Source organism: Schistocerca serialis, chromosome 7, assembly GCF_023864345.2.
Source record: "Schistocerca serialis cubense isolate TAMUIC-IGC-003099 chromosome 7, iqSchSeri2.2, whole genome shotgun sequence".
Lineage (NCBI taxonomy): Eukaryota > Metazoa > Arthropoda > Insecta > Orthoptera > Acrididae > Schistocerca > Schistocerca serialis.
Window position 1 is genome coordinate 458,724,514 of NC_064644.1, and position 1,153,433 is coordinate 459,877,946.

General features: G+C 42.1%; 2 protein-coding genes across 6 annotated transcripts in view; one reads left to right on the forward strand and one right to left on the reverse strand.

Annotated features, from left to right (window-relative positions):
* The window catches only part of LOC126412339 (ankyrin repeat and death domain-containing protein 1A-like), a 692,368-nt gene extending 672,892 nt beyond the window's left edge, over positions 1–19,476 (forward strand). For all 4 annotated transcript variants that reach the window (XM_050081884.1, XM_050081882.1, XM_050081885.1 and 1 more), the window contains 2 exons: positions 18,749–18,877; positions 19,067–19,476. In XM_050081884.1, the coding sequence (XP_049937841.1) occupies positions 18,749–18,877; positions 19,067–19,149 (212 nt within the window). In that variant the 3' untranslated portion in view covers positions 19,150–19,476. The remainder of the gene's footprint in view (positions 1–18,748; positions 18,878–19,066) is intronic.
* A 52,740-nt stretch (positions 19,477–72,216) lies between these two features.
* On the reverse strand, positions 72,217–564,928 carry LOC126412741 (neuroendocrine convertase 1-like). Of its 2 annotated transcripts, none has more exons than XM_050082477.1 (15): positions 564,831–564,928; positions 432,393–432,563; positions 282,757–282,861; positions 271,457–271,573; positions 241,557–241,703; positions 231,740–231,905; positions 220,601–220,773; positions 209,616–209,828; positions 192,840–192,940; positions 169,380–169,598; positions 145,689–145,855; positions 102,132–102,265; positions 92,915–93,049; positions 79,944–80,068; positions 72,217–72,396 (listed from the first exon to the last, which is right to left on the reverse strand). In XM_050082477.1, the coding sequence occupies exons 2-15, from the start codon at positions 432,561–432,563 to the stop codon at positions 72,342–72,344; spliced, it is 2,028 nt and encodes a 675-aa protein (XP_049938434.1). In that variant the 5' UTR covers positions 564,831–564,928; the 3' UTR covers positions 72,217–72,341. The 2 variants fall into 2 exon arrangements, with proteins under 2 accessions (XP_049938434.1, XP_049938435.1); XM_050082478.1 differs by lacking the exon at positions 564,831–564,928 and adding an exon at positions 478,328–478,643.
* Between the last annotated feature and the right edge of the window lie 588,505 nt (positions 564,929–1,153,433).

Consider the following 1,153,433-nt stretch of genomic DNA (forward strand, 5'->3'; position numbering starts at 1 on the left):
CAGGGTGAATGTCGAATCCTTAAGATTCAGGCAGCTTTTTCGCAACTACAGCGTTGTCTGTAACCACTACCACTGTTTTATCACGGATATTATACTCTACTAAGATTTGATTGATGACCTGAAGACATGTAATGTTAAAGTGATCTGCCAGTGTCCAAAATTTTGCATAATATTGTCAAATAATTTGTTTCTTTTTTCTTTTCAACGTGTTTAATCTGAAAAATTACTTTCCTATATAAAAAATTCTCATAAAAATTGGGTCAATATATTACTTGTCGATGCTACGTTGAACTTCAGCTTCTTAGAAGCACAGAGAAAGCAGGAAGAGGAAGAAGAAGAAGAGAAAGGTCACCATAAGGGGTAGGGATGCGAGAAAGGCAGTGTTTACTAGTCTGCCGCGCAATGCTGCTACCTAAGGTGGTGTGCCTGCTTGCTGATGAACTGCAGTAGATACGGTATAAACTGCACATGGGGACAACAAGATTGGAACTGCATTGAAGAGATCAAGGGTGGCTTCTTCACTCATTACGTTTTTTCTTAGTTGAGTTGGCACTCAGAACAAAACAAAAGGACCATCACGCTACTGCAGTTTTTGTGGTAAGGTCTTATGGGACCAAACAGCTGAGGTCAGCGGTCCCTTCTATTCCAGTGCTACAGCTGCTACACAGCTGAGATCGACAGCACTTGTGATCTTAGCGCAGTCGACATGAAGTGTGTAGACTGTAGAAGATACGTTTGGTGTTTCGCCTTTCGTCGGGGGAAGCGCCCGGAGCGGTATAAAGAGCACATTAAGGTATTAACGAAGGATAAGAAAGATACGGCAAGAGACAATAGTGCTGGCATCTTCACCCATCATACCGAATCCCATAATATACTCGCGCCGCTCAAAGTTTGCACTTGGCAGAATCTGTTAGATAGCGTTTCATCGGATTCAATGTAGCGGCGATACAACAGCTTCCATTACACAATAGCTGAGAGTTTTCCATTACCACTGGAAAGTTCCGATTCTGTTAGTAAGGCCTATATTTACAGCTTGCTATGATTAGTCTTTATTGGCAAATATATGCATTAATATTGACGTTGTTTTATAAGCGCCGCAAGTTTTAATTCTGCTCCGATTCGCTAGCACAATGGAAGAACTACCGCATAAATCGCCGCAAAAGCAAGTTGTTTACATACTCGGACGACAGCAAGACAGTAACTGTAACGCCACTGCCAGCTGATTTTGATATGTTTTATTAGTTTTAGTGCAGATGGTTTTGAGGTTCGCGTTCTTTCCTCACTTGTTCGTCTGCAATCGCACGAACTCTCAAGTGAAAAAACTATGGGCGCTGAAGTAAAAATGTTTTGAGAAAGCGCATTACAGAGAAATTTATGTTCAAATGTGTTGCTTATTTGTAATAATGAATAATAAAATATATTGGCTTGTTGCTACGCAATTATTCAGTGATTTGTTACGGTTGGCAGTGTCTGTAAACAGAACACAAATGACACGGCAGCTTCAAATTTCTCTCGATAAGAGGGGTGAGGGGGAGTGGCGTCGGGAAAGGGAGGGGTGGAACTGCCTAGATATAACTTACAAGTTACGCCGACTTGACTCACACCAACATGTACCGACCACAAGGATGAAACGAAACTCAGCACTGCAGTGACGAGTTAAGAAAGAAACATTTAAAACAATGTTACACCTGCATAGATTCTGCGTAGTGATGACCTGCAGTTTTTGTTACTTTTAATATAGGTCAAACTAATTTTTCGTCTGTAATAAAGTGGCAAGTTAATGTCAGTACGCCTTCATTCACGTTGGTTTCCCTCATATCCGTTGTAACACTAAAAAAATTACATTTTGTACGGGCTTCCTCTAATTTATTTTTTTATCGCTTCCTATAGTTTTGAGATCAGCAAACATTTAAGTATGGTCTTATTTGGAATCTCATACTGCTGTCTAAGGCATAAACATTTTTTTTCAAACCTTGATAGTCCGAAGTTCTGAACGGTAGCATATCGATAGCAATCATGTTTGCATAAAGAGAATCAAGTTCTTTTTTAACTTTTGAACTGGCATTGTACAATCGATTTCTGTTAAAAGAATTTTTTATAGAGCTTCTCGATTCTTTTGGTTGCACCCCATGCACTTGATCTAGCTCACAAATTGATCCCTCGCATTTCAATTCTATTACTAATTCGTGGTTCCTAGTTTTTCGTCATACTTTTTTTTAGTGGCGTCTTAAATTATTCCTATTCCCCTATCATGTTCATAATCATGAATGCAGATGGTACAATTCGCAAACTATTATCCCGCACTTTCTTGAAAAAATCGCACACAGATGATTGATTTTACAGTTCATTTTCGAAACAATAAGAAAAAAACTCTATTTTCGAACCTCTTACACAAACAAAATAGTCTCGGAAGCGCGGAATTTCCTCAGCCAGAGAGACTATCTGCGGCGTGCGAAAAGTACTGATCGTTTCAGGTCAGCATCATTCGGAACACTTCTTTGCTGCTGTGCTGTTTGTCTCACTGCTGCTAACGACAGCGGTTCAATAGTTGTGGCACTATAGTTGCGTGATGAAGAATAATCCTATTGTTGTGAGGCGTTTAAATAACAAAATGAGGGAGGAAGAAGCCATTGTTGGCACACTGAGGTCAGCTCCTACGATACCCGTAGAGCTAGAAGCTACAGAGGCCGAATTCCTCCGCCGTGACGCTCGCAAAACTATTAATCAGGTTGCTGAATGATGGAAACTCGAACATATGAAAAAAATAATATCGGTGAGCTTATTCACCCGCCGCACAAGTTTCAAACAAGGGGTTTCATCATTGACGGGCAAGAGCTTAAGAAATATCTACAGGATCTGAAGTTTTGCAAAAACGTTTCTGGACATACACAATCAACTCTAGCCAAGAAGAGATTAGTTTTGCCTCGCATGCACTGAAACATTCACAATTCGGCAATATTACTTATGAATATGCACTGCAATGCTGTGAAAACAGATAACATGTAAATACAGCTGTATTCGTTAATGATCATGTCCAGCCATCATACAAATAGAAAAACTTTACAGTCGACGGGTTGTGCTTTTACTATACTCAGTTTTACGGGACCTTGTGTATCCTTGAAGGAACAAGGACCGCTAATGGACAACAATATGGGCAACCAACGCATGAATGATAGTTGTGCTGCTGCAAAAGCGGAAGTGACGCAGGGGCATTAGGACCTTGTCATTGTTTTGTGTTTTCGAATCACTTTACACATTAACATGTACAACTGAAAACACTTGTAAGTACAGTGAAGAAGAAATAGAAGAGGAGTGTAGGAGGTATGTTTAATTACTAACGACACTAATTGTATTTCTTTTAAAATTCGTTATACAGTTGTAATGTTGTTGCATTAATTTGTTCTGAAAGCGGTGCTGATATTCAAGACCATAAAAGTGGGTTAAAAGCTGTGAGCTATCTGAGGAAGTTAACCTTGGATTACTGCGCAACTGTTTCACCATGTATCCAGTCTAGCTTACCAAATTCCCAACCAGACTAACATTAATTATAATCTTTTAGTACTCATCTTACGATAACTGGTGATATATATATATATATATATATATATATATATATATATATATATATATATATATAATTTAAATAAAAAGAAATAAATAAGTTTATATTTGGACATTTATTTTAACATTGATCATTGTTCCGTTAAAATTTCAGCATATCAAACTTGATTCATAACTAAACTGGTGCCTTATTTAGGATTGCGTAAATGTGAGTTTGTAATCGTATGGAACACATCAAATAGGGAGCCGAGATTGGGAGACTACATACAACACTGCATTCATAGAATAACACACAAAGAACGTTGAAACATATGTAAGAGGAAATTAACCACAACGAACCGATTCAATTTTCACTCAAAGAAGTTATGTTCATAGCGCAATCTTGTCTGTCGTGAAATTACCACACACTGGTATACTAAATTCATACTAACTCTCTGTGAAATCTTCCTAAAAAGAATAGCTGAGAGCTACTTTGATGCTTGCACCACATGCTTCACGTGGTCAACTTGGTTTACGCAAAGAGTGTAACTCCACAATAATTTTGATAATTAAAATAAATTACATCGAAACACAATTTACAAAAGATAAACCTCGAACTGGTTACTATCGTCTTACTATTAACCTGATGGCTCAAACAATTGTATAAGCACGTGGCACTGGTCTCACAAGGTACACCCCACGTGGGTTGAACATAAAGAAAAGCTGCTATATTGAAAAATATTGTCAAGACGAGACGTTATAATCTCACGCACATTCGCACTTAAGCTTGATGATCTTAGTTAGAGTTACTGATCAGCACGTGGTTCCACTTTACTCACAAAGTAGTGACAAAGCAACTACCAGAAGATATTCTGAACTTCACACTCGAATTACACTGCGTTTAAATTTAAGATAACATTTTAGAGCTAAACCTAAAAAAAAGGTGATTAAATTTTCAGTTAGGCTGAACTTAAGAAATCCATTGTCCTACGGACTTAGCAGACACGTGCTTAGCTGGAGATCTTACCACTTCAGAAGCTCGCCGCAGACAGACTGACCTGGGCCCCTACTGAGCGTGCTTAACAGACACAAACGGAAGTGACCAGAGAGGCAGCTTCCTATACCAACACGACAAGGGACGGACAGGACCATACTAAGAATAGAAACCTCTCTGCTTTTACAAAGCGTAGCTACCCGTTCTGACGTTGGTCCTACTGTTCTCTAGCAGACAGGCTTGTCTGCTGCCATCAAGCATGCATCTAGAAATACATTTGCTCATTCATTCTCTCACACAGAAGGGAAGGGGGATGACAGTATCTTATCATATACAGTATATAAAAGAAAGCGGATGTAGGTTCCGTATGAGACTGTGTGACATGAATTACATATAAATTGTGTTTTAAAGTGTAGTAGTGTGACAGATCGTTCTTGTTTATGTGTAAAAGTAACATGTTTCACTGCTCAGTCTCCTCCCAGATAGTCAGAAACACCACAGTAAAGTTAAAAGAGGAATTTATGCCGTAAATGACAACATATTTAAGAAATTAATATGAAAGGAATCCAACAGAGACCTTTCACAGTACAATCAGAAACACTTAACGAATCTTTAAAATGTCATTTTTTCCTGTCCTAACTACGTTGTATTACAAGAGCCTTATTTACATTTGCAATTACTTGCTACAATTAAACGAGCTCATACATTTGAAGATGAAAATCAGTATAGTGCACGTTTACGAATCCATGTTATTTACGTGTGTATTTTTACCATAAGCATCTGATCGGTACAAGATGCACACAACCGTGACTTTTCATCACTGAAAGATAAACGAGAAAATTTCCTCTTTCACCCCCCCCCCCTCCCACACCGACCGATCTAATAACACCTTAGCTTATAAATAACAGACCGACTACGGTGCCATCGTATTTGTTGTTGATTAAACACCTCCACACAATCTACTTTCAGTCTGCACTCCAAACGCCATGGAGTTAATAGGAACCGACGATTTTTCAGGCGCAAATTCGAAAGGAGTTACATTGTAAAGGATAGGACTGTCGACAGTTAAACTAGAGTACCGATAGTAACGGTAATTCAGGTACTATTGATAAATCGACAGTATATCGATATTTAAGTAAAAATACCTCTCAGTGCGCGCTTTTGAGTGGTCCTTCCTTCCCGCCAATAAGCACTGACTAACTGAAATTTGTAATCAGCATTTCCTGGTGAACTGAGTAATATTGAAATAATGACTAACAAGTTCCCAGTGCAGGTAACGTCGACACCACAGTTGGAGCTTTATATTAATATCCAAACAGTAAATATAAATAACAAAAGGTTCGCTTCTTGATGCCCTCCGTTGTAGCTGAATCACTACCGTCTCTCACTGTTCCAGTTAGATACGCTTCTTGCTCTCCTGGCCGTTCTCACGCTGTTTGACCATCTGGCGCATCGTTCGATGACTCTGCCTTGTGATCCTTCCTATTTGCAAGCCTCCCGTAAAAAAATTTTCCTGTGCAGTGCCTTAAACCGTAGCAACAAAAGTGTAATAAACAAGGGCAGGGATGTAGCGTAAGCTCCATAGTAAACGGAAGACTGTCGACACGAAGGTTGCAGTGGTTTGTATCGATCACAACTTCGGCACGAAGCTCTGTTTGCGGTGGGTGTCGCACAATCGTTCGCGCGTGCACACACGGTACCTTGCTCCACGCCACTGCCCATCACAACACGTTGGTCACTCATTGTCATCTTCATTGGTGCTGGCGCAGCGGGAAGTTACACTTACGTTCGGATTTAACGCACGTGTACTATTTTAAATCTTCGGTGCTGACTTGTTGTATGAGTTAGAAAAACCCTGGGAGGTACCGGAACGCCATAAGCCCTACTTTTCATGTCCTTACCTGTCGTCTGAACTTCTTGCGTAATGATCGTAAATCCTATGCTCTTATCGTACAGTTATTTTTTACTCTCCATATCCAAAGCATCTGGAAGGCCTCTTGCCTCATACAATTATCCTAAGTGTCTCTGCCATTCGCTCATTTCTTGTTTTTCTACATTTTCATTAGCGCTCTTATCCTTTCTCACCCACATAGTGTTCTCCCTCCTCTTTATGAAGTTCAGGTTATTTACTTCCTGGTGAAACGGCCTCCTACTTGGCTCACTGAACGTAAATTTTTTTTCATCAATCTGACTTCACTGGGATCTCAGGGACGCAAGTTAGATTGGTTATTATAGCAGAAAGTGGCTCAGTTTGCTACAGCACTAATGCTTCCTTCTGTAAGGGGTGACAGTTTATGATCTTCCTGTTCACTGCACACATTTACGTATATAAATAATGTTGGTATTGGTAGAGCATGCGTTGTTTCGCTAACTAGTTAGTTAAAGTCACAGGTCTGCAATAAGTCACTTTCTATTTAAAGTATCGTCTCGGAAAGCACTTACATTTCACACTAAATAATTTGTATTGGCTTGTTTCGTAATTACTTAGAAACGTTTACGACAGCGGTGAGAGATATTATTCCCTTGCTGCGAGTCTAACTCTGAAGAATGCTTGTTACATCTCAGACGTTTAGTTGCGAGCTATTGTTCGGAAAAAAATCCGGATTTTAAACTGTCTTTATCGTCTGCTTTAGTCCTTTGGATTGAGATTTTATTCAATTAATTCCTTTCAGTAGTTAAGCACTCGCTTGAGCGGGGACCGCTGTCTTCGAACATAATGTTTTCCAATTACTCAGAACACGAAAACATCATGAAACACTTTTCTGCAATATATTTTCACAAAGTTCGCTTCACAAGACGAGTAGCTCACACGAACACGTACATTTGATGACAAGCAGCGTACTAGTAATCATACGAGTAATTGTAATAGCAAAAGTAGTCGAAACAGTAACGGTAGCAATGATAATAACTGTAGACAATAGATTAACGTAGGCTTATAAAATTCGCCAAAGAATTTTATATTCCATATTCGGTTGCTTTGAACCTTATCATTTTTGGAAACTGCTCTATTCTTTTTACTAAAATACTACTTCAGTCGTTCAATATAAAGAAAATGTTCGTAAAAACTGTACACTAATCTCCAACCACATAAAGTGTGGTTACATTGGTACATTACATCGTATCTCCGCAATCTTTCTAGTTCCTACATTTCTACGCATTACTGTTGTAACCATTCTGATCTAGCTCATTCAGCTTCCTTTCGGAGTTGATTGGAGTCCGACATATTTTGCTACTTTCAATGTGACAGAAATTCTGTATTTCCTTCTTTCTTCCATCTTCTTCGAAACTTTTTGTCTTACCTATGGTTTCTTGACGCTGTTCTTGGCTTTAAGGCAAACGTTTCTTCTGTCGATTTCTATGTACTAATCGAGTGAATCTTCTTGCTATCTCACGAGTTGTGTACATGCAAAATTGACTACGGCATGATGCAGAATACAGTGTGTTGTGAAAGCATAACCCTTCCTATGATCGAGGAATAAAACTTCTGAAACTGAGATTTATTCAAAGTATTCTGGTATAAAAGACGAGTGGTCTTTAACGGTCCAAGCATCGAGTCAATTCGTGTCAGATTGCACTGTGTGAACTATGTAGCAAAAAACTGGCAAAAAATGGTAGCAAAAGGGAATCCAAATGTAGAAAAAGCTCTTGAGGCTACGTATCTGATAAAGAAGATGCACGAAGATTCACAGTTGTTGAGTGCGGATCTCGATCCTAAAACTCTGGTGCTGAGTATGCAGCTAATGGAACATGGAGCTAATCCGAGAGCTATTTCAAAATTAATAAAAGATATCAAAATATATGTAAGTACGCTGGTACAGAGAGGCAAGCAAGACAAAAGAAGGAAAACGAATGAAGCATCAGCTTGGAAAGTCTTACAGATTATCCTTAGTTTGCAAGTATGTGCAAGTTGTGAAATCATGTGGACTGTAATTGTTGAAAAGTACATTATAATTTACTGTATCTCTAATTCGTTTATGAAAAATACTTGAAAATGTGTGCTACTGTACCGTTTTGTTGAATTCATAACCAACCGAGTATGAAAGAAATGCCTTTGTGTGTGACTGCTTTTTAACTGGGTTTAAATACAGTGGCGTTCAGCTGTCGATTCAGTTTCTTTTTACTCTGTTGTATAACAATAAGAGTTTTACTTCCTGCCTCATTTACATGCGGGCATTATTTCAATTTTAAACAAAAGACCTCACCTTCATTTTTCTCTGCCTCGTGACGACTGGGTGTTGTGTGCTGTCCTTAGGTTAGTTAGGTTTAAGTAGTTCTAAGTTCTAGGGGACTGATGACCATAGATGTTAAGTCCCATAGTGCTCAGAGCCCTTTGAACCATTTTTGAACCTCACCTTCATTAACCAAGTAAATGGAGCATAGGCGGAATAAATATAAGAAAACAATAACAATTTTGATTAAATGTTATAAAAAAGCGAGGTGGTGAAGTGGTTTAAACACTGGACTCGCATTCTGGAGGACTAAGTTCTAATAACCACCTAAGTATTCCAACATTTGGTTTTCTTTGATTTCCCTAAATCTCTACTGGCAAATACTGGGATCCTTCCTTTGCATAGCGAACGCCTTATTTCCTTCCCCATTCCTCCCTAATCCGAGCTTGTGCTTCATCTGAAATGATTCCGTTGTCGACGAGACGTCACACTAAAAATCTTCCTTTTTTTCTTCTAGTGGTTCGTTACAGAGCCATAAAATTTAGTTTAACACCCGTGGCCTAGGAGAAGGGTCTTTGATGAGTAATCAAAACGTCCTCGGTCCCAGTTTCGAACCCCGCCTCTGCCTAAATTCTGAATAAAAATCAACAGCATTGGCGGCCGAAGACCTCTGGCGTGAGAAGTCACGCTCGTTCTGCCAACGGTCTCGTCAAGGATGACGGAGGAGCAGACAGATGTTTAGTGGACTCTCTTGCTCTTCGGGTGGGAAACTGCCCCCAAAAGGCCGAAGAATCAGCAATGATCAGCGGCTTGAGGGTGCAGATGGCAATGAAAAACACTACATTAAAGACTCATGTACTGTATTCACAGGAGATATGGCCGGTAACTAAAAAGTCTCATGATTTGTCCAGTGGCAAAAGATTCCTGAGTAATCCCCCATTAGGATATCCGGGAGGGACTGCCAAGAGGAGATGAGCATAAGAAAAAGATTCAATGATGGACGGAAAGGTACCATTCTACAAGTTGAGGCACGGAATGTCAGGAGTTTGAACGGGGTAACGAAGCTAGAAAATCTGAAAAGAGAAATGCTCAGTCTCAGTGTACATGCAGTGAGCATCAGTGAAGTGAAATGGAAAGTGTTCTGGTCAGATGAGGATAGGGTAATATACACGGTAGCAGAAAATGCTGTAACGGGAGTAGGATTCGTTATGAATGCGAAGGTACGGCACAGAGTGAGCTGCTGCAACAGTTCAGTGATGGGGTTGTTCTTTTCAGAATAGAGGCAAACCGACACCGACATGCCGACGTCGCCAGCTGAGGATGAAGGGATGGAGAAAGTATATGAGGATATTGAACGCGTAATGCAGTACGTAAAGGGAGATGAAAATCTAATGATCATGGGGGACTGAAATGCGGCGATAGGGAAAGGATTAGAAGAAAGGGTTACTTGAGAATACGGGCTTGGAACTGGGATTGAGAGAGAAGAAAGATCAGTTGAGTTTTGTAATAAATTAAAACTAGTAAAAGCGAATACTATGTTCAAGAATCACAAGAGGAAGAGATATGCTTGGAAAAGGCCGGGAATTGCGGAAGGATTTTGGTTAGATTAGATCGTGGTCAGACAGAGATTGCGAAATCAGTTACTGGATTGTAAGGCGTATCCAGGAGCAGATATAGACTCAGATCACAGTGTAGTAGTGATGAAGAGTAGGCTGAAGTTAGTCAGGAAGAATCAATACGTAAAGAATTGGGATACAGAAGTACTAAGGAATGAGGAGATATGGTTGAAATTCTCTAAGACGGTAGATATTACAACAAGGAATAGCTCAGGAGGCAGTACAGTTGAAGAGGAATGGACATCTCTTAAAAGGACAATCACCGAATTTGGAAAGAAAAACATATATGCAAAGAAGGTAACTTCAGTTGATCGATGAAAGAAGTAAGTACAAAAATGTTCATTGAAATTGTGGACTTCAGAAATACAAGCCGGTGACGAATGACATAAACAAGAGTGCAGGGAAGCTAACAGGGAAGCTAAAACGAAATAGCTGCCTGAGAAATGTGAAGAAATCGAAAATGGTTCAAATGGCTCTGAGCACTATGGGACTCAACTGCTGTGGTCATCAGTCCCCTAGATCTTAGAACTACTTAAACCTAACTAACCTAAGGACATCACACACATCCATGCCCGAGGCAGGATTCGAACCTGCGACCGTAGCAGTCGCACGGTTCCGGACTGCGCGCCTAGAACCGCGAGACCACCGCTGCCGGCAATCGAAAATGATATGCTTCCTTGATGTAGTGACACATGACAAGAAAAATCAAAACAAGGTTCGGTGAAATTAAAAGCAATGGTGCTAAAATGCAAGAGAGAGAGCGGATAGGTGAAAAGAGCATGATTGGAGGACCCTATGAGAGGAAAGATTTGTCTGATATAAAAGAAGAAGAAACAGGAGCCAATTTAGAAGCGACACAGGATCCAGTATTAGACTCAGAATTTAAAAGAGCTTTGGAATACTTGAGATAAAATAATGCAGAAGGGATAGATAAAATTCCATTGGGGAAAGTCGTATGGTAGAATGTATGAGTATGTATGAGTTTGGCGATATACGATCTGACTTCCGAAAAAATATCACCCGCACAATTCCGAAGGGTGCAAGAGCTGACGAAGTGCGAGAGTTATTGCACAGTCAGCTGAACAGCCCACGCATCCAAGGTGCCGACAAGAACAATATGCAGAAGAATGGAGAAGAAAATTGAGTATGTGTTAGATGACGACCAGTTTGGCTTTAGGGAAGGTAAAGGCACCAGAGAGACAATTCTGACCTTGCGGTTGATAATGGAAGCAAGAATAAACAAAAATCAAGTATCTGTCGACATGGAAACAGCGTTCGACAATGTCAAATGATGCAAGTCGTTCGAGATTCTGAAGAAAATATTGGTAAGGTATGTGAAGAGACGGGTAATGTACAGCATGTACCAGAGCCAAGAAGGAATAGTAAGAGAAGAAGACCAAGAACGAAGTGTTCGGATTAAAAAGGGTGTACAGCAGACTGTTCTATCTACATATCGAAGAAGCAGTGATGGAAATAAAAGGAAAGTTCAGGAGCGGAAATAAAGTCCAAGGTGAAAAGATGTCAATGATATGATTCTTTCATTGCTGGTCGTCATCTTCTTGAGTGAAAGTAGAGAAGAATTACAGGATCTTCTGAAAGGAAAGAACAGTCTAATGAGTACAGAATATGGACTGAGAGAAAATCTAAGAAAGACGAAAGTAATGAGTAGTAGTATAAATGAGAGTAGCAACAAACTTAAGAGCATAATTCGTTACCACAGAGTAGATGAAGCTGAGGAGTTCTGTTACCTAAGCAGCAAAATAACCCATGACTGACGGAGCAAGGAGGACATAAAAAGCAGACTAGCAATGGCAAAAAGGACATTCCTGTCCACGAGAAGTCTACTAGGATTAAACAAAGGCCTTAATTTCAGGAAGAAATTTCAGAGAATGTACGTTTTTAGCACAGCATTGTATGGTAGCGAAACATTGACTGTGGAAAAACCGGAATAGAAGAGAATCGAAGCATTTGGGATGAGGTGCTTCAGAAGAATGTTGAAAGTTAGGTGGACCGATAAGGTATGCAATGAGAAGTTTCTCCGAGATCCGGTGAGGAAATGAATATTTGGGAAATGGTTGCAAGAAGAAGGGACACGATGGTAGGAGATTTGTTAAGAAATGAGGGAATAACTTCCATGGTAGTAGAGGAATCTGTAGAAGGTAAAAGTCTGTAGAGGAAGACAGAGATTGGAATGCATCTAGCAAATAACTGAAGAACTAAGTTGCAAGTGATACTCTCACAAGGAGAAGGCCTCAGACACGGCCATCCGGTTTCGGCTCAAATTTGGCAGGTCGCTTGTGTACAACCTAAAACGAAGGAATCTAAGATAATTGGGGTCAACACCCGCAATTTTGAATAAATCATCCCTAAAAGTTATGAAGAGCAATCGACTCAAAATTGGCGGGATCGATAGATAATTGTAAATAGGGCATTTTTCACCATCAGGTATGGGATCCGAAAACGCATACTATTCCAGAAATCGAGGAAAGAAACTTTTACAACTGTCGCCTCTGTACGCACATGGTAAACGCTGTTTCACGACAGCACTGATAGCGCAACGGCTAAGGTAACTGGCTGGGACCTTTTTTTATTCTTTTCGTTTGTATTTTTCCATATCTCAATTGATAGGGATACGAGGGTTAATAAGGTAAGTAAATCAATAAGGAGTGATAATAATAAGGTAGGCAAATAAATTTCTCAAACCTCTTGTGGTAGTAAACAACTAAAAGTTACTCCAGGTCACTTTACAATGGCTCTTCCAATCAATGTTACGTGTCCTCACTTTTCGTCGAACAACTAGATGGATGGTACTTGTCATATAAAAATTTGAAACAAATATACTCACGGCTCCAAGGACATCTAATAAATGCAATCTTTCGAAAGCTACACTGTTCCTTCCGAAGAGTCTGCGGAAAACGAACTTGATTTACATTTAAAAATATGTCTTTTTCGGGAATTAAATTTGATGTGTACCACGCATACGATATCATTGCCTGAAAAATCGATGCTGAAAGTTGGTTATGAATTATGCTGTAAATAGTTATTGCATCCGTGCGGTTGTGCAATTCCCGCTGGGTTTCCAGAGGCAAACTGCAATTGTGAAGCCTGGAAATAAAGTTTTTAACCTGGCGATAGAAATAAACATCACACTGCTGGCACACAGGTGTGCAGTTTGGCGGTATTATTTTTACTGTGCACGTCGGCTGACCCTCGCCAACTATAAGCATTCTGTCATTTATTGTAGTATTACTGTGTCCACTCCAGGAATCCAATACTAGACAAAACTTGTTATCTGAAACGTATGGTTTTAAAACATTCTCAAGAAATGTTCTGTAAATCGCATTCGTCAGTTTGGAGCAGGTAATGTAAACATTTTTCAACGAGTCGGTTAAACGATTGACCTCTTTTATAAATGCCGGCCGGTGTGGCCGTGCGGTTTTAGGCGCTTCAATCTGGAACCGCGTGACCGCTACGGTCGCAGGTTCGAATCCTGCCTCGGGCACAGATGTGTGTGATGTCCTTAGGTTAGTTAGGTTGAAGTAGTTCTAAGTTCTATGGGGGCTGATAACCTCAGCAGTTAAGTCCCATAGTGCTCAGAGCCACTTGAACCATTTTCTTCTATAACGCGAGGACCAAATGTAACAATCGTTTCTTGTAAACACAGGAAAACCTTAGGCAACACTTTTCCAGAGCCTGTAATGGCATTTTGCGCCGTGTACGAATGTGTTATTATATTTTTACTACCAACTGTGACAATGGTTCGTTTTTCTCCCTTTATGCGATAACGTGCTTCGAATGTTCACCCGATACTCGCATCCTGTTTGATCAGTGTTGATCACGTAATCACGATTAAAACCGGTCATAAGTGACGCCGTTTGTGTGCTGAAAAGAGCCGCCACTCTCTGTTTATCTTCTATATTTTGTACCTCCTTATGAGAGACGTATTGCAACACTTTTGTAAACCAAAAGACAGCGACGGTGACTTCCCGCTTGCCATCGTCTGTGACAGGCTCCCAACTATATATTACAGCGCTAGTCGAAGGGTGTACATCCTCCATTACTCAGATTATGCACCTGAAAGATATGACAACAAAAAATAACTAGTTACTGCGGCATAAACAGACGAGCTAATTACTACAAACTACATACAGTACTCGTTATATCTTACTTACAGAATAACACTGTTTTCATTCACAAAACTTATTTCATTCGGCACATTCATGATGGAAAAATCACTACATGTATCCGCGCGGTTCGCCGCAGCCTAGTGATGGAAAACAACTCTTGCCGATTGACTTCTATAAGGCTCGTGCTGGACACCTTCTCTCTTCCGGATTCACAACTACGATATGACGAAGAGGCAACCGGGACAACATAGCTCACCCCGCGTGCATTCTGTCCCGTGCCTCGCTGTAAACAAGCGTCGCGCGGTTGGCTATCTGTGATCCCACGTGAGGAATTCGAAGCACTCTGACTCGTAGTTGTTTTCATGTGACAAGGCTTAATAGTTCAACACTTTTTTTAGTAACTCACAGCGTTTGGGAAATTAGTTTGCCTACCTTACTATTATCATTCTTTATTGAGTTACTTACCTCATTAACCCTCCTATCCCTATCAATTGAGATATGGAAAAATACAAACAAAAAGAGTAACAACCACTAGGTTTTTTCGATATTCGAACCCGGGTTCTCCGATTCCCAGCCAGTTACCTTAGCCGTTGCGATATCTGCGCTGTCGGCGATGTTTACCATGTGGGTACAAAAAAAATGGTTCAAATGCCTCTGAGCACTATGGGACTTAACATCTGTGGTCATCAATCCCCTAGGACTTAGAACTACTTAAACCTTACTAACCTAAGGACATCACACACATCCATGCCCGAGGCAGGATTCGAACCTGCGACCGTAGCAGTCGCGCGGTTCCGGACTGCGCGCCTAGAACCGCTAGACCACCGCGGCCGGCCATGTGGGTAGAGATGCGACAGTTGTAAAAGCTTCTTTCCTCGACTTCTGGAAAAGTTTGCGTTTGCGGACCCCATACCTGATGATGAAAAATGCTCTATTTACAGTTATCTATCGATCCCTCCAATTTTGAGTCCATTGCTGGTCATAACGTTTAGGGGTGATTTTCTCAAAATTGCGGGGGTGTTGACCCAAAATATCTTAGATTCCTTCGTTTTAGGTTGTACACAAGCGACCTACCAAATTTGAGCCGAATCGGTTGGCCGTGTCTGAGGCCTTCCCCTTATCAGACTGTATAGGAGAGGAATTTATGGCTGACCGCATCAAACCAGTCAGAAGACTAATGACTTAAAAAAATAGATATTTTTATTTCTTTCCGCTATTTATCATTGTATCTGTACTGCACTGAAAATTTCACACGTTGCAAATGTCAACTGTATGCACTATGTCGTGTTTGGAAACAAACTTGTTCCGTCCACTCGTAGTACTTGACAACAGTAACACGCATTTCACTCTTAAGCTCAACTAGTGGGTAAAAGAGAAAGTAAGTGCAAAGAGTCTTGTTAGTCACTGATAAACACGAACGATAACAGACATACCAAAGCTTACAGAAAATGTCACTTAAGCTATGTGAACAAAACATTGTGTTCCTAAATATACTACAACCCTGATGTGAAAGTCCCGAAGAAGTAGGGTACTTTTCATAAAGCATGCAACCAGTGTTATTATGAAAAATAACATGATATTATGAGCAGAGGTAGACGGGTATATAGGTACTTGATATACGAGGGGCGCTCGATAAGTAATGTCACACATTTTGCTTGTCGGACAGCTTCGATTGAAAAAGTGCGGAATTTATTGTAAGACATCGTGGATTACTCCCGCTTCAGTCTCTATAGTTTCATGAAGTTCCGATTGGTGGCGGCGCTATATATAGCCTTCCAAATGGTGTCTGTAACGGAGGTACTTTCCAATCAGAGAGCTGTCATTGAGTTCCTTTTGGCGGAAAAACAGGAATGCACATAGTCGTAGGCGCTTGCAGAACGTCTATGGAGAGCTGTTGTGAACAAAAGCACTGTGTGTCGTGGAACTTGCGGACACTCTCATTCGAGGTGATCGACGGATGCAGACGAACTTCTCCAAGACAACGCAGGGCCCCACAAAAGTCTGTGCACCCGAGAGCAGTTCACAACATTCCATCGGACTCTTCTTCCTAATCCACCGTAAAGCCCGGATCTCGCACCTTCCAACTTCTATCTGTTTGACCCAATGAAGGACGCACTCCGTGGGAAGCAGTAAGTGGATGATGGGGAAGTAATTGATGCGGCACGACTTTGGCTCCGGCGTCGACCAATGCAGTGGTACCATGCAGGCATACAGGCGATCCCAGTAAGGTGGTATAAGGCCTTCGCTTTGAACGGCGGGTTGTGTTTGAAAATAGGGTTCCGTAGCTAACAGAGTAGGGAGTCACATGATGCATTGGAATCCTGAATAAAATTAACTTTTTTTAAAAAACGTATTGCGTTACTAATTGAACGCTCCTTGTAATACCGGTAAAACTCGATAAAAAATATTTAAAAAAATCATAAGCTAAAGTAAACTGTACATCAGATCTAAAATGCTATATGCGCAATGTGCAGAGCCTATACTTTGCTGTATATTTTGCTCAAAATGGGAGAGACAAACGATAATCACATGAGGAGTCATTCACGGCAGAGTTACTGGGTCAATTCAACTTCCTAACCGACTGAATAAAAGAAAAATATATCGCTATACTGCTAAGAATATAGTTAAGGAATATGACATTACCTGATTCAGTGATTTAGTTAGAAGTCGGAGAATGTGTGTCATTCCTTTGTCACATTAAACCCTTTTACACAATGTTCTTAATGGTTGACGAAAAGCTACGTAACAGAGTAAATGCTCTGTAAAACATTTTTAAAATTATAAACTGCAGTTGTTTGAAAGAAAATGCCTTTTTTGCGTGCTGTACATCAAAATTTTTATTCTTATTTAAGCACCCAGACGCGTTTCCCCTTTTTTACAAGGCATCTACAATTGGTGTCCTGAAATATTACATGATTTGTCCATTTTTACACGTAGATTATGGTTTCACATCTAGGTTATAGATTTAAAAACAGTTTCTTAACGTTTTTTATGAAATGGAAAGATACTTACAGGTAACTTCTAATTCACTGCATCCAAGCAAGCTGCCTTTTCTCATCTGGAAACCAGGTGGACATCTAACGATTCATTTCAGTTTACTGTTTACGTTACACATCACTGTAACTGCCATCTTTTTAATACAGAGTTTCATTTGTTTCTCTAAGTATTACCAACATTCTCAGTTTTCTGCAATCAACTGTTTTGTGAATGTGTGTGTGTGTGTGTGTGTGTGTGTGTGTGTGTGTGTGTGTGTGTGTGTGTGTGCGTGTGTGTGTTAGAGAGGGAAAGAAATTTCTTATTTTCTTTAATCAAATAAATGATTTATTTTATTTTTATTACTATTTTTATTCATTTATTCTTAATAATAATAATAATAATTTAGTCGTATTTACTTGTTCATTTAGTAGTTTCTTTTCAGCATTTGTTTCGTATATTTGATAATTTTCCTGTAATATTAGGAGATGTCTTTCATTATTTACTCAAATTATTTTCATATCATTTTCTCTTGTGGTAGGTTTGTGGTTATTTTCTCTCAGATGTTCTGCAAAAGTTGAGTGGCTTGTTCCATATTTCCATGCTCTGATATGTTCTTTGTACCGGGTGTCAAATGTTCTACTGGTTTGTCCTATATACCTTCCATCACATGTGTTGCACTGTAGTTGGTATATTTCTGCTATTTGGTAGATATCTGTGTTTTTTGTTATTTTTGGAATGTGCAGCATGAAAACGCATTTTCTTTGAAACAACTACAATTTATATACAGCTGCTGTGAAAATGGCCACTACAAGAAACGTGTTTTTAAAATTCCCTGCTGACAACATTTGCATAAAAAAAAATGGTTCAAATGGCTCTGAGCACTATGGGACTTAACATCTATGGTCATCAGTCCCCTAGAACTTAAAACTACTTAAACCTAACTAACCGAAGGACATCACACAACACCCAGCCATCACGAGGCAGAGAAAATCCCTGACCCCGCCGGGAATCGAACCCGGGAACCCGGGCGAGGGAAGCGAGAACGCTACCGCACGACCACGAGATGCGGGCAGCATTTGCATAATTCTCTATGCTATGCATAAGTCGAAATAGATTGTCATTTAAGGGTACATAAATTTAGTAATATATAAGACCATAGTGTTAACGTTGGTACATTGTTACATCATTTTTGTAATTGTTTTAAAATTTCTTATCTTGAACTCTTATCTTTCTTATCTTATTTCTTAAATTTTCTTATCTTATCTTAACGCCACAAACATAGATAATTGAAACAAATTGTCAGTTTAATATATTTTATGTATTCAGGTCCGTCCAGCTACAAAGAACACGGCTTCCGGATGATGTTAATATGGGCGCATGGCCTTGGCCCTGAAGTGAATCCCATCAAAGAACTCTACGAGAGCTTGACAGCGATTGATAAGAAAGGTGTTGCTGGTAAGTCACCGAAACTTACTTCACGTGCGCAAATATTTTGTCATGCAATGAGTGACACATTATGTGTAATGTACACGGAAGAGGTGTTGAAGTTCTTTTTGTTGCATTACCATCAGAAAATAGCAGTGTATCATGGCAAATTATTGTTGTTCCGGGAAATTTTACTGACGGCTTTGTTTTCTTTTTCAGATGCCTTACGGAAAAAACTAGACCAAGAAAACGAAGGAAGATACAGAAAATGTAGAAACTGTAACTCATGCAGCATATCTTAGGCGTAAACGGGAGTGCCGTGGATTTTATATTTCTGTCTTTTTAAATTCGAGCTTCTTCATCGTCATCTTTATTTACTGCTACTTCGGGTTTTCCACCATAGACGGCTTGAAATGCTGCAGCTAACTGAAATATTTTCAGTATCTTTGCTAAGAGCGCAAATAATGTGTCGGCTGTAATAAGTACGTTTCTCTTCGTGTCGCAGCGCAAATCATCCTTTCCGTATCTGGTATATCTGCTGTAAAGATGTTTTTAATGAGAAATAATTTATTACAGTTTTTCAGCACGCAGAGTCTAATTTGTGTAAAGTCCATATTTCATACTGTGAATACACCAAGATTAATATATAGATGTAAATTTCTTATCTCTGATGTGAATTTTATAAATATATTGTAAATAAACTTGTGTGATATAAATCAGCAAGTTCTCCCTCTTTATATTTCATACGAATGACGTTTAAAAAGCATTTTTCAATTCTCATTCTGATACAATGACAAACTGATCATTTACTATTCAACAACAGTCCTTTTGTTGCTGCAATATGTTTACCATCAGTCACTGCACTACACAATGACAGTAAGAACTCTTAGGTTTCTTGATCCTAATTTCAAAACTGTTCTTTCATGAATTATTATACTTTTTCTGGGTTAACTAGCATTCGGAAATTGAAATCCCAGATTTACAAGAAAAAGATCTATTTGATATATTTTGTACATCTATGACATATTACTAAAGTTTAATTGTTAATGATATTTTATGAACAATTTTCAGTTACAAAGTAATGGAATAAGAGAAATCAACAGCATCAAATATTCACAGAGAAGAAGGAGCTCTGGGATCCAAATTAAAACTACATAGGCTGCTGTGAAAGATACACAGTGTCAGGAAGTATGAGGAAGTTGAAGTGCTAATCATACAATGTAAGCTTTCTCGGTATTTTACCTCTGAAGACGTCTCCGCAGTCGGAGGGGAACCGTTAGGAGGAAGTTTTATACATCGACCATGGCCTAATAACCCGAGAGTTTTGAGTGATGAACTACTAATGATCCAGTAGAGTTGCACAAAGATTTAATAAAGTCTTTCTGTCAGTAATTAGCAAACTACAACAGAATTTTACTGAGACAGGTACGTATGTAGAACTCTGACGAATTGGAATTGGAGTTACAAGATCATTGTGTGTCTGCAGTGGTAGAGTAAGTTGTTACACAGTCTTGTTCGTCTGCATTTCTGTTCGTTAAAATTGAAACAATGAGCCCTCGGTCACAATCTTTTAGTCTTATTAACCAGGTTTCAACACTTCTATGAGTGCCTTCATCAGAATTTAGACATTTAAAGTGGTCTATAACATAATTACAAATTTAAGGGAAGAAAAAAAATTTTATGTAAAAAAAGGTGTAAGTACTGACTAACAATACAAGACAGAGACAGTACTTACATGTCACGTATAAAATAAATAACAGGCGAAGGACTTTAGTCACAAAATGTGTGAAAGCGAGCCTGTAAGGGCTGCTCATTCCTGTACAGCCACAGTCTCGCCTTCACACATTCCTTTTAAATATTTTGTGACTAAAGCCCTTCTGGCCTGTTATTTGTTTTGTACGTGACATGTAAGTACTGTCTCTGTCTTGTATTGTTAGTCAGTACTTAGACCTTTTTTTATACAAAAAATTTTTCTTCCCATAAATTTGTAATATGTTATAACCATTTTAAATGTTTGAATTCTGATGAAGGCACTCTTAGAAGTGTTGAAACCTGGTTAATAAAACTAAAAAAATTGTGACCGATAGCTCATTTGTTTCAATTTTAACTTATAAACGGTCACTGAAACAAGCAGCCAAGTTCAAAACTTTGCGTTTCTGTTTGTTATTTGAAATTAACCTCCCACCACTAACAGTAAAGAAATGACGTAACCAATAGCACATTTACGTACATAACGAACAAATAAATATCAAACTACATCAGACACAACGTTAACATAAGACGAACAAAAAACATGAAGCGACAGTTGGTATCACTAGATGCAGTAACCGTGTACGATAAACACAGAGTAAACCTTGAAAGTCTATTGTTCAGTTTCAACGTGTTCGCAAAACGCCAAAAGTCGGACATCCTGGTGTACGAGGGCTTCTAAGTGCATCTCCAGAACGACACATATGGATTAATAAGATCACAATATCGTAAATAGCAACTAAATAGTAACTTAACCTTAAGAAAATTGCGCTCCAAAAAGTTATTTTTCGCCTGACAACAACTGGATGACAAAAAATACAATATAGTATTCATTATACACTGTCGAATCACATCAGTGTCACCACTTGACAGAAGCCTGAATTATCACATTATGCAGAGAAAACCGTTGCGAGATGTGCAGGAAGAGTGTCAATGAACTTCTGGAACGTTCCGACAGGTATCTGCAGCCAAGCCAGCTCTAGTGCCGTGTCCAATGGCGCTACGTCTCACGATTGAGGATCCATGGCGCGAACACAGCAGGTCCTACAGAGTCTAGATCGCCTACAAATCCGGGGAGTTTGGTAGCCATGGGATTACGGTACTCTTCGAACCATACGCGTGCATTGAAAGCTGTGTAACACGCTGTACTGTCGTGCTGGTAGATGCCATCGTGCCCAAAGAAAAAAAAAGAAAGTTACATGGAGGGGTGAGTATGGTCTCCAAAGATATATGAACAGTTGTGTTGATTGTGCCAAGCTGTTTGCCTACAGGCGTTTCACGCCGTTCACTCCAACGGGCATCTGTCCTATAAAGCATAAAATGTGATTAATCTTAAAAGGTCACCTGACGCGACTCATTGGACCTCCAGTTGCAGTATTAGTGAGCAAATTCCAACCTTCGTCGCCGAAGAACAGCAATCAACATGGTTGCATGAATCAAGCGCGTGTTGCGAAAGCCTATGTGCAGCAACAGTCGCTGAACAGTCGTTGAGGAGACACTGTTGGTAGCCTCTTCGTTCATCAGGGTGGTCAGCTGCTCAGTAGTTGCCCATCTGTTCGCTCGTACACACCTCCGCACCCATCAATCACCCCTGCAGTCTATGGCCCCGAGTGCCCCGCAGGTTTCTGGGCGCCATTTATGGATAGCTCCATTCTGCCGTGTTCAGCATATTTTAACCACGGGGGCACGAGAACAGTGTAAAAATTTAGCGGTATCGGAAATGAATCCACACTTGGTCCGAAAGCTAATGATCTTCCCCTTTCGGACGTGAGATAAATCGCTGCGTTTCCGCATTGAGACAACTACACTGTTTGCTGCGTCCATCTGACACACTCACATTCGGGAGGACGACGGTTCAATCCCGCGTCCGACCATCCTGATTTAGGTTTTCCATAATTTCCCTAAATCGCTCCAGGCAAATGCCGGGATGGTTCCTTTCAAAGGGCACGGCCGACTTTCTTCCCCGTCCTTCCCTAATCCGATGAGACCGATGACCTCGCTGTCTGGTCTCCTTCCCCAAACAACCCAACCCATCTGACACGCCTCATTACCCTCCCCTGCTAGTGCTGCCACCTGTCGTCTGTGAGTGGTTACTGCACCTAGACGTCGAACGTAGGTGGTAGTCACATTAATGTGACTGGATCGTGTATATTGCAGTTATTATACACTTAAACCGAACGTGTATTACTAAGCACTGAAGATGCTTCACAAGAGGAAGCGAAACGAGTGTGGCTCAAAAACGCAGCCCAGACTTTATTTAATTCCGTGGACGGACGACATCTCCAGGAAGTGGAAGTAACTAAGAAACGAAGGAAAACATAAAAAGTGACGCAGTAATAACTTTTTGTGAAGATAGCTACTTGTTCCATCTCCTTCATCAGGGCAATTTCCAGCCCCTCCCACTCCCGGATGTTGAATTTCGCAGTGACATCTGCCCTTCCTTCCAACTGTAACCTGGCCTTGTTCCCTCCCCTCCCCAGCGCCCCCCTTTTCCTCTCCCCTCCTTCTCCCAGAGCGGATTTTCCTCCTCCCCTCCCCCCCACCCTGCGTCCCAGTACCCCCCCCCCCCCAACAACTGTGTCCCTCCCGCGTCTTTCTCTCCAAAGCCCTCTTCGACGCGCCCGCACCCGCGCCCGTCTCCCCCACTCTGCCCCCCTTTTTCCATTCTCGCTCATCTCCATGCCCCTGGCGGATCCCCCGTTTTGCTCATCGTCATCAGTGTGCTACGTCAGAGCTGTGTTTGGTGCTGTTCTACTGTGCATCAAGAGCTGTGGTTTTAATTGTGTGCTCTACCTGTTTATCGAGCAGAACTGTTCTGTGCTACGCATCCGTCACGTCGCTGTTTTATTTAGCTTTATGACTTTTCTGCTCCGGCCGTACTTTGCCTGGTGCCTTTTACTCAAGTGTGTGTTTTTTTCTGTGAATTACTTTTTTTTTAGATTTTATCTCCGATTTACAGTCACCACATTCAATACTTTCTTTTCTTCTGTACCGCCTTTTTTATTTTCTATATTCCACAATGTTTTCTTCTGTATATTGTTTTAAATGTCTTCCTGTCTATTTTTGGCTCTTGGCTGAAGAGCAGCGCTTATGCTGCTGCCAGCCCACCCCTGATGGGGAATGGAAATAACAACAAAGGAAAAAAATAGCTACTTCCTGAATATTTGTAACTCTTAAAGCCGTTATTTATTTATAGCAATGACTGTCAATTTCAGCGAGAACAGGAATCCCCTGCAGGGGGGACAGCGACCGTGAGATATAAAATTGTAGAGCAGCGCGATGGTTGAATTTCGGCGCTGGACGCAACCAGTGTGGCCGGCGGCTGTTACAAGTCTCTGAAGATGCTTTTGAGAGCGAAACCAATATTAAAAATTAGTGTTCCGTGGAGCCTGCAGCGTAGTATAAATCAGCAAGTGGCACAATTACGAGTGTCCAGAGTCTGGACACTCTATATAAATACACTACTGGCCATTACAATTGCTACACCAAGAATAAATGCAGATGATAAATGGGTATTCATTGGACAACTGTATTATACTAGAACTGACATGTAATTACATTTTCACGTAATTTGGGTGCATAAATCCTCAGAAATCAGAACCCAGAACAACTACCCCTGGCCGTAATAACGGCCTTCATACGCGTGGGCATTGAGTCAAACAGAGCTTGGATGGCGTGTACAGGTACAGCTGCCCATGCAGTTTCAACATGATACCACAGTTCATCAAGTATTGTGTCGAGCCAGTTGCTCGGCCATCATTGACCAGACGTTTTCAATTCATGAGAGATCTGGAGAATGTGTTGGCCAGGGCAGCAGGCGGACATTTTCTGTATCCATAAAGGCCCGTACAGGACCTGCAACATGCGGTCGTGCATTATCCTGCTGAAATGTAGGCTTTCGCAGGGATCGAATGAAGGGTAGAGCCACGGGTCGTAACACATCTAAAATGTAGCGTCCACTGTTCAAAGTGACGTCAATACGAACAAGAGATGACCGAGACGTGTAACCAATGGCACCCCATACCATCACGCCAGGTGATATGCCAGTATGGCGATGGCGAATACACGCTTCCAATGTACGTTCACCAGGATGTCGCCAAACACGGATGCGACCATCATGATGCTGTAAAGAGAACCTGAATTCATCCGAAAAAAATGACTTTGGCCATTCGTGCACCCAGGTTCGTCATTGAGTACACCATTGCAGGCGCTCCTGTCTGTGAGACAGCATCAAGGGTAACGGCAGCCACGGTCTCCGCGCTGACAGTCCATGCTGCTGCAAACGTCGTCGAACTGTTCATGCAGATTGTTGTTGTCTTGCAAACGTCGCCATCTGTTGACTCAGGGATCGAGACGTGGCTGCACGATCCGTTACAGCCATGCGGATAAGATGCCTGTCATCTCGCCTGCTAGTGATACGAGGCCGTTGGGATACAGCATGGCGTTCCGTATTACCCTCCTGAAACCAACGATTCCATATTATGCTCAGTCATTGGATCTCGACCAAAGCGAGCAGTAATGTCGCGATACGATAAACCGCAATCGCTGTACGCTACAATCTGACCTTTAACAAAGTCGGAAGCGTGATGGTACGCATTTCTCCTCCTTACACGAGGCATCACAACAACACCTCTCCAGGCAACGCCGGTCAACAACTGTTTGTGTATGAGAAATCAGTTGGAAGCTTTCCTCATGTCAACACGTTGTAGGCATCGTCACGGCGCCAACCTTGTGTGAACGCTCAGAAAAGCTAATCATTTGCATATCACAGCATCTTTTTCCTGTCGGTTAAATTTCGCGTCTGTAGCACGTCATCTTCGTGATGTAGCAAATTTAATGGCCAGTAGTGTATTACAGGAAATTATACGCGACTGGAGGTTTCCACAGTTTTGAAATCGATTTCCTTGAAGAAGTGTTTGTTAATAGATATCGATGTTTATCTCATATAGATACAACAGATTTTAAGAGAATTGTGTTATCGTCAGGTAGCTGTTGGGTGCACTTAATGAGCTGAATTCTGTAAGAGCGGTAACTGTCGTTCCATCAAGGGCTGACACATTATAGATGCCTCCCTTCATGGAAAGTCAGTTACGGTACTTATGGCATGCGATTCATGAACCACGCGTAACAGGTGCCTGAAGATCAGACTATATTGAACTGATTGTAAGTACATGGGACTGGCATTAAAATACCATAAAAATACAGATATAAGGAAATCAAATTTCATTGACTGAGTAATAGGTCCTTACTGGCTCCCAAGAGATTGAATTCCATGAGATCCTTTTTTCCTGAGAGGTCTCTTCCCGTTCTGTTTGATGATGTCCTTCCCTGCAAGAAAGCAATGGAAAGAAGTTAGAGAGGACGCACCAGCGCATCATGCGACCTGCTGTGCTCCGTCATTAAAATGAAGAGATGCGAGATCTTTGCTTCGCATGTGTCATTCTCGGAAATGGGTTCTTCGTTTTTTCTTCGTGGATTGAACTGAGTACACAACTGTCTCATCTCACTGTCCTGACGAACTTCTTCTCCTACTGCAGACGCAATTCACCTTGGCGTCACGCTTGATCATGGTGATGGGGGCTGAGGATGATTAAAATTAAGGACAGGCGGAGACAGGACAACCCTGCTCAATTACAGACTCAGTTATGCCACTCATGCTCATAAATTAAGGATAATTGCAGAATGTGGTGCCACACAACGTGGCACTACACAAAACTGGCACTAGCATACGCACATAGGGAACACACTCGACACAGATCTGTGAGGCTACGGTATTCGTGATAATTTGAGAATACCGACCGAAACACATGTGCTACAAAACGCGCATGTACCTCGACATAAATATGAGATATGATCACCATACGTACACAGGCCTCACAACGGGTTGGCATACTCTGGATCAGGTGGTCGAGCGGCTGTTGGGGTATAGCCTCCCATTCTTGCACCAGTGCTTGTCGGAGCTCCTGAAGTGTCCTAGGGATTTGAAGACGTGCAGCGATACGTCGACCGAGAGCATCCCAGAAGTGCTCGATGGGGTTTAGGTCAGGAGAACGGGCAGGCCACTCCATTCGCCTGATATCTTCCTTTTCAAGGTACTCCTCCACAATGGCAGCTCTGTGGGGCCGTTCGTTATCGTCTATCCGGAGGAAGGTGGGACTCACTGCACCCCTGAAAAGGCGGACATATTGGTGCAAAATGTCCCGAAACATGACTTGTTACAGTTCCTCTGTCAAAGACATGCAGGGGTGTACGTGCACCAATCATAATCCCACCCCATATCATCAAACGACGACCTCCATACAAGTCCCTTTGAAGGACATTAAGGGATTGGTATCTGTTTCCTGGTTCACGCCAGATGCAAACCCGGTGAGAATCACTGTTCAGACTATACCTGGACTCGTCCGTGAACATAACGTGGGACCACTGTTCCAATGATCATGTACTCTGTTCTTGACACCAGGCTTTACGGGCTCTCCTGTGACCAGGGGTCAGTGGCATGCACCTTGCAGGTCTCTGGGCGAATAAACCATGTCTGTTCAGTCGTCTACAGACTGTGTGCCTGGAGATAACTGTTCCAGTGGCTGCAGTAAGGTCCCGAGCAAGGCTACCTGCAGTACTCCGTGGCCGTTTGTGAGCAGTGATTGTCAGATATCGGTCTTCTTGTGGTGTTGCACACTGTGGACGTCCCGTACCGTAGTGCCTGGGCACGTTTCCTGTCTGCTGGAATCGTTGCCATAATCTTGAGATTACACTTTTTGGCACACGGAGGGCCCGTTCTACAACCTGCTGTGTATCAATAATGGTTCAAATGGCCCTAATCACTATGGAACTTAACATCTGAGGTCATCAGTCCCCTAGAACTTAGAACTACTTAAACCTAAGTAACCTAAGGACATCACACACATCCATGCCAGAGGCAGGATTCGAACCTGCGACCGTAGCGGTCGCGCGGTTCCAAACTGAAGCGGCTAGAACCGCTCTGCCACAGCGACCGGCTGCTGTGTTTGGCCAGCCTCCAGTCGCCCTAGCATTCTACACCACATAATGTCATCAATATGTGTTCTTTGAGCCATTTTCAACACACAGTCACATTAGCACGACTGAAATCTTCTGCACAGTTACTTGCTACATCGTTCCGGACATGCACCAACACACCTCTGCGTATGTGGACTGCTGCCAGCGCCACTGTGCGACCACTGCAGGTCAAATGCACCTCATGGTCATACCCAGAGGTGATTTAAACCCGCAAACCGTCCACCAGAGCGTTGTTTCACCATGTATCAGCATTATCCTTAATTTATGAGCATGAGTGTAGTTTCAGAAAGTTTCAACAATACAAGTCCATGAAAGCTCGCATGCAATAAGTAAGAAGGTACTAAAGTGAGATGGAGAAACGCTGTTACTGATGGAGAGCTACTGTTCACGGAACCGCAGGCAGCGCTCGGTCAATAAGGGAAAATCACACCCAATAAATCATGGAATCTACCCGAATACAAAAAAGTAAATAAGAAAAACTGAATGTTAGTGAGGCAGGTTCTGTCTAGTGACGAACACGGTAGTAATACGTAGGAAATTACCTTAATGGAAGCATAGAGGTGTCTGCACTCCGGACGCAGTCGCACTTACTTATTACCATCGTAAGTCCTAAACACCTAATTGTGGCGACTAACGAAAAACAAGGCAATAAATTTTTAGCTAGATAAAAACGGTGGCCTTTTCAGAACTACTGAGGGTTTAGGCACGTAAACTACTGCAACGTGACGCCCATGTCCATATAGTTTGCAGGCTGACCACAGTAAACGCTGACTACCCTTGTTGCCTGCAGAGAATCGCACACCAGCCTGGAGCGAAAACTTGCCTTTGATCCAACTTAAAACCTAGGGATTCATAGAAAATAGGCAACTGTCCAACAAGGTGCCACTTTTTGGGGCCAACGTAACTGATTTCATTTCCACAGCTTGGGGAAGGCTGCTCAGACCCGTTAGGCTGCCAGACATTGACATCTCCTAATGGCCGAAATCGCTATTCCGGCTTATCCCTGCACGAGGCATTGTTCAACTTCACAGAAAGGACTTATTTTGAATAAAATACTGCATCTTTATGAAAATTACCAACGTCTTGAAATGGAACAACGATCCGCAGAATTTATGTAAAATACGTACTTTCAGCATCTGTGATGTATTCAAGCCTAATACCTATTGGGAACCCTTCGATGCTACTGGACACTGATCACTCCATTTCCAAAAAATACTACAGTAACTTTGTGTAAGTTGATTTCTATCCAAGAAATATATTTTGTAAAATTTTGCTTTCATTTAATACAAATCGAAAAATTAGGCATTGAATTGACAGAAATCATAAATATTCTAATTTTATACATTAATGTTTAAATATTTACGTAAAATATTTAAACAATATATTTATATATATTGTAATATTTACGTTGAAGCTTGTGTAAAGTAAATTTAAATACTTTCGTTGGTAGCTATATAAAAGCTTAGACTGTTTACTTACAATCGTAGTGCTGCACCCCGGAAACGTTCGGCGCGTGAACTGTGATTTTTAAAGTTTTATTGCTACCATGGCCAGGCAGTATAGGCCATCCCAGCTGATGTGATAATCACTGGACGGTACTGTTGATATTACGATGAAACACTCCGGCCAGACGTAGGTTTGCGACATTAGTTAACAGTCGAGTGCGTGGAACAGCTAACACACTGTGACCGATAGTGAAGTAAATACTTTGTAACTCTTGCACGTATGCTACCGAAAAACTCAGACTTTGCAAGTATAACCATTCCTATCAACCTGTTATCGGAGCAGAGCGATCTAGGAAAAGTCTGACAGGACAAATAACAGGAAGCAAACTTATTCGTTCCCTCCTACATCAGAAGCGTAGCTATACACTAAGGTGACAAAAGTCATGAGATATCTCCTAACATCGTGTCGGACTTCTTTTTGTCTGTTGTATTGCAGCAGTTCGACGAGGCATGGGCTCAACAAGTCGTTGGAAGTCCCCTGCAGAAAAACTGAGCCATGCTGCCTCTATAGTCATCCATTGCAAGAGTGTTGTCGGTGCAAGATATTGTGCACGAGCTGACCTCTCGATTATATCCCATAAATGACTGATGGAATTCATGTTGAGTGATGCCGGTGGCCAACTCATTGGCTCGAATTGTCCAGAACATTCCTCAAACCAATCGTGACCAACTGGGGCCTGGTGACATGGCGCATTGTCATAAAAAATTTAAAAAAAGTTCCATCGATGAATGGCTGAAAATCGTCACCACGTAGTCGAACATAGCGTTTTCCATTCAATAAAATGCTCAGCTGGATCAGAGGACACAGTCCATTCCACGGAAAAACACCATGCATCATTATGGAGCCACCACCAGCTTGAACAGTGGCTGTTGACAACCCGGGTCCATTTCTTCGTGGGGTCTGCGCCGCAGGGTTGCTTGTCTGCTAGCACTGACAACTTCACGCAAGCGCCACTGATCTCGATTGTTAAGGCAGTCGGCCACTGCGTTGTCCGTGGTGAGAGATAATTCTGAAGTTTGGTTTTCTCAGCACACTCTTAACGCTGTGGGTCTCGGAATATTGAATTCCGGAACAGTTTCCGGAATTGAATGTCCCACGCTTGTAGCTCGAACTACTATTCCTCATTCAAAGTCTGTTAATTCTCGTCATGCCGCCATAATCACGTCGGAAATCTGATCACATGAATCACCTGAGAACAAATGACAGCTCCGCCAATGCACTGCCGTTTTACACCATTTGTACGCGTTACTACAGCCATCGGTATATGTGTTCGTCGGTATACCATGACTCTTGCCACTTCAGTGTAAGAGCATGGATAATAGACCTTAGGGCTCAAGGCATTCGGTCATGCTGCCATTCTGTGCGGAACTCGAACCGTAGAGAATGACGGGCTTCTAGGTTTCAGAGAAACCACGATCCACCCTTGATGATGATGATCGGCTGACTACCTGCCACTGATAGGCTCATCGAGTTCCGTCAAAGCGCGCTTACCCTGTGGAGTAGTGGCAATGGGGAAACTTCACCAACGCAGGGAGCTGGTGTGCTGAAGCATCCACCCTCTGAGGTACATATTTAGGAATAAAGAACCAGTCCTTTTAGTACAAGTTGGGATGCAAACACCACGAAAAGATTCCACCAGTGTGCTAAACTTCGAAATTACAAAGCAAAAAAGGTACAACATCAGCGAACTACTTCAGTACTTTGCCCGCAACAAACCACTCCTCAATGACAATGAAAAGGAAGCTTGCAACGTTATCATGGACCGGGTCGACAATAAAACTGGCGGAATTATTTACTTGGACGCACCAGGCGGCATCGGGAGAACGTTTCTAATAAATCTGTTGCTGGCGGAAATACCTGCTAAACAACAAATCGCACGTTCACTGGCAAAATCCGCCATCGCAGCCACACTTATGGAAGGAAGACGAACTGCTCATTCCGCCCTACAACTACCGTTGAATATAGCCGAAGAACAATTTCTGGTATGTAAAATCTGAAGAGCATTTGTACGGAGTGAACTTCCAAAGCAAACTAAAATTATCTTCTGGACGAATGGACAATGTCACATAAAAATCACTTAAAGCCATGGACAGAACATTACAAGACTTGCGAGGAAACTCCGAAGTGATGGGAGGAGCTCTACTCATACCCTCATGAGATTTTCTACAAATATTTCCAGTTATCTCCATTTCAACACCAGCAGACAAGATCAATGCATCTATCTATATCCGGATCCCATTCTAGCTACTGCCGGGATTGGGTGCTGACGAGTGGCTCGGTCCTCCCACCACTTTTCTTCCTGCACTTGCTGCCCGGTCACACCTCTCCTTTCCACAGATATTCTCACTCCCGTTTTCCACAGTGTTCTTGGGCGCCCTCTAGGTCTTTTCCATCTTTAGTTCTTCCATCATTTTGGGGAGTCTCTGCCCATACGTCCTCTTAACATGCCCGTACCATCATAGTCTCTTTTTTTCAATTTCTTCTCTCATACTTTCTTGTTTAAGGTCCTTAAAATCACACTTTAAAAATCACACCTCTGGCCACTCATACAAACACTGCGACTAACAGAAATTATAAGAGTTGAAGTATCGAAAGATGAATCAACAGCACATTTAGCTCAACAGCTTTTACAAACAGGCGATGGCACATATCCTGCTGGCCAGACGACCTGCCTCATTAAACTCGTCATTTCTGCAACTTCGCCATTGCTGAAAACGAGCTCATCGATCAAATTTAATCAAACATTTTTCACAACTACACCAATACGGACTGGCTATTTCAAAGGGCCATTTTGGCAACTAAAAATAATATTGTCGACGATATCAACATTGATGTTCAAAAGTAAATTCCCGGTGAAGAGAGAATATACAAATCGATCGACAGGATGGCAAACGTTCAAGAAAGTGTGAACGTCACTACGGAATTTCGAAACTCTTTGCATGTACCAGGAATGCTATTATTGTCTTCGACTTAAAACTGGATCTCCGACCACATTACTCAGAAACTTCGCCTCACCAAAATTATGTAATGGAACAAGGATGGTCGTCAAACATTGAATAACATCATCGAAGCCGAAATTATGATGGGAAAGTACAAAGGGGGAATATACAAAGTTACAAGAGTGCAATTCCCAACCACGCCAGCCTGAAAACTTCAAAAGATTGCGGCATCAACCTAAGAGACTCCTGCTTCTCTCACGGTCAACTAAAAGTAGCTTGCTCTCAAGTAGGAAATTCTAAAAATTTGTACATACATACCCAAGATAGCAAAATGAAAAATGCTGTTTATAGGCAAATATTGTAGATAGCTAGAATATGTTTTCAATAATTTTTTTACTTCTTATACTTAAAAGTTTATCCTTTCATTCCAACTACTGCACAGTCTCGTATCAACTCCCGGAGAAGCCAGGTACCCCAGAAAGTATTAAATAGAGGTACATCATTAGCAAAAATATTGATAAGTGCTTAAGCAGTTTACTTCAGATTTTACACGAGGCTCTACAATCCAAACTGACATACGCTATATGTATATTTAAACAACAATTTGCAGGTTTTTTATTAAAACCAAATTTGAGAAAGAAAACGCTGTGTTGTGAAAAATGCACTTCCATTAACTTTTTCACAGTTTTAACTATGACCGAGGGCGTTAAACCATCAGACAAACGTTTCTTCCAAATACATTCTTCTTCTTTATATGTAATTTTAAACGAAAATTGTATAGACAACAATCTGCTGTTTTGTTTTCATCCTCACAGGTGGTTTTAATACAAAATAGGACCGTAGCTTTTGTGGGTTATTGGTTTATGATTAGAATACTCTGCATGGGGGCTTAATTAAATATATGATTGAAAATACTTTTTTTGTTTTTAGTAGCTGTCTGTCCGATTACGCTATTCTCGTAAACGGTTGGCCCTGACTAGTATTATTACGCTATCTGACTGCATAGAACAACGACAAATAATGAAATGAAAATTTTCATTAACACAATTAATTAATTAAGTCCCCAGCAACTATAAAACCTACAAAACCAAAGCCCAAATGTAATTGTTCTGTGTGTGGGAGTGTGACTCAACGTACACATCTGGCACGGTTCTTCTTCAACAAGACAAGAAATTTTTAATACCATTTATACAGAAGTAACTAAAGGAAATAAAAATACCATAATTACTCAAGAAAACCAGAATTACACTCTAATACAAGAACACAAGCCAGATGCTTTGTTGACTGAACCTGTCATGACGCATTATTTAAAACATGGAAATAATGAAAAAACACGTAATATTTTACCTTCATATATATTGACGAAAAGCACTCTGATCGTTACAGTATTTCCATTATAATAACATCTGCTATCTCTCCCATCAATAACTGCGTAAAACATGGAACAACACTCTCCACTATTACATCTCACTCCGACTTCACGACAAGCAGTGCCCACTAGCACATCTCGGCACGAACTGTCTTCTACGAGCTCTCCCCACGCACTGACTTCTACGAGTTCTTAACAGGCACTGACTGCTACGAGCTCTCTCTAAGCACTGACTGCTACGAGCTCTCTCGAAGCACTGTGGAGGCGGCTTAATAGTACTCTTTGGCGCAATCTCTGGCGCAGTGGCTCAGTGTAGCCACCTTTCATATGCCCCTCCTCCACAGGCCAGAATTTGATGGTATTTGTGCCAGCATTGGTGGTGAAAATACCAACAAATTCGTCCAGAAAAATACAGACAAAAATATAAGATAATATTAATACCTAAATATCACATAATTAGTTAAAATTTTGGCTTTGCACTGACCTTTCAATAACCTAATATATGAAATACAGTAGCAATACAAATTTTTTCATACATGTGGCTTTACATAATAGTTTACACAGTACACAAAAAATCAGTTTATACAAATGTTCACATAAAATGCTTTCAATGATTAGTTTATACAAAAAAAAGACACCAACAGGTGACATCTTTTCAGTAGAAGCAGTCCATCAGTTGCACCCAGCAATGTTGAGCAGGTGCAGACACCAACAAGTGACATCATTTCAGTAGAAGCAGTCCATCAGTTGCACCCAGCAATGTTGAGCAGGTGCAGACAACAACAAGTGACATTATTTCAGTAGAAGCAGTTCCATCTGTGGCACCCAGTAAAGTTCAAGAGGTACACACAGCAACAAGTCACATTAGTTCAGTAGAAGCAGTCCATCAGAGGCACCCAGCAATGTTGAGTAGGTGCAGACAGCAACAAGTGACTTCATTTCAGTAGAAGTAGCTCCATCTGTGCACCCAGTAATGTTGAGCAGGTGCAGACAGCAAGAAGTAACAGTTCATAATATTCACTATCACTGATCACTCAGTTCATCAGCAGAAATTAATCATTCCTAAGTGTCACACATTACGTTGAAAAGTGCAGGTAACAGTCCATAATATTCACCTTCACTAATCAGATAGTTCAGGCATGAACAATAGTTTGAATACACATACAAATGCTTTTACACTAAACATACAAATTCTAATAAACACACAAAAGATGTCAGATAATTGTCATATTAACTATTACAAATACTCAAATATCAGTAAACCTACAATATTTATGGGTGTCAGTGCAAGCCACTACAAACAAATAAAATAATATTTAGGAGATAGGTGGGTAGGATTAGGAAAGGAAAACACACAAAACACACTCACTCATCTTTCATCCACATTAAGTACTACTGTGTAACTGAATAGTGTTAACTGTGTAAATGCAATTCTGTCAAAATCTGATGTGCATCATGTGTATCTAGTAGTAATGGCAGCAATGTATCACAGTCAATAATAGTTAAGTCAACGTCATAGTCATCATGTCAAGACCAGTGTTTGCCAAGCCAAATCAAATGTACTGTTGTTGAACAACTGTCAGTGAGCCAAGATATGCAAATACTTCCTCTCTTCAAAAAAAAAAAAAATATACTGCTTAGTGATTTAACAAAGTGTGTGTATAGACTATCTTCCTTCTACTTTAGTGTTCTAGTCTGCTATCTTCATCCTCCTTGTTCCATTAAGACAAAAAAAAAAAAAAATATGCTCCTCACTTACTTTACCTCTTATACACCAAAACTCCAATAATCATCAGCATCACATAATCTCAATACTTCAATAATACCTCTTACGTCGATACATATAAACCTTATCATCAATATCATTTACCTTACCTCTTGTCCACAAAAACTCCAATAATCATCAACTTCACATAATCTCAATAATACCTCTTCAATACGTCGATACATATAAACCTTATTACCAATATCATTTCACTTCCATAACAACTCTTTCCTCTAGTCAGTCTCCTCGAACAAGTACAGATAAAATTCTAATGCAAACCTCATCATCCCATACAATCTGAAGACACATTGCCAACACACAACCTCTGTGTAATCCATCTGACCCAAATCTTCTGCTCATTATGAATTATAAACAAAAGAAATGCATACATGACCTCTAGCAGACTTAGTTCGAATAACTCTCAGTAATTAAGTACAATTACGGAGTGTGAATGATCGTAATATTTCACAGTGTGTACACCACTTCAAGAATTATGGCAGAAGCAAACATGTGGAGTATTTTTGTGGTAAGTGTCACATCCTATTTCAATTGCTCACGAAGAATGGAGTGTAATAATTGTTCCTGGTCTAAACCTAGTAATGGTATGTCATGTCGTTAGCTTCCTTCCTATTAGCATAAAGTTATACAGCTTCCATAAAACCTCAGCTCATGTGACTTCTATGAAGTTTCTTGTACTAATGTTGTTCGTCGAATTATAGCAGTTCATTTTCTTATCTTAAAAATATAAGGCACTGAGCGTAAGCAAAACAAGCAATAGCGAGTAAATATACCAGTAGCGAACAGAATGTCAACAAGTGGATGCAGCACAATTCCTACAACGAGGCTCTGCCAAGCGAACAATCTATAATTAATACCATACTGTAACCCAAACTCCATGTTCGTACACTGTACATCAGCATTGCTATATACGAAATTAAAGAATAGTTATGACAACAAAACAGAAATGTGTAAATATGCAATCCATAAACATAGCAGCAAACAGGTCATTAGCACCATATCAGCATAAGCAAATAAATGTTCATATGTAATCTTAATAAGTAAACATGAAGGCGCAAGCAGATAAATCACAAAGTATAGCTTATATACCTAACCACATCAGCACAATTAATCAGGTGACAATTATAATTTAAATAAATAAGCACAGCAGGCACATAATAAAAAAATATGACATCAGTGAAAAAGCAGTGTAGCCAAGCGATGCATAATATACACAAGTTACAACCCAGTTCATTAATAATCATTGTCAAAATTAGTTAACGTACGCAAGCACGTCGCTTCACAAGTAAATTCATAGAACATGAAAGTAGCACAAAGTATGAATCACGTAATCGCGAGCAGCAAATTACGTCTAAAGTACGTACCTAAGTGGAAATATGTTACCTGAAAAATGAACTCAATTAATAGTTACCTTCGTAGTTTATTAGTTTCTTCTTGTAAATTACATTCTTCCTGAAAATTTCTCGATAGCAAGTCCTCTTAACGTCGGAGACACACAGAATTTACCTGAAGTTCTTAAATATTTTATACAACCGTATCCTGAAAAATACTGAATGTGAATAACAGAATTCATCAAGTCACTATAGCTTTATACTGAATTTAATCGGAGAAATTAAACTGTGTATTTGTTTACGGCTGTCAGTGCATTCGCACTGAGCGCTCGATCAGCTGTAGGCGCGTGACGTAGGAAGCAATTGTTCGCGGTCAACGACTGCCTTGTGCGGCGCGCAGACTTGACTGTTGCTTTGAGTATGTGCCGCCGCCAAAACACAGCGCGGTATCCTTGTACTCTCCGCATGTTTACATGTAGCTGTTAGTTTCTCACAAGTATGTCATTCCACAAAAATTTTTTTTAAAAGTATATCATTCCACAAAAATTTTTACGTTAGATATATGATGTATTCCTTTAGAGCGTCGAGATTTAAGAGTTTCTACTTCGACAGTGTTATCATGAATAATTTTGCGAATTCTATATGGACCGTTATAAAGCAGAAAAAATTTGCGACACAAGCCTTTTCCTTCGTGCGATAAACGATGAGACTTAATTAACACCTTTTGACCAACTGACAAGATTTTTGAACGACCAGGACGCTTAGCTGATTTCTCTCTTCTAGCAGCCGCAGATGCAATATTTTGCAGAGCCAGGTTGACAACTTCAGAATGACGCAGTTTCCGAGTAGGTGGAAAAGGAACTATTTCAGAAATGCGATTTGTCGGTGCTTTGTTTTTTAATATCAATATAGGCGGTAAAGAAGTTGAATCATTAGAGAGTTCATTCAGAATGTTTTGAAAAATATGAAGATACTGATCCCAAGTTCTGTGATTCTGATGACAATAAAGACGACACAATTTATTGATTTCCTTCATCCATCTTTCTGAAGCGTTAGATTGAGGGTGAAAAAGTGAAATGAAGATTGGTTTAATTTTACGACGCTGTAGAGTACGAAGCCAAATTTTAGAACGAAACTGTGATCCATTATCTGATATAACCTTATCAATATGACCAACTTCTTTAAGAAAATGTTTGATGAAAGCGTTAGATACTGAACGAGCTGTTGCTTTGCGTACAGGTGTAAAACACACATATTTTGACGTCAACTCCACTGCTACGAAAATTTACGCAAAACCACTAGTAGAACGAACCACTGGACCGAACAAATCAACTGCAGCCATCTCCTTTAATTTCGCTGGAATGATAGGAAACAACGGTGCTCTGTGAGAAACTGTTGGCGGCTTAGCCTTTTGGCATAATTTGCATTTGGCCAGAACAGATCGAATACGTTTTTCCATATTACTGAAATAACAATTTTCTCGTAATTTGTGAAAGCATTTTCTGGGACCAAAGTGTGCATAACTGAAATGCGTATACCAAATCAGCTTATTAACCCACTCATCAGGAATACAAACTAACCAAACAGAGTTGTCGACCGATTTTCGTTTAAAAGGAATGTCATTGCGAACTGAATAGCATCTAGTTTCTCTGGATCAGGAAGAATACCTTCTGTAGCAATAATGTGACCGAGAAATTTCACCTGAGAACGACCAAATTCAGATTTATCTAAGTTCACTGTAATGCCAACTCTTGCAAAGATACGTAATAATGAATCCAAAATTTTGTTGTGCTCACTCCAAGAACGTTTAGCAATAAGAATATCGTCAACATATGAAGTAATGTTGTCACGAAGATAAACAGGTAAAATTTCATTTATGCTAAGAATGAATGCTGCTGAAGGTACAGTAACTCCACATGGTAATTTCCGAAATCACTTTTGGGTAAATTAGTCAAATCCGGTTATTGTTTACTTACTCACTAGATAGATTGATAGTCGAAGAGTTGTTTTGACAGATGCAAAGAATAGTAAAAGAGTAGGCAGCGGTACAGAAAACTAAAAGAGAAATAGCACCACTACAGCTCGGGGCCCTATGCTCGCTACGGCACATATTCACTTAGAGTAGTGAATCCCCTGAGGACATTAATAACTGCACATAATTTCCAGTTTGTGACTCAATGGCAACTTTGGCGGAAGTGCGTACGTAAATTGATCTAACCATGAACATGGATGTATGTCATCCTTAGAATTACGAAATATCTTAATCTTCCAAACAGTTAAAAAGTGTTTATAGTCAAAGTTTTCGCCTCGTGGCGACAAAGACCTACCGCGTCTGTCCCAGTCCGAATGTCGATTATTGTAAAGTTCGCGCGCCTGGCGCTCTCTTGTTGCTTCTCGTAAATGAAACAAATTATTTTCTTCAAAGCCCTCTACTATCCGTGATTCTAAATTTCTTCTGCTGTCTTTTCCTACGATTTCGCCTTCAATTTGTTTGACTTGCTTTTTTAATGCCTCCACTTCCCTTTTAACGCGTTCATTAAATTTTCCCTGATTTTCAACATGTTTATTTATGTTCTGGTACTCTTCGGTTTCTGCGAATGGTAATGGAGCTGTATCATCCGAATCTCTGTCCCCATGTAAACTAAGACTTGTCAGTTTAATTGAAATCTCCTCAACTCTTTCCGATAAATCACCTATTTGTTCTTTCTGTTTATTTACGTCTTCCGTAAGTGTCGCGACTCGGGTTTCAGTATTGACACATTTGGTAGTTAACTGTTCATATTGTTGTGTTAAGTTATTTATTCTGTCATTTGGTACGGATTCCTCGATTCTCTCAAATATTTCTTCCTTATCGTTTGCACGTTGTAAATTTAACTCTGAAAATTTTTGTACTATCACGCGATCTCTTTCTTCCTGTTCTCTATCCTGTTCCCTTTGTCTGATTTCTACTGCAATTAATCTATTATTGTGAGCATTCAAAATTGGTTGTACTTCTTCTCTGATTTCTTTCTTTAATTCATCTTTCATATTTTTGAAACATGTCCCTATTCGTGAATCTATCCGTGTTTCCAAAGTTCCTATCTCTGTTTTAAATTCAGATCGAAACTGCTCCATTGTTCCCCTATCTGTTTTTAATTCAGATCTCAAAGTTCCCATCTCTGTTTTAATTGTTCCCATTTGTGAGTCGAACCGTGTTTTTAATTCTGATCCCAAATTTAATATTACACCCATCAACTGCTCCATATCAGCCGGTTCGAAATTCTTTTCGCCCCTAACATTTCCCACAAAACTAACTTCCTTCTGCATAGCCATAAAGCTATCAGTGTTCAATACTATTTCAGAATCTTCTATCGTTGATCTCGTATTCTGTGAATTTTCTGACTGAGAAAAATTTTGAAATGGTTCCGGACTATTTTCCCGACTTATTACATTGTTTTCCACTTCATTATTCATCACACTGTTATCCTCTGTTGACGAGTTCGCCATGTTAACAACTTCGTCATTCTCACTATTCATCATTTTTGCCTTTTTCATTGATCGCGTAATCATTTACAAAACATAAAAAAATTCGTCACTGTTAGAAAATCACACACAATGACTCCTTATCTCCAACAATACTATTCACACGAGATGTTTCCCTCAAACACGATTAACGAACAATTGAAATAATTGCACAAAATTGTCAAACCCATAGACAAGACAACAATTTAAATTTTGAAAAATACCATTAGAAGAATGACAATTACCAATCTACACATGCAATACAGACTACAATTACTAAATTCAAATTACTACAACAATACTACGGTCTACTATTTTTACAATCAGAAGAATCCAAGGGACGATCCGAAGCAGCGGTCGCCACGTGCATGGGGGCTTAATTAAATATTCGATTGAAAATATTTTTAGTTTTTTTTTGTTTTTAGTAGCTGTCTGTCCGATTACGCTATTCTCGTAAACGGTTGGCCCTGACTAGTATTATTACGCTATCTGACTGCATAGAACAACGACAAATAATGAAATGAAAATTTTCATTAACACAATTAATTAATTAAGTCCCCAGCAACTATAAAACCTACAAAACCAAAGCCCAAATGTAATTGTTCTGTGTGTGGGAGTGTGACTCAACGTACACATCTGGCACGGTTCTTCTTCAACAAGACAAGAAATTTTTAATACCATTTATACAGAAGTAACTAAAGGAAATAAAAATACCATAATTACTCAAGAAAACCAGAATTACACTCTAATACAAGAACACAAGCCAGATGCTTTGTTGACTGAACCTGTCATGACGCATTATTTAAAACATGGAAATAATGAAAAAACACGTAATATTTTACCTTCATATATATTGACGAAAAGCACTCTGATCGTTACAGTATTTCCATTATAATAACATCTGCTATCTCTCCCATCAATAACTGCATAAAACATGGAACAACACTCTCCACTATTACATCTCACTCCGACTTCACGACAAGCAGTGCCCACTAGCACATCTCGGCACGAACTGTCTTCTACGAGCTCTCCCCACGCACTGATTTCTACGAGTTCTTAACAGGCACTGACTGCTACGAGCTCTCTCTAAGCACTGTGGAGGCGGCTTAATAGTACTCTTTGGCGCAATCTCTGGCGCAGTGGCTCAGTGTAGCCACCTTTCAACTCCTAAGGAATATTAATGAACCGAAACATTTTGATCCTACGCGTTCGCAGATTAAAACTAAATCAAATACTGTATTTAAGTTATGGACCTTACATATCGAGCAGTTGGCGAGGTCTCTCTCATATCCCATATACCATTGATATCAGCCATTTTCCAATTCATTTCAAGTAAGTTCCACTCCATATCATTTGCTGTAACAATAAAGAAGGCTCAAGATCAGAGATAGGGTGGAAGAGATTATGGTGATCGAAGGGGGGAGGGGGGGACGGAGATCAAAGGGACAGAGAAAGGGGAAATGAGTAGATGGACAGAGAGGAAGGAGGATGAAATGGAGTGTGTCTGGGGAGGTGGTTATGAACAGAGAGAGTGGGTAGAAGGAGGAGATGAACAAAGAGAGGGGGAAGAAAGAGGAGGACAGAAAGATGGAACAGAGCGATATTAAAACATACATCATATTCCCACTCATGTTTAACAATTGTGAAGCATTGACAGCTAGTTTTACACTGGTTCAGCATCCTGCTTTGATACGAGAAGACGCAACTATGAGAAGACGCAGCTAGGCCCCTCACATGTGTTGCTTCTCCAACACAAGTGGAAAAAGTTAGGTTACACTGGGAAGGGAATCACAGTCGCACTGGTTCTTATCACTGTCTTACGTGATATTTAGCCGCACTAACAACAATGTGTACTTGCAAGGATCGCTGAAACACAGCAATCAGAAGTTATGTTTTGGTGACCCCAATAATACCTGTTGCAGTAACTATGTACAGCCCCTACATAGTCACAGCATGCACAACGGAGGCTGATACAGATAAACCTCAAGGAGGGGGCGCTAAAGATATCTTGACGTAAAGTTTAAGAAAGTTTTACTTAAACTGATTATACACATATACAAGACGATGCCATCTTATGATATAGAAAAGTTACAGTTGTGGTTCTTTCCTTAAATGATGAATTATATGCGTCTATTCTTCCCGGCAAATTGGTTAATTACATCGTCAATAGGACAATCAGCGTCAGGGTGAGAGTTCAACAGAGCTAAGCCATTAAGTCGATCCTCCTTCATCGTCAACCTCTGCCATGTCTTTGTACGCCTCACTGTTGATAAACTTCTTTCTACTGTAGCAATAGATGCAGGTAGACAAGCAAATATTTTGTAACGATGACGCGGACGCGCGTGCCACATAGGAAAGTACAACTACTCGGTAACTCGATTCAGTCGAAAGAAACGAACGAATAGCGTGCGGGGGCAATGTGGGCGGCCCCGCAACGTGGGGGGGAATGGGTTCTGCTCCCCACGCGGGCCTCATATGATCATGTGATGTACCCGCCAATGATGCAGGGAGTCTTTATGTAAATGACGAAGACTTTCAGAACTCCATCGTCGAAGGTTCTTTGAATTCATGTATCCTGATAAATACAGCTATGCTACATCGGAAATAGAAAGACCAATTCAGGATCCACCTCTCCAATCGTGCACGGACTGCGACTGCCAGTTGCAGGATCGACATCAAGCAACAAAATCTAAATTGGTCAGCCGATGCACTACCGTCAACGTTTCTGCTGGCACTACCGCTTCCTAGTACGGTTTCTGTTGACTCCACTGTTTCTTTGTAAGACGTCTGTGAGAATATGCCCGTAGACGCTGCTGATAACACAAGTACTAAGTGGCGCAGCGATTTCCTCAGACGTCTGTCCTGTAGCGACAAAAGTACGTCACACAGCATAGGAATTGTTCCATTTCATTTCGTAAAAGTTATTTCGTTATTCTCTACCATAACTTAAAAAATAAAGCAAGCAGTGTTGTGATATCGGACTGAGAGCGCATATGGCATCTGACGACAGCAAGGTAAAGTACGGCAGCTCGCCGCTAAGGTGCTGCCACCAGCCTGCGAAGTACCCAACCAATAATATGTAACTGTGTTTTAAATGTATTGCTGTCGAAATGTCTCTAAGCACTATGGGACTTAACATCTGCGATCATCAATCCCACAGACTTAGAACTACTTAAACCTAACTAACCTAAAGACATCACACACATTCATGCCCGAGGCAGGATTCTAACCTGTCACCGTAGCAGCCTGTACAGCTGTAACTCATGTTTTTTGTATTAATCTCTATATTGTTAAGTAGATCTTAGTTTTAAAAGTATTATGAACCTCTGTAATTAAAGTTGTAACGAGTCATGGGTTTAGGCTTAAGTTACAATATAAAGGGACTTCCCCACGGAAGGATCAGGCGGGAGAAACGTTGCGACAAAAAGTTCCAGGACAATGAAGATTTGTGAAGTAACCTGTGGTGCAATGCCCATGTACTGTATTGTGTGATGATTAAATTGAGCGCAATGTAGGGCCCGCGAGCACGCAGAAGTGCTGCAACATGACGTGGCATGCATTCGAATAATGTCTGAAGTAGTGCTGAAGGGATTTGACACCATGAATCCTGCAGGGCTGTCCATAAACGCGTATGAATGCGAGGGAGTGGAGATCTCTTCTGAACAGCACATTGCAAGTTGCAAATATGCCCAGTAATGTTCGTGTCTGGGGAGATTGGTGGCCAGCGGAAGTGTTTAAACTCAGAAGAGTGTTCACCGGCCGGGGTGGCAGAGCGGTTCTAGGCGCTACAGTCTGGAACTGTGCGACCGCTGCGGTCATAGGTTCGAATCCTGCCTCGGGCATGGATGTGTGTGATGTCCTTAGGTTAGTTAGTTTTAAGTAGTTCTAAGTTCTAGGGGACTGATGACCTCAGGAGTTAAGTCCCATAGTGCTCAGAGCCATTTGAACCATTTGAAGAGTGTTCCTGGAGCCTCTCTGTAGCAGTTCTGGACGTGTGGGGTGTCGCATTGTCCTGCTTGAATTGCCGAAGTCCGTCGGAATGCACAATGGACATGAATGGATTCAGGGGGTCATTCTATGCTTATGTACGTGTCACCAGTCAGAGTCGTATCTTCACGTATAAGGGGTCCCATATTACTCCAAGGGCACACGCCCCACACCATTACAGAGCCTTCGCCAGCTTAAACAGTCCTCTGCTAGCATGCAGGATCCATGGATTCATGTGGTTGTCTCCATACTCATAAAAGCTCTATGCAATTCGAAATGAGACTTGTCCGACCAGGCAATATGTTTCCAGTCATCAACAGTTTAATGTCGGCGTTGACGGGCCCAGACGAGGTGTAAAGCTTTGCGTCGTGCAGTCATCAAGGGTACACGAGTGAGCCCATATCGGTATGATTCGTTGAACCGTTTGCACGCTGACACTTGTTGATAGCCCAACACTGAAATCTGCAGCGATTTGCGGAAGGGCTGCACTTTTCTCGCGTTGAAAGATTCTCTTCAGTCGTCGTTGGTCCCGTTCTTGCAGTGTTTTTTCCTGCCGTAGTGATTTCGGAGATTTGATGTTTTACCAGATTCTTGATATTCGCCGGCCGGGGTGGCCGAGTGGTTCTAGGCGCTATAGTTTGGAACCGCGCGACCGCTACGGTCGCAGGTTCGAATTCTGCTTCGGGCATCGATGTGTGTGGTGTTCTTAGGTTAGTTAGGTTTAAGTAGTTCTAAGTTCTAGGGGACTGATGACCTCAGAAGTTAAGTCCCACAGTGCTCAGAGCCATTTGAACCATTCTTGATATTCACGGTACACTTGTGAAATGGTCGTACATGGAAATCCCCACTTCATCGCTACCTCGGAGATGCTGTGTCCCATTGCTGGTGTGCTGACTCATACACCACGTTCAGGCTCAATTAAATCTTGATAACGTGCCATTGTAGCAGCAGTAACCGATGTGACAACTGCGCCAGACACTTGTCTTATATAGATGTTGCCGACCGCAGGGCCGTATTCTGCCTGTTTACATATATCTATATTTGAATACGCACGCACGTACCAGTTTCAAAGGCGCTCTAGTGTATAACGCATTGATTAATGGCTTGTTCTTAACAATTTCTTTTGCAACACATTTTCTTTTAGTAAGTTATTGTTGTTTGTTACCCATTTTTTCCCAGAAAGCTTACGAAGTTACTGTTGACATACAGGACGTTGTTTTTATTACAAAACAATTCTTTTCGCATGTACAATAATTTACACAACTAATATTTTCACACTTTTTTGCAGGTGTATTTATACAGCAATTTTATCCTTGAGTGTATACAATTGTTTTATTTAAAAAGTTATTACTTTATTCTGAGGACTTACTTACATTACTAATTTTATCGTTGTTGTTGTTGTTGTGGTCTTCAGTCCTGAGGCTGGTTTGATGCAGCTCTCACTAATTTTATCAGATACACTAAAAAAATTAGGTAGTACATTCCTCATTTTAACTCGTTAGTTGTTTTTCATTCCATATACCACATTTGCGTTTTCATCTGGTCAGTCTACGTAGAACATTTACATTTTAATCATATCTTTCTATATGCTGTACATATGGGAAACGAAGATTAATAGTAACAGGTGGAGAAAAAGCAGTGCACAAAAACATGCGAATACACACCACTATATATACTATTTACATGCATACCACTGTGCACACAATAAATCTGCATGCTTAGTGTACAACCACTAGTGCATATCCATAAGCACAACTATGAAAAGTTGTTCATTCATCTAATGTGCACATACATCCATTATTGACAAATAAATTAATTGGCCAAACACTCAATGACTCAAGGGATAGTGTGAGTACGGGAGGGACCTGATCCCATCCCCACAGACGAACAGTTTGTCGACATTGCGTTACAGTCCTAATTTTAGCTGCAGTGCAGTATGTATCTCATGACCTCTCGACCGAAAGACTACGTGGCGAACCAAACGTGGAACAGGTATGCCCTCGAGCAGGCAGCCGCTGTAATACTGTATTGAATTAGCCCTTGAGGCAGCGCGATGCACACCCTTAGCCCACCTCAAAATGGTACTTGCTTCTATGTGATATGCATTCGACGTGAGCCCTACAAAATCCCCAGTCTGCAAACCTTTTGCCTCGTCCTTCTTTGGGCTGATAAACTCGTTTTATGATTTTATTCCAAAAGGTTTATCAGCTGCATATCCAGATGTGTAGAATTCTTCGTTATAGTACGTAATTACTTCATACGGATCACAGCCTTCCACCCAGTAGATGAAACGGTTTGTATCCCTTGGGATCGACGAAATATCGCTTCGCAGACTCATAGTGGAACCAGTGCATAAGGAGTTTGTAGAGGTTCAGATCAGACATATCGGTATAGAGAGCCTTCATGAACTGCACTGAAACATTGGTCACCTCCACAGCGACTAGTCCTTCACTGAAGATGGTGATTTATTTGAAATTTGGTCTGGCGATGTAATGTGTTAAACCATAACATCCCCGCCCCCTCCCACCGGTAAACTAAATAAATTAAGCGATATTCTCTTAGATTTTCCATTTCCTTTTTTTGAAAGCTAAATTGCTAATGAATTTGTGAAGGTCTTTTTCAGAATCATATGTTGTGAGAGCCTTCTGTTAGGTGTTAACACATCTGTACCCCTTCAAACAGGAATGTTGCCTGAAGGAGATGTCATGGGAGATTCCGACAAGTTCCATCCCCAAAGTGAGACACTTTCGTAGGTTTCTGTTACGTAGACTATACTGCTGCTTGTTCCCTAGTGTTGTCTACAGCTTCAGGAAGGAACCATTTCGCAGGGCTATGTGTTCTGGACACAATTACAAGTCACTGTGTGCGTCACGCAAATGGATGGCATACTTTCTCCAGCATCCGCAGCTACATCATTGATCATTTCCTTCAGTACGTCGATTTCTCGATTGGACATTCAGAGGAACCCTCCAAACGGTAGACCTTGCTGCATGGCTTGCCCATAGCGATTGTTTGCCCCACTACTAAACGTTATAACTTAAATCATCAGGTGATTTGCACTTCTCCTCACTCATTCACTGGTTCACCTTAGCATACCCGTGCACTCTCTGACGAAGTCCCCCATGTATCTAGTGTTCGAATTACAGATGCACGTCAACACTGGCCAACAGTTTCATACTGACACTTGTTCTTCTTAACATTGCTTCACACGAAAGCACGATGTAGCAGGAGGTAGCATCCAGAGAATATATACAAAGGCATACTACCCAGAATATTTCGAAAATATTAGCGAGCAAGTGTACAGTGTAGCACATGTGTGGGCAAATAGAGGCCCGCAGGTGACATGCGGCCCTGTAATGGTTTTTGTGCGGCCCGCCAAGACAGTCAGAAAAGTCGACATTGAACCAAAATTTCCTTCCTGCGCACGAACTAAGATTTCCACTAGGACGGCCACGTCAATACGCGTGCGTAGTGTAGATACTATTCGCGCAAACGTGTTTCACACTCGGCATTGTGGCGGATGGGAGCACTCCCATCAGCCACCGCGGGCGCAGAAAAGCACTGTGCGCCGTACTATTCATGCAAAGTTGACGGCACGATGGCTGTTATGAGCGCTCCCAAGTCGAATGTCAACTTGGTTTGCACGAATAAGACGACTCACGGTGCTTTTCCCGTTGATCTGGTTTATTTCCACTTTGTCTGAGCAACTTTAAATATATAATTTTTCAGCGTTAATAGAACCATGAACCGTCCGGAAAAAACATAAAATTCCTCATGAACGACTGGTCTTTAATGAAGAGTGTACAAACACATATTTACTTGTTGATACTGGGAATAAAGTGGTGTCTTTATGGTGTCCCAGATGCTTCATTGGTCAACTTCTTCGCTCCCCACGGTACTGGGAGTTTGTACCGTTGTTGAACGGAGATGCCTAGGTAAATTGATCGAGTGGAGATGGCTCCCTTGTCTGTGACGACCCAGCCTTTCTTACTGCGTCCAAAAAAGGAAGCATGCTTCTTCCTCGGGATATCGACAACTGACAATTTGTAGGTAGCTGTCATCAGCTGATGCGCTCGGTAGAGGTCGACTACTACTAAGTAGATCTGTTTTGAGTCTCATCAGAGCGTCTGAATTTTCGAATGACGTCGCCCTAGTGTATCATTATGAGGGGGGTGATTCCTCATACTGATAACCCCCTCTTGTCGTAAAGTGTAAAATGTTGTTATATTTAATGGAAGTGGCAGTTTGTGATATTTGCCACAGTAAACACTTTTCCTGAGAACACGTACAAACGGCTCTCTGTATTATGTTGTCAAGTTGTCACTCGGCGCGGGCAAGAATTTCGGTGTCCAATGTTGGTTGGATAAGGTTTGTGTGCAGGTTTGGAGGCCTGATTTCGGAATGCTGTTGCTGCAGCTTGGTGTTTATTGATGGTGGTGGTGGTGGTAACTTTCTGTGGGATCAAACTGCTGAGGTCATCGGTCCGGTCCCAAGGCGTACACACTACTTAATCTAAGTTAAACTAACTTATACTAAGGACAACACACACACCCAATCCCGAGGGAGGACTCCAACCTTCGACCGTGGAAACCGCGCGAACCGTGGCAAGGTGCCTGATACCGAGCGGGTACTGCGCGTAGTGGTGTATGTTGATTGAGGTAAAATGTAGCTACAGATTTTCGTGCACTGGCGTTGCAGGAAGTGGGATGACGCGTCTAAGGAACATTGTAAGTTTAGGCTTGTAAATTACCGTCACTTGCACTGTTTGACTGTTACTATACTGTTGTTTCAAATACCACAGAAATGCAGGATCTCAGGAAAGAATCACATCACTCTTATCTCCCATTTCTTTTAAAGTACTCATTGTAACAAAAGTTTTATTGAAAATATTAACGTCATAAATTTTATGTCCTATATTCAAAGTTATTACTGTTGCTTACAACAACGCTTATTCAAATTAGCTAATTTGGTTAATGAATGCAAGAATGGACTCCAATTAGTTTTCGGACTATTCAGTATTGAGTCTCCCCATGTCAGTTGCCATTTAAAAGTTTTTAAATATACCAAATCGAACTCGCAAGTTAACTCCGATTATTATCTGGTGATCTATTGGTGCTTAGCAAACTTTCCTTGCCCGAATTAAGCATTGTTTTGTGCACTCAATGGGCAGTGATCGTCTATACAGATTCGATTCAGTGAAACAATAGCTAGTTTCACACATTTTCTGATATCACTTACTTTTCTGATTGTGTAAATGTTTTCCATAGGGAGATCTAACTATTTAGATTACATAGAAGGTTTCTACTGTAATATAGTTATCACACGCGGTAGATCAGATGGGTAGTGTTTGTAAGAATTGCAAATAATGTACATAATCATGCAGGTTGGTGCTTAAAACTAGAATCTTAATAAGCAGTACAATTTATGATTACATACAACTTCACCACACTACTTAGATAGTCACACAGACAGAAAAGTTAAAGTACAAAAGTTGCACTAGTACGTTAAGAAAGTTTAAAAGAGAGTGAAAAGTTAAAGAGCCATACAGACAGCAAAGTTCAAATCTGAAAAGTTACAAATGAAAGTGGGTTCATTGTTTAAGATTTTTAGAGCCTTTAGGACATGTTGACTAAGTGATCAATATACATAAACCGTATTACCACACTGACAGTTGGAGAGACAATGTGTTCTACAGAACGACACTGAGGATGAACATTTGCTCGTACCTCAACTACACAGGTGTGCAGAGCTTTCCTGTGGTCGAAACAGTACTGAGAAAGACTACTCAATGGGAAGCCAAAAGTATAGTGCAAATATTTTCTTTTGAGCACTGTACCTCTTATTAAAATTGTCTTCTAAACACATTTTAAAGTTCGTCATCACATTTTTCTGTTACCCTTTATGGGTAATCTGAGGAACTACTGTAGGGATTTTGATACAGTTTTCACCTACAGATAGACTGATTCACGAGTATGGTTTGTCCATATAATTTACTGTTTATAGTGATCATAAGTATATAATATATGTACTGTTATCTGTTGTATATTTAATTCACGTCTACAGTGACATATCGTGGCAATGATGGGAGTTACGAGCTGGTCTGCTACAGAGGGGGCGGTACCTGGCGATGAAAGCAGTAAACAGCAGCCGCTACTGACAGCAGCGAGGCTTAACCAGAATCTATATATATTATAAATTAAATTTTTCCGCAGTGTTTTTCTGTCCGTGTGTGAATTCTAATCTCAGGAACTACTCTAGGGCTTTTGATACGGTTTCCCTTATAGATGGACTGATTCATAAGGAAGGTTTGTATTTATCATTAAATAACTATCCTACACAAGTCATCTGGCTGCAGACGCTTAGTGCTACCCTTACGAAGCCAAAGTGGATCGTCAACAGCTCTTTTTCTTCACATGTGTTCTTTTGTGTCCATGTCATATTTTGAGAGTAGCTCTTATTGTAAACTGATAAAATTTGACACATGACCTCTTATTATATCAAATATAAATTGAGAAAACTAAATTTATGTTAGATTTTTTCAAACTCCAACCATTAAAACAAGTTGAAAGCCACAACAAGTAACCAACATTAAATATTAAGCATTACCTGTATTAGATTATATTTGTGAAGCGGCAGCCCGAACTATTCAGGATGCTTTGTTCTTCATCTACAGTTTCTAACTTTATGTTGGTTCATCCATAATCCATCGGTGTTCTGGTCTTAAGCTTCCCTTTTTGTTCTTACCTTCCTTCTCCTTTTGCTAGATATTCAGTTTTACTTGCCTGTGGCTACAACCTGCTTTGGAGATGAAGTGCGCACATCTCAGGACCACATGAATATTATCGCTTACTCTTAGAGTTATATGATAGCTACAGATGTATGAACCATTATATCAAGCTAATATTATGATGGTTGCCCAAGTGCTAGTTTACAGAAATGGGATGTCACTTCTGAGAAACCGAAGTTTCAAATGTAATAAATTTTAGTTAACAAATGGAATAACTGAATCACATTCCTGGCTTCTTTATCCCGAAATCCATATCCATACATATTGTAAAAAATTATGTATGTGTATGTATGTACGTATGTTCCACATCTCCGCTAAACCACTAGACCGACTTGAACCAAACTTGGTACACATGTGTCTTACTGTCAAGCATTAACCGTGGGGGTAAGAACTACACTCCTGGAAATTGAAATAAGAACACCGTGAATTCATTGTCCCAGGAAGGGGAAACTTTATTGACACATTTCTGGGGTCAGATACATCACATGATCACACTGACAGAACCACAGGCACATAGACACAGGCAACAGAGCATGCACAATGTCGGCACTAGTACAGTGTATATCCACCTTTCGCAGCAATGCAGGCTGCTATTCTCCCATGGAGACGATCGTAGAGATGCTGGATGTAGTCCTGTGGAACGGCTTGCCATGCCATTTCCACCTGGCGCCTCAGTTGGACCAGCGTTCGTGCTGGACGTGCAGACCGCGTGAGACGACGCTTCATCCAGTCGCAAACATGCTCAATGGGGGACAGAACCGGAGATCTTGCTGGCCAGGGTAGTTGACTTACACCTTCTAGAGCACGTTGGGTGGCACGGGATACATGCGGACGTGCATTGTCCTGTTGGAACAGCAAGTTCCCTTTCCGGTCTAGGAATGGTAGAACGATGGGTTCGATGACGGTTTGGATGCACCGTGCACTATTCAGTGTCCCCTCGACGATCACCAGTGGTGTACGGCCAGTGTAGGAATCGCTCCCCACACCATGATGCCGGGTGTTGGCCCTGTGTGCCTCGGTCGTATGCAGTCCTGATTGTGGCGCTCACCTGCACGGCGCCAAACACGCATACGACCATCATTGGCACCAAGGCAGAAGCGACTCTCATCGCTGAAGACGACACGTCTCCATTCGTCCCTCCATTCACGTCTGTCGCGACACCACTGGAGGCGGGCTGCACGATGTTGGGGCGTGATCGGAAGACGGCCTAACGGTGTGCGGGACCGTAGCCCAGCTTCATGGAGACGGTTGCGAATGGTCCTCGCCGATACCACAGGAGCAACAGTGTCCCTAATTTGCTGGGAAGTGGCGGTGCGGTCCCCTACGGCACTGCGTAGGATCCTACGGTCTTGGCGTGCATCCGTGCGTCGCTGCTGTCCGGTCCCAGGTCGACGGGCACGTGCACCTTCCGCCGACCACTGGCGACAACATCGATGTACTGTGGAGACCTCACGCCCCACGTGTTGAGCAATTCGGCGGTACGTCCACCCGGCCTCCCGCATGCCCACTATACGCCCTCGCTCAAAGTCCGTCAACTGCACATACGGTTCACGTCCACGCTGTCGTGGCATGCTACCAGTGTTAAAGACTGCGATGGAGCTCCGTATGCCACGGCAAACTGGTTGACACTGACGGCGGCGGTGCACAAATGCTGCGCAGCTAGCGCCATTCGACGGCCAACACCGCGGTTCCTGGTGTGTCTGCTGTGCCGTGCGTGTGATCATTGCTTGTACAGTGTCCGGAGCAAGTATGGTGGGTCTGACGCACCGGTGTCAATGTGTTCTTTTTTCCATTTCCAGGAGTGTAGTTACTTATCATAGTTTAGGAGATATAACGCCATAAACAATGAACCGCGTAAAAATCTGCCGCATTGTTCATGACATTTACATTTATTAATTCTTTTCTACTGATTCAATTCGCAACGTATTTCACAGACAATATCTATATATGCCGCTGATGTACCTACACAAACAAATCATTGTATTTCACATATTTTTAGATGTATGAAGTCATAAACACTGAGGTACGTGAAAAATGAACCATTATGCATGAAGTTTTAAAACATTTATTGTTTACTACTAAGACACTCCTACATTCGAGACAACTTAAAGAGCTTTTGACAACTTTCAGCTCCGAAGTGCAAACGGCTGTAGTCTCATCAATGGCCTTCTATAGAGCTATGAAACGAATGGTTTACCAAATCGCGTTGTAGATGCTGGAAGCACCAGCACCTAGGGCACAGAAAGTACTTAATTTCAAAAGTATTTTCACGAATACATTACTAAACACAGTTTATTTTTTGTTTCCATTTCCAGCAGACAACTGGCAAAATAAGTCCCCGAGCAAGGCTGGGTTTTTCAGCTAATTTTTCAAAATAATTAAAGCTAACTGAACGAGAAGTGGACTCTTTTGTACAGAATAAGACCTCTCTCGAAGTCGCCAGCTGGGAATTTATTTAGCCCAGAAGCTATACAACAGCTACGAAGAAATTACACTAAAAACTCGTATCACTCATCTGAGTATTCCACACCGTTGTTTGGTTTCTATTTACTCATTAATCATTTTTCACGGATCCCAACACAAAGAAGAAACATGAATGCGAAACGACCCAGAGTATAAGCTGGCAGAAACAGAGGCACAAAAAGAAAAAGTTGTCAAACGTCCAGTTAACGTTCATGTAAATGCAACACAATATTTATCCTTTTAAGGGCTACAAGTGACAAGTGAATATATTAAAATTAGAAGCCGTCCTCTTACATAAAAAAGTATGTTGCTACAGAACTTTTACTGTACAACCACGATTTCTCTGTAAGTGCTTTCTTCATTCTATTTCACGACATTACCATCAAGATATAAGTAATATTTATTTAATTTTCACAAAAATTAAGGATTACATGAGATGATGATTGACACATTTCATGCCGCAAATAGAAATTTTCAATTTGTCATTGTAGCTAATAAGCTAAATTGTAGAGGGATGGATAAATAACGTGTTTGTCAAGTAAGAAATTGTGGCGATTGCAGTTGCTCTCTGCACGTCTGCATATGGATCAGAGGCACAACTTTATGGAAACAGACAGAACCTGTGTGGACGTAGATGTAATTAACAGATTTCATCAAAAATAGGTTTTTATTACTAGCTGCTGGTACTATAATACTGAAAATACACAGTGAATATAAGAATTCCATTATAGTGGGGGAAGGATCTGGCAAAAGTTTTCTGATTTCCATAAAATTATTATTGCGAGCGCCCTTATCCTGGCGAAACGTTTAATTTAAATTATTTGCATTCTCTCAGAGGGCAGTCGTGTAGAACAGCAGGACTGCATATCAAACTAGCACCTTTATGTACAAGCAAACACAGTGAAATATGTGACTTTCCCGGCTGATTTGTCGCATATACATTTCTCGATGTTACCGCCGGATAATATTGTTTAAGTCTCAGAATACAAGCAAATGTCCGACTTCTTCAGGTAGTTACAAAAGTTACTGCAGTATATGTAAGTTACAGTGCCAGTGTTGGAAGCCTTGTATTGAGCAGAATGCTCTATTGAACGTCATCGCCATACACACCTGGGAGAATCTCACAAATCAGCAGTAGAGGAATATTGCCTGAACATGGGGCATTGCACGTCTTGTGAGGGGACTGAAGGTTCATCCGCAGTATCGTCGTTCTGGATTGTGTTATATCCATTCGGCGGACTATCTCATCAACAGGTGCCAGAGATTGTAAAACCGTTGCGTGAATATAAGATTTTATTACTGATAAAGATAACACAGTGGGCGTCAGGTGAAATAAGTTGACTGCTCCTGATCTAGACTGTTTGGTACGCCTGAGTTTGATGCTATGATGGAAGATTAGAATTGAGATTATTACATGTGGTGCACGTGTTCTGATTGGGATAGACTGAGGAAGAAATTTGAGCGTGGTCTTCTGAAAGTATGCATTTCATTTAGGGAATTCAGCTCCTACTGAAATTGTGTCCAATGGCCTCAAACCTTGCATCACTTTGCTTGACGGAAGGGGAAGTCCTATTAACATACCTTCTATATCGGAAAATGCTATATTTTTTGAGTAGCTCTATAAAAAGATTCGAAAGGTATTTAAATGTGCTACGAAAAAGAGTGTATTCAGCACAGAACGTTAAAGGAATCCTTAATAACCCCTACTGAGATTTGTTATTCGTGTGAAGTGCGGCATGTCTCAGTCATCTTTTCCGCTGAATTACGAAAGTAAATTTCTGATCACGGAAGAGGATTGTTCTTGTTCCATAAGATGTTAATTACCTATTTATAAATTTGTGTTCCATACACTCAAAAGTTATTGTTAAGATAACAGAAAATGCCGACATTATGTAAGAGGCAATCAAAATATTTGCATTCGAATGCCGTACAACCCAGGACTGGTATGCCAATCAGGCAAAATCTTCTTGAGCGTTGAGGCAATCATCCTAGCGACGCACCAGATTGAAGATACCCGTGTGGAAGCACACGGTCTCCTGCTGGGTGAAGAAGTCCGTATTTGCCTGCTGCCCATCCTCGTCCGACGGTAATTGTCAACCCTTCAAGGGATTTTTTTTTAAAGGATCGAAAGCATGCCTCACACGGGGAGAGATCCGGACTAAAGGGCGGGTGCTCAGTTGTCTCCCACTCGAGATGGCGCAACTCGACATTTAAAGCGTTTGCAATATGGGGACGTGCGTTATCATGAAGAAGCCGCACCCCTTTTCCCAGAAGTTTCGCTCTTGATTGCACGCAGTAATTTCTTTAGCGTTGCGTGGTAATGTTCCTCAGTGATGAAGGCATTAGGTTCGTTGAAATCAATGAGCAATGAGCTCCGGTAATCAAAGAACAGGGTGAGCATCACCTTTTCAGCAGATGGCTGGCTCTTCAACTTATTGGGACGAGGATGGATGCCACCACTGCACCGTCGGCAATTTCGACTGCAGTTTCCAGTGGTGCCACCAGCTTTCGTCGTCTGCGGCAGTGTGCTCGAGGAACGTATTGCCTTCAACATTGAAACGCATCAGATTTGACAGGCAAACAAACATCCGATTTGCCTTTTGTTCTGCATTCGACGCCCAGCGTACCCCCTGGCTGCACATCTTACGGCAGCCTGAGTCCAGCCAGATAATATACGGCACGCTACCGAAGCTGATGTCGAGATCCTTCGCTAGCACAGATTAGATTAGTACTTGTTCCATAGATCATGAATACGACACTTCGTAATGGTGTGGAACGTGTCAGGTTAATAAAAGGTATCTCTACAAGATATTACATTACACAAAATATTACATGACACTCAATTTTTTTTTGTGTGGGGGTTGGGAAATTACCCACTTACTATATCCAAAAATTCATCTAATGAGTAGAAGGAGTTGCCATTAAGAAATTCTTTTAATTTCCTTTTAAATGCTATAAGGCTATCTGTCAGACTTTTGATGCTATTAGGTAAGTGACCAAAGACTTTTGTGGCAGCATAATTTACCCCCTTCTGAGCCAAAGTTAGATTTAACCTTGAGTAGTGAAGATCATCCTTTCCGCTAGTGTTGTAGCCATGTACACTGCTATTACTTTTGAATTCGTTCCGATTGTTAATAACAAATTTCATAAGTGAATACATATATTGTGAGGCTACAGTGAAGATTTCTAGCTCTTTAAATAAGTGTCTACAGGATGATCTTGGAAGAGCTCCAGCAATTATTCTGATTACACGCTTTTGTGCAATGAAAACTCTTTTACTCAATGATGCCATACGAAAGCAGAGAATGAAAATAGACGTGGTAAGCTAATTTACTCAGATGTATATCACCAAAATTTGCAATGACCCTGATAGCATAAGTAGCTGAACTCAAACGTTTCAGCAGAACCTCAGTGTGTTTTTTCCAGTTCAACCCCTCATAAATGCATACACCTAGAAATTTTGAATATTCTACCTTAGCTACCGATTTCTGATCGAAGTCTATATTTATTAATGGTGTCATTCCATTTACTGTGTGGAAATGTATATCTGTGTTTTGTCAAAGTTTAATGGCTAGGCGCCGGTCCACCCTAACGGCATTATCAATCGCCCGCTTGTTGTTGTCGTCCATAGTGGATGAGGCTTTTCTCCCAGATCAATCAGCATCTTGCGTCGAATCGCGACTGGCATGGAACTTGTTGCACCATTCCACAATGACAGTTTTCGACAGAGAAGCTGTCCCTATACACATTTTTCGTTCTCCTGTTGATTTCAACCGATGTTTGCCAAGAAAACAAAGCCTCAAGTCATATTATGACGATCTTTTTTCAAAGGAGAATTTATGAGTAGCATATCTCACATACATCTTTTCTTTAAGCAGACCACGAGATTATCAATGTGAAGGTTGAACCCTGTTGTGCATATTACTACATTGGTCAAATAGAATTGAGGGGGGTTTCATGAAAGTGGGAAGATTCGAAGCTACACACTTTATGTAACTCATAGCCCTCATAAGAAACGATTATATAACCTAAAAGATTAAAATTCAAAGTTTGTGTTAAGATACTTTTTCGTGGAGTATGAGAATGGCACAACAGAAAGATGTTTAATTCAGCTGCAAGCTCCAGCACATTTCCCAAAGACATTCAGTAGGCACTTGCAGGTTGTTGAAATGATCAATATATGTGTACTCACGTATGTAACTCCTTTCTCTGCGAATGTCAGTTCGTTCAGGAGGTAACTTTGCTTCTGTTACTTCATGCTTTGCAATATTTAAGATAAGGGAATTGTTGACAACAACTCAGGACATTAATGATTATATGTGATGTGGAACAGTTGACAAAATACTAAGTTCACAGTCCTTTTTTAGGTAGTGCTGTTGGCCACTGAGGACGATTTTCTCTATTCCTCATAAATAATTGCAATACAGCAGTGAGTCAGTTCTTATCAATTATTTCTCTATGTCATTTTTCTGAAGGGGCTAACAACAACATGTTTATGCAGTCTGGGACAAAGCAATTATGAAAAGATTCTTTGCAGAAATAACTTATTACAAAGACCATTTGAATAACTTTCACTGTTTTACTAACTTCACGTCAGTCACTTGCATATTTACTTTTAGATTAGTTAATGGCCTGAAATCTTATTTCCGCGGTCGAGGATGTAGTTGAATTTTATCAGAACCTTTTTTGCAACACTTTTAAATGGATCTGTAGGGTACCTGGCAAAGAAAGATTGACCTAAGTAATTTGCAACTAACAGAAAAATATTATTAAAAGTCTGTGTTATATTGGACCTATCTTTGATTAGTTAGATATTTATCTTTTGATGGAATTGCTTCATTTACCTGACTTGTTCCTGCATTGCCAAGTTTTACAGTGTTTTAACAGTTATTATATAGTTTGTTGAAATTTTCTTCTTAACTTTGTGTTAAGCTTATAGTACAGTTTATGTGATTTAATCCTTTCATCTTCTGTATCCCTTAACGCTAAATAAAGCCTTTCCTTACTTTTCCTTAATATTCTCTTTTGATGATAAAACAGGGTTTAAGGGCACTTTATCAGTTTACACAGGACAATATTTTAGGACAAAAATTTTAAGAGTATCGTCTGGCACTTCGGCATAAAATATGTTTTGATTAAAATCAGGGCTGTGATGTATATCTTCCAAAACTGTACTTCGCAAATACTTCTTGAATTTCCGCAGTCCTTTTTCATTTACTACCCATGCAGTTTTCCAGTACCTATTATTTATGTATGCACCCTGATATTAAAGTTGAGCAGTTGAACATAATGATCCACTGGTACATACACTACTGAAAAAACACTATGGTAATACATTGTCGATATTTCTACAAACGTTTGCCAGGTTCTTGTACGTCTTGTCGTAAATTGTGTGAGAGAAATTAAATTATAAGAAATGGTAAGTAAAACATGTAATTTTCCGTAATGGGCTTTTTTGTCTATAATTTTAAAAAAAATTAATATAACATCAAACATACAAGGAACCCACATTTCGTGCCTTTCATTTGTACAAAGGAAGTTTATTAATTGAAGCCTGTCACCGTTTCTAATTTCTAAGACAGTATCTTGTTTATAAGACGCTCAATTTTAGGTAATCCTCTACTACATGGTGCTGCCATTTGGCAACAAGCAGTTAATTTACGTACAATTTTAAGGAACCTACTCTTGTACGCATGATACTGTCAAGTAACACACAATGTGGCTGCATCGAGCTAGACTGTGTTTAGCATCATTGTGTTGCCCAAAACAGTTAAAAGTTGATAATCTTTGCTTAAGGTCGAGAGTACGTAAAAACACGCGAAACACCATCTGCTCGCGCAATTTAAGATTTCCTGCTAACAAGCCTGTCGATGTGGGCGAGCGGTTCTAGGCGCTTCAGTCCGGAACCGCGCTGCTGCTACTGTCACACGTTCGAATCCTGCCTTGGGCGTGGAAGTGTGTGATGTCCTTAGGTTAGTTTGGTTTAAGTAGTTCTTAGTCTAGGGGACTGATGTCCTCCGATGTTAAGTCCCATAGTGCTTAGAGTCATCTGAACATTTTGTACTGCTAACAAACAACCGAGCCCTTTATCGACTCAGCAAAAACCAAACAACAACCACAATTCAAGGAACGAAAAGGTGGTCGAATAGATCAGCTAAGAAATCTCAATGACCGCAACATATCCATAGGTATCAATAAGGAAGTAACATTTACTTAATCGTATGGCTAGGGCGCCCCGTCGGGCAGACCGTTCGCCGGGTGCCTGTCATTCAATTTGACGCCACTTCGGCGACCTGCAGTCGATGAGGATGATAGGATGATGATGAGGACAGCACAACACCCAGTCTCTGGGAAGAGAGAATTCCCCGACCCATCCGGGAATCGAACTCGATCCCAGAGGATTCGTCACGTTGGCCATTCACAAACCGGAGGGGGACAAGAAAGTAACAGTTAAGACCTCAAAATCCAAAACTTATCTGAAGTTCACGAATCGAAGCTTAAGTTTGCCGGTTGCAAATCGAAGCGGGAACTCAGCACAGCGAAACCGGCTAAAACTCTCTCATCCGTCTGTCACATCCCAGAGCTGGCTGGCCAGGCTACGCACGAAGACGGCACTCGAAGTCTGAATATTCCGAGAAAGGTTTCACGGAATGGTAAAAACCCACCGTGTTACGAAGTTGTTACGTGAGAGAGATTTGTCATAGAGTTAAGAAAAATAAAAACCTATCTGACGAACGAAAGCTGAACGAAGCGAAAGTGTCATATCAAGAACAATAACGTGATTATTTAATGAGTTTGCAAGGAAAGTTTTGCCTAGTGCCCTGACTAAAGACCATAAGAAGTTTTGGTTTTGCATAAAATCAGTAAGCGGATCGAAGATAATCTATTCAGTCGTTTTGTGACGTTACGGCACCGAAACGGTAGATGAGAGACAAAAAGCCGAAATACTGAGTTCGGTCTTCCGAAGTTATTCCACTGCTGAAGATCGTAACACGGTCCAGCGTTTCAATCACGAACGCCGAAATGGCAGCCATTTGGATAAATGACCGCGAAATTGAAAAGTGACTACAATCGCTCAATAGGGGAAAGGAAACTGTAACAGATCAAGTACCTGTAAGATTGTACAGAGACTATGCCAAACAGCCTTAGAGGAAGGAACGGTGCCTAGCGACTGGAAAAAAGCGCAGGCCATTCCCATTTTCAAGAATGGTAGTAAAACAGGTGCACATAATTATAAACTTATTGCACTGACGCCAGTTGTTGCAGAACTATGATACATGTTTAGACTCACGTAGTATGACGTTTTGGAGAACGAAAATCTAATCTATAAAAATGAACAGGGATTCCGCAAACAGCAGTCCTTCGAAACTCAGTGCTCTCCGTTCCTCCATAATATCAATAGCCACTGCACACAACGGCGCTCAGGTTGATGCTGTACTCCTTGGCCTCAGGAAGGCACGACATTGGTCGCGCACTGTTGTTTAGTGGACAAAAACGAACTTACCGTGCAGCGGACGAGATTTGCGATTGGATTCAAGGCTTCCTTGCAGACTGAACTCAACAACTCGTTTCTACGGAATTGAACAGGCATATGTAAAGGTAATTTCAGGACTACCGCAAGGACTTTTGATAGGACCGGTACTGTTTACAGTGTGTATGATTGATCTTGTAGATAACATCGTAAGCTCCATGAGGCTGTTAGCAGATGATGCGTTACTCTGTAAGAAGGTAGTCACGCCGCAAGTTTCTAGCGAACTGCAGGAAAACCTGAAGAGGATCCGTGCATAGTGCAGTGACCGGCAGCTGAGCCTGAATGTAAACAAATTTAACGTATTGCAGACACATAGAAGAAGAAATCCACTACTATGCAACTACACTGCTAGTGACAAATGGCTGGAAACAGGAACTACTGTAATACAACTGGGAGCAACCGTCTGGAGTGACATAAAGTATAAGGACCGTATAAAAGTAAATGTAGAAAAAACAGATTACAGGATCAGATTCATTGTAAAGGTCTTAAGGAAATTTAATTCAGTCATGGAAGAAGTGGTTTACAGGACTGTTGTTCGGCTCATTCCGAAGTACTGCCCATCAGTCTGGGTCCCTTGCCAGACTGGATTGCTAGAATAGATAGACAATATCCAACGCAGAGTGGCGCGTTTCGTCCTGGGATCAGGATACAGAGATGATCAACAAACTCCAGTGGCAGACGTTGCAAGAGAGATCAGTTGTGCATCGCGGAGAGGTTTGCTATTGAAATTCCGACGGAGTACTTTCCCAAAACGGTGGAACAACACATTATTCCCTCCAACATACATCTCACGAAACGACCATGACGAGAAAATTCGACAAAATTAGGGCTAATATGGAGACTCACCGACAGTCATTCTTCCCATGTGTCGTTTGCGAATGGAACAGTTTTACCAGAAGTACGTCCGACACACATCGTCTGCTGGATTACAGAGTATAGAGCTAGATGTAGATGTAAACAGTAATTGCTAGATATTCAGATATGTAATCACAAATGAGCATGGAATATAAGATTGTGCTGTCAAAATACCTGTAAATATGACACATTCCTAAATTAAAAATGTGCTGCTATCCTTGCATAAGGGATATAAGCAAATATTAAAAAAAAAGCTTATGTAGCAACTGTTCTTAACGTTCAATCGCACGAAATTTTCTTAGGAAAACAGTTTCAGTGAAAACATGATCTGGAGGCAAGGTCTCATACAGAAAATACTGTATAAGAAGTTGAACATAGATTTTTGATCTAATTTTGATTTATTCAATATTTCATTGATTAATTATTAATCGTTCAGTTAGAGAGACGTAGAAACAAAATCTGTGCTATCATTAAGCATCATTTTACATACATCCAAAATCTAACCAAATGTGATATAAGTGGCAGAAATAATTCATCTTTCTGGTTCTTTCGCATGTAAAGTGTCTCTTCTATGTGGCCGGACGCCCCGTCGTCAAGCAGTTCCTACATGGTTGGGTTTTAGCCGACCTACCTACCAAACGTCTTCGAACACCAGAGAAGTACCTCCCTCTTGTAATAGGGCCGGGTGCCAGCTTAGGGATACCTTCGGGCACTGCAGACGTCATCGCTCTGTTAATTATATTGGCTTAGGAGATCCCTGCGTCTCAAACTTTGCTTTCTCTGTGGCTTTTTAATTGAATTTGGCAGCCGAATTTTCTTTCGGGCGTTCCGCCGTCGTTGCAGCGGCGGTATCTTGGAGTGACAGGAGTGCACCGTTTGGCTAATTACTGTTTCTTTCACAATTAACCTTGCTGTATTAATATTTCTTTTGGCGGTGTATACCCAATGAAAAGAGCCTTTGAAGGTCGATCCCCTCATTGTAACCTTTCTTGGCTTTCCCATTTGGTGTAGTCTTTTGCTCATGGCATATAAGCCATCGTTTTATCGAAGAACACTGCATACATACAAGGTTATGTGTCGCTGGCTTCTGGATCGTATACAGGGTGTTACAAAAGGGTACGGCCAAACTTTCAGGAAACATTCCTCACACACAAATAAAGAAAAGATGTTGTGTGGACATGTGTCCGGAAACGCTTAATTTCCATGTTAGAGGTCATTTTAGTTCCGTCAGTATATACTGTACTTCGTCGATTCACCGCCAGTTGGCCCAATTGAAGGAAGGTAATGTTGACTTCGGTGCTTGTGTTGACATGCGACTCATTGCTCTACAGTACTAGCATCAAGCACATCAGTACGTAGCATCAACAGGTTAGTGTTCATCAGGAACGTGGTTTTGCAGTCAGTGCAATGTTTACAAATGCGGAGTTGGCAGATGCCAATTTGATGTATGGATTAGCACGAGGCAATAGCCGTGGCGCGGTACGTTTGTATCGAGACAGATTTTCAGAACGAAGGTGTCCCGACAGGAAGACGTTCGAAGCAATTGATCGGCGTCTTAAGGAGCATGGAATATTCCAGCCTATGACTCGCGACTGGGGAAGACCTAGAACGACGAGGACACATGCAATGGACGAGGCAATTCTTCGTGCACTTGACGATAACCCTAATGTCAGCGTCAGAAGTTGCTGCTGTACAAGGTAACGTTGACCACGTCATTGTATGGAGAGTGCTACGGAAGAACCAGTTGTTTCCGTACCATGCACAGCGTGTGCAGGCACTATCAGCAGCTGATTGGCCTCCACGGGTACACTTCTGCGAATGGTTCATCCAACAATGTGTCAATCCTCATTTCAGTGCAAATGTTCTCTTTACGGATGAGGCTTCATTCCAACGTGATCAAATTGTAAATTTTCACAATCAACATGTGTGGGCTGACGAGAATCCGCACGAAATTGTGCAATCATGTCATCAACACAGATTTTCTGTGAACGTTTGGGCAGGCATTGTTGGCGACGTCTTGATTGGGCCCCATGTTCTTCCACCTACGCTCAATGGAGCACGTTATCATGATTTCATACGGGATACTCTACCTGTGCTGCTAGAACATGTGCCTTTACATGTACGACACAACATGTGGTTCATGCACGATGGAGCTCCTGCACATTTCAGTCGAAGTGTTCGTACGCTTCTCAACAACAGATTCGGTGACCGATGGATTGGTAGAGGCGGACCAATTCCATTGCTTCCACGTTCTCCTGACCTCAACCCCCTTGACTTTCATTTGTGGGGGCATTTGAAAGCTCTTGTCTACGCAACCCCGGCACCAAATGTAGAGACTCCTCGTGCTCGTATTGTGGACGGCTGTGATACAATATGACATTCTCCAGGGCTGCATCAGCGCATCAGGGATTCCATGCGACGGAGGGTGGATGCATGTATCCTCGCTAACGGAGGACATTTTGAACATTTCCTGTAACAAAGTGTTTGAAGTTACGCTGGTACGTTCTGTTGCTGTGTGTTTCCATGATTACTGTTATTTGAAGAGAAGTAATAAAATGAGCTCTAACATGGAAAGTAAGCGTTTCCGGACACATGTCCACATAACACATTTTCTTTCTTTGGTTGTGAGGAATGTTTCCTGAAAGTTTGGCAGTATTTTTTTGTAACACCCTGTATAAGACACTAAACATCTCGGTGTCAGTTAGAACATCAGTGATAGTATGTCGCGAGTTCCTGCTGCTAATAAGACGAGTACACCATTCGCGACTTCAGTAATGGGTAGGAACTGTGATTCCTGTGCACAGATGCGCGCTGAGTTGTTGACCCTCCACTCACAGCTCCAGGCTATGTTGACTTTCATCACACAGCTTGAGACTGCTGCCAAGGGGCATCAATGTGGGGTGTTGGATGTGGGTAAGGGAGGGACGTCAAGCACGTCGCACATGTCCTCCGATCAGTCCACTGCTGTGACCACTCTGGGTACTATCTGCACTGAGATTGATCCATCTTCGAATGGGAGATCATTTCAAAGTCTGGCAGGCAGTGAAATACTTTTTGAGGAGCCAGTCATAGGACCTCGCCGGTTCGTTTGACGAACGGGTTTCGAGTGTTATCTGTGGCTGACGAAGCCTCTGAGCAGGATGTAGTCGTACACTCTTTTCCAGAAGAAGCTTCTCGCGCCGCAAGGTATGGGCATTCACAGAGGGTGGGTTTGCTGGTAGTTGGGAGCTCCAACGTTAGGCGCCTAATGAGGCTCCTTAGGAACATGGCTGCCAAGGGGGGGAAGGAAGCCAGTGTGCACTCAGTGTGCGTACTTGGGGGGAGGGGGGAGTCACTCAGGATGTGGAAAGGGTGCTTCCGGATGCGATGAAGAGTACAACGTGCAGCCACCTGCAGGTGGTTGCTCATGTTGGTACCAAGGAGAATTATCGCTTTGGATCAGAGGAGATTCTCTCTGGTTTCGGGCGGTTAGCGGAAACTGCAAAGACCTTTAGTGTTGCTTGAAAGATTAAGGTGGAGCTCACCATCTGCAGCATCGTCGACAGAACCGACTGTAGTCCTTTTGTGCAGAACCGAGTGGAGGGTCTGAATCAGACGCTCAGGCGGTTCTGTGACCGTGTAGGCTGCAGATTCCTTGACTTTCGCCATCAGGTAGTGTGTTTCCGGATTCCGCTTAACAGGTCAGGAGTCCACTACACACAGGAAACGGCTAGACGGGTAGCGGAGGGTGTGTGGAAGGGACTGGGCAGATTTTTAGGTTAGAGGGTCTCAGGAAACCACAGAGAGGGCATCCATCTAAAAGTGGGCAGGTAAAGCACAGTAAGGTAATTGTAGAAACGATCGGTATTGTAGTTGTAAATTGTCGTAGCTCTGCTGGGAAAGAACCAGAGCTCCAAGCCCTAATAGAAAGCACTGGAGCTCAAATAGTTGTAGATACGGAAAGCTGGCTAAATCTGGAAATAAGTTCAGCCGAAAATGAAATTGAAGTAGATAGTTCCCGCAAAATAGTATGGGAAGAGGTTATATATGACCATCGGACTGAACTATTAATTGCATCTTTCTACCAACCCCCCGACTCAGATTATATAGTAGCTCAACAGTTCAGAGAAAACCTGACTCGCATTTCAACTAGGAACCCCATTCATACAATTATAGTCGGTGATGACTTCAATCTACTCTCGAAATTCTGGAAAAGTTTAAGTTTAAACCCGGCGGCATGCATCGAACGTCATCGGAAGTTGTACTAAACGCTTCCTTAGAAAATTATTTTGAACAGTTACTGCATGAGCCCACTCGAAACGTAAATGATTGCTACAGCAAACTTGACCTCTTAGCAACAAAAAGTCCTGGACAAATAGGGAGTAGCTTGACGAATTCAGGGATTAGCGACCACAAGACAGTTGCTGATAGGCAACCATCAGAAAGGAACGCAAAGTACATCTGTTTAAAAAAGCTGATAAAAATGCTCTTAACACCTTTTCAAGAGACACTCTCCACTCCTTCCAGTCTGATCATGTAAGCGTAGAAAAGACGTGGAATGACTTCAAAGAGATAATATCGACGGCAGTTGAGAGATATATACGACATAATTTAATACGTGATGGTACTGATTCCCCACGGTACACAAAACAGGTCAGATCGCTATCGCAGAAGCAACAAAAAAGGCATGCCAAATTTTAAAGGACGCCAAATCCCGAAAATTGGCAAAGTTTTGCAGAAGTTCGAAATATAGCGCATACTCCAACGCCAAATACTTTTAAAAATTTCCACAGCGAAACTCAGTATCGGGATCTGGCAGAAAAACCCAAGAGATTTTGGTCATACAAAAGTACACCAGTGGTAAGACGCAGTCAATACCTTCACTGCGCAATAACAATGGTGAAGTGACACATGATAGTGCCACTAAAGCAAGGTTATTAAACACGGTTTTCCAAAACCCCTTCACCAAGGAAGACGAAGTAAATATTCCTGAATTCCAATGAAGAACAACTGCCAGGATGAGGAACATAGAAGTAGATATCCTCATTGTAGCAAAGCAGCTTAAATCACTTAATAAAGCCTCGGTCCAGATTGTATACCAATCACGTTTCTTTCAGAGTATGCTGATACAATAGCTCCATGTTTAGCAATTATATACAACCGCTCGCTTACTGAAAGTTCCGTACCTAAAGAACGGAATATTGCTCACGTCACACCAATAGCCAAAAAGGGAAGTAGGAGTAATCCGCTGAATTACAGGCCCATATCACTAACGTCGATTTCTAGTAGGGTTTTGCAACATATGCTGTGTTCTAACATTATGAATTACCTCGAAGAAAACGATTTATTGGCACATAGTCAGCAAGGAATCAGAAAATATCGTTCTTGTGAAACACAACTAGGTCTTTATACTCATGAAGTAATGAGTGATATCGACAGGATATGTCAAATTGATTCCATATTTTTATATTTCCAGAAAGCTTTCGACATCGTTCCTCACGAACGTCTTCTAACCAAATTGCGTGCCTATGGAATATCGCCTCAGTTCTGCGACTGGTTTCGTGATTTCCTGTCAGAAAGGTCACAGTTCGTAGTAATAGACGGAAAGTCATCGAGTTCCCCAAGGAAGTGTTATAGGCCCTCTGTTGTTCCCGATTAATATTATCGACGTAGGAGACAATCTGAGTAGCCGTCTTAGATTGTTTGCAACTTATACTGGCATTTACCGTCTTGTAAAAGTCATCAGGTGACCAAAACGAATTGCAAAATGATTTAGATATCTGTATGATGCGAACAGTGGCAACTGACCCTGACTAAAGCAAAGTGTGAATTTATTCACATGAGTACTAAAAGAAACCCGCTAAATTTCGATTATGCGGTAAGTCTAACAAATCTTAAATCTGTAAATTCAACTAAATACATCTACATTTATACTCTGCAAGCCACCCAACGGTGTGTGGCGGAGGGCACTTTACGTGCCACTGTCATTACCTCCCTTTCCTGTTCCAGTCGGGTATGGTTCGCGGGAAGAACGACTGCCAGAAAGCCTCCGTGTGCGCTCGAATCTCTCTAATTTTACATTCGTGATCTCCTCGGGAAGTATAAGTAGGGGGAAGCAATATACTCGATACCTCATCCAGAAACGCACCCTCTCGAAACCTGGACAGCAAGCTACACCGCGATGCAGAGCGCCTCTCTTGCAGAGTCTGTCACTTGAGTTTGCTAAACATCTCCGTAACGCTATCACGCCTACCAAATAACGCTGTGACGAAACACGCCGCTCTTCTTTGGATCTTCTCTATCTCCTCTGTCAATCTGACCTGGTACGGATCCCATACTGATCAGCAATACTCAAGTATAGGTCGAACGAGTGTTTTGTAAGCCACCTCCTTTGTTGATGGACTACATTTTCTAGGGACTCTCCCAATGAATCTCAACCTGTCACCTGCCTTACCAACAATTAATTTTATGTGGTCACTCCACTTCAAATCGTTCCCTAAGCATACGTCCAGATATTTTACAGAAGTAACTGCTACCATTGTTTGTTCTGCTATCATATAATCATTCAATAAGGCAGGCTGTTCCAGCTCGTCGGCTCCGTTGTGAGCCGCGGAGCGCTCTCTGCTCCAGGGAGCCGTGTCGCTCCCTGTGGCCATTCAAGTGGGCCGGCACGCCGGCACGTGGTGCGGCTGGCTGAGGCAGGCGGCAAGGCGAGCGTTTTGATGTGCCAGCTGCGTCTTACAAGGTCTACAGCCTCGTACTCTTAGCTGCTAAGACGTGGTGACATGCTTTAAATAAGAAACAACTGTTTTACACGAAACTACATACTGAACTTATTGGGCCTCTGTAGCTTGACATTTTCTTTCCATTACAAGACCGGAAATATCTGGTGTCAAAGTGTTCGCAGTTTTAATGCGGAGGATGACCTTCATTGTTGCATCCTGAAGAAACGGTCGTTCCTTACTTTTTACTCTTTTCATTGCTTAGAAAAGCTGCTCACAACAATATGTAGATTCAAACATGCACATGATCTGAGCAAGATTGTTGTGAAGCTTGGGAAAAGTTTTTTGCTGTAATGAACGATACCATCGTGACAAATCCAACATGTTGTAGTACCTCTCTTTCAACACAGTTGAATTTAGCAAATCAATAATCTCCAATTGAAGTGTCGATGACAAGTCATCGGGGGAAACTGAAAAAGGAGTGCTGAACACCTTGATTTCCATTTCGAAATTAGTGAGGTCTCGTTATCGTGTTTCAAACGACGTGATGACCTGAAATTTGCTTGGTAATCGCCGAAAGTAGTACCTACAGGTAGTTTTAAAGAAGCAAGACGATTGAAGAACGTTAAATGTCCATTGCTCATCTGCCTCTCAAATAAACGTAACTTTTCCATGAACGCTTTGATCTGGTCGTGCATGTCAACAATTAGCTGCCCTTTGCCCTGCAATGACAGATTTAAATTATTCAGATGCATAGTTATGTCAGCTAGGAACGCCAGCTCTGATATCCATTTTATATCTTTCAGACAACCATTTCTTCCGCTTTCATTTCGAGAAAAAGGGTTATTTCCTCACGAATGGCAAAGAAAACATCAATAACTTTTCCCAGACTCAGCCAACGAACTGTACTGTGGTAAGGTATATCCCCATACTCCGCTTCCATATCTTTCAGGACTCCCTTGAATTGGCGATGATTCATACCGTGGCGCCGCACAAAATTCACACACTTCACGACATCTTTCATTACGCCACCTAGCTCTACTGCTTCAGCGCACAGTGCCTCTTGGTGAATAAAACAATGAAGAGTCAAAATGTCTTCCCCGAATTCGTCCCTGAGTTTATTTTTCAAACGAGAAGCATAACTTTGGTGACACCCGATCATTTGTGGTGCACCGTCTGTCGCTACAGAATGGAGCTTATCCCACGGCAAATTCATATTGTCCACTGGTTCACAAACAGCTTCAAAAATGTCACGTCCTGTTGCGGTGTAATCGAATGGTACCACATCCAAGAGTTCTTCAGTTACTTGCACCTCCATGTCGACACCACGCACAAAAACTGCAAGCTGAGCACAGTCCGATATGTCGGTGCTTTCGTCAAGCACTAGCGAAAATGCAACAAAGCTCTCCGCCTTTTTCCTGAGCGGTCTCTCTAAATCCGCTGCCGTGTCCAGGATTCGACGAGACATTGTTTGCTTCGACAGGCAAACCCCTTCAATTGCCAGAACCTCCCTCGGAAACAAACATTCTGCAACGGCTACCATGCACGATTTTACGAGTGGTCCCACCGAAAACAGCCTGCCACTCGTCGCAAAGATGTGAGCCACCCTGTAGCTTGCTCGAATTGCAGACTCAGTAGTGTTTTCTCCGCTTTAATTCGCCTGAAAATTATAAACGCATTACAGATCACAAACTATGTTGCATGTTTTGATACCATCCGTATTACAAAACCGTTTTTAAACTTAACGTCTCCTGGTATGTCGTTCTTAAGCTTGGTTACCAGTTCTCTGCGTGCAACGCCTTCTACCTGATCGTAGTGCGCTGCGTGAAGACGTGTATAATGTCGTTGTATATTGTACCTCTTCGCAGAATTAAATACTTTATGACGTACAAGACACTGCGGATGACCATCCCTCTCAATGAATAGAAAGGTATCCTCCAATAGAGGTACAGGGCTCCTGCGGCTAATCATAGCTGTCATTGAACACGGATTATTGCGTCAGTTGCGGCTGCATGCGGCCAGAGGACAGTGAGTTCGCTTTCCCCCTCCAAGCGGGCTCCGAGCTGCCGCAGTGAGCGCTCCGGAGTGCTCTGGCTCCCTGGAGCTCGGTTGGAACAGTCTGCAATAAGGGATTACAATTACAAATAACCTAAATTGGAACTATCACATAGATAATGTTGTGGGTAGAGCAAACCAAAGACTGGGATTCATTAGCAGAACACTTAGGAGGTGGAACAGGTCTACTAAAGAGACTGCTTACACCACGCTTGTCTGCCCTATTCTGGAGTATTGCTGTGAGGTGTGGGATCTGCATCAGGCGGGACTGACGGATGACATCGAAAAAGTTCAAAGAAGGGCGGCTCGTTTTGTACTATCGCGAAATAGGGGAGATAGTACCACAGATATGACACTTGAATTAGAGTGGTAATCATTAAAACAAAGGCGTTTTTCATTACAACGGAATCTTCTCATGATATTTCAATTACCACTTTTCTCCTCTGATTGCGAAAACATTCTGTTGGCACCCACGTACGTAGGGAGCAATTACCATCACGATAAAATAAGAGAAACCAGGGCTCGCACAGAAAAAGTTAAGGGCCCATTTCTCCTGAGCGCGTTTCAAGAGTGGAGCGGTAAACAGACAGCTTGAAGGAGGTTCATGGAACCCTCTGCCAGGCACTTTACTGTGAATAGCAGAGTAATCATGTAGATGTAGATGGTGCACCCCTTGTGAGGATGCAGTTCAAATTCTTCGTAATTTCACTAAACTGAAGCTATTATCGTTGGTGGCCTGCCAGTTCTCTATTTGGTAATTTTGCTTAATTGAAGTAGTTATTACTGAAGACTTGTCTGTTTTCTATTTGACAATTTGACTTATGAAGCTGTTGTTGTTGAAGGCCGGTCTGTTCCCCTTTAATTAAATTAAGACCTATCCTATAATTTGGGTAATCTGGAACTCTTATTAGTCAAGGCCTACCTGTTATTATTGACCTATTATTAAGATCGATATCTTACTCAGTCTGTGTTGTAATTAACTGAAGTTGTGATTGCCAGTGGCCTAGCTATTTCAGAGGTATTTATGCCAACAAAGTACTAACAGGAAACCATGCATGGTGGCGCTTGGACCATAACCTTTCACCTTACATCCCTTTATCCATAACTACAGGTTTGACATCCACTTGCGTTCCACATCCTCGTTCTGAATATTTGGTGTTGACTACTCAGTCACTCTGCAATTTGCTTCCTATCACTCTGGATGAGCAACCTGATTTTTCTAACTTCTTTACCTTCGTCATTTATCTTGTAGACTTACTGGCATATAATGGAGGGGACATGTCTCACCTAAAATATTCCACATGGGTTTATACTCATCAATTAATTACATAAACTTCGCAGCACATATGAAAGCTAATTACATACGAAACCACAAAAATACCATTACATGCAGATTCAATCTTGGTCATAGATATGTAACAAATCACTGTCCAGTGACTTCCATAATTTAATTGTACATATCTTCTACTCAGTTCAGCTGAACTGTTTGTGGACAGTACACGTTTCCAAGAGAATGAGGTTTCAAACGAGGATAAGCTTTAACGATTTTATACAGATCTCTGCGATCTATGATCTTCACCATAATTATGTTGTTATCATGTTTTTCATGTAACATGTTTATAACTAACGTAAGAGCCAATGTTACCTGCCAATAAAATGTCGAAAGACATTTCCTAAATTGCTCTTCTCAGCTGTTGGATGTTTCTGTTATATAACACCTAAGTTAGCTGAAAATATTTACTCATATTATCAGTTATTACCAAGTAACAAGTCAGAGTATTAAAATAGCACTTTATTACCTAGTGTTTATTTCATGTTTTCAATAATACAACCAACTGGTAAAGAATTTGTCTTATTGTACTGTACAGTCTACTCTTCCAGTGTGGGGCAGTCTTCAATACGTTACGCTGTCTCCTGGTCCTTGATGCGACTGAGCCACAGCCTCAACAGCATTTCCCTGCACAGAGAGGACACAAGAAACTAGTTTTACCTGACGTTCGTTAAATTGAATTAAAAGCAGATTATACAATAACATCTTGTGTTCTTAATTTTTTTATAACACCATGTCGCCAAGTTTAAATACTAGAATCACATGTTCTTATTCTTATCGTAAAATAAGAGGGCATAATAAAATGATATAAATTTCACTAATATGTTAATGTCCTTTTTCCTCACTGGAACTACTTGTTTTACAGGTGGTCTCATTTATTACTGAAGTGCAAGGAAACTATACTTCGCTATGTGTCAATGTCAAAATATTCATACATCGCTCAATGACAGTTTGGCACAATGATATGAGCAGAAAACTGTTAGTAATTTAATTGTTAAAACTCCACAAATTTTATGTTGAAAGTAAATCACCACATGTCAGAAATATGTGAAATGAATGAGAAGGTAGAGTATACATTATTAAACAACAGTTCATAATACTCATAGACTACAGAATATTGGAAATTAATTTAGCTTAGTAACAGAAAGCAATTCTCATTTTCTCATACTACATACTACAAACTTTGAAATATACATCCATCAATGGAATCGAAAATGTTATCTACAAGATATATTCTTAGTTTTTTAGTCAGCTTTATTAATTTCCAGATTCTCTGCTACCTGCAGAATTGGTAGAACCATAATCGACTTTTTAAGTGACGTAATGAAGGTTATTTTCATTTATAGTGTTGTAGTTCTAACAATATTAGTCAACAGATAGTTATTTACAATAATGCCATTAAAATATAGTACCTCACCACAAAAGACTCACGTTATGAAAGAAATATTCAACATAGTATATTAGTGTGTTACATGAATTCTATTTCTTTCTCAAACAATGTATTTTGTACATAAATTTACATTTGTGACAATTTGTCTCAATTATAAGAAAGAAAAATTAATTTTTAATTGCATCATTGCATATAACGGCAGTTGTGATGTTATCTATAGTTGTAGTCCGTGTACTAGAAGCAGAAATGATATTAATATAGAGGTACATATCAGACCTATATATTAAAAAAGCATGCTGTTTAACCTAATGTAATCTGTGATACAAAGCACAAATTAAAAAGAAAACAAAAAACTCCAAGTTTATTTAAGAAAGATATGAAAAGTTATTAATACCTAAGATTGCCAAAAGTATTTATGAATATATAAACTCTTCACAATGGTCTGTGACTGGCTCTTTATACAAGAATATTGTTGACACTTCTGAGTTTTCATTCAAATAAACATTATTTCTGCTGCAGCTTCTTTGTTTTTGATTGTTTCAGTGTTTTGGGTACCCCAAAATATTTTGAGGTGAGACTGTGTGATGAGCAATAATGACTGTAAAAGATGAGTACATGAAGTGATGTGAGTGGAGTGGTAACAAAAGTGAGAATGTATGTGCAAGAGTTAAAACAACAGATTTCACTGCTATGTACATAAGTAAGAAACAAACTTGTTTACATAAAATATGATCTATTTTCTGCGAACTTTTGTCTGTTTGGAATTTACCTATTTAAGTCGCAATTCACGATGATGAAAAGATGAATAAAACTTATAATAATAATATTATCATTATTTTTAATTTTCACACATGTATTATAGTCAACATCTTCCCTTTATTGAATACATATTCCTTCCACAAAAACAAGAGGTCGCCATCTGAAGAAAGAAAAATTAATTTTTAATTGTATCATTGTACCCATATCTCATTTTATCAGTATGAGCATCTTAGTATACCAACAAGTATACTAAAAACTGCATTGATTACAGACTGAATTTCATCACTTTGTGGCCGACACTCTTCCTTTGGCAGTGATTGATTCATAATATGTGATAAGGAAATGTGCTTCTGCTATCAGTAACAAAGAAACTAACAGTTCAGGCAAGACACTAAAAGAATTCAAAGATTCCTTTCAATATAGGTGAAGTTCCTGAAACACATCTGAAACATTGATAATTCGTACCAGAAGTAATAACATTCTGGAAGCACTGCCATCTAAGGAGCGACTATAGATATCTGAATATGTCGATTTCCCAACAGAAATAATTAATACCTACAGAGAAATAACTCAAAATTAAACTGAAAATTGTAAACAGATAGTCTCTGGAAGCAAAACTTGAAGAATACTAAAACTGTGCTACTTCAAGAGTTGGAAGGAAAATCAAATAACTATATACCTATCAGTATGCTGTCATAGTCAATAATATTAACATCAACTTCACAGACAAAAGGTTTCCATTGAAGCCGAATAACATGAAATGGATGTAGCAGAATGGGCATTTACAATCTGTAAAAAAATTACACGATAAAGCAATAAGTATCAATTTTCCCTTTGTCTGGAATTTTTCAATTCTGATTCAGCTTTTGACATAATTTCAACAAAATCTATACTTGAAAGCATTGATAGACATGGCAGTGATTCAACTTATTTTAATATTCTGAAGACTGCGTACATTGATGCTAGGATGTTCATTAGGTATCATCAGGACAGCAGATAATGCATAGTTCTTAGATAAGCCTCATGAGGAGTATTCTCACCACCAAATGGAATGTCAATAGTTCTAGAGGAAATTTTAGGAACCTTAAAATGTAAAAACAACGTTAATTATTGATATCTAAGCAGCTTTCACTTTGCGAACGTAATTCTACTTTTTTCCTCTTGTGAACATGAATATTACATTGAAAAAAAAAATTATATTCCACAGTGCACATTGGTCATAATGAGGAAGTACAGAAATTTGCACAAAACGACTATGAATTCATAGATAAGTTGATGAGTTACTGTATCAAAGGAAGACAACGACTGAATGGGCAGAAAAAGAAATAGCAAAAACGTAAACATTGACTGTAGGCTTTAGCTAATATAAACCAATTTTTCGAACCTGATTGTCCAGTTTGTCGAAGAGGGAAAGTTAAATTTCTATTAGTGGTCATCACTTACAGCTATGAAACATGAACATTTAATACGAAAACTACTCATATTTGGATGGATCCTCAGCGAGAGATAGATAAGTAATAGGAAAACAGTAACAGGAAGGCCAACGGGGAAAGATTAGAATGTGAGACTAAATAACGACTAGGAATTATAACTGAGGTGGGCAGATGGTAGGGGCAGATAAATGGATGGTAGGTAGACCATCGAAATTCTGTAATAAAACTGCGTAAGATAAGGAGAAGACATCACCCTTATGGATCGTGGGTGTAAAACGCTAGAAAAGGAGCAGAATCAGTATGCTTATAACTCCAGACCGTAATGACTGATGAAGGCTGAAGCAGTATTTAGTTCAACATTGAATGCTGAATGGCTGATAATTGCAATCACGTTGTTATACATTAAACACCCGTGTTTTATTAATGTAATGGTTACTTTATCATGCCTACATCCTGAAGCTAACACAAACAAAAAATTGTCTAAGCCTACTAATCATAGTCATCCTGTCTTGTGCGATTACGCGCTTTCAACCAGTTCATAATACAATCTTGAAGTTGTCATTATTTCGCTTATTCGGGCATATACTGTCTTCCATGGGTAGCAAAAAACACAAACAGTTACGACTATGTTGTTCACTTTATTCTTACAAGGAAGCTTCAGTAAGAATAAGGACGGTTTGTTTTTTCAAAAATAATTGTCACATCGTTCCAGCGAAGCCCTCTTTCAATGATTTATACTTTTCTCAAAGTCTAAATTTTTCAGTCGTTCCAAAAAATAAGAAGCATCAGAATTTATAAAATACATTTTTGTCTAATTTATGACCTAATACAAGCTGAGAGTCATTTCGTCATTTTTCCGAGAAAGAAGAAATCGCATGGAGCTAGGTAGAGCCAATCTGATGCACGACATAGTCAAACAGCACTTTCCTTTCTTGCTGAAGTGAATTAGTTTTGAGGCGATCGTTTTTCCATTCTCTAGCGGTCTACGCATATAGCATTTTTCGCATTCCAAACAAATCGTCGCTTACTTCCAGTCCATATTCTGTACTAATTAGACTGTTCATCCCATTCAACATATTCTGTAAGTCTTCTTCACCTTCACCGAAGATAGCAACGTCATCAGTAAATCGTTTGATTGACATCTTTTCATACTGCATTTTAATCCCACTCTTTTACCTTTGTTTTATTTCGGACATTGACTCCCTTTTGTAGAGAATGAGGAGTGCGGCTGAAGGACTGAATCCCTGTCTTACAGTTTTTTAATCGGAGCACGTAGTTCTTGGTTTTCCAATCTTATTCTTCACTCTTGTACATATTGTAGTATATTACCTGAGTTTCCGTAGAGTTTATCCCTATCTTCCTCAGAATTTCTCTCGTCTTGCACCATTTCACATCACCGAACGCATTTTCAAGGCCGACAGATCCTATGAAAGTATCTTGGTTTTTCTTTAGTCTTGCTTCCATTATTACGCGCAACGTCAGAACTGCCTCTCTGGTGCCTTTACCTTTCCTAAAGTCAAATTGGTCGTCATCTAACACATCCCCAATTACAATTCCCAGTCTTGTGTACACGGACATTTACAAAATGCCATTTTATCGTGAAAAACATAAATTAAAGTACCTGTCTACATCTCCATCGACAGTACAACTTCCTGCAGATTCGTTTGACGATAAGAGCGAAGTCGGAGACTTCTGTATTGATTTTCTAGGTTACTACATCATCCGTGCGTCCTGGACGATTGCCATCATAAGCAGGTGTTTGGGCACCTTCAAATTGATTGACGCAATAAATATCTGCTGTCACTGATAGCGGTGGACCACCATACACCAACTTCATTTTTAAATCTTTCTCGCCACATGTGTTCCTATCCAAATGCAAAACCTGTATCACTAAATGATTACCTCAGCCAAAACGACGTAACACCATTTGCTTTAGTGTTTGCCAAATGCAGTCAAAAGTAACCAATGAATCTGTGCCATTACCTTTTTAGTATCACATAATCGATGGTTGCATGCGATGATAACACAAACATGCGTTAATAATGATTCCAATCTAGAAATACTGGCACTCATTTATCATCCTCGCATAGTATCGTTAAATCACAGCTCTAAAAATAAAAAGGCATTTTAAAAAGAGCTTAAATGTTTAGTGAAGTGATCTGTCTAAAAGTGAGAAATAATATAGAGTAGAGAAACATTTGACTCGCCTTTGATAGTCGCTCGAAATCACGTACAGCGAATGAGGCGCGTCAAACGTTTCTCTTAATCTATTTTAATTCTCATTTTCAGACAATTCTCTTCACAATACATTTGGTCACTTTTCAGAAATTGGTCACTTTGTCGAAATTCCTCTTTATTTTCAAATACTATTAAGAAAGAATGAAATATAGTATAATTAAATCTTGACTGAGGATATATGTCACTTCTCTCAGCCCTGAAGAGACGGACGTTTTGACATTTCTTATCAATAGCTAGCAGCAGATTTCAGTTTTCCCTCAAATCTTTAACTAAGTTCTTCTTAATTATGCTGACAGTTTTCAAGCAATTAAATCTTCATCTGTAAAGTTACACCTCTTGCTGGTGGATAGGATACCCCCTTTGTCCCTTTTCCCACTCTTCGTTTGGTTACGAAAATTTGGAAAACAATTTTCCCTCAAATGGCTACTAAAATAGCTCTTAAGTTCCCTGATTGCTTTCAACCAATTAAATCTGTTTTTGTAAAATAGGACCTAATGCTGGTTAATTTGATACCGTATTTGACTTTTCCCACTCCTTGTTAGGGTATGAAAATTCGGAAAACTTGTGTAATTTCTAGGGAGTCTTGTTTTCGCTCCACTAAAACATTTGTTGAACATTCATTACGCAGTTCTACAAACTCTTCATTTGTATTTATAGTTGCTGCTCCTGTTTCAACGATTTTTTTAGTCACTAATCTTATGATTGGGTGATGTGGCGCACCACGAATGACTCTTCTGTGCCAACCTTTTCATCTCAGAGTAGCAATTGCAACCTACGTAGCCAAACAGCTCTTGAGTGTGTTCCAGTCTCTGTCTTCTTCTACAATTTTTACCCTCTACAGTTCTCTTTAGTACCATAGAAGCTAGAGCCAGATGTCCTGATATCCTGTCTTCCAGTACCATCTTCTTGCAGTGTCTTCCACATATTTCTTTGCTCGACGATTCTGCGGAGATCCTCATCATTCCTTACCTTATCAGTCCACCTAATTTGCAACATTCTTCTGTAGCACAGCATGTCAAATGCTTCTATTCTCTTCCGTTCAAGTTTCCTCACAGGTCATTACTCACTACCATAAAATGCTGTGCTCCAAACTCACATTCTAAGAAATTTCTTCCTCAAATGAAGTCCTGTGTTTCATTTTGGGTCCTCTTTGCCAGTGCTGATCTGCTTTTTATGTCCACGTTGCTCACCTCATCATGGGTATTTTGCTTCCCAGTTCGGATGCTAAGATTCTCGCTATTTTCATTTCTGCTAATTCTCATTATTTTCGTCTTTCTTCCGTCTACCTTCAATCCATATTGTGTACTCATTGGATTGTTCATTCCATTCAACGATACTGTAATCCTTCTTCACTTTCACTGAAAATAGCAATACCATCAGTGAATCTCATCATTGACATCTTTTCGCCTTGAATTTTAATCCCACTCTCGAATCTTTCTTTTGTACCTGTCATTGCTTCCTCGACTTAAAGATTGAACAGTATGGTCGAAAGACTACTTCCCTGTCACCCTCTTAAATCCGAGCACTTTATTCTTCGACTTCCAGTCCTCTTTTTCCCTCTTGCTTCTTGTACATATTTTACGTTACCCAGCTTTCTCTATAGGTTAATTCTATTTTCCTAAGAATTTCGAATAACTTGTACTACCTGATACTGTCGAACGCTTTTTCCAGGTCGCCTATCCTATTTTCTTCAGTCTTGCTTTCATTATAAACCACGACGTCAGAACTTCCTTTCTAGTGCCTTCACCTTTCCTAAAACTAAACTGATCATCGTCTAACATATCCTCTGTTTTCTTTTCCATTCTCATGTATGTTATTGTTGTCAGCAGTTTGGATGCGTAACCTGTTAAGCTGATTGTGTGGTAATTCTCGCACTTGTCGGCTGTTGCTATCTTTGGAATTCTGAGGACTGTTTTTATCCGAAAGTCTGACGGTACATCGGCCGTGTCATACACTCTACAAACCAAAGTGAATTGTCGTTCTGTTGACACGTCCCCCAGTGAATTTAGAAATGCCGTTGGAATGTTATCCATTTCTTCTGCCCAATTTGATCTTCAAGTCCTTCAAAGCTCTTTTAAATTCTGATTCTAGTACTGGATCACCTATGTCTTCCATGTCGACCTCTGTTTCTTCTTCCATCGCGTCATCGGAAAACTTCTCCCCTTGTAGAGGGTACTTCTTCCACCTATCCGCTCTCTCCTCTGCAGTTAACAGCGGAATTCCCATTTCACTCTTAATGCTACCACCAGTACTATTTACAAGATATTATTAACACCATACTGCCGTATTAACTGATATGTTCTATAGGTTATTACTAACATCATCTGGACAAAATGGGGCACTGCGACCTGTACCTGAAATCAGGCTGGCTCCTTAGAGCCAGTGGTACGCCGACGATATCGGCCCAGTCCAACGCAGCGTCTGTCTCTTGCAAAACGTCTAGCGGCAGTCGCTTTTCCACAGGCTCGATGAACGCCATCTGCAAGAAAAGTGCAGGGTTAGCGAAAAGAAAATTTTGAGTAGCGTTGGCTGCTGATTTAAAAAAAAAATAAAAAGTAAAAATTTAAAAAACCTCCAGACTAAAAGTTAGTCACGTTTCAAGTTTAAGCAAATAGTGGGCAGACGTTTTGGAACAAGGTGGCGCGAAGTTACATGAGGTACCTCTGTGGCTCTGCTGTACCGAGCAAAATACATCCAGTGCGCAATGTGTTTGTGTATGAAACTTATCGTTGCATCACGACGCTCACAATTGATAAAATAGGTAAAAGTCACACTTTCCTCTGCACTTCCAGACTCATACTCGCAAACTGGTATGGAATTATATTTGTACAGTAACAGAAAACTTACTGAAGTTAAAAGACTTATAAAAACTCCATAAAATGGATGCGCACATGGTGTTGAATGAATGTCAAATATAATTTTGAAGCGTTGTTCTAACTTAATAACTGATGTCCTTCCTGACGCACGTACTGAAATGTTGGCATATGGAAATTTCACATAGCGATTAAAATTGGCAGTCGTTAAATCTAATTACAAGAAAGGTGATAAGAAAGCTTAAATAATTAACGTCCAATTCCGTTACTAACGCCGTTTTAAAATGTTCGATAAAGTTATGTACGCAAGAGTAGTCTCACATTAAAGTAGAAACAACTTGCTTAGAACATTACAGTTTTTGTGCCACAACTGAGAATGATATTTATATACCCACTCACCAAACATTATAAATATAATGTCACCAACTGGTATTTTTTGTAATGTTTCCAAGCCGTCTGGCTGCATATATCACGTTACTCTGTTAGAGAAATTTGCGTTTTATGTAACTGATGGCTTTACTCACTACTGGTTTGAATCACTCTTAACAAACAGAAGGCAAGATGTTGTGCTGGTAATTCAGTGTTCAACAATGACAGTTGAGAAAATTTCAGTGTCTGCTCTCATAAAGCATAACAGGTAACTTCTGAAGGCCATACAGACGTTATAATAAATCCCATTTGAGAGGAAAGTACAGAGAAAATTATTATGATGTTTTTCAAAGAATTATTAACATGCTCTCCTAAAATAGACACTCCTTAAATTTTGAAAGACAACCAGTGTTCAGTTCTATACAACAGTCACACCAACACCTGATGTAGCACATGAGCAGGAGTTGCTATACAGGCTAGAACGCTCGAAATTTTTGGGTGCACATATCGTGAAAACTTCAACTGGGAGTAACATCTCACTCAGCTGCTCAAAGAATTAAGTTGAGCTACTTTTGATCTTCGTATAATTGCTATTCTTGCAAACAAACTAATCACCCTCCTGAAATATTCTGCCGATTTTCTTGCCGATTGGCCATTTTAAATACACCATCACAGTACATACCATTATATTCGCTAACGAAATTCGTTATAAGAAATACGTTACACCTTGAGAAGAATAGTAATGTCCATGTATATACTAGAGGCGTAAAATTACTTTTATTATTCGTTATTAAAATTGTCGGTGACTCAGAAGGGAATTCAATATGCAGAAACAAATATTTTTTATTGTTTATCTCAGTAACATCAAATGACTGACTGTTCACATAGCATGCTTTAAATCTAACGTAAAATCATTTCCCCTGGTGTTAAAACTACTCATATAAGCCAGTACTGTAAACTCTATTCACATCATTTCGATAAAAGTACCGTTCAAATTATGTGTTCAACATATAACCAATCAACTAAAATATAGTTACACTGTTCTGGTGCAGCTCAGTACACAAAAATAGGAAGTTTGTAAGACGGTGCGGAGTTTGTGGCTGTATACTTTATCATTATAGTCAGTATCAATATTCTTAACACATTCTGTAAACAAACTAGTGATGCGCTGTTACATATAGTTACGCGAGTGTTGCAGTACTCATTTCTCAAAACTTTTCCTTATCTGCTACTGTTCTTACTCTCCTTTGTGTTTGCTCGGTTGGCCTTTTTCCTTAAAATCGAGGAACGCTTCGTGTTAGGTTATCATGGAGTAGTAAGTCTAGTCAATCTTGGTTGATACTCTAATCGAGAAGTTTAGGTATGTCACCCCTATGTTTACGTTTGGGTCTGCAGAGACTGTATATGGTAACTGGGTCATTAAAACTGCCAAGCTAATAATTTCATCCCAAGAGTTATCATATGCCACCCCAATTTCAGCAGTCCGCTTAGTTTGCGTATTAAAGCAGCACACCCTTCCACAAATTTTAGAATCGTATCTGCTGCTATTGATGAGGTATTGAACTGAGTAAGATACATCTCTGAAGCCGACCCATTTTCACTTGTCATCGATGAAAGATAAATAAACGATCCAAACAACGATTTCTGAAGCTGCAAAGTCTACTGCCAAGGTTGGCTACAGCTGACAGCATTTCTTTGCTATGAGGTGATGAGGAAATAATGTCTACTACACATCTTTTATTTATTTAGTTATTTGCATTTATTTCAGCTGCCAAGGTTAGTGCGTTTAGCTACACTCTTATAAAAACCAGACATTATAATTTGTATGTTACGTGAGAAATATACAGTCTCTTAAAAGAAGTATTCTGTGTTTTGAGATGTGGTAGTATGGACCAAATCAAGACAAAAATTTCGAGTTCATATGTGCTCTAAACTGCACAACTCAAGAGCTATGAGCACTTGTTCATCTTTGTTATTGTGGAACACATTTCTTCTAATGCAAGGATGGAATTCAGCAAACAAATCGGAAAACATTCCTCTATTATTGTCCGTGGATATAGCATGCAGTCAATATTTGATAACGTTAGCAGCGTAATGGAAGTCCATTATTCTACACGGGAAATGGCTCGACTTCGCTTCTACTTGCCATAAAATCATGTCTGCCATTTCCCCTGTAGAATAATAAGATCCTATTATGCTGGCGTCTACAATGATAAAATTACAATGTAAAAGAATTTCACAAAGTTATCAATGCACATACGTTTCATTAGAATTCATGTATGCAGTACATCTACCCGTAGTTTCCAGGAGCAACAATACCACGCATTTACTGCATGCTGTATTCATGTATAGCAACAGAAGAATGTGTCCTCATTTTTTTAATGCGTTCTATAGAGCCTTCGAAATAGCAAAGAGGTTGCAGTAGAAAGATGTTTTGAGACCATGTTTAATCGATATTTTTGTCTTGTTTTGGTCTGTACTACCATCTTTCATATATATATATATATATATATATATATATATATATATATATATATATATATATATATATATGTGTGTGTGTGTGTGTGTGTGTGTGTGTGTGTGTGTGTGGTGTGTGTGTGTGTATGGTGTGTATGTTCCCCCTCTCCTCCTAAACTGCTGGATCGATTTCAGCCAAACTTGGTACACATATCTCTTAGTGTTAGGCAACAATCGCTGTTGTGATAACAATCACCTATCGTAGTTCAGGAGAAATGACGTCATAAACCATGAGATGTGTGAAAACTGCCACCTTCTGCATGCAAGACCTATAAATTTATTGATTCTGTGCTACTAACTAAATAAATTTCGTAGAGAGTATCCAAGTGGGTGGATTTGGCACCTCCATGTTTCTCTCATGGTTAGCTTTATGCTGTTTGCTCAACGGTAGGCTCACCCAAGAATTCATTCATCGTAGCTCATGGACATGTAACTATAAATATTGCTTATAATCAAATACTGAGTGAAATAAACATTAAAGAGACATTATATTACGCACACCATGTTTCGTAATTTGAATACTGTACTTTTACATTTACTAATTTTGCAAGATTAGCAGATGAGATGGAAGGAAGATAATGGAAATAAAGTGGGACGACTAAAGCATAGAGAGCGGAGCTATGCCGATGAGAAGAGATAAAGCCTCTACCTCCTCTAGAATGCCAAGTGGGTTTGGATAAGATGCAAGTTGCAGAATAATTTGTTATATACGCGTTTGGGTGAAATGGAGAAATAGATGGAGAAAAATTTAGTGTCCTGGAAAGATACAGTCAAGATTCTGAACATATCCAGTTGGGTATTACAGTTGCGGAATGGTGACATATGTGAGGGGAGGTATTGTGAACACCACATATCAACCGATGAAGTAAGGAGTGCATGTGAAAATCTTGCCATGTATCCGATCACACTGTGCATCTCTGAGTAAGGAAAGTATTGATGTGATCAAACAACCAAATGTTTCAGACGTATTTTAAGCATGGGTTCATCGCTAGTTCGAGTTGTCTACAGTTTTCACCATTTGTCCGCCGTTTTCAAGTACATCACAGTAGTAATACTTCGGTGGGACTAAAGACAAGACTTATTGTTATTGAATTTGAAGTTTCTAAATTTTTGGACTGTATGTAGGCAGGTTAGAAATACCCTGAAAGCTACAACTGTTTGTATGTCTGCTCACCCCAATTACGATGCTCTTCCAAAATTATGTCCATGATCTTTTTGATGAAGTAGTATCTGGGTACAGCTAAGAAAATGTCCGCAGATTTTCCTTCGGTGAGATGAGAGAATGACCTGCGACTTCTTATGGTTTAGTTTAAAATCCTGGATTCAACACGCTGCTGAAGAAAGATAGTTATTCATAGATGATTTGGAACCAACAATGTTCTTAGGGCTTTCACATATATAGAACTAGATACCGTCAGGATGTACATGATAGTCTCAAGCGTGAGGTGTAGGAGAAATACCGTTGATAATAGAACAAGGAAAACAAAGGACCAAGGACGAAACCCTGAGGAATCCAGAGAGCACTTGTTTTTTTTTTTTTTTTTTTTTTTTTTTCACGATGGTTCCTGACCCACAGAGGACTCGGTGTCTGGTTTGGAGGTAGCTGTCGAATCGCAGTATTGTACTGTTTGAGAAGTTCAGCTGCTTCATTTAAATAAGTAGTATATCGAAATAAACGGGATCAAAAGCCTTGCTGACATCACTGTTAATATGGTCACTTAACGACTGTTCAGAGCGTGTTTGATGTAGTTAGTCTCTTTAAGATAGGTGCTATGCTATGGTTCTTTCCTGAAATATGATTGATGTTAATTGTGGGTGTTTTAAGTTTTTAGTTGATCTACCAGATGTTCGTGAATAATGTACTGTACGGCTTTAGATACTGCAGGTAATGTGCTGATCGATCTAGAGATGCATGGTGATTTTGGATGCTGGTTGAATTAAGTTTTTCCTCTTCTCAGTAGGATGTCTAATACTAACGAAAGAGAGAGCTCGGATGGTAATATCTTAATCTTTTGAATCGTACCTGTGCCCATTCTATTATTACCTACTTCCTCAGAGCTTCTAATGATTGCATCCCGTATTATGTCTGTACAAATATGCTTTAAGAAAAACGCGTCTGTCGAGGAGGATCTATCTTGTAGCTGATAATTTATTGAAATCTGAGAACTTACTGCTGTTGAGGAAGATTCACTTAATTCGTCTGCAGCGGCTTGGATAACAATAGCAGATCAGCATATCAGATGTTGCGCAGTTTTTTGCATAGTGCTAAAAGGTTTGACAGTGAAGCGAGCATGCCTCATTTTGGCGTAACGTAAGTTTTGGTTCGATTTGTTTCGCATCTTCCTATGTACCTCATATAGTTCCGGGGTTGGATTTCACTTGAATGTTGTATGTGCAGAATCACATATATCCGTTATCTATCGCAATTATGCAATCAGACATGGAGCAAGAGCTCCCTCTACTCTGATGCAACGTTTAAGGGCATGTCTGGGATACAATGCAGTAAGTCTGGGGATTCCACGGTCTAATTTTGGCTCACTACTTATGTCCTGCCATTGAGTATCTGAACACTCCTTTTGAAAAGACTCACCATCAACTTGTTTTAACTATCTCTAGACTGTAAGAAGAAATTTTCCGCTGATGGTCTGCTTTGAGCACATTAAAAATATTACACCATAAACAGAAAATCCTGAAGCAGAAAACTGAGTGGTGCGGATTACTTTATCGGTCCTCTTTCTTGATATCGTATGTTAAATGGTGTAGCCGTATGGCTTTTAATGGGTTGACAGGAGAGATGTAATACTCATTTTCTAAATGTGGAACTGTCTCATTAAACTCTCTACGGAGCGAATTTAAGTGCACTTCTGTATTTCTGTCTTCAGTAACAATTACATGCCGATACTATGACACTAACGATACAAGGTTGATTGGAAGGACGATTAAGCACCAACTGCGAGTGGTTTATAGGTTATTCCAGTTAAAAATTTATGATCAGACACATATTACTCAGGGAAATAAGTACTCTACTTCACTTTCACCATTTGAATCCGACGTACGTAGTGTCCTCGGTTTTAAATCAGAGCGGACATTCGCACATACATCCTGGAAAAGACGTGGTCGCAGGAGATTTTAATCAGGGTAATACATTTCAGATCCTGACAGGAAAAAATTTGCCAAATCGTTAGCGTAACGGTCGGCGTTCACTCCGGCTGTGTGACCACTCTCATTCCTTAAAAAATAAAGGGCGATTATTCAACGTGATGACACCGCGGTCCGCGTTAAGCGTTTCAGAACAGAAGTGTCTGTCATACAGATTGGACCAATAACGCAAATATTGATTACTAGCTGCCCTTGCTTCGCAATTCAAGGACCTTAGCGTATCGCCGTTTTTTATGGGAATGGGCACTGGGGTGAAGTCGGCTTGTGCATAATTCATGGACGGGAAATACACAAGAAGCACAGGTGGTAAAAAAAGAAAACTGGCCATCTACTGAACACCCCATCAGTTAAGTATTTCAAGTTTCAATCCACCTGTCTCTTAATCAGTATCAGATTTTCCTGTCCTGTTTCTACGTGTGGTTTACGTTCGCTAAGAAGTAAATAACGTTTATCTAACGAGTACAATGTAAACCAAAGTGACGATTAGCTCTCTGAGTCGAGACGTTTGAAAGGCAGTTTTAAAAAAGTTTCATACAACATTGACCCACTGAATTATTGAGATTTGACCGAATACTTTCTTGGTGTGTGCCTACTCTACATAACGAATATTTTCTTTAAATTTTGTGTTTCTAGGACCAATGATTTTTGGGCTGAGTTGCGAAATCGGAGGCATTCCGTGTGCAAAAAACTGCATACTGACTTCACTCCCAAAGTGGTTGAGCTTAACAAAAATATTTATTAGAGGGCGCCGACGCTAGATAATGTCCAATCTACAGTTTTAACCTCCACCCCTCCCCCCCCCCCCCCCGCCACACAGACACACAGATACACACACACACACACACACACACACACACACACACACACACTTGCCACCACAACAACGTTGACAATTCCTTTATATGCAGGTGCTGTCCTGTCATCTGATACATTCTTTTCGTCAAGTTCTCCCACCTATTCGAATTCAGTACCTCCTCATTCGGTATTCGATTTAGCCATTAAATCTTCAGCATTTTCTCTGCAGAACTCCATATCAAGAGCTTCTCCTTGTCTGGGATGCTTATCGTCTACGTTTCATTTCCCTACAAGGCTAGAGTCCAGACAAATACCTCGACATAAGATTTCCTAAGAGTGAAATTGATATTATATGTTAACAAATTCTTCTTTTTCCACAATTCTTTTCTTACTAGGCCACCACCAGTATTTTTTTTTTTTTTTTTTTTTTTTTTTTTTTTGCACAGATAACACAATTCCTGTATTGTTTTCCTTTTACATCTCCTAATCTAATTTCCTCCCCTTCCCCCGATTTAATCCAATTACACTCCATTACCCTTGTTTTACTTTGGTTGATATTCAATCTTATAATCTCTTTTCTAGACAGTACAGATATCTTTCAACTGCTCTTCCAAATCCTTTGCGGCGTCTGGCAGAATTGCACGTACATTGGCAAGCCACAAAGCTTTTATTTCTTCTTCCTGGACGTTAATTTTCTTTCTGAATTTGTCCTTGGCTTCCTTTACTGCTTGCTCAGTGTGCAGACCGAATAACATCGGAGATGGACTAAGTCCCTGCTTCACTTCCTTCTCCATAACGGTTTCCCTTTAATGTCCTTCGACTGCCATGGCAACAGCCTATTTTCTGTACAATTCGTACATAAACTTTCACTCCCTTTGTTTGATGCCTGCTATCTTCAAATTTTCTAAGAGTGTAGATCAGTCAACCCTGTCAAAATCATTCTGTAAACCAACAGTGCTGTAAGGGTTGCCTTTCTTCAATCTACACTCGTGTTCAAATTTAAAACAACAAAGCGCTGTTTGCCCATCCTGTGTCTAATTGATGATGTAATCATACAACTGTCAACCAGATGTCCGTACGATAGTATTCTGCACGGAAGATGGTATTCCGGTCAACGGACAACCGCTCCAACGATGACGTCAGGGCACCTATGAAATGAGGTAGTGTCAGCCGGGTAGCTGCACATCCACAGTCGCTGTCTACGTAGTCACAGAGGGTGCAGTATGGCACAGAGAAGATTCCTACCATACTGTCTGCAGTGGAAGGCCAGGAAAAGAAACAAAGCAAGTGGGTGTGACCCGATGGCTTAGGTAGATCATTCTACTGTTTCTCAGATGTGGCGAAAATGTTTAGAGACCGAAACTGTATCCCAAAGACCAGGGCAGTGCCGACAAAGTGTGACTTCAAAACACAGGACCGTTATTTGGTTGTAAGAGCACGAAAGTAACACCTTGGTGCTGCACGCAACTGCTTTGTGAGCTCGCAAGATCCATGGAATTGTTGTATCGAGGAAACGGTGTTTAGAAGGCTTCAGCTGAGTGGCTTTCAGAGACATCCTGTATGTCTACCTCTGATGCGTCTTCACAAAAAGGAACGTCTTTAGTGGAGCCATCAACATGCCACCTGCGCGGTCAAACGGTCGGCCAATGTTGTTTTCATAGACGAGCCCCAATTTAGTCCGAACAGTGATTCTCGACGGCTTCGTCTATGGAGGGAACGTGGAACACGATTTCGGGACCCAAACATTGTGGAAAGAGAGCGATATCGGGGAGGATCCTGAATGGTGTGGGCAGGGATTATGTTGACCACTCGAACACCTCTTCATGAAGCAGTACGGCTAAATCGGCAAGATTTAACTGCCGTCAGTTATCGTGACGAGATCTTGGGACCTTATTCGCTGTTGTTACGAGGTTCTGTGGGACCAGACTTCGTACTGATGGACGATAATCCTCGACCTCGTAGAGCAGGGGTGGTTGATGTTTGCTTGAATACAGAAGATATTGGATTAATGGCGGGGCCTGCTCGCTCTCTCGACTTCAGTCTCATAGAGCATGACTGGGATGCACTAGGGAGACGGCTTGCATCACGTCAGCATCCACCGACCACTCTCCGGAGCAGCTCTGCATGAAGAATGGGCATTATTGCCTCAACGTGAGGCTGATGACATCATTCACAGCATGCGCCATCGTTTTCAGGCCTGTATTGCTGGAAGAGGTAGTAACACCCCATACTGAGAGTGTGGTAGCGTTCTCGCTTCCCGCGCCCGGGTTCCCGGGTTCGATTCCCGGCGGGGTCAGGGATTTTCTCTGCCTCGTGATGACTGGGTGTTGTGTGACGTCCTTAGGTTAGTTAGGTTTAAGTAGTTCTAAGTTCTAGGGGACTGATGACCATAGATGTTAAGTCCCATAGTGCTCAGAGCCATTTGAACCATTTGAACCATACTGAGCACATTAACCATTTGCCGAAATGTGTGTACAAAACCGTAAAGTTTGAAAAAACGAAGATCATTTGTTTCTGCCGTTATGCATGTTGCAGTTGCTTACATTCTTTATTCTTTACATTGTTTCTACTTATCTATCACTTATTTATACTGTTTTATAGCAAAATAAAAGCAGTCTTGAAAAATTTCCGTTTATTGCTTTAATTTTGGACTACAGTGTATATTCTATTGTAAATCGTAAGGTCAATATATCCTCACGTGTTCCTATGTTTCTTCGGAACCCAAAAAGATCTTCTGTGAGGTCGGCTTCTACCTGCTTTTCAGTTCTTCCGTAAATAATTCGTGTCAATATTTTGCGAATATGATTTATTAAAGCGAAGGTCCAACAGTATTCTCACATGTCATCACGTCCCTTGTTTGAAATTTCAGTTACAACGTTCTACTTGAATTCTGAGGGTGTTTCGCCTTTCTCATATATGTTGCACATCAGGTGGAATAATTTTGTTATGGCTAGCTATCACAAGGCTTTATATAATTCTGAGGGAATATATTCTATTGAGGGGACTTCTTACCACTTAGGCCTCTCAGGGCTTCTTCCCGGTTATCATATCTCCCATCTCATCTTTGCGTACTTTCTCTTTCTACACTGTTGTCCTCAAGTTTGTTTCACTTGTAGAGCCTCTCTACGCATTCCTCAGACCTTTCGGCGCTTTGTTTAGTACTGGCTTGCCACCGGAGCTATCGATATTTGTAGAGTTGCTCCTCATTTCCCCTTTCATATAGGCGGCATGTATCTTTCCTGTAGAGACCCATACACGAGTTACGTTTCAGCCACCTCTCCATCGGTAACCTTTCTGTATCACTGCTAACCTACTAGTAACGATGCCTGCGAAACAAACCCGAGACGTAACCTATCAGTAGCGAATGTAGGGTTGAGAGAAAGAAAGAGTAAAGTGGGCGTTACTGTTGTCAACAGCAAGTACTCCGAGTGAAGAGAGTAAGTTTGTTTGCAAACAAAGCATGCAGTGCATATAGTCAAACAGCGGAAAATCCATGATGGAATCTAACAATATTGTGAAAAGGGAAGTTGCTACTCACCATATAGCGGAGACGCTGAGTCGCAGATAGGCACAACAAAAAGACTCTTACAATGGAAGCTTCGTCAACAATAAACGACACACACACACACACACACACACACACACACACACACATACACACAACCGCAACTCGCACTGACAACTGCAGTCTGAGGCAATTGAAAACACACTGCGAGCAGCAGCACCAGTGCATGATGGGAGTGCATAATAGGAGTGCATATAGTCAGAATTTTCACTTTCGTGCAGATATTTCCAGTGTAATACAGATAAAAAGGTAAACAGGGACAATAAATTAAACGATACGGACTAGTCTGTAACGAATAATCGAAGATCATGTGTCCCCTAGACAAAAATAATAAGAAAATAACCCTGAGGTAACTCTGAAATTTTATGGACGGAGCTCGAGTTCATCAGCTATACATGGTTTAAAGGATTCACTCAGCTGAATGTGTATTTCATCACTGTCGCGGAAGCTACGAATTGTCTATTCATTTCGTTGAACGGGAACAATCAGAGTTGGAAACAGTCTATTTTGGTGCTGTAATTTAGTGTGTGAGCGCTTACACTGTATTTGTCTGATAGCGCTCGTCTGTCTTCAGAATCAGTATGACAGATCAATAACTGAGAACGAACGCTATGTTGGGCCGTCTAGCTAACTACCATGTACTTACCCTACTGGGTTTGCCTAGCATTGCCACTCATTGCTTTGTTGCATAAGTTGTGGCTTTGAGGAATTGCATCTACAAGCTCACAAATCTGCTTGAAAGTATGCAGTTGCTTGGAGACATTTCTTTTTTGAAGGCTCGTTGTGGAGAATCTAAACTATTTTTTATTTTATATTTATTTCTTTAGTGTTATATCCATTTATTGCGAAAGATTGTTGCTTGTGTGTCTAACAAAAGATGGGCATTTACAGATGTAACAATTCGATGTATCTAGGCCCACTTTCGTCCGCCTGTCTAGATTGTCTTCCTGATTTGTACAGAAAAGCAAACGACATAAAGATGATTATAAAAGGAACAGAAAAATTGTGTACCATGCTATCGCTACTTCTCTTTATCTTACAAACGACAAGTCAGGCGACTTCAAACGTAAAGTAATTACATTATAAACACGCCAAAAATCTTCTTCGTGTAAGCCAACACCCCGATGGCAGGTATACCAAACAATCAGTTGTCAACAAAGCGTCATCAGTATCTTTGGGGACGCTCTTATTCCCCTGTCGCGGCCACGACAGAGAGAGAGCTATTTGACGAATGTCGTGACGAGAATGTAGCGTATCTAATGAGATACGGAATCCTTCTTAGTTACGCCATATACCCATGTAATTTTTAGCATTATTCTGTAGCACAACATTTAAAAATATTTTATTCTCTCCTTGTCTTAACTTTTTTGTCATTCACGTTTCATTTCCGCAGAAGGCTACACTGAAGAAAAATTCCTTCAGAAAAGACTTCCTAAAATTTATATTCGATGTTAACACTTCTCTCCTTTTCAGAAACGCTTTTGTAGCTACTGCCAGCCAGCATCTTATATTCTGCGTACCTCGCCCATCAGTTATCTTGGTGACCAAATAGTAAAACTCATCGGCTACGTTTAGTGTCTCATACGTTAATCTAACTTTATGCGCATCATCTAATTCCACTACATTCCATTACTCTTGTTTTATTTTTGTTTATATTCATCTCTTCAACACGCTATCCATTCCGTTCAGCTGGTCCTCTTGCCGTCTCTAAAAGAATTACGTCATCGGAAAACCGAAAAGTTTTTGCACAACCTGATTAAAAGAAGGGATTGACTGAGAGGACATATCTTGAGACATCTAGGAATAGTCAGTTGCTAATGGAGGAAAGTGTGAAGTTAAAAATTGTGGAGGGAGACCGAGGCTTGCACATAGTAAGCACACTGAAATGGATAGATGCTATGGCGGAGAGCTGCATCAGACCAGACTTCCCACTGAAGACCACAACAACAAAAACCTGACAGAGACGCTGATATCAGAATGAGTCTTGTCGGTTTGTGAATGATGTGTATCCGTCGAGAAAGGGATAAGGGACGAACTGCGTCAGGAAATGACCTCGTTTACTTTTCGGCTCTCTCTAGAGCATAGCCGGAGAACGTGTGCCTACCTTTCTGTGCACGTGGTTGTAGTCATCATCGTAAGCTCTGGGTCCGCTCTTCAGATGTTGAGGCGCATCCTTGGTGCCGTGCAGAATCAGCGACGCCGAGATGAGCTCTCCGCTGTTGTTCGCTGAGCCACCTTGCTGCAGACAAAGACACAGGGGTCAGTATCTGCATTTGAAACCAGTAGAGTAAATTAGGAGCGTAGCGTAGTCATATGGAATCATCAGTTAATGGCTTCAATACTCGAATTGTCTTGTAGAGAACAGATTGTGTTCGCCAGACTACTGTTAATTTTTTGTTTTGTATCTCTTTGTATATATTATCGTTACAAATATTGAATAACTTTAACAATATGACCTTTTTAAGAGATTACTTTCTACATGAACAAAGACTTTTTCAAAATTGAACTCCTAAAGGTACTCAGCAGGTTAATTTTATCGATGTCTCGACGCCCAGTCGAGAGTATTTGTCCTAAAAACGGGAGATGTTGAGGAATCATTCATTATGTAACGTAGCTGCTCTGTCAAAAATGTTTTACTAAGATATGCTAAGTGCATGAATCAAATATTCGTTGTTTTGCACTTGGGTGCGGCATTTTTTCCTATTTCGCAACTCGACACCCAACCTAAACAATCGGTCTTAGAAAGAAGATATTTCGAGAAAATATTTCTTATTTGGCGCAGGCGTACATTGTTCCATATCTCCTTCCTAATGTCAATAATTCACTGTATGGATTTGGTACGAAAGCGTATTAAATATTCCGTTCCACAACTCGCGCCGCGGAGAACTAATCGTCAATGTAGACTGCAGTACAGGTTCTTAGACGAAAATGATCCATTTAGCAATGAATACAAAAAACGCATAGAAACACAAAAATAAGAGCTGATACTAATAAGAGACAGATGAGTGCAAACGTGAAGAACTTAACTGAAGAGGTGTTCAGTTCATAGTGACTTTTCCATTTTCCACATTTTCGCTTCCTGTATGAGTACACACAAATGTACATTCCTTTTCTAGTTGTTAAAATAAGCACGCTGATGTGTAAAGGCGCAAGCCTTGTAGTTAAACGGGCAGGCAAAGTACTGTTAACTACACCAGTAGGAATATTAAACTACTGAGGCTCTCTGTACTTCCATCAAGCACTAGCCCTGAATTCTCACGATGTTTGGACGGATTAGTTGCTTTCTGTGTCCAGGTGATGATCTCGACTGTTAGCTACATCAGACGTAACTCCCAAGGTTCCGCACATAACAATGCAATAAAGAACACGTGACAATTACGTTGGACTTCCAAAGTCTTTCGCCGAACACAGAGACGGTGTGGTATGCAACGTACTCTTAGGACGGCGACCTCAGATTTTGATTATATATACATGTAATCATATATATATATATATATATATATATATATATATATATATATATATATATATGTGTGTGTGTGTGTGTGTGTGTGTGAGAGAGAGAGAGAGAGAGAGAGAGAGAGAGAGAGAGAGAGAGAGAGTTACTTGCTTACAGAGGGGGATGAAAGTAAAGGAACACCAGAGAAACAACACATTAGCATGCCTTATAAAATGTAGGATAACAGTTGTGATTCAAAACAGCTACCAGCTGTATCTGAATGGATTCAGGTTTTTAGGCTTTTCAACGGAATCTTACAATATCCTTCCTACCTAATAGTGGCAAATTCAGATAACAATGATGGAGGTGGATAGCGACTACTTCTCTCGAAAGTACACCACAAAAGCTGATTAATGTTGAAATCTGGTGCTAGTGATGGGAGATGCGATATTTCATACTAGTTCTCACAAAACTAGTTCTGGAACGATGCGAGTGGTATAAACAGGGGCCCTATAGTCTTGGAACACGGCATCATCACTTAAAAACAATCATTGTCTCACTCGATGCACCTGATCAGCCAAAATTATCACATTACCCTTGGCAGTAAAGCGGCCTTGTAGAGTAGCTTTGGGGTCCATAAAATATCACTATATGGCAGCCCTGCCATGTTTAAGTTGGGACGTAAATTCGGCCAGTGTGAAACAAACCAAATTAGATGAAATAGCTTTCTTCCATTGTTCCTTAGTCCAGCTTTTAAGGTTTCGGCGTAACATTTTGCTGTTACGGGCATTTGTATCATTGATGGGTGGTTATGAAATTCCAGCTCGTCTTGTAACTGCCTGCTTATGGAGCTCTCCCTTCAGTTGTGCAGTGACTTAAGCCTCTGTCGTCCTCTTACTTTTCGTTGCAATCCTCTTCGATGGCCATCGCCGAGATCGCTCAACATACACTTCTGCTCGCGTTGTGACTTGCGGATCATGTTTTCCACTTTCCCTGCTTGCGGTATAAATCTTCAGCGTCGTGCCTCTTGAAACACCAGTCACATCGGCTACCATTGTTACGGAAGTATATATCAACGAGCACCAATAATACGCCCACGTTCAAATTTACTTGCTTCCGACATTATGCACTCACTGCACAGAAAACTGTTGTCTTCTCAGTTAACACTTGCTACGTATTGATGACACAGAACAGGTCCCGTTCGTGATCAACAGAACATTGCAGCCCGCAGGTTTATCTAGCCTCTGCATTTATCTCCAAGCAATGGTTTCTCGCGGTATTCCCAAGTTTTTGTTCAATCCCTGTACATTAACGGCAGGGCGCGAGAGTGGACTGCATGGAAATCCTAGGCAACCTGATGAATGTAATGCGATCTTCGGCAATATGTCAACCTGGTAGCGACTTGTTTGTCTAGATATTAAGTGTTTTTCCAAGTTTTGTTTTATTTCGCTGTGTCCATCCCAAGAAAGAACTTTACAGTTGAAATTTTTAGTTATTCAGGGACCACGAACCGCTGTAAGAATGATGCTGAGGCTGGAGTTGCCATTTACATTAAGAAATGATACAAATATAAAATACTGACACGCTCCGTTTTTGCACTGATTATCGTTTCGAAGCTTGCGTTGCAGAAGTAGGATTTATGGGCACCTCCTAGTCCTGGTCACCATACGCTGGTCTCCATCTGATGATTTTGAGTTATTTATTAAACAATTACACGAACTAGTAAGGTTTTTATGTTTTAAACAGAATGAGGTACCGTAACATTAAGTGTACATTTTAATTCAAACGTTTAGAGCAAATCTATTATGCAGCTATACTCAAATCGCTTGTCGTTTCATATAATCTAACCCTCCCTCAAACAGGTTATAACAGGAGTTAAAGTGATCAGCAGTGGTGCGATTGGCAGCATTTCTATAGAACCATCGAGATTGCATAAAAATTGTGTATATACTTGCAGTTAAACCATAAAACTGACGAATGAAAAATAACTGATGAATAACAAATAAAAACAGGAATTGGATCAGCACACTGGAAAGATATACGCAACACACTTGCCGTCAGTGGAAGATCTAATGTATTCTGTAAAGTAACCTACGACTTCCAAGAAAAGCGAATCGATATTAGTTTAATAAACTACAACTCCCTTTTCTTCATTTTTTCTTTTGCAAGTATTCTTGTAGATATGGAGATCAACTGGCGCCACTGCCAAATGTAGCAGTTGGTTTTCCGTAGCAGAGATTCTCGGCACAGTGAATTTCGTAGTACCGGATGAAATTGCTTGGCGAATAGCTCAGTGTGACAGGGTCGAAGGGAGCGACCGGTTGCAGCGCTATCGCTGCGATCCGTCGCTAGTGTGTTTGCTCTTATAGAGTGTAGTTTGTACGGCATATTCTTTTTCGGACCCCATAAAAATACACAGTATAACGGCGTAGGATTAGTTGCTTGTTTGTAGAAATAATGTAATGGAGTGTAAAATTTTCGTGAGAAACGGAAAAACTAATCGAATTAAGAGTTTTGGTTACGTAGTTATTGTTAGAAATGTATCTTCGTTTTTTTTAAAGGGGACTTACATGCCACATTAACAGATATTTCTCCATAGTTTCCGACCGCCGAGACAGGAGGTCCTGCGTCCAGTGCAGTTCATAAGCCTTTTCTTTTTCCTTCGAGTGAGCAATGTCTCCTAACTGGTTTGATGCGGCGACATACTCGTCCGTGTCAATCTCTTCATCTCAGATCAAAACTTGTACTGTACATCCTCAACTATTTATAGTATACCAGTTTCCGTCTTCCTCTACAATTTGTACCGTCTGCAGATCCCTATGGTACCATGGAGGTTATTCCCGGATGTCTTAATAGATGTCCTACCCTGCAGTCTCATCGTCTTGTCAGTGTTTTCCATATGTTCCTTTTTTCGCTGATTCTGCGGAAAACCACCTCATTCCTTTCTGTACCAGTTCACCTAATTTTCAACATTATTCCGTAGCACCACATCTCAAGTGCTTCTGCTCTCTTCTGTTTAGGTTTTCCCACTGTCCATGCTGTGCTCCAAACGTATATTCTCAAAAAATTTCTTCCTCAGATTAAGGCCTATGTTTGATGCTAGTAGACTTCTCTCGGCCAGGAATAGCCTTCATTTCTGTGTTAGTCTGCTTTCTGTACCCTCCTTGCTTCGTTCGTCATGGTTTACTTTGCTACCAAGGTAACAGAGTTCAGTAACTTCGTCTGCTAGCGACCAACAGTGCTGACGTTCAGTTTCTTGCTATTCTCGTTTCTGCTACTTGCCATTACTTTCGTCTTTCTTCGGTTTATTCTCAATCCATATTCAGTTCTAATTAAACTGTCCATTCCATTCAACAGGTCCTGAAATTCTCGTACACCTTCATTGAAAATAACAATGTTATCAACTAATCCTATTATTGATATTCTTTTAACCGTACTCTTGAAACTTTATTTTCGTCATCGCTTCTTAGATGCACAGATTGAACAGTAGAGGCGAAAGACTGCATCGCTGTCTTAGACGCTTTTTAATCCGAGCACTTCTTTCCTGGTCTTCCAGTCTTATTGTTTCCTCTTTGTTCTACCCGTCTTCCCCTATAGCTTATTGCTATTCTTCTCAGAATTTCGCGCATCTTGCACCGTTTTATACTGTCGAACGCTTCTTCCGACAAATTCTATGACCGTACCCTTATTTTTCTGAAGCCTTGGTGCCATTATCAAGCGCAATGTCAGGACTGCCTCTCTGGTGCTTTACCTATCCTACAACCAAACTAATCTTCATCTAAAGGGTCCTGAATTTTCTTTTCCATTCTTGTGTACGTTACTGTAGTCAGCACTTTGGATGCGTGAGCTGTTAAGCTGATTGTGCGATGATTCTCGCGTTTGTCGGCTCTTGCTGTCTTCGGGATCGTGGGGATAGTGTTTCTCCGAAAGTCTGATGGTATGTCGCAAATCTCATACAGTCCACACACCAAGGTGAAAAGGGGGTTTTGTAGCCACTTCCCCTTATGATTTTAGAAATTCCGGTGGAAGTTGTCTGTCCGTTCTGCCCTATTTCATCTTAAGACTTCCAAAGACTTTTTTTTTTCCTTCAGCTTGGAACGTCAGCACGCTTAGCTGAGCCGGTTTTTTCGTCGTTGGCTTGCTGTCGATTCTGATGAGAACAACCCTACCAGTAACTGTTCACAGTAACTGTCGTATATTAGTATCCTACTCCCATTATACTAATGGTTGTCAAACTTTTCCACTCAAGAGCCAATATTGGTACTGTAGCGCCGGATCTCGGGCCGCAGGGGAAAGGAAGCTGGCTAAAGTGGCCACTCAGTTTTTACCAAACCATGATTACCGATAGAAGCTTACCGATACTAAGCATTTTTTAGAGAAAACAAAAATAGTATAGGTTAGTGGAACTACATGAATTCTCCTGAAGGCTTACGTAGTGCCCTGTTTTCCGTAACTAAGCGAGTACTGTGACCAGTGCCATCGCAAGAAGATCCTATGTTGGTTTTTCTGATCTCTGGACACATTTTCTGGGCGTCTTCGCGCCCAAGTATCTGACAGAATCCCAAGCGGCTGCCGCAGACAGCTTACAATCGGTCTTATGTATTAGGTTAAATAGTGCATGTAAGATTTTAAATAATATAACTCAATTGATACAACACTGTCTCAAAGAGACAGAAATACGGCTGATAGCTTTGCATATAAAAGGGTTTAGAAATCAGTTTTATCTTTTGAACCACGCGTGTTTTTGGGAAGTAGCCAACTCATATTGGAGTGAACATCTTGGCCACTTTTCCCGACGAGCAGTAGGACCACTTCTCCCCACTGGACACCATTTCGAGATTAGTGGTCTACAGAAGAAACTATAAAACAGAAGTAAATAACAGGGAACTACATTTGTAGGCCAAAAGACATTATTTAAACATTCATATAGTAAAAAAAAATTATTACTCCGCATGCAAGTCAGATAACAAGAATAATATAAACGACTTATCTTACATGATACAACTCAAAAACAAAACTGTTTTTACTAGAAATTAGCTAAACAAGCACCCTCTGTCAGTCTAACTCACAACAATGGTGATGTATGTCAGAACAAATCTGAGCACGTCTTTGCAGGCACCAACGCTATTCGGGACAAAAAGGATGCAATAGCCACTTTCCCGTGCTGGCCACTTTACCACGCTTTCCCCTACCGATCTTGCTATTAATTGGTAACCTGCATAAATTAGTACGTTATATTAACAACAGCAACTGCTATATGAAACACGATCACGTATGTATACCCATCACATTGCCTTAATTTGACTGCCTATTGCTACAAGCAGGTACCACATTTGATGATGATCTTCTCTATTAAGCCCATTCTCGAATCCATATTACTTCCGTTTGACATTTGTATCATAGCAGCTGGTAGGTGCTAGAAGCGCCCCCTTATCAGTTGTCGGCACTGAAAGACAAACAATAAGACATTCCCCTTTCCCCTTTAACTAGATCTAAGTTCTAGGGGACTAATGACCTTAGAAGTTGAGTCCCATAGTGCTCAGAGCCATTTGAACCATTTGAATAGCTCTTAACGTTAGTTGATTTTTGGGATTCAGGTGTTAGTTGCTTGATGCATGTTGCTATAAAATACAGCTGAGAACCGCGAGCCGCACGAACATTTGATTCGGGCCACATACGGCAGGAGGGCCGGAGTTTCACGACCACTGCGTTATACCACTTTCTGCTGAGCTGTCGTTGATATTACCTTTTATTCGTCGAGCCAAGTATCTTCGTCCTTTTATTACCCACAGATTCCCATTATATGTAGATTTAGCCTTAGCATTTTGCTATCCAGATTTTCTAGCGTCCCAACCACGTTCTAATTATTGACATTCCACACCGTGACTCTTGGAATCTTACCCTTTCGTTTGTTATAGCATCTTTTTCTCATGCTCACTTCCCCCTCGGCAGTCCGTTCCCGGAGATCCTAATGGGACACTAATCCGGGATCTTTTGCCAATGGAGAGATTTTCTTGACACTTTTTCAGTTACAGTCCACATGGTCCTGTGGATACATCTTATGTTTCTATAATGCAGTAGTTTCCTTAGCCTTCTGCATCCTCATGCCGTTGATCATTGCTGATTCTTTCGTCTTTGAGCGGCAGTTTCTTATCTCGAGGGCAGGAGAGTGCCCCAAAGCTCCGTCCGTTCTTCCGCTTTCTCTGACAAGGCCGTTCGTAGAACGATGGCGACTTCTTATGCCCAAAGTTCTCGGTCGCCATTTCTGATGATCTTGATTGAGAATGAAAGTAGTGGCTAGGTTCAGACGCGGGGTTCAGGACGTTTTGATTTCTTGTTGGAGAAACTACACCTAGACAACCGGTTGGCTTAGGGCCACCCACAGTTGGCGAGGATGTGAATTCAAAAAGCTGCACTTAGCGGTCGTTAAATGAAGATATTCTAGCTCGCTGACATTGCGGAGCCCCCTTTACGTCGTCCACACCATGTTTTACACGACGCATCGGCTTGAGGAAGACAAACCTCTCCATTCGATGGTTGTCGCTTCAGTTTAATATGTCAAAACAGTCTTCGATTAATTACAGTTGAGACTATTTACGCTTCTTAAGGGAAATTTTGGCAAATGCCTCTGCCGTCTTATAGTAGATGAAACATACCACATTGATATTACTATTCCAGAGTACGGCAGCAATCTTATTAGCGGGTGATGGAATGTAACGCAGTGCACTACAGAAAGCAAAACTGGTTACACTATCTTTGTGAAATACGAATAAGAGCAGAGTTAGAAGAAAGAAATTTTTCATTGCCTTCAGCGTCTGCAATGCACAGGATGTGCATATATTACAATATGCCATCACGTCGAGTAATCAGTTTTGAAAATGACTACTCAGTGGGGACCAAGAGACTAACAATAATATTTAAAAACAATATTTAGAAAAGTGGCCGAAAAAAGTAACTGGAGGCAACAGTGACTCTGTGCTCTCTGAAGGCTTCCATTAAATCACACTGATGTTCCATTAAGTATAGCAAGTCGGCGAGTGCATCAAGGACCACAGCTATCGCCACCACACTGCAACAGATGTCTAAACTACATCGAAATATATACCAGGTGTTTACAAATTAGTTATACAAAAGTAACCTTTACTTGTGACAAAGGTAAATAACGTGGAGAAATCTTTGATGCAGCACTGAACGTAGCATGTCTTCATGATTTATTTAGAAATGTTCAATATGACTGCCTTGTGTATCACAAAAATGTCCCAACTGCAATCAATTTCCCGCCAAATCCGATGAAGCAACTCTTAAAGCTTGTTACAGTTCCAACTTGTAGTGTCTGAATGACAGGCGTTTCTATAATACCATTCACACTGTAACATTAGGCATATTCAATTATGAGCTGTCAAGTCTCATTAATTTATCTGGTCTACGAACATAAGACTGTCGAACATCTTCAACCGCTACATCAGAGACTGCTGGGCGATCGTGACCCGGCGTCCTAAGTGACATACAGCCAATTTCGGTGAAACAGTTGTCTTTGAAGTGGTGAGCTTCCTATATTTAGTGCTGATCTTTCTCTGAACTGTATTAGCGGATTTGGATTCATGCAGGCATGGATAACACTGCACAAACCCTGCGCCATAATAACACTCCATGACGACTGTTGGAATAACACATTTGCGCATGCCATCGAGCGGGAATATCGGGAACTAACACTGTTACGCGCGAATAAAACTTGAAGATACACTGCATTCTGTGCTGTATCAAACATTTTGTATAACTAATTTATAAACACCCTGTATAATGAGTCACATTATAAAGCATGTCTCTACCATCTCTTAGGTTTTCTAATGATTTTTTGGTACAACTGAATAGAGTTACGCACCCTGTCGATGATTTCTACTGTCCAAATGCCAGATGGTCTCTCGCCCCACGTTAACACCGACATAAATTTCCAGTCTTTGAAACCTTCGTTGGACGTATCCAGTTTCCTTGGGCTCAGCAACTCCACTCTCGTTCCTGTAAAATACACAAAGACAAACCTGTATATTCCATCCTTCCAACACTTCAAGATCTATCTGATGACGTCGAAACGCAATGATTAAATTCACAGATTCTTTGAGTAAATGTGTTGAAGAGACAACTGGACGTCGGAGGGAAACACAGAAAGAGCGATGGCTGCAAGGTCGTACTTGGCATCTGACAACGTGATACAGCTAAAAATCAAGAAGAGCTTCAGAAAGCTGGACGAAAACATGCTCATTTCGACCACAGAGTCAAAAGAACCGACAAAAACGAGTGGTTTGAACGGAAAGGGAGAGAGGCACAAAATGTTGCCTCTCGAAATGACATCAGGACATTACACAGTATCGTTAGAAATCTTACTGGAGCTCACAGCTTTTGAAGCAATGTCATAAAGCACAGAAACGGCAATCTTCTGATTACAAAAGATAAACAAGCTGCCCATTGGTTTAAAACTTCAAAAAACCTTAAATCAGCCCACCTCACGTATTGCTAACAAATTAGAAAATGAGCCAGAAAAGTAAGAGCTAATGTCAAAAACAGATGATATCACAGAAGCAGAGATGTGAGCAACAATAACGACATTTGAAACTACTAAAGCAGCTAATCTGAATTAAATCTGTCCCGAAAATCTGAAATATGGAGCTCCCGCGCATAATTCACCATCTTACCAATCAGTGCAATATCTGTTAGAAAATATCTGTTAGCATTGTGATTGCTTTCTCTGTAAAGAATACAAGAAGCAGCAGATTGTCGACTACAGAAGAATAGGGTGGCCTTCGAGCTAGGAGATCCTGCTCCGAACAAATATTTGTTCTGTGAAATGTAACAGAAGATTACTTGGAATTCAAATGTCCATTGTATCTAAACATTCTGAATTTTAAAAGGCATTTGGCAGTATTCACCGAAAATCATTCAGGAATATTGTAAACCCATATTGAATACATAACTATCACAATGGTGTTTTCAGAAACCTGTATGTACACACATCAAAAAAAGTTTTTCATCACCTCGGTTCCGAGAATTCCGGAACCTGTAGAGAAAATTGGAATAGAGATAATCATGTCCACCCTTTTTATTGCTCAGGAAAAGCATAAATTACATGTGGAACCACCGTACAGCGAGACCTCCAGAGATGGTGGTCCAGATTGTTGGACGCACCAGTACCTCTAATACCCAGTAGCACGTCCTCTTACACTGATGCATGCCGGTATTCGTCTTTGTATACTGTCCACAAGTTCATCAAGGCACTGTTGGTGCAGATTGTCCCACTCCTCAACGGTGAAACGACGCAGATCCCTCAGAATCGTTGGTGGATCACGTCGTCCATAAACAGACCTTTCCAATCCTATCCCAGGCTTGTTAGATAGGGTTCATGTGTGGAGAACATGCTGGCCACTCTAGTGATGTCGTTATCCAGAAGGACGTCATTCACAAGATGTGCACGATGGGGACGCGAGTTGTCGTCCATGAAGACGAATGCCTCGCCTATACGCTGCCGATATGGTTGCACTATTGGTCGTAGGATGGGATTCACGCATTGTACAGCCGTTACGGCACCTTCCATAACCACCAGCGGCCTACGTCGGCCCCACATAATGCCACCACAAAACAGCAGGGAACCTCCACCTCGCTGCACTCGCTGAACAGTGTGCCTAAGGCGGTCAGCCTGATCGGGTTGCCTCCAAACACGTCTCCGACGATTGTCTGGTTGAAAGCATATGCGACACTCATCGGTGAAGAGAAAATGATGCCAATCCTGAGCGGTCCATTCGGCATGTTGTTGCGCCCATCTGTAGCGCGCTGCATGGTGTCGTGGTGTCGGGGTTGCATAGATGGACCTCGCCATGGACGTCGGGAGTGAAGATGCACATCATGCAGCCTATTTCGCACAGTTTGAGTCGTAAAATTACGTCCTGTGGCTACACGAAAAGCAGGACTCTACATGGAGGCGTTGCTGTCAGGGTTCCTCCGAGCCACAATCCGTAGGTAGCGGTCATCTACTGCAGTAGTAGCTCTTGGGCGGCCTGAGCGAGGCATGTCATCGACAGTTCCTGTCTCTCTGTATCTCCACCATGTCCGAACAATATCGCTTTGGTTCAGTACGAGACGCCTCGACACTTCCCTTGATGAGAGCTCTAGTAACAATGCGGACGCGATGGAACCACGGTGTTGACAGTAGGCATGGTTGAACTACAGACAACACGAGCCGTGTACCCCCTTCATGGTGGAATGACTCGAACTCATCAGTTGTTGGACCATCTCTGTCTAATAGGCACTGCTCATGCATGGCTGTTTACATCTTTGGGCGGATTTAGTGACATCTCTAAACAGTCAAAGGGACTTCGTCTGTAATACAATATCCACAGTCAACGTCTTCTTCAGGAGTTCTGGGAACTGCGGTGATGCAAAACTTTTCTTGATGTGTGTAGATTCGAGTTGCTATATAACAACAGAAGATGAGAACACTCCCCTCTTTACTATTCTGAAATGCATCAGACGACTGTAGAATTTGTACCATTCGTTTTCATTATATCTGTCGTGGAATTCATAAAGAGTTTCGATGGACAACGGTAGCGCGGGCATTCGTTTAAATGAGCAATCTAGACATACGGATCGGGATTTTGCTGGTGATATCGTCCTCTGGCAGATAAACCATTAAATTTACAACCGACAGCTACTAATTTGGATGAATTGACTAGTTCTGTAGTGCTAAAAATAAACAGTGACAAAACAAAAACAATGTCCATAAAAACTACAAATACATCTCTCTAACTTATAGTGCAACAGCAACCACTACGAGAAGTTGAGCGACTTCCATCTCACGGACACCTCATCTGTAACAATAGAGACGTAGATGCCCCATGACTGATGAAGCTTCTACAGCCTTGCCACGTATGCGATCTATATGACAATATGACTTTCTATGTATGTCCACAAAACTTCGGCTGTACTGCTCTGTGACATTTACTCAGTCTTCTAATTAGTTGACTGTGATCCGCCCCGAATTCCTCTCCTGTGCCAACCTTTACATCTCAGAGTAGCACTTGCTGGATGTATTAGAGGCTCTGTCTTCCTCTACAGAGCCTCTTCAGCCCCCTGTAGTACCGTGGAAGTCAGTCGCTGATGTCCTAACACGTCCTACATCCTGTCCCTTCTTGTTAGCGTTTTCCATGTATTCCTTTCCTCGTTGATTGTGCGGATAACCTTCTCATTCCTTGTCTTATCACTCTACCTAACTTTCAACATTCTTCTGTAGCACCACATGTCAAATACCTTGATCTCTTGTTTCTGGTTTCCGTACAGTCCATGTTTCACTACCACACAGTGCTCTGCTCCAAACGTACATTCTCAGAAATTTCTTTTTCAAATTAAGTCCTATGTTTCATTCCAGTGGACTTCTCATGGCTAGGATGTCCTCTTTGCCTGTGCTAGTATGCTTCTCATACCCTCCTTACTCCGCCAGTCTTGTGTTATTTTTCTGCTAGATAGCAGAATTCATTGACTTCATCTGCGTCGTGATCTCCTACTTTGATGTTAAATTTCTCGCTGTTCTCATTTCTACTACTTCTCATTACGTTCGTCTTTCTTCGATTTACTCTCATCCATGTTCTGTACTCATTGAACTATTCATTCCACTTAACAAATCCTGTAATACTTCTTCACTTTCACTGAGGATACCAATGTCATCAGCGAATCTTATCACTGTCATCCTTTCGCCTTGAATTTTAATTCCATTCTTGAACCCTGTTTTTATTTCCGTCATTGCTTCTTCGATGTATAAATAGGTCTTATCCCCTTTCAAATCCGAGCACTTCATTCTTGCTCTTTCATTGTTATTTTTCCCTCCTGGCTCTTGTAAACATTGTATATAACCCGTCCTTCCCTATAGGGTATCCCTATTTTTCTCAGAAAGTTGAATATCTTGCAGCATTTTACAACCGCATTTCTAGGTCTACATATCCCTCATTTTTATTCAGTCTTGGTTCCATTATCAATGGCAAAGTCAGAACTGCCTCTGTGCTGCCTTTACCTTTCATATAGCCAAACTGATCGTCATTTAACAGATCGTTTTATGTTCCATTCTTCTGCATGTATTCTTCTCAGCAACTTGGATACATGTGTTGCCAAGCTGATTGTGCGATAGTTCTTGCACCCGTCGGCTCTTGTAATCTTAGGAACTGTGTAGATCTTTTTTCCGAAAGTCTGACGGTATATCGTCATCTCATATATTTTATACACCATATGCCACTTTTTCCAATGATTGTAGAAATTCCGATGGAATGTTATTTATTCCTTCTTTCTAATTTGATCATAAGTCTTGTACAGCTCTTTCAAATTCGGATTCTATTACTGGATCCCTTACCTTTTCCATTGACTACTGCTTCTTCTTCTACCTCGTCAGCAGCGGTCCCCCCCCCCCCCCCCCCCCCCACCTTCACCCCATAGCGGCCTTCGCTGTTCACCTTCCACCTATTCGCTTTCTCCTCTGCATTTAACTGTGGAATTCCCATTCCACTCTTAATGTTACCACCTCTGCTTTTAATTTAACCGAAGGTTGTTTTCACTTTTCTATGCTGAGTCATACTATCCGACAATAATTTTTTTTCGATTGCTTCACATTTTTCACGTAGTCGTTTCGCCTTAGGGGTTCTGCACTTCCAATTTATTTCAATTCTGTCTTGTATTTCTACATTCACGAATATTGTTATACTTCTCTGTTTAGTCGATCAGCTGAAGTATTTCTTCTGAATCCATAGTTTCTTCGCATTTCCCATCCTGGTACGTATGTTTTTGTTTCCAACTTCTGTGATTGCTCTTTTTAGCGGCGTCCTTTTCTCTTCGCCTGATGTGCCTACTGAGCTATTCATTATCGCAGTATCTATAGCCTCAGATCTTCTAGCGATTCACTTCACTCCTTGGTGCTTCCATTCCCCATTTCTTGGCGCAGTGTTTCTTCCCGTTTTATCTCATAAATCTCAACCTCCTCTTCATCATTATTGAATTGTAATCTGAGTCTGTACCTGCTCCAAAGTACGCCTTACAATTTAGTATCCGATTTCGGTATCTCTGCCCGATCATAATGTAGTGTAACTGAAATCTTTCCCTATCTCCCTTTCTTTTCTAAGTGTACCTCCTCCACTTGTGATTCTTGAACAGTGTATTAGCTGTTACTAGTTGAACTTTATTGGAGAACTCAATTAGACTTACTCTTCTGTCATTCTTACTACCAAGTCCACATTCTCCAGTATCCCTTTCTTCTAATCCACCCATTTACAACAGCATTTCAGTCCCTCGTGACTATTAGATTTTGTCTGCCTTTACGTATCTTTCAGTGTCCTCATATGCTTTCTCTATGTCTTTATCTTCTGCTTGCGACGTCGGCATGTATACGTGAACAATTATTGACCGCTGTCGATTCTAATGAGGACAACCCTATCGCTGTACAATTTGCAGTATCTCACTCTGAGCCCTACGTTCTTATTCATAACGAATCCTTCTCCCATTATAACATTTTCTGCTGCTGCAGGTATTATCCTATACTCATCTCACCAGAACACTGTCATCATTCCAATTCGCTTGACTGACCGCCCACTATATGTAGATTGAGGTTTAGCACTTCTCTTTTCAGATTTTCTTGCTTTCCTACCACATTCTAACTCTTAACATTCCACGCCCCGACTCGTAGAACGTGACCCTTTCGTTCGTTATAGCGTCTTTTTCTTATGGTTACCTCGCCCTTGGCAGTGCCTTCGCAGAGATCGGAGTGGAGAACTAGTCCGGAATCTCTTGTCACTGGAGAGATCACCCTAAAATTTTTTTCAGTTACAGGCCACATTCCTGTGAATACACATTACGTGTCTATAATGCAGTGTTTTCCATTGCCATCTGCATCCCCACGCCGTTCTTCGGCCTCTTCGGGCAGTTTCCCATCCCAAGGGCAGGAGAGTACTGTAATGGTACTTGAATTACGTAACCATAACGGCACCTCACCTCAACCTCTCGATACCAGCAATATTCTACTGTGTTTCTGTAAAATAGTTAACATATTTCTGTGACAACATTCAGATTTGATTTCATTAATGTACTTAATTAAGGTACTTCGATACATCGATATGTTTATATTGCAATGATATTATTCTTATGTGTATTCTTTCTTTTGTCACTATGATCTTTGACGTACTTGTAACTCTGATTTTTGGGCGCGTAAGCGGTTATTAGAGAGTCAAGCTTTGGTCGTCATGTTAAAAAGACGCAAACTGTAGTCAGTTTATGAAATGTGAACTTTAACAGTGAGGAAGATATTTTCAAGTATATTTTATATTGTGAAGTAATGTTTTGGAACGAGTTACGTGATATTGCAACTAAAGTAATAAAAAAGAAGAGTAACTTAAATTCGGAGTGCTGATTACTTTCTTTCATCACCATTGTCCTAACTTGCTAAAGTTTAATCTTCAAGAATGGTTTATGAAACACATCTATAAAACTTTTGAATATCGCAGAATAACTCCTAGGCCTCTTTGCATCCGAGCTTGGAATCATCACTACCTAGATTTTCGACGATTGAGCGATGAGTTCACAACGAGACCAGCGTGGGAAACACGAAAAGATGAGTGCCTAGTTTATCCATCATTTCAAGAAATGACTTCATTAACTGTGCTCTAATGACACTTGCCACATAATATGACTTTGTTGTTGCCCGAAAATCAATATTTAGCAGCGTGAGCAACACTACAATCATAATTAATTTTTGACCTTTGTTGTGGTAGGGTTGTTAGAGTACCCTGAACATTTGTCGCTCGTCCGCCCTCTTTGACGATACTGCTGGCATAAGACAGGTGACTTCTTATGCTGGATTTACATTTAATCCGAATTTAAGCAATGATGGGGTTAGAACCCAGGCCAACGATGTTTTACACTCCTGGAAATGGAAAAAAGAACACATTGACACCGGTGTGTCAGACCCACCATACTTGCTCCGGACGCTGCGAGAGGGCTGTACAAGCAATGATCACACGCACGGCACAGCGGACACACCAGGAACCGCGGTGTTGGCCGTCGAATGGCGCTAGCTGCGCAGCATTTGTGCACCGCCGCCGTCAGTGTCAGCCAGTTTGCCGTGGCATACGGAGCTCCATCGCAGTCTTTAACACTGGTAGCATGCCGCGACAGCGTGGACGTGAACCGTATGTGCAGCTGACGGACTTTGAGCGAGGGCGTATAGTGGGCATGCGGGAGGCCGGGTGGACATACCGCCGAATTGCTCAACACGTGGGGCGTGAGGTCTCCACAGTACATCGATGTTGTCGCCAGTGGTCGGCGGAAGGTGCACGTGCCCGTCGACCTGGGACCGGACCGCAGCGACGCACGGATGCACGCCAAGACCGTAGGATCCTACGCAGTGCCGTAGGGGACCGCACCGCCACTTCCCAGCAAATTAGGGACACTGTTGCTCCTGGGGTATCGGCGAGGACCATTCGCAACCGTCTCCATGAATCTGGGCTACGGTCCCGCACACCGTTAGGCCGTCTTCCGCTCACGCCCCAACATCGTGCGGCCCGCCTCCAGTGGTGTCGCGACAGGCGTGAATGGAGGGACGAATGGAGACGTGTCGTCTTCAGCGATGAGAGTCGCTTCTGCCTTGGTGCCAATGATGGTCGTATGCGTGTTTGGCGCCGTGCAGGTGAGCGCCACAATCAGGACTGCATACGACCGAGGCACACAGGGCCAACACCCGGCATCATGGTGTGGGGAGCGATCTACTACACTGGCCGTACACCACTGGTGATCGTCGAGGGGACACTGAATAGTGCACGGTACATCCAAACCGTCATCGAACCCATCGTTCTACCATTCCTAGACCGGCAAGGGAACTTGCTGTTCCAACAGGACAATGCACGTCCGCATGTATCCCGTGCCACCCAACGTGCTCTAGAAGGTGTAAGTCAACTACCCTGGCCAGCAAGATCTCCGGATCTGTCCCCCATTGAGCATGTTTGGGACTGGATGAAGCGTTGTCTCACGCGGTCTGCACGTCCAGCACGAACGCTGGTCCAACTGAGGCGCCAGGTGGAAATGGCATGGCAAGCCGTTCCACAGGACTACATCCAGCATCTCTACGATCGTTTCCATGGGAGAATAGCAGCCTGCATTGCTGCGAAAGGTGGATATACACTGTACTAGTGCCGACATTGTGCATGCTCTGTTGCCTGTGTCTATGTGCCTGTGGTTCTGTCAGTGTGATCATGTGATGTATCTGACTCCAGGAATGTGTCAATCAAGTTTCCCCTTCCTGGGACAATGAATTCACGGTGTTCTTATTTCAATTTCCAGGAGTGTATTTACTAATCAAATTCGCTACTCCTAGACCATAGATGCATCATACCGATGGTCATATACGCGTGTGCGAACTGGAAAATTAGATCAAAATCTATATACAAACTCAATGTTTTTTTATCTGCATTGCTTATGATGAATTATGAAGGTCAGTTATCACAGCTACATGTCAAATTACGAAGTGCTGAAAAGTAGTGGTCTACACTGCCTGCACAGGTCGTTGCCGAAAAAAGACTTAAACTTCTGGGATTTCTTCTATGCATGAAATATGAAAAAATATCCAAATCAGCACTGTCGTGGAAACCAACGCATGTATCAGAACCATACGATCCAAGCATACTAATATGAACACCGCCTACCTGCGTTAACCACACATATATGGCAGGTTCTGGCACTAGTGTAAATTACATAATACTCTACCAGGGGCATGCGCAAAACAGCGCAGCCTTTGTCGTAATGTGAAAATGGAGCGATTTATCTGATGTACAAAAGGGCATCATCATTGGTTCAAAATGGCTCTGAGCACTATGGGACTCAACTGCTGTGGTTATCAGTCCCCTAGAACTTAGAACTACTTAAACCTAACTAACCTAAGGACATCACACACATCCATGCCCGAGGCAGGATTCGAGCCTGCGACCGTAGCAGTCGCACGGTTCCGGACTGCGCGCCTAGAACCGCGAACCGCGGCCGGCGGGCATGATCATTCTTGAAACGGCCGAGTTTCTAAACTGTTAGCGTGCCGCCGTGATTAAATTATATCGTTCATGCTGACTGCTGTACATCGGCGACGAAGCCTGGACTTGGGACGCCTGTATGGCAACTGGCCGCCCACTGAGTAGCTGCAGGTGGCGTTTTCAGAGGAACCACGTTTCATGCTTCATCAGACAGGTGGCTGTGGGCTTGTACGACGTAGGAAGGAGCATCCTCCTAATTACTAATTACTATGTAAGGTGTCAGGCAAATCCAACACCTTTCATCAAAACCCTGACATGATAAACAAATCCGGCAGCCAGCGCACAGGTGGCGGATACATCATTGACAAGTTGGTTCCGATCCAACAAGTAAGTGAATGGATTGTCAGTCTTGGGTATAATAAGTGTCAAGTCGTGTGATCATAAAGTTTATGAAACGCGTGAGATCGTATGAGCGCATGTTGACGTGAAGTAGGGCGCGTGAATTGCTTTTAAAACAGAAAATAAGGGATTCGGAAAGATTAGCAATGGCAGATCGAGACCTTGAGCGAATTACGGTAGAGAACCAGCATGAAGATGGACAGAGAATAGAGGACAGTACAACAGACGATGCAGTATCGCAAGAAATAGGACAGATAACGCACCATAACGAGGATAATGTACGCCAAGCCCAGAAAACGTAGGTCAGCATACGACAGAGGAGCAGGAAAGTAGAGAGACAGTTGATGAGGATTCTAACTTGCGTCTTGAATACGTAGAACCCATAGTACAAGTAATCAGAGCTCCCTCACCACAGAGTACAAGGAATTTGAGCAGAAACGTGTCACCGCACAGTTCAATGCAATCGGTTGCAAACCAACACTTGGGCGAAAACAAGAGCGTAGGACGTCGGAAGAAAACGCAATAGGACCCACAAATCTGGCAGAATTATTACAACAAATTACGGAAACCATGACAAGGAAAAATAAAGAAATAGCGAACCAAATTCAAATTCAGAATGCAGAAACCACGAGACAAATGCGTGAGATTAAAGAACAAAACAAAAAAATTCAGTTACACCTAATTCATATTGAAGACGAGGCAAAAGAATCTCGAGAAGTGATAGGAAACTTAATAACAGGTCACAATCAACTGAGAAGTGACATTGACAAGGTACAAGCGGACGTACAAACATTGCGTAATGACACTCAGGACGAGATCAAAACATTACGTAACAACACCCAGGGAGAAGTCAAGAAACTAGAGAAACAGATAAACGTAATTACTAGACAAGCAGCAGGTACAGCGCGTGAAATTGTTGAAAACAGTGTGTTACACAAACGTATCACAAAAGCAGCGCTGAAAGGATATGATATCCGCATAGTCAAAATAGAAGCGCAAACGAAGCAACAATTTCAGAAATTGCGAACAGAGTTCTTGCAAACTATTGAAGAGCGTAATAAACAGGATGGAACAAGCACTGAGTCTGCAACCACATCCGTATCTGTAACACCACCGGAAAAACAAGCAATTAACGAAGATATTACGCATTTACGATTCCAGTCACAGGCGGAAAGTAACATACGTGAAATCAGACAGCCTGCACAGCAACAAACACGTTTCGAAATTCTTGATGAACAAACTGCATCAGAAACACATGCAGAACCACAAATGTATGTTTGAAGACAGTTTCGATAGTGCAATGAAGCGGCAAGGTTAGCCAGACAAGATACCGAACCAATACGTGACAAAGGAAAGCCAGGTTGCGAAGGGTACAGTGCAATGCATTCAGCTACACGTTCACAACCGATGGAAGAAAATTATTGCGTACCACTCCAACGATATGAAGCAAGGATAGGCGAAAGTTACAGTGGACAATATACAATGGATCTACCACAACCGGAAAGAACGACGGGAGAAATGATCAGAAACAAAAGTGGCGAAGAATCGCGAGTTTCATATGGAACTACGACCAAGTACGACAACGATCATTTCCTCACAGTCAGAAAATTTCAGCACTTTCGAGAAAGAAACTCATTACATCCATGAACTTTTATTGATCAATTCCGAGTAGGATTACCAGAACACTGGACGCAAGCACACAAATTAGACTTTATATGTGCACACATGTCAGGAACAGTCGCAGAAACCATGCAGAATGGTGCAGCGACATGCCGATCGTGCGAGGATTTCAGAGAGAAGTTTCTCTCTCGATATTGGTCCAGCGAAGCCCAGAACAGAGTGAAGTACGAATTATTACAGAACACATATTTTGAAAATTCAGGAGAGAAGAGTCCCGTGAAATTTTTCGAAGTAATGGCAAAGAAAAATCAATGCTTAGATGTACCATACAGTGATGGAGAGTTGATTAAATTATGCGCGATAAAGTTACCATTGAAATACCAGCAATCATTAGTAGGTCGCGGAGACAATGACGTCGAAGCATTTAAAGGAATTCTAAGGGAACTAGAGTTTATATTTTCGGAAGATGACGCAAGAAAAAGACAAAGCGCACGTGAAAACGAAAGCAAAAAGCAGTGGAATCCACAAGACACAGTACGAAGAAACAATAATTACGAACCACGTGATAACTTCGCACCAAGAAACGACAACAGATTTCAACAAAGAAACGGTTATGGATTTAGAAGAGAATATGGCAATAACTATAATTCACCCATGAACGGCAACAACTATTACAAAGGGAACAATGACAACCAGAACGGGTATTGGAGAACCAATAGTCCGACAAATTATCAACAAAGAAACGAATATCAACAAGCGGAGCAAGAAAAGAGAATACAGGTAGAAGAGGTGGAGGTAAGACCACCAAACCACGAAAAACGTTCGAATTGACAACTAAGCGCCCATGCCAAAGAGAATGACGCACCGACCCAGGATAATTGCAGCACCTTTAACAGAGAAGTAAATACCTTATCACGAGAAGAGAAGAAGGAAGAAACAAAACCGCACGGACCAGATGAAAACGAAGACAGGAAAATAACAATTAATTGGGAGAATACTGACGAGGAAGATGAATTACCAGAGGCATGCACAACGAATGTAGGAGGAAAGGACGAAGTAATGAGTATTGAAGAGCTATTTGAGATGGAAACCATGGAATGCGAATTCAATGAGGATAATGCGCAGTCGACAGAAGTTTAAAATAAGTTTCTAGTGGGCTCACAACCCAACGTATATAATGAAGGAAGTTATGAAGCGATAATTAGAGCATTTAAATGCGATTATGTGGTAGTAGCGACGAAGAAGGAGAAGATGAAGATGAGGAAAAAGTAGAGGATGTTGAAGAAAGCGTAAATGAAGGAAGAAATAGAGAAGAGGAAATAAAAGAGAGAGAAGTAGCAGTCGAAGTTTATCCTACAGAAAGTTCGAATTCACAAGGTAAATTCCTGAAAAAACTCATGTATGATTCAGTGGAGGATTCGTTGATGGAAGAAGAAGAATAACAGAACCAACCCTTTCAAATTCAACCAATTGTGAAGGTCATGGTAAAGCATATCTCAGTCAATATTGTAACTGATAGCGGAAGTGAACTGACCGCGATCTCAGAAAATTTATTCATGTGGTGTAATGCCAATGAGGAGTTGCCAGTTCTGAAAACACGTAAGATTAAAGTAAGAGGTCCTATTAGTAACAATGCTGCGGATGTTACGAGACAAACAAGGTTAACTCTTTCGTGCCAAGGGCAAAATATCGAGGCCAACTTCGTGATTATACCTAAACTAACTGTAGATTTGATTACAGGTGCAGAGTTTGTAATTGAGAGACGAGCGATAATAGATACGGGGAAAGGTAACGTAACATTCAGGTTCAAATGGTTCAAATGGCTCTGAGCACTATGGGGCTCAACATCTTAGGTCATAAGTCCCCTAGAACTTAGAACTACTTAAACCTAACTAACCTAAGGACATCACACACACCCATGCCCGAGGCAGGATTCGAACCTGCGACCGTAGCAGTTCCGCGGTTCCGGACTGCAGCGCCAGAACCGCACGGCCACCGCGGCCGGCAACATTCAGGAATGTCACACTTCTCTTCGAGCAAAAGCTAAAATTAGAGGAAATACCAGTTATAAACAAACAATTTAGAATGATGCGAGATAAAGAGGATGAAGAATTAGAATGGTATGGACAAAAGGGGGAATCGCCTCAACTCATGTTAGAAGGCCATACAGAAATCGACGAAAAATTGCAAGAAGTTCAAGGTATTTCGGAACACAGTAAAAGAGAATTAGAGGGTATCTTACGACATAAAGCAGAGGAATTTTTACTTATGAGTGGCAGTATTAAACACTTTCAGTACAAGTTTGAAGTAAAACAGCACAAACCATTTAGAGTGCCACCCTATACAATCCCATTAAGCTACAGGAATAAAGTATTGCAGGAGATATCTACAATGTTAGATGATGATATTATTGAACCAGCTACCTCCACATATAACAGCCCGCTCCATATTGTACAAAAACGAGATGGGAGCATCAGGTTAGTGCTTGATTCCAGACAGATCAACACAATCATAACCACTGAGACAGATCGCCCAGAAAAATTAGAGCAATTCATACAAAACTTGCACAGTGCTAAGATATTTTCATCAATTGATTTACAGAGTAGTTTCTGGCAAGTAGAATTGGCCCCAGAACGTAGAAAATTTACAGCATTTATCGTATTCGGTAGATGTTACTAATTTAAACGATTGCCATTTGGTTTAAACATATCATCAGAAGCGTTTATAAGGGATTTAATACTATGCTCAGTCCTGAAATTTTACAAAAGAATTTCTTGTTATGTTGATGATGTGATTATAGCAGAACCCTCTTGGGAACATCACAACGACACATTCAGTCAGTTTTTAAAGAGCATGGGGTCACAGTAAATATAACAAAATCCAAATTTAGAAGGTGAGAGGTCAAATTTCTAGGACACATAATTTCAGAGAAAGGGGTAATGTCTGACCCAGAAAAACAAACGGCAATCAAAGAATTCTGTACTCCATATAATAATAAAACTCTCAGAGGATTTACAAGTCTCACCGGATTCTATAAAAAATTTATTTGGATCGACTTTTTCGCAACACCACGCCTATGTGCATTGACTGGAAAAAACACGCCATTGGTATGGGATCAACAAGCCAACGAGAATTTTTTAAAGTGAAAAACGCACGAACAACAGCATCGATTTTAGCACATCCTGATCTAACACAAAATTTTTGTATGGCCACTGATAGGCGAAAACAGGTTTAGGAGTTGTTTTATTCCAAGAACACGAACAGGCAGGGCTATGATCATATAGAACAATTACATTTGCCAGTCGTGTACCCACAAAAAGTGAGAAAAACTATTCAGTCGCGGAGCTGGAAGCATTGGTCATTGTATGGGGCTTCCAACGTTTTCGATACTTCCGATTCGGAAGAACAACAAAAGTATACACTGACCACAAAGCATTAGAATTTCTGTTATCCTCCAAACTAACTCATGGGTGGTTAGCCAGATGGATGTTAATACTACAAGAATTTGACTTCACTATTACACACATACCAGGACCAGCGAATGTATTAGCAGATGCTTTATCACGATGTCCACAGGGTGCATCCAATAACATAGGTTTGGAAGCAGCAGAAGACCAGTTTACAATGTACTATATGAAACAAGTACCTTTCGAAATCTACATTACGACAGCATTGAAAAACATAGGCAAAGAACAGAACAAGGATCCCAAAATACTAGGAATCAAACACAAGTGGAGAAATAAGGATTTTCCAGACATTTGACAGCACTATCTCGTAAAAAACAATGTTTTATTTTTTAGACGACATGTTGCAACGAACGAATGGTTAATTTATATCCCAGATGAACGAATTAATAAGTACATATGGCATACACATTTAAGTAATGGCCACTTTGGACCAAAGAAATGATTTTTGAAAATGAAACAAACAAGCCATTTTCCTAATACGGAAAGACGAATTAGAACAGTATTACTCAAATGCAAAAAAATGTATGAGGGCTAAACACGTCACATTCCAAACCAAACCACCTATGTTTCCAATAATCCCTAAAAAATTAAAACAAATAGCTGCAACAGATTTGATGGGGCCCCTCCCACACACAAAAAATCGATATATTTTCATAGTTGTCGTTTTGAAACTCACTTCTAAATATGTTACCTTGACATCATTAAAACGGGCAACAGGTCTTACTATAAGTAAAGCATTTAGACAAGATTTTCTCAGACAAGTAGGTCGAGTGGAACGAATAATTTCGGATAATGGCCCACAATATAAATCAGTGCAATGGCAGAACACGTTAAAACAACACAAAATAAAACCCATCTACACATCTATGTACAAACCTAGCGTAAATCCAACAGAACGATCTATGAAGGACATAGGCACTTTATGCCGATTATATGCAGGCAAAAGACACAACACTTGGGATATATACCTTAAAGATTTTCAAGAAGTAATAAATGAAATTCCACATAGCACTACACTACTACCTCCAGTTACTGTACTTAAAAATATTGAACCCCCAAACATAACCATGGAAAATGTTAGATTTCCTATTGTACCACGTAGACAGCACAAACAAGTCATAGCAACAGCACTCTCCAACATCAGAAAGGCAGCCATTAAAAGAAAAGAAAGAGGAGATAGAATAGCAATTAAAAGAACATTCTCAGTAGGCCAGAAAGTACTTGTAAAAACACACCATCTCTCCAGCAAACAGAAACACAAAATACATAAGTTTTACGCTGCATACAAAGGACCTGTCATAATTAGCCGAATTGTTCATGATAATGCTGTGGAACTAATGAACCCAAAAACAGGCAAAACCTTAGGACTTCACCATGTGAGCCATATCAAAAAGTTTGAAGATTAATTTTATTACTGGTAAATAATTAGCAGATTATTTCAAGTTTATGTTGCAAATAAGATCGTCAGGAGAAAGAAGAATGAAGAGAGAGGAAGGTGGGGAAAAGAAAGTTGTTGTTGTTGTTGTTGTGGTCTTCAGTCCTGAGACTGGTTTGATGCAGCTCTCCATGCTACTCTATCCTGTGCAAGCTTCTTCATCTCCCAGTACCTACTGCAACCTACATCCTTCTGAATCTGCTTAGTGTATTCATCTCTTGGTCTCCCTCTACGATTTTTACTCTCCACGCTGCCCTCAAATACTAAATTGGTGATCCCTTGATGCCTCAGAACATGTCCTACCAACCGATACCTTCTTCTGGTCAAGTTGTGCCACAAACTTCTCTTCTCCCCAATCCTATTCAATACTTCCTCATTAGTTATGTGATCTACCCATCTAATCTTCAGCATTCTTCTGTAGCACCACATTTCGAAAGCTTCTATTCTCTTCTTGTCCAAACTATTTATCGCCCATGTTTCACTTCCATACATGGCTATACTGGATGTTAACAAATTTCTCTTCTTCAGAAACGCTTTCCTTGCCATTGCCAGCCTACATTTTATATCCTCTCTACTTCGACCATCATCAGTTATTTTGCTCCCCAAATAGCAAAACTCCTTTACTACTTTAAGTGCCTCATTTCCTAATCTAATTCCCTCAGCATCACCCGGCTTAATTAGACTACATTCCATTATCCTTGTTTTGCTTTTGTTGATGTTCATCTTATATCCTCCTTTCAAGACACTGTCCATTCCATTCAACTGCTCTTCCAAGTCCTTTGCTGTCTCTGACAGAATTACAATGTCATCGGCGAACCTCAAAGTTTTTATTTCTTCTCCATGAATTTTAATACCTACTCCGAATTTTTCTTTTGTTTCCTTTACTGCTTGCTCAATATACAGATTGAACAACATCGGGGAGAGGCTACAACCCTGTCTTACTCCCTTCCCAACCACTGCTTCCCTTTCATGTCCCTCGACTCTTATAACTGCCATCTGGTTTCTGTACAAATTGTAAATAGCCTTTCGCTCCCTGTATTTTACCCCTGCCACCTTTAGAATTTGAAAGAGAGTATTCCAGTCAACATTGTCAAAAGCTTTCTCTAAGTCTACAAATGCTAGAAACGTAGGTTTGCCTTTCCTTAATCTTTCTTCTAAGATAAGTCGTAAGGTCAGTCTTGCCTCACGTGTTCCAGTGTTTCTACGGAATCCAAACTGATCTTCCCCGAGGTTGGCTTCTACTAGTTTTTCCATTCGTCTGTAAAGAATTCGTGTTAGTATTTTGCAGCTGTGACTTATTAAGCTGATAGTTCGGTAATTTTCACATCTGTCAACACCTGCTTTCTTCGGGATTGGAATTATTATATTCTTCTTGAAGTCTGAGGGTATTTCGCCTGTTTCATACATCTTGCTCAGCAGATGGTAGAGTTTTGTCAGGACTGGCTCTCCCACGGCCGTCAGTAGTTCCAATGGAATATTGTCTACTCCGGGGGCCTTGTTTCGACTCAGGTCTTTCAGTGCTCTGTCAAACTCTTCACGCAGTATCATATCTCCCATTTCATCTTCATCTACATCCTCTTCCATTTCCATAATATTGTCCTCAAGTACATCGACCTTGTATAGACCCTCTATATACTCCTTCCACCTTTCTGCTTTCCCTTCTTTGCTTAGAACTGGGTTTCAATCTGAGCTCTTGATATTCATACAAGTGGTTCTCTTATCTCCAAAGATCTCTTTAATTTTCCTGTAGGCGGTATCTATCTTACCCCTAGTGAGATAGGCCTCTACATCCTTACATTTGTCCTCTAGCCATCCCTGCTTAGCCATTTTGCACTTCCTGTCGATCTCATTTTTGAGACGTTTGTATTCCTTTTTGCCTGTTTCACTTACTGCATTTTTATATTTTCTCCTTTCATCAATTAAATTCAATATTTCTTCTGTTACCCAAGGATTTCTACTAGGCCTCGTCTTTTTACCTACTTGATCCTCTGCTGCCTTCACTACTTCATCCCTCAAAGCTACCCATTCTTCTTCTACTGTATTTACTTCCCCCATTCCTGTCAATTGCTCCCTTATGCTCTCCCTGAATCTCTGTACAACCTCTGGTTCTTTTAGTTTATCCAGGTCCCATCTCCTCAAATTCCCACCTTTTTGCAGTTTTTTCAGTTTTAATCTACAGGTCATAACCAATAGATTGTGGTCAGAGTTCACATCTGCCCCTGGAAATGTCTTACAATTTAAAACCTGGTTCCTAAATCTCTGTCTTACCATTATATAATCTATCTGATACCTTTTAGTATCTCCAGGGTTCTTCCATGTATACAACCTTCTTTCATGATTCTTAAACCAAGTGTTAGCTATGATTATGTTGTGCTCTGTGCAAAATTCTACCAGGCGGCTTCCTCTTTCATTTCTGTCCCCCAATCCATATTCACCTACTATGTTTCCTTCTCTCCCTTTTCCTACACTCGAATTCCAGTCACCCATGACTACTAAATTTTCGTCTCCCTTCACAATCTGAATAATTTCTTTTATTTCATCATACATTTCTTCAATTTCATCGTCATCTGCAGAGCTAGTTGGCATATAAACTTGTACTACTGTAGTAGGTGTGGGCTTCGTGTCTATCTCGGCCACAATAATGCGTTCACTATGCTGTTTGTAGTAGCTTACCCGCATTCCTATTTTCCTATTCATTATTAAACCTACTCCTGCATTACCCCTATTTGATTTTGTGTTTATAACCCTGTAGTCACCTGACCAGAAGTCTTGTTCCTCCTGCCACCGAACTTCACTAATTCCCACTATATCTAACTTCAACCTATCCATTTCCCTTTTTAAATTTTCTAACCTACATGCCCGATTAAGGGATCTGACATTCCACGCTCCGATCCGTAGAACGCCAGTTTTCTTTCTCCTGATAACGACATCCTCTTGAGTAGTCCCCGCCCAGAGATCCGAATGGGGGACTATTTTACCTCTGGAATATTTTACCCAAGAGGACGCCATCATCATGTAATCATACAGTAAAGCTGCATGCCCTCGGGAAAAATTACGGCTGTAGTTTCCCCTTGCTTTCAGCCGTTCGCAGTACCAGCACAGCAAGGCCGTTTTGGTTATTGTTACAAGGCCAGATCAGCCAATCATCCAGACTGTTGTCCATGCAACTACTGAAAAGGCTGCTGCCCCTCTTCAGGAACCACACGTTTGTCTGGCCTCTCAACAGATTCCCCTCCGTTGTGGTTGCACCTTCGGTACAGCTATCTGTATCGCTGAGGCACGCAAGCCTCCCCACCAACGGCAAGGTCCATGGTTCATGGGGGGGGGGGGGGGGGGGGGGAAAGAAAGTAGTTCCAATAAAAACAAAAACAAAAAATAACACCAATAGTACTATAGATTAAGGTGAAGTGATGAAACGTAGATAGTATAACAGCATGAAATACTAAAATGCTATACACCATGACACTACACAAAAATAAAAAACGAATATGAGGATTCTTGTAGAAGTTGAGAATCACTATATCTTAGAATTGTAACATGGAAAGGGCTCCAAAATTTTTAAAGCTTTTTAAGAAGGTGTAAAACAATTTAGGTACTAGACATATGTTAGATGATTATAAGTGAAACTTTTTGTAATAATCATTGTAAAAAACTCCAGCAAGAACCAGAATCAATGGCCCACAAGTTGCAACGAGAGAAGTATCAAGAAAGGAAAGGACGTAATTAGCAAGACCTGATTCCTACAAGGCAGAAGCTTCGAGAGAAGGGAAAGGACAGTGGAACCACAGAGAGGCGGAACCCTGCAGAGACACGACAGGACACAGAATGCCAGAAGGGTCCCGGGGCGCCCTGAATGAGCGGAGCGAGCAGAAAACGGCCCGACGAGAAGACCGCTTGGGCAAGCCACCACTGGCAAAAAATATATATAAAAAAACATCACACTACTGCTATTAAACAGCACGCTGCAGTACGAAACTGAAGAACACTTCCACAAAGTAAAAATGACACATCCAAACAATTTATCAAAATGTTACTAAGAGGAGAACTTCAAAGCGTCTAGTTATCAATCAATATTCCCATATCCTGACCAGAGAAGAACCAAGAATCCAGTAAGAAGCAGAGAGAAAGCAGGAAGAACAGAAGTTGAAGATTCGCAAGATTGAGACCAAGAAAGAAGATGGGTGAAGAGTAGATGACATACCTTCCCAAATCCCTGTCCTATTGTAATCTAGTCATCTGCGAAGTATCACAACGAAAAACGACCCCTTTCAGCGACACATAATGGTGACTTTCACGCATACAAAGCCAGTAAACCACGAGATTCTGCACTCACAACGCCATTCCCTTATGGGACCTCCACAACAGCAACACACAGTTGCAAAGCCAACAAGGAACGACGAACGAAGCTGTACATCAAATACTTGCCCACATCCATCTCGCTCATGTCCATCACCTTCGTGCAAAAACATTCATCAACCTCATGCTTAAACATTCATAGGATTGTGTGAAAGCGTGAAATTAAACTATGTGATGTAGGAATTGTGCAAAAAGAAACTAAATAAGTAGGCAACAAAATTTAGATAAAGGAATAATTCTTGACTGACTGAGACAACAAAATAACAGTCATTGACTATGGACTTAAGTAAAAAATAGACTATCGATAAAAATAAGTCATTCTTTTCTTGTCAATATAAACATATTTTTGAGAATAATATGGAAGAATATAAAAATATAAATTAGTAATACAAACTAGCATAGAACCAGAATAACGTGGCTGAACAGTAGGCAACAAAATTTAGATAAAGGAATAATTCTTGACTGACTGTGACTACAAAATAACAGTCATTGACTATGGACTTAAGTAAAAAATAGACTATCGATAAAAATAAGTCATTAGTTCTGAAATGGACAATACATAAAGAACAAAAGTCAGGTGTAATAAACACTAAAACTATATGCCACTTATTTTCTCCTCATAAAAATAAAAGAATAACTATATTTTACTTATTTTCTCCTTATAAAAACAAAGAATAAAAAATTATCTTGTTGGATGTTTTCCCTTTTTTTTAACATTTGTACCATTTGTTAGGATAATATCTCAATAATTGTGTATGTATATTTCTTTGTCAAAGCAACTGTTGGAAATAATTCTTATTTGTTAGTGTAACAATGTCGAAGTGAGTGTCTAGAAACAATAACATTTTACTTGTACATGATATTTAGAAAATGTGTTAGGAATAGATTTTACTTAATTACTACATTTATTAAAAAAATATTTCTAAGAAAATCGATGTGAAAGACTCCTCACTTTCGAGAACAAACTTCTTAAAAAACAAACTTCAGACTTAAATAAAGAAAGAAAATAATTAAAAATTAATAATGGTAATAGCATTAAAATATTCTTTTCTTGTCAATATAAACATATTTTTGAGAATAATATGGAAGAATATAAAAATATAAATTAGTAATACAAACTAGCATAGAACCAGAATAACGTGGCTGAACAGTAGGCAACAAAATTTAGATAAAGGAATAATTCTTGACTGACTGAGACAACAATTCAATCATTGCCTAACTTCAGTGCAAAAATTAAGTTCGAAGGGTGGTGATATGTAAGGTGTCAGGCAAATCCAACACCTTCCATGAAAACCCTGACATGATAAGCAAATCCAGTAGTATGTCACATAGCTCCGAAGAAATCGTGACATTAAATTAACCGAAGTAATACGATCAACGAGTGAGCAAATGGAATACCACAGACTAACACAAGAACGCCTAAATGCATGTCATACCTTCCCACCATGAAACAGACGCAGTTCCGAGGGGAGAAACGAGAACAGAAGCCGAGAGGAGAACCGTGTTAAGCTAGAAGGCCCTACGATAAAGGACAGACACCCACATCGCCTGCTGACCGCCAGGACCACCCCCAGCCCATGTTAAAAGATAGATCCCTCCAGAAGGACAGTATAGATCTTACAATAACACTAAAAGGGCCACACCAGCTGCAAGTTTTAGCATGAGACTTTTTCGCGTCCCTGTTATGTTGCAAACGTTAAAAACATTGCCCCACCACGAAAACTATAACGTTTCTCATTGGATAGACAGAATTCTTGTAGGCGGAGCTTAAGGTTAACATTGAGACCCTAATTGGTCAGTTGAAAACACAGCCAGATAGCTTTTCTAAAACCACTTCGGTAAACTGTAGTAATGAGAAGTTAGAAGAGAGTTGCTTCCGAGATGGCGAGGTGCGTGGAGCTGTGCCGCCCGCTGCCCCCTGACGCTGCCTAAACACTGACAAGTTAATGAACACACGCGATGACGCATTTTTGAGCGCATAAGGCTTCACTCAGAAGTGCAGAAGTCTCATCTGTTACATCCCCTTTTTACGTAATACTAGTGTCGATCGTCAATTAAACCTCCTGGTGTTCACATTTGCTACTTGAAGTAAAAATCTGAAACGTAACGATTTTTCTGTTACATAATTATTGAGAAGCCACATCAGCCACTGTATTTTATGACAATTTAGATAAGTAATTAAAGATAATTGAGGGTCACTGTAGACCATTTTGATAGTTTTCCCTTTTATGAAACTTAACTTAAATCTAGATTATAGATGTGATATGGCATAGGTCATCCTTCGATCCATTGTAGAACTTGGAAACCCATTCAGGGAATATTCGTTCAGATTTTTGTTGAATGCAGTTGGTTTTTATCATCCTGTATGAAAACATTTCCTTTTATCAATGGCCGGCCGCGGTGGTGTAGCGGTTCTAGGGGCGTAATCAGGAACCGCGCGACTGCTACGGTCGCAGGTTCGAATCCTGCCTCGGGCATGGATGTGTGTGATGTCCTTAGGTCAGTTAGGTTTAAGTAGTTCAAAGTTCTAGGGGACTGATGACCACAGATGTTAAGTCCCATAGTGCTCAGAGCCATTTGAACCTTTTATCAATAGTGCAATTTATAAACAATGTTTTGTGAGTAGAATAAAATTTCCAATGGTAAACTTAACTACTTTTCTCGACGTTATTTTACCAGCTAACTAAAAATAGGAAAGCCTTGAACCCCTTCCACTAAATTTAGTTAGTATTAAGATTCTTTTACAGGGAGTGCAGTGGAGCTGACGCTGAAATCATTAAGTATTTGATTACATCATCGCTAGTCTCACTGAACTCTTCTGAACTCTACATATCATGTGTGGTCTGGTGTCACCTTACCAGCAACAGGTCCCAGGTTCAAACTAGTCAATTCTCTAAAAAACACGCTCAGAGCGTCGTTGCACGAAAGTGGTAGGGAGACACCACTTAGAACAAACAGATACCACGCAGAATGTTAAAACTAATTAACGTCTTATTCACAACGAGGTCACTAGAGGCGGAACACAAGCCCTGATTAGGGTAGGATGGTGAAGGAAATTGGCCCTGCCCTGTCAAAGGAACCAACATTTCCTGAAGCGCTTTAGGGAATTCACGGAAAACCTTAATCTGGATGGCCGGACACGGGTTTGAACAGTCGTCCTCCTGAATGCGAGTCCAGTTTGCTAACCACTTTGTACGGCGTGAATCGTCTGAAAGCAAAGTGTCCAAGCCGGGGGAGGGAGCGTTAAGGTCTGGGGAATGTTTTACTGGCATTTCCTGTGAGACCTCATGATTCTGGCCCAGGCACAATAGATCATCGTAACTGTGCAACTCTCCTTGGTGACCATATCCACCCGTACATGCAGTTTGTTTTCCCTCAGCAGTAGCAGCAACATAATGCAACATACCACACGGCTCATAGTGTACGCGCGTAGTTGGACCAGGATGAATTTTGTGTACTCCCTTGGCCATCAAACTCCTTTTATTTAAACATCATCGAAAATCTATGGGAAACCTCGACTGGTCTTTTCGCTCCATGGACCTATAGCCGCCGCGCAGGATTAGCCGAGCGGTCTTAGGTGCTGCAATCATGGACTGTGCGGCTGGTCCCGGCGGAGGTTTGAGTCTTCCCTCGGGCGTGGGTGTGTGTATTTGTCCTTAGGATAATTTAGGTTAAGTAGTGTGTTAACTTAGTGACTGATGACCTTAGCAGTTAAGTCGCATAAGATTTCACACACATTCTCACATTTTGCACATTTGGACCCACAGCTGATAAACCAACCTTAGCTGGCCACGGCGCTGGAGTGGGCATGGCTCCGCTTTCCTTTCTGTACCTTCCAGAGCCTCAGTAAAACTTTGCCTACACGCCTCGTAGTGGACCACGCTGCAGTCTTTTGATAGCTTATCGCATTAATGTGACTGTACGGTGTAGAAGAAAACCTCGTAATACATGGAATTTTGGGAAATACCTTCAATGCAAGAACATGAACTGGGAGAAAGCTGGAAATTTGACAACTGATAGAGTTGGCTCGTGTAAACTCGTTGCCCGTTATGCTGCCTAAAATTGGAGGAACTAAGCCTAGATGTAATTAACGAAAACTTCTCGCAGTTGGTTTCTAGACATAATTGAATATAAACGTCTGCACCTTCTACTAGTTTAGCTTCCCGTTTGAGGAGACGTTCCTCGCCCTGAGTGACGCCAGACTCTGTGATCGGACTACTGCCATCTGTCTCACTCTCCGGTTCCTCAGTCATCGGTGCTCCAGCAACCAAACCTTCTTTATAATCTGGTGATTCTCCTTGTTTGATGCGAGCAACACGAGACGTGAATAGAGAAGTTTATTTTGACTGAAGAAGAACGAAATAAATATCGTGGATACTATGGAAAAGGAAATCTGAATTTGGCAATAAGAATGAAAATGGTCTTTGAAAAGATAGCAGGTGGAGTTTCTTTACTTGACAATTATCTTAACTGCATTATAAAAGAACGAAATAAATATCATGGATACTAAGGAAAAGGAAATCTGAATTTGGCAATAAGAATGAACATGGTCTTTGAAAAGAAAGCAGGTGGAGTTTCTTTATTTGAGAATTATCTTAACTGCATTATAAAAATATGATGTGATTTGGTGACCTAAATAAATACCGTCTCTGCATCAAAATCATTTCGTTCTAGCCATATGTAATTGAATATAGGAGTCATATACAGTTAAGTTAGCTTTCGGCAAACATGGCCTTTGTAAAATACAACATACATACGCAAACGTGAGTGTGTATGTTGTCGATTTTAGACAAAGGCCTTGTTGGTCGAAAGCTAACTTTCCGACAGTCTTTCTGTTGTGCTTTTCTGCTTCGAGATCATAATACGGCATGGCTTCAGAAACATAGATCTTCATCCAACTACGATATGACAGGCGACGATTCATGGTGGTCTTTGTTGTGTGTATCACAAGAGCGCTAAATTTTAGGTACTGACGTCTAAATTCAATTCCTATTGACGCAGAATTCTTTGGCTCAGTGAGGTTTGTATACTCAATGTAAAGAATGTTTTCTGTGTTTCAAATCAGTGATAGATTTCCGGGATTCAACAAAGAAATTTACAATGAATAGAGAAGTTTATTTTGACTGAAGAAGAACGAAATAAATATCGTGGATACTATGGAAAAGGAAATCTGAATTTGGCAATAAGAATGAAAATGGTCTTTGAAAAGATAGCAGGTGGAGTTTCTTTACTTGACAATTATCTTAACTGCATTATAAAAGAACGAAATAAATATCATGGATACTAAGGAAAAGGAAATCTGAATTTGGCAATAAGAATGAACATGGTCTTTGAAAAGAAAGCAGGTGGAGTTTCTTTATTTGAGAATTATCTTAACTGCATTATAAAAATATGATGTGATTTGGTGACCTAAATAAATACCGTCTCTGCATCAAAATCATTTCGTTCTAGCCATATGTAATTGAATATAGGAGTCATATACAGTTAAGTTAGCTTTCGGCAAACATGGCCTTTGTAAAATACAACATACATACGCAAACGTGAGTGTGTATGTTGTCGATTTTAGACAAAGGCCTTGTTGGTCGAAAGCTAACTTTCCGACAGTCTTTCTGTTGTGCTTTTCTGCGACTCAGCATCTCCGCATTATGGTGAGTGACCACTGTCCTTTTCATAATATTGTAAAAATAAGCTAGATTTAAATATCAACTATTTGTAAAAACAGTTCGAAGATCCTTTGAAAATGAATTCAACATAAATTTTTTGAAGTTCTATAAAAAAATTGCGTATCAGGCGTGTTTTGTAGCAATGAAGTGTAGGATTAGGAAAGAGAGAAAAGCAAAAAACATCACCAATGACATTTTAAGAAATACTGAAGGCTGTGGAAAACAATGTAAAGGAAAGCTTGAGAGAAAAATGGTCATGCTGAAAATGACAAACGCACCTGATACAATGACAAATGGAAACGTGCTGCAGAATAACACAGGTAACAGAGTCGTATAAACCCAGTCAGTAGCCCGGCACTGGAAAAGGAAAGAAGACGAGGAGTTTCTTCGTACGAAAATTATTGTCACTGCCATAAAAAATTGCTCTATTTCTCAAGTAAAATGGCGAGTTTCGTAAATACGAACTCTGCATCAAATTCAATGCTTTCTTTTCACTTGTAATTATTTTAGCGGATTCGAAAAACGAGAAACCTTCAAGCCGAATGCTCTCAGCTGAAGCCTCCTGTCTTCAGGTGTGTAATCAACAAGAGTCATCCGACTAGAAGCTATCGTCAAACTCTAACTCCTGATTCCTAACAACAACAGAACAAAACAAATAAACTGTCCAGTCGCATTAACGTGACCACCGCCTATTTTCAACGTGCAAAAACCACTCGCAGGTGGCATCGCTAGCAGTGACGAGTAAAGCGTGTCAAAAAATGTTAATATGTGTGTGAATTCTTATGGGACTTAACTGCTAAGATCATCAGTCCCTAGGCTTACACACTACTTAACCTAAATTATCCTAAGGACAAATACTCACACACCCATGCCCGAGGGAGGACTCGAACCTCCGCCGGGATCAGCCGCACAGTCTATTACTGCAGCGCCTTAGACCGCGCGGGTAAAACGTGTCGGGGGATGCCGAAAACAGTGCAGTCATTATCGTAATGAGGAAACTGTGCGATTTATTTGACGTCCAAAGGGGCACAATAATGCCTTTTGGGCCAAGAATGGAAGCGTTTCCGATACGGTTAAGTTTTTAACTGTTCACGTGCTGCTGTGTTTGAAGTAAAAAGTGAATGGTACAACGGCGCTGCCCAAAACCGGTGCTAAGGCGACTGTGGTGCACCACGGGGTCATGAAGAACAGGGGTGAACAACGGCTGCGGAGGTGTATACAGGCGAAAAGACGAGCAACTATTGAGCACTTGACCACTCAGATGAATCAAGGCGTACCAACAGTGCCTCCTTAACGTCCGTGAGCCGTGCGTGGCTCGTGTTCCCGCCATCATGTATTTTACACCGTGTTTTTAACGTACTTCCCCCTCACTACTTTAATTTAAATTACTACTGTCACTGAGTTACTGCTTTGCCTGACCGTGACCGGCGCTAGCAGCGCGTATCCATGTATCCCCTCTCGTAGTATCTTTGCTCGACTGCTATTACTTCAAGGTCGTTGTCTGTCGTAGGTGCGTTCGGGTCTCGACTTCGGGCTGCCAGTCAGTGGGGACGCGCCTGGAGCGCAGTCCGGTCCTGCCTGTCGGGGAGTTGCAATGCGGCACTAGTGCAGTCGGGTTGGAGCAGCAGTGAGGTCTGCGTCGGCATGGCTCGCCCGACCATTGCCGCCACCCAACACTTGCGCCGGGCCACGGTCTTGGTGGATCGTCGGTAGGTCGTCCTACCGGACGAAGCGTATTGGCTCGCCGATCGTTCATGAGTCGGCTGTGTGTGTGTGTGCGCGCGCATCGACTCCCGAATTGTCTTTGTGCATGCTTAGTTACTATTGGGTATCGTTCAGGTCTTCGTGCACGTGTTTGTCAGGGTGTGTGTGTAGTTGGCGTTATTTCCACTGACGACTATTTTAGATGTTGTCGGCATACTGAGAGGAGTCGGTCGGTTGCTGCGGACCAGGGAAGTTATCTCCGCGTGGTGCAGTCGGCTGGCTCCGCTGGCGGTCCTTCGCAGTGTCGGAGCGTGTGTGGAGCTGTCCGATCGCTACGGGCTTCGTGGTTCACCGACCCAGGACGTCAAAGATGAATAGCGGTTTCAACTACCCAAACCACGTCCATTCATGCTGTGGTGGTTCGTTTCGGTAGTTCGCTGTTGGGGAGGTTTTCCTGTGAGCAACACCGAGTGTTTCTATTGCTGACATTTAACCGCTATGTGATGCAGTTAGCTACATTGGTTGACTACAATTCGAGTGCACCAGCGGAATTTTCTGCCTTGTGGCCGTTAGTGTTCTTGTTACCTGGTCACCTGCCCTGGCCACTGACGTAAATTCAGGCAGTGTTCCTTTTGGGTGAAGTTAACTGTGTTACCGTATTTCAAATTCAAGTGTACCAGCGGAACTTTCTGCTTTGTGACCGTTAGTGATCCAGTTACCTGCCGTGGCCACTAACGTAATTTCAGGCAGCGTCCTTTCCTCATCTGTTGTCGCTGTCCAACATGGTGTGTAGTGTTGACTGCTAATACATACTTCAATGTGGATTATCACGTTCGTAACCTTTTGTGTTTGAGTTCTCATGTACAGATTGGTGGCAAGCCAATCGTTGTGTCGGTCGGTCTGTGGCTGTCCCCTGGTTGGGTTCCGTCGGATCAAGTGTACTTGGGTTCACCACCTGTCTCGCCTAAGTGAACGAGAGCAGACCGACTTCCCTGGAGGGTTCTGAGTGCCGTTTTCTATATTGTCTTTCTCACCGGTGTTTAATTGTCTGTTTGTAATCAATCATAGCCAATAATTTAAAGATTCTTGTTTTTACTGGACTTTATGTATTTTGGAATTTTGTAAAATCAGTTGTGAGCCTTAAGCCGCTTTAAACCTTATTTTTTAATTTACCATTTAGGCAAACACATTGCGGCCTTCTGCCTTAAAATATTATGGTAATACATTTTAAAATTTTCAGATTTAATTGTGATCCTCCTTGCATATGTTTGTTCTATTTACTTTTGCCTTGAGGCTTTCCAGCCTAGCTGTTATACCATTGTTGTTGTTGTTGTGGTCTTCAGTCCTGAGACTGGTTTGATGCAGCTCTCCATGCTACTCTATCCTGTGCAAGCTTTTTCATCTCCCAGTACCTACTGCAACCTACATCCTTCTGAATCTGCTTGGTGTATTCATCTCTTGGTCCCCCTCTACGATTCTTACCCTCCACGCTGCCCTCCAATACTAAATTGGTGATCCCTTGATGCCTCAGAACATGTCCTACCAACCGATCCCTTCTTCTAGTCAAGTTGTGCTACAAACTTCTCTTCTCCCCAATCCTATTCAATACTTCCTCATTAGTTATGTGATCTACCCATCTAATCTTCAGCATTCTTCTGTAGCACCAAATTTCGAAAGCTTCTATTCTCTTCTTGTCCAAACTATTTATCGTCCATGTTTCACTTCCATACATGGCTACACTCCATACGAATTCTTTCAGAAATGACTTCCTGACACTTAAATCAATACTGGATGTTAACAAATTTCTCTTATTCAGAAACGCTTTCCTTCCCATTGCCAGTCTACATTTTATATCCTCTCTACTTCGACCATCATCAGTTATTTTGCTCCCCAAATAGCAAAACTCCTTTACTACTTTAAGTGTCTCATTTCCTAATCTAATTCCCTCAGCATCACCCGACTTAATTCGACTACATTCCATTTTCCTCGTTTTGCTTTTGTTGATGTTCATCTTATATCCTCCCTTCAAGACACTATCCATTCCGTTCAACTGCTCTTCCAAGTCCTTTGCTGTCTCTGACAGAATTACAATGTCATCGGCGAACCTCAAAGTTTTTATTTCTTCTCCATGGATTTTAATACCTGCTCCGAATTTTTCTTTTGTTTCCTTTACTGCTTGTGTAATATACAGATTGAATAACATCGGGTAGAGGCTACAACCCTGTCTCACTCCCTTCCCAACCACTGCTTCCCTTTCATGCCCCTCAACTCTTATAACTGCAATTTGGTATCTATACAAATTGTAAATAGCCTTTTGCTCCCTATATTTTACCCCTGCCACCTTCAGAATTTGAAAGAGAGTATTCCAGTCAACATTGTCAAAAACTTTCTCTAAGTCTACAAATGCTAGAAACGTAGGTTCGCCTTTCCTTAATCTAGCTTCTAAGATATGCCGTAGGGTCAGTATTGCCTCACGTGTTCCAATATTTCTACGGAATCCAAACTGATCTTCCCCAAATTCGGCTTCTACTAGTTTTTCCATTCGTCTGTAAAGAATTAGCGTTAGTATTTTGCAGCCGTGACTTATTAAACTGATAGTTCCGTAATTTTCACATCTGTCAACACCTGCTTTCTTTGGGATTGGAATTATTATATTCTTCTTGAAGTCTGAGGGTAATTCGCCTGTCTCATACATCTTGCTCACCAGATGGTAGAGTTTTGTCAGGACTGGCTCTCCCGAGGCCCTCAGTAGTTATAATGGAATGTTGTCTACTCCTGGGGCCTTGTTTCGACTCAGGTCTTTCAGTGCTCTGTCAAACTCTTCACGCAGTATCATATCTCCCATTTCATCTTTATCTACATCCTCTTCCATTTCCATAATATTGTCCTCAAGTACATCGACCTTGTATAGACCCTCTATATACTCCTTCCACCTTTCTGCTTTCCCTTCTTTGCTTAGAACTGGGTTTCCATCTGAGCTCTTGATATTCATACAAGTGGTTCTCTTTTCTCCAAAGGTCTCTTTAATTTTCCTGTAGGCAGTATCTATCTTACCAATAGTGAGATAAGCCTCTGCATCCTTACATTTGTCCTCTAGCCATCCCTGCTTAGCCATTTTGCACTTCCTGTCGATCTCATTTTTGAGACCATTGTACTCATTTTTGCCTGCTTCATTTACTGCATTTTTATATTTTCTCCTTTCATCAACTAAATTAAATATTTCTTCTGTTACCCACGGATTTCTACTAGCCCTCGTCGTTTTATCTACTTGATCCTCTGCTGCCTTCACTACTTCATCCCTCAGAGCTACCCATTCTTCTTCTACTGTATTTCTTTCCCCCATTCCTGTCATTTGTTCCCCTATGCTCTCCCTGAAAGTCTGTACAACCTCTGGTTTAGTCAGTTTATCCATATCCCATCTCCTTCAATTCCCACCTTTTTGCAGTTTCTTCAGTTTTAACTTACAGTTCATAACCAATAGATTGTGGTCAGAGTCCACATCTGCCCCAGGAAATGTCTTACAATTTAAAACTGGTTCCTAAATCTCTGTCTTACCTTTATATAATCTATGTGAAATCTGTCAGTATCTCCTGGCTTCTTCCATGTATACAACCTTCTTTTAAGATTCTTGAACCAAGTGTTAGCTATGATTAAGTTGTGCTCTGTGCAAAATTCTACAAGGCGGCTTCCTCTTTCATTTCTTCCCCCCAATCCATATTCACCTACTACGTTTCCTTCTCTCCCTTTTCCTACTGACGAATTCCAGTCACCCATGACTATTAAATTTTCGTCTCCCTTCACTATCTGAATAATTTCTTTTATTTCATCATACATTTCTTCATTTTCTTCGTCATCTGCAGAGCTAGTTGGCATATAAATTTGTACCACTGTAGTAGGCGTGGGCTTCGTGTCTATCTTGGCCACAATAATGCGTTCACTATGCTGTTTGTAGTAGCTTACCCGCATTCCTATTTTTTTATTCATTATTAAACCTACTCCTGCATTACCCCTATTTGACTTTGTATTTATAACCCTGTATTCGCCTGACCAAAAGTCTTGTTCCTCCTGCCACCGAACTTCACTAATTCCCACTATATCTAACTTTAACCTATCCATTTCATTTTTTAAATTTTCTAACCTACCTGCTCGATTAAGGGATCTGACATTCCACGCTCCGATCCGTAGACGGCCGGTTTTCTTTCTCCTGATAATGAGTAGTCCCCGCCCGGAGATCAGAATGGGGGACTATTTTACCCAAGAGGACGCCATCATCATTAACCATACAGTAAAGCTGCGTGCCCTCGGGAATAATTACGGCTGTAGTTTCCCCGTGCTTTCAACCGTTCGCAGTACCAGCACAGCAAGGCCGTTTTGGTTAGTGTTACAAGGCCAGTCAGTCAATCATCCAGACTTGCCTTTGCAACCACTGAAAAGGCTGCTGCCCCTCTTCAGGAACCACGCGTTTGTCTGGCCTCTCAACAGATACCCCTCCGTTGTGGTTGCACCTACGGTACGGCTATCTGTATCGCTGAGGCACGCAAGCCTCCCCACCAACGGCAAGGTCCATGGTTCATGGGGGGAGGTGTTTAACCATATATATTTTAATTATTTTATTTGCTATTAACTGCATTTTTATTTTGTTGACTTTTAAGGTTTCTTGTTTGGAGGCCCTCAGCCGTGAAATAATTGCCTTTTTTGAAACTCGTAGCTCTAAAGGGTCGGCTATGTGTCGTTTTGGTTTAAAGGCTTTATTAAATTACAATAAATTACAATTTTGAGTGAACCTGACCGACACCTTATTTGGCCCTTTCTACAATCCTAAGCACCTGTTCCGACCTGCGGGTTTAGCGGACGTCTCGCACCGTTTTTGCTTATAGGTCTCCGGAAGAGGCACCTGCCGCATGCGCCAATGCTTTGCACGTCAGAACCGGAAATAAACGTCCATGAGTAGCTACAAGCGGCCTCGTTAAATGACACATGGCTGTTGGCGTGTAAGGTGAAGCAAACACCCTGCAACAATCATCGGAGCGGTCCAGGCCGGTGGAGGGAGCATTATGTTCTGGGGAAAGTTTTCCTGGGACTTCCTGTATGGTGTCATCATTCTGGAAAGCACAGTGGATAAGCACAAGTATGCATTCATCCTCGGGGACCATATCTACTGTGACATGCAGTTTGCTTTACCTCGACACTATGGCATCTACCAATAGGACAGTTCAACCTGTCATACATCTAGCAGCGTACGTGCATGGTTCGAAGAAAAACAGGATGAATATACCGTACTCCCCTACCCACCAAGCTCCTCGAATCAAAGCCCAGTCGAGAATCTGTGGGATCACCTCGATCGGGCTAGTGACATCGTGTATCCTCAACCGAGAAACCTACCGCAGGTGGCCACGGCAGTGGAGTCGGATTGTTTGCACATCCTTATCGATTCCTTCTTGAACCTCAGCGACTCTCTTCCTGCACATGTCTCAGCGTTCCACGCTGCCGAAGGTGGCTATTCAGGGTCTCGATCGTAGGTCGCTTTAATGTGACTGGATAGGGTATTTCGCAATGCTCAGTGGCTTTCGTAGCATCGAATGATTTCCTTTTGCCAACATTTATTTCTGAGCAACGTGTCACTCTCTCTGTATCCACCGCAACAAGAAGAATACATAACAGGGCGACAAGGCGACTGTCACTTTTTACGAGTTTTGGAAGACAGTGTAAGGTGCATTGTGGTTGAATCGATTAATCGTCAACGTAAACCTGTATGTAAGACAGTGTTCCGGCATATCTGAAGCGTACACATAGCTCTCCCTACGCCATGCTTTGGAAATTCACTGTAATGGGTGTCCTTGGAACCAACTCTGGAAAAGTATACACCCGTTATGAGCCTCGCCATACATCGTCAGGTACAGTCCAACATCCGTCCTCTCCAAGCGTCTCGCCATTAACCTCTGCAGAAGATAATATACAGATAAGGTATTCTCAATAAAAGTGACTTCCTGAGCAGAGAGTTGAATTACTGTCAGATACAGTCTCTCGTAAAAATTCCAGAAGGCATCAACACTATATAGTGAATAACAAAACAACTCAGATTCACAGCGATACATTTATGAGACCAGAACTGACGTTATACGAATACTTTAAAACAATAGTACACATACGGAAGGGAGCCTGGCAAGATCAGTTGCTCGTAACGGCTTCTCTACGATTGTCTAGTCAGTACTTGAATTTGTGTAACTTTTCAACCGCGCGGGATTAGCCTTTCGATGATGCGATTCAAAACATGAAGAAACGAGAGACAATTTGATCTTTGAAAAATACGATCAAGTGACGAACATCACTATCTGGTTTAGACTTGGATTTTTTTCTAAAATGCCAAGGAACCTGTAATTAATTTTAGTTTGTTTTATTACTTTTAAATGTCAGTTGAAAATTACGTACTACTGTGGAATGTTATGACTAATTAAAAAAAAGCGGTCTGGGCGCTGCAATCATAGACTGTGCGGCTGGTCCCGGCGGAGGTTCGAATCCTCCCTCGAGCATTGGTGTATCTGTTTGTCCTTAAGATAATTTAGGTTATGTAGTGTGTAAGCTTAGGGACTGATGATCTTAGCAGTTAAGTTTCACACACATTTGAACTTTTTTTTTGTTAGTAAGTTTTCAGTCTAGCTGAAGCCCTAATGCTCTTCTCTTGTAGCTTATCAGCCTAGAGTTTGTGTACCGAATTTTTTTTATATCACGAGTGTTGATTACCTTGAAATTTATATGATTTCGTAGGCTATTGTTTGACGCAGCTACTCATTTGAACACATGGAGGTGTGTTGAATGGGTAACAATTCAGTACAATCAGCTTCTCATTCTTCTCACCCTAGATGCGTGTACATACAGTACCACAGTGATTTTACCACAGATTTTTCAATCCGTTATATTTAAAGATTCCACTGTCCGTACCTACCGTTTTTGATAACCGTCGGCCGGCCGGTGTGGCCATGCGGTTCTAGGCGCTTCAGTCCGGAACCGCGCGACCGCTACTGTCGCAGGTTCGAATCCTGCCTCGGGCATGGGTGTGTGTGATGTCCTTAGGTTAGTTAGGTTAAAGTAGTTCTAAGTTCTAGGGGACTGATGACCTCAGATGTTAAGTCACATAGTGCTCAGAGCCATTTGAACCATTTGATAACCGTCACGTGTTAATGCTCACGTTTAAGAGCTTTTAGCTATAACATCTAGTTACATTTGGGATAAATTCCGCTCAGTTTATTCTGATATTCCCTTTTGTTCGATACGAACCTGTGTACGTTACTATGACGTTCTCCTTTTACTGTTTAAGTGCTTATCGTGCTATAGCTTCCGTAATCTTCCTCTTATTCACTGTATTTAAATTACATGTGCCTTTTAGTTTCTGTTTTGATCTTTGTATGATTATTTCGACGGTAATGTTATATATTCACTCCGCATGTTAAGATGGAGTAAGCAGCATCTCTTTGTTAGCTACGTGAGGTCATGATTGAGGACCTTTGTTCTTTTCTTTTCTTCTTTGCATGAACCACATCAGCTGCATATGGATGTTAAGTGCGCTTGTGGATACCCCACCTTTTGATTATTCCCATTCCATAAACAACGAAATTAGTAACGGTCTCGGAAGGAAGGTTTAACATTTATCGTATTGACAGGAATTAGTGAACACAGGATTGTCGTAGCGAGAATGAATACCCTCCAAAAATAAACGAAAAATATAACCATTCATAAACGCTGATAAAACTCTCTTGACGCCTTGCAGGACAATCTCCACTCCTTCCAAATTAACAATGCAAGTGCAGACCAGATGTGGTTTGGATTCAAAGAAATAGTACCGACATCAATTGAGAGATTTATACCAAATAAATTAACAAATGACGGAGCTGATCCCCCTTGCTACGCAAAACGGGTCAGAACACTCTTGCAGACACAAAGAAAAAAGCATACCAGAATCAAACGAATGGAAAATCCCCATGATTGACGATCTTTTACAGAAGCTCGAAATTTTTCGCGGACTTCAATGCGAGATGCTTATAATAGATTCGACAACGGAACTTTGTCTCGAAGCCTAGTAGAAAATCCAAAGCGATCCTGGCCATATGTAAAGTATGTTAGCGGCAGGACCCAACAATGCCTTCACTGCACGATTGCAACACAGGTACTATCGATGACAGTGCTGCTAAAGCGGAGTTCCTAACGACAGCGTTCCTAAATTCCTTCACCAAAGAAGACGAAGTAAATATTCCAGAATTCGAATCAAGAATAGTTGACAACATGAGTAACTGTGTAGATATCCTCGGAGTAGTGAAGCAACTTAAATCAATTAATAAAATCAAGTCTTCCGATGCACACTGTATACCAATTAGGTTCTTTTCTGAGTATTGTGATGCACTAGCTCCATACTCAATAATCATATATAACCGCCCGCTCGACGAAAGATCCGCACCCAAAGACTGGAAAGTGGCACAGATCATACCAATATTTAAGGAAAGCAATAAGAGTAATCCACTAAATTACAGCCCGTATCATTAACGTCGATGTGCATCAGGAATTAAGAACATACATTGTATTCGAACATTATGAATTACCTGGAAGAGAACGGTCTATTGACACACAATCACCACGGATTTAGAAAACACCATTCTTGTGAAACACATCTAGCTCTTTACTCACACGAAATGTTGAATGCTGTCAACAAAGAATTTCAAATTTATTCAGTATTCTAGATTTCCAGAAGGCTTTTGATTCTGTACCTCACAAGCGGTAGGTAATCAAATTGCTTTCTTATGGAATATCGTCTAAGTTATGCGACTGGATTCGGGATTTCCTATCAGAGACGTCACGGTAAGTAGAAATTGAGGAATAGTCATCGAGTAAAACAAAAATGATTTCCGGCGTTCTCCAAGGTAGTATTATAGGCCCTATGACATTTCTTGTCTGTATAAACGATTTAGGAGACGATGTGAGTATCCGTCTTAGAATGTTTGTAGATGAGCTGTCGTAAATCGTCTAGTAAAGTCATCAGAAGAGCAAAATCAATCACAACACAATTTACATAGAATATCTGTATGGTGTGAAAATTAGCAATTGATCCCAAATCATGAAAAGAGTGAGGTCATCAACATGTGTGCTAAGGAATCCGTTGAATGTCGGTTACACGATAAATCAATCAGATCTAAATGTCGTAAACTCATCCAAATACCTAGAAATTACAATTATAAACAACATAAACTGGGGAGAACACATAGAAAACGTTGTGGGGAAGGTGAACCAAACACTGCGATTTATTGGCACAACACACAGAAGATACAACAGATCTACTAAAAAGACTGCCTACACTACGCTTGTCCGTCCTCTTCTGGAGTTCTACTGCGTGGTCTGGGATTCTTAACAGATAGGATTAACGCAGCTCATCGAGAAATTAAACAAAGCGCAGCACGTTTTGCATTATCGAGAAATAGGGGAGAGAGTGTTACGGATATGACACGTTATTTGGGGTGGACATCATCAAAACAACGGCATTTCTCTTTGCGGCGAGATCTTTTCCCGAGATTTCAATCGCCAACTTTCTCCTCCGAATGCGAAAATATTTTGTTGATGCCGACCTACGGAGGAAGAAATGAACATTATAATAACAGAAGGTAAATAATACATCGAACGGAAATAGGTATATACGTGTTCGTTTTTTCCGCGCCGTGTTCGAGAGTGTAATGATAGAGACTTAGTAAGAAGCTGTTTGGATGAACCCTCTGCCAGACACTTAAGTGTGATTTGCAGAGTAACCACGTAGTTGCAGATGTAGATATATCAGGCACCAGCAGTCGTCACATTTGATTATGGTCACAAGTGTTTTAATTAATATATCGAAGTCAATAAATGTTGATTTTAGCCGTAATTATAGTTAGGCTTTCAGTAGCTCAAATTCACCCATCCCCCTTCCACCTCTGATCGAGGGCGCATCCTACAGCATTTCCTTGCGCAATAATTGCATACAGGCAATTGTGCTTCACGAATGATGAATTATTTAAATTAGTGCACCGTTAGATGGGTTGGATTTTGCATTCTCGAATGCACAGCCTTCAACTACTAAACCATAGCCAAGAGAATACAGACTACAGCCACCATCTCTAAGTAATCACATCCTCGCGAAAGACGCGAAATAGCGGTAACAACAGTGAACACTCTATTTCTCTATTTAATATGGCAGGATTTTGCATCTAACATGGCAATATTTCTAAGGAAGTATGACGGTGACGGTAAAATGTGGGTATATTCCCAATCTGCGGCTAGGCAAATGAGTTTTACGTGGAATCTGCTATGCCCACCCTCAGGCAAAAACCATCGGGATGGTGCAGTGATTAAGTCACCGGACTCGCATACAGCAGGTACGTGGTTCATAGCCTTGCTCGCCCAGCCAGATACACTCATTCCAGCGTTTCGCTAAACCACCTAAGACGATTGTTTACACGATTTCTATGAAGAATTCATTGTCGATTTCCTGTTATATCGTTTTCAATAAGAGCTTGTGCCACATTCCTAATAACGCCACCACTGACGCGTAGTTCCACCCAAATGTTCTCTTCTTGCGTTACTCAATGAAAACTTATGCAAGCGAGGTTACGGAGCTGGCAACATGGCGGAATTAAAATATAGGGAAAGGAACGCCAGGGCTCTCAAATAAATTTCCTATAGCACAAATCAAAAGCTCCTAAAATAAAATTCTTCGTACAACAAAGGCAGGACAGTAGCTTCTGCTTTGCCGAAACTGAGAGCAATAAATATCCATGAATACCTATTTTATAAACATACGGAGCCGTAGCTGTTACCGGCACGTGAGCGTTCTTTGGAATGGAGTAGACGATCCCAGCTTAATTGTGTTGTCATCAGCGTAGCGTTTGAATACATCCGGGAACGAGACTGCATTCTGGTAACCGAATACAGATACATGTAGAGATGCTACGACGCGCACTTACGTGAATTATTACTTAGCCAGGAACTCAACAAATCTGGTCTGTCTTGTAGCAGTCGGGCGCAATAAACTTGTGTTCGCTATGGTAAACAAATAACAATAGACTTGCCCCAAGTCGAGGAGTACTGAAAATGATTCTGGAACGGAACATTGAATGTTTGAAGAAAGTTGACGCAACTGCACAGAAAGCAATATGACTTACAGAAGCTTACCTCAATAACTGATACTTAAGAGTATTTAATAACACTGACGCTATTTGGGACATTTATATAATGTACGATAGGTATCGATATTCTAATTTATTGAACGCGAATTGTAAATACATTCCTTTACGTTAATGTAAGTCCCTATTTTTAAATCACTTGTTTAGCAATACTGCAACACAACAAAAGTTATGATTTTACATTTGTGTGGAGCCACAGCAACATAAAATTTTTTGAAAAGTATAACCGCAATACTAGGGTTGCAGCCTATCCCCGATGTTATTCAATCTGTGTATTGAGCAAGCAGGAAAGGAAACCATTGAAGAATTTGGAGTAGAAATTAAAGTCCAGGGAGAAGAAATAAAAACTTTGACGTTTCCCGATGATACTGTTATTCTGTCAGAGACGGCAAAGGACTCGGAAGAGCAGTTGAACGGAAAGGACACTGTCCTGAAAGGAAGATATAAGATGAAAATTAACAAAAGCAAAACGAGGATAATGGAATGTAGTCGAATTAAACCAGTTGATGCTGAAGGATTTAGGTTAGGAAATGACACACGTGAAGAAGTAGATGAGTTTTGCTATTTTGGAAGCAAAATAACTGATGATGGTAGAAGTACAGAGGAGATAAAATGTAGACTGGCAATGTCAAGAAAGGCGTGTCTGAAGAAGAGAAATTTGTTAACATCGAGAATAGATTTAAGCGTCAGGAACTCCTTTCTGAATGTATATTTATGGAGTGTACGCATGAATGGAAGTGAAACATGGGTGATAAGCAGTTTAGACAAGAAGAAAGTAGAAGCATTTGAGATGTGGTGCTACAGAAGAATGATGATGATTAGATGTGTAGATCAAATAAATAATTAGGAAGTACTGAATAGAGCTGGAGAAAAGAGAAATTTGTGGTACAACCTGACTAGAAGAAGGGATCGGTTGGTAGGACACATTCTGGGCCTTCTAGGGATCACCAATTTAGTACTGGAGGGAGTCGTGGAGGGTAAAAACCGTAGAGGGAGACCAAGGGATGAATTCACTAAACAGTTTCAGAAGGATGTTGGTTGCAGTAATTACTCGGAGATGAAGAAGCTTGCACAGGATACAGTAGCATGGAGAGCTGCATCAAACCAGTCTCTGGATTGAAGACCACAACAAAAACAGCTCCCATTTGACTGTACAACAGCTTGTATTCCGCAATCTAGATTTCGGCCTCAGGCCATTATTAAGTATTATAACTGCAACACATTAAAGTACAATAAAAGCACAAGAATCAACAAAATAGCAAAGCAAACAGTTGAACTAATGTATGAGCTGCATGAGTTGCTTTCTTAATTACATATTAAAAATCACTAGACATGAGTAGGAAAAAAGTCATGGTAATAATATGTACTTTCGTTTATGTAACCAATTTTGTCAAAAAAATGTTCAAATGTGTGTGAAATCTTATGGGACTTAACTGCTAAGTTCATCAGTCCCTAAGCTTACACACTACTTAACCTAAATTAACCCACGCCCGCCCGAGTTAGGACTCGAATCTCCGCCGGGACCAGCCGCACAGTCCATGACTGCTGCGCCTTAGACCGCTAGGCTAATCCCACGCGGCCAATTTTGTCAATAATACATGCGAAAATGTTTGTGTAATAAGCTAATTTACTGGCGTTTAGCATGACTTCTTCAATTGATATGGTTGTGGATTAAAATAACGACCAAATCACATGTTTCAAACGTTGCTACAGAGTGTAGCGCGCCTCACTCTGGTCATAAGCGTCTCCAGCCAGCTCCTCCCGCGTCCACGCACAGGACACACACACTCTATGCATCATGCTACTACTAACTTGAGAATTAAACTTTGAAAACGAATAAAAAACTAAATATGAGACTCGTTAGTCTCTCTGTGCTTCACCAACGGAGGCTGGCAGGTGACTGAATTGTGGTCAACGACTTACTGGCTGTGTTCAGCGGTGGCTGCCCCTCCAAAACAAACAAATAAATGACTGCTATGCTACAGAATGCACGAATGTTCACATTACTGTTACTAAAAAAAACCATGCTATACCTCTCAAATACAAAAACACACAATGAATTTAAGATTTAAGGTTTGCAAGCACACACAAACACACAAAGATTTTAAGAACTAGACAGAGAACACAAATAGAAAAACTAAATATGCTACTAGCTGCTCTCCTGGTGCTTCATCAATGAAGGCTGGTGGCTGACTCTCGCAGTCCCCTACAATGTAGCCGCCATGTACCCGTTGCGGACAAGAGATCCCGCTTTTAACGCACCGCACAGCTAGTAGAGCAGGGAAACTTGCCGCTCCTTGTTTTCCATGAGTGTGATTTCGCGCTGCATAGCTATAAAACCTCCATTCAAATGTTGCAGATGTGATATAATACATCGAAGACACTGCACAGCTAGTAGGACAGGTTTATTTACAGTTGAGCGAGCTCCATGAATAGGACATTGCACTAAATAGCCATGCACCCGCCATGTACCTGTTCTAGGTGTCAGATAATATCTCGAAAACACCACAGAGCTGGTAACTCCGAATTACTTGGAGCTCCATGTGCTCGATAAAGATGATGGCAGGCTCCATGGCCACACAGCCATCACCAACCTGTTGCGGACGTGAGATAATATCAAAGACACCATACAGCTAGTAGTGCAGGTTTACTTTCAGTTCCATATGCTCCATGAATACGAGCTCGTGCTCCATGGATATGTAACCACCACGTACCTGTTGCAGACATGAAATAATACCTCTAAGGCACTGCGCAGGTAGTAGCACAGCTGTTTTTGCGGCTGCACACGCTCCATCAATATTATTTCGCACTATATGTCCATGCATCTACCATGCACCTGTCATGGATGTGAAATATCTCGCAAGCACCACAAGCAGGATTACTTACAGTTGCACATACTTAATATACACTGAAGAACCAAAGAAATTGGTACACGTGCCTAATATTGTGTAGGGCCCCCGCGAGTACGCAGAAGTGCCGAAACATGACGTGGCATTGACTAATGTCTGAAGTAGTGCTGGAAGGAATTGACGCCGTGAATCCTGCAGGGTGAGCCATAAATCCGTAAGAGTACGAGGTGGTGGAGACCTCTTCTGACCAGCACATTCAAAGGCATCCCAGATATACTCAATATTGTTCATGTCTGGGGAGATTGGTGGCCAGCGGAAATGTTTATACTTAGAAGAGTGTTCCTGGAGCCTCTGTAACAATTCTGAACGTGTGGGGTGCCGCATTGTCCTGTTGGAATTGTCCAAGTTCGTCGGAATGCACAATGACATGGATCGACGCAGGTGATCAGACAGTGTGCTTACGTACGTGTCAACCGGCCGAGTCTTATCTACACGTATCATGGGTTCCATATCAGTCCAAATGCACACGGCCCAGACCATTACAGAGTCTCCACCAACTAGAACAGTCCCCTACTGACATGCAGGGTCCAAGGATTCATGAGGTAGTCTCCATACTCACACACGTCCGTCTGCCCGATACAATTCGAAATGAGACTCGTCCGACCAGACACCATGTTTACAGCCATCAGCAGTTCAATGTCGGTGTTGACGGTCCCAGGCGAGGCGTTAAACTTTGCGTCGTACAGTCACAAAGTGTACACGAGTGGGATTTTGGCTCCGAAAGCCCATATCGATGGTGTTTCGTTGAATGGTTCGCAAGCTGAAACTTGTTGATGGCTGGCCATTTAAATCTCCAGCAATTTGCGGAAGGGTTGCACCCCTGTCACGTTGAACGATTCTCGTCAGTCGTCGTTGATCCCGTACTTGCAGGATCTTTTCCCGGCCGCAGCGATATTCGGTACACCCATGAAATGATCGTCTGGAAAAATCCCCACTTCATCGGTACCTCGGCGATACTGTGTCGTATCGCTCGTGCGCCGACTGTAACATCACGTTCAAACACATTTAAATCTTGATAACCTGCCACTGTAACCGATCTAACACCTGCGCCAGACACTTGTTGTCTTATATAGGCGTTTCCGACAGCAGCGCCATATTCTGCCTATTTGCATATGTCTGTATTTGAATACGCATGCCTATGCCAGCTTCTTTGGCACTTCAGGCACCACGTATCTGTTGTGGTCATGAGATATCTGGAAGGCACCACATAGCTAGTAACACAGGCTCATGTGGAACTCTATGTACTCCACGAAAATGATGTCAGTCTCCATGGCCACACAGTCACCACGTACCTGTTTCGGACGTAAGGTAATATCTAAAAGACTCCGGATAGTTGGCAGCACAAGCTTACTTGCAGCTCCACATGCTCCAAGAATATGATCTCGCACTCCACGGCCATGTACCCACTATGTACCTGTTACGGATGGGAGATAAGATCTCCAAGGCACTATGCAGCTAGTAATGCAGGTTTAGTTGTGGCTCAACATGCTTCATAAATGTGAGCTCGCACCCTGGGGCCAGTCAGCTACCACCTACATGTTGTGGACACGAGATAATATCTGGAAGGCACCACTCATCTAGAAACACAGATTTATTTTCAGCACCACGTGCTCGATGAATATGATTTCGCGCTCCACGGCCATGCAGCCATCACATACCTGCAGCGGACGTGAGGTATATCTCGAGGGCGCCCCGCAGGGAGTAGCGCAGGTTCACTTGCAACTCCACATGTTCCAGGAAATTGACTTCGCGCTCCGTGCCCACACACCCGTCCGTGCGGAAGTGCGCCACTGTCAGAACGCCTTGCCTTATCGACGTGTTGTCCCTTCAAACACACGTACAGTAGTTAGTAGGTGAACCGCCCCTGTTAAAGGGAATGTGACAACAAACCGATCAAGGATGAAATGCAAAGAGCACAAGGTTAAATACAGTTCCTTCACAAATCAGACTGCAGTTCTGAGAGTCGAAGGAAGTGAAAGGGAGACAGTAAGCTAGAAAAGAGTGAGACACTCACCATTGTACTCCTGCTGTACATTGAGTGAGCAGTAAACTAAGAAGAAACTAAAGTTTACAGGGAAGAAATAAAATCTTTTAATATTATGTTAGAGTCAGCTTTTGCGGAACAACAATGGTCACGGAGCATCTCTGAGGTGCATTTGTTGTTTCTGTTGCAATAAAAACTAAACCTCAAACGAAGGTGGTGTTGGGATAAAACTGTATGATTAAGCGTATCAACGTTCATTAATCTTTATATCTTAAATTAAAGACGTAGTGCAGTATGCAACAAACATCAGTCGGCAAAGGCAAGTAATTACGACGCGGCTGAATCCACAGCAAGTTTTGACAAATCACCTTCATAAAAACAAGTGATTTTCGTCGTATTAAGGGTCGTACATTCACTCCGAATGTCATTTTGTTCTCACACACGTGTTTCTGTATTGAAGTGCGGTGACGGAGACAGAGATAAGGACCACAAGAATTACACTTGTATCTATTCATTCGAGATTTCTTATCCTTCTGACATAGTGTACATACCTCCTACGCCTTGGTCCCACTTATTTTTGGTTTAACTTGTGTCTATTTCCCTCCCTAGCACGTAAATTCTTAGAGTTTCATGATGTCAAGATGATATAGATAAAGGAAACCATTGATCTGACATTCTCTTTTGCAAGTGCTTCTGAACAATTCTACTTTTGGAGCTCAAGAGGAACCTCGACGTCTCATTGTATTATGGCGACCACATTCATCTTGGTTTTCACGGTGATGAACAACATCTGACCATGATTTTAAGTGTGATTTAAGGAAGATTTAGTCGCAACAGTTTTCGACTTCACAATTACATAGCATTTTTTTGGGAATGACTGACAAGGGAGATATAAATATAAAATTCTGGATCTTCCTCACTAAAAAAGTTTGATAATATCTTAGGACAGTTATTTACGCTTTTAAAATAGCTTCTAACGGTATGTGTTGTGGGAACCATTGAGAAATCAAAAATGTATCAAGTGTTTTGCAAGACGGTGCTGAGATACGGCTAAATTTAAACAGTGCCTCTGATCTGAATCGAACGAACCCATTTGATATGCACATCGCCCCCCTCTGATTCACATGTCGTTGTCGTCGGCTGCTGTTCGATTCTGAGTATGCATGCCTTCTTCCTGCATGGAATGAGCATGTCATGAACTCGTGGATGTGTTTCAGATGACTGAACAGACCAATTCTGGCATTAAACATGCGTTCACACATACCCTAGTGAATGGCTGGAGGACGGCGAGGTCGTAATTGATGGAGCTTTCTCGCTTGTCGCTTGGCCTCTTCGTGTCTGTGACGCTTTCCTTCAAACAAATTGACAGCGGTGGATGTCGTTTTCTTCACAGTGAGCGGTTCACAGCACATTCTTCTCATGCATGTATATATATATACAGGGTTATTACAAATGATTGAAGCGATTTCACAGCTCTACAATAACTTTATTATTTGAGATATTTTCACAATGCTTTGCACACACATACAAAAACTCAAAAAGTTTTTTTAGGCATTCACAAATGTTCGATATGTGCCCCTTTAGTGATTCGGCAGACATCAAGCCGATAATCAAGTTCCTCCCACACTCGGCGCAGCATGTCCCCATCAATGAGTTCGAAAACATCGTTGATGCGAACTCGCAGTTCTGGCACGTTTCTTGGTAGAGGAGGTTTAAACACTGAATCTTTCACATAACCCCACAGAAAGAAATCGCATGGGGCTAAGTCTGGAGAGCGTGGAGGCCATGACATGAATTGCTGATCATGATCTCCACCACGACCGATCCATCGGTTTTCCAATCTCCTGTTTAAGAAATGCCAAACATCATGATGGAAGTGCGGTGGAGCACCATCCTGTTGAAAGATGAAGTCGGCGCTGTCGGTCTCCAGTTGTGGCATGAGCCAGTTTCCCAGCATGTCCAGATACACGTGTCATGTAACGTTTTTTTTCGCAGAAGAAAAAGGGGCCGTAAACTTTAAACCGCGAGATTGCACAAAACACGTTAACTTTTGGTGAATTGCGAATTTGCTGCACGAATGCGTGAGGATTCTCTACCGCCCAGATTCGCACATTGTGTCTGTTCACTTTACCATTAAGAAAAAATGTTGCTTCATCACTGAAAACAAGTTTCGCACTGAACGCATCCTCTTCCATGAGCTGTTGCAACCACGCCGAAAATTCAAAGCGTTTGACTTTGTCATCGGGTGTCAGGGCTTGTAGCAATTGTAAACGGTAAGGCTTCTGCTTTAGCCTTTTCCGTAAGATTTTCCAAACCGTCGGCTGTCGTACGCTTAGCTCCCTGCTTGCTTTATTCGTCGGCTTCCGCGGACTACGCGTGAAACTGCCCGCACGCGTTCAACCGTTTCTTCGCTCACTGCAGGCCGACCCGTTGATTTCCCCTTACAGAGGCATCCAGAAGCTTTAAACTGCGCATACCATCGACGAATGGAGTTAGCAGTTGGTGGATCTTGTTGAACTTCGTCCTGAAGTGTCGTTGCACTGTTATGACTGACTGATGTGAGTGCATTTCAAGCACGACATCGCTTTCTCAGCTCCTGTCGCCATTTTGTCTCACTGCGCTCTCGAGCGCTCTGGCGGCAGAAATCTGAAGTGCTGCTTCAGCCGAACAAAAGTTTATGAGTTTTTCTACGTATCTGTAGTGTGTCGTGACCATATGTCAATGAATGGAGCTACAGTGAATTTATGAAATCGCTTCAATCATTTGTAATAGCCCTGTATTTATACCAGTCTTCTTTATAACGCGTTTTAGTTGCTCCTTAAGAGGGTCTCTATGAGGACTACTGCTAGAAAAGAGTTCACCAAAAGGAAAGCACTGTAACACTCGTGCAATGAACACGTCCTAAGCATCCCACTGGCCTCAGTGCTGTTCAGATAGACTTTCTCAAATACTGGAGTGTTGTTCACATGGTCCTGTCATTTAGTGTTAAAGATGTATCTCACTTTTTGTTGGCGGAAGCGCTCTAGAATTCTGATACTGTCGCGACAGAGTATCAAAGCTTCGCAGTCATGCAAGGGCGCGGAAATGAGAACAGCTCTGTACACCATTAGTTTGATATGCAGCTTTAGATCTTTATTCATAAAGACTCTGTGCATTATCCGTCATAAAGCTGCAGAGACACCTCCAATCCTTTTAGCAACATCCTGTTTGCAGGAATACCATTTAGACGAGATTCTTTCAAAATATGAAAAGTGATCAACCTGCTCCAGTGCCGTGTCTAAGACGGAGAGGACAATTAATCCTGGAACAGGTTGTGCGAATACCTTTGTTTTTTTCCTCATTGATGGTAAGAACAAGACGCTGATCTCATCCAGTTTTAAGGCAGCTGCATGTTGTAGCTCTTCCCATGTAGGAGTGGGAGATGCAATGTCGTTGGAACACAGTAGTGGTTTCACCTGTGTAACCTGAGTAAGTCTTTGTCACCAAAGTCTTACGAGTCTGAAGAGATCTCCATCAAAAAGAAACTTAATCTCTGTGCTTGGTCATTTGCAGATGATTTCCACTGCATGACAATGAAGTAAAGTGCAAAGAGCGTTGGATCAAGCCCACAGCCATGTTTGAGTCCCTGAGTGCTTAGGAACGAATCCGATGCACACAGTTGCCGTGAACAACCAGCCCACTCATGCCATCATGAAGAGCTTGATCCAATTCCATTTAGCGTTCAGGACATCCAGCGTGTCTTAGTACCTTCACATGGCAGATCTAAGTACTGAATCAAAGGCTTTTTCCAGGCCATAGAAAACTACATGTAGAGGCTCCCGTTATTCTTTAAGTTTTGCCTGGAGTTGTCTAGCACACAAACATTGGGATTCAAGTAGTGACCTCTCTGAAACCAATTTGGAGCCGATTTAATAGAATTCAAGCGAGAATTTTACCTTGAATTTGACAATAGCGAAGTACCGCGGTAGTTCCAAATTGCACTACAGTCGCATTCATTGAAGATAGTGAGGATGTTAGCAGTCTTGAAGATAGTGATGATGGTAGCAGCCTTGATTCTGTGTTTATCTTTTGACGATGCCGCTTTGGGCCCATTACATTAGTACATTTTTTTAAAAACAGATCTGAAGAAGGTCATTGCTGACCGAAACCGGTATTCTATGGACCCAATATTTTGTGATCATAGACGGATATAAAGAAATTTATTCTACTCTTCAATCATCTGGTACTTCTCTAATTTCCCAGATTAAGAGGATGACGGTATAAATTCTTGTCTCCAACGGTATACCTTCAATTGCATCAATTCCAGAGGAATGTTGTCGGGACCAGGAGCTTTTCTTGGTCTTAGTTGATAGAGTGCTTCGATATATTCTCTGTATGCGGGTAGAATTGCCATCAATGTTTGTTGGGGTTGTAGAGGAACCTCACAAAGGAAATCCTCATGAAAATTCCAGGGACGATTTAAAAGCGCAGAGAAATGTTCCTTTCAAGGCTCTAAGATTTTGTTATCGTCACTTAAAGTGATGGGATTGTCGTCAGTCTTCAGCGTCCGTACCGTGGATGGAATTGGGCCATATATCTCCTTTATATCTGTGTAGAGGCTTCGAAGGTCACGGGGATCAGATAGTCTCCACTGTTCTTCAGCTTTTTTTCTATCGCTTATTCTATATTTCCCTGGTTCTGCCTGACATTTTTATTTAAGTGAGATTTGGAGGGACATAATTATTTCACTGACAGCAGATGGAGTTACATGAAATGTGACTTATTCACACTGGAAGATGGACCACTGGAAAAGGAGAGGTGGATTTCTCAATTGCCATAAGTTTGTCATTATTTTAATCAAGCCAACCATGCCTTTTTTCTTCACAAAACCGTTTCTTCAGCTGAGTCAGTAATAACCGCCTGAAGTATGGTCCACTCCAGATTTTCATTCTTAGTGTAGAATGGGTGAGTAATCAGCTTATTTGAGATTGCGTTTCTGTAATCTGTAGCAGTGGGCTTAATTTGAAGTTTAGAAGTGTGAAACTTTCGTCTGAGCAGGATGTGGATGGATCTTTTTGGTTTGCGACTGACTGAGATCCTCAACCGGCAGAAAAGGAGTTCTGATCTGTCCAGCAGTCATCGGCATTTCTTGCTGTCCTGATGACAAGAATATCCTTTTTATTATAATGCCTCGTGATACAGTATGGGGTGCGCCAGCGCTACTACCGAGGATGTATCTTTGGTGATGGTTGTGCTTAACTGGTTGTAGAAATGATGTTTAGTGTCTGCATCAGCATCCAAGGTGGAAGCATATGCATAGATGAGGGTCCTAAATTTACCTCAGGCAATTGGATTGGAAGTTACGTAGTTCTTTCGCTGACAGCAGATGGAGTTAGCTGATGACCATTCACGAATGTGGTCTTCACAGCGGATCCAACACCGTGAATCTGGCGTTCTCTCTCATCTTTTCCCTTCCAGAAAATCGTGTGATCTGAACGGAATTCTGCAATTTTATCTTCGCTGGAAAATCTCGTTTCACTTAAGGTGGCAGTACCAATGTTTATTCGAACAGGCTTATGGGTGACACGTGCTGTTCTTCTCTCACGCCTGTTATTGTCTTCCAGATTAACTAATGTTTGAACATGTAACGTACCCTTAGAAAATTATGAACGACTGTGCTGGTAAACGTCTACGTTATTTGATTTTCAAACAGCTGAGCAAAACTGAACGTAATCAGACATTTCTCTCTTTCCTTATTCTGATCATCATTAAACTGGCACACAATATTTTTTTTACCGCAACGCAATCTTACTTTCAATAATCCCTACAAAATAATGGCCCTGACTAACAATAACCTATACCTTTCATGAATCGCGCACCACACAAAAATCTTAGTTACTCGAACTACTGCAATACAGCGAGCGCCAATACTGCCAGCTAACTAAAAGATTCTAACTACTGAAGGCACTAACTACTGATAGGCATAGTTAGCAAATGAAAGATTTTGATAGAGAACAATGTATTTACCTTAATAGTGTTCAAAAGTCATCAGTTCATAACATCCATCTTTACTAATTTCCTTTTTCTGGCGGACACACGTCCAGATCGTCCGCTTGTAGTAACCTCTCAAAACTCTGGAATCTCTCTCTCCACATCCATCACTGCTGGCGGCTCACCTCCAACTGTCCAGCGCTACCCGCTGTTCACATCCAACTGCCCAACACTACACAAGCGAATATTCCAACAATGAGTCCAACCAGCCACAGACTGCACACAGCACAGTCAGTGATTTTCATACAGAGTGCTACGTGGCGTTACCAACATAAAAATCTAAACAGCCTGCTTACAAACATTCCAGGATCCTATCACTACATTTTTTGTAAGTTTCGTTTCTCGACCGCATGGGGGCTGACCCGCTGTGTGCGCCCTCTCAGCAGGCTGAGAGTGTGACTACTGATGTTTAGCCCACATTTTCTAAGGCCTTCCTCGTTCAGGGTGGGCAGTGGCATTTCCAAATCCAAATACAAGACCAAATTCCTAAGCAGTCACGAGGTCTAATGAGGACGAGAATCACACATCTGCTGCGAACATGCATGTACGAGCTAGATGCTTCCAGTTTCACCCAAAAGCATGCCTCCACTACCATTATCCCACACAGTTGGACTTCAGTTGAAGGTGAGACAGTAGGAAAAAGTGCGACAAGCGAGGTTTTGTCTAAGGTAGATCTCAGCTCGCAGAGAAGTGACCCACACATTATCGTCTCGGGACGTTCGTCTGCGCCTCAAATGAAATGAGAAGTGCCAGTCCTACGACTACAATGAACTGACAGACTCGAAATGCCATAAAGCTGCTCCTCCACAGCATTCTTTCTGGCTTGACCTTATCCACCTGCACGACCGGTGAGTGGGTTCCTCCTCCGTCCATTTTGTCGTTGCTCCAAAAACACAGGGTTGCTTCATCCGCCAGATCAGCCATTCCGTCTCCGCCTTCACTGTCGTTGAAGTCTTCATTGTACCCTGGCGAGGGGCCCTCACAAGATACTACCACCCAGGTCAGGTGAACCAAGGTTTTCTTTAACGATGTATTACTGCTCACCATCCTCCTTTCTCAACCAGGCTTTGGGCCGGATATGTTGGAGTATTAAATAAACTGTATGTCCTAAACTGTGTGCAAAGTAAACAGAAGAATAAGTGTTGATCCTAACAAGTAAGTCGAGAGTGTGGCCCTTGTTGAAGTGAACAGTGCCATCAGAGGATCATACGTATATAAATACTGAAGTGAAAGAGCAGTGGCTCAGACCATCATTTATTACAAAATATTCCTCAGGTGCCACGCACGTGACAAACAACTGTAATAGTTCACTCATCCATACACTCAAGAGGAGTGCAAATCGTAACAAGAAATCTGTATAATCAAACAGTTGCCAGAAAGTGAGCAGCAAAGTCAACCGGGAAAAGAATATGATAGTCTGGTAACTTACTTACGAGATCACTCTAGTAAATTAACGTATGCTGTTTGGCTGATCTAAGGCCAAGATCACTTGACGTGAAATAGTTTATTTCACGACCAGTTTCGACAGTAACTAGCTGTGATCCTCAGATTCTCTGACCTCCCATAAATATAATTACACATCAGTCTCGTCAACATACTAAGAACATGCTCTAGACCTCAGCAACTGCGGACGGCATACGTCCTGAAAAAGCTGCCACAACCCGCACACTGTACGAATTTTTTACCTCAGTAATGCTATGGGTCGGTACCTATCGAGACTTTCGTTCTGCCTCGCGTCCTACGTCAAGAGTCGTTTCACCTTCGAGTCCAGGCCAAGAACAATTTACTTCTTTGCGTCCCAACCAAGAGGACTGTTCCGCTCTGCGGCCCCACCAAGAGTAAAGTTAAAACGACATTCCTCTGAGTCCTCTGCAGAAAGGTGGTTAAACAACTTGTGACAACTTCTAACATTTTGATGTAATTACCACTCTCTTCTAGGTGATATCCTTATCTCACTAGTCAGCCACCGGGCCACCTTGTACTGCTAGTACTCTGTTTACACCGTTCTCATGGAAAGCAACTTTCAAAACGCATGATAAATGTATTAAGGAAAGCATTATATTTGTCATCTATGTTATCGGTATTATAGGCATCCTGCCACTCTGGCTCCTTAACGAAGTTTATACAGCTCTCTATTGCCGCTGGATTAACTTTTATATATAGTTTGTAAATATATATAACATTTGACAAACTGCCTACTGGCTTCTGTCTCGGGTTCTTCGGCCGACGTTCATCTAATGATTTTTCTGACGTTTCGCCAGCACGAGCATGATTAGTACGCTCGTAACGATAGCAGGACGAATATGTGAGCCACAACACCTCAAACGAGAAATGCAACACCTGGAAACTGTCCTGAGGAGCAATGGGTACTCCACAAATTATATTAGAAGTGTAACAGAGCCAAACACTCGGCGAAGTAAGGAACCAGAAAAAAAATGTCGGGTACGGCCTTTCTGCCATACATTCCCAGAGTGACGGACAGAATCGGCCGTATATTGCGCAAACATGGCGTAAAAACGATTTTCAAACCGACAAGGAAGATCAAAGAGTGTCTTAGATCGGCGAAGGAGAAAAGAGACCCACTTGCAATGTCGGGAATATACCGTATACCACGCTCATGCGGAAAAGTTTATGTCGGAATGACTGGGCGATCCATTAACACCAAGATCAAAGAGCATAAGCGACATTGCAGGTTGGGGCAGGTGGAGAAATTGGCCGTGGCAGAGCACGCACTGAATGAGACCGACCACGTGATAAAATTCGCCGTCACGGAAGTTCTGGCTGTAGAGAAGCACTATCACACGCGCTTGTTCAGAGAAGCTGTGGAAATACAAAAACACGCGAACAGTTTGAACAAGAAAGAGGAAAGCCTTAAGGTAAACGGATCCTGGCTTCCCGTACTGCAGCGAACGACCGTCGCAGGTAGCAAGAGGAGAACCGCACCGGAAATGACCGCGGAGAAGCCCTCGGACGTTGGCGCGCCAGGTACATATAGTCTGCGCCCGCAAGCTCGGCTCCAGTTCACCACCGGCAATGGAGGGTGAAGCTTTGACAATGCCAGCCACTCGTGCTAGCGAAACGTCAGAAAAATCATTAGATGACAGAAGCCAGTAGGCAGTTTGTCAACAAGTGGCCACGAAAGCCTCAACAGTTTTGTATATAACTTTTGTCTGAGTACAAAAACCTTTTGCCGCACGGAGTAGCCAAACGGTTTAAGGCCCCATGTAACGGATTGCGCGGCCCCTCCCGCCGGAGGTTCGAGTCCTCCCTCGGGCATAGATGTTGTTCTTAGCATAAGTTAGTTTAAGTAGTGTGTAAGTCTAGGGACCGATAGCCTCTGCTGTTTGGTCCCTTAGGCATTCACACACACACATACACACACACACACATACACACACACACACACACACACACACACGATCACACACACGCACACACACGCACACCAAAATGGTTCAAATGGTTCTGAGCACTATGGGACTTAACTTCTGAGGTCATCAGTCCCCTAGAACTTAGAACTACTTAAACCCAACTAACCTGACATCACACACATCCATCCCCGAGGCAGGATTCGAACCTGCAACCGTAGCGGTCGCACGGTTCCAGACTGTAGCGCCTAGAACCACTCGGCCACCCCAGCCGGCCACACACACACACACACACACACACACACACAAGCAACCTTTTAGTGTTAAAATTTGTGCATCATGATCTGAAAGGCCACATACTCCAAATTTTCCGGTTGATTCTTAAAGTTAAATCAATAACGTACGTAACTGCGGACCATCCAGACCGATCATGGCTATTATTATGTATGAATGTGTGTGTACAGATGTTGACTCCTCTGTCGTCTTTGTATGTTTTTCGCCTTTGAATGAAGCGTTATTTTACTCTGAATTTCATTTTCATAATGAGACTCGTTGTATTTACACGCAAGCTTCACTAAACCTGCTGTCTTAGAGACTGCGTTTTTAACAACCCTCTTAGTTCATCCAAGGCACAACCCACCGCAACGTTGTCTAACACGGCAATATCAGTTTCTAACTTTTCGTCTAGAGATAATCGTTAGTAAAATGTGGCAGCATAGCTCACAAATTCCCCATGGGTAATGCTATCTTTACTTTCTTTACAGCCTGTAAATTTGCTGTCGACAGCACTGAGCTCTTCAGCCGTCCCTATGCATACCCCTACGCAATTTAAACGTTCCTCTAAAAGTCTAATCAGCATCTCGCAATGACATAACCTTCACGCGTTCTCTGTTGATGGCTTCAGTTGGTTTCTGTTGTACGTCTCGACCGTAAACAGAAAAACATTCGCAGGATTCTCATTCCTTGCACAGCGAGGGCGGTCGTACATAGTATTTGTTAGAGTTTGTAGTACTGTTAAGACTGCGTGATCCAATCATTTACAAAAAATTAAAAGAAAGTACTACAGAAAATAGCTTCCGTTTCTAACAAAGCCTTTTATCGTGACTCCTCTTCAAAGAGCACTGCGCCGATAATTATCAAACGCCTACAACTTCCCCGGTATGCACAGTTTGCACCACGAGCATAGTTACCGATATGCGGGCGTATCAATCTATTAGTTGTAGGCGTCAAAACAGAAATACCTATATTCGAGATTTTTGTTTCTTTCTATAATTCACTTTTTCATGTAAAAATATTGTAAAAACAGGTGGGAGTGAAGAGTGAATGGGTGTGGAAAACAGTGAACATTATTACAACTGAAAATGGGAACAGACTAAAGATGCCGAAATGGATGATAATGTTAAGTACAGGACATAAACAATCGCTATACACGGAAAAGTATTTTAAAAGTTGACAACTGAGAAACAAATCCTTCCTACAACTTCTTCCTACTACTTTGCAGATGACATGCTGTCAAACGATAAAAAGGCATAAAATCAAGCCGACCTACACAAATTCACTTTCTCAATTAATGTAGCTTCGCATGAGCAGTCGAAAAGAAGTTAAATAAAATACCCATGTTATAGTTTATAGACCAAAATGAAAAAAAACGTGATGTTTTACAGAAATAAACCGCGATCCACAGAAGATGGCACATACGTGTCGAAATAGGCTTGGGTAAATGGAAAAAAATCCACTGTTTTGCAGAAGGCTGAGTTTAAAAACTCCCCAAAATACGATACAATATTTGTTAGTTAGCATTTCATTTCAAGGTAAATGTGAAATAGAAGTAAAACAGTACTACCAGCGAATGTCCTACCACTGACTTTGTCATTACAGGACTTAAACGCAGCACAGTCCGATACCCGCGTCGAAAAGGTCCACTTCCTAAGACTCCATCGTGAGACTGTTTCGTCTGATCTTCTGCGTTAACTCTAGTAGTGTACAGCTCTGAAATTTTCACATAAATTATATACCAGGGTCGCAGTGACCCTCAATTTCTTGCTGGAGAAATTTCTAGATCTTATAATGAAATTGGTCTCTCATATAACACATTTTATTTCATATTTGTCATGTTCTTTTTCAAACAATATTAGTATTTACACATCCCAAATTCGAGACTAAGTAAAAACTGCCTAGGAAGTTGTTCAATGCTGAAACTAGAAATTTATATGAATGGAAAGACTTTATTTGCATTTTATTAGATGAAGATGCTATTTACTTTATAAAATGCAGGTATTACACAAATATTTTGAGGTGTTCTCTATTATTCAAAAATCGATCTATTGATTATTTCCATACTCTTGAAAAATGGACTGCAATGTTATAAGCAACTGGGAAGCTCTTCTATTAGGGACAGATGTGTTCTACCAGCGAACATTCTTACCATGGACCACTGTATTTTCTTGATCCCTGTCTGAAATTTGGCATACTGATCAGTTTCAAAACTGTCCATAAGGGCGCCAGGAGCATCGGGTTCAGGATCAGTTTCATCACGAAAGTCACCTACGTCACGTTCACGGTTGAGTTCTAACAGCGCTTCCCGTATAACATCTTGTGTCTGTAAAATGTCATTGTATGTGCCATTTATTCGGCGACAGAATGCTTACATGATATCTACACCAGGGTCACAGTGTCCCTTCGAAGAACATTTCCGTCAAATTAGTGAAACCACTTTGTCTCGCAGCTTCGAACGTCAATCCTCTATTAGGTCTCATTCAGTGCTGAAGTTACATTGATGGCGGCGGGCTGTATATTTGCAGAGGAGCATGCACAGTAGCAAACAGTAACAGTAAGTGATTGACCCAGGTATAAGCTTTTAGGGTTAACAATGAAAGTTTGTTAAGTCATTATAGAAATTGTGAAATGCACTGTGTTTGTGTGTTTGTGTGTGTGTGCGCATGTGTTAGAGGGAGAGATCGTGACAGGTATTACACCGCGTTACCGAAGCGCAAGAGGTTTCCATGACCTTAACACAGCCATTTCCGAGTTGAGAGGAATTCATTAGTGGAACAGCTCACATTAACAGTAGCAGCGGCGGTTAAGTCGGACTCCCTGTGACACGTAATATCTAGAGGTTGAAACACGGACCTCTGGCAGCTCTCTGGTTTAATTACACATTAGCCCTCACAGGTAGCGGCGTTCTCGACGCAGGAGATCCAAAGCAGTTAACAGGGGTGCAGACAAACTTGCGTTCGGTCCGGTCGTATCATTCCGCTAACTCTGAATTGTGTTGATTAAACTCAGCTTTTCAGGAACCTTACTCTCCTGGTTTCTGCTGCTTGATTGCACCACAGAAAGAGCAGTGAATAATTGAAACATGATTCTTGCCGTAGACTGTTGATGCTCGAATAATAGTTTCATTTAACACTATAACATTACTCACATACTAAAATGACCAAAACTAAAGCAATGAAGAAATGAACTGCTATTTGGCGGTCCGGTGTCTTATTCACGATATAATCATACAAATTGTCATTAGATCGCCAGATGTCGCTACGATCTCGTTCTGCAGGGAAGATGGCATTTCGAGCAGGGGACAATCACATCAGCAATGATGTCATGGCGCCTATCAAGCGGTGTAGTGTTTCCAGGGTAGTCCCACATCCACAATCGCCGTACGCACAGCCGGCCGTCGTGGACGAGCGGTTCTAGAAGCTTCAGTCTGGAACCGCGCGACCGATACGGCCGCAGGTTCAAATCCTGCCTCGGGCATGGATGTGTGTGATGCCTTTACGTTAGTTAGGTTTAAGTAGTTCTAAGTTCTAGGGGACTGATGACTCCAGATGTGAAGTCCCATAGTGCTCAGAGCCATTTGAACCATTTGAGCCGTACGCACAGTCACAGGCGGTGCAGTACGGAACGGAGAAGACGCCTACGGACTCTCTGCTGTGGAATGCCATAGGAAGAACGGAAGCAGGAGAGTCACAAACTGATGTGGCCCGATGACTTAATGCGAATCGTTCTGCTGTTTCTCGGATGAGGCGACAGTCTATAGAGATCGAAACTGTATCCTGGATATCGATCACATGTGGCATCAGTGTGAATGGACCCTTTTGTGGTTGTAAGGGCACGATGGTACCGCGTTACTACTGCACTGTAACTGACATCAGATGTCGCAGCATCCCCTGGACGTGTTGTATCGAGGCAAACGGTATACAGAAGGCTTCAGAAGACTGGCCTTTATTATTGGAAACCTGCTCTCTGTCTACCTCTGACTTATCTTCACAGAAGGGAACGTCTAGAGTGGAATCGTCAACATGCCACTTGAAAAGTCGAACGGTTGGCCAATATTATTTTCACAGATGAGTCCAAATTTAGTCTGGAGAGTGATTCTCGACGGGTTCACATCTAGAGGGCACGTGGAACATGATTTCGGGACCTAAACATTGTGGAAAGAGTCTGATATCGAGAAGGATCCCGAATTATATGGCAAGGGATTATGTTGGCCACTCGAACACCTCCTCGGGAAATTGTACGGGAGAATCAGCAAAACTTAAATGCTGTCAGGACTGTGAGAACATCTTGGGATTTCGAGTACGGTTGTTGCGAGGTGCTGTGCGTCCATAATTCGTACTGATGGACGATAATGCTCGGCCTCACAGAGCACATGTGACTGATGCTTTTTTTGAAACGGTAGATAGTGCACACATGGCGTGGCCTGCTCGCTGTCCCGATTTGAATCCCATAGAGCATGTCTGGGGTGCACTGGGGAGGCGGGTTGCATCACTTCAGCATCCACCGACCACTCTCCAAGACTGTGAGCAGCTCTGTATGAAGAATGGGCGTTACTGTCTGTAGCGTGCATTCCATTTACCCCAAAATCACTACCATCTGCGACTTCAGTGATGTCAAGCGAGAGCTCGTTGGAGGGCAGGGTGAAGATCTGTTGTGTTTTCTGATGAAAGCTGGTTCTGCCTCAGTACCAGTGATGGCCGTGTGTTGGTTGGAAAGAGGCGAACTGAGGGTCTTCCACCAACATGTGTGCGTGCTAGACACATTGGTCCTTCACGTAGTTACTGTCTGAGCGGCGATTTCGTATGACACCAGCAGAAGCATTCTCGTGGTTATCCCTCGTACCCTCATTGCAAATTTCTATGTCAGTCTAAGGATTTAGACCTGTGGTGCCGCCACTGACGAACAGCATTCCAGGAGATGTTTTCCTACAGGACAACTTTCTCCAGCATACCGCTGCTGTAACCCAACAAGCTCTGCAGGGTGCCGAAATGTTGCCTTGGCCTGCTCGATCACCAGATCTGTCTCCAATAGAGCAGGTATGGGACATAATCTGACGACAACTCCAGCGTCATTCACAGACTGTATTAACCGCCCGTGTATTGATCGACAAAGTGCAACAAGCATTGAACTCCAGCCAACAAATTGACACATGGCACCTGTACAACAAGAAGTATGGACGCCTGCATGCTGCATTTAACGTTCTGGCTGTTACATCGCTCATTAATGTACCAGCATTTCACATTTGTAATGGCTGATGTCGCGCTTGCATTAACCTGTGATGTTGCAATGTTCATCACTTAAATATGTTACCTAGACAAATGTGTTCCTGAAATTACATTACTGTACATTAGTTATGTTTTGGCGTCTTTATTCATTTTTCTCCGTCATGTCGTACTCTTTGACAGGGCATTGGTCATCAGTGCCCCAGGGATAAACTGAAATAGTCCAATCCCCTGGTTCCCACCAAGATTTTCATAAGATTTCCTTTGGTTACTTGGCGAATGCCGGGACTGTAAGTTATGTCCAAGGTCTTCCCATTTGAGATCCCCTCTGCCACAGTCCAAGCTTCCTGGGATATTTGCCTGAAAACAACCATAATGCTATCATGAAGAAACAAAAAATTAAAAATAAAGGTAGCAGCTTTGCAGCTGAGTACGGCATGGAACCAATCCACCGTGAGATTAATTTATATTGAAAATGGATAATGTTGGAAATTCCATGATGCTGTATGTAGAGGAATCACAACGATAAAAATTATAGTGAAATGCAAGAAGACCTGCAATGGATCGACCCTTGGTGCAAACATTGGCGGTTAACAAATAACACCAACAAATGTAAAATACTGTGCATAACTTGGAGAAAAGGCACGTTACTGTATGATAACAAAATGTCCGATCATTCACTGGAAGCAGTCACATTCGTTTAATATCTGTGAGTACACTTACGCAGCTATTTGTGATAAAACCACCAATATAACTGATTGGAGAAAAGGCAAATGCCGAAGACTCATTGGAAGAATCCTTAGGAAGTAAACAGTGCTCCACGAATGAAGTAGCCTACAGGACTCTCGTTCGAACTACACTGCTGTACTGTTCGTAAGTGTCGTAGCCTTATCAGATATGATTGACAGAGAAGATTCAAAGGATAGCAGCGCGTTTAGTCACAGGTTCTTTAGTAACCATGAAAGCGCCACAGAGATGCACAACCAGTTCCAATGGCAGATGCTGAAAGTGCCGCGTCGTGCATCATGGTGTAGGACAGCATTCAGACTAGATTTAGAGAGATTCCGGCTCACATGGAGGTCAAATAATAACCATAATTCCGTACACCATTCGTGATTGGAACACGAAAGGGGGAAGTGACAATGATAAGCAATGGACCTACCACATTCCTTATCAATTCTTGTGGATTATGGTTGTAGACCTAGATGTAGAACTGATACTTCGGATTGAAATCAGAGTTCGTACTTGGAAAAACGTTACCAAATACGCGACGTGGGATGCTCTTGCGTAGGCCTTTTATTCTCCATCAGAACGCTCGTAATCCATATTCTGTACTCATTAGAATGTTCATCCCATTTGACAGATTCTGTAACTCTACTTCACGTTCCCTAAGGGCAGTAATGACATCACCGAATCTTGTCATTCATATCCGGCCACCCTGAATTTTAAACCCACTCTTTAACATTTCTCTCATTTCTGTTATTGCTTCTTCGATGTAAAGATTGAACAGTAGGGTGAAAAATTACACCACTCTCTTACACCATTTTTAAACTGAGCTCTTCATTCTTAGTCTTCCATTCTTCTTGTTGCCGCCGGCCGCTGTGATCGAGCGGTTCTAGGCACTTCAGTCCGGAACCACGCTGCTGCTACGGTCGCAGATTCGAATCCTACCTCGGGCATGGATGTGTGTGATGTTCTTAGATTTGTTAGGTTTAAGTATTTCTAAGTTCAGGGGACTGATGACCTGAGATGTTAAGTCCCATAGTGCTTACAGCCATTTGAACCATTTGATCTTCTTGTTGCGTCTTGATACTTGTTCTTATTATATATTACTCATCATTTCCTGCAGCTCACTCCAATTTTTCTCAGAATTTCCAACATTCTGCACTATTTTACATCGTCGAACGCTTTTTCTGGGTTGACAGATCAAATGAATGTGTTTTGATTTCTCTTAAGTCCTGCTTCCAACTTCAAAACTCCCTATCTGGTGCCTTTATCTTTCCAAAAGCTAAACACATAGTTATCTAACAGATCCTACATTTTCTTTTCGTTTTCTCTGTATATTATTATTTTTAGTGACTTGGATGCATGAGCTGTTAATCTGATTGCATGGTAGTTCTGCAGTATATCTTCCCTTGTTATCTTCACAGGTATATTTTCCTCCTTGTCAAATCTGTCAAAGTTCATGCATATATGATGCCAAATTTTATTAGTGTAAGAAGTGTTTAGGACGTTCTGAAAATAAACAAAACATGAGTAGATAGTAATGTTAAACACTCACTCAGGAACTGTGCTAGGACACAATGAGGGTGGCCAAGAAGTGGGGCAAACTCACGTGTTACCACAGACAGGAGCGAAAGTAGTCTGGGCTAGCCATAGTCACTGACCTAGAATAACAGAACTATATGTAAAAGCGGCTGGAACAAGTCAAGTGCTAGCCCGGTAGGGCGTTTCCAGACTATTCAAATAGGTTCAAGTAAATTCTGAAAAAATTTCAGCTATTAAAAGGACTTTCTGTAATAGCAGAGGAAATCAGTACTGCCAGAGAAACTCCCCCAAGACACAGAAAAATCCGTATACAAATGGCAGTCAGAGGCAATCTCAGCAGCGTAGTCAGTGGTTTAGTCGCAGTTAAGGTCACAGCTATCAGTAGGGAACAGACTACTTGTCGGAAGCTGACACTATAGGGTGACAGTTCGATAATGCTGCAGTAAACTGCGAGAAGACTACAAATTCGAAGGAGCAACTGATTTTCTGGAAAATATCCAGCCACAGTTATTACCTTGAGTTTTCTGCCTGTCAGTAAAGCACAAGCTCTGTAGAGTTTGACTCTAGAATTAGGAACGAATATTAATATCTCTGTGTTTCAGAATATATGGAGGAACAAGTGTTGTTGATAGGTAGCATGTCACTCTGTCATTTTAACAAAACTGTCCGATTAGTATTCATAATTTAGGTCATTATCTCGGTGTTACTTAGTACTACATTTGGTAAGTGTCATTTATGGCAAATTTAAATGAAGAAATTGTGGGCAGGATGAATATGTAGCCTGTAGAGAACCTGTACTGAGGGGCCGTAGTGGAGGCGATGGACAACAGGTACAGAGTTGAACTGAGGGCTATAAATACTGAATCCACTGACCTGGCTGTGCGAATGATTCTGGGAAGCAACGCTCTGTGGACTGTACCTGCAGAGGGACTCAGGCCTTGGCAGTCCCATCCTCCACTTATGGTCAGAGCAGGAAGGCGCCAGCTCACAAAACATTTTACCTGGGCCAGGCGACAGTCCATCGTGAAGGTAGCCATTTGGAGGAAGGTGGGTGGAGAAAGCCATTTAAGAGAGACAGCTGTAATCTTAACTTTTGTGCAAATGGTGGAAGATCATAAAAGTGTGAGCATTCTCATTTTAGAAGCTGGGAGGATACAGACAGAGCAGCTGGTGCTCATATTAAGTGGAGGCAAGACTGTAACTGCCCTGACGCCAGGAAGTCCCCCGGTTCTTTTAGCGAACAGCAACACATATATTTCAAGGGCACAACTGTCTGGGAAGCTTAATAGCCTTCTTTCAGAAACTGGAAATGGCCAGCCTAGAAAGATTCGATCTATTCGTAAATGAGGGACAGTGGATCCGTCCAGGCAGACGTTTTTTGCCGAAACATGTGCATGCTTACAGTGAGAACGACGCCTCCCTAGTCTAAAATCTTCTTTTTTCAGACAAGAGAGATTTTAAGTCGCTGATTGGCTCCTCCCAGAACATGAAAGGCAGATGTTTGCTCTCCGAGCGTGGTAAACCTGGTGCTGTGTCTGGACTGGCTACCACACCAACAGAACAGTCGAGAGCGGATTCAGTAAGTAGAGGGTAGTTTGTATAATCTGGAGGCAGTGTCGTTTCTGCTAATTCGGTTCCCGAACCGAAGCTTTCTGGAGAGTGGTTGTGATTCGTTGCTTTCTTCGTCTTCTGGCCGTCATCTGGCGGAGAACTTAAAGTCTTACTCTAGCGGGTGAGATTTGTGGTCTGTAACTTGTGGTGGACTAAGATACAGTAGCAGTTTCCAACTGTACCGACAGTAGAACAGCATTTCGGACATATCGCGTGTGTCGTAGAGGCCCCTTACTGTTAAAGGGCCCGCTCAACTAACAAGCAAGATGAGTTGCCGACCACCTTTCAGGAGCGCGGAGAGAAACATCGCCAGCGCACATTAACACTAACAGACTTTCCTAATAAACATGGAATTACTTCGCCAGACAACATGTGACAGTGTTCCACCAATCGGAACTCATATGACTCATGTAGCACTCCGCCGACCTGGCTTTATAAGCACTCCTAGACCGCCAGACAGGCCAGGAGATCATTGTAGGCAAAACCACCCCTTCCTTCCGTCTCCTCGAATTTTACCTCACCATTTAAGGCCGTCCTATCGCCCTCACCCCCAGCCTCAAGTATCTTGGCGTCACCCTTGACCGTCGCCTCTCCTGGACCCCCCATTTCCGGACTATCCAAGCAAAGGCACACTCCCGACTCCGTCTCCTCAAGCTCCTTTCTGGCCGCACATGGGGTCTGAACCCCTCCACCATCCTCCACACCTATAAATCTCTTATCTGCCCTCTCCTCTGCTACGCTCATCCCGCCTGGATTTCTACCCCTCCTACCTTTTACAAATCCCTTCAAATATGCTCCACCTCGCCTATCGCATCTGCCTCCCATCCCCCACGCAGATCTTATATGACCTCATCCCGTTCCCGCACCTCGTCCATTTCCTCGAACGTATATGGATCCTCTACACCTCCCGCAAACTTGATCCCCCTCACCCACTTGTCTCTCCCATTCTTTCCCACCCCCGTCCGCTGCTGCGCCTGTATCGCCACATCCCACCTGCTCTCCATCTCTCCACTCTCCATACCCTCGCCCAAGGTGGCTTCCACCAACTCCCCCTCCATGATGATGCCCTCCTCCCCTCTATCTACCCCTCCTACCAACTTTGAAAATCCCCATCTACCCCCTGTGCTTTTGTCGCAAGGGCACCCTCTCTCCCTTCTCTCTGTCCTCCCCTACCCCCCCCCCCCCTACCTTCTTACCAAACACCCATCTCCTCTGCCATTGGCATCTACATCCTCCTCTCTCCCTCCTTCCCCCTTTTCCCATTTTGGCAGGTTCCCGGACTCGTACATGTCAAGTGAACTTTCGCGTGCCGGAGATCATCGCCAGTGTTTTTGAGTGTGCTATCGTGTTAGTGATTAAGTGTTTCGTCATTTGTGCTTCTTCGTTCACGTGTGCCGTTTCTGTCATCTCTGTTAGGGCCCGAGTGCTGAACGTTTTTCATTGGACGCTGCACTTGTGAACGACTTCATGTATTTTTCAGTTTGTGTGTCTACTGTTGTCTGTCCACCGTGTTGTTTCGTTTTTCCTTGTCTCCACTTGTAATCAATGTATTATCTGTGGCCGAAGAGTGGCTTAGTATTGCCGTTGCAGGCCTACCTTTGTGTAAGGTGTCAAAATAACAATAAAGGAAAAAAAGTCAGACAGGCAGTGTTTACCAACCGCTAGGAATAACTCCAGCCAGTACTTATGCCCGCCATAGCATTGTATTCACTCGCCGTAGCACTGTAGTAACACGTATTTTGTAGTGTAGATTTTGGTCAGTATTTTCTTCCATTCTCTTGTTTCCTTATCTGATTTGCCACCACAAGAGATATGAGGTTTTTTTCTGTCTGTTGTTGTGTTTCACTCTTAGTGTATGCCAAGAAGCCGTTTTCTTTAATTATAATAAAGTGTGTTCAAACTGAGTCGGCCGTTTGACATTTAATTCAAGCATGCACCGTCGTGCCTGTGAGTCAAATTGGTTTGGCCAGACCAGCGAACGGGTGCACCTCACACTGAAATCTGCATGGATTTCAGATATCTGATAGGGAAGTCTCCCGCGTTCTAGTATTCAGAAAAAAAGTCCGCGTAATCTGATAATTTTCGTGCACGCAATAGAACATTACGGCTGATGCAGAGCGCCACTCCTCGCCCACAGTGTGCCGTTTTCTGCTGCTGCTTAAATCAAGGTGGAAGGGTGAAGTATTGCTGCACCGGCGTAGGGTTTGTGAATGATATTCACAGCTCCCTGTTCTCCGGTGAACCACAGTCAGTGGTGTACTTGATCGTAGTTGATTCGATTTTAATAGAATTGGACCTCACAGTGGATTCATGTAACAAAGTCAGACAGCTTTGTGAAAGGCATTAATTCATGGGAGAATTTGTATAGCTTCCACCCCAATGAACGCTTTGTCAGTCAAGCACCATCCCTTTTATGATTTGTGTTCGTCATTTTTTTGTGAGATGTACTAGCTTGTTGTAGCTACAGAAGGATTAATAAAAACTTGTCATTATTTTGTAAACTTAAATACACCACTGTTCTCATTCATGCTCGCTCAACTATTCACTGTTTTTATTTTATTGTAGTGATGCACGGGTACACCAGCAATTCAAGGTTTAGTCTTATTAAATTAGTTAATTTGATTATTAATTTGAGTTCTGAAAGTGACTGCAAACATAGGCAACAAAAGCGAAATGAGAAAATTCGCTAATTTCATATATAGAAATTATCGGTGCAGCTCACGATCTGAAGGATATTGATACATAAAGATAATAACATTTACTGTCCCTCCGACATATATTTATGATTAAAGCAAGTGACGGCTTGCACCGTCTTACACTTGTCTGCTGGTATGAATAACGTGTCCAGTGGCATGAGGCACAACATGGGATAGTTATTATTTTTGTGTGCATGGAGTTGGAGTGTTGTCCCGCACTCAACTCTTCAGGTATTTAATTGTATATCACTACAGCAAGTCTCGAGCAGTGAAATGTAGAACTCAGGATCTGGGAGTTGCTGAAAAGCCTTAACATAGTGAGCGGTAGAATGTAATCACTGATATGTCAAAGGCTACTGTAAGACACTTCTCTGAGTAGAGCTGAAGTATTGGGAAGTAAAACGTTTGTAAATTGTATCTGGAAGCGTTTGTATCCTTATTCACTTCCTATAAATCTAAAAAACGTCCATCTCCGTTGCAGTCATCAATGTCCTAATTGCGCCAAGCAGACAACAGCTTCATCCAAAGCTGTTGGTTGAACGTCTGCCTGGACTAGCACTGTTCATGTTTTTAAGAATAACGGGAATCCGATGAATGGATGTTTAAAAAAAAGTCATGTCAGCTCTCGAAATATCGAAAACGTTCGATATATCAATATACCGACATAAAAAAATATGACGTGCCGGCCTATAAATATACCGTTTGCACATTGTAAATACACTGTCGGCTTTAGAGCTGTATATTTAAGTACTGGTTTATTATTAGATATTCTGTACATCAATAAGCTAGCAGCCTGGCTATCCCCCTTACAGCAAGAATTGAAAGGTAAACGATACACCGTCAAGCTTAGCGATAACCACTTTGCGAAAAATGGTATCTGCATGTAAGTGTCACAATGACAGGTGTCCGATGGGTCCGTAGTTCAGTTTCGTCACATATCGTATTTGTCTGGTACATTTTACATCGACTCCTCTGTTTTTCCATTTCTATAAATGCCAGCGTACTAGCAGCTGTAGTGCCAAAACTGCGTGGTGAAGCTAAACTTTCCAGTTGCTTTTCGTAGCGCCGAGCACCGATTACGTCACCATTTTCCCTCACACGTCTCCGCCCACCACAGAAACCAGTCTTGTCATTTAGATTTTTGTTCGTAATTTGCAGCAAATGTTTTTGAAGAATGTCGATGTGAAGAAATAGCGCACTATCTGCATTAATAAGTGTTTGTCAACGCAACTGGTGTGCTGTGTCTTCACATCGGAAATCTTGTTATTCAATTCACACTGCCACCCCCCGCTCCTTCCCCTCGCACTGGGCCTCCCCCCCCCCCCCCCCCCCACCGAGCAATCGGACTTCTTCTTTATGTCAGAGAGAAAGACTGAACGTGATAAAAGCTCAAGAAGCAGACTGCTTCAGACAGTGAAAGTAAAATTATGTTCTACTACAATTTCAAAAGAACAATTTCAAATATTTTCCGTATTTGCGAATAAAATATAATATAAAATGAAAATATCGGCACTCGATATTGCTACTTAGAATGCGATATATCGATATATCGCAGGAAAACTACCGCCGAGGTATTTTCAACAACAGCCCTAGCCATGACACGACCCCCTATACACACCAAAATGACCCATATTTTAATCACGTGTCCTTCCCTCTATAGTGCACACGAATAACAAGTACAATTATCTTTGTATGCCGTCCTTGCTGGTGCTGCCTATTTAATGGTCGGCAAGGTTGGTTGCAGTAGTTTTGCAGTGATGGAGATACTTACGCAGGAAGGAACAGCTTAGAGAACTGTAAGAAAGCGTTATGTACCGACTGGAAACCAAAGCAAGAGTTCCTAATATTGTGACCTCATTTTGTTAATGCGCGTTGCGACGTGACAGCTACTCACGTGGGCGTCATGGGGGTGGAGCAGATGGCCTTGGGCGGCACGTTAGTCCAGTTGGCAGCGGCCGAGACGAGGGCGAAGGCGTTCATCAGGCCAAAGCCGAAGCGGGTGTTGACCCGGAAGCCGGCCGCGTTGCGCGACCAGCCGCGGTTGTCGCTCAGCGGAGCCCACTCGGCTGTCCAGGCCACCAGGTGCTGCACGTCGCGCCACGTCAGCTCCGGGCTGCAGCAGCAGACACACACACAGACCCCGTCACCACAGCGCACGTGTCGCGTACTGTAATACTACGGCTTCACACATAAGTACAGCAGCTTTATCAAAAGTGTTAGATAATCATACAGGAAACAGCATCGATCAAAACCAGAAGGAAAGATGCCTGAGCCGTGGTAAGAGAAAATTGCTGTTTTGCAGAGCGCGCCGCAGCGCGTAGTGTGAAGCAGTCGCCCTCCGTTTCTGGCGGTGGCGCAGCTTTGGTCTCCCTCTGGTGGGAAAGGGGAAAGGTTGCCTGTTCACGCGCATTTAAGGGGCGCTATGAGCTCGCCAGTCGGTCACTTTGGGTGAGTCTGGAGTCAGTGTGGGATCAGTCTCTCGTCCCCAACTTGCTAGTCTGTCTCTCGTCCGAATTTGTGAGACAGTTAGTGTCTGTCTGTCGTCCGGAGTGTTAATATGTCTTTCAAATGGTTCAAATGGCTCTGAGCACTATGGGACTCAACATCTTAGGTCATAAGTCCCCTAGAACTTAGAACTACTTAAACCTAACTAACCTAAGGACATCACACACACCCATGCCCGAGGCAGGATTCGAACCTGCGACCGTAGCAGCCTCGCGGTTCCGGACTGCAGCACCAGAAGAGCACGGCCACCGCGGCCGGCTAATATGTCTTTCGTTCGGACCAATCTTTAAATCCGGACAAATGAGAGTCTTGCCACTCCACCAGGAAGAGAACTCAGCGAGTGGTCGCCCGGCCGAGGCTCAGTTCCTGCATCTGAATTTGCGCGTTAGGCCGCCAGTCTGCTCGAGTTGCTCAGGCAACGGTCATTGGCGGTTGGAACGATCGGGTGGTCGGTCGCGCACTGAGACAAACGATGACTTGTCCGCCTTGAGCGTCGGCGCATGTGAGGTCGCCACGTCAGTCCAGTGGGCCGCGCCGTATAGCGAGGGGTAGTGGCTTTGGGGTCGACGAGAGCAACAGGACTCAACCCCCGACATCGGTCTGGCCGGTGCGAGCTGCGACGACGCTGTGAGACGGGAGATCGGCGCGCCTTCCTGCGTCCGTTGAAGCGGCTGGGAGCGGTGGCTCGGGAGAGCGATTTGGGGGTGCTGCGCCAGGTCTTCTCCAGAAATCGCAGTTTATTAGAAGTTAAGTGATTCGTGATATGTTGTTTCATTTACTCGTTAAATTCTACTTGCTTCCTTGGTGAGGTCACCAGCCGCTTTGTTTTGGGGTCGTCCCACCATGCTTCTCCGTTTGCCCACCCGCGGGAAGGTCGTTATTTATGAAGTGGGTGGTCCGGTTTTCCCTTGTGGAGTAGGGTCGGGTTAGAGCAACCTTCGGTTCGGGTTGTTCGGTAATCTCCCTGTCAATCTGCCTCTGTCATGTTTGTCGGATTCGGTGTGTTAACGAATTCATTGCTTGGAGTGTAACGGCCTAATTCCTGGAATATGTTTTGATGTTGCTTATCATCTTGAGAGGCGGTATATGTGTACTGTAGAGCATGTTAACTCGTTTGGCCAACCTTGTATAATTTTATATAAGATTGCATTTCATGGGATTTTATTTAAATGGTCATTTTAGTATATATAGTTGCCACCCATCCACCGTAAGACTTTTCTTAAAAGTTAAAACCAAGTTGCACCTTCGGTGGCAAGTTAATATTTTAATTTTAGTGTTTTGTACCATTTCCATTCCTCCTACTGGGTGCATAGTTCATGTGCTTGTGTGAGTTGTTAAAATTTTTAGTTTAAAGTAACCTAGTGTGTTGCAGATTTGCACCAGTGCAGTCTTTCAGAGGTTGTTGTGAGCGGTCCCGACTACGGCAGTGTCAAAAGGGAGCGGCATGGTTCTCAGCCCGAAAGCTCATACAGTCAAAAATTTGTTTTTTCTACCTCTGAATAAATTGTAACTTGATATTTAGAGGGTGTTTTCTGACTATAATTTTAAATCTATTTCTTTTAAAAAATGCTTTAGTCACCATTAAAGTGAATAAATTGCCATTTGTGTATGATTTCATCAGTTACTCCCTGGCAACTGCTTCCACGCTCACATAGTGTGATTAAATGTGTTAATGTCCTTGATGAATCGCTAGTAAGTAAAAGAAATTTTTAAGAATATTCTTTGAAAGTAAATTCACGGTTCAATGCCCCGAAACCAAACCTGTTGGGGTATGGGCTGGTTTGCTTGTGACAAATAGCGTGTAATATTCGGCAGTGACTAATTGTCGCAGTTTGTTGCGCATGTTTGGTAGTAACTCTTCGAGGCTAATGCTGGCGCTGGACCAGTCACACATTGCAACGACTTACTACATAAGTCAGTTGAGGCTGTTTTACTGCCAGTGCATTAAGTTACCAAAACAAGAGTGATTCCTTGCATCGTGGACGAACTACCATAAAAGGTGCTACGGAGACTTACTACTTCACGGTGAAAGTGGCAGACACGGTATTCTGTTACGGGTTAGCACAATGGTTTTCAGACTGTTTGGGTCCACGGCTCCCTTGATGTTAACACAAACACCTGTGATATCTTTAATAGATGACATCGGACTCGAAGACTAGGGTAAGTAAAACTAAGTTTCAAAATAATTAAAGAACAAATAAAGAAAAAATTAAATAAAAAATAACACTAATTTTCTCTCTGTTAACTGTTGAAATAACACGTTTAAATCAACTTTTAATGTCTTTACACCTTATTCTTGCAACGAAATCTATGGGAAGCATGAACTTGTTTCTTCATCATCAGTTCTTCAAATCCCAACACACGGCTGGAAATGGTGACTGGCTTCTTTTTCTCTACATTCATTCGCAGTCTGCATTTCATGTTGATGGCTGGCAATGCTGCGGAACCTTCACCACATAAGTAGGACCTTTAAAAAGCATCAAAAATCTTTGTTCCTTGTTACTTATTTCGGGATACTCCTGTTCAACTATGCTCCAAAGCACCAGCACTAACGGGGAAACGAAATTCGTTTTCAGTTTGGAACCTAAATATCAATAAATTGCTCTCGTTCTGTGGCGGTAAGTGTTGATAGAACGACTCTTTGATCCATTTGTGACAAACAGTTTCTTCAGGAAAGTACTCCAGAAAGCAATTAGTGAGTTTAATCAGATCCTCGACAGGCATGGCTTCAGTTCTTTACTTAACTGGAAGTCACTGTCTCATAAAACTGTGTGATCGGTAGGGAAAATTTAATGCATATCTTCATAATCCAACTTTTTTGTCCAGAATACTAGTTTCGGTCTGAAATTTGTGAGACAGATGCAAAGTGTCACAATGGTACAACCTCTTCAGAATGAAGTCACTGTCTAAGAACTTATCCGAACTGAAATATTTCTCTTCATCAAGGTGAGTTTGAAGTTCATTTCAGAGGCAGTACACCTTTTTTTCAGATATTCCCACGTGAAAGCCAGCAAGAATTACTGAAATAAATTGGCGAAATGTGTCCAGTCCCCACATCAACGCACTTTTATTGATAACATGTCGGCTTAAGTGGCCAACTTTTAATGAATCACCTATCATAAGAAGTACCATGTCCAGAGAAGCTGCTAAAATGATATCTGCTATTACGTGAAGTCTCTTCCTCATTGCTGCTCTGTAGGCAAATTTTTAATATGAAATAAGAATGCGAAATAAAGCTTGTTTGGTTCAATCTTTTTTTTTTTTTTTTTTGTCGTTTCTTTTAATGTGTGGACTGTGTGGCTGGTCCCGGCGGAGGTTCGAGTCCTCCCTCGGGCATGGGTGTGTGTGTTTGTCCTTAGGACAATTTAGGTTAAGTAGTGTGTAATCTTAGGGACTGATGACCTTAGCAGTTAAGTCTCATAAGATTTCACACACACATTTATTTTTAACGTGTGTAAAATCCACTCTCGTGGTTTATTTACCAAACTAGCGTCATTTGATTCCTAATGTCGTTTCACTTTGTTAGGAAGCTTTGGTTCAGTAGCTAGAACTTTGAAACAAATGACATACTGTCGTAATTCTTTACTTCTAACAGTAGGACACGTAAAATTGAAATTCAAATAACCGTCGTCAAACCACATTATTATTTTTGTGATAGCACTATGAGGCCCCTAGTGTAACGCCACAACTGCACTGGGAACTGTGGAGGCACACTTTGGCAACCCCAGGGTCAGCCGGCGGCGGTAATCTCCAAGTCTATGAAGTGTACGCCGAACGACAATGTGCCCTTCGATCTGCAAGAGTGTTCAGTAGCCTATTCCAGCCACATGCTGACACTGGACCATTGGCAGCAAGGATAACGGACCGCGATTGGTCTCGCACAGTTCCCACGCCGGAAACTGACGAGGAAGTATTGCAACATGTAGAACATGATCCTAAAACAAGTGTGCGAAGAACTTGAGTCGCTGTAGGTATTAGTCACACTCTGTCGTGGACATTTCTGCACGAGTAATTGCTTTACCTCTGTCATATCCAACGTGTGCAAAACCTATGACTGGTACACCACCATGCCGGGTTACAGTTCTGCCACAGACTACTAAATATCGTAGCTCACAGCCTGCCTATTATTTGAAAATGAGGGAGGACTCACAAGAGTAAATGACCGTAATACACATATGTTGGCAGAAGCAAATTCTCGAGCAGTCGTGGAGATGAAGCATTAGGAACAACGTACGGACAGGAATTGTTGGTGACAAGACTCAGAAGCCCACACGCTTTACCAGACGGTTTAGCAGATGCTGTGTATCACCGATATGCGCCATGAATTACCATCTCCATTAGAGAACATTCTCTTGCAGAAATACACCGTCGCTGGTTTATGCATAACTGGACACCACCCGATAATCTACAGGTCGTGCGGCAGTTCTTCACCCCGACGTTTCAAGGGCGATGAGTTGGTCGAGGAGGTCCGGCAGCGCGGCCGCCCCGTGCGTCGGACCTGCATACGTTCGACTTCTCACTATTCGGAGACTGAAAGACATTGGTGCATACCAGACCAATCGACAATGTGTAGACGTTGTACAAGCGTGCGACCAATGCATGTACAGGGTGTTTCAAAAATGACCGGTATATTTGAAACGGCAATAAAAACTAAACGAGCAGCGATAGAATTACACCGTTTGTTGCAATATGCTTGGGACAACAGTACATTTTCAGGCGGACAAACTTTCGAAATTACAGTAGTTACAATTTTCAACAACAGATGTCGCTGCAAGTGATGTGAAAGATATAAAAGACAACGCAGTCTGTGGGTGCGCCATTCTGTACGTCGTCTTTCTGCTGTAAGCGTGTGCTGTTCACAACGTGCAAGTGTGCTGTAGACAACATGGTTTATTCCTTAGAACAGAGGATTTTTCTGGTGTTGGAATTCCACCGCCTAGAACACAGTGTTGTTGCAACAAGACGAAGTTTTCAACGGAGGTTTAATGTAACCAAAGGACCGAAAAGCGATACAATAAAGGATCTGTTTGAAAAATTTCAACGGACTGGGAACGTGACGGATGAACGTGCTGGAAAGGTAGGGCGACCGCGTACGGCAACCACAGAGGGCAACGCGCAGCTAGTGCAGCAGGTGATCCAACAGTGGCCTCGGGTTTCCGTTCGCCGTGGTGCAGCTGCGGTCCAAATGACGCCAACGTCCACGTATCGTCTCATGCGCCAGGGTTTACACCTCTATCCATACAAAATTCAAACACGGCAACCCCTCAGCGCCGCTACCATTGCTGCACGAGAGACATTCGCTAACGATATAGTGCACAGGATTGATGACGGCGATATGCATGTGGGCAGCATTTGGTTTACTGACGAAGCTTATTTTTACTTGGACGGCTTCGTCAATAAACAGAATTGGCGCATATGGGGAACCGAAAAGCCCCATGTTGCAGTGCCATCGTCCCTGCATCCTCAAAAAGTACTGGTCTGGGCCGCCATTTCTTCCAAAGGAATCATTGGCCCACTTTTCAGATCCGAAACGATTACTGCATCACGCTATCTGGACATTCTTCGTGAATTTGTGGCAGTACAAACTGCCTTAGACGACACTGCGAACACCTCGTGGTTTATGCAAGATGGTGCCCGGCCACATGGCACGGCCGGCGTCTTTAATTTCCTGAATGAATATTTCGATGATCGTGTGATTGCTTTGGGCTATCCGAAACATACAGGAGGCGGCGTGGATTGGCCTCCCTATTCGCCAGACATGAACCCCTGTGACTTCTTTCTGTGGCGACACTTGAAAGACCAGGTGTACCGCCAGAATCCAGAAACAATTGAACAGCTGAAGCAGTACATCTCATCTGCATGTGAAGCCATTCCGCCAGACACGTTGTCAAAGGTTTCGGGTAATTTCATTCAGAGACTACGCCATATTATTGCTACGCATGGTGGATATGTGGAAAATATCGTACTATAGAGTTTCCCAGACCGCAGCGCCATCTGTTGTTGAAAATTGTAGCTACTGTAATTTCGAAAGTTTGTCTGCCTGAAAATGTACTGTTGTCCCAAGCATATTGCAACAAACGGTGTATTTCTATCGCTGCTCGTTTAGTTTTTATTGCCGTTTCAAATATACCGGTCATTTTTGAAACACCCTGTACGAACAAGAATGAAAATGAAAATACCCACTGACGGAAGAACAAAACAAAACGAAGACGGTATTGTGCGTCAGGACCGAAAGTTGGTAGGCGTGTTTCTTGTCTGAAAGATGATGTATATTCAGATTTGAATCCAGGTGAGTAAGAGAGGCGCTAGTAGTGCCGCTATAAAGGTCACAAATTACGAGGGTTGGACCTTTAATAGTGGCAACTATTAATTTACAGGTCGTACAAAATAGATACGTCTTTCAAAGTTTTACTGATCTTCAAAGTAGTCACCAGCATTGTGTATAACCCGTTGCCAACGATGTGAAAGTCGTATGATACTCTTAGCAGTGCAAGTTGTGTTGACAGTTCGAGCGGCGCGGGGTATTGCCTGACGAATTTGTAGCAGTTCTGAAGCGAATGCCGTGAAGTGCTTCCTTCGCTTTAGAAATCGAACTCATGAGGGGTTAAGTCAGGGGAGTGCAGTAGGTGGAATAGCACTTAGCAGCCCCATCAGTCAAACAAATCAGTAACAGCTTGCACTGTACGTTCTTGAGCACTGTCCTGCAAAATGATGGTCAGGTCCTGCAGAAAGTGTCATCAGTTCTGTCTCTAAGCTGGTCGTAGGTCGTGTTCCAAACAGGAACGGCATAGAGACAGAAGTGATGACACTGTCTGCAGGAACTGACCATCATTTTGCAGGACAATGCTCAAGCACGTAGAGTACAAGCTGTTACTGATTTGTTTGACTATGGGGCTGCTAAGTGGAATAGTACCTACTGCTCTCCCCTGACTTAAGCCCTCGTGAGACCAACTCGATATCTAAATTGAGGGAAACACTTCACGGTATTCGCTTCAGAACTGCTACCAATTCGTCGGGCAATAGTCGGCGCCGCTCGAACTGTCAACACAACTGAAACTGCTAAGAGTATCCTACTACTTCCACATCGCTGGCAACGGGTTATACACAATGTGGTGACTATTCTGAAGGTCAGTAAAACTTTGAAACACGTATAGTTGCCACTACTAAAGTTCCAACCCTCGGGGATTTCCTTTAAATAGAAGCTGTAATGGTCGAGACCGTCAGTTACGTTTGGGACTGGACGTGGCGACTTGATGTGGTGAGTTGATGTTGGTCAAGAATGCTTTGAAGGAATCAAAGACGCCATTATCAACACCTCACTGAATTTGAATGCAGTCGCGTAGTAGCTGTACGAGAACCTGGATATTCGTACTGCGGTGTAGCAGAAAGACTTGGCAGAAATGTAAGCATCGTACGTGATTGCTGGTAGCGGTGGTAACGAGAATGTACCGTAGCAAGAAGACCGGACTCCGAACGGCTACGTGGCACTACCGAGAGGGAAGAACAATCGTGTTCGGCGTATGGCTCTGATGTATCGTACTGCTTCTGTAGCAGCAATTTGAGCAGTAGTTGGCGCCATAGTGACGCAACGACTTATTGCAAATCGGTTACTTCCAGGACAGCTGAGAGCCAGACGACCTGCACTGCACCGATCCCAAACCACTGCAGTTGCGACTTCAGTGGTGTCAAGCGAGAGTTCATTGGAGGGCAGGGTGGAGATCTGTTCTATTTTTTGATAAAAGCTTTTTCTGCCAATGTGGCACTGATGGCCGTGTGTTGGTTAGATGGTGGCCAGTTGAGAGCCTGCAAACAACCTGTTGTGCGGTAGACACACTGGGCCTACACCTGGAGTCATGTTCTGGGGTGCGATTTCGTATGATAGCAGGAGTACTCTCGTGGTTATCCCACGTAACCTCAGTGCTAATTTCTACGTCAGTCTGGTGATTCGAGGTCGGCCGGTGTGGCCGAGCGGTTCTAGGCGCTTCAGTCTAGAACCGCGCGACCGCTACGGTCACAAGTTCGAATCCTGCCTCGGGCATGGATGTGAGTGATGTCCTTAGGTTAGTTAGGTTTAAGTTGTTCTAAGTTCTAGAGGACTGATGGCCTCAGATGTTAAGTCCCATAGTGCTCAGAGCCATTTGGTGATTCGACCAGTTATGCTGCCACTCATGAACAGCATTCCAAGACGTGTTTTACAACAAGATAACGCTGACCCTTATATCGCTGTTGTAACCAAACATGTTTTACAGTATCGAAGCGTTGCCTTGGCCAGCTCGATCACCGGTTCTGTCTCCAATCGAGTACTTACGGGACATCGTTGGACGATAACTCCAGTGTCATCTATACCCAGCGGTAACCGTCCATGAATTGACCGACCGAATCCAACTGACATGGAATTCCATCCCACAAACTAATATCCGGCACCTATACAACACCATGCATACACGGTTACATGCTTGCATTCGACATTCAGGCAGTTACACTGGTTATTAAAGTACCGTAATTTCATATTTACAATGACTTCTCTCGCTTTTACAATAACCTGTGATCTTGCAATGTTAATCACTTAAATATGTTGTCTAGACAGACGTATTCCGGAAATTTCGTTATTCTACATTAATTATTTCTTTGTGTTGCAATTTTTTTTCGTCAGTGTATTTATGCAAGCCGATTATGTTACTGCCTTCAACAGTAACTTCAATATGGCTAATAGAAATAAGGGGTTATTAATACAATTAAAATTGATGTCAGTGCATGAGAGATAATGTAAACATACAGAACTGATTAATAACTAATGAAGTTAGTACTGGTAGTGGTTCCAAAAATGCTACTGCTGCAACTAATAATAAAAATAATAATAATAATGAGAAGTGATAGTGTCATTGCAAAGAAGTGCTTGTAGGTGTATAAAAAGATATGTTCTGATATAGAGTTTTCCAAGAGAGCGAAATTTAAGCACAATGCACGAGATAGGAGCACTGGGAAATGAGCAATTTGTAGGTGGAAAGAAAGTAACTAGTGAGTACAGGGGAGAAAAGTAGACATTATTGTTGTTTCAGTTGAAATGTCATTAATATCGTTTTCAAACTGGAGATGTTATTCATTTTCCTGCTCGAATGAGGAAGATTATTCCAGAGTGGGATTCTTGCTACTTATCAGAACTTCGAGAAAGAGACTGAGTTATGGGGTGGGACAGGAATGATTTTTCTCTGATGGGACGGGGTGTTTCTGTCACGCTGTTCAGACAGGATCGTTAAGACTGAGGACAGATAAGAGGGACAGTGTACGCCGATAAGACAGTAGAGAAGACAGATTGTACAAGAAATTGTGCGCTTGCCTGCATACAGCCAGCATAACTGTGTACATGATGGAGGAAGTATGATCAACGGGTCGAACATCACTGACATATCGAACGTAGGCGTTCATAATCTGTTCCACTCGCGGTGAAGTTTTCCGCATAAGACATTACTGGATAACTTTACGGTAATCAACAATTGGAAGTATAAGCGATTACACGAGTTCCTAGTTCAGGTCAAAAAGGAAGGACTACTTATATTTTTCTATGGCATGGATACATACTGATACCGTCTTCCACACTGCAATTATGTGCACAATACCTTTTAGATTTTTATCTATTATTCCTGCTAGACTCTTTGCTGAAGGAGGGAAGTTGATATTTGTCCCATTTAGGGTTAATTATGAAACGGGTTCCCGATATTTCGGGCTGACGACCTTATAATTACCAACTGGGACCGCTTTGGTTTTGGGATGGTTGAGCCTTAAACTATATACTGCATCCATATTGATAGTGCACACAGTTAAGTACTGAAATTCTGGATAGATGTCTTCAAGTTTATGGTTTTGCAGTTGGATACAACTGGAGGTCAACAGCACACACGTGGTTTTTACGGTAAGCCAAAACTGATGACGAATCATTGACATACAGTGCAAAGACTATACGATCGAATATCGAATCCTGGGGACGCCTGATCCTACCTGCCTTAATTTGGACTTCATGGACTTTGCTGGAAGACGTGAGGTAGAAATGAAGCCAGTGCACTGCACTTGGCGAGGAATTTAGGCTGCTAAGTTTGGGAAGCAAAATGTCGAAGTCAACAATGTCAAGGGCTGGTTGCCTCTTTCGCATCCATTGCAGGCTTCAGATCATGTATAACCATTGTCAAGGCAGATGCCGTGTTGCATTGGTAACGGAAACCTAACTGGTGTTTGTCTAATAAGGTGTTTATATTAGCTCGTGGTGGATTATACATTGGTGGCCAAAATTAAAGCAACAACCGTAAATTTTGCAAGGTTGCATTTATTTTGGCATAAAACTGTATACACAGGTGGCAGTAAAGTAAAAACAATGTAAAAAATAAAGAACGTAAGCAACTGCAATATGCATAAAGGTAGACAAAAATGTTCTTCATATTTTCCAACTTAATGGATTTACACACAGATCACGAAGACTGATTATTGTGCTCAGTATGCGGTGTAACCACCTCTGGCAGCAACAGGGGCCGGACAACGACGCACCATGCAGTGAACGATGTCATCAATCTCATATTGAGGCAACAACACCTGTGTCTTCCCCATCTGCTCTCAAGTCTTGGAGGTGATGGATGGATGCTCTGATGCAGCCTGTCTCCGCAGTGCATCCCAGACATGCTCTATGGGATTCAGGCCAGAAGAGAGAGCAGGCAACGCTATGCGTGCAGCTTCTTCCGTTCCCAAGAAAACATCGAACACCTGCGCTCTGTGAGGTCGAGCTTTATTGTCCATCATTACAATGTCTGGGCCCACAGCACCTCGCAACAACCGCACGTGATGTACCAATATCTCGTCGTGATACTTTACATCGCTTAAACTTTACCGATTCACCCATATAATTTCATGAAGAGCTGTTTGAGTGGGCAGCATAATCCCTGCCCACACCATTAGGTTGAAATGGTTCAAATGGCTCTAAGCACTATGGGACGTAACATCTGAGGTCATCAGTCCCCTAGACTAGCTACTTAAACCCAACTAACCTAAGGACATCACACACATCCATGCCCGAGGCAGGATTCGAACCTGCGATCGTAGCAGCAGCACGGTTCCGGACTGAAGCACCTAGAACCGCTCGGACACAGCGGCCGGCCGCACCATTAGGTATTCTCCTCGATAACGGTCTCTTTCTACAATATCTGAGTCCAGAAATCGTGTTCCACGTTCCCCCCCAGATGCGAATCCGTCGAGAATCACTCTTTAGAGCAAATCGGAACTCATGTGTGAGAAGAACATTGGTCCACTGTTTATCTGACCAGGTGGAATGTTGACGACTCGCACTCTAGACGTTCCCTTCCGTGAAGACGCGTCAGAGGCACAAAAAATGGTTCAAATGGCTCTGAGCACTATGGGACTTAACATCTGTGGTCATCAGTCCCCTAGAACTTAGAACTAATTAAACCTAACTAACCTAAGGACATCACACACATCCATGCCCGAGGCAGGATTCGAACCTGCGACCGTAGCAGCCGCGCGGTTCTTGACTGAGCGCCTAGAACCGCGAGACCACCGCGGCCGGCCAGAGGCACACATACAGCAAGTCTCCAGCAGTAAATGACACTCTGCCGAAGACTTATGTACACAGTTTGCCTCGATACAACACGCCTAGTGGATGCTGCGAGGTCATGTTCCAGTACTGTACAGTACTAATGCGGTACCGTTGTACTCTTACAGCCAAATAACGGTCCTCTCACTCTCTGATGTCACACATGGTCGGCCGTGCCCTGCTCTTTGGGATACAGTTTCGGTCTCTTTGCCATACTGCATCTAAACAGCGATAGTGGATGTGGGAGTTCCCGACAAATAATACCCCGTTTGATGGGTGCCCTGATGTCATTGCTGGCGTGGTTGTCCGTTGACCGGAATGCTATCTTCCGTGCAGAACACGATCGTATGGACAACTGTTGACAGTTGGTATGATTATATCGTGCTTAGACACAGGACAGGGAAATAGAGGTTTGTTGCTTCAATTTTGGACACCAGTGTATAATCTAAGGCCTTGCACAGTGGTGAAAGAATGCAAGTAGGTCGGTAATCAGAGGATGCTGCGGCAACGTCCTTTTTAGGTAGTGGCTTAACTAGTCCCTGCTTCCAGGCCTTAGGAAAAACACCGTCGTTAATAAGTGGTTTAAGATGTCTGTTGTAGTGGGCAGTAGTGCGTCAGTAATAAGCTTCATCATTTGGACTGTGATGCCACAGTATCAAGCATATGATGATCCGATAAGCATGACTGGTTTTTTACGTTACTTTTAGATCGGGTTTTTCGTCACTGCCTTCGTTCGTCCCCATATAGTAGCCCAAAAGTCTCTGTTATATTTGCGGTTCAATTGCGGATGTAGGTAATATGTAGTGCCAGCTTAGTTCTTCAGTTGGGTCAAGGGGATCAGCTGCATCTATGATTCTGCCTACACCAAGACGATGCAACTCTTTCGCAGGATAACTGGCCTAAGTCTCTTGTCCGTTAACGTATGGACATGCCTGAGTTTAAAATGTACAATTTAGGTTACTTCTTACTGTGGAGCTGTTTTCTGCATTGGTTCAAATTCAAATGGCTCTAAGCACTATGGGACTTAACAGCTGAGGTCATCAGTCCCCTAAATCTTAGAACTACGCAAACCTAACTAGCCTAAGGACATCACACACATCCATGCCTGAGGCAGGATTCGAACCTGCGACCGTAGCAGCAGCGCGATTCCGGACTGAAGTGTCCAGACCCGCCTGGTCACAACGGCCGGCCCTTTATTGGTATTTTAGCTTTGACTTTATAACACATTTTACATAACGCAATATCTTAGGTTAATGTGTTTTTGAATTATGAATCCTACTATTTATTTTTATTTTAATGATGGAAGAGTGTTACATATGGTGAACTAATGTGTTGGTCAATGACGTACGCACATGTTACATATCTGACTGCATAGTTTTTTCCCAGGTACGTTCTTTTTTCTTTCACATTACTTTTATGTCGTTCATACCAATGTTGAAAAAGTGCTCCTTGCGGTATGTGTCGGTTTTATGATGTTGTGTTGTTATTTTCGCTATCTTTGATGGTGCTGTTTGTAATGTAACACTCTCATAATTTTTCTTTTGTCTCCGCGTTTTCCTTTTCCAACTTAGACCTGAAGATGATGTGCAGGGCAAATCGAAACAGGCAGTCTAAATAAAAGTAATTGTGACCCATAAGGTGTTTCTTCATGTATTATAATAACAGAGATTATGGTTTCTAAGAAGTGGCGTAGACTACGAAATTTCTTTATGTTCACGAATATTGTTCCTTCTTTGATGGCGATAGTCAGTTAATGTCTGATGAAGGCCTTGTAAGCCGTAAACCGCCACTAAAATAAAGTAATACTGTGTAACATACATGACGTGTTTTTTCATTTGTAATCCTAAACATTTTATTTATTTTTTCTAATTTCTAGTCTGCATGGTCAGCAAACATTCACTACTTTGTCTGATATCCTGTCATCATGAAGTTGCTACGAAGGTAACAATAAAGCTAAAGAATATCACTAAAAATTTCATTTAAACTAAGAAAATATTTTATGCGTACCTACCGATCAAAAGTATCAAATTTAGAGCGTAACACACTAGTAAATGACGGTAGTATTTTTTAAACACAAATTATTCCCACTTACTGGAGGCAGAATACAGTCTGCGTTATTCTTACTTCTTTTTGTCAGCTATGGAAAAGCGATGCCTGACGTCAGTCTAGCACAAATGGCTAAAGACGTGCCCGAAATAACTGTAAGTGACCTCTTACATCATGCAAGTTAAGCATAAAAGAAAATTTCATTAGCAAGACTCATTGCTCTTGGGGGACAAGTAATCAGATAAGGGAACAAGCTAAAAGGGGAGCAACCAAATTAATTCTGGAGTGCCCTCCTGTAGAACGCACAAACTTCATACATTAAGTTTTCACGTTCCTTTAATTATCATAAATTCTTGAATTTCTGTGCATCTTTTTGCATGTAACGGACTCCTTTAGGAGCAGTCTTCTTATGTTCCTTTTCCATGAAGGGTGACTTCTTTTACTTGTTCTTAACATGCTACTACTGAGAGCAAATTAGTAGTTACAATGTAGTTAATCTAAGTGCATGTAGATTATATGCAAACTTAGCAGCTAAGAAATAGTTTGCTACAAGTTGTGAAAATATCATTTAGTTAAAGACTTACTAAGAGTTATGAAGACGGGTAAATTTATTTGCGGTGACCGTAAGAGACATCCTTGCAGCAATAGGAAACGACTTGTGTGTGTGTGTGTGTGTGTGTGTAGAAAATGAGGCTGTTGCTTTCAATGTCGGTTTTGAGGATATCAAAAGCGGAAAACAGTTCTTCATGAACATAAAACATGGAAAAACAGTCTGGACATGGAAGGGTAGATGGGGGTGTCTGTGCTAGAGATAACTATGCGAGGGGAACTTATACCGTAGAAACGTCTGATCGCCACGCACACAATCCAACCACAGTGGACATTGAGTCCAGGTACAAGTAATGTAGAATCAAATAGTAAAAGCTAGCAAACATTTACCTGTACACTAATACCTCGGAAACAACTTTATGGTGTGTAGCGAAGGGTTCTTTCCGTGCCACTGTCACGTTCTATTTTTACGTTTCCCTTTTCCATATTCCCTCTTGTCAATTTTTTAGCCCATAGCCTCATATTTCGTCATCTGGCATTTTAGGTTTCGAGTGACGGTTGAGTGAAGACACCACAGTGTGATCTTCGTCAGCGAAACAACTTCCGAAGAATCTATCTTTTCTGTTTAACCCCTTTTGTAGAGGAATACCACTGAGGAAATATAGAGAGACGGCATTTGAAGCTGATTGCAGAGTAATTCTACTGCAGCCAACACGCATTTAGCGTAAGGATCACGAAGATAAGAGAAATTAGGGCTCATTCTGAGACATGTAGACCGTCGTTTTTCTCTCGCTCTATTTGCAAGTGGAACAGGAAAGGAAATGACTGGTAGTGGTACAGGGTACCTCCGCCACACACACTGCAGTGGTTTGCGGAATATGTTATGTAGATGTAGATTTAGGTTTCAATGCTTTTACGATGTCTGGGAGTACGGTCAGCTGGGTTTCATGAGTTTACTGGTCTAATTTAAGAGCAAAACTGCTTCAAATCTGTATCAGATCCGTAGACAGAATTTTACTTTCCAATCCGCAGAATGCTTCACGACTCTCAGTACACTAATTTTGGATTATGTAGGTCTATATTTGTCTGTGAGGTTTTGGCTACGTTTAAACCAGTGGCGAAGCCCTGTTTTTTGTGGGTTTTTTTTTCGCAGTACCTTTCTAGTGCGCCTGTCGAATCACGGTGGTTCTTTCCCACCCGTCAAAAGTTTGCTCGGCACACATTCGTCTAAGTTGTACTGCACAATACTGTTTAACTTTCTCCATTTTTTCCGGTATTTTCCGTCTCAGAGCTGAATGTTTGGTGTTAAATGCAAAGCTAATCTGAAATCTGTTTCTTGTTTTTATATTCCTACTTACACCTGTAGTTACTGTTGCTACAACGGTACTGCGATCACTGAACCCAACTCTACGTTCAATGACTGGCTAACACACCTTTAACTCTTATCTTCATCCTAACAATTTCGCATTTGGATTCTGTACTAATCTAAATAGGTATTATCGTGTTATGTGCAGCAAAAAAAAAAAAAAAAAAAAAAAAAAACACACCTCCCCCACTGGTGCCTAGTCTATCTTTGTGATATACGCTGAGGTCGCATAAGTTCAAAATGTTCAAATGTGTGTGAAATCTTATGGGACTTAACTGCTTAGGTCATCAGTCCCTAAGCTTACACACTACTTAACCTAAATTATCCTAAGGACAAACACACACACCCATGCCCGAGGGAGGACTCGAACTTCCGCCGGGACCAGCCGCACAGTCCATGACTGTAGCGCCATAGACCGCTCGGCTAATCCCGCGCGGCATCGCATAAGTCATAGGATTCCTCCTAATCTAGTTTCGGATTGCCCAGCTTCGCGCAGCAACACGGCCTACCATGGACTCAACAAGTTGTTGGAAGTCCACTGGAGAAATGCTTAGCCACGCTACATGTACAGCCGTCCGTAACGGCGAAATCGTTGCCAGTGCAGGATTTTGGGCACGAAATGATCGTTTATGCCCCATAAATGTTCGATGGGATTCATGTAAGGCGATCTGGGCGGCCAAATCATTCGCTCGAATTATCCATAAAGTTCTTCAAACCAACCGTCAATAATTTTGCCCGGTGATACGACTCAATGTCATCCACAGAAATTCCATCAATATTTGGCAACGTGAGTCGATGAATGGTTGCAAACGGACTCCAAGTAACCGAGCATAACAATTTCCAGTCAGTGACCAATCCATTTGGTCCAGAGGACCCGGTCAATGCCGTGTACATACAGCCCACATCATTATGTAGCTCCCATCAATTTGCACTGTGCCTTGTTGACAACTTGGGGCCATGCCTTCGCGGGATATGCGCCACACCCCAGCTCTATCGTCAACTAGCTCTTAGTAATGGAAATCGGGACTCATCTGACGAGGCCACGGTTTATGGTTCAACCGATATGGTCAGAGTCCAGGAGACGCGCTGCAGGCGTAGTCGTGCTGTTGGCAAAGGCATCCGCGTCGGTCTTCTGCTGCCGCAGCCTAGTAACACCAAATATCGCCGCACTGGCCCAAGGGATACATTCGTCGTACTTCCCAGATTGATTTATGCGATTTTTCACACAGTGTTGCTTTTCTGTTAGCAATGACATCTATACGCAAACGCCGCTGCTCTCTGTCGGTAAGTGAAGGCCGTCGGCCAGTGCGTAGTGCAGCAACTCGGCGTGATGAGAAGTAATGCCTGATATTGCACAATCTTGACACTATGGATCTCGGAATATTGAATTCTCTAACGCTTTCCAAAACTGATTTCTTAATTCCTGTCGTGTGGCCATAATAACACCGGGAATCTTTTCACAGGAATCACCTGAGTAGAAAAGCGCAGCTCCTCCAATATGTTGCCCTTTTATACCTTGTGTATGTGATAATACCGCTCTTTGTATATTGTATATTGCTATGACTTTTGTTACCTCAGTGTACAGGTGCTGCGCAAAAATACTCGAATCGCCTCAAACACAACACATTACCGTTTCTGATGCAGTGTAGCAAAGCCATTGGCACTCAAAACAGCTTACGGATGTCTTGGAATGGATAAGTAAAGCCCTGTTTGGTTCTCAGGGGAATCTTATACCATTCTTCCTACAAAAGAGTCAGTAACAAGTTCAGATAACAACAATGGGTGTGAATAGCGATCACGCTCCATTCTCTCTAATGTACACCACAAAGACTCAATAAAATATACATCTGGTGACTGTTGTAGCCGGAGGAGATGCAACAGTTTAGCTTCGTGCTATTAAAACCAGTATTTTGCGATGTGAGCAGTGTGACAGAGGCCATGTCGTTCTCGTCTTGGAACACAGCATCACCATTGGGGAATAAACACTGTACCATGGAATGCACAGTATCAACCATAATGGTCACATAATGCTTGGGAGAAGTGCGATCTTGAAGAATACCGATGGGTCCCGTAGAATGCGACAATATGGTTATCTAACTCATCACCGAACCCCGCCACGTTTCAGACTTGAGACATAAACTGGGCCAAAAGTTGGGAACTGTGTGCAACAAGACTAATCTCACGAAATTCTTATTTTCTGGGCGCTGAACATAGAGGGAAACCAAACTGTTTTATTTGCTTCAAACTCACGTATTCCCCAGCTATAATCTACCCTGTCTGTTTAGTCCTGTTTCATACTTACAGTAATCGGAAGAAGTCAGCAGTAATCAGGAGCCATCATGTTTACCGTGATCTTCAAAAGCTGAATGTGTGCAAGTAGGAGGTGCGCTACAAGTTAGATGATGTGTCAACTGAACGCTATCGGAGACACTGTTAAGGGAAAGGAAATGTAGCGGTTAACAAGCGTAAATGCAATGCGAGGAAGAGTGGACGTTTTATACATTACTTTATGATTGCTACTTCGAGAATTTCAAGTACTTTTGATAAGACGAACTCAGGTGACGGGGGCATGACTTTCGATTCGAGCAGCTATGTATTAACTTTGATTTATCGTATTTTGCATGCCAAATAAGTACAAAAACTATTTTAGAGACCTCAATCTCATTTAAGGCCACAAAATGTAAAATACTATAAAGATACGTTGTAAGGTTATCATTAGCAAACTCAAAATTTTCTTGTCTTATCTGTGCATTTATCTGTCTGTATCTGAAGGCGAAAACTACTAAAGCGATTCTGATACGGGCTCCACTAAACAAGTGGACTGATTCTCGAGGAAGGTTTGTTTGAGTAATTAATGCCGCTACACCAGGCAAATGATGAGGCCGTGGATACGTAGTATTACCAGCGAGAAGTCTGAACATGTCGCTAGTATGAATGTAAAGAAGTACAATTTTCTGAATCTCTATTTGATAAGCTTACAGAACACATGCCGAACAACATCAAAGTGATAAGGAATTTGACGATTTCTTTGTTAATGATTCTCATCGACATCTGCACACATACTCTGTAAGGTGCCATGTACATTGCGGCGGTTACATTGTACGACGAAGTCCTTCTCTTTCCTACTCCATTCACAAATGATTGTCTCTATACTTCCATACGAGCTCCAGTCTCTCATATCTTCTCGTCTTCGTGAGCGTCAAACAAGATGTGCGTTATTGGCAGCAGAAGCGTTCTGCAATCTGTCAAAGATGTCGGCTGTCTAATCTTTCTCAACAGCGTTTCAACAAAATGAACTTCTTTCTTCCAGGGATTCCCGTTTCAGTTTACGAAGAATTTCTGTAACACTCACGTGCTGATAAAACATATCGATAACGATTCGCCGGCCGTGGTGGCCAAGCGGTTAAAGGCGCTACAGTCTGGAACCGCGCGGCCGCTACGGTCGCAGGTTCGAATCCTGCCTCGGGCATGGATGTGTGTGATGTCCTTAGGTTAGTTAGGTTTAAGTAGTTCTAAGTTCTAGGGGACTGATGACCTTAGAAGTTAAGTCGCATAGTGCTCAGAGCCATTTGAACCATTTTTGATAACGATTCAATCAACGCGCCGTTGAATTGTTTCGAGGTTTTCGTTTAATCCAAAAGGTAGGGATACAAACTACTCGAGCAGTACTCAAGAATGGGTCACTCATATTTTCTGTAAATAATTTACGAGGTTTGCCCAGAAAGTAATGCAGCACATTTTTTTTTTTCTCAGTCGAAGACAATGCTACGAATGTGGAACGTTACGTATATATTATTTGAAGTAGCATGACTGAGCGCGCCAAGTTTCCGCCACTTCCGACAGATGGCGTATAATCCATTCAGCATAAGAATACACATGATGTAAACAAACACAACGCAATGATTGCTCAGAAGCCGTGGCACACGTACACTGGTGCCGTAACGCTCTTGGAAGTAGGTCCTACTTATGTTTCAGATATCTTATTACTAAGTTACGTTAAATAAAACTTTAAGATATTCATATGTATTAACAGCCATCAACGTTTTTCTTAATAATGCTTTAGCTACGTAGTTTTTATTTCAAAAATCGTGTACAGTCACAGCCTCTGCACTGTTGTTGTCTGATGTCGCGCTGATAATGCGCAGTATGAAAATGGCTGAGGCTGCTTTCTGTTCCGTAGTGAAACACGCGTGTGGAACACGGTTAAAAAGTGCCGAGAAATAGGCTGTTCTTAATGTTTTTCATCTATTTACGGAGATAATCGGATTTGAAGTGTTCTCAGTGTTGTAAATAATAGATTTCAGCTATCAGTCGTCCTTTAGAAATTTTAGTGGCAGATCTAGATTTCAATTCATTGTGGATGAAGCCCGACCAACAGGCATTACATACATTCATCAAAAATGATAGTGCATTGAGAGTGGCTAGTTTATAGCTGAAATCTAGATGTGCCAATAACATTTCTAAAGGACGACTGATAGCTGAAATCTATTATTTACAAGTCAATATAACAGTCGCTGCGTGCAACAGCCTCTGAATGAAGGGTAACCTGATTCTCAGTGTTGTGTATAATGCAGTTCACTGATTTGCATTGAAAGTGTAGCGCAGTCAGTAGCATAATGGATTGTGAAACAATTGCGGTTGTTCGTGGTGTGGTTCAAATCCCCACAGTATCATTTTCTTTTTCTCGTTCAATTGAAATACCCACATCTCGCAATTATATAACTCATCACCATTTTTTATGAATAATGTACAGCTTCTTGTTTCTATTTACATACTGGACGCGAAATTCCTGTTACATTTCCAGTACAAGTTGTTTATTATCGATGTTTTATGAAAGACTGTTCATAAAAGTTGTTGAAATTAAGAAAACATAACAATTTAATTTGTAAAGCAAAAATGAAAAACCAAATTCTCTTTGTATGGACAATGTCCTTCGTTTTACACCACAGAGATAGAAACGTGTCGTAGAAACATGAAAAGCAATCATTTTCACAGCACCGAATACATCGTAGAAACGCTGCATTTTTGCATTTGCTACTGTACCATTACAATATGAGCCCAACAGAACTGATCCGGAGTCAAGCTGCGGGATCTGCCCCTAGAAGTAACAAGCTGCCAGACGTACTGGAACTGTTTTATCACACGTCATTGCCGAACGCTGGCGGGATATAGAACGGTCGTCATAAAAGAAAAGGAGAAAATGTTGCGCCAGGTTGGCGGGCTTGTCATATATTCCCAAAGTTCAAACTACGCGGCATTGCCGCTATTCGAGACAGTTGTGTATCTTTCAACAGATCATGGTTCATATCCCAAACATTTGCATCGAGTAGAATGAAAAAGAAAATTGAGGATGTTTTAGATAATGATCAGTTTGGCTTTAGGAAAGGTAAAGGAACCAGAGAGGCAATTCGGACGTTGCGGTTGATAATGGAGGGAAGAATAAAGAAAAATCAAGACACGTTCATAAGATTTGTCGACCAAGAAAAAGCGTCCGACAATACAAAATGGCGCAAGATGTTCAAAATTCTAAGTAATATAGGGGTAAGCTTCAGGTAGAGTAGGGTAATACACAATATGTTCAAGAGTCAAGAAGGAATAATAAGAACAGACGACCGAAAACGAAGTGCTTGGAGTAAAAATGGTGTAAGACAGGAATGTAGTCTTTCGCCCCTACTTTTCTATCTGTACATCGAAGAAGCAATGATGGAAATAAAAGATAGGTTCAGGAGTTGGATTAAAATTGAGGGTGAAAAGATATCAATGATATGATTCTCTGTTGGCATTGCTATCCTGAGCGAAAATGAAAAAGAATTACATGATCTGCTGAATGGAATGAACAGCGTAATGAGTACAGAATGTGGACAGAGAGTGAATCGAAGAAAGATGAAAGTAATGAGAAGTAGCAGAAATGAGAGCAGAGAGAAACTTAACATCAGGATTGGTGGCCACGAAGTACATGAAGTGAACGAATTTTACTACTTAGGCCGCAAAATAACAAATGACAGACGGAACAAGGAGGACATCGTAAGCAGACTAGCAAAAATAGCATTCCTGTCCAGGAGGCGTCTAATAGTGTCAAACATAGGCCTTAATCTGAGGAAGAAATTTTTGAGAATGTACATGTGGTTGTGTGGTAGTGAAACATTGACTGTGGGAAAACCGGAACAGATGAGAATCGAAGCATTTAAGATGTGGTGTTACAGACGAATGTTGAAAATGAGGTGGATCAATAAGGTAAGGAATGAGGAGGTTCTGCTGAGAATGGGAGGGGAAAGGAATATGTGGAAAACATTGACAATGACAAGGGACAGGATGGTAGTACATCTGTTAAGACATCGTCGAATGACTTCCATTGTGTTGATGGAGTTGTAGAGGGCAAAACTGTAAAAGAGATCGGAATACTTCGAGGACGTAATTGCCAGTGCTACTCGGAGATGAAGAGACTGACACAGGAGAAGAATTTGTGGCGGGTCGCATCAAACCAGTCAGAAGACTCATGACTAAAAAAAAAGCAAAGTATGTAATAACACACTAATTTGTGGATATGGAAAGTTCCGTTGACCATGTTCAGTTGCCTTCTTTTTTCAGGTAAAGAGACACTGTAGACAGTTTGACTGCAAACAGTTATAAGGGACCAAAACGTATGGACGACGGTTGATATGATTGCACATACAATATCTGAAAGGTAACGGCTTTGCTTTCATTTAATGAGATCAAGTGGAAGCTCTTCATATCAAATAACGCCAACAAATCGCAAGAAACATTTCTTCCAATACTGACGCTGACAGTCATTTATAATTTTAATTAAGCAGAAAACTTAAAGAAACATTAAAAAAGGAAAGAAAGAAAGTATGCTACGGCCACCCAAGCAGGTATGCGCAAAGTCGAGGATTGCCAGGGCGCGCACGGACCAGTTTGGGCAATGTAGAATATTGTAGCAACAATCGGTTTATAAGTAGGTATAATTGTTGTTAGTCGGCAAACCTCGAGTAATTCCGAGGCTGCCAGTAATATATATAGTAATATAAGCTGGAAGTTATTCATTTGGAACATGAGTTGATCCCTTTCAATTTTTTCACTTGATTCTTATTTTTAGTTTTATCTCTACGTCAGTAGTACCAATAGGTGCTGTTAACGTAATTTGTAGCTGTATACAAGATATAAATCATTGTGTATCACCATGATTATTGTGTATGTACAATCTGTTTACAGTTTCCAGATAACAGTTCAGAAATTCGTGGCAATAAACGGAAAATGGACTGAACTGCTGCTTTAGGGTAGGTTAGGGTACTCACTTGACCTCCAGGGCGAGCGCAATGATGCCTGCAGCGAGGGGCGCCGCGGCAGACGTGCCCGTGTGCCGGATGGTGCACGAGTTGCGCAGGTCCGTCGTGGCCTGCACACAGAAACGTATGTGGGTTATAGCGAAGCATTCAAGGAGGCCAGTGAATGCATAGCGTGAATTAACCAATGGAACGGCGCTGATGTTGGCCGTTCTGCGTAGCAAGGTCGTCGCCTGATTTTACACATTGAATTAGACTTAAGGGGTCCAGCCAGCCTGATTATCACCCAGGTGTACCTACAAAGTACGTAAACAAACAATGTGCGACGATAATCTCATGATATGCTTAGCGACATTGTAATATAAATTCACACGTGTGTCGTTCCACGTTGAAGCCATTGTCGAACAACGGTAGTGCACTGTCAGAAGACAGCGCATACCTCAGGTTTCCTGCAAACGTAATCCTGCAGCGACGAGGATAACGTGTGCATTACAGTGTGCGGGTGAAATGGGTTCGCTACTGGAAACGTATTCTAAAGCGGGAAAGCGTAAGATACCTGCGCGAAATACGCCTCAATTGTACACAGATTTACGGTGAAATTCTCACGGTATGTAGACCAGTGGGTAGGCCAGACCTACTAAGAAGACTGCCTACACTACGCTTGTCCTCTTTTAGAATACTGCTGCGCGGTGTGGGATCCTTACCAGATAGGACTGACTGAGTACATCTAAAAAGTTCAAGGAATGGCAGCACGTGTTGTATTATCGTGAAATATGGGAGAGAGTATCACAGAAATGATACAGGATTTGGGCTGTACATCATTAAAAGAGAGGCGTTTTTCGTTGCGACGGAATCTTCTCACGAAATTCCAATCACCAACTTTTTCCTCCGAATGCGAAAATATTTTGTTGACACCGAACTACATAGGGAGGAACGATCACCAAGATCAAATAAGGGAAATCAGAGGTCGTACGGAAAGATGCAGGTGTTCATTCTTTCCGCCCGCTATACGAGATTGGAATAATAGAGAATTGAGAAGGTGGTTCGATGAACCCTCTGCCAGGCACTTACATGTGATTTGCAGAGTACCCATGTAGATGTAGATATAGATGTATGTCACGCTTTGAGAGAGGATGCACAGACTAGGTGATGCTGATCGGGAGCCATGGCCATCGACTCCGACAACAGACGACAGTGTCAGGCAATCGAGACAGTGATTCGTGGCAGTCCCACAGTGACTACGGCAGACATTGCCCTGTAGATGCGCGTCTCAATAGGCAGTACTCACTCCATCCTTCGACATCGTCTGTAGTATCGGAAGTTGCGCTCTCGCCGGGTTTCGCCATCACTGTCACCTGAACGCTAATGAGTCTCTGGAGTTCCCTATGCGTTAATCCGTGGACAACAATGATTTCCCAAGCCCCATCATCATGGCCGACGTGACATGGCTCCATCGTACCACACGTGCAACGAGGAGAGCGTCTATAGAGTGGAGATTCACCTCTCCACCTATTCGACAGAAATGCGAAGTTACGCCATCAGGAGGGAAGGGCATGACTAACGTTTTCTTCGACTGTGAAGGAATTGTGGACAAAGAGTTTATGGTAAAGAGCACAACGACCATTGCTAATTCGTACTATGCAAAACTCACATTGCTGCGCATCGCCATAAAGAAGAATAGGCTTGGAAAATTAAGCAAAGGCATTATCTATTACACTTGGTGTGTTGCTGATACCACAATTTTTCTTTGAGACATGTTTCACCACATACAATGAATGACAAGCGAGTTTCACTGAAAAGCCCTGGGAATCATTTGAGCAGTAATTAGGGAAGAGTGTCACTATGTAAAGCACTGAATTCAAATGTGGAGGGATTGTGAAGCAAGCAATGTTAGAATATGTTAGAATAGATAACACACCACGTACTTAAATTCACGTACTTAAACCAGGAAGCGGGATATTTTGCGTCTAACAAGGGGAGGCCGCCAATTGTGAAATTCAGATTAGATTCATACTGCGCATAATAAAAGCTCATGACCAGAGGTGTAATGTGGCAAAGCACCAAGATGCACTTCTCAGCCGTTGTAGAGAAAATCGACAGTTAAAATAAACCGTTGCGGTGAAATACTCTCTACGATTAATAATTTTCTACAGCGTCGTGGCGCAACGGTAAGCGCTCGGGTTCGTAATCGGAAGGTCGGGGGATCGAATCTCGCGCCATGCAACCTTCTTTTTTTTTTAGTATTTGTTTTTTGTAATTCAAATGTGTGTATAAACACACACACACACATATATATATATATATATATATATATATATATATATATATATATATATATAATTCCCGGCAATCAGTTGCAACAATTATGCATATAATAAGTTGTTGAAAGTTGTTTGTCGTGGAAAAACTGGCGACTTCGAACATCATTATGTTTTCCGCAAGCAAAGTTGTATTTCACAAATGTTATTAATTGTCTTCATAATGTTAACCACGTATAGTTAACGGAAGACGTAGAAACGATATTCCGAAACGAATACGTATAGCGCAAGTCAAACGTTCGAATTAGAATAGAAACCCCACGAACACAAATTTGCTGTGGCAGGTATGAAACATAAACTCCGTTACTCGCTCGTTACACTTGAAGGACAGATGTTGAATGGGCCGAAACGAGCCGTCGCATAACAGCGTAGTTGCCTGCTAACTTCGAAAGAAGGTAGATGCGGTCCATAGCGCAACTTATAACATCGTCGAAAATCATTGCGGACGTGAGAGCTTTGGTACACCCTGTTAAACAAACGGAAAAATGGAGGCGGTACAATTGGAGAGCGATCCGCCTTCACCAACATGCATAAACAATTCATTAATAGTTTATATATATATATATATATTTGAATTAATTCATTAATAGTTTATATATATATATATATATTTGAATTACAAAAAACTAATAATAAAAAATGTTGCATAGCGCGAGATTTGATCCAGCGACCTACGGATTACGAACCCGAGCGCTTACCGCTGCGCCACGACGCTGTACAACATTATTAATCGTAGAGAGTATTTCACCGCAACGGTTTCTTCTAACTGTCGATTTTCTCGACAACGGCTGAGAAGTGCATCTTGGTGCTTTGCCACATTACACCTCTGGGCATGAGCTTTTATTATGCGCAGCATGAATCGAATCTGAATTTCACAATTGGCGGCCTCCCCTTGTAAGATACGCAGAGATCCTTAAATATTCATCGGCGTTTCAAAGTAGCGCAATGAAATGTAACACAAGAGCTCCAATATTCCGATGTACAGAAACCTTAAAATCAAATGTAAACACAAATATATAAGGGATAGTCAAATGAAACAGAGACACACTGAAATAAGTATTCATTATTTCAGAAGTAATCCCCTCAGCTCTTAATAAATTTATCCCACTCTTAGAAAAGACGAACAATGCTTTCATTGGGAAATGGCTCACATGTTGCCAAGTTTGGTTCGACTACGCTGCAGAAGTTTCGCTCATAAGCCGTCACACATCCTCCACGCGGTATCGATTTCCACACTTGTCTGATGATGTTACGAGCCGACGTTGCGTGCATACGTACAACCAGTTCTGATATCTGAGCTCGTTTGTGATTGTATCTGCTTTCTTAGTTATTGTAGCCCCTGATGATGTCTCTTGCATTGGAAGACGAAACATTAGGCACATAAAAATGCCTTGTTTTTCGGTTTCAACATTTTGTTGACACAGCAACAGCAATCTTTTTTATATTTTATTAAGTGTTTATTAAAAAATCTGTCAGAGTTGCAGTAATGTATATCTGGCGACTAGTTTTGAACCAACCGGTTGATTCTCAACCCTGGCGTACTGAGGCTGCGGAAACAACAGTACATAGTTGTCAGTGGACAGTTAATACAAACGCACAAATGTGGGAATACAGTAAAAACAGTTCAAATGTAACAGAAATTAATTATCTGAGTTCAGACATGACTGCACTGAATGTACGTGATCTTAATAACAAGCATCAATTTGGCAGTACAGACTTCACTACATAAACTGAAGGTGGAGGGGGCAGAAAGGAAAGGAAATGGAAGGATCTATGATATCAGCTGCGTCGGGACTTTATACGAAATACGTGAAAATGCGTGGCGGACAGGGATTCGAACCTGGTACCTGCTGCAAGGCAGTTGCGATAGCCACGCACCACCCAGACAGCGTTTGCCATAAATGCGCGGACAATCTCAGCACGCTCCCCTGCCGACTCACATTCCCTCATAGCGCCATCATTCTACAGTCCCTGTCCCCGTCCTCTAAGCTCGCTAATTTTATTCCCACTGGAGGTCGAAAGAAATGTGCATCCGCACTGAAGGTTCTGGATTCGTCGCCCATCGAAGCGAATTAGCTAGCTGTATGCGTCTTGCCTGTTCTTTCGAACACGCCTGAAAGAACAGACACTACGCATTCACGTAACTAATAAAATGCTCGCAGATGACTATCTCAATCAACACGTGTCTATTTAGCAAGACAGAATCAAAATGGAGGCCAACACAGTCAACAGTACGAGAAAACATTCGATGGCGTTAGTTACATGCCTAATGCACAAGCGAAGGTCCGCAACCAATGGGCGCACCGCTTTGTAAATGTGGATGCGACGAAGTACGTTTATTAACCTGTTCGTCAACTTAGTGAATAACTATGGCAAACTTAAAAGTTTTACACAAACAAATATAATAATCATGTATACGCGTTACATATATGAACGTAAAACTAGTGTTTCATGTTCAAGTGCGCACCCATGGCCAGTGGGTGCATCGAATTTTATAAGAGGCATGGCAACACTTTTATTAATCTGTCACAACCAATACAAAATACAATAAAGATAAATAAATAAAACTACATTTGTTGCTCCATAAACAATTTTTGCTCATACATACACAACATTGCCATCTAAGATTAACATAGCTCACTTATATAAAATTTATTTAGCCAATAAGTTTTGTAAAAAAAGCAGTTACATAGTCCTAATAAAAGAGCATGTGTTGGCACAGAATCATTATTTCATCTCGTCATGCGCGACCATATTCAGATCGCCTTGTCCTGTAATGATGTGCGTATCTGTTCGTGTGAATGTTATTGTTGTAAATTACACAGGACGAATACTCAAGCATTTTACATAATTTTAAACAATTTTGTGTCACTCGTCACACAACCTTATTCATATCTTACCTCCTTGAATTGCGGCACCTGTAAGATTCAAGCGTCGTAATCTGACAAATTTACTAGCTAGACATGCTAATCGAATACACTTAAGTGCTATGAGATCCACTACAAAGCGCTCTCTTACGAAACATTGTGCTATACGTCACATAGTCCGCAGTAATACTGTGAGGTCATCATACATTATTCAGTATGCTAAAAGTAATAATTAAAACTTGAGAAACGCCAAGCAACAAATGTAATTTTACGTTTCCTTTAGTTTACGTCTATGGTCACAAACTTTTTGTTAACAGATTACCGGTTTCGGTACTACTGACAACATGACTCGTGCATGTGATGTTATTTATATGTACTTGACGATGCTGGTGCTGATTCTGCATTTAACATTTGACGATGCCACTATGGCTGCAGTATATTAGAACTTTGTTTTTATGAAACAGATCTGATGATGGTCATTAAATACCGAAATTGGTAATCTGTTAACAAAAAGTTTGTGATCATATACGTAAATTAAAGGAAACTTATTACATATACGGGTCACTGTTTTTTCGCGACGATGTCGCAGCTTGTGAAATATAATTTTATTTATTTATTTGTATTCCATTTTATATTGGTTGTGACTGGTTAATAATGGCACTGCGGTATCTATTATTTAATTCGATGCGTCCATTGGCCGTCGACGTATACTTGAATATGAAACGACTGTCTTATGTGTAAATAAGTAACGTATACGCGCGACACTATTATTTGTGTCTGTCTAATACTTGTACGTTTGCCATTGTCATTCACTATATTCATAAAAATATGAGTAAAGGTGCTTCGACGCATCACATTCAAAACGCGACACACCCACCCTCTGAGGACTTGCGTTTGTACGTCAGGCGTGACACTATCGCCATCGAACGTTTCCTGGTTGTGCTGGCAGTGTTCTCCAGTTTGATACTGACTTGCTTAGAGGCACGTATTGATTGTGACGGTCACTCAGCGAACATTTCATAAAATATGTTTTGCAGTTTTCATGTTTCTTTTTAAGATGAGGCACTTGCTATTCAGGTATGTGGGGGATTAGCCGAGCTGTCTAAGGCGCTGCAGTCATGGACTGTGAGGCTGGCCCCGGCGGAGGTTGAAACACGTATGTAACATAGCAGCGATGGCGAGGCATTGTAGCATCTGTGACCAGAGAGTTTGCGCTTGACCGCGCGAGTGTTGCGAGCGGTTCTCAGTCTGTCAGTCTGTCGTTGCGAGTCGGTCAGTCGTTGCGAGTCTGTAGCTCTGTCTAGTTGAGAGCAGTACTCTGTCAGTAGTCGTCGCGTGTAGTACGCTAATAGTCGTCATGCAGAGCGGTCGGTCAGTGGTGGCAGCCCAGTGGGGTTGTGTGATGTAGGCGGTCGGCAACACTGGTCAAGATGGTGAATGAGGTATACTATTAATTAATATAATCATTAGATAATGCAAAAATTTATTTATTGTAATTATTCTCCAACAAGTCCACCAATAATAATTTTTATTTCAAAAGCATTTTTTCAAAAAAATTTAATTTTTTATTGAACTAAAGATTTCGTTGCACTTCCCATTTCATTCCACTTCTTTTGAAGAAAAATTTCACTAAAATCACAAAAAAAGAGTATTATTATTTGCAATGCAGTTCCTCCAAGCGGTGCGCAATAACAAGAGCAGAAATGTGACATCCATTTATTCTGAGGTAAGACTTTAATTCTGATTGTTTTGCACAGGGCCAAAGACCGATATTTCGGTTTAATTGAATTTTCTTGTCACTGAACGGACTTTAATTATTTTTATGAAGAACTTATACTTAAGTCAGATTGCGATTCTCACTTTTATTGTCATTAAATTTAATTGCAGGGAGGTTACGTTTGGACGTTTGGCTCCTATTCATTTAATATTTCTGTCTTTAAAATTTTTGTGGGGAGGTTACACTTGGCGACACCCAGTCCAGGATCGTATTTCGTTGAGAGTCTTTTGAGCGACAGTCAGATATCTGCTCTTATTTGCTTAGATATAATTAGGATTTGGCGCAACGCTTTTATTAACTTGTGACTTTCTTTCTACAGGTCAACGGCAATTCGTTGCTCTATTGTATTTGTGTGCTGCTTTTGCATTTGTGCTTATTTGTTTTTGAATAATTGTGACTATTGTAAAAATGCCGCGAAAGACTGTGAATAGTGTATCGCGAGGTATTATGAACGAAATTACCGACTTAAACAACGTGACCAATAGTAATTGTGACACGCAGTGTAATGATGACAATCCTGCGTTCACTGACAATCAATGCATTCCAACCACTAGTGATGACTTTTACCCTGATAATGAACAAACAAACTCAATTGTCTCGTCTGTTAATTTGACGACAATTGATGACGCAGAACGCTCTATTGTAATGAGCGCTGCCCAGCTTAACACACCCGATTCGGAAAACTCAAGTAATGTACAGACAAATTTGTCTAATGAAAATGAACAGATCACACAAAGTAGGACAGATTTATTTAATTCCGAAACAATGACTGATAGTATACATTTGACTGACAAACGTTTTTGTAAATTTCAAAATGACCAAATGGTTACAGAAAGTGAAACAATTCCAGATCCACTATTGAACAGCACAGAGAATAGAAATGCTGACCTTGAGTCGAATCCAATTATGGCTTTGTTGCGACAAATGAGCAAACAACTTAGTGAACAGGACGAAAAATTTAATAAAATTAATGAAAAACTTGATAAGCAGAACAAACGACTGGAAGAAGAGAACAAACAATTTAGAGAATGGAACAAACAATTTTCTGAATGTATTAAACAGCCGAGGGAAAAACACGATAACCTTAATGAACAGAACAAACAAGCTAGCGAACAGATTACAGCTGTTACCATACAATGTCAGGACACTAAAGTACAATTACGTGTGAATACTAAGACTTGTGCTAATAACAGTAATGAAAAGGTTGGCACTGTTGCACAAGAATTAAATAGTACACATGTAAGCACAACAGAATTACATAAACACGAAATTAATGCAGTCACCGAACAATGCCCTAAAAACGCAGTACAGATACGCGACGAGTTTAATTTGAAGTCACTGGAAGTTTCACACATTGTGAATACGGAATTTGTTAATAAAAGTGAACGACACAACAACCAAATTGACGAAAGTATTACAGTAACAGAGTTAAAAACTATTTCAGTCACCAATACGTCACAGAATCCGCCACTTTGCGAACATTTGTCAGACTCGCGCAGCGTGTATAATGTGAGCAATTTACAGCAACTACGCGACTTAAAATCCGAAAAGCCACGCGACTTAAAATATGAAAAGCTATGTAACTTGAAGTACGAAATGACACAGACAAACAGATTCACACGCAAACCTGAACGTGGTCTCAAACTGAGTGACGAGAATGTAGATTTCGAGCAATTTGCATTTGTAAGAAAATGTAAGGAATTTAATAATGACAGCGTACAGGTACACGATTTGCACTGTATACGACAATTTATCTTTGTACATTCACCGCTATTACCTGTAATGCAGAAATTAGCTTTGAACCAGATGCGACAATTTAATTTTGTATTTACAACAGCATTGCCTATAATGCAGAAACTGGAATTAGCACGGATACAACAATTTGCCTTTGGAATTTTACCGCTATTGCTTGCAACGCAAAAGCTAAAATTTATTTGCAGTGCGTAATAGACCTCAGGGGATTCATTACGCTTTAATGAATATGTGCCGTAGCGAGCATAGGGCCCCGAGCTGTAGTAGTGCTGTTTCATCTTTAGTTTTCTGCACTGCTGCCTTTTCTTCTACTATCCTTTATATCTATCAAAATTGCTCTTTAACTATTGCTCTACCTAGAATTAAGAAAAATGACAAAGAAAACCGGATATGACAAATATTTTACCGAATGTGACAATTTTCAGTAGGCACTCCCGTAATGACAACTACCGCCGTAATTTTAATTACAGATAAAATCGTAATCATCAGTATGTGTAAAATTAACAGCAAACGCATTTTTTGGTAACAATAGACCTTTTCACCACAACAGCATGAAAGTGAGCCGCTTAGCATACCTAACCAACAATGCAGTCTACAAGGTCAACCAAACTTTAATGTTTCGTCGCGTGCACGTATAGTCCCAGCTCCAACAAATAGTAACGCATGGCAGCAAAGAAATGACCACGTACAGACAACACACTATTTCAATTCCTATCGCAATGCACCGTATAGAAATTACTATCATGACAGACGTAAAAATAACGAGCACAATTTTCAGCGTACATTTAATAACAGTCGATCTTATAAGCAGCAACAACAAATAATCATGAATGAAACAGACAATAGGTGTCATCGATAGCGTAATACGTCAGTAAGAAATAACAGAATAGTTCATATAGTGGATATGCCACAGCATCCTCCCGTAAAATAAATAACGGAACGTACGATAGATTTTAACCAGATACAGCACAGATTGCATATTACAGTAACGCAAACATTACTTTTGACACGCAGAATTTTGCTCACGAGAATGTTATTTGTAACATGCTTTGTTGAATGCTCCACTTTTATCGCACCCAGATCTTACCAGAAATTTTTCCATTGCTACCGACAGTTCCAACACCGCTTTAGGCGTACATATTTTCCAGGAAATTGAAGAAGATGGTTCTACAGTAATTAAAAACATTGCATTTGCAAGTCGCATTTTGTCACCTGCTGAACGAAATTACTCGGTTACAGAACTTGAAACATTATGTGTTGTATGGGCTTTTACGAGATTTAGGCATTTTCTTTACGGCAGACATACCACAGTTTACACAGATCACAGAGCGATACAATTTTTACTTTCAGCTAAATTTACTCACGACAGATTAAGCAGATGGAAACTGTATTTACAGGAATTTAATTTTACAATACTTCACATTCCCGGCACGCAAAATGTTATAGCAGACGCACTATCGCGTTCTCTCGGCAACAATCAGCAAGACGTAGCAACCAACTTCTGCAAAACAAATTTCAGTGTCATGTATATTCAGCAAGTTGCATTTGGAAACTTTATTTCATCGTCATTACAGGACATAGCACGAGAACAAAATAAAGACAATGTATGGAAAGAAATTAAACACCTTTGGCAAGATAGGAATAATGTTACGATTAGAAACCATTACACTGTACGCAATGACAGTCTGTTTCGCCGCTCTCATCCTGACAGCAACAATTGGTTATTATGCATTCCTGACGAATTGGTTAACAAATTAATTTGGTACACTCATTTAAGCTACGCACATTACGGAGCACGAAAATGTTTTCTTATACTGAGACAGAACTGTTATTTTACCAACATGGAAAAACGTATTCGACGAGTTTTAGCGTCTTGTAAAATTTGCCAGAAAGCTAAATCAGACACCACTTCACATATTCCTCCTTTATATCCCATTATACCTGTTAAATTAAGACATATGGCCGCTGTAGATATTTTTGGTCCGATTCCCAGAACTAACAGAGGTTTTTGCTACATATTTGTCGCTGTTGAGCTTACTTCAAAATTTGTTACTTTCACTCCATTACGCAAAGCTACTGCTAAAACTGTTTCGAAAGCATTTGTAAAACATTTTCTATCTCATGTAGGGCATGTAATGAAAGTAATTTCTGACAATGGATCTCAATTTCGTAGTAGCGTATGGACACGCATGTTACGAGCCAGAAACATTTCTCCGATCTATATATCCAAGTACCACGCTTCTTCGAACCCTTGTGAAAGATTAATGAAAGAAATTGGTAAACTGTGCCGAATATACTGCCACAAAAGACATATTGATTGGGACACACACATATTCTCATTCCAAGATGTAATTAATTCCATTCCAAATGAATCAACTATGCTATCTCCGTCTGTTATACTGAAAAATGCTGAACCACCTAACAAAATTAAAGAATTAATAACATTTCCTACATCTCGTCGATTACGACACCACGAAATAATTGACATTGCGCTGAACAACATCAAACGTGCCGCAGAGCGCCGGAGAAGACAGCAAAAACAGGTTTGTACACGCCGCGACTTTCACGTTGGACAGAAGATATTGATACGTACACACTATTTATCCAGTAAATTAAAAGGTAAGTGCAGTAAATTTGAACTTCTATACGCAGGTCCATATCGGATTCGCAGCATCCCTCACCCCAATGTTGTACACGTCGAAACTTTGAGAACCAGAAAATCGAAAGGCAATCACCATATCTCAAACATTAAACCGTTTATTGAATGAAGACACTTTATGATTCAACACACTATGATGCCATTTACTAATGCAATTATATTCACCTGACTAATTACTGATGACATTTACTAATGCAATTATATTCACCTGACTAATTACTGATGATTATCGTACTTTTTCTTGGCAAGTGCCCGGCAAGGTAAGGTTAGCAGGTCGCTTTTCTTGTCGTTACACATCAGACCGTGCATATTTTTTCAGACACACTTACGTATTTTATGACTAATTATGCAATGTTAGCTAATGACATGTTAATTTCATTACGTTTTTTTTCATTAAAGGCTTTAATTCTCGCCTCGATTAATTACACTATATACAAGCTGAACACAACGAACGTCACATTTTGTCTTTTTATGTACGATTGTATTCCAGTTTTGTTTGTATGCACTGTGAAATAGTTAAGATATAACACGCACCAGTTGACTTTGACATTTTTTTGCCTTATGACATCTCAACATCGTGACTGTTTTACATTTTTTTGCTGCTGCATCGTATTATTCTGTGTACATTTTTGCGTCTGAACACTGTCAATGTCTTTGACATATTACGTTTTCTGTCATGTTATGCTGTATGCTTAATTGTGTCACCATAAACCAGTCATTATTTAGTGGGTATAGGATTTAAATGCAAGACATTAATCTTTGTTCATGAATTTCAGAAAGAAATGATGCATGTAAGAAATAAATTCAACAGAAATGGGAATTTCACCTGCGGAATAAACGAAAGAAGATGCAATAACTTTATGAGGAAGAGTAAATGGATCAGGATTGGCAGGCATTAACAAGAATATACTATACTCATCACAGAATAGCAGTCTTAACTAATTTTTTCTTTCAGAATACAAGGTGATTGATGCAGGCTGTCAGACTGAACTACACATCTTAGTTTTAGTGATGAAATATGCTAGAGATAAGGAATAGTTGTATAATGAGTAATGAAGTGATTTTTTGCAGATGATAATGAATACTGATGAATAATGACGAAGGAAATGGTATTATAAATAATGAAGTTTTTCTTTACAGGTGATGATAATAATGAAGTTATGATAATATGGATAATGAAGTGATGGATAATGAAGTTTTCTTTACAGATGAGGATAAGGTTGAAGTTATGTATTTACGCTATGTAGTTATTTAAGTATTTGTTGCAGTTTGCTTTGACAGCAGGTGTTACATTGCATAGTAGGATGACAGAAAGTTTTGGAAAGGACAGCTATGGAACACAATTTATACACATTTCACTACCTGCTAATTCGAAGTTCACTACTTTTCAGCATAGTGTGCGTTTCTTCTTTCAGGTTAATAATCCATTTTGTATTTTTTCCAGGAGAAGCTTTTCATGATACTTACTAAACCTGTTACTTATTATACCTGTTCTAGTACTTGCATTTTTATTTTTTACCCATTTGTGTTTATCATTTATGAATGTGATCACATATACTGCCTTGTTGCATAACCTTGCTACAGCTGACTCATGACGAATGACGTTACCTATCCTCATTTGCAGCAATAGGTCAAAGCAAATATTGTTATGCCTCAGCAATTAATTAACGATCCCAACGCAATGCATTGCTAACAAAAAAAATGTATTACCAGTCCCAAATAGTGATACCAGTTTATGAAAATTCTGAATAGTACTGATTAGCTCTGAATAGTATGTCACTTGAGTAATGACCTCTTAATGAGACAAAAAAAACGTATATATTTAAAATAATGCTTTGTCACTAGCTAATAACTGCCACTGTTTATTGTAATGAGACTACTTATAATGCCTGTGATTATTAATGATTTGACTGTAATTAACTGATTTTAATAATGACTTTGTAATGGTCTGAATACTACTGAAGGAGAAACACTGTTTATTGTAATGAGACTACTTATAATGCCCATGATTATTAATGCTATGACTGTAATTAACTGATTTTTTAATAATGACTTTGTAATGATCTGAATACTACTGAAGGAGAAACACTGTTTATTGTAATGAGACTACTTATAATGCCTGTGATTATTAATGCTATGACTGTAATTAACTGATTTTTAATAATGACTTTGTAATAATCTGAATAATACTGAATGATGATTCTATTCAATACTTGCTGGCCACTGAGTGCCAATAATTAATGTCACTTGAAGAATTGTTATTAATTATGCCATTAATTAGCCCTTTTTTTCCATGTTGAGTTTTCATGTTTTGGTTAATGGCCAATAAGTGCCAATAATTTGTATCACTCAATGTATTATGTTAATGCTAGGCCAATAATTGACTCTCCTTTTCAACTAAGACTTCTGATGAACATTATTCTGTCATACTAAATATACTTTGTAACTGGCCAAGGACTGCCACTGTTTATTGTAATACGATTACCCATGATGCCAGCTAGTGATTCTTAATAGATTGGAATGACACATAATTAATTAACTATGGTACTGTTTAATAATGCTTTGTAATTAGGAGAAGACTAATAATTCTTACTATTGGAATGACAAATGATTAATTGACGACAAATGATTAATTAACTGTAATTAGGAGAAGGTTAATGATTCTTAATTACACTCTGTAACTGAAAAGAATGCGATTATTTAATAATGCTTTGTAACCAGGAAAAGAAGGCTACTGATTCCATGTAAAACAATTAATGAACATTTTTCTGTAATACTACATACTTGGTACAGAAATGTTCAATAACTGGGCTATGAATGCCACAAACTAATTAAGTCTCTAATTGTCAATATTATGTGACTTGATGTCCTTCATCTCATAAGCTGACTACCCTGAATTATTGCAATGTCCATTTGTCCTGTTTATCCTAGTGATCATGGAGCACTATCTTTGGTTTTGCACTAATTCTACGTTGGTGCGCCTTGTAAGAGAGTGGTGTTGACACGACATGCTGTCCACCACCGTGAGCGATGAAGACATTATTATGGTCCCACTGTTTGGTGTACGTAATGTACTGCCAAAATGAAAACATGGAACATTACTACGACAGTTCAGTGTCTTGGCTACACTGATAAATTCTGATGGGAAAAGAACTTCAAGTTGTGTCACTTGGTGTTGTACTACTGTGGAAAGATATGGACTTTCAGAACAGCTGTGTGCAATCTAAAGTGCTACAACCATGATGCAATCCTTCCCTTTCCTATCCTAATTCTTGTCACATAATGAAAATCATTTCTGTTCGTAGGTTATACATTTTTTTTCGATTCGCTGAACTTCAGTGCGAGTACACTTATGTCACTGGTCGACATGATGTTTTGCCATTATGTTTATTTGTTGTGAAAATGCTAAAGACATTTTTTCAGTGCGTGTGCACTTTCGACATGATTTTTTGCCATTATATTTATTTATGGCGAAAATGCTAAAGACATTTTTCGATTTGTTCTGAAGTACAGTATACAGTATACGTATGTACACTCTTGTCTTTTATATTGTATATACATTTTTATTTTTTATGATATGTTCTGAACTACAGTGCATGTGCACTTCTGTTAGGTGTTAATATGTTTTCTACTGAACTTCAGTGCCTGTACACTTATCTCATTTTTCAATATGTTTTCTACTATTCTGTATATTCAATACTTTAATGCGAATGCACTTATGCCATTTGTTACTAATTGTACATACATTTCATCAATTACTGATATGTTCTCAACTGCAGTGCATGTGCACTCATGTCACTTGTCAACATAATATTTTTTGCCAGTCTGTTCATTTGTTCTGAATATGCTAAAGAATTTTTTCAGTGCGTGTGCACTTTGTTGTCTGTCAAATAATTTGTATATACATTTTTCTGATTTGTTACTATGTTTTGTACTCACATTTTGTCTTTGTCTGATATATCTTGTACTTAGTGCGTGTGCACAACCTTTACTTTATGTACTACATCTAAATATTCTGTAAATTGTAGAAGTTTATTAATTAATTAAAAAATTTTGCCGTGATTGGCAAGTCCAAATGACTCACCATCGCTGCCAAATTTTTGCCCCCCCAGTGGAGGGTTATGAAACACGTATGTAACATAGCAGCGATGGCGAGGCATTGTAGCATCTGTGACCAGAGAGTTTGCGCTTGACCGCGCGAGTGTTGCGAGCGGTTCTCAGTCTGTCAGTCTGTCGTTGCGAGTCGGTCAGTCGTTGCGAGTCTGTAGCTCTGTCTAGTTGAGAGCAGTACTCTGTCAGTAGTCGTCGCGTGTAGTACGCTAATAGTCGTCATGCAGAGCGGTCGGTCAGTGGTGGCAGCCCAGTGGGGTTGTGTGATGTAGGCGGTCGGCAACACTGGTCAAGATGGTGAATGAGGTATACTATTAATTAATATAATCATTAGATAATGCAAAAATTTATTTATTGTAATTATTCTCCAACAAGTCCCCCAATAATAATTTTTATTTCAAAAGCATTTTTTCAAAAAAATTTAATTTTTTATTGAACTAAAGATTTCGTTGCACTTCCCATTTCATTCCACTTCTTTTGAAGAAAAATTTCACTAAAATCACAAAAAAAGAGTATTATTATTTGCAATGCAGTTCCTCCAAGCGGTGCGCAATAACAAGAGCAGAAATGTGACATCCATTTATTCTGAGGTAAGACTTTAATTCTGATTGTTTTGCACAGGGCCAAAGACCGATATTTCGGTTTAATTGAATTTTCTTGTCACTGAACGGACTTTAATTATTTTTATGAAGAACTTATACTTAAGTCAGATTGCGATTCTCACTTTTATTGTCATTAAATTTAATTGCTAGGGAGGTTACGTTTGGCTCCCATTTCTATTAAGTATTGTCATTACATTCCTTCTAAAATTTTTGTGGGGAGGTTACAAGGTTCGAGTCCTCCTTCGGACATGGGTGTGTGTGTTTGTCCTTAGGATAATTTAGGTTAAGTAGTGTGTAAGCTTAGGGACTGATGACCTTAGCAGTTAAGTCCCATAAGATTTCACACACATTTGAAGATTTGAATTAATTTGTGTTGTATTTGAACTGTTCATATCGTGATTCCAACTTCGTTCTCACTGTTCACGGACAACTATTTCTTTTTTTATTGTTTATTTTTATTTTTTTTTAGCATCAGTGGGCCAGGCTTGAGAATGAACCAGTTGGTTCGAAATTAGTCGCCAATCGTAGGCTACTTCAACCGTGACAAATCTGTTAATAAAAGCTTCATGAAATGTGTCTTGGACCACGTCCTGGGGATCATTAACCAAGGGCTAAATACGTCCAGTCAAAGTGTGCATGGTACGTTCAGGACTGTGGGACACGTAAGCAGTCACATTAAGCGGATGCCATTGGCGGTACTCACGATCATCTGGTCCGAGTAGGCGCCGCTGGAGTAGGCAGTGGCGAACGTGGCGGCGCAGCGCTCGCCGTACCAGGGGAACTGGCCGTGCTGTGACGCCGACCCGATGGACAGCGTGTACACGCTGTTGATGTAGCCGTCGCAGTTGCAGTTGTCGCCGCGGCTGCCGCCGTTGCCGGACGCCCACACGTAGATGGCGCCCTTGCCGCCACGGCCCTGCTCCCAACAACAGCAAGGTCACAATGAGTGCGAAGGTATCACGGAGGACAGGTTGGCTGGAAAAGGATGGGAGGACAAATTCAGCTACAGGGATATTATACGTCGAGGTATTCCCGGTGAAGTTGTTACACGTCATGTATGACAGAGACAGCAGTAAACAAACATACAACCATAGAAATAATTAAATCACACCCAAGGGTGCCTCCATCTCCAGCAGTTCACCTCCTAGTAAAGTAATTTGCTCCTCAAGATAAACCCATTTTAAGCCCAGTCAATAATTTCAGAAAGAACCATCCGCACCTTTTCTCTCCGTAACTATTTATCACCGACCAATGCAATTAACTAAGACATTTGACTACCTGGGACCAAACTTCGACTATCAAATAATGTAGAAACTCACCTGTTAACGATCGACCAGAAAGTGTACAGTGGACTGCAACTGCTCCAACACTTCCACACCTGCAGCGTCTTGAGCCATGCCACACGTAGCCTGCAGTATGAATATCTGTTCCACCAAGTATCAGACTCTTCACCAGACCATTTACTCTTTCCTACACAAAACCCTTTACAGTTCATCACTCCATGTTTATTCTTAACATATAACACTTCCATCTATCTAATACATACCGTAAAATCCAGTGCAACATTTGTTTTCCTCTGTAATTGCTATCCATGGTACGCTGTTGTACCTGTACCAATAACAACAGCAACACTACATACACACAGTCTCCACATCTTCCCTCTTCGCAATTTTAGAGGGGTTCCATCTCCCAGACAATGAAGTCCACCCTGACATCTCCCCCTCCCTCCCTCCTTACCACATCTAACCCACTTCCTGTCGTCTCTCACATCAGAGCTCCTTCGTCCCACTCTTTCTTCCTCATAACCATGGCCTTTTTTTCAAACCCCATGGAAGCTACCACCTACTGTTGCATATTACACAGATTCCGCAACACCAAACCTTCTGCTCCACTGATACCCCACCCATTACAATAACAGAGCTAATGAACTTGTCCCAGTGCAAGACCTTCGCGTTTAGTACAATGAAGTGCTTTCTCATATTTAACAATATATTTTGTAAATGACCTCAATGTGTAACCACCATTTAGACAATTTAAAAAACCATGCGTATGTTTAATCTGTTTATTGAGTTAGAACTGGTTATATTTCCACAACCGCTTCGTCTACAGAGTAGCACGTTTTATCGCTGCCATCCTTGAGGAGCAAAGCAACCAAAAAATAAGGATACTGCAAGTCACATGACTCTTAGGCATGTTTGCACGGTTCGAATATATGAAGAGAATTAGCAAGATATAAATTAAATAAAGCTGAAGACGACTTTTGATGAGCTGCCAACGCTATTAAATATCCAGGAACACAATTCAAGTCGCATACCTACGGGAAATTGCGCGATGACACTACCTATTCTGCAGTCCTAATATTGAAGTAGTCACCGCATTTTTTAAAGAAACTGTCATAAATATAAGGGGCAGTCAAACGAAAACGATACTGGTGGAAAAAAGGGTAAGTGAACTGTTCATTATTTCAAAAGTAATCGTCATACTTGTTAACACGTTTATCACAGTGTGAAACAAGATAGTCAGTGTCTTCATGGGGAAACGTTTTCGGTTCCCTACGGAACCATCATTGCGCAGGCGTGTGCACCTCTTTGTCCAAGGCAAATCGACACCACGAATGTGTTTCTGCAAGTCTCCAAAAATACATACATCAGAAATAATTTTGCGTCAACTCGGTTCCGAGAGTTCCGGAACTTGCAAAGAAAATTGGAACAGAGATCAACATAAACATCATTTCCGCCCTTTTTATTGCTCATGAAAATCACACATTGCATGTTGTACCACCACACAGCGAGACCTTCAGAGGTGGTGGTCCAGATTGCTGTACACACCGGTACCTCTAATACCCAACAGCACGTCCTCTTGCATTGATGCATGCCCGTATTCGTCGTGGCATATTATCCACAAGTTCATCAAGGCACTGCTGGGACAGATTGTCCCGCTCCTCAACGGCGATTCGACATAGATCCCTCAGAGTGGTTGGTGGGTCACGTCGTCTATAAACAGCCCTTTTCAATTTATCCTAGGCATGTTCGATAGGGTTCTTGTCTGCAGAACATGTTGGCCAATCTAGTCGAGCGATGTCGTTATCCTGAAGGAAGTCATTCACGAGATGTGCCCGATGGGGCCGCGACTTGTCGTCCATGAAGACGAATGCCTCGCCAATATGCTGCCTATATGGTTGCACTATCGGTCGGAGGATGGCAGTCACGCATGGTACAACCGTTACGGCGCTTTCCGTGACCACCGGCGGCGTATGTCGGCCCCTCATAATGCCACCCCAAAACATCAGGGAACCTCCACCTCCACTCGCTGGACAATGTGTCTAAGGCGTTCAGCCTGACCAGGTCTTTCCAAACAGGTCTCCGACGATTGTCTAGGTGAAGGCATGTGCGACACTCATCGCTGAAGAGACCGTGATGCCAAACCTGAGCGGTCCATTCGGCATGTTGTTGGGCTTATGTCTACCGTGCCGCATGGTGTCGTGGTTGCGAAAATGGAACTCGCCATGGACGTCGGGAGTGAAGTTGCGCATTATACAGCCTATTGCGCACAGTTTGAGTCGTAACACGACGCCCTGTGGCTGCACGAAAAGCATTATACAACATAGTGGCGTTGCTGTCAGGGTTCCTTCGAGCCGTAATCCGTAGGTAGAGGTCATCCACTGCAGTAGTAGCCCTTGGGCGGCCTGAGCGAGGTATGTCATCGACGGTTCCTATCTCCTGCATGTCCGAACAACATCGCTTCGATTAACTCCGAGACGCCTGGACACTTCCCTTGTTGAGAGCCCTTCCTGGCACAAAGTAACAATGCGGACGCGATCGAACTGCGGTATTGACCGTCTAGGGATGGTTGAACTACAGGCAACACGAGCCGTGTGTCTCCTTCCTGGTGGAATGAGTGGTACTGATCGGCTGTCGGACCCCCTCAGTCTAATAGGTGCTGCTCATGCATGGTTATTTACATCTTTGGGCGGGTTTAGTGACATCTCTGAACAGTCAGAGGGACTGTGTCTGTGTTACAATTTTCACAGTCAACGTCTATCTTCAGGAGTTGTTGGAACCGGGGTGATGCATAACTTTTTTTACGTGTGTATGAAGAGGTCGGGAGTGTATGGAGGTGTATAAGGGCTTCGCAGTGATGCTTCTGCAAGGTGATCAAAACAACCATGGTAACATGGCATCCTGCACCAGAATGATGCCGTCCTTTAACATTCTTGTGAATTTGAACTTGGTGGCGTGCTTAAATGTTTGAAAATTGTCCACGTACTGCTGTACGTTAATTGTGGTGCTATTTTCCTGAAATTCGGTAAGTAGTTGGCCCTTGCAGCCAAAGAAAAATGTCACTGTGACTTTCCCGGAGCTGGCGTGCCTGTTCGTATGACTACGCTGCACAAGTTTCGGTGGGAAGTCCGTACACGTCTTCCATACAGTCCCGATCTCTCCCCATGTGATTTCCATACTTTTAGAGCCTGAAGAAAGACAATCATGCCATTGCATGCACACTTTGGTGCTATAATGTTTCCACAGGCAACCGCAAACAATTACCCATGAAGGTACTGACCGTCGTGTCTCACAGTAGGATAAATTTATTAACAGTTATGATAATTACTGTTCAAATAATAAACAGTTTACTTACCTTTTTCCCATGTGTTTCATTTTCATTTGACTGTACGTTATAGGTGCATGGCCACTTTGTAGCTTGGATCAGTTTTTCACATTTGCAAAAATCTTACTTTTCGGAGTAATTATTGCAGTTTTAGTAAGAGAGTGCAGCACTTATAAAAAGCCTAAAATCTTAAAGTGTTGCAATGTACAACGCTATCATCTATTGTAGAGTTTCAATAATGAAATGCAGTGTCGCATATTCACAACTCATGAATTAAATATATGCTGGAAGAAAGAAAATTTGACACAGTTCCTCAATAACTAGAATATAAAATTAAGGCATCTGTCATATAGGATAACTACAGAAGAAAACAATGAAAAATACTGAAAGATTGCTTTCTTGCTTCATTCAATGTTTGCCCTAATTTTAGAAAGCCTGTATAGTGATAAAGGCTACGGCCTTGCCGCAGTGGATACACCGGTTCCCGTGACCGCAGTTAAGCGCTGTCGGGAGTGGTCGGTACTTGGATGGGTGACCATCCAGGCAGCCATGCGCTGTTGCCATTTTTCAGGGTGCACTCAGCCTCGTGATGCCAACTGAGGAGCTACTCGACCGAACAGTAGCGACCTCGGTCAAGAATACCATCATAACGACTGGGAGAGTGGTGTGCTGGCCCCAAGCCCCTCCTATCCGCATTCTCCTCTGGGGATGACACGGCGGTCGGATGGTCCCGATGGGCCACTTGTGGCCTGTAGACGGAATGTGTACACTGATAAATGGTTTCAAGTCATTGGTAAACATTTCCACACACTTTTCAGCCACAAGGTCTTTGCCCTCTCAAAATATCTATGAAGTGACGTAACCGCTGGACATATACACGAGGTTCCCGAATGAGTTTACTAACTTTTTACACAATTTGCATTGCGAGATACCTACTGAGTAATCTGAAGCTGCCTCATAAACACATGAAGAATTTTCTCCTGCTGGACTTTGTTTCGTAATTGCTATATATTCCCCATTTCTTAGTTTCTCCTTGGCCTCGTGTAAGTTTGGATTGTTCATTTAGCTCTTCCCACCGTTAAGACAGCTGAGCTGCAGTGAAACTACCAATGCAAACATATATCTAGCTAGTCACTTTGTACTCATAGCGCAAGCTGTTGTCAGGTGCAGCAGGCTGAACGGGTCCCGTAAAGCTTGCCAGACTTGCAAAAACCCAAACTGGTCTGCTATGACCACTGTGCTGAAGTACACATGCTGAGCTGCTTAAAAGGTTGCGGCGCTGATAGGGGCAGGCAGGCTGGAAAGTGGAAGTGAATTTGGACGTCTCTGATTAGTGTCGAGCATTTAAATCTCACAATCGCAGCTCCACATCAGTTGAACATTGGCCTGGGCGATTGTTTACGTAGCTGGCAACAGGCGTCGGCCGATCACTGCAGCCCTACGCGATGCACGTCGCTGCTGCCTCTCCCGTCGTATTTCTCCAAAGGCTGGCTGCCAAGTTCGGCTGAGGGCGAAACAGTTACCTCAATTAAAAAAATACATCGACACTCGTAACTACATTGCCTCCTTAATAACGCTGTCCCAGAAACCATTAGCTGAGCAGATGGCAGACATCTTTTCGATTGCCAATATGTAGTTTCCCATTAAGATGCTCACGGCCAGAGCAGATATATTTTCCTGCTCGAGTCTTAGGTTGCGTATGTGTTCCGTCCGTCGTAGGGAGATACATCCCCGTGTTTGTCCGATGTAAAGATTCCCACATCCGCACGGCAACTGGTACACCCAGGCATATGAAGTCCAAGGTCATATTTCATGCCACCCCGAAAATTTCTTATATTTGCAGGCGGACGAAATATTGGATTGGTACCTTTCTTAGGTCCGCTTCTGGTAGCTGAGTGGTCAGCACGACAGAATGTCTTTCCTAATAGCCTGGGCTCGATTCCCGGGTGGGTCGCAGATTTTCTCCGCTCAGAGACTGCGCAAGTCGCCAAAGTGGCGTCAACTCGAAAGACTTGCACCAGGCGAACAGTTTTCCCGACGGGAGGCCCTAGCCAAACGGCATTTCCATTTACCTTTCTTAGACAGCGCTTGCCTAAATTGCCGCTCAGTGTACATTAAAAATCACGTATTTTTGGTATGTAATGTAGTGCGGAGAAAGCTTAATTTGAAAGAAAATCTTCCTCTTTCAGACATGTACTGATTAGACTGACGTAATACGAAAAACGAGCTTCGTGTTTTCTAAGATGCATTTGAGGAATTTAGAATGAACTATTGTGGCCAATTACAATGAATTCGGCGAACCTGCGAAACACATCATACAAAAAGTATTTAAAACTGGTATTATTGGGGTCTTATTAGGCTGAACAACACTAGGGCTCCAGAAACTAGACTTCCAAAACTTTACTTTAGTTGGCGTTCAGTAAGACAGACAACTTCAGGTTAGTGGATGTATGAGAACTCGACTTCCAGAGATGAATCTGCGTGCAACCGAAAGCATGCATTGGAGACGACCTGATGATGATTCGAGTTGAGAACAGCCAATACTTGTCAAAAGAACGTGAAGCTGCAGAAAACTGTTAACATCTAAATAAATATATAAGCCCAAAATCCACCGGAAAGCAAAGAAAAAAAAAGAAAGTGCAAATAACATCCACAATTTTCTGGTCGGCAATGAGAAAAAAAATGAATATATATTTCATTGAGCCTCGTATTGTGATACTCAGGTAAAAGAAGACTTTTCATCAACTTGCGAGCCCTGATCATAACACTGCAATAAAAACATACAGCATGAACTGCTACCTAGTGTAGCAGAGCGGGCAAATAATACTCCTTTAGCCTTCTTGGGTTGGGCATAGCGGCAGCTTGCGTGTCTGGATAAAGGGCAGGCATGGGCAGGTTAAAGGCCGAATGTGTTCACCTCTGACACTAATACGTACATAAGGAGCTTGGACTGTGATACGTCAGCAGTTCGCCAGAAGATAGGAAGAGACAGTAGCCTTTCCGAACCGCGTGGTCGCACGGCGACTAAAGCGACCCAATGTAGCCAGAAACTCGTCAATTTATCTTTTTTTGCATTGATAGCAGGTGAAAACCTTCACAGACAGATCGAATAATGTTGTTATTGCTAGTATTTACAAACTGTATGTAAAAGTTTATTATTCTTTGTAATATTTGAAGAAATACTTCAGAGTCATGGTCACATTTAAATAGGTATTTATTTTGAAGTGAAGACTTGATTCGGCAATACTTCGCTCTCATTTTCGGATCTAAAGCAAGGTACCACAAGGAAAGAAACAGGAAACTCACACGATGTGCTTCTGTTCGCTGTGTTTTTCCTGCCTGCGTTGCTTTGGATCTGAAGGTAACAGCAAGGTATTATTGAATCCGGTTATCAATTCAAAATAAATACTTAAACGCGATGTTGGCTCTCAAGTACTTCTTCAAATATTACAACATGCAAATCGGCCGCTGACCAGAAAGTCTGCAGAATATAAAATTATTATTCTTTGTTGCGTATGAGTTTGTTGTATAATAGAGGGGGAATTTCAGAGCAACTACAGGGTGTTTAAAAAATGACTGGTATATTTGAAACGGCAATAAAAACTAAACGAGCAGCGATAGAAATACACCGTTTGTTGCAATATGCTTGGAACAACAGTACATTTTCAGGCAGACAAACTTTCGAAATTACAGTAGTTACAATTTTCAACAACAGATGGCGCTGCGGTCTGGGAAACTCTATAGTACGATATTTTCCACATATCCACCATGCGTAGCAATAATATGGCGTAGTCTCTGAATGAAATTACCCGAAACCTTTGACAACGTGTCTGGCGGAATAGCTTCACATGCAGATGAGATGTAGTGCTTCAGCTGTTCAATTGTTTCTGGATTCTGGCGGTACACCTGGTCTTTCAAGTGTCCCCACAGAAAGAAGTCACAGGGGTTCATGTCTGGGGAATAGGGAGGCCAATCCACGCCGCCTCCTGTATGTTTCGGATAGCCCAAAGCAATCACACGATCATCGAAATATTCATTCAGGAAATTAAAGACGTCGGCCGTGCGATGTGGCCGGGCACCATATTGCATAAACCACGAGGTGTTCGCAGTGTCGTCTAAGGCAGTTTGTACCGCCACAAATTCACGAAGAATGTCCAGATAGCGTGATGCAGTAATCGTTTCGGATCTGAAAAATGGGCCAATGATTCCTTTGGAAGAAATGGGGGCCCAGACCAGTACTTTTTGAGGATGCAGGGACGATGGGACTGCAATATGGGGCTTTTCGGTTCCCCATATGCGCCAGTTCTGTTTAGTGACGAAGCCGTCCAGGTAAAAATAAGCTTCGTCAGTAAACCAAATGCTGCCCACACGCATATCGCCGTCATCAATCCTGTGCACTATATCGTTAGCGAATGTCTCTCGTGCAGCAATGGTAGCGGCGCTGAGGGGTTGCCGCGTTTGAATTTTGTATGGTTAGAGGTGTAAACTCTGGCGCATGAGACAATACGTGGACGTTGGCGTCATTTGGACTGCAGCTGCAACACGGCGAACGGAAACCCGAGGCCGCTGTTGGATCACCTGCTGCACTAGCTGCGCGTTGCCCTCTGTGGTTGCCGTACGCGGTCGCCCTACCTTTCCAGCACGTTCATCAGTCACGTTCCCAGTCCGTTGAAATTTTTCAAACAGATCCTTTATTGCATCGCTTTTCGGTCCTTTGGTTACATTGAAAACTTCGTATTGTTGCAACAACACTGTGTTCTAGGCGGTGGAATTCCAACACCAGAAAAATCCTCTGTTCTAAGGAATAAACCATGTTGTCTACAGCACACTTGCACGTTGTGAACAGCACACGCTTACAGCAGAAAGACGACGTATAGAATGGCGCAGCCACAGACTGCGTCGTCTTCCATATCTTTCACATCACTTGCAGCGCCATCTGTTGTTGAAAATTGTAACTACTGTAATTTCGAAAGTTTGTCCGCCTGAAAATGTACTGTTGTCCCAAGCATGTTGGAACAAACGGTGTAATTCTATCGCTGCTCGTTTAGTTTTTATTGCCGTTTCAAATATACCGGTCATTTTTTAAACACCCTGTATGTGTTCTTGCGTTTCTGTCTGTTACTAATATGGTGAAGTATCAGTGAAAATGAAAGGAAGAACTATCAACACGACTGAATTAGGAGAAGGAGTAAAATAAGAACGCAGTCTACCTCATACATTTTTCGTCTCTTCTTAAAGGATATGACAGCAGTGTCCCCTAGAAGACAATAGAATAATATGGAGTTTGAGCACTGAGACACCACAGCCGTTGTAGCAACGGATGAAAAAGAATTGCGGGAATTAATCGGAAAGGTCAATGGACTGATAATCAGTACAAAGAAAACAAAAGTAATGGCACTGCGAATGGAGTGACATTAGATGCGCAAGACGTTAATTATCTAGGAAGCAGGAAAGAAAGCGACTGGAACAGGACAGAAATTAATACCAGGACAGCAGTTCCGAAAGAGACATTTTGAAATTTGTAAGAAAAGGGAAGTTTTCTGCAGCAGTATGGACAAATATTTGAGGGTTGTCCTCTAGAATGTTGGAACGTGTACATTGGGGGAAAATAATTATAGAATAAGACTGAAGGCTTTTGAGATGTGTACATGGCGGAGTGTGGATAGAATAAGTTCAATAGATAGGATAAAGAATGAGGAGCCTCCGAGAGGAGTTGGAGAGCAGATAAAAGTACTGAATGTAACAAAAACTAGAAGAAACTGGATGGGGCATAAATTACGAGCGAAAGAGTACTTTTAAGAACAATCTTAGAAGAGTATAGGCAGAGTTAAGAATGAAGCGATGGACAACCAGAAACAGAGACGCAAAGGAGCTACAAACGTATCAGGAAACTGATAATGATGGTGATGAATGATGTAGGACCTACACCTCTCGCACGTAGAGTGATAGTTTCGTGGTGTTCAGTCCATATTTGGATATAGTATATTCCTCTAAGTGATTTGAGATAATTAGGACTTGAAAGTTTTCGCAGGCAGTCGATGTCAGAACTCATAATTTTTCGTTGAGTGAGCAATGTGTTGGAATAGGGACAGCGCAAATTGTACTTTATCACATGACAATGTTGGCCAGATGTCGCAAAACGGATTGCACGAGTCAAAATATGTTGGTGGTGTGGGGGGAGGGGGTTGGGGAGGGGGAGAGAGGGGGAAGGGAAGGTGGGTAGTGGATGGCGCTGTGCTGCATGACTGCTCAACCACTGTCCACATTTCAGAGACTCGTCTGTGGTCTGTACTTATGCAGGATAAACTTTAATTAAACCGACAAATTATGAGGACAGAATCCTGACTAGAAGTAGAGGAAAAAAGACTCCGTGAACAAATGGGCGGAAATACATCGTTGGCGCCGTAGATGGCGCTGACGAATGGAAGTTCCTTCGACCATGTGCCGTGCGTGTTGCAGACTGTGTGATTGATGCGTTTAGTGTAAGCAGCAGAATGGTCCGGTATTCACGTCGGGAACAAGCAGCGATAGTGTCTGTGCACGGTCACGCAGATGAAACTGTCGAGAGGCAGCACGGCTGTACCACAACCAGTACTCTCACAGACACCAACCACATCACACATCATTCCAAGCCCTGGGCCTTTGTGTCATCGTGGGACCTTTCAGACAGACGAAGAGCAGGAAGGCAGCGGACTGTATGTACATCAGATGTGGAGAACCAGGTCCTGCCTCTCGGCAGTTTCCATCTGCTTGACCGTGCACGGACACCATCTCGGCTTGTTCACAACACGAATATCTGACCACTCTACTGCTTACGGTGCGCTGCGTCGACCACACAGTCTGCAACGCAAAAGGGACAAACGGCACGTAGTCAGAGAAACTTCCATTCGTCAGTGCCATCTACCGTGGCAACGACGCGTTTCCAGACATACATTCACAGGCCTTTTTTTTTCCTCCGTTTCCGATCAGGAATCTGTCCAAACAGTCTATCGGTTTCATCATTGTTTAGCCTGTATATGTCTCGGTGGCATCCCGGATGTGCTCAGTGGGTCTGCGATAATACAGGTCAGTGGCGGAGCTTACCTCTCGGATGCCCCTCTCGATGGCTTCAGTTGCGAGCCGCCCCGGGCCCTCTACGGTCCGGCCGTCGTCGTTGGGCCCCCAGGAGGCGCTGTAGATGTCGACCAGCTGGTGCGCCCAGCCCAGCGACACGCCCTCCACCCTGTCGTTGACGTCACCATCCAGCAAGCGCACCCCTGTGGGTTAACCGTATGCAGTGGTGATATAATTCTACTGAACTCGCCGCTCTTTTCATAAAGTCGACACTGAATGCGACCACTCTGTCTTTTACAGATCGCCGGCCGCGGTGGCCGTGCGGTTATGGCGCTGCAGTCTGGAACCGCGGGACTGCTACGGTCGCAGGTTCGAATCCTGCCTCGGGCATGGGTGTGTCTGATGTCCTTAGGTTAGTTAGGTTTAAGTAGTTCTAAGTTCTAGGGGACTTATAACCTAAGATGTTGAGTCCCATAGTGCTCAGAGCCATTTGAACCATCTTCAACAGATCAATTACTTCCGAAAAAAACATCTTTGTAAATTATAACCTATCTAAAACTCTGTGTAATAATAAGAATTGGTTCTCGTGTGACGTATCATCCAGTTATGACAACTACATCAATAGACTGAAATTATGCGTCCCTTTCTGTATCGACCCTTTCATTTTTATTTACTGTATCAGTTCCGAGTAAGTAAACAAGAGGCACGAGGAAATGAACTTTAGAGACATTAACATTCCATTCTACGAAAACCTTCAGTATCTTTTAGAAAGATTCGTCTCCGTAAGTATGTCTGTCGTAGTCAAACAATTTTTATGACGCTGTATAGAATGAACCCAAGCTGCATATTCTTTTTCATCTCAAAATCTTGCTGTTTCATTGTACTTCGTATACCTCAAGCCTGAAATGCGACCTTGATTTCTTCCTGCCTCTGCTGCCCGTACACCAACTCCCTTCCCACCCCCACCCCCGTCCCGCCCCAAACGCAAAAAAAACCTGTCTGTGCTGTTGGGCTGGCCCATAAGTTCTGGTGGTCTTATTTTTTTAGTGTCGGTTTCCACAAAAATAAACAGGAAATGAACAACAAATCAATCAATAACGATAAGTGTGAGGTGATCCACACGAGTTCCAAAAGAAATCCGTTGGAATTCGATTACTCGATAAATAGTACAATTCTCAAGGCTGTCAATTCAACTAAGTACCTGGGTGTAAAAATTACAAACAACTTCAGTTGGAAAGACCACATAGATAATATTGTGGGGAAGGCGAGCCAAAGATTGCGTTTCATTGGCAGGACACTTAGAAGATGCAACAAGTCCATTAAAGAGACAGCTTACACTACACTCGTTCGTCCTCTGTTAGAATATTGCTGCGCGGTGTGGGATCCTTACCAGGTGGGATTGACCGAGGACATCGAAAGGGTGCAAAAAAGGGCAGCTCGTTTTGTATTATCGCGTAATAGGGGAGAGAGTGTGGTAGATATGATACGCGAGTTGGGATGGAAGTCATTAAAGCAAAGGCGTTTTTCGTCGCGGCGAGATCTATTTACGAAATTTCAGTCACCAACTTTCTTTTCTGAATGCGAAAATATTTTGTTGAGCCCAACCTACATAGGTAGGAATGATCATCAAAATAAAATAAGAGAAATCAGAGCTCGAACAGAAAGGTTTAGGTGTTCGTTTTTCCCGCGCGCTGTTCGGGAGTGCAATGGTAGGGAGATAGTATGATTGTGGTTCGATGAACCCTCTGCCAAGCATTTAAATGTGAATTGCAGAGTAATCATGTAGATGTAGATGTAGATGTAGATATGACTGTCTGTCTCTCCGTCCATCGGTTAAGACCCCTTTTTATCAGCAAAGTGTAGACGTATCAAGTCTTATAATCATTGTCAAAAGATACGGCTGTTCATGTCATATTTTGATACAAATTCACTCATCCAAACTCTTAGGGTGGTTCCCGTAGACTTGGAATTATGAAATTTGGCAAGTAGGAAGGATTCACAGTGCAAGTAAATGGAAAAAAAATGCGAAACGTGTTAAATTGTAATTGTATCACACGAAAAAACATTTCTTTTGTCATTTGTTATTCATCGTCAGACTTGAAATTAAGTCAACAGATCTGTATTCAGGCTAATTAGGTCGCAACGGTAAAAGTGAAATACCAGGCAAGTAATTACTGACGCGTTTAGGGATTTATCCATCATCAGATATCCAGGAGCGATATCTGCAATTAGATATGACGTTTCAAGTTTTATGTGAAACGCCACGTAGATGTCGTGCAGCAGTCGCTCTTGGATATCTGATGGTGGATAAATTCCGAAACGCCTCATATGGGTAATAGTCATTCCCTGCTTCATGTTTGACTTTAACCATTGCGAACCGGTTTGTGAATGGAGAGCCGGCCGGAGTGGCCGAGCGGTTCTAGGCGCTACAGTCTGGAACCGCGTGACCGCTACGGTCGCAGGTTCCAACCCTGCCTCGGGCATGGATGTGTGTGATGTCCTTAGGTTAGTTAGGTTTAAGTAGTTTTAAGTTCTAGGGGACTGATGCCCTCAGCAGTTAAGTCCCATAGTGCTCAGAGCCACTTGAACCATTTTTTTCCCTTTTTTTGTGGATGGAGAACTACTGATTATTTTTATAATGGTCGCCTGCCTCCTGGACGACTTTATGCTAAATTTATGTTATTGAAATTAAAACATTTTTGAAAGTCTTGGAATCTCTGGAACCGATATCTTGCCTGTATCAATGTCGATAACGGGCAAAAATGATCGGGATTCTCGATTCCCAGAATGGATAAACTTTCTGTATACATTATTAAGTTTGTACGGAAGCCTCAGATCACGACTCCTACTCACAGCTGACAATTTTTTTTGCTGGATAGTTTATTCCATTTCTTGAACTTAAAGTTCCACCTGATACACAGTTCGGTTGCAATCAAGCAGTTTGTAGTGAATCATGCACGCCTTTGAGGTCGAAACTGAGATATTTCAATCACTTAAACCAGTCTTGAGCCGTCCTAAGAGGCACCGATTCTTCGTTATACAGTTCGCAAATCGCTCGAGCAGCTTATGCGCCTTTGGCACATCGATTATAAATAAGACGCCAAAGATGTCGGAGACGCTTTCACTTGTCGACTTGATCATTCATTTTAATGATATGAAAGGACCAGATGTCTATCGGCAAAAAAAACTAAAAAGACTGTTTTGTAGAGCACATAATCGTCTATCGAATAATATGAAACGCAGCGCCAGAACATTTTACATATCACGCAAAATTTTTTACTTAAAAAGAAGTCGCCAAGACTTATGGGTCAACACGATATACACAGTCGGAGAAAATACTAGTACATCCTTTTATAGGTTACCAAGGTCTATTGTTGCAGCAGTGCATATAGATTACGTAAAACAATTACATTTACAGAGCAATAGCACAAGCGGTTCTGGGGTACTAAATATCGACCCATGCTGAGACACTCGTATTAGTACAAGAGCGGCAACCCGGGTGCTCTTGTGGAATCTGGTCGGTCGTACAGATGGCGAATAGAGGAATACGTTATGCCACTCCAGCTCGTCCTGTTCACGTATTTCTGTAAGAGTTGTTGGTTGAGTCACACGGGTCACTCCCCGTGGAGACTGGAGACAAATCCGGAGATGGCCGTGGTCAGTGGAGTTGCTGGACTTCTTGTAGAGCACATTGAGTTTCACGAGCAGTGTATGCCCGAGCATTATCCTGGTGGTTCATAGCGTATGTGTAAAATTAGTATAAAGAACCGAAACTACACATGCAGACATAATGCCACAAAAGGAGCCAATCAGCATTAGTTCCCGTTCTGGCATGATGTCTGCACTTGTTGTTTCGCTTCTTTATACCGATTTTGTACGGACATTATGAACCACATACCATGTCATTTTATTGTGTGCATCATATGGCTGACACTCGCAATTAATGCGATAGGTAACCTTCCGAAAAAGGGCACTAAGTCCCCGAAATCGGTAAATAAATTAAATTCCTTTTAATATATATATATATATATATATATATATATATATATATATATATATATATATATATATATATAAAATCTGGAGGCACCAGCACTACAAACAGTAAGTTGATGCCCCTTCATTCTTCTGTTACTGCACACTGAGGTGACAAGTCTTAAGATCCCTCCTATCATCATGTTTGACATTCTTTTGCCAGGCGTAATGCAGGAGCTCGACGTGCCACGCACTCTATTGCGAAAGTGTTGCGGGTGCAGCATTTTGTGCACGAACTGACCTCTCGATTACGTGCCATAAATGTTCGATGGGATCCATTCGGGGTGATGTGGCTGACCAAAGCAATCGCTCCAAGTATCCAGAATGTTCTTCAAACCAATCGCGAACTAATTAGGCAGTTTCCTGGCGGCTTAATTAGCGCGGAACAGACTATTAAAACAAAAACACCTATACTGGATTGTACATTCTTCATAAAACTGAACTTCTCATCATGAATTTGCATTTATTAACGCTATTGTTCTGTACTACTCATGATTTAGGAGTCGCTATCCATCATTGCTACTCTTAACGGTTTTCGAGGCAGACTCGTGCTATCTCCCTATATTACTTGTGATTTAAGAGTCGCCTTTAGTCATTGCTACTCGTAGTACATTTCGAGGCAGGCTCATAGCAACGACACCGCGCGCCTGGTCATACCCACTCATCAAAAATTACATACACACAAAGTAACAAACGAACATATCTCGCACTGTATTGCATGAGCGTATGCACACAACACTATCATATCTTTAAGTACAATGATAAACTACAACAAATACATTTTTTTGTGATATATTACAGTACAGCATCACTGGTCTATTGCGGTCTAACTGTGTTGGTGAGGCAGTAAATTTATCCACAGAGCAGTGACTGCGTCACTGCAATTCACTTTGGAGGTGTGGCGGAGGGGCTTGTAGTCCCGTACCACCCTCTGACGGTGACAGTACTACATGAGTCAGGCAGAAAAATTTAGCGTAACGTGGGCAAGTATGGTTGGAAAGTATTGGACGTAGAATGGGGGCTAGTCCCGCCAAAGGATGCGTCTGTTGTGGGCGTGCCAGCCCTATCGTTAGCCATGGTCGGAATCCGATTCCTCTAGGATGGTTAGGGAAACCGGATGTCGATGCAAGCGGCGTGGAAGTGTGGTCCCAACGTGGCGTAACCCATGGACAGTGTCCCGCAAGGCATCCACTTTCTCATAGAGCCGCCGCGCGATGTTGCGTATGGTCGTCTTTAGGGGGACGATATCCGCTTCCTCGTGGAGAGCGACAATTCTCGTGAGTGGCGGGGCGTGCAGGCTCCACCTGAGCACCTTGTCCTGCAGGCGCTGCAATGTACGCATCCTGGTGACACTAATCGTGGCCCATGCAGCAGATCCATACGTGAGGGCAGCCAGGATAACTGTTCGGTACATGCGGAGCTTGGTGTGCAGGTTAAGTTCCCTACTGCGAAAGAGCGGGTACAAAGCCCTGGTTAGCTTTTGCCCCTCGTTGGTGACATACTCCGCATGACAGTGGAAGAGCAACTTGTGGTCCATCTGGACCCCGAGATAGGTGGTTGTCGGGGACCAGGGCACCTGCACACCTGCAATCGAAATGTTGCGCCGGAGGGCTGGGCGCCGTTTCGTGAAGTAAACTGCTGTAGTTTTGGCGGCATTGAGTGCTATTTTGATTGTCCGGCACCAGGTGATGGTGACGTCCACCTGTCGCTGGAGGCGGGCGACGACGGCGTCAGTAATGCGGCCAGTGGTGAATAGTGCTGTGTCGTCAGCATATTGTGCAAGGTGGCACTCGGGGATGACAGGCATATCATTTACATAGATATTAAAAAGGATGAGGTATAGCACCGATCCTTGCGGAGTGCCTGCCGACAATGCCAGAACGCATTCCCGTTGAGAAACTAGGAAAGTCCTTCCACGGAGGAAGTCATCCACGATCTTGACATAAATATGAGGGTATAGGGGTCTGTGTCAGTACGAGGTTGTCTTGCCAGATCTTGTCGTAGGCGTTTTGCAAGTCCAGAAAAACGGCAGCTGTCGACTTGGCAGTGTTGAGGCCTTTGTTGATGTGTTCAGTGATCCGTAGGACCTGAAGTTCAGCAGAGAGGTGCGAAGTGGATCCAAACTGTTCAGGACGATTCGTTCCAGCTGCCGCAAGAGGTTTGGAAGATCGGTGAAGGATCACAGATTCAAGGACCTTCGCCATAGTATTTAGGAGGCTGATGGGCCTGTTGTTGGTCGGCACTGTAGGGTCCTTGAACCTCTTGGGGATCGCAATCAGCTTGGCTTGTTTCCACTGAGGGGGGGAAAAGGCCAGACGTGAGACAACAGTTTAAAATCTTGGTGAACAAGATGAGTGGTGTGCGGGGAAAGTGGCAAAGATGTTCATTTAAAATTCCATCCAATCCAGGGGCCGACCGGCCACGTTTCCGTCGAAGGATGCGCTGAATTTCTGCCATGGACATAAGAAGGGGAGCAGACTGGGGTGGGCGGTTGTGGAAAGCAGCAGCAGCTGTCAGGACTTCATGTTCTTCCTGTAGTTCGTTCGGAGAAAGGTCCTGGACCAGAGGGCGGTTTTGGGCCTCGAACGCATCTGCCAGCGTTTCCACAACTTGGAGGGTATCATACGACAAGCCCGATGCTGTGCGAATAGGATGGGCAGTCGCTGGCATGGAACGCCGCAGGGTGCGAATGACAGCCCAGTCAGATTTTTGGTGGAGTAGGAAAGTGGACATCCTATCCTCCCACTGTTCAGACCTCCATTCGGCGAGCCGGTGGCTGAATTCGCGTTGGAGGCGTCTCATTTGGCGTTTGTCCTGAGGGTCACGAAGCTGCTTCCACCTCCGACGGTAGCGGTTCTTCTGCACCTTCAGCTCTCGTAACAGGTGGCAAGTCGTCCATGGATGTTAAATTTTGAGGTGCAGTGGAGGTAGAGAGTTTCACTGCTTTCTGTATTTTGGCGGGAAGTTAATCCACAGCACGAGCTATATTGGCCGGTGATGCCAAATCGAGGTCGTGTCGAGTGGCGTTATTAAGTACCCTGGCAAACTTGTCTCAATTGGTGAGAGACGCACTGGAACGAACATGAAATAAAAGTGCAGTTTTCGTGAGGTGTAAAAGTACTGGCTCATGGTCAGAGGCCAGTTCGGGCAGCCTCCTATCTGGTATAAATTTCAAGATTTTACGTATTTACCTGCGAGAGACTGTTGATAGCGGAAATGGACCCATGCACACAAAAATTTATTTCAAATGCAACAGAAAATATCACACAGAAAAAATCTTCTGCTTCTACATCTACATTGACTGGAATACTCTTTTTCAAATTCTGAAAACGGCAGGGGTAAAATACAGGGAGCGAAAGGCTCTTTACAATTTGTACAGAAACCAGACGGCAGTTGTAAGAGTCGACAGTCACGAAAAGGAAGGAGTGGTTGCGAAGGTAGTGAGACAGGGTTATAGTCTATCCCCGATGTTATTCAGTCTGTATACACAGCAGGCAGTAAAGACAACAAAAGAAAAATTTGGAGTAGGAATTAAAGTCCAGGGAGAAGAAATAAAGACTTTGAGGTTTGCCGATGACATTGCAATTTTGCCAGAGACAGCAAATGACGGAAAAGCAGCTGAACGGAATGGACAGTAACTTGAAAGGAGGATATAAGATGAACATCTAAAAAAGCGAAACGAGGATAATGAAATGTAGTCGAACTAAATCAGGGAATTAGATTAGGAAATGAGACACTTAAAGTAGTAGAGGAGTTTTGCTACTTGGGAAGCAGGGAGGATATAAAATGCAGACTGGCGATGGCAAGATAAGCGTTTCTGAAGAAGAGAAATTTGTTCACGTCGAGTATAGATTCAAGTGTCAGGAAGTCCTTTCTGAAAGTATTTGTATGGCGTGTAGCCATGTATGCAAGTGAAACATGGATGATAAATAGTTTAGACAAGAAGAGAATAAAAGCTTTTCAGAATTTGGCGTTATTGAAGAGTGCTGAGGATTAGATGGGTAGATCACCTAACTAATGAGGAGGTACTGAATAGAATTGGGCAGAAGAGAAGTTTGTGGTACAACCTAACCAAAAGAAGGTATCGGTCGGTAGGACACATTCTGAGACATCAAGGGATCACCAATTTAGTACTGGACGGGAAGCATGTGGGGTGTTTTCGGAAATTCCCGTTACAAATTTCTCGGAATTGTAGAATAGTGTGAGTTCATAACATTTTGAATAGCAACCCATATCCGGAAACGTCAGCGAACGATGCTACAGAGCGTTGGACCTATGGGCCCTGTGGCTTGTAAATTTGTGTATACACAGGATGGTTCCGTGATGATGTTAACAACTTTCTGGCACAGTTTAGATGGATAACTGTATCGGTTTGAGTACAGGGTCACTGGTCCGGAAACGAACTAGTCGCAAATTATAACCGGAAATCGTTCTGATACCTCTGACGCTGGATCACACGTACGGCAACTGTTGCTCCTAAAGGACGTAGGGTGTGCTACTTCCAGAAGTGGTAGCGTGGGCCAAAACAAGAAACAAAGTCTAGCAAATATGGGCACTAAAATGCATATCTTAAGAGCTATGTGTTTCGCGCCCAGCTCATCGGGTACGTATTTTAGAGCTCATGTTTACTAGACCTTTTTTCCGTGTTTTGGTCCATACTACCATCTCTACACACTTAGCAACAACAGTAGCCCCAGTGCCAGAGGTTTGAGAACGTTTTTTGCTTGTAACTTTCGACTCGTTCGTTTCCGAACCAGGGACCCACACTTCAAATTGCTTCATTTACTCGTCTCCATAATCCTAGAAAGTTTGTAACATCATCGAGGAATCACTCTGCGTACACTCACATTTACAGACTCCAGCGCGTTCCGTTGCATCGTTGGATGACGTTTCTGGACCTAGGTTCCTATTCAAAATATTCTGCGCTTATTCCCTCTACAAGTACAAGAAATCTGTAACGGAATTTCCGCACGCCAATGTGAAATGTATGGCTGAGGGTACGTCCTGTTATTATATCTGCACACACAAGTGACCTAATTCCCGTAAATTCCGGGGAAACTGGCGATGAGCTCTGACGCCTCGTCCAGTCACATCCCAGATGTGTTGGATCGGGTTCAGGTCTGGCGAGTTGCTGTGCCAGCACATCAATTGCAACTCGCCACTCTGTTCCTCGAACCACTCCATTACATTCCTAGCCTTGTGACGTGGCGCATTATCTTCATGAAAAATGCCACTGCTCTCGGGAAACATTATAGTCATGAAAGGATGTACGTGGTCTGCAACCAGTGTACGATACTCCTTTGCCGTCAGAGCTCCGCTAGACTAATTTCGGACAGCTCTATCGAATGGGCAGGTAAATTTCTGATTAAAAATCTGTTATTTGTATGGGAAACAAATCGACGCTTACTGTGCACACTGAGCGTCGAATGAATTACGTGGTGAGCAATAGTTGTTTGGACTGGCTCTAGTTACACATTACAGAAACGAAATGGCAAGTATGTGACGAAATACCAGAAACAAATGTTCCATTTGTACATTAGATCTGATAATATTCCTATGGTCAGATAATGTGCATCAACAGAGACGAATGAATCATTTTGTTTGAGTAACAGAGAGCCTCGGTGGAACCACGAAGTATTTCATTCGGTGTTTCATAGTCACAATAAAGAAAACTACAGGACAATGCTGGAAAGCTTAATTTAGACACGTCGTACCATTATGTATTACGGTTTTATTTTGAACTCCATTTAATTTCATTTTAGTGAGGCAGCTTTCTCGGTGGAATGTTACTGTTGTGTCTATGAAGAAGACAGCAAAGTTTCTAACAAGGGAACCTCCCCATCGCAGCCCCCTCACATTCAGTTATAAGTTGGCACAGTCGATAGGCCTCGAAAAACTGAACACAGATCAATCGAGAAAACAGGAAGAAATTGTGTGGAACTATGAAAAAGTAAACAAAATATACAAACTAAGCAGTCTATACTAAACATAGGCAACATCAAGGAGGATGTCAGCACTAGAGCGCCGTGGTCCAGTGGTTAGCGTCAGCAGCTGCGGAACGAGAGGTCCTCGGTTCAAATTTTCCCTCGGGTGAAAATTTTTTATTTTCAGACAATTATCAGGGTTCAGGCACTCACACATAATCAACTTCGCTGTGCAAAATTCCAGGACATGTTCAGATTTGCTTGGACATATGCAGAATTTGACGGTCTACACACGGAAAAATTTTGAAACCTTAAAAACATATGTTTTGACAGAGCACAGAGAAAACTGTGCGACTGTGAAACTGTTGCATTCATTTGTTGAAGTTTATGTGACACACTGTTATGTTTTCATCAATTTTTTGGAAGTGATTATCACATCCACAAGAAAACCTGAATCGGGCAAGGTAGAAGAATCTTTTTACCCATTCGCCAAGTTAGGTGGGTCGACAACATATTCCTGTCATGTGACGCACATGCTATCACCAGTGTCGTATAGAATATATCAGTCGTGTTTTCCTGTGGAGGAATCGATTGACCTATGACCCTGCGATCAAATGTTTTCGGTTCCCATTGGAGAGGCACGTCCTTTCGTCTACTAATCGCACGGTTTTGCGGTGCGGTCTCATAACACAGACACTAAACTTATTACAGTGAACAGAGACGTCAATGAACGAACGGACAGATCATAGCTTAGCGAAAGTAAAGAAAGTAAAATTTTCAGTCGAGGGAAGACTTGAACCAAGGACCTCTCGCTCCGCAGCTGTTCACACTAACCACGGGACCACGGCGCGCCTGTGCTCCTATTATCCTTGATGTTGCATATGTTGCCCATGGACTACTCAGTTAGTATATTTTGCTTATTTTTTCATAGTTCTACACAACTTCTTCCTGTTTTCTCGATTGATCTGTGTTCAGTTTTTCAAGGCCTATCCACTGTGCTAACTTATAACTAAATCTGAGGGGGGTGCGATGGGGAGGTTCCCCTGTAAGTGCCAGTGATCAGCTGTTTACACCGGTACCTTGTACCTGGCTAGTGCGGTATGGTATGGTTAGGCTGAAAGGAATTGCATGTGGATGAAGGGGACTTGTTGACCTGAGACGCGGTCCTGTATTTGAATTTTGAATTTTTAGAGAAGTGGAAGCCACTCACCTCCGATGCGGGCGTTGAAGGCGACGCCGACACCGCACTTGCCGTTGTTGGCAGCCATGGCGATCTCGCCGGCGCAGCGCGTACCGTGCGCGTTGGAGCCCGACGGGTCGTAACGTGGCGTCGGGTCGGGGTCGTCATCGTTGGCATCGAAGCTTATGTTCGGATCCTGCAACGTTACACCGACAATGTTAGTGACCAGTGGCGATCTCCCTACTCGATCAGAGCGAAGACGTGAATCACCAGGACATTACGATATAATTACCAGCAGAAAAATGTTCCTATCTATATAAAAGACTCTGACTGAAAATTGGGATACCAGCTGTCCCATTCCACCTTCCTCACTAGCTTTAAAAATTCTCCCAAAAATTTTGGCGTGCGAACATATTCGCGCTTTTGTTAACATGCAGCTCACTACAAGCTCCCCTAAATGTAACTCACACCCACTAGTCAATCGCTGTAGGTCGCTGACACCCACCCACTCCAGGTTGTCCTTTCTAACTCAGTCATTCAGCGCAACTGATTGTCATTACCTCTTTGTGTCTCTCGGTCATTATTTCCTGTGTCGCAACCACAGCCGCTTACTGCTAATGAATAATTCCTTTCTTCCCACTGCTGCTGTCTCTTCTCTCTGTATCTGCCTCTCTCTTCCGCGTTGTCATTGTCTTGTAATCTGTCTCTCATTATCACTGGCTCTCACCCACTTCCGCTTTTTCTTTCTTATTCCTCCCTCCCTGACACTGTCTCCTTCACTCTTATCGAACCAATGATCTGTTGCTGTCAATTATGTCCTATTGTCACTGTGTCCCTCTTTTTTTCTCACACTGCCATTGTCTCTTTCGCTCGTTCTGTAAGACCACCACTGTCTACTACCTTCCAGTATTTATTACTTTTCCGCCCCTTTTGCACTGCTATTGCCTTCTTTTCTTTCAGCGGGAATATGTTGGAGTGCAAAAATTTGTGGGAAAATTTTTGAAGGTGCTGAGGAAAGTAGAATGAGGCAGCTGGAACCCCACTTTTCGATTAGAGTCTTTTAAATAAACAGGAACATATTCCTATTTTTCGTGTTCCGATAGAAGCATAATTCCTCTGGTTCCTTCTTTTCCATGTTGCAGCAGAGCTCAATTCACATTAAAAGACTGGTATTGCTCAGTAAAATGTAGGTAGTTTACTTATGTGATCTTGAAATAACGCTGACATATCGGCTTTTACGCTAAAAAAGAATTTGCATGTGCTTCAGTACTACAACATGGTAGATAACGGAGACACTTTACAGCACATTTGTCAGTACTATGTCGCTTTATAAACTACGTTTTCGCCTTACACCGGATACTACGTACTTATTTTATTTGTACAAGTAGAATAACAGTGAAGCTCCGTATCACGGAAACGGATACAAATACGAAGAAAATGTTCAAGGTTATTCGATATCGGGACCTTTGGAATACATCGTAAAAATTGCTGTCGTCTGATGTGCATAGCCGTCTTGGAGACCCCGGCTGGGTATCGGTACCCAAAGAACAAAATTTTGGGGTGTTCCTCGATTAGATTTTTGAAAACAGAGAGATAGCTCTCGTAGAGAAATGCCTAAGGTTTGAGCAATTTGGTGAGGTTATTTATTATTTAGATTTCGCCTCATGTCAGATTGTAAGTGTAGCTGTCACTTTGAAACTGTGTACCTTGGAAAGGGATAAAATTATGAAGAAAATTTTCGAGTTTGCTCGACATTGGGATCTTGGGAACATATTCGATAACATTCAGCCATCTTGAAACCCTCAGATGGGTTTTGGTCCTCTGACGACGCCGAAAATATAGTGAGGAAACCCTTTCTGCAGTTTTCCGAGGCACCGCCCATGAACCAATGCTGCCTCCATAAGTCCCGTCAGGACCATTGCAGGCCACATCAAATGTAAAAAGAATCAACAGATTTGCCCCATTTGCATAAGCAGGATAGTGTAATGTGCATACTATAGTAATAGTAATAGTATAGTATAGTAATAGTATAGTAATAGTGTAATGTGCACACTATAAGATAGTGGCACTAAGACGATCCTTTTGTTGGGTATACAAATGGTGTCTAGCCCAAGAACTATCCAAAACACATTACGCTACTTCTCTATAACGAATCGACCTCGTGGTATGAACACCGGAAAATACCGTTTTTACGCACGGCGTTTTTGAACACATTAGGTACGCTTGGTGTCGTAGCATACCGATTTATGATTTTCTCCGCAGTACACAATACTGAAAAATGTGGTATATCCTTCAGCAATTAACGTTTCCATTAAGCGCATAAAAGGACCACACCCTTAACACAACCTCCTCTGAAATCAGTGTTGACACTACAAATGACGGTCGACAATGTTCTCCAAACATTCGCCAAACCCTTTAGTCTGGTTCCCACTGGCTGTAGTGTGATTCATCACTCAAAATCACTCATTTTCAGTCATCCACTTTCCGTTGATGTCACTCTTTACACCACCTCTAGCAATGCTTAGCATTGACTACGGGAACGTGTGACGTTTGAGGAGTTACCTTGACCACTGTACCACATTCTTTTTAACTACCTATGCACAGTCATTGTGGTAGCTGGACTGTCACATTGAAACTCATGAGTGATTCTTTCATCTGATTTCATGCGATTTTTCACAACCACCCTTCACTACGCTCGACGGTACCTGTCCGTCAGTGTATGAGTTCTACCTGGTCTTGGTGCAGCTGTAGTTATCCCTTTGCGTTTACACTTCACAATGAGATCACAAACAGTTGCCTTGGGCAGCTTTAGAAGTGTTGAAATGTCCCTGATGGATTAGTTACTCAAGTGACATCCAGTAACCAGTCACGCTCGAAGTCACTGAGCTCACCTGATCGAACCATTCTGCTATTACTGCTTCTCTTCTGGCAGCACTCCCCGCCTTCTTTTATACTGTCGAGTTCGACTCCCGTGACATCTAGTGGTCTGTTCCGCATTTCTGGACTCGTCCGGATCCGACACAGTGCGAAAGAATCAAACTCAGACGGCTAGGAAACTGCCGTTGTGGAAACACTGGGGCCCCAGAACGTGCAGATGTATAACGTAAAATATACACTGGTGTCCAAAATTAAACAGATGTCAGTACGATCGTGTTCCAGACGGATGAAGGCATTCCGGTCAAAGGACAACCAAGCCAGCGATGACGTCAGGGCACCCATAAACCGGGGTAATATTTGTCGGGAAATCCCACATCCACAATCGCTGTGTACACAGCCAAAGACGGTGCAGTATGGTACACAAAAGACGCCTACCAGACCCTATGTGGTGGTGGGCCATAGGAAGAATGGAAGCAGGACAGTCGCAAACTGATATGGGCCAATGGCTTAATGTGGATCATTCTGTTGATTCTCGGATGAGGTTACAATTTAGAGAGACCGAAACTGTATCCCGGAGACCAGGACAGGCCGACCACGTGTGACAGAAAGAGTGGAGCATTATTTGACTGTAAGGGCACGACGGTACCGCTTTGGTACTGCACTGCAACTGGCATCCTCTGGGCGGGTTGTATCGAGACAAACGGTGTGCGGAAGGCAAGCAGAGTGGCCTTTGTTGTTGGAGACCTGCTGTCTGTTTCTGGCGCGTTTTTAAAGAAGGGAACCTTTAGAGTGGAGCCGCCAACATGCCACCTGGGTGGTCGAACAGGGGGCTAATGTTCTTTTCACAGATGAGTCCCAATTTAGTGTTGAGAGTTATTCTCAACGGATTCGCATGTGGAAGTAACGTGCAACACGATTTCGGGACCCAAACATTGTGGAAAAAGACCGATATCGAGAAGGATCCCTAATAGTTTGGGCAAGGAATACATTGACAACTCGAACAGCTCTTCATGAAATTGTACATGTGAATCGGAAAGGTTTCACTGGTGTCAGGTATCGTGACAAGATCTGGGGATCTCATGTGAGATTGTTGGGAGACGCTGTGGGCCCCGACTTCGTACTGATGGACGATAATGTTCGACTCATGGACAGCGGGTTGTTGATGTTTTTTTTGGAAACGGAAGATATACCATGGTGCATGCCTGGCATGCACTAGGGAGACAGGTTTCATCATGTCAGCATCCACCAACCACTCTCCAAGACTTGCGAGCAGCCCTGCAGCAAGAATGGGCGTTATTGTCTCAACGTGATACTGACGACATTATTCACAGCATGAGCCAAAGCTGTCAGCCTGGTCAGCGTGTATTGCTGCCACGTGTGGTCACACCCCATACCGAGCACATTAACCAGTTGTCGGAATGTGAGTGCAAATCCTTTAAGTTGGAAGAATCGAAGAACGATTTTGTCTACCGCTTTGCATGTTGAGTTGTTTACGTTCTCTTTTCTTTATTTCTACTACTATCGTTTATACTGTTTTGTGGCAAAATAAACGCAACCTTGCCAAATTTCCGTTTGTTACTTTAATTTTGGCTACCAGTGTGTAAGCTAGATCGCCATTTATTACACCATCTATTGCATACACACTGCATTGGTTTCATTGGTATCACACTACAAGAAGTGTATCGTGATCATCGTGCACCTGTTTGGTGAATGTAATGACCGGTAGATAACGCAATTAGTGACAGTGACTTCTGTTTCTAATTCGTCATTACATCTTGTTTGCTTCGCTTTCTTTGATGGGATGGAGGAACGGCAGAAGTCGTCTGTTTTGAGGCGACCAGTCACAATTTCATTGTGATACCAATCGCTTCACCTCATCAGAACCTACACACAACATATTTATACGTTGTATATATTGTAATCATTGTGTTCCCCTACAGCGTTGGCCCTCTGTGGCACCCTCCAATATCATGAAACTCATTCCCTGATTTCGTAACACAACTCACAACCCTAGTTCATCATTTATTAAATATTGCTTCAAGTCCATTTGGTTTTTTTAATAATTAAATTCAACAGTATACTGTACATTGAAAACATTATTACACAGAACCGAGGCATGCATTCAGCTGTGTAAGGAGACCTTTTGTGAGACTGTTGTATAAAAAGTAGTTAATATCCTGGATTCATAAATGACATTTACGATGCCGGTGGAGAGGTCAAATGCAGAATAAATGGTGGCACAAAGAGTCAATCGGTGTCAGTTAAACGCAAAAGAAGACATCGTCTGTCTGTGCTGAGTCTTAAACTTTTTTTTATTCTATGAAGGTCGGTTTGAATACGTTGTGGAGCCCGACTGACAAATTCCTCTCATTGTCAGTGCTTAGAAATTTTTCCAAGTTAGCATCTGCAGAAGATTCTGTAGTTCAATGGTAACGATGCATGGTGATTACGTTCGTTCGTCATCATTTTTAAAAGTTGAGGCAAGGGGATAGCGTTCTGTGAGAAACTTTGTGGAATTAATAATGAAGTAAATGAGCCATAACTTGTTGTTGTTGTTGTTGGTGGTGGTGTTGCTGTGGTGTTCAGTCCTGAGACTGATTTGATGCAGCTCTCCATGCTAATCTATCCTGTGCAAGCTCCTTCATCTCCCAGTACCTACTGCAACCTACATCCTTCTGAATCTGCTTAGTGTATTCATCTCTTGGTCTCCTTCTACGATTTTTACCCTCCACGCTGCCCTCCAATGCTGAATTTGTGATCCCTTGATGCCTCAGGACATGTCCTACCAACCGATCCCTTCTTCTAGTCAAGTTGTGCCACAAACTCCTCTTCTCCCCAATCCTATTCAATACCTCCTCATTAGTTACGTGATCTACCCACCTAATCTTCAACATTCTTCTGTAACACCACATTTCGAAAGCTTCTATTCTCTTCTTGTCCAAACTACTTATTGTCCATGTTTCACTTCCATACATGGCTACACTCCATACAAATACTTTCAGAAACGACTTCCTGACACTTAAATCTATACTCGATGTTAACAAATTTCTCTTCTTCAGAAACGCATTCCTTGCCATTGCCAGTCTACATTTTATATCCTCTCTACTTCGACCATCATCAGTTATTTTGCTCCCCAAATAGCAAAACTCCTTTACTACTTTAAGTGTCTCATTTCCTAATCTAATTCCCTGAGCATCACCCGACTTAATTCGACCACATTCCATTATCCGCGTTTTGCTTTTGTTGATGTTCATCTTATATCCTCATTTCAAGACACTGTCCATTCCGTTCAACTGCTCTTCCAAGTCCTTTGATGTCTCTGACAGAATTGCAATGTCATCGGCGAACCTCAAAGTTTTTATTTCTTCTCCATGGATTTTAATTCCTACTCCGAATTTTTCTTTTGTTTCCTTTACTGCTTGCTCAATATACAGATTGAATAACATCGGGGAGAGGCTACAACCCTGTCTCACTACCTTTCCAACCGCTGCTTCCCTTTCATGTCCCGCGACTCTTATAACTGCCATCTGGTTTCTGTGCAAATTGTAAATAGCCTTTCGTTCCCTGTATTTTACCCCTGCCACCTTTAGAATTTGAAAGAGAGTATTCCAGTCAACATTGTCAAAAGCTTTATCTAAGTCTACAAATGCTAGAAACGTACGTTTGCCTTTCCTTAATCTTTCTTCTAAGACAAGTCGTAAGGTCAGTATTGCCTCACGTGTTCCAACATTTCTACGGAATCCAAACTGATCTTCTCCGAGGTCGGCTTCTACCAGTTTTTCCATTCGTCTTTAAATAATTCGCGTTAGTATTTTGCAGCTGTGGCTTATTAAACTGATAGTTCGGTAATTTTCACATCTGTCAACACCTGCTTTCTTTGGGATTGGAATTATTATATTCTTCTTGAAGTCTGAGGGTATTTCGCCTGTCTCATACATCTTGCTCACCAGATCGTAGAGTTTTGTCAGGACTGGCTGTCCCAAGGCCGTCAGTAGTTCTAATGGAATGTTGTCTACTCCCGGGGCCTTGTTTCGACTCAGGTCTTTTAGTGCTCTGTCAAACTCTACACGCAGTATCGTATCTCCCATTTCATCTTCATCTACATCCTCTTCCATTTCCATAATATTGTCCTCAAGTATATCGCCCTTGTATAGACCCTCTATATACTCCTTCCACAATTCTGCTTTCCCCTCTTTGCTTAGAACTGGGTTTCCATCTGAGCTCTTGATATTCGTACAAGTGGTTCTCTTTTCTCCAAAGGTCTCTTTAATCTTCCTGTAGGCTGTATCTATCTTACCCCTAGTGAGATAAGCCTCTACATCCTTACATTTGTCCTCTGGCCATGCCTGCTTAGCCATTTTGCACTTCCTGTCGATCTCATTTTTGAGACGTTTGTATTCCTTTTTGCCTTTTTCATTTACTGCATTTTTATATTTTCTCCTTTCATCAATTAATTTCAATATTTCTTCTGTTACCCAAGGATCTCTACTAGTCCTCGTCGTTTTACCTACTTGATCCTCTGCTGCCTTCACTACTTCATCCCTCAGAGCTGCCCATTCGTCTTCTACTGTATTTCTTTCCCTCATTCCTGTCAATTGTTCCCTTATGCTGTCCGTGAAACTCTGTACAACCTCTGGTTTAGTCAGTTTATCCAGGTCCCATCTCCTTAAATTCCCACCTTTTTGCAATTTCTTCAATTTTAATCTACAGTTCATAACCAATAGATTGTGGTCAGAGCTGTAACTTAATAAGTTAAATAAGGTAACTGGCGACCATCACCATCCATTAGCAGCACTGAATATCTCCTGTGCTACGACTGGACCTACACATACATTTCAATCTATCGATGACAAGGTTTTATAATTTCTCGTTCCTTGAGATTGATTAATTAAGAAGTTCACTTGGCAACCTATCCCCATCCTAGTAACATGTTCATGCTATTTAGGTTGGTGCGTTTGTACACCACGTACCATTCTTCTGGATGCCACTATTGTCTTATGCTTTCTTTCCTCTCTGGCGTTCTCAGTATTATGCCACTTAGGGAACGTAAAAACCTGAGCTGTGCACGGTTTGTTCTAGTTGTATCACATTCATAAAGGGTCCATCATAAAGTCACTGTAGAAGAGTCAGTTTTGATATTACATTATGTTACCTGGTCTAAGGCGCTGCAGTTATAGACTGTACGGCTGGTCCCGGCGGAGGTTCGAGTCCTCCCTCGGGCATTGGTGTGTGTGTGTTTGTCCTTAGGATACTTTAGGTTAAGTATTGTGTAAGTTTAGGGATTGATGACCTTAGCAGCTAAGTCCCATAAGGTTTTACACACATTTGAAGATTTTTTTGAAACCTGTTTGTATTTATTTTGTCATTTGTTTAACGGGCTAATTTTTAATATTCCATTTAATTAATAGTGCTTCGCCAAATTATTTTCTGTCTGTTTGGTTTGTAAATAAGGAACTACAGCTCCCGAAACACAAAGTATGTTACTTATTCTGTAATCGATCGTTAGTTTGTCTTGAAAGACTTTATCCAAAAAAAATTTTCTATGTTGAATATAGACCTTTATAAATTATCTTCACTTTCAGCCGTCTGCAAATAATAATAATCGCAACAACGAGCTTCTTCAATTTTTGTATCTCATGGATTAGTTTCTTTCATTTCCTGGATTTTTTAGCCGTTATAGGTAACAAATAACACTGGCGGTAGAAGACGTCCTTCACAGAATTCGTAGTTAATATAGTTACTGGACCAATTCTGTTTTGATGAGTGAGGGTTGGAATTAGCACTTTACTTCATTAACTAAATCGCCTGGAACGTGGTAATTTTCTAATACTGGCCACCGTAAATGTCTTTTGATTCAGTCATAAACTTTTTCAAAAAAAATGGTTCAAATGGCTCTGAGCACTATGGGACTTAACAGTTGTGCTCATCAGTCCCCTAGAACTTAGAACTACTTAAACCTAACTAACCTAAGGACATCACACACATCCATGCCCGAGGCAGGATTCGAACCTGCGACCGTAGCAGTCTCGCGGTTCCGGACTGCGCGGCTAGAACCGCGAGACCACCGCGGCCGGCAAACTTTTTCAAGATGGGACTATCAAATACAAGGGAAAGTTAACATGTATTCTTTTCTCTATTGACTATCCGTCTATAAATATGGCATCTATATGTTATTAGTTCGTAAAGCTACCTTGCTCTTCTCCAAGCATCCGCTCTACAATGTTCCGAAATTTCCTTCACAGAACTATTATATATATTTTGCTTACCGTTATTAACAATAAAGTTCCCCTATAATTTTAGAAAATACTTCAAAATGAGTGACTTGTACCAAGTGATGTATCATTGCGAAGTGCAGTTCTCGAAATTTCTTATCAGCACAAAACCAGCGTCTCTGGTAACTTCCTGAATGCAGTTTGATTTTATTTCGTTTTCTTGCTTTCCAGGTTTCTAGTGATTAACACATGTGAGACACCCAAGCACGACGCACGCCTCCTCCTCACAGCTTTACTTCTGCCAGTACCTCGTCTCCTGCGACCCTTGGAGAGCCTAGAGCACTTGCCCGCGAAAGGCAAAGGTCCGGAGTTCAAGTCTCGGTCCGGCATACAGTTTTAATCTGCCAGGAAGTTTCATATCAGCGCACACTCCGCTGCAGAGTGAAAATCACATTCTGAATACGCAACATTCTTGTAAAAGGAAGACAATAATTTTGCTATGTCATCTCGCTCAACATAGAGGTAACTAATGTAATAAAAGTATTAGACGTAATGCGGGAGCCGAAGGGATCAAAATGAAAGATTAAACAGAATTAAGTTTGAATATTTGTGATCGATGGCTTGTTTGTTATACTCGTACATCCACCGTAAGACAGTTAGAATACTGAGCTACTTTACTCACATAACGCGGTGTGTACGTTGCAGCGTAACACCAGCAGCAGGCGTGCAGGCAGCAGGTGGGGGGTTGGGGTACTCACGTAGTTGTCGCGCAGGTCGTCGTGCGTCCTCTCCACGCCGTCGTCCAGCACGACAACGCGGACACCCCTGCCGGTGACGCCCGCCGCGTACACAGGCAACACGTGCAGGTCCAGCTTGGGCAGGTCTGGCCGCGTGCGGGTGTCCCTCTGCGGAAAAATCGCCATCGTCACTGCTGATGTGAAGCGATGAAATACACTGCCTCTTCAGAAGTGCCTAGACACCTGTTACTGGACAACTGTTTGGGGTGTATCCATCCTTCTCGTTTGTGTCGGATCTAACTCAGCTGGGAAAGCTTTCAACGGATTGTCCAAACGTCTGTGGAGATACGGCAGCTCAGTCTTTCTCAAGATACGAAATCAGGGAAGGTACTGATGCAGGACGCTATGTCCACGTTGTAACTGATCGTAAAGGTTTAGATCAGGACTGTGGGCAGGCTAGTCCCATTTATAAATACTGATCTCCACAAATCATTTCCTCAAAGATACTGCTTTATGACGGGGCATTGTCATGCTGAAACAAACAGTTACCGACTATGCACTGTTATGTTGCTGTATGCAGTACACAATGCTGTAAACAGTCAGCGTGTCCTTTCGCATTTAGCGTTTTCTGCAGCGCAATAAGGAAACCACACCATAACGATGGAAGACACCCCCTTACCGTAATACTTTCACCTCCGCACGTAACTCTTGGCGCCTCAAGTGATGACAGATAACGTTCTCAAGGAATTTTCCAAACTAAAACTTCTCCATCGAGATGTCACTGGGTACTCATATCACTTGTTTACAGTCATCCATTGTCTTTTGGATTACTACACAGCCGGCGCGCGGTGGCCGTGCGGTTCTAGGCGCTTCAGTCCGGAACCTCGCGACTACTACCGTCGCAGGTTCGAATCCTGCCTCGGGCATGGATGTGTTTTATGTCCTTAGGTTAGTTAGGTACAAATAGTTCTGAGTTCTGGGGGACTGATGACCTCATATGTTAAGTCCCATAGTGCTCAGAGCCATTTGAACCATTTTGAATTACTACACAAATTTGTAACTTACGTGGAGCGGCTTTGTCATTATACCACATTCTTTTTTTACCTCCCTATGCACAAACATTTTGCTAGCTGCAAGTCTGGTAGCACTTCGGTACTCGCAAGTGATTGCTTACGCTGATTCCATGCGCTTTTTACCATCACTCTCTCGGTCATGGGTGTATGTGTCGTTCTTAGTGTAAGTTAGTTAAAGTTAGATTAAGTAGTGTGTAATCTTAGGGACCGATGACCTCAGCAGTTTGGTCCCATAAGACCTTAGCACAAATTTCCAAAAAATTACCATCACTCTCCGCAATGCTGGGCAGTTCCTATCTATCAGCGCTTATGGTGTCTGCGTTCCAAAGGGCACTACGATAACAGGTGCATCCTACGAAAATGTTTTGAAGAACAAATTTCTTCCTGCACTGCAACAAAACCGTCCGGGAAGGGCTGCACGTGTGCTGTTTCACCAAGACAACGCACCCACACATCGAGCTAACGTTACGCAACAGTTTCTTCGTGATAACTTTGAAGTGATTCCTCATGCTCCCTACTCACCTGACCTGGCTCCTAGTGACTTTTGGCTTTTTCCAACAATGAAAGACACTCTCCGAATGTAACTGATCTCTCATCTATATGGTGGAGTAGACATGTAAGCAACATGCTGTTATTGTGACAGGTTATCGCTACTTACAGCTTAGTAGCATTAAACACACTTTATAGCTGCATCCACGCAACGAAGCAAATCATTGGGTTGTCAATGTTCAAAAGATCTCACAAAACTATTAAAACACACGTAACAGCCTTCGTAAATTACTGTGTGTTTCAAAATAAATACATGGGTTTAAATGCTTTGTAGCATTTATTACTTTCAACTTATAATTACACTACAGGCCATTAAAACCGCTACACCAGGAAAAAATGCAGATGATAAAAGGGTATTCATTGGACAAATATATTATACTACAACTGACATGTGATGACATTTTCACGCAATGTAGGTGCATAGATCCTGAGAAATCAGTTCCCAGAACAACCACCTCTGGCCGTAATAACGGCCTCCATACGCCTGGGGATTGAGTCAAACAGAGCTTGGATGGCGTGTACATGTACAGCTGCCCATGCAGCTTCAACACGGTACCACAGTTCATCAAGAGTAGTGACTGGCGTATTGTGACGAGCCAGTTGCTAGGACACCATTGACCAGACGTTTTCAGTAGGTGAGAGATCTGGAGAATGTGCTGGCCAGGGCAGCAGTCGAACATTTGCTGTATCCAGAAAGGCCCGTACAGGACCTGCAACATGCGGTCGTGCATTATCCTCCTGAAATGTAGGGTTTCGCAGGGTTCGAATGAAGGATAGAGCCACGGGTCGTAACACATCTGAAATGTAACGTCCACTGTTCAAAGTGCCGTCAATGCCATCAAGTGGTGACCGAGACGTGTAACCAATGGCACCCCATACAATCACGCCGGGTGATATGCCAGTATGGCGATGACGAATACACGCTCCCAGTGTGCGTTCACCGCGATGTCGCCAAACACGGATGCGACCATCATGATGCTGTAAACAGAACCTGGATTCGTCCGTAAAAATGACGTTTTGCCATTCGTGCACCCAGGTTTGTCGTTGAGTATACCATCGCAGACGCTCCTGTCTGTGATGCAGCGCCAAGGGTAACCGTAGCCATGGTCTCCGAGCTGATAGTCCATGCTGCTGCAAACTTCGTGGAATTGTTCGTGCGGATGGTTGCTGTCTTGCAAACGTCCCCAGGTGTTGACTCAGGGATCGAGACGTGGCTGCACGATCCGTTACAGCCATGCGGATAAGATGCCTGTCATCTCGACTGCTAGTGATACGAGGCCGTTGAGATCCAGCACGGCGTTCCGTATTACTCTCCTGAACCCACCGATTTCATATTCTGCTAACAGTCATTGGATCTCGACCAACGCGAGCAACAGTGTCGCGATACGATAAACCGCAATCGCGGTAGGCTACAATCCAAGTCGGATACGTGATGGTACGCATTTCTCCTCCTTACACGAGGCATCACAACAACGTTTCACCAGGCAACGCCGGTCAACTGCTGTTTGTGTATGAGAAATCGGTTGGATACTTACCTGATGTCAGCACGTTGTAGGTGTCGCCACCGGCGACAACCTTGTGTTAATGTTCTGAAAAGCTAATCATTTGCATATCACAGCATCTTCTTCCTGTCGGTTAAATTTCACGTCTGTAGCATGTCATCTTCGTGGTGTAGCAATTTTAATGGCCAGTAGTGTATTTAAATCACTTGCAGTCTCCACATGAGTACAGCCAGTACCTTGCGGACACCCTACTCCGCTCTACGTACGGTTAACGGTGTTATCAATACACGACGATATAATAATTTCCCAGTTTAAGTATAGAAACCTTTTGGTAGTGAGAAAATCCGAAATATTTTCATTTTAGTGCAAGCAGTATGTTAAGAAGCTCTTTCTCCTATGATGAATTCCTCTTTGCAGCACACCCAAGTTTCTCATCGGTATGGCAACGTATTCCAAGAAATTAGTTGGTTCCGGTTCGATCTACTGGTCTGGAAAGAAAGACGAAGTTCCTTAGGAATTTTCTTGCATAGAATTTTAAAGCGAGAGTTAACGATACCGTAATAATAGTCACATTTTTTAAATCTTATGAACATTGTTGTGAAATGGTATACTCACGACAGAAGTTGGCGAATTGCTCAGTCATATCTTCCGAAGGACGTGGTGCAATTGTCCATCCGGCGGCTAGCGAGAATAACGATATTCTTTTGTTACAACAAGCAGTGTGCAGTTGCTAGGTAACGATCCCTTAGTTCGTTACAGCGCAGAGTCCCTCCGAGATGCTGGTCGTCGTTAGCTGGATTATTGCATCGGCTCAGGTACGTCTACTGCCCAGAAAGCTTTATCATTACGTTTCAGATATGTTTACTAAATCAAATTTAGTTAATGAACCCTTTATGTCCACCGTAGTCAACCGAATGTTCGAAACGGTTGTGAGGCATTGTTATTACCCATTACTCACGTTGCGTGCAGATGGCAGCGCACATTTATGAGACACTATACGCCCCGCGAAGAAACTTGTCGATATTTCTTCCCTTTTTTTCTCTCTCTCTATCTGTCGCTCTTTATCTTCTTAAGAGATCAAGGTTCGAAAAGAAACAAATTCAGGATGACAGCTGAACTACACTATATGGATTGTGCCAGATTCTGAACAACTGGTTTACGTATGTTATGCGTCAAAATAGTTCTTGATGTGTGAAACTTTGTTTAATACTCGGTAGTTTTATCCTCATGAGCAGCTAACTATTACCGCCCACGGAATCCACAGATATGAACGCCACTGCGTGTAAGTATTGTTTTGGAAGGCTTTATGGGTCAGGTCCATTAGCCGTAATCCTGTGTTAATAACTGGTGTGATGCCGACAACATTAGCTTCAAATGAATTTGTGTGTGTGTGTGTGTGTGTGTGTGTGTGTGTGTGCGCGCGCGCGCGCGCGCGTGTCAGTGTGTGTATGTGCGTCCAATATGTGAAACAGAATGTAGTATAAACCATTAGAATACTATATGCGGTAATGTGATATCAGTGTTCAATAGACGTATTAAATAATGCGTGTTCAATTTAGACAAGGTAATAAAGTAAATATAAGGTTTGTGGCATGCATATTAGAAGATACGCCGCTCGTATGATTGATTAAAGCGAATCCAATTAAAGAAAAAGTAATGTTCTGGGGAAACTTACTTCCATGCTATAACTAGTGGCCAGTAGTTTTCCCGATGAGCGATATCGACTGTGTATTTATGACTTGCAAGTAGATTAGGTATTGTATCAACAAACTAAGATTCCATTTATTTTTTCAGATTTGGAAATATAGTCTTCGACTACTTTTTTTTGGATGACAACTTTGCTCCTCAAAGACTGTACAATTACTGAGAATAATGCTTATTTATATGAATTTGTTGGCGGACTCCACGTGTAGACCGATTTTCAAGTGGTTTCTACGTGTGCAAAAACATAAACGGGCGTCACACAACTGTCGGATTGTAGAGCGCTCTTGACATCACACAAATGCCTCTCATAGGACATTCAAAAATACAATAGCCATGGCTGCAAAGAATCAACCATACCTTTTTAGTACGCTTTCAGACGAATGGAATTACGCCCTGTACTTTTTCGTGGAATTTTGTGTTTTCTGACACCACCACTACGGAGCAATAACGCAGTTGATTATGCGTGGTCATGACTCCCCTACTTTCGGATGTGAAATGACATCCCTTTGCTTATGACGATAACCGCCCGATGTTTTGAATGTCATGAGACGCACGTTTATTGTTATACAACTACAACACCATTTGAAAGTGTTATTTAATATGAAGTTTATCAATAATGTTACATAAAATGTATCCTATTACCTGTAATTGCGCAGTCTTTGAGAGCAATGCTATAGCCTAATAGCAGTTGTTGTACTGATAGAATGATTGTAGGTGTTCTGAAAACCAGCGGTTAAAAATGCGCAACGTTAGTAATCTGTAAATAATGAACTGATATGCTGGAGGTGCGGATCATAGCATTTCTGCTCCCATTCTTTTCTACCCTTGCGATGCTCTTCTCTCTTGTCTTGAGATAAATTATTTGTTTCTGCTACGCTGCAGAAAATTATACTTTTTTCTATTATGATGTACTGTGTCATAGCGTTCAAGATCAGATGGTGACTGTCGTTGACTATGAAGGAACAAGACCGTTACCTGTGGAATAATGAAGCTGAAGTAATCGGTATTACAAGTGCTTCTTTGTGTGCTCTGGTGAACTGATCTTAAATTATAATTTTTTATGGGACTAACATTCTTGTCTTTAAAAAGCTGTAATGTCAAATATGTCCACCGAAAAAATAGTTTCGTGCATGAATGCTAACAATATGTTGCTCGTCAACCGGTGTCAGTCTTGTGTGTTTGAGAACTTTTGTCGTGAAAGCAGGGCATTTTCTCTCACTGTTTTCCTGAGAGTGAAACCACTAGGCGAATTTTTGTTTGTTGTCCCTCTAAATATGCAAATTTTTATGTATTAATTAATCTGATATTAACGTACAAATGCTTTTTACCTGCGAAATTGGAGAGGAAACGGTAGACAATCATGATACTGCTTAAAGGGGTTCATGGTCTCGTTTTCCAGTTCACAGTAACAAATTACCATGTACTTAAAAATGTCAGCGCAAATTATGTCGAACTATAAATGTCTCCTACAACTACCAAACTGGGTAATTTATGATTAATTCTGTTGTCCTAATTTGTCTTTTTATGACATCAATGTTTCGTTTTTAAAGGAAAATAAATACAACCTGGACTTTCAATTCTCTAACAGAGTATTTTCCTAATTACCTACCTTATTATCGACGCTTGTGGATAATCATGTTTAATAGGTAGAGGAGATCTCGTATTAAAATTCTACTTCTTGTAAGTCTTTCATTGAAAATAAATAATACAGGGTTGTCTTAATCAACCCTTGTAATGAGGAATGCCCATTTTCTGCTGTGAGGCATGGAAAAAACGGTGTAATTAATACTTGGAACAAATGTGTGTATCATCGGGATTTAGTCTTCCGCGATTCGTACATACAGTTGCAGGAAAAGTAGCTGCGAGCCTATACAGTGAAACAAAAATTCGTAGAACGCTAATGCTATTTGCACGTACGTCGGTTAACGGGATTTCATCACAGTTTCTCAATCTGACCTCTCCGCTGATCCGATGGAAACTCACTGTGGCCGCTTCCTGTTCATTTACAACCCTCGGATGTTTGAGAGTGTGCCTTGGCAGTTCAAAAGTTTTAATTTATATTGATACTGATTCCTGTTAGCTAATTAAATAGTTTTTTCGTTTACAGGAAACTGATGAAGAAATAATATTACAATTCCATTTCTGAAAATTAATTAGCTACGAATTTTGTTATTTAATTTGCTGCTTTACAGTTCTTTTTGTCCCTCTTATCTGTAATTTTGTACGAATACTATTTAGAGAAGTAGTAGATCATTTTTACCAACATTATATTAAGACTTCAGAGGGAACCAGAATGATAGATCACTGAATAATTTAAAACACCTTTCTTCTCAAACGGTATTGACGCTTTGATATGATTGATGCGCTTAATTTTCAAACCACTGCGTGCAAAAATCTGGCGTCATACTCGGAATGACTGCATGTAGTTGAGAGCCTGATTTCTTGCAACACAGTGCATTTTAGAAATAAGAATACTCATCACAGTCTTGACAGTAACCAATATTTCTTCTGCACCGGAATTCCTGGCGAACAGTATTTACCAGAGTGTTCCGCGATGAAAATGACATTCGATGGAGTTTTGTGACGGATTTGAATTGCTTCATTTGTGTTTGTTCAAATAGTTAATTTTAGACAGAAATATGCACATGTTTATAAGAGGATATAAACATACCATGCTTCCATTCCATGAAGGAGTAATTTCGAACTGGAGCTCTACGATATCAGCATGAAAGTGCTTCTGTCCACAAAACAACGACTGTCACATCGTGGCACGAAATTAAGATGATTTTTCTGGGATTGGCTGTCAGTGACACGATCTAAATCTCTTATAATACCAATGACAAACTTGTGTGCAACGTCAGTTTGCACAAAAGTAAGACAACGGTTATGCACCATGCTCCACGAAAAATGGAAACGTATTAGCCTTTCATTTCTACATCTACATCTACATTTATACTCCGCAAGCCACCCAACGGTGTGTGGCGGAGCGCACTTTACGTGCCACTGTCATTACCTCCCTTTCCTGTTCCAGTCGCGTATGGTTCGCGGGAAGAACGACTGTCTGAAAGCCTTCGTGCGCGCTCTAATCTCTCTAATTTTACATTCGTGATCTCCTCGGAAGGTATAAGTAGGGGGAAGCAATATATTCGATACCTCATCCAGAAACGCACCCTCTCGAAACCTAGCGAGCAAGCTACACCGCGATGCAGAGCGCCTCTCTTGCAGAGTCTGACACTTGAGTTTATTAAACATCTCCGTAACGCTATCACGGTTACCAAATAACCCTGTGACGAAACGCGCCGCTCTTCTTTGGATCTTCTCTATCTCCTCCGTCAAACCGATCTGGTACGGATCCCACACTGATGAGCAATACTCAAGTATAGGTCGAACGAGTGTTTTGTAAGCCACCTCCTTTGTTGATGGACTACATTTTCTAAGCACTCTCCCAATGAATCTCAACCTGGTACCCACCTTACCAACAATTAATTTTGTATGATCATTCCACTTCAAATCGTTCCGCACGCATACTCCCAGATATTTTACAGAAGTAACTGCTACCAGTGTTTGTTCCGCTATCATATAATCATTCAATAAAGGATCCTTCTTTCTATGTATTCGCAATACATTACACTTGTCTATGTTAAGGGACAGTTGCCACTCCATGCACCAAGTGCCTATCCGCTGCAGATCTTCCTGCATTTCGCTACAATTTTCTAATGCTGCAACTTCTCTGTATACTACAGCATCATCCGCGAAAAGCCGCATGGAACTTCCGACACTATCTACTAGGTCATTTATATATATTGTGAAAAGCAATGGTCCCATAACACTCCCGTGTGGCACGCCAGAGGTTACTTTAACGTCTGTAGACGTCTCTCCATTGATAACAACATGCTGTGTTCTGTTTGCTAAAAACTCTTCAATCCAGCCACACAGCTGGTCTGATATTCCGTAGGCTCTTACTTTGTTTATCAGGCGACAGTGCGGAACTGTATCGAACGCCTTCCGGAAGTCAAGAAAAATAGCATCTACCTGGGAGCCTGTATCTAATATTTTCTGGGTCTCATGAACAAATAAAGCGAGTTGGGTCTCACACGATCGCTGTTTCCGGAATCCATGTTGATTCCTACATAGTAGATTCTGGGTTTCCAAAAACGACATGATACTCGAGCAAAAAACATGTTCTAAAATTCTACAACAGATCGACGTCAGAGATATAGGTCTATAGTTTTGCGCATCTGCTCGACGACCCTTCTTGAAGACTGGGACTACCTGTGCTCTTTTCCAATCATTTGGAACCCTCCGTTCCTCTAGAGACTTGCGGTACACGGCTGTTAGAAGGGGGGCAAGTTCTTTCGCGTACTCTGTGTAGAATCGAACTGGTATCCCGTCAGGTCCAGTGGACTTTCCTCTATTGAGTGATTCCAGTTGTTTTTCTATTCCTTGGACACTTATTTCGATGTCAGCCATTTTTTCGTTTGTGCGAGGATTTAGAGAAGGAACTGCAGTGCGGTCTTCCTCTGTGAAACAGCTTTGGAAAAAGGTGTTTAGTATTTCAGCTTTACGCGCGTCATCCTCTGTTTCAATGCCATCATCATCCCGGAGTGTCTGGATATGCTGTTTCAAGCCACTTACTGATTTAACGTAAGACCAGAACTTCCTAGGATTTTCTGTCAAGTATGTCAGTGTTTGTAAGAGCAGCCAACAATTGAACAAGTGGTGACATTTGACTACATAGTGCACACATATCTGGCTATGTTGGCTTGTATTTGCAAGTATACAGTGAGGTGACAAAAGTCTTGCGATATCTCCTAGGATCGTGTCGGAACTTCTTTTGCCTGGTGTAGTGCACCAACTCAACGTGGCGTGGAAGATAACTATTTAATGATAGGTTCAGTTCATCCTGAGAACCTAGTCCAATCCAAGAAAACACAGCCCACACTATTATGGAGCAACAACCAGGTTGCACAGTGTTAACCTTGTTGACAACTTGGGTCCATAGCTTCGTGGAGCCTGCGCCACATTCGAACCCTACCTTTAGCTCTTGCCAGCTGTAGTCTGGACCCACATGATCAGGCCAGGGTTTTCCAGTCCTCCAGCGTCCAATCGATACGGTTACGAGCCCAGGAGAGGCGCTGCAGGCGATTTCGTGCTGTAGGCAAAGGCAGTCACGCCATTCATCTGCGGACATTGCCCATTAACGCCAAATTTCGTCACACTGTCCTAACGGATACGTCAGTCGTACGCCCCACGTTGATTTCTGTGGTCACTTCAAACAATGTTGCTTGTTTGTCAGTACTGACAACTCTACGCGTACGCCACTGATCTCTGTCGTTAAGTGAAGGCCGTCAGCTACTGAGCTTCCGTGATTGGAAGTAATGCCTGAAATTTGGTATTCCGGCATACTCTTGATATCGTGGATCTCGGAATATTGAATTTACAAATGACTTCCGAAATGGAATGTCACATGCATCTAGCTCCAACTACCACTACGCGTTCAAAGTCAGTCAGTTCCCGTTGTGGGGCCATCATCACGTAGGAAATCACCTGAGTACAATAACAGCTCCAACAGTGCGCTGACCTTTTATATTCTTGTGTACACGATACTGCAGTCATCTGTATACATGCATATAGCAGTCCCATGACTTTCCTCATCTCAGCATAGATACAATAAAAAATCATGAAACGTCTGCGCTCCGTGTCAGTGTGTTTCGTTATTCTGTCAAAATATAAAGCGAACTAAATGTCAGAACATCAAAGATAAGGCACAGTCTCAATATATCAGAAATAAAATGCATGTTGCTACATTATAGTGTTGTGCAAACCAGATGCGTTCATATCGTGTACCGACTGGCACTTCATACCATTAACAAAGACGTTGGCCCCATACGACAGTGATGAATGTAATATGGTAACGATCATTTTCATCAGAGTCCTCACACATGGGGACATACATCATGATAATTTTGTTATTATTTTATTGGCCTTTGAGTACTCTCCGTACAGTCCAAATGGTTCAAATGGCGCTAAGCACTATGGGACTTAACTTCTGAGGTCATCAGTCCCATAGAACTTAGAACTACTTAAACCTAACTAACCAAAGGACACCACACACAACCATGCCCGAGGCAGGATTCGAACCTGCGACCGTAGCGGTCGCGCGGATCCAGGCCCATACAGTCATCCACGTAAATAAATCATAGTGACATACTACGCGTATCGATTTAAAGGAAAATTGATATTAACAAACTTAGACGCTGATGATATAAAACAAAAGCAAAAGCATGTTGAAACAATATACTTAGATTACAAAAAGTTATTTAATTTACTCGAGTTATTCCATAACTCCCTTTTAGCTTCCGTTGGGAAGGTGTAAGTTTCTTTATACTCGTACTTTACAAAGTCTGTGGTTGCCAATAAATTTGGTGTTTCTTGCTCACAAATTTCCATAGTAACTTTGATGTGAGATTACGCCGATCTGACTCATCCAAAAAAATGTGCGATTTGTGACTCCCTCTTGTCCGCAGTTTTATTTCACTTACAAATCTGTCATACCGTTCGTGCTACGAACTAATCATTTAAATTCACAGCTTCTTTCATTGCATACAGTAAAAGAATTTATTTCTGAATTTTCGCAGGAAAACTTGCTAAGTTCATAATTGCACAGAAGATTTTCGCTACCGTTAACCGCTTTCCAATAGTGCAACTGTCATACATGAACCTAAAACTTTTTCATAATATTCACTGTTTTTATCTTCCATACCTTTTCTTGACACTTCTGTAATTCGACCGCGGCATTTCTTTGACCAGAAAAAAAACATATTTTGCTGTAATACTACAGGAAACTTCTGAGTGTAAGACAAGAGTCTGTGTACGTAATAGCTGAAAGCTCAAATCAACAGAAAAAATGTCCCTAGACATACGAATTTTCAAGGTACCTGCTGCCCTTAATCTGGTACATGGAGGCCCTGCATCCTTTTTCCTATCTAGTTGATTTACCTGTGCTATTATCTCGTGGGCTTACGGGTGGTTTTCATACCCTCTATGAAAATATTTAAAGAGAGTGTGCGCAAATGTAGAGTCCAAGAAAGTGGGCAATTTTTTCTCTGGTACCGTATAATTGTATTTAAGGGCTTCCACGATGTCCGTAATACCGGCCCTCATCATTGTGATTTCGCTTGGCAACTTGTGCTTAAATCCTGCTTGTGCGTAAATACCCGAAAGCGCATTCTGTTCGTTTCTGGTTCTTTAGGTCATCTAGCAGAGTATCCGCGCCTGTGAATATATGGCTCGGAGCTCGAACTGGGCATGATTTGAAAGTGGGGCCTCAAATCTCACATCAGTCCAACGGTAGTACAGATGTAACTTTTTTGAAACATGTAGACGAGTAACATATTGTGGACAGTTTCTGAATGCGAGATAACACGACGTTCTCTGAAAATTGAGCCTTCTTCATTAGGAAAATTATGCCTTAATATGAACGTAGCAAGTGTAGCGGTCTACAACTAATATATTTGTTCGGTTGACGTCATGACACGAAGACTTACACTGTGCCCAGAAATGTGGCGACAAACTTCGAGGAATTGAAGAGGGTGGAACAAACTGAGGACAGGATCCCGTGTCAGGAAACGTCTTCCAACGACGTTACAGAGCGTCACAGTTGCAGGCGCATGGCCACTTCTTCGGCAGCAAAGGCGACTTTGTACACTGGCAGACCATAGTCGGAACGTGTTGCAGTGTTGTTTGTTAGTCAAACGCCTTGCCTGCTATGAATGCAATCGTCTGTTGCCTCAATAGATAATGGTTTCAGTCACGGGTTTAAGTGTACAGTGTGTATTTCTCCCGGACCCTCCTGATACCTCCATTGTTTTTTTGGCACACAGCAGAAAACTAAACTACAGATGGAAACCCGAGTCTGAAATTGTCATCCACCAAGGCAATAGAACATCGCTTTCATAGGAGGCAAAGCCTGTCTAAGCAGCTGTTAGTTCCGTCTTCTCCACTGATGATTGTGGCAATCAGACGCGATCACTGAATAACGAACAATGTCGCGATATTTTCCCGCCTACAGGCCATCGGCGTACAAAATCAGGTTTTCTGCCCACAGGCTGGCACAGCGGCGACCGCTGGCGCCTATTAACTTCGACGCGCTGTAGATTCGTTGGATGGCGTTTTCGGACACAGGTTCCTATCCTCGGATTGTTTCTCAAGGCACCCTCTGCAACCTGTCGATGTTTGACGCAACATTTCTGAGACACCCTGTACTCTAAGTGATTTTCATGATATCGTACTAAGTTTTTGTAGTAAGCCGTCCATCGCCAATCTGTAGAATACACTTCGGTAGACTAGACACGACCACAGTAGCACACACCCGTTCTTTAAATGTCCTCCGTGTTCTCAGTGGTATGTCGTGGGGAGCGGATCGAACCGTCCTGCTTCGTCTATATCGGTCGATCGTCCGCTCCAAGCTGGATTATGGGAGCTTCGTATACTCCACTGCACGGCCGTCCATCTTACGCCGCCTCAACTCCATACAACACAACATTTCTGAGGCACCTTGTACTATAAGTGCTTTTCATGATATCGTACTAAGTTTTTGTAGTAAGCCGTCCATCGCCAATCTGTAGAATACACATCGGTAGACTAGACAAGACCACAGTAGCACACGATACACTTCATGCATGTGTAGTAGTCCGCACCCCATGTTATAACTACCACTCCTCTTAACGCATTGCCGGCCGCTGTGACAGAGCGGTTCTAAACGCTTCAGTCCGGAACCGCGCTGCTGCTACGGTCCCTAGTTCGAATCCTGCCTCGGGCATGGATATGTGTGATGTCCTTAGGTTAGTTAGGTTTAAGTAGTTCTAAGTGTAGGGGACAGATGACTTCAGATGTTAAGTTCCACAGTGCTTAGAGCCATTTCAACCATTTCTGTTAACGCATTAAAGTTCTTATGTAAGTGCTGTCCATCGTAGGTTACAGTCGATGTACAGGCCAAGGTTCTTCACCACTGGCTTCACCGGAAGATTATATGCTCCTGGCGTCATAGACTGGGTGTATTGTATCTGATGTCTGGTGTAAATGTTCACAGCAGACTTGGTCTGCGAAATGGTCAGTCCGATTTCCTCCAGCCTTTAGCCGATGGCTGTCGTTTCTGCGTCCGTTTTACGCTATCATTCCCCTAAACTGTCGCTTGTATACAGGGTGGTCCATTGATCGTGACCTGGCCAAATATCTCACGAAATAAGCGTCAAACGAAAAAAATACAAAGAACGAAACTTGTCCAGCTTGAAGGGGAAAACCAGATGACGCTATGGTTGGCGCGCTAAATGGGGCTGCCATAGGTCAAACGGATATCAACTGCGTTTGTTTTAAATAGGAACCCCCATTTTTTTATTACATTTCGCGTAGCTCAAGAAATGATAAGTACAGGAGTCTGAAAACACAGGATATAAAAATAAAATTGCAAGGCGGTGATGGTTAACAGAAGGGCATCAAACGACAACAAATGGTAATAACGTACAGTGATTAATACATTAAGCACCTATGACCTGAAAAGTGGAACACCTCAAAAGGTGGTCGTTTCCTTCAAGCGTTCCAAGTATGTAGCTACAGAGCCTGCGAAAGACTGTTCGTAAGTCTAAAGCACCTGCCTCTTCGAACATTCTACTTGCACACCGTTGTTGCAAAAGTGAAATATCTTTTATAGAACTAGGGCCTACACCAAAATAAAAATAAAACACAAAAGTTACACAATTAGCTTTGATAGCAAACGTTACAAAATTAACTCTGAAACAGATAACATGTTAACAACCTTGTCCCAGTTGACGGCAATCTTTAATGCTAACGGAAGTCGTGATAAATACGATGAACCGTATGAAGTCGTCGAAGAGTGAAGAAACAGTGGGATAATAAATCTGTAGCTAAAAAAAGAGGAAGAAATAAACACAAGCATAAAGGCAATAAACTTCAAAACTAATTCCGCGAAAGGAAATCTTGCATATTTGCAGTTACACACGAAATAGGAAACATTTGTAAAATGTGACGTCACTTTAAATACAACCGTAAGTACAAAACGCGCACACACGAAATTCAGGATTAATATCTATGGCAGGCAGGAAAGTGGGTGGCTGGTTTTCCTTGCTACTGCAAGAAATGACTTCGTGTTAATGCTTAGCTTGGACCCCATGATAATCGTATCATCATGTAGAAAATAATTTACAGTCGTCATCTCTTCCTTTTTCATAAGGTTCTAATGGCTCTGAGCACTATGGGACTTAACTTCTGAGGTCATCAGTCCCCTAGAACTTAGAACTGGTTAAACCTAACTAACCTAAGGACATCACACACATCCATGCCCGAGGCAGGATTCGAACCTGCGGCCCTAGCGGCCACGCAGCTCCAGGCTGTAGCGTCTAAAACCGCTCGGTCACTCCGGCCGGCCTTTGTCATAAGGTTTCACGATTTCCCTTGTCGCCGTTACGTGACAGTTTCTGAGTAACCAGAATGCCACCACTGATAGCACTTTTACAGGAAACTCTGGCAGCTTTACATTTATAATTACGTGGACTGAATGTGTTCGAATGTCTCAGTTTTGATTCGTTCGACCGAAATGTGTCTCAAATCTCCCAAAATGCATTCAGACATTCCAGAACAACTGTGACATGTCACACGTGTATGTTCCTTACTAGTATACTTGAAACTCGGATAGCCGTACACAGTACGACCCGCGTTCTGAACCGTTCGGCTGCGGATGGCCAGCCGAGAGTGTCGGGTCGCCTCATTACCGAGACCGCGCTCTCGGAACACGATAATCTAGCAGGCAGCATTCTCGCTGCTCAGTCCCGCTTACGAGAACGAGCGGGAATACGGCGACAGCTGACGGCCTCTAATATCAATTATCATCGTATTGTAGTATGTTGATGAAAATTGAGTGCATATTTACGGTGTAGATATTAAACATTATCGGTGAGAGAGCTCATCCTTGCGGGATGCCCTTACTTCGTCCCACGCTGCTGTTACCAATTTTCATACAAAGTTCTCTGTTCTTAATTAGACAAAGGAGATTGCCAATGTAGTGAAGAAGTATACTGCGTAGCTCTGTGTTCTTGAATAGTAACCAAAGGTCATCTGCATCATAAGCATTTTCAATATCCCTGTAAACCGCTATTAGGGACTTGTTGTTTCCGAGGCAAAGCTGGATATCTGTAATACGTTGTGCTAGGGTTTCATAGGTTCCGCTATCTTTGCAGAAGCCCACCTGTCCATTCTGTAACAAGCCGTTATATTCGTACTGGCATTCTATCCTGCGTTTTATTACTGTCCCTAACATCTCCAACGAACATGAATGTCGTGCAATAGCTTTGTGTTACGACAATTCATACAGGAATTTTCCAGGCTTCAAAATTACAATGAACTTACGCTGTCTGTAGTCCATCCGGATCTTCTACGCAGACCCAGGACTCGTATGTGAAAACGACATGGTGCCACAGTTATGTCCAATATTGCCATTGGGCGCACCGCCGTTTCCAGGTCTCTCGACGCTGCCGTCACAAGGAAAGACGCGACCTAGGTTGCCGTGCCGAAAGTGGTGGCGTAGACGCCGTCGCATTGTCCATGTGTATAATTGGCTAAGAACAAGCCCTTTATCTGTCCCATTGTAAGGACGTTGCTGTACAAGCCTGCACGGCCATATTAACAATACGTCAGTGCTCTCGGGCGCTAGTTGCTTGGAGCTGTGCAGATACTGCATAACGTCGAGTATGGCCTCCTGAGTCCACTGACCCGTGTTCGCATGGAATTCTTGGGATCCCGACCAACGAGAGAAGCAATTTCGTAGAACGATACACAGGCAAACAATTTCGATGCAATTCGTGAAAGACTAGCCAGCTATGTAAACTTGACTTACAAACGAAGTGTAGTTGGTGTTATCCTTACCTAACCTGTGTGACTGACCTGAAACGCTAATCATTTGCATATCCAAGCATGTAATGCAATCCATGCCGATTTGACGTTTTTTGCATGCTGTCTTGAAGGTGTCGCAGTTTTAAGGACCAGAAGTATGTATCTAATAGCGCCATCGATAAATATGATGGCTGGCAGCTGAGTATAGCATGGAAGCCAGCCATAGCTAATTTAAAGTACGCCCAGTATTCGCTAGCACGAGTCACAGCAAGTGACCCAGTACCACACTAATATAAGGACGAAGCCAGTGACCACATGTCAGTGAATCAGCAACTGAAAATGGCTGAAAGTTCGTGGAAGTACAAGCACTTGACGTTAGAGGGATTTCATTGGTGAACTGTCTTTTCTATGGGTGCTGTCAGTAAGCGCGAGCAACAACGAATCAGCTGCGTACACATACAGAATTACAGAGAGTGAACTGAGATATTTCTGTCTTCTGAAAGGATGCAATTTATGACAATGTAAAGAAAGCTGCAAAACATGTTAGAACGCTGACCATATGATATTAACAGGAATATCCTGTAGGTATGATATGGGACAATAGCCTACAGTATCTGTCAGTCGAGCGACCGTCACGACAGTGGAACAGACGTACCATTTAAAACTGCAAACTGCACACTTATAAAACCAGTTGTGTGTATATAATAATTATATTTAAAGAACGACATCATGGTACCATAAATAATTGTACGATTATATAGAGACAAGCAGTTTCAGACGAACGAACGTCTTCAAGTCTCCTAAATACGTCTAAAAATATGTAAGAAACATTACACGTAAAAAGAGCACATACATATATATATATATATACATATCGGACATACACGTGGGCTAAAATGTCATTGTTAATTGCATATTCCCACGTATGATGGCAAATTAGGTCATATGGCATGGCAATCGATACGAAGTGGATGTCGTTTATCTAGAGCTAAAACAACCCATTACGTTATAATAGGCGTAATTATTTTACGGAAATTGTTTCGATGTTCTATCTTTAACTGCACTAATATGCCGAAACATTGACAGTAATGTGGTTACAGGCTAATACAGTGGGACGTATTCTTTAATGAACTCTCATTTGTCTTCCACACAGTTACAATTGCACCGTTATTCCAGTGCATCATTCCGTTCGACCGCATTGTTTGGACCCATTAATCGCGCACGTAATTATCGAGAATATAGTCGATTCTGTAGATTACATGCAAAGTTGTGATGCTCGTAAAGTGTCATTTACATTACAGGACACAGCTGCATTTCATGAGAAAATTAGTTAAATTTTTACTCTGACACAGATTACCTAGTATATTTGTTAACGCCGTATTTGTGCCAAGCGAACTGATGCAGTGCTGGAACACGATTTTGGTGTTGTGTAATAGTAGTTGAAAACTGGGCTCGGTCATTTTTTTTTTGAATACTTCCCTCCTGATGAATGACGGATTAGTTTCTTCGACTAGGTGACAATAATTCAGTAAAAGTTGCTAACACTTTTCATGTGATCATCCGTTATCTTTGGACCGTTTATCTCAAGAGTAAAACCACAAATAATTTTGTGATAAATACGTTCTTGAACTATTGGAATTTCTTTCAGACTAGGAGAACGGACGGAAAGACGTCAATTTCGTTTCCCTTGCTGTAATAGGAAGTAGCGTAGAATGGAAAGGCCCACAGACAGCTACACTGTATGATCAAAAGTATCCGCCACTCTAATGTAATGGGGAATTGACGACTAGCTGTCACGAAAGGTCTACCAGCCAGTATAAAATGAGGCTGTAGTATTATGTTATCAGTATTGAGGCAGTAACAGTAGAATGGTTCTGCGAGGAGAGCTAACAGACTACGAATGTGGATTAATCATTGGATCTCACGTGAATACCAAGTCTATCAATGCTATTTCAACCCTCCAAAAGCTACCCAAGTCGACTATTAATGATATGATTGTGATGTGGAAAGGCGAAGGAACAACCATAGCTAAACAAGGATCAGCAGACCTACGTACAGACGCATGGACACCACAAACCATTGCGGAGTAAGAAACGAAGCCGCAAAAAATCAGCAGAAGAAATCAGTCCAGAGTTCCAGTGTGGTACCAACAGTCCAATCTGGAAGAAGTTGAAAAGTATGGGGTACAAAGCTCGAGCAGCTCCTCATAAGCCAAGCTAAGTAACACTCAAGCTGGTGTAAACAGAGGCGCGGCCTGGACTGTGGATTGACTTAGAGTGATGAATGACACTATACAATGCGACAATCCGATGGAAGGGTTTGTGTTTGTGTTTGGCGAATGCCTGGAGAACGTTATGTGCCCTCATGTGTAGTGCCAACAGAGAAGTACAGAGGAGGTTGTGGTACGATGTGGAAATTTTTTTCGTCGTAGGGGCGTGGTCCCCTTATTTAGCTTAAGAAAACGCAAAATGCTGAAAGATATTAACATATTTTACAGCACTGAGTACAGTGGAGCAGTAGTACGCAGACGACAGTTATTTACATCAGCACGAAGAAAGCGCAATCGGCCTTGCCGAGATGATAAGACTGGTTTCCGTCAGAACACAGAAGTTAACCGCTGTCGTACTTGGCAGGTGATTGATGACGGTCCGGTCCGCCAAACGCTGTTGGCAAGCGGGGTGCACTCTAATTTTGTGAGGCCAATTGAGGAACGACTTGATGTGGAATTAGCAGCTCCGGTTACGGAAACCGATAAAGGCCGGGAGAGCGGTGTGCTGTCCATATGCCCCTTCACATCCGCATCCAGTAACGCCTGCGAGCTGAGAATGACGTGGTAGTCGGTCGGTACCGTTGGGCCTTCGATGCCTGTTTGGATGGAATTTAGTTTAGTTTTAGCACGAAAAAAGCACCCTGTCATAAGGAAGGATCTATGACGCAGTTGTTTATGCACAGTGGCAAACCTAAAATGGTTCGTCATGCCTCGAGTCTTGTCCTCAGCGTTTGGAATGAAGTAGAATGTGGAGTTTGGTCCAAACTCCAGAGTCCAACGTTACTGCCTTCTCTGGTTTCGTCCCTCGAGGAAGAATGAGCTGCCATTCTACCACACACATTCAGACACGTCATTGAAAGTGCCCCCAGTAACGTTCAAGCCGTCGTAAAGGCGAAACAGGGACACAACCCGTATTAATGTCCACTAATAAGTGTCTGGATACTTCTGAACATATACTATGTGATCGAAAATATCCTGTGTGGTGTCACCGCCAGACACCACACTTGCTAGGTGGTAGCTTTAAATCGGCCGCGGTCCATTAGTACATGTCGGACCCCCGTGTCGCCACTTTCAGTGATAGCAGACCGAGCGCCACCACACGGCAGGTCTAGAGAGACGTACTAGCACTCGCCCCAGTTGTACGGACGACGTAGCTAGCGATGCACACTGACGAAGCCTCACTCATTTGCAGAGCAGATAGTTAGAACAGCCTTCAGCTAAGTCAATGGCTACGACCTAGCAAGGCGCCATTAGTAACATTGCATGTATCTACAGAGTCTCACTTGTATCATCTAGAACGATGTATACAAATGATGGATTAAAGTTAAGTATTCCAGCAGCTACGTACTTTTCTTTATAGCATTCATTACGTATTCTGTTACAGACCTTTCTCTTGCCTGCGTGAGCTAAACGCGTGCCTTTCGGCTTCCTCTCATTGTGTCTAGGCTGTCTTGTCTAGACACAACATCCTGAACCCCCCAAAACATGCGTTTATCATATTAGGTGCAATGAGCTGCAACCCGTTGCCAGGTATTCCATATCAGCGGCCTCAGTACAGTCATCGTGAGAGAGCGGAAGGGATCGCTCCGCTTAACTCACGGACTTCGAATGTGATCAGGTGATTGGATGTCACTTGTGTCATACGTCTGTACACGAGATTTCCACACTCCTAAACATCCCTAGGTCCACTGTTTCCCATCTGAGAGTGAAATAGAAACGTGAAGGGACACGAACAGTACAAAAGCGTACAGCCCGACGTCGTTTTGTTGACTGAAAGAGACCTCCGACAGTTGAAGAGGATCGTAATATGTAATCGGCACACATCTATCCAGACCATCCCACAGGAATTCCAAACTGCACCAGCATCCACTGCAAGTACTATGACAGGTAGGCGGGAGGTGAGGAAACTTGGATTTAATGGTCGAGCGGCTGCTCATAAGCCACACCTCACGCCGTTAAATGCCAAACGACGCCGCGCTTGGTGTAAGAAGCGTAAACATTGGTCGTTTGAACAGTGGAAAAACTTTGTGTGGAGTGACGAATCATGGAACACAAAGTGGCGATCCGATGGCAGGGTGTGGATATGGCGAATGCCGGGTGAACGTCATCTGCCAGCGTGTGTAATGCCAAAGGTAAAATTCGGAGGCGGTGGTGTTATGGTGTGGTCGCGTTTTTCATAGAAGGAAATAAAAATGGTTCAAATGGCTCTGAGCACTATGCGACTTAACTTCTGAGGTCATCAGTCCCCTAGAACTTAGAACTACTTAAACCTAACTAACCTAAGTACATCACACACATCCATGCCCGAGGCAGGATTCGAACCTGCGACCGTAGCGGTCGCTCGGTTCCAGACTGTAGCGCCTAGAACCGCTAGGCCACTCCGGCCGGCCATAGAGGGGACTTGCATCTCCTGTTGTTTTGCGTGGCATTATCACAGCACAGGCCTACACTGAAATTTTCCACTGTTAAAGAGCAGTTCGGGGATGGCGATTGCATTTTTCAACGCGATCGAGCACCTGTTCATAATGCACGGCCTGTGACGGAGTGTTTACACGACAATAACGTCCCATTAATGGACAGGCCTGTACGGAGTCCTGAACTGAATTCTTTAGAGCACCTTTGGGATGTTTTGGAACGCCGACTTCGTGCCAGACCTCACCGACTTACATCGATACCTCTCCTCAGTAAAGCACATGGGCTGCTATTCTTCAAGATACCTTCCAGCATCTGACTGAATGTATGCCTGCGAAAGTGGTAGCGGTCACCAAGGCTAAGGGTAGGCTAGCACCATACTAAATTCCAGCATTATCGATGGAGGGTGCCACGACCCTGTAAGTCATTTTCAGTCAGGTGTCCGGATACTTTTCATCACGTAGTGCATAAACTGGATCTGCAAAGCAGGAAAATTAGCATATTTGGAGGCCTGTAAGAAGTCAGTATTCCATAGTCTGTTTAAGCACACAGCCTGAGAAAACAGTGAAGTACCCAGAAAACATGGTGAGATATCAATGTAACTACGTAAAAGTTCACAACATCAGTGGGTATGTAAATGACTGGTGCCGCAGATCCCTGTGATGGGGAAACGGCCTCAATAGTCCATTGTTGGTGTTTAGTTGTGTTACCATGCTCCATACGTTATATAAAGTGGATGAACAATATCAGGGGTTGAGCAATCAATGTGACGGACATAGAGATGGTGGGTACTTGTATGAGGCAGGGTGATCGGCTCCTGGCAGAATTTGAGAGGGCATCATTGTGAGTCTACATTTGGCCAGCTGATCGAATCGTGGAATATCAAGATTTGTGGGACATTCACATGTGAAAGTGACACTTTGTTGATGTGCATGGGAACGTGAGGCAGGTACACTCCTCGTAAATGTTGTATCGAGCACTTGTGACTACCACAAGAAAATATCGTAAAGCACACTGCACACGCTTCACAACAACTGCTGCCCTCTGGGAAAAGGTAATGGACTCGCTGCAACATTATGTGTATCCTGCACCGTCGGTGGGAGACTAACATCAGCTGGACAAGAGAATTACTGTCCCATGTATAGGCTGCCAGTAACAGTACAACACAAACGTTGGATCAGCAGAGCTGCTGATGATGGCAGCGATGAATCGCGGTTTCACAGTACCATTGATTACTAGGACTCCATTGTCGACGATGTGGTGGCGACCTGGCGAGAGGTTCCGTTCTTCCAGTGTTTTGGAGAGGCGCAGTGGTGCTACTCCATTTTGGTGTGGAGAGCCATCGGGTATGACTTCAGGTCACAGTTGGTAGGGACTGAGGTAACTGTGACAGCACAGCGGTATATCAAGGAAATCCTGAGTTAAGTCTCATGCAACAGTGTTGTGGTTCCATTTTTCAGCAAGACAAAGCTTTTCCACACATGAGACTTGTCATATGAACTGTCTGCGTGATGCAAATGCAATCGCTGGGGTAGTAGGATCCCTATATCTGTCTCAACCGTATCAGTTCATGTGTGCAGGCCAGAGAGGGTGCAGCAACATACTAAGAGGTAGCTCACGCTCCCAAGATCCTTGTACCACTATTCTGTTTGTGTTTATAGATTATTGTTTTTGTAATTAAGTAAGGTTGCTTCAGTTTATACAAACAACATAAATGTGAGCACTGCATACACGATCCCCTATAAGACAATTTCCATTATACTCTCTCTCTTTCCAAGCTTGAATCCCAACGGGCGGGGTCTGCTGGTCAATTGGACGTAGCATGTTAATTTTAAGGGGTGGCTGGAAGCCCTTCCTGTCGCCACCCCATACCCTCCTGGGAAGGTATTATAGTACCCCAAATGTCTGCGTCTAGTGTAAGCCATGGAATAGTGCGAACGTGGTCAGATGTCTGCGAGCCGTGCAACTGAGGCAGAACGCGGGGACAAGCCCAGTATTCACCTAGCGGGATGTGGAAAACCGCCTAAAAACCACATCCAGTCTGACTGGCACACCAGCCCACGTCGTTAATGCGCCAGAAGGATTCGATCCGGGGCCAACGCGCCTTCCGTGTCCAGGGAGCAGCGCGTTAGCGCTCTCAGCTACCCTGGCGGGTACGATTTCCATTATACTAACAGGGGCACCTCCCCATCGCACCCCCCTCAGATTTAGTTATAAGTTGGCACAGTGGATAGGCCTTGATAAACTGAACACAGATCAATTGAGAAAACAGGAAGAAGTTCTGTGGAACTGTGAAAAAATAAGCAAAATATACAAACTGAGTAGTTCATGGGCCACATAGGCAACATCATGGAGAACGTAAGCGCAGGAGCGCCGTGGTCCCGTCGTAGCGTGAGCAGCTGCAGAACGAGAGGTCCTTGGTTCAAGTCTTCCCTCGAGTGAAAATTTTACTTTCTTTATTTTTGCATAGTTATTATCTGTCCGTTCGTTCATGGACGTCTCTGTTCACTGTAATAAGTTTAGTGTCTGTGTTTTGCGACCGCATCGCAAAACCGTGCGATTAGTAGACGAAAGGACGTGCCTCTCCAATGGGAACCGAAAACATTTGATCGCAAGGTCATAGGTCAACCGATTCCTCCACAGGAAAACACATCTGATATATTCTATACGACACTGGTGACGGCATGTGCGTCACATGACAGGTATATGTTGTCGACCCACCTAACTTGTACACTTGGCGAATGGGTAAAAAGATTCTTCTACCTTGCCCGATTTGGGTTTCCTTGTGGATGTGATAATCACTCCCAAAAAAGTGAAGAAAACATAAGAGTGTGTCACATAAACTGAAAATAAAAAATTAAACTTTTCACTTGATGGAAGATTTGAACCAAGGATCTTTCGTTCTGGAGCTGCTCACGTTACCACGAGACCACGGCGATCATGCGTTTCCAGTGCCCTTGATGTTGCATATCATCCCATGAACTACTCAGTTTGTATGTTTTGCTTATTTTTTCACAGTTCCACACAACTTCTTCCTGTTTTCTCAATTGATCTGTGTTCAGTTTTTCAAGGCATATCCACTGTGCCAACTTATAAATAAATCTGAGGGGGGTGCGATGAGGAGGTTCCCTTGTAAGAGTTAACAATTCTTGGACGCCTTTAGTTTCATTTATACTCTTGTATTGCTAACTAATCATATCCTCTTGAGCCTCATATGTCTGTCTTCCGCTACAATTACGGAGGTTAGCTGTCGTGTCCACATAAATTATAGTTAGCTGCGGTTTTATGGGACTTGCCGGAAACAGTAATTAGTTGCGAGTAAATCAATTCGTTTGGTTTCAGTCGCTAATGTAAATGAAGACAAGAGTAAGACTTCAAGTTGCTAGTGCCTTTCCTCATAATACAAAGAAGAGGAAAGGTGAAGTTTGGAACGTGTATTACATTCCTAACTACACTATACTACTATATGAGAACAAAACCGTTCTCCCACCACACTGCCACAGTATTAAATTCATAGACCAGGAAATAAGTCAATGTATCTTGAGTTCACAAAATCAATGCATTAATTTAAAATTTAAAAGAAATATTTAAAGTACCTAAATCTATGTCGCCGGAGAAACAGACTGTTTGTCTGTGAAACAGTGCACTTCAAGACACGAAATAAACTCGATAAGATCTTCCGCACTAAAAAAGGGGAATTAATGGATAGCATAGAATCATAAAGCCCTCTGTCTCGGCCAGGGTCAAAAAGTGACACAACTAGTAACAGTTTCGGTATTTGAGGCTGAAACTACTGTAGATAACGGAATTATACATCTCGACTGCGAGTGACATCTCTTAGAAGGTGGTTGCCAGCGGACCTTATACACAGAGGAGGATAATCTTTTCACCCAGCAGTGAAATGTCCGTTGAACTGAACTTTTAAAACAATAACGTTCTTTAAATATTTTGATTTTATGTAGCCCCAGCTTGTACTCATACCAGCCATAAAGTGAGATTTGTTGTCCATGTTCGCAGCTAGGAATACATTTAATGTATTTCATAACCGCTGTAGCTGCCACGTTAATTACATTGACTCGTAATTCGGAATAACACAGGCACTGCAATACCGTATTTATCCACCAACATAGGGTAAGCAGCTTTCAAAGAAATTGCCTCGCCTGTTCGGGTAATACAAGTAATGAATGTTAGAATACAGTTTGTAGACACATACTTGACGACATATGGAAATTTGGGTCTGGCCTTGAGTCGTACATGCATAGCCAAAAGGTAAGGCAACCGCTCGCCATAAGCGGGAAATCAGGGTTCGAGTACCGGTTTAGCACAAATTCCTGTTTTCGTCTTCATCTGATGGTTGTCCATATTCGCAAATGCGAATACATTTAATGTATGCCATAATGGCTATAAACGCTGCAATGCCTTTTCCTTTGGACATGCATGCATTTCCAACGGAACATTACTTCGTAATTCGGAATATCAAAGGTACTGCAGTATCGAAATAATTGTACTACTGATGTTACAGTCTTACACGGGGACCACGCCTACTGGTCATCACGTATTTCGTACAAATTTGTGATGCATGCAGGGCTCGGCCAGAAATACAGTGATATGACTGAGAGCTACAATTGGCTGAACGTTTAGAAAAAGAAAAGCATTTTTGGGGTGGGCCGGGAGAGAAATAAACTATGTATCGTAGCGGACATTCAAGGGAGTGGCTGGCGCAACGGTAAGAGTTCGGTGTGGTAATGCTAGGGGCGCAGGCTCGAGTTTCTCTGGAGAACCAAATTTTTCTTTTTGTATTTTCATTTTTACATAACTTACACTGCAAATAAACCGAAAAAATGCTCAATACGATATTGCTTTTACTAATATTTTCATAATAGGTATAAAAAGGGAAGGCACAGCAAAATGTGGCATTACAAATCAAATTCCGGGAAGAGATTGCAAGGCGTTCACGAGAACTTCGTACATAAAATTACATTTATTATTTTACTTGATGAGTTACACGTGCTGCGGCAGTATTTATAGTAGATACAGGGAAGCAGCAATTTTATCGCCGTATTGCATAATTTATAAACGACACATTTTTACTACTACCGGATTGTTTTAAGGTTCCTGTAAACAAACATGGTTTCGATTCATAAAATGTTCTCCCTCATCGCAGTGTTTGGTAGCAAATCACACGAGATATTGGCGGGGATAGCTGGTGAGGTACAAGGGAAAGTATTTTGATGTTTCCTTCTCTTAATATAATTTCTTTTCTTCACTAGATGAAATAAAAGCAATTCTGTTTCTTTTTGAACAAATTATTTACATGAGAATGAAAACAGACCTCGGAGGGTTACACTAGTGTAATGCATTCGGAAGGAATCACTTGAGCATTGCACGATGGCAATGCTTCTGCGAATACATCTCGAAATATCTTGTTATACAGTTTTGCATTTCTTTGTACTCCCAACGAATCAATTAACAATCGGAATATGTTCTCCTGCACATAGTGCTTCATTATATCAGTCAAAATCTTTTTGTATAAGGCTGTTGTAAGTTTCCCAGATTTTCATGGAATAATGTGCATCGTTTTTTGAATCCTCGGTCCAAAAGAGTCAGTTCTTTCTTCTAAGCATACGAGACTGTTTCCAACATTTTTGCAGGAAGGGTTACTGCATATTTGGCTGCATATGAGGAGGTATTTTGTTCATATTTCCGTTTATTTGCAGCATCAAGAAAGAAAATAAAAATGTGATGTTTCATGGGAGCATTACAGCTTATGACAAAAGTCTAGGTAATGATCAATATGCTTTTGATACTGGGCTACTGTGGTGCTTATGCCCCTAAAATTATATAACTTGTCTACATGCTGGTCATGTCAAGTGCGCATACTGTTTCATTCCGCCGTGTTTGAATACTGCACGTATCAACAAATATTGTTTTAAGCAAATGTTTAGCTCTTTGCCAAACAATATTTCATTAATGGCGCTCGTGAATCTGCTGGTCGCAATTGTCTGTTAGACGGTATTGCTCCGTCAGCGACAGCGTTGTTAACATTGATTGTACACAAATGGAGAGTTTCACAAAGTAATGACTTCGTTGTATGGTAGTATAGATTAATGTCCGTTATTTAATGCCATGGCCATATAAAAGTGAGGCACACAGTAGGGGTGGATGAAATAGGGGGTAAGTGACGTTATTAAGGTGATTACAGAATTTTTCAAAAATTCTTAACAGTATGTACTTGCACCTCCGCTCGCCTCGATCCATGCACTTACTCGGTTCCGACGGTTGCCGTAAAGATGTACCCTCTCCTGTGGCTAAGTGGCCTATATCTGTAGCAACAGGTCTTTAATATCTTGGATAGTGGCACTCGGACGCAACTGACATCCGAGCTCGTCCTATTTACGAGGGTTGGAACTTAAATAGTGGTAACAATTCATTTACTGCTCGTACAAAATACATACAGGTTTCAAAGTTTTACTGATGTTCAAAGTAGTCACCAGCGTTGTGAATAACCCGCTGCCAGCGATGTGGAAGTCTTAGGATACTCTTAGCAGTGCCAGTTGTGTTGGCAGTGCGAGCGGCGCGGTCTATTCCCTGACGAATTTGTAGCAGTTTTGAAACGAATGCCGTGAAGGGTTTCCTTCAGTTTAGAAATCGAGTTGAACCTACGAGGGCTTAAGTCAGGGGAGTGCAGTAGGTAGTATAGCACTTAGCAGCCCCATCAGTCAAACAAATCAGTAACAGCTTGCACTGTACCTGCTTCAGCATTGTCCTGCAAAATGATGGTCAGGTCCTGCAGAAAGTGTCATCACTTCTGTCTCTATGCTGTTCATTTTTGGAACACAGTCTACAACCAGATAAGAGACAGAAGTGCAGACACTTTCTGCAGGACCTGACCATCATTTTGCAAGACAATGCTCAAGCACGTACAGTGCAAGCTGTTACAGATTTGTTTAACTGATGGGGTTGCTAAGTGCTATACCACCTACTGCACTCCCCTGACTTAAGCCCTCGTGAGTTGAGCTCCATTTCTAAACTGAAGGAAACACTTCACGGCATTCGGTTCAGAACTGCTGCAAATACGTCGGGCAATAGACCGCGCCGCTCGAACTGTCAACACAACTGGCACTGCTAAGAGTATCCTACGACTTCCACGTCACTGGCAACGGTTTATACAGAATGCTGGTGACTACTTTGAAGGTCAGTAAAACTTTGAAACACGTATCTATTTTGTCCGAGCTGTAAATAAATAATTGCCACTATTAAAGTTCCAACCCTCGCATGTTTCATTGGGGATAGACGTGGGGATCTTGCTGCCCTGGGAGTACCTCAGCATCATGAAACAGTTCATAGAGACACGTGCCATGTGTGGAAGTACACTGTCCCGTTGAAAAACTGCACCACGATAGTGTCGCATGGGACGCAGTTCATGAGAATGCAGGATCCTGTGCCATCATGTTTCCCCAGTCACTACCAGCTGTGACCCGTTCATACCCGATGGCTCCCCACACTATGAGGCAAGCCTCTCCAAAATATTTCAACAATGGGACGCCCATCGATGTTGCCGCCATACTCACTAATTGTAGTAGTCCGGGATGGCGCAGGACAGTCATTCGTGGCTGAACACAATGCGGCGTCATTCATCTGCCGTCCGTGCTTCCCAGTATGGCACAACCTCAAATGCCACCGTTTGCGTTGTGGTGTTAATTGCAAACTATGCATGCGACAGCAATTCCCTAGTCTGTCTGCTGCCTGTCTCCGACAAACTGTGAGAGATGACACAGGACGTTGCAGGGAGTCTGTTACTTGTTCTCGGGCGGCAGGCGCAGATGTGAAGCGCTTACGGTGTGGTTGGTGCACAGTACGGCAATCTCACCTTTCTACCTGTCAGTGGATAGACGTGATAGAACACAACTGCGATGACGTGTATGCCTATCTTGGAGTTCCCATTGAGCCAAACTCTGGCCCACTGTCACATCGGAATGTCCCACAAATCTCGTTATTCCACCATTCGACCAGCAAGATAAATGGACACTCACAAAAGAGACCGCTTCACACTCTGTCAGTTGCTGATAATGCTCTCTCACATGAGTGCCTGTCATCTCCGTGTCTTTCACAGTGATCACGCAACAGTTGTGGCTGCTCAGGCCCCTTCAGTGCCATACCGGGCCTGATAACAACGTGAAACACGAACATCACTGGTGCACTGTGGTGGCCGTTATAACTGTTACAGAAAATTGAAACTCTAATTGCACACCAGCCGATGGTGCGAACATGTATGAAGTTACACTGACATCCGGCCATGTCTTCTGAGTGTTTCAAATTTTTCTGTCAGGTTTAGATGTTCGAGTGGGGAGAGGGGGAGGTGGTCGTTGCCTCGTTAGATAGAAAGGATGCATTGTCACGTTTAGAAAGCGTACACTCCTAAGTCTTTCACCCAAGCAGGACTCTTTATTGCTTAAAATCATGATGTAATGATAACAGAATAAGCATATGGAGTTATTGGTTTCGTACCAGGTACCACTCTTGGTCCCAGAGCTCGTCGTTGAAGAGCATCTCCGACTGTTTGGGCACTGGTAGGTCCTCCCTCTTCACTCGGCTCTTGGAGAACTGTTGCTCAGCCCACAGCACCTGCAACATAGCACACGTTCGTTGGTGAGGAGTGCAGTTAGCCATTTGCCTAAGAGCTGCAAGCACGCGTGCAGCATTCGCTTCTGACCTGGGGACAAAAATGGTGTCTACTTAGACGCTCTTTACAATCCATCTCTCCTGGATATTTTGTTGTTCCAATATAGGAACGTCGCAGGGGAAGTCTATGAAGAAGGAGGTACATAAACCGTCGACGATGTGCCATAATTTTCATTCAGAAATTACTTCCAGCATGCGAACAGCGTAATACAAGATATCATGACTATCATAGGAAAACGTTAGAAGATTTAGGGGAAGAAGAAAGAGAGAATTTTACTTACCAAGAGACGCTACCCAGCCCCATATGCCTAGTTAGTGATATGAGAGATCATTCATCATTGTACTGGCTCTGAGCACTATGGGACTAAACATCTGAGGTCATCAGTCCACTAGAACGTAGAACTACTTAAACCTAACTAATCTAAGGACATCACACACATCCGTTCCCGAGGCGGGTTTCGAACCTGTGACCGTAGCTGTCGCGCGGTTCCAGACCAAAGCGGATAGAACCTCTCGGCCACAACGGCCGGCCATCATTATACTACATTGTATCATTATGCATTACTATAGTATATCTGTATGCATTGTACTATAATGAATCTGTATGCATTGTACTATGTAGTTTGAAGTACAGTGTATCTGTACTATAGTGTCCGCCTGCTTAGCTGGTTGGCGACGTGCTCGCCTCCCATGCTCGATTCCCGGCCGGGTTGGAGATTTTCTCAGCTCGGGGACTGGGTGTTGTGTTGTCCTCATCATCATTTCATCCTCATCACCGGCGCGAAAGTTGCCTAATGTGGCCTCGAATGAAATAAGACTTGCACTTGGCGATCGAACTTCCCCGAATAGGAGCCTCCTGGCCAACGATGCCATACGCTCATTTCCATTTTATTGTACTATAGTGCAATGTATTACAGTGTACCCGAAGTACTATAGTGTTTCCGTATGCATTATAGTGTATTACAGTCCATCTGTTCTCCTAGGTGTGAGATCAGAGTGAACTGAAAGATTATCCATTCATAATATACTATTTCGTCTGATCATACAATTGCTACGAGTTGTCTTGATGAAAATACGTTCTCAATTACATTATGTTTTACCTATCAAGAAAAAAATTTCAAAAATGTTAATTGCACGTAAATAAATAACGGTAAGTCGGTGTCTTCAAGAGCTACAATTCCAAGTACATCCGCTACAAATACGTAACGTAACGCATAAGAGAAGCCTATCACCTGGGACTATAGGTTCTTCTTAAGATGAAAGAAAAGGAAGTTACTCGCCGACGGAGGATATTTTACTTTGTTTAATTTATGTATCTTTATTATGGACCCCATCACATGGGTAACTAATACGGACTTTCTTTACGCTACATTTTTGAATAAAGCTGGATAAAATACATGTACATTTTCATTGTTATTTCTTAAAGCACCCAGCATGTGACTGTGACCTCGTTCCATGCCAGTGAATAATAGTTCTCACAGCTTGCTTTACTCACTGCGTCTTTCTTTTAAGAAAAATTTGGTGCATAGTGATTACCAATTTACCCATTAGTACGATCCTCCACCTACATTGCAAAAGAATAATCTAATAGCGGTAATAATAGAGAGCTAATAATAACAAAAAATTTAGAGAGGAAAAAAAAGGAAACAAGAAGTAATAACAAAGATCTGTCATAGTTACAAAACAGGTGGAGGAGGCTACTAACACTAAGACAGTTTTGTGGCACACGAGGTGAATGGAAGAACGGGTGCGAAGACAGAATACTTTCGCTGCCATGTTCTTTTCAATCCGGAGATTATCCAAACAGATCTCGTTACGTACTGATGTGCTCCTGAAACGCATCAAATGAGTACTGTGTAATGGCATGCACCAGTACTCCATATCGTGGCAAATACCATAAGACCGTTCTAATTTTAACACCACATTTAAGTTTCCTCGGGGAAGATCAGTTTGGATTCCGTAGAAACACTGGAACACGTGAGGCAATACTGACCTTACGACTTATCTTAGAAGAAAGATTAAGGAAAGGCAAACCTACGTTTCTAGCATTTGTAGACTTAGAGAAAGCTTTTGACAATGTTGACTGGAATACTCTCTTTCAAATTCTAAAGGTGGCAGGGGTAAAATACAGGGAGCGAAAGGCTATTTACAATTTGTACAGAAACCAGATGGCAGTTATAAGAGTCGAGGGACATGAAAGGGAAGCAGTGGTTGGGAAGGGAGTAAGACAGGGTTGTAGCCTCTCCCCGATGTTGTTCAATTTGTATATTGAGCAAGCAGTAAAGGAAACAAAAGAAAAATTCGGAGTAGGTATTAAAATTCATGGAGAAGAAATAAAAACTTTGAGGTTCGCCGATGACATTGTAATTCTGTCAGAGACAGCAAAGGCTTTGGAAGAGCAGTTGAATGGAATGGACAGTGTCTTGAAAGGAGGATATAAGATGAACATCAACAAAAGCAAAACAAGGATAATGGAATGTAGTCTAATTAAGTCGGGTGATGCTGAGGGAATTAGATTAGGAAATGAGGCACTTAAAGTAGTAAAGGAGTTTTGCTATTTGGGGGAGCAAAATAACTGATGATGGTCGAAGTAGAGAGGATATAAAATGTAGACTGGCCATGGCAAGGAAAGCGTTTCTGAAGAAGAGAAATTTGTTAACATCCAGTATTGATTTAAGTGTCAGGAAGTCATTTCTGAAAGTATTCGTATGGAGTGTAGCCATGTATGGAAGTGAAACATGGACGATAAATAGTTTGGACAAGAAGAGAATAGAAGCTTTCGAAATGTGGTGCTACAGAAGAATGCTGAAGATTAGATGGGTAGATCACATAACTAATGAGGAAGTATTGAATAGGATTGGGGAGAAGAGAAGTTTGTGGCACAACTTGACCAGAAGAAGGGATCGGTTGGTAGGACATGTTCTGAGGCATCAAGGGATCACCAATTTAGTATTGGAGGGCAGCGTGGAGGGTAAAAATCGTAGAGGGAGACCAAGAGATGAATACACTAAGCAGATTCAGAAGGATGTAGGTTGCAGTAGGTACTGGGAGATTGAAAAGCTTGCACAGGATAGAGTAGCATGGAGAGCTGCATCAAACCAGTCTCAGGACTGAAGACCACAACAACAACAACAACATTTAAGTTTCAGATTTTTCTTCTAGATTCATTACCATTACATACCCTATAGCTCCTGCACTCTTCTTGAAATTTGTGTTAGTTCCAAAACATCCTACTACTCTCATGAGATACCTAACAAAAATCATCTGATCGCGGTTAAGATGATTTCCACCCATATCACAGCATATGGTATTCCCGTATCTTCAGTACAAGTTCCTAAAATACGGATCACTTGTCCTCGCAGAGTGTTTTTGTGTTGGATATGAGTACTTTCTGCATTACACCCTTAAAAAGCTTGGGAAAATTTTATGACTGCAACTGTAATTACAAGCAACAGAGATTTAGCCTAAGTGAATTTCCGAACAACTAGACACAGGGTATGAAACTTATTCGAAAGTAAAAAGAAATATAAAGGACCGTTAAGCACTAACCAATATTTTTCACAAGCGAATGGTGCAAGGTTTTTGATAAGTGGCTGACAGAGTAAGTACAATTTTGTGTTGTCTGGAGACAGTCGTAGAGACAGAATGGTTTGTTGCTTGAGAAACGTATGGCTGTTGTAATACGCTTCGTACAAGAGTACTCAGTACCTATGTACTGAAGGAATTTAAGCAGACTATTAGCAACAAAATAAAATTTGCGCGTTTCCTTCTGTCCTGCGCCAATTTTCTCATTTCTCACATCTGTTATAGCCAATATCCTCTTACGCACTGTCATCTTTCTTTTCAACCATAATTTCGCTCTTCTACTACTCGCTGGAGTGAATAGCCTGGTCTGATTCTTAATAAACTGGTTTACATTTTCAGCTTTTCTTACTAGTAACACTTCGTTTGGAAACTTGTCTGTATCCCTAACGTCTCGTTTCTTCTTACATACTTCTCAAAGATCCACGTTTTGCTTCCACGCAACGTAGTGTTTCACACTCATGGTCCATAAATTAAATCCCCAAATATAGTGTTTGATATTTCATTCATTTATTTAATTTATATTAGGCTGACATCTGTGTCACTGACAACAGAATAAGCCATGATATACCCAGAGCTCGCAACTTCCCTTGCATTGAAACTGTATATATTGGACTGTGAGTCTAACCTGGATCCTTGCCTTGAACGGACATTTCTCCTATCAGGTGAGCTGTCCAAGCGCATTTCCCTACTCAATTTCACAGAATCCATTCAGTCATCACCTTCCTATGTTCCCAAGTATTGGGAAGTTCTTCCCTTCAGAAAACTGTGAAAGCAGATCTTCAGCAGACATGGACAGATAAGATGATGGGAGGATTGGCCATGAAACACAACGTTCCAGTTTCTATTCCAGATCCATCACACAGTTTTAATCTGTTATACTTCATAGCAGCATACACGCTATCACACAATGGGAGATGGACCAAGTCATCCCTACGTCTGCAGGCAAATGGGGTGACGGGGGGGGGGGGGGGGGGCACTAAAAGCAAGTGCCACTGTGTCTCCTCAGAACAGAAGCCTGGATCTGATGCTGTAGTAAGTTAAGTCGTGACTTGAAGACGGCCTATCGACTGACACTTGTTGTCTAGAAAAAATGCTTTTTTCACCAGCTTTTGGTGGGTGCCACGGAGGCATTCTTGAACATTATGTGCTCGCTACACATTTTGCGAAGTTAGTTGGGGATTTAGAACCATAACGACCTATCTACTACATTGACCATTCTGGCCTACTTACTTCACGACCGTCTTCGGAACCAATTTATTGTATGCAAACAACAGTGGAACTAATATCTTTAATAATTCCGGAAATAGGGTGTAGTGTACTGCCTTTTACATCATTTTGGCTCCCTTTGCAGTACTGTTGTGTTAAAAGACGTAACAGCGTAAGTGCAGATACGTACTTCTGGCACCAAACAAAGGCCGCGTATTTTTAGACAGATGTCCCAATGGCGGGCAACCTATACGCTTATACACACATTGTCGAAATAACACTTGGAATGTTGTTAACAGCAGTGCTTACCCATTACTGTGCTACATGGAAGACATCAGTCCGTTGTTAGTTTCATCATTCAAACCTTTGCTTTTACGCAGTCAACATGTTTTCCAGAGGAAGAATAATTCATCTTTTGAAGAATCAAGAGGGTACTACGGAAGAAGATTGAAGTTCATTTACCTTCCACAACGTGCTTTCGTCATCAGCCAGCAACGCTTTTGTAAGCTGTGGTAAAATATTTTTCATTATCTTCAGTAAGTAACCCATTGTCATATGATTAAAACTAGATATTTAAGTTGGGTGTACACAACTGCAACTTAAAGCAACTTGTTTATGCGTAATTTCTTAACTGAATTGCAGAAAATGACGGCCTTATTAACGAAAGCAGCTCGTGACAGCTGAAGATGCCGAAAAACTGTTCAACGCTGTCAGTGATTCAGATTTGGATTTGTCATCTGATGACTCCTTTGAGGATCCTAATCATCAGACAGCAACAAAGGACGAAAGTGATGACAGAGTGGTATATAGCTACAATTAGTAATGTTGACGAAACGGAATCGATAGGAGCTAAAAAGATAAAAATAAAAGTATTTATGGAGAAATGAACAATGCCTGTTGTGTTATTAATGCTGAATTTTGCAATGTTGTACCACAGTATACAAGGGACTAACGCAAAGCATTTATAATTAGGAGTTTTCCTTCTTCAAAGAAACTAGCAATACACAAATACTTTTTAGCACCTTACAAATCAAAAGATATTTATTTTGTAAATTTTGCAGCCTTATATTACGTTCCTTCGGTAAATTACGGTTTTAATTTTTTTATCACCGTACGACTTCTCTTCCATAAATCGTTAAACATTACGGCTGTGCCAAATATCAAGGGACAAATCATTGCTATTAGCAGTCCTAATGTAATCTTGGTAAGAAGGAATCAATCTGAACGAAATTTTAGATCACGATGTTTCAAAAACTGACGAACTAAACATTCAAGAAGAATTTTGCAACTTTGATGCTACAGACAAGCAGCTGTTATATGTCAGTTCGCTTTCAGAAAAGACATATAAGTGCAGTAACAGGACTTCTACAGGCTAGTCCAGGAGAAACTTCACAAATAAACACTTTTTAAACAAAAATGGTCAAAAGGGACAGGTTTCTCAGTTCTTTCTTGCGGCATTGGAGTTGACTGAGTAATTCAAATGCAAGGTTTTGTTAAAAAGGAATGAGCGCATCTTGCTAAATCAGGTACTGTGAAAGAAAGAATTAGAGTCCACATCAGCTTTCCAAAATCTCCCTCACATTATGCTATGAAGGATTCAGAGAAAGAGTACTTGTCTCATGAGTTCAGTCTTCCAAAATATGCGCCAAAAGTAGCTGAAACTTGCGAAACTGATCACAGCACACTTGAAAATGAATCTCCTTATCGAAACATATTTAATACTGAATTTAACCTACCCTTCCACGTACCTAAAAATGACGTGTGTCATACAGGTTCTCTCATATGTGTGCCACAGAGAAATAAATTCACCGTTGAGAGCAGGATGCTCACATTGATCGGAAGTGTTTAGCTAGGGCTAGGAAGAAGAGCGCAAATTTGGAAGCTGCATTAAAAAAAACAACCTATTTTGACGAATTTGAACTGGAGGCTGTCTGCTACTGTACAAAGACATCTGCTAAAGCACTAGTTCTATCGACGAAGGCTCACTGTGTACAACCCAGTTGTATACGATACAGCTTCAAGAGAAACTGCATGCTACATGTGCAGTGAAAGGACACCCAGACATGGATGTGACGAAATTAGTTCGTGCTTTTTTAACTTTTTAGAAACAAATGCAGATGGCAAAGCGTGGAAATTCTTTTCCAATTCATGTGCTGGGCAAAATACAAATGCAATTAACTCTGCTATGTTGCTGTATGCTGTGGAACATCTTGATATACCTATAATAAAACATATGTTCTATGAGCCAGGTCACTCACAAATGGAGTCTGGCTGAGTTCAAGCCTCAGTAGAGAGAAAGACAAAAGTGCTTGATATATCTGATCTACAGAATGTTTCACTGCCATTAGAATGTCAAATAGAAAAGACCATGTTATTGAAGTTCAGTAAAAGGATGTAATGAATTGCCCAGAACTGCGACGGTACAAAATAAAGAACAGAAAAGTTGATACTCATAGAAATAACGTCAACTGGTCTAAGGTATTTTGGTTTCTGTATCGAAAAGAAACCTTGGATCAGATTTATTTTAAATAAAGTAACAATACTCTAGAAAAATTCAAAGGATCTGAAATTTTCTGCAAAGCTAAAACGTGGTTGTAAGAATCTTTCACACTTCAGCCTTGGTATTCTTCTCCAGTTCCCATACAGAAAGAAAAGCTTAACGATCTTCCTGATCTTTGCAAAATGGAGGTAATACCAGAGCAGTATCGTCATTTTATAAGTCATTAATGGTAGATAGAACAGCTGGTGAAGAAACAGTAATGAATGTTTCCAGAATGAGCACTTGCCCGCGAAAGGCTAAGGTCCCGATTTCGAGTCTCGCTCCGGCACACAGTTTTAATCTGCCAGGAAGTTTCAGTAATGAATGTTGATGACAATGACGACTAAACTATATTCAGCTCTCAATAAGTCTTTGTTACTGTTTCTTTGATACCATCACAAATAAATAGTACAATTACGTTGTGTTTCTCATATGTTTTGTCATTTCCTCATAGTGATAATTCTTTGAGTATTTAAAGTCAAATGATGATAGATTTATGAAGTATGTAATTTCTGAATCACTGTAAAACGCTTCTAAATCTTTGAGACCCATTGTTAGGAATTTTTAACGGAATCAATCAAAACATATTTTGTTTATGGGTGCATTCCATATTATTAAATAATAATATTAATAATAAATAAATAATAAATAAATAATATTAAATAATAATCACATTAGATGTGATTTTTCCACAGACCCAATATGTTTAGAGTCAAAATGAAGTACGAGGTGAATTCAAGTTCTAAGGCCTCTGATTTATTTCCTCTGGACTGGAAAGAGATAGAAACATGTGCATTGTTTTAAAATAAGGCCGCGTTCATTGTCAATACGTCCCAGACATGGCAGCACCGTACGGCAGATGGAATTTTACCGCCAGCGGCGAGAATGAGAACTGTTTTAAATACTTAAAATGGCGACGTTTTTCTTACTTGAACAGCGTGCAATCATTCGTTTTCTGAATTTGCGTGGTGTGAAACCAATTGAAATTCATCGACAGTTGAAGGAGACATGTGGTGATGGAGTTATGGATGTGTCGAAAGTGCGTTCGTGGGTGCGACAGTTTAATGAAGGCAGAACATTGTGTGACAACAAACCGAAACAACCTTGGGCTTGCACAAGCCGGTCTGACGACATGATCGAGAAAGTGGAGAGAATTGTTTTGGGGGATCGCCGAATGACTGTTGCACAGATCGCCTCCAGAGTTGGCATTTCTGTGGGTTCTGTGCACACAATCCTGCATGACGACCTGAAAATGCGAAAAGTGTCATCCAGGTGGGTGCCACGAATGCTGATGGACGACCACATGGCTGCCCGTGTGGCATGTTGCCAAGCAATGTTGAGGCGCAACGACAGCATGAATGAGACTTTCTTTTCGTCGGTTGTGACAATGGATGAGACGTGGATGCCATTTTTCAATCCAGAAACAAAGCGCCAGTCAGCTCAATGGAAGCACACAGATTCACCGCTACCAAAAAAATTTCGGGTAACCGCCAGTGCTGAAAAAATGATGGTGTCCATGTTCTGGGACAGCGAGGGCGTAATCCTTACCCACTGCGTTCCAAAGGGCACTACGGTAACAGGTTCATCCTACGAAAATGTTTTGAAGAACAAATTTCTTCCTACACTGCTACAAAAACGTCTGGGAAGGGCTGCGCGTGTGCTATTTCACGAAGACAACGCACCCGCACATCGAGCTAACGTTACGCAACAGTTTCTTCGTGGTAACTACTTTGAAGTGATTCCTCCTGCTCCCTACTCACCTGACCTGGCTCCTAGTGACTTTTGGCATTTTCCAACAATGAAAGACACTCTCCACGGCCGCACATTCACCAGCCGTGCTGTTATTGCCTCAGCGATTTTCCAGTGGTCAAAACAGACTCCTAAAGAAGCCTTCGCCGCTGCCATGGAATCATAGCGTCAGCGTTGTGAAAAATGTGTACGCCTGCAGGGCGATTACGTCGAGAAGTAACGCCAGTTTCATCGATTTCGGGTGAGTAGTTAATTAGAAAATAAAATCGGAGGCCTTAGAACTTGAATGCACCTCGTATGTACAACAATGTCTGTCTTCTTGTTATGTAGTACCTAACGCTAAAGTTGAAAAATTATTGAGTGAGTGTAAACATACTGTAACAGTCATGAGGTAACATCATTGTCAGCGTCGTGAACTTAGCTGATAACGATGATAATGTTTCCACTGTTGTAAAATTAATTTTTCCCTTATCTCAAATACAAATTTTATAGAAACGTCGTTATGACTCTAAGTTTCTGAGTCAATCCTCTGCAGACGCTGATGAATTGACGTAATGTGAACATACGGGGTGTTTAAAAAGTCTCTCCGCAGTGCCGTATAATTATTAGCCGCGTGTGCCGTATGCTGCAGAGAATATACGGAAATGAAACTCAATGAAACACAAATTATTAATTTTCACATTAAATGTTGAAAGTGTCCCCCCTGTAGTTGAATATACAATTCAATTAGTCTAATCATGTTTCCAAACACAAGCTGTAACATTTCTTCTGTAACAGAAGCAGTGAAAGTGGATATCGCAGTTTTCAATTCATCGATGGATTTTGGACGGTTTTTATGCACAGTTGCTTTCGCTACACCCCAGAAGAAAAAGACAGGTGGTGTTAGGTCAGGCGATCGTGGAGGCCAAAGTCTCTGTGAAATTATGCGATCACCAAAAATATCAGCAAGCAGTGACATTGAAACGCGAGCTGTATGCGCGGTTGCACCATCTTGTTGAAAATAACCGTTCAGTATTTCACTTAACACAAGTTCTCCTATGAGTGGTTACGCAATATCGCTGCAGTATCGTTGTGCGTTTATTGTTTCGTTGAAAAATAAAGGACCCACAATCCGACGTCTAGAAATTGCAATCCAAACTTCTATTTTCAGAGAATGAAGTGGTTCCTAATGAATACACAATTTATTTGCAGTACACCACATACGAGAATTTTGCGAGTTCATGTACCTGGATAAATGAAACCACGCCACATCAGTGAAAAACGTTTCATCAAGAATATCCCTTCCATTTTGTTGAACGACATTTTTGAACCATTGACATTAATGCAGTGTCTTGCCATGATCAGTATTCTTCAGTTCTTGCACGACTGTCACTTTGTATGGGAAAAGTTCCACTTTTTTCCTTACAGCTGTGTTGGCTGTCTCGACACTAACGTCGATTTCCTGGGCAAGTTTTCTTACTGACTTGTTCGGTCTCATGGACATTTTATCGGAAATATCGAGTAGTTTATCCTCAGACAAAACGCTAGACGACCACTTCTCGGTGCATCTGTCACTGAACCCGTACTTCAATATTTGTTAATCAAATCTCGCACAGTATCGCGATGGTGGAGTGTTGTCTCCGGGAAAACTGAATTAAATGTTTGACTAACTGAAACTGTGTATTTACCGCCAGCTTTGAACACTTGTTCGACTGAAAACACACGTTCTTCAATGGTTAGCATTTTAACAGTGACAAAAACGAAACAAACGAACAAAGGAACTTAACTTAAACGTTCATGTCAACACGTAACGACACACACCAACGAAACTACTGACGCTGGCTGAAATAAACGAAACAGTGGAATGTTGGGAGAGTCCATTTGAAGGGAAATAACCAAGGCACATGAACAATCATACGGCACGCGCGGCTAACAATCATACGGCACTGCAGAGAGACTTCTGAACACACCGTATATGAAGAATTCTCCATCTTAGAAAAAGACCCTGGACACTCTTAGGTTCAAACACTGGACTTGTGATGAATATGTAGATGCATGTAACACTCACCCTTGCGTCAGCTGCCAGCCTCTGAGTCATGGTATGCGATGCCCTCTTCTGCGTCGGCGGGTGGTCGTGGCGCAGCATGCGGTACGTGTCGGGGAATCCCGGCACCTGCAATACACAGGACCACAGACTGAGTGCGATACCACACGTCTCGTGGAGGAACATTACTAGGAATGGAAGGGCGGCTGGATTAACACGGTTTCATTCGTCTCAGGAGAAAAGGCACAGAAAGAAGGACAATTCGGTTTTACATGATCTGAATGTCATATCCACGCAAGGTAGAGTTTTATTTTTTATGGCAGACCACTTCCTATTCCTCAGTAGAAGAGGAAGTCGAGAAAGACGTGAGGTTGCGAGAAGGATGTGGCAAAGCACTGGCAGGCTTCAAGTTGAAACAGGTCAATTGGAGTATGCAACATTCCCTCCTATTGTTTGAAATCATTGGGAGAACCAAACACGACAAAGCTGTTACACCCAGTACGCAGAGTGAGCCAAATTATTATGACCACTGTGCAGCGTGGGAGTGGATGCTGCGTAGGAGAGGTGCGGTCAGTGACGCACTAGGCAAGGTGTACGAGGAGCGTCTATAAAAAAAACAGGACTGGTGCTGCCACAGACTATGTACGCTGGTGTCAAAGAGCTGTGAAGCGTAACGCCTTTCATTCGATGCCGAATTTCTGGTGTCTGTAAACAATTTAGAGTGACTGTGGTCTTCGTTTGTGTAAGAACTGTCATTTTGCTTTGTCGGAGGAACGAATTGTCGTGAAGTGACCACATGCAAAATCAGAGGGGTGGCGAAAGGATTGCCAATCTAGCCTGTAGGTAGAGGTCGGTAGATGGATGTCTCTATAAACAAATATTCTCAAGTGACTAACATAGCGCCCAGGTGGCATCGATTGTGTTGCCAAATTTTGGCCCTTGGCGTTTTATTAGTATGTGTTGCCATGTGGCGTCCCCCAGAACATATGCCATACGAGGATGCGATAACGGAGGGAAGAAAAAGCATAAACACCGTAACAAGTTCGGAGCCTTACAGATTTCGTCAAATAGTTTTGAACGGTCCCTAGTAGTTCCATTCTTTACACCGGAGCAAGAACTGCGGCAGCGCTACCCTTCAAAGTGGTGCAATCACGTTTGATGGGATTGCAGGTCCATGTTGTCCTTGGCTGTCAGCAGAGTCAAATCTTGTCAAGAATGTCGTCCTGCTGCTCAATGGACTGCGAGAACTGTCGTTTTCGACAACGAAACTTGTGGGAATTAACGCCCCAAGTCAAGCTGTGGTTTCATTGACGCCATTTATGCCACCCCCTCTGGCCTCTCTTGTCTATTCTGAGTAGTGGTGTGTCTCTGACACCCATAAGGAACTGTGTGATTTGTATGTTGGGCGTCGCTGTTCTGACCTCCATCGCAGAGGCGTCGACAGATGGCGTGAAATGTGGATAAGAGGGGATCTGACGACCGTTTCGTCGTGTGACACGCCCACGGTGGGAATGAGCTGAATTGTGGTGACATTTGGTGCAAAATGGCGTCATTAACCCACGGTACAGCTCTGGCCTTTTCTTCGCATGTGTCGACACCTTGGTGTTCCAAGCGTCATCAAGCCTGAGTATGGTCTCGCAGGGGTCACCCTTTTGCACCAGCGCAGTGGAAGGCTGTAGACACCCTGGAGCCCAATTTCAAACTTCCGCATGGCAATGGGAGACACTTAAGGGGTTTCAAAAACATGACCCTTTTATTGTGTTGCACAGCGTAGATTAAAAAATGAGACGCGAAAAGTAGAAGACGTGATTTACCACTGGCAGAGCAAAATAATTGCCGGTGGCAGAAGTAAAATGCAAGCTGGCAACAGCAAATAATGTTTTTTATGACAGAAAAGTATTTCTAACATTTGGTATAAATTTAGGTGTCAGTAAGTCTTTTCTGAAAGCATTTGTCCGCAGTGTAACCCATTGTGGTAGGTAATGTAACGAAGAAGAATAGAACAAAAGCTTTTGAAACGAGCTGCTACGGAAAAATGCGGCCTAATCGGATAACTGTTACAGAGGTACTGAATAGAACATATAACAAAAGAAATGAATGGCACAATTAGACCAAAAGTAGATAGCGCTTGAAACTTCCTGGTAGATTAAAACTGTATGACGGACCGAGAGTCGAACTCAGAACCTTTGGGTTTCGAGGGTAATCGCTCTACCGACTTTTTATACTAATTTTTTTTACCTATTCCACTTCGGGGGCGTTCGCCCCAAACACTCATGCTGTCCGCAAAATTTGTCTAACCTACAAACAAAAACAATATCTAATGCCACCGCCAAATTTACCCTAAAAACTAACTAAGACGCATTTTTGCTACCACTTCAGGCTCTGTCGGCGTACAAATACGAAACACTCCTCCGATCGTTCTGTAAAAAATAGTGGGGAGAAAGGTAAGCCGACTGAGCTACCCAAGCACTACTCACGACCTTCCTCGCTGTTCTACTTCCGACAATAGCTCTCTCCTAACATCCAAACTTCACAGAAGCTTTCCTGGTAAACTTGCAAGACTAGCACTCCTGGAAGAAAGGATATTGAGGAGACGTGGCTTAGCCTAGCCTAGGAGACGTTTCGAGGCTGAAATTTTGACTCTTTAGCGGAGTGTACGCTGATACGAAACTTCCTGGCAGATTAAAACTGTGTGCTGGATCGAGACTCGAACTGAGGACATTTACCTTTCTCGAGCCGGTGCTGACACGTCCTCGCAGCATTACATGTGCCTGTACCTCGTCTCCTACTTTCCAAACTTATGGAGCGTGTAAGGCAGAACGAAGCTTGGATACAGTAAACAGGTTCAAGGGAACTGTTAGAGCTCAGTGTTTCATGTGAGTCCATGTGCCACAATGCAATGCGTGTAAATCCTACACACCGCTGAGAAAGGTACATGTCAAACATTTCTACTACAGATTTAAATTTTCACACACATGCTTTCATCCAAAAACAAGAAAATCGTCGGAAGTTTCATCAGTATTGTAAATATTTAGTCTTAAAATACATTGATTTGTTAATATCAACAATATTCAATCTGTGTTACGGATACCTTCGTGAGTATGGAAGACTTCTTTGGGGTTACCATGAAATGTGCTAACTTCAGGCACCTGGGGTAATTTCTGCCAGTTGCCTGTCAAATCTATTTTTTGGTGCTACCATCTGTTGGATTCATAGTTTAAGTAGAAGTATTTCGAAAGCTGTTTATGTCGTGGATAAATATCTCTGATATCCTCTTTTTGTCACTTGCCTTTGTACATGAAAACTGACATGGAGTAATGCATTGTCGAAGTATGGAAACAAACGTCTGCACAGGTGAAACCTGATTTCGTAAACTTATGTCTCTTTAGTAGGACTGTTGTGTATGTATCTCTTAATATATACACACACAAAGAATATTTAAGCAACAGATAATGTTTGGATGAGTCCTCTGTTATGCCAGCATTACCTGGATCTCCGCCCCCACCCGCTTTTACAAGGCCCTCCAAATCCTTGAACACCACGCGCTCCGTGTTGCCTTCTGTATCCGCCTTCCTTCCCCCACACGGCTCCTGTATGAACTGATCCCATTCCTCCACCTCCTCCTGTTCCTCCAACATCTCCGCATCCTGTACATTGTCCGCAGGATTGATCCCCCCCACCCTCTGGTTTCCTCCTTCCTCTCCACCCCTCACCCATTGCTGCGCCTCTGTCGCTGTCTCCCTCCCTCTCTCCACCTCCACACCCTGCATCTCCTTCATCAGGGCAATATCCAGCGCCTACCACTCCCAGATGACATCTACCCTTCCTTCCAACTATAACCTGGCCTTGTTGCCCCCCTCCCCAGGGCCCCCTTTTTCCTCTCCCCTCCTTCTCCCATTCTCCCAGAGCGGATTTTCCTCCTTCCCCCCCCCCCCCCCCCCCGAGACCATGCACCCCATACCTGCCTCTTTCCTTCCCACCTCCCTCCCTACCTGGCCTTCTTCAGCGCGCCCCCTGCCCATCTCCCCCCTCTCTTCCCCTCCCTCCCTTCTTCCGGTCACCCTCATCTCCTTGCGCCTGGCAGATCCTCCGTTTTGATCATCATCACTGTGCCACGTCAGTGTTGTGTTTAGTGCTGTTTCTCCTGTGTCTCAAGAGGTGTGATTTTAATTGTGTACTGCCTTGAGGTTAGCTGTCAGTGTTTGTTATGTGCTACACCATCCGTCGATACTTTTTATGCTCCTGCCATACTGTGCCTTGTGTTGTTTTAACTGTCGCAGTGTGTGGCTTTTTGTGTCCGCTACTTTTTTACAATCTCCATTTTACAGTCGCCCCTTTTTTTGTCTATTGCCTTCCATGATGTTCCCCCTTTTTTATATCCATGTCGACCATATTCTCTCCTTTGTATATTTTTCACTGTCTTCTATTGTTTGTTCTATGTCTTTCGGTTGAAGAGCAGCGCATATGCTGCTGCCAGCCCACCCCGATGGGGAATTGAAATACAATAAAGAAAAAAAAAATTGTATGAGTTAGTTCTCAGCTTGCCAGTGTGAGTTTTTAGGGCTACTTCGACCATGCTGCAAATACATAAGAAAAGTAGGAGGGAGAGCCTATTATAATTAAAACAAAGTTGTTTTACAAAGGGCGTTAGAAGAGACTTGGAAAGGGAAATTATCCTTATGCCAAGCCTCCGAAGGATACACTGTACCCTGAACAACCCTGCTGTAGAAAATGAAAGAACTTTATACAGGAAAAATCGGTCATCCTTGCGTCCTTACTGCGGAAGTTTGTTAATTTTCGCATTACTACTCTTATTTGGAAATTTATGTAGTGAAATTTCGTGACATATTTTTTCGAGAACGAAAAAGATAGTTTTGAGATTTTTTGAAATATCGTACTGAAGTGTAATTATATTCATATTCATATGTTGTATTGTGTGCTAGTGAAGTCTTACGATAAAAAGAACTACATTTAACTTGTAGGTTATGAAGTTGTTCCAAAAAATTTTTAATATACTGAATTATAAAATAATTTGTGTATTTAATTTCCTCGTACAACACCTAGGCCAAGGCAATTAGAGAAAGTTACTGCTTTAGTGCTCAGATGGAAACCCAATTCTAACCAAAGAAGGCAAAGCCGAAAGGTGGAAGGAGTATATAGAGGGTCTATACAAGGGCGACGTACTTGAGGACAATATTCTGGAAATGGAAGAGAATGTAGATGAAGACGAAATGGGAGATACAATACTGCGTGAAGAGTTTGACAGAGCACTGAAAGACCTGAGTCGAAACAAGGCCCCTGGAGTAGACAACATTCCTTTAGAACTACTGACAGCCTTGGGAGAACCAGTCCTGACAAAAGAGACAGGTATATGAGACAGGCGAAATACCCTCAGACTTCAAGAAGAATATAATAATTCCAATCCCAAAGAAAGTAGGTGTTGACAGATGTGAAAATTACCGAACTATCAGTTCAATAAGCCACAGCTGCAAAATACTAACGCGAATTCTTTACCGACGAATGGAAAATCTAGTAGAAGCCAACCTTGTGGAAGATCAGTTTGGATTTCGTAGAAATATTGGACCACGTGAGGCAATACTGACCCTACGACTTATCTTAGAAGAAAGATTAAGGAAAGGCAAACCTAAGTTTCTAGTATTTGTAGACTTAGATAAAGCTTTTGACGATGTTGACTGGAATACTCTCTTTCAAATTCTAAAGGTGGCAGGGGTAAAATACAGGGAGCGAAAGGCTATTTACAATTTGTACAGAAACCAGATAGCAGTTATAAGAGTCAAGGGGCACGAAAGGGAAGCAGTGGTTGGGAAGGGAGTGAGACAGGGTTGTAGCCGCTCCCCGATGTTATTCAATCTGTATATTGAGCAAGCAGTGAAGGAAACAAAAGAAAAATTCGGAGTAGGTATTAAAATCCATGGAGAAGAAATAAAAACTTTGAGGTTCGCCAATGACATTGTAATTCTGTCAGAGACAGCAAAGGACTTGGATGAGCAATTGAACGGAATGGACAGTGTCTTGAAAGGAGGACATAAGATGAACATCAACAAAAGCAAAACGAGGATAATGGAATGTAGTCGAATTAAGTCAGGTGATGCTGAGGGAATTAGAATAGGAAATGAGACACTTAAAGTAGTAAAGGAGTTTTGCTATTTGGGGAGCAAAATATCTGATGATGGTCGAAGTAGAGAGGATATAAAATGTAGACTGGCAATGGCAAGGAAAGCGTTTCTGAAGAAGAGAAATTTGTTAACATCGAGTATTGATTTAAGTGTCAGGAAGTCATTTCTGAAAGTATTTGTATGGAGTGTAGCCATGTATGGAAGTGAAACATGGACGATAAATAGTTTGGACAAGAAGAGAATAGAAGCTTTAGATATGTGGTGCTACAGAAGAATGCTGAAGATTAGATGGGTAGATCACATAACTAATGAGGAGGTACTGAATAGAATTGGGGAGAAGAGGAGTTTGTGGCGTATCTTGACATGAAGAAGGGACCGGTTGGTAGGACATGTTCTGAGGCATCAAGGGATCACAAATTTAGCATTGGAGGGCAGCGTGGAGGGTAAAAATCGTAGAGGTAGACCAAGAGATGAATACATGAAGAGCAGATTTAGAAGGATGTAGGTCGCAGTAAGTACTGGGAGATGAAGAAGCTTGCACAGGATAGAGTAGCATGGAGCTGCATCAAACCAGTCTCAGGACTGAAGACCACAACAACAACAACAACTGCTTTTTGATAGTGTTTGTTGAAGTGGCCGATGCTAACGCAAAAGGATGTAACTTTTTTTTTTTAATATTTTGTTTTTGGTCGAAGTTACCTCATTTCCAGGGAAACTTCGACCTCTACTAACAATTTTATATAGCAAACAAAATGCATCCTGACACTTATCTTTCCAAATGATTGTGCCTAATATACCAAGGAGAATGGTCTATAATTTAATGACAAAGTTTCGTTTTCATCTTCACATTAAAATTGAGAAAAAACCTTAAAAAGTGGCTGAATTTATCCCATTTTACGGCACGTAAAATTTAAAATACTCATACATTCAATATAATGTACTGTACTTCCCGAATGATCACAAATAACGAAAAATTTTAAATTTAAAATACGCATGTAGACACTATATATCCTGAATGATCTCAAATAACGAAAAATATTTCAGCCCGAGAGATCAGAATTGTTCTCTATCCAGTTTTGGTTACTCTACCTGTCTACCCATCAATGACATATTACAGATGGGGTCGTTATTTATTTGTCCTGTTGGTTTCAAACGCCGACAACAATAGCAGCATCTGTGAACGTATGTTACTGATGGATGATTCTCATGAATATTATGCGCAAGTTCTTTTTGTGTACTCAAAAGTCTCACATCTCATTCTTTATACTTGTGAACTTATTTTCAGATGATCAATGTTGAATTTCTTTTTGTTGCTGCGGTAGTGGAAAACATACTTTAACTTTTGTTGTAAGTAGATAAATTAGTAATAAGTGGAAAATATAAAATCTCTGAAGCATGTGACAGTGGTGATAGTGTGGAACCAGTGACAGCGAAAAGTACGAGAAGATAAATTCCGCCAAAGGACATCTGTGAAATATTTTTTAAGTTAAAACGTTTACAAGCAAGCCGAAATACCCGAGAAACGTGAAATACAGGTATTAAAAAGAATCTTACATTAAAAATGGAGTTGTATAAAAAATGTGTGATCCACCTCTGTACCTCTCAGTTGTTTGCAAGCAAAGTCCGCAAATGATTCTACGAAACCATCCATACTTCGCAGACACTTGGTAACTAATCACGGAGATTATGAAGACAAGTCAGTCCAATTTTTCAGGAGCACAACAGAAAATTTAGATAAAAGTTCACACAAGATACACAGTTCTTCAAATGCACCAAAAGTGGCACTAGAGAAATCGCAAGAGTTAGCGTTACTGGTTGCAAAAAATTAATCATCTTATACTGAAGACGAATCTCTTAACATTCTTGGTAGTTTTATTATAGCAGATAAAAGTTGCGCAAATATTCCGCTAAATTAATCAGAACAATTTTAATATCTGATAGAATTTCAGGCCGCAGAATTCATCATATTGCACAAGATAAGGAACAAAAGTTTGCGATTCAGGTCGGTGAATCAGCGGGTGTATGTGGGAATACTGAGCATCTTACATATGTATTTTGATGTTAAAATAGATGTCATTGCTGACGAAATTATCACAACATATAATGGGAGAGGATATTTTTAAAATTCTTGATAATTTAGTAGGATTAAAATTAAATTTGTCGTGAGACTGGTGTGTAAGTTTGTCCACGGATGGTGCTGCTTCATTGACAGATAAAGAAAGCCGTCTTACTGCTCGTATTCTCGAAATTAACCACAAAGTTATTTCCCAACATTTCAGTACACAAACAGAAAATTTAGCAGCGAAAAAAATAACTCCTGTATACACGTAACATTGAACATTGGTATAAAAGTGTCAATTTAACAAAATCACGATCACGGAAATCACGTTTTTTCAAAAAAAAGATGCGTGAGGAGGTCGGAGCTCTACACACTCAAATTCTTTTTGTTCACCGAGGTTCTCTTGTTATTACAAGAATGCCTACTGACTCGTTTGTTTGAACTGAAAAATAAGGTAAAATGTTTCCTTACAAAATTTACGTCCGATCTGGCTGTGCACTTTGAAGATGAAGATAGATTTGCCAAATAGTTTGTTTGTCAGACCTAATCAACCCGTTTAACGAACTCAATTCGCAACTATAAGATTTTGACAGAAATAAGTTGCTTTTAAATGTTTGTGAGAAAGAAAAAGGGTTGTACAAGAGAGTTATATTTTGAATTGATTCCATTATTAAAGGGAATATTGCAGTTTTTACAACTTTGTTGGGACACAGTGCACAAAATGAAGTTATTATTTTGATGGATTTGTGGAAATAACCCAATTCTTCCAACAAAAACTCAGGTTACACTTTTTAAAATACTGTACTTTCCAGGAATTGAAAATACCGATAATACGCAGACATGTATTGCACATTTGTTTTACATCTATTCCTCTGCCCTTCCAGAAAAATTAAAAGAATGTGTTTTGAAAATGTCCAACACATCACTGAAAAAAATTTAAAACATGCCAATTTGTGATTTCTAGTGTTACACACACAGAGAATACACTTGCACAATGCCATTTCACACACTGTTCATTCCCCTCTACTTACATGTGTAAGCAAGGATTCTCTGCATTGACAACAATAGAAACGAAACAAAGAAACCGCTTGGATCCAGAATCACCATTCATACTCGCACTAACGAAGATTCAGCCACGAAGAGAGGAGCTGATATCCAAAAACAAGCTCAGGCAGTTTATTAATTGGTTAGAGACATAATATTTCACATATTTTTTTGTATGTGTATGTACTATCCATCTCTTAGTTTCTGTATTTATTTTATGCAATTATAATACTAAACTCCATTTTGTAGTATTTAATAAACAATAAATTTTATAACATATTTTAGATATGCTTGTGTAAAATTTGAATTAAAAATAACTCTAGGGCTAGGCCTAGGGATACAGACTGGAATGGAAAATTGTTTTTCATGGTATGCTGAGAAAAAAGGTTAAATACCACTGGTGTAGATATTTCATTAACATAGCTAATACAAACTGGAAATGAAATTATGTAATCTATCAGATAAACAACTTAATCATAATATTTGCCTGTAAACCACATTGCAGTTGTCAGTTTCACAACATCTACATTTTATGCAGGTTTTCGTTGTCATAGTACACTCAGAATTAGACCGCAATGGAGGTGCATGAAATGTCGATTTTATCCAGTGATGATTGCGTTATAAGCTGACGCACCGCCGTACGTTTGTGTTCACTGACTGGGTGCAGAACACTACACACTTACATCACTTTCGTATAATTAGATAATTATATTAATGTTATAAACATACGTCTTTGGCTAGGAAACCAGTGCATGTAAGGCGAGTTAAACTACGGTAGATGAAAAGTATCAGTCACATTACATGAAACACTAGACACTAGAGATAAAAAGCCTTTTGAAAGCTATATTATATTTTGCAATGCAGGCCGCTGAAGATGGGCGCGTGGGTCCAATGTTAGTTCGACAGTAAATAAACAAAAAAGGGCGCACTACTGGGTGTACAAAGTCAACATATACATTCAATTAATACACTCTCTCTTTTAACGCCTCAAGTAAAAATTGTGGGAACAACTAAAATAACATGTTTTGCGTTATATACTTGGCATCATTTTAGATTTCAGTCTCAGATTCTGTTTACTCATAAACTAATAATTACCGCCAAATGTAATTCCATAACTTGAAAGGCACGGGCTACGGCGAGTGAAATTTGAAGAGAAAGTAAAAATATCCCCATCCCTTTAACCTCAGAAGTAGGAATAAAATTCCAACTATGGTAGGAAAATCTGCAGGTAATATACTATACTGGTTGAAAGGAAAACTTTGATAAAATAATAATTATCATTCGTGGAGACTGTAGTGTATACTTTGGAGTGACTACCACTAGAACATAGCGGTGATATAATGTCTGCTGCTGAAATAAACTTAAGTATCAACATAATAGGATATAGAACAGATGCTTATTACCTAAAATTCAGGATAACTAATATCGGTGGTGTAAGGAAGCAACAAGATACAGAAATAGGGAGCGCTCTTGAACAATATAAGCGACTTGCATGTGTCATTAGCCTGGAGCTCACGGTTTCTCAGGATACGCTTTTGGAGAACAGCATATGGCGGAAATGAAAAATGCAGAGAGATTACATCGGAAAACAATAAACAAGAATGAACTCAAACGTGAGGACTGTCGAAACGGAACAGATAAATAAACAAATAAAAAAAAAAGAAACAAACATTTAACATGGAGCAGTTGAGAGAATAAATCTTTGTACGTCCTCCGCCGACGGAGAAAGTGACTGACGACGTATGGAAAGATAGTCCAGTGGGCAATAGGTGGAAAGGGACTGAGAAAACAATGAAGAGAGATAAAGTACGTACAGACCATGAGAAATGGCAAGATTGACATCCCACACTACAGGAAAGTGAAAGACAATATCAAGTAAATCAAAATGCTAATAGAGGAAAAATAAAGAAATGTTCATTCGCGCTTATATAAAGCGTTTTTAATTCTCCCTGAGAATATTTATGTTTTGTAGAAACCTGTATCTGAAGATGAACCAAAAATGTAAATGGTATATCTGCCACGCCTTCGGTTGCGGATTTCTATTCATATCACACTCTGTACATCGTCACATACATATCCAAGGAGTTTTTAGTATGGAGTCAAATACACGAGATTATTTAGAATTTTTTAGCAGCCGATTACTAACATTCACTATTATTAAACGTTTTAGTGGATTTCTAAGAGTCATCGAGACTGTGTATTCATATTAGGTGCTGATGTATGCAATTGCGATTACTCCAGCCTCACACTTTTTTGATAATTAATTATGTGTTGTGAGTAACACGTGCCTGCCTCATAATGTCACTATTACTAATCGCTCGCAAAATTCACGTCCGACTGTGTAAGAAATAGTAACTAAGAGTACAATTGTTCTACAGCACCGCCACATACGTCACTCACGAACGCACAATATTTTCGAAAGTGAATGCTCTTTTTCGAATGTTTATGGCTACGGGACTGGTAATTATTATAAACCCCTTTTAAATAACTGAAGTGGCTAGTTATTTCGAAAAAAGAAAAATTCAGACTGCTATTGTTCTCCGTCTACTGGAACTGAACTGCCACATGCGCAGGCCTCCTTTTAGTTGACGTTTCTCACGGAAGATGTCAGGTCTGTACACGGAACTGACATGTTACGCTCTAGCTGCGGGAGATGGCAGCACAGTGCCACATTACTTTTGTTGCTTAGATTGACGTAAGAATGTTTGATACATGTAAATTAGATGTGTTATAACAATTCGTTGCAAGAGACATCAAATATTATTGATTACGTTCGAAAAAAGTTAGAACGGACGGAGAGACAATAAACTCTCCATGGCATTATCTGCATCATTAATAATCATTATCATAAAACTGTTAGACCTGTACTCGTTAATAAACAGTATATTGGCCTCCGGATCTCAGCTGCGTCCTTATTGTTTAATTATGTCTTTTCTGAAGAGAGCATCGAACAGACACTCGTGTGGACGACGTGCAATAAACATTCATGACGAAGAGAACCAACTAAAATATTTGGAAGAAAATGAACCGACAGGTCCGTATGGAATTCCAAATCGGTTTTACGAAGAGTACTCTTGGACATTGGCCCCTTATCTAGCTTTATTTTATTGTCAATCTCTCGCCCAGCGTAAGGTCCCAACCATCTGGAAAAAACAGCGGAGGTGACTTCTGTACATAAGAAGGGTAAAATAACGACCTGTAAAATTACAGACCATTATCCCTAACATCGATTTGTTGCAGAATCCTTGAAAATATTCTCAGTTCGAATATAGCAGATTTTCATGAGACCGAAAAGCTTATGTCCACGAATTAACATGGTTTTAGAAAGTAGCACTTGTGCGAAACTCAGCTTGCTGTTTTGTCTCATGATATACTGCAAACTATGGATGAAGGTTAAGAGACACATTCCATATGCCTAGATTTCCGCAAAACATTTCTCACGGTGCCCCATTGCTGATTGTTAATGAAGGTACGGGCATATAGAATAGGTTCACTGGTATCTGAGTGGCTCGAAGACTTCTTAAGTAGTAGAACCCAGTATGTTATACTTGACAGCGAGTGTTCATCAGAGATAGGGGTATCGTCAGGAGTGCCCCAGGGACGTGTATTAGGACTGGTGTTATTTGCTACATACGTAAATGATGTGGCGCTTAGCGCAGGAGGAAATCTGGGATGATGACGCTCTGATGTACGGGAATGCGTCGAAGTTGAGTGACTGTAGGAGGATACAAGACGACTTTGACAAAACTTCTATTTGGTGTGATGAATGGCAGCTAAATACAAATGCAGGAAAATGTGAGTTAATACGGATGAGTAGGATAAACAAACCCGTAATGTTCCCATACAGCATTCCCCGACACAGTCACGTCCTTTAAATATGTGGACGTAACGTTACAAAGCGATATGAAATGGAATGAGCTTGTGAGCGTTGTGGTAGGGAAGGCGAATGGTCAACTTGGAAGAATTTTGGGAAAGTGTGATTCATCTGTAAATGAGCCCTCACATAGGACGTTAGTGTGACCTAGCCTTGAGTGCTGCTCAAGCGTTTTGAATCCGTACCAGGTAGGATTAAAGGAAATCATCGAATTAGTTCAAAGGAGGGCTTATAGATTCGTTACCGGTAGGTTCGAACAACACACAAGTGTTACAGTGAAAATCCCTGGAGGGAAGGTGAAGTTCTTTTTGAGGAACACGTTGAAAAAATCTTAGAGAATCGGTATTTGAAGTTGACTGCAGAAAGCTTCCACTACCACCAACATGCATTTCGCGTAAGGACTACGACGATAAGATGGAAGACGTTTGGGGCTCATACAGAGGCATAATCGACAGTCGCATTTTCCTCGCTGTATTTGTGATTTGAACAGGACAGGAATTTTCTATTAGCGGTACAGGTTACCTTCGGCTCTCACTTTACGGTGGCTTCCGGATTATGTATATAGACGTAGATTTAGATGTACAGCTGCTGGTAACAGAGATTTAAATTAAACTGCGGGGTTGATTCAAGTATCTTGTTATTTCAAAGTAATCCTGCAACGGTTAATTAACACTATTCCTTTTTACTTCTTATGAACACGTGATTCCCTTTTTGCATGGTCTAAAGTTACTCTCGTCATCGGCTGCAACTCGATCCGGGTGAACATAACTTATTCCAATTTAGAAAGAGCATTCCAACTCAGCTTATTCATGTGTTTACGATGACTTTACAGATCAGTCGCGGCTTAAAGCAGGCGCCCACGCAAATCACACTGAATGGTTGGAGGGGGTTGGGGCTATAACTGAAGGATGACTCAAGTTTCTTGCTTGGAGCTTGGCCTCTTCATGTCCACAACGTTCTCCATGTATGCTTTAATTGGCTTTCGAAACATGTCCACACAGCCATCTCAGCACGGGAAACGGTGTGTTATAGTTTGTTTTTGACAATTCAACGTACTCATCAGTTTAATTCATACCCAGATAAGAAGTTAAGGCGTTCTCCTTCAAATAATTTGACAGCGTGCAGGAACTCCCCACTTGTACTAACCCCCAGAAATGTCTCAGTTTAGCCAATGAGTCCTCAGAGGATGGTATAAGAGGCTTGTAGTATGACTGGCCGTCCTTTTCCATATGAGTTTCGCGGAGATTAAGACAATCCGTCCTTGAATTTTCTTAGTGAGTCGTCGTGTATGACTATTTCTGCCTGTTTTGCCGAGAAGCTCTCTAAGTTGATGCCCTCACAGTAGCAATATCAGCGCCGTCGGGTCCTCCGTAAAGTGAGATTACACTTCCTGTGATTCTAAGCTATGACGCTAGAAGCTATATTATTCGGAGTAACGTACAAATGATGCTATTATGATGCATTTATTTATTAAACACCGTACAACGATAATATTAACACAACTGATAATGATTTAACTGAAAACTGTTTCCTGAGAGCACGGTCTTACAACAGAACTAGATCGGAAGGCATCCTGACCGCGACTCATGACTACAGCGGACATCCTCTACATCGTACTTACAGACGTGATATTTCGTAGCCGCTCATACATTTTCGTTACCGTAAACATTATTAATATGTTTATTACAATGATCGATTTATGGATTTATAATGTTGTTCTAAGAAATTACTTATGATAAGCAGGCTTCTCTTAACGTTTGTATTGAAAAAACCGGCTTTTAGTAGGATGTTAAGCAAGATCACCTGCTTCTCTTTAGAATGACTGTGCTTTCCCTACGTACCTCGCTGCTGACGCAACGGGCATTCTTGTGTCTAGCTACAGCGTCTCGCACCAGCGTCGTCCACTGCTAAACGCCGTATGGTGCACCGGCTCCTTCAGCCAGCGTGGGAACTGAACTCTTACTCTGGGCTACACTACCGCTTTACCCACTGATTTGCTGCATGATACCTGCAGGAGCGATTAAAAATTGTAAAACTGAAAAATAAATAAAGTGTGCCTTGAACCTAAGGGGTACCTTACGAGCGGTGGATGCAAACAGTCCCCGGCGTGTTCGTATATTTACAGCGGTGCTCTTTATGACGTTTTTTATCTGGTCCTTAAAGCGCGTAAGTTTTACTGCCAGAGCAGAGTTAGCAGGAAAGCCTGGTGCTCGTATCACTCATTCCGTGAATAGAGCGTAACAGCATCAGCTGTTGAGATATGATGGTTGTCGTCACGCTATTTAGATGCACTTCCTCGAGAATTGCAAATTCCTCCCACTTAATGTTCAAGACATACCCCAACATTTTGGTGGAAGCGGTCAAGGTTTTTGATTTCGCAGCATTAGTGCGTCCAAGTTTCACGCCACGCAGAAGCGTGGAAATGACAACAGCCCGGTACACCATGAGTTCCATATGCAGCTGTAGGTCTTTATTCGTGAAGATTCCGTCCATTAACCACCCGAATGTTGCGTGAGGAGCCCCAATTCTTTTAGCAAAATCCTGTTTCTGGTGCACCGTTCACACGAAATGTTTCCAAGATATGAAAAGTGAACAGCTTGCTCCAGTGTTGTGTCCAAATTGAGACAGTTCATCCTTGGCAGTGGGTACTAGTGTATTCTTTTTTTTTTTTTTTTTTTGCCTTGAGGTTAAGACGAAAGTGCTCATACGCAGTTTCATAACAGTAGACCGACTGTTGTAAATCTGCAGATATTAAGCAGAAAATATGGTGTCGTCACCATACTGCAGCTATGTCACTTCAGTAACCTGGGTACGTCTGTGTGAACGAATTCTTGCCACACTGAAGAAACCTGTACCGAAACGAAACTTAATCTCCATGCCTTGGTTCTTTGCAGATGATTCGTACAGCATGGCAGCCATGTGCAGTGAACAGACTGTTGGAACGATCACACCGTCTTGCTTCTACTCTGAGTGACTGGGAACAAATCCGATGCAGGGACGCCTTGTAGATCCTGCCTGGCATGCCATCATGAAGAGTTGAACCAATTCTACATACCGTTCACGACATCCGATGTGTCTCAGTACTTTCCGCGCGGCAGATCTAGCTACTCAATCAAATGCTTTCTCCAGGTAGTAGAAAACTAAATATAGGGGCTTCTGTTGCTCTGTGCAGTTTTCCTTGAGCTATCCAATACAGAAAATCATACCAGTTGCGCCTCTGGAGGTTGCGTAAGCGCACTGAGATTTAGGCAGAATCGTCTCTAAAATTATTTGGAGTCAGTTTAACATAATTTGTGGGAGAATTTTACCTGAGGTTCACAATAGCGATATACGTCGGCAGTTCCAACATGCACTGCGATCGCCTTTATTGAAGATAAAAGATTTAATGAGTTTTCCAAATAAGAGTATGAGTGTAAAAAGTCTAAACTGAAAGGGTATTCCTCCGTTCTGCATCAGTTCCTACGGAGTGATATCAGAACCGGGAGCGGTTCCTTGTCTTATTTCATTTTGTGCTTTGGTAAAGTCTCTGTATGTGGGTGGAACTTCCATCCATGGTTGTTGGGGTCGCTGAGGGACTTTACAAAGAAAGTCGCCAGCAACATGGGAGTCACGATTTAGAAGCGAAGATAAATGTTCGTTCCAACCCTCTAAGGTTTTCTCATTATCGGTTGAAGAATTAGATATGGAAAAAATACTGTGGCTTTTTTAAAGACTGGTCTAAAGTTAAGCTGAAGGACAGAATAACATAATACCAGTATTAAAATTGAAATAGGGAATAATTAGTACTCATTTTCCTTTTTCCGACCACTCAGCAAGTACAGATGAAAAATGCTACAATGTCGTCCGTGATCTGTAATTTACTTCGTATTCAATATCTACAAAAAATGGAAAAAGTGGTACAAAGTTACCCCAGTTGACTATACAAGCAGCTATAACTTAGCATGGTTCGAGGGATGGAATCGTTGTTTACAGGGCTTAAAATATGCAATTATTTCTCCGTGTAAGAAGCCATATAGTCTGCTATGAGGAGTAGCAACAGTAAAACCTTATCCATACATTGATAGCGCTGTTGAGACTGTAATTAACGAGGATTACAGTATGTAATTAACACTTCGTTTTAGGTAATTTCATGTATTAGATTAAGGTTCTGCTTGTATTTCGTAATTTCTCTTTGACGTATTCGTCGGGTTTCGGCGGTGTTGTGAATGCAGCAACAGAAGATCTGACGTTCACAAAGATGCAGGAGAGGAACTCCAATGCCGTACGTTGTCCCATAGAACAATTCAAGCAGAGGCCTTCCTTGGAAAAATGTGAGCTATGTTATACAAGTGAAAATTTCATTATGGCTACCAGAGAAAGTGGGTCGTTTGAGATTTCTTCAGGTGAAAAGGTAAATCCTGCAATAAATGAGTGTGTTCTACTCGAGTGAAAAAAATGTTCAGATGTGTGTCAAATCTTATGGGACTCAACAGCTAAGATCATCAGTCCCTAAGCTTACACACTACTTAACCTAAATTATCCTAAGGACAAACACAGACACCCATGCCCGAAGGAGGACTCGAACATCCGCCGAGACCAGCCGCACAGTCCATGACTGCAGCGCCTGAGACCGCTCGGCTAATCCCGCGCGACCTACTCGAGTCCTCTGTTACTCCTAGAAGTAGGCTTACGTAACGTTAAGTGCATCTGCTACAGAAAAATAAGTGGACGAGTGTTTCGCATGACCAGAGGACGTACGGGATGGTCAGAAACAGTCCGAAAAGCTTCAAAGTGCGTCGTTGATAGATTGTACTGAGAAAAAACCGTTCAGAAGAAAATTCGACAGATTGCGCGGTTTCCGAGTTCATTAACATTGACGTTAGTCAATAATACAGTGCAAATTCATGGAGCCCCCCAGATACGTTTAGTCTCTCAGTTGTCACCATAGCGTAGATGGTAACACGGGAGAATGCTCAACTTTTGGCTCGGCTTTCACCCTTATTACCGTCACATTCCAATGTTTGTATCGCAGTCTTGCTACGTTTTAGGAAACTGAATGAAGAAGACGTTTGGACACACTGTCTGTGCCAGGTCGCTTGAATTTGCGAGAACAACAATCTGATTGGCTAACTCCAGTGTACATTAATCCGGAAGCAGCGCAAAGTATCGAAATTTTTCTTAACAAAAAATGGCTCTGAGCACTATGGGACTCAACTGCTGAGGTCATTAGTCCCCTAGAACTTAGAACTAGTTAAACCTAACTAACCTAAGGACATCGCAAACATCCATGCCCGAGCCAGGATTCGAACCTGCGACCGTAGCGGTCTTGCGGTTCCAGACTGCAGCGCCTTTAACCGCACGGCCACTTCGGCCGGCTTTTCGTAACAATTATTTCTCATCACAACCTATCCTGCAACACCGTTACAAGATTTTCGGACTGTTTCTGACCACCGTGTATAATTTTATCATACTGTAACCTCGGAGATGCAAACTCATGTTGGTCTCTCGATGGCAGAAAAAATTTCTCCGCAGATGATTCTGGATGCAAGTTATGAATCCTTTCACATTGATTCTGAAGTGTGTGTGTCGTGGGGTTGGACGCGAGTTCGCCTACAGTTTTGTTTTTATTTTTGCGAAGCGATTTTTAAACATTTAGATATTCCAAATACCGCACGTGATATCAGGACATTATCCACAATGTGCCGAGATAGGCCTCCGGTAAGGGCACAGTCACAGAGGGTGTAAACTTACCACAAAGGAAAAACAAGAAAGAAAGATGATTTAACAATTAACCGTGAGAGATATGTGAGGTCTAGTATCCCTCGATTCTCATTTTGCGAAGAACCTTTCACCCCCCTGTGACTGTAAAGGAAGATGTCGTAACAGAGCCATTTCTAAACCACCACTTCGACCAAGTGGCATTATGAAGAAACCACTACGACAATGTGGTAACAATAGCCTTGGTTCAGATAGCTGCCGCCCAAAAGGCTCGCTCATGTTTAACATTAGTGTTTTTGCAGCTACTTCGTTACATTCGCGAAGGGGCACAAGTATTTTGCCGATTCCTGCCGAATGAGGGCTACTATTAATTTGTGAGGAGCAAATAAGATCTGTTCTTTAATAAACATCACATTACAGCCACTGTATATCTCCTAATATATACAATACGATACAGATTCTGTTTACTTTCAAGAAAATGTTTCAAATGGCTCTAAACACTATGGGAGTTAACATCTCAGACCATCTGTCCCCTAAAGGTTAGGTTTTTTACTGTAGAGTTTCGCTACTGTTTGTCATATACTGTGGATTGTGGTAAGACTCTAAGCAGAGATTGAACCTTCGCTGTAACAAGGGGAAAGGGGGGGGGGGATACATTATGGCCATCTTTCGAAAATATTGTAATCTAATAATGTACGTTATGTTTTAAACAATTAAAAAAATGTCTGTTTTTTCTAATGATTTCTTGTTTTAAACTTTTCAGCAAAACCTAACCCGACAATTTAAGTCTTAGTACTGGATGTGACTTCTCACAGGAAATGTTATATTCATATTATCAGGTTCAGTAATCTTTTTACGCATCAGTATTCCTCTAGAAGGTATATTGAGAATTACAGTCAGTGAAATTAACGAAAGTTTCAATTTTTGAAATATTTTTTGGTGGTGGTAAAGTATTTTCCTATGGCAGTGCACATTATGAAAAATTCGTAAGTATTCCTAAAATTACGTAAAATATATTACAAGGTTTTGGATACTATCCAGATATCAGTACCTATTTAAAAATTAAGTTGTTAACAAAACTTAGCAACAGTTAACGAAATTTGTTATTTTGAATTTTTTTATGGTGCGGGGTAAAATACGCCCCTTTCCCTCCTGGTATTGCTAGGGTTAAGCACCGTATGTGTTCAGGCCACTACTTGTTTGACAAATAAAAAGATAGACCCTCGCCTGACGGGTAAAATTGTTTTAGTGGTACTCTGTGAATAAGGTGACAACATTCTGATTACGTAGTATAAACTAACGTCATCCCATTATGTTTAACTGAAAGAAGAACGTATCTTCGGCGTGTATTGGTTTAGAAAACGTGAAGAGAGAACTTGACTATTGTACGTCAATATTAACGCTTAAGAGATCCATATAAGTTGCCCAGTACAGGCTTTCACAGTACGCCTAGGAGTTGGGCGGCTGTTTTGAGATCCAGAGAATTAAAGGGTCGCTGTACTATTCGGCCAAATCTGCCCTCAGGCTGGGTGTAATGTGTGTGTGTGTGTGTGTGTGTGTGTGTGTGTGTGTGTGTGTGTATGTGTAAGAAAGAAAGAGAGAGAGAGAGAGAGAGAGAGAGGGTGGTTGGGGGGGGGGGGGGCGGGGAGGGGGAGGCTGTTATGCCTGCGAGTAAAAGATGATCAGAATCATTATCACAGGCAACTAACTCTGAAGATAATGACTGATTTGTTGCACAACTGGTTCTCATTATACCGAGAACAGTTTATACAGCTAATGCGGTAGTCTGTATTCAAGCTTCACATGAAATAACCCACTTGTGTAAACAATGTTCCGTACATTAAAGCAAAGAAAGTTAAAGAAATATCTGCAACTGACTCGTCGCACGAACCCAAAATTACTAATGGCTGCAAAGGGAGAAGAAGTCAGAACCAAATGTTACTCACTCGTTTGCAGTGTTAAAGAGTTTTCATAGCGCCGCTTTTGATGATTCTGTCAGTCTTCTCCCGCGAAACGGAAGCACTACGGCAGACGTGTTGTAGTACTCATACACCAATTTCATCAGGAAATGCCATATTTCTGTACTTGAGAAAATTGGAAAAATTTGAATTCCTAATTTTATTTTCGAGCGCAAAGGCTAGATTTATTTTTCATCCCTTTATTTTAATTATTAATGTTCAGCACGTGAATTATGGATACATTGGTTTGAGGTTGTTACCAGAAAGTACCTTTAAATGGTGCATACTCAAGGAACACACCAAGGGTTTTGACTAAAACACTGGACTCCGGAACGAGTGAGTTCCAATCTCCATCTTAGTGTTCCAATTTAAGATATCAGTGAATGTCCTAAGCAGCTTCAGGTAAATGGCAGGACATGCCCCAGAAGACAAATTTTTAATTACATTTCGAAATGATTTTCGCTTATTGTTGTGCACGTTTGAAACAACCCACAGACTGTATCTATGCCACTACCTGCGATATCTTTCTTCCAAAGATTACCGCTTCAACAAGGTATAATGAAGAGTTTCTGTGGCCTTTGGAAAGTAGAAGAAAGAAAGAGCGGTGTGGCACTGTTGTCAAGAAGACACAGAAGGAGTTGTCCAGCCATGTAATTAGAAAAGGTTTTCTTCCTCGAGGCAGAACGGCCCCTTCTCTTCGCGGTGTATGTAATTTGTATCCTAAGTGTATATGGCTGCAGGGGGTGTGTGTGGTATAATGATGATGGTGAAATCTACTCCTCCAGGACAGCACCAAGGCGGCCATCGTTCCCGTACGACGGACGGATCACTATCAACAGTGTCACGTGTCCTTACTTCATGAGAAACTGAGAGGTTTGGTAGTTTAACCCAGGACACTGGAACAAAGTCTGACGTTGAGGAAGCTGACTGTACCTCCTCTCGTCTTCTCTGCTGGTCAAACGCTGGTGGTGAAAATTTGTTCCACAAACAGGATTAGAAGTAGCTACTCCCTGAAAGTAGATTCAAAGCGTGACGGTAATTGTGATATAGCTTAGTTAGAAACAGCGTTGAACGCGAGAGGACCCGTGCTCGATTCCTCACCTGTTTACAGCTTTAATCTGTCATTATGATCCTAAATCATTATTGTTTCTTGCTCTGCTTGGGAAAATAATATTACCTTTTTAATTTCGAAACAGTCTGACTTGGATGACCTGTACCACCGAGAACTGGAGCCCAAAGAAGTACTATACACTGATCAGCCAGAACATAATGTCCTCCATTGGTATGGATAACAGAGGCGACGCCTCGTTGCCTGGAAGCAATGAAGCTTTGGTAGGTCGCTGGAGGGAAACGGCACCACATCTCTACACTCAAGTCACCTAATTCAAATGGTTGAAATGGCTCTGAGCACTATGGGGCTTAACATCTGAGGTCATCAGTCCCCTAGAGCTTAGAACTACTTAAACCTAACCTTAGGACATCACACACATCCATGCCCGAGGCAGGATTCGAACCAGCTACCGTAGCGGTCGCACGGTTAGAGACTGAAGCGCCTAGAACCGCTCGGCCACTTCGGCCGGCTCACCTAATTCCCGGGAGGGAGGCAATGAGCTCTGACGCCACGTGTAATTAAATCCCACATGTACTCGGTCGTGTTCAGATCTGGCGAGATGGGACGCAGCACATGAACTGAAACTCCGCGCTGTGTTCCTCGAACCACTCCATCACCCCCATCACCCCTAGCCTTCTCAAATGGCACATTATCTTCTTGAAAAATGCCACTGCCGTCCCCAGAGCATAATGAAGTCGTCGCCAGCTTGTCTCCGTCCCACAGTACAGGTGTCAAGGAGCGTATCGGGATTATCAGACCACACAACGCTCTGTCACTGCGCCAGCGTCCAGTGCCGGAAGTCATGTGCCCATTTTAATCGTGGTTGCCGATGTGGTTGTGTTAACATTGACACATGCATGGATCGTCGGCTGCGGAGGCCCATCGTTAAGAGTGTTCGGTGGACTGTCTGTTCAGACACACTTGTCCTCTGCGCAGCATTTAAGTCTAATGTTAGTTCCACTACAGTTCTCCGTCTGTGCTGTTTTACAAATCTGCCCAGCCTACGATATCCAACATCTTTAATGAGGGGTGGCCGCCCAACCCATTAACGTTTGGACGTGATTTCACTTTGGTTTTGCGACCTGTTGAAGACTCTCACCATAGAACTCCTCGAACAGCCGACAAGTCGTGCAGTTTCCGAAACGCTCGCACCAAACCTCTGGTCCATCGCAATCTGTCCCCACTCAAACTCTCACAGGTCCCACGCCTTTCACATTCTACACACGGACGGCACGTTCACTGATACTACAAGCACCGTGCGTGTGTCTGACTAGCAGCTGTTATTCATCGCCAGGTGAGGCTGCTATCAAATGGTTCAAACGACTCTGAGCAATATGGGACTTAACATCTGAGGTCATCAGTCCCCTAGAACTTAGAACTACTTAAACCTAACTAACCTAAGGACAACACACACATCCATGCCCGAGGCAGGATTCGAACCCGCGACCGTAGCGGTCGCGCGCAACGCTGCTATCGCCTTGCCGGGTTTATATCGATAGTAGGTCGGTGGTCACAATATTCTGGCTGTTGCGTTTATAAAAAAAAAAATGCGAAAGAACCAGAATAATTTATCGTTAATAGAATGAAATAGCAGTGTCATTTGAAAGACGTGCTCTATGGCCCTGGTAGACCTTCTTTTCCCGTTGTGGGCTGTTTCGTTCGTATACATACATCTCGCATTGTTTTAAACTTGATGTTCCACGAAACGGCTCGTTGCGCAATGGTAGAACTGAATTGCTTCCTTTGCACATAGCCCATTTCGAATTCAACACTGTGTTCGGAAGGTTGAACTGTTATTCATCCGCCTCCAGCCACATTTCAGCTCGTATAAATAGTTCATGAATAATTCATGTATCTTTACAAGTACTGGAAATGCTAGCATTCTTTATATCGATATCGCACTACCGAATACAGATCCTCAATTCTCATTTGAGTTGCTCATCTCAGAAATGTAAATTTAACTACGTCATATTTCAGATTATGTGTGGTAAAATTATTGAATTTGTCACACAAAGCACAGGTGCTTTCTTAATATCTTATGGCATTTCACTTCACCTAATGTTAATGAACTGTTTTATCACTGCTTATGTTCAGTAATTTCTTCTATAGAACCATTTCATGTTGACCTTTCCCTTATAAGAGTAAATCTTAATACTTATTCCGTACTTTCATCTCATTGTTGCCCGCCCCTGGTAGCTGAGTGGTCAGAGCGACGAGATGTCATGCCTAACGGCCTGGGTTCGATTCCCGGCTGCGTCGAAGATCTTTCTCCCCTCAGGGACTGGGTGTTGTGTTGTCCTTACCATCGTCATTTCATCCTCATCGACACGAAAGTCGCCGAAGTGGCGTCAGCTCGAAAGACTTGCACCAGGCGACCGTTCTACCCGACGGTAGGCCCTCGCCACACGACATTTAACATACTTACATCTCATTGTAAACTCCATTAGGGAATAAATTTAGAGAATCTCTCTTTCTGTCGTAAATCTCCCGCTGGTACATTGTTTTTAGCAGCACTACTAATAGTCTTGAAACTCACCGCTGCCACTGTGGTAACAGCCCCACCTTTGCGGGGAAACCTTGATGTAAACAATTTCACATTCTGAAACTTTCTGACAGATTAAAACTGTGTGCCCGACCGAGACTCGAACTCGGGACCTTTGCCTTTCGCGGGCAAGTGCTCTACCAACTGAGCTACCGAAGCACGACTCACGTCCGGTACTCACACCTTTACTTCTGCCAGTACCTCGTCTCCTCTCGCAGGAGAGCTTCTGTAAAGTTTGGAAGGTAGGAGACGAGGTACTGGCAGAAGTAAAGGTGTGAGTACCGGACGTGAGTCGTGCTTCGGTAGCTCAGTTGGTAGAGCACTTGCCCGCGAAAGGCAAAGGTCCCGAGTTCGAGTCTCGGTCGGGCACACAGTTTTAATCTGTCAGAAAGTTTCATATCAGCGCACACTCCGCTGCAGAGTGAAAATCTCATTCTGGAAATTTCACATTCTGTTAATTAGCTATTAAGTTGGTGTGAAATATTTTTTATGTTATTTTAGGTAATATGTCTTTAATATGTAATATTTTTAAATATTCTCCCAGTGTAAGTCGAAATCTTAGATTGACAGTTATTTTATTGAGAATCGTTTGTTTGTAGACGATGCGCCACCTATTATGTTGACTCAAAATTTTCCGATAACCTTTGAAGCCACAGAAAGGGAGAAGTTAACGTATATCGTCCCCTTAAAATGTAGGAAGTTGCTGACAGATCATACGATAGTAGTGGAAGGAACACAGGGAAGGAAATTCGCGATAGCCTAGTGTAATACGCCTGAAATGATTTAGGGAAACGTTCAAAATCTAACTCAGCATAGTCCATCGGTTAAGTGAAGTTGATAACCACCGAGGGCGAGTCCTGTCTATCCACTATTGCTTCGTCTCACTCGCTCTGGAGACACCAAATCAGGCTTTCGACAAGTAACGGTACGTAAAAGGCTGAAAATTTTGCTGTAACGCCAGTGGTCATAGCTGTCTTATCTGTTAAAATGTTAAAGCAACTGTGGTTTCTTTTTTGTGGGACTGAGTACTTTTTGTGAATGTATTCGAGAGTTCCTAAAATTAAGACGAAGTAGTATGACTACACGAAATTTTCGGATTCTGTCTCATATGAAAGAAGTTCCTAGTTCTAACACACTGGAAATCACAAGGGCGGTGTAGCACATCCCGCCACTTAGTAGAAGGGCTTCTTCTCTCTTCAGTGTTCAGCCCTTAATGTCGGTTTGCGGTAGTATACAATTCCACTCATACGTCTCTCTTCATTTTCATTTCTGCATATGTTGAACAGAGCACCCCTCTCAGTCGACTGCGTGTATACTGTTTGATCAAAAGTACAAGGGCACCCCCCTGCGTAAAGCGGAATTGACCAGGACTTGTCACGACAGTATAGAGGAAGTAGGGAGTATTATGTCGTTAACAGAGGAGCAGTAACAGCAAATTGGGCCACTCAGCGGAGGTTAGCGACTTTGAAGGTCAACTGTCCATTTGATGTCATCTAAGTAACTAATCCATCAGGAACATTTTAACCCTTCGAAAGCTGCCGACTTCGACTGTTGGTGGTGTGATTGTGAAGTGGAAAAGCAAAGGCGCAAGCACAACTAAACCAACATCAGGCCACGTCTGGTAATGGGCCATTGAGAATTGCGGAAGATGGTCGTAAAAAATCGCACGAAAGCAGCAGAAGGAATCAGATGTGACATCCAAAGTGCTACCAGAAGTCGAGTTAGCACAATGACTGTGTGTACAGAGTTCAAAACAATGAGTTACAATGGTCTAGTAGCTCCTCATAAGCGACACATTCCTGTACAGAGTGTTAAGCGATGCATGAGGTGTTGTACAGAGCTATACCACTAGACAGTGGACGACTGAAACGGCTGATTTAGAGTGATGAATCACACTGTATCCCGTGACAATCCGATGGAAGTGACTGGGTTTGGCAAAATCCTGGAGAACATTACTTGCTATCATAAGAAGCGCTAGACGTGAAATATGGAGGAGCTTGTGTTACGGTATGGTGGTGTTTCTCGAGGTTAAAGTGTGGTCACATTATTGTGCTTAAGAGGACGCTAAATGCGGAATGATGCGAACAAATTTTACAGCGTTGCACACTGTATACAGAAGAGGAAGAGTTCGGTGACGATGAATGTTAATGTCAGCACCGCAGTCCACCATGGGTGAGGCAATAATTTACGGACGACAACTTCCTGAAATGGACCTGCCTGCTCAGAGTTCAGACGTGAAAGTCTTTGTTATTAGAACGTCGACATTGATCCAGATACCAGCGTCCTACGTCACTGTGGGCATCCATTCCTCCACAGGCATTCAGACGCCTATTTGGAAATGTTCCTAGGAGAGTTCAAGCAGTCATAGAGACGACGGGTAGTGACGTCCTGTACAAATATCCACCAGTATGTGTCTGTATACTTTTAACCAGATAGTGTATGACACCATTGGTCGCCGTTGCCAATAAAACTCTGAAGTTCTTTCTGTTATTGTTTCAGGAGCTTGCGCCATATTGTTTTGATGCAGTTTCAGAAATATTTTGGCTTCCTAGCCATCTGTTCGTCCTTTTACCATCCGTATGACTCCAGACAAGAGTGCTTTGTAGCATACTCAGGACAAAGCAGGAAATCCGCTACTCTGCTGAGGCTCCAGGAAAGATACCAGGTGTTTATAAATGAATATTATGGTTTTAACACTTTATAATATTTATTATATTACAATTGCAAGTTATAAATGATATGTCAAATGAAAGAGCAACTCAAACAGTTTTACCAAGGACCTTATAAATGTTCAATGTGAGCACCATTTGTCACAAGGCACACATCAAGTCTATAGGCGAGTTCTTCCCAAACATTGATAAGTGTGTCTTCAGTGATTGTAGCAACAGCTGCTTCAGTCCGGTTTCTTAGTTCAGGGAGGTCTGCTGGTAGCGGAGGCATGTACACACGATCCTTGATGAAGCCCCAAAGGAAGAAATCGCATGGCGTTAGATCGGGTGAACTGGAGGCCATGCAAAGCAAGCCCTGTCATTGGACCCCTTGCGGCCTATCCAGCACTTGGGTACAGCAAAGTTCAACCAATCGCGCACTTAGCCATGACAGTGAGGTGGCGCGCCATTTTGCTGGAAAATGAAGTTCTCTGGCTCATCTTCTTCCAACTTAGGGAAGAGCCATTGCTCTGGTGTATCAAGGTTAGAAATGGGTTCATAAAAAAAGAAAGGCCCATAAACTTTACTCTGGGATACGGCACAAAAAACAGTCACTTCAGGAGAATCTCGTTACATTTGTAGCACCTCGTGAGGATTTTCTGATCCCCAGATGCACACACTGTAAGTGCTAACGTGTCCACTAAGATGAAAGGTCGATTCATCACTGAAGACAACGTGATCCAGAAGATCTTCATCGTCATGAAACAACATTTCGTTTGCGAATTTGGCAAGTAATCCATGGTCTGCCGGCTTTAGAGCCTCTTATAACTGTAAACGGTAAGAACGTAGTTGTATGTGTTTTCTTAAAACTTTCCAAACAGTCGACTCGGGAACTTGAAATTCACGACTAGCCTTCTGGACTGATTTCTTTGGGCTACGAGTGAACGACTCTCTCACTCGCTTAACAGTCTCTTCACTAACTCTTGTTCGTCCTGTGCTCTTCCCTTTACAAAGGCAGCCAGTATCTTCTAATTGATGATACCATCTACAAATGCTATTATCACTTTGTGGATCACAACCGAACTTCAGCCGGAATACACATTGCACAGTAACTACAGATTGGGTCTTTGGAAACTGCAAAACACAAAACGCTTTCTGTTCACTAGTCCCCATCGTCACTACCACCGCTGCCTAGCGGATTGCGGCGGAAGCATTGCGCACTGCGCATGCGCGCTGGTCCAAACACAACTGAGTTGCTCTTTCATTTGACATATCATTTATAGCCGTAAGTTTAGTGTACTAAATATTATAAAGCGTTAAAATCTCGCTGTTCATTTATAAACACCCTATATAATCTGTCTTCAAAATGTCTGTCAGTCTGCAAAAGGAATGGGAGTAGTGTCAAATCATACACACCAGACGTCGTTGTTGCTAACGTGGGTGAAGACTTGGAAATGACTGCTCTCTTGCATTTCGGTTGCTAACAGGAAGCCGTTTTTCTCCTGGCAGACGATTCCTTCATCGATACATACCGAGCGCACATTGCATTATTTCTCCTCTCATGACGCTAATTCTCCAAGAAGAGTCACAAAGAGCCTGACATTCTAGCTGCCTACAATCATCAATCGTCCTCGTTGCTGGCCGCTACGTGGCGATAGTGATGCCTCTGTTCGGGTAGTAGAGACACTTTCTACATGTAATGTCCACGCATGGTGAAGGATACATTACACCAGTACTATCAGTTTTCTTACATTCGCCGGGCGCTGTGGTCGAGCGATTCTAGGCGCTTCAGTCCAAACCCGCGCGGCTGCTACGGTCGCAGCTTCGAATCCTGCCTCGGGCATGGATGTGTGTGATGTCCTTAGGTTAGTTAGGTTGAAGTAGTTTTAAGTCTAGGGGACTGATGACTTCATGTGTTAAGTCCCATACTGCTTAGAGCCATTTGAACCATTTGATTCATTACATTTGTGTATTGGACGAGGTACAAGTGACTGTCTAAACGACTCTGTACGAACCCTGTTATCTTCTGCTGATACTTCCTCATTCTCAGTGGAGGGAAATGAACTACAAATAACAGTTAGATGTGAGCCGTTTTTCAACGATATTGAGTTCTATGAAATTTAATTTGGAAAATGAGTTTTTATGTCATCAATTCTGCTTCTTATATTTTCCTACGCTAATTTTACTGGACTCAAAGAAAAATAATATAATTATGAATCTTTTATATTTTCAATACAAATTTTTTTTTTCTGTGCTTGTTACCAGACCCAGAAATTTGCTCTCTTCCTATTGTACACACACAAGGTTGTAGACCGTCAAGCGTTTGACCCACTCAGACGCCTGAGAACCACTTCTGATAAAAAATCAGTGTCTTTGGAAAGTAGTCCATAATGTTTTCATATGTTTCATGCTATAGGAAATAATTCCCCTTTACTGTACAGAGACAAAGATGCAAGAGCGCGCTGCAGGTGTAGTGGATAAGATCCTTGATTCCGAGTTTAGTGTAATATGCAGCGCGCTTGGTCGCCAGTCTATTGTGCAACTCTGGGGCATTCTTATTAGAGGCGCAGTAGCGAGCAGTTGAGTCCTCAGAGAAGGAGATCAAATATTTGAGAATTTGGGAGAAATTATCTGGTATGCTTTACTGTGGAGATGAAAACTTTTTGTTAAGATATTGCCTTAACTGTATGGATGGACTAGATTTTTGGAGGAATATTTCAAGGTAACCCACTCACGCGCAAGAATGGTATGTATATTTGTCAGAACTATCAACTGAAGAAAATCTTTGTCCTTTAGATAACTAATAATATCCAATATTTGTGTCAGCTTGACCTATTTGTTTTCATTATGTCCCAAATTAGAACGTCTGTAATTTTTTTAGTAAGGGAATTTCGTATTTGCTTGAGGCTTCTTATGTTGTACAGTCCGCTGGCCGGAGTGGCCGAGCGGTTCTAGGCGCTACAGTCTGCAGCGGCGCGACCGCTACGATCGCAGGTTCGAGTCCTGCCTGGGGCATGGATGTGTGTGATATCCTTTGGTTAGTTAGGTTTAAGTAGTTCTAAGTTCTAGGGGACTGATGACCTCAGGAGTTAAGCCTCATAGTGCTCAGAGCCATTTGAACCATTTTGTTGTGCAGTCCTTTTTGACAATAAACAAAGCTGAATTTTCAAGAATGATTTCCTTTATAGTAAAACCCTCCTCCATCATTTAAAAAGAAGTTTTGAGTGTTTTGTAGTGTGTACATTGCACCTTACGCCACACGCAGACATAGACTGTTTGTGACAAGCAAATAAAAATGTAGAGCAGATTATTTTTCATTGGCTTCTGCATTTGCTGATTTCAATTTGCTTTCGAGGATGTCATTTGACCAGACACAAAAAAGTATGCTGAGCGTGAGGTAAGGCACTTTATTTGAAGGCATATCTCACAGTCACTCTGCATTCTTGTGAGCAAACACTATGAAGTCAGTATTTCAAGTTGTTGAGCTAAGTAATCAGTTTAATTTACAGACAGTGTAGGTTATCTTAAACAGTTGTTTTCTGCTGTGTTGAGAAATATTCTACTTCGTGGATATTTCAAGTTAGATACCGCACCTCATGTTGTGTAACATTCAGAACCTACTTCAGTATTGAGTTTCAATTAAGTAGTTTTCACTGAACAACCAATCAGTTTCTCTTGGGATTTAATTAAATTCTATTTTGTCTAAAACTGACATGGTGAGACCGTGACTGTGTACAATTAATGTAGGTTGGTTCTTACAAAGAAGTGTATATTGTGTATCTATTGTATATATTGTAATACAAGAACTTCTTTGGCACTGCTTTACACCAAAATATAGCTACCTGCTTAGTCACACTTTATTGCAACTGTACTTGATTCAAAATTTCAGTGCGCCATATGATGTTAATATAATTGTTACTGTCATATTATTCGTCTTATCTCACCTCGATGCTGCTCCCTGTATATAGGACAGTATTTATGTAATACCATATAAATAGCATTCACACAAGCTGGTTACTACTACTACATCTGCCAACTTCATCTGTAATATTATATGCTCATAATGTAAGGTTTATCTTTGTGTTTTAATTTTCATTATGTTATGTCTATTCTTTAAAAACAGTCACACTGTGAAATCAGAGCAATCTGTATATTGTAATATCTCTGAGCGAGAACATCTCTGGCACTGTTGTATTTGTAAAACTGGAATATTTGTGTCAACCTCACATGTGGCAAATACTTCTTGGTGTGTGTGTGTGTGTGTGTGTGTGTGTGTGTGTGTGTGTGTGCGTGTGTGTGTGTGTGTGTGGTGCTTTGCACAATATGGTGATGTGCAAATCATATAAGTGCTGCATATATTTTGGAATATTTGAAAAATACAATCCTGCAACTTCGCAACAAAATTGCGTCGAATTTTCGATGAAAGTACCATATTCAATTAACGTCACATATTTGTTTACTCTGTATTTCACCGTTTGGAGGTTAGTTATGTTCACATAGGGCGCTTCTGACATTGTTTTCTACCGTAGGGCACCAACACACCAAGAATATTTCGCCACGGTGGAAGAATAAAAATCGAAAACTGACGATTTTGTAAAGCACATCTGTAAAATCTTGTGAACAGCCGTCTGATGATGAACTTGTCAGTTCGAAACCGGTTACGGCGCTATTTACTTAAATAAATAGCAGTATTAATAGCGGCCGGTTGCTGTCCTCTTTGTAAGGATCAACCTACATTAATTATTTCAAATTCAACTTTTCACTAAAATTAAAGCTTTGCTTCACGACACTGTTCACATACGCAACACAGGGCCAACCAACAGTCAGTATTGCTTAGCAGTCGCCGCCCCTACTTAGACATATGGGATACTCAATCTTATTTTTTCAGAAACTTATAAAAGCTTACGAGAGACCTCACTGCCCATTTTTTCCTAGTGGCATTCAGCGTAGCTTGTATTTAAATGTTAACCCTTAACTGCTCTAGTGGGGTCCCGGAGAACCCCAGACGATAGAATACAATACATAGTACGTGAACGGAACAACAGATGGCACCTGTGTTCTTGGTAATCCTCAGTGAAGTGCTGCCTTTTAACGCGGAGTGTTGATTGCGGTGTTTCCAATATTATTGTGTGAGATAAAGAAAAAGAGGTCTCAGAATACCCCACCAGAGTATTAACGTAAGTTGTTTTTGACTATCTCAATTAGTGTTTTACGCGACTGAAATCTTAGAGTACTTCGAAAACAGCACACTTTCCATGATAAACGTTATTTGTTAAGGCTATGTGAGTATGAATGCATTATTTTTCAGAATGACATCATCGAAGTCATTAACAGACAACGAGTTGGAAAGAATAGTGAATGATCCTGCATTTTAGCAATCTGATCATTGCAGAAGGCAATGGAAACCACTGCATTAAAGACACGTAACGCGTATCCACAGGACATCCTGGAAAAAGCATTCGACAATATAAAATGCTACAAGCTGTTCGAGATTCTGAAAAAAATTGGAGTAAGCTATAGGGAGAGACGGGTCATATACAATATGTACAACAACCAAGACGGAATGACAAGAGTGGACGATCAAGAACGAAGTGCTCGTATTAAGAAGGATGTAAGACAAGGCTGTAGCCTTTCGCCCCTACTCTTCAATCTGTACATCGAGGAAGCAATGATGGAAATAAAAGAAAGGTTCAGTAGTGGAATAAAAATACAAGCTGAAAGCATATCAATGATACGATTCGCTGATGACATTGCTATCCTGAGTGAAAGTGAAGAAGAATTAAACGATCTGCTGAACGGAATGAACAGTCTAATGAGTACACAGTATGGTTTGAGAGTAAATCGGAGAAATACGAAGGTAATGAGAAGTAGTAGAAATGAGAACAGCGAGAAACTTAACATCAGGATTGATGGTCACGAAGTCAATGAAGGAATTCTGCTACCTAGGCAGTAAAATAACCAATGACGGATGGAGCAAGGAGGACATCAAAAGCAGACTCACTATGGCAAAAAAGGCATTTCTGGCCAAGCGAAGTTTACTGATATCAAATACCGGCCTTAATTTGAGGAAGAAATTTCTGAGGATGTACGTCTGGAGTACAGCATTGTATGGTAGTGAGTCATGGACTGTGGGAAAACTGGAACAGAAGAGAATCGAAGCATTTGAGATGTGGTGCTATAGACGAATGTTGAAAATTAAGTGGACTGATAAGGTAAGGAATGAGGAGGTTCTACGCAGAATCGGAGAGGAAAGGAATGTGTGGAAAACACTGATAAGGAGAAGGGACAGGATGATAGGAAATCTGCTAAGACATGAGGGAATGACTTCCATGGTACTAGAGGGAGCTGTAGAGGGCAAAAATGTAGAGGAAGACAGAGATTGGAATACGTCAAGCAAATAATTGAGGACGTAGGTTGCATGTGCTACTCGGAGATGAAGAGGTTAGCACAGGAAAGGAATTTGTGGCGGGCCGTATCAAACCAGTCGGTAGACTGATGACCAAAAAAAAAAAGAGGAAACCACAGCAGATGAGGATGAATTTATACTAAGTGATCATGATTCCACCACTGAAGTTACATCAGAAAGTAGTTGTGAAGAATCAGATGAAGAGGCGTGTATTAGGCCTTCCGCTGACAAATATTTTTTTGGAAAAAAGCAGTGCTACAAGTGGTCAAAAGAAGCTCCTCCTACAACTCGAACCCGTGCTCACAATATAGTTAGTCACCTTCCAGGTGGTAAACGCGAGGCAAAAACGATTGATTTAACTACTGCTTGGGAACTGTTCATAAGTGAAGATTTATTGCAACTAATACTCATCAATACAAATGTCAAGATACATGACATGTCAAACAAATACAGAGCTCCTAAGCCAGCGTTCATAAAGCCGCTAGATATAATAGAACTGAGAGCATTTCTGGGTCTGCTTTATTTATCTGGAGTAATGAAATGCAATCACGAAAATGTTTTTGTACTTTTTGCTAATGATGGAACTGGTCGTGATGTGTTTCGAGCCACTATGAACGTTCAGAGATTTTTATTCATTTTGTATTATTTGCGATTAGATTGTGCTAGGAAGGCTGATGACAGACTTGCAGCTATTAGAAATGTGTGAGAACTCTTTATAGACAAATGTCAAAAGTATTATACTCCAGGAGCGTACGTGACAATCGATGAAATGTTAGTACCCTTTCGTGGTGGGTGCAAATTTCGCATGTATATGCCGAAGAAGCCAGCCAAGTACGGCCTCGAAGTTATGTTCCTTTGTGACTCACGAACATTCTATTTATGCAATGCATTTGTTTACTCAGGAAAAGGGACAAATAAAAGTACATTATCAATTCCAACACAGGATGTTTTGAAATTAATAACACCAATTAAGGGAAGCAATAGACATGAGACAGTAGATAACTGGTTCATGTCACTTGAACTCTGTGATCAACTAGAAGCCAAAAAGTTGACTGTCTTTGGCACTCTAAAGCAAAATAAGCCGCAGATACCAGAAGAATTCAAACCGAACAGAAAGCGCCCAGTAGAATCTACATTATTTGGGCATAACGAAGGAAAGACAATTTGCTCTTATGTTCCTCGGAAAGATCGAGCTGTTGTGTTGCTTTCATCTAAGCATCACGATCAGAAAATTAGTACTCAACAGAAAAAACCTGAAATGATCATTGATTACAATGCCACAAAAGGAGGAGTGGACGCACTGGACCAAATGTGCGCCAACTATTCGTTATCACGGCGAACACGCAGATGACCAATGTCTGTATTTTATGCCATTCGAAACATAGTAAGAGGCTGCTGTCTTGCTTCAGAGCACCAAACAACTTGATGAAACAAATGATTTAAAAAGAAGAGAATTGCTACAAAAGCTTGGAACGGATTTAGTAATGCCCCATATACAACGTCGAGATGTCCGACCCCTTTCTCGTGAACTGAGAGACGTTGTTGTTAAACTTGGTGGTACTCCTCTTACCTCTACATGTTCAGAGCCAGAACCCACGAGGAAAGCAAGATGCCACATGTGCGCAAGAAATGTGGACAAGAAAACCAAAATAGTGTGTGAAAATGCTCAAAACATGTTTGCCACAACCACAGATTTTCAGTGTGCCAAAATTGTTTGTATTAATGCTCAAATATGTAAAAATGTTTATAATATTCAGTGATAAAAGTGCAATTCAAAATAAAATTTCCTTAAATTACAGTTTCGTTTTTCTTATTGGGGTACTCCGAGACCCCACTAGAATATTGCTGTATGAGCATTTCACTAGAGTAGTTAAGGGTTAAAAAGGACCGGTGATCGTACGGAACCCTGCGGTAACTGTAAGCGGAGTTGGATGCCGCGCTATGGACGCTGCGTCCAGTTTGGCACCTACTCAAGAGATGGCAGCACTGCAGCCATCGTACCTCACCCGTCAGCCACAGTGGACGCCGACGCGGGTGCGCGCGCACGGCGCGGCGGGCGAGTCCATCCGCCGGCAGGGAAGGCGGAAGAGCGCTGCCACACCAGGGTCCCATGCCGCGGCGGGAGGTGGCGCGACGCTATCGATTAGCGCGGATCGATAGGCGGCGTCCTCGAGCGACGCCCACGTTGGCGCCACCGAGGACGCCAGGAGCAGGGCAACAGCAGAGGGCAGGAGGTATCGAGCAGCTGTTTCGCGAGGCGTTGGGTGCGGAGGGTTCGACTAGCGAACGCGTCACACAGCGGGGAGGGGTGCGGGTGAGCGGAGCTGCCAAAATCGATAGCGTGGCCCACCGGTGAGGAGTACAGGGCGCGTGCGCAGGAGGAGCTGGAGACTGCCGCGCGGCAGATGCGAACGCGCTGACGTCGTCCCCACGTGCAGCACATTGCCAGCGGCGGGTCCGACTCTACCATAGAGAGCTGGAATGTGGGTAGCCATCATGGGTGCCGAAATACAGAGTGCGCCGAGTGTTGGGCAGAAGTACAGCGTGTTTGAACAGACTGGGCTGTGCACTCGTTTGTGCTGTTGGTGGTTTTGCAGTTCGATAAGCGTAATACACAACTGGCCATTAAAAGGAGGAGGAGGAGGAGATTAGTGTTTAACGTCCCGTCGACAACGAGGTCATTAGAGACGGAGCGCAAGCTCGGGTTAGGGAAGGATGGGGAAGGAAATCGGCCGTGCCCTTTCAAAGGAACCATCCCGACATTTGCCTGAAGCGATTTAGTGAAATCACGGAAAACCTAAATCAGGATGGCCGGAGACGGGATTGAACCGTCGTCCTCCCGAATGCGAGTCCAGTGTGCTAACCACTGCGCCACCTCGCTCGGTGGGCCATTAAAATTGCTACACCAAGAAGAAACGCAGATGATAAACGGGTATTCATTGGACAAATATAATATACAAGAACACACATGTGGTTAAATTTTCACGCAAATTGGGTGCATAGATCCTGAGAAATCGGTACCCAGAACAACCACCTCTGGCCGTAATATCGGCCTTGATACGCCTGGGCATTGAGTCAAACAGTGCTTGGATGGCGTGTACAGGTACAGCTGCCCATGCAGCTTCAACACGATACCACAGTTCATCAAGAGTAGTTACTGGCGTATTGTGACGAGCCAGTTGCTCGGCCACCATTCACCAGACGTTTTCAAATGGTGAGAGATCTGGAGAATGTGCTGGCCAGGGCAGCAGTCGAACATTTTCTGTATCCAGATAGGTCCGTACAGGACCTGCAACATGCGGTCGTGCATTATCCTGTTGAAATGTAGGATTTCGCAGGGATGGAATGAAGGGTAGAGCCACGGGTCGTAACACATCTGAAATGTAACGTCCACTATTCAGAGTGCCGTCAATGCAAACAAGAGGTGACCGAGACGTGTAACCAATGGCACCCCATACCATCACGCCGGGTGATACGCCAGTATGCCGATGACGAATACACGCTTCCAATCTGCGTTCACCGGGATGTCCCCAAACACGGATACGACCGTCTTGATGCAGTAAACAGAACCTGGGTTCATCAGAAAAAATGACGTTTTACCATTCGTGCTCCCAGGTTCGTCGTTGAGTACACCATCGCAGGCGCTCCTGTGTGTGATGCAGCGTCAAGGGAAACCCCAGTAATGGTGTCCGAGCTGACAGTCCATGCTGCTGCAAACGTCGTCGAACTGATCGTGCAGATGGTTGTTGTTATCCAAACGTCCCCATCTGTTGACTCAGGGATCGAGACGTGGCTGCACGATCCGTTACAGCCATGCGGATAAGATGCCTGTCATCTCGACTGCTAGTGATACGAGGCCGTTGGGATCCAGCACGGCGTTCCGCATTACCCTCCTGAACCCACCGAATCCATATTGTGTTAACAGTCACTGGATCTCTACCAACGCGAGCAGCAATGTCGTGATACCATAAACCATAATCGACCATTATCAAAGTCGGAAAAGTGATGGTACGCATTTCTCCTCCTTACACGAGGCATCACAACAACGTTTCACCAGGCAACGCCGGTCAACTGATGTTTGTGTATGAGAAATCGGTTGGAAACTTTCCTCATGTCAGCACGTTGTAGGTGTCGCCACCGGCGCCCACCTTGTGTGAATGCTCTGAAAAGCTAATCATTTGCGTATCACAGCATCTTCTTCCTGTCGGTTAAATTTCGCGTCTGGTGCACGTCATCTTCGTGGTGTAGCAATTTTAATGGCCAGCAGTGTATAAAAGCACCAGTAACCCCGCTCCCTCTCCATTCCACAAGGAATCAAACTTCTCTGTATAAATTATCCGCTTCGCGCAACGCAATATGTTTGGCGACGTATCCCCTGAATGATGTGTCGAACAATGACGCAATTTCGTAAGTACATCTACTGATGTACGTAGACAGTGTCTGCAAAATGTGTTGCTAATAGAACTAGTATCAAGCAAGTAATAAACTGAGAGCTCATGCGTGATGTTGAAATTATAGCGTATATAAGGCGAAAAAGTAGTAAGCGTCAATCTGTTGTCTAACCATTATTTTGTGTGTGATAGGCAGGGGGATAGGTCGTCCGAGAGAAACTTCTGATACTTTTGTGTAAACTTTGCTGGAACGCGCTAGGCACACTCATTCTCAAGAACAGATGAATATACGAGGGCTGTCCGGAAAGTAAGGTTCAAATGGCTCCGAGCACTATGGGACTCAACATTTGAGGCCATCAGTCCCCTAGAACTTAGAACTACTTAAACCTAACTAACCTAAAGACATCACACACATCCATGCTCGAGGCAGGATTCGAACCTGCGACCGTAGCGGTCGCGCTGTTCCAGACTGAAGCGCCTAGACATCACACACATCCATGCCCGAGGCAGGATTCGAACCTGCGACCGTAGCGATCGCGCTGTTCCAGACTGAAGCGCCTAGAACCGCTCGGTCACAACGGCCGGCGGAAAGTAAGGTCCGATCGGTCGCGAAATGGAATCCACACCGAAAATTTGATGAATATTTGCACAGATGTGTTGGGTAGTGTCTCCAGTTTGCCTGTCCATTGCACATGTCACTCTTTTCTGAGAGCACAGTGAGAGCCTAAAGAAGCATAGAAGATAATGTTTTCCACCAAATATGAGGCCGGGAGAGAGATTTCGCCTGATATCATGCAGCCGACTTAACATACATGTTATGTGTTTCCTTCTTCATAACGTTTCTCTGCCGCACTCTGCAGGGGCAATGAATATGCTCCTCCAGCGTTTCCGATGGGAAGTGTTTGATCATCCACACTACTGGCTGTAACTAGCTTCCTTGACTTTCATATCTTCTCACACGAGCCGCTGGCCATGAAGACAACGTTTTGGCACAGACAACGAGCTCATAGACCAACGCAGAGAATTGGCGGAAAGCACAGGCTGCTGCCTTCTACGATGACGGCATTAAAAAATTGGTACAACGCTACGACAAATGTGTGAGTCGGGAAGGCGACTTTGTAGAGATGTGGCTGGAAGGTGTAGCTAACTGTTGCAAATAAAACACATCTGATTTTCACTGTGGTTTCCAATTCGCTACCGATCATTCCTTTCTTTCCGAATAGCCCTCGTATTCTGGATAATTTAGCCGCCCCGTTACCCTGTATCAAGACTGACACACAGTTTCTAATTTTAATATTTGACTTACCATGTTAAAACTTTAACGTATACTTTAATGAGTAGATTGTGAAAGGAAGTGAAATTTTCAAATTCGGTCAGTAACTGTATGGGCCGGCAGAATAAGGTGCTAACCCACAAGAGCGAATTTTTTGTTCTGGACGTTGTAAGTTTGGTTAAATTCAAAGAGAACATCAGAAATTTAATGAGAAGAACAGTTTATATTTTAGACAGTATTTTGTAGCTGTACATATGGAACTGTTCGTTACAAGCATGTGCTTACGAAAAATACAACAAATAAATTGAGCAGAATGATCTCTAATAAATTGAGGCGTGTTATTTTCTTCCATCGACCTCCTTTAGTATATGAACCATTGAAAATCAAATATATTTTGTTGCACCTAGGAAGCAGATAGAGAGGCATTCTGAAACTGGCACCGGGTGATTAGGTGACCATATTAGCCCCGTAGTGATATACAAGTTGCGTCTGAGAAGTTCGGTGAATGGTCTCAGAAAATAAGGAAAAGAAGGGTTACAAACAAAAGGCAATACTACTTGTTAAAAAAAGTTACATATTGCTTTGTTTGTCAATATTCGACATAATGGAAAACAAAACTATTTTGTTCTGCCAAGTACAGTCATCAGAAAACAAAAATAAAGACAATAATCAGATTTTCACCTGATTAACACAAACAAATCTACGAAACCCAAAACCTTTCAAAAGTTCCACTGCCAACACTACAGTTTCTCCTCACTGTCATATTATATAACACATTGTTTATGAACCAACTAGCTGTACCTGGCAACATATGGTAATTGGATGACATCCTAATCTGCTTTTCTCTCCTGTGTCTGTCCATCTCCTCCTCCCCTTTTGTTTGTCCATCACCTCCTTCCCGTTTTGTGTATCCATTTCCCTCCATCACTCTGTCCATTTCTTCTGCCCCCTCTCTCTGACCTTGAACCTTTTTTTTGTTATTGGTAATCCAGATTCTGTGGTGGTATTCTAAACTTAAACCAATAAGCCATAAATACAAATTCCCTGTGTGCCAAAAATGTTCTATGTATATATGGTGCGTGCGTGTGTAAACGTCTATCACAGTAACGTAAAAAAATGTCATGTAAATTGGAAACGTATATTTTTAGATATTTGGTAACAATAGCTTCCCTTTATACATCACACACACACACACACACACACACACACACAACTGCCCATATTAGAATTCGTCGCTGTGTCGAAATTTCAAAGCAATCGGTTAAGAACTTTCGGAGATCAACGATTTTGAACAAATCAACATTTATTTCATTTATATAGATTGGGCCTCCTCGTAACTGGAACCGTTTCTGAATGCTGTTAGGTACACTCTTTACTTTTACATAAGCCTGAGCCTCTGCTCCTCAGCGGCCTCTAAGAGGCCATGTGAGGTCTCTGGTGAGACAGGAAATTGTTAACTGTTCGTTTTAGCATGGACCATGCATTCTCAATACCATCTGACTGATTCAGAGCTCCACTAGGACAATGTTGACAAGACAGTTACGATGGTGGCGTGCATTTTTATCCATGAGAGTAAATCTCACAGCAACATGTTCACCAAATTGAGCCACAATGCTTGCAAGAATGTCGTCCCGATACTTACACCAGTCTTCCTCCCACGCATTGACGCAAGTGGTGCCCTTCAGGCGTACATGGTTCCACCTCAAAACATGACGGCTTGATAAAAGTGGCGATCAACGATACAGTTAGGGAGTAACGTTGTCCTCGTTGCGTCCATAGAGCTTTGTATTCCACTGCTGCCTAGTGCACAAAGAGCGGTTTCATGCGCATGCAACACGAGCTGCTCTGTGAACCTGATTTAGAGGAAGAGCTCTGCAAGGCCTTCTGGCACGTAAACCCTGCTCATGGAACCTGTTTCGTACGGTTTTTGTTGACACCTGCACTCCTGCAACTGTTTGGAACTGCGACCGTAGACGCGTAGTATTATGATGAGGTTCCTGCTTCCTGATATATGCAGATATAATTCCTGAACACCTATTGTTTTTCTTCTGCTGCCTCTTCTATGATCCTCAATTGATACTGTCGCTAGAAACTTGCTATAGGGTCTAGAGACATCACTTCGATTCTACAGTGACATTCACTACGATGTCCACCTGTCTCATTCCCTGCTCCATTATAGTGACTACACGGAGCCTCTGACTATACGTTATTGTTGGTCGAACTATACCGAAGGCACACAAGTCTCGTGACACACAGGAGAAGTACTCCAATGTTTACAGGTCACATGGCAGCCACAGACTGCACGTACTGCCCCCTCGCACTAGAATCATTGACTGTTTCTGCTATAATTACGTTATAATCAAAACAATGTATTGATATCACGACGTATCTCTGGATCACAACCTCAAATTAAAGTTTCGGCAACATGTAACATTTATTTTGAGCACTGTATCTTTAGTGGCTTTCAAAGTTGTCACCATTAGTTACAACACACTTCTGAGGTCGGTTATATTGTTGGCATCTGTCATCAAAGGCCTCTCATGGAATTGCTCGAAGTACTGTGGTCACCCGTTGTTGTATATCCACAACATCTGTGAATGGTCGTCTTAGCTTGTATTCAACTCGTCTGCTCTCATTCTCAAATACAGTCTCCGATCACCTGCAAGCATTCGTCGCATCCATTCGACATTGTCTGGCATTGTGTTGACTCCTGCTCTCCTGTAACTGTTTGGAACCTGAATGCAGCTCTTCCTCGACACTTCCCTTTCCATCTCTAAAGCATTTAAACCACTCAAACACACTCTTTGGTTCAACACTGAACACTTACACTAATAATCCATGAGTCACCGTAGCCGTTTTCCCTAATGTGAAGCAAACCTTCATGTTAACACGTTGCTCAATCTTACGCGCCAGTTTGCAAAGAGACGAGAGCGACATGTGTTTGATGACGATTGCCGGCTGTCTCTCAGAATGACAGCAGAAGAGCTGAAAATAAGCAAAGACAATGTAACTACACTACTGGCCATTAAAATTGGCTCACCGAGAAGAAATACAAATGATAAACGGGTATTCATTGGACAAAGATATTATACTACAACTGACATGTGATTACGCTTTCACGAAATTTGGGTGCATAGATCCTGAGAAATCAGTACCCAGAAAAACCACCTCTGGCCGTAATAACGGCCTTGATACGCCTGGGCATTGAATCAAACAGAGCTTTGATAGAGTGTACAGGTACAGCTGCCAATGCAGCTTCAACACGATACCACAGTTCATCAACAGTAGTGATTGGCGTATTGTGACGAGCCAGTTGCTCGGCCACCGTTGACCAGACGTTTTCAATTGGTGAGAGATCTGGAGAATGTGCTGGCCAGGGCAGCAGTCGAACATTTTCTGTATCCAGAAAGGCCCGTACAGGACCTGCAACATGCGGTCGTTCACTATCCTGCTGAAATGTAGGGTTTCGCAGGGATCGAATAAAGGGTAGAGCCACGGGTCGTAACACATCTGAAATGTAACGTCCACTATTCAGAGTGCCGTCAATGCGAACAAGAGGTGACCGAGACGTGTAACCAATGGCCCTCCATACTATCACGCCGGGTGATACAAGAGTATGGCGATGACGAATACACGCATCCAATACGCGTTCACCGCGATGTCGCCAAACAAGGATACGACCATAATGATGCTGTAAACAGAACCTGAACTCATCAGAAAAAATGACGTTTTGCCATTCGTGCACCCAGGATCGTCGTTGAGTACACCATCGCAGGCGCTCCTCTCTGTGATACAGCCTCAAGGGTAACCGTACCCATGGTCTCCGAGTTGATAGTCTATGCTGCTGCAAACGTCGTCGAACTGTTCGTGCAGATGGTTGTTGTTTTGCAAACGTCCCCATCTGTTGACTCAGGGATCGTGACGTGGCGGCACCATCCGTTACAGCCATGCGGATAAGATGCCTGTCATCTAGACTGCTAGTGATACGAGGCCGTTGGGATCCAGCACGGCGTTTCGTATCATCCTCCTGAACCCACCGATTCCATATTCTGCTAACAGTCATTGGATCTCGACCAACGCGAGCAGCATTGTCGCGATACGATAAACCATAATCGTGATAGGCTACAATCCAACCTTTATCAAAGTCGGAAACGTGATGGTACGGATTTCTGCTCCTTACACGAGGCATCACAACAACGTTTCACCAGGTAACGCCAGTCAACTGCTGTTTGTGTATGAGAAATTGCGTGGAAACTTTCCTCATGTCAGCACGTTGTAGGTGTCACCAGCGGCGCCAACCTTGTGTGAATGCTCTGGAAAGCTAATCATTTGCATATCACAGCATCGTCTTCCTGTCGGTTAAATTTCGCGTCTGTAGCAAGTCCTCTTCGTGGTGTAGTAATTTTAAAGGCCAGTAGTGTACTATTATTCACGGAGATTCGAGACGTTGAGGATATCCAACAACGCGTGGCCACGGTACTTCGTGTGATTCCACGAGAAGCTTTTATTGATAGTTTCCAACAACTTTACAATCAATGACAGAAGTGTGCTGTACCTAATGATGATGGCGCTGACCGCCAATAAATGTATTTTGTTTGCAACTATTTTTTCCTTTGTTTTCTGAGGCCGGTCACATAACTTTCAAACGCACCTTTTAGATTGCTCATGAGGCTACGTGAGCACCAAGATACCACACATGCAAGGTGTTTCCAGAGGAATAGTATATTGCAATTTTGTAATAGGATGACATGCTTGGAGACCGTGGCTGTTATTTGAATACAAATGTTGATGGTATTCGGACAGCAACCAGCCACAAATTTACTTTCAGTTCCTTTATTCAAAGCGTGCCATTACCGGTTTCGAATTCGTTGTTATTAACCTGCAGATGGTTTACATGCTTTCCTTATAATATGTGGTGTGTTTTATACAGATTAATTGTCCTAAAATATAAGTAATACGTAATTATAAGCACACCACACATAGATGGTTGCGTTACAGATTTTCGTTGCATGTGACTTATGTGAGATGTTGGCTTGGAGTGTTCGTTTTCATAACATTCGTCCAACAGATGTGAATACATTCCCACTGAATTCTTAATGCAAACAAATCTGCATTTGTAGCCCATATTGCTGAAGAAAACCATTCAGTGACAAACATTGAGAACAACTTAAAAATTTTACATCTAGCAGAAAAAGGAGCCACCATGAATATATTAGAAGAAATAGAAATACACACACACACACACACACAAACAGCACCCCAGACTATATCCTTAATGAACAAACAGAGTTAGCTAACACCCCTTTCCTGAAAAATTTCCAAAAATTACTTTCCAACCTCCAAAGCAAATAATATCAGTACGCCTATCTGCAGATCAAGTAGCAAATTTATATGTCACTATACTTCTCATGATGCTAAATGTATTTAATTCCGGCCCGTGTGGCCGTGCGCTTCTAGGCGCTTCAGTTTGGAACCGCGTGACCGCTACGGTCTCAGGTTCGAATCCTGCCTCGGGCATGGATATGCGTGATGTCCTTAGGTTAGTTAGGTTTAAGTAGTTCTAAGTTCTAGGGGACTGATGACCTCAGCAGTTAAGTCCCATAGTGCTCAGAACCATTTGAACCATTTGTATTCACATCTGTTGGACGAATATTATGAAAACAAACACTCCAAACCGACATCTCACGTAAGTCACATGCAATGAAAATCTGCAACGCAACCATCTGTGTGTGGCGTGCTTATAATTATGTATTATTTATGTTTTAGGACAATTAATCTGTAGAAACACACCACATGTTATAAGGAAAGCGTGTAAACAGTCTGAAGATTAATCACAACGGTTCGAAACCGGTAACGCTACCCTTTGAATAAAGGAACTGAAAGTAAATTTGTGGCTGGTTGCTGTCCCAACACCATCCACATTTGTCTGGAATAGTGTATTTTTTTACAGGTAATATTTCAGGAGATGATAGTATAAACTCTTTATTTCTTCTTTCGCTTCCCTAGTTTTTAACTTGTTTAGTACGGGAAGCGAGTTATCAGCATTTGGAAAATGTTATTTCATTATTTAACTTTGCGACCGGGTGTCCTTCCTGACATTGCAGTCGTCGAGTCAAACAAAGCCATTGAAGTCTTTCCCTCTGTCTTTCTGTGAATCTTGTAAACATTGTTCCGTATGACACCATATTCTAACCGTTTATGTATCGCCTTCACTAGGGTTCACATTGAAGACCAGCCCAGCGATTACCTAAACGAGCAGGACAACCGCATATATACCCTAATCAGACCGGCCAGTGTACCATTAATAGACTGCGTGCGTTCGCTTCCGGTCAGACCAGTGGTAACATTGCTAAAACCGGTGTGTGTATCAAATAGTTACTCTCACCCTGGAAATTAAATAAGAGTCAGACACAGCTGAATTACTTGGCAGAAACGGATTAACTAACGTGAAGATTTTATGACTCTAGCTATGGATCGTATGGTGAAGAACTGCATAATACTAAAAATAGAGGCGCCTTGCCACGGTTCGCGCGGCTCCCCCCGTCGGAGGTTCGAGTCCTCCCTCGGGCATGGGTGTCTGTGATGTCCTTAGCGTAAGTTAGTTTAAGTTAGAATAAGTAGTGTGTAAGCCTAGGGACCGATGACCTCAGTAGTTTTGTCCCATAGGAACTTACCACCAGAACTAAAGACAAAATAACTCAAGTTGTGGACAGGAAAAAGTTTTAAATGAACACGTTAATTTATTCAATTGGAAACACAAACATAAATCCCTCTGACTGTCTAACAACGTCACTTAATATTACAAAGCACACTGCATGGATTACACCAAGCGAACCTGCAGTTAGTCAGAGTTACTTGATAGTCTTGAGAAAATCCGCATCAGACGCAACTAACGTTTAAAAACGACCCGTGAAATTCTAGCGAGACACACGCAGTGACTACTGGCTTGGCCATTGGACTGAGAAACTCGTGCATGTACCAAACCACTGCTGTGCTTGAGACAGATAACAGCAATGACATAACTAAATTCTGACCAAGGGTCGTCCTAAGGTAGCAGTGCTGCTAATAATGCTCAGCATAAATTAGGAGCATGAAGTGTGCAGAGCGTTGCCATTGCAACTCTCTCTGAGGTACAATGTGAGTTTTCTGCTTCCTCCGATACAAACTCTTGGCCTCGGATAAATTCCTAGATCTGCCCCCTTCTCTGTCCCTGAATGAACATTCATGTCCACATTTCACCTACATTCCCCAACGAACCCTAATTCTCTAGCTACGAGGGTAATCCCAAAATTAAGGTCTCCTATTTTTTATAAGTACAGATCTATTTTTGTGTGGTAGTTGGTCACACTATTATGAAGAGTGCTTCACGCGCTGTGAGCAAACATGCGCACGCCGCGCTCAGGCGCCCAGTCTTGCCTTGGAGCCGTTGGGAATGGAGTTCCCGTTGGATGTTACCGCCAAGTGCGAACTACGCACATTTATTCGGTTTTTGAACGCAAAGGGCACTGAGACGATTGAAATCCGTCGCCAATTGACGGAAGTGTATGCTGAGTCGTGCATGGACGTCAAAAATGTTCGTAAGTGGTGTAGAGATTTTGCAGCTGGTCGGACCGAAATTCACGACGAACAAAGGAACAGGAGGCCGTGAATTTCTGAGAAGACAGTGTTGAAGGTTGAGCAAAGCATGCGTGAAGATCTGCGGATCACCCTGGATGATCTCTGCACGTTGGTTCCTGAGGTTTCCCGAAGCACCGCTCACAGAATTTTAACGGAAACATTGAACTAACGAAAGGTGTGCGCAAGATGGGTGCCACGCATGCAGATCGAGGAACACATGCGTCAACGAGGTGATGCTTCCCGCGCATGATTTCACCGCCTTGCAGCCGAACAGGACAACTTTCTATACTCAATTGTCACGGGTGACGAAACCTGGGCATACCACTTTACACCTGAGACCAAGCAACAATCACGCCAAAGCTGTGGAAATTCAAACGAACACAGTCTGCCGGTAAAGCCGTAACAACCGTTTTTTATGATCGGAAAGGGGTATTGTTCGTCGACTTAATGCCCACTGGGACCACAATTAACGCTGACAGGTACTGTGAGACTCTGAAAAAAGTCAAACAGGCAATTCAGAACCGGAGTAGAGGAATGTTGAGCAAGGGAGTACACATTCTCCATGACAACGCTCGCCCACACATCGCTCGGCAAACCGTTGCTCTCCTGCAACATTTTCAGTGGAACATAATCACCCACCCACCCTAAGTCCTGATTTGGCGCCCAGTGACTATCACCTGTTCCCTAGGTTAAAAGAACATTTGGCCGGAAAGCGTTTCAGCTCCGGCGACGAGGTGAAAGAAAAGGCTCATAGCTTTCTGACCAGCATGGAGGCGAGCTGGTATGACATGGGCATACAAAAACTGCCACAGCGTCTGCAGAAATGCATCGACAGAAATGGTGGTTATCTCGAAAAATAGCTAAATGTCCAACCTGTAAACTGATATAAACCATTGTAGAAATAAACAGATGTATTTACTTATAAAAAATAGAACTTACTTTTGGGATTACCCTTGTAAATCATACAGCCTGCTCTTTCCTTGCAGCCAAATAAGACATGACCGTCAATCGCTATATCAGAACACCTGCCCATTGTGAGACTGCTTCTTTTACACAAATCGTGTAAAGAAAAATGCATTATGTCAAACCTCCAATGATTTTTCGATCCACTCTTCTGTTCTAAAAACCTTTTCCCTATCTCTCTTCCTCATAACACAAGCATTTTTACTAATCGCGCATTTTCACGTCCAGCAGATAGCCTCCCATCAGAAGTACTCAGAAAATGAAAACTGCACTCGAAGCTGGGCTCTTATTTTGCAGCATGTCGTGTTTGCTTAGGAGGGCGTAAGACTGTCGTCCGCTGAGGACACTCTTCAGCATATGGCAAGATTGCCGGGCTCCCACTGATAAAAGTTCCGCCCCTCGACACCGCTCAGCCGCTGGGCTGGAAACAAGTCGTAAACAAACAATAGCACACTGTCCTTTGTCACTCGTCCGGCGATTCAGCTTTTGGAGGCAATACCTTACATTACCTGCCCTCTGCGAATGCCAGAGTTCCTGCTGGCTGCTCAAGCCAGCTTTTTCGTTATGTGGGACAGTGCCTTGGCCGTCCGAAATCGGGCATGCTCCCGGTTCCAATGCACACTCAAAAAGCAGAGAAAATGGAGATGAGTACCATGTTAAGTGGCATTAAGATATGCAGTTAGAGGTCAGTACATACAAACACTGCAGTCCAATTCAAGCTTACAAGCCATTATTGTAATACTCTGCCACATCATTATCCCCTTAGTAGAGTGTAATTCTCATACACTTCTGGAAATGGAAAAAAGAACACATTGACACCGGTGTGTCAGACCCACCATACTTGCTCCGGACACTGCGAGAGGGCTGTACAAGCAATGATCAAACGCACGGCACAGCGGACACACCAGGAACCGCGGTCTTGGCCGTCGAATGGCGCTAGCTGCGCAGCATTTGTGCACCGCCGCCGTCAGTGTCAGCCAGTTTGCCGTGGCATACGGAGCTCCATCGCAGTCTTTAACACTGGTAGCATTCCGCGACAGCGTGGACGTGAACCGTATGTGCAGTTGACGGACTTTGAGCGAGGGCGTATAGTGGGCATGCGGGAGGCCGGGTGGACGTACCGCCGAATTGCTCAACACGTGGGGCGTGAGGTCTCCACAGTACATCGATGTTGTCGCCAGTGGTCGGCGGAAGGTGCACGTGCCCGTCGACCTGGGACCGGACCGCAGCGACGCACGGATGCACGCCAAGACCGTAGGATCCTACGCAGTGCCGTAGGGGACCGCACCGCCACTTCCCAGCAAATTAGGGACACTGTTGCTCCTGGGGTATCGGCGACGACCATTCGCAACCGTCTCCATGAAGCTGGGCTACGGTCCCGCACACCATTAGGCCGTCTTCCGCTCACGCCCCAACATCGTGCAGCCCGCCTCCAGTGGTGTCGCGACAGGCGTGAATGGAGGGACGAATGGAGACGTGTCGTCTTTAGCGATGAGAGTCGCTTCTGCCTTGGTGCCAATGATGGTCGTATGCGTGTTTGGCGCCGTGCAGGTGAGCGCCACAATCAGGACTGCATACGACCGAGGCACACAGGGCCAACACCCGGCATCATGGTGTAGGGAGCGATCTTCTACACTGGCCGTACACCACTGGTGATCGTCGAGGGGACACTGAATAGTGCTCGGTACATCCAAACCGTCATCGAACCCATCGTTCTACCATTCCTAGACCGGCAAGGAAACTTGCTGTTCCAACAGGACAATGCACGTCCGCATGTATCCCGTGCCACCCAACGTGCTCTAGAAGGTGTAAGTCAACTACCCTGGCCAGCAAGATCTCCGGATCTGTCCCCCATTGAGCATGTTTGGGAGTGGATGAAGCGTCGTCTCACGCGGTCTGCACGTCCAGCACGAACGCTGGTCCAACTGAGGCGCCAGGTGGAAATGGCATGGCAAGCCGTTCCACAGGACTACATCCAGCATCTCTACGATCGTCTCCATGGGAGAATAGCAGACTGCATTGCTGCGAAAGGTGGATATACACTGTACTAGTGCCGACATTGTGCATGCTCTGTTGCCTGTGTCTATGTGCCTGTGGTTCTGTCAGTGTGATCATGTGATGTATCTGACCCCAGGAATGTGTCAATAAAGTTTCTCCTTCTTGGGACAATGAATTCACGGTGTTCTTATTTCAATTTCCAGGAGTGTATTAAATGAAAAGCGACACACTAAATGGCCTGTTGCTTTTAAATATAGACTAATTTGAATAAAACACTTCACATAGTGTGTGTACAGTTTCCTTCTGCCATAGAGGTACAGATGATTACAGAGATTTTATGTCGTGTGTTGAGCCGGCCAGAGTGGCCGAGCGGTTACAGGCGCTACAGTCTGGAACCGCACGACCGCTACGGTCGCAGGTTCGAATCCTGCCTTGGCCATGGATGTGTGTGATGTCCTTAGGTTAGTTAGGTTTAAGTAGTTCTAAGTTCTAGGGGACTTATGACCACAGCAGTTGAGTCCCATAGTGCTCAGAGCCATTTGAACCATTTTTTTGCGTGAGGCTGGAGCAGTCATAATGTTTCATCTACAGATATACCTAAATGAACAGAGTGTGCATGAAACGTAAGACATTATTCAGCTGGTACAAGGTAGTCCTTTATCAAGTTCACGCAGAAGTTGCACACAGAGTAAAACAAATGTGGCGGACGTAACGTACGCATTATCCTTTACATTGCCTGTGGACTTACCACTTGCAAAACGATGATGTTTGTAGACCATTGGTATTTTTTGTTGGCTAACTGGAAATTACTGAATCATCGCATAATAGACTACTCTTCACTGATGAAGACACTTTCATTCATAACGATAGCAGTAGCTCGTAACTCACATCATTGGGCCAACGAAAACCCACATGCCATTATGGCGACTCATTAACAAGAACGCGACTCTGTAAATGTTTGGTGTGATATGACAGACATTTAGTTGATTGAGCCTGTTACCGCATAGTCTTACAGTGTCCTGCTGTCTATATTTTCTCGAAAACGGAGCTTCAAACAAACTTCAAAGACGTTCGTTTGGTTACAAGAATTGGTATGTTCTACCAGCTACACATTCTAGTCGCCAGTTGACGCGTCATCTAAACCTACCATTCTCCAGTGGATCGATTGACAGAAATGGTCGCATTTCTTGGTCACCAAGGAATTAGACGTTACCACTGTATATTATTGCCAGTATGGACGGCTGAAGAAGATGTTTACAAAGAAAAAGTAAACACAAGAGACTAATTTAACGTTCCGATTGAGTGTAATGCTGCCCGTGTAAAAGAAAGCCACCACGACCTCAGAAGGGCTACACTTGGAGTTGTCAAGGGAATTCGGAAGTGCATTGAAGTCGTAGATGAAATTTGTGCAAAACAATTTGGAACTTAACAATCTGCCATTGATTATGTGTTATAGCGTCACAGTTGTGTCTCTGTAAGAAACAGAAACTGGACACACGTTACACGGAATGTTTCATTCGAACTAGTCTGTAGTATCACCTTACTACACTACTGGCCGTTAAAATTGCTACACCACGAAGATGACGTGCCACAGACGCGAAATTTAACCGACAGGAAAAAGATGCTGTGATACGAAAATGATTAGCTTTTCAGAGCATTCACACAAGGTTGGCGCCCGTGGCGACACCTACAACGTGCTGACATGAGGAAAGTTTCCAACCGATTTCTCATACACAAACATCAGTTGACCGGCGTTGCCTGGTGAAATGTTGTTGTCGTGCCTCGTGTAAGGAGGAGAAATGCGTACCATCACGTTTCCGACTTTGACAAAGGTCGGATTGTAGCCTATCGCGATTGCGGTTTATCGTATTGCGACATTGCTGCTCGCGTTGGTCGAGATCCAATGACTGTTAGCAGAATATGGAATCGGTGGGTTCAGAAGGGTGATATGGAACGCCGTGCTGGATCCCAACGGCCTAGTATCACTAGCAGACGAGATGACAGGCATCTTATCTGCATGGCTGTAACGGATGGTGCAGCCACGTCTCGATCCCTGAGTCAACAGATGGGGACGTTTGCAAAACAACAACCATCTGCACGAACAGTTCGACGACGTATGCAGCAGCATGAACTATCAGCTCGGAGACTATGGCTGCGATTACCCTTGACGCTGCATCACAGACAGGGTCGCCTGCGATGGTGTACTCAACGACGAAACTGGGTGCACGAATGGCGAAACGTCATTTTTTCGGATGAGACAGGTGATCAGACAGGACGCTTACGTACGGGTCACCTGTCAGAGTCGTATCTAGCCCATATCGATGATGTTTCTTTGAATGATTCGCACGCTGACACTTGTTGATGGCGCAGCATTGAAATCTGCAGGGAGTAAGATCATGCGACCCTCTCCTCCGTGGTAAAACATGGGACACGATGCTGTTCATACTTCATGCTGGACTGTCTGAGACACTATCACGCTGAGACACAAGACCATCACATTTTAGTCAATGTGCGTATTCAGTCACATTATCTATCAAAGCTATAAAATAAAATTTAATCTATCCATTGTCGTAACTTCACTAACATATAACACAAAAAAGTTCTCCATACTCTTTTCACTGTCACCCAGGCGTATCTAAACACATTAACCAGTAACTTGTATATAATTCGAAATATTCTCCACTCAAGAGGTGACAGAAAAAAACCTTTAACTTTTTCGTTACTTTATTCTCTACTATTATGTCCATCATTCCTAATACTTCCTTTCTACAAGAATTCGACGTTCATAATCCTCTCTTTTCCTGGCTTTCAACTTTCCTTGCTCTCTGTTTCACCAAACATGTAACTATCTCACTTCAGTCTAAATGTTAACTGGCTAATGGTTTTATTGTCGTTATTTTATTCCTTAACAATAATCATAGGATGTCGCAAATACGACTTTGGCAATAGTAAAGGATCTGCCTTTATGACAACCGTTGTAACTGATATTTCAGTCAGTATTTTAAATAGTACTTTGTCTTTTCTTGTAGTCTAAATTTTGAGAAGCGAATTTTGAGAATAATGTTTAGTTAGATGCACGAGAAGACGGAAAGTTCCAGACTTCGAAAGGTAAAATAATAGCGTAATAGAAAAATTTAAGCCAGGTTTTGTGTGATAGTTATTCAGCCCACTTGTAATACAATGTCACACACACTACATGTGTCGATGTTTGATTACTTTCGCATGCATACACGTAATTCATGTTGCGCGCTACCTGGCGTTCTTCTGGGTTTTCCTAGAGAATACTAGCATCAGTGCCATAGCTGACACCAAAGAAAATTGTTTTTTTTTTTTTTTCATATTAAAGATTGACAGCGAGATCTATCGTGAAACAGCCTGAAATGATGCCATCAAATCTCAGTTTGCCAGCGAACGAAAAGAGCGTGATTAGCCGAAGGATTAAGCTGTGTGCAGCTCACCAGTGTTAAATATCAAATTAAATTAATGGAATGCATCGGTGGTGTTTATCTGATAGCATTCGTGTCATTGATGGAAACACGACCTACAAAATGGTCTGCAATATTTGTTTGCTTACTGGGCAGTTTTCGTGAATTAGCGCTTCAATGTATAATTCTAATAAGCAAATCAGTATTGTGGGACGTGTTATTACAGTTTGTGTTTTCGTTTATGATTAAAGTATTAAACCTGTATAAATGATATTCGATTTTTTCCAATGTGTTGCTCATACTCGTATTTCTGCAGTTAATTTGCTAAAGCTTGACAGACACACAACATCCAGTAGCATATATAATACAGAGTGATAAAAGAAGTTCGTAAACTGTACAAACTGGCCAACTAGAAAGTTATTTCATGCATGTGAATATAATTGTTTTGTAAATAAATAATAGGTGATCGTACTAGCGTAGCATAGTCTCCATGCTTTAACATATGAAAGATTACTCGATTTCACCTTGTAGCTGTGGCATGTTGGTTACATGCAGGACTACACATAGAAAGCCTCGGAGACCAAACATCAGTGTGACCTAGCATATTTTCTATCACTCACCGCTTCTTTTACCTCTTACAATGCGTTCTACATACGAAAAATGACAAATTTCTTAGTGGCTCGCCGTCTATGCTAAACTGAATGTCCCTGGTATTGGGTGGAAGGAGTAATTCAGAGGTCGAAGGAAAGCAAGGGCAAACCACTTCTTGGCCTAGAAAGGTGTTTTGGCGTTCAATTTAGCCTTCTAGTTCATGACACCGTAACCTTATCTGCATCTCCAACTACAGTTCCACTCTGCACCCATTGCGACCTTCATAGCAGAGGGTACTACCCACTGTACCACTTGTTACAACGTCTACCAGTTCCTTTCGCGTGTGCAGCGTGTGAATAATGATTGCTTAAATTCGTCTGTGAACACTGTAATTAGTCTTATTTTGGTTTTACATTTAATGCTAGAGCGAGACGTAAGATGTGGTAGTATATTCCTACATTCAACACTTAAAGGAATAAATAAACGGATCCACCACGAAGGAATCCGAATGGGACGGAAATCAGTACGTGCTCCAACCGTTCTCAATTGGGGAGAGTCCTACGATCTTGCTGATCAAGGCTGGATTTTCCAAGCGCGCTGACAAGCATTAGATATTCTCGCCGTGTGAAGGCGGACATTACCTTCCTGAAACTAAGCCCAGGAGGACTTGTAATGAAGAGCAATACGAGGTGCTATCGAAAATTTTCCGGACTATTGCTGCCATCAGTTGAGAACCTTACCTTTGGACTAACGGTCACCATCACCTTCGAAGTAGTTCCCATCCGCACGTACACACCGGACCCAGCACTTCTGTCACTGATCAAACGTTTTCTGGAAGTCCTGTTCTTTGAGGGTGTTCATCACCGACTGCGATTCTTCTTGAATCCTCTCTAGAATGTCGAACCGACGGCCTTTCAACTTGAGTTTCAGTTTTGAGAATAGCGCGGAGCCGCAAGGTGCCAAATCTGGCGAGTACGGTGTGTGGGGTACAATCGCCATGTTGTTTTTGGCCAAAATGGTCCTGGTGATCAAGGACGTGTGACAGGGCGCCAAAGTTCGGGCCGTCGTCTACGTACGTTTTCACGGGGCCGTCACAAAAAGTCACAGTAGTACGCGGAATTCACTGTTCGGTTGTTGTTGTTGTTGTTGTTGTAGTTGTTGCTGTTGTGGTCTTCAGTCCAGAGACTGGTTTGGTGCAGCTCTACATGCTACTCTATTCTGTGTAAGCTTCTTCATCTCCCAGTACCTACTGCAACCTACATCCTTCTGAATCTGTTTAGTGTATTCATCTCTTGGTCTCCCTCAACGATTCTTACCCTCCACGCTGCCATCCAATACTAAATTGGTGATCCCTTGATGCCTCAGAATATGCCCTACCAACCGATCCCATCCTCTAGTCAAGTGGGCTACAAATTTCTCTTCTCTCCAATTCTATTCAATACCTGCTCATTAGTTAAGTGATCTACCCATCTAATCGTCAGCATTCTTCTGTAGCACCACATTTCGAAAGCTTCTATTCTCTTCTTGTCCAAACTATTTATCGTCCATGTCTCACTTCCATACATGGCTACACTCCATACAAATACTTTCAGAAACGACTTCCTGACACTTAAATCTATACTCGATGTTAATAAATTTCTCTTCTTCAGAAATGCTTTCCTTGCCATTGCCAGTCTACATTTTATATCCTCTCTACCTCGACCATCATCAGTTATTTTGCTTCCCAAATAGCGAAACTCCTTTACTACTTTAAGTGTCTCATTTCCTAATCTAATTCCCTCAGCATCACTCGACTTAATTCGACTACATTCTATTATCCTCGTTTTGCTTTTGTTGATATTCATCTTATATCCTCCTTTCAAGACACTGTCCATTCCGTTCTGCTGCTCTTCCAGGTCCTTTGCTGTCTCTGACAGAATTACAATGTCATCGGCGAACCTCAACGTTTTTATTTCTTCTCCATGGATTTTAATTCCTACGCCAAATTTTTCTTTTGTTTCCTTTACTGCTTTCTCAATATTCAGCTTGAATAACATCGGGGAGAGGCTACAACCCTGTCTCACTCCCTTACCAACCACTGCTTCCCTTTCATGTCCCTCGACTCTTATAACTGCCATCTGGTTTCTGTAAATAGCCTTTCGCTCCCTGCATTTTACCCCTGCCACCTTCAGAATTTGAAAGAGAGTATTCCAGTCAACATTGTCAAAAGCTTTCTCTAAGTCTACAAATGCTAGAAACGTAGGTTTGTCTTTCCTTAATCTGTTTTCTAAGATAAGGCGTAGGGTCAGTATTGCCTCGCGTGTTCCAATATTTCTACGGAATCCAAACCGATCTTCCCCGAGGTCGGCTTCTACCAGTTTTTCCATTCGTCTGTAAAGAATTCGTGTTAGTATTTTGCAGCAGTGGCTGTTTGGTTAGGTGGGATGAATTCTTTGTGCACAATTCCCGTAGTATCAAAGAAAACGATGATCATGCTCTTCACTTTGCTCTTCACCTGTCTCGCTTTTTTGGGTCTAGGAGAGCCCGGGCTCTTCCACTGGGACGTTTGTTGCTTTGCCTCTGGGTCATAACCGTAAATCCATCTCTCGTCGCCGGTGATAACCTGTGACAAGAAGGTTCGATCATCAGATGCGGTCTGACGAAGGTCCGTACGCACTTAAACATGCGCTGTTCTGTTCGCGGATCCATCGTAAAATCGCCGCACACCAAACACAGAGTATTACAGAAATCACTGTGGACACGCAATACGTCCTCCCAGCTGAATGCCACTCCGCACACTGACTCATCACATATGCAGCTCTCGACACTTAGCGGTGCAAAGATCTACTACTCCTACTTTCCCGATGGCAGCACCAGTCCCGAAAATTTTGGATTCCACCTCGTAAAACTGGGTTGTACAATATCGTCAACTTACCGCCGTGCTGCAAAGGTTATGACGACCAAACGTGTCCTGCTATGAAAAGAAATGGCACGCCGGACCATCTGTCCTAGTTGTCGGACCGTAAGGTGGGTGACAGTAATGTTGCTATTCCTCCGGTATCCGGGGCGTCTCCTGTGATGTCACCGCCAGACACCACACTTGCTAGGTGGTAGCTTAAATCGGCCGCGGTCCATTTAGTACATGTCGGACCCGCGTGTCGCCACTGTGTGATCGCAGACCTAGCGCCACCACAAGGCAGGTCTGGAGATACGGACGAGCACTCGCCCCAGTTGTACGGACGACATTGCTAGCGACAATACGGACGAAGCCTTCCTCTCATTTGCCGAGAGACAGAATAGCCTTCTGCTAAGTCCATGGCTACGACCTAGCAAGGCGCCATTAGCCTTACCTACTTTGAGAGTTATCGTATAAATGTCTCAAGAAGAACGTTGTAAACCAACAAAGATTAAAAGTTAAGTATAAAGCAGCTACGTACTTTTCTTGCTACCATTCAATAGTTATCCTGTTCCAGACTTGACGCCAGTCGGCGTGTGTGTACGCGTGCCTTTCGGCTCTCTTCTCAGTGTGGCGTAACTAGCTTGTTACGCCACAACATCTCCAGACACGTCTTCGCCTGGAATCTCATTGACTGAAGTAGAAATGTCTTCATTGATGAGTCCCGCTTCAAAATGAGCCTGGATGACGTGTCTGGAGACATCCCAGACAGCGATGGGATACCATCTCTACTTTCAAAGACCAAGCGGCACGACAACCAGGAGTGATGGTGTAGGGTGGCGTTTCATTTCATAGTAACACCCAGTAAGCATAGCACTGTATCGTTGACTATCGGTAGTCGCCTTTCTGTCGAGCGCAGAGCAACGGTGGGCAGTCGTGGCATAGCTTTTGCGGAGCGTGGGCGATGTGTTGTGCTGATGCGGTGACTGCAGCACGTATCTTACAAGTTATGGTGAAGTAATTGAAAATGTTTGCCACACAAGTTTTGCGTTTAATTTCAGTGTTCAAGACGCAGTATCATTGCCTATCCAAAAGGTGATGTTTCTCGGTTTCGTTCGCGTGTCGGGAGAACAACAATCAACAGCGTCGCGACGGTTATGGAAAAATAATGTGGATTGCTACGATCCTAATTGCAAGTTCGAAGTGATAGGAAAACATACCGTTTTGACTGGCTGAATATCACGAGCGCTGGTACTTTTTCGTTCGTACTTCGTACTCGAAATTTTATCGAGCATCCGCGTCGCGCACGCTCGTGTTATAAGCTATTGAATTGCTTAGTACTGTTGGGAGAACTATGCCAGTCGTAGACTTATAAAACATCCGTTGAACAGTGATTATCTTGTGTTCTGTGCACTGTGGTTTTGCACTGTACGCTATCATTTAGACTGAAACCTTATACGTCACAACGGACACGTACTTGGAGTACAAATACTGATCAGATCCATTGTGTAATAATGTTAATTGTGAATAGTGCAGCTCCACCCAGTGGGAGTGTTTAACAGAATATAGTGGATTCTACCAGTTCTAGTTGGTACTGTTGGTGTGAGTGGCTCCTCTCCCTGATAGACAATAGTTATTGCAGGACACGCCATAACAGGCAGTGCAAAGTGCAGGAGATCAACCGCCGCAGGAAGGACCAGGTACGTCGGTTTAGGCACACGTTCGTTAACTATCCGGTCCCGTTCCTGTGTCTAGGGAGTGTTGTACAGTCTCGAGTGCTAAACGCTAACATTTATTAGTACTGCATATCGACCCCCTTTCTTCCCGGGTGTGTTACATCCTTGTGGTATCGATAGGCACGGTGCCACAACGTAGGTGCGCTCTCGTGGATTGGCACTACGAAAGCGGACGACTAACTGCTATCTTTGATGATGATGATGATGATTATTATTAGTGTTTTAGGGCGCACAACAACGAGGTTATCAGCGCCCGTTCCCAAAAGTTCAATTCAGAGCCGAATTGTGAGAGAATTGGTATTGTTCAAATTGCAAGATTGGACACAGCACATCAAACCAGGGAGATAAAACTAAAAATAAAATAGCAGTACAAACAGGTAAAAATAATTAACGGTGGCTGACTAACTTTGATACATGGACAGCGGCTTCGCAGCTACGTGCTCGTCTTTACCCAAAGTTACGAATATATCACTGAATAATATTCTCTATTAAATGTACTTTTACTTTACTGCCAGTACCGAGATTTTTATCTCACTTACTCACCTCCTATATTCGGCCTACCATTCAATTTACAGGAGCAGACCCAGGCGGGATACAAAACTCCCCTTTGCTTAAATTTTGTACATGGCTGCACGTTCAGAGATCGTGAATAGTTACAACTGAAAAAGAAACAGCCCTCGGTCACTATATTTTTTTAACAAAGTAACCTGGTTTCAACACTGCTAGGAGTGTCATCTTCAGAATTTAAAACAAAGAATGCTCTATATTCTATAACATGGTCACAGGATAACGACTAAAAACGTATGAACCTAAGTACGGAATCATTGTAAAAGATTGACAGTACTTATATGTCATTTATAAAATAATAAATATGCCAAAAGAGCATTAGTCACAAAGCTATTTAAGATAAAGAAAACTGTGATGGCGAGCCACTGAGGGCTGCTCGTTACTTGCGTGGTGCAGGTTGCAAAACGGACGTTTTTAAAAGAATATAGTGACCGAGGGCTGTTTCTTTTTCAATTGTCCCCTTTGGTTCTCATCCGCAGTACCCCTACAGCAAAGCGGTTCGTCGGGCATGTTCTACATACCGTTTTGTTGAGCTTCACGACAAGTTATACTGTGCTTGATTTTCCCACACTGCTTGTCTCCTTGCCTGCCAGTCCCCTTGGATAGCAAAGTCGCCGGATGTCTTTCCAACTGAGAACATCTGGAGCATTATGGTTAGAGCCAGCCAACCAGATCGGGATTGTGACGATCTAACGCGCCGGTTGGACAGAATTTAGTACCATATCCCTCAGAAGGACATCAACAAATTCGTCAAGGAATGCTAAGCCGACTGACTGCTTGCGTACAGGCCAGATTTGGAGCTGCGCTCTATTGATTTTCTCAATTCGGGAAGCTCTTCCTTGAACAAAGCATCCAATTTCTCTGAAACATTAGTTTGCCTTCTTCAGCGTCTCCAGGACGGACTCCCACGAGTCAAATAAACTTACGAACATATGTTCGCTCATTCTCCGTGCATATTCAGTACCCCCGTTAGTCCTCTGCGGTATGGATTCCGCACACTTGAGCAACATTCTAGGATGAGTAACACAAATATTTTATTAGAAGTCTATTTTGTAGACTGACTTTATATTCCCACTATCCTACTAAGAAAGTCTGCCACCTGCTTCTGCTGCTACGAGCAGATGTCATTGTTCCATTTTATATCCCTAAAAAATACGATGCACCAGTATTTGTGTGGGTTGACTGATTCCAGTTACGACACCCTGCGTTATAGTCATAGATACCAACATTTTTCATTTTGTGGCGTTTACAATTTCTCATTTATTAAAAATTAAAGTGAATTACCAATCTTTGCACCCCTTTGAAAGCTTATCACAATATAAATGCACATCAGTTTTTTCTAGATTATAGTTTATTATGGATAATTGATTCACCTGTGAACGGTATGGGGAGTCTGTTACTATCGTCCGCCATGTCATGAACATGTCATGAACATGTAACATGAGCAGGAAGTGTCTCAAAATACATTCCTGGGGGAAGCCTAAAGTTACATCTGTCGACGACTCTCTACACTTGATAACGCACTGCGTCCTCCCTGCCAAAAAATCATCAGTACAGAAAAAATTTCGTTTTAGACTCCACGCGATCGTGCTTTTGTTAATACAATGTCCAGTCACATTAATGTGACTGAATAACCTCATTTCACTGGGGAGCCATGCTGACTCCCGTGCCTACATCTACATCTACATTTATACTCCGCAAGCCACCCAACGGTGTGTGGCGGAGGGCACTTTATGTGCCACTGTCATTACCTCCCTTTTCCTCTTCCAGTCGCTTATGGTTCGCGGGAAGAACGACTGCCGGAAAGCCTCGGTGTGCGCTCGAATCTCTCTAATTTTACATTCGTGATCTCCTCGGGAGGTATAAGTAGGGGGAAGCAATATATTCGATACCTCATCCAGAAACACACCCTCTCGAAACCTGGACAGCAAGCTACACCGCGATGCAGAGCGCCTCTCTTGCAGAGTCTGCCACTTGAGTTTGCTAAACATCTCCGTAACGCTATCGCGCTTACCAAATAACCCTGTGACGAAACACGCCGCTCTTCTTTGGATCTTCTCTATCTCCTCTGTCAACCCGACCTAGTACGGATCCCACACCGATGAGCAATACTCAAGTATAGGTCGAACGAGTCTTTTGTAAGCCACCTCCTTTGTTGATGGACTACATTTTCTAAGGACTCTCCCAATGAATCTCAGCCTGGCACCCGCCTACCAACAATTAATTTTACATGATCATTCCACTTCAAATCGCTCCGCACGCATAGTTCCAGATATTTTACAGAAGTAACTGCTACCAGTGTTTGTTCCGCTATCATATAATCATACAATCAAGGATCCTTCTTTCTATATATTCGCCTTACATTACATTTGTCTATGTTAAGGGTCAGTTGCCACTCCCTGCACCAAGTGCCTATACGCTGCAGATCTTCCTGCATTTAACTGCAATTTTCTAATGCTGCAACTTCTCTGTATAGTACAGCATCATCCGTGAAAAGCCGCATGGAACTTCCGACACTATCTACTAGGTCATTTATATATATCGTGAGAAGCAATGGTCACATAACACTCCCCTGTGGCACGCCAGAAGTTACGTTAACGTCTGTAGACGTCTCTCCATTGTGAACAACATGCTGTGTTCTGTTTGCTAAAAGCTCTTCAATCCAGCCTCACAGCTGGTCTGATATTCCGTAGGCTCTTACTTTGTTTATCAGGCGACAGTGCGGAACTCTATCGAATGTCTTCCGGAAGTCAAGGAAAATGGCATCTACCTGGGAGCCTGTATCTAATATTTTCTGGGTCTCATGAACAAACAAAGCGAGTTGGGTCTCACACGATCGCTGTTTCCGGAATCCATGTTGATTCCTACAGAGTAAATTCTGGGTTTCCAGAAACGACATGATACGTGAGCAAAAAACATGTTCTATAATTCTACAACAGATCGATGTCAGAGACATAGGCCTATAGTTTAGTGCACCTGCTCGACGACCCTTCTTGAAAACTGGAACTACCTGTGCTCTTTCCCAATCATTTGGAACCCTCCGTTCCTCTAGATAGTTGCGGTACACGGCTGTTTGAACGGGGACAAATTCTTTCGCGTACTCTGTGTAGAATCGAATTGGCATCCCGTCAGGTCCAGTGGACTTTCCTCTGTTGAGTGATTTCAGTTGCTTTTCTATTCCTTGGACACTTATTTCGATGTCAGCCATTTTTTAGTTCGTGCGAGGATTTAGAGAAGGAACTGCAGTGCGTTCTTCCTCTGTGAAACAGCTTTGGAGAAAGGTGTTTAGTATTTCAGCTTTACGCGTGTCATCCTCTATTTCACTGCCATTATCATCCCAGAGTGTTTGTATATGCTGTTTCGATCCACTTACTGATTTAACATAAGACCAGAACTTCCTAGGATTATCTGTCAAGTCGGTACATAGAATTTTACTTTCAAATTCACTGAACGCTTCACGCGTAGCGCTCCTTACGCTAACTTTGATATCGTTTAGCTTCTGTTTGTCTGAGAGGTTTTGGCTGCGTTTAAATTTGCAGTGAAGCTCTCTTTGCTTTCGCAGTAGTTTCCTAACTTTGTTGTTGAACCACGGTGGGTTTTTCCCGTCCCTCACAGTTTTACTCGGCACGTTCCTGTCTAAAAGGCATTTTACGATTGACTTGAACTTTTTCCATAAACACTCAACATTGTCAGTGCCGGAACAGAAATTTTCGTTTTGATCTGTTAGGTAGTCAGAAATCTGCCTCCTATTACTCTTGCTAAACAGATAAACCTTCCTCCCTTTTTTTTATATTCCTATTTACTTCCATATTCAGGGATGCTGCAACGGCCTTATGATCACTGATTCCCTGTTCTGCGCTTATAGAGTCGAAAATTTCGGGACTACTGGCCACGGTGGCCGAGCGGTTCTAGGCGCTACAGTCTGGATCCGCGAGACCGCTACGGTCGCAGGTTCGAATCCTGCCTCGGGCATGGGTGTATGTGATGTCCTTAGCTTAGTTAGGTTTAAGTAGTTCTAAGTTCTAGGGGACTGATGACCTCAGAAGTTGAGTCCCATAGTGCTCAGAGCCAGTTTTGAAGTTCGGGTTTGTTTGTTATCAGTAGGTCCAAGATGTTATCTCCACGAGTCGTTTCTCTGTTTAATTGCTCGAGGTAAATTTCGGGTAGTGCACTCAGTATAAAGTCAGTCGATGCTCTGTCACTACCACCCGTCCTAAACATCTGAGTGTCCCTGTCTATATCTGGTAAATTGAAGTCTTCACCTAAGACTATAACTTGCTGAGGAAATTTATGAGAAATGTGATGCAGAATTTCTCTCAGTTGTTCTACCACTAATGCTGCTTATTCGGGAGATCGGTAAAATGAGCCAATTATTAGCCTAGCTCGGTTGTTGAGTATAACCTCCACCCATAATATTTCACAGGAACTATCCACTTCCATTTCACTACAGGACAAACTACTACTAACACCGAAAAACACGCCATCACCGGTTGCATGCAATCTAGCCTTTCTAAGCACCGTCTGTGCCTTTGTAAAAATTTCGGCAGAATTTATCTCTGGCTTTAGCCAGCTTTCCGTATGTGTAACGATTTCATCTTCGGTGCTTTCTATCAGCGCTTGAAGTTCCGGTACTTTACCAACGCAGCTTCGACAGTTTACAATTACAATACCGATTGCTGCTTGGTCTCTGCATGTCCTGACTTTGCCCCGCATCCTTTGAGGCTGTTGCCCTTTCTGTACTTGCCCGAGGTCATCAAACCTAAAAAACCGCCTAGTCCACGCCACTCAACTCCTGCTACCTGTGTAGCCGCCTGCTGTGTGTAGTGGACTCCTGACCTATCCAGCGGAACCCGAAACCCCACCACCCTATGGCGCAAGTCGAGGAATCTGCAGCCCATACGGTCGCAGAACCGTCTCAGCCTCTGATTCAGACCCTCCATTCGGCTCTGTACCAAAGGTCCGCGGTCAGTCCTGTCGACGATGCTGCAGATGATGGGCTTTGCTTTCATCCCGCTAGCGAGACTGGCAGTCTTCACCAAATCAGATAGCCGCCGGAAGCCAGAGAGGATTTCCTCCGATCCATAGCGACACACATGATTGGTGCCGACATAAGCGACCGCCTGCAGATGGGTGCACTCTCTACCCTTCATGGCATCCGTAAGGACCCTTTCCACATATGGAATGTCTCCCCCTGATATGCACACGGAGTGCACATTGGTTTTCTTCTCCTACCTTGCAGCCATATCCCTAAGGGGCCCCATTACGCGCCTGACGTTGGAGCTCCCAAGTACCAGTAAGCCCACCCTCTGCGACCGCCCAGATCTTGCAGACTGAGGGGCAACCTCTGGAACAAGACAAGCAGCCATGTCCTGCCGAAGATCAGTATCAGCCGGAGACAGAGCCTGAAACTGGTTCGTCAGACAAACTGGAGAGGCCTTCCGTTCAGCCATCCGGAATGTCTTTCGCCCCCTACCACACCTCGAGACGACCTCCCACTCTACCACGGATGAGGTATCAGCCGCAGTGTGGGCAGTATCCCGGGCAGCCACAGCCGATCGGGGGATGCACGGGACGAGCTGGCCGTCCCCGACAAACCCCCGTCCGGACCCCCACAGTGATGCCCATTGGCAATAGCCTCAAGATGTGTGATTGAAGCCAACACTGACTGAAGATAGGAGCGAAGGGATGCCATCTCAGCCCGCATCCGAACACAGCAGTGGCGGAGCCGTGCCGTGCTGTAGCCAGCTGCGCTAGGTATCGGTTGAGAATCCGTGGCGCGTACAGTCAGATCGAAGTGGCCTCACAGATTCTCGACTGGGTTTAAATCCGGGAACTTTAGTGATCAGAGGAGCATAGTAACCTCATCCTCTTCGAACCACGCTCGCACTCCGCGAGCTGTGAGACACGTCCAGTTGTCCTGCTGGTAGACACAATCGTGTCAAGGCAAAACAAACTGCTTGTAGTGAATATGGCCCCAAGGATAGACGCAGACTTGCGTTCATCAATTGTCTCTACCATGATGACAGGATCACACAGGAAATGCCGCGAAAACATTCCCCTGACCACAACGCTCTCTGCTGGTTGCAGAGCGTTTGCTTTCAGATGTTTCACGCTGTACATGCCAGCAGCCATCCAGCCATCTGTTCGTTGGATCAGAAAATGTGTTTCGCCTGAAAAGGTCACCTATCGGCACTCTGTTGACGTCCAGTTGTGACGCTGGCTTGCAAATTCCAGCCTTCGTCGCCAATGAACCGCATTCAGCAAGGGTACAAGAACCAGTCGCCTGGTGCGAATGCCCATATGCAGCAACATTAGCTGAAGTGTCGTTGAGGGGATGCTGTTGGTAGCCTCAGTTGCTGAACAATTGCACATCAATTCGCCTGTACATATTTCGTCATGCACGGTATACTTTAACCACGGAGGCATGAAAACAACATTCAAACTTCCGGTGAGATTAAAAGTATGTGCCGGACCAAGACTCGAACTCGAGACCTTTGCCTTTCGCGAGCAAGTACTCTACCGACTGTGCTACCCAGCTACCCAAGCACGACTAACACCCCTTCCTCACAGCCTTAATTCCGCCAGTACCTCGTCTCCTATCTTTCAGGAGTGCTTGTACTGCAAGTTTCGCAGGAGTGCTTCTTTGAAGTTTGGAAGTTAGGAGACGAGGTACTGGTGGAATTAAAAGTGTGAGGAAGGGTCGTGAATCGTGCTTCAGTTGCTCAGTCGATTCGACTTTTGGCCCCTACTGATGACGACACATGCAGCTTTCAGCCGCCACCCGAAGTACAGAACCCGTTTCGCAAATTATTTAGGTTCATTATTTGCGGATCTTCCTGCTCACTGGGGCGTTCCGTGTATGAGACGCTGAAAATCCTCGAACATATTGATCCTCTACGGACGGAATAGGAGGGAACCCTTCGCAACGGACGAGAAGAAGTCTCGGACGCTCGGCTACGGCAGTTGTAGGATCTTTTTGTAATGAAACAAAAATGAATCCTTAAATAGAATACAAAATAAAAATTGAAAAAAATTAAAAATGTTATAAAAATTAAGTAAATAAATAAAAGTCGATAGAGCACTTGCCCGCGGAAGGGAAGGCAAAGGTCCCGAGTTCGAGTCTCGGTCCGGCACACAGTTTTAATCTGCTAGGAAATTTCATATCAGCGCACACTCCGCTGCAGAGTGAAAATTTCATTCTGTGAACAGTTTTCAAATTTAGCTGTTTCGGAAATGCTTCCACCGTTGACTCATAAGCCAATGGTCACGCCCCTTTTGGAGGTTAAATAAACCGCTGTGTTTGCGCATTGCGACAACGACTGTAATGTTTCCGGTGTTCCACCGACATGCTTTATATACTCTCCACTGCCAGTGCTGCCACCTGACGTCTGTGAGTGATTATTGCAGGTAGATGCCGAACATAGACAGTGGCCAAATTAATGTGAATGTATCATGTAAGCGTAAGTGTGATACCGAATCAAATGCATTGCTATTCCACTCACATAAGAAATAACACCGAAGGAAATATAACTCTTTACACTGTGAAAACCTCCGCCAGATTTTACCAAACTGAAACTCTTGTATTTCCATATAGTGGGATATGTCGATTGAAATGTCGTCCGGTTGGGAACTTATTTTCCGTACAGAAAAACTCGATCCGTCCAGATAAAGAATGCTGTGAGTATGTGATAACTAGTGGGTATGTCGAACGTTACTGAAACATGAAAGATCGAAAAAGAAGGAAGGACGACTGGGTTCACCATTCCGTCGATATCGAGGTCATTAGAGATGGAGCACAAGCTCAGACTGTGTCAAGGGAGGGATCACTCCGACGTTTGACTGGAGCGATTCAGGGAAATTACAGAAAGCCTAAATCTAGATGGCCGGACACGGGTTTGAACCGTCGTCCTCCCGAATGCGTGTCCAGTGTGTTAACCACCGCCCCACCTCGCTCGGCTTTTAAGGTGGAGATAGTAACACAGCTTTATCAGAGGGTTTAAACATGCGGGTTATCGCCATTCTTCTGACTTTGACGGAGGTCTAATCATGGACATGCCACATATGCGACTATCGTACCGACAGACTGCACAGACAGTTTGCTGTAGTGCGGTGACTGCAGAACATTTGGTGATGATATAGGTACAGGACAACGGAATGGGCAAAACATTAGACACCATTCCTTCCTCACACTGTCCACCAGATCACCGTAGAGTACTTATACGGTCTCTGACGAACAGACGGATAACAACAGCTGTAATCAGAGCGGGGTTTATAGGCAGAGTGTCACTACTAACAGATTACTTATGATCTCGAATTCCCAAGTGTGATTTACCGCTTATAATATACGACAGACAACGGAGAACTGCCTGGCGTAGAACCAGCGTCAGCTGGGACACTTGGTGGCATCGAGTTGTGTTCAGTGATGTGTCTCACTACTGTTTTTGGCGGTTCGATCGACGCAAACTTGTTTGTAGGTTATCTGGTGTAAGGTCACAGGAAGCAGCGACTCTTGAGATCCGTATTTCTCCAACTTCTGGAATCCTTGTGTCGAAAGTTAATGGATTTGACAACAGGACTGATTTGATAATTAATCGAATGAAACGGACTGCTTGCCAGCTTGTGGCAATAATGATAACACCTGTTGGCATTTCATTCATTATCAGCATGCCAAATGCCATATTCCAGCAGGATAATGCAAGAACTCACATTTAAGTCGACACTACAAATTCCTTGAGGAATATACGAATCGCTGACTGGTGTGGTTGGCGCACTGATTTGTCTTCCACATAGTATGTCTGGGATACGATGAGAAGACTTACACTTTAGTACCGACCTTCAGCCAAGTACCTTCAATAACTGATACGCCATCAGTTCCAGACATGCCAAGATGTTATCTTATGCTAATTTTGATAACAGGCATCCGTTCAGAATCCAATGAAAGCTTAATCATCTGTTAGCCCGTATGTGATGAACATCCCAACAACGTTTGATAATATCGCACTCGTTCAAATGGTGCAAATGGCTCTAAACCCTATGGGGCTGAACATACCTAAGGACATCACACACATCCATGCCCGAAGCAGGATTAGAACCTCCGACCTTAGCGGCAGCGCGGTTCCGGACTGAAGCGTCTAGAACCGCTCGGTCACAGAGGCCGGCATCGCACTAGTTCTCTACCGCGTATTGCTTTCCTTTTCGTCAGCGTATTAGTTGATTTCACTGCTGGCAACTAAAACTGCGATACCAAGAAGGACTGCAATGATTAAATATTACTCATAGTGCTTTGTCAGAACATCAGGAAGAGTATATGTTTAAATACACTCCTGGAAATGGAAAAAAGAACACATTGACACCGGTGTGTCAGACCCACCATACTTGCTCCGGACACTGCGAGAGGGCTGTACAAGCAATGATCACACGCACGGCACAGCGGACACACCAGGAACCGCGGTGTTGGCCGTCGAATGGCGCTAGCTGCGCAGCATTTGTGCACCGCCGCCGTCAGTGTCAGCCAGTTTGCCGTGGCATACGGAGCTCCATCGCAGTCTTTAACACTGGTAGCATGCCGCGACAGCGTGGACGTGAACCGTATGTGCAGTTGACGGACTTTGAGCGAGGGCGTATAGTGGGCATGCGGGAGGCCGGGTGGACGTACCGCCGAATTGCTCAACACGTGGGGCGTGAGGTCTCCACAGTACATCGATGTTTTCGCCAGTGGTCGGCGGATGGTGCACGTGCCCGTCGACCTGGGACCGGACCGCAGCGACGCACGGATGCAAGCCAAGACCGTAGGATCCTACGCAGTGCCGTAGGGGACCGCACCGCCACTTCCCAGCAAATTAGGGACACTGTTGCTCCTGGGGTATCGGCGACGACCATTCGCAACCGTCTCCATGAAGCAGGGCTACGGTCCCGCACACCGTTAGACCGTCTTCCGCTCACGCCCCAACATCGTGCAGCCCGCCTCCAGTGGTGTCGCGACAGGCGTGAATGGAGGGACGAATGGAGACGTGTCGTCTTCAGCGATGAGAGTCGCTTCTGCCTTGGTGCCAATGATGGTCGTATGCGTGTTTGGCGCCGTGCAGGTGAGCGCCACAATCAGGACTGCATACGACCGAGGCACACAGGGCCAATACCCGGCATCATGGTGTGGGGAGCGATCTCCTACACTGGCCTTACACCACTGAAGATCGTCGAGGGGACACTGAATAGTGCACGGTACATCCAAACCGTCATCGAACCCATCGTTCTACCATTCCTAGACCGGCAAGGGAACTTGCTGTTCCAACAGGACAATGCACGTCCGCATGTATCCCGTGCCACCCAACGTGCTCTAGAAGGTGTAAGTCAACTACCCTGGCCAGCAAGATCTCCGGATCTGTCCCCCATTGAGCATGTTTGGGACTGGATGAAGCGTCGTCTCACGCGGTCTGCACGTCCAGCACGAACGCTGGTCCAACTGAGGCGCCAGGTGGAAATGGCATGGCAAGCCGTTCCACAGGACTACATCCAGCATCTCTACGATCGTCTCCATGGGAGAATAGCAGCCTGCATTGCTGCGAAAGGTGGATATACACTGTACTAGTGCCGACATTGTGCATGCTCTGTTGCCTGTGTCTATGTGCCTGTGGTTCTGTCAGTGTGATCATGTGATGTATCTGACCCCAGGAATGTGTCAATAAAGTTCCCCCTTCCTGGGACAATGAATTCACGGTGTTCTTATTTCAATTTCCAGGAGTGTATTTTGGTAGCACACATCAGGAAGAGTATATGATTAAACGCACCCGAATCTAGCTCCAATACCAGCTCCTGCTCGGTTGAACATCGAGTGAACTAAGCATCTGTGACAGAGGCATACGTCGTTCCATGCAGCTATAATCTTTTTGTTAGATAACGTGATGGAGGACTCGAAGTAGCACACAGCTACTGGCCATAAGACGTAAGAAATACAAGGTGTCCGGGCTAGAGGTGTACAGAACCATTTGTTTATATTTCAGTACCTGTAACGTTGAACACAGGATCTCAAACATGTTTGTGCATGCTGGTTCAGTTCGATGTGGGCACAGCAGATCGACAGATATCCAATAGGTACTCAGTTTCTCGCCACATGTTCATAAGCAATTGTGGCCTCGACTAGATCCGTTGTCCCAAATCTTCCAGATCTAGAAAGCTTGTTATTGAAACCATCGCCTTGATGAACACCCCCCTGCGCTGAAACGCAGCAGAGTCAGAGCATTGTGATCGCCCCTTCCGATCCAATTCCTGCTGGAAAATGATATCGGGACGCATTTGTGGAACTGCACAGCACGCCAACATGTCGGGAAACGGGTGCCTGTCACTGGCGCGCTATTCATAAAATTGTGAGGATCACTTCTCGGAGAGTGTCTCTATCGACTGTGTATTTAAACGGAAACGCAAAATGTCGAGCTGTTTCGTTGTTAGGATTTGTTTGGGTCTACCTCTATCCCGGACACCCTATGTAACAGCTGCTGCCATCCGTTATGCGTACCGTAGGTGGCAACCACACGTAGCAACCAACACCAACACGGAGGTGCTGCCCTCGTAAGGAGATGACACATGCAATCTGGGCACGTTCGTGCACCACACGGGGCCTCCACACATGGTTACACCAATCGTGATGCTGTTATCAGTACTTAGACTCGTCTGAAAAAGCGACGTGATGCCGAGTCTTCTCACTGGGCGCATCACTGTCGTCGCGCCTATCTAATGTTGTCCCAAAAATGATCGCCATGGTACCAATCCGAGATGCATGAGACGTGTTCGCACTGTCCCTATCTTTGGCAAGTTGGCTGCTATGTTAGTATTCTTGTTGAAGTGCTCTGTGTTAATTTGATTTTTTTGTGATAACCCTGAAGCTATTTCGCGAGTGTGCTGTGTGAAAGTGACCTTCAACTAAAGGTACTGTACTCAGACCGAAAACTTAGAATTTACTGTCCAGAATTAGCTGCAAACTTACATCATGCATGATATCTCAGTGCATTGTACCTAGAGTGCAAAGTTAATTAATACTGCAAGTATTTTCTCTAACTTCATACTTCAGAATATCTGGACAAAATAGTTATACTCCACAGTGTTTCGTTTTGCTCTCTAAAATTGTGCTTGCTTAGATGGAAGTTTTTAGGTTATGTGTGGTACGTAGATCGAACTTTCGGCGTGGTACATAGATCGAACTTACGGCGTGGTACATAGATCGAACTTTCGGCGTGGTACATAGATCGAACTTTCGGCGTGGTACATAGATCGAACTTTCTCCGTGGCACATAGATCGAACTATTGTTGTGGTGTGCAGATCGAACTAATTGTAGTTGGGTGGTTAGGTGTAACTGATTATTGGACAAGAACTTGTGTAATGTCAATTCCGGTACACTTTCCTTGTAACTTCCTAGCATCTACGTAGATAGCGTAGACGCTGGAGAAGACAACTTGGTCTGAACTAGCGGCGGTTGTGGCCAGCCCGATTGTGGGGAGTGCTACACCTAAGCTTAAAATGACGACGGTTTCCGAGGGAAAGAGCTCCGTATCTAGGCGTCGTATTTCTGTAGATATGTCGGAAGCAACTAGAACCATGGACGCGACTCAGGAAAAAATTGCTGTGGTTGAAGACTTCATGGGTGAATTGACAAGTGAACTACGGCAGAAGAAAACGTCGCCAGCGATATCAGAAAAAATTAAAAATAAGATTTGGACCTCTGTCTTGACTCAGTCCAGGTTAGAAGGCCAAATCGAGGAGCTCAGGTTAGAAAACCAAAGGCTGAGGAATGAGCTTGCCACTGCCAATGCCCCTGATGCACAGGAGAGAATACAACGCCTGGAGACGGAACTGAAAAGTCTTAAGGAGGAGCATACACGATTGAGAGAGAGTAAGCCAGCCATATTGTCATTTGCCGCTGTTACGGCAGCTGTACCAAAAAAGGTAAACACAACCGAAATGAAGATTGAAGAAGTTAGAGCCAAACAGACAAGTGTTCTCTTCCTCAAAGGCACAGCCAATTAGGATTCTAAGACTGTCAGAGAGACAATAACGAAGACCATAAATCCGAAACTAGACAAAGTCAAAATTAGAGCTACCAGATCGACGGCAAATACTGTCATCATGGAAACTGAGACGGCAGAAGACAAGCGCAAGGTTATTGAAAAGACAGCTGCACTGCAGAATATCAAATGTGAAGAGCCAAGGAAGCTGCGACCTCTCATAGCAGTTTACCAGGTTCCAACGACATTGACAGACGAGGAATTTCTTGACGAACTTTATGAAATAAACCTCAGCGAACATGTTTCCCCTGAGGAGTTTCATGCTGAGGTAGCTGTGAAGTTTAAGACGGGACCTAAAGGTAAACGTACAGTTAACAACATTATTGAAGTCACGCCGAGAATTCGTTGTCTTCTGCTGCAAAAGGATAGAGTTTACATCCAATTTGAAGCCCTAAGAGTTAGAGAATTTGTTGCTGTCCAGAAGTGTTTTAGGTGTTGGGGTCTGGGACATTCCACCAGGCACTGTGACAGAGAACAAGCATGTGCAAAATACGGGAAGACAGGCCATAATAGGTCAGAATGTAAAGAGCAGACGGTAGTTGGGTGCATTCCATGCCATCACAGGAAGAAGGTATGTAAAAAAGCTGGGGGTCCAGACTGTCCAACCTTCAGACAACTTTACGAAAGGCAGATCCAACGTACAGACAACGACTTGAGTAATGTTAACTAAGCCTAACTCTCAAGTGTTTACGAACTACACTAACATTCAGCATACTCAGCGGAGATATAGGTCACCGTCCACGAGAGCCAGAGCATGGAGACGTGCAGTGGCATGGAGAAGACAAATGAGTATTTTAGCACAGGGAGAAGGAGATACAGCACCGGAATCACTCTTAGTGGCCATTCAAAACAAATACTTTCGCATGACCAACATGTTGGATGATGCTTGCATTCATGGAGCAATGGAGTATCATCTTGCGCGAGAAATTAAGCATGAGTTATTTCAATGGGCAATGCTCCATTCAGCCTCGTTATTTCGCATAGAGGACTTGGAGGCTCAACTTCTCGTCGAGAACAGTGATAATAACCCAGTATCAGCTTCTGACAACTTCTCAACTGCGGAACCCTCCCTGCATTCTTCGCAGCAGGCAACGAGTGAGAATGGGTACTTTGTTACTAACTGTCACGAGGGATCATCCACAGTGTCACCTGAATACGATGTGTCTAAATGTGAGTCTTACATCAAACCTGATCGCTTTATTTATGGAGGTAGCACACATGATGGATCAAACCATGGGTTGGTGTCCAGAAGTAATGATTCAAATTCTCAGGGTCATACAAACAAGGAAATAGAAAGAGACAAAGTACGCAATGAAGGACGTCACATCGAAGATAAAGAGAAGAATACTGAAACTCCTCACTCTGTGGACTTAAAGAATGGTACAGATGAGGAACCAAGATCTGAGGAGCAGGAAGTACCTACCGTGCCATCCAAACATACTGTTGACTCAGTTGATTACTGTGACTTAGATAATAACATTAGACTCAGTAGGTTAGAAAATAAGGACATATTTCAAACTGCACTACGTCTGGTGACGCGATTAACTCACCCTGAGGGAAATACAATTTGTTACCCCACGACTGAACAGACAGATCGTATGATATTAAGGGTAGAAAACTTGCCAACTGACAAAAGGGAAATTTGTAAATTGCTGGCTATGGTATGTACGCGTCGTGGCGAGGGGCTAAACTTGCATAACGTATACAAAGACCTGGTTCGGGCCCATGGCAGAGTGTATTTCGACCCTAAGGAAACTACTCCTAGGTGTTTTGTATTCACCAAGTATTCATCGTGAAATTTATACAACTTCATTGTATGAGAAGTAGACTGGTTATGGCTGAACTGGATAGATTGATTGATGACGTTGGAGCACAAATTGCCTGTCTTCAGGAGCCTTATATCCACGGCGGTAAGATTCCCGGATTACCAACGCATTGCACGACAATCACAGGAACAAATGATGCTAAGGCGGCAATTGTGATAACAAATAGGAAGATCAAAGTCACACGTATTGCACAACTGTGTTCTGAGCATGTTGTGACGATTGAGGCATTAATAAGGGGAGACGTTTGGATAATCTCCTCAATTTATGCCCAGTACTCCTTGGAAATTGAGCCCTTTCTTGACAATATTAGGAACATAGTAAATTTTTCCAGACGGAGAAAATTACTAATTTTGGCAGATATAAACGCAAAATCCACACTGTGGCATGCAGACAGGACAGATACAAGGGGGCTTCTAGTGAATGATCTTCTCAATGAGTGTCAGCTGGTAGTATTGAATAAGGAAGGACATGGGCCCACATATAGGGGCCATGCTGGTGGCACTAGTAATATAGATATATCGCTTGCGAATGAACTAGCTTATCCCCATGTCGCGACCTGGCGGATTTGCGATGGTGCATCACAAAGTGATCACAATATGATTATAATAGAGGTGGATAACTCTTATCGCTCAAATGTACAGGCAGATTCATCATGTCACCCACGATTGCTGTTTGAGAAGGTCAACCTGGAGACCTTGTTTAATGTAATAGACAGTTTCAACATTAATGAAGTACAAGGGAGTGTGGATTTCAGAGCTCACTTCCTGGTACATGTGCTGCAAGAGGCGCAGGTCAGGGCCATTCCGTCTGTGAGTGGTGGAAGACAATCTCGTTTCCCCTGGTCCCGACAGCTAACAACACCAAGGAAGAATGCTCGAGATGCTAGACGATATTACCAACTAGCAAAGACGTATAATGAGAGGCATATAAGGCTGCAACTGTATTTGGCTGCCAAAAATAGGTACAAGGATGAACTGCAGAAGACAAGACAGGTCCATTGGGACAAGTTTGTCAAGACGAACAGAGTGCAAACAGAACGGGTCAAATCACCTCTAATTATGTCAACACTGCGGCAGGCAGATGGACGCATGACGGACGGATTGCGGCGTACGGCAGAATTTCTCTTACATAGGCTGCTTCCTGACGATGATGTAATCGAAGATGACGTTTACCATCGTGATCTTCGCAGGCAAATTGGTGAAGAATACGTCAACGACTTAGCTATAATTCCGTTTGCGCAGGAAGAGGTTGCATTAGCAATTCAAAACTTGAAAAATAAGAAGGCCTCTGGCCCGGATGGTGTGCATGCTGAGACCGTGAAGGCTGCTGCCCCTCTCATTATTCCGTACCTGACAAAACTGTTTAACGACTGCCTACTGGAGGGTAGGGTTCCGGCCACCTGGAAGACGGCTAGTGTCATAATTATCAAAAAATCGGAGGATAAAGATCCGACAGATGCCAAAACATACAGGCCAGTCTGCCTACTAAACATTTTAGGCAAATTGCAGGAGAGACTATTGTGTGATAGACTTCAGACTCACCGGCAGCTGAGGGGCCTATCACCCCATCAGTTTGGCTTTCGCCCTAAGAAATCTATCGAAGACGCAATAAACAGGGCAATCGAAATTACCAAGAATACGGACTACAGTTATGTTCTGGCAGTGTTCATAGACATCTCAGGCGCCTTTGACAATCTCTGGTGGCCTGCTCTGTTCGCAAGATTGCGGGACTTGGAAATTCCAACTGCATTGTACACAAACTTTCTTGATTACTGTAGACATAGGACGGAAGAATGGAGGGCAGGAAATCACACAGTTGTCAAAAGAATATCTAAGGGTTGCCCTCAAGGCTCCATCTGTGGTCCCATTTTCTGGGACATTGTAATTGAACCACTGCTGGACATGATAGATAAGGATAGCAGGGCTTCAGGAGTTGTTGCTTATGCTGACGACCTAATGGTCTTAGTATCAGCGAACTCTCGGAAACAACTAGAGACTATGACTTCTGATTTGCTTCGTGACATTACTGATTGGTGTAAGAAAAACAAACTGACTGTGGCGGCGAGTAGGACTGTGTATATGCTCTTAAAGGGTCAGCTGCTACGTAACCCAATTATTAAACTGAATGACGTGTCATTGAAACGACATGAGGTAACGCGGTATTTAGGGCTTTATTTGGATGAGAAGCAGTCTTTCATACCACATGCAAGAACAATGACGGAAAAAGGATTGAGTATTATGCATAAAGTGGTGAGACTGAACAGTGCCTCCTTTAGGCTGCCGCTGAACGTTATGAGAGCGTATCACACTGCTCTATTTGAATCTATTACATGCTTTGCAGCTAGTGTCTCGGCACATCGGCTGCACCTAGATACTCACGTAAACATAGTTAGGCGTGGCCAACGGAGTGTTCTGCTCCGATTGTCAGGGGCGTTCAATACCACTTCCATCGAAGCCTTGTGTGTTGTACTAGGTGTATGCCCAATTGATCTTACCATCAGGCAACGTGCGGCAGCCTACTGGTTGAGGAGAGGGGAAGAAGGGAAGGTGAGAGATATTACACGGCAAAATCTAAGGAACATGAAGGATTTAAGAGACTGGAAGCTACAGACATGGCAGTCTGAATGGGAAGCGACAGACAAAGGACGACGAGTGTACAACTTTTTTCCTGATGTACGTGAGAGATTAAGATTGCGACACTGTGATCCTACGCGCGGTATGGTCCATTTCCTGACGGGTCATGGACCATATCCAGCGCACTTACAACGAGTGGGACTAAGAGAGACAGATGTATGTGTGTGTGGTCAAGTCGGTACACCGGAACACGTCGTTCGACACTGTCACAGGCTTTCAAGGACACGACAACCAACTGTGAGTGAGGACTTATATAATCTAATAAGACAGCAGGATGAGTGGGTGATCCTGAATAATTTAAGCAATGAAATTTCAAATGTACTCCATGAACAGTTTAGGGAGGATCGTCCTTATGCACGGGTCAGACAGGGTGCACAGGTTAGGCAGCATCAATGGAGCGACACTGACACAGACTCAAATACACAATCAGACTCAGATGCAGTTGTGAATGAGGACATGGAATGAAGGTTCTGGCATCCCAAGAGTGACTGGCTCGAAGTCAATTCCGAGCCCTCGCACTTGGGTGTTAATGTATACAGGTAGATGTGTATTGAGAATTCATGTAATTGTATAACTACTATGTATTGTTTAAAATTGTTCCTGTTTTCGTAACTAATGTTAATGTGATGATTGGTAACAAATGTAATGTACTGCTAAGATTATATATTAGTGCACATTTATCATGAACATGGTAGTATGCTTCTTGTTTGCATAGAGTAATGAATGTATAGAGGCTCGAATGTACAAAAGCCACATCCACTATGACAGGCTCGAGGATTTGCCGAGCCCTCATATGGGTGTGGCTTTCCGTGGAATCAGAGCTTGCAGTTTTTAGTCACTTTGTTTTGGCCATCTGCCAAAGAAGTAGATCCTAAGTTCATAAATATCTGATGTTAATTTTATTCTTCTTTGATTTTATATATTTCTAAATCTCAAATTTTCTAAATTGCTTTAGAGTTTCTCTGTATTAACAACATAAACAAAAAAAGGCAAATAATAAACAGAGGAAGGTTAGTGGCACACCGAGGAAGAAATCTGGTCCGCCTCCACGTGGCTAGGGACGGGCAACGGTGTGAGAACTTTTACGACCATCTAGAAGTTCTCACACCGACTAAGAGACCATGAGTGCCACTAACGCTACATATTGTAGTAGCAGTACAATCCACCATAGCTACTAGACGGTGGGTTCCTCTGTAAGTTAAATGGATGTCCCTGTCAGGTTGTGAACTCAAGGGCCAGGCTGGAAAGAAAAGTACGTGGTGTGTTTGCTCACATGAAAAAGTGGTGCTCAGATAATACAGGGTGTTTCAAAAATGACCGGTATATTTGAAACGGCAATAAAAACTAAACGAGCAGCGATAGAAATACACCGTTTGTTGCAATATGCTTGGGACAACAGTACATTTTCAGGCAGACAAACTTTCGAAATTACAGTAGTTACAATTTTCAACAACAGATGGCGCTGCGGTCTGGGAAACTCTATAGTACGATATTTTCCACATATCCACCATGCGTAGCAATAATATGGCGTAGTCTCTGAATGAAATTACCCGAAACCTTTGACAACGTGTCTGGCGGAATGGCTTCACATGCAGATGAGATGTACTGCTTCAGCTGTTCAATTGTTTCTGGATTCTGCCGGTACACCTGGTCTTTCAAGTGTCCCCACAGAAAGAAGTCACAGGGGTTCATGTCTGGCGAATATGGAGGCCAATCCACGCCGCCTCCTGTATGTTTCGGATAGCCCAAAGCAATCACACGATCATCGAAATATTCATTCAGGAAATTAAAGACGTCGGCCGTGCGATGTGGCCGGGCACCATCTTGCATAAACCACGAGGTGTTCGCAGTGTAGTCTAAGGCAATTTGTACCGCCACAAATTCACGAAGAATGTCCACATAGCGTGATGCAGTAATCGTTTCGGATCTGAAAAATGGGCCAATGATTCCTTTGGAAGAAATGGCGGCCCAGACCAGTACTTTTTGAGGATGCAGGGACGATGGGACTGCAACATGGGGCTTTTCGGTTCCCCATATGCGCCAGTTCTGTTTATTGACGAAGCCGTCCAGGTACAAATAAGCTTCGTCAGTAAACCAAATGCTGCCCACATGCATATCGCCGTCATCAATCCTGTGCACTATATCGTTAGCGAATGTCTCTCGTGCAGCAATGGTAGCGGCGCTGAGGGGTTGCCGCGTTTGAATTTTGTATGGATAGAGGTGTAAACTCTGGCGCATGAGACGATACGTGGACGTTGGCGTCATTTGGACCGCAGCTGCAACACGGCGAACGGAAACCCGAGGCCGCTGTTGGATCACCTGCTGCACTAGCTGCGCGTTGCCCTCTGTGGTTGCCGTACGTGGTCGCCCTACCTTTCCAGCACGTTCATCCGTCACGTTACCAGTCCGTTGAAATTTTTCAAACAGATCCTTTATTGTATCGCTTTTCAGTCCTTTGGTTACATTAAACCTCCGTTGAAAACTTCGTCTTGTTGCAACAACACTGTGTTCTAGGCGGTGGAATTCCAACACCAGAAAAACCCTCTGTTCTAAGGAATAAACCATGTTGTCTACAGCACACTTGCACGTTGTGAACAGCACACGCTTACAGCAGAAAGACGACGTACAGAATGGCGCACCCACAGACTGCGTTGTCTTCTATATCTTTCACATCACTTGCAGCGCCATCTGTTGTTGAAAATTGTAACTACTGTAATTTAGAAAGTTTGTCCGCCTGAAAATGTACTGTTGTCCCAAGCATATTGCAACAAACGGTGTATTTCTATCGCTGCTCGTTTAGTTTTTATTGCCGTTTCAAATGTACCGGTCATTTTTGAAACACCCTGTCAATTGTAAATCGCACCAAATAAGACTACATACCGCTTCACACAGGCAGCCACTCCGGTTTGCGGAATCCTGAGAATTGGGGGGCGCAACAGTGCATGGCAGTGAGTTACCTCAGCACTTCGGCGTACACGTGAACGAGAAACGTAACAAATTGACAAGACAAAGCACTGTTGACTTTATGATCCCTTTGCAGATGCTTACATTCCGTCACAGTGCAGTCATCACGGCTATCGTAGAACGGGTACACAAACACAGTCGATACAAGGCAACCTCAGGGCGTGCACAGAGGGGTGTGGTGCTGAGCCTCGCAAGAGCCTATGGGACAACACCGGTGGAGGCAGTATCACACATACTAGTCGTATACCCAGTAGATATTCCTATCAGATACGGAGGATCTCTGCTGTCTTTGCAAAGGCTATCTCCCCAAGGTTACAGAAATTACAGGTCAGGAAATAGCAACAAACAAGAATTACATTTGTAGAGAGTGCGCGAGTGGCAAAGAGACTCGGATGCTATCAGAACATGTCGCTGGGTATATGTTTCCAAAAACCAAGGAGAGGATGCTTGTGAGCCATGTAAGCCCATCTAAAGGCGTGGTTCGCTGTCTACCATGCCATTCGTCATGCTATGAATATGTACAGAGTAAAAATAAATATCCGTCAAATATGTGTACATGTTTATTAGAAACAAAGAGAAATGATACCTGCCCGAACGAGGTAGCCAATAAGATATCTGGGAGGTACAGAAAGTATTTAGGGTACAAGAGAAACCCAGTTGGATTGATAATGTTGACGTGAATATTGTAATGGAGTGAATGAATACCATTGGCGATTCACCAGCGCAACAATTTATTTCTAGACAAAGGACGAATAGAAGCAGTAGTTATGTGGCGAACAACGTGGCAGCTGTGGCACCACAGGTAGAATAAATCTGAACGAGCAGGGAGCTTATGTGGGTCTCCCAGCAAGTGCGGGATGCTGACCACTAGGTTCGGTTACTTGACTCCACTGGGACTGTGGATGACGGGGCTAGCTCATCTGGAGTATTTCAGGGCTGACGCACATCAGGTTCGGGATTGTCTGGGGGTGGTTTGAGTTCCCTGGGATCCCAATTCTGAAGATTTAGTATGTTGCCCCCAGCAATCAGTGACTCTCTCGCACAGAAGTATCTAGTGGTGGCATGGGGGCCATGGATGTAGCATATATCATCCTTAACTCTGAGGTTTCTCAGTGGTTAAGAGGAGGTTTTCCAGTAGGCCACTTGCTGCAATGGTAGTGGAGATGATTAACAAATGTAGTACCATGGCTCGAGTTTTGGATGGTTCATCTTTTCATCTAACGTTCTACAAATTTAATTTGATTCTTGAGTAGATGTACGTGATGTGGCCGAACGACAGGGCATGGTTTAGTGAACAATATGGCAGTGAGTTACATCAGCACTTGGGCATACACTTGAACGAGAAACGTAACTTCCATTCACAGGTACCTGTCTTCTCGGGCGCTAGCCGGTCGGGCTGTTGGAATTCTCCATAGCGCTGAGTGCGACCCTACTGCACTCATCGATCCCATATTCGGATGACTGTCGTAGGACCCCGATCAACGCGAGAAGCAATACCGTGAAATGATAAACCACTCTCTCTGTAGGCAAGATCCTTTCGGTGCCGAAATCAGGCATGTGGTGCTAAACTTTTCTCCTTCGTACACAAGACATAATTCCATCTTCCCACAAATAATGTACACTGAAATGCGATTTCTGATCGAGAAATTCGCTGCGTAATCTTCCTTTATACAGGGAAAGTAGATCGTGTTAACTAATTTGCGCCATCGCTCTGAAATGCGACAATCATTTGCATATCCAAACATGTGGTATACTTTACGTAAATTTGAACTTTGATACATGCTGGTTTCATGGTGTTGTAGTTTTAAAGTCAATTAGTGCACTATGGGTAATATTCATAATGAAAAGCTCTAAAATTATTTTTTATTACTTACGTCGGTGATTTTCGTCCGCAGTGCTCTGTGTTCATTGAGTGATTTCCCATACCACTGGTTGGTGCAATCAAGCTACGTGCATTGCTCTTTTTTTTTAATTTCTGGAGCGAAAGTGAGTGGTCGAACACAACGTATTAAAGAGGACAATGAAATTTTGTTTTCACATAATTACATGTTGCATCATCTGAAATATTTCAAAACACGATGTAGTTCAGACAGGGAGTTCATATTCAGCGCACAAACAAGCTGTTTCTTCTCGAAGGCTTCTTTTCGTGCATACTCCACACCTGCTTGGTGACAGATATTTTGGAAAAAAGCCTGCCTATAAAACAGTCGCTTTTGTAGTTGGAGGTGTACCTCCAGTTGATGATCATTGTTGTGGAGATGACACAGCCAACTATTCTCCGAGGCTATTCTTCAGCTCCAATACTTTTCTTTTCTTTTTCTTTTTTCCTGCCATATTTTTTCTGCATTCCAGTAAATGGCGATAAATCAAATCCTCTGACAATAATTTTTCATTCCACTGCTGGTCATTTGATAGATCTGCAACTGGGAATCGTTTCTATCCGCGCCTTCCAAATTCTTGTTTTAATGCATGACAACAGTCGGTTTTTGCACAGTGCCACCACTCTTGGACTTTACTACTTGAAATCTATCGTCATGGAACGTGCTGCTGACCATCGTGACATCTCTCTTGCTCTGGCACTTCATCAACATGTGTTCGTGTCTGTACACTGTTACGTACTAGCCCCTCTTCATCAGTTTTTCATTTTACCGCCTTGTCTGACAACACAGGTGTTCTTACTCTTTACTTTGTCAAGCAATTTAGGACTAATGTAGTAGTCATCGAGGTAAACGCAAAAACTTTTTTAGAGTTAATCATGAGCAAGCTCCAAAACAGTTCTAGAAATTACTTTTGTCCTCAAGATAATCACGTAAGTCACTTAATGAAGGCAAGTCTTCTGGTGCAGATGGTACACCAGTAAGGTTCCTTTCAGAATATGCTAATATAATAGCTCCATACATAGCAATTTTATACGGCCGCTCTCTCGACGAAAGATCCATACTCAACGACTTAAAACCTGCTGAGTCACACGAGTACACCAGAAAAGTAATAGAAGTAATCCGCTGAATTACAGATCCATATCGCTGACGACTAGTTGCAATAGAATTTTGGAAAATATATTGTGTTCAACATTATAAATTACGTGCAATAAAATGATTTATTGGCACATAGTAAGCATGGATACAGAGAATATCGCTCTTGTGAAACACAGTTAACTCTTTATTCAGACGAAGTAAAGAGGGCTGTCAACATAAGATATATAAATGCTCCCATATTGTCAGATTTGCAGAAGGTCTTTGACCTCTTTCCTTATAGGCCGCTTCTGATCGGATTGCCTGCTCAGTTGTTTGACTGATATAACGTCAGAAAGGTCACAGCTCGTAGAAATTGTCGGGAAGTCGTCGAGTAAGGCAGAAATGCTATCTGGCGTTTGCCAAGGAAGTGTTATCCTCTGCTGTTCCTAATCTATTTGAACGATTTAGGAGACAATCTGAACAGCCCTTACAGATTGTTCGCAGACGATACTGTTGTTAACCGTCAAGTAAAGTCGTCATAAGATCATAATCAACTGCAAAATGATTTCAACAATATATCTGTAGGGTGCGAAAAGTGTGAGGTCATCCATATCAGCAGCGGAGCGTATTGTATCTAGAGAACAATGTGTCTAGGAACACACAACGTTCTTTAGTCCGCATTTCAGTATAGTGACTGGTTTTAGAATCACATGAAGGAATGCTCACTACAGACCGCCACAAGCAACTTCCGCCATTTTCTGCAGTGCCTCTTGCTGCTAGATGTAAGGTTGTGTTCTGTGTATCATTTATAATTTATTGCATCCTATACATTTAAGTGCTTATAATATATTCAAGCTATTTGTAATACATCGTTTACTCTTCATGTACAGTATTTTATGGTGAGTAAACAGTAAATATTTTTAGAACTGTTTACATAACTCACGGACAGTAAAGCAGCACTTTATCTAGTGTGCACCGTCTTATACCTTGAGACACAAGGAAGCCTTTTACCATGAGACATGTGATAATTATAAATGAACTAAGTTTCTTCAATGTTTAAACAGTTTTACCTGTCTTGAAAATCGAAATCTGTGTTACTTCACAATAGTTTTTGTTTCAAAATGCCTTTAATTTGTAACTGGTTTTTGATAATACTTCTGCTTTATTTGATTTCACTTACTGAGTATAGGTGTGTAGCAGATTGATAATGTAACACATGACTATTAAATGCAGTACCGACAATATTTTCTAGATTCCAGTGCTTCTAAATTTCATTTGAGTATTTGTTCGTACCTACAAGCGTATACTGTATCTTCACATTTGGAAAAACTTTAATTTTCCGCAGTAACTTTTGTAATTTCAGATAAAGAAAGCTGCACGTAAAAAGCGAATGCCGTCATTTAAAAAGGAGCTTCAGTATACTAGACTTATATGAAACGGCTGGCTAGAAGAGGAAGTCTGAAAAGTGTACCGAGGTATGTCACCGTCCCCTAGTAATAGGACTCAATTAATTTCGGTTACATGATAGATCACACAAATCTAAGGTCTGTCCATCAAACTACAAATAGGTCCCTGACAGCTGCAGTGGGCTGGGCGCAGCAAATTGGCCAGCCTGCTGTAACCAATCACTTTACGTCTCTGTGGCAACGTCTAAGTGTTGCCGGAGCTCTATAGATGGCTACTATTTTCACCTGCAGCCGCTTGCACTTAGTAATTGAAAGCTGGCAACAGCGCTGCCAGCTGTCAGATATCAACATACCCTAACTCGACTGTAGGGATTATAGTTACGAACAATTTAAAATGATACCGTCACATATAAAACATTGTGGAGAAGGCGTTTTATTGGCAGGACACATAGAAGACGCAAGAAATCTCGTAAAGAAACCCTCTACACTATACCTGCCCGTTCTCCTCTAGAGCATTTCTGCACGGTATGGGTTGTTTACCGGAAAGTATTAAGAGAGGACATCAAAAAAGTTCAAAGAGGAGGAGCTCGTTTTGTGTTATCACGAAAAAGAGGAAAGATTGCCACGAATATGACATGTGTTTTTCATTGTGGCAAGACCTTTTCAAGAAATTTCTATCACATCTTTCTCCTCCAGTTGCGAAAATATTTTATTAATGCTCATCTAATTTGGGGGAAATCCACATCGTAATAATATAAGAGAAATCAGAGCTCTCCTGAAAAGATCTCCCACGCGCTTTAGAGAGTGGAACGGTAGGCGCGTAGTGTGAAGGTGGTTCCATGAACCCTCTGCCAGGCACTTAAATGTGAAAGAAGATAACGACTATCACAATATATATATATCTTACCAATCCTTATTTTGAAATAGCTTTCACGGTCTTGGGCGTCTTGTCACGGTCCTCGCGGCTCTCCCCCCCCCCCCACCCCCCCGCCCCACCCAGCCCCCACCCTCCCTCGGACATGGGTGCATGTGATGGCCATAGCGTAAGTTAGTTTATGTTAGATTAACTAGTATTTAAGCTTAAGGGCCGATGACCTAAGCAGTTTGGTCCCATAAGATCTTACCACAAATTTTACTATATGTCATCTTGAATGAAGAGAGGTTCCAAGTGGACAAAATTGTAACACCTGACGGCATGAACCTCGTAATTCCTGTCTTCCTCTCCTATTGTCTTCTCCAAATATATAAAGCGCCCTGCTCGCTTTTTTGGGCATAATCGGGCTAGTCTCAGGAATTACTTTAGGTATTTTGATACTGTTTCTGCTTATAGGTACACTGACTTACATGAAAGGAATGTGTGTATAATTTTTCTAAGATTTCGTGAAAATTTGCTGAACTATGATGAATCAGTCTACCTATATCATTATTTATTTACGGTCCATTTAAATTTTTATAATTTTTTTTTGCTTTAAAATTTCCTACTATTGGTACTACCTTTTCTGTAGATGTACAGTAAAGTGTGCTACATAGGAGTTTGAATTCTTTGCATTGTATGTGAGTAATGTATGTAAAATACTGTGTAAATTGTTTATTACGTTAAACAATTTTCTGATGACATTTTGTATTTGAAAATATTTGTGTGTATAAATTGTTCATGTTGATGTAAATTTGACAATTTAAGAAATGGTCACTCTTAGGAACAATGTAAGAAATAGGTGTTACGTAAAAGCCAGTGTGCTTTTGTTTGAAACGAAAGTGGCTCTGTGGAGTGGAAAAGGTGGCAAGGGCGAATTGGCGCGCTATCTAGAGCAAGCGCGGGTATTAAGTCACACAGTTTGTAGGCAGCAGTGATTGAGGCAACACCTTTGTGGAGCAGGAGAAACTTTTCCTGCAAATTTGCACAAAAATGCTGCAAACGGCTTACGGCACAGCTGCGAGTTGTTGGGCTACTGTATGTAAAACTGAACGACGCCAAGAAGAGAAATTGAGCCCATACAGCAAGGTAGTGTGGCCGTCATAACTGTTCGCCACACCCAAGCCTACAGCCACAATATAAGATTGTTTTGTATTTTTAGTTTTGTAGAACGTGAAGCATTAATTTAAACTATATTTTAGTAATCGTTCTTGAACTTTAAATAAACTGGTTCACCCTATTATTTCATTCTAATCATACACCTATATATGGTTCCTTCCTTGTGTTAGATTAATCTGAGTATTCTGTTTTACAGACTTACGAATTGCCAAATTAATATAAAGAGGAAGCATTTAAATTGTTTTTGTGCAAACTACTGCAAAGTATTACAGCAAAAATTTGCTTCAGTAAAATTCAGTCTGAGTGAAGCCAAGTTACTAGAATCTGTTAAATGAGTATACAGAATTATTTCAAAGAATAACAGCTTTTGAAAGTAAATTCCAGTAAGAAAGAGGTTTCCTTGAAGTTAAATGTTTAGTATAAAAAGTGTGTGCTTTAGTATATATGTATTTTAATACCTAATTTTGTTGATTATGGAAAGTGCTTTTCTAAAGGTCCCCCATGGCCAAATTTTTTTATCTTCCTTGAAGTTATCTACTGTACTTTTTCTCTTTTAAAAACGTAATGTATGCGGGTGTAGTCCAACAGTGTTTAAGTGGAGTAATATGTATTGGAAGAAACCATTTAAACAGTAGCGAGAAAGTAGGCAAAATTCATACTTCTGCTTTTCCAATACTTCACTGTTTCATTTCCTGGATACGCTGGCGACCATTAGTATATGTTTTAAACCACTAAATGAACTTGAAACTGAGTTGTCCTAGCTTCAGTATAATATTATTCATACCGCGTGTCTATCTAACCGCTGGGTAAGATCTTAGGAAAAGAAGTGAGTAGTCTGATTTACTTGTCCATGAGACACTACACACGATCAAATCCTGCACAAAGGGTAACTCTATTGATTATATTTTCCGATAAACAGGACTATCCTCCCACAGTGTACTTTATTTGGAAACTAAACTAAATTTTACTAAGGGGGCTATACGTAGAACCATAGAGACAGGGTTTCTGTTATTTAGGTAAAAGCATGTTAAATTACAATAGTAGTGGTAGGGATATAAACCGTCCTGTGAAAACGATACCATTGCTGTCTAGCGGTGAATGGCAGAACTCTCTGAAACCACTCTTGTGCCCTGCGCGATGCAGCAACGTCCAAGAAGCGGTCGCAGACGCTCCGCTTCGTTTGATGAACCGACAACAGGCGGAACGGCTGTCGGCGGTGCGCGGTCAGTGTGGACGTGGTCTAATGTACTCACATATTACTTGTTGGCACTCTTTCAAAAATGGTTCAAATGGCTCTGAGCACTATGGAACTTAACATCTGAGGTCATCAGTCCCCTAGAACGTAGAACTACTTAAACCTAACTAATCCAAGAACATCACACACATCCATGCCCGAGGCAGGATTCGAACCTGCGACCGTAGCGGTCGCGCGGTTCCAGACTGAAGCGCCTAGAACCCTTGGCCACACCGTCCGGCTTGCACTCTTTGAAATTAAGCTACATTTCGTGCGCGGAACTTACTAACTTGAAGTGCACCAACCGAAAAGTTGCAGCATTGCTGATAAACGTTGATGGGTTCGTCAGCATCATAAAGAAGGAGACACACAAGTGTACGATCTTCTTCACACCGTGAAAATAGAGGATGGATGGGATTTCTGATTTCTGAATTCCTTGCGGCGGATGCCTGCAGAAGATTTCAAAATACTTCTAGAGATGATTGGGGGACTCATTTCTTAAAAAAAAAAAAAAAAAAAAAAAAAAAAAAAAAAAAAAAAAAAAAAAAAAAAAAAATCTGACTGTCGATTTCTGCTTTCCTCACATTTGCAATTGTAATTTACACTCGTAATTCGCTGATTCTTCGCACAGCTAGGAAGTACCATAAGAAATCGTTTGAGAACAACTGCGCAGCAAAAACAAGCGAAATCAAAATAAGTGGTTTTTCATTTCTTACTGAAGAAGTAATAAATTTTCTGAAAAACTCCTTTAGCATGCAAGGCTGTTTTTCTCGGTTTACACGAGGAAAGATTTTTTCAGCGTCGCATCACATGCCAACTTTCAGATTTCTTCTTCCTTTGAGTGAAACTCAGATGCGGACACGATTCTTTGCGTGGCAGGGCGAATAAGTCCGTCGTAAAGAGTCCGCGAGAAAGAATTGTGGCAAGAAGTCTGAACAATGAATCTGAGCGTACTAAATTTTACAAGAAGAGTGCTGTCACAGGTGACACATCTACATGATGCAAGGTTTCTCTGGTTCATTTTATTTGTTGCCTTCGGACATGATCGACTTACATATGGTGCATAGAATATTTACATTGGTTGTAAACATACTAGTTACTTAAATGGTTTCACTTAGGCCTATATGAGACTGATCATATTACATTACCTAAGACTGTTTTCTGAATTTTATGCATAACTCCACGCAGCGGCCTGTAAACGAATTTATCGCTACGCCAGGTATAGATATTATTACTCTTGCGAAGCCAAGGTTGGTCGTTAGTTAACTTTGGAACTCCTCACAGAATAGAAGGAGTGACTCATGAAAAAACACTATAGTTTAGATTTGAAAGCACGTGGATTACTGCTAGGATGTTAAGATTCTTGTGGTACATTGCTGTAAACGGATGCAGCAGAATACTGCACAAGACTGAAGGTGGTGCGATCCAAATGCAGAATGGATTTCTGCCTGTTACTAACTGAGAGAAAGTTGATAATTGTTGGGAATAAGCTGCTATTGGTAACAAGAAACGACATTAAAGTATATATGTACATACTGAGAGGCCAACGTGAGAATACCAAGACTAATGGACAAGGGTCTACAAGAGGTTCGCGAACTTACACCACTTACTGCTCGAATCGTCCGTTTCTGAATAATGGGAAGAGTTACCCCAAAATATAACACCATACATCATAAGCGAATAAAAATAAGCAAAGTAGAATACTATTCGTGTCGAACAATCATTTACTTCAGATATTGTTCTAATACTAAAAATGGCAGCATTAAGCCTTCGAACAAGATCCTGAACATTGGTTTTCCACGACAGTTTACTATCTATCTGAACACCTAGAAATTTGAACTGTTCAGTCGCACTAAACATATGTGCATTCCGTGTAGTTAAAACGTCAGGTTTTGTTGAATTGTGTGTTAGAAACCGTGAAAACGGAGTCTTACTGTGATTTAGAGTTAGTTTATTTTCTACAAGCCATCAACTTAGGTCTTGAACAACACTATTTGAAACAGTGCCAACTTTGCACACAACATACTTTACCACCAAGCAAGTGTCATCAGCAAACAGAAATGTTTTAGAAGCACCTGTGATACCAGAAGGTATATATGGGACAGGAATGGCCCCAGCACTGATTCCTGGGGCGCCTCCCATTTAGCTGTGCCAACTCGCACCCTAAATCATAGCCAACTTTCTCAGTGCTGTGAAGAACTACCTTTTTCTGCCTGTTCTTAAAGTAAGAGATGAGCCTATTGTGAGCTACACCCCAGATTTCATAATGATCCAACTTCACGAGCAATATTTTGCTGTCAAAACAAACAAACGCCCTAGTTAAATCAAAAAAGATGTCTAGTGTTCGAAACATTTTGTTTAATCCATCCAGTACTTCACAGAGAAAAAAGAATACAGCTTTTTCAGTTGTTAAACGACGTCTTAAACCCAAAATCTCCATTTGACAGCAAATTATATGAAATGATACGATCAATTATCCTTTTGTAAACATCCTTTTCGATAACTTTAGCAAACACTGATGGCATATAAATAGGTCTCAAATTGTCTACAGTATCCGTTTCTCCATTTTTATAAAACGGCTTTACTACTGAGTACTTTAATCGTTAAGGAAACTGACCATTCCTAAAGGAAAAATTACAAATATGGTTAAGTACAGGACATACAAGTGCAGCACAGTACTTCAGTATTCTGTTAGATACTCCATCATATCTATGACAGTTCTTAGTCTTCAGTGATTTAATTACTGGCTCAGTCACACCCTTGTCAGTATCACAGAGGATTATTTTAGATATCAGTCTCAGAAATCTATTTTCCAAGAGAGTTATATGATTGCTTGTAGAAACTATGTGTTTATTTAATTCACCAGCTATGTTCAGAAAGTGATAGTTAAATATTGTATATATATCTGACTTGTCAGTAACAGAAACATTTCTGCTACACACTGACTCTATATCCTCGACCTTGTGCTACTGAACGGACACATCCTTCTCGACTGACCATATTGTTTTAATTTTATCCTGTGAATTAGCTGTTCCAGTTGCATAACACATGCTCCTTGCCTTCCTAATAACATTTAAGCACCTTACAGTACTGTTTGTACTACGCTACTGTAATTCTATTGTGACTACTTTCAGTACAATTTCCACTTTGTTCAACCATCCAGGCTGTCTTTTACTGCTAAAACTCTTTTATGAACGTTCTATTTGAAGGTAATCTATGTTATTAGCACTATAAACATCCTGCCACTCTTGATCCTTAACGATGTTTAAAAAACTCTCTAAAGCCATTGGAATAGCTTTTCTACATAGTGTTCCATTATATGTGAAAGTTGTTTGAGTACAAAAACCATTTAGTGTTAAAATTTGTGCATCGTGCTCTGAAGGCCATTCACCCTTTTACTAAAGGAATGCCCATCTAGTAATGAAGAATGAAAAAAAAAATTTTCTATGGTTGTAGTACTGTTCCCTTGCACCCTAATTGGAAAAAATACGGGCTGTATCAGATCATATGAATTTAGGAGATCTTCCAACATCTTTTTTCTTGCACAATCACATACAAAATTAACATTGAATTCACCACATACATCACATTTTTGATACTTAATATAGAGTGAACCAACAACCCTCTCTTGCCTGAGAAAAAACGGTCTGAAGTCAGAATTAGGGGATTTATGAATATCAACAATTGGGAGTTAAGTTTCACTAAATTCAACTGCCCTAGTACTACACTCAAATACCTGTTCAGTGCCAGTGACACACCTGCGGATTCAAATGGATACTGTTTTTCGCTTACATGGCCACTCTCCCACTCCGCAAAGAACTTCTTGAAACAGGAGTAAAGGAAGCCTCTTAAGTGCCACATTAAGTATGTGGTGCAGTGATATACCAATAATGTCAGAGTCAACATCTACCGAGTCATCAAAAAGTCAGTATAAATTTGAAAACTGAATAAATCGCGGAATAATGTAGATAGAGGGGTACAAATTGACACACATGCTTGGGATGACATGGGGTTTTATTAGAACCAAAAAATACAAACGTTGAAAAAATGTCCGACAGATGGCGCTACATCTGATCAGAATAGCAATAATTAGCATAAAAAATAAGATGAAGCAAAGATGATGTTCTTTACAGGAAATGCTCAATGTATCCACAATCATTCCTCAACAATAGCTGTAGTCGAGGAATAATGTTGTGAACAGCACTGTAAAGCATGCCCGGAGTTATGGTGAGGCACTGGCGTCAGATGTTGTCTTTCAGCATCCCTAGATCACGATACACTTGCTACTTCAGGTAACCCCAAAAGCCAATAATCGCACGGACTGTGGTCTGGGGACCTTGGAGGCCCAGATATGACGTAAGTGGCGACTGAGCACACGATCATCACCAAACGACTCGCTCAAGAGATCTTTCACGCGTCTAGCAATATGGGGTGTTTTTTTTTTTTTTGGTTCTAATAAAACCCATGTCATTCCAAGCATGTCTGTCAATTTTTACCTCTCTGTCTACATTGTTCCATGGTTTATTAAGTTTTCAAATTTATACTGACTTTTTGATCACCTGAGAACTCGCCTGAGAACGTGTGGTCACGGCAGGTACTTCACACACCTACTTGAGGGGTTAAATACTGAGTGTTAGTATTTCAAAAATGTCATCTGCGATATGACTTCTTTGTCATCATATTAGGATTCGCCACACTAAAAGTGCAAGTATAAGCGACTTTCATTCAAACTTGTATCATCACTGGCCTGCGTTCTTACACACTTTTGGTCACTACTTTAGTAGAGTAGTGTCCCACGGAAAGCGGAAGTTGGAGCGACGCACAGTAGTCACCTCCTGACCGCGGCGCCGCTGCGGCAGTAGAACCACGCGCCTGTCCTACGCTGACTCCGTGTGCAGAGGGCAGCCCGCCTGGTGGCTTCCGGCGCCACTCAGCCGCCAGATGCACAATTAGCGCCGTGTTTGCTCTGCTCTCAGGACACAATTAACCGGGGAGTCGTTGGCGGTCGGGCCGCCCCCACAGAGCTACGAGCCACGGGCGGCCGCCGTCTAAGTGCCGGCGCCGGAAGCAATTTAACGAGTTAGCTACTTACCGGCCGCGACACTCAGACGCGCCGCCGCCTCCGTTTCCTGGCCAGCGATTCGTTTCTGCAAGTGATACTAATTTCTTTACGAGCCGTCACGTACACTGAGGTTCCAAAAGTCATGGGGCAGCGACATGCACATACACGGATGGCTGTAGTATAGCGTAGAAATATCGGAACACGTGAGGCAATACTGACCCTACGACTTATCTTAGAAGCTAGATTAAGGAAGGCAAACCCACGTTTCTAGCATTTGTAGACTTAGAGAAAGCTTTTGACAATGTTGACTGGAATACTCTCTTTCAAATTCTGAAGGTGGCAGGGGTAAAATACAGGGAGCGAAAAGCTATTTACAATTTGTACAGAAACCAGATGACAGTTATAAGGGTCGAGGGACGTGAAAGGGAAACAGTGGTTGGGAAGGGAGTGAGACAGGGTTGTAGCCTCTCCCCAATGTTATTCAATCTGTATATTGAGCAAGCAGTGAAGGAAACAAAAGAAAAATTCGGAGTAGGTATTAAAATCCATGGAGAAGAAATAAAAACTTTGAGGTTCGCTGACGACATTGTAATTCTGTCAGAGACAGCAAAGGACTTGGAAGAGCAGTTGAACGGAATGGACAGTGTCTTGAAAGGAGAATATAAGATGAACATCAACAAAAGCAAAACGAGGATAATGGTATATAGTCGAATTAAGTCGGGTGATGCTGAGGGAATTAGATTAGGAAATGAGACACTTAAAGTAGTAAAGAAGTTTAGCTATTTGGGGAGAAAAATAAGGATATAAACTGTAGACTGGCAATAGCAAGGAAAGCATTTCTAAAGAAGAGGAATTTCTTAACATCGAGTATAGATTTAAATGTCAGGAAGTCGTTTCTGAAAGTATTTGTATGGAGTGTAGCCATGTATGGAAGTGAAACATGGACGATAAATAGTTTGGACAAGAAGAGAATAGAAGCTTTCGAAATGTGGTGCTACAGAAGAATGCTGAAAATTAGATGGGTAGATCACATAAGTAATGAGGAAGTATTGAATAGGTTTGAGGAGAACAGGAGTTTGTGGCACAACTTACTAGAAGAAGGGATCGGTTGGTAGAACATGTTCTGAGGCATCAAGGGATCACCAATTTTGTATTGGATGGCAGCGTGGAGGGTAAAAATCGTAGAGGTAGACCAAGAGATGAATACACTAAGCAGATTCAGAAGGTACTGGGAGATGAAGAAGCTTGCACAGGATAGAGTAGCATGGAGAGCTGCATCAAACCAGTCTCAGGACTGAAGACCACAACAACAACTACATAGTATCGCGTATGCAGCGTATAGAAGCAATAAACGGTTTAATATTGGAAATATAGTGATTGCCCTTGGTATTTCTGGTTCTCAAAGTTTCAACATGTACTACATTGGGGTGAGGAATGCTGCTAATTCTATATGGACCAGCGTATAGAAGCTCAAATTTACTGCATCTACTCTCTCTCCTCTGTTGGATAAATAGTGTGTCTTCTGTCCTATGTGAAAATCACGGCGTGAACAAACCTGTTTTTGCTGTCTTCTCCGGCGTGCTGCGGCACGTTTGATGTTGTTGAGCGCAATGTCAATTATTTCATGGTGGCGTGGTAGACGAGATGTAGGAAAAGATACTAATTCTTTAATTTTGTTGGGTAGTTCAACAATTTTCAATATAACAGTCGGAGATAGCATAGTAGATTCATTTGGTAATTTTGACGATACTAATAATTAAAATTTTGTCTGTTATTGAAGTTTTGGTGGTTGTCATTCCTGGAGCGTCTATTACCTTTGTTATTAACATAGCGTAGCTGATCGTAATTACTGTATGCTTGTTGGCCTTGGTTATGTTGTGAAAAATTTTGTTTATGAAGGAATAATCTGATTGCTGAACTTGCAAAAGCTGTAGCAGATCTCTAAATGCCGAAATATTTTCTTTCTGCTGTCCTGTTAAAAGTGACACTCTTAAAGATTGTGGTAGTTTTGAAATACATAATTGTATTAGTGCTGACTCACTGTATGGCTCACATAAACATTGGTTTTGCTGTACCATGTGTTGAAAAAATTGCGTGACAGTGGAAAAATTTGAGTTTTCATAATTCGGTAAGCTAATTAACTGATCCTTGATTCTGCGCTGTGTTGTCTTCGACCAATACGCTGACAGAAAAGCATTCTGAAATTCTTCTAGCGAATAAGATTGTCTCGTAATCGGTCTCATACGAGTTGCCGGTTCGCCTTCCAGAAAATTGCAAACAAATTCAAGTTTGTGTGTTACGGGCCAAGTTGGTGGAAATGCAAAACGAAATTGTTGTATCCAGTCCAAGGGGTGAATCTGTGTTTTATCATTTTTGAATACCTTAAATTTCCTAACCGATAGAAAGTGTTTGTAATCAGAATTATCGTCTTAGCAGGTTCAGGGTTGTATGATAATCTGTTTGTCTGCGTCTGTTCGGAATCTAGGTCACGTACTCTCTGTAAATTACCGAAGTTATACTGGCTGTGTGAGTGTGACAAATGTTCAGAATGTGGCGTATGCTGTAACGAATTAGTGGCTGAAACATTTTTCATTTCTGTCTCTTCTTGCTGTAAAGATGACAATTTTCTACGCAATGTATTGTTGGACTAACTTCTCTCACTGATTGTCTGCTGTATGCTTTGGAATTCTGCTGTTTGATTGAACGAAACTGGTCACGTATCGTCTGATTTGGTGTCATTGTTATTTCCGATAACGGAAATACGACTGGCCAGTTCATCACATTTTTCAGTCAGTGCTTTTAACTGGTCGTCATTTTTAGTGTCACGAGCATACGTGTGGTTTTGTTTAATTTCTTAACGTCTGATTTAATGGCATCAGGATCCTGTGTTAATTCCAATTGTTCAAGTCTGCTGGTCACTGTCTGAAGGTCTACTGTGTATTTGTTTTCCAAAGTCTGAATATCAGTGTCTGTTTTTGTTTTGAGACCGGAGATTTCATCATGCAATTCGGTGTTCAACTGTTTCATAGCATTGATTTCGTCTGATACTGTAGCAATGTTGGTGTCTACGTATGTTTGTGCTTTCGCAAACAACTTCGCGCTTGTTTTCCTCTCTCTGTGTAGTAATTGATTCCATGAATTGTTTCTTTACTTTGTTGTGTTCCTGTATGAAAATTTCTTCCCGTAATTGTCTTTCAGTTTCATTACATTGCTCGGCAACCGCTGTCATCTGTTCAGTAAGCTGTTAAATAGAGGTGTTAAGTTTTTCATTAATTTGTCTGAAATTTTCATCGGATTGTTTGATTGATTTGTCTTGTTTTTCATTAAGTTGTCTGAAATTTTCTCTAAGTTGTTTGTTCGATTCATTGAGTTCTCAATAACTGTTGTCTTGCTCTTCATTCAACTGTTTGAAATTTTCATTACGTAGTATCAATACTGCCATAACTTGATCCATGCCAAAATTAGCGACTCTATTCTCTGTGCTGTGTGATGGTGTATCTCCACTTGTCATGTTTTGTGTAACCATTTGGTCATTGTCTGATTCATGAAAAGGTTTGCTAATTGGATGTGCACTGCTAGTCACTACATCAGAATCAAATAAATCTGACGTGTCTTGAGTATATTGTTCATCTTCGTTAGAAACATTTATCTGTTCACTGCGTAAATTTTGCAAATCCCGTGTGTCAAACTGGGCAGCGTTCATTGTAGCGGAACGTGCCGCGTCATCAATTGTTAAATTTACTGTGGACATAACTGAATTTGTTTGTTCATCATTTGGATTAAAATCATTACTGGGGGTCGGCACGCACTGATTATCTGTAATTGGAGGATTATCATTATGAAACTGAGTGTCGCTAGTATTATCTGTCAATTTATTCAAGTCGGCTTTTTCACTCATTACGCATCGCGATGTACTTTTAGCAGTTTTTCGCGGCATTTTCACAAGTCAGAGGTAGGCACAAAATCAAAGACAATACAAAAATGAAACAAATACAATAACAACAAAGAGCAATAAATTGCCGATGATCTGTAAAAGAAGGAGTGACAAATTAGTAAATACGTTGCGCCAGATAAAAACTACATTTAATATTAGCTAAATAAGAACAGATATATAACTGACTACTTCTCAGAAATTCACAAGAAATGCCATCCTGGCCTACTGTCGCCAAGTGTAACCTCCCAACAGTTTACTTCCGTAACCCCGGCATAATAAAGTGTGACTAACCTCTCAATAAAATTGTTGCTCACATATAACCTTTCAATAATTAACTGACTGTGAATTTAAACTGGTAAATTTTGGACGTCAGCAGTGCTGCGCCATGGCCCTGAAAGATCATTCTGAACAACTTGAAAATTCTTACCTCAATGAAGTCGCCGGATAACGCGTATATATCTGCTCCTATAAGAAATTTTTCTGGCACAGCCCAGTGCAACGCTGGCCGCTAGATTTGTCGTGTATAAAAAGAAACAACTGATTTTTCTTTACGATAATACAGATTCTGTTGGATGAGCTAGGTATTACAGTGAGTATAGGAGAGCTGGAGCTTTTTTTTGTTGGCTACCTAAATCATCAGCCAATAGGAATTAAGTGTCTTCCATGCTTTGTGTAGTGCTTTGGGCTACAAAAATCAGTGTCTCTAGCAGTCGCTTGAGAGATATCTTAATGTGCAGATCAGTGCAGAATTGCGCCACAGATATTATCGTTAAGATGAAGAACATCTTCCATTCTGTCTGCTCTTATGTCATGTTTGGGAAGCGACTACAGTTTTGAATGTTTTAGCGAAACTTCGGAAGTTTTAAGTGACTTACTTTGGAAGTTATTGCCATGTGAACTATGTTCTCGTACTTAAAACCCTGCTGGCATGTTTGCTGAACATCTTTGAACATTTAGGCAAGCATTTCTTTCTAAGAAGACCGCTGACCGACTTGCTGCAGTAATTCCAGTAACTTCTGTGGGACAGTGACTGTATAGGATGTGAAAATAATTCGTGTCGGACAGGTGGTCTTATGGCTGCTTTCGTGTGTAACGTTGTAGTAAAATCAGCTGCTAGCTTGCAACAGTAACAGTTCTAAGAGTAATTGCGGACTTGGTAGCCATTTAAAACTTGTTTTGGAGGAAATAAAGCCTAATTAGTTGAACTTCAAATATTTTCAAACAAATTATTTAATATCCCGACTGGCCAAAATGTTTATTAAGTCCAGGAATTCTGCTTATAAGCTCGATTACTATTCATGATTAGAGTATGTATGAGTGAATCAAGAGCAGTAGTACGTGCTTTCCAACATAACAACTGGATTAAGATACCGAGATGCGCTGTCATGTGTACTGTTTAATCTCGCCCTGTAGAAAGTCGTTATAAACAGCAAAGCTGAAGAATGTAACCGGCTACGAATAGAAGGTTGCAGGTTTGACATGTTTCCCTACGTAGACAACATAGCGACAAGTTATTGGGGATTTCTACAGAAAATTAGGCGTAGTAGCAGGATTACTCATAAAGAAAGACATATGCAAATAGGCAGCAACAAATGTGCACAAGAGCACTAAACACTGAACGAACACAAGTTCAATTCTCTTGATCATTTAGGTACCTGGAAGCTAACACAACTGTTAGTGAAATACCCATTGATGCAAATGAAAAACTTTCTTCTGGCTCCAGATGCCTCAGAAACACGTTCAGGTCTAAAGCTATATTCTGCGAAAATGATCTACAATGCTATTATATGTCCCATTGCCCTCTATGATTCAGAAGTCTGCACATTAACTAAAAGGGACCTGCAGAATCTTCAAACATCTCAAAGAAAGACAATAAAGAAAACATGGGCTGCAGTGAGAGATGGCGATGCTTCGAGAACAAAAAAGAATAATGAAATTTACGAAATCAATAACCAGCTCAACGTTTTACAATATCAGAAGGGCATGGACGGGTTAACAAATCCGTATGACAGAGTGCCGACTTCGTAAGAAATCTTTCATTGTCCACATAACAACAATAAGAGTTGTATAGACCAAGGAAAGAGATGGATATATGGCGCAACGAAAGATGCGGAAGCTTTGAATGTAGTCAACTCTGAGGATCAGCAACGAACAGAATTCAGAGGAGACTGATTATTGACTCAGTGCATGATTTACAGGGCCTGTGGCCACTGAATAAGTAGGTAAATAACTGAAGTTAAACGTAACGTATAAAACGTTAGTCGCCAATACCGTGTAGCACCACCTCTATTCTTGATAATGGGCTAAATTTGGAGATGAAAGGTGTCCACAAGTTCCTTTACGTATGTCACACCCAGCTGAAGCCACTCATTGATGATTGACTGCCTCATTTCAGGGCTTTTACTGGTAAGTTTCACCGGCAGTTACAGTCACAGTCACAGGGATTAAGACTGGGTGATTTACAGGGAGAGTCGAGTTGTCGGTTCACACAACATACCTTCAGGCAGCTCTGCGCAGTTTCTCTGTTTTTTTGCATATTCACGATTTGCGGATTTATGTACCTCTGTGAGCAATGGATTTCATGGATGTGCCTGACTCCAAACGTGCATTGCATGCAGCTCCTTTCGAAACGTTCTTTAGAAAAACTGTGATGGATCCGCATTCTCTGGCAGCAACAGTGCTGTCGGGCTTGGGACGCATTGCTATCGACAAAGTGTGCCACTTGTGACCGGTCACTGACTGATTGGATATTCTTACGAAAACAGTTCTCATGCTGTATTGCATGACTACGAGAGCTGCACTACACTTTGGAGATACATTAAACAGTTCACGTTGATAAGACAACGAATCAGGCAATGACGCTGTAAACAAGCTGTTACACCGGTCACTGAGCGTTTGGATATTTCTACGGCAACTGTTCTTACGCTGTAATACACCACTGCGAGTGGTACACTACACATTGGAGATACGTTAAACAGTTCACGTTGATAAGACAATGAATCAGGCAATCTGGCAATCTTGTCACCGGTCACTGACTGTTTGGACCTTGTTACAACTATTCTTACGCTGTAATACATGACTGCGAGTTCTGCACTGCACTTTGGAGGTAGTTAAACAGTTCACTGACAGCAGTAGCGCTGTCGGGCTTGGGTCACATCCCTATCGACAAGTTATACCACTTATCACCGGCACAGTCCGTTTCGATCTTCTTAGAACTTCTGTTATTATGTTGTATTATATGACTGCGACTGCTACACTTCTCTTTGGTGATGCGTTTACCAGTTCACGTTGACATGACAGTGAGTCGGGCAACTTCATAAACGGTGAGCTAATGGCAAAACCCAAACACGATGGGCCATTCCTGTCACGTCTCCAGGCCGACACACGTTACGGCGCTGTTTCCGTACAACCGACTGGCATACCCACAGTACATCGCTGCCATGGCTCACAGTGCACCTGAGCGATCAGTGTGCTCTGTTAAGGTGGAGACTAACATGTTATCCTCCGTACGTATTTGTAATGTCCTTACGCCAGGACGAATACCTCGTTCAGTGGTGTCTGCCAACGATCGGCGGCGACGGTTCTGCACTGCACGTGGCCTGCAAAAGTCATCGAGCTTTTTCTTTATACACATAAATAAATACACGATAACATTCACTTCATTTTGATATATTTGTCTAGCACTTGTTGTCTCAGAAGTAGCTTACAAATAATTTCCATCCTCCCGACCTGACCAAGATTTTCGGTGGGTTTTCGTTGATTGTATGGCAGTTACTAGAACTAAAAGTACCCTCCAAAATATTCTCAACTGGGACTTCCTATGCCTCACGACAAGTTCACCTGTGTTTTTGTTTTTGTGGAAAGACTCTGACTCTAAAAATGGGCAGAACTCGAGCAGCTTGTAACACCTTGAGAGGTAGAGAATGAAAATAATTAAGAAACGAACTAGACGGGCATTGAACAGAGGCTTACGGAACAAAGACTGTCGCAATTCCCTAATTTCATTTATTTACGAATCTCGGACATTTAAAGAAGTTCTTTAAAGTTTTATTTCTTTTTCTCCGCAACATGCATGTGCTGAAATCTTGTTGTAATAGAATATATACACTACCTGAGAAAAAGAAGTGACACTCCAGGAAGGAGAGCAGTAAAAGAAATGTAACTTCAGAGGTTGAGAGACTGATGTCATTTCAGTGGTTACAAAATCACATTAAATTTACAAATAACTTGGCAGTACGAACCCACTTATCAGAACGGCGTTGCAGCTTCTCGTGCCAGATACAGCTTGAATTCAACGAAATAGTATCAGCAGCAACTTACCCGTCATGTTAGCCGAGAGCGCTAATGCGCTGCTTCCTGGACTCGGGTAGGCGCGCTGGCCCCGGATCGAATCCACTCGGCGGATTAACGACGACGGCCGGTGTCCCGGCCAGCCTGGATGTGGTTTTTAGGCGGTTTTCCACATCCCCCTAGGTGAATACCGGATTGGTCCCCACATCCCGCCTCAGTTACACGGCTCGCAGACATTTGAACACTTTCGCACTCTTCCATGGATTCCACTAGTCGCAGACAGTCGGAGTACACTAATTCCGTCCAGGGGGTACGGGATGGCGCCAGGAAGGGCATCCGGCCACCCCTTAAACTAATATTGCCAAATCTGATTAACCATGCCGACCCTGCCTAACTACAGGAAAAGGCACAAGTGAAAGAAAAGGAAAAAAGTACCGGCAGCAACTGAGAGATTTATACCAAATAAATTAACAAACGACGGAGCTGATCCTCCTTGGTACACAAAACAACGAAAAAAACATGCCAAATTCAAACAGACGCAAAATCTCCGAGATTGGCGATCTTTCACAGGAGATCGAAATTTAGAGCGGACTTCAATGCGAGATAATTGTTTCCATAACGAAATAAAAGAAATTATTCAGATTGTGAAGGGAGACGAAAATTTAATAGTCATGGGTGACTGGAATTCGAGTGTAGGAAAAGGGAGAGAAGGAAACATAGTAGGTGAATATGGATTGGGGGACAGAAATGAAAGAGGAAGCCGCCTGGTAGAATTTTGCACAGAGCACAACATAATCATAACTAACACTTGGTTTAAGAATCATGAAAGAAGGTTGTATACATGGAAGAACCCTGGAGATACTAAAGGGTATCAGATAGATTATATAATGGTAAGACAGAGATTTAGGAACCAGGTTTTAAATTGTAAGACATTTCCAGGGGCAGATGTGGACTCTGACCACAATCTATTGGTTATGACCTGTAGATTAAAACTGAAGAAACTGCAAAAAGGTGGGAATTTAAGGAGATGGGACCTGGATAAACTGAAAGAACCAGAGGTTGTACAGAGATTCAGGGAGAGCATAAGGGAGCAATTGACAGGAATGGGGGAAATAAATACAGTAGAAGAAGAATGGGTAGCTTTGAGGGATGAAGTAGTGAAGGCAGCAGATGATCAAGTAGGTAAAAAGACATGGGATAGTAGAAATCCTTGGGTAACAGAAGAAATATTGAATTTAATTGATGAAAGGAGAAAATATAAAAATGCAGTAAGTGAAACAGGCAAAAAGGAATACAAACGTCTCAAAAATGAGATCGACAGGAAGTGCAAAATGGCTAAACAGCGATGGCTAGAGGACAAATGTAAGGATGTAGAGGCCTATCTCACTAGGGGTAAGATAGATACCGCCTACAGGAAAATTAAAGAGACCTTTGGAGATAAGAGAACGACTTTCAAGAGCTCAGATGGAAACCCAGTTCTGGGCAGGGAGGGGAGGGCAGAAAGGTGGAAGGAGTATATAGAGGGTCTATACAAGGGCGATGTACTCGAGGACAATATTATGGAAATGGAAGAGGATGTAGATGAAGATGAAATGGGAGATACGATACTGCGTGAAGAGTTTGACAGAGCACTGAAAGACCTGAGTCGAAACAAGGCCCCCGGAGTAGACAATATTCCATTGGAACTACTGACGGCCGTGGGAGAGCCAGTCCTGACAAAACTCTACCATCTGGTGAGCAAGATGTATGAAACAGGCGAAATACCCTCAGACTTCAAGAAGAATATAATAATTCCAATCCCAAAGAAAGCAGGCGTTGACAGATGTGAAAATTACCGAACTATCAGCTTAATAAGTCACAGCTGCAAAATACTAACACGAATTCTTTACAGACGAATGGAAAAAATAGTAGAAGCCAACCTCGGGGAAGATCAGTTTGGATTCCGTAGAAACACTGGAACACGTGAGGCAATACTGACCTTACGACTTATCTTAGAAGAAAGATTAAGGAAAGGCAAACCTACGTTTCTAGCATTTGTAGACTTAAAGAAAGCTTTTGACAATGTTGACTGGAATACTCTCTTTCAAATTCTGAAGGTGGCAGGGGTAAAATACAGGGAGCGAAAGGCTATTTACAATTTGTACAGAAACCAGATGGCAGTTATAAGAGTCGAGGGACATGAAAGGGAAGCAGTGGTTGGGAAGGGAGTAAGACAGGGTTGTAGCCTCTCCCCGATGTTGTTCAATCTGTATATTGAGCAAGCAGTAAAGGAAACAAAAGAAAAATTCGGGGTAGGTATTAAAATTCATGGAGAAGAAATAAAAACTTTGAGGTTCGCCGATGACATTGTAATTCTGTCAGAGACAGCAAAGGACTTGGAAGAGCAGTTGAATGGAATGGACAGTGTCTTGAAAGGAGGATATAAGATGAACATCAACAAAAGCAAAACAAGGATAATGGAATGTAGTCTAATTAAGTCGGGTGATGCTGAGGGAATTAGATTAGGAAATGAGGCATTTAAAGTAGTAAAGGAGTTTTGCTGTTTGGGGAGCAAAATAACTGATGATGGTCGAAGTAGAGAGGATATAAAATGTAGGCTGGCAATGGCAAGGAAAGCGTTTCTGAAGAAGAGAAATTTGTTAACATCCAGTATTGATTTAAGTGTCAGGAAGTCATTTCTGAAAGTATTCGTATGGAGTGTAGCCATGTATGGAAGTGAAACATGGACGATAAATAGTTTGGACAGGAAGAGAATAGAAGCTTTCGAAATGTGGTGCTACAGAAGAATGCTGAAGATTAGATGGGTAGATCACGTAACTAATGAGGAAGTATTGAATAGGATTGGGGAGAAGAGAAGTTTGTGGCACAACTTGACCAGAAGAAGGGATCGGTTGGTAGGACATGTTCTGAGGCATCAAGGGATCACCAATTTAGTATTGGAGGGCAGCGTGGAGGGTAAAAATCGTAGAGGGAGACCAATAGATGAATACACTAAGCAGATTCAGAAGGATGTAGGTTGCAGTAGGTACTGGGAGATGAAAAAGCTTGCACAGGATAGAGTAGCATGGAGAGCTGCATCAAACCAGTCTCAGGACTGAAGACCACAACAACAACAACGAAACTTTGTATCGAAACCTGGCAGAAAATCCAAAGACATTCTGCTCGTATGTGAAGCACACTAGCGGCAAGATACAATCAATGCCTTCCCTGTGCGATAGCAATGGAGGTACTATCGAAGACAGTGCTGTCAAAGCTGAGTTACTGAATACAGGCTTTCGAAATGCCTTCACAAAAGAAGACGAAGCAAATATTTCAGTATTCGAGTCAAGAACAGCTGCCAACATGAGTAACGTAGAAGTAGATATCCTCAGAGTAGTGAAGCAACTTAAATCACTTAATAAAAGCAAGTCTTCTTGTCCAGACTGTATACGAATTAGGTTCCTTCCAGAGCATGCTGATGCGATAGCTCCATACTTAACAATCATACACAACCGTTCGCTCGACGAAAGGTCCGTACCTAAAGACTGGAAAGTTGCACAGGTCACACCAATACTCAAAAAAGGTGGTAGGAGTAATTCACTAAATTACAGGCCCGTATCATTAACGTCGATATGCAGCAGGATTTTGGAACATATACTGTGTTTGAACATTGTGAATAACCTCTTCCTAGTCACACACAGTCCACACGGATTTAGAAAACATCGCTCTTGCGATACACAATTAGCTCTTTACTCGCATGAAGTGTTGAGTGTTATTGACAAAGAATATCAAATTGATTAAATATTTCTGTACTTCCAGAAGGCTTTTGTTACTGCATCACACAAGTGAATTGTAGTGAAATTGCGTGCTTATGGAATATCGACTCAGTTATGTGACTAAATTCGTGATTCCCTGTCAGAGAAGTCACAGTTCGTAGTAACTGACAGAAAGTCATCGAGTAAAACAGAAGAGATTTCTGACGTTCCCCAAGGTAGTGTTACAGGCCTTTTGCTGTTCCTTAATTATATAAACAATTTGGGAGACAATTTAACCAGCCGTCTTAGGTAATTTTCAGATGATGCTGTCGTTTATCGACTAGTAAAGTCATCAGAAGATCGAAACAAATTGGAAAACAATTTAGAAAAGATACCTGTATTGTACGAAAATTGGCAACTGACGCAAAATAACGAGAACTACGAGGTCTTCAACAGCTACACGATAAATCAATCAAATCTAAAGGCAGTAAAGTCCACTAAATATCTAGGAATTACAATTACGAACAACTTAAATGGGAAGGAACACACAAAAAATGCTGTGGGGAAGGGTAACCAAAGACTGCGTTTATTGACAGGACAGTTAGAAAATGTAAGAGATCAAGCAAGCAGACTGCCTACACTACGCTTGTCCGTCCTATTTTAGAATACTGCTGCGCGGTGTGAACTCCGTACCCGACAGGATTGACGGAGCACGGGTGCACGTCGAAAAAGTTCAAAGAAGGGCAGCACGTTTTGTATTATCGTGAAATAGAAGAGGGAGGGTCACTGAAATCATACAAGGTATGGGATGGACATCATTAAAACAAAGGTGATTTTCGTTGCGGAGTAATCTCCTCACGAAATTCAAATCACCAACTTTCTCCTCCGAATGCGAAAATATTTTGTTTGCACCGACCTACGTAGGGAGGAACGATCACCACGATAAAATAAGGGAAATAAGAGCTCGTACTGAATGATATAGGTGTTCATTCTTTCCGCGCGCTATACGAGATTGTAATAATAGAGGATTGTGCAGGCGGTGCGATGAACCATCTGCCAGGCACTTAAATGTGATTTGCAGAGTATCTATGTAGATGTAGATACGTGCACTGACTAGGTTGTGAAGGGTGTCATAAAGCTGTTGTATTCTCATCCGTACCAAGCTGGCCCACAACTGTGGTAACTCGTCCTTGATATACTGGATGCTGACACCGGAACAGAGTTGACATCAGAGATGGTACAAGTTCTATGGGTGTCAGATCTATGGATCATGCTGGCAACCGAAGTCCTCAACATTACGCGACAGTTCATAAAAGACACGTTCCATACACGGACGAGCATTGTTTTGTTGAAAAATGGCACTACGGTACTTTCGCATAAGATGTAACACATGGCGGCACAGGTTGTCTAGGACGAACTACTGTACTGTCAATGTCACCTCAGTCACTACTGAAGTCATACCTGACGGCTTTCCAGACTATAACGATAGAAGTAACAGAGCTCTGCCACTCCAAAACGTCGGAAGAATGGAACCCCTTTCCACATTGCCGCTGTAGTCGCCGACGATGATCATCCAGCTAGTGTAGAATAGCTGTCCATCGTTGCACACATTGGTACGCTGTTCATCATCAGTCCAGGCTTCCCAGTCACCGCAGCTCTCCAAAAACAGTCGAATGTTTTGTGGTGTTGACGGCAGCCTATGCAAGGGACGGTAATCCCCTAGTCCGGCTGCTGTTACTTTCGGCCAACTGCATAGAATAACACAAAATATTTCAGGGAATCCATTGGTTGTTGTTAGAAGGCAGGCGCAAATGTGAATGATCTACAACGTGCTTCGTGACAATACGGCGAAACTCTCTGGTGGTGGTCAAACGTGCTGGACCAGAGCATTGACGACCAGTGTGCGTAACCTCACGTTCTCCTGCAGTCCTATTTCGGGTCGCTGTCACCTTATAATGCCCGACAAATCTTGATATTAAGCGATTAGACCAGAGGCCGCTGTCAAACTCTGTCAGGTGCTGATAACGCTGTCTGGAATGACTACGTGGCATCTCCGTGTCCTTCACGGTGATCAACATCTGACTCATTTCACGCCCCCTATTATCCTACCGCCGGGCAGTGTGGCCGAGCGGTTCTGGACGCTTCAGTCTGGAACCACGCGACCGCTACGGTCGCAGGTTCGAATTCTGCCTCGAGCATGGATATGTGTGATGTCCTTAGGTTAGTTAGGTTCAAATAGTTCTAAGTTCTAGGGGACTTATGACCTCAGATGTTAAGTACCATAGTGCTCAGAGCCATTTGAACCATTATTATCCTACCATGCTTGATGATAATACTAAACACGCGATCAACACGAATACAATCCGATGGAAGTTCTACCTCACCATCATCATCATCATCATCATCATTTAAGACTGATTATGCCTTTCGGCGTTCAGTCTGGAGCATAGTCCCAATAGTCCCCCTTATAAAATTCCTCCATGATCCCCTATTCAGTGCTAACATTGGTGCCTCTTCTGATGTTAAGCCTATTACTTCAAAATCATTCTTAACCGAATCCAGGTACCTTCTCCTTGGTCTACCCAGACTCCTCCTACCCTCTACTGCTGAACCCATGAGTCTCTTGGGTAATCTTGCTTCCCCCATGCGTGTAACATGACCCCACCATCTAAGCCTGTTCACCCTGACTGCTATATCTATAGAGTTCATTGCCAGATTTTCTTCGATTTCCTCATTGTGGACACCCTCCTGCCATTGTTTCCATCTACTAGTACCTGCAATCATTCTAGCTACTTTCATATCCGTAACCTCAACCTTAATGATAAGGTAACCTGAATCCACCCAGGTTTCGCTCCCATACAACAAAGTTGGTCGAAAGATTGATCGGTGCACAGAAAATTTAGTCTTGGTACTGACTTCCTTCTTGCAGAAGAGAGTAGATCGTAGCTGAGCTCTCACTGCATTAGCTTTGCTACACCTCGCTTCCAGTTCTTTCACTATGTTGTCATCCTGTGAGAATATGCATCCTAAGTACTTGAAACCATCCACCTGTTCTGACTTTGTTCCTCTTATTTGGCACTCAATCCGTTTATATCTCTTTCCCACTGACATTACTTTCGTTTTGGAGATGCTAATCTTCATACCATAGTCCTTACATTTCCGATCTAGCTCTGGAATATTACTTTGCAAACTTTCAATCGAATCTGCCATCACAACTAAGTCATCCGCATATGCGAGACTGCTTATTTTGTGTTCACATATCTTAATCTCACTCAGCCAGTCTATTGTTTTCAACGTTAGACTGGCTGGGTGCGATTAAGATCTGTGTCACAGAGAATAGCAATTCTAATAATTCACATACCTGCCGAAGAGGGTACGTGTACGATGCTGCACTGGCATCCGATCATGACCCCTGGATGCTTTTCGTCAGGTTATATATGTAACTGTTTCACTCACCAACATAATTCATGCTTGTCTGCAGTACTTACGGATGAAATAGATTCTTAATGTTCCGAAAATTACCTTTTATTTCAATTTTAGTAAACTCCCATTTTATTCTCAGTTTTCTTTAATTATTGGTCCTACATCTAGACTCCAATTATTTATTAGCCACTTGCCACACATTAATACAAGAAATAATTCTTGCAACAACTTCATTGGAGCTACGTGGTGTTTTAATACAGAAAATTTTATACTGAATCCTGATGAGATAAAACATTCTTAGGGGACCTCGTAATCTTCCCCTGGAATAAAGTGGAAAACTGGCTAACAGTTACAAGCATTGTGTCCAACAGATCGTTGGAGAAAAATTATACGTGGTGTTATTACCACCAAACACCTCCGAAACGTAGAGGGCATCGTAGAAATATTTGATGTGAATGAAAATTATTATGTCTAGTTTGGTACTATCTTTTTCAGTTTAATGCCGCTTTGGAAACTGGCGTGTCAGTATCGCCGATTTCCAGTTGAAGTAGTTTATCATTTGGTTTTCCAGGTTCAGCATATCGCGTTTCAAAACCCCAACAGGAAATTAAAGAATGGTCGCCCGGAACCGACCCATTGGCGTAAAGGGGTATGGTGGGCCCAACATTTGAACAGGAAACCGTGTTCAGAGAGGAAGAAACGTGAACAGAAATACGTACAACACTCCCGAAAATGCTGGGGAGAGTAGCCACAGCAGTTCGCCGTTACTCCGGTAATTACTACATTTGAAACAGTTACGTAACGTATGTTACTCTCCTTCCACTGTCGGCCCAGTCCACTATTACAACAGTAACTTTTACGGGATATTGGTTCAAATGGCTCTGAGCACTACGGGACTTAACATCTGAGGTCATCAGTCCCATAGAACTTAGAACTACTTAAACCTAACTAACCTAAGGACATCACACACATCCATGTCCGAGGCAGGATACGAACCTGCAGCCGTAGCGGTCGCGCGGTTCCAGACTTAAGAGCCTTGAACCGCTCGGCCACCACGGCCGGCTACGGGATATTGTTACCCTCATTACTTAGTTTTTTATTAACACAGTAATTGCTTGAGTAACATTGAATTACAATTGCTCTTCAATTCTGAAGTCGTGATACAGTTGCTCGTGTTGTTTTCCGTGAAAACCAAGTGAAAGATACGTCTCCGCATAATGGTTTCCATTCAAGACATCAACTACACAACGCCCTCTACACAGCCTAGAAGTTTTTGGCAGTGCAATTTAAGCTTGCCCGGTCTCCTGATAAACAGCGGATCCCATGTTCGGCAACATGATGTTTGAAGCGTATTATTTTATTCAAATCTAATTGATGAAGGTAACATGTACTAAAATTTTGTTTCTGTACTTGTTGGACAAAACTTATGCTATACGCCTTGATTTTCTAGCGATCATTTCACAACTATAGGCAATACTGTAAAACTTCCGTGAAAGTGGACTCTTAACAGATACATTCACATAGCAAGGAAAAAATCATGAAATTGAAACAAAAATTTTAGATCACAACCCACTTAAGCCATGAATAGACTGAAACTGTCCATGTGACCAGCGTGCTCTTATTCTCGGTTTGAAAAAAAAAATGGTTCAAATGGCTCTGAGCACTATGCGACTTAACTTCTGAGGTCATCAGTCGCTAGAACTTAGAACTAATTAAACCTAACTAACCTAAGGACATGACACACATCCATGCCCGAGGTAGGATTCGAACCTGCAACCATAGCGGTCGCTCGGCTCCAGACTGTAGCGCCTAGAACCGCACGGCCATTCCGGCCGGCTCTTGGTTTCACTAGGTCGTATATGGTAACCAGTGGTACACGTTTATACCGTTTCTCGAATTACCAGCAAACAGGTATGACATATGACCTACTTTTATGGACAACGACTTATGGAGACTGTCGCGAAATTGATTAGAAATTACTGCACGTCATGCTATGCATCGTATTACGGACTTATTAAGTTTAAACAGCTAGAGTGAAAAAATTTCTCAATGGGTTAAGAATTAAAGAATGAATGGAATATGGAAGCCTAAATTAATGATGACGCCCATTGTCTCCATTTTTACTGGTCAGTAATTCTAATGGAACACATATACAGTGAAAATCAGGAACTCAGTGACATAAAAGTGGTGAAAATTCTCAGAATTCTTGGGAGCAGAACGGCAGTGCTGTTTGGCATACAGGTACGCCTGGATGGGCATTAGCCACTGACACCGATCGGCGCCTGCTGCGATCGCAGAGAGGCGCTGCGCCGTTCTGTGTGTTCGCTCCGCTGGGGCCTGACGATGTGCAGATGCGGGGGATAACCTCCGCCACACGCCCGGCTCCTGTCACATATGTGGCACACATCGCATCTAGCGGGGCTGCAGGCTGTGCCGATAAGCTGGTAACCAGCGTGTTCGGCACGTGTGCCGCGAAGAGAAGGGGCCTTTCACTTCGAACATCGAGTCATTTCTCAGGTGTATCAGTCTAAGCTGAAAGTGCATCCAAGGCTATAAGTATACTATCAACTCAGTGCAGTAAGGAACTTAATAACTAAAGTAATTTTCACATGAGAGGCCTCTGGCAAGCAAGAGAGCTCGATGGAACTTGGACCATACACAAAAGAAGGTGACTGAAAGAAATACCCAGTGAGACGAGCAGAAAGGACTCTGCGATTTATGTTGGTACTCTGGACATTACAAAAGGTAAGGCGTGTTCCTTAATGGGATTTATGACCATCACTGACGGTAGTGCTTGCTCTGCAACGTGCTCCCATGCTGACCCGACGTTGGTAGGGAGTTCTTGTGATAGGGCGTTCCATTCCTGCACCATCTTGGTACACACCTGGTTGTTAGTTGTTCGTGCTTGTGGACGCGCTGCCATAATCTCTCTAACGCATCCAACACGTGCTCGATCAGCTTTAGGTCGGGGGAACGGCAAGAGCAGAGTATTGGCCGATTATCCTCCCGTTCGAAGAGCTCCTATACCCGCTCATTTCGACGCGGTCACATCATCCAAAAAACGAATTCAGGAGTGAATGGATCCATGAAATGAGAGGAGTAGAGTGTCAGAATAACAATGACCAGCGAGTGTACCATATTCTGAGATCTGAAGGTCAGTAAGCACATGCTACATTATGCCTCCCCACATTGTAACATGTTGTTGTTGTTGTGGTCTTCAGTCCTGAGACTGGTTTGATGCAGCTCTCCATGCTACTCTATCCTGTGCAGCTTCTTCATCTCCCAGTACCTACTGCAACCTACATCCTTCTGAATCTGCTTAGTGTATTCATCTCTTGGTCTCCCTCTACGAGTTTTACCCTCCACGCTGCCCTCCAATGCTAAATTTGTGATCCCTTGATGCCTCAAAACATGTCCTACCAACCGATCACTTCTTCTAGTCAAGTTGTGCCACAAACTTCTCTTCTCCCCAATCCTATTCAATACCTCCTCATTAGTTACGTGACCTACCCACCTTATCTTCAGCATTCTTCTGTAGCACCACATTTCGAAAGCTTCTATTCTCTTCTTGTCCAAACTGGTTATCGTCCATCTTTCACTTTCATACATGGCTACACTCCATACAAATACTTTCAGAAACGACTTCCTGACACTTAAATCTATACTCGATGTTAACAAATTTCTCTTCTTCAGAAATGATTTCCTTGCCATTGCCAGTCTACATTTTATATCCTCTCTACTTCGACCATCATCAGTTATTTTACTCCCTAAATAGCAAAACTCCTTTACTACTTTAAGTGTCTCATTTCCTAATCTAATCCCCTCAGCATCACCCGATTTAATTGGACTACATTCCATTATCCTCGTTTTGCTTTTGTTGATGTTCATGTTATATCCTACTTTCAAGACACTGTCCATTCCGTTCAACTGCTCTTCCAAGTCCTTTGCTGTCTCTGACGGAATTGTAACATAGGGAACACCAAAACGATCTTGTTCCACAATGTTCCTTGGTGCATAATGTGTTCCCACCTCTCACAATATGAGGGTGCGCGATGCTCCCAGGAGCGTAGTCGGATATGGTCGTTTCGGCGGCCCGCGTCTTTTAGTGTGGAGAGAAATGATGTTACCTACGTACACTGACCTCTGAACCTCTGGACACAGTATTCTCACAGATCAACATTACTGTGACAGTGTACTCATTCCCCACGTGCGTCTTTCCAGGGGTGCCAAATTGAGCCCTGTGGCATTCCCATCACGATTTCTCGCCATTCACTAAAATTTTCTACCTTTCCAAAGTTTTTTGAGTTCTCCAGTACATCGTTTTGCGTTCTGTTTGTTGAATATTTTCCAAACTAGTTGTTCGTAAAGTCTTCAGTTCCATAAAACGTAAGTTTTCTAAGGGTGTGATATGATCCACACGATCAAACGCCTTGGAAAGACTACGGAAAATACCAGATTGCGATATTTTATTACTTAAAACTTGTAATATTGAGGGGTTAATGCATAAACAGAATTTTCAGTCGAGTAACCCATGTGGAATGCAAAGTATAATATGCTAAGTAAATTGTTTCTACTTAAATGTGGACCTACTCTTGAGAACATTACTTTTTGAAATATTTTGGGAAAAGGTGAGGGGAGGCTACTTTGTGCCAACCTTTCGAATACATTACAATCTAGTCAGTTACGTTATATTTTAAAATTAAGAAAATAGTTATTGTTTTTAATGAATTCTTCTACCAGATTCCACAAATGTTTTAAGCTTTTCACTCAAACGTAATGCAAAAATTTGTCTTTGTAGTAGATGTGTAAGTAGGCTGTTTAGGTTCTTATACTGGTAACGCCGCCGCCACGTAGCGCTCAGAAAATCACTGGTTGTGCTGTGTACAGTCTGTGGCTGGTTGGAATTGTTGTAATACTCGCCATTGTAGCGTTGGGCAGTTGGCAGTTAACAGCGCGTAGCGTTGCGCAGTTGGAGGTGAGCCACCAGCAGCGGTGGATGTGGGGAGAGAGATGGCGGAAATTTGAGAGCCGATGATCTGGATGTGTGTCCATCAGAGACAATACATTTGTAAGACTGGATGTCATGAACTGCTATATATATATATATTATGACTTTTGAACACTCTTAAGGTAAATACATTGTTTGTTCTCTATCAAAATCTTTCTTTTGCTAACTGTGCCTATCAGTAGTTTGAATCTTCTATTTAGCTGGCAGTAGTGGCGCTCGGTGTATTGCAGTAGTTCGAGTAACGAAGATTTTTGTGAGGTAAGTGATTTGTGAAAGGTATAGGTTAATGTTAGTCAGGGCCATTCTTTTGTAAGATTTATTGAAAGTCAGACTGCGTTGCGCTAAAAAATGTTGTGTGTCAGTTTAAGCACAGTCATGTATAATTGTTCAAAGGGGACGTTTCATATGTCCACCCTTAGCCGAGGATTCCTCACTGGAATGTTCTGATTTTTTCTTGTAGTTTGTGTAATTAGTGTAGCTTTTGTTTATTGCTAGCGCGTAATTGTAGAGAGAATCTCTTTTGTAGTTGTAGTCTTTCATTACTGTACAGTAAAACAGTTGTGGCATGCATTTAGATTTGCACCAAGTATTTCGCAGTTGCGCTTGCAATTAACTAGATATTATTTTCAGTGCTATGTTAACGTGTTTTCTTATTTTGCTCTTCAAATTGTGCTTTTCTGTGTTGTCGTGTGAAATATTGTGACAATAATGGCGTGTGAAAAACGTAATACTAGGCTCCAAAGTAAACTGAGAAATGACAGTGAAGACGAAAGCAGTGTGTTAGCGCCACCGTGTAATGAATTAACTAATGTTCAACAGAGTAATTTGGTAATTGTGCATAGGGAAATGGAGCGGGCAGCAAACAATGTTGTAGACAGTGAAACAATTAGTGAACAGGGAAGCATTATCGATCGATCGGTCGGCAACAGCCCGCCTCAGGAATCGGGGATGACAGGACACAGTCTTGCAAATACTGCAGATTCAGGTTTTGGGTCCTCACAGTTTTCTCAAATAAGCCAAGACACATTTTCTGCTTGTCAAAATCTGAATGTTGCCGGTGCAACTTCACGGCCGAAAAGCACTGAGGAACATGTTTCAGACACCATAGCGCTGTTATTACAGTTAATGCAACAAATGGGACAGGGGCTACAAAAGTTAGACACAATGGAACAAAATCTTCAAAAGTTAAACACAATGGAACAAAATCTTCACACCACGCTTGAACAACACGTGAAGATTTAACTACTGAGTTACATGAAATCAAATCGAAATGTCAAAAAGTCTGTAATGACGTAAAAACACAAATTTGTGAGCATTTCCAACCTACTTTTCGCGGCATGAAAATACATTACAGAATCACGAAGCAGCCATAAAAGAACCGCAAACTATTGTTCATGAAAATCATGAGACCTTGCAAGCTAAAACTGACTCAGCTGCATCTACCGATTCGGTTACGCAACTTGCAAAAACTCAGGAAAACTTAAAGGACACAGTAGATACGATTTCAACACAAATGGACACTCTGAAACTTGGTTCAGAAAAACACACTGAGGAAATAAGTACACTATCGGAGAAAGTAGCCGAACTTTCGGATTAGTTCACTAACTTATCTACAAAGGTAGATGATGATCTGAATGACACAAGACCCGTTGCCATCACTGACACAGAAGAGTGTGAACGAATTAAGAAATTCAAACAAAATCAGAATCAAATTAATACGCAACACAAAAGAGAAATCCGGGAAGTACAAGATCAGTTGGCACAAGTAATACAAAAATTACAAATTTCAGAGGACACTCGCGCTCCAACACAGGAAGAGGGACTTAGAAATACGGAAAAGCCGCAAAATTATAACACATGGCATTTCGGAAGTTACGAAAGAAATTGGCAAAGTGCACCGAATTTTGAGATGGAACCGCCGACACGACGTAACAATGACTGATATGCGACTCGCCGACACGATGATTTTGACTATAAGCTGTTCTTTACTACACGTAAATTCAAAACATTTAAGAATTCTGGCAACGACATTCATCCACAAGCGTGGCTCCATCAATTCTCTCATTGTTTTCCTCCCAACTGGTCATTAGAGCACAGATTAGAATTTATGTGTCGCTACTTAGAGAATAAACCAGCTGAAAGAATGCCATCGGTCATTCACGATTGTCACAGTGAAGAAGAATTTTATCATGCCTTCCTCTCAGCATATTGGTCTCAAGCTACACAAAACCGAGTAAAACATAGCATCATAATGATGAAACATTTCGAACAATCTGAATTTTCCAGTCTTGTGAAATATTTTGAAGACATGTTGCACAAGAATCAGTACCTGGCAAACCCATACAGCCCCTCAGAACTCATCCGCATTTGCTTAATCAAATTGCCTGAACATTTACGACATATTATTTTGGCAGGACGTTGCAAAGACGGCACTGAAGCTTTTCAGGGACTCTTACAAGAATTGGAAATTGACAGTGACATTCGCGGAACGCGAAAACAGGAGCACAACAATTACAGGTCACATCCGTCACAATTCCGGGATGACAGGAATAATAAATGGACACAACAAGGCTATTCTTACAACGTAAATCGTGACCAAAACAGACACCACCCATCTGACAACCACTGGCAGAGTAATAGTTACAGAGAAAGATCGCATTTCCGTAGCAATGAATATGACAGAGACAATCATAGAAACAGACAATATGGCAACCAGAACTATTATTATCACGGGAGACAGAATATCTTCAGACGCAATGGTCCACCATGCAGTGATAATTCAGGGAGAAATTCTCCACTACTTAACCGACGAGAAAGAAACTACAGGAACTACCGACGTGACGACAGACGATATAAGCATAATGCAGACCTGAATTTCATCAGAACTGGCGGGATTCAAACAGGGCAGGGCCCTCTCGACAAGGTGAATTTGTAGAAGTTAGGTCTCCTAATCCTAATAACAACGCGCGCCAACAAAGAGACAGACAATGACTCGCACCGCAGGCAGCCACGTGCGCCGGCTGGCTCAGAGAAAAATAACATAGACGCTAACCTTGAGAAAAATTCCGGTATTCTTTACCGACGTCTACTGCATGATAATTGCGCTCAAGCTGAAACTCTGAGTACTAGGAAGAATAAAGGATTGCACCACACTTCACATGTAAAACCGCTTATTGAGAGATAATCTGCTTTTTAACTTAGTCTTTGCCATAAAATTTTTCACTTCACGCTACTAGTACAATTTGTCACACTGAGAAACTGTTAACATGTAACAATGTTTTGAAGTTAACTATCCAGTCTAGAACCTAGGGAACATATTTAGACAGTAATTACCACTGCATTGTGGTAGTGAACAGAGGACACAGTGTTACTGTGTGTGTACATTCTTGCATGTTAGTTGCACGATTACATAACGAGTATAAGGCTCACATACTTAGAACATATACCGGCACTGCAAATGAGATTTTCATGCAACATTTTGGTTTACTTGAAAATACATTCCTTATTTGAAGTACTTTCTGTGTGATTAAAGATGACTTAGCATTTGGTTTATTTGACAGCTACACAATTATATCACGATACTACTAATGTGTGACACAATTTACATTGTTGCTTTTGTGCTGCATCTGCTTTATATCTGCACAGTTTTTCTGAATTCTTCTGGAAAGTAAAACATGTTTTAGTAGTAACTTTTGTGGTATAGCTACAATGAGACAGCCTTTTTCGTAGCACAACAATACGTTACAGTATAGTACTTTCTTGATCATGGTTATGTACATAATAACTACGATACCTATACGCATAGCATTTTACTTTTGTTTATGATGAGGTAAGTACATTGACTCCTGTAGGACTTAGCTTTTGGTGGACGATAACTACGACACTTCCACAGAATTATCTTAGAGCAAGACGCACATTTAGCGCTAAAGGACACGTATTTGAGTGATTGATTTTTTACTTAAAACATTTATGTTTAAAGATTTTTGAATTACAATGATACAAAGGTTTTCTGTGATACATTTCATTCCATTGCTGTAATCTGTAACACCTGAGGGTATAATTACATTAATCCTCAGGGGGGTACACACTTACTTTGTGTACCATGTGTGTGGCAAGCACAAGGAGCCCTAGCTAATATGGTATTTGCTTATACAACTTTACACATCGGTACCATATTTCTCCAACACAGAATTACACAGCTACCTGATTATTTAACAGAGAGACAAACATTTTTTTACTATGTCAGTGACAGATGTTTACGTAATTACACAGTTGCATAACTTCACACTTATGAAACTGTATTTTGTATGTACTTTGTGAACTCTTCATATTTTTTCAGAACCATTGTGATACTTATTGGGCAGCTACCACGGGAATTCATCGAACCTGGAACCTTTTCAGATCCCTATCCGCCGACCCTGATTTAGATCTGACCAACGATTGCTGCAACGGTTACATAAACAAGAGTACGGCCGATTTCCTTGCTCGTCATTACGGAACACAGGCTTGTATTCTGCCGCTAATATGCATTAACATTCCATACTGTTTTCTGATGTAATACCCTATGGTCTCGTTCCTACCATTTTTTTTTTTTGAATACAACGAATATTTATTAATAGCTTTACCTCTTATTGTACATAATAATATTACTATCAAAAATTAACGTTTGGAAGTAGAACACAGAGAATTTCCGTTGTGCTATATCTGGGATTTCTTCCATCTCACAAACGAAAGCTCGGCATTTTGGAATAATTCAGTCTTAACCTACCACTGCTGCGGGATTTCTTTTTTATCTATCATAAAGGATTCCAATAATAAGGTACTACATAATAATAACAACGTGATGCGTTAGATAATTATCTCAAGTTACTAATAATAGGCAGCAACTGGGAAAAGTTACTCCACTGGCGTATCTTTTCCTTAGTTTCGGTGTGTAACCATTATGCTCAGCATGTTGTCAAATAATTCTGCGTACATCTTATGGAATTTTATTGTTTTATGTTCGCCGGCCGTAGTGGCCGTGCGGTTCTAGGCGCTGCAGTCTGGAACCGCGAGTCCGCTACGGTCGCAGGTTCGAATCCTGCCTCGGGCATGGATGTGTGTGATGTCCTTAGGTTAGTTAGGTTTAAGTTCTAGGGGACTAATGACCTCATAAGTTGAGTCCCATAGTGCTCAGAGCCATTTGAACCATTTGTTTTATGTTCTGATTCAATGTATGAGTACTAATCGGTGAAAACGGCAGGCCGACTTCGAATTATGTAAGTAGTCCTGCGTTCGATCATCCAGATTGCTGTGTTGCCTTAGAATTGAGTGTATCGCAACTTTTGCTGTCTTACATTTCCATTACGTCGATCCAATTTTTGGTTGTGCAATATACGACCGCAGGTCTCTTCCGGATCTAAGACCATATCTCAGAAGCAGTTCCGCAGGGGTATTTGTAAATTAACGTAACGTTTCAATGAGTTCACATGTTTTACAAGTGAAAGCTGTTTTTCGTTGACATTTATGTACTACATGCCTTTAGCACTAGGTATTTAACTTTATCTGACTGTGTAATTCCTCTAGCTGATTTTGTTTGCTGTTATTAATCAAAAAGTCGTATACCCGAGTCTTTATTAAGATATGCTATTGGTTTTGGTTTTTTTACATGTAGCAGGACTAAAAGAAAAGGACTAATAACATTTATAGCTCTTGGTATCATTATGTCTACCGGCGGCACCATTATTAAAGGCTTCCATATGTTCATTAAGATCTTTGTAACACTATAGTTCCCGTTTCTCATGGTCTTGCGGTTCATCCAGGGAGATCTGAAGTTTTGCCTTCCGTCCGCGAGATCGAGGTAACCCATCGTGGTATACACAAGATCCCCTTAACGAAAGCAAGAGTCCAAAACGTCAAAACTTACATGAGGATTCGGGCTATACCTCCCTTATTTGTATATTATGTGCTGAGACACACATATCCATTTTGTGATGAAATACACATATATTTTGAAATGAAATATTCATATAACTTTTGCCACAGCATATTTCTGTTCCAGGGGCACCCCCTGCGATACTACAGATTGATCTTGTCGATAGCCTAGAATCGTATGCATATGAGTAGGTGTATCTTTGTTTCCTATTGTCTTTGGAACTATGTGACCATGGATGTTTTATCTTACTTCGTCTATGGCACTCACGCTGTTGTCTGACTTGTAACACACTTCAAAAATATTTCCTTTCATAGTAAATCATCAAAGTGCTTGTTACATTATCTAAAGAAACACCTTTCAGCCGAGGAGGATGCAAGAGCACGTCGATCTGGCATACAGACCGTTAATGAGTGATTGCCACCTTTAGAAATTTATCCACAAAGGGATATAAATTCATACAAATTATTGCGGGTAATAATGTGTGAAGATACTATGTGGAATGAGTATGTAGGGTTTGTTGTAAGAAAATAAAATTATGTTAGAGGTTCATTTTCGTCAAAAAGGATCTTTGACAACAGCAAATTGTTCATACGGGATTTGTTTACAATAATGTTTGCGTTCACTATTGACATGCTATCCATATGGACGTACCACGTAACTCATCGATAACAGAACGTCTATCACCAAAAAGAAGGTCCGTGCGAATGGTCACACTTTTGGCTGACGTGCAATGGAAGCGCTGGAAAATATTCATTTACTGAACTACACATTATCCCTGCCACTAAGGGTGCACACTCTGATGTGTTTGAATGAGGTGAATTATCTTAAATTTTGAAACCCATTTGTCGGTATCTAATATAATTTTAAGGGTATTTAAGTCTTCATTTGTAAAGGTAATTTATGAACATCCTGTATAATGTGTTCTAATACTTTCTTCTAAATCTCAGTCAAAATTTTTTCTAATACTTTCTTCTCATGCCAGTTCACATATTTATGCTAACTACTAATGTATTATCAGTTTCATTTTTCAGCCTTTTGTAGGAAATACTGTTAGGTCTGGACATGCAATTTGCATTTCAAAATTCAATCGGTCTACATCTTTAGTTACGTTGCCTGCAGCATCAATCAGAGACAATTACATCGTGCACGGAATAACAGCTTTGCCATTTTTGAAGTGAGCGGAGATAGAAGCCAACTCGCAGTACAAACTTGTACTACAGAGCACCGGCGACGGAAATGTTGCACCAGAATGGTGCGTACATTAGGAAGAGTAGGTGGTTACTGCACTCTTCAACGTATTTCAGGTGATACTTGCAACCGTATGTGCTTCCATTCTAGAGTGGGATGCAAAGATAATGGCGCAGCTGGACAATGACAAGTCTACAAATATCATTACGGTCAGGATTTGGACCAAAAGCAGTTCTGTAACGTAAAGACACACGCAGTAGTGTCTCCCTCCACCAAAAACCCTCCGAATGCGCGAAGTCTCTATAGTTGGAAACTACATGTATTCTGATGTAGTAACAGAGATGATATGATTTTAGTTGACATTTCTGAGTGAGAAGGAAAATAAATATGTTGTAAGGCGGACATTCAGGAAGGTATGTTTTATGGTCACTGAAGGAGAGCAATTCAGAGAGTGAATGAGAAGAGCAAATGTGACATATCAGAACTGAGGAGTAGATGAAGCAGAAGCTAGAGGAGGAGGAGGAGGAGGAGGAGGGGGAGGTGGAAGAAGACAGGGCTATATCAGTTTATTCTCGACTTGACTGTTGCCCAACGACTTCCACCGCCGAAGGTTTGGCAAACAATGAAGTGGGTCAGGGAAGGAGGGACGATCGCAGCGCCTCTGCCGGCCGCATTCTGCAGGCGTAGCCGCGCACCGGGGGGGACCCCCGCCGTGTAATTAAATCAAGTCAGCCCTGGGGGGCCCCCCTGACCGGCCAGGCCCAGAAATAAACCCCGGTTGGACGGATGGACGGTGGGGGAGCATCCACTGGAACTGATGCGGTCCGGTACGGCCGCTTCTGGCGGTTCTGCAGCAGGAAGTTGTACAAATTGTGTAATCTCATCCCGCCACCACCACTTCGTACTGAATGCAAGCTTAACAACGTCACCAGCTGTTACCGGTAACACCTGTTATTCCCCCAATAACGTTACACCTATTCGCCAAACCAGTTATTTTTATTATGTAGCTAGCTAGGAGTGACAAATATAGACGCTCTGCAAGTGCGAAGCGTTTAATTTTTTGTATCACTGTATTTCGTCTTGCATTTTGTTCTTTCTAAGTCAATGTAATTTTTGGTTGCCATACGACGGAACCCATTCTCTAGCTTCTACCGCTGTTGCAAAGAAATATACGGTATCTTATCGAACCAAAACTGAGTACACCTTGAGGAAGACCTCTGTAAGACAACCGGAACGTCGCTTATTTTAATATGTTGAATTTAGATCGGACGTTGCTTTCACATTCGACTACATCCTGCCACGAAGAGCGACGAAAAGATTTTTTTTTTTTTTTTTGAAAGATGTGTTTTCAGTGTAATCACATACTAATTCCAGTACAACGTAAGAATGTATATTGTTTAGTAACCAATGGTGAGGATCGACATCGAGGACTTCCCATCAGTAAACAAACTCGGTAGTCATTTGGGTTCTCTACAGTCCTCTGACATTCATGAACTAATATGGCAAGTTTAGTTCCAAATGGTCGGTGTTTGTGAAATCCGTGCTGATTCCTCCGTTAGGTCTCCTAACAGATCATCGAACGATGTCTCCAAATATACTATTCAAAAGAATTAAGGAAACACCTGCGTTAACACCCTGTATGATAAATCTATTTGATAAATAAAGGTGGTACCTGTGTTTTTTTGTATAGCTTGAGACCTTCGCTTACAATGTGCGTAACACCTAAAGTCATTCGCCGTCTATCAGCTATGTTATACATTGTAGAATCAGCTGACCCCGCAGGAGGAAGTGGGTATCGGTGTACCAGTGTTCTCTAGTGAGATACACAGATGGAAGTTTCATTAGTGGTAGTTGTATTCAACCAAGCAAATGCAACGCATCATCTCACTGCGGTTCAGGTTGCGAGGGCAGTCTGTTAAATCCATGAAGAATGGGCTTTCAGTCGTATTGCTGAAGATGCCAATGTTTCTCCATCTGTCATCCAGAGATTGTGGACACGCTGTAGGGAGACACGTCAATACACAAGGCGGGTTCCATAAGGTAACCTACGTTTTACAGCCGCACATGAACACCGATATCACGCCATCTCTGCTTTCCGGCGTCGTACAGGTACCACACGCTAAACGATTCTAGAAGGGCCACTGGAACCGCTTGTCCGATCCCACTGTAAGGAGCAGTTTACGAGAAAAGACTTCTTGACCATGATGCCTTCTTTGAGTACCCCAACTGACACGACAACATCTCCCAGCCCTCCCTTCCACGTCAACTGCCAACTTCGTCACTGCCGAAACGTGTTATTCAGCGACGATTCCAGATTTCCTACGCCGCAAGATAATGGCATTTTTCGTGTATGGAGACTTCCAGGTGAGCGGTATCTGGCAAATGTTGTCCAGAAAACCGACAGATTCGGTCAAAGTTCTGTGATGGTGTGGGGTGGCACTAGTGTTGACAATCTTACGGATCTTGTAGTTGCCCATGGTGCCCTTACCATCAGGCAGTACATCGAACATATCCTGCTGGACCATATGGTGGCTGTTGCATACAGTTGTGGCACTGAACTCTATCTCATGCACGATGATGCAGAGCCCATATGGTGGGCGTCACCAGGGATGTCTTGCGAAGTCTTGACATCGAGCTTGTTTGGGAGATGCTCGATAAACGTGTTTGTGGCCGTTATGTTTCACCACAGACTCCTAAAGAACTGTCAAGGGCTCTCACTGAAGGATGGGAACGGATTCCACACGGTGACCTCCATATACGTATGCCGCGTACGTTCAAGGCGTTGATAAACGCTCACTGGGCGCATACGTGTTATTGAAGCTCTTGAAGTACAACGAAAATCATCCAGAATGACAGGATGAAAAATCATTTCCACTTTGTGTTCGCCACCTGTCGGACAATTCAATTTTTGCTATGCAAATGAAGGAAGATGTAACGACGTTTTGCTGAGCACTTACTTTGTAGAAGTTACAGGTATAATTAGGTAACATGCTCAGTCGTCAATTATTGCTTAGTGGAGTATGACAGACAACCAAAGCCATGTTCCACTAATTCTTTAGAGCAGTGTATTGTTCCGAGAACGACACCAGTGAGGTAGTTAGTTGCGTATAGGTGTTGCAGCTTCGTTCATTTACTCATTCACAGTTAGCCTTCCTCAGAGGTCTTCATGAAGAAGAGCGAGCAGGGATATGGAACGAATAAAATTCTATATTAAAAGGCAGAAGCAGATACTTCAGGCAATCTGCGTAAGGTACGCCAACTACAAATGATGGCTAGTGACAATTTACTCTCAGTGACAATGTTGTGGGAATTACTTGTAGGTTAATTTATATTAGGAAAAAAGGATCTACTTTGAAGCAATCCGATGCTTCTCCTCTTGCAGCTGTTTTTATCCACTGCTTGAAACTTATCGCTTACTGGTGTGGCGCTCCAGTTACACACACCCGAAACCAGCCCTGCAGTTCATGAGGCGCATTCCACTCAAAAATTGTAGGAACAGAAGGGTTAATGGGGTAAGTAAAATAATAGCGAATAATATCAAGGGAGCCTAATAAATTTCTCAAACGATCTGAATTGATAAGGAATTGAAAATTTAATACTGGTCGCTTAGCAATGACTCTTTCACTCACTCGGTTACATATCCACAGTGTGCTTCGAAGTGTACGGATGGTTACCCATCATGTAAACATTCGAAGCAGATATGCTTCCGGGACCGAGAACATCTAATAAATGCAACGCAACAATGGAGTTAGCAGCAGTTACATCAGTGACTCCGGACATTCTGATTAACTGCGCAAGGAATGGGTAGTAAAGTAATCTTTTACTTTAGTTTTTAATATCTATCGATTTTCAAACTTCTGCTTGATACATACGCGCAACGTTTGCATTGTGAACACTAGAGAAAGGTGCGTAGTCCATACGCAAATTAATTTTACTTCTATTGCTCTGGTTTTGAATTTCGCATTTCATGCTAAATTAATACTCACAAGTACCACTAGTAAACATATTGACCTGCAAGTGTAAAAATGCCTAGATCTTCGAAGAAGCTTCTACAAGATGTTCCGTTACTAACCTTACGTAATACTCTTAATGCACGCTTATGCAGAATAACCATTTTCTTGTGTTTATATAGCCGGCCGGAGTGGCCGTGCGGTTCTAGGCGCTACAGTCCGGTGCCGAGCGACCGCTCCGGTCGCAGGTTCGAATCCTGCCTCGGGCATGGATGTGTGTGATGTCCTTAGGTTAGTTAGGTTTAATTAGTTCTAAGTTCTAGGCGACTGATGACCTGAGAAGTTAAGTCGCATAGTGCTCAGAGCCATTTGAACCATTTGTCTTTAGATACAATCTCCAAAAGATTAATGAATAGAATAGAATTACGTGAACGTAAGCAAAGTACGCTACTCATCCCATCTATGGGTCAATATATAACAGCACCCAGAAATGCAGAAGAATGCCTTTTTTAACAGCATAAAAAACATAATCATTACCTTCCCATTAGAATAGAACGAAATTACCAAAGTGTTATGTATACAACATATAGCAACAAATAAAGACTACCATGTTGATAAGGTTGACAAAATATATACTACCAAATTATATAGCAAAACATAACAAAGAAATAACATTAACAAGTGATGCAGAACCAGAAAAAATGAAATACATTGTTTTACCTTATTTTGGTGCCACATCAGACAGAATAGCCGCTGCTGTTACTGTCGCAGGTTCGAATCCTGCCTCGGGCATGGATGTGTGTGATGTCCTTAGGTTAGTTAGGTTTAAGTAGTTCTAAGTCTAGGGGACTGATGACCTCAGATGTTAAGTCGCATATTTCTCAGAGCCATTTGAACAAATGGCTCAAATGGCTCTGAGCACTATGGGACTTAACTTCTGAGGTCATCAGTCCCCTAGAACTTAGAACTACTTAAACCTAACTAACCTAAGGACATCATACACATCCACGCCCGAGGCAGGATTCGAACCTGCGACCGTAGCGGTCGCGCGGTTCCAGACTGTAGCGCCTAGAACCGCTCGGCCACTCCGGCCGGCCCATTTGAACAAAACAGCCGATAATTTTCGTAAAACTAATGCCGAATCGGGTACCGCACGAACTACAAAGTTAGGGAAAACAATCAGAGGCACAGCCTACAAAACAAAAACATTTATACAGTCAGGGAACTAAAGCATCAAATGTGGTGAATGTGAAACTTGTTTAGTGGAGGAAATAGGTGGATGTTGCGAAACCAGATTCAGAGAGCACACAAACACAGCCGACAACTGTAAATCTTCATTTACTGCACATCTGCGAAACCATAATCGTAGCACCGACAGCAACGAGGAATCTTTAAAAGTCCTGCATACGGTAGAGAAAGACAGTTAAATGGATGCTCTAGAAGAAATTGAAATTTAAAGTGCCTTGAAAGAACAACCACAATGCATAATCCATGAACAAACAGACCTCAAAATATAAAAAATTCGCGATAATTTTAGAGATTTGCTCTAACGTATTGTAAGTGCACACTTTTAGGTGTCGGATATACGCAATCTACTTAAAATCACGTTACGTAAGATTGGCTATTGACTAGTATCGCTGATTAGTTGTTCTCTGATTAGCATATTACGTTGTTACCTCTGCCTAATGTAAACCTATGTGTTAAAATCTGTCGGCCGGAGTGGCCGAGCGGTTCTAGGGGCTTCAGTCTGGAACCGCGCACACGCGACAGTCGCAGGTTCGAATCCTACCTCAGGCATGGATGTGTGTGATGTCCTTAGGTTAGTTAGATTTAAGTAGTTCTAAGTTCTAGGTGACTGATGACCTCCGATGATAAGTCCCATAGTGCTCAGAGCCATTTGAAGCATTTTTTTGTTAAAATCTTGTTAGTACTGTATCTGCAAAATTGGTTGTAGCTAGTGATAATCGTTCTGTAAATTGTTCTCGTTACATTGTATTATGTTTTGTAGATAACTGAAAATGGCTTAACGCCGAAATTACAATCGTTAAAAAAAGTTCTAACAGCTGGAACCAAGATGACAAAAATAAATAAATAAATAAATAAAAAAGAGAAATTTCGTCAAATTACCAATAGTGATGCAACCTCTGTACATTAGCGATCTGGATGCCTAGGAACTTCACAAATGTCGCATCATAGAGAATGCGTGGACTGATATCTATTTACATCGTTTGAAATTGGGTGATACGAGTTTCGTCATATTAATGCTTAAGCTGTCTGCCGTGGGCCAGTTATAAGCCAGTTTCATTATTCCCTTGGTTCTGCCTCGAATAAAGGACTGCCCCCTTTATGAGTATACGTGAATCTACTCTAAACGTCAGAGTTCCAATGGACTGTCCAATGTCTCCGATAAATTGGTTATCCAGGTCAAGAGTAGGATTGGGCCAAGTGCTGAATCTTTCGGGACACCATGGTTAACTTTTCCATTTAATGTTCCCCACTCTGAAATTAGTCTTACTTTTATGGTACCATTTGTTAATGTGACTCTCCATATTTTATTACCAGTAATCAAAAATTCCATTCGCGGAGAAAGTCACGCGCTCGACTCGGTTTGCCAGCGACGCTTCGCGGGCAGCCCCAGTGGCCGCGTATGAGCCGCACCTCTGTGCCGTCCCCCTGCGCTGGCGGGTGGGCGCGCGCGTGTTATCTGTCAATGGCGCGCCATATGTTTTCATTACGCGGCGGCATTATTTGGCGGGGGATCCAGGAGGCTGACGCGGCCGCTGACAAATGAAACGGCGGGCCGACGTGGCGCCGCCCGGCGTCGAGAGAGGCGGCGGCCGCCGACGCCGGCGCCGGCGTCGCGTGGGCGTCGCCAGTCAAGGCGGCTCAGCGCCCCCGTACTTCCGCGTCGGTGGGTTCGCGTAGGCTTAGAGCGGCGGCGTGCTTCGCGGCAAGCGGCTAGACTGACTCTTCCCCCGTCTCCCGCAACATCTCTCTCACGGAAACACGTAGACAGCCTACTGTTCTGCACTCACAGGGTTACCTTGGCGTAGAGGAACAACTGAAAGGTTTGAAAGCGAATGAATCATCCAATCTTGTTTTCCGAAGAGTAATCTACGACGTTGGCCCCTTGCATCGCCTGCATCTGTCGTGAATCTCTCGCATAGCACAAAGTCCCAAACGACTGGAAAAATCGCAGGTGACTTAATTATACGAGGGTCATTCCAAAAGAAATGCACACTATTTTCGTAAAAATACAGTTTTCATTCTGCATGTGTGAAAGTTTTACCGTGTGTAGATACATCCTTCCCGCTTGTTTTCAAACGTAGCTCAACCTGTTCCCATGAGTGGCGCCGTCACAGCATGTTTTCAAGATGGCTGCTACACTTGACGTTCGTCAGAAGCAACGTGCTGTCATAGAATTCCTGTGCTGTGAAAACGAACAGTGGGAAACATCCACAAGCGGTTGAAAAAGGTGTATGGAGATGCTGCTGTCGATCGCAGTACAGTTTGTAGGTGGGCAAGCAGCTTACGTGATGAAAGCGGGCACGGCAGTATTGAGGATTGTCCTCGCAGCGGCAAGCCTCGTACTGCACACACTCCAGACAATGTGCAGAGAGTTAACGAATTGGTGACTGCTGACAGAAGCATCACAGTGAACGAATTAGAGTTAAAAAAGGTTTGTGCCAGGTGGGTTCCCAGGATGTTGACAGTGGCTCACAAAGAAACAAGAAAAACGGTATGCGACGAACTTTTGGAAAAGTACGAGAGAGGTGGAGATTAATTTCTTGGAAGTATTGTGACAGGTGATGAAACATGGCTCCATCGTTTTTCACCAGAGACGAAGAGTCAATCAATGGAGTGGTATAATGCAATATCACCAAAAAAAAAAAAAAAATTCAAAACCACACCTTCCGCTGGAAAAGTTATGGCTAGAATGTTTTTCGATTCCGGAGGACTCTTGCTTTCGGACTTTATGCCAAGTGGAACCACCATAAATTCTGATGCCTATGTGACGACACTGAAGAAACTTCAAGCTCGACTGAGTCGTGTTCGACCACATCGGCAGAAGCAGGATGTTTCGCTGTTGCACGGCCACATGTCAGTCACAAAACCATGGAAGCGATCACAAAACTCGGATAGACAACACTGAAACACCCGCCTTATAGTCCTGACCTGGCTCCATGTGACTATCATCTCTTTGGGAAACTGAAAGACTCTCTTCGTGGAACAAGGTTTGAAGATGATGACTCCCTTATGCACGCTGCCAAACAGTGGCTCCAACAGGTTGGTGCAGAATTTTACCGTGCAGATATACAGACGGTGGTTCCAAGATGGCGTAAGGCAGTTGAGAGGGATGGAAATTATGTGAAGAAATGAAAATATTGTTCCTAAAGGATGTATCTACACACTGTAAAACTTTCAAACATGTAGAATAAGAGATGGATTTAAAAAAAATAGTGTGCATTTCTTTTGGAGTGACCCTCGTACAAGAAGGGTAAAAGAACGGACTCGCAAAATTACCGGCCAATATCCTTGAGACCCCTGCAAATTCTTTGAACGTATTTTCAGTTAGAATATACACTCCTGGAAATGGAAAAAAGAACACATTGACACCGGTGTGTCAGACCCACCATACTTGCTCCTGACACTGCGAGAGGGCTGTACAAGCAATGATCACACGCACGGCACAGCGGACACACCAGGAACCGCGGTGTTGGCCGTCGAATGGCGCTAGCTGCGCAGCATTTGTGCACCGCCGCCGTCAGTGTCAGCCGGTTTGCCGTGGCATACGGAGCTCCATCGCAGTCTTTAACACTGGTAGCATGCCGCGACAGCGTGGACGTGAACCGTATGTGCAGCTGACGGACTTTGAGCGAGGGCGTATAGTGGGCATGCGGGAGGCTGGGTGGACGTATCGCCGAATTGCTCAACACGTGGGGCGTGAGGTCTCCACAGTACATCGATGTTGTCGCCAGTGGTCGGCGGAAGGTGCACGTGCCCGTCGACCTGGGACCGGACCGCAGCGACGCACGGATGCACGCCAAGACCGTAGGATCCTACGCAGTGCCGTAGGGGACCGCACCGCCACTTCCCAGCAAATTAGGGACACTGTTGCTCCTGGGGTATCGGCGAGGACCATTCGCAACCGTCTCCATGAAGCTGGGCTACGGTCCCGCACACCGTTAGGCCGTCTTCCGCTCACGCCCTAACATCGTGCAGCCCGCCTCCAGTGGTGTCGCGACAGGCGTGAATGGAGGGACGAATGGAGACGTGTCGTCTTCAGCGATGAGAGTCGCTTCTGCCTTGGTGCCAATGATGGTCGTATGCGTGTTTGGCGCCGTGCAGGTGAGCGCCACAATCAGGACTGCATACGACCGAGGCACACAGGGTCAACACCCGGCATCATGGTGTGGGGAGCGATCTCCTACACTGGCCGTACACCACTGGTGATCGTCGAGGGGACACTGAATAGTGCACGGTACATCCAAACCGCCATCGAACCCATCGTTCTACCACTCCTAGACCGGCAAGGGAACTTGCTGTTCCAACAGGACAATGCACGTCCGCATGTATCCCGTGCCACCCAACGTGCTCTAGAAGGTGTACGTCAGCTACCCTGGCCAGCAAGATCTCCGGATCTGTCCCCCATTGAGCATGTTTGGGACTGGATGAAGCGTCGTCTCACGCGGTCTGCACGTCGAGCACGAACGCTGTTCCAACTGTGGCGCCAGGTGGAAATGGCATGGCAAGCCGTTCCACAGGACTACATCCAGCATCTCTACGATCGTCTCCATGGGAGAATATCAGCCTGCATTGCTGCGAAAGGTGGATATACACTGTACTAGTGCCGACATTGTGCATGCTCTGTTGCCTGTGTCTATGTGCCTGTGGTTCTGTCAGTGTGATCATGTGATGTATCTGACCCCAGGAATGTGTCAATAAAGTTTCCCCTTCCTGGGACAATGAATTCACGGTGTTCTTATTTCAATTTCCAGGAGTGTAATAAACTTTCTTGAGACTCAGAATCTTATGACCACGAATCAGCATAGTTTTGGAAAGCATCGGTCATGCGAAACTCAGATTACTCTTTCCTCTCATGATATACTATGTCTCAAGGACAACAAGCAGATACCATGTTTCTAGACTTCCGGAAGGCGATGCCCCATTACAGGCTGTTAACGAAGGTAGGAGCATATGCAGTTCAGAGATGATTTGTTAAGCTCCAAGATTTCTTAAGCAATAGAACCCATTATGTTGTCCTCGACGGCGACTGTTAATGAGAGAAGGCTATCGTCACAAGTGCCCCAGGGTAGTGTGATAGGACCGCTGTTGTTCTCTATGTACCTGAATGATTTGGCGGACATGGTGGGACGCAGTCTGAGGTTGTTTGCTAATGATTTTGTGGCGTACGGTAACGTATCGAAGTTGACTGACTGTAGGAAGATGCAAGACGATTTATACAAAACTTCTAGTTAATTTGATGAATGGAATAACGTTGCAAAGCGCTATGAAATGGAACGAGCACGTAAGAACTGTGGTACGGAAGGCGAATCGTTGATTTTGGTTTATTGGGAGAATTTTAGCAAAGAGTGGTTCACCTGTAAAGGAGGCCGCATGTAGGTCGTTGGTGTGAACGATTCCTGAGTACTGCTAGAGTGTTTAAGGATCATAACAGGTCGGATTGAAGGGAGACATTGAAGCAGTTCGGAGGCGGGCTGCTAGATTTGTCACCCGTAGGTTCGAACAACACGTAAGTGCTACGGAGATGCAACACAAATGGGAATCCCTGGAGGGAAGGCAACGTTCTTTCCGAGAAAGACTATTGAGAAAATTTAGAGGACCGGCATTTGGAGCTGACTGCAGAACGATTTTACTGACGCCACAAACATTTAGAGTAAGGACCGCGAAGATATGAGAAATTGGGGCTCATACAGAGGCGTATAGATAGTCGTTTTTCCCTCGATCTATTTGCAAGTGGAACAGGAACGGAAATAACTAATAGTAGTACAGGGTACCCTCCGCCACACACCGTACGTTGACTTGGGAATATATATGTAGATGTATGTGTACCACATTGTTTTAACGAGATCTGGGTAGGTGCCAAGAATTAAGTCAAGTAACATGACATCAAAGAATGAGACAGTGTCAGTATGTATGAATATATCTGTAGACGCAAAGGTCAACAGGCTACAAGGCAATGTTCAGGAATGCGCTACTACACTATCTGATGAAAAGAATCGAGACGCCTCTTATTGGATTTAATGTCGGTATTCCACTCTTCGCCTTTACGACCACTTTACTCTGCTGGGGAAACTTACGAGATGCCAATGTCTGTGGAGGAACGGTAGCCTAATCTTCTTCAAGAGACGAAATCAGAGAAAGTGGTGATGATAGGCGCCAGGACTGGGGCGAAATCGACGTTCTAATTTATTTCACAGGCGCTCCATTGGGCTCAGGTCGTGACTTTGGACACGCCAGTCCACTTCAGGAATGCTACTGTCCACGGTCAATCGCCTCTAGTGCTGCTTTTGACAGGGTACACTGTCATGCTCATACAAGTACCACCACCGCGACCGAACTGTTCCCCTGTAGTATGTAGCACACGGTGCTGCAAAATATCTTCATATTCTTCCGTATTTAGCATTTCCTTAAGCGCAAGACAAGGATCGCACCCTAAACGTGAAAAACACCACAACACCATCTCCTCTGTAATTCATTATTGGCGCTACTCATGACGGCCGTTTAAGTTATTCATGCAGTCGCCAAATTAAAAAAAAAAAAAGCTTGAATCGTATTGGCATAGCCCATAGCGTGATTCTTCGCTCGAATTTACTTGCTTCCAATAATCGATTGTCAGTGACGCAGTTGTTTGCACCATTCAACCGTCGCTCACCACTGACTGTGTACATCTGTCGCTTTTGGAGAGCTGTTCGAGTCTTATACCCCATTAGTTTCGTCTAGGACATTTGCGTTACTCTGTATTTTGTGTTGTACGTTTTAAGCATATTACAGGCCTACTTATATTCATGAACGTATCTTTGCAAAAGCAAAGGTAACTGGGATAACCAACCATATAAATTACAGTTACATTATTACTCTGTATATCCTATGATAAATTATGATGAATAATTCATTCATTATTAATTGGGCTACAGCGTAGATGTAGTGCAAAAAATTACTTTAACTAAACAACTGGTTTCAACTCTTAGTATCATCAACTGTGATATTCTTTCCACTAGAAGTCTAAAACACAACTTTAAATATTTGTACACTCTTTGGAATATAAACTAATCCAATGAAAATATATAATCTAAATTAATTACGTTCTACGCCCGTAATAATGCACGCATTTATCCTACGCTCAGCAACTTCCCCGAGCATCACTTCGACACAACCGTCATCATCATTCAACAATGAGATCTACATACAAACGATAACACGTTCTTCAGTTGAAACTTCTTTTATCGAGTTGTGGATACTGCCACAGTTTCGGCTCTATAGCCATTTGAATTTATTTATTAATTTATTGATTAAGTTATTGGTATTTAACGATACTGGTAAGCACACATTATGTTCTCCAGAGCAGTGCCTGCCACAAGAAAAAAATAAAAAACAGTGAGTAATACCATCAAATTAATCTTACAATCTTAATATTCTTTCCGCATACAGTGCTCACTTTTTCGTCTCTGTATTTGCCACAGATGCACGACCCCCACAATGCTCCAAACCAAATTGTATCATCTGATGATGAATCGCCAGGTGATTCGAAACTAGTCATGAATAAATAAAAATTGAAGAAAAAACGGTGACTGGTTGCAGTAATTCCTGAAACCTTTATTTATTATCATCTTATGGTAATTAGAATAGTAATGAATTACCTGAAAACGCTCATAGAGCCGAAATTTTTGACGAAAATATTATTTAGGCAATTCTACATGACTGTGACTTACAAAATTACGAAAATTAATGAAAGCTACGTTGTTTGTAGTAACTGCATATACGCAGCCGTAACCTTTTTTAACATTCGGTTGGAATTTTGGGGGGGGGGGGGGGGGGTTGAAAGTGGTCTTTCGGTAAGATTCTACTACGGTTGTCGTTGAAAGCTTCCTTCTGGAGCCAAACATGTTTCATTCAGTAGTTCTCTATGTATAGGCATATGCTTTGCCTTACACCTATTTCACAGTAATTACTGTTTCCTATGTAGTGAGTATACGTCATAGACAATTCTTGAAGAGATTTAGAAGAAAAACTGTGTGTGTGTGTGAGTGTGTTTTTTTCGGTTTTAATGGGTCATCGACAGCGTAACTATTAGCTACTGAAGTCAGTGTTATTTCTGGGCTAATGTCTGGTAAGAAATCGCACTGTTATACCGGGTGGTGCATTGATCGTGACCGGGCCAAATATCTCACGAAATAAGCGTCAAACGAAAAAACTACAAAGAACAAAATTTGTCTAGATTGAAGGCGCTATGATGTGCCCGCTAGATGACGCTGCCATAGGTCAAACGGATATCAACTGTGTTTTTGGAAATAGGAACCTCCATTTTTTGTTACGTTACCGCTGTTGGTGAATGACGCTTCGTCGCTAAACAGAACGCGTGCAAGGAATCTGTTATCGTCCCATAATTTCTCTTGTGCCCAGTGGCAGAACTGTACACGACGTTCAAAGTCGTCGCCATGCAATTCCTGATGCATAGAAATATGGTACGGGTGCAATCGATGTTGATGTAGCATTCTCAACACCTACGTTTTTGAGATTCCCGATTCTCGCACAATTTGTCTGCTACTGATGTGCGGATTAGCCGCGACAGCAGCTAAAACACATACTTGGGAATCATCATTTGTTGCAGGTCGTGGTTGACGTTTCACATGTGGCTGAACACTTCCTGTTTCCTTAAATAAAGTAACTATCCGGCGAACGGTCCGGACACTTGGATGATGTCGTCCAGCATACCGAGCAGCATACATAACGCACGCCAGTTGGGCATTTTGATCACAACAGCCATACGTCAACACGATATCGCCTTTTCCGCAATTGTTAAACGGTCCATTAAAACACGGGTACTGTATCACGAAGCAAATACCGTCCGCACTGGTGGAATGTGAAACGTCCCCTTTGAACAATTATACATGACTGTGCTTAAACTGACATACAATATTTTTAGCGCAACGCAATCTGACTTTCAAAATTCCCTACTAAAGAATGGCCCTGACTAACGTTAAACTATACCTTTCGCAAATCACTTACCTCACAAAAATCTTCGCTGCTGAAGCTACTGCAATACAGCGAGCGCCACTACTGCCAGCTAAATAAAAGATTCAAACTATGGAAGGCACTAACTACTGATAGGGATAGTTAGCAAATGAAAGATATTAATAGAGAACGAACAATGTATTTACCTTAATATCATGACAAGTCATAATATATATCAGTTCATGACAAATTAGAAACCTCAGCCATCTCTCTCCCCACATCCACCACTGCTGGCGGCTCACCTCCAACTGCGCAACGCTACGCGCTGTTCACAGCCAGCTGCCGCTGCCCAACACTACAATGGCAGACAACAATGCAAACTAGCCACAGACTGCACACAGCACAGCCAGTGATTTTCATATTGAGCGCTACGTAACGTTGTCAATAAGAAAACATAAACAGCCTACTTACAAATGTTACGTGATACCACTTACACGTTTGTGACTATTACAGCGCCATCTATCACAAAGCGAAAAAAGTGGTCCAACTAAAACATTCATATTTCTTTACGTACTACACGATTATGTAATCAAAATAGGGGTTCTTATTTAAAAAAAAAAACGCACTTTATATCCGTTTGACATGTGGCAGCGCCATCTAGCGGGCCAACCATAGCGCCATCTGGTTTCTCCCTTCAAGCTAGACAAGTTTCGTTCTTTGTAGTTTTTTCGTTTGATGCTTATTTCGTGAGATATTTGGCCCGATCATTATCAATGGACCACCCTGCATAGCCGCCACGACTTTCTTCGTCGAGCGGCAAGGAAATATGGTACAATCCGAGTTACGACAACGATCGTGGAATCTTCCCAGGCCTTTTCGCGAGTGAGCTGTGAGTGTGGTGGTTTATCCGCTCTGGCTTATCGCCGTATAAGAGTGTTATCGGTGACCGAGGACGCATCTCCACGTCCCATCTGTGCAAACATCGCAATTTACGTGAGCAGCGCAGGCCCTCCTCGTGCGTTTGCGCGCTGCAAGGTGTAGCGGCGTGGCTCGTCAGCTGTCCCCCTCTTTGTCCGCGGACACCGTCAATATTTGAGCAGTCTGCCCGTGCGCGTCAATCACTCCGAGGAGCTGCCCGCCCTTGAACGCGCTTATTGCTGCCTACGCACTGTCGCCTGTGGGGTAACGCAACCATCGATCACCGGCACTGCCGGCTAATAGCCTCCAAACACAAATGGATGCTTATCCGGAGGAACGACGTGTGAAAAGTCGTTCGTTAATCGTGAACAATGTCCCAAAAGCTTCTGAAGAGACAGCTTTAACAGAGCATAAACGAGAGATAAAACTTTCTCTTCAGTGCTTTAATGAATGAGACTCTTCCCCTTCTGTCGTATCGAGACACCATTGTGGTGACATGGAAGAGCAGTTGAACGAAATGGACAGTGTCTTGAAAGGAGGATATAACATGAACATCAACAAAAACAAAACGAGGATAATGGAATGTAGTCGACTTAAGTCGGGTGATGCTGAGGGAATTAGATTAGGATATGAGAAAATTTTAGTAGTAAAGGAGTTTTGCTATTTGGGGAGCAAAATAACTGATGATGTTCGAAGTTGAGAGGATATAAAATGTAGACTGGCAATGGCAAGGAAAGCGTTTTTGAAGAAGAGAAATTTGTTAACATCGAGTATAGATTTAAGTGTCAGGAAGTCTTTTCTGAAAGTATTTGCATGGACTGTAGCCATGTGTGGAAGTGAAACATGGGGGATAAATAGTTTGGACAAGAAGAGAATACAAGCTTTCGAAATGTGGTGCTACAGAAGAATGCTGAAGATTAGATGGGTAGATCACATAACTAATGAGGAGGTACTGAATAGAATTGGGGAGAAGAGGAGTTTGTGGCACAACTTGACAATAAGAAGGGACCGGTTGGTAGGACATCTTCTGAGGCATCAAGGGATTACAAATTTAGGATTGGAGGGCAGCTTGGAGGTTAAAAATCGTAACGGGAGACCAAGAGATGAATACACTAAGCAGATTCAGAAGGATGTAGGTTGCAGTAAGTACTGGGAGATGAAGAAGCTTGCACAGGACAGAGTAGCATGGAGAGCTGCATCAAACCAGTCTCAGGACTGAAGACAACAACAACACAATCCGAATGTGGATGGTTCCATTCCTGGAAGGGCGGTTGAAATTTATAGCATCAGTTACGTTGATAATTTTCAGTTTAGGTCCGTGGACGTGAAGTGAATAAAACCAGTTTTATATGGCCATCGTTGTTTCGCCTCTTTTTGTTTTGGAAGGCATCACCAGTGGTACAACAGATAGATGCTGCTCTACATGTGTGTTACTTTGCTGGTTTTAAAGCTGTTGTTCTGCTTTCAGTACATAGAATTTTGCTAGCGCAGTACTGTGTATATGAACATACGGTTCGAATTCCAAACAGTTCATTAAGAAAGTATGTGTGTTCATATACTCAGTGCTGTGCAATAGAAGTTTGACAGAATGAAAGCTGAAGAGCAGCTTTAAACTTGCGAAGCCATCACACATGTAGACCAGCATCTACCAAATTTGTCACAGATGATGCCTTCAACAGATAAAGGAGAAAGGCGTATGGCAATGTTCGAGAGACGTACAATAATTAATGTAACTCATTTTTTATCTGAAAGCAGTTTGGTTTCATTTAGGATTACAATACGCCACGTTATTCCCCAGCCCTTTGGCTGCAAAACCCTCTGTTTCGACGTAATCTACGTTTAGTCTATCGACGTGTCTATCTATCGCTTGAGTCTTGTCCCGCAGTTACGCAGGGTCAGCCATCGTTAATCGGATTTTGTATGTTAATGGTTAAGGGGCGGCCAGATGCCCTTCCTGCCACCACCCCGTACCCCCCGGGATGGAATTAGTGTACCCCAACTGCCTGCGTCGAGTGTAATCCATGGAATAGAGCGAATGTATTCAGATGTCTGCGAGCCGTGTAACTGAGGCGGAACATGGGGACCAGCCCGGCATTCCCCTAGCGTTATGTGAAAAACCGCCCAAAAACCACATCCAGGCTGGCCGGCACATCGGCCCTCGTCGTTAATCCGCCGGACGGATTCGATCCGGGGCCGGCGCGGCTACCCGAGTCCAGGAAGCAGCGTGCTAGCGCTCTCGGGTACCCTGGCGGGTAACATAAACTACGTTCAATGCGAAGGCCTTATTCCACATTACTGGGAGGGCTTGTATGCCAGTATGGTACCATTCTACTGGTCGACGTCTGAGCTAGCGCCTTACCTCTTCAATAACCTCCGTATCATCGAAGTACTGCTTCCCGCGGAGTGTATCCTCCATTGTGCCAAAAGATGGAAGTCAGAAGGTGCGAGATCTGGGCTGTAGGGTCGATGGGGTTATGTGAGCACTACCAACAGAGACGTCCAGTTGTGCAGCAAAGTGTTTGATTGTAATCCGTCGACCACCTTTCAACAATTCAGGAGTCACGGCTGTTTGTGGTCGACAGGTAGGCTAGAGATCGGACAGGTTTGCGCGGCCTTGTTGCAATGAAGACAGACGCGTCGCTTACCGGCTCACCGTGCTTTATTTCACTGCCACTTCTCTGTAGATATCCTCCAAGCGCCTGTGAATGTCTGTACCAACATTTAGCTCTCTACCTGGAGCGCTCGTCCGTTACAGACGCCATTCTATAGGTTACGTATGGCGCTACCGCCTGTCGGAACTTCATGAAACTATAAGGGCTGATTGGTTTAAAAAGTTGGTTGATTTTGGGACGGGGAGCAACCAGCGGATAGGGAAGCATGGGGAAGGAAGTCGGTCGAGCCCTTTCAAAGGAGCCATCCCGGCATTTGCCTGAAGCGAATTAGGGAAATCAAGAAAAGCCTAAATGAGGATGGGCGGACTTGGGTTTGAACCGCTGTCCTCTCGTGTGAGAGTCCAGTGTGCCGCCACCTGTGCCAAGTGGGAGTATTGCACGATGTCATGCAACAGATGCCGCATTTTTTCAACCGAAACTCGCCGAGAAAAAGATATGTTACAATATAAATGATGTATTAGATAACGACAGAATTTCCATGAGACTTTTGGCGGATGACACTGTTTTATACAGAGAAATAGCAACGCTGTAAAATTACTGCAGAAGATTGACGTTTCGAGCAGAGATTGTCAATTGACGAAAATGGTTCAAATGGCTCCAAGCACTATGGGACTTGACACCTGAGGTCATCAGCCCCTAGACATAGAACTACTTAAACCTAATTAACCTAAGGACATCACATGCATCCATGCCCGAAGCAGGATTCGAACCTGCGACCGTAGCAGCAGCGCGGCTCCGGACTGAAGCAGCTAGAACTGCTCGGTCACAGCAGTCGGCTGTCAATTGATCCTCAACATAAACAAATGTAACTTATTACGAATATTTAGACAAAAAGACCTTCTACTGGATGATTTCACGGTTACACTACAATAACCAGAAATGGTTACTTACATAATATGTTACAGAGTATTCGTAGAAGCGGTTTGAAGTGCAGCGCCCATATAGAACCAATCGTAGGTGTGTCACATGCCAGACTGGCATTCATTGCTAGAATCTTCAGGAACTGTAGTCCGTTGACAGAAGAAGTAGCTTATAAAACAGGCGCTCGAACAATGCTTTATTACTGCTCTTCTGTCTGGGATCCGTACCACATACGACTGATAGATCATATAGGATACGTACTACACACATTATGTGATCAAAAGTATCCGGACACCCCCAAAAACATACGTTTTTATCATTAGGTGCATTGTGCTGCCACCTACTGCCAGCGACCTCAGCAGTCATTAGAAATCGTAAGGGAGCAGAACGGGGCGCTCCACGGAACTCGCGGACTACGAACGTGATAAGGTCATTTGATTTCACTTGTGTCATACGCCCGTACGCGAGATTTCCACATTCCTAAACAGCGCTAGGTTCACTGTTTCTGATGTGATAGTGACGTGGAAACGTGAAGGGACACGTACAGTACAAAAGCGTACAGGCCGACCTCGTCTGTTGACTGACAGAGACCTCCAACAGTTGAAAAGGGTCGTAATGTGTAATAGACAGACATATATCCAGACCATCACACAGGAATTCCAAATTTAATCAGGATCTACTGCAAGTACTACGACAGTAAGGCGGGAGGTGAGAAAACTTGGATTTCATGGTCGAGCGGCTGCTCATGAGCTACACATCACGCTGGTAAATGCCAAACGACGCCTCGCATGCTCTAAGGAGCGTAAACATGGGACGACTTATCAGTGGAAAAAGAAATGGCTCCGAGCAATATGGGACTTAACTTTTGAGATCATCAGTCCCCTTAAACTTCGAACTACTTAAACATAACTAACCTAAGGACAGCACACACATCCATGACCGAGGTAGGATTCGAACCTGCAACCGTAGCGGTCGCGAGGTTCCAGACTGTAGCGCCTAGAACAGGCGGCCGGCTGAACAGTGAAAAAACTTTGTATGGGTTGACGAATCCCGGTACACAATGTGGTGATCCGATGGCAGGGTGTGGGTATGGGGAATGCCCGGTGAACGTCATCTGCCAACGGGTATACTGCCCACAGTAATATTCGGAGGCGGTGGTGTTGCGGTGTGGTCATTTTTTCTATGAAGGGGAGGGGGCTGGCACCCGTTGTTTTGCGTGGCACCATCACAGCACAGGCTTACAATGATGTTTTAAGCACCTTCTGGCTTCGCAGTGTTGAAGAGCAATTCGGAGATGGCGATTGCATCTTTCAACACGATCGAGTACCTGTACATAATGGACGGCCTCTGGCGGAGTAGTTACGCGACAGTAACATCCCTGTAATGGACTGGCTTGCCCAGAGTCCTGATCTGAATCCTATAGAGCACCTGTGGGATGTTCTGCAACGCCGACTTCGCGCCAGGCCTCACCGACCGACATCGATACCCCTCCTCAGTGCAGCACTCCGTGAAGAATGGGCTGCCACTCTCCAATAAACATTCCAGCACCTGACTGAACGTATGCCTGCGAGAGTGGAAGCTGTCATCCATGCTAAATTTGGGCCAACACCATACTGAATTCCAGCATTACCGATGGAGGGCGCCACGAACTTGTAAGCCATTTTCAGCCAGGTGTCCTGATACTTTTGATTACATAGTGTACGACTGATAGAGGGTGTAGAGAAGATACAAAGAAGAGCGAGATCATTTAGTTAACTCGGAAGAAGAAATGCTCAGCCAAATCCAATGGCAAACGCAGTAAGAGAGGCGTTGAGCACAACATTGTGTTTCACTGTTGAGCGTACGTTCCCAGAAGAATCAGATAGTATGTTGCTTTCTTTTACATATACTTCGTGAAAAGACCATTAAGATTAAATGAGTAAATTGGAGAGATTAGAGCCCACACTATGGCTTACCAGCTATCGTTCTTCTCTCGAACCACACGTGACTGGAACAGGAAAGGGGGAAGTTACATTGGTACAAGTGACTTCCAAAGTAGATGTCAATGTGGTAGATGTAGATATAGATACAAGCAGCAGAAATTATTATAATTCCATTTAAAAAATCGAAGACGATACCAAAATCTAACTAATATAGCTAAGAAAAGCGAATTGAAGTCGTTTATAAGGACTTTCTCCAATTTACTTAGATGAAAGCATAATTACAGTATCTTAAGGGGAGTTGGAACGCCCTCTCACAACAATGTTAAATTTAGTGACTTGGCTTCCCTGTATTTCAGGGACCAATGTGCCATTGACGTGCAAATTTTACAGGACATTAAAATGTATGTTCGGAGTCTAATGAACTACAATAATTGCGTTTCACTCACTGCTTTCGGAAAAACAATTTTTAAGTACACAGTTTTAATTTTGTGTAATTTTTTGTTCGTTATCCTAAATGATTGCAATTATACATAACGTTACGTTCATCTTTTAGTTCATCAGAATCAGGTTATGTGTCTTATTACTCCCTGTAAATTTGAATACTCTACACGAAGAGGTTTCTGAGATTTAGGAAAAATGCAACAGGAAGTCTAAATTTTCAGGAACGGCTTCTATGGTCTCAAAAAACTGTAACGCACTTAATATAAGCTTAATTTTTATTTTTAGTCGCTCAGAAGCACCCTGCACCATACTATACATCATTTTCTTGATATTTTTCCAAGCTTTATCTTCTTTTCTTCTTTATGGACTCCGTAGTGGCCAACTCTGCTGCATACTCTGTCGTATCAATGCGGATCTTGTCCATCCGTTCAAGTTGTCTGATGCAGTTTGCTCCAGGATTAATTAAATTAGTGTCTTCATTCCAATAACAACATTTTTTGGTAAGCGAGTCTATACAAGATTATTGAACGACTCGTTGGTATTTTGAGTCTGACTATGCAGAAACTTCTTCAGTAATTCAAGATTTGCCAGGTCTATGTAAATAGGTTTTATGATATCCATGACCGCAGCTGGGATTGAATGTTTATGGCTGTATAAACTGTTTCAGTACTGTACATTGCGTTAATTGCACCATGAATCAGGTCCTAGAGGGCAAAGGTGGTGTACTGGTTATTCTTCAGTTGACAGTCTGTGAAAGAAGGTAGCCTATACTGCCTGTTTCATTTTCAACAAATCCTCAGTATTACATATTTTGATGGCCATCCCATAATACCGCTGTAGTTCATCAATCATTTTGTCTGTCAGCCTGCGTCTTATGGTTTTACCATCAGAAAGTTTCTTCTCTCTCTAACTTTGTTTTAACTCCCTCAATCTGGTGCCCATCCTCTTCTGGACATGACCTTTATAACACAGCAATCCACAGCCTTCTATATAAATAATTACCGATTTTAATTGATCTTGAAGTAATGTCCGTAAAAATTTTAACATTTTCAACTGGTGTAGATTATATTAAAAAAATAAAATAAGATACTTCCCATGTTAGTTTACAAGTGATGTACACTCCTGGAAATGGAAAAAAGAACACATTGACACCGGTGTGTCAGACCCACCATACTTGCTCCGGACACTGCGAGAGGGCTGTACAAGCAATGATCACACGCACGGCACAGCGGACACACCAGGAACCGCGGTGTTGGCCGTCGAATGGCGCTAGCTGCGCAGCATTTGTGCACCGCCGCCGTTAGTGTCAGCCAGTTTGCCGTGGCATACGGAGCTCCATCGCAGTCTTTAACACTGGTAGCATGCCGCGACAGCGTGGACGTGAACCGTATGTGCAGTTGACGGACTTTGAGCGAGGGCGTATAGTGGGCATGCGGAAGGCCGGGTGGACGTACCGCCGAATTGCTCAACACGTGGGGCGTGAGGTCTCCACAGTACATCGATGTTGTCGCCAGTGGTCGGCGGAAGGTGCACGTGCCCGTCGACCTGGGACCGGACCGCAGCGACGCACGGATGCACGCCAAGACCGTAGGATCCTACGCAGTGCCGTAGGGGACCGCACCGCCACTTCCCAGCAAATTAGGGACACTGTTGCTCCTGGGGTATCGGCGAGGACCATTCGCAACCGTCTCCATGAAGCTGGGCTACGGTCCCGCACAACATTAGGCCGTCTTCCGCTCACGCCCCAACATCGTGCAGCCCGCCTCCAGTGGTGTCGCGACAGGCGTGAATGGAGGGACGAATGGAGACGTGTCGGCTTCAGCGATGAGAGTAGCTTCTGCCTTGGTGCCAATGATGGTCGTATGCCTGTTTGGCGCCGTGCAGGTGAGCGCCACAATCAGGGCTGCATACGACCGAGGCACACAGGGCCAACACCCGGTTTCATGGTGTGGGGAGCGATCTCCTACACTGGCCGTACACCACTGGTGATCGTCGAGGGGACACTGAATAGTGCACGGTACATCCAAACCGTCATCGAACCCATCGTTCTACCATTCCTATACCGGCAAGGGAACTTGCTGTTCCAACAGGACAATGCACGTCCGCATGTATCCCGTGCCACCCAACGTGCTCTAGAAGGTGTAAGTCAACTACCCTGGCCAGCAAGATCTCCGGATCTGTCCCCCATTGAGCATGTTTGGGACTGGATGGAGCGTCGTCTCACGCGGTCTGCACGTCCAGCACGAACGCTGGTCCAACTGAGGCGCCAGGTGGAAATGGCATGGCAAGCCGTTCCACAGGACTACATCCAGCATCTCTACGATCGTGTCCATGGGAGAATAGCAGCCTGCATTGCTGCGAAAGGTGGATATACACTGTACTAGTGCCGACATTGTGCATGCTCTGTTGCCTGTGTCTATGTGCCTGTGGTTCTGTCAGTGTGATCATGTGATGTATCTGACCCCAGGAATGTGTCAATAAAGTTTCCCCTTCCTGGGACAATGACTTCACGGTGTTCTTATTTCCATTTCATATCATTGTATATTATATAGATATGTGAGCTGCACGAGTTAGGATGTTACGTATCTTGGATTAATGATACACCTGTTATCTCCACTGCCATTAAGTGGGACACAACCGTACAAGGGTACGACAACGAATATTTACGCTTAAATATGGTGTAACACCGAAATTGCAGTTGCAGAATAAAACATTTTTGAGGCATAAGCGGTAAATGGCATCCTCTGAATTAAAAAAATTGAATTTTTATGTTGTGCAATCGCCGATAATCAGAATTTAAGAATGCTTTGACTCATAGTAAGTATCTTGTAGTGCGCAGCGTCGATGTCATGTTCCTTGTACGTATTTCTTTATGACGTTGCGGACAGACGCAAAGCGCTCCGTAGCAAGGGCAACTGGCCGTCACGGCAAATTCTAGGACTCCTGCATACCGTATGTATTCGTTACTGTGTGAAAAATTTGCCACGAGACTGGAGGCACTATTTCGTTACTCGAATGTTTACTTATACTCACGCAGTTCGTGTTCGGCTCGGGCCGGGTGGTCAGTTTCCGTATTTCACCAGTTCGTTATTTTAAGTGGCTTCCCCAGACGCATAGTAACGACTTGGTAGTCGCACATTCCTCCGGCTCGGTCAGAATCAACAGTATTCGTACTCCGCCGGTTCCTTACCCCCATAAACGTTTCGCGCGAGCAATAGATGGGATGAGTGGATTGTTCCGAAGCTGTATGTCTCTGACAGATCAACCGGGTTTATGGTGATTATAATTCTTGTGGGAATTGTACCGCGTCATAGTATAAAACACTTTGATTATAATTGTCTTCACACTGGCCCTGCGGAATCCTACGGAGTTATTTGCACCTAGATTACTTTTTAACAAAACGGTTAGTTCGATTGTAAAATTAAAATGTGATCGGAAGTGAATGGAGAGATTAGTTTTATTTTACAACGATCCCTTATATTACTCATACCAATTCACTGAATTGACATTAATGTTAGTTTAGTACACTTCTCGTTGGGTAGTGCAATCCTCATGCAGTAGAAAAAACAAACTTTGGGCTCTTTCGGAGAAGAACCATGAAACGAATAAAAATTTAACTTATATCGGCAATCATCATCAGTCAGAGGAGAATGCACAACGTATTTCGAAAAGAATTGTTAACGGGACTTCGATCTAACTGTGATAATTTATTTCCATCAGAGATGCGATACCCACAACAGGTTTCTACTCTGGAAGTGACAGCAGTGCGTCTATTGTACAGTCTCAAGGCTGAAGTAAGGAACAAAACAGGGCAACCAATCATCTCCAGAGAATATGGTACGGAAAAAGATTTAATGTAAAACTTACATATAACTTACAGCTAAACACTCCACCATTTTTCTGCTGTAGAAGTTTCAGGTTTTACAGAAGTACCACATAACGTGGAACCCAATTATAGAACTTCACCGTAACATTTTCTGAGAAATGGTGTACTTTATGCTCAGCTTATGTCAACAATGCCATTTTCCGTCTATTTATACTAAGAAATTGTACCAAAACGGGGCTTTTCTGACAGCAGTAAGGTGCGCTGCTGCCAGAACCAGCATTTTCTTCTTCGTACATAAACTGTAACACAGAAACTACCACATATAGCATTTAACTTTCAGAACTTTGAACCAAATGAGACACCGAAAAATAACTTTAACTACGAAATCTGATATTACAAAATAACCTTTTGACCTGTATCTGTCTGTAGTTCCCACTCCGCTACCTGCCGCGCCATTCATATGTCAGCAAACATCAGCGTTCTCGTTGCACAGCAGTAACGTCACGTTTTACACTCTTTATACGTAAAGAGATCCAGTGACGACAGTAACGAGTAAGGAATACTTTGTAGCGCTTCTCTGACGACACTATACTGAATAAATAAGATCCAAATTCTTGTCGTTACTTGTAAAGTCCTAGTGAATTCCGTAAACATCTCCTGTTTTGTTTCATTTAAAAAGCATGAGAAAGGGAAAACCTTATGAGGTGCCTGTATGAAGAGGAATAAGTCTGTGTCACTTGCCATTGTTCCTGTAGCTGCGTCATCTGCGTCGCCCTGTTTGACAACATGGTCAGACCTGACCCACATTTCGTCAAGCCGAACCACTTGTTCGATATTTATGCTACGGATGTCCCTCAAAAATCGGCATCGCCATGCAACTATATACTTCCTCTCCATAAAAAGCTTACAGCTGCAGAAATAGCCATAGTGAAAGCCTCGGTTGTGTAAAACTGTGGACAAGGATATGCGTCTCTTCTGAAGTCCTGATTCTTTAAGTGTGACCGGTAACTTCCTGAGTGTCGGATGTTCCTTCCTACGATAATAATCATAAGCTTGACGAAGAATCACATCCTCTGCAAACGAATCTCTGTTGGTAATTCGCTTATCCATTCGATGTTTTCCCCCAGGGGTGTAAAGTTCGTTGGTTCTTCAGCTTCCTTTTCCTTTGTCGAACATTTTCTTCTCAATATTCACAACAGTGTTTCTGTTTGTATTCAAGGCTGCAGCATTTCTGCCGATTACTTTGTTAAGGGACAGCACCAATATCCTGTACCAGTGTATTACACTACTGGCCATTAAAATTGCTCCACCAAGAAGAAATGCAGATGATAAACGGGTATTCATTGGACAAATATATTATACTAGAACTGACATGAGATTACATTTCACGCAATTTGCATGCATAGATCCTGAGAAATCGGTACCCAGAACAATTACCTCTGGCCGTAATAACGGCCTTGATACACCTGGGCATTGAGTCAAACAGAGCCTGGATGGGGTGTACAGGTACAGCTGCCCATGCAGCTTCAAGACGACACCACAGTTCATCAAGAGTAGTGACTGGCGTATTGTGACGAGCCAGTTGCTCGGCCACCATTGACCAGACGTTTTCAATTGGTGAGAGACCTGGAGAATGTGCTGGCCATGGCAGCAGTCGAACATTTTCTGTATCGAGAAAGGCCCGTACAGGACCTGCAACATCCGGTCGTGCATTATCCTGTTGAAATGAAGGGTTTCGCAGGGATCGAATGAGGGGTAGGGCCACGGGTCGTAACACATCTGAAATGTAAAGTCCACTGTTCAAAGTGCCGTCAATGCGAACAAGAGGTGACCGAGACGTGTAACCAATGGCACCCCATACCATCACGCCGGGTGATACGCCAGTATGGCGATGACGAATACACGCTTCCAATGTGCGTTCACCGCGCTGTCGCCAAACAAAGATGAGACTTTCATGATGCTGTAAACAGAACCTGAGTTCATCTGAAAAAATGACGTTTTGCAATACGTGCACCCAGTTTCGTCGTTGAGTACACCATGGCAGGCGCTCCTGTCTGTGATGCAGCGTCAAGGGTAACCGCAGCCATGTTCTCCGAGCTGATAGTCCATGCTGCTGCAAACGTCGTCGAACTGTTCGTGCAGATGGTTGTTGTCTTGCAAACGTCCCCATATGTTCACTCAGGGATCGAGACGTGGCTGCACGATCCGTTACAGCCATGCAGATAAGATGCCTGTCACCTGGACTGCTAGTGATACGAGACCATCGGGATCCAGCACGGTGTTCCGTATTACCCTCCTGAACCCACCGATTCCATATTCTGCTAACAGTCATTGGATCTCGACCAACGCGAGCAGCAATGTCGCGATACGATAAACCGCAATCGCGATATGCTACAATCCGACCTTTATCAAAGTCGGGAACGTGATGGTACGCATTTCTCCTCCTTACAAGAGGCATCACAACAACGTTTCACCAGGCAACGCCGGTCAAATGCTGTTTGTCTATGAGAAATCGGTTGGAAACTTTCCTCATGTCAGCGCGTTGTATGTGTCGCCACCGGTGCCAATCTTGTGTGAATGCTCTGAAAAGCTTATCATTTGCATATCACAGCATCTTCTTCCTGTCGGCTAAATTTCGCTTTTGCACGTAATGCGCAAACCATTTCTTCCGACTGTCCTCGTACGGCAATCGTCTGTCCAAGAGAACAAGGTTGAAATTTTCCACTTACAAATTTCGACAAACTTCCCGCTGATATCGTTGAGTACCACACAACGAATAAAAGTAATAACGAATAACAGTAACAACGAATAACAATAAGAACAAATAAAACAGTAATAACTCCTACACACAGAAAGTCTCAGGGAGCAACAATCGCACAGGTCAGCAACCTGACTGCAACGGAACCTCACTACAAGCAGGAGACGTTGTATTACGGTATATTGATAATTTTTACTTATGAACCGTCTGACAGCAACTGGATAAAACATAATTTTAGTGCGGTACGCGTTTCGCCTTTATTTTCTGAAAGGCACCATCAGTGGCCTGGAATATGTACATATGTTAGCTATTTAATTTACATTTTTGTCACTGTGCCTATAGGTTATAAACAGTTCTGGTGGTATTTCCTATTAAGTAGTAATGTTTTGAACTGTACTTACAAGGTGTGTGGACAATTTCTACGCCCCTGTTGCATTTTTGGTGTTGTTCTTCATCTTATGAATGTCAATTCCACAGCACTATGAACTGAAAGTTTGTTTCGATGCAATGTTTTGGTTTCTGTTGCCGACTGTCAAATGTTTTTGCCAAAGATCGAATATTATTGCCAAGCTTTCGAGTGTAAATATTGAAGTATCTGTGATCTGTTCGTGTGTGTTTGTGGGGGTGTGGGGGGGGGGGGGGGGGGAGAGTTTGTTTGTTTTATGTTATCATTTCCTTTATTAAGTGTAGTAGGGAGCATGTGCTGATGTGTGTTTGTTCATTTATCACATGTTTGTTTTCTGCTATGGTTTTCTGGATGTGGAAGTTTTCTTGCGTTTGTATAAGATGTTTGTCATGGTTGCTTATTCTCATTATTTTCATCTCTTGTTCCATGTTTGTAGGATGATGGTTATGGTGTTTTAAATTCTCTGCAAATGTGGAATGGTTTGTTTCATACTCCCAACATCTGATATGTTCTTTGTATCGTGTTTCAAAATTCCTGCATGTAATGCCTATGTATACTGCATCACAACTTTGACATTCAAGCTTATGTATTCCTGATTGTTGGAATTTGTCCCTCTTGGTATCTGGCTGGCTTAGGTGTGATTAGAGGGTTTGCCCAGGCTTATATGCTATTTTGAAGCCCTGTCTCTTTAGGATGTTTGCAACTCTGTGTGTTAGTTTATGTGTGTAGGTCATGGTGTACCATCTGGTTCTTTTCTGTGTGGTGCTGTCATTGTGTGTGTTTGTTGAGTGTGTTTGTAAGTTTTCAGCTTGTGAGTTCTCTTGTATTCTGGAAATGTTGTGTTTGGTTTGTATTTGTGTTTTTATTTTTTGATTGAGCCTGTGTACCACATGTGTGTCATATCCGTTGTTCCTAGCTATTTGTATGACTGTACTCATTTCTTGTTCATAGTTTCTCTTGATGAGTGGGATTCTGTTTAATTTATGTAACATTGTAAGGTCCCCTTAGAAAAATTATACATGACTATGCTTAAACTGACACACAATATTTTTTTAGCGCAACGCAATCTGACGTTCAATAATGCCTACAAGAGAATGGCCCTGACTAAATTAACCTATACGTTTCACAAATCACTTACCTCACAAAAATCTTCGTTACTCGAACTACTGCAATACAGCGAGCGCCACTGCTGCCAGCTAAATAAAACATTAAAACTACTGAAGGCACTAACTACTGACAGGCATAGTTAGCAAATGAAAGATTTTGACAGAGAACAAACAATGTATTTACCTTAATAGTGTTCAAAAGTCGTAATATATATACCAGTCCATGATATCCAATATTACAAATTTACTCTTTCTGATGGACACACGTCCAGATCGTCCGCTCTCAAAATTCCGCCATCTCCCTCCCCACACCCACCACTGCTGGCGGCTTACCTCCAACTGCGCAACGCTACGCGCTGTTAACAGCCAACTGTCCAACACTACAATAGGAAATTCCAACAATGCCACCCAGCCACAGACTGCACACAGCACAGTCAGTGATTTTTATACAGAGCGCTAGGTGGCGGTGGCGCTACCAATATAAGAACCTAAACAGCCTACTTACAACATGTATCTTAGTGCTGCAAGTTTCTGGCTGTGGGGGTGGTTGGATTTGGAATGTATTATTGTGTCTGTGGCTACTGGTTTTCTAAAGATGTTAAATGTATGTTTGCCATTTTCTTTTTTTTATTGTAATGTTAAGAAAATTTATTTGTTTTTTTTTTCGTGTTCAAGTTTGAATTTTTTGTTCTAACAATTAAATTAAATGTAAATGAAATAGGAAACATCTGTACATATTCCAGGCCACTGATGATGCCCTGCAGAAAATAAAGGTGAAACGCGCATTGCACTAAAATTGTGTTTTATTCAGTTGCTGTCAGACGGTCCATAAGTAAAAATTATCAGTATACCGTAATATTACACGCAACTGAGGAAGGCAGGACTACAAAAGTTGAGGAAGCGTTGTGGTGGTGGAGTGAAGCTTTGGAAAGTTCGGGATTTTTCTGCAGCTGCAGGTAGCTTCTGTCCTCGCTATCAATCGTATGAACTTTTTGGGTAGGTCCTAGGCTTTAGTTATGCAGACACGAGGACTCACCGCGCCGAGGAAGACGTATCCCAGCTCCTGGGCCAGCGCTCCGGCCGCTCGCGGCCCGCCCTCCAGCCGCACCACCCACTCGTTGCTGAAGTGCAGTGCGTTCTGCACGCCGTCGTGCGCCAGGCCGGCGCCCGCCAGCACCGCCAGCAGCAGTTGCACCCACATAGCCATCTGGAAGCATTACGGCACCCGCGTAAACAGCCGGTACGTTCCTTACCCAGCCTCACACCAGTTCTACAGGGTGGTATTGCGAATACATAGAAAGAAGGATGCTTTATTGTATGATTATATGATAGCGGAACAAACACTGGTAGCAGTTACTTCTGTAAAATATCTGGGAGTATGCGTGCGGAACGATTTGAAGTAGAATGATCATGAAAAATTAATTGTTGGTAGGCGGGTGCCAGGCTGAGATTCCTTGGGAGAGTCCTTAGAAAATGTATTCCATCAACAAAGGAGGTGGCTTACAAAACACTAGTTCGGCCTATACTTGAGTATTGCTCATCAGTGTGGGATCCGTACCAGATCGGGTTGACGGAGGAGATAGAGAACATCCAAAGAAGAGCGGCGCGTTTCGTCACAGGGTTATTTCGTAAGCGTGATAGCGTTACGGAGATGTTAAGTAAACTCAAGTGGCAGACTCCGCAAGAGAGGCGCTCTGCATCGCGGTGTAGCTTGCTCGCCAGGTTTCGAGAGGGAGCGTTTCTGGATCAGGTATCGAATATATTGCTTCCCCCTACTTATACTTTCCGAGAAGATCACGAATGTAAAATTAGAGAGATTCGAGCGCGTACGGAGGCTTTCAGACAGTCGTTCTTCCCGCGAACCATACGCGACTGGAACAGAAAAGGGAGGTAATGACCGTGGCACGTAAAGTGTCCTCCGCCACACATCGTTGTATGGCTTGCGGAGTATAAATGTAGATGTAGATGTAGATGTGGTCCATTGATAGTGACCGGGCCAAATATCTCACGAAACGATAAAACTACAAAGAACGAAACTCGTCTAGCTGGAAGGGGAAAACCAGATGCCGCTACGGTTGGCCTGCTAGATGGCGCTGCCATAGGTCAAACGGATATCAACTGCGTTTTTTAAAAAAATAGGAACCTCTATTTTTATTACATATCCGTTTAGTACGCAAAGAAATATGAATGTTTTAGTTGGACCACTTTTTTCGCTTTGTGATAGATGCTGCTGTAATAGTCACAAACGATCGTGTGAAACCCAGCTCGCGCTATTCGTCCACGAGACTCAGAGGGCCATAGACACGGGTTCCCATGTAGATGCCGTGCTTCTTGACTTCCGCAAGGCGTTCAATACAGTTCCCCATAGTCGTTTAATGAACAAAGTAGGAGCATATAGACTATCAGACTGATTGCATTGAACAGTTCCTGGATAACAGAACGCAGCATGTCATTCTCAATGGAGAGAAGTCTTCCGAAGTGAGACTGATTTCAGGTGTGAAGCAGGGGAGTGTCGTAGGACCGTTGCTATTCACAATATACATAAATGACCTTGTGGATGACATCGCAAGTTCACTGAGCCTTTTTGCAGATGATGCTGTGGTGTATCGAGAGGTTGTAACAATGGAAAATTGTACTGAAATGCAGGAGCATCTGCAGCAAATTGACGCATGGTGCAGGGAATGGCAATTGAATCTCAATGTAGAGAAGTGTAATGTGCTACAAATACATAGAAAGAAAGATCCTTTATCATTTAGCTACAATATAGCAGGTCAGCTACTGGAAGCAGTTAATTCCATAAATTATCTGGGAGTAGGCATTAGGAGTGATTTTAAAGGCAATGATCATATAAAGTTGATCGTCGGAAAAGCAGATGCCAGACTGAGATTCATTGGAAGAATCCTAAGGAAATGCAATCCGAAAACAAAGGAAGTAGGTTACAGTACGCTTGTTCGCCCACTGCTTGAATACTGCTCAGCAGTGTGGAATCCGTACCAGACAGGGTTGATAGAAGAGATAGAGAAGATTCAACGGAGAGCAGCGCGCTTCGTTACAGGATCATTCAGAAATCACGAAAGCGTTACGGAGATGACAGATAAACTCCAGTGGAAGACTCTGCAGGAGAGACGCTCAGTAGCTCGGTACGGGCTTTTGTTCAAGTTTCGAGAACATACCTTCACCGAGGAGTCAAGCAGTATATTGCTCTCTCCTACGTGTATCTCGCGAAGAGACCGTGAGGATAAAATCAGAGAGATTAGTGCCCACACAGAGGCATACCGATAATCTTTGTTTCCACGAACGATACATGACTGGAATAGAAGGGAGAACCGATAGAGGTACTCAAAGTACCCTCCGCCACACACCGTCGCGTGGCGTGCGGACTATGGATGTAGATGTAGATGTAGAACGTATAAGTATGTGCTATCACGTAACATTCGTCCAGTGCGGGCGGTATTTGCTTCGTGATACATTACCCGTGTTACAATGGACCGTTTACCAATTGCGGAAAAGGTCGATATCGTGTTTATGTGTGGCTTTTGTGATGAAAATGCCCAACGGGCGTGTGCTATGTATGCTGCTCGGTATCCTGGACGACATCATCCAAGTGCCCGGACCGTTCGCCGGATAGTTACGTTATTTAAGGAAACAGGAAGTGTTTAGCCACTTGTGAAACGTCAACCACGACCTGCAACAGATGACGATGCCCTAGTATGCGTTTTAGCTGCTGTCGCGGCCAATCCGCACATCATTAGCAGACAAATTGCGCGAGAATCGGGAATCTCAAAATCGTCGGTGTTGAGAATGCTACATGAACATCGACTGCACCCGTACCTTATTTCTATGCACCATGATTTGCATGGCGACGACTTTGAACGCCGTGTACAGTTCTGCCACTGGGCACAAGAGAAATTACGTGACGATGACAGATTTTTTGTACGCGTTCTATTTAGCGACGAAGGGTCATTTACCAACAGCGGTAACGTAAACCGGCAGAATATGCACTATTGGGCAACGGAAAATGCACGATGGCTGCCACAAGTGGAGCATCAGCGGCCTTGGCGGGTTAATGTATGGTGCGGCATTATGGGAGGAAGGATAATTGGCCCCATTTTATCGATGGCAGTCTAAATGGTACAATGTATGCTGATTTCCTATGTAGTGTTCTACCGATGTTACTACAAGATGTTTCACTGCATGACAGAATGGCGATGTATTTCCAACATGATGGATGTCCGGCACATAGCTCGCGTGCGGTTGAAGCTGTATTGAATAGCATATTTCATGACAGGTGGATTGGTCGTCGAAGCACCATACCATAGCCTGCACGTTCACCGGATCTGACGTCCTCGGATTTGTTTTTGTGCGGAAAGTTGAAGGATATTTACTATCGTGATCCACCGACAACGCCTTTCAACATGCGTCAGCGCATTGTCAATGCATGTGCGAACTTTGCGGAAGGCGAACTACTCGCTGTTGAGAGGAATGTCGTTACACGTATTGCCAAATGCATTGAGGTTGACGGACATCATTTTGAGCATTTATTGCATTAATGTGGTATTTACAGGTAATCACGCTGTATCAGCATGCGTTCTCAGAAACGATAAGTTCACAAAGGTACATGTATCACATTGGAACAACGGAAAGAAAATGTTAAAACGTACCTTCGTTGTGTATTTTAATTTAAGAAACCTACTTGTTCGTCTAAAATTGTGAGCCATATGTTTGTGACCATGTATAGCTCGACCCATATCGTTGAGACCCTCCACTCCTGCACTACTTGCATAATATTCTTATCGTCACCACCTCCAGTATCTACACTAGCTCTTCTCTATTCTCGTCCACAGTGGACATATTCAAAAATCGTACACGATGGTGGATTGGAGTCCAAAACCCCATACTATTCCCTCTAACCTGCGCGCTGTTGCCTTCCCAAGTTTCCCCATTGCGTCCAGTTCTTGAACTTCATGCACTCCGTTACATTCCCTCACCAATATGCTGTACCAGTTTATTATTTTCCCACGTCTCTTCAAACAGCCGGAACTCCTTCACCCGTTTTTGGCGTCCCACACCCTGTGGAGTTCTGTAACAACTCCCTATACGATACGACATAGCATTGGCAAGTGACCTTCTTTTGGTATTAAATTGCAAAACTTATTTATCAGATACGTATATGACAGGTTCTTTGTGCGGAATATGTGATCCACACCTATTTTCCTAAATAACTACGTAATATTTTTTTCTATGTTTAATTCCATTCATTCAGTACTTTAAGATGCAACTTAAACGATGCGAAAACGGCTGTGTGGGCCTCTAATCGACTTAAATAAATGTAGCTACAGCGGACTATTGGGCTTTTCATTCAGTTTCATATTTTAATTTGTTTTAACACCTGTTTTTAAACACGTACTGTACTGTACAAATTGTCAGTCATGTACGTTATGAACTATTGGTTACCCTACCATTTTGCTCTCCAAGTAAAGGTGTCAAACTATCCTGTCCGTGCATATCTGAAATCAAGCCCCTCTCCTACCACCGACATCCTCCCTCCTAACAATTACCGACACTCATCCCATATCCTTTCTTGTGTAACCTCCATTCCACCTGCGTCCAAATCCTACAACTAGGAAATTATATCAGGAAGCCACAGAACCATCATTCTTACAGATCCCAAGATTATACACATCATCATTTTATCGATATTAAGATAATAGTTTCTATTGCTGTATTTATGAGATCGTTGTTATTGCAGTTTCCCTCCTACACACCCTAGGAAGGAACGGAAGTTACAGTTAAATAAACAAAAACATGCAGCCGAATATTTGCCAACACATCTTACGATCCCCACACCGCCTTTCCTTGTCTCTTTTTTAACAGTTTTCCGTTCGCTTTCTCTCAAGTGTAGCACTGTCCATCTTATTCCCACATCAGGACTTTTCCTTGATTTCCATCCCTTCCATCAAGATAGTCCTGTTTCGATGTTGTTTACCTCCATCCAGAAACCCACGAATCCTACCTCCACTGTCCACACTAAACATGTGTCCAGCTGTCAATCAGCCAACTCCATTGCTACCTTACAGGTTCCATCTTCATATGTCCACTCGAGCTTACTTCCGTTACCGCATCCACTCTGTATTTTTAGTGTGGTTGTAGTGCTCCGTATGGATCTTCTACACATGCATCGGCATTTGTCCTTAAGAAATAAACAGTTTTAATACCATAAATGCGCAAAATTCCTTTCAGTTTCTTTTAAAAAGTAGCAAATATATATTATATCTTCTTTACATACTAAGGCTATCTATGTTTTACAGATTAATTTTTCCTGAGAAGCGTCAAACAGAACGACTGCCAGCCTACTCCTGATTGTGGTGGTTGAAGGTACAAATGGCACCGCCTCGTAACGAGAGAAATGATTCTGTATGCTATCCGGCCCGCGTGTGCGACAGTTGGAAGCCAAACAGGATATCGGGGGCAGGAAACCCTCCCGAAAGCATATGGACACTATATACGAGGTCTGTTCAAAAAATTCTCGAACTTTGTCCACAAAATTTTTCTTCGCTAACCTTTTACTTATCGTACACGCTCTCCTTCGAAATACTCTCCTGCACAATTGATACACCGCTGCCAACGCCGTTTACAGGAAGCAGTCTTGGTACGCCTCTCGCTGGATCGCGCCAAGCGCCGTCGGCAGATTTTCCTTTATCTCGTCCGTCGTTGCAAATCTTCGTCCATTCAACGGGGTTTTCAGCTTTGGCAATAAAAGAAGTCCTAAGGGACAAGATCTGGCGAGTGCGGAGGATGGGGCACCACAGTCATTTAACAGTTGAAGGTCTTTCTGGTCTTGATTCATGAGCAGTGGGACTAACTTGGCGGCAAAACGATACATTCCAAGATGCTGTGTCTGGATTTCATGACATGATCGAACTGGAATGTTACATTGTTCCGCAAGCTCTCGGACAGTCAGTCGTCGATTAGCACGCGCGATTTAGTTGGCGTTCCTGACATGAGAGTCGTCAATAGACGTCGAAGAGCGCCATGAACTAGGATCATCTTTTAACTTCCGTCCGGCCATGTTTAAACCCTTCTAACCATTCGTAACACCGAGTATAGTTTAAGCACTCATCGCAGTTGCGTTCCTGCATCATTTGGTGCATCTCTGTTAACGTTTTCTTGAGTTTCACCCAAAATTTAATGCAGTCGCTTTGCTCCTCTAACTCTGCCATCCCGAAATTCGCAAACTGTGCAATACAACGTTGTACTCACTACAGCACTAAAGACTAACTAAACATACAACAATGTAACTTCCTATAGCTTCACATTAAACATAGGCGCGTACAGGATGGTCAATCGCATTTTGACGAATGTTTCGGAATTTTTTGAACAGATCTCTTACTTCTTTGCGGCTTGTCAAACACGCCAGGAAGTAGTACACTCGACACCTCGCCATCGGTGCCGAGTGTCGAGGTCAACGGAATATCAAGAAATTTTCCAGTGTGCTTAATGGAAGGACAGCAGTACGATTTAGAGAGACAATCAAACAAAGTGGTCACACGTCGAGGGAAGGACATTCAGTTTCAGTACTGAGAACAGAGAGGGCAGTGACGCCTCACAGCGGCACCTGATCGACCAGTAAACACATCAACTATGAGAAGACGATGATAGACATTGGTGGACACGAAGCAACTGTAAATTAGGTAATGTTTTATGATATTCATTGGAACAGTACTGAACAGAGACGGTCTATCTCTGTCTCAAAGAGTTAGAACAGCGGAATAAAAGGGAATAGCAGGAATCGATTACTGCTTGGTACTTGTCTCTTGGCGCTACAGTCTGGAACCGCGCGACCGCTACGGTCGCAGGTTCGAATCCTGCCTCGGGCATGGGTGTGTGTGATGTCCTTAGGTTAGTTAGGTTTAAGTAGTTCTAAGTTCTAGGGGATTGATGACCTCAGAAGTTAAGTCCCATAGTGCTCAGAGCCATTTTTGAACTTGTCTCTTGTACGGTAGGCGAAGTGGCCTGTGAGTAGTTGATGGCCAGCAATTACCACAGCGAGTGATGGTCAAGCACTTTTGTCTAATAGAGATCTTTTCTAGTAATTATTGAAAGCATATGACATTCTGATAAGGTGATTTGTTCCGACACCTCATTAAGTGAATTTGTTCGTTAGAACAATAAATTGATTAAGGAAAGATTAATAACATACTACGTCACGAAACTATTACTGCCAACTCTATGAGAGTTACCGGTGTTCTGCAACGTAACCTCTTCCAACCTACGAGGTTTTCTCCCTCTCATCTCCATTATAAAGGTCGATAACAAAGCAAACTAAACACACAATGTTTTTAACGTCCTGACTGCGCGACGCATGGGTTGGGAACCTGTGCCGGGATGCGACAAGTTATTTCCAGTCTTTACCACTGTCACTTTCCCCTTTTCTGTTCTAGTCGCGAAAGGTGCGTGAAAAGAATGATTGGCGATAGGCCTCTAATTTTCCGTTCTTGATCTTTCCGTGAGATATACGTAGGACGAAGCAATATAATGGTTGACTCTTCTGCCAATATGCGCTCTCGGAACCTTAACAGTAAACCACAGTGCTATGCTGGACGCCTCTCTTGCAGTGTCTGGCACTGGAGTTAACTGAGAATCTCCGTGTCGTTTTCACATTTTCTAAATGAATTTGTTACAATATGTGTTGCTCTCCTTTGGATCTTTTCTGTCTCCTCTAGCGGTCTGGTACGATCGCAGAGTGACGAACAGTGTTCAAGTACTGGATGAGGGTATTGTATGCTACCTCTTTTGTGGGAGGACTACACTTCCTGAGGTTTTGTCCAGTGGATCTCAGTCTGGTATTCGCGTCACCTGCGATTACTTTTATGTGCTCGTTCCACTTTGAATCGTTCCAAACGCATGCTCCTAGACACTTTATGGATGTGACTGTTTTCAGTGAGTACCTTGCAGTCGTGTGCTTACAAAATAATGCATATTTATGCCTATTTATACGCAATAGGATAGATTTCTTTACATTGAGTGTCAACTGTCAATTTCTGCACAAACTGATAGTGAAATATTATTAAAAGCAAAAGAAAAGTTTAAGTATTCGTATAGAATGTTGAATTTAGTTTTTTTTTTCTATACGAGTAGAGTCCTGCAGTATGAAAGGTTTAATGGTTGCTCACAGTATTGTCGGTTTGTAAAAATAAGAAGTTATTGCCTCTGGAATTTTGCTGTGAAAATGATTATTATAACGGTGTTTTACTACAAATTTAGCTGAATATGTCGATCTCCATGATCTTTAATGTCTTTCAAATACTCCATCGCCACCTACAGATTTGGAGATCTAGCAGTATGGTACTGTAATTCTGCAGCATTAATTTATGCATGGTAGTGGTTGCTGAATTCCGTGGATGTGGATTACATTACTTGAAGAAGTACAGCAGCCAGACACTTTCATTACAGCTTTGTTTACACCAACCTATTATGGCATTCTGACTAAAGTTAGCGTGTACAGAAATGAAAAGGCGCTTTATTTCTTCAACTAATTACTTGTTTGAGTTGTAAACGATCTCATTCAAGGATAGTCTGTTTTTTCCCACAAAGACATGTGTATGTATCTCTGTGACTTCATTTAAAAACAGCACCTTTGCAAGTGTTTGACGTGGATTTCATGTGGTAGAACAACTAACATTGGCAAATTTTGTGAGTGTGTTATGCTCACCTACTTACCAAAAAAACAAACGTAATACGCTATTCTTCACGTTGTGCGATTTCCGTTGTACAATGGTGCAGATCCTAACCGGTGCTAGATATCTTTCATAGGATTTCAGTTGCTGAAATGCATCATCAATTTACAGCTAAAGGCATTCCCCCGACGTGTGCACGGAAGAAGATTATCACTAAAAGCATGCAGCACGTTTCATGTCTCCTCGAGTTTCGGAGTCAATATAATTTCAGGAAGTGCCTGATTCCTTAATCTCATATCTAAAAGAAATGCCGTCTTTATAATTCTATCAGCATACCACTGTTTTACTCCCCGTAGAAATGCAGTTCAGGCAGAAATCTTGTAAACGTCTACCTGTACATATACTAGGTCCTACCAGATACAACTTTTTCATAGATAACAACGTCATTTATACAAAGTTCGATGTCAGGCATTAAAACTGCCAGTTAACTAGTATTCAGCATCATTATTTTAGTTAAACTCAAAGCAACGAACGAAAGCATACCTAAGATTGTCTACGACTCAGCGTTAAGGAGATCAAGGTCACATCTTCCGCTGAAAAATTTATTCATCAAGTTATTTACGGCTATACACTTCATCTGAACGTTTAGACTCTACTAGGTGCAGTAGGGACCAAATAGAGAACTGTTTGGAAATCACCGACATTTTGGATGTTATGTATAAAGAACTCGTCTTGAGCTGCATCTATGCTGGCCGAAAACCTACTGATTTACAGAAAGAAGACATATATTTCACAAGATAATCCTTTGATATGGAACACAGAATTTATTAGAATTCCTCATGCCTGTCTGAAATGTTTGGATCTGATAGAAAACTGCAGACTGTAGGGAAAGTGTCTATTGTTCGTGACCAACATAACTGAGAGTGTTCCAAGAGCATAGATCCGGCGATGGAAAAAGCTTTTTTGAATGGAACTGAAGTTGGTGTTTACAGCCAATGAATTTCTTAAGGATGAATAATATCGAAATGTAGCTACGTACGGCATTTTAATGTAACTGTAAACTGAAGTTACTGATATGAAGTAATTTATTTCGGGGAGCAAATTGGTATTTCGGTCTAGTCTCGGTCTCAAAGGATAGGCAATAAAGTGATATGTTAAAATTTGGCAAATCCTAACCACTAACTTTATTCGAAGCTTAATCTAAGAAATTCATCTATTTAAGATATGTCTTTATGCGACTTACGTTAAGCTTATGTCGTTAAAGAGAAATTCCACCCGTAAGGTGTAGAGTGTGTTACCTGAGTACGTTTACGGCGATAGAACTACCAGAAAGGCTCGGTGTGGAAAGCTGAATAGCACAAACTGTACTGTCGTTCGACGAGTAACAGCATCAGCATTAAGTCATTTATGTTATACTGGTTTTGTCGGCTTTGCTACCCAAGCTACTTTATGACGCACGTCGGGAGGTACAGGCGTGGAGAATAGAGTGATCTCTTCACGAACGACCTACGTCAACGCGTCTCTTTATCAGTTCTCTGCAAACAGGGCATTCTCCGGCTATGGTACAATGCAGTCATAAAACCAGCAGTTTTTGAATGTTGAAAGCATGAAACTACGTGGCATACAGTTACTTGGATGATTCTACACCGCATTCCATCAATAGCAAAGTGGACTTTCAGGGATTTCTATTCATTGTGAAGCATCCCAAGAGACGTGAACATCGCAAAGTAACACCAACTGAATGAATTAGTAAGAAGAAAGGAATAATTCATTGTAAACAGTTGTTAGGATGTAAATGGTGTAAAGAATTATTTATACAGGAATGGAAATTAAACTATCACCATTCGCCCTTGCACACTGTGTAGGATGGAGAAAACTATCTAGTAATAAGGTTAGCAAAGGAACGACAGTAGGAGCAGCGAAGTTTAACGACCCGTTGACAGCAAAGTTATTAGAGAAGGAGCGCACACTAGGGCTGATTAAGGAAGCGGAAGGAAATCGGCCGTTAGAAGGAACCATCCCTGCAGTAAGGAATGATTAGGGAACGTCGAATCTAACAATATTTCACGGGTACCTATACGTCGACATCCACCGTTGTGAACCTATGTTGTGAACAACAGCCAATCAGCAACAAGTTGGTCTGGTAACCGAACGTGCTTGTATGCGTGTGTCACTGCGAATATTTCCGGGTAATTTGCTTCTGTATTGTAATGCGTTTCTTGTGCTTTGTAGCTGTGTTACGGGCAAGACATGTTCTGCAAAAAACATTATTTCAAAAATTTTGTTTCTGTTTCCTTTTTAACCAATGTCTTAGTTCATGTTTGCTGATGTACAGTACTTATTAGAATAAAAGTTCGTTCATGCTCTTTGTGTACTAGTAAAAACTGAAGCAGGTGCCTTTTTCGCTTCTGTTTTAGGGTGCAAAAACAATTAGGGTCATAAGTGCCAATGTCAGAACCATGAAGCACGAAGAAGAAAAAGGAGTTAAAAACGACTACTTGTTCAACCCAATCGACGGACGGAAAGACAGCTAAAGACAGAGACTTCGAGAAAGGTCTATAAAATATTCCACGGAGAAACGAAGGTCCTGAACTAAAGATTAAATGTCATTCGCCATACTGCTACGATGGATAAAAAGTATGAGTAAGACGCGGTCGACAGCCCGTGAGTTATTCGCTAAAACCGACGATAACTCAGATGGCTAACATAAATAACAACGTCAGTTGTTAAAAAAAATGGGCATTCCGTCAGGAAATGGTGAACCGTCAAAGATTGAGGGCAATGAACACAAAGTGGACTGGGAGCACAACTTAACCAATGGCGTTGGCTAAAAAGACAGTGCCTAATATGCAACCTAGCTAAAACTATTTCCTCGGGCCGAGAGGAGGTCATCCAAGCCGCTGGGAGAAGATTAATTCCCCGGAACTTGTTACCATGGGTGGAGGACCAGTGGTTATGCCAAAGTGACACCACCTGCTGACAGACAGCAACACAGAGACCATCGGAGGGAATGGAAGAGCTAGCAGGCCGAGGTACGAGCCTTGGCAGCAGCGTCAGCAGCCTCATTTCCCGTCAGAGCGGCGTGACCAGGAACTCACATACACATCACAGTGGCTCCACCAAGAGTGAGCAAGTGACAGTTTTCCTGGACCCGATGCACTAACGGATGGGAGTTCCCTTTACATTTCATTACTAACAATATTGTGCCTTATGCAACAGCATGTTGATTACCTTACTGCATTGCTACTTCTTCTTTACAGCTTATTATTTTAAAATATTAATGCCATTACGGTACTTTTCATGTAAACGATTAAACAGTAAATATTTAGCCCATAAACAGATGCACACAATTTTGCATGCTCGACACTGATTAGCTGTCACGTCCTAGCCATATTTCCACAATCGATATCTCCAAATTGGTTATTGGGAAAATTTTACTCGGTTGGACGGCGTTTGCTTCGCTCTGTCCTTACTGCCAGACTGTTTCTGTTCACCCTGTCCTATTGTCCAAAATCATTTAGGTCAAAATTTTAGAGTATCCCAAACTGGGTAGGCACTTCAAGATGATGATCAAATGATCGGTATTGAAAATTTTAGGTTTTATGTGTCGAAATTACTTATAACAACATCTTGCTCTCACTGCAACTGTTCAAAGTGACGACCGTCACTCCTAATATATTCATTACATATTCATTCGTTATAGATAACTGCATCATCTGCGAAAACTCTTAGGCTACTGTTGATATTGTCTGTCAGGTCTTTAATCAAGAACAGGAGCCCGGACACACTTACCTGATGGTACGTTACTCCTATATCTATCGATGACCATTTATTAAAGGTAATGTGTTGGAACCCGTATGACAGCACTGTCATCAATAAGTGATGGTGTTGTGCCGAGTGATATATTTTATCGAAGCCACATTCAGTTATTTGTTATGAAAAGTAATCAGTTGACGGACACGAGTTTCTCACATGTTGCTCCTTCAAGGGCTCTTACCACAAGAGCATCGCTTCGTCATATTTAATTAGTTCTAAGGGATCCTATGCGGTCTGCATAGTTTTGCCTTTAAGTTTTTTGAACACTCAGTGACGTATAGACTCAATAATTCTGATGATGTAAAGATGCAAAGACGTAAAGAATTCTGACGACTTCCATATGCATTGGAAGGCGTGGCGGAATGCAGTTACAGTCAAGTCACCGCCATGCTGGGCTGTGTGCACTTCTGCCGGTAACTTTGGCTATCATTCCTTTGCTGTGTCTGGCGCGTGCAAACTGAGGCGTCTCGCTACGTACATAAACAGGGTTGGTGGGTGCGGAAACGGCGGCGGTGCAAGTTTCTGGCAAGTTTCCGAGCCGCTCTACTCCTTTAGTCAGCTTACAGTTTCGCAGCAGGCACGGTAGTACTCAGTTTTGCTCAAATAATAAGCCCCATAAATTTGCACACCCGCTTGCGCGTCCCTGAAACAGAAGCGTAGCGCTTGCAGTAACTTCACGTGACCGCGCACTCTCGCGCAGCAGTAACGTGTTTCACTGGGGAAGACTCTGGAAATTTCGTGGAATGAAAATGGATCAGGAGAAAGGCTAAAGCCTTTTAGTGGTATGTACATGATCCAGGTACCATGGCCCAGCCTTAATTCATCTATATTATTAAATGCCTAAAACAGATACAAGGGCGAATCGGTGGTTGCCTATGTAATGGCGCCCAGGAGCAACAAAAATTTGATTTTTAATTCTTCGTGTAATTATTAGCCGAATTAAAAATTTAAAATGCTGTCTTAATCTACTCATTAAAGGGTACGAGGGCAGTTCAATAAGTAATGCAACACATTTTTTTTTCTGAAACAGGGGTTGTTTTATTCAGCATTGAAATACACGGTGCGAGATCGGGGCTGTAGGGTGCATGAGGAAGAACAGTCCACTGAAGTTTTGTGAGCTCCTCTCGGGTGCGAAGACTTGTGTGAGGTCTTGCGTTGTCATGAAGAAGGAGAAGTTCGTTCAGATTTTTGTGCCTACGAACACGCTGAAGTCGTTTCTTCAATTTCTGAAGAGTAGCACAATACACTTCAGCGTTGATCGTTTGACCATGGGGAAGGACATCGAACAGAATAACCCCTTCAGCGTCCCAGAAGACTGTAACCATGACTTTACCGGCTGAGCGTATGGCTTTAAACTTTTTCTTGGTAGGGGAGTGGGTGTGGCGCCACTCCATTGATTGCCGTTTTGTTTCAGCTTCGAAATGATGAACCCATGTTTCATCGCCTGTAACAATCTTTGACAAGAAATTGTCACCCTCAGCCACATGACGAGCAAGCAATTCCGCACAGATGGTTCTCCTTTGCTCTTTATGGTGTTCGGTTAGACAACGAGGGACTCAGCGGGAACAAACCTTTGAATATCCCAACTGGTGAACAATTGTGAAAGCACTACCAACAGAGATGTCAAGTTGAGCACTGAGTTGTTTGATGGTGACCCGTCGATCATCTCGAACGAGTGTGTTCGCACGCTCCGCCATTGCAGGAGTCACAGCTGTGCACGGCCGGCCCGCACGCGGGACATCAGACATTCTTGCTTGACCTTGCGGCGATGATGACACACGCTTTGCCCAACGACTCACCGTGCTTTTTTCCACTGCCAGATCACCGTAGACATTCTGCAAGCGCCTATGAATATCTGAGATGCCCTGGTTTTCCGCCAAAAGAAACTCGATCACTGCCCGTAGTTTGCAACGCACATCCGTTACAGACGCCATTTTAACAGCTCCGTACAGCGCTGCCACCTGTCGGAAGTCAATGAAACTATACGAGACGAAGCGGGAATGTTTGAAAATATTCCACAAGAAATTTCCGGTTTTTTCAACCAAAATTGGCCGAGAAAAAAAATGTGTTGCATTACTTATTGAACTGCCCTCGTATAATATTATAGGTTACAGATTTCACGCATTAAGTCAAGTATTTAAATTAGAAACAGTTTATTTATCTTGAGGATCCGCAACTAAAGACCCGCAAATTACACAGATTATACTCAACTAGTATTTGACAATGAAAGCAATTAAAGACATTCAGCAAACTGATCATACTTTTTTGATATTTTTTCTCGCTGAACCCTTGCACGCACACACACATACACACACACACACACCAGGCACAGACACACACACACACACACACACACACACACACACACACACGAATGACAGGTAAAAATGAAGATGAAGCATAGCATCAAAGCATGCATCTATCCGAGAGATTAACTTTTTAGAAATGTTTTCTCATTGAACCCTTGCGTGCGCAAACACACACACACACACACACACACACACACACACACACACAGCAGGCCGGGGTGGCCGAGCGATTCTAGGCGCTACAGTCTGGAACCGCGAGACTGCTACGGTCGCAGGTTCGAATCCTGCCTCGGGCATCGATGTGTGTGATGTCCTTAGGTTAGTTTGGTTTAAGTAGTTCTAAGTTCTAGGGGACTGATGACCTCAGAAGTTAAGTCCCACATTGCTCAGAGCCATTTGAACACACACACACACACACACACACACACACACACACACACGAATGGCAGGAAAAAAAATGAAGCATTACATCAAAGCATGCATCTATCAGAGAGATTTATTGAGGTGAGAAAAGTCTTAGAATACCTCCTGATGTCTTGTCGGACCACCGGTGTGGTGCAGCAACTCGACGTGGCGTGAACTCAAAAGATCCTTGGAAGTTCCCTGCAGAAATATTGGAGCGTGCTGTCTCAGTAGACATCCATAATTGCAAAAGTGTTGCCGGTGCAGGATTCTGTGCTTGAAATGACCTCTCGATTATGTCCCATAAGTTTCCTGTGAGATTCGTGGTGGACGATTTGTATGGTCAAACCATTCGCTCGAATTTTCCAGAATGGTTCTTAAAATAAATCGCGGACAATTGAGGCACGGTACGATGCAGCACTGTCATTCTTAAAAATTACATTGTTGTTTGGGTACATGATGTCCGTGAATGGCTGCAAATGGTCTCCAAGTAGTCGGACATTACCATTTTCTGTCAACGATCGGTTTAGTTGGACCAGAGCACCCAGTGTGTTCCGTGTAAACACAGCTCACACCTTTATGGAGTCACCACCAGCTTCCACAGTGATCTGTTGACAAATTGTGCGCACGAGTTCGTAAGCTCTGCGTCTCACTCGGAACCCACTATTAGCTCTTACCAACTGAAATCGTGACTCATCTGACAAGGCCATGGTTTTCCAGCTGGGTAGGCTCCAGCCAATATGGTCACGAGCCCTGGAGAGGCGCTTCTGGTGATGTCGAACTGATAGCAACGGCACTTTCGTCGGTAGTCTGCTGCCATAGCTCATTAACGACAAATTTCGCCGTACTATCCTAACGGATATCTTCGTAAGTCCGACATTAATTCCTGCTGTAGTTTCAGGTAGTGTTGCTTGTTTGTTAGAAATGGGAACTCTACACAAACTCCGCTTCTCTCGGTCGTTACCTGAAGGCCGCCGAATGCGTTGTCCGTGTTGAAAGGTTAATGCTTGAAACCTGGTATTCTTCTCACATTCCCGACACTGTACATCTCGAAATATTGAATTCCCTAACGATTTCCGAAATGAACTATGCATCTATCTCCAACTATCATCCCGCGTTCGAAGTCTTTTAATTCGCGACGTGCGGCCGTAATCACGTCAATAACTTTTCCACATGAATCTAGTGAATACAAATGACAGTCTTCTTATACCTTGTGATCGCGATGCTACCACCTTTTCTGTATGTGCCTGTCGTTAGCCCATCACTTTTATCTCTTCAGCGTAAAGTAATCAGACGTTTGAAGCCGTTTTGTGCATCGGAGTTTGATTTTTTGAAGAATGGGAGGTGGGAGGGTGTTATTGATCTAAGAATAAACGGTGATTAATCTCCCGTTCAAATGGCATCGTCTTGGAACGTGCTGAGAGAACAAAACTGTGTGTCGGACCTAGAGGCAAACCCAGAACCTTGTCTGTTATGGTTTCAAAACTGAGTTATCCAGGCACGAATAACGACGCGCTTTGCCTGCTTCATTTCTGCGAGCAATAGTCAAGGTTTTCGGTTCATGTCGCGGCTGGACGCAAAGTTTTAATCTGCCAGGAATTTTCAAATCAATGCATGCTCCTCTCGAGAGTGAAAGATTACTCCAATAAATAATCAGCTAGGCTGTGTCTTACTATTTCCTCGCAGTATCCTTTCTTCTAGATGTGCTAGTTCGGAAAGGTATGAACGAGAGGTTCTACAAAGTTTGGAAATTGCGAGAGAAGTGCTTACAAAGGTGAAACTGTTATTGATGGGCATGAGTCGACTGGAAAGCTCATTCGGAAAGAGCATTTCCCACAAATCGAAAGGTTCCGGGTTCGAGTCCTTGTCCGGCACATAGTTTTTGTCTGTCAGCAAGTTTCGAATCAGCAAACATTCGACTGCAGGGTGAATGATTCATTCGGTAGATAATTATGTTACTACACAATTCCCGTAGATGTTCTTCCAGTCAATGTGCGAGAAATATACCGTAGTAGAGTTTCCCTACAACCAGTTCTGTATTAATTAGGTCATCCTACTGCCTATGGCGAAGAGCACGTCTCATTTGCGGAAAAATATTCCTAGGATGTCGCTGGATAATCGCGAATTTTTCCTATTTTACCGTCACGATCATTACATGGCAAGTACATTCTTCTTCTGCCTTTGTTCCGTGTCGTTCACGGTCGACGTGCTTAGGAGCGCATCTGGCACGGTTAATTTAAAGGATTGCCACATGCCATTGTCGTCTCCCAGTTACCACCCAAGGCGGAATTCATGCAATCTAACTGTCTGCGTGCAGTGTTATTCGTTTAAAAATCAGCGATAGTTTTCTAAATTTCCCTGAGACGGACTGCGACACGAGCCCAGTATTCACCGAAGGAGATAGGGAAAAAAAACCTAGAAACAACATTCAGGTTGGCTGGCAAACCGGGCGTTGTCGTTAACCTGCTGGAGCCGGCAAACCTCCCCATCCCGGAAGTGCTGCTCAAATATGAAGGGCCATCCGGAAATAATTACTTGGTAAGCTCATTGTCTGACAAAAACAATACAGTTCCCCTGAAGGAAAGTATAAAATAAAAAATGATATTTCACAGCTTGATTGAGGATGCGAGGTTTTTTAGTCATTATGAAATCGGGTTAAATTGATGAAGAATTTTGAGGCATGAACTCATTTATTAGTATGACCCTTGATATTGTAAGCCTACGCCCTATTGTCTCACTTGTGGTAGGAGTATTTCCGTTGGAATTTTTAATCTTCTTCATTTGGCGCTGTGTACCTGACGTACGTAAATCATCACCCATGAGAACAATGCTAGAGGAATGCTGCTGACTATTAAATGAGACAAGGGTCTCAATGAACTCAGTTCATTATAAATGTATGTGATTAAATTCACAACAGACAGGTGGGTTAGAAATAACTGAAAGTAACAAGCTAACGCCTTGGAAAATCTGTATAATATATCCAGAATAAATTTAAAGTGAATTCGTTCTTGGACAAAAAAATTACATTTGCGGGAGTTTTACCCCGAAGGTTCCTGCACTGGGATGGAAAAGAGTACCGAAGGATATGCATTTGCATCTCCCGCCAGAATCTCTAACTTCAAACAAATTTTCAGAGTGAAGCTTGAAATTATTGAATTATAAATGATTCGTCTTTCCCTACTGATTACTTCATTGTTGCGATTGGATCTCACCCTACTCAAAAAATGCAAATGATGGCTGAAATGATTGCGAAATCAGTTATTAAGTCTGCGCCGAGGACTTATCTGTGTCTCCATCTAAGTTCATCTCAGCCAGATAAGAGTCTCTCGTCCCACACGAGGCTGGAGAAGTGGTGCAGAAGTAAAGTCAGCCCTTGGAGGAGCTTAGCAGATGAAGTCTGCACCTAAAGTCTCCAGTCTAAAAAATAACTTTTTGCATAGGGCTTCTGACAGTAAAATGTAAATGTCGTATGACTAGGGCCTCCCGTCGGGTAGACCGTCCGCCGGGTGCAAGTCTTTCGATTTGACGTCACTTCGGCGACTTGCGCGTCGACGGGAATGAAATGATGCTGATAAGGACAACACAACAACCAGTCCCTGAGCGGAGAAAATCTACGACCGAGCCGAAAATCGAACTTGGACCCGTAGGATTGGCACTCTGTCGCACTGACCACTCAACTACCGGAGACGGACCTTCTGTCAGTGACAACCTTATGATGCGCATTTTCGGCGTCGTATAATTTGTGGTTCGATGGATAAGAAGTCTTGTGAGTGCCGACCAGTAAGACATTATCTTACAAGAAGCTGGTCTCCCTCACTTAGCCAAGTTTTGGGTGGATAACCAGTTATAGAATTTGTTTGACTTGGCAGTGAAAAACGTGTACGAATTAGTTCCTCCCCCTACCTACTTTTACGCACTGGCCAATCTGGGTGGGCCTCTGTAAGCATAGTCACACTCCTTGCTACCATTTATAAATAATTTTCATGAAACACAGATAGGAGTTTTCACACTTCTCTGATTGGTTTTCCAGCGCCTGAGTGAGCTGTTGGCATCCCACGATCTTCAAAGGGTGCCTAAGCTTGCTTTTCCATTTCTGCTTTCTAAGATGTTATCATAACAACCCACGATTTTCGGATAATTTTGAGTACCTGCTGGTTCTCCCCATACTTCCGGAAGTCTGCCATGAGGAGGGACACATTCTGTGACAACAAGGCTCGCTCACAATAATCTCTGTTGCCCCCACGCATCCTGAAGATATAATCTGCATTATACGGCTGTGGAGGGCGGCGCCAGAGTGGCCTCGCACAGGAGAGGCTGCCTACTCTGCGAATAAGGGTGGGGGCTGACTCCCTGCAGTTTAGAGCCTTACCACACTTCCCTCGTTCTCCATGGGGTCCAGACTGCTTCCATAGTGGCTTCTCAATTAGCTCTGGATGTAATTTTGCACAGGAAGTTGTAAGCCTAGTAGTTAAGTATTGGAAGTCTCTGGTACTGATTCGTGTTTCATTATCCTATGGGGATTTACTTATTCTAATTACATTTGACTCTTTATTACTGGTCATACGTAAGTTATGGGACAGTTTTGGAAAAACAGTCGCATGAGAACTTCCTACCTATTGGTATTAGGACAGAGTTGACGTCCAAGCTGTTCGCACACTTATACTATGGGGACAGATCTGGAGAGACTGTCGGCGTCAGACGGAAACTTGCAACTCCTGGTCAACTGTATCACTCGTGTGATGATATCGATACATGATACCGCAACGATACTGTCACATGAGAGGATGCGTAATGGCCATGGCATACCGTTGTACTATCAGAATTCCCTCACTCTTAACCAGTCGTGACCTGAAGTCATACAGGATGCACCACCAAAGAATGGCACCAGGTGTAACATCGTTGTGCCTCTCCGAAACATTGAAAGACTGGCATCTCTCCCCGGGTAATCACCACTCTCGTTTGCAATGCCCTGACGGTGTAATGAGGAACTTCAGTTATTCTTTGAACTCAATGTGACGCCATACATTAGTAGCGAATGCTTCCCGATCATGGGACCACTACCAACACGGTCTAACGGCAACGTATGCATGGGACAGTAATTCTCTTGTCGCGCTGCTGCTAGTCTCCGACCTATGATGCGAGATAACACGGAGTGTTTTAGGGGGTCCATTACTTATTCTCGAATGGAATGCAGAGATTTGAAGGGATTACGATGTGCTTTTTGCTTTGTTTGGACTCAACTATTCCTTTGCACAAATATTCCTTTGTGGTGGTCAGACGTGATCGACCAGCACCTACATGGAAATTATTATGCCTGCCCTCACATATCCATGCAGTTTAACATCGGAGCACTCTCATATTCGAATGCCCCACAAATCTGCACAATGACGCTACTTTCAAACTCTGTCAGGTGATGAATACGCAGCCTGAGACAGGAAAGCTGGATCTCTGTGCCTTTCACAGTGAACGCTCGACATCTGACACCACCATGTCCCTTTTAATTCCTAATGGGCCTGTTAACAACACTAAACCTGAGGACACTAATCGACTCTCGTGGTATTGCTAGGTGTGACAGAGAATCGCAACTCTATTCATGTAGATGCGTGGCGCAGATCAGCAGGTGTACGGAGTTATACTGACATCGAACAATGTCTTCCGGGTCCTTCACATTTATTTTTTTGACAGTGTATGTAATGTAATTTTTGATTTTTTTAACGGTATTGTTATGTACGGAATCAAAATTTGAGTACTAAGGACTTGGGTGATCCATAACGTCTTTGTAGTTGAGTCCCCAGACAGAGGTTGTTTTGCATTTCTGATATGTTCCTGTATTTAAAAAAATAAGATCTCAGATAAATGGGTAGTCATTGTCTCCGGTATCTTCCTGTTATTCCAACTTGGGGAGAGTTCCATTCTGACACACAGTAACAATTCCGTAAACACCGTCGATCGTAAATCAATTGGGCATTCATAGAATTCTTGCAACTACTAAGACGTCCTAAAGCTTATGACTCCAAATTTTTTATGTGACCAGTGTTAAAGATTTTGAAATTAAACCAATGTTATTAACATTCTACACCCTTATTCTTCATGTATACATAATTATTTCTCAATAGAGTCATCTTGACGACGAACTCGTTTCTCCCAATGATTGACCAGTTTGTTGATACTGTCACTGTAGATTGTTTGACTTTAATAAATTAAAAGCACAAGTTTGCTTTTGTTCTACAATATTACTTTTATTGTTCTCGGCTTACAAGGCCATCTTCAGACATTTACTGCGTATTATCACCAAAGAAGTTAAAATGTTAGCAGACAACATTGGAAGAGAAGTAACACATCTAGACTGAAGTAGAAACATACAGTAAATAACATCTTTGCAATGAAAGAGTAAAAACTGAACAGTGCATAAATAACAATGGAGTTGACAGGATAACCTTTAGCACAAAATAGGAATAGCATGCCTACATAACAGTTTCTATTAATAAACAAAACTAATAAAATAAAATAAAATTAGTACTAGGCAAGGCTGCATCAGGAGGTATGAAACATGGAGAGTGATACACAACCAATTAAAAGAAGAGACAGTTGTCAATGTAAATACAGAATACATAAGGAACGCAAGCGATATCAATAAGATAAACAGAAATTAATAAATGCAGGATGATGGAGGTGTTTGAGGGAGTCTACAGTTTGAGAGTGTGGTGGTACTGCATTTTAACATTAACATTATAGTGAAAGCAGTGGCTGTGTACCAGTTTTCATTAAATAAATGAGCAAAGTAAAATATGAACAGTATTTGATGAGACAACTACAAGGGGTGTTCAACATGGACAGTAATACAAGTACCAGTTAAAAGAAAGCCTTAACTATTGAAACTACAGCCCATGTGGAATACAAAGACAACTTCAACAAATAAAACAACTTAATGAATACAGGAAAATGGAAATATGTAGGAAGAGAGAGTATGGGAAGTAATGAACAACAAAGATGATTATGTGAAGTTTAGGAGAGGGCAAGTGTTGAGTTATGTCTGGTCATTTAGGATGAGCTCTGGACTGTGAGCAAGACGTTTGGCTTCGTTGGCGGTGTCACAACCCCACCTCTGCCTGGGTGAAGTCGCAGAATGTGTTCTTTAAGTTCTGGAGGCAGATAAAAATCGAATGGGGCGGAGGATGATTGGTGACAGTGATCCCTGCGCCTCGGATTGTGGCAGATGTCCAAGCGCTCGCGTGTAGTCTGGCATAGACATGGTGAAGGGGAGGGTGTTCCAGGTGTGGACGAACTCTTTTATATTAGAAGCAGCACGCCGTTTCTCGCAAGCTACAATACAGGCCCTTCAACCCGCAGAGGGCTGAAAATGTGTGGACTGGAATAATACAGATGTCGAATGTTAATAACGATTGCTTTATTTTGAATTTTTTAAGAATTTTCACATAAAAATTGGGAGGCACTACTTTTCATCACACCCTCATTCACCGGTGTGCAAAACTTAAGCAGGAAAGTAACTTTCGCATGATGTGTCACTGTCAAGTAACGAGCTCGATGAAACTAGGATCGTACACGGAAAGAACTGCTACATTACAGAACAGAAGATAACTGAAAGAAATACGCAATGAGATGAACAGCAACAATACATTTGGCCGGCCGAAGTGGCCGTGCGGTTAAAGGCGCTGCAGTCTGGAACCGCAAGACCGCTACGGTCGCAGGTTCGAATCCTGCCTCGGGCATGGATGTTTGTGATGTCCTTAGGTTAGTTAGGTTTAACTAGTTCTAAGTTCTAGGGGACTAATGACCTCAGCAGTTGAGTCCCATAGTGCTCAGAGCCATTTTTGAACAATACATTTTTTCAGAGACATTAGTGACACAGAGCTCACGACAATTCGTGATGCTCTCCTGAACATTACAAAAGGCTTGCAAGGTTCCGACTCTTTCATTTGCAATCTAGACTATAATAAAATGCCAAAGGTAATGTTAATCAGAACATTGGGAGGAGTTCTGGTCCAAATATTAACAGATTTATTCATTCTTAACATCACATCACAAAAGATGGCTAAAGAAACGCCACACAAACATTTTTATTTGAAAAAATGGTTCAAATGGCTCTGAGCACTATGGGACTTAACTGCTATGGTCATCAGTCCCCTAGAACTTAGAACTACTTAAACCTAACTAACCTAAGGACAACACACACGTCCGTGCCCGAGGCAAGATTCGAACCTGCGACCGTAGCGGTCGCGCGGCTGCGGACTGTAGCGCCTAGAACCGCTCAGCCACTCCGGCCGGCCATTGTTATTTGACAAATGAATAATACGCGATTTGTGGTTAACAAAGTGATCTGCTTGGGACCAACAAATCACACTAACCAGAACTAATCGCTTTATCTGACTTCATAAAAGTGAATCCGTGGTGTGGCTCAAAAACTACGCTACTGTCAAGCATTTATACTCTACTATTCCATAAAGAAATATATGGTTCAAAGAACAGGATGCTGAGAAGCATATATTGGAGCCCTACGCCATAGCAGCGAATGCTTTACCCCTCTGCGGGTCAGGGCAGCACAGCACGACACTCGTCGACTATAGTCCCGTACAGTGACAATCTGTTATTAACAGCGCGCGCCCAGAAATATGCAAGTACACGGCCTAGCGTTCGGGTGATTCGGAACACAGGTACTTCCCTATGAGCCTCTGAACCCCCGGTGATTTCCAGTGGACCCATTTTCTGGTCTGCCAAACCAATTTGACTACGTGATACGACTATGCATGACGCAATATGTCAAATCTTTAAACGGCCGACATAAAACAAATAAGTACACCCACGCATTACTCGCTGTGTGCATGATGCAAGAAGCAGTACCTCTGACAGTTCAGATGGTGACTGGCACAGGCTATAAGTGGGACATTAACAAAGGACACAAGTCTCACCGTTTCGGTAAAGATCCGCCATTCTTTACTAACGAAGTGCCAGTACAAGAGGCGGCCTGGGTGGCCGAGCGGTTCTAGGCGCTATGGTCTAGAACCGCGCGACCGCTACGGTCGCAGATTCGAATCCTGCCTCGGACATGGATGTGTGTGATGTCCTTAGGTTTGTTAGGTTTAAGTAGTTATAAGTGATAGCGGACTGATGACCTCAGAAGTTAAGTCCCATAGTGCTCAGAGCCATTTGAGCCAGTACAAGAGCGAGGTCTTGTCTTTTTCTACAGCTTTCCTCCGCAGCTCGGTAGCATAGCACATTTGCATGCTTAGACCACACCCACTTTGCACAAGCCAATCACCAACTGGAGAGCGTCATTCGAAGCTGGGAGACTGCCCCCCTCATCTCCATACACAGATTTGACCAACGAGCGACTTTAAAAATTAATTGGGAGAAAAGAAAAAACATGAGCTTCCCGCCCTTATTTCCACATGTTTACGCCATGACTTTGCTAAAAGCATGACTTGGATGGAACCACAACTCCCTATAAAAAGATCATTATCTCTCCTGTTGCGTCCATTTCGAACGTTCCAAAGAATGGCCATAAACTCTCTAAAAGCCTCATGCCTACACAAATACATTTCGTAACAGATTCTCGTCATCTGGGTGCCACTGCCCTGTCCCACGGAAATTCGCAGAAACTCACAGCCATCTCACATGCTTTCTACTTAACAAGGGTACATCCTGTGTTTTATTACTGGTCATCAGATCTACAATGCTCTGCTCACAGCTGCAGTGACTCCTTGGCACTAGTCAGCCTACCTGGATGCGACTGCTGACCAACTGGCGTCACCCCTGTGTCTGCACAATGAGACCGAGGGACTTGGCTATTCGCAAACCTTTTCACCAGGTTCCACAGAAAAGAAGCTCCCTTTGGACCTCAGCCAACGTACGCTTTTACTTCAGTCAATTAACTAGGCACTCTTTTCCTTCGAACGCAGGTAAAGCCTACTGCTATGTCTTCACTAGAACACAGAAGCAAGTGCATTAACTACTGCCAACCATTTCATCATATGAGTGATCGTATCAAATATAGCTACCAAGAAATAAAGACCACCTTCCCTATGAACATTAGGCAGCATGACACCGTATAAAAAGTGAGAGTGCCCTGCAACCTCTCAGGCCGACCATGCTTCTTAATAGAGTGTGTGAACACACAGACATCAATATATGCTCTGCAACATGCTCCTGTGCTATCCATACATTTAGTATGCAATTCTTGTGGTAAAGCGTTCATTTCTCCACCAGCTCACGTGACAACACCTGTATGGTTGTTGATGTATGTGCACATGCTGCAATACATCTCCTCATCGCATCATACACATGCTCCATGGGGTTTAGGTCGGGGAAACGAACAGGGCAGTCGTTTTGCTGAATATCCTCTCGTTCCAAGAGAGCCTCCAACTGCACTCCTCAATGTGGTCGCGCATTGTCATTCATAGACATGAAGTCATGGGTGAATGCAACCCTAAAAAGACGCATATGGTAAAGGAGTACAGTACCACAATAATGATGCTTGTGAGCGTACCGTGTTCAAAGATTTAGAGGTCTGTATATCAATGCAACTATATGCCTCCCCACATCGTAACAACTGGACCACCATAACGATTACATTCTACAATATTCCTAGGCACACTGCATTTTTGCACGTACCCTCATATGAGAGAACATCCAGCATTGTGGCATATCGTGGTTAGAGACTAACTGGTCTATGATATTACCATCCCATGTGTAGGCTGTCATGAATACCACAAGAAAAATGGCTGCATGAATGGAAAGCATGGATTGATGATGATTGACATAATATTGATTGCAGCAATTAATTGTGGTTCTGCACTATCCTGGACGAGTCATAGAGCGAGGCGGTGCGGTGATTAGCACACTGGACTCGCATATGGTAGGACGATGGTTCAAACCCACGTCCGACCATCCTAATTTAAATTTTCCGTGATTTCCCTAAATCGCTTCAGGTAAATGCCAGGATGGTTCCTGCGAAAGGACATAGCCGACTTCCTTCACCGTCCTTCCCTAATCCGATTGGGCTGATGACCTTGCTGTTTGGTCCTCCTCCCTTCCCCCCCCCTGGGTGATGGCCTCTTACTTTCAATATTTTGGAGAGGCACAGTGATGTTCGTCTGGTGTTATGGTGATGGAAGCCATCTACCAAGATTTCAGGTGATGGGTGGTAGCGATTGTGGGAACCCTGACGGCACAATGTTGCTACAAACTGTGTGTGTGGTGTTGCGGTATTCATGCAACAATCAAGATTCCAGATCAGTCTCCAATAAAATATGTAGGAGACCAGCTAGATCACCAAATCCGTTCCAGTGTCTGTACGTACGCTATCATGGACCAGTTACAGCAATCGTGTGCCAGCTCGCCTCTGTATACAATTAAACGACGTATAACACCCATCCAAATCGAAGCAGCGCTGTATCCAGGACAGATGGAATATAGCGGCATACTAATTTTTCGGTTCATAGCGCCAATTTCTGACAGAGATGACAAAGAACTTTGAGGATCAGTTTAAAGGAGTAAATAGAATACTGAAAGGAGGTTACAAATGAGCACACGCAATTTTGCACTCATTGCACTAACATACCCTCTCAATCCGTCATGATTCACTTCGTTTCCTCCTCTCTTTCTGTGTGGTACGCTGTTTTTGTCAGTCAGTGTATTTACGAGACAAAGTTTCTGGAAAGTCGCGGGAATATTGGCTGAACACAGTACGGGACGGTACTGAACCTTGAGACAGCTCACTTTTCAGTTTGCTCAATCTACTCTGGAAATGTTCGGAGAAAACTTGAAACGAGCGCTTATTTAGCTCATTGTCCAATAGGGAGACGCTTTATAGTCACAAAACTTCCTTGCTCAGTTTTATTAAAGATCCTTTTCCGCAGAGTGTGTAGTATGCTGCGGACGGGTCTAGGAAGACATTAACACTTCTCTCATTCACCTCACAGCTAGTTTTGCACATAGGTATATAAGGATAGCGCACGATCATTTCAATGACGGGGCGGAATCCAGCTTTTTCTGCTGTGAAAGTGAATTTTACAAATAAGGTAAGAATAGAACCCTTCATAAATGCATTTTCAGGGAATAAACATGAACGTTCCACGGGTGCAACGACTAGCTAATGAAGGGGTGCCAACATGAATGGGAAAAAAGGAATTTTATGAGGCATCTAAGTGAAAAAGGGTATGGTGACAGGTCACATCCTCAGGCAACATTGAATAGCTGTGGGGTAAATATGTTCAGATTGCAAGTTACAGTAAGCCACCTAAAGAGCTGCATCAAATCAGCCTTCAGTTTAAAGACTGGAACAGCAAAACAAAAGTGTTCGCATAGTCACCTAAAGGAGATGGCTAGTCTCCCTACTAAATTTGCTTCTGATGTCTGACCAAAATGGAAAATGCATTTTGTTTCAATATGTTGCATTAAGGCTACGCCCACTAAAGTGTGGAGTCATTCGTTACACTATGATGATGTGTCTTTCCTCCTTATATCAGCGGAACAAAGAGGTATTCGTAGTAACACTGAGGATTTTACCGTGGCTACGTCAAAGGCTTGGTGGGTAAGTCATCCTCGTGCTCTGATGAGACCGCCCTATGGCACTCTCTCGAAGTTTAGGCGTAGCTGGCGGATGTAACAAACGTCCATTTCGCCTTCCTGAGCTTCCATTTACGCTCAATGCTTAACAATACTCAGACAGTGGTGTCTCTCACTCGTGTCCACATGCAGAAGCGGACAGCCGATTGTAAATCGTTGACCTTCTCCAAATGAACTGTTTTGGTGTCGCCATTAGTGTATATCGAGATATGGATGGTAGCATTTCTGATGTGCGTGGTTTGATCTGCGTTGAAGAGGTATGTGGGTGAAGAAATACACTGCAGGGACTGGTCAAAAGTATAGAATATATGCAGGGTGCAATGAGGAAATCAGTTGCATCTCATCAGTCACCTACAACAATCTTCCAGATCTCCTTGCAGTGCTGCTTTAGAAAATGTTTGGAAAAGCAATAGATGACACACAGCGTGCAACACGACTGCCAAGTTGGTGTGCAGAGATAGAGATATGTTGTTATAGTCATCAGTCTTAAAATTGACTTTATGCAGCTCTTCACTTTGGCTATCTGCTGCAATCCTTTTCGTACCTGAATAACTCGCTAATTCTGCTTATTTTCTTAGTGCCGTGGCGTTTTCTAAAATTTTTGTACCACAAACATCACTTCATTACCAAATTAACCATTCCTCGAGACCTAAAGACTCCTCCTATCAACCTATCTCTATTTTAGTCAACTTTCACCATTGAGTTCTTTCTAGCCCTAATTCGATTCGATACCTCTTCGTTAGTTTCTCCATCTAATCATGTAATATACAGCATTCTCCTGTGACATCACATTTCAAATGCTTCTATTTTCTTCGTGTTTTGACAGCTTACGGTCCACGTAGCACTTCCGCTTCCCTATAAAGCTGCTACATTCCTGACACTTTAATTCACATTCGATGTTAACATATTTCTCTTCTTCAGAAGAGCTTTCCTTCCTATTACTAATCTTCATTTTGGGTCTTCTTTAGTTATGCCCTCGTCACTAATTTTGCTGCTCAAATAGCAAAATTAGTCTTCTACTTCAGCGTTCTATTTCCTTACCGAATTCCATCAATATCAACAAATTTAACGGGACTACAAACGATTACGTTAGACTGCCTTTTAATTACAGTCATCTTATAACCTCTTTTGACGACTTTATTGCTCTACCCACTCCTCTGAACTGAACCTGCAAATTCCTTGTTGTCTCTGTCAGAATTACTATGTCTTCAAAAATCTTAAACTTTAGTACCCCTTCGAAATTTCTTCTTAGTTTCTTTTACCGATTGCTCAATCTTCAGATTTAATTACATGGGGGTAGGCTACGATACTGTTTTACTTCCTTCTTAATTAATGCTTCCCTTACATATCTTTCCCTTCTTAGTACTGCAATGTGGCTTCTGGAAATTTGAAGATAACCACTCATTCTCTGCATCTTGGACCTTATAACTCCAGAATTCCAAAAAGTGCCAACACTGCCAGCAAGTATTTTTAAATCTAAGTAGGTTATAAATATGGGTTTGTCATTGTTAAATCTATTTTCCAAGATGGCCCACAGTGTTGCTGCCTGTTTCCAATCCGAACTTTGTTCAGGTAGTTCCAGCGTTATGCAGATAATTCATTACAGCATTTTACAAACATATGATGCAACATAAACTCTTAGAACCATTCGTTGTGTTAGAGATTTTCCCGTTTTGTTACCCAATTTCATTTACGTGTACTGCCAATTTCGGATCTATTCTATTTACAGCGTACACTGTAGAATACTGCAGCTTTATTTCAGTAACGCTTCCGTCAACCAGCTGAGAACATTTATTTTATTTTCTTGGGTACTTCTAGAAAAAATAGCCCGTTCTCGATATTAACTGTAACAACAAATTCGTTTGCCTGAACTCAAGAATTTTCGCAGATTCCACAATGCCGAACAAACGGAATGGACCTGCGCCAACAGTAGAATGATTTAATCACTGCGGTTTGAGCATGTGCGTAATACGGGACACTGCAGTCTACCCGCATGACACACAGCGGCTATTAAAAGTACAGCAAATAACGCCCTAATTAGGAAGTGTACACACCAAGTCGGACGTGATTGGTGAAGAGCGTAAATCTCGAAATGGGAAAAGATGAAACGATTTCGACCGTGTCAGCCTTAGTCAATGAATTCGGTATTAAACCGACGGTTACTGCAGACTGACGCCTCGTAGTGTTTTCCACTGCAGTAACAGACGTTTCATTAAATCGTGTGTCGCGGGTTCTCCACTTGACAGGACGTAAAACCATCAAACTTTAGCCTTCGTTACGTTTTCTTGAGTCTTAAAGTTGTATTATAAAAGAATTTCCACTCCACATTTTTCTCTGTCTAGTGGTCCGGTGAACGTATGAAATAAGAACTGCTAAATGGAAATTAATTGAGCTTCCGATCTTGTTTTAATTGGTGCTGCTGGTAACGTGAAACCTTTACCTTATCCCAATCGGCAGTAGTTACGTCTACATGCAATTAGATGGTTTGTAGAGCTTTTGGACCCACTAGCTGATGATGCATAGATACATGTAGGAGACATTTGTACTTTCGGTTCTTCTGCTAAAACTGGACACAAAATTATCAGTTAGAGTGTTTAGAATTGTAATGCCATTCCAATTTGAGATTAATGTTACATTTATCTATTTTCCAGGGAAAATGCTTAACTGTTTCTCTAAAAATAATTGACACCGGGAATTTCTTATTTACCAGGCTGACAGCATGGCGTATTCTGCGATTTTGTGTATTAGAAATATTAACATCCATTGGTTTCAGTATATCCTGGTGCAATACTTCATGCAGCAGTTATCAATTATATACTTTTTAACATACACCCAACATTGTTTTCGCATGACAAGCTTCAAAAAGCGTACAGATTCACGAGCCGTATCTAAGACTGTAAAACGATAATGTAAATTAATAGGAGAGTGCGGTCAAGACATGCTAGGTATGACTCAGATGATCTTGCACCATTGGCAGAACTGCCGAATCTAGGTACCCTTCCCCCCCCCCCCCTCTCCCTGCCGCTATCACCGTCATTCCATGAAATTACATTTCGGCACTTTTTAGCAAATTTTGTGAGCAAGTTTGATAAAAATTTAGGATGATTCAAAAATATTACTAAACGACCTACACTGAAGAGCCAAAGAAACGCGTCGTGCCATGGACTCGACAAATGTCTGAAGTAGTGCTGGAGGGAACTGACACCATGAATCCTGTAGGGCTCTCCATAAACCCGTAAGAGTAAAATGGAGTGGAGACCTCTTCTGAAGAGAGCGTTGGAAGACATGACAGATATGCTCAATAATGTTCATGTCTGCGGAGTCTGGTGGCCAGTGGAAGTGTTTAAACTTAGAGGAGTGTTCCAGGAGCCACTATGTAGCAGTTCTGGATGTGTGGGGTGTCGCATTGTCCTGCTGGAATTGCCCAAGTCGACCGGAATACAAATGAGCATGAATGGTGATAAGACAGGATGCTTACGTACATGCCAGCTGTCAGAGTCGTATCTAGACGTATTAGGGGTTGCACATCACTCCAACTGCACACGCCCCACACCATTACAGAGCCTCCACCAGCGTGAACAGTCTCCTGCTGACATGCAGGGTCTGTAGATTCGTCAGGTTGTGTCATACCGGCACACGCCCATCCGCTCGCTACAATTAGAAACGAGACTCGTCCGACCAGGCAACACGTTTTCAGTCATCAACAATCCATAGTCGGTGTTGACAAGTCCAGGGGAGGCTTAAGGTTTTTTGTCGTACAGTCATCAAAAGTACAGTGAATGGTTCGCACGCTGACACTTTCTGATGGCCCAGCATTGAAATCTGCAGCAATTTGAGGAAGGGTTGCATTTCTGACACGTTTAACGATTCTCTTCAGTCGCCATTGGTCCGGTTCTTGCAGGATCATTCCCCGGTAGCAGCGATGTTTCGCCGGTTTCCTGACATTCACGGTACACTAGTGGAATGGTCGTACGGGAAAATCCCCACTTCATCGCTACCTCCGCGATTCAATGTCCCATCGCTGTGCGCCTACTACAACACCATGTTCATACCCACTTAAATCTTGATAATCTGCCACTGTGGCAGCAGTAACCGAACTAACCACTGCGCCAAGTACTTGTTGACTTATACAAGCGTTGCCGATCGTACATCCATATTCTACCTGTTTACCTATCTCTGTATTTGAATACGCATACCTATAACTGTTTCTTTGGCGCTTCAGTGTATATTGATGAAAGAATACTCAACAAATCAAATGCATCACTAGGAAATAAGTTACAAATTGTATGAACATTATAATAAAACTGGAAGTAAATCAAAATATATATCTTATTGCTTATGGAGGCTACTGGTGAGGATGGCTTTAATTAGTCTTCCGCTACTTGAGGAAGTGTAGGCACAAAACTATCTTCCATATGGATACTACACTTCATAGGAATGAAGTTCACACTGTGTACCGCAGGACTTCTGTTGTTAGTTGTCGTGACTTGTCCTTAGGCGCCGGTACTGCTACGGCGATGTAGGGACAAAACACAAGCATCAGGGTGCGTAACAGTTCCAAACAGTCAACGTCCGTCTGGGCAAGGTGAGCACAGCTTTATTCGCGAAACTGTTTTATCGAAACAACAGCAATAGTGCTGCTGTTCTTCGCAAGTATCGTCGCAATAAAGGAACACGATGTCCTCTTTCTGCACCGCCGTTTAAGAACATTATCCGAAAATTTGAATGAAATAGTAATTTGGGAACTGCTCCCGGGAAAGGCCGACGGCCATTTGCACTACATATTGTTCAATAAGTTGCTGTTGTCATGGCTAAAAATGCTTGACGCAATATGCAGTCTTCAACCAGCACGCGAGCTGTGTCACGGCAGCTGAACATTGCATGGTCCACAGTTCGAAAAGTCTTGTGAACAATTGTGACATTGTATTTAGGTTGTAAAGGATGCAGGTAGCCGGCACAATGAGCCACGTTTATGATATGTAATGTGCACGTGACGATTAACAAACGTTACCCTCCCATGTGGAAGTTAAAATGTGTTTCATTCGATGGTTTATTTGTTATTTCTCTTCATCATGCCCTTAAGAATGTTTCCACAAAGTTTCGTTGTCCTACGATCATGTATAATAAAGAGATGCATTTATTTGCTTCTCATAAACTATTAGTAGTCCTTATTCGATAGAAATAGGCAAAAATCAGAAGCTTTCGATCAACCAGTGTGTTTGCTTCAGCACGCATTCACCGACGTTTGGAATCCCTCAGTACCGTAGCGAAGCAGCGCTAAGACCTTGCAAGAACCCCCCACTCATATTAAACCTCCACAAATGTCTCAGTTTAGCCTGTGAGTCCGTAGATGGTGGTATAGGGCGCGTACAGTATAACTGGCCACGCTTTCCCACCGAAGTTTTGCGATACTTAAGCTACTCAGTCCTTGAACTAAGTGAGCCACCGCTTAGGAATTCTTCCTACGTGTTATGTGGAAATGCTCTCGTAGTTTCACGTCCCCTTACAAACTCGTAGCCACGCCTTCTGGTTCTGAAAGTCCAATAATACTCTTTTTGTTTTACGTAATTTGACACAATATTTAGAAGATGGTTACGAACGTGAACAGATAACTGGTATTTCATTCGTCGATCTCACTGCCGCCTATGACACCATGAACCATAAGAAATTATTAGAAAAGACCTATGCTGTTACGAAAGACTATCATCTAAAGCAATTTATGAGATGTCTATTGCAAAATAGACGCTTCTTTGTTATTCTACAAAACAAAAGAATTCGATGGAGGATACAGAATGATGGCAATCCACAAGGAAGTTTGTTAGCCCCATTGTTATATCATATTTATACCAATGACCAACTAATTGAACCTGTCAAAATATCTTTCACCCATGCAGATGATACAGCAGTTGCTACCCAAGGAAGAACCTTTCAGGAGTTGGAAGGAAAAGTAACTACAGGTCTTCAAACACTGTCTGCCCATTATGATCACAACTACCTGAAACCAAATCCCTCTAAAACAGAAGTGTGTGATTTCTATTTACGGAACAGAGAGGCTAGAAGGAACCTAAACATAACCTGGAGAGCCCGCATCTCGTGGTCGTGCGGTAGCGTTCTCGCTTCCCACGCCCGGGTTCCCGGGTTCGATTCCCGGCGGGGTCAGTGATTTTCTCTGCCTCGTGATGGCTGGGTGTTGTGTGATGTTCTTAGGTTAGTTAGGTTTAAGTAGTTCTAAGTTCTAGGGGACTGATGACCATAGATGTTCAGTCCCATAGTGCTCAGAGCCATTTGAACCATAACCTGGAGAGGACAACAACTGACCAACTGCGATACCCCAAAATGCCTTGGAGTAAAGCTAGGCCGTTCCTTCACCTTCAAAGTCCACTGTAAGGACAGAAAAATGAAAGTATCTGCTAGGAACAACATAATTCGGAAACTGACAGCTAACAATTGGGGCGCACAACCAGATGTTCTTCGCACATCTCCATTGTCCTTTTGCTTCTCCGCTGCTGAATATGCAGCACCCGTGTGGCAGAACTCCAACCATGCCAGACAAGTGGACATTGCCCTTAATGAAACGGGACGCATTGTCACTGGCTGCTTGCGGGCAATTCCTATTAGTAAAATATATCATCTGATGGGCATAGTACCTCCACATATCAGAAGAAGAACAGCAGCAGAAAAAGATAAGCGGAAACAGGAGACAGATCCAAGACACCCCTTGTTCGGACGTGAATACCAGCATCCAAGATTAAGATCAAGAGATAGTTTCCTCCGTTCAACAGAACCACTTTTAATGTCACCTGCAAATCGTCGAATACAGCTTTGGCGTAACTCACCATCAGAGAGGTACCGGAACAATCCTTGCTAAAAGACGTCACCTCCCATATAAAACATGGAAGGTTCAAAATGGTTCAAATGGCTCTGAGCACTATGGGACTTAACATCTATGGTCATCAGTCCCCTAGAACTTAGAACTACTTAAACCTAACTAACCTAAGGACACCACACACATCCATGCCCGAGGCAGGATTCGAACCCGCGACCGTAGCAGTCGCGCGGTTCCGGACTGAGCGCCTAGAACCGCGAGACCACCGCGGCCGGCCATGGAAGGTCCTCAACGGGCTAAGAACTGGTATATCCAGATGCAAGATCAATTTGAAGAAATGGGGTTTCTCTCCAGGAGATTGTTAATGTGGCGAACAGCAAGATCATCAACACCTGCTCAACCGTAGAAACCTCCCAGCCCCTTGCCCGATGGACGATCTGGTTATCGCTAATGATACAGCACTTCAAACGGCAGGAAAGGTAATATGGAATTTAATCATGTACTTATATTGTTTGTAAATTGCTGTCTATCGGCTATATATGTATGTTATGTTATGGACACCAGTAAATAAATGTAATGAAGCGGGAAGAAACGATTTTGGGCAAATAATTTTTACAAGGGATGCCATTATAGTGCGTTTATTTAAGAATCACCGAAAATGAACTTTTTCACACTGATCGTAAGCCAACTATTAACTGTACGAGAGCATTGTCTACCGCATGACTGGATCGAAAGGCGTGCTATCGACGACTGCCGACTATGGCGCACAGCCTGTAGCTTGATGGTATATTCGGTATAGTTCGTGTAAGACTGCACATCTTCGGTTATGCCAAAGTTATTCATTTATTCATTAATACTCGTATTAACGTTTCCTGGCATTGTAAAATTATACCATTTTTGACCTGTAGGCTCATCCTAATCTCTGAGTGACGGAGGCAACTTTGATTTATTAATTATTTGTTAGTGACATACAATTTTGAGTTTCACAACAAAATTAATTTTAATTTTGAAACCAGTGTCACAGAAACTGATGACGAATTTGTAAAATGTCAGGTTTAAGTAGTAGTGGTGGTCGCCTGTTATCAATCTTGGTAGTATTTCATATTGTTCCTGCTTGTCTTGAGGAACTGTGTACAATTCTCTGTCGGTGGCATGGGTCAAAGTCTGCTTGGGTGTGTCCTTGCATGGCAAAACCACTCCCAGCACAGTCATTTCTCCGGGGTGTGTGTGTGATGAACCGTCTCTGCATGAGCCTCTTCATCATTTTACCATACTACAAAGCTTAATTTGTTCGCCTCTGGCACCTCAACTGTTGGTGCAAGTGGTCTAAAGTGGTCTATTACCCTAGATGTAAAGAAGAAAAGGGAAAAGACAGAGCAGCTAGTGTGTTTGTGGTGGCCACAAAGCTTAATTTGTTCGCCTCTGGCACCTCAACTATTGGTGCAAGTGGTCTATTACCCTAGATGTAAAGAAGAAAAGGGAAAAGACAGAGCAGCTAGTGTGTTTGTGATGGCCACCGTATACTATCCACATTTAGTTTTAACATTCCATTAGCCGGCCGAAGTGGCCGTGCGGTTAAAGGCGCTGCAGTCTGGAACCGCAAGACCGCCACGGTCGCAGGTTCGAATCCTGCCTCGGGCATGGATGTTTGTGATGTCCTTAGGTTAGTTAGGTTTAACTAGTTCTAAGTTCTAGGGGACTAATGACCTCAGCAGTTGAGTCCCATAGTGCTCAGAGCCAGCCAACATTCCATTAGGTTATTGGTACTTGCCGAAGCCCCACACGCATGTATGATACATTTAAGTGCCATATTTCCATGTTTATATTCTTTCCTCTTCTTTTCCGATCAGTTGAATCTGTGAATGAGTATGTGCAAGGATTTCAGTGGGGGGTGTAGTAGTCTGATTAGACAACTGTAGGAAACATGTATCAGGTAACTAAGAGGTTTCTGTTTGCCTTGAACGAACCTATTGCATATGGGGGTTCCTCTGGCCACTTCCGTAGGTACGGGGAGCGGTTTTGGTTGGAGAGCGAATGCTCGTGGAGTGTTCCGTGGAACGGAAGTATGCCTTTTCGATGAGAAATTAGTGTTGTGTTTTATGTAAGTTTTTCAAAGCTAGTCGAAGTAAATGATTCCTTAAATAATTCATAGTTTAATTTCAAGTGTCACAAATATTACATGCTAATTTGCGAGTGTTGAATGCGTTAAAATCCAGGGACGGTATAGGCTATCGTTCAGTTGAACTTTCAATCAAACATGTGCGGCCTTGTTGAGTTTCTTGTGATTCAATTCTTTTTGTTTATATTCTTTCCGCGAGAGCATGTATATTGCGTATGATTTCCGTGATTTTATGACTGAATTTCGTGCAGTTCGTCTCGCTTGATAACTTTCTTTGTGCTCGCTTTTGTTTGTGAGGACCACGTGGTCGTGATCTAGTGAAAAAGTCTACAGTGCCAAGGCCACAGTGATCTTCCGCTGTGGAATATCTGAATTAATTGTGATTCTTATTTATGCTCATTTTATAGTAATTCACTTTAGTACAAATATCATTCATTTATACCGCATGTTAAAATCAAGGGAACAGCCTCTCTTGTTACCTAAGTGTCCTGTGCTGAAAGTTTATAGTCCTTTTTCTTCCTGTTAGTCTCTCAAGTGCGTGTGAATGTAAGTGTTCGTGATTAAACGATCTTTTGATCATTCCTCTCCCATAGATCATAGATCTTGCAGGGGACTCCGAAGTAAAGTTCTAGATTTAATTAATATGCGACGTAATAGACTGAAGGCAACAGCAACCATCATATTATTCACTATACATATTCATGAGTGCAATTAATTTAACCGATATAATAAACGTCCTCTTACCAGAACTTAGAACTACTTAAACCTAACTAACCTAAGGACAGCACACAACACCCAGTCGCCAACATCTATGAAGTGTTAACAACGATGTTATGTCTCCAACCATCAACTACCAACTCGTACAATGTAACACGATGCTCGCTAACTTGTGACACATACTTTGAAGCGACAAAAGTCATGTGATAGCGATATTGTTGTAGGTGGTTGTAGTACCGCGTACACTAGGTATGAAAGGGCAGTGCATTGGCAGAGCTGTTATTTGTACTCACGTGGTTCATGTGAAAAGGTTTCCGACGTGATTGTGGCCGCGCGACGAGAATTAACGGACTTCGAACGCAGAATGGTAGTTGAAGCTAGACGCGTGGGACGTTCAATTTTTGGAAATCCTTGGGGAATTCAATATTCCGAGAACCACTATGTCAAGAATGTGCCCAGAATGCCAAATTTCAGACATTACCTCTCACCATGGATAAAGCAGTAGGTGATGGCCTTCACTTAATGAATGAGAGCAGCGGCGTTTGTGTAAGACAACAAGCAACACTGCGTGAAATAACCGTTGAAATGAATGTGCGACGTACGACGGACGTATCCGGTAAGACAATGCGGGGAATTTAGCTTTAATGGGCTGTAGAAGTAGAGGACCGACGAGGTGCCTTTGCTAACAGAACGACGTCGCCTGCAGCGCCTCTACTGCGCTCGCGACGATATCAGTTGGACCCTAGAGGACTGGAAAACCGTGGCCTGGTCAGATGAGTCCCAACTTCAGTTGGTAAGAGCTGATGGTAGGTTCAAGGCGTGGCGCAGACTCGTCGAAGCCATGGAGCCAAGTTGTAAAGAAGTATGCGAGCTAGTGGTGGCTCCGTAATAGTGTGGGTTGTGTTTACGTGGAAGGGACTGGGCCCTGTGGTCCAACTGAATCGATAACCGAATGGAAATGGTTATGTTCGGCTACGTGGAGACCATATGCTGCCATTCATAGACTTCATATTCATCAACAACGATGAAATTTTTGGTGGGTGACAATGCGCCCCGTCGCCAGGCCGCAATTGTTCGCGATTGATTTGAAGACCATTCTGGACAGTTCCAGCGAATGATATGGCCACATAGATCGCCAGTCTTCAATTCCATCGAACATTAATGGGGCATAATCGAGAGATCAGTTCCTGCACAGCATGCTGCACCAGCATACCTTTGGAATTATGGTAGCCTATAGAAGCAGAACTGCGGAAGAAGTGTGAGGCTAAACAAAGCCACGCTCTGGAAAGCATCGAAGGGGAGTTAAAGAGGCTCCACCAGAAAATGCAGAAGAAGTTTTAGGTTTAAAAGAAAGGGTGAAAAGTGCAGGATGGTACGATAAAGATTGTAGAAAGGCAATGGAAGAGAGAAATGAGTGCAGGAAGAAAATGATAAACAGGACAACAAGATCTAATACAGAAGAATTCATAAGAAAAGGAAAGAGGCAGATAGGATTTGCAGAAGAAAGAAACAAGAGTTAGAGAGGAGATGGATTACGGAGCTAGAAGACGAGTATAATGATCAAGAAGTAAGAAAATTCTACAAGAGAGTTGAGGAACTGAAGAAAGGCTTCCAACCACGTACAGTATTGTGCAGAGATAAAGAAGGAAATTTTATAGGAGGAGAAGAACAGGTTCTACACCGATAGGCCGAATATTTCAGCGAGCTGCTGAATGTCACCACAGAAAGAGAAGTTCTGGAAGAAAATGAAACAGGGTGACCAAGGGCGGCAGAATGTTAGTCAGGATGAAAGACCTGTGCCTATACCAACAATAGAGGAAGTTGGGAAGGCAATTAAAGGCCTAAGGAATAATAAGGCTCCAGGTAACGACATTTGAGCAATGATGATCAAGGGTGGAGGTGAACATCTAACAAGATTGTTACATCAGCTGATAGTGGAAATATGGGAAAATGAAGAGATGCCAGGCCAGTGGAACACTGCCATTATATTCCCGATTCATAAGAAGAAGAACAAAGCAAACTGTGAAAGTTATCGCTTGGTGTACAAAGTATTAGCCAAAGTCATTGCTATGAGACTTGCACCAATTACAGAAGAAATACTCGGAGACTACCAGTGCGGTTTTAGACAGGGCAGATAAACAACTGACCAGATCGTCATTATAAGGCAAATAAAGGAATTATGTTATGCATATAATTCGTATGTACACTAGCTTTTTGTAGACTTCAAACAGACCTACGATAGTATTAAAAGGAGAAAGCTATATGACACCTTAATGGAGACGAAATTCCCAAGTAAATTTACGAGACTGGTACAAATGACGCTCACCAGCACAAAATGCGAGGTAAAAGTAGAATGAAAACTTTCTAAAGAATTTGAGGTCAATCAAGGGTTAAGACAGGGTGTTGCAGTATCCACGCTACTCTTCAACATAGTATTGGAGAGAGTGATGCGAAGGGTGGAGATTGATAGCCGAGGTGGCACTCTGTTTAACCGTATGCACCAAAAAATAGCTCATACCGATGAGATGCGTATGCTGTCTAGAAGTTTGAAAGAAATGGAAGAATGATTTGGCAGACTGGAAAAGGAGGCAGAACAGTTAGGTCTTAGAGCAAACAACACAAAAACACAGTACCTCTTTGCTTCTAGAAAAAATGTTGTTGTTAAAGAGAAATATATTAAGTTGAACAGAGGCAATTATGAGAGATGTGAGAAGTTACAATAGCTGGGAGTGCTGATTACGGAGGACAGTAGAATAAGAGAAGAAATAAAATACAGGATTGCTGCCGGAAATAGAGCTTACTGGGCTCTGATCATGATCCTTCAGTCACGTTGCCTGAGCAGAAAATCGAAGGTGACTGTCTATCGAACAGTCATAAGACCGGTGGTAATGTAGGGCTCAGAAACATGGACAATGACTGTAGCAGAAGAAGAGCTCTTGGGAAGATGGGGGAGGAAAATATTAAGAAAGATTATTGGAGCCGTGTGTGAGGCGGGGCATTGGAGGATAAGGAGAAACAAGGAATTGGAAAAACTGTATAGAAGCCCTGATTTGGCGAGTGAAATTAAGTGTAACATATTTAGATGGCTGGGCCAAGTAGAGCGAATGTCAGAGGATCGAGCTGTCAAAAAGGCTTACACAGGAAATCTAGGTGGCAAAAGAAACAAAAGAAGACACCGGAAACGATGGCTGGATGATGTGGAAAATGATTTGAGAAAGATTGGAGTCAGGAGATAGAGCAAACGATCAGAAAGTCGTCAGGATTGGGCTGTGATCATCAGAGAGGCCAAGGAGTTAGTAAGTAAGTTAGTATAGAGGCAGTATGGCACAACATTTCTGCACGGGACTTCCAAGAATTTACTGCACTATGCCGGGCAATAGGAATTCCGACAGATAGTAGGGGTCTCCCAAGACTCTCCTCACGTCAGTGTATACAAGGTTGGTTCCTTTCAGAGCATGCTGATGCAGTAGCCCCAGAATTAGTAATTATATACAACTACTCGCACGACGAAAGACTGATACCAAAAGACTATAACGTTGTCCAAATTACACTAGTACTCAGACGAGGAAATAGGAGTAATCCGATTAATTATTGATCTATAGCACATGTATCGATCTGCAGTAGAATTTAGGAATATATACTGTGTTCGAATATTATGAACTGCCTCGAAGTTAACGGTCTATTGACACATAGCACAAATTTGGGAAATATCGCTGTTGTGAATCATAACTATCTCTTTGTTCACAAGGACTAATAAGTGCTACCGACAGGGAGATCTCAAATTGATTCCGTAATTCTAGATTTTTCAGGTGGTTTTTGACATCGTCCCTCACAAGAGACCTCTAATCAGATTGTGTGTCTACGGAATATCGCTTTAGTTGTGTGGCTGCATTCGTGATTTCCTGTTAGGAAGGTCACAGTCCGTAGTAATCGACTGTCAGTCGTCGAGTAAAACGTAAGTGGTCTGTACTGTTCCCCAAGGACTCTGAGCTGTTCCCCAAGGACGTGTTATACGCCCTCTGTTGCTCCTAATCTAAACAAACGATTTATCAGACAATCTGAGCAGTCCTCTTAGAATTTTTGCAGATGATGTCTGATTTACCGCCTCTTAAAGTCGTTTGGGGATCAAAAGCAATTGCAAAATGACCTATACACGACAGCTGTTTGTGCGAAAGGTAGGAATTGTCTCTGAATAATGGGAAGTGTGAGGTTATCCACGTGAGTACTGAAACAAATCCGTTAAAATTTGGTTACACGACAAGTCACACAAAGATGAAGGCTTTCAATGCAACGAAATACCTAGAATTACACTTACAAACAACTTAAATTGGAGCCAACACATGGATGATGTTGTGGGGAAGGAAAACAAAATACCACGTTTTATTGACGTAACACTTAGAAGATGCAACATATCTACTAAGGAGACTCCCTGCACTACACTTATCCGTCCTCTGTTGCAGTACTGCTGTGGTGTATGGGATCTTTAACGAGCAGGATTGACGGAGGACTTCTAAAAAATCCAAAGAAAGGTGGCTTGTTTTGTATTAGCACGAGATAAGGGAGAGGTTGTCACGGGTGTGATAAGTGTGATGGGGTGGAAATCAAACACAAAGGAGTTTATCGCTGTGATGAGGTCTTTTCACGAAATTTCAATCACAAACTGTTTCCTCTGAACACGATAATATTTTACCGTCGTCAACCTACGTAGAAACAAATGATCATAGTAATAATATAAGATAAATCAAAGGTCTTATGGAAAGGTGGGGGTATATCAAAGAACTCTCTTTCAGGAAATAACAGTTATATTCCAGAGCCGTCATGCAGATGTAGATGTGGACGTTATCTTCTATTGTACGATTGTCTTCAGTTGTTTAAATTGCTTACTGAGACATGAGAATCAGTGGATTCTTTATTATAATTATTACGTTAGAAATCAAGTGGAAGTAACGAAAAGAAAGTTTCGGGCCCACAGATAATTATGCAGTGAACTGCACTTAAAATATTAGAGAACAAAGAAAGGAACAATAAATATAAGGTAACTGTGACGCTCAGTTTATGCAGTTTCTGGTGGCAGCCTTCCAGTTAGACGTAAATGAGCATATGAATGCGATCTTACACTTTTGAGTAGAGCTGTTTACAGGTGGTGTTTGACAGCAAGTAGAGGAAAGTTTTGGCTACGTAGGCTCTAAGTACGAAATACGCAAAGCTAATTTTGCTTTCCCCTTGTTTTTCGAAGGAAATCGGCAATGACGTATTTTGTTTTACTTGACTAATACAGTAACTCACCTGCTCTTACAGCGTACGGCGCAGCACACCAGCTGGCGACTCAGGGGGTTGCACCAAACCGTGATCGCACCTGTGCGGCGTATTGCCAACCAAGCGCTGGTACAGTGGCTAACCTGAGTGTTATTAGGCGGTTTCCCACACTCGTTTGGGCAAATGATGTGCTCATCTCTAAATTCCTCTCAGAGAATATGATACGCAGAGGTTTATGATGCGATTACATGCGGAACAAAGTTTATATGATTCACAGGTGACACACGCCACTTACGGCAGACATCCGGCCACAGAATTAAATTAAATAAAATTTGCAGTATACTAAAAAGTGGACCCCGTACTAGAAGGGAAATTGATAGGGAAAAGAAGAAGAAATGAACTTTCCGTTCCTTACTCTGTTGGGAAAGAAGCAGAAACACGGTTTTTGTGATAATTTACGGTCATGAATTTAGATACACACCATTTAGAAGCGTATTTAGTTTCACTTATTGTGCAACTGTCTTTTTCCCACACACCATGTAGATGTTATTTGCCACCATTAGTAGCGTAGAAACCATTTAAGAGCCTACAGTATGTCAAAAACATATTCCCTACTTGACACTTTGATTTACATAAAACTCCACCCGGTTTCAGTAAAGGTGTATTCTATTCTAAAAAGTAAGGCTAATGAATAATACACATAAATAATCAAGACAAATCAAAGGAATCATTGGAGCACTAGTGTACTGAAGGCAACAAGTAACACTGAAATTTGTGGTAAGTTGTGAATTAGTGGACGTCTCAAAGTGTGAAGGACAAATTTTAGATTTTATGGTGTGTCTTCCTACATTATTTATGTTCCTTTTATTCTTAACTTTGACTGTACCCAAAAAAGTACAAAATTACTTACATGCTACGTGCGGTTTATAAGGACTGAATGTGACTACGTCTTCATAATCTTCCATTTTCACGATAGCAAACAGTCATCAAATATCACGGCAACTGAGATATGTAAAATACCGATTATACGGGAAAGAACATCATTGGAGAAGCAAGGCATAGTTGGACCACTGGAGAAAAAGCATTTCCAAATATGGAGCCCTCACAGATGGAAAACGTCACGTATGTAACACGAGAACTATAATTATTAAGGTAGCTTATGCAAAATTTTCTACTTTTATCGAGTTTTATAGTACGAGATGGAGTTAATTAACATTTAATACATATTACTAATTAGTGCAACCTGATAGTTTTCATAGTTATTGTTTTAAACTTATTAATTTCAATTTAGCACAGACATGAGGTAATGTCGTCAAATACTTTTATAATCGATTCAGAATTGAAGACCTAAGGCATCTCAGATTCCGATATATGTAAATAATGGAGGTGTGGTTTAACTCTTCGCTTTTTCTTTGTCGTCGATACTCACAAAAGCATGTAAGGCTAAGCAAATCTGGAAATCGTACCAATTACCGAACACAGAAAGAAGTTCTATATTTGGTGGTATAAACCTAACGTATTTGAAAGTGTGGCATTGCGATTTATTGCTCTTACGTTTCCAAAGAAGTAATGTGTAGGCGACCACGTTATAGAGCAGTCCACTAATTCTTGATCGACGCTCGGCAGACACCTGTTCAAATTCTTGGAAAAATAAAAAAGCTTGGTGAAATGTGAATGAAACTACAGACATTAATAAAGTTATGAAAATAAACTTAGTCGGATTTTTTATGACGGTCTTAACTTTTTTTATCTTATTCTCTCTTCCTTATCGCACAGTAATTACATCAACAGGTTAATAGAGGTGATGAAACAAAAGTACTTCCAGCTCTGTTTGCGAGTTTCTCGGAAATCGATGAAACTAATCCCCACCAAACAAAAAGTCAATAGCGTGAACATAGAAAGTACAAACCTGTAGTATTCGTCAGTGTTATTGTGAAACAGCTATTAAAACAGTGCAAAAAAGTACAAAACATTTTGAATGAAAAAACACGCGACACTGATTTTATGTTCCACAATATTTACTACCTTAAAACCCCGTTTTCGGCTGTTACGCCAAAGTAGGACACAAAAATAAATATGTGTAGCTGTAAACGTGTCTCTGAATCTGACGACAGCTTAACAAAAATTAATTTGTAAAATAACAACCACTGTACAATACTGCGTCGTTGTCGTGTGTTTTTTCATTCATAATGCATAAAATATTCTGCCAGAAACGAACGGAACAGACGGTTAATGCCACCGTGGAATAATTTGAGGGAGATGATATACACCCTTTCATGATGTCTTGTTATAGATACAATACCTTGTATCACTCAAGATTGGTATAGTATGTACATATTACTCTTAACGTATTTTATGCTCTTAATTGTGTAGTAAAAATGAGAGACCTTTTGTTCCCTTCTTCTTTTGGTTTTCTATAGTAACATTCAAGGAATGCACAGATGAACCAGGAAAATATTCCATTTAAATTATTAGACTTTCAAGGCATCTTAATCATACAACTAAGCGTTATAGCTACTCTAATCGTCTACAAAAATCTGACCGCACGTTTTGACCTTGACCTAACGCCACATTACATATTTTCACTACGGTTTGTGTTCTTGGAAAAAAACTGTTCCATAATATGTATGTGGAGAGGAAAGCAAAGGTATTTTGATGGTTAGTACCGTTAATGTCATACTAAACGACCGCTCACTGTACCTCAGAAAAGACTGATTGGTGCCCTGTCGCTGTAAGTCAGTGTGAGTCATATCGAGGTTATTAGTCACACACGTAAAATAATCAATACCTTATGTAAGCAAATATGCGAGGCGTACGTACGATTTTGTTTGGTGGTATAGCGTGAAGTCGCTGAAAGTAACATAAAAGTAACAGAAGTATCACATAACTAGCCACCAAGCTTCTCTAGCCCACGATGTGTTTCAGTTTCTTCTGGAGAGACTGCAGCAAGTAATGACTGTGTGGTCAGAACATAGCACAAATGTCGAACGCAGGGCTCTTCAGTATAAATGTACTGATCAAATCATAGAAGACGGCAGCAATTTCAACTTTCGCCTGAGGTATGCCGGTGAATTAAAATCCGATATTGTAAAGTTAAGGTGGGTGAGGCTTCTGAAACGATTAACAAAAGTTGGGCTTAGTGAGTAGTTATCTACGTGTTTTTGCTCTTTTGACGAAGTAACGTAAGCTGGCGGGAGCAGCCTTTATGAATGCGGTTTCACATGAATGCGTGGAGGCGGTTGACCGCTGCAGCGAACTACTTACCAGAAGCTCTGGAAGCGAGGCGTGGTGCGAAGGACCAGCGTACCACTGCGACGAGGCTGGTTTATTTAACAGTAGGTGGGAGTGGCGAGGAATTGGGACACCCCGGGCCTGAAGAAGAGGGAGAGTAGGGGGAGAGGTCCGGTGAGCGACTGAGGAAGGGGTCCGTGGTGGGGAGGGGGAGCCACAGTGCAAGCCAAAAGACTCGTTTTCCGATTGGCCGGCCTGCGAACGTGCGTCAGAGGCGGTGCCACCGCCGGCGGCCGCGCCGCGCCGCGCACGCGACGTGACTGATAGAGGCGGCACCACCACGCCACCAACACCGCCCGCCACCACCGCGGCACCAACACCAGCGCAACGCCGGCCTGCCAATCAAGCTTTTTAATTGAACCGCGCCGGTCTTGGCGGGGAAGCCTACCGCACAGAGACGGCTAATGCGTGGGTGGGCGGCTGGCTGCCTACCCACCGATGCCTACCCGCATACGTAAGTCCGTCATCCCACGCTACTACCCACGGGGTGTAGCCCTCATCCTTGTTTGTTTCGTGACGTCACATCTGCAGACGATCAGGCAAGGTCTTATCTGGACGCGGAAGAGAGAGGTACTTTTGCCAAATAAGAACATGTAGAACAGGAAAACTACCGTAAACTACCGTAGACTATCGTAAGAAAGCGTAGACCGCGGTAATTTTCCTTGTAGGTTTGGTCAGTTAAGATCGTAACCGTATTACCGGTATATTAGGTGTGTTGCATATCTGTCTTTCCGGATTAGGCTAGAAAACTGAGGTGGTGAACTATCTAGAAACTGAGTTTGAATATACAGCGTGGTCCATTGATCGTGGCCGGGCCAAACATCTCACGATAAAGCGTCAAACGAATAACTACAAAGGACGAAACTTGTCTAGCTTGAAGGGGCAAACCAGATGGCGCTATGGTTGGGCCGCTAGATGGCGCTGTCATAGGTCAAACGGATATCAACCATCTTTTTTTTAATAGGAACCCCCATTTTTTGTTACATATTGGTGTAGTACGTACAGAAATATGAATGTTTTGTTGGACCACTTTTTTCGCTTTGTGATAGATGACACTGTAATAGTCACAAACATATGGCTCAAAATTTTAGACGAACAGTTGTTAACAGGTAGGTTTTTTAAATTAAAATACAGAACGTAGCTACGTTTGAACATTTTATTTCATTTGTTCCAATGTGACACATGTACCTTTGAGAACGCATGCTGTTACAGCGTGATTACCTGTAAATACAACATTAATGCAATAAATGCTCAAAATGATGTCCGTCAACCTCAATGCATTTGGCAATACGTGTAACGATATTCCTCACAACAGCGAGTAGTTCGCCTTCCGTAATGTTCGCACATGCATTTACAATGCGCTGAAGCATGTTGTCAGGCGTCGTCGGTGGATCACGATAGCAAATATCCTTCAACTTTCCCCACAGAAAGAAATCCGGGGACGTCAGATCCGGTGAACGTGCGGGCCATAGTATGGTGCTTCGACGACCAATCCACCTGTCGTGAAATATGGTATTCAATACCGCATCAACCGCACGCCAGCTATGTGCCGGACATCCATCATGTTGGAAGTACATCGCCATTCTGTCATGCAGTGAAACATGTTGTAGTAACATCGGTAGAACATTACGCAGGAAATCAGCGTACATTGAACCATTTAGACTGCCATCGATAAAATGGGGGCCAATTATCCTTCTTCCCATAATGCCGCACCATACATTAACCCGTCAAGGTCGCTGATGTTCCAGCTTGTCGCAGCCATCGTGGATTTTCCTTTGCCCAATAGTGCATATTCTGCCGGTTTACGTTACCGCTGTTGGTGAATGACACTTCGTCGCTAAATAGAACGCGTGCAAAAAATCTGTCATCGTCCCGTAATTTTTCTTGTGCCCACTGGCAGAACTCTACACGACGTTCAAAGTCGTCGCCATGAAATTCCTGGTGCATACAAATTTGGTACGGGTGCAATCGATCTACATGTAGCATTCTCAACACCGACGTTTCTGAGATTCCCGATTCTCGCCCAATTTGTCTGCTACTGATGTGCGAATGAGCCGCGACAGCAGCTAAAACACCTACTTGGGCATCATCATTTGTTGCAGGTGGTGCTTGACGTTTCAAATGCGGCTGAACACTCTTGTTTCCTTAAATAACGCAACTATCCGGCGAACGGTCCGGACACTTGGATGATGTCGTCCAGGACACCGAGCAGCATACATAGAACACGCCAGTTGGGTATTTTGATCACAACAGCCATACATCAACACGATATCGACCTTTACTGCAATTGGTAAACGGTCCGTTTTAAGATGGGTAATGTATAACGAAGCAAATACCGTCCGCACTGTCGGAATGTTACGTGACACCACGAACTTATACGACTGTGACTATTACGGCGCCATCTGTCACAAAGCGAGAAAAGGGTGCGAACTAAAACATTCATATTTCTTTACGTACTACACGATTATGTAATAAAACTGGGGGTTCCTATTTAAAAAAAAAACGCAGTTGATATCCGTTTGACCTATGGCAGCGCCATCTAGCGGGACAACCATAGCGCCATCTGGTTTCCCCCTTCAAGCTAGAAGAGTTTCGTTCTTTGTAGTTTTTTCGTTTGATGCTTATTTCGTGAGATATTTGGCCCGGTCACTATCAATGGACCATCCTGTATAAAGGTCCATGTAAGCTATGAGATATTGATGTTGCACATGGTTATCCTCCAGTCTTTTTCTTATAAGTATACAGTACTCACAGCAGAATTGAAATTTGTATTGTTGGTTGGTTGGTTGATTCGGGGGAGGTGTCCAAACAGTGAGGTCATCGGTCCCCTTGGATTAGGGTAAGATTGGGAAGGAAGCGGGCTGTGCCGTTTCAAAGGTACCATTCTGGAAATTCCCTGAAACGATTTTGGGAAATCATGGAAAACCTAAATCAGGATGGCCGGACACGGATTTGAACCGTCGACCTCGCGAATACGAGTCTAGTGTGCTAACCACTGTTCCCACTCGCTCGATAATTTACATTGTTAAGTCAGGTTTTATTGGAAAACTGATGGTTTGTAACGTGAAACAGATGTATGTTGTAGTAAAGAAAGGAAAAAAAATCAATACGGATTAATCACATAGCGCTTGAAAGCGCAATTTCCTCAAAAGAAGGTAACATTTCAAAAATGCAAAAAAAAAAAAAAAAAACAACCATATCAAACATCGCTTCGATACTGCACCCAGCGTAAATAACACATGTTTCTGTTGATGTTAAACAACTTCCGCATTTATCAGTTATAACGGGAAACTCCTGCCTTTGATCATGATGAAGATCGTTCTGTTGAGTACAAAATAACGACAATAATTGTATACATTTTTTGTGTTCGTGCATGTCAACTGGGCTTGTATCGAAAGCATTTGTTTTGGTTACATAAAAGCGTAGAAGTGAAACGCGCAGCTAAACTTTTTCACTTATAAAATGCAGTTTATGTTTTGTAAAATTATAAAATACGCTGTGGACTACCGCTGAACAATGTGCGGCTCTAATTATGTGTAAAACAAATAAACAAACAAAAAACAGTTCCTCTCTCACATTCATATATGTTTCTTTCCCTACCAATGCTACAGACACTATAGGTAAATCTACCATTTATTACGTCATTTATATAGTGCACCAAAACTACCGAACCGCAGTTTCAAGAGCGCAGCTTTAAATATATGGGCTTGTTCTTCCTTTGTGCAGTCTAGCCGGCCGCGGTGGTCTAGCGGTTCTAGGCACTCAGTCCGGAACCGCGCGGCTGCTACGGTCGCAGGTTCGAATCCTGCCTCGGGCATGAATGTGTGTGATGTCCTTAGGTTAGTTAGGTTTAAGTAGTCCTAAGCTCTAGGGGACTGATGACCACAGATGTTAAGTCCCATAGTGCTCAGAGCCATTTTTTTGTGCAGTCTATTGTCGGAAGCAGGAAAACCTACGTCTACACTCCAAAAGCCACCTTACGACGTGTAACGGAGGCTACTTCTGTTACCACTATCTATTCCCCCTTCCAAGTTCCATCAGTGTTGGAAGAACGGTTCAAATGGTTCAAATGGCTCTGAGCACTATGGGACTTAACATCTTAGGTCATCAGTCCCCTAGAACTTAGAACTACTCAAACCTAACTAACCTAAGGACATTACACACATCCATGCCCGAGGCAGGACTCGAACCTGCGACCGTAGCGGTCACGCGGTTCCAGACTGAAGCGCCTAGAACCGCTCAGCCACACCGGCCGGCGCTGGAAGAACGAGTATCGGTAAACTTCCGTAACAGTTTTAATCTCTCCGGTATACATCTACTCATACATCTACATGACTACTCTGCAGGTCGCACTTAAGTGCTTGGTAGAGTGTTCATATAACCACTTTACATTATTTTCTACCGTTTAAAGTTGGAAAACTAATCTTTCGTGTGCGAGCTTTAGGTTTCCCTGTTGGTATTTTATTACGATGATCGTTGTCCCTTCTTAGATGAATTACATTTCGGAAAGATTCTCCCAGTGAATCTTAGCCTAGAATCTCCATTTTCTACAGTTGGTTTTATGTAATCATTCCACTCTAGGTCGCTAGCGATGGTTGTTCCTAGGAATATTACGATTGTTTCTGCTTCCAGTGTACCGCCGATAAGGTTCTCAAACACTATTTTATCCCCTCGACTATTTGTTCGAAGTACATTTATTTACTTTTAGTGTGAACTGCCGGTCCCTACTTCAACCGTCGATGCTCAGCAGGTCTTTCTTCATTTCAGTATGGTCATTAGACGTTATAACCTTTTTAAATGCAACAGCATTGTCCACGAACAGACCCTTGAAGTTTCCGAAGCTGTTCATTAGATCATTTGTATGTTGTCTTTACGAAATAAGTGCAGAAGCTTTAGGAGATGATAGGCTGAATGTAGATGACTGTTTTGGCTAAATGAACGTGGGTTCTGTAAAGCATAACAATGGCGCCATATAAAATCAACATCCCTTCAGTTCGTTTCGTACATGGGTAAAAGACGATAGAGAATTGTATGTTGTAACTTGTACAGTTATAGATGGAAAGAACTTGCAGGCGTACAGTCGTCCTCTGTTGGTGCTGAAAATACAAAAAGACGTATTGCATCTGCAGTCGTACTGAATTCCCAAATGGGAGAATATTTGAAGGTGTTCATTGTTAGAGGGTTAAACTAGGTGAAGATATTCACGCTTCTGATCGATATTAACGTGCATTTATGTGGTTTAGTTTCGAGGAAGCAGTCTTCCTCCTGTTGGATTGCAAGTAGTGTATATTTCATTCTTAATATATTTAACGCTACGTGCAAAAGTATTTGATGGGCTGTAGATGGTCGTCATCTACAAAAGTTGAATCAAATGGAGGAATTGATAGTAAATGGTTTTCGCAGATACCTGTACGAGTTTTGCACCAAAGGGCATTAGCATCGGTTTTGCTTAGCACAAAGACTATGAATCGCGATATCTACTGTGGTGTCACCGCCAGACACCACACTTGCTAGGTGGTAGCTTAAATCGGCCGCGGTCCATTTAGTACATGTCGGACCCGCGTGTCGCCACTGTGTGATCGCAGACCGAGCGCCACCACAAGGCAGGTCTGGAGATACGGGATAGCACTCGCCCCAGTTGTACGACGACATTGCTAGCGACAATACGGACGAAGCCTTCCTCTCATTTGCCGAGAGACAGTTAGAATAGCCTTCTGCTAAGTCCATGGCTACGACCTAGCAAGGCGCCATTAGCCTTACCTACTTTGAGAGTTATCGTATAAATGTCTCAAGAAGAACGTTGTAAACCAACAAAGATTAAAAGTTAAGTATAAAGCAGCTACGTACTTTTCTTGCTACCATTCAATAGTTATCCTGTTCCAGACTTGACGCCAGTCGGCGTGTGTGTACGCGTGCCTTTCGGCTCCCTTCTCAATGTGGCGTAGCTAGCTTGTTACGCCACAACATCTACCGTTCATTTCCTTGAACTGAAAGTATAGACTCCTCCCGTCTTGGGTCTAACATTTCATACTACCATGGGGAGAGTTGATACGCATCTCTCTAAATTATTCTGAATATATTTACTGTACGAGGAAGATTACTGTGTATGTTACTGACGGGCCTTCAATATTATATAACAATCCTATGAGCACTTCATAGACGGGCTGTCTGCAGTTCACTGCTCATTATGTGTAACATATAATGTTCGTAGTTGTAGTAGGTTCGAAGGACGACTAAGAAACTGCTAATGATATAAACTACCATAATTTTAATCAATATGATTCGGACTTTGATTCCCCAAACATACCATCACTTACCGTAAAATCTAGAACGTCATGTTCTCCACTACGCCTTCTGTGTTTGCCCAGTCTTTCCCACACAAATCTCTCTCTAGATAAATAAGTTCCCTCCAGATGTACCACTTCCATAATGCCATCAGAACTTCTGTACGTCCAGCAAATATCTTAATCAAACGTAAATTGGTCTCTGTTCCTGCATACGATTAAAGCACTATTTACATAATCCATAATCATCGTCGACAACAGCAGCAGCAGCAACAGCTTCACATCCAGACCTAGAAAACAGTCCCCTAAAGTCTGACGCACACATTACGGTTTTCAGTATATTGCATTAATGTCAGTTCCTATTGTCAACTGCCGACCTCCCATTCCATCGTCGTCTCGGTCTTTTATTACGATGCGGAACCTCCTACCTCCATTTCATTCCTATCTCTGTCATTTGTCCACTCTTGTCCATTAGCTTGTTCTCCTGTCTACTCCAGCATTTACCATGAGGCTTCACTCCATTATTTGTTGAAAAGTTTCAGTTTTAGAACGATTTTAGCGTTTCAGTTCCATGTCTAAATGTTAATACACACTGACTGTAAACTTCCCCTTTTAAGTATAATGAAAAATTCTCGAAGCGGATCTGATTCCCACTATCAGTGTAATACCTTTGACGTATACGTTCTTCAATAATGCCAGGTGGCTCAATGGCTCCTTTCTCAAAGGAAGAATATTGTTTGTTCAGCATTGCCCAGGCATGTATTTATTGTTAGTCCATCTCCTGCTTTCCCCTTTCCCGCTCTGTCTTCTTCCTCCCTTCTCTCTGTCAATCTCTTCCACCTCCTCTCTCTGTCCACCTTCACCAGCTCTCACTCTCTGCCCACATCTGCTCTTGCCCCTTTCTCTGCCCATTTACTCCATCCCATTCTATGTACCTCCTCCCCAAACCCCTACGTGAATTTCCTCCTCCAGTCACTCTTTCTCCTTCTCCCCAATCTCTCTGTCCATCTCGTCCTCCTCGACTCCATTTCCTTCACGCCGTTTCTCTGACCACCTCCCCCATCTCCATTCCCTATGTAGCTCCTCCTGCTCCTCTCCCTCCCCACCTACTCCGCCCATCTTACCCTTCCATCTTACCCTTCTGTCCTTCTCCTGCTCCCCCTTCTGTCTCCGTATTATCACCCACATCATAACAGACTGTTGCTGGTCCTTATCCCCACAGTGTTATATTTCCAGACAGTAAGTAATACGTCTACCAAATTTGGTCTAATCGGTCCAGGTGTTTAGAAGGTGCTTTATACTCGTGTCTTTGCCAATGTACACACATGTCAAGCACATTTCACATATACTTACCATGTTCCACACACATTTGTAAAATTTTTCATCTGTATCTCTACCTAATTTCGCCCTGCAATTTAGTTTCTACACCACTCAGTGTTTATGATGTCTTGTCCCCTGAACTACGTGCTATACAACACTGACCCTCATGTTAAGAAGAAAACAGAACCAGAACACCTTGAACGGTTGTATATAGGCCGTTCATAGTCACAGAACATGTACATAATGATGTTCTGTAGAAATGATTAGCATTTGAACCATGTATACCCGCGGTTTCACGTTCAACATCGATATAGCTGGTCAGCACCACCTACCGGTGAAATGTACCTGGGGCTCTCGTTGTCGCTATAAACCGAAGGTAACGGATCAGTGTGACTTGATCAGACGTGTAGGATGCCTCGCAGACGTATGTGCGAACAGTACTGTCAGGTCAGTGACTTGGAAATAGGGCGCATTATTGGCATGAGAGAAGTGATGCTTCAATCCAGGAAATTGCTGCTCTTTGCGACAAAGTGTTTCGGCAGTGCAACGGGTGTGAGCAGAATGGTTCACTGGAGGCCGCAGAACACGAAGATATGGGTCAGGTCGCACCACCTAGACTACCCCCGCCCCCCAGCCCTCCCCGAGAAGATCGACACCTCATCCGAATAGCACTGCAGGGCAAGTCTGTATGCTGCTCTGCTCTGGCGCAACACTGGAACAATGTAACACACCATACACTATCCGGGGTGACAGTCCGTCGCCGTTTATTACGGCATGGATTACGCGCACTTTGGCCACTTCTCTGCCTTCCTTTGTCGAATGTGCAGAAACATGCTAGACGGCAATGGTGTATGGGACGACGTCAGTGGGAATAGGAATGGCATCAGATAGTGTTTTCGGACGAATTCAGGTTCTGTTTATGCAAGAATGGTGGCTGAATTTTGGCTCGTCGCAGACAAAAAAATGGCTCTGAGCACTATGGGACTCAACTGCTGAGGTCATTAGTCCCCTAGAACTTAGAACTAGTTAAACCTAACTAACCTAAGGACATCACAAACATCCATGCCCGAGGCAGGATTCGAACGTGCGACCGTGGCGGTCTTGCGGTTCCAGACTGCAGCGCCTTTAACCGCACGGCCACTTCGGCCGGCTCGTCCCAGACAGGGGGAGCGTCATCACAGTGGCTGCATACGTACAAGACGTAGCGTGCCAACTCGTGGTCTTGCGGAGTGGGATGCTATTGCGTTCAATCCTAATCACAGTGGTGCGTGTCCAGGGCACTGTTACCAATGTGACTCATGTGAATGACATCCTGTGAAACGTAGCCATATTCTTTCTGCACTGCACTCCAGAAGCCATTTTGCAGCACAACAATGCATAACCACATGTTACTACACGAACACGTCCCTTCTTGGTATCATAGGATGTCAGCCTTTTGCCCTGGCCCGCCAGATCACCAGACTTGTCGCCAGTCAAAAATGTGTGGGATATGGTGAAACGACGGGTGCAGTGCTGTGATCCAGTGCCAGCCACCACAGATGAACTTTGGAATCAGGTGAATGCGGCATGGATGGCTATACCACAGGACACCATTCACGCCTTGTACACGTTGGTGCACTCACGCAGGGAAAAATTTACCAGGGCCCATGACGGACCCTGTGCCTAGCTGAACCGAGGTGACTGAAATGTTAATTATTTCTGCAGAAGATACTAATGTACATGTCCTGTCAAATATGAAAGCGATATGTCTAGTCGCTCAAGGTGTTGTGTATTTTTTTTTTTTTTTTTTTTTTTGAACATGAGTTAATTTTGTTGATTGAGTCAGTGGTATACGTAAATGCTCTCTGCAAAATGTGTAGCGAATATAGTCAGTAGTAAAGAAGTTAGTAAAGAAGTAATAAATTAAAATGTCGTGTCTGATGCTAAGGTTCCACTGCACGAACAGCGAAAATATAGGAAGCGATAAACTTTTTCCTTTCTCCATTTTGTGGAGGTTGTCAGCGAGAAAGTGTTACATAAAGGTTGTAAATCATGTGTAAAGTTCGTTGCAAGTCGCTAACTGGTCTCATTCTCAAGTACTGGATGAATACAATCGGGCTCTTTTCGCATCATGAGTTACGGTACTTTTTCGCTCCCATACCCACCCCTTTGACTGGTAGGTGGTTATTGCGTCACAACAGTTATTTTCAGAGAGTGAGAAATATGTGTACCAAGTTTGTACGAAATCAGTTCAGTGGTTTAGGAGAACTTGTGGGACATACATACATCATCCAAATAGACATACGTACGATTATGTACATTTATTTCTATAATATGTATGGGTTCACGTCTTGAAACCGATATTCACTTCAGACGATATTTCATTTCTTTGTTAGATTAAAATCTAATAATTTTTATATAGTTAGTAAGAATTTTAGTACAGATCTTGCAACGAAGAGAGGGAACTGATGGTTGTACATCTATAACTTTCTGTGTATTGCCTGTCTCCTTTATTATGAACTGGTACAAAGCTATAATCATTACAACAGTTATCAGTTTTCGAGATTTGTCTCCCTTCAGTGACATTCTGTAAATAAATATATTCGTTCGTTTGAATTATTTTTTCTCCAGATGAATCCTTTTACTACTGAAATACCTTCATATCCATACGCCTTTCTTATTGTCGTATCAGCCATCTTAGTGGACGTGTCGTATGTAATTACTCCCAGAATTTCATTGCTTCATCATAATTATTAAATATTTCTCGAAAATTACACAAACATTTTAATAAACATTCAGTACGACGGGAAAGCTTCAAGAATAACACGTAAATAAACGTTGGAACACTGGTGCAGTTTTTTTTCCGTTTCTCAGTTGCTTTGGCATCTGCCATCATAAATCATGAAATAAAATATTCTGTCAAATTTTGTTCCTGTTTTATTTTCTTCATACATTTATAGTTTTTAGTCTTTTACTTCCCTCATACTGTAAGTTTTATTACATTTGGCATATTTAATGTGGCATCTTTTCTGTCATTCGCACTGTCTCTTCGATAGTTGCCGAGAGCCATTTTTAATTTCTTTATTTTTCTTCCTACCTACAAATTTTTCTGTGTTTTTCGTAAGTCACGTTGTTAAATGGTTTCCTCCTCCATCTGTGTTTGTTTTTTTCATGAACTTGTTTCTTTTGTCCACTTAGTATACCCATCCATTAGTATGTAATTTCTGATTTCCTACCTGACGAATTGGTTTCTTCCAAGCTTCTATTTTTACGTACTATTTGTATTGCTAATGTGTCGCCGTTTGAAACTTCAAAATACACTCCTGGAAATTGAAATAAGAACACCGTGAATTCATTGTCCCAGGAAGGGGAAACTTTATTGACACATTCCTGGGGTCAGATACATCACATGATCACACTGACAGAACCACAGGCACATAGACACAGGCAACAGAGCATGCACAATGTCGGCACTAGTACAGTGTATATCCACCTTTCGCAGCAATGCAGGCTGCTATTCTACCATGGAGACGATCGTAGAGATGCTGGATGTAGTCCTGTGGAACGGCTTGCCATGCCATTTCCACCTGGCGCCTCAGTTGGACCAGCGTTCGTGCTGGACGTGCAGACCGCGTGAGACGACGCTTCATCCAGTCCCAAACATGCTCAATGGGGGACAGATCCGGAGATCTTGCTGGCCAGGGTAGTTGACTTACACCTTCTAGAGCACGTTGGGTGGCACGGGATACATGCGGACGTGCATTGTCCTGTTGGAACAGCAAGTTCCCTTGCCGGTCTAGGAATGGTAGAACGATGGGTTCGATGACGGTTTGGATGTACCGTGCACTATTCAGTGTCCCCTCGACGATCACCAGTGGTGTACGGCCAGTGTAGGAGATCGCTCCCCACACCATGATGCCGGGTGTTGGCCCTGTGTGCCTCGGTCGTATGCAGTCCTGATTGTGGCGCTCACCTGCACGGCGCCAAACACGCATACGACCATCATTGGCACCAAGGCAGAAGCGACTCTCATCGCTGAAGACGACACGTCTCCATTCGTCCCTCCATTCACGCCTGTCGCGACACCACTGGAGGCGGGCTGCACGATGTTGGGGCGTGAGCGGAAGACGGCCTAACGGTGTGCGGGACCGTAGCCCAGCTTCATGGAGACGGTTGCGAATGGTCCTCGCCGATACCCCAGGAGCAACAGTGTCCCTAATTTGCTGGGAAGTGGCGGTGCGGTCCCCTACGGCACTGCGTAGGATCCTACGGTCTTGGCGTGCACCCGTGCGTCGCTGCGGTCCGGTCCCAGGTCGACGGGCACGTGCACCTTCCGCCGACCACTGGCGACAACATCGATGTACTGTGGAGACCTCACGCCCCACGTGTTGAGCAATTCGGCGGTACGTCCACCCGGCCTCCCGCATGCCCACTACACGCCCTCGCTCAAAGTCCGTCAACTGCACATACGGTTCACGTCCACGCTGTCGCGGCATGCTACCAGTGTTAAAGGCTGCGATGGAGCTCCGTATGCCACGGCAAACTGGCTGACACTGACGGCGGCGGTGCACAAATGCTGCGCAGCTAGCGCCATTCGACGGCCAACACCGCGGTTCCTTGTGTGTCCGCTGTGCCGTGCGTGTGATCATTGCTTGTACAGCCCTCTCGCAGTGTCCGGAGCAAGTATGGTGGGTCTGACACACCGGTGTCAATGTGTTCTTTTTTCCATTTCTAGGAGTGTAGTTTAACATCGCCATATTCTAAACAATTTTTATTATTTCTTAAAATACAATTTCGTATTTTCGATATGATTTTTGGTAGCTCAGTTTACTATTTACTTTCCCCTGAAAAATATTTACAGAATGAGAATTATTGTTCTTGGAAAATTATATTAAACGTTTGAGCGTTATCACTTCTGGTATCATAGTCGGGCGTGTGGATGCTGAAGACGGGCAGCAGCCTTTTCAATAGTTATAAGGGCAGCAGTTTGGATGCTCGACTCATATAGCCTTGCTGTGCTGGTATTACGAACGGCTGAAAACAACGGGAAAAACAGTCATTTTTCACTAGGTAAATGATGATGATTATCTTCTTTCGTATAATATTCCGGAGATAAAATAGTTCCCCCTTCGGATCTCCAGGCGGGGACCACTCAGAAGGATGTCGTCATCAGGACAAACAAAACTGGCGTTCGACGGTTTGGAGCATGGAATGCTGGGCCCCTTAATCGGGTTGGTAGATTAGAAAGTTTAAAAAGGGAAATGGATAGGTTAAAATATCTCCGGCGTATTACTGATGTAAAGACTTACTGTCGGCCTGTTCCCATTTTGGTTTGCACTGGACTACGACACGTGTCGTTATAAGGACATCGCGCATTGTTTCAAGGTTTTGAAGAGGGACATTTACCTGCTGGGATATTTTTATGTGCTGTATGTAATATACTCATCGCTACCAAATATCAGCCAATTCGAAGATATCTAAATAAAGGTCGCAAAGTAAAAAAAACTGTGTGCCCGACCGAGACTCGAACTCGGGACCTTTGCCTTTCGCGGGCAAGTGCTCTACCACCTTTTTTTTTTTTTTTTTTTTTTTTTTTTCTTACGACCGAGACTCGAACTCGGGTCCTTTGCCTTTCGCGGGCAAGTGCTCTACCATCTTTTTTTTTTTTTTTTTTTTTTTTTTTGGGAGAAACATAAACCTTTATTATTCACAAAATAAACATAGTACGTCCTGTCACATGATAACTGTTCTGGAAGGATCCTTGCTGCCATCCTACCATGCAGCATGAAATAACAACAAAATCGAAGTGGGGCCACCTCCGGCACCCGAAAGAAAAGTATTTTGGATATGAAAACAAAATTTGAAATACATCCATTTGATAACTGTTCAAGCGCGAGTTTTTCGCAAGTCGCATACTCGCATAGTGTTCTTAGTCGATCACTTTAACTTGGTCGGTTTCACAAGACAGCACCGCCGCTCATCTTTGCGCACGCGGCACACCCCAGGTATATGGCGGGTCCGCAAAAACCGTTACTAGGAAATTGGCATACCAATCCTTGTACTTTTGTAGCCGTAATAGTTTTGTGTGTCCATCTTGCAAGTATTGCCAGTAATCCAGGACGTTCAGTAAGTTCGTACGTGTGTCTCTATAGATGTAATGGACCGTCATACCTGTGATCCACGCCACCGCGTTCGTATTATGACGCGGAAAATACGTTTCCTCTGGAAAAAATACTATGTCAGAAGAGACTGCTGTATAGATAGTGCGCCGCATGAACGCTATTATCTTTCTTGCGAGAGTCCAGACAGCCAATGCCTCGCCGCAGACCAGCCGATGGTCGTCCGTATCCAGCACGCCGCATTGCTGACACAAGGGCGAATCCGCCAAATGTATTGCGTACTTTTTATCATTTGTAGGGTATTTTCGGTTGACGACAAGGTACCATGTTGATCTGACTGATGTAGGTAGGTGGGGGTGGTGGACCGTGCGCCACACCACGTGCCAATTAACAGCTGGATGTTTGCGTTCCACCCTATTCCGGGCGATCTGTCGAAGGAGCAGATGGTACACGTCCTTCGATGTCGACTGTCGGGTCGTCGGTAAACGCTCTCGAACGTAACTGTGTTCCACGATGAACGTGCGCACATACGTTAAAGGGGGCGATATATGGCCGACACTGACTGGAGGAAGATGCGATGTTGGTACGAGTTCTTCGATGATCGTCCCCGTAAGCGAGTGGTCCCTGTTGCGCCACCGTTTGAGCATAGTATTAATAAACATGGCACGCGCCTTCTCGTGCACGTTCACTAAACCAACGCCCCCCTCTCGCGCTGGGAGGGTAAGCGTGTTGTACTGTACCTTAAAGAGTTGTCCCAGGCACACATAGTACCCAAAAGCCGCCTGAATCCTCATAGCCATCGTGCGCGTCAAGGGAAGAAGGTGCGTCAGGTGGCACATCATGGGCGCGAGATAAAGGTTGACGAGTAACACTCGCTGCAGCATATCCATCGACCGTAGGGCGTTTAGTCGTACTGCCGTGCGGACTCTGAGTAACAGTCTTCGGTAGTTGTCCGCAGCCGTTCCCGCTGTCTCTTTATGGAAGGTGATACCCAAACAGCGAAGGGTTTCCACCGCAGGTAAGGGTCCTTCCGTTCCTGGTTCTAGGCCACGCCCCACATGCATGAATTGTGATTTTCGGTAGTTGACCACACTTCCAGCTGCCATCCCATACGTCTGTAGCCAATCCAGTGCTGTTTGAGTCTCCCTCTCATTCCGTACGAGGAACACAATATCATCCGCATATGCTCTGCATTTGAATGATAAATGCCGTAGGGAGATCCCGGTAAGACGGCGGCGAAGGCCTGCGAGGCACGGTTCTAAGGCAATCGCATAAAGGAGGATCGACGAGGGGCAACCCTGTCTCACTGATCTTAAGATCGTAAAATACTCAGTTCTCCCTCCGTTGACCACCATCGCTGATCTGGCGCCGTGCAACAGCCGCATCACAGCATTGGTCAATAATGGCGAGACACCCATCCTGTTCATCACCGCCGCGAGGTACACATGATCCACGCGATCAAAAGCATGATCGAAATCTACAGCAACCATCGCCCCCCGGAGGCGGCATGCAGCCGCGAGGGCGACGACGTCACGATAGTCTCCCAAGGCTGTGTGGATATTACTGATGCCGCCAAGACAAGTCTGATCGGCATGTATTCGATGCTCCAGCGACTTTTTGATACGACTTCCCAGGATGCGCATGAAGATCTTGTAGTCACTATTAAGGAGGGTCAAGGGGCGATAATCACAAGGCCGTTTGCCACCACGGGGCTTCGGTATCGGTATCATGAGTCCTTCCGTGAACTGAATGTGAACCGGTACTTCTTGCCGCAGAAGCTCATTAAACATACATAGCCACATCGGTGTCATAATGGTCACGAAGGCACGGTAAAATTCCAACGGGAATCCATCTGGACCTGGGGACTTGTTGCAAGCACCTCGTGTAATCGCTTCTTCCAGCTCTTCACACGTAATGTCGGATAACCCGTCTGCTTCCCCGTTCACAGTCGTCGCGTCAGGGATCTCTTCCAGGACGTTCCCCAGCTCCCTCTGACCCTCCCCGTTGCTCGCATAGAATCTGCTAAAATGATCCGTGAACGCCTGTGCTATGCCCCTTTGTGTTGTATAACGACGTCCATCGCCGAGATCGATCTCATGTATTAAATTCCTGCGTCTTCTTCGTCTTTCCTTTATCACGTAATGCATCGAGGGAACCTCGTTGGGCAGGAAATCCTGCGACCTCGCGCGTATCATCGTACCTGCCATCCTCTGCGTCGCAAGTTGTACCAGCTTCGCCTTAACTCGGTGGACGGCCGTCTGGCGTTCTGGTGTAGGTGGTTGAGCTAACAGTTCCCGGAGAGCCGTAAAGTAAAACTCAGTGGTCGTGCGCTGCCATTGAGAAACCTCCTTCCCATAACCTATTAACGTCCTCCGTAAAGCTGGCTTCGCGCACTCGATCCACCACTGCAGGATAGAACCGAAAGAATTTCGTCGACGGAGGCAGCCATGCCACGCGTCCTCCACCATGCGTCGGCATTCTGCATCTCGCAGGTGGGAGACGTTCATCTTCCAATTACCCCTCCGTCTCCACACCTGCTGTCTATCAAGGTTAACTGTACAAATATATGCCTCGTGGTCTGTAAACGCTGTCGGCCATATTTCTGCGTCCACCGTCGACACTGCTAACGCCCTTGAAACGTAGATTCGATCGAAACGGCCCGCGGAGTGGCTAGTAAAAAATGTATATCCTGGTTGGTTGCGATACTTCAGGTCCCATGTATCGACTAATTCCATCCCGTTGACCAGCTCCCTAAGTTCTTGGCTAGTAGTATAGTTAGGTTGTTGGTCCTTTCTGTCAAGCACACAATTAAAATCTCCGCCGAGTATGCAACCATCGTATCGTCCCTGGAACAACGGTGCAACCTCATGGGCGTAAAAATCTGCTCTGTCCCTTCTCTTATCCGAACCTGACGGTGCGTATATGTTGATCAAACGTATTCCTCCTATGGTCACGGCCGTACCACGGGCAGAAGGCAAATACTCTACTTCGTCTGCACGTATCCCTTCCTTTAATAGTATAGCTGTACCAACGCCTCTATCGTCACACGGGGAACAGTAAATGTCGTAACCGTAAAAGTCCGAGGGGGGAAGTACCCGAACTTCTTGTAATAGTGCGATGTCTAAATCCGCAGCCTTTATCATGTCACTGAGCATCTTGATTTTCACCGGCGTCCCAATGCGATTGATGTTAACAGACCCTATCCGATAAGCTTGGTGCATGGCGGTCAACGTAGATAGGGTACCGTACGGTCGCAAATTTTGCCGTACATAGGCTGCTGTCGGACTAACGTCCCCCGCCGTCCCCTCATATAGTCTGCCATTATTCCGTGCACCCTGTCGGTCTTACACCGGGAGAGTGCGTGGGAGCAGTTCCTCCGGCATCATCTGTTCCCCAAGGGGGTGGCTCTTCTGACCAGTCCCCTAGTGTCCCATCGTTGTCGTGCGATGCAGGCGCCGTAGCCTCCGCAGTATCCTGTTGCCGTCTATCGAGCTCCTTCGCTGTGTCTGGAGCATCGTCAGCATTAGGTCGTGCCGCCGTCCCGCTGGCCACCGTTGCATCCACGCGAGGTAGTTCTTCTGTATCCATGGTCGTCTGTTCTGTACCCGTAAACTTCTCAGAATTATCTACTAGATCAGAGTGATCGTTCTCCACCGTGAGGCGGCGCTTCTTCCGGCGTTTTGGTGAGCGCTGTTTACGTTGCCGGGGCTCGGAATCAGAGGTCAGCATGGTCTCCAGTTGTTCGTGGGGGACGTCAGAATCGTGCGCCGTCGTATTGTCGACGTCTCCAAGTGCCTTATCTGAAGGGGCCTCAAGCGGAACCGAAGAGAGGGCGTCCTGTGACTGTTGCAGGCGGTCCAGCGCAACGTCGTCTTTCTGTGGCTCGCCACGATCCGCCGCCGTCTGTGTGTTCTGGTACGCGTCTGTCTCGCGGCCCACGTCATCGCGTAATGCGGCGACGTAAGTCATGGGGAGCACAGTCGGATGAGGCGTGAGGGGTGGATCATCCCGTGGCAGCTGTAATAACCTCCGTTGAGCACACTCAGAACGTATGTGTCCCTCCTTCCCACATCCAGAGCACGTCCTTGGTTGTCCGTCGTAAATGACAATCGCCCTACAACCGGCGATGTACAAGTATGACGGGACGTGTTTTCGGAGTTCGATCCGTATTTGTCTGACGCCATTGAGGACAGGATACGTCTTGAAGCTCGCCCATTTTTCAGCCACGTGGGATAGGACCGTTCCGTAAGGACGCAGGGCGTCTGTCACCAATTCTTCTGGCACTTCGAACGGAAGCTCAAAGACGCGGATCGTTCTGAGTCCCATGCCGGCGTGTTCAACTGTTACCGCTCCAACATTCCCGTCCGAATGACAGAAACGAAGTCCTTGTCTGTGTCGAAGTAGTAGTTCGTCACATGCCGCTTCATTTATAAGCTTGACATAAACCACGCTGCTGACTATAGATAAGTGGATTCCAACTAGAACGTCAGGTTCGATTTTCACCTCGTCCCGTAAATAACGTTCGATCTCGTAAGCCTTCGGTCGAGCATATTCGTTAACAAAACTAAATTTCAGTGTCGATTTGCGGAAGGACAAGGCCATGATTCGTTCTATGTATTACCGCGACACACCGCTACACACGTAACGTAAACACCTCTCGCGCAGACGTGCGGCAGGGACGTAAACACCGTCCGAACCGCTGCGCCGCCGAAGGCTGACTGCCTGAGCTACCGAAGCACGACTCACACCCGGTACTCACAGCTTTACTTATGTCAGTATCTCGTCTCCTACATTCCAAACTTTACAGAAGCTCTCCTGCGAACCAGGCTGTTCTCATTTCTACTACTTCTCATTACCTTCGTCTTTCTCCGATTTACTCTCAAACCATACTGTGTACTCATTAGACTGTTCATTCCGTTCAGCAGATCATTTAATTCTTCTTCACTTTCACTCAGGATAGCAATGTCATCAGCGAATCGTATCATTGATATCCTTTCACCTTGTATTTTAATTCCACTCCTGAACCTTTCTTTTATTTCCATCATTGCTTCCTCGATGTACAGATTGAAGAGTAGGGGCGAAAGGCTACAGCCTTGCCTTACACCCTTCTTAATGCGAGCACTTCGTTCTTGATCGTCCACTCTTATTATTCCCTCTTGGTTGTTGTGCATATTGTATATGACCCGTCTCTCCTTATAGCTTACCCCTACTTTTTTCAGAATCTCGATCAGCTTGCACCATTTTATACTGTCGAACGCTTTTTCCAGGTCGACAAATCCTATGAAAGAGTCTTGATTTTTCTTTAGCCTTGCTTCCATTATTAGCCGTAACGTCAGAATTGCCTCTCTCGTCCCTTTACTTTTCCTAAAGCCAAACTGATCGTCACCTAGCGCATTCTCAATTTTCTTTTCCATTCTTCTGTATATTGTTATTGTAAGCAGCTTCGATGCCTGAGCTGTTAAGCTGATTGTGCGATAATTCTCGCGCTTGTCAGCTCTTGCCGTTCTCGGAATTGTGTGGATGATGCTTATCCGAAAGTCAGATGGTACATCGCCAGACTCATATATGCTACACACCAACGTGAATAGTCGTTTTGTTGCCACTTCCGCCAATGATTTTAGAAATTCTGATGGAATGTTATCTATCCCTTCTGCCTTATTTGACCGTAAGTCCACCAAAGCTCTTTTAAATTCCGATTCTAATACTGGATCCCCTATCTCTTCTAAATCGACTCCTGTTTCTTCTTCTATCACATCAGACAAATCTTCACCCTCATAGAGGCTTTCAATGTATTCTTTCCACCAATCCGTTCTCTCCTCTACATTTAACAGTGGAATTCCCGTTGCACTCTTAATGTTACCACCGTTGCTTTTAATGTCACCAAAGGTTGTTTTGACTTTCCTGTATGCTGAGTCTGTCCTTCCGACAATCATATCCTTTTCGATGTCTTCACATTTTTCCTGCGGCCATTTCGTCTTAGCTTCCCTGCACTTCCTATTTATTTCATTCCTCAGCGACTTGTATTTCTGTATTCCTGATTTTCCCGGAACATGTTTGTACTCCCTCCTTTCGTCAATCAACTGAAGTATTCCTTCTGTTACCCATGGTTTCTTCGCAGCTACCTTCTTTGTACCTATGTTTTCCTTCCCAACTTCTGTGATGGCCCTTTTTAGAGATGTCCATTCCTCTTCAAATGTACTGCCTACTGCGCTATTCCTTATTGCTGTATCTATAGCGTTAGAGAACTTCAAACGTATCTCGTCATTCCTTAGTACTTCTGTATCCCACTTCTTTGCGTATTGATTCTTCCTGACTAATGTCTTGAACTTCAGGCTACTCTTCATCACTACTATATTGTGATCTGAGTCTATATATGCTCCTAGGGACGCCTTACAATGCAGTATCTGATTTTGGAATCTCTGTCTGACCATGATGTAATCTAATTGAAATCTTCCCGTATCTCCCGGCCTTTTCCAAGTATACCTCTTCCTCTTGTGATTCTTGAACGGGGTATTCGCTGTTACTAGCTGAAACTTGTTACAGAACTCAATTAGTCTTTCTCCTCTTTCATTCCTTGTCTCATGCCCATATTCTCCTGTAACCTTTTCTTCTACTCCTTCCCCTACAACTGCATTCCAGTCGCTCATGACTATTAGATTTTCGTCCCCCTTTACATACTGCATTACCCCTGCAATATCCTCATACACTTTCTCTATCTGTTCATCTTCAGCTTGCGACGTCGGCATGTATACCTGAACTATCATTGTCGGTGTTGGTCTGCTGTCGATTCTGATTAGAACAACCCGGTCACTGAACTGTTCACAGTAACACACCCTCTGCCCTACCTTCCTATTCATAACGAATCCTACACCTGTTATACCATTTTCTGCTGCTGTTGATATTACCCGATACTCATCTGACCAGAAATCCTTGTCTTCCTTCCACTTCCTCCTCTTATCTGTTCCTATCTCTTCCTTCCTCCTTGTAAACTGTCCATCTCCTAGTCTTCCCTCCTTTCTCCATGTTACCACACTCACCCCATTAGGAGGCTGGTGGTTCTTACCCCTACAGTATTTCTTTCCAAATTGCAGTCAATATGTGTTCCAGTTATGACTGAAATCTTTCCAGGGGTTTATGTTGAGGATTTTACCCATGGCTTTGTTCGCATATGCACATGTCAGGTATACAGGGTGAGCACGAAGTCTTGCCCTGTATATAAAAATGTGTAACGGAATAACCGTTTGACATTTTATGCCGTTACATAGGTTAGTGTTACTAGTTATTTATTTATATTTTTTTAAGACCATTTACGCTAGTAGACCTCAGCGTGTGCTCCCTTGGTTGCTCGAAGAATATCGAGGCGGTATCTCAGTTCCTACTAGGTGATTCATGACGTGTTCTATCACAGTATCCACAGCAGCTTGTATCCTAGCCTTCAATCGTCAACGTCAGCAACTGGTGTGACGAACACCCTTTCCTTGATATAGGCCCAGAAAAAAAGTGAAGGGGCGTAATGTCTGCAGAGCCAGATGTCAAGGGTGTTGGACTGTACCTTCCAATCCACCGATCCGGACATTACTCCTCTGTATATAGAACGTTCGTAGTCACAGGACATGTATATTAGAAAGCTGTGCAGAAATGATTAGCATTTGAACCATGTCGGCCCTCTTGCAATCAGTGTGAACAAGTTCCTATTACGATGCATCTTAAATAAACGCACCATAATGGCATCCTGCCTAAAAAATTATTTTCACAAAAACACCTATTCCTGCTTCATTTCGCAAAACATAGGCAGTAGTACTCCACTTTCAGAATCCTAAGGCGCTGCTAAGGCTCTGCAAGGGGACATAAAACTGTGACAGTATCTCCACATAACATAATTCCTACGCGGCGACACACTAAGTCAGGTCAAGGACGGACTGGCTTAATTATCGCAACACCTGGGGAAGGGGTGGGTGGGCGGGTGGGGGGAGGGGCGAATGGGGGCGGGGAAGAAAAAAAATGGCTATGAGCACTATGGGACTCAACTGCTGAGGTCATTAGTCCCCTAGAACTTAGAACTAGTTAAACCTAACTAACCTAAGGACATCACACACATCCATGCCCGAAGCAGGATTCGAACCTGCGACCGTAGCGGTCTCGCGGTTCCAGACTGCAGCGCCAGAACCGCGCGGCATCTTCGGCCGGCGGGGCGGGGCGGGGAAGACTGACCAGTTATACTGTAAGTCCCTTATTACAATATCTACGGACTCACCGGCAAAACTGAGATATTTTTGAAGGTTCAGTAGGAGTTGGGGGTTATTGCTCTTATTGTGTGACACCTACGACCTGTCAGCTACACTACCACTTACCGCTACTGCCTTCTTTTGCAAAATAGCGAAGTTAAAGTTGTAGGCCTATTAGTTCCTACATTTAGTTTACTCTTGATTTACGTCAGTGGGCAACACATATCAATGTAATAAAAAAAATTTATTCATAGCAACGTTAACTCTGTACCGGTTTGAAAAATTTCCTCCTTGTCATAATATTTAAAGTCACAACTTGTTCATGTGGTTTGAATTCTGTCCTCCATGTCTTCGTATCTTGTGCTAAACTTTTATCCACTAAGTATTTCATACACCCAAGACCTTCGATAAGCTATCTTCTGGACCCTAAATTTTGGCGCCCCCTAGAGTGCTTTTTGCCACCTTGTCAGTTTCTTTACGTTTTGCGCCCTTTCTTTTCACTTCATTTTTAGTGTCGCTCTAGGCCTTTACATTTCCGGTGATCACAGTGTTTTATGCTGAATCTAGTTGAATTTAATCGCGCTATAGATGTCAACAACCTCATGGAAGTTCAGGGACACGTAGCATTGTAAAATCACCGACGTTGAAACAGAACTGCTGTATACCAACCAGTTTTACGACACTATAGCTACTTGTAGTCACTAGACGTTTATTTCTACAATCTTTATTGAAATGTGGGTATGTGACCTTGTGCCTCAGGTCTGACATAATGGTCCATATCTGGAGCGCATTCCATTAACATTATGATGTTCCATATGCATCTCCTATGATCAGAATGTCGACAGAGGGGGGAAATCAAAGGAAGAAATACGGTGGATTAGCAGATGGATGAAGGATTTAGGGAAAAAGGGTAGGATAAAATATTTTCGTTAAATGTCTGTCGCTGTCATTCTCTTACGACTGGAGGAGATTTCCAGATATACAAGCAGCCATCAGTGTAAGTGCAAATAATCTAAACGTTTGTATCGTGATGGGAATCTGAACCGTGCACCCCAGAAAAATGTGTAAAGTGGCTCAACCACTTTAAAATCCCGCCCAGTTTCGACTACTACATCGCCCCGTATTTTGATATTTGGTCAGTTGTTTGTGATTCACTTCGCTATATTCGTTTGTACTATGTTTACTTCTAACTCAATTTCGTTGCTGATTGTTAGCCCGTTCCACATAATATCCAATGCGTTTTCCTTGCATATAACGAGAATTATTGCAAACTGAGCACTGGTATTTGTATCCCTATATATTTGAGTATGCTTTAGTTTTCTTAAATTTCATTCGTTGTCGTTCAAATAGACGAGCCTTACAGTACTGATAGTATACTTCAGGCCAACTTACACTCATTTTCATACAACTTTATAAATAAGTCTCTTTCACTTTTATTACTCCCTATTGTAATGTAGAAGTCTGCATTTTTCGTTTACTCGCCATCACATCAAAGAATTTATTATACTTCACACTGAGGACACGTTTGTCTAACGCTAAACGTATACTGAATTCAATGCGATTTCTCTGAAATTTTACTTCTATTTTTTTTTTTTTTTCAAAACAAATATTCAGATATAAATAATTTCCCTGATAGTGAGTACACCTTCATTCTGCACGTCTTCGACATTTCTTTCTTTCATTCGGTTTTCATGTGAACCGTGAGTAGAGTATGGGTTTTCTGTTCTTTCACATACTGCCCCTCTCTTCTTCCGTCACTTCGCAGTAAAGCTGTTCACGTGACCCAGTTATTCTCTGATACGTTCCTCATTTCTATCCCTTGTTCTGAACCACACAGATAATCCTCGTGTGTACACGGAAAGACCAGTTGTGACATGTTGCTGAGCAACAGCATTTCATTTAAGCGTTGTTCCATATACAACCATAGATTTTTTTTATATCTTCAATTTTCAATGATATTTAACTGTTTATTGATTAAACTTCTATGCTGTGAACTCTGCTGATGAGCATTCTTTATTCTTCTTTCATCTGCTCGTTCTAAATATTGTCCCTGGTAAACAGAGAAGTGTGAGTGAGGGCAGCGTGCCATGGCGTGAAGAACATTAAAATGAACTGTTCCTTTAGATAAATAACTGCAACAATCCTGGATATTTGTAAAAATAGAAATAAGTCGAGACATATCCACTGATCCGCCAAAATATTATGACCACAGTCCACCGTACGTTGAATGACGCCTGGTGGCGTAGCAGGCTCGTGACGTGGTGACAAAAGTATGTAAGAGGAGAAAACTTGGACAGGAGATGACCCTAGCGAAGATACGGAGTGTAGATGGGGAAATCCTTTGAGATATGCAACTTTAACAAAGAGCAGATTGTTATTACGCAGACCCTGTGAACGAGGATCTGGAAAAGAGATATAAGGACATTGGAACTACCGCTAGGAGCTAAATGGTCGGACGTCCACGACTCTCCACAGTTCGGAGGCTCGTCTGATGTGTAAAGAAGGATAATGGTGATCTGTGGCATCTCTACCGAAAGAGCACAGTACTGGTGCACAGGCAAGTGTTTCTGAGCACACCGATCACCGTACATTGTTGAACAAACCATCCTTGCTGGTCACATGTTGACCCAATGATATCGTCAATTACGATTGCAGTAGGCACGGGACCATCGGGATTCGAGCGTCGATCAATGGAAACGTGTCAGTTCTTCCGGTGAATCACATTTTTGCTACACTAGGTAGATGTTCGTCTCCACATGGCGGCTCGAAACGTGCAGCGTGGCACGAACGCAGGGGAGATATTCTCCTGCGCTTTCATGGCCCTGTGGTAGTAATCGAAGACACGCTGACAGCTGCGGAGCACCTGCATCCCTTTATGCTTGATGTCTTCCCCAGTGGCGATGTCATATTTCACCAGTATAATTATCCGTATCTCGGAGCCAGAACTATGCTACAGTGGTTTGAGGAGCATTGCAATGAACTCACATTGATGTCTAGCCGACCAAATTCGACCGACCTAAATCTTAAGGAAACCAACTACCTAGCTATCGGGCATCATCACCACGTATGCAAATCAGCGGCTCGTTATTCATGCGAATTATATGACCTGTGCTTAGACATCTAAGGCCACATAACAGCACATACCTACCAACAAACTGTCGGATACCTGGCTCTCAAAATCAGTTTTGTATTTCGTTACAAAATCGGACACACAAGCTATTAAGCAGGTGGTCATAATGTTTTGGCTCATCAGTGCACGTATGAGCTACAGTCTCCAACATACCACAGACCCAATGTTCTGTAACAATTATGTATTTACGCCGGTTGTTATCGTCCATGCTAACAGCAATATTGACAATGACATAAGCCCACTGGACAAACCTTTAGTTAGCCCATTATAAAAGGTCACTGGTGCATTTGAAGTACTGTAGATGATACAAGGCTGGTACTACGTGGACATATAACGCTCAACCCCCGACCGAAGTTATAACAGTGACGTGCTGTGCTTCTTCCTGTCTGTCGCGTGCAATCAGCTCAGTAACAAGGGCCAACGTGGAGACGTCATAGAATGGCAGAAAGGATCAATGGTGTTTGGACGTACCCATGGCAGCACGGTGGATGAAGCTGTCAGTTTTGTTTTGATGAACAAACGCTCGCTGTCCGAAGTGTCTACAAGAAATGGTGTACCTTTCACAACTATGGAACAAGGAATAAGACAGTGTTAGTAAAACATAGAAGACAGCGACCGGAGACGAATGTAACGCCATATCAATGGCAATCGGTGCAAAGCCGTCAGGAATTACTGCTATAAGTGAATGTAGGTCCAACTCAAACAGTTTCCCAGTTAATAGCCGGCCGCTGTGGCCTAGCGGTTCTAGGCACTTCAGTCCGGAACAGCGCTGCTGCTATTGCTGCAGGTTCGAATCCTGCCTCGTGCATGGATGTGTGTGATGTCCTTAGGTTAGTTAGGTTTAAGTAGTTTTACGTCTAGGGGACTAATGACCTCAGATGTTAAGTCTCATAGTGCTTAGAGCCATCTGAAGCCAGTTACTACTGGCGAGGGAACTGCATAAAACGGACATTTCAGTTAGGTACCTGACAATGTCATTGCTCACAACGGCACAGTTTCAGCGGGCCAGACAACACTTTGATTATACAGAAACCCTAACGGGATGTGTAAAATGGTCCGATCTGTTGGGATTTAGTCTCTTTTCAAATGATGCAAGACGTCGAGTGAACCGAAGGCCAAATTTGGCGACTAGCCCACCGTGTATGGAGGGTGCAGTTGAGGCTGAAAGAGATTCTGTGAGGTTTCAAAGAAGTTTTTTTCTATTTTGAGATGAGTCCACTTATTCAGGTTACTGTGAATATGAACTGGAGTGTTTACTTCAACAGACTCGGTGATCAGGTGTTGCCCTTTCTTCCGTATCTTCATGACGAGTTTGTTGTGGACGCGGCCGTCTTCCGTGCTCACATGGCTGCACACTTAAGTTCTTGGTTTTACGAAAAGTCAGCTGTCCTATCGCATCTCAACTGTCCTGCTAAATCACCCATTCTTCATATCACAGAAAATTTTTGGGTCTGTATGGACAGGCATGAGGCAAAACAAACGCTGTGTCATTGTAAGAGGTACAGAGGTGAGCGTGTGTGCTAGGGCTTAGATCATTACACTACTACCAGCGCCCCGTCATCATAACGCATCTTTGCTTAACATACAAAAGATTTCACCGTAACCTAAGAGTGAAATTAAAAATTAAAATAACTTTTGCAAACTTCATCAGGATGTGCTTCAGTATATTAATGTTAATATTGTAAGATCTCGGAATGATCAAATGAATATGCTAGGTAATATTTAAGAGAAAATAAACAAATAAGTGGCGCTAAATAATACGAAGGTAATCCCAAAAGTAAAGTCTCCTATTTTTGTAAGTACATAGACCTTTTTATTCCTAAAATTGTTTACATCAGTTTACAGTTTGAACATTTAGCTATTTTTCGACATAGTCAGCATTTCTGCCGTTGCATTTTTGTAGACACTGTGGCAGTTTTTGTATGCCCATGTCATACCAGCTCGTCAACATGCTATTCAGAAAGTTAGGAACCTCTTCTTTCACCTCGTCGTCGGAGCTCAATCGCTTTCTGGCCAAATGTTCTTCTAACCTAGGGAACAGGTGATAGTCACTGCGCGCCATGTCAGGACTACAGGGTGGGTGGGTTGGGTTGTTATGTTCCACTAAAACTGTTGCAGGAACAACGGTTTGCCGAGCGATGTGTGGGCGAGCGTTGTCATGGAGAATGTGAATTGCTCAACATTCCACTTCTCCGGTTCTGAATTGTCCGTTTCAGTTTTTTCAGAGTCTCACAGTACCTGTCAGCATTAATTCTGGTCCCAGCGATTCAGCTACGACGACGAGGTGAAAGAAGACGCTCATAACTTTCTAAACAGCATGGCGGCGAGTCGGTATGACATGGGCGTACAAAAACTGCCACAGCGTCTACAAAAATGCATCGACAGAAATGGTGATTATGTCGAAAAATAGCTAAATGATCAAGATGTAAACTGATGTAAACCATTGTAGAAATAAACAGGTCTATGTACTTATAAAAACATTGGAGAACTTACTTTTGGGATTACCCTTGTAATAGTACAAAAGCTAAAAACGGTCAGAATATGCAAGTATATGTCACAATTAAAAGTTGTAGATCTCAACTTGATCAGAGCAATAATTAGGTCAAAATCGGCGTTTTTACGAAAAATTTAAGGCCCTAAATATTAGTCGCACATAAATGGAAATGCGTATGTAACCTAAGTTAGATATAAAAACATTATACAGGGTGTTACAAAAAGGTACGGCCCAACTTTCAGGAAACATTCCTCACACACAAAGAAATAAAATATGTTATGTGGACATGTGTCCGGAAATGCTTACGTTCCATGTTAGAACTCATTTTATTATTTCTCTTCAAATCACATTAATCATGGAATGGAAACACACAGCAACAGAACGTACCAGCGTGACTACAAACACTATGTTACAGGAAATGTTCAAAATGTCCTCCGTTAGCGAGGATACATGCATCCACCCTCCGTCGCATGGAATCCCTGATGCGCTGATGCAGCCCTGGAGAATGGCGTATTGTATCACAGCCGTCCACAATACGAGGACGAAGAGTCTCTCATTTGGTACCGGGGTTGCGTAGACAAGAGCTTTCAAATGCCCCCATACATGAAAGTCAAGAGGGTTGAGGTCATGAGAGCGTGGAGGCCATGGAATTGGTCCGCCTCTACCAACTCATCGGTCACCGAATCTGTTGTTGAGAATCGTACGAAAACTTCGACTGAAATGTGCAGGAGCTCCATCGTGCATGAACCACATGTTGTGTCGCATTTGTAAAGGCACATGTTCTAGCAGCACAGGTAGAGTATCCCGTATGAAATCATGATAACGTGCTCCATTAAGCGTAGGTGGAAGAACATGGGGCCCAATCAGGACATCACCAACAATGCCTGCCTAAACGTTCAAAGAAAATCTGTGCTGATGACGTGCGGATTCTCGTCAGCCCACACATGTTGATTGTGAAAATTCACAATTTGATCACGTTGGAGTACATACGGACGAAACTAAAATGAGCTCTCACATGGAAATTAAGCGTTTTCGGACACATGTCCACATAACATCTTTTCTTTATTTGTGTGTGAGGAATGTTTTCCTGAAAGTTTGGCCGTACCTTTTTGTAACACCCTGTATATATGATGCCGATAAGCTAAAAAGTACCTGTATTAGTTTTCAAGTTATTTACTAAAAATCAGAATTGGGAAAACGGCCTTATCATAATAGATTAAGTATCATTTGTATTTGTGATAGAAAGTTCTACTTTCAGCACACCATTACATTCATGCAATTAGGTCTACAACTTTGCTTCCACCGTTTTGCAATAGACGACAGTAGTGCCAAGTGGGGTTCAGGTAGTTAGTCATAGGTGTAATATGATAAGCTTAGGCATCTGTAAACATAATGCCATAAAAATATAAGTCGATTTGTGATTATATCATAAGGTTATTCTCGATTAAGTACGTCAACTTACGTACCCATTTCTCGCCATTTGCGGGAAGTTTTCATTTTCTGCTTTAACATGACGAAATCTGTGCCTGTGGCTCTTAAAATGCTGGGTAAGACCAATGGCAAGGGAACTATTAGTGGAAGAACCTGCTGAGAATGTTTTCAACGCCGTAAGAACGGTGATTTTGATGTCGAAGACCGGCATGGCGGTGGAAGACAGAACATTTTCATAACTGCTGAAACAGACGATGACAGTCACGAGACATCATAATCGAAAGCAATTGATGCGTTCGAGTTCAGCACTGAAACACAAACGGCCACAATACAGTGATAGACACGTAGAGGTAACTTTGCAGCAGGTCAGTGCTCGACCCCATTTCGCAAAACCCGTCAAAATATACAAGGAAACGTTGAAATAAGAAGTCCTATCCCTCCCACCGTATTCTCCATTCGTTGCTCTCTTTGATTACCACCTTTTTCGATCAGTGGCATACAGTCTGGCTGACCAGCGCTTCCGATCGTATGAACAAGTGCAAAATTGAATCGATGGATCCCCACAAAAGATGCCCAGTTCTTCCGCCACGGGATTCGTATGCTATCCGAAAGATGGGAGAATGTAGTGGCCAGCGATGGGCAGTACCATGAACCATAATTTTTTTGTAAGTTTTTCACAATAAAGCCACGAACGTCGAGAAAAAACGGCGGAAGCAAAACTGTAGACCTAGTATAATACAGATGTACAAAGTTTCAAGACTGTATCGTAAATAGCTATGGTTACAAGGGATCTTAAAGCGACAATTCGGAGATTATGATCTAATATTGGTTCAAATGGCTCTGAGCACTATGGGACTTAACTTCTAAGGTCATCAGTCCCCTAGAACTTAGAACTACCTAAACCTAACTAACCTAAGGACATCACACACATCCATGCCCGAGGCAGGATTCGAACCTGCGGCCGTAGCGGTCGCGCGGTTCCAGACTGAAGCGCCTAGAACCACTCCGCCTCATCGGCTGGCTGTTGGTTCCGTTTTAAAAATTCTAGCTGGCAAAGTTCAAATGCAGTCTCGCCAAAACTTTTTCAGTAACTACAGCAAACATAAATCTGTTTATATAAAAATTAAGAAGATTTTAAATTGTTAAACGACAGATATATTAATTAATATGTGATCGAGAAAGGGCCCATCTAGACACTGCTACTGTGCCTCGAGCGACTGATAGCGGATGTTCCTTTGACGGTCCACTGCGCCCCTATGTAAATACAGCCAGAGAGGCAGTTGAGAAGAGACACTTCGCACCGAGATATCAATGTGTTGACGTCAGTCAAACACGTGCGCGTGTTGTGCCTCGGATGACGTCAGAGCTGAGCAGACTTGAAGGTGTTTTCGGTAAAAGTAGGAAGTGTACTCACGAGGACTGCACAACATCCTGGATCGCTTAAATTTCACGAGAGTAACTAACTGTTTGTGTGCTGCCCCTAATGTTGACGAAACCGCGTGGTAGATGGCAAGATTATTTTCTACATTTAAGGCGAACAATTAACTTTTGGTGACTATAAGACAGAGCGACAGACCCTTTTACTTGGAACTTGCCGTAGTGGCCGCCCCTGAACTATTAGTAGTTCTGTTTCCAATGGGGACATTATTATAATTATTGTTATTATTACGGATATTATTATATTTTGTGTGTGTGTTTCAAGTTTTACAGAATACATCAATCAGTTAGAATTCAAACATGTTATTTATGATCATAATTCCTGATCTTGCTGAATGACTAGCAAGTTGGAACATCTTCTCTAGTGCATACAATAGTAATGTGGATTGGAGACTGGAAATCATGGTCAGTATGTTCTACATCGATTTCTGGCTGAACGCAAAAATAGTTTTAAGGCTCTTGTAAACGGCGAGTGGTAGTTTTAAAGCAAGCACAGAAAATTTAAGTGTCTCTTCATAACGACGTACCAAAAGTTTGACCATTTTGATTATTTACCGGCCGCCCCACAGGCAGGTGAAACGCAGCGGTGAACATCGTCGCTATTTGAATAAAATGTTCTCGGGTTTACAACCGCGTCAGTTGCTTAAAAAAAACGACACTAGCTTTCGGCCAAGCACTCCTTGGCCATTGTCAAGTGGTATGACTGCCAGTGGGCTGTTGGTGAACCCTTGTATACGCTAGCTGTCGGCTGTGACGTCACTGGTTCCCGTGACATTGCCATATATGGGCATGTTTAGAGTCGGCGTTGGATGTGCCCTCCTCAACCGCGCGATCGCTGGATCCCACGCAGCGCTAAGCTGCAAGCCACCGTCTCTATTCAGGGTGTTTGCGGTAATTTTTATTTCAATAGCTTCCTTTATTAAACTGCCCCAGACGCCGTTAGTGCGAGCCACGACAGAGGTATCGTCAAATTTTATGTGGTGACCGTTTTCTAACGCATGCACGGCTAACGCAGATTTCTCTGGATAGCGTAGGCGATAATACCTCTCATGTTCTTTCCTGCGTTGTTCCACAGTGCGCACTGTTTGTCCGATATACTTCTGGCCACACTCACAAGGTATTTCGTAGACTCCAGGTGTTCTGAGACCTTCTGCGTCTTTAACTGGTCTCAGTAATGACGGATTTTCGTTGGAGACCTGAAGATTGATTTGATCTTGCGTCTTTTCAACAGGCGGCTTATCTTGCCCGACACAGAGCCACAGAATGGCAGCAAAGCAAGTTTCTTTTCCTGTTCTTCGTCGGTGGTCTGATTTTGATATTTCCCAGAAATCACTTCTTTCACTTGATGGGCGCTGTAGCCGTTATTCCTGAAAACCTTGGGTAGGTGGCTCAGTTCATGGGGCAGGTTATCGTCGTCTGATATTACTCTTGCACGATGCACCAATGTTTGTAATACTGTGCGCTTCTGTGCTGGATGATGATGGCTGGTGGCGTGCAGGTACAGGTCTGTGTGGGTGGGTTTTCTGCAGACGCTGTGGCCAAGGCACCCATTTCGTTTACGGTGAACAAGGACGTCGAGGAAGTGCAATGCATTGTCTTTTTCCACCTCCATGGTGAACTGGATATTACTGTTGATGCCATTGAGGTGTTCCAAAAACTCGTCCAATTTCACGCGTCCGTGTGGCCAAATGACGAACGTGTCATCAACGTATCGAAAGAAACACTTCGGCTTCAATGGCGCAGTATCTGTGGCATTATCCTCAAAATTCTCCATGAAGAGGTTTGTAACAGCTGGAGCCAACGGGCTACCCATTGCTACGCCGTCTGTCTGATCGTAATACTGGCCGTTGTACACGAAATAGGACGTAAGAGTGTGCCTAAATAACTCGACCACGTCACATATAAAGTACTGGGAAATTAAGTCCAAAGCTCGTGTAGGTTTTTTTTTTAGGCAATTGACGTGGTTGGAAACCCGAGAACATTTTATTCAATGTTGTCGCCGCGAGACTCTGCATTCATACATCGTCGCTATATTTTGGCCTGTGGTATACTGTCGTACAGGGTGTTACAAAATGGTACGGCCAAACTTTCAAGAAACATTCTTCACACACAAATAAAGAAAAGATGTTATGTGGACATGTGTCCGGAAACACTTAGTTTCCATGTTAGAGCTCATTTTAGTTCCGTCAGTATGTACTGTACTTCCTCGATTCACCGCCAGTTGGCCCAATTGAAGGAAGGTACTGTTGACTTCGGTGCTTGTGTTGACATGCGACTCACTGCTCTACAGTACTAGCATCAAGCACATCAGTACGTAACATCAACAGGTTAGTGTTCATCACGAACGTGCTTTAGCAGTCAGTGCAGTGTTTACAAATGCGGAGTTGGCAGATGCCCATTTGCTGTATGGATTAGCACGGGGCAATAGCCGTGGCGCGGTACGTTTGTATCGAGACAGATTTCCAGAACGAAGGTGTCCCGACAGGAAGACGTTCGAAGCAATTGATCGGCGTCTTAGGGAGCACGGAACATTCCAGCCTATGACTCGCGACTGGGGAAGACCTAGAACGACGAGGACACCTGCAATGGACGAGGCAATTCTTCGTGCAGTTGACGATAACCTTAATGTCAGCGTCAGAGAAGTTGCTGCTGTACAAGGTAATGTTGACCACGTCACTCTATGGAGAGTGCTACGGGAGAACCAGTTGTTTCCGTACCATGTACAGCGTGTACAGGCACTATTAGCAGCTGATTGGCCTCCATGGGTACACTTCTGCGAATGGTTCATCCAACAATGTGTCAATCCTCATTTCAGTGGAAATGTTCTCTTTACGGATGAGGCTTCATTCCAACGTGCTCAAATTGTAAATTTTCACAATCAACATGTGTGGGCTGACGAGAATCCGCCCGCAATTGTGCATTCACGTCATCAACACAGATTTTATGTGAACATTTGGGCAGGCATTGTTGGTGATGTCTTGATTGGGCCCCATGTTCTTCCACCTACGCTGAATGGAGCACGTTATCATGATTTCATACGGGATACTCTACTTGTGCTGCTAGAATATGTGCCTTTACAAGTACGACACACCATGTGGCTCATGCACGATGGAGCTCCTGCACATTTCAGTCAAAGTGTTCGTACGCTTCTCAACAACAGATTCGGTGGCCGATGGATTGGTAGAGGCGGCCAATTCCATGGCCTCCACGCTCTCCTGACCTCAACCCACTTGACTTTCATTTATGGGGGCATTTGAAAGCTCTTGTCTACGCAACATCGGTACCAAATGTAGAGACTCTTCGTGCTCGTATTGTGGATTGCTGTGATACAATACGCCATTCTCCAGGGCTGCATCAGCGCATCAGGGATTCCATGCGACGGAGGGTGGATGCATGTATCCTCGCTAATGGAGGACTTTTTGAACATTTCCTGTAACAAAGTGTTTGAAGTCACGCTGGTACGTTCTGTTGCTGTGTGTTTCCATTCCATGATTAATGTGATTTGAAGAGAAGTAATAAAATGAGCTCTAACATGGAAAGTAAGCGTTTCCGGGCACATGTCCACATAACATATTTTCTTTCTTTGTGTGTGAGGAATGTTTCCTGAAAGTTTGGCCGTACCTTTTTGAAACACCCTGTATAACTTGCATACTCTCTTCCTCACTGTAATGAGACCTGTATCAAGGTAGAGGATGTATTCATGGAATTAGTGTGATTTCTCCTGCAGTACTACTTACTAGATTGTGCTAATCGTCAGATGTCATTTTGACAAAGACTCGTAGCGGACGTACAATTGTACCAACACTGTCTAGAAGGAATGGTCGAATAAACTGCATAAATGCAAAGAATGCAACCTTTTCGCGGCATAATTAGTCGTACGAAATGACGACGCCCGCTTCCAGTTCACGAACGTCGCGGAACAACGAGAGCGAGCAGCGGAAAGAGCGGCGACCTCGACCATGGCCGCTCTGGGGGCCCCGTGTTCCTGGCCAGGCAGCGCATCACCGCCCTAGCCGCCGTTGCACAACAGCCTAGCTCTAGGCGGAACGCACGGGCGCAGTGTGTGCTTCTGTCACAGCTCACGGAAACTCTCTTTCAACACGCAGCGCCATTGCTAACGTGTTTATTCCCCAGCGGCTGACTGAAAAAGGGAGAAAAATGCCTACTTGGAAGCCACATTTCGCTTTTAGAACCGGGGGTGACGGTGTTCTGCGTGTATGCCGGTCTCTTCTTTCGACGTACACCAGCGCTACACGGCACCGCATTCGCAAACATTTGTCACCGTCTCCAGAGATGAATGTGTCGCCAGCACGTAACACAGTTTTCTACAATTTACCCTTCAGTAGTGTCTTTCGAACCTGTCTAACGATACAGCGTTCTTGCATTACTGAAGCCATTCGTTTACGTTTATAGTGTTTTGACCACACGAAGATTGCAGTGAATAATTTATTTATGCCTATGTCTTAATACCGTTTTCATTGAAATAATTTTAGCTTCAAGACACTACTATTAATATTTTTCAGATAATCGGTTTCATGAGTTTCAGAGTAAATAAATAATTAGAGCGTTATAGCTGCGCTTGCTATTTTTTATTTATTCTGTTTGGCGCTGTGACTGGTCTTTCACAATCAGTGTTTCTCACTATCTTATTTATTTAGCAGGAGCCGTTATCGTCTAAAGCATAGATCGTTGGTCGGCAGCCTTGGACGTCCCGGGTTCAATCGCGGGTAAGGGTGAGGACTTTTTCCTTGTTCTAGTTCCTCCAGGACATCACCAGGCCCAATCAGGTTGCTATCAAATGAATACCGGGGATCTTCTGTTATTCCGCGTACTTCGTGCTTGTCTCTTACATATTCACACCATTTGGTTGAAGTTTGATTTTTTTTTTAATTTACTAGGAATTTTGTCTTCTTACTATTTATCTGTATCTGTGTATTCCTCAAGTAAACTTATACGTTCTGTCTATTGATTTTTGAACACTGTCATTAAATTAAGCTACAAATGTCAGATTGTCTGTACTACACTACTGGCCATTAAAATTCCTACACCAAGAAGAAATACAGATGATAAACGGGTATTCATTGGACAAATATATTATACTAGAACTGACATGTGATTACGTTTTCACGCAGTATAGGTGCATAGATCCTGAGAAATCAGTACCCAGAACAACCACCTCAAGCCGTAATGACGGCCTTGATACGCCTGGACATTGAGTAAAACAGTGCTTGGATGGCGTGTACAGGTACAGCTGCTCATGCAGTTTCAACACGATACCACAGTTCATCGACAGTAGTGACTGGCGTATTGTGGCGAGCCAGTTTCTCGGCCACCATTGACCAGACGTTTTCAGTTGGTGAGAGATCTGGAGAATGTGCTGGCCAGGGCATCAGTCGAACATTTTCTGTATCCAGAAAGACCCGTACAGGACATGAAACATGCGGTCGTGCATTATCCTGCTGAAATGAAGGGTTTCGCAGGGATCGAATGAAAGGTAGAGCCACGGGTTGTAACACATCTGAAATGTAACGTCCACTGTTCAAAGTGCAGTCAGAGCGAAAAAGAGGTGACCGAGACGTGTAACCAATGGCACACCATACCATCACGCTTGGTGATACGCCAGTTTGGCGATGCCGAATACACGCTTCCAATGTGCGTTCACCGCGATGTCGCCAAACACGGATGCGACCATCATGATGCTGTAAACAGAACCTCGATTCATCGGAAAAAATGATGTTTTGCCATTCGGTCACCCAGGTTCGTCGTTGAGTACACCATCGCAGGCGCTCCTGTCTGTGATGCAGCGTCAAGGGTAACCGTAGCTGATAGTCCATGCTTCTGCAAGCGTCATCGAACTGTTCGTGCAGATGGTTGTTGTCTTGCAGACCTCCCCACTGTTGACTCAGGGATCGAGACGTGGCTTAACGATCCGTTACAACCAGGCGGATAAGATGCCTGTCATCTAGGCTGCTAGTGATACTAGGCCGTTGGGATCGAGCACGGCGTTCCGTATTACCCTCTTGAACCCACCGATTCCATATTGTGCTAACAGTCATTGGATCAAAGTCGGAAACGTGATGGCACGCATTTCTCCTTCTTACACGAGGCATCACAACAACGTTTCACCAGGCAACACCGGTCAACTGCTGTTTGTGTATGAGAAATCGGTTGGAAACGTTCCTCATGTCAGCAGGCTGTAGGTGTCGTCACCTTGTGTGAATGCTCTGAAAAGCTATCATTTGCAAATCACAGCATCTTCTTCCTGTCGGTTACATTTCGCGTCTGTAGCACGTCATCTTCGTGGTGTAGCAATTTTAATGGCCAGTAGTGTATTTGTGACAAATTTAGTGAATAAAATGTATATTTCTGAGACAAAACTCATGGCTGCATAATTTTTTATCTGCTTTATATCTACAAAAAGATCAAATATATGTGAAATCTTGTGGGACTTAACTGCTAAGGTCATCAGTCCTTAAGCTTACAAACTACTGAACCTAAATTATCCTATGGACAAACACACACACCCATGCCCTAGGGAAGACTCGAACCTCCGCCGGGACCAGCCGCACAGTCCAGGACTGCAGCGCCTGAGACCCCTCGGCTAATCCCGCGCGGCTTTCTGTCTACAGTCGAGTTAAGTAGAATAATTAACGTATTTTTCCAGTTTTGGGGAACAGCTTTCGTCTCAAAACATTCTTGTAACAATTTTGCGAGTTCTTTTTATATCAATATAACACTTGAATTACACGTTTTTATAAGCAGTAACAATTTTGCGAGTTCTTTTTATATCAATATAACACTTGAATTACACGTTTTTATAAGCAATCATTACTTTTCGGATTACCTTTCTTCGTACACTGAATGGATTTATCCACCTCTTCTAGAAATACTAACAGAAGGTCATCGTTTTCATTGATCCACGTTTATTTTTCATTTCTTGAGGTGCACAAATATTCACAGTAATCTTCGAAAAACTGTACTGTTTGGCTCTCTTGTTATTTACTATGACACATTTCATTTTAAACCAAATACGTAATATCGACACAGTATTTGTTTCTGTTTTTTCCCTTCAAATTCTTTTTAATTTTTTTTCTTCCACGTAATTTTTATTGTACTTCTTCATCTCCTCCTAGAAACATTTCCAAATGTCTTTACTTTTTTAGTTCATCGTAACGTATATTATTTTTATTATCTAGTAATTATTAATTCATATCATTCGACACTTTCTTCTGGTTTGCTGTTTTTGTATTTTACTGCTTGTCTAACTACCTTGGCTAATTATTTCTGTTGCATCATCGTCATTTTCTAAGGGAATAAACATGTCGAATAATGTGATCTGACGTTTCTCCCAATTTTTAAATTATTTTCCATAATCTATTTATCGAGCTTTCTTTATCTACATCTACATAGATACTTCGCAAGCCACAGTACAGTGCGTGGCGGAGGGTACCCTTGTTATTTCCTTTTCTGTTCCACTCGTAAATAGAGTGATGAAAAAACGACTACCTACATGCCTTCGAATGAACCGTAATTTCTCGTTTTTTATCTTCGTGGTCCTTACGGAAAAATTTACGGTAGGGTCTTGTGGAACCAAACTGCTTAGGTCTTCGGCCCCTAAGCTTACGCACTACTTAATCTAACTTAAACTAACTTACACTAATGGAAACACATACACCCATGCCAGAGGGAGGACTCGAATCTCCGGCGTGAGGAGCTGTGCGGAGCGTGATAAGACGCCTGAGACCGCGAGGCTACACCGCGAGGCCGTCCTTACGGGCAATGTATGTTGGCGGCAGGAGAATCGTTCGGCAGACAGCTTCCTTCCACGGATTCCCATGTATGTTTCTACTTCATTACTTTTTATCTTTCTAGGTTTATGTCTGCATTTTCCCTGTACCTTGTTAGTCTAGTATCAGTTCTAGTTATTAAGTGGCTTAAGACCGTTAAATTCAGCATTATTTTCTTCTTACTGGATAACTTACAGTCACAATTTTTAGTTTTAGATCCTGATCGTCTGAAGTTGCCTTCTATCGAAAGCGTGTGTTAATCACAAACGTCTTGCATTGTTAGCCACCTCATGCACTTTTCTGCATCCACGAATTTGGGTTTTTTAGTGGGAAAAGCTGACGTTAGTGTGCTCATCTGTGGAACACTGAAACGGAAGATGTAACGAATCAGCTATCTGTTCAATTACACGTTTATTTATATAAAGAAGCCAATTTACTCTAGTTCATTTATGTACAAGCCAGATGACGAGTGCAGAATAAATTTGTTTCAAAAATCTACATCCTTAAACAAAATATGTCGTTCAAGTGATTTCCTATGTACTTTCACTGATTGTATGTAAATTCGTGTGTGTTTTATTATATTTTCTGTATTTTAGAATTTGAGTACCACGAAAAACGTAATTTGAATCACATCATCAGTTTGCACTTCCACTGTTTTTGACATTGGTATCCTCATTCGTAGTCTCCATCCGCAACTGAGTGGTTAGTGTGTCTAACTTCCATGCAGGGGACACGGGTTCGATTTCCTGTGCGGCCAGGGATTTTTCCTTGGTGGGAGGACTGGTGCGGGGTGCAAAACGCCTTGCGAGGCCAACTGCGTGGCTACTCGAGCGATTAGCAGCGGTTCCAAGGACAAGCAAGATGCCCGACGAAGATTGGGACTGCAACGTGCTGACCACATGCCCCTCCATACCGCATCCGATCACGCCATCGGCAGAGGATGAAAGTCCATTGGTGGTGCCCCATTGGCGCGTCAGGACCTGAACGCGTTACTTTAGCTTACCTTCTGCTCTTTGAGACCGACGTTCGCCGTTATATCAGAGTGTATAGTGTATCTACGTGAATACAAGTTTAACTGCCTACTAGTTCCGCCGATGAAGAGATAGAAAGACGATACAAAAAATATTCAGATAGCTTACGAAGGCGTAAATTTAGTTGTTGTGGAGGGATGGAATTTGAAAGTGGGGAAACGAAAAGAAATAAAATTGTAGAAGAACGTGGACTGCGGGAAAGGAATAAAATTGGAGGTCGTCATGCAGAATTTTGCACAGGATGTAATTTAATCATTGTTAACAATTCTTTTATGAATTATGAAAGAAGATTGAACACGGTGGAGGGATCTGGAGATTCGGGACGGTGTCAGATACATTATATAACGCTAAGGCAGAAATTGTGAAACAGGATTTTAAAATGTTGAATATTCCAGAAGATGATGTAACCTCTGATCGTTATTTATTCATTACGAAATGCAGAGTAAAATGAAAGAAACCACAGTAACGTAGGCATAAAAAGATAACGCTGTGGCGCAAACCGATGAGCAGGCTATTGGTCAGGCTACTGGTAGAGAGCAACCTTTCTTCGTCGTGGTTCTAGGAGAGGTGGAGGGTGGGAGGGTGTTGTGCCCATCGTTTCAACCTCCTTTTACCCCCGGGAAAGATCCCATGTATTAATTCTATAGATGGCTGAGTGGACCTGGACGCTTCCTGGAGCGACTGGAACGAGGAAAATTACTCATCCCTGCCCAGGACTGATCCCAAGACTTCTACAGTTGGAGTCTGGTTCTCTAACTGTACCTGCTAGAGCACCATGGCCATCTGCTACGGAAAAGTTGAGAAGAGAAGGCCTGAAAAAAAAAAACAGTTTCAAGGGGTGCATTAAGCAACGATTGGCTGAAGTAGGGGAAAGTAATACAATAGAAGACTAGCAGGTAGCTTTGAGGGATAAAATAATAGCAGCAGAGTATCAGAATAAAAAAAGAAAGCCCAGTAGAAATCCATCTAGACACATAAGTACTACTGAATGAAACTGACGAAAGAAGAAAACATAAAAACGTGGCAGTAAAGACATCCAAAAGTAGACTGACGGGAATGCAACGTCTCAAGAGAAATGGCTAGAGGAAAAATCCACGGCTGTGGGAACATGCATAGCTATGGGGATCACATATGTCGTCCATAGAAAAATTAAAGAGTTTTTTCAGAATAGAGAAGTATCTGTATGAATAACAAGAACTCAGATGACAAACAAGTACTAAGCAATGAATGGGAATTGGAAGAGAGTGAAAAACGTATGGAAGTTCTGTACATGGGAAATGAAATTATTGCGATATTGTAGAGATGTGAAGGGTAACTGATGAGTATGAGATGGAAGATACGATGTTGCGAGAAGAATCTGACAAAGCTTTGAAGATGCATCAAGGTCCCTTGTGTACACGACATTGCCTCAGAATTAGTGAGATATTTGGAACGCAGCATGACAAAATTGTTCCACTTTGTATGCAAAATATATGACTCAGGCGAAATACCCTCAAACAAGAAGGATGTGATAATTCTATTTACAAAATGGGCAGGTGCTTCCATGTACGTTATAACCGAAACATCACTTAGTAAAGCGTGGTTGAAAAATTACGCAAATTATTAAAATATGAATGGAAAACGTTGTAGAAGACGAAGTTGGGGACAATCAGTTTGGTTCCGGAGAATGTACGCCTACGTGAGGTCATGCTGACCTTAAGATTATTGCAGAAGATAAACTGATGAACAGCGACTTTAGTTTATAGTATTTGTAGATGTAGACAAAACGTTTCACAATTTCTACTGAAATACATTCTTTATATTTTTGAACTTATCAGGAATAGAACCTATTGACCGAAAGTTTGTCTATAACTTGTACATCAACCAGATGGCAGTTATTCAAGTTGAAGGACATGAAATGAAGGCGGTAGTCGGGATTGAAATGAGACATGACCGTAGCCAATCCTCCCTTTTATTCAATATGTACATTCAGCAAGCAGTAAAGGGAACCACGGAGAAAATGGGAATGGGAATTAACGTTCAGAAACTATTGTGGTTTGGTGATAACATCGTCATTCTGTTGTAGACGGCAAAGGACTTGCATGAAACTACATCTACATCTACATCCATACTCCGCAAGCCACCTGAATGTGTGTGGCGGAGGGTACTTTGAGTACCTCTATCGGTTCTTCCTTCTATTCCAGTCTCGTATTGTTCGTGGAAAGAAAGATTGTCGGTAGGCCTCTGTGTGGGCTCTAATCTCTCTGATTTTACCCTCATGGTCTCTTCGCGAGATATACGTAGGAGGGAGCAATACACTGCTTGACACCTCGGTGAAGGTATGTTCTCGAAACTTCAACAAAATCCCATACCGAGCTACTGACCGTCTCTCCTGCAGAGTGTTCCACTGGAGTTGATCTATCATCTCCGTAACGCTTTCGCGATTACTAAATGAACCTGTATCGAAGCGCGCTGCTCTCCGTTGGATCTTCTCTATCTCTTCTACCAACCCTACCTGGTACGGATCCCACACTGATGAGCAATATTCAAGCAGTAGGCGAACAAGTGTACTGTAACCTACTTCCTTTGTTTTCGGATTGAAGTTCCCTAGGATTCTTGCTATGAATCTCACTCTGGTATCTGCTTTACCGGCGATCAACCTTATATGTTCATTCCATTTTAAATCACTCCTAATGCCTACCCCCAGATAATTTGTGGAATTAGCTGCTTCCAGTTGCTGACCTGCTGTATTGTAGCCAAATCATAAAGGATCTTTCTTTCTATGTATTCGCAGCACGTTACACTTGTCTACACTGAAATTCAGTTGCCATTCCCTGCGCCATGCGTCAATTCGTTGCAGATCCTCCTGCATTTGAGTACAATTTTCCATTGTTACAACCTCTCGATGTACTACAGCATCATCTGCAAAATGCCTCAATGAACTTCCGATGTTATCCACAAGGTCATTTATATATATTGTGAATAGCAACGGTCCTACGACACTCCCCTGCAGCACACCTGAAATCACTCTTACTTCGGAAGACTTCTCTCCATTGAGAATGACATGCTGCGTTCTGTTATCTAGGAACTCTTCAATCCAATCACACAATTGGCCTGATAGTCCATATGCTCTTACTTTGTTTAAAAAACGACTGTGAGGAACTGTATCGAACGCCTTACGGAAGTCAAGAAACACGGCATCTACCTGTGAAACCGTGTCTGTGGCCCTCTGAGTCTCGTGGACGAATAGCGCGAGGTGGGTTTCACACGATCGTCGTTTTCGAAACCAATGCTGATTGCTACAGAGTAGATTTCTGGTCTCCAGAAAATTCATCATACTCGAACATAATACGTGTTCCAAAATTCTACCACTGATCGACGTTAGAGATATAGGTCTACAGTTCTGCACATTTGTTCGACGTCCCTTCTTGAAACCGGGGATGACCTGTGTCCTTTTCCAAACTTTTGGAACGCTACGCTCTTCTAGAGACCTGCGGTACACCGCTGCAAGAAGGGGGGCAAGTTCCTCCGCGTAAAATCGAACTGGTATCCCATCAGGTCCAGCGGCCTTTCCTCTTTTGTGCGATTTTAGTTGTTTTTCTATCCCTCTGTCATCTATTTCTATATGTACCATTTTGCCATCTGTGCGACAATCTAGAGAAGTAACTACAGATTAGTCTTCCTCTGTGAAATAGCTTTGGAAAAACACATTTAGTATTTCGGCCTTTAGTCTGTCATCCTCTGTTTCAGTGCCATTTTGGTGACAGAGTGTCTGGACATTTTGTTTTGAACCACCTACCGCTTTGACATAAGACCAGAATTTCTTAGGATTTTCTGCCAAGCCAGTACATAGAACTTTACTTTCGAATTCATTGAACGCCTCTCGCATAGCCCTCCTCACACTACATTTCGCTTCGCGTAATTTTTGTTTGTCAGCAAGTAGTGGAGCACGTAGAGGAGCATGGCATGAAAAGTGATCATAAAATGAACACCAACAAAAATAAACCAAAGGTTAAGGAATATAGTCGAAGTAAATCAGATGATGTTTAGACAATACACGTAGTAGATGAGTTTTGCTATTTGCACAACAAAATAACTAAGTATTCATACGCGTCTGCCTATAATTGGGAAGACTCCTTCCATTAGATGAAAGATTTATCCACTAAATGCTTCCGAAGGAACAGGATTTTGTATGAATAAAAGAACTGAATGGTATCTGCAAGTAGACGGCATTCTGATTCCGCCTTCTCAAGGCCTTAAGAGGTACCAGTAGTGTAGGAATCGCTCAAAAGCCTCAAAAATTGTGCCACTTTGCACTCAGCTTAAGAGAAGCTGGAGATCTTAGGTTCTGTTGGTAGACAGACAGATCATTGTCCAGAGCAGTCAAACGTTGTCATTTCTATAGTAGAGTAGGCAAGTGTCACGTGGGACAGAGCGATAGCTGGAAGTTTTGGCGCGCTGTAAGGGTGTGGGCGCAGCGGTTACGGAAAGACACGACAATCTCAATCGATTTCCGGTCTAGGTCAGAGGGACTTTGGTAAGTTAAAGCAGTGCTGTAAATTTAGAGTATTAGAATGTGAGGCTATGCAAATGCAGTTAACGGTTTCCTAGTTTTTTTTTCGTGTAGAGTTGGTTCAAACAGTGTTATTAGATTTTTTTGCAGTTTTTAGTTTATTGAATTACAAAAACTGGTCTTTGTGATTGCTACCATGTGTGGTGAGATGGGGCTTTTTAACGCCTTGCATTACCAATCAGGATCGTAAATTTTTTTTTGTAAATACACTCATACATAATGAAACGATGCATCATGAAGAAATTATTCGAATGGGATGGAAATCGGTAGGTGAGATAAACTTGTACAGACAAACGAATAATTACAGTTTCAGGAAAACTGGATGATTGGATTCACAAATTGAGCAAGTCAATAATGCGCTGGTCGACTTTTGGCCCTTACGCGAGCAATTATTCGGCTTGACATTGATTGACAGGGTTGTGGGATATCCTCCTGAGGGATATCATGTCAGATTCTGTCCAATTGCCGTGTTAGATCTTCAAAATCACAAGCTGCTTCGAGGGCTCTGCCCGTTATACACCAAACGTTTCTCACCAGGGGAGAGATCCGAGGATCTTGCTGACCAAGGTAGGCTATGACAAGCACGAAACAAGCAGTAGAAACTTCCGCCGTGTGTGAGCAGTCATTATTTTGCTGAAATGTAAGCCTACAATGGTTTGACATGAAGTACAACAAAGTGGGGTGCAGCATATCGTCATGTACTGCTGTGCCTTAAGGGTGACGTGGATAACAACCCAAGGGGTCCTTATAGCAATAAAATGTAGTGGCACCTTTCAGCATGTCTCGCAAGTGTCACGTCGAATGGCGGGTGACAGTCCCGTTGGTAGCTCACCACTATCCGGGACGTCTCCACACACGCCTTCGCTGGTCATCGAGGCTCAGCTGGAAGCTGGGTTCTTCAATGATTCAGGTATTTGTAGTCTGGTGCCACATTCTAAGTTGGGACGTGCACTCAGGTGAAAGGGCAACATGGTTCCTCAGGTTGCCACCATGAAGCTGTAAGGTGGCAACGGCCTTGCACCTTACATGAGTCCATTTAACGTGACACTTACGGTTTTGTTGGAGTAATACTCTAAATTATGGTGTAGGACATCTATGTGGAAACGTATTAGCACGTGAGAATTCCGCGATTTTGTAATTATAAGATATTGCGGTATGAATGGTGAACTGGGGGATTTCTGTAATCCGTTTAGAGAGGCCACAGCGGCCGCCAGCCTCTGAGGGACGCGCCGCTGCAGGTGTTCAAGTGTTTACCAAAACAGAGCAGTAGATATCTGGACGGGCTTTCCTGTGCGTGCTCTCGCCTATGTCCCACAAATTTTCCGCATTCGAGTAACTAAAGTGGGGCAGGCTAGGAGTTCCGAATAACAAAAATTTCAATGCAAAAGTCTGTGTTCGCTACGACAGGAAATCTTGCCGGGAAAATCTCGAGTGCTCCCTTAGGAGAAAACTTCCTGTAAAAGTGTTATTGCCCACAGCTGTGGTTCTTCCCAGCCGGCGTGGCCGGATTTTACTTGTGAAATTTTGTAAAAATAAAAGAATTGTGGAAAATAGTTCTATTCCCAGGCCGCACCTTGGTCGGCACTGGCCAACTGGATATTTTGAGAGCTCCTAGTGATGTGAATCGCTCTGTAAAAGTTGAGGTGGGAAAACAGAGGTGAAGAGCGATCTTGCTCGACTCTCGGTAGTGGTCTTCCGTTATGGGCTCTCATACTTTCGCTCTGAGAGGATGTTAGCCGCGCCAGCTCATTGCTGACGGAACCATTGTCGCAATTACAGAAGCTTACGGACAGGAGTCTATTGTTCGAATACTGTAGGATTGCACTTTCTGAGACGCCACACGCCGATCGCACGGCCGCGCCGTCGCCGTCGGAGATCACCGCTACAACAGGAATATTACGGTGAGATCGCTCCCGCCACGGCCTGTGTTAGGAGCAACGTTAAATAGTTGGATCAATTGCTGTTTCCACAGAGGTTTCACGGTACTTTGAGGTTTAGTGGTTCTTCCTATGTTCTGTTTGTGTCGATGTCAGTTGGTCAGCCAGTTTATAAGAGATCCCGTCTTGTACCGATTTTGTCACAGTTCACTGCCAGTGCCAGTTAGGGGGGTAATTTGTAAATTGTTCATTGTGTTTTATTCAGCATTGATCTGAAGGTTATAATAAAATTATTGTGATCCAGTAGAGCCTTTACTTTCAGTAGTTGATCCTGAATTTACCCTTACGCTTATTTTTTGTATTTGTGGGTGTTCAAATGGTTCAAATGGCTCTGAGCACTATGGGACTCAACTGCTGTGGTCATCAGTCCCCTAGAACTTAGAACTACTTAAACCTAACTAACCTAAGGACATCACACACATCCATGCCCGAGGCAGGATTCGAACCTGCGACCGTAGCAGTCGCGCGGTTCCGGACTGCGCGCCTAGAACCGCGAGACCACCGCGGCCGGCATTTGTGGGTGTGTTTGATGTCATTGAACACCCTAAGTTTTCGTGATCGTTCATGTTTGGAAGGAAAAACAGGTGTGATTTATCGTCAACACTACCACCACAGATTAATTAGGGGTGACAGGGCCACATTTAAATTTAGCGTTATCCATTTTTGCGTACAGTTCCACTCCCAATTTCTCTGTAAGTTGTTTGTCACACGCAAAATCGGACAAGCAACGGGTGTGGTGTTTAAAACCTGTGCTCCATCACCGACGAGCAGTCTGAATGTACTAAGTTCAGTCACATGGTGGCCGTGCGGTTCTAGGCGCTTCAGTCTGGAACCGCATGACAGCTATGGTCACAGGTTCGAATCCTGCCTCGGGCATGGATGTGTGTGCTGTCCTTAGGTTAGTTAGGTTTAAGTAGTTCTAAGTTCTAGGGGACTGATGACCACAGATGTTAAGTCCCATAGTGCTTAGAGCCATTTGAACCATTTGAACCAGTCACGTGGACTTGGCACTTCCCAGTTGGTGGGCCGCCTTGGGCTCATTTCGACTGCAGCTGGACGTCTGGGTTGGAGGGCAGCCATTTGCATCCAGGGCGCACTTGTACAGGCAGACTGATGCTGTACGCACACAGGCGGTCACCACTGCTGGGGGCTATCTTCCGCTACAAGAATAGCGGCTGACTTCTACACGCGCAGGCCGGAAACTGTCCTGAGTTACTGAGCAGCACCAGGATGCTGCACATGCTGTCGGTGGCGTACCACCTTATCAGTGCTGTTCCGCGCTGAGAATATGCTGCGCCTCGGCAAACACTAGCTTCGCTGCATTCAGAACGCACGGAGGTGGGTGTAACTGCTGCGGAACGACACTACGAGTGCGGTAGCCTGTTTGCTAATAAAATATGTGACTGTTTATGCTGTTTTCACGAGACAACCCTGATTAACATCTTGGCGTCAACCCGCTGCCTCAACTCAGCCCTGTCACTGTAGAGGCCAACCACCCTGGTACTCTGTAACACGGAATATAATTACCTCGTTCCCTGCATGTCAATATTTACAAAAATTATCGCACCTGACAAAATATTACACTCTTTCTCAAAACAGAATATCGGATGCAAAGTAACACTGTAGATCATACCGAAATGCTACTGGGTGGTAATGTGACAAGCCACCGCTAACTTAAGTCATGGATGTGAAGGGATGTGTATGTGCCAGTCGGTTGCAAGGAATCAGTGCGAGGTATCACAGAGAAGAGCTACCGTGTTTGGACGTATTTATGACAACACCGTGAACGTCGCTACCCAATTTGTTCGTGTATAAATGAAGACTTTTCAGTGTAACTGTAAGGAATGATGAACCACTCTGAGCCACGACATACGATTTAAAAATAGAAGTAGTGAAAAGATCACGAGTGTCGTATCTTGTCAGTGATATCTAGTAACTCTTCCTCTACAAGAATCACAGCTGACTTCTACACCAGCCGGCAGGCCCTGCTGTCGGTTACTGTCAATGATTTAAGGTCAATCTCAGCACTTTCTAACACGAACTGCGAAAGGAATTTCTTGCAGTTGAATCACAAAAGGCCACAGCCGACAGCAGCACATTAAGCTGTGTGTCATAATGGACTACACAACACAGACACTAGGCAGTAGCTACCTGGACGCGTGTAGTAGTGTCTGACAAGTCACGAATTTTCATTATTTCAGACAATTTAGTACGTTGTTAAAACGTCGAAAATGTGGTAAAAGAAGTCAGATGCATGTCATGGGTGTCGAGTTTTATTGATGTAAGAAGTGAATAATAAGGGTGAAAGACCAAGAACGAACTGCTCGTATTAAAAAGGGTATAAGGCAGAGGCGTAGTCTTTCACCCCTAATGTTCAATCCACACATTAAAGAAGAAATGACGAAATAAAAGGACGATTCAAGAGCGTAATTTAAATTCAAAGTGAAAGGATATCAATGATAAAACTCGCTGATACTGCTATTGCCGGCCGTTGTGGCCGAGCAGTTCTAGGCGCTACAGTCTGGAACCGCGCGACCACTACGGTCGCAGGTTCGCATCCTGCCTCGGGCATGGGTGTGTGTGATGTCCTTAGGATTGTTAGATGTAAGTAATTTAAGTTCTAGGGGACTGATGACCTCATAGTGCTTAGAGCCATTTGAACCATTTGAACACTGCTATCCTCAGTGAAAGTAAAGATGACTTACAGTTATTGCCGATAGGAATGAAAAGTCTAATGAGTACAGAATATGACTTAGAGTAAATCGAAGAAAGACGAAAGTAATGACAAGGAGCAGAAAAGAGAGCAGCGAGAAACTTAACATCAGGATTGGCGATCACAGGGTAGACGATCTTAAGTAATTCTGCTACCCAGGCAGCGAAATAACCCATCATGGATGGAGCAAGGAGGCCATAAAAAGTAGACTTGCACTGGCAAAAAGGCCATTCCAGGCCAAGATGAGTCTACTACTGAGAAAAATGTAGGCCTTACATTGAAGAATAAATTTCTCGTAATGTACGTTTGGAGCACACATTGCATGGTAGTGAAAAATGGACTCTGTGGAAACCAAAACAGAACAGAATCGAAGAATTCGAGATGTGATGCTACAGAAGAATGTTGAACATTACATGGACTGATAAGGTAAGGAACGTGGAGGTACTCCGCAGATCGACAAGGACACAAACATATGGAAAACACTGAAAAGAAGAAGGGACAGGCGGATTGTATATCTGTTAAGAGACCACGGAATTGCTTCCATGGTTCTAGAAGGTGTTGCAGATGGTGAAAACTGTAGAGGAAGACAGATATTGGAATACGTAAAGCAAATAATTGAGGATGTACATTGGAAGTGCTACTCTGAGATGAAGAGGTTGGCACAGGAGAGGAATTCATGGTGGGCCACGTAAAAGAAGGTAATATTTAAGAGAATGCATAGTGTCAGTTGGACATAAGAACGTGGGTCAGCGTTCTGTATAAAGTCGGACTTGTTGACAAATTGCTGAGAAATAGACGCCGACATACAGCAGAACGGTCGAGAACATTTTGGAATTTCTGGAAGAATCAATAGGAGGTCCTTTGTCAGATCCACAGAAAACATCGCAATGGGATAAACTCACACAAAAACCCGTGAAAAAAACAGTATATATATTATCAGGAAGGTGTACTAATGGGAACGCTTAGGCTCACTATAGAATGACACTTCGATGCTGCTGGAATAAGAGCTATGAGAAGACTGTACACATTTGAAGCAGGGCAACTGAGTTTCCGATAAGTATCCCGCAACAGTTAATATCTTGAGTCTTCTACCTTTCAGTAAAAGAGAAGCTCTGTATGGTTTGTTTCTAGTAGTAGCAACAAGAAATAGAAAATTTCTACTTGTCGGAATAAAAGGAGAAGAATCTGTTTATTACAAAGTCAGTAAAATAATGAATTCACGACATGAAATGCTGAAGACTGAAGTATCATGCAAATGGAGATGTCAGCAACGAGCAGCACTTGCGAAACAGAGATCAGTATATCGTCCCACAGTGGGCTATCCATATTTCTTGAAACCATCTATAGTGACTATTGTAGCCAACGGAAAAGCGTTGGAAGCAGTTCTCTTACAAAGCAAGATAGGTGCAGATTTCACAACTAACTTGCTTCATGGTCATTGAATAAGGCTAAAAGGAACTATTCTGCAATAGAGTTACAGTGCTGACCAGTTGTATGGGCCATAGAGCTGTTTAGAACATATGTTTATGGGAGACATGACATTTTACCTTAGTAACCGATCAGAAGCCACTGACCGACACGGATTTTCAGTGACAAAGATCTAATGTAAAGGTAACTAAAATGGAGGTTCAAACTTCACGAGTATTCATATGACGTAGTGTATAAATCCTGAAATCTCAATGCTAATGTAAACGTAATAAGTCAAATACAACCTGATGACGTAAGGAATGTAAATGGAAGTGTAGTACGTGTAAGAGTGCTTAGGGGAAATAAAGAACAGGAACAAGAAAACTGGGGACTTAGTGAAGAAGGAAAGGCCGAAATCATGAAGAAAATGCACAATAATCCATTAAGTGGACGTCAAGAAATGCACAGAACCTTATCCCTAATTAAGAATTATAAACAGTGGAAAGGAATGAAAAAAGGAGTAGAAGAATACATTAAGAATACATTAAGAATAAGTTCAAATAGAGCTAGTCAAACATTCCTCTAACTATTACAGACAGAGGACGAAAGCATTCGAGAAGTGTAACATGGACACTGTAGATCCGTTAGATACTACAAGAACTGGCAATCGATATATCTTGACATTACAAGATGACGTGAGCAAGTTCACTGTAGCAGTGCCAATCGAGAGGCAGTACGCCGAGACAGTGCCACAGACATTTGTAGAAGAATTTATTCTGAAGCACAAAATTCTGACAGTGCTGTTGACCAAACAGTGATTGAATTTTTTAACCGAAGTGTTTAACGGCGTATGTAAATTACAAAGGATCCGGAAGATCCAAACCACGGCATTTCACCCACAGACAAATGGGGCGCACAAGAGAACACACAAGACGCTGTTGGAATATTTACGACACTTCAGTAGAGAGGAACAGACTTATTTTGCTCTATGGTCACCATATAGTTCGACTGTATTTAATGCAGGAGCTCATAGTAGCACTGAGTACACAAAGTTGGAGTTAATACACTCCTGGAAATTGAAATAAGAACACCGTGAATTCATTGTCCCAGGAAGGGGAAACTTTATTGACACATTCCTGGGGTCAGATACATCACATGATCACACTGACAGAACCACAGGCACATAGACACAGGCAACAGAGCATGCACAATGTCGGCACTAGTACAGTGTATATCCACCTTTCGCAGCAATGCAGGCTGCTATTCTCCCATGGAGACGATCGTAGAGATGCTGGATGTAGTCCTGTGGAACGGCTTGCCATGCCATTTCCACCTGGCGCCTCAGTTGGACCAGCGTTCGTGCTGGACGTGCAGACCGCGTGAGACGACGCTTCATCCAGTCCCAAACATGCTCAATGGGGGACAGATCCGGAGATCTTGCTGGCCAGGGTAGTTGACTTACACCTTCTAGAGCACGTTGGGTGGCACGGGATACATGCGGACGTGCATTGTTCTGTTGGAACAGCAAGTTCCCTTGCCGGTCTAGGAATGGTAGAACGATGGGTTCGATGACGGTTTGGATGTACCGTGCACTATTCAGTGTCCCCTCGACGATCACCAGTGGTGTACGGCCAGTGTAGGAGATCGCTCCCCACACCGTGATGCCGGGTGTTGGCCCTGTGTGCCTCGGTCGTATGCAGTCCTGATTGTGGCGCTCACCTGCACGGCGCCAAACACGCATACGACCATCATTGGCACCAAGGCAGAAGCGACTCTCATCGCTGAAGACGACACGTCTCCATTCGTCCCACCATTCACGCCTGTCGCGACACCACTGGAGGCGGGCTGCACGATGTTGGGGCGTGAGCGGAAGACGGCCTAACGGTGTGCGGGACCGTAGCCCAGCTTCATGGAGACGGTTGCGAATGGTCCTCGCCGATACCCCAGGAGCAACAGTGTCCCTAATTTGCTGGGAAGTGGCGGTGTGGTCCCATACGGCACTGCGTAGGATCCTACGGTCTTGGCGTGCATCCATGCGTCGCTGCGGTCCGGTCCCAGGTCGACGGGCACGTGCACCTTCCGCCGACCACTGGCGACAACATCGATGTACTGTGGAGACCTCACGCCCCACGTGTTGAGCAATTCGGCGGTACGTCCACCCGGCCTCCCGCATGCCCACTATACGCCCTCGCTCAAAGTCCGTCAACTGCACATACGGTTCACGTCCACGCTGTCGCGGCATGCTACCAGTGTTAAAGACTGCGATGGAGCTCCGTATGCCACGGCAAACTGGCTGACACTGACGGCGGCGGTGCACAAATGCTGCGCAGCTAGCGCCATTCGACGGCCAACACCACGGTTCCTGGTGTGTCCACTGTGCCGTGCGTGTGATCATTGCTTGTACAGCCCTCTCGCAGTGTCCGGAGCAAGTATGGTGGGTCTGACACACCGATGTCAATGTGTTCTTTTTTCCATTTCCAGGAGTGTATTTGGGAGAAAATTAAACACTGCAGAAGGGCTCTAGAAAGAGGAAAGAATTATTGGATATAATCGTGATGATGATGTACAGGGCGTTTCACTAAATCTACATCTACATACATACTCCGCAAGCCACCTGACGGTGTGTGGCGGAGAGTACCCTGAGAACCTCTACCGGTTCTCCCTTCTGTTCCAGTCTCGTATTGTTCGTGGAAAGAAGGATTGTCGGTATGCTTCTGTGTGGGCTCTAATCTCTCTGATTTTATCCTCATGGTCTCTTCGCAAGATATACGTAGTAGGGAGCAATATACTGCTTGGCTCGTCGGTGAAGGTATGTTCTCGAAACTTTAACAAAAGCCCGTACCGAGCTACTGAGCGTCTCTCCTGCAGAGTCTTCCACTGGAGTTTATCTATCATCTCCGTAACGCTTTCGCGATTACTAAACGATCCTGTAACGAAGTGCGCTGCTCTCCGTTGGATCTTCTCTATCTCTTCTATCAACCCTTTCTGGTACGGATCCCACACTGCTGAGCAGTATTCAAGCAGTGGGCGAACAAGTGTACTGTAACCTACTTCCTTTGTTTTCGGATTGCATTTCCTTAGGATTCTTCCAATGAATCTCAGTCTGGCCTCTGCTTTACCGACGATCAACTTTATATGATCACTCCATTTTAAATCACTCCTTATGCGTACTCCCAGATAATTTATGGAATTAACTGCTTCCAGTTGCTGACCTGCTATTTTGTAGCTAAATGTTTGCCTCTATAGGTTATGAAGTAATAGGCGACAGAAATATTTATTGCCGTAGGTCACCATAAGAAACAAGTCCAGAACAAATGTTAAAGCTCCAGGAACACTCTTTTGAGTTTAAACACTTCCGCTGGCCACCAAACTCCTCAGACATGAACATTAGTGAGCATATCTGGGATGCCTTGCAACGCGCTGTTCTGAAAAGATCTCCATCCCCTCGTACTCTTACGGATTTATGGACAGTCCGGCAGGATTCATTGGTGTCAATTCCCTCCAGCTACACCTCAGACATTCGTTGAGTACATGCCACGCCGCGTTACGACACCTCTGCGTGTTCGCGGGGGCCTTACAGTTTCTTTAGGTCTTCAGCGTATAACTATGGACATAGGCTTAATCTTAACCACACTGATAGTTGTATGTTGCTGTTGCCCGCTCTGCCTATGTTTTAGATACATACGTAAGTTTTCACATTCCATTTTCGTGTTGTGGTTCAAATGGTTCAAATGGCTCTGAGCACTATGGGACTCAACTGCTGAGGTCATTAGTCCCCTAGAACTTAGAACTAGTTAAACCTAACTAACCTAAGGACATCACAGACATCCATGCCCGAGGCAGGATTCGAACCTGCGACCGTAGCGGTCTCGCGGTTCCAGACTGCAGCGCCTTTAACCGCACGGCCACTTCGGCCGGCATTGTCGTGTTGTACATTGTTACCAGTCATATTGTGTTACGACTATCATAGTTAATATACCCTAGACTACTCGACTGTGAAGGGCAGATGACTGTCATCTATGCGACACATCTTCCTGAAGAAGAAGATAAAGTGTACTTAAGGATACAGATACTTATTAATGGTGGAATAATCGAAATTATTTATGACTTTATTAAATTCTACAGTCTTTCCTGTTTACATTGATACGTACATTATGGGGTTTCAAATGAAAAATGACCTATATATACCAAATTTTAAAGTTACGGTCATGTATGCCGTCACGCCCCATTTATTTCTGTTGTAGAAACCAGTATTATTTCGGAAAGTACTGTGAACGTTCTGTTTCCAGCGATTATACGTATGATACATTGTATATGTTGGTAACAGGGCAGGTTTCTAGTGTCTGTAATTGATTATCTTTCATATTATTTACTTTTGTTTCGCTGATGCAGTTTGTTCACGTGTTACTGAATGCCTGTTGCTACATATATTTATGGAAATACATATCCTTTAGTGTGAAATAAATACGATCTAAGCCACGCATCAAGAAATTCAATAAAAGGAAATTTCTTGGTAACCAGTTCACAAACAAAGCAAGCCACGCTGTTGAAAGTAACCTATGTATCAATTCAGCAGGGAAGAACCTCCCACATGGCGTGCCTCCTGGTGATTCAAGTTTTTGTGTTAACAGTGATGCTGTTTGTAGTGGATTTGTTGTTGTTGATGTGGGCATCTTGTCTCCTTTGATAAAGGAAGTGGCAAAATGTAAACAATGTGATGGTGTAGGAAATAAATGAACAACAAAGTAGCAGGAAGTGTTTAGCATCAAAATTAGTTGTTCTGTGTAGATCCCGCAATAAATATACCTCGAAAATGACTTCGAACATTGTGCATACTTCATATGATGTGAATTTGAAGTTAGCGTATGCAATAGGTGCAATAGGAGAAGGAAAAAAGGCTGCTCAAACGTTTTGTTGTTTGATGGACTTCCCTCTTCCTCCCACTAGGTTTAGCAAGTACAGAAAAATAATTTTCGGTGCGTTGACGGTCGTGTCTAAAGCATCTATGAAACGTGCAGTAGAAGCAACTGTAAACATTAGTGGAACCAGGGACATTGCTGTTGCACTTGAAGGGACATAGTAACGGCGACGACATCGTTCCCTGAATGGTTTTGTAAGTGCTACTTCTCTGGAGAGAGAAAAAGTTGTTGACATTGAGTGCTTATCTAAGAACTACCTCACCTGCCATGGTAACACAGAAGGACATATTGAACATTAGTGTTCTAAGAATGGTGATGGTTACAGTGAAGGTATCGAGTGTGATGCAGCTCTAAAAGTGTTTCAGAGGTCGGCACCCGTTTATAACGTTAGATATACGAAGTACCTAGGTGATGGGGACTTTAAAGCTTTCAATAAAATTAATTAATGAGTTCATTGTTTATGGTGATATCTTGGTAACAAAATGTTGTGGACATACGTAAAAGAGGATGGGTGCAAGATTGAGGAAGCTGCGAAGAGAAATGAAAGGAAAGTTGCTATGTGATGGAAAATCTCTGTCTGGGTGAGGCAGATTCACAGAAACTGAAATAGATCTTCTTCAGAGTTATTATGGACTGGCCATTACACGAACTGCACCTCTGAACGGTGTTACAGCAATGAGAAAAGCTGTATGGACCACCGACGTTCGTAAGTTGTCCACAGATGACCACCCTGTTCATGGACGTTGCTCTAAAGGGGCAGATTCTAGGCGTGGTTACCAAAAAGCAAGAGAAAGTGGTCAAATATGCCATCATGAAGATTCTCTTCCTGAGCCTGTTATGAATGAAATAAAACCAATTTTTAGAGACCTGAGTGACCCAGTTTTGATTAGTAAATGTCTTCATGGGGGCCCTCAGAATATAAATGAAAGTTTCAACCATTGCATATGGGAAAGATTACCCAAGAATGTTTTTGTAGGACCAAATACATAAAAGTTGGTGTAATAGATGCAGTGAGATGTTTCAATGATGGATTGATAGGAAGGTTGGAAGTCCTGAGAAATTTAGACGTAAAATGTGGCTCTAATACGGAAGATCAATTGCTTGCATGTGAGAGACAACGGGTGCATGAAGCTGAAAGATACGCTCTTCAAGTTACCAAAGAAGCAAGAAGTGCTAAAAGGAATGCCAGGAGGAAGCTTGAAGATGAAGAAATGCCGCAGAATGAAGACTATGCTTCAGGAATGTTCTGAGGCACAGTTTAATTCGACTCATATCTTAATTCGCAGTTTCCCGCAAGTTGTATTTTTCAGAATTCAGGTACAAATATTTCCTAAAGTTTATAAAACATTAATCTAATTTTTTTGTGTAGCTTGCGGTAGTCCATACTTATTTAGTAGACCTTATTGCAGAATCAACTAAATTATAGAAAAAATAACATTTTTATTAGGAAAATAATTATAAAAACTAAAATGTAAGATGTGATACTTTTTTATCCTTGTAATATACACTCCTGGAAATTGAAATAAGAACACCGTGAATTCATTGTCCCAGGAAGGGGAAACTTTATTGACACATTCCTGGGGTCAGATACATCACATGATCACACTGACAGAACCACAGGCACATAGACACAGGCAACAGAGCATGTACAATGTCGGCACTAGTACAGTGTATATCCACCTTTCGCAGCAATGCAGGCTGCTATTCTCCCATGGAGACGATCGTAGAGATGCTGGATGTAGTCCTGTGGAACGGCTTGCCATGCCATTTCCACCTGGCGCCTCAGTTGGACCAGCGTTCGTGCTGGACGTGCAGACCGCGTGAGACGACGCTTCATCCAGTCCCAAACATGCTCAATGGGGGACAGATCCGGAGATCTTGCTGGCTAGGGTAGTTGACTTACACCTTCTAGAGCACGTTGGGTGGCACGGGATACATGCGGACGTGCATTGTCCTGTTGGAACAGCAAGTTCCCTTGCCGGTCTAGGAATGGTAGAACGATGGGTTCGATGACGGTCTGGATGTACCGTGCACTATTCAGTGTCCCCTCGGCGATCACCAGTGGTGTACGGCCAGTGTAGGAGATCGCTCCCCACACCATGATGCCGGGTGTTGGCCCTGTGTGCCTCGGTCGTATGCAGTCCTGATTGTGGCGCTCACCTGCACGGCGCCAAACACGCGTACGACCATCATTGGCACCAAGGCAGAAGCGACACTCATCGCTGAAGACGACACGTCTCCATTCGTCCCTCCATTCACGCCTGTCGCGACACCACTGGAGGCGGGCTGCATGATGTTGGGGCGTGAGCGGAAGACGGCCTAACGGTGTGCGGGACCGTAGCCCAGCTTCATGGAGACGGTTGCGAATGGTCCTCGCCGATACCCCAGGAGCAACAGTGTCCCTAATTTGCTGGGAAGTGGCGGTGCGGTCCCCTACGGCACTGCGTGGGATCCTACGGTCTTGGCGTGCATCCGTGCGTCGCTGCGGTCCGGTCCCAGGTCGACGGGCACGTGCACCTTCCGCCGACCACTGGCGACAACATCGATGTGCTGTGGAGACCTCACGCCCCACGTGTTGAACAATTCGGCGGTACGTCCACCCGGCCTCCCGCATGCCCACTATACGCCCTCGCTCAAAGTCCGTCAACTGCACATACGGTTCACGTCCACGTTGTCGCGGCATGCTACCAGTGTTAAAGACTGCGATGGAGCTCCGTATGCCACGGCAAACTGGCTGACACTGACGGCGGCGGTGCACAAATGCTGCGCAGCTAGCGCCATTTGACGGCCAACACCGCGGTTCCTGGTGTGTCCGCTGTGCCGTGCGTGTGATCATTGCTTGTACAGCCCTCTCGCAGTGTCCGGAGCAAGTATGGTGGGTCTGACACACCGGTGTCAATGTGTTCTTTTTTCCATTTCCAGGAGTGTACATAACAGGTCTAGTACCTCAGTCATCATGTCATGCATATCTGGTAAAAATTTGATCTCCTTCAAATTATAACATTGGATTAAATGGTACCTCAATTTGAGGAAGCATTGTGGAAAAAAATTGCATCAATTTGTACGTAATTTTTTTAATAACTCTAAGCAGTTTCAAAAATATTCAAAATACTTCTAATGTGTTTGGAACGTGTGCTGCATTACCTGATATCAATAAAAAAATTTGTAAAAGATATACATTATAAACAGAGCCTGAAGGAAATAGGTGTTGACTTTTACATAATATTGAGCCAGAAAAGTACCCTGCATCCTTAAAGAATAGAAAGTAGAATAGAAATACGGATATCATGTAACTAGATTATGAGAAACATCATGTGAAACAAATGTATTTAAATTTAAAGGAATTAATGTCACACTGAAAAACTTCTCATAAATTATTTTAAGGGGGTGGGGGCGGCGTCAACGGCTATCGAATTTTGTTTACTTGAGAAGTGGTGTGGCTGTGATGAAAGGAGAGAAATCTTAATTAAAGGTAATATTCAAGACAACACACAAGGTGTTGTGTCAGGCGGACAACAGAGAGTAGACTAGTGCTCTCAATAATGTCGTACTTGTTGACAACCTGCTGAGGAAACGGCAGTTCCGTAACCGCTAGGAGAGGACAGCACCTTCAGGCACCAAGGCGAGAAGCAGACGCTGGTTTAGAGCCAGAATGTTCGAGTACCTTCTGTAATTTTCTGGAAAAATTCTTAGGAGAACCTTCGGAAGAATCAGAGAAAATATCTCTACGTGAAAAACTCACACAAATGTTACTGAAAAACCCAACGGTCAGTGTCATTACCAGGAAGCAGAAGTGGTACTACATCCGAATCGCAGAGTCATTACAAAGTGAATGTCGATGCTACTGCGGTACAAACTGCGACTCAATATACAGTCAAGAAAGGACAACTGAATTTTCGAGAGGTATGCAGCAACAGTTGTTATCTTGAGTTTCCTGCCTGTTAGTAAAAAACAAGCTCTGTAGAGTTTGTCTCTTGTAGAAGGGACCAGTAACAGTTCAGATTTTCTGCGTGTCAGAATATGAATTGGAACAAACGTTGCCTCGGACTTATCTCCCATTGTGGTTAAAGTATTTGACTGTATATTGTCGGAAAGAGTTGCAAGCAGAACGTTCGTCTTTTATAACGAAAGAGGGAATTCAGAAAATGGGAGTTGTTGAAAGTAAATAACACGTAGAGCGGTGGACAATCCTCATATTATTGTAAAGATGTAAAGCCACTGTAAGACACCTATCAAATGTGACTGAACTGCAGGGGATGTCAATTGTTCTGAAACTCAATCCTTAATCCTACGAACCCAACGACTTTTCCTCTCCGCTGCAAAATCAACTGTGCTAAGAATCCCAGGAGATATTCTCCCTCTCACTATATTAAAGGTAAATTTGCAGTCCTCAGGCCACAATGTCGTGAATATCCTGACTGCGCTACACAGACCACAGCTTCGTCCAAAAGTGGTGATGGGACGTGTGCACGGACGCGACAAGCAATTTGATATAAAACTGCACTCACTATCTCTCAGTCTCGCCCATGACCATCCGCACAATACCACTAACTCAGTATTAAAACGGTTGGATGTTCGATATCTATCGATTAAAACGCAAGTAAGACAAGAGCAAAATTGAAACAGATACGGAGGATATGTTCAATTATCGCAGTTGTTGACAGGGCTGCACAATGTTAAAATTTCTTAGATACAGAGGAATATCTAACGGGCTGATCACTTACGAAAACACCGAATGAGCCAGCAACCCTGACATAACGTTAAAAAACTTGTCCTTATAATTTTAGGGCTAGTTTCTGACTTTTCACAAAACCTTGAAAAATGTGTCATTTTCAGCTAAAATAGTAATGTATCAGTAAATGATATTCGGTAGGTGTATAATCCATGCGAAGGCAAGTGAGAATTACCTCATGTTGTCTGCATGATTGGAAGCAGGTACGCTATAGCCGAGTTGCAGGCTTTCCTAGATGCAGTTTATTGTCGTTCATTTCCAGCCACTCTTCTTCCTACCGAGGCATACCTTTGTACCATAACAACGAGGAGAGACCATTTAGCGGGATGGTACACAGGATTATCTTATTATCGTGGCATTCCTCCTTGAACACTATACCTGCCGATCCGTTTCGCTTTATAACGATGCGCCCTGGCACCCAGCAGGAAGATACCTCCTTCCTCAGTCTTTGTAGGTGGAGGACGATATCTTGCGTATAGTGGACTGTTTCAACCATTGCGTTCAAGCGTTGCACAGAGTGAAGGTCATTCACGAAGTCGGAACAGACGAGGAATTTAGTGGGCATCTGCTCCAGTTCCTTCAACATCGCGTACAATTCTGCATCAAACACCGTAAATTCTTGGGACAATCGAATCTTAAGTATATGGTCAGAGAAAACAACAGAGCAACCAACAGAATCCCCATGTTTCGACATATACGTAAAATCAGATAAAGTGTTGTGGTGCTCATTTAAAATGGGGTAAGATGTGGTTTTAAAACAGACGCAGAGTGCCACCTATCCTGTACCGTACTAAATCTAAAATTAATCCTTATACCTGCAGTGACCAGGGTGGCAATAGGTTACAGCTGAAGTTGCCACTCATCGACTGTCGCTAGCATACGCTTCACACAGACCCAAAACTGCTTTGCTGCTAGCCGACGATTTATAAAAAGGTGCTCCATAACTGGACAGGTAACAGTACGGACTGCCAGTGAATTGGGAGTAGCGAGGAACTTATTGCTTGACCCATCATTAGGAGCTGCCGCCAGATGGTGAGTGGAGGTTCCATAGCCTCAGCACAGAGACTGTGGATGAGGACTTTCCCGTAAGTACCAATCGCCAACATGATCCCCTCATGGTTGATAGCACTGGTGATCCTCAGGTGAGCTGATCTGTACACCGTGCATCCATAGTCTAGACGTGTTCTATAAAACCGAAAAACACGCGCCATGTCCTCTGCCCAGGACTTGTGACTGAGGAACTGGAAGGTATTAAGAGCTTTCTGGGACCTTGGATTCATGTCCTTTAACGTGCAGTAAACACGACAGTTTGGAATCGCAAATTAGGCCAAAAACCTTACAGAGTATTTCGAATAGAGAATGGTGCCCCTCATATGCAGATCAGCCAAGTAAAAATTACGCCGAGAACGATAAAATGATACAAACACACTTATCAGAGGGAAGTGTAAAATCTTTCTTTGCAGCCCGCTTCTCCAACTTCCTCACTGCAAGCTATAACTGAATGGCGGCTGTTGCAGTACTAGAGGAGGAACAGAAAACTGTAGAATCGTCTACAAATAAGGAGCACTGCACAGGACTCCTTATCGTATACGTCATATAAAGTGGATGACAAAACACAATCCTGGGGAACACTATTTTTAAAAATGTATGTGAAATCATATGTACCGAAAAAGGCTGAAGAATATGGGGAGGTGTCCACGAAAGCGCTATTGTTGGAGCTGCCCAAGAATATTGTGCTTCCAAGTAATGTCGTACACGCTATTGACGTCAAATAATATCTTAATCAATGCTGTCTACGTAGGAAAAACTGCTGGATAACCGCCTTTAGCAGGATCAGGTTGTCGACAATCGAGCGACATCTCCTGAATTCGCAATGCGATCAGCTAAGGAGTTGTCTGGTCTCAAACATACAGACCACACGGCAGTTGACCATGCACTCCAACATCTTACCTACACGGCGCTTGAAGGCGACGCTCTGGTAACTATTGGGACATGGTCGCTGCTTTCTGGTTTGAGGAAAGGTATAAAACTTGATTCTCTCTGCGAGACGGGAAATTGTCCTGTATGCTTACCTAATTAAAACCTTCGAGGAGAATTACCTTTGATGTTGTTGGAAATTGTTTCAGAATGGTGCACTAAATTTGGTGCAGCCTCACAGACCGTCGAAACCAGCTCTCACATGAAAAATGTCAGAATATAAAATTGAAGCCCAACTCGCATCACTCCATGGTCGTATGGTAGGAACGCTAGATCCCGGCCACCAACTGCAGCGGTCGTCATAAAATGCTCTGTCATTGTCAGGGATGTCTCCAGGCGGCTTTGGAGGCACCCCTGTATCAGTACCGCTGCTGTTGGTAAAAGAGTGAATTTACAGGAAATCCCTCTCTTGACACATTTCTGTCAGGTCATGAATACAGTGAAAGGCGTACTCTCGTAGCACAGGGGCGTCAATGGAACTGAAATGTGTGATCTGTAAACACATGCACATGGGATATACCTGCACTAGGCCTTTCAGCTCGTCCACATGGGTCCTTAACCCAGTGAGGATCTACTGAACTACAGGAACCATTTACCGGTGCAGATTTACTTTCGCCCTGTCTCACCTCTGTGCTACGGATCCTGCATGGGACGGAGGCTTAGCCTGGGTGTTAGATAGTTGCCCAAGTAGACTTCATATGGCACTTTGCTCCAAAGTCGAATCATTAGAACCGTCAGGGAGACCGAAGTCTACATGGTGCGCCAGTCTGCGAGCTGTCTTCTTCTGCAGTTGATGATATCCATTTGTTTTCTTTTTTTTTTTTGCCATAAGATGCTTCGTAGGAACCTCCGTGGCACTGGTAGTAGCAGTGGTGGTCTGTTTACTAAAGTGTTTCCTCTAGGGTATTGGAAGCTCTTCATTGTTGATAACTGTGCCGTCATCTGATGTCCTGTGGACAGCATTTGCTCCAGAAGAATAGCACCTTTACAACAGCAATGAGAAACGCAGGTAGTATTACCGACATTAGCAACCTCTGTTTGTGTAGAGGCAACGGTTTTTGGAATAAGCTGTTTATACACACATCCATGCCCGAGGCAGGATTCTAACCTGCGACCGTAGCGATCACGTGGTTCCCGACTGTAGCGCCTAAAACAGCGTGGCCACCCCAGCCGGCGCAGGTTCGAATCCTGCCTCGGGCATGGATGTGTGTGATGTCCTTAGGTTAGTTAGGTTTAAGTAGTTCTAAGTTCTAGGGGACTGATGACCTCAGCTGACCATAGTGCTCAGAGCCATTTGGGGGGGGGGGGGTTCAAAAGGCACAATAGGCTTAAATTCTTCATTAGGACGAGAAGACCGCTTTGGCATTCTTCATACATGTCTGGAATCTGCATATCAGGTATCTGAGTTTGACCATACTCGATGTACCGTCTTCTTTTGTGGTTTGAACGCAGAATTAAGGAAGCCACTAGTTAAACGCCTGATATGGAGCCTTACCTTGTCTGGAGCACAAACATGGACATTGACAAAGGCTGGCGAGAGGAGAAGTGAAGCACTTGAAATACGATGGCGCAGAATGGAGATTAGCTGGATTGATAAAGTCAAATGAGGATGTACTGCGAAGAGTTAGAGAAGACTGGAGGATGTTGCTGACATTGAAGAATGGGAAGCTAATCTCGGTAGTACATAATTTGGGACGAGATTACCTTCTAGTTGAGGCAATTGAAGGTTTTAATCTGGGAAAGAGAAGGGCAGAAGAAGATACCAGGTACTGGGTGTCATCTGTAGACGGCAAGCAGGTTACCAAAGAATGAACGGAAATGCAGAGAGAGAGAACCGTCTAGGGCTACGAAGTCTGAACTTGCTGACAGTCAGCACAGGGCCCTAAGGATTGCGGTGCCGGCCGAAGCTGGAGGCTCTGTCTTTGCTTGGAGGTGAATGGTCACTGATGAGGAATTGTTGGAGATATACCAAGGGAAGCAGTTGTGAAGGAAGCCAAGTGCAGTACCTTCGCTGAGTTGGTGTGCAAATGAACACTGGATTGACATTATCAGGATGGTCGGTGATGGCATGTGGACAACTACCTGTTGGTTTGCATGTTTTCTTTTTTTCTCTGGTCGCATACGCAGCATTTGTAGAAAGATGAGGAATGACTTCAGCAGGTTACAAGGAGCACAAGCAGCGTCCTTTTGAGTCAATGTTGGTGTTCTGATGTTTATGTTTGGTCACTGTGTTATATACAGAGATGCATTAAGTGAAGTCAGTGGTAGCTCCTTTCATCAAGAAAGGAATTATGGTCTGTTGTGACTATTGCACATGGTGTTGTGCTAAGTGAATATTCCATGCAGGGTGCGCTGAAGTGAATACTGTTTAATACAACAATTCGATTCATACTAGTGTGCACTGTATGATTATACAAAAGTTAAATGTAGTTTAAAATCTTGCTATAACTGTGGATTTGTTCCATACTCTGAGGATTTTATGTTGATTCAGTATGAATTATATTATTGAACCTTTGATTCATTTATGTTTACCGTGAATTGCTATATTCTTTCATGTAAATAAATTTTTGCGTAGGTAGCTGGTGTATCTCCTAATCAATTGGTAGTTGAGCAGTATATTGGTTGTTCTTGTCTTGGTGATTGGAGGTTCCCAGCAAGCGTTAGCTATTACCGATTCTACACAATTTTCTGTAGCAGATAAGTGAATATTTTCTTGTATAACAAGTTACTATTGTCATAACTATTGAAGGCGAAGGGCTGTATATTTTAATGTGTTACATATTGTTTGGGTTACCTCTATGATACCATACTGAATTGTTTTGTATTAATTATTGTTATTGTTTCAAGAAGATATATTGTGTTACTCAATTACCATTCAAATTTATTTGAGCTTCAAAGAACCTGTCTTTCTAATAGTGTTCTCTATCTTGTTAAATTGGTCACTGCATGGTAAATAAAGTCGGAATAAAAATAATCAGCTCATATCTGCACAGCCTCCAGCCTTATCCCCACCCCACCTGAATCCCACGCTATGTTATGGTAACAGAGCGTGGTTGTGTGGAGTGCAAGTAGGGGCATACTCTGATAGTTTTAAGCCTATTTTCATTTTTTCTCCTTTTATTATTTTGATTCATTTATTGTATTAAGCAACGTATGTCATTACGTTCAAATATTATAAACACGCCAGTATGCAAATTATTGACTCGACGGCATGACTCGTAGATTGTCTTTCGCATGCGAGGACATGGAAAATACGTGCATTGTACCTCTGTGAGCGGCAGAAAGACAGCTACTGCTGCTAATTAAACAGCGAACTGTGTCCTATACTTCCATTCTTGAATGAACTATGTCAGTTACCGCGCGTGAAACGTACGAATATAGGTGGGCCATTGGTGAAACAGTGTTTGTGCACGATATCAGATCTGTACGTAACGATTGCGGTTTGATGCAAATACGCTCTTAACCGTGATGTGTCACTGAATGAAATGAAACTGTTCCGCGAGTGCCACGGAGTGTGACAGCGTACAGAAAAATATATTCCGCAAATATGTTATCCTCAGATGTTGCAAATGGAGTACGCTCTGGAACTGGAGTCCCGCGACATCAGGCTACCACTGTCTTGGATTCCTGCAACGGTATGAGGTGCAGATAGAGCAGAGAGTGTTGTAACAGACTGTTGAATAATATTAGGTTCTTAACTGCAAAAGTGTTGTGTTTCGTATCTACTGTTTAAAATAAAATTTTGTTCAGCTTGTAATATGGTCTTAGGTCGATAATACTGTCACGAATTTCCGCAACATTAATAACGTATGACTATAGTGCTTGCTACATATCCTTTAATACAATTTTTCTCTTAAACTGTAAATAGTAGTATCGCATGCTTCCATTCAGTCAGATTCTGATTTCGCACATATTAAATAACTTAAACTGTGAAGCGGATGGATTTGCCAGTCCCCATTTATAAGACGAGCGCTTGAACTTCACGTAATAAATTGTTTCAATTGTGAAGTGAGCAGGTATGGAAGCTGCCATTTATACGGCGTGCACTTAAACCAATCATAAATACCCGTTGTTATGATTGGTCGGGAACCGCAGCAGGGGCTACATTCAAACCTGCCAGCTGGCGTACACGTGTCTGGAATTGGTTTATTTACAATAATGCGCGAGTTGCGTGACGTGGTCCCCTCTGTGTATTTTGTGTGATTGAGGGCATTTCTGGGTACATGCATACTTATTATTCAACAACATTCGTACCGTATACGTGTCGATACTGTTTATAATGTCAGAGAATAATGTTCATTTAATTCTCTTGATTCTTCTTTCCCATGCTGCGGTAATGGTATACGGTGAGTATCTTAGTACAAATTTACTGATTCTTATTTTTATCACAGAATCGCAAAAGTGTAAATAAACGCTCTTGAGTAACACAAATGTGTTCCATTACATGCTGTCAGTATACGAGTTTCTCCTCCATGAAAGTGGCATCAATATATCTTTGTCAAGCTGTTTGCGATATTCTGACATGTAGGTAATCGCAATGCATTGCTGTTTGTAAGGATACTCTTTGACTGCATTTCTGTATCAATGGTAGCACTGTCTACCGGCCTTTGTCATTCCTTTGATAGCTTAATCGCCACATGCAGTTGGTCTCTGGTTCTCTTCGAACAGACAACGACATCGTCAAATATGCCTCTATGAGATTAGATCTGTATTATGTTCAGTCTATGTGCTCACTTGTGTGAGCTTTTTAATTATCTCTGATTTAATTATAAGCACAATACGAATTGAAGTTTCTGTATATGGAATACTATGATGCATACTCATGTTATTACGTACATATCTACTATTGTTAATTTTCTAGTACACTTTATTCCACGGATTAAGACGTATGGTGAAATTCTGAAACGCATAACACCACTACATTACTAAAAACATTGAAAAACTTAGAGACACAACTTCACCTTTGTTCAAATAATAAGTAAAAGGAAAAAGCAGTATGCTGGAAGAACTTCAAACACGTTTGTTAGAAACACCCTATGTTTTAAGAAAAAATAACTGTTTTTCATTATAAGAATCTTTTTAACGGATTAACATATATATGTTTGAACATTTTGCAGCATGATGAAAAACGGTATAAACTTCAAATCTCTTTATAAGAGTCTGACAGAAACATACCGTATCAGAAGTAGACTTAACAACGAACGAAAATCTTTGCAGCAACTTACTGTCTTCTACACATTTAACATATTCCCTGTAAATATTACTCATGAACCTTAATAGACATATGTAATACTACAAATGCGCTTCTAGTAAAGAGGCACAAAGATATCGGCGTTAAGTTTTCAGTGCGAGTGCTTACAACTGTACATTTGAGCATTGTTAAACGAAGTTTCTGAAATACGTGACAGAGGAAGGAATATTTCAGAATATTTATGTAAAAATTACACAAGACATATAAATATATAGTATGAATGTAAGCAGTACCTAAGAAGAATGGAAACGATTGGACATGCTTTGTGCACCAACAAATATGTACTTGTTTGAATGTGGAAGCGAATTTAAATATGTCACTGAGTTACATAGTAGTAAGACAAGCTATATTAAATGTGGAGCAAGCAGAACAAAACCTGTCACCACTAATACAAATATTCAGCACAGCACTGCTTTAGCTTAAGCTCTGTCATGTTGAATGTTGCCTGTCACAACCACAACATAGAATACTGACTTTGTTTCACGTACTTGAAACAATCTGCAAAGATGTGCTCTTTGCAGAGCAATCGATCTCAGAAAGCATGATAGTCTTCGAAACGCTCAGTAGGTTGCTCGTAAGAAAATCTTTGAAGACCTGCCAGTGAGAAGCGCAGACATCGCGTGTTTCGTTGGGAATGTTCGTTTCGAATGCACACAAAGGGTCCAGTGTTGTAAGTAAGATTTGAGCAGAAGTGAAGTCAGAGTCTGTCGTTCATTAGCAGATCATGTGCTATAAACATATGCTTATTCTCTGGTGCGAACTGCAAAGCTTGACGAAATGTAATTTATAATACGTTTAGGACCTCGGCGTGTATTTTATGTACATGCTGTTGGTACGTGTAGTGTTCTATGAAAAGGTAACTTTCGAATTACGGTATAGAATTAGGATTCATTAATCCATCCAAATACTACAGCATTTAAGTTCATCACATCCCCATTCAGTGAACTACGTTCAGTATTTTCTGAGACATGTAAAGTTCATTTTGTTTAAATATTTAATAAGTAGTGTTTCCTTGTACCATGTGTTTTACGCATGGATGCTGTGTGTGTAATGGTGGCCTTCATCAGGATTTAAATGCAATTACATTTTTCTTTAATTTAAAGCTTCTGAAATTTGTTCGTGAGTTCGACTTTGCAATCGGCATTGAAAAGATATAGTACCTTCTAAAATATTACTACAAGCAATGTTTATATTTTAAAACCACAGTGAACAGAACACTTAGTACATTTTTCTGTGCATGTTTATGCAGAACTTACGGTAGGTCAGGCGTTGCAGTTGCGGAGGGACCTCGCAGTTCATCATTTTACCTAACATCTGACAGTTTTAGATCTTTGGATTTTCAGATTTACTGATAGAAAGAGTAGGCTGACTAGACTTGTCTTGTGCCAGAAACTTGGCTATAAAACAGTTACTTACATTGTTATTCAAGTTAATTTATATGTTTACCACAGTTTAGTATATACAATTTAATCAGCTGTTTACTTATGGCCAACATGTTGCTCAAGGTAAACTGGCCCTGTTCACCTTTAGTTTTCTTAAAGGTGTAGTCAGGTGACGTCACCACATGATTTCTTTTTTCGTATGTAGGAGAGCATGTTATTTCAGAGTGTATTTCAGGTTACACACTAGCGTGTAATCAGAATTTGAAAAATAGACAGGAAGCTTACAATGTAACACAAATTTTAGCCTAACAACGAATCAGTGCCTGCGTTTTGATGTTAAATCTCCCACAGCAGGCCCTCGACTCTCAATATTGTCCCTCCTGGACGAGGATATACGTAACGTAAGTGTGCAGGTTGTGACACAAAAACAACGACATATGGAAGTTTTGGTGTGAACGTTATTCGTGCACGAATAACCGTAGCGGCTGACGAATACTGGTGGGGTTCGGTTCCTTCGTGAGTGCAGGTGCACTACTTAAACTAAGATACGACGCCCTTTCCGACCCTCTTAGGAGGAGTGGACTTGGTCTTCCGCATGTTCACGATCGGGCGGTGGCACTATATATCAGCACAATGTTAAAACTGCGGTGACGACGTCAGACTCGTTTGACAGCGGTTTCAATAGAAGAACTAGCACCAGTTTCTCGAATGGCACCAGTGGCGGTCCAGCACATTTCCCAATCGCTCCACCATATACGAGCCTTTTTTTTTTATAGAGAACAGCTACTTTTAGACGGCTCGGCCGGAAACCAGACCTGCAACGGCGCGTCACATCTAGCGGATACTAACTACCGGATGACACAACAATCCTCTTACGAGCAAGCATTCGAATGAATGGCCCTGAGAACTATGGGACTCAACTACTGAGGTCATTAGTCCCCTAGAACTTAGAACTAGTGAAACCTAACTAGCCTAAGGACATCACAAACATCCATGCCCGAGGCAGGATCGAACCTGCGACCGTAGTGGTCTTGCGGTTCCAGACTGCAGCGCCTTTAACCGCACGGCCACTTCGGCCGGCAGAGCAAGCATTCATATATAAATTGGCAAGTAGTATGTCGATCGATACACCATGTTTCCTTAGACACAGAGACACGTGCAGTGTGGTACCTAACAGTTAATGGTAAAAATGTCACCCGATCCAGACTCCATGCGATTCATACGACAAATTCACCATCGTGCCGTCAGGGCCAAACTCTGGACGACGGTGAACACCGCCTGATACGCGGCCTTTCGGTAGAAGTGTGGCGTCTGACGACACAAATGACCGCTTTCTTTCTTCGAATGGGACTACACAACATTGGACCACTGATTATATTCTTCCCGGACGGGACGTACAACCCACCTACTAAAACGAATGCCATATCGTGGCTTCGAGGCTAGGAGAGGCTCTATTTGTTCAGAGATGGCCCAAAGAATGTGATGGACTTTTGGACCTTTTAGCAGGAAGGACGTCTAAAGATTGTGAGCAATCGGAAATACCGATAGTATTTCTCTAACATCGTATGGAGTGCATTTCAAGATTCCCCCGGAAAGCTGGAACGTCCAGGGACGGAGAAGTTAATTGAGAAACAATGAGCGGAAGGTAAGAATCGGTGGATACCATACTGACTAGGAAATGAACATTAGTTCAGTTTAGTAGCTTTATTTGTGGTATGACAGTGAAGTGGTTGTTACCGAAATTGAACTTACCTTAAATGTTATACATGAACCAAGATTTGCTTTAATTTGTGAAATATATTCGTTGAAATTTTAAGCATAGATGGAGAAGTATTTTTTTTAACGTAATTTTACTGAGTTTTCCCGTTTCTGATCTACGAGTATATTTAACTTTTAAAAGAGTGCTAGTTTGTACAAGGTTAATTTTACATCAGTCTGGTTTATGGCTTATATATATATATATATATATATATATATATATATATATATATATATATATATATATATATATATAAAGAAATTATTAATCTCATTTCGGAATTCCAGCAAAAAGGTAGTTTGCTATTGTTCCTGTTTAAATGTAACAAAAGGGGTAGAACATTTGCTGCACAGAAAAACAAGAATATCCTATTCTTCCCTTTAAGGGGATACGGAATCACCTATCCCCGCAATGTTAATATATGCCTACTATAGGGAACATTTTCTCACAAACTACTGGAGACAGAGAGGTAAAAATTTTACTGTATGTGCATTCATATGTTACAACAATACTGAAACAACAGTTTATTGTCAAAGTATTTTCTTACAGAGATATTGTACATTTATTTTTAAGTAAATTTTTTCCATCGCTTTTTACTAGACTATCACCCCTAAGTCTTTTGTAAATCAAGTAATTAAAAAATCGTTGTTTCAGTATGTAATAGGGACCTATGTCACTACGTCATAAAAATTTCAGACTTCTAGGTTGACCAGTACCTGAGATAATGTTCCTAGATGAAGTAAAAAGTAAACTTACGGGAAACGGAGAAAGAAGATTAAAACATTCCTGATCCGTAGCTAATACCCCCTTCACAGTCTTCATAATCATCTTCAAGTCTTCTTTTGGCACCCCTCTGCACCTGTCTTGCTTTTTTCACTAATGTCTTGATTATATTATCAGCATGCCTTAGTCTGTGCTGATCTAAAAAGAACATAGCACGTACCGTACGGGAACCAACACACATACCCAACTTTTGAAGGACCTGGCATTTAGTTATATTTCCAAGATTGAAGGTTGCCACAGCATCATACACACCAAAATGTAGTGTATTAATTCCGACAAACACTGTTTTTGGGAGACGATGCCATATCACACTATTCAAGCACTCGTTGGGGTTCTGCGTTTTTCCGTGAAGACATTTCATCAGAAGACTTCTGTCAGCCAGATCTCTGAAAATGGGCTTTATTTCTGCCATGATGGCTGATGGTAGACTGTGGTGGTGAATGTATTTCTCTCCTGTTGTTAGTCCCCTATTGTATTTACACCAGCTGTTTTCACCTTTGGGGCACAAACCATGTTGTGGATGCTCATCCGTGGATGCGGTGTGGAAATATAAAGCCCATATAGCTCTCCTCATTTCTTCAAGATTGCCTGTATTTTGCCTGATTGCAAGGCCATAGCAGTTCTGAATGTGGTCTATTATGGAATCAGTCAATCTTCCTCTGCCATCCAAGGTTTTCCCATCATCTAGTTTTTTCCCTTTCATAACTGATTTTAACCTTCTCAGCCTGGCACCCATTCTCTTCTGCACATGTCCTACACATTCAAGTTTGCTTATATTTACACTGTTCCCATATGGTTTGCTTTCCAAAACTTCTTTGAATGCTTTAGAGTCACCATCTCCCAGATATTTGACATAGCGAACATTATACCACTGTGAAGAGCGATGAAAAATTTTCTTCACCCCAGCAACCTCCATGCCACCACTACTACCATAATAATTAGCAATACAGTCATCACTGTGTTCATTTTTCAGCCTGCCTGTGCACCTACAGTATTTAGACATTATTGCAACATCAATAACCTTGCCAGTATCAACACTAGTTGCTGTTACAACACCATTGTTGGAGGTGTGGCCCCTTTTCTGCCACGTGCCATCAAACGCCACTGTGAGGTCACGACTGCCGTCATTTTCTTCCACTGCTTCTTCCACAGCAACCTGCATTGACTTCTGTGCTACATCTTCAACTGCAGATCCTAGTACATAATTGTAAGCTTCAAACTTTGAAGGTGCACTTGGAAGATTTAGAACACCACATAGCATATCACCAGCTGCTTTGCCCTTACCAATTGCTCGCAATCCATAAACTAACCTAATATTTACACTATAAAGTTCAGTTTTCTTGTATCCATTATTTACAGTTACTGAAACCGAACTTGGAAACTTACAGCTGTATTTACAAACACTGCATATTAAATTAAACTGGGCAGCCAGGCCAACATGGGATTCTACTTTCAGAGAAACGTTTCCATGACATTTTTTGCAGCACAAACTGTTTTCAAGAGCTTCACACAATATATTCGTATCAATGAGTTCAAAAACTTCATTCCCTCTATCAAGTAAATTATATTTCTCTTCCAAATCTCTTAGTTTTTTATGAGAAGCACTGTTTTCATTTGGTGTAAGTTCGTTCGGCAAATCAGTAATAAGTGGATTCACATTTTCCAACAGTGATGATGATGAACTGCTTTGCTTTGCTAATGAATCATTATTTCTTTTCTTTTGCCAGTTCACACGCTTTTTAAATACTTTTGCTTTAGCTCTAGGCATTTTCACTGCGAAAAATGAAGCACTAAATACGAAATAACTCAACAACAACTACTTTCTTATATCACACTGTTTACAAAACAGTCCCGCCACAAAGTCAAAGAGTAACTTGAGGAAACCAGAGAGAAACATTTTCGGGCAACTAGTGTATAAATAGTCGCTGGAAACCGGGATATTTGAATTCATGTCACTTTAAAGGTACTGCCAAAAAGTTCATGGTCAGCCACGAGAGACGTGTATAACTAAAGCGCAATACCCGATCTCACAAATATATAAAAATAAAATAGTTATAATTGTAGTAGAGCTATGTATGATACGTCATTTTAAAGAGGAAACATGGCAGAATATAATACGCCAATAAAAAAATTCGATTTTTTAACCCAAAATCCGATTCCGTATCCCCTTAAGAAAAGCAGTTAATGCGACCGTTTGCGTAAACCGAGAAATCCGAGTTCGAGTCTCGGTGTGGCAAAAATTTTCATTTTCTTCATTCTAATACGCAGCAGAAGGTCGTTCCTGTTTGTAACTACGAATAAATTTCCTGTAAATGAGTTAATGTATTTCACAAATTAACTCTTTCATTCTTTCGATATAGTGATTTACGTTTATGGATTCAACTATTTTACGTCCCACGAAAGGCGTTAGTTGATGCGATAATGAAAGGAGCCCGCTGTTATCGGCTGCTCGTGCTTCTTAATATTACGTTTAGATTTTATGTGTTACCTATGTTACGAACTGATTAACAAGTTGTATAAGTAAAGCTATACAGTAAGCTCCAGACAATAAACTGTCGTGATAGACCAACTAGTCATTATTGACTGTAGTGATTCCATTACTATATCTGGCATGCAGTGGAAGAGTTCTTTTTCAGTGTCCTAACACAATCCAACTAACTTATGTTTGAACTCTACAACCCATTCAGATATATTGGTATAATACATGTTGTGTAGGAAAACCCTAACTGACGACTAGAGAAAACATTATCAACTGTAGATTGATTTGAAGTCAACGAAGAAATACTCGCAAATTATAAAAATAGAAATATGTATGTATATTTGTATGTACGACTACTGAAGAGCCAAAACACTATGACCACCTACGTAATAGCTTGCTTGTCCGTCTCTGGAACGAAATATACAAGTGATTCTGCGTATCAGGGATTCGACAGTTTGTGGATAGGCTTTTTGGGGGTATGTGGCATGTAATTTACGTAAATAAAGGGCTGCTGATTTGCGTACGTGGTGATGTTGCGTGACAGCGACCAAGATAGGCTCCAAAAGATTTACAACAAGTGAAGTTGGCCACTGAGATATCAATATGAGTTTACTAAAATGCTCCTCAAACCTGCGCAGCACAGTTCTGGCTCCGAGACACTAATGGTTAAATTTCTGAAAGATGACATCGCCGTCGGGGAAGACATCAAGCATGAAGGAATGCAGGCGGTTCGCAGCTAGCACCGTGTCTTCGATTACTGCCACAGTAACACGTGTACATTCGACCAGCTTCGCCGTTTTCGAGACACTCAACCACACGATCAGAGTAGTGACAATCTGCCCGTTGTCAAAGTCGCTTACCTCAATGGGTTTACCCGTTCGCAACCCTTATATTCGCCAGGGTGATCCCCTGTTCCTTTCTGCTCCGCTTGCATATTTTCGTTACCACGTCACGTGCCTGCAACGTCACCAGGCGGGAATCAGCATGGCGGTGGGCAGTGTTCTTAATGCTTTGGCTGATCAGTGTATGCATATACGTATGTACTCTGTTCCACATCCCGTCCCAAAGCACTGGTCCGGTTCCTACTAAACTTGGTACACGAATCATTTACTGTCTGCAAAGACTCACTATGATGGTAAGAACCACCCACCTATGATACGGGTGTGGGTAGGGCTGAAAAAGCAGTGTAGGCTATGACGCGAGAGTACCAGTACTGAGAATGAGAGTACATATAGACTTGAACAACATACTTTACATATAATTTCACATCTTTACGAAACTTTTTCTCCTGACAACACCCGCTAAATTGTGAAGCAAGTTTGTAACTTACCACATTTTTGCTGTACATGGAGCAACTCTGCCACATGAAATATGGCATTTTAATTTATTACTTATTTCCTAATGAGTGTATTCGTGAAACATTTTTCAGGCAGAATGCACATACACTATTGAATGTACCAGAAAAACTATACCACTATACGACATTTAGTTCAGGAGGTACGACGTCATGAACGCTGAATGTATGAAAAGCTGCAGAATCATGCAAGATGTTTAAATGTATTACTTCGTGTATACAAATTCCATTCAAAACACTTCTCGCAGACAGTATTCACACTTGAATGTGCCTACAAAAATAAATCATTTTACGACATATATTTCAGGACATATGACGTGAAATACGGAGATGTGAGAAAAACTGCCGCGTGATGCATGACGTTTTAATTTATTACTTCTTTGTTACTAAATCTGTTCGCAGCACATTCGGCAGGCAGTAGGCAAATATACCACTGGATGCAGAATAGTTTCGTCGTGCAGCACATAGTTCAGGAGATACGTTGTCATAAATGTTACGCTGCCTGATAAAGGAAATGCAGAGCGAAATTCGCTAGACAAACAGGTGAAATACGTGAACAAATACCGCGCGTGAAATACTTTAAATCTGTGTGAAACTTATTTGGCATGTGCATATGCGAGGAAACCATGGTAAAAAAGCTCTTTCTAAATCCCTGGATCGATTGCAAACAAATTTCGTACACGGATTAATCACAATCTGGAAAGAGATTCTGTCGTGGTAAGAAACACTAGCCTCCAGTTAGGGCGACCGTGATGTAGGGAGCGGAGGGAGTACGAGGAGGTGGACAGAAAGCGATGGGGAAGCAGGAGGTAACCACAAACAGGAAGAGGAAAAGATGGACATAGAGGAGGAGGAAATGGACAGGGAGAGGGGAGAGGAGGAGGTGGACAGAGAAAGGAAAGATGAGGAGTGGACAGAGAAAGGGAGTGGTGGAGATGGATAGAGAGATAGGGTGGAGGTGAAGGTGATGGAGAGGTACAGGGGCTGATGGATAGAGGGAGGAGGGAGGAGAGATGGATAAAGGGAGAAGGGATGGGTAGAGAAACAGAGTAGGAGAACAAGCTTAGGGAAAGGGAGAACCAGGAGACGGACAGAGAGAGGAGGGAGGAGGAGTTAGACTGATTGCCTCGTGGTCTCGCGGTAGCGTTCTCGCTTTCCCAGCACTGGGTCCCGGGTTCGATTCCCGGCGGGGTCAGAGATTTTTCCTGCCTGGAGATGACTGGGTGTTGTTGTGTCGTCTTCATCATCATCATTCATCCCCATTACGGTCGGAGGAAGGCAACGGCAAACCACCTCCATTAGGACCTTGCCTAGTAAGGCGGTGCGGGTCTCCCGCATCGTTCCCCTACGCTCTGTAAAGAAGCATGAGACTTCATTTCCAGATAGTCTGACAAAGCCGGTTTTAAGGATCACCTCTAAAACACGTAAACTTTTTTTTAATTAATTTTTTTTTTTTTCAGGTAGTACGTGCGTGCAGTCCTGGCATACTTTTAACTTCTCCTGATAGTAACACAGCACGCGGTTAGTACAGCTAAAACCAGAATGGTGCAGTCAGTTTCCAATTTATTTGTGAGCTTTTGGCACTCACGTCATTGAAAGGAAATTTTAAGAAACTGGCGGAACGTAAATTTTTCTAGGCGGCAATCAAGTTTTGTCTACCCCTGGCATTGTTTACGAAATTAGCCGCGTTCAAATTGAACACAATACTTATTAGCTTTGGATTTTACGTTAGTAAACGCATGTTCCACGTTCCACCAACCCGAGTGAAATTAAGGTTCGCCACACACTTGAACTCCAGTGGAATAATTTACGATTCACATACAACGAGCATAGGTGACAGCAATTTCACGTTATTTCAGTTTACAATTTCATATTTGTAGATAAGGCAGCAAAGGCGTTATTTGTTGGCCAACTTTGCATCATCAGAGCTCTTCCGAATATCATGTCAAATACGGTCAGAAATGTCAACCGGTGGACCATCGTTTAGCCATAAAAGTGACGAAGCAGCACAGCTTCAGTGGAACATAAAAATTTTTGAACTAACACTACTTGGTGGTAAGTCGGATAGTTCAAATAGATTCAGATTTCACGCCACCATTAATTAGGTAGAAATTAGATAGACATTAGGTAACTGACTGCAACACTCGAAGGGAACGAGAAGTCGAGCAAATGGTTTCAGTGTGATCTAATTATCAGTACCTACAAAGAGTAGCTGTCAGCATGGGAAATTGAATGGTGAAAAGGATTTCATGATGAATTCAGTGTGATAGTCTATGTTGTTTCTATTTCATCATTTTATACACTTTATACCCTCGCCGTCGATGTTGCCAGGTTAACACCTACAGTGATATTCGCACATGTTGTGTTTAGATGGCCACTTATGCAGACTGTTTCGCTGCTCCTACCCAGGCGTTTTATGGAATCAACAATGTGTGTGAATTCCTAATCTACCACACTGCTGAGGTCACCGGTCCCTAGACTTACAGGCTACTCAAACTAATTTACGCTAAGGACAACACACACATACATGCCCGAGAGACGATTCGAACCTCCGGCGGGAGGGCAATCCACAATGCCTTCGAATACCATGTGCCAGATTTTCGTATTCTCTCAGCCACTTCTAGCAAACTTTTAGTTCAAATGGTTCTGCGCACTAGGGAACTTAACATCTGAGATCATCACTCCCCTAGAACGTAGAACTACTTAAACCTAACTAACCTAAGGACATCACACACAGCCATGCTCGAGGCAGGATTCGAACCAGCTACCGTAGCGGTCGCACGGTTCCAGACTGAATCGCCTAGAACGCTCGGCTAAAACTTTTAGTTCTATACGAAAAATGAACGGATTTTTTTGAAATTTATTGTAGTTAAATTTTGTGTGGGATACCTTTTCGATGCAGGCCGTTGTTTCTAAGTTACTTAAGAAAAGGGCGTTTGAAGGTCATCATGGTACGTTTTTCTTCAATTCGGACACTATGACCGATCCCAGTACAGAAATTAACTAAATTAAAATTACTACATAAATGTCCGTTCATTTCTTCTGTAGGAGAAATAGTTTGCACCTAGTGACCAAGAGACTATGAAGATATGGCACATGGTTTTCATCGATGGAGGTAGTGCAGTCTTTAGCACTTTGGATTCGCATTTGGGAGGACGACGGTTCAAAGCCGCGTCCTGCCAACATGACTAAGGTTTTCCGTGACGTCCCAGAATCGTTTAAGGCAAATTTAGGTATGGTTCCTTTGAAAGGGCACGGCCGACTTCTTCTCCATCCTTCCCTAATCCGAGCTTGTGCTCCGTTCCTAATGACCTCGTTGTCGATGAGACGTCAAACACTTGTCTCTTCCTCAACATGGTTCTCGAAGGCATTGCGGGCTGCATAAAACAAATAGGTCGGGGCAGCTAAATCACCCTGAATACCCACAAGCTGGACAGACACGCGTCATAAAGCATCTCGCGGAATCATCTAGTTCGATAATGTCACGCAAGCATTACAAATATACAAGTTGTCAAAATTTGAACAATTTTCCATCTTAAGGGCTGGTGCGAGGCACTTGTGTGCCGGGCTTGCAAAAGCAAAAGTCAATTCAGAGACAGTATTTTAGCGGCACCAAGTCGACTGATCCATAACAAATCAGTCACAGAATGCAGCATAGTGTTTGAGGGCTAATCTTATGGATGAAGAGTCAGATCGAATGAAAATCGGGATAAGGTAAACAGAGCTGCAGCATACGATTTTTTTTTTCACCCGATCAATAGAAAGCGATTCCGTCGCAGAAAAGTACATTGTCATTACTCAGCATACGCCCTAAGGGAAAAAAAGTAGGCACACCACGAACGAATTATCTGAATGGAACGGAAATCAATAGGGGCGATGAACAACTACAGAGACGCAAATGCTTACAATTTCATAAAAATTGGATGATTTGTTCAAGAGAACGATATTCACAATATGAACAAGTCAATAACTTGTTTGTCCATCTCTGCCCCTTATGCAAGCACTTATTCGGCTTGGCCCTGACTAACAGTTTTTGGATGTCCTCCAATGGATACCCAATTGGTGTGCTAGATCGTCAAAACCACGAGCTGGTAGGAGCGACCAACTCATATGCTCCTCTTTGCGGGTCATCGGGGCTCAGTTAGAAGCGGGTCTCATGACTGATGACAGTTCTATTCCAATTAATATGAGATTCCAGGCCGAAGATATGTCTGGAGACGCCTCGGATAGCGGTGGAATAACAACGTGACTGTCATCCGCCATGCGGCTCGACAAACAGGAAGAGCGGTGTGTAAACGATGTTCAACGTTCCGTTTTGTTGCCTTTCGGGGCAAACCATCCTGGACTTACATTTCAGCAAGATAATTCCAGCGGGCACGCGGCGTGGTTTTCTACTACTTGTTTTGGTGCTTGGCAAACCCTACCTTGGTCAACCGAGAACGTCTGGAGCATTCGGGTAGAGCCCTCGAGCCACCTCGGGGGATGGTCTATCTGTCACACCAACTGGACATAATTTGGCACGATATCCCTCGAGGGAACATCCAACAATTCAGTCAGTTTGTGCATGGACGAATAACTGCTTGCTTGAGCGCCAGATCTACATCTACATCTACATTGATACTCCGCAAGCCACCCAACGGTGTGTGGCGGAGGGCACTTTACGTGCCACTGTCATTACCTCCCTTTCCTGTTCCAGTCGCGTATGGTTCGCGGGAAGAACGACTGTCTGAAAGCCTCCGTGCGCGCTCTAATCTCTCTAATTTTACATTCGTGATCTCCTCGGGAGGTATAAGTAGGGGGAAGCAATATATTCGATACCTCATCCAGAAACGCACCCTCTCGAAACCTGGACAGCAAGCTACACCGCGATGCAGAGCGCCTCTCTTGCAGAGTCTGCCACTTGAGTTTATTAAACATCTCCGTAACGCTATCACGGTTACCAAATAACCCGGTGACGAAACGCGCCGCTCTTCTTTGGATCTTTTCTATCTCCTCCGTCAACCCGACCTGGTACGGATCCCACACTGATGAGCAATACTCAAGTATAGGTCGAACGAGTGTTTTGTAAGCCACCTCCTTTGTTGATGGACTACATTTTCTAAGCACTCTCCCAATGAATCTCAACCTGGTACCCGCCTTACCAACAATTAATTTTATATGATCATTCCACTTCAAATCGTTCCGTATGTGGACCAACGCTTTATTAACTTCATCAATTTATGCATTTTTATCACCAAATCTTTCTGAAACTGTGATCACTTGTTTGTCTATACACGCGCATCACATGCAGCGATTTCCGACACATTCGGATAATTCCTTAGTGATGAGTCTTTTTTTCTGTCTTAGAGTGTATCTTGCCTGAATACCAACAACGGCAGATACTTACGAATGAAGAGCTGGTCCAGATGATCTGTATAAGGGAAATATTTTTTAGAAGGTATGAAATTTACTATATGTGGTGTTACTAACGTATTTCAGGTTGGGCGAAGTCACCATGTTTATGTAGGTAAATTATATAAAGTTATAGTTTCTCTCTCCATTAAATCTTTTCTTAATTTAACATTTTACAAATGACAGAGAGAGGAATATAAAGTACACGTTTTCGTCCGTTTTGACATAACCACATCAATCTACGGATATATGTTTAACTAGTATGTTTTTGGTTTATTAGATATCCTGAAACGCGTACGTTTCATATGTATTCATTACCAGCGATGGCGAGGCATGACAGAATCTCTGATCAGAGAGTTGTTTATCGTTGGTAGTCTGCGCTTGACTGCGTGAGAGTTCAGTTGCGAGTTGGACTCAGTCGGAGTAGTGCGTGAGGAGTCGGCGGGCGTCGACATGGGTCTCTGGTCAATGTTCGGGACGAGGTATATTGTGAAATAAGGTAATGAAGCAGCATTGCGCACATCTGATAATGTAATGTATGTTAATTGTAATTAATTTGTTCAAGAAATGCCCCAATAATAATTTTGTTTTCAAAGCAATCGTTTTTAAGAAAAGAATCATTCCAATTGAAACAATATTTCCTATGCTTTTCCTCCCAGAATCAATTTATCAGATTAATTATTGCACAGGGCCTAAGGTCAGCGCTGCTGCCCTATTATTGTGGGTTTAAGGATTAATCTTCATTTCTTAATTTTTGTGTCGAGTTTACATTTGGGTCATTATTATTCTGTAATTTTTGTGGGGAGCAAACATTTGGCTCGTTTTCATTACCATAGACTTTTCTTTTATTTCTGCTGGGAGGTTACGTTTAGCACGATGTCCATTATCATTTAAATATAAATCTCTTTTATTTTTGCTGGGAAGTCACACTTTGGGTCTATGCCCATTAACATTTAATTATTGTCATTTTTCAAAATTTTGCGGGGAGGTTACAATCCTTAAAACTAAATGTTGCGTATTCACTTTTTTCAGCAATTTTTATCGAATGAGCAGAAACAGCCAAAGAATACGCATCGTCCTCTTTCGAGCTCGACACACTTATTTCAAGTAAGCGAAAAGGTAGTAAAGCATGTACGTTTATCGTGCTTAGAGTAAGGGATGTGTTCGTGCTTCCGCAAAGTGACCGAAAATATAAACTTCTCAGGCCTCGAATTGCCTTCATAGCTAGTTTTATGGTAATGTCCTTTTCCATAACAGCTGAGGGGAATTATTTTTTTATTTATAATGGCGGGTTTCAGCTGCAGATCAGTGTTGTGCCATACGAATCCGCGTAAAACAGAATTGCAGGCGTTCTCGTACGCTAATGTCGCAACACTGCACTGGACAATGCTGTAGCTCAAACATGAATTGATCATCTCTAAATGAAACAGTGATATCGATCAGATATGAGAAAAAGGAGAGTAAGAGTAATGCTTCGATCAAATCCTCTCGAAATCGACAGTTATATCGTATCTCGCAAAACATTCTCTTATAAAATTGCTTCGATTTTTCCATCTGAATTTTAAATTTTCTACAACCTCTCTTCTGTCATACCTCCATTTGGCGTCAAGAACAGAAATTCATTACATAGTTTTGAGGTATGGATTTCTTTTCGGAAGAAGCAGATCTGCTTTTAACTACTTCAGGTAACGTGCAGTACAGCGCGGAGAAAAATTACATTATAATAATTCAGTGATTGGTAGGGGGCGTCAAAATTTCCCAAATTACCACAGGTCAGAAATACAACAAATTAGCGACTAGAGCGTGGAGGGTGCACGTTTAATTAATTTTTCCAGCTAAAACTCTTTTGTGTTTAAATAGTGCTCTTACCAATCAAATTAACTGAGGATAATGGTTTCAGCTGAACACTGAAAGCCAGGCGGACTTTAAATTTCTATCTATGGCTGGTTACGTTAGCCGTGGTTTTTATGTTGTGTTTACTGAGTGAGGCTTCACTATTAAATCAAGTATGCAAATAATACTCTAATGCCATAAAGTTTTTGAGACAACGAAGTATTTTGCAGAATACCACTGTAGCAAATAGTTGACATATGGTACTATAACGTGCAGCGTTATTAACGATGACATCTAAAGGTCACGTGTTTAATTTTTTGGTAATGTACAGAGACAACGAATGAAGGTTTATTCTACCAAATACAGTAGTAATTGCTCACTAAGACAATGTTGGAACAGAAATCAGAAATTAAGTTTTAAGTACCCTTCCTTCGTCAATGACCCTTCTTTTACGGAAACGTTGACGTCGTAGAACAAATGTTTGGCGGGTAAAAATGCACGGTTACACACACTCAAACACATTTGCTTATCGAACCAACTTCTGTGTGCTCGTCGCTGACTGACTGTCGTTTTATGGCAGTAACCTCAGATAGACGGACATCACACGGTCACTGGTTATTTGAAACAATTTGTTCGATTCGACTGACACCCCTCCATTCTGCAGCTAATGCCATGCCCCCCATGAACCATGGTCCTTGCCGTTGGTGGGGAGGCTTGCGTGCCTCAGCGATACAGATGGCCGTACTGTAGGTGCAACCACAACGGAGGGGTATCTGTTGAGAGGCCAGACAAACATGTGGTTCCTGAAGAGGGGCAGCAGCCTTTTCAGTAGTTGCAGGGGCAACAGTCTGGATGATTGAATGACCTGGCCTTGTAACATTAACCAAAACGGTCTTGCTGTGCTGGTACTGCGAACGGGTGAAAGCAAGGGGAAACTACAACCGTAATTTTTCCCGAGGACATGCAGCTTTACTGTATGATTAAATGATGATGGCGTCCTCTCGGGTAAAATATTCCGGAGGTAAAATAGTCCCCCATTCGGATCTCCGGGCGGGGACTACTCGGGACGACGTCGTTATCAGGAGAAAGAAAACTGGTGTTCTACGGATCGGAGCGTGGAATGTCAGATCCCTTAATCGGGCAGGTAGGTTAGAAAATTTAAAAAGGGAAATGGATAGGTTAAAGTTAGATATAGTGGGAATTAGTGAAGTTCGGTGGCAGGAGGAACAAGACTTTTGGTCAGGTGATTACAGGGTTATAAATACAAAATCAAATAGGGGTAATGCAGGAGTAGGTTTAATAATGAATAAAAAAATAGGAGTGCGGGTTAGCTACTACAAACAGCATAGTGAACGCATTATTGTGGTCAAGATAGACGCAAAGCCCATGCATACTACAGTAGTACAAGTTTATATGCCAACTAGCTCTGCAGATGACGAAGAAATAGTTGAAATGTATGACGAGATAAAAGAAATTATTCAGGTAGTGAAGGGAGACGAAAATTTAATAGTCATGGAAGACTGGAATTCGTCAGTAGGAAAAGGGAGAGTAGGAAACATACTAGGTGAATATGGATTGGGGGGAAGGAATGAAAGAAGAAGCCGCCTTGTAGAATTTTGCACAGAGCATAACTTAATCAGAGCTAACACTTGGTTCAAGAATCATAAGAGAAGGTTGTATACCTGGAAGAATCCTGGAGATACTAAAAGGTATCAGATAGACTATATAATGGTAAGACAGAGATTTAGGAACCAGGTTTTAAATTGTAAGACATTTCCTGAGGCAGATGTGGATTCTGACCACAATCTATTGGTTATGAACTGCAGATTGAAACTGAAGATACTGCAAAAAGGTGGGAATTTAAGGAGATGGGACCTGGATAAACTGAAAGAACCAGAGGTTGTACAGAGTTTCAGGGAGAGCATAAGGGAACAATTGACAGGAATGGGGGAAAGAAATACAGTAGAAGAAGAATGGGTAGCTCTGAGGGATGAAGTAGTGAAGGCAGCAGACGATCAAGTAGGTAAAAAGACGAGGGCTAATAGAAATCCTTGGGTAACAGAAGAAATATTGAATTTAATTGATGAAAGGAGAAAATATAAAAATGCAGTAAATGAAGGAGGCAAAAAGGAATACAAACGTCTCAAAAATGATATCGACAGGAAGTGCAAAATGGCTAAGCAGGGATGGCTAGAGGACAAATGTAAGGATGTAGAGGCTTGTCTCACTAGGGGTAAGATAGATACTGCCTACTGGAAAATTAAAGAGACCTTTGGAGAGAAGAGAACTACTTTTATGAATATGAAGAGCTCAGATGGCAACCCAGTTCTAAGCAAAGAAGGGAAGGCAGAAAGGTGGAAGGAGTATATAGAGGGTTTATACAAGGGCGATGTACTTGAGGACAATATTATGGAAATGGAAGAGGATGTAGATGAAGACAAAATGGGAGATAAGATACTGCGTGAAGAGTTGGACAGAGCACTGAAAGAACTGAGTCGAAACAAGGCCCCGGGAGTGGACAACATTCCATTAGAACTACTGATGGCCTCGGGAGAGCCAGTCATGACAAAACTCTACCATCTGGTGAGCACGATGTATGAGACAGGCGAAATACCCTCAGACTTCAAGAAGAATATAATAATTCCAATCCCAAAGAAAGCAGGTGTTGACAGATGTGAAAATTACCGAACTATCAGTTTAATAAGTCACAGCTGCAAAACACTAACGCGAATTCTTTACAGACGAATGGAAAAACTGGTAGAAGCGGACCTCGGGGATGATCAGTTTGGATTCCGTAGAAATGTTGGAACACGTGAGGCAATACTAACCTTAAGACTTATCTTAGAAGAAAGATTAAGAAAAGGCAAACCTACGTTTCTAGCATTTGCAGACTTAGAGAAAGCTTTTGACAATGTTAACTGGAATACTCTCTTTCAAATTCTAAAGATGGCAGGGGTAAAATACAGGGAGCGAAAGGCTATTTACAATTTGTACAGAAACCAGATGGCAGTTATAAGAGTCGAGGGGCATGAAAGGGAAGCAGTGGTTGGGAAAGCAGTGAGACAGGGTTGTAGCCTCTCCCCGATGTTATTCAATCTGTATATTGAGCAAGCAGTAAAGGAAACAAATGAAAAATTCGGAGTAGGTATTAAAATTCATGGAGAAGAAGTAAAAACTTTGAGGTTCGCCGACGACATTGTAATTCTGTCAGAGACAGCAAAGGACTTGGAAGAACAGTTGGACGGAATGGACAGTGTCTTGAAAGGAGGATATAAGATGAACATCAACAAAAGCAAAACGAGGATAATGGAATGTAGTCCAATTAAGTCGGGTGATGCTGAGGGAATTAGATTAGGAAATGAGACACTTAAAGTAGTAAAGGAGTTTTGCTATTTAGGGAGTAAAATAACTGATGATGGTCGAAGTAGAGAGGATATAAAATGTAGACTGGCAATGGCAAGGAAAGCGTTTCTCAAGAAGAGGAATTTGTTAACATCGAGTATTGATTTAAGTGTCAGGAATTCGTTTCTGAAAGTATTTGTATGGAGTGTAGCCATGTATGGAAGTGAAACATGGACGATAACTAGTTTGGACAAGAAGAGAATAGAAGCTTTCGAAATGTGGTGCTACAGAAGAATGCTGAAGATAAGGTGGGTAGATCACGTAACTAATGACGAGGTATTGAGTAGGATTGGGGAGAAGAGAAGTTTGTGGCACAACTTGACTAGAAGAAGGGATCGGTTGGTAGGACATGTTTTGAGGCATCAAGGGATCACAAATTTAGCATTGGAGGGCACCGTGGAGGGTAAAAATCGTAGAGGGAGACCATGAGATGAATACACTAAGCAGATTCAGAAGGATGTAGGTTGCAGCGGGTACTGGGAGATGAAGAAGCTTGCACAGGGTAGAGTAGCATGGAGAGCTGCATCAAACCAGTCTCCGGACTGAAGACCACAACAACAACAACAACATACAGGGTATCCCAGGAGGAACCGTCAATATTCAGGGATTATGAAAGGAACGATCATTCGTTGCAGAAAAGTCTTGTAAACATCGACTCTAAAATGCGTGCTTTAAGATCTCCGAGCAGTTGTTCAGTGGAATAGATGTGCTTCACAGTAGCTTAGATGAACAAGTGCTCATGTCTTTTAAGGTATGCATTTTGGGACTCATGTTTATTAGACATTTTTGCTTCGAATGGTCGTTCTGCGTTCTCCTTAAATACCGATCATTCATTCTGGGCCACCCTGTACAGTGAATGAACTGAAAGTTGAATAACTTTCCAGTGAGTTGTAAACTTAGACTATCAGAACGAGCTTGTCACATAGTTATCACTTATATTTAGCAGTTTTTGGTTTTCAGTATTGTAAAAAGTCAAAGTACTGTGCACAACGCTAAGTTAACATTTCGTTCCGAAAATATGACGACGACTAGCTAAGTTGTCGAAATATTATGCAGAAAAATGCAACCGTTAACTAGAGCTGTACTTTCTACATCAATTGGTCCTTTAGCCACGCAACGGAAATGTCACATCAGCTAAATCGGTACTGAGAAGTAGTTTCCATGTATCGTGTGTGGCACCGTATGTTCCCCATCGGCTTTTTACTGACTGCTCCAGATCGTAATAAATTCAAAAATACCTTGTATGCGTCTCACTTTTCTCAAGTGTGATCACATATAGGGGAAAGGTTGTCAAAAGAGACGATAATTAATTCTTACAGAGGTGATAAAGTCAATCTTTGGCGTAACAGTGGAGAGTTTGGCGCTCACCTGTGATCTCGTCTCCCGTGGCGGCAGAGCAGCGGCGGCAGTAGCAGCAGAAGACAACAGCTGCGGTGGGCGTCTGCGGCACTAATGAACAGGTGTCTGTGGCAACAGCAAGGACGCGGCCCGGGCTCACATAATCCCAGCCGGAGCGGCACGGAGAGCTCCGCCCCCCCCCCCCAAATCCAGATCTGTGTCAATAATTCACGACTTGCGGGGCGCCGCTGCGCCCAACAACTGGTAAATATTAACAGCAATGGTGGAGCGTTAGCTTAACGCAAAAACAGTAAGCTCGCCAGGCAAAAAATCCGATATAAGCGCTCTATATGGCGACACACGGGAACCGAAACTGCTGTAAGAAGGCGGCGGCTCGTTCCTCGGACACTTGGCAGGTGGCGTTTCGGTCTTAGCTGAGGGTGAACCATAAAAGGTATGACCGGTCTTGGAAAGGACTACGACAAACTCGTTGCTGAATTTAGACGTCACCATGGCGTGTGAGCAGTTTATGCTCACAGAGCTACGCACGAAATCAGAACGGAAGTAACAGTGGTGCACATATGTATACAGCACCGTTTACTGTGTCAATCACTTGTTCATTTTACACTAGGCGTTTCGGTTGCGGTAGCGAGCATACCCCTGGTACGGACAGGATAAAACTTTGGTGAACAACACAACAACGAACCATCCAGAATGATCATGCGAATTATTTTTAAAATCAGTATATTGTCACGCAATGTAAACATGTTATTTAAATGAATATTACTAGGGTTGAACCAATGAAGCATGAACCAAATGGGTAACAAATCATTCACAAAGATATATTAATGGGAGGAGGGAGCTTTTAGTTATATGTTGTTGTTGTTGTTGTTGTGTCTTCAGTCCAGAGACTGATTTGATGCTGCTCTCCATTCTACTCTATCCTGTGCAACCTTCCTCATCTCCAAGTACGTACTGCAGCCTACATCCTTCTGAATCCGCTTAGAGTATTCATCTCTTGCTCTCCCTCTACGATTTTTACCCTCCACGGTGCCCTCCAATACTAAACTGGTGATCCCTTTGAAACGTCCCCCTTAGAAAAATTATACATGCCTGTGCTTAAACTGACACACAATATTTTTTTAGCGCAACGCAATCTGACTTTCAGTAATTCCTAAAAGTGAATGGCCCTGACTAAATTAACCTATACGTTTCACAAGTCACTTACCTCACAAAAATCACGTTACTCGAACTACTGCAATACACGAGCGCCACTACTGCCAGCTAAATAAAAGATTCAAACTACGGAAGGCACTAACTACTGATAGGCAAAGTTAGCAAATGAAAGATTTTTAATAGAGAACAAACAATGTATTTACCTTAATAGTCATAATATATATAGCAGTTCATGGCATTCATTCTTACAAACGTACTGTTTCTGATGGACACACCTCCAGATTATCCATTCTCAAAAATCCGCCATCTCACTTCCCCACATCCACCACTGCTGGCGGCTCGCCTCCAACTGCGCAACGCTACACGCTGTTAACATCAAGCTGCCCAACGCTACAATGGCAGACAACAGTGCAAACTAGCCACAGACTGTACACAGTACAACCAGTGATTTTCATACACAACGCTACGTGGCGTTAACAATAAGAAAACCTAAACAGCCTACTTACATAGCCCCCATGCTCACCACAAAAAAATTTACAAATTGTTTTGGGCACTAGCCAATACACATTTAAAAAAAAAAATCACAATTACAATAACAAAGAAATCATATGCACACACTTATTGATACAATGTTGGTCAAAAGCTAAGATTTTTCTCACAGTCCATAAAGACAGTCCTGATCACTCACCACAGTAAAGTTGCAGTGTTTTTTTGTCAAAGTCTGATGTAAAAGGAAATGCACATGGAAGTAGTGGATTTCCACGCAGTCTTGAAGAAGTATTGTTGTCCTTCCAACGGAAAGACAGTGCTGACTTTTAACATGCAGACAGGTAATGGGCCACAACAGAGCAAACCCACTGCAGAGTCAGTCGAAGTTTTGAAGAATATTGGTAGGTATGTCATCACAGAGCAGACCCACTGTAGTCCTGGTAGAGATTACGGTATTGGTGGATCATCAGAGGTGCAGACCCACTGCAGTCCTTGTAGAAATGATGGTATTGGTAGGCCATTAAAGATGCAAACCCACTGCAGTCCTTGTAGAGATGGCCAGCAGCCATCTGGTGCGACTGTGTAGGTGCACTATCACCATCGAAGAGTCTTGCGGACAATATAGCAAGTCCACAAACCACCACTTGTGCTCTCACAAAGTTTTGGAATTGTCCTTAGAACCAGCAATGCTGTTAATCAGTCCCTTGCTGAATTATTAACATACGTCGAAACACTAACAGTCCCAACTTCTCACATATTTTGCATATACTATGACCAATAGAAATGTGTGCGGTGAAATGAATGCTTAAAAGTTACTTGATTTGATAAACTGGTGTCAATTACAATTTTATAACATGAAAATACAATTACAGAGATACAGAAAACATCATTAAAAACATAATAATACAGATAACATTTGTAGTAATACAGGCTTTACAAAAGAATAGAAATACACATATACATCAGTGTTACAGGAATTATGACATAAGTAAATATATAAAATAATGAGAATAGTTTTAGAAACATTAATTTCACATATGAGCATTGAAACAGAACAGAATTAATAATGTCTATAAACATCTTTACAAAGTAAATAACATATTATTAACGCAAATTATATTTGAGGATAACAGTATTCCTCATCATAGTGAATGTAGCTTAGTACTACAAAAATTCTACAACATAAATCTTAGTAGCTAAACACATAAAGACAGGAAAAACACAAATACACAAGAGTACACAAACACATAGCAGAATAACACAGGAGGAAAGGACAGGGTTTGTTTTCAGTGTAACATTTGGTACTGCAGTCCAACCCAAAACTTCATTCCATAGATCTTTCGTCTTATTTCAACATTTGTTTCCACCAAAAAAATCCTATCCAAGCATGCTTTCTGTATTTATATGTTCACATATTTCTTACCTCATTATTTATTTTCCATTAACTTTCCTCATCATTTATTTCCAAGAAAATCCTACCTAAACCTGTTGTCCCTAAACCCTACTTTTTTGTTCGTATCCTCTTTCAAAATACTTTTTTGGCCAAACCATTTTCTTGTAGCTTCTCGATGCATTTCTTTCCATTCATCACAACTCGTTCTCTTATATAGCCTACCCCATCTTAAGCTAACTTAAATCAACTGAGCTCAGATGCTAAACTAAGGGACGAGGTAATGCAGCAGCGCAAAACAATTAACACAAATAGCAATGATAAAAAATGCAAATTGTCAAAACAAGCAGCATAAATTAGCAAAGCAAAAGCAATGTTACAACTAATATAAGGCAATGCGCAGCAAACAATAAAAATAAATAATTAGTAAAACTGGCTTAACAGAATAATACAAAGTCAAATTCAGTAATGCCTGGCAAACAGCAGCAGCAAATCCAGTAACTTATACCTAAACGTGACATAGCTCAAGCACAAAAAATATTACACTAAAGACAACAATGCAGATAAGGGAAATGTCTATCCACATCTTAATGTCTATGTAATTAAAGTGGTGCACCACAACTTATTCTACGAGAAATATTACCAAGTAGATGAAAAGAAAATTATGTATCCAAGTCCTGTGAAGGACACACGTAATTAGTGTACCGCAGATTAGGCATTTGGCTTTATCGTCACAACGCACAAAAAAGTAGGAGAGTTCCCATTCCGTTTTAAATTGACTTTCGGCGATTTTCCCTTTTTTTGGAGCAGATGGTTCCATTATTCCGGTAATTGTCTTGCGCTTACGTATTCCAATGTTGACTAAGCCGTCTGGCAGCGCATTCGGCAGCGCACAGCGTTAGCCTCACCTAGCAAGCCGAGTTGAGGCGAAGTATGCCGAGTTGAACCGGTGCACTGTGCAGGCACTCGCTGCACCTCGCTTCCCACGCGTGCAGTTTTCCGTGTTTTTGCGGCTCTGATCTAGAGCATCGTCGATAAATCCGACTGTGGTTTTCTGGTGTAGAGCCGAGTGGAGGGTCTAAGAGGCTCAGGCGGTTCTGTGACCTGTAGGCTGCACATTCCCTGACTTACGCCATCGGGTGGTGGGTTTCCGGGTTCCGATTAATAGGTCAGGAGCCCGCTACACACAGGAAGCGGCTACACGGGTAGCGGGGGCTGTTTGGAAGGGACTGGACGGTTTTTTTTTAGGTTATAGGGTCTCAGGAAACCACAGAAAGAGCGTCCGTCTAAAAGAGGGTAGGTAAAACACATTAAGGTAGTTGTAGAAACTACCGGTATTGTAGTTGTAAATTGTAGTAGCTGTGTTGGGAAAAAACCAGAACTTCAAGATCTAATAGAAAGCACTGATGCTCAAATAGTTATAGGTACAGAAAGCTGGCTAAAGCCGGAAACAAGTTCAGCAGAAATTTTTTCTAACTATCTTACAGCGTTCAGAAATAATAGATTAAATACAGTTGGCGGCGGAGTGTCTATTGCTGTCAGAAGTAGTTTGCCTAGTAGCGAAATTGAAGTGGATAGTTGCTGCGAAATGCTATGGGTAGAGGTTATTCTTGACAATCGGACTAAACTGTTAATAGGATCGTTTTACCGAAGATATAATTGCTGAACAGTTCAAAGAAAACTTGAGTCTCATTTCAAATAGGTATCCTACTCATATAACTATAGTCGGTGGTGACTTCAATCTACCCCCGATATGCTGGAAAAATTATACGTTTAAGGCCAGCGGCAGGCATAAAACGTCATCCGAAATTGTACTGAATGCTTTCTCAGAAAATTATTAGTTCATGAGCCAACTCGAAGGGTAAATGGCTGCGAAAGCATACTTGACCTCTTAGCAACAAAATATCCTGGACAAATAGGGAGTATCGTGATGAATACAGGGATTAGCGACCACAAGTTGCTGCTAGGCTGAATACCGTAATACCTACAACCATCAAAAAGAAACACAAAGTATATCTATTTAAAAAGCCGATAAAAATGCTCTTAACGCCTTTTTATGAGACAGGCTTCACTCCTTCCGATTTGGTCATGTAAGAATAGAAAAGATGTGGAATGATTCCAAAGAGTTAGTGTCGACGTCAATTGAGAGATATATATCACATAAATTAATAAGTGATGGTGCTGATCCTCCATAGTACACAAAATGGGTCAGATCGCTGTTGCAGAAGCAACGAAAAAAGCATTCAAAATTTAAAAGAACGCAAAATCCCCCAAGTTTTATAGAAATTCGAAGTATAGCGCGTACTTCAGTGAGAGATGCTTTTAGTAACTACCACAACGAAACTCTGTCTCTGAATCTGGCGGAAAACTCAAAGAGATTCTGGTCATACATAAATCACACCAATGGCAAGACGCAATCAATATCATCACTGCCCGAGAACAACGATGAAGTCACTGATGACAGTGCCACTAAAGCAGAGTTATTAAACACTGTTCTTCGAAACTCCTTCACCAAAGAAGACGAAGTAAATATTCCTTAATTCCGATCAAAAACAACTGCCAATATGAGAAACATAGAATTAGATATACTTGGCATAGCAAATAACCATAATCACTTAATAAATGCAAGGCCTCCGGACCAGATTGTATACCAGTCAGGTTCTTTTCTGAGTATGCTGGTACAATAGATACATATTTAGCAATGATATACAACCACTCACTCACAGAAAGATCTGCACATAAAACTGAAAAATTGCTTAAGCCACAGCAATAACCAAAAGGGAAAGTGAGAGTAATCCGCTGAATTACAGGCCCATATCACTAACGCGGATTTGCGGTAGGGTTTTGGAGCATATTCCGTGTACGAACTTTATGAATTACCTCCAAGGAAACGATTTATTGACGCATAGGCAGCACGATTTCAGAAAATATCATTCTTGTGAAACACAACTAGATCTTTATACAAATGAAGTAATGAGTGCAATCGACAGGGGATGTCAAATATTTTACACGTTTTCAGATTCCAGAAGGCTTTTGACACGGTTCCTCACAAGCGACTTCTAATCTGCGTGTCTATGGAATATCGCCTCAGTTGTGCGACTGGATTCGTGATTTCCTGTCAGAAATATCACAATTCGTAGTAATAGGCGTAAAGGCATTGAGCACAACTGAAGTAATATCCGGTGTTCCCGAAGGGAGTGTTACAGGCCCTCTGTTGTTCCTGATCTATATTAACGACATAGGAGACAATCCAAGTAGCCCTGAATAAATAAAAATGTGAAGTTATACACATGAGTACTAAAAGAAAACCGACCGCTGTGGCGGAGCGGTTCTAGGTGCTTCAGTCCGGAACCGCGCTAACGCTACGGTCGCAGGTTCGAATCCTCCCTCGGACATAGATGTTTGTGATGTCCTTAGGTTAGTTAGGTTTAAGTAGTTCTAAGTCTAGGTGACTGATGACCTCAGATGTTAAATCCCATAGTGCTTAGAGCCCTTTGAACCATCTTTTTGAACTAAAAGTGTAAGTAGGCTGTTTAGGTATTTATGTTGGTAACCCCACGTAGCGCTCTGAATGAAAATCACTGACTGTGCTGTGTGCAGTCTGTGGCTGGTTCGCACTGTTGGAATATTCACTATTGTAGTGTTGGGCAGTTGGGTGTGAACAACGCGTAGCGTTGCGCAGTTGGAGGTGAGACGCCAGCAGTGGTGGATGTGGGGAGAGAGATGGCAGAGTTTTGAGAGCGGACAATCTGGACGTGTGTCCGTCAGAAAAAGGAAATTTGTAAGACTGGATGTCATGAACTTGAACTGATATATATATATATATATATATATTATGACTTTTGAACTCTATGAAGGTAAATACATTGTTTGTTCTCCATCAAAATCTTTCATTTGCTAACTATGCCTATCAGTATTTAGTGCCTACAGTAGTAAGAATCTATTATTTAGCTGGCAGTATTGGCGTTCGCTGTATTGCAGTAGTTTGAGTAACGAAGATTTTTGTGAGGTACGTGATTCATGAAAGGTATAGGTTATTGTTAAAATGGCTCTGAGCACTATGGGACTTAACATCTATGGTCATCAGTCCCCTAGAACTTAGAACTACTTAAACCTAACTAACCTTTGGACATCACACAACACCCAGTCATCACGAGGCAGAGAAAATCCCTGACCCCACAGGGAATCGAACCCGGGCGCGGGAAGCGAGAACGCTACCGCACGACCACGAGCTGGGGACTATTATTGTTAGTCAGGGCCATTCTTTTCTAGGGATTACTGAAAGTCAGAGTGCATTACGGGAGGGGAAAAGAATGTATCTGTTTAGTTTTGATCAGAATAAGTAAAGAGAGAAATGTCTGAGTACGTTCAGTTTTGCTCAGCTGTTTGAAAATCAAATCACCAGCACAGTAATTTGTAATTTTTCTAAGGGGATATTTTTAAAATAATCCTTTAAATTTCGATTACGCGATAAGCCACACAAATCTCAAGGCTGTAAATTCAACTAAATACTTCTTGATTACAACTACAAATAAACTAAAAGGGAATGATCACGTGGAAAACGTTGAATGTAGAGCAAACCAAAGACTGCTATTCATTGGCAGAACACTTAAAAGGTGCAACAGGTCTACTAAAGAGACTGCTTACATTACCCTTGTCCGCATTATTTTGGAGTATTGTTGTGCGGTGTCAGGTAGGACTGACGAATGGCACTGAAGAAGTTCCAAGAAGGGCAGCATGTTTTTTATTATCGCGAAATAGGGGAGATAGTGCCTAAGACATGATACGTGAATTGCAGTGGCAATCATTAAACCAAAGGCGTGTACAGTTGCCACGGAATTTTCTCATGAAATTTCAATCACTAGTTTTCTCCTCCGATTGTGAAAACATTCTGTTGGCACCCACCTACATAGGGAGAAATGTTCATCACGATAAAATAAGAGAAATCAGGGCTCGCATAGAAAAATTTAAGTGCTTGTTTTTCCCGCGCGCCGTTCGAGAGTGGAACGGTAGAGAGAGTGCTTGAAGGTGGTTCATTGAACCGTCTGCTAGGCACTTTGTCTCCTCTCTGGAACCGAATTCTAATTAAGTGTAGCCATTTGGAGTGTATAACGATCAGTTATGACTGTTGAAGATTTATGTAAATGCCCGCATCTCGTGGTCGTGCGGTAGCGTTCTCGCTTCCCACGCCCGGGTTCCCGGGTTCGATTCCCGGCGGGGTCAGGAATTTTCTCTGCCTCGTGATGGCTGGGTGTTGTGTGATGTCCTTAGGTTAGTTAGGTTTAAGTAGTTCTTAGTTCTAGGGGACTGATGACCATAGATGTTAAGTCCCATAGTGCTCAGAGCCATTTATGTAAATCGACCACCGCCGCTCACGAAATGGTAGCACTATCAAAACACCGAAATTCTTCAACCAAGATTTACCTTCGTTTATGTGGGAATCCAACGAAGCCTTCAGCAACGGAATCTCAGCAGTGAACAAGAAATTTCAGAGGACCAATTGGCAGTCGACAATTCGCCTCTGATATGTGAAATTTCACGAGAACCATTTACTGAGACAGCCGATTCGGGTTGTGATTCCAGTTTTTTTAATCAAACGGTACATGAGCCATTACCTATTACTATCAATTTACACTCAGTTGTTCCAAAGCCAGTAAACGTGAATGCGGAAATCAATAATTCCACTTTGCTAGAGTTGCTGCAAATCATGAGTTAAACCTGGAAAGACGAAAGTAAAGCACTTGAACAAATACAAAACAATCTCAGCAGTTACACAAAACACTATATATAACATTAACCAAAATCGCTTACGAGGCTTAAGGTCTCGCTATGCTGCCTTGAAACAGAACAAAACAAAATTAAAAACTTCTCAACAAAAACGCGAAGTAGTGTTGACACAGAAAACGATGGTCATGGATGCACAGATGGAAGGCACGTGTGGGCAGAGGAGTAGAAGAGGGGGTTATGGGCAGCCGTTATAGGGCAAATGCGGAACGCTGGAGGGGAAGTGTCTTTCTAAATTGAAGACTATGATCACATTTTTTTTCTAAATATTAAGTAGGCATCCTCCACGCTCACACTTACATGATGACCATTCAAAACGACTATCACCGGTGCTTTGGTTAGTATCTCAAAGGAGTTTCTCCGAAAATGAAGCGATTTATTTTCGCCTGGCATGCTAAACAAAATGGTTCAAAACGCTCTGAGAACTATGGGGCCTAACATCTGAGGTCATCAGTCCTCTAGAACTTACAACTACACTCCTGGTAATTGAAATAAGAACACAGTGAATTCATTGTCCCAGGAAGGGGAAACTTTATTGACACATTCCTGGGGTCAGATACATCACATGATCACACTGACAGAACCACAGGCACATAGACACAGGCAACAGAGCATGCACAATGTCGGCACTAGTACAGTGTATATCCACCTTTCGCAGCAATGCAGGCTGCTATTCTCCCATGGAGACGATCGTAGAGATGCTGGATGTAGTCCTGTGGAACGGCTTGCCATGCCATTTCCACCTGGCGCCTCAGTTGGACCAGCGTTCGTGCTGGACGTGCAGACCGCGTGAGACGACGCTTCATCCAGTCCCAAACATGCTCAATGGGGGACAGATCCGGAGATCTTGCTGGCCAGGGTAGTTGACTTACACCTTCTAGAGCACGTTGGGTGGCACGGGATACATGCGGACGTGCATTGTCCTGTTGGAACAGCAAGTTCCCTTGCCGGTCTAGGAATGGTAGAACGATGGGTTCGATGACGGTTTGGATGTACCGTGCACTATTCAGTGTCCCCTCGACGATCACCAGTGGTGTACAGCCAGTGTAGGAGATCGCTCCCCACACCATGATGCCGGGTGTTGGCCCTGTGTGCCTCGGTCGTATGCAGTCCTGATTGTGGCGCTCACCTACACAGCGCCAAACACGCATACGATCATCATTGGCACCAAGCCAGAAGCGACTCTCATCGCTGAAGACGACACGTCTCCATTCGTCCCTCCATTCACGCCTGTCGCGACACCACTGGAGGCGGGCTGCACGATGTTGGGGCGTGAGTGGAAGACGGCCTAACGGTGTGCGGGACCGTAGCCCAGCTTCATGGAGACGGTTGCGAATGGACCTGGCCGATACCCCAGGAGCAACAGTGTCCCTAATTTGCTGGGAAGTGGCGGTGCGGTCCCCTACGGCACTGCGTAGGATCCTACGGTCTTGGCGTGCATCCGTGCGTCGCTGCGGTCCGGTCCCAGGTCGACGGGCACGTGCACCTTCCGCCGACCACTGGCGACAACATCGATGTACTGTGGAGACCTCACGCCCCACGTGTTGAGCAATTCGGCGGTACGTCCACCCGGCCTCCCGCATGCCCACTATACGCCCTCGCTCAAAGTCCGTCAACTGCACATACGGTTCACGTCCACGCTGTCGCGGCATGCAACCAGTGTTAAAGACTGCGATGGAGCTCCGTATGCCACGGCAAACTGGCTGACACTGACGGCGGCGGTGCACAAATGCTGCGCAGCTAGCGCCATTCGACGGCCAACACCGCGGTTCCGGGTGTGTCCGCTGTGCCGTGCGTGTGATCATTGCTTTTACAGCCCTCTCGCAGTGTCCGGAGCAAGTATGGTGGGTCTGACACACCGGTGTCAATGTGTTCTTTTTCCATTTCCAGGAGTGTATTTGAACATAACTAACCTAAGGACATCATACACATCCGTGCCCGAGGCAGGATTCGAAACTGCGACCGTAGGGCATGTCAACATGGGTCTGACATATAAAGCTAAAAGTGAAGCAAAAATGATATCGTTTCACCGAATACTTTCTGTAAATCATTTGAGAAATATTGCTGCGCGTGCGCCTTGAATCTGTCATCGTCGACAGATAGAAATTGTTCCAGATTGAAGCGCATAGAACCGCTCGCCACACCAGCTGCCCATGTTAAACATTTGATATGAGTGGCGGTTTATGAGTAAAACTTACACATTTCTCTTGTTGCCTGTTAAACATTTGATATGAGTGGCGGATTATGAGTAAAACTTGCACATTTCTCTTGTTGCCCTGTTGTAATTCGTTTATTTAGCCTAAAAGCAATAGGGTTTACACAGCCTCACTTCTCTAATATGTGGTACAAACACAAATGCGAGAGAATTTTGAAACAATGGTTTATTAAGATTATTAAGGAAGGAACTGAAGGAAAGCAAGTTCAGTAGCTTACAAAAAAGCAAATCCTCAGAACAAATGTCTTGACCTGCGTTGTCCAAAACCCATAGCATTTCTCGTTCCACCAGCTATCAATGGCCCTTAAAAGTCGAATTCTTTCGTCGTCAAGGTCTGTAGTTAGTGGAATAAATGCTAAATATTGAAGTTTTGCATAATGATGACAAGGCAAAATACTTTCCTTTTTGTGTGTTATCATTTGCGGAAATCTCATTTCGATATATGTAACCGTTTGTGAAATATAAGGGATGTTGTGGCTATTTTACCGCTGGAATGTCGCGCTCGCAAATGAGTGTGCTACGTTAGATCAATTTTCTCGAGATTGGTGACAGATACACACCTGTACCCAAGTCTAAAGAAATCAAAAACGCCCATACTTTTCAAGGCAAACTTTTTCGAATTTCGCGCACTGTTTACTTGCACGTAAATATCACAATAACTATGACCACTGATGAAATGACGGGCATGTCAACATGGGTCTGACATATAAAGGTAAAAGTGAAGCAAAAATGATATACTTTCTGTAAATCATTTGAGAAATATTGCTGCGCGTGCGCCTTGAATCTGTCATCGTCGACAGATAGAAAACACTTGTCTGCCTCCCCTTCCGAACAGACGAATGAACTCGTCCAGACCTTTGGACGAAAATTGGCCACTATACATTGGCCACCGTATCCAGCGCGGCTTCTAAATGCTAACTCGAAATTAACTGACAGGAGTCTAAACAGTGAAACGAAGCCGCGCAACGGCAAAGTAGAACAACCATCTAAACAAGTCAATATACAAGTAATACCCTGTACCATTACAGCTCATGGAGAGCAACAGATCGAACCTCGTGCTATCCCTGCCCTGACGAACACGAAAAAACAGCGATCAGTACGGTTAACATAAGCAGAAACACAAATAACGTTTTTCTAGCTTGTTTTTCACGAACTGAGAAATGTCAAACTCTGAAACACCATCTAGACGAACGTCTAAGAGTGACTAAACAATAGCTTGCACATAGATGTTAATGCGATGATTTTGCTTATTCTTATCTACATTTTGGCATTTTCCGTCATTGTATATATTCATGGCATATGTGTGACCTTTTGCGAGAACAGTTTCACTCGCAGTCGGAACAGTGAACAGTCTTGTCGGCATATCAAAGAAGTGTTGTAGCCACGAAATATCACAAATGTTTTCATGCAGTGAACTTAGGTGATTATTCTCGTGTAGAAAAATACACTTACACATAAGGGAGTGAACAGTATGCATGCTGTTCTACTCATTGAGCAAAATAATTACGAGATGAAGAAACAATCTGAATTCCATTTATTTCCCTACATTCAAAATAATGTAGGTAGGGCATTCATTATACTTTTTGTATACATCGAGTGGCGGCATTGCCTCCCCAAGGTGGGTGTTATTGTTTTTCAGTTTCTTGGTAACTCGTCTTCTCTCACTACCCGTTATATTCGATAAGTACAAAGAATTTTCTTCTCTACCGTAATATAAATTTGTTGATAGTAATTTTTATGATTTGTATGGTATGATTACAAATCTGTCATATTGGCCACAAAGTACATTCTGATTCTGACAACACTGAAAATTCCAATTACACACATTTAGTGACCCTGAAAGGATTTTTTTCGGTTAAAAATTTCTGTATGATTGTCCCAGTCACGACGTCAAGGGCAGCCGGAACGATCCATCTCCTCGAAGGAACATTTTTTTCTAAAACCATTAAACATATTGCTCTGAAATATGGACTACACGTTCAGTGAATATTGCTCTACAAATTTACAATGCTATGTTAAGAAATATTTATTGGTTTTTGTTTTACAATTTTTTAAACAGATTGTTATTTTTTCTCTAAAATTTTACACTTTTTCTTCTATAGTTCTTGAATTATATAATATTTTTTTACAAATTGTTATAAAAATGAAGGAAAAGAAGTAAACAATATTTTGTATAAATTTCATTGATATATTGTTAGCAGTTTTTGAGAAAATGTCCCTCAAAACTGAAACTTTTAACGTTATGGGAAATGGCTTCCAAAGCTTTTTAACACATACCTGCCCCATATGATGGATTATCAGCATCCTCTCCTTTTTCCAGTGTTAGATTCATTTCACTGGCCTTTTCTTCCCTTTTGCTGCACGTTGTAGGCTTTTGTCTCTTCTTCCTGCACCTCTTAGTCTTTCTTCATCAATTAGGCGCATTGTGGAAATTGTGTACTGGTTGGAAACCTAAACGTTTCAGCACATCACATTTGATAATGTTTCCTTCATTGTATGTTGCCACTGCATCATACACTCCAAAATGAAACGTTTTGATCTGTACAAACACTCTTTTGGGAATCCTGATCCAAATTATATTATTTACACTTTCATTTGAATTTTGTTTTCCCATGTAAACACTTTTCCAATAAACTTGGTTGTGATAAATCTCTGAATATGGGCTTAATTACATCAATTACAGCACTTGGCAAACTGTTTTTATGGGCATATTCCTTTCCTGATTGGTACTTACACCTGTGGAACAAAGTGCATGTTGTGGGTGCTCATTTGTTGATGCAGTATGAAAAAATAGTGCCCATACTGCTCTCCGAATATGCTCAATGCTTCTTGTATTTTGCTTAATTGCAGACCCATAATACTTCTGCAGCCGGCCGCGGTGGTCGTGCGGTTCTAGGCGCTCCAGTACGGAGCCGCGCTGCTGCTACGGCCGCAGGTTCGAATCCTGCCTCGGGCATGGACGTGTGTGATGTCTATAGGTTAGTTAGGTTTAAGTAGTTCTAAGTTCTAGGGGACTGATGACCACAGCAGTTGAGTCCCATAGTGCTCAGACCCAATACCTCTGCAATCTATCAATTGCTTCATCTGAGACTCTTCCTCCAAGGGTCTTACCATCACCAAGCTTCTGGGATCCTAATGTCTGCTTTAGTTTGCGCAAGAGAGCCCCCATGCACTTCTGCACATGTCCAATGCACTCCTGTTTTTTAATGTGAATTTCATTGCCATAAGCCGGTTTGAGCTCCTCTACAGCTCTATATCCCTTAGAATGACCATCTCCTAGATGGTTAGTGTATCGTACATTATACCACTCATGTGATCTGGAAAAAAATGCTTTCACTACCTCTACTTCCATCGCTTCACTCGTGTCGTGAAAATTTGCTTCACAACTTTCACTATGTTCGTCCTTGGTATTGCCCTTTAGAGATTTATGAACTCTACGTTGCCATGATCCATCTAAAGCAACAGTTAAATCTCTACAATTGCCATTATCTGTCACAGCTTCTTCAACTGCTTTCTTCATTGTTGCTTGAGCAATATCTTCAGCAGAAGATCCCACCAATTCATTATAAAATCCAAACGCGGTTGGTGGTTTTGGCAAGTTCATAATTCCACATAACACTGTCTCTGCAGCACTGCCCCTGCCAGTGCAACGCAAGCCATACACTAGCCTAACATTTGTATCATACACCTTCTTTCCACTATTACCACTACGAGGAGTACCGTTAGGATTACGAAACGAAGCTTCTGCAGCACATCTGTTACACGTCAATAACATTTTACATGCCAAACCAATGTGTGAAGTTATTTTCAATTCCAGTCCTCTTTCTTTGCAAACTTGGCATAATACGATATGTTTCAAATATTAGAGAGCAAGGACATGTTAATTACTTTATTTACATCATTACTGTCACTTTCATAGTTTTCTAATTTTTCTTTGCTGTCACAAAGTTTCTTGCTGGAAGAAGTTCTATCTCATTCATTAGGAGTAGTCGGGGAAGAAGTCTGAGCAGCATCTCCCTTCGAAACAACAGAAGATTTCTTCTTCCACTCATTGTGCCATTTCTTAAGCACTCGATTACTGAAACGGGGAATATTGATATCCACAAACCAAATACGTAAAACAGGTACGAGCAAAATTCGTCAAATATGCAAAATTGAACAGCTAAACAACACAAATCAAAATCCGCAAGTCAACACATATGGTATAGTGTTTATGTTTACCGATATGAACAGTCACAGAGATAAAGCCATACAACGTTGGAAACACTGTCTAATTCCGCAAAGATACCCTGCTTGCAGCCAGCGAGCGGCTCTGTCAGAGGTGACACACCAAGTCGCTACAACCGTTTACGCGGCGTGTCGACTTTGCAGCGATAAAAAGTACACTTAGAATTCACTTAGAAGGGTGAAACTTGATTTGTTTTATTCAGAAAACACCAAATAATTTTATAACAAAAAACACAAAACCTTAATTTTGTCATTTTCATCGTTCTGGCTCCCCTCAAACTGCAAAAAATGAAAAAAATTTATAGCAGTTGCAGTCATGAGCTATAAAATGAAGATTCAGTACCAGTTCTGAAAAGAATACAGATTATTGAGAATATAGTTGTACTGTGCAAAGTGACAATAATTTTTTTTAAAAAGTAATGGGTTTGGTGAATTACTAGTATATAAAGGATTTTCAACCAGTTCAAGGAATAATTTTAGCTCGTTAAAGATAAGATTGTGCTGTCTGGACGAAATTATCAGTATATGAGGGAATATGGATTTTTATGAAGATTGTCTTTTCATGTTCAGATGTGCACTAATGAAGGTATGTTAGCTCAGTAGGGTTATTTATCAGGTGTGACTGTGGAATACTTCTCATGTATGGACTGATATAATAAAACAGAGCTAGCAGTATTTACTATTGATTAGTTACGAGATATGAGTATATTATGTGATCTGACATGATGATGATACAGTAGAGACAAAAATGTTGAAGATACTAGTTATTATTGATGATGATGGTTAACAGGATAGTGACTAAAATACGTCAGTAAAATCCAATCGTTAGGAATTTTGATGTATGATGAGGAATGAATAGCTTAGGGTTAGAGTTCATGTTAGAAACCCTGTTTTTGTTTACACTGCTTTTCCTTTGCACATATATATTTCACTAACTTGCATGTAGCAAAAAGATCTGAAATTGTAACACCAATATGATAAATGGCAATAGAGTTGTTTTTATGTGAACTCTTTTGGGTAATAAGGTAGAACTGGTATGTCATACATTTCTGTCTTAGTTATATATTATGTCTTGTGACTTTTTTTGATTGGATGCTTATAGCATATCAGAACATCATGCCATTTAAGTGTCTACGTTTTTTGTAACTAACTACACACCTCTTATGTTTTCAGGTCAGATAATGACAGACTTGGTCTCATAGATATACACTCCTGGAAATTAAAATAAGAACACCGTGAATTCATTGTCCCTGGAAGTGGAAACTTTATTGACACATTCCTGGGGTCAGATACATCACATGATCACACTGACAGAACCACAGGCACATAGACACAGGCAACAGAGCATGCACAATGTCGGCACTAGTACAGTGTATATCCACCTTTCGCAGCAATGCAGGCTGCTATTCTCCCATGGAGACGATCGTAGAGATGCTGGATGTAGTCCTGTGGAACGGCTTGCCATGCCATTTCCACCTGGCGCCTCAGTTGGACCAGCGTTCGTGCTGGACGTGCAGACCGCGTGAGACGACGCTTCATCCAGTCCGAAACATGCTCAATGGGGGACAGATCCGGAGATCTTGCTGGCCAGGGTAGTTGACTTACACCTTCTAGAGCACGTTGGGTGGCACGGGATACATGCGGACGTGCATTGTCCTGTTGGAACAGCAAGTTCCCTTGCCGGTCTAGGAATGGTAGAACGATGGGTTCGATGACGGTTTGGATGTACCGTGGACTATTCAGTGTCCCCTCGACGATCACCAGTGGTGTACGGCCAGTGTAGGAGATCGCTCCCCACACCATGATGCCGGGTGTTGGCCCTGTGTGCCTCGGTCGTATGCAGTCCTGATTGTGGCGCTCACCTGCACGGCGCCAAACACGCATACGACCATCATTGGCACCAAGGCAGAAGCGACTCTCATCGCTGAAGACGACACGTCTCCATTCGTCCCTCCATTCACGCCTGTCGCGACACCACTGGAGGCGGGCTGCACGATGTTGGGGCGTGAGCGGAAGACGGCCTAACGGTGTGCGGGACCGTAGCCCAGCTTCATGGAGACGGTTGCGAATGGTCCTCGCCGATACCCCAGGAGCAACAGTGTCCCTAATTTGCTGGGAAGTGGCGGTGCGGTCCCCTACGGCACTGCGTAGGATCCTACGGTCTTGGCGTGCATCCGTGCGTCGCTGCGGTCCGGTTCCAGGTCGACGGGCACGTGCACCTTCCGCCGACCACTGGCGACAACATCGATGTACTGTGGAGACCTCACGCCCCACGTGTTGAGCAATTCGGCGGTACGTCCACCCGGCCTCCCGCATGCCCACTATACGCCCTCGCTCAAAGTCCGTCAACTGCACATACGGTTCACGTCCACGCTGTCGCGGCATGCTACCAGTGTTAAAGACTGCGATGGAGCTCCGTATGCCACGGCAAACTGGCTGACACTGACGGCGGCGGTGCACAAATGCTGCGCAGCTAGCGCCATTCGACGGCCAACACCGCGGTTCCTGGTGTGTCCGCTGTGCCGTGCGTGTGATCATTGCTTGTACAGCCCTCTCGCAGTGTCCGGAGCAAGTATGGTGAGTCTGACACACCGGTGTCAATGTGTTCTTTTTTCCATTTCCAGGAGTGTATATGAAAACGAATTTGGCGAACAATTCACATATTCCAGATTTATGATATACAGTTGCAGATAGGATCTGTTGTTGAATACTAGTTTTTATTAAGGTACCAGGCAGAGACAGATGTATTTTCTGGTAAAATAATTGTTTCCAAGATCTATTTGCTACTAATCGATGATGTTTTCTTCCTTTTACCATTGTTGCGTTTATTAATTAATTTTATTGTCCTGGCCAAGGTTAGCAAATGTTTATAATCTTGTTGCATAATATTCTATTGTACTGTATGTTAGCCGGGGGCACTAGAAACGATGGAGAGGATTATTGTGCAGTTTTGCCCCCAGTGGACCCCAACAGGGAAGGTCTGACACCAGACGAGTATAACCCCAATGTTTGCATGGTAGAGTAATGGTGATGTATGTGTACGTGGAGATGTTTGTACAGCAACCATCGACATAGTGTAGCTGAGGCGGAATAAGGGGAACCAGCCGGCATTCACCAAGGCAGATGGAAAACCACCTAAAAACCATCCACAGACTGACTGGCCAGTTCACTGGACCTCGACACAAGTCTGCTAGGTGGATTTGTGCCGGGGACCAGGCACTCCCTCTCACTCTGGAAAGCCATCTGTTACACCTCATGGCTAACCAGGTGGGCTGCATAATATTACTATTCCTTAACATAGCTTTGCCTCTCCTGTATTTATCCATTACACAATCATTGCTGCACGAACAAACTTTTGACACTGTTGTCTTATTTGCATTTTGTGATGGCACAGATAGCTTGCAATTTTGTTATGACATACTTGGCTTTAATTGTTGCATTGCTTTTGTGATGAAACTTTTGTATACAATTTGTCTTAGCCTAAGAATGTGTTCTTCATTTTGTTTTGTGGCTTACCATAATGATATTTTGTTGCATATGTGTGGGATCAGATATTTTGCTGTGTTTCCTTTGTGATGAAATATTTGTCATTTTTGTAAACATATGACAATGAATTTTGCTTAATGAATTTGGCTGTATTGCTTTCCTGATGAACTATTTATGTGCATATGTGTATAACATGAAGCCTATAATTTTATGAGACCTTACTTAGGATAAGCATTTTCTGTTAGAGGCTATAAATAAGGTAAATGTCATGATACAATATAATTACGAAAAGTGGGTATAGGAAGAGAGAAAGTTGAAAATATAGCAGCTGCACTTAGGATGAGAGAGATGTGACAAAAAACAAAGTGTAGTAAGATGTGTCAGTAGGAATTTCAAATAAAAATGACACATGCTGTGGTGGAAGGAAGATAATGTTAATTGTTATAAGGAAAAATAAATGAATTTAGGTAGGTTTAATAATTATTATATTATATGGTTATGATGAAGTGACAATGAAATGATTAAACTGGCATGAAATGTATTATTATATGAGCATAATGTTTTTGGCAGATAAACTGAGTTAAAGGTATTATGAGGAAAGAATAACGATTCAGAGAAACCATGCAATCAGTACAGAAGTCAGAAAGATGATCAGTATATTAGAATAGTACATGACACTAGGATAAAATATCACACAGATTGACAGACACTTTGACTCTGAAGAGCACTTAATTCCCTCCATGATTCTTTTCTTTGTTTGTCCTTTATTTCCTGTCTATTAACTGTCTTCCTGTTATGCTGTGGGTGTGTGTGTGAGTGTGTGTGTATGTTTTTATGTAAGTGTTTTTATTAGCATTGTTCCTGAGTTTTGCATGTCAGTTGTTAGTTCTGAGTAACTATATGTCTTCTCTAACATTAGATCTATTATTGAGTGCACACTACGTTTTCTTGTACATTTTCATTGCCATTTGTAACGATTAGAAAGTAATGATGTTTAGTCAGTTCCTCCATTTGTTAACTTTACTTTCTATCAGGCACACAATATTGCATAATTCTTTCTGTATGTTGATATTTTCTGATCACACAGACTATTATAATCTGCAAATGTTCATGTTTTCTATGTAACTTTCGTCTTAAATTTCCAGGCAATGCTATTGTACTATTTCAGATATTTGCTAGGAATAAGATAATTTGTTAGAGAGACAGTACTCTATGTGCAGTTCACATAGCTTATTTGGAACGCTAATCACAAGTTCAATGAAGTTTCCAGGGATTAGAATAAGTCCTGCACATACTTAAATGAAATAGAAGAACTTAGTTTATCTTCCACACATATGCTGCACATATGGGTTATCAATTTTTCTATTGTCAATGTAACACTGCCTCCCTGAGTCTGTTCACATCTGTCTGTACGTTTACAGCAAATCCTCCGAGTGTTGTCAGCAATGGAAATTTAATTACCTTATGATGAAAGTTCTCTTTTAAATAATTAAAAATAATATATAGTGAACATTCTTTTTATGTAATTAAAATATGACTGAAGTACTGTTTCTGATTGAGCTGTAATAATAAATGAACTGTCATAATGAAACTTGTACTGTCATAATGTGAAAGTAAAGCTGCACTATAATAATAATTAATTGTCGTAATGGAAACAGAAGTCTTTCATACTGTAGAAGTTAGCAATCTGACTGTAAGAATTTTGAACAGTATATACTGCCTGAATAATGAACTTTGACATAAAACCTACAGTAATTGGTTTTGAAAAACTGATCACAAAAACTGTCCCTGAATGATTTAAGTTGTTCCCGAATGAATAAAGACAAAAAATCAAAATACTTAGTCCTTACCTCAATTCTTCACAAACCTGGATGACGTGTTGCAGTACTGCTCTGTCTTGTACGCCACTATGCTAAAGCTTCAATTTACTGTATCTACACAAAGACAGTCGAGAGGTGCAATGAGTTCTCTGTTAACTGAAAATCGAACAGTTTTTCGAACACACTTGGTTCCATGATCCATTTTAAATTGTAAGAGGAAGGTTGGTAAGAAAATGAAATATGCACATAAATGTCAACACTAAGTTTTTTGTATACCGTGGAAAAGCGCTCAAGGCACATTTTAAATTTAGTGACCTTCTTAACATCCAGAGAATACACTTTTCTGTCTCTCAAATCTAGCAACTCTCAGTACAATATCAAAGTTAGTCCGCTAACACAGCAATAATGAAAAAATGTAACATCATTAGAATATTTAGCTCTGATACTCCATTACACTTCTTCCTATACAAAGCAGTTTCCGTTACAATCTTGATATAATGATGTTGATTGAACAAATTGATAAATTGATATACCAAATTTTAAACGTAATTTTGCTACTGCTTCCTCACAGTAACACAGCTTAACATTGTCTGCTTGCTCACTCTAATACAGCTAAACATAGTCTGCTGCACTGCACCTTCCCACACATCAGAGATAATAACTTAACTTCTGCGATATAGCTTTACAACATCGCTGCTCGCTCATAATCGATTCAGCTACAAAAATTATACATGACACCTATTATTACCCTGCAGCCCGGTGGCCCAAAATTTCACAGGCAAGCTGATGTCAGTGACATTGCTGAGACTGGGAAATTTTACTTTCTGAAAACAATATTCTGATAGAAAGATGTAGAAAGGTGAGTACAAAAGTTTGAAGATACAATACGAATACAGAGGTAATAATAAAACTATACATGACAGAAAATAAATACAAAGTATTGATCCACATGAACAGTTACATGACTGAAAGTAAGTACAAACAGTTGTATAACTGAAAATAGGTCCAAATCATTGCTGGACATAAACAGTTTCATAATTGAAAATGGGTACAAATCATTGTTGAACATAAACATATCGTTACCAGTATAGTATTTGCTAAATATTTGCGTACACTCACGGTTGTTCAAACTGTATTACATCTGTAGACTGTTAGTACAGAGAGCTGATAGAATACATATATGCACCGCACATACTAACGTTCTAAGCACAAAGAAAATGTTTCTGACCACCCTGGGTTGTGGCATGAAAAGTGTCCTCAGAACAATAAAAGTCGTAAATAACTGCCAATCATAAGTGTGTAGGCAAACTATATGACACACTGCAGGAAAATCTTGTATTCCCAGAGACAATGACAGTACAAATATTATTTGAAAAGCACAGTGAGACAAGCTTGCAGACCCACTGCCACTGTCATCAGAAGTATTTGGTAAAACTGACCATTTCAGAATAATCTTGCAGTCCTGCTGGCACCAACATCAGACGTTAGCAGTAATGAGGATGTTGGAAGATATGAATGTGTTAAAAAAGTTGTCCATCGACACTGTAGCAAGAACCTAACCACTCATTACAAACATGTCTCCACTTGACATCGACAGCATGTATAATCTTCAGTGCAGTACAGGCCGATCAGAAGTCAGGGTATAAGAGTCTACAGCCTCTGATCAAATAAAATATGAGAGCTAACAGCGGCTCCCAGTTAAAATATTTCAATATCTGTGCAGAGTGCAAATAAAGTACAAACGCTACACATAAAACAAGAGGGTATGTCCAGGCAATGAAATACAATGGTGAACTAGTATACTTATTAAATTGAGAAACAAAATGAGAAAGGTATTACCTTAAAGAGAGAAAAAACAGAACACAGTACGTTTTAACACTGATGAAATGGCTAAAAGTAAGCAAATAATCAGTTTTTCAAAAGTATTAACAAACGCCACATTTCAGAGTAATGTGCAAGCTTAGGTGATACGTGAAAAGAATATTTGACCTTCAATAGGAAAAGTATCAGAATACAGAACATCTTAACACTAAAGAAGTGGCTTAAAACTAAGCTAATAATCAAGGTAGCAATATCAGCAAGAAAAGAGTATGCTTGAAGTCCAGTATGTCATAGTACATACGAATGGCATGGGAACACCCCGTTACATTTAGTGTAATTTGCAAACTTAGTTGCAGTATGACCAGATACGACACATACAAAGTTATAGAGGTGACATGTGGAAAACAGTTATCAAGAGAAAAGTATGTAGCATTTGGTAACACGAGTAACACAGTTCCTTGAAACAGTTGTTGTATATATTCAGAGAATTGTGCAAACATAGTTGCCTTATGACAATATACCTCCCATATGATTGCACGAACATCAAGGTAACATTAACATAAAAATATTAACATAAAAATATTTATACTAACATCTAGGCTATTTCTGCAGATTAAACACACACAAGAGAAAAATAGGTGCTCCACTAACTATGGGAACAAATAGGCCATGAGGAGAAAAAGGAAGGTTTGTATAGTGCGCTAGGACTATTGTACCTGTGGAAAGAAGTAATTTAAAGTCATTCGTCATGCAACAGTCAACATAGCAACAAGAAGAATTTGGCCAAAATAATGAATATATTTCAGACTTGAGAAGATAATTACCATCACATAGCAGAAAAAGAGGAATGACCAGGCAACAAGAATTTATGTCTCCAACCACAAATCACCATAGAGAAAAAGAAATCAAGTCTAGCAAAGCAGCAAATCACTTAAAAAGTAACCCTAATCTCACACCATCGATATCAGAAAAAAATATCATCATGAAATCCCAAGAAAATATCATCATCCACACAAAGTCTCTTCTTAATATAATAGCTTCAAAAGAAATAAATCATAAAGGTTCATTGTAATATTAGAATTACGTGCAGAGTTTCATAAACGCCATACCATTTGCCGACAAAGGCAGAGCATGACCTATTCTCAATCCAGTTAGACCCGTTAAAAATAGATTGGACAAATTTTGAAAACTGATCAGGTGCAAAACAATGATTCATGGTCTGCCAAGGCGTCAGCCACATGACCATTACCTGAATGCTGACTATTTACTTCTGTATGTACCAAGCTGACTGTACTACGCTGCTCAAGTATATAAATCTCTTACTCCTTAACAAAATTAGGGTAAGACAATGGAAAAATGAAACATTTTCAAGCACAAGGTGGGTCTCCAACAGTTAAGTGCATAGGATTAAAATATTATAGTGGCAAAAAAATTGCAAGACTAAGGTTCACTGTAGACATAAAAAAATATGTCATAGTCTATAATATAGCTGCCTATAGGTAATAAAGCAAATCCAAACCAATCTACTATGTGTATAAAGTATAAGACAAATAAAGCATTGTATGACCTGCATAAAATATTCTTGAAAAGACAAAGCATGAGTATGGAAAATGATAATACAATAGATTCCACAAGAACAAATAGTCAAGATAAAGCAGTAGTTTATTGTTAGGCAAGGGAAAAAAGTCATTGTACATATTAGTAATTAGACCATAAATGTATACTGCTGTAAGATGTAGCATGGTATGTAGCCTGCTGCGTTACTCACATAGAGAAAAAGTATTACTAAGTATATCGAGGGTTTCATGAAAATTTAAAGAAAGTGACAACTGCATATCATACAAAAGAAACGAAGTGTAGTAGCAAATAGCTGTAAAACAGTTACCATTGTCAACCTGCCATGACTGATTCAAACTCATCTCTTATGATTATAAAAGAGAAATATCATCATGTGAAATAAAATCGACAACGAAAACAGGATCATTAAGCCCTAACCATTACCAGGCGAACGGTCTACCCGACGGGAGGCCCTCGTCACACGACATTTCCATTTCCATACCTCAATATTATTCACCATCTCATTAGTAACTTCACATAACACATCATATACGTAAGCCACATCAATCATAATCATATACCTCATTAAATATCATCAGAAATCATTATCATCAAATACACAAATATGCAGTAAACTTCATAATAGCCGGCCGTTGTGGCCGAGCGGCTCTATTCGCTTCAGTCTGGAACGGTGCGACCGCTATGGTCGCAGGTTCGAATCCTGCCTCGGGCATGGATGTGTGTGATATCCTATGGTTAGTTAGGTTTAAGTAGTTCTGAGGGACTGATGACCTCAGATGTTAAATCCCATAGTGCTCAGAGCCACTTGAACCATTTTTGAACTTCGTAATACAACTCATGTGAAATACACCAAAATAAAATTCCCTGTTCTGTCTACATCAGTTGTCTCCCACACGAAAAACACCTAACAGCCATAAGTATGAAACACCAATACTGTACACACAACACTTGCAATGACAAAAGATCATGAGAGGAAGAAAGTGTAGCTCTGAGGAAATATTCCTTCTGACAGTAGACAAAAATGTATGAAGGTAACAGGCTGTAGAAAGCATCAGACAATTGGTAGAAAATTCTCCTGAGAAACAGAAAAGTAAATCCAAATATAAGTGCAAGTCCCAAGTTATAAGATAAGACAAATAGACTACAGTGATATCAGTCCGGTAGTAATCCAGATAACAGTGTAAGTGTGTTGTCTGTAAAGCTGTGTATGTGTGTCCTATTCATAGAACTCCTTGATAAGTCAGAAAATCAGGGAAAATCGCAAATTATAAAGCAAGAAATGACAAAGTAGGTTTTTGTCATACCAATCCGATAGTAAACAACTTCTCAGTGTAGGTACTTCGTCTGTAAAGCTCTATGAGTGTGTCCTATTCGTGAAATTCTTTGACACTCGTAATATGGTGTACACCCATACTGCTTCTGGTTCTCAAACTTTCCACTTCCAAAGTATTCGAATGACAAATACGAAGAATTCTGCACATCTGCAGAATGCGATGTACCCTGTGTTGGAGCGGCGTCGGCATCATCTGACGCCTGGTCCGCTAATCATAGTTGCGTGGGGCGCTGGCAGCTGCGCCTTCAATGATTTGAACTGTGCGCTGGGGTTCTGAACGATTTTGATTACGTTGTCGCTGGTGAAAATTTGAGTCTGGTTAATTTAAGCATAAAGTCTGGTTGTTATTAAAGTGCCCTTTATTCCTGTAATTATGATCAAAATTTCTATTTCCGCAACTTATTCCTATTGTGACCTTGAAAATGTTGGACAATGCCACAATAGTCATGCTGGTACGGTTGATGTCTACATTTACGGAAAGCGTTCCCGTGTACAGAATTTTACCAGAATCATTTTGCGAGAATAACTGCTGCTGTGACAGCTGTTGCGGCCAATACTGATTTCTGTATTGTCCGGAATTAACATATTGCTGACTGGACTGCTGAAGATTGTGATTCTTCTGTTGGTAGTTATTAGGAAGACTTTGGTTCTGGTGAAAATGTCGTTGCTGAATACCATTAAAATTCTGGTTGTTGTTGTCAAAATTTCTGTTACGTCTTTCATTCCCAAAATAGTCACTCATATTGTGATTCAAAAACGTACCAGAGCGACCACCGTTGTGTTTGTAGTGAAAACTGCGATTGTTGTTAGAAAAATTATTTTTATCCTTCTGCTGAGAAAACGAGTGGTCCATTTCAAGTAACAGTACAACGTCACGAAAAGCATGTATGTTAGGTGTTTGTTGACCTACTCTTAACGCACATATCAAATTTCCTGGAAGTTTTGAAATACAGAGGTGGTTCAAACCTGACGAGCTGAATAGCTCACGTAAATGCTGGTTTTGTTGTAACATGTATTCAAAGTATTGTGTTAAGTTTCAAAATTCGAGTTGTTGAAATTCGGTAAATTTACCAATTTGTCTCTTACAGCACATTGTGTCGTCTCAGACCAGTACGCTGCGATGAAAGCACTTTGGGAATTCTTCAAATGAAAATCATTGGCGTGCAATGGATCGCGTTCTCGTCTATGGTACCCCTTCCGAAACAGCTACAAATAAATTTTAATTTATGAGAGACAGGCCAGCTTGGCGGAAAAGAAAAAGTAAATTAGTGAATCTAGTCCAAGGGATGTAGACAATTAGGACCATTACGAAATACACTCCTGGAAATGGAAAAAAAAACACATTGACACCGGTGTGTCAGACTCACCATACTTGCTCCGGACACTGCGAGAGGGCTGTACAAGCAATGATCACACGCACGGCGCAACGGACACACCAGGAACCGCGGTGTTGGCCGTCGAATGGCGCTAGCTGCGCAGCATTTGTGCACCGCCGCCCTCAGTGTCAGATAGTTTGCCGTGGCATACGGAGCTCCATCGCAGTCTTTAACACTGGTAGCATGCCGCGACAGCGTGGACGTGAACCGTATGTGCATTTGACGGACTTTGAGCGAGGGCGTATAGTGGGCATGCGGGAGGCCGGGTGGACGTACCGCCGAATTGCTCAACACGTGGGGCGTGAGGTCTCCACAGTACATCGATGTTGTCGCCAGTGGTCGGCGGAAGGTGCACGTGCCCGTCGACCTGGGACCGGACCGCAGCGACGCACGGATGCACGCCAAGACTGTAGGATCCTACGCAGTGCCGTAGGGGACCGCACCTCCACTTCCCAGCAAATTAGGGACACTGTTGCTCCTGGGGTATCGGCGAGGACCATTCGCAACCGTCTCCATGAAGCTGGGCTACGGTCCCGCACACCGTTAGGCCGTCTTCCGCTCACGCCCCAACATCGTGCAGCCCGCCTCCAGTGGTGTCGCGACAGGCGTGAATGGAGGGACAATGGAGACGTGTCGTCTTTAGCGATGAGAGTCGCTTCTGCCTTGGTGCCAATGATGGTCGTATGTGTGTTTGGCGCCGTGCAGGTGAGTGCCACAATCAGGACTGCATACGACCGAGGCACACAGGGCCAACACCCGGCATCATGGTGTGGGGAGCGATCTCCTACACTGGCCGTACACCACTGGTGATCGTCGAGGGGACACTGAATAGTGCACGGTACATCCAAACCGTCATCGAACCCATCGTTCTACCATTCCTAGACCGGCAAGGGAACTTGCTGTTCCAACAGGACAATGCACGTCCGCATGTATCCCGTGCCACCCAACGTGCTCTAGAAGGTGTAAGTCAACTACCCTGGCCAGCAAGATCTCCGGATCTGTCCCCCATTGAGCATGTTTGGGACTGGATGAAGCGTCGTCTCACGCGGTCTGCACGTCCAGCACGAACGCTGGTCCAACTGAGGCGCCAGGTGGAAATGGCATGGCAAGCCGTTCCACAGGACTACATCCAGCATCTCTACGATCGTCTCCATGGGAGAATAGCAGCCTGCATTAGTGCGAAAGGCGGATATACACTGTACTAGTGCCGACATTGTGCATGCTCTGTTGCCTGTGTCTATGTGCCTGTGGTTCTGTCAGTGTGATCATGTGATGTATCTGACCCCAGGAATGTGTCAATAAAGTTTCCCCTTCCTGGGACAATGAATTCATGGCGTTCTTATTTCAATTTCCAGGAGTGTACTTTGAATTTCCTGACAGATAAAAAAAGCTTGTAGTCAAATCCGTCGATTCCAAAATTATCAAAAGAATACTGTAGGCCGAAAAAGGAGCGAGAGTTGTAACGTTATTGCAGAAAGTTTCTAACTGGTTTAATAAGCTGAGGTTGAGGAGAATGTTCTATATTCTGATCGATACAATGCGTGGCAATGTTATGTCAGCCGTCCTGAGAAATGGTATAGGTCCTATTGTCAGACAAGCGAGCATTAAGTTTATTAAGTTGCTGTGTGATTTGACAATTAATTTGCAGCTGTCCCTGTCCAAAGTTTTCAAGTGGTTGAAATTCTTCAGCGTCAGTGAAGCGTACCGGTTGTGTGCCTTCAGAGTGATTGTCATGATTCAATTTTAATTGTGCTACTGTGTCAGTGAGTTCATAATATTCGGCTTTCAGACTGTCGTATTGATCGAGAATGTTGGTAGTATCATCCTTAAGTGACTGTAACTGAACAGCATGTACAGCATGGCTACACGTTTCCTTTTGTAGCGTAGCAACAATTTCACATGGTACCGACTATCTAATTTTAGCAATAAGTAGGGCTTTGTCTTGCCGCTCACCTTCAGAAAAAAATGGTTCAAATGGCTCTGAGCACTATGGGACTTGACTTCTAAGGTCATCAGTCCCCTAGAACTTAGAACTACTTAAACCTAACTAACCTAAGGACATCGCACACGTCCATGCCCGAGGCAGGATTCGGACCTGCGACCGTAGCGGTCGCGCAGTTCCAGACTGTAGCGCCTAGAACCGCTCGGTCACCCCGGCCGGCCCATCTTCAGATATGGTATTAAGATGTTCATCAATGGCTACTTCTCTGTCTGACACACGTTGACTAAGGTTGTCATGAGCTGTAGTTAGTACGCTCAAACGAGATGGGACATTGGTAACCTCAGTTGAAACATCGTTTATACGGTCTGTTAAAGTTTTGTGGCTGCCTTTTAGTTCGGCAGAGACTGCTTTCTGGTTCCGACAGAGAGCATCTAAAGATTTTTATGCTCTTCCAAATGTGTAGCCTGTGCATAAAAACATTCTGTAAGAGATTCATAATTTTTAGTACATTTGTCATTAAGTTCTTGAAATTGCTTCGTAAGGGACTCGATGCTGTTTTTAAGTTCGTCAAAACGAGTGGACTGTTCATCAAAACGTTTCGTAAGTGCCTTGATATTTCTTCAAAATTCTCAGTAAAACAAGTGGATTGTTCCTTAAAAGGTTTATTATTTTCGTCACATAATATTTTAATAGCTTGCAACAGGCGCACAAAATCTGATTGACAAAAGGAATGGAAATTGTTGGTTGTCAGAGAAAAGTTTTGTCGAGGCTGGGGGTCGGATTTTGTCAAAGGGAGTGAATCTTCAATATTACTATACTCAGAAAACAAAAGATCAGTATTACGACAAGTGTTAATATCGGAATGTTGAGTTATGTCAGAATCAAGAGTGTGTACAATGTACATTGATTGACTACCCCGTTGTAAAAACACAGCTTCATCCATTATTACGTCAGAAATATGGTTAATATTAGTAGCAACAGAATGATCAGCAAAGGTATTATTTCTGTCGGTTGGATTTTGCGAATCATATTTTTGAGATTTCATCGTATTGCCTGATTTGCTGACAAACGTACCAGGCAGCATGATAATAGAGAAATATATAAAGATATTACAGACGTAATAAACAACGTCGAAAACAATAAATGTCTAATTCGAAAAGAGATGTAGAGTGTTCGTACAGGAATTCGCGTTGCGCCAAAATTGTAATAATAAATGAGACAGAGCGGTACACAATTTCTGACTGTTTCTCAATATATTCCTACGTCGCCTGTACCGTACAAGGACATCTCGAGAAAGTTCTCTTTTAAAGAAAATAAAGTACAATATATAGCGAAAGTTCTCTTTAAAGTAATTAAAAATATGTCTTAAGTACTTTTTCAGTTTGCATGCCCTGTTCTGCAATAATAAACTGTCACAATTAAACTTCTACTGGCGTAATGTGAAAGTAAAGCTGCACTGTAATAATAGTTAATGGTCGTAATGAAAATGGAATTCCTTAAAACTGTAAAAGTTAGCAATCTGCAAGAATTTTGAACAGTATGAACTGACTGACTAATGAACTTTGAAATAAAACCCACATTAACTGGTTTTGCAAAACTGATCACAAACAATGTCTCTGAATGACTTCATTTGGTCGTGAATAGTAAAGAAAAAAATCAAAATGCTTAGTCCTTAGCTCAATTCTGCACAAACCTGGATAATGTGTTGCAATACTGCTATGTCTTGTACGCCACTATACTAAAGCTGCAATTTACTGTATCCACACAGAGACATTCGAGAGGTGCAGTGAGTTCTCTGTTAATTGTAAATCGAACTGTTTCTCGAACACATTTGGTTCTATGATCTATTAAAAATTCTAAGAGAAATTTTGGTAAAAGAAATGAGATATGTGCATAAATGACAACAGTAAGTTTTTTTGTATACCGTGAAAAAGTGCTCAAGGCACATTTTGAATTTAGTGAACTTCTTAATATCCAAACAACAGACTTTCCTATCTCTCAGATCTAGTAACTCTTAGTGCATTAATTCGATGACGCAACAATAGTGAAAAAATGTAACATCATTATAAATTTTACCTCTGATACAGTGCTAATCTTCTTCCTTCACAAACCAGTTTCTGTTACAATTTTGGTATAATGACGTTGATTGAACAAATTGATGAATTGAGACATTAAATGTGAAAGGCAGTATTGCCATTGCTTCCTCATAGTAACACTGCTTAACATTGTCTGCTTCCTCGCTCTAATACAGCTAAACATGGTCTGCTGCACTGCGCCCTCGCACACATCAGAGAAAATAATTTCTATGATGCTGCTTTACAACATCGCTGCTCGCTCACAATCGAATCAGATGACAAAATTATACATGATGCCTATCAATGGGCTGCTCCTAAGCCTGAAACAATTTTAATATTCTTCTGCTTTGTTGACCTGCTGGATCTGTAGAATCAGCGCTAAATGGTCAGCCTCCTGATCGGTGGCCATACATCAAGAAATGTAACAATATTGCGCTAGTTGCCTTCCTTTTCTTGACCACCAGAGCAATCTCAATGAACAGTAAAAGTATCTTCACTGGTGCCGAGTAACATAACATTTTATCTTCAATTGTATTCACATACTAGCCTAAAGATTAGTGATATGAGACTTTAAAGAAAAACTTTTATTGTCAGTTGTACAACAATTACCTACAATCTATAGAACCCAGCAAATAGTTTGTATGTTTTCTCCCTATGCAAAGACAATATTCATATGTTAAAAACAATCAGAGCATTTTTTGTGCATTTTGTAACTCGGTTCCTCACACTTATAACGTTATTTATGCTTCTAACTTATTGTACACAATTCTATGTAACTTTAAAAAAAAATTCATTTCCTTGCCTTAACACTGCTAACACAAGCTGTATGAAATTTTTTCCAGAGGGCAGACTATGATGTAAGGTTTTCATCTGTTTTGTGCTATTGTAAAAAAATTCACCTTTACTTACTGGGGCAAAGATGAATGAGTACACGGCAGTAGTAGTGAATAAGACCCTTGACTCTGTGTTTAGTTTTATCTGATGTTGACTTCTTAGTCAGTCAATTTACACAATTGACTGACTAAGAAGTCAACATCAGATAAAACTGAGACATTCTTATTTGAGGTATAGTAGCAAGCAGCTGAGGTTCTGAAAGAATGAGATTTGTTTTCTGTGAATCTGGGATAATCCATCTAGAATACTATTATGGAGTTTAAAAGTGATATGTAATGCTTTGTTGTTCTTATTATTGACAGAAAAGATTTTGGAGGATTTTTAAAGACATTTTTGTGGTTTCTCTGTATCGAGAGAATTTTGTAATTGTTAGAGTCTTCTTATAGTTATGCAGTCTTTATAATAACAGTTTGATTTCCCAAAAACGATTTTCTTCAAAGTAAAACCCACCTACCGTCTGTGCATTGCACCTTACACCATTCACAGCAACAGATTGTTTCTGGCAAAAAGAATGTAGAGTAGATTATTTATCTTTAGCTGTTGCAACTGCTGATTTTTATTCGCTTTCGACAACATCAATACTCTACGCACAAGAATAAATGCCCAGCAAACCCCAAGTATCTTTTATTTCTGAAAAGACCTCACCTTGCATTCTTGTGTGTAGTCAGGATTGTCAGGTATCGTATTAGCTAGTACATTAATTCTGTGTGAACAGAGTTAGTAATTTCAGAGTTATTTTCTTCAAAATACAGAAGTAATTTATTTTTGTGGATTTTCCAACTCTAACGTTGTACTATATATTACGCAGCGTTCATAACGTGCTTCAGTACTGAGTTTCAATCATATAATTTTCATTTAGCACACAATTAGTTTGTTTTGCACATTTAATTAGATTCACTCTCTTTATTTCAACTTTTGCATTTCATGAAATTTAAACTTTTATTTCACGACTCTGTTCACATGCACAACACAGGGCCCACCAACGGTCAGTTTTTCTTAGGAACTGAATACGTTACCTAAAGTACATGTAGCATGAAGAGAATGTTTTCAGAATCGATGTGTTCAGTTCTTCTAGATGCGGAAAATTTAACTTAATAGAAAGTTTTAAGTACAGTTTCGGAATGCTGATCCACCAATTGCTTCAATACTAGATCATAATTCCAATGTGAAATGGGATGTCTACTCAAAGCTACTTAATTTAAGCCTGATATTCAGTATTTAAAATACATTGCCAAATCCGTTGTAACCACGCCGATCCTGCGATAGGTGCGGGATTATGGCGTACGCGAAAGAAAGACATAAAGAAAGATTCAGTATTTAAAATGTTATGTGGTGGGTTCTTACGAATGATTGCACTAGCTGTAGCAACACCGCTTCTAGATGGATCCTGCTTCAAGCCTTTTTACAATAATATCTGCATACCTGTCAGGCGATTCTGTAGTGACCAGTGATAGATCAGGGGGCCATTTGACAAAAAATGCTATCGCGTCACATTTAGCAAGGAATATGTAAGTTATTTATGAATCTGGTGATTGCAAGACGTACACTGAAGGTGTCAGCAACAAGTTTAACTGCCAACTCGTTCTTCACAGTTCCCTAGCAACCACTATTGACCCTTCCCAGATATGAATCACGTTGATGGAGGTTCAGTAGCAAGATATGTAGTTCCTCATTGATTCTTTGTTGTCCTATTCAGATCCTCCGATGATCTCAGCCATTCACCTTGGTAGCCTGCAGTGCTTCATTAATAGATATGTCTATACAACCCACACACACATCAAAATGAAACATCACTGAAACAGTTACCAATGAACACTTAATATTATCATGTTTTCGAAACTTCTCCAACTGCGTGGTATATGCAAATTGAACAGTAAATATTCCAGAACATGATGACAGTCGCAACGATACTAGAAATTAAAGCTAATGTCCCAAGATATGACATATATGGTGTAAGTTCCGAAGTTCGTATCAATTTGTGCAGTAAATAATGAGATACCGCATTATTAACCATGCTGAAAGCAAGAAACAAAACTCTTGAAACAAATTTCACAGTATCTGCGGCTACTTAATCTTTCTCCTCTAAATATCCTCTGCGTTTATGCGTAAATCAACTACTTAATTAGTAGCAGTGTGAGCAATACCCATTCAGAATCAACAACACAAATAAGACAATACTCAGTGGCACTGAAAAGCAAACGAGGTCTCAAACTGCCGGACTGTTCACTCACGTCAACATAAAAGAATTAAAGTTGTCTTTCTCATTACGATAATTACCGAATAACAGCCCCAACACACTACTATGAACTAAAATCCATATACTGGCCGAGAATGTCTAGTGTGACTAAGAAACGTATAATACTGTTCCTAACTCACGAATTAGTACCATAATTATCCTGTTTCAAATCGTAACTCTACAGATACAACTTCCTTAAACAGAATGCTCGCCTTAAAAATAAAATTCAGTCATAACATTAGCTGATCTGCAGTTTACAGTTTTCGTGTGCAAAGAGTGAGGACATAAAATCTACTTGATATGGAAATAAATGATTCACTATCTACTTAAGTAAAAACGTAAGTGACCAAAATAATTAAATAGTCAAATTGTTGACCGTCTGTACAAATTATGTAGTCTTAACCACCACCGAATCAAATTTCTATCTCAGACTCATTAAAAGATTCTTTTCCATCAAATTACATAAATCATTCTAGACCGTTAAAAAGCATCCCTTCATTAAATAATTTATACGACTGCAAATCTCAGCTCTGTATTTAATTAATTTTTGGTGACAACAGGACATATAAGACGAAAACGATCGATATTTGCAGCCCAATTAATTAGTACATTGCTAATGCACAACGCAATACTCTTTTACCTCTAACAGCAATATCAAGCGAGAGAGAAAGAGAGAGAGAGAGAGAGAGAGAGAGAGAGAAAGAGAGAAAATCATGTATAATTTACACTGCACTCTTTAGTGCAACGGCGATTTTTGTTAAGATAAAAAAACTACATTCATTCCGTACAGAGCGCACAGAGAAATTGTCCCAATACAATAGTGCAATGAATAGGCGCGTTTAGATAGCCTATTACAGATAGAGTGTGGTCAATGATAATACAGTCGACGATTGACCGAAAGGTCAGGGTGCCATTTTTTTCCGTTCAGCTGTGTGAAACTACAAACACTCTGTTCGGCCCTTGTTATTTGCAGAGCATCATAATATGTGTCTCGTCTCTCTATGCTTCTTCCGTTCTTTGGATACATACGTTCTGCAAGGCGGACTGTTTAATTTCTTCCCACACTCAACTGTGGAGACCTGTAAGACTGATGTTCACTTTATCGAGGGAGGTGGTGCAGTGGCTATCACACTGGACTCGCATTCGGGAGGACAACGGTTCAAACCCGCGTCTGGCCATCCTGATTTAGGTTTCCTGTGATTTCCCTATATCACGTTTGAAAGGGCATGGCCTACTTCCTTCCCCATCCTTCCCTTATCCGATGGGACTTTTCACCTCTCTGTTTGGTCCTCTCCCCAAAATCAACCAACCAACCACTTTAACCTATTTTCAAGTAGAAAACTGGAAGTATTGGTTTGATGCCACTTACATAATCCATGTTCTGTAACATACGCCAGGTGACTATATTTTTCTTAGTAACACTGCCTAATTGTACATAAGTGCATTCTCGTAAAGACGTACAGGAGGACTGAGCACTCTGCAGGTGCGGTTAGAGCTCTGCATAGGGAATGGATAGCTATCCTTCCCTTCCACTTGCGTTGCCGAGTCTGGATCACTGGGTCCAGGGTTCGATTCTCGGCCGGGTTGGGGATTTTCTCCACCCGGGGGACTGGGCGTTTGCGTTTTCCTCATCATTTCATCATCATTTGTGGAAGTAATGACACTGGACTATGTAAAACTTGGGAAATTGTACGGGCGCTGATAACTGTGCAGTTGAGCGCCCCACAAACCAAACATCATCACCATTATCATCATCATCATCATCATCATCATCCTTGCGCTTGTCGCTCTGTACAGCCGTGGACAAAACGAGAAAGACCCCTCGCCTTTTCGTTATGCTGATCCGCACATCTTTAAAGTCTGCTACACAGCATAACAGGCAAGGCGACATACTATGCACAGGCGTGAAACTGACAAACTATCCGAACTTTGTCAGTGTGTTAAACACAACACGTAAATATAAGATATAAATGAAACAAGAAACGCTAATTAGTATGAACTGTATTAATAAAAATGAATTTCAGCTTATCGAGATAACACAACTGTTTTAGTAAGACAAAGTACCGAAGATCGTTACGAATTAGCAAAATAGCGAATCGGTTTATTTCAACTTTCAGACCAATCATGGTGAATTACCGTTGCTGACCTACCATGAAAGTGTGCAATTTTAGCAATGCGTGAACATTCATAACGAAATTCAGTTAAAAATCATTCAGTGTCACACGTAAGTCACTTCATTTATGGACAGAAGCGGAAAAAGGAAGACAGTAACAAGTATGAAATTCTACAAGAGTTTCATATTAACATCCAAAGGGCGCCAGTACAGAATAAAGGTAAAAATAAAACGTATTGGGGGCGTGACAATTTCTTAAAATTGCTTTACTGATAGTCTATCAGCCTCCATCGAGATTAGAACCGAAAACAAACCAGACCTCCCTTGCAGTAGCAGACACCTTTGACTACGCTAGAAGACAACCTAGGCAAAAAGCCCTCTGTTATTACCCCAGACATGAATAAGCCAGCAATTTGGCAATGAAAATGGAAAAATGATCTGCAGTTTCTGTTGCATAGAGCTTTCTACACTCTAAAACATGAATTTTCTACCTTTACGTCACCGCTTATGGGACAATCATTCGAGATGTTTATCGAAGTAACAAAATACTGCTATTAGCGAGTAACGGCAACGGGTACAACAAAACGCTGGTGACTACTTTGAAGGACAGTAACAGGTGCAAACATGTAACTCTTTTGTGTTGGTTGTGAATAAATATTTGCTACTATTTAAGTTCCAACCCTCGTATAGTCTTACATATGATAGAAAACAGTCTGACAAAGTTTGGATACTTTGTCAATTTTACGCGTGTGCATAGTATGTTGGTAGCACTTCGTCGCCTTGCCTGTTATACTGTGTAGCAGACTTTAAAGCTGTGCCGATCAGCATAACGAAAAGGCGAGGGGTCTCGTTCGTTTTGTCCACGACTGTACACTTCTTGATTGGCTAAAATCGCATCTTGTGGCACTTTCGACCATATTGTTACGTGAGTAACATATGTAATGATACAAATCGACTTTAACGTTTTAAGTTTATTACTTATCCATGGAAGTCGCAATTCAGATATCTCTCCCTACATTTTTCTGTCGCCACGCACATAGATTGTGTTCTTTGGTTTCGGGAGTTTCGAGTGAATTAATGCTACAATGGCCTACTTTCGCTAGCCGCTTTCCAGTCGACCAATGAGGGAAACCTTTAGGATTCCTGATTAACGGAAAGATGTTGCAAGAAGAAATTTTCGTACTGTAATATAAATCATCTTAAGATTTAAGATTCGCCAACGATCATATCACGTAAGAAAGAGCTGAAGAATTTTAAATTAAAGTTGCTGTAGATTGGAGAGCGCTAAACTCTTGACGTATTCATGAGCCTTATGTACCTGCAGATAATTGAAACACGAAAGCAGAGATTAAGTAAAACTAGCTGTGTTATTTTGTTTCATACGTAATGTTCTTGACGACAACTACATGTTTCTTGATTTGTTCATTTGGGTTTAAATCACAATTAGACCAAAAAAAGAAATAAAAGAAGATAATAAAAGTTTAAAAGACATGCAAATGTACCCGGAACAGGACAGTCAACTTTTTAAATATTCAATTTTTACATCCGACTCTGTGCTGGCCAAGAGTTTTCAAACGAAAATACTAGATTCAATTGTGGAATCTACTAATGTTAGTTGTATAATTTTGAGATTACGTGAGAACATAACACAGTGATCAGTATATCATTTTTGTATCAATCACGCTGTATTCGAGATATACGTTTGTGAGCTGTTAACAAGGAAACTATGAATGCTTTTTGCTTGGCAGATAGAACTGTACATAGCATACTGTTCATTTGTACTAATGTTTTGTACAACATGTTGCGTTGTGTGAAAATTCCTTGACAAAAATTCAGGAGTATTACACTGTCCAGTCAAATTACTGTGAAGACTTTTCACAAACGTGAATAACAATCTTTGGTACGGAGTTGAGCAGGAAGAGATTCAGTCAGGTTCTGGAAGGTACCATCAGGGATGTGGATCCATGTGGACTCCAGTGACGTGGTTATCTGCGCTAGTTTTGTCGGTTGAGGATCCATGGCTCCATCACATATATTGCATCTCATATGGCATATTTCCGATTTCTGATATAGGTCGGATTTTCCTATTGGTTTTGGAAAGTACTCTTGAATTGAATTGTTTGTTTGGTGGTCTACTTTTACGCCTTGTTTCTTTGAAACATGGTGGAAGATAAGTACGTTAAGATAGGAGAACATTTGACACCAGATACAAAGAACATTGAAGAACATGGAAATAAAGGACAAATCATTCAACTTTTCACAACGCTTACACCAACACCAACATAAAATTACTACCATGGACACGGACATGAAAATCATAACAACAATTAAAAGAAAAAAATACCTCCTCCCCTTACAAAAATACTACCAAATCCAGAAAACGTAAAAGAAAAGAAACAACACTTAAATGATCAGACTAATCTGACAAACTACGCACTCTTTGAACTAACTGACCAGTTATTATTAAATATATACACATTACCAGACCCCGTTCACCACTGCCATATCCTCAAAGTTTCATTCCTATAATCACTATTGCCCCAAAATTCGTACAATAGCTCAACCCTCCCCCCCCCCCCCCCCCCCGCAAACACCAACCACTCGCATTTCTCCTAAACATACAACAAAGCTCACCCCCACCCATCCATCTACACTCACTGAAACACACACACATTTTCTCCTCTGGTTCCTCCCATCGCCACAGTCTAATCTTCCTTTCTCTCCCCCCTCCACCTAGACACACACATACACACACACACACACACACACACACACGCGCGCGCGCGCGCAAATGAATTATATTATTTAAAAAAGTTCACAGGTTGGCAACGCTCACAACCTACACGGAAAACGAATGAAATAACGTAAACAATTTAGTACTAAGCTCAGTGCGAACACATACCACTGAATTTCAGTTTCCAAAAATAAAGTGAAGTGCAAATGACGCTACTGCAGGGTAAGAAAGTGCAAAATGACAGAGAACTGCGAAGTGTATATGCACAAAAAAGTTTCTTTCAACTTCATTCCCCGCTTGCAAAGAAAATTGTTGCTGCCTCTTCTTTACATATTTTGGAAGCCACTGTGCTCGACTGCTTGTTCCCTCTTTTCCATGTTCGCCCCCCCCCCTCCTCCATTTTCAGTACAGTGGCGGCTGAAGCGGTTAGACTGGATTCAAAAAAGGGGGCTCCATCGAGCTGGGGCTTAATATTAGGGACTGATCTGCGAGTAGCCCATTGAAAGTGGAATTTGAAAAATTTAAGGTGTGAATTTCCAATTATTTCATTGGAGTTTCTCCACTGATGAACATATTAGTTAGCATGGTAATAATTTCGAGTGTAGTTTTAATATCATTCTCGAATTTTTGGTAAGAGTCAGCTGGGCTCAGTTGTGAGAACAAACGAGACTAGGTTTCAAAGACCAGAAACGTAGCGCATTCAATATAATGAAACGATAATTAAATCGACACCCTAGCTGCATCATTGGGGGACATGTTGAAAATGTGGGCCCCAACTGGGACTCGAACCCAGGATCTGCTGCTTACATGGCAGATGCTCTATCCATCTGAGCCACCGAGGATACAGAGGACAGTGCGCCTGCAGGAATTTATCCCTTCCACGCTCCACGTGAGACACACATTCCAAACCTGTCCACGTCAGTACATTCGTAGTGCGCCTAATAGATGTTTGCCCATCATAATCATTACTCGTGACAGATTAATCTAACAAGTCCCATACAAGTTGGAGCATAGCGTGTGCGTTCTCTGAAGGAGGTCAATGGCTGGGTAGCCATATTTTAACTATACATGAAGGTAGTATCTGTCCCCGAAAGAACAGATACACTGATGACCGTGTGATGGGCAAACATCTATTAGACGCACTACAAATGGAGTGGTGTGGACATGTTGGGAACGTGGATCTCACGGTGAGCGTGCAATGGATAAGTCCCTGCAGGCGCACTATCCTCTGTACCCTCGGTGACTCAGATGGATAGAAGCGTCTGCCATGTAAACACAAGATCCTGGTTTCGAGTCCCGGTCGGGGCACACATTTCCAACATGTCCCCAATGATGTACACTCCTGGAAATGGAAAAAAAACACATTGACACCGGTGTGTCAGACCCACCGTACTTGCTCCGGACACAGCGAGAGGGCTGTACAAGCAATGATCACACGCACGGCACAGCGGACACACCAGGAACCGCGGTGTTCGCCGTCGAATGGCGCTAGCTGCGCAGCATTTGTGCACCGCCGCCGTCAGTGTCAGCCAGTTTGCCGTGGCATACGGAGCTCCATCGCAGTCTTTAACACTGGTAGCATGCCGCGACAGTGTGGACGTGAACCGTATGTGCAGTTGACGGACTTTGAGCGAGGGCGTATAGTGGGCATGCGGGAGGCCGGGTGGACGTACCGCCGAATTGCTCAACACGTGGGGCGTGAGGTCTCCACAGTACATCGATGTTGTCGCCAGTCGTCGGCGGAAGGTGCACGTGCCCGTCGACCTGGGACCGGACCGCAGCGACGCACGGATGCACGCCAAGACCGTAGGATCCTACGCAGTGCCGTAGGGGACCGCACCGCCACTTCCCAGCAAATTAGGGACACTGTTGCTCCTGGGGTATCGGCGAGGACCATTCGCAACCGTCTCCATGAAGCTGGGCTACGGTCCCGCACACCGTTAGGCCGTCTTCCGCTCACGCCCCAACATCGTGCAGCCCGCCTCCAGTGGTGTCGCGACAGGCGTGAATGGAGGGACGAATGGAGACGTGTCGTCTTCAGCGATGAGAGTCGCTTCTGCCTTGGTGCCAATGATGGTCGTATGCGTGTTTGGCGCCGTGCAGGTGAGCGCCACAATCAGGACTGCATACGACCGAGGCACACAGGGCCAACACCCGGCATCATGGTGTGGGGAGCGATCTCCTACACTGGCCGTCCACCACTGGTGATCGTCGAGGGGACACTGAATAGTGCACGGTACATCCAAACCGTCATCGAACCCATCGTTCTACCATTCCTAGACCGGCAAGGGAACTTGCTGTTCCAACAGGACAATGCACGTCCGCATGTATCCCGTGCCACCCAACGTGCTCTAGAAGGTGTAAGTCAACTACCCTGGCCAGCAAGATCTCCGGATCTGTCCCCCATTGAGCATGTTTGGGACTGGATGAAGCGTCGTCTCACGCGGTCTGCACGTCCAGCACGAACGCTGGTCCAACTGAGGTGCCAGGTGGAAATGGCATGGCAAGCCGTTCCACAGGACTACATCCAGCATCTCTACGATCGTCTCCATGGGAGAATAGCAGCCTGCATTATTGCGAAAGGTGGATATACACTATACTAGTGCCGACATTGTGCATGCTCTGTTGCCTGTGTCTATGTGCCTGTGGTTCTGTCAGTGTGATCATGTGATGTATCTGACCCCAGGAATGTGTCAATAAAGTTTCCCCTTCCTGGGACAATGAATTCACGGTGTTCTTATTTCAATTTCCAGGAGTGTATATCAACGCCTGTTTGCAGTTAGGGTGAAGATTTAGTTATCATTTCATTCTAGAGGAGCTGCACGGTCATCAATGGTATCGGTTCTTTCGGTAACAGATACTGCCTTCATATATAGTGAATAAATATAAATATACAGAGTAATTTTATTAAACGGAATGGCGAAAGCGTGAGTTTTGATAAGAACATTTTGTGTATTACTGAGCTGGGCTCCACGTGTGAGATAAAACGAAAGAGGCTTGCTTTGCCAGACTGGTGTGGTAGTAGATCCCTTGTAAAATTATATAAAGTACTGATTAGGCGGTATTGCGAGATTCGCGAATTAGAATTTTAATTCATTTGGGAGTTTGGGAACTTGAAAGTTAGTGAATTTGTACAGCCCAACTGCCACGTGCTTGATGGTGGAATCGAACCTCCATTCCTTGGTAACGCGTAGTAAATGTGTACATCTTCAGTGCACGAGAAATTATGAAAAACATTTTTTAACGATATTGAGCTTCCCGCTGTAAATATACACATTCTCAGTGTAGGACTCAAAGTTTCTCAACCATTTGTGAACAGTGTAAAGTGTACAGCATTATCAAATCAATTTTTAACATGGAATATACAGGGTAAACATCAATATAACCAATAAACTGCAGGACTGCAGGGCCGGATCCCTGACTGGGAATGGAGTAAAAAGGTCCTATGAACATGTTGAAACCTCCCCTTAGAAAAACTATTGCATGACAGTGCTGGTAAACCCCTTACGTTACTTGATTTTCAAACAGCTGAGCAAAACTGAACGTACTCAGACATTTCTCTCTTTAGTTATTCTGAGCATCACTAAACTGACACACAATGTTTTTTTTTTTTTTTTTCTTTTAGCGCAACGCAGTCTGACTTTCAATAATCCCTACAAAAGAATGGCCCTGACTAATAACAAAATATACCTTTCATGAATCACTTACCTCACAAAAATCTTCGTTACTCAAACTACTGCAATACAGCGTGCTCCAAAACTGCCAGCTGAATAAAAGATTCTAACTACTGAAGGTACTAACTACTGATAGGCACACTTAGCAAATGAAAGATTTTGATGGAGAATAAAAAATGTATTTACCTTAATCAAAAATCATCAAATATATACCAGTTCATGATATACAGTATCACAAATTTACTCTTTCTGATGGACACACGTCCAGATCGTCCGCTCTCAAAATTCTGCCATCTCTCTCCCCACATCCACCACTGCTGGCGGCTCACCTCCAACTGCACAACGCTACGCGCTGTTCACTTCCAGCTGCCCGGCACTACAATAGCGAATATTCCAACAATGCCAAACAGCTACAGACTGCACACAGCACAGACAGTGCTTTTCATAAAGAGCGCTACGTGACGTTACCAACATAAAAACAAAACTCAGCCCACTTACAATGTATGCGCAAGTGGACAGTGTGCCTGCAACGACAACAGATCGTCCCGGAAAACAGAACAGAGCTGCAGCGCATCCATGTCAGATCAGATATTCAAAGTCGCCACAACGGGATGCCATGCACACGTTCACATGTCGCATTATGGATTGCCACTCTCTTTCGCACGTTCCGGCCTCTCTCCGAATAGCGTCACAGGCGTCGTGAACATGCTGTTGAATGGTCTGTACATCAAGAACTGGTTCGGTATACACAACACTTTTCAGATGCCCCCAGAGCTAAAAGTACAGGCGGTTTAAGCCTGGTGATCTAGCAGGCCAAGCTACAGGACCTCTGCGTCCTATCCAATGTCCGGGGAAGATGATGTTGGTATCAGCGAACTGTCAACAGGAAGTAGGGTGGTGTTCCATCATGCAAAAACCACACAACCCGTCGTATTTCCAAAGGCACGCTCTCAGCAGCCCAGGCCGAGTATTCTGCACTAAGTCCAGGTACGTTCCTCCGACGAGGTGTTGTGGAATATTAGCCAGTCCAAGTATGTGGTCGCCAAGAATGCCTGCCCACACATTGATGCTGGACCGATGCTGATATGACGCCTCAACCATTGCCTGAGAACTCTCTGTATACCACAGATGACGATTATGCAGATTGATGATGCCATTTCTGGTAAAGGTTCCTTAGTCAGTAAGAGGACTGATGACAGAAACAGCATAATTGTCATGGTATGATGAATAAACCATCGACAAAATCCTTCCTACAATGGGAAATGCACCGCTAATAATCCCTGCACTCGTTGCAGTCGATAAGGATAATAACAGTTGTCATGCAGGATACACACAATCGCATTTTGGCTAACACCATGTTCCAGGTCATTCTCTGTAGCTTGTACTAGAGTTCGTCTCAGTATCCTGTAAAACATGGTCCTCCAAATGTGGTTTACGCACAGTCCGCCACCTCCCTCCGCATTCGTCTGTCTGAAAGGACCCATGATACACAAACACCCAAAAAGGGCTTGAGATGTTGTATGATGTGGTTGGTGTTAGTTACGACACTTTTTTTGGTGTAGCCGACTTTCAAAATGGTTGAAATGGCTGTGAGCACTATTGAACTTAACTTCAGAGGTCATCAGTCCCCTAGAACGTAGAACTACTTAAACCTAACTAACCTAAGGACATCACACACATCCATGCCCGAGGCAGGATTCGAACCTGCGACCGTAGCAGTCGCGCGGTTCCGGAATGAAGCGCCTAGAACCGCTCTGCCACGGCGGCCGGCTAGCCGACTGTCCTCTCGACCGTTTCCACTCGCTTCCATCTCGGCTTGTCCCCTACATGAACACCGGACCATTCTGTTGCCTGAATCACTCAGCCTGCAACACACATGCGACATGCACGCTGTCAGAGGAACTTTTTTCATTCGTGAGTGTCGTACACTGTGGCAACGGTGCTTTTCCGGGTATATGTTCATAGGACCTTTTTTTCTTCATTTCCAGTCAGAAATCCGTCCCTGCGGTTTGAGATTTTACTAATGTTCACCCCATATATTTGCTTAGTTAAATTATTGGATGCTTAGGCAATACACTGCTTTAAGATATTTTCGCTGTTTGTGGTACTGGTTCATGTTGGAACTTCCTTGCACGCCTCGTTGTCCTTTAAAATATACTGGATCGAGGAACAGATGCTATTCATGAACGAAGAATTCCGATATTAATTGTTTCCAGTCCTAATATGAAATAGTAAAAGTAATACATTGTTGCTGTAGTTTCAGCGTCAGTTGCTAACACTAGCTTTGAATGTTGAAACATACACGGATGCCGCAAGTTCACAAAGCAGTCGGTCTTCAATACAGGAATCATTTAGTAGGTCACTGGCCACTATGAAAGTCTCTAAATGTCATCCAATTGCAAATACACAAAATGAGCTCAGTGTTTAGTCTTACACAAACCGCTGCAGCTCTGGAGAGGCTATGCTTGCATCTCATTGGCTGCCGGGTAAACGTTCGTGGCAGGCAGCGTCCTCGTGCCCCAGTGGCGGTTGCAGGAAACGCAGCGGCGAAACTGGCGGCGCGAATATTCGAAAATGTGGCCGACCGGATGACGGCCGATATCGCAGTTCCATTTAGACGATCCTCTCATGAATCTTTTTTCGATAAATTCCCACGCCTTCGGCATTTGTGGATCTGTGCTTAATATATTTCTGCAAATTTTGTCGACGCTACAACTGGAGCTTTCCTTGGACGCATTGTGCCTTACGTGACCACTTGGCGCTCTGTTAAAGTTTTATCTCTTACAATTATCGAAGATACTCTCTGTAGTATGTCGTTGGATTTTGTGGTAGTTCTATAAGTAGTAGTCCGGTATTTATTCGTATTGTTCTGTAATGGGCGGGTGTAACAGTGTTACATTCGTTTCCCGGTTTCCTATGTTCTCTGACCATCCTAAACACCCAACAACAGTGTTTAGATTAATGCATTAAAATTATTCTTTAAACGTTTGTTTAATATTGAGGATCCAACAGCTTACTGATATTTGAATACTATTGTCTTGTCTGGACTTGATCCACAAACAATGAAATTGTTGAATAAACCATACGGATCATATGCCAAAATATTCCTTTGTTTCAAGACTGCAGTCCCATTCCCATTCCTTAGTGTATCTGTGAGAAGACTAAGTTGAAGAATTCACTGATGAAATTAGGTCTCCTATTCTCTTCCTTTAATTAATATGCTAATTGAGTAGTTGTGCAGAATAACTGTCATTGTAGGTCTCTACCTCACACCTCGTTGTTGCAGACGGACGTTACTCCACGACACATACACAAATTTGTATAAAGCGAACAGAAAAAAAAATTGCATATGGAGATGGAATAGGGCTCGCCTGCCTTGCAGTCCAAACCAATAACAACTTAGCCACGATACCATTTCCCTTCTCGGTTGCTCTAGAATGTATTTCCTATCTTTGAATCGTTTATGTTGCTACTATGTTTTTTTTCCACAATATAGTGCACCTCATCATGTTTTGATGCTTGATCTGTGTTCAGTTTTTGACGGTCTGTCCACTGAGCACTGTTACCACTAAATGTGAGTGATGGGAAGTTTCCCTTGTTAGTCTGTATGTACTAAATTGCTGCAAACTGTTCGTTTTTCTGCAGGATGCTAAGCAGGTAGGAAGTGATACAATGAATTAACAACCGTAGTTCAGCCTGTCATTGTATCTTAGGATACTGATTGCTTTATTGTTAATTTACGAGTTGAAAATAGGTCACAGTTCAGACACAATGTAAATATTTCAGTAGGTAGCTTGTTGGCTATTGTGATAAAGCAGGCATCGATTCCAAGTAATCACTACATACTAAGGAGAATTAGTTCTAAAAACATTACTAGACAACCGTGTAAGTAACAATAGAGCTACTAAATTTTAAAAAAAATTGTACGGTTCCAGTGGCAAAGAAAGTTTGAATGGTTCTCCAGCGCACATTTTTCATCAAGTCAGGGGTCGTTACATACTGATATGTCATGATCGCTCCATTTCATAGCTGTTTGTAGTATAACCCTACACATTTAAACGAGGAGACAGGCATAAAATTCTCAGCACTATTCTTTTGAGTGGAGTACTGTCGATCCAAATAGCCATTCAGCGGTGGCACTCTCCTCTAAACAACACCATCATCAGTTAACAGTAAGGAGTGCTGTTGATTGTACCTTGCAATTCGTTTATATGTACTAGGGACAGCAATGGCCCAATTACATTTCTTGTCCATTACATGATATTACCGTCGTTTCTGTTTAACCTTTTCCGTCAGGTACATCGTGCTAGGTTCTATTAGCCAAACATTACGAGAAATCGTGGGTAGTATCAGCTTACGTAATTAAACGTGACAGGCACAAATTTTGACAGCTCACTAACAGAGGACTATTATTGTTACTGTTACAAGACTGTTTCTCTTTCAGTCGTACTAATGGATACTAGTACAGAGTAAGCGATAATGGATTAAAATATTAGTTGTGAACAAATATCTGTCCTACAAATATTATATTTATATAGGTTGTAACTATTAGCTGTAAGGTCGAACGTAAGCCGATCCTCAAATGTGACTACTTAGGCTAAAATGGAAAACATGTCTCCCCACAAATGTGTATCTACTAGGTACATATGGTATTTCGTAATCTGTTAAAGAACAAAATAAAAGATTTTGTTTTTCGTTGTCAAGTACCTCTACTACAAGCTGCATTAAAATCTTTTCGGTATCACTTTTGTATGTCATTGTGTTTTTCGGTATGACGATATAAAGAAACGGTCTCTATATATATCACGACCAATTTTTCTGTGTATTTTATAAAGTGGATCTATAAGTAACTGCTACAAGGTCTTTGTAATGTGTGCTTATAATCCTTGCGTTAGGCACCTTGTTTCAGAATACATCTCTGTCCTGTTCATGAGCGTTGCCGTTCAAACTTAGTATCGTTTATATTCAAGGTTTAAAGGTAACTCGAGTAATTTCTCGTATGTACCTCACCCTTACTTGACTGGTTTCCTGTTTCTCCTCTATTTTTCTCTGGGGTATTTTTACATTGTTGGTGATCCAACATGCAAATTTTTCACGGATTGCCTTTTGAGATATTTCGAAAGAACGTGCTATCAAAATCTAAATACCACATCCTTATATTTTTCTTTTAAAAAGACCGTCTGATCTAGTACATGTCGCAAGTATGTGATAGATCAGACGACCGAATATTGCTAGAAAAAATAGTGGGTTTCATTGTTATAGTGTATATATTATATAATGTACTTGCTATGGAAAATAGATAAGCTGTAGGTTAATTTCCATCCCCCTGACCTTTCTATATGAGGTTTCACTTCAGTTTCTATAGTATAGTATTGATTTATTACTTAACAGCTGTCTTTATTCTTTTATTAAATTTTAATTACCCAATCTTGAGAAACAGCTGTCAAACATCAATACAACGGTTCTCGGAACACAGAGAAAATACGTTAGTAAGTAAGATTACGAGAAACTGACAGGTTGGTGAGAGGAAGTGGTGCGTATCTACAGAAGTGAGAGAGAGAGAGAGAGAGAGAGAGAGAGAGAGAGAGAGAGAAAGATGGGAAGTGATACGACAGTGGCAGTGTTGAAGGCGCTCGTCCAATACGCAGAGCCATCTGTGAGACGAAATGAACACCGCGACGGCGGCTTCTCCTGCATGCTAGCGCTCAGCGGCAGATATCGGAACCAACTGGTGGCGAAAGGAATGCAGAACCTGTAAGCGGGAATGCCGAATTTTTGCTATGCACAAAACACAATTCTCTCTCACAGACGTGCCGAATGCTACATACAAAAGTGGGTTCTTATGTATCTTTAGCTCACTCTCTGTTGCTGAAAAAATAAAATTATAAATACCTTAGGAATATTTCAGTGCACATCGTTCCTTGCTTACGTCTACAAACTGCAATTGTCTGACCATTTTCCTTTTCCTTATTTTAAAATTTTCGTAGAGTAAAGTTGTGGTTACATTCGAAATAAACATTACGTTTCAGTTTTATACCTTCTGTACCACGGCAATTAGTGAGAAATCCTCCACAGTATGGATGTCAAAGCATATTCAGTAACGGTTACAAAGCCTTCAGACGACGCAACAAATTACGATAACGTTTTCTGATAATGTCTTTTTTTTACTTTATTGTATTCACATCTATTTAGAGTACGGTTTGTGATGATTTTGGGTCTGATCAGAATATTTCTACGTGTAACTGATTTCGGTTTTCAACTAATTGTTCCCAGTTTGTCTTACAATAAGTTATTAATAGCTGCCTGTCAGTTTGACAAGTTAGCAAATTCCTATCTCCGCGGCCAGTGTTCCTGCAGCACGTATTATCCAATCGAAAACTGGATTTGAAATGAGAAGTCAATATTTGAAGTCTCTTGCAGCTAATCATAGGAGTGAAAAGAACTTCGTATTTTTTTCCTATGCAGAAACCAGAACTTTTGCCTATAGTTGCATGTAGCTACCTCTGTCTATGCGCAGGTAAGTTTGGAAGCCGTTTCTATCACTGGAAGTTGTTCACTGAATACGCGTCCGTGACTTTAGAACTTCCCTTGCAAATACCAGAGACACGGAACTACCGTCCTATTCCTCAGTCACTTTTCCTTGCAGTAGAAAACTGTTAACTCATATGGAATTAAACATTACGAACTACCTGGAATAAAATAATGGTCTCCACGTAAATCAGCATTCGTTCCAAATGCATCGATCTCGTAATGCTCACTCAGATGGTGCTCTTCACCAGTGACATCCCCAGTACCGTGGAGAAAGGAAAGTGGGTTGAATCAGAGTCTCTAGTCCCTCAAAAAGATTTTAATTGACTAGTACATCAATGACTGCTGAAGAAATTGTGTTCTTATGAAATATCTAACTCGGTTTGCACATGGATCGAATATACCCTCACCGACAGGACGCTGTACGCTGTCTTAGATGAACTGTCATCTACAAGCACAAAAATGCTATGTGGTATGCCGCAACAAAGCACAATTAAACCAATGCTGTCCATACTGAATATTAATGACATTGGATACTATTCACTAATATCTCATACTTTTCGTAGATGACGCAGTTAATTACAAGGAAGTTCTACTCAGTAAAAACTGCGGTATTGTCTAGTAATTTCTACATATCATATAAACGGATGTTCGTACGAATGTTCATCAACTCCTCCTAGACAATCAGATCGATTTCAACAAAATTTGGTACACATACCAGTTCCTATCCAAAAACAAGCACGGTGGAAGTAAGAATCGCTTAACTCTCAAACGGGTGGGGGTGGCGGTGAAAAGGAAGCGTAACCCATCGTGCGCAAAACCAAGATTGAATGCATCCAGTGTTTGAGAATGAGAGTTGTTAGCGACTTGCGACAAACGTTAAACGTGTCTTAAAACATTTATGAAACTTTTTCTCCCTAAAACGAAAATGATGAAACGAAAAAGTTTATTGGTTACTACATTTGGGCTATTCATCGAATAAAACTGACGAATCGCGTTTGACGTTTTAATTTACACTCAAGACAAAAAATAAAAAGATATACCACAAAGTAATTGTACTTTCTTTCTTTAGCTTGTGCATTTTTCTCACAATGACTCAGGGTCGACATGGTTAATCGGATTTGGCAAGATGCCCTTCCTACCGCCACCCCGTACCCCCTGGGACGGAATTAGTGTACCCCAATTGTCTGCGTCTGGAGTAATCTGTGGAACATTGCAAATGTGTGCAGATGTCTGTGAGCCGTGTAACTGAGGCGGGACGTGGGGACCAGCCCGGTATTCACCTAGTGAGATATGGAAAATCGCCTAAAAACCACATCCAGGCTGGCCGGCACACCGGCCTCCGTCGTTAAGCCGCCGGGCCGATTCGATCCGGGGCCGGCGCGCCTACCACGAAGTAATTATACTAATGGGACGAAAATTGCTAGATGTGATGTACATGTGCAGACGAGCAAAGATTACAATTTCAGAAAAACTGGATGATTTATTCAAAAGAAAGAGCTTCACAAATTGGGCAAGTCGATAACGTGTTGGTCCACCTCTTGCACGTATGCAAGCAGTTATTCCGTTAAGCCTTGATTGTTGGAATTGTTGGATGTCCTCCTGACGGATATCGTACCAAATTCGATAGGACTGGTGGGGCTCGGCAAGCACGAAGACAATGAGTAGAAAGCATCACGTGTGCGGACGGGCATTATCTTGCTGAAATGTAGTCCCACGATGGCTTGTCATGAAGGGTGACAAAACGGGCGTACAATATCGCCGACGAACTGCTGTACTGTAAGAGTTTCGCAATGAGAACCAATGAAAAGAAAAGTCTCCCGACACCATCACGCGGGTAAATGCCAAATCACGCCTCGCTTGGTGTAAGGAGGGTAAACGTTGGACGATTGAACAGCGGCAAGCGTTGTGTGAAGTGACGAATCATGGTACACAAAGTGGCGATCAGATGGCAGGGTGTGGGTGTGGCGAATGCCCGGAGAACATCATCTGGCAGTGTGTGTGTAGTGCCAACAGTAAAATTCGGAAGCGGTGGTGTTATGGTGTGGTCGTGTTTTTCATGGAGGGGGCTTGCACCCCTTGTTGCTTTCCTTGGCACTATCACAGCACAGGCCTACAATGATGTCTTAAGCAGCTTCTTGCTTCCCACTGTTGAAGAGCAATTCGGGGATGACGATTGCATCTTTCAACTTGATCGAGCACGTGTTCATAATGCACTGCCTGTGGCGGAGTGGCTACACGACAATAACATCCCTGTAATGCACTTGTGTGCGCAGATTCCTGACCTGAATCCTACAGAACACCTTTGGGATGCTTTGGAACGCCGGCTTCGCGCCAGGTTTCACCGGCTGGCATCGATACCGCTCCTTAGCGCAGCACTCCGTAAAGAATGCGCTGCCATCCCTCAAGAAACCTTGCAACATCTGATTGAACGTATGCCTGCGAGAGAGGAAGCCGTCATCAAGGCTAAGCCTGGGCCAACACCATATTGAATTCCAGCATTACCCATGGAGGGCGCCACGAACTTGTAGGTCATTTTCAGCCACGTGTCCGGATACTTTTGATCACATAGTATACAAAAGTGACACCACTCCCCCAAGCTTAAAGGACATGTAAGTATCCGTCATACAAACACGCAACGTTTATCCTAGGAACAAGGTTTCGACCACAGAAAGAAAAGGAAAAATTGTTTCAGGGTGAGAGTGAAGCTTGGCTTGTTGACTTTGTGTCGCCGGCACACTTGCAGTGAAGACACTCGTATCCGTAGGGAGTGGCGTAAATTTCCGGGTGGCAAAATCACCGATACACATCAGAAACAACAGCACCAAAATAGCCATTTTAACCAACTTTACTATGTATTTTCACCTCATATCGATAAGAGTCAAATCAATTTTTCTCCGATAGTACTGCTGCTCTGCGTGACGGTAGTGATCGTGACGATTTTAGAATGTGATTGGTTTGGTTTTAGGCAGTGTAAACGGATAAGCATTTTGAAACCAAACGATATTTCCACATAAAAGTTTTCTAGGTATAGTACCGTGTAATACTGTATAAAACTACTGCTGGAGAAAATCAACGTTTCGGCCACGGTTGAAGCGGCCATCTTCTGAGTCTACTGTCTACAGTAGACACGGAAGAATGCCGCTAGAGTTACCATATCCATGCTGTTGTTGTTGTGGTTTTCAGTCCTGAGACTGGTTTGATGCAGCCCACCATGCTACTCTAAATTGTGCAAGCTTCTTCATCTCCCAGTACCTACTGCAGCCTAAATCCTTCTGAATCTGCTTAGTGTATTCATCTATTGTCTCCCTCTACGATTTTTACCCTCCACGCTGCCCTCCAGTACCAAATTGGTGATCCCTTGATGCCTCAGAACATGTCCTACCAACCGATCCCTTCTTCTTGTCAAGTTGTGCCACAAATTTCTCTTCTCCCCAATTCTATTCAATACCTCCTCATCAGTTATGTGATCTGCCCATCTAATCTTCAGCATTCTTCTGTAGCACCACATTTCGAAAGCTTCTATTTTCTTGTCTAAACTATTTATTGTCTATGTTTCACTTCCATACATAGCTACACTCCATACAAATACTTTCAGAAACGACTTCCTGACACTTCAATCAATATTCGATGTTAACAAATTTCTCTTCTTCAGAAACGCTTTCCTTGCCATTGCCAGTCTACATTTTATATCCTCTCTACTTCGACCATCATTAGTTATTTTGCTCCCCAAATAGCAAAACTCCTTTACTACTTTAAGTGTCTCATTTCCTAATCTAATTCCCTCAGCGTCACCCGATTTAATTCGACTACATTCCATTATCCTCGTTATCATATCCTTACCCCAACAAATAATATAAGTCACTCTGAATAGATGTAGCTATGAACAAGCAAATTACTTCTCAGCCGGCCGCTGTGGCCGAGCGGTTCTAGGGGCTTCAGTCCGGAACCGCGCTGCTACTACGCTCGGAGGTCCGAATCCTGCCTCGGGAATGGATGTGTGTGATTCCTTAGTTTCGTTAGGTTTAAGTAGTTCTAAGTCTAGGGGACTGATGACCTCATATATTAAGTCCCATAGTGCTTAGAGCCATTTGAACCATTGTGAACTACTTCTCATTGGGCAGCAAACGGAGCTCTTTCCAGCCCCGAACATATCCCAATAGCATTATTAATTAAAGCTGACTTGATACGGGTAAAATGATCAGTGTATGACCATTCGCGGTTTTCTCAACCTAATTTTCCTTACCTGTATAGGCACCTTAAACGCTCACAAACGTCAAGTTCACTTTATCTAACCTTTCGTGAATGTAACAAAAGTACATACTACCAACTAAACAGCATAACTTTACCGTCCTCAACCTGAACAAATATTGTCTCAGTTACGACTTTAAGCCTCACCCTAAAGTCGACTTACACATCTCGTAGACAATTACCTGGTCAACACTGGACCAATTACGCTACAAGACTTCTTTTGTACAATTGTATTAGGCAACTACCCTCATGGTCATACCAGATCTCAGGGACAATTAAAAACCGACAAACGGAAAGCGCTAATAGTATCTTTAAACAATAAGTATAGTGTGGCAGAAGACCGTCGGAGAAGTGTACAACTCTGCTTGGTATTTGAAGAGCACAAGGCAAAAATGATGATAGTCAATTTTTTCCCATTTTCAGGTTAGGACAGGAATTTGTAGCTCAAATACGGCCGAATTTGTAGGGGGGGGGGGGGAGTGTACACTGCAAGAATGCTGGCTGTTACTAAGTTATTTGCCATTTTATTTTTGTTGTGCACGGTAAAACCGATGAATGTAATCTGTGTTCACGGCACATATGATGAGTCATTTCGTTAGGTTGGCAAAACCTGCTTGATCAGGAGTTCAACGTGCTGTCTTCATTCTTTTGTTTACTTTGTGTTTGTGACTAGAAAGTTGCCAAAGTTTATAGCTTGTGTTCTTGGTAGTAGTTTCTGTGAAAATGAGTGATTAAATTGAGTCAAGTGTGGATGAAGATTGTGAAAACGTCAGTAAACCTAGCACAAAGAAGAGAAAATCCCATGGAAGGGTAAGAGATGTGATGAAAAAACTTAAAATGTGTACTCACCCTTGTGGTTATGAAGCATTTTTGTCTATTTTTGGTGTAATCGGGAGAAGGGTTCAAACTATTCAAACGAGTCTGAAAGAAACAGGTGAACCCCAACAGACAAGAGAGGAAAGTATGACCACAAATATTGTAGGACCCCAGAAGAAGTTGAGCAAAGTGTCATTGATCACACTGCATCGTTTAAGGGCACTCACCAGACACTTTAAATTCGAAAAATATGTACACATTGTACAAGACAGATAGGCCTAGTGGTAAGATTGTGTCCTATGAATATTATAGACAGATGTTCGTATCTAAGTTTAACGTAGCTTTCGGATATCCCAGAAGGGACACCTGCAGTACATGTGACAGGTACCAAGCAGAAATGAAAGCTCTAAACCTCCAGCTGGAACAGACTAATGATGACAAGGAAAAAGCAAATATTTTAAGCAGTATTAAGACAAAACAATGTGAGAATGAACTACACTTGAGGAAAGGTAATATGTTTTATGACACAAAGAGAAAATATAGGAAAATTTCGAGGAAAAAGGACAATACTGAGGCACTTACCATCGATTTTCAAAAACATTTAAGCTTACCTAATTTGACCACAAATCACGTTTACTGCCGTCGTCAATTGTCATTGTATTTGTTCAATGTCCACAGCCTATTTACTGGAAATACAACTTTTTTTGCTTGCCCGGAAACAGAAGGAGGTAAAGGTGCAGACGAAGTGGTATCGATGTTGCACTATTATATCTTCACCATGTTACAGTCCAATGTCAAAAACTTGTACATATTTTGCGATTTTGTAGTGGACAGAACACGAACTACACCATGTTTCGCTTCTGTCATTATGTGGTACAAATACTAAAGAAACTAGACTGCATAACAGTCATATTCCCTATTCGCGGCCACTCTTACCTAGAATGCGATAGAGATATGGCCCTGATAAACGGCAAATTTCCCACAGAGATACCAGAACATTGGGTAAATGAAATAAAGAATGCCAGAGTAAACCCTTCGCCTTTCACTGTGATTGAAGCTGACCAAAACCTATTTAGAAAATGGACTGCTTTTTTGGAAAATCACCATCACAAGAAATGCCCATTTGCTACACGACCAATTCGTGAAATAAAATTTTCAAAAGACCATTGCAGGTTAGTTGAACACAGATCATCTTACACTGGGTACTTTCTTATGTCACCGATCCTAACACAACACCAACTTACGAAGCTTTCAAGAGAGACGGAAGACCCTGGTGATAATACGTCCTTCTCTTTACCACCAATTCTGCGTGAAGCTAAGAGAAAATGACTCATCCCTTTACCTTTGCTTTCACATATCAATAATCTATAGACCTATAATGAGTTATAGAATAACATCTCATAACAATAGTGTAACTTTGAAAGTAATGAAAACTTATCAGTACAGGAAATATTTTTGCCGTTATTGCAACAGATATTTAGTTAGGTTATTAGTTAAATTCATAATACGCTATGTAAGTAGGTAGGTTACTATTTTATGACAAAACCACCGGCCGGTTCCCTTATTTTAGCCCAAAAGTTTCCTTATTTTCAGATCTGATTAAACTAAAACCTTAAAAGTACCAAGACCTGCAGCACTTGAAGCAGTTTTGCAGTCCATCTGCTCAAAAGTACTTCGAAGAACTTCTTCATTGACAAACATAAGGTGTAAGTAACAGTATTAAAATAAAATCTATATGGGCCTAATGTGTTAAAATCTAGAATATTATAAATTTTATGAAATAAACAGTAAACAGAAACTGTTTACAGGTTACAAGATCCACTGAAGAAGTACAGAAAGATAGTGGACTTTCATCGTTTTTTACCAAGTTTTTTATGACTACCATCACTTTAACCATGTTTTTTGTATACTTATTTAAATTCTTAATTAATAAAGTACCTTAAAATTGAAAATGTGTTTGTTATATTACATTTATTTCCTAAACAAATAGATATAGAACAATAAAAATGTTGTTGTGATAATTATACTGTGAACGTTTATGATGTACGAGAGACTAGAGCAGAAAATTTGTCGTCCTGAAAAGTTACAAAAAAGTGACCATCATCATTTTTGCCTTGTGCTCTTCATTTGTAAATTTATTTTCATTCATGTAAAGCACGTTTCGTACAAATTTTTACGTCAAGGAAAACAAAATTGAGCCACACAAGAATTATTAGTAAATTATGTACACTGTTAACTATTTGCAGTTATCCTGTAAATGAAACTGGACGATGATATTCCTCGTGACACCAGCCACACAAATTTTGGCACGTCAGGATACTACGAAGGGCGTTTGAAAAGTCAGTGCAAAGTCCGAGAGATGGCACCACCGGCGCGTATCGAGGTCATGTGTAGTTATTAGCTTCTTTGGAAAGAACGCACACCAAGTTGCAGCCATATTGGTCTATTTCTTTGTGTTTGGTATTTATGTGAATCAAGGAAGTCGAATGATCGTCAAAAAATGGACGAAGAAGAATTTCGTGTGGTGATTAAACATTACTTTATGAAAGGCAAAACGCCTTAGGAGACTAAAGAGAAGCTTGATAAACATCACGTTGACTCTGCACCTTAGATTATAACAGTTTAGAAGTGGTTTCAAAATTTTCGGAGTGGCCATATGGGCACAAGTGATGCTGAACGTTCTGGACGCCCTGTGGAGGATTCCATAAATCATTGATAAAATTCATGATATGGTGATCGATGACAGAAGAGTTAAGGTGTGTGAGATTGCTAGTATTGTGGACATCTCGAATGAATGGCTACATAATATTTTGCATAAACATTTTGACATGAGAGAGCAATCGACAAGATGGGTTCCGCGATTGCTCACGCTTGACCAAAAACGGAATCGTGTGAAGTGTTTCAAGGATGGTTTGCAGCTGTTCAGGAAGAATCCGCATGACTTTAAGCGTCGTTTCGTCGCTGTGGATGAAACATGGATACATTACTATACTCCTGAGACCAAACAACAATCTAAACAATGGGTTACCAAGGGAGAATCTGCACCAAAAAAGGCGAGGACCATTCCTTTGGTTGGAAAGGTTATGGCGACTGTCTTTTGGGATTCGCAAATGGAATCGGGTCCAACTATTACGGGTGAACATTATTCATCGTTATTGGACCATTTGAAAACAGAGCTGCAAGAAAAATGCCGGAGATTGGACCGCAAAAGAGTCTTTTTCCATCACGACAATGCACCACCACACACCTCAGCAGTTGTGATACCAAAATTAATGGAAATAGGATTCCAACTCGTTTCACATCCCCCCTATTCTCCAGACTTGGATCCTTCGGACTATTATTGGTTCCCCGATTTGAAGAATGGCTGGCGTGACAAAGATTTTATTCAAACGAGGAGGTGCTTGCAGCAACTAATAGCTGTTTTGCAGACTTGGACAATTTCTATTATTCGGAAGGGATCAACAAATTAGAACAGCATTGGACGGAGTGTATAAGTCTAAAAGGAGACTATGTCGAAAAATAAAAAATGTCTACCCCAAATATGTAAATAGTTGTTATTTTTGCAATGGACTTTTCAAACGCCCCTCGTATACTTTAATCATCCGTCAGCTCACGAGTGTCAATGAATTAGTTTTGTGCGACTGTCGCTCACGAGAGCCCAAGAAGACACTCGAACGAGTGATTGTGCCAGTCAGTTAGCAGCCTGTACTTCCCTCTGCATTACTTTAATAACGTTTTGTAGTAACTGCAGCTCAGAAAATGTAAGTAATCTTCCCAAACGGCTTATGGGAGGCAGACCCCCTTTGCCTATACGTTTCGAATATATGTTTATTTTTGTAGTAAAGAGGACATACATAGTTTAAATACAGGGCTGAGATTCGCTGACTACTTTTCGGAGGACTCCTGATTATTTTTTTTTTTTTTTTAAAGGCTTACAAGGCTGAATGAGCCGTTGCTTTATGCATCGCTGGTGGTCAACGGCTTTTTAGCCTGGGATCAGCCGTATCGCATTCGAACCCACCGTTTCACAAAGGGCTGTTCTGTCTCTCAAACTCCCGCCGTAAGCGACGACCCACATTCAATTGTAATCTGCGCTCATGCCAATTTTCAATGCAAGCACAGTCCCTGACAGTGAACTCGCTGTCTTCTTTTTTATTCGCTCATTTCCATTACTCTCTAAGCGGAACTGAATCATGGTATCAGGTTGAAGGATAAAAGGGATAGGGTTAAGGATAACTGTGGAACACCACAAGAAGCATCAACTAAGCATAGAAAACGTACAGCATTAACTGGGCGACAGCGGGTAATGATGTAATCTGTGTATATCAAGACCTCTTCTCAGCAGTTTTTGAACTACGCTGATGCTTCCTCCAGACTGAAAGAAGGTAAATACATTTGTTTGTCAACTAACACTCACTAATATACAGCTGCATCATCAACATCTAATGGACCTATTAGATACACTGAGACACGCCCGAAATTTAGTTGGTATCTGACAGTGACTTTCCATTCAGGGTGACGCACAAACATGGAACAAAAATACGAAAACACAGCGAGAGATGCATTCTGGAACATAAATGCAGATGCTAGTCAAGCATTTAGGTTGCGCTGTTGTATTTGACAACGTGCGGCAGCTGTGCAATATACTCAATACATCACACGTGCCAGTTGTGGTCAGACAGTGTTCTGTGTAGTGCTGAGTGCATTACGTCGGAGCTAAGTGAAGTGGAAAGTGGGCAAACTGTTGTTGCTCGTATGGTGGGGGCTTCCGTAACCATTGGAACCGAAATGTTGGTTGACACGAGAAGTACCGTATCAAGGATTTATACTGCATACTCGGAAGTCGTGAAAACGTAATCAGCTAAGTTACAAGTCGGACCAAAGTGTGTGTCGAGTGATCGTGACAGATCGTCACTGAAGAGTATTGTGACAAAAGTTAAGAAGACGACAGCGGCAAAAGCCACTGCAGAACTGGATGTCACACTCGCTGACCCTGTCAGCACCAAAACAACACGAAGGGAGCTCCAGAAGTAGGGAATTGCAGGAAGGGCTGCCATTCCAAAACTACTCAAGCGCGTTGCAAATGCCTCTAAGAGGAAAATGTGGTGCCCTAGTCATAAAACCTGGAGCAACGGAAGAAAGTCGTTTTTCCGTACGAGTCTTGTTTCACACTGTCTCCAACTCCTGGTCGAGTTTATGTCCCGATAGTGAAACACGGCGGGGATTCGGTGATTACTTGGGCGGCCACACCGTTGTATTCCATCACCCCTGGTTACTATGTGCAATCACATTACTGCCAAGAATTGTATTTTGGCTGACCAGGTCCATCCCACAGTACTATGGAAAAAATTGGAAACGAGCGTTTGGCGTCATTGGCCGGAATACCCCTTGCGGTGCAGGTCCGGTCACCTTCGCGCAGATCTTATTACAGCCGACCCAACACTGGGCGATCTGTGCGCCGGATGGGGATGAAATGATGATGAAGACAACACAACACCCAGTCCCTGAGTGGAGAAAATCTCCGACCCAACCGGGAACCGAACCCGCGCCCATAGGACAACAATCCGTCAAGCTGACCACATTTTTTTTAAAATCTCGTTTTGTTCGATATTGTTTGTTGCATTTATTCCGGGCAGATGCCCCATGACACCCGTTCAAGTTCACTGTTGATCCTTTCACTCAGTTTTTTTTTTATTACAAAGGGCAGCTAACCCTCTGACCGAATACGCTGAGCTACCGTGCCGGCAGCTACTCAGTTCTCGGGGCGGACATGGTACAATGTCATTGCCCCAATGGTGGTGCAGTCCTCCAAGACGACGGGGTCTCTGTCTACACAGGTCGCATCGTCCAGGACTGGTTTTGTGATGACGTGGATGAATTATCGCATCTACCCTAGCCACCACAGTCCTCATATCTCAATATTATTGGTCCTTTGTAGTCTACTTACGAGAGAAGCCGCGTGATAGCTGTCCACCTCCATTAAGTCGCCGGAATTTGAAATTGTTTTGAACGAGGGATGGTATATGATTCTCTTGGGCACTGTGCAGGACCTACATTTATACACTGGTAGAAAATTGGAATCTGATTGAGTGCCAACAGTCTTCGTACACCATATTTGGCTCAGTAATGTGTTGTATTTTTGGTATCTTCCTATTTTTGTGCTCTACATGTTGAGCAGTTTCCAGTCCGCCAGCAAATCTGGCTCCATACGTTGCACGCGTGTATTTTCATACGGAAATGTAGATCATCGACAGCTTTTTTCTACTGACACCACTAACACACGTTACTTGGTGAGGAAAAAGGTGACACTGAAGTAAAGAAGTAAAATGATTTCGCAGACGTCGAAAATCGGACATCCTGGACTATGTACGATAACAAGGTGCAATTCCACGATCCGGCCGCTGTGACCGAGCGGTACTTGGCGCTTCAGTCCGAAACCGCGCTACTGCAACAGTCGCAGGTTCGAATCCTGCCTTGGGCATGGTTGTGTGTGATGTCCTTAGATTAGTTAGGTTTAAGTAGCTCTACGTCTAAGGGACTGATGACCTCAGATGTTTAGTCCCTTAGTGCTTGGAGCCATTTGAACCGTTTTTGCAATTCCAGGAAGATGCGTGTGTGATAGTAAGACCTCAAAAAAAGCACCACCGAGGATGCCTGGTAAATAAAGAGAAGCTAAATTCGTATTAAGTAGGAATCTAGAAATGTCCTTCAGTCCCCTAGTTAATGTTTTTGCAAGGAACGCATATACAAGTTTACACTAATTATCGCACACAGAGACAGATTATGCAGTCATTCTTTCCCCGCTCTATAAATGATTCGAACGGGAAAAAACCGTAACACCTGGAAAAAAGTTAAATAACCTCAGACAAGCACTTCACAGTGGTTTGCGTAGTGTATCTGAACACAATGATACAGGTCACGGTAACATGTCGGAAAAAGTTCTACAACTTTAATGCGAATGACATTAAAGCTGCTGCCTCACCCAGCTGATATCAATTACTAGAGTATAAATCTTGTATGGTAATGTACATTTCTGAGACTTTAAAATATTTTCCAGACCGCTGCTCAAACCGGGCTGTTGCTTTTTGTTTATCGAAACATTTTTATCTTTATTTGAGCAACTATAAATGACATGCACTTGCAATTCTAAGGCCTTTAAGTACTTCACAGAGGACATGAATTCGTAAACAATAAACACAGGCAAATTTAAAACTTAAGAAACTTCCCTGGGAGACTTACAAAAGCAAAAAAAGAAAACTCATGTAGAGCAACACTGCTGCTATCTGCATATTTTGACAAATGTTCACCATACTTTCCTTAATAAATTCAACCCGATAATGGACAGTTCATTGACTAGACACGACCAGTTCTTGCAACTAAAGTCCGCATTTGCCCCTCCTTCCAAACCTTCGTCGGACGACTCTGGTTCACACAGTTGGTCTCTTGCGCTACCCTACTGAAATAGTCGTGCAGAGATATTCGTACTCTCATATACAACCACTGAATTGATGAGGCAGTAAGACGTCCAAGGGGAGATAGACGATTACTTAAAACAAGAAATCTCCGAAAGATTCAAGCAAATTATCGAGGGAATCCATGAGACAAAAACTTAAGGAAATTGCTCTAAAAGTTGGGAGTATTTTAAACACAACGTCCTGACTTGAAGGATGTTTCTGAGTGTGAATAGATAGATCTGTCACAGACTCTTAAAATCTAAATAACACGAGAGCATACCCGAACAACCTTCTTGGCTCAAATATACTATCATCAGGGAAAAAAGCCATTTTCTATCAAAATAACACCACAGATTCAGGCTACTCCACTCATATGAAACGTTTTTCTTTTTTTTTTTTTTTTTTTTTTTCACAAACGATACTTCGCAAATCCTAGGCTGCATCTAGATTTTTAAAGATATTATTCTTTGTGGCACGCCGTAGACTAATAACCATCTACATCTAAATCTACTTGATTACTCTACTATTCACAATAAATTGCCTGACACAGGATTCAATGAACCACATGCAAGCTGTCTCTCTGCCTCTCCACTCCCGAATGGCGTGCGGGAAAAACGAGCACTTAAATTTTTCTGTGCAAGCAATGATTTCTCATATTTTATCCTGAAGATCATTTCTCCATATGTAGGTGGGTCCCAACAGAAAGTTTTCACAGTTGGAAGAGAAAACTGGTGATTGAAACTTCATGAGAAAATCCCGTCACAACGATAAACGCCGTTGTTTTAATGATTGCCACTCCAACACACGTGTCATGTCTGTGTCACTATCTCCCCTATTCCGCGCTAATACAAAACAAGCTGCCCTTCTTTGAACTTTTTCGATGTCATCCGTCAGTCCCACTTGATGCGGATCCCACACAGCACAGAAATACTCCAGGATATGGCGGACAAGCGTGGCGAAAGCAGTCTCTTTAGTAGACCTGTTGCATCTTCTAAGTGTTCTGCCAATGAATCGCAGACTTTGGTTTGCTCTACCCACAACGTTATCTATGTGACCCTTCTAATTTAGGTTATTTGTAATTGTAATCTGTAAGTATTTAGTTGCATTTACAGCCTTAAAATTCGTGTGACTTTTCGCGTAATCGAAATTTAGCGGATATCTTTTAGTCTTCATGTGAATAACTTCACAATTTTCTTTATTCAGGGTCAATTGCCAATTTTCGCACCATACAGATATCTTATCTAAATCGTTTTGAAATTTGTTTTGATCATCTGATGACTTTACAAGACGGTAAATGACAGCAGCATCTGCAAACAAACTAAGAGGGCTACTCAGATTGACTCCTATTTCGTTAGTATAGATGAGGAGCAATTGAGGACCTAAAAAACTTCCTTGGGGAACTCCGGATATTACTTGTGTTTTACTCGATGACTTTCCGTTTATTACTACGAAATGTGACCTTTCTGAAGGAAATCACGAATCTAGTTGCACAAATGAGGCGATTTTCCATAGACACGCAGTTTGGTAAGAAGACGTTTGTGAGAAACGGTGTCGAAAGCCTTCTGGAAATCAGAAAATATGGAATCAATTTGACATCCCCTATCAATAGCACTCATTAGGTCATGAGTATAAAGAGCTAGTTGTGTTTTACAAGAACGATATTTTCTGAATCCGTGCTATGTGTCAATAACCGTTTTCTTCGAGACAATTCATAATGTTCGAACACAGTATATGTTCCAAAACTCTACGGCAAATCGACGTTAGTGATACGGGCCTGTAATTCGGCGGATTATTCCTATTTCCCTTTTTCGGTACTGATGTGACGAGCAATTTTCCAGCCTTTAAGCACGGATCTTTTCACGAGCGAGAGATTGTATATAATTGCTAAATACGGAACTATTATCAACGTACTCTGAAAGGAGCCTGTCTGGTATACAATGTGGACCGGAGGCCTTTATTAAGTGATTTAAGCTGCTGTGGTGCACCGAGGAAATCTACCTCTATGTTTCTCATCTTGGCATTTGTTCTTGATTGGAATTCAGGTATATTTACTTCCTCTTCTTTGGTGACGGAGTTTCGGAAAACCATGTTTAATAACTCTGCCTTAGTAGCACTGTCATCAGTAACTTCACCGTCATGGCGCAGTGAAGGTATTGATTGCTTCTTGCCACTGGTGTGCTTTATGTATGACGGAAATCCCTTTCGGTTTTCTGCTAGATTCCTAGACAGAGTTTCTTTGTGTAACTTATTAAAAGCATCTCGCATTGAAGCACGTGCTATATTTCGAACTTCCGCAAAACTTTCCCATCTTAGGGATTTTGCGTTTTTTTTTTAATTTGACATGCTCTTTTCTTCGCTTCTGCAACATCGATCTGACTCCTTTCGTGTACCAAGGGGGTTCAGTACCATAACTTATTAATTTATGTGGTATATATCTCTCAATTGCCGTCGATGCTATCTCTTTGAAAACATTCCACAACCTTTATATACTTATATGATCAGATCGGAAAGAGTGAAGAATTTTTCTTAAAAAACATTAAGATCATTTTTATCATCTTTATTTTTAAATAGCTGTACTTTGCGTTTCTTTTTGATGGTTGTGGGTGTTAATGTATTCAGCCTAGCAGCAACTGCCTTGTGGTCACTAATCCCGGTAACTGTCATGATGCTCCGTATTTGTACAGGATTATTTGTTGCTATGAGGTCAAGTATGCTTTCGCAACCATTTACGCTTCGGGTGGGCTCATGAACTAATTTTTCATAATAATATTCTGAGGAAGCATTCAGTACATTTTCGAATGACGTTTTGCGCCTGCTGCCGGCTGTAAACGTATTATTTTTCCAGCATATCGAATGTATATTGAAATCATCACCAACTATAATTGTACGAGTGGGTACCTATTTGAAATGAGCCTCAAGTTTCCTTTGAACTGTTGAGCAACTATATCTTCTGAGTCGGGGGGTCGGTAAAACGATTCAATTAATAGTTTAGTCCGATTGTCAAGTATAATCTGTATCCATTCTATTTTGTAGGGACTACCTACTTCAGTTTCACTACAAGGTAAATTACTCCTGACAGCAATAAATACTCCACCACCAACTGTATTTAATCTATCCTTTCTGAACACTGTTAGGCCGTTTGAAACAATTGGGGCTGGACTGGCTTTAGCCAGTTTTCGGTACGTATTATTATTTGAGCTTCAGTGCTTTCTTCTAGGGCTTGGGCCTCTGGTTCTTTCCCAACACAGCTACGACAATTTACAACTACAGTACCGTTTGTTGCTACAACTAACTTACTGTGTTTTACCTGCCCCTTTTATGCGGCTTCCCTTACTGTGGTTTCCTGAGATTCTCTAACCTAAAAAACCGCCCAGTCCCTTCCACACCGCTCCCGATACCCGTGTAGCCGCTGACCTGATAAGCAGAACCCGGAAACACACCACCCGATGGCGCAAGTCAAGTAATTGCAGCCTACACGGTCACAGAACCGTATGGGCCTCTTATTAAGAACCCTCCACTCGGCTCTGCACCAAAGGACCACAATCGGTTCTATCGACGATGTTGCAGATGGTGAGCTCCACCTTAATCTCGCAAGCAAGACTGGCAGTCTTTACCATTTCCGCTAGTCACGCGAAACCTGAGAGAATCTTCTCTGATCCAAAGTGACACACGTCATTGTTACCGACACGCAGTTGGCTGCACCCTGACTCTTCATGGCATCCGAAAGCAGCCTTTCCACGTCCGGAATGACTCCTCCCAATATGCACACGGAGGCACACTGGCTTCCTTCCCTTCCTTCGTTCTCATGTTCCTAAGGGGCCCCACTACGCGCCTAACGTTGGAGCTCCCAACTACCAGCAAACCCATCCTCTGTGTACGGTTGGATCTTGCGGACCGAGAAGCTTCCTCTGCTAGAAAAAAACTGTGTGAATCCCTATGGGACCAAACTGCTGACCTCATCGGTCCCTATGCCTACACACTACTTAAACTAACTTACGGTAAGAACAACACAAACATCCATGCCCGAGGGAGGACTCGAATCTCCGGCGGGAGGGACCGCGCAATTAGTGACATGGTGCCTCTAACTGCACGACCACTCTGCGCTGCCCTCTGCAAGAGGGTGAACGACTGCATCCGGCTTAGGGACTTCGTCAGCCACAGATAACGCCCGAAACCTGTACGCTAAAGGAACTGTGGAGGCCCTACGAGTGGCCCCTCAGAAAGTCTTATGCTGCCTGCCAGACTTTGGAATGGTCTCCCACTCGACCACGGCTGAGGGGTCAATCTCAGTGCAGACAGTACCTGGTGTGGCCACAGCAGTGGACTGATCAGTGGGCACGTGGGACGTGCTTGACATCCCTTGCACCCCAGCATTCGACCCCCCACAGTGACGCCCTTTGGCAGTAGCCTCAAGCTATGTGACGGAAGTCAAAGCAGCCTGGAGCTGTGAGCGAAGGGTCACCAACTCAGCTCGCATCTATACACAACAATCACTCTACCTATCCATTACTGAAGTCGCTCCTGTTTGAAGCTCGTAGTGATACGTAACAAACGAACGGTGTACTTGGCTTATTAGCAGCAAAAACTCGAGGTGCTGTCTCACTAATGGTCTAACGGACACTGAGCTACACTAACCAAAACAAACAAAATCCTGTACGACACGAAGGTCGATAGATGCGTCGATAACAACGGCGGTACTGTAGGCTACACTGTTATTAAAATAGAAGGTTGTGCCTGGCAAGCACTCAAACACCCAATAAATTACAAAAATAAACTAGTAACTACACAGAACACTGAAAATAAGTCGCTTCTGTTTGAAGGTCCTAAAAATATATAACAATCGAACGGTGTACTCACCATATTAGCAGCAGGAACTCGAGGTGCTCTCTCACTGACGGTCTAATCGACTATACTATCACTGGATTTATTACATTATGTTTGCACCTCTCTCATATTGTTTCCTGGTCAAGCTTCTGTCTGAAGAAATGTAATACTCCTACGTAATGGTAAGGAAATGCTGAAAGAATGATACAATATTTACTCTTAACACGAAAGCCATGGCTAAAGGCAGTTAGATGGACACAATATTTCTTGACTCCCAAAAAATATTTGACTTATCACCGCTTTATCACCCAACGCTTATTAACAAAAGCAGGTTCATTTGGCATATAAACAAATTGTGACTGGACTGACGACCCATGTTATCTTGAATGCAGTGTCGTCCACATACTTAAAAGTGGCCTATGCTTTATATGCACAGACGTGTGTGGGAGCTGTCATTGTTCGTGTTGTGTATTAATGACTTGGCAGTCAATAGTAATAGTAACCAGAAAGTTTTTCAGATGATTCATTTTCCTTTACTGACGTTCTCTTTGTAAAGAGCTATCCAGATATAGGGATCCTGATAATATTTCACAGTGGTACAAAGACTGGCAACTTGACTGAAATATTCAGAAATGTGAAATGGTGCACTTCAAAAAAAGAAGAAATCTTATGAATACGATATCAGTGACTTTCAATGTGAATGAATTAGCTCTTACAAATACTAGAACGTACCAATTTCTGGGGCTATATAACGAAATGATCATAATTGTTCAGCCATAGGTAAAACAAGTGCCATATTTGGGTTTTGACGGGATGTTGAGAAAATGCAAACAGTCTACAAAAGGAGTTTGCTTACAAAACTTTCGTGGGACTTATCCAAGAATAATAATAAAACTCTAGAACCCTCGTGTCTGTCTGTCTATTTGCACACACTAATATCGAAATCTACCAGGCAAACTATCATGGCGTTCTGGACAAAGAACGTAGCCTGGACAAAGTTCAGGCTTTATTTCAACACAATCTGATTACGAAGAAAACAAATCGCAATTTAGTTTTAGGAGTCTGCAGCTTATTACTTTAGGAATTCAGTAGAGTGACGGTATAGTACCCCAAAGAATCAATAGAGGGCTCTATTCTTTGTTTTACCTCTGTGAAAGAAGTGTTTTTGGATATTTATGGCAGTTACGGAACTAACGCCACAATTTTATCTTCACGAATACAAACTTATACCGAATTTACTTGTCTTGGAGATACGGATTTATTGATTTCGTTTTGTGTATTAAGACTTTGACGAAACTGTTTTGCTTCTGTCGATAGATTTCATATATATTTGACTTCTTGGCAAGTAAAAACGAATTTGTTGAGAAAGTGGGCCTATGATGGTACCGTTTTTACTGACTGAAGTATGATACCACAAAAAGCAGCGGTATACAAAGTTTATCTTTTTCATTCCGTCGCGAACCACGGGCCCATAGCTAGTTCCACAGTGCTACTCAAGTGTGTGCAGCCCTTACAAAATATGACTAAAAAGGGATATTAAACGTACACAAAGACGGCAGCACCAATATACGCAGGTTTGTTGACACATGGAAGAGCGGCACGAAAACGATGTAAAAACTTTATTCGTACACTCTTCAAGGTAGACACAAGTAATACTGCTGAAGCCTGTTTGGGAATATAGGCTACAGCAACCCCAAAATTATGACTCGGGTACGGACCGCGAGGACAAGACTGTACTAAGCACAGCTTCCACAGGCCTTTTTTCCAGGGAATGAAACAGAAAGAAATACCAACACATGACGGGGTGGGGTGTACCACATCAATGCCATTCACCTCTGGTGTGCGGCTCATAGATATAGACGTGTTGCAAACGTCTTTAAACCTGGATAAATGCACGACAGCGACGCATGAAACAGAAGTGGGTGACACTGGGAAGCGATATGAAAGGTAAATGCACATATTTATAGAGTGTGTCTAGCCAGTTAAGGTCGTAATTGCAATACTTAGAATACCTATCGCGTGAACTCAGTAACTACGAATATAATTAGAAAGAGATTTATTGCAAGAATTATGGCAACTTTTAGAGACTCTGGAAGTAAATCGAATATAGCCTAACATTTAGTTACGAAGAAAGTGATTCACTGTTCACTACCAAGTCAGTCTCGCTCGACAAGTTGCAAGAATACACAGAAACGCCATAAGCACCTTAACAGCTCTGTACAGCGCAACGAATGTGTATCAGATGAGCTGTGGAATTTAAGCGTTTATTGTTAGTAAAAACGGGTCGGTATTCGTGTGGATGTTTGGTGATTAATTTAGAGAACCTTTGGCATAGGTGGCTATCAATTCTCCTCCCCTTTATTGGATGTGTAGCGTAACTAAGAGAGATTAGGACACGTGTGGCCTCACGAGGACAATCATCCGCTGCATTACATATAAACGATATACTACTGGGGAAGCATTAGCACCGATACGATGTGTGCACGATGGCAGAATACTTCTCTAGGTGCGTCATTCAACATCTGCTCTGTTTACTCCCAAGATACAGCTGGAAACCTTAACTGGACTAAACGGAGAGATGAAATTAACGTCAAGTCACCCGAATCTTCCCACTCTCTACAAAAAGGTGAGCAGCTAATTTCTTTTGGCCTAAAAAGGGAATTTGTGCTTTCATTTTCATATTACAGAGCTATTATTATACAATATAGTTCTCAGTCACGTTCATGGAGCTTGGAGGTGACGACGAACGCCTGCGTATGATACAACTGTGACATGTGACATTTTGATCAGACGTCACCGTCATACGCACAGTTATCCTGGCTACGTGCATACAAGCTAAAGTGTTCCATACACTCTGTTTCCTTTATCATTTGCTCAACATATAGAGTGCCTCGAAACCCATCTCGATTTTCACTCCCTTGTCCGAACAACAACACAGGAACGGCCTCCACCATCAAACCAAAACTCTTACTGCAAGTCAATTCTTGCAAAGAAGAAAACAGCCATCAGTTACTGTTATTAATTCTATTTATTTACATGCGTAGTGCTGTTACAGTTACGAACCGACAGGTTCATTTTCAGATTGCTGTTCACGTTAAGATACAGTTTTTGTTCTTTACATTAGTTTGCAGCTCTTTATTCCTCGTTCTGGAGAAAGTTCTTTGGGATGGTGGTGTCCAACAGCAAAAACGATGTGAGAAACGGCCTATCGAACTGTACATGTACCTAATAAGGAATGAACAAAATGTAGAGAAATGCTTAAAGTATCAGAATCATTCAAAACTAAACTAGCCGGAGGCTGTAAAATGAAAACCGCTGAAGGGATGGTATATGCCACTGTCTCCAGAGTAGGATGTGCTCCATGTAAGAGGCTGCATACTCACCTTTAGAGGGAATGATCACACAATGGAGCGACAGAACGATCACGTGCACGCGTCGACTGTCCACTGCACTCAGTAGTGCTGCAAACAGAGAAATGGATTCTCTAAAAGAGACCGTGGGCGTTGGGGGGGGGGGGGGGGGGTGTAGGGCGTTTCGTGACAGCGAAAGGAGTGCAGGGAAAGAAAATTCATCGAGGAATGACGAAATTGTTCGAAGAGCACTGCATGGCCGTTGCTATGTCGACGCTCAGTCAGACCTCTAGGCAATGGATGCGATGGTAACTACCGCCGTCTTCAATAATGAAGACAACCACCTACTGGACAATGGGACTGGTAATACTGTGTGGCGCTCCAGGTCGAGTGTCACCGACCTACGACACCGTCTTTCCTTGGGACGGTTCTGCGATGCCTTAACCCTTCAATGCAACGAACATACATTTCGTATTCAGTATGAGACGTCAAGGCGATTTTACAGACACAGTAGGTTAAATATTGAAACGGTTTTAACTACCGAGATTGAGAATATTTTGTACAAAAACAGAATATTCTGCTTCTGATAGCTCATAAACACACGATTACAGTGCTACACCAGATGCCATTATTTACAACAAACGAAGTAAAATGGTAATTCGCACCAAGCCGCAGCACTGGAATCGGTAGTACACTTAATTAATCGACATGGAGGCATCTCGATCGGACTGAGATAAAACTGCGTGTAGTTCGAATCGACGACTATCAAGAAGAAATGAATGGGAACCGGTTTGAGCGCTCTCTATTGGAAACATTAGTTTCGCAGCGTCAATAGCCAACCTATAATCCTTAACACGGTGTTGAAGTACACTCATGCTCACAAATTAAGGATAATTGCAGAATGTGGAGCCACACAACATGGCACTGCACAAAACTGGTGCTAATAGCATAGGCACACAGTGAACACACACGACACAGATCTGTAAGTCCACGGTATTGGTGATAAGTTGAGAAAACCGTCCCGAAACACATGTGCTACAAAACACCACTGTTTCCTGCGCATGTACCCCGACATCAATATGGGATATGATGACTAGGCACACGTACACACGCCGCACAACGGATTGGCATACTCTGGATCCGATGGTCGAGCAACTGCTAGGGTATAGCCACCCATTCTTGCACCAGTGCCTGTCGGAGCTCCTGAAGTGTTCTAGGGGTTTGAAGACATGCAGCGATACGTCGTCCGAGAGCATCCCAGACGTGCTCGATGGGGTTTAGGTCTGGAGAACAGGCAGGCCGCTCCATTCGCGTGATATCTCCTGTTTCAAGGTACTCCTCCACTACGGCAGCTCGGTGGGGCAGTGCGTTATCATTCATCAGGAGGAAGGTCGGACCCACTGTACCTCTGAAAAGGCGGACATACTGGTGCAAAATGATGTCCCGATACACCTGACCTGTTCCAGTTCCTCTGTCAAAGACATGGAGGGGTGTACGTGCATCAATCACAATCCCACCCCACACCATCAGTCCACGACCCCCATGCAGGTACTTTTCAAGTGATTGGTATCTGGTACCTGGTTCACGCCAGATGAAAACCCGGTGAGAATCACTGTTCAGGCTGTACCTGAACTCGTCCATGAACATAACCTGGGACCACTGTTCCAATGACCATGTACTGTGTTCTTGACACCAGGCTTTATGGGCTCCGATGTGACCAGGGGTCAGTGGAATGCACCTTGCAGGTCTCCAGGCGAATAAACCATGTCTGTTCAGTCGTTTTTAGACTGTGTGTCTGGAGACAATTGTTCCAGTGGCTGCGGTAAGGTGCCAAGTAAGGCTACCTGCAGTACTCCGTGGCCGTCTTGAGGCACTAATGGTGAGATATCGGTCTTCTTGAGGTGTTGTACACTGTGGACGTCCCGTACTGTGGCGCCTGGACACGATTCCTGTCTGCTGGAATCGTTGCCATATTTTGAGATCACACTTCGTGGCACACGGAGGGCCCATGCTACAACCTCCTGTGTTCGACCAGCCTCCAGTCGCCCTAGTATTCAACCGCTTTTCTTACTGTTACACCTCCAGCAAGGCTCTCCCCGATAGAGGTAGGTCGTTTGCGAAGATACAGATACAACGGAACGGCCCACTAAAATACAGGGAAGGACCGAGGAACGAATTCCAAGGAACGGCACTTTACCGTTCATTCTGTCGGTGTTGCTTCCGTCTCCGTCTTCTCCTTTAGGACGCGTTCTTTTTCCGACGGTCATTCCTCCATCGTTTCAGTTCTGCCGTTATGCGTTCGGTGCCCTGATGTAGTTCATTTCTTCCACTGTATTGACGCGTTCTGAATTAATTTCAGACCGGTCTCAAAATGTTGCCTTCCGGGTCACGGCGTACGCCGCTCAACGTCCACGTCTGGTGATTCACTGCTTTATTTCAAGTACGAGGCATATTCAGTAAAAAGGAGTACTCTGACCTTCAAGCGGATGTTTTTCGACAAAGTTTGCAGTATCGCGTTCAAGGACAAAGTACTGGCGGTAAAACGCATTCTTATTTACCTCAGTCGACTGAGAACTCTTTTCCTTCGTCCACACATTGGTGCCAACGCTGGCGCCAGCATTGACCAATATTTATGTGACTACACCCGCAGTGCGCATCTCGTGGTGGTGCGGTAGCGTTCTCGCTTCCCACGCCCGGGTTCCCGGGTTCGATTCCCGGCGGGGTCAGGGATTTTCTCTGCCTCGTGATGACTGGGTGTTGTGTGCTGTCCTTAGGTTAGTTAGGTTTAAGTAGTTCTAAGTTCTAGGGGACTGATGACCATAGATGTTAAGTCCCATAGTGCTCAGAGCCAACTACGCCCACACACTGGAGCAAACATTCAGTAGAATTCGTATAGTGACCATAAACACGTCCTACACACAGATAGCGGCCAGTGTATTTGCTGTTTCGAGCGTGAAAAACATTTTCATCACTGTTGCTCAGACATTTCGAAAAACAGAAATTGGAAATAAACATGAGGCAAAGAACGAACGAACAAATTCGATTTCGATACGGCAAAGATAGAGAAGATAAAAACTTTGGCCCCAATGTGTGATCGGCGTGTCGATATTGGCATTAGATTCCTTGCTGTTTCGTCGAAATACTGACAAGCAACGGCGTCTTACTAACAACGGGGCTGTGGCGTTTATGCCACACCCTGCTCAAGTTTGTTACATTTTGGTGCTATGTTTTCATACACAGTGTAGGAATATTTTGTTACTGCAGGCTAGTGAGAACGTAGGACCACAAAGCAGACTCATCGAACTACGAGCCAGCAGGTCACATAACGTGACAACGGCCGGGCGAGGTACAGCCATATTGTAGTGAAGCAGAGAGAGAGTCAGCGGCGGGATTCATCTACCACGCTGGACACCAAGAAGCGAATGTTCTATTATTTATATTTACTGTTTGAATATTAATATAGATGTCCAACCGTAGTGATGACATTACTTACTCCGAGAACCTGTTATAAAAATTTCAATATCACTCAATTAATCAGGAAATGCTAATTACGAATTTTAGTCACGGTCAGTGCTTATTGATCGAAAGGATGGCTCAATCACGAGTACGCCCTGGAAGTGCTGGCGCCAAACTGTTAAGATAACTCACTAGCCAATCTACGATCGGGTTTCGAGGTGGCAACGCGCGGACTAGGGTGTGTAGCACAATTCTGTTTAGAGACAGAATTGACTGTCAGAGTGGCCTCGGAAAATATATTTGAGCAAAATCGTGATGATTTGGTAACTTTTGCGATGCTGTAAACTAATGGTTAATGACTGGAAATCTTGTTACGAATAACAACGATAGACTCGCTCTAGAAATCATTTCACTAATTTTGAGTTGGGTGAAAAAAACACCATTAGTTGGCTTCCTAACATCTTACGATTCTTACTGTGTATAGCATTTAAACCTACCCCTTGTCAAGTTATTATCAATTTTTTGTGTCACAAACAATAGGGCTCGTGACAGACAGGAGAAACTAACTGGAATAACATCTGCGAGGCGCGAGGTAAGCAAGTTGGCTACATGTCAGTTACGAGAAGCAGAGGGCGGACGCACTAGATTTTCATCTCTAAATCACATGTAACATCACTGTGCGTCCCCGTGTACATATTGTGGCAGACGATGCTCGAACCTGTCTGCTGTGATAGTGTTACAGGACCAACGTTCTTATTGACGTTATTTCAGCGGTCCACACGTTGGACAAACACTGTTGTTGCCAACATTGGCCCAAGTGTGGGGATCCGGTCTTATAGTAGTCCCTTGTAGAAATAAATGTCTCTATCCGAATTCCTCAAGATGCGAAGTGAGGAATATAATCCGGTTTCATCTTGCAAACGTTAACTCGCTCTTCCAGATCTCTGACGAAATCATTACTTTCAACGGGTGTGGTGTGATTAAACCAACTAATTTCTGTAAGTGGTGTCATGAGTTTAAAGCTGGCCGAATGAATGTTCATAATGATCAAATGTGTGGAGGTACATCCATTAAGACTGATGAGATGGTCAACAAAATGGATGGAATGATTCCTGGGGACCGTCGATCGCCTTTGATGAGTTTCGCAAAAACAATCAACGCTGTGGCGACATCGTTTCTCCCTATCAACTAAAAAATTCAAAACCATTGTTTCGGCGTGAAAAGTCGTGGCATCTGCCTTTTTGGGACTGAAAAGAAATTCTCTTCGCTGAGTTTATGCCCTAGGGAGCTATAGTGTGAAACCCAAAGAATACTATGGAGGGCGATACAAGACGACAGAGGGGGAGTGTTAACGAGAGGTGTGTAAATGTTGCAAGACACAGTCAACGTCACAAAGCAACCCTTATATTCTTTCTTCACCAACCATCCCGCTCACAGCCCTTATCTAGCACCTTCAGAAATTTCATCTTTTTACCTCTCTGAAGTTGTTAATAGGTAGAAAAACAATTAGATCGAGACATACTTCAAAAATGAGCCAAATGGGCAGATGGAGACTTTTTTGACGGAGGGAGTGCCTGATTTTTAAATAAAGAGATTCTGGTACTGTTACCTTCTGGGGGTAGGGTTGAATATAGACGTCTTAAAACCTTATTTTAACCCTTTTTTTGTCAGAGCACTGGACGAAGACATCGAAAAGTTCATCCCCCGGCTCACAATTTGCATTGAGAACTTAAGCGACTACATCAAAAAATATTGTTCAATTGTAGCGAAATAAGCGCTGTATCATTTGAGAGATACAGAGGCGAGCGGGTGTGCCGGGACTTACCCAATTCACTGCTACTAGCGCCACGTCACCATCACGCGTCAGTGCGTAGCGTACAAGTATTGCATCATAATTTCAGAATGAAATTAAAAGTTAAAGTTGCTTTTCAAAACTTCGTCAGCTTGTGCTCTAGAATATTAAGGTTCAAAAAATTTTCATAACGTGCAGATGTATGTCAAAATTAACTGCTACACGTCTCAGTGTGATTAGTGCTACATTTTAGCCAGAATCCACGTTTTTAAGAGATGTTGAAGGCGCTAAAGGTAAGACAGAAATATGAAAAATTTTATGAAGCTTCAGTTCAACATAAAAATAGTAACTACGTGACCCCATTGAGCTACGTCTAGTAGTTTTCGAGCAATTTACTGAAAACTAAATTTGGAACAAAAACGTTCTTATTTGTAGTAGATTAAGTATCTGTTACATTAATGCTAGAAAGTTTTGATTACAGCATGAGAAGAAACCAGTTAAATAATAGAGCTATAATAAATTACAGGGCCTGGATGTAAACAATAAAAAATAGGTCTCTTAAAGTTGTCGTTCATAAGTCACGTTCTACTGTTAGTTCCTTTCTAAAATTTCTAGACGGAAAAAATTTGTCTGTAGGCGAGCTAAATCTTTTTTCTGTGATTTTAACCAACTCAAGTACATTCATAAAAAATTACGAAGATTCTAAATTGACTCATGGCATTGTTATAAAACATTAGGTGTCGGCGGAAGCGGCCATTTAGAGGTTACTACTGGGGCCATAGAGAGGCAGGCGTTCCGTTGTATATAAATACGGCCCGAGAGACAAGACTTTACTTCACTTCGCACCCAGCTACCGTACGGTCCGCGTCAAACGCCGGAGTACGTGCTGCCTTGGAAGACGTCACAGACAGACCGCAACTGAACTCGTATTTTCGGTACAAATAGGAAGTGAAATATCGAGGGCTGTACACCGTCCTGGATCGCTTGGATTTCGCGGAAATAACTGTTAGGGTGCCGCCCGTAATGTTAACAGATCCGCGTGGCAAGTGGTGATACTTATTTTCCACTTTTGTGGTGAGCAATTATTTTGAGTATTAGACGTCTAAGCGAAAGACTATTTAATGGGAACTTTCTGTGGAGGTCGACTCTGAACTGCTCATGGTGCTGTTTAGGATAGAGAGATTTATTATTACTATTAACATCAAAAATATTATGATGATGTGGTTGTGAAAATTTGTCAAATATTCTATCAATTAGAACTCAAAATCTTCATTTACAATCACAGTTCCTGACCCCGCTGAGTAAACAGAGAAAAAAAATCCGTTTTGATTATTTGCTGTTATGAGTGTCCATGTTTATTTGTAATAGTACAAAATGTGTACTAAACATCCTTTAAAACTGTTATAGGGGACTTACAAAGACATTTGTAATACAATCTTAATGTTGCAATGAATTCCAAGAGTATCATCAGTATCCTACATTGTGGTACCGTTACAATAAAAAGGGGGAGGTCCATGGTTAATGCCAATATTGTAAAGTAATCATCAGCAAAACTGGTGGCTCCATGGGTAACTTAAAAAGGAATCTCATAAAGACAATATCAGAGAGCCGCGGGAGAGGACGGGTTCTCGACTTTGGCCTCCTCTTCAATAATCGAGATATGCAGGAACGACCTCAGTACTTGAACTCAAACTTCTCAACGTTCCACCCTTGCTTCTTCTACCGTCGTCTCATTTGCCTCATCTAACGGAAGCGAAAATACCGAATCTTTCGTGGAGTTGATTCATTATCACTGAAGAATTTGATTCTTAAAAGACAAAAGTCGCGCGACCGAGCCCTGGGTGATGACATTGATGGAAAGGATTTTAAACCTCTTTATGAATGGAAAGGTTCGTGGGAAGCAGTAACAGATGTCCTCCTGCGTTATATCTTTACAGGTGCTAGACTTCCAAGTGGGTCCCACCTACGACGCAAGATCAAGATTGAATCAGAATGGGTCATGGCCGATGCAGAGACGCTCTGCACAAGTGGAAAAAGCTACCTAATCCAGACTGTGACTATGGAGCTCCACACTAAACCTTCCATCACATTGTCAGTGACTGCAAGATTAGATTCTGTCATTGTGATAAGGAGGCCTTCCCGCTGGCAACTCCAGATGCTGTGTGTTGGATTGAAGGACTGGATATCCAGTTGTGAAGCACAAGTTTCTCGTATGTAAATATGTGTATGAACATATGTATATGTAACCACTTATACGTATGTACTATCCACACGCTAAATAAGTAAGTAAATAATGAGGAATTCGATGAGTAGCTCACCTGAACCCGTTTCTATAGGAGTAGTACAGTCCTCTCTGACAAATTTTGATCAACGTCATTAAGCTCTTTCCAATTTCTAGAAACAAAGGAATCGATTTTCAGTTATTGAAAATCATTCGTGTAACGTGCCATCCCCATAGCATTCTGGAAGGTATGGAGTTCTGGTATTTTGTTTTCTAGATCTGCTCCAAGTGGATGAACGCTGTCAACCAGGTTGTTACTGCAACTTTCCAGTTAGTTCTGCGATAATTTGCAAGATAAACTGAACTCCGCGACAACGGTCGCTTTAACGGCTGATGGGCGCACTTCCCTAGTTAACAAAAGTTTTGTTGCTGTTAATTCGCACTGTCTTGATCGGAACACAAAGTTTCATTCGAGTGTGTTTGATTGCCTGCTGTCTGGAATTTTCCCCACGGAACGTAGATCCCGATTATGTAGCTGACTTTCTAAAACAAGCAATTGCTATTTTGGTAACAAGTGACTAAATAGTGGTAGTTGTAACTAGTTGTAACTGACAGTGCTAACGAAACTTGTAAGCAGACGCACATACCTTGCTATGCCCGATTCATGTAACTGCAATCAGGTATAAACTCAGCTGAATATGTACACGAAAAAAAAAAAAAAACCTCTCGTTCGGAATTAATTTGGACTGAATAAAATGAAAGAAACGCAGACCCGAATAAGTTTGCCAATATTAAAATTAAATCAAGAATTCACGACTTGGAATTCGCCCACGTTTTTGGGTACAAAGAACTCATATTTTCCACTTGAGCCGTTCTCAGAAGCGACGAAAATAAATTGACGCCAGGTGAGTGGGAAATTATTGGATGTATGATAAAACTGTTTAAAGTCAATCATGAAATGCCGACAGCTGTGCCCGAGCGGATCTAGGCGCTTCAGTCCGGAACCGCGCTGCTGCTACGGTCGCTGGTTCGAATCCTGCCTGGGGTATGGATGTGTGCGCTGCCCTTAGGTTAGTTAGGTTTAAGTAGTTCTAATTCTAGGCGACTGATGACCTCAGATGTTGAGTCCCATAGTGCTTAGAGCCATTTGACCCATTTCTTATGAACTAACTATAGACGTGAGCGTTGAGCAAATTTTCACTTTACCAAAGTTGGAGTTACCAACGTTCAAAAACACGAAAGTGTGGCCCCTGGTAGTAGCTGCAATGCCTGACAAGACAATAGAAGCTGGCGAGGGGTATCTTACTAATATGACTTATACTGCTGACCACGTAACATCGTTTGATCTCCGTTTAAACAAGAAAACAGGTTCAAAATAGGCAAAAAGATATATGTGCAGACGTATGATGGAATCGTGGATAAGGGTAGACAGTTATTAGAACGACGAAAGGGTAATGAACTTCTTTTACCAACTTCCCTTTAAAGTGCTCTTAATTATTTCTCACGATAATAAATTTTAATTTGTGTGAAAACTCTCGCACTGAACTGAGAGCATGTCTGATATTGACCTAAATAATTGAATTTGTAAAAGACTATTTCATTACCTCTGTATACTAGTTCTTTACTGCACACTGAGGTGAAGAATTATGGGATAGCGATACGTACATATACAGATGGTGGTACTATCGCGTACACGAGGTATAAGAGGAAAGTGCATTGGTGTAGCTGTCATTTTTACTCAGGTGAGTAAATGTGATCATGGCAGCGCAATGGGAAATAACAGACTGTCAATGCGGAATGGTAGCTAGACGCATGGGACATTCCATTTCGGAAATCATTAGCGAATTCAATATTCCGAGATCCACAGTGTAAGGAATGTGTCGCGAATACCAAATTTCAGGCATTAGGGGAAGGGTGGGCATAATGGCCAGTGCGGGCATAGTGGCCACTGGCTGTTACTGCACTGTACGGTGCTGCTACACAGCGGCGGACGTGTCAGCTATTCCATTGGTAAGCCATCTCAGAAGCTGTTTTCATCACTTGTTTAAAAATTATTGAATATTTTCGTGTTTTTCAATGTCCTGGTGTAAGGTAAGTGTATTTAATTAACTATTATAAAAAAAACTTTCATTCATAATACTGACAACTGATAGTAACATCTTAAAAGTGTTGATGTGTCTGTGTAAAACGTCGCTCGATTCGTTTAGCCGGTAGTGTGGCATTTATGTAATGACAGCGAAGACGGAAAAGTAATCATGTCTGTGGCCACTATGCCTGACTGTGGCCACTTTGCCCGGCATAAAGTAAAATATATTTTCATTGAAAAAATTATAGTACTGTCTGTTGTTTACAAAACTATTGGGGGTTTCAAACCGCCAAAACGGCTCTGAGCACTATGGGACTCAACTGCTGAGGTCATTAGTCCCCTAGAACTTAGAACTAGTTAAACCTAACTAACCTAAGGACATCACAACCATCCATGCCCGAGGCAAGATTCGAACCTGCGACCGTAGCGGTCCTGCGGTTCCAGACTGCAGCGCCTTTAACATCACGGCCACTTCGACCGGCTACAAACCGCCAATCCAGCCCACTGCCTCATTGCAGTACTTCATGATTTAATCAGCATCTCCATGACCAATAGGCCCTATACTTTTGCTTTAAGCCCACAGGATATTGTTCCAATCCCTAAACCAAATATTATAAAACGAGAAAATAAACGAAAAAAAGAAACAGCTGCAGTTTTGACCTCAAGCCCTTTCAAGATGGAACTAGTAGCCGCAAAATCAGAAAAAGAAGAAAAGGAAAAACTTAAGAAAATAAATCCGGACCTGAAGAAAGAAAAACAGAGTAAGAAGAGGAAGCAAAGAAAAAGTTAAGGGAAAGCAGAAAACCAAATCAAAATCAGCGAAGCGTGCTTTGTTTAATGACTCGGACAGTGACTTGAGTGATGCTGATTGCTTTTTCTGCAGAAACTTATATTCCAAGTCAAGGGAAAATGCAGGATGGATAAGATGTTCGGTCTGTTTACGATGGGTACATGAGGCTTGTGCCGGGTGTGAAGAAGAAGACAATGACTTTATTAGTGACATTTGTAAATAAACTCAGTGTGAAACTTTCTTTTTCTACGATGGTAATAATGTTTTTATTTGAAAAATACACTTTCATGTAGTATACAAATTCAGTTTAAATTTTATCTTCTATATACACTACTGGCCATTAATATTGCTACACCAAGAAGAAATGCAGTTGATATACGGGTATTCATTGGACAAATATATTCTACTACAACTGACATGTGTTTACATTTTCACGCAATTTGGGTGCATAGATCCTGAGAAATCAGTACCCAGAACAACCACCTCTGGCCGTTATAACGGCCTTGATACGCCTGCGCATTGATTCAAACAGAGCTTGGATGGCGTTTACATGTACAGCTGCCCATGCAGCTTCAACACAATACCACAGTTCATCAAGAGTAGCGACTGGCGTATTGTGACGAGCCAGATGCTCGGCCACCATTGACCAGACGTTTTCAATTGGTGAGAGATCTGGAGAATGTGTTGGCCAGGGCAGCAGTCGAACATTTAATGTATCTGGAAAGGCTCGTACAGGACCTGCAATATGCGGTCGCGCATTATCCTGCTGAAATGTAGTGTTTCGCAGGGTCCTAACACATCTGAAATGTAACTTCCACTGTTTAATGTGGCGTCAATGCGAACAAGAGGTGACCGAGACGTGTAACCAATGGCGCCCCATACCATCACGCCGGGTGATACGCCAGTATGGCGATGGCGAATACACGCTTCCAATGTGCATTCACCGCGATGTCGCCAAACACGGATGCGACCATCACGATGCTGTAAACGGAACCTGAATTCATCCGAAAAAATGACGTTTTGCCATTCGTGCACCCAGGTTCGTCGTAGAGTACACCATTTCAGGTGCTCCTGTCTATGATGAGGCGTCAAAGGTAACCGCAGCCATGGTCTCCGAGCTGATAGTCCATGCTGTTGTAAACTTCGTCGAACTGTTCGTGCAGGTGGTTGTTGTTATGCAAACGTACCGATCTGTTGACTCAGGGATCGAGACGTGGCTGCAAGATCCGTTACAGCCATGCGGATAAGATGCCTGCCATCTCGACTGTTAGTGATACGAGGCCGTTGGGATCCAGTGCGGCGTTCCGTATTACCCTCCTGAACCCACCGATTCCATATTCAGCTAACAGTCACTGGGTCGACCAACGAGAGCACCAATGTCGCGATACGATAAACCGCAATCGCGATAGGCTACAATCCGACCGTTATCAAAGCCTGTAACGTGATGGTACGCATTTCTCCTCCTTACACGAGGCATCACAACAACGTTTTACCAGGCAATGCGAGTCAACTGCTGTTTGTGTATGAGAAATCGTTTGGAAGCTTTCCCCATGACAGCACGTTGTAAGTGTCTCCACCGGCGCCAACCTTGTGTGAATGCTCTGAAAAGCTAATCATTTGCGTATCACGGCATCTCCTTCCTGTCGGTTAAATTTCGCGTCTGTAGCACGTCATCTTCGTGGTGTAGCAATTTTAATGGCCATTAATGTACATTTTGCCCCACCCCGAAGGGCAAAGTGGCCATTTGGTAGGGATAGAGTAAAAGATATATATATATAATTTACCGAGATAAAGTCAAAATAAAAATTGTCTTATGCAGCTAAATATGTAATATCCTACATATATTAATATGTTAATATATAGTTTATTTCTTATTTATATTCCTTAGCATGGCCACTTTGCCCACCCTTCCCCTACCTCTCACCACCGACAATGCAGTGGCTGACGGCCTTCACTTAACGACCAAGAGCAGCGGCGTTGGCGTACCGTTGTTAGTGCTAATAGACAAGCAATACTGCGTGAAAAAACCGCAGAAATCAATGTGGAATGTGCGTCGAACACGTCTGTCAGGACAACGCGGCTACATTTGGCGTTGATGGTCTATAGCAGTAGACGACCGACGCAACCACCTTCGCTAACAGCACAATATCTCTTGCACCCCCTCTCCTGGGCTCGTGATCATATTTGTTGGACCCTAGATGACAGGAAAACCGTGTCCTGCTTAGATGAGTCCAGATTTCTGTTGGCATGAGCAGTGGTAGCGTTCGAGAGGGGCGCAGATCCCACGAAGCCATGGATCCAAGTTGTCAACAAGGCACTGTGCAAGCTGGTGATGGCTCCATAATGGTATGGGCTGTTTACATGGAATAGACAGAGTCCTCTGGTCCACCCAAATCTCTTGGAGATCATTTGCAGCCATACATGGACTTCATGTTCCCAGACAACGATGGAATTTTTATGAATGACTATGAGCCATATCACTGGACCACAATTGTTTGCGACTGGTTTGAAGAACACGCAGGACAGTTCAAGCGTCGCTGGACATGTCCACTGAACATTTGTGGTACATAATCAGGAAGTGAGTTAGTGTAAAATATCCTGCACCGACAACACCTTCGTAGTTATGGACGCCTATTGAGAAACCATGGCTCGATGTTCCTGCAGGGAACTTCCAAAGATTCATTGAGTCCGTATCACGTCGAATTGAGGCACAACGCGTGGCAAAAGGAGGTTCGACACGATTTGAGGAAGAATCCCATGACTTTTGTCACGCCAGTGTAATGTAGTTCTTGTAATGAGAAGTTTCCATTAGACTCATGTTATGAAATTCCCTTTTTTAATTAATTTTGACTTTCAAACACATGCAGCATTGCACAATGAAATTGAAAAAAAGGGAACAGTGAACAAATAGAAACGAATGGGACTAAAAATAGATCGGTCATCAGAGCAATGTGAAACTAAGCGTTTTAATTCATTTCCAGTTTACGATCAACTGTGCGACTTCATTGCCTGCTGCGCACTAGCTGACGACATAGCACTCTGTCGTGGCCACTGCCAACTTTATTTCATTCGAGCTCTACTTTCAAACGTTTCAAAGTTTTAACGACATCATCTAACAAGACGACCAAGATGCCCAGTAGCAAACCGAAGCCCGTCGGCGACTTCACTATATACCTGTGAGCATGCGGACGTGAGTCATAAAGAGGCAGCAGTTACTGCGCTGGACGCCAGAGTTTATCGTGCAGTGCACTTAAGCCCCAGCCGCTGCTGAGTTACACAGATGGTTAACAATCTCTGTTCCACAATTGGTTTCCATCACATGTTCCTCCCAGTTCACTGCCGCACAGTAGCCACATCAGTCCCATAGGTAACTTGTCACCTTCTCTATGTAGCGTATCGTTTCTGAACGTTGTGGGAATACTTGTATGTACTAGAGTGTTACTCAGTGAAATTACATTAGGTGTTCCACAAGGTTCGATCGTGGGTCCCCTCCTGTTCTTGATATGTGTCAATGACCTCCCTTCTTATGTGAAACAAGATGCTGAACTGACAATGTTTGCTGATGGTACAAGCATAATTATTAATCCAGTAAAAGAAAGTCCAATAGAAAATGATACATATAAGGTCTTTGGAAACGTTATTAATTGGTTTTTCTGCGAATCTTGCTCTGAACTTTGAAAAAGTGCAGTACATCCAATTTTCTGCTGCAAAAAGTATAATTCCCTCAATAAACATAACACATCAAAAGAAGTCAGTAGCCAGGGTAGATCATACTAAGTTTTTGGGTGTACGTATAGATGAGAATCCTAATTGGAAAATTCATATGTTGGATCTCCTAAACCGACTAGGTTCAGCAACTTTTGCAATCTGAATAATTGCTAATTTTGAGGATGTAGAAATTAGTAATCAAACATATTTTGTATACTTCCAGTCTCTGATATCATACGGAATAATATTCTGGGGCAACTCAACACTTAGGCAAAAGGTATTCACTGCTCAAAAGAGAATAATGTGTGGGGTTCAGAGTCGCACATCTTGTAGGCATCTGTTTAAATGGTTAGGAATTCTTACAACTGCTTCACAGTACATTTGCTCAGTATTGAAATTTTCCTCAACAACATGGGCCAATTTAAAATCAACAGCGACATTCATGATTACAATACCAGAAAAAAGAAAGACCTACACTATCCTTTACTTAATCTATCTTTGGCACAGAAAGGGGTAAAATTTGCTGCTATAAAACTTTTTGATAAATTACCAGAGGAAATAAAAGTCCGACAGACAGCAGTAATAGTTTCAAAAACAAATTGAAATCGTACCTCCTTGACAACTCCTCCTATACCATAGATGAATATGAGTATATAAATCTGGAGATATATTATATGCTTCTGTGCCATTTAAGGGAATGGGATAGATAATAGAAATATGTAGGTATGACACTATAATGTAAAAAAAACTTGTTTACTGTGGGCATTTCTAGTGCATTTGACACGTTCCACATAATAACGGTTTTTCCGTGCAGTTGATCAATGGAACACGTAACTAACTAACTAACTCACTCCCTTATGGGGCAAGTATCCGACAGGAAATCTAATTTCGAAAGTGGGTTTTGTATGCACCACGTGTGTCGTACGTGACGGCGACAGCTGGGCGTAATCTTTTGGAAATTAGTTCCATGTCATTTACTGAACCGTCTATCCGTGCCTGCGAGATACCGTTAGGTGCAACCCCTGGCCCCAGTTATTTTGTGAAGGCTTACAGCACTCTGATCGTTTGTTTCCCACATTCTCTTTGAATCAGTTCTAACAGCTCCTATTCTGTCTACCGAATTTGCTTTTGCTCTGTTATTTAACCTGAAAAGATCAGCATCTTCTCAGCCACTTACTTCACTCTATTTTACAAAGACCTTATCTATCTACTGTACGAGCCTCTTCCATTAACTCCTGTCGGCTGGATTGTTTGTCCTTATGGAAGTGATGTTCAGTATCTACATCTAAATACACACTGCGTGTTGAAGAGGGTACCTTGCACTACTACAACTCGTTTATTTTCCTCTTCCACTCAGAAATGCAGCGAGGGAAAGCGAATGTCTGGATGCCTCCGTACGAACCCTAATTCCCTAATCCTCGTGTTCCTTACACGAAAAGTACGATGGTGGCAGTAGCATCGTCCTACAGTCAGCTTCAAGTGCCGGTTCTCTAAATTTCCTCAATAGTGTTTCGCGAGAAGAGCGTAGTCTTCCCTCCAGCGATCCCCATTTGAGTTCAAGAAGCGTGTCAGTAATATTCGCATGTTGAACGAACCCACCTGTGACAAATGTAGCAGCCCGCCTCTGAACTGTGTAGCCGCCCTCCGTCATTCTGCTGTCTTCGACCTTTCTGAGGTACAATATTTATGTTTTATCTACTCTATACGTCTGACTCTTCATTATATCAGTACCTCAGGTGGAGCAGCCACAACCATCTTCACTGTAACGGCGATTAAACTTCGGGTTTTCATGATAATTAATGTTACCTTTTTCCTCAGTCGATCATCCTTCATTTGTTGCTGCTTTACCTAAGACACGATAGTTACTAACGTCTTTGGATGTTACTCATTGCCAGCCGGTGTGACCGAGCGGTTCTAGGCCCTTCAGTCTGGAACCCCGCTACCGCTAAGGTTGCAGGTTCGAATCCTGCCTCGGGCGTGGTGTCCTTAGGGTAATTAGGTTTAAGTAGTTCTAAGTTCTAGGGGACTGATGACATTCGATGTTAAGTCCCATAGTGCTCAGAGCCATTTGAACCACTTTTTTGTTACTTATTAGTTACTAACAACACGTAATAATTGAAATAAGTTTAGTTCTTTATTAACAACATTCAATAATAAGTAAATGATCATGAGTGACTGCGTTTTGTATAGAGGGAAAAGGAGGGTTGATCCTACAATTACCCTCAGCAATAACGGCAACTACACTACTGGCCATTAAAATTGCTACCCCAGCAAGATGACGTGCTACAGACGCCAAATTTAACCGACAGGAAGAAAATGCTGTCATATGCAAATGATTAGCTTTTCGGAGCATTCACACAAGGCTGGCGCCGGTGGTGACACCTACAACGAGCTGACATGAGGAACGTTTCCAACTGATTTCTCATACACAAACAGGAGTTGACAGACGTTGCCTGGTGAAACGTTGTTGTGATGCCTCGTGTTAAGAGGAGAAATGCGTACCATCACATTTCCGACTTTGACAAAGGTTGAATTGTAGCCTATCGCGACTGCGGTTTATCGTATCGCGACATTGCTGCTCGCGTTGGTCTAGATCCAATGACTGTTAGCAGAATATGGAATCGGTGGGTTCAGGAGGGTAATACGGAACGCCGTTCTGGATCCCAACGGCCTCGTATCACTAGCAGTCGAGATGACAGGCATCTTATCCGAATGGCTGTAACAGATCGTGCAGTCACGTCTCGATCCCTGAGTCAACAGATGGGGACGTTTGCAAGACAACAACCACGACGTTTGCAGCAGCATGGACTATCAGCTCGGAGACCATGGCTACGGTTACCATAGACGCTGCATCACATACAGGAGCGCCTGCGATGGTGTACTAAACGACGAACCTGGGTGCACAGATGACAAAACGTCATTTTTTGAATCCAGGTTCTGTTTAAGGCATCATGATGGTCGCATCCGTGTTTGGCGACATCGCGGTGAACGCACATTGGAGGCGTGGGAAGCGTGTATTCGTCATCGCCATACTCACGTATCACCCAGCATGATAGTATGGGGTGCCATTGGTTACACGTCTCGGCCACCTCTTGCTCGCATTGACGGCACTCTGAACAGTGGACGTTACATTTCAGATGTGTTGCGACCCGTGGCTCAACATTCGATCCCTGCGAAACCCTACATTTCAGCAGGTTAATGTACGTCCGTATGTTACAGGTCCTGTACGGGCCTTTCTGGATAAAGAAAATGTTCGACTGCTGCCCTGGCCAGCACATTCTCCAGATCTCTCACCAATTGAAAACGTCTGGTCAGTGGTGGCCGAGCAACTGGCTCGTCACAATACGCCAGTCACTACTTTTGATGAACTGTGTTATCGTGTTGAAGCTGAATTGGCAGCTGTTCCTGTAAACGCCATCCAAGCTCTGTTTGACTCAGTGCTCAGGCGTATCAAGGCCGTTATTATGGCCAGTGGTGGTTGTTCTGGGTACTGATTTCTCAGGATCTATGCGCCCAAATTGTGTGAAAATCCAATCCCGTGTCAGTTCTAGTATAATATATTTGTTCAATGAATACCAGTTTTTCATCTGCATTTCTTCTTGGTGTAGCAATTTTAATGGCCAGTAGTGTAAAATGTCCGTGATTTGTATAGTTCGTCACTCAAAGATATTAGAGCAAGAACTATGGTCCATTACGATACTTCGTTACAGTCATTCAACTGCGTACGCTTTTATTTTCAGAAAACTAAGTGTCCAGCCCAATTCTTATATTCAATTTGCCGTCCGTTCGTATAGTCCACAGATCAAATTATCACATATTCGGCATGTACTAGAATTTAATACTGAGCGCTACTTTTTCTCGCGCAGACAACTCCTCAGATATTCTCAGTCAGTGACCTTACGGCAAAAGTCTTTCCCGTATAAATTAACTGTAGTTAATTTTCTTGCAGTTTAAGGAAAGTTCCCTGATCATTTGTGTAGCATATCACACGGAAATGCCCGCTATATCGCACGCTGCAGCTACGTAGACTTATTCAGAGCGCAGAAAACAAGATAAGAGAATTAAAAATACTCGCGCATGGTTTATATAGTAGAATTGAGAGACAAAAGTAGCCGTGTTAAACCCTTTTTGATATCCCTGAAGCACTACTTAGCTGCCCGGGTTATTCTTATGAGATATTATATATCGATAATTTTAATTAAAACTTTTCCAATGCTGTTAATTATTATCGATATTATCGATCACCTCTCCCCTACAGTCTTAATTAAAAGAGCTGTTGTAACTGTTTAGATGTCTTCCTTTAACTCGACCTGTTGGCGATACCAAACACCCGAGTGGTAGTCAAGAAGGGGTCGCACCAGCGTTCTGTGTATAGTGTCCCAAAATTCTCCCAAGGACTTACCGTCCTTACGTGCTCGTTCCGTTTCATAATGTTTTATAACGTTCGGCCTAGTCTTTTAACCGATGTGGTTGTGTGAAGCAGTACACTTCTGATACTGTATTCCGAAGTTGCGGGTTTGTTTTCCGTACTCATCTGCATTAACTTAGATTTCTCTACATTGTGAACAAGCTGTCATTCATCACACCAACCAGAAATTTTGTCCAAATCATCTCACATTCGCCAACAGTCAATCAACGACGACTGTTTCGCGTACACCACAATGTCATCAGCTAAGAGCTCCAGACCGCTGCACACACTGCACCTAAGACAATAAGGGCGGTCTTATCACGCTTCCCTGGGGCGCTTCCGATGATACCCTTGTCTCTGATGCGCACTCACTGTTGAAGAGAGGAAGGAAGGAAGATTTGCTTTAACATTCCTTCGACATCGAGGTTATCGCAGACTGAGACTGAGCACAAACTCCGCTGAGGAAGGGAATCGGCCGTGCTGTTATAACAACAACGAGGCTGTACTATAGTACATATAACTAATTTTTTCCATCTGATTTTTTGATAAACTTGTGTAATTGATGTTCTGATTCCATTTCTTTTTTGTTTCATGTCATTATGTTAAGAAAACTGTAAACAAATTTCAAGGTGAAAATTAATGTTTATGTCAAATGTCAAGCAATCTTGTAATAGAATAGAAATGTAACAAATGTTGAAACTGTTGTAAGATGTTTAAAATTGTAACTGTACGTCTGATCCATACGTAGGCAATGTGTTAGGATATGTAGAATGCAAAACCTCGGGTGAATACCCTGTCTGTAAGGGAGCGATAAAAGGTGGATGGCAGGCGAGCGGGGGGAAAATGCACGCGGGCACTGCACGGCACAACGGGCTCAGCAGTAGTAGTTGGAGTTTGTCATTGGTCTGAGCAACACGTTCTGGAGCGAGGAGGCTCTCCTGGAAGACATAGCTTCACTGAGCCTCGGGTATGCCGTTCCAACGCCTACACAGCATGGCAAATTTCCATAGGCACTAAATGGAAAAGTATTGCGACGCTAAGAAGAATTAAAGTGCCGATCCGTCAAGAGCCATAGCTGTGGTTGTATGTGTGCTCTGTGCCTCGTCATCTCGCCGCCCGCCAACCGCCGCATCGATACTAGCAGGTTGAAACTTTTAGTACTGTATTTGTATGGATCAGAGAGTGAAATGTGCAATAATGAACTAAATTTTACCGGAACTTTCCCATCATTTGATTATCCTCACAACTAACCTAGACAGCGTCCTCTCCAAATGTGGTGCAATCCGAGTGTCCCGAAATGAAAATTAAAATGTGTGTTAATAATAACTATTCGCAGAACTAGCTATGTTAGAATGGTGTTTAAAGAAATGTTTTCTTAACGAACCAGTAAATGAATAACGAAGGTCTAACGAAGTTGAAAGGTAACTTTAGTATTGATATAGTAATGAAGTTTATTATTTCGATACAGATTTAAAGGCATTTAAATGAGCAGTAAATAAGATGGAAAGTGTAGTAACTTTTAAACTGGAAATCTTGAACGCATAATAAACTCAGTAATCAATTTTGTAAATACAGCGATCATAACAGTCTCAGGGTCCCCCTTCATTCATTTGATTTCTGAAATGTTCTAAATTGGTTTGACCCGCAAAAGTTAAAGTCAATATAAAAATCAAAATTTATCAGTGTTTATCTTTAATCAAAATTGACATATTGTGTGTGTGGGGCATGAAAGTAGAATTTCTAGGGTAACCTATGCCCGATTTTAATCAGATTAATAGACAGTATAAATTTTTGTAGTATACATTATAGTGTAGTGTTATGTATTAATGGTTTTCTCCATATCAGTACAGAACGTGAAACTATCAGTTCAATAGATTTTCTGGTTCTAAAATTCTACTATATTGTGCAGTGTTACTACTTGTTGTTTTGCATGAATATATACCAACTTGTACACGGAAAAAACTCAGTTAATGCCTAATTAGGCTGGCTACCGTATTATTATCTAATTGGTAGCATCTTCTGGGTTGCTTTTGATCCATCCTGACGTGTAATTGCATTTCGAACTTACTTGACGGATCATTGTTATTACAGAGTTGGTGTAAGTCCGATTTGCCACCATTCAGGTACACGCGGTCGAAATCTATACGAAAATCCTTTCGCATAAGGTGAACCCCGCTCACTTTTCATATCACAGGCTTTAACGAGTACTGTGTCACGCGGAGGTTACACTGTTTCAGAGGAACCATACCCGCACATGCATGGAGCGATTTAGGTGAATCACGGAAAACACAAACGAGATGGCCGGTCGCTGGTTTAAACCGTTGTCCTCCCGAATCCGAGTCCAGCTTGCTAAACTCACGTACTGGGTTGTATTATTTAAGAAGTATTGGAACCACTGCAATATCTGGGAACCAGTACAGTATTCACGTACCGTAGCTAACAGTCTGCGGTCGGACTCTGCGTTACACGTTTTCCGGAGATCTAGGAATATGGAATCTGCTTGTTACCCCTCACCCACAGTTAGTAGAATATTATGTGAGAAATGGGCAAGCTTAGTTTCGGCCGAGCGGTGGTTAGAATCGTGTAGATTTGTGAACAAGATAGTTAAAAATCCGTCTCAATCTAATTTTCTATTAGCACTGGGAAAATGTTCGAAAATTCTCCAGTAAACTGATGTTAAGGATATTGGACTGTAATGTCCGTCCTTTTACCCTTATTAGACACAATGGCGGAAAAATCGAAGTACCAAAAAATTAATTAATGTAGAGTAATGAAATTCCGGAAACACATTTCTTTAGACAATATATGCAAGTGATTAACACTGCAAGATTAATGGTTAATATCAGCGTGAGATAAGCCATTGGAAATGTGAAATGGTGGTACATTAAAAACCGATGTAACCGTCAAAGTGTTGAATGCACACATGCTGATGTGAATGCCTTGTGTTGTGCAGGTGGTGGAGTTAATTTGTGGGATGGACTTTCATACCTGTTGCACTTGTTCGGTCATTACAGGAACGGTTAATGCTGGTTGTCGACCGATGATGTCCCGTAAGTGCTCGACTGGAGACAGATCTGGTGATCGAGCAGACCAATACAACATGTCGACATTCTGTAGACCATGTTGGGTTACAACAGCGGTATGTGGGAGAGCGTTATCCTGTTGGAAACCGTCGCCTGGAATCTTGTTCATGAATGGCAGCACAACAGATCGAATCACCAGTTGACGTACAGGCTTGCAGTCAGGGTTCTTGGGTGTTGTCGCTCTCGTACGAAATCGCATCCCACATCATAACTCCAATTGTAAGTCTAACGTGTGTAGCATTTAGACAGGTTGGTTGTAGGCCCTCAGCTGGCCTACTCCTAACCAACACACGACCATCTGTGGCACCGAGGCAGCACCATCTTTGATCAGAAAATACAACTGACCTCCATCCTGCTCTCCAATGATTTCTCTCTTGACACCTCTAAAGTCGGAAACGTCGGTGGTTTAGGGTCAGTAGAATTCACACTGCATAGCGTTCGGCTCGGAATTGTCCTTTAAGTAAGCGATTTGTAACACCTCAACTCTTTTTCTTTAGCACTTCGTTGTTACGGTATTTGTACAAGTCCCCAGTACTTTTTTTCCCCTTAATTCCATTCTGTTCTAATCAGTTACAAGTCCAAAAATATTTCTTGGTATTTTTCCTTCGAATATGAAGTTTATCTTTATCTTTATATCTAAATATTAGTGCTTCACATCTGTATAATGTTACCAGAACAACAGCTGATTGATACAAGCGAGTTTTGAAGTTAGTGAAAGCGATCTTTTCCTTAAGATATTGATGCAACTAAATAGCGTTTTATTCGCAGTTGTGACGTCTATTTCTATACAGATTCTGTTGTCTTTACTCAAAAGACTCACCAAGCACATGAAGTTTGTCCAACTGAAATGAAAGATGCATTGCTTCGGATTTTCTTGCTTCCAGTATAATCGTGTTTTCTCAGCGATTTTGTAATAAGCTTGCATCATTAGAACTAATTATGTTTTTGAACTGCTTATTAATGCTACATCATCAGCATTAAGCAAGTCTAGTGATGGTCACCCCCTTGTGTACTTTGTCGATTAGTTTTTGGTAATTTCCCTACCAACTTTCTCCATATGCGGTGACATAAAGTAGATGAAATCGCCTCCCCTTGTCTTAGTCCAACGTAAACCTTAAAATTTTCAATTTGTACTACAGGTGCCTTTGTACGACAGCAAATTTCGTCCATACACATTTTAACTAATCTCATTAACTTTGATGGTATTTCAGATTCCTTCATTATACTTAGGAGTGTCTATTGGTGTATGCAGTCATATGCTTTCTTGAAGTCTGAAAGCAGTACGTGGCCATCTATAATGAATTCCCACACCTTCCCAATTATTTTTCTTAGAGTGCGTAGATAATATACTGTGGATCTACTTCAGCGGAAACCGTACAGGTAGTCGCCAATTAATTCCTCAGCTATGCAGATCAGCCTGTTTATTGGATAAATCGATACGATTTGAAATGTGAGCACCAGTCAAGCAATTCCTTTGTAATTATCGTACACAAGGGTAAAATTTTTCTTATGGGGCGCATAATTGCGATTTTCCAGTCTGTAGGTATGTATTCTGTGTTTACTCACACACGCATATCGCAAATTGTTTCAGGCATTATTTACCGAACTTCTCAAATTTTTTGTGTACTTGTGGTGGCTCCTATAACAATTCTAAGATTTCGTATCGTGTAAGATATTTCCACATAATTCGTGCTCTCTCACTGACATGTTTACATTTCTCCATATGTCTTTCTTTATGAGTTACTTCAAATAGAGGTGTACCGATACTACCGGCTTTCTAACTCCGCAAAATGTCTACGGAGGCCTGGCAGTGAATAAATGAATGGCGATTCGTTGGGCGAGGCGTCTGTCATCTTCGCAAGGTAACGCAGAACTGTCCTGTTTCTTCGTGTCGGCAGGTCGCACGCAGCACTGACTCCAATAGTGCTACCGGTACGGGTACTCCCATTGTATGGGACAGATGGATCACAATCAAACACCTCGTTGCTCAACTGTACGTCTCTGTTGTTAGTGCTGACACACTCGTTCACCAGTTGGGGTACTCAAAGGTGTGTGGAAGCTGCGTTCTTCGCAACATGACAAGAGGCCATAAAGACCAACGAAGGACTACCAGTGTGGAAATGGTTGTGGTAACGTGGATAACTGTGACAATTTTTTGTCGAATATCATCACAGGCGTTGAAATATGGGCGCGTCACTTCGAACTGGAAACAAAGCGACTCACAGTTCTCCTCCGAAGAAAAATTCAGTCTCATTCTCAAGCGGTAAAGTCATGTCGACGGTCTTCGGCCCACGGAAAGGGGTTATTCTGTTTGATGTGATCCCTCATGGTGCAAAGATCGACTGTGGACTGTACTGTGCTACTCTCAGGAAGCTGAAGAAAACGACTTCAGCGTATTCGTTGACACAAAAAATACAAATGAACTACTCCTTCCTGAATGAACTTTTCACTCTGCAGCGGAGTGTACACCGATATGAAACTTCCTGGCAGATTAAAACTGTGTGCCGGCCCGAGACTCGAATTCAGGTCCTTTGTCTTTCTTGGGCAACTTCTCCTTCTATATGATAAAACAAAACTACATACAACTCTGGGTTCCTGATAGGAGCTTACAAAACGTCATTGTTCCCCGTCGTCGGCCGTATAGCCTGGTTCTCGCACCTTTCGCCTTCTATCTGTGTGGCCCAGTGAAGAATGTACTGCGCTGGAAGCAGTACCTAAATGATGAGGAGGTTAATGATGCAGGAAATCGTTGGCTCCGACGTCGACCAGTAGGGTGATGCCACGTGGGCATGTAGGGTCTCTCAGTAAGGCGGAGTAAGGCCGTCGCAGTGAACGGAGATTAAAAAAGGATTTTATAGCCAAAAGAATGAGGAATAATATGATGTATTAGAATGCTGAATAAAATCAAATTGTCTTTAGACAAAAAAAAGTGTTGCATTGCTTATTGAACGCGCCTCGTAGGTTTGAAGGGATGGAAATTAAGGTAGAATTGTTACATCAGGAAGCTACGGCTAAAAAAGAAGGAAACTTGGTTGTAATAGTACAGCGACTACCCATAACAACAAACTTAGACTTTTTGTTGCTTTAGTAGGTATGTCGTTAATTGTCTTTTATAGCTAGAGACGTTGTTCAGTTGTTTGATATAACGAGGGAGATCATTACACATTTACTGTTACTAACAAAATGGTTTCGAGAATGTGGCTGAGTGCTGGAGTAGATCAGAAACAATTTTTCTCTGAAGGGAACAAGTGTTTCTGCTGTGTTACTCAGAAAAGAGCGTTAAGGCCGAAGAGAGTACTGTGTACGTTGTTAAGATGGTAGAAGAGACTCAATGCGTGGAAATCTCCACGCTTTTCTGCACATAGCCTGGATCGCGCCATCCGAGAAATACGTCATGGAGGAAATAAAAATTCCAAGAATACACTCCTCGAACAAGATTTCAGGTGGATAAAAATAACACATTATAAAACGTTCGGTATCGTTAAAATATTTTAAAACATAAAGCCCCTTGTGCAACAGGCTATGTCCTGATGCACAGCGTGCTTTATGTTTTTAGATAGTTTTAGCGATGAGAAACTGTTTATAATGTGCTATTTTTATTGACTTGAAATCTTGTGCGTGCTGTCAGGGTGAAATGAACATGTTTCACAACAAAAGATCCTGAAGAGGACAGCGTAGTATGTTGAAACCGTTGCCTTAAATAAAAAAATTATGCGATCTTTTCTGTTGAGTGGTTTTTAATAATCAAACAGATCGCCCCTCATTTCTCACAAAATGAGAAAATGTAGGGAAAGTTCACCATGGCATTCGTAATTCTCAGAAAAACTGCACTGCACAAAATTTGAGCTTGTGGCACAGCTCGAGGAAGCATTTGCAGCCGGAAAGTACTGCATAAAAAATGTTCTTTGTATCTTTCCTACTTCCTCCTTGCCTTGACATTACAGTTTTCCCTTCAGATTACTGCAAGTAATCCACACAAGTAAAGAAGTGAACATGTAAACGTAAGCTCCGTTCACAGCCCTGGCGGGCCCTATAGGTACAGATCAACCGCAGTGTCGTTCTGTGTCTTATGGCGTCATGGGATACTGTATGGAATGCTCTAACGGGCACTCTCACTTTTCGTGACCTCCTACGCCGTGAAGCAGCTGCTCAGTCGCCTACACGAGGCCTAATTGCACCCTGTACCAGGCCTCCCATCAAGGGAAATTTCTCGCCATACCGGGATTCGAACAAGGGTACTCAGTATGAGAGTCAGCCACGCTGATCACTCATATACAGAGGCGAACAGAGGCGTGAAGAGGGTAAGCAATCACGGTGAACAACGACGTACCAGCAGAGAGAGTGCAGAAAAATGAACCCATCTTATCACGACCGTAAGTCTCCCAAACTATCTTAAGCAACAGTTGGTGTCTATGCTCGCGCGAGGAATTTAGTGTCTGTTCTTAGGCAGCTGTACCTACTAACTCTCAATAAAGATTACCGGAATTGAACTTACCGACATAAATTCTGTGAGTTTCACTTTTTCAGTTTTGTACGGGCTATCCTGATACACTATGATCTTTACAGTTCGTCTCCGTATTCGCTCGACGCCTGCTGTCACACGTACTGTTAAGGACTCCAGCGGTCAAACAGTGCTTTCTCAAGTACGCGGCATCTTTGCACACACACTGTACTTTCCGTGATTTCTCACAAACACTCTAAGTGTAAGCTCTGAGCGCGTAAACGAAAACAAAATCAAGGTACTGTAACAGTTTACGTGAAATTTGGTGTATTCGCAAAGGGATTGATGGAAATGGAAGTGATCGTATGGCACTACTGTAAAAGAACCTGTTGCTAAGGTTTCCAGGTCTAAAAATAAAAAAGCGGATTCGGCGTTTTATTTAACCGAACATTTTAACATACTTATTTTAAACAGAAATAGGCCGGCCGCTGTGGCCGAGCGGTTCTAGGCGCTTCAGTCTGGAACCGCGTGGCAGCTACGGTTGCAGGTTCGAATCCTGCCTCGGGCATGGATGTCTGTGATGTCCTTAGGTTATTTAGGTTTAAGTAGTTCTAACTTCTAGGGAACTGATGACCTCAGATGTTAAGTCCCATAGTACCCAAAGCCACTTGAACCATTTAAACAGAAGTAGAATTATATATGTGGTGTCTGTCCTTTCGGAACTGTCCAAAAGAACCGACTCCATTTTGATCCTGCAGCCACTATGAATCAAGACGCAAACTAATTAAAGGCATTAGCTTAAAGTGGGAACTGATTTACGTCAAGGGCAAGTTGATAATTTGTGCTGGACCGGGATTACCCATGGAAGTAAAGTAGTCCATAATAATGGAATCGAATTGATGAATCGAAAAACAGGAAAATCATTAGGCTGGCACCATGTGAGTACTTAAGAGTATATAAAGATTAAACAAAAGTAAATTAAGTATATAAAGATTAAACAAATGAAAAAGAGTAACTCCACACGATAATTTAGTTGTATTAAATGTCCAGAAATCAAAGAGTATGAAAGATAGCAAAATGCAAACAGATCAAATTTTTAATTTGTACTTATTAAAATTTTTAATTTGTGCTTATCTCAGTTAAGTAAATAAAATAAATGTTGTTAGGAAGGTAACTGGATAATGATATCAGGGAAATAAATATAACAAGTCGTTAGGAGGTAATAATTGGGAAAAAGGATTGAGGAAGAAACATGTTATTTCGTGGATGGGAAGAAAAACTAACCCACAAAAGATTTCAATAAGGAAAAGCAAGATGAGGGAAGGAATACAAAAGATTACTATCGAGAAGACAGGGGAAAGGGAGAAGTACAACTGAGAAAAATAAATTTGAAGCTTTAAAAACAACGCAATAGAACAATAGACACAATTTTTGAAAGGAAAAACATCAATAAAGCACAGATAAAGTGTATTTTGAAGTTCTGTTACAGCTAAGGACATATGGAACCACACACAAGCGATATAACAATGGTTTTGCGAAAGTGTTCGATATGTGGCACCTTTGTCGCGAACTATTCAAAGCAGCAATATGAAGAGATAATTTATATCCACCGAACAGGAACGGAGGCGGACATATTATGTCGACGAACAGCGGAGGTTTAAATTCAGCACAGAAGAAGAAGAAACGCATTTCTGTAGCTCACTGTGCAGAATAGCGGAAACTGTTATCAGACCATACGAAATTCGACAACTGCGAAACAATCCCTGAACACTCATGAGACGAAAAAAGAAAACGATGGAAGGCTGTTCAACTTTTCCAGATGAACAACCGATTACAATGAAGAATACACAACAATTGCAAAGAGGACGCCATAAGAACGGATTAAACGAGAATGAGGTTAAACAGGTCTTCAATCCTACTTTCCGGTCCAAAGAAGAGCGAAGATACAACTGAGAAGACAGCTAGACGCACCAAGAGCAGAAGATGCAACGCAGAAGATTTGGAAGAGGGAAGAGCCTGTACTAGAAGAGATCAACAAAAATTTTCAAATCCCTTCCCATACAAGACCATTGTTGCATTTAACTACCAATGAGAATCCATTGCATGTAACTACCAGCGAGCATCTAATTTACCTGTTCTAGCAACATAAACATCCCATACTCTTTATGGCAAATTGCAACACCTGCAGATGACATACCAAAAATGGAAGATAACAACTCGTATGGAAACCTAGAGACGAAGTGACCAACGATTAACAGGATTAAAGACTCGACGAAAGATGAAGAAAAGTTTATGCTGCCAAAAAGGGATCACCAGTACAACATCACCATGGGCATATGCAACATGAAACAAAGGCAACCACGCACTCACGACACACTCAGGCCTTCAGCAACCTTTCTCTCTGTCGACCGTAATTCCATACTGAACGGAAACGCAGCGAGACGCATACCAAGCGTCGTTCCATCCTCAATAGAGACACGGGGAGGTAAACGGCCGACCGTCATTCCATGTTCGACGGGGACACGTCGAAACACTCCAAGAAAATAAACTGACAGTTTTTAATAAACAATGTTAAAGATGTAGGAGAAAGAACTGTCTGTGACCGACTACTATCCAAAAAAAGGGAAATTTTTATTGTGTTTAAAAATATAAGAATCTGAAGATATTAGGTGTTAGCGATAGATCTTTATTAACGATGTTTTTTTATTTTACCTTGACATGTCAATAACATTTGCTTATATTGCATATTTTTTTCAACAGGTTTAAGTTAAGAAAATCTAATGTTAACATTATTGGAGGGTTAATATTCTAGTATAATGTGCTCATTAAAAATATAGGACAGATAAATATGAAGGGGTTTAGTTATTCCATGATATCAGTTTAAATTTTGTAGGGTAATTTGAAGGATTAGAAATTTAATAAGTTTGTGAAAGACAAATTTGAAAATTTTTGTAAAGTCATAATGCATAGAGTTAATACACTCCTGGAAATGGAAAAAAGAACACATTGACACCGGTGTGTCAGACCCACCATACTTGCTCCGGACACTGCGAGAGGGCTGTACAAGCAATGATCACACGCACGGCACAGCGGACACACCAGGAACCGCGGTGTTGGCCGTCGAATGGCGCTAGCTGCGCAGCATTTGTGCACCGGCGCCGTCAGTGTCACCCAGTTTGCCGTGGCATACGGAGCTCCATCGCAGTCTTTAACACTGGTAGCATGCCGCGGCAGCGTGGACGTGAACCGTATGTGCAGTTGACGGACTTTGAGCGAGGGCGTATAGTGGGCATGCGGGAGGCCGGGTGGACGTACCGCCGAATTGCTCAACACGTGGGGCGTGAGGTCTCCACAGTACATCGATGTTGTCGCCAGGGGTCGGCGGAAGGTGCACGTGCCCGTCGACCTGGGACCGGACCGCAGCGACGCACGGATGCACGCCAAGACCGTAGGATCCTACCCAGTGCCGTAGGGGACCGCACCGCCACTTCCCAGCAAATTAGGGACACTGTTGCTCCTGGGGTATCGGCGAGGACCATTCGCAACCGTCTCCATGAAGCTAGGCTACGGTCCCGCACACCGTTAGGCCGTCTTCCACTCACGCCCCAACATCGTGCAGCCCGCCTCCAGTGGTGTCGCGACAGGCGCGAATGGAGGGACTAATGGAGACGTGTCGTCTTCAGCGATGAGAGTCGCTTCTGCCTTGGTGCCAATGATGGTCGTATGCGTGTTTGGCGCCGTGCAGGTGAGCGCCACAATCAGGATTGCATACGCCGAGGCACACAGGGCCAACACCCGGCATCATGGTGTGGGGAGCGATCTCCTACACTGGCCGTACACCACTGGTGATCGTCGAGGGGACACTGAATAGTGCACGGTACATCCAAACCGTCATCGAACCCATCGTTCTACCATTCCTAGACCGGAAAGGGAACTTGCTGTTCCAACAGGACAATGCACGTCCGCATGTATCCCGTGCCACCCAACGTGCTCTAGAAGGTGTAAGTCAACTACCCTGGCCAGCAAGATCTCCGGATCTGTCCCCCATTGAGCATGTTTGGGACTGGATGAAGCGTCGTCTCACGCGGTCTGCACGTCCAGCACGAGCGCTGGTCCAACTGAGGCGCCAGGTGGAAATGGCATGGCAAGCCGTTCCACAGGACTACATCCAGCATCTCTACGATCGTCTCCATGGGAGAATAGCAGCCTGCATTGCTGCGAAAGGTGGATATACACTGTACTAGTGCCGACATTGTGCAAGCTCTGTTGCCTGTGTCTATGTGCCTGTGGTTCTGTCAGTGTGATCATGTGATGTATCTGACCCCAGGAATGTGTCAATAAAGTTTCCCCTTCCTGGGACAATGAATTCACGGTGTTCTTATTTCAATTTCCAGGAGTGTATGTTTGGGGAACATAACCATTTTAATGTATACGAATATGCCTGTAAAGTCATGGATATGGTAGAGTTATAGATCACAGAGCTTAATTCTAATAAATGAATGTGTATTCGATTAGGATTAATATGAAAGCTAGAGAACAGTAACATTTGTTATAAAAGGGGAGGATAATATTAAATGAAGGTTTCCTCAACTTCAGTACATATCCATCATCATTTAACATAAATTAGGTAAGCAAAAAACCTGAACACTCTCCAAAAAGGAATATATATATATATATATATATATATATATATATATATATATATATATATATATATATTCAAACTATTTAAATTAGAATTAAAATTAAAAATGTAGTCGACTGTTTTGAAAGAAAAAAATTCTTAGATTAGTTAACTAGTATTGTATAAAAAATCAAAAAATTAGAGTCGATGTTAAATTCTAAAATAAAGAAAATCACTGTAAGATTTTTAATCTGCAGACACGCAATAAAATACAATGTAAAATAATGACACTGAATCGTACCACTGTTTAAGCTATACAAAATATTAAAAAAGGAAGTTGGTCTGTAAATATGTCAATTGCTATAGTCAGCAGTTGCAACCAATGTTGCAGTCACTTCAATCAATTTCTCAGCCAGTGATTGACGCAGCACAAAACTGAATGCAGAAGGTGGCAGAATACATGAAGGTCAGATTCACACCTTTAATGACAGCTTCGTACATTTCAATGGGAAGATGAATATGACACCTAACTTAATTCAGCACTAATGAGCAAATTTACCTATCAGTATCTAATGCAAAAAGCGATGACACTCAATGTACGGCAACACACCATTCCTACAAGGCATGTTTGAGCAGAAGTTAAAACAATCAGCGAGAGACGTTTTAGCTTAGAATTCAGAGGGACGAGGGCAGAGGCAAGACCACACTACAGGGGTACCATGGAAACCACTTAAAGGGGTGTTCCAGGCGGAAAGTCAACGACTGACCAGGTGACTCAGACGGGGAGAGAGAGTATAAGACCTCTCTGAGGGAGGACAGGAAAGAATGCTTCTAGAAAATCGCATTTCGAAATGGATACGAAACAAGACCAGTGACGCATTTTCGATCACATGTCCAGAGAGTGGTACATACATAATAGAGTCAATGTACACATTTAGGTGTATGGAACGGGCACAAAACATCCGATTGGCGGAAACGCGCTAGGACGGAGAAAAGAGCCGAAGTTTCGATTCAATTTAATGGTAGGGACCTTGCGATTGGTAGAGAGAGTTTCCACAAAATAAGAGGAACAATCCTATTTGTCAAAAAAAAAAAAAGCCATGAAGTGAAGAACGAAAGAATCCAGGTGGGGAAACAGTTCGGTTATAAGTAAGACAAGACGGAAATATTTGTGAACTCTTCTCTGAACCGGCGTCAAGTGCAGAACGGAGCGCATAACGCTCTGTACGATTCATAGGAGCAATTTGTATGAACACTGCGTTCATAGCGGCTGATATCCAACTAAAAATTAACAGTGGAGAAACTAACCAGGCAATTAGTTAATTGTTCTTGTGAGAACTGAGAGGGCGTTATACACTCCTGGAAATTGAAATAAGAACACCGTGAATTCATTGTCCCAGGAAGGGGAAACTTTATCGACACATTCCTGGGGTCAGATACATCACATGATCACACTGACAGAACCACAGGCACATAGACACAGGCAACAGAGCATGCACAATGTCGGCACTAGTACAGTGTATATCCACCTTTCGCAGCAATGCAGGCTGCTATTCTCCCATGGAGACGATCGTAGAGATGCTGGATGTAGTCCTGTGGAACGGCTTGCCATGCCATTTCCACCTGGCGCCTCAGTTGGACCAGCGTTCGTGCTGGACGTGCAGACCGCGTGAGACGACGCTTCATCCAGTCCCAAACATGCTCAATGGGGGACAGATCCGGAGATCTTGCTGACCAGGGTAGTTGACTTACACCTTCTAGAGCACGTTGGGTGGCACGGGATACATGCGGACGTGCATTGTCCTGTTGGAACAGCAAGTTCCCTTGCCGGTCTAGGAATGGTAGAACGATGGGTTCGATGACGGTTTGGATGTACCGTGCACTATTCAGTGTCCCCTCGACGATCACCAGTGGTGTACGGCCAGTGTAGGAGATCGCTCCCCACACCATGATGCCGGGTGTTGGCCCTTTGTGCCTCGGTCGTATGCAGTCCTGATTGTGGCGCTCACCTGCACGGCGCCAAACACGCATACGACCATCATTGGCACCAAGGCGGAAGCGACTCTCATCGCTGAAGACGACACGTCTCCATTCGTCCCTCCATTCACGCCTGTCGCGACACCACTGGAGGCGGGCTGCCCGATGTTGGGGCGTGAGCGGAAGACGGCCTAACGGTGTGCGGGACCGTAGCCCAGCTTCATGGAGACGGTTGCAAATGGTCGTCGCCGATACCCCAGGAGCAACAGTGTCCCTAATTTGCTGGAAAGTGGCGGTGCGGTCCCCTACGGCACTGCGTAGGATCCTACGGTCTTGGCGTGCATCCGTGCGTCGCTGTGGTCCGGTCCCAGGTCGACGGGCACGTGCACCTTCCGCCGACCACTGGCGACAACATCGATGTACTGTGGAGACCTCACGCCCCACGTGTTGAGCAATTCGGCGGTACGTCCACCCGGCCTCCCGCATGCCCACTATACGCCCTCGCTCAAAGTCCGTCAACTGCACATACGGTTCACGTCCACGCTGTCGCGGCATGCTACCAGTGTTAAAGACTGCGATGGAGCTCCGTATGCCACGGCAAACTGGCTGACACTGACGGCGGCGGTGCACAAATGCTGCGCAGCTAGCGCCATTCGAAGGCCAACACCGCGGTTCCTGGTGTGTCCCCTGTGCCGTGCGTGTGATCATTGCTTGTACAGCCCTCTCGCAGTGTCCGGAGCAAGTATGGTGGGTCTGACACACCAGTGTCAATGTGTTCTTTTTTCCATTTCCAGGAGTGTATTATGTACACTGCTCGAACCATATGCGTGTATATCGCCACATTCTAGGACTAGGGATGAGTGCATGTTCTCTCGGATAACGAGGAACACAGGGAAAGTTTCAGCTGGAAAATTCAGCAAAGTGTAATTAGTTTGTAGGAATTTCAGTGAAAGAGAGCGGCCTAGCAGACGACAGCTCATCGCAGCATAAGGGAAATACTGCGTGCAGAGGCGTATACTGGTTGGTTCACCAGGTTACACCCACTGTAAACTAGAGCGACATGGGGAATCTTTTGCTTAATTTGTCACATAACTAACCATCCACCGTAGACTTGATTGTCATCCTAAAAATAGTACTAAACTTTGAACCGGAATCGGACGATTTTCGAAATACTGACCAACATCATAATGTAAGTGTAGGAACAATTTAGTAAAGAAACTTGTAATTAAACTTTAATATCGTCATGTTTAGGATAATTTAACTTTCTGACAGTTAATATTTAATATTGTTGTGTTTTATTTCACTTTTTGATGTTGACAGGATGCGTTATCCTGACAACTGTTTTTTATTGTCACATTGAAAATTGTGTAAAAGTGTATACTTTTGTGCTGATATTGTGACATTAAAAATGGCATTTCACCTTATACATTGTCTTCAGTCCTAAAATAAGTACACCACAAATATTGCACCTTACAAATTGCCTACCATGCTTTTGTTCACTACCAAGCCTCCGAAGACATTCGGCAAGCGCCTATGAATAAGTGCCTATGCTCCGGTTTTCCGCCTAACGATACTTTCTGCTTGGAACTCAAAACCGTTATAGACGCCATTTTGAAGACAACATTTAACGCCACCAATCATGTACATTTTTCTTGCGTTTTGTTAACTGCCAACTTCGGCAAACGAACGAATTTCGTTGGTAACTGTGGAAACTAGCACATCTTTTCTTCAAGTGCAAAACAATACGGTAATATTTTAGAAGGTCTAATTCCAATATCACTTTGTTTGATTGGTTATGTACCACTGAAAATTTCACAGTGTGTACATGTGGTTTGCACTCGAAGTCCGTTTTCCGATTAACGCTCAGTGTATTCTCAATCTATGCATTTCGAGCATTATCCAATTCCTCTCTCTATCACAACTACCACATGCATTTTTATCTACCACAAACACATGGATTCCCAAGTCCAGCACACATGGTACTGTGTTACTACTTATATTTACATCTAGACTCCAAGAAAAACAAATGACCCACCATGAGGGAAGTATCTTGCTGGGACAGAAATGAGCGTGCACACTCAAAAAATGATTACAATTTCATAAAAGCTGGATGATTTATTCAAGACAAAGGTCTTCACAACTGCACAAGTCAATAACGCCTAGGTCCACCTTGTAACCTCCCCACAAAATTTTTAAAAGGAATAAAAGGACAATACTTAATACAAATGGGAGCCAAGTGTAACCTCCCCACAAAATTTTAAAAAGACAGAATATTATTTAAGAATGCTAATGGTCATTGCTCTATGCGTAACCTGCCCACAATGAAATGTACTGACAATGGGAACAAAAATGTGAAATTCGCAATCTGACTCAAATATAAATTCTTCACCAAAAAATTAAAGTCCATTCAGTGACAAGAAAATTCAATTAAACCGAAACATCGGTCTTTGGCCCTGTGTAAAACAATCAGAATTAAAGTCTTACCTCAGAATAACTGGATGTCAAATTTCTGCTCTTATTTCTGCGCACGGCTTGGAGGAACTGCATTGCAAATAATAATATTCCTTTTTTCTGTGAATTTACTGAAATTTTTCTTCAAAAGAAGTGGAATGAAATGGGAAGTGCAACGAAATCTTTAGTTCAATAAAAAATTAAATTTTTGAAAAAATGCTTTTGAAATAAAAATTATTATTGGTGGGCTTGTTGGAGAATAATTACAGTAAATAGATTTTTACATTATCTAATGATTATATTAATTAATAGTATACCTCATTCACCATCTTGACCAGTGTTGCCGACCGCCTACATCACACAACCGCACTGGGCTGCTACTACTGACCGACCGCTCTGCATGACGACTACTAGCGTACTGCACTCCACGACTACACAGAGCTACAGACTCGCAACGACTGCTGACAGAGTACTGAGAACCGCTCGCAACACTCGCGCGGTCAAGCGCAAACTCTCTGGTCACAGATGCTACAATGCCTCGCCATCGCTGCTATGTTACATACGTGTTTCATAACCCTCCACTGGGGGGGCAAAAATTTGGCAGCGATGGTGAGTCATTTGAACTTGCCAAGCGCGGCAAAATTTTTCTTTAATTAACAAAATTCTTCAACTTACAGAATATTTAAACGTTGTGCACACGCACTAAGTACAAAATATATCAGACAAAGACAAAATGTGAGTACAAAACATAGTAGCAAATCAGAAAAAATGCATATACAAATTATTTGACAGATAACAAAGTGCACAGGCACTGAAAAAATTCTTTAGCATATTCAGAACAAATAAACAGACTGGTAAGAAAAAATATCATGATGACAAGTGACATAAGTGTACTCGCATTGGAGTTCAGCGAATCGAAAAATGTATAACCTATGAACATAAATGATGTTACCAAAAAAATTTTTTTTTATGTGACAAGAATTAGGATAGGAAAGGGAAGGATTGCATCATGGTTGTAGCACTTTAGATTGCACACAGCTGTTCTGAAAGTCCATATCTTTCCACAGAAGTACAACACCAAGTGACACAACTTGAAGTTCTTTTCCCATCAGAATTTATCAGTGTAGCCAAGACACTGAACTGTCGTAGTAATGTTCCATGTTTTCATTTTGGCAGTACATTAGGTACACCAAACAGTGGGACCATAATAACGTCTTCATTGCTCACGGTGGTGGACAGCATGTCGTGTCAACACCACGCTCTTACAAGGCACACCAACGTAGAATTAGTGCAAAACCAAATATAGTGCTCCATGATCACTAGGATAAACAGGACAAATGGACATTGCAATAATTCAGGGTAGTTAGCTCATGAGGTGAAGGACATTATGTCACATACCATTGACAATTACAGTCTTCATTAGTAGTTTGCGGCATTCATAGCCCAGTTATTGAACATTTCTGTAGCAAGTATGCAGTATTACAGAAAAATGTTCATTAATTGTTTTACATAGAATCAGTAGCCTTCTTTTCCTGGTTACAAAGTATTATGAAATAATCGCATTCTTTTCAGTTACAGAGTATAATTAAGAATCATTAATCTTCTCCTAATTACAGTTAATTAATCATTTGTCATTCCAATAATACTCATTATCCTTTTCCTAATTACAGTTGATTAATCATTTGTCGTTAATTAATCATTTGTCTAATTACAGTTAATTAATCATTTGTCTAATTACAGTTAATTAATCATCTGTCTAATTACAGTTAATTAATCATTTGTCGTTAATTAATCATTTGTCTAATTACAGGTAATTAATCATTTGTCGTTAATTAATCATTTGTCATTCTAATATAGTAAGAATCATTAGTCTTCTCCTAATTACAAAGCATTATTAAACAGTCACATTCATTTCCAATTACAAAGTATGAACATTGAAAACAAGAGTTAATTAATGGCATAATTAAAAACAATTCGTGGAGTGACATTAATTATTGGCACTCAGTGGCCAGCAAGTATTGAATAGAATCATCATTCAGTATTATTCAGATCATTACAAAGTCATTATTAAAATCAGTTAATTACAATCAAAGCATTAATAATCACAGGCACTATAAGTAGTCTGATTACAATAAACAGTGTTCCTCATTCAGTAATATTCCGATCATTACAAAGTCATTATTAAAAATCAGCTAGTTACAATCAAAGCATTAATAATCATGGGCATTATAGGTAGTCTCATTACAATAAAACATTGTTCCTCATTCAGTCAGATCATTACGAAGTCATTATTAAAAATCAGCTAATTAGTCATAGCATTAATAATCATGGGCATTATAAGTAGTCTCATTACAATAAACAGTGTTTCTCCTTCAGTAGTATTCAGATCATTACAAAGTCATTATTAAAATCAGTTAATTACAGTCAAATCATTAATAATCATGGGCATTATAAGTAGTCTCATTACCATAAACAGTGTTCCTCATTCAGTAATATTCCGATCATTACAAAGTCATTATTAAAAATCAGCTAGTTACAATCAAAGCATTAATAATCATGGGCATTATAAGTAGTCTCATTACAATAAACAGTGGCAGTTATTAGCTAGTGACAAAGCATTATCTTAAATATATACTTTTTTTTTGTCTCATTAAGAAGTCATTACTGAAGCGACATACTATTCAGAGCTAATCAGTATTATTCAGAATTATCATAAACTAGTGACATTATGTGGGACTGGTAATACCTCTTTTAGCAATGCATTGCGTTGGGATCGATAATTAATTGGTGAGGCATAACACTATTTGCTTTTGACCTATTGCTGCAAATGAGGATAGGTAACGTCATTCGTCATGAGTCAGCTGTAGCAAGATTATGTAACAAGGCAGTATGTGTTATCACATTTATAAATGATAGACACAAATGGGTAAAATAAAAAAAAATGCAAGTACTAGAACAGGTATAATAAGTAACAGGTTTAGCAAGTATCATGAAAAGCTTCTCCTGGAAAAAATACAAAATGGATTATTGACCTGAAAGAAGAAACGCACACTATGCTGAAAAGTAGTGAACGTCGAATTAACAGGTAGTGAAATGTGTATAAAAATGTGTTCCATAGCTGTCCTTTCCAAAACTTTCCGTCATCCTACTATGCAATATAACACCTGCTGTCAAAACAAACTGCAACAAATACTTAAATAACTACATAGCATAAATATAAAACTTCAACATTATCCTCATCTGTAAAGAAAAAACTTCATTATCAATAAAGAAAAACTTCATTATTCATAATACCATATCCTTCATCATTATTCATCAGTATTCATTATCATCTGCAAAAAGTCACTTTATTACTCATTATACAACTATTCCTTATCTCTAGCATATTTCATCACTAAAACTAAGATGTGTAGTTCAGTCTGACAGCCTGCATCAATCACCTTGTATTCTGAAAGAAAAAATTAGTTAAGACTGCTATTCTGTGATGAGTATAGTATAGTCTTGTTAATGCTTGTTAATCCTGATCCATTTACTCTTCCTCATAAAGTTATTGCATCTCCTTTCGTTTATTCCGCAGGTGAAATTCCCATTTCTGTTGGATTTATTTCTTACATACATCATTTCTTTCTGAAATTGATGAACAGAGATTAATGTCTTGCATTTAAATCATATACCCACTAAATAATGACTGGTTTATGGTAACATACTTAAGCATACAGCATAACATGACAGAAAACGTAATATGTCAAAAACATTGACAGTGTTCAAATGCAAAAATATACACAGAATAATACAATGCAGCAGCAAAAAAAAAAAAAAAAATGTAAAACAGTCACGATGTTGAGATGTCATAAGGCAAAAAAATGTCAAAGTCGACTGGTGTGTGTTATATCTTAACTATTTCACAGTGCATATAAACAAAACTGGAGTACAATCATATACACAAAAAAGTGGAAAAATGTGCACGGTCTGATGTGTAACGACAAGAAAAGCGACCTGCTAACCTTACCTTGCCGGGCACTTGCCAAGAAAAAATACGATAATCATCAGTAATTAGTCACGTCAAATAATTGCATTAGTAAATGGCATCATAGTGTGTTGAATCATACAGTGGTTTCACTCAATAAACGGTTTAATGTTTGAGATATGGTGATTGCCTTTCGATTTTCTAGTTCTCAAAGTTTCGACGTGTACAACATTGGGGTGAGGGATGCTGCGAATCCGATACGGACCTGCGTATAGAAGTTCAAATTTACTGCACTTACCTTTTAATTTGCTGGATAAATAGTGTGTACGTATCAATATCTTCTGTCCAACGTGAAAGTCGCGGCGTGTACAAACCTGTTTTTGCTGTCTTCTCCGGCGCTCTGCGGCACGTTTGATGTTGTTCAGCGCAATGTCAATTATTTCGTGGTGTCGTAATCGACGAGATGTAGGAAATGTTATTAATTCTTTAATTTTGTTAGGTGGTTCAGCATTTTCCAGTATAACAGACGGAGATAGCATAGTGGATTCATTTGGAATGGAATTAATTACATCTTGGAATGAGAATATGTGTGTGTCCCAATCAATATGTCTTTTGTGGCAGTATATTCGGCACAGTTTACCAATTTCTTTCATTAATCTTTCACAAGGGTTCGAAGAAGCGTGGTACTTGGATATATAGATCGGAGAAATGTTTCTGGCTCGTAACATGCGTGTCCATACGCTACTACGAAATTGTGATCCATTATCAGAAATTACTTTCATTACATGCCCTACATGAGATAGAAAATGTTTTACAAATGCTTTCGAAACAGTTTTAGCAGTAGCTTTGCGTAATGGAGTGAAAGTAACAAATTTTGAAGTGAGCTCAACAGCGACAAAGATGTAGCAAAAACCTCTGTTAGTTCTCGGAATCGGACCAAAAATATCTACTGCGGCCATATGTCTTAATTTAACAGGTATAATGGGATATAAAGGAGGAATATGTGAAGTGGTGTCTGATTTAGCTTTCTGGCAAATTTTACAAGACGCTAAAACTCGTCGTATACGTTTTTCCATGTTAGTAAAATAACAGTTCTGTCTCAGTATAAGAAAACATTTTCGTGCTCCGTAATGTGCGTAGCTTAAATGAGTGTACCAAATTAATTTGTTGACCAGTTCGTCAGGAATGCATAATAACCAATTGTTGCTGTCAGGATGAGAGCGGCGAAACAGAACGTCATTGCGTACAGTGTAATGGTTTCTAATCGTTACATTATTCATATCTAGCCAAAGGTGTTTAATTTCTTTCCACACATTGTCTTTATTTTGCTCCTTTGCTATGTCCTGTAATGACGATGAAATAAAGTTTTCAAATGCAACTTGCTGAATGTACATGACACTGCAATTTGTTTTGCAGAAGTTGGTTGCTACGTCTTGCTGATTGTTGCCGAGAGAACGCGATAGCGCGTCTGCTATAACATTTTGTGTGCCAGGAATGTGAACTATTGTAAAAATTAAATTCCTGTAAATAAAGTTTCCATCTACTTAACCTGTCGTGAGTAAATTTAGCCGAGAGTAAAAATTGTATCGCTCTGTGGTCTGTGTAAACGGTGGTATGTCTGCGATAAAGAAAGTGCCGAAATCTCGTAAAAGCCCATACAACACATAATGTTTCCAATTCTGTAACGGAATAATTTCGTTCAGCAGGTGACAGAATGCGGCTTGCAAATGCGATGTTTTTAATAACTGTTGAACCATCTTCTTCAATTTCCTGGAAAATATGTACGCCTAAAGCGGTGTTAGAACTGTCGGTGGCAATGGAAAAATTTCTAGTAAGATCTGGGTGCGATAATAGTGGTGCATTTAACAAAGCATGTTTCAGGTTCATGAATTCAGAGTGTGCTTGCTTATCCCAAGACCAAATACTGTTTTTACCTGTTAATTGGCATAGTCTAGGCGTGTCTAAAGCAGAATGGTGAATAAATTTACGAAAAAAGTTAATTAAGCCCAAAAAACTGCGTAATTGCTTCTTCGTCGTAGGAACGGTAATGTCACGTAGAGCTTGAAGTTTTTCCGGATCAGGCGCAATGCCTTCTGCTGAAATTACGTGTCCAAGAAATTTCATGGAAGTTTTGCCAAAGTGCGATTTACTAAGATTAACTGTAAGTCCTCGTGCATGAAAAGTTTGTAACAGTTGTTCAAGAATCAGATTGTGTTCGGACCAGTTAGCTTCTGCGATAAGAATGTCGTCTACATACGTCGTAATTCTGTCTTTAAGTTCTGTCGGAAGTATAGTGTTCAAACCGCGAATAAAAGCTGCAGAAGAAATAGTTAAGCCGAACGGTAGTTTGCAAAATTGATAACAGTCGCCGAAACAGAGAAAAGCTGTATATTTTCTGCAGTTCGGATGAAGTTGAATTTGCCAAAATACCGATTTCAAATCTAGTGTAGAATAAATAGCTGTACCATGAAATTTCTGTAAAAGTTCCTCTAGTGTCTGTGGTCGATCTGTTTCGTTAATAATAATGTCATTAATGTGACGTGAATCAAGTACAAGGCGAAGTGAGCCATCTTTTTTCTTAACAATATGTAGCGGGTTTATGTACGGACTAACTGCTGGTTCAATAATTCCTTGATCAAGCATATCCTGCAATTCTTTTTTAACCTGTTCTCTGTGAATGTATGGAATAGGATAATGCTTTGCTTTAAATGTGTCGTGCGGTTTGACTTGAAATTCATACATAAAGCCGGACATAGTACCAGGAATGTTGTCAAAAACTGGAGCTTGCTGTAAAAGAATTTTGTGTAATTGCGTTCGTTCGTCGACTGTAGTTGCACTGCTTTGTCTAACTTTATCGGAAATCATTTGTATTACTTCGTAGTCCATTTCGTCTGGAGTATTATAGTTGTGTACGTACGTATCCGTTAACAATGTGGGATTACAGTCTATGTCACGTGTTGCGGAAATGACCTCTGTGCGGTTGATTGTTTGTTCTTCCGCAGATAATGAGTGCTGAAATTCTAAAGCAAGTTGTACATTTTCATCCTTTAACATTAAATAAGAATTCTGAAAATCGATAACTGCGTCGTGTTGTACCAGAAAATTCGTGCCTAAAATAACGTCTGTTGTCAATAAAGGAACAATCCAAAAATTAGAGTGAAACGTGTGACCTGCGATACAAAATGATAAATGCGTCTGTAATTTAACGTCTACTCCTTTACTCGGTACTGCTCCTTTCACTTTTGTTTTGCCTAAAGGTAATGTCGGATAGGTATTCTCTTTGTTGCACTCGTTGAAAGTCTCCTCATTTATTACTGATATTGGTGATCCGGAATCAATTACTGCTGAGAATTTCGATGAACCAATTTTAATTTCGATAACAGGATGTGAAATGGTTTTCTGAATAACTGGTCTTTCCTGTAAAAGAGTGTCTCTGATGTCGTCAAAAGTAATTACATTTTCGTGAACAACATTTTGCGTGTCTAAGGTAGTGCTTGTATTATTGCAAGATGCGATCTGTGCAGTATCTAGTCAGATTCTATTTGACGCGTTATTATTATTAGGAGGATGTTGTGGCATTTCGACTATTTGAACTGTCCTATTACTTCTTCCAGACGTATTACGTTCTGGATGGTACCTACTGTCGGGTTCATTCATGAGAATAGGTCCTTGTTGATTATTTTGTTGCTGGTGAGACCGACTGTTATTATATGTACGCTGATAATTCTGCTCATCGTTTTTACGTCTGTCGTGATAGTCATTCCTATACGGTGCATTACGATAGGCATTGAAATACTGTCTTCTCTGTACGTAATTGTTTCCTTGTTGCCGCGCGTTACTATTTGTTGGATCTTGGGCTATATGCGCACGCGGCGGAACATTAAAGCCTGGTTGACCTTGTGCATTACATTGTTGGTTATGTATTCCAACCGGCTGACGTTCATGCTGTTGTGGTGGAAAACGTCTATTGTTACCAAAATGTGTTTCCTGTTGCTGAAAATTTTGACGATATTGATAATCTGAATTCTGTCTGTTATTAAAGTTTTGGTAGTTGTCGTTCCTAAAACGTCTGTTATCTTTCCGATTGGAATTACGTCCCTGATCATAATTGCAGTACGGTTGTTGACCTTGGTTGTTACTCAAAAAGTTTTTGTTTACAAAAGAATAATCAGATTGCTGTACTTCCAAGAGCTGTAAAAGATCTCTGAATGCTGAAATGTTTTCTTTTTGCTGACCCGTTAGAAGTAACACTCGTAATGACCGTGGTAATTTGGAAATGCATAATTGTATAAGTGCGGATTCACTGTACGGTTCACTCAGGTATTGGTTTTGTTGTACCATGTGCTCAAAAAATTGCGTCACACTGGGAAAATTTGAGTTCTCGTAATTCGGCAAACTAATTAGTTGGTCTTTAATTCCGCGCTGTGTCGTCTTCGACCAGTACGCTGACAGAAAAGCATTCTGAAATTCCTCTACTGTGTAGCATTGCCTCGCGATCGGTCTCATACGAGTTGCCGGTTCGCCTTCCAAAAAACTGCAAATAAATTCAAGTTTGTGTGTTACAGGCCAATTCGGTGGAAGAGCAAAGCTAAATTGTTGAATCCAATCCAGTGGGTGAATCTGCGTTCTATCGTTTTTAAAAACTTTAAACTTTCTCACTGATAGAAAATGTTTGTAGTCGAAATTATCATCTCTGTGTGATGGAACAGGTTCAGGATCGTAAGAGAATCTATTCAACTGTGGTTGATCGGAATCTAAGTCCCGTACTCTCTGTAGATTACCCAAATTATACGCACTGCGTGAGTCTGACTCATGTTCATAAAGTGGCGTCTGTTGTGGCATGTTATTAACTGAAATGTTTTTCATCTCTGTTACTTCTTGTTGTAAATTTGATAACTTCCTACGTAACGTGTTGTTAGATGAATCGATCTCATTAATTGTCTGCTGTAAATTTTGAAATTCAGGTGTTTGGATAAATGAAACCGGTGTAGTATCGTCTGATTTATTGTCATTAGTATTTTCGATGACATCAGTACGACTGGCCAATTCATCACATTTTTCAGACAGTATTTTAACCTGATCATCGGTTTTAGAATCAGACGCATTAATCTGTTTTTGTAACTTACGCGTAGTTTCGCTCAGTTTTTTAACATCAGCTTTGATGACATCGCAATCCTGTGTTAGATCTAATTGTTCGAATATGTCTGTCACTGTTTGAATATTTACTGTGTGTGTATCTGTTTTTGATTTAAGATCAGAAATTTCATCCCGTAATTCCGCGTTCAACTGTTCTATGGTGTTAATTTTGTCGGACACTGTAGTAATATTATTGTCTACATACGTCTTCGCTTTCGCGAACATTTTACGTTTGTCCTCTTGTCTTTGTGCAGTGATTGTTTCCATGACTTGTCGTTTTACTTTGTTTTGATCTTGAATAAATCTGCGGAAACGCGTATCACTGTTTTGTATGTGCTGATTAAAGCGCTCGTTTATCTGAGTGTTCTGCTGTTCGAATTTCGCGTCTATCTTTGCGTCCACTGTGCGCGAAAGTTCTACCGTCATTGCTTTAAACTCGTCCCGTAATTGTGTAGCTTTTTCAGAGCATTGTTTAGCGACTCCGCTAATTTCGTCTCTGAGTGTTTCTGTTGCGGCTGTTTGCATTTCCCTTAATTCTTGCGCAACAGACTTAATTTCTTCGCTATTTTTTTGCGAACAACCCTCAATTTCCACGCGCAACTGTTCCTTAGTGTCATGACACTGCGCGGCAACAGCTCTAATTTGTTCACTAAGCTGTCTAGAATTGTCGTCTAATTTTTCATTTAGCTGTTTGTTATCTTCCCTAAGTTGTCTAAAATCTTCACTTTGTTTTTCATTCTGTTGTTTGACCTGTTCACTAAGTTGTTTAAAATCTTCACTTTGTTTGTCTAATTTTTCGTTCTGTTCACTAAATTGTTGTTTGAGCAATCTTGCCATAATTTGTTCAAAGCCAAAGTTAGCGTTTATACTCTCTGTGCTGTTTAGTGGTGGATCTGGAACTCTCTCGCTTACTGTAACCATTTGGTTATTCTGTATTTTAGAAAAAGGTTTGCCAGTCAAATGTACACTATCAGTCATTGTTTCGGAATTAAATAAATCCGCCCTACTTTGTGTGATCTGTTCATTTTCATTAGACAAATTTGTCTGTTCGTTACTTGGGTTCTCCAAATCGGGTGTGTTAAGCTCTGCAGCGCTCATTACAATAGAGCGTTCTGCGTCATCAATTGTCGTCAAATCAACAGAGGACATAACCGAGTTCGTTTGTTCATCATTAAGACAAAAGTCATCATTAGTGGTTGGAATGCACTGATTGTTAGTGGACGCAGGATTGTCATGATTACACTGCGTGTCACTAGTATTATTGGTGAAGTTATTTAATTCGCTTATTTCGTTCATAATACCTCGCGATACACTATTCACAGTCTTTCGCGGCATTTTAACAACAGTCACAATTATTCACAAAACAATAAGCACAAATGCAAAAGCAACACAAATACAATAGAGCAACGAATTGCCGTTGACCTGTAGAGAGAAAGTCACAAGATTAATAAAAGCGTTGCGCCAAATTCTAATTATACTTAAGCAAATAAGAGCAGATATCTGACTGTCGCTCAAAAGACTCTCAACGAAATACGATCCTGGACTGGGTGTCGCCAAGTGTAACCTCCCCACAAAATTTTTAAAAGGAATAAAAGGACAATACTTAATACAAATGGGAGCCAAGTGTAACCTCCCCACAAAATTTTAAAATGACAGAATATTATTTAAGAATGCTAATGGTCATTGCTCTATGCGTAACCTGCCCACAATGAAATGTACTGACAATGGGAACAAAAATGTGAAATTCGCAATCTGACTCAAATATAAATTCTTCACCAAAAAATTAAAGTCCATTCAGTGACAAGAAAATTCAATTAAACCGAAACATCGGTCTTTGGCCCTGTGTAAAACAATCAGAATTAAAGTCTTACCTCAGAATAACTGGATGTCAAATTTCTGCTCTTATTTCTGCGCACGGCTTGGAGGAACTGCATTGCAAATAATAATATTCCTTTTTTCTGTGAATTTACTGAAATTTTTCTTCAAAAGAAGTGGAATGAAATGGGAAGTGCAACGAAATCTTTAGTTCAATAAAAAATTAAATTTTTGAAAAAATGCTTTTGAAATAAAAATTATTATTGGGGGGCTTGTTGGAGAATAATTACAGTAAATAGATTTTTACATTATCTAATGATTATATTAATTAATAGTATACCTCATTCACCATCTTGACCAGTGTTGCCGACCGCCTACATCACACAACCGCACTGGGCTGCTACTACTGACCGACCGCTCTGCATGACGACTACTAGCTTGAGTGACATTGTGCCAAATTCTCTCCAACTGACACATTAGATTATCAAAATCTGGAGCTGATCGGAGGGCCTAGCCCAAAATGCTCAAATTATTCTCAACTGAAGAGAGATATGGCGGCCTTGCTGTCCAAGCTAGGGCTTGGCAAGCACGTAACGAGCAGTAGGCGCTCTCGCTTTGCGTGGGCTGGCACTATTCTGTTGACTTGCCATGAAGGGCAACAAAACGGGCTGTAAAATATCACCTGCGTACTACTGTGCTGTGAAAGATACCATGGATGACAACCAAAGCGATCCTGCTATGAAAGTAAAAGGCACCACAGTCCATAACTCCTGGTTGTAGGGTCATACGGCATGTGGGAGTCAGGTCGATAGCCCACAACCGTCCACAGTGACTGAAGAACGTCTTCGCTGGTAACTGGAGCTCAATTCGAAATGGGACTCATCACTGAAACAATTATACCCTAACCAATGAATGTTGGAAGCTTTACGGGTAGGTCCCCAACAAGCTCAGGATTTTGACGATGTAACGCGCCAGTTGGTTATAATTTGGCACGATATCGCTCTGGAGGACATCCATCAACTCTGTCAATCAATGCAAAGCCGAGCAGCTCCTTGCATAAGGGGTATAGGTGGGCAAACAGGTTATCAACTTGCTAAATTTGTAAAGCTCTTGCTCTGGAATAAATCATCCCATTTTTGTGAAATTGGAATCATTTGTTTGTCTGTACATGTAAATCACATCTACCGATTTCCGCCCCATTCACATAATTCCTTTGTGGTGCATCGTTTCTTTGTCTTAAAGTGTATGATAGTGCAAACATTATACTTCTTCCTGTAGTTGAATTTCTTTACTCCTTGTGACAAAGTTTTCTTTACTTCGTCACAATTTGCAAACAAGGATCCCTGTAGACTTACACCTTCTAAAAATGAAGTCTGAACGTCAGCCACTAGTCAGATTCTCTGCCATTTCTTTGCTCCACATTCCACTGATTTCTACATTGTTCTTGACGGCGAATGTCTACTATTTCAGTTCCCTCATTGTGCTGGTCGCTTCTTCTTGCATTATTCCTTCGTTCATCCAACGCTATACTGTAGTTCCCGTAGTCCATGCTTGTTCTGACGATTCCACAGGTTTATATTACTAGATATTTCCGCCCAAGCGTCGCTAAGCCTTCCTTAACTTTTTGCTCAAGTGAATGTCAGCATACTCTCATAAAATTAACCCTGAATATCCGCAACACGTGAACCGAGCCTACAAGATTCGACCAAACTTGAGTAACCTACGTACTCAACACAACAAAACCCTCCAAAAATAAGCAGAAAGTTGGTAGCTACTCCAGTGGGCCTATTCCACCCCTTTAGGGAAAATGTTTAATAAAAACATTCCTAAACCAAAACACACATATTAACCCCACAAAATCGGCCAAGATCCTATGCACGCTACACAATCCTCACGAAAAAAGTGAGCACAATAATTACCTGAAGTTTTGCGAACTTGCTTTACTCCAGTTAAGCCTCAGATGTGATAATTTGTGGCTTACAATTTACCAATGTAGTTTGCAGTGAACCGAGATTTTTTATTTTTTCCGTGAAGTATACAAAGTGGAACTTGGATAAAGAGATTGCTGGGGTTATTGTAACTTAAAACCACTATTCTGTTTTTTGGAAATCTATTATAACTCTATCAAGGGCGATCAAATAGTTCCCGTTAGAAACTCACACAGTCCAGAATCGGTATGCCAGTCAGGAAAAATCGCCGTCAACACCGCGATATCATCCAACCGACGCACCAGGTTGAGGATACCCATATGGTAAAGCAACGTGTCCTGCTGCCTGAAGAATCCGTAACCGCCTGCTGCACATCCTCGTCCGACAGGAATCGTCGACCCTTCAAGGACTTTTTTAAAGGAGAGAAGGTGTGATAATTGCGTGGGAGACATCAGAACTCTAGGGTGGGTGCTCTTGTGTCTCCCACAAGAGTTGGCCTAACTTCTGAGTTACGCGATACAGGGACGTGCGTTATCATGAAACAGCAGCAGGGAACTTGGCGTACTATTCCACAACGGTACTTTTCGACAGACATGCTGCCCCATACGCAGTCTTCATTCTCTGATGGATATCTCTAGGTGTTTGTCATTTGGCAGCCAAGAGAAGAATAACAGCACGTTGATCCGTTTCCGCATTTACCGCACGCACGTCGGAAAGGCACAAATGCCCCACCAATCCTTTGTCTGCATGTCGGTGCTTATATACTCGCTTCAGGGTCGAGTTACTTTTCGTATAGCTGTATAAACGCCGAGAAACGGAAACTTTTTGATCACCCCTTATACAACTTCAGATACGAGCAACAATTTCCAGAAATTATATTTACAAGTAATTTTAATTTATAGGTGACATCAGAGGGAAAAAAATATTCCTATAGAAACCATCTTGACAGTTTTAACACTCTTAGTTTTTGTATGTGATGTGGAAAGTGAGCGACATGTGACAACTCAAATCTTGAGCGCAATTAAATGAAATCCATCAGCGATGTCTCCCCTTTTCACGAACTAACTACTAACTAAATATTAAGCTGCACATAGTGGATAATCTTCTCACGCCAATGACATGATAATACATGTGCCGTTATCAAGAAACTCGATTAAATGCACAAACTGGCCGATCAAAACGAACAGATCTGTGAGACAAAGCTGTCCCTAATCATTCATCTCCTACTCTTGTCCAATAGGTATCAAAATTATCTATTACGTGTGAGATGATAACTTTTCAGGGTGGCGCATAGCTTCCACTACAGTGGACAGCTGTTAATGGTCGTTTCTTTGGCATTTTCAATCAGTCCTCAGGATGCAAATGCACACAGTTCACTGCAGTCGGCACTCCCTACTGGTGTTGTGTCCTGCATGCATTTGCAGCCTCATGACTCATTGAAAATGTCAGAAAATTGACCATTATAAGTTGTCCGCTACAGTGAAATTCAAGCACCAAACGGTTAAAAGATTAAGATGAAAAATGAACAGTGGGCTGAAAATCGAGAACGACGTTAACGTCTAATGTAGTGTTCTTGAACATTATAATTTTTAAGATTGTAGATAATAAGAAAATTCTACGGTTAGTCAGTCATTACAAAGCTTACAATGCTGAAATAAACGAAAGACGTAAAACCGTGACCAGAGGATAGACTTTTCGTTTTTTTATGCCTCTCCTGTGCCATTCTCTTCATCTCAGAGTAACACAGCCTACGACCTCACTTACTTTGTTAGATGTATTCCAGTCTTTGACTTCCATTAAAGTTTCAGAAAGGTGGAAGGAGTATATTGAGGGTCTATACAAGGGCGATGTTCTTGAGGACAATATTATGGAAATGTAAGAGGAGGTAGATGAAGATGAAATGGGAGATATGATACTGTGTGAAGAATTTGACAGAGCACTGAAAGACCTAAGTCGAAACAAGGCCCCAGGCGTAGACAACATTACATTAGAACTACTGATAGCCTTGGGAGAGCTTGCCCTGACAAAACTCTACCATCTGGTGAGCAAGATGTATGACACAGGAAAAATACCCTTAGACTTCAAGAAGAATATAATAATTCCAATCCCAAAGAAAACAGGTGTTGACAGATGTGAAAATTACCGAACCTTCAGTTCAAGAAGACACGGCTGCAAAATACTATACCGAATTCTTTACAGACGAATGGAAAAACTGGTAGAAGCCGACCTCGTGGAACATCAGTTTGGATTCCGTAGAAATGATGGAACACGTGAGGCGACACTGACCCTTCGACGTATCTTAGAAAATAGATTAAGGAAAGGTAAATCTACGTTTCTAGCATTTGTAGACTTAGAGAAAGCTTTTTACAATGTTGACTGGACTACTCTCTTTCAAATTCTGAAGGTGGCAGGGGTAAAATACAGGAAGCGAAAGGCTATTTACAATTTCTACAGAAAACAGATGGCAATTATAAAAGTTGAGGGGCATGAAAAGGAAGCACTGGTTGGGAAGGGAGTAGCCTCTCCCCGATGTTATTCAATCTGTATATTGAGCAAGCAGTAAAGGAAACAAAAGAATTTCTGAGTAGGAATTAAAAACCATGGAGAAGAAATAAAATCTTTGAGGTTCGCCGATGACATTACAATTCTGTCAGAGGCAGCAAAGGACATGGAAGAGAAGTTGAATGGAATGGACAGTGTCTTGAAAGGAGGGTATAAGGTTGACATCAACAAAAGCAAAGCGAGGATAATGGAATGCAGTCGAATTAAACTGGGTGATGCTGAGGGAATTAGATTACGAAACGATACGCTTAAAGTAGTAAACGAGTTTTGCTATTTGAGGAGCAAAATAACTAATGATGGTCGAAGTAGAGAGGATATAAAATGTAGACTGGCAATGGCAAGGAAAGCGTTTCTGAAGAAGAGAAATTTGTTAACATCGGGTATAGAGTTAAGTGTCAGGAAGTCGTTTCTGAAAGTATTTGTATGGAGTGTATCCATGTATGGAAATGAAAGGTGGACGATAAATAGTTTAGACAAGAAGAGAATAGAAGCTTTCGAAATGTGGTGCTACAGAAGAATGCTAAAGATTAGATGGGTAGATCGCATAACTAATAACGAGGTATTGAATAAAATTGAGGAGAGAAATTTGTGTCTCAACTTGAGTAAAAGAAGGGATCGGTTGGTAGGACATATTCTGAAGCATCAAGGGATCACCAATTTAGTACTGGAGGGCAGCATGTAGGGTAAAAGTCGTGGAGAGAGACCAAGAGATGAATACACTAAGCAGATTCAGAAGGATGTAGGTTGCAGTAGTTACTGGGAGATGAAGAAGCTTGCACAGGAAAGAGTATCATGGAGAGCTGCAGCATACCAGTCTCAGGACTGAAGACCACAACAACAACAACAACCCTATACAACACCCTATAGTTATTCCCTGATGATTTAATACATCTCCTATCGTACTGGCCCCTCTTCTTGTCAATGTTTTCCACATATTTCTCTCTTTGCCCATTCTGGGGAGAACCTCCTCATTTCTTATCTTGTCAGTGCACCTAATTTCAGCATCTTACTATTGCATCACATTTTGAATTGATAGGTGAATTGTTCGATTTTCTTCTTTTCTGATTTTCTCAAATTCCAGTATTTATTACCAAACAAAACTGTGGCCAAAACAACATAACCCTTCTGCCTGAAAGTAAGGGAACGCAAGGAATAAATCTGAATGTGCTGAAAAGGATACTTTGGACAGAGCACAGGTTAATATTGAACAAAACCAAGATGCTACAGACTTTGAGTGGCAGATATGACAATATCGTTTAACTTAACACCTACACGTATAGATGAAGTGAAAGACTACTGTTATGTAGGAAGTTTGACAACAAAGTATGTATGAAAGAAAGAATATATGTGACAGTAAAATGGCGCAGGAAAATAAGCTTTCTGCAGTATTCCTACTAGTGTCAGATATTGCTATGACATTGAGAAAGATGTGGAAACGTACATCTGTAATCCAGCATTTTATGGAAGTGAAATTTGGACCACTGAAATTCCTGTACAAGAAGAAAGTGTGTGTGGGCGTGAGTGTGCGTGTGTGCGCGCGCGCGTGTGTGTGTGTGTGTGTGTGTGTGTGTGTGTGTGTGTGTGTGTGTATGTGTGTTTGTGTGTTGCTGCCGTAAAATGTAAAAAAATCAAGTGGGGAGATAAGGTACTAAAACCAAAGAAAAGAGTAGGCGAGAAAAGATATCAATGGGAATTCCTTGCTAGGTAAAGCGACATTATACTGAGAATTTTGCATCCAGGAAATGTACACGTGCCGTCAGCAAGATTCTTAGAGGTGAAAAAGACTATAGATCCCTAGAAAAACTACAGTAGAGGAAGCCTGTTATTGGGAATTAAACTTTCTGGCGGATTAAAATTGTGTGCCAGACAGGGATTCTAGCCCCTAAACTTTCCAAATTTCGCAGAAGCTGACATGTAGACCTTACTAGAACAGCACACCTGGAAGGAAGGCTTAGCCTCCACCCGAGAACGAATCTTTCACTATCCTACTATTTACACCTTGGGATCTTTACATAATCGTGTTTTATGACCGTGCCATACTATTTCAAGGGCCCTTCCACAAAATAAACATGTGCTATGAGGTATTATTACTGTCTTTTGTACTAGTATATGTAATTCCCCAGAAGTGGATAACGTCAATATGAGTGATTCCCGCACATGGGCCGCACCGTGCTCACGTCACTTTCTGCAACACAGTCTTAAAAAAAAATAAACAGATTTTGCAAACTTAATTTTGGACTTAAAGATAATTAGTGCTGTCATAATTCCGCTGCAGAACAACCGCAACCGGCACAGTATTATTCTCTTCTTGTAGTCGCAAATGTTATAACTTTTTTTCTATCACTCTTCGGATATCTGCTTGCTTGCTCGCCCTTAGATCTGAATGCAGTGTGATAGGTGTAGCTCGTGTGCCCGATGTTATAATTGGTATTATAATAGCACAGATAGCGCGACACTGTCTTTAATGCGTCCGTCGGTATGTCATATGTACTTAATTTCTCTATATTCTTTAGGTGTAAGTTGTTACTGTGGTAACAATGTGCCTTATCGGAATAACCGTTGATGTTTTGCAGTCTTTTAAAATTATCGCTAAGGGAAGGCAGTTTAACATCAGTCGAATGACGAGGCATTAAAGTAGAGCAAAACTCAAGTAGAGCAAGGAATGAGGGAAGGTAATTTTCTGCGTCCATTACAGTGGAATCATCCCAGCGTAGTTTAAGACGATCAGTAAGGCCACATGGGTGCCAGGACGTTGATCCTCGTGAAGGCGAATCCAGTGATTTACGCACCTATTACACCATCTCGACAGGTATTATCGTAATGCCTCTATTCATACACCACCAATCATTTTTAGCATGTATCTCAGCTACATGTTTAAGCTCAAAAATCAAGTGAAGATAGTTCCAGCCTTTGGTGTACCATTTTTGCTAGTGAGTCGTTCATGTTCTTGCATTCCGTTCTTATCTTAAGTTTCCAGCCGGCCAGTGGGCGGTGTATAATCTCTGTATCATCACAGTCATATCGACAGTTGGTGTTTGCAAAGGAATTGACTTTTGAGGTTTTTCATACAATTTCTTGCTACAGTTACTCGATCTGAAAACAGTCAGCATCGAATATTCAGTATCTAGAAGCAGCTGCCTAGAGATCAACGAGAATGCTCCTGAGTCCTCTTACTTACTTAATTTACTGACTTCTTTATGATGTCGCCCAATATAAAGATATGCCTTGCAAGCCTTCTCTTCCTAACTTTCAATAAAGGTCCATTATATTTCGTCATGGGCGTCCGCAATAACACCTCCTGACTGACAGAATTTCGTAAGCAAATAGGAAATATCATTCTGGTTGAACGTGGACTGGTGTTCAGTACTGTTGAAATGTCTACCTGAAAAATGTGTAACAATTTCATCGAAACTTTCTGAGTGTGTTTAGTTCTAAAGATAACTTTGTTGTTACCAATGTTTCATCATCTTATTTGAGCATTTTTGTTGCAGTTATTCAGAATCAGTATCGCTTCAGCTTACCAGGGGAAATAGAATTTTTCTTTGATACATGATTGCTCTTCATACTATGAGCACGGACTGTAAAACCCTCAGCTTCTTCTGTATCTAAAAGAAACTCTTTCTTCAGTAGTATGCGACATTTGTAACTAAAAATTCGCATAAGACAAAAATCCAGTTTTCATTTTTGTGCGTCATTACATATTTCTTTTTTTTTCTTAAAGGCCATCGATTTCGAAAAAAGAATCATCTTCCATCTTCAGTCATTTGAGTTCGAACAATACAGGCGCATGGCTTAGGATGCATATCATAATGCTCTTTCTGGTACCACGATCAATGTAACTGGAGGTTTGTAACCCACGCTGATGCAAGTGTCTATGATTGTCTATGGTCAACTGCCTGAAGACGGAAGATTAATTTTTCGAATTCGGTAGCCTGTAATAAAGGAAAATGAGGCGTACTCGAATTTTATTTACTAGAATCTGTTTTTTCCCCGCCAAAGATCTAAATGTGTAATTCGTCTTCTACTGTATTGTAATGTTTTCGGGAGTAGAGTCTTCAGTACAGACATCCCAGCAGCGTCGTTTCGTTGCCTAGCGACCGCTGGAACCCAGCCAATGATGGACCACGCAGAAGTTGGTAACGAGAGCAATGTTGCCGCGTAGCGAAACAAGCGCGTGCATTTCTTTAACCGTGATTTTCTTGCAGGTAATTGGTGTCGTCGTTTCACTTCGCTTTAACTTAATGTTTAGTTCATAGCTTATTTCATTTCTGGTGTTTTCAGGGTTTTATTCAGTTCTATTTCATTTCGAATTTTTTCAGTGTGGCGAATAGTGCAACCCAGAAACAGAGGGTGAAATAGTGGAAAGAAAGCGTGCTGCGGTCCAAGCCCGATAATCCGTGTGCTCTGTGAGGAAGTACTTTGAGAAAGGAAAGGGAACAGGTGAACACTTACTTCTTGTTACTCTGGTTGTGAAAAGGACTGCAACAGCGTTGATAATGAGGAGAAACACTGTTGTAACGATAGAGAAAGAACAGTGCAGTGTAGATTGTGATGAGAGCACAACAAAGCTACAGGCACTAAGAAAGAAAACGACAGAGGAAGAAGCAAGTAATAGCTCTGAACGATTTCCATAAAGATGCTATTCGTCGCCTCGTGTGTAAGAGAGGGGAACATTCTACGCCATAGAAATTGCTCATTTCGCTTCAGAAAGACTATCTTTTTAAAGGAAACAAATCTTCTTTTGGTACAGTGCTGAAAGACATAGGCAGCAGATATGTAGTTATTAATGGGAAAGATACATGGCGGTGAAGATTTCTCTGGAGAATCATGCCTGTGACGTTCGAGAATACTGCGTGCTATACGAAACTTCGGTTAATGCCAGTGACAGTACTAACAGTGAAGAAGGAAGCTACTCGGTATCAATTCTGACAGCGATATGACAGGTGTTTTTGTGTTACAATAAATGCAACTCACCCAGAAATTTAAAACTGGAGCATTCCATCGACTGTTCTTCGCATTGTTCAAAAAATGGCTCTGAGCACTATGGGACTCAACTTCTGAAGACATCAGTCCCCTGGAACTTAGAACTACTTAAACCTAACTAACCTAAGGACATCACACACATCCATGCCCGAGGCAGGATTCGAACCTGCGACCGCAGCGGTCACGCGGTTCCAGACTGTAGCGCCTAGAACCGATCGGCCACCCCGGCCGGCTCGTCCCATTGTGACCGATCAATGAAAACAAAATCTGCGAATGCTCGGCACTATTCGCCGCACTGAAAAACTTTGAAATGAAATAGAACTGAATAAAATCCTGAAAACATAAAAAACGAAATAAGCTATGAAATAAACATTAAGTAAAAGCGAAGTGAAATGACAGTACCAACTACCTGCAAGAAATTCACGTTTAAACATACGCATGCGCTTGTTTCGCCGCGTGGCAACATTGCTATCGTTACCAGCTTCTACGTGGACCATCATTGCCTGAGTTCCAGCGATCGCTAGGCAACGAAACGACGCTGCTGAGATGTCTGTACTAAAGACTCTACACACGAAAACATTACAATACAACAGAAGACGAGTTAGACATTTACATCTTTGGCTGGGAAAAACAGATTCTAGTTAACAAAATACGAGTACGCCTCATTTTTCTTTATTACCGGCTACCGATTTCGAAAAATCAATCTTCCGTCTCCAGACAGTTGACCATAGGCAATCATAGGCACTTGCATTAACATGGGTTAATACTTCCAGTTAATTTGATCGTGGTGCCAGGAAGAACATTATGATATGCACCCTAAGCCATGCGCTTGTACTATTCGAACTCAAATGGCTGAAGATGGAAGATGATTCTTTTTTCGAAATCGACAGTCTTTAAGAAAAAAAAAGAAATGTGAAATGACGCACAAAAATGAAAAACTGAATTTTGGTCTTATGTGAAATTTTAGTTAGAAATATGTAATTCGACTGAAGAAAGAGTTTCTTTTAGATACAGAAGAAGCTGAGGGTCTTACAGCCCGAGCTCATAGTATGAGGAGCAATCAAAAATCGAAGAAAAATTGTATTTTACCTGGTAAACTGGAGCGATACTGATTCTGAATAACTGAAAAAAATTAAAGAAGATGACGAAACAATGGCAACAACAAAGTTATCTGTAGAACTAGTTTTCTTTTCTATCGTGAAGTATAAGAAATAAGTATATTTCAGCCTACCAAACATTGAAGACATACTTCAGTTTTTTGAGTTCTCATATTATAATTAGTAACAGTAAATAAATTGAGGGATACAAAGACAAAATACGTTTTGTCGCATTACTTTTTTCTTGACCCTAAAATACGCTAGTGACAGCAGCAGGGCACGGGATGACGTAAGCAACGTGAGATGACATTTCCACGTGGCCGCGTGAACTCACAATACCAGTCATTTGTACCATGAGCAATACGCTAACACGTTATAAGATTACTATTTTTATGGTTCCGTTTCTCAGTCGGTGAAAACAGAATCCTTAAAGGATCACTTTTTTTCTGCACCTGTCCGTCTGTCTGTCCGTTCGGCTGTTAAAAACTGTTTTTCTCAGGAACGAGTAGTCGTATCAAATTGAAATTTATTTCATACAATAAGGGCCATGTCCTTTGTCGGTGTAAAAAATTGAAGCTTCGCAGTCAGTGCTACCGAAAGGTATAGCCATTTACGTTATATATTTGACACTCGCAAACTCACTCAACAGAACCTACAGGGTACTTTCCTTTTGCCTGAATCATGAAATTTCGCAAGAAGCAACGTTCACAATCTGAAAACTGTAAATTTATAGGTATGTCACACGCAAAAAATTTTTTAGCCGTTTATGATCTGATTCTCTGTCTGTTCGTTCCTCTGGTAAATACACGTTTTTCTTAGTAACGAGTGTACGTAACAGGCGGACAGTTATGTTACATACTAAGGCCTATAAGTCCTTAGCGGTGTAATAGATGTACGCTTATAAGTAAATGTAACCCAAGGATACGGCCATTTATGTAACGTATTTTGATACTCGCAAAATCACTCATCAAAGTCTAAAAGGGTACTTTCCCTTTACCTGGAATCATGAAATTTGGCAAGAAGGCAGGTTTCACTGCAGGTAAAGGAAAAATTCTGAAAATTGTTAATTTGTAATTATATTACACGAAAGGCAATTTCTTTTGACGTTTCTATCCGACGTCAAACTTGAAATTAAAACAATCAGTAGTTCTGCATTCGGGGTTTGTGGGTCACACCTGTAAAAGTCAAACATCATGCAGGGAATGACTCTATTATCGGCATACCAAGGAACTATTGCTACATGTAGATATGGCTAGCCCCCGGATGTTTCTTTCACGTACAACTTGAAACGCCATATCTACGTGCGGCAATTGCTCCTGGATACCTAATCAAGGATAAATTCCGAAACATGTCATAAGAGCAATAAAGTCATTCCTTTCCTGATGTTTGACTTTTACCATTGTGACCCAGACAACCTGAATGCAGAATTTCTGATTGTTACAATAATGGTCGCCTGCCTGACATTTGGATTACAGAAATTAAAACAAACTCGAAACTCGTAGAATCCATATCTTGCCAGTATCAATGTCGATAACAGCCAAAATGTTCGAGATTCTCTACTGGCGGAATGGATCAACTAAATTTGTATGGAACCCTTAATGCGCCAGTCGTGGCACACGGCCAAATTTTCTTTTTCCCTCTTTTTTTTGATGCAGCTACTAGGTTGGTGTCTTAAAACTATTAATATTCCTTACATTTCCCTCCAGCCACGTAAAACAGTCCAGCAACTCCAGAATTTTGACAGTTCCCGTTAAAGAATGCCACTCGAATTACGATAATTACATGCCTTTTTTATTTTATTGCTTTTTAATCTACTTGTTTCGACCGTCTTTCTGGCACAACAGTTTGTGCCCATTAAGTCGAACGGCCAATTACTGTGACATGCTTCCGATTTTAACAATAAGTACCGAGCGTCTCGCTTCTCCTTTCCATAATTTAAGGTTCTTTTACTCTCATAAATCGCTCACTGCACCCGGTTCGATGCTGCTGGCTCTGCCGTTCTCTAGTATAACATACAGCAGGCATTACCTGCTGTGACAATTCCTGGGAATGTATTGAAGACCTGAACGCACTAAAGCGGACCACCACTACTGCCGCGCGGTGGACACGGGAACCCGGAGGACGTGCGTCTCCGTAAGTGAACCCCTCGAATTCCCGTCAGGCGCTGGACCGCTATTGGAAATCCCAATTCAATTACCTACGTGTGGCTATTGTTATTTATTTTTATTTAGACCCGAAGGGTAAGGGATCGGACGTGGACGAGGGCAGATAGGACTCGTTTAGGGAACCTTGTTACCGACTAACGGGTTTCATTTGCGGAAGATCGCCCGGCCACCGCTTTCCGTGCAGGAGGGTGCGCGACGCTCGCGCCAACTGGCGGCCAGCCGCGGAACCTGCAACGCGACGGATCCGTGCGCGCCGGAGCTTGTAACCTCCCTACCGCAATTTTAAAAGAAAGAAAATACAGCAATACTTAATAGAAATGGGAGCCAAGTGTAACCTCCCCACAAAATTTTTAAAGAAAAGACGATGCTAATTAGAAATGCTGATGGACATTACTCTATGCGTAACTTGCCCACAATCAAATGTACTGACAATGGCAACAAAAATGTGAAAATACGCAATCTGACTCAAATATAAATCCTTCAAAATTAAAGTCCATTCAGTGACAAGAAAATTCAATTAAACCGAAACATCGGTCTTTGGCCCTGTGCAAAACAATCAGAATTAAAGTCTTACCTCAGAATAAATGGATGTCACATATCTGCTCTTGTCGTTGCGCACCGCTTGGAGGAACTGCATTGCAAATAATAATATTTCCTTTTTTTGTGATTTTTGTGAAATTTTTCTTCAAAAGAAGTGGAATGAAATGGGAAGTGCAACGAGATCTTTAGTTCAATAAAAAATTAAACTTTTGAGAAAATGCTTTTGAAATAAAAAATTATTATTGGGAGACTTGTTGGAGAATAATTACAATAAATAAATTTTTTCATTATCTAATGATTATATTAATTAACAGTATACCTTATTCCTCATCTTGACCATTGTTGCCGACCGCTCTGCATGACGACTACAGACTGAGTACTGCTCTCAACTAGACAGAGCTACAGACTCGCAACGACTGAACTGACTGCTACTCTGCATAGCGACAACTAACTCGCAAAGACCACTACTGACTGAGAACCGCTCGCAACACTCGCGCGGTCAAGCGCATACTCTCTGGTCACAGATGCTACAATGCCTCGCCATCGCTGCTGCGTTACATACGTGTTTCATAACCCTCCACTCGGGGGGCAAAAATTTGGCAGCGATGGTGAGTCATTTGGACTTGCCAAGCGCGGCAAAATTTTTCTTTAATTAACAAAATTCTACAACTTACAGAATATTTAAATGTTGTGCACACGCACTAAGTACAAAATATATCAGACAAGGACAAAATGTGAATACTAAACATAGTAGCAAATCAGAAAAAAGTATATACAAACTTTTTGACAGATAAAGTGCACAGGCACTGAAAAAATTCTTTAGCATATGCAGAACAAATAAACAGACTGGCAAGAATAATTGGATGTAGTACATAAAGTAAATGTTGTGCACACGCACTAAGTACAAAATATATCAGACAAAGACAAAATGTGAGTACAAAACATAGTAGCAAATCAGAAAAGTATATACAAATTATTTGACAGATAACAAAGTGCACAGGCACTGAAAAAATTCTTTAGCATATTCAGAACAAATAAACAGACTGGCAAAAAATATTATGTTGACAAGTGTACATGCACTGAAAAATGTCTTTAGCATTTTCACAACAAATAAACATAATGGCAAAAAAAAAAATTCATGTCCAAAGTGCACATGCACTGAAAAATGTCTTTAGTATTTTCACAACAAATAAACATAATGGCAAACATCATGTCGACCAGTGACATAAGTGTACTCACACTGGAGTTTAGCGAATCGAAAAATGTATAACCTATGAACATAAATGATGTTACCAAAAAAATTTTTTTTTTTTTTTTTTTTTTTATGTGACAAGAATCAGGATAGGAAAGGGAAGGATTGCATCATGGTTGTAGCACTTTAGATTGCACACAGCTGCTCTGAAAGTCCATATCTTTCCACAGTAGTACAACACCAAGTGACACAACTCGAAGTTCTTTTCCCATCCAATTTATCAGTGTAGCCAAGACACTGAACTGTCGTAGTAATGTTCCATGTTTTCATTTTGGCAGTACATTAGGTACACCAAACAGTGGGACCATAATAATGTCTTCATCGCTCATGGTGGTGGACAGCATGTCGTGTCAACACCACACTCTTACAAGGCACACCAACGTAGAATTAGTGCAAAACCAAAGATAGTGCTCCATGATCACTGGGATAAACAGGACAATGGACATTGCAGTAATTCAGGGTAGTCAGCTTATGAGGTGAAGGACATCAAGTCACATAATATTGACAATTACAGTCTTCATTGATAGTTCGTGGCATTCATAGCCCAGTTATTGAACATTTCTGTACCAAGTATGTAGTATTACAGAAAAATGTTCATTAATTGTTTTACATAGAATCAGTAGCCTTCTTTTCCTGGTTACAAAATATTATGAAATAATCGCATTCTTTTCATTTACAGAGTATAATTAAGAATCATTAACCTTTTCCTAATTACAGTTAATTAATCATTTGTCATTAACTAATCATTTGTCTAATTACAGTTAATTAATCATTTGTATAATTACAGTTAATTAATCATTTGTCGTTAATTAATCATTTGTCTAATTACAGTTAATTAATCATTTGTCGTTAATTAATCATTTGTCTAATTACAGTTAATTAATTAATCATTTGTCATTTCAATATACTAAGAATTATTAGCCTTAATTAATTACAAAGCATTATTAAACAGTACCATAGTTAATTAATTATGTGTCATTCCAATCTATTAAGAATCATTAGTCTTTTCCTAATTATAAAGCATTATGAAACAGTCACATTCATTTCCAATTACAAAGTATGAACATTGAAAACAAGAGTTAATTAATGGCATAATTAATAACAATTTCGTTGATTGACATTAATTATTGGCACTCAGTGGCCATCAAGTATTGAATAGAATAAAACATAGTTCATCATTCAGTATTATTCAGATCATTACAAAGTCATTATTAAAAATCAGTTAATTACAGTCAAATCATTAGTAATCACAGGCATTATAATAAACAGTGGCAGTTATTAGCTAGTGACAAAGCATTATTTTGAATATAGTCTCATTAAGAGGTCATTACTCGAGTGACATGCTATTCAGAGTTGATCAGTATTATTCAGAATTATCATAAACTAGTGACATTATGTGGGACTGGTAATACATTTTTTTTTTTGTAGCAATGCATTGCGTTGGGATCGATAATTAATTGCTGAGGCATAATACTTTTTGCTTTTGACCTATTGCTGCAAATGAGGATAGGTAACGTCATTCGTCATGAGTCAGCTGTAACAAGATTATGTAACAAGGCAGTACATGTGATCACATTTATAAATGATAAACACAAATTGGTAAAAAATATAAAAAATGCAAGTACTAGAACAGGTATAATAAGTAACAGGTTTAGTAAGTGTCATGAAAAACTTCTCCTGGAAAAAATACAAAAACGGATTATTGACCTGAAAGAAGAAACGCACACTATGCTGAAAAGTAGTGAACTTCGAATTAACAAGTAGTGAAATGTGTATAAAATGTGTTCCATAGCTGTCCTTTCCAAAACTTTCCGTCATCCTACTATGCAATGTAACACCTGCTGTCAAAGCAAACTGCAACAAATACTTAAATAACTACGTAGCATAAATACATAACTTCAACATTATCCTCATCTGTAAAGAAAAAACTTCATTATTCATTATCCATATTATCATAACTTCACTATTATCATCACCTGTAAAGAAAAACTTCATTATTCATAACATCATATCCTTCATCATTATTCATCAGTATTCATTATCATCTGCAAAAAATCACTTCATTACTCATTATCTAACTATTCCTTATCTCTAGCATATTTCATCACTAAACTAAGATATGTAGTTCTCTCTGACAGCCTGCATCAATCACCTTGTATTCTGAAAGAAAAAATTAGTTAAGACTGCTATTCTTCGATGAGTATAGTATATTCTTGTTAATGTTTGTTAATCCTGATCCCTTTACTCTTCCTCATAAAGTTATTGCATCTCCTTTCGTTTATTCCGTAGGTGAAATTCCCATTTATGTTAGATTTATTTCTTAGAATCATCATTCCTTTCTGAAATTGATGAACAAAGATTAATGTCTTGCATTTAAATCCTATACCCACTAAATAATGACTGGTTTATGGTGACACAATTAACCATACAGCATAACATGACAGAAAACGTAATATGTCCAAGACATTGACAGTGTTCGGATGCGAAAAAAATGTACACAGAATAATACAATGCAGTAGCAAAAAAATGTGAAACAGTCACGATGTTGAGATGTCATCAGGCAAAAAAAAATGTCAAAGTCGACTGGTGTGTGTTATATCTTAACTATTTCATAGTGCATACAAACAAAACTGGAGTACAGTCATATACACAAAAAAATGGAAAATGTGCACGGTCTGATGTGTAACGACAAGAAAAGCGACCTGCTAACCTTACCTTGCCGGGAACTTGCCAAGAAAAAAAATACGATAATCATCAATAATTAGTCACATAAATATAATTGCAGAAATAGTCGTAAATGTGTAAATTCATCTGGAAAAATATGCACGGTCTGATGTGTAACGACAAGAAGAGCGACCTGCTAACCTTACCTTGCCGGGCACTTGCCAAGAAAAAAAATACGATAATCATCAATAAGTAGTCAGGTGAATTAATTGCATTAGTAAATGGCATCATAGTGTGTTGAATCATACAGTGGTTTCACTCAATAAACGGTTTAATGTTTGAGATATGGTGATTGCCTTTCGATTTTCTGGTTCTCAAAGTTTCGACGTGTACAACATTGGGGTGAGGGATACTGCGAATCCAATACGGACCTGCGTATAGAAGTTCAAATTTACTGCACTTACCTTTTAATTTGCTGGATAAATAGTGTGTACGTACTAATATCTTCTGTCCAACGTGAAAGTCGCGGCGTGTACAAACCTGTTTTTGCTGTCTTCTCCGGCGCTCTGCGGCACGTTTGATGTTGTTCAGCGCAATGTCAATTATTTCGTGGTGTCGTAGGCGACGATTTTTGGGGAATTCTATTAATTCTTTAATTTTGTTCGGTGGTTCAACGTTTTTCAGTATAACAGTCGGAGATAGCATAGTGGATTCATTTGGAATGGAATTAATTACATCTTGGAATGAGAGTATGTGTGTATCCCAATCAATATGTCTTTTGTGGCAGTATATTCTGCACAGCTTACCAATTTCTTTCATTAATCTTTCACAGGGGTTCGAAGAAGCGTGGTACTTGGATATATAAATCGGAGAAATGTTTCTAGCTCGTAACATGCGTGTCCATACACTACTACGAAATTGAGATCCATTATCAGAAATTACTTTCATTACATGCCCTACATGAAATAGAAAATGTTTTACAAATGCTTTCGAAACAGTTTTAGCAGTAGCTTTGCGTAACGGAGTGAAAGTAACAAATTTTGAAGTGAGCTCAACAGCGACAAAAATGTAGCAAAAACATGGTAATGAGGTCGGACATGTTCTTTTGTGTTCCGATTCTACTTTGTTACTATCCGTAATAGTTTGCACGTGTCAAAATTAATCATTTGCTGAAAAACATTTGTTTGTGTTTTGTGAGTGTCGTAAATTGGTAGTGACAGCAGAAGACAACACAGCTGACGGACAGAAGCATTAGCTCGCGCAGCTGACCAAAGCATGTGAAAAAAAAAGAATACTATGTCTCGTAATGACGACGAAATGAAATTTTCAAATGCAACTTGTTGAATGTACATGACGCTGAAATTTGCTTTGCAGAAGTTGGTTGCGATGTCTTGCTGATTGTTGCCGAGAGAACGCGATAGTGCGTCTGCTATAACATTTTGTGTACCGGGAATATGAACAATCGTAAAATTAAATTCCTGTAAATATAGTTTCCATCTGCTTAACCTGTCGTGAGTGAATTTAGCTGAAAGTAAAAATTGTATCGCTCTATGGTCTGTGTAGACGGTGGTATGTCTGCCGTAAAGAAAGTGCCTAAATCTCGTGAAAGCCCATACAACACATAATGTTTCAAGTTCTGTGACGGAATAATTTCGTTCAGCAGGTGACAAAATGCGACTTGCAAATGCGATGTTTTTAATTACTGTAGAACCATCTTCTTCAATTTCCTGAAAAATATGTACACCTAAAGCGGTGTTAGAGCTGTCAGTGGCAATGGAAAAATTTCTGGTGAGATCTGGGTGCGATAAAAGTAGAGCATTCAATAAAGCATGTTTCAAATAACATTCTCGTGAACAAAATTCTGCGTGTCAAAAGTAATGTTTGCGTTACTGTAGTATGCAATTTGTGCTGTATCTGGTTAAATTCTATCGTTCGTCCTGTTATTTACGGGAGGATGCTGTGGCATATCCACTATATGAACTGTTCTGTTATTTCTTACTGACGTGTTACGCTATGGATGACACCTATTGTCTGTTCCATTCATGATTATTTGTTGTTGCTGATGTTGTTGCTGCTCATAAGATCGACTGTTATTAAATGTACGCTGAAAATTGTGCTCATCATTCTTTTTACGTCTGTCCTAATAATCATTCCTATACGGTGTATTGCGATAGGAATTGAAATAGAGTGTTGTCTGTACGTAGTTATTTCTTTGCTGCCATGCGTTACTATTTGTTGGAGCTGAGACTATACATGCACGCGGCGAAACATTAAAGTTTGGTTGACCTTGTAGACTGCATTGTTGGTTAGGTATGCTAAGCGGCTGACTTTCATGCTATTGTGGTGAAAAACATCTATTGTTACAAAAATGTGGTTGCGACTGCTCAAAATTTTATACATACTGATGATTACGATTTTATCTGTAATTAAAATTACGGCGGTAGTTGTCATCACGGGAGTGCCTACTGAAAATTGTCACATTCGGTAAAAGTTTGTCACATCGGATATTCATTACATGTTTCTTAATACTACAAAGAGCAATAGTTAAAGAGCAGTTTGGATAGATATAAAGGATAGTAGAAGAGAAGGCAGCAGTGCAGAAAACTAAAGATGAAACAGCACTACTACAGCTCGGGGCCCTATGCTCGCTACGGCACATATTCATTAAAGCGTAATGAATCCCCTGAGGTCATTTACGCACTGCAAATAAATTTTAGCTTTTGTGTTACAGGCAATAGCGGTAAAATTTCAAAGGCAAATTGTTGTATCCGTGCTAATTCAAATTTCTTCATTACAGGCAATGCTGTTGTAAATACAAAAATAAATTGTCGCATCTGGTTCAAAGCTAGCTTCTGCATTACAGGCAATAGCGGTGAAAGCATAAAAACAAATTGTCGTATACAGCTCAAAGCGTGTACCTGTGTTCTGTCATTATTAAATTCCTTACATTTTCTGGCGGATAAAAATTGCTCGTAATCTACGTTCTCGTCATTGAATTTGAAAACACGTTCGGGTTTGTGTGTGAATCTGTTTGTCTGTGTCATTTCGGATTTCAAGTTGCGTAGCTTTTCAGATTTTAAGTCGCGTAGCTTTTCGAATTTTAATTCGCGTAGTCTCTGTAAATTGTTCACATTATACACGCTGCGTGACTCTGACAAATGCTCATAACGTGGCGGATTCTGTGACGTATTGGTGACTGAAATAGTTTTTAATTCTGTTGCTTGAAAACTTGCGACATTTTGGTTGTTCTGTCGTTCACTTTTATTATTGACTTCCGTATTCGGAGTGTGTGAAACTTCCACTGACTCTAAATTAACTTCGTCGCGGATCTGTACTGCGTTTTTAGGGCATTGTTCAGTGATTGCATTAATTTCGTGTATCTGTGTTTCGTTTGCTGAACATTGTTCGGTGACTGCAATCATCCCGTCTTTATGTGATTCTGTTGTGTCTACACGTGTGCTACTTAATTCTTGTGCAACAGTGCCAACTTCTTCATTACTGTTATTAGCACAAGTCTTAGTATCTACACGTAAATGTACTTTATTGTCCCGACATTGCACGGTAACAGCTGTAATCTGCTCACTAACTTGTTTGTTCTGTTCTTTAAGATCGTCTTGTTTTTCGTTTGTGAGTTCGAAACTTTTATCAATTGTTTCGCTAAGTTGTTTGTAATGGTTGTCGAAACTTTCACTCTGTTGTCCGATCCGTTCAATAAGTTTGTCTAGTTTCTTGTTCTGTTCACTAAATAGTTGTTGTAGCAATCTTGCCATAATTTGTTCAAAGCTAAAGTTAGCGTTTATACTCTCTGTGCTGTTTAGTGGTGGATCTGGAACTTTCTCGCTTACTGTAACCATTTGGTTATTCTCTGATTTAGAAAAACGTTTGTCAGTCGGATGTACACTCTCAGACATTATTTCGGAATTAAATAAATCCATCGTACTTTCACTACACTGACCATTTTCATTGGAAAAATTTGTCTGTACATTACTTGGATTTTCTAAATCGGGTGTGTTAAGTTCGGCAGCGCTCATTACTATAGAGCGTTCTGCGTCACCAATTGTCGTCAAATTAACAGGCGAGACAATTGAGTTCGTTTGTTCATTATCAGGGTAAAAGTCATCACTAGTGGTTGGAATGCACTGATTGTTAGTGAACGCAGGATTGTCATCATTACACTGCGTGTCACATGTCCTATCGGTAAAGTCATTTGAGCCGGTAATTTCGTTCGTAATACCTCGCGATACACTATTCACAGTCTTTCGCGGCATTTTTACAATAGTCAAAATTTTTCACAAAACAAATAAACACAATGCAAAAGCAACACACAAATACAACAAAGCAACAAATTGCCGTTGACCTGTAGAGAGAAAGTCACAATATTATTAAAAGCGTTGTGCTAAATCCTAATTATATCTAAGCAAATAAGAGCAGATATCTGACTGTCGCTCAAAAGACTCTCAACGAAATACGATCCTGGACTGGGTGTCGCCAAGTGTAACCTCCCTACCGCAATTTTAAAAGAAAGAAAATACAGCAATACTTAATAGAAATGGGAGCCAAGTGTAACCTCCCCACAAAATTTTTAAAGAAAAGACGATGCTAATTAGAAATGCTGATGGACATTACTCTATGCGTAACTTGCCCACAATCAAATGTACTGACAATGGCAACAAAAATGTGAAAATACGCAATCTGACTCAAATATAAATCCTTCAAAATTAAAGTCCATTCAGTGACAAGAAAATTCAATTAAACCGAAACATCGGTCTTTGGCCCTGTGCAAAACAATCAGAATTAAAGTCTTACCTCAGAATAAATGGATGTCACATATCTGCTCTTGTCGTTGCGCACCGCTTGGAGGAACTGCATTGCAAATAATAATATTTCCTTTTTTTGTGATTTTTGTGAAATTTTTCTTCAAAAGAAGTGGAATGAAATGGGAAGTGCAACGAGATCTTTAGTTCAATAAAAAATTAAACTTTTGAGAAAATGCTTTTGAAATAAAAAATTATTATTGGGAGACTTGTTGGAGAATAATTACAATAAATAAATTTTTTCATTATCTAATGATTATATTAATTAACAGTATACCTTATTCCTCATCTTGACCATTGTTGCCGACCGCTCTGCATGACGACTACAGACTGAGTACTGCTCTCAACTAGACAGAGCTACAGACTCGCAACGACTGAACTGACTGCTACTCTGCATAGCGACAACTAACTCGCAAAGACCACTACTGACTGAGAACCGCTCGCAACACTCGCGCGGTCAAGCGCATACTCTCTGGTCACAGATGCTACAATGCCTCGCCATCGCTGCTGCGTTACATACGTGTTTCAAGCTCTTCCATAGTCTGTGCTGCATCTTAATTAAATCTCCTTGACGGTAGGTTCGCCTCATCTCTGCGTCCAGAAATGGAAAATAAATCAGGATCGTAAACCGTGTTTCATGACGTCCGAGCAAATACATTAATCGCGGCATGTATGTCTGCACCGTGCACTTTCGTTGAAAGTAAAACGTAAAATGCAATTTACTTCTTTCTCTCGTCGTAAAATAGGAAAAAATCTAATTTACTTTGTGGCAATGGCTTTGGCGGACCAACTTGCTGTACGGTAGAAGACAATGGCTCGTAAAATCTGTGCCCATCAAAATTACAAGAGAAAAGTAAATGAACGAAAATATTGCGGAATAAAGTGCTGATGCTTAACATATACTATATAAACTAAAAGAACCAGAGGTTGTACAGAGATTCAGGGAGAGCATAAGGGAGCAATTGATAGGAATGGGGGAAATAAATACAGTAGAAGAAGAATGGGTAGCTTTGAGGGATGAAGTAGTGAAGGCAGCAGAGGATCAAGTAGGTAAAACGACGAGGGCTAGTAGAAATCCTTGGATAACAGAAGAAATATTGAATTTAATTGATGAAAGGAGAAAATATAAAAATGCAGTAAGTGAAACAGGCAAAAAGGAATACATACGTCTCAAAAATGAGATCGACAGGAAGTGCAAAATGGCTAAGCAGGGATGGCTAGAGGACAAATGTAAGGATGTAGAGGCCTATCTCACTAGGGGTAAGATAGATACCGCCTACAGGAAAATTAAAGAGACCTTTGGAGATAAGAGAACGACTTGTATGAATATCAAGAGCTCAGATGGAAACCCAGTTCTAAGCAAAGAAGGAAAAGCAGAAAGGTGGAAGGAGTATATAGAGGGTCTATACAAGGGCGATGTATTTGAGGACAATATTATGGAAATGGAAGAGGATGTAGATGAAGATGAAATGGGAGATACGATACTGCGTGAAGAGTTTGACAGAGCACTGAAAGACCTGAGTCGAAACAAGGCCCCCGGAGTAGACAATATTCCATTGGAACTACTGACGGCCGTGGGAGAGCCAGTCCTGACAAAACTCTACCATCTGGTGAGCAAGATGTATGAAACAGGCGAAATACCCTCAGACTTCAAGAAGAATATAATAATTCTAATCCCAAAGAAAGCAGGTGTTGACAGATGTGAAAATTACCGAACTATCAGCTTGATAAGTCACAGCTGCAAAATACTAACACGAATTCTTTACAGACGAATGGAAAAACTAGTAGAAGCCAACCTCGGGGAAGATCAGTTTGGATTCCGTAGAAACACTGGAACACGTGAGGCAATACTGACCTTACGACTTATCTTAGAAGAAAGATTAAGGAAAGGCAAACCTACGTTTCTAGCATTTGTAGACTTAGAGAAAGCTTTTGACAATGTTGACTGGAATACTCTCTTTCAAATTCTAAAGGTGGCAGGGGTAAAATACAGGGAGCGAAAGACTATTTACATTTTGTATAGAAACCAGATGGCAGTTATAAGAGTCGATGGACATGAAAGGGAAGCAGTGGTTGGGAAGGGAGTAAGACAGGGTTGTAGCCTCTCCCCGATGTTGTTCAATCTGTATATTGAGCAGGCAGTGAAGGGAACAAAAGAAAAATTCGGAGTAGGTATTAAAATTCATGGAGAAGAAATAAAAACTTTGAGGTTCGCCGATGACATTGTAATTCTGTCAGAGAAAGCAAAGGACTTGGAAGAACAGTTGAATGGAATGGACAGTGTCTTGAAAGGAGGATATAAGATGAACATCAACAAAAGCAAAACAAGGATATTGGAATGTAGTCTAATTAAGTCGGGTGATGCTGAGGGAATTAGATTAGGAAATGAGGCACTTAAAGTAGTAAAGGAGTTTTGCTATTTGGGGAGCAAAATAACTGATGATGGTCGAAGTAGAGAGGATATAAAATGTAGGCTGGCAATGGCAAGGAAAGCGTTTCTGAAGAAGAGAAATTTGTTAACATCCAGTATTGATTTAAGTGTCAGGAAGTCATTTCTGAAAGTATTCGTATGGAGTGTAGCCATGAATGGAAGTGAAACATGGACGATAAATAGTTTGGACAAGAAGAGAATAGAAGCTTTCGAAATGTGGTGCTACAGAAGAATGCTGAAGATTAGATGGGTAGATCACATAACTAATGAGGAAGTATTGAATAGGATTGGGGAGAAGAGAAGTTTGTGGCACAACTTGACCAGAAGAAGGGATCGGTTGGTAGGACATGTTCTGAGGCATCAAGGGATCACCAATTTAGTATTGGAGGGCAGCGTGGAGGGTAAAAATCGTAGGGGGAGACCAAGAGATGAATACACTAAGCAGATTCAGAAGGATGTAGGTTGCAGTAGGTACTGGGAGATGAAAAAGCTTGCACAGGATAGAGTAGCATGGAGAGCTGCATCAAACCAGTCTCAGGACTGAAGACCACAACAACAACACAGCTTATCATATATGTTGAGTTTGTAGCTAGACGAATATACTTTTTTGTTTATTACGAAATACTTTGTCAAAGAATGCGGAATTGTACGTAACTGGTTCATAAGTTTGGTAAAATTATAGGAAGAAACGTTTTGATCAGAAAATTAATATTTCCGTATATAGGGTGTATCATAATTAAGAACGAAAACAGATGCGTATCGACGTAGATCAGCTCACTGCAACACAACACGCAACCTGCTTTCCTCACGTCTTGAAGACCGATAACTTTTGCACAAAGAGCGTCTTGGTGTGCAGAACAGTGAACGGAAGGAGAGTTAGGCATGTTAAGATTTTTTCGCAGTAGACCAATAAACCCTTTTACTTTACCGCACGTTCCTGGAGTCGCGTCTGTTGTTACAGAAAACAGCTTTCCCCATGTGAGTTCTATTCCTTCGGCTGCCATTTCGATCGCTTCTGAAATATCCGCCCTCGTAGCAGTGCCCTTCATAGAAATGATATTCTGGAGCTCTCCCGTTACATCCAGTTCATCACCCAAGCCACGCAAAAAATGGTGAACTGAGCGGTGTCGCTAATGTCTGTGGACTCACCAAGTGATGTTGGAAATTTTAAAGTTTGGGTGCCAATTTTTCACGCAAATTCCAGCCAATTTCACTGATTCGCCGAGAGATATTCTTACTGAAAAGCGGTATTCTGCTATATACAAGAGCTAATGTGTGAATCATTCTCTCTACTACTCCCAATAAAAAATTCTTTATTAATGGCCCTGTCCGCCCACGATGCCTGAGTGGTCAGCGCGACAGACTGTTAATCCAAAGGGCTCGGGTTCGATTCCCGGCTGGGTCGGAGATTTTCTCCGCTCAGGGACTGGGTGTTGTGTTGTCCTAATCATCATTATTTCATCCCCATCGACGCGCAAGTCGCCGAAGTGGAGTCAAATCGAAAGACTTGCACCAGGCGAACGGTCTACCCGACGGGAGGCCCTCGTCACACGACATTTCATTTACATTAATGGCCCTTTCATAAACGTATTCACAGCTCGTTCTAAACGTAAAGTAACTTTATAAGTAGATCCAAGAATCTTCAGCAGCACCCTTCTTCTTCTTTGCCTAAATCGGCACTGGCCGAGCGGTTCTAGGCGCTAGAGTCTGTAGGCGCGTGACCGCTACGGTCCCAGGTTCGAATCCTTCCTCGGGCATGGATGTGTTGATGTCCTTAGGTTAGTTAGGTTTAAGCAGTCCTAGGGGACTGATGACCTCAGATGTTAAGTCCCATAGTGCTCAGAGCCATCTGAACCATTTTGAAAGTAAAAAGATTATGTTACAAATAATACAAGCGAAAACGAATACACATTTGACAGGAATGTAAAAAAACTTCAGTTCGTTTCGCTGAACCTTTAATAAAAATAAACTTGCTAAAGCACTGGTACAAACGTTTGTGGATACAGATCTCTTTTCTGAAAGAGGTTGCAACTTCTTTAATCCTTCCTCTCCATCGTCCGCTACGATTTCACTGTAATTTTCTGGCTGCCGATTGCTGTAGTGTCTTCCAATAAACGACTTTGTTACACTTGTAATTACACTCATTTGGCTCTTTCGTCACAGTTAACAAAAGATAAGAAAGTTTCCTCTCCGGTTTAAACAGAGTTTCGAAAATCTGTGTTTTTTTCGGAGCAAGTTATTCCTTTATTTTAGTAAATGACTTGCACTTACGCGTTTATGTGTTTCAGTGTTGAATAAGCTGTATAGAAACGCACTCGGAAGGATACCAGGCGGTATCATCATGCAAGCCGAGTTGAGGCGAATTAAGCCGAGTTGACCGATGCACAGTACAAACACACGCGGTGCTTTCTTTTGCACGTCCACGATTTTCCGTGTGTGAGAGGCGTTTCTAAGGCGATATATATCTGCATACTGAATCGAGGTGAAGAAAATAAATGCAGTACCCTATATTGGGCGTGTGAAATATGTAGCCAATGCCAAAATTACCGGGTGATCAAAAAGTCAGTATAAATTTGAAAACTGAATAAATCACATAATAGTGTAGATAGAGAGGCACACATTGACACTCATGCTTGGAATGAAATGAGGTTTTATTAGAACCAAAAAAATACAAACGTTCAAAAAATGTTCGACAGATGGCGCTTCATCTGGTCAGAATATCAATAATTAGCAAAACAATGTACGACAAAGCAAAGATGATGTTCTTTACAGGAAATGCTCAATATGTCCACCATCATTCCTCAACAATAGCTGTAGTCGAGGAATAATGTTGTGAACACCACTGTAAAGCATGTCCAGAGTTATGGTGAGGCATTGGCGTCGGATGTTGTCTTTCAGCATCCCTAGAGGTATCGGTCGATCACGATTCACTTGCGACTTCATGTAACCCCAAAGCCAATAATGTCACGGACTGAGGTTTGGGGACACGGCTGAGCACACGATCATCAGCAAACGACGCGAGCAAGAGATCTTTCACGCGTCTAGCAATACTTTTCTTTTTTTTTGGTTCTCATAAAACCCCATGTCATTCCAAGCGTGTGTGTCAATTTTTACCTCTCTATCTACATTATTTCGTGGTTTATTAAGTTTTCAAATTTATACTGACGTTTTGATCACCCAGTATAAAACATTAATTCAGAAATTTACTGAAATTTTTGCCACCTGAATAACAAGTGTAAGTAGTGAGAAATTTTATGTGTGTCGTATATCAATAGCGACTCAGTATCACTTGTTTGCGTTTGTGAAGTCATATGACCCATGTCATGCCAATGCCTATGATGTCACAGTCATATGGGCGGAAGCCACACTCGCTTATCTATCGCATGACAAGGTGCACCCAACTCATTATCGACTGGAAATGCCACGTTCCTCTTCTCCCAGTCCTCCACCCTTCCACATCCCACCTCCAGCCAATGTCAGCAAAATAGTAGAAAGAAACCGCCACAGCATAGCGTCTTAGAGGGCAATAAAATGTAATAACACATAGATCCGGAGCAGTCAGCCTGACTATGCTCAAAAGTATCTGAGAAGTCTGAATTTTTCGCCATTTTCCAAATTATGTAGCCACAAATTTACGTAAATCGCGTATGTTGTAGGATTTACACATGTAAAATACATCATCAACAACAACACACATACACATTCTATGTTTACACCTTAAACTTACAGGTAGGAAGCACTAATGAAAGAGCAAAAGATTGATCTCGCGCTGCAAGGCACAACATATTATCAAATACAATATTTTGCAAGTGTAAATTGTGGTATGATATTTGTCGAGTATCACAATCTTCTTTTCACGTCTGAAATATCTGCAGAAATACGTCAGCCATACAAAAACCGTTTTTGTGAAGTAGAAGACAGTTACCCTCCACCCAAATACGTATCCATCAAACTGATTTCTAAAACACCAGTGTGGACCCTCAGAGCCAGTGCCTCAATGCTATATCCATATCACATCTAGCTATAAAGAACGTGTTAACCGACGACAGACATTTCAAGTGAAGCATAACCTGACCGAGCTTATAAATCCCAAAAACCCATGTTGTCTAAAGTGCCACAAGCTCACAAACAAATAGGTAGTCTGAAATACTTCCAGCTATTAGAAGAATGAAATTATTTCCATTTTTATCCCCACACTCAAATTAAGTATTTCCAGATATAAGTTGTTCTTTAATGTTTGTCAAGTGTTACAATGGTAATTCTATACCTAAATTACGTGTAGGGTGTTTGAAACTCAGGACATCTTGTTAATGATTTATCCAACTAACACCGTGCATAATTTTTATAAGTTTTTCGGTATTGCTTCACCTTAGTGAGCGCAGTTTTACAAAGGATGAAGATAATTTGTCATGTTATACTATAAATGACGATTACTGATATTGATCGGCAATTATTGCTTTTATTAAATGATAAGACCTATTCAACTTCATGTACAATAACAAATTTTGAGAAGTGCTGCAGTAGCTCGAATCGGAACTACAATGAGGTGGCAAAGGTCTTGGGATAGCGATATGCACATATGCTCGTACAAAAGGTGGTATTATCGCAGACACAAAGCATAAAGAGACAGTGCACTGACGGAGCTTCAAATGGCTCTGAGCACTATGGGACTTAACATCTGAGGTCATCAGCCCCCTAGAACTTAGAACTACTTAAACCTAACTAACCTAAGGACATGACACACATCCATGCCCGAGGCAGGATTCGAACCTGCGACCGTAGCGGTCGCGCGGTTCCAGACTGAAGCGCCTTTAACCGCGTGGCCACACTGGCCGGCACTGACGGAGCTGTGTACCTACGTGTATCATGTGCAAAGGTGTGCGACGTCATTATGGACGTACAACGGGAGCAAACAGACTTTGAATGTGGAGTGGGAGCAGGAATTAGACGCATGGGACGTTCCATTTCGGAAATCGTTAGGGAACTCATTGTTCCGATATCCACAGTGTCATCAGTTTGCCGATAATACCAAACTTCAGGCATTACCTTTCACCATGGACGATCAAGAGCTGCGACGTTTGCGTAGAGCTGTCAGTGCCAACAGAGAAGCAACAGTGCGTCCAAAAATCCAAGTGGGACGTACGACGAACGTATTCATTAGGACAGTGCGGTGAAATGTTGTGTCAATCTACATCTACATCTATACTCCGCGAGCCACCTTACGGTGTGTGGCGGAGGGTACTTATTGTACCACTATCTGATCCCCCCTTCCCTGTTCCATTCACGAATTGTGCGTGGGAAGAACGACTGCTTGTAAGTCTCCGTATTTGCTCTAATTTCTCGGATCTTTTCGTTGTGATCATTACGCGAGATATATGTGGGCGGTAGTAATATGTTGCCCATCTCTTCCCGGAATGTGCTCTCTCGTAATTTCGATAATAAACCTCTCCGTATTGCGTAACGCCTTTCTTGAAGTGTCCGCCACTGGAGCTTGTTCAGCATCTCCGTAACGCTCTCGCGCTGACTAAATGTCCCCATGACGAATCGCGCTGCTTTTCGCTGGATCATGTCTATCTCTTCTATTAATCCAACCTGGTAAGGGTCCCATACTGATGAGCAATACTCAAGAATCGGACGAACAAGCGTTTTGTAAGCTACTTCTTTCGTCGATGAGTCACATTTTCTTAGAATTCTTCCTATGAATCTCAACCTGGCGCCTGCTTTTCCCACTATTTGTTTTATGTGATCATTCCACTTCAGATCGCTCCGGATAGTAACTCCTAAGTATTTTACGGTCGTTACCGCTTCCAATGATTTACCACCTATGGCATAATCGTACTGGAATGGATTTCTGCCCCTATGTATGCGCATTATATTACATTTATCTACGTTTAGGGAAAGCTGCCAGCTGTCGCACCATGCATTAATCCTCTGCAGGTCCTCCTGGAGTACGTACGAGTCTTCTGATGTTGCTACTTTCTTGTAGACAACCGTGTCATCTGCAAATAGCCTCACGGAGCTACCGATGTTGTCAACTAAGTCATTTATGTATATTGTAAACAATAAAGGTCCTATCACGCTTCCCTGCGGTACTCCCGAAATTACCTCTACATCTGCAGATTTAGAACCGTTAAGAATGACATGTTGTGTTCTTTCTTCTAGGAAATCCTGAATCCAATCACAAACCTGGTCCGATATTCCGTAAGCTCGTATTTTTTTCACTAAACGTAAGTGCGGAACCGTATCAAATGCCTTCCTGACTCCAGGAATACGGCATCAATCTGCTCGCCAGTGTCTACGGCACTGTGAATTTCTTGGGCAAATAGGGCGAGCTGAGTTTCACATGATCTCTGTTTGCGGAATCCATGTTGGTTATGATGAAGGAGATTTGTATTATCTAAGAACGTCATAATACGAGAACACAAAACATGTTCCATTATTCTACAACAATGGGCTATGGCAGCAGATGACCGACGTCCTAACAGCACGACATCGTCTACAGCCGCTCTCCTGGGCTCGCAACCACATCTGTTGGATCCTAGAGAACCGGAGAACCGTGGGCTGATGAAATGAGTCACAGTTTCCAGTTGGTAAGAACTGATGGTAGGGTTCGAGTGTGGCGTAGACGACACGAAGTCATTGACTCAAGTTGTGAACAAGGCACTGTGCGATCTGTTGGTGGTTCCATAACGGTGTGGGCTGTGTTTACATGAAATGGATTGGGACAGCAGGTCCAATTGAACCGATCATTGACCGGAAATGGTTATTTTCGTCTGCTTGGAGATAATTTTCAGCTACTGATAGACTTCATTTTTCCAAACAACGATGCAATTTTTATTGATGACAGTGCTACATGTCAATGGGCCATAGTTATTCACGACTGGTTTGAAGGACTTTCTGAAAAATTAGAGCGAGTATTTTGACCACCCAGATCGCCCGACACGAATCCCGTCAAACATTCATGGGCCATAATGGAGTGATCATTCGTGCACACGATCCTACACCGGTAACACTTTTCGCAGTTATGGACGGCTACAGATGCAGCAAGGCGCAGTATTTCTGCCAACAACCTGCCGAGTCTACGCCATCTCGAGTTTCTGTATTCTCAAAAGGACGTGTGACACGTTATTAATAGGTATCCTACGACTTTTGTCGCCTCAGGCTGTCTAAAATTGCAGTTACCATAATCAGCTACTAATAACACCGACATACGAGGTATTTCCACATAGTAAGTCCCGTTTGGCTATATAAAACAAACGTGTACAGTTACAGAAAAAATATTTATTGTACAAAAATCTACAACTGTTAAACTACTTTTCTACATAGCTTCCGAAATTTTGTAGGCACTTGTCATAGCGTGGCACAAGTTTCTATATGTCTTCTTCATAGAAGATTGCCGCGTGTGTATTCACCCAAGTGGTAACATGTTCTTTCAGCTCGTTATAATTGTTGAAGTGTTGACCACCAAGGACAGATTTTAGATGTAAGAAGAGATGGAAGTCTCTAGGAACGAGGTCTGGGCTGTACGGAGGATGATCAAACGCGTCCCAGTGAAATTCCCGTGAGAGTTGTTTAGTCTCATTCGCCGTGTAAGGTCGGGCATTATCGTGGAAAAAAAGCAACAGTTTTTGACATTAAACCTCGGCGCTTGTTCTGTATTGCAAGGCGTCAAATCAGCAAAATGCCTTTTCTGTCTCAAAAAACGGTGCACATGACCTTTCGAGGTGTCAAGATTTGCTTAGGCTTAACCTTCGTTGGGGATGAATTGTGCCTCCATTCCATTGATTACCATTTTGTTTCAGGGGTGTCGCGCGATACCCAAGTTTCATCCTCCGCGACTATCCGAGAAAGAAAACCATCGCCTCCTTCACTGTAGGGTGTCAAAATCTGTAGTGCACTGCCCATCCGTTGTTTTTTGTGTTGTTCAGTAAGAATTTCGGGTACCTAATGTGAGCAAAGTTTTCCAAACTTCAGTAACAATTTCATGAATTAGTGATCGTGAGAGTTGCGGAACTTCCATAGCAAGGGCACTAAGTGTAAACTTACGGTTGTGTTTAATCTTCTCTTCAGCTGTGTGAACCAGTTCATCATTAACCACAGACGTGCGACCACTTCGTTCTTCATCCTGCACTTGATCACGTCCTTCATTGAACGGTCTGACCCATCTTCTAACCACTGAATCACTCATAGCATTTTGCCCGTAAACCTCGCAGATCTACCGATGAATTACCTTTGGTTTAACGTTCTTTGCACTTAGAAAACGAATCACAGATCTGATTTTACACGTGGCGGAATTTTCAATTACGGTTGAAATTATAAAGAAGCACTATACAATGCACACGTCTTTGTAGTCTGGTCCCTTCAACCCCCTACAAACCAACCAAGCACACGTCGGCAGCAGCGATCTCAAAATGGCGTACATGTCTTCTCCTAGAGTCAGAGTAACTGCCGCACATGCTCGGAACTGCGATCGTAGCGCTGCCGCGGATAGAAATACAAACGGAACTTACCTTTTATTAGTACAGTTCATATTAATCAGCGTTTCTTCTTTCATTTACATCTTATATTTACGTGTTGTGTTTAACACACTAATCATCATTAATATAGTCATACACATGATTGAAAACAGTCTGACAAAGTTCGGATAGTTTGTCAATTTCACGCCTGTGCATAGTATGTTGGTAGCACTTCGTCGCCTTGCCTGTTATGCTGTGTTGCAAACTTTAAAGCTGTGCGGATCAGCATAACGAAAAGGCGTAGGGTCTCGCTCGTTATGTCCACGACTGTACGTATGGTTTCCTTATTGACATACCGTTTAGTAGACGAACATAGCTCGATCTTAAATTCATCAAGTTACATACAAATTGGTTGTATAACATTGCAAAACGCATGTGAGCAGTGCCGTTCATCTAACTTACGGTTGACAGTGCACTTGCCGATGAGATTTAACGAAATAAAGAATTCTATTCCAATGACATTGGCGTTGATAATATCTTATGTTGTTACAGCATGTTAACACTCGTTACATATCTGTTCTTTTTTGAAACTTAAGTTTACTCGAACTGGCTATGAACAATTCCTGCATTTCATATAAAATCACGAATTCACGTTTTAAGGTAGAGAAAATTAAATAAAAGAATAATAAGAGCCAATGGAATAGAGTAGTGTCTGCAAAGTAGCGAGGGGCTCTATTGAAAGAGCGTCTAATGAACGTCTCTTACGTTTCACATCTACTATATAAACCCAAGGCACGTATTGTTAACGTCTTTCGCGTCTGGGAGTCTTTTGCGTTTGGGATTTTCTAGTATCTGGGAGTCTTTGTGTTCAAGATTTCGGTGTCCGAGCTTTCAGCGTTTGAGTCCTGAGTATTGCCGTCTCTTATGTTCAGGCGCCACTGAGTAAAATAGTTAACTTATTTGGGAGCCGGGCTAATTAAAAGTAAATTTTTGTTCGTTTGATTTACTATCGAAAGTACGAAAACTGACAGAACAGAGATAATAAAAGCCAGCGAACGTCTTAGTCGATAAAAGATCGGGATAATTAATTCCAATTTAAGAACTTGAGTTGTTACCGAAGCTAGTATTCAAAATTGCGTCGCAACTTGACTTTTGATCATAGACCCCGTTTGGAGATTTATTGTCGGGATAAAGTGAGCAGGGAATCAACTCAGAGAAACAGTGTTACTAAAAAACCGAGTTAAGGGTAAACTATAGTGTCCTATGATTTCGAACAGAGTATCATGAGAAGTGAACCGTCTGTTGGATTATCTGTGGACAATAATAACAATAATAATTTATTCCACACTAATATTAAAGGGAATAATTTTCCACGCACAAAACATCGTGTTTTGTTGAAAGAATAATTCGGTGTACATGTGCTACATATATCAAAGATATCAATTAATTTTGAAACGCGCATTGACAGCCTAGTACACTGAAGAGCCAAAGAAACTGATACACCCGTCTAAAATCGTGTAGGGTCCCGGGTAGGACTCGACTAATGTCTGAAGTAGTGTTGGAGGAAACTCGCACCATGAATCCTGCAGGGCTGTCCATGAATCCGTAAGAGTACGAGGCGTGGAGATCTATTCTGAACAGCACGTTGCAAGGCATACCAGATATGCTCAATAATGTCTATATCTGGAGAGTTTGGTGGACGGCGGAAGTGTTTAAACTCAGAAGAGTGTTGTTGAGCCACTCTGTAGCAATTCTGGACGTGTGGGGTGTCGCATTGTCCAGCTCAAATTGCCCAAGTCAGTCGGAATGCAAAATGGATATGAATTAATGCAAGTGATCAGACAGGATTCTTACGTACATGTCACCTGTCAGACTTGTATCTAGGCGTATCAGGGGTCGCATATCACTACAAGTGCACACGTCCCACACAATTACAGAGTCTCCACCAGTTTGAACAGTCTTCTGCTTACATGCAGGGTCCATGGATTCATGAGGTTGTGTCCATACCCGTACACGCCCATCCGCTCGATAAAATCTGAAACGAGACTCGGTCGACCAGGCAACATGTTTCCAATCATCAACAGTTCAATATCGGTGTTGACGGGCGCAGGCGAGGGGTAAAGCTTTGTGTAGTGCAGTCATGAAAGGTACACGAGAGGGGCTTCGGCTCCAAAGGCCCATTTCGATGATGTTTCGTTGAATGTTTTGCACGCTGGCACTTGTCGATGGCACAGCACTGAAATCTTCATCAATTTGCGGAGGGGTTGCACTTTTGTCACGCTGAACGGTTCTCTTCAGTCATCGTCGGCCCCGTTCTCGCAGGATCTTCTTCCGGCCGCAGCGATGTCGGACATTTGATGTTTTACCGTATTCCTCATATTCACGGTACACTCGTGAAATGGTAGTCCCAGAAAATCTCCACTTCATCGCTAGCTCGGAGGCGCTGTATCCTACCACTCGTGCGCCGACTACAATAGCACGTTCAAACCCACTTAAATCTTGACAACGTGCCATTGTAGCACCAGTAACCGATCCAACAACTGCGCCAGACACCTGTTGTCTTATATAGGCGTTGCCTACCGCAGCGCCGTCTTTTGTCTGTTTACATATCTCTGTTTTTCAATAAGCATGCCTGTACCAGTTTCTTTGGCGCTTGAGTGTAACTGTTAACTGAGCATCTTTGGGGGCAACCGCTAGACAGTGCAGCTAGGCGATAGTAATAATTTGAATCTAAACTTATTGAGGAAATAGTCTGACTCAAACTATTGCAAAGAGCGGACATAATCAACTAATAATGACTGCAATAACAGACAGCGTTGTGTTGCCCGGCTTCCACGTACCTCGACAACGGGAAGAATACTGGCTGGGCATAGAAAAAGGACGTAGCACTTTCACCGATCATGGAAGTGCCAGTAGGCAGCAATAAGAGGCGCCACAGATACAAGTTTTTATAGTAGTGGGACAGGTTGTTATAGACCTGTGGGGCAACATACAGCTGCTGAGCAAGTTGCTACAGTTGCAGTACTGCTTGTTACAGTTGTGGGACAAATTGTTACGCTTTCAAAGGGACAGGTAGTACTGTTTTTACGGGAAGCTGTTAAAGTTTCTTTGTAACGTGGTGCTAATGTTGGAAGAATTTGCAGCTTGCTAGAACAAGTATGACCTTGCTTGGTTGAGGTAACGATTAGACTTTCTGGTGTCTATACATGTGCATTCAGCAATGTTTCGTGGCCAATAACGTCCTGAAACAGACTGGGTTCGGAGGGGCCTTGACCTGAAATTGGTGGAACACCGTCAGGACGAGTCAGATAGTCGACTTAGCTCCAACTCCCAGCGTCTAATATCGTTATCTTGCCTGGCTTCGGCTGTTGAAGAACTGAGCTGCCATCTTTCAACAGACATTCAGATGCGTCATTGAAAGTCTACGCAACATAGTTGAAGTCAACATAAATGTGATGAGTATATATATTTTTTTTTTTTTGATGCGGCCTGCCTGTGCCAACCTCTTCGTCTCAGAGTAGCACTTGCAACCTACATTCTCAGTTATTTGCTGGATGTAGTCCAATTTCTGTTTTCCTCTACAAGTTTTGCCCTCTAAAACTCCCTCTAGTACCATGGAAATCATCCGTGATGTTTCAACAGATATCATCCTAAACCTTCTCCTTGTCAGTGTTATCCACATATTCCTTTCCAATTCTGGACGGAACCTCGTCATTCCTTACCTTAACGGTTCATCTGATTTTCAACATTCATATGTAGTTCCACGTCTCACATGTTTCGATTCTCTTCTGTTCCGTTTTCCCCACAGCTCATGATTTACTACAACACAATGTTGTGCTCCAAACGCACATTCTCAGGAAAATCTTCCTCAAATTAAGACCTATGTTTGATAGTAGTAGACTTCTCTTTGTCAGGAATGCCACTGTCTGTCTGATTTTGATATCCTCCTTGCTCCGTCAGTCATTTTTTTACTTTGCTGCCTATGTAGCAGAGTTGCTTAATTTCATCTACTTCGTGGCTATCAATCTTGATGTTAAGTTTCTCGCTGTTCTCATTTCTACTACTCTCGTTAATTTCGCATTTCTTCGATTTACTCCCAATCCATATTCTGTATTCACTAGACTCTTCATTCCATTCAGCAGATTACGTAATTCTTCTTCACTTTCACTCGGGATAGCAATGTTACTAGCGAATGCTATCATCCTTGAATTTTAATCCCACCCTTGAGCCTTCCTTTTATTTCCATCATTGCTTCTTCGATGCACAGATTGAACAGTAAGGGCGGAAGACTACATCCCTGTCTTACACTCTTTTTAATACGAGCATTTCGTTCTTGGCGGTCCACTCTTATTGTTCTCTCTTGGCCCTAGTATACATTGTATATTACACATTTCTCCACATAGCTTACCCCTATTGTTCTCAGAATTTCGAACATCTTTCACCATTTTACAATGTCGAACGCTTTTTCCAGGTCGACAAATACTATGAACGTCTCTTGAATGTTCTTTAGCCTTGCTTCCATTATTAATCACAATGTCCGAATAATCGCTCTCTTGCCTTTACTTTTCATATAGCCTAACTGATCGTCATCGAACACACCCTTAATTTTGTTTTCCATTCTTCTGTATGTTATTGTTATCAGCAACATGGATGCGTGAGCTGTTAAGCTGATTGTCTGATAATTCTCGCACTTGTTAGCTTTTACAGTCTTCGGAATTGTGTGGATGGTATTGTTACGAAATTCAGATGGTATGTCACCAGACTTAAACATTCTGCAAACAAACATGAATATATATATATATATATACTAAATGGTATCTATTCTTTCGAACATGTCCGACAGTTACCATCGGTGACCATGCAGCTCGTTAGAATAAAATTACAATGAAATGAACACCATTAGCTGCTTACAGACGTTGACATACGTCAACGGTGACAGATGAAAATGTGTGCCCCGACTCGAAACCGGGATCTCCTGCTTACATGGCAGACGCTGTATCCATCTGAGCCACCGAGGACACAGAGGAGAGCGCGACAGCAGGGATTTATTTCTGGCACGCCTCCCGCGAAACCCACATTCTCAACGTATTGCCCCGCACTACATTCATAGTGCCCCCGCCCATTATACTCATTACTCGCGGCGCGTTGCCGATTCCCGTAAGAGTTCGGGCGCTGTTTGTGCATTCGCACAGAAGAAGAAGATGGTCAAGTGGCCGGTGCGCCTTAACTATATATATACTAAGATGGTATCTGTTCTTTCGGACGGTAAGGAGGCCGAGAAATGAATAGAGTAAGCAGGTGCAAATGAAATTAGTTTGCAATAGTTATTCAGAGATTCTAAAATAATTGCAGTTTTTGCTGTAACATGGAGGGCAGTTTGTTGCAGTTATCCCGAAACAGTTCAATGATGGAAATGAATTGAACAATTATTGTCTACAACCGAATACAAAAATGGTGAAGGTAGTTCGTTACTATTTGATGTCGTTTCTTGTGGTGCAATAACCTTATGTTCCTTCTGAAGGCAACAAGAGAAGTTAGAGAAAGAAAATAAAGAGAGCGGAAAAATCGAAAGAAACGTATCGTGAAGTGACAAAAGGCGTAATAGCTGTCTCTTTACTGAGGTACAAGTCTAACAAATAATAGAACAGATCTCATGAAGGTACAGTGATTCAGTTGTAAAATTAAAACTGATTATACTAGTAATAATATTTATGTTCACGCGTCGTTCTACAGCCCAATAAGATGAGGAAATATTTTTAATAATAATTCAGTCAAAATTTGAAGTTATATAATTTTAAAATCTGTTGTTATGATCCGCAGCAGACACCATCCATCAACATGTGAAAAATCATTGAAAACAGAGTTTATGTAATATCCTAATATTACTTAATGGAGATGTTACGTTAATCTCTATTTCAGATCTTAATCCAGCAGTGCCTAATATCGGATACAAAATCTCTCGCCAGGTTCTGATCAAATATAGATTGATTATCCACAAGACACTGCCATTGCTGCAGAAAAGGTAAGCTCAAACAGAATCTCTGCTAGAAAGACAGTTAAGTCCACGTCTCAGACATCACAATGATTGGTACAGCTATTCCAAAAGGAGGAGGAGGAGAAGGAGATGAAAAGGAAGAAGAAGACAGATCAGAAGGAAGAAGAAAAAGATGAAGAACAAGGAGAAAAAGACAAAGATGCTAAAGACAAAGAAAACTAACTATTTATGAAAGCTGAAGGTGGAGATTTTGGAGAAGAAGAAGAGGATGATTACATTGAGGAATTTAATAATGATGACGAAGAAAGAGGGAATGAATATGATGAGGAAGACAATGCCCATGATTGGTTGACAGTCTCCAACAAATCTGTAATATATATTGACCAAATAACTTGAATGGACTGACACACCAATTAGTTGCCTTGCTAGCTTCAGAACTGGCAGGGCAGGCATTATCACATGATAATTAAATGAAAACTTGCGAGAACCTTCGATAACTGCTAGAGATTTACAGTGTCTCTGGAAAATAAAGTGGAATGGTGAGCAGCATATGAGAATATTAAGTCAGAGAAATGAGGTTCTTAGACAAATATTGAGGAACTTACTTCATTGATCTGGATGCTTCCTGAGTTGTTGAATGAATGAATACTGGGTAATGTATGATGATACTAAAGAGAAACAGGTTTCAATAGCTCCACTTTCCCAAAGATTTCTGTTGGGCAATCGTAGTTTGACATATCACCAACAACAAGCATTTCAGATGTTTGGCACTCTTATAACACCTCTAAGTTAGATGTATTCAAGCATGGTATGTTGCGTGGTTGAATGGTGAACTAGATGAAACAGCTTTACAGCTTTTGGCAAACATAAGATGTTGTCAGTGCGAACATCATGGGAATGAAATTGTTTACTTCTTTAACCGCCATCAACAAGTGCACTTTAAGTAGTAAGTTAGATCTGCAGTAGTGCTTAGGTATCTTTAGTGATGTTATAGAACCAATTTTTATGCATTTTGATGAACTTAACATGTGGTATTGATGCATGGAACAAAGATCGAACTGTGCTACTCTACTAACATGTAATTTATTTCAAGCACCATTAAGAAAGCCATGTATGTTTTAAATAGTACTACAAACAATTTATAAGTGAAAATATATAATTTTAATGTCCACTGTAGATGCAAAGTGCGTTATGGGCTTAAAGTCTTACGTAATTTGAGAAATAATAGATTTCATTACGATTCAGAATTTCATTCTTAATCAGAGAGTTTTAATTACATTTACATAGTACAATAAGTAACCTGCACATTTTTTACTCGATAAAAGACTAATAATTCATCTCTGGGTTGCTCGATCACTATCTTTGCTCATGATGATCTGCATGTAAGTACTGCAAAACTTCTTGTTATGTATTACGAAAATATTTATTACAATATAGCAGATGCTATATTGTAATAAAGCAATTTCGTCAAAAAATCTCCCGTCTTTCTTCCTACCTAAAACAGAGTTTCCTCCATTTTTTGTCATTTGGCTACGCTATGTGAGAGTGTGTGTTCACACACTATATATTTTGTTAGATTGTGGTGTTTTTTAGTAACTGATTACGGTGCAGTTTTAGAGAGCCTTGGCACCATAGTTCTGATTCGTAAATATTGCAGCTTTCCTTTAAAAATGTTATTGCACGTAAGCTTGACTGGGACCAGTCATCAGTAATAAAAAGATGTAGTTCCCAAATGGTTACATTTTCTAGTATATAGCATGATATATTTATCGCCCTTCAACAGTACTTGTTAAGATGAAGCATTACTGAAAAACTTGTAAAATGATTTGTAATGTCAGTTTGTTCGATGAATCACCAATAACATATTCTCACTTTGAAAGGTGCAAATCGTTCAAATGGCTCTGAGCACTATGACACTTAACTTCTGATGTCATCAGTCCCCTAGAACTTAGAAATACTCAAACCTAACTAACCTAAGGACATCACACACACCCATTCCCGAGGCAGGATTCGAACCTGTGACCGTAGCGGTCGCGCAGTTCCAGACTGTAGCGCCTAGAACCACACGGCCACCTCGGCCGACACATTGAAAGGAAATAGCACACTTTACATATTTCGGATGTGCAGTTATCTTTTAGTACTTGATAAGAAACATTTTTCAAAATGTAAATTGTTGCATGATATAACAAGTCACATTTTGAAAAATATTTTCTTCGATGACCTGACGTGCCTTGCAGCACGACGTGTCTTGCAGCACATACGGTACATAGATAAAATTTTGCACTTTCACGAGTGCTGCCTGCCAGTAAGTTCATGACGTGTGTGCCGACATAGATCACCCGTGAATGTACAAGACACTTCCTTCATGTTATTGTTTGTAAAATTACATTGGTAAATAGTGCAAAAATTCAGATCTTGGAGACATTTTGAGTATGGTCAATATGGGTTTTAAAGGGCTTTAATGATGTTTCGCTGTGACTGACTGTTTCGTTTTGATACTACACTGATATCTGCTGGAAATTAGAGTATGGAGTTATGGAGGGAGGGGAATGGGAAAGAGGGAGGGGCCTATTACGGTGTCTCATGTGACAGATCAGGATGACGTGCCTACTCATGTGATAGATAAGGAGGGTTGGCTGTTGTGACATCATACATTGGTCACAGACTTGGGTCACGTGTCATAAATGCAAATATCTTGATGCAGAGTTGTTGCAGATATTCTACTTAAGCAGTGTCCAGGATACATCAGTGTAAGTTTTTCAGCCTACTTAATAAGTTTTCCAACACTGATAAGTGGGCTAGTGGAGAGTTAAAGATTACAGCATTATGGTGGAGACTGCCAAGAGCGATACAAGGAGTCGTTCGTGGAGGGCCATGGAAGGATGCAGACCTTTGTCTTAGGAGGGTGTAGTTAGTGGTTGCAAGTTTTTATAGCAAATATAGCATCTGAACCATGCATGAACTATATCAATTGCTCATCGCGAAACAATAACGTAGCGGACGTGGAGTATGTGACAGAGGCAACTGAGGAAGGACTAAAACTCAGGGGGCTAATGAAGAACAGAAGTAGAGAAAGATGGGGCAAGAAATCGAAACATAAATCGTCAGGAAAAGTAAATAGTGAGTATGTGAAAGTCTGCACACATGTTAGAGTGCAGCCGGGACCAACACTTTCGCGTAGGCAGCAAGGACAACATTGCCAGTATTGCAGCTCAAGAGACTGATGTGGGCACAACAACTATTGAGACCAAACAGGAATCTGTTTAGAAACAGTCACGGCAACACAGAACAACAAGAGGAGAGTGAAATTGAGTGAGAATATATACGCATGGGGTGACTTTGAAATGCGTGTGTCAATAGCCTAGCTTTCTAGTTTCAAGTCTCGCTAGTTTCTGGCATTTCGTCAGAAAAAGAATAAGAATGGAGCTCCTAAACAACAGGAGTTATTGCAGGTAGAGATCCATCACCATGTGAGGCAGTAGACGAACTATCACAATATTTACTGAAATAAATTAGTTTTCGCACTGTACTTAAATTTTTTGGATGAGCGTAACCCAGGTATGTGGAGACTTTTTGTGGCATGTCGCATCTCACTTGGAAACATTGGGGGGCCCTTTTGTTATCCTTTCACAAAAGATCAATTACACCTTGAAGGCTTTAGGAGTTGAGGTCCTTTAGAAACCGAGCGCTCCCTAGCATCGTGGGTGGCGTGGTGGAATCTTGTCAGAGCTTGCCATTTCTATGTCATCGGTGACGTGTCTAATACAGATTTAACAGTTGTTTGCGTAATACCGCGTTGCAAATGACCAGAGCTGCAGTGGTAATTACTAACGAGATTTATCCACTTTTGTGGAGACAGCCGTTTGATCACGCTCTGTATAATGGGGAGTTAGATTAGATTAGATTAGATTCGATTTACTTTCATTCCAATTGATCCATAGTGAGGAGGTCCTCCGGGATGTGGAACATGTCAGAAAAACAACAATACATGACAAATATTCACAACTAAAACAAATAAGCTAATGTACCATTCCACAGGTCCCAAGTGGAATGATCGTCATTTTTTATTGAACACTATATGAAAGCCATTTTACAAATACTAATGCACTGAATTTAAAATAAAAAAGTTTTTATTTATTTATAAGGTAATAAACATGTAATACAACTACTATAATATTTATTTACAATGAACACATAACTGCACTGAAATGGTGCAGAAGTTAGATTTTACTTACACACACACACACACACACACACACACACATTTACAATGAACACATTACTGCACTGAAATTACGCAGAAGTTATATTGTACTTATATGTATATATACAAATCAATTGGTTTTACTGAGAAATTCATCAATGGAGTAGAAGGAGTTGGCCACCAATAAATCCTTTAGGCTTTTCTTAAACTGAATTTCATTAGTTGTTAAGCTTTTTATGGCTGCTGGCAAGTTATTGAAAATGTGTGTTCCTCAATAATGCACACCTTTTTGTACAAGACTAAGTGACTTTAAATCCTTGTGAAGATTTTTCTTATTTCTAGCATTTATGCCATGAATTGAGCTGTTGGTTTGAAAAAGTGATATATTTTTAATGACAAATTTCATTAAGGAATAAATATATTGGGAAGCAGTAGTTAGTATCCCTAGTTCCCTAAACAGGCTTCTGCAGTGAGTGAGAAACACAGCCATCATTCTTGCCAAAGGCAGCTGTCCTTTGCCAAGCAATGTCACATTTCGTCCTCCTGACACCTCACCGTCTGCAGCATCGCAGCTAATGTTGCCGTTGTGTCTGGGGGGATCGAATTCCAAAGTTTTATGAATATAGAAATTGTCGTGACAAACTCATGTCACACAGTCACAGTCAAAATCAACTATCAATTTTATGTGTTGCAACACAGAATCGGTACTCTAAAAAGTTCACCAAGAGAGGATTCGAGACGTCGATATCTTCTCGTCTGTTTGGTGGACTAACAGTTACACGAGTTTGACTGGCTGAGGCAAGATTAGTTGCGTTTTCCCCTACGACTGTGAAGAACGGTATAAAGGCGAACAGTGGAAGACACTCTGATGTTAGGTCCTGAGGAGTATACATCTACTCTATGGCCGACTGGGGAAAGATTCAGTGGTTTTTATCACTGGTTTCCCACTACACTGGGTATAGACTTCGAGACTGAGAGCAGATTCCGACGGACGGAGACGATGCCTTCACCCTCGATAAGGACTTTTCGCTTGGTAATACTGCATAGAGTGTCGTGTACAAACAGGAATTGCGAATCCTGATGGAACTTCACGGAGATGTGTGTTTTATTGAGCATTATCCCAATAATTTCATCAAGTGGTCTTATTTAATTCTCGAGTAGACCACAGGAGATTGAATCGTCTCCACACATTTACTAAATAATGCTTATCCAGTATCGAGAGGCTGCAGTTCACCTTTTGGATGTCTAATTAACCTCCACCTTGTGTAATATGATGAATGCAATTGTTTTCGTTTGATCGGGCCACGTTGGTTTTCAGAGAGTTCACTAAGGATGAAGTCTTTCATTTTGTTCAGATAGTTTTCCCTGGGGTCCACCCACAAGTGTACAATATACAAGCTAAGTGATTTTTTAAGGATGTTTGTTAATGTTGTGGTTTCCTTTCTGATATGTAAGTACTGTGTGGATTTCTTACCCCACTTTTGTTATCATTACAAATATAAACACAGACAAAATCTGGGCTTTTATAATCTTTTCAGTAGTTATAAAAACCCTGTCCTTATCATGTAATAAGTCTGCAGAACCGGCACATATGGTTCGGCCATAAGGATCATTTGTGCATTATCTGTTGAGTACAATTTGTCATTGCGTATCTGAACCCATGGGGAGAACTTTGATTTCCAGAGAGTCCAGATGGGGTCAGGAAATAAATAGAACCAAGTCGAAGCTCACCATCGGCCCCTTGGAACATCATTAGTAGTCAGAGAGAGGGTGGAGTACAGCATGCAGGGAGGACAGAGACACCAACAGATGAGGCATCATGTGCCGTCACAAGACAAGTGAAACAGCCAGAACAGGATTTAGCACTGACTATGTGACGTCAGTGACGACAACTAAGTGGAGCATTTGGAATTCGGTGAATATGACAACAAATGCTGTGACCAATGGGAGGGAGGAAACCGAAGCTTTGGAAAAATCAGAAGTAGGGGATGAAATAACACATAAAAAAGTAATCATAACAAGAAGCCTACAGTACCGAAAGATATAATGAAGAAAGCGAGACGGAGGGAATTAATACGATTGTTGGCAAGTCACGAAGAAAATGTGAGAGTAGGGTTTGGTGATGAGGAAACAGAAAGGGGAAATAATGAATAGTGTCAACCAAGAGGAAAATGAAGATAATGATACCGAGGCAGTTGAATAATTGAGAAGAAGGCGGCAACATTTTGTAGGAGGAAGAAGAACAAGAAACCGAGACATATCCATCAGAAGAAGAAAGAAGGGTGAAGATAGAAGAAAGAGGGTGAAGACAGTGAAAGACTAGGTTTTAATAAGGAGGATGAAGAGTAGAAGGAGGATAAGGAAGAAGATATAGTGGTTCATTTTTTGTATTGTCTCCATCAAACACAAATAATACATATAAGATAGTGTATAAACAAAAAACATGTACAAACAAGCCTGTGTGTGGCAAAGACTTAGTACCATAAAATTACAGACGAAGAAACTACTCAGTATGTCATCTTAGATCAAATCATTTGACTTTTGTTGAGCATAAATCTTTTGTTTCATTAATGTTTCTGTCTCCTTCTTTCCCTTGGAGCTTGGCTGTTCAGATGTAAGTGTTGTGTAACGAATTATATGTTAATAATTATAGCATTTTCATTGAAATTTGTTTAAAGGAATTCATTTAAAAACTCGTATTCCTTAATACATTAAGATATTCAATCGATGTATTTATAATTTATCTATCTTACAAACTGTTTGGACCATGTTCTTTAGTGGTTAGTATGATCATGCACCAGTCGCAAAATATCGTAAAACATTTTATTATTTTTCACAAAGAAACTGGTTTCATACAAAACGAAGTCCAATTATGTTTCAAATATAATTTAATTGCTTGAGAGTTTCAGTAACATATGTAGTCAAATGCCACTGAACAATGACGGGGCAAACATAGCACATTGACCTGATTCAAATAATGGCCTGCAATGGGACCTTTTTTAAAGAGGTCATTTTAAAGTAACTTTTACACACTGGCATCAATTTTCAATTCAATGGCTTTTTCAGTGCGATTACTCGAAGTGACGACTTATAGATAAGATAACTTTTTAATCTATGGCGTCACGTACTTTAGAGTTCAATTCTAAGATCAACGTAAAATATAAGGAGAAAGTACCCTTTAAAATGGTGAACTTTTTACTAGGAGTAAATTCACAATATGGCTGACCTTGCACAGCACAAAGATAACATCATGAACTGTTTTTAGTTTCTTTTGTAATGTCACAGATTCCATTTCTTAATTCCATTTGTTGAATTATTATTATTGTGGGCCATATTGTTGTTGCACAAGTATAAGAAAAGTGAAGTTTTATTTTAGAATTTATTTTATTTATTGCCTGTGTTATGATAAAATTTGGAAAGCACATAAAAATGGATCCTGTTGATAACAGTGAGGTGGAATCATATGTCGACAGCAGCCATATAGGAGATCTGGCAATTGAGAATAAATGTTTCACCTCAGTAGAAAATCAAACAGAAAGACGCTCAGTGACCAAAGAAAATATTTCGCAAACAACTGAAACAATCTGATCCTCTTATGGAACTATATCCAAAATTTGCAGTTTTACTAAGTGCACGCAGTAAAGACTCGGATCCGTGAATGAATGAACAGAATAAAATATTATCCGCGAAAATGAACGAGTGTGATAAGGATTTAGTTACACAAATTGTGGCTGATAATACAGAATATGCTACTCGAATAAACAATAGTTTGACGAATATTTCAACCGAGATTGCGGGATCGAAAGAAGTCTATAAAGGTATAGCAAAAGCTGTTACAAGATTTTCAGCTGATGTGCAATCTCTGCAGATGACAGAATACAACAGGAAAGACGGTTCAGCAATTTTCAGTAAACGTTGGTTGTATCACACCTGAGCTAGACGTAATGTTACAAAAGCATTTTGAGGTACATGGTGAAAGACAGTTTTAACGCAGGACATCCCTTAGTGGCCATAAAATGTACCTCTCAGATGAACAATTTACACAGAGGCTTGTCATGGTTGAAAATAAAGTTCAGAGCGGACCACCACTTATTACTTAGCAAGGTCAATACGACAGACCATACTGAGACAATGCAGGTTAGTTTCGCCCGCCAACTAATCTCTCAATTTGTAATAGGAGAGTGGTACCCATCCTATCAGCAACACTTGCTGATACACCAGAGATTTCTGGTCTTTTCTTCCGAAAAGAAGCCACCATACACGGCTGTATTTATAAAAAGCTATAAGGTGTGTTTCCGAAAACTTGTACAGAGCAACAAAAGATTCAGTTTATGACAGTATGCATCCAATGAGACATAGCACTCTTGGTGATGGAACCCACAGAGAAATGCAAAACGTATGAGCAGTTCGAAAGAGCTTTCCTGCCGAAATTTTTGTCGACTTTGTAAAGAGGTTTTTTACCCTAAGTAATATAACAGTAAGCAAGGCACTTTGTATAAAGACTTTGAGCGTTACCTGAACAAGATGCAATAATGGGATGAGCCCATTTCGCCTATGGTCGTAATGAGAATATTGCAAATTAAGTGACCGATAAATTTGAGATGAGATTGGTACATGCATCCGATACAAATTTGAAACATTTTATGTGTATACTGGACTCGACAGATTTAATACATGAGGATTCGAAAGCAGTGGTGGTAACTGTGTGAGACAATCTGATCTGTCCAGCACCCAGTAAAACAATCAAGCCAGGATCAATGATTATTACAGGTGCAAATCGGCTCTGCCATGCGGTTCTGCAACAGAAAGTCGGCCCCAGAACTGAGCGCATCCCACAAAAATCACTATGGATAATAAAGGTTCAATATATCTGAAGGACTGCATACTGTTACGTGGCGCAGTGATGTTGCAGTCATTGTTCACTCATCTGTTTGATATAGAGATAAAATATGTGAAAGGAGAACAGAATGTGATACCACACACACATTACTGAAGTATCAGTGACAGTGACAACTTATCAGAATCAATAAAAAAGGATTGTTTCATTATGAGAAGTAGCAGTTTTCTATGTGCCACAGTAAACACTTTTCCTGTTCACATCTTTATAGGAGACTCTCTGGATTTCATAGTTTATGTTGTTGTCAACTAATCTTTATCTGTGGGCAAGCTCATGTGTGTCAAGTGTTGGCTCAAGTAGATATGTGCTGGAGTGTAGGCTCATTTTCGGAATGCTGATGCTGGAGTTGATGTACATTAAATAAGGTAATATCTGCCTAAGCATCTGTGAGCACTAGTTCTGCAGAAAGTGATATGTCACGTTTAGAGATCATTTTCAGTTTTGCTCTGAAAATTTTCGTAATTTGCATTGTTTGATTATTACGATATTGTCGTTTGAAATATCTCATTAGGCATTCCCTTAGGAGACAATCGCATCATTGTTATCTCCTATTTCTTTTAAAATAATCATAGATGTTTGAGAGTTGAAAAAGTATCTGGAATCACATAGTTCCACATTATTATAAAAGAGATTTACTTAAAAATGTTGACATCATAAAATTCATCTTCAACTTTCAAAGTTATTACGATGGTTTGCAACAAAGATAAATAATGGATTCTTGCTCACATTCTCTGACCCGATAAATGTATACAAGAGTAAATTTCAATTAATTTTCAAATTATTCAACCTTGAGCTCCACATCCCAGTTGCTAAGTAGAATTTTTTAAAGCATAGTAATTCAGACTCCCATAGCAGCTCGCAAGGCCTGACTATTTGCTTATGATCTACTGTTGCTTAGCACAGCTGAGCTGCACATTGTAAGTTTAAATTAAAGTAATGGTAAAAGAAGCATGTTTTATTTCAGCACGTTGCTGGTAAGTGCAATTGCATAACACTGCCCGACTATCCATTGTTGTGCATGTAGACCGTATGACACATTGTGTCTCCATTGTTGGTTGGGATATATAATATATTGTTTATTAAGAATGATACTGTAGCACACATCAGCAAGATTTGGAAGCATTTTTGTGCTTCTTCTAGACACATAGTAAGCAACACTGCTGCAGTTTAATAGTTATTTTTATTTGATTGTTTGTGAGATAGAGGCATTTATATTGTGTAATATTCCAAAGTGACAAGCTGTGTGTAGGATCGGCATCTGCTTGGAAAAAGTTTTTCTTCACTTGGTGCGTTACCTTTCCTTCTGTACTTATCCAGAGTAAGGAACTGATATTATTAGATAACGTTTTTCCTTCCTACTGCCATTTTTTTTACTTTTCTAATAAGACTTTCTTTTCATTGAACACCACTTTTGGCTTGTGCTGTTGTATAGTTAAGCACAGATTTATGGTGGATGTTTGTGGTGAATATACACTCTTGTGTTACTGCAGTGCAGGTATTTTTCTCTTTTGGTATACATACAGGAAAATTCATTTGTTTCTTTCTTGAAAATGAATGTTTTGTGACATAAGTGTTGCTAGCATATTTCCGTGCCTTGTCGATTCTCGAACTTGTTGCGAAGTTGGGTATGTTTTCAATAACACTTTGTATATTAATTATCAACTGACCGACTTAGATATTGGTGATTTTCATTTGTTGGATTCCGTATTTGGGTTAACAAGTCAAAAACTCTGGCTCTAAATTAGGAGTCCAGGGACTTGGGGAAGCTACTTCTAAAGAGTTACTGGACATAGAAAAGAAGACTGAAGGAAGGCTTTTCGGGTTTGAGATTCAAGGGAGTTGGGTATGATGACAGAGAGGGCAATTCCAGTCACCATTTTGTACTTAGAGACGAACAGGACGTGCTACAACAGTGTGTGGCTACAAGTAAGATTAATATTGTGTTTCCTTATTTTGTAGGCTGAAATGTTTAGCAGTCTTGCGCGATTTTTGGACACCACAGCCAAGAGCGGATTTACATATAGGACCACAAGGCACGAGCCTAGGGGCGGCATCTTAGGGGGGCGGGGGGGGGGGGGGGGTGCGGCATTTTTTGCTCTTTACTCATTTTAACCTTTTACGTTTTAAAATAACTCCGCTTACAAACGACAAAAATTTTACATATTGTTAAACAATCTGCTAGCTTAAATAAGCCTTAAGAACTAAATTCAGCAATACAAGTTTGGAAATATGCATAGTTTACTTGGTGACTGAACAGAAATTTTACATTTGGTTTATGTCTGGTATCATCTTCATGATTGTTCAAAATATTTTGAAGTAAGCTGTCAGGACGGCAGTCTACAATACAGTGTTTGAAACGTTATTATTCTGAGAACGTTGTCGGCTTCTACTTAACCCTACCATACTTTCCCCATGAAAATACAGGGCCCCTGAAAAGCTGTGATAAACTAATCTGCAGTTTCTTAAACAGTGTAACATGTGTGGGTCTCAATACATAAAATGTAATTAATGTAAAAGCTCGGTGGTCTTTGATATATGAGCTTTGATTTAATGACACCCACTTAACAAAACATGTTGATACTGGGAACGTTTTACATTTTTAAACACATGTTTATACGTAAAGAACGGAAGCAGAATGTCTAATAATGTGTAAAATACACTTCACAACAGTTTAAAAATTTTATTTATTTATTTACTTAGTTAGTTTTTTGGAGTAAAAAGAAGAAGAAACCAACTTTCGTTTGTCTCATTTATTGTGCTGCAGCCTGCGCGACATCGAATTTCCCACTCTGTTCAATCTAATAGTACGTAGCATTGGCAATTTCATATTAAACTTCTTAACTAAGCTTTTCTTCTTCGATGAAAGGTTATTTGTATGTTGGAACAAAAGGTGCATTTGTGTGTAGACATAACAGCAGTGTTCACACAAAAGTCAACACACCCCATCAACTGCCAACAAGACTACTTAAACTTTGAAGTCTGTCTTCTCTGCTCACAGAAACCGCTAAAGAATAAGTGGGATAAGAGTCGATCCAGCACACCTCACTGCAAGAAACTGCAAAAATTATTTGCTTTTTATATTAGAAAGACAGTGTCAAGAATTTTCAGAACATATTTCGCGTCACTCTAAACAGTTCAGAGACGCCTTCTATTCCTTATTCCAATTAAGGAAAGGTGATTGCTAGCCTTGAAAGTGGAGATGATTTAGAATACTTGCCACGGTGTTTTCTATGATGTAGCAGGAGACACTAAAGCAAAACACTTAGAAGGAAACACGGGCTCTCCAAGTAAAATTTTAATTCAAGTAAGTTCACTTTTGCTCAGTTTCATTAGTTATACGTGATGTATATTTTGACAGCCACTATTAACGCCATACGAGGCTTAAGCGGACGCGGACATTAGAGCGTAGCACATTCTCGTATGACCGACATCGATCGAATAACCTCCAAATTGCAGACACCTCGTTACTTACGTGCTCGGCGAAAGGAAAACTTAATCCAAAACTGCCTGCAGCTAAGGGAATAATGCCAAGCCAGCACAAAATTATTTATGTGGTTGTTAGGTGAAGCTTAACAACAATCCCAATTTCTCTGGAAGTATCTACATACTTTATTTATGTTCTAAAAACTCCTAAATTTTGAACTCCAGAATTTTCCAAACGGAACCGAAGGTAGACGGTGGGCTCTGAACTGTTTCAGTTTTAATTCCGTACCTTTCAAAATTTACAATATTATCTTGAAACTTCTCACAGCTTCATTATTGCATTTTATGAATATAGTGCTGTCTTCTTGACTTTGTGGCTTAATAACAGAGATTAGTAAATCTAACTCCTTTCACAAAATTCGGGTACAGTAATTGGTTATACCATAATTCTACGAAAAGTAGATGAGCTATCTTCATAGAAACTTCTAACGTAGGTTTTTATGATAAGCTGAACCTAATTACGAAAGCAGAACTTTGTAACTGTAAGGTAATGCACCTCAAACATTCCGAAAAATAGTCGAATTATTAAAAAAGCAAAATTTCTACTATGTGTTTCCATACAAACTTCATTTCATTCCGAAAGTAGAACTTTCTAGGTTTAGTACAGCATGCTCTTACAGTTTTACTAAAAGTGGGTTTTTGAAGCAACCAATTAGTGAACTACATAGAAATTCACAGTATTTCACCCTTTCAAGGCTAATGTTATGTGACCTAAGCTTGAAACATTATTTAAACATCTAATTTTGTGTAACAATAATTTACAATATCGTCATTGGCGGCTCGGAGCGTACATCGAGAGCTCTGCTGGACTGATCTTCACTGAGCAGCTGGGAAAAATCAATACATTACGTGCATCACTAGAGCCAGCTTGCTTCCCCATAGTAGGGGATTCAGTATTTGAAAATAATTGTGCAGGATATGATGTGTAGCAATACTCCAGTTTACTGTTTAATGATCCAGGCATTGCATCTATAACTTCAATGAAAACTGACACAGTCTCTCCTTCCAGTATTAGTGCCGAATATGGGGGCTAGAATCCTTTTCAAGTTTAACAAGCAGCGTTCATAGAGATTAAGTTAAATGATAATAGATAAAAAAATATATTTAGAAAAAAGGAGTGAGTAATGCTAGAAGTCAAGTATAGAAAAGCAAAGCGTTTAGGGATGAACTTTTGGTCAACGGGTTGTCAAAGCAGATTAGTAATAATGTGCATGAAGATATCATGTCTGGGATAAATAAAACAGAGTCCAGGCTTTAGTATACAGGAACTGTTGAAATTTTTAAGCTAAAAGAACAAGGGAATCAACACATCTTGTGGCTACAAGATTAGGAGAGTTCAGACTATAATTAGAAGGATGTTCAGTCACTAAAAATTAGTGAACATTTGAACACAATTAAAAAACAGGTGGAGAAACAAGCTACAAATATAGCACTATTATTCACTAATTGCGATAAAAATTCAGATGACTCTCAGTTACTGCCATTTGCCGATTCTGAAAAATTAAGTCCTTCCAGTGTTTGAAGAAAGGGCAATGCCTATTAAAAAACAGCATAAACGAGAGGTTAAGGATTGATAGGACCATATTTCTGGTATCAAAAAGAAATTCAGTCAGGTTGGAGAGGAGGGTGGTAGGGAAGATAATGAGCTTAATAGTTCTCACACTGGAAATTCTGATAAACTAGCAGACTCGGGGCATGTCGGGGAACTGACTCTCAGACATAATGCTTCTGAAAGGCAGAGATTTGGGATGCTACCTACGGTGATAGACTTCACATACAGCATATTTAAATTTCTTTCTAAATGTTGAGAACCTCTGTTACTGACTTACAGTAAGTTTAAGACTAGACTCCGGTGTAGGGAAATGATGGTAGATAATTGTGTTCAACTGTATATACTGCTTGTATGAACAGCTTGTATGAACAACTTATAGACTACTGGGAAAGTGTGGGTTAAAAAAAGAATAAAAATTTCTTAGGACGTGGAAGTCTTGATAAGCATATGTAAATAATGACAACACACTACTAGCATAGGGATCCGACTGCTCTTTTGCAGGAACACCAACTGATGACTGGGATTATTCAGCTGAGCGTTATTTTACTTCTTATTTCAGATTGCATTCTTTGTCTCTTCTTCTTTTACAGGAAAGGAGATTTTAGTGGTATCCTATAAAACTGCTCACAGAGAAACTTGAAGAGTGATAATAAAATTCATAATTAGGTTCTACAAAAAGTATGATAGCTCATGAGTACACAAGTGATTAGGACTTCTTAAAGAAGGTTACACTGTGTTTAAGAATATATATGGTGTACAGCTGACAGCTACAAATGTCAGTCAGTGTACAAATAAAATATGTTTGATTCAGAGTGGTGTGATGATGGTGAGTATTGTAGCTGTTGATTAATTTCTGCTTCTTCTTTTGTCAATGTTGCTACAGTGTGTTCTTGCTGTAATACTATTTTTCATAGGATTATTTGCTGTACAAGTAGAACATCTTTAATTGCTACAGGCTGCATTATTTCCGTGTGGTAGCATGTACAAGATTAAAATTTTCTGACCTGTTATGGATGGAATTTGAGTAGGCAATAGGCTAAATCGTTATATACTGTCTCAGAAGAGGAAGCTGTCTATATACATTACATACACTGTGAAACGAGGAATAATCTGCGTGTCTGTGGTCATATGCTGAAGTTTTTGATCTTCTAGCCTATCGTCATGTTGTTGAGAACATTGCTATTTTTGATTGTCCCTGAGAAATAGTGAAGGAGTCCTGCTACGATTAAGTGTGACGACTTTGTGAGAAAATATGCGAACTTAATGTGAGATGTGTGATGCTAAGGATAATTGGTTGCCAAAGGAGTTTTTAAGCAGAGGTGTAAAACAGTGTCATATTATGTATCTACTGACATTTATGAAAGGAAATATGGAAGTATCTGTTGAAGACAATGATACATAATTTTTGGAACACAGGGATAAACATTAGAATTTTATCAGGCGTATTTTCTAATTGGGAAAGACAAATGAAAGTATATGTTGATGACTTGTAAAATTGTTGTCATTTTGTGTGGCAGCACAGAGTAAGAGTTGCTCATTGGTATAGAAACCGCTGTGGAAACTTAGGTGAGAAATTTATGTGGAATGTTTATTTCAGGTACAGCGAGTGTAATTACTAGAAGGGTTGTTCTGACATTTGTAATGGAATCTATTGTCAAACATTTGGTAGATTTATGAATCAGTTTTGACGACAGATATCCTTTGTTTATAATTTTGAACTGTTAATTTCTTTTCTATACTCCTGCAAATTTATAGACACAGGATAAAACAGAGACTTGATACTAGATGTCCACAGACAATTTGACAAACTATTGAAAATGAAAATGTTATTAATATTCTCGTGGGAAGTATTTAACATTAAACTTCAGAGAAGGTAAAATCTATTCTGCCATTGATTTTGTTGGGAAGAATAGTAGAAGGTCACTCTAGTTGTCACACGATTTCTACCAATAGTTCTGTCATTAAGGGCATAAGTGGTTTAAATGTATTTTCCTTTGCTGTTACAACAGGTATTACATTTAAGCACTAAGATAGTATTATCTTAGGATAAAGAACATATATGTGACTGACATGTGACTGACTTTTCTCTGCAATGATGACATTTTTACTAATGGTATATCCGTTCAGATGCTACCAAAGTCTTTTTTTTTTTAGCAGTCCCCTAAGCCTACTTCTTTGTCTCAGAGTAGCAAATGCAGCGTATGTCTCCAATTATTCCGTGGATGTATGTAGTCTCTATCTCCCTCTACAATTTTTACCTTTTCAGCTCCCTCTAACACCATGTAAGTTATTCCCTGGTGCCTTAACATATGTCCTGCCATCATATACCTTCTTCAAGTCCATGTTTTCCACATATTCCTTTCCTTGCCGATTCTTCGAAGACCTTCTGGTTTCTTGTGTTATTAGTCCATCCAATTTTCGACGTTCTTCTGTAGCACCACGTTTTACAGCCTTCGATTCTCTTCTTTTCTGATTTTCCCCTAGTCCATGTTCCACTACCATACAATGCTGTGCTCCAAACGTACATTCTTAGAATTTTCTTTCTCAAATTAAGGTCTATGTTTGATAGTAGTAAACTTCTCTTGGCCAGGAATGCCATGTGTTCCAATGCTATTCCACTTTTTGTGTCCTCCTTCGCTGTCGTGGGTTATTTTGCTCAAAACGTAGCAGAACTTCTTATCTTCGTGATCACCAACCATGACTTTAACTTTCTCACTGTTCTCATTTCTGTTACTTCTCCTTACTTTAATTTTTCTGCTATTTACTCATCATCTATATTCTGTACTCTGATGTTGCCAACCTTGCTTCTGATTTCACAAGAGGTTGTTCTGCCATCTATACAGGCTGAGTCAGTCCTTCAAACAATCTTCATTTTTCCGATTTCTTAATATTTTTTTTTATGCAGACATTTCGCCTTAGCTTCCATGCTCTTGCTATTTATTTCATTCCTACGTGACTTGTATGTCTTTATTCTTGAATTCCCCTGAACATTTTTGTACTTCCTTCTTTCATCGAAAAACAGAAGAGTTTCTTCCATTACGCAAGATTTCTTCCCAGTTATCATCTTTAAACCTATGTCTTTCTCTCCAGCTTCTGTTATTGCCCATTTGGGAGATATCTATTTTTCTTCAACTGAACTGTCTACTGAGCTATTTCCTATGACAGTATTTACAGCCTTGGGGAGCTTCAAGCGTGTCTCTTTATTTATTTGCGCATCCATATCCCACTTCGTCCAACATTAAGCCGCAGGTATGCTCCTTTCCATTGAAGTGTGACTACATGAAACAACTAATAGAGTGTATCCTCTAAAAAAATGTGCTGTGTATGACATTTTTCCCTGTAGTGAAACAATTCTTTACCTATCGTAGCATGACACTGTCCCATACATATTTACTCCTTCATTTCAGAAAGACCATTACAATTTTTCAGACATTTGAAACATTTGAGATTTTTACTGTTAACATATAGTCAGTATTCACCAGTTACTTAGCATAATTCCTCATTCAGCATTTACGGTCTCTTACAATTATTCCATTTATTATGTTGTTATTTTACTCTTATGATAATGTACACGCTACAAAAATTTATATTATTATGTTTCGGTGTTTTTTCTGTCGAGCTGATGCCAAATATAATATTCTTAATCTTTGCCAAGTATTAGTGTCAGTGTAGATATCAAGCTTTCACATTAAATTATCACATCTCTTGTTTATTAGTTTCCTGTGTTTACTGCTTCAGTACTGTTTGTTTTTTGCTTTGTTTTGTACTTGTTGGACATATACCTTTATGCATTTCGTCTTCTTTTTCGCACATTTACATAACAATACTCCTATTACTTCTTAAATATTAATTGGTATCTATCTAAGCAAGAGAATAATGCAAACGTTTGTTTGGTAGTGTGAGGAGTGACAAAAGGTTGTTAAATTATTAGAAGTTGCTGTTTTGTTTGTGATATTAATCATAGAATATATATTTTCGGGGTACTTGTATAAAGGATACTCTCTGGATTCCAAATTTTATATTGTGGCCAAGTAATCTGTGTGTGTGGGCAAGCTGTTGTATGTTAAGCACTGGCTGAAGCAGGTGTTTGCTGGTGTGAGGCATGCTTTTGGAATACAGCTGCTGCAACTCGGTATGTATTAAATAACATAATATCTGTATATGGATTAGCAAGCAACAGCATTGCAGAAAGTCATATGTCACAGGTACGTAATATTTTCGGTTTTGCTTTGTGAATTTTGTAACTCACACTGTTTGAGTATTACAATACTGTTGTTTCACGTATCTCATAAATGCACAAACTCGGAGAAGAATCACATCACTCATCTCCTCTCATTCTCTAGAAGTAGTCGCTGTCGCTGTAAAAAAAAGGTCTTACTTAAAAGTTTTAACATCATAAAATTTTTCTTCAGTATTCAAAGTTATGATTGTTTACAACAAAGATAAGCAATGTATGCTTATTCACATTCTCCAGTCTTGATAATGCATACAAGAGTAAATTTCAGTCACGTTTCCAATTATTTGACTTTGAACCTCCACATCTCACTTGCTGTTTAAAAGTTTTTAAAGTATAGGATTTCAGACTAACATTGCAGCTAACGATGCCTGACTATTTACTTATGATATGCTGGCACGTAATACACTTGGGATTGTACATTGCAGGTTCAATTTAACTGATGGTGAAAGAATCAGGATTTATTTCAGCATGTTGCAGATAAATGCAATTGCATATCACTGTTCAGCTATCGTTTCTTGTGCATGTAAACCATGTAATTATTAAGATTAGAATTAAGCATTGTTAAGTGCACACAGGCAATAGTGAATGTCCATTCAGATTTTATTTAGTAGTGGGATAACTGGTTTTCCACATATTCTGTTATTATGTGGTGTAATGGTTGTGTGAGTATTTTATTTTAAGAACTGAAGTTCCGAAATTACATACAAACTTTCTACAGGAACATAATAATCACAAGTATCAGACCAGATGCATAATGTTCATAAGAATTACATGTAATCTACATAACTATGCTTATAAGTACTCTAAAACAGAAGTGTCATTTGAAATGTAACTATTGTTACAAACAGTTACTGATGAGCGCCGTGTTACACTGCATAATCACACAGATACGAAAGTAAAAGTAGAACAGCTGCATTGTACAAAATTATATATAACAATGATATTCCATAGGAAGATGAGATTAAGAAAATAAGTGAAAAACTACAGAAGTGTCAAGAAGTAAGCCTACATTTGAAACTAATACAAATTCAATTTATTAATGTGGTAATACACCGCAAAAATATTACAATATTCAAAAACAAACACTATTTGCGTAAAGAAAATATGAAAACTCCGAATAAAAAATTGTAGACCTGAGAAGGTGATAGACAAATCTATTGATCTGCGAAGCTGATTGACAAATTAAGTGACTACACACATCTGAGTCAGGGTCTTTCTGGAATGTGAAAGTGTTTATAAAATGGCTGTACTGAAACCGACCCTATGAGACTATGGTTCACAGTTTGTAACAGGGAGTGGAATTACAAGTGACATAAAAATCTTACATGTCCCCTTATCATCGAGTGTGTAACCAATCAGAACATTGCGGTAGGGAAACACTGTGACTGGACAAGACCTGCTGTACAGATCAACTCACTGCTCGAGGAAAATGTGTTCGCCTATTTGAAAATGTCATCAAATGTACATAAACGTATATGTCAAACACCATATATACTGACGAAAGATCTAACATCCGATTTGATTAAGAGGAACCATGAAATCGTCAGAGCAAAAAGCAATTTTAATTCAGAATCCAAGAGCATGAATCAGAAGAAAATTTGAATGCGCGGCAGCATTGAGGAAAAGCAGACGTTATGCAAAATAAAGCGTAAAGAGTACAGAATTGGAGACTTCGTTCTAGCGACAAGTCATAGAAAATGATGTAGAGATATCAAATGTTTTTGTGATTGGTACGGAGACTATTTATAAACTGAAACAGACAGGTTGAAAATGTGTACGAATTAGCTGATCTGGAGATAAACGAGAGACATGGGACAAAAAATAATACCGGACTACAAAAATAATATTGAAGGAGGTAGTAGGCGTAAAGGATTGTTTGCAGCATTATTTTGTTACTTTTTCGCTATGTGTTGCCAATGTTTGATTGTAGCAATGCTGATATGTGAAAAGTGAGAGGAGTCCTTTAAGTTTGGTGCCTGCACTGCAATTACAACACTCGGCGTGACACAGCATGCTGATGTTTGTTGTGAGCGCCATACGACAGTGTTGGGAATGGAAGGATTGATTTATCTGCTCGGAGAGAATGCTAACTGCAGCAGTAAGCTGTGTACAAAAAAAAAAAAAATTGCTTCTGAGCAACATGCTAGCAAGCACAGATGCGAATGTTTGAAGTGGGACTACTTCACGAAGTGTTAATAAGCACTGAAGTGCTCATTGAACTGAAGGGATATGGGGTGCCAGTCTCATGTGTTGGTGTGTGAAAGCAGCCCATTAGCCTGTCAGTCATGGCTCTGTAGGTTAATTACAACCGTTTTAGCACACACACTAGAAACCAGAGTTCATTCAGATTACTTAAACTACAGGTTAAGGTGGAGTCATGCATTAGTTCTCATTATGTAATAGTAAGAATGTATCTGCTATATTCTGTTAAAGTTAGTAATTGACGATGCGATGGCTTATAGATATGTGTTCCAGTGTTTGGTGATCTACACAAGCTATACGGAGTGGAACTGGTACAGCACGATGACGTACGTGACGGTAATACTGAGGACTGAGACGAGCAGCGGCCTGTCAACGTAGAAGAACCCGGCAGCGGAGAAGTGTAGTGGTGGAACCTCCAGCGAACACTCGGCGAACAGACTGCGGACCTCATCCGCGCCGCTGGATGCTGCAGCGCAGGTCTCCGCGATCACCAAGAGGCGCAACAGGGAGTAACATATTGAAATCGTACTTATTGTGACGATGCTCATCTGGTAGCCCACTGTAGCAGAGCTAAGGAAAAGGTCGATGCTGTACAGCAGGGTGATGATGTTGGCAGCCACATCGCAGGCGATGGAGAGGCCAAAGTGGTCCTGCAGTTGCCGCATTTCCCTCAGCACCGCCATGTACTGCGTGCGCAGGTTCGAGGTGGACGTGAAAGTCTCAAGTGCAGATTCCATGTCTGTAAGAAAGTTAATGGTTTGTTTTGAGGCCAGAAAAAATACAAAATCATCGAGCAATAAATGGTGGGCGTCGACCCGTTCGTGATGGTTAACAGTATTGTATTAGATAGATGCTTAAGTTAATAACGTTTTTGTTTTTCATGTTGGTATTCCGGTTGCTATTGGGTTATTTATCGACTGTTATTTTTTAGTTTTAGTTCACAGTTCTTATTAGAGTGTATATATTGATATTTTTTCATTTAGAGATGGTGAGTGGAGCTGTGGACGCTAGAAATATGGGAACATTTCCGAGATATTCTTCTGTTCGAGTTCAGCATAGTGGCGACAGCACCGGAGGCAGCCAGAAACATTTTGACATCGTATGGGGATAATGCCACTGGACAAGGCAAGGCAATAATACGGCTGTCTCGTTTTAAGGAAGATCATTTTGACCTTAGTGACTGTCCACATTGAGGAAGACTGGCGATAAGTCGTTAGTATCGATGCGCATCAGAGAGGCTTGCCCGCGTCTATCAATGATGATAACACCTGTGAGTGGTGCGGACGTTAGCTAGCTGGCGACGGGCAATGGAAGCAGTCGCTTCTGTGGGTGACGACCTAATGGACCCACCGATCTGAAGTTCAACACGATGTCGAATGTGGTCTGCTGTGTGAAGAGGAATCCGCGGTGGCAGTCACGAAGTGCAATTTGGTTGATGCGGCAGAACCCTGGCACAACCTCCTACGAGCCGAGGACAGCGGATGATATACTAAGTTATGTATCTTTCACTGTCCAGTAGAAAGCTGGTTACGAGGTTCAGAGGCTTTCCATGGTTCCTCGTTGGCTTATCTACTTCATTACGGTTTAGTAACGGTCATAGCATTGAGTGTCCAAAAATTTTATTTCAACAAGCATTACAAAACAGTATCGGTTTGAGATTAACTACGACATTGTGTTAGCGCTTCTAATTACAGGGTACATCAAGAAGAATCGTCCGACAAAAAAATCATAACTAATATGTTATTTTAGATATGTGCGTGAACAACGTACTGTTGGAAAGAGCAAACTCTCGACTCTTACATGGTTCCCACTAGCTAGCAGCAGTGTCTACCCACTTCAGTTCTACTATAAATGGTGTGGGGACGACAGACAGCTTTTTGTGTTCCATGTTTTGCGCATTGCGGTTCAGTAATAACTGTTCAGCGTGATTTTCGTATTAAGTATGGTGTGGATCCTCCTACAGCACACGATGGCATGAATAATTCCGAGAAACAGGTTGTTTGTGTAAAGGCAAATCGCAGGGCAACTCTTGTAGTGATCTGCTGCGTGTACGATCATTGGAAGTTCAATACGTTACTGTTGTGGGCTACTACCTGTAAATTGCTTCTTGAGAAAATTGTTAATATTTTAAAGTGTTTAATGGTCAGCGTATGTTGTTTAAAAAAGAGTATTTGCTGCAGTCATGTAGTCCCCGTAGTTCTGTAGTTGGTGGGCTAGTGCCAGAAGTTTATCATTATTCAGTGTATATTAATTTTAACAAAGTAACTGCTGCAGTGGATTAGTCCACATACATTTCACTTTTGGGAAACTTTTTAAAATAACTATTACTAAGTGACAAATTGTTTGTAACTTCGTTGGTTAGTAAATTTTTGTTCTAAAAGTCCAATGGCTTTCACTCAAGGACCTTTTATCGTAGCTTAGCAGCTCTAAGGTACTTCCGTGTTTTCACCCTGAGTGCAAAGGTGGTATAAAAGACCTTCAGGATTTCATGAAGATCGTTTCAGCGCACTCGTCCAAAATGATTCACGTCTGTGAACTATGACCATTCGAACGGTGTTTGCATGCAGTGGTGCAGGTTTTAAAATGAGGTGTAACGGTACTGCATGCTCTAAACCAAAATCACAAAACTCAGCAGGGGGCCATATGTGCATATTTGCTTGCTCGTCATCAATTGGTTCGTGAGCAACACAAACCATTCCTACCCTGTATGCTTACTGGGGACGACAAATGGTGTCCTTGTGCAAACAGAAGGAAAAGAAAGGATTGGTTGAGCCCAGAAAAAGCAGCAACTGTCCGTATCTGCGTGCGTCCACAAAAGGTAATGTTATGCATCTGGCGTTACGTGTATGTGTTGTTTTTATTAAACTTATGGAAGAACGCTACGAACTTATCCTCCAATGTCTACAGGGAGGTCCATAGTTTTCAGCCATCTACCAAGCTTATGCCTTCGTATGTATCTCGCTCACGTGAAACTCAATTTCGTTATAGTCACAATTATGTATCCCAATCCCGTTAGATCGATGAACCATTTATTTTTCTGTCTTCCATAATGATTCTCATTACGTATCTCATACACTGCTAGATGAGAAGCTCCCAGTTCCTGAATGCTTTTCGTACTTGATCTGTGCCATAAGTGAAAATACTTTTCATTACACAAACAACTGACGTTTACCTTCGAAAATATAATTAGTATACATAAAGCACTTCAAATTGTTTTTACTTTTGTAGTCTAGTTTTTCCTCTCTGTCTCATTACTGTCTTGAACTGCAATCGATACAAAATTCATCATCAGGAAAGCTTTTTTAATTTTTAGTATTTTTTAGAAGCGTTGTTGATATAATATTTTAGTCTTACTTTGAAGTTTGTAGGCGTTCATCTGCATTAATGACCAATCGTATATAAACAGCAGCGAATCGAGGATGGTTCCAGTAAATATATTTCTTCCTTCTGTCTATCTGAAAATATCAATTAGATCCGCTGAAAACACTTTCGGGTACAAGGACCTTCGTTGTCTAAGTTCTCTTTTAATTCTGAATTTCTCACTATCGTAATGTTTTATAACAGAAGTTACTGTAAAAAAAATTATATGACATTTATCATTATTCTTACATAGGGAGAATAATCATGCTTCGATCTGAAAGACGGTCGTACAGATTTGTTGAAACTGTGTCAGAAGTTTTCTCAGAGTTACTGATCGTAGACAAGGTGGCTGTCAGTACACTTTGCTCTATTCTATGATTTTGTTTATGTCTTGTAAATATTTCTAGCTATGTGTACTGTAATGTTCCCTATTATTATTTTGGATGATGCATGTATCCGTCGTGTAACCATAAAAGAACTAGCATTATACAAAAGGTGATGAAGATGACCTGTAACCAGTTATATGACTTAAAAACGATTGATACCTACCTTTCTGAGGAAACAATAATGTGGAAAATCTCTGAGGACGTAACCGATTAAGTATCTGATTCTTCAGTGTGTCGATGCTCCGCTTCACGTCGTCGACCAAGGACACGAACTGGTACAACCAGACTACTGTGTGGACGGCAAGAAACACGTATCTCGGACTCCATCCTGTCTGCGTGACGGTCCAAGGCACGCTGATAGCTAGGGTCCAAACAGTAAATAGCAAAACGGCCAATGCAAAACAGCTAGCGCCAGGTTTTGTGCACAAAGTGCCAGATATGGGTCTCGCTCTCATTTTGGGAAATGAGCCAGCATTTTTTGTTCTTCCGCTTCCTGTGCGGATGCTCTTACATAGTAAGAATACTGACGTCAGTTGCATCATTTCCATATCCAAAGAGGCAATTAGTTTAATTAAAGTAAATGTTGAATAACAGGTGACAATGTCATTCACGAAGGACATATTTCCACAACAAAAGGCTATGAGCCACACGAAAGATAGAAAAGACCTAGAAGCTCTTTTCTGGCGATGTCTGCAGCGCAGAGGGATAAGGCCAAATGCTCGCCACAGTAGCAGGCTGAAACGTTGATGAAACTCTCGTAATCTGTCTGATGTTTTCTTTCTCCACGCACGTCTGCATACAGGTATATCTTCTGGCAACTTATACGCTCCCGTCTGCATGTCGGTAAGAAGCACAACTGCGCTCTGATGAAAGAACAACTTCGGAGTAGACCTATAAAAGGATGAATACAAATCGATATTTCATGTTCCGTAATACGTTTACGCAATAAGCGCAATCGAAGCGAAATACGTCAATTTATACTTGTCCGTTGTTTTTCCCTTGAACGATCTTATTTATCGCAGTTTCCATCTTTTTACGGCATGAGGGAGGACAGAGTATTCTGGTCGAGATCCATTATGTAAGAAATAATGTTTGCAGTTAAGAAAAGTGAACAGCTTCGACATTTATCAACTGTGGATTGTATCGGACACCACTTCTGCAGCTGGTGTCACAGAAGTTCCAATCGATACTTTGATAAATAACGAAACTGTCTCGAAAGGGAGGCGAGTGCTTTGAGAATGGTCTGTGTGTAATAGACGACTGGAACTAATGACTACACAGCACTTCGCGCATGAAAGAAAATAACGAAATAACTCATTGCACACTATTATATTGTCGGATTGCTAATGCCACCACTAAAATGTGAATACCACGATGAAGAGGCAGCGCTGTGATGATGAAAATGTAGGCGAAGATCTAGCTCATCATTAAGATGTTAAAATACTAAAGGATAAAACAACTGGAAAAAACTGTTTTGATAGAAGGATCATGGCCAGATGTCACTTGCTGGAATGAAACAATGGTAAAACTGCAGGATTATGGAATTAGAACATCTGATCCATGAAGTATTCTTAACGGAATTACTGATTTCTAAGTGAAGACTGTTGGTCATTAACACTGGAACACTAGGAAGAACAACAAATTGTTCCTCTAGTGGGTGTACTAGTAGCGAATGAATAAGAGTACTGGCGCAAATTAAAATCACCCACTCCCCTCCCCCTCTAAGGTCAAGGTCGATGCCAAGGTCATTCATCCTCCTCCCACCTCCGCCCTTCCTTCTCACTCCCTCAATCAAAGAAGGCAGGCATAGTCCAGTTATGCTACAATTGCACTGGAGCATGCAGCACCATCCTTTTAAGCATATTTATTTTGTTAAAATAGTGCAGTTTGGTTATTGCAATAATGAACTGTGGTTTGGTAGTGGTAGGAGTAGTGGTAGCATGGTATCATGTCAATTAATTCTCTTCCACCTCTGCTTCAAGAACAAGGTATTTTCTTATGTTTTAGCAGGGATGGCAACAATTTTACTATTTATTTATATAAACAGTTACACTGCATCATGTATTACCCACATGACACAAGAGCTAAAACAGACTGGGACGAGATAAACTCTGCCATATTCTCAGTGAAAGAAGTCAATGCAAGGCAATAGTGCTATGGGCCACCATACCTAATTTGACACGGCACCAGCTGCTGGAGCAAAAGTGTACAGCCTGGGCTAGTGTACAGCCTGGGCTACAACTGACAGGGCCAGGCTGGGAGACACTATGTCAGTGTATTATCTGTGCTCACCAGAGATAAACACTATTAGCACTGGAGACTGATGAATGTAAATAAACAGTAACAGTTTCTTGCATCCATGAGCTGTGGCCTTCTGCTGCATCTACATTCTTCTCTAATGGAGAATCACTACACACGCAGAGCCATTCTAGACACACTGTTGTATGTGGTGTCAGAAGAACTAATCAAGGTGAAAATGCGCTATGAATGGAAGACATCAGTGTGTACCAATATTCTGCATTGGAGTCATTCTAGCCAGTTACACTGATGAGAAAAAATCGCAACACCAAAAAATAATTAATGTATAGTAAAGATATTGCAGGAATACATTTGTTGAGGTAGCATTTGTAAATGATTAATACTACAGGATAACAAGTTAATGCAACCGCTATGTAAACCATTGCAAATGTGAATTATTGTTACATTAATAACTGGCGTAACCACCATAACGTTGAAAGCAAGCGTGCAGACTTGTGTGTATTGCGTAGTACAGGTGCTAAATGCCAGGTTCTGGGATGGAGTATCATGCCTGTGAACTTGGTCGCTCATTACTGGAACGGTTATTGTTGATTGTGGATAATGCTAGAGCTGTCATCTTATGATGTCCCATGTGTGCTCGATTGGAGACAGATCGATAAACCAGGACAAGGCAGATGTCGACACAGCATGGTGAGTTACAATAACGGTATGTGGGCGACCACTATCCTGTTGGAAAACGCCCCCTGAAATTATTTTCATGAATCGCAGCATAACAGACTGACATACACGTTTGCAGTCAGCGTGCGTGGGATACGTAACTCCAGGTGTAGTTCCAATGTGTCTAGCATGCAGAAAGGTTTGTTCAGGCTCTCCCCTGGCCCCTTCCAACCAACACATGGCCTCACTGACACCTAGACAAGACCAACTTTCATCAGAAACCACAACACACTTTCACGCTGCCCTCCAGTGAGCTCTCGTTTGACACCACTGAAGTCGCAAATGGCGGTCATTTAGGATCAGTGTAATGCACACTACAGTGCATCTGGCTTGAAGCTGTCCTTGAAGTAACCGATTTGTAACAGTTCGTTGTGTTATGTGGTTCCAACTGCTGCTCACATTGTTGCTGCAGATACAATAGGATGCACCAGGCCCAAAAACTAAGGAGGATGGTGTCTCCTCTCAGTTGTGTCTGTCAGCACTGATAACTTTAGTTCCACAGAGGTAAAACTATCACATGGTACATTGATTTATTTGATCCACATGTATCATAGATCACAAATAAGAGGAAAAGTAAATGGGTCATTCTAGTGGTCATTATGCAGAATAAATCATTAGACGACAGGAAAAGCATGCAGGTTTTTGTTACAGTTACAGTTATTTTTAAAAATGAGCAGTCACAGGTGCTTACCTTGTGCCTAATATAATAGAGACGTAGAGAATTTAGACCATTGTCATTACTTTGAATCTATGGACCCAAGAAGTGGGAACTATCAATCTGAGATGGCACCTGATCTGGTCATTATCAGTAGTGTTGTATGTCACTAGGACTAATAAACATGCTAACAAATTCCCTACATGTTTTAGATGGTGTTCATAGTGATTTAAACCAAAGTAATATGTGGTCTAATTGCGTGACATCATTGTGTTCTTCAATGATATCCAGGAGCAAATAGTGCATTTACACGAAAATCTATGATAGTTGGGTGCAGTACGACTAACACTCAGCCTGGAAAAGTGCCACTTTGCTTAGCTGGAACTGTTGCTAGGTTCACATAGATGGCAACGATGGTTTATGCGCTGACTCGGTTACTTATTGATGCCATGAGAAACTGCCTGACATCCCCCTACAGAAAAGTAGTAGCACTCATATCTGGGACTGGCTAATTTCTATAGGAAACTTGTTACAAAATTCGCTGAAATTGTGAGAACCTTCGTACACTTATTAAAGAATAGAAAAACTTTACAGGGTTTGTAGATTTTGAAACAGGAGTTGTAAGCTTAAAACACGTATTGAGCACTAATCCAGTTCCTACTATTCCAAATTACCAAGGACAACTGTCATATATCAGCAATTTGCCTTGAATTCCATATTAACCAGGAGGTTGATGGACGAGGTCATCCTTTAGTAAATGCGTCGGTGAAACTCAAAAAGGCAGAAAAAAGTTATTTGTTTACTAAAAAGGAAATGCTAACAGTAACATTTCTGCTGCCGTTTGTACAGATGATGCTTCAAGATAATGCTTGATCACACAGCATTGAAAGGTTTAATGAGACCCAACAAGTCGTTTACTAGATGGGCATATGACTGAGTGAACTCGACTGTGAATTACTAAATCACGCAAATGAATCTCACGGAAATGCAGACACTTGCAAAATATGTGCTTCAGAATGCGGAAAAATGGCAGGAAAATCAGGGTGCTGACCCAGACTGTCAGCAGTTCACAAGGGAACCACAAATCAGCGTATAAGACCAGCTACTGTAGAAAAAGCCAAGACGTATTTAGCCCATAGTTGTATGAAATGATGTAATGAGGCAGGCTCATGATACAGTCCTAGCAAAAAACAGTCGCTGTCGAGTCACATAACGCACAAGTGCACAAACCGACTGGTGGAAATCACACAAGTAAGATGTCGAGTGATACATGAAAAATTATGTGCGGAACTCTGTCGTCAAGAAATTATATTACAAGGATTACCAGAAGCAGATAAACCACTTCCAATTAATGCAATAGACGAACTTGGAGAAATGTGCTCATACACTAGCAGGGAATCATTATGCGCTAGTTATAATTCGTCATTCTTTATGTTTCGTGTACATGATAGCCATACTTTAGGAGTGGGCAGAAAGAGTGGCACAAGCGAAGACTGATCAGTAAATGCTAAAGTTTGAAACATCTAAGACAGTGTGAACCTAGGAATACATTTCATTTCAAATTGGGTAAAGCAGTTGCATCGATTATTATGCACTAAGAAACAGGAGTAGTGTGTTACACCATCAGGCAAACAGACAAAAGGACATGAGATACTCTACTGGCAATACCAGAAACGTTGAGTTAACATGTTAACAGTCAACAAAAACCTTAGGATGCCCTGCTCCCTTATGCAGTAGTGGTATATAAAACAAAAATGCTGGAGAATATGTTGCATGTGGTCGTTTTCAGTCAGAAGTTGACAATTCCTTTTGAGTTATGTAAAGTGCCTCCTGGTAAAGATTTTTATGAGCCATAAATTTTTTAAAAGGATAAGAAATACTTGATGACTAGTTACAGAAATGAACACTAGAATTTGAAACAAAAGGAAGGTAAAAATAATTAAAAAACAGGATTACCAAGGTGTTATGTTAGAGAATGGGCGATTTCTAGTCAGCTCTTGCATGACGAAGGGAAACACTAAGACAGTTACACATTATCAACGAGCCTACCAAGTAGCTAACATGACGTCGCCTTCTAAGTACTATCAAATTAAAGCTGATAACACACATCACAGCAGTAGTGAACGAAGGCTGTGCCCTCAATCCCTGCACCCATTTCGAGCACCAGCTTCAGAAGGGTGCCTGGAAAAAAGGAGAAGAAGGATAAGATCAAGCGAAAGAAACAGGAATCTCCCATTGTTTTTCGACCTACCCATAAGTCTTAACGTCACGAAGAATATCCTAAAGAAGTAATTCCAGATAAAATACAATTCTTCCAAAGGTTAGGATCACATTGTTCAAATCCATGCTAAACATAGTGGTCATCATTTTTGCTCACGACAAGCAATGACATTATAGTGGAGCACAGCATATAAAAACATACAGAGACAAGGATTATTGACCAATGGTATTTATTGTGATATTACTGGATCAGCCTTCTAGCTATCTACCACCATCACTGGAATTACCACCCTAAATATCACCCAAAGATTTATTCACCTATCCAGCCTGCCCTCTGAGATCCTACCTGCACAAAACCTGATATACTTGCACAATACTTAAAACTCGACTTTGCTCACCCCCATTAGATCAGATGCTAGCTCCGCAGAATGGTATATATTAATGGAACAGCAATTAGATCCCATGCAAAAGTAACATACAAAACATCATTGCTTATTTGTAGCCATAAAACCACAACCTCTGCCGCCTGCGTAATTGTGGCCATAATAGATATTGATTACTGTCATTTCAAGCATAGTGTTGCCGAAATTTCATCCCCCACCAATGTTCAACATACTGATCCACATCAATAATGTCGCCACCAGCGAAGGACAAAGCCGACCATGAAGATAAAAGTAAGTGTTGGTGCCAAATGCTGTTGAAACAGTAAAGAAAGTGTAAGGAGTGTAAAGGGCCAATTGACACTCAATGTGAAGTAAGGGGGATAAGGTATTAATAACTGAAGTATATCAGTGCTCAATTGCAGCTAGCTTACAACAGGAATACAGAGAGCTGGATTTTCTTGAAGGGAAAGAAGTGTAACTGCATAGAACACAGCCAGAGTCAAGAGTCGTAACTAGGGCACATTCATGGCCATCAGTCACAGTTAACAACATGCATGCCTCAGAAACCACAGCAGTAACGAAAAATTTCCACGCCAAACTTCCATGACTCAATAACCGGTTCTGGGACATTGACCTACTTACAGGAGGCTTCTGTGGCGTGACTCACTACTGTTCAGCCGCAATTAGGCTGAGTTAATGGCTGCTGTTCCAATCTGTTCCGCATGACACAGAAATGCAACATGTTCCATATTGTCAGCCCTAGACAGCTGTAATGAAACCCCCTGGGGCCAGCCTGTTGTCGTTGACTGACTGAGCGGAATTATGATCTCCAGTCTGTGCCACTTAGTACCGTACTAATGACGCTGCTGCTACCACTGTAGCCAGACCTATAACCTCCGGCCACTGCCTAACCACCCTGGCATTTGGCCAACTCTGCACTTTGCCACCTCACATACCTCTGATGGCACGGTAAGAATTATGGACTCTTTTGCTCTACGCCACTGGGTTGTGGCGCAGCTCGCAGTATTCTCGATGACAGCATCTGATGCCTGGTCATCCAGTTATGGGCCGATAATGAAAGACTTCCCTTGATACAGTAGCAGCATCAATAGAGAAATACCTGTCCTACCAATGACAGGTCTCGGTTGGGAGTTGAACACACTAGACTCCATGTCAGTATAATTACCACACTTGCCAGGAATCAATATTAGTATCATCGGAGATCAACATATGTAGATAGATGGTAGTAAAGACTTCTGCTATCCATGTCTTCTTCTGCTGCACCCATATCCATCTGTGGTAGAGGAATGTAGACGACAATAAACCACGCTAAGTGGAAAATTAAAAAGTGACGGGAAACAATCGCAACACCAAGAACGAGATGTGCACCATATGCGAAACTTGGTAGGTATGTTCCGTTATCTGAAAGATGACGTCTATTCATATTTCACGATAGTCGCTTAAAAGTGGCTCCAGTACCGCCACTGTGAGGCAGAAAATCTTTTTTTTTTTTGCTGTAAATACACTCTGCAACGGCCGTGAACGCTAGTTACCTTTGAGATTGGACTTAGTGAGCTGATGTTAGTCAAGGATCTCTTTAAAGCGGCAAAGACACAACTATCGTCGCACCGAGCGATGAGGCGCAGTGGTTAGACACTGGACTCGCATTCGGGAGGACGACGGTTCAATCCCGCGTCCGGCCATCCTGATTTAGGTTTTCCGTGATTTCCCTAAATCGCTCCAGGCAAATGCCGGGATGGTTCCTTTCAAAGGGCACGGCCGACTTCCTTCCCCGTCCTTCCCTAACCCGATGAGACCGATGACCTCACTGTCTGGTCTCCTTCCTCAAAACCAACCAATAACAACAACTATCGTCGCCTCACTCAGTTTGAACGAATTCGTGTAAGAGCACTACGAGAAGCTGGATATTCCTTCTGCGGTATTCTTGAAAGATTTGACAGGAGTTTAGCAACACTATGCATGACTGCTGGCAAGAGGAGGAAGACCATCGTGTTCGGAGTGTGGTTGTGGCGCATCGTACAGCATTTGCAGCAGCAATTTGTGCATCAGTTGGCACTAGAGTCACAGAAAGAACTCTTACGAATCGTTTACTTGAGGGAGAGGTCCGAGTCAGATGCTCTTCAGTGTGCATTCCACTGACTACAAACCAGTGCCATGTGCGACTTCTGTGGTGTCAAGCAAGAGGTCATTGGACGGCAGGGTGGAGATCTGTTGTGTTCTCTGAGGAAACCAGGTTCCGCCTCGGTGTTAGTCATGATCATGCGCTGGTTAGGAGGCCAGTATAGCGCCTGGCATCCAGCCTATATGCGTGCTAGACACACTGGACCTACGCCTGAAGTTATGGTCTGTGGCGCAATTTCGTGTGACAGCAGGAATACTCTCGTATCTATCCCATGCGTCCTAATCGCAAATTTCTGCGACTATCTGGTGATTCGTCCAGCTGTGCTGCTATTCATGAACAACATTCCAGGAGTCGTTTTCCAACCGGATAACGCTCGCCGTCATAGGGCTGTTGTAACCTAACGTGCTCTCTGGAGTGTTGACATGGTGTCTTCTCTTGCTCGATCACCAGATCTGTCTCCAATGGAGCACGTATCGGACATTATCTGACAATAACTCCAGTGTCACTCTCAAACTGCATTAATCGTCACTGTGTTGACGGACCAAGTTCAACAGGTATGGAACTCCATAGCACAAACTGACATTCGGCACCTCTAGAGCACGAAGCAGGCAGATTTGCATGCTTATATTCGATATTCTGGCAGTTACACAGGCTTTTGATGTACCAGCATTTTACACTTCCAGTGGCTTATCTCACACCTACATGAACGTTTTATCTTGCAATGTTAATCGCGTAAATATTTTACCTAATCCCGAAATGTCATTACATAATTTTTTTTGGCTGTGATTTTTTTCATCAGTCTACATACATTATGGATTATTACAGAGAAAGTGGATGATGGTAGCAAGTTAACTCAACTTTCGATTATAGTGCATTATGAAGTTCAGGAAGATGAATTATGAATCTAAGTCTTCTTGAAATCTTTCACACTGAAATTTCTTACAAGATGAATTCAGAGCACAGTAGCAAGAAGGTGCAAATGGGTGGGTGTAAAAATAACGAACAGAGGTAAAGAGTTTAATAACTTATGTTCAGTTTCAACTGACAATAGATGTGATTTTTCACTTAATGATTCATATATTTCAACAAAAGTAACAGTAAAAAGTGTTTAACAGTACACACACTATATTTTCGATTTCGGTATACAAAAAGAAAGCCTTATATTTGCTGCATGTTTTCTTCATTACGCTGAACACTTGAGGAAAAATATTCCCACTCATAAAAGACAAGAATTTATTTATTAATCCAGAATGAGATTTTCACTCTGCAGCGGAGTGTGCGCTGATATGAAACTTCCTGGCAGATTAAAACTGTGTGCCGGACCGAGACTCGAACTCGGGACCTTTGCCTTTCGCGGACAAGTGCTCTACCAACTGAGCTACCCAAGCACTACTCACGTACCGCCTCACAGCTTTACTTCAGCGAGAGGCAAAGGTCCCCAGTTCGAGTCTCGGTCCGGCACACAGTTTTAATCCGCCAGGAAGTTTCAGAATTTATTAATATTTTATACAAACGCCTTTTAGCTTTACAATAACACAGTATAGGCATTAAAAGATTTTTGAAAAAAATTTAAATATTCATAAATTACACGAAGACCGCTTTCTCCATTTGTGACAATGTCAGACATTGCGAAAAACCAGAATGTATGTGATGAAAAAACTACCACCGACACATTATTCCATCGAAAATCATGTTTGAGAGAGACATTTCACTTAGTAGTACCTACATTTTAGGAAAAAGAAAAACAAACATAACTTGAGATCAGCAGTAAGAAAAAAATTCATATATGAATCCTAATATCTATATAACATGCTGTTCAACAGCTGTTGTTAACACCCATTGAGAGTATAATGTGTGGACAGTTCTGCAGAATTTCATACTTTTCAGCAAGTAGTTCATCTGATTATGCACATAGTGAAATACAGGTGCAAAATGGACGGTGTTGAAGTTTATTGCATATATAATACACCGTGCTAAACTGAAACATCTTATCTCTGGCGCGAAATGATAAGCAGATTACTAATTAGATCACCACACACTGTGATCCATAATTACGTGAAATCAAAGAGAAAAAGGTTATGAGATTAAGGGACTAATAAGCTGATGGAATAGATTAATTAGAGCGGTAAAAATGAGTTTTTGGTTTTATTTCTGTACCTTTTCTACATAAAATCACAAATCTCAGGTCAGTTTGACTGGACTGGACACAACTCAGTTATTAAGGGGAAACAGGGAGGAATAAATCATACAACCATTCTTCAGAGTCATCTGTCATGCGATGACGAGAGCTGCAGATGCTGGGTTGAGACGATGTGCCGCCTCAGAGTTATATGGGGGCGAGTCGGTCATCTGTTGTGCTCCACGGCATTCCGGGGAGGCTCAGGAATGGTCTCCACGTTGACTGCTGGCCATATGGTATTGTAGCCCTAGCAGTGATATCATGGCGTCTGGCGGCATATGCTAGGCGGGGAATTGTGATGCCCAGTCGAGTGCTTCATTCCCAAGCACTAGCTCATAAGTATTCGTCCATTTAACACGAAACAGGAGAGGAATCACAATGTGGCGATGAACGTTAGGATGGGAATAAGGATCAGGTTGAATGTCAGCAGATTAAGTAAGCGATGGATGGAAAGTCTCCATCTCCTCTTACTTCTGCGATCTCTCGCTGCCTACGTCTTCACTTTCTGGCGTTAGGAACTTGCTTATTCTGTATAAGAAATGGTAGTAAATAATAATAATGACGCTGCAATTGTTGGTTGGTAATATTTACTGGCAAAATGCAACCTAACACTAGATTGCGTACTTACGGCTATCCTGTGTGGCCATTTTTCAGTATGACTTAAAAAGAGAAAGAGAGATTATTAATTGATCACCAATGCGTCGGTTCTCGATTGTGTTCAGGAGACGTACGGATTTATTATGCGAAGGGGTTTTCTTAACTGACTTTTGACCCGGATTGCCTTCACGCAACCCGAATCTTCGATGAAAATACCCAAGGGACCAATTTGATTATAAAAATGGAAATGAAAGCAAGTTAGTGGGATTTCGTAAGAGAAAGATTAACAGATCGGAAGCTGAACACATTAACAGTCTCCCAAATACAATCGAGATATTTCGATAAAGAGCGAACCTGTAACAAAGCTCATACACAATTTGAACATTATTTTTGGTTAATGAAAGAAAAGAATAAGAAGAAAATTACTGCTTCGTAAAGTATTAATATATTTTGAACAAATTGGCTTTAAACTTCTAGACATTGACAAATATACAATAAATACATGACTTACATCTGATATTTCTTTTGTACATGGCGCAGTCCAATAATCGGTGCTTTATCATTCCGTTCCTTCTTAAAATTAAATGTCCTTGCGTGCGCGTAAGTATATCTTCACCCGAGCCACCGAAACGTTTGTTCGTCGTTTCACATATTTTCACACAAAATAAAAAATACAACTTGTAGCAGTGCTATGTAGTAAGTATTAACATGTCGGCGACTAAAAGTACAAGGATACTAAAGTCTCTAGAGTATTTCTTAAAAGAAGATAGATTGTTCTTTCTTCTGTTTCGCAGCGTCTTGTTATCAAGTGCTGCGGCAATGATTTTAAATATCTGTGCCCAGCGTGTCACAGTGTTTATATCGAGTATTTAAACGCTGGACGGGCGTCTTGGTATAGGCGCACATTATAAAAATATTTCGTCTCTTTACTCTCGCGCTGTAATGCTTAGCTTCTTTACGAACTACAGCTCGTTGATTGTCCTTTTCTTTTAAGACAAATATCTCATATGCCTAGTATCTGAAATCCAATAATATTACAACTTCTATCACTCTCCTTAGTCCACAGACACCTTGAATTTTTTCGCCTGTCAGCGCTGTCGCTGACGGACTAAATCTGCAATGCCAGCCAATAACTCATCGCAGTTTCGTGACCAGGCCTCCCAGTGCAAGATGAATATTTTCTATCTCGCTGGGCTGGTGTGTGACTCGAGAACTGTTCTCTTTCTCACTTGTTAGCTGTCGAAGCTGTTCCCAGTATTTGTCGCACATTTTTGCAATGTTCTTCAGCATTCCTTAGCTGCGGTGAAAGCAAGCACACAACTTCTTCTTTGTAACGGCTATCTGTGCGTGAGACCTGTACAGCTTTTTGTTTATGCTTCATCTGACAATCTGTTGGCGTTTATGATTTATAAGAAAATTGTAACTTGTTCGATGTTTCTTCCTATTCCCTTTTCCATAAGCTTGAACGGTTTGTATCTGTCGTAGTTCAGTATATCTGAGTAGTTAAATGTAGTTAGTAGAAGGATGGCCTGAAATGAAACACAATACAATAATTTTCTTTGTGGTTAATCATAATAACTGAAAATAAAATGAACTATGTTAAATGGATACCAACAACTAAATAGAACCTATTCATAGATACAACTTTCATGTCACTGCATACCTTCATAACGTAATATATACAAAGCTTGGGATCTCACTTATAAGATATTTAGATGTACCTGAAGCTTATATGTTATTTATTTAAAAAATACTGTAGTGTTTAAATGTCAGGCAGTATATTCCTGTTCAATCAGTATTTTATTACAGCTTGGGAAACATGTGTGATAAACGTAGTGTCGAGTTTCGTTTTTTTTTTGTTTCATGTATTCTGGACAAGCATGGGGGGTACTCAGAGCCATAAAGGTGTACACGCTCACATTGCCTTGAGAGAAGCTGTTTTTTGGACGGTATAAATACTGAAGCTTCATGTCTAGTTCCGCTCTACCTACGGAAGCTCACAGACACTTAACTGGGGCAAGTAGGTGGACCCAGTTGCTGTCACGTCTTCGTATGAAACATTTGCATAACGACTGGAATTCACGATATCCAGTGGTTTTATGGCGCTATACGATAAGTTCGTTTATTTGGATAAAAGCGTATGGGGCCGGAAGATGGCAAAATGATTTGCCGAAATTAGCTGCTTTCAGAATGAAATAAAATTCCTTGAAATATATGGCTGTTGGTGAAGTTTACTGACATTGAAAGCATGAAGTAGAAGTGATGACAGATGATGAAAGAGATAACACAGCTGTTATTCTGTCGGCAGTGACTCGTTGGCTTGTCAGTGAAGGAAGTAACTTAACTCTTTTGTCCTCTCTGATTTTGTCCTTATCAAAACTACTGTTATGTCGTCCAGATCTTTGGCTTGTCAGTGGAGAAACTGATCGAACACTTTTCTGCTCCCCGAGACAGTCCCCTAATCCGCAGGTATGCTGCTTTCCATTCAAGTGTGATTACATGAAACAACTAATAGAGTGTATCCTCTACAAAAAATACGTGCTGTGTATGACTTTTTTCCATCCTCTCCTAGCACGACATTGTCCCATATGTATTTACTCCTTCGTTTCAGAAAAACAATTAAAATTTTTTAGACATTTGAAACATTTGAGATTTTTACGCTTACCTTTAGTGTCAGCATTCACCAGATACTCACCCAATTTCCTCACTCAACATTTACAGTCTCTTACAATTATTTCACACATTATTTTGTTATTTTGCACATATGATAATGTACAGACTACACAATTTGTGTAATATTATTCTATTCTGTCGAACTGATGACAAATATAATATTCTTATCCTTTAACAAGTGTTAGTGAAACTCTAGATATCTAGCTTTCACATTACATTACCACATCCCACGTCCATTATTTTCTTGTGTTTACTCCTTCAATGCACATTGCTTTTTGCTCTGTTTTCTAATTGTTGGATGTATAGCTTTATGCATTTTGTCTTCTTCTTCACACATATACTTATCAATACTCCAATTACTTTTGTGTAAGACTGTAAAAGAATTTCTTAAATATTAATTGCTATTTTTCTTAGCAAGAGAATAATGCATACGTTTTATTTGGTAGTGTGAGGGGTGATGAAAGGTTGTTAAATTATTAGAAGTTCCTGTTTTGTTTGTGATATTTATCCCAGTATACATATTTCTGGAGTACATGTATAAAGGAGATTCCCTGGATTCCAAATTTTTTATCATTGTCAACTAATCTACATGTGTGGGCAGGCTCTTCTATGTTAAGCATTGGCTGAAGCAGGGTGTTTGATGGTTTGGGGCATGCTTTTGGAGCATAGCTACTAGGGCTTGGTATTTATTAAAGAACATAATATCTGGCTATGGATTAGTAAGCAACAGCATTGCAGAAAGTTGTATGTCAGAGGTAGATAATATTTTGGGTTTTGCTTTGTGAATTTTGTAACTCACATTGTTTGGGTAATACAGTACTGTTGTTTCCCATATCTCATAAATCCACAAACTAAGGAAAGAAACACATCACTCTTCTCCTCTCATTCTCTTAAAGTAGTCACTGTAAAAAAATGTTTTACTTAAAAGTTTTAACATCATAAAATTTTTCTTCAGTATTCAAAGCTATGATTGTTTACAATAAAGATAAGCAATGTATGCTTATTCACATTGAAAGGTGGCTACACTGAGCCACTGCGCCAGAGATTGCGCCAAAGAGTATTATTAAGCCGCCTACACAGTGCTTGTCGAGAGCTCGTAGTAGTCAGTGCCTGTTAAGAACTCGTAGAAGTCAGTGCCTCTCGAGGTCTCGTGGTGGTCTGTGCTGAGATGTTGTAGCAGAGAGTGTTTGTTGAGATGTGCTATTAGGCGGTGCTTGCTGAGATGTGATATTGGAGAGTTCTGGTTGAGATATAATGTAAGGATTAGAATGATTTTCATCAATATAAATGAGGTAATTAACTCAGTTTGTTTTTATTTTAGTGTCCTAAATAATGCGTCATTACAGGTTCAGTCAACAAAGCATCTGGCGCGTGTTCTTGTATTAGAGTTCAATTCTGCTTTCCTTATGCAATTATAGTATTTGTAATTTTCTTTCATCACGTCAGTAAAATTGGTATTTAAAAATTCTTGTCTTGTTGAAGAAGAACCGTGCCAGATGTGCGTTGAGTCATACTTCCACATACAGATCAGTTATACTTGTGCTTTGGTTTCGTAGGTTGCATAGTTGCTGGGGACTTAATTAATTAATTGTGTTAACGAAAAATTTCATTTCATTCTTGTTGTTGTCCTTTGCAGTCAGATAGCGTAATAATACTAGTCAGGGCCAACCGATTACGAGACACAGCGTAATCGGACATACAGCTACCAAAAACTAAAAATATTTCAATCATATTTAATTAAGTCCCCATGCACGTGGCGACCGCTGCTTCTGATCGTCCCTTGGAATTCTTCTGATTGTAAAAATAGTAGACAGTAGTATTGTTGTAGTAATTTCTAGTTTAGTAATTGTAGCCTATTTTGCATGTGTAGATTTGGTAATTGGCATTCTTCTAATGGTATTTTTCAAAAGCTATTTTTTTTGTTGTCTTGTATACTGGTTTGACAATTTAGTGCAATTATTTCAATTGTTCGATTGATCGTGTTTGAGGGAGACATTGCATGTAAATGGTATTGTTGGAGATAAGGAGGCATTGTGTGTAATTTTCGCACAGTGACGAGTTTTGTATGTCTTGCAAATGATTACGCGATCGATGAAAAAGGCAAAAATGATGGATAGTGAGAATGACGAAATTGTTAACATGGCGAACTCGCCAACAGAGGAAAACAGTATGATGGATAATGAAGTGGAAAACAATGTAATAAGTCGGGAAAATAGTCCGGAACCATTTCAAAATTTTTCTCAATCAGAAAATTCACAGAATCCGAGATTAACGACAGAAGATATGGAGCAGTTGATGAGTGCAATATTAAATTTGGGATCACAAATAGGAACAATTAAAACTGAGATAGGAACAATTAAAACTGAGATGGGAACAATGGAAACACAGTTAGGATCGGAATTAAAAACAGAGATAGGAACAATTAAAACAGAGATGGGAACTTTGGAAACACGGTTAGATTCACGAATTGGGACATGTTTCAAAAATATGAAAGATGAATTAAAGAAAGAAATCAGAGAAGAAGTACAACCGATTCTGAATTCTCACAATAATAGATTAATTGCAGTAGAGATTAGACAAAGGGAACAGGATAGAGAACAGGAGGAAAGAGATTGCGTGATAGTACAGAAATTTTCTGAGTTAAATTTACAACGTACACACGATAAGGAGGAAATATTTGAGAGAATCGAGGAATCCGTACCAAATGACAGATTAAATAATCTAATACAACAATATGAACAGTTCACTACCAAATGTGTCAATACTGAAACCCGAGTTGCGACACTTACGGAAGACGTAAATAAACAAAAAGAAATAATAGGTGATTTAGCGGAAAGAGTTGAGGAGATATCAGATAAATTGACAAATCTTAGTTTACTTGGGGGCAAAGATTCGGGTGATACAGCACCATTGCCATTTGCAGAAACCGAAGAGTATCAGAACATAAATAAACATGTTGAAAATCAGGGAAAATTTAATGAACGCGTGAAAAGGGAATTTGAGGCTTTAAAAAAGCAAGTCAAACAAATTGAAGGCGAAATAGTAGGAAAGGACAGTAGAAGGAACTTAGAATCACAGATAGCAGAGGGGTATGAAGAAAGTAATTTGTTTCATTTACGAGAAGCAACAAGAGAGCGCCAGGTGCGCGAACTTGACAATAATCGACATTCGGACTGGGACAGACACGGTAGGTCTTTGTCGCCACGAGGCGAAAACTTTGACTATAAACACTTTTTGACTGTTCGGAAATTTAAGATCTTCCGTAATTCTAAGGATGACATACATCCATGTTCATGGCTAGATCAATTTATGTACGCACTTCCGCCAAAGTTGCCATTAAGTCACAAACTGGAAATTATGTGCGGCTATTAATGTCCTCAGGGGATTCACTACTCTAAGTGAATATGTGCCGTAGCGATCATAGGGCCCCGAGCTGTAGTGGTGCTATTTCCCTTTTAGTTTTCTGTACCGCTGCCTACTCTTTTACTATTCTTTGCATCTGTCAAACCAACTCTTCGACTATCAATCTATCTAGAGAGTAAGTAAACAATAACCGGATTTGACTAATTTACCCAAAAGTGACTTTGGAATTTACCGTTAGGACTTACTATATTTTCTGCAGCATTCATTTGTAGTTTAAATGAAATTTTACTTGTTTATCTTCGTGATAATATTACTTCATATGTGGACGATATTCTTATTGCTAAACATTCTTGGAGTGAGCACAACAAAATTTTGGATTCATTATTACGTATCTTTGCAAGAGTTGGTATTACAGTGAACTTACAAAAATCTGAATTTGGTCGTTCTCAGGTGAAATTTCTCGGTCACATTATAGCTACACAAGGTATTCTTCCTGATCCAGAGAAACTAGATGCTATTCAGTTCGCAATGACATTCTTTTTAAACGAAAATCGGTCGACAACTTTGTTTGGTTAGTTTGTATTCCTGATGAGTGGGTTAATAAGCTGATTTGGTATACGCATTTCAGTTATGCACACTTTGGTCCCAGAAAATGCTTTCATAAATTACGGGAAAATTGTTATTTCAGTAATATGGAAAAACGTATTCGATCTGTTCTGACCAAATGCAAATTATGTCAAAATGCTAAGCCGCCAACAGTTTCTCACAGAGCACCGTTGATTCCTATCATTCCAGCGAAATTAAAGGAGATGGCTGCAGTCGATTTGTTCGGTCCAGTGGTTCGTCCTACTAATGGTTTTGCGTACATTTTCGTAGCAGTGGAGTTGACATCAAAATATGTGTGTTTTACACCGTTACGCAAAGCAACAGCTCGTTCAGTATCTAACGCTTTCATCAAACATTTTCTTAAAGAAGTTGGTCATGTTGATAAGGTTATATCAGATAATGGATCACAGTTTCGTTCTAAAATTTGGCTTCGTACTCTACAGCGTCGTAAAATTAAACCAATTTTCATTTCACTTTTTCACCCTCGATCTAACGCTTCAGAGAGATGGATGAAGGAAATCAATAAATTGTGTCGTCTTTATTGTCATCAGAATCACAGAACGTGGGATAAGTATCTTCACATTTTTCAAAACATTCTGAATGAACTCCCTAATGATTCAACTTCTTTACCGCCTTTATTGACATTAAAAAATAAAGCACCCACAAATCGCATTTCCGAAATCGTTCCTTTTCCGCCTACACGGAAACTGCGGCATTCTGAAGTTGTCAACCCGGCTCTACAAAATATTGCATCTGCGGCTGCTAGAAGAGATAAATCAGCTAATCTTATCAGTTGGTCAGAAGGTGTTAATTAAGTCTCATCGTTTGTCTCACAAAGGAAAAGGCTTGTGTCGCAAATTTTTTCTGTTTTATAACGGTCCATATAGAATTCGCAAAATTATTCATGATAACACTGTTGAAGTAGAAACTCTTAAATCTCGACGCTCTAAGGGAATACGTCATATATCTAACGTAAAAATTTTTGTGGAATGACATACTTTTGAGAAACCAACAGCTAGATGTAAACATGCGGAGAGTACAAGGATACCGCGCTGTGTTTTGGCGGCGGCACATACTCAAAGCAACAGTCAAGTCTGCGCGCCGCACAAAGCAGTCGTTGACGGCGAACAATAGCTTCCTACATCACGCGCCTACAGCTGATCGAGCGCTCAGTGCGAATGCACTGACAGCCGTAAACAAATACACAGTCTAATTTCTCCGATTAAATTCAGTATAAAGCTATAGTGACTTGATGAATTATGTTATTAACATTCAGTATTTTTCAGGATACGGTTCTATAAAATATTTAAGAACTTCAGGTAAATTCTGTGCGTGTCCGACGTTAAGACGATTTGCTATCGAGAAATTTTCAGGAAGAATGTAATTTCGAAGAAGAAACTAATAAACTAAAAAAGGTAACTATTAATTGAGTTTATTTTTTCAGGTAACATATTTCCACTTAGGTACGTACTTTAGACGTAATTTGCTGCTCGCGATTACGTGATTCATACTTTGTGCTAATTTCATGTTCTATGAAATTACGTGTGAAGCGACGTGCTTGCGTACATTTGCTGATTTTGTCAATGTTTTATTAATGAACAGGATTGTTATTTGTATATATTATGCATCGCTTGGCTGCTATGCTTTTTCACTGATGTCATATTTTTTAATTATGTGCCTGCTGTGCTTATTTATTTAAATTATAATTGTCACCTGATTAGTTGTGCTGATATGTATGTAAGTTGTACTTTGTGATTTATCTGCTTGCGCCTTCATGTTTACTTATTAAGGTGACATATGAACATTTATTTGCTGATGCTGATATGATGCTAATGACCTGTTTATTATGTTAGATAACATATGTTTGCTGCTATGCGTATGGATTGCATATTTATACATATCTGTTGTTGTCATAACTACTCTTTAATTTGGTGTATAGAAATGCTGATATACTGTGTACAAACAGAGAGTTTAGGTCACACTATTGGATTAATTATAGATTGTTCACTTGGCAGAGCCTTGTTGTAAGGATTGTGCTGCATCCACTTGTTGACATTGTGTTCTCTACTGGTATATTTACTCGCTATTGCTTGTTTTGCTTACGCTAAGTGCCTTATATTTTTAAGATAAGAAAATGAACTGCTATAATTCGACGAACGACATTAGTACAAGAAACTTCATAAGAGTCACATGAGCTGAGGTTTTATGGAAGCTGTATAAATTTATGCTAATACGAAGGAAGCTAACGACATGACATACCATTACTAGGTTTAGACCATTGACAATTATTACACTGCATTTTTCGTGAGCAAATGAAATAGGAAGTGACACTTGAGACAAGAAATACTCCACATGTTTGCTTCTGTTTGCCATAATTCTTGAAGTGGTGTGCACACTGTGAAATATTATGATTATTCACACTCCGTAATCGTACTTAATTACTGAGAGTTATTCGAACTAAATCTGTTAGAGGTCATGTATGCATTTCTTTGTTTATAATTCATAATGAGTAGAAGATTTGGGTCAGATGGATTACACAGAGGTTGTGTGTTGACAATGTGTCTTCAGATTGTATGGGATGATAAACTGAAGTTTGCATTAGGATTTTATCTGTACTTGTTCGAGGAGACTGACTAGAGGAAAGAGTTGTTATGGAAGTGAAATGATATTGGTAATAAGGTTTATATGTATCGACCCATTGAAGAGGTATTATTGAGGTATTATTGAGATTGTGTGAAGTTGATGATTATTGGAGTTTTGGTGGATAAGTGGTAAAGTAAGTGAGGAGCATATATTGGCGATAAGGTTTATATGTATCGATGTATTGAAGAGGTATTATTGAGGTATTATTGAGATTATGTGATGCTGATGATTATTGGAGTTTTGGTGTATAAGAAGTAAAGTGAGTGAGGAGCATATTTTTTTTGTTGGTCTTATGGAACAAGGAGGATGAAGATAGCAGACTAGAACACTAAAGTAGAAGGAAGATAGTCTATACACACACTTTGTTAAATCACTAAGCAGTATATACTTTTTTTTGAAGAGAGGAAATTTTGCATATCTTGGCTCACTGACAGTTGTTCAGCAACAGTACATTTGATCTGGCTTGGCAAACATTGGTCTTGACATGATGACTATGACGTTGACTTAACTATTATTGACTGTTATACATTGCTGCCACTACTACTTGATACACATGATGAACATCAGATTTTGACAGAATTACATTTACACAGTTAACACCATTCAATTACACAGTAGTACTTAATGTGGATGAAAGATGAGTGAGTGAGTTTTGTGTGTTTTCCTTCCCTAATCCTACCCACCTATCTCGTAAATATTATTTTATTTGTTTGTAGTGGCTTGCACTGACACCCATAAATATTATAGGTTTACTGATATTTGAGCATTTGTAATAGTTAATATGACAATTATCTGACATCATTTGAGTGTTTGTTATGATTTGTATGTTTAGTGTAAAAGCATTTGTATGTGCATTCAAACTATTGTTCATGCCTGAACTGTCTGATTAGTGATGGTAAATATTATGGACTGTTACTTGCACTTTTTCAACATAATGTGTGACACTTAGGAATGATTAATTTCTGCTGATGAACTGTGTGATCAGTGATAGTGAATATTATGGACTGTTACTTGTACTTTTTCTACATGATTGGTGCCACTAGGACATGTCTTATTTCTGCTGATGAACAGTGTGATTAGTATGGGTATTCAAACTATTGTTCATGCTTGAACTGTCTGATCAGTGATAGTGAATATCATGGACTGCTCTCTGGACCTGCTCATCATTGCTAGGTGCAACTGATGGACTACTTGTATGGAAATGAAGTCACTTCTTGCTGTCTGCACCTACTCAACATTACTGGGTGCACAGATGAAGCTACTTCTATGGAAATGAAGTCACTTGTTGCTGTCTGCACCTACTCAACATTGCTGGGTACCGCTGTTAGAACTGTTTCTACTGAAATGATGTCACTTGTTGCTGTCTGCACCTGCTCAACATTACTGGGTGCACAGATGAAGCTACTTCTATGGAAATGATGTCACTTGCCGGTGTCTGCACCTACTCAACATTGCTGGGTGCCACTAATGGAACTGCTTCTACTGAAATGAAGTCACTTGTTGGTGTCTGCACCTGCTCAACATTACTGGGTGCACAGATGAAGCTACTTCTATGGAAATGATGTCACTTGCCGGTGTCTGCACCTACTCAACATTGCTGGGTGCCACTGATGGACTGCTTCTACTGAACTAAAGTGACTTGTTGCTGTGTGTACCTCTTCAACTTTACTGGGTGCCACAGATGGAACTGCTTCTACTGAAATGATGTCACTTGTTGGTGTCTGCACCTGCTCAACATTGCTGGGTGCAACTGATGGACTGCTTCTACTGAAATGATGTCACTTGTTGGTGTCTGCACCTGCTCAACATTGCTGGGTGCAACTGATGGACTGCTTCTGCTGAAACTATGTCACTTGTTGGTGTTTGCACCTGTTGACCATTGCTGGGCTGGAATTATCAACTATTTTTTTTGAATAATTAAAAGTATTTTATGTGAACATTTGTATAAACTGATTTTTTATGTATTGTGTAAACTAATATGTAAAGCCACATGTATGAAAGAATTTGTATTGCCTACTGTATTTTATATATTAGGTTATTGAAAGGTCAGTGCAAAGCCAAAATTTTAACTAATTATGTGATATTTAGGTATTAATATTATCTTTTATTTTTGTCTGTATTTTTGTGGACGAATTTGGTGGTATTTTCACCACCAATGCTGGCAAAAATACCATCAAATTCTGGCCTGTGGGGGAGGGGCATATGAAAGGTGGCTACACTGAGCCACTGCGCCAGAGATTGCGCCAAAGAGTATTATTAAGCCGCCTACACAGTGCTTGTCGAGAGCTCGTAGTAGTGAGTGCCTATTAAGAACTCGTAGAAGTCAGTGCCTGTTAAGAACTCGTAGAAGTCAGTGCCTGTCAAGGTCTCGTGGTAGTCTGTGCTGAGATGTTGTAGCAGAGAGTGTTTGTTGAGATGTGCTATTAGGCAGTGTTTGCTGAGATGTGATATTGGAGAGTTCTGGTTGAGATATAATGTAAGGATTAGAATGATTTTCATCAATATAAATGAGGTAATTAACTCAGTTTGTTTTTATTTTAGTGTCCTAAATGATGCGTCATTACAGGTTCAGTCAACAAAGCATCTGGCGTGTGTTCTTGTATTAGAGTTCAATTCTGCTTTCCTTATGCAATTATAGTATTTGTAATTTTCTTTCATCACGTCAGTAAATTTGGTATTTAAAAATTCTTGTCTTGTTGAAGAAGAACCGTGCCAGATGTGCGTTGAGTCATACTTCCACATACAGAACAGTTATACTTATGCTTTGGTTTCGTAGGTTTCATAGTTGCTGGGGACTTAATTAATTGTGTTAACGAAAAATTTCATTTCATTCTTGTTGTTGTTCTTTGCAGTCAGATAGCGTAATAATACTAGTCAGGGCCAACCGATTACGAGACACAGCGTAATCGGACATACAGCTACTAAAAACTAAAAATATTTCAATCATATTTAATTAAGCCCCAATGCAACATTCTCCAATCTGGATAACGCATACAAGACTTGCATGGGGGCTTAATTAAATATGATTGAAAATACCTTTTAAATTGTTAGTTCTTGTATATCCACTTACGCTGTGTCTCGTAAACGGTTGGCCCTGACTAGTATTATTACGCTATCTGACTGCAAAGAACAACAAGAATGAAATGAAATTTTTCGTTAACACAATTAATTAATTAAGTCCCCAGCAACTATAAAACCTACTAAACCAACAAAGCACAAGTGTAGCTGTTCTGTATGTGGTAGTATGACTCAACGCACATCTGGCACAGTTCTTCTTCAACAAGACAAGAATTTTAAATACCATTTATACAGAAGTAACTAAAGGAAATAAAAATACCATAATTACTCAAGAAAACCAGAATTACACTCTAATACAAGAACACAAGCCAGATGCTTTGTTGACTGAACCTGTCATGACGCATTATTTAAAACATGGAAATAATGAAAAAACACGTAATATTTTACCTTCATATATATTGACGAAAAGCACTCTGATCGTTACAGTATTTCCATTAGAATAACATCTGCTATCTCTCCCATCAATAACTGCATAAAACATGGAACAACACTCTCCACTATTACATCTCACTCCGACTTCACGACAAGCAGTGCCCACTATCACATCTCGACACGAACTGTCTTCTACGAGCTCTCCCCACGCACTGACTTCTACGAGTTCTTAGCAGGCACTGTGGAGGCTGCTTAATAGTACTCTTTGGCGCAATCTCTGGCGCAGTGGCTCAGTGTAGCCACCTTTCATATGCCCCTCCTCCACAGGCCAGAATTTGATGGTATTTTTGCCAGCATTGGCGGTGAAAATACCAACAAATTCGTCCAGAAAATTACAGACAAAAATATAAGATAATATTAATACCTAAATATCACATAATTACTTAAAATTTTGGCTTTGCACTGACCTTTCAATAACCTAATATATGAAATACAGTAAGCAATACAAATTTTTTCATACATGTGGCTTTACATAATAGTTTACACAATACACAAAAAATCAGTTTATACAAATGTTCACATAAAATGCTTTCAATGATTAGTTTATACAAAAAAAGACACCAACAGGTGACATCTTTTCAGTAGAAGCAGTCCATCAGTGGCACCAGGAAAGTTTAGCAGGTACACCCAGCAACAAGACACATTAGTTCAGTAGAAGCAATCCATCAGAGGCACCCAGCAATGTTGAGTAGGTGCAGACAGCAACAAGTGACTTCATTTCAGTAGAAACAGTTCATCAGTTGCACCCAGCAATGTTGAGCAGGTGCAGACAGCAACAAGTGACTTCATTTCAGTAGAAACAGTTCATCAGTTGCACCCAGCAATGTTTAGCAGGTGCAGACACCAACAAGTGACATCATTTCAGTAGGAGTAGTCCATCAGTTGCACCCAGCAATGTTGAGCAGGTGCAGACAACAACAAGTGACATTATTTTAGTAGAAGCAGTTCCATCTGTGGCACCCAGTAAAGTTCAAGAGGTACACACAGCAACAAGTCACATTAGTTCAGAAGAAGCAGTCCATCAGAGGCACCCAGCAATGTTGAGTAGGTGCAGACAGCAACAAGTGACTTAATTTCAGTAGAAACAGTTCATCAGTTGCACCCGGCAATGTTGAGAGCAGGTGCAGACACCAACAAGTGACCATCATTTCAGTAGAAACAGTCCATCAGTTGCACCCAGCAATGTTGAGAGCAGATGCAGACACCAACAAGTGACCATCATTTCAGTAGAAACAGTCCATCAGTTGCACCCAGCAATGTTGAACAGGTGCAGAGAACAGTCCAAGGTGTTCACTATCGCTGATCACACAGTTCATCAGCAGAAATTAGACATGTCCTAGTGGCACCAATCATGTAAAAAAGGTACAAGTAACAGTCCACAATATTCACTATCACTGATCACTCAGTTCATCAGCAGAAATTAATCATTCCTAAGTGTCACACATTACGTTGAAAAGTGCAGGTAACAGTCCATAATATTCACCTTCACTAATCAGATAGTTCAGGCATGAACAACAGTTTGAATACACATACAAATGCTTTTACACTAAACATACAAATTCTAATAAACACACAAAAGATGTCAGATAATTGTCATATTAACTATTACAAATACTCAAATTTCAGTAAACCTACAATATTTATGGGTGTCAGTGCAAGCCACTACAAACAAATAAAATAATATTTAGGAGATAGGTGGGTAGGATTAGGAAAGGAAAACACACAAAACACACTCACTCATCTTTCATCCACATTAAGTACTACTGTGTAACTGAATAGTGTTAACTGTGTAAATGCAATTCTGTCAAAATCTGATGTGCATCATGTGTATCTAGTAGTAATGGCAGCAATGTATCACAGTCATTAATAGTTAAGTCAACGTCATAGTCATCATGTCAAGACCAGTGTTTGCCAAGCCAGATCAAATGTACTGTTGTTGAACAACTGTCAGTGAGCCAAGATATGCAAATACTTCCTCTCTTCAAAAATAAGTATATACTGCTTAGTGATTTAACAAAGTGTGTGTATAGACTATCTTCCTTCTACTTTAGTGTTCTAGTCTGCTATCTTCATCCTCCTTGTTCCATAAGACCAAAAAAAAAAAAAAAAAATGCTCCTCACTTACTTTACCTCTTATACACCAAAACTCCAATAATCATCAGCATCACATAATCTCAATACTTCATTAATACTTATTACGTCGATACATATAAATCTTATCATCAATATCATTTACCTTACCTATTGTCTACTAAAACTCCAATAATCATCAACTTCATATAATCTCTAGACCTCATTAATACCTCTTTAATACGTCGATAAATATGAACCTTATTACCAATATCATTTCACTTCCATAACAACTCTTTCCTCTAGTCAGTCTCCTCGAACAAGTACAGATAAAATTCTAATGCAAACCTCATCATCCCATACAATCTGAAGACGCATTGCCAACACACAACCTCTGTGTAATCCATCTGACCCAAATCTTCTGCTGATTATGAATTATAAACAAAAGAAATGCATACATGACCTCTAACAGACTTAATTCGAATAACTCTCAGTAATTAAGTACAATTATGGAGTGTGAATGATCATAATATTTCACAGTGTGTACAGCACTTCAAGAATTATGGCAGAAGCAAACATGTGGAGTATTTCTTGTGTCTAGTGTCACTTCCTATTTCAATTGCTCACGAAAAATGCAGTGTAATGACTGTCAATGGTCTAAACCTAGTTTCGGTACGTCATGTCGTTAGCTTCCTTCCTATTAGCATAAATTTATACAGCTTCCATAAAACCTCAGCTCATGTGACTTCTATGAAGTTTTTTGTACTAATGTCGTTCGTCGAATTATAGCAGTTCATTTTCTTATCTTAAAAATATAAGGCACTGAGCGTAAGCAAAACAAGCAATAGCGAGTAAATATACCAGTAGCGAACAGAATGTCAACAAGTGGATGCAGCACAATTCCTACAACGAGGCTCTGCCAAGCGAACAATCTATAATTAATACCATACTGTAACCTAAACTCTATGTTCGTACACTGTACATCAGCATTGCTATATACCAAATTAAAGAATAGTTACGACAACAAAACAGAAATGTGTAAATATGCAATCCATAAGCATAGCAGCAAACAGGTCATTAGCACCATATCAGCGTAAGCAAATAAATGTTCATATGTAATCTTAATAAATAAACATGAACGCGCAAGCAGATAAATCACAAAGTATAACTTACATACCTAACCACATCAGCACAATAAATCAGGTGACAATTATAATTTAAATAAATAAGCACAGCAGGCACATAATTAAAAAAATATGACATCAGTGAAAAAGCAGTGTAGCCAAGCGATGCATAATATACACAAGTTACAACCCAGTTCATTAATAATCATTGTCAAAATCAGTTAACGTACGCAAGCACGTCGCTTCACAAGTAATTTCAAAGAACATGAAATTAGCACAAAGTATGAATCACGTGATTGCGAGCAGCAAATTACATCTAAAGTAGGTACCTAAGTGGAAATATGTTACCTGAAAAATGAACTCAATTAATAGTTACCCTTTTTGGTTTATTTAGTTTCTTCTTCGAAATTACATTCTTCCTGAAAATTTCTCGATAGCAAGTCGTCTTAACGTCGGAGACACACAGAATTTACCTGAAGTTCTTAAATATTTTATAGAACCGTATCCTGAAAAATACTGAATGTTAGTAACAGAATTCATCAAGTCACTATAGCTTTATACTGAATTTAGCGGAGAAATTAAACTGTGTATTTGTTTACGGCTGTCAGTGCATTCGCGCTGAGCGCTCGATCAGCTGTAGGCGCGTGACGTAGGAAGCAATTGTTCGCGGTCAACGACTGCCTTGTGCGGCGCGCAGACTTGACTGTTGCTTTGAGTATGTGCCGCCACCAAAACACAGCGCGGTATCCTTGTACTCTCCGCATGTTTACATGTAGCTGTTAGTTTCTCACAAGTATGTCATTCCACAAAAATTTTTCAAAAGTATATCATTCCACAAAAATTTTTACGTTAGATATATGATGTATTCCTTTAGAGCGTCGAGATTTAAGAGTTTCTACTTCGACAGTGTTATCATGAATAATTTTGCGAATTCTATATGGGCCGTTATATAGCAGAAAAAATTTGGGACCAAGCCTTTTCCTTTGTGAGATAAACGGTGAGACCTAATTAACACCTTCTGACCAACTGACAAGATTTTTGAACGACCAGGACGCTTAGCTGATTTCTCTCTTCTAGCAGCCGCAGTTGCAATATTTCGTAGAGCCAGGTTGACAACTTCAGAATGCCGCAGTTTCCGTGAAGGCGGAAAAGGAACTATTTCAGAAATGCGATTTGTCGGTGCTTTGTTTTTTAATATCTGTATAGGCGGTAAAGAAGTTGAATCATTAGGGAGTTCATTCAGAATGTTTTGAAAAATATGAAGATACTGATCCTACGTTCTGTGATTCTGATGACAATAAAGTCGACACAAGTTATTGATTTCCTTCATCCATCTCTCTGAAGCGTTGGATTGGGGGTGAAAAAGTGAAATGAAAATTGGTTTAATTTTACGACGCTGTAGAGTACGAAGCCAAATTTTAGAACGAAACTGTGATCCATTATCTGATATAACCTTATCAACATGACCAACTTCTTTAAGAAAATGTTTGATAAAAGCGTTAGACACTGAACGAGCTGTTGCTTTGCGTAAAGGTGTAAAACACACATATTTTGACGTCAACTCGACTGCTACGAAAATGTACGCAAAACCATTAGTAGAACGAACCACTGGACCGAACAAATCAACTGCAGCCATCTCCTTTAATTTCGCTGGAATGATAGGAAACAACGGTGCTCTGTGAGAAACTGTTGGCGGCTTAGCCTTTTGACATAATTTGCATTTGGCCAGAACAGATCGAATATGTTTTTCCATATTATTGAAATAACAATTTTCTCGTAATTTATGAAAGTATTTTCTGGGACCAAAGTGCGCATAACTGAAATGTGTGTACCAAATCAATTTATTAACCCACTCATCAGGAATACAAACTAACCAAACGGAGTTGTCGACCGATTTTCGTTTAAAAAGAATGTCATTGCGAACTAAATAATGCTGTCTAATCGCTACGCTTTCCTTTCTCCTCCACTTCTCCTTAATGTCCTTCCAGACTGGATCCTTATTTTGCTCCTTAGCGATGTCCTGGAGCGAAGACGAAATAAAGTTCTCAAAGCAACACCTTGAATATACATCAAACAATAATTGTTTTCTATGCCGTCCTCTTCAGCACTTTGTTTCAAACCCATAGGTGCACGTGATAAAGCATCGGCAACAGTATTTGAAGATCCCTGTATGTAAACAATACTAAAGTCAAATTCCTGTAGGTACAACGCCCATCGTGACAATCTGCCATGAGTTAATTTTGTCGACATGAGAAATTCCAGAGCTCGATGATCGGTGTAAACCTTCGTATGTCTAACAAACAAAAATGTGCGAAATTTTGTGAAAGCCCATACAACAGCTAAAGCTTCAAGTTCCGTAATCGAATAATTCTTTTCTGATTTAGAGAGGACATGACTTCCAAATGCAATAGTTGTCTGTACTACAACGCCGTTTTCTTCTATCTCTTGAAATAAATGTGCACCTAGGCCTTTGTATGATGAGTCCGTTGCCAAACAAAATTCTTTAGATAAATCCGGATGTGAAAGAAGTGGAGCAGCAACTAAAGCATCACGAAGCTGTTCAAATTCTGACAGAGCTTCCTCATCCCAACACCAATTAGATTTCTTTCCAGATAGTTCACATAAACGAGGTGTGGCCAACTCGTCCAATTTAACAAAGCGTCGAAGAAAATTACAGACTCCAAGGAAACTACGAACATCACGTTTTGTGGTAGGAACAGCATAGTTACGAATAGCGTCTAATTTTTCTGGATCAGGAAGAATACCTGCTGCAGTAATAATGTGACCGAGAAATTTCACCTGAGAACGACCAAATTCAGATTTTTCCAAGTTTACTGTAATGCCAACTCGTGCAAAAATACGTAACAATAAATCCAAAATTTTGTTGTGCTCACTCCAAGAACGTTTAGCAATAAGAATATCGTCAACATATGAAGTAATATTGTCGCGAAGATAAACAGGTAAAATTTCGTTTAAACTAGGAATAAATGCTGCAGAAAATATAGTAAGTCCAAACGGTAATTTCTGAAGTCACTTTTGGGTAAATTAGTCATATCAGGTTATTGTTTACCTACTCACTAGATAGATTGATAGTCGAAGAGTTGTTTTGACAGATGCAAAGAATAGTAAAAGAGTAGGCAGCGGTACAGAAAACTAAAAGAGAAATAGCACCACTACAGCTCGGGGCCCTATGCTCGCTACGGCACATATTCACTTAGAGTAGTGAATCCCCTGAGGACTTTAATAGCCGCACATAATTTCCAGTTTGTGACTTAATGGCAACTTTGGCGGAAGTGCGTACATAAATTGATCTAACCATGCACATGGATGTATGTCATTCTTAGAGTTGCGGAAGATCTTAAATTTCCGAACAGTCAAAAAGTGTTTATAGTCAAAGTTTTCGCCTCGTGGTGACAAAGACCTACCGCGTCTGTCCCAGTCCCAATGTCGATTATTGTCAAGTTCGCGCGCCTGGCGCTCTCTTGTTGCTTCTCGTAAATGAAATAAATTACTTTCTTCATACCCATCTACTATCTGTGATTCTAAGTTTCTTCTACTGTCCTTTCCTACGATTTCGCCCTCAATCTGTTTGACTTGCTTTTTTAAAGCCTCAAATTCCCTTTTCACGCGTTCATTAAATTTTCCCTGATTTTCAACATGTTTATTTATGTTCTGATACTCTTCGGTTTCTGCAAATGGCAATGGTGCTGTATCATCCGAATCTCTGTCCCCATGTAAACTAAGATTTGTCAGTTTATCTGAAATTTCCTCAACTCTTTCCGATAAGTCACCTAATTGTTCTTTCTGTTTATTTACATCTTCCGTAAGTGTCGCGACTCGGGTTTCAGTACTGACACATTTGGTAGTTAACTGTTCATATTGTTGTGTTAGGTTATTTAATCTGTCATTTGGCACGGATTCCTCGATTCTCTCAAATATTTCTTCCTTATCCTTTGCACGTTGTAAATTTAACTCTGAAAATTTCTGTACTATCACGCGATCTCTTTCTTCCTGTTCTCTATCCTGTTCCCTTTGTCTGATTTCTACTGCAATTAATCTATTATTGTGAGCATTCAAAATTGGTTGTAATTCTTCTCTGATTTCTTTCTTTAATTCATCTTTCATATTTTTGAAACATGTCCCTATTCGTGAATCTATCCGTGTTTCCAAAGTTCCCATCTCTGTTTTAAATTCAGATCATAAAGTTCCCATCTCAGTTTTAATTGTTCCTATTTGTGATCCCACTGCTTTTAATTCAGATCCCAAAGTTTCCATTCGTGTTTCCATTGTTCCTATTTGTGATCCCAAATTTAATATAGCACTCATCAACTGCTCCATCTCTTCTGTCGTTAATCTCGGATTCTGTGAATTTTCTGATTGAGAAAAATTTTGAAATGGTTCCGGACTGTCTTCCCGACTTATTAAATTGTTTTCAACTCCCTTATTCATCATACTGTTGTCCTGTGTTGGCGAGTTCGCCATCTCAACAATTTCGTCATTCTCACTATTCATCATTTTCGCCTTTTTCATTGACCGCGTAATTATTTACAAAACATAAAAAATTCGTCACTGTTCGAAGATTACACACAATGCCTCCTTATCTCCAACAATACCATTTACATGCAATGTCTCCCTCAAACACGATCAATCGAACAATTGAAATAATTGCACTAAATTGTCAAACCCGTAGACAAGACAACAACAAAAAATAAATTTTGAAAAATACAATTAGAAGAATGCCAATTACCAAATCTACACACTCAATACAGACTACAATCACTAAACTCAAATTACTACAACAATACTACAGTCTACTATTTTCACAATCAGAAGAATTTCAAGGGACGATCCGAAGCAGCGGTCGCCACGTGCATGGGGGCTTAATTAAATACGATTGAAAATACCTTTTAAATTGTTAGTTCTTGTATGTCCGCTTACGCTGTGTCTCGTAAACGGTTGGCCCTGACTAGTATTATTACGCTATCTGACTGCAAAGAACAACAAGAATGAAATGAAATTTTTCGTTAACACAATTAATTAATTAAGTCCCCAGCAACTATAAAACCTACTAAACCAACAAAGCACAAGTGTAGCTGTTCTGTATGTGGTAGTACGACTCAACGCACATCTGGCACAGTTCTTCTTCAACAAGACAAGAATTTTAAATACCATTTATACAGAAGTAACTAAAGGAAATAAAAATACCATAATTACTCAAGAAAACCAGAATTACACTCTAATACAAGAACACAAGCCAGATGCTTTGTTGACTGAACCTGTCATGACGCATTATTTAAAACATGGAAATAATGAAAAAACACGTAATCTTTTACCTTCATATATATTGACGAAAAGCACTCTGATCGTTACAGTATTTCCATTAGAATAACATCTGCTATCTCTCCCATCAGTAACTGCATAAAACATGGAACAACACTCTCCACTATTACATCTCACTCCGACTTCACGACAAGCAGTGCCCACTAGCACATCTCGGCACGAACTGTCTTCTACGAGCTCTCCCCACGCACTGACTTCTACGAGTTCTTAACAGGCACTGTGGAGGCGGCTTAATAGTACTCTTTGGCGCAATCTCTGGCGCAGTGGCTCAGTGTAGCCACCTTTCAGACTAAAGTTCAATCACGTTTCAAATTATTTGAATTTGAACCTCCACAACTCACTTGCACGTTAAAAGTTTTTAAAGCATAGCATTTTAGACTAACATTGCAGCTCACAAGGCCTGTCTGTTTACTTATGATCTGTTGGCACTTAATAAACTTGGGATTGTACATTCTAGGTTCAATTTAAATGATGGTAAAAGAATCATGATTTATTTCAGCATGTTGCAGATAAATGCAATTGCATTACATTGCTGAGGTAACATTTGTTGTGCATGTAAGCCATGTAATTATTAAGGTTGGAATTAAGCATTGTTAAGTGCACATAGGAACAGTGATTGTCGATTCAGATTATATTTAGTAATGAGAGAACTGGTTTTCCAGATATTCTGTTATTACGTGGTTTAATGGTTGTGTGAGTATCTTATTTTAAGAACTGAAATACCAAAATTACATATAAAGTTTCTACAGTGACATAATACCCACAAGTAGCAGATCAGATACATAATGCGTAAGTAGGCTGTTTATGTTTTCTTATTGGCGGCGTTACGTGGCGCTCTGTATGAGAGTCGCTGGCTGTGCTGTGTTCAGTCTGTGGCTGGTTTGCATTGTTGTCTACCATTGTAGTGTTGGGCAGCTGGATGTGAGCGGCGCGTGGCGTTGCACAGTTGGAGGTGAACCGCCAGCAGTGGTGGATGTGGGGAGAGAAATGGCGGAGTTTGGAAATTTGTAAGCCTGGATGTCATGAACTGCTATGTGTATTATGAGTTTTCAACACTATTGAGGTAAATACATTGTTTGTTCTTTATTAAAATCTTTCATTTGCTAACTATGCCTATCAGTAGTTAGTACCTTCCGTAGTTTGAATCTTTTATTTAGCTGGCAGTAGTGGCGCTCGCTGTATTGCAGTAGTTCGAGTAACGAAGATTTTTGTGGGGTAAGTGATTTGTGAAAGGTATAGGTTAATGTTAGTCAGGGCCATTCTTTTGTAGGGATTATTGAAAGTCAGATTGCGTTGCGCTAAAAAAAATATTGTGTATCAGTTTAAGCACAGTCGTGTATAATTTTTCTAAGGGGACGTTCCAAATGTTCATAAGAATGACATGTAATCTACATAACTATGCATATAGATACTCAAAAACAGAAGTGTCATTTGAAATGCAAGTAATGTTACAAACAGCTACTGATGAGCTCAGTGTTACACTGCATAATCACACAGATAGGAAAGTAAAAGTAGAACAGCTGCGATGTACAAAATTATACATAACAAAGATATTCCATAGGAAGTTGAGATTAAGAAAATAAGTTGAAAACTACACCAGTGTCAAGAGGTAAGCCTGCATTTGAAACTAATACAAGATTCAGTTTATTAAGGTGGTAATACACAGCAAAAATATTACCATATTCAAAAACAGATAGTATTTGCGTAAAGAAAATATGACAACTCTGAATGGAAAATTGTTGACCAGAGAAGCTGATAGACAAATTAACTGACCACATCTATTGATCTGAAAAGCTGATTGACAAATTAAGTGACTACACCAGCCGAGTCATGGTCTTTCTGTAATGTGAAAGTGATTATAAAATGGCTGTACTGAAACCCATACTGCGAGACTATGGTTCACAGTTTGTACCAGTGAGTGGAATTACAAGTGAGTGGCTCTTGGCATAAAAAGTCATACATGACACCTTACCATCCAGTGAGTAACGAATCAGAACATTGTGTGAGGGAAACGTTTTGAATGGACAAGACCTACTGTCCAGACAGACACAATGCTCGGAAAAAATTTGTTCAGCTATTTGAGAATGTCATCAACGGTATACAAAAGTACGTGTCAGACACCATATATACTGACGAAAGGAGATCTAACATCTGATTTGATTAGGAGGAATCAGCAAAAAGCAGTTTTAATTGAGAATCTAAGAATCATAGGAAAATTTGAAAGCGAGGCAGCATTGAGGAAAAGCAGACGTTATGCAAAAGTAAAGCGTAAAGAGAATAGAATTAGAGACTTCGTTCTAGCGACAAGTCATAGAAAAGTATGTAGAGAAATCTAAATGTTTTTGTAATTGGTACAGAGACCATTTATAAACTGAAACAGACAGGTTAAAATGTGTACGAATTAGCTGGAGATAAGTGAGAGACATGGGACAAAAAACAATAACGAACTACAGAAATATCGATGAAGGACATACTAGGCGAAAAGACATGTTTGCAGTATTGTTTTATTAGTTTTTCCGTATGTGTTGCCAATGTTTCATTGTAGTAATGTATATGTGTAAAAAGTGAGAGGAGTTCTTTAAGATTGGTACCTGCACAGTAATTACAACACTCGGCGTGACACAGCACGCTGATTTTTGTTGTGAGCGCCATACGACAGTGTTGGGAATGGAAGGAGTGATTTATCTGCTCGGAGAGAATGCTAATTGGGGCAGTAAGCTGTTATTTAAAAAAATGCTTCTGAGTCACATGCTAGCAAGCACAGGTACGAATTTTGAAGTGCGACTTCTTCACGAACTATTAATGAACACTGAAGTGCTCAATGAACTGAACGTATATAGAGTGCTAGTCTCGCGTGTTGGTGTGCATGTGAGAGAGTATGATTGTGTGTGTGTGTGTGTGTGTGTGTGTGTGTGTGTGTGTGTGTGAGTGTGTGAGTGTGTGTGTGTGTGTGTGTGAGAGAGAGAGAGAGAGAGTGAGTGAGGGGGGGGGGGGGGCGAGAATGGGTGTTATGGGCATAGTTCAGACTGTTAACTCTTTCAGATGTGTAAATTTGATCAGTAATAGGTTCATGTGACTACAGTATTTTATCCATCCTCAGCAACTATAGTTGTAGATGAAGAAATAATAAGCAACCAGTTGCATAAAAGAAATTTAATTCCTTTACCGGTTTTGGGCACTTCGTGCCCTCCTTCACATGGTTATACCTACGCATTACTTGCGAGTGTCAACAATAAAACGCATACAGCAAAATCTAAATGTCAGAAACTGTCAGAAATGCTAACAAGAATGATGTTAACTGATTAGAATATCCAGAGGGACATGTGATGGAGATTTTCTTCATGGATAATTAACACGGTGTCTTTTAGTAGTAGTTGAGAATGTAAGGCAGATTTAAAGTAGACAGGTGGCACAACACTCTCTATTTTAACACCATTGTGGCACGGCCGACTTCCTTTCCCGTCCTTGCCTGATCCGACGAGACCGATGACCTCGCAGTTTGGTCTCTTCCCACAAACAACCCAACCCAACCCAACACCATTGTCAGTCGTATTAACATCCACATTTTAGTACACAATGTCGGTGTTCCCCAATACTACATTTGTTATTTGTGGTTAATGACTATTTAAACATGAGGAAATTGTAGGCAGAATGTTTTTGTAACTGCACGTGTAACCTGCAGAGACCCTGTGCCCAGGGACCATAGCGGAGGCGATCGATAACAGGAAACGAGATGAGGTGGGTGCAATAAATGCTCAGTGCAATAACATGGCCACGACAGTGATTCTGGGAAACAGTGTTCAGTATTATTACCTACAGAGGGACTTCTGGCTGAAGATCTCTTCTCCTTCCACTAGGGATTCGCATAGAATGGTGCTGGTTCACAAAACATTTTACCTGGGCCAGGCGCCTGTCGGCCACGGAGGACGGCCAAATGGCAGCAAGTGGGAGAAGCAAGCATTTAAGAGAGAATGCTGCAAATGACCGAATGATGCCTTGCTGGTCTAAAATTGTATTCTTTCAGACAAGAGGGATTTGGAGTCGCTGAATGGCTCCTCTCAGGATAAACAAAGTCGAGGCTTGATCCCTCAATGTGAGAACACTAGTGCTGTGTCTGGAGTAGCAACCACACCAACAAAACAGTCAAGAGGGTATATTCAATGAGTAGTTAGTTTGTGCAATGTGGGGGCGGTTTAGTTTAGCTAATTCGGCTCCATTACTGAGGCTTCGTGGAAAGTGGTTGTGATTCTTTAGGGATTTTCGTCTTCTGGTCCTCCCCAGGTGTAGAATTTAAAGTCTTCTAGTAGTGGGTGAGCTTTGTGGTCCGTATCTTGTGCTTGACTAAGAGCCTGTGGCAGTTTCCAGCTGTACCAACAATGGAACTGCGTATCATCTCGGACATATCAGTGTCATGAAGGTGAACGTATTCGTCCTGACGCGGCCATCTGTGTTTACAATTCCAGCACACACCGTCGTTCCTGTGAGTCAAATTGATTTGGGCAGACCAGCGACAGGTACACCTCACGCTGAAGTCTGCCAGGATTTCAGAACTCTGATGGGAAATTTCGCCGCGTTTTGTGATAATCGGAACTCCACACCACGTGGGGTACAGCTGCCCCAGCGATCGCTCCTCGCCTACAGCGCGCTGTTTTCTGCTTCTGCCTGGATCAAGGTGAAATTGTAAAGTGATGGTTCACAGTCGTAGGGTTGTTACATGATATTCACAGCTCCCTGTTCTCAGGTGAACCTTAGTTTGGGGTAAAGTTGATTCTGTTTGAATAGAATTGGACCTCCCAGTGGATTCATATAATCAAAGTCAGATTGCATTGTACAAGGGTTTAGTACAGGAGAAACTTTGTAAACACTACTGGCCATTAAAATTGCTACACCAAGAAGAAATGCAGATGATAAACGGGTATTCATTGTACAAATATATTATACTAGCACTGAGATGTGATTACATTTTCACGCAATTTGGGTGCATAGATCCTGAGAAATCAGTACCCAGAACATCCACCTCCAACCGTAATAGCGGCCTTGATACGCCTGGGCATTGAGTCAAACAGAGCTTGGATGGCGTGGACAGGTACAGCTGCCCATGCAGCTTCAACACGATACCACAGTTCATCAAGAGTAGTGACTGGCGTATTGTGACGAGCCGGTTGCTCGGCCACCATTGACAAGACGTTTTCAATTGGTGAGAGATCTGGAGAATGTGCTGGACAGGGCAGCAGTCGAACATTTTCTGTATCCAGAAAGGCCATACAGGACTTGCAACATGCGCTCGTGCATGATCGTGCTGAAATGTAGGGTTTCGCAGGGATCGGATGAAGGGTAGAGCCACGGGTCGTAACACATCTGAAATGTAACGTCCACTGTTCAAAGTGCCGTCAATGCGAACAACGGGTGACCGAGACGTGTAACCGATGGCACCCCATACCATCACGCCGGGTGATACGCCAATATGGCGATGACGAATACACGCCTCCAATGTGCATTCACCACGATGTCGCCAAACACGAATGTGACCATCGTGATGCTCTAAAAAGAACCTGGATTCATCCAAAAAAATGACGTTTTGCCATTCGTGCTCCCAGGTTCCTCGTTGAGTACACCATCGCAGTGGTGGCCTGTCTGTGATGCAGTGTCAAGGGTAACCGCAGCCATGGTCTCCGAGCTGATAGTCCATGCTGCTCCAATCGTCGTCGAACTGTTCGTGCAGATGGTTGTTGTGTTGCAAACATCCCCATCTGTTGACTCAGGGATCGAGACGTGGCTGCATGGTCTGTTACATCCATACGGATAAGGTGCCTGTCATCTCGACTGCTAGTGATACGAGGCCGTTGGGACCCAGCACGGCGTTCCGTATTACCCTCCTGAACCCACCGATTCCACTTGCTGCTAACAGTCATAGGATCTCGACCAACGTCAGCAGCAATATCGCGATCGATAAACCACAATCGCGATAGGCTACAATCAGACCTTTATCAAAGTCGTAAAGGTGATGGTACGCATTTGTCCTCCTTACACGAGGCATCACAACAACGTTTCACCAGGCAACGCCGGTCAACTGCTGTTTGTGTATGAGAAATCGGTTGGAAACTTTCCTCATGTCAGCACGTTGTAGGTGGGACAGCACGTTGTAGGTGGCTCTGCAACATCTAAGAATCATAGACACTAGGTACCATCAAGGGAGATGGGTGACCACAGATTACGTGTGGTTCCTCATCATATTCAGGATGGTGAGCCACCCCTAACCATCTGGGAACAACTCTTTATGATGTGTCAGGCGTACAGCTATCTTGTCTAATCCAGAGTAATCAGTGTTCAATAGATGCCATACTCAGCTATGCAAATAGAGCCCTTAAGTTACGTGCAAGCCACACAGCCCTATGGGATCTGCAAAAATCAAGGCAGTGATCTTTGGTGTGAATGCTCTGAAAAGCTAATCATTTGCATATCACAGCATCGTCTCCCTGTCGGTTAAATTTCGCGCCTATAGCACGTCATCTTCGTGGTGTATCAATTTTAATGGACACTAGTGTAGTTTCCACCTAAATGTTTGCTTCACTTATCAAACACCATTCCTTATCTGATTTGTTTTGTCACTTCTGTGGAAAATTTATCAGCTAGTTGTAGTTACTAAAGGTTTCACAAAACTGGTCATGATTTTGTTAACTTACGTACGCCACTGTTCTCTCTCATACTCCCTGTACTATTCACTGTTTTTATTTTATTGTTGTGGTTCATGAGTAGCTCCACTCAGACATATATTTATGATTAAATGTTGCGACTTCTTGCAGTGTAACTTATATGCAAAGGACTTGAAAGAGCAAATGAACAGAATGGACAGTGTGATAAAAGAAGAACATGAGATGAACATCATCAAAAACAGCAATACGGAGGTAACAGAATGCAGTGGAATAAATCAGGCTATTCTTAGGGAACTAGATTAGGAAACGAAACAATAAAAGTAGCAGATTATTTTATCTATTTTGACACTAAATAACTGATGAGGCTGAAGTAGACAGGACATAAAATGTAGACTGGCGATGGAAAGAAAAGTGTTTTTGAAGACGAGAAATTTATTAATATCGAAAATAAATTTTAGAGTTAGAAAGTATTTTTTCAATGTTTTTTCTGGAGTGTAGTCTTGTACAGAAGTGAAACATTCACAATAAACAGTTTAGAAAAGAAGAGAACTGAAGCCATTGTAATTCAGTGTAACAAAATAATTCTGAAGATAAGTTGGATAGTTAGCGTAACTAAGGAGCAACTACTGAACAGAACTGTGGAGACGAGAAATTTGTGGTGTAGTCTGACTATGGGATGGTATCACTTGATAGGACACGTTCTGAGAGATCAAGGCTTCGTCGGCTTGGTGCTAGATGGAAGTATAGATGGTAGGGAGGCCAAGAAATGAATAGAGTGAGCAGGTACAAATGAAATTATTTTGCAATAGCTATTCAGAGACGAAGAGGCTAGCACGGGGTAGAGCAGTGTGGAGAGCTCGGACTGGAGACCACAACAACACACACAGATTATTTTTATGTTTCAGTATTATCGATATAAAAATTAAGTAAATTAGGAGAGACATATGTACATCATGGTTTATATATATATATTGAGAGAGAGAGAGAGAGAGAGAGAGTACTTTGGTCCAGTAAATTTTATTGAGATTTAAGGACAGTTGAAAATGAATAGTTTATGGAGGTTATTATTAGCAATGCCATTGGTTTTTTAGAAAAAGAAGTAATTTTCATTGTGGTAATTGGTGGATAATGTAATGTGCAGAGGGGAGATAAAATATTGAGACAGTGGAAACAGTTTTTCACGTCCACATGTGAGTAAAACAAACAAGTTGGCATATACTTATCACACATCACTGTTGCAGCGTATTATCAAATTTTAAAAGGATATCAAGAGTTTTTCATAATACTCGACATAAAAGAGAAGATACAGGCACGCGAGATTCAGATAGCAGATCCAAACAGAAGACCCAAAGTCAAAAGTTATCAGACATCTGAAGAGAATCGTGGGAAATTCCCTCACAAAACATGAGTATACCATGCATTAAGAGAGACTGTGTGTGAATTATATGTAGACATTATCTTGATTAAGAAATGGGGAGACTGTGGAGCTGAAGTGTGAAAATTATTATCACAGTGACAGTTTATCAATTTTTCTATGTTTGAGAAAGCGCACAGTGAAAGAATTAACTGTTGCAAAATCATTAATGTGAGGACCGAAGCAGCCATTACTCAGAAATCAAATGTTGATAAACAGACGCTACGGTACGTAATTCAGTCTTTAGATGCTCGTCCGCTGTTGTTCTTAGAACTGTGTGAATATTTAATCAGCCCATAGAAGTCACTTCGCCATACCTCACTCAAAATATTTCATGCTTTTATGTTCTCACATCAATTTTTGTAGTAGCTGTTTGAAAGAAGATAGTTTTCTTATAATTTGCAACGTTGGAGTTGAGGATTCATTGCTATATTTACAGTTTTCTACGACATGAAGGAACACCGACCACATTACATGACCCACGACTGTCGCCTGCCGCGACAGTTACAACTCAGGTGAGAGTAGCATTAATACACGTTTGGGTAGCCATCTTATCAACAAGTCTGTGAATGTTTGCAAAGCAACTGAACAATTCACAGCAGAATTTATGTAGATATCAGCAAAAGACGTTAAATTAGCGTCGGTTATTCCTAAAAAATAACAAAACTCAATGGATTCTATTCCACAATCAAACACAGACATTCACTTGCAGTCGAGTATTTCGCATTATCCTTTAACTCTAGTAAAGGAATTCAGTTGTCTTGGAAGAGAAATAGAAATTCAGTTTCATTTTGTCCAGTATCAGTTTGTAATTCATTTTGAAAAAGAGGTATAAATACAGTTTCGTTATTTCCAGTATCACTTTATAGTTCAACATTGTGTTGGTGATTAAGGAGAGTGCGACATTGTGCCAATATCCAAAAAAAACAGGACTTGACATACACAAAAACGAATCCATTTTGAAAAAGAGGTATAAATACAGTTTCGTTATTTCTAGTATCACTTTATAGTTCAACATTGTGTTGGTGATTAATGAGATTGCGACATTGTGCCAAAATCTAAAAAAACGGGACTTGACATACACAAAAACGTACACAGTAACAGTATTCTTGCAATATCCAAAGCATATTACAATTTCTGGGCTCAAATGGCTCTGAGCACTATGGGACTTAACTGCTGAGGTCACCAGTCCCCTAGAACTTAGAACTACTTAAACCTAAGTAACCTAAGAGTATCACACACATCGATGCCCGAGACAGGATTCGAACCTGCGACCGTAGCGGTCGCGCGGTTCCAGACTGTAGCGCCTAGATCCGCTCGGCCACCCCGGCCGGCCTACCGTTTCTGTCGGGTTATCTTTGTGTGCGTGCAGATTGTACAGCACACTCAGTAATGCATTGTCAGGCAAAATGATGGTCAGGTCCTGAAGAGAGTGTCTATGCTGTTCATTTTTGAAACACAAACTACAACCAGCTTAGGCACGTAGAGTGCAAGCTGTTACTGATTTGTTTGACTGATGGGGCTGATAAGTGCTATACCACCTACTGCACTGCCCTGACTTAAAACTTCGTGAGTTCAACTCGATTTCTAAACTGAAGGAAACATCTCACGGCATTCGCTTCAGAACTGCTACAAATTCGTCGGCACTGCTAGGAGTACCCTAGGACTTCCTCATCGTTGGCAACGGGTTATACATAATGCTGGTGACTACTTTGAAGGTCAGTAAAACTTTGAAACACGTATCTATTTTGTACGAGCTGCAAATAAGTAGTTGCCACTATTAAAGTTCCAACCCTCGTATTTTGGAGGAACAGTAGCAAAAGTGTGATTAATAATTCGAGACTGGTAACAGACAATGAGAGCAGCCCCATTAGTTTGTGAGTCATAGCTGTGTAGATGATGCAAGTTACAAATGTACCACAGTGAAAGTGGACCGTTGTTCAGACAGGCCTGCTAGTGGGCTTCATTATAATCGTTTTAATAAACACACTAGAAACCAGATTTCATTCAGATTACCTAAGCTACAGATTAGGGTTGAGTCGTGCAGTAGTTCTCATCATATGATAGTAACTATGTCTCAGCTATATATTCTATTAATTAGTAATCGACGATACGGTGGCTTATGGATTTGTATTTATGTCTTCGGTGATGGTACACAGGCTATACGGAATGGAACTGGTACAGCACTACGACGTACGTGACGGTAATACTGATGACTGAGACGAGCAGCGACCTGTCAACGTAGAAGAACCCGGCAGCGGAGAAGCGCAATGGCGGAACCTCCAGCGAACACTCGGCGAACAGACTGCGGACCTCATCAGCGCCGCTGGATGCTGCGGCGCAGGCCTCAGCGACCACCAAGAGGCGCAACAGAGAGTAACATATGAAAATCGTACTTATTGCGAAGATGCGCATCTGGTACCCCATTGGAGCAAAGCTAAGGGAAAGGTCGATGCTGTACAACAGGGTGGTGATGTTGGCAGCCACATCGCAGGCGATGGAGAGGCCAAAGTGGTCCTGCAGTTGCCGCACTTCCCTCAGCACCGCCATGTACTGCGTGCGCAGGTTCGAGGTGGACGTTAAAGTGTCACACGCAGCTTCCATGTCTGTAAGAAAGTTAACGGTTTGTTTAGAGGTCAGCAAAAATACAAAATCTTCGGGCAAGAAATGGTGGGCGTCGACCCATTCGTGAAGTTAACAGTTTTGTATTATAAGTGGCGTTCAAAAAGAAACGAGCCGGAGGTATAACTACAGGAATCAGTACCTGTATGTTAGAGGTATTGACCCTGGCTGTTGAGACCCTCGTCCCACTGTGAGACAAGCCGGTGAATGGCTGTCTCATAAAATTCCCTGGGCTGTGGTGTTAACCAGTTTCGCACGTACAACTGGACGCTGTCGTCCGCCTTGAATCATTAGCCCCTCAGAGCCTTCTTAAGGGGACCAAAAATGACGTAAACACAAGGAGAGCGATCCGGATTGTATGGAGGGTGGCCGAGATCCTCCCATTTGAATTTCTGCAGGAGTGCCGTGACTGTCTTAGCCATATGAGGCTTTGCATTGTCGTGGAGCAGAATGACTCCACAGCTGAGATTGCCTGGTCGTTTTCATTTGATGGCTTGGCAAGGGGTGGTTAAGGTTTGCCAGTAACGTTGGGCGTTCACTGTTGCCCCTTGCTGCAGGAAGTGAATCAGAAGCGGGCCATCTTGGTCAAAGAAGTACGTCAGCACAACATTTCCTGCACTCGTTTGGATGGCCTTTCCTTTTTTGGTGGTGGTGTCTCTGGATGCTTCCACTGGAGACTCGAATCTGGTTCGAAGTGAAGACACCAAGACCCATCTCCAGCTACTACTCGTGCCAGGATCGCATTCCCTTCCCAAGCACAGAGCTGCAGGTGAGCAAGACAGTGGGCCATTCGACATGCATCCTGGTGTGGTTGAAGACTGTGGGGGTACCCATCGTGCACATACTTTGCGCATGTGCAGTCGTTTCTTCATGATGGTGTGAACACTTCCGACGCTCATTACGACCACGACGGCTATGGTTTTCACTGTCACTCGGCGGTCCTGGGTAATAAGTGCATCCACCAGCTGGATGATGTCATTGGTAATGCAGTATGGTGCTCTAGACCGTGCATCATCGGCTAACAACACGCGTCCTTCCCTGAAGCGCTTGTGCCTTGCCTTGACCCTTGCAACGGACATGCAGTGTTCCCCGTACACTTGTGACCTACTCCTTCCGCTGTCAGAAAACGAACAACACCTCTCTGCTCTTCTTTTGACGCCTCCATGTCACTGATTGCAATGCAACTGGCAGCGTTGGACGATTGATGCATGCTGCTGCTAGCTCTGTATAGTCACGTGACGTGCAAGCGTGCCCTCTAACGACGGGTTGTGAACTTCCACGCTCTGGTCGGAACCTTACCTCGTTACACACGCCACGATATTACCTTCCAGTCACCAGTTGCGCATTCCAGACTCCGACTCGTTTCTTTTTGAACGCCCCTTATAAAATGACTCTAAGCAATATGGTACTTAACATCTTAGGTCATCAGTCCCCTAGACTTAGAACTACTTAAACATAACCAACTTAAGGGGACACATCCATGCCCGAGGCAGGATTTCTAACCTGCGACCGTAGCAGCAGCGCGGTTCCGGACTGAAGCGCCTAGAACCACTCGGCCACAGAGGCCGGCAACACCCCTTATAGATTGGTGCTTAAGTTAGTAGCGTTTTTGTTTTGCATTTTGGTATTCCGGTTGCTATTGGTTAATTTATCGACTGTCATTTTTTAGTTTTAGTTCATAGTTCCTATTTGAGTGTAGGTATTGTTATTTTGTTATTTAGATATGGTGAGTGGAGCTGTGGACGCTAGAAAATGTAGTGTCAAACAGAGATGTGGGAACATTTACGAGATTTTCCTATGTTTGAGTTCAGCATAGTGGCGACAGCAGCAGAGGCAAGCCAGAAACATTTGCGCCTTGTATGGGAATAATACCACTGGATAAGATAAGGCAAGAATACGGTTTTCTCGTTTAAGGAGAATCATTTGGACCTTAGTGACTCTCCACATTCAGGAAGACTGGCGATAAGTAGTTAGTATCGATGCGCATCAGAGAGGTTTGCCCACGCCTGGCAATGATGATAACACCTGTGAGTGGTGCGGACGTTAGCTAGCTGGCGACGGACAGTGGAAGCAGTCGCTTCTGTGGGTGACGACCTCATGGACCCGCCGATATGAAGTTTAACAAGATGTCGATTGTGGTCTGGTGTGTGAAGAGGAAGCCTCGGTGGCAGTCACGACGTGCAATTTGGTTGATGCGGCAGAACCCTGGCACAACCTGCTACGAGCCGAGGACAGCGGATGATATACTAAGTTATGTATCTTTCACTGTCCAGTTGAAGGCTGGTTACGAGGTTCAGAGGCTTTCCATGGTTCTTCGTTGGTTTATCTCCTCCATTACGGCTTAGTAACAGTCTTAGTGCTGAGTGTCCAAAAAATGTTAGTTCAACGGGCAGTACAAAACAGTATCGGTTTGAGAGCAACTGCAACATTGTACTGGCGCTTCTAAAAAGCATGTAAATATAGGGTGCGTCAAGAAGAATCATCAGATAAAAAAAACATAACTAATACCTTATTTGAGATATGTGCTTGAACAACTTACTGTTGGAAAGAGCAGACTCTCGAGTTTTACATGGTTCGCGCTAGGTAGCGGCAGTGTACTCACTTCAGTTCTACTAAAAGTGGTCTCGGGACAACAGAAAGCGTTATGCGCATTGCTGGTCAGTAATAGCTGTTCAGAGTGACTTTTGTACTAAGTATGATGTGGATCCTCCTACAGCACAGAGCATTACACGATGGTAAGAAAAGTTCCGAGAAACAGGTTGTTTGTGTAAAGAGAAATCGCTGGGCCGTCCCTGAGTGTCTGACACGGATGTCGAACGTATCCGCAGAAATCCGTTCGCCGTGCAGCTCGACAGCTCATCACGCCACGACGTCCGTCTGGAGTTTGTTACGTCGACGTTTACACATGAAACCATAAAGAATTCAGCTATTGGAAGCTCTTTGTGAAGGTGAAAACAACAACTTCTGAACTTACGTATTTTCGTTCTGGGCAAGATGGGGGATCACAGTTCTCTTCCACACTTAGTGTTTAGTGAGGAGGCAACATTCCATTTAAATAGAAAGATAAACTGTCATAATGTGAGACGGAGCAACCACATGAAGTTGTACAATATGTTAGGAATTCTCAAAGCTTTAATGTATTTTGTGCAGTTACACGGGATAAGGGGTGTTATCCATTTTTCTTTGCCTAGAACACTGTGCAGTAAGCACATCATCTCAATATGCTTGAGAACTTTCTTTTTCCACGGTTGACGACTGATTCGAACGACTTCATTTACCAACTGGGGAGCACCGCCACACTGGCATCTGGAAGTACAGGAATTTTTAAATCAAAGGATTTCTGAACGACGGATCGGTCGCACTGCACCAAATGATTCAGCCTTACCTTTCTTACGTCAAGGTCGCTGGACCTGACTGTATGTGATTATTTCTTGTGGGGTTTTATAAAAGACTCTGTTTATGTGCCTCCGTTACCAATTGCAATGAATGAACTGACACATCGCATAACAGCAGCTGTGGAAACTGTAATTCAAGATATGCTCACTGCATTGTGGAAACAATTTGATTACCGCGTTGACAATTTCCGTGCATCTCAAGGGGGGCATACTGAACACCTCTGAAAAGGTAAAAAAAATCGGATGATTCTTTTTTATGGACCCTGTATATTTGAACATTTTGGCAAATTAAAGACTAGATGTCACAGTGTGTTACTGTCTGAATATTTCGTCCGAATGTCCAGAATAAGGCTGAATGTGTTTTGAGAGTAAGGTGGTGGTGGTGGTGGTTAGTGTTTAACGTCCCGTCGACAACGAGGTCATTAGAGACGGAGCGCAAGCTCGGGTTAGGGAAGGATTGGGAAGGAAATCGGCCGTGCCCTTTCAAAGGAACCATCCCGGCATTTGCCTGAAACGATTTAGGGAAATCACGGAAAACCTAAATCAGGATGGCCGGAGACGGGATTGAACCGTCGTCCTCCCGAATGCGAGTCCAGTGTGCTAACCACTGCGCCACCTCGCTCGGTGCCTTTGAGAGTAACTGCCACAGTGTGTTAGCGTAGGTAAATATATTTAAACATTTCTTCCAAGTTAAAGATTAGATGTTACAATGTACTAGTGGCCGAAAACGTCATCCGATTAGCACAGTATAAAACTGTGTCTGTTCTGAGACTAACTGCCATAGTGCGTTAGCGCAAGTCAAAGCATCTGAACATTTGTTTCGAGTTAAAGTATAACTGTCACAGTGTGTTAATGGCGGAAAAGTTCATTAGAAAGGCTAGCATAAACCGTTTCTATTTGGCAGTAGTTGTCGCTGGGTGTTATCACCGGTAATCGCATCTGAATATGTATCTCTAGTTAAAGAATACGTGCTGCTATCCGTTCTACCTTGCTCTCGCAAATGGTGTTGAATTTTTCTTCTTGTCGAAGTATGTCATACTTCGTTAATGGTCGGACAGTTTCCACAGGATGTGTACAGCAGTTCATTTTTTGAAGGCAACTGTTCCAGTGACTTGCTGCCTGTAAAATCATTGGAAGTTCAATACATTCTTTTCAAGAAAGAGTAATTACTGGTGTGGGCCAGCACCCGTAAATTGCATCTTCAGGAAAGTGTTAATATTTTTAAGTGTTTAATGTTCAGTGTATGTTGTTTAACTAAGAGTGTTTGCTACAGTGGGGTAGTCCCCGTAGTTCTATAGTTGGTGGGCTAGAGCCCATAAGTTTATTATTATTCAGTATATTTTAATTTTAACAAACTAATTGCTGCAGAGGAGTAGTCCACATAAATTTCATTTTTGGAAAACTTTTTAAACTAACTGTTGCTCAGTGACAAATTGTTTGTAACTTTGTTTGATAATAAATGGTTGTTCTCAGATTCCAATGACTTTCAGTCCAGGACCTGTTATCCTAGGTTACCAGCTCTATGGTACTTCCGTCTTTTCACCCTGAGTGCAAAGATGATATCAAAAACCTTCAGGGTTTTATGAAGATCGTTTAAACGCATCATTCCAAAATGATTCGCTCCAGTGAACTGCGATCATCCCACTGTCGAGCGATGTTTGCTTGCAGTGGGGTAGGTTCGAAAATCAGGTGTAATGGTACGGCTTGTTCTAAGCCAAAATCACAATAATCAACAGGAGTCCACATTTGCATTTCTGCGTGCTCGTCATCAACGGGCGCATGAGCAACACCAACTATTGAAACTTCCTGGCAGATTAAAACTGTGTGCCGGACCGAGATTCGAACTCAGGACTTTTGCCTTTCGCGGGAAAGTGCTCTACCAACTGAGCTACCCAAGCACGACTCACGCCCCGTTCTCACAGCTTTACTTCTGCCAGTACCTCGCCTCCTACCTTCCGAACCTTACAGAAGCTCTCCTGCGAACTTTACAGAAGCAGGAGAGCTTCTGTAAAGTTTGGAAGGTAGGGGACAAGGTACTGGCAGAAGTAAAGCTGTGAGAACAGAGCGTGAGTCGTGCTTGGGTAGCTCAGTTGGTAGAGCACTTGCCCGTAAAGGCAAAGGTCCCGAGTTCAAGTCTCGGTTCGGCACACGGTTTTAATCTGCCGGGAAGTTTCATATCAGCGCACACTCCACTGCAGAATGAAAATCTCATTCTGGAAACATCTCCCAGGCTGTGGCTAAGCCATGTCTCCGTAATATCCTTTCTTTCAGGAGTGCTAGTTCTGCCAGGTTCGCAGGAGAGATTCTGTAAAGTTTGCAAGGTAGGAGGCGAGGTACTGGCAGAAGTAAAGCTGAGAGAACGGGGTGTGGGTCGTGTTTGGATAGCTCAGTTGGTAGAGCACTTGCCCGCGAAAGGCAAAGGTCCCGAATTCGAGTCTCGGTCCGGCACACAGTTTTAATCTGCCAGGAAGTTTCGTATCAGCGCACACTCCGCTGCAGAGTGAAAATCTTATTCTGGGAACACCAACTATTCCTATTCTTTATCGTTACTTGTGACGAGAAACGGTGTCCTTGTGCTAACAGAAGGAAAAGAAAGGAATCGTTGAGCCCAAACAACTCAGGAACTGCCCGTACCTGGGCGCGTCCACAAAATGTAATGTTACGCATCTGGTGTATCAGCGATGGTGTGGTGTACTACGAATTGCTTCCCAGAGATGCAGCTATCACTGCTAACGTTTACTGTCAGCAAGTGAGACGTCTTGTAGACGCAGTCCAAGAACAACGACCAGGAAGATTGCGTTAAGTGATGATACTGCATAATTGCGCCCGCCCCATTCTACTAGATTGGCAAAAAGCACTATGCAGGAGTAATTCCTCACCCACCTTGATCTGCGGCATCAGATTTTCACCTTTTTCCGCTGTCTATCGAACAAACTTCAAGAAACTTCATGCCCCGATTAGTATGCCCTCTGAACATGGCTCGAAACCATGTGATTTCTATAGTCGCAGTACTGAAAAGCTATCCCAGCGTCAACAGACATCCAAATAGAGGAGCAGAATATATTATTGATGACTAGATTCTCCGTTATGTGTATGTGTTGTGTTTATTAAACTTATGGAAGAATGTTACGAACTTACGCTCCTACTCAATCTCTAAAGGAACGTCCATACCTTTCATCCACCAACGGAGCTTTTGCCTTCGTAGGTATTTTGCTCACCTCAAATTCAATTTCATTGTAGTCATTATTATGTACCCCACACTAGTTATATGATTCAAATGGCTCTGAGCACTATGGGACTTAACATCTGAGGTCATCAGTCACCTAGAACTTAGAACTACTTAAACTTAACTAACCTAAGGACATCGCACACATCCATGCCCGAGGCAGGATTGAAGCTCTCAGTTTTTGAATGCTTTTCGTACTTGATCAGTGCCGTAAGTGAAAATACTTTTCGTTACACAAACCAATGAGGGTCACCTTTGAAAATGTAATTAGTATACAAAAATCACTTCAAACTATTACTACTTTTGCAGTCTCTTTTCTTTCTCTCTGTCTAATTACTGTCTTGAACTGCGATCAACACAAAAATTCATCAGGATCTATGACAGCTTTTTTATTTGTAGAATTTTCTTTTTAGAAGAGTTTTTGTATAATATTTTAGTCCTATTTTGAAGTTTTTGGAGTTAATCTACATTAAAGGCAAACGGTATATAAACAGCAACAAATGGAAGACAGTTACGGTAAACATATTTCTTCCTTCCTGGGACCTGAATACATCAATTAGATCTGTTGAAAACAGTTTTACGTACAACGACCCTCGTTGTCTAAGTTCTCTTTTAATTCTGAATTTTTCAGTATCCGATTTGTTTTATAACAGAAGTTGCTGCAAAAATAATTACGTGACATTCATCATTATTCTTACATAGGAAGAAGAACCATGCTATGTTTCTGAAAGACTGTCGTACAGATTTGTTGAAACTTTGTCAGACGTTTTCTCAAAGTTAATAATCGTAGACAAGGTGGCCGTCAGTACACGTTGTTCCATTCTATGATTTTGTTTATATCTTGTAAATATTTCTAGCTATGTGTACTGTAACGTTCTTTATTATTATTGTGGATGCTGCATGTAGCTGTGGTGTAACCGTAGAAGGACTAGCATTATACAAAAGGTGATGAAGATGACCCGTAACCAATTACATGACTTAAAACGATTGCTACCTACCTTTCTGAAGAAACAATACTGTGGAAAATCTCTGTGGATGTAACCGATTCGGTATCTGATTCTTCAGTGTGTCGATGCTCCGCTTCACGTCGTCGACCAAGGACACGAACTGGTACAACCAGACTACTGTGTGGACTGCAAGAAACACCACCAAAATGGTGTATCTGTGCATGCATGCTGCTTGCGTTGGGGCCCAGGGTACGGTCCAAACAGTAAATATCAAAACGGCCAATGCAAAACAGCTAGCGCCATGTTTCGTGCACGAAGTGCCAGATCTGGGTCCGGCTCTCATTTTGGGAAATGAGCAAGTATTTTTTGTAATTCCGTATCCTGTGCGTATGCTCTTACATAGTAAGAATACTGACGTCAGTTGCGCCATTTCTATATCCAAACAGGCAATTAGTTTATGAAGAGGAGATGTTGAACGACAGTTCAGAATGTCATTCATGGAGGAAATATTTCCACAACAGAAGGCTATGAGCCACACGAAAGGTAGAAAAGACCTAGAAGCTCTTTTGTGGCGATGTCTGCAGCGCAGAGGGATAAGGCCAAATGCTCGCATCAGTAGCAGGCTGAAACGTTGATGAAACTCTCGTAATCTGTCTGGGTTTTCCTTTCCCCACGCACTTCTGCACATAGGAGTATGTTCTGGTAAATTATATTCTTCCGTCTGCATGTCGGTAAGAAGCACAACTGCGCTCTGATAAAAGTATTACTTCGGAACAGACCTGTAGGAGGATGAATGCAAATCGTTATTTCCTGTTTCGTAATGCGTTTACCAAATAAGTACTATCGAAGCGAAATGCTGCGTCGATTTATACTTGTCTCCTGTTGTTCCCTTGAGTAATCTTATTTATGGCTCTTTTCATCTTTTTGAGGCATTAGAGAGGACAGAAAGTTCTAGTCGAGATGCATTATGTAAGAAATGTTCGAGTGAAGAAAAATTAACAGCTCTGACATTTGTCAACAGTGGCGTGTGTCGGACATTATCTGGTGCCAGAGAAATTCCAATCGATAGTTAGATAAATAACGAAACTGTCTGGAAAGGGAGGCGAGTGCTGTGAGAATGGTAATTATGCAAGAGGTGAGCGGAACTAATGACTAGACAGCACTTTACACGAAGGAAAATAATAAAATAACTCATTGCATACAATTTAGTTGTCAGACTGCTAAAGCCATCACTAAAATATGAGTACTGTGATGAAAAGGCAACACTGTATCAAGCTGACAAGATATAGAAAATGTAGCCGAAGGTCTAGCTCATCATTAAGACGTTAAAATACCAAAGGACAACGGAACTGGAAAAAAACTTTTAATGGAACGTTCATGGTCAGGTGTCACTTGTTGGAAATGAAATGATGATGAAATCACAGGCTTTTGAAATAAGAAAATCTGATCTTTGAAGCTTTCTCTACGAAATTGCTGATTTCCAAGTGCACATTGTTGATAATTAAAAATGGAACACTAGGAAGAATAGAAAATAATAGATTGTTCTTCCAGGGGGTATGCTAGTAGTGAATGAATAAGATTGCTGGCGCAAATTAAGATCATCCATTGGCCCTCCAAAGTCAAGGTCAATGCCAAGGTCATCAATGTTCCTTCCACCTCCGCCCTTCCTCTCACTCCCTCAATCGAAGAAGGCAGGCCTAGCCCATTTATGCTGCAACTGCACTTCAGCGTGCAGGACCATCTTTATAAGCACATTTAATTTGTTAAAATAGTGAACTTGGATTATTCCAATAATGACTGAGGTTTTGGTTGTGGTGGGAGTAGCGGTAGCGTGACATCATGTCCACTTAATCTTTTCCACCTGGGTTTCAAGAAGTAGGTATTTTGTTTAAACAGTTATGCTGTAGCACGGATGGCAACGATTTTGTTATTTATTTATACAAACAGTTACACTGCATCATGTCTTACCCACATGATACAGGAGGTAAAGCAGGCTGGGACGAGATAAACGTCATACTGTCAGTGGAAGAATTCAATACCAGGTAGTACAGCTATGGGCCACCACACTTAACTTGACACAGCAACAGCAGCAGCAGCAAAAGGGCACAGCCCGAGGTACCGCCGACAGGGGCAGGCTGGGGCGTCAGCACAGTGGCAGACACTTTGTCAGTGTATTAGCAGGCCAGAGATCAACACCAGCAGCATCAGAGACTGATGATTGTAAATAAATAGTAATAGTTTTTTGCTTCCATGAGCTGTGTTCTTGTGCTGCAACTACATCCCTCTCTGACAGAGAGTCACCACCCACGCCAAATCATTCTAGGCACACTGTGTCAGAAGAACTAATGAAGATGAAAATGGACAACGAATGGAGGGCAGCAGCCTGTTCCGTTGTTCTGCATTGAGGTCATTCTAGCCATTACACAGGTGAGAAAAAAATCGCAACACAAAAAAAAAAGAAATTAATGTAGAGAAAAGAAATATAAGGAATAGATTTGTGGAGGTAATATATGTAACAGATTAACATTACAAGATAACAAGTTAATGTAAGTGAACCGTGAATTTACTTTCAAAATTTTTCTTAAAGAATTTACTTTATTCACTAGCGATCCATCAAGAACATTAACACATTTAATCACACTAGGTGAGCGCGAAAGTAGTAACTGATGAAAATGAAATTACCTTTAACAAATAAGAATTTTATTCATAAAAGCTTTTTCAAAAACAGATTTAAAATTAATAAGCAGGAAAGCACCCTCGAAATATCAAGTTACAATTTTATTTAGAGGCAGAAAGAAGATAACAAGTTAATGTAAGTGGACCGTGAATTTACTTTCAAAATTTTTCTTAAAGAATTTACTTTATTCACTAGCGATCCATCAAGAACATTAACACATTTAATCACACTAGGTGAGCGCGACAGTATGGGCCTTCGGGCTCAGAAGCTTGCCGCTCGCTTTCAACACGGCCGTAGTCACGACCGCTCACAACAACCTCTGAAAGACTACACTGGTGCAAATCTGCAACACACCAGATTACTTTAAACCAAAAATTTTAATAACTCACACAAACACATTAACTATGCACCCCGTAAGAGGGATGGAAATGGTACAAACACTCACACTAAGAAATTATTTGCCACCGAAAGTGCAATTTGTTTTTAAAAGGACTCTTACGGTGGAAGGGAGCCAACTTTATAAAAATGACTATTTAAATAAAACCCATGAAATTCAGACTTACATAAAATGTACAACATGCTCTACGTTACACATATACCGCCTCACAAGATGATAGGCAGAATAAAAACCTATTTCAGGAATTCGGCCTTTACACCTTAATTCTATAAATTCGTTAACACCGAATCCGACAAACATGGCTGAGGCACCTATTAACGTAGGCAGATTGACAGGGGGATTACTGGACAACCCGAACCGCAGATTGCTCTAACCCTCCCCAACTCCACAAGGGAAAAACTGATGACCCATTTCACAAATAACCACCTTCCCGCGGGTGGGCAAACGGAGCAGAATGGTGGGACGACCCCAAAACAAAGCGGCTGGTGACCTCACCAAGAAAACAAATAGAATTTAACAAGTAAATGAAACAACGTATCCCCAATCACTTAACTTCTAATAATCTGCGATTTCTGGCGAAGACCTGGCGCAGCACCCCCAACGCTCTCCCGAACCGTCCGCTGCCAGCCGCTTCAACGGACGCAAGAAGGTGCGCCGATCTCCCGTCTCACGGAGTCGAAGCTCGCCCCGGCCAGTCCGATGTCGTGGTTTCACTCCTGTTGCTCTCGTGTCAACCGCGAAGCCACTCCCTTTCTATACGGCGAGGCCCACTGGACTCACGTGGCGACCTCACATGCGCCGACGCTCAAGGCGGACAAGCCATCTCGTGTCTCAGTGCGCGACCGACCAACCGACCGATCCAACCGTCAATGACCGTTGCCCGAGCAATTCGAGCAGACTGGCGGCCTAACGCGCAGACTCAGATGCAGGAACTCAGCCGCGACCGGGCGACCACTAGCTGAGTTCTGTTACTGGCGGAGTGGCAATACTCTCATTTTCTGTCCTCAAGTTTGATCCAAACGACAGACATACTCGCACTCCGACGACAGACAGACACTAACTGCCGCACGAATGCGAACGAGAGACAGACAAGCATCTGGTGAAGCGAGACTGACCTAGCCTCACCCCGACTAACGAAGTGCCGAGTTGATAACGCCCCTTAAATGCACGTGAACAGGCAACCTTTCCGCTTTCCCACCAGAAAGAGGCACCAAAGCTGCGATTGCCATAGCGGCGCCGCCGCCAGAAACGGAGGACGACTGCTTCACACAACGCGCTGCAGCGCGCTCTTCAAAACTGCATTTTTTTTTTTACCACGGCTCAGTAAGTGCAAGATAAGCTACTGCGAGTGTGAAATATTGGTACATTAGTAGCTGGTGTAACCACCAGAATGTTGAATGCAAGCATGCAAGCTTGTGTGTATTTCGTAGTACAAGTACTGAATGCCAGTTTGTGAGATGGAGTTCCACGCATGTGCGCTTGGTCGCTCATTACAGTTAATGCTGATTGTGCATAATGCTGGTTTGTTATCCTATGATGTCCCATACGCGCTCAATTAGAGACAGATCTAGCGATCAAGCAGTCCAAGGTACATTTCGATACTCTGCAGAGCATGGTGGTAACAACAGCCGTATGTGGGCGAGAGTTATCCTGTTGGAAAAAGCCCTCGGAAATTATGTTCATGAATGGCAGCGTAACAAGTAGAATCACCAGACTGACATACAAATTTGCAGTCAGTGTCTCCTCTTAGTTGTGCCTGTGAGCATGATAACTTTATTCCACAGAGGTAAAACTATCACATGGCACTCTGTTAGCTGGGTTAGTTTTACTGGATGAGGAAACACGGATTTCACATCAGTCTATGCAATGCTGTGACTGTCTGTCAGTTCAACTGCACTGAGGATGCAAGTATCACATCTAGAGGGACATAACAAGGAGGACATGGAGAGACTGTTGGAAGAATACATTTATTTATTTGATCCCCCTGGATCACAGCCCACAGAAAAAGTAACTGGGCCACTCTAGTGGTCATTGTGCAAAAGGAATCATCAGATGACAGTGAAAGCATGCAGGTTGTGTTACATGTGTGGTTATTATTAAAAACGAACAGTTACAGATGCGTACCTTGCCCCTAATACAACAGAAACATAGACAATTTAGGCCATTGTCATTATTTTGCATCCACAACCCAAGAAGTGGGTACCATAAATTAGAAATAGCACTGGACCGGAAGCCAGATGCAGTTCAATGCGATCATTATCAACATTGTTTTATGTCACTAGGACTGACAAACATGATAACAACTTCCGTACATGTTTTAGATGGGTGTCATAGTAATTTAAACCAAAGTAATGAGTGGTCTAATTACGTGACATCATTGTGTTCTCCAACGATATCCAAGGGCATATAGTGAATTCACACGAAAACTATGATGGTTGGGTGCGGTATGACTAACACTCAGCCTGGAAAAGAGCAATTTTGCATAACTGGAACTGTTGCTTGGGCCATATTGGCGGTGAGGATGGTTTATGCGCTGACCTTTGACTTGTTGGTGCCCTGAGAAACTGCCTGACAGCTCCTACAGAAAGTTAATTGTAGTCATATCTGGGATTGGCTAATTTCAATAGAAAAGTTATTACAAAATTCGCTGAAATTGTGAGAACCTTCACACACTTATTAAAGAATAGAATAAACTTTAAATGGTCTCTGGGTTGTGAAAATGGCTCTGAGCACTATGGGACTTAACTGTTGTGGTCATCAGTCCCCTAGAACTTAGAACTACTTAAACCTAACTAACCTAAGGACATCACACACATCCATGCCCGAAGCAGGATTCTAACTTGAGACCGTAGCGGTCACGCGGTTCCAGACTGTAGCGCCTAGAGCCGCACGGCCACTCCAGCCGGCTCTTGGATTGTGAAACAGCAATTGTAAACTTAAAAGACGTTTTGAGCACTAATCCAGTTCTTGCTATTCTAGATTACCAAGGACAACTGTCATGCGATTCCAGCAAACGATTGGCCTTGGGTTGCATTTTACGGCAGGAGGTAGACGGACGAGAACATCCAACAGCAAATGTGGTAGGGGAACTCAATAAGACAGAAGAAAGTTATTTGTTTACTAAAAAGGAAATGCTAGTATTAACATTTATGCTGTTATTTGTACAGTTGATGCTTCAAGATAATACCTGTTCACACAGCATTGATATGTCTACTGAGACCCAACAAGAATTAGGAGTAAGTGAACTCGAATGTGAGTTAATAAATTGAGCATGTGAATCACATGGGAATGCAGAAACACTTGCAAAATATGTACTTGAGATTGCAGAATTAATGGCAGGAAAATCAGGGTGATCCAGAATGTTGGCAGTTCACGAAGGAACCACAGTTCAGCATAGAAGACCGGCAGCTGCATACAAGACGTAGTTGGCCTATAGGTGTATGAAATGAGATAATGAGGCAGGCTCATGACAGTTCTAGCAGAAAACAGTCGCTGTCGAGTCACGTAATGCACAGTTGCACATACCGACTAGTGAAAGTCACACAAAAGAGATGTCGAGTGCTACATGAAAAAATTATGTTCCATGCATGCAATGAGTGTAGCTCTGTCGTCAAGAAATTACATTACAGAGATTACCAGAAGCAGATAAATCACTTCCAATATATGCCATAGACAAACTTGGACCAATTTGCTCATACACTAGCAGGGAACAATTATGCGCTAATGATAATTCCTCATTCCTCATGTTTATTGTACATGATAGCCAAACTTAACCAGTTGGCAGAAACAGTGGCACAAGCGATGATTAATCAGTAGATATTAAAGTTTGAAACATCTGAGACAATGTGAACCTAGGAATACATTTTATTTCAGATTGTATAAAACAGTTGCATCGATTATTACGCACTAAGAAACTCAAGAGTATTGCTTTACACCAGCAGGCAAACAGACGAAATGAGAAAGTCTATTGGCAATACGAGAAATGTTGAGTTACCGTTTTAACAGCCATCACAGACCTTGAGATGCCCTGCTCCCTTATGTAGTAGTCGTATATAAAACAAAAATCTTGGGTATATGTTGCATGTGGTCGTTTTCAATCAGAAGCTGCCGACTCCTTTTGAGTTATGAAAGTGCCTTCAGGTAAAGATATATCATCAGCTTTAATTTTTTTAAGGATAAGAAATGCTTGATGACTAGTTACAGAAATGAACACTAAGAGCTTGGGACAACAGGAAGATAGAAATAATTAAAAAGCAGCATTACCAAGGTGTTATGTTAGAGAATGGGCGATTTGTGATCAGCCCTTATGTGACGAAGGGAAACACTAAAAGTCTGTTGCAGATTGACAACGAACCTACCAAGTAGCTGACATGATGTCACCTGCTAATATTAAATTAACACACATCACAGCAGTAGTGTACAAAGGCTGTGCTCTAGATCCATTTCCAGCAACAACTTCAGAAGGGTGGAGTGGGATGGATGGAAAAAAGGAAGAGAATGGTAAGACCAAGCAAAACAAACAGTAATCTCATACGGTTTTTCCAACCCACCCATATATCATAACGTCACGAAAAGGATTCCAAAATGAGGGCACAATGTGTATACGAATTTTGTGTATTTACTCTCTATGCAGGAATTATTGTGCTTCCAGGTCAGGCCAGTCTCCATCTACTCTACACAAGAGATACAGACTCCATTCAGGTTATAGAAGTTCTCCCTGTTCTGCTGTCAGAAATCCACTATGGAATGTCCTGAACAAGTAATTTCAGATAAAACAGCGTCCTTACAAAGGATAGGATCACATTGGTTGAAATCCATGGCAAACGTAATGTTCATTATTTTTACTTACTACAAGCAGTGACATTATAGTAGTCCACAGTACATATAAAAATACAGAGACAAAAATTATTGATGGATGGCATTTTTATTGTGATTTTACTGGATCAGCCTTCCAGCTATCCACCGTCATCACTGGGCACACCACACTGAATATCACCCAGACATTTATTTGTCTAACCATCCTAACCTCTGATCCTACATGCACAGAATTTGATATACTCACCTCTCTAGATGAGATGTTAGCTGCGCAGAAAGGCTGCATATTAACGGAGCATCAAGTAGATCCCGTGTAAAAGTATCATACAAAACATCATTGCCTGTTTGTAGCCATAAAACCACAAACAATGCTGCCTGCATAATTTTATCCATAATAGATTTAGATTACTGTCATTTCAAGCGCAGTGTTCCCGAAATTCGATTCCTACCAATGCACTACATATTGCTCCACATCAGTAATATCGCTACGGGCTAAAAATTGGCTGACGCAGGACAAATCCAACCATGAATCAAAAGGTTAGTGTGGGTCCCAAGTGCTACTGAAACTGTAAAGAAAGTGTATAGGGCCAATTGAGACTCAGTTTGAAGTAAGGGAAATAAACTTTGAATAACTGAAATGTATGAGTGCTCATGTTGCAGCTAGCTTACAACAGGAATACAGAAAGCTGAATTTCCTTAAAGGGAAAGAAGTGTACCAGCATAGTACACAGCTGTAGTCCAGAGTCGTAACCAGGGCACATTCTTGGTCAGCAGTCACAGTTAACAACTTGCCTGCCTCAGAAACCACAGCAGTAACGAGAAATTTCTACGCCAAACATCCACGACGCAATATCCCGATCTGGGATACTACTGTGCAACCGCAATGAGGCTGATGTTACTGGCTGCTGTTGGAATCCCTTCTGCATGACATAGAAACGGTACGTGTTTCATATTGTCGGCCCTGGACAGCTGTACTGAAACCCCCTGGGACCAGCCTGTTGTCGTCGTCGAATGACTGAGCGGATTTATGATTTCCAGCCTGTGCCACTCAGTGCCGTAGTAACAAAGCTGCCGCCTTCGTGCTACACCACTGGTGTGGGACGCAGCCTGCCGTATTCTCCATGACAGCAGCTAATGCCTGGCCATCCAGTTATGGGCCAAAAATGTAAGACTTCCCTTGTGAGACACAGTAGCACCAGCTATGGAGAATTGCCTATCCTACCACACACACGTCACGGTTGGGACTTCAACACACTAGGTTACACGTCAGTGTATTAACCACATTCGTCAGGAATCAATATTAGTAACATCGGAGATCAACATAGGTAGATAGATGATAGTGATGACTTCTGCTATCCATGAGCTCTCTTCTGCTGTGCTCATATCCATCTGTGATAGACAATTTATGGCGACACCAAGCCATTCTAGGTGTAAAATTAAACACTGACGGGAAAAAAATCGCGACACCTAGAAGGAGTTGTGCAACATAAACGAAACTTGGTATGCGTGTTTCGACACCTGAAACATGTTGTCTATTCATATTTCACACCAGTCACTTGAGAGTAGCGCCAGTTGCGCCACTATGAGGCTGCAGATCGCTAATTTCTACGTCTACCTGGTGATTCGTCCAGTTGCGCAGCTATTCATGAGCAGCATTCCAGGGGTCGTTTTTCAACGGGATAACGCTCCCCGACATAGCGCTGTCGTGTGTCAACATTTTGCCTTGTCCTGCTCGATCACCAAATCTGTCTCCAATCAAGCACGTATCAGACGACAACTCCAGTGTCGCTCTCAAACTGCATTAACCGTCCCTGTATTGACGGACCAAGTGCAAGAGGTATGGAACTCCATACCACAAACCGACATCTAGGACCTGTACAACACGAAGCAGCAACATTTGCTTGCTCATATTCAATACTCTGGCGGTTACACAGGTTACTAATGAACCAGTATTTTACATTTGCAATGGCGTATCTCACACTTACATTAACCTGTTATCTTGCAATGTTAATCACTTTAATATGTTACCTAGGCATAAGTATTCCCAAAATGTCACTACTCTACATAACTTATAACTTATTTTTTGGTACTGCGATTTTTTCCATCAGTCCATATACATTGTGGATTACTGTAGACAGAGTGGATGATGGCAGCAAATTAACTGTGCTTTCGATCATTGCGGATTATGAAGTTCAGGATAATGAATTATTAGCCTAAGTCTCATTGAAATCCTTCAGACTGAAATTTCTTACAAGATGAATTCAGAGCACGGTTGCAGGAAGGTGCAAATGGGTGCATACAAAATGAAAGAAGAAAGACAAAGTGTTTAATTACATGTACTTAGTTTCAACTTACAATACTTAACAGTTTTTCAGTTAATGGTTCATACATTTCAACAAAATTAACCATAAAATGTGTTCAACAGTATACACACTATATTTTCGATTTCAGTGTACAACAAGAAAGCTTTATAATCTGCTGTACGTTTTCTTCATTATGCTGAACACTTAAGCGAAAAATATTCCCATCCATAAAAGACAAATATTTATTAATATTTTCTACAAAAGCCTTTTAGTTTTACATAAACACAGTATAGACATTGAAAGATTTTTTAAAAAATTTAAATTTTAATAAATTATATGAAGACCGCTTTCTACATTTCGACAGTGTCAGGCATTACCAGAAACCAGAATTTATGTGCTGAAAAAACCACCATTGTCACATTCTACATCTACATCTACATGATTACTCTGCAATTCACATTTAAGTGCTTGGCAGAGGGATCGTCGAACCACAATCATACTATCTCTCTACCATTCCACTCCCGAAAAGCGTGCGGGAAAAACTAACACCGAAACCTTTCTGTTCGAGCTCTGATTTCTCTTATTTTATTTTGATGATCATTCGTACCTATGTAGGTTGGGCTCAACAAAATATTTTCGCATTCGGAAGAGAAAGTTGGTGACTGAAATTTCGTAAATAGATCTCACCGCGACGAAAAACGTCTTTGCTGTAATGACTTCCCATCCCAATTCGCTTATCATATCATATCTGCCACACTCTCTCCCCTACTACGTGATAATACAAAACGAGCTACCCTTTTTTGCACCCTTTCGATGTCCCCCGTCAATCCCACCTGGTAAGGATCCCACACCGCGCAGCAATATTCTAACAGAGGACGAACGAGTGTAGTGTAAGCTGTCTTTTTAGTGGACTTGTTGCATCTTCTAAGTGTCCTGCCAATGAAACGCAACCTTTGGCTCGCCTTCCCCACAATATTATCTATGTGGTCTTTCGTAATTTTAACACCCAGCTACTTAGTTGAATAGACAGCCTTGAGAATTGTACTATTTATCGAGTAATCGAATTCCAACGGATTTCTTTTGGAACTCATGTGCATCACCTCACACTTTTCGTTATTTCTTCTATAGAAAATCATCTTTGATAGATATTTCTCACTTAGTAGTACCTATATGTAATAAAAAGAGAAATAAACATAGCTTGTCATCAGTAGCAAGAAGAAAGTTCATATTTGATGCTTATATAACATGCTGCCTAACGGCTAGTGTTAACACCCACAGAAAGTATAAAGTGTGGACAGCTCTGCAGAATTTCATACTGTTCAGAAACTAGTTGATTTCAGTATACACATAGTGAAATAAATGTGCAGAATGTCATGGGTGAAGTTCATTCCATATATATATATCTCCATCAAAAAAGTTTTGCTTCAGCCAAGTTCCCAGAACTCCTGAAGTTAGACGTTGACTGTGTATACTGTACCACACACACAGTCCCTTTGACTGTTCAGAGATGTCACTAAACCCAGTCAAAGATGTAAACAGCCGTGCATGAGCAGGGCCTATTAGACGGGGGAGGGGGGGGGGGGGGTGTCCGACAGCCGGTCAGTACCAGGAAGGAAGTACACGGCTTGTGTTGTCTGTAGGTCAACCATGCCTAGACGGTTAATACCGAGGTTCGATCGCTTCCGCATTGTTGCGTCATGAAGGGCCTTCAACAAGGCAAGTGCCCAGGCGTATCGGAGTGTACCAAACCGATGTTGTTCGGATACGAAGGCGATACTGAGGGACAGGAACTGTCGATGCTAGTCCCGCTGAGTATCCACCAGCGTTTCCGGTTGTTGCTCTATGAGGTCTGACTTTGTCTCGTCCTAGGCCACTAGTATTGTGTGTTGGCAAATGTGGCCACTGGGGCAGGTATCACAATATATATACAGTGTGAATATTGCGGAAATGGAAAGTGCTACTTGGATGCGGTGTTCACCGAATGGATTGGTAGTCAGGGGCTTGGGCCCGTAATGTTAGCCATTCAAGGGATTGTAACAATACTTAGAAAGTGTATTTTTTGTGCAAATGTACACTTTTTAAATGGAACAATGCCTACTGACATTAACAAAATAAGAGTAGGGTACATTAGAATGCCAGTGGTGTTAGTGGCAGGATTCTAATTCGAGTCGTCGGTGAGATATCATATTTTGAAAAACTCCCTCGCTGACACTTGTGCAGTACCCGTGTTACCACACACTAAAGAACAATGCAAGTACATACTCCAGTTACGTGGATTGTGACTAGCAACTAGACAACTGACCGTCAGAGATTGTGTTCAAAATGAACACTCGCAACGACGAGAGACACTTCCAGTCTGGTACGGAACAACTGCTGCACACGTGCCGGCATTTCAGCGGAGATGTCCAGACAACGTGCAGTCATATGTCGTTGGTTACCATCTGGTGTAGTTGGTATGTCCGTGTAGACAGCGGCTTTCAGCTTTCCCTCAGAAAAAGTCTACAGGCTTCAAACCTGGGGAGCAGGCTGGCCGACGTGCAAGTCCTCTTTGTCCAATCCCACGATTTGGAAACAAGTCGTGAAGACATGGTGCATTACTTTGCACATACTGGCTGAAAAGCCATCGTATTGGTAGCACAGGTTCCTCGTTGTCTGTGGAGGAATGTCTTCTAGCATGTGTGGAAGGCGGTGTGCTAGGAGGCTGCGATACCTGCGTGCATTCAGTGTTCCATGTATGAAAAACGGGCCAAAGAGTTGATGGCTCGCTACAGCACACATTTACACTCCATGGACGCAGACATTCTCACTATCGAAACCAAATGGGATTGTTAACATACAAATAGTACATGTTTCAGCGATTTACCTGGCCATGATTGGTAAATGGGGCTTCATCGATAAGAAAGATGATACATCTGAAGAATCCCGTCGTAATGCCTGTGTACAGAATTTCACACGATTCTCATAATCGTTTCCATGCAACTCTTGATGGAGAGAGATATGATAGGGATGGAACCATGTCGATGGAGAATGCGTACGACAGTTGCCTGTCTCACGCCACTTCATCGTGCTGTTGCGCGGGAGCTAACGTGCAGATCAACTGCAACAGTAGCTGGAACGTTAATTTCTCCCTCTTCCGTCACTTGTTTCCTTCTGTTACGTTGTGTGCGTTTTACACTTCCTTATTCTAGTAACTGATTAAAGAGGTGGATAAATAATTGATTAGATAGTTGACGTCTATTGGGATATCTTGCCTCATTTACTGTACAAGAATGAACTGTATACTTTCTACACTCTCCATATACCATGACCATGTCGGCTTTTTCTGCATAGGTAAATCTCATCGTCCAGTCACGACCTGCTGCTTCAACTGTCACGCACTAACTGACCAGCAAATGCACTCAAGGATCACACAAGCGCACTGTAAGCAAACATAACAACGTCGTACCTAGCAACCACGCAGGTTGAATGGCACAAACAAGTATCAATGTAGAAGCTTTGCTCCATAAGATACCTCGTAAACGACAAGTATTAGAATCCTGCAACTAACACCACTGACATTCTAATGTACCTTACCGTTACTTCGTCAATGTCAACAGGCATTGTTTCATTTAAAAATATACTTTCTAAGTGTTGGTTCAAATGGTTCAAATGGCTCTGAGCACTATGGGACTTAACATTTATGGTCATCAGTCCCCTAGAACTTACAACTACTTAACCCTAACTAACCTAAGGACAGCACACAACACCCAGCCATCACGAGGCAGAGAAAATCCCTGACCCCGCCGGGAATCGAACCCGGGAAACCGGGCGTGGGAAGCGAGAACGCTACCGCACGACCACGAGATGCGGGCTCTAAGTGTTGTAACAATCTGTTGACTGACTAGCAATATGAGCACGAAAAAACTGCACATCAATAGCACTTTCCATATCCGCAATATCTGCGGTGTTGTAGATGATTCGCCCTGAGTAGGGTGTCTTTCTCTAGAGTTGTCACGCGCGTTATTTTTTTTTTTTTTTGCTTTTTCGCCAGATATTTGCCATTTAGTTTTTGCAATCTGTAACTGGTGACAGCCCAAACAAATACTGCTCATCGTGTGTTTTATAAGACGCCCAGCGTCGACGGAATTGGTTAGTTTGCTTCCCACATCAAACAAAATAATTTTTAAATCGGAACTTTATGTGCTCATTCTTCAGAGCACAACGAGATGAGTCTAGTGCGATATTCGTATTGCCGATATTTATGAACAGGAATATTAATAACACGAAGAACAACCAACCAGTACTCCAGTAGGTACTGAGCAGCGCGTAGCAGCCTAGTAGTTAGTGCGGGTCAGGGCCCCCCTATCACTGCGGAATAATTGATTACTCCTCGTGCTTCAGTGCCTCTGTTGAGACCTAACAGGTGAAACGAATAACGCTATAGACTAATTGAGGACCTCTCTGTTGAACGGGTAGGTAAAATTCCACTTTAAAAATCTTTTTTGTAGATATTTCTTTTTTTTTTGGTCTCAGTCTACTGACTGGTTTGATGCGGCCCGCCACGAATTCTTTTCCTGTGCTAACCTCTTCATCTCAGAGTAGCACTTGCAACCTATGTCCTCAATTATTTGCTTGACGTATTCCAATCTCTATCTTCCTCTACAGCTTTTGCCCTCTACAGCTCCCTCTAGTACCATGGAAGTCATTCCCTCATGTCTTAGCAGATGTCCTATCATCCTGTCCCTTCTCCATATCAGTGTTTTCCACATATTCCTTTCCTCTCCGATTCTGCGTAGAACCTCCTCATTCCTTACCTTATCAGTCCACCTAATTTTCAATATTCGTCTATAGCACCACATCTCAAATGCTTCCATTCTCTTCTGTTCCGGTTATCCCACAGTCCATGTTTCACTGTACTCCAGACGTACATCCTCAGAAATTTCTTCCTCAAATTAAGGCCGGTATTTGATATTAGTAGACTTCTCTTGGCCAGAAATGCCTTTTGGTTATTTTACTGCCTAGGTAGCAGAATTCCTTAACTTCATTGACTTCGTGACCATCAATCCTGATGTTAAGTTTCTCGCTGTTCTCATTTCTACTACTTCTCATTACCTTTGTCTTTCTCCAATTTACTCTCAAACATACTGTGTACTCATTAGACTGTTCATTCCGTTCAGCAGATCATTTAATTCTTCTTCACTTTCACTCAGGATAGCAGTGTCATCAGCGAATCGTATCATTGATATCTTTTCACCTTGTATTTTAATTCCACTCCTGAACCTTCCTTTTATTTCCCTCATTGCTTCCTCGATGTACAGATTGAAGAGTAGGGGCGAAAGGCTACAGCTTTGTCTTACACCCTTCTTAATATGAGCACTTCGTTCTTGATCGTCCACTCTTATTATTCCCTCATGGTTGTTGTACATATTGTATATGACCCGTCTCTCCCTATAGCTTACCCCTACTTTTTTCAGAATCTCGAACAGCTTGCACCATTTCATATTGACGAACGCTTTTTCCAGGTCGACAAATCCTATGAAAGTGTCTTGATTTTTCTTTAGCCTTGCTTCCATTATTAGCCGTAACGTCAGAATTGCCTCTCTCGTCCCTTTACTTTTCCTAAAGCCAAACTGATCGTCACCTAGCGCATTCTCAATTTTCTTTTCCATTCTTCTGTATATTATTCTTGTAAGCAGCTTCGATGCATGAGCTGTTAAGCTGATTGTGCGATAATTCTCGCATTTGTCAGCTCTTGCCGTCTTCGGAATTGTGTGGATGATGCTTTTTCGAAAGTCAGATGGTATGTCGCCAGACTCATATATTCTATACACCAACGTGAATAGTCGTTTTGTTGCCACTTCCCCCAATGATTTTAGAAATTCTGATGGAATGTTATCTATCCCTTCTGCCTTATTTGACCGTAAGTCCTCCAAAGCTCTTTTAAATTCCGATTCTAATACTGGATCCCCTATCTCTTCTAAATCGACTCCTGTTTCTTCTTCTATCACATCAGACAAATCTTCACCCTCATAGAGGCTTTCAATGTATTCTTTGCACCTATCTGCTCTCTCCTCTGCATTTAACAGAGGAATTCCCGTTGCACTCTTAATGTTACCACCGTTGCTTTTAATGTCACCAAAGGTTGTTTTGACTTTCCTGTATGCTGAGTCTGTCCTTCCGACAATCATATCTTTTTCGATGTGTTCACATTTTTCCTGCAGCCATTTCGTCTTAGCTTCCCTGCACTTCCTATTTATTTCATTCCTCAGCGACTTGTATTTCTGTATTCCTGATTTTCCCGGAACATGTTTGTACTTCCTCCTTTCATCAATCAACTGAAGTATTTCTTCTGTTACCCATGGTTTCTTCGCAGCTACCTTCTTTGTACCTATATTTTCCTTCCCAACTTCTGTGATGGCCCTTTTTAAAGATGTCCATTCCTCTTCAACTGTATTGCCTACTGCGCTATTCCATATTGCTGTATCTATTGGGTTAGAGAACTTCAAACGTATCTCGTCATTCCTTAGTACTTCCGTATCCCACTTCTTTGCGTATTGATTCTTACTGACTAATGTCTTGAACTTCAGCCTACTCTTCATCTCTACTATATTGTGATCTGAGTCTATATCTGCTCCTGGGTACGCCTTACAATCCAGTATCTGATTTCGGAATCTCTCTCTGACCATGATGTAATCTAATTGAAATCTTCCCGTATCTCCCGGCCTTTTCCAAGTATACCTCCTCCTCTCGTGATTCTTGAACAGGGTATTCGCTATTACTAGCTGAAACTTGTTACAGAACTCAATTAGTCTTTCTCCTCTTTCATTCCTTGTCCCAAGCCCATATTCTCCTGTAACTTTTTCTTCTACTCCTTCCGCTACAACTGCATTCCAGTCGCCCATGACTATTAGATTTTCGTCCCCCTTTACATACTGCATTACCCTTTCAATATCGTCATACACTTTCTCTATCTGTTCATCTTCAGATTGCGACGTCGGCATGTATACCTGAACTGTCGTTGTCGGTGTTGGTCTGCTGTCGATTCTGATTAGAACAACCCAGTCACTGAACTGTTCACAGTAACACACCCTCTACCCTACCTTCCTATTCATAACGAATCCTACACTAGTTATACCATTTTCTGCTGCTGTTGACATTACCCGATACTCATCTGACCAGAAATCCTTGTCTTCCTTCCACTTCACTTCACTGACCCCTACTATATCTAGATTGAGCCTCTGCATTTCCCTTTTCAAATTTTCTAGTTTCCCTACCACGTTCAAGCTTCTGACATTCCACGTCTCGACTCGTAGAACGTTATCCTTTCGTTGATTATTCAATCTTTTTCTCATGGTAACCTCCCCCTTGGCAGTCCCCTCCCGGAGATCCGATGGGGGCTATTCCGGAATCTTTTGCCAATGGAGAGATCATCATGACACTTCTTCAATTACAGGCCCCATGTCCTGTGGATACACGTTACGTGTCTTTAATGCAGTGGTTTCCATTGCCTTCTGCATCCTCGTGTCGTTGATCATTGCTGATTCTTCCACCTTTAAGGGCAATTTCCCACCCCTAGGACAAGAGAGTGCCCTGAACCTCTATCCGCCCCTCCACCCTCTTAGACAAGGCCGTTGATAGAATGAGGCTGACTTCTTATGCCGGAAGTCTTCGGCCGCCAATGCTGATTATTTATCAAAATTTCGGCAGTGGCGGGGATGGAACCCGGGACCGAAGACGTTTTGATTATGAATCAAAGACGCTACCCCTAAACCACGGGTATACGCACTACAATAAACAGGCCATAACACCCCATAGTTTTTTGTGTCCTTCACTCCCAGTACTGGTTTGATGCAGCTGTTTACGCTATTCTATTCTGTCATCTTAATCCCTAAATAACTACTGCAACTCACAGCCGTTTGAACTTGCTTACTATGCTCGTCTCTTGGTCCCCATCGCCAACTCAGCAATTTTTGCTCCTAAACTTCCCTCCAGTATCAAACTGACAGTTCCTTGCCGCCTCAGAATGTGTCCTATCAACTGATCCATTCTTTTAGTCAAGCTATGCAACAAATTTCATTTGTCCCAATTCTGTTCAGTATCTCCTCATTAGTTAGACGCTCTAGCCATGTAATCTTCAGCATTGTTCTGCAGCATCACATTTCAAAAGCTTCTGTTCTCTTCTAGTCTCAACTGCTTTATACCCATGTTTCAATTCCTAAAAGGCTACACTCGAGACAAATTCGTTCAGAAAGAACTTCTTAACACTTAAATTTATGTTCGATGTTAACAAATTTCTCTCCTTCAGAAACGCTTTTGTTGCCATTGGCAGTCTAAACTTTATATCCTCTCTTCTTCGGCCGTAATCACTTACTTTACTGTCGAAATAGAAAAACTCATCTATTGCTTTCAGGTCTTATCTCCTGATATGCTTCCTCGCCATAACCTGGTTTAGTTCGATTACAATCAACTACCGTAGCTCCATTTAGTTGACGTACATCTCATAACTTCATTTCAATTCACTATTTATACTACTCAGTTGTTCTTCCATGTCTTGGTCGCCTCTGACAGAATTACAGTACCATAAGCAAACCTCTAAATTTTTATTTCTTCTCTCTGAGCTTTAATTCTTTCTCCAAATTTTTCTCTGACTTCCTTTACTGCTTGTTCAATGTACAGATTGAATAACATCAGGGATATGCTTCAACCCCCTCTCACTCCATTCTCAGCTGATGCTGCACTTTCATGCCCATAGACACAACTGCCGTGTGGTTTCTGGTATATAAACTTTCACTCCCTATGTTTTAGCCTTCCCATCTTTAGAATTTAAAATAGAGTATTCTAATCAACAATGTCAAACTGTTTCTGTGATTTTGCAAAAGCTATGAACTTAGGTTTGCCTTTCTTTAACCTTTCGTGTAAGACGTGTCGTTGTGTCAGTACGGCTTCAGGTTTTCCGACATTTATCTGGAACCTAATCTGATCTTCTCTGAGGTCAGCCTCTCCCAGTAATTGCATTCTTTGTGAAAAATACGTCTCAATATGACGGATTAAACTACTAGTTAGGTATTATCATCACCTGCTTTTTTTGGCATTGGAATTATTCCACTCTTCTTGCAGTCTAAAAGTATTGCTGTTGCTTTATATATCTTGCAGACCAAGTAAAACAATTTCGTCATCGCTAGCTCTCACGGACGTAAACAGTTCTGAGAGAATGTCATCCACACCAGTACCTTCTTTCGAATTAGGTCTGCCAGTGCTCTGACAAATTCTTCCCGCAGTAACGTATCTTCTATCTCATCTTCAGGTACTTCCTCTTCCCTTTCTACAATAGTTCGTTGTAATTCATTCATCAGCTCTATATATTCTTTCCACCTTCAGCTTTCACTTCTGTGGTTAGTACTGTTTCTCCATCAGAGCTCTTGATAATCATACAGCTGTTTCTGTTTTGTCCGAAGGTGTTTTTAACTTTCCCGTACATCATCTCTGTGTTTCCCCAAGTTATAGATGCTTCTATGGTCTTACATTTGTCCTATAGATATTCCTGCTTACCTATTTTTCACTTCGTGTTGATCGTATTTTTTAGACCTGTATATTCGCTTTTGCCTGCATTATTTTCTGCATTTTTATATTTTCCCCATTCATTAATTACATTTAATGTCGCCTGTGATATTCGAGCATTCCTAGTAGGCTTTATCTTTTTACCTCTTTGATACTCTACTGCCTTCACTATTTCAACTCGCGAATCTACCCAGTCGCCTTCTACTACATTCATTTCCTATTTTAAGCCAATCGTGCCTAATGCTCCCTTTGAATCTCTCAACAACCTCTTGTTCTTCCGACTTATCCAGGTTCCATCTCCTTTATTTCCTACCTATTTCCAAATCATTCAGTTGCTATTTACAGTTCATAACCAATAAATAATCTTCATAGTCCACATATGCCTCTGGAAAAGTCTTAGAGTTTAAAATCTTGCACTCATATAATCAGTCTGAAAACTTCCAGTTCCTACATGTCTCTTCCACATGTACAACCATCTTTCATGATTCTTAAGCCAGTTGTTGGCGATTTTTAAATTATGCTCCATGCAAAATTCTATCAGGCAGATTCCTATTCAATTCCTTATCACTATTTTCATATGCCCTTACTGTTCCGTCGTAACCACAAGCGCCTGCTCGAAGATGAATAACGAAACAGCAGAGAAAGCTCTGAGACATCAGCCAGTAGCTCGCTGACCAGGACCGCACCAAAACAGAAGCGGCCTCCACAAGAATACAATATAAGCGCCGCTCCTGCCAGCCTCGGCCGCAGACTAGTAGACCTGGACTAGAAGAGAGCATTAGAAGTTCAGTTATTAGTTATCCATATCAATTACTGGCATGGTCATTGTATATGGCGAAAGACATTGGTTATTTGTATGTCGCCCATCGTTTGCTACAACTCGTTACAATCAAGGTTAAGTATTGTAAAGCTACTTTATTGTAATAAAAACGATTAATTTGATTTGCTTGAATTTTTTTATAGGAATACGAGAACGCCGTATTCTTTAGGTACCCTATAAGAGACGAATGAGCAGGACCGCACACCTACTATTTTTATTTCTCTTCTTCTTCCTACTACTGAATTCCAGTCATATATCATAATTAAATTTTTCTCTCCCCAAACTATCTAAATGATTTACGTGTATTTCATCATATACGCTCTTCGTCACCTGCAGAGCTAGTTGGCATATGAAATTGTAGTACTCTAGTAGGTGTTAAATTTTTATCCAACTTACGTATGATAATTCACTCGGTATGCGGTTCATACTAGCTTACCCACATTTCTATGTACTTATTCATTGTTGGATCTACTGCAGCATTAACTCGATTTGATTTTATATTTAAAGCGCTGTCCTCATCGGACCAGAAATACTGCACAGCTTGCCTCTGAACTTAACTAATCTTCACTATAGCTAACTTCAACCTATTCATTTCCGGTATTAAATTTTCTAGTTAACCTACCTGACAGAAAGACTACTCCAATCCCCCGAGAATCAGATTTGTTTTTCCTCATGACTGTATCCTCCAGAGTATTCCCTACCCAGAGATCGGAATTGGGGTACAATTTTACAACCTGATCATTTTACCTGTGAGGATTCCATAATGGTTTAAGCACACAGTAGAAGTGCACGTCCTCAATACAAATAATGGCTGCAGTTTCCTCTTGCTTTCAGCTGTTCGCAGTTTCAGCAACTCAGGTTTATGTCGGCTGATGATACCAATGCCAAATTAGTCGGCCATCAATACTGTTGCTGGCTGTAATGAAGCTGGTCAGTGGACCACTCTCATAATACACTGGAGCACTTCTTTTTCACTTAAGATGGTTGCACTGTACTTGGAATAGCTAAAAATAGCACTTTAACTATGATTGTCTGCAGTAATAGAGGAAAGGTTATAATAATTTCATGCTATTGTCAAGGATATTTTTAAAGACAAACATTTGGATATGATGTGAATTTATTTTTTTACAAATCAAGAATGAGGAAATATATGTGAACGAACATGGAAAGCAGAGTGTAACACCCCAATTACAGAAACCCTTGTAAACAACCCTTTGTTGTAAGAGAAGTAGGAAAATCATTAATCCTGACTATGACGGTAGGTGCTGACGACAAAATTTACACTTGTGATAATTTGATCAACAGGAATGTCATGTGAATAATAACATTTATCATGAAATAGACACTGAATGAAAGAATCTAATGAGATACGCAACGGAAACATCAAAGGAAGAACTGCAAAATAATTAATAACGAACGTCAAAGCCCAGATGGTAAATTGGCCAAAGATAGCATTTACCGTAGAAGAGAGTTGTAGCCGCATCGAAAAGGAAGTTCGATATGACTACATGTAGCTCGGAAATAGAAATATTAGCTTCAGTTGCTATCTAGTCGATCTCTAGTTCTAATGCGAAAGTAGCATGCACGTAAGCGCTATTAGATTGTTTTAAGCTCATTGGAAGTTTGCGATATAGACTGCAGTATTATTCAGAAGTAATACTAAAGCAAAAATATCTTTACAGTTAGCAAGATAATGGGATATAGAGATTCGTGACGAAGTTAAATCGTGTGAGATTTGTGATGGGACTTATCCTTCGTAATAGTGAATAAGCACGAACATTCAAGGACACTGAAAAAGAAAGATCGCCCACAGAAAAACAATTATTAGTCTCGGTTAGGTAACATACAAACGCCAACATGAAGAACGTACAACTGCGCCGAGTTGTCAGAAGTTGTCGCCAACGACAGGATTACTGATACAAACGGAAGCAATTCCCTGAGTGGGAAATCGGTGTGAGTGCTGAGCGTAGGGACAATTAATTACAAGGAACAATAAAATTGGATTCAAACTTAAATTCTTCGTTTCTCTCTACATAACTGAATAGACATTATCATGCGTGTTAGTGAAAAGTGACTGACTATTAGAATATTATGAAGTGAAAAGTGAAATCATGGTTATTTAACTGTGAACAGTCATCGATTTGTCTCAAGATTACGACGCATTGTGAACATTGCTTAAGTATATGTTATCCTTGGAATTACTTCGTGTAGTTATTGAACACGTGACGAAGCGACGTCTTGACGACGCAGTAACAATTAATCAATTTAATATCCTCGCAATTCCATAATGTGGCCACGACTTGGGTGATGAATTGAAGATTCAAGACTTTGTATTATTAAGATTCAACATCCATTATCTAACCGCCCATAATAAAAAGAAGGAGCAAGAGCGGCTTGCACATTCTGACGCTCTGCTCTATCGAATATTGACATTAATCACGAAAGACTGTATCTGAAATATGACCAAACCAAGCGAGGAATTTGTGTTTTCTTACTAGTTACAGGGTGGCGTTGTCGTGATCGATGGACACCGTTCTACGTCATACCGACTGGGACAACCATCACCGCTGAGTCGTGTCAACTCTAAGGAGACGCAGACGCCACAAGATTCAATGAAATTATTCTGTAACTCCAAGAACTGTAGATGGTTTGATGTCTATTTATAACAATCAGTAGTATATAGATATTGTGGTTATTTTGACATAATTTTCAAAGTACTGTTCATTAGTGGAATGATTATGGTTTGACAGTGAGTTAGTTTGTTTTCTACTGGTACGCTGTAGTAATGAAGTTAATGATTAATGAACGTATACGGAAATTGTTAAAGATAGTATTCGAATCAGAGGTGTGAATGAAAGTGTTTGTCATGAGTAACAGCTATTTTTTATCTTTCCACATATGTACATACTGCTGCCTAGCTCAGCCAATAGTGTACCCTTACGTGTCTGACGACGAGACAAGTCACCCATGTGCCACTCTGAAAGTTACACATCATCCAACGCCATCATCCCTCTCTCTCTTACAGTACTCTGGCACCATATTGCACAACGTTACGGAATAATAGGTACCTATTATTTGGCATAAATGTTACAGCATCTTATTGTGAACTGAATTCAGATCTGAAAATTGATAGAGGTTTTTCTCTTTATGAAGGCACATTGTATATAAGTTTCATATAGACTTCATTTAAATTCCACCTACTTCCTTAAGTTTTCCATCAAAGGTTTGCTACCAAAGAAGTAAAGGCGCCATTTTCTTCATAGTAGCCACTGATGAAATAACAGTGAAATAATCGCAATTTATCTATATGGGCCTTTACAAAGTTCGAAAGCTACTTGCACATGGCTAATGATGGTACTGGAGATCCCGTCAAACTGGAAGATTGCTTTATCCCCATCTCTGTAACACCAGAGCGTACACTTGTCGACAGTGGTCTACATATCTGACCTTCACTCTGGAAACAGATGACCGTAATGTACAACAGACACTGATATCAAAATATATACTAACAATATCTAGCAGATCACGCCTGCAGCACACACCAACGTGAATCATCGCCATTTCTCCCTTCATCACGCAACCACACCTCCGACTCAGTGGAGCACACTGCTCTAGAGTCTTCGTGACGACCAGCTGATCTTTCACTGCCACGACCAGTGCAACAATCAACGACTCCACCAGTGACAGCCACATCTGATGTCACCACACAGCTGCACTGCACGAAATGAGGAACATCGAAACAGTAAAAGTCATGTGCATTTACAGTTTTCTCCATATCCATGAGCTACCTTTTATATCGCTGTCAATAAGACCTGCTGGTTGCTGAAGACAGGGGAGGCTCCACACAAGGTGGAAAAATGACAGCAGCAGCAGCAGTGTCTTTGAGAGGAAGGTGGCCTAGTGGAGCTGCTGATGATCCATCTGAGCAAACTGCTCAAAGATTACAGTCTTCCGTCTCCTTTGCTGCCGGTTACACTGCATTTTCTTATTTCTCAAGTGCCGCAGTTTCCGCATCTTGTGGCGGACCCGATAAATCTTCAATGCCCAAGGTTTCTACAGTCCTTGCCCATAGACCGAAAAGATATAACAAGTGCAAAAACGGCGTATCGACACCAGTGGTTCGCTCTTTTGTCATGATCTACTTTATTACTTTGTTAACCGTGGGCCAGCAGAAACATTTCAGAATGTGTTACAGACGGTTTATTTACAATAACTGACCAAAAGTACACAGACACCGCTATGTAAAGCAGAACTGATCACTGGATGTCACGAGGCGGAGACCAACCAGTATAAAAGGAGGCTGGGAGTACTGTGTTATCAGCGGAGAAGCGGTATGAGCAGAAAGAGAGGGTCTGGAGAACTCAGTGACTTTCTGTTTCGTCTAGTCATCTGGGTGAAAAGTATAGCAGGGACATTTCAAACCGTTTAAAGCAACCTAAGTCGATTGCGGGTGTCGTGGCTGTGAAGTGAAAACGTGAGAGTACAAAACCATCTAAACGAAGACCAGGCAGATCTCATGTACTGGCGGGCAGGAGGGACCCTCGACCATTGGGAAGGGTGGTTGTAAAAAATCGCATCAAACCAAAGGAAGAAATCATCTGGAAGTTCCAAAGTGATACAAGCTATCTAGCTATGACAATGACTCTGTGTAGCGAGTTAAAGAGAACGTGGTGCCAACATCACTAACTTCTCTGGTTTCGGATCTTGAAGCCATTCCTCCAGAGACATTCAGACACATCACTGAAAGTGCCCCCAGCAGAATTAAAGCCGTCACAAAGGCGAAGGGTGGATACTTCTCATATTAATGTCCACTAATAGGTGTCCAGATACATTTGACCACCAATAGTGAACACTGAGTGTAGACTTTTATTTATGGACAACGTTTGGCAAGAAAATATCCTTGGCGATTAAAGTAGGCTTAGCGCAGCAGGTTCGCACACCTGCAAAGATCAACCATGTAACGAGATACCGTTGTCAACAGACGTAAGGATTGGGAAAATGTATGCAAACAACTGCACAAGAAGGAAAACCCAAACATGTTAGGGAGAGGAAGGGACATTAGGTTTTAATGGCCGTCGACGATGAGGTCATTAGGGACAGAGATCAAGTCGGTTAGGACAAGGACGTGGAAAAAATCTGGCACGACGCTTTCAATGACACTATTTCGGCATTTACCATAACTTGTTAAAGAAAGTACAGGAAACTTAAATCTCAATAACTGGACAGGGTTTGGAACTGCGCTCCTTCCAAATACTAGAACAGGGTCCACATTACTATGCCATCTCGCTCGGCGCCAAACATCATCTCATTTCTGTAAAACTATTAAACTGCTAGAGCAGTTAGGTACACCAAACAATAGGACGCCATAGTAAATTAGTATCTCATATTATTAATTACAAGAACAAATGACTCTAGAAGCCTCATGACAGGAATTTCATGAAGAGTAAGTTAACAACAGATAAATACCACGTTAACAAAAAAAAATCCTGTGAATCTCATTTGAGTATAGGCTTTTATTTATGGACTGCGTTTGGCAAGAGCAGATCCTTCATGGTTAAAGTGGTTGAGCGCAGCAGGTTCGCGTCGCGCACCTGCCATGAACAACCATCTTACGAGGTACATTTTTAGATTTCCGTGAAGATGTCTCAGTGTACTTGCAGTATCGGGCAGCCATATCTTTCAATTAGCCTGGAGCAGTGATTTGCACTTTGCGGCTAGCTATCAGCAATCTGCTTTCATGACGCGGTGGATAGTTCTTGTCGACTGTCCAGAAACCAGTCCAAAAAAAAAGCTTATTCTACAATACCACCCTGTGGTCGTTACTGTGGCAAGACATTATTTATTAATTTTTATGAAGGATATTGACTGCCAATTGAAGGAGTTTTCCTGGAAATTTAACATTTGAAAGCAACTGCAGCTTTTCCCTATTAAGATGACGACAGCTATTTGTCAGACAAATTTTAAGAATTGTTGGCTATTCACCTCAATAGCAAAGCACTGTTATTACCTTCCTTCACGTCACTGAAACTCGCAGTCTTATTCCTACGTGTTCGATTGCCCAAAGGAATAACAAAAGCGTGCATGCGTGCGTCGATGCACGCGAGTGTAAAACTACGATGAGATTATGTCGTCGCCATTAACAATCACTTTTTGTCTGCAGCTTCACTGTAAAGTGTACCGAAAAGTGTCCTTGACCGGGCCTACATCTAGCTTATGGTTGTTCCGCTTCGTTGCTGGGAGACTGAATATTGTCGCCAGACGTGTGTGTGTGTGTGTGTAGATCGGAGGGGCAGGGATGTAGAGATAATAGCGTGTGTCTGGATGGGTGTGCATGATTGCACAATCCCATAGTCCATTTCGGAGTATTTCGATGTCAGATGTCAGTAGTGACACAACTGAGCTGTGTAGAAACACACACACACACACACACACACACACACACGTACACAAAGAGAGAGAGAGAGAGAGGATCAGTTGACGGCGGGACTGTTGGTGGGAGCGAGACGGACAACTACGCCCCTGTCCAGACGTGGCTTCCCCCACCTGCCACCGCGGTAACCGCAGAAGGGTGCTGACCTCCACGAAGCAAATTCCATTACGACTGTCATAACCTGTTTGGCAGAACTGTTATTGGATTTCGTACCGTGCAGCTTGCAGCCGTCCCCGCGACGGACATAACCCGAGATCGGTTTGAGTTCCCTTTTCATTCGCTCACGCTTCCCAACTTCATATTTACGGATAATTTCCGATTGAGTACGACCGTGTGGAGAACTGGGAGGGTGGGAGATGCATGCATTATCTATATATATATATATGTGTGTGTGTGTGTGTGTGTGTGTGTGTGTGTGTGTGTGTGCGTGAGCCTGTGTGTGTGTGTGTGTGTGTGTGTGTGTGTGTGTGTGTGTGTGTCATCCACCTACTCTTTTCCGTGCATTGCATCCTCAGTTATGAGTCGTTGTAGCTCCTACATGTCTTCTAAAGCCGTCTTCCCACTTCCCAATAAGTCTTCGTATTGGTCTTACTTCTCCTTTGGCACACCAGCCAACCTATTGGACATCTACCTGTACCGCGTATCTGCATTAATTGTTATTACAGCCGTAAATGCGAGTACCACTCCGGCGTGCCCCTTGATCAATGTGTTTCACTTCCTATCCGAACCATTAATTGCCAAAATGGCTGAAAGCATATTGCGACAATGAAGGGGCAATATTAAGGGGTAAAATATTTTTGTACGATCTCGGAAGAGACCAACCGTATGCAACATTATTTGACGTAATATTTGTGGGAGAGAAAATGTTTGTTTTAAACTGTTCTTCTTCTTCTTCTTGCTGTTTGCTTAAGGAAAGAGTAAATGACTAATGGTGAAGTTATTAGTTGCTGCTTCGACTGAAGTTCGACTGTTGAGCCCCTCCCCCCCCCCCCCCCACCTGCTTCACAATAAATAAAAATCTGAATACAACTGCCGGTGTTATGACAGAACGCGTGCGCACTGCTGCGTGTGTTGTTAGTGCTTCGTAGGCACTTTCGGGATGTACCGTCTCAACCTCTGTACTTTTTGTTTATTTTGTTATCAACCCACTAACAGCATTCAGTTACATTAAAAAGAAAGTGTTACAAAGTGGTTTCAAATTACACTATTGTCAAATTACACTATTTTATTTTAAATGAGATATTATTCTGGGAGTATCATGTATGATTTTCAGGCCTCCTTGTACTATTAAGTTATTTCGCTCATAGTTAAAAGTCGACTGTAGTAAAGGTAAACAGTGCAATATTATCGACAGCCAAAGATGATTGAGAAGGCTTTCTTTACGGCTTATTACTTCTTCGTTTTCCCATTTTAAGAAATTGAGAATTTCCCATGCGACGAAAAAACAAACCTCGAAGTTGTCTGTCGTCTTTCATTCCTGAAGTTTCGACAGTAATCATCACCTCTATTAAAAGCTTCAGCACTAAAATATACACTCCTGGAAATGGAAAAAAGAACACATTGACACCGGTGTGTCAGACCCACCATACTTGCTCCGGACACTGCGAGAGGGCTGTACAAGCAATGATCACACGCACGGCACAGCGGACACACCAGGAACCGCGGTGTTGGCCGTCGAATGGCGCTAGCTGCGCAGCATTTGTGCACTGCCGCCGTCAGTGTCAGCCAGTTTGCCGTGGCATACGGAGCTCCATCGCAGTCTTTAACACTGGTAGCATGCCGCGACAGCGTGGACGTGAACCGTATGTGCAGTTGACGGACTTTGAGCGAGGGCGTATAGTGGGCATGCGGGAGGCCGGGTGGACGTACCGCCGAATTGCTCAACACGTGGGGCGTGAGGTCTCCACAGTACATCGATGTTGTCGCCAGCGGTCGGCGGAAGGTGCACGTGCCCGTCGACCTGGGACCGGACCGCAGCGACGCACGGATGCACGCCAAGACCGTAGGATCCTACGCAGTGCCGTAGGGGACCGCACCGCCACTTCCCAGCAAATTAGGGACACTGTTGCTCCTGGGGTATCGGCGAGGACCATTCGCAACCGTCTCCATGAAGCTGGGCTACGGTCCCGCACACCGTTAGGCCGTCTTCCGCTCACGCCCCAACATTGTGCAGCCCGCCTCCAGTGGTGTCGCGACAGGCGTGAATGGAGGGACGAATGGAGACGTGTCGTCTTCAGCGATGAGAGTCGCTTCTGCCTTGGTGCCAATGATGGTCGTATGCGTGTTTGGCGCCGTGCAGGTGAGCGCCACAATCAGGACTGCATACGACCGAGGCACACAGGGCCAACACCCGGCATCATGGTGTGGGGAGCGATCTCCTACACTGGCCGTACACCACTGGTGATCGTCGAGGGGACACTGAATAGTGCACGGTACATCCAAACCGTCATCGAACCCATCGTTCTACCATTCCTAGACCGGCAAGGGAACTTGCTGTTCCAACAGGACAATGCACGTCCACATGTATCCCGTGCCACCCAACGTGCTCTAGAAGGTGTAAGTCAACTACCCTGGCCAGCAAGATCTCCGGATCTGTCCCCCATTGAGCATGTTTGGGACTGGATGAAGCGTCGTCTCACGCGGTCTACACGTCCAGCACGAACGCTGGTCCAACTGAGGCGCCAGGTGGAAATGGCATGGCAAGCCGTTCCACAGTACTACATCCAGCATCTCTACGATCGTCTCCATGGGAGAATAGCAGCCTTCATTGCTGCGAAAGGTGGATATACACTGTACTAGTGCCGACATTGTGCATGCTCTGTTGCCTGTGTCTACGTGCCTGTGGTTCTGTCAGTGTGATCATGTGATGTATCTGACCCCAGGAATGTGTCAATAAAGTTTCCCCTTCCTGGGACAATGAATTCACGGTGTTCTTATTTCTATTTCCAGGAGTGTATATTCTACAGTAAAACACATAAACCAATGTCTTATTTCTGGAAGGCTGTTAGTACAGTGATTGTGGGAAATGGCCGACCTAAAATGTTGCTATAATAAGTGTTGGTAATGAACGCAGGAGACCATAAAAAATGACAAGGCTGTGCGAGATGGACAAAGAATTAATCAGAGGACGCTTAGACGTATTTCATAGCCGCTTAGGAAAATAGCATCCAGGGCTCTAAAGTTTAATGAGCGTGTGTTAGGCAGGGAGCCTGATCTGAATCATAGATGGGGAGGAGGACCTGCCAGCAGCTATCGATGGTTCAGTGTGAAGCCATCTGCAAGTTGTGGCCCGCGTCGGCACAGATGACGCCGGTCTCTTGGGTTTTGAGGCCGTCGTCAGTTCGTACAGGCGGCTGGCCGATTTGCAGACGGCTGGTTTCATGTGGGTCTGAAACTGGAATTATTAAGCAAAAATCTAGGAAAGAGGAACTCAATGAGCAGTAGTCACCAAAAAAAAAAACACCAGCGGAAGCGGAGCTTACAATTTGCAGGGTGGTACCAAGAACTGAGTTAGTGGAAGTCCTTTTCAGATGCTGATATATACTGTACTGAAGTCCACGATCGGTTTTGGCCTTAACATTCAAACCACTTTTAAGTGGATAGGAAACTGGAATTATTAATGCAAAAATCTATAAAAGAGAGTGTCAGTGAGCAATAGTCACTAAAAAAACACTAGTTTCTTTGACATTTACCACCAGTTATTGACAACTTCCTTTAAAGGTACTCTGCATATCTTTAGCTACTTCTAAATGTTAATAAACATGTTCTTGTTTTCAGTCCACGTTACATCCAAGACATACTATCGTCTCTACATTTGCCGGTGTTTTGAATTTTCTTTGCGCTCACGCCAGAGGACGTAACTTTGCATAGTCCACTGTAACTATTTTCGATTTCTATTAAATCTAAAAATTATTATTAGATTTTTACGGGTAAACCATAAAATCGGACAGTTCGAAAATGCCAGAATTAATTTCTTTTAAACCATAAACATGTCAATAATTTTAATCTACCGTACTCTACAGATTTTATAAGCATGAAACGCTTATTTTTCTCAAGGTATAGTAGCATGTATAGCTTTTAAATCCACCAAAATTTCACTTTAATTTCATTTACATTGCTCCATAATAGCATAAAGTACGATAATATACACTGGTGTGCAAAATGTAACTACGCAGGTAGCTTTGGCGAGTTGTGTCACTAACAACATACGTAGAAAAAACTGCTACGATGTAGTCCAGAAGGTAATTGAACGAAATACACAGTCAGGGGAACAGAAACGACACTTCTATTCAAAGACAATAATTACGACTACACTAAAGTCACTGCGATTTACGGTGGTTCCGTGGACATTAGAAAAGGTGGGACACGCTTCTGTATGGGGAGTCTGATCACCGCGGGCAATTGTGCATGGTCTGCAACACGCTCGTATGCGGTCCACAAGGTTGGTAAGGAGTTATTAAGGTAGGGCGTTCCATTCTTTCAGCATCGCGGTTGACGATTGTTGAATGGCCATTGGCGCGCGTAAAAGAGCTGTAATACATCTCCTCAGTCACAGAAACGTGCAGGACTGTCCATTCGCCGAATAGTTACTCGTCCCAAGAGCTCCTATACCTGCACAGTTCGACGCAGTCACGCTTTGTCATCCATAGAAGCGAAGTCAGGGCCGAATTCGCCCCTGGGAACACGACGGTCGGGACGGGGTACATTGTCACAGTAATGTTGACCAATAAGTGTGCCGTGTTCAAACATTTGCAGGTTAGCACGACCATGCAAGATTTTGTATTCCAAGACCACGGCACCTGCATCACCAAAACGATCATGTTCGATAATGTTCCTTAGTGTATTACGTCTTCCCACCTCTCACCATATGAGAGTGCATCCAGAATCACTACTCAGGCTGAAACTACTCTCATCCAAAAGTAACACCCGGTGATTTTTCGTATCTCTAGTCCCTAAGCTCTGGGCAACATCGCAAAAGCTGTCACTGTAGAGCGGGTGTCAACGGAGCACAACATACTGGTCTTCGGGCAAGGAGACCAACCAGATGCGCCCCCCATAACCATCTCGCTGATCTTCGCCGTGGTGCTTGTTCCGTTGTCTTCCTTGGGTCCCTGGCCATGTGGGTATGCCAGGTAATGAGCTTGCTGATCGTTTGGCTTGGAGAGCAGTCACTTACCCCTCTTCTCTGTAACCCCTCCTGCAGCGGATTTACGGCTTCAAATCAAATCCCACTTCGGACAATCATGGGCCAACTCTTGGGAGGCTACCTCCCAGTCTAATAAACTTCTTGCGATTAAGGTGACACCAGTTCCGTGGCGTTCTTCCTTCCGCCTGAACCACCCGGTGTCGTCCCGCATCGGCCATACCAGGCTGTCCTATTTTTTTTGTTTTGCGTAATGAGCCACCCGCACTTTGTGGTTGTCGAGCCTTCCAGTCAGTAGCCCACATTTTAGTAGAATGCCCCCTTCTTTTGGTTCTGCGCACTAAGTACAGACTTCCCCGCACTTTACCTTTAATGTTGGCTGACGATTCTCGGATGATCGAATTGGTTCTCAGTTTCCTCCGTGAAAGTGGTTTTTATTCTCAGTTTCAAGGTTTTTAATCTCACTCTGGTGTTGGGGCAGGGCGGTGACGTTTGGGGGGTCTCCCACTGTAAGCTGTGTTTGGAGATTCCCGACTCCCCTCCCTGGCCAAGATCCTCTTTTTTTTCCCTTTTACTCTGTTTTTATCACTTTTTAGAATTGGTTAGTCTCCTTTTCCAATACACATTTTTACATTCTAGCAGTTGAACGCTTTTAAATAGTAGGTGTTTTTGCCTCTACTGCATCAGAGGTCGGATATTTCCAGCCTCTAGCACAGCCTTGGGGTTGCTCTCTTGCTGACTTCCCTCATTTTGTTTTTACCATTGACGACACGACTGCACTTTTACGTTTTTTAGCCTTTTCTCTTTTATCGTTCTGACTTTTCTGCGATGTCAAACTGTCGGAATGGACCACATTTGAAACAAGGGTCTGATGACCTTGCTGTTTGGTCCCTTCAACCCCAATCAACCAACCACACCGACGCAGTCTCCGTGCCACTATGGAGTGTGAGATATTGTGTCTTGCAGTTCTGGTAAATGTGAGTTCCTTCTAGTCTGTTGCACAGCGTAGCGACACCTGCTGCTGTATTGACCGTGGTCGACCACCGGCTCTCCTTCAGGCAGCAGCGCCTGTGGTAGAAAACACCGACCATGCAAGTGAAACAGTGCTGTGATCACTACCATACTCCTGGGCTACTCTAGTCAGAGTTCATCCTTCTTCCAGTTACCCGAAGATTCTTTCACGTGTGAATTCATCCACATGTTGTCTCCAGGCCATGAAGAACACCACCACAGTGAACCCTAACTGCTCGCTGATTGACACATACTGTCATTTCTCGTGCCTTCAACTCCTTGTATTACGAGGCAATTTGGCACTACTGTCACACTGATCTCACACCCTGTGACGTCTTGCTTTGGGCGCACAACTGGAAGACCTGAGGAAACATGGTCCTGCACTTTCATCCATTTCCACAGAATAGTTAATACATTATGTTACTTTATCCACCTTGCTCTTAAGTTCTCCAAAGCACAGTAGCTTTTTTTATAATAATAGTCTACATGCGTCAGCTTTGTATTCATCACCTACTATGTAAAATATATGTATATCCTTCACATTATGCATTAATAATTGGGGTTTTAGGTCCACTTGAAAATGGATTGCATATGATGTCCGAAACCAGTAGTAAGCTTTATACTGAATGAATAAAGAACTAAAGAATAACAACTCCCTCCCAATTCGGAGAAACTAATAGGTACCCAGAATGGACCGGGTTCCTTTGGTTTGAAGCTGAGTGGATTTCGTAGCGGTATTCGCTGCAGATTCCTAGACCTCCGTGGGTTGGAGAATAGGATTCCCCTTGACAGTTCAAGTGTGCTTTATACTTGGATAACAGAGTACTTGTGGAGTGCACTACTTTTTTGTAAGGCTAGGAAATGCTTTGAGGTTCTGATCAGTCGATACGCAGGGAGCAAAATCAGATCGTGTACAAAGTAACCGTACCTTGAATATCAAACTTTTAACGGCATACTGTCGAGGCATTCAAATAAAGTCCTTGAGTTCTATCGCGGTACAGGAAAGCTGTTGCCCTCAAATTATGCTAAGAACCTACACTGAAGGATGAAAGTCATGGGATAGCGATATGTACATGTACAGACGGTGGTAGTATCGCGTACACGACGTTGTAAAGATCAGTGCATTGGCGAGGCTGTCATTTGTACTCTGGTGATTCATGTGAAAAGGTGTTCGATGTGATTATTGCTGCAAAACAGGATCATTCGGAGGTGACAGATAAACTCCAGTGGAAGACTCTGCAAGAGAGACGCTTTTGTTGAAGTTTCCAGAACATACCTTCACCGAGGAGTCAAGCAGTATATTGCTCCCTCCTATGTATATCTCGCGAAGAGACCATGAGGATAAAATCAGAGAGATTAGACCCCACACAGAGGCCTACCGAAAATCTTACTTTCCACGAACAATACGAGACTGGAAGAGAAGGGAGAACCGCTAGAGATACTAAAGGTACCCTCCGCCACACACCGTTAGGTGGCTTGCGGAGTATGGATGTAGATGTTGAATTAATAGACTTTTATTGCGGAATGGTATTTGGAGCTAGGCGCATGGACTATACCATTTCCGCATTCGTAAGGCAATCCAATATTTCGAGATCCACAGTGTCACGACAGTGCCGAGAATATCAAATTTCATCGATTACCTCTCACCACGGACAACACAGCGGCCGACAGCTTTCTTTTCACGGCCCAGAGCAGCGGCGTTTGCATAAAGTTGTCACTGCTAACAGACAAGCAACACTGCGTGAGACAAATACGACGAACGTATCCGTTAGGATAGTGCGGTGAAATCTGGAATTCATGGCTATAGCTGCAGACGACCGACGCGAGTGTCTCTGCAAACAGCACGACATCGCCTGCAGATCCTCTCTTGCGCTCCTGCCCATATCGGCTGGACCCTAGACGACTAGAAAACCATGCCGTCGTCAGATCAGCCCCAATTTCAGACGGTAAGAGCTGATGGCAGGTTTCGAGTGTGGTGCAGATCCCACGAATTCATGGACCCAAGTTGCCAACAAGGTACTGTGCAAGCTGATGGTGACTTCATAATGGTCCAATGGAACCGATCATTGACTGGTTCAAATGGCTCTGAGCACTATGGGACTCAACTTCTGAGGTTATCAGTCCCCTAGAACTTAGAACTACTTAAATCTAACTAACCGAGGGACATCACACACAGCCATGCCCGAGGCAGGATTCGAACCTGAAGCAGTAGCGGTCGCCCGGTTCCAGACTGTAGCGCCTAGGACCGCTCGGCGATCGTTGACTGGAAATGTTTACGTTCAGCTACTTGGAGACCATTTGCAGCCATTCATGGATTTCATGTCCCAGACCACCATGGAATTTTTATGGATGACAGTGTGGCATGTCACCAGGCCACAATAGTTCTCCATTGGTTTGAAGAACATTCTGGGCATTTCGAACAAATGATTTGGCCGTCCATACCGCCCACCATGAAACTCATAGATGGGACAAAATCGACAGATTAGTTCGTGCATAAAATCCTGCAGTGCCAACACTTTCGCAATAATGGGAGACTATAGAGGCTGCGTGGCTCAATATTTCTTCAGCGGACTTCCAACGACTTATTGAGTCCATGTCACATAGAGCTGCTGCAGTACACCGGGGAAAGAAGGTATCCCGCGACTTTTTTCATCTCACTGTAGAGCTGAATCACACCCAAAGCACAACGCTTCGAAATATTTAACACTGCATGGAACATGTATCTAAAAGACAGGTTAGATGCTATAGGAGAGGGAGAGCTCGTTGCAGTCGAAGAAAATATTAATATACCGAGGTCGAAATAGAATCTCGGCGCAAGTAAGTGGCCAAAGTGAACTCAATCATCGAATGTTTGTACCAGCCATCCGATTCTGCCCTAACAGTAGAATAATTAAAAGAAAGTCTAACCTTAGTATCGGAGAGTCATTCGAATCGTGCAATATTAGTTGGAGGCAACTTTAACACACTGAGTATATACTGGGACATCTATGGTTTAATTGCGGGTGGTATGGACAGACAGTCTCGTGAAGTACTTGTGAACACATTTTCCGAAACATTTTGCAAGACTCGTAGTAGTAAGACTGTTGCTGACTGATCCGTTGGTATCCAGAGCGTTCCCTATTATTTATGTAGAGGGAACTCACGTTCACAGGTCGTAGCGGGCCCATAGAGACCGACCGACCACCGTGCCATCCCCTACCAATGGCGGCACTGGCTGCAGTACGGAGAGGCGTGTGGTCAGCTCACCGTTCTCCCTGCTTCTGTCAAGTTTCACGAGCTGGAGCCGCTACTACTCGGTCAAGTAGCTCCTCAGTTGGTATCACAGAGTACACCCCGTTCCAGTCCTCCGACCAACGAAAAATCGTGGCAGTACCGGGAACCGAACATGTGTCCTCCACAAGACAACCTGCAACGATCACCGCTCGGCTACGGAGATAAATATCCAATTAAAATTCAGTTTGCAACGCAGTTTCTTTTATTTGCCCTATCATGTAAGTAACATGTAAGTAACATGTGCGGACAATTGAATAATCAGTCAGTGATCAGGAGGAAAGGTTTACGAATTACGAAATTGAATAACAAAAGGAGCCCTACTGATTCCCCTTTTACTGACAAAGATGAACACTAAAATTTCAATGAAGTAAAGAGTATAGGAAGTAATTTAGCGTACAAAGAATAAAAATTCAGAGCGACCGTAGGTAGACCAGAGGACACAATGGAATGAACAGGAAGGTTGGTTATTTATCTTATTGTCGCGTTCTTAAATTATAGAAATAACTGCGCTGGCCATGTGCATTTCGAATACACATGTAAATGGGGTTAATGGCACGATCATGAGAAGAAACCTGCGTCCTGTCGACGTCAGTGGTCACACAACAGAATACTAGCATGAGATGACACGTTCGAATCTCCTTTGAACACGCGTGGCTAGTCCTTCAAATCGGAGAAAGAATTCAGAAAAGAACTTGCGTATAAGAGCCTCAGTATCTTAATGTTATTCGATTCATTGTGTGTCTTATCCGACGAGTATCGGAAGTGCAAAGGAAGTTCATAGAAATACATAAAATAAATGGCCAAAGGTGCCGAGAATGGAATTATTTTAGAACAGCAATTACTTTAACACTAATAAACGGTGGGAAAGGTTACCTAGCATCGCGAGTTACAGCAAACCGTTGTTCAGTGACATGTTCACCACGTCTCACAAAGAAAAATAGTATTGATTTAAAAAATTTATCAAACAAATTACGTGAGGGAGTTCTGCACACTGCGGCAAAGAATTTAAGCAAGAGAAAACCGACATCGGATAGTTAAGCTAGCGTGAAACTTAGTCAGACCGGATCTGACACGATGGCACACAAAACACAATGAAAAACTAGGGCTCCGGAAAAAATTTAGACTTCGCATTAAACGAAAGTATAAAGCAATCATCAACTCAACAAAATAAAACTTAGAATGTGAAACACTCCAATCATTTTCCTGAAACCAACAGATTCCCAAGTCCACCCAGTCATGTGGATGTAAGCACACAAAGGCTCATCGAAAATGAGATGAAAAATGAGTTTACGAATTACCAAAATAAAAACTCAAAATAGTAAATACTGATATAAAACCGAAGAGAAATCTTCCGATACATAAGTGGACGAACATCTTACTCGTCTTAGCACAAGCTAGTATCTGAAGCGAAGCAGGAAATATTGGACTTGGCCTGTGGCCTACCGAGCAAAAGTCAAGAGATCTCTCTCTCCGCCGGAGTTCAGCTCCCACGCTAGCGGGCGAAGGTCCTAAAGGTCAGATAGGGCATTAGAGCAGAGCAGTGACAACCTCTGCACATCAGAGAAGAGACTGCCTGTCTTTCTGTCTAACGGAAACTTGGCTGATTGTGTTGCAGATGAATTTGTGTTCCTCCATTCGCTAGTTGGCGGGATTTAGAACTGGCTCATACACTGCCATACTAAGAGGTACACCAAAGTAAACTGAAATGGGCTGATAAGATCATAATTGTTTCTGTTACTTCTGATATATTTTTGTCCTCAGATTGAATCAACTGGCGACATTAATATTAAAAGCTGACAGAATTAATATTTAACGAAACGAGTCAGTTACAAAAGGAAACTCTTACACATTTTGTTCAATAAATTTACCACATTCATTTCATTTATGGCAATACTATACAACTCACAGTTTTATGTTAAAGGAATTCCAGGTTTCTTGCATTACTCAGCACTTTCGTCAGCTACTAAATTATCCTTCCCTTGTACATCTTTAATCTCAGGATTGAGCAGTGCGAGGTCAACGTCTCCACATCAGACGAGAGACTTCTTGTCTCTCTACCTAAACGGAACTTGACTGATTAAACTAAAGATGAATTTGTGTTCCTACACTCGTTAGTTGGCGGGATTTGTAAATGGCTCATACACTGCCATAGCAAGAGGTACACCAAAGTACACAGAAAGTAAGCAAAACATGTTCTATTGGTTAGAAATAAGGTGACCTTTTTCTGGAAGTTATTTGTATCGCTATTTTTGGCCTACTTTAATTTTCTGCATGGTCCCCGATACAACTTTAATCGCGCGATCATTCTGTAAATCATTTTATACAGGGTGGGGTATAAATATTATACGATACATGCAGTGTTTTGCAAGTCCAAAAGTACCATATTAGATAGATAAACCTCTTTCCCAGCTTATCAGTTTCTGATACGATGTCCAGTGCTTCTAGCTTTAAAATCCCATAATTAAGCCCCGCAGTCTGTAATGATTGTCTAGAAAATGCGATAGACTTATGAAATTCCGTATCCCTGTCTTTTTCTACCTGAAATAGCTTCGCTCTGATTCCTAATCCATTTGAGTCTGCAAATATAAAAAAAGTTTTCTGGACGTCTGGGAGATGCAGTAGTTGTGATCTGTTTAACAAGGAGTTTTTCAGTTTTTCAAATGCGGCCTGACATTCTGCAGTCCATATCAAAAAGGTATCTTTTTAGCAAATGATGCACGTAAGGAATAGTGAATGATTGATCCCCAACAACTCGCTGCTAATGTATGGGTAAACCAAACATGGCATTAGGTTGTTTCTTATTATTTGTAGCTTAAAACAGCTCAGTAACTAAGATCTTGGATGGTTTTGATAATACGTCTTTCCAGCAAAGAACATGGCTGAAAAAAACCAGTTGGTTCCCAAAGCGTGCCATTTTTTCTAATTTCTGTTTCATACCTCTTTTCCTAATGCATGTAATACTTTCTCCAATAGTCTAATATATTCTTCCCATGTGGGGTTGCCAACAGAATATTGTCTACATAGTCTGTCATTATCTAATAGTTCCTTCTCTAGCATCTGAGTTTTAGCTCTTACATTGGCATTCAAGCTAAAGGAAACCACTCTCTACTGATAGCAAACTCTGTCATATGAAAAGGCCGTGACTTTTCCCAATGGCAGACTCCACTGCCAAGAAGAAATGTCCACTGATGTGAGAAAAGTAGCTCATTCTGCAATAGCTCGTCTTTATATTGCGGACGGTCCCATTCCCACGTTTCAGTTTCATTTAACCTGCGTGTATTCATTGCCAATTTTATGTTTCCATCACAGGATTTTTAATTATACTTATTGGCTATCCTATCTAACGTTCATTCAATTACTTTCTTAACAGTTTCTTGTTAAGTGACAGGTGTTGGACACGGTTTTTGAAAAAAAATATTGCCAGGTTTTACATATAAATGTAAGTAACAATAATCTCTTACCATAGCTAGCCTTTTTGAAAACACGTTATGATGCTTGACTGATACTTCTCTCACTTCCCCCTTCTGTTCATATGAAAATGATCTATTAACAAAACTTTTGATTTTATTTCCGCTGATTTATTATTCGACCCATTTTCAGCGATCTGCTCATACCCACTGGTTTGGGTTTCTTCGCCTATGTGCGCCTATGTGCGCTTTATTTGTTGTTATTCTGATCGCAAGTTTCTAGTATGATAAAAGAAAAAAATAAATTAATGAAATGTATTTCAATTTTTTCAATTTTAATCTGATATTTATTCATGTATTGTGTTTCGTACTAGAATGTCGTGTTCCCAGTTTGGCACAGCTTTGCCAGAGAAAACATGAAAGAGGTCGAACACGTCCGTCTTCTGGTCGACCCCTAAACGTTGTCAGAAGGAGGCTAGTTGTTGATTACGCAAAAGCTTCTATTATTTGTAAAATAACAAACCGGATTCCTTTACGTAATCAGTATGAATTTTGTAAGTCCCTAAGGGACCTTTAACAATGAACAACAAAAAAATTGCATTTACAAATGAAATCATTAATAAATGGGGCGGCTATGAGTTATATAGAAAACAAGGAGCGGCCTTCTGTCTACGACCAGGATGCCGCAGTATTCTCTGCTGTAGTAAAGGCTGTTTGATATTTGCAAAAGTAATATGACTTGGTGGTAAAGCAAAATAAAGGAAAAGAATAGAATAAGAAATCTGGTAAACACTAAATATATTCAGACAATTCTCACAAGCAATTAGGGCTTATTTATAAACAGCATAACTTACATAAGTAATTTTCTGACTGTATGGTGCGACCAGATTTCAGCCCGTCTTGTGCTAGTTTCTTGGTACATGTTTTTGTCACAAATTACAGTCATTACTTTTCTCATCCCTTCGAGACAATTCTTGCACCGTTCAACACCTTCATAAAAATAGCTTGCCTATTTACAGTTTCGAACATAAATTACTTGAATTTTATTAATTAATAACTGTTGTCTGCACGCTGGCAAGACCGCTCGCTTTTACGGCTTTAAGACAACCTTCTTCTCGCTTTCACATCGCATGAAGAAGTACGATAAAATCTGAAGGTCTACAAAGGCTATTAATGTCATATTTTTTATTTAGATCGAAAATGTTTCTTTGACTGCGCAAGCGATGTATTAGCGTTCGCGTTAGATGCGCATCTTTACAGTTACGTAAATTATATAGGACAAATGTCTTTCAAAGAATAGGTCTCATCTCATAAGTTGATCATTTAATGCACAGCTAGGTGAATGCCTTTCCAATTGTACTTGCAGATTTCATACGACGAAAAGTCCAATAATATTACGAGTTCCCATGTCTCTTTGTTATTAAGTTCATACTTACCTCTCATGGCACAAAAAAGATGAATATGATTTAAAAGGGGAGAACTACTTCCTCGACTGATATAAAGATATTTAAATCAAAATACCTTGGCATATTTGCGCTTTTCTATCTGTCAGTACTAGTACTCACCTTACGTGATGTAATGCACCGTGTCAATAAAGTAATATGGTACATTACAAAAGGGGATGGGTTTGTGAGAGAACGGTCCCTTCGGGGAAAAAAGTCAACCCACCTCACCCAGAAACGAAAGAACTGATTTAGAGTCCCTCCAGGAACAAGTACAACCCCAGAAATTTTATACTCCCAGAAAAACTTTTTTAGCTCTTACAAGTATTATCTTCAGCCACACGATATAATTTATTGTTTACTATGGGTAGCAGAGTTTCTGAATTTTGGGCACAGGATTATGGACTTTAGCCTACAGTTTTCAAAATGCACGGGTGCCAACACCTTACAGTTAATTGAGCGCACCGCGCTGAGAAAGTAGAGGTATTTCGTAAAAATGCGCAAATAAAGCGAAACGTTTTGATTTCAATACTTCTGAAGCTGCCAGATAAGCTAAGATCCTACTTCCCTTATTTTACATCCCTATCATCACGCAAGACATGTTCGCCATTTTTTGTGCTATCATAGGAGCAGTTTTCACTCTGGTTCCACCTTTTACTCTTGCATTATTTTGACATTAAACCGCCATACCATAACACCGATGTATTTTTCTGTTGACTCGGGTGGTGACTGAAAGTAAGTTTTTTTATTCTCTTTACAATCATATTGCTTATGTTGGGTTCGTTAATCTGGCTTCTCCGCATTTACCTGCCTAGGATGATTGAACCTGTTCACTTTAGCCTACTCCGCCCCCAGTACAGCGTTTGCGGCACATTATTGTTTTATTTTCTATTTATATTTCACATTTTTTATTATTTTTATTAGTCTGTTACTTTGTTTTAGAATATATTGTTTAATGTCTAAATTTTCTTATTGTTTTTTAATTTTTTTAGTGTTTCACAAATTTTATTCATATATGCATGAGACTTTTTGGGGAAACGTATGAAAAAAAACCTATATATTTAATACAATGCAAAACATAAAACGTAACATAAATACGATAGCGAACAAAACATTAAGTACTGTGTGAAGTTTATGATAATAATATATATAAATAGTTTATATTATGCAGATAAACATGCGATTCGTTACCGTATTAGATAGAGAAACTTATTTCCCAGCTTACTATGTTGCTAACTGCACGATTCGCGCATCAAACAGACTATTGAAAAGCCATCATCTTGTTTCTTTCTCTTTTCTTAAAAGTCTTTTCTTTGCTTATTTAAAGTACGCAGTAATAAAAATTGAAAAATTAAGAAATCGCTGCTAGAAAAATTCATGTGAATCATTTTGGCGTAAAATTATGCAACAACCATTCCGAAGTAATGAAACACGTATGTAACATAGCAGCGATGGCGAGGCATTGTAGCATCTGTGACCAGAGAGTATGCGCTTGACCGCGCGAGTGTTGCGAGCAGTTCGCTAGTTGTCGCTATGCAGAGCAGTAGTCTGTCAGTCAGTCGTTGCGAGTCTGTCGAGTTAGTCGTTGCGAGTCTGTAGCTCTATCTAGTTGAGAGCAGTACTCAGTCAGTAGTCGTCGCGTGCGGTACGCTAATTGTCGTCATGCAGAGCGGTCGGTCAGTAGTAGCAGCCCAGTGCGGTTGTGTGATGTAGGCGGTCGGCAACACTGGTCAAGATGATGAATAAGGTATACCATTAATTAATATAATCATTAGATAATGTAAAAATTTATTTATTGTAATTATTCTCCAACAAGTTCCCCAATAATAATTTTTTATTTCAAAAGCATTTTTTCAAAAATTTAATTTTTTATTGAACTAAAGATCTCGTTGCACTTCCCATTTCATTCCACTTCTTTTGAAGAAAAAATTTCACTAGAATCACAAAAAAAAGAGAATATTATTATTTGCAATGCAGTTCCTCCGAGCGGTGCGCAACAACAAGAGCAGATATGTGACATCTATTTATTCTGAGGTAAGACTTTAATTCTGATTGTTTTACACAGGGCCAAAGACCGATATTTCGATTTAATTGAAATTTCTTGTCACTGAATGGACTTTAATTTTGAAGGATTTATATTTGAGTCAGATTGCGAATTTCACGTTTTTGTTGCCATTGTCAGTACATTTCATTGTGGGCAGGTTACGCATAGAGCAATGTCCATTAGCATCCCTAAATAATATTGTCAATTATTATAAATTTTGTGGGGAGGTTACACTTGGCGACACCCAGTCCAGGATCGAATTTCGTTGAGAGTCTTTTGAGCAACAGTCAGATATCTGCTCTTATTTGCTTAGATATAATTAGGATTTAGCGCAACGCTTTTAATAATATTGTGACTTTCTTTCTACAGGTCAACGGCAATTTGTTGCTTTGTTGTATTTGTGTGTTGCTTTTGCATTGTGCTTATTTATTTTGTGAAAAATTTTGACTATTGTAAAAATGCCGCGAAAGACTGTGAATAGTGTATCGCGAGGTATTATGAATGAAATTACCGGGTCAAACGACTTTACCGATAGGACATGTGACATGCAGTGTAATGATGACAATCCTGCGTCCACTAACAATCAGTGCATTCCAACAACTAGTGATGACTTTTACCCTGATAATGAACAAACGAACTCAATTGTCTCGTCTGTTAATTTGACGACAATTGATGACGCAGAACGCTCTATTGTAATGAGCGCTGCCCAGCTTAACACACCCGATTCGGAAAACTCAAGTAATGTACAGACAAATCTGTCTAATGAAAATGAACAGATCACACAAAGTAGGACAGATGTATTTAATTCCGAAACAATGACTGATAATATACATTTGACTGACAAACCTTTTTGTAAATTTCAAAATGACCAAATGGTTACAGAAAGTGAAACAATTCCAGATCCACTATTGAACAGTACAGATAATAGAAATGGTAATTTTGGCTCGGATCCAATTATGGCAATACTGCTACAACTTAGGGAAGAGAGTAAACAACAGAATGAAAATTTCAAACAACTTAGGGAACAGTACAAACAGCGGAGGGAAATGATGAATAATTTTTTCAAACAACTTAATGGAGGTTTTGACAACCATTGCAGGCAACTAAATGAAAGTGTCGACAACCATTACAAGCAACTTAGCGAAACAATTAATGAAAGTTTCAAACTGACGGACGAAAAACAAGACAACCTTAACGAACGGAGCAGACAAGTTAGTGAAGAGAATACAGCTATTACCGTGCAATGCCAGGACATTAAAGAACAATTACGTGAGGATACTGAGGCTTGTGCTAAAAACAGTAATAAAGAAGTTGGCACTGTTGCACAAGAATTAAATAGCACACGTGTAGGCACAACAGATTCACATAAAGACGAAGTTAATGCAGTCACTGAACAATGTCCAGCAAACGCAACAGTGATACACGAAATTAATGCAATCACTGAAGAATGCCCTAAAAACGAAGTACAGATCCGCGACGAAATTAATTTAGAGTCAGTGGAAGTTTCTCACACTCCGAATACGGAAGTTGACGAGAAATTTGCACGACAGAACAACCAAAATGTCGAAAGCATTAAAGTAACAGAATTAAAGACTATTTCAGTCACCAACACGTCACAGAATCCGCCACGTTGCGAGCATTTATCAGAGTCACGCAGCGTGTATAATGTGAGCAATTTACAGCAACTACGCGACTTAAAATCCGAAAAGTCACGCGACTTAAAATCTGAAAAGCTATGCAACTGGAAATCCGGAATGACACAGACAAACAGATTCACACACAAACCTGAACGTGTTATCAAACTCAGTGACGAGAACTTTGATAATAAGCAGTTTGCATTTGTAAGAAAATGTAAGGAATTTAATAATGACAGCGTACAGGTACACGCGTTGCACTGTATAAGACAATTTATCTTTGTACATTCACCGCTATTGCCTGTAATGCAGAAGCTAGCTTTGAACCAGATGCGACAATTTATTTTTGTATTTACAACAGCATTGCCTGTAATGAAGAAATTTGAATTAGCACGGATACAACAATTTGCCTTTGAAATTTTACCGCTATTGCCTGTAACACAAAAGCTAAAATTTATTTGCAGTGCGTAAATGACCTCAGGGGATTCATTACGCTTTAATGAATATGTGCCGTAGCGAGCATAGGGCCCCGAGCTGTAGTAGTGCTATTTCATCTTTAGTTTTCTGCACTGCTGCCTTTTCTTCTACTATCCTTTATATCTATCAAAACTGCTCTTTAACTATTGCTCTACCTAGAATTAAGAAAAATATGTAATGAAAACGGGATATGACAAATCTTTACCGAATGTGACAATTTTCAGTAGGCACTCCCGTAATGACAACTACCGCCGTAATTTTAATTACAGATAAAAATCGTAATCATCAGTATGTACAAAATTTTCGGCAGTCGCAACCACATTTTGGTAACAATAGATGTTTTTCACCACAATAGCATGAAAGTCAGCCGCTTAGCATACCTAACCAACAATGCAGCCTACAAGGTCAACCAAACTTTAATGTTTCGCCGCGTGCATGTATAGTCCCAGCTCCAACAAATAGTAACGCATGGCAGCAAAGAAATAACCACGTACAGACAACACACTATTTCAACTCGTATCGCAATGCTCCGTATAGAAATTACTGTCTTGACAGACGTAAAAATAACGAGCACAATTTTCAGCGTACATTTAGTAACAGTCGATCTTATGAGCAGCAACAACATCAGCAACAACAAATAATCATGAATGAAACAGACAATAGGTGTCATCCATAGCGTAACACGTCAGTAAGAAATAACAGAGCAGTTCAAATAGTCGAAATGCCACAGCATCCTCCCGTAAATAATAGCACGTACGACAGAATTTGACCAGACACAGTACAGATTGTATATTCCAGTAACGTAAGCAATAATTTTCACACGCAGAATCTTGTTCACGAGAATGTTATTTGAAACATGCTTTGTTGAATGCACCACTTTTATCGCACCCAGATCTTACTAGAAATTTTTCCATTGCCACCGACAGTTCTAACACCGCTTTAGGCGTACATATTTTCCAGGAAATTGAAGAAGATGGTTCAACAGTTATTAAAAACATCGCATTTGCAAGCCGCATTCTGTCACCTGCTGAACGAAATTACTCCGTTACAGAACTTGAAACATTATGTGTTGTATGGGCTTTTACGAGATTTCGGCACTTTCTTTATGGCAGACATACCACCGTTTACACAGACCACAGAGCGATACAATTTTTACTTTCGGCCAAATTCACGCACGACAGATTAAGCAGATGGAAACTATATTTACAGGAATTTAATTTTACAATAGTTCACATTCCCGGTACACAAAATGTTATAGCAGACGCACTATCGCGTTCTCTCGGCAACAATCAGCAAGACGTAGCAACCAACTTCTGCAAAACAAATTTCAGTGTCATGTACATTCAGCAAGTTGCATTTGAAAACTTTATTTCATCGTCATTACAGGACATAGCACAAGAACAAAATAAAGACAACGTGTGGAAAGAAATTAAACACCTTTGGCAAGATAGGAAAAATGTTACGATTAGGAACCACTACACTGTACGCAATGACATTCTGTTTCGCCGCTCTCATCCTGACAGCAACAATTGGTTATTATGCATTCCTGACGAACTGGTTAACAAACTAATTTGGTACACTCATTTAAGTTACGCACATTACGGAGCACGAAAATGTTTTCTTATACTGAGACAGAACTGTTATTTTACCAACATGGAGAAACGTATACGACGAGTTTTAGCGTCTTGTAAAATTTGCCAGAAAGCTAAATCAGACACCACTTCACATATTCCTCCTTTATATCCCATTATACCTGTGAAATTAAGACACATGGCCGCAGTAGATATTTTTGGTCCGATTCCCAGAACTAACAGAGGTTTTTGCTACATATTTGTCGCTGTTGAGCTTACTTCAAAATTTGTTACTTTCACTCCATTACGCAAAGCTACTGCTAAAACTGTTTCGAAAGCATTTGTAAAACATTTTCTATCTCATGTAGGGCATGTGATGAAAGTAATTTCTGACAATGGATCACAATTTCGTAGTAGCGTATGGACACGCATGTTACGAGCCAGAAACATTTCTCCGATCTATATATCCAAGTACCATGCTTCTTCGAACCCCTGTGAAAGATTAATGAAGGAAATTGGTAAACTGTGTAGAATATACTGCCACAAAAGACATATTGATTGGGATACACACATACTCTCATTCCAAGATGTAATTAATTCCATTCCAAATGAATCCACTATGCTATCTCCGTCTGTTATACTGAAAAATGCTGAACCACCTAACAAAATTAAAGAATTAATAAAATTTCCTGCATCTCGTCGATTACGACACCACGAAATAATTGACATTGCGCTGAACAACATCAAACGTGCCGCAGAGCGCCGGAGAAGACAGCAAAAACAGGTTTGTACACGCCGCGTCTTTCACGTTGGACAGAAGATACTAGTACGTACACACTATTTATCCAGCAAATTAAAAGGTAAGTGCAGTAAATTTGAACTTCTATACGCAGGTCCGTATCGGATTCGCAGCATCCCTCACCCCAATGTTGTACACGTCGAAACTTTGAGAACCAGAAAATCGAAAGGCAATCACCATATCTCAAACATTAAACCGTTTATTGAGTGAAACCACTGTATGATTCAACACACTATGATGCCATTTACTAATGCAATTATTTCACGTGACTAATTACTGATGATTATCGTATTTTTTCTTGGCAAGTGCCCGGCAAGGTAAGGTTAGCAGGTCGCTTTTCTTGTCGTTACACATCAGACCGTGCACATTCTCCACTTTTTGTGTATGATTGTTTTCAAGTTTTGTTTGTATGTACTGTGAAATAGTTAAGATATAACACACACCAGTTGACTTTGACATTTTTTGTTGCCATATGACACCTCAAGATCGTGACTGTTTAACATTTTTTTTTTTTGTTACTGCATTGTATTATTCTGTGTACACTTTTGCATCTGAACACTGTCAACGTCTTTAACATATTACGTTTTCTGTCATGTTATGCTGTATGGTTAATTGTGTCACCATAAACCAGTCATTATTTAGTGGGTATATGATTTAAATGCAAGACATTAATCTCTGTTCATCAATTTCAGAAAGAAATGATGTATGTAAGAAACAAATTCAACAGAAATGGGAATTTCACCTACGGAATAAACGAAAGGAGATGCAATAACTTTATGAGGAAGAGTTAATGGATCAGGATTAACGAGCATTAACAAGAATATACTATACTCATCACAGAATAGCAGTCTTAACTAATTTTTTCTTTCAGAATACAAGGTGATTGATGCAGGCTGTCAGAGAGAACTACACATCTTAGTTTTAGTGATGAAATATGCTAGAGATAAGGAATAGTTATGTAATGAGTAATGAAGTGATTTTTTGCAGATGATAGTGAATACTGATGAATAATGATGAAGGAAATGGTATTATGAATAATGAAGTTTTTCTTTACAGGTGATGATAATGGTGAAGTTATGATAATATGGATAATGAAGTTTTTTCTTTGCAGATGAGGATAATGTTGAAGTTATGTATTTATGCTACGTAGTTATTTAAGTATTTGTTGCAGTTTGCTTTGACAGCAGGTGTTACATTGCATAGTAGGATGACTGAAAGTTTTGGAAAGGACAGCTATGGAACACATTTTTTATACACATTTCACTACCTGTTAATTCGAAGTTCACTACTTTTCAGCATAGTGTGCGTTTCTTCTTTCAGGTCAATAATCCATTTTGTAATTTTTCCAGGAGAAGTTTTTCATGACACTTACTAAACCTGTTACTTATTATACCTGTTCTAGTACTTGCATTTTTATATTTTTTACCCATTTGTGTCTACCGTTTATAAATGTGATCACATGTACTGCCTTGTTACATAATCTTGCTACAGCTGACTCATGACGAATGACGTTACCTATCCTCATTTGCTGCAATAGGTCAAAAGCAAATAGTGTTATGTTTCAGCAATTAATTATCGATCCCAACGCAATGCATTGCTAACAAAAAAAAAAAAAAAAAAAAAAAAAATATATATATAAAATGTATTAACAGTCGCACATAATGTCACTAGTTTATGATAATTCTGAATAATACTGATCAACTATGAATAGCATGTCACTTGAGTAATGACCTCTTAATGAGACTATATTCAAAATAATGCTTTGTCACTAGCTAATAACTGCCACTGTTTATTGTAATGTTACCACTTATAATGCCTGTGATTATTAATGATTTGACTGTAATTAACTGATTTTAATAATGACTTTGTAATGGTCTGAATACTACTGAAGGAGGAACACGGTTTATTGTAATGATACCACTTATAATGCCTGTGATTATTAATGATTTGACTGTAATTAACTGATTTTAATAATGACTTTGTAATGGTCTGAATACTACTGAAGGAGGAACACTGTTTATTGTAATGATACCACTTATAATGCCTATGATTACTAATGATTTGCCTGTAATTAACTGATTTTAATAATGACTTTGTAATGGTCTGAATACTACTGAAGGAGGAACACTGTTTATTGTAATGTTACCACTTATAATGCCTGTGATGATTAATGATTTGACTGTAATTAACTGATTTTTAATAATGACTTCGTAATAATCTGAATAATACTGAATGATGATTCTATTCAATACTTGCTGGCCACTGAGTGCCAATAATTAATGTCACTTGAAGAATTGTTATTAATTATGTCATTAATTAGCCCTTTTTTTTTCATGTTGAGTTTTCATGTTTTGGTTAATGGCCAATGAGTGCCAATAATTTGTATCACTCAATGTATTATGTTAATGCTAGGCCAATAATTGACTCTCCTTTTCAACTAAGACTTCTGATGAACATTATTCTGTCGTACTAAATATACTTTGTAACTGGCCAAGGACCACCACTGTTTATTGTAATACGATCACCCATGATGCCAGCTAGTGATTCTTAATAGATTGGAATGACACATAATTAATTAACTATGGTACTGTTTAATAATGCTTTGTAATTAGAAGAAGGCTGATGATTCTTAATAGATTGGAATGACAAATGATTAATTAACTGTCATTAGGATGTTTTGTAATTAGAAGGCTAATGAATCTTAATTACTGTTTAATAATGCTTTGTAATTAGGAGAAGGGTAATAATTCTTACTACATTGGAATGACACAATTACTTAGCTATGGTACTGTTTAGTAATGCTTTGTAATTAGGAGAATACTAATGATTCTTACTATATTAGAATGACAAATGATTAATTAACGACAAATGATTAATTAATTGTAATTATACAAATGATTAATTAACTGTAATTAGACAAATGATTAATTAATGACAAATGATTAATTAACTGTAATTAGGAGAAGGTTAATGATTCTTAGTTATACTCTGTAACTGAAAAGAATGCGATTATTTCATAATGCTTTGTAACTAGGAAAAGAAGACTACTGATTCTATGTAAAACAATTAATGAACATTTTTCTGTAATAGTACATACTTGGTACAGAAATGTTCAATAACTGGGCTATGAATGCCACAAACTACTAATTAAGTCTGTAATTGTCAATATTATGTGACATAATGTGCTTATCCTCATAAGCTAACTACCCTGAATTACTGCAATGTCCATTTGTCCTGTTTATCCCAGTGATCATGGAGCACTATATTTGGTTTTGCACTAATTCTACGTTGGTGTGCCTTGTAAGAGTGTGGTGTTGACACGACATGCTGTCCACCACCATGAGCGATGAAGACATTATTATGGTCCCACTATTTGGTGTACGTAATGTACTGCCAAAATGAAAACATGGAACATTACTACGACAGTTCAGTGTCTTGGCTACACTGATAAATTCTGATGGGAAAAGAACTTCAAGTTGTGTCACTTGGTGTTGTACTTCTGTGGAAAGATATGGACTTTCAGAACAGCTGTGTGGAATCTAAAGTGCTACAACCATGATGCAATCCTTCCCTTTCCTATCCTGATTCTTGTCACATAAAGAAAAAATTTTTTTGGTAACATCATTTATGTTCATAGGTTATACATTTTTCGATTCGCTGAACTCCAATGCGAGTACACTTATGTCACTTGTCAACATAATATTTTTTGCCAGTCTGTTTATTTGTTCTGAATATGCTAAAGAATTTTTTTTCAGTGCCTGTGCACTTTGTTATGTGTCAAAAAATTTGTATATACATTTTTCTGATTTGCTACTATGTTTTGTATTCACATTTTGTCTTTGTCTGATATATTTTGTACTTAGTGCGTGTGCACAACATTTAAATATTCTGTAAGTTGTAGGATTTTGTTAATTAAAGAAAAATTTTGCCGCGCTTGGCAAGTCCAAATGACTCACCATCGCTGCCAAATTTTTGCCCCCCCAGTGGAGGGTTATGAAACACGTATGTAACATAGCAGCGATGGCGAGGCATTGTAGCATCTGTGACCAGAGAGTATGCGCTTGACCGCGCGAGTGTTGCGAGCGGTTCTCAGTCTGTCAGTAGTCGTTGCGAGTCCGTCAGTAGTCGTTGCGAGTCTGTTAGTAGCAGTCGTTGCGAGTCTGTAGCTCTGTCTAGTTGAGGGCTGTACTCAGTCAGTAGTCGTCGCGTGCAGTACGCCAATAGTCGTCATGGAGAGCGGTCGGCAACACTGGTCAAGATGGTGAATAAGGTATACTGTTAATTAATATAATCATTAGATAATGAAAAATTTTATTTATTGTAACTATTCTCCAACAAGTCCCCCAATAATAATTTTTATTTCAAAAGCATTTTTTCAAAAATTAAATTTTTTATTGAACTGAAGATCTCGTTGCACTTCCCATTTCATTCCACTTCTTTTGAAGAAAAATTTCACTAGAATCACAAAAAAAAAAGAGAATATTATTATTTGCAATGCAGTTCCTCCAAGCGGTGCGCAACAACAAGAGCAGATATGTGACATCCATTTATTCTGAGGTAAGACTTTAATTCTGATTGTTTTACACAGGGCCAAAGACCGATATTTCGGTTTAATTGTATTTTCTTGTCACTGAACGGACTTTAAATTTTGTGAAGAAATTATATTTGAGTCAGATTGCGAATTTCACATTTTTGTTGCCATTGTCAGTACATTTCATTGTGGGCAGGTTACGCATAGAGCAATGTCCATTAGCATCCCTAAATAATATTGGCCATTCTTTTAAATTTCTGTGGGGAGGTTACACTCGGCTCCCATTTCTATTAAGTATTGCTTTATTTTCACTCTCATTCCAAGATGTAATGAATTCCATTCCAAATGAATCCACTATGCTATCTCCGACTGTTATACTGAAAAACGTTGAACCACCGAACAAAATTAAAGAATTAATAGAATTTCCCAAAAGTCGTCGCCTACGACACCACGAAATAATTGACATTGCGCTGAACAACATCAAACGTGCCGCAGAGCGCCGGAGAAGACAGCAAAAACAGGTTTGTACACGCCGCGACTTTCACGTTGGACAGAAGATATTGATACGTACACACTATTTATCCAGTAAATTAAAAGGTAAGTGCAGTAAATTTGAACTTCTATACGCAGGTCCATATCGGATTCGCAGCATCCCTCACCCCAATGTTGTACACGTCGAAACTTTGAGAACTAGAAAATCGAAAGGCAATCACCATGTCTCAAACATTAAACCGTTTATTGAGTGAAACCACTGTATGATTCAACACACTATGATGCCATTTACTAATGCAATTATTTCACGTGACTAATTACTGATGATTATCGTATTTTTTCTTGGCAAGTGCCCGGCAAGGTAAGGTTAGCAGGTCGCTTTAAATGGGAGCCGAGTGTAACCTCCCCACAAAAATTTGAAAGAAAGAAACACGACAATATTTAATTATGAATGCTAATGGACATTGCGCTAATTGTAACCTCGCCCACAATGAGAGGTATTGAAAATGGCAACAAAAATGTGAAATTCGCAATCTGACTCAAATATAAATCCTTCAAAAAAAATTAAAGTCCATTCAGTGACCAGAAAATTCAATTAAACCGAAATATCGGTCTTTGGCCCTGTGTAAAACAATCAGAATTAAAGTCTTACCTCAGAATAAATGGATGTCACATATCTGCTCTTGTTGTTGCGCACCGCTTGGAGGAACTGCATTGGAAATAATAATATTCTCTTTTTTTTGTGATTTTAGTGGAATTTTTCTTCAAAAGAAGTGGAATCAAATGGGAAGTGCAACGAAATCTTGAGTTCAATAAAAAATTAAATTTTTGAAAAAATGCTTTTGAAATAAAAAATTATTATTGGGAGACTTGTTGGAGAATAATTACAATAAATAAAATTTTTCATTATCTAATGATTATTTTAATTAACAATATACCTTATTCCTCATCTTGACCAGTGTTGCCGACCGCCTACATCACACAACCGCACTGGGCTGCTACTACTGTCCGACCGCTCTGCATGACGACTACAGACTGAGTGCTGCTCTCAACTAGACAGAGCTACAGACTCGCAACGACTGAACTGACAGACTCGCAACGACTAACTGACTGAGAACCGCTCACAACACTCGCGCGGTCAAGCGCATACTCTCTGGTCACTGCCGCAGAACGCCAGAGAAGACAACAAAAACAGGTTTGTACACGCCGCGACTTTCACGTTGGACAGAAGATATTGATACGTACACACTATTTATCCAGTAAATTAAAAGGTAAGTGCAGTAAATTTGAACTTCTATACGCAGGTCCATATCGGATTCGCAGCATCCCTCACCCCAATGTTGTACACGTCGAAACTTTGAGAACTAGAAAATCGAAAGGCAATCACCATGTCTCAAACATTAAACCGTTTATTGAGTGAAACCACTGTATGATTCAACACACTATGATGCCATTTACAAATGCAATTATTTCACGTGACTAATTACTGATGATTATCGTATTTTTTCTTGGCAAGTGCCCGGCAAGGTAAGGTTAGCAGGTCGCTTTTCTTGTCGTTACACATCAGACCGTGCACATTTTCCACTTTTTTTTGTGTGTATGATTGTACTCCAGTTTTGTTTGTATGCACTATGAAATAGTTAAGATATAACACACACCAGTCGACTTTGACATTTTTTTTGCCTTATGACATCTCAACATCGTGACTGTTTCACATTTTTTTTGCTGCTGCATTGTATTATTCTGTGTACATTTTTGCATCTGAACACTGTCAACGTCTTTAACATATTACGTTTTCTGTCATGTTATGCTGTATGGTTAATTATGTCACCATAAACCAGTCATTATCTAGTGGGTATATGATTTAAATGCAGGACATTAATCTCTGTCATCAATTTCAGAAAGAAATGATGCATGTAAGAAATAAATTCAACAGAAATGGGAATTTCACCTACGGGATAAACGAAAGGAGATGCAATAACTTCATGAGGAAGAGTAAATGGATCAGGATTAACAAGCATTAACAAGAATATACTATACTCATCACAGAATAGCAGTCTTAACTAATTTTTTCTTTCAGAATACAAGGTGATTGATGCAGGCTGTCAGACTGAACTACACCTCTTAGTTTTAGTGATGAAATATGCTAGAGATAAGGAATAGTTGTATAATGAGTAATGAAGTGATTTTTTGCAGATGATAATGAATACTGATGAATAATGATGAAGGATATGGTATTATGAATAATGAAGTTTTTCTTTACAGATGATGATAATAGTGAAGTTATGATGATATGGATAATGAAGTTTTCTTTACAGATGAGGATAATGTTGAAGTTATGTATTTATGTTATGTAGTTATTTAAGTATTTGTTGCAGTTTGCTTTGACAGCAGGTGTTATATTGCATAGTAGGATGACGGAAAGTTTTGGAAAGGACAGCTATGGAACACATTTTTATACACATTTCACTACCTGTTAATTCGAAGTTCACTACTTTTCAGCATAGTGTGCGTTTCTTCTTTCAGGTCAATAATCCATTTTGTATTTTTTTTCAGGAGAAGCTTTTCATGATACTTACTAAACCTGTTACTTATTATACCTGTTCTAGTACTTGCATTTTTATATTTTTACCCATTTGTGTCTATCGTTTATAAGTGTGATCACATGTACTGCCTTGTTACATAATCTTGCTACAGCTGACTCATGACGAATGACGTTACCTATCCTCATCTGCTGCAATAGGTCAAAAGCAAATAGTGTTATGTTTCAGCAATTAATTATCGATCCCAACGCAATGCATTGCTAACAAAAAAAAAAAAAAATAAAATGTATTAACAGTCCCAAATAGTGATACCAGTTTGAGAAAATTCTGAATAATACTGATCAACTCTGAATAGCATGTCACTTGAGTAATGACCTCTTAATGAGACTATATTCAAAATAATGCTTTGTCACTAGCTAATAACTGCCACTGTTTATTGTAATGATACTACGTATAATGCCTGTGATTACTAATGATTTGCCTGTAATTAACTGATTTTAATAATGACTTTGTAATGGTCTGAATACTACTGAAGGAGGAACACGGTTTATTGTAATGATACCACTTATAATGCCTGTGATTATTAATGATTTGACTGTAATTAACTGATTTTAATAATGACTTTGTAATGGTCTGAATACTACTGAAGGAGGAACACTGTTTATTGTAATGTTACCACTTATAATGCCTGTGATTATTAATGATTTGACTGTAATTAACTGATTTTTAATAATGACTTCGTAATAATCTGAATAATACTGAATGATGATTCTATTCAATACTTGCTGGCCACTGAGTGCCAATAATTAATGTCACTCCACGAATTGTGATTAATTATGCCATTGATTAGCTCTTGTTTCCAATGTTGATACTTTGTAACCAGAAAAGAATGTGACTGTTTAATAATGCTTTGTAATTAGAAGAAGGTTAATAATTCTTAATAGATTGGAATGACAAATGATTAATTAACTGTCATTAGGATGTTTTGTAATTAGAAGGCTAATGAATCTTAATTACTGTTTAATAATGCTTTGTAATTAGGAGAAGGGTAATAATTCTTACTACATTGGAATGACACAATTAATTAGCTATGGTACTGTTTAGTAATGCTTTGTAATTAGGAGAATACTAATGATTCTTACTATATTAGAATGACAAATGATTAATTAACGACAAATAATTAATTAACTGTAATTAGACAAATGATTAATTAACGACAAATGATTAATTAACTGTAATTAGACAAATGATTAATTATCGACAAATGATTAATTAACTGTAATTATACAAATGATTAATTAACTGTAATTAGACAAATGATTAATTAATGACAAATGATTAATTAACTGTAATTAGAAAAAGGCTAATGATTATTGGAATGACAAATGATTAATTACCTGTAATTAGGAGAAGGTTAATGATTCTTAATTATACTCTGTAACTGAAAAGAATGCGATTATTTCATAATGCTTTGTAACCAGGAAAAGAAGGCTACTGATTCTATGTACAACAATTAATGAACATTTTTCTGTAATACTACATACTTGGTACAGAAATGTTCAATAACTGGGCTATGAATGCCACAAACTACTAATTAAGTCTGTAATTGTCAATATTATGTGACTTGATGTCCTTCACCTCATAAGCTGACTACCCTGAATTACTGCAATGTCCATTTGTCCTGGTTATCCCAGTGATCATGGAGCACTATATTTGGTTTTGCACTAATTCTACGTTGGTGTGCCTTGTAAGAGTGTGGTGTTGACACGACATGCTGTCCACCACCGTGAGCAATGAAGACGTTATTATGGTCCCACTGTTTGGTGTACCTAATGTACTGCCAAAATGAAAACATGGAACATTACTACGACAGTTCAGTGTCTTTGCTACACTGATAAATTCTGATGGGAAAAGATCTTCAAGTTGTGTCACTTGGTGTTGTACTTCTGTGGAAAGATATGGACTTTCAGAGCAGCTGTGTGCAATCTAAAGTGCTACAACCATGATGCAATCCTTCCCTTTCCTATCCTGATTCTTGTCACATAAAAAAAAAAAAAAAAAAAAAATAATTTTTTTGGTAACATCATTTATGTTCATAGGTTATACATTTTTCGATTCGCTGAACTCCAATGCGAGTACATTTATGTCACTTGTCAACATAATATTTTTTGCCAGTCTGTTTATTTGTTCTGCATATGCTAAAGAATTTTTTCAGTGCCTGTGCACTTTGTTATCTGTCAAAAAATTTGTATATACATTTTTCTGATTTGCTACTATGTTTTGTATTCACATTTTGTCTTTGTCTGATATATTTTGTACTTAGTGCGTGTGCACAACATTTAAATATTCTGTAAGTTGTAGGATTTTGTTAATTAAAGAAAAATTTTGCCGCGCTTGGCAAGTCCAAATGACTCACCATCGCTGCCAAATTTTTGCCCCCCCAGTGGAGGGTTATGAAACACGTATGTAACATAGCAGCGATGGCGAGGCATTGTAGCATCTGTGACCAGAGAGTATGCGCTTGACCGCGCGAGTGTTGCGAGCAGTTCGCTAGTTGTCGCTATGCAGAGCAGTAGTCTGTCAGTCAGTCGTTGCGAGTCTGTCGAGTTAGTCGTTGCGAGTCTGTAGCTCTATCTAGTTGAGAGCAGTACTCAGTCAGTAGTCGTCGCGTGCGGTACGCTAATTGTCGTCATGCAGAGCGGTCGGTCAGTAGTAGCAGCCCAGTGCGGTTGTGTGATGTAGGCGGTCGGCAACACTGGTCAAGATGATGAATAAGGTATACCATTAATTAATATAATCATTAGATAATGTAAAAATTTATTTATTGTAATTATTCTCCAACAAGTTCCCCAATAATAATTTTTTATTTCAAAAGCATTTTTTCAAAAATTTAATTTTTTATTGAACTAAAGATCTCGTTGCACTTCCCATTTCATTCCACTTCTTTTGAAGAAAAAATTTCACTAGAATCACAAAAAAAAGAGAATATTATTATTTGCAATGCAGTTCCTCCGAGCGGTGCGCAACAACAAGAGCAGATATGTGACATCTATTTATTCTGAGGTAAGACTTTAATTCTGATTGTTTTACACAGGGCCAAAGACCGATATTTCGGTTTAATTGAAATTTCTTGTCACTGAATGGACTTTAATTTTGAAGGATTTATATTTGAGTCAGATTGCGAATTTCACGTTTTTGTTGCCATTGTCAGTACATTTCATTGTGGGCAGGTTACGCATAGAGCAATGTCCATTAGCATCCCTAAATAATATTGTCAATTATTATAAATTTTGTGGGGAGGTTACAGTAAGTATGACTATGATTCGCTGAAAGAAGCAGAACAGCTGGAAATAATGTGCGCACGATAACTTACTATCAAATTTTCAATTCTGTACGATAACTGCCCGAAAATAAATTTTCTACAAAGCAGCGTCATTGTTTTCGACGAAAACGCATCAGAACATGTTCTATTGGTTAGAAATAAGGTGAAATTTTTCTGACAGTTATTTGTATCACAGTTTTCGTCTTACTTTAATTTTCTGCAAGGCCACTGATACAACTTTGAGCGATCTGTATATGGGTGTAAATTTGATACGACACATGCCTTTTTTTGCACGTCCAAATATTTTTCTATGATCTTATTAAGCCACTGATATAAAATGTTTAAAGGATAGACGACGAAACGATAATCAACTGTAATAACCATTTCTTTTTAATTATATCTAAACGCAGCGCTTAAAATACAGCGCATTTCTACGAAACGCAGTTTCATGTGCAAGGGCGTGGATTTTCGCACATAAAACCTGAACGATGAAAGATTTTTACCAGCGTTTGTACATGCCATAAAAATATATTTTTTTACTGTCGTCTGTATAACTTACAACCGTTCTAGCGTGTGCTATATACTTAAAACCGGATTTTGCGTGCATTTTATGGGCAACTTAAGACCTGTACATCGTGACAACGAATAAAGCTTTCACAAAACAACAGGACTGCCATTAATTACACAAATTTTTTTACCCTCTTACAAAACTTGATCCGATTTTCATAAGTCTGAAACATAAAACATAGAAGTGGCGCGCGAAATAGAAGCTAACAAAAACTTTTTTTTACATAATATCCGAATTAAGCTCGACTTTGAACCATCGCATTTCGACAATGTATGAGACAATATTTATAAAATATCATTGCAGTAAAACTTTATAACAGATTAGAAGCTTTATTTGTTTGCCTTAATTTTAATCAGTTCTCATTTAAAATAAATTGTAAGTAATAGAACGTTTGTAGTTTGTAAATTGCTTCTGTCACATTGCTGTACATATTGAAATAGCCTTGGGAAAAAAAAATTGTTCGACATTGTAATGGTTGTGATATCACCATCTTTGTATACATCTTTCCATGTGGCAAAATTTCTTGGTGTGTGAGTGATGCTTTAGAGTATATATGAAGAAAGTGCTTTATATGGTCTTCGTTGAAGCGTGAAGACAAGCATTCAGGATTGGAATTTTTGATGTAAGGAATCAAAACGTATGCACTTTAATAATTTGTCTACATCGTTTAAAATCGTTGCGTGGCACAGTTACAGTTAAACAGAAATTTTCTCACATCAAGTTTTGGTTGTAGGACGCCCAGACTAACGTAAACTACAAGAGAAATGTATCATAAAATGAACAAGCCGTCTGATGTTGAATGTGTCAGTTCAGAACCGGTAACGGCGCTATTTACATACAAAAATAGCATTACAAAAAGTGGCTTGTTGCCGTTATATCCTCTGCAAGAATCAACCTACACTATTTACAAAATTTAGAAGACTGACATTTCAGCTGACAGCAGAGCGGTTTTACTGCAACAAACGCACATCTCGCGAAAGGATCGCGAAGAGAATTAATGAGATAATAGGGTCGTACTGAGATATATAGAGAGTCGTTTTCCCTTAGTCCGTGTGCAAGCGGAACAGGAAAGCGAATGACCAGCAGTGATACAAGGTACCGAAGGTACCCTGCACCGTATGATGGCTTGCGGAATCTGAGTGTAGATGTAGAAAACGCTCATTTCATGTACCGATTAAAGATGTGTGGCACTCAGGAATTCATAGTTACTTGTCGTATTATTACTTAATTATCTGGAAAATATTGTTACAATATCTTAAAGATAAACAGTTCAAAATAGTTGTGTCTTATCTGTATTAGGTGAATGGTTTGTGTTTTATTTTGTGTCGGAATCCTTTCCTCAATTGTAAGTTGCATAGACTTATAGATCTTCTTGCTGAGCTCTCTCACCCTGCGTCTCTCTCTCTCTCTCTCTCTCTCTCTCTCTCTCTCTCACTCTCTCTCTCTCTCTCTTTCTGTTTCCTCTTCTGGAAATTTTAATTTTATTTTGTGTGAGAGAGGACGACATATAAGACTTCCTAGCAGATTAAAACTTGTGTGAGAGACTGAGGATCGAACTCGGGACCTTTGCCCTTTGCGGGCAAGTGATCGAGGTTCGCAGGAGAGCTGCTTTGAAGATGCGAAGGTAGGAGACAGGCTACTGTGAAGTAAAGCTGTGAGAAGTGGACGTGAGTCGTGTTTGGATATTTCAGTTGGTACAGCACTTGCCCGCGAAAAGCAAATCCCCCGAGTTCGAGTCTCGGTCCAGCACACACTTTAAATCTGTCGGAACGTTTCATATTAATACAAAATCCGTTTCAGAGTAAAAATTTCATTCAGGTAGATATCTATTTATTTATTTATTTGTCCATGTATATCTTTTTCTCTTCTACAGAAGGTCTTACACATAAAATTTATGTATAACTCCATTTCAGAATATAGAGAGTAATGGTTTTAAATTAAAAGTTAGCTAATACACTTAACAACAGTGTACAAATGTGTCTACGCAATTTGACGATTAGTCTATTTTGTTAATCCGCGGTACATATTGAGATTTTGTACATACAGTTTGGCAAGAAGCTTGGTGTCATAAATCTATAGAAAGAGTTAGTTCCAGAACACGTTTTTTGTGACTAGTGAAACTTCTGAATAATTCTATCTGTGCATTGTGAACATCCTTCTGTACAAGGCAATGGTGCAATAGCTAAGATGCATGTCCCTGTTCGATGTTGTCCTGTAATGGTGAATACTTCAATGTGGTTAAACAAACCCTAATACCAGTTAACTAAAGTACATCCGTAAGTACCGTAAGTATATAAAATGCAATGAAGAGGTCGGCCGAAGTGGCCGTGCGGTTAAAGGCGCTGCAGTCTGGAACCGCAAGACCGCTACGGTCGCAGGTTCGAATCCTGCCTCGGGCTTGGATGTTTGTGATGTCCTTAGGTTAGTTAGGTTTAACTAGTTCTAAGTTCTAGGGGACTAATGACCTCAGCAGTTGAGTCCCATAGTGCTCAGAGCCATTTGAACCATTTTTTGCAATGAAGAAATAAAATTCTCAGTATTTGAAAAACTGTAGTTATGCTTTCCGGAAAGCATTTGACGCGGTGCTCCACTGCAGACTGTTGACGGAGGTCTGAGCATAAGGATTAGATTCCCTGATATGAGAGTGGTTCGAAGACTTCTTAAGTAATAGAATCCAATATGTTGTCCTCGCCGGCGAGTGTTCGTCGGCTACGAGGGTATCGTCAAGAGTTCCCCAGTAAAATGTGATAAGACAGCTCTTTTCTCCCTATACACAAACGACTTGACGGATTTGGTGACGAGCTGTTTGCTGATAGTGCTGTGGTGTCGTCGGTTGGGAGGATGCAGGGTGAATTAAACAGAATTTCTAATTGGCGTGACGTATAGCAGCCTACTCTAAATGTAGAAAAATGTTAGTTAATTGGGAGAATGAGATAACAAAATCTGTAAGGTTCTAATACAACATTAGTAGTGTGCTGCCTGACACAATCACATGAATTAAATTTGTAGGCGTTACGTTGCAAAGCGATGTGGAATGGAACGAGTATTTCAGGTTGGTAGTAGGAAAGGCGAATGATCGACTTCCTTTTATTGTGAGAATTTTAGGGAATGTAGATCATCTCTAAAGATGATGGCATATAGAACACTAGTGTCATCCATTCCTGAGTACTGCTCGAGTGTCTGGGATCCACACAAAGTCGGATTAGGGGGAGACGCCGAAGAAATCCAGTGACACGCTCCAACGTTTGTTACCCCTAGGTTCGATCAGCAGGGAAGTATTATGGAGTTGCTTCGGGAACTCATTTGGGACGTTCCTTTCATGAGGCACTATTGAAGAAATTTAAAGAACTGGAGCTTGAGGCCGACTGCAGAACGATTCTATTGCCACCAACATACGTTTTTCGTATGGACCACGAAGATAAGATGAGAGAAATTAAGTCTTGGGCGGAGGATTACAAAAGATAGCTTTTCCATCGCTCTGTTTGCGAATGGAGGAGCAAAATAAATCTTTAGTAGTGGTACAGGGTACCCTCCACAACGTATCGTACAGTGGGTTGTGGGAATTATGTATGGATGTGGAATTATATTTTGAGCAGAGAAAATAGCTATGTACATTCACCTGTGTAATGGAGGGAGACGCAAATGTGCATTCTCAGTGCAGTTCAGCGGAGACAGCTGCGTCTCCAGTCACAAAGCAGATTACATGGTATGTGTACGGCATTACCCGCCAATTTGCTGACGTCATTCAACATTTCATTCAACATTCAGTCATTACTGTGAAACACAGAACACTGAAGATCTGTGTCGCATTGGTTACCTGCAGGGGGTTTAACATCAAGAACATCGAAGTCGTTAGAGACGGAGCACAAGCTTGAATTGTGTCAAGGATGGGGAAGGAAATCAGCCATCCCCTTTCAAAGGAACCATCCAGCCATTTGCCTGGAGTGATTTAGATAAATCAAAGAAAATCCAATTCAAGATACCGGACGCGGGTTTCAACCGTCGTCCTCGTGATGGCGAGTCGACTGTCTCGTTACAGACACTAGTCAGATCTCTCCCCGTCAATCAGTAAGCCACCTAGGAGATGAAAGTTGCTTGTCACGATGACACCTTTGCGAGCTACACTACCTTCCACGCGTTCAGAACCGGAAGCATACTGCAAATACGTTTGTTTGTTAAGCAATGAGTTGCCGATGCTACCACACTCTTTGACGAGCTTAGGAGTGTTTTCTGAAGTGAGATCCTTTGGCGAGTGGTAGTTGTAGCCAATGGGAGCTGCTTGTTTCTCTGCGTACAGACCTTTTGAATCCACAGAGCGTCTAGTCCTGGCTGAGTTTTCCTGTCTGATGTTCCTGGTGCTGCGTCTGTGCAATGGAAGGATAACGCGCCAACTTGGTTTGAAGGTGTTGCTTTCTCTTAGTCATTCACAGACCACGGATTATAAATGTGCAGTGAAATTGTTTGCATCAATGAGGTAGTTAGTTTTTGAAGCACCTGGAAGAGGGGCAAGATTTCATTAGTCCATCCAAATAATAGGCTTACTAAACTCATCACACCCAGCGACAATTAAATGTTTCCTGTATTTTCCCATGGGTACTTAATTCCTGTTGTTGAACTTTGCCTTTTGCGGTGTTTTAACATGCTACGTTTTTCACTCGCAGACGATTGTATTTCTTCTTTAGATCAAATAATTGTCAAATGAACCGTAGTTTATGGGACAATATTATGAAAAGGGAAGGAACTACTCACCGTATAGCGGAGATGCTGAGTCGCAGATAGGTGTAACAACGAGACTGTCACAAATAAAGCTTTCGGCCAGTAAGGTCTTCGATAAAAAAATTAAGATGATAGACACACACACACACACTCACGCAAACGCAACTCACACACACATGACTGAGATCTCAGGCAACAGAACAATGTGGCTGCAGTTGCCTGAGACTGCAAACATGTGTGTGTGTAAGTTGCATTTGCGTGAGTGCGCGCGGGCGTGTGTGTGTGTGTCTGTGTGTGTGTGTGTGTGGTCTATTCTTTGACGAAGGCCTTACTGGCCGAAAGCTTTATCTGAGACTGCAAACATGTGTGTGTGTGAGTTGCATTTGCGTGAGTGCGCGCGGGCGTGTCTGTGTGTGTCTGTGTGTGTGTGTGGTCTATTCTTTGACGAAGGCCTTACTGGCCGAAAGCTTTATTTGTGACTGTCTTTTTGTTGAGCCTAACTGCGACTCAGCATCTTCGCTATATGGTATCAACTTTACTTTTTCGTAATTCTGAAGCTTATTAGATTCATTCATATTCCAGTGTACTGATAAAGTCCTGTTTAGGAGTCCTTGTTCGTTCGTTGTATTGTGTGCCCGTTGCAACCAGTATGTAACTATAGCACGCACCTTCAGATGTTCCTTGCTGTCACCAGGAATACCAGTCAAAGTTACAGCTCCTCTGGTGTTCCAAATCTACATAAACGATTTAGGAGACAATATGGGCGGCCCTCTTAGATTGTTTGTTGCTGTCGTCTTCCGTCTAGTAAAGTCATTAGTAGATGAAATCCAATTTCTAAATGATTTAGATACGTTATACGTACGGTGCGAAAACAAGCAATTGACTCTGAACAAAAACAAGTGTGTGCTCATCCACGAGAGTACCAAAAGGAATCCGTCAAATTTAGATTACATGACAAATTACACAAACCCAAACAGTGTAAATTCAACTGAATACTTTGCGATTACAGTTACGAACAATTTAAACAGGAACTATCAGGCAGAAAATGTTGAAGCAAAGGCACGTCAAAGACTGCGTTTTCTTGGCAGAAGACAAAGGTCGTAGTAGATGCAACAAATCTAGTATAGAGGATGGCCACACAATGATTACAAGACCTCTTCTGGAGTACCTTCGTGCGGTGTGGGATCCTTACCAGATATGACTGATAGTGGACATCGAAAAAATTCAGAGAAGCGCAGGTCGTTTTATATTATCGCGAAATAGGGTGAGAGAGTGTCACGGATATGATAAGCGAGACGGGGTGGCAGCCGTCAAAGCAGAGGCGTTTCTCGTTGCGGCGAGATCTTTTCACGAAATTTCAGTCACCGACTTTCCCCTCTGAATACTAAAATATTCTTTTGGCGTCCGTGAGAATATGCAAAAACGATAACATTACAGAAGAGAAGTCAGAGCTTGCAAGGAAGAACTGAAGTGTTCGTTTTCCAGCGCCTCATTCGAGAACGGAATGACGGAGGAATAGGCTTCGATGTACCCTCTGCGAAGCACTTTAGTGTAAATTTCACAGTAGTGATATAGAGGGAGATGAAAGTGAGATACTAGTACAATCGGTATACACATTTTAAGAGCTGCAGTCAGCACAACGCTTTTGTATGTCTTTGCATACATAATAATTCACAAGCAAAATAATAGCGTGGTGACTCCAGAGAGAACTGGCCACATATCCTATTACGTTCAGTGTGACTGATATGAGTCTTTGGATTTCAGGTCCTTACCGATAACTATTAGGTTAACAGACTGAGCCACGTATGCTCACTGACGTAACTCGTCCGTAAAGTGGGTTTTCTACACGCTCTTCAAATCAGTTTATGAACATTTTACGGGTGAAGACGACCATAAAATTCATTGAAATTTTCATTTTTCACTATAAACATTCAATATTTCTTTCTTTACTTCCTGGAATACGGATTGCTTTACAAAACATTTCTTGCACCTAAATTTTATGTAGAAAAGGAATTTTCTCCAGGACATGTTTCTAAAGACGTATTTGGATACATCCAGCATGTGAGTAGAGAGGGAAGCAGGATTACAAAGTCTGCTGTAAAAAATGTACAAAAAGTGCCCGACGCTGTGTGGTGGTAAGATGGTAGACTAGAGAACACCCTAGGTGAAACCAGCATCAATGGCCGGCCGGAGTGGCCGTGCGGTTCTAGGCGCTACAGTCTGGAACCGAGCGACCTCTACGGTCGCAGGTTCGAATCCTGCCTCGGGCATGGATTTGTGTGATGTCCTTAGGTTAGTTAGGTTTAAGTAGTTCTAAGTTCTAGGCGAGTGATGACCTCAGAAGTTAAGTCGCATAGTGCTCAGAGCCATTTGAACCAGCATCAATGGAGTTGGGTTCGTTTCACCGATGAGTGAGGGTTTTCTTCACGCCTGACGATCATTGTAAAAAAACCGTGGTGGCGGCTACGTAGCAGTGTACGTTTGTAAAGTGCAGTTCCGCTAGTTCCATACCAGTGTGGATCATTCATGTGTTAAGTCGGTGCCGTAAACTGAGCCGTGGTGCGGTCGAACTTGCCCCAGCATTATATGATTCGATATCTCGTGTTAAATCGGAGATCGGGTATTAGATAAACTCTGGTGCGGGTAGTCTCAAAAAGGCACACACGGTGGCGCTGGTGAGCAGACATAGACTGACATTCAGACAAAGGATGAAGACAGACAGAGAGTGAGAGAGAGAGAGATAGAGACAGACAGACTGAGCTATCGAGGCGTGAGTGCTTCCACGCGTAAATGAGAGGTGGAACCATGGTGCAACTAGCCGTACCCAGGGCCGCTGTATGTGTTTTCCCGCGTAGACGGGCGGTTGTATGCACCGGATGGGTCATACGAAGCTCAATGGAGTAGGTAGTGTCGCACGGTCTGCAAGCGGCTTGTGGTAACTTGCCTCAGTTCCACGTGAGGATCGCTCTTTCATCAAACCAGTTGGTATTAATTACCTGTTGAAGACTCTGTCCCGGTGATAGCTCGTGGAACGAGTTGTTGGTCCCGATGTGTGCAGCAGTGCGCTCATCTTTACATTGGTCTTATAGTATGGCTAATGTACATGAAAAGATATTCCAGCACTAACGACGAAGAACGTAGTGAAAGTTTCACATTGGTAAGCACTTCTCCTGCTGCAAAACTTTTTACTAAAGCAAACCTGTGTGAAATTAGCTATACTGCTTACCAGACAAAGACATTCTTTGTTCATGACCGCGTAGTAACACGAGAGAAAGATCTTAAATTTAAAGAGTATTGTGCATCAAGAAATTAGGATGCAGTTTATATGTTTTTGAGTGTGTCAGATGAGTTTGTCTAGCTCCTTTTCTTGTTAAATAATTTAATGCTTTAAACTGCATTAAGTAATTAAGGTGACGTGTACGATATCGGCCGCTGTCCGGTCGGCCGCACTATCAAATATACGCGCCGCCAGTTACGCTGCTGCGTTTTCTATAGCCGCCACCTCGGCACGAGAGCGCTACCACGAACAATTGACGGCGCTACCAACGAGATGCAAGCATCCCCTCTGCGGAACTCTAGCGGCGGGTAAACTTAAGTTGGAACATTGATACACTGGCCCCATTTTGTGCGTTTGCCAGTTATAGAAAACTGACGAACTTTCATAGTGTCCAGGGCTCGACATCTTCTGATGACACATTGTAATTAAGAGTGACACATTTACAAATCTTTTGTATGCATATATGTTTCTACATTTTAAACTATTGTTACGAACTGACATTGCTACTTCAACGACAAAGTTATGCATTATATTTACTGTTAGATATTAGATGTAGAATAAATATCTGAATTCTTTGTTCATGAACAGCATCTGCTCCTCACTCCCGTATTCACTAAAAAACCACACACATGGTCCCAGGAGGTCATAACACTGTGGTTGTTTTTAGTATTAAATTTGTCTGTTGGTTTGGTGATTAACTTGACTAGCTACTTCTCTAGTTAAGTAACATATTTGGGAAAATTAAAGGCCTTGTCTGTAAATCAGCCAACGACGCCAAGCTCTGACGTTATTAAGGACCAAGATATTTTATTTACGTTGCTTGGTAGTATAAGTGCTTAACAGTTCTTGGGTTGAAGGAGCTATCATTAATGTGTACAGAAACTTTATTGACGTAAGGCCAAATTAACAACCGTGGAGTTGGCATGTACGAGTTGTACAAGCCGAGCACCCAATGTAAAGTAACTCCACCGATTAAACGGAGTTCTTTTTGAAATGAGGCGCTAGATGTTCACTTATTGTAAATGTGCCACTGCATTGCTTTACCTTTCAAATGGTAATTGTGAATATTTATTTTCTGAAAATTTATTGTAAACTTTACCTTGACAAATTTTAAAACTGATCAAGGCTTTGAAAATCGTAAAGCTGATGTTTTAATCTACTATAAAATTATTTAATTTTTATTTTTTTGTTTTCTGTGATTTTATTTTATTGTGATGTCCTGCTTCAATATAAATTTATACTGTCAAGGTTTTGCAAGTAAAAGAAAGCTTAGCGTAGAATCCAGTAGATGTCAGTAATTGTGATTTGGAACTAAGAGCCTTGGGTTATTTATTAAAATAAATAAGGTTTTTAAACACTTCTTAACATTTCTTGTCCAGCTCTCGTAATCAACAAGCTTGGAAATACCCGTGTGGTCCAAAATTGGGATCCGCTTGATGTTCGCATTGTGTCGTCGATGGGAACCGCTCTTACACGCTAGATCACAGCAGGCCGTCAAAGAACTGGACTGACTTGTGCTTGATTTGAATCTTCCGGACACTAAGCAAGGAGAGTGCAGGCATGTTACTTTGCATGGGGTGGAGCAAAACCTTAGTGAATACTGAATGGTACCTAGTTTCAGATTTAAGTTTGAAAGATGAGTATCGAGGATCAGACCCACACCGAGGGTATGGCGGAATAGGACACTACCAAGGCCACAAATGAAGTGTAAAAGCTCACTGAAAAAGCCAACGATAAATAATGAAAGTTTAATAATTAACCAGAAAATGTACAACATTTCTCCTACACGAGATTCATATCTCCTGCGTTCGAGAAATACGTTTCCCCTTGATCTGCTAACTACAAATGCACACTTTTGCGCAGTGTCCTTTTGTCCAAGTGGAATCATAAAGAAACTGTTGTGGCGTAACAAGACAGCTACGCCACACTGAAGTAGCCGAAAGGCACGCGTAATCTCAAGTAGGCTAGATAGAGGTCTGAAACAGGATACGTAATAAGTGGTAACAAGAAATGTACGTAGCTGTTTTAATACTTAATTTTTAATCGTCCTTGTTGTATACATCGATCTTGATGAGACATTTCATACGATAACTATCAAACTATGTAAGGATAATGGCACCTTGCTAGGTCGTAGCCATGGACTTAGCTGAAGGCTATTCTATCTCTCGGCAAATGAGAGAAAGGCTTCGTCAGTGTAGTCGCTAGCAAAGTCTGCGATCACACAGTGGCGACACGCGGGTCCGACATGTACTAAATGGACCGCGGCCGATTTAAAACTACCACCTAGCAAGTGTGGTGTCTGGCGGTGACACCACATTCCTCCCCCGCAAATCGGCGAACCGTCGTGTTGTAAGGCTTCCGCCCGCCGTGGGGAGGACCCCCTGTTGACGTATGCGATGAGGTGGGGAGCCTAACAACAGGCGAGGCTGTGCCACCCGCACCCGGACATTCGGTCCGAGGGGAGCTAGGAAACGCCTGAAAACCTAGTCCAGGGTGCACGTCAACATGCGGTGTATGCGCCCGTAAAGAGATAGGAGGGGCCGAAGGGTCGACCTCCATTGCGTCGGGGTATCCGAAGCGCGAAGACGCCATGTGGTCCGGAGTGGGCAATAGTTCCATGGCGGAGGACAGCCGGTCACGGGAAGCGATCGGCGGCGCGTGACCCAGGGAGGCGCTTGGCGGCAGCAGCGAAGCGTCCACTGCGGGCGGCGCCGGCTGGAGGACAGGCGGCGGCGGCGGAGGCGGCGGCGTCGCGTCGCCATGGGGCAAAATGGAAGGCATCGTCGGTAACACCTGGGGATGAGGCGAGCCAGTAGATGGGTCCCCAGGGCGCTGACCGGACGGCACCGTCGCTGAAAGCAGATGGGGAGCGGTAGAACCCAGGCGACGACAGAGGCGCAGCCGATTGAGATGCCGACGCACCTCACCAGAGGCCCCCAAAACCAAATACATCGCGCGGCCGAGGCAGCGAAGAAGGCGCCCTGCGAGCCAACGCCGTGAACCTCAATAGTTGCGATAGAATACAACGTCGCCTGGAGCAAAAGCAGAAGTCTGCCGCTGCACAGGAACCTGATGCGGCGGATGCAGCAAAGACATCAAGGTTCGATGAGGACGACCGTGGAGCAACTCAGCCGGCGAGCGACCATCTCGGGGCTGAGAGCGATACGATGACAAAAAGAGCAACAACGCGTCCTCCCGAGAATGCGACTCTTTCAACTTCAACATCTGCGACTTGAAAGTCCGGACCAATCGTTCAGCGGCACCGTTTGACTGATGCGAAAACGGCGCGGATGTCAGATATTGAATACCATTGGCCTGGCAGAATGACTGAAATTCTGCGGACATGAATTGTGGGCCATTGTCGGAAACAATAGTCTGCGGAAGACCTTCAATGCAAAAGATAGCAGACAACGCTTGGATGGTGGCAGATGACGTCGTGGAAGGCATCCGGACAACAAAAGGAAAATTACTGAAGGCATCTACCAGAACCAACCATCGAGCATTCCAGAATGGACCAGTAAAATCGATGTGCAAGCGTTGCCAAGGGGAAGTGGCTTTTGGCCATGCAAAGACTTTCCGCGGCGGTGCGGATTGTTGTTCGGCACACGCCATGCAAGAAGAACACATATTCGTAATCGCAGCATCGATTCCGAACCAAGTACAGTGCTGACGAGCAAGTTGTTTCGTTCACACTATACCTCAATGTCCTTGGTGAAGAAGCCGTAAAACAGAGGACTGTAACGAACGTGGTACCACGACTCTGGACTGATCATTATCAGAACGCAACAACAAAACACCACGTCGAACAAAAAGTCTCTCCTTGTGAGCAAAAAATCGGCGAACCAACGGATCCTCGATCCGGGACTTTGACAAAGGCCATTGCGTAGCAACAAAACGCAAAACGGTAGCAAGGACCGGGTCAGCAGCTGTAGCTGTAGCTACACGACGAAAATTAATCGGAAACGATTCGACCACTTCATTGGTTTCCGCATCAATGAACATGCAAGCAAGTTCGGAAGAATCGAATGCTTTATCCTCAGCAACAGGCAAATGGGACAACGCATCGGCGTTTCCGTACTTAGCAGTGGACCGATACAAGATATCGTAGCGGTACTGCGAGAGGAAAATAGACCAGCGAATTAATTCCTGCGCTGTACGCGGAGGTACAGGCTTGTTCGCATGAAAAAGCGACGTCAAAGGTTGTGGTGTGTGATGATGGTAAAGTGACGACCACACAAGAAATCATGGAACGTAGTAACACCAAACACGAGAGCCAAAGCTTCTTTCTCTATCTGCGAGTAATTTCTTTGCGCAGACGAGAGCAATTTTGATGCAAAGGCAATAGGGCGATCATGCGACCCATCTTTGTGCGCAAGCACAGCACCGATCCCGAAATCCGATGCATCTACCATCAACAAAAGGGGTTTCTGGGGATCGAATGGCGTAAGGCTAGGATTTGAAAGCAACGCCGATTTCAAATGGCGAAAGGCGCGTTCGCATTCCGTCGTCCAGACGAACGGAACACCCTTACGGCGTAAGCGATGAAGCGGAGCTGAAATGGAAGAGGCATTGCGCAGAAAGCGATGATAATAGTTAATTTTACCCAACACACTCTGTAGCTGCTTCACATTCTGTGGTGAAGGCAAATCTTGTATGGCACGGAGGTGCTTTGCACGCGTAGGTTCGGATCCCATCCTCGTCGCCAACTGTTGTGGCGTAACAAGACAGCTACGCCACACTGAAGTAGCCGAAAGGCACGCGTAATCTCAAGTAGGCTAGATAGAGGTCTGAAACAGGATACGTAATAAGTGGTAACAAGAAAAGTACGTAGCTGTTTTAATACTTAACTTTTAATCGTCCTTGTTGTATACATCGTTCTTGATGAGACATTTCATACGATAACTATCAAACTATGTAAGGATAATGGCGCCTTGCTAGGTCGTAGCCATGGACTTAGCTGAAGGCTATTCTAACTATCTCTCGTCAAATGAGAGAAAGGCTTCGTCAGTGTAGTCGCTAGCAAAGTCGTCGTACAACTGGGGCGAGTGCTAGTTCGTATCTCGAGACCTGCCTTGTGGTGGCGCTCGGTCTGCGATCACACAGTGGCGACACGCGGGTCCGACATGTACTAAATGGACCGCGGCCGATTTAAAGCTACCACCTAGCAAGTGTGGTGTCTGGCGGTGACACCACAGAAACGACTACAACATATTATTTAAGTGGCAACAGTGCGCTCAGTCCACACAGCCACAGCCTACACAGCTCGCTGAAGTACAACAATGGAGTCCTCCCTGCGACTCCGTGCGCTATTGTAGGAGACTGCGAGCAGCTGCTGTTAAATCGTTATCTCGATAAACGAGACGTGATACAAATGGCGACTGTGACAGAACACGGATCCGCCTTCTTCATTTTACCACTTTTTTTTTGTGGTAGTGAGAAGTGAGGTTGTTGTTGATTGAGGGCTTTCGATATACGCCAAGAAAGGACTGGAGCGAGACATGATGGTCAAAGAAGCAAGGAAAAAACATGGTGCGTATATGTATTTTTGCTTGCCCCTCTAGCCAATATTTTTCCTGCTACCAAGGTTTGGTTGTCAGCAAATGCAGCGCCTTGTTAACACACCTTTAGACAATTAGAAAGCTACACTAGATCGAGTATGGGTGAAAGTAGACTGTAAAATTTAGCCAGTTTGTCGATTTCGTCACGGCTGATAAACACCTAATTATAGCCTCTTTTATTTCTGATTAATAATTTATGCACTACTAATAATTTATAACGAACAAATAATATATGTTCTTTATTGTAAACAGGGCAAAAGCTAATGAACAGTGGGTATCATGAGTAATAAGATATCGATTTTATTTTACTTACAAGTCTTTTAGGTTATATATGGATTGGAGCGTGGAATGTTAGATCCCTCAGTCGGGCAGGTAGGTTAGAAAATTTAGAAAAGCTGAATGAACGGGTTGAAATTAGATGTAGCGAAAATTAGCTAACTTCAAGAAAATAGGAATGCAAGTAAACTACTGTGAAGAGCATAATGAACGCATTATCAGAGCCAAGATAGACACGTTGCCACACTTACCACAATAGTACAAGTACATACACCAACCAGCTCTGCAGATGATAAAGAGATTGAAGAAATATATCGTCTCGGGGAAAGAAATGAAAGAGGAAGCCGCCTGCACAGAGCGTAATTTAATTATCGCTAAAACTTCGTATAACAATCATGAAAGAAAGTTGTATAGGTTGAAGAGACCTGGAGACACCGAAAGGTTTCAGATTCGTCATGCGAAGACAGAGATGCAGGAACGAAATTTTAAACTGTAAGACATTTGCAGGGGCAGATGTGGTCTTTGGCTACAAATTACTGGTTAGACTCAAACTGAAGAAATTGCAAAAATCTAAGGCATTATGGAAATGAATGCTCCAAGCTGGCTGCAATAAGGTAATATGTTTTTTAATATTTTACTCAACAGGCCTGTTTCGGCTCCTTGTCATAATCAAGTGACCTACGAAATAACTTTAGTAAGGTTATCTGTGCATAAAGGCAATAAGCCGAAACGGGAATGTCGTGTAAAATATTGAAAAACGTATTACCGTATTGAATTTTGATTTGATCATTTATTTCCGTAACCTCTTATACCGACGTGTACTAGGCTGCGGGCCCAAAAGAACATAAAAAATTTAAAAAGAGTGGGAAATTTAAGAGATGGGACCTGGACAAGGTGGAGGAACCAGAGGTTGTTTAGAGTTTCAGACTGAAAATCAGGCGACGACTGACTATAAAAGGAGAAGGAATACAATGGAAGACGAATGGGTAGGTTTAAGAAACTAAATACTCAAGGCAGCACAGAATGAAAGAGGTAAAAAGACAAGGCTTGGTAGAAATTCTTGGATAACACAGGAGCTACTGAAGTTAGCTGATGAAAGGAGGAAAATATCAAAATGTGGCAATGAAGCAGGCGAAAGGGAATACAAACATCTAAAAGTGAGATTTACAGGAAGGGCAAAATAACAATGCAGGGTTTGCTAGAGCACAAAAGTAATGATTCAGAAGCATATTTCAGTAGGGGAGAAGTAAATACGGCCCATAGAAAACTAAAGAGGCTTTTGGTGAAAAGAGAAGCAGCTCTATGAACTTCAAGACCTCAGACAGTAAACCAGTACTAAACAAAGAAGGGAAATCTTAAAGGTGACAGGAGTGTACAGGGGATCTTCGCTAGGGAGATGAACTTGAAGGCAATATTATAGAAATGAAAGAGAACATAGATGGAGATGAGATGCGAGATATAATACTGCGAGAAGAATTTGACAGAGCGCTGAAAGTCTAGAGTCGTAGAGTCGAAACAAGGTCCCTGGAATAGGTGACATTCCGTCAGAACTACTGATAGCCTTGGGACAGCCAGCCATGATATAATTCTTCCACCTGGTGTGCAAAATGTAAGGGGCAGGCTAAATACCCTCAAACTTCAAGGAGAATATAATAATTCCAATTCGAAACAAAACAGTTGGTGATAGGTGTGAAAATTAGAGAACTATCAGTTTAATTGATCATGGCTGGTCTTCCACCAGTTGACATCACAGCAGCTGAGAAGAGTGCTCCACCTACCATCTTCAAAGGACACCATGGGTCTGATGACGGTCATGTGACATGACCGAAACCGGTCACCTATGTTCTTGTAACATACGTGGTGTGATCAAGACTGAATTTTAAAAAGAAAAACTTTAAAAATCTTTGATCACTGTTCCAAAAATGTTTATTAAAATTAGTGTCAGTATTTTGCAGCCATGATCAATTAAACTGATAGTTCACTAATTTTCACACCTATCAGCAACTCTTTTGTTTCGAATTGGAATTATTATATTCTTCTTGAAGTCAGTTGACATCACAGCAGCTAAGAAGAGTGCTCCACCTACCATCTTCGAAGGATGCCATGGGTCTGATGATGGTCATGTGATATGACAGAAACCGGTCACCTATGTTCTTGTAACATACGTAGTGTGATCAAGACTGAATTTTAAAAAGACAAATTTTAAAACTCTTTTATCACTGTTCCAGAATTGTTTATTAAAATTAGTGTCAGTATTTTGCAGCCATGATCAATTAAACTGATAGTTCGCTAATTTGTTTCGAACTGGAATTATTATATTCTTCTTGAAGTCAGTTGACATCACAGCAGCTGAGAGGAGTGCTCCACCTACCATCTTCGAAGGACGCCATTCGTCTGATGATGGTCATGTGATATGACCGAAACCGGTGACCGATGTTCTTGTAACATACGTGGTGTGATCAAGACTAACACTAATTGTTTTCAGAAGAATGGACAAACGGGTAGAAGCCAGGATCAGTTTGGACTATGTAGAAAAATGAGAACACGCGAGGAAATACTGACTTTACTACTAAGAATCTTAGAAAATAGGTTATGGAAAGGCAAACCTACGTTTATAGCATTTTTAGACTTAGAGAAAGGGTTTGACAATAATGACTACAATACTAACTTTAAATTCCAAAGGCAGCAGGTTTAAAATATGCCTGTAATACTGCACATGGAAGAGACACTGCAGGGCATCGAACCACGCAGGATGCTTAACTACAAGCGTGCGAATTGGGCACTGTTCAAGGAAACGCTTGATAGTCGCATTCCTGACACCCACGAAATTAACAACACACAGCAAATCGATGAGGCTGTGGAGGCTCTCACAACTGCCGTCCAAGACGCAATGACTGACACCATTCCATTTACATCACCAAGACAACACTCGACGGCCCTGCCCCAGGAAATCCTGGGCCTTATCTCAATGAGGAACCGCCTCAGGAGATACTGGCAGCGTACCAGGCGCCCGTTCTATAAACTGCACGTCAACAGACTCCAGGGCATAATACGGAATAAAATTCAAACATTCAGAAACGAACAATGGGGACAGAAACTCGCTGGGCTGGATACCACACGTCCTGGCGTGTGGCAGCTAGCCAGACACTTCACCAGGGAGAAACATTACATTCCCACGTTACAAGGACCAGACGGCCCAGCCTACTCCGCGACGGAGAAGGCAGAGCTTATGGCCACAACACTTGCAGCGTCTTTCATGCCGAATCTGGTTCCTTCAGACACAGCATTCACACTTGAAAAGGACCAGGAGGTTACACGACTTGTAGCCCAGCCCTCGCGCAACGAAATAAGACGTACTAGCACAAATGAAGTCACATGGGCTATCAAGCACACCAACGCTAGAAAAGCCCCTGGGCCTGATGGCATTCAAAACCGTGTCCTCCAGGAGTTCACGGATAAAGCCGTAGAATACCTCACACACTTAACGAATGCCATCCTGACACACCAACACTTCCCTGACTTTTGGAAGGCGGCCAAGGTCCTGATGTTCAGGAAGCCAGGGAAAGACAACTCCCTCCCACAAAATTACCGACCTATCAGTCTGCTGTGCTCGCTCAACAAGATTGTTGAGAAGGTAATACTAAAACGTATCACTAGGCATTGCATCGCCAACGACACCCTAAGACCGGAGCAATTCGGCTTTAGGAATCACCACTCGACAACACAACAACTCCTCCGCGTAGTCGAACATATAACACACGGCTACAACATGAACAAAGCCACAGGGGCCGTGTTCCTAGACATCGAAAAGGCTTTCGATCGTCTCTGGCACAACGGACTCATACGCAAACTAAGCGAAGCTGGTTTCCCGGACGGACTCGTACGTCTCATACACTCATATCTCACGAACAAATGTTTCAACACTAACGTGCAGGATAAACAATCAACACAACACGGTATCCAAGCTGGAGTACCCCAAGGAAGCATCCTAGGGCCCATCTTGTTTAACCTGTACATTAATGACTTCCCAGCGACACGAAACACGACGTTAGCCGTCTACGCGGATGACACAGCCATCCTCGCGCAAGACTGGAAACCGTCGAACATCAACTCACGAATACAGACAGCACTCAGAACAGCTGAGCCTTGGCTGGAGCGATGGCGTATTAAAGTAAACGTCGACAAGTGCGAAGCAGTTCTGTTCACACGCAGACCGAAACTACTGCGCAAACACCAACACTGTAGACCGATAACACTACATAGACGCCCAATACGTTTCCGAGAGAAAGTCAGATACCTTGATGTCTGGCTGGACCGGAAACTTATATGGGGAAACCACATCGAATACGTTGCCAACCGAGCGCACGCGAGGCTCAAACAGCTCTACCCAATGCTCAACAGGGAAAGCACACTGAATAGGAGGGTGTCGAGGTCCTTATACATGACACTGATTAGACCTCTGATGACGTACGCAGCTCCCGTCTGGGGATATGCAGCTCCCACACGACTGCGCCGCCTGCAGATCATACAGAACAAGGTGCTACGAATCATCAGCAATGCTCCACGCTACACACGCACCGTGGATCTTCACCATGAATACCGCCTTGATACCCTCAAGGAAGTATTCAAGAAACACGCCACACGACTATACAGGAACTCGAGACACTCGAACAATCCTTTCATCCTCACTCTGGGAAACTACGATCGCAACCACAGGTGGAAACACAAGCGGCCAAAGACACTGCTAGCTAGGGCATAACCACCTATGGTAAACTAACATACGCAAACAGCGACAAACGCCGGTAAGCCCCTGCATATCAGTAACACTGACTGGTAACTACCAGCTGCTATTAGAGCTACTAACGCACGAACAATCTGCCAACACTCCCTCACACTGTGCCTCCGGTATATGACCTATCGGACACAAGACCGATGACAAACCTAACTGTTGCAGGTTGCAGGACGCTGAACGAGGACTCTGTACCAGCAGCCAGCGCCAGCCGCCGAGCAGCTCAAACGTACAACGTCAAGGTATCGACATGCATGATACCCACTACTAATAAAGCCTATCCTTGCACAACCTATCGCCGGCAGCAAGACAACCGCTACTGCTCTTGCCGCCCGACCTAACTTTCGCATGGTTTTTTTTCCCTTGGCTCTTGCTTTGGCACTTTTTTTCCTCTGCCCTTCAAACCGCTACCCTTCGTCAGATTTCGACCAATCTATCTCCAGATGAGCGCGTATTAATGGTTAATCCTAACCAGACGTACGCAAACATCGCAGTACCCACATCCTGCGACACCTCACTTTAGTGAATACTAACCCTTATGCAGAGATGGCAGTAGACCTTTTGTGTTGGCCATCATGCCGGTGTGGGCGTGGAGGGGCTCCACCACCTCTTTTTAAAGTTTAAAATACAGGGAACGGAAGGTTGTACACAACTCGCATAGAAACCAGACGGCGTTAAGTCGATGTGCACGAAAGGGAAGCAGTGGTTGAGAAGGGAGTGAGACACGATTACAGCCGTTCCTCGACATACACAAAAATGGGAGATGGGATCGAAGTTAAGGGTGAAGAAAAGTCGGCAACCGTTTTCCGCTGCGACGCTGTATCTTGTAACAGCTGAAAGCATTGTTATAATTGAAGAAGACATATTAAATCCGAGAAGGAAACCGATAAACACCTACATCTACACTGACGAGCCAAAACAGTATTATTACCACCAGCTTCACAGCTTGTTTGTTCCTATCTGGAACTAAATACAGATTTTGCGTATCAGGGATCCCACACTTTATTGGTAGGTTTGTGGAGGTATGTGGGATTAGAGGCTCCGAGACACAGGCAGTTTTATACTGCTGAAAGATGACATTGCCGCCGGCGAAGACATCAAGCATGAAGGGATGCAGGTGGTTCGCTGCTGTCAGCATCCCTCTAATTACTGCCACAGGTCCCACAAAAGCGCAGGAGAATGTCTCCTGTAGCTTAATACTGCTCCCACCAGACTGCATTCGTGACCCGCTGCATGTTTCGAGCTGTCGTTCACTTCGATGACAGCGTCTGTGGAGACGAACATCGACCTAATGTAGTAAAACTGTGATTCACTCGAATAGTCGACACGTTTCCATTGATCGGTCGAATACTGCAATCGTAACTGGCAATGTTGATGAGTCAACATTTGAAGACATAGGGGTGCACGGCTAGGGAGCTCCATATTCAACAATGTATGATGAACGGTGTGCTCGGAAACACTTGTGCGTGCACCAACATTGTGCTCTTTCAACTGAGATGACATAGATCACAATCTGTCCTACTTTATAGAGCAGATAAGCCCCCAAATTCCACGATCTGTGAAGATTCGTGGACGTCCAAACATTTAGTGCCTACTGACAGTTTCACTGTCGTGGTACCTCTTTCCGCAAAAGCTCACGACTGTAGCACGTGAACATTCGATCAGCTTCGCCGTGTTTCAACGTCATGTACCCACAACGCCACCATGTGATATCCAACGTCACGGTGGGTAGTGGTCATAATGTTTTGGCTCATCACTGTACATCTACGTACATACACCGCTCGGCGGAGGCTACTACGTCATTTCCTTTTCTGTTACACTCGCAAACAGAGCGGGGGGAAACCACTATCTATAAGCCTCCGTAAGAGCCCTAATTTCTCTCATCTTATCTTCGTGTTCCTTGCGTGAAATGTACGCTACCGCCGAAGAATCGAGCTACAGTTGGCTTCAAATGCCGGTTGTCTAAATATCCGCGACAGTACCTCGCGAAATAAGGGTCGTCTTCGCTCCAGAGATTTCCATTTGAACTCACGAAGCATTTCCGTGATACTTCTGTGCAGTTAGGACGCAGTACGACTCTGAATTGCTTTCATGTCTTCCTTTAACCGGGCAAGGTGAGAATCCCAAACACTCGAGCATTACTCAACAATATTTCGCACTAGTGCTCTATACACCTTGACCATTACAGACGAGCTACGCTTTCCCAAAATTCTCCCATAAAACCAAGTCAAGCATTCGCCTTCCCGACTACCAGCCAGAAGTGCTCATTCCATTTGGTATTTGGTATTGCGTGGAAAGGTTACGCGTAGGTGTTTAATCGATGTGACTGTGTCAAGCAGCACGTTACCGATTCTGATGCCGATAACATAGCTCCATATTTAGCAATTACGTATATACAACCACTCGCTTACAGAAAGATCCGTACCTAAAGACTGGAAAATTGCTCAAGTCACACCAATACCCAAAAAGGGAAGTAGAAGTAATCCGCTGAATTACAGGCCTATATCACTAACGTCGATTTGCAGTAGGGTTTTAGAACATATACTGCATTCGAACATTATGAAGCACCTCGAAGAAAATGATTTTTTGACATACAGTCAGCACGGATGCAGAAAATATCGTTCTTGTGAAACACAACTAGCTCTCTACACGCATGAAGTAATAAGTGCTATCGACAGGGGATCTCAAATTGATTCCATATTTTTAGATTTCCAGAACGCTTCCGACACCGTTCCTCACAAGCGTCTTCTAACCAAACTGGGTGCCTACGGAGTATCGCCTCAGTTGTGCGACTGGATTCGTGATTTCCTCTCAGAAAGGTCACAGTTCGTAGTAATAGGCAGAAAGTCATCGAGTAAAACAGAAGTAATATCCGGCGTTCCCCAAGGAAGTGTTATAGGCCCTCTATTGTTCCTGATTTATACTAACGAGATAGGAGACAATCTGAGTAGCCGTCTTAGATTGTTTGCACATGATGCTGTTATTTACCGTCTTGTAAAGTCATCAGATGATCAAAACAACTTGCAAAATGATTTAGATAAGATATCTATATGCAGCGAAAAGTGGCAGTTGACCCTGAATAAAGAAAAGTCTGAAGTTATTCACATGAGTGCTAAAAGAAATCAGCTAAATTTCGATTACACACATCTGAGGGCTGTAAATTCAACTAAATACTCAGGGATTACAATTACAAATAACATAAACTGGAACGGTCACATGGATTATATTGTGGGTAGAGCAAATCAGAGACTGCGATTCATTGGCAGAACACTTAGAAGGTGCAACAAGTCTACCAAAGAGACTGCTTACACTACGCTTGTCTAACCTATTCTTGAGTATTGCTGTGCGGTGTGGGTTCCGCTTCAGGTAAGACTGACGGATGACATCGAAAAAGTACAAAGAAGGGCAACGCGTTTTGTATTATCGCGAAATAGGGGAGATAGTGTCACAGACATGATACGTGAATTGGAGTGGCAATCATTAAAACAAAGGTGTTTTTCGTTGCGGCGGGATCTTCTCATGAAATTTCAATCACCTGTTTTCTCCTCCGATTGTGTAAACATTCTGTTGGCACCCGCCTACATAGGGAGAAATGATCGTCACGATGAAATAAGAGAAATCAGGGCTCGCACAGAAAAATTTAAGTGCTCGTTTTTCCCGCGTGCCGCTCGAGAGTGGGACGGTAGAGTGACAACATGAAGGTGGTTCATTGAACCCTCTGCCAGGCACTTTATTGTGAATAGCAGAGTAATCACGTAGATGCAGAAGTAGATGTAGATGCTGTATTCGAAAGTCAGAGGTATGGTTTTCTTAGCTCATCGGCATTAACTCACATATTTCTACATTTAGAACAAGCTGCCATTCATCATACCACCTAGAAATTCTGTCTAAGTTATCCTGTGTCTCCCTACAGTCATTCAACGATATCTTCCAATACACCACAGTGTCATCAGCAAACGACCATAGACTGCTGCTCGCTCTGCCAGTCTGATCATTTACCTATATAGAGAATGAGGGCGTTCCTACCACACTTCTCTGACCACTCCTAACGATACCCCTGTTTCTGATGAACAATCGCCGGCGAAGACAAAATATTGGGTTATATTACTTAAGAAGTATTCGAGCCACTCACACACATAGAAACCTAATCCGTATGCTCGGACCATCGTGAACAGCCTGCAGTGAGGGATCGCGTCGAACGATTTCCGGAAATCGAGAAATGTGGAATCTCTTGTTGCTCTCCATCCAAGGTTTCTAGCATGTCATTTGAGAAAAGGGCAAACTGAGTTTTGCACGAAATGTCATCAGAAATGCGACCTAAAGAATATCATGGAAAAACAGCAGTTATGCTTAATCACCACCAGAGAAGGGAAGAGGTGTAAATCCTGAATAAGAGACAGAGAGAGGGAGAGAGAGAGAGAGAAATGTGTGCTTTTGAACAGACTGCGTTTTGTTTGGTTACATTTCCGTTTTTATGTCACACTACAGTTAATCTTTAAATTTCATAGCCGGCCGCGGTGGCCGAGCGGTTCTAGGCTCTTCAGTCCGCAACCGCGCGACTGTTGCGGTCGCAGGTTTGAATCCTGTCTCGGGCATGGATGTGTGTGATGTCCTTAGGTTAGTTAGGTGCAAGTAGGTCTAGGAGACTGATGACCTCAGATGTTAAGTCCCATAGTGCTCAGAGCCATTTGAACCATTTAAATTTCGTAAGGCAGGATATACTAGAGCTTGCTGGCATAGGACGTAAGCATATTTCTTCCGCCGCTATAACCACTGAATGCCAGTACCATCACAGTGAATCTGACTACGTTGCATATTCCATTGTAGATTCAGTGTGGTGAGAACCGCCAGAGAGGAAGGACTGTAAGTTTCTTGATTTCCAGCTACGAAAGTATTTTCTTTCGTGCATTTTTTTTACTGTGCATAGGTCTTCAAAGTGTCGGTTAAAGATGTGAATAACAGTTGTACTGACATCCGAAATTATTTTATGAACCGCTTTTTCTGGATCAGAGAGGAAGCTATGAAACAAGTTATGGATGGTCAAGCATTCCTATCTCAGTTTGGTATAACTGCAATAAAACTGTGTACAAATAAAAATCATCATTACAAGGGGGCGATCGACCTACTTTATAGGCAGATATGAAGCTACGGTTGTTGACAGCCTTCTTTCTTTTTATTTGTTTATGTAATTTATCTTTCTACTAAATAAAATCACTGTCTGAGCTTTTTGCAAGCCCTTAGAGCTTAACGTTCTTTCTTATTTCTAACGGAGACAATTGCTGATAGACTGAATTAGCCAGCATGAGGGCAAAGTTGCGTCGTCGTTACTTTCCAATAAGGGCGCTTTTATGTAAGTTAAGAATGAATAAAATGTCAACACTTTCCGATTTACGGTGATGGCTCGCGGAACGTGTTTCCGTACCGTTTTTACACGGCCCTCAAACGGGTTTACGGGTGCTAGCAAGTGCGCCCGAGCGCGCTTTGTTCTGACCCTTTACTGGCAGTTAACTCCCAGGGCCGGCCGTGCAGCTTTGATGTGGCGCATTAAACTCGATCACCAAATGTTCTGTGAAGAAGCCCCTTACGATTCTGCGCGGCCATATTCCGATCTGTGTTCACTTTAACTGCTATGGCGAATTGAAGGGGATAGCGCTGCTATGCAGATGTTTACGTGCCTCACATTGGCTGCAAATTGCTTATCGACACAACGTTTTCTCTTTTCAGTTAGCAACGGTCTTTTTCCGATTAGCTCCATTCCGTTAACGCTTTCTTTCGTAAAGAAAATTACACAACGTTAGTACGTGCCTCTGAGCTACCGTGACGACATAGATTTTAGTAAACTGCAATTTTAGTAAACTGAAGCCCATAATACTTTATAAAATGATCAAGCCGGTACAATATGTAAGCTCTAAGTTCTAACGTGAAAAGTAGCTATGTATCGGGATGTGATTGATATGTATTTCATTATTAATAGCGAGTTGGACATCAAAACTCCAACAGTGCTTATACTGGCTACAGTATCTATGTATTAAAATCAACTACAAGAGCATATCTCAACAAAAGTTTGGACTGTCATGGAGTTTATTACAATGGTTTCTTATAATACACCCACTGTGGCTTGTACAATACCTTATTAACAAAATAAAAAAAACAATACCTTTTGAAAACAGAACGACTTTGGTTAGTTACAAAAAAATCATTTCAAAACAAAGCAGGCTCTCTTCTAAGTGTACATCTTGAGAACAAAAACAGTGAAAATCTTTATCTCACGGTAATGATTATCGGTCTTTTGTAGTGAGTATGTCCTCTCCGCACATGGATGAGTTCTCCCCCTCTGTGAGGCATTCTCTGGATGAGATCATCAAGTTTATCTTGGGGTATGAGGTCCCACTCCTCAATGGTAGCTTCAATAAGGTCCTGAAGATTTCCGTGGGGATTTGGACGCTGTGCATTGGCCACCTTCAATAGGGCTCATGCATGCTTAGTTGCATTCACGTCTGGGGACTGTGCTGGTCAATGCATTTGGTTGATGTTGCATCTGTGAAGATACCGAGGCACTGCTTGAGTATGGTGCTATCTTACATTGTCGTCGACTAGGATAAAGTTGTCGCTGACTTGACATCTGTAGGGTCTTACAATCGTTTATAGGACCTCTTGGAGGTATCGGGGACCAGTCAAATAACCATAGATAATTAGAGACTGGTTGGTTTGGGGGATTAAAGGGCCCAGACTGCTACGGTCATCGGTCCCTTTTTCCAAAATTTCAAACACCCACACAGAATAAAAACGAACAATGGAAAAGACGGCAGGCGACACAGGACAAGAAAGACTGAGACAGAGACGAGACAAAAGGAAGTAAAATTACACAGAGTGGGACAGTGGTTGGCAGACCATAGAGACAAAAAAGGAAAAGCCAACCACCGAGAAACACATTAAAAACACAGTCTAAAATCGTAGGCCAAAGGCCAGACTCAACACAAAAAAGCCCCCCTGAAAGTATCGGCATTCCTGGTGTCATCTAGCGCTTCTCCAAACCCTAACACGTCTAGTATCGGTCGCAAACCAATCCTGGACTCGTCAGCAAACGTGACGTTACTCCATTTTGAAACGGTCCAATGTTGATGTTTAAAAGCCCAGATCCTTCGACCCCGTTGGTTCAGGTGGTTCACTGTAAAGATTCTCATTGGTCTTCTAGTGTGAAGAACACACGGATGCAATATTGTGAGTACTGTTTGGCCTGAGATGCAAATTATTTTTAACCAAAAGAAGCCATTTCCTATATTACTGGCATTTGATATTGGGCGTCAGCGAGCCAGCAGTTGGGGGAAACGATCCTACATTGCGAGTACGACGTCTGTGAGGTCTATTGTTAAATTTAGCGTGTCTCTGTACTTTCTCCATACCTTAAACACACCACTTTGAGTGACATGTAACCGATCGGCAACATCTTGCTCTGTATCACCTGTTGAAACAAAAGCACCCAACCTGATTGTATCAAACTATTTTATGCTTCTGCGTGGCATATTACTGCAGTGATGATCGCAAATCAAATGAAGCTATGGTTGATATTGGACCGCTCGCGGTGTGCCGCTCCGGCAGTGGTACGTTTACATGAATGGGGAAAGCCCACAATGCATGCCAGCAGTAAGGGTTCTTAACTGAATACTGCATGAAGTGCCTAGGTCAATGAGATCTCCAGTGTCGTAGACTAGACTATACGACAATATTCCAAACTTTTGTTGAACATTGTATTAACTATACAGGAAAATACCTATCTCCTAGTGTACTGTCCCTTACATACCACAATACGTACCTCAGCCTGTGTAAGTGAAAGGAAAACATTTTCGAAATATGTTAACAAATACCAGAGTAACTTTAACCGCCGGCCAATGTGGGCGAGCGGTTCTAGGCGCTTCAGTCTGGAACAGCGCGACCGCTACGTTCGCAGGTTCGAATCCTGCCTCGGGCATGGATGTGTGTGATGTCTTTAGGTTAGTTAGGCTTAAGTAGTTCTGAGTTTTAGGGAACTGATGACCTCAGATGTTAAGTCTCATAGTGCTCAAAGCCATTTGAACCAGTTTTAAACTTCAACCCCGCTCTGCTAGAAAAATACCTTCAGAGCGCTGAATATCGACGAATGCACCTCTGCATTCAGTTCCGAGTATAATTAACGGACTTATAAAATCCAAAGAGCGTAATTCCTTACCAAGAGTTACATTGCTTGTTACTCGTCACTCGTGTGGTGCTTCTTCAGAGTCTCTGCCAGCTGTGTGCAGTAACTTCGAACAAAATAAATTCTCCTTGAGCGCCAACAGTATTAAAAATTGCTACACGAAAAAGCAGAAGCTTTAATAAAAAATGTTGGTATCGAGGACAGAGCTTGAGGATACTAACTTGGTCTAGGAAATTGACCACGAAAAATCAAGCACTAACCATGTCATTAGTAAGTCCAGATTCAGAAGGAAAATGGTTGCGAACAAGTGTAGCGATATACTTAATGATAAAGTTGTAAGTATGCTGTGTAGGTTTTTATGTTGGTAACGGCACGTGGGGCTATGGATAAAAATCACTGGCTGTGCTGTGTACAGCCTGTGGCTGGTTGGCATTGTTGGGATATTCGCTGTTGTAGTTTTGGGCAGTTGGATGTGAACAGAGCGTAGCGTTGGGCAGTTGGAGGTGAGCCGCCAGCAGTGGTGGATGGGGGGACAGAAATGCCAGAGTTTTGAGCGAACGATCTGGACGTGCGTCCGTCAGAAAAAAGAAATTTGTTTAATTGGATGTCACAAAATTATATATATGTATAATTTTGTGACATCCAAATCAAGCACTAACCATGTCATTAGTAAGTCCAGATTCAGAAGGAAAATGTTTGCGAACAAGTGTAGCGATATACTTAATGATAAAGTTGTAAGTATGCTGTGTAGGTTTTTATGTTGGTAACGGCACGTGGCGCTATGGATAAAAATCACTGGCTGTGCTGTGTATATATATAGGGGGAAACATTCCACGTGGGAAAATATATCTAAAAATAAAGATGCTGTAACTTACCAAACGAAAGCGTTGGTACATCAGTAGTTAGTGCCTTCAGTAGTTAGAATCTTTTGTTTAGCTGGCACTATTGGCGCTCGCTGTATTGCAGTAGTTCGAATAACGATGATTTTTGTGAGGTAAGTGATTCATGAAAGGTGTAGGTTATTATTAGACAGGGCCATTCTTTTGTAAGGATTATTGAAAGTCAGATTGCGTTGCGCTAAAATATTGTGTGTCAGTTTAGTGATGATAAGAATAAGTAAAAAGAGAGAACTGTTTCAGTACGTTGAGTTTTGCTCAGCTGTTTGAAAATCAAATCACGTAGAAGTTTACCACACAGTCATTCATAATTTTACAAAGAGGACGTTTGAAAGTGTACACCCAAAGCACTAATGTGAATTGCGAACTCTGGTAAATTTCTGAGAAACGACAAAAAAATATTTTAATCGGAATATTTTATGTAAGAATGTGTGATTCGTGAAACCGTTTAATACATGATTTAAAAAGTGGGGCAACTTGGAGCAGTTTGTCGCGCTCTACCCGTTGCGTAAAATTTGTATAAAATTGCAATCGCGGTAGTTGTTTCTTTGAAAGAATGTTTTCAGCATCTTTTTTTATTTACATATCTTTCAGATGATGTTGTTCTGTGGAAAGAGGTCGGTCTAATAATTCATATTTCAGTTTCCACACTTCACATCGTGTAAGTGATGACAATTTTTAGAACACCGATTGCGATTGTTCTAATAGTTCACAAGAACTGGTAAGTACAGTCATGTTTTATCAGCAAAAAATATCATTTTAGGATATGCTTCTCCATGACGCAACAACTTCAAAAGCCATCTGCAGTGTAGGCGCTGAGCATCAGTATACGATTTAGTCGATGCCCTGACGTTATGTACGTTATGTACAATGTGAAATTTGAGTCTGAGCTTAGGGGACAGGTTTTATGATTTTTTTATCCCATCAATCCCTTCAGCGTAATTATGAAAGGCTAGATTACTTTGTGCCTCAGAATAGTAATTATTCTGAGGTAGGATAAATAACAAAGGCAGTGGCGCGAGTGAAAATGATCGGACTTTCTAGCAGAATTGAACTATGGAAATATGTAATAGATTTGTACAGACAGTGATACTGAAGGTACATGGTCAATAAATAGTAAGTAATTTTAACTCAATAGTAAGAATATTTCTTATAATTAACTTAAAGCTATAAATATAGCGTTCACACATGCATCTAGACAGAAGAAAGAGTGCGAAGTAACAACGCAGGTATTGACTAGGCAGGACGAAAATGCAAAACTAAAGACACAAACTGAATCCGTTCTTGAACAAGTGACTATATCCAAACGTGTTCTATCTAGATATAACGTAGAGCAGGTGGTATGAAAATTCATGAATATACTGAATATAGCTGATAGTCAATTTGAAATACATCTCTGAAGAGAAATCAGAATTAGAATTCGGATAAGACAGATGGTGAAGTACTTGTTAATCTTTGCCATGTACCCATTTTCTTTTATTGAAGACAAACACGTGGAAGAACTCCCGCATTGTGAGAGTGACAATCATTTGATGAAAAACTTTTGTGTCCCAGTTAATGTCACTTTCCTTCGTATGAGGTGTTACTGACACAAGGCTAATACTGATAATAATACGAGGTGCATTCAAGTTCTAAGGCCTCCGATTTTTTTTCTAATGACTTACTCACCCGAAATCGATGAAACTGGCGTTACTTCTCGACGTAATCGCCCTGCAGACGTACACATTTTTCACAACGCTGACGCCATGATTCCATGGCAGCGGCGAAGGCTTCTTTAGGAGTCTGTTTTGACCACTGGAAAATCGCTGAGGCAATAGCAGCACGGCTGCTGAATGTGCGGCCACGGAGAGTGTCATTCATTGTTGGAAAAAGCCAAAAGTCACTAGGAGCCAGGTCAGGTGAGTAGGGAGCATGAGGAATCACTTCAAAGTTGTTATCACGAAGAAACTGTTGCGTAACGTTAGCTCGATGTGCAGGTGTGTTGTCTTGGTGAAACAGCACACGCGCAGCCTTTCCCGGACTTTTTTGTTGCAGTGTAGGATGGAATTTGTTCTTCAAAACATTTTCGTAGGATGCACCTGTTGCCGTAGTGCCCTTCGGAACGCTATGGGTAAGGATTACGCCCTCGCTGTCCCAGAACATGGACACCATCATTTTTTCAGCACTGGCGGTTACCCGAAATTTTTTTGGTGGCGGTGAATCTGTGTGCTTCCATTGAGCTGACTGGCGCTTTGTTTCTGGATTGAAAAATGGCATCCACGTCTCATCCATTGTCACAAACGACGAAAAGAAAGTCCCATTCGTGCTGTCGTTGCGCGTCAACATTGCTTGGCAACATGCCACACGGGCAGCCGTGTGGTCGTCCGTCAGCATTCGTGGCACCCACCTGGATGACAGTTTTCGCATTTTCAGGTCGTCATGCAGGATTGTGTGCACAGAACCCACATAAATTCCAACTCTGGAGGCGATCTCTTCAACAGTCATTCGGCGATCCACCAAAACAATTCTCTCCACTTTCTCGATCATGTCGTCAGACCGGCTTGTGCGAGCCCGAGGTTGTTTCGATTTGTTGTCACACGATGTTCTGCCTTCATTAAAATGTCGCACCCACGAACGCACTTTCGATACATCCATAACTCCATCACCACATGTCTTCTTCAACTGTCGATGAATTACAATTGGTTTCACACCACGCAAATTCAGAAAACGAATGATTGCACGCTGTTCAAGTAAGGAAAACGTCGCCATTTTAAGTATTTAAAACAGTTCTCATTCTCGCCGCTGGCGGTAAAATTCCATCTGCCGTACGGTGCTGCCATCTCTGTCACGTATTGACAATGAACGCAGCCTCATTTTAAAACAATGCACATGTTTCTATCTCTTTCCAGTCCGGAGAAAAAAATCAGAGGCCTTAGAACTTGAATGCACCTCGTAATTGCATCGATATTCAAAAGACCACTGCAGCCACTGAGTTATGAAAAAGGAGTGCGAAGCTGTGTACTCAGTGAAGTTAGAAATACAAGGATTGCTAGGTGCACTAACTAGTATTGAGGACGCTCATACCAATGTCTGTGTGAGATACATGGCCCTACTGCCGCGTGAACTGTGATTTGGAAGTTAGTCGATTCGCAAAATGAATATTTGAAAAGTATTTTTACGCTAAAGACAACCATGAAAAAGTAATTAATTACGAAACTACCATCTAGGTATACCGATGTCTGCCAAAGAAACATTTTGGAGTAAAATTGTAATAAAATACACTGTGCTAATAGTAGTGATAATGGTCATAAAGAACTGTGGGTAGCTGTAAGATGGACAGACCGAATGAATGTGCTGCTTCATAGAGATGACTGACAGGACGTATTGAAATTTAATTCTGTAAGCGAACGTCCATTAATTACCTGCTCCTTTGTAACAAGTTTCAATCAGTTTCGAAATACTGGCTGTTCTTGTATGTTTAGTCGTTTACAGTGCTATTCACAATGTCGAAAATTTCATCGTGAGTCATTTCAAACACTGTTTGAATCTAACTGTCCATTGAGCGTAAAGTGAAGTGAATAAACATGCACCGTATCAAAATATGGAACTGCGCTTCACATTCTATTTTGCTTAACATATTAGACCACAAAAGTGGGTGTGGCTAATACTTTCTGACCAGAGAAACTTCTAAAATTTCTCATAAAAACAAATTACAATATTATGACTCAAATTAAATTTTGATGATGTTCCTGTTTTTCAAATGACAGTTCCGAATGAACCTAACAAAAAGAACACTGAGTTGTATAAATGCCAGATATTAGCAAATAAATAACGTTGATGGTTTTCACACACACACTAATAATATTAAATAACGTTTCTTACAATTTATTCTCGATCATAATGCTCACTTTCATTAACAATCATTAAATTAGCGTGTAACATACAGAAATAAACGCCAGGAATACAAATATTGCCAAAAAAACATTATTTATAAAATTAATACCTAAGTCTTCTGTAAATAGTTTAGAAAGTATAGTTATTTTTTTAGTGCTTACTTTCGACCGCGAGAAATTTAAACTACATTTTTGTTAAAATTGGAAACTCACCTCATTTGACAGATGCTTACTGTATATATATATTCTAACATGTGTGAGACTATTGCAACCAAGACTGTTTTCAACCAATACTGTTAAGCCCTGGTTTGCTGTATGCCACAGATGGATTGGAAGAATTTCTATGTGTGAGACTGGTTCTGATCTGTCTTCCTACCATAGCTCCGCCAGAACGCTCTGGGAGTGTTTTAAGAATTTGTGTTGAACCCACAGCCTACAAGGTAGGAAGATACCAGCTCATCATGCAGAGTTCAGAAGAGTGCAGCAGTATGGACAGTGCTATAATCACACAATGATCTTAACGTCAGTTCCACTACACTCCCTGTAAAAAAAACGTTATTGCCAACAGAAACTAGTGTACGTGTGCAGGTATAACCATTTGTCAGCAAAAAATGAAAATATTAGATTTTCGTTATTAACGTTTATTTTTACTCATCCATCATAATTATAACACATACAGGGTGGTAAAGTAATGATATTTGGTGTTCATAACTGTGAAGCGAAATTCCTAACTATTCTAAGGTTGTTTAGCAGTAAGATGGTTGATGACCATGTTTGGTGGTCGATAAAATACGAAGAAATTAAATACAATTGGTGCCAGAGGTAAAAATTAAGCTACAAATGCACAATGAAAGTACCCAAAACTGAATGGGGTCTGTATAGGGTACTTAAATATCACTGCAAATATAATTACACAATTAAAAAAGTTCTGCAGTGGCTGGTCAATCCTTTTCTTTAGATCGGATGTCTCGCATTTCTGCTTCAATGAAGCCCAAAAATCGTGAATAAGTTTAACTACAGGTCATGGTTGAATGTACAAAAGACTTAGGAGAGATGGAGATGACCGCACTTCTGAGTGTCAATTGAATATCACTTGCTACTGTAGCGCGATTGCGCGTGTTTACCTTTCGTCTCCGGTGGCATTGGCTGCTGTGAACCTGAGAATCTGCTTTAAGTGTCTCTTCACTGTTAAACACCAGTCTGATACATTTTCTACGTCTTCCATGAAGTCGAGACTCCTTATTATTCCTTACCTCCAAGTTAAATGGCATGGTACATGCTATTTAGTTGGAATAGTATGTATGTCGTTTCCCTCAAATCGCTCATAAGCGTTAACTGTCAGTGCTTAGTGCAGTTTTCCGTATTAGGAGGCCTTGCAGTTTAACTATTTCAGAGTTATGAAGAGCCAGTGAACAATTGTTCATATAATTACTCTCGCAATCGCCTTAGCGCGGCGGGAGTAGACTTGCTCAAACACTTGATGATTTTCTGCCAGAGAAAATCGAATTTTTCTGTCTCCATTTGCATATATCAAAGCTGGTGGTAAAGTTTTTTTCTTTCTGGTCAATCACCGCTTTTCGACTTGTTATAACTCCACCCCCTAGAGTTTCTGTAGCATATTGCAGGAGTCGTTTCCTTCGTAGGGCTAAGTTCAACTTCTGCTAAGTACTACTGAGACAAACTGCTTTTTTCAATGTGGGTTTTAACACAGCTCGGAGCAGTGAGTCATCAATGGTTTGCGTTGGGTTTCTCTGGACGTTTACCTACAATCTACAGCCATGTTCCTGCAGAAAGGCTTTATGAAGTGTCGTCGTTAAATGCAGGGATAAGAGCAGCTGTTGCCCACGGCCTGTACAGTGGCTCTGGCATCACATTGTGTACACTGAATGTCCCACTGTGAGGGTTTCGGCCGAACATGGGACAGGAGTTGCCGTCATAAAATTCTCCTTTACTCAGAACTGCTTCTCGTAGCCTAGGTCTGGGAAATTGCATGTGTGTAATTACTGGTGTGAGTGTTAGTGATTTATATTCACGAAACGTCGGCTTGCTTATTCGATTTGCGTATCAATAAAATTCGTACATTTTCACGTAACTATGCCATGTGACATATTTATTTAACCGCCATTGTTTCATGGATTCAATGTAAGGTGTGTTACACTCCTGGAAATTGAAATAAGAACACCGTGAATTCATTGTCCCAGGAAGGGGAAACTTTATTGACACATTCCTGGGGTCAGATACATCACATGATCACACTGACAGAACCACAGGCACATAGACACAGGCAACAGAGCATGCACAATGTCGGCACTAGTACAGTGTATATCCACCTTTCGCAGCAATGCAGGCTGCTATTCTCCCATGGAGACGATCGTAGAGATGCTGGATGTAGTCCTGTGGAACGGCTTGCCATGCCATTTCCACCTGGCGCCTCAGTTGGACCAGCGTTCGTGCTGGACGTGCAGACCGCGTGAGACGACGCTTCATCCAGTCCCAAACATGCTCAATGGGGAACAGATCCGGAGATCTTGCTGGCCAGGGTAGTTGACTTACACCTTCTAGAGCACGTTGGGTGGCACGGGATACATGCGGACGTGCATTGTCCTGTTGGAACAGCAAGTTCCCTTGCCGGTCTAGGAATGGTAGAACGATGGGTTCGATGACGGTTTGGATGTACCGTGCACTATTCAGTGTCCCCTCGACGATCACCAGTGGTGTACGGCCAGTGTAGCAGGTCGCTCCCCACACCATGATGCCGGGTGTTGGCCCTGTGTGCCTCGGTCGTATGCAGTCCTGATTGTGGCGCTCACCTGCACGGCGCCAAACATGCATACGACCATCATTGGCACCAAGGCAGAAGCGACTCTCATCGCTGAAGACGACACGTCTCCATTCGTCCCTCCATTCACGCCTGTCGCGACACCACTGGAGGCGGGCTGCACGATGTTGAGGCGTGAGCGGAAGACGGCCTAACGGTGTGCGGGACCGTAGCCCAGCTTCATGGAGACGGTTGCGAATGGTCCTCGCCGATACCCCACGAGCAACAGTGTCCCTAATTTGCTGGGAAGTGGCGGTGCGGTCCCCTACGGCACTGCGTAGGATCCTACGGTCTTGGCGCGCATCTGTGCGTCGCTGCGGTCCGGTCCCAGGTCGACGGGCACGTGCACCTTCCGCCGACCACTGGCGACAACATCGATGTACTGTGGAGACCTCACGCCCCACGTGTTGAGCAATTCGGCGGTACGTCCACCCGGCCTCCCGCATGCCCACTATACGCCCTCGCTCAAAGTCCGTCAACTGCACATACGGTTCACGTCCACGCTGTCGCGGCATGCTACCTGTGTTAAAGACTGCGATGGAGCTCCGTATGCCACGGCAAACTGGCTGACACTGACGGCGGCTGCGCACAAATGCTGCGCAGCTAGCGCCATTCGACGGCCAACACCGCGGTTCCTGGTGTGTCCGCTGTGCCGTGCGTGTGATCATTGCTTGTACAGCCCTCTCGCAGTGTCCGGAGCAAGTATGGTGGGTCTGACACACCGGTGTCAATGTGTTCTTTTTTCCATTTCCAGGAGTGTATTTGTCCGACACCTTACAATATTCACTATGAGAGAGTATGACAATTGGTGTGTCTTGGCCGGCCGGGGTGGCCGAGCAGTCTGCCTTCGGCGGTGCTACGGCACGGACGTCTGTTTACGTCCCTGCCGGGGAAGTTCGCGCTCGCGCAGTTGCTTACCTCTTCGTCGTACTCGCGCGTTTAGACGACTCGATATAGAATGGCACATGCATACCGAAAGTCGACTCTCAAGATTAGTTTTTCGAATGAATATGCGAGACCGAAAGCCTCCGAAATCGAAAGGTTCCTAGGAGACGAACTTATCGGAATACACCTCTCCATAGTGAGCAGTGTCGTTTACGTCAAACTGATTAACGATGCAGTATGTGACAGAATCATCCGAGATACTAAACATGGACTCCAATTTCGTCACTCTGATGGACATGTTGGAGAAGTAACTATTGATCACGCAGGACTGGGCTTACGAAACATACGTATGTTCGAACTTCCCTTCAAGGTTCCGTCTGACTTGGTCATTGACGCCTTTCGCCCATATGGAAGAGTGCTCAGCCACGTTGAGGAAAAATGGTCCAACTTCACGACTTACCCCGTTCTCAATGGGGTGCGTCAAATCAGAATAGAACTGACACAACATGTACCCTCGTACTGGTTCATCGGCGGATGTAGAGGTATAGTCATCTACGATGGACAACCCAAAACATGCTCAGGCTGCGGGAAAGAGGGCCACGTCCGTTCTGAATGTATGTAGCGAAGGCGAACCCGTGCCTCCGTCCACGTTGACGCCTCTGACACTAACGTATGCGGACGTGTTTCGAACAGATCCCATCCCGAAGACTGACCAGCTACAGAATCCTGACAGTTTACGGCAACCGATTGCAGCAGAGACCGCCTCCAGTGACGAAACGACGCACACTTCTGCCGCTCCGGCACCGACGACGCCCTTAACCGAGCGGAAAGGATCGGTAGAAGGTATGGAAATTGATCCTACTGTTGTGCCGACAGCTGCTTTCGTCTCTGAGCACCGGGAGTCACTTCCGCACTCAGATACGGAAGCGCACACGCGCAAACAACGATCGCTGAAGCTCCACAAGAAACGACGTCTAACGCCGTCGGATACCTGCTAACTGCAGTCCACGTTAGACGGACTTGGGTGTAACGTCGATACAGTGCATCCGGATGCGCAACGGCAGGTTCTACCTCCCACGCAGCAGTACGACGCGAATCATGGTAGACAGGGGTTGAATACAGACACACCGGACGGAAAGCCCACCGAAGGAGTCCCTCCACCCACCGGAGCAACGCCACCGCCTTCGGTCAGCCAGGCCGGAGAAACACGACGGGAGCTGGACCTCCAGCACAGGAACTGGGCCGACGAATCCGACACTGACCCACAGACCGACGACGCACCCGCAATGGCGAGTGCTGCGTCCACCGGATGTTAACCACGCAGAAGATGCAGACTGCCGCACAGTCAGCATGTCGCCGAGCAACGGCACACAAATTGACATAAGCGTTAATGTGCGCTTTACGCACTGAGGAACAGCGGCAGGCATATCGAACAGCCTCTATTAATATTAATACGATCAGAACGCCTGTCAAATTGCAATTATTACGAGACATGTTACATGCGTCAGACGTCGACATCGTTCTTCTGCAGGACGTATGTGTTGAGAGCTTCCCCGACCTCTGTGAGTACGATACATACATTACACCTACTACCGACGGCGGCAGCGGAACAGCGATACTTCTACGTAGCGGCATAGTAGCCGAGGACGTGGCGTACCTGCCGTCAGCGCGAGGACTGGAGCTCACAGTGCTGGGAGTACGGGTAGTTAACATTTACGTACCGCCAGGGCCCGACAGACGGCGCGATCGATCCCGATTTTACGCAGAGGAGATTGCAACACTATTCTTAGGTCGGTATGAAGTTGTCTTGTTTGGAGGCGACTTCAACTGCGTGCTCGCGCCAAGAGATCAACACCCACGGCAACTCATACAGGACATGAATCTTATTGATACATGGGAGGCGATACATGGAAACAGACGTGGATACACCTACGTCACGAGTCACTCTGCAAGTCGTCTCGATCGCATTTACGTAACACGTCGTCTCGTACCTGCGGTCCTCGATGCGGAATTGTGGCCTGTCGCCTTTTCAGATCACATAGCATATATATGCACGGTCTCCCTGAGTCGTCAACAAGTGTGGAGGAGTCGTAGCATTTGGAAAATGAATACAGCACACCTCATGGAACTTGAGTGCAGACGCTTAATCGAAGACACTTGGCATATGTGTGTACGACGCCTCCTGACATATCCGACGACGTTGTAGTGGTGGCTGGAATGCGTTAAGCCTGCATTGCGCCGAGCGTTAATTGCATACGGAAGAGAGCAGATGTGGAGGCGACACACGACGGAATTTTATTTCACGATGCTCCCCGAACTTTCTGTACGAGCACCTTCACAGGAGCGTCGTGCTGGTACAAAACGAGCACAGGCCCAAATAATTTCCATAACCCGCCGCCGTCTGGAGGTTGTCGCAATCCGTGCAAGGGCCTTTGAACGAGTCCGTGGAGAATCACCATCGATGTATCACGTTATCAGAGAAAAACAACGTAGCCGCAGAACCTTAATACAGACGGTCGTACTGCCAGATGGTCGCCGTATGACATCGGAAAAAGACATTGCCAACGCTTTTGTCGAACACTACGGTCATCTCTATGAAGAAGCGGAACACGATCAGGCAGCGTTTCATGAGGTCCGACGAACGCTCTCCGCGTGTCTCGACGAGACGGCCAACCGGGAGTTAACAAGTGAAGTCACAGTTGACGACGCAATGGAAGCGATTGATAAGGGAGCGTCGCACAAACCGCCGGAGCCCGACGGGTTTCTGTTAGAGTTATATCGTACATTTCAAGATCTCATGACTCCACGATGGACTGCCATATACTGCGAATTGATGTCTCCCAATGTGCCTCTTCCACCCTCCTTCGTGGAAGGAATGATGATCCCCATCCACAAACCATCCGGAGGCACAGGGATACAGGCCTACCGGCCACTGACTCTTCTTAATTGCGACTACAAGATCTACATCAGGATACTTGCAGCACGCTTTAAACGCGTAATACGCCGAGTGATATCACTCGACCAAACCCAGCTAGGAGGACATAGCAATATACAAACGGCACTCAGCGACTACTGCGATGTTACCGCACTGGCATCAACATGTCGTCTCCGGGGTGCATTGGTATCGATAAACTTCGATCGCGCATTTGACAGGCTGAGCCATGCTTATCTCACGGAAGTGATGACGCAAATGAAGTTTCCGGAAAGTTTTGTCACCGTCGTCATGCGACTACTCCACGGAGCCGCATCCAAAGTGCTCATCAATGGACGCTTGGTGGGGCCCATCACCATCTCACGATCGGTCAGGCAAGGGTGCCACGCTGTCGACGATATTGTATGCCATCGCTGTCGAGCCGCTGCTCTGCGGGCTCCGGAATCGACTCCAAGGAATAACATAAGGCACAACAAGTTTATATGTAGAACATACGCGCATGAACTAGTGTTTTTAGCACGGACAGGCAATGAGGCAAGAGCGGTCCTGGATTGGATTAATTTGTATTGTATGGCTACGGGAAGTCGCCTGAACATGGCAAAGTCGGGAGCGATGAACATCGGGAGACGACTCCCGACAGGAAGTGTAGCACCATTACAGCCGATCAACAAGATGAAATGCCTAGGAATTCTCTTCACTACAGACGTTCGACGCACGGCGGCACTGAGCTACAGACATCTTCTGCAAACAGTTCGTGCGAGTCTCCGAAGTCGCAGGTTAAGGGCACTGGATATGATACAACGGGTCACCTTTGCCAACACGTATCTAGCTTCTCGCATCCCCCACCTGGCACAATTTCTTCCTATGCCGGTGGTGTTGGCCCGCCGAATCCTGGCGGCAATAGGATATTTTGTGAGCACAGGTCTGCTTTTTAAGGTCGGGTACGAAACCCTCACCCTTCCTCGTAGTCGTGGAGGTCTTGGGCTAGTCCACGTACGAGACCGAGCAGTGGCTATTTATGTAACCACAATGATAAAGATGTGGACACGACACTGGACAAGTCTGACGGGCATCTTGATAGAGGAACTCGCTCCACCTTCTCGTTCGGCTCCGGTAGCGGTGTGTCACATCTCACCATCGCTTGCCCATATGCGAACCTTTTTTTGTGGAACACAGTTATGTACATATGGAACTACCGACTACCAGGACGGCAACGGCACGTGATATATATATCACATCTTGACTCGACGACGGCCGAATAATGCCGTAGAGCGCCGCCAACCAACAGTTACGTGGTCGGTGGTATGGCGTACAGTGCACCACCCACACCTTGATACGGGAACGCGCGCACTGTGGTATCAGGTGGTAAATGCGAAATACGTGACTCGTTCCAGGTCGCATACCATTCATACGGCTGACGAGCCACTGCGTCCGCAGTGCAATGTTATAGACACAGAGGAGCATCGCCTGATATGCGGACCTTCGGCAGACGTATGGTGTTTGGTCAAAAAAATGATCGCCTTCCTCCTTCGGGTGGGGCCGCACGCAATAGAACCACGGATACTACTCCTCCCAGATAGGACATATTATCCCCGAACAAAGACAAACGCAGTGACCTGGATTCGAGGTCTGACTGTGCGTTATCTTTTCTGAGACGGCAGTAAGAATGTGCTCGACTTCTGGGCCTTACAACAAGAACATCACTCACAGCTTATGAGACATCCGAGATATCGAACATATTACGCAAATTTTTTAGGGAGTGCCCTGCTTGATCCCCCACCCAGTTGGGGTGTCCCGCGTAGGAGAATGTAATTATTACCTATAAGTATCAGAACAAGAAAGGACCAGGACAGTGGAGAGGATACACCACCACACGTGAAGACGTACCCGACACCAACCCGAGGTATAACGGGATTAGCGAGGAACGCGCCCCAAAGACGAACGTGGTCCGTTATTGTTTTGTACTGACAGAAGCAGGATATTTTTTCACTATTATGTAAAAAGAAATTCCACTTATTTACGTTTCCCAGAAATATTTTATTTTATAAAAGTCATCGTCTTATATATTAAAAAAGTGCTAGAAGCAGTTTATGTTTGTTATTGTTACACCATTATGTAAGAAAAGTCTACATATTTACGTTTCCCAGAAATCTTTATAAGATAAAGGTCATCGTCTTATATGTAAAAAAAAAAACAATGTTAAAAGTAGTTTATGTTTGTAAAAGAAAAAAAAGGAAATAAAAGGTGGCTAGGGCTCGGACACTTACGCTAGAGGTCTCGAGTTCGATTTCTCCTCCAGCACTTCCTTTTTTTTCTTCTGTTTCATTTTCTTTTGTTATTCCACCAATTATACAGAAAGTTTCCCAAACCTACATTATCTTTAACAAATTGGCTACATTATTGAATAAAAATTATTTTCTTTTTGTCCAAATACACAATTAGAAAAAAAGCTGTTCTAGGCACTACACTCTGGAACTGCGAGACCGCTACGGTCGCAGGTTCGAATCCTGCCTCGGGCATGGATGTGTGTGATGTCCTTAGGTTAGTTAGGTTTAAGTAGTTCTAAGTTCTAGGGGACTGATGACCTCAGAAGTTAAGTCCCATAGTGCTCAGCCATTTGAACATTTGAACCATTTTGATGTGTCTTGAGAAAAGTCTATGAAATAGTAAGTAGATGGCCATCACTTATCAAGAGGCTTTGCATGTACCCACAAAGAAGGAAAGGAAACAAAAAAACACAGTTATGCCCACATTTACGTAATTCATCTTCATTTTTCACAGTTCCAGAAGAGATTCGTGTCAGTACTTGATGTCACTGCTCTACCTTATAGCTAAGCAGACTGATATATGTAAATTACCCTACCCTTTCTGCTAAATCAAGTATTTGTGTCGTTAACAACATTTATTTCAAGTGGCCCCACAATTAAGAAGTGCAGTAGAAGGATAGATTTACCCAGACTATTGCATTATAGTCTATTAGAAGGTAAGCACTTTTGTACTACTTCCCTATTTCTTACACAATTACACGTACATATTTGGATGCGTGCTTATAACTGGTATCTGGGGCTCACAAACGTTTTATTTCTATCGTAAGGCAAAGATGATTTACAAACTGTAAAAACTTTTTTCCGTACTAGCGTGAGTAAATGGCAGATCATTGGTTAATATTTAGAGTATGTACTATTTAAAGTATGTTACTGATCAACATGCACATAAATTAGAACAAAATTCTTCGGAATATCAGATCGCATCATATAGGAAAACTACCAAAAAACGCCAGCCTCCATCTGGATGACACTTTGTTACATGTCATTGTAGCTATGTATGTGCTACTGGTAACTATCCTTCCAGTAGTCACTTCTCTTCACGTAAGTGTGACTGACAAAATCATCAACAGTGAGGGAGCACTAATTTATTACTATGAGTGTTTGATTTTAACTTCCAGTCATTTGGAACAAAGATGGAAAGAGTTTGTAACAGTCGTTGATTTTAGAATTACCTGGCCATTTTTCTGTCTCGATAGCTTCTGATATCCCTTTAGAGGTACCTATTTTTTATCTTTACTGTTGTTGTCTCGGCAGTTCTTAAGCCTGGTTTGATACAGCTCTCCACCTTAGTCTTGTGCAGGTATTTTCGTATCTGCATAATTAATTCACGCTACGTCCATATCAATCTCGATGCTGTACACAAACCTACTTATCTCACGACAATTTCTATACCAGACACCTCCATTTGTTGTCAAATTAACTACTCCTTGATGCACTACGACCCATACAATGTTCCGCCTTCTTTTGTACCACCACACGTCACCACTGTTTATCGCCCATATTTCACCGCCATTCAAGGTTTCACTCGGTAAAATATATTCAGGTTTAGTCACGTCCGACGTAACACAACTTTTATTTCGTAAATGGTTACACGTATCGTCGCGCAGTTCAAAATGGCTCTGAGCACTATGGGACTTAACATCTGAGGTCATCAGTCCCCTAGAGCTTAGACCTACTTAAACCTAACTAACCTAAGGACATCACACACATCCATGCCCGAGGCAGGATTCGAACCTGCGACCATAGCGGTCACGCGGTTCCAGACTGAAGCGCCTAGAACCGCTCGGCCACAGCGGCCGGCGTCGTGCAGTTGTCGGCAAATGTTAGAACGTCGAGGGGCACGTATTTTTTTGGTTTGATGGTTTTTTAACACTAGTATCAACGGAGATATTAAGACAAGCACGTTTTTAATGGATCCATACACTTTTTATAACTTCATCCGATAGCTCTTAAGATGACAATTACAGTGATATAGCGTTTGTTAATGTTGCCGTTGAAACCTGTCAGGAAATATTTCGAGAAATGTCCTAGAATGTTAGAGCACTGTGGTCGGAATCGGCAAAAGCGGTGCAAATACCGCCATGCAAAGTTCTTGTGCTTCGCGTGTCAGAATGTCAACACATTTGCCTGTTTACCTGTCTGCATTGCGGGCCGCTCATATCTGCGTCAACATTCGTCGTGTGCAGACATGTAAAGTCTTAGAAAATAAAACTGACCGCCGGCCGGCCGCCACAGAGACTAAGTCCGAGTCATTCACTTAAGGTGGCCAATAAAACTGACCGCCCCTGACAACTCTAGGTCCGGCCATATGCGCAATCTGGCAACACTGTAAGATGCGGAAGTGTTAGGAGGAAGTGTTGTCTACTTCCGCGACGTTGTCGGACTATGTGAGCCCGTGGTCTAGTGGCATTCAGTCCGGCTTTCGCCGCCGTGCAGTGCGGACGTGTTGCTGTTTCCGCCTGCGAAGCGCGCTCGTTCGCTGTTGTTTACATTTCCGCGGCCGTCACTTACGTGTCGCTTACATGCAATAGAACCATGGCCAACCGTTTTAGAAAATCCACTTTACGATTCACCTTCTGAAACGACTACGCACGACCAAAGGCCTTGGAAGTGGAACGCTTCCTACGCGACGTTGCTAAGATCCCAGCTTCCGATATCTTGGGCATCCATTTGTCCATATTAAGCAGTACGGTGTACGTCAAAGTCGTCAATGACGCGGTATGTGAACGAATACTTCGTGACACCAACCATGGCTTACGCTTTTGCCACGCCGACGGCAATGTCGGAGCGGTCACCGTCGACCATGCCGGCTTAGGAATGCGCACCATACGAGTTTTCGAACTCCCGTTCGAGCTCCCGGCGGAAGACGTTATCGCGGCTTTCCGCCCATATGGCACTGTACATGGCCACACTGCCGAACGCTGGGCGCAATTCCAAACGTACCCCGTTCTTAACGGTGTACGGCAGATCACCATCGACCTCCATCGCCACGTGCCATCTTACCTGCAAATTAGCGGGTGCCGTGCAGTTGTCATATACGACGGCCAACCCAAGACCTGTTCCGGGTGCGGCAAAGAAGGCCACCTCAGATCTGAGTGTCTTCAGCGACTAATCACCCAATTGCCAGCCGCTACCGTGGCACCTCCGGCTCCGACGACGGTTTTACCGATCACCTACGCATCGGCGCTCTCTTCTCCTCCCACCGGCCGCCGGCCGTCGGCCCACGTACCGGTGACCCTTCCAGCTGCTACGGATACCGCCGGGGCCGACACGTCGCGCTCGAAGCCTGACGCTACTCCGGCGCCACTACCAACAGCGACGACTTCCGACCCCCACCCGCACGACCATATGGACGCCCCGTCAATTGACGTTCCCGCGACCCCCTTCCTCTCGGAGCGACGCGACTCTCTTCCGTCTTCCGACACGGAGGGACGAACCCGCAAACAACGTTCACCTAAGAGGCGCAAGAGGCGGCGCCATACGGTCTCGGAACGAGACGGATCACCTCCCCCTGATGCTGCAGAGGCCGTCCGACCCGACGAGGCCTCGGAGAACCTACACGACGACACGAATGACGACAACATGACGCCGACTGTGGCTGTGTCGATGCCTACTCTACTGGCTCGCACAGGTGCTCCTGAACCAATGGACTCCACCGCTGCGACTGCCGCCGAGACGTCCTCCGCCCCTACGACCGACGTGGAACATACGACCATCACCACGACAGCGCCTTCCATGGTATGGAGTGAGGACGTCGATGAGGACCCGGACCATACTTTGGGGACAGAGTTACCCCAGATGGAAGCATCGTTACGTCGCTGATAACGCCGTCAGGTGGCGTACGGCACGACTCGCCGTTGCCTCGCCCCTCTTCGTTCTCCGCCGGTGGAGTACCCCTCCACGGCGGGGTACGGCTCCAAACCTACCGAATAGCGACGATCAACACTAACACTATTAGCTCACCCGTGAAACTTCAACTGCTGCGAGAGATGATATGGGCGTCAGACATCGATATCGCACTACTACAGGAAGTACACTTGGCCACACTTCCAGACGTCGCGGGATATAACACTTATCCTTCTCCTGGTGACCATCTGGGACGCGGCGTAGCTATGTACGCCAGAGAAGGCATTCCAGTGACCGATCTCACGTACCTTACATCTGCCAGAGGCATGGCCGTCACCGTCATGGGGACGCGTATCGTCAACATTTACGCTCCGTCAGGCTCCACCCGCAGACGCGACAGGGCCCTCTTCTATTCAGAAGAAATCGCTCCTTTGTTTCTTGGACGCTGCGACCATTACTTGCTTGGTGGTGATTTTAATTGTGTCTTGCACCCTAAAGATCAAGTGCCCCACTACAACACCTGTCAAGAACTGCGTCTTGTCGTCCGAGGTCTGTTGCTCCGCGACACTTGGGAAGTTCAGCACGGCAACGCACCTGGACATACTTACCAGACGAGTCACTCCGCGAGCCGCCTTGATAGTTTACGTCTCTCGGGAACTCACACCTGCAGTCCAAGGTGCAGAACTTTGGCCCCTGGCCTTTTCGGACCACTGCGCCTACATCTGCAACATTCTCTTCCCCAAGCAAGTGGTCTGGCGTAGTCGTGCACCGTGGAAGCTCAACACCACCCATCTTAATGATCCCGAATGTCTTCAACGTGTTACCGAGACATGAGCCACCTGTGAACGTCGCTTACCTACATACAGCACGACCTTGACCTGGTGGCTGGAATGTGCCAAACCTGCCATTCGACGTACTTTGATTCAGTATGGAAAGGAAGTAACTGCGTGGCGCCGGCACACTACCGACTATTTCTACGCCGTTCTCCGCGACCTGGACGCCCAACCGCCCACCCCCGACACCCAGAGGGAACGCAGCAGAATTAAGGCGCAAATTGTAACGTTGACACGCCGTAGACTGCAGGGGGCTATGGTGCGAACCCGATGTCAAGATTCGGCGGAACAAGAACATCCCACCATGCATCATATCGCCTCCGATAGGAAACATCGACGACAACAACTCATCACCGAGATCAACACCTGTCATGGCCAGCACGTCACTTGCCAGGCCGAAATCGTCAGTGCCTTTGTCGACCACTACCGCACAATGTACCAGGAGGAGACCACCGACAACCACGCTGAGGAGTCTGTGTTACCACACGTAACTCGCACCCTCACCAACGACGAAGAGGACGAGATGATGGAGCCAATTACGCGTGACGAAGTCCACGATGCCATCAAAAAAGCCGCTCTGAATAAGTCACCTGGTGTCGACGGATTGCCGATAGAATTTTATCGCGCTTTCCTCAGAATAATGGCGTCACGGTGGACAATGATGCTCCACGAACTGCTGACGATGGGGAACGCCGTACCGCCGTCCTTCGTCACGGGACTCATCATACCCATCCACAAACCGACACCAGGCGTGACGACAGCACATTACCGTCCCCTGACCTTGCTAAACGCAGACTATAAAATTTTTACACGCCTACTGGCAACGCGATGCCGCAAGGTCCTGCCTAGCATTCTATCCCCGGAACAGACAACTCCGGGCGGCTCAGTTAATATACAAACGGCCACAGGAGAATGTCGCGATTTAATTGCACTGGCAGCGGCGTGCAAACTCCGAGCCGCAGTGGTTGCCATTGATTTTGACAGCGCATTCGACAAAGTGCGGCATCTTTTTCTCTTCTCAGTGATGAACCGTATGGGTTTTCCACCAGCCTTTATCGACGTTATCCGGCGCCTGTACGGCACAGCTGAATCGCTGATTCAGGTTAATGGCCGTGTGGCGGGACCAGTGGCGATCCGGCGTTCCGTACGGCAAGGCTGCCCACTTTCGACCCTACTCTATGCCATAAGCCTGGAGCCACTCATCGGGAGTCTGACGAGCCACCTTTCTGGTCTCACCTTCCGACAGCACAGTTTTAAATGTCGTGCGTATGCGGACGACCTCCTCCTCTTGATCCGCTCACGGAGTGAAACACACACGGTACTTGATTTGATATCAACGTACGGCACTGCAGCGGGCAGTACCATGAATGTGGCTAAATCCGCGGCGATGTCCATTGGACGCGGCCTCTCCCACGCCGACTTAGCACCTCTCCCGTGTGTACCAAAACTACGATACCTTGGTATTATTTTCACCTCCACCGTGCGCCGCTCCGCTGCCATCAATTTTCGGCGTGCACTGCAAACTATCCGCACGACGGTGAGACAAAATCTTCTCCGTCGACTCGATTCTTTACAACGTGTCCAATACCTCAATGAACATGTGGCGTCCAGGATGGTCCACATCGCACAGGTCCTTCCGCTGCCATCAACAATTGGACGCAGCCTCCAGGCTGCCTTCGGATACTTCCTTACGGCCGGTACGCTCTTTAAGGTCCGCTACGACACGCTCACCCTTCCCCCGCGAGCGGGAGGCCTCGGCCTTGTCAACGTGCGACTCCGCGCGGCGTCCTTGTACATGTCCGCCATGCACAAGCAGTGGCACGGGGGCACCTCCCTTACGCGCAGCTTGCTGGAAATTCTTGTACCCGCAACTATAACACCACCAGTACCAGTAGGACACATCAAGCACCATCTGGCGCATATTTCTGATTTCATCGTCGACTTCAGTTACGCTCACACACACTTACCGACCACGCTTTCTCCTCAACCTAAAGATTTTTACACCCCACTGCTTCGTTCCATATCCAGCAACAATATTGAAGTGAGACATCCGTCCAAGCGGTGGCCCACGGTATGGCGTCATATCCACCAGCCTTTTCTTCCCTCCCACGTCCGGGCAACATGGTACCAAGTCGCAAATGAAAAATTCGCCACAAATCATCGCCTTCACGCCATCGGACTACTGGACTCTCCACTTTGTTCCATTTGCCACCTCGTGGATGACGACGTCCATCAACTGACTTGTGCTGCCACCAGTGACGTCTGGAAACTGGCCCGACAGTTCGTTGCCTGTTACCTCCGTGTTCCGCCGGACTCGATTGACCCATGGACTTTTATCCATCCTGAGAATACTTATTTCCCCGCCGCCAAAAATCATGCGATTGTATGGGTCAAGGGATGGACAATCACCTACATGTATAATGATGGCGACAAATCACGCCTTGATTTCTGGCAGTACTTACAAACCGCCCACAGTGAAGTCGAACACCGACCGCGCTACCGCGCCTTCTTCGCCAATTACCTACATGCGATCTTTACGTCACCCCCGCTCAGTTGAATGGTGCCACACGCCGACAACACTCCCGCCCCCCCTGCTGATATCTGAGACTCACCGCGCTACTTTATATATTGTAACCCACAGTGGAGTAGGCGCATGGACACGCGCCTCCTTTCGTTTATGCACTATACCAGAACACAGTGGTTTTTCCCTCACTCCACTGTATATTGCTTCACACCTCTTGCTTACATCAGGATCATTATTCTTTTTTTCCTACACCTTGTTCATAAAAACAAAAAAATTGCTCGCCTGGCACGAGTATAATGTCTTGTGTTATTTTAGCTGGAAGGATGGCATTTCTGTTGTATTTAAGTTTGTACCAATAAAGATCTTTTGTTAATTTACCCTGTTCCTGCTAAAAAAAAAAAAAAAAGAAAGAAAAACTTAATAACAAAATAAATATAAATATAAAAGCTACTTTGAGGGAGTGATTCAGGGACGGGAGGGGGGAGACATCGCGGCCGGGCCTCGGGTTCCCGACCCCTGCCCACCTTGTCTCCACCTACTCATAACTGAACACTCTTTAACGAAAAAAAAGGGGTAGCGTAAAAAAAAAAAAGTGGCAAGAGTCGTGCGTTCTAAACTTATAGTCGCCTGTTCGCGTCCAACTGTATTACTTTTTTTTTTTTTTTTTACCACAGTCGGTCTCAAGTTATGAGTCTGACTGAACATCGAAGATAATTCGCTTAACATTCTACCCACCAGCAATACCCAATATTCCAGAAACAATTCCGCAGGACAGTTCATGGCTGCGCCGCGATCATAGCAGCTTATGCTCGAGCGTTTCGTCGCGCTGCAGTGGCTGACGACCACCGGCCAGACGCCACCCGCCGCCTAAAGTCCGGCGCCGCCCAGGTGAACGCGGCGCCACGCTGTCAGTGTATGTATCAACTGTCAGTTTCGAATTTGAAGTTCTAGTTATCATCTTGCAGTTAAGCATTGGATTTTGCATACTAGAAAATCATGAACTACAGTTAAGCATTGTAAAATTGAGTCGCAAGTGGAAATAGGTATAACATCTGCAACACAACGTTTACTTTTGGTATAACAGAGGGGTGAATGCAGAGGAGGCAGCTAGAAAGATTTGAATTGTGTGTGGAGCGAGTGCTTTTGGGAAAAATACGCCAGAAAAAGATATTCTTGTTTCAACAAAGATCGTTCTGGCATGAATGATTTTTCACATTATGGAAGTCTCGACTACTGATATATGTGATAGATTACCATTTTACCATCATGCGACATTTGCATTCAACAGGCAAAGTTCAGAAGTCTGGTGTAGGAGTACTGCATGCTCTAATTCGAAACAACAAAAATCAACGGAGTGACTATTATTGAACGTCATTAGGTCGCTCATTGAGCATTCGTATGCAGTACTGTTACTGGTGACGTGTTATGATGCCTTTATCGTTAACTTCCTAAGAAGAAATGAAAGGCTGAGCCCCTCCAAAAGACATAACCTCGAGCAAAGATTAGTGTGAACGTAATATTTTACATCTGATAGCTCCAAAAGTGTGTTTTGGGCTACGAATTCTGCCCCATGGGCTGTGTGCAACACAGCTGGAATTTGTTGCCAACAACTGAGACACCTTTCGGTCTCAGCGTAAGAAAATCGACCCACAAATACGAAAGCAGCTTGCACCTGGTAGCCAAACATGTTTCTTGGGAACAGGCTACTTCCTAAAGTGGGAAGACATTCGTTTGTGGTTGAATTGTTGGCAAATGTCAGACGTGTTCCGTTCGTCTAAGCGTTTCGGTGTGTTGAATTAGTACCAATGATTTTTCTACAGGTTTTTTCTGTCCCAAATAGAAAGTTGAAGTCTCCCATTAGTATTTTCGCGTCATCTTGGTGAATTTTGCTCATAATATTTTCGAGTGTGTTCCACAATTTTTCGACATTTTCGGTGTTTTCCTTATTTTCGATGTTGGTGGGTTCATGTGCATTTATGAGTGTATATTTTTTATAGGGGCTCTGAATGAGCATAGTAATAACTCGATTGTTGGTGGGTGTGATTTCTTCGACAGAATTGTTGATAGATCTGTGTTCGAGAAATGCAATGCCAAAGATTGATGCGCCTTTCGCTACCTTATGTTTTTTGCTCTTGAAGATGCCATGGTTTCCGTAATGCAAGTTTTAATTGTCAATTAATCGTGGTTCTTGAAGAGCAAGGATGAGAATTTTTTGGCGGACGATTTCTTTTGTGAGATTATTTAGCTTTCTTGTTTGGATCAATGTATCGATGTTTAGTTTTCAAATGAATGTTTTCTGCTTGTAGGGAAATTTACCAGATTTCTTCGATATTCTCTGCCGTGCTAACCTGGACTCCCCAGAGTGCGAAAATCCAACTGCCGCCTATCGGTGGCCAGGTTGTGTACCACCTGGGGTAAAGTTACCTTTGCTTGCATAGTTCATGTTTTCTTGTGTTTCATTGGTTTGGACTGGGTGATACCGGGACCAGACAGGACCAGAGGGTGTTGAAGCCTTTGGAAGCAAATATTTTCAGCCAAGCTCATTGAGATAACAGACGGTGACCAGAGTAGCGGTGATTTTCACTCAGATGTGTCTGGATTTTGGGTTCAACGGATTGAGTAGCCGTTCAGGATTGTGTTAGTATTTGGTTCATCCCAAGTATTTGATTTCCTCGGTACCACCCATATGGGGGAGGGTTTCCCCTATCGGCCACACGGGAATATTATTATTATTGTCATTATGTCATCAGCAAATCTGATATGGAGTATCTTCCCAACACTGAAATAGATGTGTATTGTTCCATTCAATATTTCCATCAGATAAATATGGTTTATAATTACGTTACATTGCTGCTAGTCGACATATTTCTCACTTTTTCTTAGACAGTTGCTAGCTGTTACTCCATCATAGGAATTTATGTGCGCAGCATTGTTGCAATACAGACGTTCAAATTATCCGATTTCTGTAATTCATTTCGATACAAGATCGTCCTAATCGGATTCAGCCAGTCAGTCTTAATTTGGATATCCGACTACGACTCTCATCATATGATAGACTGGGTGAACCACATCCTTAATCGGACTGTTGAATCCTGATCACTTATCTATGACAGGGAATGAAGTCTTAAACACTGTGGAAAATAATAATCCAATGTGCTTATTACAAATACGTTATTTAAATAAAAATATATGAACTAACGAGATAACAGATTATTTACAGGAGCAGAGGCCCATCCATCATAGCAGAGTAGTGCGAGATTGGTTTCAGGGCCAAAAGAGGATAAAGCTGTGGCCGTTTGTTCTACGATCACCGAACATCAACCAGATAGAGAATATGTGGGCAGAGGTAACAAGGTCATTGCCATGTGTCCCTACAAATGGGAGCGACCTTTGGACGAATATAGAAAACGTATGGTGGGAAATAAACCATCACGCTACACTGTCGACGACTTAATGAAATCAATTCCCCTACGCCCTCGAGAAATCTTACGTAATGATCGTGGGTCGGTTGGTTACTAAAAGTGTACTCGTCCACAAAACCCATGTGGACAATTATCTGATAATCGGTCAAGCTTTGCTTTGTCGCAGTTCTTTAGCATACAGCAAGTCCATTTACTTTCAGTCTCCTGCTTACAATTGTTGCAATGCAGGGTAATTGAAAAATCTCATCCACTCGACGCTAACTGAGGAACTGACTGGTGCATGTGTTGTTCAACACACAGTAGTTGTCACCCTCACTCGGATCAATGACTGTGTGTGTGTGTGTGTGTGTGTGTGTGTGTGTGTGTGTGTTTTTGTGTTCACGCACAATCTGAATCAGTACTATTAACATTAGAGAGACAACCAACAATAAATATTGCATCAAATATGTCTAAAGTATTTTAATGCGATGGGAAGTTTACCCATCCCACGCCCTGCGTATTACTTTAAGTAAGATGTATTAACTCCATAGTATCGTTAGCAGAGACAGTGCACTCTTGTTGTAGAGGCTCGCTACAGGTACAGCGATTAGCAGTGCCCAATGCCGCCGCGATTTGTTTATGTTGGCTGAGCGTGGACACTGCAGCAGACGCTTCGCCCTAAACAGAAAGAAATCACCTTGGCTCTGACTGCAGTGAGCGGATATCACTGCCTGCGTGTTCTTATAGTAATCAACGTGAGACTCTACTCACAAGTGCCATGGAGCAATTGCAACGGGTATCATATCATTAGTCATCAGAATATTAACCAGTGATGAAATGTCCACTCTATTTGAATCCCAAGAAAATAGGAACCTTCTCACAAAGGAATGTGATGTGATATCAAAATTTATCCAACATACAAAAATTAACTGCACGGCTTTCATGTATGCAGTAATAGCACACAAGGAAATATTATGTCTTGGAAGCGTATATTTCATTTCCTCTTCTCATATTAACGCCCTGGTTTTAATACGAAGTGAGAAAATAAACACGAAAAACTAAAGTTCCTGTGAAGCATATAAGTCATTTCCTCTTCTCATGTCACAACTTTTGTTTTAGTATGAAGTAAAAAAATAAACAGTTTAGAGTTCTGAAGCATAATACGACACCAGATTCTTATCGTAGGCGCAATCGGAAATGCCAAAAGCAGGGAGCTGTCCATTCTTTTGTCCAACAGTCTGTTTCCTTTCATGTATTACTGCCGCTAGGAGATTCTTATTTAAAGACTTGTGGGCATCAAGTTCTTCAGCAGAACAAGCCTTATGTTATTGTGCTAATTACGGTATGGAAAAAATGCAACAAAGACGAGTTCCGCTAGAGCAGTGAGGATATTTGCACATATGTGTATTCAGCAATGACTGCCAGCTGCCACAACGCTTCACAGAATCCTTGCGGCAGGCAACACAACTGTGCGTGCACTTCAGACTTCATTCAGTGAGACGTCAGGAGATGGATGAAAACGTCAAATTAACGTCGCTTTCCGAGTCGTATTCGATCCAGAATGATGTGTTATTAAGGTAGTTGAGCGTTCTAGCAATTACACTTTTATGATTCCCATATGAGTATTTCGATAGCCAAAAGAACCCGTTAGTGTGAAACTATCGGGAACTGCATTATATCAAACTGCAAAAACTTGAGGCAATACGTGGACTCTTCTCATCGCTGGGTGACCTATTACTGTTATTTAGCACTCTCTCCGTCCTAGTCGTAATGCAAATGGAACTTCAGAGGCGCTTTCCGCTATTCTTGACAAACATCAGCAACCTGTAATCACTGAGAGTCACAACTGCGTGATGATAATGGTTGAGGTTGTCAGTAGTTGTGGTCGTGTTATGCTGTCAAACTGCTTACAGTAACGTTAATGGTGGCGCACGTAATTTAGCGCTGACTACCTACATGAGTAAAAATAGTGTTGTGGCGTCATCGCTTGTCTTTATTTGGCCTCAGCTTGAGTAATCCGATTCAACGAACATAGTACTCCAATCGTGGGCTCCTAATACAGTTTGACTGCAGAGATTATCGTGCGGGTATTACATTAATTCTGCAATGAAATGCTTAACAAATCTTACCCTCAGCTATGCAACTGGAATGACTAATTACACAGGTACTCCATGTTGCACTTGGTTAAGTGATCAGTTCGCTGCAATCCTGCTTGTACTGTTTGTAAATACTCGTATACTTCAGAAATGGTTCAAATGGCTCTGAGCACTATGGGACTTAACTTCTGAGGTTATCAGTCCGCTAGAACTTAGAACTGCTTAAACCTAACTAACCTAAGGACATCAGACACATCCATGCCCGAGACAGGATCGAACCTGCGACCGTAGCGGTCGCGCGGTTCCAGACTGTAGCGCCTGGAACCGCTCGGCCACCCAGATCTGCATACTTGTATACTGGCCGGCCGAAGTGGCCGTGCGGTTAAAGGGGCTGCAGTCTGGACCCGCAAGACCGCTACGGTCGCAGGTTCGAATCCTGCCACGGGCATGGATGTATGTGATGTCCTTATGTTAGTTAGGTTAAACTAGTTCTAAGTTCTAGGGGACTAAGGACCTCAGCAGTTGAGACCCATAGTGCTCAGAGCCATTTGAACTTGTATACTGACCATTCGTTATTTGACTAAATATGAACTACAATCTAATTCGCATGTATATGACATGGGTTAGCGCCGGCACAAAGGTATGCCTAAGGGTTGGATGCCGTTGAAGTCCTGTTACATTGATCTACATCTACATTTATACTCCGCAAGCCACCCAACAGTGTGTGGCGGAGGGCACTTTAAGTGCCACTGTCATTACCTCCCTTTCCTGTTCCTGTCACGTATGGTTCGCGGGAAGAACGAGTGTCTGGAAGCCTCCGTGCGCGCTCTAATCTCTCTAATTTTACATTCGTGATCTCCTCAGGAGGTATAAGTAGGGGGAAGCAACATATTCGATACCTCATCCAGAAACGCACCCTCTCTATACCTGGCGAGCAAGCTACACCGCGATGCAGAGCGCCTCTCTTGCAGAGTCTTCCACTTGAGTTTGTTAAACATCTCCGTAACACTATCACGGTTACCAAATAACCCTGTGACGAAACGCGCCGGTCTTCTTTGGATCTTCTCTATCTCCTCCGTCAACCCGATCTGGTACGGATCTCACACTGATGAGCAATACTCACTGCCTGCGTGTTCTTATAGTAACCAACTTGAGACTCTACTCACAGGTACCATGGAGGAATTGCAAATGTTCGCAAATCACCTCTATTGCCTCAAAAAACAATTGCATCTTAAATATCGAAGGACCGACGTCCACACTGTCACAGCGCGTTGAAATACAGCAACGACGGCAGATGAAAATTTGTGACCGACTGGGCTTCGAACCCAGACCTCCTGCTTACTAGACAGACGTTCTGATCACTGGACTATTATTTTTTTTTAATGATTGATAAGACTTTCAGCACCAGGTAGGCTGAGGCAAAGAGGGCAGAGGTCGAAGATCCGGTTCTGTCATGGTCCTTCAACAAGGTTCGGATGACATTCCGCTCCCAGTTGTTAGTGGCCATGCGCTTGGGTTCGCCCTTAACCACAGTCGGAGTTGGAGACGCTTCAGTTACATCTAACCAGTGCGCATCTATTGCACTATTGTAAGAGCCGAGATGCAGTATTTCGGTATTAAAATTTTGTAAATTTGTGATAGGAACTTATGAGACCAAGCTGCTTAGGTCATCGGTCCCTAAGCTTGCACATTACTTAATCTAATTTAAAGTAACTTACGCTATGGACAACACACACACCCATGCCGGAGGGAGGATTCGAACCTCCGATGGTGGACACTATGATGACACAGCAGTCAACGTCTCTGCAGCACCTATCTACACACACTCCTCGTCAGACGCGAATTCCCATTTTTGCCGCATACCACATGGGCGGTACCCCTTGGCCAATGTTCCACTAGCGTCCACACTGTATTCCCGCGAGGGTCGGACGATGTCGTGCGTCTAGCACTGAAAACTTTCGATGACCCGTGGAGACCCAAATAATTATACAGAATGTTTCAGGAGGAATAGTAAATATTCTAGGAGATGGTAGTATAGACAAATTGTTGAAATAATGACATATAACGTGCGTCCAATTTTTATTGAACATACAGATAGCTGGGTTCAATGCATTTTCGTTTCGTATGTTGGTCCTTACAGGACCCAGTTGTCTACACTTCCTTGAACATGAGCTTCCAGCGTCATTGGAAGAGGTTTATTTGGCTACAAGAATGCGTATGTTCCTCCAGCATGACGGGGCTCCTGCACATTCTAGTCGTCAGGTGACACATTGTCGAAACCTAACATTTCCTGGAAGATGGATCATTATATATGGGCACTTTTCTTGGCCTTCAAGGTCCCCGGACCTTATCTCTTTCGATTTTTGCCTGCGGGGATTGTTAAAGGCGAAGTCTACAAAGAAAAAGTAAACCCAAGAGCCGATTTGATCGTTCGGATTTTGAATAGTGCAGCCCTCATAAAAGAACGCAAAGACGACCTACACGTAGTGTTATCAAGGGAAGTCAAATGTGCATTGAAGTTGGTGGGAGAATTTTTGAAAATCAACTTTGATTGTCCTCGTTGCCTTTGTTTTGAGTTTGTTAGCGTTACGTACTAACAGCTGTATCTCTGTACACAATAAAAAGTGGACGCATTTATATGGAATTTTTTTATGCAGTTCGTCTGTACTACCAACTGCTAAAATATCTAATATTCCTCCTGAAACGCTCTGTATATGGATACATGTGTGGTGTCTGTTCTTTCGGACATGTTCGAAAGAAAATGCTTCATGGCATTCTGCAACGACCTTCGATCTAGTTGCAGGGGCTGATAAAGATTTCAGAGCTGCTTGGCTGTCTGAATAAAAGTAGATGCTACGATTTTCGTAGGGTCTATTCTAATTCTCCTCCGTGCACATGCTGGTAGAAGATACCGTGTAATACTGTGGCCATCTTCCCTAAGGAGATTCTAGGCAGTACACCAGACTCGGTACTTTCATCTGTTTTCGACCTGTCAGTAAACCACTATATTATGTCTCCTGAACGGTGTAGTGGTTCGTTCATCCACTGCTTCCTGCTTCCAACTGTTACATGGCAAGGTTTATTGAAACAGCTAGAAATTATTGTAATGTTAGTCGGCATTTCCCCAGCCATCGCCATACTGATTTGGGATTCCGTATATTCTAACTATATCCAGTTATTTACAATTTTTAGCCTTTATGTCCCTGCTGCGGCCTCCATTTTAAGCCACAGGTGTAAGACGGGCATGTCTAGCCTAATATCCATCCCAAGAGTGGATGTCCTGCTAATTCTGTCTGTTTGTGAAAGCAGGCCAGTCTCTGCACTTTGCCAGACTCCCTAGCAGCCACCTTCTATTCGACTTTGTTCATATTATATGACAAATTGTCATTGGTACTGGGTTTAGTCCCCAGTTTACCCTACAACAGCTTCTAGTGCTTATAAGATTATCTTTCACAGTGGAATATATTCTTTATGTGAGGTGTTCATAATAGTTTTCCATCCAGGGCTACCTCTAGATACACTACAACCCCCTCTAAAGTTTCATCGAGAAACATAATTTTTCAGTATAAGTGCTGGACATGCTTCCCCATAAATAATACTACACCAATTTTCGTGCGGCTTGTCTTTAAATACTTTTTCACAATGTTCAGTGCACATAGGTTCAACAATACTATCAAATTTTTTAAGTCTTACTGTGAATAAATCGTCTACTTATTCTTTTCAAGAGTAGTCTCTCGCCTTCAGCTCATCTATGAGTTCATTCACCACTGGGTTCTTCATCTCTAACCATTACTCGAAGGTCGTATTACTAGAACCCCCTCGACATCCAGGAAGATACAGAGAGCATCCAGAAAGGGTGGTGCTTTTTCCACCTTCCCGACAAGTTGGTGAAGTGTTACATGATTTGCTTCGTAAGTATTATGAAAATGTGGCAGTTCATAGATAAAATTACGTATTCACAACAACAAAAAAGTATGTCGGCAGAAAATAAAAGTGGCATTATGAATTTGGCAGTACCGTAAGGTTTTTCGCTTTGACACTAAGGGTTACTAAAAGTAGCAAGACGAATTTTGCTAGAGCGTTGTCTTACCATTCCCTCATTGAATTTGTATCTGCCTGCTTGTAGCTCTGCAACAAAAGAATTTAAAATCTTGCATTCAGCGAGTCTCGAAAGGCGAACAAGGGCAGCGTGCACCTGACAGTCAAGCACTTTACCTTTTTTTTCCTTTTTCTGAATTTTATTTTATTTTTTTTTTTGTTTTATATTTATTTATTTATTTTTTTTTTTTTTTTTTTTTTTTTTTTTGTGTAATTGATCAGAGGCCTTCTGCGCCCCGCTGGTAATATGTTGAGTCACGTCTTCTCGAAATTGATGTGTTCCGTTCAATTGTTCAGAAATGTTCATTGGTTCAAACAGGAAACCTTCTTCTCTCTTGGCTTAACGCATTCCAGCTGCAAGGCGGCTCGTGGAAAGCACTCTAAAGGACGTTCGAGAAAAATTGTCTGTATTTTGGGTGACGGACAACGACATAATGACGGTCATTGAGGTATCTCCAAAAATCGAGTACAGAGTCTACAGTTTGTCCAAATAAGTAGTGAATGGCATGTCCGCGAATCCAATTCACAGCATTGGTCTTTGTCCGAGGAAAATAGTCACGTTCCGGAAATAATAATGAAAGGAGAGTAATCCGATCCGGAATGTCCCGCGTTAGAAAAGCCACAATACGTCGAACCAAGTGCCAAACCTCCGCCGCCGGTCCGCAAACAAACCGATGTTCATCATTGTCTGGCACTCCACACGTGGAGCATAGAGGTGATTGGGCGAGGTGGATACGATGAAGGCGAAATTGGTTGATTTGCTTACCATTGACAGTTATGTTCCAGACAGATTGAACATTCGTGTCAAGGTAACAGGCGAACACCGCGCGCCATACATGACGCCAGTCAACCTGGGGGAACTTTAGTTCAATCGGGTTAGGTGGACGACCTAATTGGAGGACATTGTATACTGCCTTTGTCTTGAGTAAAAGCTGCCTTGGTAAGGTGAGGCGTAGATAACTGAGTTCCAGAAAGAAGTACCGTATATAATGGAACTGGGCCGGAACATCCGAGATCATCACTGGGGCTGACAGTGATACCGGCGAGTATGCCGACAGGAGGAGACCAGTGAGGCTCGTTGGGCAACGTGTCCATACCGTCATCTGGGAGCTGACAAATAGGGCGCGAGCTCTATCCGGCACGTGAAACAGACCTATCCCACCTCGTTCACGGGGAAGAGTAAGGGTCGCATAGTTAACTTTGAACAACATCCCAGAGCTGACGAAAGATGCCATCGCTGCCAACATGCGACGTGCCACAGTAAGCGGGAAAGGTAGAACTTGCGCTACATGGGGAACTCGGGATGCGATATATGTATTGACATATCGAGCTCGTTGGAGAATATCTAGGGATCGAAGGCGATGGTCCATAAGACCTGCTCTGATCATTAAAAGGAGGCGTCGGCAGTTGATGGTGGCTGAACGCCGGAGATCAGATGAAAAATCTATTCCCAAACAACGAATGGTATCACCGGTGGTGAGAGCTGTAACGCACTCCACGGGAAGTCCCGTGCCAATGAACATAACTTGTGACTTACGTACGTTTAAAGAGCTACCCGACGCCTCACCATAAGTCGCTACCCACGTCAAAACAGCTCGAACTTCGTCGGCATTACGTAAACAGATGACGACATCGTCAGCATAGGTCGTGCAACAGAATCGGTAGCGATCTATGGACAACCCTACCAAACGTTGTCTTAGTCCACATAGCAAGGATTCCAAGGAAAAGGCGTACAAAATTGCTGATAGAGGGCAACCTTGACGTACGGATCGACCTATTATTATCGGTGGAGTGAGTCTGCCATTGTACATAATCCTGGATGAGGCACCCCGCAGAAGGCGCATCACTACCGTGATAACGGCGACCGGGAAACCCATATGGTGGAGAACGGCCGTAAGGAACGAATGGTCAACCCTATCAAAAGCTTGACTGAAGTCCAAAGACGCAAGTGCCCCAGAGAGGCGTTGTGCCTGGGTAACGGCGATCATATCCCTGTAGCGGCATAAAGCCGTGCGAATATTGTTGTCGCCTCCCAAAGATGCTTGGTCTGGCGACACAACATAGCGGGCAACGTTTTTAAGTCGTGCTGCCAAAAGGCGCGTGAAGATTTTCATATCACTGTTAAGGAGGGTGAGGGGCCGATAATCACTGATTTTGTTGCCACCGTGCGGTTTATGTACAGGAATAATAATTCCTTCCATGAAAGCGTCCGGCACAGGTACCTGCGGAGACATGAGTTCCCGACAGATGGAGGTGAAGGTGGACTCTAACAAATCACGGAAGGTGCGATAAAATTCGAGGGGAAGACTGTCGGGGCCCGGGGAGCGATTGATGCTTCCTGCCCGGATCGCATCGCGGACTTCCTCATCAGTCACCTCCGACATCAAGTCAATCGCCGCATCTCCTGGGATACCACCGAAGTTGAGCTGTGAGACTTCCTCGATCAACTCTGGGGAATGTGGAACTGCGGCGTAGAGCTGCTGGTAGTGGGCGTGAAGCACATTCCCTATGGCAGATTGGGTTACGTAGCGACGCCCTTCTTGATCCGTTAGGACGTGAATCAATTTTCGGCGTCGATTTTGTCGTTCTTGGATGATATGGTACATCGACGGATGTTCATGAGGCATGCGATCAGCAGTACGAGCTCGTACTATCGCCCCTTCCAAATGCCGTCACATGAGATTGGAGATTTGGGCCTTAGCTTGGTTCATCCTTGTATGGCGCTCAGGGGAGGCTGGCATCGTGGAGCATTCTCGTAGGATCCTGTAGTAAAAGTCCATAGTGCTCTTCCTCCAGGCGACAACATCTTTGCCATACCGGATTAAAGTTTTTCGAAGAGCAGGTTTTGCACATTGGATCCACCAGGATATGGTAGACGGATACGTGGGTCGGCGTCTATTACATGTGATCCAAGTGTCTTCTATTAGAAGTCGACAGTCAGGTGAATTAAGAACTACCGTGTTCAGTTTCCATAAACCACGTCCGTGCCATACTGCCTGTCTTGTGAGAACAACATCACAGAAGTAAGCCTCATGGTCTGAGAAAGCAACAGGCCAGATTTCAGCCTGTCGAGTGTGTTGAATTAGGGATCGCGAGATGTAGATGCGATCCAGTCGGCTAGAGGAGTGCGCAGTGTGGTACGTAAAGCCCAAAAGATCATCGTGAACATGTCTCCACGTGTCGACAAATTGTAGCCGCGTGACGACTGTTTCCAGAGCTGCGCATGGTGAGTGACGCGGCAATTGATCCTGAGGTCGCTGGGTGCAGTTGAAGTCTCCACCCATGATCCAGTCATCGTGTGGTCCCATAAAAAGGGGTGTGACTTCATTCGCGAAGAAGGCATTGCGTTCACGACGGTAGCTGGAGCCCGACGGCGCATAAATATTGATGATGCGTACACCAAAGAGAGTAAGGGCCACACCTCTGCCGCTGGGGAGGTATAGGACATCTTCGGCAGGAAGACCTTCGCGTAAGATGATGGCAACACCACTACCGGTGTCCGAAGCGGGAGAAAGATGCACCGTGAAGCCATGTGGTGGTGAAAAATCGGCGACATGCACTTCCTGAAAAAGCGCAATATCTATGTCCTCATCATAAATCATATCGCGGAGCAGCGCTAGTTTGTGGGGCGCACGAATGGTCGCCAGGTTAATCGTTGCGACACGATAATGCTGGTGCTGGAGTCCCACAGGCACAGTTGGGGCTTCTTCTTCAGGAGCGAGAGGTCGTCGATCTTGCCGGTCCGCTGAAGAGGCTGCTATTGTGGAGAGTTTGCGGGCGCGGGCGCAACCGATGGGGGTGCCCCATCATCAGCAGCATCCACCCCAATCCCTTCGATCTCCACGTCGTCTGCCCAGGAGACTGATGCTGCGGTAGGGCATCGGCTGTGCACGTCATCCACGTGGAGAGGAGACGTAGTTTTCGTCTCATCGGATAGGCTCTCTTCAACGTCGACCTGTGGGGACGACGGCGTCAGTAAGGAGGGGTGTTCGTTGCCAGTGGTCGCCTGTGGCGGGTCTTTCGCATCAGCCTTTCGGTCATCAAAGATCGGTTTGTCGTCCATCTTCGGGTCTGCATCCCCGGTATCCATCCGTAGAGTGGATTCATCAGGGGGTGTACTGCTACGTTTCTTTCTCTTTCGTGTCGACCCTTGTTTTCGAACAAGTCGTTCAGAGTCCGATTGCGGGTGGCTTTCGTCTGACTCCGGACCAGTCTGAAGGAAAGCAGAAGTAGGTACCACTCCCGGATCAACGTCCATCTCAGTAGCATTTTCAGTCACAGTGCTGCGATGATTTGGCAGGTTAGGATCTGGCGTCTGGGGCACCTCAGAAGGAATCTCAGGAGCGGTTGCATCTACCTGATCAGACGACGTCAACGGAGCAGGAAGACTCTGTGTAAACGTGCTACCTTCCTGGGCAACCTTGGCGTATGTGACAGGGATCTGAGTCATCACCGCTGGGGACGCTTCCTCGCCGACCGGGGTCTGGATCAGGCGGCGTCGCATGCAGGCGGATCTGACGTGGCCTTCTTGTCCACAACCCGCACATGTTCGGGGTTGGCCGTCGTACATGACAATGGCTCGCACCCCGCCAATGGTCAGGTATGATGGAATATGTTTTTTCAGTTCAATTTTGACCTGACGCACACCATTAAGGACATGGTAGGTCGTGAAGGTTTGCCATTTTTCCTCTACGTAACCGATGACGTTACCGTATGGTTGTAACGCAGAGACAACTTCGTCCTTCGGCACTTCAAAAGGTAGTTCAAACACCCTAATCGTGCGTTGACCGTACTCTGCGAGTTCAAGTGTTACAGCTCCGACGTGACCATCAGAGTATTTGAACTTAAGTCCATTGGCATGGCGGCGAATAACATCTTCACACACCTCGGTCTTTGTCATTTTAATATGAACGACACTACTCGTGATCGAAAAATGGATTCCGATAACGTGGTTAGGATCTAAACGAACTTCTTCACGTATGAACGTTTCAACTTCATGTGCACGATGTCGCGCATGTTCAGCTGGGAAGGAAACTTTAAGGGTCGCACGGCGGTAAGCGCTCGACATGTTGTTCACGGTGGACGGACACAAGCCTTAAAGCTACGACGCGGAAGTGAACAACGCCTGCAGCGGAGCACTGGCCGGCGCGCGGGGCCGTCCGCACGCTGCCACGGCTGAGAGCCGACTGATATCCTTATGTCACGTCTCAAGAGAAAATCACTTACAGTATTCAATTGAAATGACACGATAATATCAAGTGAATTTAGCAGGATAGTTCTGTGCCATCAAGGAAGTAACTCGTCGGTCACAGAGTTGCCAAACATATTCTGCGCTGTTGCCAAGTTTCGGTTATAGTGCCAGGAAGGATACCAGCTGATGTGTTCTGTGAGTGACCTCGGAAGTGACTGTAGCTTCATCTCAAAGTTGCGGGTGGCAAGGGCCGCAAGATCCTTATTATATGTCAATGAGTCTTATTCGCATTTCTGTAACTAGGTTTATGGGCTAGAGTGCAATTACTTGTAATACATCGATGTACTGAAAGCAAACTAAATGTCATAAATTAATAACTGCGGCAGTTATTTGTGTTTTACTGACTTAATCGGACAGAAACCTTGAAAGCGTATTCCCCAGACGCGATTCACAGTTTTGGAACTTCTCCAGTGGTTGAGTTGGCAATGTATATTTGCTGTACAATATTGTTATTGAGATCACTGCCATTGGCACATCCACGAGAAGACAGGCATGGCCTAGCTTATTGTTGTCAGCTTTCCTGACAGATATTCTGCCTTTGTTCGAAACGTGAAGACTTAGGGTGAATTCGAACATTCCATATGCGAAAATTTGATGTTTCTATTCTTCCAGCTCTAACATTCAAATAACAGTTACAATAAGCGGCATAAAAGCGCCAGTGAATGAACAGTTAATAATGCAATCATAATTAGTGGAATCTGATAAATTCCATCTGTCATCTGATGATTGTGAAAAACTACTTTTTTCATCTTCACAGCACCACAGTGTGAACTCAAGGGTTTCATAGGATGCCTATACTTAATTTCGTTGTGATCGTTTTCAATGACAGTACGGGAGGAACAAAACCATCTGACTTGAAACATACTTATCCAGCGGGATTTGAATCTTTGGCTACAGTTGCAGTAGCACGTCCAGTGAGGTATCAAGAATGTGAGCAATCACTCATTGCTATAGTATAGCCTATGGCAGAAAGAAGCAGGTTTCCGACAAAGTAAACGATTAGAGACACTGTCGCTGTCACTTATTAAACAGGAATTGTTCAGAAAATTACAACAATATTTAGTGAAATGAGTAGGTTGATGCAGCTCCAGTCTGGTACTATCACTGAGTTGCCAAACGTTTTCCGAATAAAACTTATGATATAAATGTGTGTGTGTGTGTGTGTGTGTGTGTCTGTCTGTCTGTTCTTAGGACATTTCCGAAAGAACAGACACTACGGATCGAAATAGACAGACTTTTTAATCAATTAAAGATTGAAGGACAGATGTCCAGGCTGTCATGGGCATTAAAATAGAACAACAGCGTCAGATGAAAATTTGTACCTGACCAGATTCGAATCCGGATTTACAAAATTTTAATACCAAAATACTGCATCTCGGTTCTTACAATAGTGCAATAGGTGCGCACTGGTTAGATGTAACTGACGAAAGACACCAACTCGGATTGTAGTTAAGGGCGAATCCCAAGCGCATGGCCACGAACAATTGGGAGCGGAAGCTTAATGTCGTCAGAACCTTGTTGAAGGAGCATGACATGCGATCGTTAGACCGACTGCACAAAGTTCAGATTATAAATACATACATACTTAGAAAAATATATTACGTCGGAGCAGATACTGCAGGTCACTGCACATAAAAATATAAGCTGTAGCCTCTTGGTATGTGTGGAAACAAAATATCATCAAAGTATCCTTCGACACGTCGACTTTGCAGAGGCAAAACGGAGGACTTGGAATTAAAGACGTGCTTTTAAACCAATACACGCCACTAAGACAGGCATCACGAAACTTCTGTTCCTCTCGTTAGATCCTGTGGATAGGAACGCTCCTGTTAATGTAACTCGCCAGCCTAGATTACGTCCGAAAGTACTATGGCGATTGGAGCTGTATAAGACTTCCACGAGCACAAACCAACACTAGAACCGTTTATGATTATATTACCAGACATCGTCTTCACAAACCAATTCCGGTAACTTAACCTACAAAAAACTGGAGGAACGTCTGGAAAAATATCAAAAATAAAATTATACCAACTAGAGTAAGTGCCGTATGGTGCGACTTTGTAAACGAAACCATACCCACAGCGGAACGATTATGGAAAATCAAATTGAGACCATCTCCATACGGCGACAAATGACGGCTTGTAGAAACTGTAGCGCACATATTCTCATGTGAAAATAGAATCAGAATTTGGAACTGGACTAGGAAGAAATTAGCACTGTCAATAGAACCGGAGAAAGTCAAATACCGATAACTGAAGCTTTACAACCCGACTGGAAATGTTACCCGTCCGCAAAGAATAACAGTTATTCGTGGCTTCTGGGACAGTTTGTGTTTACGTCATAAACAAAACTTAGAACTTAGAAGAGTACGTGTTCTATATTACAGTAGAACATTTTAAGCTGAAGAAGAATAACAAATATAGGGAATGGTTTAAAATTTTTTATCTATTGCTTTATGTGGGCTACAAAGAGGTGGGTAGCTTTATTCACTAGAAGAGGAATACTATTCTTTCGCTTTTTTTATTCCTGGAATATTCTTTTACGTTGGATCTAAAATCAGAACTGTTCGAATTTGGCAAAACCCCACCGGCACCGAAATTTCTTTTATTTGTTGAAAAATATATGGCTTCCTTACAGACCTCATGTGAATCCAGTGCATAATAAATTAAAAAGTGAATATATTTCTGAAAGAATGTTTGTTATGTATTTTTCCGTCACCCTTTCCATTGTTATAAGTTATGTTCTACAAGGAACGCACGCCATTGGAGGCGGCAATCTGTAATTTATTTTACCTAAATTACTACTTCAATTTTGCTCTAAAATTTAAATGAATATACGGGTGCAAACATGGACTACATGGGAATAACGCAGCTGCTCAGTGCCAGGTATGGGAGAGGCATTGTGGCCAGGCCTCGGATCTTCGGCCCCCGCCCTCTTTGCCTCCACCTACCTGGTGCTGAAAGTCTTAACAAACACTAAAAAAAATAGTCCAGTGATCAGAACGTCTGTCTAGTAAGCAGGAGGTCTGTGTTCGAAGCCCAGTCGGTCACAAATTTTCATCTGCCGTCGTTGCTGTATGTCAACGCGCTGTCACAGTGTGGACGTCGGTCCTTCGATATTTAAGATGCAATTGTTTTTTTGAGGCAATAGAGGTGATTTGCGAACATTTGTCTTGCCATCAATGTAACAGGACTTCAACGGCATCCAACTCTTAGTCATACCTTTGTGCCAGCACTAACCCATGTCATATACATGCGAATTAGATTGTAGTTCATATTTACTCAAATAACGAATGGTCAATATACAAGTATGCAGGCCGGAGTGGCCGAGCGGTTCCAGGCGCTACAGTCTGGAACTGCGAGACCGCTACGGACGCAGGTTCGAATTCTGCCTCGGGCATGGATGTGTCTGATGTCCTTAGGTTGGTTAGGTTTAAGTAGTTCTAAGTTCTAGCGGACTGATAACCTCAGAAGTTAAGTCCCATAGTGCTCAGAGCCATTTGAACCATTTCTGAAGTATACGAGTATTTACAAACAGTACAAGCAGGATTGCAGCGAACTGATCACTTAACCAAGTTCAACATGGAGTACCTGCGTAATGAGTCATCCACCTGCATAGCAGAGGGTAAGATTTGTTAAGCATTTCATTGCAGAATTAATGTAATACCCGCACGATAATCTCTGCAGTCAAACTGTATTAGGAGCCCACGATTGGAGTACTATGTTCGTTGAATCGGATTACTCAAGCTGAGGCCAAATAAAGACAAGCGATGACGCCACAACACTATTTTTACTCATGTAGGTAGTCAGCGCTAAATTACGTGCGCCAACATTAACGTTACTGTAAGCAGTTTGACAGCATAACACGACCACAACTACTGACAACCTCAACCATTATCATCACGCAGTTGTGACTCTCAGTGATTACAGGTTGCTGATGTTTGTCAAGAATAGCGGAAAGCGCCTCTGAAGTTCCATTTGCATTACGACTAGGACGGAGAGAATGCTAAATAACAGAAATAGGTCACCCTGCGATGAGAAGAGTCCACGTATTGCCTCAAGTTCTTGCAGTTTGATATAATGCAGTTCCCGATAGTTTCACACTAACGGGTTCTTTTGGCTATCGAAATACTCATATGGGAATCATAAAAGTGTAATTCCTAGAACGCTCAACTACCTTAATAACACATCATTCTGGATCGAATACGACTCGGAAAGCGACGTTAATTTGACGTTTTCATCCATCTCCTGACGTCTCACTGAATGAAGTCTGAAGTGCACGCACAGTTGTGTTGCCTGCCGCAAGGATTCTGTGAAGTGTTGTGGCAGCTGGCAGTCATTGCTGAATACACATATGTGCAAATATCCTCACTGCTCTAGCGGAACTCGTCTTTGTTGCATTTTTTCCATACCGTAATTAGCACAATAACATAAGGCTTGTTCTGCTGAAGAACTTGATGCCCACAAGTCTTTAAATAAGAATCTCCTAGCGGCAGTAATACATGAAAGGAAACAGACTGTTGGACAAAAGAATGGACAGCTCCCTGCTTTTGGCGTTTCCGATAGCGCCTACGATAAGAATCTGGTGTCGTATTATGCTTCAGAACTCTAAACTGTTTATTTTTTTACTTCATACTAAAACAAAAGTTGTGATATGAGAAGAGGAAATGACTTATATGCTTCACAGGAACTTTTGTTTTTCGTGTTTATTTTCTCACTTCATATTAAAACAAGGGCGTTAATATGAGAAGAGGAAATGAAATATACGCTTCCAAGACATAATATTTCCTTGTGTGCTATTATTGCATACATGAAAGCCGTGCAGTTAATTTTTGTATGTTGGATAAATTTTGATATCACATCACATTCCTTTGTGAGAAGGTTCCTATTTTCTTGGGATTCAAATAGAGTGGACATTTCATCACTGGTTAATATTCTGATGACTAATGACATGATACCCGTTGCAATTGCTCCATGGCACTTGTGAGTAGAGTCTCACGTTGGTTACTATAAGAACACGCAGGCAGTGATATCCGCTCACTGCAGTCAGAGCAAGGGGATTTCTTTCTGTTTAGGGCGAAGCGTCTGCTGCAGTGTCCACGCTCAGCCAACATATCGCGGCGGCATTGGGCACTGCTAATCGCTGTACCTGTAGCGAGCCTCTACAACAAGAGCGCACTGTCTCTGCTAACGATACTATGGAGTTAATACATCTTACTTAACGTAATACGCAGGTCGTGGGATGGGTAAAAATTCAGTTTGTAACTTCCCATCGCATTAAAATACTTTAGTCATATTTGATGCAATATTTATTGTTGGTTGTCTCTCTAATGTTAATAGTACCGATTCAGATTGTGCGTGAACACAAAAACACACACACACACACACACACACACACACACACACACAGTCATTGATCCGAGTGAGGGTGACAACTACTGTGTGTTGAACAACACATGCGCCAGTCAGTTCCTCAGTTAGCGTCGAGTGGATGAGATTTTTCAATTACCCTGCATTGCAACAATTGTAAGCAGGAGACTGAAAGTAAATGGACTTGTTGTATGCTAAAGAGCTGCGACAAAGCAAAGCTTGACCGATTATCAGATAATTGTCCACATGGGTTTTGTGGACGAGTATACTTTTAGTAACCAACCGACCCACGATCATTACGTAAGATTTCTCGAGGGCGTAGGGGAATTGATTTCATTAAGTCGTCGACAGTGTAGCGTGATGGTTTATTTCCCATCATACGTTTTCTAAATTCGTCCAAAGGTCGCTCGCATTTGTATGGACACATGGCAATAACCTTGTTACCTCTGCCCACATATTCTCTATCTGGTTGATGTTCGGTGATCGTGGAACAAACGGCAACAGCTTTATCCTCTCTTGGCCCTGTAACCAATCTCGCACTACTCTGCTATGATGGATGGGCCTCTGCTCCTGTAAATAATCTGTTATCTCGTTAGTTCATATATTTTTATTTAAATAACGTATTTGTAATAAGCACATTGGATTATTATTTTCCACAGTGTTTAAGACTTCATTCCCTGTCATAGATAAGTGATCAGGATTCAACAGTCCGATTAAGGATGTGGTTCACCCAGTCTATCATATGATGAGAGTCGTAGTCGGATATCCAAATTAAGACTGACTGGCTGAATCCGATTAGGACGATCTTGTATCGAAATGAATTACAGAAATCGGATAATTTGAACGTCTGTATTGCAACAATGCTGCGCACATAAATTCCTATGATGGAGTAACAGCTAGCAACTGTCTAAGAAAAAGTGAGAAATATGTCGACTAGCAGCAATGTAACGTAATTATAAACCATATTTATCTGATGGAAATATTGAATGGAACAATACACATCTATTTCAGTGTTGGGAAGATACTCCATATCAGATTTGCTGATGACATAATGACAATAATAATAATATTCCCGTGTGGCCGATAGGGGAAACCCTCCCCCATATGGGTGGTACCGAGGAAATCAAATACTTGGGATGAACCAAATACTAACACAATCCTGAACGGCTACTCAATCCGTTGAACCCAAAATCCAGACACATCTGAGTGAAAATCACCGCTACTCTGGTCACCGTCTGTTATCTCAATGAGCTTGGCTGAAAATATTTGCTTCCAAAGGCTTCAACACCCTCTGGTCCTGTCTGGTCCCGGTATCACCCAGTCCAAACCAATGAAACACAAGAAAACATGAACTATGCAAGCAAAGGTAACTTTACCCCAGGTGGTACACAACCTGGCCACCGATAGGCGGCAGTTGGATTTTCGCACTCTGGGGAGTCCAGGTTAGCACGGCAGAGAATATCGAAGAAATCTGGTAAATTTCCCTACAAGCAGAAAACATTCATTTGAAAACTAAACATCGATACATTGATCCAAACAAGAAAGCTAAATAATCTCACAAAAGAAATCGTCCGCCAAAAAATTCTCATCCTTGCTCTTCAAGAACCACGATTAATTGACAATTAAAACTTGCATTACGGAAACCATGGCATCTTCAAGAGCAAAAAACATAAGGTAGCGAAAGGCGCATCAATCTTTGGCATTGCATTTCTCGAACACAGATCTATCAACAATTCTGTCGAAGAAATCACACCCACCAACAATCGAGTTATTACTATGCTCATTCAGAGCCCCTATAAAAAATATACACTCATAAATGCACATGAACCCACCAACATCGAAAATAAGGAAAACACCGAAAATGTCGAAAAATTGTGGAACACACTCGAAAATATTATGAGCAAAATTCACCAAGATGACGCGAAAATACTAATGGGAGACTTCAACTTTCTATTTGGGACAGAAAAAACCTGTAGAAAAATCATTGGTACTAATTCAACACACCGAAACGCTTAGACGAACGGAACACGTCTGACATTTGCCAACAATTCAACCACAAACGAATGTCTTCCCACTTTAGGAAGTAGCCTGTTCCCAAGAAACATGTTTGGCTACCAGGTGCAAGCTGCTTTCGTATTTGTGGGTCGATTTTCTTACGCTGAGACCGAAAGGTGTCTCAGTTGTTGGCAACAAATTCCAGCTGTGTTGCACACAGCCCATGGGGCAGAATTCGTAGCCCAAAACACACTTTTGGAGCTATCAGATGTAAAATATTACGTTCACACTAATCTTTGCTCGAGGTTATGTCTTTTGGAGGGGCTCAGCCTTTCATTTCTTCTTAGGAAGTTAACGATAAAGGCATCATAACACGTCACCAGTAACAGTACTGCATACGAATGCTCAATGAGCGACCTAATGACGTTCAATAATAGTCACTCCGTTGATTTTTGTTGTTTCGAATTAGAGCATGCAGTACTCCTACACCAGACTTCTGAACTTTGCCTGTTGAATGCAAATGTCGCATGATGGTAAAATGGTAATCTATCACATATATCAGTAGTCGAGACTTCCATAATGTGAAAAATCATTCATGCCAGAACGATCTTTGTTGAAACAAGAATATCTTTTTCTGGCGTATTTTTCCCAAAAGCACTCGCTCCACACACAATTCAAATCTTTCTAGCTGCCTCCTCTGCATTCACCCCTCTGTTATACCAAAAGTAATCGTTGTGTTGCAGATGTTACACCTATTTCCACTTGCGACTCAATTTTACAATGCTTAACTGCAGTTCATGATTTTCTAGTATGCAAAATCCAATGCTTAACTGCAAGATGATAATTAGAACTTCAAATTCGAAACTGACGGTTGATACATACACTGACAGCGTGGCGCCGCGTTCACCTGGGCGGCGCCGGACTTTAGGCGGCGGGTGGCGTCTGGCCGGTGGTCGGTAGCCGCTGCAGCGCGACGAAACGCTCGAGCGTAAGCTGCTATGATCGCGGCGCAGCCATGAATTGTCCTGCGGAATTGTTTCTGGAATATTGGGTATTGCTGGTGGGTAGAATGTTAAGCGAATTATCTTCGATGTTCAGTCAGACTCATAACCTGAGACCGACTGTGGTAAAAAAAAAAAAAAAAGTAATACAGTTGGACGCGAACAGGCGACTATAAGTTTAGAATGCACGACTCTTGCCACTAGACCAAGAGCTCACATAGTCCGACAACGTCTCGGAAGTAGATAACACTTCCTCGTAACACTTCCGCATCTTACAGTGTTGCCAGATTGCGCATATGGCCGGACTTAGAGTTGTCAGGGGCGGTCAGTTCTATTGGCCACCTTAAGTGAATGACTCGGACTTAGTCTCTGTGGCGGCCGGCCGGCGGTCAGTTTTAGTGTCTAGGACTGTACACCAATGAGGAGAAGTTGGATATACTGCTTTTACGAGTATGTGGTTCATGTACGAAAAGTGCCGTAAGGGCTATCTATCCGGTTCGCCAACGCTCGATACGCTAGACAGTTGAACGAATTATAAGATGCTAGTGCCGACAGACTGCTTGAGAGGCAAAAAGAGGACAAGAAAGAATACTGCTACCGACAGAGAACTCGGAGAAACTGTTCAGGAATGTTGAATCAGCCAGACTAGTATCATTCGCATCCTGCATAGGCAGAATTGCCATCCCTATCATCTGTCGCTATATGAGGTGATTTTGAACCTCGTACAGAATTTTGCGGTTTTCCCTTCATCAACTGAGAGACAAGCTTTACCGAAAAGCAGCGGTTAGTAACCACGCTAATGTTAATTTGCATAACATGCCTACTGTGTAGCCGAAAATCCACACTATCTTCGTCTGGTGCATCACCAATAGCCGGGGAGCGAAACATATGTTCCGGCATCATAGAAAATTACATTGTGGGACCTAACTGCATCTCAGACGTTCTAAACGGTCATTTGTATTTGTACATGAGTATTGCACTTAGCTGATAACACCGTCATTACGCGATTACATTCAGCATGAAACGATCTTTCGTTAAGAAGAATATTTATTTTGCGATGTTCGTGTGGTCATCAAAGCATTTTTAATAAAATATTTAGTTCAACGAATGTATCCCATAAGATATGACTTAGATGATGATGATGATAATGATGATTGGATTGTGGGGTGCTCAACTGCGCGGTTATCAGCGCCCATACGAATTCCCAACCTTTGCTCAGTCCAATCTTACCGCTTTCATGAATGATGATGAAATGATGAGGACAACACAAAATATTTAATTTGACAACAAATGCACGTGTCTGGGATAGAAATTGTCGTGAGATAAGTATACAGTATGGAGGTTTATATGAGTGTAGCGTGAATTAATTATGCAGATACGAAAATACCTGCACAGGACTGACTAACGTGGAGAGCTGTATCAAACCAGGCTTAAGAATCGCCGTGTCAACAACAGTAAAGATAAAAAAATAAGTATCTCTAAAGGGATATGTTCTAAATGCACATTTGTACATTTGTAAAATTGTACACGCCCCGTGTTGCAGCGTAAATATTGAATGAGAACTTTCCTGGACGCTAGATAGGACGAAATTCTGTTGTCAAATGACCTGCGAGGTCTTCCGATTTGACTCCTCATGATTTATTTCTTTGAGGGGCACTCAAAGATGTAGTCTATGACGAAGGCCCAACTACGTCAGACGATGTGTTTTGTCGAATCGCCAGTGCCTTCTCTACTATATCATCCACTGTAATTATATTGTTTCATCGTCCTTTCCAACGGGGATTGTAAATTTGCCTTTCAGTCCATGATCAACAATTTGAAAACATGCTTAAATAAAGGGTAAAGTTAGTTTTTGGAAGACCAAATTTACGTTATGTGGTTTGGATGTTTACCAAATCATTGTTAGTAAATAGTTTATCTCATTTACGTGTGTACGAAATTGCACTGCAATGTCAAATATGTCGACAGCGTGTATTGCACATAGCTGATAACACCGTCGTTGCGCGATTACGTTCAGCATGAAACGACCATGCGTTAAGACGAATGTTTATTTTGCAGTGTACGGGTTCTCACCAAAGTATATTTAACAAAATATTTAGTTCAACGAATGTATCCCATATGATGTGCCTTAGAGCAGTGCAGGTGGAGACTGTTGTCCGATAGCATGTATTTCAAATCTAAGAAGCACACAGTCACGTATAGGAAAAAATAGGTCAGATTTTCCTTCTACCATTTGGATATTTAATACAGTAGTTAGGTTCTGCAGCGTATAAGACCTCTTTGTTTTTGAAGAATGAACAGTTGATATCTCTATTTCAGTTCACGTCCCACTGGGAGGACCCACAGATGTGAAATAGTTTTCCTAAGCCCTTTGTGATGCACTAGACTCTAGCCTACGTCGTATTTCAACACACACCATTCGTAGGTGAACTTGCATCTTGGTCATAAGTTGGTTCAAGGGGTAATAAAGCTTTATTCTCGTATCGCAGGCGTACCCTATGGTATACAACTTCGCATCCTCGTACGAGATGCCTGCTTGGCAAGAATGCCTTTTCCGACCACCGTGCTCTCACATTCTCGGAAATTTCTCGAATTTTTTACGAGAGTTTCAGCATCAACATTAACTAACGGTATATCGCTGTAATTGTCTTCTTAAGAGCTATCGAATGCAATTATAAAATAAGTACGGTTCCATTTTAAAAAACGTACTTGCTTCAATATCTCAGTTGATTCCAGCGCTAAAAACATTAACCAAACAAAAAAAGTGTGCCCCTAGACACTCTGACACTTGGCGAAAACAGCGTTTGGATACGTGTAGCCATTCATGAAATAAAAGGGGTGTTAGGTATTGCGTAACTCACCATGCATGGTAAAACTTGTCTACTACTTACAAAATCTTATCTCGTAATAACATACCGTCAGCATTACCTGACTTATAATTTATTCTGTACTTCAGCTTTTATTTCCATCTTAAAATGTTTTTTCGAGATGGCATGCACTCCTTTCAATCGATTCTGAAGTTTGCTGTCCCGCCTCTGACACAGTGACAATGCCACCGGCGAGCTTCAAAGCATTTGTTTCTTCTCTCCGAACTTTAGTTCAGTTTCCAGCTTTCTGCTGGCTCTGTGGAGAAATTAAATGCCGTGGTAGAGAACCCTACCACCTCTTCAACTTCTGCGTCTTCTTCATGTCCTTTGACTCTTCGATGTTGAGTTCACTAGTTTAAATTTATTCACGCAGTACACTAAATATTTATTGATGCAATTACTATGTAGGTACAGAGATTTCGTCAGTGTACAAAAGAAAATAATTGTCTGTTGTTCGGATGTACTGTATCAATAAGTGTGCATCACGACAACGGCAGAAAATAATTTGTTACATATTTGGATGCTTTTGGAGTTTTTCGTAGACTTCAGGTGATAAGTTACCGTTTGTTCATGTTGGATTTATTAGTGTAAGAAATTGAGAATAAGTTCTTGCTAGTAATCGAATGTTAAATTTCAGCCGTTATGTACATTCTATTAGAAAACTTACCGGAAAATTTTCCCATCCGGTGATTTGTCCTTTGCCTTCTTTCCAAGTTCGGAAAGTGGTTTAATTACTTTTGTATAACTAAACTCTGGAAGTACTGCAGAAATCTCTGGAGTATATCTTGTATATCTCTATATCGGTTTCAAATTTTTTACGTTTGTATGTCGGTGTATTACGTAGCACAATAAGCGAAAAGGAAGAGCAAACTCTCTCTTTGCTCACAGTATCTGCGGGCTCGGAAAATAAAGAACAATGTAGTTTGATTAACTGCTTATTCCGACTGCTAAATGAAACAAGGTACGCAGAGAAACGAGCAGTTCAGAACACATATATGCCAACAACAAAAGGGAAATGAATTTCATTAAGCCGAATGGTACTAATTTCACAGCGATAATGAATTATTGGTTTTTCCGGAAGCCTTTGAGGACGCTGTGATAGAAACTCCGACGCATTTGAGATATTTATCGGATTTCGAGAGAACTGATGAGAGTGCAGTGGAAATGTGCCTTATTTAACGCTAAAACGTGGCCATTGCACTTTTAGCTTATGTATAAAGTAACTTTACAAATTATGTCTTACTTCTGAAATTATGTATCTGGTTTTGTCACCAGTTTAAACATGCTCTTAACTGATCTTTGTATTTTAATTTGTTGATCTGATCCCATATGAGGTTACAGTAGGAGCCGATTGAAGAAAATAAAAACATGTTGAATGAGAATTTTTCTGAATAATAACAGTGAGAAATTTTTTCTGTGACAAGATAAAAAAGAGAGCTTAGGGCGTTCTTTTAACCTGATGAGTGCCACAGCAAAAATGTCCCCTACTTTTGACATGGCTTAGCGTCACGGCGTCTTTACGCACAAAGGAGATTCTACAGTATAAATTTTTACGACTCAAATGTCACATTTATTAAAATATTACGAGGGTTTATACCGTCCTGGAACGAATTTCCTGGAAGAACCCAACGTTCCGTCCCCACCTATACACACTCTAGCTCGCTACTGATGAGTAGTGAGCTTCGAACCTTCATAGAACCTACAATACACTTTGTAAATGTCCCCCACAATTGGAACAAAATACTGGGTTTCCCAAGTAAAATCATTCGACCACGACAGAACACACCAGAATGGGTTGAGAAACGTGGCACAGACTCACCAATAGGAACCTTCACAAAATGTGCTCGGCCACCGAAAAAAAGGACAGAGAGATGAGGCAATAACTTCGTATTGGGATGCGTTCTTTGCGCTGAGAATTTCAGTTATTGTGACAAAGGTGTCATTGGGACTAAAACGTACCCTACATTAATCTCACTGAAGAAACAATTTCGTCTATTCCCTCCGGAGTGCAAAAATGTGTTGTCAGAATGATTTGACGGAAATCTTGAAGGAAAATAATGGCTTGGCGTCCCGCCAATGACTATATCATCAAACACGAAGCAGAATATTTGGTTCAGCAAGGATTGCGAAGCAAATCCGCTATATTCTTTGTAAAGCAACCATCCTGCCATTCATGTTTTGCAGATATGATAAAAAGCAGAAAATCTGTATCTGGGTGACCAGACAGGGATTTTATTCGTGTTCCTCCCCAATGAGAGACAAGCGTTCTGCGAATGTGTGCTACGTCACTGCTTAAGGTAATTCAACAGATACTCCAATATCAACGTACAATTCAAAAGCGTTTTACCAACCACAGCTAAGTAGCGTTTGATTTTCCTGAAATGCTTTCTCAGATCGAGGCACAACTTTAATAATTTACTTTAGACTCTACTGTTTATTACAGTCGCCTCTCCCAGTACTCTCCTATATCCTTCGGTTAAGGAGCAGAACTAGGTGTGATTCTACGTGTGGTTATTTGCTGCATATTTCACTTTTGTTAATAAAAATTTATATTTGTCGTACATTTATTAGTACACACATTTCTGTTTTAATGTCAAGAATTCCCCCTCGAATTTTGTAAGAGTATCTCCTCCGTATTACTTACGTCTGAAATACAATGGAGTGTGATTTCTAAAACAAAACTTCATTTTCAATTAATTTCTCTTTCCCCAACATATTCTGGATTAACATCCGGATCGAATCTGTTTGTAGTACAGAATTGGCGGGTCTGGTACGATATATCGTTCGTCACAACCGCACTAGGAATACTGTTAACGAGGTAGTTCTCAAAATCATTGTGTTGGATGAGTCTGCGAAGTTATGGTCGGTAGAGTTTGGGATTCACTGGAGCGAGAGGCTGGAAGAGTGCTGGGTGGTACACTAAGGTATCGGGGTCCGTGTTTAGGTCGGAGCCCATGTGTTTCGTAGAATATGCAGGTTGCTGTTGGTGTAGTTGGACATGCTGTATGAGAGGAATGGGCGGTGGTATCGGCAGTGAATCCTCTGCAGGCACCGTTCCTGATGTCTGTGGCACTGTCATCATGGGACGGGTTGGTCGTTGCGGATCGTAGGTGGTGCTGATGTTTGCATTGAGCTGCTCTTAAGTCGGAAGGGCAGAAATTCTGTACTGCGTCTTGCAATTTTCGGGTGGGAAGTAACTGTATTCAATTAAGGCCTGTTTACAAACATAGATGCTGCTTCTCTCAAAGTATTATTATTCAGACACACACTTTTGTTAATTTCCTTGTGTTGGGCAGGTGCGAAACAGGGCGCTGTGACCACCGGTACAATGAATACAGGTTGGCTGACTGGCCCTCCCAGAGGCATCATTTCTGCGTAGGTCTGCTCAGTACGCACATCTTGTGATGCTTCTGCACTGCTTTCTGCCATGTCCAAATCGCAAACAATCATAGTGTTATAAGTAGGGGTGGGGTAGGGGGTGGAGGGAGGGAGAGGGCTGCAGTCGCCATCGTCCATGGTGTTGATCGCAGCGTAGCAAAAGGTTTAACTATGTAAGTAGAACAAATATATAAACTGTCACTGTACTCAATGCAAGAGCCCTAGCGACGTAGAAAGTGTTCGCACCATAGCGTACCGGTGTTCTCTCTTTCGCTTATCGGAGCGAACTGCCGTGACCACTTGAAAACGTCGAGAAATTTTCGCGCAAGTGGTACCGCGATTGAATAAAAGTAATACTGACCGTTTCAGATGTCCTGTGCACAAAGAAAATTGTTCGATAAAATAACAAAATTTGACCTGTACTTGCAATTTAGTTAAACATTAATAATTAAAAACCTAAATGGATTTTTACAACAGTAACTCAAATGATGAACATTCTACAGTGTTGTGCACTGGCATCCAGGTCTTAGATGGTTCCGGTAAAAGAAACAGAAATATAAAGTTTACATGATCCCAAGCAAAACAGATATCATCAGTGTGAAATGACGAGAGCTTAGTGTGAATATCAGTTCTTGCTACCACTGCGCCTAGTCACATGTTTGTAGGTGCCTAATGTTGCTAAACTCTAGTGTGAAAGATAAATTAGTTGTCTACTACTCCGAGGCTGACTAATTATAATATATTACAATATTCGTTTTCATTTTATCTACCTCTTTATCTAGTAACTGTTCATGTTCGCAGTTAGGAATTACTCATCTCTCCATTTCGTGACTTCTAGTTTGACGCCATACTAACTGAAGTAATCACAACAAGAAAAGTGAAGTATAATTAAAATGAAAGATGGTTTTCTGTTCAGCTAATTGATATCTTCAGAAAGTCATTCAGTACCTTTTACTTGTCACTATTATTTCGAAATGACATTCACTCATGGGTTTCTCTAGGTACAAGCTGACCTTGCTCTGTATAGTCTTTTAAACTAACGTAATCAATATCTACTTCAACTTCTTCACTTATCGTCACATGTAATAACAAGTTATATTTATACTACACTGCTTGCGGATACTTTCTTGTGAGATAAATGCACAGGGTCCCAGTGAACGTCAAAGATTCTGTGCCCTTGTCGCCGGACATGGCTATTTCGAATAGCGACGGTGGAAGAAATCTTCATCTTCGGAATTTGTCTGGCAGGACCAGAGTGAAGGTGCCGATCACCACATAGTGCAGCGCGTTAAATTACCATGCACATGGAGAGGGAACTCTACACAACATCAAAAGTAGTGCGATCGTCTGATAATAATATGAACAATGGCTCTCAGCATGTTAATCTGACATAAGCTTATTGTTTAAGGAGCATCTGAATTTCACTGAATTCTTAGTTATGTGTTCAACCTCAGCAGGTCAAACTTTTCAAGAATTCATTCGATATACACCCTTGTAAAAAGTACAAGTACAGCCCTACAATACATGATTTATTCAAAAGAAGAAGCTTCACAAATTGAGCAAGTCAACAACGCCTTGTTCCACGTCTGCCTCTTATGCAAGCAGTTATTCGGCTTGGCATTGGCTGATTGAGCTGTTAGATGTCTTCCTGACGGATATCGTGCCAAATTCTGTCCAATTGGTGCATTAGGTCGTCAATACCCCTAGGTGGTTTGGACGGCCCTGCCCATAATGCTCCAAAAATTCTCAGTTGGGGAGATATCCGGCGACCTTGCTGGGCAAGTTGGAGTTTGGCAAGCACGAAGGAAAGCAGTAGAAGCTGTTGAAGTGTGCAGGGGGGCATTATGATGCTGAAATGTAAGCTCATGATGGCGTCCCATGAAGTGCAACAAAACGGGACGTAGAATACTGTCGACGTACTGCTGTGCAATCAGGGTGCCGCGGATGACAACTAGAGCAGTCAAGCTACGAAGAAAACGTTACCCCAGACAGTGACTCCACGTTGTCGGGCCTTATCGCGGGGCACAGTCAGGTTGGTATGTCACCACCGTCCACTGTGTCTCCAGACAAGCCTGCGGCCTGGAACTTCATTGTATTGTGGAGAAGTGTCTCACAAGCAGTACGAGATCAAAAGTTCAACCTTTAGTAGTGCTCACTTGAAACTGTTAACAGTTATGACAGGAGGTATAACCGCTGCTACTGGATCACCATGTGGATCAGGAGGGTGACGAAAATTGAGTGTACGTGAGATGCAGATATCGGCTTTCTATGGGATGGATGTATTTCACCTCGCAAAATGGATATTGTCGACATTTAAGAAATGTTCAAATCAAACCATTAACTTGCACCATGAACACTGAATGAAAAACGGCACTCCACAATGATTATATAAGTTCGCATCATCAGGATCGAAGGTGAACTTCTTGGGAGTTGCAAACCGTGCAGGACATTCAGCTAGGTGGTGTGCACTCTTAAAGAATGCATATAGATTCATACTGGTGTTGCGGGATATTGAAAACTAATGGAATCTGGCGACATGGAATCGAATCAGAAACAGTCTGTTGTGGAGCTTATTGTGAAACTGGCTATCCTTTAAAATGTAGCTGCAGGTAGTACGATAGAATGTTTTATAGGCGCGGAAAAAACCAATATCCAGATGTAGAATTTGTCAATTAGTTCCATGCGGTGTGTACTGCAATGCCACACACTTTGCAGGAGGGCTAGTTTGCTCTAAAGTAGTAGGATTATTACTCGTAGACCAGGAATTAAATGAAAGCAAGTTATTTTGACCAGCTATTGGCCAAAAGCAGTGCTTATACCATAGTTGTAGTGCTCTTACGCCCATTTTCCCACTCTTGCTCACTGAGGCGTAAGTTTTCCCTACTCCCCTTGCAAGATCACGCACACGGGAAAGAAAGTAGGGGAAGAACACCTATAACTTGTCGCAGCATAATAAATAACTTGGCATCCAATGTTCCACCAAGATTGACAGTTGGCATAACTGTATACGAATGCGTCAAGTCACTGATGTTAGTTGACCTTGATACAGGGTTCGTTTCATATGCACTTCCTCTTCAAGTCCCCATTGGTCGGAATTGAAAACAAATTCCATGCTGAACTATGGAATTACTTTGTTTATCTTATCTACAAATTTTCAGATCGATTCCGTCGTTTACTGTGTATAGTCGAGTTGACGCTTTCTTTGAAATTTCGTTATCTTGCGTCTTCCAATTTTGTAGCACTGTTAGAAGTTATGCAGACATCCACTGCGTCCCTTGAAATCGCTGTAATGTATATCACGCGCAATTTGATGTGCATAACGTACTAGGTCACTATCATACACATCCTGTAAATTGTAGCCATCATCCTTGAAACAGCAAAAACCACTTTTTGTAATAATTGCGCCTTGTCCTCCCTTGAATATCCGTATTTTTCTTATGCTCTAGACTTTCACATTGCTGCGAATTTATTCGAAATCCGTTCATAGCTGTCTTTCTACTATGCTGCGGATGATCTTCCATGTACGTAGTAATGTGTAGTATCTGCACCTTGGACAAGGATTGTAATTTACTACATTTCACTGGACGTAGATTTGTGGCTTCCTGCCCGACAAGGATACTGAGCTGGATGGTTAGTCACCTGTTTCAGTATCACTTTAAGATGACAAGCACTTATCGCCATCATTCTTCTCCACACGTGCATTGTGCGCACAATCGAGCATATACGACACCACACATTCCATTGACTTATATCGCAGAAACGCTAATATTTCATCTGTACTTCTTTCTTACTCTGCGAAATTCCTTGGGCTCCGTTCTGACGAAATGTCAGCTTTAGCAGCTGGTGTCACAGATATAACGCAATGTTTGCTTTGTGTGTTCTTTCCATTGCTAGCAGTATAGCATTGTTACGTGTTACTCGTCGACTAAGCATTTCAATTACGCTCCGTAGCTTCATGATGTGCTCGCCATTGGAGACCTCCAGTTCCGGCCCCCGTTAGCAGCAAATGAGGAGAATCGAATGCCATAAACATCTTTGCCCATTTGCGTTATCACACTCAAGCGGTTGCTTGTCACCGAAGACTCCCGATTCTAACTGAGCCGCGGTGACCTGGTATATGAGGCTGGTTTAAACGTGTGTATCTGTGGTCTTACATTCGCTTTAAACTCGCCACTGAGTCCTGTAGCATCATCTCCGAACTCGCCATCTCCGTGAGCCCGTAGACTCGGCGACTCTTCGCCACTGCCCACCCGTCACCTGAGTCTGTTGTCGGTTTCAGGTGGACTCGACTCGCTCAGAAAGCAGAGTGCGTACAAAAGTCGGTAAGTACAGCCGTGGACTCGCGCCATTACTGTTACGTATGTAATCATTTTGAAAGAAATTTTCACCTCTGTAAATTACTGTACATTTATTTCACGCAGTCGTGATTTCGGTTTATAGCCATTCTCGCGTTCAAGTTGAAATGTCACAAAATGTCCGACTTGCCTGAAGGACAAAATCAATCATTAAACATGCCGGTTGTCATATTTCAAAATAATGATATATGATATTATTTTGTTTGTATATACATCTGTACATGTAGTACTTTTCCGAAGACTTTTATTAATTTATTTTAGTATTTAATACCTATTCAGAGAATTTCTAATAATTACGTTGACATATGCACACTCTTTGACGCGTTACCGAGTCTGTAACGGCAGTACTAGAGAACATGACACGAGAATGAAGTGGAATTGCTAATTATTAAAATAAATTACAGAATTGAATGTTAAGCTACATAACATGCTTTTAACCATAAAATCAAGTTGCCAAACCTAAATGAATCCAGAAATAGAGCGCTTTTTCGTCACAGAGACACTGTGACGTTGCTTTGTGGATGCTTTTCGTTTGATACAGCTCTTATGTTATGGTGGAGATAGTATAATTGCGAATAGAAGCATTTTCTTTGCATTTTTATGTTTTTCGTCTGTTGTGTGGACTATAGCATGAGACTTATTGTAGTGGACTGACAAGACAGCCAGTCCACATTGACGGGTAACCGAATGGCACGCGCTTAACCTCACGCAGGCTGGTGTGAGGTCTGAAATAGGATACGCAATGAATGCTATAAAGAAAAGTACGTAGCTTCTGGGATACTTAACTTTAATCCACAATTGGTGAACATTGGTCTTGTTGATACAGTATATGCGTCATTAGATACATAGCAAAGGATAATTGGCGCCTTGCTAGGTCGTAGCAATTGACTTAGCTGAAGGCTATGCTAACTATCGTCTCGGCAAATGATAGCGTAATTCTCAGTGAACCGTTCCTAACAAATTCGGCTGTACAACTGGGGCGAGTGCTAGTAAGTCTCTCTAGACCTGCCGTGTGGCGGCGCTCGGTCTGAATTACTGACAGTGGCGACACGCGGGTCCGACGTATACTAGCGGACCGCGGCCGATTTAAAAGCTACCACCTAGCAAGTGTGGTGTCTGACGGTGACACCACATTTATTCCAGATATTTGTCCAACTCTAATGGAAAACATTTGAGAATGTGTACATTGTATAAATTAATTTTTGTCTTACACCCTCCACTGTCTCACAAAACACCGCTCCGTTAAAAACCTTCTGATCTCATCAACCGATCATTTCACCTTGTCAGAGTTACTTTACAGTAGCCAGATCGTGCACTCATCTTTTGCCCAAGCAGTAAATCACGACTAGCCCTACAGTCGCGCACGCTTCAGTAAGAAAGAACGAGCCGACGAGTATGAAGCGGCCGCAGTGCCATAGTACTCACGCTTTTCGTACTTCTGGAACTACAGTGGGAACGAAGGAAGCCCATTAACACAGATGTAACAGAAGCCCCTTGATTTTGGAGTGTGCAACCTACAGCACTAGACTCATACTCGCCTTTTTACTGCACTATATAAGGTACTCGCTGTTGATGTGGAGTTATTTGTTATCCAAGCTGAATCTTGGAATTGGCCTTTCTTGTCACTTTAGGCCAAAGGAAGATGAAACTGCCTATAAAATCATCCAATGGAACACAAGATCGCTCAAGGCAAAAAAGATAACCTTCGACATTTTGTGCTCAAAATTAATGTGGACCTATGTGCCATCACTGAAACGGGTAACACTGAACTAACCGTTCAGACTTCTGGGCTACTCTGTCATTAGAGAAGACAGAGATAATGGCTACGACACTTCCTGGTAAAACAAGGTATCAACTGTTCTGTTGGTGATACCGGCACTCAGCAAGGCATATTACAAATAATGGGTATCCACCTGTGGATGAAGGACCTCCAACTGAATTTGGTTTCAGCATACAAAGCACCTAACCGACACAATTTGCAAAAAACACTTAACAACAATTATTGTCTCTACCGGCAAACCCCTTGTGCTACTTTTCGCTTACTCTACACAGTGAGGCTGCAGAAATGCCAACGCAGTGGGAAAAATACTAGTGGATTAATTATATTCAGAAAATCTCATAGCACTAAATAATGACTCACCCAGACTAATAGTCCAATCAAATTAAGTCCCTTCAGTAGTGGACGTCAGCTTTTCATCCCCTGCACTGTCTACCAGAACAACATGGGAAGTGGCACCAGGTACTCTGTTTAGATCACTTGCCAGTTCAAAGCATAATAAATGTACAACCAAGCGAGACTCTCAGGCAGGCAATCAGTCGGAAACATCTGAGAAAAATATGTAGACCAAGATATTAACCTAAAAATTGGTATGGTTTCTTAAAATGTAACGTAGTGGCAGGTAAAGTATTGTATCATCCTGTTTTAGCAGTAAAAAGAAATGAAAAACAGTTGTTTCCTTTGTGTGTCACGCGTGTTCAAGTAAAAACAGATAATTCAATCACAATGATAACAAAAGAAATTGTATTGGAACTTGGACGACAGATGAAGTGAAGAAAGCTGTAGAAAAAGGATATACAATTTTACATGAGTACGAATTATGGGATTTTAGAAAAAAAAGCAACATGTTTTTTAAAAATTACGTGAAAGATTTCTGGAAATAAAATTTTAAACCAGTTCACATAATTCTGAAACTGATAAAGAGTTCATCAAAATAGTTAAAGAAAAATTAGATATTGTCTTAGACCCTGATAGAATAAAGGGAAATCCAGGAAAACGAGCTATTGCTAAGATATGTCTTAATTCATTATCGGGAAAATTTGGGAAAAGGCAAACTATGAGTCAAACAGAATATGTAACAAATTTACAGTGATTTTATGAGATTCTATCAGATGATCGATTACGTAATATAAATTGATCATATGGTTTAGATGAAGTTCACTTTCAAGGATTATTCTATGGAAAATAATGCAGCTATAAATATTTTTATAGCTGCATTCACTAAGCAAGGCATAGATTGTATGGTATGTTGGATAAACTAGGAACTCTTTTGTATATTTTAATACAAATTGTATAGTTAATATTGATAATGGTGTAAATACTGTGGAAAGAGGTTGTTCGATAGAGGAATGGACTGATGAAGAAAATGATAAAAAGCAGAAATGAAAGTAAAGGGATTCACATTAACTTACAAGAATATTCGAAAGCTGAATGGCGAATCTATGATAAGATTAACTGAGAGTACACTGCAGGAAAAGACACAATTAGAATACAGTCAGACAACTAGAGATGTTGACACTAAAAATCTAGTTAATAAACTGACTAAAACAGAATCCTCATTTGAATAGGATAAAAGAGTAGTTCTTGAAAATTATGATTCAGTGCCTTGTGGATATTACAATTATTTACTATTTAATAAATTTTAAAATAATACCTCTATATCTTCTAATGTAAGAATAAAATATTTACCACATTTGTTGTATAAATTTAATAGTTGAATTTTATAGTATTCTCTAAATTTCTAAATATTGAGCGAGACATTTCTAAGAATAATGAATAGAATTAAATAAATATTTATATTTTTTGTAAATGATTTATAGGTAAATTATAATTCGCTACTTTTTTACATTCATAAAAAAGAGAGAATCTGAGTTTTCTATTTCCTCTGTTTTTTCTATATCAGTTTCATTGAACTTGCTTCTCTCTTCATTTATTATTTCTATCAACAAAAATGTCAAATTTAAATTCATCCTGCACGTGAGCCATATTTATATTGAGTGAAAATGTTTAATATTATTACATTTTATTCTATATAAATTGATACTCTGCTGAAAAAGCTTAATAATTAAGCAGTTCTAATTCGTTTCAACACATTAGTGAGCTAGAAGTAAATGAATTGTGTTACATTATGGGATATGAATACTTGAAACCTAGATATGGAGAGAAAATTTGTGTGGCGTTTGATAATAAAGGTAAAATTATTTTGCTAGAGAGGTTTAATAAAATAATAACTAACTGGGAGTTTCAATTTTTTTAAGATGGTAATATTAAGCTAAAGTATAAAGGAATGAGGAGTATTAAAAATAATGATAACGAATTTCACAATCTGAAGTTCATTGTTTGGAAACATTTTTATTAATATAATTTTTCATACATTATTTTTGTAGCTGGGTGGGCTTGCTCAGTAAATTATCTCCTAGTGCACTGAACTTACTCCTTCAGTGAAGCAGTGAGAAACTCCATACTTCAAAAAAGACATAAGGGGACCACTCATCAGCCACCACACTGTTGATGGGATTCATAATGTGACACAGTGCTTAAGGAAAGAAGTTAGGCATCGAGAAAATACAAGAGTCACTCTAATGACATAATCTCGCTATTAAGAAAGCACAAGTTGCAGCAAGGGAATAATGAAATACGAAAATCGTAGCAAAACTTTGCATTGGAGTGTGCAAAGAAACATAAATAACAAGGATTTGGAACGTGATTAGGAATGTAGAAAACGGACTGACAATGGGCAAGCATAAACCTCCACCATCCGAAGGACTTTTAGATTGTTTCTTATGCGATGCGATAGCTCCACCTGACGTAATGGGCAAGGAAGACGAGGCGGAATATGAGAGGGACCACAGTGCAGTTGCACAGCCCTTTTCTCTAGAGGGACTCCAGATTGGGATCACCCTAGGGAAGAGTACTGCACCTGGCCCAGATTGTACTGACTATCCAACGCTACGACACATCCCACACAAAGAGAAACTGCGCTGCTCAAGATTTACAATGGTACATGTACACAAAAGATAAAAATCACAGATGTTGTGCTGTCCCCATCGACAAATTGGGAAAACGAGTCGTATCGACTTATCACCTTACTCCAGTGTTCGGCGAAGGTAGTGGAAACGATTGTCAGATGGGGCTTTGAATGGTGGTATGATAAAAATATATTACTGGGAAACAACTTGGGTTTCGAAAAGGAAGAGGGACGACTGAAATCCTCTTACCGTTAGTTTCCGACATACAGCTAAATTTCTCTCGGAATAATTACATGATAACAGCGTTCGTAGACTTGATTGAAGCATACGACAACGTTGTCTTGTTAACATTAGGGAAAAAATTGGAGAAACTCCAGATTCCATAATCACTCATGTGTAACACTGTAAGCTATCTCAGCAATAGGAAGACAACATTTTGCAACACAGGACTACACAGGGACGCAGAGAAATTTACAGAGAATTCCTGCAGCAATCAGTCTTGGCTGCCTTGTTATTCAGTCTCTATACTGCAGAACTGCATGAGACCTTTGTCAGTGACATCCATATACTACAATACAAAGACGGCGTATGCACATATTCAAGACAACAGTCTTCAGTCCTTACGTCTGAAAATGCACATGATCTCAAACATCTACATGAATGGTGTACAGAAAGTGGCTTCGAAATCTCTGACAACAAGTCTACTCTTATGATCTTTACTCGTCATAGGATTATACTTTCTCAAACAATGTAAGTCGGTCAACAAACTTCTCCAGTTGGGAAAACAACTTAATATCTTAGGATGATTATCGATGATAAAGTAAGATGTGCTCCCCTGATCAGACACATCATTACTAAATGTAAAAAAGCCTGCATTATCATTAGAGCTACGACTAGCCTGTGGTGAGTCTCTGATCGGCGGACGGCTATGACTTTACACCGGTCGCTATGAAGGATACAAGTCGACTACGGACACCTGTGCTACAGATCAGCATCGGACAGCACCTTCCAAATGCTTGACACTACACAGCGCAGAACTTGTACACAGGGTGTTACAAAAAGGTATGGCCAAACTTTCAGGAAACATTCCTCACACACAAATAAAGAGAATATGTTATGTGGACAAGTGTCCGGAAACTCTTAATTTCCATGTTAGAGCTCATTTTAGTTTCGTCAGTATGTACTGTACTTCCTAGATTCACCGCCAGCTGGCCCAATTGAAGGAAGGTAATGTTGACTTCGGTGCTTGTGTTGACATGCGACTCATTGCTCTACACTACTAGCATCAAGCACATCAGTACGTAGCATCAACAGGTTGGTGCTCATCACGTCCGTGGTTTTGCAGTCAGTACAATGTTAACAAATGCGGAGTTGGCAGATACCCATTTGATGTATGGATTAGCACGGGGCAATAGCCGTGGCGCGGTACGTTTGTATCGAGACACATTTCCAGAATGAAGGTGTCCCGACAGGAAGACGTTCGAAGCAATTGATCGGCGTCTTAGGGAGCACGGAACATTCCAGCCTATGACTCGCGTCTGGGGAAGACCTAGAACGACGAGGACACCTGCAATGGACGAGGCAATTCTTCGTGCAGTTGACGATATTCCTAATGTCAGAGTCAGAAAAGTTGCTGCTGTACAAACTAACGTTGACCACGTCACTGTACGGAGAGTGTACGGGAGAACCAGTTCTTTCCGTACCTTGTACAGCGTGTGCAGGCACTATCAGCAGCTGATTGGCCTCCACGGGTACTCTTCTGCGAATGGTTCATCCAACAATGTGTCAATCCTCATTTCAGTGCAAATGTTCTCTTTACGGATGAGGTTTCATTCCAACGTGATCAAATTGTAAATTTTCACAATCAACATGTGTGGGCAGACGAGAATCCACACGCAGTTGTGCAATCACGTCATCAACACTGATTTTCTATGAACGTTTGGGCAGGCATTGTTGGTGATGTCTTGATTGGGTCCCATGTTCTTCCACCTACGCCCAATGGAGCACGTTATCATGATTTCATACGGGATACTCTACCTGTGCTGCTAGAACATGTGCCTTTACAAGTACGACACAACATGTGGTTCATGCACGATGGAGCTTCTGCACATTTCAGTCGAAGTGTTCGTATGCTTCTCATCAACAGATTCGGTGACCGATGGATTGGTAGAGGCGGACAAATTCCTTGGCCTCCACGCTCTCCTGACTTCAACCCTCTTGACTTTCATTTATGCGGGCATTTGAAAGCTTTTGTCTACGCAACCCCGGTACCAAATGTAGAGACTCTTCGTGCTCGTATTGTGGACGGCTGAGATACAATACGCCATTCTCCAGGGCTGCATCAGCGCATCAGGGAATCCATACGACGGAGGGTGGATGCATTTATCCTCACTAACGGAGGACATTTTGAACATTTCCTGTAACAAAGTGTTTGAAGTCACGCTGGTACGTTCTGTTGCTGTGTGTTTCCATTCCATGATTAATGCGATTTGAAGAGAAGTAATAAAATGAGCTCCAACATGGAAAGTAAGCGTTTCCGGATACATGTCCACCTAACATATTTTCTTTCTTTGTGTGTGAGGAATGTTTCCTGAAAGTTTGGCCGTACCTTTTTGTAACATCCTGTATAGCCACTGGGGCTTTCAAGTCAACACCAAACAGCGTATACTGACTGAAGATGCGACAGATATTCCTGTGCAATTTATTGTCATTTTTTTAGTCTTATTTTTACTGTTTTGATGCGGCCCACCACTATATCCTCTCCTGTATCAGCCTCTTCATCTTACAGTAACACTCGCAACCAACATCTCCAATTATTTGCTTAACGTATTCCACTCATAGTCTTCCTCCACAGATTTTGCTCTTTACAGTTCTCTCTGGTGCCATGGAAGACATTCCCTGAACAGATGAGTTATCATCGTATCAGTTCGCCTTGTTAGTGTTTTCCACATATTCCTTTCCTCTCTGATTCTACGCAGGGCCTCCTCATTCCTTACCTTATCAGTCCACCTAATTTTAAACGTTCGGCTGTAGCTCCTCATCTCAAAGGCTTCTATTCTTTACTGTTCCCGTTACCGCTAAGTCTATGTTTCACAGCCAGAAAATGCTGACTCCAAACGTACATTCTCAGAAATTTCTTCCTCAAATTAAGGCCTATGTTTGATACTAGTAGATTTCTCTTGGCCAGGAATGCCCTTTTTCCAGTGGTAGTCTGTTTTTGATGTCCCTCTTGCTCCGCCTATCATTGGTTATTTTGCTGCCTAGGTAGTAGAATTCCTTAACTTCATCCACTTCATTACCATCAATTCCGATGCTAAGTTTCTCACTGTCTTGTTTCTGCCACTTCTCAGTTCTTCCGTCTTTCTTCGATTACTCTTAGTTCATATTTTTTACTCATTATACTATTCATTCCGTTCAGTAGCTCATGTAATTTTTCTTCACTTTCATTCACGGTATCAGTACCATCAGAGAATCGTATTATTGATCTTATTTCACGGGGAAGTTTAGTTCCACTACCGAACTTTTATTTTATTTCTATCATTGCTTATTGGAAGTACAGATTAAGCAGTATGAGCGAAAGATTACATCCCTGTGGTCCACCCACTTTAATCCGAGCACGTCGTTCTTTGTCGTCCAGTGTTATTATGCCCTCTTGGCTCTTGTTTTATATTACCCACCTTTCAATATAGCTTACGCCTATTTTCCTTAGAATTTCGAACGTATCTTGATTTTTCTTTAGTCTTGCTTCCACTACCAACCGCAACGTCAGAGTTGCCTCTCTGGTGCCTTTACCATCACTAAAGTCAAGCTGATCATCATCTGACACATCCTCAATTTTATTTTCCATTCATCTGTATATTATCCTTGTTAGCAACTTGGACGCATGAGCTGTTAAGCTGATTGTGCGATGATTCTCGCACTTTTCAACTCTTGGGGGTCTTCGAAATTGTGTGGATGATATTTGTCTGGAAGTCAGGTGGTATATAGCCAGATTCATACATTCTACACATTAACGTGAATGTCGTTTTGTTGCCACTTCCCCTAATGAGTTTAGAAATTATGATGGTATGTTACATATCCCTTGTACCTTATTTGTTCTTAAGTCCTCCAAAGCTCTCTTAAATTCTGATTCTAATACTGGATCCCCTATCTCTTCTAAATCGGCTCCTGTTTATTCTTCGATCACATTACATAAATCTGCTCCCCCCCCCCATCATAGAGGGTTTCAGTCATTGTATTGTTTCCACTTATCGGTTTTCCCATCTGCCTTGAAGAGTGAAATTCCCGTTGGCCTTTTAATTTTATCACCCTTGCTTCTAATTTCACCGAAAGTTGTTTTGAATTTCTGCATGCTGAGGCAGTCGTTTGGAAACCATTACATTTCCATTTCTTCACATTTTTCAAGCAGCCATTTCTTCTTACCGTCCCTGCACTTCAAGTTTAATTCATTCCTCAGCAGATTGTATATCTGTATTCCTGAATTTCCCTGAAAAATTTTGTAGTTACTGTTTTTATCGGTCAACTGAAGTATTTCTTGTGCTATGCGTGGTCTCATCGCAGTTGCCTTCTTCGTATCTATGTGTTCGTTTTCAATTTCTGTGATGGCCCTTTTTTAGACATGTCCATTCCTCTTCAACTACTGAGCTGTTCGTAACTGCTATAGCTATAGCTTCACAAAACGTCAAGCATATTTCTTCATTCCTTAGGAAATCTGTATTCCACTTTTTTGCGTAGCGATACTTCCTAACCAATCTTTTAAATTTCAGCTTACTCTTCAGCACTACTAAGTTGTGATCTGAGTTTGTTTCTGCTCGTGGGTAGACCTTACAATCCAAAATCTCATTTCGGAATTACTGTCTAACCATGCTATAAGCAAACTGGAATCTTCCCTTATTACCCGGCCTTTTACAAGTATTCCTCCTCCTCTGAGTCTTGAAGACAGTATTCGCTATAACTAGCTCAAAATTATTACAGAACTCAACTAGTCCTTTTCCTCTCTCATTCCTTGTCCGAAGACCATATTCTTTCATAACCATTTCTTCTACTCTTACCCCTACAACTTCATTCCTGTGCGTCATGACTATTAGATTTTTATTTCCCTTTACGTTCTGTATTACCCTTTCAATAACCTCATATACTTTCTCTATTTCCTCATCTTCAGCACCCGACGTCGGCATGTACACCTGAATTTCGTTGTCGGTGTTGGTTTGCTGTCAAATCTAATAGCAATAACCCCATCACTGAACTGTTCAGAGTAACAAACTCTCTGCCCTGCCTTCCTATTTGCAGGTGTTGATATTACGTTGTACTCATCTGACCAGAAATTCTTTTTTCTTTCCATTTCACTTTCCTGACCCTTACTATATATTGATTGAGCTTTCGCATTTCCCTTTTCAGATTTTCTAGCCTCCCTATCACATTCAAGATTCTGACATTCCACGCCCCTACTTGTAGAACGTTATCCTTTCTTTGGTTATTCAGTAGATACTCGTTATGTGTGTTAAATGCGGTGGTTTCTGTTGCCTTCTGCATCCTCATGGGGTTAATCACTGCATATTCTCTCACCTTTCGGGGCAGTTTTCAACCCCGAGGACAGGAAAATTCCTTAACGTCTGTCCCTTTCCCCGCCCTCTTTGACAAGGCCGTTGGCAGAATGAGGGTGACTTTTTATGCCGGAAGTATTCGGTCGCAAATGAAAATTTAAGAGGTTTCCAACCCTGGACCAAGGACATTACGATTAGTAATCAAAGACCACGAGTCTTCCTGCGACTACATTTCAAAGAATATGAGTCCCCTTTCCCACCCATGAACAAAGGATCTTGCGTGTTTGCTGTGCCGGTACTGCGAACGGCTGAAAGCAAGGGGAAATTACAGCCATAATTTTCCCCAGAACTTGTAGCTCTACTGTATGATTAAATGTGAATGACATCCTCTTGTGTAAAATATTCCGGATGTGAAATAGTCCCCTACTCAGATCTCCAGGTGGGGACTAGCGAGGAGGATCTCGTCATCAGAGGAAACAAAATTGGCATTCTACGAAACGGAGAGTGGAATGTTAGCTCTCTTTAATTGGGCAGATAGGTTACATAATTTAAGAAGGAAAATCGATAGACTGAAGTTAGATATAGTGGGCATTAGTGAAGTTCGGTGGCAGGAGTAACAGACTTCTCGTCGGGCGAAAAGGACGGTATACGAGGGGCGTTTGAAAAGTCTGTGCAAAAATAAAAACTTCTTACTTGTTTAGGGTAAACCTTTTAACCTTTTTTATTTTTCGACATAGACTTATACACTTCGTCCAACACTGTTCTAACTTGTTGATCCCTTCCGAATAATAGGAACTGTCCAAGTCTGCAAAATAGCTATTAGTTGCTGCAATCACCTCCTCGTTTGAATAAAATCTTTGTCCCACCAGCCGTTTCTTCAAATTGGGGAACAAATAGTGTCTGATGGAGCCATGTTTGGAGAATATGGGGGGGGGGGGGTGAAACGAGTTGGAATCCTATTTCCATTACTTTTGCGGCCACAACTGCTGAGGTGTGTGGTGGTGCATTGTCGTGATGGAAAAGGACTTTTTGCGGTCCAGTCGCCAGAGTTTTTCTTGCATCTCGGTTTTCAAACGGTCCAATAACGATGAATAATATTCACGTGTAATAGTTTTACCATTTTCCAGATAGTCGATGAGGATTATCCCTTGAGAATCTCAAAAGACAGTCGCCATAACCGTTCCAGCTAAAGGAATGGTCTTCGCCTTTTTTGGTGCAGTTTCTCCATTGTTAACCCATTGTTCAGACTGTTGTTTGGTCTCAGGAGTGTAGTAATGTATCCATGTTTCATCCACAGTAACGAAACCGTTTAAAGTCCTGCGGATTCTTCCTGAACAGCTGCAAACCATCCTTGCAACGCTTCACACAATTCCGTTTTTGGTCAAGTGTGAGCAATCGCGGAACCCATCTTGCGGACAGCTTTCTCATGTCCAAATGCTTATGCAAAATATTATGTACCCGTTCATTCGAGACGCCCACAGCTCTAGCAATCTCACGCACCTCTTCTGTCATCCATCACCATATCATGGATTTTATAAATGATTTCTGGAGTCGTAACCTCCACAGAGCGTCCAGAGCGTTCAGCATCACTTGCGCCCATGTGGCCACTCCGAAAATTTTGAAACCACCTATAAACAGTTCGACTCGAAGGTTCAGAGTCACCGTGATGTTTCTCAAGCTTCCCTTTAGTCTCCTGAGGCACTTTGCCTTTCACGAAGTAATGTTTAATCACCACACGAAATTCTTTTTCGTCCATTTTTTGACAATCACTCGACTTCCTTGATTCACACGAATGCCAAACACAAAGAAATAGATCAATATGGCTGAAATTTGATGTGCGTTCTTTCCAAAGATGTTACCAACTAAACATGACCTCGATATGCGGCTTTGCATGGACTTTTCAAACGCCCTTCGTAAATACAGAATCAAATAGGAGTAATGCAGGAGTATGTTTAGTAATGAACAAGAAAATAGGAATGTGGGTACGGGTTCCCGGGTTCGATTCCCGGCGGGGTCAGGGATTTTCTCTGCCTCGTGGTGGCTGGGTGTTGTGTGCTGTCCTTAGGTTAGTTAGGTTTAAGTAGTTCTAAGTTCTAGGGGACTTATGACCACAGCAGTTGAGTCCCATAGTGCTCAGAGCCATTTGAACCATTTTTAGGAATGTGGGTAACCACCGTGAGCAGCTTGGTAACGCATTATCGTAGCCAAGAATGACCACAAGCACACGCTTTACACAGTAATACAAATTTCCGTGCCACTTAGCTCCGCAGATGATGAGGAGATCGAAGAAATGTATGATAAGCTAAAGGAAATTATTCAGGTAGTTAAAGAGGACTAAAATTTAATCGTGTTCGGGGAGTGGAATTCGACACTAGGAAAAGGAAGAGAAAGCAAAATAAAAGGTGAATACGTACTGGGGGAAAGGAATGAAAGAGCAAGCTGTGTGGTAGAATTTTGAGCAGAATGTAATTTAAACATCGCTAACACTTGGTTTACGAAACATAAAAGAATTTAGAATACGTGGAACAGACCTGGAGACACTGAAAGGTTTCTGATTGTTTATATAATGGTTAGATAGAGATTTAGGTACCAGATTAAATTGTGGGACATTTCCAGGGGTATATATGGTCTCTGACTATAATTTATTAGTAATGAACTATGGATTAAAACTGAAGAAATTGGAGAAAGGTAGGAAATTACGGAGACAGGACCAGGATAAGTTGAAAGAACTAGAGATTTCTGAGAACTTCAGAAGGAGCATTATACAACGGTTACCTAGAACAAGGGAAAGGAACAAAGACGAATGGGTAGCATTAAGAGAAGAAATAGTGAAGGCAGCAGAGTATAAAACAGGTAAAAAGACGACGCCTTGTCGGAATCCAAGGATAACACAAGAGATATTGATATAATTTATAAAAGGAGAAAATTTAGAAATTCCGCAAGTGAAGCAGGCGAAATGCAGTACAAACGTATAAAAAATGGGATTGACACGAAGTGCGAAACTGTTAAGCAGGAATGGCTAGAGGACGAATGTAAGGATTTAGAACCATATTTCACTAGGAGAAAGACAGATACCGCCTACAGGAAAATTAAAGAGGCCGTTGGGGAAAAGGGAAGTAGCTGTATGTGTATGAAGTGCTCAGATGGAAAACCAGTCCTAAGCAAAGAAAGAAGAGATGAAAGATGGTAGGAGGATACAGAGGGTCTATACAATGGATATGAGCTAAAAAGCAAAATTATATAAAGGGAAGTGGTCGTAGTTTAAGATGAGATGGGGGATATGATTCTTCGAGAAAAATTTGACAAAGCTCTGAAAGATCCAAGTCGAAACAAGGCCCTGGGAGTAGACGATATTCCGTCAGAGCTACTGATAGCCTTGGAAGAGCAAACCATGGCAACACTCTTCCATCTGATTCAAGATGTATGAGACAGGTGAAATACACTAAGACATCAAGAAGAATGTCGTAATCCAGCTCCAAAGAAAGCAGTTGCTGACCAGTGTAAAAATTGCCGAACAGTCAGTTTATCAATTCATGCTTGCAGAATACTATCTCGAATCCCTTAAAGAAAATGGATAAACCGTTAGAACCAGACCTCGAGGAAAATCAGTTTGGATTCTGATGAAATGTAGGAACACTCGAGGAAATATTGACCCTACGAATCTTCAAGGCACCTGTGAGCTCTTGCTTGAGTGGTACGGGCTATTCTCAGTACCTTCACTTCCTATTATTATTATTATTATTATTATTATTATTACTATGGCAGTGGTCTTTAGCGGGATAGCTACTGTACTCGTAGAAACACCTGATGCTTACATCGATGGTTTCTGTGTTAGCGAACACCTGCAAAATGCGCTTTATTGAACTGTTCTTTGAACGGGGTCGACAGTGGCGTCTCATATTTGGGTATTAATTCGCAGATACTATCCACCGTACATTGCAAATCTTGTAGTATCACTAAATTATTCTTCTCTGTCATCAACGGATGCTCCATTCAGATGATAGACCCGCACCCACACCTGCACTGGAATAAAATCTTATACCAGAAGCAGTGTAAGATAGTGTCGCCTACGCACGGCCTCGAGCTGGTGCCATCTTGCCTAGAACTACATGTCTAGAGATAAGAATACTCCTTTCCTTTTGGTTGAAATAAGCAAAGCAAAGTGGTTTTCAGCTATAAGTATGTCTTTTCAGTGTGAGAAGCCATTCCAGTTGGAGATTACCTAGTGGCAACATCAACACCACCGACGGAGTCAGAAGAGGTGAAACGCTATAACGGGAATGATGGTTCGTTATTGATCATTGAAAAATTATGACCATGGGCCAACGGCACACATTTCTTGCTACATTGTATGAAGCGGTCAACTTATCTGTAGTGTCGACTCCGCCTTAGGTGCTATTGTAGAATGTTACAATGGATGGCTTCTGTTTATCTCCAGTGTCAGCATCTACTGAACTATCTTCATGCAAACTTGATGCCAAGATAAAACATTTCCCGTTTTTAGGAACGTAGGAAACTAGAGAACAGCCTTTCTTGAAGCCAAAAAGTGAAATATGGACAGCCCTGCCTTTACTGGTAGCAAACTCCAGAGGAATCTCACGCTTGTTTTTCTTCATCGTACCAACAAAAGAAAGATTTTTTCTTCTTAGCTCTTCTCTCAAACCAATACGAGTAAACCAATTGTCTGCTGTCACATTTCGACCTGACTGATAAATTGGTTCACATAGTCGCAGAACAACATCGGAAAGTTTATTGCTAACGTGGTACAATCCTTCTGGCTGCAGCCCACCGTATATTTCCAGATTATAGAGATAAAATACTTGGGAATCCACAAGAGCAAATATCATAATTCCATATTTGTTTGGTTTGCTAGGTATGTATTGGCGAAAACTGCACCTTCCACGGAATCCTTCAAGTTTCTCATCTACTGTAACGTTTTCTCCGAGGGTGTAGGATTTCTGGCAATTCTGTACAAACAGAGAAAATATTTCCCGCATCGCTGTTATCTTGTCTAATTTTTTCCTTTCATCGCGAGTAACACGATTGTCAAATCTAAGGCACCGCATGATGAATTTGAAACGTTTTATGTTCATAACGCGACGAAATTTTTCAATTGCATCCCCATCACTTCCTCACAGATCTTCTAAGCTTTGTCTGTTACTTTTGTTAACACCAGCCAAAAACAGAAGACCAATGAAAGCTTTTAATTCAATAATATCTATAGGTTTTACGTCTCTCTCTCTCTCTCGCTGAAAAGAAGCTTTGATGCTCTCAATATACTGATTGGTATGCAGAACTATAATCGACAAAATGTCGTCATCTATGAGGCAATTCCAACATTCCAAAGGCGTTCTCAATGCTTTCGCCGCACCTATAGGACCAGACAACTTTCGAATAATATTGTGGGCCCTGAAACGTACTCTCTGCGATGGTGGAACTTTATTCCATTTGGTCTCTTTGTCCCTTCCAGTATAATAATGCTGGATTTCTTCAAGTACTTCCTCGTCGGTTTCACTGTCGTTTTCCTCTGTTTCTGAATCTTCCTGCCGAACTTCAACTGCGTCATCACAATCTGTGTCTACTTCATCTTCAAAATCCTCTTGAACTTCATCATTATCCTCTTCGAACACCATTTTTTGTATTTCTGCAACATGATTTGAGTCAAGGAGGTTGTACGTCTTACTGTAGCCTCCCATGACCAAGTGTGTCACACCTAAAATGATAAAATTCCTATAAAATAACGCAGTCAGGCACAGTGTATCAATTTGATACCTGATACTCAAAACATTCTTAACTGACGATTAAACTGTCCAAACAGAAAATAAGTGCATTATACATTGTATATTAACATTGTACTACTTACTAAGCTATGTTGATAACCAAAGGAATGAATTGTTGAAATGCAACACGAACAGGCGCAGTGTATCAAACTGATCAATCAGCACATACATCGACAACAGAGCGGTCGTATCGACACTGAAGCACACAACAATGACAAGCGTTCGGAAGAGGCTAGCTGCTAGCGAGTAGGCCTCAGTGCTGCCACTCGTTGACAAATAATTTACAGTAAACTTCCAGGTGTATCAATTTGAACAGCCGCGCCCGACGGAAGGTTAATTCCACCTCGTTTGCCAATGGAGTCATGACCTGGAATATCTCACAATCATAAAGGATTTTCATTTATAGAGGCACTTGATGATAATATTGGAATGGATAGACAGGCCACCATGTTACAAAAACCATCGCTGTAAACAATGATGTGGCTAAGGGGCTCATGGACTTATTCGGAAGCTGCTAATTTAGAACGTGAGTAGAACTACTATAGACAATTGTATATATCATTTTTTTATTTATTCACGATACTTATCAATTTTTCTCTTTTATTTCCGAAGAGTTGAAGAGATGTGGAGGTTCCATTTATCCCTCTTAGGAAACGTATTCTTGCTAAAATACCATGCATTAATGTCCAGAATATTACTGATAGTTATTGGTTTGCATGGTCACTTCTGTCTAGCAACAGAAATCACACTACAAATGCAGTACTTCCGAGTGCTTACAACACATCTAATGTCCATGGCCATCAAAATTTCCGAGGCATCTCATTCCCCCTAAAACTCCAAGGCCTACCAAAATTCGACAGGCAGCGCCCAGATTATTCAATTCATGTATGCGCCCAGAATGTTGATGATAGCAAGTCAGAAGATTACCATGAGCACATTGTTCAGAACAAAGAAGTCACTCACAAATTTGTTGGACCCATCTGCTTTTCAAAATTATCTGGTCAGTTCCCAAAACACATAGATCGGTTACCATTCTCCGTGCAAGGAGCAACAATGTGAGTGTATCAGAAACATGTCCTGCCTACTTTCCTCTCAGCTGAGTAGAAGGTACTGTACAAGAAATTTTTGATGTAGGTTTTTCTACACTTTTACCAAGAGAGGGGTTCTTGAAAGGTACACCATTTATAGCTTGAGCAATGAATCAGTACATGTGGATGTACCTACGAGGGTTTCTTAAAGTTCAAGAATGCCTACGGCTAGGAGTAATATATCTTCATGACATATGGCAACTTCAAGTGTCCTCTAGTTCCTGTGGCACAGTGAGAAGATTTTGAAACACACATTGGAGATAATTCTGTAAGATCATTGCTCACTGCACTCTAAATACATATGTGGGAATTCATGGAATTTATCAGAAAAACATCTCAATGACCAACTCATAGAAGAAAGATTTCTTGTATGAGCAGGTTGTTGATTGTCATTGTACAGATAAGCCAAATCCCATATCAAGACTGCTGTCATCTTATCGGGAAGTTCCATGGCATAGCTCGCAAAACATGCGACTTGACGTACTATCTTCTGTGGCATATATTTGTCTTGTTTCAGAGTTCGAGAGGGCATGATGCTCACTTTCAGCATTAGGCTAATTTCGGTCGGAAAAGTTACAAGGTCAGTGTATTTCCTGATGTTGTTGACAAGTATATCTCTTATTCGAAAAGAATCACGCCTAAAATGTAGTCCTAATTCCACGACTTGTTTTGTTTTCTATATGCTTCTCTTTACAAAATTTCTGATACAATGCTTCAGAAGGATATACATGTCAGCAGAGCCACATACCCTGATGATGCAAAGTTTCAGCTTGTGACAAATTGGGAAGTCTTGCCACATGAATACCTGGATTCGTTGGAGAGAATCCTCGAAGCCACATTGCCCAACAAGCACATTTCCAGCAACCTAACATACTGTGCCATAGTAGTTGCAGACTGTGAGCATGTCGTGAATGTATGGCAGGAGCTCGGCATTTGTGGCTTAGGAGAATGTGTTAGGTTCTATATTAAACAGAGATGTACACCAGCTCGTGGACATTTTCGAGAAATTGCGTAGTCTGTAGATGGGCATACACTACCTCGATCCTCCCCTCTATTTCAGCACACGAGGACGCAATGTTGTGACGAATACATGTCAGCATTGAAATGTTGATCGATATTGACATGCTGCCCTTCTCTGAAGGCGGCTAGTGCGAGAGACTTTGCCACTGCATGCACAGGTAAGCCAAGGCGAATAACTCACTTAAGAGGATTTAAGTTAGATCCTTTAACTGGATATAAACAGCCTCTACAGTTATGCAATGAAGTCTCCATTTGTTGTAGTTGCATTGGACAGTGCACAGTCATATACCAGATGGTTATAATGAAACTGACAGTGTTCTGAGAGTTCCAGCGTGGGCTGTGAATGTCACAGGGTGCTGAAACGTCGAAGGTATGATCATTAATCGATGCACTAGCGCAGTATGATGAAAAATAATATAGTTCCACTTTCTGCTACCAAGTGAAAATATGATGCTGTAAGTACTCAGAATGTGATATGAGAGCAAGAAAAGGGGAGGAACAATTAGACGCATGATAACTGTGAGTCTGGCAGGGCTATTAGGATATCTTCACGAGTTACAGTAAGTGTTCCTGACTCAGCAACATGCTGCATCCATAACACTGCACCGCCGACAGTTGCTCGCACCATATCTGGTATAATCAGAGCGAAATGTCGTCAGATTCTATCCTCAGGATCAAGATCTTTCAAATTCCCCAACTACTATAAGTCAGATGGATTTTGGTCGGGGGAGCTGGAAGCCCACACGTCTTGAAATTACTAGAGATGATAAAAGTGTCTCGAAGCAAATCTGTCACCTGGTAAGCTGTATGTGATGTCTCTTGTAAGAATGTACTAGTGGCGCGGAAACAGTTGATTTCTGGCAAAGCTGAAATCAATTGGTGCACAAAGATGTCGTCACTGTACATATAACAGACCCGCAAGGTGTCATCTACTCGAAGAAAAACGGACCGGGAAAGATGGAGCTTAGAATCTAAACCACACAGCCACATAATCTCAATGCAGTGGATGTTCCTGAACAACATGTGGTGGATCAGAACCCCAGGTGCGACAGTTCTGTGCATTCACGGCACAGTGCAGAGTAAAATGTGCCTCTTCCACGCAAAGAATGTTCCTCAGACATACGTCATCGATTTCCACACGTTCCAAAGGACGAAGGGCAACGTCCTAGGGCTTCGTTTGTATATTTCGAGTCTTGTAGGGATACGAGTGTAAAATGGGCTACAAAATCTTTTAAACTGTTGACCAGTGGAGAGACAATTCACGTCACACAACCGGAGCACTGGCTGCAGAAGTTGGGGAATATGCTGCGCGTTTGGCTATAGTGACAGCAACTTCATCAGCAATTTCCATGGTAATGGGCCAGCTCATTCTCCTTGGTGCACATTGTTTGCATGGATACCCCTGCTGTTTCCATCGTTTCTTGGTGGGAGGATGACTCTCAGATAATTTCTTGATCATATTCTTCAGCCCATTTATTAATAAGGGGCCTCTTCGTAGTGTTTCTGTCGACGATATTCACGCAATGCAACGCTACTGCTGAAGCCGTTCTGGTAAAACAACTTTATCAGCAGTGGACGGTCCTTCTTCTCAATAGACATAACGTATGAAGAACAGAAAATATCTAACTTTTGTAATCCTTGACACCAACTGTCACTTCACAAAAGAAATCAACAAATAACATACTGACATCAAATCAGGAAACATCTTACATTTTGTCTGATTACAGCACAGTAGATTACAGCACAGTATTTTCCCCGGGTGGCAGAAAGAGGAACTATTACTTTTTTCGGAGTACTCCTTGAACACGCCAACGATTTTTCGGCGTCCTGCAATGTATGCAGCTCGCACTGCAGATCTCAGAAAACCATCATCTAATTATAACCACATGGTACCAATAAATCGAGTGCCTTCATTCATGAGACGCTCATGGCTGCATCCAAACGAGATAACTTTTTTCTGCCAGTCCGTTAAGCCTCCATGTAGACCCATCTTCCCGCGCTGTTTCCATGAAACTAGCTGACACACTCACACCTTTTCACTCCCATGACTGTGGTGGACGGTCACTTGACGGCCTGATACAAACTCTACACCATCTGCAGCACCGATGAACTCTTTTAAGGGGTTGACTAATATTTGTCTGATGCAATTATTAAAAATATGTAGCAAATTTTACAAGCTCGTACCACAAATCCGTTATGCTCAACACTCTATATACACAATCAAAATTGCTGTTAGGACTACACAGAAACAAGTATATTTACAAGAGAGGAGAGGCACACAGCAATCATCCGCAATCCTATTAGTTTTTATTATTGTTACATATCTAAGTTTTGGCTACTAATAGCCATCTTCAGTGCATCTCGAGGCAGTATATATTACCATACAACCTTACTGGTGTATAAGCAGCAGAAAATCAGAGTTGGTGCGTTCACTGTATGTGATACGAGTTGCATCCCTTCATAATGAATGAAATGTTGGTCTCCATTGATGTGAAAGAGGGGTGTCTGTGGCTAATAGACATTTGTAATTAGAGGGATATATATTCAGCACCAAATCATGTTATTTGAACACAGAGAATGAGGTGATAATTATTTCCCCTCAAATAACTGTTGTTGTTGTTGTGGTCTTCAGTCCTGAGACTGGTTTGATGCAGCTCTCCATGCTACTCTATCCTGTGCAAGCTTCTTCATCTCCCAGTACCTACTGCAACCTACATCCTTCTGAATCTGCTTAGTGTATTCATCTCTTGGTCTCCCTCTACGATTTTTACCCTCCACGCTGCCCTCCAATGCTAAATTTGTGATCCCTTGATGCCTCAAAACATGTCCTACCAACCGATCCCTTCTTCTAGTCAAGTTGTGCCACAAACTTCTCTTCACCCCAATCCTATTCAATACCTCCTCATTAGTTACGTGATCTACCCACCTTATCTTCAGCATTCTTCTGTAGCACCACATTTCAAAAGCTTCTATTCATGTCCAAACTGGTTATCGTCCATGTTTCACTTCCATACATGGCTACACTCCATACAAATACTTCCAGAAACGACTTCCTGACACTTAAATCCATACTCGATGTTAACAAATTTCTCTTCTTCAGAAACGATTTCCTTGCCATTGCCAGTCTACATTTTATATCCTCTCTAATTCTACCATCATTAGTTATTTTACTCCCTAAATAGCAAAACTCCTTTACTACTTTAAGTGTCTCATTTCCTAATCTAATCCCCTCAGCATCACCCGATTTAATTTGACTACATTCCACTATCCTCGTTTTGCTTTTGTTGATGTTCATCTTATATCCTCCTTTCAAGACACTGTCCATTCCGTTCAACTGCTCTTCCAAGTCCTTTGCTGTCTCTGACAGAATTACAATGTCATCGGGGAACCTCAAAGTTTTTACTTCTTCTCCATGAATTTTAATACCTACTCCGAATTTTTCTTTTGTTTCCTTTACTGCTTGCTCAATATACAGATCGAATAACATCGGGGAGAGGCTACAACCCTGTCTCACTCCTTTCCCAACCACTGCTTCCCTCTCATGCCCCCCGACTCTTATAACTGCCATCTGGTTTCTGTACAAATTATAAATAGCCTTTCGCTCCCTGCATTTTACCCCTGCCACCTTCAGAATTTGAAAGAGAGTATTCCAGTTAACGTTGTCAAAAGCTTTCTCTAAGTCTAGAAACGTAGGTTTGCCTTTCCTTAATCTTTCTTCTAAGATAAGTTGTAAGGTTAGTATTGCCTCACGTGTTCCAACATTTCTACGGAATCCAAACTGATCTTCCCCGAGGTCCGCTTCTACCAGTTTTTCCATTCGTCTGTAAAGAATTCGCGTTAGAATTTTGCAGCTGTGACTTATTAAACTGATAGTTCGGTAATTTTCACATCTGTCAACACCTGCTTTCTTTGGGATTGGAATTATTATATTCTTCTTGAAGTCTGTGGGTATTTCGCCTGTCTCGTACATCTTGCTCACCAGATGGTAGAGTTTTGTCATGACTGGCTCTCCCAAGGTTGTCAGTAGTTCTAATGGAATGTTGTCTACTCCCGGGTCCTTGTCTCGACTCAGGTCTTTCAGTGCTCTGTCAAACTCTTCACGCAGTATCTTATCTCCCATTTCATCTTCATCTACATCCTCTTCCATTTCCATAATATTGTCCTCAAGTACATCGCCCTTGTATAAACCATCTATAAACTCCTTCCACCTTTCTGCCTTCCCTTCTTTGCTTAGAACTGGGTTTCCATCAGAGCTCTTGATATTCGTACAAGTGGTTCTCTTCTCTCCAAAGGTCTCTTTAATTTTCCTGTAGGCAGTATCTATCTTACCCCTAGTGAGACAAGCCTCTACATCCTTACATTTGGCCTCTAGCCATCCCTGCTTAGCCATTTTGCACTTCCTGTCGATCTCATTTTTGAGACATTTGTATTCCTTTTTGCCTGCTTCATTTACTGCATTTTTATATTTTCTCATTTCATCAATTAAATTCAATATTTCTTCTGTTACCCAAGGATTTCTACTAGCCCTCGTCTTTTTACCTACTTGATCCTTTGCTGCCTTCACTACTTCATCCCTCAGACCTACCCATTCTTCTTCTACTGTATTTCTTTCCCCCATTCCTGTCAGTTGTTCCCTTATGCTCTCCCTGAAACTCTCTACAACCTCTGGTTCTTTCAATTTATCCAGGTCCCATCTCCTTAAATTCCCGCCTTTTTGCAGTTTCTTCAGTTTCAATCTGCACTTCATAACCAATAGATTGTGGTCAGAATCCACATCTGCCCCTGGAAATGTCTTACAATTTAAAACCTGGTTCCTAAATCTCTGTCTTACCATTATGTAATCTATCTGATACCTTTCAGTATCTCCAGGATTCTTCCAGGTATACAACCTTCTTTCATGATTCTTGAACAAGGTGTTAGCTATGATTATGTTATGCTCTGTGCAAAATTCTACAAGGCGGCTTCCTCTTTCATTTCTTCCCCCCAATCCATATTCACCTACTATGTTTCCTTCTCTCCCTTTTCCTACTGACGAATTCCAGTCACCCATGACTATTAAATTTTCGTCTCCCTTCACTACCTGAATAATTTCTTTTACCTCGTCATACATTTCATCAATTTCTTCATCATCTGCAGAGCTAGTTGGCATATAAACTTGAACTACTGTAGTAGGCATGGGCTTTGTGTCTATCTTGGCCACAATAATGCGTTCACAATGCTGTTTGTAGTAGCTAACCCGCACTCCTATTTTTGTATTCATTATTAAACCTACTCCTGCATTACCCCTATTTGATTTTGTATTTATAACCCTGTAATCACCTGACCAAAAGTCTTGTTCCTCCTGCCACCGAACATCACTAATTCCCACTATATCTAACTTTAACCTATCCATTTCCCTTTTTAAATTTTCTAACCTACCTGCCCGATTAAGGGATCTGACATTCCACGCTCCGATCCGTAGAATGCCAGTTTTCTTTCTCCTGATAACGACGTCCTCTTGAGTAGTCCCCGCCCGGAGATCCGAATGGGGGACTATTTTACCTCCGGAATATTTTATCCAAGAGGACGCCATCATCATTTAATCATACAGTAAAGCTGCATGTCCTCGGGAAAAATTACGGCTGTAGTTTCACCTTGCTTTCAGCCGTTCGCAGTACCAGCACAGCAAGCCCGTTTTGGTTAATGTTACAAGGCCAGATCAGTCAATCATCCAGACTGTTGCCCCTGCAACTACTGAAAAGGCTGCTGCCCGTCTTCAGGAACCACATGTTTGTCTGGCCTCTCAACAGATACCCCTCCGTTGTGGTTGCACCTACGGTACGGCCATCTCTATCGCTGAGGCACGCAAGCCTCCCCACCAACGGCAAGGTCCATGGTTCATCTACTATTAACTAGTATTTGAAATAATTTTTCATCTGAAACAATAGTGACCAAGATCTCAAGAAATAAAATACAACATCATTCACCGTTACATTAATCACCAAGATACAGGTATAGCATTCTGATTTCTTATTGACTTATGGTATTTTTGTCAACGGCCTTGCCGCAGTGGATACACCTGTTCCCGTGAGATCACCGAAGTTAAGCGGCGTCGGGCGTGGCCGGCACTTGGATGGGTGACCGTCCAGGCCGCCATGTGCTGTCGCCATTTTTCGGGGTGCACTCAGCCTCGTGATGCCAATTGAGGAGTTACTCGACCAATAGTAGCGGCTCCGTTCAAAGAAATCTATCACGACCGGGTGAGCGGTGTGCTGACCCCATGCCCTTCCCATCCGCATCCTCAACTGAGGATGACACGGTGATCGGATGATCCAGATGGGCCACGTGTGACCTGAAGACTGAGTGCTTTATGGTATTTTGCAACAGAATAGACACTCTAAATGATAGGATGCACTATATAGTCATAAGATAAGCCTATGCACTCCTCACTAACTAATGTATTTATTATCTGAGTGTCATCCTCCCACCAAGAAACGATGGAAACAGCAGGTATAGCCATGCAAACAATGTGCACTAAGGAATAGCATATGTAATGAGGAACACTGTTATATTACAATTTACAGAGAGGGGTTCACTTGCACTAGATATTCAACAGAGGACAAGTGGTGGTATCTCTAGGGTGGTTAATGAGTAAAATGCTTAAATGTATAACTTAATTGTTAGCTACAGATTAACAGTTTTCTTTATGTTAATTTTCTTCTCCCAAATTAGTAATTTAACGACAAAATTAGCGAAACGCGAAAAGTGTTGAGTATAGTTCCAAAGAAAACTTAAGATTTACTGATCTCCTTGTTCTAGTTTTCCTTAGTGATACCGTGTTCGTTGCTGCGACCATCTCTTTTACCGGGATGTATTAACGAAAAAAAATTCAGAGACATATTTGTCAGAGTAATATACCCTGAAAAGCGAACTGTAGTTGCGTACACCGCTACTGAATTTTGGCGTCCTAAAATTCCTGGCAGAGAGCGGCCTGTGATGGGGGATTTCGCGGATGGCTCACATCGGGCCCGCATTGATCTCGTGACAGAAAACCATTTCATTCAGATCAACGCAGGCTCAGCCTGAGTAATCCCCGATTATCCTCCTCCAAGGGACGCCGGCCCTGCAGAGCTCCCTCGGGGCCCAAAGTGATCGAAGGACAGCGATGGAAAAACTGAAATGCCCGTCCCATTTAGGGACTGCTGCGCAGTTCTCATTTGGTCGTAAATGCCAGTGAATTACACCTGTCATTCGCGATATTACGCTCCAGTTACTGAAGCACAATATTCAGCTGCCCATTTTTTCTCTTTTCTTTTAATTCTAAATATGGGAACATGAACGGCTGGCATAATATTGAAACGTCAAAAACTTCCAACGTCTCCTTTATATATTCTGTTCCTCAGACTCAGGAGTAAGCGTAAGAGTCTTCCCTGATTCTTCGTTTTTTTTTTTTTTTTTTTTTTGTCATGCATTAGGTGTGTTTGATAGGCTAATAAATTTCTATGAAAGAATGAAACATTTCTGTTGCGGCTTCATGGCTGTTAACCTTGATTATTCCAAGGACGATATTAAGAATTTCGACACTGTTGACAGCCGTCTGAATTGGTTGGCGCGTCGACTGCTATTGAAAATGGAAGAAACTGAGTTTCCTGCTGTTATTACACATTTTCATTCAGAGGGTTGAACTGCCACACAAATCAGAACAGTTGTTGATGAACTTCACGCCGTCTCTGCACAATCATTGAAGTCGAATTACTTTTAGTTCCTCATTGACTCTACTCACCAGGCTTAGTCCCAAGTGACTTTTTCCTGTTCCATAACTTCAAACTTTGGCTTAATGGGAAAAAATTCTTATCAGATGAGAAGGTGAAACTTGCAGTCAACGAGTATTTAGTAGAGTTTGACAGAACCTATTTTTCTGATGGCATGAAATAGCTGACGGATCGCTGGACGAAGTGTGTATCCCTCAAAGGAGACTGAAGACAATTAAGGTGAGTTGTTTACGAAACGCCGGCCGAAGTGGCCGTGCGGTTAAAGGCGCTGCAGTCTGGAATCGCAAGACCGCTACGGTCGCAGGTTCGAATCCTGCCTCGGGCATGGATGTTTGTGATGTCCTTAGGGTAGTTAGGTTTAACTAGTTCTAAGTTCTAGGGGACTAATGACCACAGCAGTTGAGTCCCATAGTGCTAAGAGCCATTTTTTGTTTACGAAACAACCTCTTTTTTCTTGTATTTCTACCACACTTATCGGACCATTCACGCATAATACTCGTACATTTTATTTTGCGTCCTATGTCGTCCATATTCTTGATCCACACAGTTACAAGATGAAAATAACTCCAAACAGCGACAGTTGAGAAAGAAAATTTTCAAAAACTATTCACCGTGCAGCCTGATGCATTATTTATACTCCGCATGCAACTTTATGATGTATAGCGGAGTTTACTTTACGTCCCAACATCAATTACTTTTGCAATCGAGAGTAAGGCCCAGAAAGAACAACAGTTGGTATGTTTCCTTGATAACTGGAATTTCTATAAGCTTAACTTCATCGTCTTTTTACGAAATGTACGTAGCAAAAAGTAATATCGTATCTGACCTTTCTATAAAAGTACGCTTTCGGAATTTTAACACTAAAGTGAAATACCGTTTGGCGAGGGCCTGCCGGCGGGTAGACCTGATCGGCTGATGCGAGTCTTTTGAAGTGACGTCACTCCGGCGAATTGTTGCGCGTCGATGAGGAGGAAATGATGATGATGAAGACGACACAAACACTCAGTCTCTGAGCGGAGAAAATCTCCAACCCATTCGGGAATAGAACCCGGGCCTACCGGCATGACAAGCCGGAGCGCTGTCCACTTTTTTTTCTGACCTCAATTTGTTCGTTAACGTTCGTTGCATTTGTCCAGGAGGGACGTCCCGTGACACCCCTTCAAGTTTGCCGTTGGTTCACTCACTCAGTTTTTTATTACAGAAGGCAGCTAACCCAGTGACTCAGCTACGGTGGCGGACTATTTTAACAGTAAAGTACAGCGTGATTCACAACGCGTCTGTTGAACCTTTGGGTGAACAACTCTGTACCGCTTTCGTGCTTAGTGAACCAACCTATGACGAAACGCACTGTCTTCTTTGGACCATTCTTTCCTCTGTCATTGCTATCTGATAAGGTTCTCGAGGTAGAAATACTTATAATCAGTCGAACGATGGTATTGTATCATCCTACCTGGGTGGACTAAGGATTCTTCCAATCAATCACTGACATGCAAATCCCGTTTGCTACCATTACTTTTAATCGAATGTGGTCATTCCACTTTATATCGCTACGTACGAATGTTACCACGTGTTTCGCGGATGTGGCCGCTTCCAGTAACTATTCGGCAATCGTACAATTCTCCAATAACGAGTCTGTCCGCCTTTTTATGCGAAATACGTTACAATAGGAACGTGTGAATCACGGAGGGGTCTATTGTTGAAATTTCTAGAGCTCGCGTCCAAGAAGTGTCATTCAGTATTTCTTATCATATACGTCTCACGGTGTGATCACGTCGAGAAATTACAGGAATTGGATGTCATGTGAAGCTTTATCGACAATAGCCTTTCCCACACACCATTCATTGTTGGAGCAGGGAATAGGGGAAAAGATTATGAGATGATAAGTACCCTTCGCCACATACCGCCAGATGTCTTCCAAAAAAATAGATGTACACTTGTTTGTATTGAGATTCAACGGCCATGCAACAAGTGTCGATCCTCATTATACTGTCCTACATTTATCTAAAATTTTCTGCCGCCTTGAATTCTTTATATACAACACCATGATTCTGTGAAGCTTCTGGGATTATCTACTAAGTCATTTATACATACTGCAAACAGTACTGGCCCTAACATACTTCTTTTGGGTCTTATATCCGAAAATTTCTCTGTATGAAGAACGGAACACCGTGTTCAATTTGTAAGGAACTCTTCATTTGGTGTCACGGCAACAGAATTTTATCGAATGCCGTACGTAAGCCAAGGAATATATTAATAGCGTGGGTGCCAGTACATACCGCCTGCGTCTCGCGAAGATACAGAACAGGCTTGGTTTCGCACCATTGTTGTTTGCGAATCTGTGTTGGATACTGCAGAAAAGATTTTCGGTGCCCATAAAGATCGTAATATGCGATCGTAAAACGTTTTCCGAAAGTGTAAAAAGGGCGGAGGTGATGCAGGCATACAGCTTCGAGCATCTGTTCACAAGAGAATCCTGACTAGTAAAATCTTTAATTTCTTAGTTATTATTCTAATAGCCTAGACAGTAATACAGATCAATATGTAAAAACAGGCCATATATATATATATATATATATATATATATATATATATATATATATATATATATATATATACATATGAAACGAAAGTAAAAATTTATAAATTGATAGTAATATAATATGCCCCTTCCACGATTTGATGGGAATAAGAGCTGGGCACCTACAGAAAGAACAATTGGTGAAACGTAAAGTGCAGAAATGAAGTTCCTAAGAAGAACAAAAGGATTCTCAAGACCAGACAACATAAAAAAAACGAAACAGTACGGTAAGAACTATAAGCAGAGGCAACTGAAAGCAGAATAACCAAATGCCGCAACTCCTGGTACAAACAGATATAAAGAATGATCAGTAGACAATTTCCTGATCCAGCCTTAGTTTATAAACCGGAGCTAAGAAGAGATCTTGGATGATCTTAGAAGAGACAGATAATGTGAAGATTAAACAAGCTCAACACTTAATGTGTGAAGTGTACAAGAAGAAGAAGGAGAAGAAAAGAAAGAGGAAGAGATATTGGTCCAGGTAGTAGTTACAGTGTTAAGCCAACAGTACAGTTTACGTTACATTAAACTGGCTGCAGGAACAATTTACGGGTATGTGCCCTTGGTAATACTGATAGAGTGAATAAGCAAGTCGTGGAAAGTGGAAGGGGAAATGTTTCGATAGTTTTCTGGAACTCAGGTATGTCGAGTTTTGAACATTTGACTCACTGTATGTACAATCAGGTAAAACAACTTACTTGATCGCAGACACGTATTACACTTGGGCAACACTTCCTTACAGAAAGGTGTGCGCTGTTCGTAAGGTTTATTTTCAATAAAATTTCGGCAGAACTGAAAATAATGAGTGATATGCCCAAGGTCAACGAATCGAAGTTGGATGTTTTCCTTGTGGCGCTCATTAGTCGCAGTTCTGCTGGAAGCCTGTTGGAAATGTAACCTACTGAATAGTGCACACCTTTTTGCACAATTCTAAAGCAAGTGAGAACGACGCCTTAAGGAAATTTTTGGAATTATTTTAAGAAAGTGTTATCCAAGTGCAATGTGAGTCTACGGTCAATCATGGTATTTCATCTAATCGTACACAGAATTCAGCAAACGTTGAAAACATTTGGTGTACTCCAGATGTCAGTTCCAGAACGTCATCAAAATATAGTTAAAACATTATAACGTCTGATGAAGAACATTAGTAACCTCAATACTGCTGTACATCCATGCATGAAAATACACACTATAACTTTTACGTTTCAGAAAAAATGTTTTTTTTTTTCCACGTACACTGATATAGACATACAAACGACATTAAACTTATCACCACCGTTACAAAAAATGGACATAAGAAACATTAAAATGCCTTTATACTCAAAGGAGCGTAATTGTTCACGTACTATTTGATTAATCGCATATACTCGGTCCCTCAAAAGGAAAGATAAATTTTCCGGCTGATGAAAGGGATGGTCATTTCAAGCAAAAGGTTTTTGTAGACGTATGTTCCATCTGATCCTTCTTCCTCTACGACTTTTCTCATTCTGTCAAACCGTGAGTGAAGTTCTACCCAAGATCTAGATAAGACTTGACCTTTCCATATTACTTCGTAGGTTTCTATACCTTATTATGTAATCTGCTTACAAGAATAATATACAGAAGAATGGAAAAGAAAGTTGAGAATGCACTAGGTGACGATCAGTTTGGCTTTAGGAAAAGTAAAGGGACGAGAGAGGCAATTCTGGCGTTACGGCTAATAATGGAAGCAAGGCTAAAGAAAAATCAAGACACTTTCATAGGATTTGTTGACCTGGAAAAAGCGTTCGACAATATAAAATGGTGCAAGCTGTTCGAGATTCTGAAAAAAGTAGGGGTAAGCTATAGGGAGAGGCGGGTCATACACAATATGTACATCAACCAAGAGGGAATAATAAAAGTGGACGATCAAGAACGAAGTGCTCGTATTAAGAAGGGTGGAAGACAAGGCTGTAGCCTTTCGCCCCTACTCTTCAACCTGTACATCGAGGAAGCAATGATGGAAATAAAAGAAAGGTTCAGGAGTGGAATTAAAATACAAGGTGAAAGGATATCAATGATACGATTCGCTGATGACATTGCTATCCTGAGTGAAAATGAAGAAGAATTAAATGATCTGCTGAACGGAATGAACAGTCTAATGAGTACACAGTATGGTTTGAGAGTAAATCGGAGAAAGACGAAGGTAATGAGAAGTAGTAGAAATGAGAACAGCGAGAAACTTAACATCAGGATTGATGGTCACGAAGTAAACGAAGTTAAGGAATTCTGCTACCTAGGCAGTAAAATAACCAATGACGGACGGAGCAAGGAGGACATCAAAAGCAGACTCGCTATGGCAAAAAAGGCATTTATGGCCAAGAGAAGTCTAGTAATATCAAATACTGGCCTTAATTTGAGGAAGAAATTTCTGAGGATGTACGTCTGGAGTACAGCATTGTATGGTAGTGAAACATGGACTGTGGGAAAACCGGAACTGAAGAGAATCGAAGCATTTGAGATGTGGTGCTGTAGACGAATGTTGAAAATTAGATGGACTGATAAGGTAAGGAATGAGAAGGTTCTACGCAGAATCGGAGAGGAAAGGAATATGTGGAAAACACTGATAAGGAGAAGGGACAGGATGATAGGACATCCGCTAAGACAAGAGGGGATGACTTCCATGGTACTAGAGGGAGCTGTAGAGGGCAAAAACTGTAGAGGAAGACAGAGATTGGAATATGTCAAGCAAATAATTGAGGACGTAGGTTGCAAATGCTACTCTGAGATGAAGAGGCTAGCACAGGAAAGGAATTCGTGGCGGGCCGCATCAAACCAGTCAGTAGACCGATCACCCAAAAAAAAAAAAAAAAAAAGTAATCTTATTTGCAGCTCCCTCTTATTTTCATCCAACACGCACTGATCATCCAGAACATTATGACCACGTACCTAACAGCCGGTATGTCCACCTTTGGCACGGATAGTTGGACGACTTGTCTCGGCATGGAAACACTGAGAACTTCTTAGGTCACTGGAGAGAGTTGCCACTACGTCTGCACGCAGAAATCATGTATTTCCAGTAAATTCCGGGGAGTTGGGGGGGGGGGGGGGGAGGAACTCTATCGACACGTTCAGTCATATCCTAAATGTGTTCTATCGTGTTTAGATCTGGTGAGCTGGGGACCCGCACATCAACTGGAACTCGCCACACTGTTCCTCGAACCACTCCATCACTCTCCTGACCTTGTGACATTGCGCATTATCTTGTTGAAAAATGCCACTGCAGTCGCGAAACAGGATCGTTATCAAGGGGTGTACGTGGTCTGCAAGCAGCGTACGAGCTCCACTGAACTCATGGATGGTTCAAATGGCTCCAAGCACTATGGGACTTATCATATGAGGTCATCAGTCGCCTAGACTTAGAACTACTTAAACCTAACCAACCTAAGGACATCACACACATGCATGCCCGAGGCAGAATTCGAACCTGTGACCGTAGCAACAGCGCGGTTCCGGACTGAAGCTCCTAGAACAGCTCGGCTACAGAGCCGGGATGAGCACGTGAATGTTCCCCAGAGCATAATGGAGCCGCCACCAGCTTGGCTCCGACCCGCAGTACAGGTGTGAAGGAGCTGTTCTCCTGATAGACGGCGGATTCACGTCCTCTTGTCGACATGGTGAAGGTTATCAGGATTCATCAGGCCATGCAACAGTAAAACTCAGACAGATCTCGGGCTTTCCAATTCTACACAAGGACAGCATCCTCACTGATACTACGTACATCGTGAGTGTGTGTCTGACTAACAGTCATTCCTCGCCAGGTGACGCCGCTATAGCCTGGGTGTGTTTATATAGATAGTAGATCGATGACAACAAAGTTCACGCGATCAGTGTATTTTTGTGCATCCATTTACAATATATGTTTTTTAGTGTAGTTGCCTGCCAATTAGCGCCGTTAGAGTAACTTGATATTTCACATCTCACATATTTAAACGAATTTTTGTCCAATTCACTAACCAACTGTGACAGATGTAACACTGCAGTGGTTTTTGTTTTGTGTAAGAGAGAGCGTTTTACCTTAAGTATAATATACCTAGGTACTCATGACGTTTTTCGGTTGATACTTCAGTCCAAAGGCTGACTTAAAGAGTCACAAGAAGATACACACACTAGAGACTACGTAAGCAGTTTACACTATTTTCTACAGTCTTTATTGTTGTTAGACATAAGGTTGTGTTCTGTACAGCATATTTAAATATTTAGCGACCTACACAATTGCGGTCTGTATAATATATTGAAGCTCTTTGGAATATATGTGTTGCTAAATCTTAAGGTACACAATTCTATGGCGAGTAAAATGCTAAATGTTTTATACCCATTTATACAAGGTGTTCGGAAATTCCCGTTAAAAATTTCTAGGACTGGCAGAACACAACAGTTTCAGTTCAGATGTATAACGCTTCCACATCAGCCTTAGCAATAGGAGTAGGCGTGACGCAACACCACTATTAGGCAACAATTCGGAAGCAAAAAATAACGAAACATACATTTATCACTTAAGCGGATTTGTTTGTATTAATACTTAAATATTACGTGTTTATATTATTCCTACACAAATAAAGAACCCAGTATACTGTACATAAAGAACAATATTGATGCATTACGACAAGACATTGTACCTGCGAAGTTTCTTCTGGTACATACTCTCCATTCCATCTGGTGTCTCTTCAGTTTCTACTAGAGCGACCAGAATGCGTGAGAGAATATCTATCCGTGTCTCTACAGGAGTCTCGTAAATGAATCTTTGCGTACGACCCCAAACGAAGTAGTAATCGTCATCCTGTCTGCCCTACTGCATACCAGGACAAGCAACTCTGAAACTTTTCTCATTCCCTTAGCAGAATTGGACGCTTTACACATCTGAATTGAAACCGTCTCACAACAGAAAAGGTACGTTTCCGGATACGTGTTCCCGTTCAAAATATTATTTATTCACTCTCCTCTACAAGTCCTTGTAGTTTCTAAAAGAAATTTTCGAACACGTGTGGATAGTTAAGCCATACTACGTCGGTCGTGAGCCAGCTTGTAACAGATGGTCACCATGGAACACGTGATACATACAAATGAACTTAGTTTCTTTGGTTTCTTAATAACTTATCCTGTCTCTAAAACGGAAATCTGAGTTAGTTTCCAGTGGCTTCAGTTCCAAAATGTATTTTGTTCCGGCGTAACGACAAGCGCCGCGGCGACGATGAAGAACGGGAGAGGAGAGAGGGCTGGGAGACGGCGTCAGCCAGCAGTACGCTAAGACGACACGAAGACAGGAGCGGCATCCAGGCCTAGAGAATTTAAGCGCCGCACCGCCAGGTCGCACGAAGTAGAAGACAAGCTGTCCTGAAAATGCTACAGCAGTCACTTACGAACTGAACTGTTTTGCTTGCATTGAAATTGTATATACCGAAGGACAGTAATTTTTTGCATGTTGTCATTTGCTTGCGACACATCTTTGTGAATACACAAAGTTAAACATTGTCAGTTTAGCAGACTGTGATAATCTCCATTAAGGGGCTCCGGAAAGGCTCAAAATCATGAAAAATTCAATTTTTACTTTTTTGCGTTTTCTGAATCTGCAGACTATTACCTTTTAATAGATATATAATTTATTCAATTCCGAAGACTACAACTATTTTTAAATTTTTTTTGAAATGTGTTCTACATGGGCGTGACCCACTGTGGCGCTGTTAAACTGCTGTCAAATGGTGTTATTATTAACGTCCGTGTTCATCGGGTACATTTTACTGATGTGAGATAAAGTATGTGTTGTGGCTAACCTGTGATGGTTCAATATATATCGCTGGTGTGATTGTCGATTGTTTCATGTTTATTTACTCTGTCGTTATCTCGAAAATATTCGTAATTAATTCTGTTTCTTGAGTCTCTGTTTTGTTAAAGTATAATAATGAGTGAAAGTAAAGTTATTAGAAATCCTCTGAAGGCTTTTAAGAAAAGGAGAAATGTGGGAAAGCCAAAGGTATGTGTTATTACTGTAAACAATAAAGACGATAACCAAGTGAGTGAACCTAACCTCTCAAGTACACCTGCCCATAGCAGTCAAAGTGGGAAAGAAAATACTTCACAGAAGAAGCTTGGTTCAATGAGTGAAAACTATAAATGTTTTACGGGCGAATCGGATGTGAATGAAATATTTGATATGTCGGTTCTCAAAGGAATTTTTTCAAACTTTGTAAGATGTATTCATTGTAGTGAAGTTGGTCTGGAACTCTCCATAATAAAGCATGTAGGACTTGCTAGTGAAATACAACTGAAAAGTGATAAGTGTTCATACATGACCACCTTTTGGAACAGTGTTGCAGTAACTGCAACTGAAGAAAATGGTAGCAAAATCTACGAACACAACAACGAGCGATGCTTGCTTTAGACAAGGAACGCCTTCGGGCTGCAGACAGGGCTGTAAAGAGTCTAGAAATACAAGCAAGAGTAAACAGGAGGAGGAACAAGAGGAAGCTGGAGGAGGAGTTTGCAGAGGATGAAGATAATCCATCCTATGGACCTGGAATGCACTAAAAAGTTAATCCAATCTTTGTCGCTCGATTCCCAAAACTTTTATTTTCTCATACTAATTACATGTTTTCTAAGGATCTTCCAAACATATTTGTTTCAAACTTTCAGTAAATGTTACACAGTACCTTCTGCATAATTTAACAAAGACTTTTTCCAAAAAACTGTATATTTTTGAATATATAAATAAAAAATTGCAAAAAAATGTTGTGAATTTTCATTACAATTGAAAAAAAATCATCTTTAATAACTGAACTAAAATTTTGTAAAATCCCTGTGTTAAGTTGTAGCCCATATTCCAATTAATAATCTGAAAAAAGTTCAACTTCCCACCTCAAATACTTTGTGAGGAAAGATGTAATTTATAAGCGTTATTTTAACATTGCAAGTATAGGGCGTTCCGGAGCCCCTTAAGACGATTTGCTTGAATTGTTGTCTAGCGACTCTATAGTATTGTAACACGTTTGTGTAAACACTTGTGCTTCATTCCAGTCCATTTGGTGATTAAATAAAATATTGGTAACATTTTCTCTATTGTAACGTTTTTGAATTTCAATAGAATATTTGTTCCTAGTTAAAAGATCGTGTTACACCTTCGAACAGGTTTTCACATTTGGGAAAATCTTGATTTTCAGGAGTAAATTTTGAAATTTCAGAAAAAGATCGCACCCTGTAAAAAGTGAATACCACCACTTAAAATCGATGAATGAAATATATTAAACTTTAATTACAGGCCTAGCTACAGGCGATTGTCTTTAAAGTGTACCATCCCCTGCTGACATTTTCGTGGTCATATTTTAAAAATTTTCTTGAAATAAATGATAGTGCGTGTCTATAATCTTTATGAAATGCATTTAATGCGTGTTCTAAATTTCATTCTTATATTTTGTTTTTGAGATTAAGAATTTAAAACAGCTGATACTGCAGTTTCAATAGCTCGCAAGAAATTTACAAATATTTCACAGTACATGTCACCAGTCCATAATTTAATCTACGACAATTCATAAACAATAGCCAATAACTGACAATACAGTTTCAAGAAATTCACCAGACGTTTCAATGCTCTCGTGTACGCCCACGAGGACGTGTCACGTTGCTAGTGTTACTGTATATTTAAGTTTCTTTTTTCCCAGTGTAGATGGCTCTGAGCACTACGGGACTTAACATCTGAGATCATCAGTCCCCTAGAACTTAGAACTACTTAAACCGAACTAACCTAAGGACATCACACACATCCATGCCCGAGGCAGGATTCCAACCTGCGACCGTAGCGGTCACGCGGTTCCAAACTGAAGCGCTTAGAACCGCACGGCCACACCGGCCGGCCCCCAGTGTAGATAATAAGACATACTTCATTTTCACATAATCAGCACTATCCTTCATTTTTATGTCTTACTCGGACACCATAAAATCTTTGGGATGTACTACCACGAGTAATCAACCGACACGGAAAAGTGCAAGTGAGAAGTTGTCTCACGCTCGTGGCAAAACCAATCAGAAGGTATGTTTGTTTCCAGCGCGGCGGAGCGTCCGCTGGCTGTTAAGATAAGGTAATAAAAAGATCAAGTAATTCAGTCTCCATACGATCACCTGCAGAATAGATACAAGCTTGTCTCAAATACTGATACGGAAAGGAAATTTTGTTTATTTCCCACTTGTATCATGTTTTCGTTCTGATTACCATCGATGGTTATTAGGTCTATTGTTCATCACACGCTGCGTAACTGTCACCAGTATATGGGGTGAACCAGAACTCCTCTGACAAAATTTCGGATGCGTTCACAGTTGTTTTCGGAATACTTCGGTACGAGGGTCCCGCGGTGCACTAAGTCTCGAGATATTTCGTTTAGTTTATCACTCCTATTTATCTTTGTGTCTCTACTGCACTGGGAACACATGTTAAACAATGCAGGTTTGCGCTGTATGGACTGTCTATCTTGCCTGGAAATAGATTTGTTCCCTTCACTCATGGTATTTGCTGCAGATAGTAGTAACGCCCACTGTACCGTCTGCTCTCAAGCACTCATTCAGTACTGGTCGGTTCTGTCTAGGATTTGTTTTTCTGGCAGTGTTAATTGATGGTTCAAATGGCTCTGAGCACTATGGGACTTAACTTCTAAGGTCATCAGTCCCCTAGAACTTAGAACTACTTAAACCTAACTAACCTAAGGACATCACACACATCCATGCCCGAGGCAGGATTCGAACCTGCGACCGTAGCGGCCACGCGGTTCCAGACTGTAGCGCCTTTAACCGCTTGGCCACACCGGCCGGCCGCAGTGTTAATTATACGTTAATAGTGACTTACGACAATTCCATCAGTTGGACTATCCACACTGCTGTATAACCCTGTTAACGTGTAACTAACAGTGCAGAAAAGCAAACTCTCGACAGAACGAAACATTGATGAATGGGAGCTCGAAAGTGAAGAGTGGGGTGGCCACTATATCCATCAACAACAAATAGGCTATCATGAGTTAATGGAGTAGGTTTAGTCTTGACGCTTTACAGTTTCACATGGTACACCACGATCCTTTAAGACAGACAAATAACCAGTTCACTCAACTTCATAAATATTTTTATTGTTTTTAATAGTCTTCATTCCGATGAACATCATATTTCGTGTTTGATCCTAACTCGAAGCCCGACCAATCTCTATACATAAATGGCAATGTCCTGACTGAGTTTATCATCGTCCAGCCTAAACCGCTAAGGACAGAAACTTGAAATTTGGAGGAGGTGTGGATCTTATACTGTAGCCGTCGTTCAAAAAGATTTTTTTTTAAATTCCGACCCTAAGGAGATGAAATAGTGGGTGAAGGGATTTTTTGAAAAAGTCGCTATTAAGGCAGTTTTGAGGCTAGGCCAACGACAATTGGTATTTGATTTCTTGGCCAGAAATGAAAAAACACGTGTTTCAACATTTTTCTCAAATTTATTCCTAAGGGGTTGAAATAGTGGGTGAAAGAACTACTAAAGTATTTCTAAAGTTACATCTATGAACACTGGTATTTGAGTTCTCGGTTAAAAGTAAAAAATACGTGTTGCAGTGTTGATGGAAACTGAGCCACTAATGCGGTGAAACGGGGATGAGACTTTTTACGAAAATACTGTGTTATGAAAGCATTTTTAAAACTAAATCTATGAAAATTTTAATTTGGCTTCCCAATTAGAGATAAAAACATGTGTTTCAATGTTTTTTGAAATTCAACGCCTATGGGGGTGAAACGGGGAATGAAAGTTGTTATCGAAATATTTAACTGTGCGAGAATTTTTGAAGCTAAATCGATGAAAATGTGTCTTTTGCTTCTCGGTTGAAGATGAAAAATTCCGTGTTTCACTGTTTTTGGAAATTCAACCACTATGGGGGTGAAACTGGGGGCGAAATATTTTTATGGAAATATTCCACTGTAAAAGCTACATCTTTGAAAACTATTGTTTAGTTTTTCGGTAAGGGAGGAAATAATACGTGTTCCACTGTTTTTGGAAATTCAACCCGTAAGGGGATGAAATAGGGCCAGACTCATAGGGTCACTGACACATCATCGCCCAGCCCAAACCGCCAACAATAGAGAGGTTGTGGATCTTATACTGTAGCCATCGCTTAAAAAGGAACTGTCCGAAATACCACCCCAAAGAGGCTGAAATAGGGGATGAAAAAATTTTTGAGAGTATGTCGCCATTAATGGAATTTTGAAGCCAGAACTATGACACTGATATTTGGTTTATCAGTCAGAAAATAAAAAAATACTTGTTCAGCATATTTGGAACTTGAACCACTAAGGAAGTAAAACAGTGGATGAAAGTTTTTCGGAAAATAAATTATTTCTAAGGAACTACTAAACGATTTTCAAGGCTGCATCTATGACAAATGGTATATGACTTCTCGGTTACAATTTAAAAAAATATTTCAGTGTTTCTGGGAATTCAACCCCTAAGGGAGTGCAATGTTGTTGTTGTTGTTGTTGTTGTGGTCTTCAGTCCAAAGAATGGTTTCATGCAACTCTCCATGCTACTCTACCCTGTGCAAGCCTCTTCATCTCTGAGTAATTACTGCAACCTACATCCTTCTGGAATGACCCGTGGTCTAGATTACATCGTGGTCAGACAGAGATTCCGAAATCAGATACTGGATTGTAAGACGTACCAAGGAGCAGATATAGACTCAGATCACAATATAGTAGTGATGAAGAGTAGGCTGAAGTTCAAGACATTAGTCAGGAAGAATCAATACGCAAAGAAGTGGGATACGGAAATACTAAGGAGTGACAAGATACGTTTGAAGTTCTCTAACGCTATAGATACAGCAATAAGGAATAGCGCAGTAGGCAGTACAGTTGAAGAGGAATGGACATCTCTAAAAAGGGCCATCACAGAAGTTGGGACAGAAAACATAGGTACAAAGAAGGTAGCTGCGAAGAAACCATGGGTAACAGAAGAAATACTTCAGTTGATTGATGAAAGGAGGAAGTACAAACATGTTCCGGGAATATCAGGAATACAGAAATACAAGTCGCTGAGGAATGAAATAAATAGGAAGTGCAGGGAAGCTAAGACGAAATGGCTGCAGGAAAAATGTGAAGACATCGAAAAAGATATGATTGTCGGAAGGACAGACTCAGCATACAGGAAAGTCAAAACAACCTTTGGTGACATTAAAAGCAACGGTGGTAACATTAAGAGTGCAACGGGAATTCCACTCTTAAATGCAGAGGAGAGAGCAGATAGGTGGAAAGAATACATTGAAAGTCTCTATGAGGGTGAAGATTTGTCTCATGTGATAGAAGAAGAAACAGGAGTCGATTTAGAAGAGATAGGGGATCCAGTATTAGAATCGGAATTTAAAAGAGCTTTGGAGGACTTACGGTCAAATAAGGCAGAAGGGATAGATAACATTCCATCAGAATTTCTAAAATCATTGGGGGAAGTGGCAACAAAACGACTATTCACGTTGGTGTGTAGAATATATGAGTCTGGCGACATACCATCTGACTTTCGGAAAAGCATCATCCACACAATTCCAAAGACGGCAAAAGCTGAAAAGTGCGAGAATTATCGCACAATCAGCTTAACAGCTCATGCATCGAAGCTGCTTACAAGAATAATGTACAGAAGAATGGAAAAGAAAATTGAGAATGCGCTAGGTGACGATCAGTTTGGCTTTAGGAAAAGTAAAGGGACGAGAGAGGCAATTCTGACGTTGCGGCTAATAATGGAAGCAAGGCTAAAGAAAAATCAAGACACTTTCATAGGATTTGTCGACCTGGAAAAAGCGTTCGACAATATAAAATGGTGCAAGCTGTTCGAGATTCTGAAAAAAGTAGGGGTAAGCTATAGGGAGAAACGGGTCATATACAATATGTACAACACCCAAGAGGGAATAATAAGAGTGGACGATCAAGAACGAAGTGCTCGAATTAAGAAGGGTGTAAGACAAGGCTGTAGCCTTTCGCCTCTACTCTTCAATCTGTACATCGAGGAAGCAATGATGGAAATAAAAGAGAGGTTCAGGAGTGGAATTAAAATACAAGGTGAAAGGATATCAATGATACGATTCGCTGATGACATTGCTATCCTGAGTGAAAGTGAAGAAGAATTAAATGATCTGCTGAACGGAATGAACAGTCTAATGAGTACACAGTACGGTTTGAGAGTAAATCGGAGAAAGAGGAAGGTAATGAGAAGTAGTAGAAATGAGAACAGCGAGAAACTTAACATCAGGATTGATGGTCACGAAGTCATTGAAGTTAAGGAATTCTGCTACCTAGGCAGTAAAATAACCAATGACGGACGGAGCAAGGAGGACATCAAAAGCAGACTCGCTATGGCAAAAAAGGCATTTCTGGCCAAGAGAAGTTTACTAGTATCAAATACCGGCCTTAATTTGAGGAAAAAATTTCTGAGGATGTACGTCTGGAGTACAACATTGTATGGTAGTGAAACATGGACTGTGGGAAAACAGGAACAGAAGAGAATCGAAGCATTTGAGATGTGGTGCTGTAGACGAATGTTGAAAATTAGATTGACTGATAAGGTAAGGAATGAGGAGGTTCTACGCAGAATCGGAGAGGAAGGAATATGTGGAAAACACTGATAAGGAGAAGGGACAGGATGATAGGACATCTGCTAAGACAAGAGGGAATGACTTCCATGGTACTAGAGGGGGCTGTAGAGGGCAAAAACTGTAGAGGAAGACAGAGATTGGAATACGTCAAGCAAATAATTGAGGACGTAGGTTGCAAGTGCTACTCTGAGATGAAGAGGTTAGCACAGGAAAGGAATTCGTGGCGGGCCGCATCAAACCAGTCAGTAGACTGATGACCAAAAAAAATCATCCTTCTGAATCTGCTTACTGTATTCATCTCTTGACCTTCCCCTACGATTTTTACCATCCACACTTCTCTCCGGCAATAAATTCGTGATCGCTTATGCATCAGAATGTCTCCTACCAACCGTTTTCTTCTTCTAGTCAAGTTGTACCACAAAGTTCTCTTCTCCTCAATTCTATTCAATACCTCCTCGTACAATCTACCCATCTTATCTTCAGCATTCTGCTGTAGCACCACATTTCAAAGTCTTCTATTCCTTTCTTGTCTAAACTGTTTATCGTCCATTTTTCACTTCCATGTATGGCTACAATTCATACAAATACTTTCAGAAAGGACTTCCTGACACTTAAATCTATACTCTATGTTAACAAAAATCTCTTCTTCGAGAATGTTTTCCTTGCAATTGCCGCTCTACATTTTATATCCTCCCTACTTCAATAATCATAAGTTATTTTGCTTCCCAAATAGCATAACTCATCTACTGCTTTAAGTGTCTCATTTCCTGATCTAATTCCCTCAGCATCACCCGATTTAATTCTACTATATTCCATTAGCCTCGTTTTGCTATTTTTTGTGTTCATCTTGTATCCTCCTTTCAAGACACTGTCCATTCCGTTCAACTGCTCTTGCAAGCCCTTTACTGTCTCTGACAGAACTACATTATCATCAGCAAACTTCATTTTTTATTTCTTCTGCCTCTACTTTAATTCCTACTTCAATTTTTTCTTTTGATTCCTCTACTGCTTGCTCAATATACAGCTTGAATAACATCGGAGATAGGCAACAATCCCGTCTCACTTCCTTCTCAGCTGCTGTTTTCCTTTCGTGCCCCTCGACTCTTATAAATGCCATTTGGTTTCTGCGTAAATTGTAAATAGCCTTTCGCTCCCTGTATTTTACCGCTGCTACCTTCAGAATTTGGAATGGAGAATGGAAATTTTTAAGAAAATATTTCGTTACATTAAAAAATTTCAAGCTAAGTTTATGAAAATTAGTACTTCACTTCTTAGTTAGATATAAAGAAATATTTGTTATGGGATGAAAGTTGCTGTGGAAATATCTCCACAAGAACGCAAATGGCATGTTTAGCAAAACCCTCGGACGCCAGTCACCAGAATTGCTTTTCGGTCAGACGTACATTCAGAAAAGATCATGAGTATATGGCCTTCATTAGAGTCAAAAGCTTATAAGGTGTTGCAACCTGTGAACAACATAAAAATTCGATTAAATAAAAAAAAAAATCACTGCAAGTCATATAGTCTACGCGAGAGAACCAAAAGGCTCGAAACGAAAAAGAAATTGGCTGATGACCGAAACCGGTAAAATACGGGTATTTTTGTTGGACTTACTTCACTAGGATAGGATACACAATGTCGACGGAGTGTTTAAAAAAAATTCATCCAATTTCCCAAGTTTATATACATATATCACTAAATTAAAATCCTCCCGCCGAGCTTTACTGTCTGTATGTGGAAGCTGATCTCAGAAATTGCTGTAGGGATTTTGTTATGTTTTCTACTGGCAGACAGACTGATTCACCATCAAGGCTTGTGTGTATGGTTTATTACCGCCATTCCAGGCAAGTCGTCCGGTTGTTGACACTAATGCTATCCGTGTGAAGTTTCAAAGGATAGCTGGAATCATTGAAGACACTTGGGGTCAATTTTAAATTATGCACAGGACTACAAACTTTTCATTTTCAAAAGAATGATAAAATATTATGAGTGTGTATATTTTAACGCATGCAAGGACATGCTTCGGGTACTTTTTAAAATTGAAGTAGTGTTAAATTTTTTTGCAACTTAAGTGTAGTGCCTTCTTTTAACTATCGATCGTTCGACAAGTTTATGCCATTTATTTAGTGTCAATCTTCTCAGCTCTGTATAGTTGATACAGGTAACACTCTATATCATCTGTTTTAGAAATTCTAGTATTTGCAATTGCTAATAATATTTCTCATCAAATCCACCTTCTATTTGAAAGTAAGCTTCTTCGGGATGGGTCAATATACTTATTACCAATCTATCCCTCCTTATGGTAAAGGTTTCCATGAAGTTCTTCCATGGCGTGTTCGTTTTCGTAATTTCTGCTTCATCTGTATAGGACAACTTATCATAATACAAACGTCTGAATAATTAAACATTCCCTCCTCAGTAAGTATGAGTATACGTGTACGTTCTGCTGGGTGGAGCGACTGCTCTTAATGGATCCAAGTAGCTGTCGAAGAAAGGTAGTCAACTTATTTCCGAAATCGAAATCGACTGTAAACTAGTAAAGAAAGAAACGTAAAGTAGCACTCTGTTCAGTATTAACAAAGCAGCGGTCCGTGTTACGACGCAGCCAGATTGTGCTGTTTTAGCAGAGATTCATATAGGAATGCTCTGTTGGCCGTCCATGTACGCACGCACACACACACACACACACACACACACACACTAATTTGTGCATACGTGTATTTACACGAATATACCTATATATAAAAATTCTGTTTACAAAGCCGGTAGTGCTTATATATTGTTTCAATCCGCAGTGCTGATTTGCTCAATAAGCTTATTCTGAACATTTTAACAATTGTGTGGGCTGGCCACGCCGGGGCCAATTATATGTGATGCAATATAAAGCTGATTAATACCATTGTTTAATCGAAATTGCCGCAGCCTGTGAACTGGAGCCTGCATAAACTCCAATGTTTTTCAGTCCCTTTTGCGTCTCCTCGGAGACTTCACAATTTTCCGTGAGGAAAGCAACATTACTAAGCCCTCTGAACAGACTGCTATGCAAGTACAGTGGAATGACTCCTGAGTGATTTTTTTCCGCATTTTACTTCGAAACCCGAGCGCTTCCGTAGCCGAACGGTAAAAACAAGGTTAGCGTCGAAGCCAGCAGTGAGGGAAGATCCGCATTAGATTCCCGGTTTCTCGTCATATTTTTTCTCAGGTGCGGAGATTTAATGCGGGATCCACTCAGCCCTTGTGAGACCAAATGAGGAGCTACAGCGGCATAATCAGCATTCATCAACTGGCAGTAACGGCTGGAGGGGTTGGTGACATTCTCATCACAGGTACCATGATCGCAGATTGCTCCTCGAACTGTCTTGTAGCCAGCAGTCGGATAGTCGGAATATGTCTACCGCCTAATCCGTACCAAGTGTTGTAATGCATATGTACATTCCCTTCACGTGTTTAAGTCATGCATATCTATGCGATCAGGAATGTTCAGTAGCAGCTAGGGTACATGTACGTTAATGATGAAATCATAGGAGGCAATGTTGTGCAACCTTAGTAGGGACAAGATTTGACTATTCGGGAGTAGGATCTTACGATCTGAGACAATGTTCCGAGACAAACTTCCGTCACAATGTCCGCAAACGTGACGTCAGATGCGCGCCTAGCAACAGTGATCTGAACACCTATTGGCTGAAGGTTTGGATATATATACAGGGTGTTTCAAAAATGACCGGTATATTTGAAACGGCAATTAAAACTAAACGAGCAGCGATAGAAATACACCGTTTGTTGCAATATGCTTGGGACAACAGTACATTTTCAGGCAGACAAACTTTCGAAATTACAGTAGTTACAATTTTCAACAACAGATGGCGCTGAGGTCTGGGAAACTCTATAGTACGATATTTTCCACATATCCACCATGTGTAGCAATAATATGGCGCAGTCTCTGAATGAAATTACCTGAGCCGGCCGCGGTGGTGTAACAGTCTGCTTTCGGCCGGTGAGCGGCGAGGACGTCTTGTTTACGTCCCGTCCGCAGAGTCGCGGTCCCGTCGGCAGAGTCGCGAGCGCGCGTAGTTTGTTTACTTCCTCGCCGCAGCTAATACTCGCGTCCGTTAACACTGAGTCGCCATGGCTCATTCGTACAGAAAAGCTACCATCAAGATCAGCTTCCAGCCCGACTACGCACGACCACGAGCCTTTGAAGTCGAACGATTTATCCGTGACGAAGTTCAAATACCAACACAGCACATCATCGGTATCCACCTATCCATCACAAGCAGCGTCGTTTACGTCAAGATGGTCGATGACGAGTTATGTCACGCAGTTGTGAACAGATGCGCGAACACTCTCAAGTTCAAACACTCCGATGGTCACATCGGAGAGGTTACTGTTGACCATGCTGGACTAGGATTACGCACACTAAGAGTCTTCGAACTCCCTTTCGAAGTACCACCGGACGTCGTTACCTCAGCTTTCCGCCATTATGGGACGGTAATTAGCCACGTGGCTGAAAAATGGAACACCTTCGAGACGTACCAAGTCCTCAACGGCGTCCGACAAGTGAAAATTGAATTAAAGAAACATGTGCCGTCCTACTTAGTCATAGGTGGCTGTCGAGCAATAATAATGTACGACGGCCAACCTCGTACTTGTTCTGGTTGCGGCCAGGAGGGTCATGTCCGCTCGGCGTGTATTCAACGTCGGATTACACAACTTCCATTGCATGACACGACACCACCTCCTACGCTCACGGCCCTCCCCCTCAATTACGCAGAGGTGACACGATCGACCGTCATGACAGACGACAACCCCCCCGGAAGACAGGAAGCGTTAGAATGCGCACCTGTCGCCGGTCCTGGATTGACCAACACCATTACGGTGTCTGCAGGGGTTGAAGAACGCCGCCCATCGACTCCACAAGAAGATTCGGACGAGAGAATGGAACTCGACGCTAGGGTTGTACCGACCTCTGCCTTTCTCCCTGGGGGGGATGCTATGCGGGAACCGCAAACTCTTTCGGACTCAGAAACCCACGTCCGCAAACAAAGGTCACCGAGAAAACATAAAAAGCGACGTCGCACACCCTCAGACGATTGCCTCCAGCGGACGTCTTCTCCAGTTGACGACCGGACGGGCGACGAAACGACGAGGAGAATGGATGACACGAGATCGCCCTCATCTGTCACTTTGTCTGATTTTGACAAATCCGTTTCCGCTCCCTCGGACAAACGGATGGCCAGCACAGCGCCCGCCGTTGGTACACAACCGGAAACAACTGCGGATTCACCCTTAGTCACTCAGCCCACAAGTGTTCTACCGCAGCCACCGTTAACATGCGGACCTTGGGCGGATGACATTGAAGACGATTCTACGGCCGCTGTGGTGGATGAGGAGAGGGGTCTCTCCTCCCACACCTCGGCCCCTCCCGAGTAGCAACAGATGACGGCGCGGACGCGACCAGCAGATCACAGGCCCCACCTTTTACGGCGACACTGACGGCAGCACCCACCGCAGGAGACGATCTACAAACCTATCGCTTAACGACCATCAACATTAACACCATTCGGACACGTACGAAGTTGTCGCTGCTCCAAGACATGCTCAATGCAGCAGACGTTGACATTGTCTTTCTCCAAGAAGTCTTCGTCGAAGATTTCCCTGGTATGTATGGTTATACGGCTCATGTGTCCCACGCCTCGCCAACTAACAGTGGAGTCGCCATTCTCCTCAGAGAGGGCCTCGAGGCGGACGAAGTCCGATATCTCCCCGACGCTAGAGGAATGGCCGTAACGGTGCAAGGCGTCCGGTTTATCAATGTGTACGCCCCTTCCGGAACGAATCGCCGTCGTGACCGATCGCTCTTCTTCGCAGAAGGAATAGCACCGCTTTTTCAGGGCAGGCACGATGACTTGATATTAGGGGGCGATTTCAATTGCACCCAAGCACCTAAAGATCAGCTGCCACGGCATTCACCGTGCCCCGAACTTGGGACACTCATCGGCGATCTCCAGCTAGTAGATACATGGGAACATGTCCGAGGAAATAGACCGGGATACACCCATTTCACGAGTCACTCGTCTAGTCGCATCGATAGGATTTACGTCTCCCGTTCTCTCGCGGCAACGGTGAGTGACGCGGAGGTGTGGCCAGTAGCCTTCTCTGATCACGAGGCCTATATATGTGCCGTCACCCTTCGTCGCCAACGGGTGTGGCGCAGCCGACATCCCTGGAAATTAAACCTTGCTCATCTCGCTTCTCCGGATTGTCGACGCGCCATCGAAGACACGTGGAGTTTGTGCGTCCGCCGCCTCCCAACGTATCCTACGTCGATTAGTTCGTGGTTAACCTGCGCCAAGCCGGCCCTACGGCGAACCTTTATTACGTATGGTCGTGAGACTGCTGCTTGGAGGCGGCAGACACTTGATTTTTATTTCACCGTCCTTCGCGAATGCGCCTCCTTGCCACCCACACCGGAACGACAGCTGACAGTTCAGCGTGCGAAAGCACAGATCGTAGCCCATATGCGCCGACACCTCGAAGGGACGATCGTCCGAGCGCGGACACAAGACAGACTCGCAACGGAACGACCCACCATGTACCACGTCATCCGAGAACGTACACTGCGAAGACGGGCGCTGATACATGCCATCACCACTGAGGACGGCCTTCATCACACCACACAACGCGATATTGCTGCAGCCTTCTTCGACCATTACGCACGACTTTATTCTGCTCAATGTTCCGACCCGATGACGGTGACAGCAGTCTCACAACTGGTTTACGGCATTGTCCCACAGGATTTACAAACTGAATTATTGAACGACATTACGGAAGACGAAGTTATCGACGCCATCGGTAAAGGAGCGGCGAATAAGTCTCCTGGCCCCGACGGGCTCCCTGTGGAGTTTTATAGAACTTTTCAGTATTTACTGGCTCCCAAGTTAACAGACATCTGTCGGGAGCTTATGTCCCCCGCGGTGCCGCTCCCTGCGACCTTCGTAGAAGGAATAATTATACCGGTTCACAAGCCTAAAGGTGGGGCTCGAATACAAGGTTACCGCCCGCTAACACTCGTCAACTGCGACATGAAGATATTCACCAGACTATTAGCAAACCGTCTACGACCGACCCTACCTTACGTCATCTCGCCAGATCAGACTTCCCTAGGGGGTATCAACAACATCCACACAGCACTGTGTCGATACCGTGACTTAATAGCCCTAGCCAGGGCACGCCGCGTCCCGGGAGCGCTGGCATCACTAGATTTTAGCCAAGCGTTTGATCGAGTGGATCACGCATACCTAACGTCCGTTCTCCAGCACATGCAGTACCCACAGCAATTCACAGCCGTCGTGATGCGCCTACTCCGAGGAGCGACTTCCAAAGTGCTCGTTAACGGGCGTCTCTCGCAGTCCCTCCCGATTTTCCGCTCCGTCCGTCAAGGCTGCCCCTTGTCGACGTTACTATATGCTCTGGCACTGGAACCGCTCCTCTGTGGTCTCCGTCAACGCCTCACCGGTCTTACCCTACGTGACGTCACATTTCGCTGTACAGCATATGCAGACGACCTGGTTCTCGTGTTCCGCAATCGCGATGATGTCAACAGAGCACTAGAATGGATTACCACGTACGGTGTGGCTTCCGGCAGCTGTCTCAACGTCGCCAAATCGGTCGCCATGGCCATAGGAGACGGGTTGACCCCAGCGTGTGTCGAACCCCTACAGCTTCGTGGCACTATCAAATGTCTCGGAATAGAGTTTCACGACGACATGCGGCGCACCGCGGCTCTTAACTACCGCCGCTTATTACAACAAATTCGGGTCCAGATCTTCAACCTTCGTCTGCGGACCCTCGACATTCTCCAAAGGACACACTTCGTTAATGTTTACCTCGCATCGCGCCTTCCACACATAGCGCGTGTTCTCCCAATACCGTTACTGATGGCTCGACTTCTATTAGCGGCATTCGGAGCCTACGTCAGTACAGGCATGCTCTTCAAAGTCAGTTATGAATCACTGACCCTTCCCCCAGAAAGGGGAGGTCTTGGCCTAGTCCATGTGCACGACAGAGCTGTGTCCCTGTATGTCAGCTCACACATCAAGCTGTGGCGCCACCACCCGGAAAGTTTGACAGGTTTGTTGTTGGAGTCCTTAGCTCCGCCGTCCATTATGCCCCCACTGACGACGCAAGACATACCCCCACCCTTCTACTACTTCGGGAACTTTTACATTGAACACAGCTATTTCCGTATCGCAGTACCACCGACGAAACAGGCGTCGGCGCGGGATATATATCATGTCCTACAGCAGAGGCGCCCACCAAACATCGTGGAGACGAAAAGCCCTCAGGTTAATTGGAAGCTGGTGTGGAAGACGATTCACGCGATTCCACTGGACACAGCCGTCCGATCCACATGGTACATCACAGTCAATGGTAAACAGATCACCCGATCACGCCTCCACAAGATAAACATGGCGGAATCGCCTCTCTGCGTAGACTGCGGGGTACCAGACACGGACGAACACCGTCTCACATGTGGCGCGGCAGAAGACGTATGACGCTTGGTGCGACTAATTTTGTCGTATTTTCTACGAGTGACTCCGGAACACATTACACCTCGGTTTCTACTATTTCCGGATCAACAGTATTTCCCGCGCGCCAAGACCAACGCTGTCACGTGGATCCGTGCGCATGCGGTACACTACTTATTTCACGATGGACCTAAAGATGTATTAGACTTTTGGAACTACCTACAAGAACGTCATTGCAAGATCGTACGGAACCCAAAATACAGACAGTATTTTTCTAATTACTTAGGGAGTGCCCTACGCGACCCTCCGCGCAGCTGGATCATCAACAGGTAGGAGAAGACACCCATTGAGTGAGCTGACAAGACTAAGTTCGATTCTCGGTGGAATAACATGATATACGTGAAGACGTACCTGGATGATGAAGCGTAAGGAGAGTAGCGACACACCCTTCTGTATCCTGTATGAAGCACTTTTTTTTTTTTTTTTCGTTTTCCCCATATACATTACCTCGGTGTAGGAACGTGCCGAGATATTGTTTTCTTTTTCTCAGAGCACGATGCGGTGCTAGATACATTTATTTTCGTTGTGGTATAAAGTAAAACCACATTAAGAATGTATTAAAACAGTAAATAAAAATAAATAAATAAACAATAATTCCCACAAAAGATTTCCATTTCCCATCCCTGATTCCTTGACGGACGAGGGGGACACTGCGACCAGGCCTCGGTTACGACCCCTGATCGCTCTGCCTTCCGCACCCTCCCCCACCTTCTTAAAAAAAAAAAAAAAAGATAGCTCAGTTGGTAGAGCACTTGCCCGCGAAAGACAAAAAAAAAAAAAAAAAAAAAAAAGCGGTTCTGGCGCTGCAGTCTGGAACCGCGGGACTGCTACGGTCGCAGGTTCGAATCCTGCCTCGGGCATGGGTGTGTGTGATGTCCTTAGGTTAGTTAGGTTTAATTAGTTCTAAGTTCTAGGGGACTTATGACCTAAGATGTTGAGTCCCATAGTGCTCAGAGCCATTTGAACCATTTTTTTTTTTGAAATTACCTGAAACCTTTGACAACATGTCTGGCGGAATGGCTTCACATGCAGATGAGATGTACTGCTTCAGCTGTTCAATTGTTTCTGGATTCTGGCGGTACACCCGGTCTTTCAAGTGTCCCCACAGAAAGAAGTCACAGGGGTTCATGTCTGGCGAATAGGGAAGCCAATCCACACCGCCTCCTGTATGTTTCGGATAGCCCAAAGCAATCACACGATCATCGAAATATTCATTCAGGAAATTAAACACGTCGGCCTTGCGATGTGGCCTGGCACCATCTTGCATAAACCACGAGGTGTTCGCAGTGTCGTCTAAGGCAGTTTGTACCGCCACAAATTCACGAAGAATGTCCAAATAGCGTGATGCAGTAATCGTTTCGGGTCTGAAAAATGGGCCAATGATTCCTTTAGAAGAAATGGCGGCCCAGACCAGTACTTTTTGAGGATGCAGGGACGATGGGACTGCAACATGGGGCTTTTCGGTTCCCCATATGCGCCAGTTCTGTTTATTGACGAAGCCGTCCAGGTAAAAATAAGCTTCGGCAGTAAACCAAATGCTGCCCACATGCATATCGCCGTCATCAATCCTGTGCACTATATCGTTAGCGAATGTCTCTCGTGCAGCAATGGTAGCGGCGCTGAGTGGTTGCCGCGTTTGAATTTTGTATGGATAGAGGTGTAAACTCTGGCGCATGAGACGATACGTGGACGTTGGCGTCATTTGGACCGCAACACGGCGAACGGAAACCCGAGGCCGCTGTTGGATCACCTGCTGCACTAGCTGCGCGTTGCGCTCTGTGGTTGCCGTACGCGGTCGCCCTACCTTTCCAGCACGTTCATCCGTCACGTTCCCAGTCCGTTGAAATTTTTCAAACAGATCCTTTATTGTACCGCTTTTCGGTCCTTTGATTACATTAAACCTCCGTTGAAAACTTCGTCTTGTTGCAACAACACTGTGTTCTAGGCGGTGGAATTCCAACACCAGAAAAATCCTCTGTTCTAAGGAATAAACCATGTTGTCTACAGCACACTTGCACGTTGTGAACAGCACACGCTTACAGCAGAAAGATGACGTACAGAATGGCGCACCCACAGACTGCGTTGTCTTCTATATCTTTCACATCACTTGCAGCGCCATCTGTTGTTGAAAATTGTAGCTACTGTAATTTCGAAAGTTTGTCCGCCTGAAAATGTACTGTTGTCCCAAGCATATTGCAACAAACGGTGTATTTCTATCGCTGCTCGTTTAGTTTTAATTGCCGTTTCAAATATACCCGTCATTTTTGAAACACCCTGTATATATATATATATATATATATATATATATATATATATATATATATATATATCACACGATGGAAGTGTCCTTATGGGCTGAGGAAGAAAGGAGGGAGGTCTCTCTTGTCCTTTGGGAAGACAGGGCGGGTCAGTCGGGAGGAGCCACGCAAAACGCACGGTCGAGTAACCGGGCCGGCTCTAAAAGAACGGTCGCGAGTGCATATATCAGATGTTAACAAAATATAAAGTGAAGTTATTAGTTATAAAAACGCCACGTGTCGTGGCAGTGTCTGTCATTATGTAAAGTCAGAAAACGGTGTTAGTGTGTCTAAAGGGTCGAATATAACGGCGTATCCCAGAGCCGCCATATTGCAAATGCTGATTTTGTGACGTGTGTGACAAAGCAATTTTTGTATTAAAACAAGTATAGTACAAACGTTGTTGACAATTAACAACTGGCATCCCTGAACACTCCACTTCAGGAGGATCACCACATACATGGAACCTGGCGACAGAGCTACTACTATACGACAAGGGACTTACCGAACCAGCAAGACCCCAGGTTTGTGATACCGCCCAGAGAAGTACTTTCTTCTCGCTACAGTGCCAATGAGGGTGTTGTAGTGTTTATGTCTACGTTACTGTGAAAGCTTGTGTGAACCTAGCGAAGACACTGTGGTGTCACCGCCAGACACCACACTTGCTAGCTGGTAGCCTTTAAATCGGCCGCGGTCCATTAGTATACGCCGGACCCGCGTGTCGCCACTGTCAGTGGTAGCAGACCGAGCGCCACCACACGGCAGGTCTAGAGAGACGTACTAGCACTCGACCCAGTTGTACAGCCGACGTTCATAGCAAAGGTTCACTGACAACTACGCTCTCATTTGCCGAGACGATAGTTAGTATAGCCTTCAGCTACAGTTGCTACGACCTAGCAAGGCGCCATTACCAGTGTATATAAAAATGGAGATTATATCTGTACAAGAGCGATGTACAGCGATTATGGAATAAAGTTAAGTATTACAAGATTTTCGTACTTTATTGCAATTCTCAAGACATTGTCCTGTTCCAGACCCCACGCCAATCTGCGTGAGCTTAACGCGTGCCTTTCGGCTACCTCCGAGTGGCGTGGCTGTCTTGCTACGCCACTACAGACACGGTTAAAAAATTTCAACGCCAAGAAGGAGCTGTGTGACATTAAGGAAAAGTTGGTTGGCGTGTTGCTACATCTGAAAGACGATGTCTCTTCCAATTTCACAACAGTCACGTAAGAGTGGTGCTAGTAGCGACACTTAGAGAATGCAAATCAGATTTCCTCTAAATATCAGTTGTAAGGGTCATTAGAGGTATATAGATTTGCGAGCTGATGCTACTCAAGAATGCCTTTAAGGTGACAAAGACGCCATTGTCAGTACCTTGATGAGTTTGAACGAGTTCGTGTAATGGGGCTAGGGGAAGTTGGATGTTCCTTTTGCGACACTGCAGAAAGGCTCGGCAGGAATGTAGCCATTGTCCATGACTGCTGGCAGCGGTGGTCACGAGAATGTAATCGCAAGAAGATCCGGCTCCAAACGGTGACGTGGCACTACCGAGAGCGAAGACCATCGTGTATGGTGTATGACTCTGGCCCATCATACTGCATCTGCAGCAGCAATTTCATTAGCGTTTGGTACCACAGTGACAGAACGAAGTGTTATACATCGGTTGCTTCAAGGACAGCTCCGAGAAGGACACCCTGTAGCGTTCTTTGCACCGACTCCAAACCACTGCTAACTGCGACTTCAGCGGTGTGAAGCGAGAGGTCATTGAAGGCAGGGTGGAGTTCTGTTGTGTTCTCTGACGAAAGCTGATTCTGCCTGGATGTCAGTGATGGCCGTGTGTTAGTTAGAATGATGCCAGTTGAGGGCCTGCAAGCAACTTGTCTGCGTGCACTGGATCTGCACCTGGAGTTAATGGTGTGGAGTGCGATTTCGTAAAACAGCAAGAGAACTCAACACAACCGGACTGCACATTTGTACGTCAGTCTAGTGATTCAACCTACTGTGCTGCCAGTCATGAACTGCTCTCCAGCCAGCCTCTGTGGCCCAGCGGTTCTAGGCGCTTCAGTCTGGAACCGCTACAGTCGCAGGTTCGAATCCTGCCTCGGGCATGGATGTGTGTGATGTCCTTAGGTTAGTTGGGTTTAAGTAGTCCTAAGATCTAGGGGACTGATGACCTCAGATGTTAAGTCCAATAGTGTTCAGAGCCATTTGAACCATTTGATCAGCGTTCCAGTGGGTGAAGAGGATAACGTTCGCACACATATCGCTGTTGTAATTCAAGGTGCTCCACAGAATCTCGATATGTTGCCATGGCCTCCTCGATTTCCAGAACTGTCTCTGCTCGAGCACTTATGAGACCTCCTTGGATCTCAGCGTCATCCACAAACAGCATTGTCTGTCCCTGTACTGACCGACCAAGTTCAACAGCCATGGAACTTCACCTCACAAACTGATAACCGGCACCGGTACAACACAACGACTCCACGTTTGCTTGCTTGCATTCAACTTTCTGGCAGTTATACCGGTTATTAATGTCTAGCAGTAAATTAACCTGTGATCTTGCAATATTAATAACATAAACATGTTACCAAGGCAAATGTGTTCCTGAAATATCATTATTCTACGTTAACTGTTTATTCGGTATTGTGATTTTTCCCACAGTGTAGCTAGTCTCTTACAGACACCTACTGATCATATATCTAAAAGCAATATGTCATACGGCATGATAAACAAGTTGTTGTCACAATTATGAAATCATACAGAGTAGCATCACTGTTTGAAGTTTTAAAATTGTCAGCAGTACAATATAGCTTATAAAACGCTGTTAATCACGGAATATAAAGAAATAAAGAGAGTAACTGAGAAGTATGCTTGAGGGGATTGTAGCCCACCCATCACGTTTTTCAACCCGTACATTGAGGTTTCAGTAAAGGAAAGAGTAGGAATTTAGAGAGAGTAAGTGTCCATGGAGGACAAACCAAAGCTTCATAGTTCGCGGATGACATTTCAACTTAGCCAGGGACTGAGAAGTTCAGCTGAACGGACTGGATAGTGATTGAAAATTGAAAAATAGTGAAACAAGGATGATGGAGTGTAATCGCGTTAATTTATGTGCTGATGGAATTAGACTAGGAAATCAGTCACAGATAGTTGTAGACGATTTTTGTTATTTGGATGCCAGAATAACTGATGAGTGCACGAGTAAAGAGGACCTAAAACGCTGAGCGGCAAAAAATTGTTATCATCGAATGCAGATCTAGATTCTGGGAATTCGTTTAGAGGAACGTATACTGACGGAAAAAAATCATAACACAGAAACATAATCAGTGCAGAGTAACGAAATTACGGTAATACATTTGTCTAGGTAACATATTGAAGTATTTAACATTGAAAGATCACAGAACAACGTAAGCGCGAGATAAGCCATTGTGAATGTGATATGCTGGTACATTAATAACTTGTGCAACCGCCAGAATGTTGAATGCAAGCACGCAAATGTGCATGCCCTGTGTTATAGAAGTCAGTTTGTGGGATGGAGTTCCATGCCTGTTGAAGCTAGTCAGTCAGCACACGGACGGTTAATGCTGTTTGTGGACAACGTTGGTGTTGTCCCATGTGCTCGAGCAGGCCATGGCAACGAATCGACACTCTGTAGAGCATGTTGGGCTACAACAGCGGTATGTATGCGAGCCATATCCTCTTGCAAAACACCCCCAGGAATGCTGTTTATGATTGACAGCACAGCAGGTTGAGTCACCGGAGTGACGTACAATTTTGCAGTCAGGGTTTGTGGGGTAAGCACCAGAGTAGTGGTGCTGTCATATGAAATCGCACCCGAGACGAGTAACTCCAGGTGTAGGTCTAATGTGTCTAGCACGCAGACAGGATCCTTGCAGGCCACCAACTGGCCTCCTTCTAACCAACATACAGTCTTAACTGGGGCCGAAACAGTCCCAGCTTTCATCAGAAAACACAACAGACCTACACCCTGGCTTCCACTGATCTCTCGCTTGACACCATTAAAGTCGCTGATGGCGGTGGTTTGGGGTCAGTGAAATGCTCACTACAGGGCGTCAGGCTCGGAACTGTCCTTGAAGTAACCGATTTATAACAGTTCTTTGCCTCACTGTGCTGCCAGATGCTGCTCAAATTGCTCGTGCAGATGCAGTACGATGCGCTAGAGCCATACGCCGAACACAGTGGTATTCCGTCTTTGTGTATGGTACGAAAAGTGGCAATTGGCACTAAACAAAGAAAAGTGCAAGGTCACCCAGATGACTACTAAAAGAAATCCGATAAATTTAAGGGTATACGATCAATGGCACAAGTCTAAGGACTGCCAATTCGACTAAATACCTAGGAATTACAATTGCGAGCAACTTAAATTGGAAAGACCACTTAGATAATATTTTGGGGAAGGCGAAACAAAGACTGCGGCTTGTTGGCAGAACACTTAGAAGATGCGACAAACCCACTAAAGAGGCAGCCTACAGTACACTTGTCCGTCCTCCGCTGGAATATTGCTGCTCGGTGTGGGATCCTTACCAGGTATGATTGACGGAGGACATCGAAGAAGTGCGAAGAAGGGCAGCTCGTTTAGTGTTGTCGCGAGATAGGGATGAGAGTGTCACTGATATAATACGCGAGTTGGGATGGCAGTCACAGAAACAAAGGCGGCCCTCTTTGCGGCGAGATCTATTTACGAAATTTCAATCGCCAACTTTCTCTTCTGAATGCGAAAATATTTCGTTGACACCCGCCTACGAAGGGAGAAATGGTCATCATAATAAAATAAGACATCAGAGCTCGAACGGAAAGATTTAGGTGTTCCTTTTTCCTAGGCGCCATTCGAGAGTGGGATAGTAGAGAAGTAGTATGAATATGGTTCTATGAGCCTTCTGACAGGCACTTAAGTGTGAATTGCAGAGTAACCATGTAGATGTAGATGTAGATGTAGATGTAATGCCACGTGGTCCCTCGCGCCCGGTCATCTTACGACCGTACATTCTCGTGACCACCGCTGTCAACAATAATGTGCAGTTACTAGATTCCTATCAAGTCTTTCTGCAGTATCACAGAAGGAACATCTAACTTGTCGTAGCGTTATTACATGACCTCGATCAAACTAAATGAGGTGTTGGTAATCGCGTCTTTCTCACCTTAAAGGCGTTCTTCACTAACATCAACTCACCACGATCAGTCTCGAAGATAAGTAACGCTCAAGACCGTTACAGTGCGTATTTAAAGTAAACCTAATATGCATCATCATATTCATGCTACTGGCGCCGCTCTTATGTTACTGGTGTGAAATTTGAATAGACATCATCTTTCATATGTAGAAACACACCAACGAACTTTCCTTTATGTCGCACCACTCCTTCTTAGGTTTTCGATGATTTTGCCGTCAGCATACTGATGTGGACAGTAGCCTTACAGATCAGACCTGCCGTTGTACTGAAGACTACAGCAACATGGCACCTTATAAACTGTTGTGTGAATTTGATCATGAATCATTCATGAAGCTGATGAGAGCAAAATTCAGACGTCGGATGTGAATACTAAGTATCATTCAGCTTCACATGGGTATGTTCGAATACTGTCCCAAATGTCAGGAGCGTTGTATGTTCCCGCCATGTTAATGTGCCATATGGTTGAAGTGCATGAGAAGATAACCACTAGTGAGTACATTTCGCCTACAGTCATCGTGATTCACTCTCGTGTAAAAATACGAGCACATTATGAATTATTTCTTTTCATGTTCACAGGTTTGTGGTTTGCAGATGAAACAAGACGAGTTCTGATTGGTTCAAATGGCTCCGAGCACTATGGGACTTAACATCTGTGGTCATCAGTGCCCTAGAACTTATAACAACTTAAACCTAACTAACCTAAGGACAACACACACATCCATGCCCGAGGCAGGATTCGAACCTGCGACCGTAGCGGTCGCGCGGCTCCAGACTGTAGCGCCTAGAACCGCTCGGCCACTCAGGCCGGCTTTGTTGTACTTGTTTTGAACTTTGCTGAGATGGTATGTAGTTTTCCAACAGTTTCTCATCTGTCCTTAGCTATATGATATTTGGCACTTACAAATTTTAGACATAGCTTAGAACTGCAATGTTGACTTGCTTTCTAATGTGATCCATCCACCTAGCTCCCATAGGGGTATACATAGGGTGAAAAGGGTTGGAGATGACTGACATCTCGGCTTCCCTGGAGGACCAGCATGTTGTGTGGGTTGCACTGCAGCGTGTTCCAGGCGGGATGCGTGGGCGGTCACCAGACGGCACTAGTATTGCCTCTGCAGCGCTGTCCTCATGACAAAGCTGCGCTACACCCACTTTGTTAGCCAATTATTGCGTGCGGTTGAACTATAAAGCTAGCTACGACATGGTTCTGCCTCCAGACGTGTATTTGCTGCAGTCTCATACCGTTCTCATTACACACTATTTGTTTGGGCTCAGATTTTGCTGTGCCTTAGGTTTCTGTTTTTCGGTTACTCATTTGAACTTTGTCATTCTGTTGTGCCGTCCCTGTTGTGTGTTGCCTCCTGTTGTTGCGCACCTGTTCACACTCCGCTGACGGCGACAGATGGCACCTGTCCAGTTGACAAGTCTCTGCTGGTTCCTTGACTAGTCTCCAATCCTTGTCAGACTCTGGTTACAAAAGTTTGCAACAATAACGAAATCTCATCAAAATGTTTAAAAACCATTCAGAAATTTCTCACATACAAGACTAAAAAGCAGAAACTAATTATTTAACTAAATGTAGATTTGTAATGTAATGCTTTTTAAAATCAGACTAACGATTTTAAAATAATTGCTTCGAGCCGAATACAGATTCCTAAACCCATACAAATGGTTGTAAAAATTTGCGACCGTGAATTTTTAATCGCTCTGAAAATAGTCGTATGATTTCTAACGTAAATCATGCGGCACATGCAACAGGTAATGGTCAGAAAGTGAACTACTCATGCGTCAATTATCTAATGAATGTATCCCAAGTTTTTAGTTATAGTTATTACAATTATATGTACTTCAAAAAGAATTAATGTATTACAAAGTATTATGTTGTCTGTACTATCCACTGTTGTGCCACAGCTTGGTGTCTAGTTTATATTTATTGTCGCTAGATGTCGGATGCCTTCGTTTTGCTTGATTATGGTCACACGTTGCAAAATTGCTACTCCGCAGCAGAAATCACTTAGCGTTCTCGAGTCTGTGAGGTGTAATTCTGTCATTACAATGCAAACACGTATCAGGCTGAGGTAGCAAACCTATCGTCCGAACTAAAACGAAGTAATTTTTCAACAGACGCCCCCCCTCCCCTCGCCAACCCTCCCCCTTCCACCCGTCCGGGTGTCGTCAAGTGCGTGAATATCTGAATGAAACTCTACCGAGCCTTTGAATTGGTCGTCCAACAGCCGACGACTTTGCACTTCCAAGCCAGCATCCACGGTCAACCGATTTGGCCCACTGACTGCCATAAGACCAATGACGTTAGACATGCTTACCCGATTGTGGGAGGAGTTCCAGTGTCGATGTGACATTGTTCTTGTCAGAGGTGGAGGATATACCGAACATCTGTAATGTATACCTTAGAAATTTGTAAATATGCTTCACAACTTTCGTAGCAGTATGTTTTACACTTAAATAAATATATGCGTCCCAAATACGTATAAAATCAAATCCCGTTGACAGAATAATATATTTCAGAGAGCAAGATAATTATTACAAAGAAGAAAACAGTCTCCACTCACTGTTCATAAAGTTATTTATTTATGCAAACAGAACCAACCGTTTCATTTTCAGACCGGTGTTCCCGTTTAGATTAAATTTCATTGTTTGCATTAGTTGTCGGCTGTTTCTGCCCCTTGTGGCGAAAGATAAGTGCTTTTCTACTGTATGAGGCCTCCCCTGGCTGCATCGTAACTCTCTCCATTCAGTTTTCAGGTTTTGCGTAACGTTTTCATAACATATTTTGCTCAGGTTTTGCTTATTACTGGTCGGCATTCAGTGAGAAATTTAATGTCAGCCACTGCCTCATTTTCACTTGTCTCAAAGTAAATGAACAATAGCGGACTTCATTTCTGTTCTCCTGGTAGCAGTGTCAATAAGCGGCTGTAAGTGCTCGTACATTGTAACACATTTTGTTGACTGAGTGTCGAAATAAGTTGGTTGGTCTCCATTATTCATATGCGAGTCATGTAATACCTAACACCCCTTTTATTACGAGACGGTTACACAGAGCGTCAAAAGGCATGTACTTTTTTGTTGTTGTTTGGTTAAAGTTTTAGAGCTGTTATCAGCGGAGGTATTGAAGGAGGTACCTTTTTTTGAATGGAACCGCATACTCGATAGTACTGTGATCTATAGCTCTTGAGAAGACAATTACAGTCATACAGTGTTTGTTAATGTTAGCGTTGAAACGTGTAAAAAATTAGAGAAATGTCCTAGAATGTGAAAGCACGGTGGCCAGAATCGGCATTAGCGGTTCACACACCGCCAAGCAGAGTTCTCATGCTATGCTGTGTAGGAACGTAAACACATTTGCCTGTTTACTTATCTGCACTGCAGGCCGCTAATTTCTGCTTCAGCATTCGTTCAAAAAATGGTTCAAATGGCTCTGAGCTCTATGGGACTTAACATCTATGGTCATCAAACCCCTAGAACTTAGAACTACTTAAACCTAACGAACCTAAGGACATCACACAACACCCAGTCATCACGAGGTAGAGAAAATCCCTGACCCCGCCGGGAATCGAACTCGGGAACCCGGGCGCGAGAAGCGAGAACTCTACCGCACGACCACGAGCTGCGGACCAGCATTCGTTGTATGCAGATAAGTACACCAATGATGAGAAGCTCCTTTTATATGATGAATGTAAAAGAAGTGCTGTAAAAATAGTACAGCGGTGTGGGGCTGTCCCGATCGCCAATGTTCGACGCGCCAGGCAATTCGACGAAATATTAAGACGCTAAGGCGGACAGACTGCTTGAACGTCAAAAAGAGGACAAGAAAGAAGACTGCAGCTGACAGAGAACACGAAGGAACTGTTCTGGCTACGATGCTAATGAATCCGCAGAGTAGTACGAGACATATAACAAGGAATGTGAAAACACCAAGGCGAGTGTCGTTCACATCCCGTATCGTACACAATTTTGTCGGTTTTTCCCTTCAGAAACTGAGAACGACCCTATGTTTTTACAACGTGTGCTCTTTACCGATGAAGCAACGTTTACTAACCACACTAATGTAAATTGTCATAAAATCACTAGTGGGCAGCCGATAATCCACACTGGCTTCGTCAGGTGCAACAGCAATGGCCGTGAAGCGTAAACGTATGTTGTGGCATCATAGGAAATTACATTGTGAGACCTTACTTCGTCTCAGCCGTTCTAAACGTACATTCGTACGTAAAAATTCTGACGAACATTCTGCCAGTTGTTTTAGAAGAGATACCACTCAATATTGGGCAAAACGACTGTAATCCAGCTCACTCACCCCGTGTTGCAACACAACTAATTAATCATAACTTTCCTGGACTTTGAGAAGGAAGGTATACTGTTGTCAATGGCCTGCGAGGTCCCCCGATTTGACTCCTCTTGATTTCTTTCTTTGAGGAGCATTCAAAGATGCAGGCTTTGAGGAAACCACAACTAGTCTGAAGATATGTGTCGTCGAATCGCCAGTACACTCTCTACCGTATCCTTCACTGTATTTACGTCTATTCGTCGTTCTTTCGAAGGCGATTTCAAACGTGCCTTTCAGTCCATCGTCAACAGCCTGAACACATGCTTAAATGAAGGCTAAACACATTTTTCTGAAAGACAAAATTTATGTTGTATGATTTGGATGGTTACCGAATCTTTGTTAGCAGTTCGTTTACTTCATTGCGTGTGTACCAAATGTCATTGTAATGTCAAATAAGTCGACAGCGTGTATTGTACGTAGCTGTTAACATTGTCATTAAGCACTTACGTTCAACATGAAACGGCGTTTCGTTAGGAAGAGTATTTATTTTGCGGTGTACTGGTGGTCACCAAAGAATTTATAATAAATTGTTTAGTCGATGAATGTGTTCCACATGATATGATTTACAGCAGTGTAGGTACAGACAGTTGTTCGACAGGATGCGTTTTACCTCTAAGAAGCACAACGCAAGGGAAAGATGGGTCAAATCTTCCTACTAACACCGAGATGTTTAATACTGCAGTTGCTAGAATGAAACTTTCACTCTGCAGCGGAGTGTGCGCTGATATGAAACGTCCTGGCAGATTAAAACTATGTGCCAGACTGATACTCGAACTCGAGACCTCTGCTTTGCGCGGGCAAACGCTCTGCCAACTGGGCTATCCACGCACGACTCACGCCCCGTCCTTTGACTGTAGTTTCATTGTAATTGCTTTTTGCAGAGTATAAGACCTGTTAATTTTTGAAGAATGAACAGCTGGTTTCTTGCGTACAGCTCACATATATCTGGAAGGACACACAAATGTGAAATAGTTTTCCTAAGCGCTTTGCGATACCCTAGATTCTAGCCTATGTCGTATTTCCATATCCATATCCATAGCTGAACCTGCATCTACGTCGTACGTTGTTTCAAAGGGAAATAAAGCTATATTCTCGTAGCAACGGCCTGCCTTACGGTGTACAACTACACATCCTGATCCAGAACGCCTGTTTGACGATGTCTGTACCGCAAATGCCGTTTCCGGTCACCGAGCTCTCGCATTCTAGAACGTTTCTCAATTTTTTTTACGACTGGTTTCAGCGTCAACATTAACGATCGCGATATCACTGTAACTGTCTTCAAAGGAGCTATCGAATGCACTGTAAGTAGGCTGTTTATGTTTTCTGTATGTAAGTAGGCTGTTTATGTTTTCTTATTGGCAACGTTACGTAGCGCTCAATATGAAAATCACTGGCTGTGCTGTGTGCAGTCTGTGGCTGCTTTGCATTGTTGTAATACTCGCCATTGTAGTGTTAGGCAGCTGGCTGTGAACAGCGCGTAGCGTTGCGCAGTTGGAGGTGAGCCGCCAGCAGTGGTGGATGTGGGGAGAGAGATGGCGGGGATTTGTAATTTGTCATGAACTGCTATATTTATATATGATGATATCAAGGTAAATACATTGTTTGTTCTCTATTAATATCTTTCATTTGCTAACTATCCCTATCAGTAGTTACTGCCTTCCATAGTTTGAATCTTTTATTTAGCTGGCAGTAGTGGCGCTCGCTGTATTGCAGTAGCTTGAGTAGCGAAGATTTTTGTGAGGTAAGTGATTTGTGAAAGGTATAGTTTAATGTTAGTCAGGGCCATTCTTTTGTAGGGAATTATGAAAGTCAGATTGCGTTGCGCTAACAAAATATTGTGTGTCAGGTTAAGCACAGTCGTGTAGAATTGTTCAAAGGGGACGTTTCATAATCTCTACAAGGACTACAGTGGGTCTGCACCTCTGGTGGCCCACCAATACGTACTCTCTACCAGGACTACAGTGGGTCTGCTCTGTGATGACCTACCTACCAATATTCTTCCAAACTTCGAATGACTCTGCTGTGGGTTTGCTCTGTTGTGGCCCATTACCTGTCTGCATGTCGAGAGTCAGCACTGTCTTTCCGTTGGAAGGTCAACACTACTTCTTCAAGACTGCATGGAAATCCACTACTTCTATGTGCATTTTCTTTTACTGCTCAGACTTTGAGAAAAACTCTGCATTTTTACTGTGATGAACAATGTGGACTGTCTTTATAGACTGTGAGAAAATTTTAGCTTTTGACCAACATTGTATCAATAAGTGTGTGCATTTGATTTCTTTGTTATCGTAATTGTGAAAAAAATTTTAACAAATATGTATTGGCCAATGCCCAAAAATATTTTGTAAAATTTTTGTGGGGAGCATGGAGGCTATGTAAGTAGGCTGTTTAGGTTTTTTTATTGGTAACGCCACCTCTGTATGAAAATCACTGGCTGTGCTGTGTGCAGTCTGTGGCTAGATTGCATTGTTGTCTGCCATTGTAGTGTTAGGCAGCTGGATGTGAACAGCGCGTAGCGTTGCGCAGTTGGAGGTGAGCCGCCAGCAGTGGTGGATGTGGGGAGAGAGATGGCGGAGTTTTGAAATTTGTCATGAACTGCTATATTTATATATGATGATATCAAGGTAAATACATTGTTTGTTCTCTATTAATATCTTTCATTTGCTAACTATCCCTATCAGTAGTTAGTGCCTTCCATAGTTTGAATCTTTTATTTAGCTGGCAGTAGTGGCGCTCGCTGTATTGCAGTAGCTTGAGCAGCGAAGATTTTTGTGAGGTAAGTGATTTGTGAAAGGTATAGTTTAATGTTTGTCAGGGCCATTCTTTAGTAGGGAATTTTGAAAGTCAGATTGCCTTGCGCTAAAAATATTGTGTGTCAGTTTAAGCACAGTCACGTATAATTGCTCAAAGGGGACGTTTCACTTAACTTCCGTACGGAAATATTTACGACAGCAGTTTCCGCTATAGTGACAGTCTCACATAGAAATATTTCACAGGTCAAGAATGAGCGTTGCAAATCTGTAGAAACAAAATGCTATTGATATAACAGTGTCCAAAAAAATTTTCGTCTGCATTGTAATACATTCACGCATATACACACACATTTCATAACTCTTTAAGTACGATTCTCGGTTTCCAACAACCTTTTCATAAATCAGAGTCCCTAACCCCTACTCCTTATTCCTTACCTTATTACACATATATACCACATGGCTATTGAACGATGTTCTTACGCTTTGCTTTGTACATAGTTGCTTATTTCATTTGATATCTAGTTTCTAGCTGCACTGCAGCATTGGTTAAAATAAAATTTTATAGATGTACTAATATAAATATTTTCTGTCTACAGATCGAGTAAATAATAATTTTTTTCAAAAAATGAGGGAGCACAAAGCGACATTTACCTTCACAGGAACTGCATTCATAATTTTCTTTTCAAGTACTTGGTAATTTCTTTTGTAGAATAAATTGTGATGCATCACTCTAGTGTTAAGATGTGATATAGGTATTAGACATGGCCATTTTTAGTGTAATATTTTTTTCTGCTTGAGCTATGTCATGTTTTGATATAAGTTATTATAATTGCTGCTGCTAGCTTTGCCAATCTGTATTTTTTGTCATTGCTGCTTGTGTTAATTGTTTTATGTGCTGCTGCATTGCCTCGTCCCTTAGTTTAGCATCTGAGCTCAGTAGATTTAAGTTAGCTTAAGAGGGGTAGACTATATAAGAAACTAACTATGATGAATTGGAAGAAATGCATTTAGACGCTATAAGAAAATGGTTTGGCCAAAAAAAAAAGTATTTTAGGTAGGATTTTCTTGGAAATAAATGATGAGGTAAGATAATGGAAAATAAAAATGAGGTAAGAAATGTGTGAACATATAAAAACAGAAAGCATGCTTAGTTAGAATTTTTTTTGGTGGAAACAAAGGATGAAATAAGAGGAAAGATATATGAAGTTTTGGGTTGGACTGCAGTACCAAATGTTACACTGAAAACGAACCCTGTCCTTTCCTATTGGTGTTATCCCACTATATGTTTGTGTACCCTTGTGTATTTGTTTTCTTCCTGTCTCTGTGTACAGTTTCATAGAATTTTTTCTTCTTTTAATATTAAGCTACATTCACTATGATGAGGACTACTGTTATCCTCGAATATAATTGGCATTAATAATATGTTATTTACTTTGTAAAGATGTTAGACATTATTAATTCTGTTCTGTTCAATGCTCATGTGTGAAGTTGATGTTTCAAAAGTTATTGTGATCCTTTATGTATGTACTCATGTCATAATTCCACTGATGTATATGTTTATTTCTATTCTTTTGTAAAGCCTGTGTTACTACAAATGTTATCTGTATTGTTATGTTCTTTAATGATGTATTTTGTACCTTTGTAATTGTATTTTCATGTTGTAAATTTATAATTGTACAGACACCAGTTCTTCAAATTAAGTTACATTTCACTGCACACGTTTCTGTTGGTCATAGTATGTGGACAATATGTGAGAAGTAGGGACTGTTAGGGTTTGCACGTGTGTTAATAATTCTGCAAGGGACTGGATAACAGCATTGCTGGTTCTAAGGACAATTCCAAAAACTTTGTGAATGCACAAGTGGTGGTTATGGACTTGCTATATTCTCTGCAAGACTCTTCGATGGTGATTGTGCACCTGCACAGTCGCAACAGATGGCTGCTGGCCATCTCTACAAGGACTACAGTGGGTCTGCATCTATGATGACCCACCAACGCCATTATTTCTACAAGGACTGCAGTGGGTCTGCACCTCTGGTGGCCCACCAATACCACAATCTCTACCAGGACTCCAGTGGGTCTGCTCTGTGATGACCTACCTACCAATATTCTTCAAAACTTCGAATGACACTGCTGTGGGTTTGCTCCATTGTGGCCCATTACCTGTCTGCATGTCGAGTCAGCACTGTCTTTCCGTTGGAAGGACAACACTACTTCTTCAAGACTGCATGGAAATCCACTACTTCTGTGTGCAATTTCTTTTACTAATGAGACTTTGTGAAAAAAAAACCTGTAATTACTTTTATGATGGATGATCTGGACTATCTTTATGGACTGTGAGAAAATTTTAGCTTCTGACCAACATTGTATCAATAAGTGTGTGCATTTGATTTCTTTGTTATTGTAATTATGAAAAATTTTATCAAATCATTATTGGCCACTGCCCAAAAAAAAATTTGTAAAATTTTTTGTGGGGAGCATGGGGGCTATGTAAGTAGGCTGTTTATGTTTTCTCTATGTAAGTAGGCTGTTTATGTTTTCTTATTGGCAACGTTACGTAGCGCTCAATATGAAAATCACTGGCTGTGCTGTGTGCAGTCTGTGGCTGCTTTGCATTGTTGTAATACTCGCCATTGTAGTGTTAGGGAGCTGGCTGGGAACAGCGCGTAGCGTTGCGCAGTTGGAGGTGAGCCGCCAGCAGTGGTGGATGTGGGGAGAGAGATGGCGGAGATTTGTAATTTGTCATGAACTGCTATATTTATATATGATGATATCAAGGTAAATACATTGTTTGTTCTCTATTAATATCTTTCATTTGCTAACTATCCCTATCAGTAGTTAGTGCCTTCCATAGTTTGAATCTTTTATTTAGCTGGCAGTAGTGGCGCTCGCTGTATTGCAGTAGCTTGAGCAGCGAAGATTTTTGTGAGGTAAGTGATTTGTGAAAGGTATAGTTTAATGTTAGTCAGGGCCATTCTTTTGTAGGGAATTATGAAAGTCAGATTGCGTTGCGCTAACAAAATATTGTGTGTCAGGTTAAGCACAGTCGTGTAGAATCGTTCAAAGGGGACGTTTCAGCACTTACGTAAAAGAGTACAGCACAGTTGACACAAGAGCTAAAAACATGAACCACAGAAAAACATACGTGCCCCTAGACCTTCTAACATTTTCCGAAAGCCGCATTTCGATACGTGTAGCTGTTCACGAAATAAAAACTTACGTGACGTACCCCATACATTCAGAAACAGGTAGATAAGCTCCGAACATTGAACAAAGCAACCAAAGATTTCTTCCGCCAGGGTGAGTCGCAACAGCAGCACAAAAAAATTTATGTGAGGGGATGGTACTATGTATCAAAAATACGATGTAAGATACAATCCAGTTAACTGTAAGTGCACCTAATGACGACTGAAACGAACATATACACATCACTAAGGTATAACTTGATTAATTACGTGGAAATTCGTGCGTCATTACGTTATGTTGTTCTCTGCTTCTGTTCACAAAATTGAAAAAAAGTCTTGCTTGATATGCACACAGTACTGACCTGAAGAACACAATGTCGATTAAATATTGCCACATTGTGGCACACGCTATAAAATAAACAATCTATTTAGAAATACAGAACGAATGATAAATTTTATACACAAACAACAAAATTCAATTGCTAGCCATTCATAACTTGCGGAATTACCACCCCGCCAGACAGAAGATTAGGCCTACACAAACTCAGTTGCCCTTTTTAGCGGTTTTGAAAATGAAACTGATTTACAAGCCGCTAGGAAATCAGCAGGTAAGGTAGGAAGTGCAGCGAAATTGGACAGCAGGAGAGCAATGTAGGAGCTCCCTCGTGACATGCCACCACCGCTCAAGGAGTTTTCTAATTTCATGGGCACACATTTTGGAACTCTAAACGAAGACTGGTAGGTGTGAATACAGTGTCGACCGTTAACTGGGTGGGATTCCAAACTGAGCCCACGAGTGATGGAGATGAAGCGACGATATATTCACCACCATGAGGGGCAGAGAGGGGGGGAATGATCAAAACATCCAAAAGGGGGCAGCCTATGAGGTTCAGCGAGAGAAATGAGTATCAAAGACGGAACAGTGGGCAGTAGGCGAAAGCAGAGAGGAAAGGAGATCACTGAGCTGCATCATTCACTTAGGTGGATCTATGAGGAATCAGGATAAGTGGTTTGCAAGCTGCTTCACATGAAATGTTCGGTCTTTGCTTTCCGGAGGCGGCTAAGCCTATTGTCGAATCAATTTTCAGACTTTGCGTTAGAAGCCTGCTTTCCCTCTAAAATCACAGCTCCCAAGTTATCACATTGACACCATTTCTGCGATCTAATCGCAGTACGCAACATACACTGTGCACGATGGCAACGCGAAAAGAAGTTACGCCGGGTGCGCGGAAACAGGAATAAGAATTTAAGCTGCCCAAAGTACATGAACGATCAATATAATATGATGAGCAGCACTATAAAGTCGTCTCTGTTTGCTGATATTATATACAGGAAGATATAGCCGATGGAGGATTACAAGGAACTGCGGAAAGTTTGGATAAAATTTTCGCTTGGTGTAATAAATAGGAGGTCTCTTTACATATGGATAAATGTAAGATCCCCCACCCCCCACCCCCCATGAACCATGGACCTTGCCGTTGGTGGGGAGGCTTGCGTGCCTCAGCAATACAGTTAGCCGTACCGTAGGTGCAACCACAACGGAGGGACATCTGTTGAGAGGTCAGACAAACGTATGGTTCCTGAAGAGCGGCAGCAGCCTTTTCAGTAGTTGCAAGGGCAACAGTCTGGATGACTGACTGATCTGGCCTTGTAACACTAACCAAAACGGCCTTGCTGTGCTGGTACTGCGAACGGCTGAAAGCAAGGGGAAACTACGGCCGTAATTTTTACCGAGGGCATGAAGCTTTACTGTATGGTTAAATGATGATGGCGTCCTCTTGGGTAAAATATTCCAGAGGTAAAATAGTCCCCCATTCGGATCTCCGGGCGGGGACTATTCAAGAGGATGTCGTTAGCAGGAGAAAGAAAACTGACGTTCTACGGATCGGAGCGTGGAATATCAGATCCCTTAATCGGGCAGGCAGGTTAGAAAATTTAAAAAGGGAAATGGATAGGTTAAAGTTAGATATAGTCGGAATTAGTGAAGTTCGGTGGCAGGAGGAACAAGACTCCTGGTCAGGTGACTACAGGGTTATAAACACAAAATCAAATGGGGGTAATGCAGGAGTAGGTTTAATAATGAATAGGAAAATAGGAATGCGGGTAAGCTACTACAAAGAGCATAGTGAACGCATTATTGTGGCCAAGATAGATACGAAGCCCACGCCTACTACAGTAGTACAAGTTTGTATGCCAACTAGCTCTGCAGATGACGAAGAAATTGAAGAAATGTATGATGATATAAAAGAAATTATTGAGATAGTGAAGGGTGACGAAAATTTAATAGTCATGGGTGACTGGAATTCGAGAGTAGGAAAAGGGAGAGAAGGGAACGTAGTAGGTGAATATGGATTGGGGCTAAGAAATGAAAGAGGAAGCCGCCTGGTAGAATTTTGCACAGAGCACAACTTAATCATAGCTAACACTTGTTTCAAGAACCATAAAAGAAGGCTGTATACATGGAAGAAGACTAGAGGTACTGACAGGTTTCAGATAGATTATATAATGGTAAGACGGAGATTTCGGAAACAGGTTTTAAATTGTAAGACATTTCCAGGGGCAGATGTGGACTCTGACCACAATATATTGGTTATGTCCTGTAGCTTAAAACTGAAGAAACTGCAAAAAGGTGGGTATTTAAGGAGATGGACCCTGGATAAACTGACTAAACCAGAGGTTGTACTGAGTTTCAGGGAGAGCATAAGGGAACAATTGACAGGAATGGGGGAAAGAAATACAGTAAAAGAAGAATGGGTAGCTTTGAGGGATGAAGTAGTGAAGGCAGCAGAGGATCAAGTATGTAAAAAGACGAGGGCTAATAGAAATCCTTGGGTAACATAAGAGATATTGAATTTAATTGATGAAAGGAGAAAATATAAAAATGCAGTAAATGAAGCAGGCAAAAAGGAATACAGACGTCTCAAAAATGAGATCGACAGGAAGTGCAAAATGACTAAGCAGGGATGGCTAGAGGACAAATGTAAGGATGTAGAGACTTATCTCATTAGGAGTAAGATAGATACTGCCTACAGGAAAATTAAAGACACCTTTGGAGATAAGAGAACCACTTGAATGAATATCAAGAGCTCAGATGGAAAACCAATTCTAAGCAAAGAAGGGAAAGCAGAAAGGTGGAAGGAGTATATAGAGGATCTATACAAGGGTGATGTACTTGAGGACAATATTATGGAAATGGAAGAGGATATAGATGAAAATGTAATGGGAGATACGTTACTGCAGGTGTTGACAGATGTGAAAATTACCGAACTATCAGTTTAATAAGTCACAGCTCAAATTACTAACCCGAACTCCTTACAGACGGATGGAAAAACTAGTAGAAGCCGACCTCGGGGAAGATCAGTTTGGGTTCCGTAGAAATGTTGGAACACATGAGGCAATACTGACCCTGCGACTTATCTTAGGAGCTAGATTAAGGAACGGCAAACCTACGTTTCTAGCATTTGCAGACTTAGAGAAAGCTTTTGACAATGTTGACTGGAATACTCTCTTTTAAATTCTGAAGGTGGCAGGGATAAAATACAGGGAGCGAAAGGCTATTTACAATTTGTACAGAAACCAGATGGCAGTTATAAGAGTCGAGGGACATGAAAGGGAAGCTGTGGTTGGGAAGGGAGTGAGGCAGGGTTGTAGTCTCTCCCCTATGCTATTCAATCTGTATATTGAGCAAGCAGTGAAGGAAACAAAAGAAAAATTCGGAGTAGGTATTAAAATCCATGGAGAAGAAATAAAAACTTTGAGGTTCGCCGATGACACTGTAATTCTGTCAGAGACAGCAATGGACTTGGAAGAGCAGTTGAATGGAATGGACAGTGTTTTGAAAGAAGGATATAAGATGAACATCAAAAAAAGCAAAACGAGCGTAATGGAATGTAGTCGAATTAAATCGGGTGATGCTGAGGGGCTTAGATTAGGAAATGAGACACTTAAAGTAGTAAAGGAGTTTTGCTATTTGGGGAGCAAAATAACTGATGATGGTCGAAGTAGAGAGGATATAAAATGTAGACTGGCAATGGCAAGGAAAGCGTTTCTGAAGAAGAGAAATTTGTTAACATCGAATATAGATTTAAGTGTCAGGAACTCATTTCTGAAAATATTTGTATGGAGTGTAGCCATGTATGGAAGTGAAACATGGACGGTAAATAATTTGGACAAGAAGAGAATAGATGCTTATGAAGTGGTGCTACATAAGAATGCTGAAGATTAGATGGGTAGATCACATAACCAATGAGGAAGTATTGAATAGGATTGGGGAGAAGAGAAGTTGGTGGTACAACTTGACTAGAAGAAGGGATCGGTTGGTAGGACATGTTCTGAGGCATCAAGGGCTCACCAATTTAGTATTGGAGGGCAGCGTGGATGGTAAAAGTCGTAGAGGGAGACCAAGAGATGAATACACCAAGCAGAGTCAGAAGGATGTATGTTGCGGTAGGTACTGGGAGATGAAGATTCTTGCACAGGATAGAGTAGCATGGAGAGCTGCATCAAACCAGTCTCAGGACTGAAGACCACAACAACAAATGTAAGATAATACCTCCAACAAATAGAACTTCATATTATATTGTTACAGAATTAGTGACTTACATCATGGCAAGTAAAATCGCGTAAATATTAACGGGTAATACTAAGATGGTAAATGAAATGGGATGATGAGAGAAAACCATTATGAGGAGAAACGAATGTAAACCAGTTCTTTCTGGAAGAATTTTCGGGGAGATGCAACACCTCCATAAACGAATTGGCATATAATAGGCTGGTGCGACGAATTCTGTAGAATTATTCCAGTGTTAGGAAAAAAATGTTCAAATGTGTGTGAAATCTTTTGGGACTTAACTGCTAAGGTCATGAGTGCCTAAACTTGCTCACTATTTAACCTAAATTACCCTAAGGACAAACACACACACCCATGCCCGAGGGAGGACTCGAACCTCCGCCGGGACCAGCCGCACAGCCCATGACTGCAGTGCCGTAGACCGCTTTTTTTTCATTTTGTTCGGTATTGTTCGTTGTGTTTGTTCTGGGCGGTCGTCACAAGACATCCATTCAGGTTGGTCGTTCATTCCTTGACTCAGTTTTTTTATAACTGCGAGCACACAGCCCTCTAACCGAACACGCTGGACTACCGTGCCGGCGATCGCTCGGCTAATCCCGCGCGGCCAGTTTTAGGAGTCATTGACAAGTAGACGTGGCAGTAGATATGGCTCCAATTATGAAACACACTACTATGATCACAGCATATCGGTTGAGGTCATGTGAAAATGTAACAGGTATGCTCGGTGAAATTGAATGGGTACCATTCCAAGAATGACTCCGTAGTTCTCGCGGAAGCTTGTTGATTAAATTTAGAGAAGGTTGTCCAACCATTATCTCGCTTACGGACAGCGAGGAAGAGGTGAGTACAAAAGTTACATATGGTTATTTTTCCTCTCACTCAGTTTTTGCTATTTGCCGCACGAATTTCGGTTTATGTTTTCCCTTACAGCTTTTACCCTCTATAGTTCCCTTTAGTAATATAGAAGTTAATCCTGATGTCCTACCAAACCGCAGCAGATTCTTGCCAGTGTTTTACATATGTTCCCTCCTACTCCGAAGTTGCAAATAATCTAATTACCTTAAGCCTGTACCACAGGGTGTAGCAGAGCGAGGTTTGAATAATTTGAGTGCAGAAGGACAATTCAAAAATTTATTAATTAAGCACATACAACTGTTAATATTTTTTAGAAACAAAGCTTATATGTCAAGAAACAGATTAATCGATTTACAAAAATACAATAATACAATGAGTAGCACTGGTAGCTATTTAGACGTAGGACTATCCACAGGATAAAACTATCAATACTTAAGTCGTTACTGACCACTCACTTACAGGTTGTACAAGAAAATTGTTACCAGACTAATCTGTGCATGTGTTTATCTACTTCTCTCGAGCCCTGTCCCACATGCGGATATTGTAACCCAGACTGACTTGAAGTTAAACTCTTCAAAATACATTAACAAGTTCACAAACCATACTCCACAAAATAATAATTATATTCTCGAGAATATGCCTTAGAACTCAGATCGAGGCTCAACATTTTACAAGTATTCAATAAAATAACTTAAAATAAAATTTCATTAAATTGTCATTAGGGGTGCCATTTATATTCTAAAAGCCGAAAGCATCCCAGAAGACGTAAAATAACTTGTAACACCGAGTTACTAACCACTACAAGATACTTGATAGCAGATTTTAATTTTAATAATTAACAGTCTCATTTGCACCGTTTACATAGAATTTACCTAGGTTTCAGTCGGGATAACCCAACCTTCTTCAGAATAACAGTGACTACCGTTTGTCCATAGTGCACATCGTCAAGCTAAAACTACAAATCCATAAATCATCGTCAGACTATAAAACTCATCTGCAACTGCCTCGACCCCACTTCGCGACCGCGATGCGGCAGCCACTAGTGCTGTATTGGAACTGACCGTAGGGTCATGAGGCCCGCCTAGGCGGACACAATAACTTGCGCCTGCGCATAAACTGTATGATAGTTACTTGTTGGGACAAGACGCGAACTTAACTCCTGACGTTGGATTTACTAGTAAAGTGAAATAAAGTATAGCTGAGGAAAGGGCGTATATGCTAACCTGTGCAGATCGTACTTAGATCGTCTGTCTTAACATTTATGAAGTATTCATTGGTCACGATATGAGGAAGGTATCATGTGGTTACAAGGTATGGCCTATCTAGGAAAATTTTTGTGCTTAAGCACGAAGTTGTATCACTAAAAAGAAGTTAGGAGTGGAAAGGATAATACACTCCTGGAAATTGAAATAAGAACACCGTGAATTCATTGTCCCAGGAAGGGGAAACTTTATTGACACATTCCTGGGGTCAGATACATCACATGATCACACTGACAGAACCACAGGCACATAGACACAGGCAACAGAGCATGCACAATGTCGGCACTAGTACAGTGTATATCCACCTTTCGCAGCAATGCAGGCTGCTATTGTCCCATGGAGACGATCGTAGAGATGCTGGATGTAGTCCTGTGGAACGGCTTGCCATGCCATTTCCACCTGGCGCCTCAGTTGGACCAGCGTTCGTGCTGGACGTGCAGACCGCGTGAGACGACGCTTCATCCAGTCCCAAACATGCTCAATGGGGGACAGATCCGGAGATCTTGCTGGCCAGGGTAGTTGACTTACACCTTCTAGAGCACGTTGGGTGGCACGGGATACATGCGGACGTGCATTGCCCTGTTGGAACAGCAAGTTCCCTTGCCGGTCTAGGAATGGTAGAACGATGGGTTCGATGACGGTTTGGATGTACCGTGCACTATTCAGTGTCCCCTCGACGATCACCAGTGGTGTACGGCCAGTGTAGGAGATCGCTCCCCACACCATGATTCCGGGTGTTGGCCCTGTGTGCCTCGGTCCTATGCAGTCCTGATTGTGGCGCTCACCTGCACGGCGCCAAACACGCATACGACCATCATTGGCACCAAGGCAGAAGCGACTCTCATCGCTGAAGACGACACGTCTCCATTCGTCCCTCCATTCACGCCTGTCGCGACACCACTGGAGGCGGGCTGCACGATGTTGGGGCGTGAGCGGAAGACGGCCTAACGGTGTGCGGGACCGTAGCCCAGCTTCATGGAGACGGTTGCGAATGGTCCTCGCCGATACCCCAGGAGCAACAGTGTCCCTAATTTTCTGGGAAGTGGCGGTGCGGTCCCCTACGGCACTGCGTAGGATCCTACGGTCTTGGCGTGCATCCGTGCGTCGCTGCGGTCCGGTCCCAGGTCGACGGGCACGTGCACCTTCCGCCGACCACTGGCGACAACATCGATGTACTGTGGAGACCTCACGCCCCACGTGTTGAGCAATTCGGCGGTACGTCCACCCGGCCTCCCGCATGCCCACTATACGCCCTCGCTCAAAGTCCGTCAACTGCACATACGGTTCACGTCCACGCTGTCGCGGCATGCTACCAGTGTTAAAGACTGCGATGGAGCTCCGTATGCCACGGCAAACTGGCTGACACTGACGGCGGCGGTGCACAAATGCTGCGCAGCTAGCGCCATTCGACGGCCAACACCGCGGTTCCTGGTGTGTCCGCTGTGCCGTGCGTGTGATCATTGCTTGTACAGCCCTCTCGCAGTGTCCGGAGCAAGTATGGTGGGTCTGACACACCGGTGTCAATGTGTTCTTTTTTCCATTTCCAGGAGTGTATAAAGCCAACATCGTCCATATTATGACTAGGCCTAAAAATTTCTTAGACGTAATTGTTAAGCACTTGCTTAGCTATGGTTACAACGCAGGAACATCCTATTGACTTAGCACACAAATGGTCATGATTGAACTTATGAGCAAGTCTATATCTAATCTGTAACATCCGGCAATACGGGCCATATAAAATAGATGGTCATTAGTCAAGATTAGCATATTTGACCTGAAATGGTCTAGAATCAAGTCAAAAACTAATGCACGTGCTTGATTGAGCTTCTTGGCGAAGTTATGGTTATGAGTTACAGAAAACACTATAGTAGGGGATAACGTGCGGCAATGGGGTACTCAAATTGTCTTCATGATCCACACATATACTGAAAAAACTGTGTGTGGACCACCGCTATGATAATTCGGGCTGGTGACCACTGCCATTGAACTTAGGGAATGACGGCGGAAATATGCTTAAAGCTAAAGTGTGACTTGGCGAACATTGCACCGCTCAACACACTTAAATTAATTGACCGACATAGATCAGTATGTACTTAAAGAATAAATTATGGGAGGATGACGAGAAATGGTTAAATTATGATGTGATTTGACGAGAAACACTCCAAGGACTGCTTTAAACGTCATTTAGTAAGATCAACTCAAACTGATCCGGCTAGTCTAAATCAAAACTTGGTATCCAGTAGATTGTGGCAAGGTGATGTTACCCTCTCGTGTTACTTATATGGATATGACTGCCATTAATTAAGTTAATAAAAAGTTGTGTATGACTAAGCGATGGTATCACTTCTGTCGTATACACATAGTATTGACCACAATAAGTCATATTGAAGGATTATGTGGTAGCACCTACATTCTGTAAAGGGGTAATGACTTGGTGATCGTCATTCCGGTTACTATACGTAAATGCTATTGGCCGACGAAGTTATTATCCACTCGTTAAATCAAGTGTTGGAACCGTTCTTGACTCTAGAACGTGCATACCGAATATCGGTAAATTCTAGGTAAACGGTGCAACTGAAGCTGACAGGGCCGCGAAATGTTGAAGATACTTGTACTTGATACGGTGCCAGCTGTAGCATGGAGTGATCTTTTAGTGAATTAGGGATCTCAATCTGTTTTTCTGGTCAAAAAAAGGCAAGAATGGAACTTCGATACATTTGACTATTAATCCCTATTGTCTTTTTATCACATCCCCTGATGAAGGTGTCATACCACGTTAAGTGTCATGGCCATACTGTGATAAATTAAGGTCGGAGCAATTTCAGCTGTGAAAACAAGTAAAACCGTTCCTCTACGGTGAGATGAGCCAAAGTTTAGCGGTATCTGCCATTGCCTGACGCATCTGAAATTGACCTGGGAGTCTTGAAGTGAAAGACTGAATTTAAACCTTTGGGTTTATCACAGTTACCTTAAAAATAAAGAAAGTTTAACTGCTTGACAAATAATGTTCGTAAATGCTACGGTGCCATACAAAATGCAACTTAAAAACAACTTACCAGACACAGTGATCAGCATGGGGAGAGGAGGGGGTTGCCTCTATAGAACCAAGGGCGGATTTTAAAAGCTAATGTGTGATACAACATGCTGCAACCGAGATAAGCATTGATGAGGGCAAAGAACATGAGTGAAAGTTGTTATTATGCATTCACAGAAATTTTTGGTGCTGATAAATTCAAAACTTCACTAACTGATTTGCGCGGGACAAGAGCAAGGCGAGAGGAGAAATGGATGCTAAATACAGTGACTGAAACAAGAGAACGATCACATTGCTCAGCCTAAAACAGGGCGGATTAAAGAATTTACCTTGCAACGCATGTGCCAAAGCCTTCAGGAATTCGAAAGGAATTTGGTACATATAACTGGTACCACTAACCACCTCTGATCCCATACTGACTGACGGAGCACCAGCGACCACTTGCATTACGTCTCACCATACGCCTCGTGGTACAGCTGCACAGTGTGTCCACAAGCCAACGCATCGAGCGTAAAGTTCCTTCTCTCTTCAACTGCCTGTTCTTCGATTTAAACCCCCCGCCCGCTTCCCCCGTTATTGTCCTGTTTATTCCAACGATTAAGCCCTCAGTTTCTAAGCTTGGAGAGAGCAGAAAATTCGCTTTAGCCCACAGTCGCACTAACAGAATGGATGTCATTCTAGACAGGCAGTGTTCGTAAAATAAAATCTGCTGATCTTAAAGGAAAACATAGGATTAAAATAAAAGAGATACCCCACAGATCTCTCCTGATAGTCGTTAATCCGAGTAGAAAATGCCAAAGATGGGATATGAAAATGGTAAACTACTGTATCTAGTTTAAAGGCTACACTCTAATGAAAGATGTTGTCAAATAAACGGACGTCTTTCATTTTCTTAAAATATAATACAAAGGTTTTTACATCACACTCCCTGGCTCCACTATGGTCCAGAGTACAGAATCCGTTTAATACAGTAAGCACCAGGGTAGAGCCTAAACCAAGATAGCGCTTCTTACATTGAGCCGTACAACATTAACACCCATCACCCACAGAGGTAATAAAGTTCATAAACACATGCCCTATTGTGTAGCTATTTATGCCTGTAACAACCTCTACCAGTCAGAGGCGCCACCTGCGAGCTTTGATCAAACTTCCACGTTTAAGCCGCACCGCGCGAGGTCAGAAGCGAAAGCACAAAACAGACAGTATGAAATATACAACTTCGGAGAGAGAATGCACTCAAACACAGGCTAGGTTAAGAAAGCTGTTATAGGTAACAGAAGACACTACCACTCCTCTTTGCTAATCCTTCGAATGTATTCAAAAAACTTTTTTTTTTCTCCTGGAAGTTCAGCTGTACTCCTATAATACTCCAAACTATTGCAGATAGTGCCAATTCATACAGTGCTGAGTGAAAATACGGATTCTACTCGTAATACAAACGCAAGCCAACATCGTGCTCCCGAAAATGTGACCGAGGGCCATAACACTGCCGCTTCCTGTAGATCCACCCACTAACGTCAGCTGACAGTTCGCAAACACGGGCGCTATCTCTCTTGTGATGGACTCACAATAGACTCCCCACCTCGGCGGCTGCCGAGACTCTTCACAGTTAACGCTTACAGGTGGCGCCTCTGTATGGAGCCACAGATCCACATGACAAACCTAATGAATCACCAAACGGCACATGCTTAGTGTTCAACATCCCTTATAATATCACATCTCAAACGCTTCAATACTCTTCTTTTGTGGTTTCGCCACAGTCCATCATTCACTACATACGGGAAGTGTTCAGTGGGTAATGTAACATAGTTCTTTTCTCTGCCATTTTCAGCTGAAAAAAATCGAAGTTTGTGTTGGGTCATCTGCCCACACATGCCCCCCCCCCCCAACCGTCCTCCACACCTATACATCCCTCATCCACCTTATAATCTGTTATGCCCATCCCACCTGGATCGGCGCCCCTCCTACCTGCTACAAATTCCTTCAAATCCTGGAACACCATGCGCTCTGCCTCACCTATCGCATCTGCCTCCCCTCCCCCATGTGGATCCTCTATGAATTAATTCCGTTCCCACTCTCCACCTCTCCACACTCTATACCCTTGCCCAAGGTGGCTTCCGCTAACCCTCTCCCTGATGTTGCCCTCATCCCCTCCATATACCCCTCCTACCAACTTTCATCCTCCCCTTCCTCCCCCTGTGTTTTTTCCTCCAGGCCACCCTTCTGTCCTTCCTCTCTTCCAACCTCCCAGCCCTTCCCCTCCCCCGGGCTTCCACACACACCCCTACTCTCTCTCCTCCCTTCTCCTCTCCCACTGGCATCAACACCCTCCCCCTCTTACCCACACTTTGTTCCTTTACAGGTCCCCGGCTTTTTCGCGCGAACAGTGCATCTTCATGTGCATTGTCGTGTGTGTCTTCGCGTCAGTGCTTCAGTGTCTCTTCGTTTGTGCTCCTCTGTTCACGTGTGTAAACTCTGTCTTCCCCGTTTGTGTAGAGTGATGAACGTTTTTATCAAAACATTGCGCCTGTGAACGACTTCATTTATTTTACTATGTCTGTCTCCTGCTTTTATCCACCACATTTGTTTGTTTTCCTGTCTTCTTGTTTCCTGTATGTCTTCACTGTGGTCGAAGAGCGGCCTAGATTGGCCGCTGCCGGCCAACCATTATTGTAAAGGTATTAAAATAACAATAAAGAAAAAAAAATTGGGTCATCATGGAATATCCCGCTTCAGCCCCTTCAGTTTCATGAAGTAGGTGGGGGCGCTATATGTGACCTTCAAAATGGCGTCTGCGGTGGAGGTCTGACACAATCCAGTAAAAACCAGAGCGTCACAGACAGTCAGGCGTTTCTACAGATACTTGTCAGCGACCAAAAGCACGGTGAGACTTGATCAAGGCATCTGTCATCACAAAATTTCATTGGGCTGTTCTTCCCCATCCGCTCTACAGCACGGAACTCGCACCTTACATTTGTTTGGCCCATATGGACTCCACGGCAAGCAGTACATGGATGCTGGGGAGGTTACTGAGGAAGCAAGGCGTCGGCTCCGACATCAACCAGTACAGTGGTACCATGCGGGCATGCAGACCCTCGGAGAAAGGTGGCGGAAGACCGTCGCACTGAACGGAGATTATTTTGAAAAACATGGATTTATATCCAAAAGAATGGGGAATAACATGGTGTATTGGACTCCTGAATAAAACCAACGCGTTTTTTCAAAAAATTTTTTTGCATTACTTACTGAACTACCCTCGTACTCCAAAGGTACACTCTAAGACCGATGTTCGACATTAGCAGACTTCTACCGACCTGGAAGGCCTTCTTTCCTGTCAGTCTGATTTTCGTGTCTTTCTTGCTTCATATGTCATGTGTTATTTTGATTCCAAGGTTGCAGAATTTCTTAACTTTTTCGACTTCGAGGTCCTGAATACTGATGTTAAGTTTACCGCTATTCTCCATTACGCATCTCCTCTTTATTGTCGTATTTTTGCGGGTTATTCTAAATCCACACACTGCACTCATAGATTGTTCGTTCCATTCAACACGTCCGGTAATTCTTCTTCACTTTTCCTAAGGAAAGAAGATGTCACCAGCGAACCTCTTGCTTGATATCCTCTGATTCTGAATTTTAAGCACAATCTTCAACCTTCCTTTTGTTTATGTCATTGCTTTTTCGATGTACAGATTTGGACATTTTTGTACTACCTAATTTTCCCTACTGCGTACTCGTATTTTTTTCAGAATTTCGAACATCTTGCATATTTTACTTTGTCGAACGCTTTTTCAGCTCGACGAATTCTATGATCATGATCTGATTTTTTTATGAATTCTTTCTTCCGTTATCAATATCTACAACGCGTCCGGCTCCCTGGTGCCCTTATCTTTCTGAAAGCCTCATCAATATGCGAATAGTATAGGAAATAAAATAATACTGGTACTACACGCCTTCCGCTACGCGGTGTATACACTCTCTGATAAAAAATGAAATGATCGTATGGCATTGTTGCCCGGGATGTCCCAGTCGGGTTCGGCCGCCAAGTGCAAGTCTTATTTCAGTCAACGCCACATTGGGCGACTTGCGGCCGATATGAAATGATGATGAGGAGAACACCAGTCCCAAGTCCCCGGCCGGGAATGGAACCAGGACCCAGTCGATGGAGCCAAGCACGTTTCCACTCAGCTAAGCAGGGAGACTTACACTCTATGATAAAAAAGAACAGAAAAAAGAGAGAATGAAAGAAAACGACGCACCAGGAAGGAATTATCCGAATGGGGCGGAAATTGGTAGATATAATGTACATGTAGAGACAAACAAATGATTACAATGACAGAAAAATGTTATAATACCTTTAAGGAAAGGAGATTCGTAAACTGAGCAAATCTCACTGAAGCAAGCAGTTGCTCGGCATCTCACTGAAGCAAGCAGTTATTCGGCTTTACACTGACTGATTGAGTTGTTTGATGTGCTCCTTAGGAATATTGTACCAAATTCTGTCCAACTGGCGCGCTAGATGGTCAAAATCCGGAGATGGTTGGAGGATGCTGCTCATCATAATGCTCCAAATGTTCTCAATTGGGGAGAGATCCGGTGACCTTGCTGGCTAGCAATAGAGTCTCTCGCCGTAGCGGGGGGCATTATCTTGCTGAAATATAAGCCCAGAATGGCTTGCCAGGAGTTACAATAAAATGGAACGTATAATGTCCCCGACCTATCGCTGTAGTGTAAGGGTGCCGCAGATGACGACTGACGTATCTTGAGACTCACCGGATAGTGGTTGGATACCAGACTGAGCCCGGCAACCAGATGTGATGGCCTGGGACGCCATTTCTTTTCGTAGCAGGATAACTTCGGTCTTCATCTGTGGCACCCTGACAGCAAAGCTGTACGTTGACAGTATTCTAAGCCCCTTTTTAGTGCTTCGAAGCAAGCAAGCCTGGGCTTACATTTCACCAAGATAATGCAACCTCCCCACAAAATAAAATAAATAATATGAATAATATTCGCGTTTAGTGTAACATCAAAACAGCAAAATTCCTAAAACTCTCAACAGTTAAATTATAATTATGTCGTTCACATTCAGTGTAACGTCCCAACAAAAAAAAAAAAAAAAAAAAAAAAAAATTCAGTAACCTGGTAATAATACAATGTAACTAACCTCTCAATTAAATTGTCGCTCACTTATAACTTTTCAATAATTGACTGTGAATTTAACCGGGTAAATTTTGGACGTCAGCAGTGTTGCGTCATGGCCCTGAAAGATCATTCTGAATAAAAAAGAGAAAAATTCTTACCTCAATGAAGTCGCCGGATAACGCATATACATCTGCTCTTGCAATAAATTTTTCTGGCACAGCCCTGCGCAATGCTGGCTGATAGATTTGTCATTTATGAAAGGGAAACAACTGATTTTTCTTTTGCAACAATCGGGATGATCATGGATGGGAGAAATTAGTAAATTCTTTAAATTGAAATGAATGGTTGTTAAAAGTTACTTTTTATGAGAAAGATTATTATTACGATATTTTTAAAACATTTACATGGGACTTGAGATGACATTACTAGATATGCGCGAGGCTGCTTTTTACCTTATACAATAATACTCAGGCTCCGACAACGCTGCACCGCGACCGGCCCAGCCAACACGATACACCAGACCAGACCAGAGCAGACTGCAGACTAGCAACAACGTACTGCTACAGCTACACAGTTCCTACTACAGTCAACACTGCTCTCTGGTCAGAGATTCTCTTATACCTTGCATATAGCAGGCAGCGCATGAGCAATACATCGAAATTACATCTGCTCGGACCTCTTACAATAATGCCTGCCTTGCTTGTCTGCATGCTTGGCAAACCCTAACTTGGCCAGCAGTGTGTTCGGATCTCTCCCCAATTGAGATCGTTTGGAGCATTATGGGCAGGACCGCCGAACTATCTCCGGATCTTGACCATCTAATGCATGAGTTAGACAGAATGCTTGTGAAATCTTATGGGACTTAACTGCTAAGGTCATCAGTCCCTAAGCTTACACAAATTATCCTGACAAACACACACACCCGTGTCCGAGGGAGGACTCGAACCTCCGCCGGGACCAGCCGCACAGTCCAGCGCCTTAGACCGCACGGCTAATCCTGCGCGGCAGTTAGACAGAATTTGGCACGATATTCATCTAGAGGACGTCCAGTAATTCTCTCAATCAGTTGCAAGGCGAATAATTGCTTGCATAATGGCCTGAGGTGAAACAACGAGTTACTGACTTGACAATTTGGGAAGCACTTTCTCTTGAATAAATCATCCAGTTCTTCTGAAACGGCAATCATTTGCTTGACTGTACATGTACATCAGATGTATCGATTTCAGTTCCATTCGGATAACTCCCTCTTGGTTCGTTGTTGTTTTATGTTTGTAAAGGTAGTTGTAGATGTAGGGGACGCCTTTACTGGATAGATGTAGATGCAGGCGACGCCTTTACCAGGTAGGAACGAAACTACTCCGGATGACCATCCTGTCGACGGGGAAGTTAAATTCGGTTCGGTGCAGAGGCACGCGATGAGCTGGAAGTATGAGCAACGTAATACACACGGAGGGGGGCAGGCGCAGCCAGTTCACCTGCAGCACGTGACAGCTTTGTAGTCAGGCCGGGCTGCACGGCGCACAGCAGTTATTTGACGGAAGCTCCGCAACAGCAGCCGCCGGTGAGTCGGGCCGCTGCTGCGTGCGGGCGAGTGCGCGTCCACGCTGTCCCGTAAACGCTATTAGCCTGGCATCGGCGGCCGGCGTGGCTAGCCAGGTATTACCTTGCGAGCAGCGCTCTGGCCGGAGCATCGCATCGGCGCACGTAATTGCTGGCAGGTATCAAAGGGCGAGGCGCGCCGCCGCCCTCTGCAATGCAGATTGCCGGGTCAGCCACCTCCCCCGCCCCTCCGACCGTCCTCCGCCTCCGCGGCCCTCCCTCCGGCCCGACTTGCCGCGAAACTTAGCAGATTGAGTTAATTGTGGGCTGGGACGCGGGGCTCCTCCAGATTACCCCTCGGAGCCGGCCGCTCGCCGCAGCTATCCGTGGGCCATTCTCGCCGCTGCCGCCCTCTGGACCTCATTACGCCGGCGGGCGCTATCATTACTCTGCACTCGTCTGCTGCCGGATGCCGCTGTTCGCTACAGACCGTCCGGTCGCTCTTTACCGTCAACGACCTAAGCAGTCTAGCACTGACCGCCGAGCTACTCAACGAGACGTGTCAGGGCAGCGTCTCCGGCAACCACGTCTTATGTACACAAACAGTGAGGCATGTTTACGCAGCTGAAATATCATCGTAACAAATTACAGTGCTGAATGTCAACATTACAGCATGAGGATGGACAGCAAACAACGACATTTTACTTATTGCACGTATGTAGATCTTGGTTCCAAAAGGTACCAAATCCATATGCTTGAACAGAGCAGGCAAATACCCTGTAGCCACAATAGTTCTCGTACGCAAATCATAGTTGATGTACTATATGACTGGGACTGGCTGATACGCCTTTTAGCAAAGAATTAAGGTATCCCTCATTGTTATTGTCCAGTTATTAGGAACTTAATTGTCGATTTTGTACTTTCTGTTGTAAAAATTCTTTTAAAGGTGTACAAATTGTACTTCATGAACAAATAACACCCTCCTCACAAAATAAATTCCACATCCTACATACAGTTAATTCTGTAGCAGGTACTTTATTAACTGTCAAGTTCTCGTACACAAATATTAGTTGATATAATATTTGACTGGGACTGACTGATACGCCTTTTAGAACAAAAATAAGGTATCCCTCATTGTTATTGCCCAGTTATTAGGAACTTAATTGTCGATTTTGTACTTGCTGTTGTAAAAATTCTTTTAAAGGTGTACAAATTGTACTTCATGAACAAATAACACCCTCCTCCCAAAATAAATTACACATCCTACATACAGATAATTCTGAAGCAAGTACTTTATTAACTGTTTATTTTTTCTGTTTCTGCATTTAAAACGTGTTATGTGAGCCATGATTTCAGCCTATTGTTTGTGGATAATAACACCAAGTCTTCCACCACCTCTTGTTCCAGAACCGCTGCCCCACTATCCGTGTTTTCATCAGCTGCACGCTACAAGATGGACCTTCCCCTGAAGAGCGGTTAGTGTCCTGTAGCTCATAATTTTCTTTTTGCTTGCACATTCTTTCTTACCTTGATCAGGCCTGCTTCTTTTACAATTTCACATCAATATAAAGTTTTTCTGTAGTGTTCGACTATGTTATTTTCACGTATCATGTCATCTTATGACACACACAATCCTTTGCAAGAATCGTCATTATATTTACACGTAATTTGAGGTTTTGAACTTGCAGGAAATCTGTGTTTTTCGTGTTTCAGAACACTCCGTTTCCACACAAACTGGTGTCCAAAATTAAAGCAACCAAAGGAAATTTTGCAAGGTTGCGTTTATTTTGCACAAAACAGTATAAACAGGAGATACTAAAGTAGAAACAGTGTAAAGAATACAGAAGGTAAACAACTGCGAGGTGCATAACGGTAGACAAAACTACGTTTTTTCCAACTTAACGGATTTGCACACACATTCCGACAATTGGTTAATGTGCTCAGTATGAGGTGCGACCACCTCTGAGAGCAATATAGGCTTGGCAACGACGGGAATGCTGAGAACGATGTCATCAGTCTCACGTTGAGGCAGTGGCGCCCATTCTTCCTGCAGAGCCGCTCGCAGTCTTGGAGAGTGGTCGGTGATGCTGACGTGATGCAGGCCGTCTCCCAAGTGTATCGCAGACAAGCTCTACTGGATACAAATCGGAAGAGCGAGCAGGCTACGCCATGCGTGTAATATCTTCCCTATCCAACAAACACCAACTACCCGTGCTCTATGAGGTCAAGCATTACCATCCACCAGTACGACGTCTGGGCACACAGCACCTAGAAACAACCGAAAATGGGGTCCCGAGATCTCGATACTACACCTACAACAGTTAAACCTTGCCGATTCACCCGTTCAATTTCATTAAGAGGGGGTCAGGTGTTAAATATAATTCCTGCCCACACCATCAGGGATCCTTCTCGATCTCCGTCTCTTTCCACAATGTTTGGGTGCCGAAATAGTGTTCCACGTTCCCTCCAGATGCAAATCCATCGAAGATCACTCTCCAGACTTTCAGAACCCATCGGGGAAAACAGCATTGGCCCACAGTTCGACCGTCCAGGTGGCTCGTTGATGACTCACTCTAGACGTTCCCTTCTGTTCAATTGGTTCAAATGGCTCTGAGCACTATGGGACATAACATCTGATGTCATCAGTCCCCTAGAACTTACAACTACTTAAACCTATCTAACCTAAGAACAGCACACACATCCATGCCCAAGGCAGGATTCGAACCTGCGATCGTAGCGGTCGCGCGGTTCCAGACTGAAGCGCCTAGAACCGCTCGGCCACACCGGCCGGCGTTCCCTTCTGTGAAGACCCATCAGAGGTAGACATACAGCATGTCTCCAACAATAAAAGCCTCACTGCTGAAGCCTTCTGTACACCGTCTGCCTCGATAAACACGTGCAGTGGATGCTGCGAGCTCACATAGCAAATTCTGTGCAGTACTAAGGCGGTACTGTCGTGCCCTTGCGACCAAATAACGGTCCTCTCTTCGGAAGTCACACGTGTTCGGACCTTTCCTGGTATTTGGTACGCAGTTTCGGTCTCTATAAACTGTCACCACATCCGAAAAACAACAGAACGACTCAAATAAAGCCATTGGGCCTCATAACTTTTTCTCTACACTACTTCCTTTCCTTCCATGGTCCTCCACTGCAAAGAGTCTAGTAGACATTTTCTCTGTGCCATACGGCACCGTCTGTGACAATGTACACAGCGATTATGGATGTGGGGCTACCCAGCAAGCACTACATCGTTTCATAGTCGCCCTGGCTTTTCTGTAAATTCAGGCATATCGACATGTTCATCGGACATATCGGAATTCAGTGTCCAGTGGCCCACTGCAGCGTAACTGCACATTTTTTTGTCTGATTTCTTATTTCCATTTATCTTTGTATGTCTACTGCTCAAAAATGTTGAAATGTGTGTGATAACTTACGGGACTCTACTGCTAAGGTCATCAGTCCCTAAGCTTACACACTACGTAACCTAAATTATCCTAAGGACAAACACACACACCCATGCCCGAGGGAGGACTCGAACCTCCGCCGGGAAAAGCCGCACAGTCCATGACTGCAGCGCCCTAAACCGCTCGGCTAATCCCGTGCGGCAGTCTACTGCTCTGAAAATACATCGAAGGTATGCGATGTGTGTTGTGGCGTAGCAAGACAGCCACGCCACGGAAGTAGCCGAAAGGCACGCGTTTAGCAGGCAAGAGATAGGTCTGTAACAGGATACGTAATGAATGCTATAAAGAAAAGTACGTAGCTTCTGGAATACTTAACTTTAATCCATCCTTGGTACATCGCTATTGACGATATAAGTGAGACTCCATAGATACATGCAATGTTACTAATGGCGCCTTGCTAGGTCGTAGCCATTGACTTAGCTGAAGGCTATTCTATCTGCTCTGCAAAGGAGCGAGGCTTCGTCAGTGTAGTCGCTAGCAAAGTCGTCCGTACAACTGGGGCGAGTGCTCGTCCGTATCTCGAGACCTGCCTTGTGGTGGCGCTAGGTCTGCGATCACACAGTGGCGACACGCGGGTCCGACATGTACTAATGGACCGCGGCCGATTTAAAGCTACCACCTAGCAAGTGTGGTGTCTGGCGGTGACACCACAATGTGTATCTTGTTTAGATACAAACATGTGCCATTCACTCAAGGTACTCCGTGTTGACAACAGTAATGGCCATTTTACTCTTCGCCGTGAAGCTGGCATTCAGTACTGCTCGGTTCTCTCTCGGATTTATCTTTTCTGCAGTATCAGCTGTACGTTAAAAGTAAGGCATTGCGCTATAGGTAGGCTCGCTGACGAAGAGCTGGCCAGTTTACACGTAGTGTATTATTCGCACATTGCAGCGGAAGACGAGCAGAATGTCGCTATGCTGAGGTGTTTCCGCAGCTATGGCAAGCCCATCACACCACATTTGCATCTGTACGTTACTGTGTGTTTAATATTGTTCGCTTTTATGATTGTATATAACAGGCTTCTTTTGTCTTGCAATGGTATTTTCACAGAAACAACGGTAACTGAAGAAAATCGATTAAATCATAATTAGATTAGTACACTGTAAGAAGCAGCCTAAGATTGTCATTTCCTTATACCAAAATAAACAGAATATATCTCTGGACAAGCTCCGAAATTTTGTCGGTAGAATTTTGGTTCACGTTATGTAATGAAACCTAACAGCATTCAAATGGTGAGTGACCACCGTGAAGGACACGCAGACACCGCGCTCTCGTGTGAGGCGGCGTTGGCAGCATGAGACAGAGTTTGAAAAGGCTTTCATTATTGATCTCCATGTAGCCGAATTTTCGAATCATACACTATCCAGAATTGTAGGGCTTTCCTCTGAGACAGTAATCCATTGTTGGACTGCATCGAACGTGAGGGGAGGCATCCTCGCTGCCAGGGTTCCGGCCGACCGCATCTCACCAGCACAGGAGACAATAGCTGTACTGTGCACCGAGCACATAGCAGCCCCTCCACAATTGCACCTGGTTTCTGAGAACAAGTAATTGACTTCGTGAGGCGTTTTGTGTAACTCTTGCCTTAGATCAGAGACCAGCAGCAGCTACTTACTCTTTGGTGCTATGACGCTACAGCCCGTATAGGGCCTTGGTCTCCTGGGTAATCTCCAACCACCCTTTTTCGCTAGTTGCCTTGGCTCTCCGTCTTCTAGCTCCCATTCGTCTCAAGTCCTCCTCCACGATGTATGGTCATCTGGTACTTGGTGTCCCCCTTATACGGCGTCCACCTGGCTTTCGCTTGAAAATTTTCTTGACTGTGCTGCTCTTCATCATTTTTTCTACATGCCCCAAAAAACGCAGTCTAATACTCTTTATTTCTGTCACGATATCTGGTTGGTTGTACCACTCTCTGATCTCCTTATTATTTCTGATTCACCAAAACCCCTTATCACTCACTGGCCCGAAGATTTTCCTAAATATCTTCCTTTCCCATCTCTACAACAACTCCTCATCATTTTGCGTCATTGTCCTAGCCTCCGAAGAATACATCACCACAGGTCTCACTACTGTACGATACACTGTCAGCTTCAGATTCCTGCTAAGCCTTCTTGATTTAAATACTTTCATCAGTGCGAAGTACCTGTAATCCTTGCACATATTTCTTTTCTCATATAATTATTCTCACTTACCAGTGACCCAAGATATTTAAAGCTCCCGCAGCATTCAAATTCTTTCCCGTTCAAAGTCATGCTTCTTTCTCCTTCACTATACCTTTTCGTAGAAGCTAACATATATTTTGTCTTTGACTAATTAATTGTCAGCCCCATCTCTTCTCCATTTCTTTCTAATTTTTCAAGCTTTTCTCTCAGGTCCTGTTTCCTCTTGGATAAGAAAGTAATATGCATAAGCAAGAACCTGCCTTACTCTATTAAACACTGTTTCCCCTGGGTTGCCGCTTGGTGTCTTACACATTACCCTCTCCTAGGCGACATAATAATGGAGAGCACATCACCCTGTAGCAATCGTTGGTTAACTTCAAATGTCTGTGATAAAGTACGCTCAACCTTTACTTTACATACTGAACTTCTCAAAATCATCTGGACCAGTCTTATTAGCTTGTTGGGTACTCCAGAGTCTTTCGTTGCCTTCCAAATTTGACCCCTTTTGATACTAACATAAGCTTGCTTGAAATCAATGAACAGCTGGTGGACACCGATGTCATACTCGTAACATTTTTCAGAGATCTGTCTGATGATAAAAATCTGATCTGCAGTGGATCTGTTAGTTCTGAAAACACACTGGTAGTCTAAAAATGGTTCTGAGCACTATGGGACTTAACTTCTAAGGTCATCAGTCACCTAGAACTTAGAACTACTTAAACCTAACTAACCTAAGGACATCACACACATCCATGCCCGAGGCAGAATTCGAACCTGTGACCGTAACGGTCACGCGGTTCAAGACTGTAGCGCCTTTAACCGCTTGGCCACACCGGCCGGCACTGGTAGTCTCCTAGATACTTCTTTATGTATGTACTGAGTGGTCCCGCCATGATTTTTTTTCCTAATACGTTATATACTATACAGAGCAGTGCAGTTCCTCTATAATTTCTCTGTACCAGCAGCAGCTGCGCCGGGAAATTACCGACGCACGAGTGCGCTCCTTTTGATGCCACAACGGCTGCCTCTGGAATGGTGCCCTGACCGCAAAGCATGAACTGCAGTTGAGTGACGTCTCATTGTGTTCTGCACTACCCCGGGTGACCATTTGCGCGTACAGGAGAGAGTTACCATTTTTTCACTGTTTTGCAACGGCACAGCGGTGTTACTCCTGACGACATGGTGTGGGAAGTCACAAGGTACGACCTTACGTCACGGCTAGTAATGACTGATGGAACTGTGACGACGTAACAGAATATCACCGACATCTTGTGACAGTATCCTGGTGCTAACAAGACATATGTCACGTGTCCTGAATTGCATGCGTCCTGTGGTCAGTGAGATCACAAGACCTGTCCTCAGTAGAACGTGTGTGGCACCGGCTCAGAAGCCGTCTGTGTCCCAGTGCGCCCCCTGGACATCAGACACCAGTTACCTCAGTTGTGGGCCATTCTGCTGCACGAGAGGACGGCGTAGTAATAAGCATCCCTGGCGTAGGGAAACAAACGATTTGAAAGCAAATAACTCACCAGGTCCAGATAGAATCCCAGTTTGGTTTCTCAAAGAGTACGCTACGGCATCGGCCCCATACCTAGCTTGCATTTATTGCGAATCTCTCGCCCAGCGAAAACTCCCAAGCGACTGGAAAAAGCGCAGGTTTGAGTTGGGACGATTTGGTGGAAGAGACGAAACAGCGCGGTCATCGAACTCATTGGATTAGGGAAGGACGGGGAAGGAATTCGACCGTGCCCTTTCAAACGAACCATCCCAGCATTTGCAGCGATTTAGGGCAATCACGGAAAACCTAAATGAGGATGGCCGATCGCGGGATTGAACCGTGTCCTCCCGAATGCGAGTCCAGTGTGCTAATCACTGCGCCACCTCGCTCGGTAAAAGCGCAGGTCACTCCTGCATGCAAGAAGGGTAAAGTAAAGAACCAGCAAAATTACAGACCAATATCCCTAACTCCGATTGGTTGCACAATCCTTGAATGTATTATCAGTTTGAATAAAATAAATTTTCTTCAGACCTAGAAGCTTATGTCCACGAATCAGTACGATTTTAGAAAGCATCGAACGTGCGGAACTCAGCTTGCCCTTTTCTCATATGGTACACGTACTGCGAACTATGGATGAATGGCAACAGGCAGATTCCATATTTCTAGTTTCCCGGAAAGCGTTTGACACGGTACCCTTTTGCTGGCTGTTGACGAGCATATATGTGAGAGATTCACAGATATGTGAGTTGCGACTTTCTTTTCTGGGAACACTGTTGAGAGAATTTAGAAAACGGCATTTGAATCTGATCACAGAACGATTCTACTACCGCCAACATACATTGTGCGTAAGGACCACGAAGATTAACGAGAAATTAAGGCTTATGCGGAAGCGTATAGGTAGTCCTTTTCCCCTCACTCTATTTGCGAGTGGGACAGAAAAGGAAATGACTAGTGGTGGTACAGTGTACCCTCCGCCAAGCACCGTACGGTGGCTTTCAGTTCATCTGTAGGTGTAGGTAGGCTTTGTGACACTCTTTCCAACCGAATCAGTGCATGCATCCCGCCCAGAAGGACTGCTACGTCATACTGATAGGTGGGTTTTTACTTCCAAGTACTTTGTAAATTTGGTTTCGTTTACAATAACAAGCATTCTTTTAACCCGTTTAATTTCGTTACATCCCCTCCTTCCGGATGCTTATTTTTTATATTTGGCAGTTTATTTTTAAATTGTTTGAGACTCTGCAGAGTCCGAAAATTAGCACACGGAGCCGCTACCTCTCTCACTGCAGCAATGGCTCTTACGTATCTGGGTATTTGGTCGATCTGAGCCTGAATGACAGATACAGATGCTACAACTCTATGCCAGAGTTTACTAACCGTAATGGCTGGCGAGTTATGTCGTGGCAGTTTCACCCGATATTTTCAGTGGATGAGAGATCTGGAGAATGCACAGGACATCCGTCCAACACTTTCTGTATCGAGGTAGATCAGGACTGCAAGGCAAACACCCGATCTAGCCTTAAGTTTTTGGTAGACAACATCGTGAGGACCTCAAATACAGGACGTGGCAACAGAGATTATGGTACCAAGAATGCAACGACTGTTGCCGAAGTCACAGTCTGCTGGTATCAGAGGTATACCCATTGTGGGTTCAGTGACATCACGTATCACTATGGCACTTGGTGGGCCCCTATAATTGTCACTTGTGAACTCTGGCAACATTCGTTCGCCTCGGAGCCTCGACACGCGGATACGAGCATAGTGATGCTGTATTTGTAAAAAGACGTCATGGCACTCCTGTGTTCATTCTTGTCCTTGGGCTTGTCACTGTCGGAGCACCTCTCACTGCTTCTTCGTCAAGGGAAGCTGCAATAAGCCGTGGTGACAGACCAGTGTGTTCAGATGTCTTCCCTCTGTCAGTCTGGATATCTTGCTGCAAACAAGCCCATTACCTGAATCAAGGTACCTTACTTGGAGGTACCATCCTACAGGACCTAGTGAACAATACATTGAGGTAAAATATGTCATGGGGAACTTCCTAATATTGGTGAACTACTTTGGCCGACGGAGTGCAGTAGCTCGACGCGGCTTGGAATCAAAAACTCGATGGAAGGCCCGTACAAAAACACTGAGCAGTGAAGCATCTACAGCCGTCCATAATTGCGAAAGTGTTGCCGGTGCAGGATTTTGTGCACGAACCGACCTCGTGTCCGGCGATATGGGTGGGCAAATCATTCGCTCAAACGGTCCAGGCTGTTCTTCAAACGAGTCGCGAACAATTGCGACCCGATGACACGATTTCATTCACACACAGCCCATACCAGTGTGTGGCACCAGCAGCTTGCACAGCGCCTTGTTGACAATTTGGGTCCATGGCTTCGTCCGTCTGCTCTTACCAACTGAAATCGGAACTCATCTGACCAGGCCAAGGTTTCACAGTCGGCTAGGGTCCAACCGGTATGGCCATGAGCACAGGAGCACGCTGCAGGCGATGTCGTACTGTTAGCAAAGGCCCTCGCACATTAACGCCAAATTTCGGCGCACCGTCCTAACGGATAAGTTCGTCTTACGTACCACATTAATTGCTGCTGTTATTTCAAGCAGTGTTGGTTGTCTGTGACCACTGACAACTCTACACAAACGCCGCTGCTCTGGGTCGTTAAGTGGAACCCGTCTGCCGCTGAGTTGTCCGTGCTGAGACGTAATGATTGAAATTTCGTATTATCGGTACACTTTGTACACTGTGGATCCGGGAATATTGAATTTCCTAACGACATCTGAAACGGATTGCCCCATGCGTCTAGCTCCAGCTACCATAAGACGTCTGTTAATTTCTGTCATGCGGCCATAATCACGTCGGGAACCTTTTCACATGAATCACCTGAACACAAATGACAGCTTCGCCAATGCACTGCCGTTTTATGCCTTTTGTATCGTGCATATCACTATCCCATGCCTTTAGTCACCTCAGGGTATGTCTTCACTCTCAGGCACTAGTCGCATGTGGTCGTCCAAGTCTTGTATGATGGAAAGTATGACCCTCATGAAACCATCGATTGAACGCCATGTGATACCGAGCGCCTCGAACAGCAGATTTGCAAAGTGATTGAGCGCAATATGGAAAGGCCATGACCCTGCTGGCGTCAAATTCAACATGTGCTGGTAGACGTTCGTTCTTCTTATGCGGAGCATAACACTGTCTTCCCACAAACAAGTAACTTTCAAACTGGCGAGAGTACCGCTGTGTTTCTTTCCTTATATCCAGAATGTAGAAAGCATTCCTTCTGCGTATTTTCTGCAATTCTGTTGAAATAGTTATCCTTACAGAATGAATGTGTTCATCGTTAAACTCTGTAGCAAACATATTGCTGGTTTTTATCATTCGCCTTCTGGCGCCTGGTTTGTTACGAATCGCTTAATACGATCTATCAAAAAGTGGTGTGGAGCCGTAAGTATTGTTCGCAAAGATAATTTACTTCCCTCGTTTCGTTATTTTCAACATTTAATGAGAGTCACTAATGTTTATGCGGTCGTGTTTTTCATGAAGCTGCTTCAGCGAACGAGACACCACATGAATGTCTAACTTGGGAATGACTGGGGACACATAGCGCGAAGAAGAAATCCGTTAACATCCAAACCTACCGCGCTTTAAGATATTCCAACTCTGGTTTGAATATTTTGTGTAAGTCAATGCCGACCCCTCGCGCCATTTTATTTCGCCATATGTTACCCCTCTTTGTGTCACTGCTCATTTCTTCTGGCGGATGAGTTTCCCAACTGATGTTAGTTTTGGAACAATCTTTTTGGTTTTATGAATCGTAAAGACGCATTTCTAACAATTTGATGTGGATATGGGGTAAGGACCACGAAGATAAGGTACGAGAAATTAGGGCGCATACGAAGACATACAGACAGTCGCTTTCCCTCGCTCTATTTGCTAGTAGAACAGTAAAGGAAATGACTAGTAGTGATACAAGGTACCCTCTGCCACGCACCGTAAGATGGCTTGCGTAGTAACTATGTAGATGTAAATGTAGATAGTAAATTTAGTCGACGAAAGGATAGAATGTTAAATAGCAGCAAACGAAGCATGTACACTACAATACACATGTATAGAAGATGCGATTGCCAGAATGTGCAAAATGAATAAGAGGATTCGGACAAGATGAATACAAGGCTATAGAAGGGTGCCGCCTGCAGAAAACTTTGGGAGAAACGATAAGCTGAAAATCAAGAACTCAGTCGTCAATCCGGTACTATTTAAAGAGAGGAGTCTGAAATGCGGAAGGAAAATGTAGAAGGGCTACACAATGGAAATGAACTTCAAGACAACAATATAAAAAGGCAAGAGGAAATAGATGACGATGGTATGGGAGATATGGTACTACGAGAAGAATTGGCCAGCGTACTGAATGGCATAAAGTGAAACAGTACATTCGTCAGAATCACTGTGGTCTTTGGGAGACGGCCGGAAGCTGTGGCCGAGTGGTTCTAGGCGCTTCAGCCTGGAACCGCATTATGGCTACCGTCGCAGGTTCGAATCCTGACTCGGGCATGAATGTGTATGATGCCCTTAGGTTAGTTAGGTTTAAGTAATTCTAAGTTCGAGGGGATTGATGACCTCACATGATAAGTCCCATAGTGCTCAGAGTCGTTTGAAGCATTTGGGAGAGGCAGCGAAGGTAAAACCGTTCTCCCTCCGGTGCAAGATGTATCTCACGGGCGAAACGCCCCTCAGACTTGAAGAAGTATGTAATAATCCCAATTCCAAAGAAGGCATGTGCGACAGTTGTGATATTACCGAACTATCAATTTAATAAGCCACTGTTGAAAAATACTTCTTATTCTTCTTGTGGTTGTTGTTCTTCACTAGCGCTGCAGCCCTTGGTAAGCCATCGCTTCTTAAACGATCTTCCTCCATTTTCTTCTTGGTCTCCCTTTTCGCCTAGCTGAATGGATCACACCTTTCATCATTTTCTTTGGAATTCTATCCTCTACCATTCTCTCCAAGTGTCCTAGCCATCGTACTCGCTGTGATTTCACAAATTTTACTGTGTCCCTACCTTGTATTAACTCTTGTAATTCGGCATTGTAGCGTATTCTCTAGCCTTCTTCCCACCTTACTGACCCATATATTTTGCGTAGTATTTTCCGCTCAAAGGTTCATTTTCATCATGTTCTGTTAACGTCCATACCTCTGACCCGTATGTGATGCCAGGGGGGACTAGGGAAATTATGTACTAGTAGTTTTGTTTTTCTTGTAACAAGGCTATTTCTGAAAAGTTGCATATTTCCAAAGTAAGCTCTGTTTCCTGTTTGTATTCTTTCCCTTATAGCCTTTCCAATACTGTTTTATTATTAGGGCTTCCAAGTAAATAAAAGAAGACGCTCCTTTGAAGCATTTCCGATTGATGTTTAGGATTTTTGGGGCTCTTCTGGCCTCAGATTGTGACAATATATTTTGTTTTGTTTTCATTTACTAACAGGCTAATTTTTAAGACTTCTGTTTGCATTGCTCAGTATGTTTCTTGGTGCGTATTGCTATTTCTTCCTACTATAGAAATGTCATCAGCGTATGCACATACATGGTTAGTTTTCATAAATATGGTGCTTCTTTTGTTGATTTTATTTACTACACTATTCAGGGCTAAGTTGTATAAGACAGTAGAGACACTATTACCTTTCTTCACGCCTTTATTAAAGTCCAAGGTTTCACTTGTTCTCCTAAGGATCTTTACTTTTGCTCTTGTCCCTGTCATTGCCATTCTGATTAGTCTTATTAGTTTAGCACATACACCAGCTGCTTCCAGTACTCTGTACAGTTCTTGCCGGTTTATGCTATCAAAGGCTTGTTTGAAGTCGATGAATATAAAGTGCAGATCTATATTCTATTCATATAACTATTCCATCACTTATCACAAATATTTGATTAGTTGTTCCTCTGCCTGGTCGAAGGCCACACTGATATTCCCATAGTATGCCTTCTGCTCACATCTGTATCCTTCGCTTAGTATAAATTTGAATTATTATTCCAGTTTTCCAATTATCTGGCAGAGTTTCTGTTTCCGATATATCTGATATTAATGTATGCAATTCCTTTATGTCAGTCTCCACCAGTTTTTATTAATTCAGCGATTATGCTGTCTTCCCCAGGGGCTCGATTGTTTTTTTGACTTGCGCATAGTCTGGGAGACTTCTTGTAGTATTGGCTTTCTTGTCTCATTGGTATCATTGTCTAATTCCAGCTCCACTCTTTTCTCCTGTGAAGCTGTCTCTTCATCTTCTAGACAGGTGTTTAACGTATCTTTGAAATACTCTTCCCATCTTTCCACTATTTGTTCTTCCTCCCTGACCATTTTCGCATCTTTATTGGAACAGGCCATTGTTTTTGGTAGGAATGTATTCTTCATTTTGCATACAGCATGATAGAACTTTCTTATGTCACCCTGTTCCTTTAACTCTTCTAGTTCTTGAAATTTCTTCTTAGTCCACTCTCTTTTCCCTCTCTTGCGCAGTCTGTTAGCTCTTCTCCTTAATTCTCTATATTGTTCGACATTATTTCTGGATTCTCTCTGTAGCACTTTTGTTCTTGCCCTGTTCTTTTCCTCTGTTGCTGACCTGGAATCTTCATCAAACCATTCCTGGGTTCTTCTTTTCCTTCTTATGCCTATTATTTCCTGTGCAGCATCTTTAATCGCTTTTGCAGTCCTGTTCCACCTTTCATCTACTCATACTACTGTCTCTTCATTGCTCAACTTTCTGGTTAGTGTTACTTCGTATTTTTTACTTCATCAGGGATTTTCAGTTTGACTGTATTCCATTTCATCATCTTTCCTATTCTACTGCCATTTGTTAGTTACAATTTCTCTCTCAAGACTGATTTTATCACAAAGTGGTCTAAATAACAGTTTGGTCCTCTGCACCTACGTGCATCTACAACAGACGTGGAGTGGCGTGCAATCACTAAAAGACGGTAAATCTGTGTGACTACTCCATCGACTGCAAACCTCCAAGTACCCAGCTGGATCCTTTTGTGTGGGAAGCAGGGAATTTTAATCATCATATCATTCCTTGCTGCGATTTGGCATCGTAAGTTTCCATTGTCGTTGTTTTCTTCATGTAGTAAATATTTTCCAGAAACTCCATGTGGATGTTCATTCCTCCTTAGTTTTGAATTAAAATCTCCGATTACTAGCATCAAGTCATATTTAGGTACTGCGCAGCGTAGTTTTTCCAAGTCTTCGTGGAATTGTTCTGTAATTATATCCTATTCTCACTCTGTTGGTGCATGTGAATTCACTAATGATATATTCCTAAATTCCCTCTTAGTCTTAGTCTGCACATCTTTTCATTTATGATTTCAAATTCTGGCAGTGCTTCCCTAGTTATTAAAAACCCTGTTCCAAGTTGGCCTTTCCTTTTTGTGATCCACTATGTGCCACTGAGTACTGAGGTTTATCTATCTGTCCATTCCTTTGCCATCATATTTACTGTAGCCCTATGACAACATATTTAAATTTTAAAATTTCATTGGCTATTTCTTTAATTTTTGCAGAATGAAGCATTGTCCACATATTCCATGATGCTACTGTCAGATACTTTGTCAGTTTTCTTTGCTGGGATCGTGATACAGGTTTCCATACAGTTTCCAGGGCTTCTGTTGAATTTCGGAATTTTTTTTACAATATTGGGTTATTAACCCATGATCAACACCCAACCTGGAGGACTAGGATATGTATTAGGTTTACTCCTCTAGAGTAGCTGGCTTCACTACGCCTCTAGAGCGCTCCCTACCATATCTTCTGGGACGCACTTCGTCTGGCTCATCAGTCGAGACAAATCCGGCTTGGGTGACCCTGCCAGTAGATATGCTACCGCCGGCATAGCTATCGACTTCAACGATGTACGCAAATCCTCCCACCCAGCACTGAAGGTGCCTACTATAAGGCGGGAGGATGTTGAAAAATACTGACACAGATTGTTTGGAGAAGAATAGAAAAACGTGTATAAGTCGACCATGATGCCGAAGATCATTTACAACTTGTGCAATAACCTGTCTGCAATTATGAGTCGAAGGGCGTGAGAGAGAAGTAGAGGTCGAAAAGAGAATGAAACAAGTTTGTAGAGTGTCCCTGATATTAATCCTTTCACTGAGCAAGCAGTAGAGACAGGGAAGGAGAAGTCTACAAAGGGAACTGAACTTCAGCCAAAATAAATAGAAACACTAATGGTTTGCCGACGACATAATTCTGTCAGAGACACAGGCTGAATGGAATTAATAGTGTCTTGAGAACAGGTACAAGACAAACAACAACAAAAATAAAACAAAGGTAACGGATGGAAGGCGAATTAAAATATTTGATGCTCAGGGAATTAGACAAGGAAATGAGACACAAGAAGTATTACACGAATATTGCTATCTGGGCAAAAAATATCAGTTATGGGCTAAAGTAGAAAGGATATAAAATGTGGACTAGCTACAGCGAGAAAAACAGTTCTGAAAATGAAAAATTTGCTAACGTGTGATACAAATTTGATTGTTACGAAGCCTTTTTTGATGGTATTTTTCTCGAAATGAAATGCTAATGATAAACGCTAGGAGAGTAAAACTTTTGAAAAGTGTGCTACAGAAGAATGCAAATCTTTAGATTGATAGAAGAAGTATCTTATGAAGAGGTATAGACTGTAACTGGGGAAAAGAGATGATTGTATCACAAAACCTCTGCTGAAAGAAGGAGTCGATACATAGGATACATCCTGAAGCATGAAGGAATTGTCAAGTTGGTAAAATCTGAAAGCGTGTGTGTGTGTTTGGGGAGGGTGGGAGATATATTGTTGAAGCAGAGCAAGGGATGAAAACAGTAAGCAGATTGAAATGGATGAAGTTTGCAGTAGTTATGTAGAAATGAAGAGGCTTGGATAGTACACAGCAGCGTGGACAGCTGTCTGAAACTAATCTTCGGACTAAAATGGTTCAAATGGCTCTGAGCACTATGGGACTCAACAGCTGTGGTCATTAGTCCCCTAGAACTTAGAACTAATTAAACCTAACTAACCTAAGGACATCACAAACATCCATGCCCGAGGCAGGATTCGAACCTGCGACCGTAGCGGTCTTGCGGTTCCAGACTGCAGCGCCTTTAACCGCACGGCCACTTCGGCCGGCTCTTCGGACTAAAGATCACAATAACACCAACAACATTCTTTTTATGTCTTAATGCTTCCACCACTTCCGTCATATTTGTAACGTATCTACAATAAATGGCTTCCAGAATATTTTCTAGTCTGATAAGTTGAATTATGTTCTTACCGGTGTCATTCTAGTCTTGAAGCACATGGACGAGCTGGAAGATTTATGTGGGTATAAATGCATTTATTATTAATAAATTACTTTTGAAAAAAGTACATAAAGAGTTCATAACTTAATGCTGCCTTCCCTTCTTTGCTTAGAACTGGGTTGCCATCAGGAGTGGAAGGAGTATATAGAGGGTTTATACAAGGGCGATGTACTTGAGGACAATATTATGGAAATGGAAGAGGATGTAGATGAAGACGAAATGGGAGATAAGATACTGCGTGAAGAGTCTGACAGAGCACTGAAAGACCTGAGTCGATACAAGGCCCCGGGAGTAGACAACATTCCATTAGAACTACTGATGGCCTTGGGAGAGCCAGTCATGACAAAACTCTACCATCTGGTGAGCAAGATGTATGAGACAGGCGAAATACCCTCAGACTTCAAGAAGAATATAATAATTCCAATCCCAAAGAAAGCAGGTGTTGACAGATGTGAAAATTACCGAACTATCAGTTTAATAAGTCACAGCTGCAAAATACTAACGCGAATTCTTTACAGACGAATGGAAAAACTGGTAGAAGCGGACCTCGGGGAAGATCAGTTTGGATTCCGTAGAAATGTTGGAACACGTGAGGCAATACTAACCTTACGACTTATCTTAGAACAAAGATTAAGAAAAGGCAAACCTACGTTTCGAGCATTTGTAGACTTAGAGAAAACTTTTGACAATGTTAACTGGAATACTCTCTTTCAAATTCTGAAGGTGACAGGTATAAAATACAGGGAGCGAAAGGCTATTTACAATTTGTACAGAAATCAGATGGCAGTTATAAGAGTCGAGGGGCATGAAAGGGAAGCAGTGGTTGGGAAAGGAGTGAGACAGGGTTGTAGCCTCTCCCCGATGTTATTCAATCTGTATATTGAGCAAGCAGTAAAGGAAACAAAAGAAAAATTCGGAGTAGGTATTAAAATTCAAGGAGAAGAAGTAAAAACTTTGAGGTTCGCCGATGACATTGTAATTCTGTCAGAGACAGCAAAGGACTTGGAAGAGTAGTTGAACGGAATGGACAGTGTCTTGAAAGGAGGATATGAGATGAACATCAACAAAGGCAAAACGAGGATAATGGAATGTAGTCAAATTAAATCGGGTGATGCTGAGGGAATTAGATTAGGAAATGAGACACTTAAAGTAGTAAAGGAGTTTTGCTATTTAGGGAGTAAAATAACTGATGATGCTCGAAGTAGAGAGGATATAAAATGTAGACTGGCATTGGCAAGGAAATCGTTTCTGAAGAAGAGAAATTTGTTAACATCGAGTATAGATTTAAGTATCAGGAAGTCGTTTCTGGAAGTATTTGTATGGAGTGTAGCCATGTATGGAAGTGAAACATGGACGATAACTAGTTTGGACAAGAAGAGAATAGAAGCTTTCGAAATGTGGTGCTACAGAAGAATGCTGAAGATAAGGTGGGTAGATCACGTAACTAATGAGGAGGTATTGAACAGGATTGGGGAGAAGAGACGTTTGTGGCACAACTTGACTAGAAGAAGGGATCGGTTGGTAGGACATGTTTTGAGGCATCAAGGGATCACAAATTTAGCATTGGAGGGCAGCATGGAGGGTAAAAATCGTAGAGAGAGACCAGGAGATCAATACACTAAGCAGATTCAGAAGGATGTAGGTTGCAGTAGGTACTGGGAGATGAAGAAGCTTGCACAGGATAGAGTAGCATGGAGAGCTGCATCAAACCAGTCTCAGGACTGAAACCCACAACAACAACTTAATGCTGCCCTTAACATGTCGGACATAGACGTAATCTCCGACTATGCACTGTTTGCCTTTTTATTTTTTCCCATGTGCAATTTGCGAATAGAAGATGACGGAGATGCCATAGTGCAACAAAATGTTTCTTCTACGCACGCCACTCTATGGCTTGCAGAGCACAGAGACACGAGCAGTGAGTAAAAAAAAATCACTCAAGTGACTCAGACAAGCGGAAAGCGGCAAACTGGATGGATTTTCGCTTTACTTGAATTTAAGAAGCCAAAAACGTAACACGTCAAATACTGAAAAAGCCATAAAAATTCTACACAAAATACCTGAAAGTAACGCAATGAACATTTCGGAGAAAATTAAATTTACACTCATTCAGAAAAGTACCGAGAGGGAATCTTCAATGAAGAAATAGATTTTAAACATAAAAAATACGAAGAAAATTTTATTGACGTTGTTAAAAAAGGACAGAAAAAGTTTGTAAATTATCACAAGAAGCAAAAACAATGGAACTTTTGTTTTTACGTAAAACCACAAAATGCTACATCTGAAAATGTATCAGAACCACTGACTTCCCGCAAAATATAATTTTCGTTGTAAACCTACAGCATCGCTGGATCCAAAACTGTCGAAAATAAGTTTACCTTGATCAGACAGTAAAAATACATAGAAATAACGTGTCCATACCATAAGAGGAAGACAGCCATAACCTATGCACCATGTAAGACGTAAGCATATTGTGCCATACATAGACATAGTAACTAATATAGCATTTTACCTATTACACCATTTGCACAGGTAGGAGACAAACTCGTGGTGTAACCTTGTAACTACTATGAGTAGATAAAGCAATAGTGCATTAGAAACCTGTGCAATAAGTAAAAGATGTTTTTAGACCTCAAACATACTGCGGACCCACTAGAAAGGTAAAAATATATTTCTTTTATGTTATGCCATCGGCAAAACATGAACCCAGTTATGTCGCTGTTTTTGTGATCTTCAGTCCGACAACTGGTTTGATCCTACTCTATCTTCTGCCAGCCTTGTCGTCTCCGAGTAACTACTGCAATCTACATCTTCCTGAATCTGCTTACTGTATTCACCTCTTGGTGTCCCTCTATGATTTCCATAACCCACACGTTCCTCCAATACTAAATTCGTGATCCCTTGATGACTCAACCGATCCCTTCGTTTGGTCAAGTTTGGCCACAAATTCCTTGTCTCCCCAATTCTATTCAGTACATCCTCAATCGTTGCATGATCGACCCTTCTAATCTTCAGGATTCTTCTGTAGCACCACATTTCGAAATTTTCTATTCTCTTTTTATCTCAACTGTTTACTGTTCATGTTTCATTTTCATACGTGGGCACACACCAGACTAATGCCTTCAGAAAAGGCTTCCTAACACTTAAATCTATATTCGATGTTAACATATTTCTCTTCTTCAGAAATGCGTTTCTTGCTGTTGCCAGTCTACATTTTATATCCACTCTACCTCGGCCGTCATCAGTTACTTTGCTGCCCAAATAGAAAAACTCATCGACAACATTAAGTGTCTCATTTCTTAATCTCATTCCCTTAGCATCACCTGATTTAATTCGATTGCATTCCATCATCCTTGTTTTGCTTCTGTTGATGTTCATCTTATAGCCTCGTTTCGCTACACTGTCCATTCCGTTCACCTGCTCTTCCAAGTCCTTTGCTGTGCCTGACAGAATTACACTGTCATTGGTGAACCTCAAAATTTTTATTTCTTCTCCCTGAACTTTAACTCCTTATCCAAATTCTTCTTGGTTCCCTTTACTGCTTGTTCAATACACAAATTGAAAAGCATCAGGAATAGACTAAAACCCTGTCTCACTCGCTTCTCAACCACCGCATCTCTTTCATGCCCCTCGACTGTTGAAACTTCATGTGGTTTCCCAATAAGTTGCAAATAGCGTTTCTCTCCCTGTATTTTACCCTGTTACCTTCAAGATTTCAAGGAGAGTATTCCAGTCAACGTTGTCAAAAGCTTTCTCCAAGTCCACAAATGCTATAAATGTCGGTTTCCCTTCGCTTAACCCATCTTCTAAGACAAATTGTAGAGTCAGTATTGCTTCGCGTATTCCTATCCAGTTATGTGGGGACTTAATCGCAGAGTTGACAGTTAAAATTCATCTATAGAAACGGACATCATACAGACCACAGTGGCGGGTAGTAAACTTACATTCACGATTAACTTGAAATAACTTTTTTATTTATTCGTGTTATCCATAAATAGATACGTTTTGTTGACGTTTTTATTATTAATTTTGGTACAACCTTGTGTATATTATAAGAGTGTTCATACTTAGCCATTAACTCTGTAGTTAATTAGAAATTAATTAACATTACCGAATGAGTTCAACGTGAGTTAAGTAAGCTGTAACAGATTAGGAAGAGGGCTAGAGTTTGGAGATCTGAAGCGGAGAGCCGGTCTACGTGAAACATATTTCCATTTCCCGCGCTCCAGCCCTAGGTCTCTGGAAGCGTCTCCACGTTCGGGGTCGATTGGCGAGCGTGATCAGGACGCGTGAGCTCAACTCTGCTGAGTGCCTGCCCCATTACTTACGGCGCCGGCGGCGCCACCCTGCGAGCCGAGATAACGGCCAAGCAGCCGCCTCTTCACGTGCTGCGAGGCGCAGCGTTTCGATTCTAGAGCGCATCCTCAGCTCAACCTCTGCTCACATAATGGGAGTTCACCAGAGCTCTTGGTTTTATGTACGAGTGATTCAAGAAAGCACAACTCGGTTCATCCAATTGTGCATAACAAACATCTCATTCACTTTTGTTTACTGGGTGTCGTGTTGCAACTCCAAACACCGCTAGGTTATAAAATTTCTTCATATTATATTTCTTTATCATGTGATATAACAGACTTTGCTAGTTGCCATACGTTGGGTGTTTAAAAAGAAAGCTTTATATATTCCCACAGAAGGTAGTATTCGTCAAAACTAGAAGAAAAGCATCTGTCTGTAGTGTTCCGTCCGGAAATCAGTACCTTTTCGGATAGGAGTATATCTCTCATTCCGCTCTGTCTGTTACGTAGAAGTAGACACCATAGGTAGTGCTGTATGTAGTTACCACGCATCCTTACACATCTTTCATTCCTTCTTCGCAATGAATCACTCATCCTTTCGAAAACGCCTGCCTCCATTCGGATAGCGTCACATTTATTGGTTGCATGATCTCATAAATTATGCATATTGTCGATGGGTTGGGCGTACACCATATTCTTTAAACGTCCCTACGTCCAGATAAACATCGGGGTCAGATCCGGTGACCGGCAATGCTACGCTAACAGACCTGCGCAAACAATCCATCGGCCATGAAACGTTGCTTTGAGATACTGCTTCACAGGCCGTTCCTTCTCTGCAAGGGAAACGATCTTTATTGGTGCTGTTAATTCATCAGTGATACAAGGCAACTATTAATTTGTTTGGTAAAGTGTACCCTAGGAGGCTGTCATTCAGACTTCCTGGCCGTATAGTAATACTAAAGCAGTCTTGATGTCTCATCTACGTAATTGCTCGAGGATTTACATCTACTCACAAGAGTATATTTTGTACTAATTTACTGCAACGTCTCTTGAGAATCCTGATTCATCTGAAAATGCTATACATTACTAGTCACAAGTGAAACAAGTATTTGTCTCCAGACATATCATTCCGGGAACCTACTGCGATCAATAATATCTCCTGTGGGAATATGTGACCCTTTTTTAACAGCTTGTAGAGGAGGAAAAAATATATCACATTACCTTTTATCACGTTGCCAGTACTACATCGACCTCCAGCAGACGTTTGTTGAACCAAAGGTACTCTAACACTGTCAATATACCTTAAGCAGGAAAGTCTTTACATCCACGACAGGAGTGTGTTGCCTTTTTTTACGTAAAATTGGTACGGGAATGGGACGTCAGTCGCCGTTGGGAATAACTGCAGGTATTATGGTAATCGCTGGTGACTACACAGTGATGAGACCTGTTCTCGGATAAGATAGAGGGATCACGTGCCTAGCTGTGAAGTTGGTAAAGTAGACCTTCGTAATTCTTGTGTATTAATTTCTGCATGTGTAGGTCCACAGTTTCAGTGTAACTTTCGAATGGTGAAACAATAAACAAAAATAAATAAATAAATGAGAAGACACCGCGGGCTGTCAGTTCTAATATAGATTATTCTTTTACTGCGCCATGATTATAGGGTGGTCCATTGATCGTGACCGGGGAAAATATCTCACGAAATAAGCGTCAAACGAAAAATCTACAAAGAACGAAACCCGTCTACCTTGAAGGCAGAAACCAGATGGTGTTATGGTTGGCCCGCTAGATGGCGCTGCCATAGGTCAAACGGATATCAACTGCGTTAATTAAATAGGAACACCCATTGTTTATTATTTCGTGTAGTACGTAAAGAAATATGAATGTTTTAGTTGGACCACTTATTTCGCTTTGTGATAGATGGCGCTGTAATAGTCACAAACGTATAAGTACGTGGTATCACGTAACATTCCGCCAGTCTGGACGGTATTTGCTTTGTGATACATTACCCGCCCCCCCATGAACCATGGACCTTGCCGTTCGTGGGGAGGCTTGCGTGCCTCAGCGATACAGATGGCCGTACCGTAGGTGCAACCACAACGGAGGGGTATCTGTTGAGAGGCCAGACAAACGTGTGGTTCCTGAGGAGGGGCAGCAGCCTTTTCAGTACTTGCAGGGGCAACAGTCTGGATGATTGACTGATCTGGCCTTGTAACACGAACCAAAACGGCCTTGTTGTGCTGGTACTGCGAACGGCTGAAAGCAAGGGAAACTACGGCCGTAATTTTTCCCGAGGGCATGCAGCTTTACTGTGTGGTTAAATGGTGATGGCGTCCTCTTGGGTAAAATATTCCGGAGGTAAAATAGTCCCCCATTCGGATCTCCGGGCGGGAACTACTCAAGAGGATGTCGTTATCAGGACAAAGAAAACTGGCGTTCTACGGATCGGAGCGTAGAATGTCAGATCCCTTAATAGGGCAGGTAGGTTAGAAAATTTAAAAAGGGAAATGGATGGGTGAAAGATAGATATAGTGGGAATTAGTGAAGTTCGGTGGCAAGAGGAACAAGACTTCTGGTCAGGTGACTACACAGTTATAAACACAAAATCAAATTGGGGTAATGCAGGAGTAGGTTTAATAATGAATAGGAAAATAGGAATGCGGGTAAGCTACTACAAACAGCATAGTGAACGCATTATTGTGGCCAAGATAGATACGAAGCCCACGCCTACTACAGTAGTACAAGTTTATATGCCAACTAGCTCTGCAGATGACGAAGAAATTAAAGAAATGTATGATGAAATGAGAGAAATTATTCAGATAGTAAAGGATGACGAAAATTTAATAGTCATGGTTGACTGGAATTCGGTATTAGGAAAAGGGAGAGAAGGAAACGTAGTAGGTGAATATGGATTGGGGCTAAGAAATGAAATAGGAAGCCGCCTGGTAGAATTTTGCACAGAGCACAACTTAATCATAGCTAACACTCGGTTCAAGAATAATAAAAGAAGGCTGTATACATGGAAGAAGCCGGGAGATACTGACAGGTTTCTGATAGATTATCTAATGGTAAGACAGAGATTGTAAGACATTTCCAGGGGCAGATGTGGACTCTGACCACAATCTATTGGTTATGACCTGTAGATTAAAACTGAAGAAACTGCAAAAAGGTGGGAATTTAAGGAGATGGGACCTGGATAAACTGAAAGCACCAGAGGTTGTACAGAATTTCAGGGAGAGCATAAGGGAAAAATTGATATGAATGGGGGAAAGAAATACAGTAGAAGAAGAATGGGTACCTTTGAGGAATGAAGTAGTGAAGGCAGCAGAGGATCAAGTAGGTAAAAAGACGAGGGCTTGTAGAAATCCTTGGGTAACATATGATATATTGAATTTAATTGATGAAAGGAGAAAATATAAAAATGCAGTAAATGAAGTAGGCAAAAAGGAATACAAACGTCTTAAAAATGAGATCGACAGGAAGTGCAAAATGGCTAAGCAGAGATGGCTAGAGGACAAATGTAAGGATATAGAGGCTTATCTCACTAGCGGTAAGATAGATACTGCCTACAGGAAAATTAAAGATACCTTTGGAGATAAGAGAACCACTTGCATGAACATCAAGAGCTCAGATGGAAACCCAGTTCCAAGCAAAGAAGGGAAAGCAGAAAGGTGGAAGAAGTATATAGAAGGTCTATACAAGGGCGATGTACTTGAGGACAATATTATGGAAATGGAAGAGGATGTAGATGAAGATGAAATGGGAGATACGATACTGCGTGAAGAGTTTGACAGAGCACTGAAAGACCTGAGTCGAAACAAGGCCCCCGGAGTAGACGATATTCCATTGGAACTACTGACGGCCTTGGGAGAGCCAGTCATGACAAAACTCTACCATCTGGTGAGCAAGACGTATGAAACAGGCGAAATACCCTCAGACTTCAAGAAGAATATAATAATTCCAATCCCCAAGAAAGCAGGTGTTGACAGACGTGAAAATTATCGAACTATCAGTTTAATAAGTCACAGCTGCTAAATACTAATGAGAATTCTTTACAGAAGAATGGAAAAACTAGTAGAAGCCGACCTCGGGGAATACCAGTTTGGATTCCGTAGAAATGTTGGAACATGTGAGGCAATACTGACCCTACGACTCATCTAAGGGCAAACCTATGTTTCTAGCATTTGTAGACTTAGAGAAAGCTTTTGACAATGTTGACTGGAATACTCTCTTTCAAATTCTGAAGGTGGCAGGGGTAAAATACAGGGAGCGAAAGGCTATTTACAATTTGTACAGAAACCAGATGGCAGTTATAAGAGTCGAGGGGCATGAAAAGGAAGCAGTGGTTGGGAATGGAGTGAGACAGGGCTGTAGCCTACCCCCGATGTTATTCAATCTGTATATTGAGCAAGCAGTGAAGGAAACATAAGAAAAATTCGGAGTAGGTATTAAAATCCATGGAGAAGAAATAAAAACATTGAGGTTCGCCGATGACATTGTAATTGTATCAGAGACAGCAAAGGACTTGGAAGAGCAGTTGAACGGAATGGATAGTGTCTTGAACGGAGGATATAAGATGACCATCAACAAAAGCAAAACGAGGATAATGGAGTGTAGTCGAATTAAGTCGGGTGATGCTGAGGGAATCAGATTAGGAGATGAGACACTTAAAGTAGTAAAGGAGTTTAGCCATTTGGGGAGCAAAATAACTCATGATGTTCGAAGTAGAGAGGATATAAAATGTACACTTGCAATGGCAAGTAAAGCGTTTCTGAAGAAGAGAAATTTGTTAACATCGAGTATAGATTTAAGTGTGAAGAAGTCATTTCTGAAAGTATTTGTATGGAGTGTAGCCATGTATGGAAGTGAAACATGGACGATAAATAGTTTGGACAGGAAGAGAATAGAAGCTTTTGAATTGTGGTGCTACAGGAGAATGCTGAAGATTATATGGGTAGATCACATAACTAATGAGGAGGTATTGAATAGGATTGGGGAGAAGAGAAGTTTGTGGCACAACTTGACTAGAAGAAGGAATCTGTTGGTAGGGCATGTTCTGAGGCCTCAAGGGTATTGTGTTTAGACAAGACGGCCTAGACACCATGAGAGGAAGCCGAAAGGCACGCGCTACGCTCACGCAGATGGGCGTGAGTTGTGAAACAGGATACACAATGAATGCTATAAAGAAAAGTACGTAGCTTCTGGAATACTTAACTTTAATCCATCCTTTTGGTACATCTGGAGATTGTGGCGATACAAGTGAGACTCTTTAGATACATGCAATGTTACTAATGGTGCCTTGCTAGGTCGTAGCCATTGACTTAGCTGAAGGCTATTCTAACTATCGGCTCGGCAAATGAGCAATGCTTCGTCCGTGTAGTCGCTAGCAAAGTCGTCCGTACAACTGGGGCGAGTGCTAGCCCCGTATCTCGAGACCTGCCTTGTGGTGGCGCTCGGTCTGCGATCACACAGTGGCGACACGCGGGTCCGACATGTACTAATGGACCGCGGCCGATTTAAAGCTACCACCTAGCAAGTGTGGTGTCTGGCGGTGACACCACATTCCTCCCCCGCAAATCGGCGAACGGTCGTGTTATAAGGCTTCCGCCCGCCATGGGGAGGACCCCATGTTGACGTATGCGACGAGGTGGGGAGCCTAACAACAGGCAAGGCTGTGCCACCCGCACCTGGCCATTCGATCCGAGGGGAGCTCGGAAGCGCCTGAAAACCTAGTCCAGGGTGCACGTCAACATGCGGTGTATGCGCCCGTAGAGAGACAGGAGGGGCCGAAGGGTCGACCTCCATTGCGTCGGGGTACCCGACGCGCGAAGACGCCATGTGGTCCGGAGCGGGCAAGAGTTCCATGGCGGAGGACAGCTGGTCACGGGAAGCAATCGGCGGCGCGTGACCCAGGGAGGCGCTTGGCGGTTGCAGCGAAGTGTCCACTGCGGGCGGCGCCGGCAGGAGAACAAGCGGCGGCGGCGGCGGCGGCGCGTCGCCATGGGGCAAAATGGAAGGCAGCGTCGGTAACACCTGGGGATGAGGCGAGCCGGTAGATGGGTCCCCAGGGCGCTGACCGGACGGCACCGTCGCTGAAAGCAGACGGGGAGCGGCAGAACCCAGGCGACGACAGAGGCGCAGCTGATTGAGATGCCGACGCACCTCACCAGAGGCCCCCAAAACCAAATACATCGCACGGCCGAGGCAGCGAAAAATGCGCCCTGCGAGCCAACGCTGTGAACCGCGAAAGTTGCGATAGAATACAACGTCGCCTGGAGCAAAAGCAGGAGTCTGCCGCTGAACAGGAACCTGATGCAGCGGATGCAGCAAAGACATCAAGGTTCGATGAGGACGACCGTGGAGCAACTCAGCCGGCGAGCGACCATCTCGGGGCTGAGAGCGATACGAAGACAAAAAGAGCAACAACGCGTCCTCCCGAGAATGCGACTCTTTGAACTTCAAAAAATATTTACCCGAGCACAGTTTATCAAAAAGATCTTCCGGGCGGGGTAATGGAAAAGTTGCAATCACTAGTTGTGGATTCACAGTGGCCTTGAAGTCCACACAAAGTCACAATTTTCCGGAAGGTTTTGGCAATATTACTAAGGGTGAGGCCCAGAGAGAAGCCTGCACACGTTCAATTACACCTTGTGATTCTGAATCGTGTAATGTTCTTGCGACCTCATCACGCAATGCGTGGAGAACATTGCGCGCTCTGAAAAATTTCGGTTGCGCGTTTACTTTCAGTTCCAAAAAAATGGTTCAAATGGCTCTGAGCACTATGGGACTTAACATCTATGGTCATCAGTCCCCTAGAACTTAGAACTACTTAAACCTAACTAACCTAAGGACATCACACAAACACCCAGCCATCACGAGGCAGAGAAAATCCCTGACCCCGCCGGGAATCGAACCCGGGAACCCGGGCGTGGGAAGCGAGAACGCTACCGCACGACCACGAGATGCGGGCACTTTCAGTTCCAAATGTGCTTCATAGTTCTGAGCGCAACCTAAGCCCGGTGCAAAAATGTCTGCAAATTCTTCACACAGATGAGAAACACTGTCTGAAGGCACAGTCTGATTCACTGATAGGACCTGATTTACTATAGACATGTTAAACAACTGAAATAAATCTAAACCAAACAAGTTCACTGCAGAAGAAGAACGAAGAACGTAAAATGACACAAGTTTTGTTTGTCCCTTATATGTTGCAAGAAGGCTGCACTGTCCTAACACAGGGATATTCTGACCTGAATAACTATTTAACTTAGCATTTGCGGCACGCAACGGAGGTTTGCCCAGTTGTTTGTACGTGTCATGATTGAGCAATGAAACTGCAGCTCCGGTATTGAGCTGGAATGGTATGACCTTGCTATTAAAGTCCAAATCTACAAAAAGTTTATTGTCCTGCCGACGACAAGAGCGACTGTCTCGTGCCATTTGAACTGATACAGGTACAGCATCACTTGCTAATTGACGTGATTTCCGGCGACGTCGAAGCACAGTATTTGTGGGACGAACACAGTCACTGTTAGAGACAGTGGCACTGGACGAAGTGGAATTAACTACATGAATGTCCATGGGCGAAGGTTCACGAGCCTGAGTATTCTTGGTTTGATTCCGGCGCGAAGCAAAAGGCCTGGAATGGTTGTGATTGTCTGATCTGAGCTTTTTCTGGCAAACACTTTGAACATGTCCTTTCTTATTACAGAAAAAGCAAGTAGCTTGGCGAGACGGGCAATTCTCACGCGAATGTCTAGTAGCACACCATGGGCATGATTTCACTGCATTTGTATGCTGGCGTGGCACACCCGGTTTAGAGAGTGGCGGCAGCTGCGCGGACGTGTGCGAGGGCAGTTTACTGATCCGTGCAGCGCGCCCGGCGGGCCGGTTAATGGTACACACGGCTGGCGAAGTTGCAAATGATTCCTGAGCAAAGTCAAGCATGTCTTGTCTATCCAATATGTCTATCACTTGTTGAAGGGAGGGATTGACGAGTTTCAAAATCTGTTCCCATATGCGAACATCAGAAACGTTCTGTGCTATTGCATCACGTACCATATTATCTGAATAAGGGAGTCCACATTCACACTCAAAAGCACAATCCTTTGTAAGGCCTTGCAATGTTGCAACCCACTCCCTATTAGTCTGACCGGCTGCACGTTTTGTACGAAAGAAAGTATACCTTTTTGCAACTACATTGACTGTTTCCTTGAAATAGGCATCTAAAGCAGACAAAATTTCTTCGTAGGACAAAGTTGCTACATCGCGTCGGGGAAATAATTTCACTATCACACGGTACGTTTGCACCCCTACACACGCCAATAAATGAGGCTGCTGCTCGTTACCTTGAATTCTGTAGGCAGCGAGATGAAATCCAAACTGGCGTGACCACCCCGTCCATGTTTCGACGTCCGCTTGAAAATTACGGAATGGGGGTGCAACTGCATGTTGTGGCTGCAGTAGCAGTGAAGCGGCGGCTGCCGCATCGGTTTGCAGTGCACGTTGACCCTGGAAGAGCTGTCCAAGGGCATCCAATAACGCCTGCGTCTGCTGATTCTGCAAGCGATAAAATTCGGACAGTACATCTGGCGAAGCCATGCCACAAGTAAATTAGAGCAATACGAACGCGAAATCCTCTTTTAAGCCTCGTCGCCAAAAATCTTGTGTCTAGACAAGACAGCCTAGACACAATGAGAGGAAGCCGAAAGGCACGCGCTACGCTCATGCAGATGGGTGTGAGGTCTGAAACAGGATACGTAATGAATGCTATAAAGAAAAGTACGCAGCTTCTGGAATACTTAACTTTAATCCATCCTTTTGGTACATCTGGAGATTGTGGCGATACAAGTGAGACTCTTTAGATACATGCAATGTTACTAATGGTGCCTTGCTAGGTCGTAGCCATTGACTTAGCTGAAGGCTATTCTAACTATCGGCTCGGCAAATGAGCAATGCTTCGTCCGTGTAGTCGCTAGCAAAGTCGTCCGTACAACTGGGGCGAGTGCTAGCCCCGTATCTCGAGACCTGCCTTGTGGTGGCGCTCGGTCTGCGATCACACAGTGGCGACACGCGGGTCCGACATGTACTAATGGACCGCGGCCGATTTAAAGCTACCACCTAGCAAGTGTGGTGTCTGGCGGTGACACCACAAAGGGATCACCAATATATTATTGGAGGGCAGCGTGGAGGGTAAAAATCGTAGAGGGAGACCAAGAGATGAATACACTAAGCAGATTCAGAAGGTTGTAGGTTGCGGTAGGTACTGGGAGATGAAGAGGCTTGCACAGGATAGAGTAGCATGGAGAGCTGCATCAAACCAGTCTCAGGACTGAAGACCACAACAACAACAACATTGTCCGTGTTAAAATGGACCGTTTATCAGTTGCGGAAAAGGTCGATATCGTGTTGATGTATGGCTATTGTGATCAAAATGCACAACGGGCGTGTGCTATGTATGCTGCTCGGTATCCTGGACGACATCATCCATGTGTCCGGGCCGTTCGCCGGATGGTTACGTTATTTAAGGAAACAGGAAGTGTTCAGCCAGTTGTGAAACGTCAACCATGACCTGCAACAAATGATGGTGCCCAAGTCTTTCAGCTGCTGTCGCGGATAATCTGCACATCAGTAGCAGACAAATTGCGTGAGAATCGGGAATCTCAAAAACGTCAGTGTTGAGAATGCTTCATTAACATCGGTTGCACACGTACCATATTTCTACGCACGATGATTTGCATGGCGACGACTTTGAACGTCGTGTACAGTTCTGCCACTGGGCACAAGAGAAATTACCGGACGATGGCAGATTTTCTGCACGCGTTCCATTTAGCGACGAAGCGTCATTCACCAACAGCGGTAACGTAAACCTTCTTAATATACACTATTTGGCAACGGAAAATCCACGATGGCGTTGAGGTTGACGGACATAATTTTGAGCATTTATTGCATTAATGTGGTATTTACAGGTAATCACCCTGTAACAGCATGCGTTCTCAGAAATGATAAGTTCACAAAGGTACATGTATCACATTGGAGCAACTGAAATAAAATGTTCAAACGTACCTAAGTTCTGTTTTTTAATTTAAAAAACCTACCTGTTACCAACTGTTCGTCTAAAATTTTGAGCAATATGTTTGTGACTATTACAGCGCCATCTATCACAAAGCGAAAAAAGTGGTCCAACTAAAACATCCATATTTCTTTACGTATAACACGAATATGCAATAAAAATGGGGGTTCCTATTTTTTAAAAAACGCAGTTGATATCCTTTTGACCTATGGCAGCGCCGTCTAGCTGGTCAACCATAGCACCATTTGGTTTCCTCCTTCAAGCTAGACAAGTTTCCTTCTTTGTAGTTGTTTTCGTTTGACGTTTATTTCGTGAGATATTTGGGCCGGTCACGATCAATGGTCCATCCTGTATATATTGTAAACAGCAACCGTCGTATCACACTTCCTTTTGGTACTCTGGATATTACCTTTACATCTGTCGATTTAGATCCGTTAAGGGCGACGTGTTGAGCTCTATCTGGAAGAATGTCTTGAATCCAATCGCTGAGTTTCACAGGATCTCTGTCTGCGTAATCCATGTTGATTTTTATAGAGAAGATGTTGATTTTTCGAAAGGTCATAATTCTTGAGCATAAAAAGTGTTCCATAATTCTACAACTGTCTGACGTCAACGATTCAGGTCTACAGTTGCGTGAATCTGTCTTACGAACTTTCTTAAAAACGGGAATGACGTGCGCTTTTTACCAGTCGCTTGGTACCTTTCGTTGCTGAAGCAACCTACCATAAATTACTGCTAGAAGGGGAGCAAGCTCTTTCGCATAATCTTTATAGAATCTTATAGGTATCTCATCTGGTCCTGACACCTTTCCACTACTAAGTGATTGTAGCTGCTTTTCAGTTCTGCTTTCGGTTATCCCAATATCTGGTATTTCGACGTTCGTACGACGATTGAAAGAAGGACGGTGTTAGTATCTTTCGCGGTGAAACAATTTCGGAACACCTAATTCAGCATTTCCCCCTTCTCTCTGTTATCTTCCGTTTCGTTGCCCGTGTGGTCACTATGACAATTAATAGATGATTTTGACTCACTTGCTGATTTTACATGCGAGCAAAATCTCTTAGTGTTTTTACTCAGGTCGATTGACGATGTCTTACTTTCAAGATCACTGAGCACTTCTCTCACTGCTCTCCTCACGCTCATTTTCGCATCGTTCAGCTTTTTTTTGTCAGCTAGGTTTTTACTTCTCTTGTATCTGAGATGAAGTGGTCTTTATTTACGTAGCGCTCTTCTAACATGGCTATTAAGCCATGGTGGAGCTTTCCCATCCCTTAAAACCTTACTCGGAACATACTTTTCTAGGGCATATTGAACGATATCTTTGAATTTTGTCTGTTTGTTCTCCACATCTTCGTCCTCATCACTAAATAATTGATGCTGACTGCTGAGATATTCTGAAATTTCTATCCTGTCACCTTTGCTGAGCAAATATTTCATCCTACCTTTCTTAACATTTCTTGTAGGACCCGTCGTCACGGATGCTGTCACAGTCTTATGATCGCTGATACCTTCCTCGACGTTAACTTATTCGTTAAGTTCGGTCTGTTTGTTGCTACGAGGTCTATGACTTTACCTTCAAGTGTTAGTTCTCTAACTACCTGCTAAAGGTAATTTACGGACAAGACTTCCAGAACAGTGCCACGGGAATCCCTGTCTCTGGCACCTGTTTTGATGGCATAACACTCCCAATCTATACCTGGAAGTCACCCCCTATTACAACGGAAAATTACTGACGATATTCTACAAGTTCTGTCTGAAGCGCTCTAAAATACAGGTCCTGACCCACGTGATCCGTAAAAGCATCCGATCACCATTTTTGACCGTTATTTGATACTCATTTTCACCCATATTAATTAACATTCAGAATCCGTGATAACCTCGCTACATTTTATCTAATTTTTTACTGTAATAAACACGCCACCATCATTTGTGGCTAACCTATACTTACGATAAACATTCCAATCTGAAATTAGTATTTCGTTGTCACTGACGTCTGGTTTCAACCAGCTTTCTGTTCCCAATACTATCCTTGCATTATAACCTTCAGTAAGCGATACTATCTCGGGGACCTTTCCTTGGATGCTCCTGCAGTTTACGAAAATCATATTAACCTTTTCTATCTGTGATCTGTGAGGATCAAGATTCTCTTAGGTCACTGTGGCTGATTAAACAGGCAAATAGTCTTTGATCGCAAGGGAGGGGTCCTCTAACTTCGAAAAGCCCCATGTGCACGCCACACGTACTCCACTACCCTAGTAGCCGCTTCCTGACCTGTTGGGGGGAACCCTACAATTCTGCACCCGATAGTATAGGTTGAGAAATTCGTATCCGACCCCGTCGCAGAGCTGTCTGAGCCTCTGGTTTAGACCTTCCACTCTGCTCCAAACCAGACGACCGCGATCAACCCTGGGTACGATGCTAAAATAGACAGCTTATACTGCACCTCGCGTGCGTTGCTAGTTGCCTTCACCAAATCAGCCATCCGACGAAAGGAGCCGAGGATGGCTTCAGAACCCAAGCGGCAGGCGTCATTCGTGCCGACATGTGCTACTACATGCAGCCGGTTGCATCCAGTGCTCTCGATAGCCGCCGGCAGAGCCTCCTCCACATCATGAATGAGACCTTCCAACAAACATACCGCAGCTTTGCCTGCTATCTGCCTGATGGCTCCATCACCCGCCTAACGTTGAGATCCAAATGACAAGCATACCCACCCTCTGTACTTGTCCGGAATGGGCCGAAAAATCGACCGCTGGACCAACAGGAGAGGCATCCCGTGCTGGCTCAGAGTTAACATCTCGTACCTGTTGCTAAGACGTAGGTAGCCAGCTGCATGGCCTGCTTCCTTTTTCGCCTTCCACCCAGTGACACGCGAAGCCACCACAGACTGCCACCCACTATGGAACGAGGACGGACGGGTCAGATGTTGCGAACCAGAAGCCGTAGCGACGTCCGGGTGACCAGGGGATTCCAGTGGCACCAAAGGTGTCGCAGGTCTCGTCATTGACGCCCCGGCGTCACCGTAACTTTTAGCATTATCTAGAAGCTTGTCGACGGTAGCCAACGCAGCTTCCAACTGTGCTTTCAATAACTCCATGTCGTCAGCTCCCGGCTCTGCACAATATATTTGAATATTTAGTGCCATTGGTGGGTTGTTTCGATGACAAAAATGTACGAATAAATCTTCATTTATTTAGATGTATGAGGGACAATGAAATGAAAAATAGACAAATCGAAGAAATGTAGGTATCATTTCGAAAGTAGTCGCCATAACTGTTAGAACATCTACCTCACTGGAAGACTACTTGATCACTGTCTTCCCTGTTTTCAGTTGCCTACAGAACCTTGTTAGTACCCAGAGGTGCATCTCTTTACCTGAAGCAAATCGATGTCACGAATGTCTTTCGCAGAGCTCCAGAAACATGGAAATCACATGGGGAGAGATTGGGACTGTATGGAGGATTATGCTGGCATGTGGGTCGCCATGTGGAATCAAAAGTGTTGCCTGCCCTGAGGCGCTAGCACAGTTTCAGTGCGACACAAATGAATGGGTGTCGAAGTGTCCGCACAGGTACATTTTCAGAGCGCTCGTCAGAGGTGTGTTGGTGGCACCAAGTGTGCTGCCGGACTAGGTGCAAGGGCCGGCTTGAGTGACCGAGCGGTTCTAGGCGCTACAGTCTGGAACCGCGCGACCGCGGCGGTCGCAGCTTCGAATCCTGCCTCGGGCATGGATGTGTGTGCTGTCCTTAGGTTAGTTAGGTTTAATTAGTTCTAAGTTCCAGGCGACTGATGACCTCAGAAGTTAAGTCGCATAGTGCTCAGAGCCATTTGAACCATTTGAACTAGGTGCAACGTCCTTTACGCATTCCCCTAAGGCCTTTTAGCGTCGATGTTGTCGACAATGTATCCGAAATGTTTACCTCGGCCACCAATAAGAAAACCACGTGATTTCAACTGAGAGCGTCGCAGTTCTGACCGTCGTTGCGGCATCAAAAGAATGGATGAAATGTGGATAGCGGTGGCGATAGGGGGGGGGGGGGGGGGGGGAGCGCGGAAGTGACGATCTTCGCATCGCGACACGTGCACGGTGGCATTAAGCAGATTTGTGGCTAAATTTGGACCAGTGTGACGCCATTAACCAACATGAGACGGATTTCTGAGCTGTAGCCCCTTTCCTGTGGCGACACCCTTCTGTTTCAAGTATCGGCGAGCCCTAGAGTGATACTACAGGACGCCACGCTTTTGCACGATTATAGACGAGCGCTGTAGACACCTTTGAGCCAAATCTGAAACTTCCCTTCCGCAATGTGAAACAACTTCGATGTGTCAAAAAAGTGACTGTTTACTCTGTTTCGCAGTGCGTATACACGTGCAAACTAAGTTGACACTCGGCGTAGTGGCTGATGGGAGCGAACATAAAGACAATTTCCCCTTCACAGTAGCACCCATCGGTCACAGTGCTAAGTGTCAACTTAATTTGCGGGTGTAATACACATAATCAAATTTGTATAGGACCCTTAGACCGCAAGTCCTATTCGCACTCGCACTTGTCTGGTTTCTATACATATATTTTGCATCGTGTCTCTCAGCGCAGACTTTTAAACGAATACAACCTACATTATGTTCATTACTACCACAAGTTGCACAATGCGGTCTACTTTCAACAGCCTTTACGTGCTGACGTTGGGTTTTTGCTGGAGCACTTGGGTTTTCTACCTATTTGCATCTCATTAGAACGAATTTCCAAAAATTATCATTATTCACCACTAACAATTTAAAACTGAAGAGAATTGTACATCTACAGACAGTTATTTCGATTTATCAATACATATTGCTATATATTTATAGTTTCCCAAATTATTTTATTTTTAAATATTTGTATTAAACATCAGAATCAACGTTATGGCACATTATTCAAATGGTTACTTAAATAAAAATACTGTGATACAGATTTCCGACAGTGCTGTTCAAACACGTGTACTGGCGCTATATTTGCGTAACATTTTTTGAAGTTATTAATTCTCGTTAATAAAAGGTACATACTTATTATTTATTGTCTGTTCCTAAGGTACTATTCTGCCGACGGAGCGAGTTTGAAAACGTGCTTAAACGCTTCGTTTTTCTTTTCCATCGTGTTCCACTGCCTATTGCGTAACTTTATTAGTACAGGGCTATGAAATAATATGCGCCCTTTGAATTTACAGCGCCTTGCAACACCCAATCGCCCAGAAAAAAACCACACTTACGAACAAACTGCGTGACCTCGAACGTTAAGAAGAGCACTAAAATGTGCTCAAAATATTAATCCCTATCCCAAAATCAGTGGTATAAACCATTCACATGCAAGACCGTGCGCCTTACCGTAAGCGACATATGAATCCTCACCTATTCACGGCCTAAGAGGCGAGCTCTGGTAACCCGAAGAAACATATCAATATAATAGGATTGACAGCAGACGTATATCAGTGTTATGACTTTTTTTTACATTTCCCTCTACTTCAAATAATTACGCTATCTGAACAACAAACCTTTGCTTCTGACCTGTTCGTGTTGTAGCTGTACAAGTCTTCGAAGTGCAGGTGTGGAATTTCAGTGATGTGGTTAAAGCGAAGCGTAACAGATCAATTTGCGCTTCTAAGGCACTTTTTTTACGTTCAACATCAATTCTGCACTCAATGAGTCAAATATCAAACGACACTGTTACATTTTCAGACGAAGATATTGATATATCAATGTCATCACCTGCCTTCTGCCAAGCATATAGTAAATAGGCTAGGAGATAGACGCAGAAAATATATTCTCTATCACAGAGTTTATTTATTTATTCGTATGGCTCACATGCAGTTTAAAAATACATGTATATGACATCATTATGTGTATATAACAATGATACGAAAATATAAAACTACGCATAAAAATAACTAAATGTCAATATCAAAGTTCCTAATCCATATAAGAGCTGTATCGTTAGCTTTCACGAGGTCTCTACAATTCCCCAGACAGGAATGCTGCGCTTCCCACGCCCGGATTCCCGGGTTCGATTCCCGGCGGGGTCAGGAATTTTCTTTGCCTCGTGATGACTGGGTGTAGTGTTATGTCCTTAGGTTAGTTAGGTTTAAGTAGTTCTAAGTTCTAGGGGACTGATGACCGTAGATGTTAAGTCCCATAGTGTTCAGAGCCATTTGAACCATTTGAACCAGGAACGCTGCCGCGCGGAATGGCCACGCGGTTTGAAGAGCCATGTCACGGGTCTTCCCCGTTTTCAAGAAGGGACCTCGAACAGATGTGCAGAACTATAGACCTATATCTCTAACGTCGATCAGTTGTAGAATTTTGGAACGCGTATTATGTTCGAGTATAGTGACTTTTCTGGAGACAAGAAATCTACTCGGTAGGAATCAGCATGGGTTTCGAAAAAGACGATCGTGTGAAACCCGGCTCGCGCTATTCGTCCACGAGACTCAGAGGGCCATAGAAACCGGTTCCCAGGTAGATGCCGTGTTTCTCGACTTCTGCAAGGCGTTCGATACAGTTCCCCACAGTCGTTTAATGAACAAAGTAAGAGCATATGGACTATCAGACCAATTGTGTGATTGGATTGAAGAGTTACTAGATAGAACGCAGCATGTCATTCTCAATGTAGAGAAGTGTTCCGAAGTAAGGTGTGCCGCAAGGGAGTGTCGTAGGACCGTTGCTATTCACAATACACATAAATGACCTTGTCGATGACATCGAAAGTTCACTGAGGCTTTTGCGGATGATGCTGTGGTAAGAATGGAAAATTGTTCTGAAATGCAGGAGGATCTACAGCGAATTGACGCATGGTGCAGGGAATGGCAATTGAATCTCAATGTAGACAAGTGTAATGTGCTGCGAATACATAGAACGAAAGATCTCTTATCATTTAGCTACAATACAGCAGCTCAGCAACCGGAAGCAGTTAATTTCATAAATTATCTGGGAGTACGCATTAGGAGTGATTTAAAATCGAATTATCATATAATGTTGATCGTCGGTAAAGCAGATGCCAGACAGATTCATTGGAAGAATCCTAAGGAAATGCAATCCGAAAACAAAGGAAGTAGGACACAGTACGCTTGTTCGCCCACTGCTTGAATACTGCTCAGCAGTGTGGGATCCGTACCAGATAGGGTTGATAGAAGAGATAGAGAAGATCCAACGGAGAGCAGCGCGCTTCGTTACAGTGTTTTTTAGTAATTGCAAAAGCGTTACAGAAATGACAGATAAACCCCAGTGGAAGACTCTGCAGGAAAGACGCTCAGTAGCTCGGTACGGGCTTTTGTTGAAGTTTCGAGAACATACCTTCACCGAGGAGTCAAGTAGTATATTGCTCCCTCCTACGTATACCTCGCGAAGAGACCATGAGGATAAAAGCAGAAAGATTAGAGCCCACACAGAGGCATACCGACGATCCTTCTGTCCTCGAACAATAAGAGACAGGAATAGAAGGGAGAACCGATAGAGGTACTCAAGGTACTCTCCGCCAAACACCGTCAGGTGGCATGCGGAGTATGGATGTAGATGTAGATGTAGATGCAGATTGCGCGGACCCTCCCGCCGGAGGTTCCAGTCCTCCCTTGGGCATGTGTGTGTGTGTGTGTGTGTGTGTGTGTGTGTGTGTGTTTGTTGTTCTTAGCGTAAGTTAAGTACTGTGTAATTCTAGGGCCCGATGACTTCAGCAGGTTGGTCCCTTAGGAATTCACACACATTCGAACATTTGTACAGGGACGCAAAGGACATTCATCTCTAATGTGCTTGACCAGGTACGCAGACCAAATATTATATTTCCTGGCTACGAACATGCTGACAGATCAAAATAAAAAAGCCTTAAAAAATGGACCTTTTCAGCACAAACTGGTTAAAAGACTTGGTTCTTCAATCCGAATATACCATTTAAATATAGATCACATAGTGAAGTCTGATGATGTAAGGGCAACCGTGTAACTTTACTTGTGAGTTTTGACAGTGCAGTCTTACAAAATCGACGATCCTTCTCATGTAGAACTCACAATATCTACACAAATCAAGAGACTGGCAATATTATGTTGTCTTCGGTATGTTTTGCTCCTTTTGTATCGATCTTTTATTACTTCGTGATACTAATGTTGCTGTTTTACACCTTGAATAAGCGCTTATTCAACTGTCTTTCGCGATGAAAAGTGCAGTTTCGCGTGCGAATGGCACATATCACTGTTGATGGGGCGAATGGTGTATATTGATAAGCACATTGTCCTCGGTTCCTGAGCATTGGACGTAACCCGCTTCCCTTGTCTACGGAGTTTCAGTTTACCTGCTGCTTCTCTGATAACGGCTGTGTAAGAGGCTCAGATGTCGGCAGCAAGGCGCTACCTGCTAGCGAACTACGCCCACCTATATCCATACTCACACCGCACCGCATGTCTGTTAATCCGTGCTCATTAGCCGCACCTGTTTATCAGCTTACAGCGTAAGCAGTTGAGGTGTGCAACGTAACACACACCTTCGTTTCGTCTAATTAATTTCTATGTTTGAACTCTAAATACTACGTTCCTCTACAAATTAATGGTTGAATTCTGGCAAAGTTTTTTCCTCTCGTCATCTGAGAGGGAATTACTACCGTTCATCGAATGCCCGTTTCGTCACAGTAGCTACGAAGTCAATATCAGGTAGTCACGCACAAAAAGATATGATTTATGTGATAGTGATTTGTTACTTTATCAAATTTTTCCTCGTCTGTCATTACGGAATGCCCTTTCATCCACAGAAATTACACTATTTTTTGTTGTTCGATACGCTAATAAAATTCTTACTGATCACCAAAATAATTACAATTTCTTTCCAAGTTCCTTGTAATAGTTGGAGGATGCTCCGAGAATCTGTTTTTACCGCAATATCTTCCGCCACGAATTACTCTACTGTGCCAACCTCTTCATCTGAGTAGCAATTACACTCAGCGTCCTCAGTGGTTTGTTGAATATGCTCCAATGTCTGTCATCCTCTGCGGTTTCTTCTCTGTACAGTCTCCCACGCCTCCCCCCCTTCCCCCCCCCCCCCCCCCCCCAGTACCGCGGAGCTTATGCTCTGAATTCTTAACACATTTCCTGTCTTCTTCTCCACTTCCTAGTCAGTGTTAACCAAATGTTCATCTCCTCGCTGATTCTGCAGACAATTTTCTCGTTTCTGATCAACCTATCTAATTTTCAGCAGTATTCTATAGCTAGATATCTCAGAAACTACGAGCCTCCTCTTTTCTGTTTTTCCCACAGCCCAACATTAACTTCCATACAATGGTGTACTCCAAAAGTACATTCTCAGAAATTTATTCCTCACGTTAGGACCGATGTTTGATACGAGTAGACTTCTTTTACCAAGCAATGTCCTCTTTGCATCACCTACTCTGCTTCTTGTTTCCTTATTTATTTATTTTGCTTCCAAGCTGACAGAACTCCTTCATTTTACTTCATAATCCACAATTTTTATGTTAGTTTTATCGCTAATCTCATGTCTGCTACTTCTCATAACTTTCCTCTTTCCTAGATTATATCTGTATCCGTTGTGTATCTTCATTACGTTGTTCACTCCATTTAACAGGTCCTAAAGTTAATCCTCATTTTCACTGACCTTAGAAATGTCGTCAGGAAATCGTATCATGAGTCTCGTTTCACCCTGAATTTCAGTCCCACATTTGAACTTTTTTTTGTATTTTCTTCATTGCTTCTTCGATAACATAGAACAAGCAGGGGGTGCAAAATTACGTGTCCATCAAGGCAACATCGTGTATAACTATAAATGTCAACTCTGTCAGCGTAATCTTTCTGGAGAATGTAACGTTACAAAACTGTTCTGTATCTTCGTAACTATCAAAAACTGCTGAAATACTTGGCTACCATTACCGTGGGTGAATGTCAGAGGGTTCAGAGATCGCTAAGTGACTGAAACTGACGCTGCAGACACCTGAAGGAAAGCGGCGTGCCGGCCGCGGTGGCCGTACGGTTCTAGGCGCTGCAGACCGGAACCGCGGGACTTCTACGGTCGCAGGTTAGAATCCTGCCTCAGGAATGAATGTGTGTGATGTCCTTAGGTTAGTTAGGTTTAAGTAGTTCTAAGTTCTAGGGGACTGATGACCTAAGATGTTAAGTCCCATAGTGCTCAGAGCCATTTGAACCATTTTTTTTTTTTTTTTTTTTTTTTTGAAGGCGGCGTAGTGGCAGCTGTTTATTCTGGAACCAAAGCATCCGCAACCATGCATTGATAAAGATACGGTCCTTAACTCCAATAAGGACACTGCCTATGCCTGGAATACTTAACGCAGAATAGGAAAGAGACCATCAAAGTCGTGTGACTGTAGCAGCTCCGAATCTCCTCAGCATGTGGTGTTCACATGCCCCCTCCAAGTGGAAGCATAGATTACCCCTCAGGCTAAACGAAGCTGTTAATTACGGTTTCGGATACATTTACGTCAATGAATCTTCTGGTAACCAACGTACGAGGGGATACTGAAAAGTATTGCTACCGAATTGCTTAAGTGAAATCTCTTAAACCGGTTCAAATGAAACAAACGTTATTAACATTGTACATCTTTATTCCTCATGTCTACATATTTATTCCTCAACATAGTCACAATGATGAAGAACACATTTCTACCAATGAGAGACCAGCTTGATGATACCGTCATTGTAGAATGTTTGATTTTGTTGACGGAGCCACATCTTCAGCTCTGCTTGCACCGCTTTATCACTGTCGAAGTGAGCCCAAGGCAGTTGTGGTTGCCGTCGTTTGTGATCAGGAATTGTCATGCTGAAGGAGAGGGTGCTCCATGTATGGCCGAAGTCTTCGAATTCTAAATGCGACTACAGCGCGCTATTTCTCACGTGCCAACATGCACTACTGGCCATTAAAATTGCTACACCAAGAAAAAATGCAGATTATAAACGGGTATTCATTGGACAAATATATTATACTACAACTGACATGTGATTACATTTTCACGCAATTTGGGTGCATAGATCCTGAGAAATCAGTACCCAGAACAACCACCTCTGGCCGTAATAACGGCCTTGATACGCCTGGGCATTGAGTCAAACAGAGCTTGGATGGCGTGTACAGGCACAGCTGTCCATGCAGCTTCAACACCATACCACAGTTCGTCAAGAGTAGTGACGGGCGTATTGTGACGAGCCATTTGCTCGGCCACCATTGGCCAGACGTTATCAATTGGTAAGAGATCTGGAGAATGTGCTGGCCAGGGCAGCAGTCGAACATTTTCTGTATCCAGAAAGGCCCGTACAGGACCTGCAACATGCAGACGTGTATTATCCTACTGAAATGTAGGGTTTCGCAGGGATCGAATGAAGAGTACAGCCAGGGGTCGTAACACATCTGAAATGTAACGTCCACTGTTCAAAAAATGGTTCAAATGGTTCTGAGCACTATGCGACTTAACTTCTGAGGTCATCAGTCGCCTAGAACTTAGAACTAATTAAACCTAACGAAGCTAAGGACATCACACACGTCCATGCCCGAGGCAGGATTCGAACCTGCGACCGTAGCGGTCACGCGGTTCCAGACTGAAGCGTCTAAACCGCACGGCCACACCGGCCGGCTCCACTGTTCAAAGTGCCGGTAATGAGAACAAGGGGTGACCGAGACGTGTAACCAATGGCACCCCATACCATCACGCCAAACACGGATGAGATCATCATGATACTGGGAACAGAACCTGGATTCATCTGAAAAAATGACGTTTTGCCATTCGTGCACCCAGGTTCGTCGCTGAGTACACCTTCGCAGGCGTTCCTGTCTGTGATTCACCGTCAAGGGTAACCGCAGCCATGGTCTCCGAGCTGATAGTCCATGCTGCTGCAAACGTCGCCGAACTGTTCGTGCAGATGGTTGTTGTCTTGCAACCATCCCCATCTGTTCACTCAGCGATCGAGACGTGGCTGCATGATCCGTTTACAGCCATGCGGATAAGGTGCCTGTCATCTCGACTGCTAGTGATACGAGGCCGTTCGGACCCATCACGGCGTTCCGTATTACCCTCCTGAACCCATCGATTCCATCTTCTGCTAACAGTCATTGAATACCGACCAACGCGAGCAGCAATGTCGAGATACGATAAACCGCTATCGCAATAGGGTACAATCCGACCATTATCAAAGTCGGAAACGTGATGGTACGCATTTCTCCTCCTCGCACGAGGCATCACAACAACGTTTCACCAGGCGACGCCGGTCAACTGCTGTTTCTGTATGAGAAATTGTTTGGAAATTTTCCTCATGACAGCACGTTTTAGGTGTCGCCACCGGCGCCAACCTTGTGTGAATGCTCTGAAAAGTTAATCATTTGCATATCACAGCATCTTCCACTTGTCGGTTAAATTTCGCGTCTGTAGCACGTCATCTTCGTTGCAATTTTAATGGCCAGTAGTGTATTTATGTTGAAACACGTATGTAACGCAGCAGCGATGGCGAGGCATTGTAGCATCTGTGACCAGAGTATGCGCTTGACCGCGCGAGTGTTGCGAGCGGTTCTCAGTCAGTAGTCGTTGCTCAGTCTGTTAGTAGCTGTAGGCCAGTGCAGTAGTAGTCTTTGCGAGTTAGTTGTCGCTAAGTAGCAGCCCAGTGCGGTTGTGTGATGTAGGCGGTCGGCAACAATGGTCAAGATGAGGAATAAGGTATACTGATAATTAATATAATCATTAGATAATGAGAAATTTTATTTATTGTAATTATTCTCCAACAAGTCTCCCAATAATAATTTTTTATTTCAAAAGCATTTTCTCAAAACTTTAATTTTTTTTGAACTAAAGATCTCGTTGCACTTCCCATTTCATTCCACTTCTTTTTGAGGAAAAATTTCACTAGAATCTCAAAAAAAAAGAGAATATTATTATTTGCAATGCAGTTCCTCCAAGCGGTGCGCAACAACAAGAGCAGATATGTGACATCCATTTATTCTGAGGTAAGACTTTAATTCTGATTGTTTTTCACAGGGCCAAAGACCAATATTTCGGTTTAATTGTATTTTCTTGTCAGTGAACGGACTTTAAATTTTGCGAAGAATTTATATTTGAGTCAGATTGCGAATTTCATATTTTTGTTGCCATTTTCAGTACATTTCATTGTGGGCAGGTTACGCATAGAGTAATGTCCATCACCATTTCTAATTAGTATTTTTGTTTCTTTTAAAAATTTTGTGGGGAGGTTACACTTGGCCCCCATTTCTATTAAGTATTGCTATATTTTCTTCTTATAAAAATTTCACTAGGGAGGTTACACTTGGCGACACCCAGTCCAGGATCGTATTTCGTTGAGAGTCTTTTGAGCGACAGTCAGATATCTGCTCTTATTTGCTTAGATAATTAGGATTTGGCGCAACGCTTTTAATAATATTGTGACTTTCTTTCTACAGGTCAACGGCAATTTGTTGCTTTGTTGTATTTGTGTGTTGCTTTTGCATTGTGCTTATTTGTTTTGTGAAAAATTTTGACTATTGTAGAAAATGCCGCGAAAGACTGTGAATAGTGTATCGCGAGGTATTTTGAATGAAATTACCGACTCAAACAGCGTGACCGATAGTAATTATGACACGCAGTGTGATGATGACAATCCTGCGTTCACTAACAATCAGTGCAATACAACCATTAATGATGACTTTCACCTTAATGATGAACAAACGAACTCAATTGTCTCGTCTGTTAACTTGACGACAATTGATGACGCAGAACGCTCTATTGTAATGAGCGCTGCAGAGCTTAACACACCCGATTTGGAAAACCCAAGTAACGAACAGACAAATTTGTCTAATGAATATGAACAGATCACACAAAGTAGGGCGGATTTATTTAATTCCGAAACAATGACTGATAATGTACATTTGACTGGTAAACCTTTTTCTAAAATGCAGAATGACCAAATGGTCGCACAGAACGTGACAATTGCACATATACCACCACACAGCACAGAGAATAGAGATGCTAATTTTGAATCGGATCCACTTATGGCATTTTTGCGGCAAAATTTCAAACAGTTTAATGAAAGATTTGATAAAAATGACGTAAATATCAAACACTTAAATGAAAAACTTGACAATAATGACGAAAATTTCAAACAACTTAGGGAACAGAACAGACAGCTTAGTGAGCAAATTAGAGACGTTGCCGCGCAGTGCCATGACACTAAGGAACAGTTGCGCGTGGAAATTGAGGCTTGTTCTCAAAAAAATAGCGAAGAAATTAAGACTGTTGCGCAAGAATTAAGGGAAATGCAGACAGCCGCAACAGAAACACTCAGAGACGAAATTAGCGGAGTCGCTAAACAGTGCTCTGAAAAAGCTGCACAATTACGGGACGAGTTTAAAGCAATGACGGTAGAACTTTCGCGCACAGTGGACGCAAAGATAGACGCGAAATTCGAACAGCAAAACACTCAGATTAACGAGCGCTTTAATCAGCACATACAGAATAGTGATACGCGTTTCCGCAGATTTATTCAAGATCAAAACAAAGTAAAACGACAAGTCATGGAAACAATCACTGCACAGAGACAAGAGGACAAACGTAAAATATTCGCGAAAGCGAAGACGTATGTAGACAATAATATTACTACAGTGTCCGACAAAATTAATACCATAGAACAATTGAACGCGGAATTACGGGATGAAATTTCTGATCTTAAAGCAAAAACGGATACACACACAGTAAATATTCAAACAGTGACAGATAGATTGGAACAACTAGATCTAACACAGGATTGCGATGTCATCAAAGCTGATGTTAAAAAACTGAGCGAAACTACGCGCAAGTTGCAAAAACAGATTAATGCGTCTGATTCTAAAACCGATGATCAGGTTAAAATACTGACTGAAAAATGTGATGAATTGGCCAGTCGTATTGATGTTATCGAAAATACTAATGACAATAAATCAGACGATACTGCACCGGTTTCTTTTATCCAAACACCTGAATTTCAAAATTTACAGCAGACAATTAATGAGATCGATTCATCTAACAATACGTTACGGAGGAAGTTGTCAAACTTACTACAAGAAGTAACAGAAATGAAAAACACTTCTGTTAATAATACACAACAGACGCCACTTTATGAACATGTGTCAGACTCACGCAGCGTGTATAATGTGAGCAATTTACAGAGACTACGAGACGTAAAATTCGAAAAATCACGCGACTTAAAATATGAAAAGCTACGCAACTTGAAGTACGAAACGACACAGACAAACAGATTCACAAACAAACCCGAACGTGTTTTCAAATTCATTGACGAGAGCGTGGATTGCGAGCAATTTTTGTCCGTCAGAAAATGTAAAGAATTTAATAATGACAGAACACAGGTACACACTTTGAGCTGTATACAACAATTTGTTTTTATGCTTTCACCGCTATTACCTGTAATGCAGAAACTTGAATTAGCACGGATACAACAATTTGCTTTTGGATTTATACCGCAATTGCCTGTAACGCAAAAGCCAAAATTTATTTGCAGTGCGTAATAGACCTCAGGGGATTCATTACGCTTTAATGAATATGTGCCGTAGCGAGCATAGGGCCCCGAGCTGTAGTAGTGCTGTTTCGTCTTTAGTTTTCTGCACTGCTGCCTTCTCTTCTACTATCCTTTATATCTATCAAAACTGCTCTTTAACTATTGCTCTACGTAGTATTAAGAAACGAGTAATGAAAACCCGATGTGACTAACTTTTACCGAATGTGACAATTTTCAGTAGGCACTCCCGTAATGACAACTACCGCCGTAATTTTAATTACAGATAAAATCGTAATCATCAGTATGTGTAAAAGTAAAATTAACAGCAAACGCATTTTTTGGTAACAATAGACGTTTTCCACCACAATAGCATGAAAGTCAACCGCTTAGCATACCTAACCAACAATGCAGTCTACAAGGTCAACCAAACTTTAATGTTTCGCCGCGTGCATGTATAGTCTCAGCGCCAACAAATAGTAACGCATGGCAGCAAAGAAATAACTACGTACAGACAACACTCTATTTCAATTCCTATCGCAATACACCGTATAGGAATGATTATTAGGACAGACGTAAAAAGAATGATGAGCGCAATTTTCAGCGTACATTTAATAACAGTCGATCTTATGAGCAGCAACAACATCAGCAACAACAAATAATCATGAATGAAACAGACAATAGGTGTCATCCATAGCGTAACACGTCAGTAAGAAATAACAGAACAGTTCAAATAGTCGAAATGCCACAGCATCATCCCGTAAATAATAGCACGTACGACAGAATTTGACCAGACACAGTACAGGTTTCATATTCCAATAACGTAAGCAATAATTTAGGCACGCAGAATCTTGTTCACGAAAATGTTATTAATTTTGACGCCATCCGACACACGTTTGCATTAAAGACAGAATTACGACGTATGTAGACGACATTCTTATCGCAGAAGCTAACTGGTTTGAACACAATCTGATTCTTGAACAACTGTTACAAACTTTTCATGCACAAGGACTTACAGTTAATCTTAGTAAATTGCACTTTGGCAAAACTTCTATAAAATTTCTTGGACACGTAATTTCAGCAGAAGGCATTGCACCTGATCCGGAAAAACTTCAAGCTCTACGTGACATTACTGTTCCTACGACGAAGAAGCAATTACGCAGCTTTTTGGGCTTAATTAACTTTTTTCGTAAATTTATTCATCACTCTGCTTTAGACACACCCAGATTATGTCAATTAACAGGTAAAAACAGCATTTGGTCTTGGGATAAGCAAGCACATTCTGAGTTCATGAACCTGAAGCATGCTTTGTTGAATGCTCCACTGTTATCGCACCCAGACCTTACTAGAAATTTTTCCATTGCCACCGACAGTTCTAACACCGCTTTAGGCGTACACATTTTCCAGGAAATTGAAGAAGATGGTTCTACAGTAATTAAAAACATCGCATTTGCAAGTCGCATTCTGTCACCTGCTGAACGAAATTATTCCGTTACAGAATTAGAAACATTATGTGTTGTATGGGCTTTTACGAGATTTAGGCACTTTCTTTATGGCAGACATACCACCGTTTACACGGATCACAGAGCGATACAATTTTTACTTTCAGCTAAATTTACTCACGATAGATTAAGCAGATGGAAACTTTATTTGCAAGAATTTAATTTTACGATTGTTCACATTCCCGGCACGCAAAATGTTATAGCAGACGCACTATCGCGTTCTCTCAGTAACAATCAGCAAGACGTAGCAACCAACTTCTGCAAAACAAATTTCAGTGTCATGTACATTCAACAAGTTGCATTTGAAAACTTTATTTCATCGTCATTACAGGACATAGCAAAGGAGCAAAATAAAGACAATGTGTGGAAAGAAATTAAACAGCTTTGGCAAGATAAGAATAATGTTACGATTAGGAACCACTACACAGTGCGCAATGACATTCTGTTTCGCCGCTCTCATCCTGACAGCAACAGCTGGTTATTATGCATTCCTGACGAACTGGTTAACAAATTAATCTGGTACACTCATTTAAGTTACGCACATTACGGAGCACGAAAATGTTTTCTTATACTGAGACAGAACTGTTATTTTACCAACATGGAAAAACGTATACGACGAGTTTTAGCGTCTTGTAAAATTTGCCAGAAAGCTAAATCAGACACCACTTCACATATTCCTCCTTTATATCCCATTATACCTGTGAAATTAAGACACATGGCCGCAGTAGATATTTTTGGTCCGATTCCGAGAACTAACAGAGGTTGTTGCTACATTTTTGTCGCTGTTGAGCTCACTTCAAAATTTGTTACTTTCACTCCGTTACGCAAAGCTACTGCTAAAACTGTTTCGAAAGCATTTGTAAAACATTTTCTATTTCATGTAGGGCATGTAATGAAAGTAATTTCTGATAATGGATCTCAATTTCGTAGTAGTGTATGGACACGCATGTTACGAGCCAGAAACATTTCTCCGATTTATATATCCAAGTACCACGCTTCTTCGAACCCTTGTGAAAGATTAATGAAGGAAATTGGTAAGCTGTGCCGAATATACTGCCACAAAAGACATATTGATTGGGATACACACATACTCTCATTCCAAGATGTAATTAATTCCATTCCAAATGAATCCACTATGCTATCTCCGACTGTTATACTGAAAAACGTTGAACCACCGAACAAAATTAAAGAATTAATAGACTTCCCAAAAAATCGTCGCCTACGACACCACGAAATAATTGACATTGCGCTGAACAACATCAAACGTGCCGCAGAGCGCCGGAGAAGACAGCAAAAACAGGTTTGTACACGCCGCGACTTTCACGTTGGACAGAAGATATTAGTACGTACACACTATTTATCCAGCAAATTAAAAGGTAAGTGCAGTAAATTTGAACTTCTATACGCAGGTCCGTATCGGATTCGCAGCATCCCTCACCCCAATGTTGTACACGTCGAAACTTTGAGAACCAGAAAATCGAAAGGCAATCACCATATCTCAAACATTAAACCGTTTATTGAGTGAAACCACTGTATGATTCAACACACTATGATGCCATTTACTAATGCAATTAATTCACCTGACTAATTATTGATGATTATCGTATTTTTTTTTTCTTGGCAAGTGCCCGGCAAGGTAAGGTTAGCAGGTCGCTTTTCTTGTCGTTACACATCAGACCGTGCATATTTTTCCAGATGAATTTACACATTTACGACTATTTCTGCAATTGTATTTATGTGACTACTTATTGATGATTATCGTATATTTTTTTCTTGGCAAGTGCCCGGCAAGGTAAGGTTAGCAGGTCGCTTTTCTTGTCGTTACACATCAGACCGTGCACATTTTCCATTTTTTTGTGTATATGACTGTACTCCAGTTTTGTTTGTATGCACTATGAAATAGTTAAGATATAACACACACCAGTCGACTTTGACATTTTTTTTTTTTGCCTTATGACATCTCAACATCGTGACTGTTTCACATTTTTTTTTTGCTACTGCATTGTATTATTCTGTGTACATTTTTTGCATCTGAACACTGTCAATGTTTTTGACATATTACGTTTTCTGTCATGTTATGCTGTATGGTTAATTGTGTCTCCATAAACCAGTCATTATTTAGTGGGTATAGGATTTAAATGCAAGACATTAATCTTTGTTCATCAATTTCAGAAAGGAATGATGATTCTAAGAAATAAATTTAACATAAATGGGAATTTCACCTACGGAATAAACGAAAGGAGATGCAATGACTTTATGAGGAAGAGTAAAGGGATCAGGATTAACAAGCATTAACAAGACTATACTATACTCATCACAGAATAGCAGTCTTAACTAATTTTTTCTTTCAGAATACAAGGTGATTGATGCAGGCTGTCAGAGAGAACTACACGTCTTAGTTTTAGTGATGAAATATGCTAGAGATAAGGAATAGTTGTATAATGAGTAATGAAGTGATTTTTTGCAGATGATAGTGAATACTGATGAATAATGATGAAGGAAATGGTATTATGAATAATGAAGTTTTTCTTTACAGGTGGTGATAATAATGAAGTTATGATAATATGGATAATGAAGTGATGGATAATGAAGTTTTTTTTTTTACAGATGAGGATAATGTTGAAGTAATGTATTTATGCTACGTAGTTATTTAAGTATTTGTTGCAGTTTGCTTTGACAGCAGGTGTTACATTGCATAGTAGGATGACGGAAAGTTTTGGAAAGGACAGCTATGGAACACATTTTATACACATTTCACTACTTGTTAATTCGAAGTTCACTACTTTTCAGCATAGTGTGCGTTTCTTCTTTCAGGTCAATAATCCGTTTTTGTATTTTTTCCAGGAGAAGTTTTTCATGACACTTACTAAACCTGTTACTTATTATACCTGTTCTAGTACTTGCATTTTTATATTTTTTACCCATTTGTGTTTATCATTTATAAATGTGGTCACATGTACTGCCTTGTTACATAATCTTGCTACAGCTGACTCATGACGAATGACGTTACCTATCCTCATTTGCAGCAATAGGTCAAAAGCAAAAGGTATTATGCCTCAGCAATTAATTATCGATCCCAACGCAATGCATTGCTACCAAAAAAATGTATTACCAGTCCCACATAATGTCACTAGTTTATGATAATTCTGAATGATACTGATCAACTCTGAATAGCATGTCACTCGAGTAATGACCTCTTAATGAGACTGTATTCAAAATAATGCTTTGTCACTAGCTAATAACTGCCACTGTTTATTGTAATGCCTGTGATTACTAATGATTTGACTGTAATTAACTGATTTTTAATAATGACTTTGTAATGATCTGAATAATACTGAATGATGAACTATGTTTTATTCTATTCAATACTTGATGGCCACTGAGTGCCAATAATTAATGTCACTCCACGAATTGTTATTAATTATGCCATTGATTAGCTCTTGTTTCCAATGTTGATACTTTGTTGTTGGAAATGAATGTGACTGTTTCATAATGCTTTGTAATTAGGAAAAGACTAATGATTCTTAATAGATTGGAATGACACATAATTAATTAACTATGGTACTGTTTAGTAATGCTTTGTAATTAATTAAGGCTAATAATTCTTAGTATATTGAAATGACAAATGATTAATTAATTAACTGTAATTAGACAAATGATTAATTAACGACAAATGATTAATTAACTGTAATTAGACAAATGATTAATTAACGACAAATGATTAATTAACTGTAATTAGACAAATGATTAATTAAAGACAAATGATTAATTAACTGTAATTAGGAGAAGGTTAATGATTCTTGATTATACTCTGTAACTGAAAGGAATGCGATTATTTCATAATGCTTTGTAACCAGGAAAAGAAGGCTACTGATTCTATGTAAAACAATTAATGAACATTTTTCTGTAATACTACATACTTGGTACAGAAATGTTCAATAACTGGGCTATGAATGCCACGAACTATCAATGAAGACTGTAATTGTCAATATTATGTGACTTGATGTCCTTCACCTCATAAGCTGACTACCCTGAATTACTGCAATGTCCATTTGTCCTGTTTATCCCAGTGATCATGGAGCACTATATTTGGTTTTGCACTAATTCTACGTTGGTGTGCCTTGTAAGAGTGTGGTGTTGACACGACATGCTGTCCACCACCATGAGCGATGAAGACATTATTATGGTCCCACTGTTTGGTGTACCTAATGTACTGCCAAAATGAAAACATGGAACATTACTACGACAGTTCAGTGTCTTGGCTACACTGATAAATTCTGATGGGAAAAGAACTTCAAGTTGTGTCACTTGGTGTTGTACTACTGTGGAAAGATATGGACTTTCAGAGCAGCTGTGTGCAATCTAAAGTGCTACAACCATGATGCAATCCTTCCCTTTCCTATCCTGATTCTTGTCACATAAAAAAAAAAAATTTTTTTTTTTGGTAACATCATTTATGTTCATAGGTTATACATTTTTCGATTCGCTAAACTCCAGTGTGAGTACACTTATGTCACTGGTCGACATGATGTTTGCCATTATGTTTATTTGTTGTGAAAATACTAAAGACATTTTTCAGTGCATGTGCACTTGGGACATGAATTTTTTGCCATTATGTTTATTTGTTGTGAAAATGCTAAAGACATTTTTCAGTGCATGTACACTTGTCAACATAATATTTTTTGCCAGTCTGTTTATTTGTTCTGCATATGCTAAAGAATTTTTTCAGTGCCTGTGCACTTTGTTATCTGTCAAATAATTTGTATATACTTTTCTGATTTGCTACTATGTTTTGTACTCACATTTTGTCTTTGTCTGATATATTTTGTACTTAGTGCGTGTGCACAACATTTACTTTATGTACTACATCTAATTATTCTTGCCAGTCTGTTTATTTGTTCTGAATATGCTAAAGAATTTTTTCAGTGCCTGTGCACTTTGTTATCTGTCAAATAATTTGTATATACTTTTCTGATTTGCTACTATGTTTAGTATACACATTTTGTCCTTGTCTGATATATTTTGTACTTAGTGCGTGTGCACAACATTTAAATATTCTGTAAGTTGTAGGATTTTGTTAATTAAAGAAAAATTTTGCCGCGCTTGGCAAGTCCAAATGACTCACCATCGCTGCCAAATTTTTGCCCCCCGAGTGGAGGGTTATGAAACACGTATGTAACGCAGCAGCGATGGCGAGGCATTGTAGCATCTGTGACCAGAGTATGCGCTTGACCGCGCGAGTGTTGCGAGCGGTTCTCAGTCAGTAGTCGTTGCTCAGTCTGTTAGTAGCTGTAGGCCAGTGCAGTAGTAGTCTTTGCGAGTTAGTTGTCGCTAAGTAGCAGCCCAGTGCGGTTGTGTGATGTAGGCGGTCGGCAACAATGGTCAAGATGAGGAATAAGGTATACTGATAATTAATATAATCATTAGATAATGAGAAATTTTATTTATTGTAATTATTCTCCAACAAGTCTCCCAATAATAATTTTTTATTTCAAAAGCATTTTCTCAAAACTTTAATTTTTTTTGAACTAAAGATCTCGTTGCACTTCCCATTTCATTCCACTTCTTTTTGAGGAAAAATTTCACTAGAATCTCAAAAAAAAAGAGAATATTATTATTTGCAATGCAGTTCCTCCAAGCGGTGCGCAACAACAAGAGCAGATATGTGACATCCATTTATTCTGAGGTAAGACTTTAATTCTGATTGTTTTTCACAGGGCCAAAGACCAATATTTCGGTTTAATTGTATTTTCTTGTCAGTGAACGGACTTTAAATTTTGCGAAGAATTTATATTTGAGTCAGATTGCGAATTTCATATTTTTGTTGCCATTTTCAGTACATTTCATTGTGGGCAGGTTACGCATAGAGTAATGTCCATCACCATTTCTAATTAGTATTTTTGTTTCTTTTAAAAATTTTGTGGGGAGGTTACACTTGGCCCCCATTTCTATTAAGTATTGCTATATTTTCTTCTTATAAAAATTTCACTAGGGAGGTTACAATGTAACATACCATGTAACACGCTACAATTCAAAGCTCTCAAGCGGCAGAGGGCTGCAATTATGTAGGTCTGAGTTATAGAGATGTAGATTGTTAATAACCTTTGTTTTATTTAAAAATAACCTTATATCCGGTGTATCGCTAGTGCTGTAATGTTTATCTCTGTTTCGCTCATTCCTTCATATTTTGGTAAGCTGGCGACGCCCAAGGATTGCGTGTCTTTTAATTCTTTGTTTCTCCTGTGGATTTTGACAAACGTTTTATCTTATGAAACGCGGATTGTCATGTGCTGCCCGAGCTCATCTTTTGACTGGTTTTTGGAGATGTGTGAGTGGTCATGGATAGTTCGGATGGGATGACCGTCTGCCTTTTCATCCAAGGTTTTACCGAGTAGTGAAATGTTTTTACGTGCACTTTTACCCTGTAATTGGTGGGACACGTACTGGCTTTAAATGATCTGAAGATACACCTCCAAGGTATGAAATCGGTCGTCATACAGTGAAAACATGATAAACAGGGTTTGTGGATGTGGACTTCCAGTCAGTTTTAATATAGACTATTTTACCATCTCTGATTTTAAATTGTTTGAGTGTCCTTCACATTATGTTTATTTTAAAAGCTTTAACAGTTTTCACATAAGAAATTCGAAGACATTACTTTCAGCACGCTTTTGTATTCAGGCATGAAATGAAATAGTTCCGTGTATAGATTAGGGAGTGCAACATAGATCTGAGACGTTGTCAGAGGAAGGGGTATGAGAGAAAGGAAAATTTCCAGCGATGGGGAGGTGTGGATAGGTGCCAACAGTACCGACTTGACCTGACATTCAGGTGACAGCGACCACGACGGATAAATGGATTAATATAAGCTCAGCAGCAGAGCAATAACATTTTGTCATCAGTCAAGCCTTTTTTTATTTTATAGTAACGTACGATCGCAGTTCAATAAGTAATGCAACACATTTTTTTCTGAAACAGGGGTTGTTTTATTCAGCATTGAAATACACCAGGTTATTCCCCAATCTTTTAGCTACACAACACTATTTTTCAACGTAATCTCCATTCAATGCTACGGCCTTACGCCTCCTTGAAATGAGGGCCTGTATGCCTGCACGGTACCATTCGATGTCGGAGCCAACGTCGTACTGCATCAATAACTTCTTCATCATCCGCGTAGTGCCTCCCACGGATTGCGTCCTTCATTGGGCCAAACATACGGAAATCCGACGGTGCGAGATCGGGGCTGTAGGGTGCATGAGGAAGAACAGTCCACTGAAGTTTTGTGAGCTCCTCTCGGGTGCGAAGACTTGTGTGAGGTCTTGCGTTGTCATGAAGAAGGAGAAGTTCGTTCAGATTTTTGTGCCTACGAACACGCTGAAGTCGTTTCTTCAATTTCTGAAGAGTAGCACAATACACTTCAGAGTTGATCGTTTGACCATGGGGAAGGACATCGAACAGAATAACCCCTTCAGCGTCCCAGAAGACTGTAACCATGACTTTACCGGCTGAGAGTATGGCTTTAAACTTTTTCTTGGTAGGGGAGTGGGTGTGGCGCCACTCCATTGATTGCCGTTTTGTTTCAGGTTCGAAGTGATGAACCCGTGTTTCATCGCCTGTAACAATCTTGGACAAGAAATCGTCACCCTCAGCCACATGACGAGCAAGCAGTTCCGCACAGATGGTTCTCCTTTGCTCTTTATGGTGTTCGGTTAGACAACGAGGGACCCAGTGGGAACAAACCTTTGAATATCCCAACTGGTGAACAATTGTGACAGCACTACCAACAGAGATGTCAAGTTGAGCACTGAGTTGTTTGATGGTGATCCGTCGATCATCTCGAACGAGTGTGTGCGCACGCTCCGCCATTGCAGGAGTCACAGCTGTGCACGGCCGACCCGCACGCGGGAGATCAGACAGTCTTGCTTGACCTTGCGGCGATGATGACACACGCTTTGCCCAACGACTCACCGTGCTTTTGTCCACTGCCAGATCACCGTAAACATTCTGCAAGCGCCTATGAATATCTGAGATGCCCTGGTTTTCCGCCAAAAGAAACTCGATCACTGCCCGTTGTTTGCAACGCACATCCGTTACAGACGCCATTTTAGCAGCTCCGTACAGCGCTGCCACCTGTCGGAAGTCAATGAAACTACACGAGACGAAGCGGGAATGTTTGAAAATATTCCACAAGAAATTTCCGGTTTTTTCAACCAAAATTGGCCGAGAAAAAAAATGTGTTGCATTACTTATTGAACTGCCCTCGTATTTATGATCAACCAGCGATTATTACTTTGTTTGCACCTAATCTAGTAGAAGTCCAGAAAAATAAGAAACCGTAAGCATTTAAGTTCAATGTTCTAGCTATAAGGGGCAGTCGAATGAAAACGAGACATATAGAAGAAAAGTAAATAAGTAAAGTATTTGTTGTTTCTAAAGTAGTCGCCCTAACTGTTAACACAGTTAAGCCACCGTGAAACAAGTCGTCAAAGCCTTGATGCATAAATGTTTGCCGTTGGCTACGGAAACATGATTGTATCCAGGCGTGCAACTCCTCGTCTGCCGGTCGAAGGGGCCGTGCGGTTAAAGGCGCTGCAGTCTGGAACCGCAAGACCGCTACGGTCGCAGGTTCGAATCCTGCCTCGGGCATGGATGTTTGTGATGTCCTTAGGTTAGTTAGGTTTAACTAGTTCTAAGTTCTAGGGGACTAATGACCTCAGAAGTTGAGTCCCATAGTGCTCAGAGCCATTTGAACCATTTGAACTCCTCGTCCGAAGAAAATTGATGGGAGACAATGTCTTTCTTCAGGGACCCAAAAATATGGAAATCGCATGGGGAGAGATGGAGATTGTATGGAGGATATGTAAGGGCTTCCCAGCGAAGATTATGCAGTGCAGTCGAAACAACCTTGGCAACATCTTGCAACAGACTGATCCTGTTCGTCAACATTCCTGATTCCTGGATGTCTGGACCTCGTGGCGCTTTCAGTTTTTGCGAAGTATGAAGATTATCGTTTCCTTTTCCGTACCGTATCGGGATATGAAACGTGGTGTCATAATGTTGAGCCGAAGAGTAAAAGTCAGATCCAAGTATGAAAGCACATTGAATCACCCCCTATATAAAAAATCCGATGTCATTGACGCCAGATCTGGGAAGGGGATGTATCTTTGTCTTAGACTGCTGGGGTCAGCTGTTCTCTAACATTCTAGAACACAGCGCCACAGTCAACGAACAACGGTCCATGAACACTTCACAAAAATTGAAGCTCGCCCAGGAATGTTGACGGACAGCCTTGTTCTGTTACAGGATAATGCCCGGCTACATGTAGCCAAATTTGTTTCCAGTATGCAGCAGAAGTTTCGCTGGGAGTTTCTTATACATCCTCCACACAGTCCCAATCACTTCCTATGCGATCGTCACGTTTTTGGAGCCCTGGAGAAAGACATTCGTGTCGATCGATTTGTTTCGGACGAAGAGGAGCACGTCTGGATACAATATTGTTTGCGTTGGAAAACGCAAACATTTCTCTATGAAGGTGCTGACCGTCTTATCTCACAGTGAGATAAAAGTATTAACAGTTATGGTGATTACTTTTGAAATAATAATTAGCTTACTTACTTTTTTCCATCTGTCTAATTTTCATTTGACTGCGCCGTATAAGCAACTGGATAAGACGTTACTCTATAAGGAATTGTAAGACTCGATGTTCAGTCTTGCCGCTCAATAACTGTACAATCAGGGATGATAAGGATATTAAATATTTAATGTGTAAGTAGAATTAAATGATTTTAAGCCTAAATGGCGTAGTGCTGGCTCGATACTTACCTCACACCATGGAAAACATATAGCCTGTATGCGGATGGTGTTTGCACCAAATTCACAAATGGTTGGAGGTGTTGCTCTTGATATATTGAAGTAGCCACTAACCTAAAGGCAGCAAGAGATAATCACTTTTTAAACAACGTCATACGTTAGCTTTTTATTTTTGTTTATCACTTTTCATTTTATATTTTTTCTAAATAATTTTGATTTTGAAACGTACCCCATACTTAACGTTGAGATATACTCTCTAGGTTAATATTTTTATCATTGCATAACTAAATCTATGAATTAAAAATAATGCTGTTTAGTAGTGTTTTTCAATGTTCTGTATGTATTGTAAAACCTGCTAGATTTTCAGAATGGAATCTCTATATATAAATCGCAACGTCCTAACTGACTGACTGACTCACCATCGCCAAGCCCAAACCTCTAAGGTTAGAAACTTGAAATTGGGAGGTGTGCATCTTATACTGTAGGCATCGTTTGACAAGAGATTTTTCGAAATTCCAACCGTAATGGAGTGGAATAGGGGATGAAGGTACTTTTTTAAGTCTCGCTATTAAGGCAATTTTGAAGCTAGACTTACGAAAAATGGTTTCTCGATCAGAAATAAAGAAATACGCTTTTCGGCAATTTTGCAGCTTTAATCCTATGGGGGTGAAATACTTTCTGCAAATATATCGTTATTCAATAACTACCAAACCATTTTTGAACCTACATCTGAGAACATTCTCGGGTTCAAACAAATAAAACCATTTTTAAGTATTTTTTGGAAACTGAAACCCTAAGAGGGTGAAAAAAGGGATGAAATTTTTTATGAAAATGTTTTATTCTGAAATCATTTTTAAAGTTAAATCTACGGAAATTTCAATTTAGTTTCTACGTTAAAATTTTAAAAAAATGTGTATCATTGTTTTAGGAATTCAACCCTAAAGTGATGAAATGGGGATGAAAAGTTTTATGAAAATATTTCACTGCATTTTTACAGTTAAATATTTGAAACTTGGTGTTTGCCATCTCGGTCAGAAATAAAAAAAATACGTTTTTCACTATTTTTGGAGATACGATCAGACTGATTCACCGACTCATCATTGCCCAGCCCTAATGGCTTAGCAACCTGAAGTTTGGAAGGGTTATGTATCTTATACTGTAGACATCGTGTAATAAGGCATTGTCCGAAATTCCATTCCTAAGGGGGTGAAATAGGTGATGAAAAGCGTCTAGAAAGTATGGCGCTAATAAGCAAATTTTGAAGCTACAACTACGAAAACTGGTATTTAGGTTCTCACCTAGGAAATAAAAAATTCTTGTTTCAGCATTTCTGGGAATTCGACCAGTAATAGGAGGTGAAAGGTTTTTGAAATTAAATAATTACTAAAGAACTACTTAAGGCTTTTTAAAGCTACACCTATGACAACTGGTATTAGAAATAAAACAAAATACATGTTACAGTGCTTCTGAAGATTCAGTCCCTAAGGGGTGCAACAGGAGAAGAAAATTTTTAAGAAAATATTTCATTACATTAAAAAAATTTGAAGCTACATTTATGAAAAGTGGTATTTAAGTTCACTGTTAGATATAAGAAAATATTTGTTTGGAGAAGAAAGTTGCTATGGAAATATCTCCAAAAGAACGAAAAAGCATGATTAATGAAAACATTGGAGTCCAGTTACCAGAATAACTTTTTGGTCGCAAGTAAATTCGGAAAAGGCCAAACTTATTCCGGTCGCTGTGGCCGAGCGGCTCTAGGCGCTTCAGTCCGGAACTGCGCTGTTGCTATGGTCGCAGATTCGAATCCAGCATCGGAATAGATGTGTGTGATGTCCTTTGGTTAGTTAGGTTTAAGTAGTTCTACGTTTAGGGGACTGATGACATCAGATGTTAAGTGCCATAGTGCTCAGAGCCATTTGAACCATTTTGAGCCAAGCTTATATGGTCTTAAATAGCGTGAAAAGCTTAGGTGTTGCAGTTTGCGTAGAACACAAAACTTCGATTAAATAAAAACAAAAAAAGTCTCTGCAGGCCATACAGTCTACGCGACAGGAGCAGCGGGCGCTAAGCTAGCAGATAAATACATAAAGACTTTTACGTTACTTCCTCTAAGGGACTGTAATGTAGCCAAAAAAAGAACTTTCTACACAAATATTACAAAATGAGATGGTCCACTTGCAAAATACTGTACATTATAGCTCCCATCAGTACGAATGTTGATAAGGTTGTTAGCAGAATGCCCACTGTGAATACCAATACGCTCGAAAGTAAGGGTCGTGAGATTTCAAGAGAGATGTACATTCGCCAATTCTCAACTACTCATTTTACTCGTTACATGTCCCACGGTCTCCTACAGCATCTAACAGCCGGTAGTCCATTACCATACAGTTTTCTTCTCAATGCAATCAGCTGTGTTTCTTTGGACGTCCTTCAAGTAGGTCATTATCAATAAAAGTACCATCACGTTCAATTCAGCTTCACATAGTTTACTGCGGAAAATTAAGGAACACGGTTCTTACAAAACTTACCGGCTGAGCTGGTGTAGTCATGGAATACTCTTATCGTCATTTCCAGGAGAACGGATGTTGAAATCCTCTACCCGTCATCTAAATTTACGTTTTCCATAGTTTCAATACATCATTTAATGCGAATGCCTGGGTGGTTTCCTTGAAAGGGCACGGTCAATCACTTCTCCAGCCGGAACTTGTACTCCTTTTATAGTGACCTTCTCGTCGGTGTCATATAAACACTAATGATCCTTCCCTATAATCTTTCGCCAGTTCCCGATGTTTTTTCGTGGGGATGAATCGTCCAAGGCAGGAAGATTCCAGACTTCACGGTATTCGACTTAGGTCTACACTGTCGGAAAAATAAAAAGAAAACTGTACACGTGGAAAGACGACGTCGACTTTAGTCGGATGACGGCATATGGCACCATGGAGTGGTAGGTGTTCTGATAATGTATGGAAATAGTAACTGTTCTCGAAAGAACAGACACCATTGTTGAGCGTGCAGCTTCTCTAGAATAAATGATAACTAACTGAAACCCTCAGCTGCCGACAGGTGTTGTTGATATACCTCGATGGGGACAGCTGAAAATGTCATTTATTCTAGAGAAGCTGCGCGGTCATCAGTGGTATTTGTTCTTTCGAGAACAGTTACTATGTTCACATATAGTTAAAGGCTACCCGGCGATTGACCTTCGTCTGTGCGAATGCGCACAGGTTGCCCGAATCGACACCTTAGTGGGCGCGAGTAATAAGAGGATGGGCAAATATCTATTAGGTACATTATGTATGTAGATTGTGAATGTGAGTTTCACGGGGAACCTGCAAGGGATAAGTCCCTGCAGTCGTGCTATTCATCTGTGTCCTCGGTGGCTCAGATGGATAGAGCGTTTGCCATGTAAGCAGCCGATCCCGGGTTCGAGTCCCCGCCGGGGCACACATTTGCAGCTGTGTCCATCGAGGTATATTAACCAAGCCTATTGGCAGCTGAGGGTTTCAATTAGTTATCATTTGTTCTCGTAATTGTGGCAACATCATCCGCCAACAGAGGGAGTACTGGCGTAGCTACCGGAGTGCCATCTGCGTGTACCTTTTAATAGGGAATGCTCACAGCCAAAAAGCTCAGTGTAGTGCAGACATGTTACGAAAGTAGAAGTCAAAGGGGTCAAATTGAGGTGTTCCGTGTGTCGGGATGGTCCTTTCGCAAAATTAACACGCAAGTTGGACGTGCAGCGTCATGTGAACATTCTCACACCCATAGACAAGGTCCTGGACGTCCACATAGCACAGACGACCACCAGGATTGTCGTGTTGTAAGGGCAGCAGTGGCAGACGGTGCATCAACGACGGCGCAGATAAGAGGACTTGTGTTCCCAGACGTGTCGGGTTATTAGCAATGGGATTACAGGCAATAGCCCGACTTCCTCTAGCGCTGCAGCAAGATGTGCATAGCTCGACTGATGCCGTCAGAGGACCACTTGCAATGTGGAATGGCGCGGCATGGACTTCAGAAACGAAAGTAGATTATGCCTGCACGCGAGTGATGGTCGTTTGTACGTGCATTTGTCCAAGACACACTGGCTCCCCGCTGTTTGGTCTCTTCCCCCAAACAACCCAACCAACCCACACTGGCCCCACCCAAGGAGTTATGGTCTGTGGTATGGCAAGCTACAAATCTCCTTCATTTTTGTTGTTTCAGGAGAGGACGCTAATCTGCATTCGGTACGTGCAAAATGTTGTTAGATCCGTTCTTCTGTCGTTCTTGTTGCAGGAAGGTGATGTGCTGTTCCAAAGAGATAATGCTCGCCCACACACTGCCGGTGAAACTTAACGTGCTCTGCAAGGCATGCAGTAGAGTCTACGGACTTGTCTGCAATCGAGCACGTGAGGGTATAATGAGACGGGAAGTTATTCGTGAGACTAGTCAACCAACAGCTGTTGCAGAACTACGTGAACAGGTCGAAAAGGCGTGGAAGAACGTATCTCAGGACAGTTTCCGCCATTTGCACGAACAACTGGATGCCGAGTCAGAGCCTGCATTGCTGCCTGTGGCGGCTACATTAAGTACTAATATTGCTCTTTCAGCATGGCTGGTTCAAATGGTTCAAATGGCTCTGAGCACTATAGGACTTAACTTCAGAGGTCATCAGTCCCCTGGAACTTAGAACTACTTAAACCTAACTAACCTAAGGACATCACAGACATCCATGCCCGAGGCAGGATTCGAACCTGCGACCGTAGCGGTCGCGCGGTTCCAGACTGTAGCGCCGAGAACCGCTCGGCCACCCCGGCCGGCTCTTTCAGCATGAGCTGATACCTTGTAGATCAGAGCTGCTTGTGCTATTGATCTGTAATTGTAATCATTTTATGTACTCCATATGCACTGTCGCAACAATAAATCTTGAGCGAAATGAAAATCTCTAGAAGGTTTTTTTCAGGCAGTGTAGAACGAAATAACACAGCGCAACTACTTAGAAAACTATGCAATAAAAATTATTCCGCATATCACGATGACACTTGACTGTTATTCACAGCATACACCACAGAAAAAAATTAAAAAAATTTCATTGATATCAACGCCATTATTTTAATCTTTTCCTCGACTTACATATCCTCGAAAAACCCATTTTGCTAAGTATGGACGTTTGTTCTCCACGTCGGGGTACTTCTCACTGCGATATTCATTAAGAACACTGATTCCGGAATGATGGTTCATTTTTCAGGAGAGTAACAGCTGAATATTGACTTCCCGATAGGCGCTACTGCATACCGAAAACTAATAATGGGATGCGCCGTGAATTCCACACACAGCTCTAACGAATGCACGGCGCACGTATCAGTTGATATCGCAGTATTAACTGAAATGTGAACGGAATGTCGAGTGGTACGCGATGTGTGTTTGCTTACGGGGAGGCATTCTACTCATCTACACTAGTATTGACTGTTTAATGGACCATTGAACGCAGCGATAAATTGGACTGGCAGCATCTGCCGCGGCCATAAGCGCTTTGTTGACGCCCACTCTAGTCCAATATCCGAACATCTAGGCCACGATTTACTGTATCTCAATACGGATTGCCACACGCTATGTTGCTTCCGTTTGCCGTAACTTATTTCGTAACATATTCTCACCTCGTGTTGTATATGTGGGATACTGAAAAGTAAAGGTACGAAAGAACACAAGAGCAGCCTTTATTCAAACGTAATCGTCAGAGCTCGCTTCCCGCGCCCGGTTTCCCGGATTCGATTGCCGACAGGGTCAGGGATTTTTTCTGCCTCGTGATGACTGGATGTTGTGTGATGTCCTTAGGTTAGTCAGGTTTAAGTAGTTCTAAGTTCTAGGGGACTGATGACCGTAGATGTTAAGTCCCATAGTGCCCAGAGCCATTTGAACCATTTAATCGTCAGAGACCTGAAAACAACTATGCCACTCTTTCACAAGTCGAAGGTTTAATTGCGCCGCGCGGAGGGGCCGCGTGGTTTGAGGCGTCATGTCACGAACTGCGCGGCCCCTCCCGCGTGAGGTTCGAGCCCTCCCTCGGGCATGGGCATGCGTTTGTGCGTTATTCGTAATTTAGGTTAGTTTAAGTAGTGTGTAAGTCTACGGACCGATGACCTAAGCAGTTTGGTCCATTAGGAATTCACAAACATTTTTTAATTGCCCCGAGAACACTCTTAGCTGTGACAGAGACCAGTCCTCCACTTCTCCAGTACGTCGTCCGAGTTGAACTTCCCTTTGAGATTTTTTTTCTTTTAGCGAACCAGACACACTGAAGGGCGATATGTCCGTGCTGTAGAACAGATGCTCTGGCTGCTCTCTCCTGAACTTGGTCATTTCATTTCGTTTAACATTGGAGACGTCTGGACGCACGTTATAGTGGAGCAGACTCACTCACTCTGTGAGCATCCCAGGCCATACGCTCCAGCAGTCGCGTAAGCTACGGAGTGTGTCACAGTACACGTCACTGTTAACGGATTTTTCGTGCTCTAGGACGCCGAAAAGGACGGCAAGCATAACCTTTTCTGCCGTGGGCACATCTTTGAATTTTTTTGGAGGAGGTTGTGTGTGCTCATCCATGCCGGACATTACATTTGCGTCTCTGTATCTCTCACCACGTCATAAGCAAATTTAAATAGGTTTAGTTGTTACGCAGCGGTAACAGCGGTTCTCATCAGGTCACCGAAGTTAAGCGCTGTCGACCTCGGCTAGCACTTGGATGGGTCACCGTCCACGTCCACCGAGTGCTGGTGCCAAGCGGGCAGCACTCAGCCCTTGTCAGATGAGCTGCTTGATGGAGAATTAGCGGCACCGGTCACGAAAACTGACAACAGCCGAGAGAGCCACGTGCTGACCACATGCCCCTCCATTTTCGCATCCGGTGACTAGTAGGGGCTGGGGATGACACGGCGGTCGGTTGGTACTACTGGGTCTTCAAGGACTGTTCGGATGGTGTTTGTTATTTAGTTGTTACGATGTTTCGTAGCTTTCCATTTGAACACTCCTTATATTTTGAAAATATTAAATTACATGAATTAATACATCCTCTCGGTGTCGCTACCGTCTGTCGAAGACATTCGCCCATCCACAATTTGCCATTCGTGTTTACTTAACCCTATAGCCCTAAGCCGTGTCAGACGCTGAAGTCGTATGTGCCGCCTCCATCTAAAAGTTAAATTTTCTCTGCGTTTTCGTGTTTAAATCCAGTTCCTGAGTTGGAGACTGAGAATTATAATTATAGATGCGTGGAGCATTGTGGAAAACAGCCTAAAAACCAGAGGCTGGCCGATGTACCAGATCACAGCTCGTAAGTATTTGAAATGAGGTATATGTCAGAAACGCCAGGAGCTACTGAAAAGTAATTGTCTATTACCTTCAAATGTAGAAATATAGAAAATCGTCTTCAGATATCAGATTTAATGAGAATGTTTTTACTGCGGCTTCAAACAAGACCAAAACCGTCTGGTCACTTAGTAAAATACGGGTACGGTCAGTAGTAAAATATAGCGACAGAATTGGCATTACGATACTGCAGTGATTGTTTTGTTAAGAAGTACTATGAAACGTTCCTTCCGACATGCACGCAGGTTCCAAGGAACAGCCGTTATGAAACACATGATATATATTCGCAGTTGCGATTACAAACAATCATCAGCTGTGCAAGGGAACGACGAGGATGAAAATTTGTGCCCGGTTGGGACTCGAACTCGAACTTCACGCGAGCGGTTGCCTTAACCACTTTCGTTGTCCGTGCAGGACCACGGCCAGCCACAGAGTTCTATATGTCGTCGTCCCTATGACGCAACCTGTACTCGTACACCCGTAATGTAATTCTCTTATAGGGCAGGACATTTTAACTGAAAGTCGCTGCTTGGTATCGGCGGATAAATACGACATTGCCGTACCTGTTTCTTGGGACATGCACTTACGTCCGAACCATAAAAATATCAAGCAGTTGACTAAGGGCATCTGATTTGTAAACCGGAAACGAGGTGTGTTTCTTGTATCTTAGACTACTGAAGCAAATATCTGAATCAAATGACGGCCACGCGGTATATCAGTATGCTTTCATATGTGCTATTGCAGTGCCCGCGTTGTTAAAAAGAGCGAAGCAATGCTTCGTCCAATATGAATGCATTTCCGAAGGAACACTATATTCTTGTTCTTAACAAAATAGGCACTGCACCATCGTATTTATCCTGGGACTGCGACTTCCAATTAAAATGTTCTCCCCTGTGCGGAAAAAAATGGAAATTTGTGGTAAGCTCTATGGGACCAACCTGCTGAGGTCATCGGTCCCTAGGCTTACACACTACGCAATCTAGCTTAAAGCAACTTACGGTAAGGACAACACACACACCCATGCCCCAGGGAGGCCTCGAACCTCCAACCGAGAGAGTCGCCCGAACAGTGGGAAGGCGCCTTGGACCGCATGGCGGAACCCGCGCGGACCCTGTCCGCGAATTACGTTAAGTGTGCACGAGTGCAGGCTGCGACGCAGGAATAACAACATATGGAAGTTAATATCTGGCTGTGAGACGACGGACAGCCAAATCGATTAAGGCGACATCTTTCTTAAAGCGGGAAATAACGGTTGGCGTCGCCATTCATTCATATAGCTGATAGTTCGTATTAGCGGCGGTGAGTTCCTATGGGACCAAACTGCTAAGATCATCGGTCCCTAGGCTCTCACACTACTTAACCTAAATCAAACTAACTTTCGCTAAGGACAACACACACATCCATGCCCGAGGGAGGACTCGAACCTCCGACGGGGGGACCGTACGAACTGTGCCAAGGCGCCTGAGTCCGTACGGCTACCCCGGACGACCTTCGTATTAGCAACTACCAAAATATTTCAATAATTAATATTCTTAAAACTGACGTTATCTAGTTCCATCCTTTGGTCTGGTGTGCACTCTACATGCCGACACTGTTGCTACTTCGGGCTCATTTTCCTTTTTCGCAAGTTATCGTGTTGCACGTAAGCTATACTAGCCTCTTGGATTCTGTTGAATTCTCCGCTCATTTTAGCAGTCAAAGATCGATTGCTCACACGAGCCGTACGCCACTAGCAATCTCTGCAGTAATGTAAGGACGCACATGTAGTGGACGAACCATGTTCACATTCTCTCTCTCCTTCACATAGTAAAAGCTGTCACTCAGGTTCTGTCCGTACATAGGCACGTAATTACATGGCTATCGCGTGGTGTTTTCATTTGTACCATGGATATGTATCTGTTCCAGTTCTTTCGTTTATCTGTTTTATCGGTTCCCTAATATGCTCGCAGATGAGCACCTGGCTTATTCTCTGGTTGCGTAAATTATTGTTCTTGTGACTTGTCGATAGTAAGCAATTGTGATGAAAGTGTAATAGCAGCGTCTCAGTAAATTGATTAGAAGTTTCTAATGAGGTACTGCTTTCCCAAGCTGCGCCGTATCAAGAAAATATGATCCAACAAATAACTTAACGTGATTAAGCTTAGCAGCAAGAACGAAACAGACTCGGCCTAGATGCACGTACTTTAATTACTTCTGGGAGTTATTTTTTTTTTTATGCAACCATAAATATAATGGACACATTATGACGTAATACTCGGTATTTCAAAAGGTTTATCTGATTCCAGAACACTATATCTTCCACATGAATGATGATAAAAGTTGTAGTCGATTTTAAATTACATACACAATTGAAAAGTTTTTATTTTTAAAGGGATCGTCCGATTTCAGAATCAGTACTTCTTTTACATACAAGCGTGTATAACATGAGAGTATTTTTATAATTACGTTCAATACAAAGCTTTCGTTTGCCTTTCGCAATTGTTCACTTAGCTACGACAGTCGTTCAGACGATAGTCAAAGTCGTCCTATGCAGCACCCCTGAATTCATCGCTACTGCCATTCGACGATGTACGAGTCAGTCACCCGTAGCTGTCGCAAGTACATAGACGGAAGTTATTTTTTTAACCTTCAAATAAAATTCACATAATACTGGTTTAGGCGACTTATAAGGCTGAAAGTGCAGTACGAGATCCGCACCTTCTTTGTGCCGACACATCGTTGATGCAGCTCATTGTTAAGAAATGCCTTTAGACTTAAATGCTTCGACATGTCTGAAAACGAAATTTTCAGTATGTTCTGGCATTTGTGGAAAAAGCCAGATGGACGAGCGAGTGTGCGACCTGGCTGCACCACGGAGACAACAATCAGCAACCACGTGATCCAGAACTAACAACTGGCGGAAGATTCGATGCGTAAATTAAAATTCGTCCTAAATTTGCAACTGTATTCATGTATTAAGTTTGGTATTGTAAAATCTAGTGAAACTTTTTTAAGAAATCTGTATGATCAATTGATGTCTCATTTACTAGCTGCCACTCGAATTCGATGTTCACTTGGCATTCAGTCATAAACGAAGCTAATGCTGCATTTAGTATGCCGCAGTTCACGCGGTCAAAGTATAATTCTTGAATAACTGTTGTTTCAACACTTTGGAATGATAGTTCCCAAGCGGCACCATCTTACCGAAACATTAAGAAAAAAAAAATGGCTACAAAGACCGGATCACTCACTTCGTTGCCAAAATCCTCAAAATGTACATCTTTAGTTATTTTAGGAACACCAAGAGGTAATAGCTCAGGTTAAAAAGGGTGTACGACACGGATAAACAGTTTAATCAGTATATAGAAGAAGCAATAACGACAATAAAAGCCTAGTTCGGAAGTTTGATTAAAATTCAGAGTGAAAGAACGTAAATGTAACATTCGCTGATGACATTACTAACAGCAGCGAAACTAAGGAAGACTTGCAGGACCTGTTGAATGGAAACAGCAGTCTAACGGGCACAAAATACTGACTGAGAATGAACCGAAGAAACATGTTAGTAGCGAGAGTTAGCAGAAAAGAGATCAGTGATACACTTGAAATCAAAAATCGTGACCACAAAGCAGAAGAACTTAAGGAATGCTGCTACCTTGGAAGCAAGGCGGGGTCGCACATTGGTTAGCAGACTGGGCTTGCATTCGGGAGGACGATTGTTCAAACCCGCGTCCGACCATTCTGATGTAGTGTTACTGTGATTTCCCTAAATACCTTAAGGCATGTGTCGAGATGGTTCCTTCGAAAGTGTACGGCCGATTTCGTTCTCCATCCTACCCTAATCGGTCTCTAATAACCTCAAGGTTGACGGGACGTTAAACACTAATATCCTCCTCCTCACAAAGGAAGCAAAATAACAAATGACTGGCGAAACAAGGACGACATACTAAAGCAGATTAGCCCAGGCAAACAGGACATTACAGGTCAAAACAAGTCTAATAATATCAAATATTGGCCTTAATTTGAGAAAGATATGTCTGAGAATATACTTTTGGGCCATAGCGCAGTAGGTAAGCGAATCATGGCCTATGGGAGAACAGAAAAAAATGTAGAATAGAAACAAATGAAATGTGTCGCTAGTGAAGGATGCTGAAAAAAATCGTTCACATGCCTCGGAGCACTATGGGACTTAACATCTGAGGTCATCAGTCCCCTAGAACTACTTAAACCTAACTAACCTAAGGACATGACACACATCCATGCCCGAGGCAGGCTTCGAACCTGCGACGTTGCGGTCACACCGTTCCAGACTGAAGCGCTAGAACCGCTCGGCCACACCGGCCAGCAACGATGCTGAAAATTAGGTGGACTGATAAGATAAGAAATGAGGTACTACGACGCAGATATTGCCGAAGAAACTAATATGTGGAAAACACTGACAAGAAGATGGGAGAGAATCGCGGGATGAAAGAAATATATGGAAACCACTGACAAGAAGAAGGGATACGGCGATAGGACATGTGTTAAGACATGAGAGAATAAGTTACGTGGTACTAAACGGATCTGTAGAAAGTAAAATTGACAGGGGAAGACAAAGACTGGAATATATCTACGGGTCGCGACAAGAAGGGAAAGAGGATAGTCATATCAAAGCAGCCACAGCACTGGTTACTCAAAAAAATAAATAAATGAATAAAATGTACATTTTCTTATGGAACTACATGGGGAGACCTGGGTATGGGAGACCTGCAACACGAAAAGGTTAAAGAGTTATGTGTTCGGCAAAAATTCTCAAGACGACAAGCATTCCGACCTGGAGTCACAGTTTACTTGTGAGGAACGATTCGGCATTCAAAGGAAGGAACGAAAATTAGAGTCTATGTCCAGTTACCGACGAGTCCTCAAAGACTGAACAGAAGGTCGCAGTTAAGAAGACATTGGTTGTATCTCTTTTAGATAAAACTGATTCTGCTAAAATACTGTAAGCGAAAACCAACATTATCGATAAAAAGATTTAGGAATCCTGATACATACGGTAAACGGTAGTGTTAACACAATTTGTGCTTAAGAAGATTCGCAGAAGGCATGTGACGACATTTTAAAATGCCTAGTAAATAGTATCTCATTTCGGAGGCATTCTATAAGCAAATTTGGGCATATCTCTGAATAATCTGATGTGAACGTAGGTGGCTGTCTTTCCTGTATGGTTTGATACGCTACGCGACGAATTCTATTTTGCCAACGCCTTGATCTCAGACTAGCACTTTCACACCATGTCTTATATTCCAATTTCTGTCTTCCTTTACAGCCTTTACCCTCCCCAGCTCCCTCTAGTAACAAAGAAGCTATTTCTCTGATGTCTTAACACATGTCCTCGACATGGGAGATAGCACGGGAGTGGCAAGGTGCTGAACTTAAAAGATCCAGAAAGAAGAAAGATTTTTTAAAATATTTATTCGCCACAGTGGTATTCAAATTATATTGGCAATAATCGACAATTGAATTCTTGAGGCCTTCTTCCAAAGCAGGTTTTATAAGAGCCACCATAAAGTTGTTACTGAATCACGTAATTCAAATACTCCAAATTCTTCTTCTTAATATTTGAGGAAAATTTTAAAATTTTGCGTATATGAGCTTTAAATTCCATAAAGAGTGGCAGAATCAGTATCACCACAATTTACCACTTTCACAACAATTTCCCATCATTCAGTAGATGGGTTATTAAAATACTCAATTCACATGTAAATAATAAAAGCATTAACAGTATTAAAAATCAATTCAAACAGCTGAAAACAAGTACGTCTGGTTAATAATTAGGCGTTGACATAAGGTGACCAGTTTCAGCTTGGCGCAGCCATCGCTCTGATCCTTTGTACAGCCCACATTATATACTCTAAAAGACACACAAGTCAAAAATTCAAGCCACATAGACACAACTTGACAACAACAGAAATGATTTACGAATCGTAGGCTGAATGATTTCACAAGGCCCATTAAGGCCTTAATTGTGAACAATACAAATTTTGATGTTTCGACTCCGTAATCTTGAATTATTTTTAAAATAACTGAAGCAGTTTAACACATGAGCGTTTAAAAGGAAGCAAACAACTGAAATAGATTAATCTTTCGTGACAGTCTGCACATGGACCTATAGAAAGCAAATATAAAGTTTAAAAATGATTAATTGCTTTGGTAAACAACCATGGTGCACCAAATAGCAAAAATGTTTTCGTTTGTGCAAGGTATTTTTATTTCTACTAGTGGCCTTAGAGGTAACTCGTGCATGGTAACTCGGAATGCAGTTTCACAATGAGGACAAAGACAAACATGTCACAATGCAAAGCTAGACAGCTTTAAACCCAGGAACCCGAATTAAATTTCTCTAGCAAGGCCTCGTTCATGGAAAAGGGGGTTTAACGATTCACGACCAGTACTTTAGTCACACGTGCCAGAAGATGCCCATCGTTTTCTTTCTGCCCCGGCAGTAGGCTGTATACTAAATTCATCATACTAAAATCATCATCCGTAACATGACGAGCCTTCATCCATGGTGAACAACTCAACGGCCCTCCCATCCATTCCTTTCAGGAATGACGACACTGACTCTTGTGAGACGCCGGTGATCCCGTCACTATAGGACGAAATACAGTGTAGTTTAATGAATGGCAGGTGTTCATACCAGTGCACGGATGTCTCAATCCTGTCATGCACTCCTTTCTTCTCGTCAGTGGTTTCCGTATGTTCCTTTCTTCGCCGATTCTGTTGAGAACCACCTCAGTGCTTACCACCAGATATTCAACATTGTTCTGTAGCCCCACATCTCAATCGCTTCAGTTCTGTTCAAGTTTTCCGCCAGTCCATGGAAATGAGCGTTTGGCGTCCAGCCGTCTTGGTGCAGGTCTTATTACATTCCACACCACCACATTGGGCGACCTGCGCGCCGGATGGGGATGAAATGCTGATGAAGCCAACACAACACCCAGTCCCTGAGCGGAGAAAATCTCCGACCCAGCCGGGAATCGAACCCGGGCCCATAGGACGCAATCCGTCACGCTGACCACTCAGCTATCGGGACGGACCGACAATCCATGATTCACTACCATACACTGCTCTGCACCAAGCGAACGTTCTCAAAAATTTCTTCCCTCAAATTAAGGCCAGCGTTTGTTAGTAGTAGACTTCTTTTGCACAGGAACGCCTTTTTATGTCCTCCTTCCTTCGTCAATCATGGGTTATTTTGCTTCCAAGATGAAAGAATTCCTTAACTTCGGCTGTTTTGTTATTGAAGAAGCTGATGTTAAGCTTCTCACTATTCTCATTTCTGCTATTTCTCACTACTTTCGTCTTTCTCCGGTTTATCCTCAGTCCATACACTTTACTGATTCGACTGATCTTTTTGTTCAACAGATACTGTAAATCTTCTTCACCTCCACTGAGGGTAGCATTGCCATCAGCCAGTATTACAAATGATATCCTTTCACCCGGAATTTTAAACTAAATCTTGAAAACTTCATTTTATTTTCGTCATTAATTGTTCGATGTAGAAATCAAACAGTAGGGGTAAAAGACCGTACCCCTGCGTAAAAACCTTTTTAATCTGAGCTCTTCGTGCTTGGTCTTCCAGACTGATTGTTCACTATTGGTTCTCGTACATACTGTTTGTTTTTCGTCTTTCCCTACAGCGTAAGCGGTTTTTCTCAGAATTTCGAAAATCTAGCAGTTTTTAACTTTTTCCTCCGCTTTTTTAGGTCGACAGGTCCTATAAGGGTCTCGATTTTCCTTCAGTCTTGCTTCCGGTACTAACTGCCACGTCAGAGCTGCCTCTCTCGTGCCCTTACCTGTCCTAAAGCCAAACTGATCGACATATAACAGACACTCAATTTTCTTTTCCATTTTCTTTTCCATTCTTCTGTATCTTATCTTGTCAGCAAATTGGGTGCATGAGCGAATAAGCTGATTGTCCGCTACTCCTTGCACTTTTCCGCTCTTGCTACCTTCCTAATTATGTGGAAGTCTTATGGTATATCGTCAGTCTCATAGGTTCCACACGGTTTGGGTTTAGAAACGGCGATGTTATGTTATCTATCCCTTCTTCCTTCTTTGATCTTAGATCTTCCAAAGCACTTTTAAACTCTGATTCTAGCACTGGATCCCCTATATCTTTCATAGCGACTCCAATTTCTTCTTCTGTGTCATTAGAAAAGTCATCCCCCTTGCCTTCAGTATACTCTTTCCACCTGTCCGCTCTCTTCTATGCCTTTAACGGTGGAATTACCCCATTGCATTATTGATGTCTTCACCCTTGCTTTTAATTTCACCGAAGACTGTTTTGACTTTTCTATATGCTGAGTCAGTCTCTTCCACGATCGTTTATTTTTCAATTTCTTCTCACTTTTCCTGCAGTCTCTTCGCCTTGGCTTCCCTGCGTGTCCTAATTATTTCATTTTAAGTAAATCACATTGCTGTATTCCAGACTTCCCTCAACATTTTTGTACTTCCATGTTTGTCGATTGGTTGAGGTATTTCTCCTGTTAGCCAATGTTTTATCTCTGTTACCTCTCTTGTAACTACGTTTATCCGCCCAACATCTGTGAGTTATCTTTTTGGAGATGACCACATTCCCTTGAACTGAATTGCCTGCTGCGATATTCATTAGCGCAGTACCCACATCTTTAGTGAACCACAAACGCGTTCATCATTCCTCAGTACTGCATTGTCCCACTTCCTTCCACAATGATATCTCCAGACGATTATCTTAAACTTCAGTCTACTCTTGATCATTACTAACTTGTGATCCGAATCTGTGTCTCCTTTTGGGTACGCCCCACAATCCAGTTTCTGATTTCTGAATCCCTGTCTGACCATATCACGACATATAGTTTGTAGAGAAGTGTAAAACCAGATATAATCGGTCATTGCTTGGTGTAAAAAATAGTGCTCAAGTTATATACATGGTATGTAACACCGTTCCTCGCAAGCGACTTCTGATCAAATGGCGTGCCTATGGAGTATCGTCGCTGGATTCGTTATTTCCTGTCAGAAAAGTCACAGTTCGTAGTAACTGACGGAAAGTCATCAAGTAAAACAGAAGTAATACTGACGTTCATCAAAAAGTGTTATAGGCCCTCTGCTGTTGCTGATCTACATACACGATTTAGGATACAATCTTAGCCCTCTTAGTTTGCTTGGAGACGATGTTGTCATTTACTGTCTTGTAAAGTCTTCAGATGATCAAAACCGATTACAAAATAATTTAGACAAAATATGCGAATGTTGCGAAACTTGGCAACCGACTCTAAATAATAACATGTATGAATTCATCTACCATCTCGGTAGAATGTCCACTCCCCACTGCACCCCCCTCCCCCCCCCGGGGGAAAATACTTTGAACAAATCTCACACCGTAACCCACTACTCATAAACCCACGACAAAAGCCCACATTTATTATTCAAGGTAAAATATTAACAGTTACTGTAAAAACTGTACGTCTATATTACCTGAGTTCAATTACAAAAGTAGATCTATTTAAACAACTAACAATAACGATCTCGAATTTCGCTCTCCACTAAGAAAACAATTACTTTTATTAATACTACTAAACCGTGTCTAACATCAATACAACAAAAACTTCACTAACATTCTTATCTAAGACCAAAAATTAAAGCGACCACTGGAACACTCAACGAAATTAAACTCAGTGAACGAAAGTTTTACTGCGATATTTCACTTTAAACAATAAGAAACCTCAGGTTAAAGCTACCGTACTAAATTTAATAAATGACTTCAATGCACAAACAGCTCTGTAACACACCGTGGGTGAAAGTTTATTAAACCGTTATTTCACCAGAGACAGCACGAGACAGTTGAAAACTACTAAATTTAATAACCAAATGACAGTGCACAAACAACTTTATCAGAACATAGCTTTAGAACCGCTACAACTGTAACCGCACCTCGCGAAATGTAAACACACTGCTGAGACTTGTCCGCAGCTCGTGGTCGTGCGGTAGCGTTCTCGCTTCCCGCGCCCGGGTTCCCGGGTTCGATTCCCGGTGGGGTCAGGGATTTTCTCTGCCTCGTGATGACTGGGTGTTGTGTGATGTCCTTAGGTTAGTTAGGTTTAAGTACTTCTAAGTTCTAGGGGACTGATGACCATAGATGTTAAGTCCCATAGTGCTCAGAGCCATTTGAACCATTTTGCTGAGACTTCGATGAACGACGTATGTTCATTCACGAATAAAACCACTCAATCAATAACACAAAAAGAAACATTTAGATGAATGAAAATTTTCTGCACTTACACAGAAATGTACACCGATGAGCCGAAACATTATGACCTCTTCCCACCGCGACGTTTGATGCCGCCTAGTGCTGCTGCGGGCTCGTGAAGCGGTAAGGAAAGTATTTACACTACTGGCCACTAAAATTGCTACACCAAGAAGAAATGCAGATGATAAACGGGTATTCATTAGACAATTATATTATACTAGAACTGACATGTGATTACATTTTCACGCAGTTTGGGTGCATTGATCCTGAGAAATCAGTACCCAGAACAACCACCTCTGCCCGCAATAACGGCCTTGATACGCCTGGGCATTGAGTCAAACAGCGCTTGGATGACGTGTACAGGTACAGCTGCCCATGCAGCTTCAACACGACAGCACAGTTCATCAAGAGTTGTGACTGGCGTGCTGTGACGAGCCAGTTGCTCGGCCACCATTGACCAGACGTTTTCAGATAGTGAGAGACTTGGAGTACGTGTGCTGGCCAGGGCAGCACTCGAACATTTTCTGTATCCAGAAAGGTCCGTACAGGACCTGCAACATGCGGTAGTGCATTATCCGGCTGAAATGTAGGGTTCTGCAGGGATCGAATGATGGGTAGAGCCACGGGTCGTAACACATCTGAAATGTAACGTCCACCGTTCAAAGTGCCGTCAATGCGAACAAGAGGTGGCCGAGAGGTGTAACCAATGGCACCCCATACCATCACGCCGGGTGATACGTCAGTATGGCGATGACGAACACATGCTTCCAATGTGCGTTCACCGCGATGTCGCCAAACACGGATGCGACCAACATGATGCTGTAAACAGAACCTGGATTCATCCGAAAAAATGACGTTTTGCCATTCGTGCGCCCAGATTCTTCGTTGAGTACACCATCGCAGACGCTCCTGTCTATGATGCAGCGTCAAGGGTAACCGCAGCCGTGGTCTCCGAGCTGATAGTCCATGCTGCTGCAAACGTCGTCGAACTGTTCGTGGAGATGGTTGTTGTCTTGCAAACGTCCCCATCTGTTGACTCAGGGATCGAGACGTGGCTGCACGATCCGTTACAGCCATGCGGATAAGATGCCTGTCATCTCTGCTGCTAGTGATACGAGGCCGTTGGGATCCAGCCCGGCGTTCCGTATTACACATCTGAACCCACCGATTCCATACTCTGCTAACAGTCATTGGATCTCGACCAACGCGAGCAGCAATGTCGTGATACGATAAACCGCAATCGCGATAGGCTACAATCCGACCCTTATCAAAGTCGGAAACGTGATGGTACGCATTTCTCCTCCTTACACGAGGCATCACAACAACGTTTCACCAGACAACGCCGGTGAACTATGAAAGGTGGTTACACTGAGCCACAGCGCCAGAGATTGCGCCAAAGAGTTTTATTCCGCCGCCTCCACTAGCAGTGCTTGTCGAGATTTGGCAGTAGTCAGTGCTTGTTGAGATGTAGTAGGAGTCTAGTCGTTGTTGAGATGTCGTCGTAGTGAGTGCTTGTGCAGATCTTACTGAGAGGATATTGATAGCTGTGCTATTTGTGGCCATGTTGTATGCAGTTGTTTGATGAGCTAGACAGCAGATGTTGTTCGAATGGAGGTATTGTAATGATCAGAGTGCTTTTCGTCAATGTATATGAAGGTAAAAAAAATTCCCTTTTTTTATTATTTCAATGTCTTAAATAATGCGTCATTACAGGTTCAGTCAACAAAGCATCTGGCTCGTGTTCTTGTATTAGAGTGTAATTCTGGTTTTCTTGCGCAATTATAGTATTTCTATTTTTTTTAATTACTTAAGTATAAATGGTATTTAAAAATTCTTGTGTTATTGAAGAAGAACCGTGCCAGATGTGTACGTTGAATCACACTTCCACACACAGAACTGCTACATTTGTGCTTGTTATTTCGTAGGTTTTATAGTTGCTGGGGACTTAATTAATTAATTGTGTTAACGGAAATTTCCTTTCATTCTTTGTTGCTATTCTATGCAGTCAGATTGCGTACTAAAACTAGTCAGGGCCAACCGTTTACGAGAATGCGTAACCGGACAGTTAGCTACTAAAAATTAAAAAGTATTTTGCATTCATCATATTTATATAATTAAGCTCCCCATGCAACTGCTGTTTCTGTATGAGAAATCGGTTGGAAACTTTCCTCATGTCAGCACGTTGTAGGTGTCACCACCGGCGCCAACCTTGTGTGAATGCTCTGAAAAGCTAATCATTTGCATATCACAGCATTCTCTACCTGTCGGTTAAATTTCGTGTCTGTAGCACGTCATCTTCGTGGTGCATCAATTTTAAAGACCAGTAGTGTAAGCGTAGCTGACACGGACGAGGGATTCCTGAGCGAAGATATGGGCTACAGATGGGCAAATCCATTGAGATAAGCTACTTGACAGAGGGCACATTATTACTTCGCAGCGCCTGTGGACGAGTGTCTCGTAAACGGTGCAGCTGGTCGAATGTTCACGTACCAGTGTCGTATCTGCGGTAAGACTTATGACAATGAGACTACCACTAGGCGATAAATGGTTGGACATCAGTGACTCTTCACAGAATGTGGAATTCGAAGGCGTGCCTGGTCTGTAAAGTAGGATAGATGATGATCTGTGGCATTTCTGCCGAAAGCACACAATTCATCGTACATTGTTGAATATGCAGCTCCGCAGAGGACCACCTGCACGTATTCACATATTGACCCAACGACATCGTCAGTTACAATTGCAGTGGGCACTCGACCATCGTGATTAGACAGTCGATCACTGGAAACGTCAACTCTTCGGGTGATGATGATCTTGACACAGTCCAATTTTTACACAATTCAAGCTAGCTACCGTCACGAATGATGGTGATGAAGATGAAATGATGAGCATAACATAAACACCCAGTCCCCAGACAGAGAAAACCCCCAACCTGGGAGGGAATCGAACCTGGGACCCCGTGATCCAGAGGTAGCAACTAGCCATTAGACCACGAGCTGCGGACAGCTCTTCGCATGAATCACATTTTTGCTGCACTATATCGATGGTCGTCTTCACAGACGCCGTCATCGAGGTGAACGGTGGCTCTAAAATTGCAGCGCGCCACGGACGCAGACTTCTGGGAGTAGTTTTATGATGTGGGAGACGTTCTCCTGCGCTTGCATAGAACCTGTTGTAGTAGTCGAAAACACGCTTACAACTGCGAACCATCTGCGTCCCTTCTTGCTTGATGTCTTCCCCGAAGGCGACGTCATCTTTCATCAGTATAACTGTCCGTGCCTCGGAGCCAGAACCGTGCCACAGTGGTTTGAGGAGCATTATAGAGAAGTCATGTTGAATCTTGGTGACCAAATTTGCCTCATGTAAATCCTATGGAACCCATCTGGGTCGCTATCGGGTGCCATCACAGTGTAAAACATCGACCATTCGTTTAAGAGACTTCTCCGTAGACATCTAATGCCACATACCTCTACAAATTTACCAGCAAATTTTCGAATCCCTGATACGCAGTATCTCGTGAAATTACCGTACGGGAAAATCCCCAATTCATCGTTACCTCGGAGATGCAGTGTCCCATCAAATGGTTCAAATGGCTCTGAGCACTAAGGGACTCAACTGCTGAGGTCATTAGTCCCCTAGAACTTAGAACTAGTTAAACCTAACTAACCTAAGGACATCACAAACATCCATGCCCGAGGCAGGATTCGAACCTGCGACCGTAGCGGTCTTGCGGTTCCAGACTGCAGCGCCTTTAACCGCACGGCCACTTCGGCCGGCAGTGTCCCATCGCTCGTGCACCAACTGCAACGCTACGCTCAGACGGACAGACAAGCTGTTAAACAGGTGGTAAAAATGGAAATGCCGTGTGACTAGGGCCTCCCGTCGAAAACCGTTCGCCTGGTGCTAGTCTTTCGAGTTGACGCCAATTCGGTGACTTTCGTGTCGATAGGGATGAAATGATGATTGTAAGAACAACACAACACCCAGTTCCTGAGCGGAGAAAATCTCCGGCCCAGCCGGGAATTGAACCCGGGCCGTTAGATAGGACATTCAGTCGCGCTAACTGCTCAGCTACCAGGGGCGGACAGCAGGTGGTCATAATACGTATTTTGGCCCATTAGTGTATGTAGATAAAAATAAAATAAATAATATTTCGTTTCTCTACATTTATACTTGATTACACCATTTTTAAAAATTTCCCAATATTTGAAACACTCTACAGTTAATTCTTTTTGCGCCTCTACCTAAGGCAAGCTTAAGAGTGGTCTAATTCATTACGCTGTCGCCAACAGATTTAACACTACTCATCATAAGAACATATCGCCTCTCAATTTAAGTACTCCATTCAGGCTTTGTTTATTAATTTCACATACGAAAGTTATTTGACGACGAAATGTTGCTACATAGTGTGGACCTAATTCGGAGATTCCACCAGACAGAGGAATTTATGTTATATCTATTATAGCATTCCATCGATGGCTGATTGATGCAGCAACCGGTTTTCATGGTTACATCAGAAATAAAACAGTCACCACTGCAAAGTCAGTTTTATTAAAAATAACGCGTTCCACGTTAGTTAGGCATCATCAGATTACGCAAAACTGTCGAATGAACTTCACTGTGCCCGCTACCAAAGCTCTACGTCAGCCACGCACACGTAAGTCAGACTGGGTGAAATTCTGTTCGTGAGAATAACTGAACGGAACTGTGGGAACCATTGAACTGTTATAGCAGCAAGAAGAGCACAGCGTAGAATCACGCCTACATTTAGGCCCGGACGCCAAACGGCTCATCAGTCTAACCGGTAGCGACGCTTGAATTACTAATCGACGGATGGCAGCATACAGCTGCGCTAATACAAAGAAAGCATAACAGAGCGCTAGTAGCAACTAATAATAACCCTGCAACGGTAACTATTTTATTTTCTATACACAATCAATTATGTCCCAGTCGAATAATGAGGAGCTGCAGTGTTACACACAGCAATCTTTAAACAGTGTGCATAAAATAAATAACCTTGTTTCAAGAGCTCTCAACTCAGACTTTATTTGAACGAGAAGTTTTTGCTTGTCGGTGACGTCCGCGGAGAAGAATAGCTGCCGAGCTGTGATGTAAAATGCGGAAACTTTTCTCATCTATGGCGTGCGAATAATTTCCAGACTCATTTCCAGACCTCCCACCAGAGTTCTGGAGTACTTCTTGCACCTCGTTCTTTTCCAGCAAAGGATTTTCAGTTTCTCACAGGAACTCGTGCCATAGGAGCAACAAAATGTATACTAATCGCCAAAGCGGGAACGGAAACTTCAAATGTTTTGTACCAATACACCAACGAATAAAATGAATTAAAAATTTACAATAAAGGGATAACAGTACCAGTTAAACATGACAATGCTGACCCTCTTTCTTGACGTTTGTTATCCATACATATAAAAGGCAGTGTCCTGACTGACTAATTTATCACCGCCCAGCCGCAACCACTAAGGACAAAACTTCAAATTTTGAGAGGGTGTTGATCTTACACTGTAACCATTTAAGAAGCGATTATTTGAAATACCACCTTTATGGGGGTGAAATAGAGGATGAAAAATTTACGAAAATATTTCGTTACAGAAAGTGTTTTTAAAGTAAATCTATGAAAATTTGTATTTGATTTCTCGATTAAAAATAAAAAAAATAAATGTTTCAGTGTTTCGAACATTCAACCCGTAATGGGGTGAAATATGGCTTGACTGATTCACTGACTCATCACCGTCGAGCCAAAACCAAAAAGGATATAAAATTTGAAGAGAGTGTTGATCCTGTACCGTAGGCATCGCTTAAGAAGGGTTTTTTCGAAATTCCACCCCTAACAGATTGAAACATAGGATGGACCATTTTTGAAAATATGTCGCTTTCAAGGCTAGAAGTACGAAAATTAGAATTTGCTTGTATAATGTTTTGCATAATGTATTTTCACGTGATCAATGGGCGTAATAACATAAATATGGGATTAAATAAAAACAAAACAAAAAAATGTGCAGAGGCTACGATCAACACCAGTGAAGCAGCGGACGCTAAGTTAGTGTAAGAGAGAAATACCCTCCTGCCAAGCTTCCTCATTGGATTGCAGAGTATAGATGTAGCTACAGGTAGAAATTACTTTTTTATTTATTATTTTGCATAACAATTGAAGGAAAGACGATGCAGAAAATCTTGGCAGCAGAAATAAGAGATATTTTACTTATGTGGTAAATACGTCCAGATTTGAGTTACATTCTACATGTAACACCAAACATTAATGTGCCGTATTGAAAACGAAGAAAGAAAGAGTGGAATTAAAAATATTATTTGTTAAATACATAATATTTCACGCATTCATACTCAGTGGCGTGGTAGAACAGTTTTCTAGCACGAGACGAAATACTTTCGAATAAAAGTTATGATCATGAACGGAAATCGTAGCATTCATGTTTTATTAACGACACTGTTTCACGTGAGTTGCTCGACCACGACTTTTTGGAAAGAAACTGAAAGATTATACAAATTTGATAGCATATGCTACTGGCAACACGTGTGGTATCTTTGAGCTAGCGAACGATTAAATATCATTCAGAAAGAAAAAAATTATACTGTCGTGTGCGAAAAGATTATTTGGATGACACTTTAATTCTTTACCAGTCTTATTTCGCAACTTCCATGCTGTCAAATTACGTGCCACAATGCAAATGGCGCACTTTTGATGAGAGCTACGTTGACAATTTTAATGACAATGTTGAGGGAAAGGAGTCGTGTGCTGTGTGCAATGTAACGGTGCAAGCCATTCCGAAGAAAAGTTACTTGGACTAATATGCTTGTGCAAGCAATATGTCGCACCACCACCTGCCTAGGAGTCGTAGCCGCCTGTCCGGTCGGTAACCACACTTACCGTAACTACAGGCGGTTCATCACGCAGCGTATGTCTCGTTCGTGGTGCCTATTACAGAACAAACCCGTTATGGCGCAGCGGTGTGCATGGGACAGCATGCGTACCTCATATGTTCCAAAATTCGAGGCATAAAAAGGGGATTTTCGGATGCTCGTTCCTCGGGTTCCACTGGTGATAAAATGGTAGTCAAGTGTTTTGGATAGCCCTTTGACCAGGGACCATTTGTATACGCAATAGAAGGATCGTCCTAGTGTGACTATCCTACAGTACAAGGTCAAAGTATGAATGTCACAAATTTCCTGATACTGAGGCAAGTGGAAGAATGTGGTTGGTTCTTTTGCATTTGATGTGGTCTACGACAGGCCTTAAGGAGCTTACGGAAGCACCGTTAGTTCATAGACGAGTTTCGGAAAACCTCAACCAAGTGTTTTTTTGACGTGCTACAGACGAGAAATTTAACCGATAGTAAGAAGATGCTGTGATATGCAAATGATTAGCTTTTCAGAGCATTCACACTATGTTGGCGCCGGTTACGACACCTACAACCTGCTGACATGAGGAAAGTTTCCAACCGATTTCTCATACACAAACAGCAGTTGACCGGCGTTGCCTGGTGAAACGTCGTTGCGATGCCTCGTGTAACGAGGAGAAATGCGTACCATCACGTTTCCGACTTTGATAAAGGTCGGATTGTAACCTATCAACATTGCGGTTTTTCGTATCGCAACATTGCTGCTCGCGTTGGTCGAGATCCAATGACTGTTAGCAGAATATGGAATCAGTGGGTTCATATGGGTAATACGGAACGCCGTGCTGGATCCCAACGGCCTCGTATCACTAGCACTCGAGATTACAGGCATCTTATCCGCATGGCTGTAACGGATCGTGTAGCCACGTCTCTATCCATGAGTCAACAGACGGGGACGTTTGCAAGACGACAACCATCTGCACGAATAGTCCGACGACGTTTGCAGCAGCATGGACTATCAGCTCGGAGACCATGCGGTTACCCTTGACGCTGCATCACAGACAGGAGCACCTGAAATGGTGTACTCAACGACGAACCTGGGTGCACGAATGGCAAAACGTCATTTTTACGGATGATTCCAGGTTCTGTTTGCAGCATCATGATGGTCGCATTCGTGTTTGGCGACATCGCGGTGAACGCACATTGGAAGCGTGTATTCGTCACCGCCATACTGGCGTATCACCCGGGGTGATGGTATGGGGTGCCATTGGTTAAACGTCTCGGTCACCTCTTGTTCGCATTGACGGCACTTTGAACAGTGGACGTTACATTTCAGATGTGTTAGGACCCGTGGCTCTACCTTCCATTCGATCTCTGCGAAACCCTACATTTCAGTACGATAATGCACTACCGCATGTTGCAGGTCCTGTACGGACCTTTCTGGATACAGAAAATGTTCGACTGCTGCCCTGGCCAGCACATTCTACAGATCTCTCACCAACTGAAATCCTCTGGTCCATGGTGGCCGAGCAAATGTCTCTCACAATACGGCAGTCACTAATCTTGACGAACAGTGGTATCGTGTGGGCAGCTGTACCTGTACATGCCAACCGAGCTCTGTTTCACTTAATGCCCAGGCGTATCAAGGCCGTTATTACGGCCAGAGGTGGTTCAAGAAATGGTTCAAATGGCTCTGAGCACTATGGGACTCAACTGCTGCGGTCATAAGTCTCCTAGAACTTAGAACTACTTAAACCTAACTAACCTAAGGACATCACACACATCCATGCCCGAGGCAGGATTCGAACCTGCGACCGTAGCGGTTGTGCGGTTCCAGACTGTAGCGCCTTTAACCGCTCGGCCACTCCGGCCGGCCCAGAGGTGGTTGTTCTGGGTACTGATTTCTCAGGATCTATGCACCCAAATTGCGTGAAAATGTACTTAAATGTCAGTTCTAGTGTAATATATTTGTCCATTGAATACCCGTTTGTCATCTACATTTCTTCTTGGCGTAGCAATTTTAATGGCCAGTAGTGTATACTTTCACCATCACCAGCGGACCAAAACCGATCTGAGTATAAGAAGACGGCTATGCACAGTATACGACTGAAATATTTACGATGTGTTCCTAAGCCCCTGATGTAACAAAACCTTGAAAATTTTATGGATATCTATATCCATTTCGAATACACAGAGGTTCAAAGGTACCCTATTTCTACGAGTAAAATCCGGTTTGAGCCCAAATTTAAATAAAAATCACCGCAGCAGACAGCTCAAATTATGACAGTATTTTAATTTTAACAGTATATTCTCTACGCGTTTATATAGAAAAGACTTCTCCACATTTTCAAAAATATTATACTTTATCGAGCAACACCACAAAACCTGTTTTTCTGGGTACCGAAACACAGCCACGGATACCGACACAGCTTGGCATAGCAAATGGCTGTAATTTTTACAGTGTATTCCTAAGATCCCGATCTCGAGTAAACTTTAAGATTTTCTTCATATCTTTATACGTTTCCGAGATACGAGGGTTCAAAATTACCATGCCTAGCACGTAAAACTGTTGTGAGGCGGGGTCAAGGATTTTCTCTGACTCGTGATGACTGGGTGTTGTGTGTGATGTCAATAGGTTAGTTAGGTTTAAGTAGTTCTAAGTTCTAGGGGACTGATGACCATAGATGTTAAGGTTAAGTCCCATAGTGCTCAGAGCCATTTGAACCATTTGTTGTGAGGCGAAAGTATAGTTTATTAAGTGGCGTAACACGGAAATATTTTACAGCACGTGTCTCCGTTGTCATCTGGCAACCTCATCTGGTAGTACCGAAGGACATGCAAAACTTTTTGCAAGTAAAACCGGTCTGAGGTGTAAAATTACTCTTGCGTTATTTCAATTTCACATCAGTAAATTATTTAAATTTTAATGTTCTATCAGTAGGTTTTCTATATACGTTGTAGCCAAGGCATCCATTTCATTTTCGGCGGATGAAGACGCCAAGGAAGTTCAATGCATGGTCTTTTTCCACTTTTTAATGTTGTTGAGATGTTCCTAGAACCTGTTATGTTCCTAACGTCCGTGGGGACGAATGACGAACGTGGCCCCAGTGGATCGGTAGAAACAACTAGGATTCCATCGTGCCATGTCTAAGGTAGCGTCCCCGAACGCCCAGTCAACGTACCCCAATATGTCGTTATGCTATGATCACCACTGCCGTTACATCCGGAGCGTATCAGATTCCTAGTGGCTGTCAAGTCGCTTGACAATGGCGAAGAAGTAATTGGTCGAAAGCTCGTGGAATTTTAACCATTTGAAGCTGCTGGAAACCCGATAATATTTGATTCAGTGTTACCGCCGGGAGACTGCGTTCTTACCGCGTTTATAACGATTCTCAGTAGTTTAAAAATTGGTTCAAATGGCTCTGAGCACTATGCGACTTAACGTCTGAGGTCATCAGTCGCCTAGAACTTAGAAATAATTAAACCTAACTAACCTAAGGATATCACACACATCCATGGACGAGGCAGGATTCGAACCTGCGACCATAGCGGTCGCTCGGCTCCAGACTGTAGCGCCTAGAACCGCACGGCCACTGCAGCCGGCTCAGTAGTTTAGATAAAGAGTGTAAAGGTAATACTGTCCAGAGGAGGTTAGTATAAAGTTTTAAGACATCAAACAAGTAAATAAGGTGCCGTACATTCGAAAGGCCAGTTACTACAACAAAATCCTATGTTGTTTTCTTAGCGCTTTAGCGAAGATGTAAGATCATAGTATAGAGGAGAATAATGCTTCAACTTAAAAACAAACAGAAGCTCGTCGCAGGCGACGGCCGAAGATATAAAAGAGCGGCTGTTACTTACAGAGAAACAATTCTGTCACAACGTGGCTTCGGCTGATATGCTCTGAAACCTAGCACACTATGTGCGTAAGTTAATACAGTTTGCGGAATCACCTGTGGTACAGTTCTTTTCCGCTCTGTGTGTTCTGATATTTTCAAGTCAGGACTGTGTTAAATTTCGATGCACTGCTCTGGTTACAATAACCGTGTTCCTCTTAATTGTGGAATCAGTCTTGGGACCATACCATACACTCGCGCTTCTACGTATGTCGACGTCACATTCTCATCTACGAATAGCAGATCGGCTAACACAGTACAATGAGAAGGCTGATTTTTGCCGCAAGGGCTTCGCTGCAAGTGCTGCGCATGCGCACAATGCACTTTCATTTCACTGTGCCGATCGCCGACCTGGCAGCAGAGATCACGTGACGCGACCACAGTAGTGTGACGCAAGATATCTCCTTTATGGCTTCCTCTCTAAATTCAGTTTCTCAGCTTTCCAATACTTTTCATTTGTTGTCTGTGCACAGCAATCGTATCTGCTACTTCAGAAATAGGATTCCATGCAATTTCACGAGAGCTAATACACGGTATACTTCAACTTGTAAAAAGAGTCCTCCGCCGCGAGATGCTTTAACATTACCTGAGACTCGCGTCGTGTAACAGTTGTGAGACGCCTGTCTCGTTCTTTCGTTTCCACAGAGCGAAGGGTTGCTTGAAAGAGGCACGAAAAGGATGAGTTGTCAAACTAGGTGAGACAGGCATTTCAGTGTGCTCTTACGTATTTTACTCTGCTGCAACGGTGTTCGCCTCCCAGACGTACGGAAAAAGAACACGCCACGACGTAGCCGCAGGCGTATCAAGTAAATATTCCTTTATCCATCCCATTGTGGGATTAGGTTACGAGAGAAATGACAGTGGAAATTACTGCTTCTTATGGCAGTACAGATACTAACTGAAGAACTGTTTACAGGTACATCCATTAATATTGTGCCAAAGCTGCATCCCTATTGTCGTTGGTACCAAAATAGACCAAGTATTTGTATGCGAACCATTTCGATTGCTATTCAGTTAGGAATGTCTATATAAAGGATTATAACTGCGATAATATTGAAAAATAAATTTTTTGTGAAATATTACAAAATATTATCGGAGGTAGATCTTCGAACTTTCCCCGTAGAAACCAACGTTTCGCTTACGATTCATAGTTTTAATCGACCACAAAAAAGGACAGATTCATTCTGGAAATAGTATAACTGTTCATACATGTAGAATTCGCGAAATAGTGACTGTGGTTTTTTCTTTCTCCTTCAACGATTCGCATCCATATGACGCCTATGCAGTTATCATTATTGATCTCAAAGATTAGAAGTATCACGCTGATTTCCTTGCTAGCATACCTTCCCCCGATCGTAATTGGGTGTTTCTACATGGACATCTACATCTATACCTACACACATACTCCGCGTGCCACCATACGATGCATGGCAGAGGGTACCACGTACGACTACTAGTCATTTCCTTTCATGTTTCATTCGCAAATATTGCGAGACGGAAACGATTGTCTATAAGGCTCAGTTGTTGATGTTGTTCTTGTTGTTGTTGTTGTCTTCAGTCCTGAGACTGGCTTGATGCAGCTCTCCATGCTACTCTGTCCTGTGCAAGCTTCTTCATCTCCCAGTACTTAATGCAACCTACATCCTTCTGAATCTGCTTGGTGTATTCATCTCTTGGTCTCCCTCTACGATTTTTACCCTCCGCGCTGCCCTCCAATGCTAAATTTGTGATCCCTTGATGCCTCAGAACATGTCCTACCAACCGGTCCCTTCTCCTTGTCAAGTTGTGCCACAAACTCCTCTTCTCCCCAATCCTATTCAATACCTCCTCATTAGTTATGTGATCTACCCATCTAATCTTCAGCATTCTTCTGTAGCACCACACTCCGAAAGCTTCTATGCTCTTCTTGTCCAAACTATTTATCGTCCATGTTTCACTTCCATACATGGCTACACTCCATACAAATACTTTCAGAAACGACTTCCTGACACTTAAATCTATACTCGATGTTAACAAATTTCTCTTCTTCAGAAACGCTTTCCTTGCCATTGCCAGTCTACATTTTATATCCTCTCTACTTCAACCATCATCAGTTATTTTGCTCCCCAAATAGCAAGACTGCTTTACTACTTTAAGTGTCCCATTTCCTAATCTAATTCCATCACCATCAACCGACTTATTCGACTACATTCCATTATCCTCGTTTTGCTTTTGTTGATGTTCATCTTATATCCTCCTTTCAAGACACTGTCCATTCCGTTCAACTGCTCTTCCAAGTCCTTTGCTGTCCCTGACAGAATTACAATGTCATCGGCGAACCTCAACGTTTTTATTTCTTCTCCATGGACTTTAATACCTACTCCGAATTTTTCTTTTGTTTCCTTTACTGCTTGCTCAATATACAGATTGCATAACATCGGGGACAGGATACAACCCTGTCTCACTCCCTTCGCAACCGCTGCTTCCCTTTCATGCCTCTTGACTCTATAACTGCCATCTGGTTTCTGTACAAATTGTAAAGAGCCTTTCGCTACCTGTATTTTACTCCTGCCACCATCAGAATTTGAAAGAGAGTATCCCAGTCAACATTGTCAGAAGCTTCCTCTAATAATGCTAGAAACGTAGGTTTGCCTTTCTTTAATCTAGCTTCTAAGATAAGTCGTAGGGTTAGTATTGCCTCACGTGTTCCAATATTTCTACGGAATCCAAACTAATCCTCCCCGAGGTCGGCTTTTATCAGTTTTTCCCTTCGTCTGTAAAGAATTCGCGTTAGTATTTTCCGTCCGTGACTTATGAAACGGATAGTTCGGTAATTTTCACATCTGTCAGCACCGGCTTTCTTGGGGATTATTATATTCTTCTTGAAGTCTGAGGGTATTTCGCCTGTCTCATACATCTTGCTCACCAGATGGTAGAGTTTTGTCAGGACTGGCTCTCTCAAGGCCGTCAGTAGTTCCAATGGAATGTTGTCTACTCCCGGGGCCTTGTTTCGACTCAGGTCTTTCAGTGCTCTGTCAAACTCTTCGCGCAGTATCGTATCTCCCATTTCATCTTCCTCTACATCCTCCGTATCAGCCCTAATTATTCTTCCCTTATTTTCGTGGTCCTTAGGCGAAATTGAAGTTGGCGGCAGTAGAATCGATTTGCAGTCAGCCCGAAATGTCGATTCTCTAAATTTCCGCAACCATGCCTTGCGAAAAGAGCGTTGTATCCCCTCAAGGAATACCCATTTGACTTCACAAAGTATTTCCGTAACACCTGTGTGCTGATTGATGGTGCCGGTGACAGCACGCCCGTGAAATACTTCAATGTCTCCCTTTAACTCGATCTGGTGGGGTTCCCAAACACTCTAGCACTGCTCAAGAATGGGTAGCACTAACGTGCTGTTCACCGTCTCCTATATAAACGAGTTACATTTTCTCAAAATTATCTTAATAAAACGAAGCAGAGAATTCGTCTTCCCAACTGCCAACGTGACGTGACGATTAATGGTCGAAATCACACACGACAAGGACCTTGTCTACATCTACATCCACATTTATACGCCGCAAGCCACCCAACGGTGTGTGGCGGAGGGCACTTTACGTGCCACTGTCTTTACCTCCCTTTCCTGTTCCAGTCGCGTATGGTTCACGGGAAGAACGACTGTCTGAAAGCCTCCGTGCGCGCTCGAATCTCTCTAATTTTACATTCGTGATCTCCTCGGGAGTTATAAGTAGGGGGAAGCAATATATTCGATTCCTCATCCAGAAAAGCACCCTCTCTAAACCTCGACAGCAAGCTACACCGCGATGCAGAGCGCCTCTCTTGCAGAGTCTGCCACTTGAGTTTGCTAAACATCTCCGTAACGCTATCACGATTACCAAGTAACCCTGTGACGAAACGCGCGGCTCTTCTTTGGATCTTCTCTATCTCCTCCGTCAACCCGATCCGGTACGGATCCCACACTGATGAGCAATACTCAAGTATAGGTCGAACGAGTGTTTTGTAAGCCACCTCCTTTGTTGATGGACTACATTTTCTAAAGACTCTCCCAATGAATCTCAACCTGGTACACGCCGTACCAACAATTAATTTTATATGATCATTCCACTTCAAATCGTTCCGCACGCATACTCCCAGATATTTTACAGAAGTAACTGCTACCAGTGTTTGTTCCGCTATCATATAATCATACAATAAAGGATCCTTCTTTCTATGTATTCGCAATACATTACATTTGTCTATGTTAAGGGTCAGTTGCCACTCCCTGGACCAAGTGCCTATCCGCTGCAGATCTTCCTGCATTTCGCTACAATTTTCTAATGCTGCAACTTCTCTGTATACTACAGCATCATCCGCGAAAAACCGCATGGAACTTCCTACACTATCTACTAGGTCTTGTGAAACTGTTCCACAAGGTGGTCTCATGTAATGAAAATGCACCTCTACAGCGCTTTGTGGTGTGTAGTGCCTGAGCCGCCCGTGGTTCATGTTCGTCCCATTTCTTATTTTACACCTTGTTTTAATCGTACTGCCACCTAGTTTTCTTAATTGTCAATTACTGGTGTCACGGAGTTGCTGTCTTGCCTGGCCGTGAGCGGCAGCAGCAGCGGTTATCGATGTAGGAGCTGCACTATTATCTTTACTGGACTGCTCTTACTTCCCGGTCGTCGTGTGTCAAGGAACCAGTTAGAATGTGCCAGCAGTTAGTTGGGACCGGGCAGTGTTTGAGTTGTCACGCGGCACAAGTTGAGTCGGGGCGCGGCAGCAGTGAGGTCCGGACCGCCATGATTCGCCCGACGGTTGCCGACACACATGACTGGAAGTGGGGACGACTTTGGTTGGTCGCTCGTCTTGCCGGACGATGTGTATTTTGCTGGCGATCGCTTATGGGTTGGCCGTTTGTGCCGACTCTTGATTCGTCGCTGTTATTGTACAGTCACTGCCATTAGCATTGTCTAGTTCTTCATGCAAGTGTTCGTGAAACTGTATGTAGTTTCTGTGATCCTGACTGACAAGTTATTTTAAATGTTGTCAGCGTACTGGCTCTGAGGGGTCGGTCGGTTGGCGTGGAGCAGCGAGGAATTCTCGGCTGGGCCTAGTTTGGCCGGGGCCCGCTGGCGGTCTCTACGCGGTGTCGGAGAGTGTGGCGCTGTTCCCATTGCTACGAGATCTGTGGCTCACCGACCCTGGACACGAAAGTTGAGTTTTGATTCAACCTACCAGCAAGTCAAGACTGTTCACGTTGGGTCGTTTGAAGTTCGTTGTCAGCTGTTGCGATATTCCCACGAGCAACAACGTGATTTTGGAAAATTCTAGCCACCCTCCGGTGGAGTTTCACTGTATTTGGTTATTTGAATTGAAGTGCACCAGCGGAATCTTCTGCCCTGTTGACGTTCACGTTCCGGTTACCTGACTTGCGCGTTGACGTAAATTTCAGACAGTGTAGACCTCATCGTGTTGTGGCTGTCCAGAACGGTGTGTAGTTTGACAGCACCGTGTATGATTGGTTGTGGGCGCCAATATCTTCTACGTTGTACCTTTGAACTCCCTGTTGTGCCCTCGTCGGGAAAAGTGGAAGTTACCTTGTCGGTGCGTTCGCTGACTGTCGGTCGTTTGGGTTGTCGGCGGATCGTGAATGGTTGGCCCGACTGGCTGTCTCACCTAAGCGAGCGTTAGTGTCGGAATTACAGGCCGACCATCGAACATCTGGGCGCCCTTGTGTGTACTACCTTACTTTTTAATTGTTCTTAAGGCCTTCAGACTAGTTTAAAGTTCTGTTTCACGTTTCGGATTATGCATGCGTTTTAAGTTATTGGCCTTCAGCCGTTTTTAAATTAAAGTGGCTTTCAGCCGGTGATTAAGTTCCAAAGATTAAAGCTGTGTGTTTAAGCAATTCTTTTGGGCTCTTGTAATATTTGATCAAATAATAAACTTGCATGTTCGAGTGTAGCTGACAGCCCCTTATTTTAGCCCCTTTTCCACAATTTTATTATCTGTCCTACTAAGTTTTTGTGAAATTGGTAAGAAGTGGAATGAAAACTGGAATGAAGTATTTCAAAAGCAACCGTGGGCTGGTAGCCACAGTGTGGCGAAATGTGGGCCACAGTAACATGTACGCAAAACGATTACGAGATGGGCAAGCCGCACTCAACCGAAAACTGCATCGCACACCGGTAATCGGCATAGAGGGCGGGTCAATATCACTACATATGGTCTGTTTTCCTATCACATTGGCTTTCTATGCAGTAACTGAAGGCATGTGTATGGTGGTTCAAGATTGTAGGCGTTGAGCTTAAGGATGAGATCAGCATCCCGAAAACCCCCACGCTGCGCGTGGTTAAATGTCCCGCTATTGGGGAGCCGGCTCTCTGTTCTTGGACTGTGTAAGGAAACGTGATGAGTGCATCGCTGTAGTTCTTCGCGTGCTAAATTGCGGGATGTCGGTGCCGTCCTAGGGCTAGACTTGTGATGTATGTTATGTTGAAAGGGAGAAAATGGTTCAAATGGCTCTGAGCACTATGGGACTTAACATCTATGGTCATCAGTCCCCTAGTACTTAGAACTACTTAAACCTAACTAACCTAAGGACATCACACAACACCCAGTCATCACGAGGCAGAGAAAATCCCTGACCCCGCCGGGAATCGAACCCGGGAACCCGGACGTGGGAAGCGAGAACGCTACCGCACGACCACGAGCTGCGGACTTGAAAGGGAAGTAACTGTACCAAACTTAAGAGAGCTTTTAGTTTGTTTTAGGTCTGTACATGGAATGATGTTGTATTTTGTCGACTGCGGTAATAACTTCCAGTGTGGGGAGATCCTCTGAGGGACTTGTATTGTACTGTTGCAGTGCAGTCCATCTCAGACGTGCTGCTTAAAACTTGGGAATGCAGCTCTCTGATGTTGTATATTACTGTTTGATCTTAAATGTCTTGGATGTATTATAGTTGTTGAGGATTATGTAATTTTGATCGCTGGTTCCTTAAAGGAAGTATGTCGTTTTAAAATATGTGCTCGGTCAGAGCCTATTTAAATATGATTTTAACTCATCATTCAAATTTTCTAGTCTTGCTTTCTTAAATGGCTTTCAGTTAAATCATTGCTATTTGCCTGATTAAATGTTTGAGTGACTTAAAGGAAAAGAATCTTATTTTGTAATTTGTACTGATTGTTCCTTTTGGGTAATACCTGACTTATGTATTCAATAAATGTGTCTAGTCAATGGTGATGCACTGTTCTATTGCTAGCCTACCCCTTGCACTCCACAGCTTATTGAGCTGCTTTGCGTCGAAATTGTGTCCAGAACACCCCTCTGACCTGACACCTCAAGAGGTACTGCAGCACATTACAAGCGAATCATAGTTACTGGTGAGAGCTACCTATGGATCAGTTATTGCCACTGTTGACGCGGCGCGTCATTGGATCTGTTCGGGGTACTCGCAGGTAATAGTTACTGACGAATATTACCAGCAATTTATAATTACTCCCAAGCATACCCGCGATTAATCGGTACAGCTAGTTACTGACAGGGATTGTCCGCGAGTGTTAGCCACTGTCCCAGGTTACCCGCGAGTTATTCGTGAGTCACAGTTCCGCCATGGGTTCTTCCTAGTCATCGTTACTTTTGGGGGGTACCACGAGTTAAAATTGTCTTACTGACACTCTGAAGAGGCAACAGAAGTGAGAAGCATGAAGAAAATTCTGTTATTAACTGTGGAATTGTAGTTTGACACATAATCGCTAAGACCAAACCTATTTAGGAAATTACAATCACCAGATTTCACTGCAACTTACATATTACAGTGATTTTTTTCAGAGCCTACACGTTAGATATACAGGTAAGTACCATTTTTTCAGAATCACTTTTAAAACTTGAAACGTAACCTCTATGTAGACTTCTATATATTTTTTTTCTTATTTTGTCAATATTTCGAGCGAGGTTTTACCGCGTAAATCATTAAGTACAGCAGTTCACATCCACAACTGGGCACCCAGAATAAGTTTTTTGCATGGTTCCCCTACATCGCTTAACCCTGGTGGTGGTGTGTTGGGGCTTATGGGCGCTCAACATCGAGGTCATCAGCGCCCTGATACACATTAAAGGGAACGAATGTGGACAGACCTAAGGAAACTAAAGCGCACACTCAAAGAAAGCAGGAAAAGATGGAAAATGCTACGTAAGAAAGTAAAACCTAAGGAAAGGGGAAACATAGCAACAAGAATGTCACAGGAAATTGTTATTGGCTGGCCACTTACATAAAATATGGGCGAGCTTGTCACACAGTGAGCAAATTAAAATCCTCTCCCTAAAATCTTTGTAAAAACATTTGACAGGGCACAGAACTTTAAAACTTTAACCACATTCGTCCGAGTGTTGCCTAAAAGAGATGGCAGGTCCGCTGGCAAGTCAGCCGCGACCCGCTGGTCAGAAAATAAAACGCAATCCAATAAAACGTGGCGCACAGTGACCTGGACGCTGCAAGCACCACAAATTGGAGGGTCCTCTCGCCGGAGCAGGAAGCCGTGCGTCATCGGGCTGTGGCCTATTCGAAGCCGAGTGAGGAGAACCTCGTCCCATCGATGGGGCTGAAAGGAAGTACACCACACGCACGTTGTGGGCTTGACTATACGGAGCTTATTGTCAGTCACTTCCAGCCACTCATCCTCCCACCGACGCATGACCCGTGAGCTCAACAGCGAGGTGAGTGCGTGCAAGGGGATAGCACACTGAGATACTTGTGGGGCGAGACACGCCTCCTTGGCTGCGAGATCTGCCCTTTCATTGCCAGCAATGCCGACATGCCCCGGAACCCAGCAGAAAGCTACAACCTTCCCCAGTCGCTGTAGTCGGAGGAGGGCATCCTGGATGGTCTGGACAATTTTGTCTGCCGGATACAAACTTTGCAATGAGTGAAGGGCACTGAGTGAATCGGAACAAACAAGAAATTTAGGAGAGGAAGAATGTCTCATGTGCTCCAGTGCCCGCATGATCGCAAACAATTCTGCATCAAAGACAGTAAAAGTCTGAGGCAGTCGGACCTTGAGGACACGATATGGAAAAACAACTGAGCAACCAACAGAATCGCCTTGTTTCGACCCATCCGTAAAAACAGCTACATAGTCGTGGTGCTCAGATAAAATGGCAGAAAATGCTGCATTAAAAACGGTGGCAGGAGTGCAATCTCTCTTGTACTGCAATAAATCTACAATCACTCCGGGCCTCTTCAGTAACCAGGGTGGCAGGCGGTTAAAACCTTGGATTTGGGGTTGTACAGACTCCACACCGAGGGACTCTAGTACACGTTGCACACGGATCCCAAACGGCAACGTAGCCCGGGGACGGCGGGAAAAAAGGCGGTCCAGAGGTGGATGGGCAACAAGATGGTGAGCAGGCGATCTGGGAGCTGCAAGAAACTTACAAGCCTGGCGCACCAGCAGGAGCTGCCGCCGGATGGTAAGTGGCGGTTCGCCAGACTCAGCACAGAGGCTGGGTACAGGACTGGTCCGATAAGCACCCGTGGCCAGTCTGATCCCAGCATGGTGAACAGCGTCAAGGATCCGCAAATAAGATGGCCTCGCTGACCCATATACTGTGCACCCATAGTCCAGCCGTGAACGCACAAAAGCTCCATAAAACTGTAGGAGACGCGCCCTGTCCGCGCCCCAAGACCTGTGGCTGAGGCACTTGAGGATGTTCAGTGCCTTCAGCGTTCTGGCTTTCAAGTCACGTAGGTGTGGCAGCCATGACAACCTGGGGTCAAAAATTAAGCCCAGAAACCACACTGTGTCTCTAAAATGTAGGACAGTATCCCCCATATGCAAGGCAGGCAAAGTAAAAAGATGACGAGAACGATTAAAATGAACACAAACACACTTATCGGCAGAAAACCGAAAACCCGTCTTTGCAGCCCACTCCTCTAACCGCCGCACTGTTAGCTGCAACTGACGGCTCACGGTTGCAACACTGGAGGAGGAACAGAAAACAGCAAAGTCGTCCACAAATAAGGAGCACTGTACTGGACTCCTCATTGTAGACGTTATACTGTTGATGGCTATGGCAAAGAGGGTAACGCTTAAAACACTGCCCTGGGGGACACCGTTCTCTTGCTCAAAGCGATCAGACAGTGTGTTACCAACGCGGGTCCGAAAAACCGCTGAGACAGGAAAGACCGAATGAAAATCGGGAGGCGGCCACGAAAGCCCCATTGATGCATTTGTGCAAGAATACAGTGTCTCCAAGTAGTATCATATGCCTTACTAATATCAAAGAAGATACCGATATAGTGATGCTGACGGAGAAAAGCCTGCTGAATAGCCGCCTCTAGGAGGGTCAGGTTGTCGACCGTGGACCGAAATTTTCGGAATCCACACTGAAAGCGGCTAAGAAGCTGTCTGGTCTCTAACAGCCAGACCAGACGCCGGTTAACCATCCGTTCCAGGGTCTTTCCGACACAGCTTGTCAAGGCGATACTACGATAACTACCGGGACATGTGCGGTCCTTTCCTGGTTTGAGGAGAGGGATGATAATTGCCTCCCTCCACGAGGTGGGGAACACTCCTGTCTGCCATATGAGATTAAAACATTCGAGGAGGATTTCCTTTGACGCCGCTGGCAGATGTCGAAGCATGGAGTACCGGATGCGGTCGTAACCTGGTGCAGTGTCAGAAGTCTCAGTAAGTGCCGAATCAAGTTCCCACATGGAGAAAGGGGAATTGTAGGCCTCAGAACTGTTCGACCGAAAGTCCAAGGTCGCTCTTTCGACAGTCGCACGGTAGCGACTAAACGCTGGATCCTGATTTGCAGTGGCAGTACTTTGTGCAAAATGCTCTGCCAGCGTCTGAGCAATGGCTCTGGGTGTCGTTTGGAGACATCCCTGGTTCAGGACAGCAGCTATTGGTAACCGGTTATGTTTACCGGAAATCCTCCGGATGGCTTCCCATACGCTTGTGGAACAAGTGGAACGGTTGATGGAGTCCAGGAACTCGTGCCAAGACCTCTTCTTGCTCTCTTTAATGACACGGCGTGCCCTGGCTCTCGCGATTCGAAAGGCGGTAAGATTGACCGCTGTTGGGCGGCATTTAAATCGGCGAAGAGCCGCACGCCTGTCCCGGATGGCTGAACGGCACTCTTCTGTCCACCAAGGCACAAGGCGCCGCTTAAGAGTGCCAGAAGACTGTGGTATGGACAGGTCAGCAGCATGATGGACCACAAGCGTGATGTGATCCACGCATTCCTGTACGTTTTTGTGGCGGTCAAAGACAGCCAACCGAGTGAACAGTGGCCAGTTAGCCCTGCCAATCATCCACGATGGTGGCCACTGCTCCAGCAATACACCATCCAGGAGATGAATGCGGATAGGAAAGTGATCGCTGGAATGAAGGTCGTCAATGACCTCCCAGTGAACAGAGTCGGTGAGGGTTGGAGAGCAGAAAGATAGGTCAATGGCTGAGAATGACCCTGTAGCAGTAGAGAAATGAGTCGGAGTACCTGTGTTGAGGATGCACAACACTTGAGATGTTAGGAGGCTCTCCAAAATTCGACCTCGAGCGCAAAGAGAAGTGGAGCCCCACAGGACATGATGGGCATTGAAGTCTCCCAGGAGGAGAAATGGGCGGGGGAGTTGGTCGATAAGATCTGTGAGAGCGTCTAAGGTCATTGCATCCAGAGGGGGTAAATAAAGGGAGCAAACGGTAAGCCTCCAAGGTGAATGAATTTCAACTGCAACTGCTTGCAGGTCAGTATCCAGGGGGTGAGCAGAGGAGTGGTGGTCATTATTGACAAACACAGTGACTCCGCCTTTGGCCATTTCTCCAGTCGGGTCATCTTTGCGATATGACGTATAGCCCCTTAGTACAGGAGCATCAGATGGTTTTAAATGCGTTTCCTGTAAACACAAGCACAGGGGGCGTTGCCGTGCTAGGAGGTTCAGTTCCTCCACATGTGTTCGGAATCCATTCATGTTCCACTGTATAATGGGAGCCATCTATCAAGGTGGGAGTACCTTCATTCTCACTTTCTGTCGGGGAGGAGAGCCCACAACAGGTGATCAGTTTTGGGGCGAGATGATTGCCCCAGTCTGACATCAACCTCCATCGCCTCAGAAGAGGAGTCGAGAGAGACGTCAGAGAGAATGACATCCACATCAGGAGACTATATAACTAAAGTCTCCTTTAGTGGGCGAATCTTCACCTTTGTCTTTGGCTTCGATGTTCTGGACTGAGGTGGCATTGGAGCCAAAACTACAGAAGCAGTGGGGGGTGTAGTGGCGCTGGGCAGTGCACAAGACTGAACCCGGGAAGGGGCAGGAAGTTCCATGATGTCAGCTACCACGGCCTGGTCAGAAGGCCGGGGGGGAGCAGCAGGCTTCACAGGAACGGCAGCAGCACACGTACATTGACAAGCGCAGGTGCTAGTGCTGACAGTAGCAACCTCCGTTTGTGTAGCGGCATCAGTTTTCAAGACTGGCTGTTTCAGAACGGAAGAAAAGGAAGCAGCGAACGTGGGTGGCTGCATGGACTTGTAAATTTTCTTCGCCTCACTATACGGGATGCGTTTTGTAGTTTTTAGTTCCTGGATCTTCCGTTCCTCAAGGAAAACTCTGCATTCCCTACTCCACACAGGGTGATCCCCAGAGCAGTTGACACACTTGGGTGGAGAGGAGCAACCAACTCCCTCATGGGCGGCTTTACCACAATTCCCGCAAGTGGCTTCCCCTCTACAGCCAAGGTAGTGTGTCCAAAGTGCTGGCATTTAAAACACTGCATGCGGTTGGGGTAATAAGGCCGTACACTGAGACGTAGGAAACCTGCCTTCACATGCTCTGGCAATTTGGTGCTGATAAATGTAAGGATAATTAAGTCAGTCTTTATGAGAGCACCATCCACCCGTTTCATAATGTGTTACACGTCGACAATTCCTTCCCGGGACCATTCAGCCTTCAGTTCGTCTTGGGGAATGTCAACGAGATCTCTGCAAGTCACAACACCCTTGCTGTAGTTCAAGGTGTTGTGAAATTCAGTCTCGATCGCAAACTCTCCAAGAAATTGTGCCTTCTGAAGGTTCTGGACTTGCTGGAAGCTAGATGTTTCAACCAACAAGGTGCAATTTCGCAAGCGCTTTACAGATTTTAATGTGCCAGCAATACCTTCAAAGCCCTTCTGTATATAAAATGGCGAAACTTTTTCAAAACTCCCATCTTTTCTTTTCATTATGAAAAACACATTCTGCGAAGCAGCATGCGTTCTGTTACTACTACCTGAATCAGGAGGACTGGCTACCCGAGCCCTCTTGTTGGATTGGGTGTTAGAACCCACCAGCGGTCCACCCTTTCCGCTGGCAGGAGAAGAATAAAAGTTCGAGGGTTCCATCTCGGTCCCACGAGCAGCTAGGGAACTAGAAGTCCACCTAGACAGCCCCGCGTGCCTAGGTAAGCCTTATACAACTGGGGCGCGGCAGGTGCCCCAGAGGTTGCCCGCTTGCGACTGTTCCACCCCAACAGCCATGCATCTTATAGGAGCGCAGCACACCGTAAGATTGAAGGGGTTTTATAGAGGTTTATCTTCCTCGCAATCCAGGCGGTCAAGCCAAGATTACCATTCCCCGCAGCACACAACGTTCTACCGCCGCGCCATGCGGTGGTCGCTGAAGCATGTCTGGGGGTTACGGTGACAGGAGACTGGCGGCGCTGACCAGTCCCCAGCTCAGGACCCCGGGGTCGCCAAGCCCGTACTCAGCAAATGAATGCGGAGCCCCTGGGGGGTCGCTTAACCCTTTCATGGTTAAAAGTCACTTTAGCATTTTTCAGAAATAAAAGGTCAAAAAACGCCTTCTGTCATAATCAGTATTGTACTTCCAATAACAAAAAAAAAAAAAAAAACTGTAATCTAAGCGAGTTTGAACGCGCGTGACATCTGGACCTAAAAACATTGTATTATCTACTAGCTATCTACTAGATGAAACGTTCCATGCTACTAGAAGTACGTAGTATTTATCATCGGCAAATGGCAGACAATCTGAAGATGTGGCTGTTGTGTAAATAGGGAAACTCCAGTTCGCCGTTTCAAGATTGTCCTCCTGTTATAAAAGTCATCACACTGATGCAGAGGCTTATGTTTCACCACACAATTGCTGTCGTCACCATGGCAGTATTTTATTTTACTTTCTCACTGATAAATTCGTATCTGGGTACCAAATTTCGTAATCTATTCATACTGTCTGGTGGCTCTGTGGGTAGGTTCGTGGTTGCGAGCACAAAGGACCGGGCGTTAACAATCAGTCAGCACTTGGAGTTCAGTTTTCTCTTACTAACTGTTTGTTCTCCCTCTGGCAACAGTTTGTGTATTTTGTGAAACAGTTGCACTGTGGTTCTGAGTCCACATTAAATAGTAGGTCCTCCTTCAGCTGGATGAGAAAGTCGTAATTTTGTAATTTTGTATGAGCTGACCATCTCCAGTAGAACCATGCATAGCTTAGAACTCTACTGTTCTAGCAATTTCCTATTGCGTATAACCTTACGTCGCCTGATCATGTTGTCTGCATTTTATTTCGCGTGACACATATGGAAAATTTCTTTATAATTGATGTGATTCTTCAACTTCTCCCGGCGTATTTCTTCCTCGAACAGTCCACGGGTGGATTGTCGGTCCGGCAGTACACCCGTGGACTGTTACTTTATAATTTATTGTTTCCGTAGTTGCTGTTGTGGTCTTACGTCCAGAGACTGGTTTGATGCAGCTCTCCATGCTACTCTATCGTGTGAAAGCTTCTTCATCTCCTAGTAACTACTGCAACTTACATCCTTCCGAATCTACTTAGTGCATTCATCTCTTGGTCTCCCTCTACTATTTTTACCGTCCACGCTTCCCTCCATCACTAAACTGGCGTTCCCTTGATGCCGCAGAACGTGTCCTACTAACCGATCCTTTCTTCTTGTCAAGTTGTGCCACAAATTACTCTTCTCCCCGATTCTATTCAGACCTTCTCATTAGTTACGTGGTCCACCCATCTAATCTTCAGCATTCTTCTGTAGCATCACATTTCGAAAGCTTCTATTCTCTTCTTGTCCAAACTATTTATCGTCCATGTTTCACTTCCATACATAGCTACACTCCATACAATTACTTTCAGAAACGACTTCCTAACACTTAAATCTATACTCGATGTTAACAAATTTCTCTCCTTCAGAAACGCTTTCCTTGCCATTGCCAGTCTACATTTTATATCCTCTCTACTTCGACCATCATCAGTTATTTTGCTCCCCAAATAGCAAAACTCCTTTACTACTTTAAGTGTCTCATTTCCTAATTCCATCACCATCACCCGACTTAATTCGACTACATTCCATTATCCTCGTTTTGCTTTTGTTGATGTTCATCTTATATCCTCCTTTCAAGACACTGTCCATTCCGTTCAACTGCTCTTCCAGGTCCTTTGCGGTCTCTGACAGAATTACAATATCATCGGCAAACCTCAAAGTTTGTATTTCTTTTCCATGGATTTTAATTTCTACTCCAAATTTTTCTTTTGATTCATTTACTGCTTGTTCAATATACTGATTGAATAACATCGGGGATAGGCTAAAAACCTGTCTCACTCCCTTGCCAAACGCTGCTTCCCTTTCATGCCCCTCGATTCTTATAACTGCCATCTGGTAAATTGTAAATAGCCTTTCGCTACCTGTATTTTAACCCTGCCACCTTCAGAATTTGAAAGAGAGTGTTCCAGTCAACATTGTCAAAAGTTTCTCTAAGTCTACAAATGCTAGAAACGGAGGTTTGCCTTTCCTTAACCTATCTTCAATGGTAAGTCGTAAGGTCAGTATTACCTCACGTGTTCCAATATTTCTACGGAATCCGAACTGATCTTCCCCAAGGTCAGCTTCTACCAGTTTTTCCATTCGTCTGTAAAGAATTCGTGTAAGTATTTTCCAGCCGTGACTTATTAAACTGATAAGTCGGTAACTTCCACACCCGTCAGCACCTGCTTTCTTTCGGATTAGAATTATTACATTCTTCTTGAAGTCTGGGGGTATTTCGCCTGTGTCATACATCTTGCTCACCAGATGGTAGAGTTTTGTCATAGCTGGCTCATCCAAGGCTATCAGTAGTTATAATGGAATGTTTTCTACTGCCGGGTCCTTGTTTCGACTTAGATCTTTCAGTGCTCTGTCAAATTCTTCAAGCAGCATCACATCTCCCCATTCATCTTCACTTACGTCCTCTTCCATTTCCATAGCATTTCCCTCAAGTACATCGCCCTTGCAAAGACCCTCTATGTACTCCACCTCTCTTGCTTTCCTTCTTTTCTTAGAATTGGTTTTCCATCTGAGCTCTTGATATTCATACAAGTGGTTCTCTTCTCTCCAAAGGCCTCTTTAATTTTCCCGTAGGCAGTATCTATCTTACCCCTAGTGATATATGTCTCTAGATCCTTCCTTACATTTGTCGTCTAGCTATCTCTGCTTAGCCATTTTGCGCTTCCTGTGGATCTCATTTTTGAGACGTTTGTAATCCTTTTTGCCTGCTTCATTTACTGCATTTTTATATTTTCTCCTTTCATCAATTAAATTCAGTATCTCTTCTGTTACCCAAGGATTTCTACTAGCCCTCGGCTTTTCACCTACTCGATCCTCTGCTGCATTCACTATTTCATCTCTCAAAGCTACCTATTCTTCTTCTACCGTATTTCTTTCCCCTGTTCCTGTTAATCGTTCCCTAATGCCCTCTCTGAAACTCTCTAGAATCTCTGGTTCTTTCAGTTTATCCAGGTCCCATCTCCTTTAATTCCCACCTCTTTGCAGTTTCTTCATTTTTAATCTACAGTTCATGACTAACAGATTGTGGTCATAGTCCATATCTGCCCCTGGAAATGCCTTACAATTTAAAATCTGGTTCCTAAATCTCTGTCCTACTATTATATAATCTATGTGAAACCTTCCAGTGTCTCCAGGCCAGTTCCCCGTATACAACCTTCTTTCATGATTCTTAAACCAAGTGTTAGATATGACCAAGTTATGCTCTGTGCAAAATTCTGCCAGGCGGCTTCCTCTTTCATTTCTTACCCCCATTCCATATTCTCCTATTGAATTTCCTTCTCATCCTTTTCCTACTATCGAATTCCAGTCGCCCATGACTTGGTTCAAATGGCTCTGAGCACTATGAGACTTAACATCTGAGGTCATCAGTCCCCTAGAACTTAGAACTACTTAAACCAAACTAACCTAAGAACATCACACACATCCATGCCCGAGGAAGGAGTCTAACCTGCGACCGTAGCGGTCGTGCAGTTCCTGACTGAAATGCCTAGAACTGCTCGGCCACTTCGGCCGGCTCGCCTATGACTATTAAATTTTCGTTTCCCTTCACTATCTGAATAATTTCTTTCGTCTCATCATACATTTCTTCAATTTCTTCATCATCTGCGGAACTAGTTGCCACATAAACTTATACTACTGTGGGCTTCGTGTCTGTCTTGGCTACAATAATGCGTTCACTATGCAGTTCGTAGTAGCTTACCCGCACTCCTATTTTTTTATTCATTATTAAACCTAATCCCCTATTTGATTTTGTATTTGTAATCCTGTGCTCACCTGACCAGAATTCTTGTTCTTCCTGCTACCGAACTTCACTAATTCCCACTATATCTGACTTTAATCTATCTAACTTTAATCTATCCATTTCTCTTCTAACCTACCTGCCCGATTAAGGGATCTGACATTCCACGCTCCGATCCGTAGATCGCCAGTTTTCTTTCTCCTGATAACGACTTCCTCCTGAGTGGTCCCCGCCCGGAGATCCGAATGGGCGATTATTTTACCTCCGGAATATTTACCCAAGAGGACGCCATCAACATTTAATCATACAGTAAAGGTGTATGCCCTCGGGAAAAATTACGGCTGTAGTTTCCCCTTGCTTTCAGCCGTTCGCAGTACCAGCACAGCAAGGCCGTTTTGGTTAATGTTACAAGGCCAGGTCGGTCTATCATTCAGACTGTTGCCCCTGCAACTACTGAAAAGGCTGCTTCCCCTCTTCGGGAACCAGACGTTTGTCTGGTCTCTCAACAGGTTTTCCTTCGTTGTGGTTGCACCTACGATACAGCTGTCTGTATCACTGAGACACGCAAGCCTCCCCACCAACGAAATTTGTAGTAAGGTCTTACGGGACCAAACTACTGATATCATCGGTTCCTAAGCTTACACACTACTTAATCTAACTTAAACTAACTTATTTTTATTAAAAATGAAACTCCTGCAGCTGTACTTAAGATTTCATATTTATTTGGCTACTAGTTTCGACGTTGCGTCAACGCCATCTTCAGGCCCGTACACTTCGATGATATCAATTGTGTGTGGTTGGGTACTAGAAGTCCGCTGTGAGACCAATACGTGCTCCATGAAATCGTAAGTACAGCTGGAGGAGTTTCATTTTTATTTAAAATTACACCAGCTGATGTCCCACCATCATCCAGTTTATACATGGATGTACGGAGATTAAACTAACTTACGCTAAGGACGACACACACACCCATACCCGAGGGAGGACTCGAGGGGGGAAGCCGCGCGGACCGTGACAAGACGCCGTAGACCGCTCGGCCACCTCGCACTGCTCCCCACCAACGGCAAGGTCCATGGTTCATGGGGGGATTTCCGTAGTACACACTGCTTTTGTTCACCTTGTGCTTTCGACATCTCCTCTGTTATTTTATTTACTACAAATTTGAATAAAATGTTTTTAAAGCATGATGTTAAATAGTGAGGGGGTATTTTCCAAACGGAATAAAATATTTCTAAAGCATGGCTCAGCGTAGCAATGGAGTAATCTACCGTGATGTTATTCTTTCTATTGAACAAAAAAAATCATACTGTTTTATCATAAATGTAGTCACTACTCCAATGGACTCTCGATTCTTCATTTAGCTTTTATTCACATCATATTCAACAGTCGAATAACAGTATACACGAAGTGTCCGTATTTTTGTGTGATTTTAAATAAAGGAAGATTTATCTGGTCCAGATGCTCATAGCTGAGCTTTAATTGCGTGGTAATAGTTCCAGCATTTCCATAAAAGTTAAAAGGAGCTTTTTAGAACATTTGCATCTAAACCTAAATACCTTACTGTACAAACTGCCGACAGCCTTGCCGCTGTGGTAATGCCGGTTACCGTCGGATCACAGAAGGTAAGCGCTGTCGGCTTGGCTAGCGATAGGACGAGTGACTGTCCGTCTCTTCGTAACGCTGGTGGCAAGCGAAGTGCACTCAGTCATTGTGACGCCAATTGAGGAGCTACCTGACTGAGAAGTAGTGGCTCCGGTCACGAAAATTGACAACAGCCGGAAGAGCGATATACTGACCACTTGCCCCTCCATATCCGCATCCTGGCGGCTGACGATGACAAGGCGGTCGGTCGGTACCGTTGGACCTTTCGAGGCCTGTTCGTATGCAGTTACTACACAAAGTAGTTTTTCTTTAGGTTAGTTACGGAGCAATATTTTATATCTCATCTGTTTCTTTGTTTATACACCCCCTAAGATAGTGATCATTGTTCGAGCTGTCATGTACTTGGTACGTGACATTGTTTTTATGTTGTTGGTACATAACATTGTTTTTAAGAAAAGGCCGGCCCCTCATCACTAAAAGCTCCATCTAATCACAACACTGCTAAATGAGTGCATTTGGTCTCACCAGGTAACAGATGACGTTATCAGTTTCACACAACATTCGGATCCTTCTGAGATCATGTAGTAACACAAATGCACTCACTTTAGTTTTGACGTAACAAGTACCTGGACATGCAATAATTTATTACTGTTCCCTGCAGTCAGTAATAAGGTATGACAGATTAATTTTCTTATAATTAACTTTTAATGAATTCCACATTTACTATCAGTTTATGCCTGTTGTTGTTGTTGTTGTTGTTGTTGTTGTGGCCTTCAGTCCAGAGACTGGTTTGATGCAACTCTCCATGTTACCCTATCCAGTACAAGCTTCTTCATCTCCCAGTACCTACTGCAACCTACATCGTTCTGAATCTGTTTAGTGTATTCATCTCTTGGTCTCCCTCTACGATAATTATCCTCCACGCTGCCCTCCAGTGCTAAATTGGCGATCCCTTGATGCCTCAGAATATGCCCTACCCACCGATCCCTTCTTCTAGTCAAGTTGTGCCACAAATTTATCTTCTCTCCAATTCTCTTCAGTACCTCATCATTAGTTATGTGATCTACCCATCTAATCATCAGCATTCTTCTGTAGCACCAAATTTCGAAAGCTTCTATTCTCTTCTTGTCTAAACTATTTATTGTCCACGTTTCACTTCCATACATGGCTACACTCCATACAAATACTTTCAGAAACGACTTCCTGAGACTTAAATTTATACTCGATGTTAAGAAATTTCTCTTCAGTTTATGCCTAGAATACATCAAAAAGGCCGGCCAAAGTGGCCGTGCGGTTAAAGGCGCTGCAGTCTGGAACCGCAAGACCGCTACGGTCGCAGGTTCAAATCCTGCCTCGGGCATGGATGTTTGTGATGTTCTTAGGTTAGTTAGGTTTAACTAGTTCTAAGTTCTAGGGGACTAATGACCTCAGCAGTTGAGTCCCATAGTGCTCAGAGCCATTTGAACCATTTGAACATCAAAAAGTCTTATTTATTACCCATGTTTTTGAAGATTTGTTGTGATGACTTTTATTTTTCAAAAACGGAGGGAAGGTTAGAGTTTAACGTCCCGTCATGCTTGGATTACGGAAGGATGAGAAAGGATATCGGCCGTGTCCTTTTCATAGCAATCTTCCCGGCATTTGCCTGCAACGGTTTAGGAGTATCACGGAAAACCTAAATGAGGATGATGGATGTGCGGATGAGAGTTGAACGGGTGTTCTGCTGAATGGAAGTCGAGTGTGCTAACCACTGCACCACCTAATGCTAGCTTGGACGTGTGCCATTTATCAGAATTTTTATTTTGTTATTCATAGGTCGGACAACAGTTAATGTGATAGCCGGAACACTTAATACAGTGCAATCAAAGTACAATCTTATGAGTAAACAAAATTTTTTTGGAGAAAATTTTCCAAGGCATGTGACAAATAGAGCAAAATTACTTCATTCATATGAAAAGACTCGCTTATCAGTGTTGTCTCTTCAATATTAATCTATTTCTCTTATTTACTTCCAGTAATAGGATATTATTGATTCGGAATTGCCTCTCTGTTGATCACACTTACAGCGTTTAGCTTTTCGTCTTCTTCGCAAAGTTCCAGCAAGGATGTAAGCTGGTACCCAAGTGCCGCCGACAAACGCCGGATTCGTGACCTACCCGAGAGCGAGGAAAACTTTTAACAAGACTTAACACAAGAGACGAGTTTTGTCAAGTTAGAGTCTCTCCGTAACAGACGACAGAAAGGAACGCGGGAAAGTTCAACCTCATATTTGTGCAGACAGTCGAGACGACTACAGAAAGTGTAAGTCCCTCAAAAGTTGCGTCTTATGTTACGACCTACGCCACACACAGTAAAGGAAGCAGCCTCACTTCTGAATGTTGTATTGATACGCTCCATACTGATCAGACAGCCACAAATGGCCTAACGTGCTTATGCTTTCATAGTAACTGATGTTATAATACATTGGAAAAGATTTAGAAAACGTTGACTAAAATACACTCTCTGAAATTGTGAGGTTATCAGGGATAGACTATGAGGGGCGTGAGGTTATCTACAACAAGGACGAACCCAGGATTTTCTCAAAGGGGAGTCCAGTTTGTTAAACAGGACCTTAAAAGGCTAATGTTTCTCCTTTTTTTCGCAAGGCCCTTATATTTATGTATTTATTTTATGTACATAATTTGCTTGCAGGACTCCTTCATAAAATCGTATTTGGACCATAAAATTAAACAAGAAAAGCGTTTCTTAAAAGAGGAATATCATATATAAATGCCTGAGTGCCCAGTTAAACGACTTTATCAAAGCACTCAATCAACTAAGGCAAATAAAGGCTTCTGGTCCTGATAACATTTCTCTTTAATTGATACAAAGAACACATCCTTGAAGTAGAGACTTTAAGCACAGATACATAGTACATAATAATGATCGCTAGCAGCATTCCAATGTAAATATGGCTTTCAGTAACGGGAGTCTGCGAAGAGATGTTCGGTTCGCCTTCGATGTAGCTCTTTTCATTTAAGCAGATAGGCTGCATCTTTAAGGGAATTGGAATCAGTCAGAAAAGAAGGGAATTCGGAAGCTATTAGCAGTGGCTCATAATAAGGAACAAAACCCACCATTTGCCTAAATTAAAAATGGGAAACCACAGAAAAGCACACTGAAGGTTGCCAACGGATGGATTCGAACTACATCGACTTCCGCACCCAGAGAGTAGTAGATCAGGGCCTCAAGGCGTAGAGCTACCCCTCTCCGTGACAAACTGGTTGTTGTACATTGTTTCCAAATAAAATAAAATGCATCGCAAAAAAGATAGAATTCTGATATTGCATGTTTTTCATTTCATTGTACATGTTTCGTCATCCAGTAGGGTATCAATATGTTAAGATTTAACTGTACAGGGAATTCGTGGCTTCAGTCGAAGTATTATAAGAGCGTAAACAGATTCTGGGAGGAAGATGCATGGTGCAGTCAATTTTGAAGAAATCCTTTAGAAGCGAATAAACTATAGAATGGACAGTCATCGCAGACCCCTTCCGCTCTTCATAAGCCCCTCACCATCGATCGGCATTGTAACCAGTTTTCATAACTGAGTACCGCCCGGGCTACCAGATTGGGTAATAGTTTACTATTTGGGCTATTAATGATAGAATTTTGAGAAAAGTTTGTAAAGAAATGTAACCATCGCAGTATGGGCGATACGTTTGTTGATCAAGGGGTTTTCTTGGGTGACAGGAAATCCAGGTTGACTGAGTTGTGAAATACTGAAATACTGCAACTGCAAAGGTATAAATGTCTCCAAATAGATGTTTCACTGTTAACATTAAACAGCTGTAAGTAATTAGGCTATTATAGTAGTGCGTACATATTTTTAAGTTATCATAACGCTAAGAGACAAATCAAAATCCGTCTTCCTCTTCTTTTTTGCTGTAAACTTATCTATAATTAGGAACTATCATAACAGCACACAGTACAAAAACAGTAAACGACAACAATTACATTAAATTCAACTGCAAGTACGAAATGAACTCATTAACAAAATAACAACGGAACTCAAGTAGTGCCAACAAAGTACAATAGTTGGTTTTGGCTGCAGTTGGGATTAGCGATAGTCGACAGTGCTATCGATATGTCGCTAGCTTAAACTAATCGGTGACCTTACTGACCATCGATAGCACGTATCCTTTGTCACCGTATGACCGAAAATCAAAATATAAGGCGCCTTCAGAAAGTTTCCGTTCGAAGGCTGTATAGTACAGTACTGCTATGCCGCTCAGGCAAAATTGTCTTGAGCGTAGAGGCAATCATCCCACCTAAGGACCAGGTTGAAGATACCCATTTGGTAAAACATCGTGTCCTGCTGCAGGAAGAAGTCGGTAACTGCCTGCCGCACGTCCTCGTCCGACAGGAATCGTCGATCTTTCAGTGGCTTCTTTTAAGGGATCGAAGTCGTGATAGTCGCATGGAGAGAGCCCACGACTATAGGTTGGATGCTCTAGTGTCTCCCACTTGAGTTAGCGAAACTTGTGCGTTACGACATTTGCGGTAGGAGGACAGGCATTATCTTGAAGCGGTAGCAGCCCTTGTTCCACAAATCCACAACGCTGCTTTTCGACATACATGCTGCACTATACGCAAACTTCATTCTCCTGTGGGTGTCTACTCGTGTTTCTTCTTCGGCACCCAAGAAAAGAATAACAGAACGATGGTCCTGTTTGGACGCATTTAGTCGCCATAGTTCACGTTTTCGCATTTACCGCATGCACGTCGGAAAGACATCGCACTCATGCTGCGTTGCATATACGTTGCAGCAATGCTCTCAGACGGAAAGTTTTTGATCGCCCGTTGTATCTTTCAGTTTCACTACACGGCGTCGAGGTCGTGTGTAATTTAATTTAGGTGACAGGGTGGATTCGGAGCCCCCACCCCCCACCCCTTACCTTTCGCTATGTCCTTGTCTACATGTATAGAAACCATATTGAGCAAGTAGCAAAAGTGGCCAAGGAAAAATTCTGTAAGGAATTAAACTTTCATACAGAAGAAAAAAATCTCGATGATATTGTATTTCTGCTAGAACCGAAAAAAGACGTGGAACTTCATTGGAATGATTTGGATAGTTTCAGAGGAACATAAAAGTAAAACAATGGTAATTGAGTCTAGTCGAATTATGGGGAAATTACATTTGGAACTGAAACGATGAAAGTAACAGATTTTCGCTATTAGATCAAAAACACAACTAACGAAGGCAGGTAGGAGGAGACAATAGGAATAAAAGTTAACGCTGAATAAAAGTGAATTTGTTAGGGAGACTTTTCTCACAGCATTTTAAGCACTGTAACGTTATATGGAAGTGGACCACGGGCGACAATGTAGACAAGAAGAGAATACAAACTTCCGAAATCTGGTGCAGAATAAAGATTAGTTTAATAGATGAAACATCCAACGAGGAGGTACGGAATCGATTCGGAACGGGAATAAATTTTTTATCCAATATACCTAATAGGAAGGACAGGAAGACCAGACTCACACAAAGGAATCAAGAAAAAGATAATTTCATAATGTAGGCAAGGATGGTGAGGTTGAAAACTGTAGGAATCCAACGCTGAACCGCAGTAAAAAGATGCTAGTGGATGCATTTTCAGTACATATGCCGAGCTGAAGAGACTTGCACAGAATACAGTAATGCGGAGAGTTGCAGTAAATCAGTATTCGGAATTATAACAGCAATAACGTCAACAGAGCTTATTATCTCCCTGTTTCATATTGTCGATATTACCGTCGTCTGTGTCTGTATTTGATCACAATTTTTCTTTTGTACCATTACTTGTATACTGTAAGAGTGAATGCTGTCTCAAGACGGTTTAGTATTGAGGGGAAGTGTCTACATTTGTTTAGTATTGAGGGGAAGTGTCTACATTAGACGTTTTAGGACATGGAACTAATCGCTCCAGGTTTTTCCAGTCGGTATCTGGATACGGTTTTGTGGCGAACATCTTCCAACCATTAATATCCCCTTTCTCATTGTAATCATCCTGTTCTCCTTCAGTATATCCATTTTCTGCTTTCATAAATACATTATTTTAAATCGCTTTAATGTGTTCGTATTGGTAGGTCTCTTTCATCTTTCGGAATAACTGTCACAATCTCTGCGGCACCGTTATCTCGTCGACCTAAGATAAGGCCGAAAGAAGGTATTCTGTTTAAGTTATGTACTATGACTCAAGTTTGAAATCGAGAACAGATTCTAATGCACTATCTCTGCATAGTACTTATTTATTTTCAGCTGACAAATAAGGTAAGCTATTGTGGGTCGCTGTTGGTCAACATCAGGCTGTTATACGTGGTAACTCTACATCATAGAATCACGTTCATTTATGTAGGAGAAAATTGAAAGTACCGTGGAATGGTTCTTATTCAGATGCAGATGAGTACATACTTGGAGAAAAAGCTTCAGTGTACTACGGATCACTAGTAGCATGAACTAACACAAGTTAGTGCCACATGTTGCTTTCATGAGTTTATTTACTGACTAGGAGATACCCATAAAAATAATATCAATTTTTAAAAGCTATAGAATTTCAAACTGTTTACAAAACAACCTTGTCCCCTTCAAAATCCTCTCCATTTCAACTAATGCATTTGTCCCACCACTGTTCGAAACGTTTTTTGTAGTCATCTTTAGAAATGACTGGCAGTTCCTCCCTTATTTTTTTCGCGACATCTTCAATGTTGTCAAATCGGTGTCCTTTCATGCTCCTTTTTATGCATGGAAGTAAGAAAAAGTCGCGCAGAGCCAGTTCAGGCGAGTAAGGTGAGTGGGGCAGCGCAACAACGCCATTTTCAGCCAGAAATTATGTAACAGAGACGGCTGTGAATGCAGGTGCGGTGTCATAGTGGAAGAACCAGTCTCCTGCCTGCCAAAAATCTGGTCTTTTTTTGCGAACACTGTTGCGCAATCTTCTTAAGACTTCCAAATAAAAGGTTTGATTCACGGTCCGTACCTAATGTTTCAATATTTCCTTCGATTCGGGCAGTTGACTGATGTCCAGAACGACGTTTGTCATCAATCGACACGTCGCAATTTTTAAATGGAGCAAACCACTCGCACACTTGGGTTTTTCACATAGCGTCATACCGAGCGAGGTTGCGCAGTGGTTAGCATAATGGACTCGTATTCGCTAGGACGATGGTTCAAACCCGTGTCTGGCCATACTGATTTAGGTTTTCCGTGATTTCCCTTAATCGCTTCAGGAAAATGTCAGGGTGTTTACCCCGAAAGGGCACGGCCGACTTTCTTCTACCTCCTTCCCTAATCCGACGGGACCGATGACCTCGTTGTTTGGTCCCCTCCACCTAATTAAGCAACCATAGCGTCAGCTTGGTAAACTTTCAACATTGAAACAGTTTCAGCAGCATTTTTGCCGAGCAGGAAAAAAAATTTTTTTCTTTTTGGCTACCCCGTCGTATGCATTTTATCCTATACTGATAAGTGCATGATCTTATTACCCATGTCATCTTATTACCCCGAGTCAGATAGCGTTAATAATTCTCTTGTGCCCATTAAAATTTTCTTTTTCGTATCACTATAATACCAGGGCTTGCGCATAACTATCTCTGAGAGTGACTGATGCCTCAGCACAAACACACGTACCTTTCAGTGGGGTCGGCATGTTGTTTCGAATTTGAGAATGTTTGTGGTATAGGAGGGCAGCCGACTTTTCTGCACCCCCCCGCCCCCCACCCCCTCAAGTCAGTAATTGTGTACCGCGTCTGCTTGCGTCTAGTGTTATCCATGCGAAGGTATAAGAACGTTTTTCGAACTATTTGCGAATTTTCTAACTAAGTTGAGATGTGTGAACTAGCCTGGAATTACCGGGTCGGATCTGGTAAACTGTCTAAAAACCACATCCAGGCTGGCCGCCGTATCGGACCTCGTCGTTAATCAGTGAGACACATTCGCAATGGGGCTGGCGCGCCTCCCCGACTCCCGGAAGCAGTGTTACGGTGCGCTATTTGGGCGTGTTACTGTTATTACAAATACTGCTTGGCCCAAACTTCAGCAAATTTTTAAATATAAGAAACTTTATGTAGCTACCCCTTCTAGAATACGTCACAGAAAGTTTCCAATTTGCCAGGCGGCTAGCACCGAACGAGATCAGTAATCGTATCTCACGCGTTAAATGCAAATTACCGTTCTTAAGACACGAGATGTATCGAAAGATAACAGAGTTCATTTTACGAACATAATGTTGAGCTAAGGAGCTGTTGAACATAAGCGAAACTTCACTTAATATCCGTGATCCAAGACATTCAACAAAACAAGGACATTTCCGCAAAGGAGGAAACGTATAACGGTCACATGCGAAAAGCCGATTACAATGCATCCGACCACATCCGTGAAATTAAAGGGAGGGAGGTATATAATTCATGCAAACAAGAACAAAAAGCGACTGTGAAAGAGAATCCTATAATATGTAACCTAGTGTAGTGGGACGAAATTGAAGCGTCAACCATCCACCAGTGTCAGCCCAGTTTGCAGATGAATATAAGTTTAGTTTAGTTTTGTTTATGTATTTTTGTAATATTTGTAATGGTTGTGAAGTGTCTAAAGTTTTGTATTTTTTTTTTATGTTTCATGTACGGAGAGGGCGGCGCAACGAACGGAGACAGCATCTTCGTTGCCGGGACCGGAGAGAAAATTGCTGGCCACTATACGTCGCGGGTCGACAGCCAAAGAGCGACAGAAGATTCTGAAACCGATTTGTTGCGTCGTGCTTCTAAAAATTGAAAATGAATAATTTGTAATGTTTTGTACAACAGTGACGTCGTAGAGAGTTTAATCTTATTGATACTGTTAGTTTTGTCTTGTCAAGGCTCAGGTCTGTATATAGGAAGATAATAAACTAGTGGATGCTACTAAAGTTGAAATACGTGTTCCGAGGATTTATTTATGAAGAATTATGTGAATGAATTAATAATATATTTGACAAGATTATTGGATTTTGACAGCGTTCATTGCGACTTTGAATCTCAAAAAGCTTATTCAATGTGGTTCTATTATCGATTAAATCTGATAACGTGTATCAATATAAATTCTGAGGAGAAACAAACGACGTCTGAAATTGAAAAAGTTTACGCAAACCAATTGGCCCGAGTGACGTAATTCTGTGCATACGACTCAAATGATGTTTTACAGTTTCGTTCAAGAACCATTCTGAGACAATTTAAAAGGGATATAAATAATTTTGAAGTGGGCTGTAACTGACGTAGGTGACGAAGTCTGCACATGGTCATATGTTAAATGAAAATCATTTAAACAAATCTATAAGTCGTTACACTACACTAGCCTCGCCAGAAAATCGTGGTTTATGGTTTGAAATGGCTCTGAGCACTATGGAACTCATCATCTATGGTCATCAGTCCCCTAGAACTTAGAACTACTTAAACGTAACTAACCTAAGGACATCACACAACACCCAGTCATCACCAGGCAGAGAAAATCCCTAACCCCGCAGGGAATCGAACCCAGGAACCCGGGCGCGGAAGCGAGAACGCTACCGCACGACCACGAGCTGCGGACGGTTTATGGTTTGGAAAGGTATGATCAGATCGGTTAGAAATCCGAAAATGTAGATTTTCATCAGTCTTGGTAGCGTCAGGCCATTTGAGTGGAGGCGTTATTTATTTATTTATTTTTAAATAACATCTACTCCATACAAACAAAATGCGTGCTCGAAGTGCTTTCTTATACCATATATTTCCTTTCAGTGCGACGAATCCATAACAAGATTTGTGAAACCATTACAGAGCCTCCACTGTTGTTGAAAGTGTCAACAAAACAGTTTTTTATGTTTCCCTGGTCATCATCAGGTGCAAAAAGTTCCTAAAAATGGGGAGAGGGAGTCTACAGGTAAATTGTTGACACGTCATTACCTGTCCCCATTATCTGAGAAGACACTTTTGTGCAACCAACTCATTTAATAAAGGACTGTCATGTCAATCAGATTTATTGGACAATATGAACACATAAAAAACACAGCTGTTACGTTTCTAATTAAAGGTAATAATCCTATTTAATACCCCTGTCTCTATCAGTCTCTTTGTTCATCCACCTCCATAATTTGCAGTTTTACTACGAACTCAACCGCAGATCCATGTATCGAAACAAATTCGTGAATGTTGGCACGTATGATACAAGTGTGCAAGCAACGACATTTTGCCCATTACTTCTGAGTCTATAACGATCGAAGTGACACGTGACAACAGTCATAGGTGTACTGCCGATTCAGAATACTTTGCAGAGACAGCACTGTATAAGACACAAAAAGCGGACAGATTTTGCGTGTTTTATGTCAGTTACTAAACGAACTAGGAAATATGTGCCCTTGTTTCTTTCAGTGAAACATACGTTAATATACATGGAGTGCTGCAATTTTCTCTATGCCTTCGGAAGCACTTATGATATTAACAGAGGGCTTTCAACAAACAGCAGAAACATAATTACTTCACATGTCACATGCAGGTTATAAGTTTGAAACAAATTTCTGGTCAACAGCTGACCTCCATTCCACATATTATTCCTTTCCACTAATTATAATAGCGTGTCCTGTGTACACGATTCAAACAAACGTAAATTATAAATGTTTCCATTTTGTACATAAAACTCTACCAACTGCATTTTCAGACGAACAGTTATTTCAAACTAACAAAATTGTGTGAAAAAGTAAGAAATACACACATCAAAAAAAGTGTTTCATCACCTTGGTTCCGATACTTACGGAACCGGTACAGAAAATTTGAATAGAGATCAAAATAAAAATCATTTCTGCCCTTTTTATTGCTCATGAAAACCACACATTGCATGTTGTATCACCATACAGCGAGACCTTCAGAGGTGGTGGTCCAGACTGCTGTACACACCGCTACCTCTTATACCCAGTAGCACGTCCTCTTGCATTGATGCATATCTGTATCCGTCGTCGCATACCATCCACAAGTTCATCAAGGCACTGTTGGTCCAGATTGTTCCACTCTTCAACGGTGATTCGGCGTAGATCCCTCAGAGTGGTTGGTGGGTCAAGTCGTCCATAAACGGCCCTTACCAATTTATCCCAGGCATGTTCGATAGTGTTCATGCCTGGAGAACGTGTTGGCCATTCTAGCCGAGCAATGTTGTTATCCTGAAAGATGTGCACGAATGCCTCGCCAATATGCAGCCGATATGATTGTACTATCGGTCAGAGGATGGCACTCACGTATCGTACAGCCTTTACTGTGCCTTCCATGACCACCAGCGGCGTACGTCGGAGCCACCTAATGCCACCACGAAACAGCAGGAAACCTTGGTTTACTCACTGGACAGTGTGTCTAAGGCGTTCAGCCTGACCAGGTTACCTCCAAACACGTCTCCGACGGTTGTCTGGTTGAAGGCATATGCGACACTCGTCGGTGAAGAGAACGTGATGCCAATTCTGAGCGGTCCATTCGGCATGTTGTTGGGCCCATCTGTACCGTGCTGCATGGTATCGTCGTTCCAAAGACGGACCTCTCCATGGACGTCGGGAGTGAAGTTGCGCATCATGCAACCTACTGTGCACAGTTTGAGTCGTAACACGGCGTCCTCTGGCTGCACGAAAAACATTATTCAACATGGTGGCGTTGCTATCAGGGTTCCTCCGAGCTATAATCCGTAGGTAGCGGTCATCCACTGCAGTAGTAGCCCTTGGGAGGCCTGAGCGAGGCATCTCTTCTACAGTTCCTGTCTGGCTGTATCTCCTCCATGTCCGATTAACATTGCTTTGGTTCACTCCGAGATACCTGGACACTTCTCTTGTTGAGATCCCTTATTGGCACAAAGTAACAATGCTGACGCGATCGAACCGCGGTATTGACCGTCTTCGCATGGTTGAACTACAGACAACACGACCCGTGTACGTCCTTCCTGGCGGAATGACTGGAACTGATCGGCTGTCGGACCCACTCTGTCCAATAGGCGCTGCTCATGCATGATGGTTTACATTTTTGGGCAGATTTAGTGACATTTCTGAACAGTTAAAATGTTTGTGTCTATGACACAATATCCACAGTCAACGTCTATCTTTAGGAGTTCTGGGAAATGGGGTGATGCAAAACTTTTTTTGATGTGTGCATTTTCAGGGATATTGAAGCTCATTTTAAATTCCGATTGTTGTTCCTTGATGAAAAATTTAACGATGGTTTTAGGTAGTAGATGAAAGAAGTTACATGGTTTGTTTAACCATTAGTACCTACACTGGCAGAAAAGGAATGTGTTATGCCATGAATAGCTTGATCAACACTATGAAAGTTAGACTGTGCCATTTAAATGGCTGTCGGATACTCTCTATAGACGAATAACGGTGTGAGTACAGGATGAATATAGTATACCTCCAAGATTACTGGAATTTTCAGGTGGAGTTCTCAAGACAGCATGCACTTGCAACGTGATCTTCCACGTTATCACCCTCGACCAGACTTTGAGAGAGACTCAATCGTTGACAAGAGGGAAGTGAGAGCATCATATCGATAGGCTGGACAGACGGTTAGCCGTAGTGCAGTCACTGCAGGTACCGAGTGAGGTGGCACAGTGGTTAGAACACTGGACTCGCATTCGGTGAAACCCGCGGCTATCCACTTTTAGGTTTTTCGTGATTTCACTAAATTGCTCCTAGAAAATTCCTGGATGGTTCCTTTGAAAGGACACATCCATTCCCTCCCCATTCTTCCCACAGTCTGAGCTTGCGCTCCGTCTCTAATGACCTTGACAACGATGGGATGTTAAACCCAGTCTTCCTTCCTTCCTATTATCACTGCAGGTGGATTGGTGACGATATGTTACTTATGTGCAGTAGTGGATATACACTATTTCATAATGTTGTGCAATATTTTGACACCCTATTGTGTGTGTGAGACGGAGGGAAGATAGTTTCGGATGATATTCAACTTACAGCATAGCACGTTGGTGAAATGGCTTAGCGTCAGCCACGCAAGAGAACGCCATTAGCAGAGTTAGGCAGCAGTATATGTAGTCAGACAAAATTTCCGTGTATGTAAGGAGATCAGTGGATAAATGGAATTTATATGGCATCCCTTTTCAACTCGTGTACGCCCTTTACTGACTTCAGAATTCACCAACGCAGCTATACCTCTAAGTCCAGATCGGTGTCCATGACCAACGCTTCCACTGCAGCGAGGGGGTCATCATCTGAATGAAGCAGGTTAGTCGATTACAGATGAACAGCCACAAGATGTGACGGGGCCTACATATCTCCAACGACGAACTAACCACGTACAATTGCCCTCTTACAAACTGAGAGCGACACTGGTCTTGTAAACGCAAAACGCAAGGGGAGTATTTCATGTTGTAAGAAGAATAAACGCTGGTCCTTGCAGAAGGGCTACACTGGCAAAAGGTGCCTCGCGGCGCAGCCGTGTTGTCTGAGGCGCCTTGTCACGGTCCGTGCTGCTTCCCCCGTCGGAGTTTCGAGTCCTCCCTCGGGCAGGGGTGTGTGTGTTGTCCTTACTGTAAGTTAGTTTAAGTTAGGTTAAGCAGTTCCTAAGCTTAGCGACCGATGACCTCAGAAGTTTGATCTCATAAGACCTTATGACAAATTTACAAATTTACAATTACCACGAAAAGAGAACAGGTTGCTCGACTGTGTCCGACGAAAAGACTGTTGACAACAGCTGAAATTCGAGCTGAGATTAGAGGAAGAGTGTCACCATGAACTACTGGGTCTTGATGGCTGAGTTGGGACCTAGAGTTACCATGTGTTTCTCACCACTGTAGCTGTATCATTGATGACAAACACTTCCATTACGATGAAATGAACACACTTAGCTACTTACAGGCGTTGACATACGTCAACGGGGACAGATGAAAATGTGTGCCCCGACCGAGAATCGAACGTGGGATCTCCTGCTTACATTGCAGACGTTCTATCCATCTGAGCCACCGAGGACACAGAGGATAGCGGGACTGTCCGAAAGAACAGATACCATCAGTGACCATGCAGCTCGTTAGAATGAAATTACAATGAAATGAACACCCTTAGCTGCTTACAGGCGTTGACATACGTCAACGGGGACAGATGAAAATGTGTGCCCCGACCGGCACTCAAACCCGGGATCTCCTGCTTACATGGCAGACGCTCTATCCTTCTGAGCCACCGAGGACACAGAGGATAGCGCGACTGCAGGGATTTATCTCTCGCACGCCTCCCGCGAAGCCCACATTCTCAACGTATTGTCCCGCACTACATTCGCAGTGCCCCGCCCATTATACTCATTACTCGCGGTGCGTTGTCCGAAAGAACAGATAACATCTTAGTATATATAAAGCCTCACCGGCCACTTGATCACCTTTTTCTTCTGTGCGAATGCACAAACCGAGCCCGTACTCTTACGGGAATCGGCAACGCGCCACGAGTAATGAGTATAATGCGGGGGGCGGGAGGGGGGGGGGGAGGACACTACGAATGTAGTGCGGGACAATACGTTGAGAATGTGGGTTTCGAGGGGGCGTGCCAGAGATAAATCCCTGCAGTCGCGCTATCCTCTGTGTCCTCGGTGGCTCAGATGCAGTCTCGCCACGTCAGCCTGCCGTGCGGACGTGTGCTGAGTTTCATGCGCCGTGGTCTGCTGTGCTTCGGCGTGGTAAGTCGCAGTGCTTCTTGCATAGTTGCAGAACTTCTACTCATATTGAAATTTGGAATATGAATCCGTGATGGCCCACTTGAACAGACAAGATACTTTGAAATTCTCGTTTGATCGTAATTACGCCCCACGTAAACTACACGAAATCGAAGATTGGTTCGAATATGAAGTGAAAGTTGTTTCAGAGGATGTCATTGGAATGCATCATTCGATAGTGAGCAGCGATGCATTTGTGAAATTGAGGAATGCTGACTTATGTTACAAAATAGTTGAGTCTTGCGGAGGAATTATGAAGTTTAAACATTGTGATGGAAACGTAGGCGAAGTCACCGTAACACATGCAGGGTTTGGAATACGAACGATCAGGATATTCGAACTGCCATTCGAAGTACCAGCGGAACAAATAAACGCAGTGACAGCGCCGTACGGTAAACTTCTCAGTAATATTGCCGAACGGTGGTCCCACGCTCGCAAATTCCAAGTTCTCAACGGAGTGAGACAATTACAGGTCGATTTGCACAAGCATGTACCGTCATACATCAGCGTCTGTGGATACCGAGGTATCGTTATATACGACGGCCAGCCGAGGACGTGCGCGGCGTGCAACTCTCCCGGCCACGTCCGCGCTGAGTGTTTACAGCGGCGAGTGGCGCAGCTGCCGGCTGGCGAGGCGCCGCGACCGCCGGCTATGACTGCGCTGCCAGCGACTTACGCTACGGCTTCCCGCGGCCAAGTCCTGACCCCAAGCCCTGATGTGAACACGGAGAACCAACCAACCCGAGAAGACTCCTAGATTGCCACCACTGACACAACAGAAGCGAGACCACCCGAACCTAAGGAAATCGTGACAGCTGTAACGGTTTCAAGACAACAGACACCGAAAGATATTGGGAGCCACAGCGAATTTTCCGATTCCTCCGCTGTTGAGAGTGCCCTGCAATAACCATCCTGGAATGAGCAATCTCATAGTGAGCCCGTTTCTTTATTGACACCATCATCCACCAAGAGCGCGATCGACAATTTGGCTCGAAACACCACCCGCTTAGAAGATTTGAAGAATGCTGAGGAAGACAATATCAGACAGCAGCCGGTGAAACCTAAACGCAAAACACGAAAACAGAGCCCTGAAGAGGTTCAAGAACTGGAGAAAAAACTCTCACGAACCTCGCCCATCCAATTCAAGAACGAATGGAAACTGTTGACCACTGTGGATCTGATACGGGGACAGCATGGTCTGACGACACTGAATGCGCTTAGTTGGACTACCGAATGACGCAGGCGTATAAAATCGCCACGCTCAATGTAAACAGAATAGTTTCGGACGTAAAGTTACAATCTGTGAAGGACTACTTACATGCCGCCGACATTGACATAGGGATGTTACAAGAGGTAGTCGCGGCCAAAATAGCGAATGCGTACGGATATGAGGCGATCTTAAACATAGGCAATGAATGTGGAACGGGAATAGTGTTCAAACACGGCATACCATATACAGCAAAAGCCATACTTGAATCTGGACGAGGCATAACTGCACAAATACATGATCTACTTCTTGTCAATATACACTCCTGAAAATGGAAAAAAGAAAACACTGACACCGGTGTGTCAGACCCACCATACTTGCTCCGGACACTGCGAGAGGGCTGTACAAGCACTGATCACACGCACGGCACAGCGGACACACCAGGAACCGCGGTGTTGGCCGTTGAATGGCGCTAGCTGCGCAGCATTTGTGCACCGCCGCCGTCAGTGTCAGCCAGTTTGCCGTGGCATACGGAGCTCCATCGCAGTCTTTAACACTGGTAGCATGCCGCGACAGCGTGGACGTGAACCGTATGTGCAGTTGACGGACTTTGAGCGAGGGCGTATAGTGGGCATGCGGGAGGCCGGGTGGACGTACCGCCGAATTGCTCAACACGTGGGGCGTGAGGTCTCCACAGTACATCGATGTTGTCGCCAGTGGTCGGTGGAAGGTGCACGTGCCCGTCGACCTGGGACCGGACCGCAGCGACGCACGGATGCACGCCAAGACCGTAGGATCCTACGCAGTGCCGTAGGGGACCGCACCGCCACTTCCCAGCAAATTAGGGACACTGTTGCTCCTGGGGTATCGGCGAGGACCATTCGCAACCGTCTCCATGAAGCTGGGCTACGGTCCCGCACACCGTTAGGCCGTCTTCCGTTCACGCCCCAACATCGTGCAGCCCGCCTCCAGTGGTGTCGCGACAGGCGTGAATGGAGGGACGAATGGAGACGTATCGTCTTCAGCGCTGAGAGTCGCTTCTGCCTTGGTGCCAATGATGGTCGTATGCGTGTTTGGCGCCGTGCAGGTGAGCGCCACAATCAGGACTGCATACGACCGAGGCACACAGGGCCAACACCCGGCATCATGGTGTGGGGAGCGATCTCCTACACTGGCCGTACACCACTGGTGATCGTCGAGGGGACACTGAATAGTGCACGGTACATCCAAACCGTCATCGAACCCATCGTTCTACCATTCCTAGACCGGCAAGGGAACTTGCTGTTCCAACAGAACAATGCACGTCCGCATGTATCCCGTGCCACCCAACGTGTTCTAGAAGGTGTAAGTCAATTACCCTGGCCAGCAAGATCTCCGGATCTGTCCCCCATTGAGCATGTTTGGGACTGGATGAAGCGTCGTCTCACGCGGTCTGCACGTCCAGCACGAACGCTGGTCCAACTGAGGCGCCAGGTGGAAATGGCATGGCAAGCCGTTCCACAGGACTACATCCAGCATCTCTACGATCGTCTCCATGGGAGAATAGCAGCCTGCATTGCTGCGAAAGGTGGATATACACTGTACTAGTGCCGACATTGTGCATGCTCTGTTGCCTGTGTCTATGTGCCTGTGGTTCTGTCAGTGTGATCATGTGATGTATCTGACCCCAGGAATGTGTCAATAAAGTTTCTCCTTCCTGGGACAATGAATTCACGGTGTTCTTATTTCAATTTCCAGGAGTGTATATGCTCCCTCTGGATCCAGCGGAAAACGAGCAAGGGGCAATCTGTTCCGGGACGAAATTGTCCTATTAATAGCGGATCCTCGACTGCACATTATTTTGGGTGGAGATTTTAACTGCGTACTGCGTCCATAAGATCAAGTCCCGAACATCAACTTTTGTGAGGAGCTGTTGATGTTAACTAACGGACTAGAAATGATACTTGCTTGGTGCCATCTTCGCCCGCACACCCGAGGATACACTTACGTATCCACTAATTCGGCAAGCAGACTAGACAGGCTGTACGTAACGAAACGTTTTATCCATAATGTAACTGAATGCGAAATTTGGCCTCTTAACTTCTCGGATCACTGCGCATTTCATATAACCGCGCAGCACTAAACAAAAAACATTCCTGAGAAGGGGCGTATGGCAGCAAAACGCGTCACTTTTGGAGGACGCAGTACTGAAACAGGAGATCCATGATACATGGCAGCGTTGTCTTTGGACGCAATCCAGATATCTAACACGCATCATGTGGTGGCTACAGTCTGCGAAACCGCAGATAAAAAAATGCATCGCACAATATGGACGCATGAAAGCGTACTGGCGAAAACGCACCTTGGAGTATCACTTTCTTTGCCTCTGCGAACTATATGATGACCCCATGGGATTAGTAGCAAACAGCTCTAGAATAAAACGCACTAAAGCAAGAATAACGGCGTTGGTACGACAATCACTAAAGGAGAAAAAAGTTCGATCGCGTCCTCCGATTGAACTGACGCAGGAGAATACGTCCGTATATCACGTGATACGGGAAGCCAAGAGAGGTAAAAAAAAAGGTTACTCCATACTCTCAGCGATGAACAGGGGAACGAATACGATCAACAAATCACAGTACAAAATTACGTGGTGCAACGTTATACAGATTTTTACTCCGTGGCGACTGATTCGACGGCAAGTGAGCCGCTTTTATCCTGCATTCAATCCACGGTCCATCCGACTGACAACGCCGACCTTGTAGCCAACTTAACTGAGGAAGAAATACGTGCCATAATCAAAGATTCGCCTACAAAGAAATCTGCTGGTTTAGATGGCCTACCCACAGAATTTTAGGCTTGTTTTTGGCACATCATAAGACCGGAATTCACCAAAATATGCAATGAATTATTGGAAGATGTGCAGATGCCATCTCAGTTTACCGAAGGACTGTTTGTCCTGATCCCCAAAAAACTACGTAGCCCTACGCTGAAGGATTTTCGACCACAAACTCTGCTCAATTCCAACTCTAAAATCTCGACACGACTCATAAACTGAAGACTGATGACGGTACTGCCGAAAGTACTTGGCCCTTATCAAATGGGTGCTGTCCCAGGGAGATCTACGTCGAATGCATTATGTGAGTATAGGGACATAATATATTTGTCGTGGCTATGTAAATGCAATGTTGTACTCATGTTTTTAGTCTTCGGTAAGGCTTTTGACCGCATGAACCACCACTTTGTACTAACTGTAATGCAATGGATGGGATTCAGTGCTCATTTTATTCAGATCATACGCAAATGCATAGTCGGAACTTCCTCTCGAATCAAAATTAATGGTCAGCTAAGTTCACCAGTCCCGATCAAGCAATCAGTGAGACAAGGCTGCTCCCTTTCTATGGCACTATACGCAATAGCCGTAGAAGCGTTACTGTTAACCTGCATCACAGATTACAAGGTGTACAGGTGTTGGGTACAAAAACCGTGGGTCACGCTTATGCTGATGACATCAGTGTAGTAGTTAACACGCACTCAGAAATTGAAGTCGTTCAATAAATAATCCACGCTTATGCCACTTCTTCCGGAGCCAAACTCAATGAACACAAATCGAAAATTTTACCTGTCGGACCCCATATGGAGAACATTCAAAGAACATGGCTACAAAGGACAGAGAAGACGAACCACTTAGGTATATATTCTAATGTCCAACCCAAGAGAGATGACAGTAACCAACTGGGACCATAATCTAAATATATTCAGGGCTACTCTCCGTGAACACAAAACAAGAACGCTCAATCGGATACAGAAAGCTCTCTTGATTAACAGCTATGCGCTAAGCAAAATATATCACATCGCAGCAGTGTTACCAGTACCCAAGGATACAGCGCAAAAGCTTTTAGCTGCAGCGAATTGGTTCATATGGAGTGGAAACATCTTTAAAGTCACTATGTCAACCATCGTGTGAACCCGCGCCGCTGGTGGTTTGGGTGTCAAAGACATCAAGAACCAATGCAATGCCATATATATGGACCGAATCCGCAAAATACTGCAGACACCCCATCCGACAATTACGAAAACGTTATTCAACAGGTCAGCCCCGACGAGCATCAGCGCTCAACTCGATCACGTCCGGACTTACTACCTGGAAATGAGCTATATTCAAGATTCTTCACAGCTGCTTAGCGCCAGAACGACCTATTACCAACTCACGAGACACCATAGGCAAAACCCAATGGAAGCGAAACATCCAGCGGTCAACTGGAGTAACATCTGGAAAAATATTAACAATTCCATCCTCAACAGTAGTGTCCATATGGTATGACATTGTAAAAGAGAAGATCCCCGCAGGTGAAAAGCCGCACAATATCAAAATGAAGCTTAGTCCGTACTGCGATCATTGACATACTGTAGATACCTTGGCACACATTCTCATCAATACCACATATGGTAATGGACTAGAAAAAAACTCGCAATAATTACTAGAACTACAGACTCTGCTATAACACTTAAAGATGTACTTCAACCAGACTGGCATTTCTTTCCTGCAACAAAGCACAATAGCTACACTTGGATTATCGGCCACTTTGCATATTTTGCAGTTACGAATACACATGGGAGTATAGATGAGTACATACAGTATATTATGGAAGAGCACCACAACCTTAAAACGAGTCGGAAATACAAAACTTTGTTTCAAAATTTCTTACTTCGCACTTTGTCATAATGAAGCGGTAATTTTTGGTTGGTGCACAACACTACAGCGAGTCGATACTAATTTTGCTTCATTATAATTAAGTTGGCATTTATTTATTTATTTATTTTTATAGTACGGCAAGTCAAAGTGCCTCAGGAAAACTAATTTTGCCAGAAGCCGTAACATAAAACAAATCAGAAGTGCTTGATTGATTTCGTGTTCTTCTGTTTCACGGGTATTGGACAGTTTGTCACGGAAAGATTTATTCAATTTCTTTATATTTTATTAAAAAAAGTGGTTTAGGGTGAAAAAAAAAAGATGGATAGAGCATCTGCCATGTAAGCAGGAGATCCCGGGTTCGAGTCCCGGTCGGGGCACACATTTCATCTGTCCCCGTTGACGTGTGTCAACGCCTGTAAGCAGCTAAGGGTGTTCATTTCATTGTAATTTCATTCTAACGAGCTGCATGGTCACTGATATTGTAAACGAGAAGATCCCCGCAGGCGAAAAGCCGCACAATATCAAAATGAAGCTTAGTCCGTACTGCGATCATTGACATACTGTAGATACCTTGGCACACATTCTCATCAATACCACATATGGAACTGGACTAGAAAAAAACTCGCAATAATTACTAGAACTACAGACTCTGCTATAACACTTAAAGATGTACTTCAACCAGACTGGCATTTCTTTCCTGCAACAAAGCACAATAGCTACACTTGGATTATCGGCCACTTTGCATGTTTTGCAGTTACGAATACACATGGGAGTATAGATGAGTACATACAGTATATTATGGAAGAGTACCACAACCTTAAAACGAAAGAACAGATGCCATCTTAGTATATATAAAGACTTCTATGGTGCAGAGCCAGTCAATTCGGTCATTGAGTGGCGTACTGTATAGTTCAGCAATATGTCTTGCCTCTACTTGTGATACCTCTGCACCTCCAGAAGTCATGGTGTGGGGAGCAGTCTGATACAACAACAGTGGTGATAATTTAATGACTGAAGGGAGACAGAAAACTCGCCAGTACGTGGCGAGAATGCTTAACACTGGACTATGACATTTTATGCCCTGGTCATTAATGGCATTACAGACCAGGGTATCAAATGTCATATTCCAGCAGCGAAAAGTAAGACCTCTTTCTGCAGTTTACACCACTAACCCTTTTGAAGAATGAACAAGTTATTGGGTGGCCTTCTCATTCAACTTGTTTAACGCCCACGGGGATGGGATTGAAAGACATATACTTTCAGACATTCCTCTGTACAGCAAGCGTCATGACCTAACAGAGCATGTGTTTCAGTCTTAACAAGATATTCCTTAAGATGACACTTGAACTCTGTTTACTTCCGCGTCACAACGAATACAAGAATCTATTTGTGCATTTGAAGCCATTTTGACTATTTTTCGGCAGTGACTGTCTCAAGAAATATGTAGAGGTTTTTTTTAAATTACCGCTACCAGTCGCAAACTTTGTCAACTATTGTATTACTTATTTATTTTGCGACATATTTCGAGGGTTAAACCTCATCTTCAGGCTAATGGAAGTACAAAAACAACTTTACAGTGAGGTCATACTAATATTACATAGTCTTTTCATAAATGCTGTGATCATCCTGTGAAAGAAGAGAAAAATTAATAAGAGGTTACTTTGGAAGCTGGACTGATGTTTGCACGAATATGTTGTGTAACAGTCACTCACTTTATCCTTCTGTCGTGCCATTCTCGTTGTGATGTGTTGCGATGTATCCATTTCCGTGGCTCTCTTGGTTACTGTTCTCAAAATGTCACTAATATATCTGCAACTTGGAAACACGATCACAAAAAGTTCTGTAGTGCAGTGGACAAGATGGCTGTCGAAATACAGCTGGTTTCGATTTTACTATCGATTTGTTGATCTATGTGGCGTCAGATGTTTACATGTCGTCTGCACATCTTGTTATCATACGAGAGTTGTGCTGACACCCATCCCTCCATATGGCATCCTTATGACGACAATGACTGAGGATAAGGTGGCTCCGATTCGCTCGTTTGTGATCACACGGCTATATAGTGAATCACCTAAAACTTGCACAGCAAATACTGCGGAGATGGAAAGAGCTGTTAATGTGCTGTTTTCACAGAAGGGATTGGCAGTCAGGGGACTCGTATTGTTAGCCAACCAACGGACTGCAATAATATTTAGAAACTATTTTTTGTGGGAACATACATTTTTTAAATGGAACAATGCCTGTTGACATTACCGCAGTAGCACTTTCCATTTCCGCAATATTTGCTGTGGAATTTTAGGTGAGTCGCCCTATATATAGAAAGGAACAATCGGTCATGAAATGGAGACCACTGTGAAAAACCAATGAAGCTTTCCACAGATGTGTTGGGGAGCGTCTCCGGTCTCCCCATAGGTAGCATCAAATCGCTATTCTCGGTTCTGAGCGCACAGTGAGCGCGTAAAGATGACTAGAAAATAGTTTCTCCCGCCAAGGATGTGTCTCTCCCAATATATTTCGCCTGATTTCGTGCAACCCCACATAGCATAACTGTCATACGTTTCTCTCTTGAAGATGGTACTCTGACACACACTGCCGAAGCAATGAGGACACTCCTGCAGCGTTTTCGGTAAGAAGTGTTTGATCACCTACCATACAGTCCGCTCCCTCTATACAGTCCAGACTTCGCTCTCTGTTTTTCGTCTCTGCTCAAATGAACCGCTGGCTATGAGGACATTATTAAATGACCTACGTTTGCCTGTAGGTGTGGCCGTGCGGTTCTAGGCGCTTCAGCCTGGAACCGCGTCACCACTACGGTCGCAGGTTCGAATCCTGCCTCGGGCATGGATGTGTGTGATGTCCTTAGGTTAGCTAGGTTTAAGTAGTTCTAAGTTCTAGGGGACTGATGACCACAGAAGTTGAGTCCCATGGTGCTCAGAGCTATTTGACCTACGTTTTCTTAACTAAGTAACGCTGTAAATAAAGAAAAGTAGGGATAAAAGGAAAGAAAATGAGAACAGCTTTTGCTTTGTCACATATGGTAATGTCAAATGTACAACATCTGTCATCCACTTTTGGGACATTTCCCGACATCTGCTCCCCCCCCCCCCCCCCCCCGTACCACCCCACCCCCCAAAGTGTTTTTTTCGTGACTCTGCGTCACGTCGCTTCGTGGGGTTTTAAATTTTATTCCATCAGTGCAGTGCAGTTCCCAAACATTTTACCGTAACGGCTCCATCCGTTTATAACAGCATCCCACATACTACGCTTACTTATCCGTATCGATCAAAGAATGAAAAAATTTGAATAAAGATAAAAAAAGTTTGACTATGTAGCTATTAAAGCTGTTCATTTGCATTCGGAATTTAGATATTTTAATTCCGTTTGCAGTTCAAATGGTTCAAACGGCTCTGAGCACTATGGGACTTAACTTCTGAGGTCATCAGTCCCCTAGAACTTAGAACTACGCAAACCTAACGAACCTAAGGACATTACACACATCCATGCCCGAGGCAGCATTCGAACCTGGGACTGTAGCGGTCACGCGATTCCAGACTGTAGCGCCTAGAACCGTTCGCAGTGCTACATTGGATCTACAGTGCACTGTGAGAGCACTGTTCAAGGAAATTTGCAGTTGGTGCGTCGACGGCCATTGCTCACAGCGGCACACATTTTCAGTAGGTCAAACAATACATAACTCGGATTAGCATACTGGAGCCATGTAACGAGGTCTGACGAGTAGCAATCTTGCCTCTTTGATGAAAGATGTCTAGTGAATGGACGAGTTTAACATAAATTGTATGCATCTTGTAGTTCATGGCAGAGAGCGTTCCGTGGTGTATCAGGGGTGTGTTTCTTATTATGACTTAGGCCCACTCATTCAGATTACCGTGAACGCGAACCAATACGTTTATTTAAACATTCTCGGTAACCAGTAGTAGACACTGTAACGTACTTACAACTAATATGTAACGGAGCTACAACAAATACAGCGTATGTCTGCCTGTGAAAATGGACGCGATAATCAATCTGAGCTATCAGTAATCGCGATCCAACTGTATGCTTGTTGTATGAGTGTCAGTTGCACTATCATTTAAGCCCTCAACAGAACGTTACATGAAAACCTTAAAGTAACCTTTGGATAAGATATCTGACAGCGTATTTGAATATGAAAAACTACATGAACAAATTGGGCTGTGTTGTGGCTCGCGTTGGTGCCGTTGGTAAGTTGGCATCGTGTAATAAGGATAGTGGCGTCTCGTTTTTTTCTCGTGTTTACTGGCGCCACAACGTTTGCTAGCGTTGTCTGTCCGCGAGTGGCAGCAGCAGTGGTTATTGATATCTAGTACCCTAGTACTATCTTTGGAAGGGCGTCAAGTGTTTTCCGGGGTGGAATGTGTCGGGTAGTTCGGTTGGGACGGAGTAGCAGTGAGGTCCGGCAGCGCGATAACATGCCGGGACCACTGACGGCACGCAGGCACTACCGGATAGAGGGATTGTAGTTGTGAGGGCGACAACCTCGTTCTCCACCAGACCCAGGACGTTTGAGTTAAGTGAACATTAACCCAGTAGTGAAACCTCCTCTATTTTGAGATCACACCGTTTGTTCACGCATTGCTGCTCGCAGGGTCGCTGAGACGAAGAGCAACGAGTGCAGTGTTTGGAGTTGGCGAAATTAATTAGCCGCCCACCACCTTTTATTATTAATCATTGAGTTCCTTGTGTTTATTGATGAAGTTCAACCAGCGGTATATTTCTGCTTAGTGGCCGCTAACGCCCTAGTTACCTGCCCTGGAGGTTAGCGTATTTTCACGGCAGTATACCTTTCCCCGCTTTGCCTCTGCTGACCGATAAGGCGTGTAGTTCGACAGCCTCCTTGATTGTGGTTCGGATATTGGTTTCTTTTGGACTACTTCGATCGTAGTTGGTCCTCCTGCTTCTGGATATTCTAAACACCGGATTCTGAAGACGCAGTGCTGTCCGCCGGTTCCGTCTTGCCTGGGTTATTCCATCATTGTGTTGGTTATCAGACATTAGGCAGATGTTGCAAGAGTGTTGGCCTGCGTTTAAACTGTCGCTTGTTTGAGTTGCCATCCGGTCAAGTGAATACAGCTCATGGCTGCCTGTCTCACCGTTTACGAAGTTGAGCGACTTTCCCAGGTCGATCCTTGGAGCAATGCCTAAGGCCCACTTCTCTCTTGATTTGGTCATATTTTGATGATTGCCCTTTTTTTATAATATTTTAGTATTTCTTGGAGAAATTAACTCGTTCTTAATAATTTGCTATCTAGGCCTTCAGTCGTCAAATTGTATTTTTTGGGTTACTACTACTGGGGCCTCCAGCCAACAAATAATTTCAATTTCTTGTCAATAAAGCCATCAGACGTGAATGCAATTTGTGTTAAGAATTTTAATTAGATTTTGTTTCTTAATAGTGAAAATTTGATGATTGTTCCTTTTTATAATATTTTAGTATCTCTTGGAGAAGTTAACTCGTTCTTAAGAACTTGCTATCTAGGCCTACAGCCGTTAAACTTTTCTTGAGGTATTACTACTGGGACCTTCAGCTGACAAATGAGTTGAATTTCTGGTCAATAAGGTCTTCAGCCGTGAGTGCAACTTGATTAAGAAATTTTTTATTACACATTGTGTCTTAACAGTCAAATTTTATAATTGTTCCTTATTGTCAACCTCATTTGCAATTGTTCTCAAATAAAGTGTACGTGATTTTAGAAAAACTGAGAAACAAAGGGTAACTGAGTACAGCCCCATTCACACTGAATCTTGCCTTTCCCTAAGTACCATGTCTCACAAATGAACCTGTAACAATGAATACCTAAGCTATTTGACTGTGTTTTTGAATAAGAATTTACAAGTGATACAGAATCTGACTTGCACAACGGAATTTACAGGATCAGAGTACATGATATGTTGTGATGTGTCAGTGTCTCTGTTTAAGCCCTACGTTTTGCAGTCACCTCTTTAGATGACTGCCTTTTTCCAAGTGGTTTACAGCAATTCGCAGCAGCGTGTAGCAGCAGCGGCTATAGCTTATTGTTAGTGAGAATGAATTAAATAAAAAGAAGTTTGCTTGAGTCTTTTTAACTACAAAGTAACTTGTAAGAAGGGATTTCATAAAGTAAGTCTATTTAGAACTTCATAAATCATCATGACGAATAAGAGTTTGACAAATATTAATAATGTCGAAATGCCTGACAATGACGTAAGTATCAATAATGGCTGAGTGCCAGATTAACAAATTATTTCAATTTCAAAGTTACATTAACATTTTAAAACCACAGCATATTTATTTCGAGGATTAGGAGGCTTCTTTATCTGACAAGCAAAACGTGGGATTTTTGCAAACTCGGACTAACAATCACTAGCTTAACCCTGTAATTGCGCTCTACGCTATACTTGCGAATCTTACCTCGAATTCCATCTTGAAGCGTAGTCAAGCCATCTAAATCTCTCCTAACCATATAAAAGAAATCAGGCCTTGAGTGTGGTAAGATCTGCCGTCACCGACGTGAGCGCAGCGTGACACATCTTCTGTCTCCTAGCTCTCGACCGACACTACTTAGAATCACATTCCCGTATTTCGCTCTCAGATGGTTACTAGTCTCAAAACAATGCTTAGAATCGCGCTCCCATATTGCGCTCTCAAACTGTTACTATCGATATCTGAGTGCTAATTTATTTCCAGTGCACAGTGCAGAGAAAAGCGTCATGTTAGTAGCTACATTGTTTTCAATGTATTGGAGAGTTATGACATATTCCTTACAACATTTTTTCTACATCTTCATGATTAGTGTATTGGTGACAGTCTTGTCCTCTAATTCGACAATCGTGATCACATGGCTGCTTGCATATCATATATTTCGGTCTTACGAACATTCAGCTCCCCCCCCCCCCCCCCCCCTAGCACCGTAACTGGAGCTCTACATCGCCCAGTATTGATCTCATAGAATGTACCTTGGATATTATGCAATAATGGGTGAAATATAGTGTTAATCCTCGCAATTCGGTTGTTGTAGAGGTTTTTAATCACCAGAGGGTGTATTCAGCTGGATAAGGCTTACCTGAAGACACATATGGGGTCTGTTCGTCGCCGAGCTGAGACTATTGTCAAGCACAGGGTCGGCGGCACGCGGTATTGGTGTGATATCTCCTTGTACCACTCCAGACCTGTAACGACATTTCTGTTCCAGTCTAATTGACACTGGACAGATGGGTAGTTCTGAGTACCAGTACGATCATGAAACCGAATCCTGTTCCCTCTCGTCACATCGCCATGTTACGACATCTGGATATGTCCTACAACGCAAATACTCTGCAGCATTTGATCAACACGTCTTAAGACTGGTTTTTACACTGTCATTTACAGTTATTTCACTACACCTATCATAGAGATTACTGTGTTTTTTCCTCTCCACTCCACAATAACATCGATAACAGCCCACCAAGAACGTTGTTACGCTATTTATCGACACACGTCTAGCCCTACACTAACAACACAACTCGATGTTACTCAGTTCAATTCACTGTAAAAGAAATCGTTGTCTGTGATTGCCAGGTCTATTGACTGAGCTTATCTTTGGCGTTTCAGATAGAAGTATAGAATTTTTGTAGAGTAATAGACAGTATGTAGGAAATTATTTTCAGTAAGTGAAGATAGAGTCGCCGCCCCTCCTAAAATGCTCGCCAGTCAATTTCAAAAGGGCAGCCCAGTGTCTAGATAATAAGTTCAGCTATAATTTAAAAATTGTATGCTTCATTGTTTGCAGATATTTTACCGACAGCAGCAAGCCGAGAGCGCATTTAGACTACATGTCTATTTCCCTGTTGTTTTCGCTTTACGTTCTGCCCACACTTCCCTCATTCGTGTACTGTGTTTCTGCTACCGTTCTTCGGTCCACTTTAGGTCCTGTGTTCTCTTTGGCTACTCTTTTTCTTGTTCGCCCAGTGTTATTTCATCCTCTGGTTGTCTTCTTGTCGTCTCTGTTCTCTCCATTGTGTTCGTCTGTTGTGTGGTGTCTCTTGTAGTTTGTTTCTTCTGATCAGGTTCCTAAGAAGTGTTTTGTTTTGTAATGTTTCCAGTGTGATGTTGGATTGTTCCATGTCATTTCTTACTTCATTCATCCATTTGTTATTTTTCCTTGTACTAACCTAGTCCAATATCTGTCTCGTTATCCTATGTGCTGCCATACTGCTGAGATATCCGTAAAACAGTAGTCTTCATTTCCTGATTTGATCTGTTATTTTCTCTGTGGCGTCTTTATCCATACCCCGTCTTTTTGCGTCGCCCCGAATATTTTCCTGAGTATTGCTCGTTCCATCTTCGCTATCTGTTTGATTCGTGTCTGTCCTTGTACTACTGTAATCTCGGCAACGAATAGTGCTTCTGATAGCACCACCGTCATAGCTTGACCTTTCGTGAGATAACTTTCTTACGTAGCGATTCCAAGTCAGTTTATAGGCCTTCTGTGGTTTCGCTCATATCTCTTCATTAGACCATTAGATATCGTATTTCTTCCTGTAACCTGTATTGTTTCTCCTAGCTTCTTGAAATTTTCTGTTCTGTGTATTGTCCCATATGTATTTGAGCAATGTAATTTCGGGAATACATTTCTCTTGGTGAAATATTTAAGTGATTAACATCACAAGACCACAGGTTAATGTTATTGTAAGCGCAAAATAAATCGCTGCAAATGTGAAACGCTGGTACAGAATAAACAGTGTAAATCCTACACTCTTGAATGCAAGTATGCAATTGTGCATGCATCG

Bases quoted from the DNA above. Each gene is read 5' to 3' on its own strand.
- LOC126412741 (XM_050082477.1), bottom strand. From the start codon at position 432,563: ATGGCTATGTGGGTGCAACTGCTGCTGGCGGTGCTGGCGGGCGCCGGC. The intron at 80,069-92,914 runs GTAGGCACACGT...CTTTTCTTGCAG, and splicing joins ACAACCACGTGCACAGAAAG to ATGGCGTTCATCGAGCCTGT. The intron at 72,397-79,943 runs GTACAGGTCGCA...CTCTCTGTGCAG, and splicing joins AGGAGCCAGCCTGATTTCAG to GGAAATGCTGTTGAGGCTGT.